We start from the raw sequence: 877,500 nt of genomic DNA on the forward strand, positions 1-877,500 counted from the left end.
TAGGGGCGGGGGGTGTTGTGGGGTTTGTGGATGGCCTGGGGAGCTTCATCCCCCCAGTAGCTGGGTATGTCCCAGGGTGGTACGTTTGGGAGGCGGCAGTCCCCTCTGTGGGGTCGTCCTCTGGGGGCTACCGTGTAGTGAGGATAGAGGAAACTGAAGTGGGTCTCTCTTTCCTTGGGTCTCCCCTCGTTGGGTCTCCCTTCGTTGGGTCTCCCTCGTCTACGCCACGACGTGATGTGGCAGATGGCCCTGCCCCCTTTCTGTGCTGTGACTAGCGGCCACCAGCCGCATCCTGTTTTCGTTCCTCACAGGCGGCTCCGCAGCCCTCCCCGGGGATATCGCGGCTGCAGTCCCAGCCACGCGGTTCTGAATGTTATTAGCGGGGGATTCGCGGTTCCTGGGTCTATTACGGGATGCATTTCTGTTGTGTACAGTGACTTTTATAGAGCACAGAGTCCCATGAATTATTTTGCGGGGTATATTACTGTTTACACCTGGTATTTCTTAAGGACTTCATTGATTCTTTGTCATTTGCTTTACATGATTTATTTAACTTTGAAGACAGAATAGACTTTTATTTTGAAAACAGTTAATGGAAGATTAGGTTATATTCAACTCTGCAAATAATTCAACTCTCTCCTAAATAAGCTCACATTCAGTCAACTTTAACGTTTAATAAGCTGCATGGAGTCCATGTATGCGCATAAATAGTGGTTCACATGGTTTCAACCGGCTTTTGTAAGGTCTTACAGCTGGCTGTTGTATTCAAAGCTAATATACTATGGGCAAGAACAAATGAGAACTGGGATATACCGGAGTGACTATTCTTACATTGAGGGGACTTACTAAGAAGCAGATCTGGAAGTGTAAAATGTACTGCATCACTCAGAATATGCTTAGAGAAGGTCTTACTCTGAGCAGTCCGGTGATGAGATGATAGGGGCAGTTTTTCATAGTTGAGGTATAAGAAACCGTTGATGGATCAGCAACGCTTCGGGGACTTCCACATCAAGTGGAATGTCAAAAAGAGTGCCTCATGTTATTGTGCTGGTTTCCGGGTTTAGAACCTGGGAAGGATAAGGGGAGAAGATCCCCCCGCCTGCTGAAACAGAGCCTGAACAATGTAGCCTACATTCAAAGGCTGGTAGAATCCTAGCGCTGGAAGCCAGCTTCTCTACCAGAAAATATGGGAAAATATGGGTGCCAGAAAGGTTTCTATTGGAAGGACTATGAAGCTTTGCAGGATGGAGGGGAAGGGTGGATGCACTGAAATAGAGCTGAAATTGAGTATGACAATGGACCCAAAGCTTGCAGCAAAATTGTACTAGAATTGCTGAAATATAAAGTGAGCATCCTGCAAAGGCTAGACTTAAATCCAGCTGTGAATGACAGGTTGTACCTGATGATTGCTGTGTGCAGGTGGTCCTCTATACATCTTAATTTAACAGAACAGAACCGTTTACCTGGTAATGATGTGTAATATTGCCACATCCAGATGTGTAAGGATTTACCACAGCAGACTCACTGGCTATAATTACTGCCAGAGGTGTTTCTGCCAAGTACTGACTCGGGGGGGGGGGGGGGGGGGGGGGACTCTTACATAATGAAGACGTTTTTTTCTTGGTGAAAATTATTCTGTTTCCAAGGTCGTTGAGTAGGTAGGTGTAGTTCAGAAAGATACATCACTCAGAGGTACCAAAACAGCAGGGTGCATCACAGCAAACCATAAAAAAGGCAATGAATACGATATGTTGTGCTAGGAAAGTACATGTATATGATACATAGTACTGTTTTCCCAACCCAGCCCTCGGGGACCCATGGTCCGTCTGTTTTTGCTCTCACCGAGCTCAATTCTGAGATACCAGTTCACCTAACCATATTATATATTTACCCGAAAGAATCCCGCTAATTCCAACGTAGAAGTTTCCTGGGGCAGGGAGCCAAAAAAGGTGGACAAAAGTGGATAATAGTGGGCATTGGGTCACCTGGCCATTACACCCACAGGAACTTTCATGACATCTCATTCTAAATACATAGGCATCAATATAGAGTTGGTCCCCCCTTTGCAGCTATAACAGCTGCCATTTTTCTGGGAAGGCTTTCCCACAAGACTTTAGAGTGGAGTCTGTAGGACTTTTGCCCATTCATCCAGAAGAGCATTTGTGAGGTCAGGCACTGGTGTTGGACTTGGCAACCTGGCTCACAGTCTCCGTTATAGATCATCCCAAAGGTGCTCGATGGGATTGAGGTGAGGGTTCTGCGTGGGCCAGTCAAGTTCTTACACACCAAACTCACCCAACCATCACTTTGTGGACCCTGCTTTGTGCACTGGGGCGCAGTCTTGCTGGTACAGAAATGGGCCTTCCATCCACAAACTGTTCCCACAAAGTTGGAAGGATTGAATTGCCCAAAATGTGTTGGTATACCATATCTGTATTGATGCCTATGGATTTAGAATATTGTTACAAGTATTGTTACATTTAGAATATGTTACAAAAGGTCCTGTCTGTGTAATACTTGCATCCATATAATGTATATGCAATATAGGGTAAAATGTTTGGCGCTCTCTCTCTCTCTCTCTCTCTCTCTCTCTATATATATATATATATATATATATAACACAATACTACACAGTATCAGACATGAGTTGCATTTTCCTTCTAGATCGTGTTGGACGTGCACTCTAATTTAAATAAGATATATATAGAGAGAAAAATTTGAAATATAATGTGGGTAAGGTAATAGCGAGGGACACTATTTAGACATCATGGCAGAGTGATACATGCTGTCGGAAAAAGTTAGAGTAACAGCCTTCTGTGGGGGGACTTGATGGTACTCTGGAAGCATTGCTGAACCCGAATGATACGGTGCAGCACCCCAAAGAGCCAGGACCTGACCTGGGACTGATATGGACTCTGCCTGAAGCAGATTCCTCCTGTTTCTTCTGTTCTCTATCTTTTCTGCTAGTTGTACTGAGCCCGTAGCTCCAGCCCCCTCCCCATCTACTCAATAACCCCCCCCCCCCCAGACACACACACAGACACACACACACATACACACATCTCTCCAACACGGGAGCCATTTTTCATCCAGCGTATCTTCCGTGGACACAATTATCTTCCCTGGCGGCTTCCCCCGAGACGCTTCCCCAGGAGAGTCTTGCCGGCGTCTGTCCGGACCACCCGGAATCTCATAAACAAAACAGCGGAGCGTATCTGCGGAGATTCCTCATCTAATTGACTGCCCCATCTTCCGGAGGCAACGTGCCGGAATCCCGGGTGGAATTCCCGCCACACACTGACATCTTGGTGGCCGCGACGTACTTTGAACGTGTGCTGACTTTGCTTTTCCGTCACAGACGTGTAGAATATGTTCGCATATCTCATTTGCACCAGGGAGAAATGGTGACTTTTAAATGCAGTGTGCATGTGGTTTATCATGCCTACGGGGGCCTCAAAACCTAAAGTATAAAAAAAAACACAGGTGGTGATGAGTGGGGTTTGAGGAGCCCCTTAGGAAGCCTAAGTGCGATGTTGAAATGTATAAATTGCTTTCAATTTTGGATTTAGCAGGATGCACAACAATATTCGGCTTCGACACAAAGGAAAAATATCCTGGCAGAAGCAGATGAAAGGTACCTTTTAAGTATTGTTTTGAACGGATGCCGCTTATAGCAGAAAGCTTTATTCCTGAATTTGGGAGCAAGTACCCTCAGGAACCCACTCAGGAACCCAGAATAGATTAGCCGGTTTTTGGTGCCACACATGATTAGAAAGGCATTCTCTCTGTCTCTGGGCAGAGCTTACGGTCGATCAGCCCTTAGTGTGATCATTAACATGACAGGTGTGTTAATGCATTGGTCGGGGCAGGGTGGGGGCGGCCACGTGTTTGGGAAGGCTGGCCAACGGCAACCCCCTCCCCGGATTTGGCGGGACAACCCCAGCATGCAGGCTCGGTGACATCTCTCTGTCTGGACACGCTCGGTAATCGACCATTTACCGTCTAACGGTACGTCGCGGTAGAGACATGTTGATAGAGGCGTGTTGAGCCAGTCGTGATTTAAGGTGATGACAGGATGGTGATGCTGCGCTGGTTGTATGTAAGTCTCGGTGTGTACGGATATATGCGTACGGGGTAATCCACGCTCCACGCCCTGCATCTCGCTGGAGGACCTCATACTTGTTGGTCTAACCCACTGTGCATGCGTGTGAGTATTCTGGTTCTACCTCTGCTCCACGCGTGTGTACATCCATCACTCTGACAGGGTACCCGCGCGCGCAGCCTGCCGAGAGTGCATGCGCGTTTGAGGGACGGCAAGTAGGCAGGCCAGCAGGAAGTAAGGAGAGGCCGGGGTCTTTTCGGGACGAGTCGTCTCCCTCAGACAGGCCTCTCGTGAGCCCGTAGGAACCTCCACGTGTCGTTGCCTCCTTGGAGATTCGCAGTGCCCTCCGGTACCATGACAACGGGTTCTTTGTCCCAATTCATAGGCATATTTATGGCTCCCTGCCATCCAGGCAGCCTGTGTAATCATGCCAGTAAGTGTTTTGCGTGTATGCGTCCTATGAGGTGATTTGCTTTGCCGTCATGCAGCTGACGCTACTGCCCCCAGCTCCCTTTCTACCCACGCTAATCCTCTGGGTCCTAAGTTCTGCTTTTGGGTACCATGGCAGCCCCCGCAAATAGCATTGGGGTCTCATACCTCTGTGATGGGTCTGCACTGGCGGCCGGTCCAGAGTCTTCCCTACCTTATAGCTGCGCATCCTGGGATGGGGTCAGGATGACCATTCCTCAGATCCTAACGGGACGTTTTAAGTGAAAATGGGATATAATAATCGTAAATTTGAACAATTTCTGTGTTTCAGTAATGCTCAACCTCCATTGCTGTAGCATCTCTGAACGTTAGGAACTGCATGAAATTTAATTGTATCGAAATTGAGATCTTGAGAGATAGTTACTCTCTGCAATCGGTTTCTGTATTTGTCTATGGATACATTTATTATTATTATGCAGTAAGAGTGCAATATGGAGTCATTCGTGGCAGATATGAGTGACATATGCGTGGATCTGTCCCCTTGAGTGACTGTAGGGAGATTTTGGGCCCCATGAAAGCATATCATATTGGGTCTCCAACTGTGTTCCAAATTTTTTTAGGGTCCTTGTCACTCAAGTGCCCTTAGAGTTGTCCTAGCTCCCCCACAGAGCCCCAGAGCAAATGGCTATGGCGATTGAGCTGTGAGAATTTACAACATACTCCATCTTTGTCAGTCTCCATTCGTATAGAGTGGTGTTTTCCTACTCTATCCCCAGGGGGGCCTCAAACTACACACATTTTTACTCTCTCCTAGCTCCCAACACACATGTATTCAGTGTGATTGGCTGGGAACTGGATGAGGGCAAAAATGTGGACTGTCTGGCTGGGAGCTGGGAAGGAGCAAAAATGTGGACTGTCTGGGGGTCCCTGAGGACCGGGTTGGGAAACACTGTTGTAGAGAAATAGAGCCGTAGCAGTTACTTGTTGAGGAGATGACTATGCATAAGTGAAGCTATGCTGAGCTTCCAATGAATGCCCAGGTACAAGTATGGGTACAAGTGTAAGCAGTGTTAGAGCAGGAGCTACATACGAACCTCTAGCGTACCCACCCCCCGAGTCACCTGGGAGATGCATCTTGCTGGCTCGTCCCATTAGTGGGTGGGTGCCACGGAGTTAGTGCAAAGCTCTGGCCAACAGGAAACGTGTGTCGGTTTCAACCGGCGCGTACGAGTGGCTGCCGTCAGGCTGGTGAGCCGATCCGCATGACACGGGGGTTGAAGTATGAAAGGGAGGTTTTATCGGGCTTTTTGGGCAGAACAGATGGTGAGAGCAGCACAAAGCGCTGTAAGGGAGCTAATGTGGGCTTAACAGTGAAAACAGGACCAGGACCACAAAGGTGGAGAACTGGGGCCAGGTGGAAGGTTCTGCTTTTCAGCAAAGGAGTTCTGTGAGGAACAACTGCAACTTCGTGGATGACAGGTTAGGTCACCTGACTTTCTCTCTCCCAAAGAGCCCCCCCCCCCCCCGTCTTACGCAGGAAGATGTTCTGTCGAGAACTTTTCCGCCGTCAGCACTCGAATCCTCCGCCAGACAGGCCACGTGCAGTCGCAAATCTTCCTCTCGCATTGTCGCCTGACAGCGCCAGCAATTTGGTCTGATTGCGAGCAATGAATCAAATGTCCCCCCCCCTCCCTCGCTGCCCGGCCCCCTGCCCAAGCACGCGTTTCTCTCACTGTTTACGGCGCACTGGAGCAGCCTGAAACCTCACTGCCATGGGGATTGGCGGTTTGCAGTGGACTGCGGAGGAACCAGATCCAGTTTATGCTTGTAGTGTCTCCCGATTGTTCTTTCACTCTCTGTCCTAAGCTGCTGTTTGACGCAGACTCACTCTCAGTCCTGTCATATTTTAACATGTAAACAGCCCTCATTTGCCATGAAATACACCAAGTGCTGTAAGAACAAACACTTGAACTTGGCTGCTTTCCTTCACTCCGAGTGAAAACACTGTTTCTGTTCTAGCTAATTGGTACATATTCCCTGGAACTTTCCAGAAAGAGAGCATTAATTCATTTGGCAGCATTTTGTCTACCTTCTGAGTTAGATTTTCGGTTATATAAATTTTTCTGTGTCAGCGGCTCATTTGGACGTTGGAAGGTGTCGTACTCCTTCTAAGGCAGGGGCTTAAGAGAGCCGCGTAACACAAAGTGGTGACCAGCCAAGCGTGTGGTCACTGAAACCGTTAGGGATAATGACACCGGAAGCTCAGCCAATGGCTGCTCAGCCAGTCGATATACATGAATAGATTTCCTTATTCTTCAAGTCTTCGGTGGCCTTGAAATGCAGCTTTTCAATTAGCGCCTGAGTGATAATGGGGGCTAACAGAAGCGCACGGGGGTGAGACTGCCGCGAGGCGACTTGTGAGCTGCACTCGGCTGGCATCTTCCGCACTCGCCGCCTTCCTTTGCCCAGGCTCCGTCCGCTGGCCTCTTCGTGATCCTCTCTGTTTACTTAAATTGCCGTTCATTTTCCCATTTTCTGGCATCGGCTAGAAAGAAAAGAAATGGCCTGGTAGCATGGCATTCTCCAGGGTCAGACTTTCATCACCACAAATAGTTGTCCTGACCACATGACCCCCCCCCCCCCCCATATTGCCATACCGCCTATAGATTGCCCAAATCAACTAAAAACACAGCTGTTTCAGCTCAATAAATAACAGCCAGATAAATAAAATCCCACCCAAGTTTGGGGTCTCCTTACCGACTTATTGCATCACATGACCCCACACATGACCCCCCCCCCCCCCATCATATTGCCTAAGTCCTTACTGACTCAGGTTGCACTTATAGATGTAGGTCTTGTCATCGTCATTTTGGGTGTGATAATTGCAATTGCACTGTTACCCCCAAAGACACACTCTACTTACCAACAAGGGCATGTATTATTGATGGCTGTTCGAATGGGACTTGGATAGTCCTTCTGACAAAGCAGGGCACGCTCGGCGCCTCGGCGTCCATCTGTCACGACAGACGAGGGCCCGGATGCCGTCTCCCTCAAAAGACAACCGCTCCCTGTTTTCTGTGTGTCGCTGCAGCTCTCAGCACAGGAGATAAACAACAGGGACGAGCTCCCACACAGGCAGGTATTACGTATGGCTTCGCGGTCATTGTGACATCATAAGCCCGTCCATTGGACATTGTTAGCTGGCTTTGTGCGTTGTGAGTCTGCCAAATGGGAAATACAATGTCCAACATGTCCTGGCTTGGCTTCCTTGTCCTCTGACAACCCCCCAGGTCACCAAACCAGTCCTCCATTCCCTTAGTCACCCGGTACACATATTGCGACAGTCCAGGACTTAAATGCACTTTAGGCAACAATGTTCTCATTAAACTCTATATATTCTTTGAACCCATTAAAGAATGTGCTCCGTCAGGTCGCCGACGACAGGCGATCTTCCAGAAAGTGCTGATCAAAAATTTAAATGCCAAACCGCTTCTATAATAAGATGATGGCATCTAGGTAGAAGGTTCTGGAAGTAAGCACCTTCTTAATAATCTGAGGTGGTGCCAGGTTGTCGTCACACGGTCAAGTCTCACATTTTTTGGCCCTTGGTTGGCTTCGCCCCCTTGCCAGCCCCCATCCCTGCCCAACCCCGTCCACAAGCTTAATTAAGAAAACCTTACCTTTTTTTGACAACTCAATGTCTTCACCAAATTGTGCAGATTTTTTTTTTATCCCTCCCTCACTGTGTTTTTACTTCTGCTAGGGTGACACATGTGGAGTGTGTGACGATAGGTTAGTTAACAGGCAGTGAAGATTTAGAACACTATGACGTCGTTGAGGTGATTTAGGTAACCCGGCCTACCAAGGATGCGTGCTCCTGTAGAGACCTGTTCTGGGAAGATTTATTTAAACTGGGGGGATAGGTTGGTGCACAGAAGTGTTAATTATTAGCTTGGAATGCCCTGCTAGCCGAGGTGGAGATTTCAGGTCCAGAAAGTACAAATCCAGACCAGGATTTTGTTTCAACCAACCAGTTGAGTCCTCTGTGACTTGTGACTCTTTATGCTCAACTGGTTGGTTGAAACAAAATCCTGGTCTGGATTTGTACTTTCTGGACCTGAAACCTCCACCTCTGCCTGCTAGTAAGTGTTGGTGTCTGTGGAGGTTTGTGGAGGTGTGTTTGCCCCAGGATTCCTCATTATGGGCAGAATATTTGCGTACCCCCCACTGCCACTTAACTTTGGGGTAGAATCACTCCCCAGCCATTGGAGGGCATTTTAAAGGATTCATTTTCCAGGAAGTTGCTCCAGTCAAATATGATTGATTCACCTCCGTTTTGTGGAAACAGCATAGCCGCAGAGCTAAGCTTTGCTGGTAGGAATTAATTATAACTAATGCCGGTGCTGTTCTTATTGATGTTTATCGTTTCTGCTTTTCTTTTACAGATCGTGTGACGGAAGTGAAGACCAACATTTATGTCACCAGTTTTGGGCCGGTGTCAGATACCGACATGGTAGGTTCTGGCTTGAAATGGCTACTGACATGTATAAAGTACTTGAACAATGTATGAAGAGAAAATATCATGTTATGAAACTTAACATCCTTCTTTCTCATGTAGTTTCCAGCCAGTAGGTTGTGGGATCACATCTAAGCCTTGTGGCGAAAGTTTGGGTTCATCCATAATACAATGATCCTTTTTATTCATGATGTTGTGACATTTTCTTGTTCCAAAATATGACGATCATGGTAATATTAACTCATGACTGTAAAGCATGCCCAAAGAAATACACACAAGGTTTATGAATGGGAGTGGAACCACAATCCTGACTCTCGGACATTGTGGCTGTTGGCCATGTGACCCGTCGGATCTTTCCTGTGGAGTGATCCATCTCTGTGTTGGTAGCAATCACGCAATAGACATGCTATGTCACTTCCTGAATCTTCTACAGGTTGCTAGACTTTGCTCAGTTTTTTAATGTGGCAGCTGAAAACTGATGACATTTACCAAGAATAGAGTGGAATATCAATCTTGTCGAATATCTTTCTCAGAAGACAATCCAGAGACCCAGATTTCTTCAATTTTTTTCCCTCAGCATGTGAGGCAACGTATAATTCTCCTGACTTGTGTAATATTAAGAATGTATTGCTTCTCTTTATGTTGGCAGAGTTCTCTAGAAGGGCACAGCTGTTTGGCACACAAAACACAATGATCCAGATTGTGGTTTTTCGATTTTTTTTTTTAGACATTCGTTCGGCACCCATGCTGCTAACGAGTACGCAGGCAGGCTCTGCCCATGAAACAGCATGCACCCACATCTCAGTTGAGTAATTCTCGCAATTCTCGTGTGAGTCTTTGTTTGCATTGCACGTGTCAGTGCTCTCCGTGTGGTCGACCGTCTCGCTGAAGATCAGGACTGCTGTGTGCACGGTCAGCTTCAGGATGAAGATAAGATCCAGAAGACAGAATTCCAGGACAGCTTGGATTTTTTTAAAAATACCGTTACATAATGCACTTAATGTCAGTTAAAAAAAAAAAATCAGAAAATGTTCCTCCTGTCTTAGAGTATGAAATTATGTATAAGTTGGCAAAATCAATTGATGTTGTTAATAGATATAAAGGATTTTCTATACTCTACAGACATAATTTTGCTTTTTTAATTATTTTCCTCCTGGAAATATGATCTTTTTTTTTAACCATTATTTATTTTTAGTGGCCTTTACAGGGAACGAGTTGGAGAAAGTTCTGGAAATTGGTATTTTCAGATGGCATCGTTCGAGTGCATGTGGGCGGGAGTTTTTCCCTCTTGTTGTGGGAGAACTTATTCTCTACCGCGGTCTTTATTTATGGAAGCTTTTAGGGCAGAAAAAAAAGAAGTCTGCTAACCTTTTGGGGGAGGGGGGGTAGCTTTCCTCCCAGCTTTGGGGTTAATAGCTGGCTTGCAGAGTGTCTGGGCAAAGTGAGAGACAGACTGAGGTCTTCGGGGAGTGTTTTCGCAGGGCGAGCAACCTTCGGAGTAGTTTCTGTCACATTCTTCCTGAGAGGGTGTTATGCGGAGTACGTTTGTGAAACTAGTGTAGGTAGTAGTATTAGTGGCAGTGATAACAATTATAGTGTGAAGCACCTTTTCCACATGCTACGGGGGGCAGATAAAATGTGATAAATGCCTAATATGAAGGACGTAATGAGTGCTGTCATACATGTTCTGTATTGCCTCATCCTTTGAGAAAGCTTCCAGTTTTCAGAGGCAGGAACATAATATGTGCTCTTCCGCTTCCCATAATGGTTCAGTGGTTTAGGTCTGATGATCAGGGAGTTGATGGCAGGTGTTTGATTACCGGTGTTCATGAAAATACTGTTGATTTTGTTTAGCGGTCCATATGGGGGCATTATCTTCTTGAAATATGGGCACATCATGAAGGAACGATGTTTACGCCACAGGGAGCTCCTGGCCCCGTGAAATATCCTCCTATTCCTAGGCCATTATATGGCCAAGCAGAGCTATCATTAGACCTAATGACTCCAACAAGATGGCGGCCTGTACCCAGGGGCATTCTGGGTTGATGGCATCCTTTTCATTTCTCTAAAGCAAACCCATCTGGATTTAGAAGAAATCAAGTAGAAATATGAATCATCAGACCATATTGCTTTTTCAATTGCCTAGGGGTCCAGACCATGAGTTCCTCAGACCAGGTTATGCATCTTTGTGCATCGGCCTTGGATATAAGCAATGTCCCAGATGGTAGCATTGCCATAAATTCCAGCTCCGTTAAGCTCGCAATGTACAGATTTTATTGAAACTGGCTCACAAAGATGCTGATTCAGTTCTGGGGTAATTTTTAAAACCATATTTGTGTGGTGTTCAGTAGCTTTTCATTTATGTGTCCATCTGTCTCCATCAGTGAGCTTTGACCTGAGAACACTATTCCTTACCACCTTTACGTAGATGCTAGACATACGGCGATTAGATTTATAGAACTGTATCTCTTGACACATAAAATTATTTTATAGCTTTAATGACCAATGCGCCTGCAGTTCCGGAACTGACACTTTGGAACTCTGTTACTTACCTCATATCGAATTATAACTCACATATCTATGTCATTGTCTTTTATAACTCAGGCTAACTGAGATCAGGGTAGCAAACTCACGCTTTTGGACTCTCAACTTTTATTCGATTATAAACCTAATATTTTCTACTTCAAAAGCGTTAGGGTAGTTTGCAAACCCTACAGACTATTTACAAGGTGATACGACTGTTACATACATGTAAATGCGTGTGCAGACTTGTCTCCAGTTGGAAATTTCACTCTAGCCAGCTGACCAAATTTGACAACCCTGTGATGTGCAACTTAACATGATGAAATTTTGTAGCTACTCGTACATTTGTTGCTGTGTGTTAGTCCTTTTTATATGGGTTTTCCATTATTTTGTCCATCTAAATGTGTTGATGTTTGTAATATAAATACAAAAATGTTGATTTATGAAATATTGAAATAGATTTTTTAGATTGCTGTTATTGTTAAGTGTTGATGTAATTTTGCCACCACTGTAAGTTTGCCTTCAGTGACATAATTCTGTAAAAGACATTGTATGATGGAATGACCCAGTCAGATGACCCCATTAGTGTGTTAGTCAGGTGATTTGCCTGTAATGAACATAAAAGGCATGAAATACCAATCACCAGTCCTGGTAATACGTTTATGATTATGGCGCTGTCAGTCCGCAGAAGCTTTAAAATTGATTTGTGCGTGTATAAATATGGCAGAAAATTAGCGATAACAGTTGGTGATTATCGTTTTCCCATACGGCATTTCCTCATTTGTCTTTCGGTAACGCTTCATGAAAGACACGGAGATTTGTGGGGGCAATTGTATATTCTTACACATCCCGTGTCGCTACAGAAGAATCAGTTTGTGTTTGTTAAAAAAAAATAAAAAAATGATAAAGATGTCATCAGGTATGGAAAGACCAGCGGCCTTTGCAGGCAGTCGTTGTGTTGGTGGGATATTACTTCAAAGGATGAGTTAATCGCCCGTGTATAAATTACAGATCCCCACTGAGAGCTTTCAGCAGGTACAGTTCATGTTCAGCTTACGTGTCTTCTGAACTACTACAGAATGCTGGTGCTTTGCTGTGGATTTGGTACTTGGTTATCCTCGTCTACGCAGCGTGCAGGTGGATTAAAGTGCAGGTGTTTTATTTGACAAAAAAAAAAACATCTCATTATTTCCATTAATCAATTACTCCTACAGTAAGTTAATTAATTAGTCAATGAAGGGTAATGCTACCAGCTGAAATAATTTATATGTGTGTCATAAAAGGCAGCTTCAGATGTTCTTATGCTTGACTTGGGTAGCTTTGGTCTTCTAAATTTTTGTGTAAATATTATCTTAAGACGTACGTTACAAGACATTGTTATGTTGCTTGAAGCTTCAAAGATCGCAGAATAATTGATTCGCCCTCATTTGAATGTGTTGTGTCTTTAATTTACCACAATCCTTTGCCATACATTTTTTGTTTATTATGATAAAATCCCTTTTAAGTAAGAACCAACACAAAACAACGCTGGGGGATTTGCTTAAGAGCAATGCAGCAATCTTATAATGCTTTTTGATAGCCTCTCTAAATGCACAGTATTATGAATTACTGAGGAGCAGTAATTAAAGTATTTTTTATTGCCCGGAAACATTATATGTTTAGCATTTTGTGGTATGAGCCTTAATTACATGGTCGCTGTTCAGTCTCTGTCCGGCATTTCAGTGGTCTTGGTTGTTGTGGGTATTTTCAGGAAGGAAGGTCACTTCACACGTGAAGGTAAGGTAACACTTGCTCAGGCTGCTTTTAGCGTTTAGTCCTAATGCCTGCCTTCCTGCCCAAGCAAACCTCCCAGCGTCTGACAGGCGTTCAGTCTATTCTTGGATTCAACCTGTTTAGACCACTTCTCTGTTTCGCCAACCTCTTTATGCTCTGCCTAACACACCTTTTGCTCTCAAATACTCAGAAAAGAGTGGGGGAGGGGGATGTTCAGACCAGAGTATTTCAGAAAATACAGATGTGGTACATGCATAATTTACTCAGTTTGTGTTTTTTTTTTACCTTTTGTGTTCTTTCTGAGAGAAAAAACGATAGTGTTGTGCGTTATTCCCGCAGCACCATCCGTAGTCGCGTCTTTGTTACGTTTTTCAAAGTAAAACATCTTCTGTCTGCCATCTGCGGCACAAAAATGTGACACTTTTTCTTTAGTATGACGGTCAGTTTTTTTCCGACTAATCATGTCGTAATTTTGGCCGTAATCATGTCGGGGGTAGGGGTGGCTGGTGGGGGCGGGGGGGATGCCATGGCTTCACACCTCCAGATTAGCAATTTTGATTGGAGCCGCTGGAACTTACAGAGTTTTGTGAGATTCCGGGTTTTCATGATTTTTATCCCAAAGTCTAAAATGACGTGAAATGGCGTCTCTCTATTGCTTATTATATTTACCACAGATTGGCATCCAGTGTCCGCTGCTGGAATACTTACTCACTCAGCCACAGGAGTACAAAACAATAAACAGTACAGAACTGTGCAAAAGTGATATGCTGTCTAATGCAGCGTTTCCCAACCTAGTCCTTAGGGAACCCCAGACAGTCCACATTTTTGCTCCCTCCCAGCTCCCAGCCAATCAGGAACAACGAATACCTGGTACAGGAGCTGAGAGGAAGCAGAAACGTGGACTGTCTGGGGTTCCCCGAGGACTGGGTTGGGAAACACTGGTCTTGTGATGTGATGTGATGTGATGTGATGTGACTGAGGAATGCAGAAGCAGATCTGTGTGGTGCACGTGTCAGGGATCTTACTGTTAGGGGAAATGCAGGTGATGGAGTTTGCTCCAGGACCACCATGATCCTGTACAGCAATGTTTCCCAATCCGGTCATCGGGGACCCCCAGACAATCTAAGCTTTTGTGGACTGTCTGGTAGGGAGCTGGGAGGGAGCAAAAATGTGGACCGACTGTGGGTCCCTGAGGAATCCTGTACATGATAGGATGTTCCAGAAAATTGATGGATGTAATCAGGGCCGGACTGCACTATAGGTGACACGGGTGATCGGCAAGGGTGCCATTTCATTAGTGGGCGCAAAAGTGGAAAAAAAAAAAACTGAAAACCTTTGGTTGCATTTCGTGACATGACAGTTGTTTGCATTAGTTTTGATATTTCAGTACCCCTCTTGTGAAACAGGTGCAAGCTAGCTAATTAGCAGGCAGATAGCACGTGCTAGGCAAATAGTTTTAATAAAGGGCAAAATGAACTGGCAAAAATTTGTTTTCTGCTGTGCTGGGTGGCGGGGGGGCACTCAGCAGAATGTCACCTAGGGCACCATAACACCCAAAGCAGCCCTGGGTGAAAATCCTCCTATCAGTTTTATTATTGGTTACGTTTGCTCACTTTCGTCATTTCGTCGTTTATTCGACATATATTTGAAAACTTAAAAAACTGAGTCCTTCTAACATAGGAAACTCATTCTTCTCAATGCATCTAAACATGTTTTGATAAAAACAGGCAAATCTGAGCTGCCTGGAAGGGGTACAGATGCCCAGAGACATCAGCCACTTTTCTATTAATGAAACCGGAAGGATGTAAATTAGGCATGACTGTTAATGTTTAATGGGCCCAATGGGTCCCAAGATGTATGGGATTTTTCCCAGATGCTGGAGAATAGTACGGCATCGTAGCAGGAACCCGCAGGAGACGATCTGCACTTCCAAAATGCTCATGTCCCGTCTGATCTCCGTCGTGCCGTGAATAAAATCCAGTTGGAAGCCACACACAGTTCAGTTCAAAGCAGCTGTACACTGCAGCCAAATTCCAACTGCCTACATCACAGTCGGGAAGAGAAATATCGTGAACGACCCCTCAAGTCTGAGCCTGTGTGTATTTACCTGTGGGATGTACCTGACACTTCCAGTGAAGATTGCTCACCAGATTGGCCTGCTGGTGTGGCCTCGTGAATGAGGATATTTTTGTCTCCTTTTAGGCAACGAATGTCGGCTCAGACAGAACTTCAGATGGTCTGAGCTCTGTGGAAACTGATTATTCACAGACGCAGGAACATCCATCCATTTTTCTGTATTGCGTGGTTGTTTATCCAGCACGGGGTTGTGGGAAGGCTTGAGCCAGTCCTGGGAAGTGCATCAGATCAACTCCATTTCGGGTTCACACGCTCACAGACTATGGGAAATTTAAGGATCCCAGTTTAATCAGACATTTATTCATTTATGCCTGTTGGAAGATACAGTAGGAGAAATCTCAGGGAGAGTGTGTAAATTCTACACTCACAGAACCAGGAGCAGAAAACGAACCCACAACCCTGGAGGATCACACACTTCCCACAACAAGAACAGTGTTCGGTTACTGCAATTTAGTGACTAAAAGGCATTTGACAAAAAGGATTTAATGAGCAGTGTTCAAAGCTAGTGGTTGGCAGCTGAAGGCATGACTGAAGGAGCCTTTGACTTAACCTGGGGTGGCAGAGGGGCAGTGTTTTGAGGCTGAGAGCTTAGAACACAACATTTTGGTGGTGTTGCGGGGGGGGGGGGGGGGGTGGATACGCTTCTGAATGCAGGAGCTGTAGGAAGTCCATAAAGCATGACAGCAAATTGAAAAAAAAAAAAACATCCAAACATCTCCCAAGTTCGTGATGCAACGCTACTGCTGTTGAGGTCAAACAAGGGCCTGAAGGATAGGTAGTGATTCAGATCTCCTCTGACACATGCCAGGAGATGAAAACCTGTATGAAAAAAACGGCTCAAAACAACATCCACGTACATGGCTCCAGTACCTTCAGAAAAACCTACATGCTGCGCTTTGTGCATGTTGTATGCGTGCATGTTGTGTGTGCATGTTGTGCGTGCGTGTATATGTGTGTGTGTGTTTGCTGGTAGAGATAATTCCCATAATAAAGGAGCAGATGTGTTCAAATGCTTAATTTTAACACTTAAAAGCGTATCTATAAAATCTATAAAGCCTTACAAAAGAAACCCATGACACTCATTTAAGAAAAATCAGACATAAATTATGAATGTATCATATTTCTTATCACTAAGCTCAGCTGGCGCTAGTGCCTCTGAATGTCACGGTACAGACAAGCTTTATTCAGTTGAGATTTTTTTGTGTAAGACCAGACCAACTTTTGTGCAGTGCGCCTAACAGAATATTTTTACAGCAATTAAAAAAAAAACTTTTTTAGCTGTGTTCCTTACTTTGGTAAGTAAGACTGCGAAAGACCTCCTTTACTCACAGACCTCCTTTACTCGCAGACCTCCTTTACTCGCAGACCTCCTTTACACACAGACCTCCTATACTCACAGACTTCCTTTACTCACAGACCTCCTTTACTCACAGACCTTCTTTACTCGCAGACCTCCTTTACTCACAGACCTCCTATACTCACAGACTTCCTTTACTCACAGACCTCCTTTACTCACAGACTTCCTTTACTCACAGACCTCCTATACTCACAGACCTTCTTTACTCACAGACCTCCTTTACTCACAGACCTCCTTTACTCACAGGCCATATGCATTGACCAGAGTGGCAAAGTACCAGGTAGTTTATGTACATCATGACTGAAAAGGGACTTAACTCACAGCTCTCCGGCAAGAAGGAGGTGTGATTGATTTGAGCTTGAAGCACTTACTTCTGCATCCCCCCCACCCCCGGTTTGTGCTCATAGGAGTACACGATAGACGTGTTCTTCAGACAAAGCTGGAAGGATGAGCGGCTGAAGTTTAACGGGCCGATGAACATTTTGCGCCTGAACAACCTGATGGCCAGCAAGATCTGGACCCCAGATACTTTCTTCCACAATGGGAAGAAGTCAGTGGCCCATAACATGACCATGCCGAACAAGCTTCTGCGGATCCAGGAGGATGGGACCTTACTCTACACCATGAGGTACAGGCTACGCTGTACAACAGATGGCGTCAAGATTGTACTAAACGAACTCAGATATCTTTCTTTCAGGGAGGGTGGTCAGAAACGAATTAGCGTTTGTCATGTTGTGTGGCCGCTCGGATATTGACGGGTGCTGGGGAAAGACAAACTACGCCTCACGTGTCCCAGAAGCTCTGAATTCTTCATCTGGGATAATTACGCAAGTTCAATTGGCCACATGATCGATGACCAATCCTGGCGCAGCCGGACAAATTGCACCTTTATTTGTTTTTCTAACAAGGCTTACATGTCAGGAAGGATGTAATTTATCGTGTACCCTGGCTTTGACCTGCAAGCAGTCAATTCCGTGATGGGCTAATTATGGTTAAAAGTGTGGTCCCTAGAAAATGAAAGTAAGCAATGTACAGGGAATAACCTGCCAAATGTAGACGCTATGCAAAGTTCAGCAGCTGTGCTGGGTAAATCGTGCATTTACTTGTGAAAAGTTTCAGTGGAAGTTATCATAAATGCTGGAATCTGTGGCAGGGCTATATATACTTAATCATTTATCATTCATTAATATCAAACTATTCTTATTTACTTAAGATATTCCTCCCTGGGGTTATCCAGTCTGACAGCTCGCTCATTTTTAAGCAAGGCGTTTTCTGCCAGAAATGGTGTCTTTACTGTGTCCCGCTGGGGGAATATCATGAGTGTAATATTCTCCTCTGACCAGGCCCCCATAATCCGGCTAGGCAGCTGTTGTTACAGCCATAACACAATGTGCAAGGTCCGCTGGTTCTCTTTGTGCTTCCAGGCTCACGGTGCAGGCCGAGTGTCCCATGCATCTCGAAGACTTTCCCATGGACTCACACTCCTGTCCCCTGAAGTTCGGCAGCTGTAAGTAACAGCCGGACCGTGGAAACAAAGCTAGATAGACACTAGATAGACACACACACACACAAACACACACACAGATGATCCTTGGTTTACAATGGTTCAGTTTATCCACTTTTGATGGTACGACGGTGATGCGCGTTCAGTGGTAGTCAGACTTCATAGGAACGGAACCCCATCGTATGTCAAGGAGCATCTATATATACAAACATATCAAGCTGCTGCTGCAGGTGGATTCTCAGCATCCAAAGACATGCAGCTTTGCTTACTGCCATCTCTGCATTACTTACAGATGGGGACTGACATAAATGGCCTGCAAGGTTAAATGTCATTTCAGCATAAACACACATAATAACCATCACACGCCAAAGCCGTACTTGTGTGCCAGTTATGTCAATCCCTGTCTACAGAGTTGGATTGTATGTGTGACTGTGCACATGTGTGGGCCCTGTGATGGACTGGCATCCTGTCCAAGTTACACTCCACCCCTGTGCCTTGTGATCCTAGGATAGGCTCCATGCTTCCTGTGATTCTAATCAGGATAAGCGGTCAGAAGATGGATGGATGGATGGATGGATGGATTGATTTCTCATTTCTGAGAAAGGGAAGACAATGGTACCATATATGTAGTCATTTTTCATATCATACTGTCATGTTTTTACTCAAAATATTTTAAAAGCTTTTTAATACATTCTCTCAATTGTAAGCTTGGGATTGTGTAAGAAAAACAAACCATCAAACTCCCGTTTATCTGCTCTCTTATAATGTGTGCGAGGTTCTGGGATAAGAACCTGTTACCAGAAACAGATGCTTTTCTCTGATATTGGCTTAGCTCCTCTGTACAAAACATTTCTTAACATAACTGCCACACGGTTAATAATTGTTGATACCTTAAGAATATGAGGCTGGTGTCATTCCAGCTGAATAAATCTTATTTTCATCACAAGGATTTCCACTGCTCACCTACTATGAAAGTGACACATGCAATTTAATCCATCCATCCATTTTCCAAACTGCTTATCCTACTGGGTCACAGGGGGTTCAGAGCCTATCCCGGAAGCAATGGGCACGAGGCGGGGAACAACTCAGGATGGGGGGGGCCAGCCCATTGCAGGCCACACTCACACACTAGTCACTCATGCACACATGCACACCTATGGGCAATTTAGCAACTCCAATTAGCCTCAGCATGTTTTTGGACTGCGGGGGGAAACCGGAGTACCTGGAGGAAACCCCACGATGACATGGGGAGAACATGCAAACTCCGCACACATGTGACCCAGGCAGAGACTCGAACCCGGGTCCCAGAGGTGTGAGGCAACAGTGCTAACCACTGCACCACCATGCCGCCCCCGCAACTTAATTTATGCTGTAATCTATATATTAAAAAGTTCAATTAATGTTTATTAAAATCTTTCCTTATTATTCACCTCACAAAAGTTACATAACAAGCGGTATGAGTTCATGATTAAAATGTAAACTCTTCAATAGTGTAAATTATTTAGGTTTCATGGGTGTACGTACGATTTTATAATGATGACCTGTGATTTAAAACAGTTGCCTGAAAGCCTCGAGATTTTTTATGGCATTGTAATCATAAACAATAAAAGTACAACTCTTTTGCATATGTTCAAGAGATGAGGGAGGCTATTAAACTGTTGTGGAAATGCTTCTTTTTAATATATAAAATAATTAGGTCAGAATGGATATTTCTAATTATAAAATTTGCTTTAGGGTGTTTACAAGTTTCACATAAGCCAGAAAAAAAAATAATTTTGAGTCGTTCCATTTTCATTTTATCCATATTTTGGTTTAGCCTCAGGTAAATATAGCAGAAATGATTTTGAATTTTGTCGTGGGGGAATGTTCTCCATAATTTTTTCGTTGTACGTTCCCACCCCAGGTATAAGATGCATGTAAATTAATTGGATTATCTACAGTAAGTTCACTTATGTTTATAATGAAATGTTGCATGCTACATATGTTGTTATGAATGTGAAATAAATCCCATATGTTGCTTACATTTTGGTATGACATGAACAAGTCTTGAATCCTAAATCAGGGCGAGTGTATAAAAAAAAAAAATCCTGGAATGACAGGAAACTGCTCCGCATGTCAGTGCACATCAAAGCCACTGTGAAAGTCAGCCTTTTCCCCAACTTTGCTATGAAACGGTTTGTCTGCATGGGTCCCACATGCTGGTTCACAGATCAAAGCCGGTACGTCGGCAGCCAGCTCCCCATCCCTCTGTCCCTACCAAGTATTTATTTTACCCCATCTAGTTCCCCTATTTCCACAAACCTTGCCCTCACTCGCCAGGCCTCTTTGCCTTCAGAACATTGCCTCCCAGCACGTATAAGCCTTAGCTTGTAGGCACAGTGCTGACAGGTGACCATGTAGAGTGCGCTTGGGGTGACACTGTTAACAATAATCTCTTTCAAAGATCATGTGATAGTGTTTCTGTTTCAACTTAAGGTGACTAACTGTTAATACTGTTACTCCCAGACAGCTTATCCTACTGGGTCGCGGGGGGTCCAGAGCCTATCCCGGAAGCAATGGGCACAAGGCAGGGAACAACCCAGGATGGGGGGGCGTGTGGGTGGTGTGTGGCTCAGCCGGTTATGGTGCTGGTCTTGTAATCAGAAGGTCATGGGTTCAAATCCTTGGGCGGGTACAGCATTTTCACTGTTGAGTCCCTGACCAAGAACCTCGATTGCAGTGCCTGACACTGCTTCCTCAACTGTAAATGTAGCACTCTGGCTTTTCTTCAACCATAATAGCTGTATCCCAGCCTCTTAATCTTAACATTCCCAGAGCCCATTCAGCTGGGCAGGTGCAGTCACAGTCGCGTGAAAGCCACATTAGCGACGTAAGGGTAATTCATCTTAATTAGAAGCATTATGAGGCAGCAGGTTACCAATTCCCCGTGTCTCTGATGACGGGCAGGGCAGGGCCCCAGGGCAGGGCCTGGAGGGAGAGGGCAGTCCTGTCTGTCACCGCTGGCTAATTGAGCAGCCCGTCGGTTGGAAAACAGCGACTTAATAAATTAAACCAGTTGGGTTCCAGGGTCTAAGGAAAAGCTGTACTGATAGTTGTCGTTAACAGTAAGAAATGTACTTGTCATAGATATATTTTTGAATTTTGTAACTGTAAGCTATTTTAGGCACTTTACACAGTGCTTCATATTCTAATACAGCCTCTCCTCAGCCAGCGAACATTCGCAAAAATGACTGTAATGAAAAAAAAGGCTGTATTTATGGCCAGATTTTTCGTACACCTGAAAGCGATGCACGCCGGAGTGGAGTATGGCTTTCTCTGATTGAGATTACAGCAAATAGTGATCTTCGCAGCACAAAGCCAGTCACAGTCACAGCCAGGCTACTGTGATTTTCTCTTAGCGGTGATCATTTCACTTAACAACCTGGTCACTGGAATGGAACTCAGCTAAACGAGGAGTGGGTGTAGCCCACTGATATACTGGCTGATATTGGTAATTGTAGTGTGTACAAAGCCTAGGCTGGGGAACCAGTACACCATCAAAAAAATAGTACCAATTTGTACCTTTGCTTCTCAATGGGACTGTACCCTCAAGGGTCTGCCAATTATACCCTAGCTGTAGGTAACTGTACCTTTTAAGGTAGAGAAATGTACTCTAAGGAACATTTTTGTACCATTGGGGTACATTAATGTCGTTTGTAGCTTGTGGATGTTCCTCAGAGTCCATTTCTGTACCTTAAATTAGACTGAAAGGTACATTTATCTACAGCTAGGGTACAAATGACAGACCCTTGAGGGTGCAGCCATGGTGGCAAGCGAAGGTACAAATTGGTACCTTTTTTCCGACAGTGTAGATGATAAGGTAAAGTGACTGATATTCCTGTAAGTAGGCTGATACTGTTCGTCACGATTAAGCCTGAAGTCTGTGTTCAGCCTGAACATCGGCTCTGTGGCTACCTGGCAGAGTAGCTGTTTGGGACTTGAACTCAGAACCACAGGGTTGCTCTGCTTTTGTACCTCTGCTTGAGGTGCTTAAGGCCGAGGGTAAAACCTGAATGTATCACAGTATCTTGAAGATCTCCACTCGACTGTTTTCTGTACATGCGTGTCCAATTCAAGGATCAAGGAGCAAGCATATCCTTATCGTTCCCCAGAGGCAATTTGTTGTACAGCCAGTCAGATAGCAGTAACACCCCCACAAACATCAGACAAACGATAATAAATAGACAAAACAGAAAAACCCCTCTGCGTTAAAAATAAAAAAACCAATGAAGAGTAACTCCAATATAATAATTACACCGAGTCATTTAAACGACCAATGGCAGCCGAGACGAATAAGTGTTAAAATTTGCTTGTCCTGCGTTTAGGCAAACTATAGGATATAGTCCAGACCATAGCATTAAGTCGTTAAAGGGCCACACGGGTTCAGAGCCTATCCCAGGTTATAGGAGCCCAGCCCATCGCGGGGGGGGACAGCCCATCACAGGGGTCACACACACCATTTGCACACACCTGTTGGTAATTTGGTACTTCCAATTCATGTTATCTTGATTTTGCATTGCGGGGGGGGAAACTGGAGCAAGCTGATGGAAGCCCCTCGAGGACACAGGGAGAGCATTTAAACTCCACACACGCAGCCATGGGAGGAACTTCAAACCCAGGTCCTGGAGGTGTGAGTCAGTGCTAAGCACTCCATCAGCGGAGATCTCAAGGAATGTTATATAGCAGCGACTTTAACTGAAAAATCCAGAAGTTATGATGAATGATAAATGTATTTACTGGTGCTTTAAACGATATTATTGCCCGGTGTATGGAATAGGGAAGGTAGTGGAGGGCTCTGCTGATTAAGGGGTCATAATATGTCCTCTATAGCACTGGCATTGTGCCAGACATGTGCCTACCCAATATTTTGTAACAATGTAACTTATAATGCCATGTAATAAAAGTTTATGTAATGCAAATTTTATTTCTAATGCACATTTAAACAATCAAAGCTTTCCAAAGTGCTGTGCAAAAGTACCACAGACAAAACACAATTAAGACAACCTCATAAATAATTACAATACAATACAACCAAGGACTGAAATAATAAATTATTCATTCAGTCAACCAATAACGTGCCTACATTGACTGTGATTGACACGTTGTTAAATTTGCAGCCTGGGTGATCTGGCCAATGAATGAGCTTCCTCCATCAGATCATATCCCTTAATCCCATCCCTCATCCCTCATCAATCCAACTGTCTGCCCTAACTCTACACATCACCAATGGGCCGTCACGTCGCGTCATTCACGACACATCTCAGCGGCAGTAAATAAGGTTAGCTAGACATGTTTGAATGCATAATATTGGCATAAAGTTTTACGAATATCCGGATGCCCGTTTGACAAGGATGCAACTGATGTATCAATGATATTCAGGGGTGGAGCAAGAAAAACATCCTAGGATTTTTTCCATCCTTTGTTCTTCTGTCCTTTGTATTGGAACTGGACTTTGGCAGTGGACAGATGCAGAGAATGGTGGGAGAGAATGGTGGGTTCAACAGTGTTGCTCTGATTGTTCAGTGCCAAGTGTCAACACAGCCATGTCCTCCTCTAGTGGAATCTAAAGAAATCAATCAGCTGATCGATCAGTCAGAAAAATCAATCATAGGCTAAACCTCACCACACTCTCCACTGTAGCTTTTCCAGTGGAAATCAATGAACAATCCTCAATAGTTCATGCCGGTAAATTTAAACGAGGTGAAAGGAGTAATTTTTGTCAGAAAATGTAAAGGTCATTAGCATGATTTAAGACCACATGAGAATTTGTGATATAATTGTGAAATACAGCAACTACAAATTCGGCACAGCACACTCAGTTTCTCCTGGTTGTGAAGCATTTAAGCTTTTTTTAGTTTTTTAATTAAATATGATATAATTTTCAGCTGAAGTTTTATAAATCGTTATACCTTGTAAGTGAATTGTTTTCATAAAAATCTTGTATAAAAATTGTATGTAACTTCCATCCATCCATTTTCCAAACCGCTTATCCTACTGGGTTGCGGGGGGTCCGGAGCCTATCCCGGAAGCAATGGGTATGAGGCAGGGAACAACCCAGGATGGGGGCCCTGCCCATCGCAGGGCACACTCACACACCATCCACTCACACATGTACACCTACGGGCAATTTAGCAACTCCAATTAGCCTCAGCATGTTTTTGGACTGTGGGGGAAAACCGGAGTACCCGGAGGAATCCCCACGACAACATGGGAAGTACATGCAAACTCCGCACACATGTACCCCAGTCGGAGACTCGAACCCGGGTCCCAGAGGTGTGAGGCAACAGTGCTAACCACCACCATGCCATCCTGTATGAATCCTGGAATATAAAAAAATCTCTTATTGGAGCTGAACAATAATGATTATAGTTGTGATTCTCTCACGGGCGAACACCAGTGTTTTGTGACCTGATTTAATTGTGAGACTTGTGGTTCATCTATCGAAGTGTCATGTGACTACCTGAGGCTCCTATGTTACTGAGCTCATATCAAACACCCCTTAGCAAAGACAGATAATGTACGTGAAGACATCCAGCCCTGTACATGGGCTTTTCTCTATTAATGTGTTATCAAAGCATGTCTGCATTGATATGGATGGTAATTTGTTTCTGTCATGAATGCATTTTATAAATATTTCAGCAGTACCTGCAGCATGTACTGTAGTGCTCTAAGTACGCATTTTAAGACAATGCCATATTGACGCAAACAGAAAATGTCTTTTAGCTCAGGAAAGAACAACATCTTGTTACATCACATTTCACGTATGTAACTCAAATCCATTACTTATTCTTAGACCTCTCAATTTGGAGCGGAAGGTGCAGGTATATTGCCCTCATAAATCTTCTTTCTGTGTGGGCTGAATTCTCAACTCACTGGATATTGAGAAGCGTTCATTTATGTTTGAGCAATTGCGGCAGATTTGAAATTTCGCTTGTGTGGGTGTGGACGCTGCATCATTTTAAGGATAAATGTGCTTTTCGTTGAAATAAGGAACACAAATACATTTTAATCCGGTTTTCACCATATCAGATGAAATGCAAACCAGATTGAATAAAGATTTTATTCCCACCAGTTTTGCATTATGAAAGCAGCCTATGCTGTTTACTTTGGGCTTGTGGAGTAACAAAAATCTGAAAAAAATGAAGCAACACACTAAATATGCTTATAAAACTAACCATATTAAATTTAAATTAAAAAAAGCTAAATAACATTATTGCCTGATAATACTTTAATACTAACCATCCATCCAGTTTCCATACCTGCTTGTCCTATTCAGGGTCGCGGGGGTCTGGAATCTATCCCGAAAGCTAAGCAGGGAACAACCCAGGATGGAGTACCAACCCATCACAGGGCACACTCACACCTACAGGCACAAGGCAGGGAACAACCCAGGATGGAGTACCAACCCATCACAGGGCACACTCACACCTACAGGCACAAGGCAGGGAACAACCCAGGATGGAGTACCAACCCATCACAGGGCACACTCACACCTACAGGCACAAAGCAGGGAACAACCCAGGATGGAGTACGAACCCATCACAGGGCACACTCACACAACATTCACACGCATTAATTAATTAGCAGCTCCAATTCATTAGCATGTCATTGGACTGTCGGGGGAATCCAGTGAACCTGGAGGAAACCCCACACATGCAGAACATGCAAACTCCACTCATGTGAGCCACAGGTCTAGGTCAACAATTCATGCCTTGCTGTCTGATGAAAACCACATATCTCCAAAAGTCATTGTTTCAGGAGGGTGAATCGATGCATTTTCTCAGAAACTGCTTTACAAAATAAACATAGAACAGCATAGACATTCAAATGTTAATTATTACACACATAAATATTTGTGAAATAGATGACTTAATGAATCATTTTTTTCATTGGTCAATTAGTTTTCAAACACTATCACACAAAGGAGAATAGGTGTACTGCATCTATAGTTAAAAGCCACAAGAAACAGTGACAATATAGTAGTATTCAATATGTATTGTATACATCTATCTGAATGTATTCAATTTTGTTAATAATTAAAATAATGTTCTTTTCTCTCAAGAGACAAAAGTATTTTTATCTGTTTGTTTGGAAGAAGCAGTTTTCATCCTGCCACCTGGTGTGCTCTGCTCCGCAGATGCCTACACGATGACGGAGGTGACGTACTCGTGGACGCGTAATGCCTCGGAGTCAGTTGTGGTGGCAGAGGATGGTTCCCGGCTTAACCAGTACGATCTGCTTGGGCAGACAGTTGGGAAGGAGACCATAAAATCAAGCACTGGTAAGTTCCCAAGGTTCCGTGTGATTTTTGGCGTCTTTTCATTGTGTCCGACATTTTCCACGACAACCCGAAGACAACTGTATTCTGCCATGTGATGAATGACGATTTTTGGGTCAGTCCACTAGGTTTTCTTTTTTGCTTTTATGGTTGCATAAGGCACATAGACAAAAATCCTGGCACCTTCAGTAGGAAAAGAAATTTGAGAGATTTCCCCTCTTTATAAATATTAGCAATGAACAAACAAGAAATAGACAGACAGACAGACAGACAGACAGGCAGGCAGACAGACAGACAGACAGGCAGACAGACAGACAGGCAGGCAGACAGACAGGCAGACAGACAGACAGACAGACAGGCAGACAGGCAGACAGACAGGCAGGCAGACAGACAGACAGGCAGGCAGACAGACAGACAGGCAGGCAGGCAGACAGACAGATAGATCGATCGATTACGTTTGAAATGGTACTAGCAGGGGTCAGGATTGACTTTCCACTTTGGCGGGGTATGAGTACAGCAATCATATGAACTCAGGCACAGGCTTGGGAATGGGAAGGTTCCTGGAAGGGAGCAGGGATATGGAATCCCATGGGATCCCAATGGCTCAGAGGGACAATTTCCAGCAGGGTTGGCAAGAAATTGCCTTGAAACACAATCTTCTATCACCTGCATGTGTCTCCGTGTCTCAGGAATAGCAAGATGGGGTAGATGAAGAAAAGCATTCCAGTGTACCGGTACTTCTGTGAATGGTAAATATAGGATCGATTTTCATTAAATGTGTTCCATTCTAGTCTTAGGAAACCAGTGTTCATGTGGCTGTTGACGGTTTGTAGACAGTTCCACAGGGCACCATAACAGCTTCTTTTTTACTTCTTGTCATCTCTTTGGGATCTAGTTTTGAAAACAAATGGCCGCAGAACAAATTTACATGCGTGTGTGTGACGTGGCTCCTCCGTTAGCTTTAGCTGCCCGTAGCTGCTTTACATGCATGAGTCACAGAAAACGTGAGACCGGCCAGCATTCGGGGAAGCTGCTGGGTAAACAGGAAGTGCCCGAAAGGTGTGCGTTACGAAGCAGCACAAACCTGACCTGCCAACCCAGGCTATACTGGTAGGTAAAGGTTTGAAATTTAAGTAAATTAGTCATGAGCAATTCTCAAGCAGCAAGTTTGCATGTGTAATTTATTTATTTAAAACATTCCAACTTTCTGTGATTCAAAAGCAAACCGGGGCTAATTTTTCCTATTTATATAATACTTATGTATGAGTCATAACTGCTAGATGTTTACTGAGACATCCCACTATGAAAACACTGTCGTTAGCTTTGCAGAGCTGTTCTAAAATACAGAGTTCTGCTTTTGAGTACAACTGTAAAAAGCCGCAAGGCAGCTCAATTAAGGCAAAACAAATCAATAACAGAGACACTGTGTTGTGCGGCGTGATGGAGATCATCTCCAGAGTGCTTATCATTGAATTTGGTCCTCAGTAAAAAAATTAGCGTTCGGTCTGTGTTCCGATCTGTTAGTCACAGATCCACCGGGTGTGGTTACGTAAATGCACGCGGTTATCGAGGCAGAATCTCGATGAAGGCGTGCACAAGTCTCAGGGTCGGGAAACACAAAAACTGCAACGATCAGGAGAATGGATACTTTGCCAGAGGGACATAGATGTGGTTAAATCCTCTTATCAACCTTTAAGATCACCACCTTTCAGTCGCAGATGGATGACTTCAACCCATCCAGTGAATCACTTCAGTACTTTGAGTATCATATCGAAGGTAATACCTGAAATGACTCACCCTGACTTTATTTCATAATTTATTTAATTAAAAGGCTTCCCTGATATATATTTATGGATTTCATTTTTGTGCAGCCTAGATGATGTATGGCGCCTTCAGAATATATTCACTGATAATTTCTCATTTTGTTGTTTTGCAAGATCAACTGAAAATCCATATAAATGCAGTTACGTATATGCTGATGTATTGGTAACTTCCGTAAAGAATTGTCTGTTGTAATAAATTGGAAGTGGTATGAAAAAGCTCAGATGCCTCCAAGATCAGTCCCTCCTACCCAATGGAGAAAAGAGGAGATTGAATGAGAGTGAAGAGACCAGCAGCATCACCGATGGAAATGCGGAGCTCAATGTCTAAATCGGGAATCACGGCCTAGAGATCAACAATGTCTTCAGACAGTTCTGGCCTTTTTTGAAGCGACTTCTGAGAGCGGTTAACATTAATTCACACCTGGCGGCTGTCAGGATCCATGTGACGGACTGCAAGAGTTTCATGAAGAAGATGTTGGTGGCCTGATGAATCTGAAGTTGGACTTCTTGACTTAAAATAAAATCCGCTGTCCAGATGACACTATCCCCATCGCTGAGCATGATTCAATGAGGTTGTTTTTCACCGGGAAGCTAGGCATGGTGGCTGAAAACCAAACACTGGGAATTTCTGGAGGAGCATCTGTTTCAACAACAGATATTTGCGTATGGAGAAGATTGATGTTCCAGCATTACAATGGGCCCAAAACACATGGCAATCACTACAAAGAGTTGGCTGGAAAACAAGAAGGTTAGCATCCTGTAGGCCAAATCCTGGACCTAAATCCCACTGAAGATCTGAGGTACAGCCTGAAAGCTGCTGCCCACTGAGTCGGAGCAAATTTGCACGGAGGAGGCTGGCAAAAATTTACGAAATTGGGATGTGCAAAGCCCGTGCAGGCTTACTCAGAGGAGTAAGTACTGCCAGAGGCCTACCTGGCAAGAATTGGCTCTGGGGTGATTACCTTTCTAAATGAGACGTGAGCCTTTTCATTCTTTAAACTTGAATAAGAAGTTGTTTATTTTGCATCATGAATGTTGAATTTATTATTGGTGGAGTGGGGAAACACATTATTTCCATGCACTCAAATTAAGGTGTAACAGAACAGAATGCAGAAAGATCAAATGGGGAAAATACTTTTTGAAGGTACTTATATCACAAAGTGTATATGATTTTATGGTTTTTATTTCTGTTTTTGTTGGTGAAGGACCTGGAGGAACAATAGTGCTGGATTAAGGGACTATCTATCAAAGACCTTATTTGTTCCCCTCTACCCAGGGTGCATGGGGGGTGTGGCCACGTCAATGTGCACTACACCTGCAGTAGAATTAAAACTGCTGTAATGCACAGTGCTATTACGGCAACGTGGAATGTGGGGTGGGGGGACTTAATTCATGCCATAATACTGGAGGAAGTCCTGAATACATGTGTGTGTGGGTTATGTATATACAACACAATGCCATGTTATTTTGATGTTGTCGGGGATTTTCTTTGGTTCCCACAAGGAGAACACGAGTCACGCAGTCCTTTTTTTTTTAAGTCTGTGACTGAAAAAACTGAAAATGTTTTGTGTTTCTCTTGTAAAACAAAAGTCTTGGTTACTTATGGTTAAGGTTAGGGCTGGGATAAGGTTAAGGTTAAGGCTGGGATAAGGTTATGGTTAGGGCTGGGATAAGGTTAAGGTTAAGGCTGGGATAAGGTTAAGGTTAGGGCTAGGATAAGGTTATGGTTAGGGCTGGGATAAGGTTAGGGCTGGGATAAGGTTAAGGTTAAGGTTAGGGCTGGGATAAGGTTAAGGTTAGGGCTAGGATAAGGTTAAGGTTAGGGCTGGGATAAGGTTAAGGTTAAGGCTGGGATAAGGTTAAGGTTAGGGCTGGGATAAGGTTAAGGTTAGGGCTGGGATAAGGTTAAGGTTAGGGCTGGGATAAGGTTAAGGTTAGGGCTGGGATAAAGTTAGGGCTGGGATAAGGTTAAGGTTAAGGTTAGGGCTGGGATAAGGTTAAGGTTAGGGCTAGGATAAGGTTAAGGTTAGGGCTGGGATAAGGTTAAGGTTAAGGCTGGGATAAGGTTAAGGTTAGGGCTGGGATAAGGTTAAGGCTGGGATAAGGTTAAGGTTGTCATTGTTGGAAATGAAAGGATGGTCCCCATAAATATGAATGCAAATGTGTGTGTGTGTGTGTGTGTGTGTGTGTGTGTGTGTGTTTTAGCAAAGACCTGGTGCTTCAGCCATGCTGTACCCATATTCTCAGCCTCTTTCTTGTGTCAGTGTCGCTGCTGTGACACTAACTGTAAAAATGGCAGCATATTTGCAAAAGGTGGGATTGAACTTCAGGTCCTTTCTGGTAAGTGAGAGATGTTTCATTTCATTGTAAGAGTTTATCCAGCAGCAGCACTGACAAAGCTAAAATAACCACAAAATATTTAGCTTCCGGGGAAAATCGGACACGTGTAGGAAATGATGGATGGATTGGATAGATGGTGCATTTGCAAAATGCACTTTTCCCTCGTAAACTGCATTTAAAACCATCGTATCCTAAGTTAGCTGTGTGACTCATACCATTTTCATTAAGCACTGTTGAATCACACTGCTTTTTCAGAAGATTCCCGCGTCTTCTTCTGAATTTAATATGAATTCCAATTAGAACAATCCAGGATTCCCTATTGTCAGTGCTTCCTTTCCCAGCTCTCATGTGCCTGAGATGCTTCTTGTACACTTTAATTGGATACTGTCTGTATCCAAAAATGAGACATTTGAGCCAAAGACGACATCAAATGCAGCATGTCGCGTAATTTGACCAATTTGCACTGCAGGCCGTTGGGCGGTGGGGGCTCTCATGATATTATTGGGCTCCTGTGTGGGCCAATGTATATGGGGCGGGGGGGGGCGCATGCAGTCAGTAATGAGGGCGTCTTGCCTCGTCTTCATTAGTTATCATGTGAAATTTCTCAGGCCGGCCCCCCTACTCCTTTACTCTTGATCGAGAGGAAGAATATGGGACACGATGCCACCAAGGCCAGAGGTGGGGGGGGGGTTGTTGCAAACTTCCAAGTTCAGAGACCTCCAGGCAATTATGAATGTGGAGCAGCGGAGGAGCACGGGACTGCAAGGGCAGGAAGTGCATACATTCGTGACAAAATAAATGCCACTCATTACATAAGCAGTGCCACTCCGTGCTCAGTCACTCAATTCGGAATCGGGCTTCTTTTTACAGACACATCTTTTTGCATAGATATAGTTACACAACTGTTATAAAGAGGCATAAAAAATAATGCTTGTATTCGGAGGAGAAAACTGTTTTAGGCATGGAGTGGGCATGGGTTTTACCATGGAACTGATTTAGGCAGCAGAGAAAGGCATCCATCCATCCATCCATCCATCCATCCATCCATCCATCCATCTTCAAGTCATTTACTCAGTATAGGCCCTGGCGGAGGCCTGGAGTTTGTCCCAGACAGTTTGGGGCACAAGGTAGGGGCAGACCCAGGTTGAGATGCCAGTGTATCACAGGGTACATCCAGGCACCGTTTGGACTCTTCATCCAAGCACAGGTCTTTGGGCCACCGAAGGAACCCAGAGGGAACCTGCAAACCCCACACATAAAGAGCAGGGATTTAGTCTAAAATCTCAGCCCTATGGGGCAACGGGGCTACCCAGTCAACCACCATGAGCCGAAAAAGGATCAAAAATACAAGCAGATTTGGCTTTTCCTGTATATCTCACAAATTAACACAATAGGGTATTCTAACACTGGAAATGCCATATGATTGTCCCAGCATTAACTTATCATCTCTTAACAGCATTTAAATATGGCTGGTGCTAGATATACAGTATTTTTACATAAATAGATCATCTGTCACACACGAGGGACTGTGGTAGTGTTTTAACAATATGTGTGTTTTCAGTGTCATTTAAAGAGTGGTTGGTTGCTATTGAGTCATTTCAGGGTGTTTTATATTTGTCATTGTAAAAATACCATGTTGCATCATTGAGTATACAGGTGACACAGAAAGTTTACACATGAGCCTGAACCTTCCCATACTTACTTCTCTCACTGGAATCACTGCTTTCATACAGTTGGTGCCAGTGACGGGCCACCAGTGGCCTGTACCCCTCTGAGCTTCCCGTTCCCCAATTCCTTGGTTCCGAGCGTCTAATGTGTCCTTTTCACCGATGCAAACTGCCCATTATCGTCCCAGCACCGGCCGCATCTCTCTCGTGATCTCCGATGCGAGATGCGTGATTCTCCTCGTCAGCTAGGCATGACGGCAGCAATGTCCCTGAGGCAAAACTGTGAATGCAGGGACCTTTGAGGAAGGTAATAAAACCTGTAATTACGGGCGAAGGTGACACAGCAAAGCCAATTATTCTATGAAAAAAAGGCAGTCCTTAACATTCATGACTTGTTCCTGCAGAATATAAACCGTAATCCACTTCCTTTGCCTTGCCTCCACCAATTGGCACCATAGTTATATATCGTAGCTGTTTAGTGGATACGTATGTGGCTCCTACTACCCAAGTGAGCGTGGTTCTAGGTTACAGGGTCACTAAAGTACAGCCTAGAAGCCAAACTGTCCTGCAACCTGGAAGGAAAACCACTTCACAGAGACAAAATTCAGGCCAGAAAGCTTACTGGCCGGGTTTAGCAGGCAACATTTCTAAAAACCAGTGGCACCATTAGGAAGTTTGTTCCTAATAGATGAGGTCAAGTACCGTTTTTTGCTTATAAATTGTAGTTCATAATTATGTATCATTTTTTTCCAATTAGCTTTCTTTTTTTCTTGTCAGCGTGACTGGTGTTCTCAGCCCCCTGCTGAGAAATGGCCGCAGCCTCATCGGGTGGAGAATTGTAGCCCTGTAGGTTTTGTCTCTCCTCCCCCAGGCATGGAAATTCCATTACATGGAGATAAAAGCCGATTCTGTCCCTCCTAGATAGGGCTTTCGTGACGCCGTGAATATAGGTTATCCCTGAAAGGGAAATGCAAGGAGAGGACACGCCCTCCTGCGGGACAGGAAATTGCGACGCCTTTTTAGGATGAGCTGGCAAATCTTCAGGGATAAAACTCGCTACATAAAATAGAAGCTTCATCTGACAATTAGCAGGGCAGAAGAATTAAACAGAACTGCAGGAGGGAAACTGAGGATCCTGCTGTTCCTCCTCAGCTCTGCCAATTTTAACAACCATGTCATGTCAGTGTTATAGTCCATCCATCCATCCATCCATCCATCCGTCCATCTTCTGCCCAGTACAGACTGGAGGATGGCAAGCAGGCTGCACCATGGACGGGATGCCAGCCTGTCACAGGAATCATCAATAATTTCTTACTGGCATAGTTTTGGGTTTGAGTCTCCGCCATGTGTGTGGAGTTTGCATGTTCTCCCCGTGTCGTCGTGAGGTTTCCTCCGGGAACTCTTGCTCCCCCCACCTGCCCCCCGCAGTCCAAAAAACATGCTGAGGCTAACTGGAGTTTGCCTGTAGGTGTACACATGTGAGTGAATGGTGTGTTAGTGTGTGCTGTGATGGGTTGGTGCCCTATCCTAGGTTGTTCCCTTCCTTGCACCTGTAACCTATGGGATAGTCTGTAGACCACTCACGACCCTGAATAGGACTAGTGGTTTCAAAAAATGGATGGATGGATGAATGGATATATATATGTATATATATGTGTGTGTGTGTGTGTGTGTGTGTGTGTGTGTGTGTGTGCATGTGTGTGTGAATATGTACAGTACCAGTCAAAAGTTTGCACGCACCTACCCAAAGAAAGGTTTATTTATACAATTCCACATTTTAGAATGATTATAAAGACATAAAACAAATAAAATGACACATGTGGAATTGTGCACTGACCAAAAGAGTATCAAATTAAAAAAAAATTGTTGGGGGGGGCAGTTCTGTAGGTTGGGGCTCAGAAGGTTGCCGGTTCAAATCCCTGGGTCGGCAGAGTGATCCCACCATCGAACCCCTGACCAAGGCCCTTAACCCCAGTTGCTCCAGGGACTGGCTGGTCCACCTGTCTCCTCCATGCCGGTTCCATGAGGTGCCTCCTTAGATGCTTTTCCAGCTGTCCTGTAGGAGGTCCCACATATATGCTGAGCTCTCATTGGCTGCTTTTCCTTCACACTCTGGTTAAACACAATAAAATATATTCCCAAATGTTTACAGCTCCACAAAAAGTGCGTCGACCTTAAAGAACTGATAGAACTATTAGAATCGAGAGCTGTGAAGCAGCACATCACCATCTGACGATCAGTGAGCTGTTACTGCTTATGAATACCTGCACCACGTGAAGAATGGCCACCGTGTGCATTTATAAATAGCGTTTCTGTTACTACAAAAGCACTTACACTCTGTGGATAAGCCGTGCATTCGTCTGAGGACACACTGCTGACAACGCCAGTCCTCTGTACAGTAACCATGTGATTTTCTTATTCTGCCGAGGTATTGAAAAGGCAGCATAGCAAAGCGATCATTTACAGCTGTTTGGTGCTGGTGGTTTTGAGAACCACGTGATAACCGAAGAGCCATAATATACTCTGTTTGTTTAGTTTTATATATTTTTATTTTCACCCAGTGTTTTTCAGGTTTCTCTAAAGTGTGGTGACTGTCGATATTCTGATCTAGACAAATTCCGTGGTGTAATATATCTGGAAGTCATTTTAGCTTATAAATCAAATCTCAAAAGAGATTTATTTGTTTTTTTTTGTTTTTTTTTTTATGCAGTGCTGCTTCCACACCCTCCACCCCCATTTTCATGGTTCTTTGCTCACTAAATGCTTCTCCTCACCTTTGAACTGTAACCCCTCCTCAGAATCACTATGTGCTTCTGCTCACCTTTGACCTCTAACCTCTCCTCAGACTCACCCATTGCTTCTCCTCCCCTTTGACCTCTAACCTCTCTTCAGACTGGCTAAGTGCTTCTCCTCACCTTTGACCTCCAACCTCTCCTCAGACTCACTAAATCCTTCTCCTCTCCTTTGACCTCAGACTCACTGGCTGAATCCCAATATGCATACTTGACCGTACTTGCGCTCTCGTGCTCTCATGGACCCGTTTTACGTTTTCTTCCATAGCCGAAGACCAGTTCCAACACTAAGAAAACTAGATCAGAGGATGGTGAAAATCCCCTGATGTTGGTCTTGCTCCGCCCCAAATATCAAGGATGCATCGGGTGCATCCTTGCCAAACAAGAACAATCCCATGATTCATTGCCTGCTGTTGCGATGGCGGAGGAAGAAGGCATGAACCATAACTTTATTACCTTAATTGGAGATACTTTATTCGGAGTAACGTTTCTGTCATCAGACCAGAGACATACAGTTAGATGAGCTAGTGTCCCGAATGTCATGTCGAGATAGTATTTTCTCGCTGTTTTTCACTTTTTTGACTCATGAGACTGCTGAACTGGAATGGTTAACACCCACGTACAGTGTTTATACAAAGGTGAAATAAATATGAATATTTTAAGTGTAAACTTTCTTTGTGAAAAAAGCATAAATAATCATACGAGGAATAATTAGTCATTTAGACTGAACATTTCGATTATATATCATTCATTATATACTACGGTAAAAATGATGGCTGGAGTAATCAGCTGGGCGTACAGCATAGTGGAGCATCAAGTACACAAGTACACATCTGTCTAAATCTACAGTTGGAGCGTTCTCTGTCCTCGTGATCTTGCGAGATTGTTCTTGAAAGGCAAGTTCGCAAGACCGGTCTTGCCAAGACCACAAGGACGGTCTTTGCCTTCTTGCTATTGAGGTTCACCCACTAAATACTTCTCCTCACCTTTGACCTCTAACCTCTCCTCAGACTCGCTAAATGCTTCTCCTCACCTTTGACCTCTAACCTCTCCTCAGACTCGTTAAATGCTTCTCCTCACCTTTGACCTCTAACCTCTCCTGACTCACTAAATGCGTCTTCTCACCTTAATCCTACAGCCACTCCTCAGACTTACTAGAAGCATCTTCTCACCTTGGCTTCTGCCCTCTCCGCAGGCGAGTACACTGTCATGACGGCTCAGTTCCACCTGAAGCGGAAGATCGGCTACTTCGTCATACAGACCTATCTGCCCTGCATCATGACAGTCATCCTGTCCCAGGTGTCCTTCTGGCTGAACAGGGAATCTGTACCAGCCCGGACTGTTTTCGGTAAGTGGTGTGAAGGGTCCAGGGCAAAGCAGCCAGAGCAGGACGGCAGCAGATCTTGCAGAGCTCACTGTCCTCATAGGACCCCAGCAGAATACAGGGGCCTTGAAAGCATTAATGATCCCTACAGTCCATTACTGTTCACTCGTCCCTGTGTTACGAAGGTTTTGGAGCAGGTCACTTGCTGTCCCTTATTAAGGTTTATCATTAACAGCAAATAGAGGCATTACCTGTGTGTTCTAGGTGGAGCTTAGGGTAAAGACACTGCATCCTGTGTTTGCAGATGAGCTGGTACAATGTGTTGAAAACCTCAGTTGATGAGTTTTTTTTTTTTGTTGCAGTTGTACCCAGACTAGGAGCAATGCAGTGTTTAAGCAGATAGACACACAAAGGTTCAGGGTTCGAGTTCCAGGGTTCGAGTGCTGTAGTGTACTTGAGTAGGGCACTTAATCTAATTTGCTTCAGCAAATTACTCCACTGTGTAAATGCTTTTGGGTGAATTAGATGACAGAGGTAGATAAACAGGTAAATAGGTTGCTTCCTACCTCCAGGGTTGGGGGTTTGAATCTTGCTGCTGCTCTCTGGGACTGCATGTTCTCCCTGCGTTGTGCGGCTGTTTCCTCCATCAGACCACAGACATACAGTTAGATGAGCTAGTGTCCTGAAATTTACCGTAGTACATGCTATGTTCCCTATGATGGACTGGCATCCGATCCAGGGTGTATCCCAGCCTACTGCCCTGTGCTGCCCTGCCCCCCTGATGCTCATAAGGAGATGGAGGATGGATAAGTAATTGCTTCAGGTGAAAGCAATTACCATAGCAAGTACGTGTAAATGGACATGTTTTTGCTGAGATAAATAGAGGTGTTTCTCATGCATTACAGTTGACCTTTTGTGTTGTTTTTTGTTGAAAGCGAACAAACATTTTTTGAGGAAGCCAGTCAGCCAGTTCCTAGAGTAGTTGGTGGTTGAGGGTTTAGCTCAGGGGCCCAACGGTGGGAGCCTTTCTGAGAAGCTCACAGGATATGTTTATTCCACACTGAGCCGGCTCCAAGCTCCAAATTAGCTGTTTGTCTATATCATATATGTGTGTGTGTGTGTGTGTGTGTGTCGCACATGCAAATCAGTGGGCTGTCCTCCCAATCATAATTTCAATAATGTACATTTTTATGAGCCATATTTTGTTATTAAAATAGTGTGAATGTACCTTTAAAGCTTCTGCTCTTTACCAAATGAGGTCTGAGCTATGAAATTAAAATGGCGTATGTGTGGAGTGTTGCTGATAGATGCATTGTTCAAAGAAAACGTGTGAGAAATCAAGTGGAGGGGATCACACAAGGCTGGCTGAAAGATGGAGAGAGAGAGAGAGAGAAAAGGAAAGGCAGAGGGGAGAGTAATGGAAAGTGTAGAAGGAGATCTTTAAGGAGGGACTCCACGATCAATTATTAGCTCTTGACGCCAGAGACCTCATGGGGAGAAGGGTGATGTATGTCCTGACCAGGAGCTGAACCTTCTTGGCAGGACTCCAGACGTCCATGCCCATCCCACAACCGCTTTAAGCAGACACTCTGTCACTGGGACAATCTCCATCCGATTTGTACCATCTCATTCTAAATGATCGCAAACTCAAAACTCCAGTACCACTCGGTGTTCCGTTTTCTTGCCGGTTAAGGAAGACGTCTGAGCCGCCGACTCGGCTAGCAGTATCTCGCTGGTCGAAACTAATCTAAGCTTTCGGCTGGGTGCTTTGCTGCGCCCCCGCATCTGCTCGTGGTCAGCAGATTTCACCTGATGCTCGGGACTTTATTAAAAGTTGGGACGCAGCATGTGTACATCACCGACGTGCGGATCTCTCCAACGGGACAGCTGAGGCGGTGTTTACGAGGCCACATGCCCTCCGAGCCTGACCTCAGGCCCGCTGTCTCACCGTAGATATTCTCTTCAGCAGAAGTTACCACCGTTACACAAGTTTAAAACCCTGCAAATCTGATATGTTTGCTGGAGGGATTAACTAACAAACTGCTCAATAATAAACTTGTTTCAGTAGTCAGAAGCCTTCGTACAGAGTATTCGGTAACGCTGGGAAAGTTTCGAGCGCCTGATTGAATGGAGAATGTTTGTTGGTCTAAATACTTTTTTATCAAACTGGTTCTGTTTACTTGCGCTCGCCTTGCCGAAGGTACACAGCTCTCGTTTAAGGAATTTCAGCCAGTCTATTTGAAATGAAATTTCTTTCTTTATGCTGCTTCGTAATACTTCTCCTTGGACCGCTAGAAGTAAACTCTACTTTTTAAGGGCCATAGAATCTGTTGTGTATGTTTTACTCTCAGGACTGCTTATGAAACAAAAATGAAAGGATACATTATTTTCATTTACAAAATTCACGTGCAGGTACCTTGGAATGCTTCTCGCATTTGACGTAGACAATTATGGTCGATTATTTGAATAAAATGAAAATATGAGAATTGAGGAAATAGAAACAGTTTAGCCTTCGAAAACAGAAGATATCCATACTGTTTTACACATATAATCTGGGTGGTATTCAGACTGATGATATCTCTTTCCCATCCTGTTTACCGAAATCGTACTAAAAAAGGATCCTCTGCAGGAATTAAAGGGTTTGATTTAAAATGAGACAAGTGATGCTGTTCAACTTACTTATAATTAAGATTAACACAACTTCAAAAATGCTATTTTAGGAGTCCTGCCAGAATGGAACAGATTTCCAGGCCTTTGAAAACAAGACTTTAATTAAAAGCCATTTCTTGGCATATGTATATGTTGGTAAACCAAAGATTTGATTAAGACCATTCTATTCTAAATAGTTCAAAGGAAAAATAGGTGATTTGTCCCGCTTTGATCTTGTTGATATTACAGATTTATATCATTTTGCGACTATTTTTGCTTTTGAGTGTCTCTCAGCTGCTCCAGCTGTCAGAGTGGCTATATTTGCCACAGGCTCAGTGCAGGCACTGACACGGACGCTTCTAACATCATGTACCCAAGAGTCACGTCAGGAAGTTTATTTGCTTTTTACTGCACACTCATCCATCAGAGCATTTGTACCCTCCCCAGTGTGTGCTCACGTATTAGAGCATTTGTACCCTCCCCAGTGTGTGCTCACCCATTAGAGCATTTGTACCCTCCCCAGTGTGTGCTCACCCATTAGAGCATTTGTACCCTCCCCATTGTGTAATCAACCATTAGAGCATTTGTACTCTCCCCAGTGTGTGCTCATCCATTAGAGCATTTGTACCCTCCCCAGTGTGTGCTCACCCATTAGAGCATTTGTACCCTCCCCAGTGTGTGCTCACCCATTAGAGCATTTGTACCCTCCCCAGTGTGTGCTCAACCATTAGAGCATTTGTACCCTCCCCAGTGTGTGCTCAACCATTAGAGCATTTGTACCCTCCCCAGTGTGTGCTCAACCATTAGAGCATTTGTACCCTCCCCAGTGTGTGCTCATCCATTAAAGCATTTGTACCCTCCCCAGTGTGTGCTCATCCATTAGAGCATTTGTACCCTCCCCAGTGTGTGCTCAACCATTAGAGCATTTGTACCCTCTCCAGTGTGTGCTCAACCATTAGAGCATTTGTACCCTCCCCAGTGTGTGCTCACGGCAGGAATACTGCTGCAAGTATAGTCAAGGCATTCCAATGCAGTTAAGGCAGGTATATTTTTATAAAGTTGGACATACCTTAATTATAATTAGATTCTCTCCACCCCCCCTCGCGTCACACACACACACACACACACACACATATGTATGTGAAATATACTTATTTGGACACCATCCCGTACACTAGCATTATGCCCTATGCTGCTTTTGACAGGGTGCCTCCACCCTCACTATTAGCCCTCATATTCCTGATTATAATAAATAATTATGAGATGGATGGGTGGATGGAAGCTTTTATGTTATAAGTGTATCTTATATGTTTTTCTAATGCAATACTGTTACATTTTTTGTAATAATCCATCCATCCATCCTCTGGCCTGGTCAGGGTTGCAGGATTTTGTAATAATCCCATCTGATATTACCAGCTTTTTACTGCCATATCAATAATAATGATGATGATGATTAGCATAATAATACTTTGGACTGATGCCATTATGGAGAGCAGTATATTGAGGCCACTGTCCGAGCAAAATCAATCTGTATGTCAGCAACAGTTAATGTCGTAGCCGAATTGCCTCCCATATGGATCAATGGATCCACTCCAAACATCCTCCTTGTCCTTGCATAAGCAATTAGATACACTTACATTATACAGGATGTCAATAAATGTTTCTTCTCACCCGTCTTCATCTCAGAAGGACTAACGGAGGTTACACCTGATTCATGTGGTCCCAGACAATGCTGGTATTTGTATTAAAAATCCATAATAATGTAGTTCATAATGAACAGTGCAAATTGATCCACCTCATATCATTTCCGTGGCAGAGAAAAATCTCGTCAAAGGTTTAAATTGAATCGAAGCCCGTCCATTAAGTACAAATTACAGACGGGGCCCTTCAGCTGAAGCCCAGAGACACACTCGAAATGTTTTCGGCGAGGGATCCGTGGGCAGCAGTTTGTGTATCTGGTGCCATCTTACTGTTATCTTCCAGCGCTTTTCATCACGCTTTTATAAATGATGATCAGCCCATAACGTATATTCAGGTAGACAAACTATGAAAGAGATGAATCAAAAAGACATAAACGACATAAAAGTGCAGGAGTGTCAAGCGACCATTATCGTAGCTTATTGCACGCATTACTGTACTGTTTAATTGAGATATGTCCTTCTTGGGTTACAGAGTTCAGTTGTGAGATGGCCCATGGGAGGAGACTATGGTCTGTCTCGCTGAATCGTTAGAAAAAATCCCAGCACTGACCCTTTCCACCTGGGTCACTCTTTTCTCAAGTGGAGAACATGCCAGCCACTCTCCAGAAAGACACGTATGGTCCTCAGACGGGGAGGAGCGAGAGAGAGGTGGTCGGGTGAATCGTAGGTGAAAGCCAGGACGCTTAAATGCAGAAGTTAAAAGCAGAAACATGACTGAGACAGAGATAGAAGAATGTATTTAGTCGGGATAATTTAGCATCGTTCAAATGGAAATGTCTCTGAATGGAGTCGACATTTACGAAACGCGACACAGTCAACGACTCCTGGAAGCCGAGGTTGTGTTTTACCATATTACCCATGTTATTTATTTTTGTCTGAAGTTTCCCCCATACTTACCGTTAATAGACCACTGCTTCTGAATGAATGGAATCATTTGGGTTTGCATTTCATCTGGCAAACAAATCACATCCACAATGGGCAATCGATTCGCGCCTGCTGGCCCCTTCTCCATCCTCATCGAATGCGCCAAACGTTTTAACGGCCAGAATGCAGGCACATTGTGTGTAGGATTTTGGACACTTTTGCTATTTCTAGAGCTATTTGCTGCTATGAAACAATAACACTAGATAGGTAGATACACATATTTCTGTCATTATGTACCGTTTAAATTATTGGGTTTAATGTACTTTCACATTAAATGTAATCGTATTTTGGAAATAAACAAATGTTCAACAGGAAAAGAATATGGCAGTGTTTTAATAACACAAACATGACGGAGTTTATTAAATTTATTCTAAATAGCAAGTCATGAATGTTAATCATGTACGTCAGGACTTTTTAACGTCTCCTTCATTTTTGGGTTAGTTTTAAGCAGAGCCTAAATGACATTGTGGCTGGTCAATTTATTAAATATAATCAGTCCATTTTCCCCCTTGTTTTTCATTTTGACACACAGTCATGATCATTATAATTACTCTCATAATTTAGGGCATGCTTAATTGCCTGCCACAAATTAGTCATATATATTTTTTAGCAGATGGACAATAAAGTTTAAGTTTGGCTATTGCATATGCAAATAGAAAAGCCATAACGTTGATTACAGGACAGCAGGCAGAAACACAACATAAAAGGACACTTTTGGTGTATAACATATATATGTATATGCGTGTGTGTGTGTGTGTGTGTGTGTGTGTGTGTTTGTGTAAAAAAAAGAGAATCGGAGATCCTCTTGTATATATTATTTGCTTCATGTCTGTGATTGCATTGGCTCTGAAGGTCACAATGACAATAAACAATAAAACCTTTGAATCTTCAAATCTATAGAGACAGATATAAATGCAGGAAAGTATGTACAGGCTGTGGCCATCACAGTGCTGGGATGGGACTTCAGTGCACGTATGAACACTCTGAGTGTGCCATATGCGTATATTGAATGTACCCCAAGTATACTCTGCATGTGCCCTAAGCATACTCTGCATGTGCCCTAAGCATACTCTGCATGTACCCTAAGCATACTCTGCATGTGCCCTAAGCATACTCTTCATGTACCCTAAGTATACTCTGAATGTGCCCTAAGCATACTCTGCACATGCCCTAAGCATACTCTAAATGTGCCCTAAGCATACTCTGCATGTGCCCTAAGCATAGTATGATTGTGGCCAAAAAAATACTCTGACTATATCCTTAAACATACTCACTACGAGCCCTAAGCATTCGCTACAGGGTTCAATGAGCTCTTTTGTAACAGGCTTTCCGATTCTGACATGTGCCATGAATGAAAGCTGAGAATGATTATTTCCGAAGGTGCTCACAAATATATTCCTGCTGCCTAAGTGTCCACACTTCCCTTTGTGTGACTTTACAGCCGAGGCCTGCGTGTCAGCTCCTCCATAGGATCACACTGAAAGGTGCTTTCTTGTAGCACAAACACTGCAGGATCTCAGCCCCTGAGGTCAGCTGACAACACAAGCTGCTATTCCTCAAAAAGGATAGAGAGGCAGAGAAGTCTGGCACCTCAGTATTTTTGCTTGACTGTTTTATTTGTCCCCATGAACTGAACCAAGATAAGCAGTCAGGGAATGGATGATGGTCTCACTTCGGAACTGGGAAAACGTAGGTATGCGCTTTAGTGATTTATGTGTAAGGTGAGTTAATTGGGCTGACTGGTTAATGAAAATACATTTGCCAATAGGAGACCGCATGTTTGCTTAGCGACAGAGAATGATCGCTCTTGAAGATCACTCGCGATGCTGAGGTTTGTACTGCTTCAGTCAGAAAATCAGGCTGATCTTCTACAATGTTTTATTTTTTCGGGACAAGCTGACATTCTTTACCAGAATGTTTTATTGATTTGTATTTTTCACATTTTTGTCATGTCAGACTTATATCGATATCGCCCATTTGCACTGGCGTGTTTTAGCATGTGACCATCGTAGTGCTGCTAAGAATGATACGACGGTGGGAAATATGGATAGAGAATTATAATATCTAAAATAGCGGGACCGGAAATTCCACCGCATCCTTTGTGTGTGGAGCACTCCGTCCTCAATGGGGAGATTGTCGAATGTTTAACTGGCGCGGGATGGGTTGGTTCACTGAACCGTGAAGGAGATGAGGTTCTACTATCCAACAGTGCCAGCGGTGGATTCAGGAGTCAAGACCATCAGCTCACAGTGTCCCAAACCAGGCTGTGTAATCCTGAAACGAGGGTTCTAGGACTTGGGGGGGGGAGAAGGATTCCCGAAAACGTCATAGTGGAGGCCCTCATAGCTCCTCTGGTTGTGCAGTAAGACAGATGCTGCTCAAAGTCAGTCTGTAGCCTGGAGAAGAAACACGCTCTGCTTTTATTCCATGATGAAATGTGTCAGTATGAAGTATGACTTTCTGATGCTTAACTACTAACATTTTCATTTTGTTCACCATTAAACAGAGTTTTCACTTTGCTCGCTCCAGTGTTATTAAATATTAGCTCTAGCTAAACATGGCTGGATTGTTGCTAAATGAGATTTTGTTGCTTTATTTGCAATGACAATAAAGATTCTAATCTTTCTATGAAACGAGTCAAAATTTGTCCTGAGACAAGCACTGTGAGTAATTTGCAGAGAAGTGCTCCACCTCTGACAGGAAAATGAGTACCGTGATGTGTCTATATAGCTGATAACTCCATCTTGGTTCTTGTGTTTGGGCTAAGGTGACATTCTCTGCTCATGTGTCTGTCCACATTCGTAGGCGTGACCACCGTGCTGACCATGACCACTCTCAGCATCAGCGCCCGCAACTCTCTGCCCAAAGTGGCCTACGCCACCGCTATGGACTGGTTCATCGCTGTCTGCTATGCCTTCGTCTTCTCGGCTCTGATCGAGTTCGCCACCGTCAATTACTTCACCAAGCGTGGCTGGGCCTGGGATGGGAAGAGTGTCGTGAATGACAAGGTGAGGTCTGTCTTGCATGCCTGCCATGGCTGGAAGTCTCCTGCAGTTCCCCCTATGACCTCTGTGGGGCGCTTGTGTTTGCACTTTCTGTGTAAGTCAACTTTCCCCAGGTATTTGTGCCATCTAGATCCTGAGAGATCTACACCCTTTGCGATATTTTTGTTCATGTGCTTCACTAGCATGATTTGTAGGATCCCTGGTCATTGAGTCTGACATACTGTGTTGCAAAAAAAGCAGTCAGTATAATTAAGAAAGTAAAAAATCCAGACCAAGATTTTGTTTTAACCTACCAGTTGAGTATAAAGAGCCACAGTCACAGAGAACTCAACTGGTTGGTTGAATCAATATCTTGGTCTGGAGCTTTTCATTTCTGTACCTGAACTGCCTACGCAAAATTCTAATTCTGTATTTTAAAGAGTTTTGGTGAGTCTGTAGTCTATCTCAGAAGGCAAGGGCAGGAGGCAGGGGACACCCTGGATGGGATGCTGGTCCATCGCAGGGCACACTCTCACCGTGGGCGTTTTGGAGTCAGAGTTTGCGGAGCTGTACTTTTTGGACAGTGGGAGGAAAGCAGAGGTACCTAGAGAATTCATGCACAAATATGAAGGGAACCTGTTTATTCTAAATACCACGAGCTGAAGGCAGGATTCAGCCACAGCCCTAGAGATGTGAGATAGTGTAACAGTACTAACCAAACACAGACACCATGCTGGCCCCTTTGAATGTAAATCTTATAGTGACCCCTCTTGACAAAACAGACCTACAGAGTAAAGAAAGTAAGATGGGTTCTTTCCCCGGTAATGTCACAGGAAAACGAAATGTACCGTTCTATGCATACTAACCTAGGGCTGTTGTACTGGTTGAACCAATCTGTAGTAATTCAAAACACAGCCATTTCCGTAAAGTTCTTCAGTCTTGTGTACAGTAAAATGCAGAGGTAGATACACTGGCTGCACAAAGCTGTACACAAACCTTCTAAATAAGGTCCAACTTTTTCACCAGAACTGATACATACTGTGGCTCCCTCATGTGACTCAGTGCATTGACCTCATCCGGCAGAGCCGTGCCTTAACTGCCGTCACGTGGAGCTACGGGGAGGGATGAAAGGGGACAGATAAAAGAAGATGACAGGATGAGAGAAGAAGCACGCCTTGGGAATAAATCAGCGGGAGCTGTACGGCAGAGGTGCCGTTGTCTCTGGGGAGAGATAAGTTCAAAGTCATTCAAAAACAGACAAAGGAAAAATGCAGTATTACATGACAGTTTAATTTTTCAGCGTTTCAGCTCCGTAAGGTTTCTCCAGCTGCAGAACACCATTAAGTCATGTTCTGTGTTATCTTTTGAAAAGTGAGCATAGACTATATATATAGATTATAGACTACTAAAAGCTGTATATAGACTACTTTACATCTCTAGACTACCTAACAGATGTGTATAGGCTACTTTACATCTGTATGTAGACTAACAGATGTATAGACTACCTTGTATCTGTATACAGACTACCTAAGAGATGATATAAAGGGAGCGTTTCCTTTTTATGCAAACTCACATGCGGTATTTCGCTTCTTTATTGTAATCATGTGATTTTTTGTACTTTTAGGATCTAGTAACACACCTGTTTTACAAACTTTTATTACCATACCTTGTTTATTTAAGTGAATAACAGAAGAGAGAATATGCCAATTGCTAGCGTTTCCCAATCCAGAACTCAGGGACCCACAGGCTCCACCTTTTTCTCCCTCCCAGCTCCCAGTAAAGCAAAAAATGTGGACATACTGCGAGTCCCTGACGACTGGTTTGAGAAACACTGACCCAAGCAATTATGAGTAATTTGCAGAACAGTATCTCTATCGCATTTACCATGGCTAAAAACCTCCACACCTTCATGTCTTTCCTTCTCTACTCTATCTTCACCTTTTCCACCCTCTCTGTTCACAATGTACAGATAGGGAATTAACAGCCGGTCTCCCTGGGCAGTTGAGAACTCTCTAGTAGAGCCCTGAGCTGACAAATAGCCACTGCATATGAAAAGCGCTCCTACAGCACAAACAGCCTGTTCGACAGAACTAAATGCTGAACGTATACCATAAAACCAGTAATATTTCCCATGGTGTGAGAAGATTCCGTTGTTTTATGACTTTTGTTTTACGTTATATTTTTATTTACTGCTTATTCACTGTTTTAAATGGCAGGTAATTTAAAACTAAAAAAAAAATCGTCAGGTCATTGTTGACATATCAACAACGTGTCTCCTTAGTCTGAGAAGAATCATACCGAAATTTTTACGGCACATATCTTAGCCATGCATTTATATTTTATGCACATTCAATTTACGGATTTTAGAATTGGGCCGATGCGTTAATTTTTCATTTGCTGATTGACATTCCCATTTAATACATGTTTTGTCTTCTATTTAATGCTTGGTTTTCAATATATATATATATATATATATATATATATATATATATATATATATATATATATATATATATACATATATATATATATATATATATAGACACACACACACACTGTGTTGCACTGTGTGGTGATTTTATGTTCGCGATCGCATTTACAGAGAGAGAAACTGCAACCGGAGGGTCGATCAGCGACCCTTCAGTTAAAACAGCGGCAGCCGTAACACACCCTTCAAATGGCAATTTAGTTGTTTGTCCTTGTAGCAGTAAGCAATTAACGTGTATTAGTCATTGCACTGGGGGAGTGAATCACACATTTTCCCTCGTGCAGTTCCCCGCTCGCATATCGCCTTCCATCATATCTCTGTTTATTGCGGCTTATTTTCTGTCGCTTATCCTGGGACGGAATGCGAGGGAAACGCAGCGGTATCTGCTTTACCCGCGGATGAAAGTTCACTGGCAAGTTGCGACTTTAAAGTTAAAACAGCGTAACTCAAGATGCCCTTTGCGCACCAGATGTGCCTTATTTGTGACTAATCACGAAATTAATTGAATCGTCACCAAACCAGACATTTAAAAGGTATCTAACGTGTCTTGCTTTTGCAAGGACAGAGGTACGAAATAGTTATGTGAAGTTTAGTGATGAAATTGGAATTTCTGCATTGATAGTTTATCAATTTACCGACATTTGTCATTCATGTGGGACAGGAAATATATATTGTGGGTATTTTAACTATGCTTCCGGTAAATTTGAGTAAAGAATAGGCCCATTGTAGTGCTTCGTATGTGGCCAGTGAATAGGGATATTTTATTTTAATTATTTTTTAATGTATGTAATTTTCCTTGCATCAAAACAAAACCAAAATATGTTGCAGACTGCATTAACGATAGCTGTCAGGTTTAGTTTAGCTGGATGAAATATTTGTCAGCTCCCCATTATTGATACAAAATATATTTGCCGGATTAATAATTTATGCTTTAATCCAACTCCCACTTCATCGGTATATAATTAAACATTCTAGACTCGCGGTGCAGTGGTTAGCACTGTTGCCTCACGCCTCTGGGACCTGGGTTCGAGTCTCCGCCTGGGTCACATGTGTGTGGAGTTTGCATGTTCTCCCCATGTCGTCACGAGGTTTCCTCCGGGTACTCCGGTTTCCCCCCACAGTCCAAAAACATGCTGAGGCTGATCGGACTTGCTAAATTGCCCGTAGGTGTGCATGTGTGCGTGAATGGTGTGTGAGTGTGCCCTGCGATGGGCTGGCCCCCCATCCTGGGTTGTTCCCTGCCTCGTGCCCATTGCTTCCAGGATAGGCTCCGAACCCCCTGCGACCCAGTAGTATAAGCAGTTTGGAAAATGGATGGATGAATAGACTCTGACTGCTTTCTGTACCTGTTTATTTAACCCTTACCGTGGTAGGGCGCTTCATGAAAGTCAAAATGTTTTTTGTTTCAACACCAGGGGGTCTTGACTTGCATGTCGTGCTTCTATAAAGGAGCAGATGTTTTGCACCTTGAGTGGCACAAATGACTTGGTCCTCTAACCTCGCTCTTCCTGCGGTGTTTGGACCCTGCTTCTGGCTCTGTGTATGCAGGGCTCCCGAGAGCCTCCTCCCTCTCTCACCAGTGGCTTTACACAAACCAGGATCTCTAAATTGCTTATAGCGTGTTTTTGTGGGTGTGAGTGTATGCCCAGTGATTAACTGCCATCCCATCCACAGTGTCCCACATGCTGCGCTTCTTGACATAGATCCAGACTCTCTGTGACAAACAACTGGAATAAACATTTATGTTAGATTTATGGATGTTATTCTTCATAATATAATCTAAACTGAATTGTTAAATGCATGAATTAGAACAGTAGATTTGTCCTGTGATGCGTTTTTTTCTCCTTTGTGCCTGTGCCTCCGAAGATACTCAGGATCAGTACTTAAGTTAGATTTATTATACTGCAATAATGAAGCACTCCTATACTAGGAGTATAGTGCAGAACTGTAATAGTATACAGCCCTGTTTCCCAGTCCAGCCCTTGGGGGCCATAGTTGCTCTGTGTTTTTAATCCCTCCAAGCTCCCTGCCAGACAGTCCACATTTTTGCTTCCTCCCAGTCGTATCAGGATATATAAGGACTATAAGTAGTGGTGGAGGATGTGAATAACTTAGTTGAAGTTTGCCTTTATATCCTACAAAGAGCCTTTCTGTACAGCTCATGAAGTAGGAATTGGAATTGATGCAGACATTTTTATTTCTTTATTTTTAAATAAAGCCATTAGCTTTGAAATCTCAGCAAAAATATAAGTAGTAATGTCACAGCCATTGATGGTCTTATTTACAATGTTACACTGAGCTTGTAACCATTTTTAAGTCAATCAAAAATTTGTCGAACGTCCGTGCCGAACACATGCAGGCGGTCAGATGTCTGCTGCACAAGGACGTAGTACGAAACTTTCAACCGAGTGGCCATTTCACCCTGAACGCCACTGTATTCAGCATCCGCTCAGATGTGAGCTGACAGCTTTAAATGTTAGACGTTGTGTGAGTGTGTGCAAATGTTGTGTGTGTGCGCCCTGTGATGGGTTGGTGCCCCATCCTGGGTTGTTCCCTGCCTTGTGCCTGTAGGTGTGAGTGTGCCCTGTGATGGGTTGGTGCCCCATCCTGGGTTGTTCCCTGCCTTGTGCCTGTAGGTGTGAATGTGCCCTGCGATGTGTTGGTACCCCATCCTGGGCTGTTCCCTGCTTTATGCCTGTAGGTGTGAGTGTGCCCTGCGATGCGTTGGTGCCCCATCCTGGGTTGTTCCCTGCTTTGTGCCTGTAGGTGTGACTGTGCCCTGTGATAGGTTGGTACTCCATCCTGGGTTGTTCCCTGCTTTGTGCCTGTAGGTGTGAATGTGCCCAGTGATGAGTTGGTGCCCCATCCTGGGTTGTTCCCTGCTTTGTGCCTGTAGGTGTGACTGTGCCCTGTGATGGGTTGGTGCCCCATCCTGGGTTGTTCCCTGCTTTGTGCCTGTAGGTGTGAGTGTGCCCTGTGATGGGTTGGTGCCCCATCCTGGATTGTTCCCTGCCTTGTGCCTGTAGGTGTGAATATGCCCTGTTATGGGTTGGTACTCCATCCTGGGCTGTTCCCTGCTTTATGCCTGTAGGTGTGAGTGTGCCCTGCGATGCGTTGGTGCCCCATCCTGGGTTGTTCCCTGCTTTGTGCCTGTAGGTGTGAATGTGTCCTGTGATGGGTTGGTACTCCATCCTGGGTTGTTCCCTGCCTTGTGCCTGTAGGTGTGACTGTGCCCTGTGATAGGTTGGTACTCCATCCTGGGTTGTTCCCTGCTTTGTGCCTGTAGGTATGAGTGTGCCCTGTGATGGGTTGGTACCCCATCCTGGGTTGTTCCCTGCCTTGTGCCTGTAGGTGTGACTGTGCCCTGTGATGGGTTGGTACTCCATCCTGGGTTGTTCCCTGCCTTGTGCCTGTAGGTGTGACTGTGCCCTGTGATGGGTTGGTACTCCATCCTGGGTTGTTCCCTGCTTTGTGCCTGTAGGTGTGACTGTGCCCTGTGATGGGTTGGTACTCCATCCTGGGTTGTTCCCTGCTTTGTGCCTGTAGGTGTGACTGTGCCCCCTGATAGGTTTGTGTCCCATCCTGGGTTGTTCCCTGCCTTGTGCCTGTAGGTGTGACTGTGCCCTGTGATGGGTTTGTGCCCCATCCTGTGTTGTTCCCTGTCTTGTGCCTGTAGGTGTGAGTGAGAACCCACAGCATTCAGATTTTGCAATGTAGGTGTGAGTGTGCCCTGTATGACTCAAGTCTGTTTAGTAACTGAAACAGAGTTCAAGTCATAATCTCATTGAGCAAGAAATACCCGAACCTTAAGTATGTTTGTCCAACACTGGGCTTGTGAGCTCGGTAGCTGTAGGACCTTAGGACCAGGTCTTGCATAAGCAATGAGTGTAGCGTGCTGTTGTGATACCCAGAAGTAGATATTACAGGTCCAGAAAGCAAAAGTCTAGACCAAGATTTTGTTACAACAAACCTGTTGAATACTCTGTGACTATGACTCTTTATACTCAACTGGTTGGTGGAAACAAAAATTTGGTTTGGATTTTTTACTTTTTGGGCCTGAACTATCCACCTCAGTTTTGGGCAGAAAACTCCCAGCACTTGTTGTGGAGGAACTCAGCATGCCGCATCTGGCGAGTGCTGACAAACCTGAACAGATTGCATAAAAAAGGCTTGCATGCTAGTTGTTTACTCTTCAACATGTTTGACTTTAGCCTCCTTAACATTTTGCTTTAAGTAAATGAATAACAAAGTGAAAACATTTGTGAAAAACCTCAATTCAGGCTGTGGGGGATAAAGGGTGTCCTGTCCAATGTTTGCGGAAAGCCAGGAATTATTTTAGCTACGTAAAACACCATGCTCTCCTTACCCGTAACTGCTTGCAACTGATCTTCTTTTTGTTTCATTTGCATTTGGCCAATTAGCCATATGCTAAATGTGAAGACTTAAATCCCATGGTCTTAAGCACACCTGTCAATACATATTGAACTTGTTTTAACCCATAGTTTGCAAGTTAGCTTAAGAAGTTCAAAGGCTTCTTGTAGTTCTGGCATTCTTAACGCAGCGGTGGAAATCCTAGTCTTGAGCCACTCGTCGCACATTCCAATCGATCTGTTGCCCTTTCCATAATCTTGTTACCGATTGTTAAAACAAAGCTTGGGGAATATTTGTCAGTTGGAGGGGGAAGGACACTTGTGAGGAAAAAAAAAACAGTCCCTGATTGGTTTTCTTGGCAGAAAAAGGAGAAAGCTTCTATAATAAAGAAGAACAATGCGTATGCCGTGGCAGTGGCCAATTACGCACCCAACATCACCAAGGACTCGGTGCTTCCGACCATCTCCAAAGGCGCTACGGCCGACCCTAACAAGGCCAAGCCGGACGCCAAGCCCGCAGAGAACAAGAAGACGTTCAACAGCGTCAGCAAAATCGACCGCATGTCCAGAATAATCTTCCCTGTCCTCTTTGGCAGCTTCAATCTGGTTTACTGGGCCACTTACTTAAACAGAGAACCTGTAATAAAAGATATGGTCCCCTCGAAGTAGAAGGGGCTGGAATGTGGTCTAACATACATTGAATATAGGACTGAAGACAAGCCAAATACAACCAGTAACTGCTAAACTATGTACTTTGTTAAACTGGCGTAAAGCAGCCATTGAGTTGGATAATTTCTCTCGTTTTTCTATACCTTTTATCCGAAGCAGTGCTTTTCAAAAGACATAGTATATATATACGGCTGTAAATATGTATCTATTTATTTTCACATGTATCATTTTGGGTGATTTTTGTTTTTGAGTGGGTTTTGTTTTTATTTTAAATATGTTTATATTTTTGTCATGTGAATATTCCCTGCATCAGAAGCTATTTAAAAAATGTCAAGCTGTTGTTTAAATCTTTTTAAATTACAGTAGTTTTAAGTAGGTATTGGGAAAAAAAGATCACTGTACTGTAAACAGTTTACTTATTTATGTATTTATTTATTGTTTTTAAACAAAAGCCTTTGCAGGACACAATTTTATGTTATGCTAGGGAACTCGTAAAGGACCAAACACCTACAAGTGCTTCAATTTAAACTGTTTCATAGCGTTATCAAGAAAACCTATTTTGAGTGATACATTTGATCTTATTTACTTCTTGGTAAGAATCAGTTTGAAGGTATTGATTGTTGAAATTTATACATTTTTGTGCATTTGTTATATTTTAGCCATATAACGTTTTTTTCCCCCCAAGATTATGTTATATATTAGGCATGCAACGAGTTCTTTATTGTCCTATAGGAGTCCATTTGCCATTTTACATAAGATTTCTAAAATTAGCAATGATATGTGTATTAGGATAAATGGCAATGCTTTTACTTTCGCGGTTTACCCACTTAACATGTGTGCAATGTTTACATGACACACGTGTCGCATTTACATAGCCAGACTAACACTGCAGGGAAGGGTTTTCTGCTTATTTTCTGTTTACCAGGTGACTATTTTTCCAGTACTTGTAACGATTTAAGAGGAGAAAAGCCCTGTTGAATTTCGATGTACTATGCTGTGCATCTCTAATGAACATATTAGTTATGTTTTACATTTTAAGGACTGGCACAAAATCACAAGTTTTTTTTGTTTGTTGATTATTTATTTTATTGTTACCATTTATGTGTTTGTCTGCGTGTTTGTTTGTTTATTTTTGTTTGTTTATTTCAACATATTTTACAAGTTGTATGTTGACCTGAACATGGAAAAAACTATTTGTCATAAACATTTCTATTGTAAGTAAACATGTAGTTTAGTGGGAATCGTTACAGTAGTGTACAGTAATTTAATACATGGTTGGTGAAGAGAATTGATTGGTGCACAGTTTAATTTAATCTAAAAATGGTATTGAAATGAGCAAAGAGAACAACTGAATCGGAAAAGTTTGTTTCTATTCTTGCTTTAAAAATCAGTTATTTTCTTGTAACTATCTCTAGTGCTTTGCATGGTAATATCGCTGTTGGAATTTCTCTATTCCATATATACTGCTCCCAGTTCACACTACAGCCAAAATTCACAACATATATAAATGTATATATATGTTATTTTTTTGCTAATCGGGATTTTGAAGCTGAGGTCTGGAATGTTTTCGCCGGGATGCTATTCGAGAACGAGAAAGTTGACGTCTCCATACGCTCTACATATTCTCTTTCTTCCAGTACTCAAAAGGATTGTGCCGTGGTCAAGATTATGCATTGTATGCTTAAGCAATAAAAAAACACCGAGTTTGGATTGTATCCGTTGCCTGTTGGATTGTAAATGCAGTTAGTTCACTCTATGATACCTATGATCCCAGAAAACCTTCAAACACCTGCAAAATCACACGTAATATTACCTGCTTTGGTGCGCCATATTATTATTATTTATTATTATTGAACAACTTGTACAATTCTTAATAAATTCACTTGAGTCTAAATTTATTCAAGTTTTAAAATCAGTGCGAAATTTGTGCTTGAAAAAGGAAAAAAAAAAAAACCTAAACAAATTCTTACTAGTATTATTAATCTAGTTAATTATACTTAATTTAGTTGTAAAGTGTATAATGTTCGTTGGGGGAAGAGAGTGCAGGTTTTGCAGTAGTTCTGAGCTCAAATCTCACTTTTTGCTTTAAGAATACATACCGTTTTCAAATACCGCAGCAAAAGAGAGTAATGGACGGTCACCTCCTCTGTAAAACACATTACTTTTATGTTTTCATATATTATTATTATTATTGAAATACCTAAACAGATGTTTACTGTAAGGCGTGAGGGTCTCTGAATTTATTCCACCTGGTGTCTTATCAAAGCCTGGTCAGGTTATGTTTTATAAGCCTTGTTATATCCTCTGACTCCTTTTCCTTTGAAATCTTCAGGCTCAATAGCTTAATAAAGGTTTATGTGCTGAACCGGCTCACATACTGTGTTTCATTCTGAGTCACGCACCCCGCGCGTCTCCCTCTGTTTGCTTTGGCCAGATTTTGCCCACAAGGCGGCTAATCCTCAGAGGGGTTTACAGCACGGCTATGCGTCAGAGTCGCACGAAGGTATCTGCCACTGGAGCTGCCGCCTTGTTCCCAGCAGGTCTCCAGCTGTGTATTCGTAAATGTCTCACGGTCCCCAGGCAATGTGCAGGGCTTTACGCAGCATCGGAAGATATTCTGCAAGTATCTGTCCGTCTATCCGTCTGTCCATCCATCCGTCTGTCCGTCCATTTCCATCCCACGCTTATTCTGCAAGTATATAGAATGCGACGTTTCAGAATTTCTGTCGTAGTCAATGCATGTTTTTAAAATGCTTCCTAAATTTTATTTTTTTTTATCAGTTGACTTGCCTGAACTTCATGCAGCTAGTGGCAATGAAATTAAGTGAAATGAAACGTCGCTTTATTAGCGATTTGTACGAGTACGAGTGTGAAAACACTGGAATGATATATATTTTTTTTTTGTTTATTCAAATGAAAAACAGCCCTACGCCTCAGGTGACACTTTGCTATCAAAATTACAGCCAAGGAGCGCGTGCAGTGACTCTGCTTTGACAGATTACTTAGGTAGAAGGCGGCGGAGCCTGGATGCCTTACGTCTTACTGATGAATTGCTCTGCATCTGAAGCTACACTGGCTGCTTTGTCTCACGCACCTCTTGTGCAATTCGGACTTGAATTTTGGAGTGATCTTAGCTCACGCCTCTTCATTAACTCTCTGCACAGCACATTGAGCTTCTGCCTCACGGCTTTTTGGCGGTAATAAACACAAATTCCCGATATGTTTGTGGCCATAAATGTATTTATTTAAAACTTCCCTGTGCAATTTCGTACCCCATCAGAGTAAGATGTAACTCGAAGTAATGCATGTCGGGTGGCTTGCTGACAATGTGGGCATTGTTATCCTGCCTCTTTGTGGTGGGGGGTTTAAATCCCAGTCCTGTGTGGGTGAGCAAAGACATGCAAGGTCTTTCTAAATTTCCCATTGTGTGTGTCTGTGCATCTGTGTGCCTGTGACAGACTGGCATCCCATCCAGAATGTTCTCCATGCCTTGTCCATTAGGTTGCCTAATATACTCTCCAGCCCCCCCCCCCCACCACCACCACCCCACAAGCCTGTACTGCATAAGCAGATGGATGATGGGTAATCCAATTTTTCTAAAATTGAACAGACAATGAAACAGCATGGTGGACACAGAGATGGCAGTCAGTCCTGCGGTTTGTCCTCTATGAGATGTTTTACAGACATTTTTCTCATGTTAAATGCCTATCTAGCATTTTAGCATATTAGCATCCTGTCTTAAACCTTAGTCTGTAACTAGCTCATTTCCAGGTGAATTGGATTATCACAGTGCCGACGGAAAAGTCAGGCAGCTGTAGGTTTCCCTGTAATTTGAAGATACAAGGAATTTAATCTCATGTTTCCAGTATTGTTTCCAGGCCTTCAAGGAACCCAGTTGAATGTTTATATTAATACCACCTCCCCCCCCCCCCGCCCGAAACGCCCCCTGCTATATATGTGCATATATAACAGTTGTATGACAATGTGAAGTCTGAGTTTGCCGGGCTGATGCATTTTTAATTACTGTACGCTCCAAATTTAGCAGCTGGGGGGGGGGGGGGGGGGGGCATAATCAGGGAGGTCTTTACAGCAGGAACAAGTGATGTTTTCCAGTCACGGATCAGCAGATGCTGTGGTGACAGGAGACGGAGACTCCTTAGCCTTGCAAATGAAATTCCAGAGGTATCCATCCCATGTCATTGTCACCATGAGCAGCGGAGTCCATGGCCCTCAGACATCCACCCACACAAACATCCCCAGCATCTTATTTTTCATGCACGATCCCAGGTGCGGTTACTCTGAGGGACTCCTCCGAGATTCACCACCTGCCCACCTTGGCCTCGCTCTGAGAGAGCAGTAGCTCTCCTAGTCACCGAAACAGAGCCTTCGATATCCTGCCTGAACCACGTGGTGAACCTGATGTCATCATCCTGCTCGACTCTCAAGGTCTCACTCCTGTGACCCAGAACCTGACAAATCCAAATTCCTTCAGATTCTGTTACCAGCAGATTAAAACTCTTACTGTACACAGCGCAAGCTACAGAACAGTAGTACTGACGTTCCAAAAAGCTCCTCTGAAAATCTCCTTTACTATGAGCTTGAGTTCAGACCTGAGCAAATACATACATAAACACAAACATTATATCACGCTTTTGGCTATAAGTTACAGTGAGTTCAGTATGTGACTCTCATAAGGCTTGCCAAATTTTACCACTCAATGCGAAACGTGTGGCTACGAGAACCATACAACACAGATGTTTCAGATCTCATCCAAAGGGCAACCAAAACTGAAATTAATACTGCAGAGAGTGACTCTCAACCTCTAACACAACTGAGAAACTTTGCCAAAGTAATCGTGAGAAAATACACTGGATCCAACCAGTTTTAATACTACAATTCTATATCCCTGCATTAATAATTCCGCTGTTGAACCCATGAGCAATTGCCCCAGATTGCCCGATGGTGACCGTATGACTGTATGTGTCTGGTCCTCATGGAAAGGCCTCTTGGCAACAAGAAAAGTTCTGCATGGAGATGAATAAAGTATCTCTATGTTGTTCCATTTTCAGGATGTCTCACTAATGTAACTTATATGTTTTGTTTCATCTAAAGCTATCAATTAAATTTACATTTGAGGAATCTGGTCCCTGTATCCCCTTTGTATGGGGCTTAGAGCAGACTTTTCCATTGCAGTTATTTTTCTTTGGAAATGGTTATTCTGGTTAACAGTCCAGGTAAGGCTGTGGAAGCATAGGTATGGAGATTTCTGTCTTTTGGTTATAGTTTTTGTCATCGCAGACTGACCGTCTGTATCTGGTGCATTCTGGACATCAAGCTATCTCAGGTACCAGGCGTAGACCTTGTTTGCGTTTACAGTATGACTGTCTGTCCCCCCCACTGTTCCCTCCTCCTTTGCGGCGTCCTGATTCGCTGCACTCACAATTCAAAACGATCTTTTCCCCCTGCCTCCTGTCCTCCGGGAACAGTCCATATTTTCAACTGGGTTCGTGGGCTGGGTTTTTCTGTGTCATAGCTGGAGAAGCCTGGGTCCCCACATGAGATAATCAATTTCACATCGGCAGTAATCAGCTCCGGGACCCGCGGCCCCATGCTGAGGCTCGGAGAGATTCCCTCCACCTTCATCACAGCTTCATCACACGTCAGAGCGTGGAGAGAAATATCTACGGCTGTCAACTTACGCGAAATGCATGCAGACCAGAGAGGGACAGACGGAATGGCAAGGAGTGGAGAGAATACTGATCTGGTCTATCCACTGAATTCCTCCCCCACAAAAAAAGGCATCGTGCAGCCTTGCAGGGGAAGGAGTAGGATTATCTCCACGCAAGAAACGGCTCCCACACAGGGATGCGCGGGGGGACTGCACGGCTGGAAGAAGAGAGAAAAACCCATTCGATTTGCATTTCTTCAGAGCCTTGTGTGGCACCTTCTGAATCCAGGCCAGGAATCCTCTGCTTGAAAGTCCTTGGGAGAAGATCAAGTCTCAGAGTTTGGTTGAATATTGAAGGCCCACCTTGACATCGCAAGGGGTTGACATGGACCTACTTGACACATATTTTGGAACATACCTGTCTGATGTGTCCCTGGACTGTCAAACCACACTAGACACTCTGCAGTCGTGTGAGTGGCTGCTGCAGAATTAGACGTCTAGTTTGACGGTCTAGGGAAGATCAAAGAAAATAGCGAGAAAAACAACAAAGAAGACAAGTATTCTGAATCTTGCGAGAATATATGTCCTGCAGAGAGGTGGAGGGGGGGGGGTACATGTTGCTTACTCTGTCTATTTCGTGTGTGTTGAAGGTCATTGCCCAGCAGGTGTTGTCATACCCCGGAGAATGGTGTTAATCTGAAATACTACAGTAAAAAAGCGAAACATTTATCGGCATGCTTTTGAGAACATTGTCAGGTAAGGAGCTAATAAAGATGACAACGTTTCTAAAGCAAGATGGTTCTGGAAGCACTCACTAATGGGCGATTATGCCTCGGAGGGGGTGGGTGCTGTTACTGGGGCTGGAGCATATTCTGGGATGGATTTAGGATTTATAGCCCATGAAAATGCTCACAACACCTGACACCACAAGAATGCACGAAAAAGTATATGTTGGGGGGGGGGGGTACTATTAATTCACCCCCTGACAATCTCAGTGTGATGGTCTTCACCCTTCGCTCTTCCTCAAAACCCTTCAAAGTGCAGGACATCTTAAAGCTCTGATTTGCTCTCCATTGTCATAATTTTATCCAACTGAATTGAGCCATTTTTTTTTTATTCATACATATTTGATTGAATCAGAGTATATTCTAGAATAACAAAATTACACTTTAAAGAAAAAAATCATTTTTTTAAACAATCGTCTTTGCATTTATTTCATCTAGATATTATCTTTACTGTCCTGAATAATTTGCATCACAGCTGATTGCCGCTAAGGAATGAGGAGTTCTGAAATCACATCATCAAACCATCTATGGTCTTACTTTCCATTAAGCGAACATTTATGCCCTTATGAAATCATTTTTTTCCCACACCATCATTGCAACGGGTTACATTAGAGGCCCATGGGCAAAGAGCAAAATATCCTCCCTATTTACAAATGAATATTATCACCCTATGAAAACTCTCTTACGGTAACATTTTGAAGTTGACAAATCCATGTGCTCTCATTAGGACAGGACATGTCAGAGTTCCTTTGTGTTCCACAATGACATTTAAATAATATCTACATAAAAATGGCACTTTGGGCTTTGTTGGTCAGTCTTTCAAGCTCAGCTGAAAGTAAATAACGTGCTACCTCCCGTTGGCCCCAAATACTGCCGACGGTGACTCAGAAGACGGTGAAAGGTAACATACGTGGTGAAGCACGGAGACGACAGCCGCTCTGTACTTTGGCTGTGAATGCGACTGATGTCGCACTGAGTCGCTGCTGTACAGAAGCTACCTTTTGTCACAAGGAACATAGATGCTAATATGTTTGTGCTGGTGGGATTTTGTGTGCTGATTAATCGGGGTGATTCACCACGTGTGTGTGTGCGTGTGTGTGTGTGTGTGTGCGTGCTTCCGTGCGTGTGTGTGCATGCGTGCGTGTGTGGGTAATATATGGATTGCATTGTGGGGAGCAAATGCCCCCATAATATGATTAAAAACCTGTTATTTTGACATTGAGAGGAGCATTTCCTGCATTCCCACAAGGGAAAATTCAAATTTTTAAAAATCTGTGACTGCAATCGAAAAACAAAAAAAATGTCTTGTATTTTGTTTGATTACTTATGGTTAAGGTTAGGACTGGTTGGGGGTTAACGGTGTCATTGCTGGGATTAGAGTTTTGCCCATAGAAATGAATGGATGGTCCCCACAAAGATATGAGTACGTGTGTGTGTGTGTGTGTGTGTGTGTGTGTGTGTGTGTCATAGGAGGATTTTCACTAGGGTAAAATCACTCAAGGGTAAAATCAGAGCGGCCACATTGATTGTATTCAGGCTGCATGTGCATTTATGTTTATTGATTTTATGCAGCTTCTATATACAGTATCTGTATATCACATCCACAAAAGTTATTTCATAGAAGCAACAATAGATATTTATGTTGTACATAGTCATTCCCATATAAACATAAATATATTTATTATAAATTTTATATGGAGGCGGCATGGTGGTGCAGTGGTTAGCACTGTTGCCTCGCATCTCTGGGACATGGGTTCGAGTCTCCGTCTGGGTCACATGTGTGCGGAGTTTGCATGTTCTCCCCATGTCGTCGTGGGGTTTCCTCCGGGTACTCCGGTTTCCCCCCACAGTCCAAAAACATGCTGAGGCTAATTGGAGTTACTAAATTGCCCATAGGTGTGCATGGAAGAGTGAATGGTGTGTGAGTGTGCCCTGTGATGGGCTGGCCCCCCCATCCTGGGTTGTTCCCTGCCTCGTGCCCATTGCTTCCGGGATAGGCTCCGGACCCCCCGCGACCCAGTAGGATAAGCAGTTTGGAAGATGGATGGATATTTTATATGTTGTATAAATATAAAATATTTATATTATAATAATATAATAAATAAATAAATAATGTTGTTATATATTTTTTTCCCAGCTGCCTCTTTTTATATATATATTGGTGTGTTTTGTTCTTCTTGGCCTCAATGATCAGATACTTTTGCTATCAGACCAGAACATTCGTACGGCCAGCGGCATAAAGGACAGGCTCTCAGCCTTTTCTCTGTTCCCTTTTCCCTTCCTGCTGATACAGCAGTTCAGCTTGTGTACTGGGTATTCCCTAAAATAGGGGGGATCCCAGGCAAAGCCGCGGTCTGTTCTGCGTGCGCGGCTCCGTGTTCTCACACTCTCACAGCCTCACCTCAGCGATGTCCTCACTCAGCTCATTAATGGAGGCAGGATGAGATCTGCACCCCCCCCCCTGCCCCCCGCACACACACACACACACACGCTTTTGAAGGCAGCTGTAGTTGATGTGACTGCATCAGAATAATGTTGCTGTGAAGGAATGAATCTCCTGCTTCTGGGAAGGAGAGGGGTTTGCTGGGAGGACTGGTGTGAGTCAGCTGCGGTCAGAAAGGTCGCACAAAGCAATTATGTGCCACTGCATGTTCTGAAGGGGTCCTGCCCTCCCCGGGCTAAACACTTGTCCTTATTTGTTCTTATTTTTAGTGCCATTTCCCTCGTTTTCCTCCTATCCCGTATTTTTAGTAATAGACGTGGGGAAAATTACTTCTTCCTTCAACTCGGCATTCAACAGCATTGCTTGGATCCTTTCATTTATGTCCTTTTAGATGTAATCATGCTGTTCCCCTTTTCTTAATCTGTAATACTATTTCTGAAACCAAGGCTGGTGGGGGTGGTGTGTGTGTTAGTCTCTGCCTGTGATCAGATGGTCACTGGTTCGAACCCCAGCCCTATGTAGAATAGTCACATCTCTATTAGGCCTCTGAACAAGCCTCTAACCCACCCCCCCCCAAAAATGGTATGAACCCTGTACTCTGACTCCAAGCTTCACCTGTATATGTGTGTGTGTGTGTGTGTCTCTCAAAAAAGACCAAGATGGTATCTGCAAAAAGAAGCATTCCAAGGTATTGGTGAAAATGGCAAATAAAAATCATCATCATTAACATTTTTTTCTGTTTTCATCACCAGTCAAATCTGTGCTTTGGGGGACTTACAGATTATCTGTTTTCATGCGTAACCTGAGCCGCGTCAGTTAATCAGGTAAAAATGGACGGTAGAAACATACACCCTGATTCTTCAAAAACGTGTTTTGCAGTGAGAAAAGCTTCTTGAAGATGAGCGAGGATTATTTTTATATAAATAATTTTGGAATAACTCAAAATTTATACAAATAGCGAATTGGTGTTGTGATTGCCTAACATTACACAATAAAACATAATGAAATCTCATGTTATTCAGTAACATTGTCCCATACAACCAACTCAGTTATTCTAACATAAGAAATGTACGATTTGTATGTGGAAATGCGGACAGGTGAATGACCTGAATTAATGACCTCTGTCAAATTTTCAAATTGGTCGAAGCTTTACTAAGGATTTTATTTTATTTTTTGTTATTATTCAGGGGCAAATCTAGGATTTTTTTTTTAAGCATAATTCATACAGAGGGACCAACTATATCATTAGCCAATGATATGTTCTGCATCGGTGAGTGACAGGGGAGGTACACTCCAGAGGCCAATCAGCTTTTAGCTGGGGTCCTCGACTCTGTGGCCCCACCCCCATATACGCCCCCGGGTGGATTGAACCTTCGAGAGAACTGAAAGCAAAAAATAAACTGTGCAAGACACACAAAGGAGGTTTGAGAAGAAAGCCTTTAAAAAGCTGCCCCAAGCTTACATCCGTAAAAAAAAATCCCGACCCTACTCTACCAAACTGAGGACATTAGGCACATGCGCCATTCGACCACCTCCCTGCTCCCTCAACTTTGAAAACCGTTGAAGGCATCAGTGCCAATTCGACAGGACAAAAGAAAAGGTCTTCTATATGTTCAGTCATCTTTCTAATAGCTATCTCTGAAACAGCACAAAGCTATTGATATGGCGACTGAACAAATCAGCACGATTCCCAGCCACAGGTCCCAGTGATTGCGAGCGTGCCTAATCCGGGCACCGGAGAGTCCCCCGGCTTCCCAGGGATTAGCGGGGATACATGAATCCTGCTTCAGGGAAGAAGACAGTGGGAGACGAGGGAAAATCAATAGAGAAGCCACGAGATTTCGTCAGTCACTCATGCACGAAGAGGGTGTTGATACTGTTGCCTAGTAACCGGCGGCGCACCAGTGCCGTTTTGTTAAAAGTCACCGGTGACGGGCTCCGGGCAGCCGGGCTGCAAGTGAAACAGCACTACGCACACCCTGCTGCGCCTGTCATTATTTTATCAAAATGCAGAATTCGCCGACAGACAGGAGCGTTTCCAGGAGGATGCCAGTGTGCGATGGGCTTTGAGCCCTGAAACCTTGCTTGACATTTCCAGAATTTTCCATTTCCACCTTTCTCCTGGATTCATCTACAATATTCTGTGTGAGAGACTGTCACGCCATACCTGCAAATATAAAACTGCCTTCTTGATACGCATCAATACAGCCCCGTTAATTACATAGACTTAAACTCTAGGTGTGGAATTTGAAACCTGCATCCCTGCTGGCCAGGATTCGTTATCCGTGTTCACCTGAACAGGGGCAGGTTTGCCGTTAACAAGCACGCTGGTCTGCCAAAGGGCAAGGAAGGGAAGGGGCATGGAATTGGCAGGGAAGGGGAAGGGCTGGGAAGTGGTGGGGTAGTGGAAGGGAAGGGGCAGGGAAGGGGCAGGGAAGTGGCAGGGAAGGGGCAGGGAAGTGGCAGGGAAGGGGCAGGGAAGTGGCAGGGAAGGGGCAGGGAAGTGGCAGGGAAGGGGCATGGAATTGGCAGGGAAGGGGCATGGAATTGGCAGGGAAGGGGCAGGGCTGGGAAGTGGTGGGGTAGTGGAAGGGAAGGGGCAGGGAAGTGGCAGGGAAGGGGCAGGGAAGTGGCAGGGAAGGGGCAGGGAAGTGGCAGGGAAGGGGCAGGGAAGGGGCAGGGAAGTGGCAGGGAAGGGGCATGGCTCTTGATTCATCATCCCCAGAAAAAGGCACCGGAGGACAAGGTTTACGTTTCCGTGGTATTAAGCACCGGGGGAAGACCAGATGGTGCTCGCTCAGTCAATTTAAAGTGCATCAATAAGGACATTAAAATTAGGGATTACCAACAAACGCCACGTGGCGTTTTGTCACAGTCTAGCGCCGTATCCATACAAAAGGCCAGCTGCCGTGATAAGGGAGTGTACGTTTATCAAGCTGAAAGACTAATTGGAAAAAGGCATACGTCTGGACGCCTTTATGTAGGACGCCTGCCTCGGAGGACCGCTGGCAGACTATACCAGTTTGGAATGCAAATGGAGATCACCATGGTAACACCTCATTGGTAGTACTCACTTTATTTCTTCTAGAAATCATTTCTGAATACAGAGTGGCCAGCATTATTGTTCTGCTTATCTGTTATGATTAGTGGCGGGGAAAACACGCTTCAGTGGCGTACACCCTCCTCTTCATTCGACCCCCCCAGCTAATAATTGTACCTGCCTGCAGGTGCACAAAAGGATGTTGCAGAGATGTTTATTTCGATGATTATTTGTGCATCACCTACTATATATTTTTTTTATGACAATATAGCAAAAGCGACTCCCCGGGTTCTAAGTTCAAATCCAGCCTCTGGATTTGCATGCACCCCCCCACCCCTGTCCCTGAGGATTCCTCTGCATACTCTGGATTCCTTGCACAATCCGACGGCGATCGGGTAGGCACATCAATCCCTGAATTGTCCTCGGTGTGTGCTTGAGTGTGTGACCTGCAATAGACTGTTTCCCATCTAGGCTGTCCCCTGCCTTCCCCCCCCAGCTTCCCGGTCCCTGAGACAGGCCCCAGGGTCATTGCAGTCCTGTACTACATCAGTTGTAATGAAGACGGACCGATAGATAACATAAATAACAGACAAAAGTCATCCATACCCTAAAAGTGACTCTTTTCCACTGGCCATAATCTAAAACCACTCAGACTAGTGCTGTCTTTTGGGATTGTTACGTGATAGTTTTTAGCCCTGGGGTAACCCGCTGCCTTAAAGCTCTTCAATCACATTGCACAGGGACGCTGGGGCCCGGCTTTTATTAACCGATAGAGGAAGCCTTTTCTTAGGTGGATCTGAAATGTATTTGAAATTCTTGTTTGATCACGGCAAAATCTGCACCCCCTTTAATCAAAATGGCGACATCAAACAAACACTTTCAGGTCAGCTGGTCAGCCAGCCAACCCCAATCCCCTATGATACTTACCTCCAGCCCAGACTCCGGAAAGCAATGTTAATCATTTTTAAATAAATTTGTGGAGCATGTGCAGTTTAACAAGGTAGCATGGCCAAGGTCACAGAAGGGAATTTGATGCAGGGGAAGGGGCACACAACATAGTCATTTCAACTTAAAGGTCTATATTTTTGAGAGGATGAATGAAGCCTAATTAAATACTAGGGGAACATGCCCCCCCACCCCTATTGATTCCTATGCTCCTGAGCCTGGCCCAGCTTTGAGTTTATGTCTATAATATGGCCCGTCTGATCATTGCAATTTCCTGATGGAAAAAAGTACATGTCTGAATGTGTAGTGAAATTCCCACTGAGGAGGGAACTGATCCACAAAAACAGAAATGCGATTATAAGACGCGGGGGGGGGGGGGGGGGGGTGTGTCCTGGGGCAGGGAAGGTGAGCAGCCCCTTTATTCACCTGTAGCTAATCACTGATGCCATAAAAAAGCCTCTATTTTGTGTCTTAGACCCTGAGGCCAAACGTCTGGACCCTTTTCTCCCTCCCCAGACCAGACGTTTGGTTTGTTAGTCCTTGTATCTTGTGTGTTTTTTCTCTTTGCACACTAACCTGAACTCAGAAAGTCTTACACTCATGTTTCCACTTCCAGATCTTAAACGGTATTTTCTTTCATGGGGGCTTTATGATTATGGCATAGGTGACCCTGTTGTCTGGTACTTGGTGTAGGGTTTGAATCCCACTCCAATCTGGGTGCCAGGTACGCTGGGGTTAAGACATGCAGTTTGTTGATGGTTTGTTATTGTGTGTGCCCTGTGTGGGACAGACATATTGCCCAGTGCTTCCAGTGTCTTAGGCCCCATTCTGACAAGCAGTGCATTGGGTTAATAATGTAAAGGTTATGGGTTTGAATCCCTCAGTCTACACTGCCTAGCCAACAAAAAAACACTGAATTTATGTCAGCAAATGCTTAAGAGATAATGACTGGATTGTTATTACAGCCCAGCAATGTTATGCAGAAATGAAGTCAGCTGAATTACTGAATCTACTACACCTCCATCCATCATCAGTGGATTTTTTCCTTCCCTGTTGGCATGGGCATATTCCAGGACACAAATGCCAAGATTCATTGGATTCGAATGAGTCCAAAGAGTGGTTCAGGGATCACGAGGAATCATTTTCACACATGACTTGGTCACCGCAGAGTTGTGACCTTAACCTCATTGAAGGTCTTTGGGATGTGCTCAAGGAGGCTTTATGGGGTGGTTCAGCTCACTAGTCAATACTGGATGTCGGTGAGAAATGAATGCAAATCTGGATGAAAATAAAGGGGGAGATGTTGCATAAGCCTGTGGAAGCGATGTCATGACAAATGTGCACCGTAATCAAAGCTAAAGGCGGCCCAACGAAAAATTCAAACGGCAACTTTCTTTTTGGCCAGACCGTGTATGACCCTTCTCTCTACTGTTAATCATTTTGGAAAAAAGCTTCAAATAAACACGTCTGTAGTTTGAAGAAGCCGAGTTTCTGCTGGGATAGTTAGCCGTCGATTGAAATGGTGTTTTATATAACCAGTCTAGCTGATTTATTCTTAGATGGGATGGAGCAAATTACAAATGACTGGCTATGTGTTTTACTCCTGGGGGATGCATCTGAACGAAAACTGGAGGGTACATTTCCCATCTATAATTAGAGACAGGTGAAGACCCCCCCCCCCCCCCCAACCACCTCAATTCTTGGATAGCTTCTATTTGTCCTTAGATAACTGCAGATACCTCAGAACACATTGTGCTTCCAGTTTGTCTTCAGAATGCCCTGTATTTGTGTGGAATCCGTACATTGTATGAAAACCAAAATGTCTTAATAGCTGTTTATTTTAATAAGAACACCTGTGCAGTGGATTTGTGATGACAGTCGGTTTAATCTGGTAACACAATTCAAGATGGCCCTCATTACATGCCAGTCATCTTGCGGCTTAGTCATGCTAAACCTCATTGCTTTGTGGTGCCAAACCTTTGTTTTAGGTGAGTGGGCATTATCAGGTGGGGGTGTGGTGGCTTAACTCCAGCTCCTTGTTTCCTTGTAATACAAACAAACAACATGCTGTAAAACGACATATTAGGAAAGGCCTGACTCAGTTCTGTAGCGAGTAATACTACAGGAAGACTCGACTCAGTTCAATAAAGTGATTTATACCACAGGAGGACTTGTTTCACCTATAAAGTGAGTCATGCCACCGGAAGACTCGACTTAGTGCAATAAAGTGATTTATACCACAGGAGAACTTGTTTCACCTATAAAGTGAATCATGCCACCGGAAGACTTGACTCAGTGCCATAAAGTGACTCATATCACAGGACGACTTGCCTCACCTAATTGAGTCATGCCACAGAAAGACTTGACTCTGCTGTAAAGTGACTGATATCACAGGAGGACTTGTCCCACCTATAAAGTGAGTCATGCCACAGGCAGACTTGACTCAGTGCTGTAAAGTGACTTATTTCACAGTAGGACTTGCCTTAGCTCAAAAGTGAGTCATTCCACAGGAAGACTTCACTCAGTGCAGTAACCCTTGTCTCCCTTTGTAAGTTTTCAACTGAAAGGCTGTCAGGCATGACTAAAATTTCACTTATCTTGTTATTTAGCTGTGAGTCAGAAGCTTTTCTGGATATTTCTCTAAAGACTTAAGCAAAGTTGTTGAAAAGAATATTAGATCCACAGCTGTTTTGCGCTTCGGAACCTCTGCCAGCCACGTCCATGAAATTCTGACATTCTGAGCTGCATATATTGCCACCCCCCCCTCCCCCCCCCGCCGACCCCCCCGAAGGGCATCAGTTAGCCTGAATGAAAACGAATTACAAAGACCCACCTTTGTCTCACGAGTTCCACGAGAGCAGTGTCGCACTAATAAATTTTAAAAATTAATTCATTAACTGCCCCTGGGGTATGATGGTGAATGAAGACGTGAGTAATTTGCAGGATTCGTGGGCGTTTTCTGCCTGTTTATGTTTGCGCTTCTGCAAGCCAAAAGGTCCACTGGAGAATGAACATCTAGTCCCTTCTGTCAGAGCCGGCGTGTGGAAATGCAAGTATGGCTGACATTTCGTACCATGTGGACAGAGTAAATGCTATTGGGTTTCTACTCACTATAAAGCCTTCCCGAGTGAGATCATTTGATTGTCAGCACTCTGTTCTGTGCTAAATGGTTTTAAATAATTGATGACTCAGCTGCTCAGACCAGAACAGGCCCCAGATCAGGGCTGACATGCAGTGAAGTACAATAGTGCCCTTTTCACATTCCCTGAAATGGGTAAGTAATTGATATGTTCTCATGACATTTCTATATTTTTTTCCTAAGGGGGATATAGTACAATTTAAATATATACATAACCTATGCTATTAATTAGCTTATCTATCTGTTCTCTGTGAATGCTTACACAGAGCAGGGTTAAGGTGAACCTGACGGCTACTGCAGGACAAACAGAACAGCCCTGGATGGGATGACTGTCCATAACAGGACATATACTTAATGGGTTAATTTTAAAGATATTAGTTCACATCAAGGTTACTCCTTTGGATTTGGTTATTGTAGTGTACCAATCTCAGGAAGTATAATTATATTTAATGTTGTTGGTACGATTGTTGCTTTTCTTTAGGGCCGCCCCTAGGAGGCAGAGCAATTGATGATTGGGGGACTGTGTGACCCTTAACCTGGGGGATTGGTGCTGTTTAATGGGGTGTTTGGTGTGCATTTCCTCTCTTGCGTTATTGTTTATTTGGACTTAGATGTGTGTGGATTTGTAAGGCGTGACTATGGCCAACAACGGTCATTATTAAAGCATTTAAAGAAGACATTCATCATATTTAGTAGCGAAATGCGGCAACATTTATTTGTAATGAGAGAGTCTGGGGTATTGTCTGCACCTAATAGCTACGATTCCCGTTTCATTTTAAATGCAGTTTCTCTCCAAAATGGAAAATCTCTTCCAGTGAAATCGCACCACACAGTGATTAACAGCACTGCACTGGTCCACACTGGACCTTTCAGTATGGCCAGCTTGTTTCCTCGCTGTCATGATGGTGTGTAAACAGATGGTAACAATTTTCAAAGTCTTTCGATAATAATAAAGACAGAGTCTGGTTCATCTGCAGCTGCTGAAAACCAGCCATAGCCTCGTATTCCGGGAAGTAAATTTGTTCATCCTTCACTGCAGAGCAAAGAAAACAAATTGCCTTTTAGGTTTTGTCTACTGCTGTACTTTTATGGGGCAAGAGGGATCTTTTGCAAAACAAAATCAATGCAGATTAATATAAAAACTGTTGTAATCTTTATTTTTCTCTCTCTTTTTCGCAGCCTCTCTGTCTCTTTGTTTTTCTCCCCGCCCCCCCACCCCCCCGCGCCCCCCCCCCCCCCCCCCCCCCCATAGTGATGAGACATGGGCGTCTGTGATGAGGTGTGGGCAGGACAAATTTAAGTTATTACCCATCTTAAAGGAAAAGCTCCTCGAGGGACGTGCAAGAACACAAAAGCCGCATTGTCAGGTATTAATAAAGAACTCCCTGATGCCTCTACTTCACCTTTCCTCAGTCTAATGAAATAAATGACACGCTTCGGCTGGAGAGGGTCGCTGAGCGTTGAGGGTCCCAGCTGTACCTGATTACGCCAACGGATTTTCGGTATTTACGTAAACATTTCCTAGAACAGAGAATTAAATATAAATCAAAAAAACACAACCTCCGTGCAGTGGCTGGGGGTGTCCGTACCTTTTGCCTGAAGGATTGAAAATGGCCCTAATCAAGCAAACATTACTGAAGGGGACCTCACCCCCAATCGCCCCCCCCTTTGAAGACCTAGACAATGCATGCAGTTTTACAAACATCGCCTCCATCCCTTTGACTGTCAGGTCTGTAACAGCTCAGAGAGTCATGGGACATTTTAGCGCAGGACTTGCAAATTGCAAAGAGAATGAATCAGGGGCATAAAATCCCTGAAGCAACGAGCGGCGCATTTGCCACAGAAGATCACGCTCACTTTGGGAAGTCATGCGTTATTCATGCATGCGCCCCCCCTGACGCATTTCCCCGAGCTCGGCGCCGTGTCTGTCTGTTACGTCTAGACGTGACAGGTGGGACGACGCCGCATGTCTAGTTTGACGTTCCCTTGCTTTCATATCCGTGGTTGAGTAGTTTGTCTTCATGACAATTCAGCCATCAGCAGGTGTCTGATTGACCAGCACGTCCATGTTTAAATATGGGCTATGTGTCTCATTTGACTATTCTGGAATGAACAATTCAACATATTCAACAATTCGAGACGTTCAAACATTGTACCGCTGGCAGGGTGGGTTAGATCGATTTTTTTCAAACCAGTCCTTGAAGATTCGCAGACTGCCCACGTGTTTGCCCTCTCCCAGTACCGAGGACTGTTCTGAGAAACACTGGTTTAGATGGTTAATCTGTAATGGTATAGTCTGTGCCAGTTTATGCTCTGTAGATTTAAATCAGACATTAAAAACGTTTTGTTGGGAGGACAGATGAATAATCCATAATTGAGCTGCAACAGAATGGTTGAATTTAGAGAGCAGCACGATGTGAACATCATCATGACCACCTTGTATATCTTCGTAGGTACTGATATATTCCCCTTGGAGAAGACAGCACAGGATGTATCACGTGACTGAAATAATGGAAAATTCGCAGTCGTATGTCTCCCAGAGGGTATTAATGTGGCTTTCATGGAGTGGGGGGGGCAGCCCATCGCAGGGCACACTCACAGAACATTCACGCACACATTCACACCTACGGGCAATTTAGCAACTCCAATCAGCCTCAGAATGTTTTTGGACTGTGGGGGGGAACCGGAGTACCCGGAGGAAACCCCACGACGACATGGGGAGAACATGAAAACCCTACACACGTAACCCAGGTGGAGACTCGAACCCGGGTCCCAGAGGTGTGAGGCAACAGTGCTAACCACTGCACCAACATGCCTCCCCCCAGTGTATCATACGCAAATTAATTACAAACTATAGGAACTATCTAGTATTTTTTTTTTCAGAACAATAAATTGATTTATATGGAGGGAAACGTTTTGTTAGCGCTCGCTTCTGATTCGGAGTAATTATCTCTCCTACTTGTTTCCTCTATACTGTGATCTGTGCTGCTGTTTGAGAATTAAGGGACTCGTCTTACGGGATCAGGGCAGCTTTAATTACACTTAGCACCGTATACATGCCCGGCTTGTCCCATACAAGCACATTTTAATCCTTAGTTAGCATCACACATGTTACACTGGGGCTGTGGTCCTGATGCTGTAGGAAAGAGCTTAGTGGCTACAGAAGTTGCCTCTTTACAACAACAAGTTTAATATACAGCTCTGGAGAAAGGAGACCACAGCACATATCCATCCATTTTCCAAACCGCTAATCCTACTGAGTCGCGGGGGGTCTGGAGTCTATCCCGGAAGCAATGGGCACGATGGTAGGGAACAACCCAGGATGGGGGGGGCCAGCCCGTCGCAGGGCACACTCACACACCATTCACTCACACATGCACTCCTACGGGCAATTTAGCAACTCCAATTAGCCTCAGTATGTTTTTGGACTGTGGGGGGAAACCGGAGTACCCGGAGGAAACCCCACGATGACATGGGGAGAACATGAAAACTCAACACACATGTAACCCAGACAGAGACACGAACCCGGGTCCCAGAGGTGTGAGGCAACAGTGCTAACCACTGCATCACCATGCCACCCCCACAGCACATATATTATATTATATTATATTATATTATATTATATTACAACCTGGTCCTTCTCTGTTTCTCATTAATGAAGGGCTTCTTCCTTGCTTTATAGAATTTTAGTCCTGCTTCTAGGAGGATACGAACTGTCCTAGCAGTGCATTTCACACCTGCACTTAATGTTTCCCACTCCTTTTGAAGGTCATTTGATTTCATCCTACGATTCATGAGAAACTGTCGGCCAAATTGACGGTCATCTCTGGCGTTAGAAAGTCGCTTCCGCCCTCTTCCTGGCTGGTTTCTGGTCTTTCGTAGTGTCTTCTGTCTCACCTTGGTCTTGTGTACTGCTGTCTTAGAAACTTTGAGCCTGGAAGCAGCCTGCCTCGCAGTGTGGCCTTCTGCCAGCAGGAGAAGGATTAAACCAGGATTCAAAAATGCAGATTTAAAAAAAAAAATATATATATGGAGTTTTTTCTAGAACTGCATATTGCGGCTTTATACCAACCCAAGGATGCTTTACAGAGAAATGATAAACAAAGGAAAGAAAATTGTTACAAATAATGATATATATCTAGCCCGGCTCGTCCGCTCCTCGTGTGTGCCACGCCCCCTGCTTACCCACGTGTACTTCCCTGATCGTCTCCTGCTGTGTCTGATTACTTTGATTAGTCTTGTCCTGTTTTAAGTCCTGGTCTTACCTGTGGTCCTTGTCCGTCATTGATGTCAGTCAGTGTCCGATGTTCCCTGTTCCCCGAAACCCTTTGATTAAACTCCCGTTTTGCCCCGTATTTGCCTGTCCGCTTGTTCCTGTTCGCTCGCCTGCCCGACGATCGCCCGCTTCCAGCGTGATCGTGACAGATATATATATATCTGCGATGGGCTGGCCCCCCATCCTGGGTAGTTCCCTGCCTCGTGCCCATTGATTCCGGGATAGGCTCCGGACCCCCCGCGACCCAGTAGGATGGATCGATATATACCCTAATAACATGTTCGATTAAATGCCGCATTCATTGCTATTCGAAATGCTATTTCGAAAATATTAAGAATAATGCATTTATCTTCAGAATCATGATTTAAAAATTCCATCTTTTTGAGCTTGTCCTAGTCAGGGTCATGTGGTGTTTGAAGCCTGTCATAGGCGGTATAGGGTACAAGGCAAGGGTACACGCTGGACGGATTGCCATTTGGTACAAACTATTTCTTTTTTTTCTTTTACATATTATAAAAAAGTTGTCCAAAGTTGGAACATGTTTCCAAAGTGAGAAAACAAGAAGCAAATATTTCTAGGCGAAAATTGCTGGATTCACTTTACAAGAATAACTTCTTAACATCACTCTGTGATGGAATCAGTCACAAAGTGCAGGGCTGGAGCCAGAGTAAAATGGATATATATTCTTTTGAATAGCCTCATGTTATATTTGCCTGAATGGACTGATTAAGAGAGATTTGCATATAAATAGCCAGATTGCTGTGGTGCATAATCTTATTTGCACAACTGCCAGTGAAGTTAAATTCCTTTAATTTCAGAAAGCATGTTTAGCATTACAAATAAATTATACACACAGTTCTAGGAAATTGCTGCTCTAAAGATTCACTACTTGTAGCATATTTACAAGTGTTCGTGGGGATTTTTACACAAACTGATAACTTTTTTTTTAACACTAATTATTATGTGCTATAAGTAAAATGCTATTTGGGAAACAGCATTCTGGGATTTAAAATTCTTTCCATCTCATCTGCAAATTATAGTTTAATGGAACAATGTGTCTGTCATTGCTTTGCTCAAAATTCCTTATATCATTATGGTATATCTGGAATAACTGTGAGGGTATGACAGAATGGTGTATTACCAATAGCACATGTATGATATGTACGATATCTATTTTTTAAATAAATATCTGTCTATCTGTGATCTCTCGATCACAATATCTATTATGCTTATCATCATAACTACCCACCTATTTATTCATCATATATGTTTATTTATTCATTTGTGTATAGAGATTGTTGCATGTGGTACTGTGTAGTGTCGATTTTTGCCGCGTTGCATGCAATCTCACAAACAGTTTCCTTCAGGGTAATAAAGGTTTTCCGATTCTGACGCTTCCCTAAGTTTTCAAAACATCCGATTCATTGCTGATGAGACGGTGACAGGCTGATCGGAAGGTGGCACAAAATTTTTGATCTGACCTTAAGTAGGATTTGTCGACTTTGGTCGGCTGGCTCAGATTTTCAATGCGAGACAAGTCTGCACACACAGGCACATGCATTTACATGTATGTAACAATTCAATACCATGTACCTGTAAATAGACTGTAGGATTTGAAAACTACTCCAGCGCTTTTGATGTAGCTAATTTTAGGTTTATTATGGAATAATATAGATTTGCCGTAAGATTCTTGCGTGAGTGTGACTGTCACACCAGGTGCATGAGAGTTGGAAACTCTGCTTATGACCTTGTTTCATATAATATTTAACTGAATGACAATATAAAAGTGTACCGTCAACAAATACTGATGTTTTTGAGTGATTTTGACTACTAGACTAAAAAGTGACCTTCCATCAAACGAAGCATGTACCAGAATGGAAGTTCAAGAATATAACAAATGTATCCTAAGGAAAACTAGGGAATTATACCTTTCGTGAAATGTAAAGTTTACTTCAGCTATGTGAACGGGCTTATTTAAAAAGTAAGCTGGTTGTTAAACTGGAGCCATTTTTGGAATAAACATAACCTTAAATGGCCCTGAATCTGAAAGCATCTTGGAAGATTCATGAAGTTGTTGGTGAAAACAATATTGCAGACCTTATCTGACATTAAGGTCTAATATAAACTGGAACAAAGAGGAAAAGGTGTAAGCAGGTGCCAACACGGGTGATTAGCCTGAAAGCTGAGCTTCATTTCAGGCCATCTGGTCCTCAGTTTACAGTGCACCAATAGAATCTGGGCATCTGATCCTGAGTTTATAGTGCACCAATGGAATCTGGGCATCTGATCCTGAGTTTACAGTGCACCAATGGAATCTGGGCATCTGATCCTTAGTTTACAGTGCACCAATGGAATCTGGGCAGCTGATCCTGAGTTTACAGTGCACCAATGGAATCTGGACATCTGATCCTGAGTTTACAGTGCACCAATTGAATCTGGGCATCTGATCCTGAGTTTACAGTGCACCAATGGAATCTGGGCATCTGATCCTGAGTTTACAGTGCACCAATTGAATCTGGGCATCTAATCCTGAGTTTACAGTGCACCAATTGAATCTGGGCATCTGATCCTGAGTTTACAGTGCACCAATGGAATCTGGGCATCTGATCCTGAGTTTACAGTGCACCAATGGAATCTGGGCATCTGATCCTGAGTTTACAGTGCACCGATTGAATCTGGGCATCTGATCCTGAGTTTACAGTGCACCAATGGAATCTGGGCATCTGATCTTGAGTTTACAGTGCACCAATAGAATCTGGGCATCTGGCCGCCAAAATTTAGCAGAGAATATGCCCATGTGTTAGCATGATGCAGTACCCTGTCCTGGATCTCCTCACCACATCTGCTGCAATCTAGTCATGATCAGCCATGACTAACACACTACACACCGATAAATACTGTTTTCTGACAATATTTCGCAACCACCATGTTCGGAAGAGTTAGAAGGTAATTCGCACTGTTCACCACAATATATATTTTTTTTCTGCATGTGTAGGTGACACAGCTTTCATTCTTTGTCTCATGACTGAAGATAACCATTCAGGAAGGTGCCTGGTTAAAGAGCACACAAGCCATGTCAGGAATGGACCTCTGACAGCTCAATTTTAAATAAGGAGATACAGCGCCAGACTGCATGTGGTCGTGAGAGAATACAACAAAATCCAAGGATGATCGGAAGGGGACCCCCGCCTCAGGCTATAGGCATAGTGGCAGGTTATTGCCAAGTTTAATTAAAGCACTGTTCTTCGGTGTCAAGGAGAAATAAAAAGAAATATAAATATAGTACGTGGCAAAAAAAGATGTGGCTTGTCCATCTCATTCTGAAAGTAAGGATATAATAGCATATGATCTTCTGTGAAGGTACATTAGATGTTGGAACATAGATGGTGACATCTGCTGCCAGTCAGGTTGGGTATTTATGTCAGATAAATGGGTCCCTTTAGTTAAGTTTGCTTGGCTGCCCACTTCACATCTGAACTTGCTCCCAGACATTTAGACCTTGACGATTACTTCACTTGCAGTTCAGCAGGAGAGCTCTAGCAGGACAGAAAGGTGGCAAATTGGTTGGTGGGAAGACGGTCAGTCCAATGATCCTGATGCTGCCAAGTGGAAAGTCACTCACCTCTCCTGTACTTCAACCCATGCTGCTGTGAATTCTTGCTGCAGGAGATGTGCAATTGTGCTGAATTAAACAGGTGTGCCAACAATAGGTCTGGTTTAATGAAGCAATTACTGTAGCTATTTAAATTAAATCACCCTAAAATGTGTCCACATACTTTTGGCCATATAGAATAAATTATGAGTGAAAGTATTGAAGGAAACTGATGGCAAATTGGTTCTCAACAAACCACCAAATTCTGTTATGCAGAATTCATTAATAATACTACTGATTCTCATTTCAATAAACAATAAAAATTACACAAGTTAATACAGTGTTTTAATTGTAATGTCAATGTTTTAATTCCAGTAATAGTGATACGTTCTTTTTGCTAAAAATGGCTGATTCTAGGCAGGTATATATTGAGGACGAAAAGCGATCATTATTAGCATTTGTTTTTTTTCTTACGGCAGGAATATTATAAAAATAAAGAGAAATTGCCAAAGGAGAAAGTGTCTCACATAATAGGTAAATTGATGTATTATGATGCTGGGTCATCAAAATCATCACAATGCTATTTACAACGTTCATAGGCTGAAGATGGTACTTCTACAACTGCATTTTGGACAGCGAGTGAGTTTTTATTTTTATTCTGCCTTTCTTGAAAGTTGTTTGCATGGTAAGTGGTGTCTCTTTTTCAGGCTTATTCATCTGATTTCCCCTGTATGGCAAAGATTAATGATCCCACCACTGGATTTGCCCGAGAAGCCAAGCCATCTTTCACAAGTATGACAGGATTTCAAGTGGAGCGAGGAGGGTCAAGAGAGTATCAGGCAAAGACCGGAAATAGGCAGACAAATGGAGTATCAGAAAAGGGTGAGAAAGGAAAACAGAATCAGGCAAGGAGCAGAAAGATGCAGGAAAATGGAGTGTCGGACAAAGGCCAGAAAGAGGCGGGAAACTCAGGTGAGGTGAAAAAGAGGCAGGAAAACAAAGAATTAGATGAGGCTCACAAAGAGGCAGTCAGACCAAAGGTGAGAAAGAGGCGAGAAAACAGAGAATGAGACAAAGGTGAGAAAGAGGCGGGAAAACAGAGAATCAGTCAAAGGTGAGAAAGAGGCGGGAAAACAGAGAATCAGTCAAAGGTGAGAAAGAGGCAGGAAAACAGAGAATCAGACAAAGGTGAGAAAGAGGCGGGAAAACAGAGAATCAGTCAAAGGTGAGAAAGAGGCAGGAAAACAGAGAATCAGACAAAGGTGAGAAAGAGGCGGGAAAACAGAGAATCAGTCAAAGGTGAGAAAGAGGCGGGAAAACAGAGAATCAGTCAAAGGTGAGAAAGAGGCGGGAAAACTGAGAATCAGTCAAAGGTGAGAAAGAGGCGGGAAAACAGAGAATCAGACAAAGGTGAGAAAGAGGCGGGAAAACAGAATCAGTCAAAGGTGAGAAAGAGGCAGGAAAACAGAGAATCAGTCAAAGGTGAGAAATAGGCGGGAAAACAGAGAATCAGTCAAAGGTGAGAAAGAGGCGGGAAACAGGTGTCAGACAAGGGCCAGAAGAGGTGGATAAACAAAGTATTAGACAATGGTCCAAAAGTGGTGGGAAAACAGAGTATCAGACAAAGTAATTAGTTTTCCGATAATCTGCTTTTCATGGCACTCTGGAAAATTCAAGCAATAACACAAGATAATTCGCCTTTTAATTATTTTTAAAATTAACAGTCACTAACACTGGTGTACTGGGTGTACTCTATTCAAAGACAATGCATTAATAATTTAAAGCTTCAGTGCTAACAGCAGATATTGCCATTAGGCACTTACCAGTGTAATTATCTGTCAGCATACGTCGGAAATGCTAATTTTGACATCAATATTCCAGATTACATAGACGTTTGTGTAAGCATACTTGACCAATAAATGAAATCCGAACAATAATAATAATAATAATAATAATAATAATAATAATAATAATAATAATGTACAAGCTTCCTTCAGGTAGCATGAGGTCTGGTGTTTTTTAATTTACCTTAACATGTGCCAATGACATGATGCTTTGGTAGATTGATGTTCAGAAAACATTGTGTTGGAAGCAGGATGGAAGTATTAGCGATCATTCTGCTTCACACTCTCAGTCTTTGGCTGACTTACATATAATTTTGCTTTTCATCAATATATAAAAAAAAACAAAAAGTGTTTTTTTTTATGGTAGACAGTTGCTTGATGTGTCTGCATCACCACAAAGAAACTGATTAATATTGCATGAGCGCGGTTTTTAAATATGCACCAGTCAGATGGGCACTGAATATTTCAACTTCCACTTTCCAGCTCATTTGTTGAGTTCTGTGTTTTTATTAATGGTACGTCACAGTGCGTTAAGCACGAGAGACTCACCTCGATAGATTATTTCCATGCAAATTGGACAAGCCATAGACAATAAATGGGCAGATTTTTAGACCCTGCTTTGTTTGTAAAGGGAAAATGCATTTGATCCAAAAAAAATACACATTGCTTAAATTTCTATTAATATTATAATTCTGATATTGCAGGCATATTTATAAAGCAGCATTTGCAGTAGCCTTGAGATTAACAGCCGCCTGCAGCCTTCCATCATCCTGGAATGGCCCTGGCACAAACAGCCCTTTGAAGTCCTCATGACAATTTTGCAAAAAAGACTGCAGTTGGTTGACCTCAGTTCAACATATTTTCGTAGAGCACCCGTGTAAATGTAGTGGACCATTTGCTCTTGTGATGGCTAAGACATTAGAATGATACTGTACAATTTAGGATGACATTTGTGTTTCTTGACACTTTTCGGTCCGACGTGACCCCACTGCACTCAGGTGTAACACATGCAATACAAGTGCTATTTCTTTGTCAGTCCTATATCCCAGTACCCAGGGTTTGCAATGAAATATTTAATAAATATTATAATAAATACAGAATAAAGATTTCCCTTCCAGATACTGTGTTGCTGTGAACCATGTTGCATTGTAATATATCTTTTGAATAGACAATTTAATTGATGATGGAGTTTATCACTCCTTCTAATTGAATCTTTTGTGATAAGATAACCTAAAATGAACTCACTGCCATAACAAGCTGAGTTTGCGAAGCATGCTATTAGAAAATTCTTTTTAGTGAAAGGACTTGATAACCAATTATGAATAATCGCTTCATCTACACAGAACACGAGTGTCTTATTAATATCACATTGTGTTGTGGAGAATATCCAGGTATTATAATGAGCTTGTAATGTGAAATTACGTCTGTTTTTTTCATCAATATATAATATATGTCATTGGTAAAAACACGTCAAAAAGTCATTGGTAATCAAATTTAAAATGCATACACAGTAACCATAAGGGTGACAATTAAATAAGGTGTTTGAGATACATTTGCAATTTACTTGCAGCAAACCATTATGCTAAGATATGGATGTAAACTGGATATGGAGGGTATTATTAGGTTACACAAGGCTTACACAAGATGGACTTTAAAGTTTGTAACTGAAATGTTTCTGCTACTGGGACTTTTTTTAGACAGATACATTGTGAGATAACTGGAGGTTCCAGTGATGCTTTAAGTCTGGGGTCCATTTTGAACATTGCATTTTGCACTGTGATGAATCCAGTGGACCAGAAGCTTTTTCCAGCTTTCATAATTGCTTCATTAAAGTAATTATTTGGCTAGTAAGCAGCTTCGCTTGGTGTTTTGGGCTGCATATGCTAATTATAATTTGCTCTCTGAAAGCTGCAGGACTTTTGTTCTCCAGGAACAAACTTGAGTACCCCTGATACTTGATTATTTTTTGTGATGCATTTCTTTGCATTGTTGCATAATCAATTCTTGGAGTTTGTCAGAATTTGTGGGTTTTGGTTTGTCCACCCACCTCTTGGGGATTGACCACAAGTTCTCAATGGGATTACGGTCTGGGGAGTTTCTTGGCCAACGACCCAAAATGTTGATGTTTTGTTCCCCTTATGGCACGGTGCACCATCATCGTGGAAAAGGCATTGTTCGTCAACAAACTGTCCTTGGATGGTTGAGTAGAAGTTGCTCTCGAAGTTTTGGTACCATTCATTATCCATGGTTGTGATCTTATACAAAATTATGAGTGAGCCCACTGCCTTGGCTGAGAAGCCTTTTGCAGAATATCAGTCTGTCCCTGGTGTTTTTCTTGGAAAGAAGTTGCTTCTTTGCTGCCCTTCTTGACACCAGACGATCCTCCAAAATTCTCCAGCCTTGTCCCTGTCAACACTCTCACCCGTGTTAACGAGCGAATCGCTGAAATGATGTCAGCAGGTCCTTTTGTGGCGGGAATGAAATGCAGTGGAAATGGGCTTTTTGAGATTCAAAGTTCATTTTCACGGCAAAGAGGGACTTCATCAGATCATCAGGATGTTTCTGAGGCAGCATGACCCTCTACAGACTTGTAACTCGATGTATTGTGTGCAAAGCAAGATTGCTGCGCGTTAGCAAAATGAACAGCTGCCAGCGATGCTTCAGCTCTCTGCACACGTTTGAGCTGGAGAGCAAACTGGGGATCTTTAATGTCGCTCAGGCTGCCTGCCCATTCCATTCCAAGGGAGATAATAAAATCACCTTGTTCTGTTCTCCATGCCCCTGGTTCTGTCCGTCACCGAGACGAACTAGGGGCTGTATTTCCCACCTGCACAAAAGCACGACGCAAAGTGGTTTTGCTAATTTCGTACCAGCGCATTGCTCATTTTCATGGCATGTACACACGTCGTCAAATGAGCAAATGATTTTGCGCCCGCTATCTGCCTGTAGGAGTGGTGATTTTAAATGGGGCGTGGCCAGGCACCTTGTTGGCGCGTTGCTATTTCAAGGCAGTGCAACTTCAAACCACGTCTAAAGTCAGTGGTGCATTATCAAACGGTATTTTACCGGCGTGTTTCAGAAACGTACGGGAGCACAATGCTCAATATCGAAACAGATAGGCGCTGGAAGTGCACTAATGGTATTTTGTTATTTTATTTCATTTACATATTTTTTCATAGACTACATTTGGTCCTTTTATGTATTCATACTGTGTAATGAAACAGCAAAAGAAAAACGATATATATTAAGTAAAAAACAAACTGTATCATTAAAAAACCTTTCCAGTCTATTATCAGAATTAAGCACATTATGTAATTGAAAGGACCTTCGGATTGCAGAAAATGCGTTTCAGATACATAGATACATCAGGTGGATCATTACAATGCAGCCCTCAGAAGGTCACAGCATTCCCTGTGGCATGTTGTATTCTGTGTGACATTGCCATGTGTGTCTGTTAGACATAAACGAGGACACATTAGAGGACTTTAGAAGGCGATACTGAATTGTATGTGCCGATGCCAACAAAGGAATGTATACCGGCCTCAGCGCGGACAAGGAGGGATCAGCTGGCAAAAGAGCTGAATCGTCTGTAGCCTGTTAAGGAATCAAAATTGTTATAGCGGAAAAATAGCAGTCCTACTTCCTTTTATTTGAACATTTTAAAACACTTTAAAAACTGCAGACCCAAAATTAAAACAAAAAAACACACCCACACGCATAATTAATCCCCGTTCCTAGCCGCTGCTCTCGTTCAGCAACGAGCTTCCATTTTCCCCGTCTTCTGATGTCATTATACCGCTTTTGGCAATGTACAGACGATCTAATGATGCTGGAAACGGAGGACACACTCGCTGTTACCTCATCTCATGTCTGCTTCACCCCAAAAGACTTAAGGTGAATCAGTGATGTTCCTCTAGATGATGCGCTCACACCTTTTCGCCTCGCGCAAGTGCACGTTCGTTTCCTCGGCCGAAAAAGCAATCTTGTTTGCCGGGCAAATGCGCCATTGTAATAGTCATCTGCCGCAGATCATGCGCCGCTGGCTTTTAAAGGTGAGGTGATGCGCCATTCTGATTGGTCCACTGCAGGTTTTGCCCAAAACACACCACTGAATAATTAACAGAAGTAGGACAACCCTTTTTATTCCTTGTGCTGGCACAAAGTCTGGTTTTTCTGCCGTCAACATAGCGAAATGGATTTGGACACGCCTATATCTATTAATTCATCTTTGCGCTTTACGCTTTGTGTTAGATCGTCAAAATAGAGCTCCAGGTTGCTCCCACCTCTAGTACATATAGGTTACATAGGGTATTTAATACCTTAGTCCATTACCATACACACAAACACATAACCACAGATATTCATTGAAATATTCGAGTGGGGAGCCGAAGGAGGAACTCAGTTTTTATACAGTCAAGGATTCCTAAAATCATTCCATAGAAGCTACTTCAAAAGCATATGAGAACTTACAACATAATGGGGAAATTCATGTAATCCTTGCAACAGGAGGGTTTAACAGAGCACGAGACTGCAAGCTGAAGGCCGCAGCTCACCTCATCCTGATCAAAGCTTGAGCCAAATTCGAAGGTTTATTATGTGGTGGATGAGGGCTCAGCATTGTGACCTTAATTCCAAGTCATATTTCTGTCTGGGAGAGAACATCACCCAAGGCTCTATGGTGAACAGCAATAATAGAAAACAGCTTTATTCCTAGAGGATTCCTCTCCCTGTGACTGGAGGTGCTGTTTCATGACAAAAGATATTTTGTTTCCTGTCAAGAGTCAAACCCCTTGAGAATTATCACTTCTAAGGTCTGGGTTAAATGTAACTGGTGGCCTTTGGTCCAAATTTGGGCATCTGTGAGGCGTGATGAGAGAAGACCACTAAACTACGCAAAGAAGAACTCTAAATAGCTACTCCACGGCACCTATCATCCTCAGTCTCTAATTAAGTCAATAAACCAGCTAGCAAACTGCAGACACGTTCTGTCAGATTTTTTTTCTGTCTGATTTTCTTCTGTGACCATAGTAACAGCTACTCCCTACAACAATGATGGTCACACAAAGCATCACATATATAGTGTAAACTGCTTATAGTGATCACAGTTATACAGTAGTGATCAACCGCTGATATGGATTGAAAACTTTGGACAGAACAGGCCAACCATTTTCTGGAACCACTTATACTAGTCAGGGCTGTGGGGGGGTCCACAGCCTACCCTGGAGGCTATGGGCGCAACCCAGGATGGGGTGGATGGGTGTCCCAACCCATCACAAGACACACTATTCACTCACCCACACACAGCTATGGGCAATCTGGCAACCCCAATTAGCCTCAGAGTGTTTTTGGACTGTGTGGGGAAACCAGAGTACAAGACAGGGAGAACATGCAAACTCCACACACATGGAACCCTGACAGAGACTCGAACCCTGGTTCCCAAGATGTGAGGCAACAGTGCTAACCACTGCACCACCCACTGCAAGACCATTCATGTACAAATACTGTTTCAAAAATTTGCTTTAGTAATCAAGTGGTCTGCTTACAGTGTTCATTTTAGGTCTTTTTATGCATGGCAACATATGGAAAAAAATTAAAACTATGGTAATTCTTTTTTTTTTTATTGCCTATTTTGCCTTGCGGTAACCTGTCTGCTTTCTGAGACTAATGCTGCGTACACAGAAAACATGATGGGAAAAAGAAAGTAATTTTCTCACAATGATAAATATAGACTAATCAAAGCTTATGATAAATTGCCAAAAAAACGAGCCACTGAGATGCAACAGCGGAACCACAGCAATACATATTTTATATACAATATTGTATTATTTTATAGAGTATTTGAATTACACGCAGTTCAGGAATTTAATATGTAAAGCACTGTAATCTGAAAAGCATTTCAAACAGCTGTACTGTATTTTGAAAGTCAATAAAATTCAGAAAACAGCAATGTTGTCTGTTTTATTACTGCACCTCATATTTGTGTAATAAATTCACAAATGTCAATTAGATGGTAATGTGCCGGAGACAAGACAAGAAAAAGAACAAAATCGGTTATAATTATCATCCGCTGACAGTGATCAATATCAGCTGCTTCCACTGCATTTCAATTTGCAGAAATTTCAATTTCATGCTATATTTCATGTAGCACATGTCAGTTTCCCAGGTTCCCAGTTGTCCATGGACAGTATGTATCTAGCTGACCAACGGGATGTGGGAGATCAACGGTCCTCAAAGGAAAACAACCCGGCCAATGAGGACGAAGGTGAGGAAACACGGAGGAATATGTCCAGCCCGGCATGAAGACAACGTCAACGCAGGATCCCAAAGCCTGACACACTCGAAAGGACTCTCACAAGTACAGCATGTGGATAAACATTCCCACTAGAAAGCTTGCGTTATGGAAGCCGACAAAGCCAGAGCTCCCATTAAAGTCGAACCACTGGTTTACAGCTCCCAGCTGAGTGAAGCTCATTTCCAGAGTGCTCCCCACCCAGCACAGTGAGTGTTCACACAATTATTTATCAGACAAATTTGGTTCACGGTAGAATAAAACCAGGCCTGCTCATGTTAAAGACGTTATCATTACTGCCCGAAAAGCACAACCAGAAAAAGTGAGCAGCGGGCAGTGCTTCTACAGTAGCTCACACATTTCAGGTTCCCATAAATGGTAGCCCTTGTAGGTACAGCGCCAAACAGAAAATCTACTTATGGTGGGAATAGATGTTTTTTTCTTCACCTTCCAGGTTCACCGTCTTCCAGATTCCACGCTTACACAAGATGTTTTTAATGCTTTTTTTGGAAAAAGAAAATTGATAAAAGGCAGTCGCAGCAATTAAAATACATAGAATTCTCTTGGGATCGTTGCTAATAACATAGCAACAGTCTGATGGATTATATAGCAAGACTCCTCCAGAAAACGCTGGGCTATTAATAGACCGTCCACATTATACATGTGTTTGTAGGAAAGTGGTCGCTCTACCCTCTGGATAAAAGGACCGAACTTTACTTCAGCAGTTCAGATCGACATCAGAGTGAAGATAAATCTGGCTTTTGCTGTTTCCTTGGCAACCTGAAACAAAATCCATCATATTAACGTTGGGGGAAGGGAAAAAAAATGATAAATGTATTTTTTAATCTCTTCAAACATTCAATTAACCAAATGTAAATGAATAATGGATGTTTACTGCTTATAATAAAATGACTATGTGCATATGAATTATTGTATGAAACACAATATGACATTTTCTTATGAGTATAAAGCCTTGAATTACTAAGACTAGGGACATAGATATCATATTTTAATTCTTTCTGCTCCAAGCTGCAAACAACATGGTATATGTGGCTGATATGCAAATATCTGACTTTGTAGGATAACCCTTCAAATGACGGGTGAGAACCTCTTATTAACGCCTGACATATTAGGAATAGGACAAGAGAACCACTCCAGACTGTAAGATCCAAGGCACGTGAGAAACTTTCAAATTAAATAAATTGCATTGGCTATAAACTTCAGGCAGCTGACAAACAAGGAATTAATTTCAGATAAGGGGGATGAAAGAGCTGGCCTATGTTAAGTGAAAAAGATACATGGGGAGAATGTAGAGAGAGAGAGAGAGAGAGAGAAAGAGAGGGAGGGAGAGAGAGAGAGGGAGGGACAATGGGAGTGTCACTCAGCAGCACCAGAATGAAATCCTGAGTCTCAAAGCTGGAAATCAAAACACAGGTAGCAACAGTCTCATTTAATTAAATATTAATGAGATGAATGTTGAAACTCGCATAATGTAGCTGAAAGCACAGCCTACCACGCTATTCCCACTGGGAATGTTAATTGTCTGCTTCTGGGTGTGTAGCAGAAGGCTAACGTACGAATGCAGAACACCTCTCAGCAATTTGGGTCAGCTGTGGTGACTGCATCCCTTCATTTGTGGCTTCACAGTCTATCTGGAGATTAATAAACAACTCCAAATCAACAAAAATGTGAATTATGAAGAATATACTGAACATTGAAAAAGGTCACACTCTCCTTATATCCTTGCTGTAGTTACAGTATGAACACATTATGAGAAAACACTGTTATTGTAGTATACACCACATGGACAAAAATATTGGGACAGACCTCTTAATCAGATATTAATTCTGGTTGTTTCATTCAGACCCATTACCAGAGGTGTATAAAATCAAGCACCTAGCCATGCATTCAGGGTCACAAACATTTGTGAAAGAATGTGTCGTTCTGAAGAGCTCAGTGAATTTAAGCGTGGTACTGTCATGGGATGCCACCTTTGCAATAAGTCAGTTTCTTCCCTGCTAGATATTCCACAGTCAAGTGTATGTGATATTATTGCAAAGTGGAAGCATTTAGGAAAGACAGAAACTCAGGCATGAAGCGGCAGACCGTGTAAAGTAAGAGAGAGAGGTTGCAGGGTGTCACGAGAAGAATGGCAGCTGTTAAAGCTAAAAAGGGGAGACCAGCTCTATACTGATGCCTATGGGTTTAGAATGGGATGCCATAAAAGTTCCTGTAGATGAAATTAACAGGGGTCCGAATACTTTTGTCCATTTAGTGAATATGGAAACTGTGGCTTTTTAAATTGCACAGATAATTAACAAAAAAAAAACTATACCAATCAAATAAATTTAGCTACATGATGATATGATTTATACTGTAGGATGCCGCTGTGTATTTTCCTTCACGCGTAGAATATATTATTATTTGTTTTTGTTAAGCGTCTCAAAAAAATGATAAAAATTCATGTAACATAGCAACAGGGGTGGTTAAAATTCAGTAGGTTGACTTGAATCAGCTAGACAGATGTAAACATCTTTCAGCACATTAAAAATGTACTTTAGACATTTTCTAAAATGTCTCTGCATTAGACATGCACTGTTCATATCATGCATCTCATATATTTTAATGTCATATTTTTTTCTCTATGTCGTAGTTCCTACCTCTCTGCCCAGACAAACCCATACAGCAAACCAGTGGCTGTAATGGGATTTTAGGAGAGGTTGCTTGTGCCCTCCATCACCTACCTACTGGGGGGGGGCACACAATGTCATGCAATAAGGTCGTGTAAATCCACACTGATAGATTTTTCAGCATCACGTCTAACATATTCACAAAAATGTCATCTTAACACATTACGGCAACATTTATGCCATATTAGATACCTTAGAAATTGGTTTTACTGCATGAGCAGTCAAGCACACTGGAGAAAACCTACAGTGCAGTTTTGATTTTCTGACATGGAAAAATGACACGAGCCAAAGTTACCTTGCGAACATTTCATCATGGAGGAAGTTGAAACAGGTGTGAAAGTGATACAAAAGTGCTTTTGGGTACCATTACCATCACAAACTGGAATGCAATGCAAAACATTGTAAAAAAACATTCAACGTTTAGAAAACGCATATACAGGAAAATAAAAACACTAGATTTGTTTTTCGGTAGTATGATAATTACGTAACGATTAATCATAATATGATAATGATATAAAATATGTAATTATATATGCATGTACATATGTATGTACATAGTAATAATTTAAGCATAAATATAAATTAAAACTATATGAATTTAAACTAACTCCGGTTTCCCCCCACAGTCCAAAAACATGCTGAGGCTAACTGGAGTTGCTAAATTGCCCGTAGGTGTGCATGTGTGAGTGAATGGTGTGTGAGTGTGCCCTGCGATGGGCTGGCCCCCCATCCTGGGTTGTTCCCTGCCTCGTGCCCATTGCTTCCGGGATAGGCTCCGGACCCCCCGCGACCCAGTGGGATAAGCGGTTTGGAAAATGGATGGATGGATGGGTTCTTGTATAGTACAATTATTAAGTAGCAGCCAAGTCAACTCAATACTGTATGTGCAAGAGTGCAATACATACCCTATGTCCTGTGTTAGCTTTCTGTTCCTATCTCTTATGTTAGACGGGTCACTGTAAAATACCCTCCAAACAATAATTTGTCATCCAGTTTGTTTCTTACCTCTTGGTTTCTTTGTTAAGCTTCCTTTTCCATGAAAAGATTGGTTTTTAATATTTTTGGTGTGGCTTTGTGGACCTTCCGTTTGACAGCATACCTCTCGCTCTCAAAAAAAAATAATAATGGTAAAATAAGAATTATACATAAATAAACTAAATTTGTCTTATCTTGCCTCACATGTATGGGCATGTCTTGCCTTCCCTAGTGGATTTATTATTATTATTTTTAAAACTTTGTTTAAATAGATTTCCATGATGCAGTACGCAAATTTATGTGGTGCTTTTATGAATTTTAAACTTACAAATGGGTTCCGACCCCAACACCATAGGAAGGATACAGTACAGAGAATCTTCAGTATGTGTGCATAGTATGCAAGAGTGCTGAATGTAATTGTGTAGGGAAAATGTATCAGTGTTTCACTGGCTATACTGGTCAGTAGTTCACTGCAGGTGACAGGTAATTGATCATCCATTCAGAGACTGGTTTGGTTAATGAGAGACGCAAGAAGCTATTGGCGCGTCGTGTGGTCTTATGGTCTATGTCCGTATGATTCTAGTCACCATGTTGCTATTTCATTTTTTTCCCATTTCACTTGCGGTATGCAGCGACAGTAATAGTAGTTTTATTAAAGAAACTGTACCACGTTTGAACGATGACAGTTGATTCATTCTCCTCGTTAAGATACACTGGGATACTGTGCTTTTCCCATGCAAAAAGAACTGAACAGATTTCCCTGCGGATGACACAGATTAAGAATATAATCTCCAACACTATCAGTAAATGAAATTGTGAGTGCGTGTGTTAATATGCTCTATTCGTTCCGAAGATGTTACCTAATGCCTTTTATAGCGACGGAAGTTGGTTATAGCAAACCTAAGCTACAGCTCAGCATTTCTCTGGAGAGCTTGGTGTCCAGGTTGTCATTGGCCCCTTATCAGGCAGTGGTGCTGGATAAATGACCTTCTCTCTCACAAAATGAGTGTGGTTTGGGGGACAAAGCCACGGATGACAGGTTCTGCTAGACCTCTCTTGATATGGTGATCCATGTGATTGGTGATAGCTTTGGATCTCCTTATTCACCGATCCATACCTTCTCCAACTGATTTTTGTGGTCAAGATCATGGGCATCTTATGCAGATTAGGACACATCTGGATGCCTGTCCATTGCAGGACACATACATACACACCCTGATGCCTGTCCATCGCAGGACACGCAGGAAGCGGACGCTCAATTTGTGAGTCTACAGGTTATTGTTCAGGATATCTGCATCACATGATTTGACGCGGGGATCCCGCCAGACCCGGGGGAACAGAATTTGGCTCCATGTCAGACAGAAACTGGGAATTCCCCAAGGATGGAGAACTAGGACGTGGCTGGTAGCTGCCAATCATAGAGCAGGAAGGGGGGCGGGCCCATCTCCCTCAGCACGTCGTGGGCAGACAAGGGTGAGCGAACAGAAAGGGCCATTCTGTTCCCTCCCCTCTCCCTAATAGGCAGCCCCCAGAGCACAGCCCCCACCCAGAGGGGACTGCTGCCTCCCAAATGTGGACAAAGCTCATAGATGAAGCTGCACTCTGACCCCCAAAAACCCAACATCTCCCTCCCCCTCAACCATTGCTGTTGTGCCAGTCAGCTAAGGTGCCAAATATTTCATAAAAATGTAACATATAAATTAATTATTCAGTCAGCCAATAGCGTGCCTATATTGACTGTGATTGACGTGTCGTTATACTTGCAGTCAGGGTGATCTGGCCAATGAGCAACCTTCCTTCGTCAGATCCCATCCCTTAATCCCCTCCCCCATCCCTCGTCATTCCCGTCGTCCACCGTAAATTTACAGACCACCAACCTTAGTGGCAGTAAACAAGCTCGGCTTAACATGTTCGAACGTATAATAGATACAAATAGTCTTACGAACATTGATATCGTATGTGTCCTATTTATGTGTATTTTTCTGTCTCGTGTCTGGTTTTGAAATCTCAAAATCTCACTCCTAAATAAACAACACCCTCTACAGATTGTTACCCACAGATCCATCTCCTGTGCCTCCTTTACCCATCTTAGCAAAGACAGAATGAGGCAGATATCAGGATACAAAAGAGGAGCCATCAGTTTAAAACACCGCATGAAATCCTTCGGGGGAAAAATGCCTTTGGGGCACAACGGATGCCATTTTGCATTATATGATGGCTAACAGGAGACTCCATTGGAGCAAAGCTATGACAGGTTAATTTCTGCTATACCTGCACATGCGTCCTGGAGAAAAGAGGGTGAAAGTAATTAATCTAGTTTGTCAATCTCAATATGTATGTACCTAACATCAAACAATAACGTTTCTGAAATAACAGGTAGCGAACATGCAGGGGATATTATAGGCAATATATTGCATATTACTAACATGATTAAACGTGACTTCTAATGCATTTGGGATTAAACTCAAATGGGCAGTTAAATAAATTAGGAAAAGCCAGACAAAGGTGCTTCACAGAAACCCGTGAGACCTGTAGTAACTGTAACAATTCTGCAATAGGTGCAGAACACTACTAAACACTAGCATGAAGTCGTACAACAAATTAGATCAGGTTTTGAATAGAATATCATATACAGTATATGTGTGTGTGTGTGTGTGTGTGGGTGTGTGTGTATAACTTTTTCCAGGGAAAAATATGCATAAGAAAATATCATAGGAATGACCCTCATTATGATTTCATAATAGTGTTTTTCTCATAAATTCAATTGGCAACTGTTTCAAGGTGGCCTTTGCGTTTCAAGTGAAAAAAAAAAACTGCCCAGAATTATAACTGAAAGGACGGTATCACCTGATCCATGCCTCAGCAATAGTCAGACAAAGGTGTCATAGTTAAGTGAAGCCGATTATGAAACGGTTACACTGAGTTAGTCTTTGATTTGATCTTCCATTGACATCCCCTTTACAGCCTTTGCTCTGCTATTAAGCACAATCAATGTGTAATACAGACATAATAATAGGGGGCACAGCAGTTTGAGAACAACGAGGCAGGAAAAAGCAGAATGCACTTTCTGTTGTTTTATCTGACTGCCTATTGTAACTATTGTAAGTGTTATTTCTGGAGATTATGCAGGAAATATTTCCAGGATGGAAAAACCCAGCTAGCGATTTAAATGATGATTTTGAAAACAGCACAGTTTCCTTGGTGCACGTTTGGTATCTGGCTACATCATTGGGTTCCGTCTTGTTGTGTAGCTCTGACATTTCCGTTTTGACACGTGGTTTCTTCCCCAGGGGTTATCGACAGATAGTCTTACGATCTCACCCGATGACACCGAACAGGCCTACAAGTTGCTGCAGCGTTGAGCGAAACTCTGGACGTCATGCACTGAGGTCCACAAGAACATGACGTAACCTTTCATTGTCAACCTCAAGGGTCATGAGGCAAATTTCTGCTTTGTCCATAATAAAAACACTTTTGAGTTGCTTCGTAACACATTCAGCTATACACACGGATAAAACTATGGGTCTGTATGGCAATGTCTGTTCTGCATGTCTGTTCTCTATGGAAAAATAATTCGACATTGTTGTCCTTTTGAAATACATGAGCAAATGAGCAAAAATTAAACGTCTTTAAACTTTACGGAGAAGGAAAACAAATAAAATAGTTCCCCCATCTGAGTTTTCAAATATTCTATATGGTACACATCTTACCCTGTTTTGGCGGCTTCTAACCATGCAAATTTGATTTGAGATCCCATTTATAACTGAAACACCCTTCAGGTTTTCAATGAGAATTGTTCAACAATATCTTGATAAAAGCAAGTAGCTGACCCAGCGTTTTATGATGGCATAACTGAGATTATCAACTTCTATGCCTGTGAGTGGGTCTCCCTCACCCTACACTATGTCTCCTAACACAAACTCCCCATCACCCTGTCCTTCATAAGTAATATTTAAAGATGGATAATTAACCAATCAAATTATAGAGGAGGTGGGTCCAAATAACTACAAGAGGCGGGACCAACTAATGAGATGTCTTGGTCCTACCTCCTCTACTTGCTTTGACCAACCTCCTCTACAATCTGATTGGTTATCTCTCAGACCCAATCATTTTTCCTTCTTCCTTCAGAAAATTTTTGTGCAAGTAAAACTCCCACAGGCTGGATGGATCCGGGCATGACTCCATACTAAATAACTGAACTCTTGATATGGCAGAACATTTATTACTTTATTACTTCAGACTCACCAGAACTACTGACCCTTGTCAATACTACATATTATTGGAAAGTTTACAGGGTAAAAGAGGAACTTAAATTTTAAAAGTTAGACTATTCCATACAGAAAACACTCATTCAGTGAGAATAATTGAGTGAAACTGGATTTTGATATCAGAGGGCTGAGAATACGATTATTGAGACAATGCCCCCAAACAGTGCTAGAATACTATTGTACAGACCAGCAAACAAACCAAGGCCAATTCAACCAAAGATGCATTTCAGTGTTCCCCGGCAAAGCAGTCTGACTCAATTGTCCATAGAATTCACCGCGAAGGACCTACCCCCCCCCTCCCGTTGCTTTCTATCAAGCCGGCCTTTTTAGTTCATCCTTTTTGATTTCATCACTCTGTCATCATCCTTTTCGCCGACCGGCTTGCATAGTTACCCTCGAGATACAACCCCCCCCCACCCCCGCCCACCACCCCACGTCACCGATAATGCTGCCACGTGTTCTCACGATTTCACCGAATGATTTCATCATTTATTGCCCCATGGACTCCGCCGTCAACCCAAACTTGACTACTCTTCAGCAGAGTAGCTAAGTGAGCTGGAATTACCTCGATCAGTTTTCATTCAGAGATTGGCTGTTTTCATGCGCTAAGGTAAGGATAGGCCCCAACACTGCCTCTACAGCGCACATCAAAGCACGATGCATTGTAAGAGCTGTAGAGTAGGATAGGGACTGATGACACCATACCGACATCAGAGGGCCCCCTGGGCAGGATTGATGTGCTCTTTAATTACAAGGTGTGCAACTGTTGGGTCAGGTGGGGGGGGTCAGCTTCGGGATGAGTCTGAGGCAGGGTGGAGGCAAAACCTTCTGCTCCCTTCCAAAGTCCAATATGGCCAAGTCTTGTGAAATTACTCATCAGTCAGAGTCTGTCTCCTGAGTCTCTACAGTATTTACCCAAAATGAGGTCAGCATATCAGCGTGGCCTCCTTGTCTACCTGGGGGGCAGCTTGGTGAGACCGACAAACTTCCAGCCTTCCCTAATGGGGGGTTCTCACATGTTTACTGGGCTTTGTTGACTGGGTGTGAGCAGCCTCTGTCCTTGGCGATGGTGCTGCACCATTCCAAAGCGACCGGAAGGGGCCCTACGATGTTGAAAACACATTTTCTTCAGTCCCCACAAGGGGAAATTCAATTTTTAAAAAATCGGTGACACATATTTTGCTTGGTTGCTTATCGACAAGTTTAGGGCTGGGTAGGGTTATGGTCATTATTGTTGGGATTAGGCTTTTGCCCATAGAAATGAATGGATGGTCCCCACAAAGATATGAGTACAGTCCTGTGTGTGTCTGTGTGTGTGTGTCTGTGTGTGTGAGAGCATTAGAGGAGTTATATATTCAGGAAGCCTTCCTGCACACCGCTGTAGTACTGAGCTGTTAAATTCGCACCTGTGCTCTCCACGTTAGCTTTATGCCAATAGCATGTCGTTTTCTGAGATCCTCCAACCACCACATCTGGCACCAAAAATCACGCCATGCTCAAAACTGCCCGGACCACGACTAAGAGCCGTTGTAATGCTTAGGTGACAGAACTAGCCGACCTTGTCGCTGCACCTCAGCTGCGGCTGCGTGCCTCTCTGCTAAGAGCAGCGGGACTGTTTGCTATAACAAGCACTTTACCTAATGAACAGGCCATTGACTGTGTCTCGTCACTTATCTGTGACACACGGTGGCCGAACACCATGACCTCACCCTTTCAGAGCTGTGGAAATACATGCTTCCTTTAGAAGGAGATTGTACATTTTGCTCATCTGCATCAGCTTCCTCTGTTCCTCTGAAATTCCTTCCTACAGCATAACTTGGATGGTGGATCTGGCATCATAGAAGAAATCCACGCGGCCGGCTCCCAAAGGAACCGTTCCAGGCACGTCCCACTGGGTGGAGACCCAGAGGCCAAACCAGGATATGCTATTGGGCAGATATCTCCCAGCTTGTTTGGAAACTTCCAGTAATCCACCTGAATGACTAGACTTCATGGTCTTGGTAAAGGAGGTCTAGTCTGATCTGCTTGGCCTGCTGCTATCATGAACCTCACCAAAAAAGGTGAGTGCTAGGTCAGACCATTAAAGATATCTGGCTCTACATTTACTAGATCTTCGCATCAAACCCAGTACTACACCCCCAGTATGAATGCCATGTGTCCCACTCATCGCCAGATGGAAAATGGTTGCACTGGTTTTCTCCTTGTATTACTCAATCTGTTTTCCCAATAGTACCCTTGTAGAAAGAGAGGCAGATAGAGACCTCAGCTGCTATGCACCAACAGCGGAGGTGTTACAGATGCCAGGTATTTAATGCAAGTGGGTTTCTCGTAGTGGAAGCTGGAATGGTTTGGAGGTACTCATGAGGACCTTAAAAGGGAGATCTGACAATGTAAATGAGGCTTGATTCTTGATTTTTGCCACCTTCATCTTACATGCAAAGGCGGCAAAAAATGTTCCGGCAAGTTCAAAGATGAAGGGGATTCTCACAGGGGTTGTAAATTGTCCTTCGTTTGCTCGATTTAATTGAACCAGTCCCCCCCACCCCCAGGAGAACTGATCAGTTTGTTTTATTTGGGCTTGCAAGGTGTCGTGATTCATTATGGTGCCTATTATTGTGCCATGCCCCTGAATAGCTTCCGGATGATTTGTGATGGCAGACATGAACAGTATACAAAAAACTATACATGAAATTGCACTGCCTTGCGCCGATTTCTCCGCCAAATCCGGCTGCCCCGTTTCAACACCAGAACAATATGCAATGCTAACGCTAATCCCGAAAACGACCTTCATCTTCTTTGGCCTCATTACCACTGCCATTTTTTCGGGCTGTCTATCGTCTTGAATTTTCAAATGTACTTAAACCAAAAATACTTCTCACACACCTGCAAATCAATGATGACGATGATGATGATGATGATACACACTATTAATAATGATGATAATAACAATAATAATAATAATGAACGAACAGAAGGCAGACAGATAACTGAAACATTATTGTTATGAGCGAGAAAAAGCAGCATTTTTTTCCTCTTTCCTAATGACAAGTGAATTCAAAAGAAAAGGCAGAAATAGCCTCTGCAAACAGTTTCCTTGGAAACAGTCAGAGTGAGAGGATTTTCTGCTTTGAACACTTAAGCCTCCCCGAAAAGGCAGAGCAGAGGATGCTAAAGATCTGAGATTCTTCTGTGACTCTGCACGGCACAGAAGCTTGACGGTGCATCTCCACGGAGGAAATGCTGGCCCAACGTAGTATTTTAACATGCTGTTGGACCACATTTACAAATCAAAACATTATTTAAAGACATTATTAGAAACAGTAAGATCAAGATCTAGTATCTCCAGTCTTAACCGGAATTCACAAACAACCATTTAAGTGAACTGATGTTTGCAAACTGGCCATAATTGTGACCCGTCGCCACGAAATGCATCTGAAGTTGCACTGATAGAACTTCACCCAAAAGACTCATTTCGTGGTGATGGGTCACAGTTGTGTGTGTGTGCCCTACAATGGACTGATATTGTATCCATGGTGCTTTGCATTAGAAATTTTCGAGGATGGGCTCAACACATATACTGACCATAATTTTATATTATGTTTTACAGTGGACAAAGATGATGGATGCACTGATACTAGCAACATTTTGGTCACTGACAAATCATTAGTCAATATTGATTGTTTTGTTGTTTTTCGAGGACAAGTTGTCAACTAGGGGGCGGCATGGAGGTGCAGTGGTTAGCATGGTAAAGCAGTGGTTAGCATAGTGGTGCAGTGGTTCGCACTGTGCCTCACACCTCTGGGACCCGGGTTCGAGTCTCCGTCTGGGTCACATGTGTGTAGAGTTTGCATGTTCTCCCCATGTCGTTGTGGGGTTTCCTCCAGGTACTCCGGTTTCCCCCCACAGTCTAAAAACATACTGAGGCTAATTGTACTTGCTAAATTGCCCATAGATGTGCATGTGTGAGTGAATGGTGTGTGAGTGTGCCCTGTGATGGGCTGGCCCCCCATCCTGGGTTGTTCCCTGCCTCGTTCCCATTGCTTCCGGGATAGGCTCCGGACCCCCCGCGACCCAGTAGGATAAGCAGTTTGGAAAATGGATGGATGAAAGTTGTCAACTAAGCCTCTATGTGTGTGGGCAGTGTGAGCTAAGAGTGGGCAAGGACTTGATTTTTGCCTGCAACAAACTAGCTATGTACCTGAAATTTTCCCATCTCGAGGGTGGAGTTTGGAATTAAATTTATATTCATGAAATTCTTTACCAAGGTCAAATATGAGTGGACATAAATGAAACATTCATGGAGAAATTTGCACTGAAATGGGAGTTATGTCCTTCAATGTAACACTCTCATCAGTATATCACCAATAATATTCACACTTATTTAATAAACATTTGTTTATGTGTGACAGATTTTTTTTTGTTGCAATTTATAAATAGCTATTTTTTTGTCTTCTCGCTTTTTTATTTGCTTATCTAAATTAACATATCCCAGTATTTCATTCACTTCAGAGTCAAGAGTGCACACTGGTTATAAAAAGTACTGAAAACTGAGTCACACACCCGTCATCTATTTGCTCAGAGTCATAAGGGGACCTGGGGCCTGTCCTGGGCGTAACATAACACAAGGCAGGGGTAACACCCGGGGCAGGAGAGCAGTCCATTACAGAACATATAAAAAAAAAAATCATAGACTAGGGGCACGGATTAACCAAGCAGCATGTCTTTGGGGGGGGCAGCAAGCCCACCCAATAAAAACCATGAAATCTCATCGCACGTCGAGCAGAGGAAGATGCAGTTTCCTGCCCAACACAAATCACATGCTCAAAAATTTAGGCTATACATCCATCCATCCATTTACTGCTTCCATTACCATTACCTGCTTTTTCTGTTCAGGGCCGTGGGAAATTTAGGTAATAAATTTGATACGTTTTTATTAGTACTGCTAGTAAAAGTTGTTCCGTGCCATTCATACAGACCCTGCTGCAGCTGCTCTAGTCAGATGCTATTAATGTTAAGGGCACCATTGCTGGCATGAGGCTGAAACCTGGACACACAACAGCCAGTCCCATTTAGTGATGATAGCAGTTTCATTTAAAATGTGAAACGTATTTGATAAATTGCCAGTAAAAGAATGACATCAATTTGAAATTTGAAGACCCCCCCCCAAACCCCCCCGATCCATGACTCGGTCTCTGCTTGAAAGCCTCTAGATGTTCAGCTGAATGAAAGCAAAACGGACGTATTCTTCAAGAAGGCGGTCTTATCAATGAGATGTAATTGGGCTGTATATTCACAGGCTGTGCAGCAACACTGCTAATATTCATTTAACATACTGTGCCAGTGACAGTCACTGCCCCTGTTGTAAGTAACCCCTATTCTTTCCCATGGCGGATAACCCTGCTCTTATCAGGCTGAATTCTTTCTACTCATATTATGTCATAGCGTCTAATGAGCAGCCCGCCCTCTGTTGCAAATTCCATCATTTACAAGATACTTTTTGGGCTCGACTGAGAATGTCTCACAGTGCCTTGACGCTGTATAATTGAAACTGCTTTAGCGATTTATTCAGCCGTAAGTCCTAACGAAATAAAGCGTAATTAGGCATTTCCTCCTTCCCGTTCGGAAACAAATCCGTTGTCAATATGATGGGGATTTGCGTGTTTAAGGCGGCTTGCTAAATTTCCATTGGATTTCGTTTTCATTTTCCTAAGCCTGGTACCGCGCAAATGTCAATGTAGGACAAGAGTAGCAAAAACAGAGGACGAGAATGTAGTGGCAAACATTTTGCTAAGGCTTGCGCTTCTATTGACTAAACAGAACCTCGGCATTCTAATGTCCGTTTGTCAGCCCAAAGCAATTCTCCAGTGCAAAACTGTACGAGATGAAATTCCAAAATGCTTCCCAAAGCCATGTTTTATTTCTGACCGTAAAGTGTATTGAGTTTTCCTTTTAAATGTGAGTATTAGAAGGATTAGCTGTAACCGGTCCGCTGACACGATCTTTATCAAGGCAGAAAATGAGTTGCTTTCCTACCCAAGCGTATAAGCTGCACTGGAAATCTATTGCTGTGCTCCAGGGTCAGCGTTCATAGCCGCGGCCTGGGTGAAACGCCCAGGCACAGTAATATTCCACTTTTAAGCCGTAGATTAGGGATCTCTTCAACGCTCCTTCAAAACCACTCTGCGTTCAAAGTTAATGGTATGCAATTCATCCCATTTGTATGTAGCAATAATGCTGTGCCTTGTAATGGCTGGGAGGTATTTATTTAGAAAATAAATAATTACCACCAGATCTGTCTGTTTGACAAAGTTATGACATCACTCTTCCTCTTGGCAAACATCAAATCGGCTGCATACACCAGGACATAATTATCATGTTTTTTTTTTTTTTCTTTACAAAATGTAATTACAAGGTCAGGCTTACTTGTTATTATTCAACATTTGCATGTTTTAGAAAATTGCTTAAAATTTATGCCATGTACTCCATCGGACGCCTTTGACTGGCCTCCTGATGACAGATTTTCAATTAAACTGATCCTTTCAGCCTCTCCAGATATTTGGCTCATTATAAATGACTGTAAGTGTCAGGAGCCAGGGTCTGACATCAATCCTTCATGGTCGGGTGTCAACTTAAGCACCAAAAAAGTGGGAATTACGTGGCTGACCACATGGAAATGAAGCTGTTGGACAAAGCGATTGGCCTGAACTCAGCTGTGGAATGGGACGGCTGACCTTTCATGTGCTTGTAAGTTGCCCATCAGTGAGGGGCTGTACGTCCAGTGGAGACTGAGACTGTATAGTACCATACCCCTAACCCTAACCCTAACCCCTAACCCTAACCCTGCTGTACACTGAACTCTGGCCACCCCATTTGGAGACACAGGTGCCCATCTAGGGCACCATCTTCTGGTGAAACCTGCCAAGGACACACATGGGCTTTGCATCGCTGTGTACACTGTCTGAATACGAATCTGTTGAGAGGTTGGTGGATCAGTACAGCATGCCTCGTAATCAGAGGGGTTTTCTGGGAACAGACTGACTATTTTCCAGCTAAAGACACCTCAGCATGCCGTGTCGAACCATCTGGATTTTCTAATATACTCTGGAGGCGAAAAAAAAGTATATATTCATAGCATGGAAATGTATGCGTTTAAATAATAATACTCATCCAGGAATTGGAGAGTTTTCCACACCCCCCACCCCGCATGTGTTTCAAGGATGAGGCAGAGATGAAAGTGTTATTTCATGAAATTTGCAAAGCCTGTGAGTTTTATGTCACCTGGCAGAATGGGAAGGACTGCAATTGTGCTTCCATAGGGGCACCCCTCCATTTCAGTCTGGAAGCGAACGGCGCTGCTCTTTCAGCGTGAAGCCGGTGAGCTCAGATCACCTCGGCCGAGTCACACGAGATTAACCTTCTTTAAAATTCAAAAGCGCCGTCGCACGGCGGCGATGGCGTCACAGTCGGCTCCCGTTCGGGCGGTTTGAAGGGCCGCAGGATTCTAAATGTCATGCCATTAACGTGAGAAAATATCCAGCGTGCCTACGTGTTAATTTAGTCCCAGGTGCGATGTCGGTGAGTGCAAGGGGGCAGGGGGGGGGGGGGGGAGTAAAAACATGGAACATAGTCTAAGCACGCATATCATAGGGACAGGAATTTGGGGGGGGGGGGGGGGGGAATTGGCAGAGACCTCCCCATTTGATATAATATAGATATTTGCCAAAATTGTATATATCACGGTTTTTTACAATAAAAACACAATAGTGTCACAATAGTTTTTTCTGTAGTGCAGTTCAGGTTTATATTTAAAGTAAAGACTATGCTTGTAAAGGTATACATATTCGTCATGTGCCTGTCGGTTACATCATTAATATAAATTATTTTTGATTCCTTATGGGGAAATGTTCTTTTTGCCTACTCCATCTAGCTCTCCATGGTACACAGACATAAATGTAGGTGAGAGTAAACTTGGTATGGAAGGGCAGTCACCTGTAGCGGCTCCCATGGAGCTGGGGGTTAAGGGCCTCGCTCGAGGGCCCTCAGACGTGAGCATTCTGCTGAACCGGCAAGCCCCCGATCACGGGCACAGAGGATTAACCTGCCACATGCTACTATCAAATGAATGAATACATTTCTTGACACGAGCAACACTTAAACTTACAAATAGCAGTTCGACCCCGAAAGCATTATGATAATTGCGGCTGTGAGTTTGGTTATAGCTAATGCTGATTACAGGCAGTCATAACTGGTGGTTTGGTTTCCCGATAAAGTACACCGACTGTGGAAAGGGTGTACTTGATAAGACCAAGACTGGCTATCGGTTCTGTTATACCGAACTCGGATATGTTGCTGGAAACACATCCAATGTTTGCTAAATTCCGGATCTAATTTGAAACAATGCTGGAGATGTTTCTGCACATACTTTCTCACTCATGGTAGCACTGCGCCAAACTTGCGCATCTCAGTCCCTTAACAACATGTGTGCGACTGGGCAAAGAAATTAGCAGCAATAAATGTAACCAAGATAATTAGAGTAACCTACATTTAAATTAATATTTAAAAATCCAATTCTTAAGTCAATTTAGGATTCGCCAGCCTGAAGAATCTCAGTTTGTAACTGAATCGATCCCCCCCCCCCCCCCCCCCCCCCACCACCCTTAGCAGGAATGCCTCAGAGAACCAAGACAGAGAGGAATGACTCCCCCCACATCACTGGAATTCCGGATCTTACTGTGTCCATTTTAAACTGGCCTGTCAAGGGCTTGTACAGCACAGACAAAGTCATAAAAAGGTGAGAATTAAAAAAGAATAACCGCGGGTATTATTTTGAAAGTGTCGTCACCGTTTTATTGTTGTCGTCGTCTTTGATGTCATTTGATGTTGCCATGGTTTTCAGCGTTATTAGTTTTATTATATTTCCAGACTCAAGAGATGTTGGAAGAAGTGTTTCTTGTTGCTAGGTAACCCTGGCCAAAGCTCAGTATTGAAAGAGCGGTCGTGACGTTTTTTTTTTTTCCGAGATTCTGGGTCGCATCCATCATGAGGGGGGACCTGCGTTTGTCTCCATATGAAGAGAGACAGAAAACATACAGGCAGAGCGAAGAGATAAGCAGCGGTATTACGCAAAATTTCGGAAAAGGGGAAAATCATTTCTAATATGTCATGCAAAGCTAATTTGTTAAATGTGCATTTCGCTGCGGCAGCGTGTGCAGCGTATACGTCTTTTCATTTTCCTGCTGTTGTCTTCCTGTGTTTGAACTCCTGCGTTTGAGGTCTGACGCAGAATAAATTTTCCCGCGTTTGAACTCGATGGCCGCCATGCGCCAGGCCCCCATCTGATTTACATCTAAAAGACCTTTGCGTGTGTCGAGGTGACTGTCAGCATCAGCACGTAGCATTGATTTCCTGTTGGATATATGTGCATAGTTTTAGCAATATTAATACTTTTTTTTTTTTTTGTCTATTGAGTTTAGGGAGAATGTCTCAAGGCATAAATAATTACATACATATAAGAATTTCTCAGAAAAGACTGGAATGTCATGGTGATGTTGGGGGGGGGGGGGCAGTAGGTTCGACCCCCTGTAGAAATGTAGAATGCCCCCCCCACCATTAAATTTCCCAAACAAGGGTGGAGGTCCCTGACAATACAGTTTGATGTTATGGAATGTATACAAAATACTAGAGAAACTGCTAAACACTTTTAGGAAACATATTTTTAGGGGAGCTGAGACAGAAAACTGGGGATCTGAAGTCCCAATAAATAGGGTCTGGAACCGCCTATGGGGTGGGGGTAACAGCTACGTCACCATCATGGGTCCAGGTGGGTCTCGCCCGAGTTCCTAAGCATCTCGCCGAACACAGCTTCCCAAGCCAGACTTCATCCACATGGCAAGACCGCTGTTCACAGCAGGAAACATTATGACTAGAGGATTAGCGAGGGGTGACTTGTGCCAGTCTTACTGTGCATCCGGTCCAGGCAGCTACCTGGCAAACTACACCGTCTGTCTGCCAAAGTTCTGTCACGCGAACCTGGAAAAGCATGCGAACCTGTAATTAGGAGGAGCTCTGTTAGGAATGCCGTTCTGCTCTACAACCTATAGTACAACTATGGTGATATATTTACACGTAGTGTTTTGTTTGTTTGTTTGCTTTTATTTTGCATTCTGGTGAAGTCTTAGAAAATTGGTATTCTGTCCATAGCTTTGTGCCCTGTTTTATCTGGAATATTCTCCAGACTCGGCACAATCCAGCACTGATAAGTGGTCATGGATGGATTGACTGATTCTGCTGGAGGAAGAAGCCTTTCGTAGGGTTTCGTTTTGCCTGTGATGACTGAGCGTGAAACGGAAGGCTGACAGAAAGTCACCTGCCTTTCCCTGTTCCCCAAACTCTCTGCAGACCCATCCCCTACTCGTCATTTCAGTTGCAGAACACGCTACCTCTGCTACAGCTAGAGATCAATGCGATTGAATAGCGAGGTTACTGGCTTTTCTGCCATCCCTCTAGAATACAATCCAAACCAACACAGTCAACAGTGCTAACCCAGAAAATTGAATAGAATCACTGGTCATGTGGTTCGAGCGGAGCACTTAGGCTGCTGTGGACGTTTATTGTCCCCGTGCCCTTGCTCATGACCTTTGGACGACCTTTGGCATGCCTAGCCTCTACAAGCACTGGGGTTTCTCTCAGTCCATGTGGCACAGCTCGCCTACTAACTGACGAGAGAAAACTCAAGGCATGTATCTCCTGCTGCATGGAGGATTCCCAGTGGGAGACAGGAGTCCAGGTTTCCCTCTTAGAAAGAAGCTGTGTCACGTCAGGCGTGGATGGTGATTGGTGCCAGCGCACTAGAAAAAGGAGGGGGGGGGGGGTTAAGTTTGATATTTACATTTTATAATATAAAGCACCTTCTTAAATATACATTAACTTTTTATACTGTGACATTTGGAGGTACTACTACAGTTAAGACCTTTCAACTGACTATGAATAAATGGCATCAATTAAATACATATTTAATCTATATCACCCTGTCCTGAACTAAGGACACCTGTTAAATACAATACCTAAAGGAATTTTATAAGGAATGGAAAGCTTAAATAAATTTCCATACAGTTTCCATCCATAACCATTTATTTTGTACAGTCCTCAGGGACTCCTAGACGGTCCACATTTCTGCTCCTTTCCAGCTCCCTGCCGGACAGTCCACATTTTTGCAAAAGGGGTGGGGGGGTCCCTAAGGACTGGTTTGAGAAACACTGCAGTACAGGACCTTGAGTTTATAGAGTGTAGGGCATACTGGGTGGGATACCAGTCTATCACAGGCCGCACAGTCTTGTACCAAAGCCAAAGTATACTGTAAAATACTACATATACAAGCCATATTAAAGTGTTCTTTGGAATATACAGACTCAACAATGCAGATTAATAATGTTTGCTGTTTATGGTCAAAAGTCTATCGACTTTCTCCTTCAATGTGATGACTATTGCCTACGTACCTTTTATCCTTATAGACTGTAATGCTACAATGTAAGATCCCTATGGGTATTTGCACTGGACCATAGTGCCAATCATGTGTTAGCATTCCTCAGTACTTAATTAAACACCTTCAGCCACCCCCCTCCCCCCCCCCCCACCCCCCCGTCTGTAATTACTCACTGCCAGTTTTGGTATTCCGGCAAAGCTTGATTCTGGCATGGAAGCCAGTAAGGAAATACGCTATGATGGCTGAACGGTATTTGCAAAAAATTAAAAAAAAGTGACAATGTAAACATCTTTTCCTCTGAAGATGTAATCGGTGGTCTTTGGCTTCTTTGAGGCCCTCTGGTCTCGTCTGATCAAAGTAAATCATGACACCCACCAGACTGCCCCCGCAGGGACAAACACACGCAGAAGCACACGTCCTCTGTCGTCGCTCATTTTACGCGCTTCGGTCTCTCTGACCAGAGGCGGCCCGTGGTGGGATGGACGGTTGCGGAAATAACCGCACGTAGATCGTGGTAGAGATTGATCTGAGAGGATGTGTCAGGAAGGGATGGGGTTTGCAAGGTGACATACATACTGAGGGTTTCAGCTCTAAAATACCGATGGAAACTGCTTCTAATCCTGGAAAGGGCAGTAACGAACACAGCGCCACTGAGGTTATTTACATCAATAGATCTGAACCTTACATGTTTTAATTAAAGGGTTTTTTTTAATTATATATGCATAATAAAAGTAACCCGTAATTATATAAGAGGTATATCATTTAGAATGTTAAAGAATGAGTACATGTATGTTTGTCATGGTTTATCGGCTGAGTCTGCAATATCAGCTATCAGCTTCCTAAGTCTCTTTTCACTTTACACAGAAACAAACAAACAAACACACAATTGTGATATGTGTCTGTTATCAAGACAATGTAATATTCCTATATAGACACGGAAATGTAATATTCCTATTCCAATATTTATATAAATAATAACAAATAATTTAGGCAATATTTTTTCGAAAAGAATTTGAAATTAGTTTTCAAATGCTTTTTTGGTGGATTCTTGTTTAAAAAGTAAGAGTGAGCATCGCCCTGAGAGTCCTGTTGACAGTGCGCCTGCTTGTACATTATTTTCTGCATAGTAAGATCCACTTTTGCCACTTACAGATACAGAATGTTTACAGCAGCTTCTATTCTACCGCAGTGGTTATTGATAGGGGAGACTGGAGGGAAACACCGCAGCCTTTATCTTAGTGGCTTAGTGAGGCCTTGCAGCAGTCAGATCCACCAAATACCTGAGGCTGGGCCATCTAGTACCATAAGGCACAGTTTGATTAAGAGAAACCCTTTGACAAGAGATATGGCAGGGAAGGAACCACACAGTCAATAAAGTGCCGTTATACTTGGGCTGCACCTAATCCATACTGTCTGCCGGGTAGTAAGGTCTGTTAGAGGTCATTGAGTCCATTTGTCAGGTTACTTATGACAGGCCAACTATAGGCTTTACTAATCACTGCAAAAAAGATAAATGGAACTTGTGAAGCTCCACAGAAGGTTGACAGCTAACCTGCCCCCCCAACGGCCAGGTCCTCCTTAATGTGAAATTAGAGTGGTGGCACTCAGTCATGCCTCTTCTCGAGTGCTTTTTTCTCACCTGCTGTTTCTGGAGTAAATCTGTCCAGGACAGAAGCGGAAATGAGGTACGGGATGGAGGAGCGGATGTAAGGGCTGACCGTGATCATCCCTGGGAAACACAGTGATCATCCCTGGGAAATACAGTGATCATCCCTGGGAAATACAGTGATCATCCCTGGGAAACACAGTGATCATCCCTGGGAAACACAGTGATCATCCCTGGGAAATACATGGCTAATTTGTTTGCAACCGATCTGTTTCCAAACAAGGGCTAAAATGTAAGTCTCCAAACATTCCAGTGACTGAAAAGTTGTGGGCAGGGGAGGGGGGGGGGTTGTTTACATCTTAGGATCTCCTGCAGAATGAGTCGGGTACAGGGGCAGCAGTTGGTGCACCTAAAAATAGTGAAAGTAACACAGTTTAGAGATGTATCTGAGTGCTGGGTCACTCGGCGCCTTGGAAGGCCAAGGAGCACACGGGACTGGACAGATGGCACACGCGAGACCCGACAACTGGGTCATCTCAAGGACAAACGGCTACATTAAACACTTTCCTGGAGCAAAAGGAAGATCAGCAGCTGCCTCGACTGTGCGGATCTTTCAGCCGTTCCGTGTTCAGCGAGCAACCGTCACATAATGACACGGATTTTGTACATTTCTTACGGGGAACACCAAGGACACAAGGTCGTTGAGGAAACTAGGGATGACGCTGCCAGGACAGATAGGTCATTCAACTCGAGGGCAGGCAAATCTACATGGATCTCCTCTTAGATTTGCCCGGATTTGTGCATAAGTATCGAGCTGTTTTCCAAAATCCAGTGTCTCTTACAAGATTAGGGGAAATTGCGAAAACCTTCTTTAAAATGCATTTGTTTCCTTCTTCTGACATTGTTGAGCAGTTACGCATCCATCTATCCAGTCAGCAATAAGCTCTGATCCATTAGAGGGTTGTGGTGAATGCGAAACGTCACCCAGAAGGCAATGATATAAAATACTCTCATGTAAAATACTACAGTCTCCGACAAACGCCATTGGTAGCTTCCGTTTGCATTGTGTCAGTACTTGCATGGTGTCTTTTGTATTGTTTCGATTTTGAATGGCCGTCTTAGTATCTTCTTCCTACAGTAAGTTTGAAAAGCGCTGTGCAGCTCCTACCCCAATGCTACTAACATTTGTACCTTTACTGGAAGATGAGCCGATCTGAAGTTACGACTAGTTTACTCTTTGACAGGTACAGTATATGTGCCATTTGCCTCACTTTGGATGTGATTTTGGGGAAAAGGGTTTGCTGAATAAATGTAAATGTATTTAAATTAGGGGCTGCTCAATGCTAAAGTTCTTCCTAGGGGCCCCGTGGTTGCGTGGATGGGCTTTGGCTTCGCTGGAACCTTGCAGTGGATAATTGGGTGAGAGATGGATGGATGCACAGTCGTACCCACCAAGTGTACGGAATAGATGGAGCAGCTCGGCCTGACACTCAGCTTTGACAATGAATATACCAGCAGCATCATATGCATCCCAGCGCTCACCTGCCTATCAGTCATTTGTAATGGTGCATTTAAATGGAAATGTCGAGCGAGCAGCCGGTCATGCGCATAAATCATTTACAGCCCACTGATGAAATTATAACACAAACACAGGCCCTCCCTAATTCCCTTTTATTGGATTAGGTTTTATTGCTGGGGATTTGGAAGGCCGCGGTCAGCACCTGGGGGTGCCATTCAGCAGTATTGTAATAAGTGCTTGTTTGCGATGTTGGGGGGGGGGGGGGGTGGGATTGGGCGGTGGCAGCGCGTCGCAGGGCTGCTTTAGCTACGACAGAGTACAGCTGGGCAGGGCAGGAGTTACGACAAAGTGAAGCAGATAGCATGCAGGCTGCCGCTGCGTAAGAATGTGCAGCGATTGCGATACTTGACAGGGATGAGGTCTTTACGGCAAATGTCCGCCGAGGGTTTTTTATTGCCTATATTTCAACAGAAAAAAACCTCCTTTTCCATACATTCTGCTTTATACAGGGCTGTAGCTAGAAATTCTGGGCCTCTTGACAAAACGTCCTCTCGGGCCCCTCTACCCAGTTTTACATGTAATTTTACATATTCAATGGCCCCTGTAAAGTTTTGGGCCTCCTGAATCTGCCAGGGTATCCATGCCTCTACTGTGGCCCCTATAAAGTGCTGGGTCCCCTGAATCTGTTAGGGTATCCATGCCTCTACTGTGGCCCCTGTAAAGTGCTGGGGCCTCTGAATCTGTCAGGGTATCCATGCCTCTACTGTGGCCCCTATAAAATGCTGGGGCCCCTGAATCTGTCAGGGTATCCATGCCCCTACTGTGGCCCCTGTAAAATGCTGGGGCCCCTGAATCTGTCAGGTTATCCATGTCCTTATTGTGGCCCCTGTAAAGTGCTGGGTCCCCTGAATCAGTCAGGTTATCTATGTCCATATTGTGGTCACTGTAAAGTGCTGGGTCCTCTGAATCTGTCAGGGTATCCATGCCCCTACTGTGGCCCCTGTAAAATGCTGGGGCCCCTGAATCTGTCAGGTTATCCATGTCCTTATTGTGGCCCCTGTAAAGTGCTGGGTCCCCTGAATCAGTCAGGTTATCTATGTCCATATTGTGGTCCCTGTAAAGTGCTGGGTCCTCTGAATCTGTTAGGTTATCTATGTCCATATTGTGGCCCCTGTAAAGTGCTGGGTCCCCTGAATCTGTCAGGTTATCTATGTCCATATTGTGGCCCCTGTAAAGTGCTGGTCCCCTGAATCTGTCAGGGTATCCATGCCCCTACTGTGGCCCCTGTAAAGTGCTGGTCCCCCTGAATCTGCCAGGGTATCCATGCTCCTACTGTGGCCCCTGTAAAGTGCTGGTCCCCCTGAATCTGCCAGGGTATCCATGCTCCTACTGTGGCCCCTGTAAATTGCTGGGCCCCCTGAATCTGCCAGGGTATCCATGCCCCTACTGTGGCCCCTGTAAAGTGCTGGGCCCCCTGAATCTGCCAGGGTATCCATGCCCTACTGTGGCCCTGGTATTATAACATCTATTAAGCATATATAACATATAAATTAGATATATTTAGCTGCTGATACCTCCTGTGACTAACATTGTTCAAATTCCATGGCCGTTTCACTTAGAAATCTATAAACATCAAGATAAAAGAATGAACATGTGAAGATCCTGTATTTGTATGGTCTCTCTGTGTAGTCAGGAAATCTGTCAGAAAAATTTAGAGCTAACAAAATGGTTTTTTTTTCCCCAAAGACTATTCCAGGATAGTAAGGATAATCAATGGCCTCTAGGGGCTGCAAATTCAACCAGAGACGCAAAATCAATCCTTTTTTGTTTGTTTCTTTTTTAGGAAAATAAATCAATATTCATTTCTCATATTCAGAGTCAGTATCCATTAGCCTGCATTGTGCTACCTGACGGAAATGTAATTCCCAGCGGTATGATGAGAAGTTGGACCCGTACATAGGAACAGGTGACACCAGGAAATAGTGATGAGAAAATGTTTTTCTTTTGGCTATAATTTCATATTTTGGGGATCAGGCTGGGAGGGCATCAGGCCTTGCTGAGAGGTCAGGGTCTGATGGGGTTGAACAGGGTAAATGATTGCAGGGGAGGAGATAAAAGCTTCCGGAACTGGTATAGATGGGTATGCGTACTCTGTGTGGAGGACAAAACATATCCACTTATACCTATTGTTGAGAAGCGGAAACCAGAGGAACGACACAATACAGACGACCTCAGTCACCCAGGCATATTGGAAAGACAAGAATGAACCAATATCCAATATACCATATATAAAAAAGCACACAAAAGCCTTAAAAACTTGTTGACAAAAACTCTGACCTAATTGTAATTTGCTTTTCAAATATGCTGCCTGGATCTCCTTTGTTTCAATCATTGAGGACATTTTTTTTTTTTACTTTTGGATTTTGACTTTTCCACAGTCTCCAGCAAATCACTATACTGTAGATTATCAGAATAGTCAACATGATTAGGTGACTGTATCATTTTTGCCTGTTTCGATATGTCACATGGTGCTACACATCAAGGAAATGTTCAAGGAAAGGTTTACAGATAAACTGCGCTGGAAAAAAAAAAAAATCTCTGATATTTAATGGTTTTAGAGGTTCTGGCCCCGGCTAAGCTAAGCAGGATGGCAGATCCATTATTCTTTTGTTTTTCATTTACTAAGAATCTCAGCATGTCATTAGGCATGGCAAGAGGCAGAGTGGATAAGATCACTGCTGACAGAAAGATACAGGAGGACAGTCAGTATCAGAACTAGGACCTCAGATTAGAAGGATTCTGAACATCATTGATCCTTACAGAACTTTCGAATCTCAAGTCTCGTCGAATTCAATCTGAGGATATGCTAGTGATGGTACAGGAACCATTGATCTCGCAAAAACCAATTATGTGAGAAAATGCATATCTCACTTCTCAGCAAGGTGCAGAGTAAGGAGGGAAGACAGCATTTCCACTTCAGAAACGCGTCCTCACATAGTCAAACATCGAGATCGTGCTGCTGGAGGATGGATGTATGATTTATGAAAAAGTAATAATGCCAGAAATGTAAAACGTAGTGTCAGTTAAAGCAATATTTATATAATATATATGTTTTAGAAATGCAATATCTGAATGGTAATTCTAGGAAATTACAGAGTATATATAATTCTCTTCACGCTACATATAATATTTGGGTTGGGTATGTTAATTTCTCAGGTTTGGCTGATATTTGTTTAAAACGCCTCTGATCTCCCGCATCATTCAGCTCTGCGTCACAGTTTAAATGATGAGATGCGATGCTCCTGCCTGCTAAGCCAATCAAATTAATCGTTATACGGAACATTAGGTGTAATCACCGGAGTGCCTCATTTATATGAGTAACTGCTACCCCCAGAAATGCCGAACTTCAAACAGCGGGATGACACGTAGGGTAGTTTTAGCACAGTGTTAGATGCCCCTCCCATCACCATGGAAACAAAGGTAGAAGCAATAGATGTTTACAAAAGTTTGTGGCATAAGGGAAGGCCCATTATTACAAACTTAGCACATGAAAGCCGCTTGATTTACACACGGAGAAGCTTTTCATTGTTACTATAAGGTTGTGACTGTACATATTGCGTTCCTCCTGTCGGCTGTCAGGCTTCCTAGTTGCAGGTTCATTGTTGTGATGACTGAGTGCAGCGCCCTGTTGCTGCTTTTCCTCCGCACAAGACCCAGCGAACTGGGCGTTCACATGGTTTGCCCAAAATAAGAATTTCATTTGGTCATTTGTGCTTCAAGCGTAAGTTTGCAGTTGATGTGATTAAGAATCCACTTCTTTTCGGTGGCACAAAAGTTTACAGGCATCAATTCTCTACCAGATCTACTTCTTCACCATCCAGCTTTCACATTCAGAAAGAGGCAGTAGTTTTTAATGCAGGTACACAGTTATGCCCATGAAATTTTATCCTCTGAACCAACTGACGGCAAGGAACGGAAGAAGCCCGGAGTAACAAATTGTGTTTTTTTTTGTTTTTAATGGGAGCATCTCTTATCAGGGAATGTTTTCATTTAAGCAGCTAATATTTTCTTGACATTTCTTTGCACCTGCTCGAATCACTAATGTAGTGAGTCGTCATCTCGTCACGTTCTCCTGCATACTCAAGATATAGAGTTCACCAGTGAAATGAAGGTAGCACACCAAATGAGGCGGCATGGAATCTCGTCTCTGTCAAATGTCAGTGGTTTTGCCTTTCCACCAGCACTTGCAACGTTGCAAGATGTAGAAGTTAAGAGAGAATAAGTTTATCATCTCTTGCCATTTACCAAAAGACCTCAGTCCTCACGCATGGGGGGGGGGAAAGTTTATTGGCTGTAAGTTCTCAAACCTGATAGCGAAGATAAATAGCTACGGTTGATTCTGAAACTGGAATGATGGTGTAAATAAGTTATTGGGTATAGAAGGGCAGCATTGTATTTGTCTGCCATTCGATATCACCTCATTCATCAGTCATTCATTAACGATCCATACACAGCCCACCATAGGAGTCGCCGAGTTCTCATTCAGGGTATTTTGGCTCAGTTATCTCCGACTTTAAGTGTTCTGTCTGACTTTAAGTGTTTAAGGTAAAAAATGGCGACTGAGCCCAGCGAACCGTATGACATTTCATAAACGAGCTTTGATAAAAGTGTTTGTTTATTGTGACGGAGGGTTTGAAGAACCCAAGTGTGATGAAAGACATGTAGGAGCCATTAAACATACTGTCATCAGTAACATTTTGTCTCCAGGAATCTGTTAATCAAGCGAGTATGTCACGGAAAAGAGTTTGCCAACTCTCACAAAGCGATAATACGTAAAGTATTTTAGTAAATAGCTATTTTCACGTTATTTTGGTTCAAAGGCTAGGGAGCTTTTTAACTCTATATCTATCTAATGACTGTTGTTAATAGCGCTATTTAAATAAAATTTAATTGAATTGAATATTTTCAATAGGTGTCTTTTTTGATGATGCCATCTGTAGCACTGGTAAATCTGAATTTTTATTTCTACAGAGAAATAATAGAACATTTTATGGCCCAGTTAATCATGTGTAGGTGTGAATGACCTTGCGAATAAGAGACGTTTGAGGACTGGAAGGAAATAAAGGGGATATGAATGAGCAAGAAGTGAAACTTGCTTTTCAGATTTTAAGGATCTGCCTCGTTCGGCTGCAGAAGGTTGCCAAAGCAAATTTACCCCTGTAATGCTGCCGGTCTCACAAAAATGTGGAGTGCCTACCCAAAACATGGAAAAGACACTCGCAACATGCTATTCCATTAGTTAGAGAGAAATTCCCTTCCTCTACTGAAAAAATAAAAATGGCTACCCTTGTGTATAAAAAGGAGGGAAAAAAACACACTTATTCCGCACCAGTGAGAGCTACTCCAATCGTCTCAAAATTTCAGCTTCATTTTCTCCTCCAGATTGTCTGTCTTTAATGCCTGAGATGCTCAGCAGAGTGTTTCCCAAACATATTTCTCCACGGACCAATACCTGTACACCTTTGAATAAACGCCAGAGTGAGTTAAACCTTGCCAAGTTATTTATGTGAAAGACAACAAGTCTTATAGTGCATCATCCCTGTTGTTGGCACATGTGCCGGTTTGTGTGTGTGTGTGTGTCTGTTTCAGCTATGATGAAATCTTCTCCCCTTTTGGCTCATCAAAACCAACTCTTTGAAGGTCTCCTGTGCAGCGATTAGCCCACAGTCTTATGGAACAAAGCAATGGATTGTGGGATTTCACAACCCTCTTGCTGAATAAATTTAACTGCTGACAGCTGTATGCCCAATCACAGGAAGCTTTTACGTGGTCCTCGGCAACATATCATCTGTCCTCATATTTTTCAGGTTCGTGTTCCCCATTTCTCACTAATATCCCCTTGCAGCCTTCCTGTTGGACGACCAGTTTAATTATACAATGTGTCTTGAAGCGTTCCTGTATGGCTTCCGCCTTTACACTGGGTGGAGATTATGACTCAGTTGGTTATAGGGAGAAGATCAGAAGATCAAACGGCAACATAGCAAAAGCAATTGCAGAAGAGCGCCAAACCTAACAGACAGGTTTGAGATGAACCTATTACTGATTACGTGAATGGGGACGATTGCTCTTCCAGCTCACCACAACGACAGCTTGCTAAAGAGCAGATGGTTCTCTCACATGGCTTCTGTCAGCCATCAATTATTTCCGCTAGAGGAAGAGCTACCACAGACACTGCAAGCTCACAAAGGAGCAAGAGGATTTCAAGCAACCTTAAAAATTTCCAAGTGAAACAACTTACTTACAGGACGCCGTTTTTCAATATGTCACAAATATGAGAGATTTCACCTCTTCATAAACCCAAGGGAGAAGAAATAGTAGCCGGCATATCAGCCACAAGCCAGCTGTGGTTATTACCGAGATGCTAAAGGTATGCATTGTGAAATGCTCTTGTGTCTTTTATTATACCGAAAGCACCAGAGAAATACTACGAAGAAAAAACCCATAACCCTGTGAGCCACATCTATGAGGCATGAATTATGACACAGCCGCTGCGTTTTGAAGAGCAGTTACCCTTTACGACGTCCCATAAGATGCTAGACATTATATAAACACCGCGGCCTGTTTTATATGCCCATCATGAGGGTGATGTGACTGGAAAAAAAAACGCAACTGATTCTCCACTGGAAATGCTTTTAAACAGCTGGAGAAGAGGAGACTTCATCCCCACCAGCAAAAGCTGTAAAAAAGACATAAAAAATGGCCGTGCATTGACAGGAATGATAAGGATGAAGTCTTTGCAGCTGCTATCATTGTTTCGACATACTGCATTGGGAACATGAGTCATTTCTTGTCTCGATTATTAAATTATTTTCCATCTCCACAGCTGGATATGCATCTGAAAAGTGTACATCAAGGACTTCATTAATTTGGACAACTTTAGCAACAATTATAATCTTTTACAGTTCACTTAAGCTCGAATATCTGCAATATATGCACGTTTAAGGCCTATTTTAGAATTTTACTTCTGAAATTTGTTTTAGGAATGCACAGTCGTACCCATCAGGTGCACGGAATACGTAACGCTGCTTGGCGTAACACTTAGCTTCGATAATAAAATCTGCACCATTTAAATGCCATGGCTCACTAGGCCACCAGTCACTTGGGAATAGATAGGATTTTGTTTCGGGTGATAGTCAATTCTAAACTGCTTACTTGAAACTGTATTGAAACATAAAACACAATGTAAAAAATGTTGACTTTTGTGTTGAATAGGATCAATAGCTCATGTATCGGTGTTAATTTGCGTTGACTTTTATTTATATCTTATAGAAATATTTGTATAAATGTATAGCTCTTTTTTCTGGGAAGCTATTCAGTTCAGACTGTAGCAGTTCATTGATGTTCATCACGACAAAGCTGCAAAAAAAAGGAAAGAAAAGAGAAACGAAGAAACTCTTGCTGCAGGTTTCGGCCGGCTGCCACGTCCAATTTTGAGTTCTCTCCCGCACAATGCCCGCCGCGCTCCCTTTGGTCTCCCGCGGAAAAAGAAAATGAAAGAGCGAGCTTCGGGGGTAAAGGAGGGCTGCGGCTGCGTACAAGCCACCGTGTCGGAATGATGAAAGCTCCGGCGGCCGAGCGGAGCCGCGTATCGGCATCGATTGCTCCCCAGGACCCGCGAGGCTGTTTAGGCATCAAAGCCCTCGCGTAGCACCTCGCTGTAATCTCAGCAAGAAAATAAAAAAATAAAATTAAATAGAAACAGCAAAGCTCCAGCATCTCCGAGAAGTGTTAGGGACTTCGGAAAAGTAGGAGATGCATTTAAATCGCTCCGGATTTAAAGATGAGGTTCTATCTCATATCATTAAAATCGGATAAATCAAAACATTCCTATATCACTTTGCAATGGAATTTTATAATGAATTAAAAAAAATGTTTACATTTTAGAATTCTACAATATAATAATAAGAATAATAATGTAGTTACTCTCGTCTCATCCAAGGTATACCCGAGCCTAGTGTTCTACTAACTTTTTTGTTTTTAATATAATGTGTTTACCCATTTGGAAAAGTTTTTTTTCCATATTTTTCTTTCCCACCTTTAGTGCAGTGTTCCTGTGTTCTTTACCACCTTTAGTGCAGTGTTCCTGTGTTCTTTACCACCTTTAGTGCAGTGTTCCTGTGTTCTTTACCACCTTTAGTGCAGTGTATCAGATCTGTGACTGAACACCTGCCCATCCAACGTGCCAGGATTTCTACCCCCCGGCCACTGAGACCAACAGTCCCAACACTGCTGGAAACTGAGAACCAGGGAGACCCGGGCCGCTTACTGGATGTCAAGCTCTAAGATGAGCTGCAACAGAAGGCAGAGGAGAAGACTGGAGACCCCGAACTGGAACCTAATGGGGCAAGAACACAAAAACAAAGACAAACCCCCCCCCCCCCCAGAGACAGGATGCCAGCAGCACAGAAAACCAGCTGCGGAATGATGGCCACATGTAGACCTAACACAGAGACTGGCCAATCAAGGACCATGAACCCTAAACTACCCCAAGCCACAAGGCAGTACCTGCTGGCTACTGACAGGCACAGAGAAAACAGATATAAACAGACCACCCCATAAATCCAAAGCAAGCCAAACCAAATGTCTGAGCCCACAGTTCCACGAGCAAATCCTGATTACTGAGCATGCCCAAACTCCAGATTGATTGATTAGAGGCAGGTGTGACCGACTCTGTGTGTGTGTGTGTGTCCTGTGGTGGCATCCCACACAGGGTGTACCCCTGCCTTGTGCCCTAGCTGCCTGGGATAGCCTCCTGGCGACTCCATCCATTATAGGTATTTGCAAGATGGATGGATGAACAAATGTTTTCAAATTTGGAAAGGATTTGAAACACTGCAGGGAGAAGGAAATGTGTCCTTATTTGGAATGACTGATGCTACCGATTTGGTTTAATAATTTTTGTACCATCAAGCAACTGAAACAAAAAATACTCCTGCAGATAATCCTTAAAATTATGGAAATCTATTATCTGTGGGTTAATTTAAATAAATATTTAAAATGAAGCAGAATTTAATTGCGAGCTGAACCAATAATTCAACACTAAAACTGTTACCCTGTGTTTTATGTTACCACCATTTTGTCTACTTATTCTACTGAATTAACTCAAATGTTACGCTGATTGCAAGTATAAATTATGTTTCTGTTTTTTAAAATGCATGTAAATACGACAGCATTTCACATTCAAGGCCCACATTATACCATAATGACTTTGAAATGTTAGTATTTAACAAAGAAATAAGCATAAGGGATTTTTTTTCAGCTAGGCAATAATCTCATCTAATTATCCCTTAACTTACACGACTGTGCAAAAAAATAAATAAATAAGTAAAAGATCTTGGTTGCAAGAACATAAACACAAAAGAATTGATGGTACAAGCTTGACTGATTTGCTGTTATTGTCCTGTACAGAGTTGGGTAATTCAGGTCCAGAGAGTAAAAGATCAGACCGGGAGTTTGTTTCAACCAACCAGTTGAGCATAAAGAGTCACAGTCACAGAGTACGCAAACTGGTTGGTTGAAACAAAATCCCGGTCTGGTCTTTTACTCTCTGGACCTGAATTATCCTGATCTCTCACAGTTTACTCATTCGAGTCCCGCAAGCCTAGGAGCAGTTGCTTCTCAAAGGCGGAGTGAACAGAAAATCTGAAAGTGTGAATTCGTGTCCCTACAGAACTGTAAGCTCACACTGAGGACCAGACGGCCTGCACATATTCTACCACGGTAGTCATTTTCAGGTGGTAGATAACTTTAATTCGTACTTCACTTAAATATTTTTACATGACCTTAGTTTTATATATGCATTTTTTATGTATGTTTTGAAGGTATGCCCCCTTCTGAAGGCTGTATACAATATTTTCTAGATTAAGTGTCACGCAGTAATTAACAAAGACACAAATCAAGGTTGTAATATTGATTTCGGTACCCATGAATATATGAGGGTGGTGCGGCGGTTGGTGCTGCTGCCTCACAGCAAGCGGGTCCTGGGGTCGGTCCCGGGTCCTTTCTATGTGGAGTTCACACTTTCTCCCCGTGTTCATGTGGGTTTTCACCAGAAGTTTCCAGCTTCCTCCCACAGTCCAAAAGCAGGCAGGATGGGTTGATTGATGAGTCTGAATTGGCCCTGTGGTGTGTTGGTGACTGCCCAAGGTTGGTTCCCGCCTGCCTCCATTATTCCCGGAATGAGCTCTGTGACCCCAGTTGGGGTAGAGTGGTTTTGGAAAATGGACGGATGTACATATACAGCCTGTTTTACGTACATTTTTTACTTTTTTAAAAGACATATTGAGCACAATTTGTGAACTGTTATTCCTCACTGGACTATTATTGTAGCTAATTGAGTTAGCTGCATTTTTTTTTCACTCTCGTCCACACTTTAATTTTCTCTGACAAACTCGTGACATCATCTTCCATCCTCTTAATGTGCTATGTCCATGGAAACTGATGCACATGTCAGTGAGTGTGAGAAGCGGCCAGACCGATCTGGTGATGGTGCCTATGACAAGACTGGCAGTTGCCATGACAACGGTGCCAGTGGGCTGTGCAGAGAGTGCATGACCCTATTTCTGGAAGAGCTCTAATCACGCCTAGGCAGTCTGGGTCCAGCTGTCAGAAGGCAGAAACCAATCATTTTGATCATTTTTAATAGTCATTTAGAGAAAGAGGGTAGGGAAATTTACCCACAATCCCTCTGGATTACTCCACTAACACCACTAACATTCTGAGATGGGAGAATAAAAACAAGGTGGACAAACTTGCAAGACCTCAGACCACATCATCCTCAGACACATAACGACACAATTGCGACACTTTGCACTGAAAAATCACAAAAAGCTGATAGACAAACATTAGTCCTACAGTATATGTGTAAAAAATATTTGGCTTCCTTTAGTGAATGGTGAGTATAGGATATACACTGTGATTTCCAACCTTTCCATTGAAGACTAGCGGAGCAGATGTTTCTTCAATGGTTGAACGAGCAACTGTTTTTGCTTTTCGAAATGCCTGTTATAACACGGAGTCTGGTCTTCAGGCCACCCCACTGGGCTTCTCCAAACGGACCTCCAGATGATCCGTGAACCTACACCGGATGAAACTCAGGCGAAGCTCTGACCCACCTGCCTGCACAGGAAGTCCGCTGACCCGGAGCCTGTACGTCGAGCTGATTAAAAGCCGATCACTTGTAAATAAACAGAGGCAGAACCGGTCACATGGCCAGTAGGTCAGCTATAAGGGCAGAAGTTTGGCTCGATTTACCAGGAGAGAAACAGACAAACAAAACAAGAAAGGTCTCCAGCTATAACAAATAAAGAAAAATAGAATAAAAATAAAATAAATAAAAGAATAAAAGCATTGTTCAGTCCATTAGAGTATTGTCCCGGTTCTACCCTTTAGTCCAGTCAGAAAATTCTACAGATTACTTCATGGTCCAGTTGGCAGACAGAAATGAAATAGTGACATTAATCACTTGCTAGTCTAGTGAAGGGAAAGTTCCTGACAAGACTCTACATCCAACACCAAAAATCGAAAGTATCCAGTGGCTGCTGTAAATCCTTTCTCAGAGCTAAAGCATTTAGAAGGAGTATGGAGTATGGAGTATGGAGTATACAATACTCAGCCTAACAGAAAGAGCTGTCAATGAAATTTTAATACTTACAGTCATTCTTAATACTACCATTAATGATTTAATTAACTCATAAAATGATGCTCGCTATAATAGTTTAATAGTGAATCTGCATTCCCATTGTCACCATTTGCATTGAGCTGTGGGTAATGCCTAAAAGATCAAGGATGCGAGGACAAGTGGGTTGCCAGCTTTGGCATGCATAACGGGGGGATTCGGTTGGGGACCTCGACAATGAGTGCCTTCTCCTTTGGAATGAGAGGAGCCAGCTGATATGTTTTGAGCATATCATACGGATGCCACCTGGTCAGTTCCAAAAGATGTTTTGGGCGCGTCCCAAAATTTGAGCCTAGGCACTGGAGCAGAACCAGATCGTGCTGGAGGGGCTGCACCTCGCAGCTGGCTTGGAAGTGTCTGGAGATCTGTCAGGGTCAGCGCCCTGTCCTTGTGTCTGTTCCTCGTGTGGTCAGCGGCCATCGCTGGCTATCCCCCTTGTCACCTCATTCGCTTTTGCCGTAGTGCAGGGGTGTCAAATTCCAGTCCTGGGGTGCCGGAGCCCTACACATTTTTGGGTTTCCCCTCATTTACCACATCTGATTCAACTCATTGCACGTCCTTGTGCTAATTACCACACAGCCCTTGAGCTGAATTATTTGCGGTGGAACAGGGAAATAACTAAAGCTACACAGGACTCCAGCCCCCAGGACTGGAGTTTGACACCCTAACCCCAGTGTGTTATTCATGTTCCTCAGACTGTATTATTAATTCAGTCTTTTTCCCTGTTTGCTTTCTGACCCCTCCTGGTCCTTTTATTTTCTGCTTTTCCCAGTCTGTTCCGTTTTATGTTAATAAACCCCTTTTTGTCACGGAGCTGCCAGTGAATCGCCACCTTCTTTATGCCTCCACTATGCCCCGAGTCCGTAACACCGATCCGTCTAAAGATGGATCACTGAAGTAGAAACCTTTAAATTCAGTTTACTCTAGTGCATTGTAGCATTTGGTCTCAGTTTCTTAATACAGCAGTAGTCTGACACTGGCTGCTGTGGAGAGAGACTTAGGCGTATTACTCCCATTGTAGTACTGATTACACAGTGGCAATTCGTACCATTGTAAAGTTTTCTATCATAAAATGGGAAAGATGTGGAAGTTTTTATACAGAAAGTATGCACACTAAATCATCACTCTGATTTAGTGTTATGTACACCTTTGATAGATAATCAATTTTGTCCATGCTGATGAAAAGGCTTGAATGTCTTTTAGACTTGCTCTAACAATTCTCCCTTTTGCTAACGTACTTTTCAAAAATGAAATCTGAATTAAAAAATGTGCAAATGGGAATGTTTTTTAGGGCATGCCTCGTTTTAGTATAATACTTAATGTTTCTGTGTGAAATTGAGAATTAATGAATGCATCAGTGTTTAAACATTAATTAGCCTCCCTTTCTGTCAACATTCTGCCAGTGGGAATACAAAAGTGTTTAGTAAAGGTCTGTGAACACAAAAATAACTAGTCATGAGCTTTGGAGGAGATTGGTCTTGGCTCCAAAGTTTTGGATGCCTTCGTGGTTTCGCAATCTCACTCTCAGCACCGAACTCTCTTTATAGCTCCTCCGGAGAATTTAATTACACACCGCAGACCTTGATTAAACCACTGACGCTCGCATTTAATGTCTCCATCAATTTTCTGAATAGCAAAGCCGACAAACTAAAATGATGACGTGCAGCCAAATCATTGTTATTATTATTATTATTTCTTGAACCGCAGCTATAATGGAAGACAACAGCCCCCGCACCTACGAAAAACTATCAAAGTTATATCGATCTCAGGCATGCATACTTCCTGTTTTTCAATATCTGCCTGTGCTCCTCCCTGTATGGGCAGACATATTTCATACATTCTTGCACAGAAGACGAACCATCAGATGAGACGTTCTCCAAGCAACAAAACCAGTGCGCCCTAAAAATAGCGAATCGTATGATGAAACCGCACTCAGTATCATGAATTCTTAACGCTGTGCTTGTTTCATGTCCTAATGGTGTCTATTCTTAAGTTGCTCATCTGATAAGAGGGACCCTTCATTCTTTTATCATCCCGCTTACTATAATTAGAATAATCCTCCCACACTGATGCTGGGACCACACGTCCGATTTCTGATTTAATAATTATGAAGTCGCAATCTCTCTGCGTGACCCAAGATACGAAGTTGGAATCTGAGACTTACATTTTTTCATGACTTACATTAATGGGTCACAAACCCAATTATACAATATATCTGACTGGCACTTAGTAATAGTAGAGCTTTTAGGGGAGGGGGCAAAATACCGAGCATAAGCTGTAAGAGCTGAAATGCAGTCAGTTGCTCATAAACAATGCCGCAATGTAAATTCCCTTCCTGTCTCCTCAGATACAAAGTAGGCCTACTTTTCAGTACGTCTCAATCACAAATTAGCACCTTCCTGCAGATCCAGGCATCATGTGATTCCGACAGACCGCACCGTGGCCTGAAACAGTCAGACCCTAAGATCCACTCACACCCCTGCAGGAATATGACAGCAAGTGACGCCAAGTGACCAACTACCTTACGACAATAAGTCAGAAGGGTGCTGGAATTTGGCTTCCTCTCAGCTCTCAGTTGAAGAAGTAGCATGAAATATGATCAGGCGATCTATAAAATTCCCCAGAAAATGGTATGGGTGACAGCAGCAGGCCTTATAAATAATTCTACATATGTATTTTAGCACAAATCTTAGACCCCGGCTGCCCCCCATCCCAAATGCTAATATTAAATATTTAATAACATACTGGGAGGTATACTTTTAGGCTAAATGCAATTGCAGAGGTGTTACTTTGCTGTTACCACAGTACAAGCTGACTTTAAGTACATAATCTATGTGAATGTAATTTCTCAAAACATCTGATAAATATAGCAAATGCTTTTAGAATTCACACCATCTTATGCATACATCGAGACTCCCATTTATATCCACCTCAATATGCTCGGAGCAAAAACAAAATACAAATTAAACAAGTGACTCACCAGTAGACCTTTTTGCCTACAATCAGCTGATGGAAAAGAGAAGAGCAATTATTGCTGGAATAAAATGTACTGCTTGTGCCTCAGTTTAGAGGGAAATAAATTCAAAGTTCACAATGCATCACCATACACATACTTGACTGCTGTAAACAAAGTCTGAAGTGTTGAATCCAAAGCCTGAAATAAGAGTTTATAAGAACACCAAGAAAATAATGTTGACTTAAATATTGAAATAAAAGCGTAACCTTTTAAGGGTCACTTCGAGGCTCCTTGGTATGGCTCATGCTGCCAAAAATATTATTCTTTTAATCTGCACTTTGCCATTTCGATTCTTGTACTTCCAGGGTTAAGTATGTTCCAATAAAATGAAAATGAAAGATGGCACATTTTCCTTTGAAATATTATTCACTTTCCACTCATGGGAAATATGAATAATGAAGGAAAATGGGCGAATTGTGAAAATGAGCTGGATCAATCAGTACCATTAATCAGCACCATTAATAACTTCTGCACAACAAATGTGAGGAAGCATCGTTAAAATGTAAGGATTCATCGGCGTTTGATTTCTATGTTTGGTGCCCGTTTGTCTGTCTGCCTTTCCACACTTCCTGCACATCCTTAAAATCCGCCCTTCTGTCCATTTTCTGTATGTTCTGTGGTTCTATTATAACCGCTCGTTCTATGCAGGATTCAAGGGAAAGGAGAGCAGAACATATCCTGGAGTCTATGGGCACGATGGAGGATGGGGTGGCAAATCATTGCAGGGCACGCTGCTTTCACTCACACATACGCACGATTTGGGAACGCCAATTAACCTAAGCATACTTTTGGACTAGTGGGGGGGTGTGGATTGGGTGTGGCAGACACTCCAGCCCTGGTCCCAGAGATGTGAGTAAACAGTACTAACCACTGCATTACCAGGTTGCCCCTCCTTTAAAATGTGTCATAAAATATTACTCATAAATTTAACTACCTGAGGCCACAGTGCCTATTTTGTAAATCCATGGCATAATTGATCTAAGAATAGATAATATATTATAACTATACAATAAGTAGTCTTCAGGGGCCACAAATAACATACTAAGTAACACTTCATAATACAGTTGCTCAGTAACTTAATAGTAACTCAGTTACTACTCAAGTACAAATCATAAACAAGTATAGATACATTAAATAAGAGTTAGTTCATGATCAATTACGAGTAATATGTTATATTCGTGCCTCCTCAAGTGAAGTGTTGCCAAATATGTTATATTCATGCCTCCTCAAGTGAAATGTTGACATAAATTTTTTCAACCTGCTGCATCCTCTCTTTGCTGTATTTACATTGCTTTGATTAACATCATATCCTTTATCAATCAACAAACTTATAAGGCAGAAACAATAACTATCCATCCATCCATTTTCCCAACCGCTTATCCTACTGGGTCGCGGGGGAAACATCCATCCATCCATCCATTTTACAAACCGCTTATCCTACTGGGTTGCGGGGGAAACAATAACTATTAAATTGAAATCCCACAAGAAAATTATTATGTTTCCTGTGATTTTTTCAGACTGTAATCTATGGTCCTAGACCCAATTCACTTTCTGTTCCCTCACAAACTCAGTCCACTTCAGAATCCTTCATAAAAATAACTGGGCCTTTCATTGAAGCAACACAGATTGTATATTCTGCTTCCAGAACTCTTAGGATTTATTTCTGCATAGATTTATGTGATTTTGTTTTTAACCAAGTCCATACAAGTACTACTCCATTTCGCTTGAGAGAACGTAAATCTTGTTAATGGTCAGGCTCCTTGAAATTGGAGACTGAAAGCAGAATGGCTCCGGAAAAACTGTCTTTTACAACATTCGAGTTCTTTATGCTCCACTTGAAAGGCTGACCTCACTTCTCCTTTTAGTTTGAGCATGAATACTAAGTCGTACGTTATAGTTCACAAAACAGGTAAAAACACGATAAAAACACAAACACAGATCATGTAATTCCTGAAATATACATATAAAACATGCGAGTCTCGTCACCTAATAGGTGGCTTGGGTATTTTCAATGTAAACAACTGCTTTCAGTATTCAGAGCTTGCATAAATTAAAGTCACAAGTCATTGATGTGACCCTCCCATCCATGTCTGTAATCAAAATCCAAAGCAGAGTTACTTTTTAAGCCCTGAGTGTTAAAAAGTCTAAAGATGCATTATGTACCACTCTGATCAAGCCTCACATAAAAGCCACTGACATTACAATGACACAAATGTGTGAAAAGACTTTTATACCAACCCATCACAGGGCACATTCACACCTACAGGCCCAAGGCAGGGAACAACCAAGTATGGAGTACCAACCGATCACAGGGCACACTCTCACCTACAGGCACAAGGCGGGGAACAACCCAGGATGGAGTACCAACCCATCACAGGGCACATTCATACCTACAGGCACAAGGCAGGGAACAACCCAGGATGGGGCGCCAACCCATCACAGGGCACATTCACACCTACAGGCACATGCCAGGGAACAACCCAGGATGCAGTACCAACCCATCACAGGGCACACTCACACCTACAGGCACAAAGCAGAGAACAACCCAGGATGAGGCGCCATCCCATCACAGGGCACACTCACACCTACAGGCACAAAGCAGGGAACAACCCAGGATGGGGCGCCAACCCATCACAGGGCACACTCACACCTACAGGCACAAAGCAGGGAACAACCCAGGATGGGGCGCCAACCCATCACAGGGCACACTCACACCTACAGGCACAAAGCAGGGAACAACCCAGGATGGGGCGCCAACCCATCACAGGGCACATTCACACCTACAGGCACAAAGCAGGGAACAACCCAGGATGGAGTACCAACCCATCACAGGGCACACACACCTACAGGCACAAAGCAGGGAACAACCCAGGATGGAGTACCAATCCATCACAGGGCACACACACCTACAGGCACAAAGCAGGGAACAACCCAGGATGGGGCACCAATCCATCACAGGGCACACACACCTACAGGCACAAGGCAGGGAACAACCCAGGATGGAGTACCAAATCGATCACAGGGCACATTCACACCTACAGGCACAAAGCAGGAAACAACCCAGGATGGGGCACCAACCCATCACAGGGCACACACACCTATGGGCAATTTGGTAACTCCAATTCAGCTTAGAGCATTTTAGGACTGTGGGGGGAAACCAAAGTATGAGGAAACCCCACGATGACATGGAGAGAACATGCTAACGCCACACAGATGGAGTCATGGCAAAGACTCAATCCCTGGTGTGAAGCAACAATGCTCACCACTGCGGTGCCGCAACAGCCCTCGTACATCTCATATCTAATGATAATTATTACATCATGCATTCGAAGTGACGTTCAGTGAAATTCATAAAGATTCAGTTTCGACATAAAAATGTTCATGTTGATATGTTTGTGTTTTGCTGTTTTGAGGAAAATATATCAGCTTAGAATCAGCGTAATGAAATGACTTCTCCAGAGAAAAGACAGTGTTGAAATGAAAGAAACATGGTATAGTATACAAGGCAGAAAGCATAGCCAGAACATTCCTTATATCAAGCGAGAGGCGAGAGGTTTTAATGAATTTAGCTGTCAGTTTTGCCTGGAACATTGCAGCAAGCAAGGTAAATATATATTAAAGTCCGACCCCCATCTTTCCAAATCTGTCTCTGCAAATGAATTACTGAGCCCTGGGTTCCAAAGGCGTTGAAAACATTTCTTGTCCTGCCTCTGCCTGACTTTCTGGGCACCTCAGCCACACGTCAGCATTGCTGCAGATCTTTTCCATTAAGATTTCATTTGGCTATCAGTCAAAAACATCATAATTAATTCCCACTGGACCCTGCTCAGGTGTAACCACTTATATACCTAAGGATATATACACAGTTTTGTCATGAACTTTTAATTACAAGTCCAGTTTAGAGGTATTAAACGGCTTTTCTTTCCTGTCACTGGAAAAGTGATAATTTCTTTAATTTGTGAATCGTTTTTTTCTACTGCAATTTTAATCATGTCTACATTTTGTTTCTTCTTTTGGTAAAACACAGAAAATAATGTCGGACTGAGGGTGTTTGGACGAGCCCATACCCAGTAGCTATGCTAGCATTCATCATGTAGTTTCAAACTAGGCAACACAAAGACAAAACAACAGTTATTCAGTTTTAATTTGTCAATAGGTTGTCCATAATTGTTATTATGAAGGATTGTTGTTCAGATTATACTTTGTATATTATTTTATCAATGAACATCTTTAAACAAAAAAAATTATGATCAAGTATATAAGTATGTAAAAGTCGTAGCCAAATAAGTACCAGCAACTGCAGGTGTTTTATTGTTCACACTACAATGCTGCACACACAGCATCTTTTTCGGCATTTTACTATGCATGTTCCTTGCTCTAAACTAAGCAGCCGAAGCCATAAATACCTGCACCAAGTCGCCATTGGTCTATCGCCGGCACCCTAACCAGTGGGTGGCCAACCGATCGGGTTGAATACGGACAGCTGCAGGTAAATGGTTGACAGGGCAGACAGAGAGAAATGGAAAGTGCAGGGCAGCAATGGCTTTGCTGCAATCAGAAACTGCCGGAGGATCAACCACGGTAAAGGATTTTACGTGCTGTTTGGTCGGACTCCCTCTCAGCTGCAGTTTTCGCATCTCCTATTTTGCAGCCCTTGCACTTTGCACAACCTGTACGGGATGCCAGTCAAGACCAGCTTATGCAAATGACAGGTAGTACAATTACTTACATATTCTACTATTAGCTTGTGATGCCCTATGAAATTTAAATAGTTTGGAGTTCGTTTAGACGCCAGCGCTACCGCAGCCGCCTGAGCCTCACCTGTTCTGCATTTTAATTTAAGAGCAGCTTCTGTTTAGCGCGCAGGTCAACGGTGTGGGAAGAAGCCATCTTTCTTCCATCTGTGGGAATTCCAGAGTTCCCAGAATGAAGACAAGGGAGACCGGGAGTGAAATCTGGCCACTCGAATCAGACATAGAATAAATTACAATGCATGGTGGAGGACCATGTTGCTCACAAGCCCAGATTGCTTTCACTTCCAGGAGACAAGTGGGGAAAACGTTCCGATAACATTTTATTTAAAGCACCCATGTACATTATAGTGCATTATTGATACCTTCATAATGCATTATAATGCATAAATAAAATATTATAAACATGACTATATTTATAAAAAGGCATAACCCATGTTTATTTTGCATTATGAATGCTCTATGAAGCTCTCATCCATAATAAACTACAGATACCTTCATAATGCATTATAATGGTATAAGCATTAAGCATGATTTGCACTGCATTATAAAGGTATTCATAGTGTATAATAGAGCTTCATAAGGCAGTCATAATACATAACAGGGCTATAATGTCCTATACCTTTTTTTATAAATATTTTTAGCGATGTTCATAATGCTTTATGAATGCATTATAATGCATTAACAAAATAGTCAACTTGGTATCAGAAGTAATTGGAAATGGTTTTGCTCATGATTTGCAGGTTTCAGACAGTGCGAGTCCAATTGTGATATTAACCTGAAACCCATCGATCTATCCATCTATCTGTTTTCTGTCATTTCTCAACTGCATCTCAGTGATTTTTGTATATCTGGAGGAACAACAGATGTATTAGTCCTTGGTGTTGTTGTTCTGGTGTTTATGTACAAAAAACATGCATCCTTCCTTACTTCCAGTTGTTCTGGTTGGTTTGCATTATGTACGGCAGTCTTCAGAGGCCTTAGGGCAGTCTTACCCAGTTGTTGTGGTTAGTCTGCATTATGTACAGCAATCTTCAGAGGCCTTAGGTCAGTCTTCCCCAGTTCTTGTGGTTGGTCTGCATTACGTACGGCAGTCTTCAGAGGCCTTAGGGCTGTCTTCCCCAGTTGTTGTAGCTGATCTGCATTACGTACGGCAATCTTCAGAGGCCTTAGGGCAGTCTTCCCCAGTTGTTGTGATTGGTCTGCATTACGTACAGCAGTCTTCAGAGGTCTTAGGACAGTCTTCCCCAGTTGTTGTGATTGGTCTGCATTATGTACAGCAGTCTTCAGAGGTCTTAGGGCAGTCTTCTCCAGTTGTTGTGGTTGATCTGCATTGCGTACGGTAGTCTTCAGAGGCCTTAGGGCAGTCTTCCCCATTTGTTGTGGTTGGTCTGCTTTGCATACGGCAATCTTCAGAGGCCTTAGGGCAGTTTTCCCCAGTTATTTTTCCCCAAAGGCGAAACTCTACCTAACACAAAACCAGGATTTCTCGTACTGTAATGTTTGTATAAGTCTTCAAATGTGTAGAGTGTGATGTTAGTTGTGGTGGGGGTCTGGTGATGATAAACGTTTCAGATATATTGCCTACATACTTCCCACCACCTACTTTTCAGACCAGACATACTGGTTTCTTTGCTTTGCTTTATGATTTTTCACATATTGCAAAATCTTCTGCTTGTTGCCTTTCCAGAAGAATGGGTTCTTTTTTAGCGGTAACACGCCTTACACAACCATGTCATAGAAGACTCTCTCACAGCCTGGACCTTGGTGCCAAATAACTCCGCTGAGTGAGAATGTGACCCTCAAACAGGTGACCTTTAAGTGCAGTTTCAGGTCTCCATTGCATTTTCTGCCTCCGACTTGCCCAGTTTCTTCAAATTTCTTTGACAGCTTGAAAGACACAATTTTGAAAATCCATTGTAGTGGGTTGTTTGTCTCTGCCTATATCCTTGTTATAGTAATTTGTTTTTAGATTTAATGTCTGTCAAAGTGTGTTAGCTTAACCATTTCAAAACCTCTCCTCAAGTCACCCCGTTATTTGATGTTAGGATCCACTCTACTCGTATATTTGTTGAATGTGATTAGTACACCTTTTTTGGCTATTAAGTACTCATTAAATGAAATTAGTTGAATTATAGGAAAAAATACTGAACAAATACTGAACAAGTAGAGCATCCCTGAGCAGACATTTGACAGACATTCTAAGTCGTCAATAAGATTTGAGTCACGTTTTTGGAGAACAGAAGAAATTATTTTAATTGTATTACTCTTTATACAATAACTGAGAGTGGCCTGGTATTGTTTAAAAGACATTTGGCTTGTCTGATGTCAGTTTTTAGACCTTGCTTGTTGACCTCTCTGTCTTTACAACTGGGTGACAGTTCTAAGTCAAAATTACTAATCTCTTCAATTAGCTGCTTGCCTTTTCAGACACCATAATATTACAAAACACACTGAGTAATAACTATGTAAGACTCAGGAGCCAGGGACTCCTTAGGTTCATGTTCTCAGGAAATTATCAGTTTGCTTCTCTGATGTCCAGCTGTACATCTAGATCTGCTCCATTGAGCTGAGGTTTTGAAAGTGATCCCTCTCATTTTTTCAGGATATGAAACATCAAATCCTGCTTCATCAATATTTAAAACCAGGTTAAGATGATTTAGCTCAATATTATATACTTTCAGTGAAATTTTTAATGTATCGAGGAACATGTGTGAAGGCATCTGCAGGAAAACGTTCCCAATTTGTGTCCGCAAGGCTCATTAAAGGTCAGTTAAGAGACATTGATCGAACTCGATTATGGTGACTGCTTGTAGTGGAGCAAGTAATGGATTAAATACTGAAAAGAGGAAGGGTCCCTCTGACTTATACACTGTAGCTGAATCGTGTCACAGTTATGTGGTAGGAAGGGGCTCAGTGTGGAGCCAGATTAACAGGACAGCGGCCGTGACATAGCTTAGCTCGTGCTTTGAAAGGACAGAACAAAGTATCGAAAGTTGTCCGGAGGGATAAACGCCGATATTCCTGCTGTTTTTGTCAACACAGGGCCCCAGAATCACGGAAAGGCTCGTCACACCCATGTTGACAGGCACATCTATTGTATTTATTTATTTATGTCCTTCTTTTAACCAGCAATTTAATCATCCTCTGAGCGCCTTGAGTCTATGTTCTGCGTCACTTATGGCCCCCAATAGAAGGAGTGACATGTTGGATACAACCAGGGCAAGTACTTGTAAAAATTGTAGGGGTTAGCTTGGATTAGCATGGTCAAAAGAGATTAAAACATACTCTCATATTTGATAAATGTAGAATTATATACTGTGCACACATGATATAAAGTGACATGTAGTCATCCCATAATATGCCACCTGTGGTGCCGTTAACCTAATCATCCTGCAGCTGGGGGACTTTTCTGGTTATATGTATCTCAAATGCACCCCATGTAAAAGCCCCATAAGATGTTCTGGTTTGGTTCATGGGCTTGTTATACACACACACACACACACACACACACACACACACACACACATAGGTCTGTAATTGTATCATTGTGGGGACTCTCCATTCAGTCCTATGGGGAAAACTCTAATCCCAACATGACGACTTTAACCCCGACTGGCGCTAAGCTTAAACATAAATAACCAAACAAATTACAAGACTTTTAGCATTTATAGTTTGACTGCATTCACAGATCTTTATGGGGGCCTGAAAAATGGTCCCCACAAGGTCAAAATAACCCATTTTAATTACATTTTGGCAGACATTTGGTCACACGCACACACAGACACACATATATATATATATATATAAAATGTCGGGTACAGTCAAGAAGGCGAATGGAGCTGTGGATCTGAATAAACGGGGTTTATTGTAGGGTAACACACTCCAAGGCACAGCAACATTAATGACAGGACTGGAGGAAACGTACTCGAACACGGACTGAAATACACAGTGGAAATAACAAGAAACAGTTGGTAACAATCGGGATTGCACGCGAGGTTAATGAGGGGGCGTGACACACGAGGTTCATAAGGGGGCGTGGCACGCGAGGTTAATGAGGGGGAGTGGCACGCGAGGTTAATGAGGGGGCGTGACACACGAGGTTCATAAGGGGGCGTGGCACGCGAGGTTAATGAGGGGGCGTGGCACGCGAGGTTAATGTGGGGGTGTGGCACACGAGGTTCATAAGGGGGCGTGGAACGTGAGGTTAATGAGGGGGCGTGGCACACGAGGTTAATGACGGGGCGTGGATCGCGAGGTTAATGAGGGGCGTGGCACACGAGGTTCATGAGGGGGCGTGGAACGCAAGGTTAATGAGGGGGCGTGGCACACAAGGTTAATGTGGGGGCATGGCACACGAGGTTCATAAGGGGGCGTGGCACGTGAGGTTAATGAGGGGGCATGGCACACGAGGTTAATGAGGGGGAGTGGCACACGAGGGGATTGGACGAGCAGGTCATGACATATATACATATAAACATACATACTCATATATATAGAAGCCCAGCCTCAGTTGGACAGTCATATGTTCACAGGCTCCTCAGCAAGACCCCTGGCTCCCTGCCCACACACCCTTTACTGTACCCCCCCCCCCCCCCTTCCCAGTTTGCTCACACCTGCATTCAGGAAGAGCGACATGGGGCAAAGCAAAAAGAGAATCTTCCCCAGAGGGATTAATAAGGTATCGCAATTCTATATATGAATAACAACTTTAAAATGATGAAATGGCTCCTAACTCTGGAATAAAGTACTGGGGAAAGGCAGGCAGATGCAGACAGGTAATAAATAATAAAATTGTAATAAAATACCAAACTGTAATTAAAATACAATTCATTATGGCGTGCATTGTGTATATATTAGCTACTGTATATGGAGCTGCTAAATCTCTCTCTTTCTCTCTCTCTCTGCCCATCTTTGCCCCCAGTTAGCGCTCACTCAGGTTTGCACATAGTCACGACACTGTGATCGTGCATTTCGGCTGTGAGGTTTGCCTTCACTTTTGCAGCCAAGGCAAGATTGGGGGAAATGGCAAGATTCATTCACTCAGCTGCAAGAGGAGAGGATGTCATTACAAGAAAAACGAAGTGAGATGTCTTGTGGAGAATTTGATGAAGGTTCACTGACTCCTGTTTTCCTAAAAGTAAGTGATAAATTAGCATTTAGTGTGCCGTTAGTACATCCCTGTCACGGCAGACGTATAAATCATTCGGAAACACATGATTCATTGGCACTCAGAAACAATAACAATGCCAGGAAGAATTATGATATTATAACAATAATATATATTATATTCCATTACTTGATTATGTAATACTATTACCCTACGGTGGACTGGCATCCCATCCAGGGTGCACTCAGCCTTCTACCATGTGCTGCCTGGGATATACTCCAAGCCCCCGGTGACCCTGACCAGGATAAACAGTTAGATACCAATATAAAATATTATAAACACGTCAAGTGTCACACTGACGAGGACACCAATCAATCACAGGGCATCAAATTCACATTTAACAACATTTGAAAGACTAATCAATAGTTAATTAAAATGTATCACTGTTATTATTTAATAAATATAATTTATGAACAGGACAATATTTTATGCAAGGGAATATCTCTATTTATGTTTTTATGTAAGAATTGTGAATAATTGCTGAATTGAACTTGTTGCTTAAGGTTTAAGCTGTCAGGTTCTCACCTGCTGCTTGTCATCTTCAATAAATTAGATTAAACGACGTGTAGGAATATTCACCGACTCAAGTTTTCAGCACTGCTGATATTAATTACAGAAATGTTCCCGGCATATAACAGAGCATTAATCACCTCTGTTAATCACCTCCGTTCATGCCGTGACGTCCTGTATGCTTTGCTTCGGACACATACCACTAAGTTATCTCACACTCCTGTTTGTGTTTTCTGATTCATGAAGCTATCACACACCCACAGGTGACACAGGGAGGTTCGTCACATATTTAGGCAACTGAACTTCACGCTCATAACCTTTATGGATAATTTGACAAAATATCTGGGGGGGGGGGGGGGGGGGGGTGACAAGCTAATATAAAGAAGGTTCCAATGGGCTGTAATTGAATCCGCATGCTGATATACTTCAGCCACAAAGCAGTGCTACTCCTAGGATGAAAACTGGCAGCACGCTCTTCACAGGGCTGCTGAACTGTAGCTATTTTCACGCTTCATTAAAGTTATAATGGGCGAGTGGGTGTTTGTTTCGTGATTCCCTTCGAAAGGTAGAACATGTACTTCATTAAGCTACACCCACGCCAAAGATATTTTCTAATCATTTCCTGAGTGGGTTCATTCGCAGGCTCTCAACGAGAATATATATTTCTATGGGTTTCTAGCCTTTTTTTGGGTTTATTAAATTGTGGCTTGTGCCTCAGATGAGAAGGCATCGAATTCCGGCTGACCCCCCCCCCCCCCCCCCCCCCCCCCCCCGCCCTCCCCCTTCAGAGCCACTTAAGACAACTCCAGCCTGACACCCAAGCATGTCTGTTATGCATAATTCGGTTCTCCGTGGACAAAGCTCTGCATTTCATACTGCGAGACAGAAGAGATTCTACTGGGGGGGGGGGGGGGGGTTCTTTTTTCCACAGTCTTGCCTTCAACCTCCTGGATTTTGGACACTTTTAAGGTAACAGGGGAAATGCTTTTCCACTCCAAAGACGCCCACAGCAGGATGAGAAACACAGTAGTAAAAACAATTATATTGTTTTGGACATACTTATAAAGTGGGTGCTGTGTTTACCTCCAGAATAGTGTGCAAAGGCCTCGTCTTATCATCCAGGCAAGGTAAATCAATTCAGCACCATTCCATGGCCCCGGATGATATAACATCACCGTTATTCAGAAGAAACGGAGAAGATAAAGATACCTCGAAGACTCTGTTTGCATATAATACAAGTATATGTATTTAACTACTTCTTATTTTGTATTCATTAACCATTTCATTGTGTCATCTTGTGTCGTTTCAGTCTCCCGGGGTCTCCTGAGGTGTGATGACTACTCCCCGTTAACATCGACTATGAATGTGCTACATTGTAAAATACCAAAGCAGAGGTCTCACGAGAAGCTCTACGGACAGCTTGTGTCACTGCGGTATTGCTTTGTGCATTTGGAAGTTGCCAATGAAAATAAATAAATACATTTTTTACCGACGTTCCTGAACTTTAACGTTATAGTAGCAGGAACACCAGCTATATATTTCCGTTCATTTCCCCTTGTGTCAGTTTAGAAAGTATAATCTGTTTGCTTCTCCTATCTCCTGTAGTCCAGGACCAGTATGTCCTGCAAACAGAAGAAATTTGAAAATTATGATAAAAATATTCTACTATATGAACAGACATTTTTAGGTAGTTTCATACCAATATAATACTGGAATGCAAAGACTTTTATTACAAGAAAAAAAATTGGATGATATAACGTTTTGTTTGTTTTTTTTGTTTGTCTTTGCACTATTACCCTATAGTATGTTCAAGCTACGCCGACTCTAATACTGAGATGATTCTGAAGGGCCTGGTGATCTGTAGGGGAAGATGGTGGCGTAGGAGGTAGTGCTATCGTTCAGCAACTGGAGGGCTGCAGGTTCGAGCCCTGGTTCCTCCTGACCCTGTCAAAGTGTCCTTGAGCAAGACACTGAACCCCAAATTGCTCCCGGTGAGCAGGTTGGCACCTTGCATGGCAGCCTCCGCCACCAGTGTGTGGATGGGTGAATGTGAGGCATGAAATGTAAAGCGCTTTGAGCACTCGTTGGAGTAGAAAATCACTATATAAATGCAGTCTATTTACCATCAGGTGTGTTACATTAGGGCAGCACCTACGCTCTGCAAGGGGGGAGAGCTGCAGGGGTAGGATTGGGCAGCCCTGCACTATACTATGCATATAACAATAATTTTTACCAGATTCTGCCACATATATTCCATATTACCTTTTATCAAGCAAAATAACTTTATTATTATGGTATTTACATAGTCATATCAGGTGTGCCAGACTCAATTTTCCATGAACCTCATTGCTATGTATAAGAATAGCGTGGATGACACCTAAATGTTCAGTGGGAGTTCTACGGAACAGCCAAGTGCTGACTGTGATCAGCGCACCAGGAAACAAAATATGATGATGCCAGGGTTATTGTTTAGAACAGTGTTCAATTTAATTAGTTTCACGTTAAAACTGAATCTATTTTGCCACTGGCCACTTGCTGGTGTATCAAAAGCAGGTCACAGCCTTAATTTTATCTTTACGTGGGGAAAGTACTTTCCTTGAGAGTGCTACAGCAAGATACTTGTAGTGGTAATCTTCAGGAATCTTCGCTCACATCCTACGTGTATGTGAAATTTTTCATTAATATGCTTAAATGGATTATTGTTGATCATTTGGATAATTTTGCATGCTTGAACAAAGGAATTAACTGACCAAGGAATTCATGGAGTTGAAAACAAACACTTCACAATACTCAGCTGGAGTTCCACAATCTTCAGTTGGAGTTACGGGTAAATCGCAAGTAAAATCAAAGTCACCTTTACTGAAAATTGCACAGATTTCCCCCCCCCCCGCCTTATGTACGTAAATGGAGTAGACTCTCTTAATGGTGCTTTCATTTTTTACAGCTCGTTCAGTCAGAGTCACGCGGCTATTTGCATTTTATTGATCTGTAGCCCTACCGCAGGCCTCGAAGCGCTTCTGCGGCCTTGCCTGCTTTACGCAGTAATGAGGGGCCGCCCTCGGTGCTGACAAGCATGCCGCAGTGCAATTTTCCTCTCCATTAAGGCTACTCTCCTTCCGTTTACGGACTTGGCACAAGTGTATTGCACAAATAAAGAGACTCGGAGCACATATAGGGCTGGAAGCGCAGGGAACCCAAACGCCGCAGTCACGTACCCCAGACCCGGTGTGGTCGCTTCTGCGGCTCCGGACATCAGACATTGATACTACATATTGTGATTGTAACAAACACAGACTATTACCAAATTGTCAGACACGGGGATACGTGTAATTGATGTTATAGCTTGGGTTTGGCCTATGGTTAGAGGTAGGGCTAGGGTTTGGGTTGACGTCAGGGTTGGAGATAGGTTTTGTTAGGATTAGAGCTACTGTTAGGGTTGTTATTAGTATTAGTGCTAGAGTTAGGCTTAGATTTAGGGTTAAGATTAGGCTTTGCCTTAGGCTTGGACTGGCTATTTTGATTTTGGAGAGAAAACAGTGAAAAAACAAATATGGGATTTTTCAGGAGGTTGGGTTTAGGGATGTTATAGTTTACAGCTAGGGATTAGGTTTAGGGGTAAAGAGTTATGTTTCGAACCAGATGTAAGGGTTGGGGTTAGGTTTAGGGCTAGGAGTTTAGGATTAGATATAGGGCTTAGACAAGGGTTGGGCTTAGATGAAGGACTCAATTCTTACTGTTGTTATCCACACTTTGTGATGGAAGGCCGTAGGGGTTATTTAATGGAAGAGGGTAGACAAAAAGTACTAAAATGGATGGGAGTGCATAAATGCTGATGTGCTAAAATGGGAGGGCATAAATGCTAATGTCTGCGATGGGCTGGCCCCCCATCCTGGGTTGTCCCCTGCCTCGTGCCCATTGCTTCCAGGATAGGCTCTGGACCCCCCGCGATCCTGTAGGATAAGCGGTGTGGAAAATGGATGGATGGATGGATAAATGCTAATATGTTATAAAAATAAGTTACTTGCAGTTCTGTTTTTAATTCATAATTACGAGTTGAGGACTCAAAAATTAGATCAGAAGGTAATAGACCAAGAATGATTGGTAAGTTGGTGAAAGAAAAATTAAAAGGTAATTCAAATAGAAAAATGCATGAAATAATAAACAAACAAAGTAAGATGGAGGGATTCTTCTTCTTATCATTCAAGACATTTGGGAACCAGGTACCCAGTTTCTCAATCCAGTTGCATTGCCCAGTACATGAAACAGTTTTGGGCCTTTTCCTAGGTCTAACTGCAACAGACATAGTTTTGGTTCCTCAGCTCATCATCTGAGAAAAGGCAGTTAAAAACAAGTGAGTTGTAATTTAATTAGACATTTGAATTTGAATGATAACTAGTTTTGTGTAGTGGGTGGGGGGGGCAGGTCTTTTAGTAGTTTATGACCCTTATAGGGATCTGCAAATTAAACTGTGGTATCTAAAGAATCACAAGTATATTTTTCAGTGCTGCACTTAACGTTAATGACTGCGTGATTGTATTTCCTGTGTCTGAGAGAAGAGGGAATTTCCATGGGGCCGAACTGCAGGTACCTGTAGTATATGAATGGAAGATGGGGGATTTTTCCAAACAGACTGTTTGGAACAAGTCAGCTCTATATATATATATATATATATATATATATATATATATATATATATATATATATATATATATATACTGAGCCAATTATCTGAGCCAATTATCATAGCAATAACTCTTCTCTTTGTCCATGAATAGGCTTGTGAATCAAATTGAAAGCCATTTGTCATTTATAGTTAGGGTCAGGGTTGATTTAAGGACTTAAGGGTTATCCCTCACCCTAGCTGTTACACTAACAGCAAGCCTAACCATAACTGTAAGCTCAGGCTTACCTCTAAGCCTTAGCTTTAGTATAATCATGTATCTTAGACCAACCCTAAGTCCAAGTCATAATCTTAACTGCAACCCTAATCCTCATCCAGGCTTCAGCCCTAAAGAAAACTCTAACCCTTAAGCCTAACTCCAACCCTAATAGCAACCCAACCCCAAACCCTAGCTCAAACCTTATTAGCAATCGTAACCCTGATGCCATCCCAAGCGTTTCCGTAAAGTCAAACCTTCTACCTAAGATCCAAAACTAACATCATCTCCCTCCCTAATGCCAACCCTTAGCCTAGCTATAACTACCTATATATTATGCACTGTAAATGGAAAAATAAAATAATCTGTTTATTATGAATTTATTGAATCACACGTCTGCGATGGGCTGGCCCCCCATCCTTGGTTGTTCCCTGCCTCGTGCCCATTGATTCCGGGATAGGCTCCGGACCCCCCGCGACCCAATAGGATAAGCGGTTTGGAAAATGGATGGATGGATGGATGAATCACACGTTTAGATTTGGGGGCTTTAATCCGAGCTTCAATCTTGATATATTAAACATGCATTTTCTGTCAGTGTCATAGCAAGTTTCTACCCCAGCTGTGTCCAGAGTAAATTTTTTCCAAAGGATAATAACAACAAAGGCTGTATACAGGAGTTCATCCATCCATCCATTTTCCAAACCGTTTATCCTACTGGGTCGCGGGGGGTCCAGAGCCTATCCCGGAAGCAATGGGCACGAGGCGGGGAACAACCCAGGATGAGGGGCCAGCCCATCGCAGGGCACACTCACACACCATTCACTCTCACACGCACACCTATGGGCAATTTTTATACAGGAGTTCAGTCTGTCATTATTTATGCTTGTTTGTGTGCTACACTCAGTGCCCTCCCATTCCTACACATAGTGCCCCGTTCGCCACTTGTAATCACCACATCAGTTACAAATGGTATCTTTCACTGTCATCCTCTAATAATAAAACTTTTTGTTGAGAAATGGATGTATGGTGGCAGTTTTGATGCAAATAATATGTTAATATGCACTTATCATACTGAAAGTAAAATTGCCTTATCTGCATATGGATGAATCTGTCTGAAAAATAATGAAATTCAAGTGATCCCTCATTTAAACAAAATTCAGTACAATTTAAGTTTTAACTACAGAAAACTTGATGATTTATACATCTGACGCAACTAGAGTGATAACCAATAATGTATCCCATAATACATATATGCAGACTCTGCGAGATGGACATATTTCTCATTAAATCAGTCAGTCATTTATTTTCCAGCTAACACAACTCATACTTATTAAACATGGGTACAATCTTTAATAGCAAGTGAAGGATAGCATAGAAATAGCACTTTATGTAGAAGTGCTGAAGTCGTAGCATGGAAACTGTAGACGCATCTCAATCAAAGTTGACTTACTCTGCTCACCCACTGACTTACTGCGCATAGGCTGAATTTCACGCATCCAAACATATCCTTCTAATCACCTTTTCATAATATTTCCAGTGCAAAAAAAAAATACATTGAGAGATGGCCAAAGTTCCAATCTCACAAACAGGTGTGAAATGAGAAAAATTTGAAAACTCAGTCACCAATTTTAACTCAATCATCTATCAACAGCACAAGTTATTGTAAACACCTCCAGACTCAACCCAGATACTTAATATATATTCTGTATTTGAACTTTATCCAACATACAGCTGGCTGTCCTTTGCCCGTTCCAGGTCTTTGGCCGAGGTGGAAAGTCCAGGTCCAGAAAGTACAAATCCAGTCCAAGGTTTTGTTCAAACCAACCAGTTGGTTGACTATTTATACTTACCTCTTTGGTTGAAACAAAACCTTGGCCTGGATTTGTACTTTCTGGACCTGGACTTTCCACCAGTGGCTATTGTTGGCTTCTATATAATTTGCCCATCTACAGTATCGTACCTAGATGATGTTTGGCTTAGGAAAGTCTCTGAAATGTGTCTTAGTTTCTTGGTGTATTGCATACAGGTCCTCAGAGGCAAGTATGGACCAATATGCGAACTTGGTAAGAAAAACTACACTTTCTTTTCTGAGAAAGCTTATAATCAGATTTTAACACAAAGCAGTCATACCAAAAAAATAACAGCGTACTGTAAAAAAAGTGAAGAAAATTGTTTCTGGATATTTGGGGGGGGGGGGGGGGGGGGCACAAACAAAAAATAAACATTAAGAAACGTGTTCGGTTGAATTTAAGCAACATGCAGTACTACATTCATTTCATCATATAAATACTGTTAAAGGAAGTTTTTAGGCTGATCCAATACCCATCGCTTTGCAGAGGGCGACATCATGTGGACTGGACAGGTATTGCAAGATGATATACATGCACAGTTCCAAGTTTAGCGTAGTTGTGTAGCTCAGTGGGTCAGACGTATGTGCTCGTGATTTCAAGGTCGTTGATCTGAATCCTGTCACCCGTAAAGTGATGGTTGCTGTTCGGGCTCTGAGCAAAACACTGAACCCCAACTGAAACAGGGATGCTGGCAGACCCTGTGCTGTGACCCCCCAAGCTATGGAGACGAAGATAGGGCAGCTAACAGGGGAATTCCAGTCTACCTGTACTCGTACATGTGCACATGGTAAATGAAGGATTTATCATTAAAAAACCGAAACAAATCCACTGCTACTTCAGATTTTTTTTTAACTCAGTCTGTTCAGATACTACAAGTCTCTGCCTACAATCTATGTATTCTATTAATATTAATATAAATATTTAACGTGGTTGGATCAAGGCTTGAACACTATAGCATCAGAAAGCAAAACCCAGGGTTACTGACTTTTTCCTATCGTGTAAACTTATATGCCTATGAACATCAATATTAATCTAATTAGTGCAATGAGAAGTCCTGCATTTCCTTTAACCACAACATTGTGTAATGTTGCAGTGGGGGGTTGGTCTGGGTTTGGTCTTTACAGGGTATTTTTAAACAAATAATTAAACAATAAATACAAAAACAATGATTTCCAATTGGACCTTTGATAGAAGTACACGTTCAACTTATATGTCATGTTAAAATATTCTTAAAAATGAAAAAGCAAATTTTATCCATACGACTACTTATACTACTACGCGTTCCTTTGCTATAAACTACTTGTCCCAGAGTGCAATGCTACAAAGAACAGCCAGTTGAAAAAAGAATGATAAATGTATATGTCGTTTTCGTATTTTTAGTATTACTTGACTTAGTATTTAGAATTTAAGAATAAGTCGGTACCGAAATATAGAGCACAAATTTAATATAATAAATTACAGCGTAACCTTTGACCCCAAGATGGCTGCGCCCACGGCAGTGTCATGCAGTCCTAGTCGGACTTTGCTGAAGGCTAAGCAGAAAGATCCAGAATTGGAGAGTACCATTTAACCATGAATATCATACAACAGAAACCCAGTATGTCATCATAAGAATATGCGTAAGGACTGGAAAAGGTCCAGGGTATCTACTCTCAAGATTACTGACTAGTAGATCGCGGCTGACGGACTGCTGTAGTTTTACCTATCGAACTCCAAGATGCGTCTGCCATTAAAAACATATCAAGGGCTTGGGTTCCCTTTAGTCGAACGTCTTTTGGATGTAAGGACATGCAAAATACGAAGGAAGCAGTTATACAGCACGACCTTCACTTTAATTAGGCATCGCTGGATGAGAAACATACCTTCAATATGTGCTTTCACCTCCAAACAGTTCAGCACACAATCAGAAAAGGTAAATAATAGAGGCTCTTTAATATATGGTTACGGCTGGTGATAACAAGCCCTGTAATAGTGTCATTTTTGATGGGTATCGAATTTAAAGGGTACTTCTTTAAGTGTACATATAGATGTACGCTTATCGTATGTGTTTTCCTTTTCAGGATAAAATTGATATGTCCAAATTTCCTGTCGAGAACATTAGAAATTTCAGCATCATCGCCCACGTTGACCATGGTAAAAGCACTTTGGCTGACAGATTGTTGGAGTTAACAGGTATGTTGTGCTGGTTGCACTAATTAATGAAATGAATGTAAGGACCAAACGTTTCAGATGAATGTCAGCAGTTATTTAATAAATGAGGGGGGGGGGAATACAATACGCCTGGCTTAGAACACTGATGTTCCTGTTATCGCAGGAGCCATTGCTAAGACAGACCGCAACAGGCAAGTCTTGGACAAGCTGCAGGTGGAGAGAGAGAGGGGGGATCACTGTGAAGGCCCAAACAGCCTCTCTGTTCTATACTCACCAAGGCCAGACATATTTACTGAACCTCATTGACACGCCTGTGAGTTCTGCCCATTCTGTCATTTGTCAGGCATTACAATATTATATGTGTTATGTAACATATTGTATATATGTGTGCGGAAAACAATAGCCATTTGTCACAGTTGTTTAGTGTTCATACCTTCATAATTTGTTCTCTCATATCCCCTAGTTTTTTTGTTAGTTTAAAGACAATGTTGAGATTGATTTTGGGTGTATTTCGCTCGTGCAGGGTCATGTTGACTTCAGCTATGAAGTTTCCAGATCAATCTCTGCATGCCAGGGGGTGCTGCTGATCGTCGACGCGAATCAGGTAAGAGGTTTTTCCTTCGAGGTCAAATGGGCAAATCTGTCTCCACATTTTTTTAATTATAGAACATATTTGAACAGTGTAGATTCCCTTTTAAATAATTATTTTGGGACACTATTGAAAATTGTTCTTATACAGCTACATCAGACGTGATGTTGACTGCTGATTGGTTGACTGCTGTTAAACTAATGATGCGCATGTGATTGTTGTGTCCAATCAATTTGAAGGGGATTCAAGCACAGACAGTCGCCAATTTCTATTTGGCTTTTGAAGCCCATCTGACTATCATACCCATTGTAAATAAGGTACGTGTCAGCTTGCTGTATGTACACTTACTGTATGTGAAAATTAGTTATCCTACTTTTCAGAAAAGAAGTAGTTTGCACGTTGTAATCATTTTCATTTCTTTGTTTGCTATGTTCTTATGGCCAAAAGTTCTGTAGGTTTATGTTTAATTTTTCTCTCTGCATAATATTTTAGATTGATTTGAAAAATGCTGACCCAGAAAGAGTGGAAACACAGATTGAAAAAGTGTTTGAAATTCCAAAAGACGACTGCATACGGGTATGAAGCTTCAGGCCGACCAGAGCAAATACCGTCTGGTTTCATGGTACTTAATAAACTCAATGACTCCCCCCTCTTCTCAGATTTCAGCCAAATTAGGCACAAATGTTGAGCGAGTGCTGGAAGAAATCGTCAATAGGATTCCTCCGTAAGCCTTTATTCTCATTCTTCATCAGACCCTTGAATTCCCCATATAAACTGATTACATATAACTTAGCATATAGTGATATGTTGCTATGGTTTGTATGGTTTACACACAAAGTAACAGTGTTTGTCCAGTGCCGATGTTTGTCAGTATATGTGACTATATTTAAAATCTTCCATTCCCCCCCCCCCATCTCAGTCCCAAGGCTAAGACAGATGACCCCTTCAAAGCGCTGGTCTTTGATTCCACCTTCGACCACTATAGAGGAGTGGTGGCCAATATCGCCTTGTTTGGGGGGCAGGTGCGTAAAGGGGACAGGATCATGTCAGCACACCTGGGCAAGGTGTATGAGGTCAACGAGCTGGGAATTCTGAGGCCGGATGAGAACCCTACAGACAGACTGTAAGTCTGCCATGAGCTCTGGGCCACTTTGGGTGTCATCGGCATTGCTTACCATAACAATGTTTTATTGACTAAGTACTTAAATCGCATAAAAATGGATCTAAATCTTCCCTCATAATCGTAATAATACCAAAGTTATCTGTACTGAGCTTTGGTTTTATTTTTTTTATAATGTACAAACAGCCTTGTTATGTTAGCCCAGATCTGTGGCTTCACGTAAGCAGACTTGCTGCCCTGCAGGTTCGCTGGGCAGGTGGGTTACATGATTGCAGGGATGAAGGAGGTGAAGGAGGCTCAGATTGGGGACACCCTGTTTCTCCAGAAGCATCCCGTCAAGCCCCTGCCGGGATTTAATCCCGCAAAAGCCATGGTGTTCGCTGGTATGCATCATATAGCTGCACTTGACGCTGTAAGAGATGTTGCAGATGTACGAGTCAGTTAAGGTAAGATGCCTGCTTCTCACTCCGCTTCTCCCTGGCCAGGCATGTATCCGACAGACCAGTCGGAGTATAACTCCCTGCGCAGTGCGGTGGAGAGACTGACACTGAACGACTCCAGTGTGGCAGTACAGAGGGATAGTAGCCACGCGCTGGGAGCCGGCTGGAGGTAGGGATGCTGGAGGGAAACCCGCGGGCATGTAAAACGTATAAATAAGGGAACAGGTAATATGGCAGAAGCCCCCCCATAAAGGTTACAGCAGTTCCTTTTGTTTTCTTCTGTTCATCTGCTCAGTAAACATATATAAAAATTGCTCACAGCACATTATGCTTGATTGATTAACTGCTTAAAACACAGCGTAGTAACATCCTGTAGGTACAGATGCTGGTTTGATGATGTTAACATAGCCTGTTTGCTATATTATAAGGTCCCTTACATAAATCACTTGAAGCTAAGCAGATCATTTTTAACTAGCTGATATTTTAGTAGCTTCACATCTTTTTATACACAGCACTTAGAGCAGATAAATCAAGTCTGTATGATTCGGATTCGATCGTGAGTGTTAGCAATGTTTGTAATAGTGTAATTAGTACTGGTACTAAAGAAGTGTAATACCGAACAGCTTTAATAATTCGGTACCTTTTCAGTACCAGTATCCCATGTAACACTAGTCTACAGCAGAGGTGTTTGCTGGAAAGTTGAGCTAATCCAGGAACAACTGGACACAACACACTAAATAAGACATCTTCTTATATTTGTGGCACGGAAAAATAAAAATTGCCGTGTTGCATACTAGATCGATCTTTGTGTGTCATCGTTCCGAAAACTACTGCAAATAAGTCGCACGATGGCGACATTAGTCATGAATTGCATTCTGCTGTGCGATAGCACTTTCCTTCCTATGTCGAATTCAACACAAACTGTCATCCACGGGGATGACGAAAATGTGCTCGGGCCAGGATCGTTAGGCACGATATGAGCACAGACCAGAGGGGGAGTCAGTAGGGGGCGCGGTACAAGGCAACTGGGCCAAGTATACGTACAGTGTTGAAGTCATGCATTGGGTGCATTTTTCGTTTTATTATTGCCATCTACAGACTGGGGTTTTTGGGGCTGCTGCACATGGAGGTGTTCAACCAGCGTCTGGAGCAGGAGTACAACGCCTCGGTCATCGTGACGACGCCCACCGTCCCGTACAAAGCCATCCTCTCATCGGCCAAGCTCATCAAGGCAGGGGCCCATCCTCAGGGGGGCGCTGCGGCGCATTATCTCCACTCAAGCTCCTGTAAACAATCATTCTGATCTTCTTTCCTGACCTAATACAGGAATATGGGGAGAAGGAGATCACCATCATAAACCCAGCCCAGTTTCCTGACCGCTCCGTGGTGTCGGAGTATCTGGAACCCATGGTCTTAGGGACCATCATCACTCCCCATGAGTACATTGGCAAAATCATGACCCTAAGCCAGGTGTGTCTACACAGGGGTCTCCTTGGGATTTTGGGCTGGACTGGGTTGAATGGAATAACCATGGTTTAAGTTTACTAACCTCGTATCCCTGATGAGCAAGGGTGTGCGGCCACCACAGGGCACACAGGTACTCAATCACATACTCACTGGGCGATACTGAGATGCCAGTTTATCGCACTTCCATGTCTGAGGTTTCCTGGAAGCCAGACTATTAATGTGCAGAGGGGAAAATGCAAATTTCACGCATTGCACTGCCCTGAAAGTATAATGCAAATGGGGCTTTTCAGGATACGCACGCACCATGCATTATTTTGCTGGCCGATTAAGCACATTTATTCTGTATTAAACCCAAAAAAAAAAAAAACACCCAGTTAAATTCACGCCAGTAAATAGTTTTGTCTCGTGCATCCTTGCAGAATCACAGGGCCGTCCAGAGGAACATGTTGTACATTGATGACAAGCGTGTGATGATGAAGTACCTCTTTCCCCTGAACGAAGTCATCGTGGACTTTTACGATCACCTGAAGTCGCTGTCTTCTGGATACGCCAGGCAAGATGCCACTTCTGTTTTCGACATTTAGTAACTCTGTTACCTCGCGTATTAGCGTGATCACCGATCTCAAAACTTTCCCTGAAATCAAAAACCTTTTAATGACGGCGCAGACTTACGTCCAGCTCTCGAATGCTGTACGAGAACTTTGGTCGTGGAAACGGCAGTGCGGCACCTCGGCGCCAGGCGTCTCATCTCACGTCTCGTTCTCACAGTCGCGCAGCATTCATCATATTACCTCTCACATATTTAAAAATAAATGTATAAATGCAATAAATATGTTAAATATGGTGCAAAGGTGACATTAAAACTATATCTAAAGCGGGTCTGCAGCTCTACCCGTACACTATGCTTGAAATATAGGTAAAGGGCGGCTATTCATTAATTGACTAGTCGTAGGAATGGACCTTGGTCGTCAAGTGAGCAGTGTCTGTGTTGAATCGTATTGGTGATTGATAACGAGGAAAACGGGTTTAATTACAATGGCATGTATGATTGTTTGCTTATGATGATTTCTCTTCGTAGCTTTGACTATGAAGAAGCGGGCTACCAGCCGGCAGACCTCATAAAGATGGACATCTTACTGAATGGGAAACCGGTCGAGGAGCTGATCACGGTTGTCCACAAGTAAGGCTTCCATGATCGCTTTCAAGTCAGAAGAATCGATTATCAGAAAACAGTCATTTGAGATACAAATGTCAGACTGCCGTTTGTAGCCTTCAGACAGATGCCAGTTCAGTAAAAAAAAATGTAGTAAAGTGGGATAAAATATTTGCTACTGTAAACAAACTATGATTCTGGTGACCAAGACAGAATTAAGACCAGAATTCTGATAGATCTTTTTAAAACAATGAACCGCAAACTAACCTCAGACTGTAAACTTATTTTTTGTTTCTAGAGATAAGGCACACACCGCTGGCAAAGCCTTGTGTGAAAGGCTGAAAGACTGCATACCCAGGCAGCTGTTTGAGATTGCTGTACAGGCAGCCATTGGGAGCAAGATCATCGCAAGGGAAACGTGAGTATTTATATATACACAATGCATATTGATGTGTAGAAACACTAGTGTTTTACTGTTGTCAGAATGGGTGATGCATGGGTTAAATAACTATGATTTATTTGTAGCAAATGAATGCAATTACAGGTTTATTCACCTACCAGCATGAGTTGCCAGTCGCATTAGTAAGAGCTTGAGTATTCATACCGTGAGTGAATCTGCTGAAGAATTACATTGAGTCTTGTATGTTTTTTTTCCTTCCATATTATAATCAAAACTAATCTTTGTGCCCTACAACAGCATCAAAGCCTATCGGAAGAACGTTCTTGCGAAATGTGTAAGTATGCTTCCTTCTTAATGATTTAGCTCTTCTGGAGAGCTGGACACCGTCCTCTGTCCCAGGCAGTCAGTGGTGATATGTTCTCTCTAGTATGGGGGTGACATTACTCGGAAAATGAAGCTGTTGAAGAAACAGGCAGAAGGAAAAAAGAAGATGAGAATGATTGGGAACGTGGAAGTCCCCAGAGATGCCTTCATCAATGTCCTGAGGAGAAAGGACAAGTAATGCAGTGGCTTCTAGCACGAAGTGAGTCCATAAAGAAATTCTCTAATTTTTAACACAGTGGAGACGAGATGGTCTGGTGATACTTGAAGCTGAAAATCAACATGTAAATAAACAGTATTGGTAAAATACAGAATTCTTTTTATTGTAAGGAAAGCGGTCAGGTGCAGACTGTGAATGACATTTCCACTGACATTCTGTCATGCAGCCCAATTGGCAAAAAGTGAACACAAGAAAGGCCATGAAAAAGGGGCGGAGGAGAGAGGGTTAGGAAAACGCAAACGGTCCCCTGTGTGCTCAGAGAAAATTATACAAGTACACATGACCAATGTCAGTAACAATACCTCCCAATTTCACTTACTGTAGTCCCCATCACGAACACAGAGGAAAGGCAAGAGTATTACCTCCCAGAAATAGAATTAGCAAAGTCAAACGCTGTTGTCTGCAGTATACCAAAGCAGGAGTGACCAGACTGCACCAGCTGAGGAGCGTACAGAGTAAATGACCTCACCACGATAGTGCAGTGCAAGAAGGTTTAAGGTTAATATGCCAGGATACGGACTGACCCCTCAGCACGTCCTGTTATAGAGAAAAGTAAAGGAGTGTGGAGGCCCAGTTCTGACAATCTTAACCAGTAACAGGTGTGTAGTATATGAGCTCTACCCCTGGCTAAGTATGTTGTTGAGGTCTAGATGAAGAGTTGGACCTACAAAGAGACTGAAGATGAGAACATACCAACTTGCTAAATGTCTTTTTTTAAACTAAATGTAGAAAGATGTGCACGTCTGAGCCTGAAACAGATCTCAGCATTTTCACAGTGACTGAAGGAGTCCCTTCTACAGTACAGAAGCGTTTTAGTTGACAAAGTGACTGATATGCATAGGTCACTGCGTCGCCAGACGGCTATGGAGCGTTTCCTGTTGGCCGGCCTTAGGTGCACGTCTTCAGTCTTTGTGGTCCCTGATGCTGTGGAGTGGATCCACCAACTTGTTGTGCACGTGCATCAGCCCTTAAGGAAGAACAACAAATCAATTTAGGTGGAAATTCTCAAAAAAAAAAAAAAAAAAAAAAAAGTTGACTACACTCTAATCTACACTCAATTTTTAGCTTAATATTGACCATCAGAACCTTGAAAGGGGAGCGAGACTTTGAACCTGCAAAGAAACTCTATAGATTGTCAAAAAAAAAAAAAAAAAAAGCTTCAATTGGAAATAGAACAAAGAACACAGACATTATTTCATGAGTTCTCTATTTTTTCCCCCATCTTCACACCTTGAAAATACTTGACGGTCTTGACTCTGAGTTCAAGGGTTGCATCCTCATCGCATACAAAGATGGTCCTGGGGTGCTGCTGGAAGGCCGAGACGGTCCACATGTGATTCACTCCCTCCTCTATGGCCTTATACAGGGCAAACGCTTTGTGGGCTCCTGTGATTAGGATCATAACCTTGAGGGGAAAAATAAAGTACACTTTACAAACAGAACTATTTGCAAAGAGAACATCCTTATCTAGACCAGCTGCTTCTTCTGCAGGCAACTGCATCTTAAAGCATGTATAGAGAAGCACAGTAGGGGTATGGATACCCTGGCAGATTCTGGGGGCCCAGTACTTTACAGGGGCACTTGAATACATAAAATATTATAAATCGGGGAGCCAAACGTGACACTAATGAACCTGCAGGTCCAACATTTCTACCTATGCTCCTGTATGTGGAAACGAAAGGCAACGTTACCATCCCTCCTGGGAAGTGAGCCCAAAACCTAGAGTTTACAAGTTCCATGCCTTTATATTACACCTGTTGCTCGAAACGTTTATCAAAACAAGTAAAGTAGTTTTACCTCTCTAGCATCCATCACTGTTCCAACCCCTACAGTCAGAGTCATAGTGGGGACTTTGGATAGATCATTCCCAAAGAAACGGGCATTAGCAAGTATGGTGTCCTGAGCTAGAGTCTTCACTCTGGTCCTGGAAACAAGGCTGGAACCAGGCTCATTAAAGGCAATGTGCCCATCAGGTCCAATACCTGCAAAGCACATGTCACACTAAGAGGCAGCACAAAGCTAAGCAGGGAGTGCATTTTGTTTTTTTAACTGCACAATTAATGCTGAAATCCATAGAACATGACAAATAAGACACATACTTTCATCCCATGACTCTGAAGTCAACATTCAGCCTGGAATACGCCCAGCTGCAACCTGGTTTATTAATGATTTGAAACCTAAAACTCGCCTCCAACGAACAGCTCTATCCCTCCGGCATCTGCGATCTTCTGCTCAAACAACTCGCATTCCTTCTGCAGGTCTGCGGCACTGCCATCCAGGATGTGGGCATTCGCAGGATCAATGTCTATATACTTGAAGAAGTTGTTCCACATATAGGAGTGGTAGCTCTCTGGGTGGTCTCTGGGTAGCCCTGAGAGTGCAAAGGGAAGACTTCTCTTTGACATATTGCACAATGAGGTATTACTTTAGAAACGCTAAAGAAAAGTCTAAAACCAGAATGTTCTTTAAACGTTCTACTTCAAAAACATAATATCTGCAGGAGTCAGAAGGAAGGCCGAGTCTCATAAATCTGACAGTGAGCTTAATAGCAGATCCATCTACATCCTCTTTCCACACCCTATGAGACTTATCCTGAAAATTTGCTGACACACCAGTCCCCCCCTTCCTGTACCACAGCAGCTGTGGTCAGCACATTAAAACTTACCAACATACTCATCCATGTTGAAAGTTTTAACATACTTGAAAGAGATGTCTCCATTTTTGTGGTATTCTATTAACTTTTTGTAACAGCCAAGCGGGGTGCTTCCTGCAAAAAAGGTACGATTTTTTAAATCGTTAAATCTAGATTAAAAAAAGTTAGGAGATCAGTTATTTGGTAAACTACATTAAGCAAATGTCCACTCCTTTACCTGTGGGTAAACCTAGTGTAAAGTACCTATCGGCACTAGGCTTGAATTGGACAATGCGATTCCTAATGTACTTGGCAGCCCATTCACTGGCCAGGTCGTAGTTGTCAAGGATTACCAGCCTCATTTTTCTTTTTCCTTACAGCCAGTTACTGGTGGAACGGAGTGAGAAAGCTGGAGATACAGCACATTCACATACACCGGTTACAATACAAGATTACAAGATTCAAAGGTTTGAAAACGTACACCAATTAGCTAGTCTTTAAGCGAGATATACAAATTATCGAAGTTAGCAAGTTTCTAGCGAAATTCCTAGGTCTCCGTGGTAAGGACAAAAGATAAGGCTATTAAAATATCTGCAAATGCAATCACATTAACAAGCAGCCGCGCGCCAACACTTACACGAGCCGCTCTCTTCCGGCTTTCCTGCCAAGAAGCGGTAAGGACAACATTCGCTCACATGATAAACTTCCAGTCACGTGTCACAGGGCGATGCGCTCATTGGCTTGTCCACAAACCATCTGCACGCAATTTAAATGGTACTATGTGCGTAATCATTACACCAATTGTAATAAAACCCAAAGCTGTGTAGCAAACTGAAAATTTGTAGCGTTGTTAATACTTAAAACCCACCGTGATACTATTAAGCGAGCTAGAGTTTTTAAGATATCTGTGGATGTAGGAATTTTGTAAAGAAACATGAATTGTTTTATCTTATTAACTATAACCAGGCATCTATAATGCAAACAATGCAGTCCGTCATCCCGGAGGTTGCCTACTTTAGTCAGCTGACTGGAGTGAGATTCCAGACAAGTCTGCACACGTATACACACGCATTTACATGTATGTCACAGTTTTATCACCTTGTAAATAGTCCGTAGGGTTTGCAAAATACCCCAACGCTTTTGATGTAGCTAATTTTAGTTTTATAATGGAATAATATAGATTTGCCGTAAGATTTCTTGAGTGAGACTCTGAAAGAGTGAGTTTCACGCCAGATGCGTGAGAGTTGGCAGCCCTGCAATCCTGATATTGGGAAGCACCTACGTTTCGCAGAGCACGTTTCCTTCACCGTATTAGGCGTTACTGTACCTTATGGAAACCCATGAATTAGTCATTGTTAATAGTTAATGCATCAAAATACATTATATGTGTTTTTAAGAGAACGCGATCATTCTGTGCATTGCAGGAAAACTACGCTGAACATTAATTGACAGTAAATACATCCGTCCATTTTCACCCAGCTCCTCCTGGTAGATGGTCGCAGTCTAAGTGAATAATACCTGTTCATACTTAAATGAAAAAAAATCGATAAAACATGCCCACGTGTTGTGTTATAATACTGCAAAGCAAAGGCTACTGTATTCTCTGCTTCTGAAGTGGGCGCAGTAGTTAATTAGGAAAGTGAATGAACGCGCTGCTTGGGAATTAAGAAGGAACTTAAAGGTGCTTCCAGGTATTGACTGCTGAGAGATGAACTTGGTGCTGCAAACTCATTTGCATTGAGCTTTATTGAATGTGGATCATTTTTGGACGGATGGATGGATGGATGTCGCTCGCTTAGGGCGGCCGGTGATGAAAATAGAAGGTTAGCTGGGAATTGATTTCTGCGAGGAGGAGAGGATTAATAGTCTCCTGTAGGACGCCAGTATCTGTGGTTAGTGTTGCTTTATTTCTCCATCCCCCGTCGTCACACTGCGGGCTCACCCCCACCTCTCTTGATTTGTGCCTCTCGTTAAAGCAGACCCAGATTGCTCAATTTTAAACTATTATGTCGTAAATATCTATTATAAAAATTGGCAGGGTTGGGCAGATTAGTTAGATAGTTAGGTTTGAGTGGATGATTATGCTAATTCTCTAGCTGTTCAATTCCTTACTTGTGCTTAGAGTTTTAGGTACAAATTCTTTATAGGCCTATATTCTTTTCCAACAAAATTAGTAGACGATAAAAGGAAAGCCTACAAGAATGGATGATGGAACATGCTAGAAAAAAAATCCTGAAAACTATATAATTGCAGTGGTGTGTAGCTGGGCGCACAGTGAGGCGCAAATATCATGAATGTTCACAGCATTCAAATCTGGGGGGTTTCTCTTACTAACTAAACGTTGTTTGTATTGGTTGTGTTTTATAGATCCACAGAGAGACCAATGTAAACATAACTACAGAACAAGTGTTTTAAGAATATTAACCGTAAGACGCTCGCATAAAAATGTCAGACTTGTTATTTAATAAGGATTTACTGGTTTTATTTTTATCGAGCCAATGAATTCTGTATACAGTATAGCCTAATAATGTGTTTCATACTTTACGGTGGTATCATTGTGAAAACAAATTACCACCGTTTTCGTGTCTGACAATTCAAAGTGCATCTACATTTGTTTATTTTACAACTTTCAATTAAAACAGCATTAGAGAAAAACACCTTGCAGTAATAGTTTCTCTGAGACCTCTATCACGGTGCCACAGACATCCTGTGAATTTCCGGTCCCTTAATACCTTGATGAATTATTCAGCTCCCTCAAGACATACATGCAAGCAATCTCGGTCTCTTGTGCATGAACTTCTGTTGTTTTGTTTCAACTGAGTAAAAAAAGGCCCCCGTCAGCTATCACGTAGCAATATCCATTAAACCTTATTTGACACGTTGATAAAAGTTGTCTCTACAAAATAACAGTGTCAGACATTGTTATTCATATAATATTCTCCCAGACCTCAATGCATCACAAAGATGCTCCATCTAATTGTTAGAAATTAAGTATCCTCATGTATGAAACAGTTAAGAAAGACCTGAAACTTTCTTGATATTTTGAGGTGATTAATCATGCAGCATCCTAAAAACTGTTTTTTTTAACAACTAGGCCCAGTACGATGAATTTGTTTTAGTCTTTTAAATTTGACAAGCCGCATATTTTAGTAAACTGAACTGAAAGGCATGTATACATTCACGGAAAGGATGAAGTAAGTCAGGAGATGGACAAACTATGTCCTAATCCTGGATAAGATAAGTGTTTTCAGTCAAGACTGGTTGGACTTCAGCCGCTCCCCCCAGTGCAGTGTATTGACAGCAGTTTAATTCACGGAAGCAATGTCCCATGGCTCGACAAGGTAAATCATCCTTCAAGCACCCAGCGCAGCAAAGTAGGTCTCGCACCTCCCTGAATAATGTCCTGTGTTAGAGTGATGCCTCCTGTTTTGTACCTTCATTGGAATCGTCGGATGGATGGGTTATGCAGGATACCACAGCAAGCTGTCGCACTCTGCAAATAGAAATAAAAAATCGCTACGGCAGCGCATGGAGGCCAACTCTCCGGCCATCTGCATCGCATACGCGCCGAAATTAATTACATTTTTTTTTCTTTGCAGCAGTTCCTCTGTGGTCACTTGCATGAGTTCCTTCAGAAACTTCAGCTCAGTGCTTCAGAGGGTTATACAGCACAAAATGTAGCTTTGAAAATTAGCCTAACTATATAAACACCTCTTTTGCCAAAAAGTACAGTTATCACCTTTGATTGCCGCACCATCTTTTGCATGCCCCATCCCACCCCCGCTCCCTATTTGTTTAATATCTATGTATGCATTACATTGTGGAGAGCAAATGTCCCCACAAAGTGGTAAAAACCTGTCATTTTGACATTGTGGGGACAAGGGGAGATTCGGTTTTAAAAAATCTGTGATTGTGATGAAAAAACGAAAAATGGACAATTTCGTGGATTTTATTTGGTTACTCATGGGTAACCAAAAGAGTTTAGGGCTGGGTAGAGGTTAAGGGTGTCATTGTTGGGATTAGGGTTTTTCCCATAGAAATGTATGGACGTCCCCATTTAGATAGGTACACCGACTTGTGTGTGTGTGTGTGTGAGGGATTACATTGCTACACAGAGTAAACACACGTCAACAACAACAAAACATAAACATGAGGAAAAAAAGGCACATCAGCGTGACGTGAAATTACCATACGCTGGAAACGGCCGGTGACGATCTTTAAGCACACTGGGGTGGAAGGGGGGGGGCAGCTTGGAAGTTTGTGCCTTTAGCTATAATCCTCCAACTGTCATCTGTTTATGCACAAATGAATTACCTTAGTGGGAACTGTGAAGGAATTGGAGTGCAGAATGATATAAGTAAAGTAAATGCATTTTACAGACATCAAAGTTTTAAGTGAGTGTCGCAGCATTGCATTACATTACTTGTTAGAGTTATTTATAATAGTGCGGTTCAGATTAGCACCAGCAGGTGGTGCTGTGGACCTCATCTAATTTTAGCAAAGTCGTGGATATTATTCAATACTACAGTATGTGCAGTGAAGTATAATATTATGTGCTTGTAAAGTACACTATTTAATTATATGGTTTCACCTATTCATCTGTCCCTGTTAAGCACTTGATGTTCTGCTGTTCTCATAAACATTTATATAGAAGGTTGGGATTTACGTCTCCTATTCATGTTTTATAAGGCTGATGGAATTAAACCAGTAATAGCTGTTATGCTTGATCCATTTCGCGATCTTTCATTTAAAATAATAATAATGATTTTTTTTTAATTATTCAGGTTTTATTTATTATTCATCATAATTCAGGATAAGAATCTTACTGTATGATTCCACCAGGAATTGGGTCCATCAAACTCTCTCCTTATCCTACAGGCTAAGTGCTGAGGTCTGATTTCTGAGCTGAATCCTATTGTAGTTCTGTGGTTGTGTTCAGTGGTCCCCAATATTTATTTATGCAGTCATTGATTTGTGCCCACAGACCATTGTTCTTGACCTTGTACGTTTATTCTGTCCTAAATGAAAAGAATTTATCCTTGTGTAGCTGAATTATTTAAAAGCTGACTGCTGCACACACACACTTGAGAAACAAAAGCCCCTTTTAACTGCTCTCTGTGGTCTGTGGGTTTAATACAGCTGGAGTATGTCAGTTATAAAGGTGAGTACTGTTCCTTTAAAAGGCGGTGCCACACAGAGCATTATGTCACCATGGCTTCCCCAGACCCTGGACTAATGATGCTTAGAGTTGCTCAGCTTGGGTTTTTTTTCAGCCTCTCTCCACTCCTCTGCTCACTCACTGCTAGTGTGACTTCTCTCCCTCACTCTTTCTGTGTGTCTTTCCTCTCATTCTCTCTGTTCTCCCTCTCTCTCCCTATCGCTCTCTCTCCCCTCTCATATCTCCTCCAGCAGGGATGTAGCACTCTTTCCCCAACTTGAGCCCGTCCCCCACGCACCACGCATGCTGCGTCTCGGGGGCACTTTTTACATTTAGTTTGTGATTTCAGCAAAAAAAAAAACAGAAAAAAAGGTAAAGAAACTTCTTCTTTTTGGACTTTTTGGTTGTCTTTCCTCCTGGGGGGAGGGGTGGGGGCGGGGGAGGTCATGGCTTTGAGGGAGAGTGTCCTGCCCATCAGCGAAGTGTCGGGCTCCTTCCCGGAGGTGGTGGAGCTCAACGTGGGGGGTCAGGTGTACGTCACCAAGCATTCGACGCTGGTCAGCGTCCCCGACACCACGCTGCACGCCATGTTCTCCCGCCGGCCGCTCCGCGACCTGCCACGCGACAGTCGCGGCCGCTTCTTCATCGACCGCGACGGCTTCCTCTTCCGCTACGTGCTGGACTTCCTGCGCGACCGGCAGCTCGTCCTCCCTGAGCACTTCCCCGAGAAGGAGCGGCTCCAGCGGGAGGCCGAGCACTTCCAGCTGGCCGAGCTGCTCCGGCTCCTGGCCCCACGGGTGCCCAAGCAGGGCTCGGTGAACGACGAGGGCTGCCTGAGCGACCTGGAGGAGAGTTCTCAGAGCAGCGAGCCGGCCCGCTCAGCCTCCGGCGCCGACCGGTGCTCAGGCTTCCTCACCGTCGGATACCGCGGCTCCTACGCCGCCATCCGCGACGGCCAGACCGACGCCAGGTTCCGGCGTGTTCCGCGGATCGCCATCTGCGGCCGCATCGCCCTGGCCAAGGAGGTGTTCGGCAACACGTTGAACGAGAGCCGGGACCCCGACCGACCACCAGAGAAATACACGTCTCGCTTCTACCTGAAGTTCACCTACCTGGAGCAGGCCTTCGACCGGCTCTCGGAGGCCGGCTTCCACATGGTGGCCTGCAACTCCACCGGGACGGCCAGCTTCGTCAACCAGCGGCGGGACGACAAGATCTGGAGCAGCTACACTGAGTACATCTTCTTCAGTAAGTGCTGAATTATTGACAGTGGTATTAACAGTCATATTATCAATTTTCCAGGAAATGAACGACAGCATTCGGGGCTCTTCATAACCAAACGATTTAATTCTTGTGAAAGTTCTGGTGGGAATGAGAGTCTGGATAAATTTGGGGGGGGCAAAAGATGGTGCGGATGATCAGAGGTGACGTCTCAGCTTTTTGTCCATAGAGGTGTCTAACCCAGGGTCATCCGCCAAAACTATGCTCCACCCCCACTGACCAGATGCCACATATCCAAACAGTCTCCTGTCTGCATCTGCTGCACCAACAGGTGGGGGGACTGTGGAAAAGTGGGGTTGTGGGGGGGGGGGGGGGTGTTGACCTGACCGTACGCCTCTCAGACTCGGAGACCTCGTTTCTCTGGACACGCTGCCGTCTCACTTGCCCGTCGTGTTGAACTGGCTGGTTAAATGACCAGCCGACGCTGTGTGAGGTGAGACAGGTGCAGTTCAGCATCAGAAATACACTTCTGCTCTTCTTTGATGTTCAGGTTAGTCTCTTCGCCATAATGGGAAGCAGGTCCTGGGAAATTAAAGCCTAGTGACCCTGTAGGCATTTGCGGGCTCACAGAGACAAGCTCCGCTCCTCCTCCCTTCACAGCAGCCCTCTTTCAATTTATCTTCACAGAAACAGCTTATTTTCTGAAGGCTCGGGAAAAAGCAGGGGGAATTATCGACATTTGGGCACGAAGGAACTGTTCATAGGAAATAGGCACATATGCAAAATGGCGCTCGTGGAGATGTTTGCGTCTGGGCGTTGGTTTCATGCTGTGTGCATGTAATGTAGAGCAGAATAAAACAATGGTATGACAGTCATGAAGAATTTGCTCTCGGTGAGTAATGTGCCCTCAGTTTGTTGCAGCTGATGTACAGAACAGTACAAAAGGCTTTAGCAGTCAAAGAAAATGTTTAAAGCTATTTATCAGGGTGGAAAGTGTATATTTCCTCAGAATTTGCTCACAATTTAACCTTAGAACTGGTGCACATTAACAGTAACACGATAGAAACTAGTAAGAGTATATTCTGTTCTCCTAGAAGCTGCTGATATCTAGTTGGATGGCTAGATGGACACAGCTTCAGTTCCCTAACCTCTCCTCAGGGGCACCCCAGCCATTCCATGCATTTAGTAAATTCCGCCACCAGCTCATTTAATTAATTAATCAGTTTAAAAAACCAATGAGATATTGATTAGCCATACGAGGTGTGCTAGCGTTTGAGTCAAAAAACATGGCTGTACTGGATGGTTCCTGCAAATTCTGGGTGACTTTGTAAAGGTTCCTAAACGGCTAAGCCCGCACACTTTGACATGGTTTTACACCAACATGAAAATCATTTCAACATTATTTTCTTTGACCGCATTTGACTTTTGCACAACACTGTAGTTTTCATCCTGATGAAGACGAGGATTCTGGGAAATTACCGTAATATGGAACAAATGACAGAAAGCTTTATTTGCCTTTCATATAATTCTAACTACTTTGAAATGTGTCCGTTTTTGCATATCCCCTCTTGCTGTCCTTTGAGACATACACACAAAAATTTAGGTTAGAGCAAAGCTTGGGATCTGAACACAGGGTCAGCCATCCACCCAGTGCCCCGGAAGAGGTTTTGGGGGTTAAGGACCTTCGTTAAGGGCCCAGCAGAGATGTTGGTACTCTACTGAACGTGGCATTAGTGTTTGAGAGAACCTTCAAGGTTGTGTTTAGATGGTCTCTCTTCATCAGTTCTGGAACTCTGGCACTTAGAGCCATCAAACTGCCGGGAATGAATGTTCTAGGAGTGTGTCCCCCGTTCACGCGATGTGGGACACCCGTCACGTGGTGTCCCAGCGGCCTCGGGTGTCCGCGGGTCCTGCCTGCTGATTTGAAAGCTCTGACCCGGGTGAGAAAAGCGAGGAATGGGGGGGGGGGTTGCTTTGTTGCCTGTTGTTTTATTCCATGGGATGCTGTTTCGTGAGACCAATGCTTGTTACCCCTGGATATGCCTCAGGAGAACTGGACTTGTTTTATATGCAGGGTTGGGGAAGATAATTATTTTCAGTATCACAGAATGAATTCCCTGACTCCTGCTTGAGGAATTAGTTGATTTAATTGTGTCACACAGGCATTCTCTTTATATCTCTCATTTTGATTGAAATCATTTTGTATGACTGTGTATGCATGTGGAATATGCATCTCCATGTGTACACGACTTTTCATGTAAAATGACTATTGCAAAATAATCATTATAAAAAAATTTCAGTCCGTTTCCTGTCCACTTCATGTCCACTTCCTGTCCACTTCATGTCCACTTCCTGTCCACTTCCTGTCCACACTTTTCCCATCAACCCTTTCGACAGTGATATTAAAAGAAACTGAAAAGTTTTCTTGTTTTCTTGTTGTGTTGTCAGCAAACCAGTACAGATGTCTGTCCTCCCTGCTCCCTGATGTAATTAACTCTCTTCACAAAGATGGTGCCTTTTCTCGCTTGCTGGCTATGTGCTGTCCGTGACCCAGCGTGCCAGGATATTTCAGAAGCTGGCATGAAATAATCAACAGCACCCTTTGGTGAAGCGAATGATTAAGCACATTTCAAGTGGCCAGTCAGCAAGCCAACGGGACGCACTGCCATATGTGTGGAGACCTGTCTTGAATAGCCAGGGATTTGCTTTCTAGGTGTTCCAGACCATTAGATATTCAATCTTCCCTCCAGCTAGAAGACTAGGAGTAGGCCTAGCAGACTTGTATTTCTCTCCCATTTTTTCCTGTCCACCGTTCGTCACAAACTAAGCCGTGCCCTTCCCTCGTTCCTCGGGCGTTGACGGAACCCCCCACGACCTCATTTCGGAGCGTCCCGCGGCAGGCCGACCGCCGGTCTGTCTCATGTTCACTTGGCGCTTGCACGGCCCAGAGAATGAGAGACGCCAGAGGAGGGAAGAACCTCGACTCGCATCGATTTCGCCTCTGATTATGTCTGGGGAAAAAAGCTCCAGCTACGGTTGACTTTGGCGGTCAATAAAAGCAGTTGATGTTGAAAAAGAAATAGACCCCCACGGATTCCAGGTTCAGCATCGATCTGAAGAAGGTGTCAATCTGGAGTTGATCTTCCATAATGATGCCTGAGCAAGTCATGGTGGTGAGCTCCAACTTGACCTAGTCCATCATTGTGATGGCATTTGCATCAGTAAATGTGTCTTTGGTGTAACTTTCATGGTAGGATTACAGGGTAAAGCATTGTGCCGAAGACGGCGGGTCACATCCACCTGCGTTTAATGCAGCTTAGCATCCAGTCACCTGGATAAGGCTGCAGCTGCGGTAACCCAACAGCAGATGTGAAGGACACACATCGAGGAGATCTGTTCTTCATGGGGGAAATGGCGCGTGACTCCTGCTGTTTCATTTGGGCGACATCTGCCAGAGCTGCATGTTCAAGCAAACAGGAAAATAACCACCCGGTCTGCTTGACCCAGACTGACACACCTGTCCGCGTACGGTACTGTCACTTACGGGAAAGTACCCAAAAGAGATAAGGACAAGGGCAATTCACCCTTACTAAACCGTTTGCCTCACCTCCCTCCAAAGCGAAAGAATAGATATCTAGGAACTGATGCTGCAAAACCATGCAAATCATGAATATTCATCTCGACTGCCCTCATGTTGTCAAGGTGCAGCGTTTTAGACATAGCTGCCAAATATCAGAGCGCGTGGGTGGAGATGCTGGCTTATAATTGATCAGGTTATTACATACTACTGCTGTGACATCCCACTCTTCCTCTAAAGCCCACTGGCTTATGTTATTGTTCCATACCCATGAATAATTCATGAGTCAGCCTGCAACTGGTTATTATAAGAACATGCACTGTTTCCCGACCCAGCCTGAGCCTTTATCTGTGGCAACACACAAATACAACAACTCTAGTAAAGCAATTCGTTCCATTTTGTAGCTCTTTCAAAGTGACTTTGGCAGCTGTGACGTTAGATAACACCCAGCTTCCCTGTATTGAAGAATAAAATATGTTCATATTTAAGGATGAACATGTACATTTGTGGATTTTTTTCAGTTGTGGTGTTAGTGTGCTTTGTGTCTGTCTTTTTTTAATATTTCTGCAGAATTTTCTGAAATAGTTTTAGGAGAGTAAAGCAAGGGTCCAAAAATGCTTTCTGTGTGTTTCCATATTTTGCTTTCCTATGGATATTAATTGGTTTCCAGTACTTGAGTGCAGTGAGGAAACAGTAGAATTAAACTCCGTGGCTAACACTGAAATTCTCATCAGTATGTTCCAGGGAGACCCAGGTGTCTTCTGGCAGAAGGGGCTTGTACTTTTCTGGGATAGGAGACTCGGTACCGTAACTGAATGAGATGCTTGCTGGTGTAGGGCTGCTGAATTCATAAGAAGAGTAAGGTGAGAAGGTCTGAGTTGAGGGTGGGGGGCATTTAAGTTCATTTCTTTGTGCTCTTTTCACTTTTTCTGAAGTTATAAAACCACTTCTGCTTCTGTCTAGGAATAAGCTGGCAGATGCCTACATTGTGGACGTATCAGGCTGCGCTATTTTAATTACTGGCTGGCTTCCACGTAGGATTTACCGCAGCCGTTATGTCAGATGTCTGTTTCATCATAACAGTGATATACCACTGGGGCTACCGTTCAGCCAGTATAAATTCCCGTCCGACGAAGGTCACTGCTACAGGGACAGCGCCAGACAGGGCAATCTGAAAACCATTCTTCCTGAGACACGAGTCTCTGCTCATCCTGACTCCGCCTCCCATGGGGTGTAATCATACATTTTTCATTCAATCCTCCTGCCTGTTAACAACGTAAGGCCTCAGAGGAAACCAAATGAAATTCTGCAAGAATATCACTACTCAACATTGGACATGAAGTGAAATATATAGAGACACTGCACATGACAGTCCTGGCTTCAGGGTTGGGAATTAATTTTCCAAATTTAGTATTTTCGATTCCTTAACCTCTGCACATCTGTATGGGGAGGGAGTTTCCTTCTGTATTTTCTGCCGATTTTATTCATCTCAACTTTGAATCACAGCAAAACTGACAGCATTGATTCAACACTGTTGGTGTTCCAGTCCTGTGGAATCAGGGTCAGTGTTAAAATAATTTCAGTCAGTGCAGTGTGTGGCACATCAGATGAGGCGTCTTTGCTTGCGAACTGAAAGTTGCCATTTCAGATCCCATTATTGGAACATTGGCCATACCTCCGTTGAGTCCTAGTGCAAGGTCCCAAATTTCTCTCCCCCATTTCATTAACTTAACTCTGCTAGTTTTGCTTGCTGGTTACTTCGACCAACAGCTACAGTGGAGAGTGAGTTCTGCACAATAACATACAGCTCATAAAGCTATAGTATCTCTCCAGTGTCCTGGAGGGAATCGAAATCGGCATGCATGACCCATGAAGTGAAAAGGGAAAACACCGGCAGGAGGCAAGCGAACAAGCTACAGTTTAAGCATCCAGTGACTTGACAGGTCGCAGTGAATAAATAAACACTGCCAGTAGTCCAAGATAGGAAGAAAGATGCTTCATGATGGATAGCAGCATTAGTCAAAAACGGATATGCCAGTGCCCTAAGCTAGGCTAACGTGTTAGCACTGTTATACCAGGATGACAAGGACAGCAGCGACCTGACGATCATTCTGCCTCAAAATAGCCAGTGAGAGACACTTGAACCATAACTGCTATCAAGACGGACCACAGCTTTCAAGTCTGAGTCTGATGGCTGCACTGTTTAAAAAATCAGTAAATCCTCTATGCTGTTTTGACACAAAGGCAATAGGGGCGGAACTACAGGGGCATCGGTCCCAGCTGAAAGCTGATTGGCCCCACAAAGTGCCCCCTTCCCTATCATTTATTGATTCGAAATATATCATTGGCTAATGATAAGGTTGACTCCTCTCTATGAATTATGGCCCTTTGGTTCGCCCCAAAAGCTGATTTTTCTCAGAGAAACTGGGATGGTGGTTCAGGGGGCTGTACTTCAGCCAAGAACATCCAGGGTTCAAGGATGTATGCGTGGAATTTGCATGACTACCCAAGTATCCTCTTACCACTAAACAGCATCCACTTAGGAGAAGTGGTATCTTTAAACTGCCCATCACGTCTGACTGTGTGCCCTGCAGTGGACTGGCTTCCCACGCAGTGTGACCCCTGTCTGCCCTGAGCTCCCTGGAGAGGCTGCAAGCTCAGCATGACCCTGTACTGAAGTGCTATGGAAGATGCACGGATCAGAAAAAGGAGAAAGCCTTTGGAGAATGCCAGTCTGTGAGAATACCTTCACACACAGACGGTGCACGGATGACAGACGTGTGTTTAGAGGGATGTGGAATTACAGGCAGATGCGGCTGTACTTTCAGCGGCTACTGTGAAATCAGACTGTATTCACGCAATGCTATAATGTATATAATGTGTACATAATGAGAGTTTGGTAAGCTGCTAAAAAATATATTGTAATACGGAACATTGAATGAGGGCTTTGATTAATGCCGAGAGATTAGCATTTGGATTAGTAGGTGTTTATAAGCAGAAACAGGGCAGTGGTGTGTCTGACATGATAGAGGGAGACGGGCGATTTCGGAACACTAATGTTTTTTGTTGTCAATATAACAATATTGTCAGAAATTGTTGTGTATTGTTAACATTATGTACCAGTAATACCGGTAGTCTGTGGAGAAATTACATACAAATGAGTGCCTTTTCCTGCACTATTTTAAAGGAGCAATTTGCATTCTTTAAGGATTGATCAAAGGCGAGAGTTGGGCGATGCACAGTTTACTTTCCTCTGCTGCTGTTTAATTGATGGACAATCTATTGTGTCATGTCTAGAAATGCTTATTTTATGGTTTAGAAGGACAGGATCCTGCTAATGGTGACAAGGCAAGCTTTGTAGTCATTAGTCTGATCAAACATTACAGGAAGCAGGAGATTTAGAATGCAGCGCATTTGGGAACTAATTAAATCAGCTATTAGTCATGGAAAATTACTCACTTCTCTGCTAAAAAACTTGAGTGAAACATTTACACACTGTGATATTCGACTCATGAGTTATTTTACCATTGTTAGATTTATAAATGTTTTTTTTTATGTAGATTCTAGAAAAGACATGTGTTTGACATAAATCTGTTTTGAGAATCAGCCATTCATTTCTAAGAGACAACTCTATCCGTTAGAAGTGCAAAAAAAAACAGAATAGAAACAATTTTTATAAATGTTTATTTGCAGAAAGACGGTAAAATATTTGTGTGGGGTGAGAAGGCAAGATTATGGCGTTTAAGAGTGAAGTATTATGAATAATTTCATTTGCTGTCTCTATGGTTACATCTGTTCCTATGTTGTACCTTCCCAAAAATACCACAATGATAAAAAAAAATTATTAATCCCACAAATAATTCAGAATGTGTGATATGGATCCCAATGCAACCGAGTCACACGTACCTCTCTCTGCACGTTGCACAGTGATTAGATATGCCCTTGTTGACAATCGGTATAGCCTGCATATATTGAAAAGATCAGTTACTTTTATGATCTCTGAAAATTAAGGTCAAGGGACGCTACAATGCTAAGCCCAAGGATTATCAATTACACCAGTATGTCTCCCAGTAAACAGCTATTGCCCTGGAAATCTAATTTCAGAAACAGCGTCCAGGTCCGCTTAGGATCCACCTCCTTCGAAGCTGCCATCTTGATGGATCTCTCTAGGGTGAGGTTGACTACCTCAGCAGTTATTGTAATTTTTGCTATGCTGCGGCAATAGTTAGCATTTGCATGCCAGGCGTCACATTCTCCTTATCCCGGCTATTGAATGATTATGTCCAGGCTGTCGACTTTAAATTAAATGGGCTTCACTGGTGTTTCATCTCTTTAGCATGTAGGGATTCTGCACCAGGAAAACCATCTCGTTTGGCTTACATTTATATCCTTAGAAATGTGTTACGATGACATCTTCAGTGGTCACCCCTTTGCTTGTCTCTATTCGTGCCTGTCTTGTATTTATTCATACATCATAATGCCACAGTTTGTCAAAAAGATAAACAAAGGAACAAGCATTTGGGCAAAGCTGATGAACCTGAATGAGTAAGAACGATGTCACCATGTCTTTCATCGACATTATTTGGGACTTTATTATCAAACATATTAGTCTATTTAAAATTACAGGGAGCTGTTAGCCATTTAAAAATGCCACTGTTCTTAAGTCTCATTCCTAAAAGAAGCAAGTGGTATTTCTTGCTGTGTAAACTGACAGAATCATTCTCAGTTGATCCTGGAACAAAATACATTAATCCATCCATCGATCCATCCATCAATCCTCCAGCTTCTTATTCAGGACAGGATCATCCTGAAGACTATCTCAGGAAGCACGAAACACAAGGCGGGGGTCACACTGAACTGGCTGCCAGTCCATGGCAGGGCGCACACACACGCACGCACACACACGCACACACACCGATACACTCGATCCCTAAAACGTCATGTCCTTAAAAATATTTACTTTTTTATTGTTACATGCATATCCTCTTGAGATTCGGGGAAATGTTTCTTTTAATATTGATTAAAATATCGATTTTACCAGAAGAAGATGTTGTGAAGCTCACTCCCCCCACACATGTGATGTCATCTTAAAGCCCCCACTGTCCTCTTTAAGGGACAACAGGACTGAACTGAGTCGCATGTGTAGTGTGAGAGATACGAGCAGAGGACAAAAATCTCAGGAGAATCGAGTAATAACTTCAGCATCCAGATCCACTCATTTCCAACACTGCCTTCATCAAGAATGTGATAACACCATACCAAGGAAAGATTAACCCCTTTGATCATCTGAGTTTAAAAAAGGCCTCAGCGGCCATACTTTGTGGGTCTGCTGCTCTTGGGAGACTTTCATAGCACCAAACCTCTTCTCCGTTTATAGTGAGCCAAATTATCTTGACATTTCCGTCGACCGAAATGATAAGCTGTAAATTAAATAACACCCATGCACTCATTACATAACACTGTCTCACTGGCAGGCTTTGCTTATGCACTACTTGAGTTAATAAATTCTAAATTCTTTAATTAATACCACTTAACCGCTAATCTGTGAAAAATTTAATGTGGAAAAAAATGGTTCAGTTACCCCCCCCCCCCCCCACAGAGAGACCTATGAGGAGCACATTAAATTGCATGAAATAGACTCAGCACAGGCAGAATGCACAAACGTCGATCAATAAAATGAATCAGCGCCACAATGGGAGCAGACAGGCCCATCTGACTGATGGACAGATCCTGGATGCCCAGTGCACATAAGAGTTCATTTAGGCAGTTTCAGGCAATTATCTTGGTGGGAACATCACAGCAGAACCACGGGACTTGGCAGCAAGGAGCAGGTTTTCTGGCAGAATTCCCGCTTTTGGGGGGATTTTGAAGGATGGAGTGAGGTTGGGCCAACATGCCACACATGTAGACGTGAAATCAGGGGACCGGGTTTTGTAGGAATTAGAAAATGCAACTGGCCCGTATGTTCGCACCGAAAGGGCACTCGATTAAGCAGGAGGACAATTCAGACATTAATATGTACACTGTATTGAGAATGGAACAATTTAATATGGAAAAAAATGGCTAACTAACCCCAACCATGACAATCTTCTAACGGATGAATATAAAACAAATTTGTAATTTAATTATATCGTCAAAATGGCCCATAATGGCCCAAATTTGAATATTTTAGCCCTTAGTGTGACCACATCGTTCCAGGTCATGTGATCGCTTCCTGCTGTAAAGTATGCAGGTAGGAACAGGGGACACTGACCTCGTGCTCGGATATTTCCTCGCATGGCCTTGCTGAGCGAATGGAAATGTGTGAACTGACATCTGTGCAGCCCAATCAGCCGGGCCAAGGATGGAGATCTGCACAGGCAGGAAATGCGGCATCCATGCGGGAGTGCACTTTATGTCTGTCCCCTTTACTGCATTTTATGACTATGTTGCCCCCCAGATATAAGTGCCATCTGCCTCCTCTCACACCGGATGCATGCCAACGTCTCATTTAGCCGTGCTGCTGTGTGGAGACGCGCATGTGAGATCTGGATCCCACTGCGGATGCACAGATCATATCTGGTGAAGATTAAAACAGCCAACTGTCTCCTGCTAAGTTTGGCCCTCCTCCCCTGTCCCCCTTTCTCAGGCAGGGTGCCTCCGGGAAGCACACAGAAAGGTGCTAAGATGCTAACCTTTTGCGCTGGTATGTTAAAACAAACGCCATGTTTAAGGTCCTACAGTCGGGGCGACTCTAGGTTTTTTTTAGGGCTGAGCCATAAGAGATGCTATAATTCATATAAAGTGGCCAAACTTATTATTAGCCAATGACATGTCTTGAATTAATGAGTAACAGGAGAGGTGGCACTCTGGGAGCCAATCAGCTTTCATCTGGGGCCAGTGCACCTGAGGCTCCGCCCTTGTATCCCCCTGCTTCACAGTGCCAGTATTATGTTAATGGTGGGTATGCATTTAGATGTGAATGCAAACATTTATACTGTGAAGGAGTCAACTAGGTATAAGCGCGGATAGGCTGATCTTCCAATGGAGGCCCAGGTACTAGTGTGCAGCTCCTGCTCCAGTACTGCTTACACGTCTCCCAAAGCAAGAACATAGTAAGACTATTAAAGGGCCAGAAGTATGATATAAGAGCATTCAAGGAACATAAAGATGTTAATCCATGGAACTGATGGGTCTTGAGGTGTTTCTTGAAGGTGGAGAGGGAGCCTGATGATTGGATGTGGTTTGGCAGCTCATTCCTCCATCAGGGAAGCAGACGAGGGCCTCGGAAATGAGTCCCAGCCATTTATGCATTTTATTCTCATTACCCCCAGAGCCTTTCGGCTATTGTTGAATCCTGCAGATTAAACATGGCAGGTTGATGGGAGATTATCAGTCGTGTTTCTTTGGTCAGCGCAGAGCCAGTTTCGTGATGATACCGCATTACGCCCAGCAGTAGCAACAAGAACTGAGAAATGAGTGACTAATTATTTGCAACCGACTTTGCCAAGTGAGATTTTGATACGTGCTAGCTTCTCGCATGACTCATATATTAACGTACTGCTGCAAAGTTTTATTTAAAGTTTTCCATTTGAGGATGTGAAGAGCAACGAGGGAATACAAATGACAGTAAGTCCTCCCTGGACAGTTCAAGATGCAACTCGTATAATCAGGGAAGGACAAGTTTACGCAAACACATGATGTATGCAAATAACTTGAATTCACAGTCTAGGCAACACTTCATTGTCACACAGTCACACAAATAAATATAGTCTGATTTATAAATACCATAAAATGCCCTAAAAACGTGATTCCATGGACCAGGAGTAGGGTACCTTTTGGAACCCGTGATTTTCGAGCAGGGAGGTAATACTTTGGTGTTTTAGTTGTATATAAAAGTCCTCATCTGATCAATATCTTTAAATACATCTTGAAATCCTACTAAGTTTCTTCTTCTTGTAAGAAATGAATAAACGTTTTAGTCTTTCTTTGTACTGGTTCTACTTCATCATTCTGCCTTTCATACAAGACATCCTTGACCCCCCCCACAGTCAACATCTTCAGCCATTCCGTTATTGAAACATCTAATGATACCTCACTCCTCTCTGTGAGGACCACAGTCGCCTTTCTGTTCACTCACTCAAGGGAATATAATTTGTTGTCTTTTTGAAGTTGTTTACCTGACACCTGATGTTATAATTTCTGGTTCTTTGTTGTTGTTGTTTTATTTTTTGTCATCCTTTGAGACTATTTGTTGCAGCGTGACTACAGAGAAAGGAGTTTTCACTGCATGTTTTGACTATGCGCTGTGCTGGAGCTATACTCGTGTGCGGTTTGAGTATCAATTTAAGTGGTGCTTTGTTGTGGAATATAACTCTTGTGGGAGGAGGTTTGTAAACATTTACTCAAACAAACATGACTGGCTACACACGCAGAGTAAATATTTGCTTTGAGTCTTATGCCCGATACAAATGTATGAAAAATTATTCCATTAATTTAACAAAAAGAGTTTTATACACACTGTAATACAATGTAGCAGTAGCGGTGTACGTAGATTAAAGTTGGTCTTTTCAGTTCAAACAAACTATAAATTATTCTAGCTACATAAAAAGGCATGATTGTTCTGCGTGTGTAATACCAAATAACATCAAATATCATCTTCCCATGTTATGACTAGCTATATAATGCATGGAAAGTTATGCCTGGAATTTTACGCTAAGCTACAGTATGCAAAAGCTGCCGTAGCCGTATTAACACACAAACATCTTGCACTTGCAAACAGTAGGTCATCAATCCCATGGAAGTGCTTGAATGTAAGAATTCCTTCCTAATTCACGAAGAACTATGTGAACCAATAACTCAATCCCTGCTCTCTGGCTTCCTTTAAATATGCTTAAGGAAATAATGCCCAGGATGAGCAACCGGAAAATGAATAGATGGATGGAACAAAAACTTTAGGTGACCTGCACTATCCATCTCTATTTGCACATAGCAAACACAATGCTGCAAGTCAGATGGTTAAAAAAAATGGTACATTTTCACTAGCCCATGATATACAATGTAATTTTCAATCAGAAAGGAACCAAAGGCCATCACATCTTACAATAATCACAGTTATTTTCAGTATGTCATTTATTAATTGAAAAGTACAATGAGTTCATTCACTCATCATAAATCACTTTATACTGTTCATTGAATTAATGTTGTCAGAAGTGTGGCAGAGATGAATACGCAATGTGATGTGATTTTTTGTTGCAATCCGACGTGCATTTTTTTTTAGTGTTCTGTTTTTTTCCATTTGCCCTCAGTCTGAATTACTCTCCTCAGTCATGTGGTTGAACTTAATTCCTAGCCCTGAACATAATGGATACTTTGGAAGACAGTGTCCTTTTGCGCAGTTGTTTAGAGTCAATGGGAAGTAAGCAGTAATGCACACCAGCACTGCATCTCACATCCTTCAGTTCCCTCACACACTGCAGCAGGTGATTAATGACAGCGACGGGGAAGCGTGTAAGATCTGCACATGAGGTTATCCCCCTGCGTGATGAATCAAGCAAAAAAAAACTGCCTGCTTGTCTCTCTGATGGTTAGCGTAAGCCTATTTCTATGCTTGGCAGAATCCTTCGTCAAAAACATCGTACAAAGGCGGTTCGGGGGGGGGGGGGGGGGGGTTGGCTGGGTGCCAGTGACCCTGCGACACGCAGTTGAAAAGAAAAGGTAACAAAAGATAAAAAACATCTTGTGGAAGCAAACGAAAGTCTACACAACCAATCAGAGTGAGTTACATATTTATTAAAACTGTACAAGGTAATTGAAAAGCATTGCATAAATAACTGTTTTCAAAAATATATTCTTTGCTTCTTAATGCTTGCTATTTAGTGTAAGTACTGCCTGGAGGACATTAAGGTCAAACAGATCACACATTAAGGTCTAACAGAATAACTGCCCCCCCCCCTCCCCTCCAGTTGAAATCTTCTAGAACCAGAGCAGAGTTTTTGTCCATTTCCACAGAAGCAGAATTATCAAAAGAATACAGACCTAAAGTATCTTTGTGTGGATAAAAGCCCCTCTATCTTCAGGCTGGACAGATCCCCAGGGCGGAAAGATCGATGGATTGTGCCAGTCGATTTTATTGGCACGCTCAGGAAGAGAGAGAGGAGCCAACCGTGCAGCACGCGAAACAGCCACTATTTAAAGAAGCTACATGAACCAGACCACTGCCTCCCGACATCCCCTCTCTGACATCCCCTCTCTGACACACGGAAGTGAACTCACTTTACATTCTTTTGTCGTTAGACACAGGTGAGCCGTGAGCCCGAAGCTGGCTATCTTTGCCAGTCCGTACCGGTTAGGATGACGAACATGCACGTGGTATTGGACGGGGACACGGGAAGGACAGTTTCGGGGTTTCACAAAGAGGGGGAGTGTCCCTGGGCATCATTACCTTCTCACGCCCCTCTTGTGCATTCTGGGTTTTGGACAGGACAGAAGTAAAGTTAATACTCACTGTCATTGTTCTTCACAATCGAAGCGCCTTGCCAGTAAAATACTAGGTCATACAAACGACGAGTTTAATTAATGCCATATTAGATTGACTGGAGGCAAAAACTGTTTAAACCATTGTTATGGAAGGTTATTAAAATGGAGAGAGAGATGGAATACCGCTTTTGTCAAATTGACAGGTCGGGTCAAAGGTCACGTTCAAAAGTTCAGTGGGCGGAGCTTATGTTGTAGTGGGTTGAGCTTGGTTGTGTAACTGACGCAATAGCATATGGATTTAATTATTTATTTAAATATTTTTTTTTGTCTTCTTCCCCGGGGGGTTGGTTGTGTAACTGCTGCAATGGTATTTGTATTTAATTATTTATTTATTATTTTAAATGATTGTGGCTTAGGGGGCCTGGGTTGGTTGTGTTAGTGCTGCAATGGTATTTGGATTTAATTATTTATTATTTTAAATGCTTATTTTAAATGTTTATTATTTTAAAATGATATTGAGGAGAGTGCTTATGAGTGTGTATTATTTTAAAAATGATATTGATGAGAGTGCTTATGAGCGTGTGTTATTTGAATAAGTTATTATTATTATTATTATTTTGTGGTGCGCGGGCGGGAGTGAGCGTGGCTGGGTTACCTGATGGAGCGCGAGCGTACGGTGTGCGGTAGCGTGGTAAGGTCCCCGGGCTTCGGAGAATCAGCAAAGGACTTATTCACATACTGGTGCGGTAGCGCGGAAAGGTCCGCACGGCTTTGGATAATCCTCGGAGAGAGCGATGCGGGAGAGCTGAGAGGCGTGCTGCTGCGCGAGTCTGAGAGAAACTGTGAGAGACTGTGGGATAAAATGGTAAAGTTGGAGCAAAGAATGAGAGGAGGAGGTGCAGGGTCTATCGTCCAATAAAAACGCTCGGCGCTAGTTTTGACCGTGTGTTTTTTCCTCACGCGAGCGTTTGTATCACATCGGCGTATGGCGCCAATTTGTAAAGGTCATAAGTCGAGACATACATCGAGTCTGTCAATTTGTCCGGCAGTAAATTCTGCAGGGCCGTGCCACCTGCCCATCGAGGCGCCCCCCCTACCCGGCCACGCGGGCCATACATCGAGTCTGACACTTTTGCCCTCCAGTAAATTCTGTTTAAAGTTTTGTTTTCACATACGTCCCAAATTACAGATAATTTTCTTACACAGGCACGAGTAGCATCATCAAGGCCGTACCACCTGGTCATACATCAAGTCTGACAATTTCCCCGCCAGTAAATTCTGTTTATAGTTTTGTTTGTCATACATGACCGTGCAGATATGGGGTGACAGAGACAATTAAATTGTATTGCGGCGAGCGGGGGGGCCTATTCCTCCTAGGGCAGAGGCACAAGTATCTTCGAGGTCTTACCCTTCCTGCCAGCCAAAGAGGTTCATCCAGGCCTTACCCGGTGAGTATATTATTTCTTTTATTCGCGTGATAAAAATGCTAATTAATTAAATTAAATTAAATTAAATTAAAAATAACATTCTAATAATAGGTATTCTCTGTTTTTTCTATGTACAAGAGAGAGAGACTGCGCTGACCGGTCAAGAGAAAATCTACAAGAGACCTGAATCAGCAGTGTTATAAAGCACATAGCCAACGCTAATTAATAAAGAATTTAAGCATAATAGCCCAGACGTACCATGGCCTATAGCTGGTAGAAACGGAGCTATCCTACGACCTACAAGATAAAAGCATATGGCACCAAATTGGAATCAGTAGTCTTTAAAAGAATAAATGGACTAGCAACTGTCTCTGGGGGAGCAGCCCCGGTTAGGTACTATTAAGCAGCATTTAGTGACATGCATCAAAACACATTTTTTAAAACTTTGACAGAATAAAGTCTTAGTTATTTTAATAAATACGTTTTTCAGTAAATGTTTATTCACGCGCATGCGGACAAACACACACCCCGGAGGTCAAACTAAAAAAAAGTTGATACAAACTACAGTTGTATCGGACACGCACACAAAAACACAAAAGAGTTTGCTCAATCAAAAAACACCAAACATATATAGTTCACGTTTTTTATTAAAATGTATAAGGATTGTTTTGATTTAAATTAATATGAGTGGAATATAAGTCATTTACGCAACAGGATTTGAGGAAGAACCTAAATAGCAGCTAGAAATGACCGACCAGGCAGGCAGAAGTCTGCTTTTCTTATCTCACAAGTCATGGAAGGGTGGGAGGGGGGGCCACATAAGTGTGGGGTAGGAACTGTGGAATCAGGCAGGGGTGTAAGAATTTAGGATATAGTCTTGTTATTTTAAAGAAGGTGTACATGATTATTTAATTATATTTAAAGAAGGTGTACATGATTATTTAATTATATTTAATAGGAACCAGTAAGCTGCATTTAGCACCATGCTGCAAATACACATTAAAAACTTTAAAGAATAAGGTCTTAGTTATTTTAATAAAGACATCCTACAAGGTGCCCACGGCCCCAGCTTATATAATCTACAAGCTTGATCTGAGATGCTTGCTGGAGTACAATGCTAAGTTGACAACGGTAACGGAGCTGCAGACTGTTTGATAGTTAATGAAACATAGTTCAAATTCAACAGTGTCAGCAGTCATCCACTATGCAGGGAGACTACAGATTCACTATAACGACCCCATTTATCTGCTAGAATTATTTAAAAATTGTTTTTGACAGAATAAAGCCTTAGTTATTTTAATAAATATGTTTTTTCAGTAAATGTATATTCATGCTCATGTGCACAACACACACACACACACACACACACACACACACACACACACACACGCACACCGGTGGTCAGGGGCTATAGAGTTTAACTTTAGGTCTGTGAAAGTATAGGACCGCCATGTGTATACAGACCCCAAAACATACTAACTTAGTCGTTCATGAGTCTTATTGTAAAAAACCACACAAAATAGACTTGTAAATTTTAAAGAAAACACATTAACAGCTTTTGTTAATGTTTAAATGTATAAAAACTTTAGATGTGTTTGTTAAACAGTCAAACAAAAATGTGTTATTTTAAAGTAGTATAAAATATAACCTTAACTTTGGACGCAAGATGAACAACCTACACAGACACAAACACAGACAGACACACACACACACAGCAAAACCCCAAGCATGCGCACAAGCGCACAACCAAAGGTTGGGAAGTGTGCTTTCCTTATCTCACAAGTCATGGAAGGGTGGGAGGGGGGCCATATAAGTGAGGGGTAGGAACTGTGGAATCAGGCAAGGGTGTAAGAATTTAGGATATAGTCTTGTTATTTTAAAGAAGGTGTACATGATTATTTAATTACATTTAATAGCAACCAGTAAGCTGCATTTACACATTAAATGCAAATACACTTTAAAACTTTAAAGAATGGTAATATAACTTGACCATAGTTTTTAGTTACACAAATATTTTAAGACGTAACATGAACGTTTTTCAAAGTAAGATGTACAAATGTTTTAAAATGTGACATGAAAGTTTTTCAAAGTAAGATGTACAAGTATTTTAAAATGTAACATGAAAGTTTTTCAAAGTAAGATGTACAAATGTTTTAAAATGTAACATTAAAGTTTTTCAAAGTAAGATGTACAACTGTTTTAAGACGTAACATAAAAGTTTTTCAAAGTAAGATGTACAGATGTTTTAAGATGTAAGATGTTTGGGTGTTTTACAAAAACATTTTGTTATATGTTTGCAGCCCAAACGTATTTTTAAAATGTACAAAGTTTTATGCATTCATTTTGTGAATTAGTTTTGAAATCTAATATGAACATGGCTTTTATTTTACAAAAGCAAAGTTGTAAAAAGTTTGTAGGGATTTTATCAAAGGAGATTTTGTTAATGTAATATGAAGTTTTTTTTTATTTTCAAAGTTGCACAAGTGTTTTAAAATGTATCATGTATACGTGTGTTTTATTTTTCAAGCTTGTGTACATTTATCAAATGAGTTTTTAAAATGTACCATGACCGGGTGTTTTATTATTCAAAATAAAAGTTGTGCATATGTTTTGTTATATGTATGTAGCACGGTTGTGTTTTTAAAATGTACTAATTTTGTGGGGTGGTGGGAATAAACCGTATTTAAAGGGGTACCTCTCATGGAATCTACCAATCTTTAACAGCTGATGAACCCTGAGCCACACGGGGACTGGGAGTTTTAACCGTGAGACTCGACACCTAGGCATTAGATCCTTATGTCAGCAATGCTCCCCATGCATGTACCCAGTGTAGGGTCAGGTCCAGAGAAAGCTGTAACTACGAGTGCAGCTGATTAATAGCATTTAATTTATAACAGTAGGAGCTAGTAAACTACATTTAGCAGTCGCATTAAAACACGTTAAAGACTTTAAAGAATAAAGGCTTAGTTATTTTTTAATAAAGATGGCTTTTCAGTAAATGTTGACTTCCCTACAAGGTGACCCCCAAGGCCTATGCTTATAGCATCCGGGTGCCTGATTTGAGATGCTTACTGAGGATGCCATGTTAACACCGGTAACTGAGCTGCACCATCTGTCACACTTAATGAAACTTAGTCCTAATTCAACAGAACCAGTCGTCATCCACTTTGCAGTGAGATTTCTGAGCGAAAAGTGAGCGAAGTTTCATTTTCTTACTTTACCACCTATCGGTTAGTAAGGGAAATGGAGGCGGTAATATGTCGGACACGTCAATGGCACTGAGCGCGAGGGAGTGTGCGGTGTGGCGCGAGCTGCTAGCTGATGTAACGCTGCGAACAGTGGGGCTCTTACGTTTTTAAGATGCGGCTAACTATCCCCGAGACACTTGAGCCAGGTTCGTGTATATTTGCTCTTAATGCTGCGGTCAACGCCAGGAGGGAGCTGGCTAGCAATAACATCTTTAGCTGGTCTTAAAGCTTGCTGTATTTTTCATTCAGTAAATACACGGTTTAGAAGAAAACCTAATCGACATTTAAATAAATAAAAAATAAACGTACAAAACTATTGAAATCCACAAGAAGCATGTGCATATTTTTCTGGTTTGCATGTTATGTATGGTTGTCTAAGCACCGTCGGCCTAGTGTTTGATAGGTGATGGAGAAGCATACGGTCGTAAACTGCATGCGCTTATGCCAACAGGTGTTTAACATACAAACATAGACGCTTTTCTCTAACGTAAAACATTTAAAGGCTCATTCTGTTTTGTCGACATTCTTTAATTTTATTCAAGTAGCCTCTAATCACCTTACACTTGTTCTATTTTACTGTAGAGTATTTTAAAACAATGTCACTGAAATGTCACCACATGTCAAAGCTAACAAGGTAACATGATTGTATCAGCGGAACAAAAAGCCGTCGCCTGGATATGTATAGACAGATCATGTATTGCTCAGCAAATCGACAGCATTTTGAAATCTATTTGTATCTAGACAAATATATTGGGAATGAAGCGTCGCGTTTTAAGAGGCAGACATTGAGGCCGAATTTAAGTTGGTCACAAATGTATTTTTCTTCTGCAGCTAGAAGCGTCGTCTGAGCCTGATTTTAACTGGCATGTCGGTGTGGGATTCTTATAGTAGAAGTTATGTGAATTGCGGTACTCTGAAATTAAGTGATATGTGTATTAGAATCGTGAAGTGTCATCTTCCTTTTGTTTTAGCTTCCCCCTAGGCATTTTTATGAACTGTATTGCAATATCAGACAGTGTGTCATGAATTTCTGAAGGCATGTTATATATGACCGTTCCTTGGATACGTCTCTTGTACAGTAGTTGCAGTTTGTCTGGACAAGACTGTTTGCCTAATGTGACATGGTGAACAAGTCCTGTGATTAAAGCATGTCTGCTGCTTAAAACATTGTGTTGTATGATGAAGGTTTCTTGCCGGTACATGTTGAATTACATTAGAATATTCAAGTATTATTTTTTAAATCATTTAATGAAATAGGTATTTATCTCATTATTGATGATGCCTGTGGTCCACCTGTATGACAAGTAACCTGTCCCGGACAGAGGTTTCTTCAAGGCCTGTTGTAGGAACCCCATGGTGTAGCATTATGAGAAAGTATACAGGGAGTAGTACAAATGAGCAGTCGCCCTGCCCCTCTTTTACTCATTTTGGATGCTTAAATTACTAAATTGTGTCTTTAATGCTATTCTGTATGATTCTATGGTCTGAGTGAGTCTCCAGTACTACATGAATGGTAAACTTAAAAACTCTACTTCTCTTAGCTTAATAATATTTTCTTTCTTGAGTTGAATTAGTTTGTGTCTAATTTTCATTTTATTGATTTTCTGCACACTTGGATTATTTATTTGCCCCCCTTGTCTTAAAGGCTAGAGGGGGTCTGTGCTTGTGACCGGGCAATTATTTTCGGTGTTTGTCACTAAACTTGCAATATAAAATTTGAAGACAGGTCTGTGACCTGTGCTTGCAACAAAAAACGTCTAAGTGGTAGTAGGCAAAGCACAGCACTGCCTATACTTTCTGAAAAGGCTAATCTTTTATGGCACAGACAGGAAAAGGTGATGATCCACTAGCAGCTCCAAGACGAAAATGGGGTTTATTAAAGAAAAACAGAGCACCCTGGGGTAAAATACTAAACAAAAAAGCCGTGAGGGGTCCGAAACTAGCTGGGAGAAATAAGATTGAACTAAAGAAATCATTAAGTAACACAACTAAGGAACTAGGCTAAACAGAGAGCAGGACTAAAAAACCAACCAGTCATTTCACAGTGTGTGTGTGTGTGTGTATGTGTGTGTGTGTGTGTGTGTGTGTGTGTGTGTGTGTGTGTGTGTGTGGCACATGCATTCGTTTGTCCGTCCGTCTGTGGAGGATTCTTATTACCGCTCTTATCAGTGGCTCTGCCATTCGTTACAAGCCTGTTTGCCGGTAAGACGGCTAACTAGCCTTTTCCAGCAACATGAGCCAAGTCAAGAAAATGTTTATGCTCAGCCCCCAGCAACTGCGTACGCTGACCCAGAGGGCGACCCCGCATACCATCGGGGAATCGGCCCTGGGTGAACTCAAACACCAGATGCAGGGTTTAATAAATCAGCCGGCTATGCATCTGGATGAAAAAGTGAAGAGATACAACCAATTGCTACAGAGGTATCTGAATCTAGCCCGAAAAGAGGAAAATCAGGGGCGAGAAATTGTCCCCAGTCGCGCCGCCGCCGTCAGGCTGTCTCCCCTCCTCCTCCTCGTCTGTTTTTTCTTTCCGCTCTGTAAGGACAATTTCTCGCCCCTGATTTTCCTCTTTTCGGGCTAGATTCAGATACCTCTGTAGCAATTGGTTGTATCTCTTCACTTTTTCATCCAGATGCATAGCCGGCTGATTTATTAAACCCTGCATCTGGTGTTTGAGTTCACCCAGGGCCGATTCCCCGATGGTATGCGGGGTCGCCCTCTGGGTCAGCGTACGCAGTTGCTGGGGGCTGAGCATAAACATTTTCTTGACTTGGCTCATGTTGCTGGAAAAGGCTAGTTAGCCGTCTTACCGGCAAACAGGCTTGTAACGAATGGCAGAGCCACTGATAAGAGCGGTAATAAGAATCCTCCACAGACGGACGGACAAACGAATGCATGTGCCACACACACACACACACACACACACACACACACACACACACACACACATACACACACACACACACACTGTGAAATGACTGGTTGGTTTTTTAGTCCTGCTCTCTGTTTAGCCTAGTTCCTTAGTTGTGTTACTTAATGATTTCTTTAGTTCAATCTTATTTCTCCCAGCTAGTTTCGGACCCCTCACGGCTTTTTTGTTTAGTATTTTACCCCAGGGTGCTCTGTTTTTCTTTAATAAACCCCATTTTCGTCTTGGAGCTGCTAGTGGATCATCACCTTTTCCTGTCTGTGCCATAAAAGATTAGCCTTTTCAGAAAGTATAGGCAGTGCTGTGCTTTGCCTACTACCACTTAGACGTTTTTTGTTGCAAGCACAGGTCACAGACCTGTCTTCAAATTTTATATTGCAAGTTTAGTGACAAACACCGAAAATAATTGCCCGGTCACAAGCACAGACCCCCTCTAGCCTTTAAGACAAGGGGGGCAAATAAATAATCCAAGTGTGCAGAAAATCAATAAAATGAAAATTAGACACAAACTAATTCAACTCAAGAAAGAAAATATTATTAAGCTAAGAGAAGTAGAGTTTTTAAGTTTACCATTCATGTAGTACTGGAGACTCACTCAGACCATAGAATCATACAGAATAGCATTAAAGACACAATTTAGTAATTTAAGCATCCAAAATGAGTAAAAGAGGGGCAGGGCGACTGCTCATTTGTACTACTCCCTGTATACTTTCTCATAATGCTACACCATGGGGTTCCTACAACAGGCCTTGAAGAAACCTCTGTCCGGGACAGGTTACTTGTCATACAGGTGGACCACAGGCATCATCAATAATGAGATAAATACCTATTTCATTAAATGATTTAAAAAATAATACTTGAATATTCTAATGTAATTCAACATGTACCGGCAAGAAACCTTCATCATACAACACAATGTTTTAAGCAGCAGACATGCTTTAATCACAGGACTTGTTCACCATGTCACATTAGGCAAACAGTCTTGTCCAGACAAACTGCAACTACTGTACAAGAGACGTATCCAAGGAACGGTCATATATAACATGCCTTCAGAAATTCATGACACACTGTCTGATATTGCAATACAGTTCATAAAAATGCCTAGGGGGAAGCTAAAACAAAAGGAAGATGACACTTCACGATTCTAATACACATATCACTTAATTTCAGAGTACCGCAATTCACATAACTTCTACTATAAGAATCCCACACCGACATGCCAGTTAAAATCAGGCTCAGACGACGCTTCTAGCTGCAGAAGAAAAATACATTTGTGACCAACTTAAATTCGGCCTCAATGTCTGCCTCTTAAAACGCGACGCTTCATTCCCAATATATTTGTCTAGATACAAATAGATTTCAAAATGCTGTCGATTTGCTGAGCAATACATGATCTGTCTATACATATCCAGGCGACGGCTTTTTGTTCCGCTGATACAATCATGTTACCTTGTTAGCTTTGACATGTGGTGACATTTCAGTGACATTGTTTTAAAATACTCTACAGTAAAATAGAACAAGTGTAAGGTGATTAGAGGCTACTTGAATAAAATTAAAGAATGTCGACAAAACAGAATGAGCCTTTAAATGTTTTACGTTAGAGAAAAGCGTCTATGTTTGTATGTTAAACACCTGTTGGCATAAGCGCATGCAGTTTACGACCGTATGCTTCTCCATCACCTATCAAACACTAGGCCGACGGTGCTTAGACAACCATACATAACATGCAAACCAGAAAAATATGCACATGCTTCTTGTGGATTTCAATAGTTTTGTACGTTTATTTTTTATTTATTTAAATGTCGATTAGGTTTTCTTCTAAACCGTGTATTTACTGAATGAAAAATACAGCAAGCTTTAAGACCAGCTAAAGATGTTATTGCTAGCCAGCTCCCTCCTGGCGTTGACCGCAGCATTAAGAGCAAATATACACGAACCTGGCTAAAGTGTCTCGGGGATAGTTAGCCGCATCTTAAAAACGTAAGAGCCCCACTGTTCGCAGCGTTACATCAGCTAGCAGCTCGCGCCACACCGCACACTCCCTCGCGCTCAGTGCCATTGACGTGTCCGACATATTACCGCCTCCATTTCCCTTACTAACCGATAGGTGGTAAAGTAAGAAAATGAAACTTCGCTCACTTTTCGCTCAGAAATCTCACTGCAAAGTGGATGACGACTGGTTCTGTTGAATTAGGACTAAGTTTCATTAAGTGTGACAGATGGTGCAGCTCAGTTACCGGTGTTAACATGGCATCCTCAGTAAGCATCTCAAATCAGGCACCCGGATGCTATAAGCATAGGCCTTGGGGGTCACCTTGTAGGGAAGTCAACATTTACTGAAAAGCCATCTTTATTAAAAAATAACTAAGCCTTTATTCTTTAAAGTCTTTAACGTGTTTTAATGCGACTGCTAAATGTAGTTTACTAGCTCCTACTGTTATAAATTAAATGCTATTAATCAGCTGCACTCGTAGTTACAGCTTTCTCTGGACCTGACCCTACACTGGGTACATGCATGGGGAGCATTGCTGACATAAGGATCTAATGCCTAGGTGTCGAGTCTCACGGTTAAAACTCCCAGTCCCCGTGTGGCTCAGGGTTCATCAGCTGTTAAAGATTGGTAGATTCCATGAGAGGTACCCCTTTAAATACGGTTTATTCCCACCACCCCACAAAATTAGTACATTTTAAAAACACAACCGTGCTACATACATATAACAAAACATATGCACAACTTTTATTTTGAATAATAAAACACCCGGTCATGGTACATTTTAAAAACTCATTTGATAAATGTACACAAGCTTGAAAAATAAAACACACGTATACATGATACATTTTAAAACACTTGTGCAACTTTGAAAATAAAAAAAAACTTCATATTACATTAACAAAATCTCCTTTGATAAAATCCCTACAAACTTTTTACAACTTTGCTTTTGTAAAATAAAAGCCATGTTCATATTAGATTTCAAAACTAATTCACAAAATGAATGCATAAAACTTTGTACATTTTAAAAATACGTTTGGGCTGCAAACATATAACAAAATGTTTTTGTAAAACACCCAAACATCTTACATCTTAAAACATCTGTACATCTTACTTTGAAAAACTTTTATGTTACGTCTTAAAACAGTTGTACATCTTACTTTGAAAAACTTTAATGTTACATTTTAAAACATTTGTACATCTTACTTTGAAAAACTTTCATGTTACATTTTAAAATACTTGTACATCTTACTTTGAAAAACTTTCATGTCACATTTTAAAACATTTGTACATCTTACTTTGAAAAACGTTCATGTTACGTCTTAAAATATTTGTGTAACTAAAAACTATGGTCAAGTTATATTACCATTCTTTAAAGTTTTAAAGTGTATTTGCATTTAATGTGTAAATGCAGCTTACTGGTTGCTATTAAATGTAATTAAATAATCATGTACACCTTCTTTAAAATAACAAGACTATATCCTAAATTCTTACACCCTTGCCTGATTCCACAGTTCCTACCCCTCACTTATATGGCCCCCCTCCCACCCTTCCATGACTTGTGAGATAAGGAAAGCACACTTCCCAACCTTTGGTTGTGCGCTTGTGCGCATGCTTGGGGTTTTGCTGTGTGTGTGTGTGTCTGTCTGTGTTTGTGTCTGTGTAGGTTGTTCATCTTGCGTCCAAAGTTAAGGTTATATTTTATACTACTTTAAAATAACACATTTTTGTTTGACTGTTTAACAAACACATCTAAAGTTTTTATACATTTAAACATTAACAAAAGCTGTTAATGTGTTTTCTTTAAAATTTACAAGTCTATTTTGTGTGGTTTTTTACAATAAGACTCATGAACGACTAAGTTAGTATGTTTTGGGGTCTGTATACACATGGCGGTCCTATACTTTCACAGACCTAAAGTTAAACTCTATAGCCCCTGACCACCGGTGTGCGTGTGTGTGTGTGTGTGTGTGTGTGTGTGTGTGTGTGTGTGTTTGTGCACATGAGCATGAATATACATTTACTGAAAAAACATATTTATTAAAATAACTAAGGCTTTATTCTGTCAAAAACAATTTTTAAATAATTCTAGCAGATAAATGGGGTCGTTATAGTGAATCTGTAGTCTCCCTGCATAGTGGATGACTGCTGACACTGTTGAATTTGAACTATGTTTCATTAACTATCAAACAGTCTGCAGCTCCGTTACCGTTGTCAACTTAGCATTGTACTCCAGCAAGCATCTCAGATCAAGCTTGTAGATTATATAAGCTGGGGCCGTGGGCACCTTGTAGGATGTCTTTATTAAAATAACTAAGACCTTATTCTTTAAAGTTTTTAATGTGTATTTGCAGCATGGTGCTAAATGCAGCTTACTGGTTCCTATTAAATATAATTAAATAATCATGTACACCTTCTTTAAATATAATTAAATAATCATGTACACCTTCTTTAAAATAACAAGACTATATCCTAAATTCTTACACCCCTGCCTGATTCCACAGTTCCTACCCCACACTTATGTGGCCCCCCCTCCCACCCTTCCATGACTTGTGAGATAAGAAAAGCAGACTTCTGCCTGCCTGGTCGGTCATTTCTAGCTGCTATTTAGGTTCTTCCTCAAATCCTGTTGCGTAAATGACTTATATTCCACTCATATTAATTTAAATCAAAACAATCCTTATACATTTTAATAAAAAACGTGAACTATATATGTTTGGTGTTTTTTGATTGAGCAAACTCTTTTGTGTTTTTGTGTGCGTGTCCGATACAACTGTAGTTTGTATCAACTTTTTTTTAGTTTGACCTCCGGGGTGTGTGTTTGTCCGCATGCGCGTGAATAAACATTTACTGAAAAACGTATTTATTAAAATAACTAAGACTTTATTCTGTCAAAGTTTTAAAAAATGTGTTTTGATGCATGTCACTAAATGCTGCTTAATAGTACCTAACCGGGGCTGCTCCCCCAGAGACAGTTGCTAGTCCATTTATTCTTTTAAAGACTACTGATTCCAATTTGGTGCCATATGCTTTTATCTTGTAGGTCGTAGGATAGCTCCGTTTCTACCAGCTATAGGCCATGGTACGTCTGGGCTATTATGCTTAAATTCTTTATTAATTAGCGTTGGCTATGTGCTTTATAACACTGCTGATTCAGGTCTCTTGTAGATTTTCTCTTGACCGGTCAGCGCAGTCTCTCTCTCTTGTACATAGAAAAAACAGAGAATACCTATTATTAGAATGTTATTTTTAATTTAATTTAATTTAATTTAATTAATTAGCATTTTTATCACGCGAATAAAAGAAATAATATACTCACCGGGTAAGGCCTGGATGAACCTCTTTGGCTGGCAGGAAGGGTAAGACCTCGAAGATACTTGTGCCTCTGCCCTAGGAGGAATAGGCCCCCCCGCTCGCCGCAATACAATTTAATTGTCTCTGTCACCCCATATCTGCACGGTCATGTATGACAAACAAAACTATAAACAGAATTTACTGGCGGGGAAATTGTCAGACTTGATGTATGACCAGGTGGTACGGCCTTGATGATGCTACTCGTGCCTGTGTAAGAAAATTATCTGTAATTTGGGACGTATGTGAAAACAAAACTTTAAACAGAATTTACTGGAGGGCAAAAGTGTCAGACTCGATGTATGGCCCGCGTGGCCGGGTAGGGGGGGCGCCTCGATGGGCAGGTGGCACGGCCCTGCAGAATTTACTGCCGGACAAATTGACAGACTCGATGTATGTCTCGACTTATGACCTTTACAAATTGGCGCCATACGCCGATGTGATACAAACGCTCGCGTGAGGAAAAAACACACGGTCAAAACTAGCGCCGAGCGTTTTTATTGGACGATAGACCCTGCACCTCCTCCTCTCATTCTTTGCTCCAACTTTACCATTTTATCCCACAGTCTCTCACAGTTTCTCTCAGACTCGCGCAGCAGCACGCCTCTCAGCTCTCCCGCATCGCTCTCTCCGAGGATTATCCAAAGCCGTGCGGACCTTTCCGCGCTACCGCACCAGTATGTGAATAAGTCCTTTGCTGATTCTCCGAAGCCCGGGGACCTTACCACGCTACCGCACACCGTACGCTCGCGCTCCATCAGGTAACCCAGCCACGCTCACTCCCGCCCGCGCACCACAAAATAATAATAATAATAATAACTTATTCAAATAACACACGCTCATAAGCACTCTCATCAATATCATTTTTAAAATAATACACACTCATAAGCACTCTCCTCAATATCATTTTAAAATAATAAACATTTAAAATAAGCATTTAAAATAATAAATAATTAAATCCAAATACCATTGCAGCACTAACACAACCAACCCAGGCCCCCTAAGCCACAATCATTTAAAATAATAAATAAATAATTAAATACAAATACCATTGCAGCAGTTACACAACCAACCCCCCGGGGAAGAAGACAAAAAAAAATATTTAAATAAATAATTAAATCCATATGCTATTGCGTCAGTTACACAACCAAGCTCAACCCACTACAACATAAGCTCCGCCCACTGAACTTTTGAACGTGACCTTTGACCCGACCTGTCATTTTGACAAAAGCGGTATTCCATCTCTCTCTAAATGGTCATGTGAAAATGCATTTGGTAACATGCTTAGGACCCATGCAAGAGTGTGTGATCAAAGGGCAGAGGCATAGTATGTACTATACAAAAGGACATAGCACACAGAAATGTAGTGCAAACAGGACACATAGGAAACAGAAATAAGCAGAGTATATAGGGACACAGTAACACAGAACAAAGAATGTACACATTATGCAGACACAAAGGTAAAATTGTACAGTACACAGACATACAACAAAGAATATACATATCACATAGAGACATAGAGCAAACACATTGTACAAAGAGATATAGAATGCAAGGAGTACAGACAGTACACAGCAATAAAGAATGCACACATTACACAGATACAAAGGGAAAAGAGAACACACAGTACACACAGTACACAGAGACACAAGAAAGACTATACTTAATATATATGGTTTTAGACTGAATGCAGTTTATTCCCCCTGAAGCCTTACAATGGTGTTTACTGGATGATTTCATATATCGACCCAAGTGATTTTGTGCATTTACTGTTCTTCTTGAGCGCATGGGCGCTGCTTTGAGGACGATGCCGGTCGCCGTGAGATTAGCGCGTGCTGAGAATCACAGCCTGCGCACACGCCCCCCTCCCAGAGAGCCCCCCCCCATGTCTCTCTGAAAGAGCTCCAGCCACGGACCAGTTTGAAGAAACGCTTTTCATGATTGTCATCGCTCCACTCCAAAAGGGAAGGGCGGAGTGAACCTTCCAACAGAAAGCCGTTAAAATAACTCTGGACAATCTGCAAATAATCACACTGTATTTCCGAATTGTATTTTATTGCTGCCACATTTATAATTATAAATCACGATAGTTTATTTATTTATTTGTTTGTTTGTTATAAATTGCAGATTCATTACCCATTTCTCTCTATTCGGCTGGCATTGTAGCACAGAAAATTAGGGATAATTTGTTAAAATTACATACAACTTGTTGCTGGATAGGGGTTATGGAATAAATTTAAGGTTATTGGATTACTGGTCTGTTATGTATATTGTGAAACACATACACCGATCTACGCTGTGAGTGTGATCGAATGCACGTCTTTGGTGCTGCAGGGTGGGGGCTGGCACAAATAGCGAAATTCACAGTTAAGTATTAAGTAATCTCTGCTCCAGATCTACACTTACATTCTTATCCTACCCGGCTCAGTGGTCACCACTGGGGCGTGTTGCACTTTTCCCCATGAGATTATTGTCACGCCCCACTCGTCCGATCCTCGTATGTGCCACGCCCCCGATTATCCACGTGTGCTTCCCTGATCTTGCCCAGGTGTGCCCGATTATTTTCGCCCAGTCCTATCTATTTCAGTCCATGTCTTGCCTTAGTATTTGTCCATCATTGATGTTAGTCAATGTCCGATGTTCCCTAGCTGTTTCCTGGTCTCCGGTTCCTTATTAAATCCCCGTTTGCCCCGACTTTTGCTTACTTGCCTGCTTCCTGACCGCTTGCCTGCCCGTGCGCTTACCCGCTTTACCAGCGCAACCTGACAATTATCCATAATCTACCTATTTTATCTATTTATCACACGTTCCTTGTCATTCAGTCTCATTGCTCATTTCCACAATCTTTCCCCATCTAAATAGGTGTTTAACTGTATTTATTATAATTTATTATGTTCATGTCTTAATATGTTATATGTTTATGTCTGACATGTTTATCTTTTATTTATAAAGCTAAAAAAACAACACATGTATTCTGCCATAAGACAGAGAAGTATATTAGTTCACCTTCTAAAAATCTTTTATGATCCAAAGCTTGATATAATCAAGAGAGTGATTGAAAGACACATGAATAGACCCCAGACGATTCAAGCCGGAATTGAAATGCATCCTACAATCTCCATGGGATGCATATTAATTGCTGCACTTTATCGAAACCAAAAGACAATTTGATATTTATCAAAGTGCTTATAATTAATTTCTGAATGGGAAATAAATAAATAAATAGAGAGGGGGAATTAAATTCCAAATACCACCATGCAGGGATGTCAGTCTGATTTTGGTAAATGCTAATGAAGGCTAGTCTTTCAGAAATTCAAAAAAAAAAAACAAAACAAAATTAAAAGCATTAAGACAAAGAGCCGGTGATGGGGAAAACAGGACAGAGGGAGACAGGAGGAACAGATGATGATGATCCTAGTCTAGGGAGGTGATGTCACATGCATGCGCTCCTCTTCAGAGGTTTAAACTTCATAGGTACCTTCTGAGATCACGTTAAATACATTCAGACTCTGCAGAATATTTAATATGTTACCAGAAAGCATATATAGATCTGAGTATTGTATCTGAGACGGTAATAATAAATCCATCCATCCATCCATTTTCCAAACCGCTTATCCTACTGGGTCGCAGGGGGTCCGGAGCCTATCCCGAAAGCAATGGGCACGAGGGAGACTGTAATAATAAATCTTCCTATTTTACTAGGGTATCTATAACGTGCTACATTTCAAAAGTAACTTTGTAGAATAAATTAAAAATAAAATAAAATTAAATTTTAAGCCTGCCTTTCAGGGAGAAAGATCAACACACATCATATGATGGATGCTGGACAAGGATGCACATCCATCCACATCCATCCACACGTCCTTCCACATCCACCCACCTTCCAACCTTGTCCTGGTCAGAATGGGCCCAAGGCTGTGGCAGGATGCCAGCTCATTACAGGGCTCATGCAGAGTGGGACATTCGGTCACGCAATTTGGGCAATTTAGAGAGGCCAGTAAGCCTGACTGCATGTCTTTGGATGGCAGGGGGAGGGGGTAGCACCCAGAGGAAACCCACTAAGACAGGCAGGACATGCAGACTCCACGCACTCAGAGCGGGGGTGGGAATCAAGCCCCCCCACTCTAAAGTTGTGAAGAAACAATGCCACCCGCTGAGTCACCGTGCCACCACTGAACGAAGATATATCTATGCATTTTCAGATGCCATAATGCCTTATTCCACACTAATCAGTCTGTCTGTCTCGTGTCATTGGTTTTCTCCTTCAATGTATGTGATAAGTAAAAAATAAAATAAGACCGGAACAGTTACTGCTGAAGAAGAAACGTACGCGAGTGTACATCCTCCTCGAGTTGTGGACAGCATGAGAAATGGCAAAATGAGCCTGTCAGTTACACAGTGCATTAAGTGACATATTGAGCTGTGGCAAAATAGAATTGAAGTTGCTCGCATTTAATCGCACAATGCATGAATTAACAGCTCCGGCATTGACATGCGTGAGGACATTCAGTGCGTGCAATTCAAAAGCTGAGGGGGGGGGGGGGGGGGGGGCTGTCAGTTTTTACAGAAAAAAAGGAACTCCAGCTGGAGGAAGTGAAGTGTAAAGAGAGATTTTTATAATCTCTGAGAAGAAAGTACAACTATTGTAATAGTTGATGGCTTAAAAGAGTTCGCTGCAGCCTTATAACAAGCTGCTTTGCCTTTACCTATTCAGCTAGCAATGAAATGAGCAAGAACCTGAGACTGCTCGGGTTGAAGTCAATTCTCGGAGTCTTGTGGGGTGCTAGTAGACGGCCCTATCATATCCATCACGTGGTAACCTCACCCGCCAATGGCTGCAATGCCTCGCATGACTCATCAGAACTGTTAGAAATATGCTACAGTCGTCACACTGCTTTCATTTACAGTATTTTTGCGAGACTTATTAAAACCAAATCAACTGAAGTGTACGTAACAAATCTTCTAACGGAAGTTTCTGGAAACATTCACAATAGATTACTCCTCTCCTTTACAGGCGGACTGCAGTTTTACGTAGACGCGATCGCTCTCGGTCTTCCACAACGGAATTCACACATTTAGCGAACGCCAGTATTCCGTATAAATGTGTTATCTATTAAACTAAGTGTGAGAAAATCTTAACACGTCATGACGGTTAATGGAGACTGACAATTGCACTTGAAAAATGCTTAATTCTCCAAAAACTTCTTCATGCACAGCGGTAGCTAAAATTAGTGTTGATTGCTTTATATATTGCAAGGCCCTGGTGTAGTTCAGTCTGTGGGTAAGCATAGGTTCACAACTGAACATCCACACACCCATAAATCCATCCTATAACCACTTAGGCAGTAAAGGGTCAAATGGAGAACCTGGGGTTCGGGACACATGGCAGGGGAACATGCCGTGCCAGGCTTTAAGGGGGCACACACCCACATGTACTCAGCCTATTAGGAAAAACAGGGTACATGCAAATTCCATACTTCCAGAGCATGGTGGAACATGGTGTGGTACAGCAGCTGCATGCGTGTATCCTACCCAGAGCATACCTCTACCTTCTGCCCTGTACCGCCTGGGATAGGCTGCAGCCCCCCTCCCCCCATAACTGGGACAGACATTTAGAAGAGAGATGGATGGCATGTGGGTATCTGGAAAACTCTGGACAGCCAATCCTGGCATATAACACGCTGTAGTTTCGGCGAGCTGCCTCTCGCTAGCAGAGGAAATTTGCATGTTTCCCAGCACGCTCGCCCTGTTTGTGTAAGTAGCCCTTCTTCACATCACGTATGGTTCCCTGTTCCATGTGTCCCATGTTCTCTGCTGCTAATATCATGTACAGTGGTGGGCTGTGTGTGTAGTATAGAGCTGGTTAGTGGGTGTCTGTCCTTCTGATCTGCTCTTTGCCAGTCCCTTTAAGTGCTGTCAATTGAAATGTCTCATGTGTGGAGCTGCTGCCTCACGTCTTGCCTGCTTCTCCAGAGTCTGAGTCCACTGGATGTCACCATACTGTATATAATCACTATCGTGGAAAACAGAAACACATGCCAGGGATGTAGGCTCTGCTTTCCGCCTTTGCTGCAGGACCACGCCGTAATGCCATGTGACCTCTTTACAGCCATTAAGAGGCTGGCGCCCTGGCTGAGCATGTGGGCATGTTTTATCCCAGCTGTGAGGTCAGTGTTACTGTGATGTTAATGAATCTGACCCCAGGGTCTCGCTTTACTCCACAAGCCTCCCCGGCCTTCAGATGCTCCGTGGCCAGTGGTGTCAGTTGATCAAAGCAGCTCAGGTTCCCAGAAGCGCTACAATTAAGAAGGTCCGAGTTTAATTACGAAGAGCAGTGTTCTTTCAAGATTTTTCACCAAGAGCTACATCAGTGCCGGTGAAGAGCTATCAGCACGCAGCCAGTGACCCAGTAGACATCATTGCTGTATTGTAAGGCGTCTTACGGCTGAGGAATTAAGTGCTGACCAAAGCATTGGGCCTAGGTGTCACAGTCTGGGCTGTGAACGTTATATTCTGTAGTAATTTAGGGCAGTGGGTTCCTGATGTGTGTTTTTAAGTGAATAGTGCTTGTTTACCAGTAACTGAAGTCTTCCACTAGAAGGAGATATGGGTTTCCATCCTGGTTAACACGAAGTGGGAAGCACTATCATCTTTAAGGTAATAAAATAGTAGGAACGTTATCCACCTATATATCATGGGAACCAGTAATCTTTCAAAGTTGCTTTTGATAATCATGATAAAGAGTGCTGTGTTTGTTTTATTATTTATAAGATAGTATTATTTAATGTTTATTTTTAGGAATAGGCAATAGTATAGCCCAAGGGCAGAGCTGGTGTTATATAAGGAGGGAGTTGGGTAGGTTTGTATCTTTGTGTTCCGTTGGCCTTTGGATGTTTAGAACTTTGTAGCGCCGGCACCAGCAGGACTGCAGTTGTGCTTCGTTTTTCTTTTGTTATTTTTGATGCCTTTGCAGTAACACTTTACTAGAGGGCCAGAAATGCATAGTAGCAATTCAGTTAAGAACAAATACCATCGCTATTTAAGAGAAAGGATGCGTCATGATTGATTAATGGTAAACAAACGTGAGATCAGCATTTCACTGTTAGTCGCTACTCCTCCAGTAATTCCTTCAGTAGTTCACAAAGATTTGCAGATATAGTAACAAATATCGTAACTGCTGGGGATAAAAGATGTGTCACAATTCATGGATGATGACTAAACATGAGATCAGTATTTTAGATGTTATTCATTATTTGTTCCTTAAAATAGTTCACAAATGTTTACATAATTAACAGATATAGTAAGAAATATAGTGTTTGCTTGATAAAAGATGATGATTCATTAATGATGAATGAACATGAGATCAATGTGTAACTAAGACGTAGTTTGTGCTTAATTGACACATACGTAATAGCATAATACCACTTTAATTGTGTCCCCTCAAGCACCAAGTTTTACCATTTTTGTTAGAAGCTAAGTTATAGAACATATTATTTTTCACCTATTCCTTTGTATTTTGTTTGTATTTTATTTGATATTGGCGCAGTGGGAAAAAATCAATCATTCTGAGCAGGACCTCACGTCAAACTTCCTGCATCTCCACCTGAAACGCTGGGTCCATCCTTAACACAAAGCATCACAGCCGTATTTTATTTTAATCCATGTAAGGCTGCCGCTTTCCACAGGTGTCAGTCAGATGGGACTGAAAGGCTACAGAATTAGCTAAGACATGGTTCAATGATTGTTCTTCTTAGCTCGTGGATGAGGTGAGTGTTTTGGGGGGCGGGGGGGGGGGGGGGGGTCAGGTGGGAGTCACATGACGTCCACAACATCTGGTGGTCCTTCATCCAGGCTGGGTTACATCATCCAGGGAAGTTCCTCCTCTTCCATCACTGTGCTGGAGGTACTGTAGGTCGGGCTGAGGAGAGCAGTCATTCATGAAGCGCAGCTGACTGATAATATTTCTCGTTAAAAATAATGATCATTTATGAAGGCAGCTGTATCCAGATTGCTAATCTGGTCTTAAAGATGCAGGAGTTTTTGTTTTTTGGAGTCAAGCTCAAGGCTTCAGGTTTGGCCTAGAAGGCAGTGAACAGCTTGGGAGCTCATTATCTTCAGGACATCATCAGCCCCCGCGAAGACACCAGACTGCTCCCCTCCACAACAGCTGGCCAGTTAATAGTCCCCGTCACCCAGCACTGCCCTTCCAAAGCTGCTTTGGAAGGAACCTCTATTACTACCATCACTGCAAAAGTAGGTTGAGACGGGACCAGTGACTGGATCTGTGGGCAAAGCCTCTGTGCCTGTGATCGGAAGGTTGTTGGTTCAAACCCTGGCCTTGACGGTTCGGTCCCATGTCCACAGGCCTTTAAGCGAGGCTGTTAACCTCTGGCTATAAAGACTGTGATTGGGCAGGCAAAGAGAAGAATCCCAATGACCCTGTACTTGTACAATAAAGGGTTTGTCATTATAACACCAGTCCACTGGGACTGGTGAATCATTTCTCCTGATGAAAATACATACAGAATGCTCACCTCTTCTGCCTCTGGTCTGTTTTTGCACCAGAATTGGCTGCTTTGAGTATGACTGGTGATCTTTTTTTGATCTTTTATCCAAAGGGAGGTTCCTCTGAGAAAGCAGGGTTAGACAGTCCGCAGCGTCCTAATCTGCTGAGCTGCAGACCGTCCCCATGCTGACCCGCGTTTATGTTCTGCTCTGTGCCCCTGCTCGTACAATTAAAAGCAGTGTAATGTACTGTAAACTGCAGACATCTGCCTTTCTGTTACACTTAGTGGGGCTGAACTTATTAAAGTGGGATGGAGTAAAGCAGAAGCCTGACTAGTCAAAATGCAACTGGCCTGGCTAATATGCAGGCATGAAGGATAAACCTCCAAACGACACAGAATAAAGAGGCTGAAGATGTGCTAACAAAGACGTACCGATACTGACACTCAGATTTTTCTGCAGTAACTTCTGTGTCACAGTCAAAATCTTGCATTTCCTACAGAGAAATATCCAGCGGTTTAACTCAAACTCAATCCATAGCTGTCCGATGAAGATTGTTCGCTGGGAATCGTATGTTCTGGACCCTAAGTCCCACAAAGCCGCTTGGCACGTTGCATTGTGTTTGGTGTAAGATATGCAAACTAAACATTTGAGCCACTGACTGGCATCATACACAGACGTCAAAGCTTAGTAGGTTTTGTGTACCACGCTTTTTCGAATCCACTTTTATTTTCGGCGTATGGTTCATTCGCCCCATTGTGTCTGGTGGATGCTTTGGTGGAGAGGACTTTTTAAGTGTAAATTTGATTCTTTACCGTTTGATGTCTTCACGGTCCGAAAAAGCATGTCGCATAATCTAACGTGTGTTTCTTACGAAGGCAGCTATTGGCTCTGAGCTGAACGGCGCGTGAAGACCTTGTTTCATCTTAATTACAGCCCTTGCTCCTTTCAACGGCTCGGTGTTTTTGGCCAACATGAAACACGTCATAGTTTTCACTGGACGTGAGCATTCATTTCAAATTCAGTCGTATTCTTATTTTGGCGGCCTTGGCTTTTGTTTTGCAAGATATCCCCGAGTCATGAATCTCATTGGGTCTGGCAACCCCGTACGCCTTCCGTACATGTGGAAAATGTGCAACATTGAAATAGCATTTGTGTGTGTTTGTGTGTGTGTGTGTGTGTGTGAGAGAGAGAGAGAGAGAGAGAGAGGGGGGGGTTATAACCCATTTTTGTTGACTACATTTGTGCTTTTGTTCACCTTGAGTTCTAGCAGTCACCAGTCAGGCTTTGCCGCTTTCTGCAAGCTACCGCTACAGTTTTACGAGTGTTTCCGGCATCCACGGACAGCCATTCTGTTAATCAGCAGCCTCATAATCCTCCCATTTCACTATAAGATGTTTTAAATCAATGTTTAAAGCTCTCCCTTGAGCAACCAGGCTGTCAGCGGTGACACTTCTATTCAAGATTATATCAAAGTTATTACTCATTATCAAACCACGAGCAATGCCGTCATTTAGACTTTCCATAAAAGGGCAGAAAAGACACAAATATGGTTCCTGAATGGGTGTATATGGGGCCCTTTGGATTAAATCTGTGTTTTATGGCATGAAGCTGTCTGACTGCATTTCTCCCTGAAGTGTCCAGGTGAAATATTCACTGTAAGCAGCATACAGTAATGACCTCATAATGGAGGTTTCACTGGGAGTGAATCACGCAGTGTCGGCTTAATTATTTACTTTTGTTGCAGTGTTATTTTCCATCCCCAAAGAATCTGATTTGCACCATCACATTGCTGTAGTCTGTTCCTCTTTCTTACCTTTACTGGAACATTGCTTACCTTTGAGCAAAATATTTCAAAATTTACACAAAATGCATTTTTTTTCTATCGATTGACTTCATACGATGTTTCCTTTATATGATGTTCTAGTGAATATGACACTTGGGGTCTTTTTTTTGAATTTCAAATGTCCCTGTCATCCAATATGAGGACACACATATTTACTCAAACTATTTTTAACCGACAGCTGGAGTATTTCGCTTGCTGAAATCTCATCATTATTCCAGCAAGTCTACCTGGGATTAATTCTGATCCATAATGACTATCTGATAAGGTCTTATTTTGTCAGCATTTAATTTCAGATGGGAACAGGGGCCCAAAGTAATTTTAAATGTGAAAATTACTAAAGAGCTGGGTTTCAAACCCCGTGGAATGACAAGAGGTGTTAGAAGATTATTTATCCACGTGACAGTTTTGTAGCCACTGCTCAGTCAAAATATTGCCTTAAATTAATGCTATCTATTTAATTGCATCATTTAATTTGTTTGCTTGTTCTGCTGATGTCCATTTACAGCGTGTGGCTCTGTGGGCTAATCCTGTGTGCCTGTAATCAGAAGGTCGCAGGTTCAAACCCCGCCTCAGACTGTGGGTCCTTGCGCGAGGCCCTTAACTCCCAGCTCCCTGGGCGCCGCTACGGGTGGCAGCCCTTCGCAGACAACTTCCTCTATGAAAAAAGAGCAAGTTGTGGGAGGCGCAAAGACAATTTCCCTACGGGGACAATAAAAGTATCGATTATTATTATTCTGCTGGGTGAGTCATTGACATTGATTGGTAAAGTTAAAGTTTCATGGTTTCAATTTTAAGAATACATTTTATCTGAACAGTCTACATGGAAACAGTTGAGATTTCATTTTTGCCACCTTGTCTTCTTGTGCCCCCTGCCCCCAAACAGGGCCCCCCACCAGGACATCGTACCCCAAGCAGGAGTCAGAGGAGCACAAGGACGGGAAGCTCCCAGCCAAGGGCAGCGAGAGCGGCGCCTCCTTGAACGAACTGTCCACCTCCAGCTCCGAGACACACTCAGAGATCACCTCCCCCCAGGAGGACCCGGTGGACGGCGGTATGCTGGCCCCTGGCCACGGCCTCCAGCCGGCCTCCCGCCAGCCGAGCACTCTCACCCTGGGCCGGCCCTCCAAGAAAGGCTCCGTGCAGTGGATGCAGCTCCCCGACAAGCGGCGAAACAGCGAGCTCTTCCAGTCGCTGGTGGGAAGCGGCAGCCCGCGAGAAGGAGGCCTCAACCGGCGGAAGCTCACCGAGAAGCTGAGTACCGAGGAGGAGATGAAGCAATGCATCCAGGACTTCCACAATATCAAAATCCCATGTGAGTTCCCCGAGCGCAAGCGCCAGTGGCAGTCGGAACTTCTCCAAAAGTACGGCCTGTAGACCCTAACCCTCTGTCGTCGCTGTGGGCGTTGTGATGGATTTTATCCAGTGAACAGCGGGGTATTCCATGAAGGAGGATTTCTTGCTTAGCCGGATAACTTCTTGGATTTAAGGTAGTCTGGGCTAAATGGACTTTATTTTCGTTCCCTTACAATTAGCTCAGACTACCTTAAATCCGGCAAGTTATCCAGCTAAGCAAGAAATCCTGCTTTGTGAAACAGCCCCCGTTTAAATTAGGACACCCTACTACTCTGGTCCCCTTTATCAGCTGTCACAGTATTAAAAATGAATTGATGCTTTATTGGCATAAGTAACCTGGATTTTTTTTTTGTTTCCACATACTTGTTTTCACAGTTGAGAGTAAAGCTTGGAGCCAAATCACAGGGTTATCCATTTAGACAATGTCCCTGGAGTATTTCAGGGGCTAGGGGCCTTGCTCAAGGGTCCAACAGACGGGTGACTATTTTACCGCCAACAGGATTTGAACCAGCAACCTTCTGATCACAGGCATAGAGGCTTAGCCTGTGGAGATACACAACCCCCTGGTTTGAGAGCTGCTTCTGTCTGAAGCTTCATGACAGTCAGATGTTTGCATTCAAGACCTGACTAAACATTTTACCACTAAGTTGCAGACCTGATACAAAAACTAAGTATCAGTAACTGACTGCAATTTTCGAAGGGCATGTTTCAAACAATGGTATACTGGATGTAAAATCTTTTGCATGAACATTGTCAGAAGACTAGTGATAAACCACAATAATGTGTTATGGTAGCAGAATGAACAGAAAGAACAAGCGTAAAAAATGTGTTAGGTTTGGGACAGGAAATGTAGCAGGTAAATTGCGTAAATAATCCAAGTAAAATGTATTTCTGGATGCCCAAGGGCAGTGTTTCCCGATCCTGTCCCCAGGGACACACACACTTTGTCCACATTTTTTCTCCCTCTCAGCAGTAGGAGCAATTTATTTATTATTTAAAGGAACAATTTAATTTATTTATTAATTGCAGCAAAAATGTGGACTGTCTTGCAGGGAGCTGGGAGGTAGCAAAAATGTGGACTGTTTGACAGGGGACTGGGAGGGAGCAAAAATGTGGACTGGCTGTGGGTCCCCGAGGACCGGATTGGGAAATAGTTCCCTGGAGTGCAAAGAAAATGCTTTGATTGTTCAAATATGTATTGAAGTGGTGAACAATCATTTTACTCATACGTCCAAATTGTCATGTTCTGTTTTATTCTGTTCTACTGTTCCAATTGTTTTTTGACAGACTTGTTTTTTTGTGATGTAATCAGTGTGTTATGGACCATGTAATACAATAGTGTCCTATCCTGAAGTGTTTTGCAATTGTGTTGCCTGTTAAAAACGCCAGTTTATATTAAACCATGACAACTAGTAAGAAGCCATTCTGGTGTGACTGATGATTGAGCAATGGGATTTGTCTTATAACTGGTAATAATCTCTGGAAAAGAGTCTTAAAGCAAATTTAGTCCACTGAATGTTTAAAAATCATTTTAAAAAATTGCTGTGGTACAATATAGTTTATTGAGCCTTGAGAAAAAACTTAAGCTTGTAAAAAGGAAAAAGATATATATATATAATTTTCTTGTGGATTTCTTTTTATCAAATAAAATTATCATCAGTTGTAGTTTTCTTATTGATTTTTAAACATTTTAATTAACCATAAAGATGAAATCTCTCCCTGTTGACATAATAGGCGAAATTCACAACCTAAGGCAGAGATGATGGACCAATGTCTTATATACTTACTGTATAAGCTAACTCTGAGTTCAGAAGTATCTCACAACAAAGGCAAAATCCTCGTGCTAGGAGTGAAATGGCTTTGTGCAGAGAGTTTGAGGATGAAAAGGTCCCAAGCAAAGCCAGTGAGAGAGACTGCAAATGTTTGTATCATGTCCTTAAACATAGGCTTCAGTCTGGGAAAGTGGAGAGTCCATTAAAACTGAACGGGCCAGACAGACAGCTCCACAATTCTGTTCTACAATAAGCCATTTTCAAGTATTTTCAGTCAGACGCTTGAGTAGAATTACTAGCAACAGTAGAGAGGACCAAGGACGTTGAAAATGCACTTGAGTAGAAGCATTTTGAACTAGGTGGAACCCAAACATTTTAAAAGAAATACCGGTTTTCTCTTGCTGTCACGGCAATAATTTCCTACAAGGGATGAAGTATTTTTGTTGTTTATTCTAGTAAAGTTTGTCGGTGAACGTGCACACTTTGGCTACGAGTTATATTATTCGTTTGGCAGCAGAGGTGAGTGCAATCATCGTCATAATTGCATTTCGTAATCAGTTTGCCTGAATGTAATCACATTTATGGCTAAAGGCATTTACTTTATTAACTAGAAGGCATTTACTTTATTATTTGCATGGAAACCGAGAATCTAACTGGGAATCTAAAAACATGGATCCCCATTGTCTGTCAGTGTTTTCAGTACTAGTGCAAATAGAACCTCCATGCCAGGCGACAGGAGATGCAATGAGCTCCTGAAAATTAAGAAACATCTCATATTTGTATTGTGTTAAGCTGTCAGTTGACAGTGTATTTTAATTCCCTGAAATAAATATGATTCATCCACGAAACAGTCATTCTTCTGTATCACTCCCTCTAATAACGTTTAATGTATCACAACACATCCATGTAATGTGCCTTGGGACGACTCTGTTGTGAAAGGCGCTATTTAAAAATGAGTTGAATTCTGCTGGTTCACAGGTGGGTTCTTATTTTAGCGAAGAAGTAAAATCTCCACTAAGATTAGCTAGCTTGCACGCAGCAGTACGACACTAACCCTCTCTGTGTTTCCCCATAGCAACCATGCTGAAAGCATGTGAGAGGAATAAAGAAAGAACCTGTCAGGATTTAACTTCTATACCTGTATGTGACTTCATTTCAGCTATCGCTATACTGTACAGCTAGCAGAGACATTCAGTTGCACATAATATTTATAACTTATTTAAGGTCTCAAGAACAAAATTCATATATAAACTATACATCGTACGCATACCTGTGCCAATAATGTTAGCGAGGAAATGTACGCTAATCAGGGCTAACGCGGCGGGCCTGATATATGCGCACGACACCTGCTGGCCCTGATGGAAACAGCGCGACTCCGTTGCAGCCCCACAAAGCGGCAGACAGCTTGATCCTTCTCCCCGTGACAGTTCCGGCCTGCGGTGCTGCATGTGAAACTGTCACACTTCAGGCGATCAAACTGTCTCAGGACCTGCTAGATAAAGAGTGTGAATCAATAGGGAAACAACGGAAGAACTGGAAACTAGTTTTATATTTATAAGGTAGCTGTATAATTTATAGGTTTTTATAGATGTTGTATATAAACATCAAGAGTATAATATATAAACAAAATATTTATATATATATATATATATATACACACACACACACACAAACATACAAACACACACACAGCTCTGGAAAAATTTAAGAGACCCCTGCACAATTTTTGGGCTTTATGGGTCTTCAGTCCTGCAAGTAGGAGCTCAGATACGAACAGTCCTGCACTTCATGCCACTAAATGTTTCCCTGAGGTCATCCTCTGATTTATGAGGCACTGCCAGAGAAACTGATGGCCGTCCCTGGCATTAAAAAGCCGTTTCCGCCCTTTACCTGCCTGGTTTATGGTCTTTCCCAATGTGTCCTGCTTCGCCTTATTCTTGTGCACTGCTGGCTTAAAAATTCTGAACCTGGAAGCAACCTGCTGCTCAGCGTAGGCACCTGCCAGCAGAACCAGGACTAAATCAGAACTAAAAAAATGCTGATTTTGCACAAACATACACACACACACATAGATAGATGGATGATAGTTGAGGATCAGAGGTGGAGGAGGAGGTGTCTGACCACCCAGCACCAGTCTGACAAGAAGCCCAGGATCCAGCTGCACAGAGAGCTCTCCAGGATGAGATCTCCGCAGGAAGCTCTGCACCGCGTCCTCTCCTGTTCCCCCTGTACGCCCACCAGTGTGTGGCCACAGACAGCTCCGACATCACTGCGAAGTTTGCGCTCTGACATCACTGCGAAGTTTGCGCTCCGACATCACTGCGAAGTTTGCGCTCCGACATCACTGCGAAGTTTGCGCTCCGACATCACTGCGAAGTTTGCGCTCTGACATCACTGCGAAGTTTGCGCTCCGACATCACTGCGAAGTTTGCGCTCTGACATCACTGCGAAGTTTGCGGATGACAAAATGGCGGCGACATCGGCGGCAAGACCACAAACAAAGAGGAGGTCAGAGCGCTGACACATTGGTACCAAGAAAATTGCCTCACCCTCAGTATCACCAATGCCAAGGAGCTGGTAGTGCTCTTCAGGCAGCGGGTTAGGGTTAGGGTACACACCCCCATCATCCCCCCCCCCCCCCCCAGAGGTTTGTAATTATATCTTTGTGGGGACTCTCCATTCATTTCTATGGGAAAAACTTTAATCCCAAAAATCCCCACTACATCAAAAAACACATTTTTATTACATTGTGGGACACGCACACACACACACACACACACATATATTCAACGAATAAATACAATGAAAGCTATTGAAATCAACATTGATGCCCAGAGTGACCTATGAGACCTGCCCACAAGGAAATAAAATATTTTAAAAATTATCTTTGGTATCTAAACGATTCTGTTTCTGTTTTCAATTTTTTTACGCTGAATGTCTGTATAGTCTATATTTTGAAGAACAGCAGCCTATACAATAAAAACTAAGATGAAATTGAATGAGAAAAATGATATGTCTACAATGAACGTGAAATTACAGACAGGCACTTCTTTGGCCAACTTTGCTGGGCCTTCCACTACAAGGCGTGCGATAAGGGGGCGTGTCAGTGGGATGCCAAAAGTGTAAAATACGGCAGGAAGAGCAAGAGGTGTACTGCGGTCTCTCATGAAGGACTGCAGCATCAGCCCGATTGTTACTGTTCCTAATGCAAAGCCATCATTTGAGAGAGTAGACGATGGTGTACAGTATGCACCATAGTAAAGTTAACCTCATATTTGATATTCAGGACACACTACCCGTTCTACTTGAGCACATCACTGCCAAGGACAACCAAACTATTCTGGATGACCATATTCACTCGATGGTTCAGGCACTGTACCTTGAAGGTGGTGCCGTGTATCAGGGTGATAATGCACCAATAAAAACTGCAAGACTGGCGATAGAGTGGTTCCAGGAACATGAAAGTGAAATCAATCATCTCCCATGGCCTGCCCAGTCATCAGATCTGAACAAGCCACTTTGGGGTGTTTCGGAGGAGCGAGTCAGGGCACGTTTTCCTATTGTTTATTTATCTTCCTAATAGTCATTGTATTCCCCCACAACATTTAACCCCTTGATGTAACTAGCCGCCATTACCCTGTGGCAAGCATGACCTTGTAGGACCTTGTATATGCTCATCACAATAATGACCTTTTTATCAATATCCAGAGCCCTAGTCATTATTTTCAACTTCCTATTCTTGAGAATAAAACTGAGGGATTAATTTTGTTGCGGCAGATTCTATAAGCATATTTCTACATTTTAATAAGGCATTAATCACTTACATTGTCTCTAGAAACAAGTAATTATATGCCAGAGTTTATCAGCTAACGCAGGAAACCAAAGTGATGGTCTTGCACTTTCCACCTGACACATCTTCTTATCCTTATACTACATCCGTTTATCTAGTCCAGGGTTCTGACTCTCCTGCAGTCTTTCAAGATTCAACAGCCTATGGTGATTTAATTCGGCAGATGCCTTTGTCTCAAGCGATGTTCAAGTGGGGGGGCAAATAGCACGTTACAAATATACGTGCTGTCGAGTGTTGATTAGGCGTAAATGCAGTTAGGTTGGGATTCCAGTGAATGAATAGTTACGACTGTAAGCAGTATTGGAACAAGAGCTACACATCTTCCCAACAAGAGCCACATTTCTTACAAAAATACTCAAGACAATGCAAAACAACACAAAATGTGAATAGCTTCCAAGGATGACAAGGCAGGGGACCACCTGGATGGGAGGGCAGCCCCACGCAGGGCAGCCCCACGCAGGGCGCACTCTCATACACCCAATCCTCTGTACGTCACACCGAGTGTAAAAGGAATCTTGCAGTAACACAGGGTGAAGTTCCCTAATCACACCCCCAATCCTCATGGTGTGAGGCCACAATAAACTCCAGGCTGGCCTTCTACCTGAGACATTATTCACGTATGTGTTACATAAATCGAGACATAAACTAATCTCAGTTCCATCTAATTCTGTTTTATGTTGGTGATGCATTAACATAAAATAAAACTACTGAACTACAGGCAATCCCCAGGTTACAAATGAGATTCGTTCCCGAAATCTGTCTTTAAGTCATATTTGTAGGTAAGTCATTAAAATAATAATTATTATTATTATTATTTGTGTACATCGAACTGAAGAATTGCGGAAGCCGCACAATATTTTCATGAGCTTCACATTCATCATTACAAATCACTGTATTTAACTCAATTTTTTTTATATAATAGGCTTTATGTTCAGAAGTACAACTTAAGTTAGACATTTTTAACCTGGGCATTGCCTTTGGTTGAGTTTTTGTCAGCTGACGATAAAGTAACAATAATTTTAATTGCAGGATTATCTTGGATCACTGCAGCGCCACAATTATAAGCAAAAGGCAGTGATGTAAAAAGGGGAAATGTCAGTAAAGATCAGTATAATTACTACATTTATTAGAGGGAAATAAGCAAAACGGTTCCCAGTCCTTAATTGCTTATCCAGATGGAAAATGTGGTTTTATAGGATAATGAAATTCTCCAAAGCTTTTTGTTTGTTGTTTAAATTCCAAAGGAAGGAACAAAAACAATGTGGTGTAAAGAATATGTAACCCTCTATAATCCTCCCTGTGATGGAACATGGTATCCATGCTAGGTTTTGGAACAATGTTTATCAAAATAAAGTGAATCTGACCTCACAGTTAAAACTAATAATTTTCATGCATTATGCATTTTACACATTATTGTGTCAGAGAGGCAGGATATGCGTGCTAACCTATAATTAAAATGTATAAGGCTTATATAATTCATTACTTAACAACATTAGTGGGTCTCTAGCAGTGCTTAACACTTAGAAATATCTATTTCTTGCATGACTATCGTAACATCTGGTCAATGTGAAATTAATTTCACTTTCAGTTTTCGCCATAAGTTGAGATGGTATCATTAGTAAGGCTGCTAGTTCCCATACGTCTACACAATAAAAACTCTTCTTTCTTGTTTCAAGCACTGTCTGAGTTGTGAATGTTGGTTAATAAAAACCCGGCACCGGCCTGACAGTTCCCTTGCTTGCCGGTGTCGGACGACGGCGAGACGCCAAGGCTGCGACGGCACTGCTGATGAAGGTGCTGCCAGCGTCCATGACCTGCGTCCATAAATCACGGTGGACGAGTCCATTTCTGGAGAGCCGTGGGACGTCAGAGCTGCCACCCGCTCCTTTCCGCATCGCCTCCCCGAGCGAAAAGAGGAATTTCCCGCACCAACCCGGACCAGACTTTTCTTCTCTGGAAAATCTATAGAAGGCATTGCATCATTTAAATGCTTGAGTTGACCGGCAGATGTTGAACGCAGCCAGATAACGGACGTGCACCCTTTGCTTTCACACAAAAATTATATACTTTCGGAAATTTCCCCAAAAGTATCGGGACAAATGCAGAGGATGGCATTTACTCTGCATTTTGCAGTGTTAGACCCAGCTGGAATGTTTGTTCATTTTGGATTTCAGATACATCGCCTGCATCCTGGAATATCCTCAGCGTAATTAGAGTTGCAGAAATGTGCTCATTATCACATTCATTATCCTGCAGGACAGAGCAGTGATTACGCCGCTATTCAACAAGAAAGCAGGAATGATTTATGGACCGCTTGATGATCAGCCCTATTGGACAGGAAACCTGCGCAAAATCTGTTAATTTATTTGCTAGCACACACACTGTGTGACGCTTTTAACAGCTCTATGTATCCGCCTTACACACTATCAATTTAAAAACGGCATAATTAACAATTATCATTAATAACTAACATGTCGTCCTTTTACATTAATTTTGGTAAATATCTTTAATGGTACATAAAGGTTGGAAAGCATCACATACAAGCATTATAAAATGTACTTTAATGCAAATTCCAGTTTTTATATTCTTCTATCCTTTCATGGCTGATTTACCTGTGTGTTTTATAATTTTTTAAATCATAGCTATATAGTCCTCCTGATCCCCTAATTGTGCTCCCCATACCTGCCATATACAGGTTGCTTCAGCTTTTAGATGCTTGCTAATTATAATTTTTTTAAGGGACAGCAGGACATACCAGGTGAAAAGCATATATACTGTACTTAACCCCAGACTTAACAATGGCAATTATTCTTTGTATCAAGTCACAGAGGAAAGGAAAATCAGAAAAGATATCTCAAAACTGTTTCATTTATTTCTCCTAGGGAACTACTGGTGCTTTTCCAGTAGCATACAGGAACCAGGAACCCAGTCAAATCTGAGCTGAACCACGAACCGAGCTTAACCCCAGTCATATCTGAGCAGTCAATCCACCATCTGATTGGTCAAAATGCGCGGGGATATACGTCAATATGCATGGATTATATAAAGGACAGCCAAGTTGAATGTATTCGTAATGCAATACAAATATATTTCAGCAGAGGAATGCTCCGAGGGAAATTAAAATGTCATCACCATTAAAAAAAAAAGTCTAAATTTATGTGAATCTGCTAATAATTTTCTTGACTTTCTCACCAAAAGAGCAACATACTGAGATTCATAAATGAAACCAAAGGTCAGATTCATAACTGTAGGACTGATCAACAAGTAACACAATGTGATGGATCAGCTGAAAAAGTTTGGGGGCAACCTGGAATAAATCAAACCTCCCTGTGGACAACAACTGGGCGGGTCCACATTAGCAACTGTGCTAAGACTTTTCCAATGATTAAAATCTGGCATATATATATATATATATATATATATAATGGAGATGAGTATTACAGTTCTTTTTCAAACTGGTAGAGGTACACTGTGTCATAATACTCAACATATCCTCTTTTTACAGGTATTGGTATAAGTGCATATGAAATCTGTCCTTGGGTATGATTCATTACATCATAAATTGGAAACTCTGTCAATTCATCTAAGCAAAGCCAAGTAATAGTTGCGATTATCATAATCATTACGTACATCCATCTTGTAATGACGTATTGCTTTCATTTCCCAACCGGAAGATGAATCATTTCTTATGTGCAAGTACCGTTTAGTCACAAAATGAAATGGATCTGGTGGGATGAGGCATCGATGGTATATCCTTGTAGAGATGCAACTATAAATTGAAAGGGTGATTAAATTCCACCAAACTTAAGCAAGTTCAATGCTGTGGAGGAGCCCCCAGAGGAAGCCCCTCGTCCAGGGAAGCACCAGAGGTCTGTGTCAGAGCACGTCCATCCTACCAATAACCTGCCCATTTTACAGATAAGTTTGCCTTTTAGCCTTGGAGAGATCTCCACTGACAACACACTACTGTTTGAAACATTGTATTGCTTTGTAATTCATGTCAATGTAGGTATTGACCCAGCTGACCCTGAAGCGCATAATATCCATAACCACAAGCCATCTTCACGTCATAGAAGATTGAATTTAAGCTGCGAGCCTTCGTAAGTGCCACAGCTTGAGACTTGGGCCGGCTGCTCAAGCACTCATATCACTTGGAGCGTCTTGCCATCATCCATGGAAAAAGTGCACAGGATCTTAATTTCTTCATAAAACCTCCCCCGGAGTGAGCCCTGTTCTGGCGCGTCCTCGGCCTTCATTGTGCCCCAGATAAAGCTCACCATGTTTGTGCTGATTTGAGCTCTGCGTGGCGGATTTACCATTAGCAGATATTTGCAAATATCAAATAGCTGGAAGCAAACCAGACATCTATACCGGGCTTAAGAAGAAGACATGGGTCACTTTTGAGCTGAAATGTAGGTGCTGCATTTGAGGAACTTCTGCTGAAAAGACAAGCGTGAAATGAATTAAAGATAGAATACTTTACACATCTCATGATGAAACATAGTCAGTCAGAAGCACAGGATCGAGGACTGAAGGGTGAGTATGGAGATTGTATTAGCATCTTTGGGATGTGAAGGGCGGGTAAAAGGAGCACAGTACAAACCAGATATTATGCTCTTCAGCCATGAGATCTGGGCCATTGTTCCCCAATCGTTCCCTGTGTAACACATATAACATACTTGCTTTGTACTCTTAGTTACAAGTGAGTAGAGGGTTTTTTTCTGCCCCAAATCACACCTATTTTCTAAACTCAGGATTTTTATAAGAATGTGTCCCAGTAAAACTGAGTCAACCAGCCTGTAACTTTCACCAAGGGGCCAAGTAACAAGTCACTCTTCTGCCAAGCTAACTAAGCCCTATGCTAATTTAGTCCCCTCGGCCGAAAACGGGAGAGGGAAGATAAACGAATGAATCCATGAGGAGGCCGTGCGCTGAGGCTTAGGAATCACAGACCAGGCTGCTTCAGTCTCAAAGTGTGACCGTGCTTGAAGAGTCTGAGGGACTCTCAATGGGGATCTCAAGCATGCATTCGGCCTTAAATTATGTAATCTACTTTTCCGAAACTAGATTAAAGAATTTCTTGGTGGTTATTGGAATACATAGACGCTGGAATGGCAATTTAGAAAACATTTGTTTTTTTATATATATATATATATTTGATTTTAAGATGTTAGTTGTCATTTTTATCATTAATAATTTTACGCTTTTGCTTGGGCAACATGAGTAATATCTCTCTATAAAATTCCCATATAAAATCATTTTTCGTTATAATTGTCACTGTTGGCAAAGAGCAGGTTTGAGATCTTTCTGACTGCATCTTGTTTTCAGATTTACGCATCTAAGACCTTCTGTCTGATTTACACATCTAAGGGTCTTACACATCGTCTGTCGGAGACATGCACCATCAGTCTTGCGCCCCAATTTCAGCTCGAAAGAATTAAGTTAAACAGATGCGACTCATCCGATCGCTACATTGTCTGTGGTTCATTAGCTGTATAATCTCATTTAGAAGGAGCTCTGGCAGAGCTGTTAATGGGTATTGATCAGTTGTTTTAGCAGTGAAACAATGGAATTTCTCTTTAATGAATGCGCAGTGGCATTTTGCGGATGGAGATCTAAGTGGAATATCTAGGAGATCACGGGCATCACTTCCGGAGAATGACGTGGAGTTTTATATTTTTGGTTTTATATTTTTGCAATGTTCAGCAGCAGTCTGTGCTGTTCGGTGGAAGCCTTCACTGCTCGGACCCTGGTGTGTCATCGCTTCTTCTTCTTGCTTCTTCTGGCAACCAGGACGATGCCGTGGCTGCATCCTGGCTCCATGCCGCAGAGCAATGCGATGCTCAGCGGTGAAACAAAGAGCACGGCCCATGATAGCTAAGGAGGCATGAAAGCTGAAGTGTGATTGAATGCAGACATTGATTCCACATGTCATTTCCTCTCAGTGAGAAAAAAAAGACATAGGCAAGGTTCGTAGCCTCTATTGAAGCTGTCCTGTGTGGTCTCTCTGGATATGCAGGCTGGGGAACGGCATATGCAGCAGATAAGGCTTGGCTCACAACTGACTGGCTAAAAGAATGACAACGTATTCTAAGGCTGTCAGAGTGCTTAAATATCTAGGTCCCTTTCCAAGGAAATGAAATCATTTCATCCCAATGTTGAAATGGGAAACTTTCGCTTTTCAGAATAACTATACAGTACTACAGCCAAAATGTGTTTTTAGTCTGGTTCTGCTGTAACTTATCAAAACTGGTCCAAATTACATGCTCACAAGCCCAATGTAGTGTCCAATAACTCTTTGGGGATCCCCTAAAAACCCTGAAAAACTAGCATGCTGTTAAAGTTTATTTCTGATTGGGGATTTTTAAAGCCATTGGGGGAAATGTGGGCAAGGTCGTACTTCTCATATCTATCTTATGATGTAAGGTTCTGAATAGCCCAGGTACAATGCAGCCATTGGTGTAACCTGTTATGCTATCAGTAATGATATTGTAACAACAGTTTATTTTGGTGTTGCCTATTCTGCTAAGGCAATAATCAAGTGATTGAGTGATTGAGTTTTCTGTTGGGGATTTTTGTCTTGCGCAGGTTTTGGGGAAGACCAGCCAGCTGCTGCTTGATGCGTCGCCCAAAGCTTAAGCTGGTCAAATCCTGCTGCACGTATTTCCAGCCAACAAGATTTCTGTAAATTAGACACAGCGGATCCAACAGCATGGGAAGAGGAAGATATATAAGCCTTCCTGTATGTTTGTCATCGATTTCTTTGATTTGAGTCCGTCCGTCATTTATTTTTTTCTTACTCTTATTAACATGTCTTTTGTGGTCTTTATTAATGTTTGTCCTTGCTTTTAGTGGATCTACGGATCTGATTGTGTCCTGGACTCCATCCATCCATCCATTTTCCAAACCGCTTATCCTAATGGGTTGCGGGGGGTCCGGAGCCTATCCCGGAAGCAATGGGCACGAGGCAGGGAACAACCCAGGATGGGGTGCCAGCCCATCGCAGGGCACACTCACACACCATTCACTCTCACATCCACACCTACGGGCAATTTAGCAACTCCGATTAGCCTCAGCATGTTTTTGGGCTGTGGGGGGAAACCGGAGAACCCGGAGGAAACCCCACGACGACATGGGGAGAACATGCAAACTCCACACACATGTGACCCAGGTGGAGAATCAAACCTGGGTCCCAGAGGTGTGATGCGTATCCTGGATTCATTACAGTAAATATTTGTGATTAAATTACGAAACACATGTGAGAAAACTACATGGAAAAAAGTAAATGTCAGAGCAACAACCTACAGGAAATTCTGTTTCATGTGTGAATAAAGAGTCAATGCAAAATCCAGTGGACGACTATAACAAAGTTTGACATCTGAACACGGCTCCTCTCTCTTAGGAATTGTGCATTTCCATGGTGCAAATTCAAAGCATCATTTGTCAGGATTCTTGATTGGCTTTAGTCGTAGCAGCGCACAGCCCATTCACAAGCCTACATATATAACCAAAATGTTTCTGAGAGCAGACTGATTACCAGCACCATGCACTATAAGCTATTTTAATTATGCTAAACACACGGGTGTATCAAGTAAGTCTTTCTTAGGCAGGAAATATCAGTTGTTGTACTGCTTGATGCAAAATTAGATATGTTCTTGACCAAGTTGGCATATTCAAAATCATGTGATTGCCAGGTGAACCATAAATATAAAAGCAATTTATCAGTCAATCTTTATCAGTCTTTCTAACTGAATTTTCCTATAATGACTGTTACCTAAAAGCAGCTTTAGTAGTTTACTATATCCAAACTGCACCAGAAGTTGTACATCCAAAATCGGGCTCTACAGCCACCAAAGACGCTGTTTTAAAGCCAAGGAGTAACCAAACCGGACACAGAATTCCATGGTCTCCCGAGACAGAGGACGCCGGAGAGGAGACTGTCGTGTCGAAGAAAACAGTGAATGCAAGAAAAATCATGAGGAAAATTGGATAATTGCCCAATTTCAGGCTAAAACTCCCAGTAGTGCTTATTGCCCCCCCCCCCCCCCCCACTCTCTGCCACATTCCTCACCAACCACCACCGGCATGCAGCACAGACCGAGCCCCCCACCCTCATCATGCTGGTAGGAGGCTCATTGACCTGCATTGACAACAAGCCTCAGTTCAGGCAGAGAGAAGGTTCTAGAATGTTGCATTTTTTTCTTGCTACTTAGTATGTTTTTCGGTATATGAATTTGACTGTGATGTATAGCGGCCAAATTGTAACAGTATGATAATCGCCCATGGGAGAAGAACGGATAGAGATTTACCTCTGTCTAATCTAATGGGCTACATCTGTCACCTTGTACCACCTCATTCGGAGCTGTGCCATTCATTACTGCTACTTTGAGGAGCGAGATTAATACTCAGTTCTGAAATGTCAATCAAAGGTGCAGGGGGAGAACGTTAATTTAAAGTTCATTTCTGTACTCGAACCCGAACAGGTACATTGCACTGATATTCCTGCAGATGTTGGAAACTTTCTGTCAGCATGACTGACTGTGGGGGAAAGTGGTTTCCAGTGATTTCCAGTGGTTTCCAGTGTGTTCGCAGACACAGCAATGGTAAATAAATACATATATTTGTAATGTAGATCGTAGGTCTATGCAGCACTTTTCTTTTAAAACCAATGCATATAGAAGATAATCAAATTTAAATACCATCTATCATGCATGAAAGGGTTAATGATATTTCTGATCATAAAAGTGGACCAGCTATGTAACTCAGAGCTCTGGAATTTACTGTGATTGGGTGCCCCCTCGTGGTAAAACAAATTGTCGGTTGGGCTATAGAAGAGGGCTGCACAGGAATGGGGAAGGCAGTAATACCATGGACATCCGTCATAATGCCGATATAACACGTCGCGGAATATAACAAATCCTACAAACTGACATTACCCTTGTGGGGACTGAAAAAAACGGTCCCCACAAGGTCAAAATATGAGGTTTTTATCACATTGTGGGGACATTTGGAAATATATGCATGACCCCAAACACTTTGGTAACTCCAATTAACCTCAGCATGTTTTTTGCGTGTTTGGGAAGTTGGGGTCCCTGGAGGAAACCCCCCAACAACATGGAAAGAAGATGCAAACCACACACACACCGGGGACCATGGCAGAGACTTGAACCCTGGACCCAAAGGTGTGAGGCACCACCGCATCACCAAGCTGTCCCATTTGCTTATTACCCCTTATTAATTATAATGGTACGTTCCATTTGCCCTCGGAACTCGGATTCCGAGTTTTGAAGCCGGAAGTGATGTCGTGTGCTCCCGTTTCTTGGAGAGCCGAGAAATATCTCGGGAATATCACAGCAGATCCCGAGTTCAGAATTCAAGATGGCTGCGCCCTTTATCAACAGAAAGGAAAGTTGTAGTTTTATACTGTTTAAGCACCACTTCTCATTCATGTTGCACACACTATACCGTCCAACTTCTCTGTGGACGTGTTGTTATGGAGTTTTATACATAAAGCACATCCCGTAATGTGTTATCAACTGATATTGCTAACAATGGTTAACAATTAATCGGGCTAGAACTGGATTTCATGATTAGTCAGATTATTTGTCGGATTTAAGGTAGTTCAGACTAATTGTAAATGAATGAAGATAAAGGCCATTTAAATTGAGGTACCTTAAAATTGACAAGTTATCCAGCTAAGCAAAAAATCTTGCTTTCTCATATGGGTCCATGGTATTGCTACTTCTGTGGCAAATGGAACGCATCCGACTCGGTTTTCCCGAGTTAATAGCAGATGTGACGTAATCTTGGAATCAGAAAATCAGATCCCAAGGCAAATGGAACGCACAGTCCTTATGTTCTGCTTTATCATTGTATTTCACCCTAATACCACCAGGTGGCAGCATCAAGTGAGTAATTTAATAATAATGATATTGAAAGAGAAATGTGGACATTCATTTTACTCTGTATTGTTGATTTGTTGGTGACTCTGACAATGGTTCTGGTGCATCGCGGAATGGGATGTGGACGATTTAAATGTTCGCAGGTATGGATGAGGATGGGCACAGAAATCATGCCCGTGCAGCTCTCCAGCCTACAGGTCTGGGATCAGTGCTTACCTTCCCTGTACTGTACTCTGTGTGTCTGCAGTGTACAGAGAAAGAAGAGATGGAGAGGCTTAAACCAGAGGACCACAAGCGGGTTGCTTCAACATACTAGGTGTGGAGTAGTTAGTTAGATTAGTTGACTCATACTGTATGCCAAAATGACATTTAATTACAAAAAAAAACATAGTACCAAATGAAATTCATAAATGAATCTTTGAGAAATATAAGATATGCCTCTATTTGTATAATTATTCAGGCAGATCAGAGGTTCTTTACAGTGTAAGTATTTGGTTCCCAAGAAATCACTGCACATACAGTGCTTACAGTGACACCTGGAGGAAGACTGCTGAAATGCAGCTGAGCTTTTTATTATCTTATGATCCCTAAAAGTTCTAGAAAGTTCCAGGATATGAACGAAGGCCCATATTCCTTGATGTTTTATTTTGTTAAAAATGGTGATACCCATATAATTAACATCAAATATAAAAAACTACGTATTCACTGTGTTATATTGCAGCTTGAGACTTTGACACTGAGGTTTGACACTGAAAGGGTGATGCATTATCACATAGTGTGCTAAAATACATAAAATGACTCACAGAAAGTCCTGTCTGCCCCCCACCAGTCGGAGTTTGGAGTGGGGAGGTTCTGCCCAGTTCTCCTCATGCCCCCGCTTCACCCAAAAACATGCGGAGGTTAAATGGAGTCATTAAAACATCCGTATGTGTGTGTGTGCCCTTGAATGAAGGGGATTTACCTGAAAGCTGATTCTGAATAGATCAAAACTAAATGTATATGTCTGTGAAAATTACAGCCTTGACAGAGAACCATGTTACACAGGAAATGGGCAAGACAGCAACACTTTATTAGACTACAGCGTTTTCCATAACAGTAATATTAATACAACTTGTACTACAGTGATGCCTTGGAACACAAACTTAATTTATTCCAGAAGGCTGGTCGAGTTGCGATTTGGTTGAGGTCCAAGTTAAATTTCCCCATAAGAAATAATGGAAATGAATTTAATCTGTTCCAGACCTCCATATGATTGCCTATTTAAACTAATTTAATGATAAAAAAGCATTAACTATTAATATAAAACTAATACCCACGAAAAAGCAGACATACAAAAGCAATAAACATGAAATAAATGACAATCCCACACTCTGAAGAGAGAGCAGACACACGTGCACCACCTTCAAGTCTCGCTATAATTTCCTTTTAAGTTCTACACTTCTACACTCTCACTACTTTCCTCTTTGGTTCGCTGCTATTACTGCTCACTTTCCTAGGGGCCATGGTTACTGTATCACTAAATGTACTGTAAATAAAGCTAAAAAATCACACTGAACACAGCAGCACAGCTTTTGTACGTCAAACTCGGCTGAGAGGTACAGCGAGATTAACAGCGATTCATAGGAATCAGCATCCCAGTAGGCCGGTCTGCCTTTATTTAGTCCATCAGAGACGCGTCTCGATCCGTACTAGTTTTAGCGGGTCTGTTTCTTTTTGTCGTGTTACGAGTTTTCGGTCGACTTGCAGCTAGGTTTTTCTTGACCGACCCATTCAAGGTTCAGATTGCTAGAGATGAACACGTCTCGAGTCATACAAATTTTAGCAGGAAAGCATGAGTTCCAAGATTTTGGTTGAGGTACAAAGAATTTGACCAACACATTTGATGTCTGAGTTGGTTAAGAGGCGTTTTAGTTCCAAGGTTCTACTGTATATTTCACTGTAAAAACAGATATTACACACAAGCATTGTAGGAGCACATATAATATCAAGCAGTTTAATGCTGTAATATATTTCTCTACATATTAAAGATCAGTTACAATGAGACCAATAATTAGGATGCTTGTCCTTGGCATAAAAACTAATATAAAACAGAATCTAAGTTGTCTAAATCATTTCCTTTCCACTAATAGCTATATTCAGATATTTAATGATAATTAAGATATAAAAATATGTATCTTTTTTTTTTAAATCAGAACCAAATTTCAAGAATTGACATTAAATCAAACAAAGGTAATACATGCTCTGCTAATGTGCACAGGCTGTGTATTTTCAATCAACCTTCATTTATATAGCACTGATTTAACCACAGGGTTTACAAAGTGTTTTGCAAACATTTTAAAACATGAAAAATAAAGAAAATTACAATATGAAAAAAAAAGAAAGAAATGATGATAAAATACAAACAGAACCGTGGGACCGGAACCCCTACAAGACCGGGATTTAAAAGATTTAAATAAAAAATATCACTTAAATGAAAGCCATAAGGATTGTTTAAAGATTGAATGTTTATACTTTTTACCCCATGATAAATGATAATAATAAATTATTTATTTGCCATTTACACATGTACAGGTACACAATCTCTATAACTAAAATGCTACACATTTCCTTGTGAGATTTCCCTTGCATATGCATAATTGCAATAGTTTTAGTCTCTTATGTTTAATTCCTCCAGCACTGATTCCTCTGTGATTTTTCTCCAGCTGTTAGGAATCGCACCTCTGCCTTTAAATTTGTATCCACGTGTATCTTCCCACTCCTTCTGAAACCTACAGATGAACCATTTCCAGTAACCCTGTGTGCTCCCATCTGCGGTGATGCTCCACTTATCATAAGGGTCACCAGCATCTCTGTAGGACTTATAGGGGATCCACTTTCCACTGGCATGATGCCTGAATGAACAATCACTGCTTACATTGGTTGAGCAAAAATCAATTGAAAATTCATCTGTGTTATAATAACTAAAGTGACCCATAGCACTGGACCGGTGAAAATGAACACTGTGGTCACCACTGTGGTTAACTAAAGTATTTGTGCAGATGGCTTTGCAGAAAGGGCACTGAGCCCAACATCCTTCAAGCTGTTTAAAAAGAATCTCTGTTATTTTCTGCTTTAAGAGGCGTAAATGCTGGGAAGAGGCATCAACACTTTCCATATGTTCACTTTTAACCACTTCTTCAAGATACTTGGCCATCATCTCTTTCAGAAACTTTGTGTCACTAATGTCTTCATCCTGAATGCTTGTCAGACTCTTCCTGTTCATGACCATGTGGCCCCCAAGTTTTTTACAGAAATGATCGAGCCACATGGATGCATTGCCGTTCTTCAGGTTCACTTCCTCAGATGCCTCTGTGCTGGTGCGTAAAATGTGTAATTTCATTTCTTGTAGGTTTTCATGAAGCATCTCCTGCAGTTTTTTGTAGTTTTTGCAAAATATTTCCACATGTTCACCAATAAACCTTTTAAAATATGACTTTGGGTCATCAATGTATTCTTTGTAGAACTCAAATTTCTTCTGAATTGTAAGATGTCTCAGTATATGATTTTCAAGGTTGCATCTGTTGCCACTGAATGCTGGGTTGTTGCATTTCATAGTATTAATGATTTGCAACTTAATTTGATTGTAAACTGCCTCTTCAACTGCAGGCAGAATGTTTTTGAATAAAAATTCAGCAAAAATTCTCACTGAGTTGGCTCCTTTGCAGTATTGTGTGAACATTTCAGAGTACTGTTTCTTTTTACTTTGCAGGTAGGTTACCGGGTCATTAGCTTTCTTGAATGACTCGTGCATTTTTTGAAACCTCTGGACAGAACTGAGGCAAATAGAAACTGACAAGTCAACTCTGTATTCATATGTGAATTTCACATTTTCATTGCGTTCACATTCCTGAATATGCCTTTCAACCTCATCTAGTATTTCAAATATGAAATTGCGATTGAAATCTGTCTTTTCCAATTCTTTGTTTTTAATGTATTCATTAACCATGTGATTCACGTTCCGGTGTAGTTTTTCAGGAAACCCCTGGAAAATCCCCATTCCATGCAGTTCTCTAATACTTTCCCATTTTGCTGCCATGAAAGATTGGCTAATATGTTTTTTCTTTGTAAATTCAAACATTCCATTTTCAGATATCGTTTTAATCTTGTTCATGATGTCTGCCTGCTTTTGAAAGTGAGAGTACAGAATCTTCTCCACTATAACTTTTATGTTGACTGGTTTATCAGGCAGCTGATCTTTTGCTATTTCAGCTACCCACTTAACCCAGAGTGACCTGAATTCTTCTTCCACTTGTTTATCAGTGAGCCTCTTGTCCTTCAAACTTGCCATGGTTTTGCTTTTCTGCATCAATTTTGCCTCAAAATAATATTTTTTCTGATCTACTTCTGACATACTTCTCTTATTTTTAATTAATATTTTGCATTGTTTTAGGGTTTCTTCAATGAGCTCATTCTTCAGTTTCTCTAGTTTTTCAACATTCCATTCAATAAGGATTTCAGCACGTTTGTCATCTTTGAAATGTGCCTCAATATCACTTTTTAATGCAGTATAAACATTATCAAAGTCAGAGATCAGATCTGTGGTATTGACATACAAAATTTTGTTGCTTCCAATTTGGTTTATCAACTTGGTCGGTGTTTCCAAAGAATATTTCCTTAACTTCCATGACCACTGAGCATACTTCTCTTCCAGGCTAAGACATTCACTCTTTTGTTTTATCTGTTCAGGTATTGTTGTGGTTCCTGACAATGTTGAAATTGAGACTGTCAGACTTTCTTTGCTTTGACCAGATTCACCACAATTGCATGTAATTCTAATATAATATGCTGTATCTGGCTGTAACCCAGTCATTTTATAGACCTCACCTTTACTAGTCTTTTTTTCCCAGTCTGTCTCATTTTCATTTGTTTCAGTTCTGTATTCAACAATATAATTTTCAATGCTGACCCCATTTCCAACCATATCAGGTTTTGTCCAAGTAACTTCAATCTCCTCTAAGTCTACATCTATTTTTTCTGCCTTCCCAGGAGGACTTGTGGGCAAAGTTTTAATGCTCTCAGCTTCACTGGCTAGACTGACACCTGCTGGACACACTGCCTTGTATCTGAACCTGTAGCCTGTGTGGGGAAGCAGTCCAGACACAGTACATTCCAGGTTAGATTTGGAAACCTCAAAAAATTGCCAGTCATCTGACTCATTAGCACAGTATTCAACCAGGTAGTGTGTGATTTCACTGGATCCATACTGGGGATGATTCAGCTTTATTGTCACACTGTCATGAGTGACGTCAGATGCATTTGGTCTTTCTGGTTTTGACGGAGGCTCAAATTGGTCACTTTGTTTCATCCCATCTGTGTAAAGGTAAATACTTGCCCCTTTGTACTTATCGTTAGGTATGGATGCTGATATAAAGTGTGTTTTCTTGTTCTCCTTGTTCGCCTTTGCGAAATCCATGAAGAGGAATACTTGTTTGTTAATTTTTTCTGACACTGCATCTGAGAGGTAAAACTCACTCGGCTCGACATCCTTCCCATCTTCTTCTGTTGGTTCTCTTAGCTTCGCAGTTGAAAGAGCCTTTAAGTGACTCTGTAAGCAGGACAGATACGGCTCCTCCTCACCCAGTGATGTTAATGCAAAACACACTACATGCTTATCTCTATTTTTCAAGATTTCACTTTGAAGCTCACTCTTTGATGCCAGAATTTTTGTGTCTTCCATCATATCAGTGTATGTCTGGAGCAGGTTGATTTCTTGCTCTTTGCAGTCCAGCCATTCCTTAAGTTTATTGCTATTGAAAGGAGACTCTTCCTTCTTTGTTAGGATGTTTGCAAGCACACATTCCTCTGTTCCACCTCCACGAATTGATGGTAAAATGCTTGACAACGATCTCTGAAACACTGATTTGTACTCCAAGCACATGTCCTTGAAGGATTTTACCTTTCGTCCAATCTCTGGAAAGTATGAAATAACCTTTCTCTTCATAATATCATTGCATTGCATTTCTATTTCACTGAAGTCCTCTATCACACTCTGTGTTTCATTTATTAATCTGACACTGATTTGACGCACTAATCTGGCAGCAGAAGAATCTAAGATTTCCAGGGGGAGTAACCACACCCTGACTGGCACAGCGTTTTCCCCCTTTTCACCCAGCAGACCTGGAAGTGTTGTGTATATTTTTACAGCATCCTGGAAGGAAACAGGGGTCTGTTTGAGAGCAAAATCCCCATAGAATTTACAAGACAACTTTTCCTCAGTAGCTCTGTCAGTGTCTGTCAGCTCTAAGGAAGCCTCCCCTTCTATTGACAATTTTGGTATTTTCTTTATCATCACATGCAGGTTCCCCTTAATGTTTTGCTGGTTCTCGGTTTCTGAAACTTCTCGATCAAAAACAAAAAATGCCTGAGCACCGTACAGCACTGCTGTTACCACGTGTGTCGCTATTCCCTGCTCAAACAGATATGAGTGTTTAACATTTCCTCGTCCAAGGTGACTCATAGACAACTGCATGAACTTTGTAGTTGTTTTATACTTCAAGGTGACACGTGCCTGTTTTTTTGAAGCCTTTGTGTCCTTAAGATAGTTGGCAGATCCATCAATCTCCACCAGTCCCCCTAAGAAACTTGCTTTTAGTGAAGCACCAACATTTAGAGCCCATGCCTTATCCTCTACAGAATCAGAAGCAATGACATCAAATTCTGTCTTGGGCTGCATTATTTCATTTGTGTCTTGATGAAGGCCTTCCCGATCCCACAAGGTAATTCCTGCATAGGACAATAGTCATGTAAGTGGTTTAAATAAAATGGAGCACGGAATAGATTATTCATTAAATTAAGCTAAACTCATACTTTTTTCCACAGTTACTTTCTGTATTATCTTATGAAGCAAATAAAGCACATAAACAAGGATTATTTGTTTCTCTGGGGGGGATTCCAAGAAAGTAGCTAAAGAAAGCCAGACTCAAACTAGCGTCATCTCTAAACTTAGCCTCATGTCGTTCCACTAACGCAGTTCAGCTTTAACTAATCAAGGCTCACACAAGACAGACTTGCATAGTCTCACTTAGTGCACACACCCGAGATATTTAAGAAGCCCAGATGAATGGATGAGTGATATTTCGATCAAATGAATCGCAAAGCATGTAAAACGAGAGCTGTGTTTTTTTCCGCCGCAGAACAAATGCTGCTGATGGAGCTGTATTAAGATTCCAAAGATATATCGCTAAAAAGGCAATATTGTGGCCATAAATACAGGCAGGGAGTTGGCTTGGCAAAGAATTGCAGACAGACTAAATGCATAAGTTATGTAAATGATACAAATGCCCAGTACAGTGGCATGGTGGTACAGTGGTTTATGCTGTCGCCTTACACTGCAACAGTTCCTGGTTCAATCCCCATAGCCAATGGGGAACCTTCAGGGTTGAGTTCATGTGTCATTCTTATTGTATGATGTTATTTTGTGTTATTTGATCTCCATAAAATACTTTCAATCGCATCCGTGTAAAATTTTCTGCAAAAATAACCATATAATGTCCTTGCTTTTTACTAATAAACTTTCAAAGATGATTGTGACTAAACAAATTATAAAAAATCTTTCTCTTCATATTATTGTAACAGATTATTTTTCAATTTCAGTCATTGCATTTCACATTTGACTTTTGTAACATGGGTACACTTTTATTTTATTTCTTTTGGAATTAATTAGGATGCTGAGACATGATTTTTATAGTCATGTCATGTAATAAATATAATAAAGCCAATAAAAATTTGAAAGCACTTTCAAATACAGTACGCCTGTTAGTTAATTAATGAATTAATAAAACTAATTTCTTGCGGAGGGGGCGGCATGGTGGTGCAGTGGTTAGCACTGTTGCCTCACACCTCTGGGACCCGGGTTCGAGTCTCTGCCTGGGTCACATGTGTGTGGAGTTTGCATGGTCTCCCCATGTCGTCGTGGGGTTTCCTCCGGGTACTCCGGTTTTCCCCCACAGTCCAAAAACATGCTGAGGCTAATTGGAGTTACTAAATTGCCCGTAGGTGTGCATGTGTGAGTGCATGGTGTGTGAGTGTGCCCTGCAATGGGCTGGCCCCCCATCCTGGGTTGTTCCCTGCCTCGTGCCCATTGCTTCCGGGATAGGCTCCGGACCCCCTGCGACCCAATAGGATAAGCGGTTTGGAAGATGGATGGATGGAATTTCTTGTGGACAATCTTTATTTTGTTAGTGTACTGCTTTGACTTCCCCACTTAATAAAAATATAGGTATATTTCGTCATTCAGCCAAAATATATTGAGATAATTTTTTTGTCCATGCCGTCCAGCCCTAATATTTGGTATTACATAACTCACCTCTACTCCTGCTTATACGCACATGAATGTAAAGCTTACTTGATGGGAAAACAATACATGCTTTGCCTGCAGTTTTTACATTATTAGAATTAACATTTTATCAATGATAATAACTACAAACTCAGCAAAAAATGGCAGAACTTCTCATATAGTATGTTTTATAGAATGACTTAATGGAATGTCTACATTACCTTACATTGATAAACACTCTCTGCACTTGAGTTTCCAGTGCCAAAGGTGCTCACTGGAGGATGGATCCTGACCTCGTTGAGCTTATCAGTCAGTGCTGATTGTTTACATTTTCATTTCATGTGATCAGCCTCTTATCTGATCCATGCGTTGTTCTAATGCTGACTGTGAGTATTCATATTGCAGTGGTTAAAAATACTCTGATTTCATTCCAGAGTATTGGCTCAATGGCACAATGCAAAATCGTCAGTGAACATCAGTGAATTATTTCACCTAACTCATCCAAGATACAGTAATGCATTCACTGATGTTTGTGACAGGTGCAGGTGACAAATTTCTAAACAATTTTGCATTGTGCCATCTTTCTTTTAGAACATGTTTGATTTAGTTTACCGCAAAGTGTTAATTAATACATTAACTAACATGCAGGAACTAACATGAATTAAGGCGGTGCTATTCATGCCTTAATTCATATGACTCATGTCGTAGTTACGTTAGTTCTTCATTAGTTCTTGATTAATACATGTCTTAGCTCATCATTAGTTCATAGTCAAGAAATTACTAATTCACATATTAGTACATGCTAATTCATGTACTGTTATTATAAAGTGTTACCGAATATTCTATCTTGATTTTGAACATTCATATCCTCATCAGCTTCAATATTGTGAGCGTCGACATATAGCCTAAACACTTGCGCAACTAAAAGTTATAGTGTATTATATTCACACAAATTCCATCAAGTTATGAGCCTGTTGTTGGCATAATTTATCACTATACCCTTCTCTATAACTGTTAGTAAAACAATTTGGTCGTCACAATCAGGAAAACTCAAAACCACATATCATATTTTACCGTGTCCTACATATTAATTTTTGAATATTGTGATTTAAATATTGATATTTAAAAAAAAAAAAAACCTAGAAACAAAAGTTCTGTTGGCATTTTCTAGTGTTGCGTCCTACGATAAAAAAGTTTGTTTTTCTATGATTTCTTTATTAAAATTAAATTCCAGTTTGCAATCTTTGAATTATTTTGTCTTTTTCCATGTTGGGAATCTATTTAAAGGCAATTCTAGGAGAATGTTATGCAAATATCCAACGCTGAAGTAATGAAATACTGACATTGCTGGATATGGAAAAATTACCATCATATTTGCAGTTCATGTCTGTTCTCTGGGATGTGAAATAATGCTCTGTGTACTGTTAGTACAATGCTGTGATTGTTGAGCTACAGGAGATAAGCTACCCTCAAAGGCCGGGTGTCATGTACACTTAGTGGATCCTCTTCACAATATGGATTAAACTCTTTAAAACATGTGGTCTCTCATTGAAAACTCTACCCTAGAGTTGAAGCTGTATGCAATCTGGTAAAGAACCGGAAACAGCTGTTTGATTTAGCGACTTACCTGGAATGAGACAATCATCACGACAATCATACAGCATCCCCAGCTGGAAGGGTCTTCCGAGAGCTGCCACCTCCAGGGGCTTCCGTGAGTCAGCTTCCATGGTCTAAACTCTAAAAATGTAGGTGTATATGCTATGATTAATACATAATTCTGTTATTAGCGAGCCTACTCATAAATTACATAAAATACCAAATTATATCGTTTAAAATGAATAATTCTGAAGCTTTGGAGGTATGCAAGCAACATTTAGGAAAATAAAAAGTCATTTTTAAATTGTATTAATAACAGCTAGAACCCAGGTCCCAGAGATGTGCACAACAGTGCTAACCACTGCACCACCGGGCCCCATCATCATCATCATCATCATCATCATTATCATCATCATCCATCCATTTTCTGGGTCTGCCCCAGGGCCTCCTCCCATTTGGACATGCCCAAAACATCTCCTCAGGAAGTCGTCCTAGAGGCATCCTAGAAATCTGCCCGAACCAGCTCAACTGGCTCCTTTCGACCTTTCGATGCGGAGGAGCAGCGGCTCTACTTAGAGCCCATCCCGAATGTCTGAGCTCTTCACACTATCTAAGGCTGAGCCCAGTATGATAGAAAATTCACGATTATGCAAATATATATACATATCTAATCAGTAATTAATAATAGAACTTATAATGGTGCTGTTGATTTACCTATAATACTGTAATTAAAACAATATAACCTCACTTGAATCAGTCTGATATATCAAGCACAATGTACTAATGCAAGCTTGCTTACTGTAAGTAAAGGGATTTTTATTTTCTATGAAGGAACTAACGTTTGCCACAATCAAGCCTGCTCAGCAAGGGCCCGGGTCAGCATGACCTGGAAGTCAGATAAAATTAGTTGGGTAATTGGATAAATTTAACTCACCAATTGGATAAATTTAACCGCAAAGGAAAATTCCGTGCAGGTTGCCCTGTTCTGAGATGATAAGCCTCAATAAGCAGAAGTGCCTGGTGTCTACAAACACCTGATCCTTTTCTTTGCACTGTCTGATGACGGCATTTTTGGCTATAAGAGATGTATGCACTTGTTGTTCGAGGAACAGAACACGAGACGCATGATTGCTGAGTGTCTGCTCCCTTTGAGCTCATCGGATAATAAAGTTTGTCAAACACTTAAACATCGGACTTCGAGAAATTTCTTCCAAACCAGACATCCTGCAGAGAAAACTCATTTCTGGCACTAGTATCCGTGAGCTCATTCATTCGGTCATTACCGAGAGCACAACAGAGCAGAAATTTTTGCCAGTCCCACCCCAAAATATCGAAGTACCAAAGAAGTACCCCAGCTGGTTTGACACTTTCAGTACTGGAACTTTTGGTACTGGTACTCGACCGGAAGTCAATGGAAAAGCGAAAGTACAGAAGGTACCATACTGAAAGTACCGTACTTTGTGCGGTGGAAAAGGGCCCCAAGTTATCGCTGCAAGCACCTACCCAATAGGTTGTGGTCGAACGAAAAGCAGGGACTAAAAAGGGTTCTTCGGAGGAACTAGTCAGACCGAGTTCCTGTGGTGGGAACACGACAAAGTTTCTGGTTCCAAAAAAAGTTTTTTTAAGTGGGAAAGCACTCAATAATTGCAGATTAGTTACAAAAAAAAACAGTCATTTGATTGGGTGAGCCAAAGGCAAAATTATCATGTTATTGCCAGTTATTACATTAAGGGTAGTTATTACATTATTGGCTGCTACAGCGGCTACTCCACAAAGCAAGTTAATACAGTTATACAGCTAACTAAAAGTTTATTCAAAGTATGTTGTCAGGAAACATGATTCCTGGCCACATATCAATATCCATGGTCCACTGGTCCCTTGGGAAGTTCTATTGATCCCTGTCAAGTCCAGCTGCTTTTAATTTAAGCAGATAATCATTTGGTTCCCCAACGAAAATAACCCATGTTGCAGTGTGTTTTGCCACTAAGTAAGAGGGCAAGAGGATCTGGCTGCAGAACACTGAGCGACGACCACCACTAGGGGGATCTCCACTGTGGGGCTGGAAGTCAGTACATCTCCACATCTGTCTGGTTGCCAAGCAGAATATAAACGCTATTTCCTGTAGGTACAGTATAAGTCCCCACCCTGCAACCACAAACCTAGTTTGAGGCAGTTGATTTCATCATAACTCCATTCTCAGTATAAGTATGATTTCATAACAATGTTTGATTTAAACAACATCACTATAAAATGTGAAATGTTGTGTTCTTCGAGCATTACTTTGCATGTCTATGGCATTGCAATAAGCTTGACGACCAACAACCATTGATGCGGTTTCCTTTATCATTATTAAAATTTTTGTAAACCGAAAAAACAAAATAATGAAAATAACTGAACAGGTTGTCTAGAAATATTTAACTTGTTTTTCGAGTCTCGATTTCACAGTAAAAGCTGATTGAGGCCTTTTTTCGATAGGTTGTAAACCCTATGAGAGCAAACATAAATCAATTTCAGCTTAATAATAACACTGAAAACAGATTAATTAAATTGTTTTAACGGTCTCACCATTTTTATAACCTTTTCCATTACAGTGCGTGTCGACTAGCGTTTGCATTTTGAACTGGAACCATCGGACTGTAATATACACACAGTGTCCTGCAGCAAATAATAATGCAAATATAAAATCCCAACACTTGATAATAAAAAGCAATACACCCTCTAAAGTTCTACTACATCCACTGTCAGGCGTCTCTCGATCAGTGTATATTATTTACTCTGGACATGAATGCGAACTGACCGGATGTAGGTCTGCCATATTCTTTGCATTTATTTTTAAACTTGAAAACTGCTCACAAAGAACCAAGAATGCAACTGCATCCGGAATCCTGGAGGTGTGAAAGGACAGTGCAGACATCGTGCGTTTCTGTTTTATAGAAATTAAGCATTATATACATAATGTATAAAGCGAGCCTACTCCAGTTCATATATTGTATAAGTACAAGCCGACTTCGGAATTTTTAAAGTGTAACTCATATAACGTAGGCATATCGTCACTCACAATTTCCACTGGATATTATACCCTTATTTTTTATCTTAAAAGTAAATTAAAGTTTAATACACTGAAATTAAAATCTATATTAGTCAGAATACATTTACAGTTTAAGTTAAACAAAATGATAAACGGTTGACTAACCTGCATTAACCGGACTTGGACTCCAACTGAAATGGTATCAGAACAGTACGTGCTTCATGTAACGAAATACTTTCGCTTTTATAGTTTCGTTTTGACAGTGCAGGAAATAGAAGTGTACGGGTACGGTTCGTATAGCTGCCAGTATGCGCCTGGTATTCTCTGCTAAATGACAGTCTATAGGAGGCATGCAGAGCTTGAAATAAAAAAAAACCTTAAACAGCTGTCGCGGGGGTGCAGGGGTTTACACTGCTGCCTCATACCTCTGGGACCCGGGTTCAAGTCTCTGCCATGATTCTGTTCATGGAGCTCGCAGGTTCTCTTTGAGTCGTTCTGGTAAATTTTGTCCGGATACTGTGGTTTTTCCTGCACAACTTGAAAATTACCAAATTAGCCACAGGTGAGCATGTATGAGTACAGGGTGTGTGAGTACAGGGTGTGTGAGTTTGTGACTGCGTGGTGTGTGAGTACGGGGTGTGTGAGTGTGTGAGTACAGGGTGTGTGAGTGTGTGACTGCGTGGTGTGTGAATACAGGGTGTGTGAGTGAATTGTGTGTGAGTACAGGGTGTGTGAGTGTGAATACAGGGTGTGTGAGTGTGTGAGTGAATTGTGTGTGAGTACAGGGTGTGTGAGTGTGTGAATACAGGGTGTATGAGTGTGTGAATACAGGGTGTGTGAGTGAATTGTGTGTGAGTGTGTGAGTACAGGGTGTGTGAGTACAGGGTGTGTGAGTGAATTGTGTGTGAGTGTGTGAGTACAGGGTATGTGAGTGTGTGAGTACAGGGTGTGTAAGTGTGTGAGTACAGGGTGTGTGAGTGTGTGAGTACAGGTATGTGAGTGTGTGAGTACAGGGTGTGTGAGTGTATGAATACAGGGTGTGTAAGTGTGTGAGTACAGGGTGTTTGAATGTGCCCTGTGATGGGTTGGTACCCCATCCTGGGTTGTTCACCACCTTGTACCCATAGGCTCCAGACCCCAGCAACCCTGAAGAGAACATCTTACAGAAAATGGATGGAAAAACCTTCAACCTATGCTTGTGTTTATGTCAAAGAATTAATTAGGAGGCATGTATAATTTGAATTTCTTTAAACGAGGAAAAACCTTCAACTTGAGCTTGTGTTTATGTTATACAGTCAAACTAAAAATTCTTTAAGGAACTAAAAAATTACATGATGAGGCTGGAAAAATGTGGCCTCTTACATCCCCTGAAAATATAATCAACAACAAATATGTAGCACTGTCAGAACAATAGTTATAAAGTGATATTCTGTTAACCTCCCTCAGTGTTGCATAAAGATACATTCTAATTTACAGTGAGAGAAAGAATAAGACCATTAGATAATTTTTTTTCAAAAGTTACGGTTAAATTGCTTTTAATGCAGTTATGAACTCCCAAGGAAACTGCAGTTTATCCTGGCAAATGTCCCTGGAATGTGCATTTTAACCAGAAGTACAGATGGGAATATAAAAAGGTGAAAGAAATGAGAACATCTGAAGAGCTTAAAGCAAAGTATGAGAAAGCATCTGGTGCCAAACTGACAGCTCAGGAAATAATTAAGACAAGAGGAAGAAGTTTAGTATCTTCAAGATGAAATACTGGAAATGATACTAAGGTATTCACATCGGTATTTGATATGAATAGGAAAGAATTGGGTATGAAGATGCAAATTCTACACGCAGAGAGCCAATGGCAGAAGCCACTGTGCTTCCTTGGTTATATGAACTATTTTTTATTGTAAGGAAAAGTGCTGAGGATGCTGCAGGAAAAGAAAATGAAACATTCAGGCAAATAAATTAAGTGCAATTATATTGTTTTCCACTGGAGGGCCTCAGCCAACCATTATCTCCAAAGGTCCTCTGCATGGCCTGTGAGTCACAGCTAACCCTGTGGAGACCCCTACTCTCTACCAGAAAAGAAATTAATACATTTTTTTCCACTGAACACAATTCCTTTTATTTTAAAACAGTAGGCCAAGAAATCTTGAAGTGATAGATCTGAGAGGCACGTTTCAACCCAAATGTTGTGAGACCCCGTCCCATTTCTCAACTTGGTTTTTAAATCTAACAAATCTATCAAATGCATTTCACTTTCTGAGGTTGTCCAGTCCTTAACAGATTGAATCATTTTCTTTGCATTTGCAACAGCAGCCAGAATATTTTCACCCCACATTTGCTCCACACTTTTATTTGGAACATCACTGAATATCTTCCTTAAACAAGTTGCTAGCATGTATGCATCTTGGAAGACATTACTGTGAGCTGCCATTATTATCTCCCATACTGGAACAAAGGTGGTTCCCCTGTCAATTACACTCCAGGTTTTGTTGCTGGTGACAAGATGTGACTTCCACTGAAAGTGGTCATCAGTATGAGCTGGACCACCAGTCTTTTGTATTGATAAGCATACTTGACTCATGAGGGCTTCATTGTAATTTCTTTGAAGAGCACCTTTCAGCTGTGTAGATGTTGTTGTTACTCCAGCTGAGAAGTTCAGTGAAGGACCACTATATGCTGCACCAACATACACATTTAGGGCATCTGATGTTAAGCTCTTCACCTCTGAAAGCTCACTAGTTTTAAAACCTTCAGCAGATGCTCTCCAGCAGAATACTCCCCCAAAATGTATAGGGCCCTGATTCACATGTGAGCCATGATCAAATAATTCATGAATCATGATTCAATGAATCATGATCAGATGATTCATTTGATCAATGATCAAATGATCAAGCACTTCTTGATCATTTGAATTTAAAAGGATTGTTTCAATTGATTTTAGTTCCTGAATGGCTCCATCGAGCAATTTCAGTTTCTCTTTGTGTAAGAAGCTGGAAGCCAAAGGCACATATTTGTACTTTATGCAATATACATGAGACTGTTCAGATGACTGTACATTTGACTTTTCTTCTTCATGAGACTTCTTCCCATTTGTTGTATTTTCAAGCCCGAAGCCCCAAAATCCAGCATTCAAGGCAGTAGTTAAACTGAAGCCCAGTCTTTCCATGGCCTTTTGAAAAACTGACTCTGACTTGTGGGATGAAAATTCTTTCTGGTCAAACATTACACTCTGCTCAGGCCCACAAAGTGAGAAAGATTCAGGGATCTCAATGAGCTGCTGTCTCTTTTCTAGCAGGTCTTCCAAATTACCAGTTTTGTAAACACCTTGGAGACACAAACCTCCAGATGCACTTTTCAGAACATCCTCAACTGAAATGTTCTCTAGTGGGAATGAGGAGCTTTCCAAAGCATTAAGCTTACTATAAATATTCTCTATCAGATCTTTCAAAGTTTGACCATGAGCCCAGTTTTCCTTTGGGACATCCAATGCTACTCGGATCCGATCCTCAGCGTCTTTCACCACAGGATCATTTTGATCTTTGCCTTCCTTTAACAAGTTCTTAAGCTCATCTAGAACTTTCCTCAGATTCTTCTGTGTCTCCTCAAATGATTCATTTCTCTTCTGTTTTCTTCCACTTGGATTTTCTAGAGATGACTCCATTTTCCTTTATTTCTTGCTTTACAAATCAACAGTACATGTTCTATACCTTAATTTACCTTCACAGAGAGCTTCCATGTGAAAAAAACAATCCAAGGTCTCACTTCAGTGTATAAATTTTGGTGCCATTTCTTCCCTTTTTAGCCTAGAAAATAAAATAAAAAATAATTTCAATCCACAAAGATTCTGCTGTATTTTTGCTATGAAATATAATGAGATCTGGTGGATCACAAACCACCCTGACTGACACACCACCAATACAGGGGAGAGAATAAAGGTTAAATATATATTTAAATATTGTCTCTCTAAATAATGTTAATTTAAATATTTTTTTATTTTAAAATGGTTTCGATTAGAATATACAAGCAAGTGCTTCCTGCAGAAGACAGGAAGCAGGTACAAGATAAGTTTGGTGACAATATTTTCCCTTGCTTGCACGCTTGCATGGCCTCAAACACTGATACCACATGGTGAGCAGTTTAAATTGTTGTGTTTTCCCTGAAGAAAAGCTAATATAGGATAATGATGCACATCAAGGACAGCAATAAAACCGCAGAATCCAAGTAAACAGGCCATCCTTGGGCGTCGCCGCCATTAAATCTGAGGGGGACGTGTCCCCTCACACTTCATAATTATTCGTTTGGACCCCCCCACATTTAACATAAAATTTTAGGTCATCGTACCTTCAGATTAGGAGAGAGAGGAAGAGGACACACTGTCACGACCGGTCGCGGAGGTAAGCGGCGATCGTGCGGTAGGGCGTGGAAGGAGCAGGCAGGCAAGCGGGATAACAGGAAAACGGGGGTTTAATGAGGTAACGGGGAGCAGGAGACATGTAACGCCACTAACATCAATGACAGACAAGGCAAACTGGGGAGACCAGGACTTAAATACACCAGACTGAATGACAGCAAACGGAAACAGCTGGGTACAATTCGGGAAACACACGTGGGTAAGCAGGGGGCGTGGCACACAGGAGGAGCGGACGAGCCGGGCGTGACACACACTGTGACAGATAAAAATTCCTGCAAGAAACAGGAGAGAATTAGATCCTGGTAAATTCCATGCTGCTTGAAAACAGACCATATCATTGCATCACATTACAGTTTGCGCTTCAAAGCCCAATACTGCTTCATGATTATCTTGCATAGTTGCCAGATCTAGTCTATAATGACAAACATATATCAATGCATATAGATGATTTAATGTTGTCTAAAGAGTTTTTAATGTTGCCTATAGAATTTTTCGTAATTAGACGAAGATGATGATGAACTAGTAGTTCTAAAGAATTCAAGGATTCGGATAGAAAAATTAAAATACATCATAAACTCCATCATCACAAAAGCTCATAATCATTTTAAAAATTCAACATAAAACATTATAAAACATTTAAAATACCTTGCTTCTTTTTATTACACAAAGAAAAATGAAGATAGGCCTATACAGAGTCATGCAGGGAGAGAGAGCCGCATCAACTTTGTCATCACAAATCACTACTATATTAAACATTTGACAGTTTGCTGACATTGATATCAGGGCTCAGTATAAATGAAGTTACTTGGTGCTGTCACGATCCGGGGTGTAGCTGACGGGCGATCGTGCGGGTAAGGAGAAGGCAGGCAAGCGGGATACGGGAAAACGGGGGTTTATTCGTGGGAATCGGGGCAAGGGACATCAGACATCAGGAAACATCAATGACAGACAAAGCAAACTGGGGAGACCAGGACTTAAATACACAAGACTGAATGACAGCAAACGGAAACAGCTGGGTACAATTCGGGAAACACACGTGGGTAAGCAGGGGGCGTGGCACACAGGAGGAGCGGACGAGCCGGGCGTGACAGAAACCCCCCCAAAGGCGCGCTGCACCGGGCGCGCCCAGGAGGAGGCGAAGGACGGGACGAGACCAGGGAACCAAAACCTGAAAAACAAGAACCAAAACCATCAACGAGGGACAGGGAACAAGACAGACAGGCAAAACTGACACAAAGGCAGAAGCCAAGACAGGACACTACACAGGACAGGAAAAGCGGACAAACAGACCAGAAAAGGGGACACAGAGGGAACAGGCGGGACAAAAGGACCGGGAGTGAACGGAGGGAACCCAGAGGGAGAAGGAGGCACAGGAGGAGTGAAGGGACGAGGGACAAAGAAAGGGGAAGCAGAGATAGAAGGGACCGAGGCAGGGAAGAAGGGAGAGAAGGAGGGGGAGCGAAGGGGAGCCCGAGGGAGCCCCAGCGGGCGACGGGAGGCAGCCGGAGGGGCCGCAGGCGGCCGGGAGGCCGGAGCCGGAGGGGACCTCGGAGGGGCCGAGGAGACAGGGCGAGGGACCCGCGGAGGGGCCAGGGAGGGAGCAGGAGGGAGCACCAGGGAAGGGGACGAGGGAGCTGGAAGGGGCCAGGGCGAAGGCAAGGCGAGCGGGGGAGCCGCTGCAGGCGGCGACGTCCTCCGACGGGCCGAAGGTAGGGGCCCCGCAGGCGACCGAGGAGCCGCCGTCGGGGAGCCCCCAGGCGACCGACCAGGACCCGGAGAGGGGAGCGAGGCGGGGCGACGAGGCATCGGAGGGGGACCCGCAGGCGACAGCCGACCCGGAGGGCCAGGACCCGCAGGCGCCAACCGAGCCCCAGCGCAGGCGAGGCAGGGCGAGCCAGGGGGCAGGGCGGGCGGGACCCCAGCCCTGCGTCTGTGTCCCCTCCCCTTACGGGACACAGACAGGCCGAACTTAGGTCGGGGTCGACGTCGCCGGGGTGAGGGACAAGGGGTCACAAGTTCTGTCCCCGAGGGGTCCCATTCCAGCTCCTCTACCTCCAGAGAGGGAGGAGCTGCGGTGGAGTCTTCGGGGACCTCCTCGGGAACCGGGGCCAAGGGACTTGGAGCGGGGTCGGGACTTGGAGCGCGGTCGGGACTTGGAGCGCGGTCGGGACTTGGAGCGCGGTCGGGAGCTGCAGGTGGCTGCAGTGGGGGCGCCGGCCCGGGAGCTGCAGGTGGCTGCAGTGGGGGCGCCGGCCCGGGAGCTGCAGGTGGCTGCAGTGGGGGCGCCTGGACAGGAACATGGTCAGGCTGTGGGGGCGCCGGCCCGGGAGCTGCAGGTTGCTGCAGTGGGGGCGCCTGGACAGGAACAGGAGCGCGGTCAGGAACAGGAGCGCGGTCAGGAACAGGAGCGGGCTGCAGTGGGGGCGCCTGCCCGGGAGCTGCAGGTTGCTGCAGTGGGGGCGCCTGCCCGGGAGCTGCAGCAGGCGGCTGCAGAGGGGGCGCCGGCCCGGGAGCTGCAGGTTGCTGCAGTGGGGGCGCCGGCCCGGGAGCTGCAGCAGGCGGCTGCAGAGGGGGCGCCTGCCCGGGAGCTGCAGGTTGCTGCAGTGGGGGCGCCGGCCCGGGAGCTGCAGCAGGCAGCGAAGGCGGTTGCGCAGGCGGCGGCGGCAGTGAAGGCGGCTGCGCAGGCGGCGGCGGCAGCGAAGGCGGCTGCGCAGGCGGCGGCGGCCGCACGGGAGCGGGGTCCGCCGGCAGCGGCGGCCGCACGGGAGCGGGGTCCGCCGGCAGCAATGGAGGGAGGTCCTCCGTACTGGCGATCGCCGGTCTCCTCCTTCTCCCCCGCTGGCGCCTGGCGGTGGCGGGAGGCGGCGCGATGTCCGTGAAAACGGACGGTGGAAGAAAGGCTTCCGGCTCCGGGTACGGGTAGAGGAAGGGCTCCTCGTCCTCGTCCTCACTGGAGAACCAGTACTTCCACACGGGATCGGGGTCGCGTGTGGTCAGCCTCCGGGCTGGAGGTAGGGCGGGTACTTCCCTCTCGTCCTCAATCGGGAGCCAAAGCCTGGAGAGCGAGCAGGCGCCGAGACGGATCGTCCCCTGCGGGACTCTCCGTCTCCTCCGCTTCTTTTTGTGGTCTGTCATTCTGTCACGATCCGGGGTGTAGCTGACGGGCGATCGTGCGGGTAAGGAGAAGGCAGGCAAGCGGGATACGGGAAAACGGGGGTTTATTCGTGGGAATCGTCCAGGACCTCAGTTTTGAAGATGGGAGAATTTTCTTCTTTCAAGACTTTAGCGCCAAGACGGCTGCAGCCAGGAAGGCGATGAACGCGCCGATCCGGAGAGCGAAGGAGTTGGGTCTTTCTCCTTTCCTGATTTTCCCTGCGCGCCTGAAGCTGTCTTTTGGAAGCCAGCAGGTCATGTCCGCTACTCCGGAGGACGCGAACACCGCCATGGATCATTTTCAGTCTCTTGGGACTCTTCCCGTATAATTATTTCGCTCCCCTTTGGGTTTGCCGTTTTCTTTTTTATATATTATTATTATTCATTTATTTTTATTTTTACATTTATTTAAATTTTTCTGCGATCGCTGTGGGTCCTGTGTATTGTATTGTACTGTTATGGGATGCTTTTGTTTTTGTTTACTTTGCACTTTGCGCCTGCTTCTATTAGTTTATTAATTGGATGTCTGCTTTAGTGCTATTGCCTGACTACTCCCATTTGCCGTTTTTCCTGTTCTGTACACGGGGCAGCAGCAGTGGTACGGGGTCTGTTTGATCTGTGTCTCTGTTACTCAGAATGGGCTGGGGGACGTGTGCGCGGAGTTAGTGTGTTTTGCGGCTTAGCTTCAGGCGCCACGTGCGCGCAGTTTCTGACTTCGGTCGGAGGGGGCGGGAGGGTGGTTGTTCTGGACCTGGCCGCAGTCCCGATTAGTTTTTTAATGTCTTCTATGTTACTGCTGCGTTGCCTGTCCGGAGCATGGGTCTGGGGGATTTTTGTCTCTGTTTGGGGTGGTGGGAAGGGGTTTTTCCCTGAGACTTACTTCCTGAAGTCACTGTTCATCGACCGGCACATTCAGCTTCTGGTTCATGTCTGGCATATTGAGATTTTGTTAACTTGTTTACATCTTACTATCTGTTTTGTTTTGATCATGGCCAATATAAATATAGCTTCCTGGAATGTTAGGGCTCTGAATACTCCCAAAAAACGGTCCAGTGTGACTGATTTTTTGAAGAGGCAGCACGTCGACCTTGCCTTTTTAATTGAGACCCACCTTCTCCAGCGAGATGCACTGCGGGCGGCCTCCAGGTTCTACAGGGTTATCTCCACTTCATCAGCTTCCTCACGTAGATGTGGAGTAGCCATATTAGTCAAGCGGTCCCTTCAGATTCATATTCTTAACTCTGGGGGGGATGCTGACGGCAGGTACTGTTACGCCCTCTCTGACCTGGGGGTAGGAAGGTCTGCTTTGTTGCCGCATACGCGCCCACTCCCCCACGCGCCTCATTCTTTCGGGATCTTTCTGACCACCTTCTTAAATTTCAGGAATTTGACCTTGTTATTGGAACTGATGCTAACGCTGTCCACAACCCTGTCCTTGATAAATCTCCCTCTCTCGTGGGTAGCCGGGTGCCTCCCTCCACACGTTCCCTGTGTAAATTCGTGGAGGACTTGAATTTGGTCGATTCATTCCGCCTAATTAACCCCTCCGCCAGAGAATTTTCCTTCTTCTCACCTCACTTCAAATCCCAGTCTCGCATAGACTACATCTTTGTTTCTCGCTCTCTTACCTCTGCTGTTTGTAATGCTTCTCTGATTTCTTCCTCTTTGTCTGACCACAAGTGTGCTCTCCTCCACTTAGCTGTACCTACTCTCTCTCCTCGGGCCCCAAGATGGAGGCTCAACACTTCTTTGCTTCAAAACTCTAAATATATAGCCTATCTGACTCCTAGACTTGAAGAATTTATTTCAATTAATACAGGCTCAACTGATGACCCAGTCTACTGCTGGATGGCAATAAAGGGCTTTCTCCGCGATGCCACGGTTGCTTTTGCCAGTGGCCTGGCTCGCGAACGTCACCGGAAGATCTGTGATCTCGAAAGGCGGCTAGCTCACTTAGAGAGTGCTTGTCCTGTAGTGGTTGATCCGGATCATGAGACCCTCATTTTAAACACCAGGGCGGAGCTAAATGTCCTTCTGTCACACCGCGCTGAGTTTATGGTTCATCGCACTAGGTCACGATATTATGTCTCGGGTGCTAGGCCCAGTAAGTTGTTGGCTCTCAGGCTCCGGCAATGTGACTCTTTCTCCTCAATTTCTTCTGTTAGAACCAAGGACGGAGCTCTCACCACTGACCCACAGGAAATTAACAGTAGCTTTTTTCAATTTTACTCTATTCTCCCCTCCCACTGTCTTTCCACCCTCTGACCCTGATTCGTTTCTTGACTCTGTACCACTTCCTTGTCTCTCAGGCCCAGAAGCCTCTATGCTCGAGGCTCCCCTTTCAATGACAGAACTTAAAGAGGCTCTGGACTCCATGAGTCTTGGGAAGTCTCCAGGGCCCGATGGCCTCCCTCCGGAACTCCTTTCTGCCTTCTGGAAGCAGCTCTCTATTCCGCTCTTCCACATGCTGAATTCTGCCATTTCTGCCTCCCATCTCCATCCTTCTCTTAATCAGTCCTTGATGACTTTGTTGCTCAAACAAGGTAAGGACCCTACAGATTGCTCCAGCTATCGCCCGTTGTCCCTTATGAATTCAGACATCAAACTGCTTGCCAAGGTGCTTGCCCGTCGACTGCAGGCGGTGATTTCCAAATTGATTCACCCAGACCAAACTGGTTTTATTAAATCCCGTCATGCGGCCGACAACATCCGTCGCCTCCTCCATGTACTTCACACTGCTCCTTCCTTTCCCTTCCCTGCCGCCCTTCTCTCTTTAGACGCAGAGAAGGATTTCGATAGGATGAATTGGTCATTTTTGTGGAGGGTCCTGCATAGAATGTGTTTTGGCTCTTATTTTACCAACCTAGTCCAGACCCTTTACTCCTCCCCCTCTTCTGTCCTTTTGACTAATGCCAACATTTCTCCTCCTTTTCGGCTTCTTCAGGGGGCCAGGCAGGGCTGTCCCCTCTCCCCCCTACTCTTTAACCTGTCGTTGGAGCCTCTGGCTGCCGCTCTCTGTCACTCAGATGTTATTTCCCCCATCCTAGTGAAAGGTGTCCCTCGGACAGTTTCTTTATATGCTGATGATCTACTTCTTTACCTCGGCAATGCTCCTGTGGATCTCCCTCATGTCCTTAACCTGTTTCAGTCATACGAATCCCTGTCTGGCTATAGGATTAAATGGGCAAAATCCTCTCTCCTTCCATTGAATCCTGCCTGCCGCTCCTCTTCACTTCCTCCTTCTATTCCTCAGGCAGGGTCTTTCAGATACCTGGGGTTGGACATTTACCCATCAGTTGCACAGCTGCTGGCTTCCGCCGCACTCTCGAGGGCATTAAAGCCTCGATCTCCTCGTGGTCTTCTCTTCCCCTCTCATTTCGGGCTAGGCTGGCTGTTATTAAGATGAACGTGCTCCCTAGAATTAATTTTATGAGTTCCATGCTTCCCCTCTCCCCTCCACCTGGGTACTGGGCCTCAGTTAAGTCTACTATTTCTACTTTTCTTTGGGATGGCAAGAGACCCTCCGTCAGACACTCTACCCTAATCCGTGACCGGTTGGATGGGGGCGTCTCTCTCCCGGACTTCGAAATTTACCACCTTGCTTTTACTCTAAGGCCGGTTTGGAGCTGGATCAGTCCTCCCCAGCATCCCCCTGCCTGGCTTCCTATCGAAGCAGAATATGTTCTCCCCCATCGTCTAGCCTCGCTTCCTTTCCTCCCTGTTAAATTCAAATCCATCTCTGCCTCCGTCGGTCCGATTATCTGTCAGGCCCTTCGCACATGGAGAAGGGCTGAGAAATTGTTGGGCCCCTTCCCAAAATGGCACCCCAGTGTTCCGTTGCTCCATAATCCTGTCCTGAACATTGGAGGCCGCCTCATCTCTTCCTCGCCGTGGTCTCAGTCAGGTATCTCCACCCTGGGTGACATTTTTGATAGCTCGGGTCTCAAATTGTTCCAGTCTCTTAAGGTCACATTTAATCTTCCCTCTTCTTCATATTTTTTCTACCTCCAGCTGAGGTCCATGCTTAGGGCCTGTAATATCTCCTTTTCCTCACCTCTTCCGTTTCACCCGCTGTGCAGATTTGCTCTGTCCCTTTCTCCTGTTTCTAAGCCCGTGTCCAGTCTCTTTTCCCTCCTCCGCAAATCCTCCTATAAACCTCTCCCCATAATTTCTGTCTGGCAGGGGGAGCTCTCTCCCACCCCCGTCTTATCTTGGAGTGTTATTTTTCATAATATTAAAAATTGTTCTAAAAATCCCAATCACCAGCAAACACAATTTAAGTTTGTTCACAGATTATACCCCACACCCAGGAAACGCCATCTCATGGGCTTAGAGCCTGACCCCTTATGTCATCTTTGTCCCCTCCAGGTCCCTGGTACCTTTCTCCATATGTTCTGGGACTGTCCTCCAGTGGCTGCTCTTTGGGATTACGTGGCCAGATCTCTCTCTTCAGTTCTTTCCTCTCCCATCCCCCTGTCTCCCATGGTCCTTCTTCTCCTGGACTTCTCTTCTCTCTCTCTCTCTCGCTTCCAGCAGAGGCTTCTGATGTCTGCCTCCTTAGCGGCCAAGTTGTTATTAGCCTCTCGTTGGAAGTCACCTGATCGTACCATTCCTTCTGTCTGGAAGTCCACCTTTCTTGATCTGCTTCTGCTGGAACTCTCTGCAGCCCGGATTAACAACTCGTCTGGTTCTACAATCCAGAGCTGGGTCCATGACGTGCAGCTGGTCAAGGATTGGTTGCAGGTCATGTCCTGAGGCCGTATTCCTTGTTTTTTGTTTTGATTTTTACTTTCCTAATTCTGACATTTTTCAGTGGTATAAGTGTGTTATTTCTTTTATCCTCAGTTTTTAGCTGTGCTCTCCATGGCTGAGTGTGCCGGTGACCTTTGTTGGTTTTCTGTTTCTTTAAATTGAACTTCTGTCTCAGGGTGTATTGGGGGTGGAGGTGGAGTATGTTCTGTTTTGTTCCATTTTGTTCTTTGTTATAAAAAATCTCTAATAAAAATTTGGTCACAAAAAAAAACAGTAACCATCCATCCATCCTTCCATTTTCTGAACCCACTTTTCCAATTCAGGGTCATGGGGGTGTCTATCCCATAAGCTACAGGCCCAAGGCAGCAAGCAACCCAGGATGGGGCACCAACCCATCACAGCGCACATTCAGATGTTGGGCCAATTTGGTAATTCCAGTTTTAAAGTTAGTAAGTTTTGGACTTTGTGGGGTGGGGGTACATTGTGCCAGGAGGAAACCCCACTGCGACACTGGGACAGCATGTGAACTCCACACACACGGAGCCATGGGGGAGACTAACGCTGCTCCCAGAGGTGTGAGGCAGCACTGCTGACCACTGCACCCTCCCTAGCATTAATGCTGCATAGTTCATCTCATTTCATGCACCAGAAAGGCTGCCAGGTGTAACTGCGTGAAGATACACAGAGTGTGTATGTTGATACCATTGTGTCGTGAGCCTGTTACTACGGTAAACAAAGTAAAGTCAGGTGTATTTGTACAGCAGCGCAGACGGATGCACTGATATGTATGGGCCATGGACAGGGTGAAAACATATTGCACAGTGACCCATACAGTTAATATCATTTTAGCTGTTAAACCTAACTGAGACATTACCGAAATGTGACATTTTGTATGTGTTACATTTGCAGAAACATACACATATTGTAAGCTCAGTCCAGTTAGTTTTGTAAATAAATTATATGTTATGTTAATTATGAGTAAAGTGAGTAAATATTTCTATATCTACTTAAAAAAAAATTTTAATCATCTTGATATTTCACTCCACTTGTTAAAATAAAAAAAAAATCTTTATACACTTCAAAATGTGGCAATATTAAAAAAATATATACTGTGGAGGAAATTGGAGAACCCAGTGGAAACCCCCTGACCACACAGGTAGAACATGCAAAGTCCGCAGACATAGAGCCTGGTAACCATTAAAAAATGTAACAAATTACAGTGTGAAGACTGAGGAGCAACGATAGATATAACAATTCATTATGCTAGTCTGCCCTCTAGTGGAAATTGTTAATAATGTTCTCCCCGATCACCTGCAGTTTCCTTTTGACAGTCAGGATCCGTCCTGGGCTTGTCTGTCATTTGCCTGTTTATCCAGCTAGTTGCCACCTTAGGAAGAGAACAAGGGAGCAGGAATGCAGGGTGTGACATGGATGCAATAATTTCCTGAAGCAGCTGGTATTCGCTGTTAACTGACAGTCATGAGGAGGCACATGCAACTTGAAATTTAAAAAAAGTAAAAAAACCTTCAACTTCAGCTACTTTTCATGTTTTACAGTTAAAGTAAAAATTGCTAAAGGAAATAAGTCACATGGTGACGCTGGAAAAATAAGACCTCTTACAGTAAATTATCTCAAAATATAATGAACAACAGACATCTAGCTTTGTCGAAACAAAAGTAGCCAGCCTTGACTCTTAGAATAAAACAAATCCTCTCTCCTTTAGCCATTGACTGAATGGAAAAGTGGTAAAAACCTGTGGTGTGCAAAAACTATTGGTAGTGTAAATGCACGTGTCTTACTGTCAGGGAGAGAAAGAACTAGAGTGTAAAGTCGTACTGTGGCATCGGTGAGCTCCTTCTCGCATGCCACTGTGTTTTAGTTGCCCTTGTTCCTGTCACAACGTGCCTTGTTAGAACGTGTATTTATGTTGAGCACAATCGAGTGAAGTGAGATAACAGGATAGCACTTAAACAAAGGAATACTTTTAGTTTCATTCTGACAGGTCAACTTGTTGACTTGTTTCGACAGTACAAGATGGATTGTATTGATAATATCTTCCGACACGCCACATTTTTCCATCCTCACCATGTGATTTCTTTTCCATTAGCGATGTTTACCTTAACTGTATAGCATAAACACCAGCTCAAGTTGAATGTTCTCCAGGTTCCAGGTTTGAAGTTTTGCCTGCCTCCTATGGACTGTCAGTTAACAGAGAATAACAGTATCTGGATCAGACAATAATTACAGCATAAGCAGCAATGAAAACGGTTAAACTAAACAATAAACGCAAAAACTGTTTCATGAACATATATCCAGTGAGACTGGTGTTGATAAATAGCATGCAAATAGCCAGCAGTTTACTTTAAGGTGCCCCCAAACCTTATAATCAGCACCTGTTGCAAAACTGCCAGAAGGAAACTCTCTGAACCTTGTGGTTCTCTGTCTGTTGTGTTGTGATGTTCATTGTTTAGTAAACAAACATCTCTATTGGATGCACATCGCGGTCCTGTTTTCACAGACCTAAGGTTAAACTCTAAAGCCCTGACGCCTGGGAAGTCTGTTTGTGCACATGAGCGTGAAGAAACAGTTACTGAAAAAAGCGTGTTTATTAAAATAACTGAGGTTTTATTCTGTTAAAGTTTTTAAAAATATGTTTTTAATGCTTGCTGCTAAATGATGCTTACTAGTTCCTACAGCTAATAAATGTAATTAAATAAATAGGTCCATCTTATTTAAAATAAACTAACAAAATACAACTAAATTGTCTTATGTTAAATATTTTACCCATCCCTGGGATTTCTGCAATCGTTTGTTCTGTTCAGGCTTGCAGCGGGTGTCTGGGCTTGTCCCGGAGACTGCTGGCATGGCAGGGAACAACCTCCTGACACAATAATGATGTGAGAATATGTTACCTAGAGTACCATACTTGCACTGTCTTGTCAGTTTGCGTTGTGCCCATGTAGGGTTTACTTGTGTTAAGTTGCTAGGAGGAGGTGTCGCAGCTATAGTCCGGGGTTCCGTACCATGTGGGATAATATGCTTAAGTTCTTTATTAATTCTCATTGGCTAAATGCTTTATAGCATATCTTTTACTTATTTCAAAATAACACATTAACAAAAAGAGATAAATGTATATTGTAAATTCTTGCCTCTTGCCTGATTCCACAGTACCTACCCCCACTTATGTGTAATCCCCACCCTTCCATGGCTTGTGCGATAACAAAACACCCTTCTGTCTATCTAACTGCACATTTCTAACAGCTTATTACTTATTTTCTAATAACACATTAACAAATAAAGTACATTAATGAATACATGTAATGTATTTTTATTCTTTTAAAGTATTGAATCGGGCTAACGTGACCCGATTCTTAGTTTTCTCATGATTCATATGTGATTGTGTTTCTATTTCTGCTTTGGGTCATGTGTTTATGTCTTTGTCCGTGGTTAATCCCCACTGGTACCAGGTTTTATAGTTATGTTTGTTTCATTTGAGACTGCATTCGCATTTCAAGGCTCATTATACATTTTCTGATTTTTTTCTCAGACTGGATATGCTTTTCTTGACGGTTCACAGTCATAATTACAAGTGACTTGTATCTAACTTGAATGTGAACACATCTGTCCTCTGAAATGCCACATATGCACACACTGTTGTGCACATGTTTTTGCACAAGCATTCAGAGTCACCAACAAGAAAAAATGCTCAGCACATGTGTATAGGCAAAAAAACCACAAGAATTCCCATCAGATCATTGTCATTCAAACCTGTCTTTTGCCAGTGTGAACCCCTGTTTTGCACACTTTTGCAAAGTGATTAGCTTTACCGCACTTTTTACAGATTTCCCCAAACGCTGGGCAGTTGTTTTTGTTACTCTCATGTGTTTTCCCACAAAACTTGCAAGTTATTCACTTGCCTCTTGCTTTTGATGCCTGCTTAACTGTGTCTATCACTCCTGCATTGCCCTCAATTGTTCTGCTGTTCTCCTTTGACAGTTCTGTGGCTCTGCATATTTGCATGCACCTCTCTAAAGTCAATTTGTCTTCTCTGAGTAATCTTTGTCGCAGACTTGCATTACTGGTTCCACACATAATTCGGCTATGTATGAGGGAACATTTAATCTCCCCGAAATTGCATGTGCTTGCTAACACCCTGAGTTTTGTGACATAGTTGTCTATATTTTCCCCATCCGCCTGATTTCTTGAAAAAAATCTGTATCTCTCTACAGTCTTGTTTTTAGGGTTCCAGTGTTCATCGAATTTCTGTATGTTTCTCTAGTTTCTGCATAAAGCTCACGTTTAGCTAAGCGGGACTTGCATCACTCGTCAGCGCTTGAAACAATTATCTGCCCTCTCCAATAAGATAATGAAATAGCTTAACCTTGATGGCTTCCCCTGCCTCCGACATTGCAAGGTCGATGTACAGTGAACTGAACAGAACTGAACTGTTCAGTGTACTGAACTCCTCCTTCCACGTTTTCCACAACTTCACCAGGTCTTTATTCTCGAGGCATAATGTCGGCGGTGGTTTCAGTCCCTCCATTTTTTTCTTTCGTGTTAGCTTCTCCGCGTCCAGAACTCTCGTAACAAACTGGGGTGTCTTTCAGCACTTTTCCGTCACCTACGCTACCACCATGTTTCTCACTTGAGTTTTATTAAAGGTGTGGACTCACTGTTCTAGTTTGTGTCTTTTTATTCCACACAATAATTACAGTCATATGGGCATCAGTGCGCTCTGCTTCTCTCTACAATCTCTGTGTGGCACACGTTATTCTGTCTGTGCGGGAACATTAACTTAATACATAACAATCCTATTTCTGTTCTATTTAATTTCTATATAGGTATAGTTCTCAATAGTATTTTATCAAACTAAAGCATATTTTATATGTGGATACTTCATGAGAACAAAGTTTCTCAATATGTTAACTTATAATTACATTTAAAATGCACATTTTAGCACCCTACTTTAATACCCCTTCAATGTTAATCTTGTGAGGATCGGATGTTTCATTCTTTCTCTCCTTTTTCTGACAATTGTTATGTAAGGCGGGGGGTGTTTTGCTGTCCATAGTTACACAGTACTCACCTGACTTGTATCTAACTTGCTAGGCAGAACAGAAAAGCTGTTTACTCCATAACTAAACCACATAATTGATTTGTCTGGTGTATTTCACTTTAACTCACTATAAAAATGTGATCTGCTTTCAGAGGCATCACATTATTTGAGCATATTTGCTTCAAGAAACAGAATATTTTTTCACTTTCTTTATGAGTTTTCATTTTTTACATAACACATTTTCCATAATCTGCTCTGATTTGTATCCCTTAGATTGAGCGACTGTCAGTAGTTCTGTCATTCGTTCTTCTCGGCTTATTGAAATGTTCTGACAGACAGTGCTTCATCAAAGCCACCCAGGTCACCCAGTACTCTTTTCACTCAGTTCTCACTTACCACCTCCTCCAGTACTCTGAAAGCTACTTACAACACAGAAAACAACATATTCACTTAAAATATGATGGTCTGGGGTTTATATTAATCAGTGTTACGCCGTTGGTCTTGCCTCTCATTCCGGCCCTTGTCTGATTCATTCCAGCTGCCTATTGTTTGCTCCCTCATTTAGTCCTTGTTAAAAGTGCTTCCCAGTCCTGTACGCCCCAATTCTGACATTACCGTTGCCGCCCTTGTTAGCCCGTGTTCTTCCCAGTTTGTGGTCTCCCGCGGTCCCGTTACTTTCCGGTTTGTTTTCTTTTGTAATAAAACTTTTGTTTGCCTCCAATTCCTGTATGCAACAGCTTATTTTTCACTTGCAAAATATTGACCTATTTCGCAAGTTACAAAACATTGACATTACAATCATTATGATAAATATAGCTACAATCTGAAATAATGGGGCCAAGCAGAATTTTTGAAAAATTCAAAAATGGCAGAAAATCCAGTATGGTGGACTAATAGCAATGGGTACATTCAAATTGAGAAGGATTCTGGGAGGGAAAAAAAGATCACAACCCTATAGCAAATGGTTCAAAAATATAATAAAAAATGCACCTTGAAATTTGGCCTGTTGGTGCCGCTATAGAAATGGATGGATTGACCCCATATTTGGTTTCTGGATACTTTGGGCTGTCCTCTATCAAAACTTTATTACCAAATAAGATCAAAATTGATAACAGTCTTTACCTGTGTGAATCACTTACTTGAGTGATAAGTACCAAAAAAATAACATTTTAGTTAATAGATTAGATTATTTTTATGTTAAAGTGATACAGAACAGAGAGCAGAGTAAAGATCCTACTGTCTTTGTGTGTGCTCTCCTTATGCAAGTTACTGGATAAATTTAAATGAAACACGACTGAAACTGTTTTATCAATGCTCCCAGTCTGGTAATCTCTGATGTTATACACTATATTGTAAATGTATTAACACTTTTTTAGCACTCTCCTAATTGGAGACATTAAAGGGCCTATTGTGACAGTATAAGTATGAAATTTCAAGTCAACATGTCAATAACAGCGTGGTGGGCTTCAAATCACAACCAGGACCTTGTCACGCTTATTGAGTCATAAAAAAACAGGACTAGAGATAATGGAAAAAATCTGGCGCAAACCAGTTTCTTAGTGAATAGAAAATGCAAAACTGAATAACAGAGTTTAAAGTTATTTTTGGCAGGGGAATGGGTAAACGCCTAATGTCAAAATGAAACTCGGAAAGTGAAACTGAAAGTTCAATATTCTGGTATTTATACAGCCCCCTCTTCAGCGTATTCTTCAGTTCTATTCTCATATGTGTTCAGTAGTTTAAAGGGATACTGTCGAGCAAACTCATATTGCGATCCATACATCCACCATTCTTCTAACTTCAGCAAAGCCTGAAGACCAATAGAGGCAAAGGAGGACACAAGGCAGGACTGCACTCTGGATCAGATGCATTGCAGAATCCAACAACTAATTCAGATTTTACAATCATCTGAGGTACCGTGAAAACTATGAAGTAATGCCTTTTTTTTTAAATATGGAAATGTATGAACTTCACAGATTTAAAAATTGTTTGTCTTATAGCCAAGCAGGATGGGATATCTGACTATGTTACTAAATTTAAATGAACTTATGGGGAAACTATCACCGACTTAGAGAATTTAGTTACTTTCAATTAATACATTCTTTCAATCAGGGTTATTATAGTTTGATTTTTGAATTTTATTTTTATGTTATTGTCAATTTATATTTGAAATCCAGTTTAGTTTAAGTTCGTTTTCAGTGTTGTGTTATGTTTTGTATTTTAAGGATATAATTCACTGCTGGAGATTGGCCAAAAGTTGTAGTTTTATGTGTCTAACCTTTAGAGAGTCCAACAGGAATACACAATGCACATTACGTACTAAAAACATTATAATGGGCAAAACATGTTTCACTCAGCTATAGCATTAACTGGCATAATGCTTAAATATCACTATAAAATCCATCACAGCAATACTATTGTATTAAAATTTTACTCCAATTAAAAATAAAGAAAAAGCATTGCAAAGTACATATCAGCTCCTGCACACGACTACAAACCAGCACACATTTAAGTCTTTCTACTTGTTTACCTCACAATATCCACACAGTAAAAAGTGTAAAAAATGTGTTACAATTAAGTATTTTTCCGGAAGTTCCTTAGCCTGGTATGTTTCCACACCAGACCTTTTGCTATAAACAGTCCTATATAATGGTAATGGAAAGTATTTACATTTAAGTTAATTTTGACATCCTTTAATACATGATTCTTGCTATATAATGATAATAACCCTGCTTTCAACAGAGTAACAAGAGAGTACACAGGAGGCAATCTTACCATTTAAGTTTTATATATAACATTTATATTTACATTTACATTTAACATTTATATTTAACATTTATATTTACATTTAAGTTTTATATTTAACATTTATATTTACATTTAAGTTTTATATTTAACATTTACATTTCATATTCATATATAGACAAACCATTTATATTTACATATGATGAACAATTTTGAACATAATCTACACAGCAAAAAAACCTGATGATCCACAACACCATTGACTTCTAGCTAAAAGTCAGAAAATTGCACTCAATGTTGAAAAAGTGGCAAGTACAAAAATGTTTGCTACCTTTACAAACGGCGCCCCCTAGTATTAAGTCACGTGCATCTACATGGCGAAATGCAGTTTTGCAGTTTTCAAAAAGGTGAACACATACCAAAACTAAACTTTCTACAAAATGAAATATCATACATTAAGAAGCAAATGGCACAGTCGAGAATACACGTGAGTCCATCCGTCTGTCCATTTCGGTAACTGCTAATTCTATTTAGGACTGTGTGGCATCCAAAGTCATGGAGGCAGGGAACAACCTAGGATAGAGTGCCAACCCATCACAAAACACACTTACAGATACACTTTGGCAATTGGACATCTCCAACTAACCTCAGCATATTCTTGGACTGTGGAGTGGAAACTGGAGTAAGAATTATATAGCGCAATAATATATAGAAATATTTAAGTGTTATACCATTAGGGAGGATTCAAATGACATCTGCATTGTCAACACGTCTTGTAGGTGAATCAGTCAGGCAAAATGACTGGTAGGTTAAAAAAATATTATTTCAATTAATCTGAGTAAAAATAGATTAAAAGAAAGTAGTGTGTCCTCACAATCCTTAGTTGCAATGCATGTACCTTAGCTCCTGTGTGCCAGCTTCTCCGTTGTCTTCTGGTTTTCTTTAATTTCTTTCCATCCTTTTTCCCGTACTGTATTTCTCTCTAATGATGTTTTATGCATCATTATATATATATATATATATATATATATATATATATATATATATATATATATATATATATATATATATATATATATATATATATACATAATTACTATATTATACATAATATATATACTTTTTTTTCCATTCATCACTACAATTACTACTACTGTTGCTGTAATTTCTAAACTGGTAGAGACTCAATTGATCCCGAAAAAAATACTGTTGATTTACATTAGTAAAGTAAGAATACACAATTATAGTATAGGTATAAAATAAAGATACATAAAAAACATATTACAAATTATCTAAAGATATCCTTTATATAGGATATTTATCATATGTATAAAATTGGTCTAAACTTTGTTTATCATTGTTTTCTGAGTTTGCAACTTCTTTCAAGATTGCAGTTTTATTGCATTTCTTGTGATTAGGGTTAGCCGAGCAGGTGGGCTGCGGGGAAGAACGACGCAGGTAGGCAGGATTGCAGGATACGAGGGTTTATTAGGGCAGACGGCGACGAACATCAATGACAGATCTGGGAATGACTGACTCTGACGTGGACTAAATACATAAGACAAGCCAAAATAAGGCCACTTAAAAAAAATTGGTTCTCGTCCTTTTTTTTGGAGGGGGTGGGTCGGGCGGGCGGGATTATTATTATTTTTATTTTTTTTACAAATTTTGATTGACTGTTTGGACTTTCAAATATGTAAGAAAATACATATTTGAAAATACATACCGAAGAGAGCAGACCTACTTAGTACGCCTCCTCAGTTCTTCGTTTGTTGCGTTTCAAATATATTAAATGTAAGAAAATACAAGAATGTAAATTCCTTGATCTATGTGTATCTCATAAATGCCTTCCCAAATATGGATTTGGATACTTTATGCTGATGTTTCATTCGTGAATATAAAAATGATACTATTTGAAACCAATATTTTGTTTGTCATTCCCATTCTAAATGAACAACCACGATTTTAAAATATATATCTAGAAAGAAAGTGTATCAAAACATGTTAAAACACGAGGAATTTACAAAATACAGGAACGTGAATGGTTGAACAAGGAAATGCAACTCTACAAACAAGTACTTAAGAACATGTACCACATCACGTCCCCAGATTTAAATCTTTGCACCCGCCCATCTCAGGTAGAGACAAATTTAGGTTCATGAAACCATTCCAAGACTAGGATTACACAATGTGGATCAATCGTCGATGTGGAATGCGCGGGAAATTCAAATTTCGTCATTCTTGGGCATTTTCCATGCGATTTTTACGAAATAAAAAATAAAATAAAAATTCGGGTCGGAGGCATTTCGGCGGGTCGGGCGGGGACGAGAACCAAATTTTTTTTTAAGTGGCCTAACAGGAAAAAGCTGGGCACAATCGGGGCAGCACATGTGGATGATCAGGGGGCGTGGCACACGAGGACTGGACACGCAGGTCATGACAGCATTTCAGATTCATGCTATTTGCATAACTAGTCCACAAAGAAAGCAAGTACCCAAAGTACCAGATTACTGAAAAAGTACTGTGGTTTGCATGCGTAAAACTGGATCAGCTAAAAAATGAAACCTGGAGTTACATATAAAATAAATTTAAAAAAAGGAAATCTGACATTTGCTCTGTAATTTTAGTTTGTTTTAGTGTGTCTGTAAACATACAACACAGTCTCACTGTCACGATCACGTGCGGGGAGAGCGGCGATCGTATGGGCAGGAGTGCAATGAACAGGCAAACAGGCGAAGATCAGGACAAAACTGGGGGTTTATTACGGGATCAGAACTAGGGACCATCCGACAGGAACAAACCACACCGTAACCACAATGACGGACAAGGAAGACAAGCAAGACTAGGACTTAAATAGGACAAGACTGATTAAAGTAATCAGACACAGCTTGAGACGATCAGGGAGGCACAAGTGGGTAATCAGGGGGCGTGGCACACACGAGGAGCGGACGAGCCGGGCATCTCACTCACTTAGTTATTTTTTTTTAAAAATTTATTTCATTTAATAAAAATGTTTTTTTAATATATTTAGGTCTCATTATTTTGGTAGTTTTCGTGGACAATAATAACAGAGAAAGCGATGTCATTTTGTGATGCAAAGCGTGTCACCAGTAACATGTTTGGTCATATTATATTGAAAAAACATTGAGTACTTGGCATATCGATAGTGAAGAAAATTATATCATGATAATTTTATCATAGAGCCCTAGATCAAACTTGGATGAAATCGTTTTCTTTGTTGCAGAGTACATAAATTGGGATATGGGAAAACTGTGTTAAGAACTCCGTCCAACATAGACTTGGTACATAAATCAGGGCTATTCAATTTAAATTTAAAGAGATCCAGACAGAGAAAATTTCCTGAAGCAAAGGTTTGGAAGATAATGATGTCTAACTATCTAGCGTGACATATATTAAGTAGCCTTTTAGTTATATGAACATTGCATATAATCAATACCTGACTATCAAATTAAATAAATTCAGTACAATTCAAAAACTTTTTGACAATAGTTATTGTCACGTGCCAAAGACCTTTGGCCAGCTGGATTGAGTGAGATTTTCAATTCGAGAAGTCTGCACACATACGTGATAGTTGAATACCTTGTAAATAGTCTTTTTTTGTGTTTAACAGTGAAAATAAACTTTTGACGTTAAAACCTGAAACCGTATCATGTTATAACATGAAAATATGACATTATGAGAAAACCTATCCCAATAATATTAAAAGTGAAATTGATCAAGGGCGGTGTTATGCCAAAAAAGGCATCCCCTTTGATTTTGCATTTCTGCAGCTCCCATCATAAAGTACATGAGAAAAATATCCCCTCACCGACTTTATCATATTTGCACTGACCCCAGCATGAAGCACGTTTTCTTGATACGATTATTTGGGGACAAGTGTCATCTACGTGGTGCAACACTATTTACAAAATATATGTATGCACACAGGGGCGGCATGGTGGTGCAGTGGTTAGCACTGTTGCCTCACACCTCTGGGACCCGGGTTCGAGTCTCCGCCTGGGTCACATGTGTGTGGAGTTTGCATGTTCTCTCCATGTCGTCGTGGGGTTTCCTCCGGGTACTCCGGTTTCCCCCCACAGTCCAAAAACATGCTGAGGCTAATTGGAGTCACTAAATTGCCCATAGGTGTGCATGTGTGAGTGAATGGTGTGTGAGTGTGCCCTGCGATGGGCTGGCCCCCCATCCTGGGTTGTTCCCTGCCTCGTGCCCATTGCTTCCGGGTTAGGCTCCGGACCCCCCGCGACCCAGTAGGATAAGCGGTTTGGAAAATGGATGGATGGATGGATGTATGCACACGTATGTGTATATATATATATATATATATATATATATAAAAGGGGCGGCATGGTGGTGCAGTAGTTAGCACTGTTGCCTCACACCTCATGGACCTGGGTTTGAGTCTCCGCCTGGGTTACATGTGTGCGGATTACTATTGTCATGGGGTTTCCTCTGGGTACTCTGGTTTCCCCCATGCAGTTCAAAAACATGGACAATTGGAGTTACCAAATTGTGTGCATTTTGCGATTTGGAAAATGGATGGATGGATGCATATATATGGGGGGGGGGGGGGGCAGCCCATCGCAGGACACACTCACGCACCATTCACTCACACATGCACACCTACAGGCAATTTAGCAACTCCAATTAGCCTCAGCATGTTTTTGGACTGTGGGGGGAAACCTGTAATTACACTGTAATATACAATGTAACAAGCGCTTTATTGCCAAGTTCATGTCTGCTGTTTTCAGATCTGCGACTTATTTTATTAGTTTTATGTTCTATATCTGTACTTTAACAAAATACAACGTCGAGATAGGTTTTCTCGTTATAACGTAATATTTTCATATTATAACGTTATTTGGTTTCATGTTAAAATGAGATGTTTTCACGTTACCACGTGATAGTGAGAATATTTTCTTTTATTATGTTGTGGCGGTAAGACACTTCCATACCATAACATATCAAGTTTACCTAGTTTTTAAAATTAGTTTGACAACAGACTTACATTGTATTATTGTCTGAAATATCGTTTTGTCTTCGTTATAACTAATTGGGTGAGGAATAAATGTACAATAACAAATAAATTTACAATTTAAAATAGAAAATAATGGAAGAAATTTACAAGTCTTATTATTGGTAAGGATTGCTTCCAGGGAAGCACAGATGCCGTGAAGTCAGGTAAACGTTATTCGTGGAAATCACCAAAACACATGACAGAGTTCAAACATTGTATTTCACTTTAACATCTTGTTTTTTGTTAAAGGATTCTCATGTTTGGGAGAATAAACAAATATAGGCGTAGTAGACTACCGCCATGCTCTCATTTTCAAAATAAAAAGGTTCCTGTGGATTTCAATTAACTTCACAATTTTAATGAAATAGTCCATGTTCCATGTTTTGCTTTTACCAAAATCTTCGAGAGCATAAACCCATTTTCTTGTTTGATTAATTAACTATACTTCTTGCATGGCTGTGCCTTCTTATTTGGCTTCAGTTTGGTGGGCGTGTCCATAATGATGAGGGGAGAATATGCATAACTCAAAAGCATGTGACTTTAAGTGCTTTTTTAAGTGCTGGGTGGAGGAATCAACCTCAAAGTGAATAGAGCAAATATTAAGTCAGTGCCAGTTAAAGCACTGATTTTAACTGAGCCAGTCATGTATAACAAACCAGCAAACCTTGTGTATACTTCTGTTATTCTGGGAATATTAAAATTAAACTCACCCCACATACTGTACATGCAATTGTCTGAAAGCTGAAATCCCTGAAAGCCAGTTAAATTGGGGGAGCACCTGGGGGTGGTAATCAGATTTTACAATGAGAGGGACTGGGAGTATCCATCCATTTTCTGAAACTGTTTGTCCTGTTACAGGGTTCTGGGCGGTCTGGAGCCTATCCTGGATGCTACAATCACAAGGTAGGGAACAATCCAGGATGGGGCACCAACTCGCCACAGGGCACAGTCAAACCCGATTCAGAACAACATTTCTAATGACACTAAAATGTGACCATTGTGCCTACCATTATGAAAAAGTGCAAAGGAAATATTGTAATGTTGTGGCTTCCTCTTCTTTAGGTAGCACTGCTTGTATATTCTAAATTTATTGACACAATCAGGGTAAAATACTAAAATACATCATGGTGGTTTATAAGTCAAAAAGGTTTGTAATCCACTGCTCTCTGTGTCTCTTCACAGAAAAAAATGACAGTAGCATTTTTGTAGACTAAAATTCTTTTATTTATGTTTTCTTCTTTTTTTGTTTCTAGTCAATAAGTCAAAAAGGAAGATTTGAACCGAAATCTAGGCACCTTGAAGTGACGCTTTGAAATGGATCGCATTACTGTTTTTAAAATATGGCACCCACTGTCTATGAAGTTATATTAAGATACAGCACTTAAATAATTTTGACAACTCACTTGTGAAGGAAGGAATATTTGCTGAATTTAGTAACATGGAGTCATCTCAAGAAAGCCAAAATGAAAAAAGAAGCCAGAACACAAAGGAATCATTTGAGGAGACCAAGAGGAAACTGGGAAAAGCTGTAGATGAACTTAAGAATATGAAAAAGGAAGGCAAAGATCAAAATGATCCTATACTCAAAGAAACTGAGGATCAGGTCAGTTTTTTATTGGGTGTCGCAAAGGGAGCTTGGGCCAATAAAGGTCAAACTTTGAAAGATCTGATGGAGAATATTTATAGTAATCTTAATACTTTGGAAAGCTCTTCATTCCCACCAGAGAACATTTCAGCTGAGGATGTTCTGAAAAGCGCATCTGGAGGTTTGTGTCTCCAAGGTGTTTACAAAACTGGGAATTTGGAAGACCTGCTAGAAAAGAGACAGCAGCTCATTGAGATCCCTGAATCTTTCTCACTCTGTGGGCCTGAGCAGAGTGAAGTGTATGAACAGGGAGAGTTTTCTTCACAGAAATCCCAGTCAGATTTTCAAAAGACCATGGAAAGACTGGGCTTCAGTTTTACTAGCTTCAGTTCTGAAAATACAACAAAGGTAAAGAGTTCTATGGAAGAGGAAATGTCCAATGAACAGACATCTCAGCAGTCTCACATAAGTTGCATGGCATACAACTACATGCCTGTGGCTTCCAGCTTCTTTGAGAAAGAGAAATTGAAACTGTTTGATGGAGCCATTCAGGAACTAAAATCAATTGAAACAATCCTTTTAAATTCAAATGATCAAGAAGTGCTCACACGCAGAGTTGTAAATTTTTTTAAAAGCTTTGGCTCACATGTGAATCAGGGCCCTATACATTTTGGGGGAGTATTCTGGTGGAGAGCATCTGCTGAAGGCTTTGAAACTAGTGAACTTCCAGAGGTAAAAAGCTTAACATCAGATGCCCTAAATGTATATATTGGTGCTCTATGTAGCGGTCTTTCACTGAACTTCTCAGCTGGAGATACAACAACATCTACACAGCTGAAAGGTGCTCTTCAAAGAAATTACAATGAAGCCATCATGAGTCAAGTATGCTTATCAATACAAAAGACTGGTGGTCCAGCTCATATTGATGACCACTTTCAGTGGAAATCACATTTTGTCACCAGCAGAAAAACCTGGAGTGTAATTGACAGGGGAACCACCTTTGTTCCAGTTTGGGAGATAATAATGGAAGCTCACAGTGATGTCTTCCAAGATGCATGCAGATTAGCAATTTGTTTAAAGAAGATATTCTGTGATGTTACCAATCAAACTGTGGACCAGACGTGGTGGGAAATCATTCAGCCTGCTAATGAAAGCGTTAAGAGTTGGACAAACTCCCAAAGTGAAATTCATCTGATGGACTTGTTAGATTACAGAAACAACTTAAGAAATAAAACGGGATCCGATGACACTTGGGTTAAAACATGCCTCTCACATCCAACACTTCAAGATTTTTTGTTGGCGATTGTTACAAAAAACAAAGATGTACAGGCTGTAAACCTTAGAATTTTTATGCGTGCCCTTCTAGAACCTCACAATATAGTGGAAAACTTTTCAAGAAAAAGTGAAATAATCGAGTGGTCATTTCAGTCCGAGGAAACTATAAGCCCATACAAGCCAGTGTCAGAAATTCATGAACTCATTATGATCCTTAAACAAACTAAGGAAGAACTAGAAGGACAATGTGCCATCAGTTCTAACGAACAACGTGCATCCAAGCTGAAAGCCACATGTACTATTACCCACTCACTGAACACTTTTTGTAAGACCAAACCGGACGGGCATCAGAGTGAAGCTGAACTCTTGTTTTTGTCCATTATTAAAGCCTCGGGATACAGCTGTGAGAATAAGGCATTTAATCATGTTCTGGATGGGAAAGAAATCAACTTCTTGCAAAATATGATAGAAATTTACTCAGATTTAATCAATTTATTGAAAAAACTTGGCCTCAGTAATCTATTTTCCAAGAAGATTAAACTGAATGATATTCTTGTTATAGACTGTTTGTCTCTGTGCTCAAATGAACCAGATACAGTGGAATACCTGCAGAGGCAATATCTGTATAAGGTCATGATTTTAGATTACAATGTCAGATATCTCTCTTTTAAACCAATAGCAACTGGATCACTTCCAGAAGATGATGGCAAAATCGTTGTTGATGATTTTGATGATTTGCTCAATACAGAAGAAGAACCACCAAGACAAGCAGAAGTGGCAGACAGGTACTCACACATCCATCCCATGGATATCCACATGGCGATCTTCCACTGTGCCAATGACTTTCTAAGACAGTACATTTACACAAAACTCTCTGCCTGCCAGTTTGCACTACCTTTCTTAGTTCCCAAACCATGTACAGAAGACCTGGAGTTCCCTCTTTGGCCACTACGGCACATCAAAAAATCATGGAAAAGTATGACAAGCACAGACAACCCTGGAAAATACCAAACCAGACAAATGTTTAACACACCAGTGCCAGTTGTCTCTTTCTTAAGGTTGGGAGGCTCTTTGACCTCCAAATCTCAAATTCTGAATTCTGTCATTAGCAAACAGAAACACAATGTGTTTTTCAATCGGCATTGTAAAGGCAGTGCTCCAAGCAGCGTGCTTATGAATGGGGTTGTTGAGATCGCCTGGTACTGTCCAGGAGGAAAAAAAGACATATTTGATGACTGTGTTGCGTTTCTAAACCTTCATGGTGATGCAAAAGACCATCAACAGCAACTTCAATTTCTGCAGGCAGTAAGTACAGTGAATGTGGTTCTACTGTCCGAACAGCCACAGCCTGAAGAAACAAAAACAATTTGTCAAAATCTCTCTAAGTTTTCTACCCCATTGATCTGCCTATTTTCTGGAAGTGAAAGGGTTCCGGCTTCAAAAAATCCACTCGTAGTGAAACTAGCTGCCAAGAACAGGAATGAAGCAGAGTTAACAGAGGAACTCAGAACCAATATCAAGCAATGCATTGGAAAATATAACAAGAAACAGAGCATTGAAGACTGTTCTAATGAAGCAAGAAAACTAAAGTTCAAAGTAGACGAAGACAAGCAGTCATTCAAAGATGGACTTGCACTGGCGCAGACTTTAGTTTGTCTGTTGAAGGAAAAACGCATTTCAGATATCAAAAAGGAGTTTTTGCCTCTCCATGGTGAACTGTGGCATAAGTGGTGCTTGAAAAATAAGCAGCAGTATCGCCTGAGCTGCACGCCTAATGAAACCCTTGAACAACAAAAAAGTATGATTTTAAGTGACATGGAAGCCACACGTAAACAACAGAGGGAAATAGCTTCATCACACAATGATTTCATGAGATCATTCTTGGACTGTTTAACATCAAGTGATCATTCAGAAGATACAAAATTCTACATGCTGCAATGGCTCAGAGATTTACTCGATGAGTTATCTTCTGACCACCTTGCAAGACTTGAAGAGAATTACTACTCAACTTGGTCCAAAATGAGAAACATCCCCAAAACTAAGGAGAAAGCAGAAGAACTTGATATACTCAGTAAACAGCTTAATTCCATATCTGAAAAGATGGCTGCGAGTACAATTGGATTACAGCACATTATAAGAGAGGTCGGTCAGATGTATGAATGTTCTGTTAAACAGTCTGTTGGTGCTCTCCCTGCACTTGGAGCTGAAATGCTAATTTCAGGATACCCCCTAGAGTTGATGGATGGGGATGAATCACATGTACCACTTATTTGGGTACAAGCTGTCCTGCAGAGTCTCATTGATAAGCTTGGGGACAAAAAGGTGTATGTGCTGTCTATCTTGGGACTTCAAAGCTCAGGTAAATCAACCTTGCTGAATACTATGTTTGGCCTTCAGTTCACTGTAAGTGCAGGGAGGTGTACGCGCGGTGCTTTTATGCAGATGATAAAGGTGGACGAGAAAATCAGAGATGAGCTTGGCTTTGATTTTTTACTGGTTGTTGACACCGAAGGTCTTCGCTCTCCAGAGCTCAGCACTAAAACATCACTGAATCATGATAATGAACTTGCCACGTTCATCATTGGAATTGGTGACATGACTGTCATCAACATCATGGGAGTAAATCCATCAGAGATGCATGAGATCCTACAGATTTGTGTGCAGGCTTTCTTAAGGATGAAACGGGTTGAAATCAAACCAAGCTGCATATTTGTGCACCAGAATGTAGCAGAAGCATCAGCTGGTGATAAAAACATGGAGGGGAGGAGGCGCCTTCAGGAGAAGTTGGATGAAATGGCTCAGACTGCAGCTAAAGGGGAGGGCATTGACGATGTTTACAGCTTCAGTGATGTAATACAGTTTGATTTGGAATCTCAAGTGTTTTACTTTAAAAGTCTCCTGGAGGGGGATCCACCTATGGCCCCCCCAAATCCATCCTACAGCCAAAATGTTCAGGACCTGAAAACTAAGCTGCTTTCCGTGGCAACATGGCGGAATAGTTATCGATTTCCATCGCTCTCAGAATTCAGCGTGAGAGTTCATGACCTCTGGAATGCACTTTTGCAGGAAAATTTTGTTTTCAGCTTCAGAAATACATTGGAAATTAAGGTGTACAGCAGCCTGGAAGAGAAGTATGCTCAGTGGTCATGGAAGTTAAGGAAATGTTCTTTGGAAACACAGACCAAGTTGGAAAACCAAATTGGAAGCAACAACATTTCGGATGTCAATACCACAGATCTGATTTCTGCCTTTCATGATGTTTATACTGGATTAAAAAGGGAGATTGAGGCACATTTCAAAGACGACAAACATGCTGAAATCCTTATTAAATGGAAAGGGAATGTTGAAAACAGACTTGACACCCTGAAGAAGGAGCTCATTGAAAAAACCCTAAAACAATGCAAAATGTTAATTGAAAATAAGAGAAGTATGACAGAACTGGAGCAGAAAAAATCACATTATGAAAAAAATCTAATGCAAAAAAGCAAAACCATGGCAACTTCTCTGAAGGACAAGAGGCTCACTGATAAACAAGTGGAAGAAGAATTCAGTTCACTCTGGGTTAAGTGGGTAGCTGAAATAGCTAATGATCAGCTGCCTGATGAGCCAGTGTACATAAGAGCTATAGTGGAGGCGATTCTATTGTCTCACTTCCAAAAACAGGCAGACATCATGAACAAAATTAAAAAGATATCTGAAAAAAAAAAGTTAAAATTTAAAAAGAAAAAACATATCAGCCAAGAGAGGACATATCAAAGTCTCATAGGAATAGAATGGGCTAAAGAAAAATGTGGATTCGGAATTCCCCAAGAATCTGCTGAAAAACTGCAAAGCAATGTGACTCACACGGTTGAGGCATACATTAGCAGAAAAGAATGTGAACAATCAGATTTCAGTGAAAATTTTATCTATGAAATACTAGGTGATGTTGAAAAGAATATTCATGACTATGAGCAGAGAGAAAATGTGAAATTTACAAATGAATACAGAGTTGACTTGTCAGTTTTTATTTGCCTCAGTTCTGTCCAGAGGTTTCAAAAAATGCACGAGTCATTCAAGAAAGCTAATGACCCGGTAACCTACCTGCAAAGTAAAAGAGAACAGTACTTACAGATGTTCCTAAACTATTGCAAAGGAGCCAACTCAGTGAGAATTTTTGCTGAATTTTTATTCAAAAACATTCTGCCTGCAGTTGAAGAGGCAATTTACAATAAAACTAAGGTGCAAATTGCTGATAATATGAAATGCAACAACCCAGCAATGAGTGGCAACAGATGCAACCTTGAAAATCATATACTGAGACATCTTGCAATTCAGGAGGATTTTAATTTATATGAAGAATACCTTGACTACCCAGATAATTATTTTAGATTATTTATTTCAGAACATGTGGAAAGATTTTGCAAAGACCACAAAAAACTGCAAAAAATGCTTCATGGCAATCTAGAAGATATAAAAATCCTGATTTTACGTATCAGTGCAGAGGCATCTGAGGAAGTGAACCTGAAGAACGGAAATGCATCCATGTGGCTTGATCATTTGTGTGCAAAACTTGGGGGCCACATGGTCATAAACAGGGAGAGTCTGACAAGCATTCAGGATGAAGACATTAGTGACACAAAGTTTCTGAAAGATATGATGGCCAAGTGTCTTGAAGAAGTGGTTAAAAGTGAAAATATGGAAAACGTTCATCCGTCCTCCAGACATTTGTGGCGCTTAGAGAAGAAAGTGCATGATATTTTGTGTAAACAGCTTGAAGGATGTTGGGCTCAGTGCCCTTTCTGTAAGGCCACCTGCACAAACACAATCAGCAACCATTCTTGTAACCACAGTGTTCGATTTCACCGGTTCGGTGCTCTTGGTAACCTCTATTACCATAACACAACAGAATGTATGATTGAATTCTGCTCAACCACAGTAAACAGTAAAGATAAATTTCTTTGTTCAACTAATAAAAAGTGGATCCCCTTTAAGTCCTACAGAGATGCCGGTGACCCTTATAATAAGTGGAGCATCACCGCAGATGGGAGCACACAGGGTTACTGGAAATGGTTTATTTGCAGGTTTCAGAAGGAGTGGGAGGAGAAATGTGGATACAAATTTAAAGGCAGAGGTGCAATTCCTGACAGCTGGAGAGAAATCACAAAGCAATCAGTGCTGGAGGAATTAAACATAAGAGGCTAAAACTCCTGCAATGATGCATATGCAAGGGAAATATGACAAGGAAATGTGTAGCATTTTAATTATAGATATTGTACATGTGTACATGTGCAAATGGCAAATAAATGATTATCATTATCATGGGGTAAAAAAGTATAAACATTCAATCTTTAAACAATCCTTATGACTTTCATTTAAATGATTTTTTTATTTAAATCTTTTAAATTCCGGTCTTGTAGGGGTTACGGTCCCACGGTTCTGTTTGTATTTTATCATAATTTCTTTCTTTTTTTCTTATTCTAATTTTCTTTATTTCTCTTGTTTTAAAATGTTTGTAAAGCACTTTGTAAACCCTGTGGTTAAATCAGTGCTATATAAATGAAGGTTGATTGAAAATACACAGCCTGTGCACATTAGCAGAGCATGTATTACCTTTCTTTGATTTAGTGTTAATTCTTGATTTTAAAAAGGTAAATATCTTTAGATCTAATTACCATTTAATACCTGAATGTAGCTATTAGTGGAAAGAAAATTGTTTAGACGACTTAGATTCTGTTTTATGTTAGTTATTTTGCCAAGGACAAGCATCCTAATTATTGGTCTCATTGTAACTGATCTTTAATATGTAGAGAAATATATTACAGCATTAAACTGCTTGATATTATATGTGCTCCTACAATGCTTGTGTGTAATATCTGTTTTTATAGTGAAATATACAGTAGAACCTTAGAACTCGAACGCCTCTTAACTCAACTCGGACATCAAATATGTCGGTCAAATTTTTTTCAACTTGTACCTCAAATGAAATCTTGGGACTTGACCGTTCCTGCTAAAATTTCCATGAGTCAAGACGTGTCCAACTAAACCTATTTGAACCTTGAATGAGTCTGTCAAGAAACACTTAGCTGCAGGTTGACCAAAAACTCGGAACGCGACAAAAAAGAAACAGGTCCGCTAAATCATGTACTGTACGGATCGAGATGCGTTTCTGATGGGCTACAAAAAAGGCAGCAGGGCCTACTGGGATGCTGGTTCCTGTGAATCGCTCTCAGTCTCGCCGTACCTCTCAAGTTTGACGTGCGAAAGCTGTGCTTAGTGTGATTTTTTTGTGCTTTATTTACAGTAGATTTAGTGATGCAGTAATCATGGCCCCTAAGAAAGTGAGCAGCAATAGCAGCGAACCAAAGAGGAAAGTAGTGAGAGTGTAGAAGTGTAGAACTTAAAAAGGAAATTATAGCGAGACTTGAAGGTGGTGCATGTGTGTCTGCTCTCTCTTCAGAGTGTGGGATTGTCATTTATTTCATGTTTATTGCTTTTGTATGTGTGCTTTTTCATGTGGGTATTAGTTTTATATGAATTGTTAATGTTTTTTTATTATTAGGTAGGTAGATACGTTTAAATAGGCAATCATATGTAGATATATGGATTAAACAGATTAAATTAATTTTTTTATTTCTTATGGGGAAATTTAACTTGGACTTCAACCAAATCGCAACTCGACCAGCCTTCTGGAATAAATTAAGTTCGTGTTCCAAGGTATCACTGTAGTTGCAAGTTTTATTAATATTGCTGTAACCACTAGTACCCCCAACCCCCACCCCCCCTTCCCAGGTTAATTTTCATTTGACTGTTCATTCTCTCTCATTTATACCTCCCAATACAGTGATCCTCCGCCTATCGCGGAAGTCGCGTTCCAGACCCATCCGCGATAAAGACCATACATATTTTTTATATAGCCTAAGCCTTAAAATACCCTCCCACCTTCACCTGGATATTCATTTGGGGACCACATGCTTGCATCTTTAAAGATTTACTTTTCACATTTTTTCCCTTCTATTTTTGCACAGCCAAGTAGGGTGACTCAGAGATACATTTCACCGCAGGTTGTACTGTATGTGATGAATAAACCTCTTGAATCTTGATAAAGAATGCCTGACTAATTATACAGATAAAGTCTAAATATAAAGTACAGGCATCTCCTATATTTCACAAAGATTAATATATGATTTGGTCAAATCCCAACACTGCCAAAGTGATATCACCTTTGGGCCCTGAACTCCTTCTGCCTCCAACTGCCTCGAGGAGGAGCTCTTTAGTTTATTTTTTCATTTTGTTTCTTCTTCTTCTTCTTCTTCTTATTATTATTATTATAGGTTGGTTGTTTTGTTTGGGGTTGAGGTTTATAAAGGGGGACCTTTGAAGGTCACCCTTTTAGGTTTTGTCCTCTCCTATGTGAACTGACTTCCTCTCCCCGCTGCATAAGTGTGCTGTACATAAGGGTGCTGTATGCTGTGCCACGGTGTAACTAGTTGTAGTGGATATTGGGGGGGGGGGGGGGGTGTGAGTGCTGTGGGGTTTTTTTGAGTAGTGTTGGGGAATGAGAAATAACACTGGTAGTGGTGGTGTGATTTACCTGTTGGTGGGAGGGAGGTGGTTGTTGCCTGGGAGTCTGGACTATCTGTAACCGAGCCCCAAATAAATCTGTGCCAAGCTCCCCCTGTCTGTGTTTGCCCCGTTGTGTCGTTGCCCCAGGAGATCCTAAGGGTGTGTTCGTAGCATTGTGCTGCGTGAAAGGGTTAAGGGGAGTAACTAAAGACTCAGTACAAAAATAGTTATTGGGCAGTGGGGGTCCTACACCCTGGGCCACCGCAAGACCACTTCTGAGGCAGGTATGGATGTTTCTGGAAGGCGCCACCTCGGCACTACAAGGCTGCTTTAGCACCACAGACTGGGACATGATCAAGCAGGCAGCCACTTACAACCAACAAGCCAATCTCCAGGTACACACACAGAGACAGTCACCGCCTACATCAGCAAATACATTGATGATATGACACCCTGGGTCTGGCTGTTGTCCCCAGATGTCACCACTGTCATACCCGTACCAAAGCAGAGATCTCCATCATGCTTCAGTGACTACCGCCCTATCGCACTGACCTCCATTATCATGAAAGGCTAACCCTGCAGCACATTAAATCCATCCTTCCTCCTGCCCTGGATCCTTTTCAATTTGCGTATCGGGCCAGCAGATCAACACCTCGCTCTGTAATTGGCTGCTGGACTTCCTTACTGAGAGATCACAAGTGGTTCAGGTCAGCTAAAATAATCTGGTGCTATCACACTGAGCATGGGGGCAGCCCAAGGATGTTTGCTCAGTCCCATATTCTTCACCTTGCTGATCCATGACTGCACAGCAAACTACAGGACCAACCGCTTCAAGTTTGTGCAGGACACCACAGTGGTGCATCTCATCAACAGCAACGATGAGCGTAACTACGGGAATGAGGTGAACCAACAGGTCTACAATCTCCTCTTAAACGTGAACAAAACAAAGGAGATCGTCATTGACTTCAGGAGATCGCACACCCAGCACCCCCTGCTGACCATAAATGGCAGTACAGTTATGCAAATATTATGGTATTTGTTGTTTTAAAATAAAAGGAATTGTGTTCAGTGGAAAAAGAGTTGCTGTTTTTTTATCCAGACATTTCAGAATAACACATTTTGTTCTGTAATCGCAATACTATGAAACCGTGATGTTTTTGCTTAAGGTTATCATACTGTCAGAATCTCATAAGCGGCCCATGCCTGGTCCGATGGCCCATTAAGGACCATCTACCATGTGGAAGGTTGAAGCTCATGGCTGAGGAGCCTCTTTCAGCTGCAGACCATTCTCTGAGCTTCAGAATCTTTCCAGGTTCTTTGATTGCTTTGGTACATTTCATGAAACATGTTTAACATTTCCAAGATTATAAGAGAATTTCTCAAAACAGTTCATGCACATAGCACAACACTACGGTTTAGCTGCAAGAGACTGTAACTTTCCCAAAACAATTAACTCATGTCTTAAAAGCAAATAATTCCATCAATGAATTAGTCAGTATCACCAAAATGAAAAGTACAATCAGCATCGTTTTAACCACGAGAGCGGAAATGCTCAACAATACTGACTGATAGTCAAGTTCCCACTTTCTCACTGTCACTGACTGATAATTTTTCACTGGCAAACTGGAACCTATTCATTTCAAAGACACCAGTGTCAATTATGCAAAGCTCCATATTACAGTAAGTACAGTGGACTGTTGAAAGAAAGCACTCGCATGTATTTTTCAGATCTCAAGGAACCGCACAATAGCAAACAAATAAGTCAGACAGCACCGTGTGACATCAAAACAGTAAAACGGTAATACAGGAACAACAAAATTGCGTAGTGTCGTAACCAACAATGCCATGTCACTGCAATTTCTGGAACATACTTTAAAATCATTTTGAACGTTTTGTTAACTGTTTCGCATGTGGCGACTAACACGATGATCACATACATATAAAATTATTACAATGGGAAACTGCATCATTTATTTTGTCATTTGAGAAATGCTCCAAAGCAATCAAGAAATATTGTAACAGTGTAACTTGAACAATTCTGGGATTAGAAATTTAATGAAGAAATGTAGCAATTAATGTCTTTTTTAATCAATGGATGGAAAACGCAAACTGTGTATTGTGCAAAGGGCAGGGAATCACACTACTTGGTGAAAATATATATGTTCGTACACATTTATTTTCATGCTTTAAAGAGACTTCTGGGAAGATTGAAAAAATTCGGCTGCTCTCATTGTATATTTAAAATTTTTCAGAATTTTACATGAAAACTAAATACCTACAAATGTATTAATTTCTTTTCTGGTAGAGAGTAGGGGTCTCCACAGGGTTAGCTGTGACTCACAGGCCATGCAGAGGACCTCTGGAGATACTGGTTGGCTGAGGCCCTTCAGTGGACAATGATATAAATGCATTTAATTGAGTTGCCTGAATGTTTTATTTTCTTTTCCTGCAGCATCCTCAGCACTTTTCCTTACAAAAAATAGTTCATATAACCAAGGAAGCACAGTGGCTTCTGCCATTGGCTCTCTGCGTGTAGAATTTGCATCTTCATAGCCAATTCTTTCCTATTCATATCAAATACCGATGTGAATACCTTAGTATCGTTTCCAGTATTTCATCTTGAAGATACTAAACTTCATCCTCTTGTCTTAATTATTTCCTGAGCTGTCAGTTTGGCACCAGATGCTTCCTCATACTTCGCTTTAAGCTCTTCAGATGTTCTCATTTCTTTCACCTTTTTATATTCCCATCTGTACTTCTGGTTAAAATGCACATTCCAGTGACATTGGTTACAGTGGCCGTTACACCTCGGGTGTGCATTATTTTCTAATAATTCAACGGTCCGGAGTCAATTATTCCGCTTATACTACGGTTGCCACACCTCAAGACATCGATCAGATGATATACTTCAAGGGATTCGTCCGGTTTTTCTACTTAAATCGCTATTGTGAGTAGGATTATTTCTTCCGCATCTCATCCAACGACTCTTTTGCTAGTTCCGAAACGTCATTTTAAAGCTGGCAATGGAGGCTTGAGCCGTTGATAGCAGACTAATGCAGTTAATAATGAAGTTATTAGAAAGAGAGCGATAGAGACAGAGACACAGAGAAAGAGAAACAGAGAGAGAGAGGGAGCTTGTATGAATTAGGCTACCTCTGTGTGTCCCTCAACAGTGTTCTGAAGCACCGTCTCTAAACTGTAAGTCTGCTTTAAGATGCAGCGCTGTTATTACCTCGCTAGTGAGAAATGTCATGTGTAGCCTTTAAGTTGGTACACTAGGCTAACTAATACTGCTGCAGCCCAGTTGTTGAAAGTTTCATATTCACCGTAAATATTAAAATTTACTTTCGGAAAATCGTCTGTCATGTTGTTGTTTTTGTTAGTCCTGTGTGCTGTATAGGTACTGTATGCTAATTTCCGTTATTACAGTTAACTATGCGAAGTGATATGGAACTGTAATGCGGTCAAGAGAGCTACCTGGAACTACGTTCGCCGTGCGGTTATCTGAAAATAATTGCACACCTCAGAACGTTCGTCAGCCAATCAGATTCAATCATTCAACGGTCCCGTAGTATAAAGTCCGATGGTTCCGGTTCAAAATGCAAACGCAAGTCGCCGCGCGCTGTAATGGCAAAGGTTATAAAAATGTATGAGACCGCTAAAACAATTTAATTCGTTTTCGGTGTTATTATTAAGCTGAAATTGATGTATGTTTGCTCTCATAGGGTTTACAACCTATCGAAAAAAGGCCTCAATTAGCTTTTACTGTGAAAAGGAGACTCGAAAAATAAGTTAAATATTCCTAGACGACCTGTTCAGTTATTTTAATTATTTCGTTTTTTCGGTTTACAAAAATGTTATTAATGATAGAGGAAACCCCAGTACTGCAACATGGCTTATTTTCTTTGGGGAACCAAATGATTATCTTCTTAAATTAAAAGCAGCTGGACTTGACAGGGGTCCATAGAACTTCCCAAAGGACCAGTGGACCATGGACTTTGATATGTGGCCAGGAATCAGGAACCTGACAAGACACTTTGAAGAAACTTTTATAGTTATCTGTATAATTGTATAAACTTGCTTTGTGGAGTAGCCCCTGTAGCAGCCAATAATGTAATAACTACCCGTAATATAATAACTGCTAATAATGTAATAATTTTTCCTTTGGTTCACCCAATTAAATGACTCTTTTTTTTGTAACAAATCTGCAATTATTGAGTGCTTTCCCACTTAAAAAAACTTTTTTTGGAAGCAGAAACTTTGTCGTGTTCCCACCACAGGAACTCAGTCTGACTAGTTCCTTGGAAGAACCCCTTTTAGTCCCTACTTTTCGTTCGACCACAAACTATTGGGTAGGTGCTTGCGGCGATAACTTGGGGCGCTTTTCCACGCCACAAAGTACGGTACTTTTGGTACAGTACTTTACGCTTTTCCATTGACTTCCGGTTGAGTACCAGTACTGAAAGTTCCAGTACTAAAAGTACCAAACCAGCTGGGGTACTTCTTTGGTACTTCGATACTTTGGGGTGGGAATGGCAAACGTATTTGCTGTCGACTGGTTATGCAAATAGCCTGCCGCTAAAACACAAAATACTACCGGCATCTTTTGAAGCACACAGCGAACAGCGAGAAACTAAATAAAAAGCGGTAGAAACAAAAATTAAAAAAGTAAAATGGAAGGATGGACAAACACAGGCTTTAATCGCCTTATGGTCAGATGAACAGATCCAGCTGGATTTGGATGGCACGACTCGAAATAAAAAAGTATTTGCCGTAATAGCAAGCCGCTTGGAAGAAATTTGGCACACGCGAAACACCGAACAATGCCGCTTGAAAATAAAAAAACTTAAGCAGGACTACAGGAAAGTGAAGGATCATATTAACATGTTTAAATGCAGCGAAAGAAATACCGCACCGCGCTTTGTGATGATGTCAGTCATGGCCGGTCACTGATGATCTCATTTGGCGCCGGTAGAAGTTTTTACGCCAGTGAAAAACCGACACAAAAGAAATATCGCACTTTATGGAAGTACCGAAAGTATAGTACCTGGTGCGGTGGAAAAACACCCTTGCTGATTGGTTGACCACAAGTACCAGCTCTCATTTAGAAGTTACGTGGAAGTTCCAGCATGGCTGGATCTAGAACTGGGCAGGGGTGGGCAATGCCCCCCCCTAAATTTCTGCTCTGTTGTGCTCCCGTAATGACCGAATGAATGAGCTCACGGATACTAGTGGCAGAAATGAGTTTTCTCTGCAGGATGTCTGGGCTCAGCCTTAGATAGCGTGAGAAGCTCAGACATTCGGGAGGGTCTCTAAAGAGAGCCGCTGCTCCTCCGCGTCGAAAGGAGCCAGTTAAGCTGGTTCAGGCAGATATCTAGGATGCCTCCTGCACGGCTCCCTGGGGAGTTGTTTTGGGCATGTTCAAATGGGAGGAGGCCCTGGGGCAGACCCAGGACACACTGGAGAGATTATACCTCCTGGCTGGCCTGGGAACGTCTGGGTATTCCCCCTGGAGGAGGTGGCTGGGGAGAGGGAGGCCTGGGCATCTCTGTTTAGATTGGTGCCCCTGAAACTCGACAACAGATAAGCGGTAGAAAATGGATGGATGATGATGATGATGATGGGGGCGGCACTGTGGTGTAGTGGTTAGTACTGTTGTGCACATCTCTGAGACCTGGGTTCAAGCAGTTATCAATACAATTTAAAAAAGACTTTTTATTTTCCTAAATGTTGCTCATATGTCTCCAAAGCTCGATTCAGCGTAATTAATTTTAAACGATATAATTTAGTATTTTATGTAATTTATGACATTAACAGAATTATGAATTAATCATAGCATATACACCTACATTTTTAGATTTTAGACTCAAATCATGGAAACTGACTCACAGACGCCCCTGGAGGTGGCAGCTCTCGGAAGACCCTTCCAGCTGGGGATGCTGTATGATTGCCGTAATGATTGTCTCATTCCAGGTAAGTCGCTAAATCAAACAGCTGTTTCTCGTTCTTTACCAGATTGCATAGAGCTGCAACTCTAGGGTAGAGTTTTCAACGAGAGACCACATGTTTTAAAGAGTTTAATCCATGCTGTTAAGAGGATCCACTAAGTGTACATGATACCCTACCTCTGAGGGTAGCTTAGCTCCTGCAGCTCAACAATCGCAGCATTGTACTAACAATACACAGAGCATAATTTCACACCCCAGAGAACAGACATGAACTGCAAATATGATGGTAATTTTTTTCATATTAAGTACTAATAATTATCCATCCATCCATCCATTTTCAAAACTGCTTATCCTACTGGGTCGCGGGGGGTCCGGAGCCTATCGCAGAAGCTATGGGCACGAGGCAGGGCACAACCCAGGATGGGGGGCCAGCCCATCGCAGGGCACACTCACACCCGGGTCCCAGAGGTGTGAGGCAACAGTGCTAACCACTGCACCACCATGCCACCCCCAGTACTGATAATTATCACAATACAATTCATGTCATAATTTCATTACTTCAATGTTCGATTTTTGCTTAAAGTTCTCTTAGAATTGCCTTTAAACAGATTCCCAATATGGAATAACATAAAAAAAATTAAAAGACTGCAAATTTAATTTTAATAAATAAATCATAGAAAAAAAAACTTTTTTATCGTAGGACGTAACACTAGAAAACACCGACAGAACAGTTTATTTTTCTTTTTTTTTTCAAGTATCAATATGTATCACAATTTTCTAAAATTAATTTATAGGACACAGTAAAGTATGACATGTGGTTTTGAGTTTTCCTGATTCTGACGACTAAATTGTTTTACTAACAGTTATAGAGAAGGGTATAGTGATAAATTATGTCAACAGGCTCATAACTTAATGGAATTTGTGCAAAAATAATGCACTATAACTGTTAATTGTGCAAGAAAACAAGTGTTTAGGGTATATGTCGATGCTCACAATTTCATGAAAATATGAAAATTAAAAGATGCAATATTTTATTGATATATCACCTGTCCCAAATTGCAAACCTCTAATAATTATAAATTGTTTTGGATAAAAGTGTCGCACAAACAATTTCATGTATATATACCCTCACAGCAACTTAGAAGATGTAGCAAGTTGGTCATAATTTCATACATGAAATTACAGTTTATGTATATGTAGAGGCATATCTGTATATAATGTTTCGATGTATGTATGTATGTATGGATGTAGGTGAATAGAACGAGTGTATATATGTACATGCCAATACCCAGCACTACCTCAGTAGTTAATTGTAGATATAGTAGTTATAGAGTTGATATTTATTACTACTTGCACTTTCCACAACCCACTACCCATATCTCACACGGTGTATGGGTGCACATAGGCATTATTTACTTATATTGGACTAGTGCTCTTTCTTTTCATATTATTTTTTATTTATATTCTTATTCTTGTATTTTTATATTCTTTTACTCTTGTAAAATCCTTTCTTACTAGCTGTCTGGAGCTGCTTTAACACGCAAATTTCCCCACTGTGGGATCAATAAAGTACTATCCTATCCTATCCTATGAACAAGACAAATTAAATTATCCTTATTTTAAAGACAGTAAGGAATATTACTAGTGATCTGTGTTTATTAAAATAATTTATGGCAAATGCATGTATTGGCACCATCGGCTTCCTGACTGGGGTGGCATGGTGGTGCAGTGGTTAGCATTATTACCTTCCGCCTCATGGATCTGGGATTAAGTCTCTGCCTGGACTCCATGTGTGGGGAGTTTGCATTTTCTCCCAGTATCATTGTGGTGTTTCGTTTGGGAACTCTGGTTTCCCCCCATGCACTAAAACATTCTAATATAATTTGAGTTACCATGGTGTGTGAGTGTGCCCTGCAATGGGTTGTTGTCCCCTGCCTTGTGCCTATTGGCTCTGGACCCCTGGTGATCCTGAATAGGGTAAGCGGCTTCTAAAAATGAATCATGACTTTGCTAAATAGCCTAGCTGCCAAATGTGGGAAAATGAGGTCAGAACACATGGATCCACAATTTAGAGACTGTAGCAGGCAGTTATCTGAGACCAAGCAGGATTAAGGGAAATTCTGACTTATTTCGACAAGTCTGGCTAATTTAAGTGGGAGTTCCATTCCATCAACGTGTCTTAAATGAATCCTTGCTGAGCTACTATGGTAACTTAGGTGAGTGAACAAGTCTGCTCCGGACCAGGTTAACTATCTCGCTTAGTTGAGCGTTGTCTCAAAGAACTTCCGATGTGTGGAAACAGATTCTCAAAAGATCGTTCCGTTGGACGAAATTCTGCGCTCTCACTACTCACGTCATATAATAAATATAATAAAGCCTATAAAATCACGTCTCAACATTCCAATTAATTCCAAAATAAGTTAAATAAAAGCGTCACAATATTACAAAGGTCAAACATGAGATGCAATGACTGCAACTGAAAAAAAAAATCGGTCAAAATAATATGAACTGGAAGATATTTTTATATTTTGTTTAGTCACTGTGTACTTTGAAAGTTTATTGGTAAAATAGGAAAGACAAGATACGGTTATTTGTGCAGAACATTTCACACAGATGCGACTGAAAGTATTTTATGGAGAGCAAATAATACAGAATAACATCATACAGTAGGAATGACATGTGAACTTAACCCAGAAGGAGCCCCATTGGCTATGGGGATCCAACCAGGAACTTTTGTGGTGTAATGCGGCAGCATAAACCACCGTACCACCATGCCACTATACTAAGCACTTGTAACATTTACGTAACTTACGCAATTAGTCTGTCTGCAATTTATTGCCAAGCCAACTCCCTGCCAGTATTTATGGCCACAGTATTGCTTTTTAGCGATTACACCTTTGGAATCTTAATACAGCTCCATCAGCAGCATCGGTTCTGCATGGAAAGAAACGCCGCTCTCGTTTTACATGCTTTCCGATTCATTTGATCGATCTATCATTCATCCATTCATCTGGGCTTCTTAAATATCTCGGGTGTGTGCACTAAGTGAGACTATGCAAGTCTGTCTTGTGTGAGCCTTGATTAGTTAAAGCTGAACTGCGTTAGTAAAACGACATGAGGCTAGAGATGACACTAGTTTGAGTCTGGCTTTCTTTAGCTACTTTCTTGGAATCCCCCCCAGAGAAACAAATAATCCTTGTTTATGTGCTTTATTTGCTTCATAAGATAATACAGAAAGTAACTGTGGAAAAAAGTATGAGTTTAGCTTAATTTAATGAAAAATCTATTCTTGGCTCCCACGTTACATTATATAAACCACTTCCATGATTATTTTCCCATGCAGGAATTACAATGTGGGATCTTGAAGACCTTAAAAGAGACTCAGATGAAAGAATTCAGCACAACACAGAATTTGATGTCATTGCATCTGATTCTGTAGAGGATAAGGCATGTGCTCTGGATGTTGATGCTTCACTAAAAGCGAGTTTCGTAGGGGTACTAGTTGAAGTAGGTGGATCTGCCAAGTATTTTAAGGACAAAAAGGCTTCAAAAAAACAGGCACGTGTCACGTTGAAGTATAAAACAACTACAAAGTTCATGCAGCTGTCTATGAGTCACCTTGGACGAGGAAATGTTAAACACCCATATGTGTTTGAGAAGGGAATAGCGACACACGTGGTAACAGCAGTGCTGTACGGTGCTCAGGCATTTTTTGTTTTTGATCGAGAAGTTTCAGAAACCGAGGACCAGCAAAACATTAAGGGGAACCTGCATGTGATGATAAAGAAAATGCCAATATTGTCAATAGAAGGGGAGGCTTCCTTAGAGCTGACAAACACTGACAGAGCTACAGAGAAAAAGTTGTCTTGTAAATTCTATGGGGATTTTGCTCTCAAACAGACCCCTGTTTCCTTCCAGGATGCTGTAAAAACATACAGAACACTTCCAGGTCTGCTCGGTGAAAAGGGGAAAAACGCTGTGCCAGTCAGGGTGTGGTTACTCCCCCTGGAAATCTTAGATTCTTCTGCTGCCAGATTAGTGTGTCAGATCAGTGTCAGATTAATAAATGAAACACAGACCGTGATAGAGGACTTCAGTGAAATAGAAATGCAATGTAATGATATTATGACACGAAAGGTTGTTTCACACTTTCCTGAAATTGGACGAAAGGTAAAATCCTTCAAGGACATGTGCTTGGAGTACAAATCAGTGTTTCAGAGATCTTTGTCAAGCATTTTACCATCAATTCGTGGAGGTGGAACAGAGGAATGTGTGCTTGCAAACATCCTAACAAAGAAGGAACAGTCTCCTTTCAATAGCAATAAACTTAAGGAATGGCTGGACTGCAAAGAGCAAGAAATCAACCTGCTCAAAACATACACTGATATGATGGAAGACACAAAATTTCTGGCATCAAAGAGTGAGCTTCAAAGTGAAATTTTAAAAAATAGAGATAAGCATGTAGTGTGTTTTGCATTTACATCACTGGGTGAGGAGGAGCCGTATCTGTCCTGCTTACGGTGTCACTTAAAGGCTCTTTCAACTGCGAAGCTAAGAGAACCAACAGAGGAAGATGGGAAGGATGTAGAGACAAGTGAGTTTTACCTCTCAGATGCAGTTTTGGAGAAAATGGACGAACAAGCAATCCTCTTCATGGATTTCGCAAAGGCAAACAAGAACAAGAAAACACACTTTATATCAGCATCCATACCTAACGATAAACACAAAGGGGCAAGTATTTACCTTTACACAGATGGGATGAAACAAAGTGACCATTTTGAGCCTCCGTCAAAACCAGGAAGACCAAATCCATCTGACGTCACTCATGACAGTGTGACAATGAAGCTGAATCATCCCCAGTATGGATCCAGTGAAATCACACACTACCTGGTTGAATACTGTGCTAATGAGTCAGATGATTGGCAATTTTTTGAGGTTTCCAAATCTAACCTGGAATGTACTGTGTCTGGACTGCTTCGCCACACAGGCTACAGGGTCAGATACAAGGCAGTGTGTCCAGCAGCTGTCAGTCTAACCAGTGAAGCTGAGAGCATTAACACTTTGCCCACAAGTCCTCCTGGGAAGCCAAAACAAACATATGTAGGCTCAGAAGACATTATAGTTTCTTGGACAAAACCTGATTCAATTGGCCATGGTGTCAACATTAAAAACTATGCTGTTGAATACAGAGCTGAAACAAATGAAAATAAGAAAGACTGGAAAAAAAGACTAGTAAAGGTGAGGTCTATAAAATGACTGGGTTACAGCCAGATACAGCATATTATATTAGAATTACATGCAACTGTGGCGAATCTGGTCAAAGCAAAGAAACTCTGACAGTCTCAATTTCAACATTGTCAGAAACCACAATAGTAGCTGAACAGATAAAACAAAGGAGTGAATGTCTTAGCCAAGGGGTCCCCTCTGTGTACAAGGTTCCGCTGCAGGAGATACCCACAAACTTAGATGGATGCAAGAGATATGCTTTCGGCAAAAAGAACATCAGGGACCATCGAACCATTATGGTCATTGGGGCAACTGGAGCAGGAAAATCAACCCTAATAAACGGAATGATCAACTATATTTTGGGTGTTAAGTGGGAAGACGATTTCCGATTCAAATTAATTGATGAGGGGACTTCAAATACAGAGAGTCAATCATCCGTTGTCACTGCCTATGAAATTAATTATAACGATGGATATACAACAAGCTACTCCATCACTATCATCGACACCCCCGGTTTTGGTGACACAAGGGGAATAGAGAGAGACAGAGCAATCACTGAACAGATCCGGACATTTTTCACCTCTGACAGAGGAATCAGCGCTATAGATGCCGTCTGCTTCATAACTCAGGCCTCACTGGCACGACTAACACACGCACAGAAATATGTGTTTGACTCCATCCTTTCCATTTTTGGTAAAGACATAGCAGATAATATCCAGATGCTTGTGACATTTGCAGATGGACAGAAGCCCCCAGTCCTAGAGGCCATAAACATGTCTGGTGTTCCTTGCCCTAAAACAGAAAACGGGATTCCTGTTCACTTCAAATTCAACAATTCAGCACTGTTTGCAGACAATTATACTTCTGTCAATATGAAAAACAGCACTGAAAATGAAGATAGTGGTAATGGAAATTTTGATAAGATGTTCTGGAGTATGAGTATGAAGAGCATGAAGAACTTTTTTGATTCATTAATATGTATGAAAACCAAGAGCTTGAGGCTAACTACAGAAGTCCTCAAAGAATGCAAAGAGCTGGAAACTGCAGTCACTGGTCTGCAACCACAGATCCGAGCTGGTTTAGCAAAACTGGATGAAATCAGAAGGACCCAGCAAGTAATTCAAGAACATGAAGCAGAAATCAATACAAATAAAGACTTTGAATTTAAAGTAGAGATAACAAAGCCAGTTGAGGTTAGTATAAAAGGATCTGGACAGTATATAACCAACTGTCAGCAGTGTTTTGTCACCTGCCACTATCCTTGTACTATTTCAGATGATAAGGATAAGGCACGTTGTGATGCCATGGATCCACAAGGAAACTGCAAAGTGTGTGCTGGCAAATGTCGCTGGAATGTGCATTTTAACCAGAAGTACAGATGGGAATATGAAAAGGTGAAAGAGAAGAGAACATCTGAAGAGCGTAAAACAAAGTATGAGAAAGCATCTGGTGCCAAACTGACAGCTGAAGAAATAATTAAAAAACAAGAGGAGGAAAGTCAGTGTCTTCAAGATCAAGTACTGGATCTGATTGAAACATCGCAAAGGTCTTTAGCTCGACTAAATGAAATCGCATTAAAGCCCAACCCACTTTCCACACCAGAATACATTGATCTGCTGACTGAGAGTGAAAAGGCAGAAGCCAAACCTGGATTCCTGCAGCGAATTCAGTCACTTGAAGCTATGAAGGAGCAAGCAGTGATTATATCAAAGGTCAGCAAGAAAGAAGAACTTTTACCACCCGAAGCAAGGATGTATAAGGCAAAAAGAGAAAGACAAGAAGGACTAAATAAAGTTGGTAGGGTAATGAAATCCTTCACATCCTTCTTCACAAAGCCTTAAACATTGCAATCATGAGTGATATTTGAGCAAAAATAGAATTTCAAAAGACAAGGAAATTTCCGTTGTCAGCCACATAAAAACTTATGGCTGCCACATCTTTCATTTATTCCTCGATACTGTACTGCTGCTTATATTATAAAGTTATGATGTGGTTGCATATTGTGAAAAGGCAGAAGCCAAACCTGGATTCTTGCAGCGAATTCAGTCACTTGAAGCTATGAAGGAGCAAGCAGTGATTATATCAAAGGTCAGCAAGAAAGAAGAACTTTTACCACCGGAGGCAAGCAAATATAAGGAAACGCAAGAAGGGCAAAAACAAAAAAAATGGAAATTAAACTTATTTACAAAACAGGGCGATAATGAAGAAAATTTTTAAAGAACAAATCTTCTACCAAGGCAGAGAACAATAATTTCATTAATCAGAAGAATGTGAACATTTTTTCCCTTGATTTCATTGTTAAATTTCATAAAGAAGAAAGTATTTGGGTGGGTTTTTTGTTGTTGTGTTAATGAATTTTTATCCATGTGTGTCTTCAGTTTGTGCTTCCCTGAAATAAAACCTCTGCAAGGTAGCCACAAGAAGTTCACCGTTTTACTTCAGAAACCAAAGAGTTTTGTTGTGTATAACACCAACGTTCAATAAAAGAGAGGAATCCTGCTTAAAAAATCATCTCTCTTGATTGATCTTGTTTAACTTACTATAGAATGTGATTGAATTTATGTTTCATAGATGTATTAATCTTAATCTATATCAGCTTGCAACTGGACACTTAATAATTTGATGTAATGAAATATTTGAAATACAATAAAGGTGAAATAAAGGTAAAAAATCTTTTTAGAAAGACATTTAGTATTTCACAGTATAGTCTTTTTTATTTGATAGTATTTTTATTACACTACTCTTTTACTTTGTAGCACTTTGAGATTGCTAAAATATAAAGTGTATAGGGGAGACACCCTGAGTGGGATACCAGTATCGCAGGGCTCACTATCACCAATCCATCTTCCATAATCAGTTATCCAATGCAGTGTGCAGGGGAGACACCCTGAGTGGGATACCAGTATCGCAGGGCTCACTATCACCAATCCATCTTCCATAATCAGTTATCCAATGCAGTGTGCAGGGGAGACACCCTGAGTGGGATACCAGTATCGCAGGGCTCACTATCACCAATCCATCTTCCATAATCAGTTATGCAGTGCAGTGTACAGGGGAGACACCCTGAGTGGGATACCAGTATCATATGGCTCACTATCACCAATCCATCTTCTATAATCAGTTATCCAGCGCAGTGTACAGGGGAGACACCCTGAGTGGGATACCAGTATCACAGGGCTCACTATCACCAATCCATCTTCCATAATCAGTTATCCAGTGCAGTGTGCAGGGGAGACACCCTGAGTGGGATACCAGTATCACAGGCTCACTGACATTCACTCATCCAGCATGCATTGTTCACTTAAGGAGTTATTTATTACGAGAGGAACATCACAACACAAACAAGGGGAAAACATCTAAATTCTGCACAGACTATGAGCAAAGGGCACAAGCCACTGTGCTTCCCCTTTTACATGAACTAGATTATATAGTAATAATGTGCCAACATTATGCAGCATAACAAGAAGAACAAAGCAACCAATACTGAAATACATTATGTGCATTTAATGCATTTAATGTCCACCAGAGGGCCATGGTCAGCCAGTTTCTTCACGTTCGCTCTGGCTTGGCCTGTTTCCAACATCTAGTATCATAAAAACATTTGATGTTCTCCAGAAAAGTAACATATATGTTGATATTTAGCTTAAAAAATTTATGTGAAGTTCAGAAAATGGTGCAATTCCAGTAACTGAATGTGAATAAATGTGCACAAAAAACGGTGAATAGTGAGATCTGTGGTCAGACCTGTCTATTTTATACTTGGTTTTATAAAAATATGTGAATGCAATCAAAAAAAAATGCCAAATGTCTTGTATTTTGTTTGGCTATTTAGGGTTCAGGGTGTGGGGATGTGCCTAGTCGCTAATTCAAAACCCATTTTCAGCAGAATAGTCACATCTCCCTCGTGCCTTTGAGTAAGGTCCTTGTCCCCCTATAAGGCTCCAGGGGTGTCAAATAAATGCCCAAGCTTCACTCTCAAATGTATACATGGGGTGTGTGTCTCAAAGCATGCAAGATAGGATACATGTATGTGAAAGCAGGCATTCCAATATGCAGCCATTCCTCGCAATCCACAGGGGATTAGATCCAAGACACACCCTGGATGGCAAAATAAGTGCCTTATATAAAATGGCCTAGTATTTCCATAAAACCTACACACATCCTCCTGCAAATCATCTCTAGATAACTTATAATACCAAATACAATGTAAATGCTACTTTCATTGATCCCAGTGGGAAAATTGTCCTAAAGTCTCCCTCAACTTGCTCGTTGTAGAGTAAGCTGTCGGCAAAGGGCAGTCTCCGGTTGGGGCATCCAGGGAGCTGGGGGGTTAAGGGCCTTGGGGCGCCCAGGGAGCTGGGGGGTTAAGGGTCTTGGGGCGCCCAGGGAGCTGGGGGGTTAAGGGCCTTGGGGCGCCCAGGGAGCTGGGGGGTTAAGGGCCTTGGGGCTCCCAGGGAGCTGGGGGCTTAAGGGCCTTGGGGCGCCCAGGGAGCTGGGGGGTTAAGGGTCTTGCCCGGGGAGAAGCCCTTATTGATCTTGTTTTCTCTAATAACCAGGATAGGATCGGAAAATTAGAGGTTTTACAACCACTGAACAGTAGTGATCATAGCATGGTTAAATTTTAGGTTAATTTTAGTGTCCGAAGAGCAAAGTCCAAAACAAAAGTATACAATGTTAGGAAGGCTAACTTCAATGGTATGAGACTGAAACTAGATGGAGCTGTAAACTGGATGGAGTTAAATAGCAAAATGGTTGAAGAGGCATGGGACTTAATTAAAAGCATATTGTTGCAAGTGCAAGAGAACTTCATACCTGTTTCCAGCAAAATTAAATCTACTGTAGGATACTACAACCAAGGTGGTTTACTAAGGAAATTAAGAAAAAGTCAGGAGGAAAAGGGCTCTTTTCCACAAATGGAAATTAACTAATGATTTAAAAACTAAGCAGGAGTATCTAAGTCTACAGGTTGAGTTAAAAAATAACATTAGACTCTCCAAGATGAATGCAGAAGGGAAGATTTCATTCGAGGCTAAGGATGACAATAAAAGTTTCTTCCAATATTTCAACTCCAAAAGAGCTCTAAAACCTGAAATTACTAATTTGCAGGATAGCAAGGGCATTATAATTGAAAATGAAATTGATAGAGTTAATGAGTTTAATGATTATTTTACACAGGTGTTCATAGTAGACAGCATGAGTAACTTACCACCATTTAGTACGAATACAGCGTCGTCTATGACCAATATATGTATAACTGAGGCTGATGTGGTACTAAGCCTAGCTAAGCTCAACATAAATAAATCGTAGGGCCCTAATGGCATCTTAGCTATAGTTTTAAAAGACATGAGCGATATTCTTAGCCAACCTTTAACTTTAATATTCCAGAAATCGCCATCTGCTGGTGTGGTACCTTCTGATTGGAAACAGATATATAACACCCATATTCAAAAATGGGGATAGAAGTAATAAAGCAAACTATAGGCCAATCAGTTTAACTAGCATTACTGGAAAGATAATGGAAGCTATAATCCGAGTGAAAATGGTAGATTACCTGGATGCAAATAACATTCTGAGAGATATCCAACATGGATATAGGAGAGGTAGATCCTGTTTAACCAATTTATTTGAGGAAGCTACAAGAGAAATTGATCACAAAAAGGCCTACGATGTGATCTGCTTGGATTTCCAGAAGGCCTTTGATGCTGTCCCCCACAAACAACTCTTGCTTAAGTTCAAAGCTGCAGGGATTTTAGGAACTGTAGCAGCTTGGATCGAAAACTGGTTAACAGACAGGAAGCAGTGAGTAGTTATTAGAGGCATAATGTCACAGTGGGCTTGCGTTCATAGTGGGGTACCCCAGGGTTCAATATTAGGACCATTATTGTTCCTAATTTACATTAATGATATTGATACCAATACATACAGTAAACTGGTTAAATTCGCAGATGACACCAAGGTGGGTGGTGTAGCAGATACTGATATAGCAGAACAGAGGCTACAATGCGATCTGTATTTACTTAGCCACTGGGCTGATACTTGGCAGATGAAATTTAACATAGATAAATGTAAGGTTATCCATGCATGCACGGAGCAGAAATGTAAAGTACAGATATTTTATGGGTTACATTAAAATGAAGGTAGCTGATTATGAGAAAGACCTTGGTGTGTATATAATTGTCGTTTTTATGGGTTAATTGTATTTTTTATTTTCATATTATATTTTATTTCAGTTTATGGAAATGTTTATGATTATAGATAAATGTTAACGCAGTTATCGCGACAGGACCAGGTTCCTGTGCTAACCCAGTTCTGAATCCATGCACAACCTCTATGATCCCTCATGTTTGTTACCAGTCCAAGGTAGCGCTGAGATACAGAAAAAGGCCCTTAACCCCCAGCTCCAGGGGGCGCCACACCTTGGATGACCATGTGCTGTGACCCCTAATCTATGGAGAGCAAGATGGGGTAGGCAGAGAGAAGAATTGTAATGTACCTGTAACTGTGCCTGATACAAATAAAAGATTATTATTGTTATTATAATTATTATTATATCTCCATAAGAGCAGATCGTGAAAACATTTTAATCGTGCACGATGTAATATCGTGAAAGCACACATCGCTGATTATTAGTCCTTGTTGTTAGTGTGTTTCTGGATTCTTTGCCTGTGTCCAGTCCTGTAGGTTTATCCTGAACTCCTTGTATCTCCAGTGTTCTTAGTATTTGCTGCTGCTCGAGTCCTTGGTGTTTAATAATGACCTCACCTGTTTTTGTAGCCACTAGTCCCTAGAGTTTGATTAATTGCTAATGACCTGCTAATCCTGTTCAGTATCCATGCCCGTCCTCTGCGTTCCCTCATGTGTGTTTTCAGTACCTGTTAGTTTTTATTATCTGCCTGCCATTGCTTAGTGCCCTTGTGGTGTCTCTAGTTTTCAGTGTTTGGCACTTTGTGTTTAATGATTTCTCACGATCTGAAAGCCACATTGTGGACCCCCACCACTCCCCCATTGTAATGGCAGTTATGTGGTTGCATCGCTCCTAGTTACACAGGAAACAGCATTTTCCTTTCAGCCTTACAATACAGATAGTTGCACAGACATAAGTCAGAATTGCACACTGCAACAATGCACTACAAGAACCTCAGATTTTCACACAATAACAATGTTCAGAAAAGGAAAATTGAGGGATGTCACAAAACATTTAGGAAGTTGGTTGGCCGGAGTGAAATCTTCCAAGGAACCATGAACAGGTTTCTTATTGACACCAGCTATACTGTCAACAAAAAAATGTAACAATGTTCAATCCACAGAGTATCCATGCAGGTTATTCAGAATAGCGACCCTTTACACGTAAATATGACCTTAATGAATATTTTGCACTTAAATATGGACCTGACCATGAGTAACTGTAAATTGGCCAAAAGGGTAAATTTTAGGCCCCTGGTAGATTGGTACCAGGACAACAACCTCTCCCTTAATGTCAGTAAGTAGCTGGTCACCGATTCCAGGAAGTAGAAGGAAGACATTATCATTTACAGAGAAGCTGTGAAGAGGGGTAGTAGCTTTGAATTACTGGGAGTCAACAACACAGACAGCATCTAGAAGGGACACCAATGTCTTTACGTTCTCAGTTGACTTTGGTCAGCTCAGGACTGCAGAGCCCAGCAGAAGGTGGTGTGAACTGCTCCGGCCATCAGCAGGAACTTCTCCTCCTTCAAGATGTTTTTACCACACACTGTAGCACAAAGGTAGGCAGCATCGATAAAGACTCCATTCACCATACAGCCACATTTATCCCTCCTCCCTTCTGGCGAACAGCAGAGAAGCATCAGCACCCAAACCACTAGGCACAGAAACAGCTTCTGCCTGTCAGACAAAAGGTGATGCAACAGATGCTGATTATATGAAGCACTAAATAAACCGCAGCTCATTTGCACACTGTAGTTGTTATCAACTATTCCCACTGGATGGCTCTTGGGCTTAATACTTTTTGTTGGGGTTGGAATGTTGCTGGTTCCCCTTGCTAGTCCTCAATTGTATGTCGCTTTGGACCAAAGTGTCTGATAAATAAATAAAAAATGTTTATTTTTATTGTGTAGAGCTAGTATCTGCATTATTAGTTCATGCTGTACATGACTAATGTTAAATGCACTTTCATCTGCCTGCCATTTGTTGTTATTCTTTGTTAACTGTAGGAGGTACATGAAACTGAAAGCTTGAAGCGGTTCTTATGTTGTACAAATAAGGTAAAAATGCCTAACGAAGAATATGTAGTGAGGTTAAAAGAAGTCAGTTACGTGTTCTGAAAATATATCTCATCAGTCACCTATCACTGCCAAATAAACGAGTAAAAGTGTTCCTTAACTTAAAGCACTTTTCTATTATTTTACTTCATTTGGATTTTCTCAGCTTACAAAAATGTTATTTTAATGTCCGACAAAAATCCCATATGCCATTCTTGGTCATCAAGGTTATTGCAATGTAATACAGAGCAAATGCAATGCTCAAAAAATGCAATGCCTCTGAAATTCAATGTTTTTCAGTCACATTTAAAAAGTGATATTGTTTTTATCCAGATAGACAAGCGGTTGTACTTAGCCAACAGAAAAAGAAGCTCCGTTAAAATAACCCAGCTCAACCCAGTTGTCATGATCGGTCCCTGTCTTGTCCGGTTCTGTCTGTTGTTTCCCCGCTTGGCCAGTGGGTGTTGCTGGTCATCCCGTTATGTCCCCTGTGTTCCTTTCGGCCTCCCCCAGTCATAGTCATCACTGTTTCCCTTATTCCCTGGCCCCTCTGCGTGGCTAAACTGGCTAAGCGTGCAGCTGCAAGCCAGGCATCCGTACCATCGTCAGTCCCAGGCCTTATCCTCTGTGGATACTGTGTATTTTGTAACCCCTCTATTAATTATTGTTCCTATGCATCTGTGCTCTGTTATTAGTCAGGGTGGGTAATATGGTAAAAAATATCATATCGGTTTTTTCAGGCAGGATCAGGATCTACAATCTTACCACAATTCTTCTTCATGTTGGTTTTCAACACTACTATGCAAGCTATTGAATCGGCACATGAGGTTGAATTCTTTTTAGGGAGCAACTCCTCCATGTCTTCCATGTCATTGTTTTGCCAAATAAGGAAGGTGTCACATGCTGAACACTGCATGTATGGATGAGGGTGCAAGAGGAAGAGAGGAAAAAACTTTAAAGCACTACCTACTGTTTGTTATTACGGGTTTAGTGTCGTGTCAAAATGAAGTTGGCTGGCAAAACCACTTCGGATGCTTGTATGAGCCATAGAACTGCAACTGATAGAATGTCTACTGTAGCATGATGCTAACAATGATATTAATAACTAACAGGGGTGGTGAGTTGCTCAGTGGGCGAAGTCTTGTACCTGTGATCAGAAGAACGCCGGTTTGAGCCTCGACCTTGGCAGAACAGCCACATGCCCGTGGGCCATTGACCAAGGCCCTTAACCCCCAGCTCCAGGGGCACCGTACATTGGCTGACCCTATGCTGTGTCCTCTAATCTATGGAGAGCAAGATGGGGCAGGCAGAGTTCTGATGTAGCTGTACTTGTGCAAATAGCAAATAAAGTATTATTTCTCCGTAAAAGGAAGATTGTGGAGACATGTCATTCATTCATGATCTAATATCGTCAAAGCAGACATCCCTAATTATTAGTCCTTGCTGTTAGTGTGTTTCTGGATTCTCTGCCTGTGTCCAGTCCTGTAGGTTTATCCTGAACTCCTTGTATCTCCAGTGTTCTTAGTATTTGCTGCTGCTCGAGTCCTTGGTGTTTAATAATGACCTCACTTGTTTCTTGTAGCTGCTAGTCCCTAGAGTTTGATTAATTGCTAATGACCCACACTAGTCTGTGGTCTAGACCTTGTTACTTGTGTATTTAAGTGCCTGCCTTTTCTCATTCCGTAGTCAGCCATTGTATTTGTTTCCTGTAAGGTGGTCCCTCTGCTAATCCTGTTCAGTATCCATGCCCGTCCTCTTCATTCCCTCATGTGTCTTACCAGTACCTGTTAGTTTTTGTTGTCTGCCTGCCATTGTTTAGTCCCCTCGTGGTGTCTATTGTTTTGAGTGTTTGGCACCTTGTGTTTAATGAAGTTCTCACGATCTGAAAGCCAGATTGTGGACCCCCCCCCCCCCCCATCATAATGCCAGTTATGTGGTTGCATTGTTGCTAGTTACACAGGAAACAGCATTTTCCTTTCAGCCTTACAATACAGATAGTTGCACAGACATAAATCAGAATTGCACACTGCAACAATGCACTACAAGAACTTCAGATTTTCACACAATAACAATGTTCAGAAAAGGAAAATTGAGGGATGTTGCAAAACATTTAGGAAGTTGGTTGGCCGGAGTGAAATCTTCCAAGGAACCATGAACAGTTTTCTCTGCATTGCCAAACAAAAAATGAAACAAAGAATGTTCAGTCCACAGAGAATCCATGCAGGTTATTCAGAATAGTGACCCTTTACACGTAAATATGACCTTAATGAATATTTTGCACTTAAATATGGACCTGACCATGAGTAACTGTAAATTGGCCAAAAGGGTGAATTTTAGGCCCCTGGTAGATTGGTACCAGGACAACAACCTCTCCCTTAATGTCAGTAAGTAGCTGGTCACCGATTCCAGGAAGTAGAAGGAAGACAGATTCCATGCTGCTTATTCAGAGAAGTGACCTTTTACCAAACCGGTCATGCTGGATGATGCTGGATGATGTTGCAGGCAGCATACGATTTGCCATGACGTCTCCAGACCGTTTCAAATCTGACACATGTGCTCAGTGTGAACCTGCTCACATCTGTGAAGAGAACAGGGTGCCAATGGTGAACCTGCCATTTATGGTGTTCTTTGGCAAATGCCAATCGAGCTGCATGGTGCTGGGCTGTGAGCACAGGGCCCACTAGAGAACGTCGGGCCCCCATGCCACCCCCATGGAGTCTGTATCTGATAGTTTGGTCAGAAATATGCACACGAGTGACCCACTGGAGGTCATTTTCTACGCCTCTAGCAGTGCTCCTCTTGTTCCTCGTCACACAAAGAAGCAGATACCGGTCCTGCTGCTGGGTTGTTGCCCTTCTATGGCCCTGTCCAGCTCTTCTCGTGTAAAGACCTGTCTCCTGGTATCTCCTCCTCACTCATGAGCCTGTGCTGGGAAACACAGTATCTTGCAACAACGCGTATGGATGTGCGATCCTGAAGGATCTGAACTACCTGTGCAACCTGAGTGGGCTGCAGGTACCACCTCATGCTACCAGTAGTGACAAGGGCAAATTGCAAACTAGAGAGAAGTTAGTCAGAAAGGATAAGAGGTGCAAAATGGTCTGTAGTCGCCACCTGCAAAACTATTCCTTTTGGGGGTTGTCTTGCTGTTGACCTTCCTGTTCACCTGTTGTTGCTTTCATTTGCACCAAAGCAGGTGAAACTTTCATAATCACTAATTGCTTCCTAATTGGATAGATCGATACAACTGCAAACTTTCCAGAAGTTTGTCTCCCCCAGTCATAGTCCTCACTGTTTCCCTTACTCCCTAGATTTTTGTTTACCCTCATTCAGAGCAAGACAGACAGACAGTGGACCTGAAAACTTCTGCACATCAGCTAATGTCCTTATCAAATCAGTTTACTGTGCTGACTTATGTAGTACACATGTAGTCTGCACGTTCTTGTTTAACAACATGTAGTTGGAAAAATTTGTAAAATAATTAATATTTATATTTTTATGTCTTTAATATGTACCCTACACATGGGAACTATAGTGAAAGGTCAGTTATGTAATTTTACTGCTCTGATGTCAGTATGACTATCAACAGATCTTTTGACTGTCTCTTCTTACTGAGAACTACTTACCACATGCGTGACAAATAGGTGCCACTACTTTCTAGATCAGGGGTGTCAAACTCAAGGTCTGAGGGCCACATCCGGCCCCGGTACAGTTGCATTTGTTCTGCATGATAATATCTTATGTCTATCAGAATTGGCCCACCAGTTACACAACACGCACATCAATGGCACTACAAATTCCGGATTACACAACAAACATTTGGCTAGACACCAGGTTTACTTAAGCCCACAATTTGGTAAGCAAATTAGTAGTGCACCTAAAATATTAGTAGTCTGTATAAATTCAGCATATCCTTATGTTTAATAAACAATAGGAATTTAAACTGTAAAAAGTACCACAATACCACCAACGTCCTTTTTACCTTGTTTACCCATGGTATCTTCGCTTTCAAACGATATTATGGCTGTTGAGCTGTCCCTTTCTTCACTGCCACTTTCCATGATATACAACCCCAAATCAGAAAAAGTTGAGACAGGGTGGAAAATGTGGGGAACTGTACAAAGTGGTAAATGCTGTACTGTCCCAACTTTTTTTGGAATGTGTTGCAAGCCTGAATGGCAAGGATGGATGTTTATTTACATGTTGACCAAGAAAAATATGAATTATCTTGTGTTTATACTGTCTGCAATGAAATAAAAGTTAAGGGACATTTGTGAATTACTGCTTTATTTTTTTATTCACATTTTCCACCCTGTCCCAACTTTTTCTGATTTGGGGTTGTACAAAAACAGTAGTATATGGCATGGTACGCTAACCAAATTTAATACACATCAAAATACGTTAAATTTATACAGATTACTAACTTATGTGCATCACAGCATGCATGTCATTACCATAACCCCAAACACTGATGAACTTGTATTCTAGAAATGATGCCAAGAATCTGGCTCTGGCTCATGTGCATCAGAGCACAGTGTGCATAAATGTGTGGTTTTTTTGTAATGTATTACCATGGGCACTGAAATGAAGATCATTACTTTTCACAGCTGCGACGCACATGCTATGCATCCAGTGTGTCCCAGGTATTAGAGATGTATAAGAATTATAAGAGCTGCAAAACTTGCAAAGACTGAAAAAGCAAAGGTTCCCCGGACTGGACTTTATTTAACAGAAGCAGTGCACAAAACAAGGAACAGAAAGGGATCTAAGGCAGGTCAGGGCTGTCTTGGGTTCAGAGGTGAGACTGGCACATGACAGGTGGAGCAGGAACGTGGCTGAATCTCCGGAGACGTGGAGTCGCAGCTGCAATTCAGGCAGGTGGGGAAGGCAGGCAAGAACCAGGTGACAAGGCAGGGAGAGGAGATCGGGATCAGGACCAGGATCAGGTGCCGGGCTAGGAAAAGAGAGAAAACACAGAGATGCTTGGTATGCAACACAACAGGTCCCACCCTGATTTAAATCTAACCTGTTAGCAGACAACAGATTCCACCGTGTCATTATTTATTTTTTAAAAAAAAAGAGCCAAAGTGGAATCATGTACCAACGTCGGTCAAGACATTTCAAATCTGAACATTTTACAGATTCTAGAGACACGCCCCTGTTATAAAGCAGACATCACGTGAATGCAGAGGCAGGCGTCTCCTCAAGACAGACACAAGCATCACATGTATTGACGCGAGTGTGTGTGGCAAGAGCATAGCTGTAGACCACGCAGAGCACCATACAACGCAGCCATTGTTCCCGGGCTTCCCGCCGTCTCACGCCTCGCGGCCGCGGCGCCTCGTCTACAGGGTCGGAGTGACACCTGTTTCTCACGCGTGCGGTAAGCGGTCCTCAGCAAAATAGATCTTTTGATAGTCATACTGACATCACAACAGTAACATTACATATGTGACACCTTTCATTATATTTTAAATGTCTAGGCTACATATCACAGTCATGGAAATGAAATGGAAAAAAAGAATATTAGTTATTTTAACCATCTTGGCAGTTGCATGTTATTAACGGTGAAAGTGTATGCTACATGTGTACTTTATTGTCACAACAGAAACCCAGTATCGGCTACAATTATATTATGTCGAGAAGTTAACAGAACATTAGGTGACGCGCAGTAGTTTTCAGATGCTCTCTCTCTCTCTCTCGGCCTGAACGAGGGTAAATAACAATCACAAAAATACGGGAATTGCAGTTATTTATTTATTTATCTTACAATTAAGCACATACTTCTTAACCTTTGTCTGCCTAAATTAAAGTTATTAGTGACGCAATGATAAACAAAACATGCATTTCTGCAGAAGAGCATTTCTGTTCTGCCTAGCAAGATAGATAAGGCAGAAGAGTACATTGCAACTGTGTACCTTTTTTTTGGTCTTGTAAACAATTTTGAAAAAAGTAAAGAGAAGCACAGTCATCCTATCCCTGATAATTTGTTATGCTACTGGTATTAATGTAAAAATACATCAAAATGTAATTGCACCATTAAATATTTTTTGAAAAAAAAACGTATCCTCACATAAATCGTACTTTGGTTTGAAATAGTATTACATGATTTAAAATGGATGGACTCGAGGGCAGGAGAAATAAAGGGGGTTTTATTGGTGCTAAAAACAGGAGCAAAGGAAATAAACAGAACCACAAGGGGTCAAAACAAAAAAGCTAAGATGGGGATAGCACAGGCAAGAAGACTGACTTCAGTGACCGGACTAGGGAACGCAGGACTGGGAAACACATATATACGGGACTAACGAGGGGCTGACACAATGCAGTTGAGGGTTCGCACAGTATTGTTGGGGATAACGAGAAATATACACCAGAGAAGAATCAGTAGGGTCCAGAGGATCCAGCAGCGACCCCTGTTGGTCATACAGGGGGGTGCAATGGACTGGTTGTGACACATGCATAAATTTATCTACAGTTGATTATTGTAATTGTCTCCTGACTGGTCTTCCCCAAAAGACCATCAAACAGGATTTGAGTGATGGATAGATAGTTGATGAGACATCAACTCATTCAGAGAGCCCATTATTCCAGTTCTCAGATCCGTACACTGGCTCCCTGTCTCCTATAGAATCTATTTCAGTCAAAGTCCTTCTTATGGTCTACAAATCACTGAATGGTTTAGTCCCAAATTATATTGCTGATATGTCTGAATAACATAAGCCTGGTAGGTCCCTTAGACCAGTAGGGACTGGTCAGCTAGTGGTGCCCAGAGCAAAACAAAGAAGAGCAAAATGTCATTTAGTCATTACATTGCCAGACATTGGGGTCTCCTTCTAATGAACATAAAAAATGCTCCAAATGTGACTCTTTTTATCTCCTTGCTAAAAACAGTTTTATTCTCCACAGCTTTCACATTATTGATATAACTGACACTTTTTCACTTTTAATATCTTTTCTTAAATGCTTTACGTTTTTTTATTTTCAATTTTCAGATTTATTTGTGTAGATTTACTCATGTCTACTTTTACTTTATGCATTTTATTTCTTATTTCATTTACCGTAAAGCACTTTGAACGACCTTTGTGTATGAAAATGTGCTATACAAATAATCTTGACTATTGAGCCTGACTTACATATACAGTATATTGCAGAGACTAGAGGTGACATTATAAAAAAAGACCTATAAACCTATGATAGCTGTTGTGAATATACTTTGATCAGATACAGCATAAAAACACCTAGCTGATATTGTGTAGCTAGGTAGATAATCAATGTTATTCACTTCACATATCAGTGGTTTTAATGCTATGGCTGAATGGTGTTTATTGGAGTATATATCTGCTTAGATAAAATGACAGGAATGAAGTTTGATACCTCTCATGTGAAAGTTTGCTTTGTTGGGTTGCAGCCAGTGGCTTCTTTATATCGTGTTAGTAGCCTAGATAAAATTGTCCTCACTCAACAAAGGCAGGTGAGTAATAGATAAAACTAATATCTATGATGTTCTGTTAAGTAAAATACAACAAATATACATTCAGTTATTTGTACATTTATATGGTTATGGCAACAAAATAGTTTACACGTTTAATATAAGTATTATACCATTAATATTACAATATTTATTTATAGGGACATGTCAAAAAAGGCAGTTTCATGGCACAGATTCAGTGACAAAATAATAATGTTTCTGGATTCTGACACACAGACCATTCGAAACTCTCACAACCGTAGGGCTGACAGCTGCTAACTCAGTACGTTTACATGCACCGCTAAGTCGAGCTACGGTTATAGCTCAACAACACCATTTAATCGGACTACTCTCCTTGTCCCAGTGTACATGCACGGGAGAGGAATCGATTTATTGACCGAAGTAAGTTCGACTCCACTACAGTAGGTGGCGATATGGCTCCTTTCAGCTTGTTAGTATTGAGCTTTTTCTGGTTGACTCATTACGCTACGGATGTAAAATAAAATAAAATAAAATAAATAATAATAATAAAGGTAATAATGATGGATGCGTGGACAAATGAGTAACACAAGCTTTAATTACGAGCTGGTCGGAAGAACAGATACAAGATCAGGATAGCATAATAAGAAATAAAGTATTTTGTATAAATTAAAGATGAAAATGATTACGGTTACCTCGGAGAACTCATGCAAAAGAAGAGGAGGTAAACTTTAAACTGATTTTTATTCTTGAAAATTAATAATCATTAAAATTGCGAAACTTGCTAGGTTTTTTTCCCTATGAGAGTAAAAATGTTTTAGCGAGACTTAAACTTCCATTGCTTTAATATTTGTACCAAATTGAAGGTAAGAAAAAAACCTGATCTTAAATCTAGCTAACTAGCAATGTAAGAATTGGGTGTGCATAACATGCGATGTTGGTATTAATATCAGATATCGTCCAACCCTATAATATACTACAATTATTTTTCGAATTCAGTATAAAATACCCCACTTCGTGTTGTAATTCGTGTCATTCAGCATCGGTACCAGTTTTTATGCCATTGGAAAACAACGCCTTGAAGTACTGAACTTTTAGTACCTTCTTGAAGTACCAAAAGTGCGGTATCTGGTGCGGTGGAAAAGCGGCCTTCGGTTGCGTGGTGAATTGGACAGCTTTACAGTGCTGTGCATTTCGTATGTGCTGTAGTCCTCTGCTATGCTCCTTGCTTCTTCTGTGTACTGGCGTCTTCTGTTAATTCCGGGTCAAAGCCCGAGGGGAAGACTGTGGGGCATGCGTAGAGCGCCTAGGCCAATATGAGTGCAATTGAACATGTACATGCAGGAGCAAATGGACTCCTAATCACAATATCAGGGTGTCTAAGTCCAATTGAGAAAAATTCATTTAGTACTACCATGTTTACATGTACTTTTAAAGTCTGGTTTTAGTCGGTCTAACACAATAATTAGATTTTCTTTGCGTGCCTGTAAACTTGCTGAGTGAGGGGCTTGGTGGGCTAAGTCTCTGTTCCCGTGATGAGAAGATTGCCGGTTCATGACAAAAGATAAAGAGTAGTAAATATACTAATTTGATGTGCCAGATGTGCCAAGTAAATATACTAATTTAATACAACAGACTAAGTTAATTTTACAGTCCCCCTTGGGGTAGTGCTGCTTGGAGTTTGATGTCCTTCTGTCTGTTTTCTGTTTAATAAAATATATGAAATTGTTTTTTAAAAGTACAATAATACAATGTGTGAATAGTAATATTTACAAGTAAATTGTTATTTCTAAACACATTATAATGGTCTCAAAGAATTCAATTAATGCAGTTTTTTAGTCACTTTTTGTGAGCGAGATCAAATGTTCTCAAAGCTCAATGGAGAAGTAATAATTTAAAAGATATAATTAAAATTTTTATGTAATTAATATACTTAAAACAGTTGTTAAATAATCATATATATATATATATAAACCTATATTTTTAGAATTTAGAAGTGAAATTATGGGAACCACTTCGAGTAAGACCCTGGAGGTGGCAGCTCTCGGAAGACCCTTCCAGCTGGGGATGCTGTATGATTGTCGTGATGATCGTGTCATTCCAGGTAAGTCGCTAAATCAAACAGCTGTTTCTGGTTCATTGTCAGATTGTGTAAAGAAAGAATCATGCAGCTCAGGTTTTCTCTGACATAGTTGAAGGCAGAGGGTAAATATGCTTACTTTTTAAAAGAAGAGATTCAAGCAGGGTAACTGTAAATTGTATATATTTATACAGTCAACCCTTCTGCATCATAAATTTCCCCATCTCGATTTCGATATATCACAGGGTTAGCTTAAGAAATTAAACTGGAATTTTTTTGATAGTTTTTAGAATCGGGAAAGATGCAATTGACACACAAAAAGAATTATTGAGAAAAATTTCACCTAAAGAACATTATTGCCCTACACAGGAATTACATTGTTGGATCATGAAGATCTTCAAAAAGACTCAGATGAAAGAATTCAGCACAACACGGAATTTGATGTCATTGCATCTGATTCTGTAGAGGATAAGGCATGGGCTCTGGATGTTGATGCTTCACTAAAAGCGAGTTTCTTAGGGGGACTGGTTGAGGTACAGGGATCTGCCAACTATCTAAAGGACACAAAAGCTTCAAAAAAACACACACGTGTCACCCTGAAGTATAAAACAACAACAAAGTTCATGCAGTTGTCTATGAAACACCTTGGACGAGGAAATATTAAAAACTCATATGTGTTTGACTGGGGAATAGCAACACACATGGTAACAGCAGTGCTGTACGGCGCTCAAGCATTTTTTGTTTTTGATCGAGAAGTGTCAGAAACCGAGGACCAGCAAAAGATTGAAGGGAACCTTAAAATGATGATAAGGAAAATAGGACACTTGTCACTTGAGGGAGAGAGTTCCTTAAAGTTGACAGACACTGACAAAGCAACTATTCAAAAGTTGTCTTGTAAATTCTATGGGGACTTTGCCCTTAAACAGAATCCTGTTTCCTTCCAAGATGCTGTAGACGCATACAAAACTCTTCCAGGTCTGCTGGGTGAAAAGGGGGAAAACGCTGTGCCAGTCAGGGTGTGGTTACTCCCCCTGGAAATCTTAGATTCTTCTGCTGCCAGAAGAGTGCGACCTATCAGTCTGAGATTTGTAAATCAAACACAGAGTGTGATAGATGACTTCAATGACATAGAAATGCAGTGCAATGATATTATGAAGAGAAAAGTTATTAGACATTTTCCTGAGATTGGCAACAAGGTGAAATCCTTCAAGGATATGTGCCTGGAGTACAAATCAGTTTTTCAGATTTCTTTGGGGAATAATTTACCATTAATTCGTGGAGGTATAAAAGAGGAAAGTGTGCTTGCAAATACCCTATCAAAGAAAGAACAGTCTCCTTTCAATAGAAATAAACTTAGTGAATGGCTAAACTGCAAAGAGGTAGAAATCAGCATACTACAAACATATATTGATATGATGGAAGACACAAAAATTGTGGCATCAAAGAGTGAGCTAGAAAGTGAAATCTTCAAAAACAGAGATAAGCATGTAGTGTGTTTTGCATTTACATCACTGCATGAAGAGGAGGAACCGTATCTGTCCTGCTTGTCCAGCCACCTAAAGCCTCTTTCAACTTCAATGCTAACAGAAACAACAGTGTCAGAAAAAATGAAGGAACAATCAATCCTCTTCACGGATTTTGCAAAAGCAAACAAGGAGAACAAGGAAACACACTTTATATCAGCATCCATACCTAACGATAAACACAAAGGGGCAAGTATTTACCTTTACACAGCAGGAGTCCAAACAAATGATCACTTTGAACCTCCTTCGAGACCTGTAAAACCAACAGCAACTGACATCACTCACGATAGTGTGACAATTAAGTTGAATCATCCCCAGTATGGATCCAGGGAAATCACAGACTACCTGATTGAGTTCTGTGATCATGAATCAGATAGCTGGCAATTTGTTAAAGTGCCCAAATCTAACCTGGAATGTACTGTGTCTGGACTGCTTCCCCACACAGACTACAAGTTCAGATACAAGGCAGTGTGTCCAGCAGGTGTCAGTCTAACCAGTGAAACTGACGCCATTAAAACTTTGCCCACAAGTCCTCCTGGGAAGCCAGAACAAACAGATGTAGACTTAGAGGAGATTGTAGTTTCTTGGACAAAACCTAATTCAATTGGCCATGGTGTCAACATTGAACACTATGTTGTTGAATACAGAACTGAAACAAATGAAAATAAGGCAGACTGGGAAAAAAAGACTAGTAAAGGTGAAGACTTTAAAATTACTGGGTTACAGCCAGATACAACATATTATATTAGAGTTACATGCAATTGTGGTGAATCTGGTCAAAGCAAAGAAAGTCTGACAGTCTCAATTTCAACATTGTCAGGAACCACAACACTAGCTGAAAAGATAAAACAAAAGAGTGAATGTCTTAGCCAAGGGGTCCCCTCTGTGTATAAGGTTCCCCTGCAGGACATATGCACAAATTTAGATGGATGCAAAAGATATGATTTTGGCAAAAAGAACATCAGGGAGCATCGAACCATTATGGTCATTGGGGCAACTGGAGCAGGAAAATCAACCATAATAAATGGAATGATCAACTACATTTTGGGTGTTAAGTGGGAAGACGATTTCCGATTCAAATTAATTGATGAGGGTGTTTCGAAATCACAAGCAGAGAGCCAAACCTCCCTTATCACTGCCTATGAAATTAATTATCAAGATGGATATACAACAAGCTACTCCATCACTATCATCGACACCCCCGGTTTTGGTGACACAAGGGGAATAGAGAGAGACAGAGCAATCACTGAACAGATCCGGAGATTTTTCACCTCCGACAGAGGAATCAGTGATATAGATGCCGTCTGCTTCGTAACTCAGGCCTCACTGGCACGACTAACACACGCACAGAAATATGTGTTTGACTCCATCCTTTCCATTTTTGGTAAAGACATAGCAGATAATATCCAGATGCTTGTGACATTTGCAGATGGACAGAAGCCCCCAGTTCTAGAGGCCATAAACATGTCTGGTGTTCCTTGCCCTAAAACAGAAAACGGGATTCCTGTTCACTTCAAATTCAACAATTCAGCACTGTTTGCAGACAATTCTACTTCTGTCAATATGAAAAACAGCACTGAAAATGATGATAGTGGTAATGGAAATTTTGATAAGATGTTCTGGAGTATGGGTATGAAGAGCATGAAGAACTTTTTTTATTCATTAATATGTATGAAAACCAAGAGCTTGAGGCTAACTAGGGAAGTCCTCAAAGAACGCAAAGAGCTGGAAACTGCAGTCACAGGTCTGCAACCACAGATCCGAGCTGGTTTGGCCAAACTGGATGAAATCAAAAGGACCCAACAAATAATTCAGGAGCATGAAGCAGAAATCAATACAAATAAAAACTTTGAATTTGAAGTCGAGGTGACAAAGCCAGTTGAGGTTAGTATAAAAGGATCTGGACAGTATATAACCAACTGTCAGCAGTGTTTTGTCACCTGCCACTATCCTTGTACTATTTCAGATGATAAGGATAAGGCACGTTGTTGTGCCATGAACTCCAAAGGAAACTGCAAAGTGTGTGCTGGCAAATGTTCCTGGAATGTGCATTTTAACCAGAAGTACAAATGGGATTATAAAAAGGTGAAAGAGAAGAGAACATCTGAAGAGCTTAAAGCAAATTATGAGAAAGCATCTGGTGCCAAACTGACAGCTCAGGAAATAATTAAAAAACAAGAGGAGGAAATTCAATGTCTTCAAGGTATTGTACTGAATCTAATTGAAACATCACAAAAGTCTTTAGCACGACTAAATGAAATCGCGTTAAAGCCCAACCCACTTTCCACACCAGAATACATTGATCTGCTGATTGAGAGTGAAAAGGCAGAAGCTAAACCTGGATTCCTGCAGCGAATTCAGTCACTTGAAGCTATGAAGGAGCAAGCAGTGATTATATCAAAGGTCAGCAAGAAAGAAGAACTTTTACCACCGGAGGCAAGCAAATATAAGGAAACGCAAGAAGGGCAAAAACAAAAAAAATGGAAATTAAACTTATTTACATAACAGGGCAACAATGAAGGAAATTTTTAAAGAACAAATCTTTTACCAAAGCAGAAAACAATAATTTCATTAATCACAAGAATGTGAAAAAATAATTTAGCTTGATTTCATGTTTACATTTAATAAAGAAGAAAGAATTTGGGTGGGTTTTCTGTTGTTCTGTTAATGATTTTTTTATTCATGTGTGTTTCCCTAAAACAAAACCTAAGTCTGCAAGTTCAGCCAGAAGTTAATCTTTTTACTTCAGAAGGATTTTGTTGTACATAACTGTATATAACAGCAACGTTCAATAAACAAGAGGAATCCTGCTTAAAAAAATAATTTCTCTTGATTGTTCTTGTTTAATTTACAATAGAATGTCATTGAATTTATGTTTGATAGATGTATTAACTTTATATCAGCTTGCAACTGGACACTTAATATTTTGATGTAATTAAATATTTGCAGTACAATAAAGGTGAAAAGTGAATGAATGGTGCTGTATTCAAAAATGACTGATTCTTAAAATGGATTGAAAAGTTAAAATTAATGTTAATAAACATCAAAACTGTCACCAATCCATCTTCCATAATCAGTCATCCAGTGCAGTGTACAGTGTACAGTGTACAAGACAAAATGAAAATGAAATCCACAGAAACATGAGAACATAAAAACACCACACAGACAGACAGACACACACACACACACAACCAAAGGCATGTGCCGCCCTGGTTATATACAGTAAACCAGATTATATAGTATATCTGCCCAAATGATGTACAAAAAGCAGTCAAGCAACAAATCTATTATATACATTAATGTCCACCAGAGGGCCTCAGTCAGCCAGTTTCTCCAGACGAATTCAATTTGGTGACATTGTTGACACAACACAGCAAAATGTGTCCTCTACATTTAACCCATATGTGACATCGTAATATAACAGGGGGCAGCTAATTCTGCACCCGGTGAGCAGTGCTTGGGGGTGGTACCTTGCTGGTCTGGGAGTCAAACAAGCAATCTTTCAATTACAAGTGCGCTTCCCTAACCATTAAGCCAGCACTGCCCACACTCCGGTACACTCTGGTGTGAGCTGTTTGCAAAGGCCGCATCACAGAGACCTTTACTCTACTCCAAATAAAGAACAAACTAGTATGCGGATTTTTATCTAAAAAAAAAGTTCATTCAGATTTCAGAAAGGGATGCAATTCATGCTGAGGCTATTTTAAATAGCTTCCGGTAAAGCATGTAAATAAATGGGCACATACATATATTTTTAATAGGCAGTGTGGCTGCCTGACCTTCCCACAATAAAAACTTTCAGTTTCCGCCCATTGATTAAAAAGGACACTAACTGCTGCATATCATCCTTAAATTGCTACACCCAGAATTGTTCAGATTACACTGAGTTAGAAGAGGGGACCCAGCCATCAAACACACACATGGAATGGGACTGACTGCATGATTCAGCACAAAAAGGACCGAAAGCTGTGTGCTGCGTAAAGAAGGTATTTTACTTAAAAGGTGATTCTTCACAGCATATCGGAGGTCATGTATTAACACCAGGCTGCTGATTTCAATACTGAGCCACAAATGATGGCTAATCGGCTCTCTGCATAATTTTGACTGAATTTAAATGTGTATGAAGGATTCCAAAATCGCTGCACTGTATCTCCCAGTGTTTGAATCTGCAGTGTTATTAATTACCATCATCCTTGTCCCATTACTCCTAATTCCTAGTGGTTCCTTTTGTTTTGTTTAAAATGACATCCCTTGTTTTGTTTGAGCCACAAATATCCCTTCATCGGTTCACCGTGCCGGTTCATAACAGACAGTCCAAAAACACGTGGTGAAGTGATCTGGTGTTTAATTACTCACCGTGTGCATGACCTGTAATGGACTGACGTCCCACCCAGAGTATCTCCTGCAGTGCCATGGACCAAACCTTCCTGTTAACCTGTACTGTTTGCAAGATGTATGAATGGTCATGTTTGTCTTTCATTCTCCTATAAGTTTTGCTTTTCCATTTGCACATTAATGTCGTTGCCTCACTAATAAAATTATCAGTTACAGTGCAGCGATTTTTGAATCTTTCATACACATTTAAATTAAGTCAGAAATATGCAGAGAGCCGATTAGCCATCATTTGTGGCTCAGCATTGAAATCAGCAGCCTGGTGTTAATACATGACCTCCGATATGCTGTGAAGAGTCACGTTTTGAGTAAAATACCTTGTTTATGCAACACACAGCTTTCGGTCCTTTTTGTGCTGAATCATGCAATGAGATCACAAGTCCCATTCCATGTGTGTTTGATGGCTGGGTCCCCTCTTATAACTCAGTGTGACTTGAACAATTCTTTGTGGTGCAATTTAAGGTGTAATGTAGCAATTAATGTCCTTTTAAGTCAATGGGCGGAAATTCCATTTTTTTTATTGTGGAAAGGTTAGGGAACCAAACTACCCAATTGGAATATATGTACCTGCAAATTTATTTACATGCAATACATGCACTTACAGGAAGATATATAAATAAGGCATAAATTGCAGCATTTTTTGAAATCTGAATGAACTTTTTAGATAAATTTCCACATAATTATTTGCTCTTTTTATAGAGCCTCTGTGATGCAGCTGTTACAAACAGCTCATGCAAGAATGCATCTGAGGAAACCAGCTTACTGTGGCCCTCTGGTGGACATTAATGTAAATGCACGTAATAGATTTGTTGCTTGACTGCTTTTTTAAATACTACATCATTTGGGCAGATATACTATATAATCCAGGTCATATAACCAGGGCAGCACATTGGCTTGTGCCTTTGGCGGGGTGTGTGGCCTTTGTATTTCTCTCTATGTTTCTGTGGATTTCATTTTCCTCTTGTAATAAAGAACTCTTAACTGTCTTAAGATCTCCTTAACTATGTGTGATTGTGTGTAGGAGTGAATGTCAGTGAGACACTCAGTGTGTTTCATCCATAAACTGTGCTGGACAAGTGATCATGGACCATGGATGCATAGTAATGATAAAGAAAAACAAACTTAATGTTATGATTATTACACTATTTGTTTGAAAAGTTGCTGACATTAAAAATGTATTGTCATTTTAAAATTCATTTAACTTGACAGTATATTTTTGTACATTTATTCACTTTTATTGTATTGCAAATATTTCATTACATCAAATGATTCAAATTCCAAATTCGATTACATTCTACAGTAAGTTGAACAGTATCAACCAAGATGTGGATTTTTTAAAAAAGGGAACATTTAGCCACAAAAACAGAAACACCATTTTTTCCTTTTCATTATAAATCTACATACAAATTAATTTGACAAAGTAACACTTTATATTTATAGAAAGATATTAATAGACAGATTTTTCTTATCTGCTTTCATAGAAAAACTGTTATCTTTGCTACAATAGCTTCATTTATGATTGCAAATTTTGAAACTTTTTGTTTTCAAATTTCCAAGACAATACTTCTATGAATGCCACGTCTATTAAAATGATGTGAGGGGGGATATAGGGCTTTCAAAGGAACAAACAGCAATAAAACATAGTAAATGCAAATTATTATCAGAAGTGGTGGTAATTAATCCCAATAATCAATCACATGCTTCAGCAGCTGCAAGGCTATTTACACTCGGACGTGCCATCATGACCTACCTTCACTCTCAGACTGGGGAGCCCTTTTCAGTCCTGGCAGGAGACCAACACGGGAGTCCCGAGAAAGTGCCGGGAGATGCGCGCTCTATCCCATGGCTGAGCTCCGGTCAGTACTGAGTTTTCCCCCTTCCTGTATACTAAATTGGGATCGGTATGCATACGGACAGGGGGCGAGCTGGCCAGGCTCAGCCCTCCCCTCAGGCAATATGTTCTCAATTTTTCAATTCTGTCCAGGTAATGCAGCTTGCGGTTTCAATCAGAAGTGATAAGACAAGTTCCCATAATCAATGTGTTCCCCTCTTCCCGAGGGTGGGGTAAGCGTCCCACCCACCGACCACTAGGTACGGTTTCAATCAGAAATAATAAGACAAGTGTCCTTGAGCAATGCTTTCCCTTCTTCCTGAAGATGGGATAAGTGTACCACACACCGATCAGTGGGATGCAAAACTTATTGGCCAACACTTTCTCTCATCTTCAGGGAAACCCCTCAGAAAAACATGGTACGCATCTTTGTACATGGTAAACATATCATAAAACAAATTAACCAGGCAAGCGTCGTTGAACAGGGTAAGAATATTTTGGACAAGATAAAGATGTTCCTTTCATGAGAAACAAGTTATATAAGTGATCAGTACAAAACATGTGTATGCAGTTTCGACCTTGGCACAATATTATGGGTGAATCATGGACGACGTATCTGAATCTCAGGATGATCAGTCCATACACGATCAGAATCAATCAATACCTCAATCACCTCATAAGTCTGACAGTAACAGGAGGACAATGATTAATTCTAGGCAACGTAATCGTCCGCAAGTTCGTCCTAATACACCATGTCTATAAGAATCTATTAACACTTTAATAACACAATATGATGCATTCATAAAGCATTATAAACATGGCTATTAGTATTATTAAAAAGGCAAAGGACATTATAGCCATGTTTATTGTGCATTATGAATGCTCTATCAAGAAATCATCTATAATGCACTATAGACACATTCTTAATGCAATACATTAAGAAGGAAAATAAAAAATAATACTCTCAACCCCACAAAAAGCATAATAACTCAGCTCCAAGGTTATAGGTTCAGGACTGTCTGGGGTTTCCTGAGAATTTTTCATTTAATTATGAGTGATCAGAACATCAGATATTTTACTATTATTACGACAGAAACAATTTTAGCGCAAAAACATGCTGCCATGATATCAATTTTAAATGTAAGCAACTGTACACAATGTCACGGGAGATACGATGCGATCGCGGGCAGAGCGGCGATCGAACGGGCAGGAAGCAGGCGGACAGGCAGAAGTCGGGGTAAACCAGGGATTTAATGACAAGACCGGGGATCTCACGCAAACAAACATCAATGACAGACAACGGGTTAGTACAAATCAGGAACTTAAATACATGAAACAAGGCAGCAGGAAACAAGACACGACTGGGCACGATCAGGAAATCACACGTGGGTAATTAGGGGGCGTGGCACACACGAGGAGCGGACGGAGCGGGCGTCACACACAATCAATGAATCAATGAAAGATGTGGCAGTCATATTTCTACATGTTGGACAACCTTCAATGTCTTATGTTTTTGAAAAAAAAAATTATTCAAATTGTATTCATGATTGATTTCATTCATTCATGAAACTCTCAGTACTTTCAATTTCTGAAAGGGGACGTGAAAAAATCATATACCCTAGTCGTCATTTTTTTTTTTTTTTGCCTTTCATATTGTGCTTTATGTTTTCTTTCCTCATCTGGTAAAAGTTCTTCGTTATTGATGACCTTTTATATGATCACTGCTTGTTCTTTCATAGCTTCAAGTGACTGAATTCGCTGCAGGAATCCAGGTTTGGCTTCTGCCTTTTCACTCTCAATCAGCAGATCTATGTATTCTGGTGTGGAAAGTGGGTTGGGCTTTAAAGCGATTTCATTTAGTCGAGCTAAAGACCTTCGTAATCTTTCAATTAGATTCAGTACTATATCTTGAAGATGTTGACTATCTTCTTCTTGTTTGTTTATTATGTCTTGGGCTGTCAGTTTGGCACCCAATGCTTTCTCATACTTTGCTTTAAGCTCTTCAGATGTTCTCTTCTCTTTCACCTTTTTATATTCCCATCTGTACTTCTGGTTAAAATGCACATTCCAGCGACATTTGCCAGCACACACTGTGCAATTTCCTTCGGAGTTCATGGCAGTACAACGTGCCTTATCCTTATCATTTGAATAAGCACAAGGGAAGTGGCAGGTGAGAAAACACTGCTGACAGTTGGTTATATACTGTCCAGATCCTTCTATACTAATCTGAATTGGCTTCGTCACCTCGACTTCAAATTTAAAGTTTTTATTTGTATTGATTTCTGCTTCATGTTCCTGAATTATTTGTTGGGTCCTTTTGATTTCATCCAGTTTTGCTAAACCAGCTCGGATCTGTGGTTGCAGACCAGTGACTGCAGTTTCCAGCTCTTTGCGTTCATTGAGGACTTCTGTAGTTAGCCTCAAGCTCTTTGTTTCCATACTTGTTAAGGCAGCAAAAAACTTCTTCATGCTCTTCACACCCATTCTCCAGAACATCTTGTCAAAGTTGTCATCATCATCTTCCTCATTTTCATCATCACTATGTTTCATATTGACAGAATTAGAATTGTCTGCAAACAGTGCTGAATTGTTGAATTTGAAGTGAACAGGAATCCCGTTTTTTGTTTTAGGACATGGAACGCCAGACATGTTTATGGCCTCTAGGACTGGGGGCTTCTGTCCATCTGCAAATGTCACAAGCATCTGGATATTGTCTGCTATGTCTTTACCAAAAATGGAAAGGATGGCGTCAAACACATATTTCTGTGCGTGTGTTAGTCGTGCCAGTGAGGCCTGAGTTATGAAGCAGACGGCATCTATAGCGCTGATGCCGCTGTCGGAGGTGAAAAATGTCCGGATCTGTTCAGTGTTTGCACTGTCTCTCTCTATTCCCCTTGTGTCACCAAAACCGGGGGTGTCGATGATAGTGATGGAGGTGTGTATCTTATATCCCTCTTGGTAATTAATTTCATAGGCAGTGACAAAGGATGTTTGACTCTCTGCTTGTGATTTTGAAGTCCCCTCATCAACTAATTTGAATCGGAAATCATCTTCCCACTTAACACCCAAAATATAGTTGATCATTCCGTTTATTAGGGTTGATTTTCCTGCTCCTGTTGCCCCAATGACCATAATGGTTCGATGTTCACTGATGTTCTTTTTGCCGAAAGCATATCTCTTGCATCCAACTAAGTTTGTGGGTATCTCCTGCAGGGGAACCTTGTACACAGAGGGGAACCCTTGGCTAAGACATTTACTCCTTTGTTTTATCTTTTCAGCTACTGTTGTGGTTCCTGACAATGTTGAAATTGAGACAGTCAGACTTTCTTTGCTTTGACCAGATTCACCACAGTTGCATGTAATTCTAATATAATATGCTGTATCTGGCTGTAACCCAGTCATTTTATAGACCTCACCTTTACTAGTCTTTTTTTTCCAGTCTGTATTATTTTCATTTGTTTTAGTTCTGTATTCAACAGCATAGTTTTCAATGTTGACACCATGGCCAATTGATTTGGGTTTTGTCCAAGAAACTACAATCTCCTCTAAGTCTACATATGTTTGTTTTGGCTTCCCAGGAGGACTTGTGGGCAAAGTTTTAATGCTCTCAGCTTCACTGGCTAGACTGACACCTGCTGGACCCACTGCCTTGTATCTGACCCTGTAGCCTGTGTGGGGAAGCAGTCCAGACACAGTACATTCCAGGTTAGATTTGGGTACTTTAATAATTTGCCAGACATCTGACTTATTAGCACAGTATTCAACCAGGTAGTGTGTGATTTCACTGGATCCATACTGGGGATGATTCAGCTTTATTGTCACACTGTCATGAGTGACGTCAGATGAATTTGGTCTTTCTGGTTTTGACGGAGGCTCAAAATGGTCACTTTTTTTAATCCCATCTTTGTAAAGGTAAATACTTGCCCCTTTGTACTTATCGTTAGGTATGGATGCAGCTATAAAGTGTGTTTTCTTGTTCTCCTTGTTTGCCTTTGCAAAATCCATGAAGAGGATTGCTTGTTCTTTCATTTTTTCTGACACTGCATCTGAGAGGTAAAACTCACACGGCTTCACATCCTTCCCATCTTCTTCTGTTGGTTCTGTTAGCTTTGTAGTTGAAAGAGCCTTTAAGTGACTTTGCAAGCAGGACAGATACGGCTCCTCCTCACCCAGTGATGTTAATGCAAAACACACTACATGCTTATCTCTATTTTTTAAGATTTCACTTTCTAGCTCACTTTTTAATGCCAGAATTTTTGTGTCTTCCATCATATCAGTGTATGTTTGGAGCAGGTTGATTTCTTGCTCTTTGCAGTCCAGCCATTCCTTAAGTTTATTGCTATTTAAAGGAGACTGTTCCTTCTTTGTTAAGATGTTTGCAAGCACACATTCCTCTGTTCCACCTCCACGAATTGATGGTAAAATTCTTGACAGAGAACTCTGAAACTGTGATTTATATTCCAAGCACATATCCTTGAAGAATTTCACCTTTTCGTCAATCTTAGGAAAGTATTTAATAAGCTTTCTGGTTTTAATATCATTGCATTACATTTTTATTTCATTGAAGTCCTCTATCACACTCTGTGTTTGATTTACTAAACTGACACTGATCTGACGCACTATTCTGGCAGCAGAGGAATCTAAGATTTCCAGGGGGAGTAACCACACCCTGACTGGCACAGCGTTTTCCCCCTTTTCACCCAGCAGACCTGGAAGTGTTGTGTATATTTTTACAGCATCCTGGAAGGAAACAGGGTTCTGTTTCAGAGCAAAATCCCCATAGAATTTACAAGACAACTTTTCCTCAGTAGTTTTGTCAGTGTCTGTCAGCTTTAAGGAACCTTTCCCATCAACTGACAATTTTGGTATTTTCTTTATCATCACATGCAGGTTCCCCTCAATGTTTTGCTGGTCCTCAGTTTCTGAAACTTCTCGATCAAAAACAAAAAATGCCTGAGCACCGTACAGCACTGCTGTTACCACGTGTGTCGCTATTCCCTTCTCAAACACATATGGGTGTTTTACATTTCCTCGTCCAAGGTGACTCATAGACAGCTGCATGAACTTTGTAGTTGTTTTATACTTCAAGGTCACACGTGCCTGTTTTTTTTAAGCCTTTGTGTCCTTAAGATACTTGGCAGATCCACCTACTTCAACCAGTCCCCCTAAGAAACTCACTTTTAGCGAAGCATCAACATCCAGAGCACATGCCTTATCCTCTACAGAATCAGATGCAATGACACCAAATTCTGTGTTGTGCTGATTTCTTTCATCTCTGTTTTTTTGAAGGTCTTCATGATCCCACAAGGTAATTCCTGTGTAGGGCAATAATCATGTTAGTGGTTCAAATAAAAATGTATTTCTAAAAATGGAACCAGGAATGGATTTTTCAATAAATTAAGCTAAACTCTCCTAGTTTTTTTTCAACGGCTGTTTTCCTGATTGTTTTATGAAATAATGCCCAGAAATGTTTTTTCACAAATATCTATGTAGGACTGTACTTCTTTGAATGGCTAATTTCTGTTATATCAATGGCAAACTGTGCAGAAACAACCTTGCATTCATTGTTGGAATTTGATTAATTAGTGTTAGTAACTTTGCAGTTTTCCTGTAAGTTTAGTTTTGATGCACTATGTTATTTCATATTAGCTAAATACCTGTGTTTTTATATTGCATAACCCATTTCTCCAGCTTTTAGAAGTTATAGTTCTTCTGTTTATATGAATGATAAGCTTATTTAATAGAAAACAATACATGCTTTGCTTGCAGCTTTTACATTATTACAATCGACAATAGAATCTTCCTGCCTTCAGCAGCTGAGCTATTTACCAAAGTCACAAATCCCACGTTGCCCATCACTGTGGAATATTTATACTGAACAAAAATATAAACGCAACACTCTTGTTTCTGCTCCCATTTTTCATGAGATGGACTTAAAGACCTACAATTCATTCCAGATACACAATATTACCATTTCTCTCAAACATTTCTCACAAATCAGTCTAAATGTGTGATAGTGAGCACTTCTGCTTTGCTGAGATAATCCATCCCACCTCACAGGTGTGCCACATCAAGATGCTGATCTGACATCATGGGTAGTGCACAGGTGTACCTTATACTGCCCACAATAAAAGGCCACCCTGGAATGTGCAGTTTTTTGCTTTATTGGGGGTCTGGGGACTCAGAACCGGTCAGTATCTGGTGTGACCACCATTTACCTCATGCAATGCAACACATCTTCTTCGCATAGAGTTTATCAGATTGTCAATTGTGGCCTGTGGAATGTTGGTCCACTCCTCTTCAATGGCTGTGCGAAGTTGTTGGATATTAGTGGGAACTGGTACACGCTGTCGTATACGCCGGTCAAGCACATCCCAAACATGCTCAACGGGTGACATGTCCGGTGAGTATGCTGGCCATGCAAGAACTGGGACATTTTCAGCTTCCAAGAACTGTGTACAGATCCTTGCAACATGGGGCCGTGCATTATCTGTCTGAGTGGCTGGTCTCAGACGATCTTGGAGGTGAACCTGCTGGATGTGGAGGTCCTGGGCTGGTGTGGTTACACGTGGTCTGCGGTTGTGAGGCCGGTTGGATGTACTGCCATATTCTCTGAAACGCCTTTGGAGACGGCTTATGGTTGAGAAATGAACATTCAATGCACGAGCAACAGATCTGGTTGACATTCCTGCTGTCAGCATGCCAATTGCACGCTCCCTCAATGCTTGTGGCATCTGTGGCATTTTGCTGTGAGACAAAACTGCACATTCCAGGGTGGCCTTTTATTGTGGGCAGTATAAGGTACACCTGTGCACTACCCATGATGTCAGATCAGCATCTTGATGTGGCACACCTGTGAGGTGGGATGGATTATCTCAGCAAAGCAGAAGTGCTCACTATCACACATTTAGACTGATTTGTGAGAAATGTTTGAGAGAAATGGTAATATTGTGTATCTGGAATGAATTGTAGATCTTTAAGTCCATCTCATGAAAAATGGGAGCAAAAACAAAAGTGTTGCGTTTATATTTTTGTTCAGTGTATATACAATTTAGAGTTGTGTTTGACATAAGCAGTTTTAGTAAACACAGTTCACAAGAGATGCTGCTTAATCCCTGTCAGAGATATTATGTGGTACAATGGGCGGAGTTTAAATGGGGTTCCGTTTACGACGTCATAAGCAGGAGGGAGGCGTATCCCTTATTCTGATTGGTCGAGGGGTTATGTTCATATATGATATCATACATGCTTATGCTACGTGATAAGGGGGGCCGCATGGTTTGGGGTTGCCGTTAAACTTTAATAGAATAAAAATACATGTAATGTATTTATTAATGTGTTATTTATAATTACATTTTAAGGAATAATAAAATATATAGCAGGGGTGGCATGGTGGTGCAGTGGTTAGCACTGTTGCCTCACACCTCTGGGACCCAGGTTCGAGTCTCCGCCTGGGTCACATGTGTGTGGAGTTTGCATGTTCTCCCATGTCGTCGTGGGGTTTCCTCCGGGTTCTCCGGCTTCCCCCCACAGTCGAAAGACAAATTGGAGTTACTAAATTACCTGTAGGAGTGCATGTGTGAGTGACTGGTGTGTGAGTGTGCCCTGCGATGGGCTGTCCCCCCCCCCATCCTGGGTTGTTCCCTGCCTCGGACCCCCCGCGACCCAGTAGGATAAGCGGGTTGGGATATGTATGTATGTTGTAGCATTGCCTCAGTACTTAGGACCATCCATCAGCAAGGTTTGTTCTTGTACCTGTTTATGTATCTGTGACAGTAGAAAAGACTGCTGATTACCAGTCAATCAGAAGTTAAAAGACAGCTGGGACTTGTTGACAGCTTGGGTGTGTTGGGCAGGGAAGTGGTTTGAGAACCTTATAGAATAAGGTATAACCCTTATTTCATGTACTGTATAACCCTTATTGCTTATGCTGTGTAACCCTTATTACATGTACTGTGATGGACTGGTATCCCAGTCAGGCAAGATGGATGGAAAATATTGATAAGTAAAATCATAGTTTGAAATCCATTTTAAGAGACAGTAATTTCTTGTACTCAGCACCATTCATTCATCATTCACTTTTATTGTATTGAAAACATTTAAGTATATTGAATGATTGTCACGCTGATATAGATCAGGGTAAATACATCTCCAATCCAATTTAAATTCAATACTACATTCTACATTAAGTTCAGCTATCAAGAGAAACAAATTAAAAAGCAAAAACACACCCATTACATACAAATTCTTCTGACAAGTTAACATTTTAGATTTGAAACTCATTGTTTTCAAATTCTCAAGATATCACAAACCAAAACATTCCCACCCCCACCCTTACAACCCAATTTTAAGGTTTTTGATTCATGACTGTCAGTGATTGTTTAAAAGGAAATCCAAGCCTGCCTCCCTCATTAAGAATGGGATGATTTTTGGTTCAGGTGCCCGTATAAATATATGAATTTTCCATTCAGTTGTTCACCAAAACAGCAGGGCTTTTACTATTAGTATAACTGAAACTATTTTAGCACAAAAGACAATATGCCACCACATCATAACTTTATAACGTAAGCAGCAGTACAGAATCGAGGAATCAATGAAAGATGTCGCAGCCATAATTTTATGTGGTTGACAACAGTAATTTTCTTGTCTTTTGAAATTCTATTTTTACTCAAATATCACTCATGATTGCAATGTTTGAAAGTCATACTTTTTCACTTTGTGAAGAAGGATGTGAGGGATTTGACTGCCTTACTAAATGTATTTTGTCCTTCTTGTCTTTCTCTTTTTGCCTTATACATCCTTGCCTCGGGTGGTAAAAGTTCTTCTTTCTTGCTGACCTTTTGTATGATCACTGCTTGTTCTTTCATAGCTTCAAGTGACTGAATTCGCTTCAGGAATCCAGGTGTAGCTTCTGCCTTTTCACTCTCAATCAGCAGATCAATGTATTCTGGTGTGGAAAGTGGGTTGGGCTTTAAAGCGATTTCCTGCAGTCGAGCTAAACACTTTTGTGATGTTTCCATTAGTTCCAGTACTGTATCTTGAAGATACTGAATTTCTTCCTCTTGTGTTTTAATTATCTCTTCAGCTGACATTTTCTTACCAAATGCTTGCTCATACTTCGCTTTAAGCTCTTCAGATGTTCTCTTCTCTTTCACATTCTCATAGTCCCATCTGTACTTCTGGTTAAAATGCACATTCCAGGGACATTTGCCAGCACACACTTTGCAGTTTCCTTGGGAGTTCATGGCAGCACAACCAGCCTTATCCTTATCATCTGGAATACCACAAGGATAGTGGCAGGTGAAATAACATCGCTGACAGTTGGTTATATACTGTCCAGACCCTGCTATACTAACCTGAACTGGCTTTATTATCTCTACTTCAAATTCAAAGTTTTTATTTGTATTGATTTCTGCTTCATGTTCCTGAATTATTTGTTGTGTCCTTTTGATTGTATCCAGTTTGGCCAAACCAGCTCGGACCTGTGGTTGCAGACCTGTGACTGCAGTTTCCAGCTCTTTGCGTTCTTTGAGGACTTGCCTAGTTAGCCTCAAGCTCTTTGTTTCCATACTTGTTAAGGCAACAAAGAACTTCTTCATGCTCTTCATACCCATACTCCAGAACATCTTGTCAAAGTCGTCATCACCATCTTCCTCATTTTCATCATCACTATTTTTCATTTTGACAGAAGCAGCATTGTCTGCAAACAGTGCTGAATTGTTGAATTTGAAGTGAACAGGAATCCCATTTTTTGTTTTAGGGCATGGAACACCAGACTCTTTGATGGCCTCTAGAACTGGGGGCTTCTGTCCATCTGCAAATGTCACAAGCATCTGGATATTATCTGCTATGTCTTTACCAAAAATGGAAAGGATGGAGTCAAACACATATTTCTGTGCGTGTGTTAGTCGTGCCAGTGAGGCCTGAGTTATGAAGCAGACGGCATCTATATCACTGATTCCTCTGTCGGAGGTGAAAAATGTCCGGATCTGTTCAGTGATTGCTCTGTCTCTGTCTATTCCCCTTGTGTCACCAAAGCCGGGGGTGTCGATGATAGTGATGGAGGTGTGTATCTTATATCCCTCTTGATAATTAATTTCATAGGCAGTGATAAGGGATGTTTGGCTCTCTGTTTGTGATTTTGAAGTCCCCTCATCAATTAATTTGAATCGGAAGTCATCTTCCCACTTAACACCCAAAATATAGTTGATCATTCCGTTTATTAGGGTTGATTTTCCTGCTCCAGTTGCCCCAATGACCATAATGGTTCGATGTTCTCTGATGTTCTTTTTGCCAAGAGCAAATCTCTTGCATCCATCTAAGTTTGTGGGTATCTCCTGCAGGGGAACCTTGTACACAGAGGAGACCCCTTGGCTAAGACATTCACTCTTTCGTTTTATCTTTTCAGCTAGTGTTGTGGTTCCTGACGATGTTGAAATTGAGACTGTCAGACTTCCTTTGCTTTGGCCAGATTCACCACAATTGCATGTAATTCTAACATCATATATTGTATTTGCCTGTAGGTCAGTAATATTACAGACTTCGTCTTTACTAGTCTTTTTCATCCAGTCTACCTCATTTTCATTTTTTTCACATGATGCAATTCTGTATTCAACAACATAGTTTTCAATGCTGATCCCATGTCCAACCATATTAGGTTTTTTCCAAGCAACTACAATCTCCCCTGAGTCTACATCTATTTTTTCTGGCTTCCCAGGAGGACTTGTGGGCAAAGTTTTAATGCTCTCAGCTTCACTGGTTAGACTGACACCTGCTGGACACACTGCCTTGTATCTGACCCTGTAGCCTGTGTGGGGAAGCAGTCCAGACACAGTACATTCCAGGTTAGATTTGGGTACTTTAATAATTTGCCAGACATCTGACTCATTAGCACAATATTCAACCAGGTAGTGTGTGATTTCACTGGATCCATACTGGGGATGATTCAGCTTTATTGTCACACTGTCATGAGTGACGTCAGATGGATTTGGTCTTTCTGGTTTTGATGGAGGATCAAAATGGTCACTTCGTTTCATCCCATCTTTGTAAAGGTAAATACTTGCCCCTTTGTACTTATCGTTAGGTATGGATGCTGATATAAAGTGTGTTTTCTTGTTCTCCTTGTTTGCCTTTGCAAAATTTATGAAGAGGAATACTTGTTCTTTCATTTTTTCTGACACGGCATCTGACAAGTAAAATTCACTCGGCTCGACATCCTTCCCATCTTCTTCTGTTGGTTCTTTTAGCTTTGTAGTTGAAAGAGCCTTTAAGTGACTTTGCAAGCAGGACAGATATGGCTCCTTCTCACCCAGTGATGTTAATGCAAAACACACTACATGCTTATCTCTGTTTTTCAAGATTTCACTTTGAAGCTCACTCTTTGATGCCAGAATTTTTGTGTCTTCCATCATATCAGTGTATGTTTGGAGCAGGTTGATTTCTTGCTCTTTGCAGTCCAGCCATTCCTTAAGTTTACTGCTATTGAAAGGAGACTGTTCCTTCTTTGTTAGGATGTTTGCAAGCACACATTCCTCTGTTCCACCTCCACGAATTGATGGTAAAATGCTTGACAAAGATCTCTGAAACACTGATTTGTACTCCAAGCACATGTCCTTGAAGGATTTTACCTTTCGTCCAATCTCAGGAAAGTATGAAATAACCTTTCTCTTTATAATATCATTGCATTGCATTTCTATTTCACTGAAGTCCTCTATCAAGCTCTGTGTTTCATTTATTAATCTGACACTGATTTGACGCACTAATCTGGCAGCAGAAGAATCTAAGATTTCCAGGGGGAGTAACCACACCCTGACTGGCACAGCGTTTTCCCCCTTTTCACCCAGCAGACCTGGAAGTGTTGTGTATATTTTTACAGCATCCTGGAAGGAAACAGGGTTCTGTTCCAGGGCAAAGTCCCCATAGAATTTACAAGACAACTTTTCCTCAGTAGCTCTGTCAGTGTCAGTCAGCTTTAAGGAAGCCTCCCCTTCTATTGACAATATTGGTATTTTCTTTATCATCACTTGCAGGTTCCCCTTAATGTTTTGCTGGTTCTCGGTTTCTGAAACTTCTCGATCAAAAACGAAAAATGCCTGAGCACCGTACAGCACTGCTGTTACCACGTGTGTTGCTATTCCCTTCTCAAACACATATGGGTGTTTAACATTTCCTCGTCCAAGGTGACTCATAGACAGCTGCATAAACTTTGTAGTTGTTTTATACTTCAGGGTGACACGTGCCTGTTTTTTTGAAACCTTTGTGTCCTTAAGATATTTAGCAGATCCATCAACCTCTATCAGTCCGCCTAAGAAACTCGCTTTTAATGAAGCATCTACATCCAGAGCACATGCCTTATCCTCTACAGAATCAGATGCAATGACATCGAATTCCGTGTTGTGCTGCATTATTTCATCTGTGTCTTTTTTAAGGTCTTCATGATCCCACAAGGTAATTCCTGTGTAAGACAATAATCATGTTAGTGGTTCAAATAAAAATGTATTTCTAAAAATGGAACCAGGAATGGATTTTTCAATAAATTAAGTGTAAGGAAAAGTAGTAAAGATGCCCCAAGGTTCTTGGTTGATCATTTGAATACAGACAATAATAGGAATTTATGATCATGGGGGAAGCCAGGGAGAGAATGGGGGTTCCAGTCGGCACCACTAGGGTGATAAGGATAAGATAAGGTGATAAGAATTTAATTACAATGATCATAAAAGTCTCCACCCTGTCCTGTCCCGTCCCTGTCTCAGGATCCACACACTCCAGGGGGTCACTCTTTATATGTAAATTCACTCACAACACCTACACACAACACCTTGGTGGGGAGGGCTTTTTGGGGTATAAAGGGGGGTGAAGAACTGTCTTCAATTCGTATCTGAGCTGCCTTTCAGTACCCGGTGTGTCTCTCTACACTGTATTACATTGTATTATTTTTACTGTTCAATAAATTATCATTTTGCTGAAACCTCGGAGACTCTGCAAGTGGATTCCCTAAATTAAGCTAAACTCTAATAGTTTTTTCAACGGGTGTTTTCCTGATTGTTTTATGAAATAATACCCAGAAATGTTTTTTCACAAATAACTATGTAGGACTGTACTTCTTTAATGGCTAATTTCTGTTATATCAATGGCAAACTGTGCAGAAACAACCTTGCATTCATTGTTGGAATTCAATTAATGTTAATTTCTTTGCACTTTTCCTGTAAGTTTAGTTGTGGTGCACTATGTTATTTCATATTAGCTAAATACCTGTGTTTTTTATATTGCATAACCCATTTCTCCAGCTTTTAGAAGTTATAGTTCTTCTCCTTATATGAATGATAAGCTTATTTAATAGAAAACAATACATGCTTTGCTTGCAGCTTTTACATTATTACAATCGACAGAGGTTATTTTATCAATGACAATGACTTCAAATTCAGCCAAAAATGCCACAAGACTCTTCTCATATAGAATCTTCCTGCCTTCAGCAGCTGAGCTATTTACCAAAGTCACAAATCCCATGATGCCCATCACTGTGGAATATTTATATACAATTTAGAGTTGTACTTGTCATAAGCAGTTTTAGTAAACACAGTTCACAAGAGATGCTACTTAATCCCTGTCAGAGATATTATGTGGTACAATGGGCGGAGCTTAAATGGGGTTTCGTTTACGACGTCATAAGCGGGACGGAGGCGTAGCCCTTATTCTGATTGGTCAAGGGGTTATGTTCATATATGATATCATATATGCTTATGCTGCGTGATAAGGGTTAGGGTTAGTAATTATATATGTAATTACATTATAAATGTAATTATTTATAATTACATTTTAAGGAATAATAAAATATATAGCAGGGGCAGCATGGTGGTGCAGTGGTTGGCACTGTTGCCTCACACCTCTGGGACCCGGGTTCGAGTCTCCGCCTGGGTTACATGTGTGTGGAGTTTGTACATTCTCCCCATGTCGTCGTGGGGTTTCCTCCGGGTACTCCGGTTTCCCCCCCACAGTCCAAAGACATGCTGAGGCTAATTGGACTTGCTAAATTGCTCGTAGGTGTGCATGTGTGAGTGACTGGTGTGTGAGCGTGCCCTGTGATGGGCTGGCCCCCCATCCTGGGTTGTTCCCCGCCTTGTACCCATTGCTTCCGGGATAGGCTCCGGACCCCCGTGACCCAGTAGGATAAGCGGTTTGGAAAATGGATGGATGGGTAGATGGAAAACATATAGCAGGATGAATGTAAGCTAGCTCATTCACGGCCAGCAGGGGTTCTGTCCACAGTAGACACAAGCGCCCCGGCATATTTTAAAAGAAGAAAGCACTTAAACTTATTACTGTCACAAGACGAGCTGAACGGGAGGATCGCACCGGCAGCACGAGCAAACAGGAACAGGCAGGCAGGCAAAAGTTAGGGCAAACGAAGGTTTAATCGGGATACGAAGCACAAACATCCACTAACATCAATGACAGACAATGGACTCAGGTAAGACACGGACTGAAATACACAGGACTGATCAAAGTAACTAGACACAGCTGGATACAATCGGGGAAGAACACGTGGGTAATCAGGGGGGCGTGGCACACACGAGGAGCGGACGAGCAGGTCATGACAATCACATTTAGCCAAAATGTTTAAAGAAGAAGAAGAAAAACTTTTCTTTCTTTTAAAAATAACACTAAAGCCAAAGGCAGGCGGAATTTAAACAAGTACAAATATGCCCTAACGAAACACTGTCATAAGTTTAAACAAGCACAAGTCCCGAGCAAAACCAATTAACATACAGCACGTCATGTTACAAGAAACATAGCACTTAAATATTTTAATAAGTTTTTAAAAATGGTGCAAAAGCCATTATCAGTTTAACAGTTTATTTCAATATAAACAGAAAAAGTATTTCACCCAACTTGAAGATCCAGCAATAGCCGCTGAAGGTTCCCACAACGTCGCGCAAACAGCAGGGTCAAGGCAGCCATTATCCCGCAACGGAGCAAACCCGACATGCATCCTCCCAGTTTGAAAAATGCGGGCGACATGACGCATGCACACTCACGCAGACATCCCATTTTAAAATGGCGGCACCGACGGTGCGCCTGTTATTTCAAATAAGCCCTTTAACCATAATGTTTTTTTAAGTAATGAAGCACTTTTCTGCCAATGTGAATAATAAAGTAAAGCACCCTAAGCATTTCCACAACAAGAATCAAAGAATAACGCGGGTAATCCTTGTTAAAATCAGCGCAAGCACTCTTCACTTTCTCTCTCGCTCTCCTGTAATACATGCGCGTAGAAACACAATATTTTCTTTAACAATAGAACTACTGACCTATTTATTTTCTGGTGAAAATACCTATAACTACTAGGCCTGCGCAGATTTGCACAGGCCATCGCATCCATTGTCCTCCTGCTTTTGTTGTGCAAACACACTTATCACCTGTGAACCCTGGCACATTTGCATTTCCTCACTCAGAGTAGCACAAATCCAAGGCAGCCCAAACCTCTGTGTGTGACATGGAAACCTTCACAAAATCCTGCCATATCCATATAAAATATCACACACACTGACTGACCTGCAAATATGAGACACACATTCACAAAATATATGGAAACACAAGTCTGTTTTATTTATAAAAAAGAGTAAAAAATAGAATTAAAAGTTGTTAACAGAGGGGGCGGCATGGTGGTGCAGTGGTTAGCACGGGGCGGTTTGTACTTATCTAAATTCCGCCTGCTCTTGGCTTTTCTTTCTTTTAAAAATAACACAAAAGTTTCTCTTCTTCTTCTTTAAACATTTTGGCTAAATGTAATAAGTTTAAGTGCTTTCTTCTTTTAAAATATGCCGGGGCGCTTGTGTCTACTGTGGACAGAACCCCCGCTGGCCGTGTATGAGCTAGCTTACATTCATCCTGCTATATGTTTTATTATTCCTTAAAACGTAGTTAAAAATAACACATTAATAAATACAAGTAATGTATTTTTATTCTGTTAAAGTGTAACGGCAATTGAAACCATGTGTAGTATAAGCATGTATGATACCATATATGGACATAATCCCTCGATCAATCAAAATAAGGGATACGCCCCCCTCCCGCTCATGACATCGTAAACGGAACCCCATTTAAGCTCTGCTCATTACACCACATAGTATATCTCCTGTCTAAGGATATCCATCCATCCATTATCCAAACCGCTTATCCTATTGGGTCGCGGGGGGTCCGGAGCCTATCCCGGAAGCAATGGGCACGAGGCAGGGAACAACCCAGGATGGGGTGCCAGCCCATCGCAGGGCACACTCACACACCAGTCACTCACACATGCACACCTATGGGCAATTTAGCGGCTCCAATTAGCCTCAGCATGTTTTTGGACTGTGGGGGGAAACCGGAGTACCCGGAGGAAACCCCACAACGACATGGGGAGAACATGCAAACTCCACACACATGTGACCCAGGCGGAGACTCGAACCCGGGTCCCAGAGGTGTGAGGCAACAGTGCTAACCACTGCACCACCATGCCGCCCCTCTGTCTAAGGATATTCCTTTATTCATTTATGAAATTATTACCAACTTGCTACATCTTAAGTTGTAGTGAGGGTACATTTACAGGAACTTTTATGTGATACTTCTATCCAAAGCAATTTACATTATAGGTTTGGGTGATATATCGATAAAATATTGTATTGTGATTATGAAGATTCATATCGTCATCAAGTTGAATATTGCATCGTCATATAGCCTAAACACTTGTCTTCTTGCAGAATAACAGCTATAGTATACTGTTTTACATAAATTATATCACAGTATGAGTCTGTTGTTAATGTGGTTTATCATTACACTCTTCATATGCTCCATAACTATTAGAAATTGGTAATTCAGTCATCACAAGCAGAAAAACTTTACTGTGTCCTACATATTATCTTTAGAATATTGTGATGCATATTTATATTGGGAAACTCTCTGAAAAACTAGTAATATAATTTTTAGGGCATATTGCCCACTCTAGTCAAACCTGTTCCCTGGAATGAACAGTGAGGCAGTCAGAGAAAAAGCTTAAAAAGTAAAATATACTGTCGACTTTTGTTATTGGTTAAATTTATTTATTTTTAATTAAATTTCACCTTGCATTCTATTGAATTTTTTTTGTGTTGTGAATCAGTTTGAAGGCAATTAAGGGATTTCTGAGCAAAAATAGAAGACTGAAGTAAAGAAACAATGACTTGAATTATATTGTCATGATTATCAGTATCGCTTTATGACAATCTTTTTCACATGACACTTGCAATTTCTGGCATTTGAACATGTGTGCACTCTGCACACTGTTAGTGCAATGCTGTACTTGTTGAGCTACATGAGCTAAGCTACCCTCAGAGGTAGGGTGTCATGTACACTTGGTGGATCCTCTTAACAGCATGGATTAAACTTTTTAAAACATGTGGTCCCTCATTGAAAACTCTACCCTAGATGCAATACCCTGTATGCAATCTGGTAAAGAACGAGAAACAGCTGTTTGATTTAGCGACTTACCTGGAATGAGACGATCATCACGACAATCGTACAGCATCCCCAGCTGGAAGGGTCTTCCGAGAGCTGCCACCTCCAGGGGCTTACTCGATCCGGTGTCCATGACTTGAGTTCTAAACTCTAAAAAGATAGGTGTATATGCTTTTATTAATTCATAATTCTGTTAATGTCATAAATTATATAAAATACTGTTCATAAATTATATTATTTCATATTAACAATTCTAAATTGAGCTTTGATGGTACATCTGTTGGGAAAATAAAAAGTAATTTTAAAATTGTATTAATAGTGGGGGTGTAGTTATGGATGGCCTAGGCCCACCCACTTTTTGTGTAGGTCCACCCAATCAAATTGCTGCTTTTTTGTAGTAAATCTCTATTAGGCACGTTCTCACTCCAGGAACCTTTTTCAGGACCCAGGACCGTTTTCAGGAACTTTGTCGTGTTCCCACTGAAAGAACTCGGTTTGATAATAGTTCCTCAGAGATAGTTCCGGGGCCTTTTTTTATTCCCTACTCCAGAGCAGGTACCCTTTGTTTGACCATGAACTGCTGGGAAGGGGCTTACCAGTGATAATCTTACTGACTGGTTGACCACAAGCACCACCACTAACCTGGAAGTTGTGCGGAATTGTTGGGAATAGAGATAAAAGTAGTGGAGCAATGACTGAGCTGATGGAATCATTTTTACACCTCAGTTTTATTTAATGCATTAATAAGTATGTTTCTGTTTGTATCTCCATATTGCATACTGCCCCTTGAAGATGGGATCCTGTATCCCTAAGTCGATGTCATGCATCCTGAAGTTTGGAAGACCTCCCCCCACCAAACCTTGTTCTTATTTTGTTTTGCCCCACTCATGCCCCCACTGCCATATTCTGCCTTTGTTTTCCCTGGTCTACGCCCTCTGCTGTCTCTGTCTGTTTTTCTCCCTGTCCTGGTTGTCCCTTCACCTGTCCACCCTGCCTTTGTTGTGTTGGTCATTTCCCCTGTTGTCATTGGTCCTGTGTCCTTAGTTATGTCATCTGTTCAGTGTTGTGCCCCAGTTTTGTTCCCGTCAGAGGTTTGCCCTGTTTAGCCTCTCTGGCCTGATCTGCTGTGTATGGTGTCAATCGTCTAATCGTTCCTCCCAGTCCTGCCCAGTCATATCCAGTACACCCTAGTGGTATTTTATACTGGCTTTAGGTCGCGTTCTGTCTTGTCTGGTCAGTTCTGTCCAGTCGCCCCTTCTAGTCTGGTGTCCAATCTGCTTCCCACCCTGTTTGCTTCCTTGGGTTCTGCCCCCCCCCCCCCCCCCCCCCAGGAGGGCATGCTTCGGGGGGGGGGGGGGGGGGGGGGACTGTCACATCCCGCTTCTTTGCCCATTCCTGTTTCCTCTCTAACATGGCTCTAATAAGCCATGCCTGATCCCCGTTAAGTCGAACCTGATTTATTAATAAGTGGTTAGGTTTCCAACAGAGCAAAGTACTTAAAATCTTCATCGAATTTATTGAACTGGTCAACCAATGAGCAATTTATTCCTGCATACACCTCCCCAGTAATTCACGGTCCAATGAAAAGTAAGGACGAAGAAGGGTTTGGCCGACCTTCAAGGAACTACAGTAAGAAAACGTTCCTGTGCTGGGGACAGGACAAAGTTCCTGGTTCGAAAAAGGTTAGTGAGGTGGGAAAGCAATGAATAATAGTAGATTTGCTACAAAAAAGCAGCTATTTCACTGGATAGGCCAATAGAAGAATTATTGCATTATTGCCAGTTATTACATTATTGGCTGCTACAGGCACTGTTGCCAACTCCTCAGCAAGGAAAGTCGCTATTGACTATCCCAGAGGTCGCTAAGTTGGCAACACTGGCTATAGGGGCTACCCCCCTCCAAAGCAAGATTAAGCAGTTATTCTGATAACTTTAAAAGTTTTTTCAAAGTATGTTGTCAGGAAACCCGAATCCTGGCCGCATATCAACATCCATGATCCATTGGACCTTTTGGGAAGTTACATGGATCCCTGTTCAGCTGCTTTTCATTTAAGCAGGTAATCATTTGATTTACAAGCACCCCTGACTAAAATAAGCCACGTTACAGTATGTTTTCCCACTCAGTAAGTCTGAGGGCAAGAGGATCTGGCTGCAGAACAATGAGCGACGATCGCCACTGTGGGACGGAAAATCACGTGTCGTCCGGTTTGCTAAGTAGAACATCAATGATATTTCCTGTATAAGTCCCCGACCTGCATTGCAACCACAAAACTAGTTTAAGCCGGTTTATTTCAACTTAAATCTATTTTCAGTATAAGTACGACCTCATAAGTTTCTATATAATCAACATCATTATAAAAATGTGACTGAAAAACACTGGATATCTGAGGTGTTGCATTGTGCGAGTATTGCTTTGGTCTGTCTACAGCAGGACAGGTTAAATAAAGGAATATTTAACTGAGTCTCATTTTCACAGTACTATCTGATTGAGGTCGGGCACATTTTTCAATAGGCTGTAAACCTTATGAGAGCAAAGGTACATCAACTTATGAAAGCCCTGTCCCTTTTTTAATAGTAATTAAACCGATAACAAATCAATTTAGAAAATAATTTAACGTTCTCGTCATTTTTAAAACCCTTGCCATTATAGCCTTGCGTCGATTTGTCTTTGCATTTTGAATCGGACTGTAATATACACACAGTATCCTGCAGCAAATAATAATGTACGTGTGAAAACACAACACTTGAAATGGAAAAGTAATACAGCCGTTAACGTCCTGCTACATATCCACCTTCAGGTGTCTCTCGATCGCTGTACATAATTTCCTTTGGACCTTGCACATAAACGCGATCTCATGCGATCTAAACTCGAAAAATGATCCTATACAGAACCAAGAATGCATCGGCACCTGGAATCCTGAAGGTATGAAGCAGAAGGGCAGCAACGGAGACATCATGCTTTTCTGTTTTATAGAATTACACACATAATGCATATAGCGAGCCTGCTCTAGCTGATACTGCATAAGTACAAACCGACTTCGGAATTTTTAAGCTGTAAATCATATAACATAAGCCTATTTTTCTACTGCCGTTTTATTTGTTATTAACTATTTCCACTGGATATTGTACCCTTATTTTATATCTTAAAGGTAAATACATGTTTAATATGTTGATATTAACAGCTACGTAAGTCAGCATACATCCATCCATCCATTTTCCAAACCGCTTATCATACTGGGTCGCGGGGGGTCAGGAGCCTATTCCGGAAGCAATGGGCACAAGGCAGGGAACAACCCAGGATGGGGGGCCAGCCCATCACAGAGCACACTCACACACCATTTATGCCTTTTTACATTCGAACATTAAGTTTATCATTCACAACCTCCTGTAATTCATCACAAATGTGACAGTAACTTTTTCATTAAAACGCTACAGTAATGCTTTTCTTCTCGACAATGCTCGTCTGTGCAAATACAGTCACTTTCAGTCGCAGGAAGAGACTGATTTAGTTGAAAGATATTTTTGACACTTAGTTGAATCCATTCTGCTGAAAATTTTCTTGTATTCTGTCGTTGTATAATATAATACGGCACTTAACTTCATACTCAGCACCGTCATGCTTGGAAATGATCTGACATCGAACCACAGACCAAAAGTAATCAAAAGTCACCAAAATTTCCCCACTCACTCTTAACCCCGTGTGTTCATTACAGCTAACAAGCCGTATTGCAAGTCGTCCTGCCATAAGGAAAAGATTCTGGGGGGGGGGGGGGGGGGCATTTTATAGCAGGCCACCCTGCCACAGAATAAATAAGTATGACATTTGTAATAAATAAAATTATGTGGAGCAATTATTAAATTAACACGCAACAAACAAACAAAAAAACTTCAACATAGTTACACACTCCAAACAATTTTTTTATCAATGACAATAAAAGGGCTACAGGAGTTGAAGGTGGTCATGTGGCCCCCTTCCTCATTCGCTCCAGAGAGATGCAGTTTCCTGTGGTGTCCTGGCATTAAAGGTTCGTATAGTATTTAAGCTATGTTTTAAACTGCAAATTCATTTTAAGAATGTTGAATGACAACTCTCTCCGCCTGGGTCACACGTGTGCGGAGTTTGCATGTTCTCCCCATGTCGTCGTGGGGTTTCCTCCGGGTACTCCGGTCTCCCCCCGCAGTCCAAAAACATGCTGAGGCTAATTGGAGTTGCTAAATTGCCCATAGGTGTGCAAGTGTGCCCTGCGATGGGCTGGCCCCCCATCCTGGGTTGTTCCCTGCCTCGTGCCCATTGATTCCGGGATGGGCTCCGGACCCCCCGCGACCCAATAGGATAAGCGGTTTGGAAAATGGATGGATGGATGGATTTTATCACTATGTTAAATGGACAAATATATTATCAACCATAGTTAGACAATGTGCAACAGGCTGAAACTGCCAAGGTTATTACTGGAGGAAGGGATTCGCCTGAGTTCACCAGCAGTTCACGGCTGAGCATTTTTTAAAAAACCAAGTGGAGATGGTCGTGCCACCATTATGTTCAGCCGAGAGACCAAACGGTAAAAGAAATGATGGGCAAACTTATCACCTAGAGGTGTGGATTAAGGGAAAAAACAATGATTGTGAATGGTTGAAGGAATGATGATGCTTAAGTGATGAGATATTGTTAAATGATAATATAAAAATATATAATATTTTATTATATATATATATATTATATAAAAACTGGTGTAAAACAGTACTGGACACACTTTATGTGTCCAGCCTTGGTTGTAACTTCATTGTTGCAATAAAGACTGAATTCTGGATACTACACAAGCGGCCCTCTGACTTCTGATTTGGCGGGGAAGGAGAAAAAACCACGACAAGACTCGAACTGTAAGGCAACAGTGCTAACCACTGCACCACCATGCTGCCCCCACCTTACTTCCTTATCGAATATGCCACGCAAAGTCCTTACGCGATTCTGAACCTTTTCACATAGTTTTGAATGACTTTATTCTTGAAACATTGCAGGTTTTTTCTCATAACTTTATTCTCGAATTATGACTTTATTCTGTCAAATTACAACTTTAATCTTAAAAGTTTATTCTCGAGGTTTTATATTTTAATTTTTTTAGTCAAAGATTCCACACCTTAAAAATAGCTTTAATTTTATTAACTTAGGTTTTATTTCTTACGTAAAACAAAGTTACTGTTACTCCAAACCAAAATGTAATTGTTGAATTTTCTGATATTTAACATAAAATTGTTAAGGCTTATAATTAAGGAACTTTTACTTAATAATACCGCAGTTTAATTTACTTACAAAATGCTTTTGCAAAAACGATAAAAAGATATTTTAGTCAATTCTACGCAGGATTTTTCAGTGGACGTTCCCTTCATGAGGGTCAGCATTCATGTGGCATAAATTGCAGTAACGGAAATAACAGAAATTACATTTTCTGTTTTCTTTTAGTATAAACTCTGTCTATATTCTTTTAAAAGGTTTTCCCACTAAAATTACTTTTGCAACCATCTTCTATAATGTTGTTTGATGGACCACAGACACTCGTAATGTACTTATAAAATATAAACCGAAAAACATGTTTGCACACAATGCCATTTTACAGTTAAATTAACTTTTACATAAAGTTCAGTAAATGTTTCACTAGAGAGCACGATATTAAGTTTTGTAACAAACACTTAGACTTACCTCTGTTTTTCCTAATGAATTTCACAGTAACCGTCTGCAGTCCTTTGCGACTTTACTTCCTTAGTTCACATTTCTGTTGGAAAATGTTTGAATCTCAAGTAACTACATAACTTTAAGTATATAATCGGAAATAGTATGTTTTTCTTACTTATATTACTTTTAAGAATTTTGAAATCCCTACGATTCCTAACATTCATTATATTTAACCAAAATCTTAAACAGCATTCTTTAGCGTTTTGCCTGTAACTCAGATTACCATAATCCTGTGATATTCTGTTCGGCAGCCCGTCCAGGAGGGCACCCCAGCTGTGTGCCCTAGGATAACGGCTGGATGGATGGACTGCGATGTGACTTTCCTCTTGAAATTAAACTACAGACCACATATGAAGGTACGGCTGAACTGAGGAATGAGCCAAAGAGTGAGCCGTATAAATACTGGAACGTTGTACTTTCAGTTTCACTTTCCTAGTTTCATATTGACAGTAGGTATTCAGCCATATTTCAGCCGGGGCACCACCTTCATGACTGATGTGCAAATTGGAAACAACTGCTGTGTTTCCCAAACCTGCTAGGTGTAAGTTTTTCCTCATGTATAGTTATACCCCGTTTAGCTCTTTTTCTATCTACCTGCCTTTGTTAGATCCCTGATGTTGCCTTTTGTTTTTTGGTTTGAGTTCTGTTTAAAATAATATTTCCTGTGTTTTGTGAGCTGCTAGTTGGATCGTCCCTCCATCATGCTCTGCTATAAAACGAGTGGTGCCAGGACGACCTCTTAATGAGGCAAAGAGGAACACGAAGTGCCCATTAATATCTGCAGATAAAATACAGACAATGCTCTCATTTACAGAAAGTTAGCAGCTGTATGTCAATATAAGTCACCAACACAGACAGCCTGGGATGTTGGAGGAGAATGGATACCCTTGCAGATTTGGGGGTCTACTACTTGACAGGGGTCCTAGAATATGTAAAATTATAGACCTATATGAAATTGTGTTGAGGGGCAAGGTCCCATTTTGTCAGGGGGGCCAGAATGTCTAGGTACACCCCTGCAGACAGCATGACATGAACGCAGCAGGCGTGCAGTGGTCCATCATGGTGAAATTATTGTTTGATGCAAGTAATTGCTGGTGTTCTCTGTTCATTGACGATCTTTAGGAGGCATGGACAACTTGAAATAAAAAAAACTTGAAAAACCTTCAACTTGAGCTAGTTTTAGTGTTGTACAGTTGAAGTAAAAAACCCCCAAGGAAAAAAAAGTCACATGGACAATATGACTTCAGTGATGGAACTGGAACTTTTGGAGCCGTGAGCGATAAGCCCATGAGAAGGAAGTGTCAATGAAATAAAATGGCCGCCGGTTGACAAATTGTGGCAGGGGGGGCCTACAGAGTGACTATAACATCTCGTTTAACCGCTGGCCCTGAGTGTGAGAAGCACATAGCCAGCAGCCCCATCCTGGCAGAAAGCACATTACCGCTATTTATTATGTCTGCTTCTGTTTAGAAATTGAATCATGCAGGTAGGCAGGGGCTGAGCTAACAATAGCATCCGGAGGTATATAGAGAGCGGTTATTAGCAGTACAGGCAGTTCTTTAGGCAAGTAATATGGTCTGCACACAACAGACATTGCCTCTATGTCTGGGGTTCTTTAGCCTGACTAACAAGCTTGACCGGCAGCCCCGTTTTTGTTTACGTTCCTTCCGCCGCCGGCATCGCTTGGCAGAACCGATAACGATCCACGGAGTGCCCAATGATCTCACTATCTCCGGGGGAATGTTGTTGAACCGCTGATAATGACTGGAAACAGGAATCTGGCTGTTATATCCTCCTGAGACCCAGGGAAAAAAAGTATTTTGATTTTGATTTTTTTCATATAAATCCAGTGTTGGGGTGGTAAGAAACAAACTGCAAACATTATTTTTTTGTACCTAACTTTAAATTTTACAACATGTGCACTTCAGTGCATTACAGGATTTCATTACTGTGAAAGATCAAGAAAATTCAATAGCTTATTATGAAAATTCAACACTCCACTGAAATCTTTGCGAGCAGGATATCAAAACATAGTGAACATATTTCCATTAAAAACAACACAGAAACACATTCATTTATGATATCTGAGGAAGCACTGTGATTTTTTTGGAGACACAGAGGAACATTTGACACTTCACACATCTCACATACATTTTGCTGTTGCACCCAGGCATTCTGCACCTGAAAGGACGTGGAATGTCAACCATTTCAGGCAGGTGAACTGCACCATATTTCCTTATTGCCTCATTTGGGTGGGGCTTCCTTTTCTTAATTTGCGGAGAAAACTCTTCATCACTTGAATCACTCAGGTCTTGTTGACATGTTTGTCCCTGAGTTATCAGTTCCTCGACCAAAAGGAGTTTGAACTCCAGGTACTGAGAGGTGATCTTTGCAGCTTGTTGCAAGGCCTGGTTATCTTGTCGGTACTGAAGCCACGAGTTGGTGATGGCCAAATCAATGAAGTGAAGTATGGTGCGAACAGTCCACTTCTTGGTCCGGCTGGACATTCTGTAGAAACTGAGCATTCGATCGCACATGTCCACCCCTCCCATATTGATGTTATATTCCGCAACCACTGCAGGTCTTGGGACTTGGATTCGCCTCTTTTCTTTCTTTGACCATCTGGAACAGGTATTCAGGGGCTCAATTCCATGGGCAGTCGATGCCATGACAACAGGCTTGTTGTCCATCCACTTGGTGACTGCTGTTTCATCCGGTCTCCGTACAATCATTTCTGATGACCCTCTTGGTTTTCTCCTCAGGATGTTGTCAACAGTGAAGCAGCACTCTTTTGGAATGCAATTCTTTTGAAACGTTCCTGTAGCAGAGAGGCCCCTTTTTTGAAGAGCATCCAGAACACTGATGGTGGTAAAATACCGGTCAAAGTAGACTAGTGATCCTCTAGGACGTGTCTCAGTCAAACACAGGACTGCATTTCTACCTATTCCCATCTGTTGGACTTGCGTGAAGGTGTTCTTTCCCATGTAGGTTTCAAAATCCAGTACTAAGCCACCTGGATTTGCAAGAACGAACACCTTTAATCCTGTTGGATTCGGCTTCCCAGGTACAAACTGACGAACCGGACAACGGCTGGTGAATGGAACAATCTGTTCGTCAATACAGACCTTTGTTGGTCTAGGTAGGTTGAGGCAACCTTGGAGGACTCTCTTCATAACAGGTCTGACTTTCCACAGGGGATCCTTTTTCTTTTCATCTTCTGGCACATCCAGATAATTCACCACTTTCAATGAAGACCTGATCTTGAAGAAACGATCACGTGTCATAGAATCAGCTATAATTGGGACTCTTGTTTTTGCAGTCCAATACATTTTGATTCTTGGATATCCAAGGCATGCCATGTACAGAGAGATTCCTAAAAAGGTGTTGATCTCTTCTGCCGTTGTCTTTAAACTACACCCTGAATCCTGTACCATACGCTGGTTGTGAAGAATGACAGGTCCTGAATTAGTTTTTCATCAATGTACTGTTGGAAGTCCTGCTGTGGGCTCCAACCGGTACGAGTCATTGGGGTACCGTCATCTTCAGTTCTGTGTTGTTCCAACACAGGCATTAATCTAAGACATAGAAAATGAATTTAGTAAAATGCAATTTCCCTTTGGGGATTAATAAAGTATGTATGTATCTCTCTCTCTCTCTCTCTCTCTCTCTCTATCTATCTATGTATCTATATATCTATCAATCTATTTATTTATTTACTGGAACACATTTCTTTATGCCATCCTTCCTATTTTGCTCATAGTCAAAGATCTTGCATCTGCGCAAGAACTTTTGGAGCCGTGAGCGATAAGCCCATGAGAAGGAAGTGTCAATGAAATAAAATGGCCGCCGGTTGACAAATTGTGGCAGGGGGGGCCTACAGAGTGACTATAACATCTCGCTTAACCGCTGGCCCTGAGTGTGAGAAGCACATAGCCAGCAGCCCCATCCTGGCAGAAAGCACATTACCGCTATTTATTATGTCTGCTTCTGTTTAGAAATTGAATCATGCAGGTAGGCAAGGGCTGAGCTAACAATAGCATCCGGAGGTATATAGAGAGCGGTTATTAGCAGTACAGGCAGTTCTCTAGGCAAGTAATATGGTCTGCACACAACAGACATTGCCTCTATGTCCGGGGTTCTTTAGCCTGACTAACAAGCTTGACCGGCAGCCCCGTTTTTGTTTACGTTCCTTCCGCCGCCGGCATCGCTTGGCAGAACCGATAACGATCCACGGAGTGCCCAATGATCTCACTATCTCCGGGGGAATGTTGTTGAACCGCTGATAATGACTGGAAACAGGAATCTGGCTGTTATATCCTCCTGAGACCCAGGGAAAAAAAGTATTTTGATTTTGATTTTTTTCATATAAATCCAGTGTTGGGGTGGTAAGAAACAAACTGCAAACATTATTTTTTTGTACCTAACTTTAAATTTTACAACATGTGCACTTCAGTGCATTACAGGATTTCATTACTGTGAAAGATCAAGAAAATTCAATAGCTTATTATGAAAATTCAACACTCCACTGAAATCTTTGCGAGCAGGATATCAAAACATAGTGAACATATTTCCATTAAAAACAACACAGAAACACATTCATTTATGATATCTGAGGAAGCACTGTGATTTTTTTGGAGACACAGAGGAACATTTGACACTTCACACATCTCACATACATTTTGCTGTTGCACCCAGGCATTCTGCACCTGAAAGGACGTGGAATGTCAACCATTTCAGGCAGGTGAACTGCACCATATTTCCTTATTGCCTCATTTGGGTGGGGCTTCCTTTTCTTAATTTGCGGAGAAAACTCTTCATCACTTGAATCACTCAGGTCTTGTTGACATGTTTGTCCCTGAGTTATCAGTTCCTCGACCAAAAGGAGTTTGAACTCCAGGTACTGAGAGGTGATCTTTGCAGCTTGTTGCAAGGCCTGGTTATCTTGTCGGTACTGAAGCCACGAGTTGGTGATGGCCAAATCAATGAAGTGAAGTATGGTGCGAACAGTCCACTTCTTGGTCCGGCTGGACATTCTGTAGAAACTGAGCATTCGATCGCACATGTCCACCCCTCCCATATTGATGTTATATTCCGCAACCACTGCAGGTCTTGGGACTTGGATTCGCCTCTTTTCTTTCTTTGACCATCTGGAACAGGTATTCTGGGGCTCAATTCCATGGACAGTCGATGCCATGACAACAGGCTTGTTGTCCATCCACTTGGTGACTGCTGTTTCATCCGGTCTCCGTACAATCATTTCTGATGACCCTCTTGGTTTTCTCCTCAGGATGTTGTCAACAGTGAAGCAGCACTTTTTTGTAATGCAATTTTTTTGAAACGTTCCTGTAGCAGAGAGGCCCCTTTTTTGAAGAGCATCCAGAACACTGATGGTGGTAAAATACCGGTCAAAGTAGACCAGTGATCCTCTGGGACGTGTCTCAGTCAAACACAGGACTGCATTTCTACCTATTCTCATCTTTTGGACTTGCGTGAAGGTGTTCTTTCCCATGAAGGTTTCAAAATCCAGTACTAAGCCACCTGGATTTGCAAGAACAAACACCGTCAATCCTGTTGGATTCGGCTTCCCAGGTACAAACTGACTAACCGGACAACGGCCGGTGAACGGTACAAATCTGTTCATCAATACAGACCTTTGTTGGTCTAGGTAGGTTGAGGCAACCTTGTAGGACTCTCTTCATAACAGGTCTGACTTTCCACAGGGGATCCTTTTTCTTTTCATCTTCTGGCACAATCAGATCATCCACCACTTTCAATGAAGACCTGATCTTGAAGAAACGATCACGTGTCATAGAATCAGCTATAATTGTGACTCTTATTTTTGCAATCCAATACATTTTGATTCTTGGATATCCAAGGCATGCCATGTACAGAGAGATTCCTAAGAAGGTGTTGATCTCTTCTGCCGTTGTCTTTAAACTACACCCTGAATCCTGTACCATACGCTGGTTGGTGAAGAAGGACAGGTCCTGAATTAGTTTTTCATCAATGTACTGTTGGAAGTACTGCTGTGGGCTCCAACCAGTACTAGTCATTGGGGTACCGTCATCTTCAGTTCTGTGTTGTTCCAACACAGGCATGAATCTAAGACATAGAAAATGAATTTAGTAAAATGCAATTTCCCCTTTGGGGATTAATAAAGTATGTATGTATCTCTCTCTCTCTCTCTCTCTCTCTATCTATCTATCTATCTATCTATTTATTTACTGGAACACATTTCTTTATACCATCCTTCCTTTTTTGCTCATAATCAAAGATCTTGCACTGGCACAAGAACTTTTGGAGCCGTGAGCAATAAGCCCATGAGAAGGAAGTGTCAATGAAATAAAATGGCCGCCGGTTGACAAATTGTTGCGGGGGGGCCTACAGAGTGACTATAACATCTCGCTTAACCGCTGGCCCTGAGTGTGAGAAGCACATAGCCAGCAGCCCCATCCTGGCAGAAAGCACATTACCGCTATTTATTATGTCTGCTTCTGTTTAGAAATTGAATCATGCAGGTAGGCAAGGGCTGAGCTAACAATAGCATCCGGAGGTATATAGAGAGCGGTTATTAGCAGTACAGGCAGTTCTCTAGGCAAGTAATATGGTCTGCACACAACAGACATTGCCTCTATGTCCGGGGCTCTTTAGCCTGACTAACAAGCTTGACCGGCAGCCCCGTTTTTGTTTACGTTCCTTCCGCCGCCGGCATCGCTTGGCAGAACCGATAACGATCCACGGAGTGCCCAATGATCTCACTATCTCCGGGGGAATGTTGTTGAACCGCTGATAATGACTGGAAACAGGAATCTGGCTGTTATATCCTCCTGAGACCCAGGGAAAAAAAGTATTTTGATTTTGATTTTTTTCATATAAATCCAGTGTTGGGGTGGTAAGAAACAAACTGCAAACATTATTTTTTTGTACCTAACTTTAAATTTTACAACATGTGCACTTCAGTGCATTACAGGATTTCATTACTGTGAAAGATCAAGAAAATTCAATAGCTTATTATGAAAATTCAACACTCCACTGAAATCTTTGCGAGCAGGATATCAAAACATAGTGAACATATTTCCATTAAAAACAACACAGAAACACATTCATTTATGATATCTGAGGAAGCACTGTGATTTTTTTGGAGACACAGAGGAACATTTGACACTTCACACATCTCACATACATTTTGCTGTTGCACCCAGGCATTCTGCACCTGAAAGGACGTGGAATGTCAACCATTTCAGGCAGGTGAACTGCACCATATTTCCTTATTGCCTCATTTGGGTGGGGCTTCCTTTTCTTGATTTGTGGAGAAAACTCTTCATCACTTGAATCACTCAGGTCTTGTTGACATGTTTGTCCCTGAGTTATCAGTTCCTCGACCAAAAGGAGTTTGAACTCCAGGTACTGAGAGGTGATCTTTGCAGCTTGTTGCAAGGCCTGGTTATCTTGTCGGTACTGAAGCCACGAGTTGGTGATGGCCAAATCAATGAAGTGAAGTATGGTGCGAACAGTCCACTTCTTGGTCCGGCTGGACATTCTGTAGAAACTGAGCATTCGATCGCACATGTCCACCCCTCCCATATTGATGTTATATTCCGCAACCACTGCAGGTCTTGGGACTTGGATTCGCCTCTTTTCTTTCTTTGACCATCTGGAACAGGTATTCAGGGGCTCAATTCCATGGGCAGTCGATGCCATGACAACAGGCTTGTTGTCCATCCACTTGGTGACTGCTGTTTCATCCGGTCTCCGTACAATCATTTCTGATGACCCTCTTGGTTTTCTCCTCAGGATGTTGTCAACAGTGAAGCAGCACTCTTTTGGAATGCAATTCTTTTGAAACGTTCCTGTAGCAGAGAGGCCCCTTTTTTGAAGAGCATCCAGAACACTGATGGTGGTAAAATACCGGTCAAAGTAGACCAGTGATCCTCTGGGACGTGTCTCAGTCAAACACAGGACTGCATTTCTACCTATTCCCATCTGTTGGACTTGCGTGAAGGTGTTCTTTCCCATGTAGGTTTCAAAATCCAGTACTAAGCCACCTGGATTTGCAAGAACGAAGACCTTTAATCCTGTTTGATTCGGCTTCCCAGGTACAAACTGACGAACCGGACAACGGCTGGTGAACGGAACAATCTGTTCGTCAATACAGACCTTTGTTGGTCTAGGTAGGTTGAGGCAACCTTGGAGGACTCTCTTCATAACAGGTCTGACTTTCCACAGGGGATCCTTTTTCTTTTCATCTTCTGGCACATCCAGATAATTCACCACTTTCAATGAAGACCTGATCTTGAAGAAACGATCACGTGTCATAGAATCAGCTATAATTGGGACTCTTGTTTTTGCAGTCCAATACATTTTGATTCTTGGATATCCAAGGCATGCCATGTACAGAGAGATTCCTAAAAAGGTGTTGATCTCTTCTGCCGTTGTCTTTAAACTACACCCTGAATCCTGTACCATACGCTGGTTGTGAAGAATGACAGGTCCTGAATTAGTTTTTCATCAATGTACTGTTGGAAGTCCTGCTGTGGGCTCCAACCGGTACGAGTCATTGGGGTACCGTCATCTTCAGTTCTGTGTTGTTCCAACACAGGCATGACTCTAAGACATAGAAAATGAATTTAGTAAAATGCAATTTCCCTTTGGGGATTAATAAAGTATGTATGTATCTCTCTCTCTCTCTCTCTCTCTCTCTCTATCTATCTATCTATATATCTATCAATCTATTTATTTATTTACTGGAACACATTTCTTTATGCCATCCTTCCTATTTCGCTCATAGTCAAAGATCTTGCATCTGCGCAAGAACTTTTGGAGCCGTGAGCGATAAGCCCATGAGAAGGAAGTGTCAATGAAATAAAATGGCCGCCGGTTGACAAATTGTGGCAGGGGGGGCCTACAGAGTGACTATAACATCTCGCTTAACCGCTGGCCCTGAGTGTGAGAAGCACATAGCCAGCAGCCCCATCCTGGCAGAAAGCACATTACCGCTATTTATTATGTCTGCTTCTGTTTAGAAATTGAATCATGCAGGTAGGCAAGGGCTGAGCTAACAATAGCATCCGGAGGTATATAGAGAGCGGTTATTAGCAGTACAGGCAGTTCTCTAGGCAAGTAATATGGTCTGCACACAACAGACATTGCCTCTATGTCCGGGGAACAGACTGTGGTGATGATCTTAGTGTTTGTGCACCAGTTGTTATGTGTGTAAATGCACAAACCTCCACCTATACTTTTTCCGGCTGCAGCCTTCCTGTCGCTGCGGTGCATTGTGCGGTCTGCTAGCTGCATTGAGGCATCGGGAATTTCCTCTCATAGCCACGTCTCCGTGATGACCAAGGCACAACAATTGCTGATGAGTGGATGTCCGGCAAGTAGGAGGTTCAGTTCATCGATTTTATTGACGATCGAATGTGCGTTGCTCAGGAAAATGCTGGGAAGCGGTGGTTTAAAAGGTGGTTCTTTAGCCTGACTAACAAGCCTGAACGGCAGCCCCGCTTTTGTTTACGTTCCTTCCGCCGCCGGCATCGCTTGGCAGAACCGATAACGATCCACGGAGCGCCCAATGATCTCACTATCTCCGGGGGAATGTTGTTGAACCGCTGATAATGACTGGTAACAGGAATCAGGCTGTTATATCCTCCTGAGACCCAGGGAAAAAAAGTATTTTGATTTTGATTTTTTTCATATAAATCCAGTGTTGGGGTGGTAAGAAACAAACTGCAAACATTATTTTTTGTACCTAACTTTAAATTTTACAACATGTGCACTTCAGTGCATAACAGGATTTCATTGCTGTGAAAGATCAAGAAAATTCAATAGCTTATTATGAAAATTCAACACTCCACTGAAATCTTTGCGAGCAGGATATCAAAACATATTGAACATATTTCCATAAAAACAACACAGAAACACATTCATTTATGATATCTGAGGAAGCACTGTGATTTTTTGGAGACACAGAGGAACATTTGACACTTCACACATCTCACATACATTTTGCTGTTGCACCCAGGCATTCTGCACCTGAAAGGACGTGGAATGTCAACCATTTCAGGCAGGTGAACTGCACCATATTTCCTTATTGCCTCATTTGGGTGGGGCTTCCTTTTCTTGATTTGCGGAGAAAACTCTTCATCACTTGAATCACTCAGGTCTTGTTGACATGTTTGTCCCTGAGTTATCAGTTCCTCGACCAAAAGGAGTTTGAACTCCAGGTACTGAGAGGTGATCTTTGCAGCTTGTTGCAAGGCCTGGTTATCTTGTCGGTACTGAAGCCACGAGTTGGTGATGGCCAAATCAATGAAGTGAAGTATGGTGCGAACAGTCCACTTCTTGGTCCGGCTGGACATTCTGTAGAAACTGAGCATTCGATCGCACATGTCCACCCCTCCCATATTGATGTTATATTCCGCAACCACTGCAGGTCTTGGGACTTGGATTCGCCTCTTTTCTTTCTTTGACCATCTGGAACAGGTATTCAGGGGCTCAATTCCATGGGCAGTCGATGCCATGACAACAGGCTTGTTGTCCATCCACTTGGTGACTGCTGTTTCATCCGGTCTCCGTACAATCATTTCTGATGACCCTCTTGGTTTTCTGCTCAGGATTTTGTCAACAGTGAAGCAGCACTCTTTTGGAATGCAATTCTTTTGAAACGTTCCTGTAGCAGAGAGGCCCCTTTTTTGAAGAGCATCCAGAACACTGATGGTGGTAAAATACCGGTCAAAGTAGACCAGTGATCCTCTGGGACGTGTCTCAGTCAAACACAGGACTGCATTTCTACCTATTCCCATCTGTTGGACTTGCGTGAAGGTGTTCTTTCCCATGTAGGTTTCAAAATCCAGTACTAAGCCACCTGGATTTGCAAGAACGAAGACCTTTAATCCTGTTTGATTCGGCTTCCCAGGTACAAACTGACGAACCGGACAACGGCTGGTGAACGGAACAATCTGTTCGTCAATACAGACCTTTGTTGGTCTAGGTAGGTTGAGGCAACCTTGGAGGACTCTCTTCATAACAGGTCTGACTTTCCACAGGGGATCCTTTTTCTTTTCATCTTCTGGCACATCCAGATAATTCACCACTTTCAATGAAGACCTGATCTTGAAGAAACGATCACGTGTCATAGAATCAGCTATAATTGGGACTCTTGTTTTTGCAGTCCAATACATTTTGATTCTTGGATATCCAAGGCATGCCATGTACAGAGAGATTCCTAAAAAGGTGTTGATCTCTTCTGCCGTTGTCTTTAAACTACACCCTGAATCCTGTACCATACGCTGGTTGTGAAGAATGACAGGTCCTGAATTAGTTTTTCATCAATGTACTGTTGGAAGTCCTGCTGTGGGCTCCAACCGGTACGAGTCATTGGGGTACCGTCATCTTCAGTTCTGTGTTGTTCCAACACAGGCATTAATCTAAGACATAGAAAATGAATTTAGTAAAATGCAATTTCCCTTTGGGGATTAATAAAGTATGTATGTATCTCTCTCTCTCTCTCTCTCTCTCTCTCTCTCTATCTATCTATCTATATATCTATCAATCTATTTATTTATTTACTGGAACACATTTCTTTATGCCATCCTTCCTATTTCGCTCATAGTCAAAGATCTTGCATCTGCGCAAGAACTTTTGGAGCCGTGAGCGATAAGCCCATGAGAAGGAAGTGTCAATGAAATAAAATGGCCGCCGGTTGACAAATTGTGGCAGGGGGGGCCTACAGAGTGACTATAACATCTCGCTTAACCGCTGGCCCTGAGTGTGAGAAGCACATAGCCAGCAGCCCCATCCTGGCAGAAAGCACATTACCGCTATTTATTATGTCTGCTTCTGTTTAGAAATTGAATCATGCAGGTAGGCAAGGGCTGAGCTAACAATAGCATCCGGAGGTATATAGAGAGCGGTTATTAGCAGTACAGGCAGTTCTCTAGGCAAGTAATATGGTCTGCACACAACAGACATTGCCTCTATGTCCGGGGCTCTTTAGCCTGACTAACAAGCTTGACCGGCAGCCCCGTTTTTGTTTACGTTCCTTCCGCCGCCGGCATCGCTTGGCAGAACCGATAACGATCCACGGAGTGCCCAATGATCTCACTATCTCCGGGGGAATGTTGTTGAACCGCTGATAATGACTGGAAACAGGAATCTGGCTGTTATATCCTCCTGAGACCCAGGGAAAAAAAGTATTTTGATTTTGATTTTTTTCATATAAATCCAGTGTTGGGGTGGTAAGAAACAAACTGCAAACATTATTTTTTTGTACCTAACTTTAAATTTTACAACATGTGCACTTCAGTGCATTACAGGATTTCATTACTGTGAAAGATCAAGAAAATTCAATAGCTTATTATGAAAATTCAACACTCCACTGAAATCTTTGCGAGCAGGATATCAAAACATAGTGAACATATTTCCATTAAAAACAACACAGAAACACATTCATTTATGATATCTGAGTAAGCACTGTGATTTTTTTGGAGACACAGAGGAACATTTGACACTTCACACATCTCACATACATTTTGCTGTTGCACCCAGGCATTCTGCACCTGAAAGGACGTGGAATGTCAACCATTTCAGGCAGGTGAACTGCACCATATTTCCTTATTGCCTCATTTGGGTGGGGCTTCCTTTTCTTAATTTGCGGAGAAAACTCTTCATCACTTGAATCACTCAGGTCTTGTTGACATGTTTGTCCCTGAGTTATCAGTTCCTCGACCAAAAGGAGTTTGAACTCCAGGTACTGAGAGGTGATCTTTGCAGCTTGTTGCAAGGCCTGGTTATCTTGTCGGTACTGAAGCCACGAGTTGGTGATGGCCAAATCAATGAAGTGAAGTATGGTGCGAACAGTCCACTTCTTGGTCCGGCTGGACATTCTGTAGAAACTGAGCATTCGATCGCACATGTCCACCCCTCCCATATTGATGTTATATTCCGCAACCACTGCAGGTCTTGGGACTTGGATTCGCCTCTTTTCTTTCTTTGACCATCTGGAACAGGTATTCTGGGGCTCAATTCCATGGACAGTCGATGCCATGACAACAGGCTTGTTGTCCATCCACTTGGTGACTGCTGTTTCATCCGGTCTCCGTACAATCATTTCTGATGACCCTCTTGGTTTTCTCCTCAGGATGTTGTCAACAGTGAAGCAGCACTTTTTTGTAATGCAATTTTTTTGAAACGTTCCTGTAGCAGAGAGGCCCCTTTTTTGAAGAGCATCCAGAACACTGATGGTGGTAAAATACCGGTCAAAGTAGACCAGTGATCCTCTGGGACGTGTCTCAGTCAAACACAGGACTGCATTTCTACCTATTCCCATCTTTTGGACTTGCGTGAAGGTGTTCTTTCCCATGAAGGTTTCAAAATCCAGTACTAAGCCACCTGGATTTGCAAGAACAAACACCGTCAATCCTGTTGGATTCGGCTTCCCAGGTACAAACTGACTAACCGGACAACGGCCGGTGAACGGTACAAATCTGTTCATCAATACAGACCTTTGTTGGTCTAGGTAGGTTGAGGCAACCTTGTAGGACTCTCTTCATAACAGGTCTGACTTTCCACAGGGGATCCTTTTTCTTTTCATCTTCTGGCACAATCAGATCATCCACCACTTTCAATGAAGACCTGATCTTGAAGAAACGATCACGTGTCATAGAATCAGCTATAATTGTGACTCTTATTTTTGCAATCCAATACATTTTGATTCTTGGATATCCAAGGCATGCCATGTACAGAGAGATTCCTAAGAAGGTGTTAATCTCTTCTGCCGTTGTCTTTAAACTACACCCTGAATCCTGTACCATACGCTGGTTGGTGAAGAAGGACAGGTCCTGAATTAGTTTTTCATCAATGTACTGTTGGAAGTACTGCTGTGGGCTCCAACCAGTACTAGTCATTGGGGTACCGTCATCTTCAGTTCTGTGTTGTTCCAACACAGGCATGAATCTAAGACATAGAAAATGAATTTAGTAAAATGCAATTTCCCCTTTGGGGATTAATAAAGTATGTATGTATCTCTCTCTCTCTCTCTCTCTCTCTCTCTATCTATCTATCTATCTATCTATTTATTTACTGGAACACATTTCTTTATACCATCCTTCCTTTTTTGCTCATAATCAAAGATCTTGCACTGGCACAAGAACTTTTGGAGCCGTGAGCAATAAGCCCATGAGAAGGAAGTGTCAATGAAATAAAATGGCCGCCGGTTGACAAATTGTTGCGGGGGGGCCTACAGAGTGACTATAACATCTCGCTTAACCGCTGGCCCTGAGTGTGAGAAGCACATAGCCAGCAGCCCCATCCTGGCAGAAAGCACATTACCGCTATTTATTATGTCTGCTTCTGTTTAGAAATTGAATCATGCAGGTAGGCAAGGGCTGAGCTAACAATAGCATCCGGAGGTATATAGAGAGCGGTTATTAGCAGTACAGGCAGTTCTCTAGGCAAGTAATATGGTCTGCACACAACAGACATTGCCTCTATGTCCGGGGCTCTTTAGCCTGACTAACAAGCTTGACCGGCAGCCCCGTTTTTGTTTACGTTCCTTCCGCCGCCGGCATCGCTTGGCAGAACCGATAACGATCCACGGAGTGCCCAATGATCTCACTATCTCCGGGGGAATGTTGTTGAACCGCTGATAATGACTGGAAACAGGAATCTGGCTGTTATATCCTCCTGAGACCCAGGGAAAAAAAGTATTTTGATTTTGATTTTTTTCATATAAATCCAGTGTTGGGGTGGTAAGAAACAAACTGCAAACATTATTTTTTTGTACCTAACTTTAAATTTTACAACATGTGCACTTCAGTGCATTACAGGATTTCATTACTGTGAAAGATCAAGAAAATTCAATAGCTTATTATGAAAATTCAACACTCCACTGAAATCTTTGCGAGCAGGATATCAAAACATAGTGAACATATTTCCATTAAAAACAACACAGAAACACATTCATTTATGATATCTGAGGAAGCACTGTGATTTTTTTGGAGACACAGAGGAACATTTGACACTTCACACATCTCACATACATTTTGCTGTTGCACCCAGGCATTCTGCACCTGAAAGGACGTGGAATGTCAACCATTTCAGGCAGGTGAACTGCACCATATTTCCTTATTGCCTCATTTGGGTGGGGCTTCCTTTTCTTGATTTGTGGAGAAAACTCTTCATCACTTGAATCACTCAGGTCTTGTTGACATGTTTGTCCCTGAGTTATCAGTTCCTCGACCAAAAGGAGTTTGAACTCCAGGTACTGAGAGGTGATCTTTGCAGCTTGTTGCAAGGCCTGGTTATCTTGTCGGTACTGAAGCCACGAGTTGGTGATGGCCAAATCAATGAAGTGAAGTATGGTGCGAACAGTCCACTTCTTGGTCCGGCTGGACATTCTGTAGAAACTGAGCATTCGATCGCACATGTCCACCCCTCCCATATTGATGTTATATTCCGCAACCACTGCAGGTCTTGGGACTTGGATTCGCCTCTTTTCTTTCTTTGACCATCTGGAACAGGTATTCAGTGGCTCAATTCCATGGGCAGTCGATGCCATGACAACAGGCTTGTTGTCCATCCACTTGGTGACTGCTGTTTCATCCGGTCTCCGTACAATCATTTCTGATGACCCTCTTGGTTTTCTCCTCAGGATGTTGTCAACAGTGAAGCAGCACTCTTTTGGAATGCAATTCTTTTGAAACGTTCCTGTAGCAGAGAGGCCCCTTTTTTGAAGAGCATCCAGAACACTGATGGTGGTAAAATACCGGTCAAAGTAGACCAGTGATCCTCTGGGACGTGTCTCAGTCAAACACAGGACTGCATTTCTACCTATTCCCATCTGTTGGACTTGCGTGAAGGTGTTCTTTCCCATGTAGGTTTCAAAATCCAGTACTAAGCCACCTGGATTTGCAAGAACGAAGACCTTTAATCCTGTTTGATTCGGCTTCCCAGGTACAAACTGACGAACCGGACAACGGCTGGTGAACGGAACAATCTGTTCGTCAATACAGACCTTTGTTGGTCTAGGTAGGTTGAGGCAACCTTGGAGGACTCTCTTCATAACAGGTCTGACTTTCCACAGGGGATCCTTTTTCTTTTCATCTTCTGGCACATCCAGATAATTCACCACTTTCAATGAAGACCTGATCTTGAAGAAACGATCACGTGTCATAGAATCAGCTATAATTGGGACTCTTGTTTTTGCAGTCCAATACATTTTGATTCTTGGATATCCAAGGCATGCCATGTACAGAGAGATTCCTAAAAAGGTGTTGATCTCTTCTGCCGTTGTCTTTAAACTACACCCTGAATCCTGTACCATACGCTGGTTGTGAAGAATGACAGGTCCTGAATTAGTTTTTCATCAATGTACTGTTGGAAGTCCTGCTGTGGGCTCCAACCGGTACGAGTCATTGGGGTACCGTCATCTTCAGTTCTGTGTTGTTCCAACACAGGCATGACTCTAAGACATAGAAAATGAATTTAGTAAAATGCAATTTCCCTTTGGGGATTAATAAAGTATGTATGTATCTCTCTCTCTCTCTCTCTCTCTCTCTCTCTATCTATCTATCTATATATCTATCAATCTATTTATTTATTTACTGGAACACATTTCTTTATGCCATCCTTCCTATTTCGCTCATAGTCAAAGATCTTGCATCTGCGCAAGAACTTTTGGAGCCGTGAGCGATAAGCCCATGAGAAGGAAGTGTCAATGAAATAAAATGGCCGCCGGTTGACAAATTGTGGCAGGGGGGGCCTACAGAGTGACTATAACATCTCGCTTAACCGCTGGCCCTGAGTGTGAGAAGCACATAGCCAGCAGCCCCATCCTGGCAGAAAGCACATTACCGCTATTTATTATGTCTGCTTCTGTTTAGAAATTGAATCATGCAGGTAGGCAAGGGCTGAGCTAACAATAGCATCCGGAGGTATATAGAGAGCGGTTATTAGCAGTACAGGCAGTTCTCTAGGCAAGTAATATGGTCTGCACACAACAGACATTGCCTCTATGTCCGGGGCTCTTTAGCCTGACTAACAAGCTTGACCGGCAGCCCCGTTTTTGTTTACGTTCCTTCCGCCGCCGGCATCGCTTGGCAGAACCGATAACGATCCACGGAGTGCCCAATGATCTCACTATCTCCGGGGGAATGTTGTTGAACCGCTGATAATGACTGGAAACAGGAATCTGGCTGTTATATCCTCCTGAGACCCAGGGAAAAAAAGTATTTTGATTTTGATTTTTTTCATATAAATCCAGTGTTGGGGTGGTAAGAAACAAACTGCAAACATTATTTTTTTGTACCTAACTTTAAATTTTACAACATGTGCACTTCAGTGCATTACAGGATTTCATTACTGTGAAAGATCAAGAAAATTCAATAGCTTATTATGAAAATTCAACACTCCACTGAAATCTTTGCGAGCAGGATATCAAAACATATTGAACATATTTCCACAAAAACAACACAGAAACACATTCATTTATGATATCTGAGGAAGCACTGTGATTTTTTGGAGACACAGAGGAACATTTGACACTTCACACATCTCACATACATTTTGCTGTTGCACCCAGGCATTCTGCACCTGAAAGGACGTGGAATGTCAACCATTTCAGGCAGGTGAACTGCACCATATTTCCTTATTGCCTCATTTGGGTGGGGCTTCCTTTTCTTAATTTGCGGAGAAAACTCTTCATCACTTGAATCACTCAGGTCTTGTTGACATGTTTGTCCCTGAGTTATCAGTTCCTCGACCAAAAGGAGTTTGAACTCCAGGTACTGAGAGGTGATCTTTGCAGCTTGTTGCAAGGCCTGGTTATCTTGTCGGTACTGAAGCCAGGAGTTGGTGATGGCCAAATCAATGAAGTGAAGTATGGTGCGAACAGTCCACTTCTTGGTCCGGCTGGACATTCTGTAGAAACTGAGCATTCGATCGCACATGTCCACCCCTCCCATATTGATGTTATATTCCGCAACCACTGCAGGTCTTGGGACTTGGATTCGCCTCTTTTCTTTCTTTGACCATCTGGAACAGGTATTCAGGGGCTCAATTCCATGGGCAGTCGATGCCATGACAACAGGCTTGTTGTCCATCCACTTGGTGACTGCTGTTTCATCCGGTCTCCGTACAATCATTTCTGATGACCCTCTTGGTTTTCTCCTCAGGATGTTGTCAACAGTGAAGCAGCACTCTTTTGGAATGCAATTCTTTTGAAACGTTCCTGTAGCAGAGAGGCCCCTTTTTTGAAGAGCATCCAGAACACTGATGGTGGTAAAATACCGGTCAAAGTAGACCAGTGATCCTCTGGGACGTGTCTCAGTCAAACACAGGACTGCATTTCTACCTATTCCCATCTGTTGGACTTGCGTGAAGGTGTTCTTTCCCATGTAGGTTTCAAAATCCAGTACTAAGCCACCTGGATTTGCAAGAACGAAGACCTTTAATCCTGTTTGATTCGGCTTCCCAGGTACAAACTGACGAACCGGACAACGGCTGGTGAACGGAACAATCTGTTCGTCAATACAGACCTTTGTTGGTCTAGGTAGGTTGAGGCAACCTTGGAGGACTCTCTTCATAACAGGTCTGACTTTCCACAGGGGATCCTTTTTCTTTTCATCTTCTGGCACATCCAGATAATTCACCACTTTCAATGAAGACCTGATCTTGAAGAAACGATCACGTGTCATAGAATCAGCTATAATTGGGACTCTTGTTTTTGCAGTCCAATACATTTTGATTCTTGGATATCCAAGGCATGCCATGTACAGAGAGATTCCTAAAAAGGTGTTGATCTCTTCTGCCGTTGTCTTTAAACTACACCCTGAATCCTGTACCATACGCTGGTTGTGAAGAATGACAGGTCCTGAATTAGTTTTTCATCAATGTACTGTTGGAAGTCCTGCTGTGGGCTCCAACCGGTACGAGTCATTGGGGTACCGTCATCTTCAGTTCTGTGTTGTTCCAACACAGGCATGAATCTAAGACATAGAAAATGAATTTAGTAAAATGCAATTTCCCTTTGGGGATTAATAAAGTATGTATGTATCTCTCTCTCTCTCTCTCTCTCTCTCTCTCTCTCTCTCTCTATCTATCTATCTATATATCTATCAATCTATTTATTTATTTACTGGAACACATTTCTTTATGCCATCCTTCCTATTTCGCTCATAGTCAAAGATCTTGCATCTGCGCAAGAACTTTTGGAGCCGTGAGCGATAAGCCCATGAGAAGGAAGTGTCAATGAAATAAAATGGCCGCCGGTTGACAAATTGTGGCAGGGGGGGCCTACAGAGTGACTATAACATCTCGCTTAACCGCTGGCCCTGAGTGTGAGAAGCACATAGCCAGCAGCCCCATCCTGGCAGAAAGCACATTACCGCTATTTATTATGTCTGCTTCTGTTTAGAAATTGAATCATGCAGGTAGGCAAGGGCTGAGCTAACAATAGCATCCGGAGGTATATAGAGAGCGGTTATTAGCAGTACAGGCAGTTCTCTAGGCAAGTAATATGGTCTGCACACAACAGACATTGCCTCTATGTCCGGGGAACAGACTGTGGTGATGATCTTAGTGTTTGTGCACCAGTTGTTATGTGTGTAAATGCACAAACCTCCACCTATACTTTTTCCGGCTGCAGCCTTCCTGTCGCTGCGGTGCATTGTGCGGTCTGCTAGCTGCATTGAGGCATCGGGAATTTCCTCTCATAGCCACGTCTCCGTGATGACCAAGGCACAACAATTGCTGATGAGTGGATGTCCGGCAAGTAGGAGGTTCAGTTCATCGATTTTATTGACGATCGAATGTGCGTTGCTCAGGAAAATGCTGGGAAGCGGTGGTTTAAAAGGTGGTTCTTTAGCCTGACTAACAAGCCTGAACGGCAGCCCCGCTTTTGTTTACGTTCCTTCCGCCGCCGGCATCGCTTGGCAGAACCGATAACGATCCACGGAGCGCCCAATGATCTCACTATCTCCGGGGGAATGTTGTTGAACCGCTGATAATGACTGGTAACAGGAATCAGGCTGTTATATCCTCCTGAGACCCAGGGAAAAAAAGTATTTTGATTTTGATTTTTTTCATATAAATCCAGTGTTGGGGTGGTAAGAAACAAACTGCAAACATTATTTTTTGTACCTAACTTTAAATTTTACAACATGTGCACTTCAGTGCATAACAGGATTTCATTGCTGTGAAAGATCAAGAAAATTCAATAGCTTATTATGAAAATTCAACACTCCACTGAAATCTTTGCGAGCAGGATATCAAAACATATTGAACATATTTCCATAAAAACAACACAGAAACACATTCATTTATGATATCTGAGGAAGCACTGTGATTTTTTGGAGACACAGAGGAACATTTGACACTTCACACATCTCACATACATTTTGCTGTTGCACCCAGGCATTCTGCACCTGAAAGGACGTGGAATGTCAACCATTTCAGGCAGGTGAACTGCACCATATTTCCTTATTGCCTCATTTGGGTGGGGCTTCCTTTTCTTGATTTGCGGAGAAAACTCTTCATCACTTGAATCACTCAGGTCTTGTTGACATGTTTGTCCCTGAGTTATCAGTTCCTCGACCAAAAGGAGTTTGAACTCCAGGTACTGAGAGGTGATCTTTGCAGCTTGTTGCAAGGCCTGGTTATCTTGTCGGTACTGAAGCCACGAGTTGGTGATGGCCAAATCAATGAAGTGAAGTATGGTGCGAACAGTCCACTTCTTGGTCCGGCTGGACATTCTGTAGAAACTGAGCATTCGATCGCACATGTCCACCCCTCCCATATTGATGTTATATTCCGCAACCACTGCAGGTCTTGGGACTTGGATTCGCCTCTTTTCTTTCTTTGACCATCTGGAACAGGTATTCAGGGGCTCAATTCCATGGGCAGTCGATGCCATGACAACAGGCTTGTTGTCCATCCACTTGGTGACTGCTGTTTCATCCGGTCTCCGTACAATCATTTCTGATGACCCTCTTGGTTTTCTGCTCAGGATTTTGTCAACAGTGAAGCAGCACTCTTTTGGAATGCAATTCTTTTGAAACGTTCCTGTAGCAGAGAGGCCCCTTTTTTGAAGAGCATCCAGAACACTGATGGTGGTAAAATACCGGTCAAAGTAGACCAGTGATCCTCTGGGACGTGTCTCAGTCAAACACAGGACTGCATTTCTACCTATTCCCATCTGTTGGACTTGCGTGAAGGTGTTCTTTCCCATGTAGGTTTCAAAATCCAGTACTAAGCCACCTGGATTTGCAAGAACGAAGACCTTTAATCCTGTTTGATTCGGCTTCCCAGGTACAAACTGACGAACCGGACAACGGCTGGTGAACGGAACAATCTGTTCGTCAATACAGACCTTTGTTGGTCTAGGTAGGTTGAGGCAACCTTGGAGGACTCTCTTCATAACAGGTCTGACTTTCCACAGGGGATCCTTTTTCTTTTCATCTTCTGGCACATCCAGATAATTCACCACTTTCAATGAAGACCTGATCTTGAAGAAACGATCACGTGTCATAGAATCAGCTATAATTGGGACTCTTGTTTTTGCAGTCCAATACATTTTGATTCTTGGATATCCAAGGCATGCCATGTACAGAGAGATTCCTAAAAAGGTGTTGATCTCTTCTGCCGTTGTCTTTAAACTACACCCTGAATCCTGTACCATACGCTGGTTGTGAAGAATGACAGGTCCTGAATTAGTTTTTCATCAATGTACTGTTGGAAGTCCTGCTGTGGGCTCCAACCGGTACGAGTCATTGGGGGTACCGTCATCTTCAGTTCTGTGTTGTTCCAACACAGGCATGACTCTAAGACATAGAAAATGAATTTAGTAAAATGCAATTTCCCTTTGGGGATTAATAAAGTATGTATGTATCTCTCTCTCTCTCTCTCTCTCTCTCTCTATCTATCTATCTATATATCTATCAATCTATTTATTTATTTACTGGAACACATTTCTTTATGCCATCCTTCCTATTTCGCTCATAGTCAAAGATCTTGCATCTGCGCAAGAACTTTTGGAGCCGTGAGCGATAAGCCCATGAGAAGGAAGTGTCAATGAAATAAAATGGCCGCCGGTTGACAAATTGTGGCAGGGGGGGCCTACAGAGTGACTATAACATCTCGCTTAACCGCTGGCCCTGAGTGTGAGAAGCACATAGCCAGCAGCCCCATCCTGGCAGAAAGCACATTACCGCTATTTATTATGTCTGCTTCTGTTTAGAAATTGAATCATGCAGGTAGGCAAGGGCTGAGCTAACAATAGCATCCGGAGGTATATAGAGAGCGGTTATTAGCAGTACAGGCAGTTCTCTAGGCAAGTAATATGGTCTGCACACAACAGACATTGCCTCTATGTCCGGGGAACAGACTGTGGTGATGATCTTAGTGTTTGTGCACCAGTTGTTATGTGTGTAAATGCACAAACCTCCACCTATACTTTTTCCGGCTGCAGCCTTCCTGTCGCTGCGGTGCATTGTGCGGTCTGCTAGCTGCATTGAGGCATCGGGAATTTCCTCTCATAGCCACGTCTCCGTGATGACCAAGGCACAACAATTGCTGATGAGTGGATGTCCGGCAAGTAGGAGGTTCAGTTCATCGATTTTATTGACGATCGAATGTGCGTTGCTCAGGAAAATGCTGGGAAGCGGTGGTTTAAAAGGTGGTTCTTTAGCCTGACTAACAAGCCTGAACGGCAGCCCCGCTTTTGTTTACGTTCCTTCCGCCGCCGGCATCGCTTGGCAGAACCGATAACGATCCACGGAGCGCCCAATGATCTCACTATCTCCGGGGGAATGTTGTTGAACCGCTGATAATGACTGGTAACAGGAATCAGGCTGTTATATCCTCCTGAGACCCAGGGAAAAAAAGTATTTTGATTTTGATTTTTTTCATATAAATCCAGTGTTGGGGTGGTAAGAAACAAACTGCAAACATTATTTTTTGTACCTAACTTTAAATTTTACAACATGTGCACTTCAGTGCATAACAGGATTTCATTGCTGTGAAAGATCAAGAAAATTCAATAGCTTATTATGAAAATTCAACACTCCACTGAAATCTTTGCGAGCAGGATATCAAAACATATTGAACATATTTCCATAAAAACAACACAGAAACACATTCATTTATGATATCTGAGGAAGCACTGTGATTTTTTGGAGACACAGAGGAACATTTGACACTTCACACATCTCACATACATATTGCTGTTGCACCCAGGCATTCTGCACCTGAAAGGACGTGGAATGTCAACCATTTCAGGCAGGTGAACTGCACCATATTTCCTTATTGCCTCATTTGGGTGGGGCTTCCTTTTCTTGATTTGCGGAGAAAACTCTTCATCACTTGAATCACTCAGGTCTTGTTGACATGTTTGTCCCTGAGTTATCAGTTCCTCGACCAAAAGGAGTTTGAACTCCAGGTACTGAGAGGTGATCTTTGCAGCTTGTTGCAAGGCCTGGTTATCTTGTCGGTACTGAAGCCACGAGTTGGTGATGGCCAAATCAATGAAGTGAAGTATGGTGCGAACAGTCCACTTCTTGGTCCGGCTGGACATTCTGTAGAAACTGAGCATTCGATCGCACATGTCCACCCCTCCCATATTGATGTTATATTCCGCAACCACTGCAGGTCTTGGGACTTGGATTCGCCTCTTTTCTTTCTTTGACCATCTGGAACAGGTATTCAGGGGCTCAATTCCATGGGCAGTCGATGCCATGACAACAGGCTTGTTGTCCATCCACTTGGTGACTGCTGTTTCATCCGGTCTCCGTACAATCATTTCTGATGACCCTCTTGGTTTTCTGCTCAGGATTTTGTCAACAGTGAAGTGGCACTCTTTTGGGATGCGATTCTTTTGAATTGTTCCTGTAGCAGAGAGGCCCCTTTTTTGAAGAGCATCCAGAACACTGATGGTGGTAAAATACCGGTCAAAGTAGACCAGTGACCCTCTGGGACGTGTCTCAGTCAAACACAGGACTGCATTTCTACCTATTCCCATCTGTTGGACTTGCGTGAAGGTGTTCTTTCCCATGTAGGTTTCAAAATCCAGTACTAAGCCACCTGGATTTGCAAGAACAAACACCATCAATCCTGTTGGATTCGGTTTCCCAGGTACAAACTGACTAACCGGACAACGGCCAGTGAACGGAACAATCTGTTCATCAATACAGACCTTTGTTGGCCTTATTACAGATTAATTAAACATTTTCTGTAAGTTTGGCTTCTTATCAATGAAAGATACTTAAGGCTGCTGACAGTGGCTGATTTTGTTGCATTAAAATCATAATCTAACCTGTTGACTTAATAATGGAAACATTGAATTACGTATTCTGATATGTAATTGGGTAAAGGATTTAATTACAGGTGTGTATGTCTGAGTGACTGGTGTGTGAGTGTGAATGGTGTGTGACTGGTGTGTGAGTGTGACTGGTGTCTAACTTCTGGTGTCTAAATTCCAACTAAACAGACACTCATTTTTTTCGCATTTGTGTCTTTCGGCTGAGTCTGGTCTTTGCAGAGCTCCCCATGGGAGACTTTAATGATTTCGGGTATGAAAAAGAAATAAAATTTCCATCTGTATAGATAGGTAAAATATGTACATGTCTTTCAATTGTCCAACCAACGTGTATACAGACACTTCTCTACTTACGAGCTTTCAATTTACGAACTTTCAGACATACGAATGAAGAGGACTGCAAGTTCAAAGGCTCCCGTTCCCTGTCCACAACATCAATATTTGTTTTCTGCTCGCCAATTCCGCCCAGTACGACTTCTGGCTGCTACCCCAGCGCAGTGTGCGTACTCCCAACATCCTAGTTCTTTGTACTTGCGTATACCCTTAAAATGATGCTGAATAACGACTTACGAACATTTATTTATTAGCTATGAATGGCCGTTCGGAAGGTAACTTGTTCGTAAGTAGAGGAGCGTCTGTATTACCTACATAGAATAGGGTATGTTACGTAGGATATGCGATAAGAGATACTTTCCTCTGATTAATGGTATAGAGTTCACTGTAGAATTGAATGATAGACGTGTAGGTGTGTATAGCGGAGAAATATCCTCCCAAGGAAACGAACCCTGCAAATTCCTTTATTTTCTGCTTTAGGGTTTTGCAGTTGATTTACTTTTGTGTGTTTCTGCGTGTCACAGGCGCGACGTCGTCCAGGGTGATAACGGGGCTCAATAAGACAGTGCTGTCCCGTCTGCCGCCCTCTCTGCTGCTCATCAAGGTGGAGAGCGTGATGATGGGAGCCGCCTTTCTCGCCATGATTATTGTGAGGCTCCCAGTCGCTCTCCACCGCCTCCCTCTCTCAGCCTGAACTTAGGGCTCTTATTCAGCTCCCAAGAAGGGCGCCTCCATACTGTGATTTATTGAAATGGGAAATTGTGCGGTTTTGGAGCCCCCTGTTGGCCACAACCTGTCACTGCATTAAGAGGCCAGGGGGCCCCAAGGTGACTTTTTGAGGGGGGGCCAAAAACAAGAAACCCTGTACTTGGTTGAGTGTTTCATGGGATGAATGTTAAAATGAATATTTACTGTACCGGTATCTATATCTCACAAAGCCTTGAAAATCCATATGCCTGCCTTGATATCAAAATGAGTGAATAATAATCTATATTATTTATACTTAAGCAATGATATTGATAATATCTTATATAATAGGTATATTCATGCTGTTACCTATTACTTGTAATATTATCATTATTATTATCAATATTACCATTTTATTTGTTGGGACACCAGGCTGAACAGAAAACAAAAATCGATCTTGTTGCATCTCTCACCTCCCATCGTTTACCCACAGTTCCTTGCTCTCTGTGGTGCGGCGTACCGGCCAACGGAGGAGATCGACCTTCGTAGCATCGGATGGGGTAACATCTTCCAGCTGCCCTTCAAGCACCTGCGGGATTATCGCATACGTCTGCTCTGCCCCTTTTTCATCTACAGCGGCTTTGAGATCCTGTTCGCCGTGACGGGGCTCATGCTGGTGAGCAGGGGGTCCCACACCTTACACCCCTCACACTGCACACCAGTGTTTCTCTAACTGGTCTTCGGGGCCCCCCGGCCATATTTTAACGTGGATTATTTGGCAGGCAGTTGGGAGGGAACAAAAATGTGCGCGGTCTGGGGGCCTCGAGGACTGGGTTCATAAAACATCACTGTACACTAACATCTCTGGATTTAAACATCTGTGGTTCTTTATGTGTCATTCTATGCAGATTCACTGGTAATGTTTTCAGTGATGCCCAGTATGACTCATAGATTATAGTCTCTGTTCAGCTCTGTGTGACACTGTAGCAAGCGGTCCAGTGTGTATGTAGGATTTTGTGGTAAAGTTTAGGTCAGCTGTTCAAACCCAGGTGTGAGGACTTTACTGGGTGAGGTTGTCCACTCCAGTGTAGTCCTTCGTTAAACTGGCAGTATGATTAATCATGCCGTTAAAGAAATTTTTAAACATGTTAAAGCAAAAAAAAGGACCTATGCATGTTTTGATTACCCACATATCAATGTTCAAAGTTTCTTCTCCAATAGAGGTTCATTGATTGTAGATTGTAGTAAAATTTAAATCTAAATCATCTAGAATACTAGTAATAACTACAGATCAGGAGTAAAGGTATTGAAATTATTTAAGCTTGCAGATGCATTTAGCCAAAGTGACGTGCACTGATTTTTGATCAAGCAGTAAGTCCATGGAGGAATCAGGAATTGAACTGGTCACCTTCTGATCACAGCATGCTAATCCACTGAGCCTCACACCACCAAACATGTACCTGATACATGATCTTCTGTCTCTCTCTCTCTGTCTAGTCTTACGGCGTCTGCTCTGTTGGCTTGGAGAATCTGTGGGCCCTGGTCATCGCGTACGGCTTGTCGGCGTCCATCTTCTCGGCACTGCCTCCGATGCTGATGTGGCTGGATCACTGGGTTCCGCTCCGCACGGGGGCCGCATCAGAAGGGACAGTGTTTGGTTAGTATTAATAACTAATATACTGGGCTGGATATATGGGTCTGGGGTGTACGTGTGTCATGGTGTCTGAGCACTCATTGTAGGGGTCGTCACTGTGGGCGTCGTCACAAAACATACAGTAGCTACTATGAATTGTCATATGCTCGATTTATCAATGCATTGGGTGCATTATCACAAGTAGAAGGGTTTTTCTCGATGTTTTGATTTATGTGTATGTAACTAGCGTGACTTTAGGGTACGGAATGCACCGGAAATCCATCCACCTGTACGCTTTGTCAGCAAAACGTCTGACGTGCGTTCAGAGGCTGTAACCTATTTCCTATGTATCCCTCACTTCCCACACTCCCAGCCTCGTCCTGAGAAATGTGACCACCTGACCCCCAGTTACTCCACCAATGACTGCCCCCACTGCAGCCCCCCTGGCCATGCCCTTCAGGGCCCCGGCGATGACCCCCACTACGGCCCCCACTCCGACTCCCAGGGCCACCACTGCAAGTCCACCATAGCGGCCAAGGCTGCAGGTCGAGGGGCGAAATCCCCTCCCCGTGTCCCCGGCTCGGCACTCCCCAGCCCTGGGGCCTCCTGGCCGCTTCTGCACTGGGGTGAGCAGATCACCGGCTCCCCCTAGTGGCTTCTCTGCTGGGCCTTCTCTCCAGATCACTGTGGGCAACACAGCAACGAGAACCACAGGCTTAGCACAGATGCTAACGTCACAAACATTTAAATTTTTTATTTAATGTAAGCTGTTGCTAGTCCTTACAGTTTGTTTAAAAAAACACTATAAGTAAAATGTGTGTGTTTAGTCTTGTCTCTTTAGTGCTGTTTACAAGAATCCTTAATGCTATACAGCTTCATCATTATTGCCAGTGGCTGTTATTGCAGCTTCATCATTATTGCCAGTGGCTGTTATTGCAGCTTCATCATTATTGCCAGTGGCTGTTATTGCAGCTTCATCATTATTGCCAGTGGCTGTTATTGCAGCTTCATCATTATTGCCAGTGGCTGTTATTGCAGTGCGATGGCACCAGGGGCAGCCAAAGCTCTGGGTGATTAGCACGGTAACAGGACTCACCGTGGGGGGGCTCCTTTCTGGCCTCTCTCTCTCTCGTCAGCCCCCTCTCCTCTCCTCCTTTTCCCATCTCCTCTCTCAGCTCCCTTTCTCTTCTCCTCCATGTCTCTTCAAAGTCACGTTTCAACTCCTCTTCCTTCTCCTTCACCTTCTGCTCGCACCTCCACCTCATCTCCTCCATCTCCCTCTCCATCTCCCCCAGCCTCTCCCTCAGCCTGCCCTCACCTGCGGGCCTCCCTGGGTCCCTCTCTGCTCCGGGAGAAGGGTCAATCCTGAAGTGCCAGCCGTCATTGGCCACCGTCATCTCGTCAATCCTGTCCAGCAGCTCTGTGACCTGGTCCTCCCGCCATGGCTTCCTGTCAGACAGGAAGTGACATCGGCCCCCGCACCGCTCCAGCAGCCCCTGAAGGTGGGCCCCCCTCCCCTTCACCTGCTCCTCCAGGGCCTCCCTGCCAATCTTGCCCCCCTTAGTAAAGAGCACTAGGGCGTGGCTCCAAATCCTCTCCCCGAAGAGCCTCAGACAGCCCTCAGCGGCCCGTTTCTGCGTCTCTGTGAACAGGCTCCACGTGGCTGGGATGACCAGCAGGATGGCATGCGGTCCGGAGGGACACATCGTCATGCTGCGCACCAGCTCTCCATGGAGGCTCTCAGGGACGTCCAGTGTGGAGCCGTCCCACCCGGGCGTGTCCACCACGCTGACCTGCCTCCCATCCTTCTCGGCTCTCTTCCGCACGCACACCTGCGTCTCTCTCCCACACTCAAACTCCTCTCGGCCCAGGATGACATTGCCAGCTGAGCTCTTACCGGCCCCTCTCTCCCCAAGTAGGACAATTCGCAGCTGGGGCAGCCGGTAAAACTTGGGAGGCTTCCTCCCTGGTGGGTTCAAAAGATCGGCATCAGTAAATTCAATTCTTCTTCAGATTTTCTCCAGTAGCACAATAAACCTTGTATTGAAACTGAACCCATTGAAACAAACTTCATCGTTTACAGATCAACAGCGCCCTCTGCTGGAAAAAAGGATAATCAACTCACTGACAAGAAAAGGTGATCGACTTCCTGGGTCTTTTCCCGGCGGCCGTTTGCGACTGAACATATTTACTTTCTTTTGAGAAGGTACTGCTGCCCTCCGCTCCCGTTTTACTTCATCTTGTTTTTCTCCGTAGCCCACTGCCTGGAGTGGCAGATAGGTAAAACTAAGGCTTCTTCCCCGAGAGCAAACCGATGTGATTGATGAGAGATTTAGCCCGGTGTTTTGTGGCGGAGTCGAATAAGGAGGGCGGAACGCAGTACTGAGGAGTGCAAAGTCCAGCTCGGCCCTAAGAGTGAATCAGCACGCGCACTTAATTTCATGAAAATTATGTTTTATCTGTGAGGCATAATGTATAAAACCAGCACTGAAAAGGCAACAATTATGCACTAATGTACTTAATAATTCACAGAATAAATACAGAAACTGTAACTCCTGAGGAAAAAAATATCTGTCTGGAGGGAGTATCAGTTTTGCCCAAATTATCTGTCGTTTCCTCAGAAGCTAAAGGATAGCAGACTTCAACTTTTCCTTGTGTCCAAACTGTCTCCTTTCATAGGAAGGTGGAAGGACAGATGGTGTCCAAATTCTACTCCATCCTAAATAATGAGGTCCACCTTCTCAACAGTGGGCTGCAGAGCTGAGGAGCAGGTTCAGACGGTCCTTAGTGCTTCTGATGTCCATGCATGTCCAGCTGAGAGGACACTAAACCAGCTCTTTCACCCTTTGCCATGTTGTTGCACCTTAAGTAATTTACACACCTCTCACGCTTGCAAGGCATGTAAACCTTCCTCAGATCTACCACCTGTGATGTCATTTATTTATTACTGTTCATGGGAGACACACACACACACCTGTAATGATGCTGGACAACAAAAATCCATTCTGGGGTATCAATAAAACTCTGTTTTTATCGTAAAACTTGCACGTGGTAGGAATAGCAACTTAAAAGAAAATAAATGAGATTCAAACAATTTTACAGTTTTCTGCAACAGGAGAATGTCTCATCCAGGAGCAACGTGTGGCATGAGTTTAGATTTAGTCCCATTACATTTAAACACAAATCTTATTCTTCCAACAAAAAAAAAATTAAAACAAATAGATATACTGAACAAAAATATAAACGCAACACTCTTGTTTCTGCTCCCATTTTTCATGAGATGGACTTAAAGACCTACAATTCATTCCAGATACACAATATTACCATTTCTCTCAAACATTTCTCACAAATCAGTCTAAATGTGTGATAGTGAGCACTTCTGCTTTGCTGAGATAATCCATCCCACCTCACAGGTGTGCCACATCAAGATGCTGATCTGACATCATGGGTAGTGCACAGGTGTACCTTATACTGCCCACAATAAAAGGCCACCCTGGAATGTGCAGTTTTTTGCTTTATTGGGGGTCTGGGGACTCAGAACCGGTCAGTATCTGGTGTGACCACCATTTGCCTCATGCAATGCAACACATCTTCTTCGCATAGAGTTTATCAGATTGTCAATTGTGGCCTGTGGAATGTTGGTCCACTCCTCTTCAATGGCTGTGCGAAGTTGTTGGATATTAGTGGGAACTGGTACACGCTGTCGTATACGCCGGTCAAGCACATCCCAAACATGCTCAACGGGTGACATGTCCGGTGAGTATGCTGGCCATGCAAGAACTGGGACATTTTCAGCTTCCAAGAACTGTGTACAGATCCTTGCAACATGGGGCCGTGCATTATCTGTCTGAGTGGCTGGTCTCAGACGATCTTGGAGGTGAACCTGCTGGATGTGGAGGTCCTGGGCTGGTGTGGTTACACGTGGTCTGCGGTTGTGAGGCCGGTTGGATGTACTGCCATATTCTCTGAAACGCCTTTGGAGATGGCTTATGGTTGAGAAATGAACATTCAATGCACGAGCAACAGATCTGGTTGACATTCCTGCTGTCAGCATGCCAATTGCACGCTCCCTCAATGCTTGTGGCATCTGTGGCATTTTGCTGTGAGACAAAACTGCACATTCCAGGGTGGCCTTTTATTGTGGGCAGTATAAGGTACACCTGTGCACTACCCATGATGTCAGATCAGCATCTTGATGTGGCACACCTGTGAGGTGGGATGGATTATCTCAGCAAAGCAGAAGTGCTCACTATCACACATTTAGACTGATTTGTGAGAAATGTTTGAGAGAAATGGTAATATTGTGTATCTGGAATGAATTGTAGATCTTTAAGTCCATCTCATGAAAAATGGGAGCAAAAACAAAAGTGTTGCGTTTATATTTTTGTTCAGTGTAGAAACCTGGGAATCACCTGCAAACTGGTTTGTCAGAGAGATAATTTACAGTGGTTTACGCTTGTGCTTCGGTGGAGGACCTCGTGTTCCCTTTGGATGCGCCAGGCAGAACTGACGCACATGGTTTAGCGCTAGAGCACGGCGCTGCATCAGTCTGTCATGGTGAAGAGAGAGCTGAGCCAAAAGGCGAAGCTCTCAATTTACCAGTCGATCTACGTTCCTACCCTCACCTATGGTCACGAGCTATGGGTAGTGACCGAGTGACTTATTTATTATCGTCACTTTATATTCCGGGATCTGGCAGTGTGGGGTATTAATATTTTGGGATCGGCAATAAATACACTCCATGCACCCATTTCTCGCTGGTAAGGACTGGAAACGCATCGACTTCAGTCCGCCACCGCCACCTATCAAACGGGAATATAAATCGAGAACGCGCGTACTCCCACATACTGCCCATGATGTTTCCTATTTAAACTAAAATATTTAAAGGGTACAGCTAATTGCATTTATTGGATATTTCAAACGAAATATGTAACCACAACGAGACGTAAACATATCTACTAATCGGTGCCTTTAATCCTGGCAGTAAACTAGATCTGGTGCTGTCAGAAACGATAACACTGTATTCCCCGGACAGTCAAGTTATTTGGTCGGCTTATTTATAGAGAATTCGTTCCATTTGCTCCACCAAGTACACACTACCACGCTTAGCGCATGTTTCCTATGGTGCCCCGTCCCTCCAATAAGCCGACTACAGCGCGCTTAATGTCCACTATCCACACTTCGGCAAATACCGCAAGAAACGGTCTTCCGCTAAGCATGTGGACCACAATGCACCGCACCAGTGACGACTAATGTTTACATCTGACACGAGGAAGTCTGTCAGCGTATCAGAACACAGCACACCTGTCACGACAGTGGATTTTAGACGCGCATGCGTTGTCGATCAGTCAACCGCATTGTCTTTTTTTTAATGCTTTATTATGAACTTCCCAATTCTGCGGGAAGTGTATGGTGTGCATGAAATTCAATGTGGGAAAGGGCATCCCAACCGGCCCTGCAGTGACCCCGAGTCCCCAAAGCCCATTCGATCACCTGCAGATGGATTTCATTGAGCTAACTCCTTGCAAGGGATATAAGTATTGCTTGGTGATTGTAGATTTGTTTTCCAGATGGGTGGAGGCATTTCCTTGCCGTCGCCCTGATGCTCTGAGTGTGGCTAAATGTCTGCTAAAGGAGGTGATTCTGCGATAGGGCATTCCATCTAAAATCACCACAGACAACAGTCCTGCGTTCATCGCAGAGATCCTGGCTAAATTGTCCCATTGGATGCAAATTGATTTGAAGCATTATTGTGCCTATCACCCCTCGAGTGGGGGGATAGTGGAGAGAGCAAATCAGACACTTAAACTGAAATTGGCGAAAATTTCAGAGACGACGGGCCTGCCCTGGGTGGATGCCCTGCCCCTGGCTTTGTTATTCATGCGAGCAAGGACGCACTGCCAAACAGGGTTGGCTCCTTTCGAAGTGACGGGAAGGCCGATGCGTGTTTTGTCTCCCTCGCGATATGTCACACTGGAGACCGTGGATGGGGATTTGCTGACTTATCTTACAGGTTTGCGGCAGGCGATAGGTGCAGCCTGGGACCAGGTTCGTGCCAATTGGAGGAATCCAGAGGGAGAGCTGCCACGAGCTGTGACACCGCTCGAGCCAGGGAGCTGGGTGTTGGTTCGCGACCTGAGGAGGAAAAGATGGAACACGCCGAGATGAAGGGGACCCCACCAGGTCTTGATGGTGACCCCTCACGCAGTGAAAGTGGAGGGAATCGACGCCTGGATCCATCAAGTCCACTGCAGACGCGTGTCCGACCCTGGTGGTTCTTTCGAGACTGGCCCCTGAAAGGGCCACAACTGTGTTGCCTTGCCCTGATAGCCATTTTTATTGTCACAGTTACATTTGGGATTGATGCCATATTGTGGTGGAGAACTGCTTATTCCGGTTGTGTCACCCGCTGTACTCCAACAGAGCCCAACCCACGACAAGTTTTGAACCGAGGGAAAAGGGAGGTGATGAATACCAATGCCGATGCTAATGCTGTGGAGCTTTTGGCCTGAGCTGTGACTGCTGAGCTGAATGTTTCAGACTGCTGGGTTTGCCATTATATGCCCCACACTTTTGCGGCATGGCCCTTCTACGGGATTCCGTACACCTATCATGACATGGCGGTCTTGAACCACACCTGCTCCGGCCCTGTGTCTGTTGTGGCTGGGCTGCTGACTCGCGAACTAGGGTCATCGTCCTCAACTCCACCACCACCTATATGTCGCGTTTCTGGTATTGTTGTTAAGTCGCGGGCAGTGGAGGCGGCCTTTGTGGCCACGCATGACCGGTTACAACAGGAGTATGCTGAGAACAATCCAATCCTCTATCTGACTCAGGCAGACCAGTCTAATCACTGGGGCTTCACTACAGTCCATTTGCTGGTAGGCATGAATAAAACAGGAGAGGGCTGGGTTTGCTCAGCCCAGGTGATTATCACATGGGCTGTTGGTAAGGCATGGGAGGCTGAGGACCACGAGCGCTACGGTGCACGGGTGCAAGAACTGACTGTGACTGCTCTGCAATGCCGACGAAGCCCTGATAACTGTTCTTATTCTGCAGTGTCCTGTCCATCGGACTCGACCGTGATGGTGAAGGGAGTGGCCCTGCCTGAGGATGGCTTGGCTGTCATCCCGGTAAATGGGACTGTGTGTTTCCATTTGTCCAATTCAACCCAGACTCGAACCCCTTCCTCCCCACCTCTTCACTGTAAGGCTTATGTTAACTTCTCTGTCCTTGGTGATGTCCTGCTAGTGGCACCGCCACGTTCTGCGTTTATTTGTGGTCGCAAAGATTTTCTTAAGGGTTACACTGTTTTGTCTCTTTCGAAAACGAAGGCTGATTGGTATTGTTATCTAGCTTATCTTGTTCCTCCTATTCGTGTAGTGCCCAAGGCGCAGATGTCGTTAGCCGTGCGTGCATATACACGCAGCAGACGGTCTCTTAGTCGGACTGAGCAATGGTTTGGGGTGTTTATTCCATCGCTTGGGGTGGCAGACCTTCAGACAGAGGTGGCTGCCCTGCAGACTGCAGTTGAAAAGGTGGCCAATCAAACGCTTGACACCGTGAAGGCCGTCTCGGGTGAATTGTCAGCGGTTAGGCAGGTAGCTCTGCAAAACCGCATGGCATTGGATCTCCTGTTGGCTGAGAAAGGTGGAGTTTGTGCTATTGTGGGAAGAGAATGTTGCACGTACATCCCTGATTCCACTCAGGCTGTGCAGGATCTAGAGGATGTGGTGCACAAGCAGATGTCTGAGGTACACAAAGAGCATGGCCTGTTTGAGTACAGCTGGGACTACTGGTTCTCCTCACTGATCCCGGGTTTATCAGGGGTGTTCAGACCCTTAGTTTTTAGTGTAGTGTTACTGCTAGTAGTGTTGCTGCTAATCTTTTTGCTGTTTAGGTGTTGTTCTAGTATTCTGTCTTCCCAGGCAAATTCTGTTATGTTCCTACGGGCTCCCCCTCTTCCCTATGCGGATGATCCTCTTCTTCCCGCCTGGTTCTACGACCCTCAGCCCCGGGTTGTCGTCCATGCGACCGGCAACGCCGACACCGCTGGTGACTCCTGTTCCATCCAGCCGACACCGGCCCGCTTTGACCCGCTGCGCAATGGTCCGGCGTTTTACTACACTGCGGACTCTGATTGTTTGTGAACTATGCGGATCTCGCATGTTCAAAAGGGGGAAATGTGGAATTAAAATTGGACATCGGTAGGCCCGGGAGGTTGGCATATTGGGTCTGTGTGTGTTTTTAGGCCTTAGGCAAGAAGAGATTGTTTTGAATACTGTGTGACCTCGCTTCGAGATAGCTGCCTGATGTAAGTTCCGCAGACCCTGAGGAAAGCTCGGGCCTTGGAGAGGCAGACAGCGGAACAAAGGGGGGGGGAGAAACCACTTGCAGGGAGAGATTCGAAGCTGCCCCAACTGGTGCACAGCGAGTTATAGCTTTATAGAATAGTTGTGGCAAACAATATGTAGCAAGCTATACGGTAGTGCAAATGTATAAGTAATTATGTTAATCATACTAATCATATGTTAACCATGTATTGGCAGTGATTCAATGACAATACGTCAATACGTTAATCATTAATCAAAGGACAACTGAGTATTTACAGTGATTCAATTTCATGTAATCAATATCTATATTCATATCTCCAGTAGGAGCCTAGCAGTCGAGACATGTTCTGGTAAACTGAGCAGAATGGGTGGACTTTACCTTGCCACCAAGGTGAACCAATAGAATTCGAGAATTGTGTTTGTTATACGTTTGAGCTTGGTTCATTGGTGTGTTGTAACCAATCAGGATTTAGACACCCTTACTGTGAAGTGGGAGTTATGGTTTATCAACTGGTTGCTCGGAGAGCCTCCAGGCCTCTCCTGGAGCCGACACCTTATCGTGGTGGAGGGGTTTGCGTGTTCCCGTGATCAGGAGCTATGTTGTCTGGGGCTTTATGCCCCTGGTAGGGTCACCCAAGGCAAACAGGTCCTGGGTGAGGAACCAGACGAAGTGCGGCTCAAAAGACACCTATGAAGAAGAAAATTTTGGACCCACAATTTCCCTTGCCCGGACACGGGTCACCGGGGCCCCCCCCTGGAGCCAGGCCTGGGGGTGGGGCTCGATGGCGAGCGCCTGGTGGCCAGGCCTACACCCATGGCACGTGGGTCCCCCTTCCAATGGGCTCACCACCCATGGGAGGGGCCATAGGGGTCGGGTGCGAGGTGATCTGGGCGGCGGCCAAAGGGGGGGACCTTGGCGGTCCGATCCTCGGCTGCAGAAGCTAGCTCTAGGGACATGGAATGTCACCTCTCTAATGGGGCAGGAGCCTGAGCTGGTGCACGAGGTTGTGAAGTTCCGGCTAGATATAGTCGGACTCACCTCGACACACGGCTTGGGCTCTGGAACCAGTCTCCTTGAGGGGGGTTGGACCCTTTTCCACTCTGGAGTTGCCCGCGGGGAGAGGCGCCGAGCGGGCGTGGGCATACTTATTGCCCCCAGGCTGGGTGCCTGTACATTGGGGTTTACCGCAGTAGACGAGAGGGTAGCCTCCCTTCGCCGTCGGGTGGGGGGACGGGTTCTGACTGTTGTTTGCGCTTATGCGCCAAACAGCAGTTCGGAATACCCACCCTTTTTGGAGTCCTTGGAAGGGGTGTTGGAGAGCGCTCCTCCTGGGGACTCTCTTGTTCTGCTGGGGGACTTCAATGCTCACGTGGGCAGCGACAGTGAGACCTGGAGGGGCGTGATTGGGAGGATCTGAACCCGAGCGGTGTTTTGTTATTGGACTTCTGTGCTCGTCACGGACTGTCCATAATGAACACCATGTTCAAGCATAAGGGTGTCCATATGTGCACTTGGCACCAGGACACCCTAGGCCGCAGTTCGATGATCGACTTTGTAGTCGTGTCGTCGGACTTGCGGCCGCATGTTTTGGACACTCGGGTGAAGAGAGGGGCGGAGCTGTCAACCGATCACTACCTGGTGGTGGGTTGGCTCCGCTGGTGGGGGAGGAAGCCGGCCAGGCCTGGCAGGCCCAAACGTATAGTGAGGGTCTGCTGGGAACGTCTGGCAGAATCCCCTGTCAGGGAGAGTTTCAACTCCTACCTCCGGCAGAACTTCTCCCATATCCCGGGGGAGGCGGGGGACATTGAGTCCGAATGGGCCATGTTCCGTGCCTCCATTGTGGAGGCGGCTGACCGGAGCTGCGGCCGCAAGGTGGTCGGTGCCTGTCGCGGCGGTAATCCCCGAACCCGCTGGTGGACACCGGTGGTAAGGGATGCCGTCAAGCTGAAGAAGGAGTCTTATCGGGCCTTTCTGGCCTGTGGGACTCCAGACGCAGCTGACGGCTACCGGCAGGCCAAGCGGAATGCGGCTTTGGCGGTCGCTGAGGCAAAAACTCGGGTGTGGGAGGAGTTTGGTGAGGCCATGGAGAACGACTTCCGGACGGCTTCGAGGAGATTCTGGTCCACCATCCGGCAGCTCCGGGCGGGAAAGCGGTGCAGCATCAACACTATTTATGGTGGGGATGGTGCGCTGCTGACCTCAGCTCGGGACGTTTTGGGTCGGTGGAGGGAGTACTTCGAAGACCTCCTCAATCCCACCAACACGCCTTCCGATATGGAAGCAGAGTGTGGGGACTTGGGGGTGGACTCGCCTATCTCGGGGGTGGAGGTCGCTGAGGTGGTCAAAAAGCTCCTCGGTGGCCGGGCCCCGGGGGTGGACGAGATTCGCCCAGAGTTCCTCAAGGCTCTGGATGCTGTGGGGCTGTCCTGGTTGACACGCATCTGCAGCATCGCGTGGACATCGGGGGCAGTACCTCTGGACTGGCAGACCGGGGTGGTGGTCCCCCTCTTTAAGAAGGGGGACCGGAGGGTGTGCTCCAACTACAGGGGGATCACACTCCTCAGCCTCCCTGGTAAGGTCTATTCGGGGGTCCTGCAAAGGAGGGTCCGCCGGATTGTCGAACCTCGGATTCAGGAGGAGCAGTGTGGTTTTCGCCCTGGCCGTGGAACAGTAGACCAGCTCTATACTCTCAGCAGGGTTCTGGAGGGTTCATGGGAGTTTGCCCGACCAGTCTACATGTGTTTTGTGGACTTGGAAAAGGCATTCGACCGTGTCCCTCGTGGGGTCCTGTGGGGAGTGCTCCGGGAGTATGGGGTACCGGGCTCCCTTTTAAGGGTGGTTCGGTCCCTGTATGACCGGTGCCAGAGTTTGGTCCGCATGGGCGGCAATAAGTCGGACTCGTTTCCGGTGAGGGTTGGACTCCGTCAGGGCTGCCCTTTGTCACCGATTCTGTTCATAGTTTTTATGGACCGAATTTCTAGGCGCAGCCAGGGCGTTGAGGGTGTCCGGTTCGGTGACCTCAGGATTAGGTCTCTGCTTTTTGCGGATGATGTGGTTCTGTTGGCCTCATCGAGCCGTGACCTTCAGCTCTCACTGGAGCAGTTCGCAGCCGAGTGCGAAGCGGCTGGGATGAGAATCAGCACCTCCAAATCCGAGACCATGGTTCTCAGCCGGAAAAGGGTAGAGTGCTCTCTCCGGGTTGGGGATGGGGTCCTCCCCCAAGTGGAGGAGTTTAAGTATCTCGGGATCTTGTTCACGAGTGGGGGAACGATGGAGCGGGAGATCGACAGGCGGATCGGTGCGGCGTCAGCAGTCATGCGGGCGCTGCATCGGTCTGTCATGGTGAAGAGAGAGCTGAGCCAAAAGGCGAAGCTCTCGATTTACCAGTCGATCTACGTTCCTACCCTCACCTATGGTCATGAGCTTTGGGTAGTGACCGAAAGAACGAGATCGCGGGTACAAGCGGCCGAAATGAGTTTCCTCCGCAGGGTGGCTGGGCTCTCCCTTAGAGATAGGGTGAGGAGCTCAGTCATTCGGGAGGGACTCAGAGTAGAGCCGCTGCTCCTCCGCATCGAGAGGAGCCAGATGAGGTGGCTCGGGCATCTGATCAGGATGCCTCCGGGACGCCTCCCTGGGGAGGTATTCCGGGCATGTCCCACTGGGAGGAGGCCCCGGGGAAGACCCAGGACACGCTGGAGAGACTATGTCTCTCGGCTGGCCTGGGAACGCCTCGGGGTCCCCCCAGAGGAGCTAGACGAAGTGGCCGGGGAGAGGGAAGTCTGGGTCTCCCTGCTGAGGCTGCTGCCCCCGCGACCCGACTCCGGATTAAGCGGGAGATGATGGATGGATGGATGGATTTCTGTACTCGAACCCGAACAGGTACATTGCGCTGATATTCCTGCAGATGTTGGAAACTTTCTGTCAGCATGACTGACTGTGGGGGAAAGTGGTTTCCAGTGGTTTCCAGTGATTTCCAGTGGTTTCCAGTGTGTTCGCAGACACAGCCATGGTAAATAAATACATATATTTGTAATGTAGATCGTAGGTCTATGCAGCACTTTTCTTTTAAAACCAATGCATATAGAAGATAATCAAATTTAAATATCATCTATCATGCATGAAAGGGTTAATGATATTTCTGATCATAAAAGTGGACCAGCTATGTAACTCAGAACTCTGGAATTTACTGTGATTGGGTGCCCCCTCGTGGTAAAACAAATTGTCGGTTGGGCTATAGAAGAGGGCTGCACAGGAACGGGGAAGGCAGTAATACCATGGACATCTGTGATAATGCCTATATAACACATCGCGGAATATAACAAATCCTACAAACTGACATTACCCTTGTGGGGACTGAAAAAAACGGTCCCCACAATGTAAAAAAAAATTAGGTTTTTATCACATTGTGGGGACATTTGGAAATATATGCATGACCCCAAACACTTTGGTAACTCCAATTAACCTCAGCATGTTTTTTGTGTGTTTGGGAAGTTGGGGTGCCTGGAGGAAACCCCCCAACAACATGCAAAGAAGATGCAAACCACACACACACCGGGGACCATGGCAGAGACTTGAACCCTGGACCCAAAGGTGTGAGGCACCACCGCATCACCAAGCTGTCCCATTTGCATTTTACCCCTTATTAATTATAATGGTACGTTCCATTTGCCCTCGGAACTCGGATTTCGAGTCAGATTCTGAGTTTTGAAGCCAGAAGTAATGACACGTACGCTCCCGTTTCTCGGAGAGCTGAGAAATTTCTTGGAACAGCACAGAGGATCCCGAGTTCAGAATCCAAGATGCCTGCGCCCTTTATCAACAGAGGTTGTAAAGTTGTAGTTTTATACTGTTTAAGCACCACTTCTCATTCATGTCACACACACTATACCGTCCAACTTATCTGTGGGCGTGTTGCTATGGAGTTTTATACATAAAGCACTTTGCGTAATGTGTTATCAACTGATATTGCTAACAATGGTTAACAATTAATCGGGCTAGAACTGGATTTCATGATTAGTCGGATTATTTGTCAGATTTAAGGTAGTTCGGACTAATTGTAAGTGAATGAAGATAAAAACCATTTAAATTGAGGTACTTTAAATTTGACAAGTTATCCGGCTAAGCAAAAAATCTTGCTTTCTCATATGGGTCCATGGTATTACTACTTCTGTGACAAATGGAACACATCCGACTCGGTTTTCCCGAGTTTTTAGCGGATGTGACGTAATGTCAGAATCCAACAATCGGATGCCATTTGTCGGAGGAAAATGGAACGCACGATAAGTCCTTATGTTCGGCTTTATTATTGTATTTCACCCTAACACCACCAGGTGGCAGCATCAAGTGAGTAATTTAATAATAATGATATTGAAAGACAAATGTGGACATTCATTTTACTCTGTATTGTTGATTTGTTGGTGACTCTGACAATGGTCCTGGTGCATCCCGGAATGGGATGGGGACGGTTTAAATGTTCGCAGGTATGGATGGGGATGGGCACAGAAATCATCCCCCTGCAGCTCTCCAGCCTACAGGTCTGGGATCAGTGCTGATGCAGTGCTTACCTTCCCTGTACTATACTCTGTGATCTGCAGTGTACAGAGAAAGAAGAGATGGAGAGGCTTAAACCAGAGGACCACAAGCGGGTTCCTTCAACGTACTAGGTGTGGAGTAGTTAGTTAGATTAGTTGACTCATATGTCAGTGAAAAATGAAATTACAAAAAAAACAAGGTACCAAATGAAATTCATAAATTAATCTTTGAGAAATATAAGAGATGCCTCTATCTGTATAATTATTCAGGTAAGTCACATGATCAGCGTATGATTTTACAGTCACATGATTTTACAGGGTATTTGGTTCCCAAGAAATCACTGCACATACAGTGACACCTGGAGGAAGACTGCTGAAATGCAGCTGAGCTTTTTATCATCTTATGATCCCTAAAAGTTCTAGAAAGTTGCAGGATATGAACGAAGGCCCATATTCCTTGATGTTTTATTTTGTTAAAAATGGTAATACCCATATAATTAACATCAAATCTAAAAAAAACTATGTATTCACTGTGTTGTATTGCAGCTTCTGACTTTGATACTGAGGTTTGACACTGAAAGGGTGATGCATTATCACTTAGTGTGCTAAAATACATAAAATGACTCACAGAAAGTCCTGTCTGCCCCCCCCAGTCGGAGTTTGGAGTGGGGAGGTTCTGCCCAGTTCTCCTCATGCCCCCACTTCACCCAAAAACATGCGGAGGTTAAATGGAGTCATTAAATTATCCGTATGTGTGTGTGTGCCGTTGAATGAAGGGGATTTACCTGAAAGCTGATTCAGATCAAAACTAAATGTAATATCTGTGAAAATTACAGCCTTGACAGAGAACCATGTTACACAGGAAATGGGCAAGACAGTAACACTTTATTAGACTACAGCGTTTTCCATAACATTAATATTAATACAACTTGCAACTACAGTGATACCTTGGAACACAAATTTAATTTATTCCAGAAGGCTGGTAGAGTTGCGATTTGGTTGAAGTTAAATTTCCCCATAAGAAATAATGGAAATGAATTTAATCTGTTCCAGACCTCCTTATGATTGCCTATTTAAACTAATCTAACTAATGATAAAAAAAGCATTAACTATTAATATAAAACTAATACCCACGAAAAAGCACACATACAAAAGCAATAAACATGAAATACATGACAATCCCACACTCTGAAGAGAGAGCAGACACACGTGCACCACCTTCAAGTCTCGCTCTAATTTCCTTTTTAAGTTCTACACTTCTACACTCTCACTACTTTCCTCTTTTGTTCGCTGCTATTACTGCTCACTTTCCTAGGGGCCATGGTTACTGTATCACTAAATGTACTGTAGATAAAGCTAAAAAATCACACTGAACACAGCAGCACAGCTTTTGTACGTCAAACTCGGTCGAGAGGTACGGCGAGATTAACAGCGATTCATAGGAATCAGCATCCCAGTAGGCCGGTCTGCCTTTACTTAGTCCATCAGAGACGCGTCTCGATCCGTACTAGTTAGTGGGTCTGTTTGTGGGACCGTACCCTACAACACTGGGATTTAAAAGATTTAAATTTTAAAAAATCTTTTAAATGAAAGTCATAAGGACTGTTTAAAGATTGAATGTTTATACTTTTTACCCCATGATAAATGATAATGATAAATTATTTATTTGCCATTTGCACATGTACATGTAAACAATATCTATAACTAAAATGCTACACATTTCCTTGTCAGATTTCCCTTGCATATGCATCATTGCAGTAGTTTTAGTCTCTTATGTTTAATTCCTCCAGCACTGATTCCTCTGTGATTTCTCTCCAGCTGTTAGGAATCGCACCTCTACCTTTAAATTTGTATCCACATCTATCCTCCCAATCCTTCTGAAACCTGCAAATAAACCATTTCCAGTAACCCTGTGTGCTCCCATCTGCGGTGATGCTCCACTTATCATAAGGGTCACCACCATCTCTGTAGGACTTATAGGGGATCAACTTTCCACTGGCATGATGCCTGAATGAACGATTACTGCATACTTTGGTTGTGCAGAAATCCAATGAAAATTCATCTGTTTCATGGTAATTGTGGTCACCTAGAGCATCGAACCGGTGAAACTGAACCCTGTGGTCACCACTGTGGTTAACAATAGTATTTGTGCAGATGGCCTTGCAGAAAGGGCACTGAGCCCAACATCCTTCAAGCTGATTAAAAAGAATCTCTGTTATTTTCTGCTTTAAGAGGCATAAATGCTGGGAAGAGGCATCAACACTTTTCATATTTTCATTCTTAACCACCTCTTCAAGACACTTGGCCATCATCTCTTTCAGAAACTTTGTGTCACTAATGTCTTCATCCTGAATGCTTGTCAGACTCTCCCTGTTTATGACCATGTGGCCCCCAAGTTTTTTACAGAAATGATCGAGCCACATGGATGCATTGCCTTTCTTCAGGTTCACTTCCTCAGATGCCTCTGCGCTGGTGTGTAAAATGTGCAATTTCATTACTTTTAGATTTTCATGAAACATCCCCTTGAGGTTTTTGTAGTCTTCACAAAATGTTTCTACATGTTCACCAATAAACCTTCTAAAATACAACTTTGGGTTGTGAATGTATTCGTTGTAGAACTCAAATTTCTTCTGAATTGCAAGATGTCTCAGTATATGATTTTCAAGGTTGCATCTGTTTCCACTCATTGCTGTGTTGTTGCATTTCATATTATCAGCGATTTGCACCTTAGTTTTATTGTATATTGCCTCTTCAACTGCAGGCAGGATGTTTTTGAATAAAAATTCAGCAAAAATTCTCACTGAGTTGGCTCCTTTGCAATAGTTTTTGAACATTTCAGAGTACTGTTCCTTTTTACTTTCCAGGTAGCTTACCGTGTTGTTGGCTTTCTTGAATGACTCGTGCATTTTTTTAAACCCCTGGACAGAACCAAGGCAAATAAAAACTGACAAGTCAACTCTGTATTCATATGTGAATTTCACATGTTCTACATTTTCATATTCAAGAACATTCTTCTCAATGTCATCTAATATTTCATATATGAAATTTTCATTGAAATCTGTCTTTTCCAATTCTTTTTTTGTAATGTATTCATCAACCATGTGATTCACATTTTGGTGGAGATTTTCAGCAAACTGTTGGAGATTCCCCTTTCCAAATCTATCTTTAACCCATTCCAAACCTGCTTCCATGTAAGATTGGCTGATATGTTTTTTTTTGTTAATTTAAACATTCCATTTTCAGATATCGTTTGAATCTTGTTCATGATGTCTGCCTGCTTTTGGAAGTGAGAGTACAGAATCTTCTCCACTATAGCTCTTATGTGCACTGGCTCATCAGGCATCTGATCTTTTGCTATTTCAGCTACCCACTCAACCCAGAGTGAACTGAATTCTTCTTCCACTTGTTTATCAGTGAGCCTCTTGTCCTTCAGAGAAGTTGCCATGGTTTTGCTTTTTTGCATTAGATTTTTTTCATAATGTGATTTTTTCTGCTCCAGTTCTGTCATACTTCTCTTATTTTCAGTTAACATTTTGCATTGTTTTAGAGTTTCTTCAATGAGCTCATTCTTCAGGCTCTCAAGTCGGTTTGTAACATTCTCTTTCCATTTAATAAGGATTTCAGCATGTTTTTCTTCTTTGAAATGTGCCTCAGTCTCCCTTTTCAATGGAGTATAAACTTCATCAAAGTCAGAGATCAGATCTGTGGTATTGACATCCACAATTTGGTTTCTTCGAATTTGGTTTTTCAACCTGGTCTGTGTTTCCAAAAAACATTTTCTTAACTTCCATGACCACTGAGCATACTTCTCTTCCAAGCTGCTGTACACCATAATTTCCAATGTATTTCTGAAGCTGAAAACAAAATTTTCCTGCAAAACTGCATTCCAGAGGTCTTTAACTCTCACGCTGAATTCTGACAATGATGGAAATCGAAAACCTGTCCGCCACTTTGCCACTGAAAGCAGCTTATTTTTCAGGTCCTGAACATTTTGGCTGTAGGATGGATTTGGGGGAGCCATAGGTGGATCCCCCTCCAGAAGATTTTTAAAGTAAAACACTTGAGATTCCAAATCAAACTGTATTACATCACTGAAGCTGTAAACATCGTCAATGCCCTCTTCCTTTGCTGCAGTCTGAGCCATTTCATCCAGCTTCTCCTGAAGGCGCCTCCTCCCCTCCATGTTTTTATCACCAGCTGATGCTTCTGCTACATTCTGGTGCACAAATATGCAGCTTGGTTTGATTTCAACCCGTTTCATCCTTAAGAAAGCCTGCACACAAATCTGTAGGATCTCATGCATCTCCGATGGATTTTCTCCATGATGTTGATGACAGTCATGTCACCAATTCCAATGATGAACGTGGCAAGTTCATTATCATGATTCAGTGATGTGTTTGTGCTGAGCTCTGGAGAGCGAAGACCTTCAGTGTCAACAACCAGTAAAAAATCAAAGCCAAGCTCATCTCTGATTTTCTCGTCCACCTTAATCATCTGCATAAAAGCACCGCGCGTACACCTCCCTGCACTTACAGTGAACTGAAGGCCAAACATAGTATTCAGCAAGGTTGATTTACCTGAGCTTTGGAGTCCCAAGATAGACAGCACATACACCTTTTTGTCCCCAAGCTTATCAATGAGACTCTGCAGGACAGCTTGTACCCAAATAAGGGGTACATGTGATTCATCCCCATCCATCAGCTCTAGGGGGTATCCTGAAATTAGCATTTCAGCTCCAAGTGCAGGGAGAGCACCAACAGATTGTTTAACAGAACATTCATGCATTTGACCGACCTCTCTCATAATGTGCTGTAATCCAATTGTACTCGCAGCCATATTTTCAGATATGGAATTAAGCTGTTTACTGAGCTTATCAAGTTCTTCTGCTTTCTCCTTAGTCTTGGGGTCATTTTTCATTTGGGACCAAGTTGAGTGGTAATTCTCAAGTCTTGCAAGGTGGTCAGACGATAACTCATCAAGTAAAACTCTGAGCCATTGCAGCACGTAGAATTTTGTATCTTCTGAATGATCATTTGATGTTAAACAGACCAAGAATGATCTCATGAAATCATTGTGTGACGAAGTTATTTCCCTCTGTTTTTGACGTGTGGCTTCCATGTTACTTAGAATCATACTTTTTTGTTGCTCAATGGTTGCTTTTGTCTTGCAGCTCAGGCGATACTGCTGCTTATTTTTCAAGCACCACTTATGCCACAGTTCACCATGGAGAGGCAAAAACTCTTTTGATATCTGAAATGTCTTTTTTCTTCAACAGACAAACTAAAGTCTGCGCCAGTGCATGTCCATCTTTGAATGACTGCTTGTCTTCGTCAACTTTGAACTTTAGTTTTCTTGCTTCATTAGAACAGTCTTCAATGCTCTGTTTCTTGTTATATTTTCCAATGCATTGCTTGATATTGGTTCTGAGTTCCTCTGTTAACTCTGCTTCATTCCTGTTCTTGGCAGCTAGTTTCACTATGAGTGGATTTTTTGAACCCTGAACCCTTTCACTTCCAGAAAATAGGCAAATCAATGGGGTGGAAAACTTAGAGAGATTTTGACAAATTGTTTTTGTTTCTTCAGGCTGTGGCTGTTCAGACAGTAGAACCACATTCACTGTACTTACTGCCTGCAGAAATTGAAGTTGCTGTTGATGGTCTTTTGCGTCACCATGAAGGTTTAGAAACGCAACACAGTCATCAAATATGTCATCTTTCTTTCCTACTGGACAGTACCAGGCGATCTCGACAACCCCATTCATAAGCATGCTGTTTGGAGCACTGCCTTTACAATGCCGATTGAAAAACACATTGTGTCTCTGTTTGCTAATGACAGAATTCAGAATTTGAGATTTGGAGATCAAAGAGCTCCCCAACCTTAAGAAAGAGACAACTGGCACTGGTGTGCTAAACATTTGTCTGGTTTGGTATTTTCCAGGGTTGTCTGCACTTGTCATACTTTTCCATGATTTTTTGATGTGCCGTAGAGGCCAAAGAGGGAACTCCAGGTCTTCTGTACATGGTTTGGGAACTAAGAAAGGTAGTGCAAACTGGTAGGGAGAGAGTTTTGTGTAAATGTACTGTCTTAGAAAGTCATTGGCACAGTGGAAGATCGCCATGCGGATATCCATGGGATGGACGTGTGCATGCCTGTCTGCCACTTCTGCTTGTCTAGGCGGTTCTTCTTCTGTATTGAGCAAATCATCAAAATCATCAACATTGATTTTGACATCATCTTCTGGAAGTGATCCAGTTGCTATTGGTTTAAAAGAGAGATATCTGACATTGTAATCTAAAATCATGAGCTTATACAGATATTGACTCTTCAGATCTTCCAATGTATCTGGTTCATTTAGGCACAGAGACAAACTGTCAATAACAAGAATATCATTCAGTTTAATCTTCTTTGGAAAAAGGTCACTGAGGCCAAGTTTTTTGAGTAAATTGGTACCGTTGTTCATTATTATTTGGTTAGCTGGTAAATTCTTATAATCGGTTGTGTCCTCAGATAAAGACACTTGGTTTGCTGGTAAACTACCCAGCAGTGATGCTGTATCCTCTCCAGTTGTATTTTCTTCTTTTAAGTTTGATTCCCTTATAAATGAATTCAACTTTTCTTCAAGAAGTACCCAGTTACCATGATATTTTTCAACCAGTAATTCAATTGCATTTGAAATGTTGTCCTTCAGGTGAGATTTAATTAACTCTAACCGTGCTTCTTTTTTCTCAGAGGAAATATATTCTTCATCTTTGGATAAAGTCAGCACTTTCAGAAACACGTAGGCTTGAGCTTTTGATGCGCTTTGCTCTTTCAGAGAACAATATTCCTTGTAAGAACTTTCTATCTCATTTTGCAAGAAGCTGATTTCATTCGAATCCAGAAGATGATTAAATGTCTTGCTCTCACAGCAGTATCCCAAAGCATCAATACTGGACAGAACCAAGAGTTCAGCTTCATGTTGTTGTTGGTCACTTAGGGTTTGACACATGGAGTTTAGTGAGTTGGTAACAGTGCATGTAGCTTTTACTCTGGATGAATGGTGTTCACTGGAACTTCTGCAATGACCTTCTAATTTGTCTTTGTTTTGTTTGAGGATCTTAATTAATTTGGGAATATCTGACACTGGAATATGTGTGTTTACATTTTCAGCTACAGTTGAAATAGAGACTGTCAGACTTTCTTTGCTTTGACCAGATTCACCACAGTTGCATGTAATTCTAATATAATATGCTGTATCTGGCTGTAACCCAGTAATTTTATAGACCTCACCTTTACTAGTCTTTTTTTCCCAGTCTGCCTTATTTTCATTTGTTTCAGTTCTGTATTCAACAGTATAGTCTTCAATGTTGACACCATGGCCAATTGAATCAGGTTTTGTCCAAGCAACTACAATCTCCCCTGAGTCTACATCTATTTCTTCTGCCTTCCCAGGAGGACTTGTGGGTAAAGTGTTAATGCTCTCAGCTTCACTGGTTAGACTGACACCTGCTGGACACACTGCCTTGTATCTGACCCTGTAGCCTGTGTGGGGAAGCAGTCCAGACACAGTACATTCCAGGTTAGATTTGGGTACTTTAACAAATAGCCAACCATCTGACTCATTAGCACAGCATTCAACCAGATAGTGTGTGATTTCACTGGATCCATACTGGGGATGATTCAGCTTTATTGTCACACTGTCATGAGTGACATCAGATGGATTTGGTCTTTCTGGTTTTGACAGAGGCTCAAAGTGGTCACTTTGTTTCATCCCATCTTTGTAAAGGTAAATACTTGCCCCTTTGTACTTATCGTTAGGTATGGATGCTGATATAAAGTGTGTTTCCTTGTTCTCCTTGTTTGCTTTTGCAAAATCTATGAAGAGGATTGCTTGTTCTTTCATTTTTTCTGACACTGCATCTGAGAAGTAAAACTCACATGGCTTCACATCCTTCCCTTCTGTTGGTTCTCTTAGCTTCGCAGTTGAAAGAGCCTTTAAGTGACTCTGTAAGCAGGACAGATACGGCTCCTTCTCACCCAGTGATGTAAATGCAAAACACACTACATGCTTATCTCTGTTTTTAAAGATTTCACTTTGAAGCTCACTCTTTGATGCCAGAATTTTTGTGTCTTCCATCATATCAGTGTACAATTGAAGCAGGTTGATTTCTTCCTCTTTACAGTCCAGCCATTCCTTAAGTTTATTGCTATTGAAAGGAGACTTTTCCTTCTTTGTTAGGATGTTTGCAAGCACACATTCCTCTGTTCCACCTCCACGAATTGATGGTATAATGCTTGACAAAGATCTCTGAAACACTGATTTGTACTCCAAGCACATGTCCTTGAAGGATTTTACTTTTCGTCCAATCTCAGGAAAGTGTGAAATAATCTTTCTCTTCATATCATTGCATTGCATTTCTATTTCACTGAAGTCCTCTATCACACTCTGTGTTTCATTTATTAATCTGACACTGATTTGACGCACTAATCTGGCAGCAGAAGAATCTAAGATTTCCAGGGGGAGTAACCACACCCTGACTGGCACAGCGTTTTCCCCCTTTTCACCCAGCACACCTGGAAGTGTTGTGTATATTTTTACAGCATCCTGGAAGGAAACAGGGGTCTGTTTGAGAGCAAAGTCCCCATAGAATTTACAAGACAACTTTTCCTCAGTAACTCTGTCAGTGTCTGTCAGCTCTAAGGAAGCCTCCCCTTCGATTGACATTATTGGTATTTTCTTTATCATCACATGCAGGTTCCCCTTAATGATTTGCTGGTCCTCGGTTTCTGAAACTTCTCGATCAAAAACAAAAAATGCCTGAGCGCCGTACAACACTGCTGTTACCACGTGTGTCGCTATTCCCTGATCAAACACATATGGGTGTTTAACATTTCCTCGTCCAAGGTGACTCATAGACAACTCAATGAACTTTGTAGTTGTTTTATACTTCAGGGTGACACGTGCCTGTTTTTTTGAAGCCTTTGTGTCCTTTAGATACTTGGCAGATCCATCAATCTCAACCAGTCCCCCTAAGAAACTTGCTTTTAGTGAAGCATCAACATCCAGAGCACATGCCTTATCCTCTACAGAATCAGATGCAATGACATCAAATTCTGTCTTGGGCTGCATTATTTCATTTGTGTCTTGATGAAGGCCTTCCCGATCCCACAAGGTAATTCCTGCATAGGACAATAGTCATGTAAGTGGTTTAAATAAAATGGAGCACGGAATAGATTATTCATTAAATTAAGCTATACTCATACTTTTTTCCACAATTACTTTCTGAATTATCTTATGAAGCAATTAAAGCACATAAACAAGGATTATTTGTTTCTCTGGGGGGTATTCCAAGAAAGTAGCTAAAGAAAGCCAGACTCAAACTAGCGTCATCTCTAAACTTAGCCTCACGTCGTTCCACTAACGCAGTTCAGCTTTAACTAATCAAGGCTCACACAAGACAGACTTGCATAGTCTCACTTAGTGCGCACACCCGAGATATTTAAGAAGCCCAGATGAATGGATGAGTGATATATCGATCAAATGAATCGCAAAGCATGTAAAATGAGAGCGGTGTTTTTTTCCGCCGCAGAACAAACGCTGCTGATGGAGCTGTATTAAGATTCCAAAGATGTAATCGCTAAAAAGGCAATATTGTGGCCATAAATACAGGCAGGGAGTTGGCTTGGCAAAGAATTGCAGACAGACTAAATGCATAAGCTATGTAAATGATACAAATGCCCAATACAGTGGCATGGTGGTACAGTGGTTTATGCTGTCGCCTTACACTGCAACAGTTCCTGGTTCAATCCCCATAGCCAATGAGGAACCTTCTGGGTTGAGTTCATGTGTCATTCTTACTGTATGATGTTATAATGTATTATTTGATCTCCGTAAAATACTTTCAATCGCATCCGTGTAAAATGTTCTGCAAAAATAACCATATAATGTCCTTGCTTTTTACTAATAAGCTTTTAAAGATGATTGTGACTAAACAAATTTAAAAAAATCTTTCTCTTCATATTATTGTAACAGATTATTTTTCAATTTCAGTCATTGCATTTCACATTTGACTTTTGTAACATGGGTACACTTTTATTTTATTTCTTTTGGAATTAATTAGGATGCTGAGACATGATTTTTATAGTCATGTCATGTAATAAATATAATAAAGCCAATAAAAATTTGGCACAAGGCAGGGAACAATACACAAGGGGGCAACAACCCATAACAGGGCACACTCACACAGCATTCACTCACACAGCATTCACTCACACAGCATTCACTCACACCTCATTCACTCACACAGCATTCACTCACACCTCATTCACTCACACCTCATTCACTCACACAGCATTCACTCACACACCATTCACTCACACAGCATTCACTCACAAACCATTCACTCACACCTCATTCACTCACACAGCATTCACTCACACGGCATTCACTCACACACCATTCACTCACACCTCATTCACTCACACAGCATTCACTCACACACCATTCACTCACACAGCATTCACTCACAAACCATTCACTCACACACCATTCACTCACACACCATTCACTCACACCTCATTCACTCACACAGCATTCACTCACACACCATTCACTCACACAGCATTCACTCACAAACCATTCACTCACACCTCATTCACTCACACACCATTCACTCACACCTCATTCACTCACACGGCATTCACTCACACAGCATTCACTCACACGGCATTCACTCACACGGCATTCACTCACACACCATTCACTCACACGGCATTCACTCACACACCATTCACTCACACACCATTCACTCACATACCATTCACTCACACGGCATTCACTCACACACCATTCACTCACACACCATTCACTCACATACCATTCACTCACACAGCATTCACTCATAAATCATTCACTCACACGGCATTCACTCACACACCATTCACTCACACAGCATTCACTCACACACCATTCACACCTATGGGCAATGTGTTAACTCCAATTAGCCTCAGCGCGTTTTAAACCGGGGGAGAGAAACCAGAGAAAACCCCACAATGATATGGGGAGAACATGCAAACTCCACACACATGGAACCCAGTTAGAGACTTGAGCCCAGGTCCAAAAGGTGAAAGATAACAGTGCTAACCACTGCTAACAATGCTAACCACTGCTAACAATGCTAACCACTGCTAACAATGCTAACCACTGCACCACCAAGCCGCCCCAAACAAAAAATCCCATGGTGCCAATCCATGCATTTGCCATAAATAGTGATATTGCTTGATCCCTCTGTGTAAAGTAAGGATAATGTGTTTGTTTTTTTTTCATGTATGAAATTTTGACAAACTTGCTACATCTTCTAAGTTGTGAGGGTATATTTACATGAACTCATTTATGCGACACTTTTATCCAAAGCAATTTATACTTGAGGTTTAAAATTTGGGACAGGTGATATATCAATAGAATATTCCATCTTGATTTTGAACATTCATATCCTCATCAACTTGAATATTGTGAGCATCGACATATAGCCTAAACACTTGCACAACTAAAAGTTAGAGTGTATTATATTCACACAAATTCCATCAAGGTATGACCCTGTTGTTGGCATAATTTATCATTATACCCTTCTCTATAACTGTTAGCAAAACAATTTGGTCGTCACAATCAGGAAAACTCAAAACCACATATCATATTTTACCGTGTCCTACATATGAATTTTTGAATATTGTGATTTAAATATTGATATTTAAAAAAAAACCTAGAAACAAAAGTTCTGTTGGCGTTTTCTAGTGTTGCGTCCTACGATAAAAAAGTTTGTTTTTCTATGATTTCTTTATTAAAGTTAAATTCCAGTTTGCAATCTTTGAATTATTTTGTCTTTTTACATGTTGGGAATCTGTTTAAAGGCAATTCTAGGAGAATGTTAAGCAAATATCCAACGCTGAAGTAATGAAATACTGACATTGCTGGATATGAATCATATTTGCAGTTCATGTCTGTTCTCTGGGATGTGAAATTATATTCTGTGTATTGTTAGTACAATGCTGTGATTGATGAGGTACAGGAGATAAGCTACCCTCAGAGGCAGGGTGTCATGTACACTTAGTGGATCCTCTTCACAATATGGGATAAACTCTTTAAAACATGTGGTCTCTCATTGAAAACTCTACCCTAGAGTTGCAGCTCTATGCAATCTGGTAAAGAACGAGAAACAGCTGTTTGATTTAGCGACTTACCTGGAATGAGACAATCATTACGGCAATCATACAGCATCCCCAGCTGGAAGGGTCTTCCGAGAGCTGCCACCTCCAGGGGCCTCCGTGAGTTAGTTTCCATAGTCTAAACTCTAAAAATGTAGGTGTATATGCTATGATTAATACATAATTCTGTTATTAGCGAGCCTACTCATAAATTATATAAAATACTAAATTATATCGTTTAAAATGAATAATTCTGAAGCTTTGGAGGTATGCAAGCAACATTTAGGAAAATAAAAAGTCATTTTTAAATTGTATTAATAACAGCTAGAACCCAGGTCCCAGAGATGTGCACAACAGTGCTAACCACTGCACCACTGGGCCCCATGATCATCATCATCATCATCATCATCATCCATCCATTTTCTGGGTCTGCCCCAGGGCCTCCTCCCATTTGAACATGCCCAAAACATCTCCTCAGGAAGCCGTCCAGGAGGCATCCTAGATATCTGCCTGAACCAGCTCAACTGGCTCCTTTCGACGCGGAGGAGCAGCGGCTCTACTTAGAGTCCCTCCCGAATGTCTGAGCTCTTCACGCTATCTAAGGCTGAGCCCAGTATGATAGAAAATTCACGATTATGCAAATATATATACATATCTAATCAGTAATTAATAATAGAACTTATAATGGTGCTGTTGATTTACCTATAATACTGTAATTAAAACAATATAACCTCACTTGAATCAGTCTGATATATCAAGCACAATGTACTAATGCAAGCTTGCTTACTGTAAGTAAAGGGATTTTTATTTTCTATGAAGGAACTAACGTTTGCCACAATAAAGCCTGCTCAGCAAGGGCCCGGGTCAGCATGACCTGGAAGTGAGATAAAAGTAGTTGGGTAATTGGATAAATTTAACTCTGCTCAGTATGAAACCGCAAAGGAAAATTCCGTGCAGGTTGCCCTGTTCTGAGATGATAAGCCTCAATAAGCAGAAGTGCCTGGTGTCTACAGACACCTGATCCTTTTCTTTGCACTGTCTGATGACGGCATTTTTGGCTATAAGAGATGTATGCACTTGTTGTTCGAGGAACAGAACACGAGACGCATGATTGCTGAGTGTCTGCTCCCTTTGAGCTCATCGGATAATAAAGTTTGTCAAACACTTAAACATCAGACTTCGAGAAATTTCTTCCAAACCAGACATCCTGCAGAGAAAACTCATTTCTGGCACTAGTATCCGTGAGCTCATTCATTCGGTCATTACCGAGAGCACAACAGAGCAGAAATTTTTGCCAGTCCCACCCCAAAATATCGAAGTACCAAAGAAGTACCCCAGCTGGTTTGACACTTTCAGTACTGGAACTTTTGGTACTGGTACTCGACCGGAAGTCAATGGAAAAGCGAAAGTACAGAAGGTACCATACTGAAAGTACCGTACTTTGTGCGGTGGAAAAGGGCCCCAAGTTATCGCTGCAAGCACCTACCCAATAGGTTGTGGTCGAACGAAAAGCAGGGACTAAAAAGGGTTCTTCGGAGGAACTAGTCAGACCGAGTTCCTGTGGTGGGAACACGACAAAGTTTCTGGTTCCAAAAAAAGTTTTTTTAAGTGGGAAAGCACTCAATAATTGCAGATTAGTTACAAAAAAAAACAGTCATTTGATTGGGTGAGCCAAAGGCAAAATTATCATGTTATTGCCAGTTATTACATTAAGGGTAGTTATTACATTATTGGCTGCTACAGCGGCTACTCCACAAAGCAAGTTAATACAGTTATACAGCTAACTAAAAGTTTATTCAAAGTATGTTGTCAGGAAACATGATTCCTGGCCACATATCAATATCCATGGTCCACTGGTCCCTTGGGAAGTTCTATTGATCCCTGTCAAGTCCAGCTGCTTTTAATTTAAGCAGATAATCATTTGGTTCCCCAACGAAAATAACCCATGTTGCAGTGTGTTTTGCCACTAAGTAAGAGGGCAAGAGGATCTGGCTGCAGAACACTGAGCGACGACCACCACTAGGGGGATCTCCACTGTGGGGCTGGAAGTCAGTACATCTCCACATCTGTCTGGTTGCCAAGCAGAATATAAACGCTATTTCCTGTAGGTACAGTATAAGTCCCCACCCTGCAACCACAAACCTAGTTTGAGGCAGTTGATTTCATCATAACTCCATTCTCAGTATAAGTATGATTTCATAACAATGTTTGATTTAAACAACATCACTATAAAATGTGAAATGTTGTGTTCTTCGAGCATTACTTTGCATGTCTATGGCATTGCAATAAGCTTGACGACCAACAACCATTGATGCGGTTTCCTTTATCATTATTAAAATTTTTGTAAACCGAAAAAACAAAATAATGAAAATAACTGAACAGGTTGTCTAGAAATATTTAACTTGTTTTTCGAGTCTCGATTTCACAGTAAAAGCTGATTGAGGCCTTTTTTCGATAGGTTGTAAACCCTATGAGAGCAAACATAAATCAATTTCAGCTTAATAATAACACTGAAAACAGATTAATTAAATTGTTTTAACGGTCTCACCATTTTTATAACCTTTTCCATTACAGTGCGTGTCGACTAGCGTTTGCATTTTGAACCGGAACCATCGGACTGTAATATACACACAGTGTCCTGCAGCAAATAATAATGCAAATATAAAATCCCAACACTTGATAATAAAAAGCAATACACCCTCTAAAGTTCTACTACATCCACTGTCAGGCGTCTCTCGATCAGTGTATATTATTTACTCTGGACATGAATGCGAACTGACCGGATGTAGGTCTGCCATATTCTTTGCATTTATTTTTAAACTTGAAAACTGCTCACAAAGAACCAAGAATGCAACTGCATCCGGAATCCTGGAGGTGTGAAAGGACAGTGCAGACATCGTGCGTTTCTGTTTTATAGAAATTAAGCATTATATACATAATGTATAAAGCGAGCCTACTCCAGTTCATATATTGTATAAGTACAAGCCGACTTCGGAATTTTTAAAGTGTAACTCATATAACGTAGGCATATCGTCACTCACAATTTCCACTGGATATTATACCCTTATTTTTTATCTTAAAAGTAAATTAAAGTTTAATACACTGAAATTAAAATCTATATTAGTCAGAATACATTTACAGTTTAAGTTAAACAAAATGATAAACGGTTGACTAACCTGCATTAACCGGACTTGGACTCCAACTGAAATGGTATCAGAACAGTACGTGCTTCATGTAACGAAATACTTTCGCTTTTATAGTTTCGTTTTGACAGTGCAGGAAATAGAAGTGTACGGGTACGGTTCGTATAGCTGCCAGTATGCGCCTGGTATTCTCTGCTAACTGACAGTCTATAGGAGGCATGCAGAGCTTGAAATAAAAAAAAACCTTAAACAGCTGTCGCGGGGGTGCAGGGGTTTACACTGCTGCCTCATACCTCTGGGACCCGGGTTCAAGTCTCTGCCATGGTTCTGTGCATGGAGCTCGCAGGTTCTCTTTGAGTCGTTCTGGTAAATTTTGTCCGGATACTGTGGTTTTTCCTGCACAACTTGAAAATTACCAAATTAGCCACAGGTGAGCATGTATGAGTACAGGGTGTGTGAGTACAGGGTGTGTGAGTTTGTGACTGCGTGGTGTGTGAGTACGGGGTGTGTGAGTGTGTGAGTACAGGGTGTGTGAGTGTGTGACTGCGTGGTGTGTGAATACAGGGTGTGTGAGTGAATTGTGTGTGAGTACAGGGTGTGTGAGTGTGAATACAGGGTGTGTGAGTGTGTGAGTGAATTGTGTGTGAGTACAGGGTGTGTGAGTGTGTGAATACAGGGTGTATGAGTGTGTGAATACAGGGTGTGTGAGTGAATTGTGTGTGAGTGTGTGAGTACAGGGTGTGTGAGTGAATTGTGTGTGAGTGTGTGAGTACAGGGTATGTGAGTGTGTGAGTACAGGGTGTGTAAGTGTGTGAGTACAGGGTGTGTGAGTACAGGGTGTGTGAGTGTGTGAGTACAGGTATGTGAGTGTGTGAGTACAGGGTGTGTGAGTGTATGAATACAGGGTGTGTAAGTGTGTGAGTACAGGGTGTTTGAATGTGCCCTGTGATGGGTTGGTACCCCATCCTGGGTTGTTCACCACCTTGTACCCATAGGCTCCAGACCCCAGCAACCCTGAAGAGAACATCTTACAGAAAATGGATGGAAAAACCTTCAACCTATGCTTGTGTTTATGTCAAAGAATTAATTAGGAGGCATGTATAATTTGAATTTCTTTAAACGAGGAAAAACCTTCAACTTGAGCTTGTGTTTATGTTATACAGTCAAACTAAAAATTCTTTAAGGAACTAAAAAATTACATGATGAGGCTGGAAAAATGTGGCCTCTTACATCCCCTGAAAATATAATCAACAACAAATATGTAGCACTGTCAGAACAATAGTTATAAAGTGATATTCTGTTAACCTCCCTCAGTGTTGCATAAAGATACATTCTAATTTACAGTGAGAGAAAGAATAAGACCATTAGATAATTTTTTTTTCAAAAGTTACGGTTAAATTGCTTTTAATGCAGTTATGAACTCCCAAGGAAACTGCAGTTTATCCTGGCAAATGTCCCTGGAATGTGCATTTTAACCAGAAGTACAGATGGGAATATAAAAAGGTGAAAGAAATGAGAACATCTGAAGAGCTTAAAGCAAAGTATGAGAAAGCATCTGGTGCCAAACTGACAGCTCAGGAAATAATTAAGACAAGAGGAAGAAGTTTAGTATCTTCAAGATGAAATACTGGAAATGATACTAAGGTATTCACATCGGTATTTGATATGAATAGGAAAGAATTGGGTATGAAGATGCAAATTCTACACGCAGAGAGCCAATGGCAGAAGCCACTGTGCTTCCTTGGTTATATGAACTATTTTTTATTGTAAGGAAAAGTGCTGAGGATGCTGCAGGAAAAGAAAATGAAACATTCAGGCAAATAAATTAAGTGCAATTATATTGTTTTCCACTGGAGGGCCTCAGCCAACCATTATCTCCAAAGGTCCTCTGCATGGCCTGTGAGTCACAGCTAACCCTGTGGAGACCCCTACTCTCTACCAGAAAAGAAATTAATACATTTTTTTCCACTGAACACAATTCCTTTTATTTTAAAACAGTAGGCCAAGAAATCTTGAAGTGATAGATCTGAGAGGCACGTTTCAACCCAAATGTTGTGAGACCCCGTCCCATTTCTCAACTTGGTTTTTAAATCTAACAAATCTATCAAATGCATTTCACTTTCTGAGGTTGTCCAGTCCTTAACAGATTGAATCATTTTCTTTGCATTTGCAACAGCAGCCAGAATATTTTCACCCCACATTTGCTCCACACTTTTATTTGGAACATCACTGAATATCTTCCTTAAACAAGTTGCTAGCATGTATGCATCTTGGAAGACATTACTGTGAGCTGCCATTATTATCTCCCATACTGGAACAAAGGTGGTTCCCCTGTCAATTACACTCCAGGTTTTGTTGCTGGTGACAAGATGTGACTTCCACTGAAAGTGGTCATCAGTATGAGCTGGACCACCAGTCTTTTGTATTGATAAGCATACTTGACTCATGAGGGCTTCATTGTAATTTCTTTGAAGAGCACCTTTCAGCTGTGTAGATGTTGTTGTTACTCCAGCTGAGAAGTTCAGTGAAGGACCACTATATGCTGCACCAACATACACATTTAGGGCATCTGATGTTAAGCTCTTCACCTCTGAAAGCTCACTAGTTTTAAAACCTTCAGCAGATGCTCTCCAGCAGAATACTCCCCCAAAATGTATAGGGCCCTGATTCACATGTGAGCCATGATCAAATAATTCATGAATCATGATTCAATGAATCATGATCAGATGATTCATTTGATCAATGATCAAATGATCAAGCACTTCTTGATCATTTGAATTTAAAAGGATTGTTTCAATTGATTTTAGTTCCTGAATGGCTCCATCGAGCAATTTCAGTTTCTCTTTGTGTAAGAAGCTGGAAGCCAAAGGCACATATTTGTACTTTATGCAATATACATGAGACTGTTCAGATGACTGTACATTTGACTTTTCTTCTTCATGAGACTTCTTCCCATTTGTTGTATTTTCAAGCCCGAAGCCCCAAAATCCAACATTCAAGGCAGTAGTTAAACTGAAGCCCAGTCTTTCCATGGCCTTTTGAAAAACTGACTCTGACTTGTGGGATGAAAATTCTTTCTGGTCAAACATTACACTCTGCTCAGGCCCACAAAGTGAGAAAGATTCAGGGATCTCAATGAGCTGCTGTCTCTTTTCTAGCAGGTCTTCCAAATTACCAGTTTTGTAAACACCTTGGAGACACAAACCTCCAGATGCACTTTTCAGAACATCCTCAACTGAAATGTTCTCTAGTGGGAATGAGGAGCTTTCCAAAGCATTAAGCTTACTATAAATATTCTCTATCAGATCTTTCAAAGTTTGACCATGAGCCCAGTTTTCCTTTGGGACATCCAATGCTACTCGGATCCGATCCTCAGCGTCTTTCACCACAGGATCATTTTGATCTTTGCCTTCCTTTAACAAGTTCTTAAGCTCATCTAGAACTTTCCTCAGATTCTTCTGTGTCTCCTCAAATGATTCATTTCTCTTCTGTTTTCTTCCACTTGGATTTTCTAGAGATGACTCCATTTTCCTTTATTTCTTGCTTTACAAATCAACAGTACATGTTCTATACCTTAATTTACCTTCACAGAGAGCTTCCATGTGAAAAAAACAATCCAAGGTCTCACTTCAGTGTATAAATTTTGGTGCCATTTCTTCCCTTTTTAGCCTAGAAAATAAAATAAAAAATAATTTCAATCCACAAAGATTCTGCTGTATTTTTGCTATGAAATATAATGAGATCTGGTGGATCACAAACCACCCTGACTGACACACCACCAATACAGGGGAGAGAATAAAGGTTAAATATATATTTAAATATTGTCTCTCTAAATAATGTTAATTTAAATATTTTTTTATTTTAAAATGGTTTCGATTAGAATATACAAGCAAGTGCTTCCTGCAGAAGACAGGAAGCAGGTACAAGATAAGTTTGGTGACAATATTTTCCCTTGCTTGCACGCTTGCATGGCCTCAAACACTGATACCACATGGTGAGCAGTTTAAATTGTTGTGTTTTCCCTGAAGAAAAGCTAATATAGGATAATGATGCACATCAAGGACAGCAATAAAACCGCAGAATCCAAGTAAACAGGCCATCCTTGGGCGTCGCCGCCATTAAATCTGAGGGGGACGTGTCCCCTCACACTTCATAATTATTCGTTTGGACCCCCCCACATTTAACATAAAATTTTAGGTCATCGTACCTTCAGATTAGGAGAGAGAGGAAGAGGACACACTGTCACGACCGGTCGCGGAGGTAAGCGGCGATCGTGCGGTAGGGCGTGGAAGGAGCAGGCAGGCAAGCGGGATAACAGGAAAACGGGGGTTTAATGAGGTAACGGGGAGCAGGAGACATGTAACGCCACTAACATCAATGACAGACAAGGCAAACTGGGGAGACCAGGACTTAAATACACCAGACTGAATGACAGCAAACGGAAACAGCTGGGTACAATTCGGGAAACACACGTGGGTAAGCAGGGGGCGTGGCACACAGGAGGAGCGGACGAGCCGGGCGTGACAGAACCCCCCCCCAAAGGCGCGCTACACCGGGCGCGCCCAGGAGGAGGCGAAGGACGGGACGAGACCAGGGAACCAAAACCTGAAAAACAAGAACAGAATCAACGCACGACGGGGAACAGGACCGAAGCACAAAACAAGGCAAGAGACAGAACATAGGACAGGAGCTGACAAAGGGCCGGGAAAGCGGAGAGACAGATTAGAAAGGGAGAAACGGAGGGAACAGGCGGAACAAAAGGAGCGGGAGTGACGGGAGGGAACGACGGGAAACCAGGAACAGAGCGGGGCGGAACAAAAGGACCAGGAACAGAGGACAGCGGGACAAAGGCAGGAGAAGGAACAAAGACAGGCGGGACAGAGACAGGAAAGAAGGGAGAGAAGGCGGGGGAACAAAGGGGAGCCCGTGGGAGCCCCAGCGGGCGACGGGAGGCAGCCGGAGGGGCCGCAGGCGGCCGGAGCCGGAGGGGACCACGGAGGGGCAGAGGAGCCAGGGCGAGGGACCCGCGGAGGGGCCAGGGAGGGAGCAGGAGGGAGCACCGGGGAAGGGGACGAGGGAGCAGGAGGGGCCCACGGCGAAGGCCCGGAGGAGGGGGGAGCCGCAGCAGGCGGCGATGTCCGGGGGAGGGCCGGAGGTAGGGGCCCCGCAGGCGACCGAGGAGCCGCCGTCGGGGAACCCCCAGGCGACCGACCAGGACCCGGAGAGGGGAGCGAGACAGGGCGACGAGGCACCGGAGAGGGACCCGCAGGCGACAGCCGACCCGGAGGGCCAGGACCCGCAGGCGCCAACCGAGCCCCAGCGCAGGCGAGGCAGGGCGAGCCAGGGGGCAGGGCGGGCGGGACCCCAGCCCTGCGTCTGTGTCCCCTCCCTTTACGTGACACAGACATGACCCCAGGTCGGGGTCGAGTTCGCCGGGGCGAGGGAGAAACTGTCACAGGGGGAGAAGGGACAGGAGCGCGGTCAGGAGCTGCAGGTGGCTGCAGTGGGGGCGCCGGCCCGGGAGCTGCAGGTGGCTGCAGTGGGGGCGCCGGCCCGGGAGCTGCAGGTGGCTGCAGTGGGGGCGCCGGCCCGGGAGCTGCAGGTTGCTGCAGTGGGGGCGCCTGCCCGGGAGCTGCAGGTTGCTGCAGTGGGGGCGCCTGCACGGGAGCGGGGTCCGCCGGCAATGGCGGCTGCACGGGAGCGGGGTCCGCCGGCAATGGCGGCTGCACGGGAGCGGGGTCCGCCGGCAATGGCGGCTGCGCGGGAGCGCAAGCCGCAGGTGGAGGAAGCTGCGCAGATCTAACGGACAGCGGCGATGGCTGCTCCGGCTGCGCAGGTTGCAGAGGCTGGCGCTGCGCTGTTAGCGCAGGCAGAACTGGCACGTCCTGGGAGGGGGAGACGGGCGCGGTCCTCTTCGGGACCCGGGGTATCGAGTCCCTTACGGCCCTAATACCTCCCCAATTAGCCAGGTGTTCGGGCCGGTGATTATACCGGTACAGGGGCGGTAGTTCATCCGGAGCGAACGGCTCCAGCTCGGGAAACGAGAAAGGAAAGTCCTCCTCGTCGCTGCTGGAAGCCCCGACTCTCACCAGGAAGTGGACTCCCCTATGGAGCGGGTCAGGGACGGAGCCCTGGACGAGCCCCTCTCTCTCGTCCTCAGCGAGAGACCAGGAGTCGGCGAGGGAGCATGTGCCCAGTCGGATGGGCTCAGGCAGGGGCTTCCCTCTCCTCTGCTTCCTCCTTTTCTTCTGGTCTGTCATTCTGTCACGACCGGTCGCGGAGGTAAGCGGCGATCGTGCGGTAGGGCGTGGAAGGAGCAGGCAGGCAAGCGGGATAACAGGAAAACGGGGGTTTAATGAGGTAACGGGGAGCAGGAGACATGTAACGCCACTAACATCAATGACAGACAAGGCAAACTGGGGAGACCAGGACTTAAATACACCAGACTGAATGACAGCAAACGGAAACAGCTGGGTACAATTCGGGAAACACACGTGGGTAAGCAGGGGGCGTGGCACACAGGAGGAGCGGACGAGCCGGGCGTGACACACACTGTGACAGATAAAAATTCCTGCAAGAAACAGGAGAGAATTAGATCCTGGTAAATTCCATGCTGCTTGAAAACAGACCATATCATTGCATCACATTACAGTTTGCGCTTCAAAGCCCAATACTGCTTCATGATTATCTTGCATAGTTGCCAGATCTAGTCTATAATGACAAACATATATCAATGCATATAGATGATTTAATGTTGTCTAAAGAGTTTTTAATGTTGCCTATAGAATTTTTCGTAATTAGACGAAGATGATGATGAACTAGTAGTTCTAAAGAATTCAAGGATTCGGATAGAAAAATTAAAATACATCATAAACTCCATCATCACAAAAGCTCATAATCATTTTAAAAATTCAACATAAAACATTATAAAACATTTAAAATACCTTGCTTCTTTTTATTACACAAAGAAAAATGAAGATAGGCCTATACAGAGTCATGCAGGGAGAGAGAGCCGCATCAACTTTGTCATCACAAATCACTACTATATTAAACATTTGACAGTTTGCTGACATTGATATCAGGGCTCAGTATAAATGAAGTTACTTGGTGCTGTCACGATCCGGGGTGTAGCTGACAGGCGATCGTGCGGGTAAGGAGAAGGCAGGCAAGCGGGATACGGGAAAACGGGGGTTTATTCGTGGGAATCGGGGCAAGGGACATCAGACATCAGGAAACATCAATGACAGACAAAGCAAACTGGGGAGACCAGGACTTAAATACACAAGACTGAATGACAGCAAACGGAAACAGCTGGGTACAATTCGGGAAACACACGTGGGTAAGCAGGGGGCGTGGCACACAGGAGGAGCGGACGAGCCGGGCGTGACAGAACCCCCCCCCAAAGGCGCGCTGCACCGGGCGCGCCCAGGAGGAGGCGAAGGACGGGACGAGACCAGGGAACCAAAACCTGAAAAACAAGAACCAAAACCATCAACGAGGGACAGGGAACAAGACAGACAGGCAAAACTGACACAAAGGCAGAAGCCAAGACAGGACACTACACAGGACAGGAAAAGCGGACAAACAGACCAGAAAAGGGGACACAGAGGGAACAGGCAGGACAAAAGGACCGGGAGTGAACGGAGGGAACCCAGAGGGAGAAGGAGGCACAGGAGGAGTGAAGGGACGAGGGACAAAGAAAGGGGAAGCAGAGATAGAAGGGACCGAGGCAGGGAAGAAGGGAGAGAAGGAGGGGGAGCGAAGGGGAGCCCGAGGGAGCCCCAGCGGGCGACGGGAGGCAGCCGGAGGGGCCGCAGGCGGCTGGGAGGCCGGAGCCGGAGGGGACCTCGGAGGGGCCGAGGAGACAGGGCGAGGGACCCGCGGAGGGGCCAGGGAGGGAGCAGGAGGGAGCACCAGGGAAGGGGACGAGGGAGCTGGAAGGGGCCAGGGCGAAGGCAAGGCGAGCGGGGGAGCCGCTGCAGGCGGCGACGTCCTCCGACGGGCCGAAGGTAGGGGCCCCGCAGGCGACCGAGGAGCCGCCGTCGGGGAGCCCCCAGGCGACCGACCAGGACCCGGAGAGGGGAGCGAGGCGGGGCGACGAGGCATCGGAGGGGGACCCGCAGGCGACAGCCGACCCGGAGGGCCAGGACCCGCAGGCGCCAACCGAGCCCCAGCGCAGGCGAGGCAGGGCGAGCCAGGGGGCAGGGCGGGCGGGACCCCAGCCCTGCGTCTGTGTCCCCTCCCCTTACGGGACACAGACAGGCCGAACTTAGGTCGGGGTCGACGTCGCCGGGGTGAGGGACAAGGGGTCACAAGTTCTGTCCCCGAGGGGTCCCATTCCAGCTCCTCCACCTCCAGAGAGGGAGGAGCTGCGGTGGAGTCTTCGGGGACCTCCTCGGGAACCGGGGCCAAGGGACTTGGAGCGGGGTCGGGACTTGGAGCGCGGTCGGGACTTGGAGCGCGGTCGGGACTTGGAGCGCGGTCGGGAACTGCAGGTGGCTGCAGTGGGGGCGCCGGCCCGGGAGCTGCAGGTGGCTGCAGTGGGGGCGCCGGCCCGGGAGCTGCAGGTGGCTGCAGTGGGGGCGCCGGCCCGGAAGCTGCAGGTGGCTGCAGAGGGGGCGCCTGGACAGGAACATGGTCAGGCTGTGGGGGCGCCGGCCCGGGAGCTGCAGGTTGCTGCAGTGGGGGCGCCTGGACAGGAACAGGAGCGCGGTCAGGAACAGGAGCGCGGTCAGGAACAGGAGCGGGCTGCAGTGGGGGCGCCTGCCCGGGAGCTGCAGGTTGCTGCAGTGGGAGCGCCTGCCCGGGAGCTGCAGCAGGCGGCTGCAGAGGGGGCGCCGGCCCGGGAGCTGCAGGTTGCTGCAGTGGGGGCGCCGGCCCGGGAGCTGCAGCAGGCGGCTGCAGAGGGGGCGCCTGCCCGGGAGCTGCAGGTTGCTGCAGTGGGGGCGCCGGCCCGGGAGCTGCAGCAGGCGGCTGCAGAGGGGGCGCCGGCCCGGGAGCTGCAGCAGGCAGCGAAGGCGGTTGCGCAGGCGGCGGCAGCGAAGGCGGCTGCGCAGGCGGCGGCGGCAGCGAAGGCGGCTGCGCAGGCGGCGGCGGCCGCACGGGAGCGGGGTCCGCCGGCAGCGGCGGCCGCACGGGAGCGGGGTCCGCCGGCAGCAATGGAGGGAGGTCCTCCGTACTGGCGATCGCCGGTCTCCTCCTTCTCCCCCGCTGGCGCCTGGCGGTGGCGGGAGGCGGCGCGATGTCCGTGAAAACGGACGGTGGAAGAAAGGCTTCCGGCTCCGGGTACGGGTAGAGGAAGGGCTCCTCGTCCTCGTCCTCACTGGAGAACCAGTACTTCCACACGGGATCGGGGTCGCGTGTGGTCAGCCTCCGGGCTGGAGGTAGGGCGGGTACTTCCCTCTCGTCCTCAATCGGGAGCCAAAGCCTGGAGAGCGAGCAGGCGCCGAGACGGATCGTCCCCTGCGGGACTCTCCGTCTCCTCCGCTTCTTTTTGTGGTCTGTCATTCTGTCACGATCCGGGGTGTAGCTGACGGGCGATCGTGCGGGTAAGGAGAAGGCAGGCAAGCGGGATACGGGAAAACGGGGGTTTATTCGTGGGAATCGTCCAGGACCTCAGTTTTGAAGATGGGAGAATTTTCTTCTTTCAAGACTTTAGCGCCAAGACGGCTGCAGCCAGGAAGGCGATGAACGCGCCGATCCGGAGAGCGAAGGAGTTGGGTCTTTCTCCTTTCCTGATTTTCCCTGCGCGCCTGAAGCTGTCTTTTGGAAGCCAGCAGGTCATGTCCGCTACTCCGGAGGACGCGAACACCGCCATGGATCATTTTCAGTCTCTTGGGACTCTTCCCGTATAATTATTTCGCTCCCCTTTGGGTTTGCCGTTTTCTTTTTTATATATTATTATTATTCATTTATTTTTATTTTTACATTTATTTAAATTTTTCTGCGATCGCTGTGGGTCCTGTGTATTGTATTGTACTGTTATGGGATGCTTTTGTTTTTGTTTACTTTGCACTTTGCGCCTGCTTCTATTAGTTTATTAATTGGATGTCTGCTTTAGTGCTATTGCCTGACTACTCCCATTTGCCGTTTTTCCTGTTCTGTACACGGGGCAGCAGCAGTGGTACGGGGTCTGTTTGATCTGTGTCTCTGTTACTCAGAATGGGCTGGGGGACGTGTGCGCGGAGTTAGTGTGTTTTGCGGCTTAGCTTCAGGCGCCACGTGCGCGCAGTTTCTGACTTCGGTCGGAGGGGGCGGGAGAGTGGTTGTTCTGGACCTGGCCGCAGTCCCGATTAGTTTTTTAATGTCTTCTATGTTACTGCTGCGTTGCCTGTCCGGAGCATGGGTCTGGGGGATTTTTGTCTCTGTTTGGGGTGGTGGGAAGGGGTTTTTCCCTGAGACTTACTTCCTGAAGTCACTGTTCATCGACCGGCACATTCAGCTTCTGGTTCATGTCTGGCATATTGAGATTTTGTTAACTTGTTTACATCTTACTGTCTGTTTTGTTTTGATCATGGCCAATATAAATATAGCTTCCTGGAATGTTAGGGCTCTGAATACCCCCAAAAAACGGTCCAGTGTGACTGATTTTTTGAAGAGGCAGCACGTCGACCTTGCTTTTTTAATTGAGACCCACCTTCTCCAGCGAGATGCACTGCGGGCGGCCTCCAGGTTCTACAGGGTTATCTCCACTTCATCAGCTTCCTCACGTAGATGTGGAGTAGCCATATTAGTCAAGCGGTCCCTTCAGATTCATATTCTTAACTCTGGGGGGGATGCTGACGGCAGGTACTGTTACGCCCTCTCTGACCTGGGAGGTAGGAAGGTCTGCTTTGTTGCCGCATACGCTCCCACTCCCCCACGCGCCTCATTCTTTCAGGATCTTTCTGACCACCTTCTTAAATTTCAGGAATTTGACCTTGTTATTGGAACTGATGCTAACGCTGTCCACAACCCTGTCCTTGATAAATCTCCCTCTCTCGTGGGTAGCCGGGTGCCTCCCTCCACACGTTCCCTGTGTAAATTCGTGGAGGACTTGAATTTGGTCGATTCATTCCGCCTAATTAACCCCTCCGCCAGAGAATTTTCCTTCTTCTCACCTCACTTCAAATCCCAGTCTCGCATAGACTACATCTTTGTTTCTCGCTCTCTTACCTCTGCTGTTTGTAATGCTTCTCTGATTTCTTCCTCTTTGTCTGACCACAAGTGTGCTCTCCTCCACTTAGCTGTACCTACTCTCTCTCCTCCGGCCCCAAGATGGAGGCTCAACACTTCTTTGCTTCAAAACTCTAAATATATAGCCTATCTGACTCCTAGACTTGAAGAATTTATTTCAATTAATACAGGCTCAACTGATGACCCAGTCTACTGCTGGATGGCAATAAAGGGCTTTCTCCGCGATGCCACGGTTGCTTTTGCCAGTGGCCTGGCTCGCGAACGTCACCGGAAGATCTGTGATCTCGAAAGGCGGCTAGCTCACTTAGAGAGTGCTCGTCCTGTAGTGGTTGATCCGGATCATGAGACCCTCATTTTAAACACCAGGGCGGAGCTAAATGTCCTTCTGTCACACCGCGCTGAGTTTATGGTTCATCGCACTAGGTCACGATATTATGTCTCGGGTGCTAGGCCCAGTAAGTTGTTGGCTCTCAGGCTCCGGCAATGTGACTCTTTCTCCTCAATTTCTTCTGTTAGAACCAAGGACGGAGCTCTCACCACTGACCCACAGGAAATTAACAGTAGCTTTTTTCAATTTTACTCTATTCTCCCCTCCCACTGTCTTTCCACCCTCTGACCCTGATTCGTTTCTTGACTCTGTACCACTTCCTTGTCTCTCAGGCCCAGAAGCCTCTATGCTCGAGGCTCCCCTTTCAATGACAGAACTTAAAGAGGCTCTGGACTCCATGAGTCTTGGGAAGTCTCCAGGGCCCGATGGCCTCCCTCCGGAACTCCTTTCTGCCTTCTGGAAGCAGCTCTCTATTCCGCTCTTCCACATGCTGAATTCTGCCATTTCTGCCTCCCATCTCCATCCTTCTCTTAATCAGTCCTTGATGACTTTGTTGCTCAAACAAGGTAAGGACCCTACAGATTGCTCCAGCTATCGCCCGTTGTCCCTTATGAATTCAGACATCAAACTGCTTGCCAAGGTGCTTGCCCGTCGACTGCAGGCGGTGATTTCCAAATTGATTCACCCAGACCAAACTGGTTTTATTAAATCCCGTCACGCGGCCGACAACATCCGTCGCCTCCTCCATGTACTTCACACTGCTCCTTCCTTTCCCTTCCCTGCTGCCCTTCTCTCTTTAGACGCAGAGAAGGCTTTCGATAGGATGAATTGGTCATTTTTGTGGAGGGTCCTGCATAGAATGTGTTTTGGCTCTTATTTTACCAACCTAGTCCAGACCCTTTACTCCTCCCCCTCTTCTGTCCTTTTGACTAATGCCAACATTTCTCCTCCTTTTCGGCTTCTTCAGGGGGCCAGGCAGGGCTGTCCCCTCTCCCCCCTACTCTTTAACCTGTCGTTGGAGCCTCTGGCTGCCGCTCTCTGTCACTCAGATGTTATTTCCCCCATCCTAGTGAAAGGTGTCCCTCGGACAGTTTCTTTATATGCTGATGATCTACTTCTTTACCTCGGCAATGCTCCTGTGGATCTCCCTCATGTCCTTAACCTGTTTCAGTCATACGAATCCCTGTCTGGCTATAGGATTAAATGGGCAAAATCCTCTCTCCTTCCGTTGAATCCTGCCTGCCGCTCCTCTTCACTTCCTCCTTCTATTCCTCAGGCAGGGTCTTTCAGATACCTGGGGTTGGACATTTACCCATCAGTTGCACAGCTGCTGGTTTCCGCCGCACTCTCGAGGGATTTAAAGCCTCAATCTCCTCGTGGTCTTCTCTTCCCCTCTCATTTCGGGCTAGGCTGGCTGTTATTAAGATGAACGTGCTCCCTAGAATTAATTTTATGAGTTCCATGCTTCCCCTCTCCCCTCCACCTGGGTACTGGGCCTCAGTTAAGTCTACTATTTCTACTTTTCTTTGGGATGGCAAGAGACCCTCCGTCAGACACTCTACCCTAATCCGTGACCGGTTGGATGGGGGCGTCTCTCTACCGGACTTCGAAATTTACCACCTTGCTTTTACTCTAAGGCCAGTTTGGAGCTGGATCAGTCCTCCCCAGCATCCCCCTGCCTGGCTTCCTATCAAAGCAGAATACGTTCTCCCCCATCGTCTAGCCTCGCTTCCTTTCCTCCCTGTTAAATTCAAATCCATCTCTGCCTCCGTCGGTCCGATTATCTGTCAGGCCCTTCGCACATGGAGAAGGGCTGAGAAATTGTTGGGCCCCTTCCCAAAATGGCACCCCAGTGTTCCGTTGCTCCATAATCCTGTCCTGAACATTGGAGGCCGCCTCATCTCTTCCTCGCCGTGGTCTCAGTCAGGTATCTCCACCCTGGGTGACATTTTTGATAGCTCGGGTCTCAAATTCTTCCAGTCTCTTAAGGTCACATTTAATCTTCCCTCTTCTTCATATTTTTTCTACCTCCAGCTGAGGTCCATGCTTAGGGCCTGTAATATCTCCTTTTCCTCACCTCTTCCGTTTCACCCGCTGTGCAGATTTGCTCTGTCCCTTTCTCCTGTTTCTAAGCCCGTGTCCAGTCTCTTTTCCCTCCTCCGCAAATCCTCCTATAAACCTCTCCCCATAATTTCTGTCTGGCAGGGGGAGCTCTCTCCCACCCCCGTCTTATCTTGGAGTGTTATTTTTCATAATATTAAAAACTTTCTAAAAATCCCAATCACCAGCAAACACAATTTAAGTTTGTTCACAGATTATACCCCACTCCCAGGAAACGCCATCTCATGGGCTTAGAGCCTGACCCCTTATGTCTTCTTTGTCCCCTCCAGGTCCCTGGTACCTTTCTCCATATGTTCTGGGACTGTCCTCCAGTGGCTGCTCTTTGGGATTACGTGGCCAGATCTCTCTCTTCAGTTCTTTCCTCTCCCATCCCCCTGTCTCCCATGGTCCTTCTTCTCCTGGACTTCTCTTCTCTCTCTCTCTCTCGCTTCCAGCAGAGGCTTCTGATGTCTGCCTCCTTAGCGGCCAAGTTGTTATTAGCCTCTCGTTGGAAGTCACCTGATCGTACCATTCCTTCTGTCTGGAAGTCCACCTTTCTTGATCTGCTTCTGCTGGAACTTTCTGCAGCCCGGATTAACAACTCGTCTGGTTCTACAATCCAGAGCTGGGTCCATGACGTGCAGCTGGTCAAGGATTGGTTGCAGGTCATGTCCTGAGGCCGTATTCCTTGTTTTTTGTTTTGATTTTTACTTTCCTAATTCTGACATTTTTCAGTGGTATAAGTGTGTTATTTCTTTTATCCTCAGTTTTTAGCTGTGCTCTCCATGGCTGAGTGTGCCGGTGACCTTTGTTGGTTTTCTGTTTCTTTAAATTGAACTTCTGTCTCAGGGTGTATTGGGGGTGGGGGTGGAGTATGTTCTGTTTTGTTCCATTTTGTTCTTTGTTATAAAAAATCTCTAATAAAAATTTGGTCACAAAAAAAAACAGTAACCATCCATCCATCCTTCCATTTTCTGAACCCACTTTTCCAATTCAGGGTCATGGGGGTGTCTATCCCATAAGCTACAGGCCCAAGGCAGCAAGCAACCCAGGATGGGGCACCAACCCATCACAGCGCACATTCAGATGTTGGGCCAATTTGGTAATTCCAGTTTTAAAGTTAGTAAGTTTTGGACTTTGTGGGGTGGGGGTACATTGTGCCAGGAGGAAACCCCACTGCGACACTGGGACAGCATGTGAACTCCACACACACGGAGCCATGGGGGAGACTAACGCTGCTCCCAGAGGTGTGAGGCAGCACTGCTGACCACTGCACCCTCCCTAGCATTAATGCTGCATAGTTCATCTCATTTCATGCACCAGAAAGGCTGCCAGGTGTAACTGCGTGAAGATACACAGAGTGTGTATGTTGATACCATTGTGTCGTGAGCCTGTTACTACGGTAAACAAAGTAAAGTCAGGTGTATTTGTACAGCAGCGCAGACGGATGCACTGATATGTATGGGCCATGGACAGGGTGAAAACATATTGCACAGTGACCCATACAGTTAATATCATTTTAGCTGTTAAACCTAACTGAGACATTACCGAAATGTGACATTTTGTATGTGTTACATTTGCAGAAACATACACATATTGTAAGCTCAGTCCAGTTAGTTTTGTAAATAAATTATATGTTATGTTAATTATGAGTAAAGTGAGTAAATATTTCTATATCTACTTAAAAAATTTTTTTAATCATCTTGATATTTCACTCCACTTGTTAAAATAAAAAAAAAATCTTTATACACTTCAAAATGTGGCAATATTAAAAAAATATATACTGTGGAGGAAATTGGAGAACCCAGTGGAAACCCCCTGACCACACAGGTAGAACATGCAAAGTCCGCAGACATAGAGCCTGGTAACCATTAAAAAATGTAACAAATTACAGTGTGAAGACTGAGGAGCAACGATAGATATAACAATTCATTATGCTAGTCTGCCCTCTAGTGGAAATTGTTAATAATGTTCTCCCCGATCACCTGCAGTTTCCTTTTGACAGTCAGGATCCGTCCTGGGCTTGTCTGTCATTTGCCTGTTTATCCAGCTAGTTGCCACCTTAGGAAGAGAACAAGGGAGCAGGAATGCAGGGTGTGACATGGATGCAATAATTTCCTGAAGCAGCTGGTATTCGCTGTTAACTGACAGTCATGAGGAGGCACATGCAACTTGAAATTTAAAAAAAGTAAAAAAACCTTCAACTTCAGCTACTTTTCATGTTTTACAGTTAAAGTAAAAATTGCTAAAGGAAATAAGTCACATGGTGACGCTGGAAAAATAAGACCTCTTACAGTAAATTATCTCAAAATATAATGAACAACAGACATCTAGCTTTGTCGAAACAAAAGTAGCCAGCCTTGACTCTTAGAATAAAACAAATCCTCTCTCCTTTAGCCATTGACTGAATGGAAAAGTGGTAAAAACCTGTGGTGTGCAAAAACTATTGGTAGTGTAAATGCACGTGTCTTACTGTCAGGGAGAGAAAGAACTAGAGTGTAAAGTCGTACTGTGGCATCGGTGAGCTCCTTCTCGCATGCCACTGTGTTTTAGTTGCCCTTGTTCCTGTCACAACGTGCCTTGTTAGAACGTGTATTTATGTTGAGCACAATCGAGTGAAGTGAGATAACAGGATAGCACTTAAACAAAGGAATACTTTTAGTTTCATTCTGACAGGTCAACTTGTTGACTTGTTTCGACAGTACAAGATGGATTGTATTGATAATATCTTCCGACACGCCACATTTTTCCATCCTCACCATGTGATTTCTTTTCCATTAGCGATGTTTACCTTAACTGTATAGCATAAACACCAGCTCAAGTTGAATGTTCTCCAGGTTCCAGGTTTGAAGTTTTGCCTGCCTCCTATGGACTGTCAGTTAACAGAGAATAACAGTATCTGGATCAGACAATAATTACAGCATAAGCAGCAATGAAGACGGTTAAACTAAACAATAAACGCAAAAACTGTTTCATGAACATATATCCAGTGAGACTGGTGTTGATAAATAGCATGCAAATAGCCAGCAGTTTACTTTAAGGTGCCCCCAAACCTTATAATCAGCACCTGTTGCAAAACTGCCAGAAGTAAACTCTCTGAACCTTGTGGTTCTCTGTCTGTTGTGTTGTGATGTTCATTGTTTAGTAAACAAACATCTCTATTGGATGCACATCGCGGTCCTGTTTTCACAGACCTAAGGTTAAACTCTAAAGCCCTGACGCCTGGGAAGTCTGTTTGTGCACATGAGCGTGAAGAAACAGTTACTGAAAAAAGCGTGTTTATTAAAATAACTGAGGTTTTATTCTGTTAAAGTTTTTAAAAATATGTTTTTAATGCTTGCTGCTAAATGATGCTTACTAGTTCCTACAGCTAATAAATGTAATTAAATAAATAGGTCCATCTTATTTAAAATAAACTAACAAAATACAACTAAATTGTCTTATGTTAAATATTTTACCCATCCCTGGGATTTCTGCAATCGTTTGTTCTGTTCAGGCTTGCAGCGGGTGTCTGGGCTTGTCCCGGAGACTGCTGGCATGGCAGGGAACAACCTCCTGACACAATAATGATGTGAGAATATGTTACCTAGAGTACCATACTTGCACTGTCTTGTCAGTTTGCGTTGTGCCCATGTAGGGTTTACTTGTGTTAAGTTGCTAGGAGGAGGTGTCGCAGCTATAGTCCGGGGTTCCGTACCATGTGGGATAATATGCTTAAGTTCTTTATTAATTCTCATTGGCTAAATGCTTTATAGCATATCTTTTACTTATTTCAAAATAACACATTAACAAAAAGAGATAAATGTATATTGTAAATTCTTGCCTCTTGCCTGATTCCACAGTACCTACCCCCACTTATGTGTAATCCCCACCCTTCCATGGCTTGTGCGATAACAAAACACCCTTCTGTCTATCTAACTGCACATTTCTAACAGCTTATTACTTATTTTCTAATAACACATTAACAAATAAAGTACATTAATGAATACATGTAATGTATTTTTATTCTTTTAAAGTATTGAATCGGGCTAACGTGACCCGATTCTTAGTTTTCTCATGATTCATATGTGATTGTGTTTCTATTTCTGCTTTGGGTCATGTGTTTATGTCTTTGTCCGTGGTTAATCCCCACTGGTACCAGGTTTTATAGTTATGTTTGTTTCATTTGAGACTGCATTCGCATTTCAAGGCTCATTATACATTTTCTGATTTTTTTCTCAGACTGGATATGCTTTTCTTGACGGTTCACAGTCATAATTACAAGTGACTTGTATCTAACTTGAATGTGAACACATCTGTCCTCTGAAATGCCACATATGCACACACTGTTGTGCACATGTTTTTGCACAAGCATTCAGAGTCACCAACAAGAAAAAATGCTCAGCACATGTGTATAGGCAAAAAAACCACAAGAATTCCCATCAGATCATTGTCATTCAAACCTGTCTTTTGCCAGTGTGAACCCCTGTTTTGCACACTTTTGCAAAGTGATTAGCTTTACCGCACTTTTTACAGATTTTCCCAAACGCTGGGCAGTTGTTTTTGTTACTCTCATGTGTTTTCCCACAAAACTTGCAAGTTATTCACTTGCCTCTTGCTTTTGATGCCTGCTTAACTGTGTCTATCACTCCTGCATTGCCCTCAATTGTTCTGCTGTTCTCCTTTGACAGTTCTGTGGCTCTGCATATTTGCATGCACCTCTCTAAAGTCAATTTGTCTTCTCTGAGTAATCTTTGTCGCAGACTTGCATTACTGGTTCCACACATAATTCGGCTATGTATGAGGGAACATTTAATCTCCCCGAAATTGCATGTGCTTGCTAACACCCTGAGTTTTGTGACATAGTTGTCTATATTTTCCCCATCCGCCTGATTTCTTCGTCTGATTCATTCCAGCTGCCTATTGTTTGCTCCCTCATTTAGTCCTTGTTAAAAGTGCTTCCCAGTCCTGTGCGCCCCAATTCTGACATTACCGTTGCCGCCCTTGTTAGCCCGTGTTCTTCCCAGTTTGTGGTCTCCCGCGGTCCCGTTACTTTCCGGTTTGTTTTCTTTTGTAATAAAACTTTTGTTTGCCTCCAATTCCTGCATGCAACAGCTTATTTTTCACTTGCAAAATATTGACCTATTTCGCAAGTTACAAAACATTGACATTACAATCATTATGATAAATATAGCTACAATCTGAAATAATGGGGCCAAGCAGAATTTTTGAAAAATTCAAAAATGGCAGAAAATCCAGTATGGTGGACTAATAGCAATGGGTACATTCAAATTGAGAAGGATTCTGGGAGGGAAAAAAAGATCACAACCCTATAGCAAATGGTTCAAAAATATAATAAAAAATGCACCTTGAAATTTGGCCTGTTGGTGCCGCTATAGAAATGGATGGATTGACCCCATATTTGGTTTCTGGATACTTTGGGCTGTCCTCTATCAAAACTTTATTACCAAATAAGATCAAAATTGATAACAGTCTTTACCTGTGTGAATCACTTACTTGAGTGATAAGTACCAAAAAAATAACATTTTAGTTAATAGATTAGATTATTTTTATGTTAAAGTGATACAGAACAGAGAGCAGAGTAAAGATCCTACTGTCTTTGTGTGTGCTCTCCTTATGCAAGTTACTGGATAAATTTAAATGAAACACGACTGAAACTGTTTTATCAATGCTCCCAGTCTGGTAATCTCTGATGTTATACACTATATTGTAAATGTATTAACACTTTTTTAGCACTCTCCTAATTGGAGACATTAAAGGGCCTATTGTGACAGTATAAGTATGAAATTTCAAGTCAACATGTCAATAACAGCGTGGTGGGCTTCAAATCACAACCAGGACCTTGTCACGCTTATTGAGTCATAAAAAAACAGGACTAGAGATAATGGAAAAAATCTGGCGCAAACCAGTTTCTTAGTGAATAGAAAATGCAAAACTGAATAACAGAGTTTAAAGTTATTTTTGGCAGGGGAATGGGTAAACGCCTAATGTCAAAATGAAACTCGGAAAGTGAAACTGAAAGTTCAATATTCTGGTATTTATACAGCCCCCTCTTCAGCGTATTCTTCAGTTCTATTCTCATATGTGTTCAGTAGTTTAAAGGGATACTGTCGAGCAAACTCATATTGCGATCCATACATCCACCATTCTTCTAACTTCAGCAAAGCCTGAAGACCAATAGAGGCAAAGGAGGACACAAGGCAGGACTGCACTCTGGATCAGATGCATTGCAGAATCCAACAACTAATTCAGATTTTACAATCATCTGAGGTACCGTGAAAACTATGAAGTAATGCCTTTTTTTTTAAATATGGAAATGTATGAACTTCACAGATTTAAAAATTGTTTGTCTTATAGCCAAGCAGGATGGGATATCTGACTATGTTACTAAATTTAAATGAACTTATGGGGAAACTATCACCGACTTAGAGAATTTAGTTACTTTCAATTAATACATTCTTTCAATCAGGGTTATTATAGTTTGATTTTTGAATTTTATTTTTATGTTATTGTCAATTTATATTTGAAATCCAGTTTAGTTTAAGTTCGTTTTCAGTGTTGTGTTATGTTTTGTATTTTAAGGATATAATTCACTGCTGGAGATTGGCCAAAAGTTGTAGTTTTATGTGTCTAACCTTTAGAGAGTCCAACAGGAATACACAATGCACATTACGTACTAAAAACATTATAATGGGCAAAACATGTTTCACTCAGCTATAGCATTAACTGGCATAATGCTTAAATATCACTATAAAATCCATCACAGCAATACTATTGTATTAAAATTTTACTCCAATTAAAAATAAAGAAAAAGCATTGCAAAGTACATATCAGCTCCTGCACACGACTACAAACCAGCACACATTTAAGTCTTTCTACTTGTTTACCTCACAATATCCACACAGTAAAAAGTGTAAAAAATGTGTTACAATTAAGTATTTTTCCGGAAGTTCCTTAGCCTGGTATGTTTCCACACCAGACCTTTTGCTATAAACAGTCCTATATAATGGTAATGGAAAGTATTTACATTTAAGTTAATTTTGACATCCTTTAATACATGATTCTTGCTATATAATGATAATAACCCTGCTTTCAACAGAGTAACAAGAGAGTACACAGGAGGCAATCTTACCATTTAAGTTTTATATATAACATTTATATTTACATTTACATTTAACATTTATATTTAACATTTATATTTACATTTAAGTTTCATATTTAACATTTATATTTACATTTAAGTTTTATATTTAACATTTACATTTCATATTCATATATAGACAAACCATTTATATTTACATATGATGAACAATTTTGAACATAATCTACACAGCAAAAAAACCTGATGATCCACAACACCATTGACTTCTAGCTAAAAGTCAGAAAATTGCACTCAATGTTGAAAAAGTGGCAAGTACAAAAATGTTTGCTACCTTTACAAACGGCGCCCCCTAGTATTAAGTCACGTGCATCTACATGGCGAAATGCAGTTTTGCAGTTTTCAAAAAGGTGAACACATACCAAAACTAAACTTTCTACAAAATGAAATATCATACATTAAGAAGCAAATGGCACAGTCGAGAATACACGTGAGTCCATCCGTCTGTCCATTTCGGTAACTGCTAATTCTATTTAGGACTGTGTGGCATCCAAAGTCATGGAGGCAGGGAACAACCTAGGATAGAGTGCCAACCCATCACAAAACACACTTACAGATACACTTTGGCAATTGGACATCTCCAACTAACCTCAGCATATTCTTGGACTGTGGAGTGGAAACTGGAGTAAGAATTATATAGCGCAATAATATATAGAAATATTTAAGTGTTATACCATTAGGGAGGATTCAAATGACATCTGCATTGTCAACACGTCTTGTAGGTGAATCAATCAGGCAAAATGACTGGTAGGTTAAAAAAATATTATTTCAATTAATCTGAGTAAAAATAGATTAAAAGAAAGTAGTGTGTCCTCACAATCCTTAGTTGCAATGCATGTACCTTAGCTCCTGTGTGCCAGCTTCTCCGTTGTCTTCTGGTTTTCTTTAATTTCTTTCCATCCTTTTTCCCGTACTGTATTTCTCTCTAATGATGTTTTATGCATCATTATATATATATATATATATATATATATATATATATATATATATATATATATATATATATATATATAATTACTATATTATACATAATATATATACTTTTTTTTCCATTCATCACTACAATTACTACTACTGTTGCTGTAATTTCTAAACTGGTAGAGACTCAATTGATCCCGAAAAAAATACTGTTGATTTACATTAGTAAAGTAAGAATACACAATTATAGTATAGGTATAAAATAAAGATACATAAAAAACATATTACAAATTATCTAAAGATATCCTTTATATAGGATATTTATCATATGTATAAAATTGGTCTAAACTTTGTTTATCATTGTTTTCTGAGTTTGCAACTTCTTTCAAGATTGCAGTTTTATTGCATTTCTTGTGATTAGGGTTAGCCGAGCAGGTGGGCTGCGGGGAAGAACGACGCAGGTAGGCAGGATTGCAGGATACGAGGGTTTATTAGGGCAGACGGCGACGAACATCAATGACAGATCTGGGAATGACTGACTCTGACGTGGACTAAATACATAAGACAAGCCAAAATAAGGCCACTTAAAAAAAATTGGTTCTCGTCCTTTTTTTTGGAGGGGGTGGGTCGGGCGGGCGGGATTATTATTATTTTTATTTTTTTTACAAATTTTGATTGACTGTTTGGACTTTCAAATATGTAAGAAAATACATATTTGAAAATACATACCGAAGAGAGCAGACCTACTTAGTACGCCTCCTCAGTTCTTCGTTTGTTGCGTTTCAAATATATTAAATGTAAGAAAATACAAGAATGTAAATTCCTTGATCTATGTGTATCTCATAAATGCCTTCCCAAATATGGATTTGGATACTTTATGCTGATGTTTCATTCGTGAATATAAAAATGATACTATTTGAAACCAATATTTTGTTTGTCATTCCCATTCTAAATGAACAACCACGATTTTAAAATATATATCTAGAAAGAAAGTGTATCAAAACATGTTAAAACACGAGGAATTTACAAAATACAGGAACGTGAATGGTTGAACAAGGAAATGCAACTCTACAAACAAGTACTTAAGAACATGTACCACATCACGTCCCCAGATTTAAATCTTTGCACCCGCCCATCTCAGGTAGAGACAAATTTAGGTTCATGAAACCATTCCAAGACTAGGATTACACAATGTGGATCAATCGTCGATGTGGAATGCGCGGGAAATTCAAATTTCGTCATTCTTGGGCATTTTCCATGCGATTTTTACGAAATAAAAAATAAAATAAAAATTCGGGTCGGAGGCATTTCGGCGGGTCGGGCGGGGACGAGAACCAAATTTTTTTTAAGTGGCCTAACAGGAAAAAGCTGGGCACAATCGGGGCAGCACATGTGGATGATCAGGGGGCGTGGCACACGAGGACTGGACACGCAGGTCATGACAGCATTTCAGATTCATGCTATTTGCATAACTAGTCCACAAAGAAAGCAAGTACCCAAAGTACCAGATTACTGAAAAAGTACTGTGGTTTGCATGCGTAAAACTGGATCAGCTAAAAAATGAAACCTGGAGTTACATATAAAATAAATTTAAAAAAAGGAAATCTGACATTTGCTCTGTAATTTTAGTTTGTTTTAGTGTGTCTGTAAACATACAACACAGTCTCACTGTCACGATCACGTGCGGGGAGAGCGGCGATCGTATGGGCAGGAGTGCAATGAACAGGCAAACAGGCGAAGATCAGGACAAAACTGGGGGTTTATTACGGGATCAGGACTAGGGACCATCCGACAGGAACAAACCACACCGTAACCACAATGACGGACAAGGAAGACAAGCAAGACTAGGACTTAAATAGGACAAGACTGATTAAAGTAATCAGACACAGCTTGAGACGATCAGGGAGGCACAAGTGGGTAATCAGGGGGCGTGGCACACACGAGGAGCGGACGAGCCGGGCATCTCACTCACTTAGTTATTTTTTTTTTAAAATTTATTTCATTTAATAAAAATGTTTTTTTAATATATTTAGGTCTCATTATTTTGGTAGTTTTCGTGGACAATAATAACAGAGAAAGCGATGTCATTTTGTGATGCAAAGCGTGTCACCAGTAACATGTTTGGTCATATTATATTGAAAAAACATTGAGTACTTGGCATATCGATAGTGAAGAAAATTATATCATGATAATTTTATCATAGAGCCCTAGATCAAACTTGGATGAAATCGTTTTCTTTGTTGCAGAGTACATAAATTGGGATATGGGAAAACTGTGTTAAGAACTCCGTCCAACATAGACTTGGTACATAAATCAGGGCTATTCAATTTAAATTTAAAGAGATCCAGACAGAGAAAATTTCCTGAAGCAAAGGTTTGGAAGATAATGATGTCTAACTATCTAGCGTGACATATATTAAGTAGCCTTTTAGTTATATGAACATTGCATATAATCAATACCTGACTATCAAATTAAATAAATTCAGTACAATTCAAAAACTTTTTGACAATAGTTATTGTCACGTGCCAAAGACCTTTGGCCAGCTGGCTTGAGTGAGATTTTCAATTCGAGAAGTCTGCACACATACGTGATAGTTGAATACCTTGTAAATAGTCTTTTTTTGTGTTTAACAGTGAAAATAAACTTTTGACGTTAAAACCTGAAACCGTATCATGTTATAACATGAAAATATGACATTATGAGAAAACCTATCCCAATAATATTAAAAGTGAAATTGATCAAGGGCGGTGTTATGCCAAAAAAGGCATCCCCTTTGATTTTGCATTTCTGCAGCTCCCATCATAAAGTACATGAGAAAAATATCCCCTCACCGACTTCATCATATTTGCACTGACCCCAGCATGAAGCACGTTTTCTTGATACGATTATTTGGGGACAAGTGTCATCTACGTGGTGCAACACTATTTACAAAATATATGTATGCACACAGGGGCGGCATGGTGGTGCAGTGGTTAGCACTGTTGCCTCACACCTCTGGGACCCGGGTTCGAGTCTCCGCCTGGGTCACATGTGTGTGGAGTTTGCATGTTCTCTCCATGTCGTCGTGGGGTACCCTCCGGGTACTCCGGTTTCCCCCCACAGTCCAAAAACATGCTGAGGCTAATTGGAGTCACTAAATTGCCCATAGGTGTGCATGTGTGAGTGAATGGTGTGTGAGTGTGCCCTGCGATGGGCTGGCCCCCCATCCTGGGTTGTTCCCTGCCTCGTGCCCATTGCTTCCGGGTTAGGCTCCGGACCCCCCGCGACCCAGTAGGATAAGCGGTTTGGAAAATGGATGGATGGATGGATGTATGCACACGTATGTGTATATATATATATATATATATATATATATATATATATATATATATATATATATATATATATATAAAAGGGGCGGCATGGTGGTGCAGTAGTTAGCACTGTTGCCTCACACCTCATGGACCTGGGTTTGAGTCTCCGCCTGGGTTACATGTGTGCGGATTACTATTGTCACTATTGTCATGGGGTTTCCTCTGGGTACTCTGGTTTCCCCCATGCAGTTCAAAAACATGGACAATTGGAGTTACCAAATTGTGTGCATTTTGCGATTTGGAAAATGGATGGATGGATGCATATATATGGGGGGGGGGGCAGCCCATCGCAGGACACACTCACACACCATTCACTCACACATGCACACCTACAGGCAATTTAGCAACTCCAATTAGCCTCAGCATGTTTTTGGACTGTGGGGGGAAACCTGTAATTACACTGTAATATACAATGTAACAAGCGCTTTATTGCCAAGTTCATGTCTGCTGTTTTCAGATCTGCGACTTATTTTATTAGTTTTATGTTCTATATCTGTACTTTAACAAAATACAACGTCGAGATAGGTTTTCTCGTTATAACGTAATATTTTCATATTATAACGTTATTTGGTTTCATGTTAAAATGAGATGTTTTCACGTTACCACGTGATAGTGAGAATATTTTCTTTTATTATGTTGTGGCGGTAAGACACTTCCATACCATAACATATCAAGTTTACCTAGTTTTTAAAATTAGTTTGACAACAGACTTACATTGTATTATTGTCTGAAATATCGTTTTGTCTTCGTTATAACTAATTGGGTGAGGAATAAATGTACAATAACAAATAAATTTACAATTTAAAATAGAAAATAATGGAAGAAATTTACAAGTCTTATTATCGGTAAGGATTGCTTCCAGGGAAGCACAGATGCCGTGAAGTCAGGTAAACGTTATTCGTGGAAATCACCAAAACACATGACAGAGTTCAAACATTGTATTTCACTTTAACATCTTGTTTTTTGTTAAAGGATTCTCATGTTTGGGAGAATAAACAAATATAGGCGTAGTAGACTACCGCCATGCTCTCATTTTCAAAATAAAAAGGTTCCTGTGGATTTCAATTAACTTCACAATTTTAATGAAATAGTCCATGTTCCATGTTTTGCTTTTACCAAAATCTTCGAGAGCATAAACCCATTTTCTTGTTTGATTAATTAACTATACTTCTTGCATGGCTGTGCCTTCTTATTTGGCTTCAGTTTGGTGGGCGTGTCCATAATGATGAGGGGAGAATATGCATAACTCAAAAGCATGTGACTTTAAGTGCTTTTTTAAGTGCTGGGTGGAGGAATCAACCTCAAAGTGAATAGAGCAAATATTAAGTCAGTGCCAGTTAAAGCACTGATTTTAACTGAGCCAGTCATGTATAACAAACCAGCAAACCTTGTGTATACTTCTGTTATTCTGGGAATATTAAAATTAAACTCACCCCACATACTGTACATGCAATTGTCTGAAAGCTGAAATCCCTGAAAGCCAGTTAAATTGGGGGAGCACCTGGGGGTGGTAATCAGATTTTACAATGAGAGGGACTGGGAGTATCCATCCATTTTCTGAAACTGTTTGTCCTGTTACAGGGTTCTGGGCGGTCTGGAGCCTATCCTGGATGCTACAATCACAAGGTAGGGAACAATCCAGGATGGGGCACCAACTCGCCACAGGGCACAGTCAAACCCGATTCAGAACAACATTTCTAATGACACTAAAATGTGACCATTGTGCCTACCATTATGAAAAAGTGCAAAGGAAATATTGTAATGTTGTGGCTTCCTCTTCTTTAGGTAGCACTGCTTGTATATTCTAAATTTATTGACACAATCAGGGTAAAATACTAAAATACATCATGGTGGTTTATAAGTCAAAAAGGTTTGTAATCCACTGCTCTCTGTGTCTCTTCACAGAAAAAAATGACAGTAGCATTTTTGTAGACTAAAATTCTTTTATTTATGTTTTCTTCTTTTTTTGTTTCTAGTCAATAAGTCAAAAAGGAAGATTTGAACCGAAATCTAGGCACCTTGAAGTGACGCTTTGAAATGGATCGCATTACTGTTTTTAAAATATGGCACCCACTGTCTATGAAGTTATATTAAGATACAGCACTTAAATAATTTTGACAACTCACTTGTGAAGGAAGGAATATTTGCTGAATTTAGTAACATGGAGTCATCTCAAGAAAGCCAAAATGAAAAAAGAAGCCAGAACACAAAGGAATCATTTGAGGAGACCAAGAGGAAACTGGGAAAAGCTGTAGATGAACTTAAGAATATGAAAAAGGAAGGCAAAGATCAAAATGATCCTATACTCAAAGAAACTGAGGATCAGGTCAGTTTTTTATTGGGTGTCGCAAAGGGAGCTTGGGCCAATAAAGGTCAAACTTTGAAAGATCTGATGGAGAATATTTATAGTAATCTTAATACTTTGGAAAGCTCTTCATTCCCACCAGAGAACATTTCAGCTGAGGATGTTCTGAAAAGCGCATCTGGAGGTTTGTGTCTCCAAGGTGTTTACAAAACTGGGAATTTGGAAGACCTGCTAGAAAAGAGACAGCAGCTCATTGAGATCCCTGAATCTTTCTCACTCTGTGGGCCTGAGCAGAGTGAAGTGTATGAACAGGGAGAGTTTTCTTCACAGAAATCCCAGTCAGATTTTCAAAAGACCATGGAAAGACTGGGCTTCAGTTTTACTAGCTTCAGTTCTGAAAATACAACAAAGGTAAAGAGTTCTATGGAAGAGGAAATGTCCAATGAACAGACATCTCAGCAGTCTCACATAAGTTGCATGGCATACAACTACATGCCTGTGGCTTCCAGCTTCTTTGAGAAAGAGAAATTGAAACTGTTTGATGGAGCCATTCAGGAACTAAAATCAATTGAAACAATCCTTTTAAATTCAAATGATCAAGAAGTGCTCACACGCAGAGTTGTAAATTTTTTTAAAAGCTTTGGCTCACATGTGAATCAGGGCCCTATACATTTTGGGGGAGTATTCTGGTGGAGAGCATCTGCTGAAGGCTTTGAAACTAGTGAACTTCCAGAGGTAAAAAGCTTAACATCAGATGCCCTAAATGTATATATTGGTGCTCTATGTAGCGGTCTTTCACTGAACTTCTCAGCTGGAGATACAACAACATCTACACAGCTGAAAGGTGCTCTTCAAAGAAATTACAATGAAGCCATCATGAGTCAAGTATGCTTATCAATACAAAAGACTGGTGGTCCAGCTCATATTGATGACCACTTTCAGTGGAAATCACATTTTGTCACCAGCAGAAAAACCTGGAGTGTAATTGACAGGGGAACCACCTTTGTTCCAGTTTGGGAGATAATAATGGAAGCTCACAGTGATGTCTTCCAAGATGCATGCAGATTAGCAATTTGTTTAAAGAAGATATTCTGTGATGTTACCAATCAAACTGTGGACCAGACGTGGTGGGAAATCATTCAGCCTGCTAATGAAAGCGTTAAGAGTTGGACAAACTCCCAAAGTGAAATTCATCTGATGGACTTGTTAGATTACAGAAACAACTTAAGAAATAAAACGGGATCCGATGACACTTGGGTTAAAACATGCCTCTCACATCCAACACTTCAAGATTTTTTGTTGGCGATTGTTACAAAAAACAAAGATGTACAGGCTGTAAACCTTAGAATTTTTATGCGTGCCCTTCTAGAACCTCACAATATAGTGGAAAACTTTTCAAGAAAAAGTGAAATAATCGAGTGGTCATTTCAGTCCGAGGAAACTATAAGCCCATACAAGCCAGTGTCAGAAATTCATGAACTCATTATGATCCTTAAACAAACTAAGGAAGAACTAGAAGGACAATGTGCCATCAGTTCTAACGAACAACGTGCATCCAAGCTGAAAGCCACATGTACTATTACCCACTCACTGAACACTTTTTGTAAGACCAAACCGGACGGGCATCAGAGTGAAGCTGAACTCTTGTTTTTGTCCATTATTAAAGCCTCGGGATACAGCTGTGAGAATAAGGCATTTAATCATGTTCTGGATGGGAAAGAAATCAACTTCTTGCAAAATATGATAGAAATTTACTCAGATTTAATCAATTTATTGAAAAAACTTGGCCTCAGTAATCTATTTTCCAAGAAGATTAAACTGAATGATATTCTTGTTATAGACTGTTTGTCTCTGTGCTCAAATGAACCAGATACAGTGGAATACCTGCAGAGGCAATATCTGTATAAGGTCATGATTTTAGATTACAATGTCAGATATCTCTCTTTTAAACCAATAGCAACTGGATCACTTCCAGAAGATGATGGCAAAATCGTTGTTGATGATTTTGATGATTTGCTCAATACAGAAGAAGAACCACCAAGACAAGCAGAAGTGGCAGACAGGTACTCACACATCCATCCCATGGATATCCACATGGCGATCTTCCACTGTGCCAATGACTTTCTAAGACAGTACATTTACACAAAACTCTCTGCCTGCCAGTTTGCACTACCTTTCTTAGTTCCCAAACCATGTACAGAAGACCTGGAGTTCCCTCTTTGGCCACTACGGCACATCAAAAAATCATGGAAAAGTATGACAAGCACAGACAACCCTGGAAAATACCAAACCAGACAAATGTTTAACACACCAGTGCCAGTTGTCTCTTTCTTAAGGTTGGGAGGCTCTTTGACCTCCAAATCTCAAATTCTGAATTCTGTCATTAGCAAACAGAAACACAATGTGTTTTTCAATCGGCATTGTAAAGGCAGTGCTCCAAGCAGCGTGCTTATGAATGGGGTTGTTGAGATCGCCTGGTACTGTCCAGGAGGAAAAAAAGACATATTTGATGACTGTGTTGCGTTTCTAAACCTTCATGGTGATGCAAAAGACCATCAACAGCAACTTCAATTTCTGCAGGCAGTAAGTACAGTGAATGTGGTTCTACTGTCCGAACAGCCACAGCCTGAAGAAACAAAAACAATTTGTCAAAATCTCTCTAAGTTTTCTACCCCATTGATCTGCCTATTTTCTGGAAGTGAAAGGGTTCCGGCTTCAAAAAATCCACTCGTAGTGAAACTAGCTGCCAAGAACAGGAATGAAGCAGAGTTAACAGAGGAACTCAGAACCAATATCAAGCAATGCATTGGAAAATATAACAAGAAACAGAGCATTGAAGACTGTTCTAATGAAGCAAGAAAACTAAAGTTCAAAGTAGACGAAGACAAGCAGTCATTCAAAGATGGACTTGCACTGGCGCAGACTTTAGTTTGTCTGTTGAAGGAAAAACGCATTTCAGATATCAAAAAGGAGTTTTTGCCTCTCCATGGTGAACTGTGGCATAAGTGGTGCTTGAAAAATAAGCAGCAGTATCGCCTGAGCTGCACGCCTAATGAAACCCTTGAACAACAAAAAAGTATGATTTTAAGTGACATGGAAGCCACACGTAAACAACAGAGGGAAATAGCTTCATCACACAATGATTTCATGAGATCATTCTTGGACTGTTTAACATCAAGTGATCATTCAGAAGATACAAAATTCTACATGCTGCAATGGCTCAGAGATTTACTCGATGAGTTATCTTCTGACCACCTTGCAAGACTTGAAGAGAATTACTACTCAACTTGGTCCAAAATGAGAAACATCCCCAAAACTAAGGAGAAAGCAGAAGAACTTGATATACTCAGTAAACAGCTTAATTCCATATCTGAAAAGATGGCTGCGAGTACAATTGGATTACAGCACATTATAAGAGAGGTCGGTCAGATGTATGAATGTTCTGTTAAACAGTCTGTTGGTGCTCTCCCTGCACTTGGAGCTGAAATGCTAATTTCAGGATACCCCCTAGAGTTGATGGATGGGGATGAATCACATGTACCACTTATTTGGGTACAAGCTGTCCTGCAGAGTCTCATTGATAAGCTTGGGGACAAAAAGGTGTATGTGCTGTCTATCTTGGGACTTCAAAGCTCAGGTAAATCAACCTTGCTGAATACTATGTTTGGCCTTCAGTTCACTGTAAGTGCAGGGAGGTGTACGCGCGGTGCTTTTATGCAGATGATAAAGGTGGACGAGAAAATCAGAGATGAGCTTGGCTTTGATTTTTTACTGGTTGTTGACACCGAAGGTCTTCGCTCTCCAGAGCTCAGCACTAAAACATCACTGAATCATGATAATGAACTTGCCACGTTCATCATTGGAATTGGTGACATGACTGTCATCAACATCATGGGAGTAAATCCATCAGAGATGCATGAGATCCTACAGATTTGTGTGCAGGCTTTCTTAAGGATGAAACGGGTTGAAATCAAACCAAGCTGCATATTTGTGCACCAGAATGTAGCAGAAGCATCAGCTGGTGATAAAAACATGGAGGGGAGGAGGCGCCTTCAGGAGAAGTTGGATGAAATGGCTCAGACTGCAGCTAAAGGGGAGGGCATTGACGATGTTTACAGCTTCAGTGATGTAATACAGTTTGATTTGGAATCTCAAGTGTTTTACTTTAAAAGTCTCCTGGAGGGGGATCCACCTATGGCCCCCCCAAATCCATCCTACAGCCAAAATGTTCAGGACCTGAAAACTAAGCTGCTTTCCGTGGCAACATGGCGGAATAGTTATCGATTTCCATCGCTCTCAGAATTCAGCGTGAGAGTTCATGACCTCTGGAATGCACTTTTGCAGGAAAATTTTGTTTTCAGCTTCAGAAATACATTGGAAATTAAGGTGTACAGCAGCCTGGAAGAGAAGTATGCTCAGTGGTCATGGAAGTTAAGGAAATGTTCTTTGGAAACACAGACCAAGTTGGAAAACCAAATTGGAAGCAACAACATTTCGGATGTCAATACCACAGATCTGATTTCTGCCTTTCATGATGTTTATACTGGATTAAAAAGGGAGATTGAGGCACATTTCAAAGACGACAAACATGCTGAAATCCTTATTAAATGGAAAGGGAATGTTGAAAACAGACTTGACACCCTGAAGAAGGAGCTCATTGAAAAAACCCTAAAACAATGCAAAATGTTAATTGAAAATAAGAGAAGTATGACAGAACTGGAGCAGAAAAAATCACATTATGAAAAAAATCTAATGCAAAAAAGCAAAACCATGGCAACTTCTCTGAAGGACAAGAGGCTCACTGATAAACAAGTGGAAGAAGAATTCAGTTCACTCTGGGTTAAGTGGGTAGCTGAAATAGCTAATGATCAGCTGCCTGATGAGCCAGTGTACATAAGAGCTATAGTGGAGGCGATTCTATTGTCTCACTTCCAAAAACAGGCAGACATCATGAACAAAATTAAAAAGATATCTGAAAAAAAAAAGTTAAAATTTAAAAAGAAAAAACATATCAGCCAAGAGAGGACATATCAAAGTCTCATAGGAATAGAATGGGCTAAAGAAAAATGTGGATTCGGAATTCCCCAAGAATCTGCTGAAAAACTGCAAAGCAATGTGACTCACACGGTTGAGGCATACATTAGCAGAAAAGAATGTGAACAATCAGATTTCAGTGAAAATTTCATCTATGAAATACTAGGTGATGTTGAAAAGAATATTCATGACTATGAGCAGAGAGAAAATGTGAAATTTACAAATGAATACAGAGTTGACTTGTCAGTTTTTATTTGCCTCAGTTCTGTCCAGAGGTTTCAAAAAATGCACGAGTCATTCAAGAAAGCTAATGACCCGGTAACCTACCTGCAAAGTAAAAGAGAACAGTACTTACAGATGTTCCTAAACTATTGCAAAGGAGCCAACTCAGTGAGAATTTTTGCTGAATTTTTATTCAAAAACATTCTGCCTGCAGTTGAAGAGGCAATTTACAATAAAACTAAGGTGCAAATTGCTGATAATATGAAATGCAACAACCCAGCAATGAGTGGCAACAGATGCAACCTTGAAAATCATATACTGAGACATCTTGCAATTCAGGAGGATTTTAATTTATATGAAGAATACCTTGACTACCCAGATAATTATTTTAGATTATTTATTTCAGAACATGTGGAAAGATTTTGCAAAGACCACAAAAAACTGCAAAAAATGCTTCATGGCAATCTAGAAGATATAAAAATCCTGATTTTACGTATCAGTGCAGAGGCATCTGAGGAAGTGAACCTGAAGAACGGAAATGCATCCATGTGGCTTGATCATTTGTGTGCAAAACTTGGGGGCCACATGGTCATAAACAGGGAGAGTCTGACAAGCATTCAGGATGAAGACATTAGTGACACAAAGTTTCTGAAAGATATGATGGCCAAGTGTCTTGAAGAAGTGGTTAAAAGTGAAAATATGGAAAACGTTCATCCGTCCTCCAGACATTTGTGGCGCTTAGAGAAGAAAGTGCATGATATTTTGTGTAAACAGCTTGAAGGATGTTGGGCTCAGTGCCCTTTCTGTAAGGCCACCTGCACAAACACAATCAGCAACCATTCTTGTAACCACAGTGTTCGATTTCACCGGTTCGGTGCTCTTGGTAACCTCTATTACCATAACACAACAGAATGTATGATTGAATTCTGCTCAACCACAGTAAACAGTAAAGATAAATTTCTTTGTTCAACTAATAAAAAGTGGATCCCCTTTAAGTCCTACAGAGATGCCGGTGACCCTTATAATAAGTGGAGCATCACCGCAGATGGGAGCACACAGGGTTACTGGAAATGGTTTATTTGCAGGTTTCAGAAGGAGTGGGAGGAGAAATGTGGATACAAATTTAAAGGCAGAGGTGCAATTCCTGACAGCTGGAGAGAAATCACAAAGCAATCAGTGCTGGAGGAATTAAACATAAGAGGCTAAAACTCCTGCAATGATGCATATGCAAGGGAAATATGACAAGGAAATGTGTAGCATTTTAATTATAGATATTGTACATGTGTACATGTGCAAATGGCAAATAAATGATTATCATTATCATGGGGTAAAAAAGTATAAACATTCAATCTTTAAACAATCCTTATGACTTTCATTTAAATGATTTTTTTATTTAAATCTTTTAAATTCCGGTCTTGTAGGGGTTACGGTCCCACGGTTCTGTTTGTATTTTATCATAATTTCTTTCTTTTTTTCTTATTCTAATTTTCTTTATTTCTCTTGTTTTAAAATGTTTGTAAAGCACTTTGTAAACCCTGTGGTTAAATCAGTGCTATATAAATGAAGGTTGATTGAAAATACACAGCCTGTGCACATTAGCAGAGCATGTATTACCTTTCTTTGATTTAGTGTTAATTCTTGATTTTAAAAAGGTAAATGTCTTTAGATCTAATTACCATTTAATACCTGAATGTAGCTATTAGTGGAAAGAAAATTGTTTAGACGACTTAGATTCTGTTTTATGTTAGTTATTTTGCCAAGGACAAGCATCCTAATTATTGGTCTCATTGTAACTGATCTTTAATATGTAGAGAAATATATTACAGCATTAAACTGCTTGATATTATATGTGCTCCTACAATGCTTGTGTGTAATATCTGTTTTTATAGTGAAATATACAGTAGAACCTTAGAACTCGAACGCCTCTTAACTCAACTCGGACATCAAATATGTCGGTCAAATTTTTTTCAACTTGTACCTCAAATGAAATCTTGGGACTTGACCGTTCCTGCTAAAATTTCCATGAGTCAAGACGTGTCCAACTAAACCTATTTGAACCTTGAATGAGTCTGTCAAGAAACAGGTTGACCAAAAACTCGGAACGCGACAAAAAAGAAACAGGTCCGCTAAATCATGTACTGTACGGATCGAGATGCGTTTCTGATGGGCTACAAAAAAGGCAGCAGGGCCTACTGGGATGCTGGTTCCTGTGAATCGCTCTCAGTCTCGCCGTACCTCTCAAGTTTGACGTGCGAAAGCTGTGCTTAGTGTGATTTTTTTGTGCTTTATTTACAGTAGATTTAGTGATGCAGTAATCATGGCCCCTAAGAAAGTGAGCAGCAATAGCAGCGAACCAAAGAGGAAAGTAGTGAGAGTGTAGAAGTGTAGAACTTAAAAAGGAAATTATAGCGAGACTTGAAGGTGGTGCATGTGTGTCTGCTCTCTCTTCAGAGTGTGGGATTGTCATTTATTTCATGTTTATTGCTTTTGTATGTGTGCTTTTTCATGTGGGTATTAGTTTTATATGAATTGTTAATGTTTTTTTATTATTAGGTAGGTAGATACGTTTAAATAGGCAATCATATGTAGATATATGGATTAAACAGATTAAATTAATTTTTTTATTTCTTATGGGGAAATTTAACTTGGACTTCAACCAAATCGCAACTCGACCAGCCTTCTGGAATAAATTAAGTTCGTGTTCCAAGGTATCACTGTAGTTGCAAGTTTTATTAATATTGCTGTAACCACTAGTACCCCCAACCCCCACCCCCCCTTCCCAGGTTAATTTTCATTTGACTGTTCATTCTCTCTCATTTATACCTCCCAATACAGTGATCCTCCGCCTATCGCGGAAGTCGCGTTCCAGACCCATCCGCGATAAAGACCATACATATTTTTTATATAGCCTAAGCCTTAAAATACCCTCCCACCTTCACCTGGATATTCATTTGGGGACCACATGCTTGCATCTTTAAAGATTTACTTTTCACATTTTTTCCCTTCTATTTTTGCACAGCCAAGTAGGGTGACTCAGAGATACATTTCACCGCAGGTTGTACTGTATGTGATGAATAAACCTCTTGAATCTTGATAAAGAATGCCTGACTAATTATACAGATAAAGTCTAAATATAAAGTACAGGCATCTCCTATATTTCACAAAGATTAATATATGATTTGGTCAAATCCCAACACTGCCAAAGTGATATCACCTTTGGGCCCTGAACTCCTTCTGCCTCCAACTGCCTCGAGGAGGAGCTCTTTAGTTTATTTTTTCATTTTGTTTCTTCTTCTTCTTCTTCTTCTTATTATTATTATTATAGGTTGGTTGTTTTGTTTGGGGTTGAGGTTTATAAAGGGGGACCTTTGAAGGTCACCCTTTTAGGTTTTGTCCTCTCCTATGTGAACTGACTTCCTCTCCCCGCTGCATAAGTGTGCTGTACATAAGGGTGCTGTATGCTGTGCCACGGTGTAACTAGTTGTAGTGGATATTGGGGGGGGGGGGGGGGGGTGTGAGTGCTGTGGGGTTTTTTTGAGTAGTGTTGGGGAATGAGAAATAACACTGGTAGTGGTGGTGTGATTTACCTGTTGGTGGGAGGGAGGTGGTTGTTGCCTGGGAGTCTGGACTATCTGTAACCGAGCCCCAAATAAATCTGTGCCAAGCTCCCCCTGTCTGTGTTTGCCCCGTTGTGTCGTTGCCCCAGGAGATCCTAAGGGTGTGTTCGTAGCATTGTGCTGCGTGAAAGGGTTAAGGGGAGTAACTAAAGACTCAGTACAAAAATAGTTATTGGGCAGTGGGGGTCCTACACCCTGGGCCACCGCAAGACCACTTCTGAGGCAGGTATGGATGTTTCTGGAAGGCGCCACCTCGGCACTACAAGGCTGCTTTAGCACCACAGACTGGGACATGATCAAGCAGGCAGCCACTTACAACCAACAAGCCAATCTCCAGGTACACACAGAGACAGTCACCGCCTACATCAGCAAATACATTGATGATATGACACCCTGGGTCTGGCTGTTGTCCCCAGATGTCACCACTGTCATACCCGTACCAAAGCAGAGATCTCCATCATGCTTCAGTGACTACCGCCCTATCGCACTGACCTCCATTATCATGAAAGGCTAACCCTGCAGCACATTAAATCCATCCTTCCTCCTGCCCTGGATCCTTTTCAATTTGCGTATCGGGCCAGCAGATCAACACCTCGCTCTGTAATTGGCTGCTGGACTTCCTTACTGAGAGATCACAAGTGGTTCAGGTCAGCTAAAATAATCTGGTGCTATCACACTGAGCATGGGGGCAGCCCAAGGATGTTTGCTCAGTCCCATATTCTTCACCTTGCTGATCCATGACTGCACAGCAAACTACAGGACCAACCGCTTCAAGTTTGTGCAGGACACCACAGTGGTGCATCTCATCAACAGCAACGATGAGCGTAACTACGGGAATGAGGTGAACCAACAGGTCTACAATCTCCTCTTAAACGTGAACAAAACAAAGGAGATCGTCATTGACTTCAGGAGATCGCACACCCAGCACCCCCTGCTGACCATAAATGGCAGTACAGTTATGCAAATATTATGGTATTTGTTGTTTTAAAATAAAAGGAATTGTGTTCAGTGGAAAAAGAGTTGCTGTTTTTTTATCCAGACATTTCAGAATAACACATTTTGTTCTGTAATCGCAATACTATGAAACCGTGATGTTTTTGCTTAAGGTTATCATACTGTCAGAATCTCATAAGCGGCCCATGCCTGGTCCGATGGCCCATTAAGGACCATCTACCATGTGGAAGGTTGAAGCTCATGGCTGAGGAGCCTCTTTCAGCTGCAGACCATTCTCTGAGCTTCAGAATCTTTCCAGGTTCTTTGATTGCTTTGGTACATTTCATGAAACATGTTTAACATTTCCAAGATTATAAGAGAATTTCTCAAAACAGTTCATGCACATAGCACAACACTACGGTTTAGCTGCAAGAGACTGTAACTTTCCCAAAACAATTAACTCATGTCTTAAAAGCAAATAATTCCATCAATGAATTAGTCAGTATCACCAAAATGAAAAGTACAATCAGCATCGTTTTAACCACGAGAGCGGAAATGCTCAACAATACTGACTGATAGTCAAGTTCCCACTTTCTCACTGTCACTGACTGATAATTTTTCACTGGCAAACTGGAACCTATTCATTTCAAAGACACCAGTGTCAATTATGCAAAGCTCCATATTACAGTAAGTACAGTGGACTGTTGAAAGAAAGCACTCGCATGTATTTTTCAGATCTCAAGGAACCGCACAATAGCAAACAAATAAGTCAGACAGCACCGTGTGACATCAAAACAGTAAAACGGTAATACAGGAACAACAAAATTGCGTAGTGTCGTAACCAACAATGCCATGTCACTGCAATTTCTGGAACATACTTTAAAATCATTTTGAACGTTTTGTTAACTGTTTCGCATGTGGCGACTAACACGATGATCACATACATATAAAATTATTACAATGGGAAACTGCATCATTTATTTTGTCATTTGAGAAATGCTCCAAAGCAATCAAGAAATATTGTAACAGTGTAACTTGAACAATTCTGGGATTAGAAATTTAATGAAGAAATGTAGCAATTAATGTCTTTTTTAATCAATGGATGGAAAACGCAAACTGTGTATTGTGCAAAGGGCAGGGAATCACACTACTTGGTGAAAATATATATGTTCGTACACATTTATTTTCATGCTTTAAAGAGACTTCTGGGAAGATTGAAAAAATTCGGCTGCTCTCATTGTATATTTAAAATTTTTCAGAATTTTACATGAAAACTAAATACCTACAAATGTATTAATTTCTTTTCTGGTAGAGAGTAGGGGTCTCCACAGGGTTAGCTGTGACTCACAGGCCATGCAGAGGACCTCTGGAGATACTGGTTGGCTGAGGCCCTTCAGTGGACAATGATATAAATGCATTTAATTGAGTTGCCTGAATGTTTTATTTTCTTTTCCTGCAGCATCCTCAGCACTTTTCCTTACAAAAAATAGTTCATATAACCAAGGAAGCACAGTGGCTTCTGCCATTGGCTCTCTGCGTGTAGAATTTGCATCTTCATAGCCAATTCTTTCCTATTCATATCAAATACCGATGTGAATACCTTAGTATCGTTTCCAGTATTTCATCTTGAAGATACTAAACTTCATCCTCTTGTCTTAATTATTTCCTGAGCTGTCAGTTTGGCACCAGATGCTTCCTCATACTTCGCTTTAAGCTCTTCAGATGTTCTCATTTCTTTCACCTTTTTATATTCCCATCTGTACTTCTGGTTAAAATGCACATTCCAGTGACATTGGTTACAGTGGCCGTTACACCTCGGGTGTGCATTATTTTCTAATAATTCAACGGTCCGGAGTCAATTATTCCGCTTATACTACGGTTGCCACACCTCAAGACATCGATCAGATGATATACTTCAAGGGATTCGTCCGGTTTTTCTACTTAAATCGCTATTGTGAGTAGGATTATTTCTTCCGCATCTCATCCAACGACTCTTTTGCTAGTTCCGAAACGTCATTTTAAAGCTGGCAATGGAGGCTTGAGCCGTTGATAGCAGACTAATGCAGTTAATAATGAAGTTATTAGAAAGAGAGCGATAGAGACAGAGACACAGAGAAAGAGAAACAGAGAGAGAGAGAGGGAGCTTGTATGAATTAGGCTACCTCTGTGTGTCCCTCAACAGTGTTCTGAAGCACCGTCTCTAAACTGTAAGTCTGCTTTAAGATGCAGCGCTGTTATTACCTCGCTAGTGAGAAATGTCATGTGTAGCCTTTAAGTTGGTACACTAGGCTAACTAATACTGCTGCAGCCCAGTTGTTGAAAGTTTCATATTCACCGTACATATTAAAATTTACTTTCGGAAAATCGTCTGTCATGTTGTTGTTTTTGTTAGTCCTGTGTGCTGTATAGGTACTGTATGCTAATTTCCGTTATTACAGTTAACTATGCGAAGTGATATGGAACTGTAATGCGGTCAAGAGAGCTACCTGGAACTACGTTCGCCGTGCGTTTATCTGAAAATAATTGCACACCTCAGAACGTTCGTCAGCCAATCAGATTCAATCATTCAACGGTCCCGTAGTATAAAGTCCGATGGTTCCGGTTCAAAATGCAAACGCAAGTCGCCGCGCGCTGTAATGGCAAAGGTTATAAAAATGTATGAGACCGCTAAAACAATTTAATTCGTTTTCGGTGTTATTATTAAGCTGAAATTGATGTATGTTTGCTCTCATAGGGTTTACAACCTATCGAAAAAAGGCCTCAATTAGCTTTTACTGTGAAAAGGAGACTCGAAAAATAAGTTAAATATTCCTAGACGACCTGTTCAGTTATTTTAATTATTTCGTTTTTTCGGTTTACAAAAATGTTATTAATGATAGAGGAAACCCCAGTACTGCAACATGGCTTATTTTCTTTGGGGAACCAAATGATTATCTTCTTAAATTAAAAGCAGCTGGACTTGACAGGGGTCCATAGAACTTCCCAAAGGACCAGTGGACCATGGACTTTGATATGTGGCCAGGAATCAGGAACCTGACAAGACACTTTGAAGAAACTTTTATAGTTATCTGTATAATTGTATAAACTTGCTTTGTGGAGTAGCCCCTGTAGCAGCCAATAATGTAATAACTACCCGTAATATAATAACTGCTAATAATGTAATAATTTTTCCTTTGGTTCACCCAATTAAATGACTCTTTTTTTTGTAACAAATCTGCAATTATTGAGTGCTTTCCCACTTAAAAAAACTTTTTTTGGAAGCAGAAACTTTGTCGTGTTCCCACCACAGGAACTCAGTCTGACTAGTTCCTTGGAAGAACCCCTTTTAGTCCCTACTTTTCGTTCGACCACAAACTATTGGGTAGGTGCTTGCGGCGATAACTTGGGGCGCTTTTCCACGCCACAAAGTACGGTACTTTTGGTACAGTACTTTACGCTTTTCCATTGACTTCCGGTTGAGTACCAGTACTGAAAGTTCCAGTACTAAAAGTACCAAACCAGCTGGGGTACTTCTTTGGTACTTCGATACTTTGGGGTGGGAATGGCAAACGTATTTGCTGTCGACTGGTTATGCAAATAGCCTGCCGCTAAAACACAAAATACTACCGGCATCTTTTGAAGCACACAGCGAACAGCGAGAAACTAAATAAAAAGCGGTAGAAACAAAAATTAAAAAAGTAAAATGGAAGGATGGACAAACACAGGCTTTAATCGCCTTATGGTCAGATGAACAGATCCAGCTGGATTTGGATGGCACGACTCGAAATAAAAAAGTATTTGCCGTAATAGCAAGCCGCTTGGAAGAAATTTGGCACACGCGAAACACCGAACAATGCCGCTTGAAAATAAAAAAACTTAAGCAGGACTACAGGAAAGTGAAGGATCATATTAACATGTTTAAATGCAGCGAAAGAAATACCGCACCGCGCTTTGTGATGATGTCAGTCATGGCCGGTCACTGATGATCTCATTTGGCGCCGGTAGAAGTTTTTACGCCAGTGAAAAACCGACACAAAAGAAATATCGCACTTTATGGAAGTACCGAAAGTATAGTACCTGGTGCGGTGGAAAAACACCCTTGCTGATTGGTTGACCACAAGTACCAGCTCTCATTTAGAAGTTACGTGGAAGTTCCAGCATGGCTGGATCTAGAACTGGGCAGGGGTGGGCAATGCCCCCCCCTAAATTTCTGCTCTGTTGTGCTCCCGTAATGACCGAATGAATGAGCTCACGGATACTAGTGGCAGAAATGAGTTTTCTCTGCAGGATGTCTGGGCTCAGCCTTAGATAGCGTGAGAAGCTCAGACATTCGGGAGGGTCTCTAAAGAGAGTCGCTGCTCCTCCGCGTCGAAAGGAGCCAGTTAAGCTGGTTCAGGCAGATATCTAGGATGCCTCCTGCACGGCTCCCTGGGGAGTTGTTTTGGGCATGTTCAAATGGGAGGAGGCCCTGGGGCAGACCCAGGACACACTGGAGAGATTATACCTCCTGGCTGGCCTGGGAACGTCTGGGTATTCCCCCTGGAGGAGGTGGCTGGGGAGAGGGAGGCCTGGGCATCTCTGTTTAGATTGGTGCCCCTGAAACTCGACAACAGATAAGCGGTAGAAAATGGATGGATGATGATGATGATGATGGGGGCGGCACTGTGGTGTAGTGGTTAGTACTGTTGTGCACATCTCTGAGACCTGGGTTCAAGCAGTTATCAATACAATTTAAAAAAGACTTTTTATTTTCCTAAATGTTGCTCATATGTCTCCAAAGCTCGATTCAGCGTAATTAATTTTAAACGATATAATTTAGTATTTTATGTAATTTATGACATTAACAGAATTATGAATTAATCATAGCATATACACCTACATTTTTAGATTTTAGACTCAAATCATGGAAACTGACTCACAGACGCCCCTGGAGGTGGCAGCTCTCGGAAGACCCTTCCAGCTGGGGATGCTGTATGATTGCCGTAATGATTGTCTCATTCCAGGTAAGTCGCTAAATCAAACAGCTGTTTCTCGTTCTTTACCAGATTGCATAGAGCTGCAACTCTAGGGTAGAGTTTTCAACGAGAGACCACATGTTTTAAAGAGTTTAATCCATGCTGTTAAGAGGATCCACTAAGTGTACATGATACCCTACCTCTGAGGGTAGCTTAGCTCCTGCAGCTCAACAATCGCAGCATTGTACTAACAATACACAGAGCATAATTTCACACCCCAGAGAACAGACATGAACTGCAAATATGATGGTAATTTTTTTCATATTAAGTACTAATAATTATCCATCCATCCATCCATTTTCAAAACTGCTTATCCTACTGGGTCGCGGGGGGTCCGGAGCCTATCGCAGAAGCTATGGGCACGAGGCAGGGCACAACCCAGGATGGGGGGCCAGCCCATCGCAGGGCACACTCACACCCGGGTCCCAGAGGTGTGAGGCAACAGTGCTAACCACTGCACCACCATGCCACCCCCAGTACTGATAATTATCACAATACAATTCATGTCATAATTTCATTACTTCAATGTTCGATTTTTGCTTAAAGTTCTCTTAGAATTGCCTTTAAACAGATTCCCAATATGGAATAACATAAAAAAAATTAAAAGACTGCAAATTTAATTTTAATAAATAAATCATAGAAAAAAAAACTTTTTTATCGTAGGACGTAACACTAGAAAACACCGACAGAACTGTTTATTTTTCTTTTTTTTTTCAAGTATCAATATGTATCACAATTTTCTAAAATTAATTTATAGGACACAGTAAAGTATGACATGTGGTTTTGAGTTTTCCTGATTCTGACGACTAAATTGTTTTACTAACAGTTATAGAGAAGGGTATAGTGATAAATTATGTCAACAGGCTCATAACTTAATGGAATTTGTGCAAAAATAATGCACTATAACTGTTAATTGTGCAAGAAAACAAGTGTTTAGGGTATATGTCGATGCTCACAATTTCATTAAAATATGAAAATTAAAAGATGCAATATTTTATTGATATATCACCTGTCCCAAATTGCAAACCTCTAATAATTATAAATTGTTTTGGATAAAAGTGTCGCACAAACAATTTCATGTATATATACCCTCACAGCAACTTAGAAGATGTAGCAAGTTGGTCATAATTTCATACATGAAATTACAGTTTATGTATATGTAGAGGCATATCTGTATATAATGTTTCGATGTATGTATGTATGTATGGATGTAGGTGAATAGAACGAGTGTATATATGTACATGCCAATACCCAGCACTACCTCAGTAGTTAATTGTAGATATAGTAGTTATAGAGTTGATATTTATTACTACTTGCACTTTCCACAACCCACTACCCATATCTCACACGGTGTATGGGTGCACATAGGCATTATTTACTTATATTGGACTAGTGCTCTTTCTTTTCATATTATTTTTTATTTATATTCTTATTCTTGTATTTTTATATTCTTTTACTCTTGTAAAATCCTTTCTTACTAGCTGTCTGGAGCTGCTTTAACACGCAAATTTCCCCACTGTGGGATCAATAAAGTACTATCCTATCCTATCCTATGAACAAGACAAATTAAATTATCCTTATTTTAAAGACAGTAAGGAATATTACTAGTGATCTGTGTTTATTAAAATAATTTATGGCAAATGCATGTATTGGCACCATCGGCTTCCTGACTGGGGTGGCATGATGGTGCAGTGGTTAGCATTATTACCTTCCGCCTCATGGATCTGGGATTAAGTCTCTGCCTGGACTCCATGTGTGGGGAGTTTGCATTTTCTCCCAGTATCATTGTGGTGTTTCGTTTGGGAACTCTGGTTTCCCCCCATGCACTAAAACATTCTAATATAATTTGAGTTACCATGGTGTGTGAGTGTGCCCTGCAATGGGTTGTTGTCCCCTGCCTTGTGCCTATTGGCTCTGGACCCCTGGTGATCCTGAATAGGGTAAGCGGCTTCTAAAAATGAATCATGACTTTGCTAAATAGCCTAGCTGCCAAATGTGGGAAAATGAGGTCAGAACACATGGATCCACAATTTAGAGACTGTAGCAGGCAGTTATCTGAGACCAAGCAGGATTAAGGGAAATTCTGACTTATTTCGACAAGTCTGGCTAATTTAAGTGGGAGTTCCATTCCATCAACGTGTCTTAAATGAATCCTTGCTGAGCTACTATGGTAACTTAGGTGAGTGAACAAGTCTGCTCCGGACCAGGTTAACTATCTCGCTTAGTTGAGCGTTGTCTCAAAGAACTTCCGATGTGTGGAAACAGATTCTCAAAAGATCGTTCCGTTGGACGAAATTCTGCGCTCTCACTACTCACGTCATATAATAAATATAATAAAGCCTATAAAATCACGTCTCAACATTCCAATTAATTCCAAAATAAGTTAAATAAAAGCGTCACAATATTACAAAGGTCAAACATGAGATGCAATGACTGCAACTGAAAAAAAAAATCGGTCAAAATAATATGAACTGGAAGATATTTTTATATTTTGTTTAGTCACTGTGTACTTTGAAAGTTTATTGGTAAAATAGGAAAGACAAGATACGGTTATTTGTGCAGAACATTTCACACAGATGCGACTGAAAGTATTTTATGGAGAGCAAATAATACAGAATAACATCATACAGTAGGAATGACATGTGAACTTAACCCAGAAGGAGCCCCATTGGCTATGGGGATCCAACCAGGAACTTTTGTGGTGTAATGCGGCAGCATAAACCACCGTACCACCATGCCACTATACTAAGCACTTGTAACATTTACGTAACTTACGCAATTAGTCTGTCTGCAATTTATTGCCAAGCCAACTCCCTGCCAGTATTTATGGCCACAGTATTGCTTTTTAGCGATTACACCTTTGGAATCTTAATACAGCTCCATCAGCAGCATCGGTTCTGCATGGAAAGAAACGCCGCTCTCGTTTTACATGCTTTCCGATTCATTTGATCGATCTATCATTCATCCATTCATCTGGGCTTCTTAAATATCTCGGGTGTGTGCACTAAGTGAGACTATGCAAGTCTGTCTTGTGTGAGCCTTGATTAGTTAAAGCTGAACTGCGTTAGTAAAACGACATGAGGCTAGAGATGACACTAGTTTGAGTCTGGCTTTCTTTAGCTACTTTCTTGGAATCCCCCCCAGAGAAACAAATAATCCTTGTTTATGTGCTTTATTTGCTTCATAAGATAATACAGAAAGTAACTGTGGAAAAAAGTATGAGTTTAGCTTAATTTAATGAAAAATCTATTCTTGGCTCCCACGTTACATTATATAAACCACTTCCATGATTATTTTCCCATGCAGGAATTACAATGTGGGATCTTGAAGACCTTAAAAGAGACTCAGATGAAAGAATTCAGCACAACACAGAATTTGATGTCATTGCATCTGATTCTGTAGAGGATAAGGCATGTGCTCTGGATGTTGATGCTTCACTAAAAGCGAGTTTCGTAGGGGGACTGGTTGAGGTTGATGGATCTGCCAAGTATTTTAAGGACAAAAAGGCTTGAAAAAAACAGGCACGTGTCACGTTGAAGTATAAAACAACTACAAAGTTCATGCAGCTGTCTATGAGTCACCTTGGACGAGGAAATGTTAAACACCCATATGTGTTTGAGAAGGGAATAGCGACACACGTGGTAACAGCAGTGCTGTACGGTGCTCAGGCATTTTTTGTTTTTGATCGAGAAGTTTCAGAAACCGAGGACCAGCAAAACATTAAGGGGAACCTGCATGTGATGATAAAGAAAATGCCAATATTGTCAATAGAAGGGGAGGCTTCCTTAGAGCTGACAAACACTGACAGAGCTACAGAGAAAAAGTTGTCTTGTAAATTCTATGGGGATTTTGCTCTCAAACAGACCCCTGTTTCCTTCCAGGATGCTGTAAAAACATACAGAACACTTCCAGGTCTGCTCGGTGAAAAGGGGAAAAACGCTGTGCCAGTCAGGGTGTGGTTACTCCCCCTGGAAATCTTAGATTCTTCTGCTGCCAGATTAGTGTGTCAGATCAGTGTCAGATTAATAAATGAAACACAGACCGTGATAGAGGACTTCAGTGAAATAGAAATGCAATGTAATGATATTATGACACGAAAGGTTGTTTCACACTTTCCTGAAATTGGACGAAAGGTAAAATCCTTCAAGGACATGTGCTTGGAGTACAAATCAGTGTTTCAGAGATCTTTGTCAAGCATTTTACCATCAATTCGTGGAGGTGGAACAGAGGAATGTGTGCTTGCAAACATCCTAACAAAGAAGGAACAGTCTCCTTTCAATAGCAATAAACTTAAGGAATGGCTGGACTGCAAAGAGCAAGAAATCAACCTGCTCAAAACATACACTGATATGATGGAAGACACAAAATTTCTGGCATCAAAGAGTGAGCTTCAAAGTGAAATTTTAAAAAATAGAGATAAGCATGTAGTGTGTTTTGCATTTACATCACTGGGTGAGGAGGAGCCGTATCTGTCCTGCTTACGGTGTCACTTAAAGGCTCTTTCAACTGCGAAGCTAAGAGAACCAACAGAGGAAGATGGGAAGGATGTAGAGACAAGTGAGTTTTACCTCTCAGATGCAGTTTTGGAGAAAATGGACGAACAAGCAATCCTCTTCATGGATTTCGCAAAGGCAAACAAGAACAAGAAAACACACTTTATATCAGCATCCATACCTAACGATAAACACAAAGGGGCAAGTATTTACCTTTACACAGATGGGATGAAACAAAGTGACCATTTTGAGCCTCCGTCAAAACCAGGAAGACCAAATCCATCTGACGTCACTCATGACAGTGTGACAATGAAGCTGAATCATCCCCAGTATGGATCCAGTGAAATCACACACTACCTGGTTGAATACTGTGCTAATGAGTCAGATGATTGGCAATTTTTTGAGGTTTCCAAATCTAACCTGGAATGTACTGTGTCTGGACTGCTTCGCCACACAGGCTACAGGGTCAGATACAAGGCAGTGTGTCCAGCAGCTGTCAGTCTAACCAGTGAAGCTGAGAGCATTAACACTTTGCCCACAAGTCCTCCTGGGAAGCCAAAACAAACATATGTAGGCTCAGAAGACATTATAGTTTCTTGGACAAAACCTGATTCAATTGGCCATGGTGTCAACATTAAAAACTATGCTGTTGAATACAGAGCTGAAACAAATGAAAATAAGAAAGACTGGAAAAAAAGACTAGTAAAGGTGAGGTCTATAAAATGACTGGGTTACAGCCAGATACAGCATATTATATTAGAATTACATGCAACTGTGGCGAATCTGGTCAAAGCAAAGAAACTCTGACAGTCTCAATTTCAACATTGTCAGAAACCACAATAGTAGCTGAACAGATAAAACAAAGGAGTGAATGTCTTAGCCAAGGGGTCCCCTCTGTGTACAAGGTTCCGCTGCAGGAGATACCCACAAACTTAGATGGATGCAAGAGATATGCTTTCGGCAAAAAGAACATCAGGGACCATCGAACCATTATGGTCATTGGGGCAACTGGAGCAGGAAAATCAACCCTAATAAACGGAATGATCAACTATATTTTGGGTGTTAAGTGGGAAGACGATTTCCGATTCAAATTAATTGATGAGGGGACTTCAAATACAGAGAGTCAATCATCCGTTGTCACTGCCTATGAAATTAATTATAACGATGGATATACAACAAGCTACTCCATCACTATCATCGACACCCCCGGTTTTGGTGACACAAGGGGAATAGAGAGAGACAGAGCAATCACTGAACAGATCCGGACATTTTTCACCTCCGACAGAGGAATCAGCGCTATAGATGCCGTCTGCTTCATAACTCAGGCCTCACTGGCACGACTAACACACGCACAGAAATATGTGTTTGACTCCATCCTTTCCATTTTTGGTAAAGACATAGCAGATAATATCCAGATGCTTGTGACATTTGCAGATGGACAGAAGCCCCCAGTCCTAGAGGCCATAAACATGTCTGGTGTTCCTTGCCCTAAAACAGAAAACGGGATTCCTGTTCACTTCAAATTCAACAATTCAGCACTGTTTGCAGACAATTATACTTCTGTCAATATGAAAAACAGCACTGAAAATGAAGATAGTGGTAATGGAAATTTTGATAAGATGTTCTGGAGTATGAGTATGAAGAGCATGAAGAACTTTTTTGATTCATTAATATGTATGAAAACCAAGAGCTTGAGGCTAACTACAGAAGTCCTCAAAGAATGCAAAGAGCTGGAAACTGCAGTCACTGGTCTGCAACCACAGATCCGAGCTGGTTTAGCAAAACTGGATGAAATCAGAAGGACCCAGCAAGTAATTCAAGAACATGAAGCAGAAATCAATACAAATAAAGACTTTGAATTTAAAGTAGAGATAACAAAGCCAGTTGAGGTTAGTATAAAAGGATCTGGACAGTATATAACCAACTGTCAGCAGTGTTTTGTCACCTGCCACTATCCTTGTACTATTTCAGATGATAAGGATAAGGCACGTTGTGATGCCATGGATCCACAAGGAAACTGCAAAGTGTGTGCTGGCAAATGTCGCTGGAATGTGCATTTTAACCAGAAGTACAGATGGGAATATGAAAAGGTGAAAGAGAAGAGAACATCTGAAGAGCGTAAAACAAAGTATGAGAAAGCATCTGGTGCCAAACTGACAGCTGAAGAAATAATTAAAAAACAAGAGGAGGAAAGTCAGTGTCTTCAAGATCAAGTACTGGATCTGATTGAAACATCGCAAAGGTCTTTAGCTCGACTAAATGAAATCGCATTAAAGCCCAACCCACTTTCCACACCAGAATACATTGATCTGCTGACTGAGAGTGAAAAGGCAGAAGCCAAACCTGGATTCCTGCAGCGAATTCAGTCACTTGAAGCTATGAAGGAGCAAGCAGTGATTATATCAAAGGTCAGCAAGAAAGAAGAACTTTTACCACCCGAAGCAAGGATGTATAAGGCAAAAAGAGAAAGACAAGAAGGACTAAATAAAGTTGGTAGGGTAATGAAATCCTTCACATCCTTCTTCACAAAGCCTTAAACATTGCAATCATGAGTGATATTTGAGCAAAAATAGAATTTCAAAAGACAAGGAAATTTCCGTTGTCAGCCACATAAAAACTTATGGCTGCCACATCTTTCATTTATTCCTCGATACTGTACTGCTGCTTATATTATAAAGTTATGATGTGGTTGCATATTGTGAAAAGGCAGAAGCCAAACCTGGATTCTTGCAGCGAATTCAGTCACTTGAAGCTATGAAGGAGCAAGCAGTGATTATATCAAAGGTCAGCAAGAAAGAAGAACTTTTACCACCGGAGGCAAGCAAATATAAGGAAACGCAAGAAGGGCAAAAACAAAAAAAATGGAAATTAAACTTATTTACAAAACAGGGCGATAATGAAGAAAATTTTTAAAGAACAAATCTTCTACCAAGGCAGAGAACAATAATTTCATTAATCAGAAGAATGTGAACATTTTTTCCCTTGATTTCATTGTTAAATTTCATAAAGAAGAAAGTATTTGGGTGGGTTTTTTGTTGTTGTGTTAATGAATTTTTATCCATGTGTGTCTTCAGTTTGTGCTTCCCTGAAATAAAACCTCTGCAAGGTAGCCACAAGAAGTTCACCGTTTTACTTCAGAAACCAAAGAGTTTTGTTGTGTATAACACCAACGTTCAATAAAAGAGAGGAATCCTGCTTAAAAAATCATCTCTCTTGATTGATCTTGTTTAACTTACTATAGAATGTGATTGAATTTATGTTTCATAGATGTATTAATCTTAATCTATATCAGCTTGCAACTGGACACTTAATAATTTGATGTAATGAAATATTTGAAATACAATAAAGGTGAAATAAAGGTAAAAAATCTTTTTAGAAAGACATTTAGTATTTTACAGTATAGTCTTTTTTATTTGATAGTATTTTTATTACACTACTCTTTTACTTTGTAGCACTTTGAGATTGCTAAAATATAAAGTGTATAGGGGAGACACCCTGAGTGGGATACCAGTATCGCAGGGCTCACTATCACCAATCCATCTTCCATAATCAGTTATCCAATGCAGTGTGCAGGGGAGACACCCTGAGTGGGATACCAGTATCGCAGGGCTCACTATCACCAATCCATCTTCCATAATCAGTTATCCAATGCAGTGTGCAGGGGAGACACCCTGAGTGGGATACCAGTATCGCAGGGCTCACTATCACCAATCCATCTTCCATAATCAGTTATGCAGTGCAGTGTACAGGGGAGACACCCTGAGTGGGATACCAGTATCATATGGCTCACTATCACCAATCCATCTTCTATAATCAGTTATCCAGCGCAGTGTACAGGGGAGACACCCTGAGTGGGATACCAGTATCACAGGGCTCACTATCACCAATCCATCTTCCATAATCAGTTATCCAGTGCAGTGTGCAGGGGAGACACCCTGAGTGGGATACCAGTATCACAGGCTCACTGACATTCACTCATCCAGCATGCATTGTTCACTTAAGGAGTTATTTATTACGAGAGGAACATCACAACACAAACAAGGGGAAAACATCTAAATTCTGCACAGACTATGAGCAAAGGGCACAAGCCACTGTGCTTCCCCTTTTACATGAACTAGATTATATAGTAATAATGTGCCAACATTATGCAGCATAACAAGAAGAACAAAGCAACCAATACTGAAATACATTATGTGCATTTAATGCATTTAATGTCCACCAGAGGGCCATGGTCAGCCAGTTTCTTCACGTTCGCTCTGGCTTGGCCTGTTTCCAACATCTAGTATCATAAAAACATTTGATGTTCTCCAGAAAAGTAACATATATGTTGATATTTAGCTTAAAAAATTTATGTGAAGTTCAGAAAATGGTGCAATTCCAGTAACTGAATGTGAATAAATGTGCACAAAAAACGGTGAATAGTGAGATCTGTGGTCAGACCTGTCTATTTTATACTTGGTTTTATAAAAATATGTGAATGCAATCAAAAAAAAATGCCAAATGTCTTGTATTTTGTTTGGCTATTTAGGGTTCAGGGTGTGGGGATGTGCCTAGTCGCTAATTCAAAACCCATTTTCAGCAGAATAGTCACATCTCCCTCGTGCCTTTGAGTAAGGTCCTTGTCCCCCTATAAGGCTCCAGGGGTGTCAAATAAATGCCCAAGCTTCACTCTCAAATGTATACATGGGGTGTGTGTCTCAAAGCATGCAAGATAGGATACATGTATGTGAAAGCAGGCATTCCAATATGCAGCCATTCCTCGCAATCCACAGGGGATTAGATCCAAGACACACCCTGGATGGCAAAATAAGTGCCTTATATAAAATGGCCTAGTATTTCCATAAAACCTACACACATCCTCCTGCAAATCATCTCTAGATAACTTATAATACCAAATACAATGTAAATGCTACTTTCATTGATCCCAGTGGGAAAATTGTCCTAAAGTCTCCCTCAACTTGCTCGTTGTAGAGTAAGCTGTCGGCAAAGGGCAGTCTCCGGTTGGGGCATCCAGGGAGCTGGGGGGTTAAGGGCCTTGGGGCTCCCAGGGAGCTGGGGGCTTAAGGGCCTTGGGGCGCCCAGGGAGCTGGGGGGTTAAGGGTCTTGCCCGGGGAGAAGCCCTTATTGATCTTGTTTTCTCTAATAACCAGGATAGGATCGGAAAATTAGAGGTTTTACAACCACTGAACAGTAGTGATCATAGCATGGTTAAATTTTAGGTTAATTTTAGTGTCCGAAGAGCAAAGTCCAAAACAAAAGTATACAATGTTAGGAAGGCTAACTTCAATGGTATGAGACTGAAACTAGATGGAGCTGTAAACTGGATGGAGTTAAATAGCAAAATGGTTGAAGAGGCATGGGACTTAATTAAAAGCATATTGTTGCAAGTGCAAGAGAACTTCATACCTGTTTCCAGCAAAATTAAATCTACTGTAGGATACTACAACCAAGGTGGTTTACTAAGGAAATTAAGAAAAAGTCAGGAGGAAAAGGGCTCTTTTCCACAAATGGAAATTAACTAATGATTTAAAAACTAAGCAGGAGTATCTAAGTCTACAGGTTGAGTTAAAAAATAACATTAGACTCTCCAAGATGAATGCAGAAGGGAAGATTTCATTCGAGGCTAAGGATGACAATAAAAGTTTCTTCCAATATTTCAACTCCAAAAGAGCTCTAAAACCTGAAATTACTAATTTGCAGGATAGCAAGGGCATTATAATTGAAAATGAAATTGATAGAGTTAATGAGTTTAATGATTATTTTACACAGGTGTTCATAGTAGACAGCATGAGTAACTTACCACCATTTAGTACGAATACAGCGTCGTCTATGACCAATATATGTATAACTGAGGCTGATGTGGTACTAAGCCTAGCTAAGCTCAACATAAATAAATCGTAGGGCCCTAATGGCATCTTAGCTATAGTTTTAAAAGACATGAGCGATATTCTTAGCCAACCTTTAACTTTAATATTCCAGAAATCGCCATCTGCTGGTGTGGTACCTTCTGATTGGAAACAGATATATAACACCCATATTCAAAAATGGGGATAGAAGTAATAAAGCAAACTATAGGCCAATCAGTTTAACTAGCATTACTGGAAAGATAATGGAAGCTATAATCCGAGTGAAAATGGTAGATTACCTGGATGCAAATAACATTCTGAGAGATATCCAACATGGATATAGGAGAGGTAGATCCTGTTTAACCAATTTATTTGAGGAAGCTACAAGAGAAATTGATCACAAAAAGGCCTACGATGTGATCTGCTTGGATTTCCAGAAGGCCTTTGATGCTGTCCCCCACAAACAACTCTTGCTTAAGTTCAAAGCTGCAGGGATTTTAGGAACTGTAGCAGCTTGGATCGAAAACTGGTTAACAGACAGGAAGCAGTGAGTAGTTATTAGAGGCATAATGTCACAGTGGGCTTGCGTTCATAGTGGGGTACCCCAGGGTTCAATATTAGGACCATTATTGTTCCTAATTTACATTAATGATATTGATACCAATACATACAGTAAACTGGTTAAATTCGCAGATGACACCAAGGTGGGTGGTGTAGCAGATACTGATATAGCAGAACAGAGGCTACAATGCGATCTGTATTTACTTAGCCACTGGGCTGATACTTGGCAGATGAAATTTAACATAGATAAATGTAAGGTTATCCATGCATGCACGGAGCAGAAATGTAAAGTACAGATATTTTATGGGTTACATTAAAATGAAGGTAGCTGATTATGAGAAAGACCTTGGTGTGTATATAATTGTCGTTTTTATGGGTTAATTGTATTTTTTATTTTCATATTATATTTTATTTCAGTTTATGGAAATGTTTATGATTATAGATAAATGTTAACGCAGTTATCGCGACAGGACCAGGTTCCTGTGCTAACCCAGTTCTGAATCCATGCACAACCTCTATGATCCCTCATGTTTGTTACCAGTCCAAGGTAGCGCTGAGATACAGAAAAAGGCCCTTAACCCCCAGCTCCAGGGGGCGCCACACCTTGGATGACCATGTGCTGTGACCCCTAATCTATGGAGAGCAAGATGGGGTAGGCAAAGAGAAGAATTGTAATGTACCTGTAACTGTGCCTGATACAAATAAAAGATTATTATTGTTATTATAATTATTATTATATCTCCATAAGAGCAGATCGTGAAAACATTTTAATCGTGCACGATGTAATATCGTGAAAGCACACATCGCTGATTATTAGTCCTTGTTGTTAGTGTGTTTCTGGATTCTTTGCCTGTGTCCAGTCCTGTAGGTTTATCCTGAACTCCTTGTATCTCCAGTGTTCTTAGTATTTGCTGCTGCTCGAGTCCTTGGTGTTTAATAATGACCTCACCTGTTTTTGTAGCCACTAGTCCCTAGAGTTTGATTAATTGCTAATGACCTGCTAATCCTGTTCAGTATCCATGCCCGTCCTCTGCGTTCCCTCATGTGTGTTTCCTGTACCTGTTAGTTTTTGTTGTCTGCCTGCCATTGCTTAGTGCCCTTGTGGTGTCTCTAGTTTTCAGTGTTTGGCACTTTGTGTTTAATGATTTCTCACGATCTGAAAGCCACATTGTGGACCCCCACCACTCCCCCATTGTAATGGCAGTTATGTGGTTGCATCGCTCCTAGTTACACAGGAAACAGCATTTTCCTTTCAGCCTTACAATACAGATAGTTGCACAGACATAAGTCAGAATTGCACACTGCAACAATGCACTACAAGAACCTCAGATTTTCACACAATAACAATGTTCAGAAAAGGAAAATTGAGGGATGTCACAAAACATTTAGGAAGTTGGTTGGCCGGAGTGAAATCTTCCAAGGAACCATGAACAGGTTTCTTATTGACACCAGCTATACTGTCAACAAAAAAATGTAACAATGTTCAATCCACAGAGTATCCATGCAGGTTATTCAGAATAGCGACCCTTTACACGTAAATATGACCTTAATGAATATTTTGCACTTAAATATGGACCTGACCATGAGTAACTGTAAATTGGCCAAAAGGGTAAATTTTAGGCCCCTGGTAGATTGGTACCAGGACAACAACCTCTCCCTTAATGTCAGTAAGTAGCTGGTCACCGATTCCAGGAAGTAGAAGGAAGACATTATCATTTACAGAGAAGCTGTGAAGAGGGGTAGTAGCTTTGAATTACTGGGAGTCAACAACACAGACAGCATCTAGAAGGGACACCAATGTCTTTACGTTCTCAGTTGACTTTGGTCAGCTCAGGACTGCAGAGCCCAGCAGAAGGTGGTGTGAACTGCTCCGGCCATCAGCAGGAACTTCTCCTCCTTCAAGATGTTTTTACCACACACTGTAGCACAAAGGTAGGCAGCATCGATAAAGACTCCATTCACCATACAGCCACATTTATCCCTCCTCCCTTCTGGCGAACAGCAGAGAAGCATCAGCACCCAAACCACTAGGCACAGAAACAGCTTCTGCCTGTCAGACAAAAGGTGATGCAACAGATGCTGATTATATGAAGCACTAAATAAACCGCAGCTCATTTGCACACTGTAGTTGTTATCAACTATTCCCACTGGATGGCTCTTGGGCTTAATACTTTTTGTTGGGGTTGGAATGTTGCTGGTTCCCCTTGCTAGTCCTCAATTGTATGTCGCTTTGGACCAAAGTGTCTGATAAATAAATAAAAAATGTTTATTTTTATTGTGTAGAGCTAGTATCTGCATTATTAGTTCATGCTGTACATGACTAATGTTAAATGCACTTTCATCTGCCTGCCATTTGTTGTTATTCTTTGTTAACTGTAGGAGGTACATGAAACTGAAAGCTTGAAGCGGTTCTTATGTTGTACAAATAAGGTAAAAATGCCTAACGAAGAATATGTAGTGAGGTTAAAAGAAGTCAGTTACGTGTTCTGAAAATATATCTCATCAGTCACCTATCACTGCCAAATAAACGAGTAAAAGTGTTCCTTAACTTAAAGCACTTTTCTATTATTTTACTTCATTTGGATTTTCTCAGCTTACAAAAATGTTATTTTAATGTCCGACAAAAATCCCATATGCCATTCTTGGTCATCAAGGTTATTGCAATGTAATACAGAGCAAATGCAATGCTCAAAAAATGCAATGCCTCTGAAATTCAATGTTTTTCAGTCACATTTAAAAAGTGATATTGTTTTTATCCAGATAGACAAGCGGTTGTACTTAGCCAACAGAAAAAGAAGCTCCGTTAAAATAACCCAGCTCAACCCAGTTGTCATGATCGGTCCCTGTCTTGTCCGGTTCTGTCTGTTGTTTCCCCGCTTGGCCAGTGGGTGTTGCTGGTCATCCCGTTATGTCCCCTGTGTTCCTTTCGGCCTCCCCCAGTCATAGTCATCACTGTTTCCCTTATTCCCTGGCCCCTCTGCGTGGCTAAACTGGCTAAGCGTGCAGCTGCAAGCCAGGCATCCGTACCATCGTCAGTCCCAGGCCTTATCCTCTGTGGATACTGTGTATTTTGTAACCCCTCTATTAATTATTGTTCCTATGCATCTGTGCTCTGTTATTAGTCAGGGTGGGTAATATGGTAAAAAATATCATATCGGTTTTTTCAGGCAGGATCAGGATCTACAATCTTACCACAATTCTTCTTCATGTTGGTTTTCAACACTACTATGCAAGCTATTGAATCGGCACATGAGGTTGAATTCTTTTTAGGGAGCAACTCCTCCATGTCTTCCATGTCATTGTTTTGCCAAATAAGGAAGGTGTCACATGCTGAACACTGCATGTATGGATGAGGGTGCAAGAGGAAGAGAGGAAAAAACTTTAAAGCACTACCTACTGTTTGTTATTACGGGTTTAGTGTCGTGTCAAAATGAAGTTGGCTGGCAAAACCACTTCGGATGCTTGTATGAGCCATAGAACTGCAACTGATAGAATGTCTACTGTAGCATGATGCTAACAATGATATTAATAACTAACAGGGGTGGTGAGTTGCTCAGTGGGCGAAGTCTTGTACCTGTGATCAGAAGAACGCCGGTTTGAGCCTCGACCTTGGCAGAACAGCCACATGCCCGTGGGCCATTGACCAAGGCCCTTAACCCCCAGCTCCAGGGGCACCGTACATTGGCTGACCCTATGCTGTGTCCTCTAATCTATGGAGAGCAAGATGGGGCAGGCAGAGTTCTGATGTAGCTGTACTTGTGCAAATAGCAAATAAAGTATTATTTCTCCGTAAAAGGAAGATTGTGGAGACATGTCATTCATTCATGATCTAATATCGTCAAAGCAGACATCCCTAATTATTAGTCCTTGCTGTTAGTGTGTTTCTGGATTCTCTGCCTGTGTCCAGTCCTGTAGGTTTATCCTGAACTCCTTGTATCTCCAGTGTTCTTAGTATTTGCTGCTGCTCGAGTCCTTGGTGTTTAATAATGACCTCACTTGTTTCTTGTAGCTGCTAGTCCCTAGAGTTTGATTAATTGCTAATGACCCACACTAGTCTGTGGTCTAGACCTTGTTACTTGTGTATTTAAGTGCCTGCCTTTTCTCATTCCGTAGTCAGCCATTGTATTTGTTTCCTATAAGGTGGTCCCTCTGCTAATCCTGTTCAGTATCCATGCCCGTCCTCTTCATTCCCTCATGTGTCTTACCAGTACCTGTTAGTTTTTGTTGTCTGCCTGCCATTGTTTAGTCCCCTCGTGGTGTCTATTGTTTTGAGTGTTTGGCACCTTGTGTTTAATGAAGTTCTCACGATCTGAAAGCCAGATTGTGGACCCCCCCCCCCCCCCATCATAATGCCAGTTATGTGGTTGCATTGTTGCTAGTTACACAGGAAACAGCATTTTCCTTTCAGCCTTACAATACAGATAGTTGCACAGACATAAATCAGAATTGCACACTGCAACAATGCACTACAAGAACTTCAGATTTTCACACAATAACAATGTTCAGAAAAGGAAAATTGAGGGATGTTGCAAAACATTTAGGAAGTTGGTTGGCCGGAGTGAAATCTTCCAAGGAACCATGAACAGTTTTCTCTGCATTGCCAAACAAAAAATGAAACAAAGAATGTTCAGTCCACAGAGAATCCATGCAGGTTATTCAGAATAGTGACCCTTTACACGTAAATATGACCTTAATGAATATTTTGCACTTAAATATGGACCTGACCATGAGTAACTGTAAATTGGCCAAAAGGGTGAATTTTAGGCCCCTGGTAGATTGGTACCAGGACAACAACCTCTCCCTTAATGTCAGTAAGTAGCTGGTCACCGATTCCAGGAAGTAGAAGGAAGACAGATTCCATGCTGCTTATTCAGAGAAGTGACCTTTTACCAAACCGGTCATGCTGGATGATGCTGGATGATGTTGCAGGCAGCATACGATTTGCCATGACGTCTCCAGACCGTTTCAAATCTGACACATGTGCTCAGTGTGAACCTGCTCACATCTGTGAAGAGAACAGGGTGCCAATGGTGAACCTGCCATTTATGGTGTTCTTTGGCAAATGCCAATCGAGCTGCATGGTGCTGGGCTGTGAGCACAGGGCCCACTAGAGAACGTCGGGCCCCCATGCCACCCCCATGGAGTCTGTATCTGATAGTTTGGTCAGAAATATGCACACGAGTGACCCACTGGAGGTCATTTTCTACGCCTCTAGCAGTGCTCCTCTTGTTCCTCGTCACACAAAGAAGCAGATACCGGTCCTGCTGCTGGGTTGTTGCCCTTCTATGGCCCTGTCCAGCTCTTCTCGTGTAAAGACCTGTCTCCTGGTATCTCCTCCTCACTCATGAGCCTGTGCTGGGAAACACAGTATCTTGCAACAACGCGTATGGATGTGCGATCCTGAAGGATCTGAACTACCTGTGCAACCTGAGTGGGCTGCAGGTACCACCTCATGCTACCAGTAGTGACAAGGGCAAATTGCAAACTAGAGAGAAGTTAGTCAGAAAGGATAAGAGGTGCAAAATGGTCTGTAGTCGCCACCTGCAAAACTATTCCTTTTGGGGGTTGTCTTGCTGTTGACCTTCCTGTTCACCTGTTGTTGCTTTCATTTGCACCAAAGCAGGTGAAACTTTCATAATCACTAATTGCTTCCTAATTGGATAGATCGATACAACTGCAAACTTTCCAGAAGTTTGTCTCCCCCAGTCATAGTCCTCACTGTTTCCCTTACTCCCTAGATTTTTGTTTACCCTCATTCAGAGCAAGACAGACAGACAGTGGACCTGAAAACTTCTGCACATCAGCTAATGTCCTTATCAAATCAGTTTACTGTGCTGACTTATGTAGTACACATGTAGTCTGCACGTTCTTGTTTAACAACATGTAGTTGGAAAAATTTGTAAAATAATTAATATTTATATTTTTATGTCTTTAATATGTACCCTACACATGGGAACTATAGTGAAAGGTCAGTTATGTAATTTTACTGCTCTGATGTCAGTATGACTATCAACAGATCTTTTGACTGTCTCTTCTTACTGAGAACTACTTACCACATGCGTGACAAATAGGTGCCACTACTTTCTAGATCAGGGGTGTCAAACTCAAGGTCTGAGGGCCACATCCGGCCCCGGTACAGTTGCATTTGTTCTGCATGATAATATCTTATGTCTATCAGAATTGGCCCACCAGTTACACAACACGCACATCAATGGCACTACAAATTCCGGATTACACAACAAACATTTGGCTAGACACCAGGTTTACTTAAGCCCACAATTTGGTAAGCAAATTAGTAGTGCACCTAAAATATTAGTAGTCTGTATAAATTCAGCATATCCTTATGTTTAATAAACAATAGGAATTTAAACTGTAAAAAGTACCACAATACCACCAACGTCCTTTTTACCTTGTTTACCCATGGTATCTTCGCTTTCAAACGATATTATGGCTGTTGAGCTGTCCCTTTCTTCACTGCCACTTTCCATGATATACAACCCCAAATCAGAAAAAGTTGAGACAGGGTGGAAAATGTGGGGAACTGTACAAAGTGGTAAATGCTGTACTGTCCCAACTTTTTTTGGAATGTGTTGCAAGCCTGAATGGCAAGGATGGATGTTTATTTACATGTTGACCAAGAAAAATATGAATTATCTTGTGTTTATACTGTCTGCAATGAAATAAAAGTTAAGGGACATTTGTGAATTACTGCTTTATTTTTTTATTCACATTTTCCACCCTGTCCCAACTTTTTCTGATTTGGGGTTGTACAAAAACAGTAGTATATGGCATGGTACGCTAACCAAATTTAATACACATCAAAATACGTTAAATTTATACAGATTACTAACTTATGTGCATCACAGCATGCATGTCATTACCATAACCCCAAACACTGATGAACTTGTATTCTAGAAATGATGCCAAGAATCTGGCTCTGGCTCATGTGCATCAGAGCACAGTGTGCATAAATGTGTGGTTTTTTTGTAATGTATTACCATGGGCACTGAAATGAAGATCATTACTTTTCACAGCTGCGACGCACATGCTATGCATCCAGTGTGTCCCAGGTATTAGAGATGTATAAGAATTATAAGAGCTGCAAAACTTGCAAAGACTGAAAAAGCAAAGGTTCCCCGGACTGGACTTTATTTAACAGAAGCAGTGCACAAAACAAGGAACAGAAAGGGATCTAAGGCAGGTCAGGGCTGTCTTGGGTTCAGAGGTGAGACTGGCACATGACAGGTGGAGCAGGAACGTGGCTGAATCTCCGGAGACGTGGAGTCGCAGCTGCAATTCAGGCAGGTGGGGAAGGCAGGCAAGAACCAGGTGACAAGGCAGGGAGAGGAGATCGGGATCAGGACCAGGATCAGGTGCCGGGCTAGGAAAAGAGAGAAAACACAGAGATGCTTGGTATGCAACACAACAGGTCCCACCCTGATTTAAATCTAACCTGTTAGCAGACAACAGATTCCACCGTGTCATTATTTATTTTTTAAAAAAAAAGAGCCAAAGTGGAATCATGTACCAACGTCGGTCAAGACATTTCAAATCTGAACATTTTACAGATTCTAGAGACACGCCCCTGTTATAAAGCAGACATCACGTGAATGCAGAGGCAGGCGTCTCCTCAAGACAGACACAAGCATCACATGTATTGACGCGAGTGTGTGTGGCAAGAGCATAGCTGTAGACCACGCAGAGCACCATACAACGCAGCCATTGTTCCCGGGCTTCCCGCCGTCTCACGCCTCGCGGCCGCGGCGCCTCGTCTACAGGGTCGGAGTGACACCTGTTTCTCACGCGTGCGGTAAGCGGTCCTCAGCAAAATAGATCTTTTGATAGTCATACTGACATCACAACAGTAACATTACATATGTGACACCTTTCATTATATTTTAAATGTCTAGGCTACATATCACAGTCATGGAAATGAAATGGAAAAAAAGAATATTAGTTATTTTAACCATCTTGGCAGTTGCATGTTATTAACGGTGAAAGTGTATGCTACATGTGTACTTTATTGTCACAACAGAAACCCAGTATCGGCTACAATTATATTATGTCGAGAAGTTAACAGAACATTAGGTGACGCGCAGTAGTTTTCAGATGCTCTCTCTCTCTCTCTCGGCCTGAACGAGGGTAAATAACAATCACAAAAATACGGGAATTGCAGTTATTTATTTATTTATCTTACAATTAAGCACATACTTCTTAACCTTTGTCTGCCTAAATTAAAGTTATTAGTGACGCAATGATAAACAAAACATGCATTTCTGCAGAAGAGCATTTCTGTTCTGCCTAGCAAGATAGATAAGGCAGAAGAGTACATTGCAACTGTGTAACTTTTTTTTGGTCTTGTAAACAATTTTGAAAAAAGTAAAGAGAAGCACAGTCATCCTATCCCTGATAATTTGTTATGCTACTGGTATTAATGTAAAAATACATCAAAATGTAATTGCACCATTAAATATTTTTTGAAAAAAAAACGTATCCTCACATAAATCGTACTTTGGTTTGAAATAGTATTACATGATTTAAAATGGATGGACTCGAGGGCAGGAGAAATAAAGGGGGTTTTATTGGTGCTAAAAACAGGAGCAAAGGAAATAAACAGAACCACAAGGGGTCAAAACAAAAAAGCTAAGATGGGGATAGCACAGGCAAGAAGACTGACTTCAGTGACCGGACTAGGGAACGCAGGACTGGGAAACACATATATACGGGACTAACGAGGGGCTGACACAATGCAGTTGAGGGTTCGCACAGTATTGTTGGGGATAACGAGAAATATACACCAGAGAAGAATCAGTAGGGTCCAGAGGATCCAGCAGCGACCCCTGTTGGTCATACAGGGGGGTGCAATGGACTGGTTGTGACACATGCATAAATTTATCTACAGTTGATTATTGTAATTGTCTCCTGACTGGTCTTCCCCAAAAGACCATCAAACAGGATTTGAGTGATGGATAGATAGTTGATGAGACATCAACTCATTCAGAGAGCCCATTATTCCAGTTCTCAGATCCGTACACTGGCTCCCTGTCTCCTATAGAATCTATTTCAGTCAAAGTCCTTCTTATGGTCTACAAATCACTGAATGGTTTAGTCCCAAATTATATTGCTGATATGTCTGAATAACATAAGCCTGGTAGGTCCCTTAGACCAGTAGGGACTGGTCAGCTAGTGGTGCCCAGAGCAAAACAAAGAAGAGCAAAATGTCATTTAGTCATTACATTGCCAGACATTGGGGTCTCCTTCTAATGAACATAAAAAATGCTCCAAATGTGACTCTTTTTATCTCCTTGCTAAAAACAGTTTTATTCTCCACAGCTTTCACATTATTGATATAACTGACACTTTTTCACTTTTAATATCTTTTCTTAAATGCTTTACGTTTTTTTATTTTCAATTTTCAGATTTATTTGTGTAGATTTACTCATGTCTACTTTTACTTTATGCATTTTATTTCTTATTTCATTTACCGTAAAGCACTTTGAACGACCTTTGTGTATGAAAATGTGCTATACAAATAATCTTGACTATTGAGCCTGACTTACATATACAGTATATTGCAGAGACTAGAGGTGACATTATAAAAAAAGACCTATAAACCTATGATAGCTGTTGTGAATATACTTTGATCAGATACAGCATAAAAACACCTAGCTGATATTGTGTAGCTAGGTAGATAATCAATGTTATTCACTTCACATATCAGTGGTTTTAATGCTATGGCTGAATGGTGTTTATTGGAGTATATATCTGCTTAGATAAAATGACAGGAATGAAGTTTGATACCTCTCATGTGAAAGTTTGCTTTGTTGGGTTGCAGCCAGTGGCTTCTTTATATCGTGTTAGTAGCCTAGATAAAATTGTCCTCACTCAACAAAGGCAGGTGAGTAATAGATAAAACTAATATCTATGATGTTCTGTTAAGTAAAATACAACAAATATACATTCAGTTATTTGTACATTTATATGGTTATGGCAACAAAATAGTTTACACGTTTAATATAAGTATTATACCATTAATATTACAATATTTATTTATAGGGACATGTCAAAAAAGGCAGTTTCATGGCACAGATTCAGTGACAAAATAATAATGTTTCTGGATTCTGACACACAGACCATTCGAAACTCTCACAACCGTAGGGCTGACAGCTGCTAACTCAGTACGTTTACATGCACAGCTAAGTCGAGCTACGGTTATAGCTCAACAACACCATTTAATCGGACTACTCTCCTTGTCCCAGTGTACATGCACGGGAGAGGAATCGATTTATTGACCGAAGTAAGTTCGACTCCACTACAGTAGGTGGCGATATGGCTCCTTTCAGCTTGTTAGTATTGAGCTTTTTCTGGTTGACTCATTACGCTACGGATGTAAAATAAAATAAAATAAAATAAATAATAATAATAAAGGTAATAATGATGGATGCGTGGACAAATGAGTAACACAAGCTTTAATTACGAGCTGGTCGGAAGAACAGATACAAGATCAGGATAGCATAATAAGAAATAAAGTATTTTGTATAAATTAAAGATGAAAATGATTACGGTTACCTCGGAGAACTCATGCAAAAGAAGAGGAGGTAAACTTTAAACTGATTTTTATTCTTGAAAATTAATAATCATTAAAATTGCGAAACTTGCTAGGTTTTTTTCCCTATGAGAGTAAAAATGTTTTAGCGAGACTTAAACTTCCATTGCTTTAATATTTGTACCAAATTGAAGGTAAGAAAAAAACCTGATCTTAAATCTAGCTAACTAGCAATGTAAGAATTGGGTGTGCATAACATGCGATGTTGGTATTAATATCAGATATCGTCCAACCCTATAATATACTACAATTATTTTTCGAATTCAGTATAAAATACCCCACTTCGTGTTGTAATTCGTGTCATTCAGCATCGGTACCAGTTTTTATGCCATTGGAAAACAACGCCTTGAAGTACTGAACTTTTAGTACCTTCTTGAAGTACCAAAAGTGCGGTATCTGGTGCGGTGGAAAAGCGGCCTTCGGTTGCGTGGTGAATTGGACAGCTTTACAGTGCTGTGCATTTCGTATGTGCTGTAGTCCTCTGCTATGCTCCTTGCTTCTTCTGTGTACTGGCGTCTTCTGTTAATTCCGGGTCAAAGCCCGAGGGGAAGACTGTGGGGCATGCGTAGAGCGCCTAGGCCAATATGAGTGCAATTGAACATGTACATGCAGGAGCAAATGGACTCCTAATCACAATATCAGGGTGTCTAAGTCCAATTGAGAAAAATTCATTTAGTACTACCATGTTTACATGTACTTTTAAAGTCTGGTTTTAGTCGGTCTAACACAATAATTAGATTTTCTTTGCGTGCCTGTAAACTTGCTGAGTGAGGGGCTTGGTGGGCTAAGTCTCTGTTCCCGTGATGAGAAGATTGCCGGTTCATGACAAAAGATAAAGAGTAGTAAATATACTAATTTGATGTGCCAGATGTGCCAAGTAAATATACTAATTTAATACAACAGACTAAGTTAATTTTACAGTCCCCCTTGGGTTAGTGCTGCTTGGAGTTTGATGTCCTTCTGTCTGTTTTCTGTTTAATAAAATATATGAAATTGTTTTTTAAAAGTACAATAATACAATGTGTGAATAGTAATATTTACAAGTAAATTGTTATTTCTAAACACATTATAATGGTCTCAAAGAATTCAATTAATGCAGTTTTTTAGTCACTTTTTGTGAGCGAGATCAAATGTTCTCAAAGCTCAATGGAGAAGTAATAATTTAAAAGATATAATTAAAATGTTTATGTAATTAATATACTTAAAACAGTTGTTAAATAATCATATATATATATATAAACCTATATTTTTAGAATTTAGAAGTGAAATTATGGGAACCACTTCGAGTAAGACCCTGGAGGTGGCAGCTCTCGGAAGACCCTTCCAGCTGGGGATGCTGTATGATTGTCGTGATGATCGTCTCATTCCAGGTAAGTCGCTAAATCAAACAGCTGTTTCTGGTTCATTGTCAGATTGTGTAAAGAAAGAATCATGCAGCTCAGGTTTTCTCTGACATAGTTGAAGGCAGAGGGTAAATATGCTTACTTTTTAAAAGAAGAGATTCAAGCAGGGTAACTGTAAATTGTATATATTTATACAGTCAACCCTTCTGCATCATAAATTTCCCCATCTCGATTTCGATATATCACAGGGTTAGCTTAAGAAATTAAACTGGAATTTTTTTGATAGTTTTTAGAATCGGGAAAGATGCAATTGACACACAAAAAGAATTATTAAGAAAAATTTCACCTAAAGAACATTATTGCCCTACACAGGAATTACATTGTTGGATCATGAAGATCTTCAAAAAGACTCAGATGAAAGAATTCAGCACAACACGGAATTTGATGTCATTGCATCTGATTCTGTAGAGGATAAGGCATGGGCTCTGGATGTTGATGCTTCACTAAAAGCGAGTTTTTTAGGGGGACTGGTTGAGGTACAGGGATCTGCCAACTATCTAAAGGACACAAAAGCTTCAAAAAAACACACACGTGTCACCCTGAAGTATAAAACAACAACAAAGTTCATGCAGTTGTCTATGAAACACCTTGGACGAGGAAATATTAAAAACTCATATGTGTTTGACTGGGGAATAGCAACACACATGGTAACAGCAGTGCTGTACGGCGCTCAAGCATTTTTTGTTTTTGATCGAGAAGTGTCAGAAACCGAGGACCAGCAAAAGATTGAAGGGAACCTTAAAATGATGATAAGGAAAATAGGACACTTGTCACTTGAGGGAGAGAGTTCCTTAAAGTTGACAGACACTGACAAAGCAACTATTCAAAAGTTGTCTTGTAAATTCTATGGGGACTTTGCCCTAAAACAGAATCCTGTTTCCTTCCAAGATGCTGTAGACGCATACAAAACTCTTCCAGGTCTGCTGGGTGAAAAGGGGGAAAACGCTGTGCCAGTCAGGGTGTGGTTACTCCCCCTGGAAATCTTAGATTCTTCTGCTGCCAGAAGAGTGCGACCTATCAGTCTGAGATTTGTAAATCAAACACAGAGTGTGATAGATGACTTCAATGACATAGAAATGCAGTGCAATGATATTATGAAGAGAAAAGTTATTAGATATTTTCCTGAGATTGGCAACAAGGTGAAATCCTTCAAGGACATGTGCTTGGAGTACAAATCAGTGTTTCAGATTTCTTTGGGGAATAATTTACCATTAATTCGTGGAGGTATAAAAGAGGAAAGTGTGCTTGCAAATACCCTATCAAAGAAAGAACAGTCTCCTTTCAATAGAAATAAACTTAGTGAATGGCTAAACTGCAAAGAGGTAGAAATCAGCATACTACAAACATATATTGATATGATGGAAGACACAAAAATTGTGGCATCAAAGAGTGAGCTAGAAAGTGAAATCTTCAAAAACAGAGATAAGCATGTAGTGTGTTTTGCATTTACATCACTGCATGAAGAGGAGGAACCATATCTGTCCTGCTTGTCCAGCCACCTAAAGCCTCTTTCAACTTCAATGCTAACAGAAACAACAGTGTCAGAAAAAATGAAGGAACAAGCAATCCTCTTCACGGATTTTGCAAAAGCAAACAAGGAGAACAAGAAAACACACTTTATAGCAGCATCCATACCTAACGACAAGTACAAAGGGGCAAGTATTTACCTTTACACAGCAGGAGTCCAAAAAAATGATCACTTTGAACCTCCTTCGAGACCCGTAAAACCAACAGCAACTGACATCACTCACGATAGTGTGACAATTAAGTTGAATCATCCCCAGTATGGATCCAGGGAAATCACACACTACCTGATTGAGTTCTGTGATCATGAATCAGATAGCTGGCAATTTGTTAAAGTGCCCAAATCTAACCTAGAATGTACTGTGTCTGGACTGCTTCCCCACACAGACTACAAGTTCAGATACAAGGCAGTGTGTCCAGCAGGTGTCAGTCTAACCAGTGAAGCTGACGCCATTAAAACTTTGCCCACAAGTCCTCCTGGGAAGCCAGAACAAACAGATGTAGACTTAGAGGAGATTGAAGTTTCTTGGACAAAACCCAATTCAATTGGCCATGGTGTCAACATTGAACACTATGTTGTTGAATACAGAACTGAAACAAATGAAAATAAGACAGACTGGGAAAAAAAGACTAGTAAAGGTAAGGTCTATAAAATGACTGGGTTACAGCCAGATACAGCATATTATATTAGAGTTACATGCAATTGTGGTGAATCTGGTCAAAGCAAAGAAAGTCTGACAGTCTCAATTTCAACATTGTCAGGAACCACAACACTAGCTGAAAAGATAAAACAAAAGAGTGAATGTCTTAGCCAAGGGGTCCCCTCTGTGTACAAGGTCCCCCTGCAGGAAATACCCACAAACTTAGATGGATGCAAAAGATATGATTTTGGCAAAAAGAACATCAGGGAGCATCGAACCATTATGGTCATTGGGGCAACTGGAGCAGGAAAATCAACCATAATAAATGGAATGATCAACTACATTTTGGGTGTTAAGTGGGAAGACGATTTCCGATTCAAATTAATTGATGAGGGTGTTTCGAAATCACAAGCAGAGAGCCAAACCTCCCTTATCACTGCCTATGAAATTAATTATCAAGATGGATATACAACAAGCTACTCCATCACTATCATCGACACCCCCGGTTTTGGTGACACAAGGGGAATAGAGAGAGACAGAGCAATCACTGAACAGATCCGGAGATTTTTCACCTCCGACAGAGGAATCAGTGATATAGATGCCGTCTGCTTCGTAACTCAGGCCTCACTGGCACGACTAACACACGCACAGAAATATGTGTTTGACTCCATCCTTTCCATTTTTGGTAAAGACATAGCAGATAATATCCAGATGCTTGTGACATTTGCAGATGGACAGAAGCCCCCAGTCCTAGAGGCCATAAACATGTCTGGTGTTCCATGCCCTAAAACAGAAAAAGGGATTCCTGTTCACTTCAAATTCAACAATTCAGCACTGTTTGCAGACAATTCTACTTCTGTCAATATGAAAAACAGCACTGAAAATGATGATAGTGGTAATGGAAATTTTGATAAGATGTTCTGGAGTATGGGTATGAAGAGCATGAAGAACTTTTTTTATTCATTAATATGTATGAAAACCAAGAGCTTGAGGCTAACTAGGGAAGTCCTCAAAGAACGCAAAGAGCTGGAAACTGCAGTCACTGGTCTGCAACCACAGATCCGAGCTGGTTTGGCCAAATTGGATGAAATCAAAAGGACCCAACAAATAATTCAGGAGCATGAAGCAGAAATCAATACAAATAAAAACTTTGAATTTGAAGTCGAGGTGACAAAGCCAGTTGAGGTTAGTATAAAAGGATCTGGACAGTATATAACCAACTGTCAGCAGTGTTTTGTCACCTGCCACTATCCTTGTACTATTTCAGATGATAAAGATAAGGCACGTTGTTGTGCCATGAACTCCAAAGGAAACTGCAAAGTGTGTGCTGGCAAATGTTCCTGGAATGTGCATTTTAACCAGAAGTACAAATGGGATTATAAAAAGGTGAAAGAGAAGAGAACATCTGAAGAGCTTAAAGCAAATTATGAGAAAGCATCTGGTGCCAAACTGACAGCTCAGGAAATAATTAAAAAACAAGAGGAGGAAATTCAATGTCTTCAAGGTATTGTACTGAATCTAATTGAAACATCACAAAAGTCTTTAGCACGACTAAATGAAATCGCGTTAAAGCCCAACCCACTTTCCACACCAGAATACATTGATCTGCTGATTGAGAGTGAAAAGGCAGAAGCTAAACCTGGATTCCTGCAGCGAATTCAGTCACTTGAAGCTATGAAGGAGCAAGCAGTGATTATATCAAAGGTCAGCAAGAAAGAAGAACTTTTACCACCGGAGGCAAGCAAATATAAGGAAACGCAAGAAGGGCAAAAACAAAAAAAATGGAAATTAAACTTATTTACATAATAGGGCAATAATGAAGGAATTTTTTAAAGAACAAATCTTTTACCAAGGCAGAGAACAATAATTTCATTAATCACAAGAATGTGAAAAAATAATTTAGCTTGATTTCATGTTTACATTTAATAAAGAAGAAAGAATTTGGGTGGGTTTTCTGTTGTTCTGTTAATGATTTTTTTATTCATGTGTGTTAGTGCTTCCCTAAAACAAAACCTAAGTCTGCAAGTTCAGCCAGAAGTTAATCTTTTTACTTCAGAAGGATTTTGTTGTACATAACTGTATATAACAGCAACGTTCAATAAACAAGAGGAATCCTGCTTAAAAAAATAATTTCTATTGATTGTTCTTGTTTAATTTACAATAGAATGTCATTGAATTTATGTTTGATAGATGTATTAACTTTATATCAGCTTGCAACTGGACACTTAATATTTTGATGTAATTAAATATTTGCAGTACAATAAAGGTGAAAAGTGAATGAATGGTGCTGTATTCAAAAATGACTGATTCTTAAAATGGATTGAAAAGTTAAAATGAATGTTAATAAACATCAAAACTGTCACCAATCCATCTTCCATAATCAGTCATCCAGTGCAGTGTACAGTGTACAGTGTACAAGACAAAATGAAAATGAAATCCACAGAAACATGAGAACATAAAAACACCACACAGACAGACACACACACACACAACCAAAGGCATGTGCCGCCCTGGTTATATACAGTAAACCAGATTATATAGTATATCTGCCCAAATGATGTACAAAAAGCAGTCAAGCAACAAATCTATTATATACATTAATGTCCACCAGAGGGCCTCAGTCAGCCAGTTTCTCCAGACGAATTCAATTTGGTGATCAGTGGACATTGTTGACACAACACAGCAAAATGTGTCCTCTACATTTAACCCATATGTGACATCGTAATTTAACAGGGGGCAGCTAATTCTGCACCCGGTGAGCAGTGCTTGGGGGCGGTACCTTGCTGGTCTGGGAGTCAAACAAGCAATCTTTCAATTACAAGTGCGCTTCCCTAACCATTAAGCCAGCACTGCCCACACTCTGGTACACTCTGGTGTGAGCTGTTTGCAAAGGCTGCATCACAGAGACCTTTACTCTACTCCAAATAAAGAACAAACTAGTATGCGGATTTTTATCTAAAAAAAAAGTTCATTCAGATTTCAGAAAGGGGTGCAATTCATGCTGAGGCTTTTTTTTATATCTTCCTGTAAAGCATGTAAATAAATGGGCACATACATATATTTTCAATAGGCAGTGTGGCTGCCTGACCTTCCCACAATAAAAACTTTCAGTTTCCGCCCATTGATTAAAAAGGACACTAACTGCTACATATCATCCTTAATTTGCTACACCCAGAATTGTTCAGATTACACTGAGTTAGAAGAGGGGACCCAGCCATCAAACACACACATGGAATGGGACTGACTGCATGATTCAGCACAAAAAGGACCGAAAGCTGTGTGCTGCGTAAAGAAGGTATTTTACTTAAAAGGTGATTCTTCACAGCATATCAGAGGTCATGTATTAACACCAAGCTGCTGATTTCAATACTGAGCCACAAATGATGGCTAATCGGCTCTCTGCATAATTTTGACTTAATTTAAATGTGTATGAAGGATTCAAAAATCGCTGCACTGTATCTCCCAGTGTTTGAATCTGCAGTGTTATTAATTACCATCATCCTTGTCCCATTACTCCTAATTCCTACTGGTTCCTTTTGTTTTGTTTAAAATGACGTCCCTTGTTTTGTTTGAGCCACAAATATCCCTTGATCGGTTCACCGTGCCGGTTCATAACAGACAGTCCAAAAACACGCGGTGAAGTGATCTGGTGTTTAATTACTCACCGTGTGCATGACCTGCAATGGACTGACGTCCCACCCAGAGTATCTCCTGCAGTGCCATGGACCAAACCTTCCTGTTAACCTGTAACCTGCAAGATGTATGAATGGTCATGTTTGTCTTTCAGTCTCAGTCAAGTTTTACTTTTCCATTTGCACATTAATGTTGTTGCCTCACTAATAAAATGATCAGTTACAGTGCAGCGATTTTTGAATCTTTCATACACATTTAAATTAAGTCAGAAATATGCAGAGAGCCGATTAGCCATCATTTGTGGCTCAGCATTGAAATCAGCAGCCTGGTGTTAATACATGACCTCCGATATGCTGTGAAGAGTCACGTTTTGAGTAAAATACCTTGTTTATGCAGCACACAGCTTTCGGTCCTTTTTGTGCTGAATCATGCAATGAGATCACAAGTCCCATTCCATGTGTGTTTGATGGCTGGGTCCCCTCTTATAACTCAGTGTGACTTGAACAATTGTTTGTGGTGCAATTTAAGGTGTAATGTAGCAATTAATGTCCTTTTAAGTCAATGGGCGGAAACTCAATTTTTTTTATTGTGGAAAGGTTAGGGAACCAAACTACCCAATTGGAATATATGTGTCACGGGTCGTGGTGCGCGAGCGCGGCGGAGAGCGGCGATTGTGCGGAAGGAGGAAGCAGGCAGGCAGGATACGGGACGAACGGGGTTTATTCGTGAATACGGGGATCTCACGCAAACAAACTTCAATGAACATCAATGACGGACACAGGACTCGGGTAAGACACGGACTGAAATACACAGGACTGATTGAAAATAATCAGACACAGCTGGGTACAATCCGGGAAACACACGTGGGTAGGCAGGGGGCGTGGCACACAGGAGGAGCCGACAAATTTATTTACATGCAATACATGCACTTACAGGAAGATATATAAATAAGGCATAAATTGCAGCATTTTTTGAAATCTGAATGAACTTTTTAGATAAATTTCCACATACTTATTTGCTCTTTTTATAGAGCCTCTGTGATGCAGCTGTTACAAACAGCTCATGCAAGAATGCATCTGAGGAAACCAGCTTACTGTGGCTTGACTGCTTTTTAAATCATTTGGGCAGATATACTATATAATCCAGGTCATATGACCAGGGCAGCACATTGGCTTATGCCTTTGGCGGGGTGTGTGGCCTTTGTATTTCTCTCTATGTTTCTGTGGATTTCATTTTCCTCTTGTAATAAAGAACTCTTAACTGTCTTAAGATCTCCTTAACTATGTGTGATTGTGTGTAGGACTGAATGTCAGTGAGACACTCAGGGTGTTTCATCCATAAACTGTGCTGGATAAGTGATCATGGACCATGGATGCATAGTAATGATAAAGAAAAACAAACTTAATGTTATGATTATTACACTATTTGTTTGAAAAGTTGCTGACATTAAAAATGTATTGTCATTTTAAAATTCATTTAACTTGACAGTATATTTTTGTACATTTATTCACTTTTATTGTATTGCAAATATTTCATTACATCAAATGATTCAAATTCCAAATTCGATTACATTCTACAGTAAGTTGAACAGTATCAACCAAGATGTGGATTTTTAAAAAAAGGGAACATTTAGCCACAAAAACAGAAACACCCTTTTTTTCCTTTTCATTATAAATCTACATACAAATTAATTTGACAAAGTAACACTTTATATTTATAGAAAGATATTAATAGACAGATTTTTCTTATCTGATTTCATAGAAAAACTGTTATCTTTGCTACAATAGCTTCATTTATGATTGCAAATTTTGAAACTTTTTGTTTTCAAATTTCCAAGACAATACTTCTATGAATGCCACGTCTATTAAAATGATGTGAGGGGGGATATAGGGCTTTCAAAGGAACAAACAGCAATAAAACATAGTAAATGCAAATTATTATCAGAAGTGGTGATAATTAATCCCAATAATCAATCACATGCTTCAGCAGCTGCAAGGCTATTTACACTCGGACGTGCCATCATGACCTACCCTCACTCTCAGACTGGGGAGCCCTTTTCAGTCCTGGCAGGAGACCAACACGGGAGTCCCGAGAAAGTGCCGGGAGATGCGCGCTCTATCCCATGGCTGAGCTCCGGTCAGTACTGAGTTTTCCCCCTTCCTGTATACTAAATTGGGATCGGTATGCGTACGGACAGGGGGCGAACTGGCCAGGCTCAGCCCTTCCCTCAGGCAATATGTTCTCAATTTTTCAATTCTGTCCGGGTAATGCAGCTTGCGGTTTCAATCAGAAGTGATAAGACAAGTTCCCATAATCAATGTGTTCCCCTCTTCCCGAGGGTGGGGTAAGCGTCCCACCCACCGACCACTAGGTACGGTTTCAATCAGAAATAATAAGACAAGTGTCCTTGAGCAATGCTTTCCCTTCTTCCTGAAGATGGGATAAGTGTACCACACACCGATCAGTGGGATGCAAAACTGGCCAACACTTTCTCTCGTCTTCAGGGAAACCCCTCAGAAAAACATGGTACGCATCTTTGTACATGGTAAACATATCATAAAACAAATTAACCAGGCAAGCGTCGTTGAACAGGGTAAGAATATTTTGGACAAGATAAAGATGTTCCTTTCATGAGAAATAAGTTATATAAGTGATCAGTACAAAACATGTGTATGCAGTTTCGACCTTGGCACAATATTATGGGTGAATCATGGACGACGTATCTGAATCTCAGGATGATCAGTCCATACACGATCAGAATCAATCAATACCTCAATCACCTCATAAGTCTGACAGTAACAGGAGGACAATGATTAATTCTAGGCAACGTAATCGTTCGCAAGTTCGTCCTAATACACCATGTCTATAAGAATCTATTAACACTTTAATAACACATTATGATGCATTCATAAAGCATTATAAACATGGCTATTAGTATTATTAAAAAGGCAAAGGACATTATAGCCATGTTTATTGTGCATTATGAATGCTCTATCAAGAAATCATCTATAATGCACTATAGATACATTCTTAATGCAATACATTAAGAAGGAAAATAAAAAATAATACTCTCAACCCCAGAAAAAGCTTAATAACTCCGCTCCAAGGTTATAGATTCAGGACTGTCTGGGGTTTCCTAATAATTTTTCATTTAATTATGAGTGATCAGAACATCAGATATTTTACTATTATTATGACAGAAACAATTTTAGCGCAAAAACATGCTGCCATGATATCAATTTTAAATGTAAGCAACTGTACACAATCAGTGAATCAATGAAAGATGTGGCAGTCATATTTTTACATGAAGGACAACCTTCAATGTCTTCTGTTTTTGAAAAAAAAATTGTATTCATGATTGATTTCATTCATTCATGAAACTCTCAGTACTTTCAATTTCTGAAACTTCTGAAAAAATCAAATACCCTAGTCCAAATAGTTTTATTTGTTTGCCTTTTATGTTGTGCTTTATATTTTCTTTCTTCATCTGGTAAAAGTATTTCGTTATTGTTGACCTTTTGTAAGATCACTGCTTGTTCTCTCATAGCTTCAAGTGACTGAATTCGCTGCAGGAATTCAGGTTTAGCTTCTGCCTTTTCACTCTTAATCAGCAGATCAATGTACTCTGGTGTGGAAAGTGGGTTGGGCTTTAAAGCGATTTCATTTAGTCGAGCTAAAGACTTTTGTGATGTTTCAATTAGATTCAGTACTTTATCTTGAAGACGTTGAATTTCCTTCTCTTGTTTTTTGATTATTTCCTGAGCTGTCGGTTTGGCACCAGATGTTTTCTTATACTTTGCTTTAATCTCTTCAGATGTTCTCTTCTCCTTCACCTTTTTATATTCCCATCTGTACTTCTGGTTAAAATGAACATTCCAGTGACATTTGCCAGCACACACTCTGCAGTTTCCTTGTGGGTCCATGGCAGCGCAACGTGCCTTATCCTTATCATCTGAAATAGTACAAGGATAGTGGCAGCTGACAAAACACTGCTGACAGTTGGTTATATACTGTCCAGATCCTTCTATACTAACCTGAACTGGCTTTGTCACCTCGACTTCAAATTCAAAGTTTTTATTTGTATTGATTTCTGCTTCATGTTCCTGAATTATTTGCTGTGTCCTTTTGATTTCATCCAGTTTTGCTAAACCAGCTCGGATCTGTGGTTGCAGACCAGTGACTGCAGTTTCCAGCTCTTTGCATTCTTTGAGGACTTCTGTAGTTAGCCTCAAGCTCTTTGTTTCCATACTTGTTAAGGTAACAAAAAACTTCTTCATGCTCTTCACACCCATTCTCCAGAACATCTTGTCAAAGTTGTCATCATCATCTACCTCATTTTCATCACTATTTTTCATATTGACAGAAGTAGAATTGTCTGCAAACAGTGCTGAATTGTTGAATTTGAAGTGAACAGGAACCCCGTTTTCTGTTCTCGGACATGGAACATTAGACTCTTTGATGGCCTCTAGAACTGGGGGCTTCTGTCCATCTGCAAATGTCACAAGCATCTGGATATTATCTGCTATGTCTTTACCAAAAATGGAAAGGATGGAGTCAAACACATATTTCTGTGCGTGTGTTAGTCGTGCCAGTGAGGCCTGAGTTACGAAGCAGACGGCATCTATAGCGCTGATTCCTCTGTCGGAGGTGAAAAATGTCCGGATCTGTTCAGTGATTGCTCTGTCTCTCTCTATTCCTCTTGTGTCACCAAAACCGGGGGTGTCGATGATAGTGATGGAATAGTTTATTGTATATCCATCTTGATAATTAATTTCATAGGCTGTGACAAAGGATGTTTGGCTCTCTGCTTGTGATTTTGAAACATCATCATCAATTAATTTGAATCGGAAATCGTCTTCCCACTTAACACCCAGAATATAGTTGATCATTCCGTTTATTAGGCTTGATTTTCCTGCTCCAGTTGCCCCAATGACCATAATGGTTCGATGTTCCCTGATGTTCTCTTTGCCAAAAGCATATCTCTTGCATCCATCTATGTTTGTGGGTATTTTCTGCAGGGGAACCTTGTACACAGAGGGGACCCCTTGGCTAAGACATTCACTCTTTTGTTTTATCTTTGCAGCTAGTTTTGTGGTTTCTGACAATGTTGAAATAGAGACTGTTAGACTTTCTTTGCTTTGACCAGATTCACCACAATTGCATGTAACTCTAATATAATATGCTGTATCTGGCTGTAACCCAGTCATTTTATAGACCTCACCTTTACTAGTCTTTTTTTCCCAGTCTGTATTATTTTCATTTGTTTCAGTTCTGTATTCAACAGCATAGTTTTCAATGTTGACACCATGGCCAATTGAATTGGGTTTTGTCCAAGAAACTTCAATCTCCTCTAAGTCTACATATGTTTGTTTTGGCTTCCCAGGAGGACTTGTGGGCAAAGTTTTAATGCTCTCAGCTTCACTGGCTAGACTGACACCTGCTGGACACACTGCCTTGTATCTGACCCTGTAGCCTGTGTGGGGAAGCAGTCCAGACACAGTACATTCCAGGTTAGATTTGGGTACTTTAATAATTTGCCAGACATCTGACTCATTAGCACAGTATTCAACCAGGTAGTGTGTGATTTCACTGGATCCATACTGGGGATGATTCAGCTTTATTGTCACACTGTCATGAGTGACGTCTGATGGATTTGGTCTTTCTGGTTTTGACGGAGGCTCAAAATGGTCACTTTGTTTCCCATCTTTGTAAAGGTAAATACTTGCCCCTTTGTACTTATCGTTAGGTATGGATGCTGATATAAAGTGTGTTTCCTTGTTCTCCTTGTTTGCCTTTGCAAAATCCATGAAGAGGAATACTTGTTTGTTCATTTTTTCTGACACTGCATCTGAGAAGTAAAACTCACTCGGCTCAACATCCTTCCCATCTTCTTCTGTTGGTTCTGTTAGCTTTGCAGTTGAAAGAGCCTTTAAGTGACTCCGTAAGCGGGACAGATACGGCTCCTTCTCACCCAGTGATGTTAATGCAAAACACACTACATGCTTATCTCTATTTTTCACGATTTCACTTTGAAGCTCACTCTTTGATGCCAGAATTTTTGTGTCTTCCATCATATCAGTGTATGTTTGGAGCAGGTTGATTTCTTGCTCTTTGCAGTCCAGCCATTCCTTAAGTTTATTGCTATTGAAAGGAGACTGTTCCTTCTTTGTTAGGATTTTTGCAAGCACACATTTCTTTGTTCTACCTTCACGAATTGATGGTAAAATTCTTGACAGAGAACTCTGAAACTGTGATTTATACTCCAAGCACATGTCCTTGAAGGATTTTACCTTTTTGCCAATTTCAGGAAAGTGTGAAACAACCTTTCGTGTCATAATATCATTGCATTGCATTTCTATTTCACTGAAGTCCTCTATCACGCTCTGTGTTTCATTTATTAATCTTTCACTGATCTGACGCACTAATCTGGCAGCAGAAGAATCTAAGATTTCCAGGGGGAGTAACCACACCTTGACTGGCACAGCGTTTTCCCTCTTTTTACCCAGCAGTTGTGGAAGTTTTTTGTATGTGTCTACTGCATCCTGGAAGGAAACAGGGTTCTGTTCCAGGGCAAAGTCCCCATAGAATTTACAAGACAACTTTTCCTCAGTAGCTCTGTCAGTGTCTGTCAGCTTTAAGGAAGCCTCCCCTTCTATTGACAATTTTGGTATTTTCTTAATTATCACTTGCAGACTCCCCTCAATGTTTTTCTGGTCCTCGGTTTCTGAAACTTCTCGATCAAAAACAAAAAATGCCTGAGCACCGTACAGCACTGCTGTTACCACGTGTGTCGCTATTCCCTGATCAAACACATGTGGGTGTTTAACATTTCCTCGTCCAAGGTGACTCATAGACAACTCAATGAACTTTGTAGTGGTTTTATACTTCAGGGTGACACGTGCCTGTTTTTTTGAATCCTTTGTGTCCTTAAGATAGTTGGCAGATCCATCAACCTCAATCAGTCCTCCTATGAAACTTGCTTTTAGCGAAGCATTAACATCCAGAGCCCATGCCTTATCCTTTACAGAATCAGATATAATGACATCAAACTCTGTGTTGTGCTGAATTCTTTCATCTGTGTTTTTTTGAAGGTCTTCATGATCCCACAAGGTAATTCCTGTGTAAGGCAATAATCATGTTAGTCGTTTAAATAAAAATGTATTTCTAAAAATGGAACCAGGAATGGATTTTTCAATAAATTAAGCTAAACTCTAATAGTTTTTTCAACGGGTGTTTTCCTGATTGTTTTATGAAATAATACCCAGAAATGTTTTTTCACAAATAACTATGTAGGAATGTACTTCTTTAATGGCTAATTTCTGTTATATCAATGGCAAACTGTGCATAAACAACCTTGCATTCATTGTTGGAATTTGAATAATTAGTGTTAATAACTTTGCACTTTTCCTGTAAGTATGCCTTACACATTATCTATCCATCCATCCATTTTCCAAACCGCTTATCCTATTGGGTCGCGGGGGGTCCGGAGCCTATCCCGGAAACAATGGGCACGAGGCAGGGACAACCCAGGATGGGGGGCCAGCCCATCGCAGGGCACACTCACACACCATGCTCTCACACATGCACACCTACGGGCAATTTAGCAACTCCAATTAGCCTCAGCATGTTTTTGGACTGTGGGGGGAAACCGGAGTACCCGGAGGAAACCCCACGACGACATGGGGAGAACATGCAAACTCCACACACATGTGACCCAGGCGGAGACTCGAACCCGGGTCCCAGAGGTGTGAGGCAACAGTGCTAACCACTGCACCACCATGCCGCCCCGACTATGTTATTTCATATTAGCTAAATACTCGGGACCTGTGTTTTTTATATTGCATAACCCATTTCTCCAGCTTTTGGAAGTTATAGTTCTTCTGCTTATATGAATGATAAGCTTATTTAATAGAAAACAATACATACTTTGCTTGCAGCTTTTACACTATTACAATCGACGGTTATTTTATCAATAACAATGACTTCAAATTCAGCAAAAAATGCCAGAAGACTCTTCTCATATAGAATCTTCCTGCCTTCAGCAGCTGAGCTATTTACCAAAGTCACAAATCCCATGTTGCCCATCACTGTGGAATATTTATATACAATTTAGAGTTGTGTTTGACATAAGCAGTTTTAGTAAACACAGTTCACAAGAGATGCTGCTTAATCCCTGTCAGAGATATTATGTGGTACAATGGGCGGAGCTTAAATGGGGTTCCGTTTACGATCTCATAAGCAGGAGGGAGGCGTATCTCTTATTCTGATTGGTCGAGGGGTTATGTTCATATATGATATCATACATGCTTATGCTACGTGATAAGGGGGGCCACATGGTTTGGGGTTGCCGTTAAACTTTAATAGAATAAAAATACATGTAATGTATTTATTAATGTGTTATTTATAATTACATTTTAAGGAATAATAAAATTTATAGCAGGGGCGGCATGGTGGTGCAGTGGTTCGCACTGTTGCCTCACACCTCTGGGACGCAGGTTCGAGTCTCCGCCTGGGTTACGTGTGTGTGGAGTTTGCATGCTCTCCCCATGTCATCGTGGGGTTTCCTCCGGGTACACCGGTTTCCCCCCACAGTCCAAAGACATGCTGAGGATAATTACCCGTAGGAGTGCATGTGTGAGTGAATGGTGTCTGAGTGTGCCCTGCAATGGGCTGGCCCCCCATCCTGGGTTGTTCCATGCCTCGTTCCCATTGCTTCCGGGATAGGCTCCGGACCCCCCGTGACCCAGTAGGATAAGTGGTTTGAAAAATGGATGGGTGGATGGATGTTTCACGAGGCAGGGAACAACCCAGGATGGAGGGGCCAGCCCATCGCAGGGCACACTCACACACCATTCACTCTCACATGCACACCTACGGGCAATTTAGTAACTCCAATTAGCCTCAGCATATTTTTGGACTGTGGGGGGAAACCGGAGTACCCAGAGGAAACCCCACTACAACATGGGGAGAACATGCAAACTCCACACACATGTGACCCAGGCGGAGACTCGAACGCGGGTCCCAGAGGTGTGAGGCAACAGTGCTAACCACTGCACCACCATGCCGCCCCAAGTAAAGAAACAATGACTTGAATTATATTGTCATAATTATCAGTATTGCTTTATGACAATCTTTTTCACATGACACTTGCAATTTCTGGAATTTGAACATGTGGGCACTCTGCACACTGTTAGTACGATGCTGTACTTATTGAGCTACATGAGCTAAGCTACCCTCAAAGGTAGGGTATCATGTACGCTTAGTGGATCCTCTTCACAGTATGGGATAAACTCTTAAAAACAAGTGCTCTCTCATTGAAAACTACCCAATAGCTGCAGTTCTACACAATCTGGTAATGAACCAGAAACCAGCTGTTTGATTTAGCGACTTACCTGGAATGAGACAATCATTACGGCAATCATACAGCATCCCCAGATGGAAGGGTCTTCCGAGAGCTGCCACCTCCAGGGTCTTACTCGATCTGTTTCCCATAATTTCAGTTCTAAACACAAAAAAATGTAGGTGTGTAAGTTATGAATTAATCGTAACAATGTTAATTTCACAAATTACAAAAAATACTGTTAATAAATTATATTATTTAATATTAATTCTAAATTGAGCTTTGAAGGTACATCTATTGGGAAAATAAAAAGTTATTTTTAAATCGTATTAATAGCAGGGGTGTAGCTATGGGTAGCCTAGGCCCACCCACTTTTTGTGTAGGTCCACCCAATCAAATAGCTGCTTTTTTGTAGTAAATATCTATTAGGCACTTTCTCACTCCAGGAACCTTTTTCAGGACCCAGGACTGTTTTCAGGAACTTTGTCGTGTTCCCACTGAAAGAACTCGGTTTGATAATAGTTCCTCAGAGATAGTTCCGGGCCTTTTTTTTAGTCCCTACTCCAGAGCAGGTACCATTTGTTTGACCATGAACTACTGGGAAGGGGCTTACCACTGATAATCTTACTGACTGGTTGACCACAAGCACCACCACTAACTTGGAAGTTGTGCGGAATTGTTGGGAATAGAGATAAAAGTAGTGGAGCAATGACTGAGCTGATGGAATAATTTTTACACCTCAGTTTTATTTAATGCATTAATAAGTATGTTTCTGTTTGTATCTCCATATTGCATACTGCCCCTTGAAGATGGGATCCTGTATCCCTAAGTCGATGTCACGCATCCCGAAGTTCGTAAGACCTCCCCCCGCCAAACCTTGTTCTTATTTTGTCTTGCCCCACTCATGCCCCCACTGCCATATTCTGCCTTTGTTTTCCCTGGTCTACGCCCTCTGTTGTATCTGTCTGTTTTTCCCCCTGTCCTGGTTGTCCCTTCACCTGTCCACCTGCCTTTGTTGTGTTGGTCATTTCCCCTGTTGTCATTGGTCCTGCCCTGACCTCTGTGTCCTTAGTTATGTCATCTGTTCTGTGTTGTGCCCCAGTTTTGTTCCCGTCAGAGGTTTGCCCTGTTTAGCCTCTCTGGCCTGATCTGCTGTGTATGGTGTCAATCGTCTAATCGTTCCTCCCAGTCCTGCCCAGTCATATCCAGTACACCCTAGTGGTATTTTATGCTGGCTTTAGGTCGCGTTCTGTCTTGTCTGGTCAGTTCTGTCCAGTCGCCCCTTCTAGTCTGGTGTCCAATCTGCTTCCCACCCTGTTTGCTTCCTTGGGTTCTGCCCCCCACCCCCCCCCCCCCCAGGAGGGCATGCTTCGGGGGGGGGGGGGGACTGTCACATCCCGCTTCTTTGCCCATTCCTGTTTCCTCTCTAACATGGCTCTAATAAGCCATGCCTGATCCCCGTTAATTTGAACCTGATTTATTAATAAGTGGTTAGGTTTCCAACAGAGCAAAGTACTTAAAATCTTCATCGAATTTATTGAACTGGTCAACCAATCAGCAATTTATTCCTGCATACACCTCCCCAGTAATTCACGGTCCAATGAAAAGTAAGGACGAAGAAGGGTTTGGCCGACCTTCAAGGAACTACAGTAAAAAAAAGCTCCTGTGCTGGGGACAGGACAAAGTTCCTGGTTCGAAAAAGGTTAGTGAGGTGGGAAAGCGATGAATAATAGTAGATTTGCTACAAAAAAGCAGCTATTTCACTGGATAGGCCAATAGAAGAATTATTGCATTATTGCCAGTTATTACATTATTGGCTGCTACAGGCACTGTTGCCAACTCCTCAGCAAGGAAAGTCGCTATTGACTATCCCAGAGGTCGCTAAGTTGGCAACACTGGCTATAGGGGCTACCCCCCTCCAAAGCAAGATTAAGCAGTTATTCTGATAACTTTAAAAGTTTTTTCAAAGTATGTTGTCAGGAAACCCGAATCCTGGCCGCATATCAACATCCATGATCCATTGGACCTTTTGGGAAGTTACATGGATCCCTGTTCAGCTGCTTTTCATTTAAGCAGGTAATCATTTGATTTACAAGCACCCCTGACTAAAATAAGCCACGTTACAGTATGTTTTCCCACTCAGTAAGTCTGAGGGCAAGAGGATCTGGCTGCAGAACAATGAGCGACGATCGCCACTGTGGGACGGAAAATCACGTGTCGTCCGGTTTGCTAAGTAGAACATCAATGATATTTCCTGTATAAGTCCCCGACCTGCATTGCAACCACAAAACTAGTTTAAGCCGGTTTATTTCAACTTAAATCTATTTTCAGTATAAGTACGACCTCATAAGTTTCTATATAATCAACATCATTATAAAAATGTGACTGAAAAACACTGGATATCTGAGGTGTTGCATTGTGCGAGTATTGCTTTGGTCTGTCTACAGCAGGACAGGTTAAATAAAGGAATATTTAACTGAGTCTCATTTTCACAGTACTATCTGATTGAGGTCGGGCACATTTTTCAATAGGCTGTAAACCTTATGAGAGCAAAGGTACATCAACTTATGAAAGCCCTGTCCCTTTTTTAATAGTAATTAAACCGATAACAAATCAATTTAGAAAATAATTTAACGTTCTCGTCATTTTTAAAACCCTTGCCATTATAGCCTTGCGTCGATTTGTCTTTGCATTTTGAATCGGACTGTAATATACACACAGTATCCTGCAGCAAATAATAATGTACGTGTGAAAACACAACACTTGATATGGAAAAGTAATACAGCCGTTAACGTCCTGCTACATATCCACCTTCAGGTGTCTCTCGATCGCTGTACATAATTTCCTTTGGACCTTGCACATAAACGCGATCTCATGCGATCTAAACTCGAAAAATGATCCTATACAGAACCAAGAATGCATCGGCACCTGGAATCCTGAAGGTATGAAGCAGAAGGGCAGCAACGGAGACATCATGCTTTTCTGTTTTATAGAATTACACACATAATGCATATAGCGAGCCTGCTCTAGCTGATACTGCATAAGTACAAACCGACTTCGGAATTTTTAAGCTGTAAATCATATAACATAAGCCTATTTTTCTACTGCCGTTTTATTTGTTATTAACTATTTCCACTGGATATTGTACCCTTATTTTATATCTTAAAGGTAAATACATGTTTAATATGTTGATATTAACAGCTACGTAAGTCAGCATACATCCATCCATCCATTTTCCAAACCACTTATCATACTGGGTCGCGGGGGGTCAGGAGCCTATTCCGGAAGCAATGGGCACAAGGCAGGGAACAACCCAGGATGGGGGGCCAGCCCATCACAGGACACACTCACACACCATTTATGCCTTTTTACATTCGAACATTAAGTTTATCATTCACAACCTCCTGTAATTCATCACAAATGTGACAGTAACTTTTTCATTAAAACGCTACAGTAATGCTTTTCTTCTCGACAATGCTCGTCTGTGCAAATACAGTCACTTTCAGTCGCAGGAAGAGACTGATTTAGTTGAAAGATATTTTTGACACTTAGTTGAATCCATTCTGCTGAAAATTTTCTTGTATTCTGTCGTTGTATAATATAATACGGCACTTAACTTCATACTCAGCACCATCATGCTTGGAAATGATCTGACATCGAACCACAGACCAAAAGTAATCAAAAGTCACCAAAATTTCCCCACTCACTCTAAACCCCGTGTGTTCATTACAGCTAACAAGCCATATTGCAAGTCGTCCTGCCATAAGGAAAAGATTCTGGGGGGGCGGGGAGGGGGGGGGGCATTTTATAGCAGGCCACCCTGCCACAGAATAAATAAGTATGACATTTGTAATAAATAAAATTATGTGGAGCAATTATTAAATTAACACGCAACAAACAAACAAAAAAACTTCAACATAGTTACACACTCCAAACAATTTTTTTATCAATGACAATAAAAGGGCTACAGGAGTTGAAGGTGGTCATGTGGCCCCCTTCCTCATTCGCTCCAGAGAGATGCAGTTTCCTGTGGTGTCCTGGCATTAAAGGTTCGTATAGTATTTAAGCTATGTTTTAAACTGCAAATTCATTTTAAGAATGTTGAATGACAACTCTCTCCGCCTGGGTCACACGTGTGCGGAGTTTGCATGTTCTCCCCATGTCGTCGTGGGGTTTCCTCCGGGTACTCCGGTCTCCCCCCGCAGTCCAAAAACATGCTGAGGCTAATTGGAGTTACTAAATTACCCATAGGTGTGCATGTGTGAGTGAATGGTGTGTGAGTGTGCCCTGTGATGGGCTGGCCCCCCATCCTGGGTTGTTCCTGCCTCGTACCCATTGCTTCCGGGATAGGCTCCGGACCCCCCGCGACCCAGTAGGATAAGCCGTTTGGAAACCCCACGACGACATGGGGAGAACATGCAAACTCCACACACATGTAACCCAGGTGGAGACTATGGAATATTATTTAGCACTATATAACGTAGAATACAAGTATTATGATATTATTAAAAAGTATGCCAAATATCCATGATGTAATCATTACAATGTAAACATTATAATGTAATCAACACAATATAATCAACTGAGTATGTATTTGCACCTTTTGTTAGTCTGAAGTTTCTGTTAGCTACTTTATATTAGTCCTGAATCTATGAATATTCACTTTTATTAGCGTATATTTTATCACTATGTTAAATGGACAAATATATTATCAACCATAGTTAGACAATGTGCAACAGGCTGAAACTGCCAAGGTTATTACTGAAGGAAGGGATTCGCCTGAGTTCACCAGCAGTTCACGGCTGAGCATTTTTTAAAAAACCAAGCGGAGATGGTCGTGCCACCATTATGTTCAGCCGAGAGACCAAACGGTAAAAGAAATGATGGGCAAACTTATCACCTAGAGGTGTGGATTAAGGGAAAAAACAATGATTGTGAATGGTTGAAGGAATGATGATGCTTAAGTGATGAGATATTGTTAAATGATAATATAAAAATATATAATATTTTATTATATATATATATATTATATAAAAACTGGTGTAAAACAGTACTGGACACACTTTATGTGTCCAGCCTTGGTTGTAACTTCATTGTTGCAATAAAGACTGAATTCTGGATACTACACAAGCGGCCCTCTGACTTCTGATTTGGCGGGGAAGGAGAAAAAACCACGACAAGACTCGAACTGTAAGGCAACAGTGCTAACCACTGCACCACCATGCTGCCCCCACCTTACTTCCTTATCGAATATGCCACGCAAAGTCCTTACGCGATTCTGAACCTTTTCACATAGTTTTGAATGACTTTATTCTTGAAACATTGCAGGTTTTTTCTCATAACTTTATTCTCGAATTATGACTTTATTCTGTCAAATTACAACTTTAATCTTAAAAGTTTATTCTCGAGGTTTTATATTTTAATTTTTTTAGTCAAAGATTCCACACCTTAAAAATAGCTTTAATTTTATTAACTTAGGTTTTATTTCTTACGTAAAACAAAGTTACTGTTACTCCAAACCAAAATGTAATTGTTGAATTTTCTGATATTTAACATAAAATTGTTAAGGCTTATAATTAAGGAACTTTTACTTAATAATACCGCAGTTTAATTTACTTACAAAATGCTTTTGCAAAAACGATAAAAAGATATTTTAGTCAATTCTACGCAGGATTTTTCAGTGGACGTTCCCTTCATGAGGGTCAGCATTCATGTGGCATAAATTGCAGTAACGGAAATAACAGAAATTACATTTTCTGTTTTCTTTTAGTATAAACTCTGTCTATATTCTTTTAAAAGGTTTTCCCACTAAAATTACTTTTGCAACCATCTTCTATAATGTTGTTTGATGGACCACAGACACTCGTAATGTACTTATAAAATATAAACCGAAAAACATGTTTGCACACAATGCCATTTTACAGTTAAATTAACTTTTACATAAAGTTCAGTAAATGTTTCACTAGAGAGCACGATATTAAGTTTTGTAACAAACACTTAGACTTACCTCTGTTTTTCCTAATGAATTTCACATTCACTGTCTGCTGTCCTTTGCGACTTTACTTCCTTAGTTCACATTTCTGTTGGAAAATGTTTGAATCTCAAGTAACTACATAACTTTAAGTATATAATCGGAAATAGTATGTTTTTCTTACTTATATTACTTTTAAGAATTTTGAAATCCCTACGATTCCTAACATTCATTATATTTAACCAAAATCTTAAACAGCTTTCTTTAGCGTTTTGCCTGTAACTCAGATTACCATAATCCTGTGATATTCTGTTCGGCAGCCCGTCCAGGAGGGCACCCCAGCTGTGTGCCCTAGGATAACGGCTGGATGGATGGACTGCGATGTGACTTTCCTCTTGAAATTAAACTACAGACCACATATGAAGGTACGGCTGAACTGAGGAATGAGCCAAAGAGTGAGCCGTATAAATACTGGAACGTTGTACTTTCAGTTTCACTTTCCTAGTTTCATATTGACAGTAGGTATTCAGCCATATTTCAGCCGGGGCACCACCTTCATGACTGATGTGCAAATTGGAAACAACTGCTGTGTTTCCCAAACCTGCTAGGTGTAAGTTTTTCCTCATGTATAGTTATACCCCGTTTAGCTCTTTTTCTATCTACCTGCCTTTGTTAGATCCCTGATGTTGCCTTTTGTTTTTTGGTTTGAGTTCTGTTTAAAATAATATTTCCTGTGTTTTGTGAGCTGCTAGTTGGATCGTCCCTCCATCATGCTCTGCTATAAAACGAGTGGTGCCAGGACGACCTCTTAATGAGGCAAAGAGGAACACGAAGTGCCCATTAATATCTGCAGATAAAATACAGACAATGCTCTCATTTACAGAAAGTTAGCAGCTGTATGTCAATATAAGTCACCAACACAGACAGCCTGGGATGTTGGAGGAGAATGGATACCCTTGCAGATTTGGGGGTCTACTACTTGACAGGGGTCCTAGAATATGTAAAATTATAGACCTATATGAAATTGTGTTGAGGGGCAAGGTCCCATTTTGTCAGGGGGGCCAGAATGTCTAGGTACACCCCTGCAGACAGCATGACATGAACGCAGCAGGCGTGCAGTGGTCCATCATGGTGAAATTATTGTTTGATGCAAGTAATTGCTGGTGTTCTCTGTTCATTGACGATCTTTAGGAGGCATGGACAACTTGAAATAAAAAAAACTTGAAAAACCTTCAACTTGAGCTAGTTTTAGTGTTGTACAGTTGAAGTAAAAAACCCCCAAGGAAAAAAAAGTCACATGGACAATATGACTTCAGTGATGGAACTTTTGGAGCCGTGAGCGATAAGCCCATGAGAAGGAAGTGTCAATGAAATAAAATGGCCGCCGGTTGACAAATTGTGGCAGGGGGGGCCTACAGAGTGACTATAACATCTCGTTTAACCGCTGGCCCTGAGTGTGAGAAGCACATAGCCAGCAGCCCCATCCTGGCAGAAAGCACATTACCGCTATTTATTATGTCTGCTTCTGTTTAGAAATTGAATCATGCAGGTAGGCAGGGGCTGAGCTAACAATAGCATCCGGAGGTATATAGAGAGCGGTTATTAGCAGTACAGGCAGTTCTCTAGGCAAGTAATATGGTCTGCACACAACAGACATTGCCTCTATGTCCGGGGTTCTTTAGCCTGACTAACAAGCCTGACCGGCAGCCCCGTTTTTGTTTACGTTCCTTCCGCCGCCGGCATCGCTTGGCAGAACCGATAACGATCCACGGAGTGCCCAATGATCTCACTATCTCCGGGGGAATGTTGTTGAACCGCTGATAATGACTGGAAACAGGAATCTGGCTGTTATATCCTCCTGAGACCCAGGGAAAAAAAGTATTTTGATTTTGATTTTTTTCATATAAATCCAGTGTTGGGGTGGTAAGAAACAAACTGCAAACATTATTTTTTTGTACCTAACTTTAAATTTTACAACATGTGCACTTCAGTGCATAACAGGATTTCATTGCTGTGAAAGATCAAGAAAATTCAATAGCTTATTATGAAAATTCAACACTCCACTGAAATCTTTGCGAGCAGGATATCAAAACATATTGAACATATTTCCATAAAAACAACACAGAAACACATTCATTTATGATATCTGAGGAAGCACTGTGATTTTTTGGAGACACAGAGGAACATTTGACACTTCACACATCTCACATACATTTTGCTGTTGCACCCAGGCATTCTGCACCTGAAAGGACGTGGAATGTCAACCATTTCAGGCAGGTGAACTGCACCATATTTTCTTATTGCCTCATCTGGGTGGGGCTTCCTTTTCTTAATTTGCGGAGAAAACTCTTCATCACTTGAATCACTCAGGTCTTGTTGACATGTTTGTCCCTGAGTTATCAGTTCCTCGACCAAAAGGAGTTTGAACTCCAGGTACTGAGAGGTGATCTTTGCAGCTTGTTGCAAGGCCTGGTTATCTTGTCGGTACTGAAGCCACGAGTTGGTGATGGCCAAATCAATGAAGTGAAGTATGGTGCGAACAGTCCACTTCTTGGTCCGGCTGGACATTCTGTAGAAACTGAGCATTCGATCGCACATGTCCACCCCTCCCATATTGATGTTATATTCTGCAACCACTGCAGGTCTTGGGACTTGGATTCGCCTCTTTTCTTTCTTTGACCATCTGGAACAGGTATTCTGGGGCTCAATTCCATGGGCAGTCGATGCCATGACAACAGGCTTGTTGTCCATCCACTTGGTGACTGCTGTTTCATCCGGTCTCCGTACAATCATTTCTGATGACCCTCTTGGTTTTCTCCTCAGGATGTTGTCAACAGTGAAGCAGCACTCTTTTGGAATGCAATTCTTTTGAAACGTTCCTGTAGCAGAGAGGCCCCTTTTTTGAAGAGCATCCAGAACACTGATGGTGGTAAAATACCGGTCAAAGTAGACCAGTGATCCTCTGGGACGTGTCTCAGTCAAACACAGGACTGCATTTCTACCTATTCCCATCTGTTGCACTTGCGTGAAGGTGTTCTTTCCCATGTAGGTTTCAAAATCCAGTACTAAGCCACCTGGATTTGCAAGAACGAACACCTTTAATCCTGTTGGATTCGGCTTCCCAGGTACAAACTGACGAACCGGACAACGGCTGGTGAACGGAACAATCTGTTCGTCAATACAGACCTTTGTTGGTCTAGGTAGGTTGAGGCAACCTTGTAGGACTCTCTTCATAACAGGTCTGACTTTCCACAGGGGATCCTTTTTCTTTTCATCTTCTGGCACATCCAGATAATTCACCACTTTCAATGAAGACCTGATCTTGAAGAAACGATCACGTGTCATAGAATCAGCTATAATTGGGACTCTTGTTTTTGTAGTCCAATACATTTTGATTCTTGGATATCCAAGGCATGCCATGTACAGAGAGATTCCTAAAAAGGTGTTGATCTCTTCTGCCGTTGTCTTTAAACTACACCCTGAATCCTGTACCATACGCTGGTTGTGAAGAATGACAGGTCCTGAATTAGTTTTTCATCAATGTACTGTTGGAAGTCCTGCTGTGGGCTCCAACCGGTACGAGTCATTGGGGTACCGTCATCTTCAGTTCTGTGTTGTTCCAACACAGGCATGAATCTAAGACATAGAAAATGAATTTAGTAAAATGCAATTTCCCTTTGGGGATTAATAAAGTATGTATGTATCTCTCTCTCTCTCTCTCTCTCTCTCTCTATCTATCTATCTATATATCTATCAATCTATTTATTTATTTACCGGAACACATTTCTTTATGCCATCCTTCCTATTTCGCTTATAGTCAAAGATCTTGCATCTGCGCAAGAACTTTTGGAGCCGTGAGCGATAAGCCCATGAGAAGGAAGTGTCAATGAAATAAAATGGCCGCCGGTTGACAAATTGTGGCAGGGGGGGCCTACAGAGTGACTATAACATCTCGCTTAACCGCTGGCCCTGAGTGTGAGAAGCACATAGCCAGCAGCCCCATCCTGGCAGAAAGCACATTACCGCTATTTATTATGTCTGCTTCTGTTTAGAAATTGAATCATGCAGGTAGGCAAGGGCTGAGCTAACAATAGCATCCGGAGGTATATAGAGAGCGGTTATTAGCAGTACAGGCAGTTCTCTAGGCAAGTAATATGGTCTGCACACAACAGACATTGCCTCTATGTCCGGGGAACAGACTGTGGTGATGATCTTAGTGTTTGTGCACCAGTTGTTATGTGTGTAAATGCACAAACCTCCACCTATACTTTTTCCGGCTGCAGCCTTCCTGTCGCTGCGGTGCATTGTGCGGTCTGCTAGCTGCATTGAGGCGTCGGGAATTTCCTCTCATAGCCACGTCTCCGTGATGACCAAGGCACAACAATTGCTGATGAGTGGATGTCCGGCAAGTAGGAGGTTCAGTTCATCGATTTTATTGACGATCGAATGTGCGTTGCTCAGGAAAATGCTGGGAAGCGGTGGTTTAAAAGGTGGTTCTTTAGCCTGACTAACAAGCCTGAACGGCAGCCCCGCTTTTGTTTACGTTCCTTCCGCCGCCGGCATCGCTTGGCAGAACCGATAACGATCCACGGAGCGCCCAATGATCTCACTATCTCCGGGGGAATGTTGTTGAACCGCTGATAATGACTGGTAACAGGAATCAGGCTGTTATATCCTCCTGAGACCCAGGGAAAAAAAGTATTTTGATTTTGATTTTTTTCATATAAATCCAGTGTTGGGGTGGTAAGAAACAAACTGCAAACATTATTTTTTTGTACCTAACTTTAAATTTTACAACATGTGCACTTCAGTGCATAACAGGATTTCATTGCTGTGAAAGATCAAGAAAATTCAATAGCTTATTATGAAAATTCAACACTCCACTGAAATCTTTGCGAGCAGGATATCAAAACATATTGAACATATTTCCATAAAAACAACACAGAAACACATTCATTTATGATATCTGAGGAAGCACTGTGATTTTTTGGAGACACAGAGGAACATTTGACACTTCACACATCTCACATACTTTTTGCTGTTGCACCCAGGCATTCTGCACCTGAAAGGACGTGGAATGTCAACCATTTCAGGCAGGTGAACTGCACCATATTTCCTTATTGCCTCATCTGGGTGGGGCTTCCTTTTCTTAATTTGCGGAGAAAACTCTTCATCACTTGAATCACTCAGGTCTTGTTGACATGTTTGTCCCTGAGTTATCAGTTCCTCGACCAAAAGGAGTTTGAACTCCAGGTACTGAGAGGTGATCTTTGCAGCTTGTTGCAAGGCCTGGTTATCTTGTCGGTACTGAAGCCACGAGTTGGTGATGGCCAAATCAATGAAGTGAAGTATGGTGCGAACAGTCCACTTCTTGGTCCGGCTGGACATTCTGTAGAAACTGAGCATTCGATCGCACATGTCCACCCCTCCCATATTGATGTTATATTCCGCAACCACTGCAGGTCTTGGGACTTGGATTCGCCTCTTTTCTTTCTTTGACCATCTGGAACAGGTATTCTGGGGCTCAATTCCATGGGCAGTCGATGCCATGACAACAGGCTTGTTGTCCATCCACTTGGTGACTGCTGTTTCATCCGGTCTCCGTACAATCATTTCTGATGACCCTCTTGGTTTTCTCCTCAGGATGTTGTCAACAGTGAAGTGGCACTCTTTTGTAATACAATTCTTTTGAAACGTTCCTGTAGCAGAGTGGCCCCTTTTTTGAAGAGCATCCAGAACACTGATGGTGGTAAAATACCGGTCAAAGTAGACCAGTGATCCTCTGGGACGTGTCTCAGTCAAACACAGGACTGCATTTCTACCTATTCCCATCTTTTGGACTTGCGTGAAGGTGTTCTTTCCCATGAAGGTTTCAAAATCCAGTACTAAGCCACCTGGATTTGCAAGAACAAACACCGTCAATCCTGTTGGATTCGGCTTCCCAGGTACAAACTGACTAACCGGACAACGGCCGGTGAACGGTACAAATCTGTTCATCAATACAGACCTTTGTTGGTCTAGGTAGGTTGAGGCAACCTTGGAGGACTCTCTTCATAACAGGTCTGACTTTCCACAGGGGATCCTTTTTCTTTTCATCTTCTGGCACATCCAGATAATTCACCACTTTCAATGAAGACCTGATCTTGAAGAAACGATCACGTGTCATAGAATCAGCTATAATTGGGACTCTTGTTTTTGTAGTCCAATACATTTTGATTCTTGGATATCCAAGGCATGCCATGTACAGAGAGATTCCTAAAAAGGTGTTGATCTCTTCTGCCGTTGTCTTTAAACTACACCCTGAATCCTGTACCATACGCTGGTTGTGAAGAATGACAGGTCCTGAATTAGTTTTTCATCAATGTACTGTTGGAAGTCCTGCTGTGGGCTCCAACCGGTACGAGTCATTGGGGTACCGTCATCTTCAGTTCTGTGTTGTTCCAACACAGGCATGAATCTAAGACATAGAAAATGAATTTAGTAAAATGCAATTTCCCTTTGGGGATTAATAAAGTATGTATGTATCTCTCTCTCTCTCTCTCTCTCTCTCTCTCTCTCTATCTATCTATCTATTTACTGGAACACATTTCTTTATGCCATCCTTCCTTTTTTGCTCATAATCAAAGATCTTGCATTGGCGCAAGAACTTTTGGAGCCGTGAACGATAAGCCCATGAGAAGGAAGTGTCAATGAAATAAAATGGCCGCCGGTTGAGAAATTGTGGCAGGGGGGGCCTACAGAGTGACTATAACATCTCGCTTAACCGCTGGCCCTGAGTGTGAGAAGCACATAGCCAGCAGCCCCATCCTGGCAGAAAGCACATTACCGCTATTTATTATGTCTGCTTCTGTTTAGAAATTGAATCATGCAGGTAGGCAAGGGCTGAGCTAACAATAGCATCCGGAGGTATATAGAGAGCGGTTATTAGCAGTACAGGCAGTTCTCTAGGCAAGTAATATGGTCTGCACACATCAGACATTGCCTCTATGTCCGGGGAACAGACTGTGGTGATGATCTTAGTGTTTGTGCACCAGTTGTTATGTGTGTAAATGCACAAACCTCCACCTATACTTTTTCCGGCTGCAGCCTTCCTGTCGCTGCGGTGCATTGTGCGGTCTGCTAGCTGCATTGAGGCGTCGGGAATTTCCTCTCATAGCCACGTCTCCGTGATGACCAAGGCACAACAATTGCTGATGAGTGGATGTCCGGCAAGTAGGAGGTTCAGTTCATCAATTTTATTGACGATCGAATGTGCGTTGCTCAGGAAAATGCTGGGAAGCGGTGGTTTAAAAGGTGGTTCTTTAGCCTGACTAACAAGCCTGAACGGCAGCCCCGCTTTTGTTTACGTTCCTTCCGCCGCCGGCATCGCTTGGCAGAACCGATAACGATCCACGGAGCGCCCAATGATCTCACTATCTCCGGGGGAATGTTGTTGAACCGCTGATAATGACTGGTAACAGGAATCAGGCTGTTATATCCTCCTGAGACCCAGGGAAAAAAAGTATTTTGATTTTGATTTTTTTCATATAAATCCAGTGTTGGGGTGGTAAGAAACAAACTGCAAACATTATTTTTTTGTACCTAACTTTAAATTTTACAACATGTGCACTTCAGTGCATAACAGGATTTCATTGCTGTGAAAGATCAAGAAAATTCAATAGCTTATTATGAAAATTCAACACTCCACTGAAATCTTTGCGAGCAGGATATCAAAACATATTGAACATATTTCCATAAAAACAACACAGAAACACATTCATTTATGATATCTGAGGAAGCACTGTGATTTTTTGGAGACACAGAGGAACATTTGACACTTCACACATCTCACATACATTTTGCTGTTGCACCCAGGCATTCTGCACCTGAAAGGACGTGGAATGTCAACCATTTCAGGCAGGTGAACTGCACCATATTTTCTTATTGCCTCATTTGGGTGGGGCTTCCTTTTCTTGATTTGTGGAGAAAACTCTTCATCACTTGAATCACTCAGGTCTTGTTGACATGTTTGTCCCTGAGTTATCAGTTCCTCGACCAAAAGGAGTTTGAACTCCAGGTACTGAGAGGTGATCTTTGCAGCTTGTTGCAAGGCCTGGTTATCTTGTCGGTACTGAAGCCAGGAGTTGGTGATGGCCAAATCAATGAAGTGAAGTATGGTGCGAACAGTCCACTTCTTGGTCCGGCTGGACATTCTGTAGAAACTGAGCATTCGATCGCACATGTCCACCCCTCCCATATTGATGTTATATTCCGCAACCACTGCAGGTCTTGGGACTTGGATTCGCCTCTTTTCTTTCTTTGACCATCTGGAACAGGTATTCAGGGGCTCAATTCCATGGGCAGTCGATGCCATGACAACAGGCTTGTTGTCCATCCACTTGGTGACTGCTGTTTCATCCGGTCTCCGTACAATCATTTCTGATGACCCTCTTGGTTTTCTCCTCAGGATGTTGTCAACAGTGAAGCAGCACTCTTTTGGAATGCAATTCTTTTGAAACGTTCCTGTAGCAGAGAGGCCCCTTTTTTGAAGAGCATCCAGAACACTGATGGTGGTAAAATACCGGTCAAAGTAGACCAGTGATCCTCTGGGACGTGTCTCAGTCAAACACAGGACTGCATTTCTACCTATTCCCATCTGTTGGACTTGCGTGAAGGTGTTCTTTCCCATGTAGGTTTCAAAATCCAGTACTAAGCCACCTGGATTTGCAAGAACGAAGACCTTTAATCCTGTTTGATTCGGCTTCCCAGGTACAAACTGACGAACCGGACAACGGCTGGTGAACGGAACAATCTGTTCGTCAATACAGACCTTTGTTGGTCTAGGTAGGTTGAGGCAACCTTGGAGGACTCTCTTCATAACAGGTCTGACTTTCCACAGGGGATCCTTTTTCTTTTCATCTTCTGGCACATCCAGATAATTCACCACTTTCAATGAAGACCTGATCTTGAAGAAACGATCACGTGTCATAGAATCAGCTATAATTGGGACTCTTGTTTTTGCAGTCCAATACATTTTGATTCTTGGATATCCAAGGCATGCCATGTACAGAGAGATTCCTAAAAAGGTGTTGATCTCTTCTGCCGTTGTCTTTAAACTACACCCTGAATCCTGTACCATACGCTGGTTGTGAAGAATGACAGGTCCTGAATTAGTTTTTCATCAATGTACTGTTGGAAGTCCTGCTGTGGGCTCCAACCGGTACGAGTCATTGGGGTACCGTCATCTTCAGTTCTGTGTTGTTCCAACACAGGCATGAATCTAAGACATAGAAAATGAATTTAGTAAAATGCAATTTCCCTTTGGGGATTAATAAAGTATGTATGTATCTCTCTCTCTCTCTCTCTCTCTCTCTCTCTATCTATCTATCTATTTACTGGAACACATTTCTTTATGCCATCCTTCCTATTTCGCTCATAGTCAAAGATCTTGCATCTGCGCAAGAACTTTTGGAGCCGTGAGCGATAAGCCCATGAGAAGGAAGTGTCAATGAAATAAAATGGCCGCCGGTTGACAAATTGTGGCAGGGGGGGCCTACAGAGTGACTATAACATCTCGCTTAACCGCTGGCCCTGAGTGTGAGAAGCACATAGCCAGCAGCCCCATCCTGGCAGAAAGCACATTACCGCTATTTATTATGTCTGCTTCTGTTTAGAAATTGAATCATGCAGGTAGGCAAGGGCTGAGCTAACAATAGCATCCGGAGGTATATAGAGAGCGGTTATTAGCAGTACAGGCAGTTCTCTAGGCAAGTAATATGGTCTGCACACAACAGACATTGCCTCTATGTCCGGGGCTCTTTAGCCTGACTAACAAGCTTGACCGGCAGCCCCGTTTTTGTTTACGTTCCTTCCGCCGCCGGCATCGCTTGGCAGAACCGATAACGATCCACGGAGCGCCCAATGATCTCACTATCTCCGGGGGAATGTTGTTGAACCGCTGATAATGACTGGAAACAGGAATCTGGCTGTTATATCCTCCTGAGACCCAGGGAAAAAAAGTATTTTGATTTTGATTTTTTTCATATAAATCCAGTGTTGGGGTGGTAAGAAACAAACTGCAAACATTATTTTTTTGTACCTAACTTTAAATTTTACAACATGTGCACTTCAGTGCATTACAGGATTTCATTACTGTGAAAGATCAAGAAAATTCAATAGCTTATTATGAAAATTCAACACTCCACTGAAATCTTTGCGAGCAGGATATCAAAACATATTGAACATATTTCCACAAAAACAACACAGAAACACATTCATTTATGATATCTGAGGAAGCACTGTGATTTTTTGGAGACACAGAGGAACATTTGACACTTCACACATCTCACATACATTTTGCTGTTGCACCCAGGCATTCTGCACCTGAAAGGACGTGGAATGTCAACCATTTCAGGCAGGTGAACTGCACCATATTTCCTTATTGCCTCATTTGGGTGGGGCTTCCTTTTCTTAATTTGCGGAGAAAACTCTTCATCACTTGAATCACTCAGGTCTTGTTGACATGTTTGTCCCTGAGTTATCAGTTCCTCGACCAAAAGGAGTTTGAACTCCAGGTACTGAGAGGTGATCTTTGCAGCTTGTTGCAAGGCCTGGTTATCTTGTCGGTACTGAAGCCAGGAGTTGGTGATGGCCAAATCAATGAAGTGAAGTATGGTGCGAACAGTCCACTTCTTGGTCCGGCTGGACATTCTGTAGAAACTGAGCATTCGATCGCACATGTCCACCCCTCCCATATTGATGTTATATTCCGCAACCACTGCAGGTCTTGGGACTTGGATTCGCCTCTTTTCTTTCTTTGACCATCTGGAACAGGTATTCAGGGGCTCAATTCCATGGGCAGTCGATGCCATGACAACAGGCTTGTTGTCCATCCACTTGGTGACTGCTGTTTCATCCGGTCTCCGTACAATCATTTCTGATGACCCTCTTGGTTTTCTCCTCAGGATGTTGTCAACAGTGAAGCAGCACTCTTTTGGAATGCAATTCTTTTGAAACGTTCCTGTAGCAGAGAGGCCCCTTTTTTGAAGAGCATCCAGAACACTGATGGTGGTAAAATACCGGTCAAAGTAGACCAGTGATCCTCTGGGACGTGTCTCAGTCAAACACAGGACTGCATTTCTACCTATTCCCATCTGTTGGACTTGCGTGAAGGTGTTCTTTCCCATGTAGGTTTCAAAATCCAGTACTAAGCCACCTGGATTTGCAAGAACGAAGACCTTTAATCCTGTTTGATTCGGCTTCCCAGGTACAAACTGACGAACCGGACAACGGCTGGTGAACGGAACAATCTGTTCGTCAATACAGACCTTTGTTGGTCTAGGTAGGTTGAGGCAACCTTGGAGGACTCTCTTCATAACAGGTCTGACTTTCCACAGGGGATCCTTTTTCTTTTCATCTTCTGGCACATCCAGATAATTCACCACTTTCAATGAAGACCTGATCTTGAAGAAACGATCACGTGTCATAGAATCAGCTATAATTGGGACTCTTGTTTTTGCAGTCCAATACATTTTGATTCTTGGATATCCAAGGCATGCCATGTACAGAGAGATTCCTAAAAAGGTGTTGATCTCTTCTGCCGTTGTCTTTAAACTACACCCTGAATCCTGTACCATACGCTGGTTGTGAAGAATGACAGGTCCTGAATTAGTTTTTCATCAATGTACTGTTGGAAGTCCTGCTGTGGGCTCCAACCGGTACGAGTCATTGGGGTACCGTCATCTTCAGTTCTGTGTTGTTCCAACACAGGCATGAATCTAAGACATAGAAAATGAATTTAGTAAAATGCAATTTCCCTTTGGGGATTAATAAAGTATGTATGTATCTCTCTCTCTCTCTCTCTCTCTCTCTCTATCTATCTATCTATCTATATATCTATCAATCTATTTATTTATTTACTGGAACACATTTCTTTATGCCATCCTTCCTATTTCGCTCATAGTCAAAGATCTTGCATCTGCGCAAGAACTTTTGGAGCCGTGAGCGATAAGCCCATGAGAAGGAAGTGTCAATGAAATAAAATGGCCGCCGGTTGACAAATTGTGGCAGGGGGGGCCTACAGAGTGACTATAACATCTTGCTTAACCGCTGGCCCTGAGTGTGAGAAGCACATAGCCAGCAGCCCCATCCTGGCAGAAAGCACATTACCGCTATTTATTATGTCTGCTTCTGTTTAGAAATTGAATCATGCAGGTAGGCAAGGGCTGAGCTAACAATAGCATCCGGAGGTATATAGAGAGCGGTTATTAGCAGTACAGGCAGTTCTCTAGGCAAGTAATATGGTCTGCACACAACAGACATTGCCTCTATGTCCGGGGCTCTTTAGCCTGACTAACAAGCTTGACCGGCAGCCCCGTTTTTGTTTACGTTCCTTCCGCCGCCGGCATCGCTTGGCAGAACCGATAACGATCCACGGAGCGCCCAATGATCTCACTATCTCCGGGGGAATGTTGTTGAACCGCTGATAATGACTGGAAACAGGAATCTGGCTGTTATATCCTCCTGAGACCCAGGGAAAAAAAGTATTTTGATTTTGATTTTTTTCATATAAATCCAGTGTTGGGGTGGTAAGAAACAAACTGCAAACATTATTTTTTTGTACCTAACTTTAAATTTTACAACATGTGCACTTCAGTGCATTACAGGATTTCATTACTGTGAAAGATCAAGAAAATTCAATAGCTTATTATGAAAATTCAACACTCCACTGAAATCTTTGCGAGCAGGATATCAAAACATATTGAACATATTTCCACAAAAACAACACAGAAACACATTCATTTATGATATCTGAGGAAGCACTGTGATTTTTTGGAGACACAGAGGAACATTTGACACTTCACACATCTCACATACATTTTGCTGTTGCACCCAGGCATTCTGCACCTGAAAGGACGTGGAATGTCAACCATTTCAGGCAGGTGAACTGCACCATATTTCCTTATTGCCTCATTTGGGTGGGGCTTCCTTTTCTTAATTTGCGGAGAAAACTCTTCATCACTTGAATCACTCAGGTCTTGTTGACATGTTTGTCCCTGAGTTATCAGTTCCTCGACCAAAAGGAGTTTGAACTCCAGGTACTGAGAGGTGATCTTTGCAGCTTGTTGCAAGGCCTGGTTATCTTGTCGGTACTGAAGCCAGGAGTTGGTGATGGCCAAATCAATGAAGTGAAGTATGGTGCGAACAGTCCACTTCTTGGTCCGGCTGGACATTCTGTAGAAACTGAGCATTCGATCGCACATGTCCACCCCTCCCATATTGATGTTATATTCCGCAACCACTGCAGGTCTTGGGACTTGGATTCGCCTCTTTTCTTTCTTTGACCATCTGGAACAGGTATTCAGGGGCTCAATTCCATGGGCAGTCGATGCCATGACAACAGGCTTGTTGTCCATCCACTTGGTGACTGCTGTTTCATCCGGTCTCCGTACAATCATTTCTGATGACCCTCTTGGTTTTCTCCTCAGGATGTTGTCAACAGTGAAGCAGCACTCTTTTGGAATGCAATTCTTTTGAAACGTTCCTGTAGCAGAGAGGCCCCTTTTTTGAAGAGCATCCAGAACACTGATGGTGGTAAAATACCGGTCAAAGTAGACCAGTGATCCTCTGGGACGTGTCTCAGTCAAACACAGGACTGCATTTCTACCTATTCCCATCTGTTGGACTTGCGTGAAGGTGTTCTTTCCCATGTAGGTTTCAAAATCCAGTACTAAGCCACCTGGATTTGCAAGAACGAAGACCTTTAATCCTGTTTGATTCGGCTTCCCAGGTACAAACTGACGAACCGGACAACGGCTGGTGAACGGAACAATCTGTTCGTCAATACAGACCTTTGTTGGTCTAGGTAGGTTGAGGCAACCTTGGAGGACTCTCTTCATAACAGGTCTGACTTTCCACAGGGGATCCTTTTTCTTTTCATCTTCTGGCACATCCAGATAATTCACCACTTTCAATGAAGACCTGATCTTGAAGAAACGATCACGTGTCATAGAATCAGCTATAATTGGGACTCTTGTTTTTGCAGTCCAATACATTTTGATTCTTGGATATCCAAGGCATGCCATGTACAGAGAGATTCCTAAAAAGGTGTTGATCTCTTCTGCCGTTGTCTTTAAACTACACCCTGAATCCTGTACCATACGCTGGTTGTGAAGAATGACAGGTCCTGAATTAGTTTTTCATCAATGTACTGTTGGAAGTCCTGCTGTGGGCTCCAACCGGTACGAGTCATTGGGGTACCGTCATCTTCAGTTCTGTGTTGTTCCAACACAGGCATGAATCTAAGACATAGAAAATGAATTTAGTAAAATGCAATTTCCCTTTGGGGATTAATAAAGTATGTATGTATCTCTCTCTCTCTCTCTCTCTCTCTCTCTCTCTATCTATCTATCTATCTATATATCTATCAATCTATTTATTTATTTACTGGAACACATTTCTTTATGCCATCCTTCCTATTTCGCTCATAGTCAAAGATCTTGCATCTGCGCAAGAACTTTTGGAGCCGTGAGCGATAAGCCCATGAGAAGGAAGTGTCAATGAAATAAAATGGCCGCCGGTTGACAAATTGTGGCAGGGGGGGCCTACAGAGTGACTATAACATCTCGCTTAACCGCTGGCCCTGAGTGTGAGAAGCACATGGCCAGCAGCCCCATCCTGGCAGAAAGCACATTACCGCTATTTATTATGTCTGCTTCTGTTTAGAAATTGAATCATGCAGGTAGGCAAGGGCTGAGCTAACAATAGCATCCGGAGGTATATAGAGAGCGGTTATTAGCAGTACAGGCAGTTCTCTAGGCAAGTAATATGGTCTGCACACAACAGACATTGCCTCTATGTCCGGGGAACAGACTGTGGTGATGATCTTAGTGTTTGTGCACCAGTTGTTATGTGTGTAAATGCACAAACCTCCACCTATACTTTTTCCGGCTGCAGCCTTCCTGTCGCTGCGGTGCATTGTGCGGTCTGCTAGCTGCATTGAGGCGTCGGGAATTTCCTCTCATAGCCACGTCTCCGTGATGACCAAGGCACAACAATTGCTGATGAGTGGATGTCCGGCAAGTAGGAGGTTCAGTTCATCGATTTTATTGACGATCGAATGTGCGTTGCTCAGGAAAATGCTGGGAAGCGGTGGTTTAAAAGGTGGTTCTTTAGCCTGACTAACAAGCCTGAACGGCAGCCCCGCTTTTGTTTACGTTCCTTCCGCCGCCGGCATCGCTTGGCAGAACCGATAACGATCCACGGAGCGCCCAATGATCTCACTATCTCCGGGGGAATGTTGTTGAACCGCTGATAATGACTGGTAACAGGAATCAGGCTGTTATATCCTCCTGAGACCCAGGGAAAAAAAGTATTTTGATTTTGATTTTTTTCATATAAATCCAGTGTTGGGGTGGTAAGAAACAAACTGCAAACATTATTTTTTGTACCTAACTTTAAATTTTACAACATGTGCACTTCAGTGCATAACAGGATTTCATTGCTGTGAAAGATCAAGAAAATTCAATAGCTTATTATGAAAATTCAACACTCCACTGAAATCTTTGCGAGCAGGATATCAAAACATATTGAACATATTTCCATAAAAACAACACAGAAACACATTCATTTATGATATCTGAGGAAGCACTGTGATTTTTTGGAGACACAGAGGAACATTTGACACTTCACACATCTCACATACATTTTGCTGTTGCACCCAGGCATTCTGCACCTGAAAGGACGTGGAATGTCAACCATTTCAGGCAGGTGAACTGCACCATATTTCCTTATTGCCTCATTTGGGTGGGGCTTCCTTTTCTTAATTTGCGGAGAAAACTCTTCATCACTTGAATCACTCAGGTCTTGTTGACATGTTTGTCCCTGAGTTATCAGTTCCTCGACCAAAAGGAGTTTGAACTCCAGGTACTGAGAGGTGATCTTTGCAGCTTGTTGCAAGGCCTGGTTATCTTGTCGGTACTGAAGCCACGAGTTGGTGATGGCCAAATCAATGAAGTGAAGTATGGTGCGAACAGTCCACTTCTTGGTCCGGCTGGACATTCTGTAGAAACTGAGCATTCGATCGCACATGTCCACCCCTCCCATATTGATGTTATATTCCGCAACCACTGCAGGTCTTGGGACTTGGATTCGCCTCTTTTCTTTCTTTGACCATCTGGAACAGGTATTCAGGGGCTCAATTCCATGGGCAGTCGATGCCATGACAACAGGCTTGTTGTCCATCCACTTGGTGACTGCTGTTTCATCCGGTCTCCGTACAATCATTTCTGATGACCCTCTTGGTTTTCTGCTCAGGATTTTGTCAACAGTGAAGTGGCACTCTTTTGGGATGCGATTCTTTTGAATTGTTCCTGTAGCAGAGAGGCCCCTTTTTTGAAGAGCATCCAGAACACTGATGGTGGTAAAATACCGGTCAAAGTAGACCAGTGACCCTCTGGGACGTGTCTCAGTCAAACACAGGACTGCATTTCTACCTATTCCCATCTGTTGGACTTGCGTGAAGGTGTTCTTTCCCATGTAGGTTTCAAAATCCAGTACTAAGCCACCTGGATTTGCAAGAACAAACACCGTCAATCCTGTTGGATTCGGTTTCCCAGGTACAAACTGACTAACCGGACAACGGCCAGTGAACGGAACAATCTGTTCATCAATACAGACCTTTGTTGGCCTTATTACAGATTAATTAAACATTTTCTGTAAGTTTGGCTTCTTATCAATGAAAGATACTTAAGGCTGCTGACAGTGGCTGATTTTGTTGCATTAAAATCATAATCTAACCTGTTGACTTAATAATGGAAACATTGAATTACGTATTCTGATATGTAATTGGGTAAAGGATTTAATTACAGGTGTGTATGTCTGAGTGACTGGTGTGTGAGTGTGAATGGTGTGTGACTGGTGTGTGAGTGTGACTGGTGTCTAACTTCTGGTGTCTAAATTCCAACTAAACAGACACTCATTTTTTTCGCATTTGTGTCTTTCGGCTGAGTCTGGTCTTTGCAGAGCTCCCCATGGGAGACTTTAATGATTTCGGGTATGAAAAAGAAATAAAATTTCCATCTGTATAGATAGGTAAAATATGTACATGTCTTTCAATTGTCCAACCAACGTGTATACAGACACTTCTCTACTTACGAGCTTTCAATTTACGAACTTTCAGACATACGAATGAAGAGGACTGCAAGTTCAAAGGCTCCCGTTCCCTGTCCACAACATCAATATTTGTTTTCTGCTCGCCAATTCCGCCCAGTACGACTTCTGGCTGCTACCCCAGCGCAGTGTGCGTACTCCCAACATCCTAGTTCTTTGTACTTGCGTATACCCTTAAAATGATGCTGAATAACGACTTACGAACATTTATTTATTAGCTATGAATGGCCGTTCGGAAGGTAACTTGTTCGTAAGTAGAGGAGCGTCTGTATTACCTACATAGAATAGGGTATGTTACGTAGGATATGCGATAAGAGATACTTTCCTCTGATTAATGGTATAGAGTTCACTGTAGAATTGAACGATAGACGTGTAGGTGTGTATAGCGGAGAAATATCCTCCCAAGGAAACGAACCCTGCAAATTCCTTTATTTTCTGCTTTAGGGTTTTGCAGTTGATTTACTTTTGTGTGTTTCTGCGTGTCACAGGCGCGACGTCGTCCGGGGTGATAACGGGGCTCAATAAGACAGTGCTGTCCCGTCTGCCGCCCTCTCTGCTGCTCATCAAGGTGGAGAGCGTGATGATGGGAGCCGCCTTTCTCGCCATGATTATTGTGAGGCTCCCAGTCGCTCTCCACCGCCTCCCTCTCTCAGCCTGAACTTAGGGCTCTTATTCAGCTCCCAAGAAGGGCGCCTCCATACTGTGATTTATTGAAATGGGAAATTGTGCGGTTTTGGAGCCCCCTGTTGGCCACAACCTGTCACTGCATTAAGAGGCCAGGGGGCCCCAAGGTGACTTTTTGAGGGGGGGCCAAAAACAAGAAACCCTGTACTTGGTTGAGTGTTTCATGGGATGAATGTTAAAATGAATATTTACTGTACCGGTATCTATATCTCACAAAGCCTTGAAAATCCATATGCCTGCCTTGATATCAAAATGAGTGAATAATAATCTATATTATTTATACTTAAGCAATGATATTGATAATATCTTATATAATAGGTATATTCATGCTGTTACCTATTACTTGTAATATTATCATTATTATTATCAATATTACCATTTTATTTGTTGGGACACCAGGCTGAACAGAAAACAAAAATCGATCTTGTTGCATCTCTCACCTCCCATCGTTTACCCACAGTTCCTTGCTCTCTGTGGTGCGGCGTACCGGCCAACGGAGGAGATCGACCTTCGTAGCATCGGATGGGGTAACATCTTCCAGCTGCCCTTCAAGCACCTGCGGGATTATCGCATACGTCTGCTCTGCCCCTTTTTCATCTACAGCGGCTTTGAGATCCTGTTCGCCGTGACGGGGCTCATGCTGGTGAGCAGGGGGTCCCACACCTTACACCCCTCACACTGCACACCAGTGTTTCTCTAACTGGTCTTCGGGGCCCCCCGGCCATATTTTAACGTGGATTATTTGGCAGGCAGTTGGGAGGGAACAAAAATGTGCGCGGTCTGGGGGCCTCGAGGACTGGGTTCATAAAACATCACTGTACACTAACATCTCTGGATTTAAACATCTGTGGTTCTTTATGTGTCATTCTATGCAGATTCACTGGTAATGTTTTCAGTGATGCCCAGTATGACTCATAGATTATAGTCTCTGTTCAGCTCTGTGTGACACTGTAGCAAGCGGTCCAGTGTGTATGTAGGATTTTGTGGTAAAGTTTAGGTCAGCTGTTCAAACCCAGGTGTGAGGACTTTACTGGGTGAGGTTGTCCACTCCAGTGTAGTCCTTCGTTAAACTGGCAGTATGATTAATCATGCCGTTAAAGAAATTTTTAAACATGTTAAAGCAAAAAAAAGGACCTATGCATGTTTTGATTACCCACATATCAATGTTCAAAGTTTCTTCTCCAATAGAGGTTCATTGATTGTAGATTGTAGTAAAATTTAAATCTAAATCATCTAGAATACTAGTAATAACTACAGATCAGGAGTAAAGGTATTGAAATTATTTAAGCTTGCAGATGCATTTAGCCAAAGTGACGTGCACTGATTTTTGATCAAGCAGTAAGTCCATGGAGGAATCAGGAATTGAACTGGTCACCTTCTGATCACAGCATGCTAACCCAATGAGCCTCACACCACCAAACATGTACCTGATAGATGATCTTCTGTCTCTCTCTCTCTGTCTAGTCTTACGGCGTCTGCTCTGTTGGCTTGGAGAATCTGTGGGCCCTGGTGATCGCGTACGGCTTGTCGGCGTCCATCTTCTCGGCACTGCCTCCGATGCTGATGTGGCTGGATCACTGGGTTCCGCTCCGCACGGGGGCCGCATCAGAAGGGACAGTGTTTGGTTAGTATTAATAACTAATATACTGGGCTGGATATATGGGTCTGGGGTGTACGTGTGTCATGGTGTCTGAGCACTCATTGTAGGGGTCGTCACTGTGGGCGTCGTCACAAAACATACAGTAGCTACTATGAATTGTCATATGCTCGATTTATCAATGCATTGGGTGCATTATCACAAGTAGAAGGGTTTTTCTCGATGTTTTGATTTATGTGTATGTAACTAGCGTGACTTTAGGGTACGGAATGCACCGGAAATCCATCCACCTGTACGCTTTGTCAGCAAAACGTCTGACGTGCGTTCAGAGGCTGTAACCTATTTCCTATGTATCCCTCACTTCCCACACTCCCAGCCTCGTCCTGAGAAATGTGACCACCTGACCCCCAGTTACTCCACCAATGACTGCCCCCACTGTAGCCCCCCTGGCCATGCCCTTCAGGGCCCCGGCGATGACCCCCACTACGGCCCCCACTCCGACTCCCAGGGCCACCACTGCAAGTCCACCATAGCGGCCAAGGCTGCAGGTCGAGGGCCGAAATCCCCTCCCCGTGTCCCCGGCTCGGCACTCCCCAGCCCTGGGGCCTCCTGGCTGCTTCTGCACTGGGGTGAGCAGATCACCGGCTCCCCCTAGTGGCCTCTCTGCTGGGCCTTCTCTCCAGATCACTGTGGGCAACACAGCAACGAGAACCACAGGCTTAGCACAGATGCTAACGTCACAAACATTTACATTTTTTATTTAATGTAAGCTGTTGCTAGTCCTTACAGTTTGTTTAAAAAAACACTATAAGTAAAATGTGTGTGTTTAGTCTTGTCTCTTTAGTGCTGTTTACAAGAATCCTTAATGCTATACAGCTTCATCATTATTGCCAGTGGCTGTTATTGCAGCTTCATCATTATTGCCAGTGGCTGTTATTGCAGCTTCATCATTATTGCCAGTGGCTGTTATTGCAGCTTCATCATTATTGCCAGTGGCTGTTATTGCAGTGCGATGGCACCAGTGGCAGCCAAAGCTCTGGGTGATTAGCACTGTAACAGGACTCACCGTGGGGGGGCTCCTTTCTGGCCTCTCTCTCTCTCGTCAGCCCCCTCTCCTCTCCTCCTTTTCCCATCTCCTCTCTCAGCTCCCTTTCTCTTCTCCTCCATGTCTCTTCAAAGTCACGTTTCAACTCCTCTTCCTTCTCCTTCACCTTCTGCTCGCACCTCCACCTCATCTCCTCCATCTCCCTCTCCATCTCCCCCAGCCTCTCCCTCAGCCTGCCCTCACCTGCGGGCCTCCCTGGGTCCCTCTCTGCTCCGGGAGAAGGGTCAATCCTGAAGTGCCAGCCGTCATTGGCCACCGTCATCTCGTCAATCCTGTCCAGCAGCTCTGTGACCTGGTCCTCCCGCCATGGCTTCCTGTCAGACAGGAAGTGACATCGGCCCCCGCACCGCTCCAGCAGCCCCTGAAGGTGGGCCCCCCTCCCCTTCACCTGCTCCTCCAGGGCCTCCCTGCCAATCTTGCCCCCCTTAGTAAAGAGCACTAGAGCGTGGCTCCAAATCCTCTCCCCGAAGAGCCTCAGACAGCCCTCAGCGGCCCGTTTCTGCGTCTCTGTGAACAGGCTCCACGTGGCTGGGATGACCAGCAGGATGGCATGCGGTCCGGAGGGACACATCGTCATGCTGCGCACCAGCTCTCCATGGAGGCTCTCAGGGACGTCCAGTGTGGAGCCGTCCCACCCGGGCGTGTCCACCACGCTGACCTGCCTCCCGTCCTTCTCGGCTCTCTTCCGCACGCACACCTGCGTCTCTCTCCCGCACTCAAACTCCTCTCGGCCCAGGATGACATTGCCCGCCGAGCTCTTACCGGCCCCCCTCTCCCCAAGTAGGACAATTCGCAGCTGGGGCAGCCGGTAAAACTTGGGAGGCTTCCTCCCTGGTGGGTTCAAAAGATCGGCATCAGTAAATTCAATTCTTCTTCAGATTTTCTCCAGTAGCACAATAAACCTTGTATTGAAACTGAACCCATTGAAACAAACTTCATCGTTTACAGATCAACAGCACCCTCTGCTGGAATAAAGGATAATCAACTCACTGACAAGAAAAGGTGATCGACTTCCTGGGTCTTTTCCCGGCGGCCGTTTGCGACTGAACATATTTACTTTCTTTTGAGAATGTACTGCTGCCCTCCGCTCCCGTTTTACTTCATCTTGTTTTTCTCCGTAGCCCACTGCCTGGAGTGGCAGATAGGTAAAACTAAGGCTTCTTCCCCGAGAGCAAACCGATGTGATTGATGAGAGATTTAGCCCGGTGTTTTGTGGCGGAGTCGAATAAGGTGGGCGGAACGCAGTACTGAGGAGTGCAAAGTCCAGCTCGGCCCTAAGAGTGAATCAGCACGCGCACTTAATTTCATGAAAATTATGTTTTATCTGTGAGGCATAATGTATAAAACCAGCACTGAAAAGGCAACAATTTACGCACTAATGTACTTAATAATTCACAGAATAAATACAGAAACTGTAACTCCTGAGGAAAAAAATATCTGTCTGGAGGGAGTATCAGTTTTGCCCAAATTATCTGTCGTTTCCTCAGAAGCTAAAGGATAGCAGACTTCAACTTTTCCTTGTGTCCAAACTGTCTCCTTTCATAGGAAGGTGGAAGGACAGATGGTGTCCAAATTCTACTCCATCCTAAATAATGAGGTCCACCTTCTCAACAGTGGGCTGCAGAGCTGAGGAGCAGGTTCAGACGGTCCTTAGTGCTTCTGATGTCCATGCATGTCCAGCTGAGAGGACACTAAACCAGCTCTTTCACCCTTTGCCATGTTGTTGCACCTTAAGTAATTTACACACCTCTCACGCTTGGAAGGCATGTAAACCTTCCTCAGATCTACCACCTGTGATGTCATTTATTTATTACTGTTCATGGGAGACACACACACACACACCTGTAATGATGCTGGACAACAAAAATCCATTCTGGGGTATCAATAAAACTCTGTTTTTATCGTAAAACTTGCACGCGGTAGGAATAGCAACTTAAAAGAAAATAAATGAGATTCAAACAATTTTACAGTTTTCTGCAACAGGAGAATGTCTCATCCAGGAGCAACGTGTGGCATGAGTTTAGATTTAGTCCCATTACATTTAAACACAAATCTTATTCTTCCAACAAAAAAAAATTAAAACAAATAGATAGAAACCTGGGAATCACCTGCAAACTGGTTTGTCAGAGAGATAATTTACAGTGGTTTACGCTTGTGCTTCGGTGGAGGACCTCGTGTTCCCTTTGGATGCGCCAGGCAGAACTGACGCACATGGTTTAGCGCTAGAGCACGGCGCTGCATCAGTCTGTCATGGTGAAGAGAGAGCTGAGCCAAAAGGCGAAGCTCTCAATTTACCAGTCGATCTACGTTCCTACCCTCACCTATGGTCACGAGCTATGGGTAGTGACCGAGTGACTTATTTATTATCGTCACTTTATATTCCGGGATCTGGCAGTGTGGGGTATTAATATTTTGGGATCGGCAATAAATACACTCCATGCACCCATTTCTCGCTGGTAAGGACTGGAAACGCATCGACTTCAGTCCGCCACCGCCACCTATCAAACGGGAATATAAATCGAGAACGCGCGTACTCCCACATACTGCCCATGATGTTTCCTATTTAAACTAAAATATTTAAAGGGTACAGCTAATTGCATTTATTGGATATTTCAAACGAAATATGTAACCACAACGAGACGTAAACATATCTACTAATCGGCGCCTTAAATCCTAGCAGTAAACTAGATCTGGTGCTGTCAGAAACGATAACACTGTATTCCCCGGACAGTCCTGTTATTTGGTCGGCTTATTTATAGAGAATTCGTTCCATTTGCTCCACCAAGTACACACTACCACGCTTAGCGCATGTTTCCTATGGTGCCCCATCCCTCCAATAAGCCGACTGCAGCGCGCTTAATGTCCCACTATACATACTTCGACAAATACCGCAAGGAACGGTCTTCGGCTAAGCATGTGGACCACAATGCACCGCACCAGTGACGACTAATATTTACATCGGACACGAGGAAGTCTGAGGCGTATCAGAACGCAGCACGCCTGTCACGACAGTGGATTTTAGACGCGCATGCGTTGTCGATCAGTCAACCGCATTGTCTTTTTTTTAATGCTTTATTATGAACTTCCCAATTCTGCGGGAAGTGTATGGTGTGCATGAAATTCAATGTGGGAAAGGGCATCCCAACCGGCCCTGCAGTGACCCCGAGTCCCCAAAGCCCATTCGATCACCTGCAGATGGATTTCATTGAGCTAACGCCGTGCAGGGGATATAAGTATTGCTTGGTGATTGTAGATCTGTTTTCCAGATGGGTGGAGGCATTTCCTTGCCGTCGCCCTGATGCTCTGAGCGTGGCTAAATGTCTGCTAAAGGAGGTGATTCTGCGATGGGGCATTCCATCTAAAATCACCACAGACAACAGTCCTGCGTTCATCGCAGAGATCCTGGCTAAATTGTCCCATTGGATGCAAATTGATTTGAAGCATTATTGTGCCTATCACCCCTCGAGTGGGGGGATAGTGGAGAGAGCAAATCAGACACTTAAACTGAAATTGGCGAAAATTTCAGAGACGACGGGCCTGCCCTGGGTGGATGCCCTGCCCCTGGCTTTGTTATTCATGCGAGCCAGGACACACCGCCAGACAAGGTTGGCTCCTTTCAAAGTGACGGGAAGGCCGATGCGTGTTTTGTCTCCCTCGCGATATGTCACACTGGAGACCGTGGATGGGGATTTGCTGACTTATCTTACAGGTTTGCGGCAGGCGATAGGTGCAGCCTGGGACCAGGTTCGTGCCAATTGGAGGAATCCAGAGGGAGAGCTGCCACGAGCTGTGACACCGCTCGAGCCAGGGAGCTGGGTGTTGGTTCGCGACCTGAGGAGGAAAAGATGGAACACGCCGAGATGAAGGGGACCCCACCAGGTCTTGATGGTGACCCCTCACGCAGTGAAAGTGGAGGGAATCGACGCCTGGATCCATCAAGTCCACTGCAGACGCGTGTCCGACCCTGGTGGTTCTTTCGAGACTGGCCCCTGAAAGGGCCACAACTGTGTTGCCTTGCCCTGATAGCCATTTTTATTGTCACAGTTACATTTGGGATTGATGCCATATTGTGGTGGAGAACTGCTTATTCCGGTTGTGTCACCCACTGTACTCCAACAGAGCCCAACCCACGACAAGTTTTGAACCGAGGGAAAAGGGAGGTGATGAATACCAATGCCGATGCTAATGCTGTGGAGCTTTTGGCCCGAGCTGTGACTGCTGAGCTGAATGTTTCAGACTGCTGGGTTTGCCATTATATGCCCCACACTTCTGCGGCATGGCCCTTCTACGGGATTCCGTACACCTATCATGACATGGCGGTCTTGAACCACACCTGCTCCGGCCCTGTGTCTGTTGTGGCTGGGCTGCTGACTCGCGAACTAGGGTCATCGTCCTCAACTCCACCACCACCTATATGTCGCGTTTCTGGTATTGTTGTTAAGTCGCGGGCAGTGGAGGCGGCCTTTGTGGCCACGCATGACCGGTTACAACAGGAGTATGCTGAGAACAATCCAATCCTCTATCTGACTCAGGCAGACCAGTCTAATCACTGGGGCTTCACTACAGTCCATTTGCTGGTAGGCATGAATAAAACAGGAGAGGGCTGGGTTTGCTCAGCCCAGGTGATTATCACATGGGCTGTTGGTAAGGCATGGGAGGCTGGGGACCCCGAGCGCTACGGTGCACGGGTGCAAGAACTGACTGTGACTGCTCTGCAATGCCGACGAAGCCCTGATAACTGTTCTTATTCTGCAGTGTCCTGTCCATCGGACTCGACCGTGATGGTGAAGGGAGTGACCCTGCCTGGGGATGGCTTGGCTGTCATCCTGGTGAATGGGACTGTGTGTTTCCATCTGTCTAATTCAACCCAGACTCGAACCCCTTCCTCCCCACCTCTTCACTGTAAGGCTTATGTTAACTTCTATGTCCTTGGTGATGTCCTGCTTGTGGCACCGCCACGTTCTGCGTTTATTTGTGGTCGCAAAGATTTTCTTAAGGGTTACACTGTTTTGTCTCTTTCGAAAACGAAGGCTGATTGGTATTGTTATCTAGCTTATCTTGTTCCTCCTATTCGTGTAGTGCCCAAGGCGCAGATGTCGTTAGCCGTGCGTGCATATACACGCAGCAGACGGTCTCTTAGTCGGACTGAGCAATGGTTTGGGGTGTTTATTCCATCGCTTGGGGTGGCAGACCTTCAGACAGAGGTGGCTGCCCTGCAGACTGCAGTTGAAAAGGTGGCCAATCAAACGCTTGACACCGTGAAGGCCGTCTCGGGTGAATTGTCAGCGGTTAGGCAGGTAGCTCTGCAAAACCGCATGGCATTGGATCTCCTGTTGGCTGAGAAAGGTGGAGTTTGTGCTATTGTGGGAAGAGAATGTTGCACGTACATCCCTGATTCCACTCAGGCTGTGCAGGATCTAGAGGACGTGGTGCACAAGCAGATGTCTGAGGTACACAAAGAGCATGGCCTGTTTGAGTACAGCTGGGACTACTGGTTCTCCTCACTGATCCTGGGTTTATCAGGGGTGTTCAGACCCTTAGTTTTTAGTGTAGTGTTACTGCTAGTAGTGTTGCTGCTAATCTTTTTGCTGTTTAGGTGTTGTTCTAGTATTCTGTCTTCCCAGGCAAATTCTGTTATGTTCCTACGGGCTCCCCCTCTTCCCTATGCGGATGATCCTCTTCTTCCCGCCTGGTTCTACGACCCTTAGCCCCAGATTGTCGTCCATGCGACCGGCAACGCCGACACCGCTGGTGACTCCTGTTCCATCCAGCCGCCACCGGCCCGCTTTGACCCGCTGCGCAATGGTCCGGCGTTTTACTACACTGCGGACTCTGATTGTTTGTGAACTATGCGGATCTCGCATGTTCAAAAGGGGGGAATGTGGAATTAAAATTGGACATCGGTAGGCCCGGGAGGTTGGCATACTGGGTCTGTGTGTGTTTTTAGGCCTTAGGCAAGAAGAGATTGTTTTGAATACTGTGTGACCTCGCTTCGAGATAGCTGCCTGAAGTAAGTTCCGCAGACCCTGAGGAAAGCTCGGGCCTTGGAGAGGCAGACAGCGGAACAAAGGGGGGGGGGAGAAACCACTTGCAGGGAGAGATTCGAAGCTGCCCCAACTGGTGCACAGCGAGTTATAGCTTTATAGAATAGTTGTGGCAAACAATATGTAGCAAGCTATACGGTAGTGCAAATGTATAAGTAATTATGTTAATCATACTAATCATATGTTAACCATGTATTGGCAGTGATTCAATGACAATACGTCAATACGTTAATCATTAATCAAAGGACAACTGAGTATTTACAGTGATTCAATTTCATGTAATCAATATCTATATTCATATCTCCAGTAGGAGCCTAGCAGTCGAGACATGTTCTGGTAAACTGAGCAGAATGGGTGGACTTTACTTTGCCACCAAGGTGAACCAATAGAATTCGAGAATTGTGTTTGTTATACGTTTGAGCTTGGTTCATTGGTGTGTTGTGACCAATCAGGATTTAGACACCCTTACTGTGAAGTGGGAGTTATGGTTTATCAACTGGTTGCTCGGAGAGCCTCCAGGCCTCTCCTGGAGCCGACACCTTATCGTGGTGGAGGGGTTTGCATGTTCCCGTGATCTCAGGAGCTATGTTGTCTGGGGCTTTATGCCCCTGGTAGGGTCACCCAAGGCAAACAGGTCCTGGGTGAGGAACCAGACGAAGTGTGGCTCAAAAGACACCTATGAAGAAGAAAATTTTGGACCCACAATTTCCCTTGCCCGGACACGGGTCACCGGGGCCCCCCCCTGGAGCCAGGCCTGGGGGTGGGGCTCGATGGCGAGCGCCTGGTGGCCAGGCCTACACCCATGGCACGTGGGTCCCCCTTCCAATGGGCTCACCACCCATGGGAGGGGCCATAGGGGTCGGGTGCGAGGTGATCTGGGCGGTGGCCAAAGGCGGGGACCTTGGCGGTCCGATCCTCGGCTGCAGAAGCTAGCTCTAGGGACATGGAATGTCACCTCTCTGATGGGGAAGGAGCCTGAGCTGGTGCGCGAGGTTGTGAAGTTCCGGCTAGATATAGTCGGACTCACCTCGACACACGGCTTGGGCTCTGGAACCAGTCTCCTTGAGGGGAGTTGGACCCTTTTCCACTCTGGAGTTGCTCACGGGGAGAGGCGCCGAGCGGGCGTGGGCATACTTATTGCCCCCAGGCTAGGTGCCTGTACATTGGGGTTCACCGCAGTGAACGAGAGGGTAGCCTCCCTTCGCCTTCGGGTGGGGGGACGGGTCCTGACTGTTTTTTGCGCTTATGCGCCAAACGGCAGTTCAGAATATCCACCCTTTTTGGAGTCCTTGGAAGGGGTGTTGGAGAGCGTTCCTCCTGGGGACTCTCTTGTTCTGCTGGGGGACTTCAATGCTCACGTGGGCAATGACAGTGAGACCTGGAGGGGCGTGATTGGGAGGAACGGCCCCCCCGATCTGAACCCGAGCGGTGTTTTGTTATTGGACTTCTGTGCTCGTCACGGATTGTCCATAATGAACACCATGTTCAAGCATAAGGGTGTCCATATGTGCACTTGGCACCGGGACACCCTAGGCCGCAGTTCGATGATCGACTTTGTAGTCGTGTCGTCGGACTTGCGGCCGCATGTTTTGGACACTCGGGTAAAGAGAGGGGTGGAGCTGTCAACCAATCACTACCTGGTGGTGGGTTGGCTCTGCTGGTGGGGGAGGAAGCCAGCCAGGCCTGGCAGGCCCAAGCACATAGTGAGGGTCTGCTGGGAATGTCTGGCGGAATCCCCTGTCAGGGAAAGTTTCAACTCCTACCTCCGGCAGAACTTCTCCCATATCCCGGGGGAGGCGGGGGACATTGAGTCCGAATGGGCCATGTTCCGTGCCTCCATTGTGGAGGCGGCTGACCGGAGCTGCGGCCGTAAGGTAGTCGGTGCCTGTCGCGGCGGCAATCCCCGAACCCGCTGGTGGACACCGGTGGTAAGGGATGCCGTCAAGCTGAAGAAGGAGTCCTATCGGGCCTTTTTGGCCTGTGGGACTCCAGACGCAGCTGACGGCTACCGGCAGGCCAAGCGGGATGCGGCTTTGGCGGTCGCTGAGGCAAGAACTCGGGTGTGGGAGGAGTTTGGAGAACGGCCATGGAGAATGACTTCCGGACGGCTTCGAGGAGATTCTGGTCCACCATCCGGCGGCTTAGGGTGGGAAAGCGGTACAGCATCAACACTATTTATGGTGGGAATGGTGCACTGCTGACCTCAGCTCGGGACGTTTTGGGTCGGTGGAGGGAATACTTCGAAGACCTCCTCAATTCCACCGACACGTCTTCCGATATGGAAGCAGTGTGTGGGGACTTGGGGGTGGACTCGCCTATCTTGGGGGTGGAGGTCGCTGAGGTGGTCAAAAAGCTCCTCAGTGGCCGGGCAAGACTACCACCTTAAAGGGAGAGAGTACACCTTTTCCAAAACCAAAACAAAGTCTGTCCCCTCCCAGCGGCAACACACAAAACTATCCATCCATCCATCCATCATCTCCCGCTTAATCCGGAGTCGGGTCGCGGGGGCAGCAGCCTCAGCAGGGAGACCCAGACTTCCCTCTCCCCGGCCACTTCGTCCAGCTCCTCTGGGGGGACCCCGAGGCGTTCCCAGGCCAGCCGAGAGACATAGTCTCTCTAGCGTGTCCTGGGTCTTCCCCGGGGTCTCCTCCCAGTGGGACATGCCCGGAATACCTCCCCAGGGAGGCGTCCCGGAGGCATCCTGATCAGATGCCCGAGCCACCTCATCTGGCTCCTCTCGATGCGGAGGAGCAGCGGCTCTACTCTGAGTCCCTCCCGAATGACTGAGCTCCTCACCCTATCTCTAAGGGAGAGCCCAGCCACCCTGCGGAGGAAACTCATTTCGGCCGCTTGTACCCGCGATCTCGTTCTTTCGGTCACTACCCAAAGCTCATGACCATAGGTGAGGGTAGGAACGTAGATCGACTGGTAAATCGAGAGCTTCGCCTTTTGGCTCAGCTCTCTCTTCACCATGACAGACCGATGCAGCGCCCGCATGACTGCTGACGCCGCACCGATCCGCCTGTCGATCTCCCGCTCCATCGTTCCCCCACTCGTGAACAAGATCCCGAGATACTTAAACTCCTCCACTTGGGGGAGGACCCCATCCCCAACCCGGAGAGAGCACTCTACCCTTTTCCAGCTGAGAACCATGGTCTCGGATTTGGAGGTGCTGATTCTCATCCCAGCCGCTTCGCACTCGGCTGCGAACTGCTCCAGTGAGAGCTGAAGGTCACGGCTTGATGAGGCCAACAGAACCACATCATCCGCAAAAAGCAGAGACCTAATCCTGAGGTCACCAAACCGGACGCCCTCAACGCCCTGGCTGCGCCTAGAAATTCCGTCCATAAAAACTATGAACAGAATCGGTGACAAAGGGCAGCCCTGACGGAGTCCAACCCTCACCGGAAACGAGTCCGACTTATTGCTGCCCATGCAGACCAAACTCTGGCACCGGTCATACAGGGACCGAACCACCCTTAAAAGGGAGCCCGGTACCCCATACTCCCGGAGCACTCCCCACAGGACCCCACGAGGGACACGGTCGAATGCCTTTTCCAAGTCCACAAAACACATGTAGACTGGTCGGGCAAACTCCCATGAACCCTCCAGAACCCTGCTGAGAGTATAGAGCTGGTCCACTGTTCCACGGCCAGGGCGAAAACCACACTGCTCCTCCTGAATCCGAGGTTCGACAATCCGGCGGACCCTCCTTTCCAGGACCCCCGAATAGACCTTACCAGGGAGGCTGAGGAGTGTGATCCCCCTGTAGTTGGAGCACACCCTCCGGTCCCCCTTCTTAAAGAGGGGGACCACCACCCCGGTCTGCCAATCCAGAGGCACTGCCCCCGATGTCCACGCGATGCTGCAGATGCGTGTCAGCCAGGACAGCCCCGCAGCATCCAGAGCCTTGAGGAACTTGAGGCCCGGCCACCGAGGAGCTTTTTGACCACCTCCGCGACCTCCACCCCCGAGATAGGCGAGTCCACCCCCAAGTCCCCACACTCTGCTTCCATATTGGAAGGCGTGTCGGTGGGATTGAGGAGGTCTTCGAAGTACTCCCTCCACCGACCCAAAACGTCCCGAGCTGAGGTCAGCAGCGCACCATCCCCACCATAAATAGTGTTGATGCTGCACCGCTTTCCCGCCCGGAGCCGCCGGTTGGTGGACCAGAATTTCCTCGAAGCCGTCCGGAAGTCGTTCTCCATGGCCTCACCAAACTCCTCCCACACCCGAGTTTTTGCCTCAGCGACCGCCAAAGCCGCATTCCGCTTGGCCTGCCGGTAGCCGTCAGCTGCGTCTGGAGTCCCACAGGCCAGAAAGGCCCGATAAGACTCCTTCTTCAGCTTGACAGCATCCCTTACCACCGGTGTCCACCAGCGGGTTCGGGGATTACCGCCGCGACAGGCACCGACCACCTTACGGCCGCAGCTCCGGTCAGCCGCCTCCACAATGGAGGCACGGAACATGGCCCATTCGGACTCAATGTCCCCCGCCTCCCCCGGGATATGGGAGAAGTTCTGCCGGAGGTAGGAGTTGAAACTCTCCCTGACCGGGGATTCCGCCAGACGTTCCCAGCAGACCCTCACTATACGCTTGGGCCTGCCAGGCCTGGCCGGCTTCCTCCCCCACCAGCGGAGCCAACCCACCACCAGGTAGTGATCGGTTGACAGCTCCGCCCCTCTCTTCACCCGAATGTCCAAAACATGCGGCCGCAAGTCCGACGACACGACTACAAAGTCGATCATCGAACTGCGGCCTAGGGTGTCCTGGTGCCAAGTGCACATATGGACACCCTTATGCTTGAACATGGTGTTCATTATGGACAGTTCGTGACGAGCACAGAAGTCCAATAACAAAACCCCGCTCGGGTTCAGATCGGGGGGGCCGTTCCTCCCAATCACGCCCCTCCAGGTCTCACTGTCGCTGCCCACGTCAGCATTGAAGTCCCCCAGGAGAACAAGGGAGTCCCCAGGAGGAGCGCTCTCCAACACCCCCTCCAAGGACTCCAAAAAGGGTGGATATTCTGAACTGCCGTTTGGCGCATAAGCGCAAAAAACAGTCAGGACCCGTCCCCCCACCCGAAGGCGAAGGGAGGCTACCCTCTCGTTCACTGCGGTGAACCCCAATGTACAGGCACCCAGCCTGGGGGCAATAAGTATGCCCACGCCCGCTCGGCGCCTCTCCCCGCGGGCAACTCCAGAGTGGAAAAGGGTCCAACCCCCCTCAAGGAGACTGGTTCCAGAGCCCAAGCCGTGCGTCGAGGTGAGTCCGACTATATCTAGCCGGAACTTCACAACCTCGCGCACCAGCTCAGGCTCTTTCCCCATCAGAGAGGTGACATTCCATGTCCCTAGAGCTAGCTTCTGCAGCCGAGGATCGGACCGCCAAAGTCCCCGCCTTTGGCCGCCGCCCAGATCACCTCACACCGGACCCCTATGGCCCCTCCCATGGGTGGTGAGCCCATTGGAGGGGGGACCCACGTGCCTTGTTCGGGCTGCGCCCGACCAGGCCCCATGGGTGTAGGCCTGGCCGCCAGGCGCTCGCCATCGAGCCCCACCCCCAGGCCTGGCTCCAGGGGGGGGCCCCGGTGACCCGCGTCCGGGCAAGGGAAAACGTGGTTCCAAAATTTTTCTCATCATAAGGGGTTTTTGAGCCGTACTTCGTCTGGTTCCTCACCCAGGACCTGTTTGCCTTGGGTGACCCTACCAGGGGCATAAAGACCCAGACAACATAGCTCCTGGGATCATTGTAACACGCAAACCCCTCCACCACGATAAGGTGTCGGCTCCAGGAGGGGACACAAAACTATATATATATATAATGAAGATGAGTATTACAGTTCTTTGTCAAACTGGTAGAGGTACACTGTGTCATAATACTCAACATATCCTCTTTTTACAGGGATTGGTATAAGTGCATATGAAATCTGTCCTTGGGTATGATGCATTACATCAAAAATTGGAAACTCCAATTGGCAAAGCCAAGTAATAGTTGTGATTATCATAATCATTACGTACATCCATCTTGTAATGACGTATTGCTTTCATTTCCCAACCGGAAGATGAATCATTTCTTATGTGCAAGTACCGTTTAGTCACAAAATGAAATGGATCTGGTGGGATGAGGCATCGATGGTATATCCTTGTAGAGATGCAACTATAAATTGAAAGGGTGATTAAATTCCACCAAACTTAAGCAAGTTCAATGCTGCGGAGGAGCCCCCAGAGGAAGCCCCTCGTCCAGGGAAGCACCAGAGGCCTGTATCAGAGCACGTCCATCCTACCAATAACCTGCCCATTTTACAGATAAGTTTGCCTTTTAGCCTTGGAGAGATCTCCACTGACAACACACTACTGTTTGAAACATTGTATTGCTTTGTAATTCATGTCAATGTAGGTATTGACCCAGCTGACCCTGAAGCGCATAATATCCATAACCACAAGCCATCTTCGTGTCATAGAAGATTGAATTTACGCTGCGAGCCTTCGTAAGTGCCACAGCTTGAGACTTGGGCCGGCTGCTCAAGCACTCATATCACTTGGAGCGTCTTGCCATCATCCATGGAAAAAGTGCACAGGATCTTAATTTCTTCATAAAACCTCCCCCGGAGTGAGCCCTGTTCTGGCGCGTCCTCGGCCTTCATTGTGCCCCAGATAAAGCTCACCATGTTTGTGCTGATTTGAGCTCTGCGTGGCGGATTTACCATTAGCAGATATTTGCAAATATCAAATAGCTGGAAGCAAACCAGACATCTATACCGGGCTTAAGAAGAAGACATGGGTCACTTTTGAGCTGAAATGTAGGTGCTGCATTTGAGGAACTTCTGCTGAAAAGACAAGCGTGAAATGAATTAAAGATAGAATACGTTACACATCTCATGATGAAACATAGTCAGTCAGAAGCACAGGATCGAGGACTGAAGGGTGAGTACGGAGATTGTATTAGCATCTTTGGGATGTGAAGGGCGGGTAAAAGGAGCACAGTACAAGCCAGATATTATGCTCTTCAGCCATGAGATCTGGGCCATTGTTCCCCAATCGTTCCCTGTGTAACACATATAACATACTTGCTTTGTACTCTTAGTTACAAGTGAGTAGAGGGTTTTTTTCTGCCCCAAATCACACCTATTTTCTAAACTCAGGATTTTTATAAGAATGTGTCCCAGTAAAACTGAGTCAACCAGCCTGTAACTTTCACCAAGGGGCCAAGTAACAAGTCACTCTTCTGCCAAGCTAACTGAGTCCTATGCTAATTTAGTCCCCTCGGCCGAAAACGGAAGAGGGAAGATAAACGAATGAATCCATGAGGAGGCCGTGCGCTGAGGCTTAGGAATCACAGACCAGGCTGCTCCAGTCTCAAAGTGTGACCGTGCTTGGAGAGTCTGAGGGAGTCTCAACGGGGATCTCAAGCATGCATTCGGCCTTAAATTATGTAATCTACTTTTCCGAAACTAGATTAAAGAATTTCTTGGTGGTTATTGGAATACATAGACGCTGGAATGGCAATTTAGAAAACATTTGTTTATATATATATATACTGCGATGGGCTGGCCCCCCATCCTGGGTTGTTCCCTGCCTCGTGCCCATTGCTTCCGGGATAGGCTCCAGACCCCCCGCGACCCAATAGGATAAGCGGTTTGGAAAATGGATGGATGGATGGATATATATATATATATATATATATATATATATATATATATATATATTTGATTTTAAGATGTTAGTTGTCATTTTTATCATTAATGATTTTACGCTTTTGCTTGGGCAACATGAGTAATATCTCTCTATAAAATTCCCATATACAATCATTTTTCGTTATAATTGTCACTGTTGGCAAAGAGCAGGTTTGAGATCTTTCTGACTGCATCTTGTTTTCAGATTTACGCATCTAAGACCTTCTGTCAGATTTGCACATCCAAGACCTTCTGTCTGATTTACACATCTAAGGGTCTTACACATCGTCTGTCGGAGACATGCACCATCAGTCTTGCGCCCCAATTTCAGCTCGAAAGAATTAAGTTAAACAGATGCGACTCATCCGATCGCTACATTGTCTGTGGTTCATTAGCTGTATAATCTCATTTAGAAGGGGCTCTGGCAGAGCTGTTAATGGGTATTGATCAGTTGTTTTAGCAGTGAAACAATGGAATTTCTCTTTAATGAATGCGCAGTGGCATTTTGCGGATGGAGATCTAAGTGGAATATCTAGGAGATCACGGGCATCACTTCCGGAGAATGACGTGGAGTTTTATATTTTTGGTTTTATATTTTTGCAATGTTCAGCAGCAGTCTGTGCTGTTCGGTGGAAGCCTTCACTGCTCGGACCCTGGTGTGTCATCGCTTCTTCTTCTTGCTTCTTCTGGCAACCAGGACGATGCCGTGGCTGCATCCTGGCTCCATGCCGCAGAGCAATGCGATGCTCAGCGGTGAAACAAAGAGCACGGCCCATGATAGCTAAGGAGGCATGAAAGCTGAAGTGTGATTGAATGCAGACATTGATTCCACATGTCATTTCCTCTCAGTGAGAAAAAAAAGACATAGGCAAGGTTCGTAGCCTCTATTGAAGCTGTCCTGTGTGGTCTCTCTGGATATGCAGGCTGGGGAAAGGCATATGCAGCAGATAAGGCTTGGCTCACAACTGACTGGCTAAAAGAATGACAACGTATTCTAAGGCTGTCAGAATGCTTAAATATCTAGGTCCCTTTCCAAGGAAATGAAATCATTTCTTCCCAATGTTGAAATGGGAAACTTTCGCTTTTCAGAATAACTATACAGTACTACAGCCAAAATGTGTTTTTAGTCTGGTTCTGCTGTAACTTATCAAAACTGGTCCAAATTACATGCTCACAAGCCCAATGTAGTGTCCAATAACTCTTTGGGGATCCCCTAAAAACCCTGAAAAACTAGCATGCTGTTAAAGTTTATTTCTGATTGGGGATTTTTAAAGCCATTGGGGGAAATGTGGGCAAGGTCGTACTTCTCATATCTATCTTATGATGTAAGGTTCTGAATAGCCCAGGTACAATGCAGCCATTGGTGTAACCTGTTATGCTATCAGTAATGATATTGTAACAACAGTTTATTTTGGTGTTGCCTATTCTGCTAAGGCAATAATCAAGTGATTGAGTGATTGAGTTTTCTGTTGGGGATTTTTGTCTTGCGCAGGTTTTGGGGAAGACCAGCCAGCTGCTGCTTGATGCGTCGCCCAAAGCTTAAGCTGGTCAAATCCTGCTGCACGTATTTCCAGCCAACAAGATTTCTGTAAATTAGACACAGCGGATCCAACAGCATGGGAAGAGGAAGATATATAAGCCTTCCTGTATGTTTGTCATCGATTTCTTTGATTTGAGTCCGTCCGTCATTTATTTTTTTCTTACTCTTATTAACATGTCTTTTGTGGTCTTTATTAATGTTTGTCCTTGCTTTTAGTGGATCTACGGATCTGATTGTGTCCTGGACTCCATCCATCCATCCATTTTCCAAACCGCTTATCCTAATGGGTCGCGGGGGGTCCGGAGCCTATCCCGGAAGCAATGGGCACGAGGCAGGGAACAACCCAGGATGGGGGGCCAGCCCATCGCAGGGCACACTCACACACCATTCACTCTCACATCCACACCTACGGGCAATTTAGCAACTCCGATTAGCCTCAGCATGTTTTTGGGCTGTGGGGGGAAACCGGAGAACCCGGAGGAAACCCCACGACGACATGGGGAGAACATGCAAACTCCACACACATGTGACCCAGGTGGAGAATCAAACCCGGGTCCCAGAGGTGTGATGCGTATCCTGGATTCATTACAGTAAATATTTGTGATTAAATTACGAAACACATGTGAGAAAACTACATGGAAAAAAGTAAATGTCAGAGCAACAACCTACAGGAAATTCTGTTTCATGTGTGAATAAAGAGTCAATGCAAAATCCAGTGGACGACTATAACAAAGTTTGACATCTGAACACGGCTCCTCTCTCTTAGGAATTGTGCATTTCCATGGTGCAAATTCAAAGCATCATTTGTCAGGATTCTTGATTGGCTTTAGTCGTAGCAGCGCACAGCCCATTCACAAGCCTACATATATAACCAAAATGTTTCTGAGAGCAGACTGATTACCAGCACCATGCACTATAAGCTATTTTAATTATGCTAAACACACGGGTGTATCAAGTAAGTATTTCTTAGGCAGGAAATATCAGTTGTTGTACTGCTTGATGCAAAATTAGATATGTTCTTGACCAAGTTGGCATATTCAAAATCAGGTGATTGCCAGGTGAACCATAAATATAAAAGCAATTTATCAGTCAATCTTTATCAGTCTTTCTAACTGAATTTTCCTATAATGACTGTTACCTAAAAGCAGCTTTAGTAGTTTACTATATCCAAACTGCACCAGAAGTTGTACATCCAAAATCGGGCTCTACAGCCACCAAAGACGCTGTTTTCAAGCCAAGGAGTAACCAAACCGGACGCAGAATTCCATGGTCTCCCGAGACAGAGGACGCCGGAGAGGAGACTGTCGTGTCGAAGAAAACAGCGAATGCAAGAAAAAAATCATGAGGAAAATTGGATAATTGCCCAATTTCAGGCTAAAACTCCCAGTAGTGCTTATTGCCCCCCCCCCCCCCACTCTCTGCCACATTCCTCACCAACCACCCCCGTTTATTCCGGCATGCAGCACAGACCGAGCCCCCCACCCTCATCATGCTGGTAGGAGGCTCATTGACCTGCATTGACAACAAGCCTCAGTTCATGCAGAGAGAAGGTTCTAGAATGTTAAAAATTTTTCTTGCTACGTTTTTCGGTATATGAATTTGACTGTGATGTATAGCGGCCGAACTGTAACAGTATGATAATCGCCCATGGGAGAAGAACGGATAGAGATTTACCTCTGTCTAATCTAACGGGCTGCATCTGTCACCTTGTACCACCTCATTCGGAGCTGTGCCATTCATTACTGCTACTTTGAGGAGCGAGATTAATACTCAGTTCTGAAATGTCAATCAAAGGTGCAGGGGAAGAACGTTCATTTAAAGTTCATTTCTGTACTCGAACCCGAACAGGTACATTGCGCTGATATTCCTGCAGATGTTGGAAACTTTCTGTCAGCATGACTGACTGTGGGGGAAAGTGGTTTCCAGTGGTTTCCAGTGATTTCCAGTGGTTTCCAGTGTGTTCGCAGACACAGCCATGGTAAATAAATACATATATTTGTAATGTAGATCGTAGGTCTATGCAGCACTTTTCTTTTAAAACCAATGCATATAGAAGATAATCAAATTTAAATACCATCTATCATGCATGAAAGGGTTAATGATATTTCTGATCATAAAAGTGCACCAGCTATGTAACTCAGAGCTCTGGAATTTACTGTGATTGGGTGCCCCCTCGTGGTAAAACAAATTGTCGGTTGGGCTATAGAAGAGGGCTGCACAGGAACGGGGAAGGCAGTAATACCATGGACATCCGTCATAATGCCGCTATAACACGTCGCGGAATATAACAAATCCTACAAACTGACATTACCCTTGTGGGGACTGAAAAAAACGGTCCCCACAAGGTCAAAATATGAGGTTTTTATCACATTGTGGGGACATTTGGAAATATATGCATGACCCCAAACACTTTGGTAACTCCAATTAACCTCAGGATGCTTTTTGTGTGTTTGGGAAGTTGGGGTCCCTGGAGGAAACCCCCCAACAACATGGAAAGAAGATGCAAACCACACACACACCGGGGACCATGGCAGAGACTTGAACCCTGGACCCAAAGGTGTGAGGCACCACCGCATCACCAAGCTGTCCTATTTGCATATTACCCCTTATTAATTATAATGGTACGTTCCATTTGCCCTCGGAAATCGGATTTCGAGTCGGATTCCGAGTTTTGAAGCCGGAAGTGATGTCGTGTACTCCCGTTTCTTGGAGAGCCGAGAAATATCTCGGAACATCACAGCAGATCCCGAGTTCAGAATCCAAGATGTTTGCGCCCTTTATCAACAGAAGGGAAAGTTGTAGTTTTATACTGTTTAAGCTCTACCTCTCATTTGTGGCTCATTAAATCGGATGCACACACTATACCATCCAACTTATCCATGGACGTGTTGCTACGGAGTTTTATACATAAAGCACTTCGCGTAATGTGTTCTCAACTGATATTGCTAACACTGGCTAACAACCAGGCTAGAATTGGATTTGATGATAGTCGGATTATTTGTCGAATTTAAGGTAGTTCGGACTAATTGTAAGTGAATGAAGATAAAGGCCATTTAAATTTAGGTACTTTAAACTTGACAAGTTATCCAGCTAAGCAAAAAATCTTGTTTTCTCATATGGGTCCATGGTATTGCTACTTCTGTGGCAAATGGAACGCATTCGACTCGGTTTTCCCAAGTTTTTAGCGGATGTGACGTAATCTCAGAATCCGACAATCGGATGCCAAGGCAAATGGAACACACAGTCCTTATGTTCTGCTTTATTATTGTATTTCACCCTAACAACACCAGGTGGCAGCATCAAGTGAGTAATTTAACAATAATGATATTGAAAGAGAAATGTGGACATTAATTTTACTCTGTATTGTTGATTTGTTGGTGACTCTGACAATGGTCCTGGTGCATCCCGGAATGGGATGGGGACAGTTTAAATGTTCGCAGGTATGGATGGGGATGGGCACAGAAATCATGCCCGTGCAGCTCTCCAGCCTACAGGTCTGGGATCAGTGCTGATGCAGTGCTTACCTTCCCTGTACTATACTCTGTGATCTGCAGTGTACAGAGAAAAAAGAGATGGAGAGGCTTAAACCAGAGGACCACAAGCGGGTTGCTTCAACGTACTAGGTGTGGAGTAGTTAGATTAGTTGACTCGTACTGTATGTCAGTGAAAAATGAAATTACAAAAAAAAACATAGTACCAAATGAAATTCATAAATTAATCTTTGAGAAATATAAGAGATGCCTCTATCTGTATAATTATTCAGGCAAGTCACATGATCAGCACATGATGATGTTAAAAATGGTAATACCCATATAATTAACATTAATTATGAAAAAAACGATGTATTTACTGTGTTATATTGCAGCTTGAGACTTTGACACTGAGGTTTGACACTGAAAGGGTGATGCATTATCACATAGTGTGCTAAAATACATAAAATGACTCACAGAAAGTCCTGTCTGCCCCCCACCAGTCGGAGTTTGGAGTGGGGAGGTTCTGCCCAGTTCTCCTCATCCCCCCGCTTCACCCAAAAACATGCGGAGGTTAAATGGAGTCATTAAATTATCCGTATGTATGTGTGTGTGCCCTTGAATGAAGGGGATTTACCTGAAAGCTGATTCTGAATAGATCAAAACTAAATGTATATGTCTGTGAAAATTACAGCCTTGACAGAGGACCATATTGCACAGGGATGACTTCTGTTCTACTGTACATTTCACTGTAAAAAACACTGTAAAACAGATATTACACACAAGCACTGTAGGAGCACATATAATATCAAGCAATTTAATGCTGTAATATATTTCTTTACATATTAAAGATCAGCTACAATGAGACCATTAGGATGCTTGTCCTTGGCATAAAAACTAATATAAAACAGAATCTAAGTTGTCTAAATCATTTCCTTTGCACTAATAGCTATATTCAGATATTTAATGATAATTAAGATATAAAAATATTAATCTTCTTTTTTTTTTAATCAGAACCTAATTTCAAGAATTAACACTAGATCAAAGAAAGGTAATACATGCTCTGCTAATGTGCACAGGCTGTGTATTTTCAATCAACCTTCATTTATATAGCACTGATTTAACCACAGGGTTTAACCACATGAAAAATAAAGAAAATCAGAATAAGGAAAAAAATAAAGAAACGATGATAAAATACAAACAGAACCGTGGGACCGGAACCCCTACAAGACCGGGATTTAAAAGATTTAAATAAAAAATATCACTTAAATGAAAGCCATAAGGATTGTTTAAAGATTGAATGTTTATACTTTTTTACCCCAAGATAAATGATGATGATAAATTATTTATTTGCCATTTGCATAGGTACACAAAGAATATAACTAAAATGCTACACATTTCCTTGTCAGATTTCCCTTTCTTATGCATCATTGCAGTAGTTTTATTCTCTTATGTTTAATTCCTCCAGCACTGATTCCTCTGTGATTTCTCTCCAGCTGTCAGGAATCGCACCTCTGCCTTTAAATTTTAATCCACATCTGTCCTCCCACTCCTTCTGAAACCTGCAAATAAACCATCTCCAGTAACCCTGTGTGCTCCCATCTGCGGTGATGCTCCAATTATCATAAGGGTCACCAGCATCTCTGTAGGACTTATAGGGGATCCACTTTCCACTGGAATGACTCAAGAATGAACGATCACTGCATACCTTGGTTGAGCAAAAATCAATTGATAATTCATCTGTTTCATGATAATGCCAGGAACCTAGAGCACCGGACCGGTGAAACTGAACCCTGTGGTCACCACTATGGTTAACTATAGTATTTGTGCAGATGGCCTTGCAGAAAGGGCACTGAGCCCAACATCCTTCAAGCTGATTAAAAAGAATCTCTGTTATTTCCTGCTTTAAGAGGCGTAAATGCTGGGAAGATGCATCAACACTTTCCATATTTTCACTTTTAACCACCTCTTCAAGATACTTGGCCATCATCTCTTTCAGAAACTTTGTGTCACTAATGTCTTCATCTTGAATGCTTGTCAGACTCTCCCTCTTTATGACCATGTGGTCCCCAAGTTTTGCACAGAAATGATTGAGCCACATGGATGCATTGCCCTTCTTCAGGTTCACTTCCTCAGATACCTCTGTGCTGGTGTGTAAAATGTGTAATTTTATTTTTTCTAGATTTCCATGAAACATCTCCTTTAGTTTTTTGTAGTCTTCGCAAAATGTTTCTACATGGTCACCAATAAACCTTTTAAAATACAACTTTGGGTTGTGAATGTATTCTTTGTAGAACTCAAAATTCTTCTGAATTGCAAGATGTCTCAGTATATGATTTTCAAGGTTGCATCTGTTGCCACTCATTGCTGTGTTGTTGCATTTCATATTATCAGCGATTTTCACCTTAGTTTTATTGTATATTGCCTCTTCAACTGCAGGCAGAATGTTTTTGAATAAAAATTCAGCAAATATTGTCACTGAGTTGGCTCCTTTGCAATAGTTTTTGAACATTTCAGAGTACTGTTCTCTTTTACTTTGCAGGTAGGTTACCGGGTCATTAGCTTTCTTGAATGATTCGTGCATTTGTTGAAACCTCTTGACAGAACTGAGGCAAATAGAAACTGACAAGTCAACTCTGTATTCATATGTGACTTTCACATGTTCATTGCGCTCACATTCCTGAATATGTCTTTCAACATTTTTTAGTATTTCAAATATGAAATTTTCATTGAAATCTGTCATTTCCAATTCTTTGTTCCTAATGTATTCATCAACCATGTGATTCACGTTTTGGGGGAGATTTTCAGCAAACTGTTGGAGATTCCCCTTTCCAAATTTTTCTTTAACCCATTCTACACCTGCTTCCATCAAAGACTGGTTGATATGTTTTTTCTTTGTAAATTTAAACATTCCATTTTCAGATATCGTTTGAATCTTGTTCATGATGTCTGCCTGTTTTTGGAAGTGAGAGTACAGAATCTTCTCCACTATAGCTCTTATGTGCACTGGCTTATCAGGCAGCTGATCTTTTGCTATTTCAGCTATCCACTGAACCCAGAGTGACCTGAATTCTTCCTCCACTTGTTTATCAGTGAGCCTCTTGTCCTTCAGAGAAGTTGCCATGGTTTTGCTTTTTTGCATTAGATTTTTTTCATAATGTGATTTTTTCTGCTCCAGTTCTGACATACTTCTCTTATTTTCAGTTAACATTTTGCATTGTTTTAGAGTTTCTTCAATGAGTTCATTCTTCAGGCTCTCAAGTCGGTTTTTAACATTCTCTTTCCATTTAATAAGGATTTCAGCATGTTTTTCTTCTTTGAAATGTGCCTCAGTCTCCCTTTTCAATGCAGTATAAACTTCATCAAAGTCAGAGATCAGATCTGTGGTATTGACATCCACAATTTGGTTGCTTCCAATTTGGTTTTTCAACTTGGTCTGTGTTTCCAAAGAACATTTTCTTAACTTCCATGACCACTGAGCATACTTCTCTTCTAAGCTGCTGTACACCATAATTTCTAATGTATTTCTGAAGCTGAAAACAAAATTTTCCTGCAAAAGTGCATTCCAGAGGTCTTTAACTCTTACGATGAATTCTGACAATGACGGAAATCGAAAACCTGTCCGCCACTTTGCCACTGAAAGCAGCTTAGTTTTCAGGTCCTGAACATTTTGGCTGTAGGATGGATTTGGGGGAGCCATAGGTGGATCCCCCTCCAGAAGATTTTTAAAGTAAAACACTTGAGATTCCAAATCAAACTGTATTACATCACTGAAGCTGTAAACATCGTCAATGCCCTCCCCTTTTGCTGCAGTCTGAGCCATGTCATCCAGCTTCTCCTGAAGGCGCCTCCTCCCCTCCATGTTTTTATCACCAGCTGATGCTTCTGCTACATTCTGGTGCACAAATATGCAGCTTGGTTTGATTTCAACCCGTTTCATCCTTAAGAAAGCCTGCACACAAATCTGTAGGATCTCATGCATCTCTGATGGATTTTCTCCCATGATGTTGATGACAGTCATGTCACCAATTCCAATGATGAACGTGGCAAGTTCATTATCATGATTCAGTGATGTGTTTGTGCTGAGCTCAGGAGAGCGAAGACCTTCGGTGTCAACAACCAGTAAAAAATCAAAGCCCAATTCCTCTCTGATATTCTCATCCACCTTTATCATCTGCATAAAAGCACCGCGCGTACACCTCCCTGCACTTACAGTGAACTGAAGGCCAAACATAGTATTCAGCAAGGTTGATTTACCTGAGCTTTGAAGTCCCAAGATAGACAGCACATACACCTTTTTGTCCCCAAGCTTATCAATGAGACTCTGCAGGACAGCTTGTACCCAAATAAGGGGTACATGTGATTCATCCCCATCCATCAGCTCTAGTGGGTATCCTGAAATTAGCATTTCAGCTCCTATTGCAGGGAGAGCACCAACAGACTGTTTAACAGAACATTCATGCATCTGACCGACCTCTCTCATAATGTGCTGTAATCCAATTGTACTCGCAGCCATCTTTTCAGATATGGAATTAATCTGTTTTCTGAACTTATCAAGTTCTTCTGCTTTCTCCTTAGTTTTGGGGACGTTTCTCATTTGGGACCAGGTTGAGTGGTAATTCTCCTCAAGTCTTGCAAGGTGGTCAGACGATAACTCATCAAGCAAAACTCTGAGCCATTGCAGCATGTAGAATTTTGTATCTTCTGAATGATCATTTGATGTTAAACAGACCAAGAATGATCTCATGAAATCATTGTGTGACAAAGTTATTTCCCTCTGTTTATTACGTGTGGCTTCCATGTCACTTAGAATCAGACTTTTTTGTTGTTCAATGGTTTCATTGGTCTTGCAGCTCAGGCGATACTGCTGCTTATTTTTCAAGCACCACTTATGCCACAGTTCACCATGGAGAGGCAAAAACTCCTTTTTGATATCTGAAATGTGTTTTTCCGTCAACAAACAGACTAAAGTCTGTGCCAGTGCATGTCCATCTTTGAATGACTGCTTGTCTTCGTCAACTTTGAACTTTAGTTTTCTTGCTTCATTAGAACAGTTTTCAATGCTCTGTTTCTTGTTATATTTTCTAATGCATTGCTTGATATTGGTTATGAGTTCCTCTGTTAACTTTGCTTCATTCCTGTTCTTGGCAGCTAGTTTCACTATGAGTGGATTTTTTGAAGCCTGAACCCTTTCACTTCCAGAAAATAGGCAGATCAATGGGGTAGAAAACTTTGAGAGATTTTGACAAATTGTTTTTGTTTCTTCAGTCTGTGGCTGTTCGGACAGTAGAAGCACATTCACTGTACTTACTGCCTGCAGAAATTGAAGTTGCTGTTGATGGTCTTTTGCGTCACCATGAAGGTTTAGAAACGCAATACAGTCATCAAATATGTCATCTTTCTTTCCTCCTGGACAGTACCAGGCGATCTCGACAACCCCATTCATAAGCATGCTGCTTGAAGCACTGCCTTTACAATGCCGATTGAAAAACACACTGTGTCTCTGTTTGCTAATGACAGAATTCAGAATTTGAGATTTGGAGGTCAAAGAGCTCCCCAACCTTAAGAAAGAGACAACTGGCACCGGTGTGCTAAACATTTGTCTGGCTTGGTATTTTCCAGGGTTGTCTGCGCTTGAGTTTGTCATACTTTTCCATGATTTTTTGATGTGCCGTAAAGGCCAAAGAGGGAACTCCAGGTCTTGTGTACATGGTTTGGGAACTAAGAAAGGTAGTGCAAACTGGCAGGCAGAGAGTTTTGTGTACATGTACTGTCTCAGAAACTCGTTGGCACAGTGGAAGATCGCCATGTGGATATCCATGGGATGGACGTGTGACTCTGTGTCTGCCAGATCTGCTTCTCTGGTTGGTTCTCCTTCTGTATTGAACAAATCATCAAAATCATCCAAGGCTGTGCCATCATCTTCGAGAGGTAGATCAGTTTCTACTGGTTTAAAAGAGAGATATCTGACATTGTAATCTAAAATCATGAGCTTATAAAGATATTGACTCTTTAGATCTTCCACTGTATCTGGTTCATTTAGGCACAGAGACAAACTGTCAATAACAAGAATATCATTCAGTTTAATCTTTTTTGGAAAAAGGTCACTGAGGCCAAGTTTTTTGAGTAAATTGGTAGAGTTGTTCATTTCTATTTGGTTAGCTGGTAAATTCTTAAAATCGGTTGTGTCCTCAGATAAAGACACTTGGTTTGCTGGTAAACTACCCAGCAGTGATGCTGTATCCTCTCCAGTTGTATTTTCTTCTTTCAAGTTTGATTCTCTTATAAATGAATTCAACTTTTCTTCAAGGAGATTCCAGTTACCATGATATTTTTCAACCAGTAATTCAATTGCATTTGAAATGGTGTCTTTCAGGTGAGATTTAATTAACTTCAACCGTGCTTCTATTTTCTCAGAGGAAATATATTCTTCATCTTTGGATAAAGTCATCACTTTCAGAAACACGTAGGCTTGAGCTTTTGATGCGCTTTGCTCTTTCAGAGAGCAAAATTCCTTGTAAGATCTTTCTATCTCATTTTGCAAGAAGCTGATTTCATTCCAATCCAGAAGATGATTAAATGTCTTGTTCTCACAGCAGTATCCCAAAGCATCAATACTGGACAGAACCAAGAGTTCAGCTTCATATTCTCGTTGGACACTTAGGGTTTGACACAAAGAGTTCAGTGAGTTGCTAACAGTGCATGTGGCTTTTACTCTGGATGAACGGTGTTCACTGGAACTGAAGGTGCAATGACCTTCTAATTCGTCTTTGTTTTGTTTGAGGATCTTTATTAGTTCGGGAATATCTGACACTGCAATATGTGTGCTTACATTTTCCTCAGGTTGATATGCCCACTTCATTACTTCACTTTTGTCTGAGAAGTTTTTCACTGCATCGTGAGGTTCTAGAAGATCACGCATCAAAAATCTAAGATATCCAGCTTGTTCATTTTTGTTTGCTGTAACAATGGCTAACAAGAAATCTTGAAGTGTTGGATCTGAGAGGCACGTTTCAACCCAAATGTTGTCAGACCCCGTCCCATTTCTCAACTTGGTTTTTAAATCTAACAATTCTGTCAAATGCATTTCACTTTCTGAGGTTGTCCAGTCCTTAACAGATTGAATCATTTTCCTTGCATTTGCAACAGCAGCCAGAACATTTTCACCCCACATTTGTTCCATACTTTGATTTGTAACATCACTGAATATCTTCCTTAAACAAGTTGCTAACCTGTATGCATCTTGGAAGACATCACTGTGAGCTGCCATTATTATCTCCCATACTGGAACAAAGGTGGTTCCCCTGTCAATTACACTCCAGGTTTTGTTGTTGGTGACAAGATGTGACTTCCACTGAAAGTGGTCATCAATATGAGCTGGACCACCAGTCTTTTGTATTGATAAGCATACTTGACTCATGAGGGCTTCATTGTAATTTCTTTGAAGAGCAGCTTTCAGCTGTGTAGATGTTGTTGTTACTCCAGCTGAGAAGTTCAGTGAAGGACCATTATATGCTGCACCAACATACACATTTAGGGCATCTGATGTTAAGCTCTTCACCTCTGAAAGCTCACTAGTTTTAAAGCCTTCAGCAGATGCTCTCCACCAGAATACTCCCCCAAAATGTATAGGGCCCTGATTCACATGTGAGCCAAATCTTTTAAAAAAATTTACAATTCTGCGTGTGAGCACTTCTTGATCATTTGAATTTAAAAGGATTGTTTCAATTGATTTTAGTTCCTGAATGGCTCCATCAAGCAATTTCAGTTTCTCTTTGTTTAAGAAGCTGGAAGCCAAAGGCACATAGTTGTACTTTATGCAATATACATGAGACTGTTCAGATGACTGTACATTTGACTTTTCTTCTTCATGAGACTTCTTCACATTTGTTGTATTTTCAAGCCCGAAGCCCCAAAATCCAACATTCAAAGCAGTAGTTAAACTGAAGCCCAGTCTTTCCATGGCCTTTTGAAAAACTGACTCTGACTTGTGGGATGAAAATTCTTTCTGTTCAAACATTACACTCTGCTCAGGCCCACAAAGTGAGAAAGATTCAGGGATCTCAATGAGCTGCTGTCTCTTTTCTAGCAGGTCGTCCAAATTCCCAGTTTTGTAAACACCTTGGAGACACAAACCTCCAGATGCACTTTTCAGAACATCCTCAACTGAAATGTTCTCTAGTGGGAATGATGAGCTTTCCAAAGCATTAAGCTTACTATAAATATTCTCTATGAGATCTTTCAAAGTTTGACCATGAGCCCAATTTTCCTTTGGGACATCCAATGCTACTCGGATCCGATCCTCAGCGCTTTTCACCACAGGATCATTTTGATCTTTGCCTTCCTTTAACAGGTTCTTAAGCTCATCTAGAGCTTTCCTCAGATTCTTCTGTGTCTCCTCAAATGATTCATTTCTCTTCTGTTTTGTTCCACTTTTATTTTCTAGAGATGATTCCATTTTCCTTTATTTCTTGCATTACAAATCAACAGTAAATGTTACTTGAGTTCTATACCTTAATTTACCTTCACAGAGAGCTTCCATGTGAAAAAAACAATCCAAGGTCTCACTTCAAGGTGTATAACTTTTGGTGCCAGTTCTTCCTTTTTTAGCCTAGAAAATAAAAGAAAAAAATAATTTAAATCCACAAAGATTCTGCCGTATTTTTGCTATGAAAAATAATGAGGAATGGTGGATCACAAACCACCCTGACTGACACACCACCAATACAGGGAAGAGAATGAAGGTTAAATATATATTTAAATATTGTCTAAATAATGTTAATTTAAATCTTTCTATATTTTTAAATGGTTTTGAATATATATAAGTAGTGCTTCCTGCAGAAGATAGGAAGCAGGTACAAGAAAAGTTTGGTGACAATATTTTCGGTGCATTTTTTTCCTAATAACCACATAATAGCTACATGTTTCAGAACTATTATAAATAGCATCTGGTACCGTTAATGCCCCTCCCCTAAATGCCCCTCCCCAAAATATGACTGTCACCCACATGTGCGGAAATCAGATTCTTTTAATCTCAGCTTCACCACCAGCACCTTTATTGCTAATGTTGTAATTTTTTTTCCTCTCATTTTTCTTTCAGCTAAAAAGCAGCTCAAGTGGCCTCAGACACTGATACCCCATAGTGAGCACTTTAAATTGTTGCTTTTTCTCAGAACAAAAGCTAATATAGGATAATGATGCACGGACACCAATGAAAAAGACAGAATCCAAGTAAACCAGGCCACCGTACCTTCAAATTTGGAGAGTGAGGAAGAGGACATACTGTGACAGATAAGAATTCCTGCAAGAAAAAGAAAAGAATTAGATCCTGGTAAATTCTATCCTGCTTGAAAACAGACCATATCATTGCATCACATTACAGTTTGCGCTTCAAAGCCCAATACTGCTTCATGATTATCTTGCATAGTTGCCAGATCTAGTATATAATGCATGCAGATGATTTAATGTTGCCTAAAGAGTTTTTAATGTTCCCTAGACATTTTTTCCTATCTAGATGAAGATGATGATGAACCACCAGCCGCAAAGAATTCAAGGATTTCAACCACACCAAGATGTAAGTTACCGAATTTCCTCAAATAAAAACCAAGATTCAGATAATGGCCGGCAGGTATGGTCGACGTGAACAGATACAGGCCAGGGGCGTGGTCGACGTGAACAGATAAAGGCCAGGCCCCAGATACAGGCCGGAGACGTGGTCGATGTGAACAGATAAAGGCCAGGCCCTAGATACAGGCCGGCAGGTATGGTCGACGTGAACAGATACAGGCCAGGGGCGTGGTCGACGTGAACAGATAAAGGCCAGGCCCCAGATACAGGCCGGAGACGTGGTCGATGTGAACAGATAAAGGCCAGGCCCTAGATACAGGCTGGGGGCGTGGTCGACGTGAACAGATAAAGGCCAGGCCCCAGATACAGGCCGGAGACGTGGTCGACGTGAACAGATAAAGGCCAGGCCCCAGATACAGGCCGGAGACATGGTCGACGTGAACAGATAAAGTCCAGGCTCCAGATACAGGCCGGAGACGTGGTCGATGTGAACAGATAAAGGCCAGGCCCCATATACAGGCCGGAGACGTGGTCGATGTGAACAGATAAAGGCCAGGCCCCATATACAGGCCGGAGACGTGGTCGACGTGAACAGATAAAGGCCAGGCCCCAGATACAGGCCGGAGACATGGTCGATGTGAACAGATAAAGGCCAGGCCCCAGATACAGGTCGGAGACGTGGTCGATGTGAACAGATAAAGGCCAGGCCCCATATACAGGCCGGAGACGTGGTCGATGTGAACAGACACAGGCCTGGCCCCAGATACAGGCCAGGGGCGTGGTCGACATGAACAGATACAGGCCCGGCCCCAGATACAGGCCGGGGGCGTGGTCGACATGAACAGATACAGGCCCGGCCCCAGATACAGGCCGGGGGCGTGGTCGACGTGAACAGATAAAGGCCAGGCCCCAGATACAGGCCGGAGACGTGGTCGATGTGAACAGATAAAGGCCAGGCCCAAGATACAGGCCGGAGACGTGGTCGATGTGAACAGATAAAGGCCAGGCCCCAGATACAGGTCGGAGACGTGGTCGATGTGAACAGATAAAGGCCAGGCCCCAGATACAGGCCGGAGACGTGGTCGATGTGAACAGATAAAGGCCAGGCCCCAGATACAGGCCAGGGGCGTGGTCGACATGAACAGATACAGGCCCGGCCCCAGATACAGGCCGGGGGCGTGGACGACATGAACAGATACAGGCCCGGCCCCAGATACAGGCCGGGGGCGTGGTCGACGTGAACAGATAAAGGCCAGGCCCCAGATACAGGCCGGAGACGTGGTCGACGTGAACAGTTAACACTACGATCCCTGAAGTCAACGAAATTTTTCGGACGCACCTCGGGTGGAGCCCCCCCCTCACTCCCCACACAAGCTTCCCGCCCCCTCATCAGCGCCAATCAACACCTATTGTTTTGCAAATGAAAGCGGAGTTTCACGGTTTCAGCTTCGGGTCTGCACAGAAATGTTTTCTAACAGTGTGGTCTGAGGAATCGTAAAATACATGCGTTAATATATCCTAATTTGAAACACAGTTGAATCCCATTTCTCTTGATTCGGTAATTTCAGTTTCAAAAAAGTATTTGATGGAATAAATACATGCATTTGCTTACTGCCTGTAGCAATCGGTAATCTGATTTTCAGTTTTAAAGTTCGATCAGGGCTAAATGACAAATTAATTAATGTATGTCATTAAAATTACCCTGGCATGATATTTGCATTATAAATGTACCGACAGACAAAGCATTTTTATAGGTAATGAAGAAAAACCTGCAACTTGCAATGTGCAAAAACCGTAATCACCGTATGAAGTCCAAGCACACAAAAGACTGCTGATTACTATGTCCATTTGTTATGAGAGAGCACAATGCGCTTTGAATGTAAACACTGACGTTGCTACTTGCGAAAAAGATCGCGCAGTTATGAGCGCACAAAAGACTGTAAATTACTGCGGACGTGTGTGCATTTGTGCGTAGGATTATGAGATGCCACGGTGAACTTCACACGGAAACAATTCACATGGGAAACATTGCGCAGTTATCAGCGCACAGAAGACTGTAAATTACTCCCGACGTGTGTGCATTTGTGTGTGGGATTATGAGATGCCACAGTGCACACAAACACTTCGTGATGTACGTATGAAACAAAAGTGCTAATTATTCATAAACAGATTGTGGTCCAGATATATAATTACGGCATAATAAAAAAAAGACTTTCGCGTGCGTGTGTATGTTTCCGTATCACATTCAATCGGTTATTTTTGATATAATAAATACATACAGTTGATGTCTGCAACAATCTGTGTAACCTTATTCAGTTGTAAAAGTTAGAGCTAAAAGATAAATTGATTTACATATATCGGTAAAAGAACCCTGGCATAACATTAGCGCGATATATGCATTATAAATGAATCACTAAGTAAGAACTCAGGACACTGCAGCTGCGCTTTGCATGAAGGCTAAAGATGGCTCTGTTTGGGAAAAAGAAACTTCGGCGTCGACTTATGCAAGAAAAAGAGATTGAAAAAGAAATGAAGACACAGCTTAGACAAGCTTCTGTTCCTCAGCTTGCCACTGGAAAGAGGACTCAGTGTCAGGTGCTCCGTCACTGTAATAGGAACCACAGTACAGAGAGATGTGTGCAGTGTGACAGGTACACCTGTCGCAAGTGTAGGAAGGAGGGTCATTGGGTGTGTGATGACTGTTAGTGGATAGAAAAGGTTTTGTATCTTTAGTGTATGAGCTTATTTTGTATAATAAATGTGTATCTTCCACTTGAATGACACGGACTCTCTCTCTCTATCATACACACACATGCTCTTTATCTTTATACCATCTGATACTTGAAATTTACACATTCTTTGTCAATATTCCTGCAGCTTGTACTCATGAATCAATGATGCAACTTTTTCCCATGTGGCACATGAAGTGTTTACATCAGAAATGCACATGCGTGCACATGTATAACATGTTATTTCATCATACATTTACACATATAGTTGTAGACACAGAACATACATCAAAATATATGTATTTGCTATATCAAAATATATTTGTGTAATTGACACCACGGTTACCGTAGTAGATTTGGGGGTTCCACTGTATTTCAAATTATTATGTATCAAAGCATGTGAATCCTTACAATACATCACTATATAAACTCTTTAGTGCAGACCTGAGTTGAAGAAGTGACTTCAGGCTGGGGGATGACTTCAGCTGAGTGACTGTGATTCATTTGCAAAACAAAAGGTGTTAATGGTGCTGGAGAGGGGGCGGGCAGCTTGTGAGGGGAGTAAGAGGGGGGGCTCCTTGTGAGGAGAGCCTCATTTTTCCAGGAATTCTAGTGTTAAAGGCCAGGCCCCAGGTACAGGCCGGAGACGTGGTCGATGTGAACAGATAAAGACCAGGCCCCAGATACAGGCCGGGGGCGTGGTCGACGTGAACAGATAAAGGCCAGGCCCCAGATACAGGCCGGAGACGTGGTCGACGTGAACAGATAAAGGCCAGGCCCCAGATACAGGCCGGAGACGTGGTCGACGTGAACAGATAAAGGCCAGGCCCCAGATACAGGCCGGAGACGTGGTCGATGTGAACAGATAAATGCCAGGCCCCAGATACAGGCCGGAGACATGGTCGACGTGAACAGATAAAGGCCAGGCCCCAGATACAGGCCGGAGACGTGGTCGATGTGAACAGATAAAGACCAGGCCCCAGATACAGGCCGGGGGCGTGGTCGACGTGAACAGATAAAGGCCAGGCCCCAGATACAGGCCGGAGACGTGGTCGACGTGAACAGATAAAGGCCAGGCCCCAGATACAGGACGGAGACGTGGTCGATGTGAACAGATAAAGGCCAGGCCCCAGATACAGGCCGGAGACGTGGTCGACGTGAACAGATAAAGGCCAGGCCCCAGATACAGGCCGGAGACGTGGTCGATGTGAACAGATAAAGGCCAGGCCCCAGATACAGGCCGGAGACGTGGTCGACGTGAACAGATAAAGGCCAGGCCCCAGATACAGGCCGGGGGCGTGGTCGACGTGAACAGATAAAGGCCAGGCCCCATATACAGGCCGGAGACGTGGTCGATGTGAACAGACACAGGCCTGGCCCCAGATACAGGCCAGGGGCGTGGTCGACATGAACAGATACAGGCCCGGCCCCAGATACAGGCCGGGGGCGTGGTCGACATGAACAGATACAGGCCCGGCCCCAGATACAGGCCGGGGGCGTGGTCGACGTGAACAGAAGGGAATCCAATTCAGACTGCTTTACCCGGCATGTCTGCGAGTAACTTATGGGGGAGAGACACTGATGTCTGAGACACCAGCGGAGGCTGAAGCATTCTACTTCAGAGATCAATACATAATGCAAAGTCGGGTAAAGTAATACTGCTTAAAATTGTATGTAGACTGCTTTAAGATTGTTCAGGTTAACCTGGATAAAACTTCAGTGTTTTTTTTTTGTAACTGCATGAAACAAGCAACAGAGACATAGCACAACGAGTCATAGTTTACATTTTTTCTTCAGATCAGCAGCTTATAAAAACTTGTAATCCGAAACAGTTAAAAAAAATTCTTGACTATATTTAGTTCATCTCTGTCTTCTGTAATATTACATGATGGACCATCTCTCCCAGACGACAAAGTAACATGTCTGCAAAGTTCTGTAAATACAGTAAAACCTTGGATTGCAAGTAACTTGGTGTGCGAGTGTTTTGCAAGACGTGCAAAATATTTAATATAAATTTTAACTTGATAAATGGGACGGAGTGGTGGCTTTGAGGCCAGGGATCTGTGCTAGCAACCGGAAGGTTGCTGGTTCATATCCTGTGAATGCCCAGAGTGATTTTACTCCATTTGGCCCTTGAGCAAGGCCCTTAACCTGCAACTGCTTCATCCTGGGTATGACATTAATCTACTTGTGCCTTCCATTTGCCTTGGGATCCGATTTTCTGATTCCAAGACTACGTCAGATGCGTTCCATTTGCCACAGATAGTAGCAATATCATGGACCCGTATGAAAAAGCAAGATTTTTGCTTAGCCAGACAACTTGTCAAATTTAAGGTACCTCAGTTTAAATGCTCTTTATCTTCATTCACTTATAATTAGTCTGAACTACCTTAAATCCGACAAATAATCCGAATAATCATGAAATCCAATTTTAGCCTGGTTAATTGTTAGCCATTGTTAGCAATACCATAATTGATAAACTGTTGATAAAGGGCGCAGCCATCTTGGATTCTAAACTCGGAATTCTCTGTTCTGCTCCAAGAAATTTCTTGGATCTCCGAGAAACGGGAGCGTGCATGTCGTCACTTCTGGCTTCAAAACTCGGAATCCGACTCCAAATCCGTGTTCCGAGGGCAAATGGAACGCACCATACATCCAGCCCTATACAGAGGTCCTCCAATTTACAGGGAAAAACTTGGGGGTTGGTGGCAGGATTGGCACTCCAGCCACCAGAAAAAACATCACACTGGTTCATTCAGACTAGTGAGGTGCTGAGGTATCACCCACCACACGGCTGCACTCAGGTTCTCATCCCTGAGGTGGTTTGTCGTGTGGTGGATGCGGCAACACACTGTACTCAGTGCATGCTCCTTACATAAATGAGCAAGGTCTTGCAATACGAGTAGTACGTATGCGATGTGACACTAGTAAAGGTCAACATGTCCACTAGTTGCACTAGTGAGGGCGTTTTGACCTCACTAGTGTCACTAGTGTAACTAGTAAGGGGCAATCGTTCACTTGTTGAAGACGATCTGAATATTATTGATTGGTTATTGATTGATCTGTGCATATTGCGTGCATTCTTTTCTCATAAAAGAAACGGTACACGTGAACCTCTTCACTTACCTTCCCACTATTTTCTACGTAAATAAATCCCCAAATATTTACAGCTCTGGAAAAAATTATCCATTGTTCTGGTCTTACGTTTTACATGTATGTATGTATTTCAGCAACATGAACGTTTCTGATTTATTCCATACACTTCTGACAATATTTCCCCCACAGACACTGGAATGTCATACATAGAGATGCTGATTTACGAAATGATTTAAGTGTTTTTTTTTATTTTCTCCAGATCTGTATGTAGGTTGCTTTCAGGCATGTTTATGAGTCCCATATAAGCATGTGTTAAACAATGTGAATGTAAATATTAAATAATGTGAAGCCCACCCCAATGGTTACACTTGAACTGTGGTGGGTTGTTATCAGTGTAACACAAGATGTTTCATAAGTTCACAATAACATTTTAAGAGTTATCATAATGATGACTGGCTCCAGTTATGTCCATTTATTCATTATTGCACTTATTTCTGATTGAAATCTGATTTCATGTCCAGATTCTACAAAAATCTACAGCTATGGTTAAATATAGGCACATGAAGCAGTTTTGTTTTAGACCTCCATGCTCAACAGAAACTGACCGCACATCTTTGTGTTTCACCGTTAAAAAGAAAAAAATAAAGCTAGTGAATCTGCACAAACATAAAAATTATTTAATACCTTTTAGGTTCATTTTTATGCTTTATTCTGCATGGATTGTAAGCTTAGAGCAAGCAGCTAATGACAGTAACAGCTCACCAGGCTTTATAGGGTTACATTTCGGCTGGGTGGAGCTTGTGCTGGAGAACCAATAGGAAGATTCAATGTTTGCCTCAGAATGAGGCAAAAGCTGCTGTCATTGGATAGGATCGTTGTTAAAGTCGCACAAAAAAATGATTCCAGTGAGCCAACAGATAGAAGTGATTCCATTAGTTATAGTGAGTCGTCCTACAAAATTACCCACCTCCTCTCCTCTCTCTCTCATCTCTCTCACACCAGCGACAATTTTTTTCAAAGGAAGAGTACAGGTTCATTTGATTCATGTATTTGTATTAATCATTTTTATATGAATATTTCTGGGTTGTGGAACGAATCATTCGAGTTTCCATTATTTCTTATGGGAACATTCGCTTTGATATATGAGTGCTTTTGATTACAAGCACATTTCCGTAATGTTTTCTAACATTTTTATTATTATTATTATTATTATTATTATTATTATTATTATTATTATTATTATTATTATTAACAACAAAAAATGTCAATTGTAATTGCTATTGAAGTTTCTATGCCTTCTCAAAATATTCTGCCTATTGAATGCGAGATGAACTCTATAGGAAATATTCAATGTTGAATAATTACAACTAGAACATTAAGTGTCTACATTCTATCCAATTTTGATGCCCACTTTACATCAGCAAGGTCTGGTTCATAATCTGTATATATGAATGTGTAGGTACAGTGCCGTACATGTTTCGGCATTAGGCAACATATTCTATTTTTATGACATTCAAGATCATTGGCATTCAAACTGTAATTTAACCTACTAATTCTGATGCAAACTTGGTACCAAAATATACGACAAGTTTAGCAACTGATATTTACATTACTATAATACTTATTATATATATAATTATTATTATTATTATTATTATTATTAATTGATACTTTATTATTGATACTTGAAAAGGGAGTCCTAACATAAAGCAGCCCTCTGTATGACCTCTAACTGTAGGTCACTCCATAAAACTCAGTGATTCAGGGGAACCTACATAATTTTAAATTGGATGTCCATTTTCAAGCAAAATTCAAAGGGGTGCAATTCCCAGCAGGTACCCTGCCGTGAATGGCACCCCCTCCCTGCACCTTTGCCTCAGATGATCATGTCATAATTTTTTTTTTTTTTGATAATACATACAATGGACCTAAAATCGTTATCTGAGCAAGCTTCACAGATTCAGTTTCAGTGCAGCTAGATTTGGAAAGGGTGCATAAGGACGCAACCCCTCCACCCCTGTCAGTTCCTGTAAGTTGATATTTTCCTAAAGTGCTTTTCATAAATCTACTCAATATAACAACAGCAATAAAAAGTTGTAAATTTGTAAGGTACTAACAACAGTTACTAAGCAACTTTCTTAAATAAGAAACAAGTAAGCTGCCGTAAAAAGCAACCAGCGCCCCCCCCCCCCCCCCCCCCCCCAAGCACGCTGCACGTGATATGGCATTTATGAAATTCATTAATTATTATCTATTTCGTTAAATGTCTTGGTTGCTAACAGCATTTCATGATAGAATCAAAGGAATGAATGGAAATGAATTTCCGGGCAGGTTAGCTGTCATGATGACAAACATAATTTTTGTTTAGGTATTTCAGATCACTGTACCAGAACATTCTCTTCATTGTGGAGAAAAATAAATTACCAAATATGTATAACAAATCATATCGTGTAATTTTCTTTGGTTATTAAAACCAATTGCTTCCTTGTTCATAAACTAGTAAACTAATGGCGAGACAAATAAATAGCGTATGTTCTCGTTCGGGGCTCATCGTCTACATGTCACAGTTTATCGGTTTTATACGAGTTAAATACAGCCTTCGTTAAGTGAAACAGTGATCAAGGTCTTCTAAAGGTGCAAACGCAAAATAATATTTCTGTTGCACATATTTAACGTGGATTTATTCCACCATTGCCCTTCTCGCAAAAGGGTAATTCAAAAACGATCTCACCGAACTTGCTGGAAGCTGCCCCTCGACTGTCGTCGTCGCCATCATCTCTCTCTGACTGACTGACCTGACAGTAATCCAAAACTTTCCCGAATTTTCTGTAGCAGGGGCGAAATTTCCAGCGCCCCAAAACATTCGGCGAAATCTTTATTAACTCCGCCTAGCAACCATACACGATATGGCCCAGAGTCGCCACTGAAACTACATCTTTTCCCCCTTTGAATCGAAGTAAAGAGGAGTGCAATTCTGCACAACACCGGAACAAATTATGCTCGCAAACCAAGGGATCACTGTACTTCAATAAAAAACATTTTTTCACAAAACTTACCTCTTTTTTCCTAATGTTGAATATCACAGTGACCGTCTACATTCTTTTGCGACCGCTCCTTTTGTTGTCACATTTCTGTTGGAAAATATTTTAATTCAAAATAACAAATAAATATAACTTTAAATCGGAAATAATTAATTTTTGTCCCAAATAATATTCTTTTTAAATCTATACAAGTCATATCATTTATTATGTTTAAGCAAAATGTTAGCGTTCATTAGTGTTTAGCCGGTTAATTACCGTAATTATGTGTTATTCGGCGTTAGACAGCCCGTCCGGGATGCAGCCCAGCCGTGTGCCCTCGGACGCCTTGTGGGATGGATAGACTGAAATGCGATCTCCTGCAATTAAAGCACCACACTGCAGTGCAGGGTAGGGCTGAACTGATGAAGGGGAGAAAGAGGGGGCTGTATAAATACCGGAACCCTGTACTTTCGGTTTCATTTTCCTAGTTATATTTGGTGTTATCTGAGAGGGGGGCGTCACTTTTATGAGTGAAATTCTTATAATTTCCTCTACCGTGGGTGTATACTCTGCAAAGGATCGGTAGCTCACCCAGGATCTCCTGTAAGGTCGTTCTTCTGTATTTTTTCCTTACATCTGAGACCAGTGACTACCAAAAATGACTGCTTCAAGCTTCTTTCCATTTCATAAGGCACACAAGCAAATTCCTACACTAACGGCTCGTTTTTTTTTTCTTCACCAGAATTAAAACAATCTGTATTTTGTGATGGGGGCACGCCTCTGTACATAACATTATATACAGTACATGAGAACAGCAAATAATCGCAACAATCAAGTAGGCTGCCAGTGGCTTTGCATCCTCAGGTGAGTATTGCATTGTAATTGGTGAGCTCAGCCCTGCAGTGGGTGGTGAGACCCGCTCTGCCCATCAGTCCTGCCCTCAGGACATTTTTATATATTTTTTTTATCATTTTTTATTTTTATCATTTAATCAGAACATCTTACATAAAAAGGATTAAAAAATCTTCAACTTAAACTTGTGTTTATGTTATTCAGTTAAACTAAAAATTCCTAAAGGATCAAATAGTCACATGGTGATCTGGAAAAATGTGGCCTCTTATAACCCCCTTAAATATAATGAACAGCAGAGATTAGCACTGTCAGAATGAAAGTTATACACGACTCACTGTCAGAATGAAACTAAAAGTAAAAGTATTCCTTTGCTTACAGAGATATTCTGTTATCTTACTTCCCTCGGTGTTGCTCAGCATTTCTAATTTACAGTGAGAGAAAGAACAGGACTATTAGATACATTTTTTTCAAAAGTTAAGGTTAAATTACTTTTAATGCAGGTGGGTCAAATAACGTTTTAAATGTGAATATGCAAATTACTATGTGCCAATACTTTAATTGGTGTAATGTGTCAATTACTATGCTTTGGTTTAGTCTTCAGTTACACAAGAATTACAGCAATTCAGTGATTAGTAAGGGGTGACGCAGAGGTGCAGTGGTCAGCACTGTTACCTCCCACCCCTGGGACCAGGGTTCCCTGTGTCAGCCATGGCTACCTGAGTGTGGAGTTTGCATGATCTCCCTGTGTCATCATGGGGTCTCTTCCAGGTACTCTGGTTTCTCCCCACATTCTGAAAATATCCTGAGGTTAGTTGGATTTACCAAATGTCCCATATGTGTGCATGTTTTGTAAGTGTGTGAGTGAATGGTGTGTGAGTGTGTGAGTACAGGGAGTGTGAATGTGTGAGTACAGGGTGTGTGAGTGTGTGAGTACAGGGTGTGTGACTGTGTGACTGCGTGGTGTGTGAGTGTGTGAGTACAGGGTGTGTGAATGTGTGAGTACAGGGTGTGTGAGTGTGTGACTGCGTGGTGTGTGAGTGTGTGAGTACAGGGTGTGTGACTGTGTGACTGCGTGGTGTGTGAGTGTGTGAGTACAGGGTGTGTGAATGTGTGAGTACAGGGTGTGTGAGTGTGTGACTGCGTGGTGTGTGAGTGTGTGAGTACAGGGTATGTGAGTGTGTGACTTTGTGGTGTGTGAGTGTGTGAGTGTGTGACTGCGTGGTGTGTGAGTGTGTGACTGCGTGGTGTGTGAGTGTGTGAGTACAGGGTGTTTGAATGTGCCCTGCGATGGGTTGGTGCCCCATCCTGGGTTGTTCACTACCTTGTACCCATAGGCTCCAGACCCCTGCAATCCTGAAGAGAACATCTTACAGAAAATGGATGGGAAAATCTTAAACTCCAGCTTGTGTTTATGTTATTCAGTTAAACTAAAAATTCCTAAAGGATCAAATAGTCACATGATGATCTGGAAAAATGTGTCCTCTTATAACCCCCTTAAATATAATGAACAGCAGAGATTAGCACTGTCAGAATGAAAGTTATAGACGACTCACTGTCAGAATGAAACTAAAAGTAAAAGTATTCCTTTGTTTACAGAGATATTGTGTTATCTTGCTTCCCTCAGTGTTGCTCAGCATAAAGACACATTCTAATTTACAGTGAGAGAAAGAACAGGACTATTAGATACATTTTTTCAAAAGTTAAGGTTAAATTACTTTTAATGCAGGTGGGTCAAATAACGTTTTAAATGTGAATATGCAAATTACTATGTGCCAATACTTTAATTGGTGTAATGTGTCAATTATTACGCTTTGGTTTAGTCTTCAGTTACACAAGAATTACAGTAATTCAGTGATTAGTAAGGGGTGACACAGAGGTGCAGTGGTCAGCACTGTTACCTCCCACCCCTGGGACCAAGGTTCCCTGTGTCAGCCATGGCTACCTGAGTGTGGAGTTTGCATGATCTCCCTGTGTCATCATGGGGTCTCTTCCAGGTACTCTGGTTTCTCCCCACATTCTGAAAATATCTTGAGGTTAGTTGGATTTACCAAACGTCCCATATGTGTGCATGTTTTGTAAGTGTGTGAGTGAATGGTGTGTGAGTGTGTGAGTACAGGGTGTGTGAGTGTGTGACTGCGTGGTGTGTGAGTACAGGGTGTGTGAGTGTGTGACTGCGTGGTGTGTGAGTGTGTGAATACAGGCTGTGTGAATGTGCCTTCTGATGGGTTGGTGCCCCATCCTGGGTTGTTCACTACCTTGTACCCATAGGCTCCAGACCCCTGCAATCCTGAAGAGAACATCTTACAGAAAATGGATGGGAAAATCTTAAACTCCAGCTTGTGTTTATGTTATTCAGTTAAACTAAAAATTCCTAAAGGATCAAATAGTCACATGGTGATCTGGAAAAATGTGGCCTCTTATAACCCCCTTAAATATAATGAACAGCAGAGATTAGCACTGTCAGAATGAAAGTTATAGACGACTCACTGTCAGAATGAAACTAAAAGTAAAAGTATTCCTTTGGTTACAGAGATAGCTTTATTTAATTTTTATATTTAATGAAGAAGAAAGAATTTTTGTTGTTCTGTTAATGATTTTTTTATTCATGTGTGTTAGTGCTTCCCTAAAACAAAACCTAAGTCTGCAAGTTCAGCCAGAAGTTAATCTTTTTACTTCAGAAGGATTTTGTTGTACATAACTGTATATAACAGCAACGTTCAATAAACAAGAGGAATCCTGATTAAATATAGAAAGATATTAATAGACAGATTTTTCTTATCTGCTTTCATAGAAAAACTGTTATCTTTGCTACAATAGCTTCATTTATGATTGCAAATTTTGAAACTTTTTGTTTTCAAATTTCCAAGACAATACTTCTATGAATGCCACGTCTATTAAAATGATGTGAGGGGGGATATAGGGCTTTCAAAGGAACAAACAGCAATAAAACATAGTAAATGCAAATTATTATCAGAAGTGGTGGTAATTAATCCCAATAATCAATCACATGCTTCAGCAGCTGCAAGGCTATTTACACTCGGACGTGCCATCATGACCTACCCTCACTCTCAGACTGGGGAGCCCTTTTCAGTCCTGGCAGGAGACCAACACGGGAGTCCCGAGAAAGTGCCGGGAGATGCGCGCTCTATCCCATGGCTGAGCTCCGGTCAGTACTGAGTTTTCCCCCTTCCTGTATACTAAATTGGGATCGGTATGCGCACGGACAGGGGGCGAGCTGGCCAGGCTCAGCCCTCCCCTCAGGCAATATGTTCTCAATTTTTCAATTCTGTCCGGGTAATGCAGCTTGCGGTTTCAATCAGAAGTGATAAGACAAGTTCCCATAATCAACGTGTTCCCCTCTTCCCGAGGGTGGGGTAAGCGTCCCACCCACCGACCACTAGGTACGGTTTCAATCAGAAATAATAAGACAAGTGTCCTTGAGCAATGCTTTCCCTTCTTCCTGAAGATGGGATAAGTGTACCACACACCGATCAGTGGGATGCAAAACTTATTGGCCAACACTTTCTCTCGTCTTCAGGAAAACCCCTCAGAAAAACATGGTACGCATCTTTGTACATGGTAAACATATCATAAAACAAATTAACCAGGCAAGCGTCGTTGAACAGGGTAAGAATATTTTGGACAAGATAAAGATGTTCCTTTCATGAGAAACAAGTTATATAAGTGATCAGTACAAAACATGTGTATGCAGTTTCGACCTTGGCACAATATTATGGGTGAATCATGGACGACGTATCTGAATCTCAGGATGATCAGTCCATACACGATCAGAATCAATCAATACCTCAATCACCTCATAAGTCTGACAGTAACAGGAGGACAATGATTAATTCTAGGCAACGTAATCGTCCGCAAGTTCGTCCTAATACACCATGTCTATAAGAATCTATTAACACTTTAATAACACAATATGATGCATTCATAAAGCATTATAAACATGGCTATTAGTATTATTAAAAAGGCAAAGGACATTATAGCCATGTTTATTGTGCATTATGAATGCTCTATCAAGAAATCATCTATAATGCACTATAGACACATTCTTAATGCTATACTTTAAGAAGGAAAATAAAAAATAATACTCTCAACCCCACAAAAAGCATAATAACTCAGCTCCAAGGTTATAGGTTCAGGACTGTCTGGGGTTTCCTGAGAATTTTTCATTTAATTATGAGTGATCAGAACATCAGATATTTTACTATTATTACGACAGAAACAATTTTAGCGCAAAAACATGCTGCCATGATATCAATTTTAAATGTAAGCAACTGTACACAATCAATGAATCAATGAAAGATGTGGCAGTCATATTTTTACATGAAGGACAACCTTCAATGTCTTATGTTTTTGAAAAAAAAAAATTCAAATTGTATTCATGAATGATTTCATTCATTCATGAAACTCTCAGTACTTTCAATTTCTGAAAGGGTACATGAAAAAATCAAATACCGAAGTCCAAATTGTTTTATTTTCTTGCCTTTCAAGTTTTGCTTTATATTTTCTTTCCTCATCTGGTAAAAGTTCTTCATTATTGCTGACCTTTTGTATGATCACTGCTTGCTCCTTCATAGCTTCAAGTGACTGAATTCGCTGCAGGAATCCAGGTTTAGCTTCTGCCTTTTCACTCTTAATCAGCAGATCAATGTATTCTGGTGCGGAAAGTGGGTTGGGCTTTAAAGCGATTTCCTTTAGTCGAGCTAAAGACCTTCGTAATGTTTCAATTAGATTCAGTACTTCATCTTGAAGACGTTGAATATCTTCTTCTTGTCTGTTTATTATGTCTCGGGCTGTCAGTTTGGCACCCAATGCTTTCTCATAATTTGCTTTAAGCTCTTCAGATGTTCTCATTTCTTTCACCTTTTTATATTTCCATCTGTACTTCTGGTTAAAATGCACATTCCAGTGACATTTGCCAGCACACACTCTGCAGTTTCCTTTGGAGTTCATGGCAGCACAACCAGCCTTATCCTTATCATCTGAAATAGTACAAGGATAGTGGCAGGTGACAAAACACTGCTGACAGTTGGTTATATACTGTCCAGATCCTTTTATACTAACCTGAACTGGCTTCGTCACCTCAACTTCAAATTCAAAGTTTTTATTTGTATTGATTTCTGCTTCATGCTCCTGAATAATTTGTTGGGTCCTTTTGATTTCATCCAGTTTGGCCAAACCAGCTCGGATCTGTGGTTGCAGACCTGTGATTGCAGTTTCCAGCTCTTTGCGTTCTTTGAGGGCTTCCTTAGTTAGCCTCAAGCTCTTGGTTTCCATACTTGTTAAAGTAACAAAAAACTTATTCATGCTCTTCACACCCATTCTCCAGAACATCTTGTCAAAATTTTCAGTGCTGTTTTTCATATTGACAGAAGTAGAATTGTCTGCAAACAGTGCTGAATTGTTGAATTTGAAGTGAACAGGAATCCCTTTTTCTGTTTTAGGGCAAGGAACACCAGACATGTTTATGGCCTCTAGAACTGAGGGCTTCTGTTCATCTGCAAATGTCACAAGCATCTGGATATTATCTGCTATGTTTTTACCAAAAATGGAAAGGATGGAGTCAAACACATATTTCTGTGCAGGTGTTAGTCGTGCCAGTGAGGCCTGAGTTACGAAGCAGACGGCATCTATAGTACTGATGCCGATGTCGGAGGTAAAAAATGTCCGGATCTGTTCAGTGATTTCTCTGTCTCTCTCTATTCCTCTTGTGTCACCAAAACCGGGGGTGTCGATGATAGTGATGGAGTTGTGTATGGTATATATCTCTTGATAGTTAATTTCATAGGCAGTGATAAGGGAGGTTTGGCTCTCTGCTTGTGATTTTGAAGTCCCCTCATCAATTAATTTGAATCGGAAATCATCTTCCCACTTAACACCCAGAATATAGTTGATCATTCCGTTTATTATGGTTGATTTTCCTGCTCCATTTGCCCCAATGACCATAATGGTTCGATGTTCCCTGATGTTCTTTTTGCCGAAAGCATATCTCTTGCATCCATCTAAGTTTGTGGGTATTTCCTGCAGGGGAACCTTGTACACAGAGGGGACCCCTTGGCTAAGACATTCACTCTTTCGTTTTATCTGTTCAGCTACTATTGTGGTTTCTGACGATGTTGAAATTGAGACAGTCAGACTTTCTTTGCTTTGACCAGATTCACCACAATTGCATGTAATTCTAATATAATATGCTGTATCTGGCTGTAACCCAGTCATTTTATAGACTTCTCCTTTACTAGTCTTTTTTTCCCAGTCTGCCTTATTTTCATTTGTTTCAGTTCTGTATTCAACAACATAGTCTTCAATGTTGACACCACGGCCAATTGAATCGGGTTTTGTCCAAGAAACTTCAATCTCCTCTAAGTCTACATCTATTTCTTCTGCCTTCCCAGGAGGACTTGTGGGCAAAGTTTTAATGCTCTCAGCTTCACTGGCTAGACTGACACCTGCTGGACACACTGCCTTGTATCTGACCCTGTAGTCTGTGTGGGGAAGCAGTCCAGACACAGTACATTCCAGGTTAGATTTGGAAACCTCAAAAAATTGCCAGTCATCTGACTCATTAGCACAGTATTCAACCAGGTAGTGTGTGATTTCCCTGGATCCATACTGGGGATGATTCAGCTTTATTGTCACACTGTCATGAGTGACGTCAGATAGATTTGGTCTTCCTGGTTTTGACGGAGGCTCAAAATGGTCACTTTGTTTCATCCCATCTGTGTAAAGGTAAATACTTGCCCCTTTGTACTTATCGTTAGGTATGGATGCTGATATAAAGTGTGTTTTCTTGTTCTCCTTATTTGCTTTTGCAAAATCTATGAAGAGGAATACTTGTTCTTTCATTTTTTCTGACACTGCATCTGAGAGGTAAAACTCACTCGGCTCGACATCCTTCCCATCTTCTTCTGTTGGTTCTGTTAGCTTTGCAGTTGAAAGAGCCTTTAAATGACTCTGTAAGCAGGACAAATACGGCTCCTCTTCACCCAGTGATGTAAATGCAAAACACACTACATGCTTATCTCTATTTTTCAAGAGTTCACGTTCTAGCTCATTCTTTGATGCCAGATTTTTTGTGTCTTCCATCACATCAGTGTATGTTTGGAGCAGGTTGATTTCTTGCTCTTTGCAGTCCAGCCATTCCTTAAGTTTATTGCTATTGAAAGGAGACTGTTCCTTCTTTGTTAGGATGTTTGCCAGCACACATTTCTTTGTTCCACCTCCACGAATTGATGGTAAAATGCTTGACAAAGATCTCTGAAACACTGATTTGTACTCCAAGCACATGTCCTTGAAGGATTTTACTTTTTTGCCAATTTCAGGAAAGTGTGAAACAACCTTACGTGTCATAATATCATTACATTGCATTTCTATTTCATTGAAGTCCTCTATCACTCTCTGTGCTTGATTTACTAAACTGACACTGATCTGACGCACTAATCTGGCAGCAGAAGAATCTAAGATTTCCAGGGGGAGTAACCACACCCTGACTGGCACAGCATTTTCCCCCTTTTCACCCAGCAGACCTGGAAGTGTTGTGTATATTTTTACAGCATCCTGGTAGGAAACAGGGGTCTGTTTCAGGGCAAAGTCCCCATAGAATTTACAAGACAACTTTTCCGCAGTAGCTCTGTCAGTGTCTGTCAGCTCTAAGGAAGCCTCCCCTTCGACTGACAATTTTGGTATTTTCTTTATCGTCACTTGCAGGTTCCCCTTAATGTTTTGCTGGTCCTCAGTTTCTGAAACTTCTTGATCAAAAATGAAAAATGCCTGAGCGCCATACAGCACTGCTGTTACCACGTGTGTCGCTATTCCCTGATCAAACACATATGGGTGTTTAACATTTCCTCGTCTAAGGTGACTCATAGACAGCTGCATGAACTTTGTAGTTGTTTTATACTTCAACGTGACACGTGCCTGTTTTTTTGAATCCTTTGTGTCATTAAGATACTTGGCAGATCCACCTACTTCAACCAGTCCCCCTAAGAAACTCACTTTTAGTGAAGCATCAACATCCAGAGCCCATGCCTTATCCTCTACAGAATCAGATGCAATGATATCAAATTCTGTGTTGTGCTGATTTCTTTCATCTGTGTTTTTTTGAAGGTCTTCATGATCCCACAAGGTAATTCCTGTGTAGGACAATAATCATGTTAGTGGTTCAAATAAAAATGTATTTCTAAAAATGGAAGCAGGAATGGATTTTTCAATAAATAAAGCTAAACTCTACCAGCTTTTTTCAACGGCTGTTTTCCTGATTGTTTTATGAAATAATGCCCAGAAATGTTTTTTTCACAAATATCTATGTAGGACTGTACTTCTTTAATTGCTAATTTCTGTTATATCAATGGCAAACTGTGCAGAAACAACCTTGCATTCATTGTTGGAATTTGATTAATTAGTGTTAATAACTTTGCACTTTTCCTGCAAGTTTAATTGTGGTGCAGTATGTTATTTCATATTAGCTAAATACTCGGGACCTGTGTTTTTTATATTGCATAACCCATTTCTCCAGCTTTTAGAAGTTATAGTTCTTCTGCTTATATGAATGATAAGCTTATTTAATAGAAATACATGCTTTGCTTGCAGCTTTTACATTATTACAATTGTGACCCAGGCAGAGACTGGAACGCGGGTCCCAAAGGTGTGAGGCAACAGTGCTAATCACCGCACCACCATGCCGCCCCAAGTAAAGAAACAATGACTTGAATTATATCTTCACAATTATAAGTATTGCTTTATGACAATCTTTTTCACATGACACTTGCAATTTCTGGAATTTGAACATGTGGGCACTCTGCACACTGTTAGTGCAATGCTGTAATTGTTGAGCTACAGGAGATAAGCTACCCTCAGAGGCAGGGTATCATGTACACTTAGTGGATCCTCTTCACAATATGGGATAAACTCTTAAAAACAAGTGGTCTCTCGTTGAAAACTCTACCCTAGAGTTGCAGCTGTATGCAATCTGGTAAAGAACCAGAAACCAGTTGTTTGATTTAGCGACTTACCTGGAATGAGACAATCATTACGGCAATCATACAGCATCCCCAGCTGGAAGGGTCTTCCGAGAGCTGCCACCTCCAGGGGCTTACTCGATCTCTTTCCCATGATTTCAGTTCTAAACACAAAAAAATGTAGGTGTGTAAGTTATGAATTAATCGTAACAATGTTAATTTCACAAATTACAAAAAAATACTGTTAATAAATGATGTTTTTTAATATTAATTCTAAATTGAGCTTTGAAGGTACATCTATTGGGAAAATAAAAAGTTATTTTAAAATCGTATTAATAGCAGGGGTGTAACTAAGGGTAGCCTAGGTCCACCCACTTTTTGTGTAGGTCCACCCAATCAAATTGCTGCTTTTTTGTAGTCAATATCTATTAAGCACGTTCTCACTCCAGGAACCTTTTTCAGGACCCAGGACCGTTTTCAGGAACTTGTGTCGTGTTCCCACTGAAAGAACTCGGTTTGATAATAGTTCCTCAGAGATAGTTCCGGGCCTTTTTTTTAGTCCCTACTCCAGAGCAGGTACCATTTGTTTGACCATGAACTACTGGGAAGGGGCTTACCAGTGATAATCTTACTGACTGGTTGACCACAAGCACCACCACTAACTTGGAAGTTGTGCGGAATTGTTGGGAATAGAGATAAAAGTAGTGGAGCAATGACTGAGCTGATGGAATAATTTTTACACCTCAGTTTTATTTAATGCATTAATAAGTATGTTTCTGTTTGTATCTCCATATTGCATACTGCCCCTTGAAGATGGGATCCCGTATCCCTAAGTCGATGTCATGCATCCCGAAGTTTGGAAGACCTCCCCCCGCCAAACCTTGTTCTTATTTTGTTTTGCCCCACTCATGCCCCCACTGCCGTATTCTGCCTTTGTTTTCCCTGGTCTACGCCCTCTGCTGTCTCTGTCTGTTTTTCCCCCTGTCCTGGTTGTCCCTTCACCTGTCCACCTTGTCTTTGTTGTGTTGGTCATTTCCCCTGTTGTCATTGGTCCTGCCCTGACCTCTGTGTCCTTAGTTATGTCATCTGTTCTGTGTTGTGCCCCAGTTTTGTTCCCGTCAGAGGTTTGCCCTGTTTAGCCTCTCTGGCCTGATCTGCTGTGTATGGTGTCAATCGTCTAATCGTTCCTCCCAGTCCTGCCCAGTCATATCCAGTACACCCTAGTGGTATTTTATGCTGGCTTTAGGTCGCGTTCTGTCTTGTCTGGTCAGTTCTGTCCAGTCGCCCCTTCTAGTCTGGTGTCCAATCTGCTTCCCACCCTGTTTGCTTCCTTGGGTTCTGCCCCCCCCCCCCCCCCCCCCCAGGAGGGCATGCTTCAGGGGGGGGGGGGGGGACTGTCACATCCCGCTTCTTTGCCCATTCCTGTTTCCTCTCTAACAGGGCTCTAATAAGCCATGCCTGATCCCCGTTAAGTCGAACCTGATTTATTAATAAGTGGTTAGGTTTCCAACAGAGCAAAGTACTTAAAATCTTCATCGAATTTATTGAACTGGTCAACCAATCAGCAATTTATTCCTGCATACACCTCCCCAGTAATTCACGGTCCAATGAAAAGTAAGGACGAAGAAGGGTTTGGCCGACCTTCAAGGAACTACAGTAAGAAAACGTTCCTGTGCTGCGGACAGGACAAAGTTCCTGGTTCAAAAAAGGGTAGTGAGGTGGGAAAGCAATTAATAATAGTAGATTTGCTACAAAAAAGCAGCTATTTCACTGGATAGGCTAATAGAAGAATTATTACATTCCAGTTATTACATTATTGGCTGCTACAGGCACTGTTGCGAACTCCTCAGCAAGGAAAGTCGCTATTGACTGTCCCAGAGGTCGCTAAGTTGGCAACACTGGCTATAGGGGCTACCCCCCCCAAAGCAAGATTATGCAGTTATTCTGATAACTTTAAAAGTTTTTTCAAAGTATGTTGTCAGGAAACCCGAATCCTGGCCGCATATCAACATCCATGATCCATTGGACCTTTTGGGAAGTTACATGGATCCCTGTTCAGCTGCTTTTCATTTAAGCAGGTAATCATTTGATTTACAAGCACCCCTGACTAAAATAAGCCACGTTACAGCATGTTTTCCCACTCAGTAAGTCTGAGGGCAAGAGGATCTAGCTGCAGAACAATGAGCGATGATCGCCACTGTGGGACGGAAAATCACGTGTCGTCCGGTTTACTAAGTAGAACATCAATGATATTTCCTGTATAAGTCCCCGACCTGCATTGCAACCATAAAACTAGTTTAAGCCGGTTTATTTCAACTTAAATCTATTTTCAGTATAAGTACGACCTCATAAGTTTCTATATAATCAACATCATTATAAAAATGTGACTGAAAAACACTGGATATCTGAGGTGTTGCATTGTGCGAGTATTGCTTTGGTCTGTCTACAGCAGGACAGGTTAAATAAAGGAATATTTAACTGAGTCTCATTTTCACAGTACTATCTGATTGAGGTCGGGCACATTTTTCAATAGGCTGTAAACCTTATGAGAGCAAAGGTACATCAACTTATGAAAGCCCTGTCCCCTTTTTAATAGTGATTAAACCGATAACAAATCAATTTAGAAAATAATTTAACGTTCTCGTCATTTTTAAAACCCTTGCCATTATAGCCTTGCGTCGATTTGTCTTCGCATTTTGAATCGGACTGTAATATACACACAGTATCCTGCAGCAAATAATAATGTATGTGTAAAAACACAACACTTGATATGGAAAAGTAATATAGCCGTTAACGTCCTGCTACATATCCACCTTCAGGTATCTCTTGATCGCTGTACATTATTTCCTTTGGACCTTGCACATAAACGCGATCTCATGCGATCTAAACTCGAAAAATGATCCTATACAGAACCAAGAATGCATCGGCACCTGGAATCCTGAAGGTATGAAGCAGAAGGGCAGCAACGGAGACATCATGCTTTTCTGTTTTATAGAATTACACACATAATGCATATAGCGAGCCTGCTCTAGCTGATACTGTATAAGTACAAACCGACTTCGGAATTTTTAAGCTGTAACTCATATAACATAGGCCTATTTCTCTACTGCCGTTTTATTTGTTATTAACTATTTCCACTGGATATTGTACCCTTATTTTATATCTTAAAGGTAAATACATGTTTAATATGTTGATATTAACAGCTACGTAAGTCAGCATACATCCATCCATCCATTTTCCAAACCGCTTATCATACTGGGTCGCGGGGGGTCAGGAGCCTATTCCGGAAGCAATGGGCACAAGGCAGGGAACAACCCAGGATGGGGGGCCAGCCCATCACAGGGCACACTCACATACCATTCACTCACACACCATTCATGCCTTTTTACATTCGAACATTAAGTTTATCATTCACAACCTCCTGTAATTCGTCACAAATGTAACAGTAACTTTTTCATTAAAATGCTACAATAATGCTCGTCTGTGCAAATACAGTCACTTTCAGTCGCAGGAAGAGACTGATTTAGTTGAAAGATATTTTTGACACTTAGTTGAATCCATTCTGCTGAAAACTTTCTTGTATTCTGTCGTTGTATAATATAATACGGCATTTAACTTCATACTCAGCACCGTCATGCTTGGAAATGATCTGACATCGAACCACAGACCAAAAGTAATCAAAAGTCACCAAAATTTCCCCACTCACTCTAAACCCCGTGTGTTCATTACAGCTAACAAGCTGTATTGCAAGTCGTCCTGCCATAAGGAAAAGACTCTGGGGGGGGGGGGGGGGCATTTAATAGCAGGCCACCCTGCCACAGAATAAATAAGTATGACATTTGTAATAAATAAAATTATGTGGAGCAATTATTAAATTAACACGCAACAAACAAACAAAAGAACTTCAACATAGTTACACACTCCAAACAATTTTTTAATCAATGACAATAAAAGGGCTACAGGAGTTGAAGGTGGTCATGTGGCCCCCTTCCTCATTCGCTCCAGAGAGATGCAGTTTCCTGTGGTGTCCTGGCATTAAAGGTTCGTATAGTATTTAAGCTATGTTTTAAACTGCAAATTCATTTTAAGAATGTTGAATGACAACTCTCTCCGCCTGGGTCACACGTGTGCGGAGTTTGCATGTTCTCCCCATGTCGTCGTGGGGTTTCCTCCTGGTACTCCGGTTTCCCCCCACAGTCAAAAAACATGCTGAGGCTAATTGGAGTTGCTAAATTGCCCGTAGGTGTGGATGGGTGAGTGAATGGTGTGTGAGTCTGCCCTGCGATGGGCTGCCCCCCCATCCTGGGTTGTTTCCTGCCTCGTGCCCATTGCTTCCAGGATAGGCTCCGGACCCCCCGCGACCCAGTAGGATAAGCGGTTTGGAAAATGGATGGATGGATGGATGAATGACAACTCAGTTGTAAACATAAATCTTTCATTTTTTTAAAGTTATTTGGTGCTTCTAAATGATACCAGTCCAACTTTTCTTCAGTTTGCAGAAAGATTTCTTAATGGTGACAATTTAACTTTTGACGCCTCAGAGAAAGAAATAAATAACATGAGGCTGGATATAGCCAGCACCCTCCTCCAGGAATTTGGTGTCTATTGAGAGATGGTCATAGATAATCCCTTTCTGTTTAAATCAGACATGAATTAAAAAGAACTAACGTAATAAAATGTCGCACTTTAAGATCAGATATAGAAATAATATTTAAGAAACATTTGTTAGTATACAATGTTTATAAAATACTTCTAGGTTAATATTTAACCTCTTTGTTTTTGCAGACAATGTCAGAGGTGTGTGTTTCTATTGTGGTAGTGAGGATGGAGACACACTGTCACGATCGGGGTGCAGCGAGCGCGGCGATCGTGCGTGTAAGGAGCAATGAGCAGGCAGACAGGCGAATACGGGGCAAAACGGGAGTTTACTGGGGAAACAGGGACCAGGACACAGCTCACGCTTACAAACATTAGAAAACATCAATGACGGACAACGCTAACAGGTAAGACCAGGACTTAAAACCAGACAAGACTAATCAAAGTAATCAGATACAGCGGGGTACAATCAGGGAAATACACGTGGGAAGGCAGGGGGCGTGGCACACACGAGGAGCGGACGAGCCGGGCATGACAGAGCCCCCCCCCAAAGGCGCGCTTCACCGGGCGCGCCCAGGAGGAGGCGACGAACGGGACGAGGGGACCAAGACCTGAAAAAACAAAACCCAAAACCAAGAACAAGAGACCGGGAATTAAACAGAGAGACAGAACAGGCACAAAGACAGGACCAGGGACAAAACCTGACAGAGGACGGGGAACACGGACCGACAGAGAAAGAGAGGGGACACAGAAGGAACCGGCGGGACACAAGGGCCAGGAGTGAACAGAGGGCACAGAGGAGGACGGGTAGCAAAGACAGGAGGAATACGAGGAGCAGAGACGGGCGGAACGAAGGGACGAGCAGAAAACGAAGGGACAGAGACAGGCGGGACAAAGGCAGGGGCATAGGGAGACAAGGAGGGGGAACCAAGGGGAGCCCGAGGGAGACCCAGCGGGCGACGGGCGGCAGCCGGAGGGGCCGCAGGCGGCCGGGAGGCCGGAGCCGGAGGGGACCTCGGAGGGGCCGAGGAGGCAGGGCGAGGGACCCGCGGAGGGGCCAGGGAGGGAGCAGGAGGGAGCACCGGGGAAGGGGACGAGGGAGCTGGAGGGGCCCACGGCGAAGGCCCGGAGGAGGGGGGAGCTGCAGCAGGCGACGACGTCCGGGGGAGGGCCGGAGGTAGGGGCCCCGCAGGCGACCGAGGAGCCGCCGTCGGGGAGTCCGCAGGCGACCGACTAGGCTCTGGAGAGGGGAGCGAGGCGGGGCGACGAGGCACTGGAGAGGGACCCGCAGGCGACAGCCGACCCGGAGGGCCAGGACCCGCAGGCGCCAGCCGAGCCAGAGCGCAGGCGAGGGAGGGCGAGCCAGGGGGCAGGGCGGGCGGGACCCCAGCCCTGCGTCTGTGTCCCCTTCCCCTGCGGGACACAGACAGGCCGACCCTAGTTCGGGGTCGAAGTCGCCGGGGCGAGGGACAAGGGGTTACAAGTTCTGTCCCCGAGGGGTCCCATTCCAGCTCCTCCACCTCCGAAGAGGGAGGAGCCAAGATGGAGTTGTCCGGGACCACCTCGGGGACTAGGACAGGGACTGGAGCTGCTGCAGTCGGAGGGGGCGCCTCTGGAGCTGCTGCAGTCGGAGGGGGCGCCTCTGGAGCTGCTGCAGTCGGAGGGGGCGCCTCGACAGGAACACGGTCAGGCTGCCGTGGCGCCGGGACAGGAACACGGTCAGGCTGCCGTGGCGCCGGGACAGGAACACGGTCAGGCTGCCGTGGCGCCGGGACAGGAACACGGTCAGGCTGCCGTGGCGCCGGGACAGGAACACGGTCAGGCTGCCGGGGCGCCGGGACAGGAACACGGTCAGGCTGCCGGGGCGCCGGGACAGGAACACGGTCAGGCTGCCGGGGCGCCGGGACAGGAGCACGGTCAGGCTGCCGGGGCATCAGCCCGGAAACTGCAGGACGCTGCAGTGGGGACCTCGGCCCAGGTGTTGCAAGCCGCTGTCGTGGGGGCGCCCGCCCGGGAACTGCAGGACGCTGCAGAGGGGGCACCGGCACGGGCGTTGCAAGTCGCCGTCGTGGGGGCGCCCGCCCGGGAACTGCAGGACGCTGCAGTGGGGGCGCCGGCCCAGGCGCTACAAGCCACCGTCGCGGGGGCGCTCGCCCTGGAACTGCAGGACACTGCAGTGGGGGCGCCGGCCCAGGCGCTGCAAGCCGCCGTTGTGGGGGCGCTCGCCCTGGAACTGCAAGACACTGCAGTGGGGGCGCCGGCCCAGGCGCTGCAAGCCGCCGTCGTGGGGGCGCTCGCCCTGGAACTACAGGTGACTGCAGTGGGGGCGCCTCGGAAGCGGCTGTAGCAGGCGGGGACAGGAGCGTCTCGGAAGCGGCTGGGGCGAGATCAGGAACTGGGGCTGCAGGCAGTTGCTGTGGGGGCGCTCGCCCGGGAACTGCAGGGGACTGCAGCGGGGGCACCTCAGGAGCTGCTGCAGCAGGGCGGTCAGGGACAGGAGCGCGGTCAGGGACAGGAGCGCGGTCAGGGACAGGAGCGCGGTCAGGGACAGGAGCGCGGTCAGGAACTGGAGCGCGGTCAGGAACTGGAGCGCGGTCAGGGACAGGAGCGCGGTCAGGAACTGGAGCGCGGTCAGGGACAGGAGCGCGGTCAGGGACAGGAGCGCGGTCAGGGACTGGAGCTGCAGGCAATTGCTGTGGGGGCGCTCGCCCGGGAACTGCAGGGGACTGCAGCGGGGGCACCTCAGGAGCGGCTGCAGCAGGGCGGTCAGGGACAGGAGCTGGCTGCAGTGGGGGCGCCTGCCCGGGAGCTGCAGCAGGCGGCTGCAGTGGGGGCGCCTGCCCGGGAGCTGCAGCAGGCGGCTGCAGTGGAGGCGCCTGCCCGGGAGCTGCAGCAGGCGGCTGCAGTGGGGGCGCCTGCCCGGGAGCTGCAGTAGGCGGCTGCAGAGGGGGCGCCTCTGCAGGAACAGGAGCACAGTCAGGAACAGGAGCTGGCTGCAGTGGGGGCGCCTGCCCGGGAGCTGCAGCAGGCGGCTGCAGAGGGGGCGCCTGCCCGGGAGCTGCAGCAGGCGGCTGCAGAGGGGGCGCCTGCCCGGGAGCTGCAGCAGGCGGCTGCAGAGGGGGCGCCTCTGCAGGAACAGGAGCACGGTCAGGAACAGGAGCTGGCTGCAGTGGGGGCGCCGGCCCGGGAGCTGCAGCAGGCGGCTGCAGAGGGGGCGCCTGCCCTGGAGCTGCAGGTGGCTGCAGTGGGGGCGCCTGCCCTGGAGCTGCAGCAGGTGGCTGCAGTGGGGGCGCCTGCCCGGGAGCTGCAGCAGGCGGCTGCAGAGGGGGTGCCTCTGCAGGAACTGGAGCGCGGTCAGGAACTGGAACACGGTCAGGAACAGGAGCTGGCTGCAGTGGGGGCGCCTGCCCGGGAGCTGCAGCAGGCAGCGAAGGCGGCTGCGCAGGCGGCGGCTGCGCAGGCGGCGGCAGCGGCGAAGGCGGCTGCGCAGGCGGCGGCAGCGGCGAAGGCGGCTGCGCAGGCGGCGGCAGCGGCGAAAGCGGCAATGGCGGCTGCACGGGAGCGGGGTCCGCGGGCGGCAGGAGCGGAGGGAGCTCCTCGGGTCCGGCCGTTGCAGCGAGCAGCGGAGGGAGGTCCTCTGCACCGGCGATCTCCGGTCTCCTTCTCCCTCGCTGGCGCCTAGCGGTGGCGGGAGGCGGCGCGACGTCCGTAAAAACGGACGGCGGAAGAAAGGCCTCCGGCTCCGGGTAAGGGTAGAGGAAGGGCTCCTCGTCCTCGTCCTCACTGGAGAACCAGTATTTCCACACGGGATCGGGGTCGCGTGTGGTCAGCCTCCGGGCTGGAGGTAGGGCGGGTACTTCCCCTTCGTCCCCTGTCGGGAGCCAAAGCCTGGAGAGCGAGCAGGCGCCGAGACGGATCGTCTCCTGCGGGACTCTCCTCCTCCCTGTCCGCTTCTTTTTGAGGTCCGTCATTCTGTCACGATCGGGGTGCAGCGAGCGCGGCGATCGTGCGTGTAAGGAGCAATGAGCAGGCAGACAGGCGAATACGGGGCAAAACGGGAGTTTACTGGGGAAACAGGGACCAGGACACAGCTCACGCTTACAAACATTAGAAAACATCAATGACGGACAACGCTAACAGGTAAGACCAGGACTTAAAACCAGACAAGACTAATCAAAGTAATCAGATACAGCGGGGTACAATCAGGGAAATACACGTGGGAAGGCAGGGGGCGTGGCACACACGAGGAGCGGACGAGCCGGGCATGACACACACTATGGGTAATTTTAAATTGTAAATTCGAGGGACGCTTGTTGCATGTCATCTCACCCCTCTATGTCTCTCTTCCTACCATTTCCTGTCACTCTCCACTTTCCTTTGTGTAATAATGCAATTAAAACACACATAATTATGTATGCTTGTGAGTGTGTGTGTGTGTGTGTGTGTGAGACAGAGAGAGATAGAGAGAAAGTGAATGAATATAAAAACTGTTTTGATAAATTAGATTACACTCTGCAATGCAGTCTTGGTGTTAACATTAGTCTAGGTGTAAACATCAATTCTGCTCTAGTAAGAGTAGGCATAGATTTAAAAACCTAAAGAATTTATTTATTTGTTTGTTTGTTTGGTTATGTTGCAGGTTTGCTGTGACAGTTGTGAACGGTCGTCTCACATAAGCTGTGTTCAGCATCCTTCAGTGGAGAAGGACTATTTGTGCCCAGCATGCATATGAATAATAGCCAGCCACTAGGCAGTAGGGGGCAATGCATGCACCCCCATGGCGAGTCTCGTGCCTCCCCACTCATGAAGATCATGTAAAAAAATTACGTAATTCAATAGTTATTGCACATAATGTTATGTTAATTTGATGTAATTAAATTTGATGTAATTTCATTTGATTAAATTTTTTGTTAATTTGTGTTAATTTAATAATTGCTCCACATAATTTTATTTATTACGAATGTCGTATTTATTTGTTTTTTGTCGTCACTGTTAATTTTAATCTTATTGATTAAAAACAGAGATATTGAGAAAGTTTATGAAATTCTAGTTTTTTTCTAAATGTTTCATGATGGGGGCCCAGCCCATCGCAGGGCAGACTCACACACCATTCACTCACACATGCACTCCTACGGGCAATTTAGCAAGTCCAATCAGCCTCAGCACGTGTTTGGACTGTAGGGGTAAACCGGAGTACCGGGAGGAAACCCCACGACGACATGGGGAGAACATGCAAACTCCACACACATGTGACCCAGGTGGAGACTATGGAATATTATTTAGCACTATATAACGTAGAATACAAGTATTATGATATTATTAAAAAGTATGCCAAATATCCATGATGTAATCATTACATCGTAAACATTATACTGTAATGTAATCAACACAATGTAATCAACTGAGTATGTATTTGCACCTTTTGTTAGTCTGAAGTTTCTGTTAGCTACTTTATGTTAGTCCTGAATCTATGAATATTCACTTTTATTAGCGTATACCTTATCACTATTTTAATCGTCAAATATATTATCAACCTTCTAGTTAGACAATGTGCAACAGGCTGAAACTGCCAAGGTTATTACTGAAGGAAGGGATTCGCCTGAGTTCACCAGCAGTTCACGGCTGAGCATTTTTTAAAAAACCAAGTGGAGATGGTCGTGCCACCATTATGTTCAGCCGAGAGACCAAACGGTAAAAGAAATGATGGACAAACGTATCACCTAGGGGTGTGGATTAAGGGAAAAAACAATGATTGTGAATGGCTGAAGGAATGATGATGCTTAAGTGACGAGATATTGTTAAATGATAAGAACTTATATAAAAATTGATGTAAAACTGAACTGGACACACTTTACGTGTCCAGCCTTGGTTGTAACTTCATTGTTGCAATAAAGACTGAATTCTGGATACTACACAAGCGGCCCTCTGACTTCTGATTTGGCGGGGAAGGAGAAAAAACCACGACAAGACTCGAACTGTAAGGCAACAGTGCTAACCACTGCACCACCATGCTGCCCCCACCTTACTTCCTTATCGAATATGCCACGCAAAGTCCTTACGCGATTCTGAACCTTTTCGCATAGTTTTGAATGACTTTATTCTTGAAACACTGCAGGTTTTTTCTCGTAACTTTATGACTTTATTCTTGAATTATTATGACTTTATTCTGTCAAATTACAACTTTAATCTCAAAAGTTTATTCTGGAGGTTTTATATTTTTATTTTTATTAATAGTCATAGATTCCACACCTTAAAAATAGCTTTAATTTTATTAACTTAGGTTTTATTTCTTAGGTAAAACAAAGTTACTGTTACTCCAAACCAAAATGTAATTGTTGAATTTTCTGATATTTTACATGAAATTGTTAAGGCTAATAATTAAGTAACTTTTACTTAATAATACCGCAGTTTAATTTACTTACAAAATGCTTTTGCAAAAACTTGCAAAGATATTTTAGTCAATTCTACGCACAATTTTTCAGTGGATGTTCCCTTCATGAGGGTCAGCATTCATGCGGCATAAATTGCAGTAACAGAAATAACGTAAATTAAATTAACGTAAATAATAGAAATAACAGAAATTACATTTTCTGTTTTCTTTTAGTATAAACTCTGTCTACATTCTTTAAAAAGGTTTGCCCACTAAAATTACTTTCGCAACCATCTTCTATAATGTTGTTTGATGGACCACAGACACTCGTAATGTACTTATAAAATAGAAACCGAAAAACATGTTTGCACACGAGGCCATTTTACAGTTAAATTAACTTTTACATAAAGTTCAGTAAATGTTTCACTAGAGAGCATGATATTAAGTTTTGTAACAAACACTTAGACTTACCTCTATTTTTCAGAATGAATTTCACATTCACTGTCTGCTGTCCTTTGCGACTTTATTTCCTTAGTTCAGATTTCTGTTGGAAAATGTTTGAATCTCAAGTAACTACGTAACTTTAAGTATAAAATAGGAAATAGTATGTTTTTTTACTTATATTACTTGCAAGGATTTTGAAATCCCTACGATTCATAACATTCATTATATTTAATCAAAGTCTTAAACAGCATTCTTTAGCGTTTTGCCTGTAACTCAGATTACCATAATCCTGTGATATTCTCTGTTCGGCAGCCCGTCCGGGAGGGCACCCCAGCTGTGTGCCCTAGGATAACGGCTGGATGGATAGACTGCGATGTGACTTTCCTCTTGAAATTAAACTACAGACCACATATGAAGGTACGGCTGAACTGAGGAGTGAGCCAAAGAGTGAGCCGTATAAATATTGGAATGTTGTACTTCCAGTTTTACTTTCCTAGTTTCATTTTGACAGTAGGTATCCAGCCATATTTGAGCGGACGAGCCGGGCATGACAGAACCCCCCCCCCCCCAAAGGCGCGCTTCCCCGGGCGCGCCCGGGAGGAGGCGAAGGACGGGACGAGACCGGGGAACCAAAACCTGAAAAACAAGAACCAAAACCATCAACAAGGGACAGGGAACAAGACAGACAGGCAAAACTGACACAGAGGCAGAAGCCAGGACAGGACACGACACAGGACAGGAAAGGCAGACAGACAGACCAGAAACGGGGACACAGAGGGAACAGGCAGGACAAAAGGACCGGGAGTGAACGGAGGGAACACAGGAGGACGAGGAATAGAGACGGGAGGAACAAAGCGAGGGGGAGCAGAGACAGGCGGGACAAAGACGGAAGGAGGAGAGGGGAAGGCAGGGACAAAGGCAGGAGCGAAGGGAGACAAGGAGGGGGAATAGAGGGGAGCCCGAGGGAGACCCAGCGGGCGACGGGAGGCAGCCGGAGGGGCCGCAGGCGGCCGGGAGGCCGGAGCTGGAGGGGACCGATAAGGGGCCGAGGAGACAGGGCGAGGGACCCGCGGAGGGGCCAGGGAGGGAGCAGGAGGGAGCACCGGGGAAGGGGACGAAGGAGCCGGAGGAGCCCATGGCGAGGGCAAGGCGAGGGGGGGAGCCGCCGCAGGAGCGGGTGGAGCCGCAAGCGAAGGAGGAGCCGCCGTCGGGGAGCCCGCCGGCGACCGACCAGGCACTGGAGGTGGGAGCGATCGTCGGGGCGACCGCCGGTGTCTTTCTCCTCTTCTTCCGCCACTTGGTCACGGAAGCCGCGGGAGGCTGATCTGCGTCTGTCAGGACAGACGGTGGTGGAACATCTTCCGCGGCGTCCGGTGCGTCCAACCCTAACCTCCGCGCTGTCAGTCGTTGCATCAGCAGGTATAGGTTGGATCGCACCTCTCCCAGGTGATGTCCGCCCTCAAGTGGGGACACCGTCAGCAGGAGGTCGCAGCTGCGAGTGGCCCACTCCAGTGCGACGGACATCGGGCTGGGTGAGCCAGTAGTGCACTTCCTGCAGCAGACCGAGACGTTCGCTCTCGGTCTGCTGCTTTGCCTCTTCGTTGTGGTCTGTCATACTGTCACGCTGGCTCTCCGGGGTGAAAGCGGGCGAGCAGACGAGCGGGCAGGAAACAAGCGAGGTAGCCAGAACTCAGGGAAAAACGGGGATTTATTGAAAAGGCTACGGACGGGAAACATCAGACAATAACTAACATCAATGACAGACAATGGACTCAGGTAAGACACGGACTGAAATACACAGGACTGAGCAAATTAACTAGACACAGCTGGGTACAATTGGGAGAAAACACGTGGGTAATCAGGGGGCGTGGCACACAGGAGGAGCATATATTAACATATATTATATTATCATATATATATTAGCTGCCTGTGTTGTTCTGTGTTCAGAGACTGGTTGGTTTCCAGCGTATCTTTAGAAGAAGATAACCCTAACATCTTAGTCCTTCGAGCCTGTTTCCCACGACTCGCCGTCTGAGGAGGAGGGACTCAACACACCGAAGTCTGTCGACAGCCAGGCTGCCTAGGCCACCTGTGGAAAGTCCCGGAGCGTGAATTCGTGACTGGGCCGGTGCGATAGCGTCGTTTCTCCCCTCTGAGGACGTCAGTCAACGGGATTCCGAAAAACCCCTCTGAACCCACAACGAACATAAGTAAAAGGTAGAGAGTTGCGAATCGTAGGGCGTCTGGGACACCAAGACGTGAGGGACGTCAGTTGCGCAGTATTGGAATCCTTTAGCGAAGTCGGCTATGTCCCGCGGAGAGGCTGGTACCTCAGTCAGTAGACCGGACTTCTGGAAGTTGGCTGTGTCTTACTGGGAGGCTAATACTTCGTATCTCCATGTGGTTACCGGACTTCCCTTGAAGGTTTTGCAAAGTAAAACGTCGGCTGAGTCCACTGGAAGCCTAGTGCCTCACTGTGTAGACCAGACTTCCTGAAGTTGGCTGTGTCCAACTGGGGGACTAATACCTCGACGCGTGGACCGAACTTCAAGTGAATGGTTTAAAAAGACAAGCAGACCGACTGTATAACCGCTTAAGCAGGGCAACTATATAACCGCACAAAAAAGACATCAGAGTACGCCTCTACGGTATAATCGTGTAAGAGATCTCAGAGTATGTGTCTATTGCCGTGTAAAGGGACCGGAGCTCCGGGAATACTAAACGGGAAACCGTGTTAGGTGTTCAGTGTGTTTGTCTGTGACTGGAGTGTGTGAGACTGGAGTGTGTCTGCCACTGGTGGAAGCAGCAGCACAGGAGGTAAACCTAACGGTGCCAACTGATCCTATGGACTGTTGAAGTACACAAGCAGTGGATTCTATGTTATAACCTTGTCTGTCTGAGGCCTCACTAACATTGACAAAGAGTATGGGGAACAAAACAAGTAAGACTGCCCTAAAGGGAGATCCTAAGTATAAGGAGTTTCATGTTCCCGGCAGCACACAATATTTGCAGAAATGGGAACATAAGTATAATTTCAGGGGAAGTCAGTCTGAAACTGAATGTAAGATTCTGGTAGAGAAAATAACTATAAGTGTTGCAGGCAAAAAGGGAAAGTCAAAAATAAAAAAAAAGAAGCTGAGTTAGACCAAGCAGAAAAACGGAAGCAAAGCTCTAAGCGTGATGGAGCCGCACTGCAAGCGGTGGCCATCAAGCCGATGAGGAAACTATGCTTTCTACACAGGCTGTACAGGAAGCTAGACGTGCAGAGAGAGAAAGAGATTGACGCCTTTATTTGGGGGACAGGGCATTCAACCTAATAGGTACTAGGGCACAGGTGAAAAGAACTGGGGGTGAGACATCACAGATAGAAATATATCCCTCCCTAGTACAAGTAAAAAAGGAATATGGGATAATTGAGGATGACAAGAAAAACAGCAACTTGGGGACCCATGTCTTCCCCCTCATTGAAGTTGCTAACCCACATTTCGGTGTAGCAGGAGATCAGGACAGACCCTGGACTGAGACTGAGTGTGCCGAAGCTTGCAAAAGTTTGGACGACCGAGTCACTGACCCGGAAGGATTTGTTGCCCGCTATAGACCGTTATGTGACTCCTACCACTTAAACGGGGTAGAGACAGAGGAAAAATTTTGACGGTGTTTGACATACAATTGGAACAGAGTGAGAGGACAATATACTGGCAGGGATGTACTAGATGACACACCCCTTGCCCACGACACACCAGTCCTAGCGGGACAAGTGAATGGTGTGTATGAAAGGATTAGACAGGTGTTTAGTGTCACCCCAGACTATACTAAAATAAGCCAGTGTAAGCAGTAGGAAGGAGAGGACCTATTTGAGTATAGAGGAAGATTAGAGGAAATGTTTAAAAAACACAGTGGGTTGGTAGAAGATGCAGAAGCTCGTAGCCCCTACCAACAACAGTTGAAAAATGCACTTCTAAATGGAATGCACCAGCCACTCTCTGACTATTAGAAAGCAGAATGTAAATTGTATAACAGATGGAGCAGATCAGATAATGAATTGGGCTAGGCACGCTCAAAGTGTTATTCAGAATAAAAAGAAAACGGTCAACCAACAAGCGGTGACATTTTTCATAGGCCAGGAAGCGGGTGCAGAAGTAACCGCAGGAGGGGGCAGGGACTCAATGCCAGAGGAGGAAGAGTAGGCCGTGGAGGCAGAACATGGAGAAGAGATGATGAGTGTTACATCTGTGAAAAAAAGGGCCATTTTGCTAAACAATGCCCAGACCGATTCCAAAAATCAGAGGCATACAGTTGACCTCCCTCCCATAACCCCCGAGGGAAACAATGACTAGAGATAACACATACCCTAGACCCTGAGGAACCCGACATGTCAGGAGTAAACATGGTAGACCTCACAGATATCCTAGCTTCTATAGCCACCGATGAAAATGCACCGACAAGTGCAAGGGAAGGGAATAGACTTTCTGTGTGACTCCGGAGCTGACACTACGGTCCTCCGAGAAAAATACCAGGCATACAACTATCAAAAGAAGTAATTTATGTAAAGTCAGCCAATGGCCAGATGAATTTGAACCGAGTGTAGAAATTGATATGGTTCCGAGACCCACAGACAGGGACTGTAGCGCAAGGCACAGCCATTCTGTGTCCCACATGCCCAGTAAACTTATTAGGGAGAGACATGATGATAAAACTTGGCATCTCTATTGTGCCTATCTCTAGAGGCATGGTTGTGATTGGTAAAGGGGAGGAAATACAGACATTAGTAGTGCAAGGAGTGCATCCTCCACATTACTACTGGACTCTAGATTTACCGGAGGAAGGTCCAGACCAAACAAGCTGCCAGCTCATGCAGTTAGCAAAGTCCCAGGTTCCCCACATAGCAGACTTGCAAGCTGCAGATAACATGCATGTGACCCTCCGATTTAAGCAGACAGAACGCCCAGATGAGAAGTACACAGCTGTGGTCATGAAACTGGAGCCACCGAGAATTGTGATACGCAGCATATTTGCAGACAAAAAGGGAACTGTCGGGTGCAGCGTGTCGCTATCGAAACAAGCCGAGAAGCTATTTATGGGTCGCTTTCCGCACATCTCCCTAGCGAAACCACCACACTGCAGGTTGCAGGATGTGGTCTATTTAGTAGACAGCGGCGAGAAATGTGAGCAATGGGAGCCAGCAGAAGACAGGTGGGAGGTGTATAGTAGCAGAAAGGGCTCCATCTACCGAAAGAAACTAGAGTGGGTTACTCGCACGACACCACAAGCGCATCTACAGTCTGACCAAATAGCAGAATCTGAATGATATCTTGTAGATCTAGATATACATCCCGAGTTGAAAACAATCCCACCACATCTCTGGTCACAGGGAAAAACTGATGTGGGACTAATGTCAACCGCTGATTTAGTCCGCATAAGACCTGAAACCAATTACAGACCACGGGTAAAACAGTACCCTTTAAATCCAGATGCAGAAGAAGGCATCACCCCAGTGATAGAAGACATGCTTACAGCCGGTATCCTAGTCGAAGCGTCTGATGCGGAGTGTAGCACTCCGATATTTCCAGTAAAGAAAGCTGATTCAGTCACATGGAGAATGGTCCAAGATCTCCGTGAAGTTAACAAGGCAGTGGAAAGTATAGCTCCCTGTGTGCCAGACTCTCATACCCTTTTAAATCAACTGAAACCAGGAAAGACACACTTTACAGTAATAGATCTTAGTACTGCATTCTTTTCAATTCCCGTTTGGATTCACCCACAGAGGGAAGAAGTATACATATACTAGGCTTTTCTCACAAGCAATCATTAAATGTCTAGAAGGGTTCAGGACACCGCTCCACTCACAAATTTTAAATTATGTGGACGACATCTTAGTAGCATCTGAGAGTGCTCAGGCCTGCCGAGAAACCTCACTGTCTTTGCTTAGGTATTTAGCTAGTACAGGAAATAAAGTTTCCTTATCCAAACTCCAATGGGTGGGGATGGTTTTGTTGCATGCGGGGGGGGCAGGGTGGGGATGGTTTTGTTGCATGTCAGGAGCAGGGTGGGGATTGTTTTGGTGCCTGTGGGGGCAGGGTGTGGATGGTTTTGGTGCTTGTGGGGGGCAGGGTGGACAAACAGGACTCGGAGGGGCTCGGCGGGCCTCTGCCTGATGCCAACGATGGCGGCGGTCCCGGACGGTGTTGTCCAACCGGACGGCCAGTCGAACGAACTCCTCGAAGGATAGCGCCTCTCCCCGAGACGCGAGTTCACAGCAAAGTACGGCGCTGGCTCCCTTGTTCGCCAGCCGCTCGGGCCGGAAGAAATTCCGCTGGAACGGTGGTGGCAGCTCCGCGGCGCCCAGCTCCGGTTCCCACAGCAGCAGGGGTTCCTCCTCCTCCTCGCTCCCAGAAGGGAGCCATAACCTGGCGAGAGAGCACGCTCCCAGGCGGATTGACGCCTCTGGTCTCCTCCTTGTCCTCTTCTTCCTCCCTTTATTTTGGTCTGTCATTCGGTCACGGCTGGCGATAGCGGGTGAGGCGCGCGGACAGGGCGACGGGCAGAGAGGCAGGCGATCAGGCAATAACAGGGCAAACGGGGATTTATTGGGCGGACGAGAACTAGGAAACATCACAGACAGCAGGTAACGTCAGGTAACATCAATGACAGACACGGAAACAGGGGAGACCAGGACTTAAATACATTAAAGCTGGGCAACATAATCGGACGGGGCAGGAAACAATCGGGGAAGCACACGTGGGTAGTCAGGGGGCGTGGCACACATGAGGAGCGGACAGGTCAGGCATCACAGTCGGTCTGCAGGACTTTTCCCCCAAGCGATACACAGAGTCCATCACTTCAACTTTTCCTGATAACGTGGGGTAACTGATCGATATATATGAATCAATTTATTGCATATGTTCTCACTATCTTCCTCTTGGAGCCCCTGTAGCCTAAGGTTCCAGCGCCGCCTGTATCTTGACAGCTCCACAACTTTATTCTCCATATCCCGCATTTTCTCCTCCACCTTATTGACTCGACTTTCAGTATGTGCTATTTTATTTTTAAAACCAGTATCTCTGTTGAAATAAAACTGATGGATTTCGTAAGCTCATCTATGGATCGCCCGATAGCTATGCCGTGTTCTTCAATAATCACTTATAACGTGTCTATAATCATATTTTCAGCGGCGTCCTTCTCCATCTATCCTTTATTTTTCTCTGGCACTTTCGTAGGAGTTATTGCCAACGTGGGGTTATTTTTGTGCTTAGGTGTGGTTGGGCAGTGTGCCTTTACTACGAATATGTATGCTTATATATAATTATGTTACTAAATCGTATGTTCTAGGGAGGGAACACAGAACTAACAGCTGATCACGGTGCCATCGTGGCCCACCTCCCTTGCCACATGTATCACTTTTAAAGGTGAATGTGTACTTGCGTATCAGTTATGTCCATCCCTGCATATATACTCCTTGAATCAATTAGTACTGTCAATATGAATATAATACTTCAAAAATAGAAGTTATTAAATGAAATATTCTTGTTATACTTTACTTTGTTCAGTTTTTCTTAATGTACACAAATGTTCTGTTGTCTCTGGAACAGCCGACTCTTTATTGGTTATATGTTGTACCAACGACAACCAAGGCCCTGCATATACGCCCTCAGGAATTTGTTCCCCTTTTATATGCTCTCCATGTGTCTTTTTCAGGATGGTTTTCCTCTTTATCTTACAATAACCATCTGAAACTGGTTCTGTGGTCTCAGAGAGTTTCCTCTATCAACACCAATTCTAAGTCTTCTCAGCAGTTCGTCTAACAATTTTCTTGCAGCCTTAGAGATGCAACCCACGGTTCTATCACAAGATAAGAACTTCTAAGCAAAGCTGAAGTAGATGCTGAAGCAAACAGTGCCGGGTGCTTTGTACAAGAAAACACGTTTTTGTTTTTCATTAATTGGTCCAGCTTGGATCCAGTGGGTACTAATTTTTTTTTCTGTCCAGAAATCTGTTCACCTAAAATATGATATGAAATAAATATTAATGGTAAATTATTATTTTGAAACACATTTTATTGGAATATTTTGGCTTAAAGATTTTTTTGTGCAATTTAAAAAATTGCTTTTGTTTTCCCAAAAGACGCTCACATGCTCTCAAAGCCCAATTCAGAATAATTGTAAAAGATATCATTTAATATTTCATGTAATTAGGAAAACGCAGTGAATCATGAATTAATCATAACAAATACACCTACATTTTAGGGTGTAGGACTGAAATCATGGAAGCTGCCTCAAGTAAGACCCTGGAGGTGGCAGCTCTCGGAAGACCCTTCCAGCTGGGGATGCTGTATGATTGCCGTGATGATTGTCTCATTCCAGGTCGCTAAATCAAACAGCTGTTTCCGGTTCAGTATCATTGTGTAAAGAAAGGATGGTGCAGTTCTTGAGTTGAGCTTTCTGAGACAGAGAGACCACATGTATCAAATGAAAGAGTTTAATCGATCCTGTATGTACATGTGGCCCTCAGACCAATGCAAAGAATCTTCTGATAAGCAAAGGGGGGGAGGGGGTGTGTGGTTCAACAGATTAGGACACTGTGTCTGTGATGAGAAGGTCACCAGTTCACACCCCATGCTCAGCAGAATGATTTCACCATTTAGCCCTTGAGCAAGACCAATAACCCCCAATTCCTCTAGGGAATGTCTGAGCCCAGTTTCTAAAAAATGTGCCTTAGATGAAAGCATCTGCTAAGTGAATAATATGTAGCACATCGGTCACAAGGGGGAAAACAACTTAAATCATGAATACCCTTACAAGAAGGTCATCGAGCAGCGTTACTGCTAATCATACTGGACAGTATAACAGAGTATCATTTTTAAAGACTACTTTAGGTTAATTATACATAAATATGACATATTGATTGGCAACATGGGATCTGTGACTGCGGTAAATAGTCCAGCCACTGAAGGCAGGAAACAGGTCAGGATCCTGGCTCCTGCCAACACATGGACCCACTGTCTGGAGACTGTAGCAGGCAGCTGTCTGAGCCCAGCTGGTCATCTGTTACCCACAGGGCCAAGGAATGAAATCAGAGTATTTTTAACCACTGCAATATGAATACTCACAGTCAGCATTAGAACAACGCATGGATCAGATAAGAGGCTGATCACATGAAATTCTAGAGTCACAACACTGACTTATTAGCTCAACAATAGTTCTGTGGTCAGGATCCATCCTCTGCTGAGTACCTTTAGCACTGGAAACCATAAAAAGTTGGGTTTTGACTTAAGTACGGGGGGGGGGGGGTATTTCAGTTCAAGGTAATGTAGGTGTACTATTAAATTATTCCCATGAATCATTGTATATGAAAATATGTATATTTACTCTAACATTTTGCACTGAATTTTAGGAGACGTAATTATCGTTACTGACACCATTGTGTCAGTCTGAACCCTGTAAATATATTGGGTACATTTATTGGAAATATTCTCTTAAAACAAACTGTATAATGGTAGATTACAGTATTGCAATCTAAACATCATCTAAAAGCTGGCTAACACTACCAGTAATTGTCTTCTAAAATTGTATTCTTAAACGTTAACTCTTCTTCAATACCATGTAAATCATACATATGATCAGTTTAACTTGTGCTGCAAGAGATTAGAAACCTGCCCCCTGATACTCTGATCATACACGTGAGCTTCAAGAGGCTTCATTCAAGCTAGAGTGCAAATGGGGCTCAATCGAACTAGACATTTTCAAATCTGACCTGAAAGAGATCCTCTCTAAGTACAGACAGGCACTATAGTGACTGCTAGGTCTGTGTATCTCCCTAGAATAATAGAAGAAAAAAAAAACAATCCTAAATAGATAGAACCTGATGTCTAAGTTAACAAAGAATTCTTCAATGTTAAACTCACAAATGCCAGAAGCTCTTAGGAGGGATGACTTTGTTACTTTTTTTCATGGTAAAATAATTAAGATTAGACAGACCACCGGGACCATCGTGATGCTCTATCTGGAAAGCTACAGAGAAGTAGCTGCTGCTCTACAAAGTTTTGTTTTAGTTTAAAGTGCTCAATCACACAGTCAGAAAATCACGTTCCATATCGGTGCAAAATGGGACAGAGGATTATATTTTTCAATAGAGGGCAGTCACACGACGTGATGCCCCCATAGAAATTTGATTATCTTTGTTCAATTTAGGACATTAAAAGTAATTATGCATCAATTTTTGCTGAAAATATTGTGCATTTTTTTTTCATTTCCTAGAGAGACTATGTTTAATCTTTTCAATTAAAAAATGACCAAAATATGTTATTTATCGAAGGGTGGCCAAACATTTGCATACGACTGTACATTCAGAGAAACAAAAATGTCTCCGTGCTTTATTTAACAAAACAGGAAGGAGAATAATTCTTAGAAAGGTTTGACGGTTTAGATTAAATTAATGACAAATTTTTTGCAGTGTACTTTTATGAAAAATTATTTTTTATATAAACCAATAACAAGATTTTTGTCCAATGCAGGAATTACCTTGTGGGATCATGATGACCTTCAAAAAAATACAGATGAAAGAATTCAGCATAACACAGAATCTGATGTCATTGCATCTGATTGTATTGAGGACAAAGCAGGGGCTCTGAATGTTGATGCTTCGCTAAAAGCGAGTTTCTTAGGAGGACTGATTGAGGTTGATGGATCTGCCAAGTATCTAAAGGACACAAAGGCTTCAAAAAAACAGGCACGTGTCACCCTGAAGTATAAAACAACTACAAAGTTCATTGAGTTGTCTATGAGTCACCTTGGACGAGGAAATGTTAAACACCCATATGTGTTTGAGAAGGGAATAGCGACACACGTGGTAACAGCAGTGCTGTACGGCACTCAGGCATTTTTTGTTTTTGATCGAGAAGTTTCAGAAACCGAGGACCAGCAAAATATTAAGGGGAACCTGCAAGTGATGATAAAGAAAATACCAAAATTGTCAATCGAAGGGGAGGCTTCCTTAGAGCTGACAGACACTGACAGAGTTACTGAGGAAATGTTGTCTTGTAAATTCTATGGGGACTTTGCCCTGGAACAGAACCCTGTTTCCTACCAGGATGCTGTAAAAATATACACAACACTTCCAGGTCTGCTGGGAGAAAAGGGGGAAAACGCTGTGCCAGTCAGGGTGTGGTTACTCCCCCTGGAAATCTTAGATTCTTCTGCTGCCAGATTAGTGCGTCAAATCAGTGTCAGATTAGTAAATGAAACACAGAGCTTGATAGAGGACTTCAGTGAAATAGAAATGCAATTCAATGATATTATGACACGAAAGGTTGTTTCACACTTTTCTGAAATTGGCAAAAAGGTAAAATCCTTCAAGGACATGTGCTTGAAGTACGAATCAGAGTTTCAGAGATCGTTGTCAAGCATTTTACCATCAATTCGTGGAGGTGGAACAGAGGAATGTGTGCTTGCAAACATCCTAACAAAGAAGGAACAGTCTCCTTTCAACAGCAACAAACTTAAGGAATGGCTGGACTGCAAAGAGCAAGAAATCAACCTGCTCCAAACATACACTGATGTGATGGAAGACACAAAAATTCTGGCATCAAAGAGTGAGTTTCAAAGTGAAATCTTGAAAAATAGAGATAAGCAAGTAGTGTGTTTTGCATTTACATCATTGGGTGAGAAGGAGCCGTATCTGTCCTGCTTACAGAGTCATTTAAAGGCTCTTTCAACTGCAAAGCTAACAGAACCAACAGAAGAAGATGGGAAGGATGTCGAGCCGAGTGAGTTTTACCTCTCAGATGCAGTGTCAGAAAAAATGAAAGAACAAGTATTTCTCTTCATGGATTTCGCAAAGGCAAACAAGGAGAACAAGAAAACACACTTTATAGCAGCATCCATACCTAACGATAAATACAAAGGGGCAAGTATTTACCTTTACACAGATGGGATGAAACAAAGAGACCATTTTGAGCCTCCGTCAAAACCAGAAAGACCAAATCCATCTGACGTCACTCATGACAGTGTGACAATAAAGCTGAATCATCCCCAGTATGGATCCAGTGAAATCACACACTACCTGGTTGAATGCTGTGCTAATGAGTCAGATGTCTGGCAAATTATTAAAGTACCCAAATCTAACCTGGAATGTACTGTGTCTGGACTGCTTCCCCACACAGGCTACAGGGTCAGATACAAGGCAGTGTGTCCAGCAGGTGTCAGTCTAGCCAGTGAAGCTGAGAGCATTAACACTTTGCCCACAAGTCCTCCTGGGAAGCCAGAACAAATAGATGTAGACTCAGGGGAGATTGTAGTTGCTTGGAAAAAACCTAATATGGTTGGACATGGGATCAGCATTGAAAACTATGTTGTTGAATACAGAAATGCATCATCTGAAAAAAATGAAAATGAGGTAGACTGGATGAAAAAGACTAGTAAAGATGAAGTCGGTAATATTACTGACCTACAGGCAAATACAGCATATGATGTTAGAATTACCTGCAATTGTGGTGAATCTGGTCAAAGCAAAGAAAGTCTGACTGTCTCAATTTCAACATCGTCAGAAACCAGAATAGTAGCTGAACAGATAAAACGAAAGAGTAAATGTCTTAGCCAAGGGGTCCCCTCTGTGTACAAGGTTCCCCTGCAGGAAATACCCACAAACTTAGATGGATGCAAGAGATATGCTTTTGGCAAAAAGAACATCAGGGAACATCGAACCATTATGGTCATTGGGGCAACTGGAGCAGGAAAATCAAGCCTAATAAACGGAATGATCAACTATATTTTTGGTGTTGAGTGGGAAGACAATTTCCGATTCAAATTAGTTGATGAGGGGACTTCAAAATCACAAGCAGAGAGCCAAACCTCCCTTATCACTGCCTATGAAATTAATTATCAAGAGGGATATAACATACACAACTCCATCACTATCATCGACACCCCCGGTTTTGGTGACACAAGGGGAATAGAGAGAGACAGAGCAATCACTGAACAGATCCGGACATTTTTCACCTCCGACAGAGGAATCAGCGCTATAGATGCCGTCTGCTTCGTAACTCAGGCCTCACTGGCACGACTAACACACGCACAGAAATATGTGTTTGACTCCATCCTTTCCATTTTTGCTAAAGACATAGCAGATAATATCCAGATGCTTGTGACATTTGCAGATGGACAGAAGCCCCCAGTTCTAGAGGCCATCAAAGAGTCTGGTGTTCCTTGCCCTAAAACAGAAAAAGGGATTCCTGTTCACTTCAAATTCAACAATTCAGCACTGTTTGCAGACAATTATACTTCTGTCAAAATGAAAAATAGTGATGATGAAAATGAGGAAGATGATGATGACAACTTTGACAAAATGTTCTGGAGAATGGGTGTGAAGAGCATGAAGAAGTTTTTTGTTTCTATAACTAGTGTGAAAACCAAGAGCTTGAGGCTAATTAGGGAAGTCCTCAAAGAACGTAAAGAGCTGGAAACTGCAATCACAGGTCTGCAACCACAGATCCGAGCTGGTTTGGCCAAACTGGATGAAATCAAAAGGACCCAACAAATTATTCTGGAGCACGAAGCAGAAATCAATACAAATAAAGACATTGAATTTGAAGTCGAGGTGACAAAGTCAGTTCAGGGTAGTATAGCAGGGTCTGGACAGTATATAACCAACTGTCAGCAGTGTTTTGTCACCTGCCACTATCCTTGTGCTTATTCAGATGATAAGGATAAGGCACGTTGTGGTGCCATGAACTCCCAAGGAAACTGCACAGTGTGTGCTGGCAAATGTCGCTGGAATGTTCATTTTAACCAGAAGTACAGATGGGAATATGAAAAGGTGAAAGAAATGAGAACATCTGAAGAGCTTAAAGCAAATTATGAGAAAGCATCTGGTGCCAAACTGACAGCTGAAGAAATAATTAAAAGACAAGAGGAGGAAATTCAGTGTCTTCAAGATATAGTACTGCAACTAATGGAAACATTGCGAAGGTGTTTAGCTCGACTGCAGGAAATCGCGTTAAAGCCCAACCCACTTTCCACACCAGAATACATTGATCTGCTGATTAAGAGTGAAAAGGCAGAAGGCAAACCTGGATTCCTGCAGCGAATTCAGTCACTTGAAGCTATGAAAGAACAAGCAGTGATCATACAAAAGGTCAGCAAGAAAGAAGAACTTTTACCACCCGAGGCAAGGATGTATAAGGCAAAAAGAGAAAGACAAGAAGGACAAAATACATTTGGTAAGGCAATCAAATCCCTCACATCCTTCTTCACAAAGTGAAAAAGTATGACTTTCAAACATTGCAATCATGAGTGATATTTGAGTGAAAATAGAATTTCAAAAGACAAGAAAATTATTGTTGTCCACCATGTACAATGTTCTGTACTGCTGCTTTTGTTATAAAGTTATGATGTTATGATGTGGTAGCCCTGCTGTTTTGGTGCATAATAGAATGAAACATTCATTTATTAATATGGGCACCTGAACCAAAAATCATCCCATCCCAGTTATGGTGTGGGGGTGGAGCTGTTTGAGTTTATTTTTTGTTTGTGACATCTTGAAAATGTGAAAACAATGAGTTTTAAACATTGCAGTACTAAATGAAACTTGCAAAAAAAATAAAACTTTTTCTATCAAAGCAGAGAATAGCAATTACAGTAATTACTAATCACTATGTGAAATCTAAATTGTTACTTTGTCAGAAGAATTTGCTTGGGTAGGCTGATTGGTGAGTCTAAATTGGTCCTGTGTGCCTCTGGCCCCCCCACAACCCCTGTTGGGATTAAGCGGCAGTGGTGGATGGATGTAATCAAGGTTACATAGTTCATCATGCAGTATTAAAAAAGAAAACATGATTAAGCAACAATTCAGTTACATGCATCTACATTTATGTCCACCAGAGGGCATTCACATTAATGTCCACAGTCAACAGGTTTCTCCAGATGAACTCTGGCAAGAGTTGTTTCTGATTATTAACACCACAAACACTTTTACTCTGCTCCAGAAAAGGAACTGCTAAGTATGTAGATATTTATTTTAAAAAGAAAGGTCAGAAAATTGTGCCTTTTACAGTGAAGCCAGCCTAATTGTTGAAATCTTCCTGTAAGTGCATGTAAAACAAGTAAATAAATTTGCATGTACATATATGTTCATTGGGTAGCGTGGCTCCCTGACCTTCCCACAATAAAGAGTTTGTGTAACCAACCATTGATTAAAAAGGCTTTAAATTACTACATTTCATAATCAGATTACTAGACCCAGAACTGTTCAAGTTACTGTATGTGGAGATAGAAGAAAGTGCCTCAAACACACGTATGGATGAGACTTCTGTGATCTTCGGGTCTCATTGCAAGATTTAGCACAGCAAGGACGGAATGCTGTGTGCTACATAAAGAAGGGATTTTACTTAAACAGTTACTATTCACAGAATATAGGAGGCTACATATTAACACCAGATACAAAGGTCTGACATACTGCTTTTTAATGGTGAGCCGTAAATGATGGCTAATCGGCATTGACCGAGGCTGTAACACTGGAACAGTTAGACAGGTTACATTTGACGATATTGAAAGAATCATTCCATAATCTTAAGTATGCCTGATCATTACACATTTGTCATCTTTAAATGTCTAAGCAAGGTGATATAATCTAAGTATGGCCATAGTCTGATTAATTTCTACGGTATACTCACTTTGGACTGAAAGATCTTTGGGCTGAAGATGCCCATGTAGGATCATCCTGTACCCAGAGTTGGATGGAGCCTCTGGATCTCCTCCACTGCATGGTCCAGGTCTGACATCTTACAGTGAAATAACGTAAGGAATCACATGAGGGTATGTTAAGTTTTTAAAACAAGTTTTATCATTGCAAGATTCACCACAAGAAGTGCTTTACTTGACCCAGGAACATGAGCATGTAAGCAGGTATATTTGTGAGTTTGGTTTTATGTATATATACACACACTCTCCAATGGAACAAAAGGGGAGATTTCAGCTATTAATAACTTATAAAATTAAATAAACTATATGCACAGTCACCCATGTGGCAGCTGCTTGCATGCTAACTGCCCGTCTGCCTAACAGGCGTCTTAAAGACACATGCTAACAGACCCCAGTACGTGTCAATGTCATCGAATTACGCAGTTATTATAAATAATGTACACACCCCTGATAAAATGCCAGGATTTTGTGAGGTAAAAAATGATACCACAATAAATCATTTCAAAACTTTTCCCACCATTAATGTGACCTATAACAGCGTTTGTTGGGACGTAGGAGGGTGCATTAGATGAGGATGAGGTAGCGATCCAGTCAGAGCACAGGGAATCACGGCAGGGGAGGTTCTCTTTGACTCAATTTCCCCATTCGATGCCGCAGTTAGTAGTACAACAACGAAAAGGAATGTACAGGCCGATCCATCATACTTCTCAGTAAGCTGTAGCTGCAACAACCTTCAGTCCTTAGGGGGTATGGTGTAGTGTGTGTGTGTGTGTGTGTGTGTGTGTGCTTTTGGAATAAACACAGCAGAGGATGGACAATGACTTAACATTACTTAAACATGAACTTAATTACGACAGTTACACCATCTAACCGCAAGATGGCGCCTAAGGATTACAACTGAGTCTGCATGCAATACACTGAGGGCGTTAAGCAAACATGCGAATAACCGCGGTAATAAAGCTATAATCTCCGCGTACAGGATGGCAACGTGGATTACCCGCAAGAACCTGTAAGATTCACAAAATCCTGCATTTATCCCTCAAAGGTAAATATTTATGTCCATGAACTTGTCCTTGTGTCCTTAGTCACAAACAAGATGGTCAAAATGCTTAGCTGTGTTGTAAATATAAGCAATGTAAACTATAGCTAAGATTTTGTATGTCATCAAATTATGTATGGCATGTATCAATTTCAACAGTACAAAGCTTCATATACTGTAACACACGAACATATATATAATATTTACATGTATACTGTACAGTATACATACATGTGTGTACTACATTATATGTATAGCATGTAACTATATGAAGTATATCTACTGTACACTATAAAACACAAGTGGAATACTATAATTTGAAGCAGTACAGAAAGTATACAGTATTATGGTACAGTGCACATTGATGGACTACATACCCATTTTCTCTTCAAGACGTTTGAATGATTGAGGAAATGGTTGTTCTCCCAACTTGACTGCACCATTCGACCAGCCTCGGCCATTGTAAGGCCATGACATGATCCACAATTGTGGTCCTTATTCATCAGGAACGTGCCTCTGATCTTGGCCTCTTCTACCCCTTCCTCTGTTTTGCCTCCCTGCCCTTCCACCATGCAGCCTGAATCTTCTTCTCCCTGGCTGTTGACTCTGTTTGTTAACTTGTCGTTCTTCCATTGTCAGATTGTAGCACCGTGTTGCTCTGGGAATATGTGCCGCCAACTGTAGGTTCATGAGATTCACCTCTGAGCTATTTTACAAAACTGGTTGATCATTGGTCATTCTAACTCTTCAAACATTCCCTTCTATTGATGAAAGTGAAGATTGAACTGACAGAAAGTCATCAGTTCAGGACACATTTATAAAAAAAATGTAAGTGAAATAGAGATGAATAGACAATATGCTTGACAGATTATGACAACATGTTCAACCATTTTGCATGCAATGACATACAATGAGCTAATGCCTGGATGTTTTGGGGGTACTCAATAGAGAACCAGTATAATACATTTTGACCAACATGATGTAAATGGCTGATAATGCAGGAATCAGCAGATGATTGTACATAATCATTTGCATGACTCTGCCAAAGCACTTGCAGTTTGGCCAAAACAATGAGACTTCGCATTTATGATGTGCACAAGTGACTCGATGATGTGGAGGTTGTATTAGTAGTTATCAGAATTTCATTTCTGATGTGATAAATGCACCAAAGTGACTAAGAAATACTATTATATGATCATTAAAAGTAAGGCCCACATTCCTTGGTTTTATGTTGTTAAAAATGGTAATTGCCAGACAATTAACGTTAGAAATGTTTTCACATTTTTAGAAATGTTATTATATGCACTGTGTTATACTGAAGCTTGCGACTTTGACACTGAAAGGGTGATGCATTATTATCTGTCAAGCATAATCTTCATACACCTCTATTACACGCAGATTTTTTATAGGTTGAATCTTGAGTTTCAGTAGAAGATAATGTTTGGAGAGTTAGAATGACCAGTGATTAATCAGTTTTCTCTCCTGCGCTATATATATATAAAATGAGTAGCCACGCCCACCCCCACAGCCCAAAAACATGCTGAGGTTAGTTGGAACCACCAAATTGTCCATAGGTGTGCATGTGTGAATGACTGCTGTGTGTGTTATAAAGACCGTCTGTTCCTTTAAATCTGGGGGAACTGAGGCGTCGCTTCCCGCCCAGCAGAGCGTGTGCGTCCCGCGTCACGAGAAGGAGAGAGACGTTTGGAAACCGCGCGGGAGTTTTTTTTTTTTTTTTTTTTGCAAGGCTTGCTGTAGTTATGTAGCCAGTTTAAGCCCGTGATAAAGTTAAGTTTACTTTGAGTTTGTAACCTGGCATTTATTACCGTGTGTACGTCAATGAAAACCATAAGTTCCTCTTTGCTTTGTGAATAATGCTAAGCTTACATGTTAGTTTGTACGGTGGAGACGCTAATTGTAAAACCGCATATACTATTCAATAATTAATTTATATTCCTTGGTTTAATGCCTTTATGTTGGAGCTATGTAAATACGGATTAAGGTTTGTTTACGGCATTGAAGCGGTGTGCGTAATGTTTATTTGACTTTCCTTGTTTATTAGCACACGCATACTACCGTTTATGTGCCCTATGCAAGGTGCAGGCTTAGCCTTGTTAACTATGTATTTAGTAAGCAGTGCATAATATTGCTGGCTAGTTAAATTAGCGATCCTGGGTACCTATTATTTAGGTTTATAATTCAGAGACGAAATAGATTACTTTGCAGTGTAATCTGTAACCTGTAATTATAATGTTAAGCCTATATTGCATTGTGTTATTTTATTTATGTTTCCAGACCACACACTACTTTCCACGTAATAAGTTATAACAGCTGCAATATACTCACAAATAAAGGAGACTTCACTGAAAGAAGTTCGAGTCATCCGGATTCTGTTTGCGGTTATACCAGAGTTCTAACCGGACTCCTCCCAGGGTTTGAATATACCTACTCAGCGCACAAACGCTCCATTACAGTGTGAGTGGCTGCAGTGCTGTGCGTGAGTGTGCCATTGAATCAAGTGGTTTACCCTGAAAGCTGGCTGTACAGTACTGAATGTATATTCATGAAAATTATTCATGAAATATTCATGAAAATTACTCCCTTTGAAAATTATGGCCTTGACAGAGAACCATATTACACAGGGTATGGGCAAGACACTAATAGAGATACTTTTATTAGACTACAGGTTTTTCCATAACAGCAATATTAATACAACTTGCATCTATATTAAATTTCACTGCAAATGCAGATGGATCATACAGACATAATAGGAGCTACACAGGATGTAAAGCAGTGAGCAGTAATATATGTGATTAACTATTAAAGATCAATGTAATTAAGGATTAAATACAATGAGAGCAGTAATTAGGATGTTTGCCCTTGGCACAAAAATTAAAAGAAAATAGAAGCTAATTTATCAAAAAATGTAGATAACTAAAACTATAATAACTACATTCAGATTTTTAATGATAATTAGATTTAAAGATACGTATCTTTAAAAAAGACAGGCACACAACCTAAATTCAAAATTAACATTAAATCAAAGTAAGGTTTGCTCTTGTCCATAGACTTTTGTTTAAGTTTCTTTACCACATGCTGTCTATAACTAAAATGCTACACATTTCCTTGTCAGATTTCCCTTGCATATGCATCATTGCAGTAGTTTTAGTCTCTTATGTTTAATTCCTTCAGCACTGATTCCTCTGTGATTTCTCTCCAGCTGTCAGGAATCGCGCCTCTGCCTTTAAATTTGTATCCACATCTATCCTCCCAATCCTTCTGAAACCTGCAAATAAACCATTTCCAGTAACCCTGTGTGCTCCCATCTGCGGTGATGCTCCACTTATCATAAGGGTCACCAGCATCTCTGTAGGACTTATAGGGGATCCTTTTTAAATCTGGATGGATTATGAATGAACCATTACTGCTTACATCGGTTGTGCAAAAAGTGTTTGTAAATTCATCTGTTTCACGATAATGCCAGTGACCCATCGCACAGGACCGGTGAAACTGAACCCTGTGGTCACCACTGTGGTTAACTATAGTATTTGTGCAGATGGCTTTGCAGAAAGGGCACTGAGCCCAACATCCTTCAAGCTGTTTAAAAAGAATCTCTGTTATTTTCTGCTTTAAGAGGCATAAATGCTGGGAAGATGCATCAACACTTTTCATATTTTCACTTTTAACCACCTCTTCAAGATACTTGGCCATCATCTCTTTCAGAAACTTTGTGTCACTAATGTCTTCATCTTGAATGCTTGTCAGACTCTCCCTCTTTATGACCATGTGGTCCCCAAGTTTTGCACAGAAATGATTGAGCCACATGGATGCATTGCCCTTCTTCAGGTTCACTTCCTCAGATACCTCTGTGCTGGTGTGTAAAATGTGTAATTTTATTTTTTCTAGATTTCCATGAAACATCTCCTTTAGTTTTTTGTAGTCTTCGCAAAATGTTTCCACATGTTCATCAATAAACCTTTTAAAATACCATTTTGGGTTGTGAATGTATTCGTTGTAGAAATCAAAATTCTTCTGAATTGCAAGATTTCTCAGTATATGATTTTCAAGGTTGCATCTGTTGCCACTGAATGCCGGGTTGTTGAATGTCATAAAATCAATGATTTGCAACTTGATTTCATTGTAAATTGCCTCTTCAACTGCAGGCAGAATGTTTTTGAATAAAAATTCAGCAAAAATTGTCACTGAGTTGGCTTCTTTGCAATAGTTTAGGAACATTTCAGAGTACTGTTCCCTTTTACTTTGCAGGTAGGTTATCGGATTGTTGGCTTTCTTGAATGACTCGTGCATTTTTTTAAACCTCTTGACAGAACCGAGGCAAACAAAAACTGACAAGTCAACCCTGTATTCATATGTGAATTTCACATGTTCATTGCGCTCGCATTCCTGAATATGTCTTTCAATCTCATCTAGTATTTCAAATATGAAATTTTGATTGAAATCTGTCTTTTCCAATTCTTTTTTCCTAATGTATTCATCAACCATGTGGTTCACGCTTCGGTGTAGTTTTCCAGCAAGCTCCTGGAGATACCCCATTCCAATTTTTTCTTTAAAACTTTCCCATTTTGCTGCCAAGTACGATTGGTTGATATGTTTTTTCTTTGTAAATTCAAATGTTCCATTTTCAGATATCGTTTTAATCTTGTTCATGATGTCTGCCTGCTTTTGGAAGTGAGAGTACAGAATCGCCTGTACTATAGCTTTTATGTTGACTGGCTCATCAGGCAGCTGATCTTTTGCTATTTCAGCTACCCACTCAACCCAGAGTGAACTGAATTCTTTTTCCACTTCATTGTCAGTGAGCCTCTTGTCCTTTAGAGAAGTTGCCATGGTTTTGCTTTTTTGCATTAGATTTTTTTCATAATGTGATTTTTTCTGCTCCAGGTCTGTAATACTTCTCTTATTTTCAATTAACATTTTGCATTGTTTTAGGGTTTTTTCAATGAGCTCATTCTTCAGGCTCTCAAGCCGGTTTTCAACATTCCCTTTCCATTTAATAAGGACTTCAGCATGTTTGTCGTCTTTGAAATGTGCCTCAATCGCCTCTTTCAATCCAGTATAAACATCATCAAAGGCAGAAATCAGATCTGTGGTATTGACATCTGAAATGTTGTTGCTCCCAATTTGATTTTCCAACTTGGTCTGTGTTTCCAATGAATATTTCCTTAACTTCCATGACCACTGAGCATACTTCTCTTCCAAGCTGCTGTATAGCATAATTTCTAATGTATTTCTGAAGCTGAAAACAAAATTTTCCTGCAAAAGTGCATTCCAGAGGTCTTTAACTCTCACGCTGAATTCTGACAATGATGGAAATCGAAAACCTGTCTGCCACTTTGCCACTGAAAGCAGCTTAGATTTCAGGTCCTGAACATTTTGGCTGTAGGATGGATTTGGGGGAGCCATAGGTGGATCCCCCTCCAGAAGATTTTTAAAGTAAAACACTTGAGATTCCAAATCAAACTGTATTACATCACTGAAGCTGTAAACTTCACCAGTGCCCTCCTCCTTTGCTGCAGTCTGAGCCATTTCATCCAGCTTCTCCTGAAGGCGCCTCCTCCCCTCCATGTTTTTATCACCAGCTGATGCTTCTGCTACATTCTGGTGCACAAATATGCAGCTTGGTTTGATTTCAACTCGTTTCATCCTTAAGAAAGCCTGCACACAAATCTGTAGGATCTCATGCATCTCCGATGGATTTTCTCCCATGAAGTTGATGACAGTCATGTCACCAATTCCAATGATGAACGTGGCAAGTTCATTATCATGATTCAGTGATGTTTTAGTGCTGAGCTCTGGAGAGCGAAGACCTTCGGTGTCAACAACCAGTAAAAAATCAAAGCCCAATTCCTCTCTGATTTTCTCGTCCACCTTTATCATCTGCATAAAAGCACCACGCGTACACCTCCCTGCACTTACAGTGAACTGAAGGCCAAACATAGTATTCAGCAAGGTTGATTTACCTGAGCTTTGAAGTCCCAAGATAGACAGCACATACACCTTTTTGTCCCCAAGCTTATCAATGAGACTCTGCAGGACAGCTTGTACCCAAATAAGGGGTACATGTGATTCATCCCCATCCATCAGCTCTAGTGGGTATCCTGAAATTAGCATTTCAGCTCCAAGTGCAGGGAGAGCACCAACAGACTGTATAACAGAACATTCATGCATCTGACCGACCTCTCTCATAATGTGCTGTAATCCAATTGTACTCGCAGCCATCTTTTCAGATATGGAATTAAGCTGTTTACTGAGCATTTCAAGTTCTTCTGCTTTCTCCTTAGTCTTGGGGACATTTTTCATTTGGGACCAAGTTGAGTGGTAATTCTCCTCAAGTCCTGCAAGGTGGTCAGACGATAACTCATCAAGTAAAACTCTGAGCCATTGCAGCATGTAGAATTTTGTATCTTCTGAATGATCATTTGATGTTAAACAGTGCAAGAATGATGTCATGAAATCATTGTGTGACGAAGCTATTTCCCATTGTTTTTTACGTGTGGCTTCCATGTCACTTAGAATGATACTTTTTTGTTGCTCAATGGTTGCATTTGTCTTGCAGCTCAGGCGATACTGCTGCTTATTTTTCAAGCACCACTTATGCCACAGTTCACCATGGAGAGGCAAAAATTCCTTTTTTATATCTGAAATGCATTTTTTCTTCAACAGACAAACTAAAGTCTGCGCCAGTTCATGTCCATCTTTGAATGACTGCTTGTCTTCGTCAACTTTGAACTTTAGTTTTCTTGCTTCATTAAAACAGTCTTCAATGCTCTGTTTCTTGTTATATTTTCCAATGCATTGCTTGATATTGGTTATGAGTTCCTCTGTTAACTCTGCTTCATTCCTGTTCTTGGCAGCTAGTCTCACTTTGAGGGGATTTTTTGAACCCTGAACTCTTTCACTTCCAGAAAATAGGCAGATCAATGGGATTGGAGACGTAGAGAGATTTTGACAAAGTGTTTTTGTTTCTTCATCCTGTGGCTGTTCGGACAGTAGAAGCACATTCACTGTACTTACTGCCTGCAGAAATTGAAGTTGCTGTTGATGGTCTTTTGCGTCACCATGAAGGTTTAGAAACGCAACACAGTCATCAAATATGTCATCTTTCTTTCCTCCTGGACAGTACCAGGCGATCTCGACAACCCCATTCATAAGCACGCTGCTTGGAGCGCTGCCTTTACAATGCCGATTGAAAAACACATTGTGTTTCTGTTTGCTAATGACAGAATTCAGAATTTGAGATTTGGAGATCAAAGAGCTCCCCAACCTTAAGAAAGAGACAACTGGCACTGGTGTGCTAAATATTTGTCTGGCTTGGTATTTTCCAGGGTTGTCTGCGCTCGAGTTTGTCATACTTTTCCATGATTTTTTGATGTGCCGTAGAGGCCAAAGAGGGAACTCCAGGTCTTTTGTACATGGTTTGGGAACTAAGAAAGGTAGTGCAAACTGGCAGGCAGAGAGCTTTGTGTACATGTACTGTCTCATAAAGTCATTGGCACAGTGGAAGATCGCCATGTGGATATCCATGGGATGGATGTGCGACTCTGTGTCTGCCAGATCTGCTTCTCTGGTTGGTTCCTCATTTGTATTAAAAAAATCAAAATCATCAAACATTGTACCATTATCTTCTAAAAGTGAACCAGTTGCTACTGGTTTAAAAGAGAGATATCTGACATTGTAATCTAAAATCATGAGCTTATAGAGATATTGACTCTTTAGATCTTCCACTGTATCTGGTTCATTTAGGCACAGAGACAAACTGTCAATAACAAGAATATCATTTAGTTTAATTTTTTTAGGAAAGCGATCACTGAGGCCAAGTCTTTTAAATAAATTGATAGAGTTGTCGATTGCCATTTCACTAGGTGGTATATCTGTAAAATTGGTTGTTTCCTCAGATAAAGACACTTGGTTTCCTGGTAAACTACCCAGCAGTGATGCTGTATCCTCTTTCTTTATATTTTCTTCTTTCAAGTTCGATTCCTTTATAAAAGAATTCAACTCTTCTTCAAGGAGTTCCCAGTTACCATGACATTTTTCAACCAGTAATTTAATTGCATTTAAAATGTTGTCCTTCAGGTGAGATTTAATTAATTCTAACCGTGCTTCTTTTTTCTCAGAGGAAATATATTCTTGATCTTTGGATGAAGTCAGCACTTTCAGAAACACGTAGGCTTGAGCTTTTGATGCGCTTTGCTCTTTCAGAGAGCAATATTCTGTGTAAGATCTTTCTATCTCATTTTGCAAGAAGCTGATTTCATTCCAATCCAGAAGATGATTAAATGTCTTGCTCTCACAGCAGTATCCCAAAGCATCAATCCTGGACAGAACCAAGAGTTCAGCTTCATGTTGTTGTTGGTCACTTAGGGTTTGACACAAGGAGTTCAGTGAGTTGGTAACAGTGCATGTGGCTTTTACTGTAGATGAACGGTGTTCACTGGAACTTCTGCATTGACCTTCTAATTCGTCTTTGTTTTGTTTGAGGATCTTTATTAGTTCAGGAATATCTGACACTGGGATATGTGCGCTTACATTTTCAGCTACAGTTGAAATTGAGACTGTCAGACTTTCTTTGCTTTGACCAAATTCGCCACAGTTGCATGTAATTCTAATATAATATGCTGTATCTGGCTGTAACCCAGTAATTTTAAAGACTTCACCTTTACTAGTCTTTTTTTCCCAGTCTGTCTTATTTTCATTTTCTTCATTTCTGTATTCAACAATATAATTTTCAATGCTGACCCCATTTCCAACTATATCAGGTTTTGTCCAAGTAACTGTAATCTCCTCGAAGTCTACATCTACTTCTTCTGCCTTCCCAGGAGGACTTGTAGGCAAAGGTTTAATGCTCTCAGCTTCACTGGCTAGACTGATACCTGCTGGACACACTGCCTTGTATCTGACCCTGTAGCCTGTGTGGGGAAGCAGTCCAGACACAGTACATTCCAGGTTAGATTTAGAAACCTCAAAAAATAGCCAACCATCTGACTCATTAGCACAGTATTCAACCAGGTAGTGTGTGATTTCACTGGATCCATACTGGGGATGATTCAGCTTTATTGTCACACTGTCATGAGTGACGTCAGATGGATTTGGTCTTTCTGGTTTTGACGGAGGCTCAAAATGGTCACTTTGTTTCATCCCATCTGTGTAAAGGTAAATACTTGCCCCTTTGTACTTATCGTTAGGTATGGATGCTGATATAAAGTGTGTTTTCTTGTTCTCCTTGTTTGCCTTTACAAAATCCATGAAGAGGAATACTTGTTCTTTCATTTTTTCTGACACTGCATCTGAGAGGTAAAACTCACTCGGCTCGACATCCTTCCCATCTTCTTCTGTTGGGTCTGTTAGCTTTGCAGTTGAAAGAGCCTTTAAGTGACTCCGTAAGCAGGGCAGATACGGCTCCTCTTCACCCAATGATGTAAATGCAAAACACACTACATGCTTATCTCTGTTTTTCAAGATTTCACTTTCTAGCTCACTCTTTGATGCCAGAATTTTTGTGTCTTCCATCATATCAGTGTATGTTTGGAGCAGGTTGATTTCTTGCTCTTTGCAGTCCAGCCATTCCTTAAGTTTATTGCTATTGAAAGGAGACTGTTCCTTCTTTGTTAGGATGTTTGCAAGCACACATTCCTCTGTTCCACCTCCACGAATTGATGGTAAAATGCTTGACAAAGATCTCTGAAACACTGATTTGTACTCCAAGCACATGTCCTTGAAGGATTTTACCTTTCGTCCAGTCTCAGGAAAGTATGAAATAACCTTTCTCTTCATAATATCATTACATTGCATTTCTATTTCACTGAAGTCCTCTATCACGCTCTGTGTTTCATTTATTAATCTGACACTGATCTGATGCACTAATCTGGCAGCAGAAGAATCTAAGATTTCCAGGGGGAGTAACCACACCCTGACTGGCACAGCGTTTTCCCCCTTTTCACCCAGCAGACCTGGAAGTGTTGTGTATATTTTTACAGCATCCTGGAAGGAAACAGGGGTCTGTTTCAGGGCAAAGTCCCCATAGAATTTACAAGACAACTTTTCCTCAGTAGCTCTGTCAGTGTCTGTCAGCTCTAAGGAAGCCTGCCCTTCGATTGACAATATTGGTATTTTCTTTATCATCACTTGCAGGTTCCCCTCAATGTTTTGCTGGTCCTCGGTTTCTGAAACTTCTCGATCAAAAACAAAAAATGCCTGAGCACCGTACAGCACTGCTGTTACCACGTGTGTCGCTATTCCCTGATCAAACACATATGGGTGTTTAACATTTCCTCGTCCAAGGTGACTCATAGACAACTCAATGAACTTTGTAGTGGTTTTATACTTCAACGTGACACGTGCCTGTTTTTTTGAAGCCTTTGTGTCCTTTAGATAGTTGGCAGATCCATCAATCTCAACCAGTCCCCCTAAGAAACTTGCTTTTAGTGAAGCATCAACATTTAGAGCCCATGCCTTATCCTCTACAGAATCAGATGCAATGACATCAGATTTTGTGTTGTGCTGAATTCTTTCATCTGTGTTTTTTTGAAGGTCTTCATGATCCCACAAAGTAATTCCTGTGTAGGGCAATAATCATGTTAGTGGTTCAAATAAAAATGTATTTCTAAAAATGGAATCAGGAATGGATTTTTCAATAAATTAAGCTAAACTCTCCTAGTTTTTTTTTCAACGGCTGTTTCTCCAGCTTTTAGAAGTTATAGTTCTTCTCCTTATATGAATAAGCTTATTTAATAGAAAACAATACATGCTTTGCTTGCAGCTTTTACATTATTACAGTCGACAGAGGTTATTTTATCAATGACAATGACTTCAAATTCAGCAAAAAATGCCAGAAAACTCTTCTCATATAGAATCTTCCTGCCTTCAGCAGCTGGGCGGGCTATTTACCAAAGTCACAAATCTAATGTTGCCCATCCCTGTGGAATATTTATATACAATTTAGAGTTCTATTTGACATAAGTAGTTTTAGTAAACACAGTTCACAAGAGATGCTGCTTAATCCCTGTCAGAGATATTATGTGGTACAATGGGCGGAGCTTAAATGGGGTTCCGTTTATGACGTCATAAGCGGGAGGTGTCACGCCCAGCTCGTCCGATCCTCGTGTGTGCCACGCCCCCTGATTATCCACGTGTGCTTTCCCGATCTTGCCCAGCTGTGTCCTATTATTTTCGCCCAGTCTTGTCTATTTCAGTCCATGTCTTGCCCTGGTTTCTTGTCGGTCATTGACGTTGTGTTCCTGTGACCATGTTCCCTTGTTGTTTCCCCAATAAATCCCCAGTTTTCCCCATCTTTTGCCTGCCTGCGTCATCCTTCCCTACCTCCAGCCTGCCTACCTGCCCTTCTTCACCCACGGATCACAACAGGAGGGAGGCGTATCCCTTATTCTGATTGGTCGAGGGGTTATGTTCATATATGATATCATACATGCTTATGCTACGTGATAAGGGGGGCCACATGGTTTGGGTTGCCGTTAAAGTTTAACAGAATAAAAATACATGTAATGTATTTATTAATGTGTTATTTTTAATTACGTTTTAAGGAATAATAAAACATATAACAGGATGACTGTAAGCTAGCGCATACACGGCCAGCGGGGGTTCTGTCCGCAGTAGACACAAGCGCCCTCGGCATATTTTAAAAGAAAAAAGCACTTAAACTTATTACATTCAGCTAAAAACTTTAGTGTTATTTTTAAAAGAAAAGCCAAGAGAAAGAGGAATTTAGACAAGTACAAATAGGCCCAAATGACACACTGTCAGAAGAGCAAATGCTGAGTTTAAACAAGCACAAGTCCCGAGCGAAACCAATTAACATACAGCACGCCGTATTACAAGAAACAAAGCACTTAAATATTTTAACACAAGTTTTTACAAATGGTGCAAAAGCCATTGTCAGTTTGACAGTTTATTTCAGTGTAAATACGAAACGCGAAGATCCAGCAATAGCCGTTCAGGGTTCCCACAACGTCGCAGAAACAGCGGGGTCAAGGCAGCCATTATCCCGCCCCACGGTCCCAGCTTATATAATCTACAAGCTTGATTTGAGATGCTTGTGGGAGTGGCATGTTGTTGACAATGGTAAGTGAGCTGCAGCCTGCTTGATAGTAAATGAAACATAGTCCACATTCAACAGTGTCAACAGTCATTGACTATGCAGCGAGACTACAGATTGACTATAACGACCCGTTTATCCGCTGGCGTTATTTATTTTTTATTTTTTCATTTGACAGAATAAAGCCTAAGTTATTTTAATAAATTTGTTTTTTCAGTAAATGTATACTCATGCTCATGTGCACAAACACACACACACACACACCAGTGGTCAGGGCTTTAGAGTTTAACGTGAGGTCTGTGAAAGCAAACATAATTACTTCTGTCAGGACCGCGATGTGTATCCAAGCCCCCAAAAAACTTATTGCGAAAAAACAGACAGAAATAGACTTGTAAATTTTAAAGAAAAGACATTAACGGCTTTTGTTAATGTTTAAAGGTATACAAACTTTAGATGTATTTGTTAAATGGCCAGAAAAAAAATGGCTCAACACTATTGATAGTATATATGAGAATGGGGTCTTTGCAACAGTCGCAATCCTATCAGTTAAGTATAACCTGCCGAAGAAACATCTGTTTCATTTGTTTCAAAACAGACACTTTGTGCAAAAGCTGTTTCCTCATTTCCATAACGGACACCAGAATTGAATGGTCCTTAAAAACCTTTCATAAGACTTGGAGGCCCTGTCCTGAGGTTTATCAAAGACCAGGTTCTTACACTAGAGGAAGACTGATGCTGTTTAAGTACTAGATGGGAGGACCCCTGCAATGAAATTCGTAACATTTCTAGATGTATAGAGCGTAAGACATCTTGTATACACCCATCATATGTTGGAGGGCCTGGTGTGACTCCATTTTAAAAGGATGAGATGACTAGCCTGTAAGGGGGCATGGTATTGGATGGTGGAAAACCGAACAGGGGGGTTTTAACAACGGCAGAAAGACGAAATCCAACACGATAACAGACTACAACCACATGAGGGTATGTGATATGTACTATACAGGCCTATATGGGGTAGAATAAAAGCAGATATACTCATGTCTCTCTCTGCTTTTACAGTGTGGTGTGGATGTGTTGGACCAAATGCTGCGCATGTATTCAGTACGAGCAGCAGCTGTAGCAGCCAGCCAGTAGCTGTATGTCACAACATGCTGGACCTGGCGGCAGTGAAGTGTACAAGGCGTGCACATGGTGGAAAGGCAAAAGAAGATTGTATCTGACTCTTCTAGCCAAGGAACTCTGTTGCCGATTCATACAGCAAAGGGCAATAGAGACAGAAAGGAAGGCTACTGCTGTGACAGGACCTGTACAGACAACTCAGTGCCAGGTGCAAGAGAACTGAAACAGAAATCGCAGCTGGTTTGCCTGCGTAAAATGTCACAAACCCACCAGCGCCAAATGCAGGGATGATGGTCACTGGGTCTGCAAATGCTGCAAACGCAGACTTTGAAACAGACAGACAGACAGACTGTAACCACTAGACCCGGACTAGTGCTGAGTTGATAAAATCGATTCTCTGATTCTTAATCGATTCCCATGATAATTCCTAAAGATCAATTTGTATGTCCAACGGTCGATTTTACCCTTTAACATTTTCTGCCCTTTTTATACAGCTAAAATAGGGAAAAAAAGTTTGAGGCTTAGGTGTTAAAGGGTTAATATCTTTACACGTAGCGCGCATCGTGAATTCAATAACGCGACAGTAGGGGATGTTAAAGTTCACCGGGGAAAACTGTATTAACAACATGGCGTCGGACACTAGCGGTGCTTTGAAAATGCCCGTTACTTTAAAAGCTGCAGTCCGGCAGCATTTCGGGTTTAGAACAGACAAACGGACAGATGAGCTTGACAAAAGCAAAGCGCTTTGCAAGGCATGTCATAATGGAGGTGGAGTATTCATCATATCATCACTACAAAAAGAAGCTGCCTTACCCCAGGGCATGTCAATCAGATACTTTTCCTGCAGAAGAATCTTTCCACTCCCAAGTGATGATAGTAGACAGAGGACAGCTTACACAATCTGTCTTTAGTCAAGTTTAATTTCCAGTTTTTTTACTGTTTGCACTTTAATAGGCCTTTCTATTTTCTATTTATTTTCTATTTACAGTTCAAGTTTAAAATGTCCAGTTTACATGTTTGGACTTTAAACTTTGTTTTTCATATTGTAACTGAAATAAAATAGCATTTGTCTTCAACAGCAACAGCTTTTGGGTGAATTCTTAATGTCATATTTTTAATAATGCCCAAGGTTAGTGTCCCAATAGCAGCCCATTGATGACGGTATAGACACCTTTGGTGTCCTCTGTTGGTTGTCTTGGATCTGTTCGGTATTTTGTGAAAGCAATTGTATCAACATTCTGGGAGGGGGATTGGTCCTTACAGCCATCTTTAACTATCAATACTTCATTCATTTGTCATTGAATGTCAATATAATACTAGTATTAATATGTTGCACAACTACACAGATAATAGCTAAAAAAAAAAAACAGTTTTAAAAATACTGACCCAAATCGATATTGGATCGGAACAGATTGGATCGAATTGTGATAATCGATTCTAAATCTTGAGAATTGGAATTGAATCGATTCTTGAAATTTGAATCAATACCCAGCACTACCGTGGACCATGACTTCACTCAGCTTATGACATTTGTGCACAAACATGCATTGGAGACTGAAGTGCTAGCATGTTTTCATCCTATTCATTTCACTCTATTAGCAACTCTATCCATCAATCCATTTTCTAAACTGCTTGTCCTTCTGGGTCGTGGGGAGTCCTGAGCCTATCCTGGAAGCAATGGGCACACATGCACTCCCTTTAAAACCCCACGACGACATGGGGAGAACATGCAAACTCCACACATATGTAACCCAGGCGGAGACTCGAACCCATGCTAGCCACTCCACCATCATGCCGCCCCCTCTATTAACAACTTTGAATTCTATTTTTACTCTTTTTTTATAAATAAAACAGACTTGTGTTTCCATAAATTTTGTGAATGTGTGTCTTTCATATTTGCAGGTCAGTCAGTGTGTGGGATATTTTGTATAGATATGGCAGACTTTTGTGAAGGTTTCCATGTCACACACACAGAGGTTTGGGCTGCCTTGGATATGATCTAGCAACTGAGTGAGTAAATGCAAATGTGCCAGGGTTCACATGTGATAAGTGTGTTTGCACAACAAAAGCAGGAGGACAATGGAGGTGATGGCCTATGCAAATCTGCGCAAGCCTAGTAGTTCTAGGTATTTTTCACCAGAAAATAAAAAGGTCTGAAGTTCTAATGTTAAAGAAAATACTGTCTCTACGCGCATGCGTTACAGGAGAGTGAGAGCGAGAGAGAGAGCATGCGCTGATTTTAACAAGGATTACCCGCGTTATTCTTTGATTGTTGTTGTCGAAATGCTTAGGGTGCTTTACTTTATTATTCACATTGGCAGAAAAGTGCTTCATTACTTAAAAAACATTATGGTTAAAGAGCTTATTTGAAATAAGAGGCGCTCCGTTGGTGCCGCCATTTTAAAATGGGATGTCTGCGTGAGTGTGCATGCGCCAAATGCATACTGCCTAGGACGTCATGGATGCATGTCGGGTTCGCTCCGTTGCGGGATAATGGCTGCCTTGACCCCGCTGTTTGTGCGTTGTGGGAACCCTGAACGGCTATTGCTGGATCTTCACGTTTGGTGAAATACCTTTTCTATTTACATTGAAATAAACTGTTAAACTGTAAAAACTTGTTAAAATATTTAAGTGCTTTATTTCTTGTAACACAACGTACTGTATGTTAATTGGTTTTGCTCGGGACTTGTGCTTGTTTAAACTCAGCATTTGCTCTTCTGACAGTGTGTCATTTGGGCCTGTTTGTACTTGTCTAAATTCCGCCTGCTCTTGGCTTTTCTTTCTTTTAAAAATAACACTAAAATTTTTCATCTTCTTCTTTAAAAATTTTGGCTGAATGTAATAAGTTTAAGTGCTTTCTTCTTTTAAAATATGCCGGGGCGCTTGTGTCTACTGTGGACAGAACCCCCGCTGGCCGTGTATGCGCTAGCTTACATTCATCCTGGTATATGTTTTATTATTCCTTAAAACGTAATTAAAAATAACAAATTAATAAATACATGTAATGTATTTTAATTCTGTTAAAGTTTAACGGCAACCCAAACCATGTGGCCCCCCTTATCATATAGCATAAGCATGTATGACACCATATATGGACATAATCCCTCAATCAAACAGAATAAGGGATACGTCCCCTCCCGCTTATGACATCGTAAACGGAACCCCATTTAAGCTCCGCCCATTATACCACATAATATATCTCCTGTCTAAGGATATTTTTTTTGTTCATTCATGAAATTATAACCAACTTGCTACATCTTAAGTACATTTACAGGAACTTTTATGTGATACTTCTATCCAAAGCAATTTACATTAGGGGTTTGTAATTAGAGCTGGGCGATATATCGATAAAATATTGTATTGTGATTATGAACATTCATACCGTCATCAACTTGAATATCGTATCGTCATATAACCTAAACACTTTTTTTGTTTGTTTTACATAAATTATATCACGGTATGAATCTGTTGTTAATGTGGTTTATCATTACACTCTTCATATGCTCCATAACTATTAGAAATTGGTAATTTATTCATCACAAGCGGAAAAACTTGTCCTACATATTATCTTTAGAATATTGTGATGCATATTTATATTGGGAAACTCTCTGAAAAACTAGTAATATAATTTTTAGGGCATATTGCCAAACCTGTTCCCTGAAATGAACAGTGAGGCAGTCAGAGAAAGAGCTTAAAAAGTGAAATATACTGTCGGCTTTAGTTATTGGTTACATTTATTTATTTTTAATTAAATTTCACCTTGCATTCTATTGAATTTTCACATGACACTTGCATTTCCATTTTTGGAATTTGAACATGTGAGCACTCTGCACACTGTTAGTACAATGCTGTACTTGTTGAGCTACATGAGCTAAGCTACCCTCAAAGGTAGGGTGTCATGTACACTTAGTGGATCCTCTTCACAGTATGGGATAAACTCTTAAAAATAAGTGCTCTCTCATTGAAAACTACCCAATAGCTGCAGTTCTACACAATCTGGTAATGAACCAGAAACAGCTGTTTGATTTAGCGACTTACCTGGAATGAGACAATCATTACGGCAATCATACAGCATCCCCAGCTGGAAGGGTCTTCCGAGAGCTGCCACCTCCGGGGGCGTCTGTGAGTCAGTTTCCATGATTTGAGTCTAAAATCTAAAAATGTAGGCGTATATGCTATGATTAATTCATAATTCTGTTAATGTCATAAATTACAAAAAATACTGATTGACATCTGTTGGGAAAATAAAAAGTTATTTTAAAATTGTATTAATAGTGGGGGTGTAGCAATGGGAGGCCTAGGCCCACCCACTTTTTGTGTAGGTCCACCCAATCAAATTGCAGCTTTTTTGTAGTAAATATCTATTAGGCACTTTCTCACTCCAGGAACCTTTTTCAGGACCCAGGACCGTTTTCAGGAACTTTGTCGTGTTCCCACTGAAAGAACTCTGTTTGATAATAGTTCCTCAGAGATAGTTTCGGGCCTTTTTTTAGTCCCTACTCCAGAGCAGGTACTCTTTGTTTGACCATGAACTACTGGGAAGGGGCTTACCAGTGATAATCTTACTGACAGGTTGACCACAAGCACCACCACTAACTTGGAAGTTGTGCGGAATTGTTGGGAATAGAGATAAAAGTAGTGGAGCAATGACTGAGCTGATGGAATCATTTTTACACCTCAGTTTTATTTAATGCATTAATAAGTATGTTTCTGTTTGTATCTCCATATTGCATACTGCCCCTTGGAGATGGGATCCCGTATCCCTAAGTCGATGTCATGCATCCCGAAGTTTGGAAGACCTCCCCCCACCAAACCTTGTTCTTATTTTGTCTTGCCCCACTCATGCCCCCACTGCCATATTCTGCCTTTGTTTTCCCTGGTCTACGCCCTCTGCTGTCTCTGTCTGTTTTTCTCCCTGTCCTGGTTGTCCCTTCACCTGTCCACCTGCCTTTGTTGTGTTGGTCATTTCCCCGGTTGTCATTGGTCCTGCCCTGACCTCTGTGTCCTTAGTTATGTCATCTGTTCTGTGTTGTGCCCCAGTTTTGTTCCCGTCAGAGGTTTGCCCTGTTTAGCCTCTCTGGCCTGATCTGCTGTGTATGGTGTCAATCGTCTAATCGTTTCTCCCAGTCCTGCCCAGTCATATCCAGTACACCCTAGTGGTATTTTATGCTGGCTTTAGGTCGCGTTCTGTCTTGTCTGGTCAGTTCTGTCCAGTCGCCCCTTCTAGTCTGGTGTCCAATCTGTATCCCTCCCTGCTTGCTTCCTTGGGTTCTGCCCCCCCCCCCCCCCCAGGAGGGCATGCTTCGGGGGGGGTACTATCACATCCCGCTTCTTTGCCCATTCCTGTTTCCTCTCTAACAGGGCTCTAATAAGCCATGCCTGATCCCCGTTAAGTTGAACCTGATTTATTAATAAGTGGTTAGGTTTCCAACAGAGCAAAGTACTTGAAATCGTCATCGAATTTATTGAACTGGTCAACCAATCAGCAATTTATTCCTGCATACACCTCCCCAGTAATTCACGGTCCAATGAAAAGTAAGGACGAAGAAGGGTTTGGCCAACCTTCAAGGAACTACAGTAAGAAAACGTTCCTGTGCTGGGGACAGGACAAAGTTCCTGGTTCGAAAAAGGGTAGTGAGGTGGGAAAGCAATTAATAATAGTAGATTTGCTACAAAAAAGCAGCTATTTCACTAGATAGGCCAATAGAAGAATTATTGCATTATTGCCAGTTATTACATTATTGGCTGCTACAGGCACTGTTGCCAACTCCTCAGCAAGGAAAGTCGCTATTGACTGTCCCAGAGGTCGCTAAGTTGGCAACATTGGCTATAGGGGCTACCCCCCCCCCCCCAAAGCAAGATTATGCAGTTATTCTGATAAGTTTTTTCAAAGTATGTTGTCAGGAAACCCGAATCCTGGCCGCATATCAACATCCATGATCCACTGGACATTTTGGGAAGTTACATGGATCCCTGTTCAGCTGCTTTTCATTTAAGCAGGTAATCATTTGATTTACAATTACCCCTGACTAAAATAAGCCACGTTACAGCGTGTTTTCCCACTCAGTAAGTCTGAGGGCAAGAGGATCTGGCTGCAGAACAATGAGCGACGACCACCACTGTGGGACGGAAAATCACGTGTCGTCCGGTTTGCTAAGTAGAACATCAATGATATTTCCTATATAAGTCCCCGACCTGCATTGCAACCACAGAACTAGTTTAAGCCGGTTTATTTCAACTTAAATCTATTTTCAGTATAAGTACGACCTCATAAGTTTCTATATAATCAACATCATTATAAAAATGTGACTGAAAAACACTGGATATCTGAGGTGTTGCATTGTGCGAGTATTACTTTGGTCTGTCTACAGCAGGACAGGTTAAATAAAGGAATATTTAACTGAGTCTCATTTTCACAATACTATCTGATTGAGGTCGGGCACGTTTTTCAATAGGCTGTAAACCTTATGAGAGCAAAGGTACATCAACTTATGAAAGCCCTGTCCCTTGTTTAATAGTAATTAAACCGATAACAAATCAGTTTAGAAAATAATTTAACGTTCTCGTCATTTTTAAAACCCTTGCCATTATAGCCTTGCGTCGATTTGTCTTCGCATTTTGAATCGGACTGTAATATACACACAGTATCCTGCAGCAAATAATAATCCATCCATCCATCCATCCATTTTCCAAACCGCTTATCCTACTGGGTCGCGGGAGGTCCGGAGCCTATCCCGGAAGCAATGGGCACGAGGCTGGGAACAACCCAGGATGGGGGGCCAGCCCATCGCAGGGCACACTCACACACCATTCATGCCTTTTTACCACATTCGAACATTAAGTTTATCATTCACAACCTCCTGTAATTCCTCACAAATGTAACAGTAACTTTTTCATTAAAATGCTACAATAATGCTCGTCTGTGCAAATACAGTCACTTTCAGTCGCAGGAAGAGACTGATTTAGTTGAAAGATATTTTTGACACTTAGTTAAATCCATTCTGCTGAAAACTTTCTTGTATTCTGTCGTTGTATAATATAATACGGCATTTAACTTCATACTCAGCACCGTCATGCTTGGAAATGATCTGACATCAAACCACAGACCAAAAGTAATCAAAAGTTACCAAAATTTCCCCACTCACTCTAAACCCTGTGTGTTCATTACAGCTAACAAGCTGTATTGCAAGTCTTCCTGCCATAAGGAAAAGACTCTGGGGGGGGGGGGGGGCATTTTATAGCAGGCTACCCTGCCACAGAATAAATAAGTATAACATTTGTAATAAATAAAATTATGTGGAGCAATTATTAAATTAACACGCAACAAACAAACAAAAGAACTTCAACATAGTTACACACTCCAAACAATTTTTTTATCAATGACAATAAAAGGGCTACAGGAGTTGAAGGTGGTCATGTGGCCCCCTTCCTCATTCGCTCCAGAGAGATGCAGTTTCCTGTGGTGTCCTGGCATTAAAGGTTCGTACAGTATTTAAGCTATGTTTTAAACTGCAAATTCATTTTAAGAATGTTGAATGACAACTCTCTCCGCCTGGGTCACACGTGTGCGGAGTTTGCATGTTCTCCCCATGTCGTCGTGGGGTTTCCTCCTGGTACTCCGGTTTCCCCCCACAGTCCAAAAACATGCTGAGGCTAATTGGAGTTGCTAAATTGCCCGTAGGTGTGGATGGGTGAGTGAATGGTGTGTGAGTCTGCCCTGCGATGGGCTGCCCCCCCATCCTGGGTTGTTTCCTGCCTCGTGCCCATTGCTTCCGGGATATGCTCCGGACCCCCCGCGACCCAGTAGGATAAGCGGTTTGGAAAATGGATGGATGGATGGATGAATGACAACTCAGTTGTAAACATAAATCTTTCATTTTTTAAAAGTTATTTGGTGCTTCTAAATGATACCAGTCCAACTTTTCTTCAGTTTGCAGAAAGATTTCTTAATGGTGACAATTTAACTTTTGACGCCTCAGAGAAAGAAATAAATAACATGAGGCTGGATATAGCCAGCACCCTCCTCCAGGAATCTGGTGTCTATTGAGAGATGGTCATAGATAATCCCTTTCTGTTTGAATTAAAAAGAACTAACGTAATAAAATGTCGCACTTTAAGATCAGATATAGAAATAATATTTAAGAAACATTTGTTAGTATACAATGTTTATAAAATACTCCTAGGTTAATATTTAACCTCTTTGTTTTTGCAGACAATGTCAGAGGTGTGTGTTTCTATTGTGGTAGTGAGGATGGAGACACACTATGGGTAATTTTAAATTGTAAATTCGAGGGACGCTTGTTGCATGTCATCTCACCCCTCTCTGTCTCTCTTCCTACCATTTCCTGTCACTCTCCACTTTTCTTTGTGTAATAATGCAATTAAAACACACATAATTATGTATGCTTGTGAGTGTGTGTGTGTGTGTGTGTGTGTGTGAGAGAGAGAGAGAGAGAGAGAGAGAGAGAGAGAGACAGAGAGAGATAGAGAGAAAGTGAATGAATATAAAAACTGTTTTGGTAAATTAGATTACACTCTGCAATGCAGTCTTGGTGTTAACATTAGTCTAGGTGTAAACATCAATTCTGCTCTAGTAAGAGTAGGCATAGATTTAAAAACTTAAAGAATTTATTTATTTGTTTGTTTGTTTGGTTATGTTGCAGGTTTGCTGTGACAGTTGTGAACGGTCGTCTCACGTAAGCTGTGTTCAGCATCCTTCAGTGGAGAAGGACTATTTGTGCCCAGCATGCATATGAATAATAGCCAGCCACTAGGCAGTAGGGGGCAATGCATGCACCCCCATGGCGAGTCTCGTGCCTCCCCACTCATGAAGATCATGTAAAAAAATTACGTAATTCAATAGTTATTGCACATAATGTTATGTTAATTTGATGTAATTTAATTTGATGTCATTTCATTTGATTACATTTTTTGTTAATTTGTGTTAATTTAATAATTGCTCCACATAATTTTATTTATTACGAATGTCGTATTTATTTGTTTTTTGTCGTCACTGTTAATTTTAATCTTATTGATTAAAAACAGAGATATTGAGAAAGTTTATGAAATTCTAGTTTTTTTCTAAATGTTTCATGATGGGGGCCCAGCCCATCGCAGGGCAGACTCACACACCATTCACTCACACATGCACTCCTACGGGCAATTTAGCAAGTCCAATCAGCCTCAGCACGTGTTTGGACTGTAGGGGTAAACCGGAGTACCGGGAGGAAACCCCACGACGACATGGGGAGAACATGCAAACTCCACACACATGTGACCCAGGTGGAGACTATGGAATATTATTTAGCACTATATAACGTAGAATACAAGTATTATGATATTATTAAAAAGTATGCCAAATATCCATGATGTAATCATTACATCGTAAACATTATACTGTAATGTAATCAACACAATGTAATCAACTGAGTATGTATTTGCACCTTTTGTTAGTCTGAAGTTTCTGTTAGCTACTTTATGTTAGTCCTGAATCTATGAATATTCACTTTTATTAGCGTATACCTTATCACTATTTTAATCGTCAAATATATTATCAACCTTCTAGTTAGACAATGTGCAACAGGTTGAAACTGCCAAGGTTATTATTGAAGGAAGGGATTCGCCTGAGTTCACCAGAAGTTCACGGCTGAGCATTTTTTTAAAAACCAAGTGGAGATGGTCGTGCCACCATTATGTTCAGCCGAGAGACCAGACGGTAAAAGAAATGATGGACAAACGTATCACCTAGGGGTGTGGATTAAGGGAAAAAACAATGATTGTGAATGGCTGAAGGAATGATGATGCTTAAGTGACGAGATATTGTTAAATGATAAGAACTTATATAAAAATTGATGTAAAACTGAACTGGACACACTTTACGTGTCCAGCCTTGGTTGTAACTTCATTGTTGCAATAAAGACTGAATTCTGGATACTACACAAGCGGCCCTCTGACTTCTGATTTGGCGGGGAAGGAGAAAAAACCACGACAATACTCGAACTGTAAGGCAACAGTGCTAACCACTGCACCACCATGCTGCCCCCACCTTGCTTCCTTATCGAATATGCCACGCAAAGTCCTTACGCGATTCTGAACCTTTTCACATAGTTTTGAATGACTTTATTCTTGAATTATTATGACTTTATTCTGTCAAATTACAACTTTAATCTTAAAAGTTTATTCTGGAGGTTTTATATTTTTATTTTTATTAATAGTCATAGATTCCACACCTTAAAAATAGCTTTAATTTTATTAACTTAGGTTTTATTTCTTAGGTAAAACAAAGTTACTGTTACTCCAAACCAAAATGTAATTGTTGAATTTTCTGATATTTTACATGAAATTGTTAAGGCTAATAATTAAGTAACTTTTACTTAATAATACCGCAGTTTAATTTACTTACAAAATGCTTTTGCAAAAACTTGCGAAGATATTTTAGTCAATTCTACGCACAATTTTTCAGTGGATGTTCCCTTCATGAGGGTCAGCATTCATGCGGCATAAATTGCAGTAACAGAAATAACGTAAATTAAATTAACGTAAATAATAGAAATAACAGAAATTACATTTTCTGTTTTCTTCTAGTATAAACTCTGTCTACATTCTTTAAAAAGGTTTGCCCACTAAAATTACTTTCGCAACCATCTTCTATAATGTTGTTTGATGGACCACAGACACTCGTAATGTACTTATAAAATAGAAACCGAAAAACATGTTTGCACACGAGGCCATTTTACAGTTAAATTAACTTTTACATAAAGTTCAGTAAATGTTTCACTAGAGAGCATGATATTAAGTTTTGTAACAAACACTTAGACTTACCTCTATTTTTCAGAATGAATTTCACATTCACTGTCTGCTGTCCTTTGCGACTTTATTTCCTTAGTTCAGATTTCTGTTGGAAAATGTTTGAATCTCAAGTAACTACGTAACTTTAAGTATAAAATAGGAAATAGTATGTTTTTTTACTTATATTACTTGTAAGGATTTTGAAATCCCTACGATTCATAACATTCATTATGTTTAATCAAAGTCTTAAACAGCATTCTTTAGCGTTTTGCCTGTAACTCAGATTACCATAATCCTGTGATATTCTCTGTTCGGCAGCCCGTCCGGGAGGGCACCCCAGCTGTGTGCCCTAGGATAACGGCTGGATGGATAGACTGCGATGTGACTTTCCTCTTGAAATTAAACTACAGACCACATATGAAGGTACGGCTGAACTGAGGAGTGAGCCAAAGAGTGAGCCGTATAAATATTGGAATGTTGTACTTCCAGTTTTACTTTCCTAGTTTCATTTTGACAGTAGGTATCCAGCCATATTTGAGCGGACGAGCCGGGCATGACAGAACCCCCCCCCCCCAAAGGCGCGCTTCCCCGGGCGCGCCCGGGAGGAGGCGAAGGACGGGACGAGACCGGGGAACCAAAACCTGAAAAACAAGAACCAAAACCATCAACAAGGGACAGGGAACAAGACAGACAGGCAAAACTGACACAGAGGCAGAAGCCAGGACAGGACACGACACAGGACAGGAAAGGCGGACAGACAGACCAGAAACGGGGACACAGAGGGAACAGGCAGGACAAAAGGACCGGGAGTGAACGGAGGGAACACAGGAGGACGAGGAATAGAGACGGGAGGAACAAAGCGAGGGGGAGCAGAGACAGGCGGGACAAAGACGGAAGGAGGAGAGGGGAAGGCAGGGACAAAGGCAGGAGCGAAGGGAGACAAGGAGGGGGAATAGAGGGGAGCCCGAGGGAGACCCAGCGGGCGACGGGAGGCAGCCGGAGGGGACCGATAAGGGGCCGAGGAGACAGGGCGAGGGACCCGCGGAGGGGCCAGGGAGGGAGCAGGAGGGAGCACCGGGGAAGGGGACGAAGGAGCCGGAGGAGCCCCTGGCGAGGGCAAGGCGAGGGGGGGAGCCGCCGCAGGAGCGGGTGGAGCCGCAAGCGAAGGAGGAGCCGCCGTCGGGGAGCCCGCCGGCGACCGACCAGGCACTGGAGGTGGGAGCGATCGTCGGGGCGACCGGCGGTGTCTTTCTCCTCTTCTTCCGCCACTTGGTCACGGAAGCCGCGGGAGGCTGATCTGCGTCTGTCAGGACAGACGGTGGTGGAACATCTTCCGCGGCGTCCGGTGCGTCCAACCCTAACCTCCGCGCTGTCAGTCGTTGCATCAGCAGGTATAGGTTGGATCGCACCTCTCCCAGGTGATGTCCGCCCTCAAGTGGGGACACCGTCAGCAGGAGGTCGCAGCTGCGAGTGGCCCACTCCAGTGCGACGGACATCGGGCTGGGTGAGCCAGTAGTGCACTTCCTGCAGCAGACCGAGACGTTCGCTCTCGGTCTGCTGCTTTGCCTCTTCGTTGTGGTCTGTCATTCTGTCACGCTGGCTCTCCGGGGTGAAAGCGGGCGAGCAGACGAGCGGGCAGGAAACAAGCGAGGTAGCCAGAACTCAGGGAAAAACGGGGATTTATTGAAAAGGCTACGGACGGGAAACATCAGACAATAACTAACATCAATGACAGACAATGGACTCAGGTAAGACACGGACTGAAATACACAGGACTGAGCAAATTAACTAGACACAGCTGGGTACAATTGGGAGAAAACACGTGGGTAATCAGGGGGCGTGGCACACAGGAGGAGCATATATTAACATATATTATATTATCATATATATATTAGCTGCCTGTGTTGTTCTGTGTTCAGAGACTGGTTGGTTTCCAGCGTATCTTTAGAAGAAGATAACCCTAACATCTTAGTCCTTCGAGCCTGTTTCCCACGACTCGCCGTCTGAGGAGGAGGGACTCAACACACCGAAGTCTGTCGACAGCCAGGCTGCCTAGGCCACCTGTGGAAAGTCCCGGAGCGTGAATTCGTGACTGGGCCGGTGCGATAGCGTCGTTTCTCCCCTCTGAGGACGTCAGTCAACGGGATTCCGAAAAACCCCTCTGAACCCACAACGAACATAAGTAAAAGGTAGAGAGTTGCGAATCGTAGGGCGTCTGGGACACCAAGACGTGAGGGACGTCAGTTGCGCAGTATTGGAATCCTTTAGCGAAGTCGGCTATGTCCCGCGGAGAGGCTGGTACCTCAGTCAGTAGACCGGACTTCTGGAAGTTGGCTGTGTCTTACTGGGAGGCTAATACTTCGTATCTCCATGTGGTTACCGGACTTCCCTTGAAGGTTTTGCAAAGTAAAACGTCGGCTGAGTCCACTGGAAGCCTAGTGCCTCACTGTGTAGACCAGACTTCCTGAAGTTGGCTGTGTCCAACTGGGGGACTAATACCTCGACGCGTGGACCGAACTTCAAGTGAATGGTTTAAAAAGACAAGCAGACCGACTGTATAACCGCTTAAGCAGGGCAACTATATAACCGCACAAAAAAGACATCAGAGTACGCCTCTACGGTATAATCGTGTAAGAGATCTCAGAGTATGTGTCTATTGCCGTGTAAAGGGACCGGAGCTCCGGGAATACTAAACGGGAAACCGTGTTAGGTGTTCAGTGTGTTTGTCTGTGACTGGAGTGTGTGAGACTGGAGTGTGTCTGCCACTGGTGGAAGCAGCAGCACAGGAGGTAAACCTAACGGTGCCAACTGATCCTATGGACTGTTGAAGTACACAAGCAGTGGATTCTATGTTATAACCTTGTCTGTCTGAGGCCTCACTAACATTGACAAAGAGTATGGGGAACAAAACAAGTAAGACTGCCCTAAAGGGAGATCCTAAGTATAAGGAGTTTCATGTTCCCGGCAGCACACAATATTTGCAGAAATGGGAACATAAGTATAATTTCAGGGGAAGTCAGTCTGAAACTGAATGTAAGATTCTGGTAGAGAAAATAACTATAAGTGTTGCAGGCAAAAAGGGAAAGTCAAAAATAAAAAAAAAGAAGCTGAGTTAGACCAAGCAGAAAAACGGAAGCAAAGCTCTAAGCGTGATGGAGCCGCACTGCAAGCGGTGGCCATCAAGCCGATGAGGAAACTATGCTTTCTACACAGGCTGTACAGGAAGCTAGACGTGCAGAGAGAGAAAGAGATTGACGCCTTTATTTGGGGGACAGGGCATTCAACCTAATAGGTACTAGGGCACAGGTGAAAAGAACTGGGGGTGAGACATCACAGATAGAAATATATCCCTCCCTAGTACAAGTAAAAAAGGAATATGGGATAATTGAGGATGACAAGAAAAACAGCAACTTGGGGACCCATGTCTTCCCCCTCATTGAAGTTGCTAACCCACATTTCGGTGTAGCAGGAGATCAGGACAGACCCTGGACTGAGACTGAGTGTGCCGAAGCTTGCAAAAGTTTGGACGACCGAGTCACTGACCCGGAAGGATTTGTTGCCCGCTATAGACCGTTATGTGACTCCTACCACTTAAACGGGGTAGAGACAGAGGAAAAATTTTGACGGTGTTTGACATACAATTGGAACAGAGTGAGAGGACAATATACTGGCAGGGATGTACTAGATGACACACCCCTTGCCCACGACACACCAGTCCTAGCGGGACAAGTGAATGGTGTGTATGAAAGGATTAGACAGGTGTTTAGTGTCACCCCAGACTATACTAAAATAAGCCAGTGTAAGCAGTAGGAAGGAGAGGACCTATTTGAGTATAGAGGAAGATTAGAGGAAATGTTTAAAAAACACAGTGGGTTGGTAGAAGATGCAGAAGCTCGTAGCCCCTACCAACAACAGTTGAAAAATGCACTTCTAAATGGAATGCACCAGCCACTCTCTGACTATTAGAAAGCAGAATGTAAATTGTATAACAGATGGAGCAGATCAGATAATGAATTGGGCTAGGCACGCTCAAAGTGTTATTCAGAATAAAAAGAAAACGGTCAACCAACAAGCGGTGACATTTTTCATAGGCCAGGAAGCGGGTGCAGAAGTAACCGCAGGAGGGGGCAGGGACTCAATGCCAGAGGAGGAAGAGTAGGCCGTGGAGGCAGAACATGGAGAAGAGATGATGAGTGTTACATCTGTGAAAAAAAGGGCCATTTTGCTAAACAATGCCCAGACCGATTCCAAAAATCAGAGGCATACAGTTGACCTCCCTCCCATAACCCCCGAGGGAAACAATGACTAGAGATAACACATACCCTAGACCCTGAGGAACCCGACATGTCAGGAGTAAACATGGTAGACCTCACAGATATCCTAGCTTCTATAGCCACCGATGAAAATGCACCGACAAGTGCAAGGGAAGGGAATAGACTTTCTGTGTGACTCCGGAGCTGACACTACGGTCCTCCGAGAAAAATACCAGGCATACAACTATCAAAAGAAGTAATTTATGTAAAGTCAGCCAATGGCCAGATGAATTTGAACCGAGTGTAGAAATTGATATGGTTCCGAGACCCACAGACAGGGACTGTAGCGCAAGGCACAGCCATTCTGTGTCCCACATGCCCAGTAAACTTATTAGGGAGAGACATGATGATAAAACTTGGCATCTCTATTGTGCCTATCTCTAGAGGCATGGTTGTGATTGGTAAAGGGGAGGAAATACAGACATTAGTAGTGCAAGGAGTGCATCCTCCACATTACTACTGGACTCTAGATTTACCGGAGGAAGGTCCAGACCAAACAAGCTGCCAGCTCATGCAGTTAGCAAAGTCCCAGGTTCCCCACATAGCAGACTTGCAAGCTGCAGATAACATGCATGTGACCCTCCGATTTAAGCAGACAGAACGCCCAGATGAGAAGTACACAGCTGTGGTCATGAAACTGGAGCCACCGAGAATTGTGATACGCAGCATATTTGCAGACAAAAAGGGAACTGTCGGGTGCAGCGTGTCGCTATCGAAACAAGCCGAGAAGCTATTTATGGGTCGCTTTCCGCACATCTCCCTAGCGAAACCACCACACTGCAGGTTGCAGGATGTGGTCTATTTAGTAGACAGCGGCGAGAAATGTGAGCAATGGGAGCCAGCAGAAGACAGGTGGGAGGTGTATAGTAGCAGAAAGGGCTCCATCTACCGAAAGAAACTAGAGTGGGTTACTCGCACGACACCACAAGCGCATCTACAGTCTGACCAAATAGCAGAATCTGAATGATATCTTGTAGATCTAGATATACATCCCGAGTTGAAAACAATCCCACCACATCTCTGGTCACAGGGAAAAACTGATGTGGGACTAATGTCAACCGCTGATTTAGTCCGCATAAGACCTGAAACCAATTACAGACCACGGGTAAAACAGTACCCTTTAAATCCAGATGCAGAAGAAGGCATCACCCCAGTGATAGAAGACATGCTTACAGCCGGTATCCTAGTCGAAGCGTCTGATGCGGAGTGTAGCACTCCGATATTTCCAGTAAAGAAAGCTGATTCAGTCACATGGAGAATGGTCCAAGATCTCCGTGAAGTTAACAAGGCAGTGGAAAGTATAGCTCCCTGTGTGCCAGACTCTCATACCCTTTTAAATCAACTGAAACCAGGAAAGACACACTTTACAGTAATAGATCTTAGTACTGCATTCTTTTCAATTCCCGTTTGGATTCACCCACAGAGGGAAGAAGTATACATATACTAGGCTTTTCTCACAAGCAATCATTAAATGTCTAGAAGGGTTCAGGACACCGCTCCACTCACAAATTTTAAATTATGTGGACGACATCTTAGTAGCATCTGAGAGTGCTCAGGCCTGCCGAGAAACCTCACTGTCTTTGCTTAGGTATTTAGCTAGTACAGGAAATAAAGTTTCCTTATCCAAACTCCAATGGGTGGGGATGGTTTTGTTGCATGCGGGGGGGGCAGGGTGGGGATGGTTTTGTTGCATGTCAGGAGCAGGGTGGGGATTGTTTTGGTGCCTGTGGGGGCAGGGTGTGGATGGTTTTGGTGCTTGTGGGGGGCAGGGTGGACAAACAGGACTCGGAGGGGCTCGGCGGGCCTCTGCCTGATGCCAACGATGGCGGCGGTCCCGGACGGTGTTGTCCAACCGGACGGCCAGTCGAACGAACTCCTCGAAGGATAGCGCCTCTCCCCGAGACGCGAGTTCACAGCAAAGTACGGCGCTGGCTCCCTTGTTCGCCAGCCGCTCGGGCCGGAAGAAATTCCGCTCGAACGGTGGTGGCAGCTCCGCGGCGCCCAGCTCCGGTTCCCACAGCAGCAGGGGTTCCTCCTCCTCCTCGCTCCCAGAAGGGAGCCATAACCTGGCGAGAGAGCACGCTCCCAGGCGGATTGACGCCTCTGGTCTACTCCTTGTCCTCTTCTTCCTCCCTTTATTTTGGTCTGTCATTCGGTCACGGCTGGCGATAGCGGGTGAGGCGCGCGGACAGGGCGACGGGCAGAGAGGCAGGCGATCAGGCAATAACAGGGCAAACGGGGATTTATTGGGCGGACGAGAACTAGGAAACATCACAGACAGCAGGTAACGTCAGGTAACATCAATGACAGACACGGAAACAGGGGAGACCAGGACTTAAATACATTAAAGCTGGGCAACATAATCGGACGGGGCTGGAAACAATCGGGGAAGCACACGTGGGTAGTCAGGGGGCGTGGCACACATGAGGAGCGGACGGGTCAGGCATCACAGTCGGTCTGCAGGACTTTTCCCCCAAGCGATACACAGAGTCCATCACTTCAACTTTTCCTGATAACGTGGGGTAACTGATCGATATATATGAATCAATTTATTGCATATGTTCTCACTATCTTCCTCTTGGAGCCCCTGTAGCCTAAGGTTCCAGCGCCGCCTGTATCTTGACAGCTCCACAACTTTATTCTCCATATCCCGCATTTTCTCCTCCACCTTATTGACTCGACTTTCAGTATGTGCTATTTTATTTTTAAAACCAGTATCTCTGTTGAAATAAAACTGATGGATTTCGTAAGCTCATCTATGGATCGCCCGATAGCTATGCCGTGTTCTTCAATAATCACTTATAACGTGTCTATAATCATATTTTCAGCGGCGTCCTTCTCCATCTATCCTTTATTTTTCTCTGGCACTTTCGTAGGAGTTATTGCCAACGTGGGGTTATTTTTGTGCTTAGGTGTGGTTGGGCAGTGTGCCTTTACTACGAATATGTATGCTTATATATAATTATGTTACTAAATCGTATGTTCTAGGGAGGGAACACAGAACTAACAGCTGATCACGGTGCCATCGTGGCCCACCTCCCTTGCCACATGTATCACTTTTAAAGGTGAATGTGTACTTGCGTATCAGTTATGTCCATCCCTGCATATATACTCCTTGAATCAATTAGTACTGTCAATATGAATATAATACTTCAAAAATAGAAGTTATTAAATGAAATATTCTTGTTATACTTTACTTTGTTCAGTTTTTCTTAATGTACACAAATGTTCTGTTGTCTCTGGAACAGCCGACTCTTTATTGGTTATATGTTGTACCAACGACAACCAAGGCCCTGCATATACGCCCTCAGGAATTTGTTCCCCTTTTATATGCTCTCCATGTGTCTTTTTCAGGATGGTTTTCCTCTTTATCTTACAATAACCATCTGAAACTGGTTCTGTGGTCTCAGAGAGTTTCCTCTATCAACACCAATTCTAAGTCTTCTCAGCAGTTCGTCTAACAATTTTCTTGCAGCCTTAGAGATGCAACCCACGGTTCTATCACAAGATAAGAACTTCTAAGCAAAGCTGAAGTAGATGCTGAAGCAAACAGTGCCGGGTGCTTTGTACAAGAAAACACGTTTTTGTTTTTCATTAATTGGTCCAGCTTGGATCCAGTGGGTACTAATTTTTTTTTCTGTCCAGAAATCTGTTCACCTAAAATATGATATGAAATAAATATTAATGGTAAATTATTATTTTGAAACACATTTTATTGGAATATTTTGGCTTAAAGATTTTTTTGTGCAATTTTAAAAATTGCTTTTGTTTTCCCAAAAGACGCTCACATGCTCTCAAAGCCCAATTCAGAATAATTGTAAAAGATATCATTTAATATTTCATGTAATTAGGAAAACGCAGTGAATCATGAATTAATCATAACAAATACACCTACATTTTAGGGTGTAGGACTGAAATCATGGAAGCTGCCTCAAGTAAGACCCTGGAGGTGGCAGCTCTCGGAAGACCCTTCCAGCTGGGGATGCTGTATGATTGCCGTGATGATTGTCTCATTCCAGGTCGCTAAATCAAACAGCTGTTTCCGGTTCAGTATCATTGTGTAAAGAAAGGATGGTGCAGTTCTTGAGTTGAGCTTTCTGAGACAGAGAGACCACATGTATCAAATGAAAGAGTTTAATCGATCCTGTATGTACATGTGGCCCTCAGACCAATGCAAAGAATCTTCTGATAAGCAAAGGGGGGGAGGGGGTGTGTGGTTCAACAGATTAGGACACTGTGTCTGTGATGAGAAGGTCACCAGTTCACACCCCATGCTCAGCAGAATGATTTCACCATTTAGCCCTTGAGCAAGACCAATAACCCCCAATTCCTCTAGGGAATGTCTGAGCCCAGTTTCTAAAAAATGTGCCTTAGATGAAAGCATCTGCTAAGTGAATAATATGTAGCACATCGGTCACAAGGGGGAAAACAACTTAAATCATGAATACCCTTACAAGAAGGTCATCGAGCAGCGTTACTGCTAATCATACTGGACAGTATAACAGAGTATCATTTTTAAAGACTACTTTAGGTTAATTATACATAAATATGACATATTGATTGGCAACATGGGATCTGTGACTGCGGTAAATAGTCCAGCCACTGAAGGCAGGAAACAGGTCAGGATCCTGGCTCCTGCCAACACATGGACCCACTGTCTGGAGACTGTAGCAGGCAGCTGTCTGAGCCCAGCTGGTCATCTGTTACCCACAGGGCCAAGGAATGAAATCAGAGTATTTTTAACCACTGCAATATGAATACTCACAGTCAGCATTAGAACAACGCATGGATCAGATAAGAGGCTGATCACATGAAATTCTAGAGTCACAACACTGACTTATTAGCTCAACAATAGTTCTGTGGTCAGGATCCATCCTCTGCTGAGTACCTTTAGCACTGGAAACCATAAAAAGTTGGGTTTTGACTTAAGTACGGGGGGGGGGGGGTATTTCAGTTCAAGGTAATGTAGGTGTACTATTAAATTATTCCCATGAATCATTGTATATGAAAATATGTATATTTACTCTAACATTTTGCACTGAATTTTAGGAGACGTAATTATCGTTACTGACACCATTGTGTCAGTCTGAACCCTGTAAATATATTGGGTACATTTATTGGAAATATTCTCTTAAAACAAACTGTATAATGGTAGATTACAGTATTGCAATCTAAACATCATCTAAAAGCTGGCTAACACTACCAGTAATTGTCTTCTAAAATTGTATTCTTAAACGTTAACTCTTCTTCAATACCATGTAAATCATACATATGATCAGTTTAACTTGTGCTGCAAGAGATTAGAAACCTGCCCCCTGATACTCTGATCATACACGTGAGCTTCAAGAGGCTTCATTCAAGCTAGAGTGCAAATGGGGCTCAATCGAACTAGACATTTTCAAATCTGACCTGAAAGAGATCCTCTCTAAGTACAGACAGGCACTATAGTGACTGCTAGGTCTGTGTATCTCCCTAGAATAATAGAAGAAAAAAAAAACAATCCTAAATAGATAGAACCTGATGTCTAAGTTAACAAAGAATTCTTCAATGTTAAACTCACAAATGCCAGAAGCTCTTAGGAGGGATGACTTTGTTACTTTTTTTCATGGTAAAATAATTAAGATTAGACAGACCACCGGGACCATCGTGATGCTCTATCTGGAAAGCTACAGAGAAGTAGCTGCTGCTCTACAAAGTTTTGTTTTAGTTTAAAGTGCTCAATCACACAGTCAGAAAATCACGTTCCATATCGGTGCAAAATGGGACAGAGGATTATATTTTTCAATAGAGGGCAGTCACACGACGTGATGCCCCCATAGAAATTTGATTATCTTTGTTCAATTTAGGACATTAAAAGTAATTATGCATCAATTTTTGCTGAAAATATTGTGCATTTTTTTTTCATTTCCTAGAGAGACTATGTTTAATCTTTTCAATTAAAAAATGACCAAAATATGTTATTTATCGAAGGGTGGCCAAACATTTGCATACGACTGTACATTCAGAGAAACAAAAATGTCTCCGTGCTTTATTTAACAAAACAGGAAGGAGAATAATTCTTAGAAAGGTTTGACGGTTTAGATTAAATTAATGACAAATTTTTTGCAGTGTACTTTTATGAAAAATTATTTTTTATATAAACCAATAACAAGATTTTTGTCCAATGCAGGAATTACCTTGTGGGATCATGATGACCTTCAAAAAAATACAGATGAAAGAATTCAGCATAACACAGAATCTGATGTCATTGCATCTGATTGTATTGAGGACAAAGCAGGGGCTCTGAATGTTGATGCTTCGCTAAAAGCGAGTTTCTTAGGAGGACTGATTGAGGTTGATGGATCTGCCAAGTATCTAAAGGACACAAAGGCTTCAAAAAAACAGGCACGTGTCACCCTGAAGTATAAAACAACTACAAAGTTCATTGAGTTGTCTATGAGTCACCTTGGACGAGGAAATGTTAAACACCCATATGTGTTTGAGAAGGGAATAGCGACACACGTGGTAACAGCAGTGCTGTACGGCACTCAGGCATTTTTTGTTTTTGATCGAGAAGTTTCAGAAACCGAGGACCAGCAAAATATTAAGGGGAACCTGCAAGTGATGATAAAGAAAATACCAAAATTGTCAATCGAAGGGGAGGCTTCCTTAGAGCTGACAGACACTGACAGAGTTACTGAGGAAATGTTGTCTTGTAAATTCTATGGGGACTTTGCCCTGGAACAGAACCCTGTTTCCTACCAGGATGCTGTAAAAATATACACAACACTTCCAGGTCTGCTGGGAGAAAAGGGGGAAAACGCTGTGCCAGTCAGGGTGTGGTTACTCCCCCTGGAAATCTTAGATTCTTCTGCTGCCAGATTAGTGCGTCAAATCAGTGTCAGATTAGTAAATGAAACACAGAGCTTGATAGAGGACTTCAGTGAAATAGAAATGCAATTCAATGATATTATGACACGAAAGGTTGTTTCACACTTTTCTGAAATTGGCAAAAAGGTAAAATCCTTCAAGGACATGTGCTTGAAGTACGAATCAGAGTTTCAGAGATCGTTGTCAAGCATTTTACCATCAATTCGTGGAGGTGGAACAGAGGAATGTGTGCTTGCAAACATCCTAACAAAGAAGGAACAGTCTCCTTTCAACAGCAACAAACTTAAGGAATGGCTGGACTGCAAAGAGCAAGAAATCAACCTGCTCCAAACATACACTGATGTGATGGAAGACACAAAAATTCTGGCATCAAAGAGTGAGTTTCAAAGTGAAATCTTGAAAAATAGAGATAAGCAAGTAGTGTGTTTTGCATTTACATCATTGGGTGAGAAGGAGCCGTATCTGTCCTGCTTACAGAGTCATTTAAAGGCTCTTTCAACTGCAAAGCTAACAGAACCAACAGAAGAAGATGGGAAGGATGTCGAGCCGAGTGAGTTTTACCTCTCAGATGCAGTGTCAGAAAAAATGAAAGAACAAGTATTTCTCTTCATGGATTTCGCAAAGGCAAACAAGGAGAACAAGAAAACACACTTTATAGCAGCATCCATACCTAACGATAAATACAAAGGGGCAAGTATTTACCTTTACACAGATGGGATGAAACAAAGAGACCATTTTGAGCCTCCGTCAAAACCAGAAAGACCAAATCCATCTGACGTCACTCATGACAGTGTGACAATAAAGCTGAATCATCCCCAGTATGGATCCAGTGAAATCACACACTACCTGGTTGAATGCTGTGCTAATGAGTCAGATGTCTGGCAAATTATTAAAGTACCCAAATCTAACCTGGAATGTACTGTGTCTGGACTGCTTCCCCACACAGGCTACAGGGTCAGATACAAGGCAGTGTGTCCAGCAGGTGTCAGTCTAGCCAGTGAAGCTGAGAGCATTAACACTTTGCCCACAAGTCCTCCTGGGAAGCCAGAACAAATAGATGTAGACTCAGGGGAGATTGTAGTTGCTTGGAAAAAACCTAATATGGTTGGACATGGGATCAGCATTGAAAACTATGTTGTTGAATACAGAAATGCATCATCTGAAAAAAATGAAAATGAGGTAGACTGGATGAAAAAGACTAGTAAAGATGAAGTCGGTAATATTACTGACCTACAGGCAAATACAGCATATGATGTTAGAATTACCTGCAATTGTGGTGAATCTGGTCAAAGCAAAGAAAGTCTGACTGTCTCAATTTCAACATCGTCAGAAACCAGAATAGTAGCTGAACAGATAAAACGAAAGAGTAAATGTCTTAGCCAAGGGGTCCCCTCTGTGTACAAGGTTCCCCTGCAGGAAATACCCACAAACTTAGATGGATGCAAGAGATATGCTTTTGGCAAAAAGAACATCAGGGAACATCGAACCATTATGGTCATTGGGGCAACTGGAGCAGGAAAATCAAGCCTAATAAACGGAATGATCAACTATATTTTTGGTGTTGAGTGGGAAGACAATTTCCGATTCAAATTAGTTGATGAGGGGACTTCAAAATCACAAGCAGAGAGCCAAACCTCCCTTATCACTGCCTATGAAATTAATTATCAAGAGGGATATAACATACACAACTCCATCACTATCATCGACACCCCCGGTTTTGGTGACACAAGGGGAATAGAGAGAGACAGAGCAATCACTGAACAGATCCGGACATTTTTCACCTCCGACAGAGGAATCAGCGCTATAGATGCCGTCTGCTTCGTAACTCAGGCCTCACTGGCACGACTAACACACGCACAGAAATATGTGTTTGACTCCATCCTTTCCATTTTTGCTAAAGACATAGCAGATAATATCCAGATGCTTGTGACATTTGCAGATGGACAGAAGCCCCCAGTTCTAGAGGCCATCAAAGAGTCTGGTGTTCCTTGCCCTAAAACAGAAAAAGGGATTCCTGTTCACTTCAAATTCAACAATTCAGCACTGTTTGCAGACAATTATACTTCTGTCAAAATGAAAAATAGTGATGATGAAAATGAGGAAGATGATGATGACAACTTTGACAAAATGTTCTGGAGAATGGGTGTGAAGAGCATGAAGAAGTTTTTTGTTTCTATAACTAGTGTGAAAACCAAGAGCTTGAGGCTAATTAGGGAAGTCCTCAAAGAACGTAAAGAGCTGGAAACTGCAATCACAGGTCTGCAACCACAGATCCGAGCTGGTTTGGCCAAACTGGATGAAATCAAAAGGACCCAACAAATTATTCTGGAGCACGAAGCAGAAATCAATACAAATAAAGACATTGAATTTGAAGTCGAGGTGACAAAGTCAGTTCAGGGTAGTATAGCAGGGTCTGGACAGTATATAACCAACTGTCAGCAGTGTTTTGTCACCTGCCACTATCCTTGTGCTTATTCAGATGATAAGGATAAGGCACGTTGTGGTGCCATGAACTCCCAAGGAAACTGCACAGTGTGTGCTGGCAAATGTCGCTGGAATGTTCATTTTAACCAGAAGTACAGATGGGAATATGAAAAGGTGAAAGAAATGAGAACATCTGAAGAGCTTAAAGCAAATTATGAGAAAGCATCTGGTGCCAAACTGACAGCTGAAGAAATAATTAAAAGACAAGAGGAGGAAATTCAGTGTCTTCAAGATATAGTACTGCAACTAATGGAAACATTGCGAAGGTGTTTAGCTCGACTGCAGGAAATCGCGTTAAAGCCCAACCCACTTTCCACACCAGAATACATTGATCTGCTGATTAAGAGTGAAAAGGCAGAAGGCAAACCTGGATTCCTGCAGCGAATTCAGTCACTTGAAGCTATGAAAGAACAAGCAGTGATCATACAAAAGGTCAGCAAGAAAGAAGAACTTTTACCACCCGAGGCAAGAATGTATAAGGCAAAAAGAGAAAGACAAGAAGGACAAAATACATTTGGTAAGGCAATCAAATCCCTCACATCCTTCTTCACAAAGTGAAAAAGTATGACTTTCAAACATTGCAATCATGAGTGATATTTGAGTGAAAATAGAATTTCAAAAGACAAGAAAATTATTGTTGTCCACCATGTACAATGTTCTGTACTGCTGCTTTTGTTATAAAGTTATGATGTTATGATGTGGTAGCCCTGCTGTTTTGGTGCATAATAGAATGAAACATTCATTTATTAATATGGGCACCTGAACCAAAAATCATCCCATCCCAGTTATGGTGTGGGGGTGGAGCTGTTTGAGTTTATTTTTTGTTTGTGACATCTTGAAAATGTGAAAACAATGAGTTTTAAACATTGCAGTACTAAATGAAACTTGCAAAAAAAATAAAACTTTTTCTATCAAAGCAGAGAATAGCAATTACAGTAATTACTAATCACTATGTGAAATCTAAATTGTTACTTTGTCAGAAGAATTTGCTTGGGTAGGCTGATTGGTGAGTCTAAATTGGTCCTGTGTGCCTCTGGCCCCCCCACAACCCCTGTTGGGATTAAGCGGCAGTGGTGGATGGATGTAATCAAGGTTACATAGTTCATCATGCAGTATTAAAAAAGAAAACATGATTAAGCAACAATTCAGTTACATGCATCTACATTTATGTCCACCAGAGGGCATTCACATTAATGTCCACAGTCAACAGGTTTCTCCAGATGAACTCTGGCAAGAGTTGTTTCTGATTATTAACACCACAAACACTTTTACTCTGCTCCAGAAAAGGAACTGCTAAGTATGTAGATATTTATTTTAAAAAGAAAGGTCAGAAAATTGTGCCTTTTACAGTGAAGCCAGCCTAATTGTTGAAATCTTCCTGTAAGTGCATGTAAAACAAGTAAATAAATTTGCATGTACATATATGTTCATTGGGTAGCGTGGCTCCCTGACCTTCCCACAATAAAGAGTTTGTGTAACCAACCATTGATTAAAAAGGCTTTAAATTACTACATTTCATAATCAGATTACTAGACCCAGAACTGTTCAAGTTACTGTATGTGGAGATAGAAGAAAGTGCCTCAAACACACGTATGGATGAGACTTCTGTGATCTTCGGGTCTCATTGCAAGATTTAGCACAGCAAGGACGGAATGCTGTGTGCTACATAAAGAAGGGATTTTACTTAAACAGTTACTATTCACAGAATATAGGAGGCTACATATTAACACCAGATACAAAGGTCTGACATACTGCTTTTTAATGGTGAGCCGTAAATGATGGCTAATCGGCATTGACCGAGGCTGTAACACTGGAACAGTTAGACAGGTTACATTTGACGATATTGAAAGAATCATTCCATAATCTTAAGTATGCCTGATCATTACACATTTGTCATCTTTAAATGTCTAAGCAAGGTGATATAATCTAAGTATGGCCATAGTCTGATTAATTTCTACGGTATACTCACTTTGGACTGAAAGATCTTTGGGCTGAAGATGCCCATGTAGGATCATCCTGTACCCAGAGTTGGATGGAGCCTCTGGATCTCCTCCACTGCATGGTCCAGGTCTGCAACTGTGGTTCTGAAGTCTGACATCTTACAGTGAAATAACGTAAGGAATCACATGAGGGTATGTTAAGTTTTTAAAACAAGGTTTATCATTGCAAGATTCACCACAAGAAGTGCTTTACTTGACCCAGGAACATGAGCATGTAAGCAGGTATATTTGTGAGTTTGGTTTTATGTATATATACACACACTCTCCAATGGAACAAAAGGGGAGATTTCAGCTATTAATAACTTATAAAATTAAATAAACTATATGCACAGTCACCCATGTGGCAGCTGCTTGCATGCTAACTGCCCGTCTGCCTAACAGGCGTCTTAAAGACACATGCTAACAGACCCCAGTACGTGTCAATGTCATCGAATTACGCAGTTAATATAAATAATGTACACACCCCTGATAAAATACCAAGATTTTGAGAGGTAAAAAATGATACCACAATAAATCATTTCAAAACTTTTCCCACCATTAATGTGACCTATAACAGCGTTTGTTGGGACGTAGGAGGGTGCATTAGATGAGGATGAGGTAGCGATCCAGTCAGAGCACAGGGAATCACGGCAGGGGAGGTTCTCTTTGACTCAATTTCCCCATTCGATGCCGCAGTTAGTAGTACAACAACGAAAAGGAATGTACAGGCCGATCCATCATACTTCTCAGTAAGCTGTAGCTGCAACAACCTTCAGTCCTTAGGGGGTATGGTGTAGTGTGTGTGTGTGTGTGTGTGTGTGCTTTTGGAATAAACACAGCAGAGGATGGACAATGACTTAACATTACTTAAACATGAACTTAATTACGACAGTTACACCATCTAACCGCAAGATGGCGCCTAAGGATTACAACTGAGTCTGCATGCAATACACTGAGGGCGTTAAGCAAACATGCGAATAACCGCGGTAATAAAGCTATAATCTCCGCGTACAGGATGGCAACGTGGATTACCCGCAAGAACCTGTAAGATTCACAAAATCCTGCATTTATCCCTCAAAGGTAAATATTTATGTCCATGAACTTGTCCTTGTGTCCTTAGTCACAAACAAGATGGTCAAAATGCTTAGCTGTGTTGTAAATATAAGCAATGTAAACTATAGCTAAGATTTTGTATGTCATCAAATTATGTATGGCATGTATCAATTTCAACAGTACAAAGCTTCATATACTGTAACACACGAACATATATATAATATTTACATGTATACTGTACAGTATACATACATGTGTGTACTACATTATATGTATAGCATGTAACTATATGAAGTATATCTACTGTACACTATAAAACACAAGTGGAATACTATAATTTGAAGCAGTACAGAAAGTATACAGTATTATGGTACAGTGCACATTGATGGACTACATACCCATTTTCTCTTCAAGACGTTTGAATGATTGAGGAAATGGTTGTTCTCCCAACTTGACTGCACCATTCGACCAGCCTCGGCCATTGTAAGGCCATGACATGATCCACAATTGTGGTCCTTATTCATCAGGAACGTGCCTCTGATCTTGGCCTCTTCTACCCCTTCCTCTGTTTTGCCTCCCTGCCCTTCCACCATGCAGCCTGAATCTTCTTCTCCCTGGCTGTTGACTCTGTTTGTTAACTTGTCGTTCTTCCATTGTCAGATTGTAGCACCGTGTTGCTCTGGGAATATGTGCCGCCAACTGTAGGTTCATGAGATTCACCTCTGAGCTATTTTACAAAACTGGTTGATCATTGGTCATTCTAACTCTTCAAACATTCCCTTCTATTGATGAAAGTGAAGATTGAACTGACAGAAAGTCATCAGTTCAGGACACATTTATAAAAAAAATGTAAGTGAAATAGAGATGAATAGACAATATGCTTGACAGATTATGACAACATGTTCAACCATTTTGCATGCAATGACATACAATGAGCTAATGCCTGGATGTTTTGGGGGTACTCAATAGAGAACCAGTATAATACATTTTGACCAACATGATGTAAATGGCTGATAATGCAGGAATCAGCAGATGATTGTACATAATCATTTGCATGACTCTGCCAAAGCACTTGCAGTTTGGCCAAAACAATGAGACTTCGCATTTATGATGTGCACAAGTGACTCGATGATGTGGAGGTTGTATTAGTAGTTATCAGAATTTCATTTCTGATGTGATAAATGCACCAAAGTGACTAAGAAATACTATTATATGATCATTAAAAGTAAGGCCCACATTCCTTGGTTTTATGTTGTTAAAAATGGTAATTGCCAGACAATTAACGTTAGAAATGTTTTCACATTTTTAGAAATGTTATTATATGCACTGTGTTATACTGAAGCTTGCGACTTTGACACTGAAAGGGTGATGCATTATTATCTGTCAAGCATAATCTTCATACACCTCTATTACACGCAGATTTTTTATAGGTTGAATCTTGAGTTTCAGTAGAAGATAATGTTTGGAGAGTTAGAATGACCAGTGATTAATCAGTTTTCTCTCCTGCGCTATATATATATAAAATGAGTAGCCACGCCCACCCCCACAGCCCAAAAACATGCTGAGGTTAGTTGGAACCACCAAATTGTCCATAGGTGTGCATGTGTGAATGACTGCTGTGTGTGTTATAAAGGCCGTCTGTTCCTTTAAATCTGGGGGAACTGAGGCGTCGCTTCCCGCCCAGCAGAGCGTGTGCGTCCCGCGTCACGAGAAGGAGAGAGACGTTTGGAAACCGCGCGGGAGTTTTTTTTTTTTTTTTTTGCAAGGCTTGCTGTAGTTATGTAGCCAGTTTAAGCCCGTGATAAAGTTAAGTTTACTTTGAGTTTGTAACCTGGCATTTATTACCGTGTGTACGTCAATGAAAACCATAAGTTCCTCTTTGCTTTGTGAATAATGCTAAGCTTACATGTTAGTTTGTACGGTGGAGACGCTAATTGTAAAACCGCATATACTATTCAATAATTAATTTATATTCCTTGGTTTAATGCCTTTATGTTGGAGCTATGTAAATACGGATTAAGGTTTGTTTACGGCATTGAAGCGGTGTGCGTAATGTTTATTTGACTTTCCTTGTTTATTAGCACACGCATACTACCGTTTATGTGCCCTATGCAAGGTGCAGGCTTAGCCTTGTTAACTATGTATTTAGTAAGCAGTGCATAATATTGCTGGCTAGTTAAATTAGCGATCCTGGGTACCTATTATTTAGGTTTATAATTCAGAGACGAAATAGATTACTTTGCAGTGTAATCTGTAACCTGTAATTATAATGTTAAGCCTATATTGCATTGTGTTATTTTATTTATGTTTCCAGACCACACACTACTTTCCACGTAATAAGTTATAACAGCTGCAATATACTCACAAATAAAGGAGACTTCACTGAAAGAAGTTCGAGTCATCCGGATTCTGTTTGCGGTTATACCAGAGTTCTAACCGGACTCCTCCCAGGGTTTGAATATACCTACTCAGCGCACAAACGCTCCATTACAGTGTGAGTGGCTGCAGTGCTGTGCGTGAGTGTGCCATTGAATCAAGTGGTTTACCCTGAAAGCTGGCTGTACAGTACTGAATGTATATTCATGAAAATTATTCATGAAATATTCATGAAAATTACTCCCTTTGAAAATTATGGCCTTGACAGAGAACCATATTACACAGGGTATGGGCAAGACACTAATAGAGATACTTTTATTAGACTACAGGTTTTTCCATAACAGCAATATTAATACAACTTGCATCTATATTAAATTTCACTGCAAATGCAGATGGATCATACAGACATAATAGGAGCTACACAGGATGTAAAGCAGTGAGCAGTAATATATGTGATTAACTATTAAAGATCAATGTAATTAAGGATTAAATACAATGAGAGCAGTAATTAGGATGTTTGCCCTTGGCACAAAAATTAAAAGAAAATAGAAGCTAATTTATCAAAAAATGTAGATAACTAAAACTATAATAACTACATTCAGATTTTTAATGATAATTAGATTTAAAGATACGTATCTTTAAAAAAGACAGGCACACAACCTAAATTCAAAATTAACATTAAATCAAAGTAAGGTTTGCTCTTGTCCATAGACTTTTGTTTAAGTTTCTTTACCACATGCTGTCTATAACTAAAATGCTACACATTTCCTTGTCAGATTTCCCTTGCATATGCATCATTGCAGTAGTTTTAGTCTCTTATGTTTAATTCCTTCAGCACTGATTCCTCTGTGATTTCTCTCCAGCTGTCAGGAATCGCGCCTCTGCCTTTAAATTTGTATCCACATCTATCCTCCCAATCCTTCTGAAACCTGCAAATAAACCATTTCCAGTAACCCTGTGTGCTCCCATCTGCGGTGATGCTCCACTTATCATAAGGGTCACCAGCATCTCTGTAGGACTTATAGGGGATCCTTTTTAAATCTGGATGGATTATGAATGAACCATTACTGCTTACATCGGTTGTGCAAAAAGTGTTTGTAAATTCATCTGTTTCACGATAATGCCAGTGACCCATCGCACAGGACCGGTGAAACTGAACCCTGTGGTCACCACTGTGGTTAACTATAGTATTTGTGCAGATGGCTTTGCAGAAAGGGCACTGAGCCCAACATCCTTCAAGCTGTTTAAAAAGAATCTCTGTTATTTTCTGCTTTAAGAGGCATAAATGCTGGGAAGATGCATCAACACTTTTCATATTTTCACTTTTAACCACCTCTTCAAGATACTTGGCCATCATCTCTTTCAGAAACTTTGTGTCACTAATGTCTTCATCTTGAATGCTTGTCAGACTCTCCCTCTTTATGACCATGTGGTCCCCAAGTTTTGCACAGAAATGATTGAGCCACATGGATGCATTGCCCTTCTTCAGGTTCACTTCCTCAGATACCTCTGTGCTGGTGTGTAAAATGTGTAATTTTATTTTTTCTAGATTTCCATGAAACATCTCCTTTAGTTTTTTGTAGTCTTCGCAAAATGTTTCCACATGTTCATCAATAAACCTTTTAAAATACCATTTTGGGTTGTGAATGTATTCGTTGTAGAAATCAAAATTCTTCTGAATTGCAAGATTTCTCAGTATATGATTTTCAAGGTTGCATCTGTTGCCACTGAATGCCGGGTTGTTGAATGTCATAAAATCAATGATTTGCAACTTGATTTCATTGTAAATTGCCTCTTCAACTGCAGGCAGAATGTTTTTGAATAAAAATTCAGCAAAAATTGTCACTGAGTTGGCTTCTTTGCAATAGTTTAGGAACATTTCAGAGTACTGTTCCCTTTTACTTTGCAGGTAGGTTATCGGATTGTTGGCTTTCTTGAATGACTCGTGCATTTTTTTAAACCTCTTGACAGAACCGAGGCAAACAAAAACTGACAAGTCAACCCTGTATTCATATGTGAATTTCACATGTTCATTGCGCTCGCATTCCTGAATATGTCTTTCAATCTCATCTAGTATTTCAAATATGAAATTTTGATTGAAATCTGTCTTTTCCAATTCTTTTTTCCTAATGTATTCATCAACCATGTGGTTCACGCTTCGGTGTAGTTTTCCAGCAAGCTCCTGGAGATACCCCATTCCAATTTTTTCTTTAAAACTTTCCCATTTTGCTGCCAAGTACGATTGGTTGATATGTTTTTTCTTTGTAAATTCAAATGTTCCATTTTCAGATATCGTTTTAATCTTGTTCATGATGTCTGCCTGCTTTTGGAAGTGAGAGTACAGAATCGCCTGTACTATAGCTTTTATGTTGACTGGCTCATCAGGCAGCTGATCTTTTGCTATTTCAGCTACCCACTCAACCCAGAGTGAACTGAATTCTTTTTCCACTTCATTGTCAGTGAGCCTCTTGTCCTTTAGAGAAGTTGCCATGGTTTTGCTTTTTTGCATTAGATTTTTTTCATAATGTGATTTTTTCTGCTCCAGGTCTGTAATACTTCTCTTATTTTCAATTAACATTTTGCATTGTTTTAGGGTTTTTTCAATGAGCTCATTCTTCAGGCTCTCAAGCCGGTTTTCAACATTCCCTTTCCATTTAATAAGGACTTCAGCATGTTTGTCGTCTTTGAAATGTGCCTCAATCGCCTCTTTCAATCCAGTATAAACATCATCAAAGGCAGAAATCAGATCTGTGGTATTGACATCTGAAATGTTGTTGCTCCCAATTTGATTTTCCAACTTGGTCTGTGTTTCCAATGAATATTTCCTTAACTTCCATGACCACTGAGCATACTTCTCTTCCAAGCTGCTGTATAGCATAATTTCTAATGTATTTCTGAAGCTGAAAACAAAATTTTCCTGCAAAAGTGCATTCCAGAGGTCTTTAACTCTCACGCTGAATTCTGACAATGATGGAAATCGAAAACCTGTCTGCCACTTTGCCACTGAAAGCAGCTTAGATTTCAGGTCCTGAACATTTTGGCTGTAGGATGGATTTGGGGGAGCCATAGGTGGATCCCCCTCCAGAAGATTTTTAAAGTAAAACACTTGAGATTCCAAATCAAACTGTATTACATCACTGAAGCTGTAAACTTCACCAGTGCCCTCCTCCTTTGCTGCAGTCTGAGCCATTTCATCCAGCTTCTCCTGAAGGCGCCTCCTCCCCTCCATGTTTTTATCACCAGCTGATGCTTCTGCTACATTCTGGTGCACAAATATGCAGCTTGGTTTGATTTCAACTCGTTTCATCCTTAAGAAAGCCTGCACACAAATCTGTAGGATCTCATGCATCTCCGATGGATTTTCTCCCATGAAGTTGATGACAGTCATGTCACCAATTCCAATGATGAACGTGGCAAGTTCATTATCATGATTCAGTGATGTTTTAGTGCTGAGCTCTGGAGAGCGAAGACCTTCGGTGTCAACAACCAGTAAAAAATCAAAGCCCAATTCCTCTCTGATTTTCTCGTCCACCTTTATCATCTGCATAAAAGCACCACGCGTACACCTCCCTGCACTTACAGTGAACTGAAGGCCAAACATAGTATTCAGCAAGGTTGATTTACCTGAGCTTTGGAGTCCCAAGATAGACAGCACATACACCTTTTTGTCGCCAAGCTTGTCAATGAGACTCTGCAGGACAGCTTGTACCCAAATAAGTGGTACATGTGATTCATCCCCATCCATCAGCTCTAGTGGGTATCCTGAAATTAGCATTTCAGCTCCAAGTGCAGGGAGAGCACCAACAGACTGTATAACAGAACATTCATGCATCTGACCGACCTCTCTCATAATGTGCTGTAATCCAATTGTACTCGCAGCCATCTTTTCAGATATGGAATTAAGCTGTTTACTGAGCATTTCAAGTTCTTCTGCTTTCTCCTTAGTCTTGGGGACATTTTTCATTTGGGACCAAGTTGAGTGGTAATTCTCCTCAAGTCCTGCAAGGTGGTCAGACGATAACTCATCAAGTAAAACTCTGAGCCATTGCAGCATGTAGAATTTTGTATCTTCTGAATGATCATTTGATGTTAAACAGTCCAAGAATGATGTCATGAAATCATTGTGTGACGAAGCTATTTCCCATTGTTTTTTACGTGTGGCTTCCATGTCACTTAGAATGATACTTTTTTGTTGCTCAATGGTTGCATTTGTCTTGCAGCTCAGGCGATACTGCTGCTTATTTTTCAAGCACCACTTATGCCACAGTTCACCATGGAGAGGCAAAAATTCCTTTTTTATATCTGAAATGCATTTTTTCTTCAACAGACAAACTAAAGTCTGCGCCAGTTCATGTCCATCTTTGAATGACTGCTTGTCTTCGTCAACTTTGAACTTTAGTTTTCTTGCTTCATTAAAACAGTCTTCAATGCTCTGTTTCTTGTTATATTTTCCAATGCATTGCTTGATATTGGTTATGAGTTCCTCTGTTAACTCTGCTTCATTCCTGTTCTTGGCAGCTAGTCTCACTTTGAGGGGATTTTTTGAACCCTGAACTCTTTCACTTCCAGAAAATAGGCAGATCAATGGGATTGGAGACGTAGAGAGATTTTGACAAAGTGTTTTTGTTTCTTCATCCTGTGGCTGTTCGGACAGTAGAAGCACATTCACTGTACTTACTGCCTGCAGAAATTGAAGTTGCTGTTGATGGTCTTTTGCGTCACCATGAAGGTTTAGAAACGCAACACAGTCATCAAATATGTCATCTTTCTTTCCTCCTGGACAGTACCAGGCGATCTCGACAACCCCATTCATAAGCACGCTGCTTGGAGCGCTGCCTTTACAATGCCGATTGAAAAACACATTGTGTTTCTGTTTGCTAATGACAGAATTCAGAATTTGAGATTTGGAGATCAAAGAGCTCCCCAACCTTAAGAAAGAGACAACTGGCACTGGTGTGCTAAATATTTGTCTGGCTTGGTATTTTCCAGGGTTGTCTGCGCTCGAGTTTGTCATACTTTTCCATGATTTTTTGATGTGCCGTAGAGGCCAAAGAGGGAACTCCAGGTCTTTTGTACATGGTTTGGGAACTAAGAAAGGTAGTGCAAACTGGCAGGCAGAGAGCTTTGTGTACATGTACTGTCTCATAAAGTCATTGGCACAGTGGAAGATCGCCATGTGGATATCCATGGGATGGATGTGCGACTCTGTGTCTGCCAGATCTGCTTCTCTGGTTGGTTCCTCATTTGTATTAAAAAAATCAAAATCATCAAACATTGTACCATTATCTTCTAAAAGTGAACCAGTTGCTACTGGTTTAAAAGAGAGATATCTGACATTGTAATCTAAAATCATGAGCTTATAGAGATATTGACTCTTTAGATCTTCCACTGTATCTGGTTCATTTAGGCACAGAGACAAACTGTCAATAACAAGAATATCATTTAGTTTAATTTTTTTAGGAAAGCGATCACTGAGGCCAAGTCTTTTAAATAAATTGATAGAGTTGTCGATTGCCATTTCACTAGGTGGTATATCTGTAAAATTGGTTGTTTCCTCAGATAAAGACACTTGGTTTCCTGGTAAACTACCCAGCAGTGATGCTGTATCCTCTTTCTTTATATTTTCTTCTTTCAAGTTCGATTCCTTTATAAAAGAATTCAACTCTTCTTCAAGGAGTTCCCAGTTACCATGACATTTTTCAACCAGTAATTTAATTGCATTTAAAATGTTGTCCTTCAGGTGAGATTTAATTAATTCTAACCGTGCTTCTTTTTTCTCAGAGGAAATATATTCTTGATCTTTGGATGAAGTCAGCACTTTCAGAAACACGTAGGCTTGAGCTTTTGATGCGCTTTGCTCTTTCAGAGAGCAATATTCTGTGTAAGATCTTTCTATCTCATTTTGCAAGAAGCTGATTTCATTCCAATCCAGAAGATGATTAAATGTCTTGCTCTCACAGCAGTATCCCAAAGCATCAATCCTGGACAGAACCAAGAGTTCAGCTTCATGTTGTTGTTGGTCACTTAGGGTTTGACACAAGGAGTTCAGTGAGTTGGTAACAGTGCATGTGGCTTTTACTGTAGATGAACGGTGTTCACTGGAACTTCTGCATTGACCTTCTAATTCGTCTTTGTTTTGTTTGAGGATCTTTATTAGTTCAGGAATATCTGACACTGGGATATGTGCGCTTACATTTTCAGCTACAGTTGAAATTGAGACTGTCAGACTTTCTTTGCTTTGACCAAATTCGCCACAGTTGCATGTAATTCTAATATAATATGCTGTATCTGGCTGTAACCCAGTAATTTTAAAGACTTCACCTTTACTAGTCTTTTTTTTCCAGTCTGCCTTATTTCCATTTGTTTCAGTTCTGTATTCAACAATATAATTTTCAATGCTGACCCCATTTCCAACTATATCAGGTTTTGTCCAATTAACTGTAATCTCCTCTAAGTCTACATGTGTTTCTTCTGGCTTCCCAGGAGGACTTGTGGGCAAAGTTTTAATGCTCTCAGCTTCACTGGTTAGACTGACACCTGCTGGACACACTGCCTTGTATCTGACCCTGTAGCCTGTGTGGGGAAGCAGTCCAGACACAGTACATTCCAGGTTAGATTTGGAAACCTCAAAAAATTGCCAGTCATCTGACTCATTAGCACAGTATTCAACCAGGTAGTGTGTGATTTCACTGGATCCATACTGGGGATGATTCAGCTTTATTTTCACACTGTCATGAGTGACGTCAGATGGATTTGGTCTTTCTGGCTTTGATGGAGGATCAAAATGGTCACTTTTTTCAATCCCATCTGTGTAAAGGTAAATACTTGCCCCTTTGTACTTATCGTTAGGTATGGATGCTGATATAAAGTGTGTTTTCTTGTTCTCCTTGTTTGCCTTTACAAAATCCATGAAGAGGATTGCTTGTTCTTTCATTTTTTCTAACATGGCATCTGAGTGATTAAACTCACACAGCTGAACATCCTTCCTATCTTCTTCTGTTGGGTCTGTTAGCTTTGCAGTTGAAAGAGCCTTTAAGTGACTCCGTAAGCAGAGCAGATACGGCTCCTCTTCACCCAGTGATGTAAATGCAAAACACACTACATGCTTATCTCTGTTTTTCAAGATTTCACTTTCTAGCTCACTCTTTGATGCCAGGATTTTTGTGTCTTCCATCATATCAGTGTATGTTTGGAGCAGGTTGATTTCTTGCTCTTTGCAGTCCAGCCATTCCTTAAGTTTATTGCTATTGAAAGGAGACTGTTCCTTATTTTTTAGGATGTTTGCAAGCACACATTCCTCTGTTCCACCTCCACGAATTGATGGTAAAATTCTTGACAGAGAACTCTGAAACACTGATTTATACTCCAAGCACATGTCCTTGAAGAATTTCACCTTTTTGTCAATCTTAGGAAAGTATTTAATGACCTTTCTGGTTTTAATATCATTGCATTGCATTTCTATTTCATTGAAGTCCTCTATCACACTCTGTGTTTGATTTACTAAACTGACACTGATCTGACACACTAATCTGGCAGCAGAAGAATCTAAGATTTCCAGGGGGAGTAACCACACCCTGACTGGCACAGCGTTTTCCCCCTTTTCACCCAGCAGACCTGGAAGTGTTCTGTATATTTTTACAGCATCCTGGTAGGAAACAGGGTTCTGTTCCAGGGCAAAGTCCCCATAGAATTTACAAGACAACTTTTCCTCAGTAGTTTTGTCAGTGTCTGTCAGCTTTAAGGAACCTTTCCCATCGATTGACAATTTTGGTAACCCCTTTATCATCACTTGCAGGTTCCCCTTAATGTTTTGCTGGTCCTCGGTTTCTGAAACTTCTCGATCAAAAACAAAAAATGCCTGAGCACCGTACAGCACTGCTGTTACCACGTGTGTCGCTATTCCCTTCTCAAACACATATGGATGTTTAACATTTCCTCGTCCAAGGTGTTTCATAGACAACTCAATGAACTTTGTAGTTGTTTTATACTTCAGGGTAACACGTGCCTGTTTTTTTGAAGCCTTTGTGTCATTAAGATACTTGGCAGATCCACCTACTTCAACCAGTCCCCCTACGAAACTCACTTTTAGTGAAGCATCAACATCCAGAGCCCATGCCTTATCCTCTGCAGAATCAGATGCAATGACATCAAATTCTGTATTGTGCTGAATTCTTTCATTTGTGTTTTTTTGAAGATCTTCATGATCCCACAAGGTAATTCCTGTGTAAGACAATAATCATGTTAGTGGTTCAAAAGAAATGTATTTCTTCTGTTATATCAATGGCAAACTGTGCAGAAACAACCTTGCATTCATTGTTGGAATTTGATTAATTAGTGTTAGTAACTTTGAACTTTTCCTGTAAGTTTAGTTGTGGTGCAGTATGTTATTTCATATTAGCTAAATACTCAGGATCTGTTTTTTTATATTGCATAACCCATTTCTCCAGCTTTTAGAAGTTATAGTTCTTCTGTTTATATGAATGATAAGCTTATTTAATAGATAACAATACATGCTTTGCTTGCAGCTTTTACATTATTACAATCGACAGAGGTTATTTTATCAATGACAATGACTTCAAATTCAGCCAAAAATGCCAGAAGACTCTTCTCATATAGAATCTTCCTGCCTTCAGCAGCTGAGCTATTTACCAAAGTCACAAATCCCATGTTGCCCATCCCTGTGGAATATTTATATACAATTTAGAGTTGTACTTGACATAAGCAGTTCACAAGAGATGCTGTTTAATCCCTGTCAGAGATATTATGTGGTACAATGGGCGGAGCTTAAATAGGGTTCCATTTACAACGTCATAAGCGGGAGGGAGGCGTATCCCTTATTCTGATTGGTTAAGGGGTTATGTTCCTGATATCATACATGCTTATGCTGCGTGATAAGGGGGGGGCACATGGTTTGGGTTGCCATTAAACTTTAATAGAATAAAAATACATCTAATGTATTTATTAATGTGTTATTTATAATTACATTTTAAGGAATAATAAAACATACAGCAGGGGCAGCATGGTGGTGAAGTGGTTAGCACTGTTGCCTCAAACCTCTGGGATGCAGGTTCGAGTCTCCGCCTGGGTTACATGTTTGTGGAGTTTGCATGTTCTCCCTATGTCGTCGTGGGGTTTCCTCCGGGTACTCCGGTTTCCCCCCACAGTCCAAAGACAAACTGAGACTAATTACCCATAGTAGTGCATGTGTGAGTGAATGGTGTGTGAGTGTGCCCTGCGATGGGCTGGACCCCCATCATGGGTTGTTCCGTGCCTCGTGCCCATTGCTTCCGGGATAGGCTCCGGACCCCCGCGACCCAGTAGGATAAGCGGTTTGGAAAATGGATAGATGGATGAATGGAAAACATATACCAAGATGAATGTAAGCTAGCGCATACACTCCCAGCGGGGGTTCTGTCCGCAGTAGACACAAGCGCCCCGGCATATTTTAAAAGAAAAAAACACTTAAACTTATTACATTTAGCCAAAATGTTTAAAGAAGAAGAAGAAAAACTTTAGTGTTATTTTTTTCAAAAGAAATAAAAGCCAAAGGCAGGCAGAATTTAAACAAGTACAAATATGCCCGAACAAAACACTGTCATAAGAGCAAATGCTCATAACAAACAGCACATCGTTTTACAAGAAACTAAGCACTTAAATATTTTAACACAAGTTTTTTAAAACGGTGCAAAACCATTATCAGTTTAACAGTTTATTTCAATGTAAATAGAAAAAGTATTTCACCAAACGCGAAGATCCAGCAATAGCCGTTCAGGGTTCCCACAACGTCACACAAACAGCGGGGTCAAGGCAGCCATTATCCCGCAACGGAGCAAACTCGGAGCGAAATATATCTCCTGTCTAAGGATATTTTTTTTGTTCATTTATGAAATTATGACCAACTTGCTACATCTTAAGTTGCAGTGAGGGTACATTTACAGGACCTTTTAAGTGATACTTCTATCCAAAGCAATTTACATTATAGGTTTGGGTGATATATCGATAAAATATTGTATTGTGATTATGAACATTCATATCGTCATCAACTTGAATATCGTACCGTCTTATAGCCTAAACACTTGTTTTCTTGCTGAATAACAGCTATAGTGCACTTTTTTACATAAATTATATCACGGTATGAGTCTGTTGTTAATGTGGTTTATCATTACACTCTTCACATGCTCCATAACTATTAGAAATTGGTAATTCAGTCATCACAAGCAGAAAAACTTTACTGTGTCCTACATATTAACTTTAGAATATTGTGATGCATATTTATATTGTGAAACTCTCTGAAAAACTAGTAATATAATTTAGGGCATATTGCCCACTCTAGTCAAACCTGTTCCCTGGAATGAACAGTGAGGCAGTCAGAGAAAAAGCTTAAAAAGTAAAATATACTGTCGGCTTTTGTAATTGGTTAAATTTATTTACTTTTAATTAAATTTCACCTTGCATTCTATTGAATTTTTCACCTTTTTATGTTGTGAATCAGTTTAAAGGCAATTAAGGGATTTCTAAGCAAAAATGGAACATTGAAGTAAAGAAACAATGACTTGAATTATATTGTCATAATTATCAGTATCACTTTATGACAATCTTTTTCACATGACACTTGCAATTTCTGGAATTTGAACATGTGAGCACTCTGCACACTGTTAGTACAATGCTGTACTTGTTGAGCTACAGGAGATAAGCTACCCTCAAAGGTAGGGTGTCATGTACACTTAGTGGATCCTCTTCACAGTATGGGATAAACTCTTAAAAACATGTGCTCTCTCATTGAAAACTACCCAATAGGTGCAGTTCTACACAATCTGGTAAAGAACCAGAAACAGCTGTTTGATTTAGCGACTTACCTGGAATGAGACGATCATTACGGCAATCATACAGCATCCCCAGCTGGAAGGGTCTTCCGAGAGCTGCCACCTCCAGGGGCGTCTGTGAGTCAGTTTCCATGATTTTAGTTCTAAACACAAAAAATGTGGGTGTGTATGAATTAATCGTAACAATGTTAATTTCACAAATTACAAAAAAATACTGTTAATAAATTATATTATTTAATATTAATTCTAAATTGAGCTTTGAAGGTACATCTATTGGGAAAATAAAAAGTTATTTTAAAATTTTGTTAAAAGTGGGGGTGTAGCTATGGGTAGCTTAGGCCCACCCACTTTTTGTGTAGGTCTACCCAATCAAATATCTGCTTTTTTGTAGTAAATATCTATTAGGCACTTTCTCACTCCAGGAACCTTTTTCAGGACCCAGGACCGTTTTCAGGAACTTTGTCGTGTTCCCACTGAAAGAACTCGGTTTGATAATAGTTCCTCAGAGATAGTTTTGGGGGCTTTTTTAGTCCCTACTCCAGAGCAAGTACTCTTTGTTTGACCATGAATTACTGGGAAGGGGCTTACCAGTGATAATCTTACTGACTGACCACAAGCACCACCACTAACTTGGAAGTTGTGCGGAATTGTTGGGAATAGAGATAAAAGTAGTGGAGCAATGACTGAGCTGATGGAATCATTTTACACCTCAGTTTTATTTAATGCATTAATAAGTATGTTTCTGTTTACATCCCCATATTGCATACTGCCCCTTGGAGATGGGATCCTGTATCCCTAAGTCGATGTCATACATCCCGAAGTTTGGAAGACCTCCCCCCACCAAACCTTGTTCTTATTTTGTCTTGCCCCACTCATGCCCCCACTGCCATATTCTGCCTTTGTTTTCCCTGGTCTACGCCCTCTGCTGTCTCTGTCTGTTTTTCTCCCTGTCCTGGTTGTCCCTTCACCTGTCCAGCTGTCTTTGTTGTGTTGGTCATTTCCCCTGTTGTCATTGGTCCTGCCCTGACCTCTGTGTCCTTAGTTATGTCATCTGTTCTGTGTTGTGCCCCAGTTTTGTTCCCGTCAGAGGTTTGCCCTGTTTAGCCTCTCTGGCCTGATCTGCTGTGTATGGTGTCAATCGTCTAATCGTTCCTCCCAGTCCTGCCCAGTCATATCCAGTACACCCTAGTGGAATTTTATGCTGGCTTTAGGTCGCGTTCTGTCTTGTCTGGTCAGTTCTGTCCAGTCGCCCCTTCTAGTCTGGTGTCCAATCTGCTTCCCACCCTGTTTGCTTCCTTGGGTTCTGCCCGCCCCAGGAGGGCATGCTTCGGGGGGGGGGGGGGGGGGGGGGGACTGTCACATCCCGCTTCTTTGCCCATTCCTGTTTCCTCTCTAACAGGGCTCTAATAAGCCATGCCTGATCCCCGTTAAGTCGAACCTGATTTATTAATAAGTGGTTAGGTTTCCAACAGAGCAAAGTACTTAAAATCTTCATCGAATTTATTGAACTGGTCAACCAATCAGCAATTTATTCCTGCATACACCTCCCCAGTAATTCACGGTCCAATGAAAAGTAAGGACTAAGAAGGGTTTGGCCGACCTTCAAGGAACTACAGTAAGAAAACGTTCCTGTGCTGCGGACAGGACAAAGTTCCTGGTTCAAAAAAGGGTAGTGAGGTGGGAAAGCAATTAATAATAGTAGATTTGCTACAAAAAAGCAGCTATTTCACTGGATAGGCTAATAGAAGAATTATTACATTCCAGTTATTACATTATTGGCTGCTACAGGCACTGTTGCGAACTCCTCAGCAAGGAAAGTCGCTATTGACTGTCCCAGAGGTCGCTAAGTTGGCAACACTGGCTATAGGGGCTACCCCCCCCAAAGCAAGATTATGCAGTTATTCTGATAACTTTAAAAGTTTTTTCAAAGTATGTTGTCAGGAAACCCGAATCCTGGCCGCATATCAACATCCATGATCCATTGGACCTTTTGGGAAGTTACATGGATCCCTGTTCAGCTGCTTTTCATTTAAGCAGGTAATCATTTGATTTACAAGCACCCCTGACTAAAATAAGCCACGTTACAGCATGTTTTCCCACTCAGTAAGTCTGAGGGCAAGAGGATCTAGCTGCAGAACAATGAGCGATGATCGCCACTGTGGGACGGAAAATCACGTGTCGTCCGGTTTACTAAGTAGAACATCAATGATATTTCCTGTATAAGTCCCCGACCTGCATTGCAACCATAAAACTAGTTTAAGCCGGTTTATTTCAACTTAAATCTATTTTCAGTATAAGTACGACCTCATAAGTTTCTATATAATCAACATCATTATAAAAATGTGACTGAAAAACACTGGATATCTGAGGTGTTGCATTGTGCGAGTATTGCTTTGGTCTGTCTACAGCAGGACAGGTTAAATAAAGGAATATTTAACTGAGTCTCATTTTCACAGTACTATCTGATTGAGGTCGGGCACATTTTTCAATAGGCTGTAAACCTTATGAGAGCAAAGGTACATCAACTTATGAAAGCCCTGTCCCCTTTTTAATAGTGATTAAACCGATAACAAATCAATTTAGAAAATAATTTAACGTTCTCGTCATTTTTAAAACCCTTGCCATTATAGCCTTGCGTCGATTTGTCTTCGCATTTTGAATCGGACTGTAATATACACACAGTATCCTGCAGCAAATAATAATGTATGTGTAAAAACACAACACTTGATATGGAAAAGTAATATAGCCGTTAACGTCCTGCTACATATCCACCTTCAGGTATCTCTTGATCGCTGTACATTATTTCCTTTGGACCTTGCACATAAACGCGATCTCATGCGATCTAAACTCGAAAAATGATCCTATACAGAACCAAGAATGCATCGGCACCTGGAATCCTGAAGGTATGAAGCAGAAGGGCAGCAACGGAGACATCATGCTTTTCTGTTTTATAGAATTACACACATAATGCATATAGCGAGCCTGCTCTAGCTGATACTGTATAAGTACAAACCGACTTCGGAATTTTTAAGCTGTAACTCATATAACATAGGCCTATTTCTCTACTGCCGTTTTATTTGTTATTAACTATTTCCACTGGATATTGTACCCTTATTTTATATCTTAAAGGTAAATACATGTTTAATATGTTGATATTAACAGCTACGTAAGTCAGCATACATCCATCCATCCATTTTCCAAACCGCTTATCATACTGGGTCGCGGGGGGTCAGGAGCCTATTCCGGAAGCAATGGGCACAAGGCAGGGAACAACCCAGGATGGGGGGCCAGCCCATCACAGGGCACACTCACATACCATTCACTCACACACCATTCATGCCTTTTTACATTCGAACATTAAGTTTATCATTCACAACCTCCTGTAATTCGTCACAAATGTAACAGTAACTTTTTCATTAAAATGCTACAATAATGCTCGTCTGTGCAAATACAGTCACTTTCAGTCGCAGGAAGAGACTGATTTAGTTGAAAGATATTTTTGACACTTAGTTGAATCCATTCTGCTGAAAACTTTCTTGTATTCTGTCGTTGTATAATATAATACGGCATTTAACTTCATACTCAGCACCGTCATGCTTGGAAATGATCTGACATCGAACCACAGACCAAAAGTAATCAAAAGTCACCAAAATTTCCCCACTCACTCTAAACCCCGTGTGTTCATTACAGCTAACAAGCTGTATTGCAAGTCGTCCTGCCATAAGGAAAAGACTCTGGGGGGGGGGGGGGGGCATTTAATAGCAGGCCACCCTGCCACAGAATAAATAAGTATGACATTTGTAATAAATAAAATTATGTGGAGCAATTATTAAATTAACACGCAACAAACAAACAAAAGAACTTCAACATAGTTACACACTCCAAACAATTTTTTAATCAATGACAATAAAAGGGCTACAGGAGTTGAAGGTGGTCATGTGGCCCCCTTCCTCATTCGCTCCAGAGAGATGCAGTTTCCTGTGGTGTCCTGGCATTAAAGGTTCGTATAGTATTTAAGCTATGTTTTAAACTGCAAATTCATTTTAAGAATGTTGAATGACAACTCTCTCCGCCTGGGTCACACGTGTGCGGAGTTTGCATGTTCTCCCCATGTCGTCGTGGGGTTTCCTCCTGGTACTCCGGTTTCCCCCCACAGTCAAAAAACATGCTGAGGCTAATTGGAGTTGCTAAATTGCCCGTAGGTGTGGATGGGTGAGTGAATGGTGTGTGAGTCTGCCCTGCGATGGGCTGCCCCCCCATCCTGGGTTGTTTCCTGCCTCGTGCCCATTGCTTCCAGGATAGGCTCCGGACCCCCCGCGACCCAGTAGGATAAGCGGTTTGGAAAATGGATGGATGGATGGATGAATGACAACTCAGTTGTAAACATAAATCTTTCATTTTTTTAAAGTTATTTGGTGCTTCTAAATGATACCAGTCCAACTTTTCTTCAGTTTGCAGAAAGATTTCTTAATGGTGACAATTTAACTTTTGACGCCTCAGAGAAAGAAATAAATAACATGAGGCTGGATATAGCCAGCACCCTCCTCCAGGAATTTGGTGTCTATTGAGAGATGGTCATAGATAATCCCTTTCTGTTTAAATCAGACATGAATTAAAAAGAACTAACGTAATAAAATGTCGCACTTTAAGATCAGATATAGAAATAATATTTAAGAAACATTTGTTAGTATACAATGTTTATAAAATACTTCTAGGTTAATATTTAACCTCTTTGTTTTTGCAGACAATGTCAGAGGTGTGTGTTTCTATTGTGGTAGTGAGGATGGAGACACACTATGGGTAATTTTAAATTGTAAATTCGAGGGACGCTTGTTGCATGTCATCTCACCCCTCTATGTCTCTCTTCCTACCATTTCCTGTCACTCTCCACTTTCCTTTGTGTAATAATGCAATTAAAACACACATAATTATGTATGCTTGTGAGTGTGTGTGTGTGTGTGTGTGTGTGAGACAGAGAGAGATAGAGAGAAAGTGAATGAATATAAAAACTGTTTTGATAAATTAGATTACACTCTGCAATGCAGTCTTGGTGTTAACATTAGTCTAGGTGTAAACATCAATTCTGCTCTAGTAAGAGTAGGCATAGATTTAAAAACCTAAAGAATTTATTTATTTGTTTGTTTGTTTGGTTATGTTGCAGGTTTGCTGTGACAGTTGTGAACGGTCGTCTCACATAAGCTGTGTTCAGCATCCTTCAGTGGAGAAGGACTATTTGTGCCCAGCATGCATATGAATAATAGCCAGCCACTAGGCAGTAGGGGGCAATGCATGCACCCCCATGGCGAGTCTCGTGCCTCCCCACTCATGAAGATCATGTAAAAAAATTACGTAATTCAATAGTTATTGCACATAATGTTATGTTAATTTGATGTAATTAAATTTGATGTAATTTCATTTGATTAAATTTTTTGTTAATTTGTGTTAATTTAATAATTGCTCCACATAATTTTATTTATTACGAATGTCGTATTTATTTGTTTTTTGTCGTCACTGTTAATTTTAATCTTATTGATTAAAAACAGAGATATTGAGAAAGTTTATGAAATTCTAGTTTTTTTCTAAATGTTTCATGATGGGGGCCCAGCCCATCGCAGGGCACACTCACACACCATTCACTCACACATGCACTCCTACGGGCAATTTAGCAAGTCCAATCAGCCTCAGCATGTGTTTGGACTGTAGGGGTAAAACGGAGTACCGGGAGGAAACCCCACGACGACATGGGAAGAACATGCAAACTCCACACACACGTAACCCAGGTGGAGACTATGGAATATTATTTAGCACTATATAACGTAGAATACAAGTATTATGATATTATTAAAAAGTATGCCAAATATCCATGATGTAATCATTACATCGTAAACATTATACTGTAATGTAATCAACACAATGTAATCAACTGAGTATGTATTTGCACCTTTTGTTAGTCTGAAGTTTCTGTTAGCTACTTTATGTTAGTCCTGAATCTATGAATATTCACTTTTATTAGCGTATACCTTATCACTATTTTAATCGTCAAATATATTATCAACCTTCTAGTTAGACAATGTGCAACAGGTTGAAACTGCCAAGGTTATTACTGAAGGAAGGGATTCGCCTGAGTTCACCAGAAGTTCACGGCTGAGCATTTTTTAAAAAACCAAGTGGAGATGGTCGTGCCACCATTATGTTCAGCCGAGAGACCAGACGGTAAAAGAAATGATGGACAAACGTATCACCTAGGGGTGTGGATTAAGGGAAAAAACAATGATTGTGAATGGCTGAAGGAATGATGATGCTTAAGTGACGAGATATTGTTAAATGATAAGAACTTATATAAAAATTGATGTAAAACTGAACTGGACACACTTTACATGTCCAGCCTTGGTTGTAACTTCATTGTTGCAATAAAGACTGAATTCTGGATACTACACAAGCGGCCCTCTGACTTCTGATTTGGCGGGGAAGGAGAAAAAACCACGACAAGACTCGAACTGTAAGGCAACAGTGCTAACCACTGCACCACCATGCTGCCCCCACCTTACTTCCTTATCGAATATGCCACGCAAAGTCCTTACGCGATTCTGAACCTTTTCGCATAGTTTTGAATGACTTTATTCTTGAAACACTGCAGGTTTTTTCTCGTAACATTATGACTTTATTCTTGAATTATTATGACTTTATTCTGTCAAATTACAACTTTAATCTTAAAAGTTTATTCTGGAGGTTTTATATTTTTATTTTTATTAATAGTCATAGATTCCACACCTTAAAAATAGCTTTAATTTTATTAACTTAGGTTTTATTTCTTAGGTAAAACAAAGTTACTGTTACTCCAAACAAAAATGTAATTGTTGAATTTTCTGATATTTTACATGAAATTGTTAAGGCTAATAATTAAGTAACTTTTACTTAATAATACCGCAGTTTAATTTACTTACAAAATGCTTTTGCAAAAACTTGCAAAGATATTTTAGTCAATTCTACGCACAATTTTTCAGTGGATCTTCCCTTCATGAGGGTCAGCATTCATGCGGCATAAATTGCAGTAACAGAAATAACGTAAATTAAATTAACGTAAATAATAGAAATAACAGAAATTACATTTTCTGTTTTCTTTTAGTATAAACTCTGTCTACATTCTTTAAAAAGGTTTGCCCACTAAAATTACTTTCGCAACCATCTTCTATAATGTTGTTTGATGGACCACAGACACTCGTAATGTACTTATAAAATAGAAACCGAAAAACATGTTTGCACACGAGGCCATTTTACAGTTAAATTAACTTTTACATAAAGTTCAGTAAATGTTTCACTAGAGAGCATGATATTAAGTTTTGTAACAAACACTTAGACTTACCTCTATTTTTCAGAATGAATTTCACATTCACTGTCTGCTGTCCTTTGCGACTTTATTTCCTTAGTTCAGATTTCTGTTGGAAAATGTTTGAATCTCAAGTAACTACGTAACTTTAAGTATAAAATAGGAAATAGTATGTTTTTTTACTTATATTACTTGCAAGGATTTTGAAATCCCTACGATTCATAACATTCATTATATTTAATCAAAGTCTTAAACAGCATTCTTTAGCGTTTTGCCTGTAACTCAGATTACCATAATCCTGTGATATTCTCTGTTCGGCAGCCCGTCCGCCGGGGCACCCCAGCTGTGTGCCCTAGGATAACGGCTGGATGGATAGACTGCGATGTGACTTTCCTCTTGAAATTAAACTACAGACCACATATGAAGGTACGGCTGAACTGAGGAGTGAGCCAAAGAGTGAGCCGTATAAATATTGGAATGTTGAACTTCCAGTTTTACTTTCCTAGTTTCATTTTGACAGTAGGTATCCAGCCATATTTGAGCGGACGAGCCGGGCATGACAGAACCCCCCCCCCAAAGGCGCGTTTCCCCGGGCGCGCCCGGGAGGAGGCGAAGGACGGGACGAGACCGGGGAACCAAAACCTGAAAAACAAGAACCAAAACCATCAACGAGGGACAGGGAACAAGACAGACAGGCAAAACTGACACAGAGGCAGAAGCCAGGACAAGACATGACACAGGACAGGAAAGGCGGACAGACAGACAAGAAACGGGGACACAGAGGGAACAGGCAGGACAAAAGGACCGGGAGTGAACGGAGGGAACACAGGAGGACGAGGAGTAGAGACGGGAGGAACAAAGCGAGGGGGAGCAGAGACAGGCGGGACAAAGACGGAAGGAGGAGAGGGGAAGGCAGGGACAAAGGCAGGAGCGAAGGGAGACAAGGAGGGGGAATAGAGGGGAGCCCGAGGGAGACCTAGCGGGCGACGGGAGGCAGCCGGAGGGGACCGATAAGGGGCCGAGGAGACAGGGCGAGGGACCCGCGGAGGGGCCAGGGAGGGAGCAGGAGGGAGCACCGGGGAAGGGGACGAAGGAGCCAGAGGAGCCCCTGGCGAGGGCAAGGCGAGGGGGGGAGCCGCCGCAGGCGGCGACGTCATCCGCCGCGCAGGAGCGGGTGGAGCCGCCGTCGGGGAGCCCGCCGGCGACCGACCAGGCACTGGAGGTGGGAGCGAGGCAGGTTGGGGCGTGCCTCTGGGGCTGCAGCAGGTGGAGGGAGCGCCTCTGGGGCTGCAGCAGGCGGAGGGAGCGCCTGCTCCGGATGCGCAGGCGGAGGGAGCGGCTGCTCCGGATGCGCAGGCGGAGGGAGCACCTGCTCCGGATGCGCAGGCAGCAGCGGCGGCAGCGTAGGCCGTGGAGTCGACTGCGCAGGCAGCGAAGGAAGCGACTGCACAGGCTTTGGAGTCGCGGGCAGAGGTGGCTGCGCGGGCTGCGCATGTGGCAGCGGAAGTTGTTCGCCCGCGGGAGCCCCCTTCCATCGGCGGCCTTCTCCGGGCGCGTCAAGAGGGAGAAGCAGCTGCGCGGGACAAGTAAGCGATGGGTCGGGAAGGGAAGGAGGCAACGGAGGTGGCTGTTCGGGAGCTGGGGCCGCCGGAGGCGGGACTGGTAGGTCCAGCGTGGGCAGGATGAGCGTGGTCCCTTTAATTCTCCGGGACACACGTGGTATTGCATCCCGCAGCGCGCTGGCCCCCTTGTTAGCCACCCGCTCAGGCCGGAAAAAATACCTTTCGAGGGGCGGCGGCAAGTCCGCGCCGGCCGGCCGCTCTCCCCGAATGGGATCAGCTGCCTGACCGAGCAGCTTGGCTGCGGTGGTGACGTCAGGCTCGGTTAAGGAGTCCTCTCCAACTGGAGAGGAAGCGGAGACGAGAGCGCAAGCTCCCAGAGCGATCGTCGGGGCGACCGCCGGTGTCTTTCTCCTCTTCTTCCGCCGCTTAGTCACGGAAGCCGCGGGAGGCTGATCTGCGTCTGTCAGGACAGACGGTGGTGGAACATCTTCCGCGGCGTCCGGTGCGTCCAACCCTAACCTCCGCGCTGTCAGTCGTTGCATCAGCAGGTATAGGTTGGATCGCACCTCTCCCAGGTGATGTCCGCCCTCAAGTGGGGACACCGTCAGCAGGAGGTCGCAGCTGTGAGTGGCCCACTCCAGCGCGACGGAGTCCTCCCGGACATCGGGCTGGGTGAGCCAGTAGTGCACTTCCTGCAGCAGACCGAGACGTTCGCTCTCGGTCTGCTGCTTTGCCTCTTCGTTGTGGTCTGTCATTCTGTCACGCTGGCTCTCCGGGGCGAAAGTGGGCGAGCAGACGAGCGGGCAGGAAACAAGAGAGTTAGCCAGAACTCAGGGAAAAACGGGGATTTATTGAAAAGGCTACGGACGGGAAGCATCAGACGATAACTAACATCAATGACAGACAATGGACTCAGGTAAGACACGGACTGAAATACACAGGACTGAGCAAATTAACTAGACACAGCTGGGTACAATCGGGAGAAAACACGTGGGTAATCAGGGGGCGTGGCACACAGGAGGAGCATATATTAACATATATTATATTATCATATATATATTAGCTGTCTGTGTTGTTCTGTGTTCAGAGACTGGTTGGTTTCCAGCGTATCTTTAGAAGAAGATAACCCTAACATCTTGGTCCTTCGAGCCTGTTTCCCACGACTCGCCGTCTGAGGAGGAGGAACTCAACACACCGAAGTCTGTCGATAGCCAGGCTGCCTAGGCCACCTGTGGAAAGTCCCGGAGCGTGAATTCGTGACTGGGCCGGTGCGATAGCGTCGTTTCTCCCCTCTCAGGACGTCAGTCAACGGGATTCCGAAAAACCCCTCTGAACCCACAACGAACATGAGTAAAAGGTAGAGAGTTGCGAATCGTAGGGCGTCCGGGACACCAAGACGTGAGGGACGTCAGTTGCGTAGTATTGGAATCCTTTAGCGAAGTCGGCTATGTCCCGCGGAGAGGCTGGTACCTCAGTCAGTAGACCGGACTTCTGGAAGTTGGCTGTGTCTTACTGGGAGGCTAATACTTCGTATCTCCATGTGGTTACCGGACTTCCCTTGAAGGTTTTGCAAAGTAAAACGTCGGCTGAGTCCACTGGAAGCCTAGTGCCTCACTGTGTAGACCAGACTTCCCGAAGTTGGCTGTGTCCAACTGGGGGACTAATACCTCGACGCGTGGACCGAACTTCAAGTGAATGGTTTAAAAAGACAAGCAGACCGACTGTATAACCGCTTAAGCAGGGCAACTATATAACCGCACAAAAAAGACATCAGAGTACGCCTCTACGGTATAATCGTGTAAGAGATCTCAGAGTACGTGTCTATTGCCATGTAAAGGGACCGGAGCTCCGGGAATACTAAACGGGAAACCGTGTTAGGTGTTCAGTGTGTTTGTCTGTGACTGGAGTGTGTCTGCCACTGGTGGAAGCAGCAGCACAGGAGGTAAACCTAACGGTGCCAACTGATCCTATGGACTGTTGAAGTACACAAGCAGTGGATTCTATGTTATAACCTTGTCTGTCTGAGGCCTCACTAACATTGACAAAGAGTATGGGGAACAAAACAAGTAAGACTGCCCTAAAGGGAGATCCTAAGTATAAGGAGTTTCATGTTCCCGGCAGCACACAATATTTGCAGAAATGGGAACATAAGTATAATTTCAGGGGAAGTCAGTCTGAAACTGAATGTAAGATTCTGGTAGAGAAAATAACTATAAGTGTTGCAGGCAAAAAGGGAAAGTCAAAAATAAAAAAAAAGAAGCTGAGTTAGACCAAGCAGAAAAACGGAAGCAAAGCTCTAAGCGTGATGGAGCCGCACTGCAGGCGGTGGCCATCAAGCCGATGAGGAAACTATGCTTTCTACACGGGCTGTACAGGAAGCTAGACGTGCAGAGAGAGAAAGAGATTGATGCCTTTATTTGGGGGACAGGGCATTCAACCTAATAGGTACTAGGGCACAGGTGAAAAGAACTGGGGGTGAGACATCACAGATAGAAATATATCCCTCCCTAGTACAAGTAAAAAAGGAATATGGGATAATTGAGGATGACAAGAAAAACAGCAACTTGGGGACCCATGTCTTCCCCCTCATTGAAGTTGCTAACCCACATTTCGGTGTAGCAGGAGATCAGGACAGACCCTGGACTGAGACTGAGTGTGCCGAAGCTTGCAAAAGTTTGGGCGACCGAGTCACTGACCCGGAAGGATTTGTTACCCGCCATAGACCGTTATGTGACTCCTACCACTTAAACGGGGTAGAGACAGAGGAAACATTTTGACGGTGTTTGACATTCAATTGGAACAGAGTGAGAGGACAATATACTGGCAGGGATGTACTAGATGACACACCCCTTGCCCACGACACACCAGTCCTAGCGGGACAAGTGAATGGTGTGTATGAAAGGATTAGACAGGTGTTTAGTGTCACCCCAGACTATACTAAAATAAGCCAGTGTAAGCAGTAGGAAGGAGAGGACCTATTTGAGTATAGAGGAAGATTAGAGGAAATGTTTAAAAAACACAGTGGGTTGGTAGAAGATGCAGAAGCTCGTAGCCCCTACCAACAACAGTTGAAAAATGCACTTCTAAATGGAATGCACCAGCCACTCTCTGACTTTATTAGAAAGCAGAATGTAAATTGTATAACAGATGGAGCAGATCAGATAATGAATTAGGCTAGACACGCTCAAAGTGTTATTCAGAATAAAAAGAAAACGGTCAACCAACAAGCGGTGACATTTTTCATAGGCCAGGAAGCGGGTGCAGAAGTAACCGCAGGAGGGGGCAGGGACTCAATGCCAGAGGAGGAAGAGTAGGCCGTGGAGGCAGAACATGAAGAAGAGATGATGAGTGTTACATCTGTGGAAAAAAGGGCCATTTTGCTAAACAATGCCCAGACCGATTCCAAAAATCAGAGGCATACAGTCGACCTCCCTCCCATAACCCCCGAGAGAAACAATGACTAGAGATAACACATACCCTAGACCCTGAGGAACCCGACATGTCAGGAGTAAACATGGTAGACCTCACAGATATCCTAGCTTCTATAGCCACCGATGAAAATGCACCGACAAGTGCAAGGGAAGGGAATAGACTTTCTGTGTGACTCCGGAGCCGACACTACGGTCCTCCGAGAAAAATACCAGGCATACAACTATCAAAAGAAGTAATTTATGTAAAGTCAGCCAATGGCCAGATGAATTTGAACCGAGTGTAGAAATTGATATGGTTCCGAGACCCACAGACAGGGACTGTAGCGCAAGGCACAGCCATTCTGTGTCCCACATGCCTAGTAAACTTATTAGGGAGAGACATGATGATAAAACTTGGCATCTCTATTGTGCCTACCTCTAGAGGCATGGTTGTGATTGGTAAAGGGGAGGAAATACAGACATTAGTAGTGCAAGGAGTGCATCCTCCACATTACTACTGGACTCTAGATTTACCGGAGGAAGGTCCAGACCAAACAAGCTGCCAGCTCATGCAGTTAGCGAAGTCCCAGGTTCCCCACATAGCAGACTTGCAAGCTGCAGATAACATGCATGTGACCCTCCGATTTAAGCAGACAGAACGCCCAGATGAGAAGTACACAGCTGAGGTCATGAAACTGGAGCCACCGAGAATTGTGATACGCAGCATATTTGCAGACAAAAAGGGAACTGTCGGGTGCAGCGTGTCGCTATCGAAACAAGCCGAGAAGCTATTTATGGGTCGCTTTCCGCACATCTCCCTAGCGAAACCACCACACTGCAGGTTGCAGGATGTGGTCTATTTAGTAGACAGCGGCGAGAAATGTGAGCAATGGGAGCCAGCAGAAGACAGAAAACTCCGTGAAGTTAACAAGGCAGTGGAAAGTATAGCTCCCTGTGTGACAGACTCTCATACCCTTTTAAATCAACTGAAACCCGGAAAGACACACTTTACAGTAATAGATCTTAGTACTGCATTCTTTTCAATTCCCGTTGAGAAAGAATCTCAGGGTTGGTTTGGATTCACCCACAGAGGGAAGAAGTATACATATACTAGGCTTTTCTCACAAGCAATCATTAAATGTCTAGAAGGGTTCAGGACACCGCTCCACTCACAAATTTTAAATTATGTGGACGACATCTTAGTAGCATCTGAGAGTGCCCAGGCCTGCCGAGAAACCTCACTGTCTTTGCTTAGGTATTTAGCTACTACAGGAAATAAAGTTTCCTTATCCAAACTCCAATGGGTGTGGATGGTTTTGGTGCTTGTGGGGGGCAGGGTGGACAAACAGGACTCGGAGGGGCTCGGCGGGCCTCTGCCTGATGCCGACGATGGCGGCGGTCCCGGACGGTGTTGTCCAACCGGACGGCCAGTCGAACGAACTCCTCGAAGGATAGCGCCTCTCCCCGAGACGCGAGTTCACAGCAAAGTACGGCGCTGGCTCCCTTGTTCGCCAGCCGCTCGGGCCGGAAGAAATTCCGCTCGAGCGGTGGTGGCAGCTCCGCGGCGCCCAGCTCCGGTTCCCACAGCAACAGGGGTTCCTCCTCCTCCTCGCTCCCAGAAGGGAGCCATAACCTGGTGAGAGAGCACGCTCCCAGGCGGATTGACGCCTCTGGTCTACTCCTTGTCCTCTTCTTCCTCCCTTTGTTTTGGTCTGTCATTCGGTCACGGCTGGCGATAGCGGGTGAGGCGCGCGGACAGGGCGACGGGCAGAGAGGCAGGCGATCAGGCAATAACAGGGCAAACGGGGATTTATTGGGCGGATGGGAACTAGGAAACATCACAGACAGCAGGTAACGTCAGGTAACATCAATGACAGACACGGAAACAGGGGAGACCAGGACTTAAATACATTAAAGCTGGGCAACATAATCGGACGGGGCTGGAAACAATCGGGGAAGCACACGTGGGTAGTCAGGGGGCGTGGCACACATGAGGAGCGGACGGGTCAGGCATCACAGTCGGTCTGCAGGACTTTTCCCCCAAGCGATACACAGAGTCCATCACTTCAACTTTTCCTGATAACGTGGGGTAACTGATCGATATATATGAATCAATTTATTGCATATGTTCTCACTATCTTCCTCTTGGAGCCCCTGTAGCCTAAGGTTCCAGCGCCGCCTGTATCTTGACAGCTCCACAACTTTATTCTCCATATCCCGCATTTTCTCCTCCACCTTATTGACTCGACTTTCAGTATGTGTTGTTTTATTTTTAAAACCAGTATCTCTGTTGAAATAAAACTGATGGATTTCGTAAGCTCATCTATGGATCGCCCAATAGCTATGCCGTGTTCTTCAATAATCACTTATAACGTGTCTATAATCATATTTTCAGCGGCGTCCTTCTCCATCTATCCTTTATTTTTCTCTGGCACTTTCGTAGGAGTTATTGCCAACGTGGGGTTATTTTTGTGCTTAGGTGTGGTTGGGCAGTGTGCCTTTACTACGAATATGTATGCTTATATATAATTATGTTACTAAATCGTATGTTCTAGGGAGGGAACACAGAACTAACAGCTGATCACGGCGCCCTCAGGAATTTGTTCCCCTTTTATATGCTCTCCATGTGTTTTTTTCAGGGTGGTTTTCCTCTTTATCTTACAATAACCATCTGAAACTGTTTCTGTGGTCTCAGAGAGTTTCCTCTATCAACACCAATTCTAAGTCTTCTCAGCAGTTCGTCTAACAATTTTCTTGCAGCCTTAGAGATGCAACCCACGGTTCTATCACAAGATAAGAACTTCTAAGCAAAGCTGAAGTAGATGCTGAAGCAAACAGTGCCGGGTGCTTTGTACAAGAAAACATGTTTTTGTTTTTCATGAATTGGTCCAGCTTGGATCCAGTGGGTACTAATTTTTGTTTTCTGTCCAGAAATCTGTTCACCTAAAATATGATATGAAATAAATATTAATGGTAAATTATTATTTTGAAACACATTTTATTGGAATATTTTGGCTTAAAGAATTTTTTGTGCAATTTAAAAAATTGCTTTTGTTTTCCCAAAAGACGCTCACATGCTCTCAAAGCCCAATTCAGAATAATTGTAAAAGATATCATTTAATATTTCATGTAATTAGGAAAACGCAGTGAATCATGAATTAATCATAACAAATACACCTACATTTTAGGGTGTAGAACTGAAATCATGGAAGCTGCTTCAAGTAAGACCCTGGAGGTGGCAGCTCTCGGAAGACCCTTCCAGCTGGGGATGCTGTATGATTGCCGTGATGATTGTCTCATTCCAGGACGCTAAATCAAACAGCTGTTTCCGGTTCAGTATCATTGTGTAAAGAAAGGATAGTGCAGTTCTTGAGTTGAGCTTTCTGAGACAGAGAGACCACATGTATCAAATGAAAGAGTTTAATCAATCCTGTATGTACATGTGGCCCTCAGACCAATGCAAAGAATCTTCTGATAAGCAAAGGGGGGGAGGGGGTGTGTGGTTCAACAGATTAGGACACTGTGTCTGTGATGAGAAGGTCACCAGTTCACACCCCATGCCCAGCAGAATGATTTCACCAGTAAGCCCTTGAGCAAGACCAATAACCCCCGATTCCTCTAGGGAATGTCTGAGCCCAGTTTCTCAAAAATGTGCCTTAGATGAAAGCATCTGCTAAGTGAATAATATGTAGCACATCGGTCACAAGGGGGAAAACAACTTAAATCATGAATACCCTTACAAGAAGGTCATCGAGCAGCGTTACTGCTAATCATACTGGACATTATAACAGAGTATCATTTTTAAAGACTACTTTAGGTTAATTATAATTGTATCACAGGGCTCACTATCACCAATCCATCTTCCATAATCAGTTATCCAGTGCAGTATACAGGGGAGACACCCTAAGTGGGATACCAGTATCAAAGGGCTCACTATCACTTATCCGTCTTCTATAATCAGTTATCCAGCGCACTGTACAGGAGAGACACCCTTAGTGGGATACCAGTATCAAAGGCCTCACTATCATTTATCCATCTTTCATAATACATTATCCAGTGCACTGTAAAGGAGAGACATCCTGAGTGGGATACCAGTATCAAAGGGCTCACTATCACTTATCCATCTTCCATAATCAGTTATGCAGTGCAGTGTACAGGAGAGACACCCTTAGTGGGATACCAGTATCAAAGGGCTGACTATCACCAATCCATCTTCCATAATCAGTTATCCAGTGCAGTGTACAGGGGAGACACCCTGAGTGGGATACCAGTATCAAAGGCCTCACTATAACTTATCCATCTTTCATAATACATTATCCAGTGCAGTGTAAAGGAGAGACATCCTGAGTGGGATACCAGTATCAAAGGGCTCACTATCACTTATCCATCTTCCATAATCAGTTATGCAGTGCAGTGTACAGGGGAGACACCCTGAGTGGGATACCAGCATCACAGGGCTCACTATCACCAATCCATCTTCCATAGTCAGTTATACAGTGCAGTGTACAGGGGAGACACCCTGAATGGGATACCAGTATCACAGGGCTCACTATCACCAATCCATCTTCCATAATCAGTTATCCACAAAATGCACAATCGCATTTTATTGTTTAGTTTAACTGTCTTCATTGCTGCTTATGCTGCAGTTATTGTCTGATGCTCATACTGTTATTCTTTGTTAACTGACAGTCCATAGGAGGCAGGCAAAACTTCAAACCTGGGACCTGGAGAACATTCAACTTGAGCTGGTGTTTATGCTATACAGTTAAGGTAAACATCGCTAATGGAAAAGAAATCACATGGTGAGGATGGAAAAATGTGGCATGTCGGAAAATATTAAACAGGTCTACAAATTTATTTTTTTTTCAGTTGCCAAGGTTTTTTGAATCGATTTAAGGTATTTTGAGGGTGATGGATTCAAAAATCACATTACTTTTGCTGAATTGGTTCTAGTTTTTGAGGTAATGGACATCTATGAAAATAATGCATTCTCCCAATGCGACTTGTGTGCGATAACAAATGCAATAGCTTTTGCTCTGTCTTTTGACTCTTTAACAGTGTCTCAGGTAATGAAATGAATGATGAAGCGTTGAAGGAGAGTCTGAAAATAAAATTAGAGTTAAGTTCACATGTGCGTGTTTGCATGTTCATTCATTGTTGTTGTTACTGTGGTGGTGAATATTTATCCAGATCAAATCTGCCAAGTCCTTCCAAAGGAAGGGCATCATGGGAACACCTGTCTGGTATTTAGCCAGAAATGGTTGAAATGCTTGTGATTGGACCATGAAAAAATGTAGTTTGGCCAGAAGAAGGGGATCCATTCGGGCTTCACAAATGCAGTCGAAAGAAGATGTCCCTGGGTTTTTCGCCTATTTTGACTTCATGAAGTCCACATATTTAACAAAAGAGGGCCAGACTTCCGATGCTCGTTCGACAGCTGGCAAATCTTCCAGCCACCGATGGCCACAGAAGGGTACAGGGAATTTTGAGGATGATGTTGCAGCTGTGCAGTCTTCACTTCTGGCTGGTGCAGAGTGGAGAAGACAATGTAGTGCTTTGAGCACTTTCCCCACCATCCACACTTCAAAACCAGTCTTGAATGAGTTGTGAAGGGTATGTAGGCCACAATGTCCTACAATTACTAACTGTGTCCTAGCAAATTGCTCACCACAGTGTGAATGTCATCATTGGACGTATAGGAGTGATGTCGGCTAACTGTTTGCAAAGCCCATAGCACTTCTACTTTCAGTGTGTCGGTTGAGGAGAATGTACTGAAGGTATTGAAAGTTGTTTGATCCGGAGACACTATGAAAGCGGGTGTAGGCCTGTCTGTGGAGGTTGTATCTGCAGGACTGGCAAACCAACTGAATAGGGACAGTTGTTGTCCGACTTTTGACAAAACGCTTGTGCTTCTCTCCCCTGATATGTGTCGATGGCTTTAGAGCCCATTGTTGCCAGTTTGATGACTTTTTTACAAAGGTCGCATCGCGCTTCATAGACATTAGTCGTCTTTTTCAACCAGCCACAGTATTTTTTTGAAGCATTGACATTAATAACAATGAATAACTAATTGATATTGTATTATTTAATTAAATCATACATAACTTTTTCCCGTCACTGTTAGATATTTTACATTTCTTTTTTGTATGATGTTAGACTGAGTTTACTTACTATTGGGGAAAGCGCCCGGCGTTTCCACCCCAACTCCACATTTACGAGACACACACTTTACAGTTTTACTTGCAAGGGTACCCACACTCTCTGCAATGCAAACTACAGCAGAATGTGTTACAAAGGGTGGTTCCCCTTGGCTTCTTTATTTATAATCAGTGGGGGGCGCAAGAGAGGGAAGTGAGATTCTTATCTAAGTAGGCAGCTGTTACCCACCTACTTAGGATACAATGGCTAAAAGTATGTGGCTAGAACATAAGAAATAACGTATATATGTATTTACATTCATTGCTGATCATACAGGATACATAACAAGATGATTAACAACTGTTTCTTCAACCTAACACTTACTAGTTGTAACTAAAATATTCTTACAATTCTGAATGCTTTTAAAATGTGTTACTTTAATTAATTAATTAACAATTAAATATCTCAGAAACTAGAGCCAATCGAGCAAAATCGATATTCTTCATCAGCACCATGAACTTAATATGAAACCATTCAGACATTGTTGCCACCAAAATCACCGTATACCAGTGTTATCAACAGAAAGCATCTTGTGCTGTCAAAACAAAAGTTAACAAGCTGACCTGTCAGAATGAAACTAAAAGTATTACTTTGTTTAAGTGCTATCCTTATATCTCACTTCACTTAATTGTGCTCAGTATAAATACACAGTCTAACAGGGCATGTTACATGCGTGACAGGAACAAGGGCAACTAAAACACAGTGGCATGCGAGAAGAAGCTCACCGATGCCACAGTACGACTTTACACTCTAGTTCTTTCATTGTCAGACACATGCATCTTCACTACCAGTCAATAGTTTTTGTACACCACAGGTTTTTATCACTTTTCCATTTATTTCATAAAATGCAGATTTTTTTATTCTTGATAAGCATTGTAAAGTCGCGTGAACAACTATAAATGAAAATTTAAGTCAAATAAATCAGGTTTTGGTGACACTTTACTTAAGGCCATGTTATTTGTAATTTATAAAGACATTCAATGTCCATTGTATAAAGAATGCCCCAAATTTGCTCTGCTATTAAAACTGCCAGGGTGTGGTATTTTGAACCAAAGATGTATTTTTACGCTAGTAAAGGTACTCAAATTGTGATTATACTGGAAATGTGTTAGCAAAGAATACTGAGTATATTTTTAGTAAATGTTAATTGAGTAACTTGAAAATGTAGAAAATCTCAGTATGTGCAAAAACGTTTGACAGGTAGTGTATGTTGAGCACAGTCGAGTTAAATGAAGGAATCCTTTTCACCCCCTAATGGTGTTTTTACTCCAGCACTCTGTATTCCGTGTAAAACAGACTTGGGTTCAATTTCCCCCTTGATGACTACATCTGTCAGCTCCTAAAAACAACTCATAAAAACTCGGAAGTTTTCAAAATGTTCATTCAATGGCTGAAGGAGAGAGGATTTGTTTTATTCTAAGGGTCAAGGCTGGCTACTTTTGTTTCGACAGAGCTAGATGTCTGTTGTTCATTATATTTTCATAGAATGTAAGAGGCCACATTTTTCCAGCCTCACCAAGTGACTTTTTTCCTTTAGCGATTTTGACTTTAACTGTAAAACATGAAAAGTAGCTGAAGTTGAAGGTTTTTTGACTTTTTTTAAATTTCAAGTTGCGTGTGCCTCCTCATGACTGTCAGTTAACAGCGAATACCAGCTGCTTCAGGAAATTATTGCATCCATGTCACACCCTGCATTCCTGCTTTGAGACACATGATCAGGGCTGGCCCACCATCCAGGGTTGTTCCCTGCCTTGTGCCCATTGCTTCCGGGATAGGCTCCGGCCCCCCCGTGACCCAGTAGGATAAGCGGTTTGGAAAATGGATGGATGGATGGATGGATGGATGGATGGATGGATGGATGTTTCACAAATACCCAGCGAGAACATTCATGATAAACAGTGTGCAAATAACCAGCAGTTTATTCTAAGGTGCCCTTACATATTACGAGGTATATGGAGTCTTTAACGATGGTGTCTGCCTTTCTGAGACAGCATGTGGTATTAATATGCAGAAGGGAGGGCAGACGTGTCCTGCTGGTGACCTGAGCAGTTCCCACCACCCTCTGCAGGGCTCTGCAGTCCTGAGCTGACCACAGCTGGCTGAGACAGTAAGGACACTGGCAGCCTTCTTGATTGCTGCATATGTCTGCTGTGTTCATGTAACGCTGTCTGTGTTGGTGACTCCCAGTATCTTACAGCTGCAAAGCCTCTTCACAGCTTCTCTGTAAATGACAGCAGTGCATGCTGTGTACAGCCGTGGCCAAAAATTTTCAGAATGACACAAATATTAATTTTCACAAAGTCTGCTGCCTCAGTTCTTATGATGCCTATATGCATTTACTCCAGAATGTTAGAAAGAGTGATCAGATGAATTGCAATTAATTGCAACGACCGTCTTGTAAAATATCGCAGTTGTAAAATAAGCAGAATGAAGTATTGCCTGTACGCTTTTTTTAGATTTTGCACTCCTTACGAACACACACACACCGGGAAGAACTCCCTGTACCTGCACTCTTTCTTTCTATATTCCCTTGTGCCTCGAGCGCCCCCTCTTGGATCCAAAATAAAACACTGTCAACTTACAACAATAAGAAACAAACATTACATGACTTTGCCATGAAAATGATCTTAATCCCAAAAAACCCATTTCCACTGCATTTCAGCCCTGCCACAAAAGGACCTGCTGACAATCTTGATGAGGACAAGGCTGGATATCACTCTGTCATGGTGATTGAGTTAGAATCATTTGATGTAATTAAATAGTTACAATAGATAAAATGAATGAATGGTGCTGTATACAAAAATTACTGACACTTAAAATGAATTAAAAAATAAAAATTAGTGTTGATTTCACAAGTAGCACTTTCATAGCAAATAATATAATAATCCTAACATTGTATTTTTCCTTATCATTATCACCAATCCATCTTCCATAATCAGTTATCCAGTGCAGTGTAGGTGCAGGGGGAGACACTCTGAGTGGGATACCAGTATCACAGGGCTCACTATCATCAGTCCATCTTCCATAATCAGTTATGCAGTACAGTGTACAGGGGAGACACCCTGAGTGGGATACCAGTATCGCAGGGCTCACTATCACCAATCCATCTTCCATAATCAGTTATCCAGTGCAGTGTGCAGGGGAGACACCCTGAGTGGGATACCAGTATCGCAGGGCTCACTATCACCAATCCATCTTCCATAATCAGTTATCCAGTGCAGTGTACAGGGGAGACACCCTGAGTGGGATACCAGTATCATATGGCTCACTATCACCAATCCATCTTCTATAATCAGTTATCCAGCGCAGTGTACAGGGGAGACACCCTGAGTGGGATACCAGTATCACAGGCTCACTGACATTCACTCATCCAGCATGCATTGTTCACTTAAGGAGTTATTTATTACGAGAGGAACATCACAACACAAACAAGGGGAAAACATCTAAATTCTGCACACACTATGAGCAAAGGGCACAAGCCACTGTGCTCCCCCTTTTACATGAACTAGATTATATAGTAATAATGTGCCAACATTATGCAGCATAACAAGAAGAACAAAGCAACCAATTCTGAAATACATTATGTGCATTTAATGCATTTAATGTCCACCAGAGGGCCATGGTCAGCCAGTTTCTTCACGTTCGCTCTGGCTTGGCCTGTTTCCAACATCTAGTATCATAAAGACATTTGATGTTCTCCAGAAAAGTAACATATATGTTGATATTTAGCTTAAAAAATTTATGTGAAGTTCAGAAAATGGTGCAATTCCAGTAACTGAATGTGAATAAAAGTGCACAAAAAAACGGTGAATAGTGAGGTCTGTGGTTAGACCAGTCTATTTTATACTTGGTTTTATAAAAATATGTGAATGCAATCAAATAAAAATGCCAAATGTCTTGTATTTTGTTTGGCTATTTAGGGTTAGGGTTCAGGGTGTGGGGATGTGCCTAGTCGCTAATTCAAAACCCATTTTCAGCAGAATAGTCACATCTCCCTCGTGCCCTTGAGTAAGGTCCTTGTCCCCCTATAAGGCTCCAGGGGTGTCAAATAAATGCCCAAGCTTCACTCTCAAATGTATACATGGGGTGTGTGTCTCAAAGCATGCAAGATTGGATACATGTATGTGAAAGCAGGCATTCCAATATGCAGCCATTCCTCGCAATCCACAGGGGATTAGATCTAAGACACACCCTGGATGGCAAAATAAGTGCCTTATATAAAATGGCCTAGTATTTCCATAAAACCTACACACATCCTCCTGCAAATCATCTCTAGATAACTTATAATACCAAATACAATGTAAATGCTACTTTCATTGATCCCAGTGGTCCCAAAGTCTCCCTCAACTTGCTCGTTGTAGAGTAAGCTGTCGGCGAAGGGCAGCCAGTTGGGGCGTCCAGGGAGCTGGGGGATTAAGGGTCTTGGGGCGCCCAGGGAGCTGGGGGATTAAGGGTCTTGCCTGGGGAGAAGCCCTTATTGATCTTGTTTTCTCTAATAACCAGGATAAGATCGGAAAATTAGAGGTTTTACAACCACTGAACAGTAGTGATCATAGCATGGTTAAATTTTAGGTTAATTTTAGTGTCCGAAGAGCAAAGTCCAAAACAAAAGTATACAATGTTAGGAAGGCTAACTTCAATGGTATGAGACTGAAACTAGATGGAGCTGTAAACTGGATGGAGTTAAATAGCAAAACGGTTGAAGACGCATGGGATTTAATTAAAAGCATATTGTTGCAAGTGCAAGAGGACTTCATACCTGTTTCCAGCAAAATTAAATCTACTGTAAGATACTACAACCACGGTGGTTTACTAAGGAAATTAAGAAAAAGTCAGGAGGAAAAGGGCTCTTTTCCACAAATGGAAATTAACTAATGATTTAAAAACTAAGCAGGAGTATCTAAGTCTTCAGGTTGAGTTAAAAAATAACAGACTCTCCAAGATGAATGTAGAAAGGAAGATTTCATTCGAGGATAAGGATGACAATAAAAGTTTCTTCCAATATTTCAACTCCAAAAGAGCTCTAAAACCTGAAATTACTAATTTGCAGGATAACAATGGCATTATAATTGAAAATGAAATTGATAAAGTTAATGAGTTTAATGATTATTTTACACAGGTGTTCATAGTAGACAGCATGAGTAACCACCATTTAGTACGAATACAGCGTCGTCTATGACCAATATATGTATAACTGAGGCTGATGTGGTACTAAGCCTAGCTAAGCTCAAAATAAATGAATCGTAAGGCCCTGATGGCATCTTAGCTATAGTTTTAAAAGACATGAGGGATATTTTTAGCCAACCTTTAACTTTAATATTCCAGAAATCGTCATCTGCTGGTGTGGTACCTTCTGATTGGAAACGTGCTAATATAACACCCATATTCAAAAATGGGGATAGAAGTAATAAAGCAAACTATAGGCCAATCAGTTTAACTAGCATTACTGGAAAAATAATGGAAGCTATAATCCGAGTGAAAATGGTAGATTACCTGGATGCAAATAACATTCTGAGAGATATCCAACATGGATATAGGAGAGGTAGATCCTCCATCCATCCATCCATTTTCCAAACCGCTTATCCTACTGGGTCGCAGGTGGTCCGGAGCCTATCCCGGAAACAATGGGCACGAGGCTGGGAACAACCCAGGATGGGGGGCCAGCCCATCGCAGGGCACACTCACATACCATTCACTCTCACATGCATTCCTACGGGCAATTTAGTAAGTCCAATCCTCTGCGTTCCCTCATGTGTGTTTCCAGTACCTGTTTTTATTATCTGCCTGCCATTGCTTAGTGCCCTTGTGGTGTCTCTAGTTTTCAGTGTTTGGCACTTTGTGTTTAATGATTTCTCACGATCTGAAAGCCACATTGTGGACCCCCACCCCTCCCCCATTGTAATGCCAGTTATGTGGTTGCATCGCTCCTAGTCACACAGGAAACAGCATTTTTCTTTCAGCCTTACAATACAGATAGTTGCACAGACATAAATCAGAATTGCACACTGCAACAATGCACTACAAGCACCTCAGATTTTCACACAATAACAATGTTCAGAAAAGGAAAATTGAGGGATGTTGCAAAACATTTAGGAAGTTGGTTGGCCGGAGTGAAATCTTCCAAGGAACCATGAACAGGTTTCTTATTGACACCAGCTATACTGGCAACAAAAAAATGTAACAATGTTCAATCCACAGAGTATCCATGCATGTTATTCAGAATAGCGACCCTTTACACGTAAATATGACCTTAATGAATATTTTGCACTTAAATATGGACCTGACCATGAGTAACTCTAAATTGGCCAAAAGGGTGAATTTTAGGCCCCTGGTAGATTGGTACCAGGACAACAACCTCTCCCTTAATGTCAGTAAGTAGCTAGTCACCGATTCCAGGAAGTAGAAGGAAGACATTATCATTTACAGAGAAGCTGTGAAGAGGGGTAGCAGCTTTGAGTTACTGGGAGTCAACAACACAGACAGCATCAAGAAGGGACACCAATGTCTTTACGTTCTCAGTTGACTTTGGTCAACTCAGGACTGCAGAGCCCAGCAGAAGGTGGTGTGAACTGTTCCGGCCATCAGCAGGAACTTCTCCTCCTTCAAGATGTTTTTACCACACACTGTAGCACAAAGATAGGCAGCATCGATAAAGACTCCATTCACCATACAGCCACATTTATCCCTCCTCCCTTCTGGCAAACAGCAGAGAAGCATCAGCACCCAAACCACTAGGCACAGAAACAGCTTCTGCTTGTCAGACAAAAGGCGATGCAACAGATGCTGATTATATGAAGCACTAAATAAACTGCAGCTCGTTTGCACACTGTAGTTGTTATCAACTATTCCCACTGGATGGCTCTAAGGCTTAATACTTTTCGTCGGGGTTGGAAAGTATCTGCCTGCCATTTGTTGTTATTCTTTGTTAACTGTCTATAGGGGGTATGTGAAATTGAAAGATTCAGAAAAGGAAAATTGTGGAGACGTGTCATTCACTTATGATCTAATATCGTCAAAGCAGACATCCCTAATTATTAGTCCTTGCTCTTAGTGTGTTTCTGGATTCTCTTCCTGTGTCCAGTCCTGTAGGTTTATCCTGAACTCCTTGTATCTCCAGTGTTATTACAGTAGTATCTCCTGCTGCTGGAGTCCTTGGTGTTTAATAATGACCTCACCTGTTTTTGTAGCCGCTAGTCCCTAGAGTTTGATTAATTGCTAATGACCTGCTAATCCAGTTCAGTATCCATGCCCGTCCTCTGCGTTCCCTTATGTGTGTTTCCAGTACCTGTTAGTTTTTGTTGTCTGCCTGCCATTGCTTAGTGCCCTTGTGGTGTCTCTAGTTTTCAGTGTTTGGCACTTTGTGTTTAATGATTTCTCACGATCTGAAAGCCACATTGTGGACCCCCCCCCTCCCCCATTGTAATGCCAGTTATGTGGTTGCATCGCTCCTAGTTACACAGGAAACAGCATTTTTCTCTCAGCCTTACAATACAGATAGCTGCACAGACATAAATCAGAATTGCACACTGCAACAATGCACTACAAGAACCTCAGATTTTCACACAATAACAATGTTCAGAAAAGGAAAATTGAGGGATGTCGCAAAACATTTAGGAAGTTGGTTGGCCGGAGTGAAATCTTCCAAGGAACCATGAACAGGTTTCTCTGTGTTGCCAAACTGTCAACATAAAATGTAAGAATATTCAGTCCATCGAGATTCCATGCTGCTTATTTAGAGAAGTGACCTTTTACCAAACCGGTCATGCTGGGTGATGCTGGATGATGTTGCAGGCAGCATAACATCATGTCTAACACATGTGCTCAGTATGAACCTGCTCTTATCTGTGAAGAGATGAAACTAAAAGTATTCCTTTGCATGAGCGCTATCCTTATATCTCACTTCATTTAATTGTGCTCAGTATAAATACACAGTCTAACAGGGCACGTTACATACATGACAGGAACAAGGAAAACTAAAACACAGTGGCATGCGAGAAGGAGCTCACCGAGTACGACTTTACACTCTTGTTCTTTCTCTCATTGACAGTAAGACACGTGCATTTGCACTACAAATAGTTTTTGCAAGCCACATGTTTTTACCACTTTTTCATTCAGTCAACGGCTAAAGGAGAGAGGATTTCTTTTATTCTAACATAATCAGTTATGCAGTGCAGTGTACAGGGGAGAGACCCTGAGTGGGATACCAGTATCACAGGGCTAATTATCACCAATCCATCTTCCATAATCAGTCATCCAGTACAGTGTACAGGGGAGACACCCTGACTGGGATACCAGTATCACAGGGCTCACTATCACCAATCCATCATCCATAATCAATCATCCAGTGCAGTGTACAGAGGAGACACCCTGACTGGGATACCAGTATCACAGGGCTCACTATCATCGGTCCATCTTCCATAATCAGTTATGCAGTGCAGTGTACAGGGGAGACACCCTGAGTGGGATACCAGTATCCCAGGGCTCACTGACATTCACTCGTCACACACAGTTAAGGAGATGTTTGTTTATTACAAACAAAAACAAAACTAGAGACAAGCAGGGGAAACAGGAGCAAAAGTATGAACAAAAACACAAAGCTGAGGGGAAACAGAATTAAAGGCACCAATAAAACCTGAAAGACCCAAAGAGGTGAGGCTGGCTTTGAACCCATCACAGAGCGGTTAATAAGTGAGCCTGCTCAGCCGCACGGTGGTCCAGGTAACCCCAGGACACATTAGGAGCGATAACCAAGTGGCACAAGGGTGGCTAAAGCTGGATAAACAGGCAAATGACAGACAAGCCCGGGATGGATCCTGACTGTCAAAAGGACACTGCAGCTGATCGGGGAGAACATTATTAACAATTTCCCACAAGAAGGCAGACTAACATACTGAATTGTTATATCTATCATTCCTCCTCAGTCTTCAGACTGTCATGTAGAAATATTTGACTCACTTTATTCATATGTAACATCACATGCAGTTTATGTACAAAACTAACTGGACTGAGCTTACAATATGTATATGTTTCTGCAAATATAACACATACAAAATGTCACATTTCAGTAATGTCTCAGGTTTAACAGCTGAAATGATATTAACTGTATGGGTCACTGTGCAATATGTTTTCACCCTGTCCATGGCCCATCTGCGCTGCTGTACAGATATACCTAGTTTTACTCTGTTTACCATAGTCCCAGGCACACGACACAATGGTATCAACTTACACACTCTGTGTATCTTCACGCAGTTACACCTGGCAGCCTTTCTGGTGCATGAAATGAGATGACCTATGCAGCATTAATGCTAGGGAGGGTGCAGTGGTCAGCACTGCTGCCTCACACCTCTGGGAGCAGCGTTAGTCTCCCCCATGGCTCCGTGTGTGTGGAGTTCACATGCTGTCCCAGTGTCGCAGTGGAGTTTCCTCCTGGAAAAATGCACCCCCACCCCTCAAATTCAGGAAATGGGGGCGGCATGGTGGTGCAGTGGTTAGCACTGTTGGCTCACACCTCTGGGTCCCTGGTTCGAGTCTCCGCCTAGGTCACATGTGTGCGGAGTTTGCATGTTCTCCCCATGTCGTCGTGGGGTTTCCTCCGGGTACTCCGGTTTCCTCCCACAGTCCAAAAACATGCTGAGGCTAATTGGACTTGCTAAATTGCCCATAGGTGTGCATGTGTGAGTGAATGGTGTGTGAGTGTGCCCTGTGATGGGCTGGCCCCCCATCCTGGGTTGTTCCCTGCCTCGTGCCCGTTGCTTCTGGGATAGGCTCCGGACCCCCCCGCGACCCAGTAGGATAAGCGGTTTGGAAAATGGATGGATGGAAGGATGGATGGATGGATGGTTGCGTTACTGTTAAACCATCACACAATTTGCCCATTTGCAATCTGCTGCAAGCTTCAGCAAAGCAGCCAAATACCTATTAAGCTAAATTACTTTTCTTATTGAGAACCTCCAGTGCAAAAACGTGAAAAGCGTGACTCTCATACCCAGCAGAATGTCTGCATTAGTGCCAAAGCTTCTCTCTCTGTCTCCATGAGACTCTGATCCTCCTGCCATGAGAAGGTGTCAGATGTTTCTCCTCTGCTGGTGACACCTGGGTCATCAGTCACAGTGCGGAGACTCAGAAAAAGGCTCCAGTCAAATAATGTGACACAAGGCACATAGTGACACTGTCTCTAGCAATAAGCAGAGTCACTGGTGTCGGTCTGTGAATTTAAAGAGTCATTTTGTCAGTCTTTAAATATTTGCTTGATAGAGTAGTGGGAGGCTGAATCAGTGACTAGAGCATGAACTGGTCCTTTAATCGAGCCTAAGACAGGAGTCTATGCACACCTCTGCAGACAAGCAGCTATGGAGAACACTCACCTATAACCAGCATACATACACATAATAGAGGCACCTAATTCATCCATGTGGGTAAACTGGGGAGTTTTCACACCTCTCATCCTGAGAGACATGCATGTATATACAGGGAAAGACAAAATTTGGGGGTCAGAACACAGAGCCAGCCAGCATCCATAGAGCAGGGATTACTCTGCAAAGTACAGGATTTGAACCCACAGCCTTCTGGACACAGACACAGAGATTGAACCTGCTGAGCTACACACCGTTCTATGTGTTGATTGTCATATACATCTTCTTACCGAGGTTGAAGCCCAGGGGCAGCTGCTACAAAGGGGCCTCAAACAATCTCATGTTGCCACCTGTTCCGTATTTTACAGTATCTTGTATTGAAAAATAAAATGCTGGGTCCTGTTTGGAACCAATATGGGATGTGGTTCTTCCCGAATTTTCATGCCCAACTGCCTTCTGGTCCAGGGCATCAACTACCCTGTGCCCTCCAATGGATTGGCATCAAGCTGAGGGTGTCACCTACCCCGTGCCCTGTGATGGACTGGCATCTGGTTGAGGGCATCACCTACCCTTTGCCCTGCCATGGACTGGCATATGTGAGATATGTATCTCATTATAACGCGAAACAGGGCAAATGTTATTTTCTTATGCTTGCAGCCATACAAACCCATACACATCCGTTTCCAGCACCGTCAAAACGAAAGTATAAAAATGAAAGTATTTCGTTACATGAAGCACGTACTGTTCTGATACCATTTCAGTTGGAGTCCAAGTCCTGTTAATGCAGGTTAGTCAACAGTTTATTGATCATTTTGTTTAACTTAAACTGTAAATGTATTCGAATTGATATACTTTTTATTAGCAGTGTATTAAACTTAAATTTATCTTTAACATGAGAGATAAGGGTATAATATCCAGTGGAAATTGTGAGTGACAATAGGCCTACGTTATATGAGTTACACCTTAAAAATTCCTAAGTGGGTTTGTACTTCTGTAATATATGAACTGGAGTAGGCTCGCTATATACATTATGTATATAATGCTTAATTTCTATAAAACAGAAAAGCGCGATGTCTGCACTGTTCTTTCACACCTCCAGGATTCCGGATGCAGTTGCACTCCTGGTTCTTTGTGAGCAGTTTTAAGTTTAAAAATAAATGCAAAGAATATGACAGTCTTACATCCGGTCAGTTCGCATTTATGTCCAGAGTAAATAATATACACTGATGGAGAGATGCCTGACAGTGGATGTAGTAGAACGTTAGAGGGTGTACTGCTTTTATTGTCAAGTGTTGGGATTTTATATTTGCATTATTATTTGCTGCAGAGTACTGCGTGCATATTACAGTCCGGTGATCCCGGTTCGATGTGCGCTGTAATGGCGAGTTACAAAAATGGTGAGACTGCTAAATTAATCTAGGAATTTGTTTGTGTTCAGTTTTATTATTAAACAAGGGACAGGGCTTTCATAAACTGATGTATGTTTGCTCTCACAGGATTTACAGCCTGTCGGAAAACATGCCAGGCGTCAGTCAGCCAGTACCGTCAACATGAGACTCGAAAAATAAGTTAAATATTCCTTTACTTGACGACCCGTTCAGTTATTTTAATTATTTCGTTATTTCAGTTTACAAAAATGTTTGATTTTAATAATAAAGGAAAACCCATCAATAATTGCTGGTCGTCAAGCAATGCCATGGACATCCAAAGCAATGTTCCTGAGCAAATACCTCAGATTTACAATGATTTCAGTCATATTGTTATAGTATATATAGTTATATTGAAAATTGTTATGAAAACATATTTATACTGAGAATGGAGTTATGATGAAATAAACCGCCTCAAGCTGGATCTGTGGTTGCAGGGTGGGGACGTATAGCTACAGGAAATAGCGTTTAATTTCTGCTTAACAACCAGACAGGTGTGGAGATGTACTGACTTCCGGCCCCACAGTGGAGATCCCCCTAGTGGTGGTCGTCGCTCAATGTTCTGCAGCCAGATCCTCCTGCCCTCAGAAGTACTGCAACATGGCTTGTTTTCTTTGGGGAACCGAATGATTATCTTCTTAAATTAAAAGCAGCTGGACTTGACAGGGATCCACAGAACTTCTCAAAGGACCAATGGACCATGGACTTTGATAGGTGGCCAGGAATCAGGAACTTGACAACACACTTTGAAGAAACTTTTATAGTTACCTGTATAACTGTATAAACTTGCTTTTTGGAGTAGCCCCTGTAGCAGCCAATAATGTAATAACTACCCTTAATATAATAACTGGCAATAATGTGATCATTTTTCCTTTGGCCCACCCAATGAAATAGATGATTTTTCTGTAGCAAATCTGCTATTATTTAGTGTTTTCCCACCTAAAGAACTTTTTTTCAGAACCAGGAACTTCACCACAAGAACTTGGTCTGACTTTAGTTCCTCGGAAGAACCCTTTTTAATACCTACTTTTCATACGACCACAAACTATTAGGTGCTTGCAGCGATGACTTACTGATTGGTTGACCACAAATACCAGCTCTCACTTAGAAGTTACGTAGAAGCTCCGGCACGGCTGGATATAGAAGTGAGCATGGGTGGGCAATGCCCCCCTAAATTTCTGCTCTGCCCACCCAGTTGGTGAACTTTATCCTGTGCCATCTGAATCGGCCAATCACATTTATTTCATTTGTCCTATCAGACTGTCATGCCCCGATCATCCACTCCTTCCGTATGCCACGCCCCCTCGTTAACTCCATGTGGATTCCCCAGATATATCAGCTGTTTCTGATTGTTGTCATTAGTCCAATGTATTTACATTAGGTCTGCATTAGGTATGTTTTCCCCAGTCTGGTCATTGAAGTCTTCTGTCAGTTTTGTGGTTACCTTGCATATTTCTATAATAAATTCCTCGTTCCCCGCTTCCTCGCCTCCCTGACTTTTTATTTTCCTAAATGTTGCTCATATGCCTCCAAAATTCAATTCAGAATAATTCATTTTAAACTATATAATTTGGTATTTTATGTAATTTGTGACATTAACACAACTCTGAATTAATCATAGCATATACGCCTACATTTTTAGATTTTAGACTCAAATCATGGAAACTGACTCACAGACGCCCCTGGAGGTGGCAGCTCTCGGAAGACCCTTCCAGCTGGGGATGTTGTATGATTGCCGTAAAGATTGTCTCATTCCAGGTAAGTCGCTAAATCAAACAGCTGGTTTCTGGTTCTTTACCAGATTGCATAGAGCTGCAACTCTAGGGTAGAGTTTTCAACGAGAGACCACATGTTTTAAAGAGTTTATCCCATACTGTGAAGAGGATCCACTAAGTGTATGTGACACCCTACCTTTGAGAGTAGCTTAGCTCCTGTAGCTCAACAATTACAGCATTGTACTAATAATATACAGAGTATAATTTCACAGAGAACAGACATGAACTGTAAATATGATTTGTTTTCATATCAAGCAATACTGATAATTATCACAATGCAATTCACTTCAGTATTTCATTACTTCAATGTTCTATTTTTGCTTAGCGTTCTCTTAGAATTGCCTTTAAACAGATTCCCAACATGGAAAAACCAAATACAGAGTTATTTATAATTACCTAACATCAAATACTGAATAAGTTGCACCATAATTAATCCTACAGTACCACTGCATTTACAAAAATTATCAACAATAATTAAACACATTTCAACAATGCATACGAACTTGTTTTTTGTCCAGTTTATCATATCATTATTTGTGAAGAAAAAGATTATTTATCCTGAAGAAAAAATAATCCATGTTTATGGGCTTTATTTACTTCATCAAATTATACAGAAAGTAATTGTGGTACGAGTTTAGCTTAATTTAATGAAAAATCTATTCCTGGCTCCATTATTGAAATACATTTTATTTAAACCACTTATATGATAATTTTCCCATGCAGGAATTACAATGTGGGATCTTGAAGACCTTAGAAAAGACTCAGATGAAAGAATTCAGCACAACACAGAATTTGATGTCATTGCATCTGATTCTGTAGAGGATAAGGCATGTGCTCTGGATGTTGATGCTTCACTAAAAGCGAGTTTCGTAGGGGGACTGGTTGAAGTAGGTGGATCTGCCAAGTATCTTAAGGACACAAAGGCTTCAAAAAAACAGGCACGTGTCACGTTGAAGTATAAAACAACTACAACGTTCATGCAGCTGTCTATGAGTCACCTTGGACGAGGAAATGTTAAACACCCATATGTGTTTGAGAAGGGAATAGCGACACACGTGGTAACAGCAGTGCTGTACGGTGCTCAGGCATTTTTCGTTTTTGATCGAGAAGTTTCAGAAACCGAGGACCAGCAAAACATTGAGGGGAATCTGCAAGTGATGATTAAGAAAATACCAAAATTGTCAGTCGAAGGGGAGGCTTCCTTAGAGCTGACAGACACTGACAAAACTGCTGATGAAAAGTTGTCTTGTAAATTCTATGGGGATTTCGCTCTCAAACAGACCCCTGTTTCCTTCCAGGATGCTGTAAAAATATACAGAACACTTCCAGGTCTGCTGGGTGAAAAGGGGGAAAACGCTGTGCCAGTCAGGGTGTGGTTACTCCCCCTGGAAATCTTAGATTCTTCTGCTGCCAGATTAGTGCGTCAAATCAGTGTCAGATTAATAAATGAAACACAGAGCTTGATAGAGGACTTCAGTGAAATAGAAATGCAATGCAATGATATTATGAAGAGAAAGGTTATTTCATACTTTCCTGAGATTGGACGAAAGGTAAAATCCTTCAAGGACATGTGCTTGGAGTACAAATCAGTTTTTCAGAGATCTTTGTCAAGCATTTTACCATCAATTCGTGGAGGTGGAACAGAGGAATGTGTGCTTGCAAACATCCTAACAAAGAAGGAACAGTCTCCTTTCAATAGCAATAAACTTAAGGAATGGCTGGACTGCAAAGAGCAAGAAATCAACCTGCTCCAAACATACACTGATATGATGGAAGACACAAAAATTCTGGCATCAAAGAGTGAGCTTCAAAGTGAAATCTTGAAAAATAGAGATAAGAATGTACTGTGTTTTGCATTAACATCACTGGGTGAAGAGGAGCCGTATCTGTCCTGCTTACGGTGTCACTTAAAGGCTCTTTCAACTGCAAAGCTAAGAGAACCAACAGAAGAAGATGGGAAGGATGTTGAGACAAGTGAGTTTTACTTCTCAGATGCAGTGTTGGAGAAAATGAACGAACAAGCAATCCTCTTCATGGATTTCGCAAAGGCAAACAAGGAGAACAAGAAAACACACTTTATATTAGCATCCATACCTAACGATAAGTACAAAGGGGCAAGTATTTACCTTTACACAGATGGGATGAAACAAAGTGACCATTTTGAGCCTCCGTCAAAACCAGGAAGACCAAATGCATCTGACGTCACTCATGACAGTGTGACAATAAAGATGAATCATCCCCAGTATGGATCCAGTGAAATCACACACTACCTGGTTGAATACTGTGCTAATGAGTCAGATGTCTGGCAATTTTTTGAGGTTTCCAAATCTAACCTGGAATGTACTGTGTCTGGACTGCTTCCCCACACAGGCTACAGGGTCAGATACAAGGCAGTGTGTCCAGCAGGTGTCAGTCTAGCCAGTGAAGCTGAGAGCATTAAAACTTTGCCCACAAGTCCTCCTGGGAAGCCAAAACAGACATATGTAGGCTCAGATGACATTGTAGTTTCTTGGACAAAACCTGATTCAATTGGCTGTGGTGTCAGGATTGAAGACTATGCTGTTGAATACAGAACTGAAACAAATGAAAATAAGGCAGACTGGGAAAAAAAGACTAGTAAAGGTGAGGTCTATAAAATGACTGGGTTACAGCCAGATACAGCATATTATATTAGAATTACATGCAATTGTGGTGAATCTGGTCAAAGCAAAGAAAGTCTGACAGTCTCAATTTCAACATCGTCAGGAACCACAACACTAGCTGAACAGATAAAACAAAGGAGTGAATGTCTTTGCCAAGGGGTCCCCTCTGTGTACAAGGTTCCGCTGCAGGAGATACCCACAAACTTAGATGGATGCAAGAGATATGCTTTCGGCAAAAAGAACATCAGTGAACATCGAACCATTATGGTCGTTGGGGCAACTGGAGCAGGAAAATCAACCCTAATAAACGGAATGATCAACTATATTCTGGGTGTTAAGTGGGAAGATGATTTCCGATTCAAATTAATTGATGAGGGGACTTCAAAATCACAAGGAAAGAGTCAAACATCCCTTATCGCTGCCTATGAAATTAACTATCAAGAGATATATAACATACACAACTCCATCACTATCATCGACACCCCCGGTTTTGGTGACACAAGGGGAACAGAGAGAGACAGAGCAATCACTGAACAGATCCGGACATTTTTCACCTCCGACAGCGGCATCAGCGCTATAGATGCCGTCTGCTTCGTAACTCAGGCCTCACTGGCACGACTAACACCTGCACAGAAATATGTGTTTGACTCCATCCTTTCCATTTTTGGTAAAGACATAGCAGATAATATCCAGATGCTTGTGACATTTGCAGATGGACAGAAGCCCCCAGTCCTAGAGGCCATAAACATGTCTGGTGTTCCATGCCCTAAAACAAAAAACGGGATTCCTGTTCACTTCAAATTCAACAATTCAGCACTGTTTGCAGACAATTCTAATTCTGTCAATAGTGATGATGAAAATGAGGAAGACGGTGATGACAACTTTGACAAGATGTTCTGGAGAATGGGTGTGAAGAGCATGAAGAAGTTTTTTGTTTCTTTAACATGTATGAAAACTGTGAAAACCAAGAGCTTGAGGCTAACTACAGAAGTCCTCAAAGAGCGCAAAAAGCTGGAAACTGCAGTCACTGGTCTGCAACCACAGATCCGAGCTGGTTTAGCAAAACTGGATGAAATCAAAAGGACACAACAAATAATTCAGGAACATGAAGCAGAAATCAATACAAATAAAAACTTTGAATTTGAAGTCGAGGTGACAAAGCCAGTTCAGGTTAGCATAAAAGGATCTGGACAGTATATAACCAACTGTCAGCAGTGTTTTGTCACCTGCCACTATCCTTGTACTATTTCAGATGATAAGGATAAGGCACGTTGCGCTGCCATGAACTCCAAAGGAAACTGCACAGTGTGTGCTGGCAAATGTCGCTGGTATGTGCATTTTAACCAGAAGTACAGATGGGAATATAAAAAGGTGAAAGAGAGGAGAACATCTGAAGAGCTTAAAGCGAAGTATGAGCAAGCATTTGGTAAGAAAATATCAGCTGAAGAGATAATTAAAACACAAGAGGAAGAAATTCAGTATCTTCAAGATATAGTACTGCAACTAATGGAAACATCGCAAAGGTGTTTAGCTCGACTGCAGGAAATCGCGTTAAAGCCCAACCCACTTTCCACACCAGAATACATAGATCTGCTGATTAAGAGTGAAAAGGCAGAAGCTAAACCTGGATTCCTGCAGCGAATTCAGTCACTTGAAGCTATGAAAGAACAAGCAGTGATCATACAAAAGGTCATCAATAACGAAGAACTTTCACCATTCGAGGCAAGGATGTATAAGGCAAAAACAGTAAGACAAGAACAAAAGGCATTGTTTGGTAAGACAATCAAAGGCTTCATCTCCTTCTTCACAAAGTGAAAACGTATGACTTTCAAACATTGCAATCATGAATGATATTTCAGTGAAAATAGAATTTCAAAAGACGAGAAAATTTCCGTTGTCAGCCACATAAAATTATGGCTGCCACATCTTTCATTGATTCCTCGATTCTGTACTGCTGCTTACATTATAAAGTTATGATGTGGTGGCAGGTTGTCTTTTCTGCTAAAATTGTTTCAGTTATACTAATAGTAAAAGCCCTGCTGTTTTGGTGAACAACTGAAGGAAAATTAATTTATTTATATGGGCACCTGAACCAAAAACCATCTCATTCTTAATGAGGGAGGCAGGCTTGGATTTCCTTTTAAACAATCACTGACAGTCATGAATCAGAAACCTTAAAATTGAGTTGTAAGGGTGGGGGTGTTTGAGTTTATGTTTTATTTGTGATATCTTGGGAATGTGAAAACCAGTTTCAAATCTAAAATGTTCCTTTGTCAGAAGAATTTGTATGTAATGGGTGAGTTTTTGTTTTTTAATTTGTTTCTCTTAATAGCTGAACTTACTGTAGAACGTTGTATTGGATTTAAATTTGATAGGAGATGTATTTACCTTAGTCTATATCAGTGTGAGAGTCATCCGATATACTATGCTTTCAGTACAATAAAAATTAATGCTGAATGAATGGTGCTGCATACAAGAAACTACTGTCTCTTAAAATGAATTTTAAACTATGATGATTTTACTTATGAATATTTTTCAACACAAACACGGGGGGGAACATACAAATTTCACATGTGCATGGAGCCAGGGGCAGAAGCCATTGTGCTGTCTTGGTTATGTGAACAGGATTATACAGCACATGTAATAAGAGTTATACAGTGCATGTAATAAAGGTTATACAGTGCATGTAATAAAGGTTATACAGTGCATGTAATAAGGGTTAACCCTCTAGCCAGACGACGTGCAACAAGCAGATGCTGCTAAGGTTTGCAACAGAAGGAAGGGATTCGCCTTCCTTCGAGTTCACCAAAAGTTCACGGCTGGCTATTTGAAAAAGCCAAGTGGAGATGGTCGTGCTACAATTATGTTCAGCCAAGGAACCAAACAGTAAAGGAGATGATTGACAAACTAATCATCTAGGGGTGTGGATCAAGGGAGAAAACAACGATGGGGAATGGTTGAGGGAATGATGATGCTTAAGAGACGAGATCTTAAATCTTCCTATAAGTGCATGTAAAACAAGTAAATATATCTGCACGTACCTATATGTTCATTGGGTATCGTGGCTCCCTGACCTTCCCACAATAAAGAGTTTGCGTTACCAACCATTCATTAAAAAGGCTTTAAATTACTACATTTCATAATCAGATTACTAGACCCAGAAATGTTCAAGTTATGTGGAGATAGAAGAAAGTGCCTCAAACACACGTATGGATGAGACTTCTGTGATCTTCGGAGATTGCAAGATTCAGCACAGCAAGGACGGAATGCTGTGTGCTGCATAAAGAAGGGATTTTACTTAAACAGCTACTTAAACAGTTACTCTTCACAGTATATAGGAGGCTACATATTAACACCAGATACAAAGGTCTGACATACTGCTTTTTAATGGTGAGATTTATTATAAACTCTTATTCCTGGCAAAATGCTCAGTACCTGCAGAACCGAGGGGCAGTAATACTATATGCAGATTTCATGTTGTTACAGCCTAATTTAAGCGACTGTAGACGTATGAAAATGTGTCACTTCTCTCCCTTTTCTACACGATCCTTAGTGTATTATTATACTCATTTTATTTAATTTGATTCAGTTTCTATAGTTCACATTATATAAACAAAAATGCACAATTTGGCATTATTACGTTGTATATGATTTTTTTTAGTTATATAAGGCAATTCGCGGCATCAATAAGTAATTGGAAAAAATACACGTACACGTAGATATGTGACCCTCCAAACTGTACACTTGGGACAAAAATTAGTAATTAGGATTATGGTATCAAATGAAAGAAAACAAAAAATCCTCAAAAAATATCTAAAAATACGGCCATGCGACTTCTGTATGGTTTTGTGCTGGAGGGTGACATTTGTCATCCTTAAATATCTATGCATTGTGATATAATGCAAGCATGGCCTTAGTCTGATTAATTTCTACGGTATACTCACTTTGGACTGAAAGATCTTTGGGCTGAAGATGCCCATGTAGGATCATCCTGTACCCAGAGTTGGATGGAGCCTCTGGATCTCCTCCACTGCATGGTCCAGGTCTGCAACTGTGGTTCTGAAGTCTGACATCTTACAGTGAAATAATATACCCTCATGTGATTCCTTGCGTTAAGTTTTTAAAATTACGTGAAATTAAAATAATTTAAAATAAGGTTTATCATTGCAAGATTCTGCACAAGAAGTGCTTTACTTGACCCAGGAACTTTCTGTTACGATCCTCAGTCTAGGGTTGAAGACCGACAGAAAGGTAAAGGGAAAGGAGAGGGGAAAACGAGACAACCAGGGGATGGGAAAATGGAACACGGGACACAAAGGGATCTTTTTTTGTATTTTTTAAATATTTATTCACAAAGACTTTCACAAACAATAGGGCAACAGACTTCGGGAGTGACACGGCCAAAACAATAAACAAAACAGTGCTAACAAACAAATCCAAAATAAGCTAATTCTAAACAAAATGAAAACAGGAAAACTAAATCTGACTCCCTTACCAAAACAACTGTGAACCACACGAACGCATAAACAAAACAGCAGTCACTCCCTACGCACCTAACAGACACGAACATACAGGAGACACAAAAACCGAAACACAGTATCCAAAGGGGCGAGACACAGAGTAGTCAGGAGGAAAGTGAGAGATCAAACCAGAAGGCAATCAAACCAACGGCAAAGGTACAGAAAGAGCAAAGCGAAAGTCAAAAACCAGGAAACCAAAAATCTGTCACACACAAGCAATCAAAACGCAATCAAACCAACAACAAGCCAACAATGAGCAGAGCTCAAACTGGATGTGTTCAGCAAGCTTTATCCTTGACCAGAACGCAGGGCCAGGATCAGGTCAGAGGTCAGAGGACGGAAGGGGCGTGGCCGGAAGCTGGGAGGCGGGCTGAAGCAGCAATTAGCGAGTGGAGCTTGGGGCAGAAGACTGAGGTGTCCTGTAGACATATAAAAACTCTTACGGCACATAACAATATGTAAGCAAGTATATTTGTGAGTGTGGTTTTATGTATATACACACACACTCTCCAATGGAACAAAAGAGGAGATTTCAGCAACTAATAACTAAGAGATTAACTTATTAAATTAACTAAACTATATGCACAGTCACCCAAGTGGCAGCTGCTTGCATCCTAACTGCCTGTTAGTGATGTGTCGGTCGCGAATGAAACGGCTCTCGGAGCCGGCTGCTGCCTGTGAGCCGGAGTCAGAGCCGCTTTTTATATTTCTCTATTTTTTTTGAAGACGCACGGATTGGTCAACCACACGATGCGTGTCTGCTCTGAGCAGGAGGGGGAGGGGCGGTGCTACAGGGTGCGTTCGACTTGGGCTTTAAGTCTTAAGTCGTCTTGCTCTCGTGAGGTTTTTGTTCCATGTGACATGGTCACGGGTGGTGACGTTTTGCAGCGCCGCTGAAGTCGGACAAAAAAAAATGTAACCGTGATGCATTGCGTTGGGACCAGAATGCATTGCTTTAAGCCAGCGCTGCAAACGGCTGCGTGAAGTCGAACGCACCCATAGACAAATACAGCAATCGCGGGCACAGACAGAGAAACAGGAGGGAAGGAGACGCGCACGACAAAATGAGTGACTGCAGGAAACGGAGTGAAATTTGGATACATTTCAATTACATTGATAATACAAAGGCAGAGTGTAGCGCGTGCAAGGTTAAAATCTCATATCGAACAGGCTCTACAAATAACCTGCACTGGCACATGAGAACTGTACATCCATCAGTGCAGTGGGAAGAAAAAACAATGAAAGTCACAGTTTGTCTACTGCAACTGTTGAAAGTGCCAGTTTGTCAGTGTCTACACAGTCATCCAGTACAGCACCACAACTACCGAGACCTACAACCTAGAGCTTTATTAAACAGTTTGTGCAAAAAGCTATGACTTCAGTAAAACAGAAAACAATTGATGAGGAATTGACTAAAATGATTGCACGTGATTTCCAGCCATAGTAATTCATTTCACTAATAATTTTACATTATTTTTGGTAATAAATTCATTTAAGCACCAAATAAAATCTGAAGAGCCACTTGGGAGCCGAAAGAGCCGGCTCTTTTAAGTGAGCCGAGCCATAAGAGCCGGCTCTCTTAAAAGAGCCGGAATTCCCATCACTACTGCCTGTCTGCCTAACAGGCGTCTTAAAGACACATGCTAACAGACCCCAGTACGTGTCAATGACATCGAATTACGCAGTTAATATAAATAATGTACACACCCCTGATAAAATACCAGGTTTTTGAGAGGTAAAAAATGATACCACAATAAATAATTTCAAAACTTTTCCTACCATTAATGTGACCTATAACAGGGTTTGTTGGGACGTAGGAGGGTGCATTAGATCAGGATGAGGTAGCAATCCGGTCAGAGCACATGGAATCACGGCAGGGGAGGTTCTCTTTGACTCAATTTCCCTATAGACAATATGCTTCATATTACATATAGTACATCATAATTTGCATGACTCTGCCAAATCACTTGCAGTTTGGCCAAAACAATGATACTTTGCATTTATGATGTGCACAAGTGACTCGAAGATGTGGAGGTTGTACTAGTAGCCAGATAATTGACGTTAGAAATGTTTTCAAATTTTTAGAAATGTTATTATATGCACTGTGTTATACTGAAGCTTGCGACTTTGACACTGAAAGTGTGATGCATTATTATCTGTTAAGCATATTCTTCATACACCTCTATTACACGTAGATGTTTTATATGTTGAGTCTTGAGTTTCAGTAGAAGGGAATGTTCGGAGAGTTAGAATGACCAGTGATTAACCAGTTTTCTCTCCTGCGCTAATATACATAAAATTAGTTACAGAAAGCCACACCCCACCCCAAAAACATGCTGAGGTTAATTAGAGCCACCAAATTGCCCATAGGTCTGCATGTGTCAGTGAATGCTGTGCATGAGTGACTGCAGTGTGCGTTAAAAAGGCCGTCTGTTCCTTTAAATCTGGGGGAACTGAGGCGTCGCTTCCCGCCCAGCAGAGAGTGTGCGTCCCGTGTCACGAGAAGGAGAGGGACGTATGGAAACCGCGCGGGAATTTTTTTTTTGCAAGGCCTGTTATAGTTATGTAGCAATTTTAAGCTCGTGATAAAGTTAAGCTTACTTTCAGTTTGTAATCTGGCATTTATTACCGTGTGTTCGTGCATGAAAAACACAAGTTGGTCTTTCCTTTGTGAATAATGCTAAGTTTACATGTGTTTGTACGGTAGAGACGCTAATTGTAAAACCGCATATAGTATTCAATAATTAATTTATATTCCTTGGTTTAATGTCTTTATGTTGGAGCTATGTATATACGGATTACGGCTTGTTTACAGCATTGGAGCGGTGTGCGTAATGTTTATTTGTTTGACTTTCCTTGTTTATTAGCACATGCATGTTACCGTTTATGTGCCCTATGCAAGGGGCAGGCTTAGCCATGTTAACTGTACAGTATGTACTTAGTAAGCAGTGCATAATATTGCTGGGTAGTTAAAATAGCGATACTGGGTACCTATCATTTAGGTTTATAATTCAGAGACGAGCTAGATTACTTTGCAGCGTAATCTGTAACCTGTACTTATAATGTTAAGCCTATATTGCATTGTATTTTATTTTTGTTTACAGACCACGCACTACTTTCCACGTAATAAGTTATAACAACTGCAGTATACTCCCAAATAAAGGAGACTTCACTGAAAGAAGTTCGAGTCATGCAGATTCTGTTTGCGGTTATACCAGAGTTCTAACCGGACTCCTCACAGCGATTTGAATATACCTACTCAGCGCACAAACGCTCCATTACAGTGTGAGTGGCTGCAGTGCTGTGCGTTAGTGTGCCACTGAATCAAGTGGTTTACCCTGAAAGCTGGCTGTACAGTACTGAATGTATGGAAATATTCATGAACATTACTCCCTTTGAAAATCATGGCCTTGACAGAGAACCATATTACACACGGTATGGACAAGAGACTAATAGAGATACTTTTATTAGACTACAGGTTTTTCCATAACAGCAATATTAATAGAACTTGCAATTATATAAAATTTCACTGCAAAGGCAGATGGATCATACAGACATAATAGGAGCTACACATGATGTCAAGCAGTGAGCAGTAATATATGTGATTAACTGTAAAAGTTCAATGTAATTAAGGATCAAATACAATGAGAGCAGTAATTAGGATGTTTGCCCTTGGCACAAAAATTAAACGAAAATAGAAGCTAATTTGTCTAAAACATTTTTAATTCATTTTGCTAACTATAATAACTGCATTCAGATATTTAATGATAATTAGATTGAAAGATACGTATCTTTAAAAAAAAAAAAAAAAACAGACACACAACCTAAATTCAAAAATGAACATTAAATCAAAGTAAGGTTTGCTCTTGTCCATAGACTTTTGTTTAAGTTTCTTTACTCCATGCTGTCTATAATTAAAATACTACACGTTTCCTTGTAAGATTTCCCTTGCATATGCATCATTGCAGTAGTTTTAGTCTATTATGTTTAATTCCTCCAGCACTGATTCCTCTGTGATTTCTATCCAGCTGTCAGGAATCGCACCTCTGCCTTTAAATTTTAATCCACATCTCTCCTCCCAATCCTTCTGAAACCTGCAAATAAACCATTTCCAGTAACCCTGTGTGCTCCCATCTGCGGTGATGCTCCACTTATCATAAGGGTCACCAGCATCTCTGTAGGACTTATAGGGGATCCACTTTCCACTGGAATGACTCAAGAATGAACGATCACTGCATACCTTGGTTGAGCAAAAATCAATTGATAATTCATCTGTTTCATGATAATGCCAGGAACCTAGAGCACCGGACCGGTGAAACTGAACCCTGTGGTCACCACTATGGTTAACTATAGTATTTGTGCAGATGGCCTTGCAGAAAGGGCACTGAGCCCAACATCCTTCAAGCTGATTAAAAAGAATCTCTGTTATTTCCTGCTTTAAGAGGCGTAAATGCTGGGAAGATGCATCAACACTTTCCATATTTTCACTCTTAACCACCTCTTCAAGACACTTGGCCATCATCTCTTTCAGAAACTTTGTGTCACTAATGTCTTCATCCTGAATGCTTCTCAGACTCTCCCTGTTTATGACCATGTGGCCCCCAAGTTTTTTACAGAAATGATCGAGCCACATGGATGCATTGCCGCTCTTCAGGTTCACTTCATCAGATGCCTCTGTGCTGGTGCGTAAAATGTGCAATTTCATTTCTTTTAGGTTTTCATGAAGCATGTCCTGTAGTTTTTTGTAGTCTTCACAAAATGTTTCCACATGTTCACCAATAAACCTTTTAAAATACAACTTTGGGTTGTGAATGTATTCGTTGTAGAACTCAAAATTCTTTTGAATTGCAAGATGTCTCAGTATATGATTTTCAAGGTTGCATCTGTTGCCACTCATTGCTGGGTTGTTGCATTTCATATTATCAGCGATTTGCACCTTGGTTTTATTGTATGTTGCCTCTTCAACTGCAGGCAGAATGTTTTTGAGTAAAAATTCAGCAAATATTGTCACTGAGTTGGCTCCTTTGCAATAGTTTTTGAACATTTCAGAGTACTGTTCCCTTTTACTTTGCAGGTAGGTTACCGGGTTGTTAGCTTTCTTGAATGACTCGTGCATTTTTTGAAACCTCTGGACAGAACCGAGGCAAACTAAAACTGACAAGTCAAATCTGTATTCATATGTGAATTTCACATGTTCATTGCGCTCACATTCCTGAATATGTCTTTCAATCTCCTCTAGTATTTCAAATATGAAATTTTGATTGAAATCTGTCTTTTCCAATTCTTTTTTCATAATGTACTCATCAACCATGTGTTTCACATTTTGGTGTAGTTTTTCAGCAAACTCCTGGAGAATCCCCTTTCCAAATTTTTCTTTAACCCATTCCAATCTTGCTCCCATGAAAGATTGGCTGATATGTTTTTGCTTTGTAAATTCAAACATTCCATTTGCAGATATCGTTTTAATCTTGTTCATGAGGTCTGCCTGCTTTTGAAAGTGAGAGTACAGAATTGCCTCCATTATAGCTTTTATGTGCACTGGCTCATCAGGCAGCTGATCTTTTGCTATTTCAGCTACCCACTTAACCCAGAGTGAACTGAATTCTTCTTCCACTTGTTTATCAGTGAGCCTCTTGTCCTTCAGAGAAGTTGCCATTTTTTTGCTTTCTTTCATTAGATTTTTTTCATAATGTGATTTTTTCCGATCTAGTTCTGACATACTTCTCTTATTTTCAGTTAACATTTTGCATTGTTTTAGAGTTTCTTCAATGAGTTCATTCTTCAGGCTCTCAAGTCGGTTTTTAACATTCTCTTTCCATTTAATAAGGATTTCAGCATGTTTTTCTTCTTTGAAATGTGCCTCAGTCTCCCTTTTCAATGCAGTATAAACTTCATCAAAGTCAGAGATCAGATCTGTGGTATTGACATCCACAATTTGGTTGCTTCCAATTTGGTTTTTCAACTTGGTCTGTGTTTCCAAAGAACATTTCCTTAACTTCCATGACCACTGAGCATACTTCTCTTCCAAGCTGCTGTACACCATAATTTCCAATGTATTTCTGAAGCTGAAAACGAAATTTTCCTGCAAAAGTGCATTCCAGAGGTCTTTAACTCTTACGCTGAATTGTGACAATGATGGAAATCGAAAACCTGTCCGCCACTTTGCCACTGAAAGCACCTTAGTTTTCAGGTCCTGAACATTTTGGCTGTAGGATGGATTTGGGGGAGCCATAGGTGGATCCCCCTCCAGAAGATTTTTAAAGTAAAACACTTGAGATTCCAAATCAAACTGTATTACATCACTGAAGCTGTAAACATCATCAATGCCCTCCCCTTTAGCTGCAGTCTGAGCCATTTCATCCAGCTTCTCCTGAAGGCGCCTCCTCCCCTCCATGTTTTTATCACCAGCTGATGCTTCTGCTACATTCTGGTGCACAAATATGCAGCTTGGTTTGATTTCAACCCGTTTCATCCTTAAGAAAGCCTGCACACAAATCTGTAGGATCTCATGCATCTCCGATGGATTTTCTCCCATGATGTTGATGACAGTCATGTCACCAATTCCAATGATGAACGTGGCAAGTTCATTATCATGACTCAGTGATGTTTTAGTGCTGAGCTCTGGAGAGCGAAGACCTTCGGTGTCAACAACCAGTAAAAAATCAAAGCCCAATTCCTCTCTGATATTCTCGTCCACCTTTAGCATCTGCATAAAAGCACCACGCGTACACCTCCCTGCACTTACAGTGAACTGAAGGCCAAACATAGTATTCAGCAAGGTTGATTTACCTGAGCTTTGGAGTCCCAAGATAGACAGCACATACACCTTTTTGTCCCCAAGCTTATCAATGAGACTCTGTAGGACAGCTTGTACCCAAATAAGGGGTACATGTGATTCATCCCCATCCATCAGCTCTAGTGGGTATCCTGAAATTAGCATTTCAGCTCCAAGTGCAGGGAGAGCACCAGCAGACTGTTTAACAGAACATTCATGCATCTGACCGACCTCTCTTATAATGTGTTGTAATCCAATTGTACTCGCAGCCATATTTTCAGATATGGAATTAAGCTGTTTACTGAGCTTATCAAGTTCTTCTGCTTTCTCCTTAGTCTTGGGGACATTTTTCATTTGGGACCAAGTTGAGTGGTAATTCTCCTCAAGTCTTGCAAGGTGGTCAGAAGATAACTCATCAAGTAAAACTCTGAGCCATTGCAGCATGTAGAATTTTGTATCTTCTGAATGATCACTTGATGTTAAACAGTCCAAGAATGATCTCATGAAATCATTGAGTGACAAAGTTATTTTCCTCTGTTTTCGACGTGTGGCTTTCATGTCACTTAGAATTATACTTTTTTGTTGTTCAATGGTTTCATTTGTCTTGCAGCTCAGGCGAAACTGCTGCTTATTTTTCAAGCACCACTTGTGCCACAGTTCACCATGGAGAGGCAAAAACTCCTTTTTGATATCTGAAATGCGTTTTTCCTTCAACAAACAAACTAAAGTCTGCGCCAGTGCATGTCCATCTTTGAATGACTGCTTGTCTTCGTCAACTTTGAACTTTAGTTTTCTTGCTTCTTTACAACAGTTTTCAATGCTCTGTTTCTTGTTATATTTTCCAATGCATTGCTTGATATTGGTTATGAGTTCCTCTGTTAACTCCGCTTCATTCCTGTTCTTGGCAGCTAGTCTCACTTTGAGGGGATTTTTTGAACCCTGAACCCTTTCACTTCCAGAAAATAGGCAGATCAATGGGATTGGAGACGTAGAGAGATTTTGACAAAGTGTTTTTGTTTCTTCACGCTGTGGCTGTTCGGACAGTAGAAGCACATTCACTGTACTTACTGCCTGCAGAAATTGAAGTTGCTGTTGATGGTCTTTTGCGTCACCATGAAGGTTTAGAAACGCAACACAGTCATCAAATATGTCATCTTTCTTTCCTCCTGGACAGTACCAGGCGATCTCAACAACCCCATTCATAAGCATGCTGCTTGGGGTACTGCCTTTGCAATGCCGATTGAAAAACACATTGTGTCTCTGTTTGCTAATGACAGAATTCAGAATTTGAGATTTGGAGGTCAAAGAACTCCCCAAGCTTAAGAAAGAGACAACTGGCACTGGTGTGCTAAACATTTGTCTGGTTTGGTATTTTCCAGGGTTGTCTGCGCTTGAGTTTGTCATACTTTTCCATGATTTTTTGATGTGCCGTAGAGGCCAAAGAGGGAATTCCAGGTCTTTTGTACATGGGTTGGGAACTAAGAAAGGTAGTGCAAACTGGCAGGCAGAGAGTTTTGTGTAAATGTACTGTCTTAGAAAGTCATTGGCACAGTGGAAGATCGCCATGTGGATATCCATGGGATGGATGTGCGACTCTGTGTCTGCCGGATCTGCTTCTCTAATTGGTTCCTCATTTGTATTAAAAAAATCAAAATCATCAAAGGTTGTACCATCATATTCTACAAGTGAACTAGTTGATACTGGTTTAAAAGAGAGATATCTGACATTGTAATCTAAAATCATGACCTTATACAGATATTGACTCTTCAGATCTTCCACTGTATCTGGCTCATTTAGGCACAGAGACAAACTGTCAATAACAAGAATGTCATTCAGTTTAATCTTTTTTGGAAAAAGGTCACTGAGGCCAAGTTTTTTGAGTAAGTTGGTAGAGTTGTTCATTTCTGTTTGGTTAGCTGGTAAATTCTTAACATTGGTTGTGTCCTCAGATAAAGACACTTGGTTTGCTGGTAAACGACCCAGCAGTGATGCTGTATCCTCTTTATTTATATTTTCTTCTTTCAAGTTTGATTCCCTTATAAAGGAATTTAATTCTTCTTCAAGGAGTTCCCAGTTACTATGACATTTTTCATCTATTGATTTAATGGTATTTGAAATGTTGTCCTTCAGGTGAGATTTAATTAACTCTAACCGTGCTTCTTTTTTCTCAGAGGAAATATATTCTTCATCTTTGGATAAAGTCAGCACTTTCAGAAACACGTAGGCTTGAGCTTTTGATGCGCTTTGCTCTTTCAGAGAACAATATTCCTTGTAAGATCTTTCTATCTCATTTTGCAAGAAGCTGATTTCATTCCAATCCAGAAGATGATTAAATGTCTTGCTCTCACAGCAGAATCCCAAAGCATCAATACTGGACAGAACCAAGAGTTCAGCTTCATGTTGTTGTTGGTCACTTAGGGCTTGACACAAGGAGTTCAGTGAGTTGGTAACAGTGCATGTGGCTTTTATTCTGGATGAACGGTGTTCACTGGAACTGAAGGTGCACTGACCTTCTAATTCGTCTTTGTTTTGTTTGAGGATCTTTATTAGTTCTGGAATATCTGACACTGGAATATGTATGCTTACATTTTCAGCTACAGTTGATATAGAGACTGTCAGGCTTTCTTTGCTTTGACCAGAATCACCACAGTTGCATGTAATTCTAATATAATATACTGTATCTGGCTGTAATCCAGTCATTTTTAAGACTTCACCTTTACTAGTCTTTTTTTCCCAGTCTGTCTTATTTTCAGTTTCTTCATTTCTGTATTCAACAATATAATTTTCAATGCTGACCCCATTTCCAACCATATCAGGTTTTGTCCAAGTAACTGTAATCTCCTCGAAGTCTACATCTATTTCTTCTGCCTTCCCAGGAGGACTTGTGGGCAAAGTTTTAATGCTCTCAGCTTCACTGGCTAGACTGACACCTGCTGGACACACTGCCTTGTATCTGAATCTGTAGCCTGTGTGGGGAAGCAGTCTAGACACAGTACATTCCAGGTTAGATTTGGGTACTTTAATAATTTGCCAGACATCTGACTCATTAGCACAGTATTCAACCAGGTAGTGTGTGATTTCACTGGATCCATACTGGGGATGATTCAGCTTAATTGTCACACTGTCATGAGTGACGTCAGATGGATTTGGTCTTCCTGGTTTTGACGGAGGCTCAAAATGGTCACTTTGTTTCATCCCATCTTTGTAAAGGTAAATACTTGCCCCTTTGTACTTATCGTTAGGTATGGATGCTGATATAAAGTGTGTTTTCTTGTTCTCCTTGTTTGCCTTTGCGAAATCCATGAAGAGAAATACTTGTTCTTTCATTTTTTCTGACACTGCATCTGAGAGGTAAAACTCACTCGGCTCGACATCCTTCCCATCTTCTTCTGTTGGTTCTGTTAGCTTTGCAGTTGAAAGAGCCTTTAAGTGACTTTGCAAGCAGGACAGATACGGCTCCTTCTCACCCAGTGATGTAAATGCAAAACACACTACATGCTTATCTCTATTTTTGAAGATTTCACTTTGAAGCTCACTCTTTGATGCCAGAATTTTTGTGTCTTCCATCACATCAGTGTATGTTTGGAGCAGGTTGATTTCTTGCTCTTTGCAGTCCAGCCATTCCTTAAGTTTATTGCTATTGAAAGGAGACTGTTCCTTCTTTGTTAGGATGTTTTCAAGCACACATTCATCTTTTCCACCTCCACGAATTGATGGTAAAATTCTTGACAGAGAACTCTGAAACACTGATTTATACTCCAAGCACATGTCCTTGAAGGATTTTACCTTTCTTCCAATCTCAGGAAAGTATGAAAGAACCTTTCTCTTCATAATATCATTGCATTGCATTTCTATTTCACTGAAGTCCTCTATCACGTTCTGTGTTTCATTTATTAATCTGACACTGATTTGACGCACTAATCTGGCAGCAGAAGAATCTAAGATTTCCAGGGGGAGTAACCACACCCTGACTGGCACAGCGTTTTCCCCCTTTTCACCCAGCAGACCTGGAAGTGTTGTGTATATTTTTACAGCATCCTGGAAGGAAACAGGGGTCTGTTTGAGAGCGAAATCCCCATAGAATTTACAAGACAACTTTTCCTCAGTAGCTTTTTCAGTGTCTGTCAGCTCTAAGGAAGCCTCCCCTTCGATTGACAATTTTGGTATTTTGTCTATCATCACTTGCAGATTCCCCTCAATGTTTTCCTGGTTCTCGGTTTCTGAAACTTCTCGATCAAAAACAAAAAATGCCTGAGCGCCGTACAGCACTGCTGTTACCACATGTGTCCCTGCTCCCCAGTCAAACACATATGGGTGTTTAACATTTCCTCGTCCAAGGTGACTCATAGACAGCTGCATGAACTTCGTAGTTGTTTTATACTTCAAGGTGACTCGTGCCTGTTTTTTTGAAGCCTTTGTGTCCTTAAGATATTTAGCAGATCCATCAACCTCAACCAGTCCCCCTACGAAACTCACTTTTAGTGAAGCATCAACATCCAGAGCACATGCCTTATCCTCTACAGAATCAGATGCAATGACATCAAACTCTGTGTTGTGCTGAATTCTTTCATCTGTGTTTTTTTGAAGGTCTTCATGATCCCACAAGGTAATTCCTGTGTAGGACAATAATCATGTTAGTGGTTCAAATAAAAATGTATTTCTAAAAATGGAACCAGGAATGGATTTTTCAATAAATAAAGCTAAACTCAACTAGCTTTTTTCAACGGCTGTTTTCCAGATTGTTTTATGAAATAATGCCCAGAAATGTTTTTTTTTACAAATATCTATGTAGGAATGTACTTCTTTAATGGCTAATTTCTGTTATATCAATGGCAAACTGTGCAGAAACAACCTTGCATTCATTGTTGGAATTTGATTAATTAGTGTTAATAACTTTGCACTTCTCCTGTAAGTTTAGTTGTGGTGCAGTATGTTATTTCATATTAGCTAAATACTCGGGACCTGTGTTTTTTATATTGCATAACCCATTTCTCCAGCTTTTAGAAGTTATAGTTCTTCTGTTTATATGAATGGTAAGCTTATTTAATAGGAAACAATACATGCTTTGCTTGCAGCTTTTACATTATTACAATCGACAGAGGTTATTTTATCAATGACAATGACTTCAAATTCAGCCAAAAATGCCAGAAGACTCTTCTCATATAGAATCTTCCTGCCTTCAGCAGCTGAGCTATTTACCAAAGTCACAAATCCCATGTTGCCCATCCCTGTGGAATATTTATATACAATTTAGAGTTGTACTTGACATAAGCAGTTTTAGTAAACACAGTTCACAAGAGATGCTGCTTAATCCCTGTCAGAGATATTATGTGGTACAATGGGCGGAGCTTAAATGGGGTTCCGTTTACGATGTCATAAGCAGGAGGGAGGCGTATCCCTTATTCTGATTGGCCGAGGGGTTATGTTCATATATGATATCATACATGCTTATGCTACGTGATAAGGGGGGCCACATGGTTTGGGGTTGCCGTTAAACTTTAATAGAATAAAAATACATGTAATGTATTTATTAATGTGTTATTTATAATTACATTTTAAGGAATAATAAAATTTATAGCAGGGGCGGCATGGTGGTGCAGTGGTTCGCACTGTTGCCTCACACCTCTGGGACGCAGGTTCGAGTCTCCGCCTGGGTTACGTGTGTGTGGAGTTTGCATGCTCTCCCCATGTCATCGTGGGGTTTCCTCCGGGTTCTCCGGCTTCCCCCCACAGTCCAAAGACATGCTGAGGATAATTACCCGTAGGAGTGCATGTGTGAGTGAATGGTGTCTGAGTGTGCCCTGCAATGGGCTGGCCCCCCATCCTGGGTTGTTCCCTGCCTCGTGCCCATTGCTACCGGGATAGGCTCCGGACCCCCCGCGACCCAGAAGGATAAGCAGTTTGGAAAATGGATGGATGGATGGATGGATGGATGGATGGATGGATGGAAAACATATACCAGGATGAATGTAAGCTAGCGCATACACTGCCAGTGGGGGTTCTGTCCGCAGTAGACACAAGCGCCCCCGGCATATTTTAAAAGAAAAAAACACTTAAACTTATTACATTTAGCCAAAATGTTTAAAGAAGAAGAAGAAAAACTTTAGTGTTTTTTTTCAAAAGAAATAAAAGCCAAAGGCAGGCAGAATTTAAACAAGTACAAATATGCCCGAACGAAACACTGTCAGAAGAGCAAATGCTCAGTTTAAACAAGCACAAACGAAACCAATTAACAAGCAGCACATCGTTTTACAAGAAACTAAGCACTTAAATATTTTAACACAAGTTTTTAAAAACGGTGCAAAACCATTATCAGTTTAACAGTTTATTTCAATGTAAATAGAAAAAGTATTTCACCAAACGCGAAGATCCAGCAATAGCCGTTCAGGGTTCCCACAACGTTGTCCCGCAACGGAGCAAACTCGGAGCAAAATATATCTCCTGTCTAAGGATATTTTTTTTGTTTATTTATAAAATTATGACCAACTTGCTACATCTTAAGTTGTAGTGAGGGTACATTTACAGGAACTTTTATGTGATACTTCTATCCAAAGCAATTTACATTATAGGTTTGAGTGATATATCGATAAAATATTGTATTGTGATTATGAACATTCATATCGTCATCAACTTGAATATCGTACCGTCTTATAGCCTAAACACTTGTTTTCTTGCAGAATAACAGCTATAGTGCATTTTTTTACATAAATTATATCACGGTATGAGTCTGTTGTTAATGTGGTTTATCATTACACTCTTCACATGCTCCATAACTATTAGAAATTGGTAATTCAGTCATCACAAGCAGAAAAACTTTACTGTGTCCTACATATTAACTTTAGAATATTGTGATGCATATTTATATTGGGAAACTCTCTGAAAAACTATCCATCCATCCATCCATCTTCCAAACTGCTTATCCTACTGGGTCGCGGGGTCTGATAAATGAGTAATATAATTTAGGGCATATTACCCACTCTAGTCAAACCTGTTACCTGGAATGAACAGTGAGGCAGTCAGAGAAAAAGCTTAAAAAGTAAAATATACTGTCGGCTTTTGTTATTGGTTAAATTTATTTATTTTTAATTAAATTTCACCTTGCATTCTATTGAATTTTTCGCCTTTTTATGTTGTGAATCAGTTTAAAGGCAATTAAGGGATTTCTGAGCAAAAATAGAACATTGAAGTAAAGAAACAATGACTTGAATTATATTGTCATAATTATCAGTATCGCTTTATGACAATCTTTTTCACATGACACTTGCAATTTCTGGAATTTGAACATGTGAGCACTCTGCACACTGTTAGTACAATGCTGTACTTGTTGAGCTACAGGAGATAAGCTACCCTCAAAGGTAGGGTGTCATATACACTTAGTGGATCCTCTTCACAGTATGGGATAAACTCTTTAAAACATGTGGTCTCTCATTGAAAACTACCCAATAGTTGCGGCTCTACACAATCTGACAATGAACCAGAAACAGCTGTTTGATTTAGCGACTTACCTGGAATGAGACAATCATCACGACAATCATACAGCATCCCCAGCTGGAAGGGTCTTCCGAGAGCTGCCACCTCCAGGGGCTTACTCGTTTTGTTTCCCATGATTTCAGTTCTAAACACAAAAAATGTAGGTGTGTAAGTTATGAATTAATCGTAACAATGTTAATTTCACAAATTACAAAAAAATACTGTTAATAAATTAAATTAATTAATATTAATTCTAAATTGAGCTTTGAAGGTACATCTATTCGGAAAATAAAAAGTTATTTTCAAATTTTATTAATAGTGGGGATCTAGCTATGGGTGGCCTAGGCCCACCCACTTCTTGTGTAGGTCCACCCAATCAAATTGCTGCTTTTTTGTAGTAAATATCTATTAGGCACTCTCTCACTCCAGGAACCTTTTTCAGGACCCAGGACTGTTTTCAGGAACTTTGTCGTGTTCCCACTGAAAGAACTCGGTTTGATAATAGTTCCGGGCCTTTTTTTTAGTCCCTACTCCAGAGCAGGTACCATTTGTTTGACCATGAACTATTGGGAAGGGGCTTACCACTGATAATCTTACTGACTGGTTGACCACAAGCACCACCACTAACTTGGAAGTTGTGCGGAATTGTTGGGAATAAGTAAAAGTAGTGGAGCAATGACTGAGCCGAAGGAATCATTTTTACACCTCAGTTTTATTTAATGCATTAATAAATATGTTTCTGTTTACATCTCCATATTGCATACTGCCCCCTGCACAACTTTTCAAAGTATGTTGTCAGGAAACCCGATTCCTGGCCACATATCAACATCCATGATCCACTGGACCATTTGGGAAGTTACATGGATCCCTGTTCAGCTGCTTTTCATTTAAGCAGGTAATCATTTGATTTACAAGCACCCCTGACTAAAATAAGCCACGTTGCAGCATGTTTTCCCACTCAGTAAGTCTGAGGGCAAGAGGATCTGGCTGCAGAACAATGAGCGACGATCGCCACTGTGGGACGGGAAATCACGTGTCGTCCGGTTTGCTAAGTAGAACATCAATGTTATTTCCTGTATAAGTCCCAGACCTGCATTGTGAGGGGGGGCCAGGCTTTGTGCTAAACTGTGTCACACTGAGAAATGGGAACAAAGTGGAACACAGGCAGGAAGAAAAGGGGGGCTTCAGCCCTCCTCATAATTTAAGTAAAATTAGAAAAGCAGAAGGTGCATTATCAGAGTTATGGTGACATTATGCTTATGCTTGACCTGCGGGGCCTAACAAGGGAGGGGTTGCTGATGCTGCAACTTTGCAACATAACAGGATAAGATAAAAGATAAAGGGGGTGGGTACTAACGCACAGCACTGTCAACACAAGAGTTGTATGTCACGAGAGTGGAAAGATACCAACAAGAACAGCATTCGCCCTGAACGGGTTATAAAAGCCAGACACAGACAACAGAGAGCAGAGCTTCCTTCGGTATGTACTGTTTGTGCATCTGAGTGTGGCTCCCGGATCGTGATCTGTGCTTGGAATAAAGAGAGCTGACTTACAGCCATCCTTCGCCTCTTTGTGTGCATCTTTTCCTCATCAACGGACTCGGTGGAGTCTAACTCCAACAATTGCAACCACAGAACTATAGTTTAAGCCTGTTTATTTCAACTTAAATCTATTTTCAGCATAAGTACGACCTCATAAGTTTCTAGATAATCAACATCATTATAAAAATGTGACTGAAAAACACTGGATATCTGAGGTGTTGCATTGTGTGAGTATTGCTTTGGTCTGTCTACGGCAGGACAGGTTAAATAAAGGAATATTTAACTGTCTCATTTTCACAGTACTATCTGATTGAGGTCGGGCACATTTTTCAATAGGCTGTAAACCTTATGAGAGCAAATGTACATCAGTTTATGAAAGCCCTGTCCCTTGTTTAATAATAATTAAACCGATAACAAATCAATTTAGAAAATATTTTAACGTTCTCGTCATTTTTAAAACCCTTCCCATTACAGCCTTCCACCGACTTGTGTTCGCATTTTGAATCGGACTGTAATATACACACAGTATCCTGCAGCAAATAATAATGTACGTGTAAAAACACAACACTTGATATGGAAAAGTAATATAGCCGTTAACGTCCTGCTAGATATCCACCTTCAGGTGTCTCTCGATCGCTGTACATTATTTCCTTTGGACCTTGCACATAAACGCGATCTCATGCGATCTAAACTTGAAAAATGATCCTATACAGAACCAAGAATGCATCGGCACCTGGAATCCTGAAGGTATGAAGCAGAAGGGCAGCAACGGAGACATCATGCTTTTCTGTTTTATAGAATTACACACATAATGCATATAGCGAGCCTGCTCTAGCTGATACTGCATAAGTACAAACCGACTTCGGAATTTTTAAGCTGTAAATCATATAACATAAGCCTATTTTTCTACTGCCGTTTTATTTGCCACTAACCATTTCCACCAGATATTGTAATCTTATTTTATAAAATAAAGGTAAATAAATGTTTAATACGTTGATATTAAAAGCTACATCAGTCAGAATACATTTACAGTTTAACTTAAAATGAAAACTGTTCACTAACCTGCATTGATAGAACTTGGGTCCCAACTGAAATGAAATAACAGAGCAGTACTTTAAGTAACGAAATACTTTCAGTTGTATAGTTTCATTTTGACAGTGCAGGAAACCACTATAAAAAAATAAAAACTGCTGGGGAAAACAGACGATGAAACTGATTGGGGGCGGTGTTCTGTCGAGTTGAGCTACTTTTATGGAATATTATTTAGCACTATATAACGTAAAATATAAGTATTATGATTTTATTAAAAAGTGTTCCAAATATCCATGATGTAATCATTACAATGTAAACATTATAATGTAATCAACACAATGTAATCAACTGAGTATGTATTTGCACCTTTTGTTAGTCTGAGTTTCTGTTAGCTACTTTAAGTTAGTCCTGAATCTATGAATATTCACTTTTATTAGCGTATATTTTATCACTATGTTAAAGGACAAATATATTATCAACCATAGTTAGACAATGCACAACAGGCTGAAACTGCCAAGGTTATTAATGAAGGAAGGGATTCGCCTGAGTTCACCAGAAGTTCACGGCTGAGCATTTTTAAAAAACCAAGTGGAGATGGTCGCGCCACCGTTATGTTCGGCCGAGGGACCAAACGGTAAAAGAAATGATGGACAAATATCACCTACGGGTGTGGAGTAAAGGAAAAAAACAATGATTGTGAATGGTTGAAGGAACGATTATGCTTAAGTGACGAGATATTCTTAAATGATAAGAACTTGTATGAAAACTGGTGTAAAACAGTACTGGACACACTTTACGTGTCCGGCGTTGGTTGTAACTTCATTGTTGCAATAAAGACTGAATCTGGATGCTACACAAGCGGCCCTCAGACTACTGCTTTGGCGGGGAAGGAGAAAAAAACACGACACTTTGTCGAGTTAGGCTACCGTAGTGCTAATCGATAGCCTTAACCCCCAAAAAACCCTAAAACCCTTACCCTAACCCAGTGGTTCTCAAACTCGGTCCTCGGGCCCCACTGCCCTGCTTTTTTTCCAGCTATCCCTGCCCCACACGCAAGTCCCAACCGTCTTTCAGATTCCGATTGACTGAACAATAGGGCAGAGTTAGACGGGGGCATTCGGTGGCAGGGTGGAGTCTTTTCCTTATTGCTGGACGACTTGCAATACGACTTGTTAGCTGTAATGTACACACTGGGTTTAGAGTAAGTGGTGAAATTTTGGTGACTTTTGATTACTTTTGGTCTGTGGATCGATGTCAGATAATTTCTAGGCGTATGTTGCTGAGTATGAAGTTAAACGCCGTATTATATTATACGACGACAGAATAGAAGAAATTTTTCAGCAGAATGGATTAAACAAAGTGTCAAAAATATCTTTCAACTGAATCAGTCCCTTCTTGCGACTGAAAGTGACTGTATTTGCACAGACGAGCATTGTCGAGAAGAAAAGCATTACTGTAGCGTTTTAATGAAAAAGTTACTGTCACATTTGTGACGAATTACAGGAGGTTGTGAATGATAACTTAATGGTCGAATGTAAAAATCATAATAAACAACTACTTTTGATTTTTTTTTCAGTCGGTTTAGAGCAAGAAAATTAATTTACAGCGAGCGTTCGCTTCTGCTGCGCTGGAGAAGCGACTTTGCCTTTAAATGGATCGGCCGGTTTCTCATACAGCGTCTGATCTATCGTTATGTTTCGGGGGGCCGTGGTCCTGTAGGCAGCAGCGCAGTTTCCAGCTCCTCCTGGGCTCTTTATCTTTATCCACGCATTCAGACGCAATGTACACTGTAGCGGACGGGCTGGGGTCGGCGTCACATTGCTACATGTGTCCGGGGGCGGGGGGGCAGGTACTCTGGGGAAGAACTGAGCGGCACCGGCGTGGCGGCGGAGAGGAACCGTCAGAGTAAAGAGCTCGGATCGCTGTGAGAGGGAAAAATGCCTCCTGTCCCGAAAACCTTGTCGGATCTCCGCTCCCAAGTGGAAGGTAGGCAGAAGCGGATGCGGCGCCTCGGTGGTTCATTGTAAAGTCAGAATAATGGTCCCTGTGTAACCGTAGTTGCTGTGCACATTATATTTTTTTGGATTATTTTAATTACGTATATGCCACTGATTCATGTTGTATATTATTATTATGCTTTGCAGTAATTTTATTACGGTTAATATATATTTATTTTACATTACAATGTTATGTTGAATGATCAGATTTAATTATTATTATTTTATTTATTATCTGTTACAGTACTCTATTATTTCAGTTATATTTACGTGTGTTACATTAAGGTTCAGTATGTTCCTTTAGTTAATTGTATTATTAGTTCCTATCTGCCCTGGTACACAGGGGGACAGTTTAGAGAGAAGCGCGGGAAGGAAGGTTGGAGTGCGGCTGGAAAAAGTTGTAAGGTACTGTGTTGATTATTAAAACGATTGTAAAAGGAGCTATAGCCCGCTTGTTACTTACAGCCCGAGAGAGAGACTGGCACACGCTACCCAGTTATCAAGAAACCAGGGTTACACCGGCATGGCACCGGGCTTGAGGACATTTGCTGCTCAGTGAATCCGCATTCCTATACGGATATATATTTCATGATGTTGATAAGTCCAGCTGGCTGTCTTTTAAGTACGTAAGCTTGTGATCAAATATGACATATTTTTTTGAATATGAGGGGGGGGGGGGAGTTGTGTTATTTGGGTCCTCTTTTATGTTACAGTTACATATACATAATAGAGGCACTTTATTCATCCATGTGGGTAAACTGGGTAGTTTTCACACCTCTCATCCTGAGAGACATGCATATATACACAGGAAAGGGCAAATTTGGGGGTCGGCCAGCCAGCATCCATAGAGCAGGGATTACTTTGTAAACCATGGGATTTGAACTCACAGCCTTCTGGACACAGACACAGAGCTTGAACCTGCTGAGCTACACCCCACTCTATATGTTGATTGTCATGTATATCTTCTTACTGAGGCTGAAGCCCAGCGGCAGCTGCTACAAAGGGGCCTCAAACAACCTCATTTAATAAAATTTAAAACCCAGAGTTGCCACCTGTCCCGTATCTTACAGGATCTTCTTGTAATAAAAAATAAAATACTGGGTGCTATTTTGAACCAACATGGGTTACTGTCTTACCTGCATTTTCATGCCCAACTGCCATCGGGTCGAGGACGTCAACTACCCCGTGCCCTACCATGGACTGGCATCTGGTGGAGGGCGTGACCTACCCCGTACCCCGAGATGGACAGACATCTTTGTTTGTATGTGGCATTGATATGATTTATGTCCATAACATATTAGTTCCTGAAAAAATCTACAAACAACAATCAGTTTCTGTTATATGTTTTTTCCATTCCATAATTCCTACTCAACAATATTAATGAATTGTCCCAGAGGATCTGTCAAACCACTCATACCGAACCCAATATTTTATTTCGTCTTAATCAATATCACTGACATCCCGGGAATCTACAGAGGCACCACAGAGGAAGAAGGGTGACACAGTCAAGGAAGTGCTCCGTACACGTCATACAAACGTCGCGCTTTTCAAAATGAAGCAATAAAATGCCCTCGCTTGTTTGTTTTATGCTTATCTGTATAGAGACCAATCGCTTCAGTGGAGTCCGTCCATCGCCGAGCACAGAGAAGCGCTTCAGCTTATCACTGTCCCCCTAAGTGCTTGAAATGGTACATGCGGGACTGCTGTCAGTTTCAGTTCCCGTTAAAGAACCGGCCGGTTTCTCATACAGCGACTGATACATCGGTGCGATTCGGGGGGGCGTGGTCCTGTAGGCAACTCCCTGGATGTTTATGTTTAACCACTTATTCAGACGCAGTGTACACTGTAGCGGACGGCCTGGTGTCGGCGTCATATTGCTACATGTGTCCGGGGGGGGGGGGGGGGGGACGACGACGACAGGTACTTCGGGGAAGAGCTGAGCGGCACCGGCGTGGCGGAGGAGAGGAACCGTCAGAGTAAAGCGCAGGCACGTACTCCGCCGCGGGCGCGGGCACCCGCACTCTGCCGCGGGCGCTCTCATATACACACCGCATACTTCACACACTCACATATCGCTTCCGCCGTTTCCTACCTCCTTCACACCCTCAAGTTTTCCCATTGTTTGTTGTAGTTTAATGTTGTTTTATGCATGAAATTTTATGCATGACATCGTATTTTGTTAAAATACAGATATACAATAGACAAACAATGAAAAATACGCCGCGGTTCTGAAATCTGTGGATGGCCATTTATGGAGTGTGTGACTGAACCCTGTGTCTGCCTGGGGGGTCAGCAGCCGGGATCCCGAGGAGTTTCGCCGTCTGGTGGGGTTGCAGCGCGCTGCATCAGCTCATGTCCCAGCTGACATCATTTTCTCGATCTTTAAAATGTCTGGGTCTCTTTACTACGGAAGTAATAGACATGCATAAACTTTTTTTTTTCTTTACGTTATCTCTAGATCACGACTTATTTTGCTGGTGATCTCGACATAACCAATGTCGTTTTCTCGAGATCACGACTTATTTTTTTCTCGTGATCTCGGCATAACCCATGTCATTTCCCCATGATCTAGAGGTTTAGTTTTATCCTAATGGACGAGTGCATCACATTTTATTTAGATCATGGACTGTCGATCCTAATCAGAATCAGAATCATAATCATATAATCAGAAGACTTTATTAATCCGGAGGAAATTGCTCACATTGGGACTGCACAATCACATATAAACACGAAGACAAGAACAATACAATATAAGTATAAAATATGAATGAAGTGTAAAACAAATTACAGCACTGTTAAATATTCTAATAAATAAATTATTTATTTAAAAAATAAAATAAGATAGAAAATCTCTGTACAGGAATCTAAAGTACCTTTGTCCAAAAGTTACAGGAAAAGTAAAAGTGTATATTGCACAGTAAAGTAAAAGTGTATTGCACCAATATCATAAGTGGTTATATTGCACTTGTTTGTAAATCCAAGTTATACTTCAAACTGTGGGAAATATCGAGGTATATTGCACCGAATCATGGATACGAGAAAATAACACTGTCTGTCGGTGCTAGAAAATTCTCATATTAGTGTTCGTCATTTGAGAAGGAGGATTTGAAGAATTTGCTGTTATACCGTCGGAGATTTATTCTGAGCCTGAACGAGCAGTCAGTTTCATCACCAACCAACTGGAGAGTCCGGGACGTCTCCATGGTTACCGGGTGACGTTTAAAAGATGTCGGCTGAAAAAAAAATAAGAAAAAAATAAGTCGTGATTTCGAGATAACGAAAAGAAAAAAAAGTTTATATATATCCTTTCAAAACTTCCGTACTTTACAAAGTGTGGTTAAAATACTGTTACCCCACAGAGCCCAGATGACACTTTATAAAAACGTGTTTTATGAGGTAAGTACAAATGTGCAAAGGGGGTGTGGGATACATCAGAAAATATTTAGGGGGGGAATGAAGAGGTACAATTAAAAGATTAGTTACCAGAAGTTTTAAATGAAAGTAAATGTTACGTTTTAGGACTGGGGGGAACGTTTCCCCAGCATTAAGTAAAACTTTAAATCAAAGCGTTTTAAGGATATATTATCCTTGATCGTTATAACGCGGAACAGTTTTCACCTCATACTGGCAGCTACACGAACCGCACCCGTACACTTCCGTTTCTAGCACTGTCAAAACGAAACTATATTTCGTTACATAAAGGACGAACTGTTCTGTTCTGATACCATTTCAGTTGGAGTCCAAGTTCTGTTAATGCAGGTTAGTCAACCGTTTATCATTTTGTTTAACTTAAACTGTGAATGTATTCTGACTGGTATAGTTTTTTAATATCAGCCTATTAAACTTTACAGCCTATCGAAAAAAAGTGCCAGGCCTCAATCATTTTTTACTGTGAAAACGAGACTCGAAAATTTAGTTAAATATTCCATTACGACCTGATCAGTAACTTTAATTATTTCGTTTTTTCAGTTTACAAAAATGTTATTAATAATAAAGGAACTTTATAAATGATCAATAATTGTTAGTCGTCAAGTTTATCGAGTGTTTTCCCATCTAAAGAACCTTTTTTCGGAACCAGGATCTTTGTGGTGTCCCCATCACAGGAACTCGGTCTGATTGTAGTTCCTCAGAAGTACTCTTTTTGGTCCCTACTTTTCGTTTGACCACAAACTATCGGTTAGGCGCTTGCAGCGATAACTTGCTGATTGGTTGACCACAAGCACCAGCTCTCACAGTAGAAGTTACGTGGAAGTGGGCAGGGGCGGGCAGTGTCCCCCCAAAATTTCTGTTTTGCGCCATCTGAATCTGCCAATCACATGTACTTCATTCGCCCCATCAGATATTCTTCTGCAGAGCCTGTGGAAGTGGAGGAGGAATGTTACCTTAAAGCTCCTTCTTGTTAAAATGTATATTTCGTTACTCCAGGGCGCGGCCCCCATCTCCCCAATCTGAGTGGGGTCATTATTGTCGATCACCATAGGTGTTTCTGTGAACAGCAGTCTGGCCTCTCACCTAGGACCAATTTGCCATGGGAGACTATACAAGGGGCAATACCCTACAACATAGCTCCTAAGATCACAATTTCACATGAACCTCTCCCCCACAAAAAGGTCCTGATTCATGGAGAGGAAAGGGTGGGTTGCCTTTTCTTGGTGGAGGATGGGTTAATGTTTCAGGTGGAGGAGTTTAAGTGGCTCAGTTCACGAGTGAAGGAAATAGGGAGCAGGAGATCGACAAACGGATGCACTGGGACAGACCCAGGACACACTGGAGAGATTATATTTCCCGGCTGGCCTGGGAATGACTTGATGTTCCCCAGGGGAGCTGGAAGAGGTGGCTGGTGAGAGGGAGGTCTGGGCACCTAGCTTAGACTGCTGCCCCTGCAACCTGACAGCAGATAAGAGTGGTGCAGTGGTTAACACTGTTGCGCACACCTCTGAGACCTGGGTTCAAGCTGTTATTAATGCAATTTTGAAAATGACTTTTTCTAAATGTTGCTCGTATGCCTCCAAAGTTCAGTTCAGAATTATTCATTTTAAATGATATAATTTTGTATTTTATGTAATTTGTTAAATTAACACAAATATGAATTAATCATAGCATATACACCTACTGTTATGCCCGGCTCGTCCGATCCTCGTGTGTGCCACGCCCCCTGATTATCCATGTGTGCTTCCCCAATCATGCCCAGCTGTGCCCTGTTATTTTGCCCTGACTTTGTCTATATCAGTCCACGTCTTGCCCTGTCCGAGGTTACTAGTGTGATGTTATCTGATGTTAGTACTGTTGTGATGTCCTGGTCCTCCCGTAGCCGTCTCGCCCCTAATAAATCCCCAGTTTTCCCCACCCTTTGCCTGCCTGCTTCATCCTTCCCTGCCTCCTTCCTGCCAGCCTGCCCGTCCTCACCCGCGAAACATGACACCTACATTTTTAGTGTTTAGACCATGGAAGCTGACTCGCGGAAGCCCCTGGAGGTGGCAGCTCTCGGAAGACCCTTCCAGCTGGGGATGCTGTATGATTGCCGTAATGATTGTCTCATTCCAGGTAAGTCGCTAAATCAAACAGCTGTTTCTGGTTCTTTACCAGATTGCATACAGCTGCAACTCTAGGGTAGAGTTTTCAACGAGAGACCACATGTTTTATAGAGTTTATCCCATACTGTGAAGAGGATCCACTAAGTGTACATGACACCCTACCTTTGAGGGTAGCTTATCTCCTGTAGCTCAACAATTACAGCATTGTACTAACAATACACAGAGTATAATTTCACATTCCAGAGAACACACATGAACTGCAAATATGATGGTCATTTTTTTCATATCAATCAATACTGATAATTATCACAATACAGTATAATTCATGTCAGTATTTCACTATTTCAATGTTCTATTTTTGCTTAAAGTTCCCATAGAATTGCCTTTAAACAGGAAACATGGAAAAAGACAAAAAAAAGTTAAAAGACTGCAAACTGGAATTTAATTTTAATAAATAAATCATAGACAAACAAACTTTTTTATCGTAGGAACGCCAACAGAACTTTTTTTTCTAGGTTTTTTTGAGTATCAATATGTATCACAATTTTCTAACATTAATTTGTAGGAGACGGTAAAATATGACGTGGTTTTGAGTTTTCCTGATTGTGACGACCAAATTGTTTTACTAACAGTTATAGAGAAGGGTATAATGATAAATTATGCCAACAACAGGGTCATACCTTGATGGAATTTGTGCGAAAATAATACACTATAACTGTTAGTTGTGCAAGTGTTTAGGCTATATGTCGATGCTCACAATATTCAAGTTGATGAGGATATGAATGCTCAAAATCAAAATAGAATATTTCATTTATATACCGCCTGTCCCAAATGGCAAACCTCTAAAAACTATAAATTGCTTGATCCCTGTCTTTAAAGTAATGTCACTTGTGAGCTGTGTTTAAAACAATTTATGACAAATTTAAGTATTGGCACCATGGGGTTTATGATTGGGGTGGCATGGTGGTGCAGTGGTTAGCACTGTTGCCTTCTGCCTCTTGGACCTGGACTCAAGTCTCTGCCTGTGCTCCATGTGGGTGGAGTTTGCATGCTCTCAGTATGTCGTCAAGAGGTTTCCTCTAGGTTCCCCCCCACAGTCCAAAAACATGGATAATTGGAGTTAGCAAATTGGCCATAGGTGTGCATGGTGTGTGAACGTGCCCTGCGATTGGTCGGCACCCCATCCTGGGTTGTTCTGTGCCTTGTGCCTGTAGTCTCCAGGATAGGCTCTGGACCCCTGGTGATCCTGAATAGGGTTTATGACTTTGGTAAATAGCCAAGCAGCTGAAGGCAGGAAACTGAGGTGAGGACACTGGCTCTTGCCAACTCATGATTCCACGGTCCAGAGACTGTAGCAGGCAGCTGTCTGAGCCCTGATGGTCATCTGTTAGTTGCATTTAGAATAGTGTCTAATTAATGTACTTTGAGCAGTTGTTTAAAGTTGCCCCTGTAGCTAGGATGTTGGATATCTCTGGGTCCACAGTTCTCAAGGCTGATGCTCCAATCAGCTGTGTACCACTCAGTCTCACTGAGATTACATGGCTGGTGAATCAGCTGGGGGTAGGCAAGGCCACAGAGATCTGTGGTATCCAGGGTGAACTTCTCCAGGCTGGTGGTATAGCTGGCATTACAGGCAGTCTTTGCTTCCATTTGGGAGTCAGGTGTCATCCCAACTGACTGGAAAATGGGACTTGTAGTCCCTGTCTGAAAAGGAAAGGGTGATCGCCTGGATTGTGGCAACTACAGGGGAATAACACTGCTTTCAGTGCCGGGTAAGGTCTTTGCCAGGGTCATCCTTAACAGGATCCGTGATCACTTGCTCACCTGTCAGCGACCGGAGCAGTCTGGTTTTACACTTAAGAAGTCTACCACGACTGTATCCTGGCACTGAGGGTTCTCATCGAGCACAAGCATGAATATCGGCAGAGGTTCTTTGCAGCCTTTGTTGATTTTCGTAACGCGTTTGACTCAGTTGATCAAGTTGCCCTGTCAGACATCCTGAGACTTTGGGGGTTTATACTAATTTCATAAACTACTTATGCAGCGGGGTTGACCCCGTTACAGCATGCATGCACACGAGGGGGCGCGATTGACCCCATCACAGCATGCGTGCAAACCTGTGGGGTTGCGGTTAACCCTGTCACAGCATGTGTGCATGCTTGGGAGGGACGCAGTTGACCCTGTCACAGCATACATGCATGCTAGTGGGGACAGTGAGGGAAAAAAAATTTTTAAATGGAACTTTATTTAAAAACTTTAAAGCTTCATTTAACTCAATATAAAAGATACCTCCTCAATCCATATCTCGCTCTCTTTATATCTCAGTATGTTTTAAGATCTTGATACACCGCCCAGCCCCACCAAATACAGATTTGCTTAGAATTACCTAATATAAATACTGAATATGTTGCACCACAAGTAAACCTACAGTAGAACTGCATTTACAAATGTTATCAACACTAAATATACACATTCCAACAATGAATACAAGCTTGTTTCTGTCCAGTTTATCTTCATTATTTAAGCCACTTACATGATAATTTTCCCATGCAGGAATTACAATGTGGGATCTTGAAGACCTTAAAAAGGACTCCGATGAAAGAATTCAGCTGAACACGGAATTTGATGTCGTTGCATCTGATTCTGTAGAGGATAAGGCATGTGCTCTGGATGTTGATGCTTCACTAAAAGCGAGTTTCGTAGGGGGACTGGTTGAAGTAGGTGGATCTGCCAAGTATCTTAAGGACACAAAGGCTTCAAAAAAACAGGCACGTGTCACCCTGAAGTATAAAACAACTACAAATTTCATGCAGCTGTCTATGAGTCACCTTGGACGAGGAAATGTTAAACACCCATATGTGTTTGAGAAGGGAATAGCGACACACGTGGTAACAGCAGTGCTGTACGGTGCTCAGGCATTTTTCGTATTTGATCGAGAAGTTTCAGAAACTGAGAACCAGCAAAACATTGAGGGGAACCTGCATGTGATGATAAAGAAAATACCAAAATTGTCAGTCGAAGGGGAGGCTTCCTTAAAGCTGACAGACACTGACAGAGCTACTGAGGAAAAGTTGTCTTGTAAATTCTATGGGGATTTCGCTCTCAAACAGACCCCTGTTTCCTTCCAGGATGCTGTAAAAATATACACAACACTTCCAGGTCTGCTGGGTGAAAAGGGGGAAAACGCTGTGCCAGTCAGGGTGTGGTTACTCCCCCTGGAAATCTTAGATTCTTCTGCTGCCAGATTAGTGCGTCAAATCAGTGTCAGATTAATAAATGAAACACAGAGCTTGATAGAGGACTTCAGTGAAATAGAAATGCAATGCAATGATATTATGAAGAGAAAGGTTCTTTCATACTTTCCTGAGATTGGAAGAAAGGTAAAATCCTTCAAGGACATGTGCTTGGAGTACAAATCAGTGTTTCAGAGATCTTTGTCAAGCATTTTACCATCAATTCGTGGAGGTGGAACAGAGGAATGTGTGCTTGCAAACATCCTAACAAAGAAGGAACAGTCTCCTTTCAATAGCAATAAACTTAAGGAATGGCTGGACTGCAAAGAGCAAGAAATCAACCTGCTCCAAACATACACTGATATGATGGAAGACACAAAAATTCTGGCATCAAAGAGTGAGCTTCAAAGTGAAATCTTGAAAAATAGAGATAAGCATGTAGTGTGTTTTGCATTAACATCACTGGGTGAGAAGGAGCCATATCTGCCCTGCTTACGGAGTCATTTAAAGGCTCTTTCAACTGCTAAGCTAACAGAACCAACAGAAGAAGATGGGAAGGATGTCGAGCCGAGTGAGTTTTACCTCTCAGATGCAGTGTCAGAAAAAATGAAAGAACAAGTATTTCTCTTCATGGATTTCGCAAAAGCAAATAAGGAGAACAAGGAAACACACTTTATATCAGCATCCATACCTAACGATAAGTACAAAGGGGCAAGTATTTACCTTTACACAGATGGGATGAAACAAAGTGACCATTTTGAGCCTCCATCAAAACCAGGAAGACCAAATCCATCTGACATCACTCATGACAGTGTGACAATAAAGCTGAATCATCCCCAGTATGGATCCAGTGAAATCACACACTACCTGGTTGAATACTGTGCTAATGAGTCAGATGACTGGCAATTTTTTGAGGTTTCCAAATCTAACCTGGAATGTACTGTGTCTGGACTGCTTCCCCACACAGGCTACAGGTTCAGATACAAGGCAGTGTGTCCAGCAGGTGTCAGTCTAACCAGTGAAGCTGAGAGCATTAAAACTTTGCCCACAAGTCCTCCTGGGAAGCCAAAACAAACATATGTAGGCTCAGAAGACATTGTAGTTTCTTGGACAAAACCTGATTCAATTGGCCATGGTGTCAACATTGAAGACTATGCTGTTGAATACAGAACTGAAACAAATGAAAATAATACAGACTGGAAAAAAAAGACTAGTAAAGGTGAGGTCTATAAAATGACTGGGTTACAGCCAGGTACAGCATATGATATTAGAATTACATGCAACTGTGGTGAATCTGGTCAAAGCAAAGAAAGTCTGACAGTCTCAATTTCAACATCGTCAGAAACCACAATAGTAGCTGAACAGATAAAACAAAGGAGTGAATGTCTTAGCCAAGGGGTCCCCTCTGTGTACAAGGTTCCCCTGCAGGAGATACCCACAAACTTACATGGATGCAAGAGGTTTGCTTTTGGGAAAGAAAACATCAGGGACCATCGAACCATTATGGTCATTGGGGCAAATGGAGCAGGAAAATCAACCCTAATAAACGGAATGATCAACTATATTCTGGGTGTTAAGTGGGAAGACGATTTCCGATTCAAATTAATTGATGAGGGGACTTCAAAAGCAGAGAGTCAATCATCCGTTGTCACTGCCTATGAAATTAATTATAGCGATGGATATACAATAAGCTACTCCATCACTATCATCGACACCCCAGGATTTGATGACGCAGGAGGAATAGAGAGAGACAGAGAAATCACTGAACAGATCCGGACATTTGTCCACTCTGACAGCGGAATCAGTGATATAGATGCCGTCTGCTTCATAACTCAGGCCTCACTGAAACAATTCAGATATGCACAGAAATATGTGTTTGACTCCATCCTTTCCACTTTTGGTAAAGACATAGGAGACAATATCCAGATGCTTGTGACATTTGCAGATGGACAGAAGCCCCCAGTCCTAGAGGCCATAAACATGTCTGGTGTTCCTTGCCCTAAAACAGAAAAAGGGATTCCTGTTCACTTCAAATTCAACAATTCAGCACTGTTTGCAGACAATGCTGCTTCTGTCAAAATGAAAAACAGTGATGATGAGAATGAGGAAGACGGTGATGACAACTTTGACAAGATGTTCTGGAGGATGGATGTGAAGAGCATGAAGAAGTTTTTTGTTGCCTTAACTTGTATGAAAACCAAGAACTTGAGGCTAACTAGGGAAGCCTTAGAACGCGAAAGGTCAGAAAATGACGTCAGAGCTCTACTAACACAGGTCCAGGCTGTTGCAGAAGAACTGGACAAAAAGATGAAGATGTTTCCGAAGTTGTATTAAGACGCATTTACAGGTGGTCACGTAATTGGCCACGTTGCCCACGTAGCATGGAATTAAAGAAAATTTTTGAATGTCCTCCGGTTACTTTAATGATCTGGGAAGTTGTGATTTCTCAACACCATTATTCACGGCTCGGTGGAGTACCTCCAACCCCACCTAGCAGACATACATATGTGGTGATTGAGGTATGGATACATTCCAATCCTGTGTGGACTAATCATCCCGAGATTCAAATACATCGTCCATGATTCACCAATAATATTACTGTGCCAAGGTTGAACTGCACAAACATATTTTTCACTGGTCACTTATACAACTTGTTTGTCACAGAAAGACACCTCGTCTCTCTCAGGGGAAAGCGTTACCCAAAATGCTTTGTAACCACAAGCGCAAGCAGCCTCCCCCGGACAACAATTGGAGAACGAAGAGCGCATCGCCTGAGGGGAGGGGTGAGCCTGGGCAGCTCGCCCCCTGCCCGCACGTGTACCGCTCCCAATTTAGTATAAAGGAAGTGAGAAAAGGCAGTACTGACCGGAGCTCAGCTGTGGGATAGAGCGTGCATCGCATTTGCACCTATTATTATTAGCTATGATATATCATGCTGTTTGATATCACGTGTAATGTATGGTTATTTTCCATTGCTTTTGATACAATATCTTGGTACTGATTTTAATGGAAGGTTATTTTGTACTACTTTTAATAAAGTGTATCTGCAGGGACCTAAGTGTGCCTGTTTGTTCCTTCGAAAGCCCTACAATTCCCCTCTCGTACTGAAACAGAAGTATAACAAATAAAGACTTTGAATTTGAAGTAGAGTTGATGAAGCTGATTCAGAAAAGTATCGAAGGATCTGGCCAGTGTATCACCAACTGTCAGCAGTGTTAAATCACCTGCCACTACCCTTCTTTTACTCCAGATGATAAGGATAAGACAGGTTGTTAGGGTTAGGAACTCCCAAGGAATCTGCAGAGTCTGTGCTGGCAAATGCCTGGAATTAACGGCCGGATGTAAAAGTGGACAGAGGTGGGCGACACTCATCCAGATTTTTGCTCTGCCCTCTCTTTGCCATCTGAATCTGCCAATCATGTTTACAAAAAATATGAAAATGTCCTTGTACCCCAACTCTTTCTCTGGTCACAAGCCGCTACTGCAGTGTAGTATAATCCATTGTGTGAAATGTTGCCCACCCAGAATTTTTAGTTGCCACCCCCCCACCCCAACCTGAGCAGTCTAGATCGGGATCTGCTGGAATGTGCATTTTAACCAGAAGTACAAATGGGAGTATGAGAATGTGAAAGAGAGGAGAACATATGGAGAGCTTAAGCAAAGTATGAGAAAACATCTGGTGCCAAACTGACAGCTCAGGAAATAAATAAAAGACAACAGGAAGATATTCAGCATCTTCAAGATGAAGTACTGGCACTAATGGAAGCATCACAAAGGTGTGTAGCTCAACTAAATTAAATTTCTTTGAAGTCCAACCCACTTTCCACACCAGAATATATTGATTTGCTACAGCGAATTCAATCACTTGGAGCTGTAAAAAAACAAGCCTTGATTATAACAGAGGTCTGCAAAAATGAAGATATTTTACCACCTGAGGCAATGAAATATAAGGCAACACAAGAAGGGCAAAATATAAAAAAATGGAAATTCCTCCTCTTCAAAATATGGCAATAATTAATAAAATTGTTACAGAATGAATATAGTTTTTTTCCTATCAAAGCAAAGAACGGCAATCTTATTAATCACAAGAAATTCATCCTATGAGAGCAGAGAATAACAATTACAGTAATTATTAATAGCTTTCTAAAAATCAAAAGTGTAACTTTCTCAAATTCATTTGTATGTAAATATACAGTGGATTGCAAAAGTGTTCACCCCCTGTTGAAAGTCACGACAGTGGTCTAGAGTATAAATAAATAAATAATCTTTTTTTTTTTAAGAAGAGGGACGGCCTCAGATAATCTGTCCCTCTTGTTTGCGCACCTCTGTTGAAAATTGCGCGTACTTCATCATCCACTCTGTCAAATGATGACTGTCCATTAGGGCCTGCAGCAGTGCTGTTGCCGCATGCATTTGCAACAGTTTCTAGAAAACCTTCATTGTTTAATAGACACTGCACTAGAGCTCGTGCTCTTCCTGCCAAGTTTAGACTTCCGGCGTCCCAGTGACACTCCCCCTCATCGCGCGCCTTGTAGTGGGAAGACCCAACGAAGTTGACCAAAGCAGCGACTATCTGTCTTTGTTGGATAATCACTGCAAAAATGAAGACAGAGGAATGTTCTGCTGATGAGAGAAACAATGTCATTGAGATGCACAAGGCATGAAAAATACTGAGAGTGTGAAGCACTGTTGGATCTGTCATCTGAAAGTGGAAGGTTCATCACAGCACCCAGACCCTTAGTAGAACATCAGAAGTAAGCATCAGAGCAACACGTCAACCGGTGAGAGAGGCTACTAAACATCCAACTGCCATTCTCAGAAGTCTGCAGTGTTATGCATCTATCAGTGCATCAATTCATAATCTGTTATCCAGTGCAGTCTACAGGGGAGACACCCTGACTGGGATACCAGTATCCCAGGGCTCACTATCTTCAATCCATCTTCCATGATCAGTTATGCAGTGCAGTGTACAGGGGAGACACCCTGAGTGGGATACCAGTATCCCAGGGCTCACTATCTTCAATCCATCTTCCATGATCAGTTATCCAGTGCAGTGTACAGGGGAGACACCCTGAGTGGGATTCCAGTATCCCAGGGCTCACTATCACCAATCCATCTTCCATAATCAGTTATCCAGTGCAGTGTACAGGGGAGACACCCTGAGTGGGATACCAGTATCACAGGGCTCACTATCTTCAATCCATCTTCCATGATCAGTTATCCAGTGCAGTGTACAGGGGAGACACCCTGGGTGGGATACCAGTATCCCAGGGTTCACTATCACCAATCCATCTTCCATAATCAGTTATCCAGTGCAGTGTGCAGGGGAGACACCCTGAGTGGGATACCAGTATCACAGGGCTCACTATCACCAATCCATCTTTCATAATCAGTTATCCAGTGGAGTGTTACAGGGAGACACCCTGAGTGGGATACCAGTATCACAGGGCTCACTATCACCAATAGATCTTCCATAATCAGTTATGCAGTGGAGTGTTACAGGGAGACACCCTTAGATGGACACCAGTATCACAGGACTCACTGACATTAACTCATACACACAATCACACACAGTTAAGGAGATGTTCCTTTAATACAAACAAAAATTAAAATGAAATCCACAGAAACATGAGGAGAACATGAAAACACCACACAGACAGAGAGACAGACAGACACACAGACACACAACCAAAGGCATAAGACACTGTGCCGCCCTGGTTATATACAGTAAACCGGATTATATAGCATATCTGCTCAAATGATGTACAAAAAGCAGTCAAGCAACAAATCTATTATATACATTAATGTCCACCAGAGTTCCTCAGTCAGCCGGATTCTCCAGAGGCCCTATGGCATGTGCTGTTTGCAACAGCTGCGTCACAGAGATTTTTACTCTGCTCCAAAAAAAGAAGAAATAAGTGTGTGGATATTTATCTAAGAGAAAAGTTCATTCAAATTTCAGTTCATGCTGAGACTGGCCTTATTTTTTATATCTCCCTGTAAGCATGTAAATAAATGGGCACATACATATATTTTCAATAGGCAGTGTGGCTGCCTGACCATCCCACAATAAAAACTTTGAGTTTCAGCCCATTGATTAAAAAGGACACTAACTGCTACATTTCATCCTTAAATTGCTACACCCAGAATTGTTCAGATTACACTGAGTTAGAAGAGGGGACCCAGCCATCAAACACACACAAGGAATGGGACTGACTTCATTGCATGATTCAGCACAAAAAGGGCTGCGTAAAGAAGGTATTTTACTTAAAAAGTGATTCATCACAGCATATCGGAGGTCATGTATTAACACCAGGCTGCTGATTTCAATACTGAGCCACAAATGATGGCTAATCGGCACTATTTCTGACTTAATTTAAATCAAAAGGAAACACTAGGAACTAAGAGTAACATGACAAGGGTGAGGGTAATTAATAACACTGCAGATTCAAACACTGGGAGATGCTGGGAACACTGGCAAAACCAAGCATAATAAAACATGACAAGCAGTGTAAAAAGGAGCAAATGTATCAATAAAAACACAAAGCTGAGCGGAAACAGGAGCAAAGGGGCCAAAAAACACCCAAAGAGGTGAGGCTGGCCTTGAACCCATCACAGAGGCGTTAATAAGTGAGCCTGCTCAGCCGCACGGTGGTCCGGGTAACCCCAGGACACATTAGGAGTGAAAACCAAGTGGCACAAGGGTGGCAACTAGCTGGATAAACAGGCAAATGACAGACAAGCCCGGGACGGATCCTGACTGCCAAAAGGAAACTGCAGGTGATCGGGGAGAACATTATTAACAATTTCCACTAGAGGGCAGACTAGCATAATGAATTGTTATATCTATCGTTGCTCCTCAGTCTTCACACTGTAATTTGTTATATTTTTTAATGGTTTCCAGGCTCTATGTGTGCGGACTTTGCATGTTCTACCTGTGTGGTCAGGGGGTTTCCTCTGGATTCTCCAATTTCCTCCGCAGTACATTTTTTTTTAATATTGCCACATTTTGTATGAAGTGTATAAAGATTTTTTTTATTGTGTGAAATATCAAGATGATTTTTTTGTGAATTTTTAAGTAGCTGTAGAAATATCTGACTCCCTTTACTCATAATTAACACAACATGCAATTTATTTACAAAACTAACTGGACTGAGCTTACAATATGTGTATGTTTCTGCAAATGTAACACATACAAAATGTCACATTTTGGTAATGTCTCAGTTAGGTTTAACAGCTAAAATGATATTAACTGTATGGGTCACTGTGCAATATGTTTTCACCCTGTCCATGGCCCATACATATCAGTGCATCCATCTGCGCTGCTGTACAAATACACCTGACTTTACTTTGTTTACCGTAGTAACAGGCTCATGACACAATGGTATCAACATACACACTGTGTGTATCTTCACGCAGTTACACCTGGCAGCCTTTCTGGTGCATGAAATGAGATGAACTATGCAGCATTAATGCTAGGGAGGGTGCAGTGGTCAGCAGTGCTGCCTCACACCTCTGGGAGCAGCGTTAGTCTCCCCCATGGCTCCGTGTGTGTGGAGTTCACATGCTGTCCCAGTGTCGCAGTGGGGTTTCCTCCTGGCACAATGTACCCCCACCCCACAAAGTCCAAAACTTACTAACTTTAAAACTGGAATTATCAAATTGCCCCAACATCTGAATGTGCGCTGTGATGGGTTGGTGCCCCATCTTGGGTTGCTTGCTGCCTTGGGCCTGTAGCTTATGGGATAGACACCCCCATGACCCTGAATTGGAAAAGTGGGTTCAGAAAATGGAAGGATGGATGGATGGATGGATGGATGGTTACTGTTAAACCATCACACAATTTGCCCATTTGCAATCTGCTGCAAGCTTCGTCAAAGCAGCAAAATATTAAATATAAATATTAAGCTAAATTAATTAATTAAGCTTTTCTTTTTGAGAACCTCCAGTGCAAAAACATGAAAAGTGTGACTCTCGTACCCAGCAGAATGTCTGCATTAGTGCCAAAGCTTCTCTCTCCGTCTCCATGAGACTCTGATCCTCCTGCCATGAGAAGGTGTCAGATGTTTCTCCTCTGCTGGTGACACCTGGGTCATCAGTCACAGTGCGGAGGCTCAGAAAAAGGCTCCAGTCAAATAATGTGACCCAAGGCACATAGTGACACTGTCTCTAGCAATAAGCAGAGTCACTGGTGTCGGTCTGTGAATTTAAAGAGTCATTTTGTCAGTCTTTAAATATTTGCTTGATAGAGTAGTGGGAGGCTGAATCAGTGACTAGAGCATGAACTGGTCCTTTAATCGAGCCTAAGACAGGAGTCTATGCACACCTCTGCAGACAAGCAGCTATGGAGAACACTCACCTATAACCAGCATACATACACATAATAGAGGCACCTAATTCATCCATGTGGGTAAACTGGGGAGTTTTCACACCTCTCATCCTGAGAGACATGCATGTATATACAGGGAAAGAGAAAATTTGGGGGTCAGAACACAGAGCCAGCCAGCATCCATAGAGCAGGGATTACTCTGCAAAGTACGGGATTTGAACCCACAGCCTTCTGGACACAGACACAGAGCTTGAACCTGCTGAGCTACACACCACTCTATGTGTTGATTGTCATGTATATCTTCTTACCAGGGGTCCCATTTTGAACCAATATGAGTTACAGTCTTACCTGCATTTTCATGCCCAGCTGCCATCAGGTCAAGGGCGTAGCCTACCCCGTGCCCCATGATGGACTGGCATCTGGTCGAGGGCGTCACGTACCCCCTGCCCCGCGATGGACTGGCATCTGATGGAGGGCATCATCTACCCCGTGCCCTGCCACGGACTGGCATCTGTGTTTGTATGGGGCATTGATATGTTTTATCTCCATAACATTTCTCATAGTATCTTTTAGTCTCCTGCAGTATAAAATGCTATTATAGATTGTTCCTGAAATAATCTACAAATAACAATCAGGTTCTGTTATATGTTTTTTCCATTCCATAATTACTACTGAACAATATTAATGAATTGTCCCAGAGGATCTGTCAAACCACTCATACCGAACCCAATATTTTATTTCGTCTTAACCAATATCACTGACATCCCGGGAATCTACAGAGGCACCACAGAGGAAGAAGGGTGACACAGTCAAGGAAGTGCTCCGTACACGTCATACAAACGTCGCGCTTTTCAAAATGAAGCAATAAAATACCCTCGCTTGTTTGTTTTATGCTTATCTGTATAGAGACCAATCGCTTCAGTGGAGTCCGTCCATCGCCGAGCACAGAGAAGCGCTTCAGCTTATCAGTGTCCCCCTAAGTGCTTGAAATGGTACATGCGGGATCGTAAAGTACTGCTGTCACTTTCAGTTCCCGTTAAAGAACCGGCCGGTTTCTCATACAGCGTCGGATCCATCGGTGTGTTTCGGGGGGCCGTGGTCCTGTAGGCAGCAGCGCTGTCTCCAGCTCCTCCTGGGCTGTTTGTCTTTATCCACGCATTCAGACGCAGTGTACACTGTAGCGGACGGGCTGGGGTCGGCGTCACATTGCTACATGTGTCCGGGGGCGGGGGGGCAGGTACTCTGGGGAAGAGCTGAGCGGCACCGGCGTGGCGGAGGCGAGGAACCGTAAGAGTAAAGCGCCGGCTTTGCTCGGATCGCTGTGAGAGGGAAAAATGCCTCCTGTCCCGAAAACCTTGTCGGATCTCCGCTCCCGAGTGGAAGGTAGGCAGAAACGGACGCGGCGCCTCGGTTGTTCATTGTAAAGTCAGAATGATGGTCCCTGCATGGCACCGGGCTTGAGGACATCTGCTGCTCAGTGAATCCGCATTCCTATACGGATATATATTTCATGATGTTGGTCAGTCCAGCTGGTCGTCTTTTAAGTACGTAAGCTTGTGATCATATATGACAATTTTTGAAAATGGGGGGGGGGGGGGGGGGGGGGGGGGAGAGAGAGAGTTGTGTTATCTGGCTCCTCTTCTACGTTACAGTTGTATTTTATATACATAGGGTGCGGATAAATGATGTGCATGCAGCTCTGACCTTTCTGTTTGCCAGTGAATCAGAGTTAATCGATTATTATTATTATTATTATTATTATTGTTATTATTATTATTATTATTATTATTATTATTATTATTATTATTATTATTATTATTATTATAGCACTACTAACAGGACTCCTGTAGTGACGACGTTAAGAAGTGTCGTGTATTATTAAATGCGTTATGATTTTCACAGTGGATGGAAAGGGGACCTGTTACTTTTTAGTTTGGTTTTGGGAGCTTTATGAAACGGAATCGTGCGACATTTGGTTGCCTATCACGGGATTTAATCGACGAGACCGAAACTACTTCGGATATCCTCTTGATACTGTTTGCCCCGCTGATCTCTTGCTGAAAAAAATCGCTGGGAAGATGCAGCACAACAGACATCCTTCGCATTTTATCTCTGTTGATGTTTTCGTTTTGATGGATTAAGAGAGTAAATAATGATCGCAGATTTAGGTTCGTATGGTTACTTACCCCGGATGCAATGATCGTAAACGCCTCCTTCCCACAGTCTTAGCTTCATAGATGTGCTGATTAAGAAGCAGCAGGACTTGGTTTTGTGAGAGAGAGTCTTTGTTTCAGCTGTCAGCTGTATGTGATTCTCTGCATGGTCTGCAGAACTGCGCAATGAAGTACATTTGCTTTCTGTGTAGCTGAATCAATACTTAATACTTGTTTTTCTCTTTGACAAATAGGAACTGTGCTTTTCTCCTGTTTGCTGTTTCAATACGATATAGCCCGATATACCAGAGTGATAATCAAGAGCTTAAGAGAGTATGTTCTTCTCAAAGAAAATACTCATGAGGAATCGGCAGGGATGCAGTACTACTTTTTTGTCAAACGATGCTTAGGTAAAATGCAAAGGGCAGAGGGGTTCAGATTCGCTTTTAGACCAACAGTTTGAATTTTAGTTATGTTTCAGGTGCTTGTGCCAGGTATTTTAGATTGTTATACTCTTGACTTGCATGCGATTGGTTCTTTCCATCACATCTGGTGCTGTACATCAAGCGCCAATCCAGTCGAACACTGTATCATTTCAAACCTCAAGTCCTACCCTTAAAATATGTTGCGTAAAGCGGTTCATGCTTGCAAGACTCCTTTCAGTGTTACGGCCGTTAGTGTTACATCTTCCTTTTCAAAGCCGCGGTGAGCCTTGCGTTGGAGATAAAGTGGAATCGTCCGCGTCGCGCCGTCGCCCGTCCCAGACAGGATCCTCTTTTTCTGTAGCGGCACTTTTCCGAACATAGGGACCAGCATGGCACATAGAAAAGGAAAAGACCAAATACAGACGCTTCCAGTCTCTGTCTGCAGACGGACATTGAGTGGACACTCTTACCTTCCTGAGCTTTGAACCCCCGCTGTTGAGAATCGGTACAGGGCTGCACTACAATTCTCTTAATATGTTTCCTTGTTAAACTTAGTGTAATAATACTTTTACCAGTTTGTTGTTGAGTCTAGGCAGATTGGAGCAAGGATTTAGCAAAATATGAGTCCACATAAAGTGTGTAGATAGACAGGACAGGTGCAGAGAGAGAGAGAGAGAGAAAACCATTAAGAACATTGACACATGATAAAAAAAGTAAACAGCAATGGAATTTAAAATGTGACATTTCTGCGGTCAAAATTCGCTGGAAGCTACGCCTAATTAACATCAGGAAAGCTTTCGTTTTTGTTAAATGCCTCCTGAAGTTATAGATGTCCCTGCCTTTTATAGCACTGAAAGCACTTTGTAAGGAATTAGGGGTAAAATTAAAATATTGAGTGTGTCGCCCTCACACAGAACCTCCAGCTGAGTGTGGCTGGTTACCTCGTAAAGATGGTGTAAGCCAGAGGTCTCGTTTCTCCAGCATTACAGACGTGGTCCTCCCACCTACCAGGGTGAGATCTCCTCTTTCTGAACTGTGCTGCACCTCTCCACTCTGTCCTGCAGCTCAAGATCTTCCAGGGAGGCCCTTAAGTTTGCTGAATCACTTGGTGTATTTTGTGTGGTACGGCTGGGTAACTGTGTCATATGATATGTCAGGTGTCCAGGGTTTGTGAGCAGAATGCAGGTGTGGCGAGGTGTTTATGTAGCGTGTGAGTGTTATAAAAGTATCGGGGAAGACAGGAGTGGGACAGAGGGCACAGCCGCTTTGGCCGTGCAGACTGACAGTCTTCTTCCCTGTTGCCAGAACTTTGCATGATTGAGTCTATGACCTTCTGCTCTAGAGATCAAGGCCTTGGTAACTGTTGCCGTCTATCGACATCGTGGAGGTCGCTGTCTCGATTTGCAGTGTCGGAAAGGTAGCACACAAGAAGGGGAGTCTATTCTTGCACCGAGTGGAAAACATGCAAAACAAACAAAGAAAAAAGCACAAGTAAGAATTCCGCATCTCATAATTTCCCGTGGATGAGTATGTCTTTTGATGGGTGCATCCAGTGTCGTTTCATTTTCAAAGAATAACAACTGGATTTGAAGAACTAGTCACTCACAACACGAGCGAGTTACTATCCCCTAGGGAATGTTCTCTTATCGAAGTTAATCTCATCTTATATTACACACATTATAAATAAGAACTGTAATTATATGAAAAAATACACAAAACACCACGGAACAGGGTCATTATTATGAATTTTCAACCCAGCTGGGAAGTATGTAAAATGATGACATGTGCATTCCTTAGCCGGATACATGTGGCGACTGCTTCCGAAATAGCTGTCTCTCTCCTGGATGCTAAACCCTCAGACTTTGACCCCCGAGATACAATGAGCTTGCAGTGGGGAAAACTGGGCTGTATATAGCCAGCAGACCTCACACACGGCTTCCACACAGCAACGACAGGAACTTGCTGTGGAAATAGCTGGGAGCAGAGGGCAGCTAGAACTGGGAATGTTGGGGTGGTGGTGGAACGTTTTGGTAACACAAGTCACTGGAGAACACTGGGCACGGTTGTTTCATTTGTCAACCTGTGCAGCTCTAGACTGTCCTGGGTTTTTATTTTGTGTAAACAGAGGATATTTTCAGCTTTTCTTTTAGTGTTTCTCTGTTCTGAATTGTTAATTGAAATGAATCGCAAACATAATTAAGCCTAAGTGTACGTCTTATAATTTAATCCTGTCATTAGCCCTCTCGATGGCGTCGAATCTCAGTATACTCCTAGTTGACCGATGTGATTGGCTGGTATCAGGGTTGATTGTGTCTCTGTTGATATTTTTTACTTGCTGCCCTCTAATTAGCAATATTTAGCCATGTGCTTCAAGAAACCATGAACCCTTGCTGAAGAAACCCTCCATTTTACCTGTACTATCGCTACAGTATCTGTCTAAGTTATGCGGGGGGTCCGTCATCCTCTCCTGGGGGATGGGGGGAGGGGGGTGATATGTCTTGGTGGAACTCAAGAGACCCTGCAGGGCTGCAGACGCAATGTAGTATAGACTCACAGACTGAAGGTGATGCATTATGGGAATTTCTGGAGTCCCCCTTTTTCAGGCCGTGACAAGGAAAGGGGTCCCTCTGACCTATATCGTCTCCTTTGGATAAAGACTTGCTAAGTTACTAGTTTTTAAACAGACTGTAAGAAATGTCCTTTGAAAGAAGTGGAGGTGTTTCTTGGTTATTTATATTGGCTGCCAGCTCACTTCTCTTCTAATTTCTGCCAGGTTTATGTGTCTGTGTGGTGGTTAATTTTAGCAGGTTTTTATATGTTGTGTGACACGTGCTCTTCTGGCATGGATGAGTGACATCTCTCTGCTTCTTTTTCTGCCTGCTGAAGGGGGGCAGGTCAGCCCTGCTGGCTTTGGACCTCCAGGTTGATCGATGCTATTGATTTTCTTAAAAAGTCACACGGTTTCATTATCGTTCATTTGATACTACTCCGCCATTGCACTCTTTAGCCCACTGCTTTTGTTTCCCTTCCCCTAATATGTGATCGCATTTTTCTGCATAAAATTACAGCTGACAGGCCTGTCCAAGGCAGACACCGTAAGCCATTTTTTACAGCCCTGATGTTGTTAGGAAGGGAAATAATTTATTGAAACTGTGGCCACTGACTTAGGCTGGAGTGATGTACTAGCTGGCCAATGAAATCAACTGATGTTAATCGAACCCAAATTTACTTAATTTATTTAAGCAGAAAAACCCGCAGATAAAACACAGATAAACATTCTTGATGAGAAAATGAGCACTCTCTCTGGAGAAAAATCAGAATAGCTGTACTTCCTGTATTATAATGAACACGTTTAGCTTTCTGTTATGAGTGAGTCCTACGGTTCAGTGTGGGGTTGAGTAGTAGCAGGATGTGGTTTTGTTTATGTATTAGGGAACAATGTAAAATGGGAGTGCATGTGATGCATTATGGGAATTTCTGGAATCCCCCTTTTTCAGGCCGTGACTGGAAATGCAGTCCATCAGGGCTATGATAACAATCAAATGAATTTCCTTGTGCTGTCAGTTTTCTTTGCGGTAGCGAATAAAACGGCACAGAACGTGATATTTTAATTCTTCTGAAATGTTCAGCTTTCAGTGTTTAATACAGTGCTTAGTTGTGTACACATTCTTCCAGTGCACATTAACACAGTACATCCAGTGGTGATCACCCTGGTTGGGTCACTACTGCGGTTGCTTGGAGACTCTGATTTGGAATGTTTTTGGTTGGGGACACACACATCTAATACAGATCAGTCTGTATTAGATGGTGCAGCCTGTCCTGCGTCAGCGTGGGCTGGCCATCTCCCAGCGGGGAGCCCCAGGGACATACGGCCCTGCTGGACGACACGTGCCATTTTTCCAACATCAGGCCCGTGTCCAAATGTAATTTTGGCTCCGCATGGGCTTCCCCCCCCCCCCTCGCTCACACAGACGAGGACAATGCGTCTCTCTCTCTGTCTCTCTCGCTCACTCTCTCTCACTTTGCTCGTTTTGTAGTCATGACCCTGTTCCTGTGCAGGGCACATGGTTCTGCTTTTACAGAACAGAGAAGTCGGACAGAACAGCCAAGCACATGTGACTCTGTCATGTGACCAGAAAACGCAGACAGATGACTGGGGGGGGGGGGGGGGGGGGGCAAAGCTGACAGGAAAAACTACAGTAACTTGTGGTGGAAGTTGTTTGCTGGGAGACAGCTGGTCTCTGGTGAAGCTCCGTCATCCTTCCTGATCTGCTCTGCTGCCAGTGATGATGCTCGTTCTAATGTGAGCACACAGGCCCACACGAAGGGAGGAAGTAAAGCGGACTGAAATTTAACTTTAGTGTTCTTTTTCTTTCTTTCTTTCTTTCTTTCTTTCTTTCTTTCTTTCTTTCTTTCTTTCTTTCTTTCTTTCTTTCTCTTCATTGTTCCTTATTTTTCTTTCTTTTTTTCTTGCTCTTTGTTTTTCTCTCTCCTCCTCTCTCTATCTCACTATGACAATACATTCTTCTGACGACTGTCCTGTACTCGGAGGGTTTCTTTCGCTCCGCCTCACGGGGGCCGCGTGACGCTGCCCCTGAACCGCCCAAAGGGAAGCTGGGCGCTGCTGTGTTGGGTGCAGAAGCCACACAGCGTGTAGAAACCGGAGGTCAGGGTCGGGGGGGGGGGTGGGTGGGGGTACCACAGCTTCCTTAGCAGCGGTAGGTAAACTGAAGTTTTATGCTGGTTCTGCATGCCTGTGAGTCGCCAGTCTAGGTTACTTTTCTCGGTGGTTTCTGTCGCCTTCTTTCCATCAGTCATTTAATGGAACTGGTCTAGGTGGATTTTTAAAAAGTAATTATTCATAATTAATATAATGATGGCCTCTGTTTATGTACTATTTCTCTGAAGTCAGCCTTTTACCCATGCTGGGCATCTGCTTGTCCTTTGTAATGTTCTGGGCTGTTTCTGTGTGGCTTCCAAGCAAATAATTGACCTTCGGTCTGTGTGTGTTAGCAGTCTTCTGAATGGAGCTTAAATGACAGGAACCGAGCCTGATACTCCAGCATCCGGACCTCGGCTTTTACATTCAACCTGGATGTTCCTGCTGCACTTGACCCCAGTTCCAAAAAATATATAAAAAGTCTGCCCTGTTCCCTCAGTTAATTTTTAATTTGACCGATGCGGAACCGTGCAGGTTGGTTCCGGGGGGAGACACCTGTACCAAGCTGTTTTCGGAGACGGATCGGACTGTTTCTCCCTTGCTGTCTCCTGTCTGGCACCTCGGCACCTGTGCCAGTAGGAGGTGGTCCCGGCTTTCTTCTGTTTGGACCCCCTGTGGATTTGGGCAGTTCTGCCTGCTGGCACAGGCGACGGGCCGCATGCTGGTGTGCGGGTCAGCAAGGCAGCATGCCGTGATCGGAAGGTCGCCACTTCAAGCCCTGTGTTCGGCAAAGTGATTTCTCCGTTGTGCTCTTGAGCAAAGGCTGGACTCAGGAGCTGGCTGACCCTGCGTGGGATGAACAGCACCAGCCACATGAATAGAGTCAAATATTTCTGCTCCGTCTCTGAGACTCTGAGGTTAATCCGCGTCTCTTTAAATCCCCGAAATGAGACACTATTGCTTGTTTTCTTGGTTCAGACCACTATTCTAGGAGTAGTAAAGTAGTACGGCCTGTCAGTCCATGCAGAGAAGCCCGTCAACCATCTATGGCAGCAGTGCCCCCCCCCCCCCCCCCCCAGCCAGGGACAAGGGATCTAGATATCTCCGCCCCCTGCCTCGCTCCTCTAGCTTCTCATTTTTATGATGACCGTGGGATAGCCCACGGCTATTTTTAGCTCTTTCTCCCCGTGTCGGCAGGCAGCCGTACACAAAAGGCGGGGGGGGGGCATGGGGGGGCATGGGGGAGTGGCTGAGAAACGGGGCTCAGCGCCGCCACTCCGCTCGTTCTTTTGTTTTATCCCCTACATTTCGCTCGCTGCTCACATGAGCTTTTAGGGAGGGAGGGGCGGCGTGGGGGGGGGGGGGGTGGTTTGATCCTGTAGGGCACATGCATAGTAGGACACTCCTGGGTGCGATTTTCATGGTACGATACTCCACTTTATCTTGTAATAAATTTTTTAATGGGTCATTCGCCCGGCGTACTTCCTGTTTTGAAATCAGGTGTCTCTTCATTCCTTATTCGTACCATTTTGCCCCACATCTAGCCGTTAGGCAGCTTACGGTTACGGAGTCCTTACTCTCTTCCAACCTGGAATGATAATGGCACTGTTTTTCAGTCTGTCCATCTTCCTTAAGCGCTTAGCCAATACAAGTGTTGTGTCGAGCCTGGAGACTATCCAGGGAATCACAGGGCACGAGGCAGGGGATACCCCGAATGGGATGCTGGACCATCGCAGGGCAGGAGGCAGGGGATACCCCGAATGGGATGCTGGACCATTGCAGGGCACGAGGCAGGGGATACCCCGAATGGGATGCTGGACCATCGCAGGGCAGGAGGCAGGGGATACCCCGAATGGGATGCTGGACCATCGCAGGGCACGAGGCAGGGGATACCCCGAATGGGATGCTGGACCATCGCAGGGCACGAGGCAGGGGATACCCCGAATGGGATGCTGGACCATCGCAGGGCACGAGGCAGGGGATACCCCGAATGGGATGCTGGACCATCGCAGGGCACGAGGCAGGGGATACCACGAATGGGATGCTGGACCATCGCAGGGCACGCGCTCGCTCGCTCCACCCAGCCGACATTGCGAGCTACGCTGATGCTTTTCAGCAGAGATGGGAATGAGTGCTGTAGCTAGTGTGTAATTATTTATACATGAATGATGGAAACAAGCAGAGATCACATTTGTCATGTATGCATTTCACCTCCTCATCTGGGACTGTGTGCTTCTGTGGTCTGGAAGGGGACGAGGCTTGTAGGCAGGGGATTTGTAAATCTAAAGGAAAACACTTAGCTCTTCGAGGCGTGCTATAGCTAAATGTACCCTGGTACTCCCCTAAGGCAGGATCTGTACTGTGTGAGAGCCGCCGTTTTTGTAAACTCATCTTAGCTTTTACAGCTGCTTTCAGTCATGCTAAATTGTTGTCGTGGGCGGTGCTTGTGCCGGTGACCTGTCTGCTTTATTTTATGAATTCTGAAAACATGCCTCATATTTGCGCGACTCTGGCCGCCACGCAGAGGGCATTAAGTACGGCTGAGCGGTTTTGGCTGGCCGACACAACGATATAACTCAATGAGACTGATGGAGGCGGCCAATTATTGTCGGGGACAATTATATCACACTTATTTTACTGGTGTGCTTATCTGGATCATATCTACTGGAGGATATTTATGGAAAAAGGTTCAGGTTGAAGACTTTGCTCTGTCTTTTATTACCCTCACTGAACAGTCGCCTCAGTATATCAGTAGCTATATTCACATTAGGTGACAAGATGAAGTCATTCCTGCCTGAACCATTTCCAGTATCTCCAGTTCTGGTTTTGTGGTTGTTTTTTTTTTCCCTCGCTGAACTTTTCTTATTTGCTGATTAAGTGATTTTCCATAATTAGAGGCAAACTAAGAGCCAGCTGCTTCCTGGCAGTAATAGCAACAGAGAAGACAACAATAACTAGTAGATTTTGTTACCCTACCAAACCACGAGCCAAAGACCGAGAGTTTGGAGTTCCTGTTGCCAGTAGCTTCCAGAATGTTCTCATCACAAGTGTTCTAGCTCATTATGTAGGTCGCAAAGATCAGTCAATATTGCATGACACTGTCGTCCACCCTGCTGATCCTGCTGCCAGGCCCTGCTCCTGTACCGTACACTACAGTGTGTCAGATATTATTGGCTGCTGCTGCGAGTTTGAGGAATATAATACTAATAATACAAATAATGAATGCAGGTTCTCTGTTGATTAAGTTTAACATATCTTTTCAAATATCTTGTATTTGTTGAGTGGGCAATACAGTTTTTGGCCCTAGTGGCTCTTCTCTGCTGTGAAACATATTGTGATGCAGCACAAACTGATGCCAATTTGACGGACACCATATTCCGCTAACCGTCATCTTAATAGCCTTCAACTGTCAAAAGGCATGGAAATAGCATTAACATGGTCATTACCATGACGGAGCTTGTTTTGGGACAATAGACACGTATTATACCGCTTTTCAGCATCCTTTGTTTCACTGAGGGTGGGGAGAGAATGGGAAGGTGAAACCCCATAATGCTCTCTGTTGGCACTGTGTAGATGACAGCTGGAGAGCGTGGGATTGGGGATAGAGGCACGTGTGAGCCCTCTGTTAAAAGCCGAACAGGATTAGTGCGGTGTGCAGAGGATTAAGCGGGCTTTGGTGTGAACATTGGTATGGTGCCATTTCTGTTTCATATCCAGGGAAAAGGTTCTGCTTCATGGACCCCGATAGGCTGTGATTAAACATCTGTTTATTTCTGTTTCTCCACATCATTTCTCATTCTCTAGTCTTGCCTTTTTAATGGTCTCCTTTAAAGGGATGCTATTATACTCATTTTCACTGTTCATAATTTTACTTTTGGGGCCACTTAGAGTCGATTTGCATGCTTCAAAGCTCAAAAAACACATTATATTTCTCGTACTGTACATCCCTGTTCATTCTGTCTGTAATTCTGTCTATAATGCTCTGTTAGAGCTTTAAGCCCCGCCCCCAATGAGTCCAGTGTGCTCTGATTGGTCAGCATGCGCTACACGGCAGATCCTCGCAGGTAGGTTGCCAATAAGGATTGTGTTACGAGGTGACCACACCATGTCACGGAAGTAAGAACTTAAATTCCAACAAGGCGCTTTGGGCAGATTGGAGAAGATTGGTTTCCGTATTGAAAGTTACTCCCTTTTGCATGGACTTTTGGGCCTTAAGACTTTGCGGACCATTGACATGCACATGAAGTTATATAAGGCACTAAAGGAAAGGAGAAAGCTGGAAAGCATCATAGGGGCCCTTTAAGCCTAGTATGGCCTTATCTTACTAATTTAAAATGGGAGGAGGAGCGGTAAACATTCTGAGGGGTGAGATGAGCAGGAGTGTGAAACCACTCCGGTTTGTACTGTACTCCCTTCTCCTAGGCTCTGGCTGGGCTTTGAGGTGAATCTGTCGCCCTTATGCTCCCCCAGCTAGATTTTGGGAAGACGGCTTCGTTCCAGTACCTCCCCTACTCTGCTCCGTGACGGCTGGCACCCGTGAATGTTATTCAGGTTTTTTGGGGACGGGCTCCTCTGTCTGCAGGGCAAACGACATGTCGACGTTGTTATGTCGTCAGTAATTATAGCCCCTTCTCAGATCTTTCCCACAGTTAGTAGTAATGTTTATGTACAGTACATCACGTCTCAGCTTGTGAAATAATCATGCCACTTTTCGCTTTTAGAATCTTATGAATAATAACCAAATGCTCAAATACCTTAATCAAATGTGTGTTAGATTACTAATCTTGTTAGGTTACTCTCACTGTTTCTTAGTTTTTCATTTGTCATCCAGCTAGTAACTTCTATCCGTTCATACAGTCGGCTTCTAACAACTTATCCTGGTTAGGAGATGGGGGCTGGATCCTATCCCAGTCAGCTCAGGGCACAAGGCTAGGATGCGCACTGGATGGGATGGTTAGTAGGCCTAACTTCAATCTGTTAACTAGTTTGTGGAAGTTTAAGGGTTTGCGAGCTCCAGTCTCGTCAGCCCTCTTGATCTGGATCCTCCCAGAGAGCTCCATCTCCATGGGGCTGTGTGATCTGCATTGAGATGATGTGGAGGTTGGGATCAGGATGGCCGCTGTTGACTTTCCACGTACGAGTGGCTCTGAGATACCCCCCAGGCACGACACACTCTCCTTCTTCCCTGCTGGAGCAGAGGTCATCTGGGCAGGCAAAAACATGGAGCCACGGCAGCTGCAGGCCGTCTCTGGGCCTCGTGGAGCCTTGCGTCTCCGTGGGGGTGATCTCCTCCCTGACCTCTCTCCCTGCATTTCCTTCTCTGTCTCGTGTGAGGGATTACCTCTGCTTGGCTTTTTGCCCCTTGATAGCCTGAGCTAATTTTACCATAAAGAAAAAAAATTATAGCATGGACCTACTCGTGATCTGATATTTAAGGTTGTATATAATTAGTGCAGCTTCCCAGAGCCGTTTATCCAGTGTGTGACCGCAGAGAGCATGGAGCTCATCGTGGGCATGAGTGCATCTTGGACAAGATGCCTTTCCAACATGGGACACACTCGCTCACATTTAGGGACCCCCATCCATCAAACTCGCATGTATGGACAGTGGGACAAACCTTGAGTAGTGGAAGGACTTTGTGTATGTCTTGGTCCATGTATTTTGTGGTGATTTGGTACGTGTCTTTTGCGGTGATTTGGTCAGTGTGTTTTGTGGTGATTTGGTCTGTGTGTTTTGCGGTGATTTGGTCAGTGTGTTTTGCGGTGATTTGGTCCGTGTGTTTTGTGGTGATTTGGTTCATGTGTTTTGCGGTGATTTGGTCAGTGTGTTTTGCGGTGATTTGATCCGTGTGTTTTGTGGTGATTTGGTCCGTGTGTTTTGTGGTGATTTGGTCCGTGTGTTTTGCGGTGATTTGATCCGTGTGTTTTGTGGTGATTTGGTCTGTGTTTTGTGGTGATTTGGTCAGTGTGTTTTGTGGTGATTTGGTCCATGTGTTTTGTGGTGATTTGGTCCGTGTGTTTTGTGGTGATTTGGTCAGTGTGTTTTGTGGTGATTTGCTCCGTGTGTTTTGTGGTGATTTGCTCCATGTGTTTTGTGGTGATTTGCTCCGTGTGTTTTGTGGTGATTTGGTCCGTGTGTTTTGTGGTGATTTGCTCCGTGTGTTTTGTGGTGATTTGCTCCATGTGTTTTCTGGTGATTTGGTCCGTGTGTTTTCTGGTGATTTCTTGGTGTTTCATCCGAAATTCAAATGTCGTCCTGTGCCTGCTATACCACAACCATTTCTCCTGCCCTTCTTCTTTCCAGGGTATGTAAAGGCCAAGGACACCTCTCGGAAGGCCAATTCTTCTGAACAGGATGATTCCCGGTGGATATTCATCAACCAGCCCCAGTCCACAAGGTTCTGCAGCAATCGTATCAGGTAATGTCAAAGTAGCTTAAAAAATTTATAGAACCATCAGGCATATACTGGATTAGTAGATGCTGCACATTTACCATTTGTAAGATAATGTGGTTAATTTTCAGTTTATTTTAGAACGGCGCAGAGGTGAAGAAGTCAAATGAGGCCTGATCTGGGAAAATTTAATTTAACAAGAGCAACTTGAGCAATTTTTGACTCATACGCCATTCCTGTTTTCCTCTTTAATGTTCATTTTAGATGGATCTCATTTATACTGTGATTGATATTTTCTGAGGAAGTAATGTCATTTTCCCACCCTCTATAGCTCATACATTAGCCAGGAGAGTAAACTGTTCATTTTATTCCCAATCAGAAGATGAGCTCTGTGCTTCATATTATTCTCCTCTCGTGATTAGTAGACTCGGTAGAATATGGAGCAGATATACCAACGAAAACGGTGAAAGTGTGGGGGAACTAGCTGGTCAGAGTGAATTGTTCGTAATGCTTTGGCATGCTAATGGTACCATAGCTGTTGTTCAGATCAGGTAGCTAATTGCCTCTCTTTGAAGTGGTTGGTAGTGTCCTCTTTAAGAAAACCAGCTCTACGATGGAGTCATTAAGGAGATTAAGATCGCTCAGGTATTTGCACGTCGGCCGTGGTCTGAGAACAGCTTAAGTGACACTCCCTGTAGCTGGCAGCATAACTGGAGTGATAAGACGGGATTGGCTGTATCAACAGTAACACTTGGCCTTGGTCCCAAGGCCTTTCGGTTCGCGTCGGGCGAAGTTTGCTGCTGGCTGGACACACCCACTACGTCTGTCGTCATCTCAGGATGTCTCCTCCGGTATTTTAGATCTAAACGCCACTTAATGGTCATATTCATCTTACAATTCTATGCCTTGAGCTAACTTTCCCGCTGGATGTAAAGTGGTTCAGTGTTGAGAACCTTCTCCAGGGTACAACAGAAAACACTTTCTGGGATTTTTTTCAACTGGTGGACCTTTGCTCAGATCCCTTTTCCTGGCCGCTGGGCAGCCCTGCCCATCTCCGCATATTGCCTAGCACATGCTAATATTATTAGCCAGTTTGCTGAATAGATGATTTTGTAAGATAGGAGCCATACACAGACAGGGACACACGCACACACAGGCACCTTGGGTTGACGCACTGCAGAGCTGCACACAACACTGACCCCCAGTTCTGACCGGCTTTTGTTGAGAGACGTTCAGAAAAACATGGTCAGTTCCTTGGTGATGACTGAGATATCAAAGGCCCCAGTGCGACACAGTGCCCCCCTCCCCCCTGAAATAAACACTGGCGATGTTGGAGAGAACAAAATTACTGCAGTGATCTGACTTGTGAGAGGGAGTGGGTGGGGGTGGGGGGATACTGCAGACATGCTCTCCTAGTGAATCCAGCAGCCCCTCCGCAGTGTCGCGCACTGCACTGCGCTGCGCTGCACTGCACAACCGAACCATTAAACAACAGCCAGCAACTCCCAGCAGGCTTCAGGCTGACAGAAACCTTTCCTGGGTTGAATCTTCTGTTACGTTTTTCAGTCGGAATTGGTTTGGAGGGTAGATGAAAGCAGAAGATGAGAAGACGCTGGACTCAGGTGCGAGTAATGACCGCGAAAAAGAGAAGATGACAGTTACCGGAGAGGATTTCGTTTCTTCCAGAAACGCAGTCAACGAAAGGCAAATCGTCATCATGCCAGTTTAAGTTGCGTGCAATATTTCATTAGTTCTGCTCTATTTAGGCAGTAGACTTTGCTACATGCACATTAAATCTGCTTTTTTGACCTTTTCGTAAAGAACAATGCATGTCCTTTTCTTCTCGGGGCTACAGAACAAAAGTCTTTATTTCGGATCAGTTTCCTTGAAGTGGTTTCACTTGCATTTTAGGCGTGTCATTTCCCTCTCTTGGTTTGGGTTTGATATATTATACCATGATTGTTGCATCTGAAACATCTTTTTTAAACACATGATGCCCCCCCCACCCCGTACTGAACAGCCTGGTGTTATTCCGGAGAATTCCTTAGAGTCATAAATTGATTTCATTACACACAAGTCTTCCGACTCGCACCTCATAAATTTCTCCTGAATCCTTTTAACGATGTAGCCGCAACGCTGACCAGATTACCGGCGTCGGCCTTGTCCCGCGAATAGGAGGTGTCACCTCTGTCCACTACACCCTGGGGGTGCGATGATAAAGGCTGCCCACTCGAATTGCGTGAAATGAGGTAATGCTTAAGAAATGGCCAGAGGAACCTTGGAGAACCCAGCGGAACAGTGGAGCTGGAACCCGTGCAGAAGAGGGAACCTAGCATACTTTTTGGGATATTTAAGACGGCGTTCTAGAAATGATTTAGATTCTGGTCAGCAGTGGATAGCACAGTGCTGTTGATGAATTCTAGATGGCTGTGAGAAGTACCGGGGTAACAGAGGTCAGCAGCATCATGTGACACGAGGAACAGGCAGGGAAGGTTAGGTTTGTTGTGGGTTGGGGTCTTTCTGTTCCCAGAGCGATGTCGGGTTAGGGATTGACCCCAGAAATAAGGAGGCCATCTCGGGCAAGGCAGAAAGGACAAAAATCAAACTCCGACGCCTCCGATGAAGTGTTCGGACAGGCGTTTCCTTGGGGTTCAGTAGGGCTCGTGAGCCGGATGGTAACACTGATGTGTGTCGTCTCACCACCCCGGGGTAAATGTCTCCTCTCAGCTAAACAGATTTATGACTTGCGGCCTCATTTATTGTGTGGGTTCAAACACAACTGAATTTCTTTTCACATATTCAGAGAGCAGCCCCCATATCTACCTCTTCTCCTCATTTGTTTATCACTTACTGTCAAACCCCTTACATTTAAATTTGTCTCACTTTCCTTCCCCAAGCCTTCAGCCTATTTTCCCCCTCCATAGACGCTGTGACCCCGCCCCTGCCTGTGGCCTCCTGCCATATTTATTGCTGTGAAGACAGGGGTGTGTGCTGTTACAAGCCTTGCCCCCCCTATTTGATTCTGGATCGAAAGATCATTCCTCTCCCTGATGGGGCAGGAGCCTAAAGTAAACAAGCCAGATCTTAATCTCGTCATATATCTCCCGAGGAAGGGCTCTGCTGCCAAGCTCTAATGGGCCAGTGAATCACAGCAAGGGGCAGTCAGTAACATCGGCCCCCAGGGGCCCGGAGCCCAGGGTGCCCCTCCGTCCTCTCCTATTACACTTCACTCCATTGAAATGCCATTTGTCCATTTCACAGAGAGGTGGGGGTGGGGTGTGGTTCTGTTTAGCGCTGTAGTCAGCAGTCCACTCTGCTGTATGCGTGCCGGGTGAAATGGACCCGGTTCTACGTGACTCGCGTATCTGTTTCTGGGACTGTGTGGCTGCTTCTGTGTGAGAGTAAGTGGCTGCGTTCGAAACTGATCACTCACTCACTACTCCCTATATAGAAAAATCGATGTGGTTCGCTATATGGGGAATTATTCTGTAAAACAAGACAATGGTTTCAGATGCTACATTCCAACATGCTCTACGTTGGTACCCTTGTAACCATTGACAGCTGACATTTGAGATAAAGTGAATATGGATGTGTAAACCTATCGTTTATTAATTTTTTTTGTTATTATTATCTAGATTGAATTGACAACAAGTCTTTGAAGAGATCTCTAGTATCATTGTTACTTAAAATCAAAAAAATCGTATTACATTTGTATATGAAGTAGCCATCTTGTTTGTAATATGAACGTTCAGGTCAGAAGCTTCTCATTGAATCATGATCTGTGTCGTGCATCGTAATGAACAATATGTATACCGTACAATGTGCAGTGCATCGTGGGTATTTTTTCGTGCATCAGCGGCCTTGGCGGTAAATTAACAAAATCCATATTGACTCCTGCTATGTTCCTTTGAAAGTTCCTGGTCAAATCAGTATATCTTAGTGTAGTGTTAAGTAGTTTGCACTTCTGAAAGGTGCGTTGACCAGGACAGACTTCCCTGGTTCTCTTTAAAACTTGCTGTTGGTTATTTATTGGTTCCAGGCAGTTTTTTTATGGCTCTGCATGTGGACTTTGAGACAGAGATGCTTGGAAGGTGACGGTTATCGAAGTTATTGAGGAAGAGCGGAATGATAGACGGAGAGATGCGTCGTGCAGCTACGGATTTGAGAAACTGTCAATATGAAGATGATGTTCCGCTGAGGCACACTGAGCATTTCTTTGTCTCTCTGCCACCCCCACCCCCCCCCCCCCACCTCCCACCTCCCTTACGTCCTCCAGCACTGCGAAGTACAACGTCCTCACATTCCTGCCCCGGTTCCTCTTCTCCCAGTTCAGGAGAGCAGCCAACTCCTTCTTCCTTTTCATCGCGCTCCTGCAGGTAGGTTAGTCATTCGGAGAAGTTCTGATCCGCACCTGTGCCGGGCTTCTGCATGCCACCGTCACCGCCGTGGGGAGTGGCTGCTATGCAGAGCGGAGGCGATATGCCTGTTTGGGTATTTCAGGAGAGGGGGGCTTATTCTCTCGATAGGATATCTAAACAAGGACAGCTTATGGCTGACAAGATTGAACTATAAGTGGAGACAGAACGCATGACATTTAGCCCCGGACTGTAGCAGGGATGTACCGGAATTGACTGACACAGACATAAGACCAACACATACTAGCATCAAAAGATCGTCTGCTGAAGACACCAAATAAGGCAACGACCCTCTTAGTTCATCTATAAACCTGTTACCACTGTGCTTCAATGATGCCATATTTGCAGCTGGGTGGAAGTCAGCTATTTTTGTGGCGATACCCACCCCCACTGAAAATTCCAATGAATCTCCATCCCGCCCAATATCCCCGTTCCAATACTTGCTGGCCAGCTATACATCTTGGAGAAGTACCACGACCCCTGATCTACAGTATAACAAATGGGAATCTGTGCTGGCCAAGGACAGTCATGCGTAAATGATATAGACCAGCAGTACCCAATTATTTTCTCCTGAGATACAAACTCCATCAGCCCCATGGACTCCACAGGACTTGGGGTGACCTACGGTTTCCCTTACGTAAATTAGTCCACTGGGTGTATCGGCCTGGATGTGGACCAGAGTCTGCATTCGTGTCCCCCTGACATAGACCACCTCTATGGGCTTGGGATTCATTCCAGGTGAACCCGACCCATATCAACTAATTTGATATGCGCAGGTCCTGTTTGATACTTAGAGGTTGTAATCCATGTTGCCTATCTTTTGATATCATCTGTCGATAAGTAATGTAACAATTAGTCCATTGATGTGACTGTTTCATTCATGAGTGGCACAACTATAGATAACACGTGCTCTGCTGTGCCCTAGCAAATTCCGGATGTTTCACCAACTGGGAGATGGACAACCTTAGTTCCTCTTCTCTTCATCCTTATAGTGGCAGCTGTAAAGGAGGTCATTGAGGATCTGGTAAGAAATCACCACTTATTTTATGTCAGTTCTTACTTACGCTTGTATCCAGTAACTTCCTGTTCTTTCATATTGATTGAGAACATATCCTGGCCACTTCGGGTGAGACTGTCTGCCTGTCTGTCTGTCCGTGTCTGGTGATTGGTTTGTGGCAGCACACAAAAAGCGTCACAGCAAAGTAAACTTTGATTATGCAAGGGGCTCTCTACCGGTTACGTTGTGTTTGGGGTCATAACATCAGTCAAGGATTTTAAGATAAGATAAGATAAGATAAGATAAGATAAGAAAAAATGTTATTTATCCCAAGGGAAATTCTTTTGTCCTTTACATGCTCAGTGCAACAATAGGAATAAAGGTAAGGTAAAGAGTATAATGGGAACAGAAGTAAGAGTCATAGAAATAATAGTGCAAATAACTATGAGTAATACTTTGTATTATAACTATATAAATACTCATAAATACTCATACTCTGTACAAAGTAAAAAAAAAAACTATAACTAAGCTATACAAATAAATAATATTATAAATAATAAAATAACAGATTATTAGTTTTATAGGTATTATACGTATTTTATAGGTATTAGCAAAGAAGGATCTGTTCCAGTTCAGGATTAATCGCGTTATTACCACTCAGAGAGGCTGTCCAGTAACGTTTGATCTATTTCTCTCTGCTAGTTGCATCTTTAAAGCCTCTTCAGAATACATTTAAATCTGGGTGGTGACATTTTTTCCAATTTCTTTGTGTCAGGAGGCGATATTTACATTCTGCTTAATGGTAAAGTGTACTCCGCAGACTTGACAGATTAAATATTTCTCTCTTCCTCTCCTAGTGCTGCATATGTATCATGTCTGAGAATGGGGGGCTGGCTGGTTTAGCTACAATATCTTGTCCTCCATCACCTCTGCGGGTTGGTTGAGCACCTGAGCTTGTTGGTGTCTGAGAGGCTGCAGCTGTTTCCCCCAGGAGGGACCCGGGCTGTAGAGGCCACTTGAAGGATAGGATTTGTGACCAAAAAGCTTAAGGTTTAAATACCAGGAGGGATGTGTGCCTGTATGGAGAAGGTATCCCCCAGTGTGTAAAAGCTGTTAAGGAAGTCTGAAGTAGCACATTTGCAGGGGGAATATACATATGTAATTAATAATATGGTTCGTCCTGCTCTTCTCTGGTGCAATCTTGATGATAAAAATGGTCGCCTAGACTAAGGATTCCGCGGATCAGTTACGTCATACAGAAATGTAACGGTTCGGGGCGATCGATCAGCGATTTCATAAGTTTAATCGTTTCAATGTTTTTTTTTTCGGGTACGAACGCGAGGGGTCTTAAGGAACTGAAATATATATCATTTTTGGAAACCCAGTCGTAGACGAAACAGTTATAGGATTGAACACTGGGGTTTGTTTTATAGGCCTACGCTTCTTTTGTACGTGAGTGTTTTAACTTGAATTTATACGAATGTATCGGTTTCCACGTGTACAAGTTGTTTGTGATTTTACGTCCTGGAAGCTCAGTAATTTCTGTGGTTGACTTGAATGGTACAACGGGTACGAAATCCACGTTAATGTGGACGGTGACGTCACTCTCTGTTGCGCGCAGCTGAGCGAGGCTCGCGTGCAGTTGCCTGAGCGCTACAAAAATTAGATAATTGGTTGTAAAAAAAAAACGTTCAAGTGATTGACTATAAAGTAAGTGAATCGGGTCTGAGTAAGTGAATTCTTCCTTTACTTATCAAATGAGTGTTTAATTAGATTTTTTTTTTATTCCACAAGAAGCTGGGCGTTAAATCATATTAATCCACGAACGTTTATTTAAGTGTTTATGACATGTAACCATTCACGTCAGTGATAGAAACGTAATTAAAACAATTATACCAATATCTCTCTACTTTAGGTACTGTCGATTCAATTGAAATGAAGTAGCTTCATACAACGTTAGTGGTGTAGCCTGATTCTCTTTAAGTGGAGGTGTTATACTCATTTACTTACTTATTTACATAGTTATAAGTCCCTGCCTGGCTTCACGTAAATGAAGGAGAGAAGGGAGCTCCATTCTTTTCTAGACCGCAGCTAACGGCATACAGAGTTTGCTTTAAAACCGCCAGAACCAGTTCGCCTGTCTTCCCTCTATCCGCTAAACAAATATACATGATGCAGTAATTCATTTCCGGTATGTTGCATTTGTAAATCTTGTCAACAAAGAGATTTCACTCAGTTTGTTTATTTATTTTTTAACGGAGTCCCAGTCCCACTCAGGTACTGTATTTGAATAACTTCTGGTGGCCTTTCTTAGAACTTACGGCATTTTAACTCAGTTCTTTGTTGAGTAGATAGTAGAGTAGATAGCAGATGTATAAGCAGCACTTTGGCACTGGTTGTCTTCTCACCCCGTTATGTCTCTCTGTCAGCCTTTGGTACTGTAAGGCTCGTGGAGGTGGGCTCCATCACTGGCCAGCAGATTCCGAAGATTAATCTCTACGGTGGCTGTGTGATTGTTTTGTCATTGACTGTGGGAAGTAACAGTGCAGAGCAGTTTTCCTGTCCTTCCTGTGCATTTTACCAACATGGCTGACCAGCATAAGCATTTCAGTTCAAGGGTCCATCATCCATCACTAATTTTGATATTACTCTGTTGGGTTAATTTTTAAGTTTTGATTTATTTACTGGCACAGTGACTCTGGGTAGCAGTACTGGTCTCATACCTCTGGAATCCTGGGGTCAGGTCCTGCTGTAGCTCTGTGAGTTTTCCTAAATCACGCTTAGATTATGACTGGACTCTGTGGTGGACTGGCTTCCCGCCCAGACTTTACTGGGGCTCATGCTTTGCACATTGTGAGAGGATTCATTCTTGCCGTATGCCTGCACCGGACGAGCGGCTGCTGTTGCTCTTGAGCTCGGACTTCACAGGCGCTGTCCGTTTTGAGTGCTGAAACCAGCAAGGAAAAGGACTGTCGGTCTGGATTTCCACCGTGCTGCTCTCTTCGCTGTTAGCCGGATACCCTCCTGGTTCTACATTGTAGCGGCTCTTGGCTCATTTCCTGTTACTCTGTGTCGAATTACACCCTGTGAAGCTTCCAGTCAGGGCAATGAAAAAGTGGGGGTCAGCCTCCTGTATGTTTGGTGTGCTGTTAACTCTGAGCTCTCTAAACTGTTCAGTCTGGGACTATGAGCGTGTTCATAACGATTGCATTGTGTAAATATGTGACCCGTCGCCACGGAATGCGTCTTAAGTCGCACATGTAGAACTTCACCCATAAGACTCATTTCGTGGTGATGGGTCACATATGGCAGATTGCATGTTCCCAGTATGGTATTTTTTATCACCATGAAGTGGCATGTTGTTGTAAAATGTTGATTTATTGTAGAATAAATGTTTAAAGTGTGGAGTATATAGTCATTTATTGGCATATTTTATTGGTCTGTTTTTTTCTTCTTCCATTTCCTAAATCTCAGCACTATTTATCTTGGCAGTGCATTACCTGGATTCTGTTTTATTTCCTGGAGTTTGGTTACATATTTGCATAACCCTCTAAGTGGGAGAGTGTCTGGCATGTATCCCGTGCACACCTCACGGATTCTGTTGTTCCTTGGATGCAGGAATACTAACCGTTGGCTTGCCAGGAGGAGGTTGACACTGGTTACACCTGCTTTTATATAATTATCTATTCACGGTCGTGACACAGACAGGGCAGGGATAATGTGAAATCCCGTGTTCCACAGCCAGTTCCCAGGCTTTCATTTTTTTTTCTTCCAGCATCCTACGAGAATGTGACTTAAATGTCGGGTTCCAAAAGATCACCAGAGATCTAGTCGGTTGAGATGTTATAGGGCCGGTTTTCTTCTTTTTGTCACTTAGTCTGAATGAAAGCCTGATCCTTTTTCGCAGAAATGCAGTTTTCACAGACACCTTTATGATGGGAATCCAGGAAGAGATGCCCCATTAACTGCTCCTATGGGCTGCATATTGGAGATCCTGTAGTTCACACATGAGTAATTCAATGCATTGGAGTACCATGCACAAGCTACTGATGTATCTAATTCCCCGGATCCCTATCTTCTTGTGAGAGGTAGAGAAGACCGGTGGACCTCATTATCTGGCTCAGAACCCAACCCCCTCCCCGTGAACTCGGCAAAACAGAAGGCGCAGATGCACGCTCTGCCCCAGGAGGACGGGGCCTGTGCCCTCCACCTTGTGCTCTCTGAGGTGTAAATCATGTTTTTCTTCGGGTGCAGATTGATGGCTTATCATTTCAGAAGTTTAATTCGAAGTTGCGGTTGTTTGACGGTGCCCAGAGAGAAATCTGTAGGCATGTTGGATTTTTTCTTAATGCAGTTTAAGAATGATCAATGAAAGGATGAACAAGGCCAAGACGGAAACGTGTCAGGAGGCATGTCATCATTCTGCCTGTTACCATTTTCACACTTAGGATGGGTTTAAATATGAGATGGCCGACCTGTTCCACCATTTTGCTGTCTGGGTGCATTGATATAATCCTGACCTCTGTTTTCTGCATTTCAGAAGCGTCATAGCGCAGACAATGTAGTGAATAAGAAGAAAACCCAAGGTAAGGGATTTTCCAAATGGTGTGCATTTATTTAAAACAATTATGATGATTCTGGTGTTTAACTTTAATATTATAATTTTTATGCCCAGCATAAGAGCTCCCAGCCTAAAGTTTTCTACATAGTCTGTAGTATAACCTGAAAAGTACAGTGAGTAGGATTTGCCCTTCAGGAAGTCACATGTGGGTCACTAGTGCACTGTAACTCTAGTCCTGTTGTGGTGGGTTCATCCAGCATGGTAAAATAGGTTATGAAGTAACTAGGTTTCCACTGGTGACAGATGTTGCGTATGAAGCACTTAAATACAGCGTTAAATTCTGGTGGTCTTTGAGAAGATGCCAAAACAATGCTGCCTGCCTAAATTAGACTGGGCCACACTTCATAAATAACCCTACCAATGGAAGTATCCGCAGTTCCCTGTGGTGTTCCTCATTAACAGAACTTCCTGTTAATATGTGTACAGTGATCTGAATATTCCTTTAGGGGTCTCTTAGGAAGCATAATTTCCTGCATGGCTAAAAATAGATCCATATCTGCTTTCCCATGCCATTCCTTTGAGACATGATTGATTAACTTGTAATAAATAAACTAAAAGGACCGTGCTGATATTTTTATTTGTTGAATTTATTAAAGAACACTGGTATTGTGATTTGAGTGTAGAGCAGGACCAGCATGGATGGTGGGCCTAAAGTAGATCAGAGTACATATCCTGTGTATCTCCAACATTTATGTTGTGACAGACGTGTTTGTTTACACTGAAATAACTCTTTCTGACTTCATTAGTGCTGAGAAACGGCACCTGGGAGATAGTCCACTGGGAGAAGGTGAGTTTGTGGGTTTCGCCCATAGCTGGCAGCGATGGAGTGGTGTTGCCTTGTCGTGATCATGTCACCTATAGGTGTCACTATAACCTGTTGTCAAAGTAGCTTTGCATTGCATTAAACTTTGGTTTTCGAACCCCGTTCACGCACAAACGCACAAAGCAGAGCTGGTCCCCGGTCCACCACACTCTCACTGGGAGCTCCAGTGCCGAGCTATAATTAAATTCACCACTTGCACATTCCTGGGAAGACTCTCGACAAAGCAGCCGACCGGGACTGTGTCGGCCTTTTATCTGGGCTTTTTTGAGCACACAGTTAATTACCTTCTGTAGGGTGTCGACCCACTAATTAGAAGGTACAAAAGGAAGGGCTGACTGTTAGCTGTGGAGCTCACGTCTACGTGGCCGGTTAATCTGAGAGTAGTTTGGTAACATCGCATCCAGCTCTTGCCTCTTGTGTCCTGCCTGTCAGCCCAAGGGAGTCCTCAGGAGGTACTAATAGGCCTGAGGCTTGACTGTCTGTTCACCACAGGTCACAGGGATGGCAGTTTATGCAGCAATCGTTGAATGTTGCCAGCTGATATCATAATTATTTTTTTTCTCATTTTGATTACTGCTTGCATTGTATGTAATGGTCCATAGTAACTAGTGTATTTCTTGCAGGTAGTGGTGGGAGATATAGTTAGAATAAATGGCAAAGAGTTCGTACCTGCGGACACAATCCTACTGTCGTCCAGGTAGAGGAGCTGACATGTAGGGAGTCTGTTTCGGGGGTCCTTTCGCACTCTGGCATGTTATGAAAAAGCGATGGTTATGGAAAGGCAAAAAACTCAAGCACCTTTACGTTACAGGATTTTTGATTTGCAGTATCCCACAAAAAAAAAATCCATATACCCTAATGAAATTACAATTTTTTTGCCTTTCAGAATTGTCGCTTTTATCAGAGCAAAATCTTTCAAAGCTGCATTACTGATAACGTGTGTGCGCTGATTCTTCCCTTCCTTTTTCAGAATCCACCCTCAAATCAGGTCCTCTTATTAAGTCGGCTTTCCAAAGCGTATCTCTAACCTTGCCTGAGGGAATGAAAGCAGCACATTTTAGATTTTCTCGTAGTAGAATCTTTTTTCTTCCATAACACTAACCTCTCAGACTCCCAGGCCTTATGTAGACCAGTGTGACGGCTTGGATGAGCGGCATCCCTTCTCAGACGGGGGCCTGACTAGACTCTTCCTGCTAACAAGTTAGATGGCTTCTGAAAATAAAGCTGCTAAAAATAAAATGAATGTTCTCTGTTTTCCAGAGGAGAATTCGGTCTTTTTCATGTTTGTTTACATGCTGCGTGTCTTCATTCCTTCAGCTTCTTGTGCTGCTTAACCTCCTCTCCTCTTCTTCTTCTTCTTGGCCACGGTCCCCTTCCTCTCTCTCCTGGTGTGTTTACTAAAATAAGGTGGTGGTCGGGGAGGTAGTCCGAGCCGCCAATGGCGATCACCTGCCTGCCGACCTCATCATCCTGTCGTCCAGGTCAGGAGCTCAGACTTCTGGCAAACCTGTGGGTACAAACACAGTTCAGGTTGGGGCTGACATGATGGAGAAGTGATCATTTACTCATGGTTATTTAAGCTAGTCACATGACCTCCGTTGCACAGTGTGCCTCACCTGATGCAGAGACTCCTTAAAGCACACTCTTTAGCACGGATTACTGTATCACGGTGTACTCATTTGCATAAGTCAATTAATTTACTAGCGCCCTGTACTGCCATCTTGTCCACACTCCAAAGCCCCACTGTATGTCACTGTTACCCTCTTTAACTCCTTTATCTTTCTGCAATGTTATCCGCTGCCTCAAGTTCTTTTTGTTAAAGGACAATTAAATGTTTAGCCCTCTAATCAAAAGTTGATCCATCTGCCATAATTGTTACTGAAAGACAGAAATCAGTTCATCTATCACGATGATGGCAAAACTTGTGTTTTTCGACATTCACTTGTCCTTATCAGGCTAGCTATTCAATAAAACATTGATTTAAAATGACAGAGTGAGTAATTTTAGTTTTTAATAGCACATTTGCCTAAAATGTTAAATTTCCCATAACTGTGATCCAAGAGTTACCAATTTCATACTAACACAAAATAATCAGTGCAGATTGAGTACTGCCATCATGTCAGAAGATATTTGACGGATTGGCCAGTGGCTGAATTCCTGTCTGTCCGTGACAATATGCCTATGATGCTTCTTCATGAGCTTCCCACATCTGACCTACCATGTCGCATTTGATGACTTCTTTTCTCGACCAGTGAGCCGCACGCCATGAGCTATATCGAGACATCCAACCTAGATGGAGAGACCAACCTTAAAATCCGACAGGTGAGTTTTTGAAATCCATTCTTCCGTCTCTGACATTTATCATCTGTCTTTTTATTGCCTCTCTCTTAGTCTCTATTTATATATCTGTGATGTGTGTGTGTGTGTGTCTGTAATATATCAATGCAACTGTGGTATTGCTAGTAGGTCTGACATTGTTTATTACGAGAATCTATGAAACTGTTGACACACCAGTGCAGTGTCGCCCCTCTCACTGGAATATATCAATGTATACCACGGCTTTGGTAAATAATATTTTCTTATTGGTCCAGAGATGTTGCATGGTTGTTGATTTTTTTTCTTGTAACCGTGCAGGTAGTTCCGGCGTCCTAACAAAAGTTTTATATTAATGTATTTTAATGTTTTATTAAATATGTTAAGATAAAAACCGGAGTGACTTTTTACTCACAAATTTATCAGCATAAATTTCCCTGATCTTCAAAACATAAGCACCAGTCTGTTGATGGTTTCTATGTTAACTTAATGGACTTTTCACTGGCTGTGTCCAGTGACTAGCCTGACCAGGTGTCCTATCCTTATAAGAGAGCACATTGAAACATCATTAAATGGTAATTGAAATGATTTCCTTCTGGAAAATTAACTGAGACTAGTTTTTTTTTCTGTTTTTTGTTCATTTGCTGTGATATAAATGGGATAAACCACTTTGAGGTGTGAAGTTCTACAAAAATAATTCACTTTGCGGATTATACCAAGTTGTCGCTGATTTGCTTTCATAGAATCGCACACCTCATCGTGGTTTTTCTCTTGTATACGTATGTAAGTGATAATCTAACTAATAATTAACATCTGTTAATTGGTCATGTGTCCTAGAGTCTGATTTTCTGAGAGTTCCTTCCAAGGTTAATCAGCCCTCTGCAACCGGAGGAGGGCGGTGATGTATAACCCGTTCCAGGCTTACACGCTATCCCCCCCCCTCCCCCCCCCCCCCCCACCCCTGGTGCTCACACAGGGCCTGCAGCTCACTGCAGAATTTAAGGACACAGAGAGCCTGGCCAGGTTGACCGGCCGTATGGAGTGCGAGAGCCCCAACCGGCACCTCTATGAATTCGTGGGGAACATCCGTCTGGAAGGTCACAGGTATGCAGGCCTGTTTGGTTTACTTTTTTCGACAAGTCACAGCTGGTACACTGCAGCTCTCAGAGTCAGAGGTCGTCAGAACTGTTTACTCCCTCTTCCTACTGCTCCAGGGTTTCAAAACAGCTTCTTAAAAATAGTGTATCAAGCAGACCTTGAGATTATCTTATTCATGTGCTTCATTCATGTTAGTACTAAACACCAGCCTTATTGTAGTCATGGTTTTTTAGCAGATGTGCTGTCCATGGTGTTCTCCGTCTTGCGTACCGAGTTTCCTGTGATGAACACCAGGGGACAGTTGCACAAAACACATTGAGTTAAGATTTCCTTAAAGTCCGACTTAAGGTTTCCTTAAAATATAGTCAGTTGTACAAAACACCCTTAACTCTTTTCCTTAAGGTTTCCTTAAAATGTTCACTTAAGTATTTAAGTTTTCCCCCATATCTTGGTTTTATACTTAAGGAATCCCTTAACGTTCCCTTAACGGTTGCACGAAAGACCTTAACAACGAAAGTAAGGAAAAAAACTAAAGGTTCCGCCAACTGTATCTAAACTACAACATGGCTGAGTTTATGGTGAAAAATTAAGAAATGAACAAATCCTGAGAAGTGTCCTGTGACTGGGAGTAACCAATGAATATGATTAATGATGATCAATTGATTTTACCTGACCGACAGTCAATTTATGATTTTATTTATATGGCCCCCGATATGTTTATAATTCATTATTGAATCTGGCTAGCAGATTGACCGTTCAGTTTCACAGAATAAAAATGGTATAGCATCCCACTAATAAGTGCTGGCGAGTTTCACCCTGGGCACTAGCCATATTAGACAGAAGCACATCAGTTATGAAACACATTTTCCAATTCAGAAATATGGAGACACATGCAAAAATGCATTTATTGTAAATGAGATACAACGATAATTCTGTCTGCTCACTTTTCCTTCCGCTACTCTTTTCATAGTACTTCCATATATTCATCAAAGCAATTAAACTGGAGGTGATAATAGGTATCATGAACAGGCGTGAGTGCACACAAGCAAATAGTCTCTATGCAAACTGCACAAATTTACTGCCGTAAAATGTCTTTCAATGCTGTAAATTCGTTAAGGTTTTTCCTTAACTAAGGAAACCTTTTAAGGGATTTTGTGCAACACCTCTAAATAAATCCCTCAGCTAAGCAGAAATGAAACCTTAAGTGTCACACTTAAGGGGAAAACTTAAGGTGTTTTGTGCAACCGGTCACATGCTTGCAGTGGAGAAGCAGTTATGGATGGAAAGAAAGAAATTTAACAACGTAGCAAATATAAATTCATTGTTGCTGCGGCCTTGTCATACATCTAAAACAGATAGCATTTGCCAGTATTGCTAGGAAAACGGGTATCGAACGAGCTTAAGCTTAACGGCATGTTGCTGCAGCAGAAGGGATAGGACGCTCCATCAGGAATTCCCCCAGGTTGGCTTTCTGAAGGGTAATAAATGAAAACTGTGCCTTTTCAGACCCAGGTGCAGCTTCTGCTGCCTTATCATGTGCACTGTCAGCCAAACACCAAATCGGATACCCTAACGATCGCACTGTGGATTCTCCTTATGGACTTGGATTGCATCCATGAATCAAGGAAGTCCTCAAACCCTTCGCACTGGTGACTGCAGTGCTGTGCTCCGTCCTCGTTTTATCATTTCTCTAGTTCTGTATTATTTCTGTTTAGTGTCATTAGTTTGCATGCTCTCCGCATCTGGCATGGGTTTCCCCTGGGTGTTCCTGTTTCCTCCTGCATACAGTTTGGCTTACTGACAGATTGCCCATAGTGTATGACTGTGTGTCCGTGTACGTGCCCTGTGAATGACTGGCATCCCATCCAGGGTGTACCTCAGCCCCGTGCCCTAAGCTCCCTGGGATAGGCTACAAGCCCCCTGCAACCCTGATCAAAATAAGCGGATGGAAGATGGATGGTAGTCTATAATTATCACAGGTCTGTTTCGTTTCTGTTACTTTAGAACATATTGTGGCTTAGAGGTGAGCCAGGGGACCACTATATTCAGCAGCAGAGTGGAGTCAGTACATCTGCTTGAATAATACCGGTACTGCAGTAATGGCCTATGATAAGGTCAGAAGGATCTGCTTGTTTGGATATGTCCTGAAGGGAATGCTGTAGGGAGGCTTGCTAGAGAAGGACTTTGGAGTTTTGATTTCAGCAGAAAGATGAGTAAATGAGGTGCTGGCAAGGAAGCATCTGTCCCTCCGATGTAGATCTGCGCCTCAGAAGAGAGATGCCGGCCTCACCCGCACTGCTTCGGGCTCGTTTCATGGGACGCCTGAGCGTTCGGTTCCCTGCCTCGTCTCTCATTTGTAGGCCGTGTGTATATCAGTCTCCCAGCTTCTGCCCGGACGTTCTGCTCACTTTGACAACTTGCTGGCCGAAAGCCAAATTCAAAACTTTGACTCACCCAGCAATGCATCCTTATATCTAAATTATTTTTTCCCCAACTGATGTTCAGCACTGATATAGCTTAAATAGTGAGTAGCCTCCTGTAAGCAATAAACTATAATGTTCCCCCAGGGCTGCAGTGTTGAAAGGCATTGCATTGATTGAGGAGAGTGTAGTAATAACTATATCTTTCTGTGTTGGCGTGAGCGTTTCCCCAGCTGCACTGTTCTGAACGATCACTTACCCGTGCCCCTTTTTTGCTTCAGTCCGGTGCCTTTGGGTCCAGACCAGATTCTGCTGAGAGGTGCCCAGCTGAGGAACACGCAGTGGGTTCATGGCATTGTGGTCTACACCGGGCATGACACCAAACTCATGCAGGTATAAGCCTGGCTTCACGCCGGTCGGAGGGATTCTACCTCTGACTGAAACTGAAGTTAAAACCTCATCCACAAAGTGGTGTGTGTCAGAGATTTACCCGCCTTTCAGTATCAAATGGAGCCTCTTCTTATACAGTCTTTCGAAACATTTTGATTTGGATGACAGTTGTCATGAGTTACAGCTCTTTTGTCCATGCTGTAGCCAGGTTCCAGTTACTCTCTAACTGTCATTGGCTCCTCCTCCCACCTTCCAGAATTCCACCCGGCCTCCCTTAAAGTTGTCGAATGTGGAGCGCATCACCAACTTCCAGATCCTGGCCCTTTTCGGCTGTCTGCTGGCTATCTCCCTGGTATGCTCTGTCGGCCAAACCATCTGGAAGAGCCAGTATGGCGATGGCGCCTGGTACATGGATCTGAACTGTAAGTGACCGGGCCACACGCGCTTCATTAAAAAGCCCAAATGTCCCCAGTACACCCACCCCTTGTTTTGCATAATGTCTCCCTACCTTTGGTTTGTTCAGTTCCTCAATGTTCATTTTTGCTGCTGCTCATGTTGTCCTTATGTTGCATTATTATGACGTATTACCATTCCGGTAAACACGCGTAGGAAATGCTGCCGGCTTCGGTCAAACGGCACATTTCCCGCGGGAGATAAACGCGCACAACATCGAATGAAACCGTTGAACGTTTCGGCATCACCGTGATCTCGTTTCATTCTAATGTTTGGTCTTTGTTTTCTTTGTTTTGTGTGGTTTTTGTCCCCCATCTAACAGCTCCAGGTAATGGTGGTTTTTAAAGCTTTGCCCTCCCCCCTCAACCCCGAATGCTGTTTGATTCCCTTTGCCCCCTTCTTAACCCCCCCTACCCTTCTGTTGCTTAATCAAACCTCCTTATTTTGCTGCCCCACTTTGAAAAAGCTGGCACTGTTGACCACATACATTGGCAGCTATAAAATATCACCTCAAGGCATCATATTTTGCAAAACCATTTTTTCGCATCAGTTAATTTCTTCTCTTTTTTTTGTTCTCTGTCCCTGGATTTTTTTCCCCCCCAAACGTACAAGTGATGTAGCCCCAGGGACCAGTGTTGACATCTTTCCAATGTCTCCTCTGCCTTGCGTCCTTGACTGTCATTTTTTTTCTGGTGCTGTAGATTGTGGAAGAGGCTCTGGATTGTGCTTCAAATCTATATCCATTGAGCAAATCCCAGTTAATCCTGGAACACAATTTCTCTCTAAGAAACTGAAGAGAAATACTTATTTATGTACAGCAGTGTTTCCCAAACTGGTCCTCGGGGACCCACAGACGATCACATTTTTGCTCCTTCCCAGCCCCCTGTCAGACAGTCCACATTTTTGCTTCCTGGGTGGGAGCAAAATTATTGGCAGTCTGCAGTTCCCTGAGGACCAGGTTGGGAAACACAAATGAAAAGAATAAAACCTTTAAAAAATGGCAGCTGAAAACAATGGCTTTCAGTGTTGCTCTGATTTTTCCCTACTTAATAAAAGGAAGACTGTGCCAGTTAGGATACTCTCTGCACTGATTGCAAAAGAAATTTTGTCGAATGTTTACACACGCGCTGTTCCCTTTCAAACAGGTCGGTCTTGATTGTCTGCGTTGAATCAGTCGCCACTTGTTTTGTGACCAGTGGAACTCCCCATTAAAAATAATAAACTCTAAATAAAATAAATAATAAATAATAAAATAATAAACTGTGCACCACAGGGTCTCAAATTAGTTCTTGGTTTGTTTAACAGGAATCCCCCAACACACAGTGAAAAATAAATACCCCAAACACTGGGGAGGCGATGCATTGCACAGTGGGGTACAATATGGTCACAAAGCAGGTTTTCCGTCTCCATGTTGATCAGACACTTTTAACAGAGGGGCCATTCAGTCCATTGCGTGTTGCTGTCTTGTAAAAGCAGTGGTATTGTGTACGTTTGCCATGTTCCTTCCCCTAGCAACCATGAGCCGCTTTTATCGTTTATGGTAAAGTACAAAGACAGCTGGCAGTGTGAAATGCAGTGCCAGGGTGATCCCTGCCATCTGTAATGGATTACAATCGTCCAGCTAATAATATAACTACGTTACGTACTTCTACCTGTGAGTCAAACTGACTTGCATTTTAGTTCATTGTCAGCAATGACAGCCTTGTATGGCACGTATGTATGGCAGATTCATGCAAGTTCACCCTAATCCTTCGGTCAAGCTGGCAGAAATGGTGATTCTCTATGTCCGACGGAGAGCTACCTGTCACTGCTCTGTCGGCTAAATATCGAGCAGCTTAGAATGTTGTTGCATTTGTTTTTTTTCTGCTGACTGATGGAGAAGGAATTGCTGACCCCGCTTTGCACCAGTATAACTCGTAGTGCAGCATTTTTACTTTGGTGTTGTCCTCCAGGCAGCTGAAGGTGACTGCTAATATTAAGGGCACCGTGACAGGCTTTGAGAACACCGTACAGTCACCCGCACACTTTGTTGGTGTTGGATTCCCCACCTGGTCTGATGACCTGTCCATGTTTACAGGGCAAGAGATCTTACATCTGACAGTATTTTCAGAAACTGCGATGGACTGAATCTCCCACCTTTGTCTTGCAAACGTGAATCATTTTTCCACTCATGAATCAGCCTCCTCTGTCTGTCTGTCTGCTGTAAGTTTCATTTGTTGTGGGAAGAACTCTGGAGTCAGAGTTCCTCTCCCGGCCAATGTAACGAGCTCTGGTGTTGATGTATAACACTCTAGTGGTTCTGAGTAGCCTTAATAGGTAAATGGAATTACTTATTTTAGTTAGTGGTGTGACAGTGTTCAAATGGGCGGTGTTTGTTGAATCAATATTCCAACATCGGTTGTTGTCGTTTTATAAGAAATTGGATGCTAGTCTTACAAACAATCGTTGCAGTACTTAAGGAGTATTGGATGTTGTATTAGTAAGGAATCATGTCAGAAAGCTTTATAAATACCAGTTCACAAGCAAGCATTCTGTGGGCTACTGATACCTGTAATGAACATTGTTTTAGAGATTCCTGTTAGGCTATGTGCATGCCGATGGTCTCTTTTGTGCCCCCCCCCCCCACAGATGGAGCTGCTGCTAACTTTGGCCTCAATTTTTTGACCTTCATTATCCTCTTCAATAACCTGATTCCTATTAGCCTTTTGGTCACCCTGGAGGTCATTAAGTTTGTCCAGGCCTTTTTCATCAGCTGGGTGAGTGCTGAACAATGAGGACAATTCACTACCCACAAAAATGCTGCTTCCGCTAGATGTTGTGAGTGTTGCTTGTTTCCATCGGTTTGACTTTATTGTCAGGACATGGACATGCACTATGAAGCCACCAACACGTCCGCCATGGCTCGTACCTCCAACCTGAACGAGGAGCTGGGACAGGTGAACTGATGTTCTTTTCAAATGCCTTATGTGCTGCACTAGTCTTTGTGTAAGACCTAGTGTAATAACACTTTGCATTATCAGCATTTTCATAATGCCTTTATAATGCATTCATAGAACATTCAGTGCACCTTCATAATGCATGCATTGAACATTCATAAGCAGCATGTAAGTGCACTTTAACAGCTTTAATATACATTGATGACAAACTGTCATGGCCCGCTCGTCCTACCCGGACTCATTCTGTCACAGCTAGCACAGGGAAGCATGCGAAGGAAGCCGTGGATAGGGACAAAGGACTTTATTACAGGCTAACACACTCAATAATAACATGTAACATTAGTGACCGGACTGGGGGAACAAACTGAAACGCGGACTAAATACATTGAACTAATGACAACAACAGGAAACAGCTGGTGAACATGGGGATCCACACGGGGTAGATGAGGGGGCGTGGCATGCGGGGCAGGGGGGTAGGACGAGTGGGGCATGACACAAACATTGTACAATTGTAATGTTTGTTATTAATGCATATTAAAGCTGTTAAGGTGTTTTAGGATGTTAAGGGTCACTTACAAGCTGCTTATGAATGTTCTATGAATGCATTATGAAGGTGCAGTTAATATAAAGCACTCTCCCTGGTGTTTTGTCAGAGCATATGGAGAAACTTGATAATGTTCTTTTTAGACTGCATATCACTTCAGGGGACATTTATCAGAGGCGCACCTTTCATTTCCACCCCCCACGTAATTTGTCGTGCTGAAAGTTGTAAAGTGCACATGTGCTTTGTGCTGCATTCTGCTGTTCAAAACCAAGCTAACGTCTCCGTCAAACGCCATTAAGGGGCCTGATATGACTCGGCAGCAAGTCAAGACAGGAACCCCTCAGGGTACCAACAGACATAGTACTGTGCTGGCTTTTCCTGGCTGTCATTAATCCCCTTGGACATGCTCTGAAATGGGTTGAATGCAGAAAAAAAAGCTATACTGACATTGTAGTGTTAGCATTATTTGAATTTTGTTTCTCACCTAGAATTTCTCATCTGTCAGCTTTTAATGACACATTTATGCGTCGCTCATAACAGATGATACATGTACAGCGTGGTTTCTTGTTGCTACAGAACCAGCTGTTTGTAGATCTCAGGCTGGGTGTCATTTTTAATGTGCCTGCCTTCCCTCTTCTAGGTGAAGTACATCTTCTCAGACAAAACCGGGACCCTAACCTGCAACGTGATGCAGTTCCTGAAGTGCACTATCGCAGGAGTGACCTATGGGTGGGTATGGACTGAGTAGCCAGAGTGCATCTGCGGCCCCTTTCCTCCTTCCCCAGCTACCTAATAGCGTCTGCATAGCTGCTTTCTGGAAAGTTTTGCTGTAGATACCAGGAAGTTGAGATTCATGCAGAATGACGTCCATCTGTGGAATTTTTTTTTTAATGCATCCTGGCTTGGGTTTTACATTAGATCTATTCGGTAAATGCGTGTTTTGTAACTAGCAGCGACTTCTAGTAAATGGGTTTGATCACGTGTTCTAGGGTTTTGAATCCACCCTCCAGCAATGAGGGCGAGACCGTTTTCACCTTCCTTCATCCCAGCGTTTATCTCTGCTTGGATTGATAGCTGGGTTCCTCCAGTTTAACGTGAAAAACAGGACCCACGCCCCAAAGAGGTGTCCCCTCATTAGTCCTAGACTGGTGTAGCAGGCCTGATGTCTGACAGAGCGGAGGAATGTGCTTGTAAGCGTGCTGCTGGTTTCTCCTGTACAGGCTGTACTCCAAAAAAACTGTTTTTTGCTGGTTTTCAGGCCAGTTCAATTCAATTAAATTCTGCCTTATTGTCATTATGGTATACAGAGCTTCATTTATGATGAGAAGTGCCTTTTGACTGCTAGAGCTGGTGCAGCAAGTTTAAAATATAATAACAGACTACAATACTACAATAGCAGAATGACAAATAATAAGATAATAGAATAACAAATACAATAAAGAGTGCATAAAACAGGCATTACTGTCTCCCGGTATGAAAGTGCAAGTGTGCAATATCTTAACAGTATAAAATGCTCTGTACCTGAGATCGGAAGGTTGCTGGTTCAAGCCCAGCCTCCGCAGAATAGTTACGTCTGTGGGCCCTTGAGCAGGGCCCTTAACCCCCAGCTCCATGGGGGCTGCTGCAGGTGGCTGCCCTTCACTGCCCCAGCTTGCTGTCGCCTACATGTGTGTCTGTGTGTCACGGAGGCGAGAAGCGAATTTCCCCATGAGAGGTCAATGAAGTGTCATTATTATTATTATTATTGGTAGAATGGAAAGGCATAAACATTGAGTTCCTTAAACAGTTGTAATAGGTAATAAATGACCTATTACAGATATGTGGATGAGTGCGGTACAGTATTTAAAGTACAGTGCAGCATCTGGAGGTGGTATTCAAGAGAAGGGAGATCGCTGGGGGGTCCAAGGTTGGGTTTCGCAGTTCACGTGTCTGATGGTCATGCTTTGGGTCCAATGCACATGCATGCAGTAAGGATATGCTTGTTAAAGCCACGCTCTGCATGTCTGCGCAAGCTGCGCAGGTGCCCTTCAGGTCTCAGATCCCTCTCACTCACTGCTTAGTTTACTACAGATGGAGTGTATGAGGGAACTCTTTCACTCAGTCGGGCTGGGAGCCAGCAGAACTTCGGAGATTTGTCCTTGTTTTTTCACGGAGGAGCTGAAACCCGTGTACTGGCACACTGAGAACTGAGCTCCCCCTAACGAACGATATGAACTCCTCAGAGTATACGCGCTCCCGTACGAGTTATTGATCTGTCCGTTCAAAGGCCTTCTCGGAATCCCGGGAGTGTGCAGAACCCATTTTTTGTGTGTGTACGGAGACAGTGCGAATTGGGACGTTCTCTGAAGATAAATGTCCTCCCCCCTCGCTGCCTTCATGAATATGGATGCCTTGCGTATTCTGTCTGGCGGTTTCGGAGACCAGAATCGGGCCCTGATGGAATTGGGCCAAGGGGTTTTGGCAAGTGTACCAATGTCACTGCCCCCTTCAGAAAATGAAGAAGAAACAGGATGGACTGCTATTTATAGACTAGAAGTGCAGAAATACCAGCCAGATGAGCATCTTCCGCAAAGCACTGCATGCAGAGTATATTATTTTCTCTTCATCTAATGAGGTAATCAAGTATTGTGACTTTGTCTGTATGTGGATGGGGAGGGGTAGGCTGCAGGCTGGGGGTAGGTGGGCTTAAAAAAGGCTTCATTAAATTTCACTTCCGTTAACGAGATGATGCTGACAGTGCCTTTCCTATTGTCGGCATAGTTTTTTTTTGTAGGCTTTGTGGCAGTTCAACAGGTAGCACTGTTGCCTCACGTCTCCAAAGTCATCTGTTCATATCCTGTGTTCATATCTGGTTTCCTCCTGCTGTCCAAAGACATGTACTTAGTGCCTAACTACCGTCTTTAAATGACTTGTTGTGTGTGTTGCTGTCTCTGCTATGATGCGTTATCGCCTTCGAGGGAGGCATCGCTAAGGCTGCAGGCCTGTTTCATCTTGACTATATTTGACTTGATCGTTTAATTGCTCAGAGTGCCATTTGTGGTCGGCGCTCCCTGCGCTGAATAAGGAGGGCAGTGAGAGATGTCCCGATACCTTGCCACATCAGGGATACCCTTTCATTTCATTATAAAGGGAAATATTTTGATGTATCTGCCATAGGTGGCATTGTGGGGCAGTGTGAGTGTGAAGTTCTTCCAGTTCATTCCGTCTGATTATTAACTCCAATTAGTACTAGTCCTTCCCAGCATTAAAAACAAACATAATTAGGGAGAATTAATAGTGGGTTCAATCCAGTTCCAGCTGTATGTAATTATTTGCCTCAGACAAGTGGGCCCCCCCCCGCAGAGAAAGACACCATGATGACAGATTCTGGGTGACAGTCTTGTCTTAGAGTGCAGGGACGGGCAGCCCCGCTGTACTCCGAGCGAGATAAGCGCCTTCGGTCTGCCAGGGCAGGCAGATAAAAGCTGGCACCATGACTAATCCAAGCTGAGAGACAAAACAAACGTTTTTTTTTTCTTTCTAATCTCTCCACATGCACCTCACCCTCCCTCGCACCCACATGTATTTAAGTATGCTGTCAGCGGATTAATTTGTCTTCCCGCCTAAATGCTTAAACTGCAGTTTTTTTTTTCTGTAAGTGTAATCCACTTTAAGTGCCCTTGTTGGCTTCCCTTTTCTCCCCCACTGTGCTCTGCATGCTGGTCATCGTTCGCTCTTAGAGCTTTCTGGGTTTTGGCAGAGTGAAGATTCTCCTGTTTTCTGTCAACAGGTGCAGGTTCTGTGCTTTTTTTTTTAGCCTAATCTGTCCCTTTGATCTTTGTTTTTTTGTACATCCCTTAATTAATGAAGTACGTCCAGGAAACACTGAAAGCGTGGAATTTTCGCAATCAAAGTTGCTGTCGCGCTGTCATGTCACACGGAAAGAGCTTGACCATAGTCTCTCGCTTTTTACATAGGCACCTGTTTTGTCTGATGTTTCAGGGACGGGCCTGTTTTTTGAAGCCGTCCAGTGTTTCCCAAATTGATCCTCAGGGACCCACAGATGGTCCCTGTTCTTGCTCCCTCCCAGCACCCTGCCAGACAATCCACATTTTTGTTCCTTCCAGCTATCAGGCAGACAGTCCACATTTTTGCTCCCTTCCAGCTCCCAGCCAGACAGTCCACATTTTTGCTCCCTCCTACCTCCCTGCCAGACAGTCCATATTTTTGCTCCGTCCCAGCTCCCAGTAGCAAAACATGGGCAGCCAGTGGGTCCCCGAAGCCCAGGTTGTGAAACCCTGAAGTGTTGTGAAGGGGTGTTGTGGAGTAATGAATCTGAAACTCCAATATGCTGCTTTATCCTTGACTTGGCTGCATTTCCATTCATATCCCTTAAGCATAAGTGTGTGTGTATATATTTTGCTTTGCATTACACTCTCTCTCCTTTTTATATTCTGCTCTTCAACACAAAGTCATGTTCATGGAGCTGAGGATTATAGTTATTCAGAGGATGACTGGTGAGATTTCAGGGGTTTTCTGGCCTTCTATCTGGATTTACTTTTGCTGCTTTGCATTATGGGAAATGTGGTGCAAAGTATACCTGCTCTGCAGTGTTGTCTCGGTGTTTGTCACACAGGATCATATGGTTTCCTGTAGTGTAGTGTTTTCTTATGTGTTTCTAATGCTTTTGTTTACATCAGCAATTGCAGTATTAACATGCATTACTGTATAAGTATGGACTGAAAATATTTTGAAATATTGCCTTGTGGGTCTGCATGTATGTTGATATCAGCATTTCCTAGATCACAGATGGTGTTTTCTGAAGCACGGCATAAATGCTCTGCATGAATTGAATTCTTTAAATCACTACGACTTGGAAAAACTATAAAAAAAATTCAAGCTATAGACAAGTAAGCACCAGCATGTAAGCACCTGCCCTTATAGTTTGGGCAGAAGGGTTGCAATGTATGGGAAATAAAGTTAGAAAATATACTGGAAGTTTCTCTTCGGCATTTCTGAATGACGAATGATATGAGGATGAAGAGGCTGTGCTGCAGTTAGAGTAGAAACACCTTGCAGAGATATGAATGCTGTTACAGAAACCCAAGGCAAACATTACTGTCCATATGTCTAGAATAACTTTTTTTTTTTTTAGATTCTGGATAGATGCATTTGTAGAATACTCCAGGAATGTTGTGGCATTCTGTGGGGAAACTGCTGGGTTCCTGTGTGCTTTGAGCGGTTATGCTAATATGCTCAAGAAGACTGAATTCTGTAATGTCAAGTGGAGTGACCGAGATTATGTGCCATAACAGGCTTTGATCTGTGTGGCACCGCAACTAGTGTCTGTCCGCATTTTATGTTGGATCTGGGGCCTTACATAGCACAGCCTGGCAGTCTGCGGAGGGTGGATTTTAATTAGCGTTCAGTTGACCCCTGAAGTACCAGGTGGCTTCCTATCCAAGTAATTGCTACAGTGAATCTTTTCAGAGCAGAGGTTCAGTAAAACAGCTCCTCTCGGCCTCTGTCAGTAACGCCTCTGCCCGCTGAGCTGCCAGTCCTAGTGTGGTAATTACCACCCGGAGTGTGCTGTGACCTCACCAACAGTAATCCCTGCCCAGCTTACCTCCCAGAATTCTCTAGCTCGGGACCTGGTTTTAGGTGCAAGTCACATCACCAACTGTGGCCTAACGTTTAGGGGGATTGAGAAACGCGCAGGAGCAAGGTGGAAACGCAGACATGGGCCTTTTCACGCAATAGGCATGTGCACCTTAAATAAGCATTTGGCAGTTTGAATAATGCACTTCGTCAACTTCTCCTGTCTCCTGAATATCACTGAAAATCCACATGACATAGGAGTAGTTTGGATGTCTGGAAGGCCAGTACTAGATCACACATGGTCTGAGTTTGACGAATTTTAAAATCCTGAGGAAAAGTTCAGTCGTTATATGTATCAGTGGGAGAACGAGTAAGCCTTTTTAAGACAAGCTATTGTTATGGCAGAAGAAAACAGTTCAGTTCAGCTTCAAGTTCTCAGCCTCTCCACATGCATAACTAATTGCATATCACTTGATCTCAGAGTGAGTTCCAGGCACATTATCAAGGGATGGCTGTGTGAAACCGTTGGAGCTTCTAAATTTGCGGTCTGAGTCCTTACGGGGGCTGTGGGGAAACTGCTGGGTTCCTGTGTGCTTTGAGCAGTTATGCTAATATGTCTTTGTCAGTTGTTGGTATGATCGTGCATCTTCTCTGCAGACTCCGCATCTTCTCATGCAGCTTTGCTTTGCACCCTTGATGGTGAACAGACCTTCCAGTGTGGGGGATTCTTGAGCCTGTTTATATGGAGGTTTCCAGTTTTCTAGAAACAGAGTGGTTTGTTTTCTGTAACCCCCACCGTCCCCCCGTCCCTCGCCCCCCCACCTGTCATTCTTTTAAAGAGCACGAGGCCCCTGAGATAAGTAGGCCACAATGCATGTCACGAGGAAGAAAACCAACTCTTACTATATGTAAATGTTGGTATCCGTCAATATTCTGCAGTGTAGACTTCAAGAAGCAGCATTTCTCAGTTGGTTGTGTCCAGATCATCATACCAGGGAATCGGATTGTTTACGGGAGACAGCCGGTGTGCTATAATATTTCTGTCTTTCAGCATTTGTGTTTTTAGACTGTCCCGTCTTTCCATTTATTTAGACCATGACATGGAAAGGATTCTGAAATCCTGTTGCTAACGCGGTCTCCCATAGCAACACATTTACCTGCCGATGAAAAACGACGACCTTGATGTGGAACAAGCCAGTCTCTTGTGGTCATGATCCAGCTTCTTATTTATTTTTTGCTAATGAGCCTTGAAATATGGGTTTAGAGCTTTGAGTTCCCATGTGGCAGTGTTACGTTTCTTCACCTCCGTGTGTGACGTTTCTTCACCTCCACGCATGTTCAGCAGGCACAGTGCCAGCTCTGCTGAGGAGATGGGATTCAGTGACCCCAGCCTGCTGGAAAACCTCCAGAGCGATCATGTGAGTACCACTATGCAAGTCTGGGCTGCTTGTATCGAGTCCGCACCCCAAATACATTTTGGTTTGCTTGCCAGGACTTGTCCGCATAAAGCTTTATCATAGTCATTAATGTGTAATTGTGTGTATGAAAGTCCGGCATTCCGTACTGCATGCAATTGTCATTGTTACTGCCACCTTTCATGTCCACCTTCCCAATCATCTGAGGCGTACCCAATTTGCCCCTCTACTTTCTCACACGCTGCTGTATTGGATTCTGCTTCCTCTGTTTCCACCATCTTCTAAGCAGCCAGTGAGCACCTGAACATGGCTATAAGGTCACAGTCACTGACTGTTTTATGTCGAGCATTTACTAAACAACTTTTACATGCATTTGAGAACACATGCAGACCCTATTGGGACAGCTATTCATGCATTCCTATACTCAGATCTTACTTTGGGTGCATACCCATGTTCTGAATGAACTCCGGAATGCATGGTCTTCAGCCTTTTTTTAAGATTTTACTTTCCGGGTTTTGAGTCTCTGGGTTATAGATTCTCTTGGATATAGAGTCTCTGGTTTATAGACTGTCTGGGTTATAGATTCTCTTGGATATAGAGTCTCTGGGTTATAGAATCTCTGGGTTATAGAGTTTCTGGTTTGTAGAGTCTCTGGGTTATCCTTTTCCTGATAAGCAGCACCCCTATATCCAAGGTTTGTCTTGGTGGTACCCTAAATTTGGGAGAACAAAATATTTACCGTCTCGGTCTGTATGATTATTTCCTGTCTGCTCCTAATATAGTGGAGGGAAATGATGTCAATATTGAATTACACCAGAAGGATCAGCCCAGTCAGAACTGTGTGGGCTGGTCCTCCCCTGGGCACCACTTGGCACCATGTCCCTTGTCAGCATACTCTATGACAGCGACGTATTGCTAACCACGAGATCTGCTCACAGCAGCCTTGTCAAGATGTTAAGTCGTGTCGATCACTTTGGCCGCTTCCAGCAGGCATCATGTATGCTGTCCACTGTTGTTAGCATTCCAGGCGACATCTCTGCCGGGGATCCTGGGTATTTTTATGTTTCTCTGTTTTGCGTCACACCATAAATTCTTCAACATTAACATCTGCCCTGGCCGCCCCTGTTGCGAATATATTCTGTCACCATCCACTTCTGTAAACTGCTGTGACCTAAATCAAAGGAACAAACTGCTCTCAGTGCAGAAAGGCTTCTTTAAATTGACCACATCTTTTGGATGGCACACAGCGAAATTCTGCATTAAAACTGAATTCGCTGTTCAGAGTCGCACATGATGTGCTCACAGAAAGTCTTGGGACACTTAATTCTGTAACAATGTTGCAGGTTTATTGGGTTCATAACAAAAAATCCATTGACAAGCAATGTTTAACATATCTGCATACATCTTCCACCCAGGCCTTTTTTTCAGTTGAGCGTCATAATTTGTTTTGACTGACTCATTCAGGTCTGTTCATGCCATTTTTGCTTTTAATTGTAATTCCAGTCACTGGCTTCCGAAGGGATACTAAACACAAATGTTTAGTCTTATATGTTATTGCAAAATTGTTACTAATCAAAAAAATATCAAATGAAACTGTCTGTCAATGAACTCATAGCAGCTCTTTAAGACCAATTTGGGTGGCAGTTTATTAATACTTCAATGTTTTCTTAAAACTGCTGGTTGTCTGTAATGTTATATATATATATAAGGTATATGGAGTAAATTAATGAAGTAATGATTTGTGTTATAAAACAATACATTTGCGATATTTTTACTGAATTAAGTGTTCCAAACCTTTACGTGAGACCTGTATGTAGAGCATTACATACTTGCTTTATACGGTCCTCGATGTATTTGCTCGAATCTTTGTACTTTTCCAGTTGTGCTATAGATCTGTCTTGATCTCTCTGCAGCCCACTGCCCCTGTCATCTGGGAGTTCATGACCATGATGGCTGTGTGCCACACCGCTGTCCCTGAGCGAACCGACGACGGCATCGTCTACCAGGCTGCCTCTCCAGGTGTGTTGGTACAACGCTCGTACACCGTATAGGCCTCTTCAGCTCACAGATCTTCATCTTGGCTGCGGTCCCTGTATGTGAGCTGTAATGATGGTTAGCACTCCAGTGCTAACTGAACTGCCTTTTGGTTCTTGATTGACTGATATAGCTTTTAAGACGTTGACCATTTACAATTTACTCTAACCTTCATCCTGTTTTTCTTACATTTGTTTTTGTACTAGACTGCTTGAGTATATTAGTCAACAAGTTTGCGATTAAGATCTTCTTGAAACATAAAATCATATTTTCCTCAAGAGAAACTGTTCAACGTATGAACAGCTGTAAAGGGTGGTGCTCTTCCCTTGGGTTCAAAGACTCGGGTCAAAGAATTTTGCACTTCCTGTGGAGTGTAATTGTGCTAAAAGGAGAACACGCCCATTAGCCGTGCTTATTTCTCATATCCCTGAGGTGCTCTGGGCATTTCATTAAAACTCTCAAAGCTGATTAATTATGAAAAATGAAGTCACTGGCCTAGCTAGTTGAATGGGGTAATTTCATCCATTAAAAATTAAGGAGAAGAATGTTTTATAATCCGTCTGATTGTCTTTATTTTTTCCGTTTTTATCCTGATTTAATTTGCTTTTACACAGCTATGTTCTATTTCATTACGTGGCTGCAGTGCTTTCATGTTTGCATGTGTCATTTATTCCAGGTTCCCAAAATGTAGTAACACAGTGTCTGGTAGTCCAGAGGTGTGTCATTGCCTATAATCTGATAATTACTTGTTGAGGTCGGCAATGCTGCTTTGTGGAACCAAAAGTTGGAGAACTGGTTTTTATTGAGATACACCAATTGTATCAGCTAACTGTCTGTGTTGGTTGATACAGCAACAATCGGCCATCGGGCAATGGTTAAAAATGAGCCGATATTTCCCCCCAATAACTCCCTTTAAAATGGTGACCCATATTGCTTTGCATACCCACGTACTAAACAGAAAACAAAAATGTCTGCTGGAATTATTTTAATGTTGTTTGAAATGCATTTTGCAAACATCACTCTGCTGAAATTTCATGAGGGGAATCTGCTAACAAACATTTAAATACAACAGATTTGGAGAGACAGTGAACAGTATGAAGAGTTTCTGAAAAATAGATCCGTTCCAATAAAGAAGGCTGCCGTAGAACTGCAGTTCGTCAGTATTGCGAGCCTTTGATAGCAAAAGAAAATTTAGTGCCGGCAAAGAAAAATCAAGATATTACTAGGAAAATCACAGAGTTTATCACATTTGATTATTAGCCCTTCTCTGTTATAAATGTTAGAAATATATAAGATAAATTGTTATGATATACAGTGCTCTGGGATTGTTGTATGCCAGGGCAACCTGTAGGAACTTCTTGTCGTTGGCAGCTAATGTCATTAGCTTTCTGTGTGGCCATCCTGATTTGTATGTCAATACTCCCAGAAATTGACAGAAAACGTGCCATCTTTGGTGGGGGGGTGCTTTCAGTGTTACTGGGAAGGAGTGAGCATCTTGCCCCATTGAAGGTGCTAATGTCACAAACCACTTAACAACTCGTCTTGTGCAAGTTCAAGTGATGCAAGAAGCGGAACATGTAGAAAGAAGTTATGACCAAAGTGATAATGTTCTGCTTAGGTCTTAGATAATCTGCTTGTACTCGGAAGCAGCTTTGTGCTGTTCTTGGAAGCGGCTTGTGTTGTCTTCTGTGTGAGTCGTCTTCGGATCTGGGCTGATTGCTACATTTATCTGTTTTGACTGGTTCTGCTCAGTGCAACTCACAGAAATGCCGAAGACTACTGTTTGCATAACGGAACAAACTTCCTCATCGCGTTTCCCTCCCTCTCTCACACGAGCATGCAGACACACAGCTATCTTTGGTAAATGGCAAGGCCCACTGCACCCCCACGCACGCGAGAGCTGAGTTATGCATGTGAAATACCAGACAGTTGATCTGGGTTAGATGGCCAAGGCTGCAGACAGCAGGCGGCTCACCTCTGTCTCACAAACACTCATAAATGGACCAAACACAGTTTGCCCTGTGCTTCTGTGGGCTGTGATTTTTTACGGATCGTTCAAGTGAACAAGATCAAGCCTATTCACAGACAAAAATCAGTTTGTGAAACATAAGCCAAGTATAACATGTAATGACATGTAAAATGCACTAGCAAATTATATGGTCTATGTAAGTCACACAGTTTAATAAATGTAAAGCACTCTGAATGCCATTTTATGAAATATTTTATGAATAATATTCTAAACATAGGGACCACCAGAAATATCAATCATGGAGGAATAAAACATTTAAGGGAAGAAGTTTATGAATCAGTGAGTGATTTGATTGAATGTTTTAGCTGAAAGAACTGTACAGAAGATTTACTGGAAGGTGTTTCTGATGTCCATCTCTGCTATAGTCATCGCTGAGGAAATAGTTTCTCTCGCTTCTCACAGACGAGGGGGCGCTGGTGAGGGCAGCGAGGAATCTGGGTTTCGTCTTCTCCGGGAGGACGCCGGACTCGGTCATCATCACGTCAGTGAGTGCACCCACTCTCGGAAAGATGAAGCCGCTTCAGTAAGCGGCTTCACTTCCGCTTCCTCAAACTAACGGCCCTTTTTCCGTGAATACATCCAGGAAGTTGCGATATTAACGCCTCTACATTGTTTCATTGTAATACTCGTTTAACTTTATATTTATTTATACATATTTATTTGTTTGCATGCTGTCGTTTTCTGTAACAGCATCAGTTAAATGCTGTTTAATGGAATTATGTGCTTATATGCATGTTTAATTTGTGGTGCTGGGACTCATTGCACCGAAAACTACACCTATATTTCTGACTAAGTGTTTTTTAAATCACCGGCCAAAACACATGCTCCATTCTGTGAAAACAGCCCAAAGGAAAGGTGCCGCATACTCCACCTGAGCAGTTAATACTTTAATTTAGTTATTTATGTATATAAATCCATCTGCCAAGAGGGAGAGGCAGTTGGCCTGTACATCTGTTACAAGTACTGAACTCAATGTTACTTTGTAACAAGTGAGGCTTTTTTTATGAAATTGTGCCACCTTCTGGCACGTACTGGAAACGGCAGTTTCTTTCACCGTCACTGGTATTTAACGTGTTGATCACTTTTATGTTATGCTTTCGCTATTTCAGTTATCCTGTGTGTTTTAGAGAAATAGCAGTATTTCAGGTAGAGCTGGTCTGCTAAGCAGATAAACACAAAAGCTTGATACCAGGAGACAGATGAAGTTGAGGCTGCAAATGTATGTTTTGTCTCCTTGTTCGTTTGTCTTTGTCACAGCTCGGTAAAGAAGAGAAATATGTGCTGCTGAACGTGCTGGAGTTCACAAGGTACACGGTCCAGAAAGTTCTCTCTCTCTCTCTCTCTTCCATCAAGGACAGTATGTATGAATCTATCTGGGGAATGAATATACTTGTCAGAAGTTATTTTGGTCTTTTCTTAATTAAGATGAACGGTAGACAATGCAAAAAGATTTTTAAATAGTTTGAGTACATGAGCAGTTACCGGTCTTTCTCATCAAGCCCCGGTTTCTTGACCTCTGACCTCTAGCTTTTAGCTCGGCTCCGTAAACGGAATCTACATGTTGATGCGCGTCTGCGCCCACGGTCGTCGGGTAGCCTTCGTGCTGAGATGATATTCCATGCTCTGTACGCTGTGAGTTTGAGGGTTTCTCTTATGTTCAGTCACCCCACTGATACACCCAACCCCCCCACCCCCAGCTCTAGGAAGAGAATGTCAGTCATCGCGCGGACTCCGTCCGGAAGGATCCGGCTGTACTGCAAAGGAGCGGTGAGTATGACCTGGATGTGGCCGTCATGGTCATCAAAAGCACGTCTCCTTCCGGGTCTCTCTTTTCTGGGCTCCGATTACGCCTGACCCCCTACTCATTGTGATCCCTCATGAGTTTGTGCCTTTCTCTCTTCGCCTGTCATCACCGTGATTTACTCCCATGATTTAATGGCCTACAGCTGGCCAGTCGGCCTCCAGTTGGCTCCTGTGCTTATCTGTCTGCAGTTCCCCTCCGAAGCCGCTCTCCGGCATGCGGGGGAGACAGAGTGCCGTGCTCTCCTCCGACATATGCCCCTGTCAGCAGATAGTCAGAAGAACTAACATTCAAAGTCCCCCCCCCCCCACCACCCCTCCTGGGGAACAGCCACGAAGCAGATGTGCTGTTTCTCCTCTCCCAGTCTTCAGATGACATGCGTCAAAGTCTCCTAGACCCTAACCAAAAGCAAATAGTCTTATTACATATTATCGTTATCCGCATTAATTATTTGAGATTCATTTGAAGCTGTCTGTTTAAAAGTTATACGTTTCCATGCAGTCAAACTTAAAGAGTAGATCTGATTGGTTCTATCCGCCTCCCCCAGGACACGGTCATCTATGACAGGCTGGCTGACAGCTCTCATTACAAGGACATCACACTCAAGCACCTGGAGCAGTTTGCTACAGAGGGTAAGTGATGAGCGTGGTGCCTCCCCTGAAGTAGCCACTCTGGGAGCGGCCATCTGCCCCTGGGGTCGAGATGCGGCTGCCCTGTGTTCTTAGGGTGGAACGACTCCATCTCCGGAGCAGTGAAGGATCTGTGTGTGTGTGCTGCATGTTATTTTAAGTTCAGCACTTCCTGCTGTCAATGAACTTGTCCGGGTGTCGGTAAACATTATGCCTGTTTTTCATTGTCTAAAAGTTCCACATTGTAAACTCATAACCTTCACAGGGACAAGTTCACACCAAATTAATACACGCAGATCCTTTCAGGTATGTATGATGGCAAAAACCTGACAGATAGGGATGTCACGATCCACTCTTTTCGTAACCCAGATCCGATCTAATCCAATCCATCAATATTTATATCTGCTGACTCCAATCCGAATCAGATTTTTAAATTAATATTTAAATATATGTACACATACTGTAGATGTCTGTTCGTTCTTCATCTGAGTAATTTTGCGATTTCACAGCATTCTTCCTTATGGTGTATCTGTAATTGCCTAAATATATTTTTTTTGTATTAAATGACACTCTGACGCCGGCTCCTCTAAAAGGATGGCATTGCAGTAATTGCAGGTGGCCATTGGGCTACTTTGAGTTTCCAATTTATAGAATTTCCACACGACTGACATCTCAATAGTTCCAAGCCGTGTGCCTCAGGCTCGCTGCTGCGTGTGAAGGACCTACACAACCTGCGCAGCCGACGCAATGTAGATAAACACGGAAAATTTAACGTAACTGGCTTTGGATTGGGCTTTGGTAGCCAATACCAATTAAACTTTACATGGCTTGGCCCCAGTTGCGATCTTTGTCAATCAAAGTTCCTGAAAAAGCACTGTAGCCATTACAGTGTCTAAAGGCACTCCGTGGGTTTACAGTTAGCTGGATTTAAAAGTTTAAAGTAAATAATCCTTCAGGAGATGAGACCTTGGCAGGCACCATGCGTCGTCATTCTCCCCTGTTCAGGCTGCCAGCTAGATCATAGCCGGACTCCTCTCGGTCTCTCCACAGGTCTTCGCACTCTGTGCTTCGCCACGGCCGACATCTCGGAAGCCGCCTACAGAGAGTGGCTGCAGACACACCACCGGGCCGCCACCGCACTCCAGGACCGGGCCGTGAAGCTGGAGGAGAGCTACGATCTCATCGAGAAGGTCAGGAGCGCAGCGTGGTGGGCGGATGCTAGTGGGACTCGCTCAGCAGAACGGGTCAACAAGCACAAGCAAACAGCCATCAGCAAATGGGTCGGTGGGAAAACAAACAAGTGTCGATGACAAACATCTGTCTGCAAACGAGTCATTTGACAGCAAATGAGGCTGCCGATGGCAATCTGTCAACAAATGAGTCACTTACCGCCTATTGACACAAAATATTGTATGTATCCGCATGACCAAGGTCAGATTTTCTGGCTTTTAGATAACATTTCTACCCTCCTCTAACACAAAGTCTGCTCAGTCCGTCAGATTCGGATCGTTAATTGTTAAAACCTTTTCCCAGAGTCCCTGCTCCTCTGGCAGTGGAGAGCTGTAAGTGGGTCTTAATGGGAAATGCAGGTGCAGGCCTCAGGCTTCGGCAAATAACAGATGCAGGATCTTGTAGCTTCCAGTAACATTATGTACTTAACTGATTTAATAACCCGCTCTATAAATGGATAATCTATTATACTGGGTCAGCCTGATTGTTAGGTATTGTAGTGTTTAAGGACACGGAATGCTACAATACCTAAATAAATGCAAAGAAACCCATCGGTTAAAGCCTTACTGGATTGGCGCAGCATGTGCAAAGCGAGCCCCTGTACATACCTCAGGAAACCCCTAAGCGGTCTGTTTATTCTACCCTGAAGCCCATTTCACCAGGCGACCAAGCTAAGAGTGCAGATTCACCTAATTCTCTGCACTTAGCATCAGAGGTCCTGAGGTTCAAGGGCTCGGATCTGGTCCAGCGGCGTTTTCCAGCTTCTGTGTGATTAATGTAGGCTACAGGTGGCAAACAAGCTCTGAGTTTGCCCAGCGCCGAGGTTGCAACGCGGGTAGAATCACTGCCCTGTTAAATACGGTACTTTTGAAGCACAAGTCAAACAGAGGTGACAGTACTCATAAATCACTCCCAGTCAGAGCATGGCAGCATGGTAGTGCGCGCAAGTAAATGGATTTAATGACCCACATAAAACCCTCCTTTATTGCGAATGGCTGCAGCTCTTTGCTGTAGCCACTAAGTGGCAGCAAGTTTCCTGAAATGGGTTTTGCAACAAAAGAAAAATGAGAAATGACTTGTGGTTTACCTGTGATCCTGACAGAACCTGGCAGTTTGGTGTATAATGATTTTTGCGCTGTAATTTAATTTTTGTTTTTAAACGCTTAAAAGAAAAAAAAATATGTAAGATTCGTTCCTCTTGTTGCTCCAAATGGCTGAAAGATATGTTTCAAAGAGTATTTTCAGAGATTCTTCGGTTATATCTGACACTAGCTCTTTGACTTTTGTGCAGTTGTTTATAGTTGACAGAGCAGTGGATACATGGTTGAAAAATTCCACTGGCCTGACTTTCCCTCGAAAGTGCCTTTCTGCTGGGTGCGGTCAGCATTCCTGTTTTCCAATTACAGATGTGACTCTGTCACCAGCTCCTGGAAAACACCTGCTTTAGCACAACTGTGTGCCCATGCATGCGTTCTACGAACCAACTGTAACCATAAACTTTCCTTTTTCCTAGTTTTATATATATATATATATATATATATATATATATATATATATATATATATATATATATATATATATATATATATATATATATAAACAACTTTCCTTCCCATCACATTGTTCTTGCGAGGTGGCAGGTTCTAAACGTCCTGCTTACGTCTGTGCAGAACCTGCAGCTGCTGGGTGCCACCGCCATTGAGGACAGGCTCCAGGACGAAGTCCCCGAGACCATCGAGACTCTGGTGAAGGCCGATATCAAGATCTGGGTCCTGACAGGAGACAAGCAGGAGACCGCCATCAACATCGGTAAGACAAAGCCACATCCCGTGTTCAAGCAGTGCGTCACCCTCTCTGAAACCCTGCAGGCCATTGGGCCGGAACCAGGTGCATCGAATGCGGCAATTCAGGTTTCCACGATCAAATTACAACCTAGTTATCAACTTAGTTAAACCCACATGGATGCCAACACCTGCCCCGCCTCCCCCCACATGCAGCGCACTCTGCATAAGTCGGACATGCGTGCGCGTGTGTGCAGCTTGCAGGTGGAACCATATGTCTATGCAAAAACACATGCGCGCAAAAGTCGCATTTGTTAATATCCAGGCTTCAGCGGCGCCATTATCCTAACCAAGAGACAGAGACAGATATGAATAGTGTGAAAACACACACACACACACACACACACAAACGCACACGTCTGCGTAGATATGGGGGAAGGTGGCTGTTATTACGAGCCCTGACACGAAACATGTGTAGAGCGCAAGCCGAAATCGTCCACCAAGAAGGGGAGAGCTATTAGCCCTCAGATGTGGGAGTATTAGCTAAACGGCTAAAACGTGTCGGGCCGCACCAGAATCCCATTACGGATGGGCAGGAAAGAGCTGTATTAAAAGGTCCCGGTTGGCGGCCACCTACCGCTGGGCTTGAATCGCTCCTTTGTGAGCGCGTTCCAGCCGCGCCACGCTCGCTAGCCTGCGCCGGCAAGGGAAAGTATTTTTACAGGCCTGCAGACCGACTGGGCTGCTCTGTGAAAAGAGTGAATATTTACTTTGTTTCCCGCCGTTTCCCCGGTGAAGCATACCCTCTTGGGGGCTCCGGCGCACATCCCCCCCCCCACTCCTGGTGATGGATATGCATGCCTATGCCCCTACAGTTCTTCTGGCACCTCTACATCCGGCGTGAGCAAGCAGGTCGTTACGGCAACCCTGCGGCAGGAGCTCGCTTAGATCACTGACCGCGGCCTTTGGGTCAGGGGACCCGTCTACTCCGTCGGCAAGTCGCACAGCTTGGAACGATCAGGGTCCGGGATCCCAGTTGGCGCCACATCTGTTACACGGGGAACTCGGCCCACAGAAAGTTCAGGCCATTTTATAACACGGAACGACTCGTAAAGCTCGTCAGCTGCGGCTCCCCCATCCCACCCGGCCTTCCGGGCCTCATCCGCTAACCGGTGTCGGGACTCGGGGAAAGACGCGGGACTCAGGCATGTCAGCGCCGTGAGGCTGCTAAGCATCTGTAGCCTCAGCCATCAAGAGAGCCGGTCTGATGACAGCCCGTCTTCTGGAAAACGAGGAGACGGTGCCACGCGGTAAACCTCGCAGAACTGTATTCAAGACTACAAGGCTGCCGCGTCCCAGTGGGGCTCCTATGGAGGTACCACGAAGTAATTACATACCAGTGCATCCCAGCGTACTTTGCTGGGTTAGTTCTGTCATCTCTAAAATGATGCTTTTTAAAGATCTGCAGGGCTAAACTGACAGAGTACTGTCCGTTTAACACGTTGGTGTCTCTGAAATCCCAAGGCAGCGGCATTGAGACGAAAACAAACATAATCATTCCGTAAAACCGGAAACTGCCCCATTTCCCCTCGTTATGTTTGTGGTTTGGGCAGTTTCGTCATGTTTTATATGGGTAAATATTTTATGTGCTGAAAATTAGTGCCAACTGGGGAGATAGAAACAGAGGGAGCGTCTGTTTGTCAGATCTATGGGCCTGGTCACATGACTCCAAAAAGTACGGCCTAGGATTTCATGGTGAAAGTCATAACCCCACTGTCCGTTTACCTGCCTGCAATTTAGGGGCATCGCTGATGCTCAAAGCACAGTAGGAACCTGGGGGAGAAGAGACCTTTTGAAAAAGACCTGTTAATGGAGGCTGTGCCCTGAGCTTCCTGAGCTTATGGGACGTGGATGGATAGATACGAAGGATTCCTCATTTTCCTTATTATATACAACAGATGTTCTTCTTAGAAAAAAATACCAATTAAACGTAACACATCCTTGCAGTGTCAAGACAGCCCAGTGAATATGAGTCAAGCATTTTCGAGGGCCTACTCTAATAATACAAATAATAAGGGAAGGGGGCTCTGGGAGATTCAGGTGGAGCCGTGTGCCAAGGCCTAACTGATAGGCCCGGAGCGCGGAAGGGGCGCCGTGCGGCCGTTGGGTTGCCTGGCCTCCCTCTCCGCTCTTCCGCTCCAGCTGGAAGGCATTTGCAGTTCGCTCAGCTGTGGGATTCCTCCTCTCAGCACCTTTATGTAGAGCTCACGGTCACCCTGGGATCGCCTGATAGGGAGATTTAGTTGGGAAATAAAAAAAAAAACTCCAACGTCTCAGCGTCTGGCTACGAGCTCATTTCAGATGCTTCTTCTCTCTGGCTGTGGGGTGTTTTTTTATTTATTTTTTTGGGTAAGTCGGAAGGAATGAGCTCCCGGCAGACTTTATGTATGTCAGCAGGACCCTATGAATGTCCGTTTATCAACAGAACGTTTGTCAATACGAATCAGATACGGATGCTACCACGGCGCACCACCGCTTGACCTTAACGCACCATGGAAGAGTCTCAGATGTCAGACGGCCCCTTTTCCTTTCCCCATATGCTTTATTTTATCTCGGAGCGTTTTTGATTTATGCCTTGTTAGGAAATGGAGTGCAAGTTCAAAAATAAAAAAAAAGAGTAAGAAGAAACGAAACTGTGAGGCCTGTCTTGTTACATAATGCAGTGAAAGACACGAGTGTGCTTGTCAACTCAGGGGAGAGGCTGTACAGTGACGTAGACGTGAAATGAGATGTAGCGTGCCCTCATTGTTGAACTCTGCCTCCTCCCTGCAGGACACTCATGCAAGCTGTTGAGGAAGAACATGGGACTGCTGCTTGTCAACGAGGACACTTTGGACGTGAGTAGACCCTGGAACCACGCAGAGACCCCCAGCTCGGGTCAGCACCCAGCCTGCAGCCGCTCAGTCTAAACCTCTGCTTGTGCCGCCTTAATTTCCGTTTTGGGGCATCCCATAATATGCCAGTCCGGGCTGATTGTTGGTGAAAGGGCCTGGGTTGTGAGCACTCGAGTGATGGCACGGCTCCTGGGAGTCTGACGTGGGACCAGATGGAGGGTTTTAAACACACATCATTTATCTGTGACTGATTCCGTCTGCGTTTGGAGACAGTGCGGGCCACCAATCCCAGTGCGGGCCACCAATCCCAGTGCGGGCAACCCATCCCAGTGCGGGCCACCAATCCCACTGCGGGCCACCCATCCCAGTGCGGGCCACCAATCCCAGTGCGGGCCACCAATCCCAGTGCGGGCCACCCATCCCAGTGCGGGCCACCAATCCCAGTGCGGGCCACCCATCCCAGTGCGGGCCACCAATCCCAGTGCGGGCCACCCATCCCAGTGCGGGCCACCAATCCCAGTGCGGGCCACCAATCCCAGTGCGGGCCACCCATCCCTGTGCGGGCCACCAATCCCAGTGCAGGCCACCCATCCCAGTGCGGGCCACCAATCCCAGTGCGGGCCACCCATCCCAGTACGGACCACCAATCCCAGTGCGGGCCACCCATCCCAGTGATTCTTAGTGACAGACTGACTCACATTCATGACCATTCGTGGAGATGGTTTCTCTACGCTTGTCTTCTCCACTCGTTTCATTTCTCTTCAGTAGCTCAGCTGATGCTTTTATATAAACCATCGTGTCGTTCTGACCTGTTCACATGGCTGGGTGTCTTAATGGAAAACTTCAGATTAAGCTCTTTTATTTAAAACATAATTGTGCTGTTCCTCCTCCTCGGACTTCGGCTGCTGTTGTATTTCTTACCTCTAAGCTCCATGTGCTGACTGGCCAGAGCAGCCTGCCTGTTATGGGAGCTTTCAGAAAATCGGACATGATTATCCAAGCCCCACCCATTCCCAGTTCCCCCTTTTGTCTTTTATCCTTTTACTCTCGCCTGCTTCCCTTTTTACTCATCTCACTGGTTCTTGCGAGTTTGTCCATCATCCTTTGTTACCTTCCCCCTGCTTCTCAGTCTGTGTCCTGGCTCCGTAACTGGGGATGCCTGTTTGCCTCGCACCTGTTCCAACTCTGTCTCTCTCTCCCTGTAACTGCAATCGCTGCTGTCCCACAAACCATTAGCACAGCATCGCATGGGCTGAGAGGACGGTGGGTCGCCCAGACCCGAGTATTTGTCGGGGTCATCGGCATCCACAGGAGCAGAACCAAGAGACTGGGGGGGGTGCCTCTGTAGTGCTGTGTCCCTGAAATGGTTGGGGTCAACGGCCCCCTGCTGGGTGAGCATGTGGAAAAACCCAAGGCACACCAGGGAGCGAGCTCCTCACGGTGCCGATGAGCTGGTCATACTCATTTCTGATGTGTTATTCTTATTAGAATCGCACAATGATGTCCCCCATGCCTCACAGAAATGCCCTCACCCATGACTCGGAGCCGTCACGCTTTTTACAGGTAGCTGGGGAACAAACGCTCGTACATTTGACATTGGGCATAGTCTGGAGATCGGTTAAGGAGTCAGCAGCATGGCCCCGTGTACCTCCAAAAACATGCCTAAGGCCCAGTGTAATCTAGCGCCATCGTCTCTAGGCAATTCTGAGCTATGGGAAGGACATTAGCGTGCCGCACTGACGTCCGGCACCCCGCTGCTTTGGCCCATCGTCTCACGGCCGTGCTGAGCGGCAGCCTGTTAGATTTATTATTTTCTGTGTGAACTCATGGACATTTTCACTGAAGTTACTTCAATTGCCCAGAAACTGCACTCCCTCGGAGACCCGTCGCAATATAAGTCGTCGCTTTTGTTGCGATTTGTAGTTCCATTATTCTAAGTTATTGCGTTACGGTATTTGCGGTGCCCATGTGGAGGGATAGTGTTGGCACGGGGGGGCGGAGGGACGGTGGGGGGCCAAGGAATGAGGGAGCACCTCATTGTTTTCTTAGATTTCTCAGCCCAGTGGGAATCGTTTGCAGCCTGGCCTGATGCGGTGTGACAGACAGCGCTTCCCAAGATAAACACCGAGCTCCCGGAATTAACCCCGGCAGTAATGAGAGAAAGGGGGTGTGTCGGGGGGTGGGGGGGGTTTGGGGGGCTTTGCTGACTCTTTACTACGGGTACAGCAAAAAACAGGCAGGGTGATGTTCCCATGTAACAAAAACAGTCTCCAAATTTAAAGGCATCAGTCTGTTTATTTGTGTTTTGCTGGGATCATTAATTGCATGTGCTGACAGTCTTGGAAATCTCTACAGATAAAGAATGTGGACACACACGTCTGCATGTGTGCGTCCCTGACAGAGAGAGGGAAGTACAAAAAAATCAGCCTAGTCGAATATATACAAAACATAACCCACTTTAATCTTTTGTAATCTGTAAATGCAAAAGCTGGCTTTGTTTATGAAACTGTTGTATATATATATATATATATATATATATATATATATATATATATATATATATATATATATATATATATATATAAAGAAAAATTTAACTGTAAACGTAGAACAATTTATGTCCTGGCATCCCATCGTGAGGAACTGCTGGAAGCTGGTTTTGTAGTTCACAGCGTGGAAAAGGGAAAATGGAACCCTGAACTACAAGAGAAAAGCGTTACATGATTTTTGTGTGGATATCTGTGTTCACCTGTGTTCACCTGTGTTCACCTGTGTTCCTGTGTCCCAGGATAAGCGTGCACTGTGTGCACATTTAGCTATTGGCTCATGGTTTTTACTGCCCATCTTTTCCATGCCACCGCTTTTATGAAATGCACTAATGGTACAAGAAGACAGAGTCCGCGATGAGGCTGGAGCCACATGCCCGTCAATTAATGGATGGCCTCATCTCCCTCGGTGGTCACGGACAACCTTAGACATAACAAAGAGGAGATGCTGAACTGGAGCTAATATGCTGCGGGGGGAGGGACAGAGGCTGTAAGGCCAGTGGCTGCAGGGCTTCGTCCTGCTGGCCGCGACAGCTGAAATCCTGATTACCTCTGAGGTCAAAGGTCACGGGTTTGTATCGCAGCGTGTGCACTGTTTGCTTAACCCGACTCGCAAAGTTCAGGTTCCTGAGGCCCCCTCCCGTTGCGACTGTGGCTCCGGGGGACAGAGTGTCCCGTAGGGGACTCCCGCCGTCCTTGTCTATCTTTCAACAGAGCTCCTCTGCCCAGAACTCCCCGTTTGCTGGTTTCCCAGCCACCATACTGCCCCCAGTCCCCTGCTGTCATCCCCAACGGTGCCTCCCTCTGGCCCCGCCCTCCTCTTCTGCGTAACCCGACGCCCAGTGCTTTTGTCGTTTCCTTTAATCCGGGTTTCGGCTCTTTATCTCCAGGAGAGAGTACTAAGGGACACGGGGGCACCCTGCTCCCCCTGACCTCCGGGGCTCGGAGGGGATGGCCCTTCGCCTCCGGTGTCCGAGAGGAGTGTCTACTTTAAAGAAAAGCCCATGATGCTTTGCACAACTTCGTATCCCTGGACCCGTCCTAAGCACACAATCCATTTAGGCTTTCCTGCTAACTCAGGCTTTTACCTGGAAAAAAATATATTAGCATCATTTACTACGCTTCGGTCTAACTGGTTACCAGACGATACCTGGAACATCCCTTTCCTTGCCTTTTTTTCTTGGGAGTTTAATTTGTTTGCCCTCATCCCATCTTCCCGAGCCCCCTGACCGGCCGCTTAGCTTGTGATGTGAGGTCCAACTGGTCCATCCAGCCCACTATAAAGAGCGCCAACCCCACTGGAGTCGCGCTAGAGCCACTCTGGCCTCTGGCCGATGGGCAGTGGCTCCCTGAGCAGGCAGCAGGTAAACCTTCACCCCCATGCCAAGCAAAACTCCCTGGCTGGCCTATAGGAGGCACGGCGCCAACCCCCACCCCCGGCGCCAGATGGAGACAATCCTGCCCAAGTTAGCCATCTGTCCCAACCTGCATGTCATTTCCATCCCCAGCTACCAATCAATCCCTCTCTGAGTGTTCATTTTATCGCTTCTCCTTTCTCCTGACATATCATTTGTTCCCACTGTTTATGTGACTATTCTTTCTGTCCACAATACTTCATCCCTCCGTTTTCTTTCCTGAGTCCTTTACGATGAGTTTGCTTCCCCAGGGGTGAACCAGGCGGGTCTCCTCCCCAGTCCATCTAAGAAACCTGCTTATCACCAGTACGTCTGCTCTGCATTCTAGTATCAGTAAGCCACTGTGTTCGGGATTATGGACCTGAAGCTTTGCTGTATTTAGGGCTTATGCGTGCTCAGGTTTTGTCTTCCAGCCTACTCTGGGACAGGGTTCTCAGGAGCATGGGGGTTCCAGTGCACATTCCCTGGAGAACAGGTTAAGTTCTGCACTTGGACAGATTTACCTATAGGGGGTAGTATTAGGACCCTGGGCATTTTGACCCTGATAATCCTTTGATCCGCTGTGAGGGTGAATGCAAGGGACCAACTACAGATCAAATACTGTATTTTGCTAGTTTTATGTGTGTAGGATCTATTACCGGCAACTGATGCCAAACGTTAATCACACATGTTTCTAATCATGCACCTGGCAGGCTTTGGCCCTTTTATTTTCATGACTACATCTGTACAGTGTGCCCCTTGCTGGCCCTGTAAAATTTACTTGCTTTAATGGAGTTGCAAGAAATGTTTTAACGGCTGAAAGACCTATTAATTTTCCTCCAGGAATGCTATCATGGGGACGGGAAATTTTCATTCTTTTTTTTCTTTCAAAAAATAGTGGTGTGCTGTGTGAAGAAGCGCACGCATTCCTGGTGCACGCCCCGTGCGACAGTTTATCCGCTGAGGTCTAGTGAAGAGTGAATAGTTTGTGTGTAATCAGATATTACCGTAATTTACATACCCACCCACTCTGACCCCCACCCCCAAAGCGTTTTGGTGCATGTGGCTTTGCAACAGATCAAAACATCAACATGGACAAATGAAATGGTTCAACAGGTTTGAAAATCACTGTGGCGGAAGGAAGCCTGCTTTACAAAATTGTCCTTCACGGTACATACTGTAAGATCTCGTTTCACCCAACCCTGGACATCCGTCCACCCATCTTCCATCCCTTTTGATCCGGTACATTATTACTTGGATTCTGAGTGTGAGGCCCCGAGGCCTGGATGAGATGCCTGGTCATGCTAACTTTACCCGTGCATGGGAGTCTTTCGAGCCAGAAGCTAAAAGGTCTGCGGCCAGTCAGCAGGTCCACGTGGTCAGAGGTCCTCGCTGTGTGCACGTGTCTCAAAGGAGCCCAAGCAGCCCGACCGACGTGTGTACATGTCCAGCTGTGGCATCCACTGGTTGTTCCTGCCAAATACACAAACCTCCTGATTCGCTCAGAAAGCTTTCCGATTTATCCAGCCCAGTTCAAGCTCCTGGTCCCATCTCTCCATGCTCAATGATTTTTGAGGAGAAGGCGGCTCCGTTTGTGTGGCGGCCATAGCGAGGAGCATTGTGACCAGGGTCAACTCCGTATGACCAATATCCTTGGAGCCACCTGGCCTCATTGTGGCCCTGTTTATGCAGGCATTGCATTTACAGTGACTCTGAATGAGAGAAGATGGCCGATGCAGCAGAGTCCTGTAATAAATGTCAGTTTGTGTCCCGCCATCAACTGCAGAAAGCTGAAGGTGCAGAGGAACGGTGTGGGAGAGACTGTGCGACAGAGATGTTCATATCTGAAGAGGAATTTTATCTAAAACATTCCAGAGACAGCTGTTTCTCAGGGCCAAAGCAAAAACTAGTCTTTTTATTTAATTTACGGTTAAACATTTGCTCTCAACAGTGGCATAAATATTCGTGAACATCCATTATAACCAAGTAATTATTTGCACATTGAACTGCCAAAGTTTAGATCGCTCTCTTGGCGAGCTCCTTAGTGATTTGGAACTCACATCAGGGTCTAATGTGTTTTTTTCCTGGTTGTGAGACATTTGGGCCGGTAACCGTTGTGCGGAACATTTTCTCTGAAGTGTCTTTAGTCTGTTCTCGCTCTCCGCCGACAGACGCAAACGGTTGGACTTGTTAAGCAAAAATTACAGAGAGCCTCGGCCCAGAATCAGTGCAGCCTGTTATCCGCTTCCCGCCTGCTCCAGCCCGGAAAACAGTATTTTCATGCATCTCTGCACACGGCGCACACTGGTTTGCGAAGTGAACAGAATTTCCTCTCAGCATGTTAGCGCCGATTAAAGTCTTCCAGGTTAAATCGAGTCGTGGAGATGTTCCAAGTTTCCAGTTGAATAAATTTAGTTGGCTCTCCTTAGTCTAGAGGGAAAAAATGTCCCAGAAGCAAGGGCAACTGTAGTTTAATTCTAATAAATGCAGCAAAGTGTTTTCAGCAGGAGAAATTGATGATAACTCAAGGATTAGTGTCCTTGATGCTGGTGATCAGTGCTGAATTAAGGTCTTTTATCTTCCATAAACCATCACAGTAAATTTAAGTGTCAGAATTTGTAATGGTTTGTAGGATGTTTAGTGGGAATACATCTTAACTTTCTTTCAATTTATATTTCAGGCTATTTACGCTGCTTGCTGTAATGAGTTTTAGGCAAGCTAGGTCAGGAGATAAGGTCTTAATGCAATTCATTAAAATTTGATATTTTGCTTTGAGAGTCACCTTAAATTTTATTTCTATTAAGCATCTTGTTAAGAGGTGCTTTAAATATTGCAGGTTATTTTAACAGAAGAGAGAAGGTGATCCCCACTGGATTACATTTGGGGGTTTGTGTGTGTAATAGAAAAGTACTATGAGTAATGGATAAATGGCGTGTCATTAACAATGTCTGTTGAAAACTCAGGCCACACGGGACACACTGAGTCATCACTGCGGCATGCTGGGAGACGCTCTGCACAAGGAAAACGACTTTGCGCTCATTATCGACGGCAAGACCCTGAAGTATGCGCTGAGCTTTGGAGTCCGCCACTACTTCCTGGACCTGGCATTGTCCTGCAGGGCCGTCATCTGCTGCAGGTACGACAAGGATGACCAGGAGCGTCCCACTCAACCATGAGAGCCCTTCACCTCACCACAGGTCCAAGGCCAGATAGGTCACATCTCATGCTTGGGGTTGGATAGTAAACGGTATGTTTCATGCTAACTAGTACATACCACCAGAGGAAGATGTGTCTGCTTTTGGCCGGATCATCTTCTACTTCCATCGGGCGGTTCATTGGTTCATTGGCCACACTGCAGAAATGGCCTTTTGATTTTAAGATAAACCGTTTCTGTTTTGAGACATGATGACCTAAACTAGCAAAATTATATGCCAGTGCAGTTAGAAAAAATAGGAAAGATTTTCATTTTTTTGCAGTGCAATGATCCACTTTCACCCCAGATTAAGTTCTCGGTACCCGGCTGTGTTATATATTGATAAAAATATTTGTATGTTATGTTTTTTATTTATTTAGCAGATGCTTTTTTTCCAGAGCAACGTACAATATCCCATTTTTTGTTTTCTTTGGGAGTCATCAGAGTGCAGCCAATCCCTGGAGAAAGTGGGTAGTTAGGAGCCTCGCTCGGGGGCCCAATGATGATGTCACTCTCTGTGCAATGACATTCATACCGACAACCATGCAATGACAGGCACAGAGACCAGACTCACTGAGCCTCACCCCACTCCCGATATGCTAATATTCTAATGATAGCAAAAAAATGTTTGTTATCCAGAAATGCTGTCATTTACATTTACAGATTCAGCAAGTAACAGTAGAGAAGTTTGTATGATGCACCTGTTTTTTGGAGATGTATGCAGAATTGGCCGCTTTAATTACCAGGGACTTCTAAAATAAAAGATTGCTTTTGTCAGTGCGATGAAAAATGTTGAAAAGAAATGATTAGAAAGCTTTGTGAAAGTTCAGACAGAGCAACAGACAAGATGGGCCCATTAGATCTATTCAAATCAATCACGATATTTGTTAATTTGCCAGGAAAATTGCTTGGCCAGATGGCTATGATGCAGTTAACCATATAAGACGTCTGCCAGCTCTCGTCCTTGCAAATACATCGACGTGTCCCGGGATCGTAAAAAACGGAGGCCCTTCATCTCATGCCACAGTTGCCATACATGAAGGCCTGGTGACCCGTACCCCACGGCTGTGCCTAACGACCAAAATGAATCAGAAATCCTCAGGAATTAATTGCTGTTTTCCAAGGCAGATTAGAGCAGATTGTGCATCTGCTTCCATGCAGCCTAAATACTCAAAAGAAAGGGTGAATTTTCAGAAAGCTGAGTTCGCAAACATTGATTTATATACAGAACTTTCTCGGATTCGCCCTGTTAGCAATGCACTTTGAAAAGGCAAACTGCGTCCCAGGAAGCAGGAGAGCAACATGGTCACACAGCAAATTCTACAGCTGAACAAACATCAGAAGAGACTGGGTGGGGGTTAAGCTCGCTACCTTCTTAAATTTACAATTTAATAGCCAACCAGCCTTCAGTAAGTAATATTATTCACCAGTACATTGCCCACCGGCTGGGTTTCAAAGGAATGGCCCGCAGGAAGATTCAGTGACTCTGAGGAGAGTAGCTGGCTTAGCGTTGACCTAAACATCACTAGGGGACAGCCTCCCTGCTGCTCCCTGTGTACCCATGCTAGATATTTATGTAAGCTGGGGGCGTCGTTCGATGGACAGATTGTGGGCTTCAGTGAGTGAAAGTATCTCCTGATGCGGATTCTGTCGGCTTTATTCCCGCAGCAGCCCTAGGCCACGTTTCTGAGCCGAGCGTCTTGTCATCCTCATGTTACCAGTAGAGCCTCCAGACATTAACATGGCTGAGTGCAGGGTGAGGTTCTGCTCTGAACTGCCGAGCGCGTTTGTTTCACCTAAGTGTGATGATTGAAATGCATAAAAGGCAGAAATAAATTGCGTATTATGTGTCAGTATCGCAGAAAGTATTAACTGAAATATAAGATAGGCAGTTAAATGGCGCGATGTTCATTAGACAGTATTCACAAATAAAAATGTTTTCTTAAGCTTTAAATGAAATTAAATAAGCTGATTGTTGGTTATCCAGTGTAGCACCCCCTGCTGGACCCTCACTAGAGTGCACGCATCCAGCATATCTTCACCGTACACAGGACTCTTTCAACTGACCCTGCGTAGAAAGGCCTCATCAGCCAGACCAGGCAGGATCATTAACAGCTGTCATTTGTTCCTTAGTCTGTAGAGAGACACTGCAGTGTCAGCAGTGCTTTGATTTCAGTTAGCAAGCTGCCAGAGGTGAGCTAAGGCCTGGTGTAGCTTCTGATCTAAGCCGCTTCCCTCCTGCATCTCGCTGCAGGGTGTCCCCGCTGCAGAAGTCCGAGGTGGTGGAGATGGTGAAGAAGCAGGTTCACGTGATCACGCTGGCCATCGGTGACGGCGCCAATGATGTGGGCATGATCCAGACCGCCCACGTGGGCGTGGGAATCTCCGGCAACGAAGGCCTGCAGGCCGCCAACTCCTCCGACTACTCGATCGCTCAGGTGAGCATAGAATGTGGCCCCACCCAGAGCAGGCGTGCAGGGTGGGGGAGGTGAGCCCACCTCATGTGGCAGCATAGCTCTGGGTTTTTAAGTCTCGTAACTTATAGGCAGGTTTGGATGTAAGTGTGAGCAAGTTCTGTTAGGTTATTTTCTTTCTTTTTCTACTCACAAAGAGCACACATCATATGCAACACTGTGCCAAAATCCAAAGTGGACCACCAAGGCTCCATACCGTGAGAAGGGTAGAAAATGTTTCTTTTTGAATCGGGGTTTCCAGTATGTGTTTCACAAGCCTCCCCAAAGACAAAGCGGTGTAGCCTGAGGAGAAATGGTGGTTTTGCGAGGGCAGGAATGGGGGTGTGTGGGGTGTGGGGGGGGGTGGTCACTCTTCACTACAGCGCAGGGTGTGGAGGCTCAGATTACTGTAACAAAAAACCCACTGGTGTCTTTAGCAGCAATGTGGCCCACAGGAATCCCTGAATGTGAACATGGGCTTTGATTAGAGACATGCTCCTTTGACTGAAGGCAGGACCAAAGACACTTTGACCTTACCGCGCCTATTGACTGCTGAAATACCCGAATGATCTGGTTGCATCTCCAATATACATCCAATTACGTGGCACACATGTATTGTGTGTGTGTCTAATGAGCCTGGTTTGGAGAGCATTGTTATTATGGCTCAAGACTGGTTATCTTCAAGTGACACGGATGGCCCTGAAGCCCTTTGATGTACCTGCAGTCAGTTGCACTTTTCTCCTGTACAAACACTTGGCTCTCCCTTAAAAGCCGGCGGCATACTCTTTAACCCTAGGCCTTAAAATATGGCTCACAGGGGACACATGACCCGTGAGTAACAGCCACAAGGATCTTCTTTGCAGTTCTAGAGGAGCTCATGGTGCATCTGAACTGGCTTGGATTTACCTACTGACCCCTGTGGCCCTGAACCAGTTGGTGTCTGTCAGTATAAGCCATGCTGAGCCTCTTGGGGAGGAACTCCACAGTTCTGCTTGACCGCCGGTGTGGATGCGTCTTTGCCGTGCGGTCAAACGTTTGATCCCCTTTGAGCCGTGGGGTCACGTCCCTGCGATGCTCTCCAGAAGCTAGGGAGTTCCCCACGCCTACTCCAGAGGGACCTCTCAAGCTGTATCCCGAGAGGTCCTGACCCAGGCACCCAGGTCCTCCTGGCCCCCTCTGTGATCCCAAGTCGCCCCTGTGGATTTATATCAGGGGCGTGCGGTCTTCCTGGGGAAGCCTCTCTGCCGCCTCCGTGGGAGACTGTTGGACAGCCAGAATCCGGGGGAAGACAAATGTGGAGATCTTTCTAAGCAGACATGAAAACTCCCATCCTGAGTTGCCTCAGCAGCTGCCTGACCCAGCTGCTCACCTGTAACTGCATCTTAGCAGCAACTATTCATGTCTCAAAGCCCTGTAAGTCAACTTGGATCAACGTGTCAACGAAGTGGACTCTACCGCGTCCCCTGGCTGCCATAACCGCTGTTCCTGTTTGCTCTGCAAAGTGTCAGCTGAGCAAAATTTTTCCCTTGGAACTTCTATCTGTTGATTGTTATTCCGATGGATGCATTTGCCAAATGAATAATGCTTAACTTATGCAACCTAGATGCATTCGTCGAAAGCATCACGATGTGAAAACATCACCAATGTTTTCCGCCCTATATGAACCAAATCTTCGCAAATCCTCATAATTACAGCTAATCTCTGCCCTGTCGAGAGCATTAACAAAACAGTCTGGTAGCACAAAGGTACCTCTAGCCCCTCATTTGTGGTGGGACGTATGTTGGAAAGAGATTTAAATATTTATGTTCTGAAACATTCTGCCTTCTTTCACTGCAGTTTAAGTACCTAAAGAACCTGTTACTTGTCCACGGTGCCTGGAACTACAACCGAGTGGCGAAGTGCATCCTCTACTGCTTCTACAAGAACATCGTCCTGTACATCATCGAGGTTGGTCCGGCTTCCATTTCAGAGCCTTTCAGATAGAAACCAGGCCCCCGGTTCTGATGGCAGGTTTAGAACCAGGCCAGAAGTGCCAGAAGGCCTGTCACGGGGTCGGGGAATATTCTGATCTGCAGTTGAAGCCGGTGGTTGATGGTAAAGGTGGCGTGCCCTGTTGACGATTGAGTTCATCGTTATTTACTATTCGCTCCTTGTCAAAAGCAGCGTTCAGTAATTTAGTGTCTCTGCGTCTGTCGCAAGGGAAAACCATGTCCTTCAGGAAATGGCAGCTTCCTCTGTAATCCTGTGATAATTAGCAATATCCTACTGTAAATTAACCGCTGCTGGATGACATTTTCCTGCGACTGGCGGGCTTATTCCAGGGATTGATGTTATGTTTGGCCCACTCGTTCTTGCCTCCCCTGACGTCGCCGAATCCAGCGCACGCAGATCTTTCTCATAACGTTCCCATAGTCACGCCCTGGGCTCTCAGCCGTGACTGTCCCGATGGCCAATGGTGTGAGACTGCAAATAAGCAGCACGCCAATGGCTATTTACGCAGTGAAAATCGAATTTGTCAGAGAAACTCTTTATTGATGTTGGATTAATGATGTGCAAATACAAAATTTCAGATAGGAATATATTTATTTGTATATGCATGTGTATAATGTAGTGTGTGTGTGTGTGTGTGTGTGGCAGGGGGTTGCTCACATTCAGTACTGTGCATACATAATGTCTTTTTGATGGTGCATATATCTGGATATAAATGAATACGGCATTGATGAATCACAATGCTCAAGTCATCGTGCTAAACACTGCTGTAAGCCAGTGAACTCCTGACCCCTGGCATTCCTTCAGTTTAATGCATCAGTGTTATCACCGTGTCCTGGAGCAATGTGGACAGGCAGGCGGTCAGCGGGGCCCACCGCCTCTGGAGTGAGACATCATGGCATTCTACCAGGGAATTCTCCCAGGGGAGGCAATGCTTTAATAGGGGTGGGGGGCGCCGTCATGTCATGAGAATGTCACTTGAAACTGAGCGAAGACAGGTCACAGGACGAGGTGACAGATCGCGGAGCGGCTTTCCCCTTCTTCAACACTTGACCTCTGATTACCCTTCTTTGTTTTTAGTTCTTCTGTAAATGAGCCAAAAGGCCTCATGTTTCCTCGAGGCGAAGCCCACATCCATATGGAGGCGTTCTGCCATTTCTCTTCTTTTCAAGTTGACTTACTTTATAGACTAGTAGTGCCCAATCTATCACTGGGTAAAAGCTGGGTTAGTTAAGGCTGCATGTTTGGTCAGACAGGTGACTACTTCAACCTGTCAGGTGTACAAAGTAATTTACTGTCTAAACATCTGTTCCGGCATTATAATGGTTTTATGACACGTCTGAGGGTCCTGCAATACAGCAAAAGCATGATAAAGTTGTCTGAATGTGTCAGGAATCCGGCCTTAAAGTGAGTATATGGGTCAGTTAAACATGAAGCTGAGTGATCTTGTGTTGCATGAGGTTTGCAAGAGAATCCCATTGCACCCTGCTGAAGAAAGTTATAGTGCGCGGGTCAGTCAGCACACGCCCAGTTAAGTCAGGGTTATGAGAGCCCAGTTAGGTAGCGTAGCATTGTGGCTTAGGATAAGGCCCCCGGCGGCCATAGCTGCCCAAGAACTGTGCCTGCCCCAAAACCAGCAGTCACTTCCCATTAAAGCGTTAAGGTGAATAGCGCTGCCAATTTCCACATAACGGAACCGAACATGAGGTCACTGTCCCCGTTGCCAGGGTCCCCGCGGTGTCCTCCGGAGCCCCGTTCGCCAAACGATGTGAACATTCGCCCTGCACTTCATCTTCCTGTCACGCAGGTCTTGTTACTGTCTCTGCGTATCTTATTACTGGCTTGTTACTATCCTCTGGGGTGCATTCAGATTTTTTTTTTTTTTATTTTCTTCGGGCCTGTGCGAGGTTGGTCGGTTCTGTCCCTCCGGATTCGGCAGGTCCCAAATCTGCGTGAGGCTTTCCTTTCACCGGCACGCAGGCTCACAAAGACACTTCGCCTCTTTGTCCCATTTGATCTTTTGTTACGGTCCCAAAATCCCTCATCCCCCCCCCCCCCCCGAGCAGCGAGTGCCCTGGGGGTAACAGATGGATTTTTAGCCTGTTCTTACTGGATTGCTCTGTATCAAGCAGCCTGCATTGTACCGGTCTGACAACGAAGACACTTGCAAGCCTGGCAAGGGCTAAAACTTACATTTGTGCGGCTAATAGGTTTACTAGTGTATACGAGTTTTTATTTTCCACCCCCCTCCCCCCCCCCCCCACAGAGCTCGGATCTGCTTCTCCCGGACGGATGAACAGCCCAGCCGCCTTGTCCGTAGCGATATGCCCCCCTCCCATTTTTGTGCCTCTTCTTTTCTGTGGTCGAGGGCCCCTCTGCGCATCCCCGAGTCCTTAACGATGGGCCGTGATGGTGTGTAGCGGGGGGGGGGGGGGGGGGGGGGGGGGGGGGCAGTTCTGGACTGGCCCAGCTGCCTGGCGAGGCCATGGTCCTGCAGCAGGGAGTCGGCTGCGTGCACCAAGCCAGCCAGGCGACCTCGCTGTAAACCTCTGAAGGTCAGGCAGCCAGGATTTGTTTAAAATAATGTAGCAAACATGAACACAGAAGTGTAAGTGCATTAAGAGTAGACTGACGCACAGCTGCCATATATAAGGACATCAGTACAGTCGCCTGGGGTCTGTTCCTTAAATTTAGGAGACACATAGCATGCGTAAGGTAGTAAATACTTTTATTTTATAGTTTTAGCCAAAATCTGTGTGTGTGTGTGTGTATATATACAGTTTTAATTTGAGGCATATGTTTTACTCGTGGAATAACACTGGGCACCATTTTTTAGTGTCATTTTGATGTTCTGTAAATTTTAACCAACAAAAGTAGGTTTTTTTACCTCCTCAGCTAGAGCGCAGCCCATCCCGCATGCGGCTGGGTGTCGGTGCCCCGTAACGCGATGCAGCAGGGGGGGGGGCGCCGACCAGACCCCGCCTGACTGACAGCTCGTCAAGCTTCCTCCGACTCGTCCCGCTGACAGACAAGTGGCGTTTATGGGCCAATTACAAGAGGCCCTTTCAGCTCCGGCTTAGAGCAGCAGAGAAAGGCTTTGGGGGGGGGGGGTGGGGGCGTGTCACGGGGGAGGGGCCCCAAGGGGGCACAAACAGTGCCGTGTTGTGAATGCGTCGCGGTGGAGCCCCAGCTACCAAAACACGCACACATTTCCTCCCTGCTCTCTTTCCTTTTAGCCACTGTTTTCCTTTTCCAATTGAGGAATTAGGGTCTTATTTGCATTTTTAGGACAGACCTAAGGAACAAAGGCCAGGATGTGGCAGGGACCAATGTCACACCCCATGCATCATAACGCCCCCCCCCCACACACACACACACACACAGACACACACAGACACACACACACCCCTCAGCCCGTGGGACAGGGCAGAAATCATTGATTTTTAATAAGCTGATGAATATGCAGGGTCCTTCCTTTGGCTGAAGCCCATGCGTACCCCCTTTTTTTCCCTATGATTATACCCCCCCCCCCCTTGCCTGTTTTGGAGGGGAGGACGCAGGAGAAAAGAGCCACATTTAATTTTCATCTAGCTCGTCACCCCGGGGTTTTCAGATTGTGCAGCAGGCGAGGAGGGCTGCCACACCCCTCTGGCGTGGGAGGCTTAAAGGGGCCTCAGGGTGGGGATGTTGTGGGGGGAATGCAAAGAAAAAAAACAAAAGAGCTGGATTCTCCTTCCCTAACTAGCAGACAAGTGTAACGGTCAGGGAGAGCAGCTCTGAGGTCTTTCAGCACCTCCTGGCGGCGTGTGTGTGCTGTCAGCCCGTTGGAGTGTTTACACCGGCTTCCCTTTGCCCACATCTTCAGTCGGTTCTCGGCTGTCCCGTGCCGTCCATCACTCACCAGGAGCTCAGGCCTCCGTAGCGGACGGGATTGCGTCTGGCTCCACCCACAGCATCGCCCGTGCGCCTCAGGACGGCTATCTCTGGATAATGCGCAGAAATAGTTTTCCGGTGTTTTCCAGGAATGGAGAACATGGTTTGCTGTCAGATTTGAAGACAAGCATGGTGGGAGAGTGAGCTGGTGTTTGGGGACAAGCAAGGTAGCCCCCTCTTTTCATGGTCGGGGGACGTCGGGGTGGATTGGGGGGAGGGGCATTGGGGGCAAAGGGGCGGGTTTTTGTTGTGGGAACATAGTCACGCATTTGCTGGGGACTGCTTTCCTGAGGGTGGAGGGGCATCCCTGTCAAATGAAGAATTTGTAGCAATTCACGCCTTTATAATGAGGTTTAACTTAATTGAGAAAGGGTTCAGTCGAGCAGAACCCTGTCAACCCTTCTCTTGATAGCCCCAGTTACGTCACAGCTCCCAGCAACGAGAGCTAAATATGTATTCATATGGTATCTAACGCAGGTAGCACATTAACTGCCTGTAATGTGGTATGAAAAATAAAATGATGCTTTATTTGTCATTTGCAAGTACAAATACATTGGAATGCTTATTTGCACATATCCCACCATGCTCTCCTCTGAGATATATATACATGGGTAAGACTGAAGGTTGGGGTCCAACCCAGGATCAGACCATTTATCCGGCACCCCTGTAACAGCCCAACTTTGGGTGGCAGGGGGTTAAGGGCCGTCCTCAGTGGTCCAACGGTGATGTAATTATCCTTCTGAGGCTCGAACCGGCAACCTTCCAACCGCAGGCAGAGAGGTTTAACCTGCTGAGCCACACACTGGCACCCAAAGGAAGACTTAGGCGTTACATCAGTTAGCGGGACGACAGTCCAGGCCAGACCTGACGGCAAAGAGCGAATCGGGGAGACTCGGGAGGGGGGGGCACCTGGAGGCCCCAGGCATTGTGCAGGGGACCCCGAAATAGGCTTTCTCAGGGCGGGGGTTGAAACAGGTCATCGCAAACACAGCGCGATCCCCCAGGCGGGGAGTGGGTCGGAGACTGATGATGTGCTGAGCCCAGAACTCATCTTCAGGGGTCCGCAGACGCTCAGCGCCAGTTAGCCTTGTTTTCCCTGGGCACCCCTGGGACTGCAGGAGTCCTGGCAACTTTCCTGTTTTTTTATTCACTGAAATGGAAAATATGCAGGTTTTGGGGGAGGGGGGCGATTGTGTGTGTGCGTGTGTGTGCGTGTGGTCCAGGTATACATTACATTGCGAGGACATTTGGTCCCCACAATGTCATAAAACGTGTTATATTGATGTGGGGAACGTTTTTTTTGGGGCCCACAAGGGGAAATTCAATTTAATTCCCTTTTCTGCATTGAGTGAGTTGTGATTATTTGAAAAATGTAACAGTATAATTTAAAATGGATAAATAGGTGCAAGAATTTCTGCTGTTTGCTAAAACGTGATGGAAGTGTTGGAGGCAAAAAGAATGTAACTCTTGCTCCCAAGTCCGTGCAACCCGAGGCCCTCTTACGTCCTACTCCAGCCGTTCCATGCTTGCTATATTAACTCTGTTAATGAGGAATTTGTGAGGTATCGATTAGCCAAATAGGATGTGCTTCTCAGGTGACTTGAGTGTTAGTTTTAAAATGGCTAAGCTGGTGCACTTTGACAGACATAGTATTGTTATTTTGCACTGACATAAACATAATTTAAACATATTTTTTTTGGGATGCAAAGTACTGTAGGTGTGTTTCATAAGCTCTATGGCAAATATCAGGTAAGCTGGTTAGCAAAGGCGGCTCAAATCTCTTCTCTCTCTGAACAGTTTAACAAGGTCGTCATCTTCCCCGGATACTTCCCCGGTACCCATATCAAAGCCTGAATTGTTTAAAAATATATGGCTTTGAGCTTGTGGATATGTGTGTGTGTGTGTGTGTGTGTGTGTGTGTGTGGAGGGGAGAGTTCTAGGCCTGTACAGCACTTGCATTAATCATCATGGACTAAAGAGCGTTAAAGGTACATCTGCAGAGTCTCATCAGGCTACACGTCCCGCTCTTCTCTCAGGAGATAACCATCGGCTTACTCTCTCTGCTCCTGTGATAAGAAGCATGTGTCCCACAGGGGCGGAAGGGTGTGGGATGGGGGGCTGACAGGGAGGTAGGGGTAATCTCTGTGCCGCTTGTGATATCGCAGGCCACGGTTCAAACTTCTGTCCCTAAAGGGTTGAAAAAAAACACTCACCAGGTCCCTTATGCAGGGAAGCGTCGGTCACACCTTGATGACATCACCAACACACTCATTCAGTGTCCTCTGCTGTGTCTCAGTCAGTCTGTCTGTCTGCAGATCTGGTTCGCCTTCGTGAATGGTTTCTCGGGACAGATCCTCTTCGAACGCTGGTGTATCGGCCTCTACAACGTGGTGAGTACTTACCCCCCCCCCCCCCTCTCTCTCTCTCTCTCCCCCTCATTCTACCTACTTTGTAATCTCAAGGCGAGGAACCGATTTCCTGCAGCACTCCAAAGGCTTTTCTTTCACAACTGTTCTGCGTCACTCTCATCCTGAGAAACAACACTGCGTTTATTTACAATCTGCGAGCACTGGCCCAGCCCCCCAATCCCTTGCTGAAAAGTACTCACCCTATGTACAAAAACAACAGTCCAGCCCCAACTGAGGGGGAGACCAGGGGCCAACCATTAATTAATCAGCAGCCGTGATGATCCTCATAGGTCAAAAGCTCTCTGTATCCCTGTTTGAATTGGCAAGCTGCGGAGATGAAGGAGATGACGTGTAAATCTCCAGTGGACATCTTGTCACAAACGTGGCTGCCAGTTACCTTGTGGCGGTAACCCAGTTTGATTTAGGAAGGGGCTGATTTATCATGGGAGGGAATAGGAGTAGGCCGTGTGTGCGAGTGAGCTGGATGGACGCGGGGCGTGACGGCGAAAGCTGGCCGCCCTAGGCCAGGTGGGGAGCCGCCTCTCAGCTGACCCGACGCACCTCTGCTCAACAGTAACCCTCCTCCAGCGTGAGGCATCTGGAGTTCGGGGGGGATGCACAATTTACACAAGACCCAGGACATTCTGTACAGCCTCCAATATGTCGCTGCACAGGAATTTTTTATTTTTAAACCCCACCCACCCCATATTGTATCAGGTCGATACTGCAGTAAGTGGTGGTGGTGTTCATGAGGGTCTCTGAGGTGTGAGAGGACACACAGAGCAGTACTGTTTTCATACTTCATGTGATGCGTTAGGGTGCCCAGCGGGAAGGGGCCTGGGGGAGTCAGAGGCTCCGCTCGCAGCGGTGTGTGTGTCTGTGTCTGTGTGTGTGTCTCTGTGTGTGTCTCTGTGTGGATGATGTTTGTATTACGTCGTGGAGACCAAATGTTTCCCACAATGTAATAAGAACCTGTTGTCTTGACGCTGTGAGGACAAATTTTTAGGTCCCCACAAAGATCTATAAATGAAATCAAAAAAGCAAAAATGGCAAAAAAAACTCTTGTATGGTTAAAGTTAGGGCTGGGTGGGGGTTAAGGTAGTCATGTTGAGATTAGAGTTTTCCCCATAGAAATGAACGGAGAGTCCCCACAAAGATGTAAGTACAAGCCTGTGTGTGTCTGTGCGTGCGTGTGTGTGCGTGCGTGCGTGCGTGTGTGTGTGTGCGCACACTCTGGTGTGTCCCAGCCCGCCCTGCTGTTCTTCCCTGCAGGCAGATTTGTCTTACCGATGTAATCCAGATGATTACATCAAGGTCAATGCTGCTGTTCTCTTCCATAGAACCGTGTCGCAGCTGGAGTGATGCTAGGAACAACTTTGTTGGCTACGGTTTAGCAATGAAATGTCCATTTTATTATTAATATCAATGCATATTGTTGTTATTATTGTTATTATTTTGTGTTGTTTCATGACACTATAAATCAGGAATTATATTTATTGTATTTTCAGGCTAATATGGACCCAAATGAGGTTCCTAGAATTTTAACCTTAAGTGTGTCTTATTCTGTGATTTTTTTTTTGTTCACCTTTTTATGTGATGTGTTTGCTCAGTGGTGTCCTTCCATGGTGTCTGTATGGGACTCGCTGCACGTCACCCCCGCAAAATGAGGCGTCTTTCACGGACCACGTGGCCCTTTCTTGATTTGCTGACAGATCTTCACGGCCCTGCCCCCCCTGACCCTGGGCATATTCGAGCGCTCTTGCCGGAAGGAGAACATGCTGAAGTACCCACAGCTCTACAAGACGTCCCAGAATGCAATGGGCTTCAACACCAAGGTAACAGTCATGCCCCTCCCCCCTCATAATGGCCCTGGAAAATGCAGCCCCTGGTTAAGAGGCTCCTATATTCATGGGCATCTGCTGAAGTGCCTGTTATTTTCACACAGATTTCATCCAGCCTGTCCGACTGAATGTATTTTCAGGGCTAAAAGCGCTGAATTAACCACAGGGGGTTAGTCCCCATGAAACAAGTTACTAATGTAACCCTCAACCATGGTGTTGCTCTTGGAGTGATACGGAACGTTGTGTCAGCGGCTTATAAACATGACCTATTATTAAGGTGATCTACCGTCTCAATCCTTCTCTTCCTTCACCCTCTTTTATTTCTTTTTCCTTGCTTCTCCCTCTCGCCTACAGTTTATGTGGCAATAAACCCCTCACACATGATTAGAGCTTGTCTTTTTTTTTCAGTTACCAGCAAAAGTCCAGAAACTGAGTAAGGAAAACAACTTCGGCTGATTTAATCCCTGTTAAACAGGGGACCCTGTTTCATGTTTTCACACGAGACGTGAAATACGGCCTTTGAAAAGCCGTGCGTCCCAAAATCGAGACGTCAAACTGAAATTTCAGTTTTGCTCTTTATTCTTTCCCTTCTGCTGTTCCTTTCCTTGGCTCGTTGCTTTTTGTGAGTTCTGCAGGTTTTTCCTCTCCGGAGAGGTTCAGTAGTTCCAGGTTTTCTCGCTCCGGCCTCCCAGAGACTCTGACCCGTGCCTCCAAAGCCCGGGGTCGTCAGGCTACCGCTCTGCCAGCGCCTCTCGCTTCAGGCCTGAATGCTGGATCTCGGTTTGGGTTTTGCTGCAGGACCAATTAGCTGCTTTCACACCAAAGTTCCTAAACGTTCTCAGCCTGGAACTTTTGTAGCTCCTGCCCACTTGTGTGTCGCTTTCATACTACATAACAGGGACTTTTATGCTAAGTAAGCATGGGAGACACTAAATGTTTGTAGGTTAAACTTCACATATAATTTCACATAAAACTACATTGCCGCATCAAAAGAATGGAGGATAAATAAGTCATTTTGTTAGTTATTTGTTAGTTACTGGGGGGGATCGATCTTGATTACAACGAGACACATCCTTTTATTCATATTTTGCTTATATGACCCGCGAGACGTTCATGATTCTTATTAAATTTGGCCAGCAGACCGATCTTTCATTTTCCACAGAATAAAAACAATGTAGCGTTTCCAGGTTTCACCGCCACCACCAGCAATATTAAACAAAAGTATATCGGTTAGCGATCAGATCATTCAATGCAGAAATACGAAGACCAAAGCAGAAAATATATTCATTGATGCATTAAATGTAATCGGGATACAAAAATAATTCCATCTGCTCCTTTTTGCTCCTCTACATCTCTTTTCCTGCACTTTCCCGCAACTTCCATGTTAGCGGCGGTGTTTGTGGCCAAAAAGACAGCAAGCTGACCGTCTCCCCAGTACTTTGTGTTCAAAAGAAAAGTACTGAGTCTGGAGCAGGTACTAAATAAAGGTTCTAGAACTGCCTCCGTGGAACTAAAATTGTACCGAGTTCCTGCAGTATGAACACGACAAAAGTCCCTGGTTCTTGAAAAAGGTTCTGGTTCCAGAAAAAAAGTTCTGGCAGTGTGAAAGCGACTATTGCCATAGCAGGTCTCTTTCTCTTCGTAAATGCAGTGTCTGGGCCCAGTTCCCTTCCTGCAGCCATCACCGCAGATTGCTGGCTACCAGTCATGCTTAATAAATTCACTTTCCCGTTCAGCCGATCCAGTAACCATAAGGAAATGGATTTTAGGCTTCCGAGGTGGTCAGGAGGCCCAAAAAGACCTGTCCAGAACTGTGTGGCAGGCTGACTGATGAAGAGGGTGTCCAATCGCATGTTCTGAAGTTTGTTTACTCGAAGCTTGCCACTTCAGTTTCATGCAGGGATGGGGAACTCCTCACCAATCCTACGATTCTTCGTGGCTACTGATGTGTTGGCTTCATAGACTCTGCTGGATCTTTGGGACGTTTACGCCTGTCTGTCTAAACAAGATTTCATTTCTCTGGTATTATATTACTGCACAGGAAATTAGTGTAGGATCCTAAAAAAAGGCTTTGCACTCATAACGAATCTGCCAAGTAAAATTGAGTTTGTTTTTTCACGATGATGAAAATATGTTCTGAAAGGGGTGAGAAGGAATAGTTCAAATCAGCATACTTTCATCTGGACCTTGTTTTGTGGCAATAATGTAATAATTGAAAATGTGACTGTTTTTTCATACCCCCTCTGGTCTCATTGGGGGGGTTGGAGTCTAGTGGATTTTTGCATGGAGGTGTAGAATATTCCAGGAGAAGGTGTGGAATATTTGACAAACTGCCAGCATCTCACTTATAATTAATATGATTGTTATTTCTGATGGTGGTGGTATTTGTCAGGCTGACTTATGGGGTTGTTTTTGTCGTCGTCCCCCCCCCCACTCAGAGCTAGGAAAGGAGGAGGGGGCCTGGAAATATTTGGCCGAGTGTAAAGTACATGCTTTCATGCTTTTTTAAGCAATTAGCGGGACACAAAGGCCTTGGCTTGAGCCAGGCCATGGCTGTGCATTCACTGTGGGATCCCGAGCAGCCTGTCGGCAGACAGCAGGCTTGCTGTGACAAATGGTTATGAACGTTTACTGATTTCATTAGTATTCATTGGGGGGCAGTGGGGGGGGGGGGGGGGGGGGGGTTAATGGGAGGGGGCTCTTCTGGCAGCATGGAATGTGACTGCGTAGAGGAACGGCGTTCCTGTCTCAGATCGTCTGGGCACACGGGATTACAGCCACCAGTGTGGGGATTGTTTTGCCTCATGCTGTGTGCGGCGGGGGTGTCTGTGTGTTTCTGGGGATGGGGGGGTCCTGCGTCAGTGTGCAGAGGGCTAATTAGGTTAAACGGTGTAATTTATCCAATCGACGTAATAAATCACACATGGGCTGCGGAGAAATGCTCGGGGGGTGTCAGCTCCCAGCTAGTAGGCTGGCCGGGGGTGTGTGTTTGGAGGTGCGGGGGACTGGGGGAGGGGGGGGTTCGGGGGTGGCGGACCTTTTGGACAGGGACCTGGACTTTGTTTTTGTGACACAAGGGCAGGGGTCAAGAGGTCAGGGCAAAAAACCCCAGGACCCCTAGGAGGGGTAGTTTGGAGTAAGATAATATTGAGAGCCCCCACCTTTCCCCTATTAATGCCTCTCACTGAAAACCCACCTGTAGTTCATCTCAGATAATGTAGTCAATGGTAAGTATACACGGTCATCGTGGTCAGCTGACCATCACTTTGAATGGTGATTGGCTGTGCCTCACATTACCCATAATGCAGGAAGGAAGTTACTGGCTGGGTTTTGCCTGAGTAAGCGTTTTGACAGTTTGTTTTGGGCTTGTCATCCTTTTCATGAATGTTGTTGTAATGTTGAACGATTGTGGTCTGTGGTGCTTTTTAAGGGCATAGTAATTCAATTTTAATAAAAAAAAGCAGACTGAAACATTTGGAAGAAGCCTGCATTTCTGATTCAGCAGCCTTATGTCACTTTTGATCAATTTTAAACTTTTAAAAATAACAGGAGTGGAAACGCGCGGCACGTGAAGACGGGCGGTGGGCACTCGTGCTTCCCGGCCGCGTCTGGCGGCTCCACTCAGTGTTGGTTTCTTTGGAGGATCCTGTGCATAATATGCTTTTCGGAAGACCTGACTGCAGGGGTGCAGTATCGCATGAAAGCGCGCATCCAAGGTCCACAAGCCCTCGCACGCGTTCCTGCCTACATGCCGGGGCGTAGACGTGGCCTCCACGCATCCCACGCTGATTTTCCGCTTTTTAAAGAAATGGTCCTATTCGGAAGACCGGCACACGTGTGTGCGCGTGCGTGTAACTCCTGTGTATAGCTGTATTTGTGAGGAATTCCCATTGGCTGCCATTTACTGTAATTATCTCAAATCACCTGAAAGATTAAAATTGCTTATGAAAAACGCATTTACAGGAGTTCCAAATGACATAAGCTAAGATGCTCTGCACACACACACACACACACACTGCACAGTCAGAGCCCCACGTCTGTGTTCACGCCCCCCCATCCCAGAGACACGGTGGATACAAAATGTCCGTCAGCGGGGGACCATTCAGCCTTCGGAGGCTGACAAAATCAGCACTTAGCGGAGCGCTGAGCGGGGATAAAGGCGCGGGGTCGGAGGTTGCGGGGCTGGCTTGGTCACCAGCAGCTTTCTCATGCCTCTCTCCCCCACTCTCGGTGGCAGGTCTTCTGGGGCCATTGTCTGAACGGCCTGTTCCACTCCATCATCCTCTTCTGGTTTCCCCTGCAGGCCTTCCAGCACGGTAAGCGCCCCCTCCCATCCTCTGCCTGCGGCATTTTTTGTTTTTTGGTTTTCTTTTCATCGAGGAAAGCTAGCAAAATACTTACCTCGTCTTAATTGTCGCCCCCCCCCCCCCCTCTCTGCACCCGCTGTGGGCCCCAGTGTGTCTCTCTGTGCTCCATCTGCTCTCACAATGTGGTGGTGTGGGGGGGGGGGGCACAATGAATTAGCAACAGCAAGAAATGGAAGTGCTCAGAATCCAACCTCCCACCCCCCCCCCCCTCGTTCATCGGGATAATGGAGGCGGAGGGGCAGGGGGCTGTGTATTGCAGATGTAACAGGGGGGTTTGCCGAAAGACCACACAGAATCCGGCTCGGTCCCCAGGCGAAGCAGGAAGCGCTGTCCTCTGATTGACAGGCTGACAGGAAGGCCCTCCTCACGCAAGCCCTCAGCCTGGGAAAGCAATAATGGCGTGAAATACATTTTTCTAGAATAATTTCCTCCAGTTACCAGGCAGTCTCAAGACCCGCACTAACAGGCGCGCCCACGCATCGGCCGGCTGACCCGTCGCCCGCAAATTAATAGGCCCCTTTGTTCGGCGGGCGGGACACGGCTGAGCGGTTTTTTGCTTGCGTTCCGCGTTTTTAATTAGGTGCATTTTGTGCTCAGTGGCATCAGTGGAGCCGAATTAGCGGGAACTGGCCTAGCTGGCCACGTTGAGCGTAGCTGTACATCCCCGTGGCCTGTCCCTGTGCTCTGCACGGTGCACATCCCCAATGTTTACTCTGCACATCCCCCACCCGTGATTTCCTCTCGCCAAACGGAATGCTTTTAGACACGAGTCCAACAGGAGGAAAGAAAACCCAGATATTTGACTAAAAGCATGTTGATCCTTTTCACAGATACGGCCTTTGGAAACGGACGGACGGCAGATTACCTCCTCCTGGGGAACATGGTTTATACAGTAAGTCCCTGGGCGCAGTGTTAAGGTCCACTCTGGAGGAAATGCTTGCATAGGGATGCGAGGAGGGGGGGGGGGGGCTCAGCTCCGCAGGTGGTCTGCCTGATTTCATTGAGGATGTCAAGATTTTTTTTTTTTTTTAAAAAAAGGGAAAACCTTGACCAGGCAAATGGAGGAAATTGACAGCAATTACACATTTTTAAGATTGTAATTTAATTTCTGCCCTGAGTCAGAAGTGTTTTTACAGTCAGTTTCTGGGTGTGATTATCATACAGACCACAAAGACCTTTTTTGGCTTTTAGGCTGTGTATCGGCTATGGGGTCACACCACTGATTGTTCTCTGTAACCGTGTTTGATTCCCAGTATGTGGTCATCACCGTGTGCCTGAAAGCCGGCCTGGAGACGTCATCCTGGACTATGGTGGGTCTGGGATGTTCTACCGACCCTGCCGTCCTCTGCATTTCTTCATCCCTCTACACCGTTCTAGCTTTTCACCTGTCCCATCCACGTCCCCTGTTGCCATGGTTGCCCTGTGTTGCCGCGGTCGTGAATTCCGCTGTTGATGTTACTTTCTGCCTGGCTCTGCTCTGTCCCACAGTTCAGCCACATCGCCATCTGGGGCAGCATCGGCCTGTGGGTGGTGTTCTTTGGAGTGTACGCCTCGCTCTGGCCTGCTATCCCTCTGGCTCCAGACATGTCGGGTGAGGTATGAGAGCCTACCCCCCCTCCCCCCGCCACCCCCCGGATTAGTTAAACCATGTCTTTAGCTTAACGGGGGGGGGGAGGGGGGCAACCTGACTAAAGCTGGCTCTTCTAGTGGTCTTCCATCTTAGGCCTGGGGAACAGATTATGATTTTAAATGCACCTGAGCTCCTAATAGTGTAATTAAAGCATTAAGTGTGTTACTGTCGAGAGCTCAGCCGTGCATGAAGGCCAGGCTGTGTGGTATCTGCCCATGGAATGGCAGAAATAACTGGAAGTAAACATCTATCCATCTGTCCATCTTCAGACCACTTAGAAATAAACACTGAGCAGTGTTTTCCAAAACATGGTCCCTGACTAAAATGGTACTCAGTGCATCACACGAAGGGGGGGGCGCCATCTGACAGAGGCGGTCACCTCCTAGTGTGCCCCCTCCCAGTGGGAGCTGGTATAGAATGGAGAGGGTGGCTCTCTGAGGTCTTCTGGGGCCCTGTGCCCTTTCCTGCAGGGGACTTGTTTATTAGGAGGGGAGGGCCGCCAAGGACAGCTGGGGGGGTGAGGGGGGGGGAGGTAGCAGTCATGTAAGCCCTCCTGATTGGCTGATTGTATGACTGATACCAGAACCCAGACCTGGGGCCTTTATGCCTCACAGAATTAATCTAATTACACCAAAAAAAATACACATTTTTACAGTCCCCACAAGGGGAAACTCAATTTTATTTAAATCTGTCTATAGTCTATAACAAATGTTAGATGTCTTATATTTTTGTCTGGTTACTTCTGGTTAAGGTTAGGTAGGGGTTAAGGTTGTCATAGTTAGGATTACATTTTTGTGCACAGAAATGAATGGAGAGTCCCCACAAGGATATAGATACCTAATCTGTGTGCGTGTGTGTGACTGAGCCGGATGTGGGTAACCCGGTGTTCATGTCAATGTTAAATCAGGTGCCCTTCTCTCTGTTCACTTAACGTATAATGCATTTGGTTGGCGACAAGCGACGTGCTGGAGCTCCATAATCACATACGACTCGTAAAAGTAAGGAACCTTCGCTCTTCCATCATCGCGCCATTTTATCCAAGAAGCACTTAACCCTGAACAGGAGGAGTTCTATGTGGACCATACCACCCCCACTCCCCACGTCCCCCCTCCCACTCCAAAGAGACCCAATGATGTCCTGAAGGTACCGGGATCTCCACAGAGAAAAAGACACGTTGCTGATTCTCGTTAAACCGCACAAAACTTTGTGCTATCTCTACTTGACCGAAAGGTACTTTATTACCATGAAGAGCATTTCAGTTAAGCTGCCTTATACAATGTTACATAGTGATATGTCTCTTAATTGCATGGTCAAGGTTGCGGGGGGGGGTCCTGGAGCCCATCCCAAGCAGTAAAGGGCACAAGGCTGGGGTACACGCTGGATGGGATCGCTGTTCTGTCACAGGGATGTAACTATATGAGTAAATCAATGAAACAAACATTTATCACAGTGATGCAGAATGAAAACTCATGTTTTCCTTTAGGATTTATCATCTTTCTGTCTCTCCAGTTTCTGAAAGCACATAAACCTTTATGATGATTTACTTTTGGGAAACACGGGCCCTGGGTCAGGAACACGGCATGGCTGTCATAATGCACATGGCTGCTGTACGCGGTAAAGCTCCTTCTGCTAGATGAATACCAATGTGAGCCTCTCACCATTTTTACCAATATAAACAGCCATACGTCTCAAAGCTTAAGCATGTGTGATTATCAGGGTAATATATCACTTTAATAAGAGAATTTAAAAATGAAGAAAGTAGTGGTAACACTTTATTTAAAACATAGTTTTTGGTAACTTATAAACTCACTCATAAGAAATGCATGGCTATAAACATGGCTATAAATATTTCTCGAAAGGCATAGGACATTATAGCCATGTTTATTATGCATTATGAATGCCTAATGAAGCTCTCATCTATAATGCACTATAGATACCTTTATATGCATGATAATGGTCGGTATAAGTATTAAGGATGCTTTGTACTGCATTATGAAGGTGCATTATAGATGAGAGCTTCATAAGGAAGTCATAATGCATAATAAACATTGGCTATAATGTCCTATATTTTTTTATAAATATTTACAGCCATGTTTATAGCCATGCATGAGTTTAAAATACTTTATGAATGCATTATAATGCATTATGCATGTGTTCATAAATTATTAAAAACATGGCCTTAAGTAAAGTGTCACCAACTCAGTTAATTTGACGGCAGTGGAATAGTTTTATATATGGAAATAATTAATGCAGAAAATGAAGTGGGTGTGCATAGGAGAGCGAGAGTTCAGTACAAATGACCATGTTTTGATAATGACCATGGGGGTGGGAACAAATTGCTCTGAGGAAGTATTGTTTAGGCCAAACAACTACTGCTTTTGATGGCCGTCGATCTCTTTTATTCCCACAAGCTCCTCCCTCCTATAACCTTTGACCCGTGGAGCTCGGTAGTTGACTGGCTCTGTCCTTGACTGACAGCTCTCGATAATGCCCTAGTATATACTGCAGTCTTTCACACCACGATTTTAATGTGGGAGGCCTTCGGAAATTGATTCAAAATGCATGCTGGCATATATATTTATATAAATGTAAACTTCTAATGAGTATTTTTTGATTTTAGAAAAGACGGGTTTCCGCGCATATATTCCGTATGAGTTTGGTCTGCTCAGTGGAAGGTGGAGCTTCGTGCCAGAGCTGCTGAGAGGCAGGGCGTTTTGGTTGGGGGTGGGTGGTTGATGAATTGTGAATTCTGCTCATTGCAGTCACACTGGTGACATCTGGGAGGTTGGGGGGGGGGTTCTGCTGCCCATGACGAGCACTGAGACCAGCCGCACACCTCACGGGTCCCGCGGGGGGGCAACCTTTTCTAAGGCCTTTGTAACCAAATTTGTTTGATAGCGCCAAACTCTGAGTCTGAGCTTGTGGGGGTGGCGGTGGTGGTGGGGGGGTCATTCTTGGCAGAGGCCATGGATCTTCTCATACGAACCAGCCTATAAATACCCCTCCCCAGTTGCCCCAGCTCATCTACCACCCCCATAAACACTCACACCCTGAGCCCAAAACAGGCTCCCCATGTTCCGTTCCATTGTGTGGCCTCATTGCTCTGGCTGGGAGGGGGCACCCAGCACGGGCAGGCCCCTGAGGATTTAATTTCTCCTCTTTATTTTTCTTCTGTGATTCAAAATTAAAAAAAAAAATAGCCCACAAAGAAGCCTTGTGGCTGACGGCTTCACGTCTGGGAAGTTTGGATTAGATATGCTAAATAAAAAAAGCCACCGCAATCTGACAGGCTTTCAGATATGACTTGGGGGGGGGGGCGGTTGGTGCCTCCCCCCTCCCTTGCCGTTTGTTTCCAAAGCCAAAGGCCCAGGCTGGGCCTGAATAGCAAGATCCAATTGTCCTCTGTTCATATTTACCATCACAATGGTGGGAATTAACATTCCAACACCTACACTATCACTTCTGGATTTTTTCTGCTCCCAGGCCTTATCTCCCAAACTCTTGTGTGGGCCCTGTGATTACTGTAGATCACTGTATCTCCCTATCAATCAGGCAGCTTTAAACAACTGCAGTCAGGGGCGGCTCAAGCTCGCCGCTCTTGTCTTTCACGTGTGAAAAAGTTTACCAGCCCGGCCTAAATTTATTTAACAGCTTGCTTGGATGCGTGTTACGTCCCCGTAAGCGGACTTGTTCCTGTAACCCCTGTAACCCCTACGGAGCTGCTTCTGGAGGGGGGGGGGGGGTGATGCTCCAGTTTAGCATTTACTGCTTTTATTCCCTTCGTTTTTATTTTTTTACCTGGTCTTCCCACTAAAGCTGGGATCGGGGATCGAGGGCGCGGTGTCCTGAAGTGAGAAAGGACAGGTAGGGCCAGATCTGGCTGCATGGGTAGGAGGTAGCGGGAAGGTAGTGCCTGTTACCCTGGGTGACTGTGAGTGGCACTCTGCAGGTATGACAGTATGGGGGGGGGCATGCTTCTCATTTGAATGAGGGTGTTTAATGGCTACGTTATGGTGCAGCATACTGGCTGTGATCCAGAGGACCAAGGAGGGTAAATCTGTATGCCCTGTCCCTCAGAGGCCACCAGAGGGGCTTTTGGACACGAATAAGGGAAGTGAAAGCAGAGCTGTGGGACAGGAAATACAGAGACAGGTCCCTGAAATGCACCTCGAATCCTGAGGACAACACAGCCTTTTAGGCTGGCCTGCGTGGACCGGCTTCTCCAGGGGCTGCCGCCGGTAAAGGAGGGGGAAATCCTGACTGTGAAGGCCACAGTTACACCCCCCCTCCCAGCAGTAGCCCTACCCCCTGTACCATAGCAGTGTTTATTAGTGTAATTTGTCGTACGGACATGACAAGCTCTTTCCGCTGTGTGTGTCCCATTAAAGGATAAATAGAAGATGATGGTCTTATCTGATCTGCGTTGGATCATTAAAACAAATCATTCCTCCTCTTAAATTCTTTTTTTTTAATTTATAACCAGGGACAGTTAGGTTTTATTTTCCTTATTTGTCTTTGCAAGGATCAGATTGAACTGAAATACATTTTAAACAGGTTAAATTCTTTCCTTGTTTAAATGACTTATTTTTTTTCTTCAGTAATTCTTAACTTGTTGGATAAAAGATCTTCAATATATAAAAAGTTTATTGATGTAATTTGACCAAAACTTAATTTTACCATGTATTCATCTTAAAAATGTATTTTTTTCTTCTTCTTCATTATTATTGTTTATATGTTTAGCCTGTGAATTCCAGCTGTGTGTCTTACAGATGTTCTTGTCACATGATCTAATGCTGTCATAATGAAGGGCTTGTGAACACCTGACACCCATTGATACCTGTGACACTGATTCTTTTGCGTGTGACCCCCCCCCCCCCCCTCCAGATATTTCTGTTTCACATTAGAAGCAGGATTTTGTCAGCGCTGGGGTGCAGGCGTTTGCTAGATGTGGGGGTGTTCCGTAATTTGCAGGACGCGGGATATGTTTTTGCTCTTTGACATTCCAGTGACAGACGGCTTCAGGGCCCCAGCAGTGCCAAAGAAAACAGGCTGGTGAGCCTGCTGCCGGTGACGTCCCACATCAGAGGGGGCCTTTCTGCCGTTTAGCGGCTTTGTTTAAACAGCCCGGCTTATCCGTGGCGTGATGAATTGTGTATTTTTTAAAAAGGAAACTGCAAGGGAAGGAATGCCTTAGGGAAATAGCGGTGCTGCATCCCCTCGGCTGGCTCCGGCATGCGGTGGCATGCGACTGGGAGTGATGGGGACAGTGTTCGGGCTGTTCTCGGTGCCTCTGGTTCCATTGGCAGCATGTTAGCCTGATGCCTCAGTGGTTGTGGGTTCGAATCCTTTATCCACCCTGTGTGTTTGGAATTTGCATGCGTTATGTGGGTTTCCTGCAGTTTCTCCGGTTTCTTCCCATGGACTAATTGGCCTCTCTAAATGGCCGGAGATGTTTGCGTGTGTGCCCTGCGATGGACTGGCTTCTCGTCCAGGGAGACCTCTGCCTTATGTCCTGTGCTGCTTGGAATTGCGCACCCTGGGACCCTGACCAGGATAAATGGATGGATTTAACTGGATGTATTGGTACCACATTTTAAGAGGACACCCCACGCCGAGGAAGGGTTACTGTATCATTTATTTTTTTTGGTTCTTTTTTTCTGTCTGCCACTGACCCTCTTCTCAGACACCATCTGCTTTTAGTTCTCACCACTGCATCCACAGTGAGGGTTGGTTATCCTTACTGGTGCCAAGAGTCCGACCCGCACCTTTCGGATCTCCGGGGAGCAGCTGGAGGTCAGGGGTGACAGGGGCCGGCCAGTGTTTGAAGATGGTTAGGGGTGGGGGTCAGTGGTTTCTGTGGGGAGGGCTGCAGGAGCACGCCGTGTGGCGAGACAACCCTCACGTTCATGTCCCCCCTACACCCCCCCCCACCCCAGCTACGCACGACCTATACATCTTGTGCTAAATCAGAATCAGCTGCCTTGCACGCCCCCGCCTTTGTTGACCTCTGGCTCTATCTGGCAGTGCCCCCATCCCAGCCGAGCACCGGACAGAACGAGCAAAAGCACCAAAGCGGAATGAACGCTGTTACTTTATCATTATCAGTGCCTTAATGGAAGGACCCAGGCTAAGTCACCCCCCCCCCCCCCCAAAAGAAACGGATGCGGCGGAGGCGTAACGAATAGGGATGGCTCTTTGAGCAGCGCCGCGGTTACCTTGATGGCTTTCATCGCCTTACTGCATCCGTTCCCATTTGTTTGCAAGATGAATGACGAGATGACACCTGAAAAGGCGTCCTGCGTCTCCTCTGATATCACTTTACTGTCTGCCAGTCAGATTCTCCGTTTCAGCTGAGTTATCTTGGTGGCGGGGGGGGTCTGTTCTGCTCTGTTGCAGGCGGACATGATGTTCAATTCCGGAGTCTTCTGGATGGGCTTGTTCTTCATCCCCGTCACATCGTTGGTCTTTGATGTGACCTACAAAGTGTGAGTCCCTCCCCCCCCCCCCGTAGCACCAAAGCTTCAACATCTGTAGGCTGTGATTTTGCCAGGGGCTGATGTGGGTGATGTCATTCTCGCCCATCCAATCACTGACCCGCTCGGCCTTCACCAGTTGTTCCTTGCTTATGGTCGCTAAGCAACACTAGACACTGTTATATTTTGTAATTCTCTAGAAGGAACCTACCCCTTATGGTATCTTTGATTTGAATAGTTCTTCTGTTTAGTTCCTCGAATGCACTGTATAGCTCTTCTATCAGCACTAGCTTGTATTTGTTACTGATCATTCATTCGGAGCTCAGTCTAGTATTACAACCCAGTGTCCAAAAAATCCGGGATGCCACGTGAAATGTAAGTAAAAACAGAATGCAATGATTTACAAATCACTTAAACCCATATTTAATTGAGAATAAAACAAAGGCAACGTATCAAATGTTGAAACTGAGAATTCACCGAAAATGGTTTTTGTCAATGGTGTTGCTGGCATCAAATTCAAATTGAGCATTTATTTGTCAAAAAAACAATAAAATTTGATATGTTGTCCTTCTATTCTATTTTCAATTAAATATGGGTTTATATGATTTGCGGATCATTGCATTCTGTTATTTACATTTTACACAGCGTCCCAACTTTTTTGGGAATGCGGTTGCAGGCGGCTCCTTGACAGCAATGTGCTTGTGTTGTACAGGATGAAGCGAGTCTACTTCAAGACCTTGGTGGATGAAGTTCAAGAGTTGGAGGCCCTCTCCCAGGACCCTGGAGCAGCAGTTCATGGGAAAAGGTGCATTTTCTGCTGCCTGTGCCAGTTAACATCGGACCTAACAGTTCATCAGGGGAGCTGCATGTTTTTATTTCTTGGTGTGAACAGAATAGGAATTGAGAAACCACTTCTGCCAGAATACCTGCATCTCCCCCTCAATGCTGTACATTTTTTGTTGAGTTTATTGGTTGATACCGGTTCTCCAGAACAGTTCAGTAGTCACTGTAATGAGTTTGTGTTTGTCCAAAAGGATTTTGTAAATCCAGTTTAACCGAGCTGTGCGAATATGAGTGTGTGTCTCTGCCTGCTGGTTTAATGCGTGTATTCAGCGTGCTTCCTCATGCAAAGCACTGAGCCCACATTCCAGAACACTGACATTTCCAACCCTCCTGTATCAGCCTGCATTCGGCCTGAGGGTGGGGTCATTTTTTCCCACCTCTGTCAGCGTAATTGATGTCATTTGTTTTGTGCGCGTGTTTTTCACAGCCCATTTGTGACCGTTCACTCAGTGGGGGGGGTGTCTAGCCAAGGGCGAAGACTGAGTTGGAGGGGCGTGGTTTGGCTAGAGACTAAACGAGTCTGTTCGAGCCTTTTATAGGTCGAGGAATTTGACAGACCTTCACTGATGTGTTGACTCTCGAAGGCGATAGATCGCTGCATTCATGTCGGTTTAGAACATATCCTGCCAAGAGGACTCACTGTGTTAAACATGTACAGTGAAGTATATCATGACAGGTTTGTCAGTCTCTTCATGGTAGATGCATGAATTGTACTGGGTACGGTGACGATAAGCCAGGGTTGCCCCAGTACACTGAGTGGTCAGTTGCTTCCCTAACTTAAACAGGGGGAATGAGGCTGAGTTTTCCCCTGAAGTGCTAGTCTCTAGTATGAGTACGCTTTGGTCCGTGGGCTGGTGTCGGGGCTGTCAATATGTCGGTATGAATTGATGGCAACCCAACATTGTAGACCAGAGCTCTCTAGCCTTCAGCTATAAGTATCATATGTGTGATTGATGGGCAAAGTATGGCCTAAAGCGGGATGCAGAACTGATGTGCGTATAGATAAACCAAAAGCTCTGTGTATATTTTCCATATAGACCCTCCAGAAGCCTCAGTCTCTGTGGTCCTACGATGTAATAGGCCTTTTCTGTTTACCTCCTTAGGCCCACATTTGGTTGTAAGCTATTACTTCTTCAGCCTTTGAAATCAGAGTCATCCATACATGGGGGGGCTGTAACTCCAGACCTCTCCAAGCTAATTAAGACAATCAGGTTTCTCACCTTAGAAATTATCCAACCCAGTGGCCATGATTATTTTATTATTGCTTTTTAATCAGCCAGATATTCAGCTTAACCCCAGGTGACAAGCGTTGGCGTGCCTTTAGACTTTAACATACCTGTATTGTATTAATGAAACGTGATCTGTCGGTGGTGTCCTGGAACATGCAGAGCTCCAATTAAACTTCAGCGATTTAGAATGTTGTGAGGCGTGTTCTACCCTAGTGGTTAGCTGTGGGTGTTTGTCTTTATTACTTCTCATGGTTATGGATATAAAAAATATCTATGTACACATTTAACATTTTGGGCCTTTTAGACACAGATAAGAATATTCAATGTAACACAGCTGATTGAGCTGGTTGTCAGAGTAACTGGTCACAGGACTCTTTTTTGGTTATATGGAGGTTTCACCCATCCCTCTAACTGCTTTGCATCACATAAATCATGACAGAAGCAAAACATACTGTGTTTTTGCAATAAACTTGAAATATTAACCCAGTGTTTTCGGGGAGGCGATCGAGTCAGATGACATGATGCATCACCAGCATGCGCTTGAAACAATGTCACAGTGAGTGCCTCCTGTGGACACCAGCAGCTCACCACCACAAATGTCCCCCCCCCCCAGATTAATTGAGGGGGCATTCTCTGGACTTGTGGAGTGTGTTTTTCCAGGCCGTAGGGGTAGCGTGGGATAACAGTCATCCAGTTTAATTACGGATAACACTGCTTGCTGCTCCATGGCTCATTGAAACCAGGTACCTCAAACGCACGTCCTTGAAAGATGGATCCAATCATGCCGAAACCGTAGTTGTTCACACGAGTTTATTGAGGAAGGATCAGAGCAGAGGTTGGGCCATGGGGTAGTGTGTGTGCATGCCAGAGGGGGGGGGGTGTTCTGGCAGGTCTCCAAGCACAGCTGGCCAGGCTGTCCTGCAGTGGTTAAGCCCGATCTTACTGCATGTCTCCGTGTAGCTGGAATGTGGGCCAGCACCCCCGCAGTGTGAGGTAGCGAGGCTCGATCGAACTACTTAACACGCAATGCGTGTGTGTGTGTGTGTGTGCGTGTGTGTCCGTGTGTGTCCTGCAGTTTGACCGAGAGAGCCGGACTCCTGAAGAACGTATTCAAGAAGAACACAGCCGCGTACCGCGCTCAGTCCATGCAGCACACCCTGCTCCGTAAGTAACTGCTTCGCTTGCACATATCACACGCCAACTGCACAGACTCACAGCCACCTTTCCGGCGCCCTCACACTGCCGGCGCTCGCCTGCATCTGCCTTTATCCCTATAGGAGACATGCCTGTCAGAGGCGATTTGCAAAGCATGTACGTGCAGGCAGTAGAACAGGCCGGAGGTTTCGGAGGTACTGTGATGTCACGTGCGTGTAATTATTGGAGACCCCTGGCTGGTGCAGACGTGTGCGGAAAATCAAACTCACACGTGTGTAGCCCGTCATGCATGTCGACACAAACCCAAAGAATGATGGGACTCTGCTGTCATCGCGTAAAAGCAAAGGCTCACCTGTCTTTAAATGCAGTGCACTCGTGCCCTCAGTCATGTGAGTGATCGCTTAACTGCATTTATCTGAACCCAGATAAAGGAATAACTTTGGGTCAGTTGTTCCCGACGCGGTAGTGAATAACCGTGCATGAATGTGCCTCAGACACACCTAGCAAGGCCATTTCTGGGGTTTGGGGCTCGCCGGACCAGCAGACTCATGGGCAGAAACACAGAGTAAGACGATATGAGCATGGCTAGAAAATAAGAGCGTAAAGAGGTAAAAGACACTAAAATGCAATGGAAAGGTCTGACACACAGGGAGGCGGCGGCGATGTTCCTCCTGCTCACTTACTGCACGATGCTCATAGTTGCAGTAATCAGCCAGTTTTCGAGTGTGAATGACTTTTTCCACCCCAAATTTTCCAACTTCTCATTTTAAGAAGCATTTTACGCCGAAGTAAATGTCAGTTTGTGTTGTTTGTCCACCCCTTGTGCAGTAGCTAGGTTATCTTGAAGGGTGTGGTAACATTCACTGTCGAAAATGTGCAATATATCTCCAACATATAATCAGAGAAAAAGGAAGAACTTTAAAGCACTGTTTGATGTAACTGCCATACTGCAGTGCAAATACGGCCGGACAGCTTGGGGGCTTAAGACCTTGAGAAGGGTGTGAAATGGGCTTTAGTTTAATACCTCCAGTTTAAAGAAGGGGAGATGGGCGCACGCACACACAGAGCCAGGGTGTAACGCGACTGCTGCTCAGATGCACGACGGCTGGCCTGCGCGTGCTGCCGGGAAACACTCTGTCTGTGCCTCGTCAGTGTTACGTTACTGCTGCATGGCATTGCCTGCACACTCACGTGTGGAAACTTACATCAGCACCACAGCAACCCCCCTCCTCCCCAAAGAGAAATATCCCTCATCAGCCTGCACTGTACCATTCTCGGACTGAAGTATTTCGTTATCATTTTGTGCCCTTTTGCTTGGCTGTTTTGCTTGTGTTTCTCTGATCAGGGAGGGAGGGGGTCACCATGAACGTTACCCCTTGTGTGTCTTAATATCCCTGCCCTTTGACATACCTTTATTCCCCAAAAATGCCGTGAATGAATATTCACCCCTCCCACACCAATACCTTCTGTTGTGCGGTAAGAGATGTCACATATTTTAATATCATTCCCACAATGCTTTGCTCTCACCGGCTTTCTACATGCACCTGCAGCCCTGCAGGAATTGACAGAGTCACAACAGGTGTGAAGGTGAGTCAGGTGAAGGGAAACCTTCTGTAGTCACAGTGGTGGAGGGGAAGCTGTTTCTTAATGCAAATGCAAAGTGTCATGAGCTTCAGGAAAGAAAAGTGTCCATTTTACAGTCAGTGACTCTCAGTTATTTTCTTTTAGCTCAGCAGATTCTCCAAGCCCAGCATTGAGGGATTTGGCTTTTATGGATTTTGGTGGGAATTTACAGCCCGAAGCTAAAAACATGAATCCTACCTTGCTAGTATTTTGATGGTTTTTGGTGAATTACAGCTCAGCTTTTAGTCCAGTTTTGACGCTGAGGAACTTTGACAGACCACCCAGGCTGCCGCTTTGGGACTAGATATGAAACGAGTCCAAGACTGTGTAAAAAGTCATGGACGTATTAACACTGTTCCCTGTATCGCCTGGCTTATTAGTACGTGTTGTGATTTAATTTCTGTCCAAAGGAATCTGAACTACCATTTTTAGCTAACATTTCAATTTGTTTTATTAATATGAATTTCTTTATTGAGACTGGTTTAACTAGTAATTTTATTATTAGCTAAATACTATTCTTATTTATTAATAATTAATTAACCTTGTTTTGTTATTGAATTAAATGTCATGCATCTCACCTGTCTGCAGATGGCTATGCCTTCTCGCAGGACGAGAACGGGGCAGTCTCTCAGTCGGAGGTCGTCCGGGCGTACGACACCACCAAACGGAGGACGGACGAGTAGTGAAGCTCCGCCCCCTCAGGGGCCGATCCTCCACAGGACCCCGCCCACTCTCCCGGCACATCGGAGCATGCTGAAGAGTCACACCGGTGACAGATGTGAAGCTGCAGGAGTTTTTTTTTTATTGGGGGCATAAAAACACTGAACAGAGATTTTAGTTTGTATTATTTCTTCTTCGGCGAGTTCGCTGCGCTGACACTGTGAGGGGAAGAAGGACTTCGGAGCTTCGTCTGAGTATTCAGGGCTCTTGAGGTCTGACAACCCCGCCTTGCCACAGAACTGCATGCAGATCACTGCGTCTGCAGGGGCGACTGATCCCAGGGAACGGAGGGAAAAGCCTCCTCTCATAGCATAAAATTCAGACACCGGAAGACAGAGCACAACAGAGGCTCCTCAGTGGATGTTGCCTGGAAGTGAATGGGACGGGAAGAGGATCCTATTAGCGATGACATAGTGCCGATTGCCACTACAACACAACCAGCCGTGCGAGAATGTAGCTTGCCAAAGAGACACAAATGTGATTTTACTCCTTCCTGTGATTCCTGAATGCAGTTGCAGCTGAAACATTAATGTATTCGGTTTTATGTACCGAGGATTAGCGAGTCATTTTCACACTGGAGCATTTTATGGGTATTTTACAGGTGAAGGCTTTCTGCTCGGTTTAGGTTGGCGTCTGTGTTGTCTGTTTCCCTCCTCCCTGATTTTTTTTGTCTTCCACAATTCCCACACACTGCACACATCACCCCTCCGTAGCTCCTCTTCCTGGCCGAATCCATTTAAGGTGTGGCAGCTGGTAGGCCTGGCCGAGAGAGCCGTCCATCAAACGCAGCGCTCACCCCATTGGCCAGTTTCGGACTAAGGCGGGCTTTGGGTCTGGGGGTGGGCCTGTGAACTGTGCTGTCAGTCCATCAATGCATCATTCACACTTTGAGGGGTCAGAGTCTAGTGGAAAGGTGGGGGGGGTGTCAATGCATTTGTAGATTTTCTTTTCAGATTTTTATATCCTGGAACATTTATTACATGAGAAGTAAGTGCCATTAGCTCGGGGGAAAATGATTCTTAGCCAGTCAGTTGTGGTGCTCACACTGGGACAGTAACCGCGTTCGTATTTTTATATCCAACCTGTAAAATGTAATAAATCTTCTGTTACTAGACACCCCCCAGGCACCTCATTTTTAAATTAAAAAAAAGTAAACGTGCTGCTTATTTTTCATTTATAAACAGCATTGCCATGTTTTTGTGAGATTCGTTGTGCGTGTGTCTATGTGAGACGTTCTCTCTGGCAGTGAGGTTCATGTGTGCAGGCACTGCACCCCTCAGCGCCTGCCTGCAGGGTGACACGCGGCTGTGTGGTGTGCTAAGTGTGCTACCCCGAGCTCTGCTCCATTTTCCTACCCGCCACTGCAGGTAGCCTGGCCCGGATTTGTCTGCCGCTGATTCCTTACCTTCACCGCTCCGGGAGCCTTCTGGGTGTCACGGAAAATGAGCTTCCAACTCCGAAATCTCAGCAGAGGGGGGGTCTGGCTCTCCCGTAAACCGTCACTGCATTTTAACTACTGATTTTAACAGCTGCCTTCTCAGTGTCCAAGCAACCAGCATCCAGGATAACAAACTGTTGTCTGTTTATAATAAAGCTCACTGGTTTTGCTCATATTATTTTGTTCCTATTACTTCTTCTTTTCTTGTTAAACTTCCACCTGTTACCAGTACCCAACGATGGACACCATCGCACTCATACGAGGGCTGTGTGTGAGAGTATATAGGTGTAAGGTGTACGGGGCACGCCTGTTTGTCAGCTGTTTACACCCTTCTCTGCATGCAGTGACTGCAGCTTTTAAACTGTCTGTTGCTTTCTTTACTCCTTTTTGCCAGCAAATGAACTACAAATGTGGGGGAGGGCGACACGTTTGCAGGCTTCCGTACTATTCCTTGAAGGCACAGCACTCCTGATGGGGCAAAGCTGAAACATCTGCTGCCTCCCCTTCCGAACATATGAGTCTGTTTGATATTTAGGGCAAGAGTGGTTACAGGAGTGCAGGCTGGAGTGTGGCGGAGCCCTTCTGAGTCATGCTGAAAGACTGCGCGCAGGACTTGTCACACGCTGTCCAGTCTTGAGGCTCATTTATTCAAGCCTCCGAATGGAAACACTAAGTGAACTAAAGGTATTTCTTGAGGTTTATATATGTTGCTGGAAATGCCGTCCCCTGTAAACCAGTGGCCACACTCCTGTATGCTCCTACTTAGTGGAACTGTGAACTTAACTAAACTTCACAACACTCACAAAATAAGGTTTTGTGTTCTTAAATGTGTAAACATCCTACAAAAACATTCCCATTGCTTTAGAGTACTTGTAGTTTCACCTTTATAGGTAATTAGGCCAATTAAGATAAGTCGTTTTGAGAAATATGCAAATAAACTGTTAGCCCTTTTTACCTTGTGTATGAAAAATGTCAACAAAATGCCAAAAATGATCATTGTATGATTATTCCTTGTATGTATGTTTGCATGTAAGCAGGGCAGATCGATTCTAGCTGTCATCTGTACCAAGAACTAAAATTTTATCCAGATGGGACGTAACACTGCATTTTCCCACAAAAACATTTGCCTAGCCTCAAACGATGAAACGTTTATTATTCGATACACTCGGTTTAGTCAGCGTGCGGTATTCCTAAATGACCCAGCGTCCACGTTACATCCAATCAGAGGAATGTCTTCGGATTATTTAAATAGCCCAAGAGCATGAATGTTTATCTGGGTCGGGCCAAACCGGGCCAGGACCTCCTGAACTTCTGCTTAACCTCATGGCCGCCTTCTGGACGACTCAGCTTAATAGGAGGGAATAGGAGGCAGGAACAAGACAAAGAATAAGCAGGGATGCCCAGGATAAGCTGGATCACGTGTCAGACACCAGGCTGCACACACACAGATGAGGGGGGGTTTACAGTTATTGCTTAGATACTATTTATTAAACAACTCTTATTTGCCAGGCCTCCCAGACTATAGTGTGCTGTTCCCCCCCTCCAACCCCATGTAAAACCTATAATTTATTGTTATTGTAGATAAATCCGCATCATGAACATTCACAGCCATACTGACCAAACACAAACCTTCCATTTTATCAGCATCCAGAAGCAGGATCCGTGCTTTGGGCCTTTTCCGCTGCATGTTTGTCCACCTGTAGCCACGCCTGCTGCTAACGAAGGCACTTTGAGGTGTGACTCTAACTGAGACACTCTTCTAACCCCCCCACGCCCCCCCCCCCCCCCCACTTAATTCCCATCCCCTTATCAGAGCTCTTCCTTAATGGTGTCCTGAGCCCCAGAATTGCAGGTCTGTGGCCCAGACTGTGGTGACAGGTCAGAGTGAAACATGGGCGGTTTGATCGCTTATCGATGTATTTCCAGCAGGTCTCGCAGAGTGACTGATGGCGGCCTCTGCCCCAGCCGGCTGGCCCAGCAAAGCACTCTTACTTCATCCACTTTCCATGGACTGTGTTAAGACTAGTATACCATTTGAATTAAGTCCTCCTCATTTCCCCCTTTTCTATGAAAGCTCCAGATTGTTTTCAATTTATTTTTTGACACTGAAAATCCACGTCAGTTAACTCTGAGGCTCAAACAGGTGCCTAGAGTGTAAATAAACCCACAATTCTTATGCAGAAGCAAAGTCCTTCTTCCGTGTTTTTCTCCTACCCTGGAAAAACATGGAATGTTGGTTGAATGTTGGGAAGAAAAAAACGATACTGAAGAAGGAGGAGCCCACAGCACACAGCAGGATATGCATCCCTGGTGTCGCTAGTCAGTGTCCCCCTTGCCAACACCCCGTCTGCTCTAGAACCAGGCATCCAGTAGAACATCTCCCTGCAGGGTGACCAGCAGCCTGTCAGAGTAACATCCGTGTCCCCAGTCAGAGTTGGTGGACCCCAGCTTCTGCGTTTCTCATCTCAGTTTGTCGACCAGCCGGCAGAGGATCCCGGGCTGGGCGCTGAGGCCTGACCTTCCGCAAGAGCGCCACCTTCAGGAGAGGCACCGCCTCCATCTGTCAGCTCTGCCCGAAATCGGCAAACCCTTTGCCGGCGGGAAACGGCTCCGGCTGCAGGGGGAAGGAAAAGAACTGCTGTGGAAGAAGGAAGCCGCCGTTTTGGGAGGGGTGCAGGGGCTGGTGTAGCTGCAGTGGGGCGTGGCCATGAGAGAGGCCTCCCTGGACGCAGGGTGGGGATGTGTAGGGCGGCGGAGGGGGTGCCGGTAGGGGCGGATGGGTTTGACCCGGGGACAGGGCTGGGGTGGGCACCAAGCAGCCTTGCTGCGTCTGCGGCTGGCCAAGTGCGGCGCCGTCGGACCGGCCCAGGGAGAAGCGGCGCGTGGAGCCGCCCCCGGCCGCCGAGCCCGAGCTGGTGGTGGCCGTGCTGGACTGGCGGGACGGCGTGCGCAGGCTGGCGGATCCTGATGCCGCCGCCGTCAGGATCATGGGGATGGTCTCCCCCTGGCAGCTGCGCAGCGAGAAGCGGATGGGCGGCTGGGCGGGTTGCTTGGGCCGCAGACACGTGCAGCAGTACACAGCCACCAGTGAGCCCACCACCACAAAGGCCACGAAGATGGAGCCCACCATCAGGAAGGGCACGTAGATGGGCTCTGTGGAGAACACGGGAATCAATACTGATTACGCGATTCTCATCAGGTGAACTTACAACCCTCTGAACCCGACCCACACATAATATATGGCAAATAATAGCCCACGTGGGAAGGACACACTATAAACGTTATTATTTTAAAGTAGGACTCCGTTACGCTATGACGTAACGCCCTTTCCATATTGTAACGCTTTCCTTTTAAATATTTACTCTCACTAGCATCGCTTTTACAACCAACTTCACCTTATTTTAATGCGAATGTAAACGTTTGTCGTTCTGCTAGATTTGAATTTTCCAGTTTGACTTACTGAAATCGAAGAAAAAGTCCTTATTTCTTTTTTGAAACCGCGACAGCACCACTCGAGCAGTTTAAACATTTCAATTGTTCTTAAACTTTGAAACATGTCCCGTGTCGTGCATTATAATATACGGATACTCTACGATGTTTGTGAGTTAAGTAATGCCTTAAGATTAACCCGTTACATATCAACAGCAGATTAAAATATATATCGGGAACACGACGTGCATGAGTTAAGTAAAGCGGCGCGTCTAATTTCTACGGGAATTGAAATCGTTTTCCTGTGGAGTCTCCCTGAGAAGGACATGCATAATGCTTTAATTTAGTGCTTAATTCCGGTGAGAGTCCTGCAAGGACAAAAGCCGGATCGCCGAACGCCCTCGTCCACATCCAAGTGTTTAAATCACATCATACCGGGGCTGTTACCTTAGGCTTTCATGGCTTTTAAGTTGTCAGATTACTTTTTGGCATCTTCGGAGTCTGATCTGTCACGGTTACCTATATGCATTTTTTATCGTCGATATACATTTCCATAATGAAGGTAACGTGCGCAACGAGAGTCAAGACATAAGAATAATTTAACCAGCTAACTAAGGCGTCTTTAATACATTTGCTAGATTTCCCAGGAAAAAAATCATTGTCTTCGTATTATCATATGAGGAAATCGAAGCTTTCTCACGTCCCACATAATTATAACGCGTCATTCTGCAATATTTCGCTCTAGGTAATTTGTTTGCCGTAACCTTTTAAGTGTCATTGGTATTGTCTCATTGTATACCATATACAATTAATTCAACTTTACATTTGTTTTCTGAACCATATTGCCAAATACGAAAAAGTATAGGCTACATGATTAGTAGATGTTTGTATATTATTTCAATCAGAAAAATAATTTGTATTAATAAATAGTTAATTCATTAAAAAATTACAAACCTGTAGAGTAAGCAACTATACAAAATATAGCATATTGCGTGTTAAACACATAACCAGTGACGCAATTTAGTCAGTTTAAAAGATACGTGGCAGTAATTGCACTTTAGCATGTTTTAAATTTAACTACGAAGTCTACAGATTTTTGCAACAGAGAAATAGCATTTATCCGCTGGTCTTTCGGCTTTCTTCTTGTGGGCTTTTCCCACTTGTTTACTTGAGATATAAAACGATGATTTTATTACCAATCCAGATTAGAAATATTATTTAAAAATCAGGATTTGGTATGCACCCGTATGTCGCATTTAGGTTGATATAGGTTTATTTTTGGGGTGTATATAGTGTCAGTTTAGGTGTGAGATGACTCCACATACATCGTCCGTCTAGACCACTTTCACGTCCTTTATTTTGTGCCAAAACGTCCAGCGTATATCCAGCTTAACCGCTTGAAAAATGACTGTTTTCTCTTGTTAAAACTCCATACATAAAAAGCCTCTGGCAACTTCACCACAAAAATAAAATCAGTCATAATTCCATTCATGTGTTTATGCGCAGCCTGTTTTATATCAAAGCATTTTACGAGGGATCAATCTAAATTTTGATTTATATAGCGCACTATCTCGCACTGAGCTTTTTTTTGCCGTAGCCCTATAACTGGTACACTGGTTGAAATTATATTCAACAAAAATATGCCGCCTTTTGTTGTCTATCTAAACAAGGTGTTCTATTATTTTGTCACAGGGAAACCAATAAATCTTGTCACAACAACGGGAGGAGACGTCTGGAAAATGACAGTCATGATACCTGCCTTCTTATGGACGCATTTTCAAGTAACCCGAAGCAGTTATTGAAAACATTTCAAATCGTATAATTACAGCAGTTTCTTACTTTTGACAAGCGAGTAGAGTCATCGTACTGGGACGTGTCCCCAGAGATGTCAGCGCAAAAAATATTTTTCTTCGTAAAGACTTTAGTGCATCTCCGGCAGACCATGCTGACGCATAATACGGACTTTGGCAGAGTATTGAGTCAACGACCAGTAGTTAAGATGATAAGAATTTAGTTAGAATATATGAGAAGTTTGCAAAGACGGTTCTATGTTCTGTGCAATTATACATGTAGCCTCTTTAATGCATTTCCCATATTCTACAGTGTCAGTAATAACATGCGATAAAACCCGGCTACAAGTTGCCCATAAACCTGAGATTATTCTAGCAGATATTTCGCTACATATTGTGCGTAAACCAAACCAAACGTCAAGCACAAACGTGTTTTTGGGAGGACTTACGTGCGGCGAACTCGGTGTTTTCTGCTTCTCTGTCGTTGGTGCAGCTTCCCTGGTCCAGCCTGGCGTCCACGGCCGCGCAGCAGTATCTCAGGGAGCAGGATCCACAGCAAACAGTCGCATCCATGGTATCGAAGTCCTCTGGACACTGGAAGCCGTCGTGGTAGTTCCCAGAGGCGTCCAGCCAGCCGTGGCAGTATTCCCCCTGGGCATCCGATATCCGCAGGTTGCACGTTAAGTAGCCCAGCAAGAGGCAGCAGAGCAGGCGCGTCATCCCGGGAGATGCGTTCGGCTTCTCCGCAAAGCAGTTATATGCAACCGTTGTCCTTTTACTTTCGGAGATTCTTGAAATTTTATTTTACTTGAAATATTATTTTAGATATTAATCTCTTGTGCGAAGGTGGCGGTGGCTCTTTGGATTTTGTACACTGAATATTAAGAACAAATAGCCCCTGTGTTATGTAGATGTTGTGGGGAATAGTCCGGGACACGCTTGATATATTCTTTTGAGTTTAATCATATGTCGTCCCATCTCCGCGTTTCGGGGATTTTCCATTGACTGTAAGAAATTTGGATGGAAAAGCCACGATCCCGTCGTTCAATAACATTTCCCATTTATGCAAGGAGAAACAATTTTGAGTTAGATTATCTTCTATCTTGCGCAAAGATTTTGACAGATCGGGTCAAAATTACTTCCACTTGCTCATGCTGACTGGAATTAAGGTTTGGGTGCGCGATGAGAGCGGGAAACGGTACAGTCCTTTTCTTATTTCTCACCTGTCTTATTCTGAAACTGGAAAGTCACAGTGCCTCGTTTATCCAGCGTATAACTGCGGGATCCCCCCTGCGCCCGGTGCGGAGCCACGGTCCCGTTGTGCTTCTCCGGCTCCTCCTGCCTTATTATGAACCCCGGGCGACGCGCACGCTGCACACTTGCGCGTTCACGGCGATGCAAAGCAGCGCTGTCACGTCGGAGGGGAGAGTGAGTGTCTAACTAATTAACCCTGATGAGACGGGAAACCACGGCCATGATAGTTTGCTTGGTATTGCGAGTCATTAGTTCTTATATAGTTTAGCTCTTCAGACCATGTCAAGTCTAAGTCTCTTGAATTCTTTAAGCTATGTTGGTCGTTAACGTATGCATTGATATGACCATTTCGATGTATTTTCTCAGTAAAGCTTTTTTAATACCAAGCAGACCTATAATTTACAATAAAAATGACATTCATGGACATTGCGTTAAAATATTAAACTTAGAGTAAAAATGTTAGGCGATTAAATGTGAAAAATATTTAAATATACATTTATATTGTTCGCGTTATATCATTGTGACAGCACTAATTAGCACGTTAGTTTATTTTATATTTAGTTAGTAATTAGTTTGAATCATTATGTTATATGAGGATCTTTATCGTGATTAATGTCGTTTAAACGCTTCACTCGACATTTGGGAGGCATAATAAATGTCTAATAGTACTTCTATTAAATAGACTTGTGAATTTTACAAAATTTGTTAAAGATACTGTATAAGAGGACGTGAAAACGAATGTAACTTTTTTTCTTCCATTTTCTTTGTTTTTTTGGTGTGGTTTACATTGCATATATTGCAAGAATATCCCCGATAAGATTATATAGCTTCCAATACGAACGGAGTTGTCTGCACAGATCAGCGTGGACTGGAAACCATGCCTAAATAATTGCATTATAACACAAATTGTTTGGTGACTTTCTAAATTATTTAAGGTTGACTGGAGCTGAGACGCGTCTCTGACCATTCAGTTAGTGATCTCTTCAGTGCACATGGCAATCGTTTCTGTAATATGTCGAGAGGGTTTTACATTTTGTATTATAATTATGATGATTTACTGCCCTCTTGTGGCGAACCCAAAGTATTATATATTATATGATGCATGTTCCTCCCGTACCAGAATGTAGCATTGCAATGAACTCATTCGTCGAACAGAAAACATTCGCCTTCATATTAAATGTTCCAAGGATGTGGAGTTTAAATCAGTGCTTTGTTTGTTGATTTATTTAATTTCTATTTTAAAGGTCGGGTGTCTGCTTATGCCATTTGGGAAATTATATGTACATGGAATCTCCAGGTTCACGAATGTTTGCTGAAAACTTTAGTTTATTTTGCCGTGAACTTACACAGCTGTAAATACACAGTTGTCACTCACCTTTCTTCTAAGCAGCTCTCCTTCTCCGCAATATTTTAACTGCATCCAAGCAATTTACTTCAAAAACATTGACAGAATGATCCAGAAATTTAACAGACACCCAACTGTAGAGTGACTTACAATTTTAAATGTGCAATGAATATTTCCAGAGAGTCTGAACAACTTTAAAACAGTTCTCATTTTATTTTCTGGATATTTGTTCTATTTTAGCTTTATAAAACCCAACATTTCTTGCATAGTCATGAAGACCGAAAAGATTGTGTTTAATATAGCGACAGAGAATCCTGATTGAATCATTTACCCTATTTACCGTAAATTATTTACTGTTTTTAAGCAGCTCAGGACGCTATTTGAACGTCAAAATAATAAGATGAGTATATGCGTAAACATCACCAGTTTGCAATCTATTTCTTTAGAAAATCTATCTATCTATCTATCTATCTATCTATCTATCTATCTATCTATCTATCTATCTATCTATCTATCTATCTATCTATCTATCTATCTAGTAAGCATTCAGTCAAATTCATTCAAAACAAATTAAACGGGCCCTGATCTATAATGCATGTTTTACCTATTATGTTTAAATTTGAACGAGGGATACACCGAAATACTGATAATGTCGGCCAGTGTCCCTCATGTGTTGTTGGGTAGTAACTCATGAATTATGAGGTGTAGTCTGATTGTATCTTCGGTGTAACTTCTGGTGGCGCTGTTCACGCTCGTGAAACAAATTCTTATATACTATGCTTAATATTTTGCTATATATACAGAACGTTTATTACATTGCAACGCTCACTATAAAGAGTAATTCCATAATATGTGACTATTATATATTATGTTACTCAGCTTTCAGCTTTGGCATTACTTATATTTTAAAGTCCTGATTTATTTTTTGAACGACAAATTGTTGTTTTTCTGTATTACAGGCCCATCCATAGCTCCTGATTAGTGCGCAAGCTGAAACATAAAACACGTGCAATCCGCTACTAATTATCTCTACCCCTTTACGTTTTAATTTATGTTGACGTCTAAATATGACTATAACGATGTAGTAAAATCGCGGGATAAATAAAATTGAAATGTAGAATGTAGAAAATGCTTTTGAAGTTGAACAAAGTACGAAATCGTTTCCATGTTGACATCGGAAATCTGTCAACACTTTCTTTTGATTGTTGTTCTATAATTAAAGTAAAAACATCAAACACATTTTGAACCTTTAAACCTCAATTCCACATGCAGCATAAATTATTTCAGACGTGTTCCAAGTTTCCTTTCTTTACCATTGACAGCGCACTAATAAGTGCCTGAGACACACGGATGACAGACAGCACGCGCCGTCCGACGCGCCCCCCCCCCCCCCCGCCTCTAAACGCCCTTGCTGGTAAACCCGGCGCCTCCATATAGGCATTGGCCCCTAGGCGTGTCAGTTAAGCCAGCCTCCCCGCTCAGTCTCTCCAGTGAGAGTGAGTGAGAAGTGCCGTGCATTGAGTGAGGCGGTGAAAGATCCGGGAGGGGGGGGTGGGTGGGTTGTGGTAGGGGGGGGAGCTGGGGCCAGAAGCTCACCGATCCAAGCACACGCAAGGGAAAACGAGAAGAGACAAGCGGTGAAAGTGGTCCAAGCAGCTGAAACTCACGGCGATGGAGGAGGACATGCATCTGGCGGACGAGGGACTCTACGTCCCTAAAATATGCAGGCAGCGGAGTCCCTACAGCGCCCTCAAAACCTTCCCCAGCAAGCGGTCGGCGGGGAAGACGCGCTATGAGCGACCCACCATGGTAGACATCCCGTTACTGGGAGGCGGCGACGGCGGAGGAGGAGGAGGAGAGCATCCTAACCAGAATCAGCACCATCAGCATCAGCAGCAGCACATTCAGCCCCATCAGCCGTCCCTGATCAGCAGCAGCGATCATCGCCACCCGCCGCAGTGTTCCCCCGGGCCCGGCTTCCGCGTCGCCACCTCCACTTCGGCGACGTCGGCAGCCACAGCATCCCTCGGCGGCCCGCGGAGTGTCGGTGGCGCGGCGGGGCACCAAAGCTCCAGGCACCCAGCCGCCAGCTCCGCTCTCTGTCGCGGCTCCCCGGACTGTAGCCAGGGGCTCAGCGCAGGTGCGTCCGTAGTTTATTCTATTATATATAACGAAAGGTGAAACCTACACCAAAAATATTATATATTAATATTTTGTATATATTTACCGCACGCTGTTTCAGAATATTTACCATGCCCTTAAGCAGAATCTTTAAATATTATTAGTTTATAATTTATAAAAGTGGCATGACATTCAAGCAGGATGTTTACAGAAGGAGAGATATCACCTATAAGCCAGGAGTCCGGCGAAGTTTGACGTCCTAGTTTCTCCGATTTGTGTCACTGTCTCGCGACGAACACGCGATTTTAAAATAGTGTTATTTATATGAAGGGAGCTGATTGTCAGACACCGGAATTAATGAACTTTTCCAGCACCATTTTGCCCATTGACCGGCCACGTGAATAGAATTAAAAAGATACACGCACATGTGTAATATTTGATAGTTTTATTTGGTTTGCTCCTTCTTAAATTATTGGAAATGTGATTATTTTGTCCTGATGATGAAAAGTGAGTGCAGAAGACCCCCAGCAAGCAAAGGTACGGCAATGATTCCGTCTAGATAATAAGGTAAATATTTGAACAGGGGGCGCGATCAACTGCGGAGAGACAAGGGGGAGACCGCGGGGCTGCGGCTGTCCGTCACCGGCGGCTTTACGGGGGTGTTTCTGTCAGGCAGACATAAGCACAGTGGCCGTCACATATGTCAGCTGTCACTGTCTGTAGACAGGATAATGGGTCCGTTTCCAGGACACTCTGCCGTTTTATTGAACTTATTGGTGTCCAGCTGTATTTAAATAAGACCAATGCATGCATTCGGGTTTTTGTTTTTGTCCGCGTGTGTCTGCACATTGAGGCTTCTGTAGGCACGAGTATGAACATACCCACAATGCCTCAATATGGGGGGGGGGGATGCTGTGTGCAAGGCTGGTGGTGACAGCCTGGTGGTGTTTCTCAGCAGACGGTGGAGTTACCTGCATGGGGGGGGGGGCACATTTGGGGGATAAATAACCATGGAAATACTTTACAGAGGCTCTTGAAAACAAACAAGTATGGAATTATATAATGGGTGGGGGGCCAAGGTTGACTTTCTGGTGTATTTTTTTTTGGGGGGGGGGGGGTCATAATTGAGAGTCCATGGATACATGGACTCTCCCCCCCCCACATGACCTTTGTGCTTCTGTACCTGTCCCTGACATCTCCCCAGTCTCAGGCCCACGCCCCCCCCCGCCCCCCCCCCGTCGATCCCGCGCCCTTCGGCGGATCCTAAACCCTCGCGCTGCATTTTGCTGACGGGCCTTGGCGACGGCTGCCGAGTGAGTCTGGAGAAATGGCACCTCTGTTAGCCCCGCCCCTCCCCTCCCCCACCCTTCTCTTCCCATCTTCCCCTCTCGAAAAAATCAGCTTTAAACAGATTAAACACATATTTCAAAAGCATCAGCACCACACACGGCACATATAATAGAATTCTGTCAAACAAAAAAATAATTTTCCTCTTGCTACAGCTCAATCTGGTGATTACCTGCAATGTAATGCATCCATCTTCCCCCTTTCTCTCTCTCTCTCTCTCTCTCTCTCTTTTTCTCACTCCCTCGCTCATTCGGCCTCTCTCATCTCCCCTTTCATTTCCTGTGATTGATATGATACCACAATAGCATTATGCATGAAAAAGGGGGGAGAAAATGCCCGTCGGTATCATTATTTGTTTCTGTCTCTCGGTCTCTCTCAGCCTTGCCATCAACGTCACGCCTGCCTGCGTGCGCATACATCTGACTGATTATATCTGACGGCTCTGGGCGTCTGCGCGCGCACGGGGCTGCGTGGCTGCGGCTGCACGTGTGCACCCGGTTCTCGCACTGTGTGCATGCTCAGCTTTACAATGAGCGGGGAATTAGACTTAGTGGGGAAAAGGCAAGGAAGTTTCAAGTTCTCTGGGCGATTCCAACACTCACAGGAACCGTGATCCTCACAAAACACCCAGGGCCCCCTTATCTCCCTGCTGGCAGGTGGGCTTGTCGCTCCATCCCAGGACCTTCAGCTGTCCTTAAACGAGCATGCAGGTCTGTAGATAGGAGGCTTTCATCTCCTCCAATGGATTATGGGCCCAAGACCTACAGTAAGAGCTACATTTTCATTCTTTATGAGGGTGGGAACAAGAGAAGGAGAGACAATCTCAGACGCCTCATCTTTCGGGTTTGGAAATACAGGACCAGCTGCTGATCAGGAAGTTTTATTGACCTTTTCTTCCTGTCAAGGTCCAGCACATCCAGACGACATCGCGGACCTTCTGGCTCAAGCTGACGTTTCTTACAATCACCCCCCTCGGGCGGGATGCTGCATCCTGGGTTTTTAACGACCTGTGGAAATGTGGCAAACTTCTCTCACTGCTGTGAAAATGTAGGAGAAGGTCACGCTTTTACCAAGAGCTGGCTTGCAGCCAGAACGTAGTTGTAGTGCTTCTTTAAGTGTTTCTGTCTTGTGATGTGAAACGTCGGGTTTCCTTGATGGGAAGATTTGTGGAGCGGAGGAGAATTGTGCGTCCGATCCAGATGTAGTGTCTGCCAGTTGGTGATCGCTGCTGTAGATTATGGGTGCTGCGGTTGCTCAGTGGATAGTATTGTTCTATAATGAGCCTTGTGATGACACGTCAGCCCATCCAGGGTGTTCTATGTCTGGCACTCCCTGGTAGAGGCTTTTGTGCAACCCTGTTTTGGATAATATAGGAAGGGAAGCTGTTCTGAAGTTCATCAAGCGCCATGCTGAGGCATGCAGGAAAGTGCAGGAGAGGTCCGAGGTCTGGGAAAGATCCGAGCTTAAATCTACACGCTTAAACCTCCAACAATCACGCTGGGCTGAGGTGACGCCTTGTGGGTCATGTGACACAGTGTAAACTAAGCAGAAATAACTCTGTCCTCACATTTTGTATGAACTCATCTATGTTAAAAATGTATGGTAAAATATTGGCAAGTATTATTCCATACATGTTACTACATTGCTGAGAATTTATATGATTCCGTTTTAAGTTACAGCGATGTTTTTAATTTATAAAGATACAATACACAGCACGTCTTATTCCTAAAATGTACAAAGAATATGTCAGTACATACAATATACTGGGTATTATTTTACAGCAGTATTTAATATTTGTTAAAGAGTATGTAGTATGGCGCTAGGTGAGTATATACGGTTCGGCCGCTTTGTAGCGCCTTGTAATAAACCGTCGGTCTAATTCGGGGACTTTCGGTTTCGGATGCGGACCGGAGTCCGCCGGTTGGTGACTTGCGTTCGAATCACTAATGTGGCCGCGTCTCATCAGCAGGCACATCAGCGGGCTTGTGCTTTTCTCCGCTTTGGGACGATGTAACGATTAAGATGCGGCGTTAGAAAATGGCACGGCAAAAAAAACATCTATTCGCAAATGCCATATCAGATCAAAAGTCTTTCCGCGGGGGGTACGTCGGGTTTAACGAGGGTGGTGTATTGCAGTTTACCGACTTGGTTTGGGTTAGCAAAAATGCATGCAAAATGAATGCACGACATGTCTAAATTCAAAACATTTAAATGTGATATTTGCATATCAGATTTTATGTCAAGAATGACTGAAAACAGCATCTGTCCTAAAATGACTCATCTTAGGTTATCTGGGTATTAAAATGTATCAGAACGTCTGTGTCAAGCCTCTCTAATCAGATTTATATATCTGATAGCAAAGCCTGAATTGGGGCGAAAATGAAAGTGAACTTTCTGGGACTTGAAAATATATTTATACACTATATGGCCAAAAGTATTGGGACACCTGCCTTTACACACACATGAACTTTAATGACATTCTATTCTTAATATATTAGCTTTAATATGGAGTCGGCCCACCCTTTGTAGCTATAACAGCTTGAACTCTTCTGGGGAGGCTGTCCACAAGGTTTAGGAGTGTGTTTATGGGAATTTTTGACCGTTCTTCCAGGAGAGCATTTGTGAGGTCAGGCACTGATGTTGGATGAGAAGGTCTGGCTCTCAGGTTCCGCTCTAATTCATCCCAAACTCTACACTTGGCACACCACAGTCAGGCAAGTACCGTTCTCCTGGCATCTGCCAAACCCAGACTCATCCATCGGATTGCCAGACAGGGAAGCGTGAGTCGTCACTCCAGTGAACACGTCTCCACTGCTCTAGAGTCCAGTGGCAGTGTGCTTTACACCACTGCATCCGACGGTTTGCATTGCACTTGGTGATGTAAGGCTTGGATGCAGCTGCTCGGCCATGGAAACCCATTCCATGAAGTTCTCTGCGCACTGTTCATGAGCTAATCTGAAGGCCGCATGAAGTTTGGAGGTCTGTAGCTAGTGACTCTGCAGACAGTTGGCAGCTTCTGCACACTGTGTGCCTCAGGATGCGTTGTCCCCACTCTGTGATTTACGTGGCCTATCACTTCATGGCTGAGTTACTGTTGTTCCCAATTACTTCCACTTTGTTATAATACCACTAACAGTTAAATGTGGAATATTTAGTAGCGAGGAAATTCCATAAACGAACTTACTGCACAGGTGGCATCCTATCACGGTACCACACTTGAATTCACTGAGCTCCTGAGAGCGACCCATTCTTTCACAAATGTTTGTAGAAGCAGTCTGCATGCCTAGGGGCCTGATTTTATACACCTGTGGCTATGGAAGTGATTGGGACACCTGAATTCAATTATTTGGAGGGTCGTCCCAATACTTTTGGCATTATAGTGTATGTATAGTTTTGGTTGTGGCAGTGGACTGGTGACAGGCGTCGTATTTCGTTCAGCTCCGCTGTGACGGGACCATAACACTCCACAGACCAATAGAAAGGCAGCAATAAAATGAAACATCTGGCTTCACAGCATTGGAGAGCTGAGGACTAAAGAAGATAGAAATGTGACAGATAAATCAGAGCAGGAAGGCAAAGACTCTGATGCTGAAAATCACGTGTGAGCAGTTATGTTAGGGCACCTGCTTCTGGGGACTGACCGTTTGCGTGTGCAGGTTTGCGGGAGCGAGTGGCTCTTGAGCCTCGTGGTCATACAGCCACAGGTTCTTGTCACGCCTTCGCACGTTAGACGCGTTCTTCGTTGCGCGCAGGTCGCGAAATCACGGGCGTCGTCACGCCCTGTTGTCATTGGTTCACCCGTACCGTGTGTGTGTGTGCGTGTGTGTGTGCGTGTGTGTGTGTGTGCATGAGTACCAGGAGCTCCAGTCCCGGGGTGACAGACAATGAGAATGGCAACCTGTTTAATTTAACACCCCAGAATGCGGTGCGGGGGGGGGGGGGGGGGTGGGAGGTGGCCGGGGGTGTGAAGCTCACTCTATGTAATAAAGCAAATTGCGTTTAAAAGCTTTTCCGAAGAGTTGTGATTAAAATAAATGGCGCTCATAAATTCCTGTCTCCAGCACATGTTGTCCTTAATGAAATTTTATGAGCCTGTTTCTGCATGGCATCGGAGAGGGAATATCGAGAGATATGTCTTGCCAGGAGAGCGGGATACGGTGTACGTATTAATCAGCCGACACATCTGTGCCTGGCGGTCGGATGCACCTCGGAGCCACACTCCAACCATCCTGTCACGTGGGGGCCACCATCACCACCAGAGGCCATAATTATTTGTGTGTGTGTGTTTTTCCCTCTTCGCATGAAGATTAGAGATTAATCTTCGTTAAGCAAGAAACATTTCAGATGATATGAGCTGGCCTGGAGGCAGTAGAGAAAATGGCGAAGGCATCCTCCATCTTCGCTGTGGTTGTTTTAGAGCCTGAGAATTGTTGTTCATCGCATCAGTTGACATCAATGATTTAGGCCCTGTCACCCTGTAGACAGGCTTTCTGGAATGTTCAGATAGGCCATGGCGTCTGTCGCCCTTATCGCGTCGCAATTTAGATCAAAAAAGATTCTGGTGGAAATGTGTCGGTTGAATAATCAGCGAAGGCGATGGAGGGGAGATACCAGTTGGAGCCCGGGGGGGCGGGGGGTTGTAGCGGGGAGGGGGGAGACAGCAAGGGAGGTGATAAACTGCAGCTCAGAACATTGATATATCCGCTGCATGCTATTCCCAACACGCTGTGAGCAGAGGGGCACTAGTGAAATGGGCCTCTGCTGAGGTTTCGCTCGCCACGATTGTGTGTATCATACGGCTTAGGGCTCTGACAGACTTATGAGGACACGGCTGGTTGCTTGTCCGAAGCTGGTAGCATTAGCACAGCAATTAGCGCCCGGGATTCATTAAATGCCGTATTAAATGCATCATACGTGCTACATGGGTTTCTGAGACTGTTACACGAAGAGTGGAAGTGCTTCTTTCACCAAATACCTGTTGTGTACGATTTCACACATGAAATTTGCCCTCTGGTGGATGAACCATGTGCTACCGACGGTAAGAGCATTTTTATCGCATATTCCAAGATGGCTGCCTTCGTCGTTTGCTATTTTTGTAACAGTAACAGGAAGAAAAACTACAGTACTGCCATGTACATTATTTAATAATCGTATTACTCAATTATGGTTGAAATGTTCTCCTTCGACATATTTGAAGTGGAATTTAAGATGTTTTCATGACTATGGTTGTCCGATGCCCATTGAAGTACCAGTGTGATTTGCTTGTATGAATTTGAGTGCATCTCTAGATGGTGGAAATGTACAAATGAACTTGAATATGATTTTGGATGGAAGCACAAGTGACATGCGGCAGTTAGAGAAGGACGATGAAGGTGGTAGTGATGAGGAAGGGAGTCCTACTACAGTACCTACTACAGCAGGTTCAGACAGCAGTGATGAAGATATGACAGGAGAAAGTGTTTAGGAAACAGAAACGTGAAAAGTAAACAACAACAAAAGTAAAAAAGGAAACCGTACAGATGGAGAGACGTACTACTTGAATCTCCAAAAGATTGGAGTTTAATGGATGTGTTGAGTAAGAGTCAGTAGACAGGTGAGACCCAGAAGTCAATTGTGAATGAAATGCTACAGGAAATTGCATGCACAGAAACTGGGAAATTCAGTAAACGCGAAACCTAGAGAAACTGAAGAGGTTCTAGGTATGTACATGCATAGGGGGGTGGTACAGATGTCCAGTGTATGAGCCTGTTGGGAGACGGAGACAAGGTCAGGTAGCCCCGGTTTGGGACGCGTTATCTCCACAATGCTTCCTAAAATTGTTGACAACGATTCACTGTCAAGACAACCTCAGTGTGTTTGATCAGAATGAGAAAGACAAATTGTGGAAATTTAGCCCATGGTTACAAAAACTAAAAATAGTGTTTGGGTCTACAACAACGCATAGTAACAATGTTGCAACATGTCTGCAAAAAGTTGTAAAATGTAAAACAATCTAAAGTGCATGATGCAAATGTTTTCAAAATGCAACAGAAATGTATCTTTGATTTTTTTAAAAAATGATCCTATATTGATCATATAATATAAACCAGAGATGCCGGGTGTATCAAATATTATACAAACAAAATCATATATAGAAACTTTATTTATGCAACTTTCTTTCATTGTGTCAAAAAAGATGCAATAACCATTCCAGTTTTGCAAATTCCAAATTTTCTGACATTTCGAATACCAGCCTTTAAAGGGTTAAGAAGGTGCTGATTGGCTGCCGCCCAGTCAGCCAAAGAACGACTGTAAGCAGACATGCGATATGATGTTTGTCAGGCAGAGCTACAGCCTCACTGAGCTGGTTACCTGCAGCTGCAGGCATAGGAACCTGCGGGGAGGGTAGGAACCTTGTATTCCCCAATATATCATTTAGATTCATTCATTCCCCCCAATAAATATAGTGTTGTATTTAAGATATCAAGTTGTGTCCCCAGAGTCAAATTCTCTCCTGTGCCGTTCTGCTGCTGGCTACCATTTCATCCCCAGTCTATCTACTTATAGATTAGGGCTACAAGTTCGGTGAGACAAAGAGAGATAGACAGAGAGAGAGACAAAGAGAGACAGAGACAAAGAGAGAGACTGGCTGCTTGTGAGTCTTGTTCTGCCTTTTTTCCGGTAAAGCCGGCCATTGCGAATTTCGTGCTGAGCTCTCCTGTCCATGTGCTGAGCTCTCCTGTCTTCGTGCTGAGCTCTCCTGTCTTCGTGCTGAGCTCTTCTGTCTTCGTGCTGAGCTCTCCTGTCTTCGTGCTGAGCTCTCCTGTCTTTGTGCTGAGCTCTCCTGTCTTCATGCTGAGCTCTCCTGTCATGCAGTGGCAGTCTGCTGTTTTCAGAGTCTCCCACACAGAGCAGAGATGTTGTTCTATGTTCCTATGTTTTCCTCCAGTGTCAGTCATGTTGGGAAACACGCGTGACAGTTCCCGAAATTAACCTGTCAGCACACGGCGTTTGCAGGTACGGCTACAGGAATGAATGTTCGCTTGTCATGTGGGACATACTAGGGGTGTGCAGTGGTCCATCCATCTCTGGGTGAGGCTGACAGAAATGCCCCCTGCACTGCACTTCGGCTTGCAGATACTAAACAAAAGCACAACACTCAGTGAAGTTACGAAGCACAAAATCAGACCCCCAAAAACCCAGTCTAGAGGATGTGTCAGTGAGTCGGGATGCAAGTGTTACGCTATTTACCAGAATATTGCATAAATATGACTGACCTTAAATAGCAGGATACAGACTAAAACGATCCTGTTTTGAAAAGCGGGCATTTTGGAGGTGAGATTTAACTCCTTGAGGTTACAAATTCAGGTACTTAATCAGGAGCATCAGGAGAGATTTATGAAAAGGGGGACTAAGCCTTTACTGGGTGGGGGTCTGATTTTAATGAAAATGAATGAGAACACTATTTGAATGAATTAGTGTACATTTATTTGCTGGGGGTTAAATGCCCCCTAAAACAGCCCTAGCGACACTGATATGTCCTTGACCATCCTGACAGCAAATCGATGTCTTCTCCTTGACGCTGCAGTTACCCAGCATGCACCACAACTACACCATGTAAGCAGTCTGCAGGTATTCAGCAGCAGCTGTCCCCTCTCTGCCAGTGTGGCTCTCCTGAGGCCAAAGCTTAAACCATCACCCATCATCCCCCCTCCAGGAAGGACCAAACCTTTATTAACAGGAAGCCTCTGAAGTACTGTCACTGCTCAGTCCCTCTGTGGCTTCATAACCTGTCGAAAAGATGACTGGTTGACTGTCCTGTCCTGCCTCTTGTGTGGATTTTACCCTGTGCATACCCTCCAGAAGGTCGCCAAATGAACCAAGACAAAGAATTACACGCTACATTATCACATTACTTTCTCACTGGACTCAATCACCCACGAACCCCAGCGGTAACCATAGGAACACAGGTAGCCCAAAATACTACGCCATATGCCTTGTAATACACAATACTTATTCTGTATGGCAAACAGATGAGAGGAACGAGAGAGAAGTGTCATTTAAGTACACCTATTAGCCACGGTAATTCAGTCAACATTTTCGCAATTCTCGATGATAAGATTTTTTTTTTCTGTTTCCTTTGCCCGTTTTTTGGGTGGTGGGGGGGGGGGAAGGAGGTTCGCTGACAGACCCTCACATAGTGTAGTAGGAAGGAGAGGGTGGGGGTTTGATCGGCCATCAGGAAGTGCAAACACGCGCTGGATTCATTCATCATCCTGGCCTGGCCCCCACTGTCCAGTGAGATCGATCCTCTGTTCTAATTACTGCTGAAAACCCCCCCTACAGAATAGAAGTCCATACCACTGGATTCTGTTCTGGTTCAGGCCTGTGAGCCTGTAAGACAGGGGTCTAAAACTCCAGTCCTAGGGGGGCCGGAGCCCTGTGTAACTTACCTCTTTCCCTGCTCCTTCACGAATGATTCAGCTCAAGAATTGTGTGGTAATTAACACAAGGAGATGCAAGGAGTTAAATCAGGTGTGTTAAATGAGGGGAAACCCAAAAATGCGCAGGGTTCTGGCCCCCCAGGACTGGAGATTGAGATGACTGCTGTAAAATCACCTCTTTGTGTACACCCTTCAAAGTGGATCGCACGGTGCCCTTTGCTCATACGCGACTGGAGTCTGACTTGGAGGGTTCTCCTGCAAGGTTCTCCTGCAGGGTTCTCCTGCAGGGTTCTCCTGGATGTGATTTCAGCATCTGGATGCAGTAGGTGGGACCATCAGCTGCACAGGAGTCTCGCATCAGAGTCCGACAGTTCTTTAATCAGTTTCTGATCTTTCGTCCCTTGTCTTCTCCTTCTGAAAGAGGATTTTAGCGTTGGTGTTCTGCATGTTTTGGACGTGTGTAGCTCCTGCTCCAGTCCTGCTTACACTTGTATCTGGCCATTTACTGGAAGCTCAGTCTAGCTGCGTTTATATCTGTGCAGCATGAATGTTTGCAATGAGCCGAATGCCGCGCTTATACATAGCTTTGGACAAAAGCGTCTGGTAAATATGTAAATGAAAATTCTTTGTTGGATATGTTGCCAAATCATATTCAAGTCAGTTAGCCTGATCGCTTCTTCGCTTAATGACGCAGTGCTACTGCCTCTTACTACTCTTTTAACAATATTAAACAGATTAAAGTCCCTCTTCATTAATCCACTTAATTGGCCCATTAATTGAAGTGTTTCTCTGTTTTTTTTTTTATCCCAGTCCTTGCCATCATTGTTCAAAGGGACTGTGAAAGACCTGAGGCGTATCAGTGAAAACAGACAGAAATGCGTGATTTGTGTGTAAAAATATGCAGCTAAAGCATTAGGAATCTTATCTGAGTCTGCCACAATATATCTATGTCGGTGTTTATTTTACTCCCGGCTTGGAAAGTAAATCAAGGAAGCTTTATTTACTGCCATCTTGTCTTCAGATTAGTATTGGGAATTAATGGCATAGTACATGCAGTGAAATAAGGACTGGGGTATGCAGGATGAAGACGCTTGCCTACAGAGAAACTGGTAGAATTGCCTTCAGATGAATTCGGCATCATATGGGACAAATAGCTAATGTCTTTGGTTCTATAATATTACTGTCCGCTGTCTGTTTCATGTGATTTGGTGTTAGATGGCAGTTACATCCTCGAATTAGCTTGTTTATTGACACATCTTTGATTACTAGTACTGCATAATTGAAAACTCCTCTGTAAAATACATTTGTGGTGTCCTGATAAGCCGGACAATGTTACTGTCAGAAATCCTGCCCTCGGAACTTAGTTAACCTCTCAGTTTCCTACCTGGTCGGTGAGCAGCGGCACAACCGCAGCGGGAAATATAAGCAACATCGACACTAGTTCACTTCCTCTCTGTTGGCTCTTCCGTTGTCACTACAATGTATTTCCATGACACATCTCATGTCTTGAGTCCTCGAGCTTCATTTCATTAAATTTTGCCTTGAAGAGTCACCCCTCCCCACATCCTCACCCCCCCCCCCCCCCCCCCCCGAGCCAGAGTCTCTGATTGGCCACCTCTGCCAGCGTTAAACTCTCCAGTCAGTGGAGAAGTACCCTAACCCAACAATAGTAATAGTTATGAAGTCTCTGCATCCAGTGCTCAGCCTAAGCGGTCTTTGTTTTACTGGTTCATTTGACCTTGGAAAGGATGCATCACTGCGATGGGTTGGCAGCCCATCCTGGGTTGTTCGCTGCCCTGTGCCCGTAGCCTCCGGGATGGGCGCCAGACCCCCCGCAATCCTGAGTAGGATAAGTGGAAACATCAGGGCCCCGCCCTGGGGTAATCGTCAAATCAACCTGAGCCTCCATGTGAGCCTTGGGCCCCCAGATGAGTTAATCTGCCCCTAGCGGAAGGTGCTCTCGTGCATTGAGATGTTCCTCTAGGTCCTGAAGTGGTCTGCTGGGTGTCTTCATGTGATGCCGCCCCACCCTCCCCTTCCTCCGCAGAGAACCGGCTCATCCTGGACGCCTTTGCACAGCAGTGCAGTCGCGTCCTCAGCCTCCTGAATGGTGGCGGGCAGCTGCTGGACCCCCGGCCGTACGCCTCGACGTCATTCATGTCCCAAATCAAGCAGGAGGAAGCCGGATATGTTGAGAGAGAGCAGCCAGAGGGGCCCAGCCACTCCGATAAGATGGGGCCTGCAGAGGTGGAGACGTCAGAGGCGGGGCTGGAGGCTGAGCCTCCTCACAGCCATCGGAGGCAGCAGCAGACCTCGGCCATCCTGCACGCCTTCACCGAGTCGCTCTATGGCTACCTGACGGCCAGCTCCCGGCCCAAACCCGGCTACTGCCACCCCGCTGACCCGGACATCCTCCCTTCCTCTCCATCCCACACCCTGGGCGGATGGACCTCGCCCACAACCTCGGAGTCTCACGGACACCCGTCCTCTACATTCCCTGAGGAAGAGGAGGAGGAGGAAGCCTGCTGCCCACGCTGCCTGGAGCTGGAGCAGGAGGTGCTGTGCCTGCAGCAGGAGAACGAGGAGATGCGCAGCAAGCTGGACAGCATGCCAGGTGCTGCCCTCTCACGGTTAATGAGCTTTACTGCACGGCTCATTTTGCAGCGGGATCAAGACAGTCAGCGGCAGCTTTGTAGCATGCGGTCGATCCCTTACATTGGGGGAGGGTTAAAATCAGAAATATTGGAAATTTCTAAAAGGTCTGCTCCACCAGAGTTTAATCGCCATGACAATTTATTTCACCATCTCTCAGTCATTCATAAATCTGCTTGCTTATTGCTTGGCAGAACTGAGAGGATGATAATGGCCCCAGTATCGAAGAGAACAGCTTGGATTTGGCTAATGGGCCAGATCCAACACATTTATTTATTTCCCATAGCCCCCCCCCCCCCCCACTGGAGAATGAATCACTGCTTTCTGATGTGGAGACGGAGCAATTACGAAACATGGCACCCTGCGCGCTCAGACGTGGCCAGCAAGGCCCCCATGCACTCATGGTTTATGACTGGCATGAAACCAGAGCTCCCAGAATTCCCTGCTTTTGGCCGATGCATATTGGCTATCACAGTATGACATTATAGCTCAGGGCCCTGAAGAAAAAATTTGGCTTGTCGGTTCCTGAAGTCGTCCGTGTTCCTTCCCCTCACTACCCCCGTTTTCTGTCGGACAGTACCGTGCCAGAACGTTCTGGATTTCTTCAAGGCAGTCCTGCAGCACCACAATCAGTTCGTGCAGCCACCGCTGGAAGAGCAGCTGACAGAGGTAAGGAGGCCGCAGACTCGATTCCAAACCCCCTCAACACCCCCCCACGCTCCACAATGGTAACCGCATTACCTGTATAAACAGCCCCATAAATGCAGGACTGCGCAAATTCCTCCTGTTTGATTTACTGTTTGACCATTTTATCATTTAGCTACGTCTTTAATTTTATTTATTTTTACTGGCCGTTGCCGTTTTTAATTGCACTGCGCTCTGGGTCGGCAACGTATTTCATTCTCTCCCCTCCACTCATCCGTAATGAGGATGCCAATAAATTTGACCTTGGCTCAGTGGGTGAAGGTCACTGCCTGTGTCTTCAGTCAGATCCCAGCATCGACAAAACCGCATTATTTACGAAAATCATTGGAAATGTAAATTATGTCATCTTCTTTGTACTAGATAGCATCCATCTGTAGCATGTGTTAACACACAGGGAAAACATGAGGACAGGGGAAGCATTAGCTATTAAGTATCACTTAAAACACAGTTACCAGGGCTGGAAACCATTCAGTGGTAGACGGGGGTGCGGGTGGAATTTCCTAGACTGTGAGACCCCTGCCTCTCTTCCTGTGCTATTCCTCCCTTGTCCATCCTCTGATCTCTGATCAGCATTGACCAGACTGAACGTGTCATGAAACTCCGCCCACTGCTTATTTTCTGATCTTGGGTCAGTGGTTGACGCGATGGCCTATTTGATGGTGACCTTCACATCATCTTAGTCTGCAGTGTTTTCCTTTCTCTTGTGTTTAGCACAGACACCTTGGTCAGGCTGGCATCTCTGATCCCGAAATACCCTGGCAGGACATATTATGTTTGATCGTCACTTTGGGAAGCGTGTTATAACAGTCAAAACATGCACGAAAGGTTTGAGGTCTGGATGAAGGGTGCATGATCCGGAACCTGGATTCGGCAGCGGGTCGAAAGCTAATTGGAAACATTGCAAATTGAAAATGAAGCAGATTGAATCGGCTGACAGGAAGGACCAGCCTGCAGCCCCTAAGATGTACCACAGATAAACCACAAGCAGCAAAACGCGGCGTTCATCAAAGTGCGGACACATCATGCCAAGCGTGGACAATTACACAAGGGCTTATCTCACGTCAAACTAAACTCTGATTTAACTAAGAACGGCGTGTGATTTATAAAATGTCTGGGAACTGAGGAGTGCAGTTGCTGGAGAACTGTGAAGTATTGTCCCATTATTGTTACTATTATTATTATTATTATTATTATTATTATTATTCCTTTATAGTAAAGAATGTCTGGTACAAGTATTTTGGGATCGTTCACAAGCAGATTTAAAACAGTAAATAATGGAACTGTCTTTGATCTTACGTTCTTCTTGGGTGTTTTAGTGGTGAGTGTAACACTCTTCTAGTGTAGCTTATAGACTTTACCGGTGCCACATTCCAAAGATTCATCATCGGATGACCATATCTTTTGAAGACCTTCCAACAAGACGAAGACCATAGCGACTAAAGGTCCGGACAAGGCTCCCCGATTAAATCGGCTCCCAGAATGCTTTGCATTGGCACAAGAACAGGATAAGCACTATATTTCAAACAGCAGGAAGCAGTTTAACTAGTTGAGCCCATGTGGCTAACGTGCTTCATGTAGGGTCAACCATCTAGTCCTCATTTTCCACCCAAATTCATGGTGATATTTAAAGATCGAGATGAATTTCTCACTGACCCACACCGCATAACAAAAATGCTTGCTGGCATAAAATGAAAAATGTGATTCGTCGTGCAGGAACCGTAATGTTGTTTTCGGAGGACCCTGGTGTAAGGAGCTCAGTCTTTTCGCTGGTTGCCCCAGATGCCATGCTGTAGCATCCTTCCCCTCAGCTTGCATATTTTCAGTAAAATAGCCAGATTTCTTACTAGTTATATAAGCCACTTTGGGTAAGTGAAAAGCATATTTTGTAAAATGATGAATGCAGTTGTAATGGATGTGGACAGGCCAGCCAACGACAGACGACAGACAGGAGACTTTTCAATAAACTGGCAGAATAGCCCCCCCACTCCTTACAGCACAGACAGCCCTGGCAGACCCCCCCCCCAATGGCCAGCCTCCGATCGGGTTAGATTAAAACCTGGGGCACAGAGACGCGTAAAAGTGAAGTCTGCAGAGACACAGTCAAAAAAAACCATTTGGCTGAGGGTTACGTAAACATGTCATCGAGGGCCATCTGCTTACTGCACATCTGGTTTCACATGCAGCGTACTTTGCATCTAGTCTGGCATCATCATTTTTCTCATTACGATTCCCAACGAAAGAAAAAAATCAATTACAAATGCTTAGCACCTCTGGTACCCAATATGCACGACTCACATTGGGGCAATTACTGCAAAAGGGGTTTCATGCCCCCACTGTCAGGGTCCATCTCACGAAGAGCTCATCATTACCAGCCGTGTTGCGTGTGTCTTCCCGCCAGACCAGCTGTATTCATTTATTAGTCCCTGAGGTCCAAACTCTATCAGAGACACAAAGCCAAGGTCCAATGCCTTCGATAGAATTTTCCGGTGAAGCCCCCCCTTAGTAGATTTCGCTGATGGGGGAGGGGGATGGATTCGTTAGTGTGTTCCAGATGAAACTGTATTTTGGTCCATATGTGAACCAGGGTCTGCCAATTGAGTATCCCTGTCAGGCTGTTCCTCCCCCCCAGGGCAGTAAGCAGCTCCTGGGAAACTACCCGGTCTTCATCACCAACAAGCAGTGGGACGAGGCCGTCAACTCCTCCAAGAAGGACGGACGGCGGCTGCTGCGCTACCTGATCCGCTTCGTCTTCACCACCGACGAGCTGAAGTACTCGTGCGGCCTGGGCAAGCGCAAGCGCTCGGTGCAGACGGGTGAGGCCGGGCCTGAGAGGCGGCCGCTCAACCCCGTCAAGGTCACGTGTCTCCGAGGTAAGGCGTGACACTCCCAGCCATTAATCCCACCTCAGAGCATGTTTGTCGTCATTATTTATAAAGCACATGCTGAAATAAGCAGTGGTAAATATGCCTGGCTCAGTGGGTAAGGTCGCTGTGCCTGGGATTGAAAGGGTGCTGGCCCCTGAGCAAGGACCCTAACCCCCAACTGCTCCAGGAACAACTTCTTGTTCTCACAAAATGCAAGTCCTTCTGCCTAAAAGCATCTGCTGAATTAAAAAAAAACATATATAAATATTGCAGACTCGTTTGTCCAAGTATTAACTTCTGATTCATACAAGTTTTAGGTCAAGTTCCTTGTAAGCTTTGACTTGGGGTGGAGCTGCTATGGATAAAGCTCATTGCTCACTGATTACTCATTACTAAATCACTATCTTTATGGCATTGTGCACTCACACATGGGTGCTGAGATACTGAGGAAACTAGCACTTTGCCGATTACAGATAATGTTTGAGAAGGTCAATGTAGTTTCTCTAGCTTCTCCTCTCTCTTCTGATTTATCACTCGATTATTCTCTCTGCTTCCTCCCCTGTTTTTCACAAACGCCGAAACTCCTCGGTTTGCACGGAAACTTCCTCGGACCATTGTGTTAATGCTGTTGATGATTTTAAACCGAATTTGAAGTAGCTAAGCAGGCTCCTCTCCCTGCAGAGTTCATCCGCATGCACTGCGCCTCCAATCCCGACTGGTGGATGCCGTCTGAGGAGCAGATCAACAAGGTGTTCAGCGACGCGGTGGGCCACGCACGGCAGGGCCGGGCTGTGGGCACCTTCCTGGGTGGGGGCAGCGGTGGTGGGTCACTCGGCCCCGAGGTATTCGACGGTCACCTGTCCCAGGATGAGGTCTTCTTCAAAGGGTCCCAGGACGGCTCAGGGGACTGAGTGGGACGTCAGGGGCGGGTGGGACGCCTTCATAACCTGGCCAGTCTGGCCACTCTGGGAAACCAGTTAACATTCCAGAGAGCAAACAGGCTCTCCCAAACAGGTACATGAGCTGAGTGTCTTTGTTTCTGAGTTTTTTCATTCCCAGAATTCATACTAAGATGAGGATATCCCTGGCTGGTTTGAGTTGATGGTTTATATGCTGGTGCTATGTTTGACTACAGCAAGACAATAGTGCTGGTATGTTTTTTATCCAAGGGATGGAGGTTTTCTGTGTAACTGAAGCTATCTTTCTATCTTAGTAAGAAAGGTGTTACGATTGAGTTGACATGGATGGGTTACTGATTGTCACGATCATGATATGGAGTGTGTGAGGATAAACACTGAGATTCATAGTGACCACTATCGTGGTCCAGCTTGAGAAAAGTTGACGTGATTCTCAGCCAGACAGGGCTTCATAACAGCCCCCATGTCCACAGTAAATGTAGGAAAGCGTTTCGGAGGGTGCTGATGTCATTCTTCTCAGACTGAATGGTCTTCAAAGGCTCCACTTTCGTCTATCCATGACTCCGCCTACATTGCCCATAGTGCCTCATAACAGGTTCGTCATGCCAACTCCCAAGATTCCGAACTGAAATTCCTGGGGAAACATTTCCAAATCCTGTCTTTTGTGTCTCCACTGTCTCCAGTGCACTGTGGAGCCCAGATCCAGGTTTGTTACGGACATCAATTTCCCAGGCATCCAGCTTCTCAGATTCCATGTTTCCTGTGGTCTTGAACGGTCTCTCGCCTTAAGTTCGGAACCACACCTCAGTTGGCTCCCCAGCATCAGGTATATTTCACTGCCATCCAACATGCGGTCTACGATTTTATCTATTTCGTAATAATTAAACAGGGATGTTTCGAAGCAGCCGCACTGGCTGGGGCCTCCATAGAACATGCAGATGTTGTACCCTCACTTAGAGGTGTTCTTGTTCCTAAATGTTACAGATGTTTAGGGACTCATGTCCATATAGGAACACTGTTGCCAGTGTTTGTCCACTTGAACTGGGTCTCCTGCAGGAAACCATCTGCTAGCAGCAATTGCCGCTGTCCTCCATCAACACTTCTCTGGCTTTACTTCCTGAGCCCATGCTTCCTGTCTCAGCGTTGCCACGGCACTTGTCTGTAAGTGGCTCTGGGCCAAGGACAATGTTCCAAGGCCCACCGGGACCTTTTCTGGAGTCTTGTTCAGTGTTTGAGGACAGGGTCCTGCTTCATGTGAAATGCTGAGTTACAGCTGCTCCGACCTCATGTAGTCTTCTCATAGGCCAAATTCCGAGCGGAACCTTGTCCTCGGGCCAGAACTCCAAGCTGAATCTTGTTTTGGGTCAGAACTCCCAGCAGATCCTTGTCCTGGCCCAGAACTCCCAGCAGATCCTTGTTTTGGGCCAGAACTCTGACACCTTATCTCAGCCCAAAACCCCCATTGGCCATTGTCTTGGTACCATTGCCTGGCAATCTTAACACACTGTATTTTATTCCTGCTTACAGTACGAGTCCATGTAATGTGATCGTTTATTATATGACGAGAGAGTGTTTGTTTCACATCAACATCACGACTGAAGACTTCCTTTCCTTCCAATGGTCATACTCTGAATGTTACTGACGGAACCTCTGGGGGTTTCAATTTGCAGGAAAAGCTCTTTCAGGTGGTCTAGCCAGAAGCAGAATCTACCTTACGAGGTTTCCGTTTCAATGAGGGTAATATTACAGACATCACATGGGGGAAAAGCTCTGGGAGAAAAAAACAAACGGATGTGTCATCCGTCAGACACGCACACGGATCAGTGCGGCATTGTTCGCCGGTGCTCGTGTTCGGCATGAGTTAGTACGTACATTTGCATAGAAGCTCAGCTACACGCTGGTGACCTTAGCTCGTTACAGAAAATGGCATAGAATCAATTCCAGCTGTTAAAACGATCCTAATCGCCCTGCCATCTGCTAGTTTTTAGGAGAGATGCGCGTGATGTCTCGGTTTTTTTTTTTTATTTCGGAAAGAGTCCGGATAAGTAACTGCAGTCGATATGAAGATGTGTTTCCTGTCCACAGTTGCCCCGGAGATGCTGTTAGTAGGGGCTGCATGAGTTGAGGCTCCTCTTGTGTCTTCCAGCGAAGGTGCCACTCACAGCTAATCCCTCAAACTGTGATTTGCCAGCACTTTCTTTTAGGTAAGAGTGAATGTAGACACAGATCAGTGTGACCATTTGTTTTTTTTTTTTTTGGGGGGGGGGGGGGGCACTGTCCATTCCGAGGATGGGAGTGAGGCAATTCAGCCCAAGCACGAAGGCTTGAGGCTGTCGCTCAAATACTGATTTTTTTGATTAACACTCATTGCATGACAACCTTGCTGTAGGGCGAGCACTGATCTGAGGTCAGACTGTTGCCGGTTATCCACTCATCTGTAGCGGGCCCTTTTTCAAACTCTACAAAGATGCACTGAAGATCACCTATTACTCTCGCGCCATTATTCTGCGTTTTAAAGTGATTATATACAGAGAACGCATCATTTGGGTCAATCCTTCCGGTTTTTGTTATGACCTGCATCCCGCCCCCAAACACTGTGGTACCTAAATAAAAATATCGGCCTTTTTTTCGGTGTAGCCCTTCGCTTTTTAATCGTGTTACAGGCCATCATCTGGCCAACAGCTGTCACCAAGCTCAGATTTGACGACTCCACGATGCTTCATTGTGTCGAAATGCATTTCCTATCTCGCCGATTGTATAAACACTGTGAGTCCGTTTGTAATTATCGTTTTCAATCACTGTGCATCCCCCCCCCCCCAAAACTGTTTTCCATGGAGTTGATCGCAACTCATTGTATGAATGGCAACATAGAATGACTGACTTAGACTCTTAAAGAAATAAAGTAAAATGTTTTGACTTGTGCTGGAGCCGCCATTGCCGTTATTCCAACAGTCAAAAAGGCACGAATAAGCAATTTTCTTGATGAGGAGAATGTACCGTAACAATGCCTACACAGCTCTGCTGCTTACGCTTCACAGTTTACAGAGAAACAGACGTGCTCGGGTATTTGTGACCTATTTTTAAATTTAGGTTTCCTTTCCCACTTATGCCAAACAGAAGAGCAGGCCAACTGCTTAAGGCCAAGAATGCATACAAGCTCGTAAGGTTTAGATCTCAGTCATCATAGAGATTCGCTGAACTCACCCCAATAATCAGGGCCGCCAACTTTGGTCAGCTGGCTGGGGTTTTCAATTTTTAATTCAAGACAAGTCTGCACACACATGTACACACATTTACATGTATGCAACACTTATATTACCATGTAAATGGTCTGTAAACGACCCCAGGGCTTTTGATGTTGCTGATTTTAGGTTTATAATGGAATACTATAGATTTCCCGTAAGATTTCTTATGAGCGTGAGAATCTGAAAGCCTGAGTGTCACACCAGATGTGCAAGAGTTGGCAACCCTGTCAATAATGTTAATATGCAACTTGGACAGCAGAGTCTGTGTCTATTAGCAGAATATACCCATATCTGTCCATGAATTTAGTGGTCATGAATTCACCACCTTTCAGTTCAAACGTCATTTATTCAGCCATGGATATTTCACCAGATTCTATACCCATTTCTGTACTAGTTGTTATGACACTCCATGATATTGCCATCAACTGGGCAAACAATGCCCAAATGCATGCTGGGGGAACAGAATTACATTCACTCCTAGCCACTTTTGTCTACGAATATCTATTGCACAAACATTTCCCTTCCATTTTTTTTGGCGTTTCAATGCAAGTACCATAAAGCATTTATAAGTCCAAATGATATGATGGATTAAACACCTGGATTGAATGCAAACTTATCTGTTAAATTACTCATTTTAGAGGCTTGAAGGATAGGGGAACCATTTATTTATTTACATTTATTCCATAAATTAAATAGGCATTTACTTTAACAGCCGATTCCACAAACACCTGATTAATCTCAACATACAAAATTTTCAGGTACTCATCACACCTCTTGGAGAACTGCTGAGAGCCCAAAGCAGACGGCACTGCGATCTCATGGAACCTCGCACAGCCCAGTTTCACGGTGATGTCATGTATGGCACAGGGTTCAATAAAATCCACACCAGGAATACAGCCGCTTGTCCTCGGGTGTATTTATGTGGCTCCTGCATCACAATCTTAGGTTCTCCAGACACTATTCAATAGACACTCCAGAAAGGACATCTTACCAAGCATCCAACCACCACCATCATCATCATCCTCCTATGCCCCACTTCATCATTATACATTCATTATGTAACCAGAACACCGTTCAAAGTCAAAAGCTTTGGAGATTCAACCTCGCAAAAGCATCACTAATTGTTTTATTGGTTGGTCAACAACATGGTAGAACATTCTTGGGTTACAGCAACACCACGAAGGAGGCCAGCGGCCAATAACAATAACCAGGCTGGGGTGTCAAACTCCTCGCCTGAAAGACCACGCGTCTGTGGGTTTTTATATCTAGCGCTCTGGTACTTAATTAGCTCCTGAAATTTCTCATTTGCCTTCAGTGAACTTGGGTTATTTCAGTCCACTTGAACTGTTTTGTTTTGGAGAAAATGAATCACGCAAGTAAACAGCTGGATACTCATTGGACCAATGATGCCAAGGGAACAAAAAGCGACAAATGCAGGCCAGCAAGGGAACGAACGGAAAAGCCCGGGTCCGAGAAAGTCAACCAATGACAAGCAAACAGAAAAGCCCTGGTCCGAGAAAGTCAACCAATGACAAGCAGGTGGCAAACAGCAATATTTTAACAATATTATTACATGAACTGCAAGTGATGTGTAGGTCTACAAACTAGACGAAACAGATGTTACGGGGCACTGAACTTTATGACAGCTCAGATATAGCAAAATACACAGCAAACATTGTGTTAAAGATAAACTATTTTCAGAATTAGGTGCTTCATTTTAATGCTACAAACTAATTAATCATTTATTAAAAGGCGTGTAATTACGCAAGATATGCTGGCTAGGACACGTTTTATTAACATATTGGGGGGGGGGTATTTTAATGAAATACCTGAATCATAGACTTCATAATCCTGACGGCGGCTCTGTATATTTTGCATGGATTTCGCCCACATGACTGACTGCATGAGAAAGGTACAACTGCTCCCCCTACGGGCCGTAGCTGGAGCCTGACTCATAGCTGCCAACGCATGAGGTACCGCTACAGGTCAGCTGGCTTCGGTCTGCTTGAGCCCACGCTACCAAGGGACATATTTTCCTGCTTGTGGTTCAATTAAGGTCCATTGCCTGCAGGGGGCCCCCTGACCCTGCTTATTTGGTGCCTGCCTAATAGACCATGCAGCCCCAGTCATTGATACATCTGGAGGTGGCAGATGGGAGACTAGAAGGACGAAGGAGCCAGGAGTGACCGAAACCCGTGTCCAATGAGGGTTTCTGCTCAGCTCCTGTACCATCATGGCTGGGCTGCAGAAGCAGGTTCCCAGTGCATAGGGATGGGGGCCGGGGGCCCATGGCTGGGGGGCTTCTGCACAGTAAGACTTATGAGCTGGCTCAGAGGCCTGGGGTTACGGGGTGCCAGGGGTTTGACTCCGCCCAGTAGACACACATTCTCCCGCGTTTCCTGCATCTTGAGTGTTCTGGCATCCATCCGAGGAGGGGCAGCCAATCACAGTATCTCCAGGTCCACGTGCCGCACCTCGGGGTTGCGATGCTAAAAGTGACGCGGGAGGGTTAAAGGTCATACAACTGAAACAAAACAAAAAACCCACCTTGGTCTACAGATTTGCAGATTTCCTTACATAAGAGCTGTTAGACCTATACCATGCCGACAGCACTTACAATCGTTACAACTATTCTGGGAGCGTTTGCAAATTCAAGAAGGACTGGGAGAACTCAGGACGCGTCTGTGAACGTGGTTCTAGGTCAACGCTTAGCTGGGCAGGTCGCTCTGGTGGAAAAGAGACCAAGTACCTTCAGCTCCTTCTCCAGACGGTCCACCTCGGCCCCCAGCGTGTCGATTATATTCTCGCCGTGCTTCAGCATGAAGTTCTCCAGATCTTCGGGGGTCTTCACCTGCTGGATGTCCTACAAGAAAACAGGAGGAGGCTGAGACCCGATCAAGTGCACCAGAACATCAATGACCAAGAAGACACAAAACAACAGCTTTACTCTCCATAATGCTGCTATCCAGCAGCATCTAGTTACTTTCCAGGATCATCCGGTAAACTGTTCTACGTAACATAAAACAGCTGTTTCATGCCAAATATTTTAATTACTTCTTGGGAATCAAATACAAATACAAATACAGATTGTGTCTCCCATCCCCTGCAGAAACGTACACTTAAGATCTGGTCAATGTCCTGCTTCTCCAGGTAGGAGCGTGTCACCACTCTCCCGTCAAAGTCCACCTCGGCCTTGAACCGCACCTTGCTCAGGCCCATATCTGTGGCCTTCACATCATGAATGGCCCTGCAGAGGGTCACAGAGAGGCGGGACCACACATTAAACGCAAACCTCCTGTACCCACAGGCCTCTACCCACATGTCCAGCAAGGGCAATACAAAGAGAGCGAATTAAACAGTCCCAGGGCAGAACGGAAAAGAATAATCGATAAGCAGCGTGATCCCACCTTCAAAGGATCTGCGGGCTCTGCAGATGCGTGTGCGTGTGTGTAGTACCAAGCATCTATGTCAGAACCCAAAGTCAGAGGCATGCAGATCGCCGAACCAGCAGCTGACCTGACAGCAGGGTCGTTCTCCAAGAACTCCGTGAGCTTCTGCACATGCTCGGCCTGGATGGAGCGGCCCAGCAGGGCCTCGGTGTTGGTGTAGATGAGGAAGGCCGACACGGTACCCAGCAGTGTGCCCACGCCCAGGGAGCCCAGGCTGTCGTACAGCGGGTTACCTGGAGCAGTGAGCCACGCGATGTTAAGTAAACTAAATCACTATCACACAGATTCACAATATCTTTTAAAGAGGTTTCTTATACAGGTTCATTTGTGAACCATGCAAGTATGGAGAATGTATGCATGGAGTTGTATGCACTAAACTACAGAAGGTAATATGCAAATTGATTGCAACACAAGTCTAAATATACAGAGAACCCTCTACTGAGCATGCCCAGAGCCCGCCACCATGTCACACGGTGACCACTACTGAGCATGCTCAGAGCCCGCCACCGTATCACATGGGGAACACTACTGAGCGTGCCCAGAGCCCAACACTGTGTCACATGTTACATGGTTTGTGAGGGCAGCACAGTGCCACTTGCAGGTGTAAATGGCTGGGTGACCAGAATGTAGGTAGTAAGGGGATGCAGGCGATCTGGCTCACCTGTGAGGGAGGTGAGGCCCATGCAGCTGGCTGCCAGAACCACCCCCAGGACAGCTGCAGCATCCTCCAGTAGCACCACGTTGGTGCTGGGATCTCGGCTCTGCATCACTGCGGGACACGGAGGGCAGTCAGCCTCATGCAGTCAGCCTCATGCTCTCTCACTCTCACTCATTTACATCCCAATAGATTTACACTGATAGTTTTGAACCAATTCTAAAATTAGAATATTTTAAATAAATATATACAAGTAAAAACATTTTGCAGAAAAAAAATGACATAGGATTGTCACATTTTCTCAGCACGTCAGTGGAGAAAAGCCCAGTAGGGCCAGAGACACCCTGCCCAGGTCATGGGGCCTTTAATTAACCCTCTGGAGTCTAGGGGTACGGAACACACTCTTACTGACTGGGGCATAGTCACACATTTCATTCAATATCATAAACTTAATTCAAATGCAAATTAATTATTTGCTTTGGCATTACACTTATCTTAATTTTAATCTACTTTGTAAATATGTCAGATTTATGTTTAGTTTGTAATTTGACATCAAAGTATAGACATTGCAAAATGCATTATGGAACACCTGTAGAAACATTATAAAAGTACATAGTAAGCAAGGGTGGAAGTTTGTTTTGATCCCAGATATCTGATCACCAAAGTCTTGGCTGCATGAAGATGACTGAATGGTGTAGTTGCAACATTCAGTTGGATAAATAAATAAGAAAAACGTAACTCATGTCACTATTTCTGGTCTCTTTCCATTGAATATTTAGGAGCTCTTGTGTGTGCATGACCCATTCACACCTGGCCACACCCCCCACCCCCCCTTTATGGCGCTGATGGGGATGTATCTGGATCACGTTTCACTGCTGCGTTGTTCATCTAATTACCATGCGAATGCGATTTGAATACGCGGAAATGTGACTATTTATAATGCGAATAGCGACTCAGGTGAGGGCAGTACTACACGCCCCCGATGCAGGTAAAACAAAGAAAGGTGACATGGTTTACTTTTTTGCCTATTTAGCCTAATTTTGAAAACTTTAAAACTTCCGACAATGGACATATTGATAAAAGACAGACAGACTACGGATTTAGTCGGCGTTTCTTCATGTTTGTACAGTAAGATTTCAGCGAGTTATGGACTGAAACACACAAGAATGATGCCGACGATGCCCTCGTCCCAAGGGTTGACGTGCAAAGGCTTAATTCGCCCAGGGAGCTTAACCAGCGGGTAGCGGGTGCCGACGTGTGAACGTACCGTAGTGATAGAAGGAGATGCCCCGGAGTTGCGCACTTCTCTTGATTTCGTTGATGGCCACGACTAGTGTTGCTGCAACGAGAGCGGACCGGCAGAGGGTAAGAATACATAACCCACACGCGCACACAGAGAATGAGAAATAATATTACACAACACTAAGGGAACTAACTGGTCAACAAACCCTGTATGACAGTAAAGGCAGAGAAAGGTGTACTGACCTCCTTCCGAAACCAGTGAGCCGGCCAAAATGCAGTAAGCCTTAAGAACAGGCAAAGAAGACAATAATAGCGATAAATACATTTATAAAAACTTTAAAAAAATGAATAATGGGTATTCACATGCCAAAATGACTGCATGATCAATTTCCTACTGAAAATCTAATCGAAGCTGAACAGCGGCAAGGTAAAGTGTGTTTAAAACTGCCACGAAGAGTTTAAAAAAGGCACAGAGAAGCGTGCGGACAGGATGTCTCTTGGCCGGAGACTCACCCAAAGCAGCGACTCCATAGGCTGCGGATTCAGGAGTCCCATGATGCCATGGTACCACGAAAGCCCCGCCCCCATCATGAAGATGCCCACGCCGCTGATGAGGGAGGCGATGTAGCGCATGTTGGAGAAGCCATACCTGTTGGGGGGAGGGGAGAAGCCGCACATCACATCACGCCTGGATTGTCGACGTGCGTAGGGGGGGGGGGGGGGGCGGAGCAAATAGGACACAATGCCTTTGCTTACGGGTGGACGGCGTCCGGATTCCGCACAGACTGGCTGATTCCCAAAGCGAGCAGACCCTGCGACAGAAGAGAGGAGAGAGAGTCAGATCTATGCATCATGTAAAGTGACCCCTAAATCAAACTTAACTGCAGCCTCATCTTTTGGGTGCTGACAACTGAAAACTACTGGAGAAAACTGACTCTCTACGTCCATCATTACGACCTAATTAGCAGAAGATGGTGATGGAGCTCTTTGGCTGTATTGGTACAGGTGCAAAAAGCCCACCACTGTGTCACATGGGCAACACTCCACTCCGTCACTGTGTCACATGATGAATACCCTACTGAGCGTGTCCAGAGCCCTACACCGTGTCACAGGGGAACACTCTACTGAGCGTGCCCAGAGCTCACCACTGTCACATGGTGAACACTACTGAGCGTGCCCGGAGCTAACCATTGTCATATGGTGAACGCTCTACGGAGCATGTGCAGAGCCCGCCACAATGTCACACGGTGAACGCTCTACGTGCCCAAAGCCTGCAACCATGTTACTTGGCATAAAAGGCATCTCACCTGGTTGCAAGTATCAGCCAGCGAGTGGATGGCCTCAGAAAACATGCTGGCCGAGCCGGTGTAAACCCAAGCCAGGAGCTTGAAGAAGAAGTTCAGCCCATTGCTAAAAACAAGTAGGGGGGGAAAAAGTAAACTGTAAAGTTTTAAACCTCCCAATCGGGTGAAACATATGGTTGATAATGGCAATCAGTAAAGTGGCATAATTCCTGGGGAGTCATGTGACATCTCCCCCCAAAGCATCCCTGAACAATGCACGGATAGACGGAGCGCTCCTGTTACTGGCCATGTGACCACAGATGCCAGTTAACCAAATTACTCTAATCCAATATCCCTTACGGATCACCGCGGGACACAGGTAACGGACACGGCCAGCCACCACTCGGAGTGGAAGCGGCTTTGCGGCGATCCGCTTCACACGCCCGTCAAGTTCCGGCTGCATGTCAAGAGAAACCGATGGACTTGATGAGGGTGCCGGGTGAATATCCTGGCTGATGGCTCACATGCATATCGCCACGGTCACCACCTTCCCCGGTCCTTGCAGGAACGTCGCTCTCTTACCCGATCGAGGCTGTGCGAGACACAGAAAGGGGGGAGTGTCGGGAACCACAGGAAAACCAGATCAAGCACTTTAGCTACATTCAGCTTGATTCGATCTTTACGTATCGCCTTTCATAAGAGCCGCTGCAACGTGCTTCACATGGGCATGTTGCAATACATTACAACACGCTCACTACATCTAGATACGTCTCGCTAAAGTTGCACTTAAGCCATCCAACACTCGGGAGCCGTTTACCGTGGTATTTGGCACATTCACAAATACTCAGGTGGGAGGGGACATTTCCAAAGAGTTTAAGATAACGCAGGCTGCTTACGCCACACGACAGTTACAATAGGCATTCTTTCAGGCGAGAGATACTGGGGTAACCAACAGCAAGTACCACTGCGGAGTGCAGTGCAGTTCATGAAATACAGTTTCTGTGCGGAAAACAAGGTCATGTGCCCTGAGGTCAGTCAGGGTCAAGCACACTTAAGCAATGATGAACTAAAGACATCCAGTAAAAGTGAGAGCGGGGACAAGGGGGGGGGTCGTGGACATCTTAGGATGGGGGTGGGTACATAAATCGGTCCTCCTGCTTTTTTGTTTCATTGGCGCTGAACACCTGCCATGTGACTTCCATCACTGACGGCGCACTACTGACCCACCCAAGCACCCCTGGGCTCAATTAATAAACCGGGGCGTGACCTCATTTAGACCGATGGTGAACCCCCCTGAACGTGACCAGGTACGTACTCACCTTAGTGTTTCCCCAAAAATCTTTGTACTCTTTCAGTAACTGCTGATTCCTAAATGCACCTGCAAGTAAAGCAGATGCAACATCCAGTAAATTGTTTTTATGCTGACTGCATAAAAGTCCATGGCAAAGAAAAGGACGTCCCTGACACTTCGATTAAAAGATCAGAGTTCCGGCCCAACACAAATCTCCTGAAAAGGCCGGAACTCTTTGATGCTTCTTTAAACGCACGTCGTCGGTTCACCGTGTAGTAGACAGGCAAGTACAGAAATAGCCAATCTGACACTCAAGCCCTATAAAACAGGATCACGAACAAGATCACAAAAGCAGGAAGTCACAAAAACACACAGAATCGTTCTCATGACTGCGAAGACAAGCTGCCCTGCAGCTCCTTCATAAAGCCCGACTGTGTCAGGTTAATACAGGCTTGATGACATTTGAACCAGACACTTGTATGCTGGTACCAGCTAGGCGGGGGGGGGGGGGGGGACATACTCTCTTTGTACTCCTCCTCCACACGCTTCCGGAGATTCCTCTCCCTGGCAAGAGCCTCCAAGCTCCCCCAAACGTCCAGAGCCCTGCAGGCCAGAGGAGCAACTCAATGGGCGCAAGCAGGAAATGCGGCAAGTCATCAACGAGATTACCACAGTCACAGAAAGGGCACGAGACACAGATTATGAGGTCAGGCACCACCCACGCTCGGCCAATCACATGTCCAGGCATCCGTAATAGAAGCTGCTTTGTCAAACCTGTGGAGAAGGGTTTACGATGCAGTTCTTTGGTTGGAATGCCAATATTATTTCATGCAAACCTAACCAAACTTCACTCGCTGTCTATCGTTAATGCCTCGCCGCCAGAATCATGCATCCGCAGCATATGCACTGACCTACAACACACAGGCTGCGTTTCAGAATCACACGCTGTCAGATTTATTTATTTTTTTCTTATGTAGGGGTACGAACTTGGCCTCCACGTCAGAGCGCAGGAACACGGTAAAGGCCTCAGTATCGTCGTGGGGACTGCGGCGACGGATCTTCCGCAGCTGACTGAGGTCGCTGGGGACGCAGAATGAGGAAGGTGGTCAGCGGCTCGGCTGTTTTGAAATTGGAAGACAGGTATCAGCACTGAGTGGAGAGAAACCTTCAGCATCACATGGAAGCTAAAAGCTAATCTCAGACACGGAGGCAACTGGGGAAAAAATACAGACGCTTCACAGGACAGGCTTGAACTCAAAGTAAACTGAAAGAATTATGCAAAACTGTAACAAAAGCTCTTTTCAAAGGATGTGATACCTGGGCTTGAGGCAGAATTCATTCATGGCCCTGACAGCGGTGATGAAGTTATTCTGCGTGTACTTAGGACCGTACTCCCTCTTCTTCAGCACGGCTCGCACTGCGGACACGAGTGGGAGGCGGCTCAGGGGAAATTTTAAAAGCTCAAAATAAAGAAAACAGCCCTGGGCTGTTGACAATTTAAAGAACAAAATTTTCCATCATCCTGAGACTGTGGGATGCTATTCTTAGATGGAAAAAGATTCATTCTAACAGGAAAAAAACAACAGGTGCGGATAAAACCAGACACAGAGTTCATCAGCGTTCAAGAGACACAGAGACACAGAGTTCAAGAGTAAGAAAATCTTTTCAAATTAAGCCAGATAGTGCTGAGTCATTCCAAACACTAATCACACTGTCAGTATTCATATGAATACTAAATTAATCTAGTAAAACACTAGCATCTTCCTTGGTAGGAAGGGCATTTAAAAAGGTACACATACGCAATGTGGAATTTCTTGGTACGCTGAAGTCTCTCAAACATGATTACTACGGGATTGCTGTTCCAAAAGGTCCTTGGATGGTCACAGCACATTATGAAGACAACATGAGGGAAAGTCTACTCCCAGCGTTACCTTTGACTTGAATCGTATCCACTTTGCTTTGCACTTTATTCATCGGACCTTGAGCGACAAAGAGAAACCACTGGAATTAATAAAGGTCTGTGACAGTGGTGAAGATTCCACGGATGAATGACAATTAGAAAAAAAAGGGGGACCTTTACACACTTACCGGAAGCACCCTCGGCTAAAGAGAGAGCATTTTGGGGCAAGAACACAAGAGTAGAATATTATTCGATAATCAATGCTGAATTAGAGTACAGCTCTTGTATTTGAAATGTTCATTAAAGGGGACATACACTGTAAATAGACTTCATCAGGTGCACGTAGCACTTAGCTAGTACTGGGTAGGACTTTGTTGTACAAGCAGAGGAATAATTACCAGACGGTTTAGGTGAACTTTGCTCCATGTCTGCCTTCCCCCCTGAACTAGCGCCGTCCAGCCCCGAGACGCCATCTTTCCCACTGCCAGAAGTAGAATAGAACTGTACGCTTTCTGACATCAGAGCCACCAGCCGATTGTCAGGGAGGCGGAAGACGTGAGCATGCCCCAGTCCGGCTCTCTGCCACCCTGCAGTGGCCAATAGCTACGATTACTCACTGTACCCTTAACGGAGACACATTAGCATAGCATGTTAATAAGCATGTTATAAGAGGCACAATGTCACAGTGGGCTTGCGTTCATAGTGGGGTACCGCAGGGTTCGATTTTAGGACCACTATTGTTCCTAATTTACATAAATGATATGGATACCAATATATACAGTAAACTGGTGAAATTTGCAGATGACACCAAGGTGGGTGGTGTAGCAGATACTGAATTAGTGGCTCAGCAGCTACAGCGGGATCTTGATTTAATTAGTGACTGGGCCGATACCTGGCAGATGAAATTTAACGTCGATAAATGTAAGGTACTCCATCTAGGGAGCAGAAATATAAAGTACAGGTATTTCATGGGTGTCACTGAAATAAAGGTAGCTGATCATGAGAAAGACCTTGGTGTGTATGTTGATGCTTCCATGTCCCATTCTCGCCAGTGTGGGGAAGCAATAAAAAAGGCCAATAGGATGTTGGGGTATATCTCCAGGTGTGTGGAGTTTAAGTCAAGGGAGGTAATGCTAAGATTATACAATTCCTTGGTGAGACCTCACCTAGAATATTGTGTGCAGGTTTGGTCACCATATCTTAAAAAGGACATTGTGGCCTTAGAAAAGGTGCAGCGTAGGGCCACAAAAATGATTCCTGGTCTTAGAGGAATGTCATACGAGGAACGGTTACTTGAGCTAAATCTGTTCAGTCTCAAGCAAAGGAGATTGAGGGGGGACATGATCCAGGTATATAAGATTCTAACAGGTTTGGATGCTGTTTAACCAAATAGTTACTTCAGCATTAGTTTAAATACACGAACTCGTGGCCATAGGTGGAAATTAGCGGGAGAACATTTCAAGCTGGATTTAAGGAAGCACTTCTTTACGCAGTGTGTAGTCAGAGTATGGAATAGCCTTCCTGATAATGTAGTGCAAGCTGAATCCTTGGGTTCCTTTAAATCAGAGCTAGATAAGATTTTAACGACTCTGAGCTATTAGTTTAGTTCTCCCCAAGCGAGCTTGATGGGCCGAATGGCCTCCTCTCGTTTGTATAGTTCTTATGTTCTTATGTTCTTATGTCACTGCTACTACCGCAAAGCCAGAGGGCAGTTCCGATAAACATTCGAGCATTAAAACGCTACGCAGATAAGATCTGGCATGACATTACAACCCGAGAGCATGGAGATGAGACAAAGGTTCATCTGCAGCCTCTCAGAGGATGGAGTGATGGATGCAGAACTTGGGTCCCTCACCTTGGCATGGCAGCCACACCCTGGGGCACGTTTGTGACAGCGGCGCCCTCGGGTGCAAATAGACCCGGCAGAACACTCGCCAAGGCCTGCGGGCCAGGCCGGAGATCATCCTGGCAGGGCTAGGAAGACCCGTTCTGGAACCTGATTCAGGAACACAAAACGAAGGATGTCTATCATTGGCGAATACTTTTTCAAACTATTATTGCTGCAACTATTTAACAAATGCAATCCAATGTCCAGGGCTTATAGTTTCACTCCACTACACCTGCCACTCTAACGCCATTCCCGCAATGAATTAAGCTACCAGTAAGTTCAAAGTCTGACATCACTGTGGCCAGTCCTGCGTGGGTCCCTACCCAAGGTTTAAGTTAATTTGCTTCATGAGATATTTGGTATCAGTAACCGCGAATCAATGAAATCATATACATTTCGTCTCTGTAGACTTAATACAATTAATTATATTTAGCCATATTTTGTTAAAGACCAAAGTCTTTATGTCATAACAGGTTTTTAAGCCGTTTTTTATTGTTTTGTATAAATTTTATAGAATTTCTTTATACATTAAACTGTCCTGAAAATGAATTACTTACTAAAAGGAAAGTATGCATTCGGCTACTATTTTCACAGAAAATACATCTGAGAAAAGCGACTTTGAAAAGCCCTGCCTTCAGTATGCGGCCTGAATTTATTACATTAACTATGTTATGACTTATGAATTACTTTTATTGCGATAAACTACGAGGCAGAGACCAGCCGTCGTTAGTTTCAGGCTGTCACCGGGGTCCGGGCGCAGGTGAGCCGGCGTTACCAAATTACCAGCCAGGAATCAGCTAATAACACAGCTGCTACGGCAACATTAGACCGCAAAGAGACCGTTTGAGGGGTTTGAAACCATTACACCGCAAAATGATGATGATGAGGATGATGATCATCCTCATCATTATCAACAACATCATCGCAGTGACGCTCCTGGCTGGGGAGCTAAACAGCGTACATCGCGGCCATCAAAGCTCACCAAACGAATAAATGACCAATACATCCTCGATGGCCCTAAATTACTACAGAAATAACTAAAATCTCCAATTTCGCCAAACGCTTAAGACCCAACGGGATAAGGTGCCCGCGATCGTCTGTCATGTGGCCGAAAGCCGCCATACAGCCGCGCCGCGGGCAGCTTCCGTAAGGCGACCGCCGGTACCGTCAAGGCGCTCACTTACCGCGTCTGAAGCCGGGCACCTGGTTAAATTACTTAAACAGAAATAAGTTACCAGCTAATCAGCAGCAGCCATCGACATCAGGAGAAAAGGCCACCGCAGTGCAGCCGCCTAACCACCCTACCTTCGGATAACGTAACATCCCATGTAGTTACCGTCAGCTCGAGCGACAGTTCATTGACAAGTGACGCTACAACGTACAAACGTTGCAAAGCGAAGACACACATTTTTATCAGCTACCTGTCTATGTTCAGCACCGCTTTCATATCTCGGTGGCTCCCATACGTGCACACACACCCACACCGGCTATCGTTTCGGAATAAAAACACCGGAGCCGGAGCGAGACGTGATGTCGCGAGATGATGACGATTAACTCGCGCTTGCTTTCCTGAAACATCTTGGCAGCGCGAGTCCAAGGCCGTACTTCGTAAATTAGGGCACTACACTAATTCTGTGTGCCAATATGAGCGTTTTTTGATCTAAAATTTTGTTAATGCATATGAGATACTACAATGAAATACATAATATAAAGAAGTAAAAGGTAAACCCTTGTAATTTAAAATAGAGTGGCCCGTACGGGGATCGAACCCGCGACCTTGGCGTTATTAGCACCACGCTCTAACCAACTGAGCTAACCGGCCAGACGATTTTTGCTGTTTAGTTTTAGTCATGATATGTGAATAAATTATTTATTGGAAATTGCTATTATATTCTGATTTGTCTAGGAACTATTATTTCAATGATCCTCTTTGAGCATTAATCAATGCAACACAAAAGTTCATATGCATCATAGAAAATGTTTATTAAATAAAAAAATAATAATTTGTTTATTTTAAGCCTGACACCATCAGCAATCATCTTTAAATCTGGATTTGTCCGGTTGCAAAAGTACTATCATGCACAGTTTGCATGTCTTGTAACCGCTTTACCACGAAGATAGTGGAACATCCATTGCACTGACTGTTTGAGTCTGTATAGGAACTGCCTCACAGCATAAATGAAAGTTCCATTGCTGGAACTAAGTGGGTCAGTTTTCACATTAGGCAGTTAGGCTAGGTCTTTTGCAGTTCTGACAAAAGGCATATAACGTGATAAACTCTATTCAGTTATTTAGACTTTGGGGCCAAATGGGTAACAGGCCTGGATGACTGAAGAGAACTGCTACTGTACTAACAAGAGAGACATTTTCAATCCAAAAACAGCTGTGTTAAAACTAAACCAAAAAAGGAAATAAGTTATGCTGTCTCCGCATCCCATAGTGCACCACTCCCTTCCCATAATGCTCTTCTGCTGTTCCCCAGAGGTGATGCTCACAGTCTGTTTAAGGTTCTGGCATTCGGTGCTGGGCCCATCAACACTACTGATGGCCGAAACGACACTTCAGCGACACTGTTTGCGATATTTTTTGAGCCCGCTACATCTCGCTATTGGTTTGCTTTGGGACATGCCTTGCGCCCTTTTTAAAACAGAAAGTACCATCTAACTGATGGTCACTGTCTCCTGCCTCTCCTTTGCCTCAGGGTCCATGGTGACCATGACCACCCCCAGGCCCGTGGTATGAAAAGGTCAACATGGACAGCCATGCACAGGCTCTTTATGCATGATCTGCTGCTCTGCCCATGTCATGTAACTGCAGTTGGAATAAAAAACATCAAAGGTGGCAGTTCTCCAACGCTGAGAATGACGTACTGCAAGAAAAAAAAAACTGCTTTGTAATTCTTACTCTAGCCACTAGGGGGAAGCAGCTTTTCAGTTTGTGCTTTTAATGGAGAAGAGCGTAAGAACAGAGACTGCGAGAGTGCAATTTGATATGTGTAACAGTAATGGGGATACTTTGTCTACACAATGTGTAATTACATGATGACTGAAGAACAAATGGTTTTATGTTCAGTCTTCTCACTCTAGTATAAGATGGGCTGCAACTCCTTTGAGAGCGACATAGAGAGGAGCTGCACTGCATTCACCAGCTAAGGCCGACCGGCAGTATCTTCCGTCTGGCCAACTAAAAGAACACTCCATGCAGATCGGTCATCCTGTCCCCCATTCTGTGTCTTGCTGCAGCAGAAAAAACTCTGACATGCTTTTCTCGATAGTGGTTTATTTGTATGGCTGTTGTAATTTTATGTATATGGGCAATGTCAATATGCAGAGTGAGGGTTTGTTGTCATAATTATGTCCTCTGAGGTCTTACAATGTTGGGTCTGTACACGTAGTTCAAATATATTCTTTTAGTCAGGCAGAATTAGGCATGTAGCTCCTGTCTTTGTGTAGGCCCTCTGTTTCTGAGTGCAATAGGTTGCTGGTTTGAGTGCTATGCTCAACAGAATAGTTCTATGTTCAGTGGGCCCATGAAATGTTTCTGGGGTACTAGGCTCTGACCCCAACCTTTGTTCTCCACTGTGTGTGTCTCAATAAAGAATTCCAATGTATTTGCAAATAAAATTAAGTTTTGTAAATATTTTTGGCATCTGCACTCCCGGGATTTAGAGTAGGGCTGGAACTGCACTAAATAATTAAAAAGTTCTATATTCCCTCTTAATTGTCATTCTAAAAATGAAACACTTTTCAAATCATTAGTTCCATGCAGAATTCTTTTGCCGTATCATGCAAATAAACTTACTGTTACATCCTTCCAAAGCTCTACACTAGAGATTTACACTTACTGTGATGTAGATGGCGCTTATTAAAGAGTCAAAGTTCATCAACACATTTCAAATAAGATAAAGGGGGAGTCGAGAGTGCTTCTGTGGTTTTGCGCATCGAAACTTTTCAGACAGCAAGTGGATGACACTCTTGAGATATAAGCAAAAGTAAATTTCCATAAGGCCCAAGTGAATGCAAGGACAATTTTAAGGGAGAGGGTAATCTTTGCCCTGCATGGCTGCAATAAAGCCCCCAGTGAAACACTACGCCTGCCAGAACCCTAAGGAAAGAGGACTTCCCAAACACTATCTACAAAAACACAACGGCACTTTATAAACTACTCCGCATTTCTGTTTGGTGTTATGTGCTGTTGAGTAGGTGCATATCCATTGCTATTATAACAGAGTCAATGTTATATACCAGTTTCCCATGCTATACTTTTAAACTTGTCATCACTGGAATTCCTATTTACCTTCTCTGTTTCCATGTGGGAGAGAAATCTAATTTAGGGGATTTCCAAAGGGACATGTGGTAGAAGATTATGTTATGACCCAGCACCGTAAACAAATCGACCATTGCCAGTCTGTAGAGGGACGGCTAGATCATAGCTGGAGGGCTTCCTGGAATGGTAAACGCTCTCAGCCCCCAAACGGTGACTCACTCAAGAAAATACTCATGGCTGGTGATGGCCAGTACAAAGTACAAAGCAGAGAGCAGAAGGACACGGGCTATGGAACGTAGATGTCAATGTCCACATTGCTTGTAGCTCACGTTTGATGTTATCTGCAGCATCACCTCTGCTGATGACTTATTCTGCAGAAGTGCGATGGAAAGAAAAACCTAATTTCTTATTCTGCTTTGGCGATCCAATATTGTGGATGATTAGTTTTATACATTCAATGCGCATTTTTAAGCTGTAATTTTAAATGCAACCAAGGGAGTAGTTAGAGATGAATGGATGAGGGAGCTGAGTCTTAAATGGGCAGGGTGGGAAACATATACATAGTATAAAAAGCTATTTATGACTTATGCCAATAAATACAGATTTATTTGGAAAGGGGGCTAAAACATTTGGGGGGGGGGGGGTAAAGGCCTCCTAAAATAAGTCCGACGACGCCCCTGAATGCAACACAATTTGAATTCGAAATGTAAGCCAATGTCGATGAAGTAATCGAAGACCTTACCATTAATCTCGCTTTCACGAGGCATGCTTAGGCGCCCCCAAGTGGCGATTGGGATGGCTGGTTTTTCTGTATTTCTTCCCGATATCCTCCATGGCTTGTCATCCCTAAATAAATTGGATTTTTTGCCTATCGAGATAAGCTATTTAATTTCTTAAGTTTCTCACGCGTGACGTTTGCATGACAGGTGAGCACCTTATCCGATGTCCCATCTCTCGCCGTTCCAAGTCCCGAAACCAGAGCCCTTGTCACGCGCCGCGCCTTCCTGAGTGATGCAAGCTGCCTAGGTGCGGTTCTTACGCGCGCACTATTACTTTCTTGTCTTCAATAACAAAAACGGTCAAAACGTATTTCGTAAATGCATTTCGCAAAAATATGAATGAACTGCGCGCGTAGAGATATGAATGTAGTGCATTGAATATTTTTATGGTTACACGTGAGGACATTCATCAATCACCCCATTCAGAACTCTTTATCTGTACCTTCCAGAGCTTGTCTTTGCTAATAAACAGTGTCAGGGTGCGTTTTAATTAGCTATATTGCACACCTTGCATTATTTATTCTATTTTTCTACTATTTTATTTCTACTTAGCTGTTTTTGTTCATTTATGCTTTCAGTCATCTCTTTAATCGGGAAAGAAATTATTATTGTTATTAATTATTATCATTGTGATTTCTGTAAGGTCTGCTAATCAATTAAACTTTGACTAAAAAGCTTATCTATTTATTTACTGGCATATTAAAGGCACATGTTGGAATTCAAACTCATGAGCTGATCTAAGAACATAAAAGAGTAGATTGTGAACCATTTTATACTGGAAATATTAAAAGCTAAAACGATCAAACCATAAATATATTAGCTTCGCAAACAAGGGTGGAACCTGCCCATCTGTGGGCAGGGAAGGTGTAACATTATTACTGGAACTGCCCACTTGACCCGAAGGCACCGGTCCCGAAGCCTCGATTATTACTCATTCTTAATAATACTAACTTGTTTCAAATATACAGAAGACAATTGTATTACTTTCCACCTTTAACTACAGAGCTAATGAAAAGCCCCAGAACTGCAGTTGTGTCCGATTCTATGATTATCAGTGTAACATGTGCAAAACCAATTCGCAAAAAAAGTGCCACTTGAAGAATTCACAATGGACCATTCTACATGTGACACTTCAGACTTGAAACAGGAATAACTTGTCAGGTTCTTCAGAGATACCTAGTGCATCCATAGCAACCAAACAACCCAGTAACCCGAACAGTTTTACGCAGATTCCTCCAAGTCTGTGACTCCACATAACAACTGTCAAGGCCCTGAGTTCACCAGGCCCCTGTGCACTCGTCAGTCCCCTGTGCACCCGCCAAGCCCCTGTGCACTCGCCAATCCCCTGTGCACTCGTCAGGTCCCTGTGCACTTGTCAAGTCTCTGTGCACTTGCCAATCCCCTGTGCACTTGTCAGGTCCCTGTGCACTCGCCCGGCTCCTGTGCACTCGCCAGGCCCCTGTGCACTTGTCAAGTCCCTGTGCACTCGCCAGTCCCCTGTGCTCTCGCCAATCCCCTGTGCACTCGTCAAGTCCCTGTGCACTTGCCAATCCCCTGTGCAGTCGTCAGGTCCCTGTGCACTCGGCCGGCTCCTGTGCACTCGCCAGGCCCCTGTGCACTTGTCAAGTCCCTGTGCACTCGCCAGTCCCCTGTGCTCTCGCCAATCCCCTGTGCACTCGTCAGGTCCCTGTGCACTCACCCGGCTCCTGTGCACTCGCCAGGCCACTGTGCACTCGCCAGTCCTCTGTGCTCTCGCCAATCCCCTGTGCACTCATCAGGTCCCTGTGCACTTGTCAAGTCCCTGTGCACTCACCAGCCCCCTGTGCACTCGCCAGGCCCCCAGATCCCCCCATCGATCATCAGAAAAACCAAACTGAGTCTGCAGCTCGGGTGGATGGGAACTCTCTGACCGTATGGGAGGGATTATGAGAAAATGCCAAACGTGTCATTTGCACCCTCGAAAATATCACTAACTAGGGTTATCACATTAACTATCACATGCTTTAGACCAGAAGCCACTAAAATTGAGCGCTGGGAACTTTCACATGATATGTAAAAACTAGAACTTGGTTATGGTGACTGACATGATGTTTCATAAATCCCTGTGACAATGAATGCTATAGGCAATGGCTACAGGTATTTATGAGCACTGACAGAAGGCTGAAATAAAATGAATGGAATGTCATTTAAACCAGTATTGCAAGAAGTTTCTTTGTAGAAAAACCTGGCAAGCTATTGGGGAAGCAACAGATTTTAAATATTCTGGTTGATGTTGATAAGTGACGATTTTGTTGTTTGTATGTGGATGTCATGTATCTAGTGGTCTTTTTTGTGTTTGGTTCCCTGTCAGGGATTCCCTTGTGAAGAGAACCCCCGAACGCAATGGCCCCTGGAGAGAGAGGGCAGGGGAAGCCCCATTACCAAAGATGACTGAGAGCTGAAGATGGCTCATAGGAGCAGAACGACAAAAATGATTGGTTCAGAGATAAACCAATCAGATTGAAGAGGAGGTAAGCACAAGCAACTAGAGGAGGCAGGACCAACAAATAATATGTCTTGGTCCCACCCTCTCTACTTACTTTGACCCACCTCCTCTTCAATCTGATTGGTTATCTCTCTGAACCAATCATTTTTCTTTTTGCCCTAACATTTTTGTGTAAGTAACTCTCACAAGTCTGAAGAAGCCTGGAGGTACAGGGACCAAAGTGTGTCAGCTGGTTCAGTATTTGTGCTGAAGGCTCTGTGTAATGGGTTACATGTAAACCATTTTGGGTGAAGTCATTTTCCAGACAAGTAAATAACATAATTACACGTATTGCTGCATCAAGGGGTCTTTCTGCTTCAAAAAAAGACAGCTGGTTTAACTGAGTAATTGCACACAAACATCTGAGATCCTTTAAGTGCCGTTGGCCTTCAGGACTAGAATGACAGAGATCGGGCCATTGCCTGTCTTGAACATGAATTTGCTGGGGAGGCCGTGTTTGTTCACGTCATATTCCTGTAGTACTAGTTACCGATGGTCTTTATATGGGTGTAACTGGTTTGCTTTGTGTTGATATTACTGAAATACTTGCGTTGATTATTTGGGAATACCTACTATGCAAATCTATGTCCATATTCATGCACAGCATACGTCCATTCTGGGGCGATGTGTGGCTCATTCGGTCAGGATGCTCTGAAGGTCTCTGGCTAAAATCCCAGACCTGCAGAGTGATTTCAGTGTTGGGTCCTTGAGCGAGGTCCTTAACCCCCAGTTGTCTGACTCTGCTGTCTCAGAACTGTACATCGTCAGGATAAGAACATCTACTAAATGAATAAAATGTTAATTCCTATTTCTTCACACCTAAATTCCCACATCTTGTGGTTTCTGAATGGCTTGTGTGTCCTGCCCTCTGAATGCTTGACAATGTGCCGCCCGTAAAGCCTGTGTTCTAATACAAAGAAGGGCTAAGCAACACATTTCTTTATGTACGACACTCGTATTTCTGACCATATAGCACGATTGCATCAAACAAAATTTCCACCAACCAGGATGTGTGGCAGTAACAGTTTCTGTTCCATTCTAATTTGTGATACCAATCGCTGTTGTTTTGCTGTTCTGTGAGGAGACACTCCCGGTGAGGACCATCTCTCCTCTCCTCACTTCACCCACCATCTCAAGTAGGCCCGGGTGGGCTGGAGCTACACTGAGGAGCTGTTCTTCAGCCTAGATGGCTGCCTCTGTTCTACCATGTATCTTCCTGGCTGACTGTACCGAGCTGGCCGTCCGCCTGTCGGAACAGGCCAGCCGTCCCGGACCTCCTCCATCTACACCCACACTGGTGTGAAGCGGCCCACCCAGACGATGCGTGCTGGCCCTAGACTGCCTCACCCGGCTTTGTGAAAGCGGAGTTACTGGGAAAGGTGGAGGCAAAGGAAATGAAGGAGACTGAAAGACTTAAAGGACTTTCTGGATCAATGCAGTCCAGGAAAGCAGGGCTCTGAACCTAATACTCATTCCCGTTTTCCCATAATGCTCCAGTAGAATTCCAAACTGGAGACCAATCGCAGGCATGCACCTTATTAATCTCAGTACAGTAGTATGGAGAGCACTGTTCCATGTCTTTCCACACGCAAGAGGAGAAAGAGTTCCGGTATCCGTGACCTAAATGACCAGCACTGAATATCTGGCCAGGAAACTCACCCACTTAACAGCAGACGGCAGATTCTTCTGGAGCCTGGTTAGGACCTTTTTCCTTCTGCATGGCGACATTTCGTCTGTATTGATTTCTTGTACATAGTAACATTTCTAGTCTGCTTGACTCTCAGCCAATTGATGTATAATAGTTTCCTTTCAGTGTTAATAATAGAATATTGGAAATATAATTGAATGAACTGCAGCTAAGACAGGGACCTTAACAGGGTTGAGCGCGTTGAGTGCATTTTCGATATCAAACACATTGCATTTGTTTTAGCTTAATTTGGCTTTTCCTGCCATGGATAGATCTGGTCTCAGATACTTTCATTCTGTTTACTAGAATTAAATGTTTTCTACACTTGATGGGAAAGTTTGACTTCCAATAGACTTCCACTGCTTTGATTTTTAAAAGGAATCACTTTTCACAGGTGTCCTGGTTTGTAGGGTTATAGGTTTAGCTAGTATTTTCTGCTTAAACACCAACAAAACCATTATTCCACAACCATTTAAAAGCACTAAAGTTCGCAATAATCACTTCAGATAAGAATTACTAACACTAAATAAGTGTTTCTCGTTTGATCCTAGGGGACCCCCTGACACTTTGTGTTTTTCCTCTCTCCCAGCTCCCCACTGGGAAAAAATGTAGACTGGGAGCTCAGATGGAGCAAAAATGTGGAGTGTCTGGGGCTCCCTGAAGAGCGTGTTGAAAAGCACTGTGGGGGGGGGGGTCAGTCATTGATGTTTGACACCTGTCCATCATTTTCTAACCACTTATCCTGAGCAGGGTGACTGCCAGCCTGCAGTTTATCCCAGGCTGCCTCTGTGGATGTGGATGCCGGTATTAATATGCTGTGCTCCCAGAATGCCTTGTGGTTCCTTGAACTTGCTGGTGGTGACCTTCCCTGTACACCGTGCAACAGGAAACTGGAAGCAGGCATTGGGATTTTCCCTGGGTGAAGATCTGTAAGTGCATCTGACGTTGGGAGAACACATGAAAATAGACAGAGGTGAAATTACACCGCGCAAAATAGATTTAATCTGAACAGAAACATTGCGGGAGAGGAGTCCAGTTGAATACTGTTACCTTTCCCTGTGGCCCTAGGCTAGCCTAAGACCTTTGCTATATAAATATACTATAATTCAACTTAAGAATCCACAATGCAAAAATGGTGAAAAATAGTGAACATCATAACCAGCACTGATGTGTCGTTTTTCAATTGAACGGGGTTGTTAAGGATTTGGATAAGGGAAAGGGGTTGTAAATGCCCTTTCAATCAATTACAGGATTACTCCCTTCAGGAATGTGTGTGTGTGTGTGTGTGTGTGTGTGTGTGTGTGTGTGTGAGGGGGGTGTCTTTGTAATGGTTGGCTGCCACTGGCTTATTGATTCGGGTAATCAGCCCCTGATAAGCGGCTCGCTGCGAACAGCATAGCCTGCCGTTTGATCTTCCGTAGGTTTATTTTACTGTAGAACTCTGGTCACTCAGTTTTATTAGCTCTTTAAATCGGATAGCTGCAGTGTTCAGATGCAGAGTTCATTTTAATTAGAAAAGCTTGTCAATTGGTTTGTAAATTTATGAACCGTTTAAAAACAGAGCATCGTCATTCACTGTCATTACCTCTACGGCGTGGTATTGATACCGCCACTAGATGGAGCCAGACAGCAATGGGGGATTTAACTGGAATTCTTGGGTAAATTGTTACATTAGTTACTGAAGCTGATTTATAAGTTTACAAAAATTTATCTCGAGAAAGCATAAACGATGGTAGCACTGTGCTTTTGTATTAATATCCAAATCAAACGACAGAACAAAATGTTTTATGTTTAAAACCTCTAGTGTCCTAAACGAACTAATATTCCGGGACTTTCTCGCTCCACCATTTAAAAAAGTAACATAAAAATACTTGAGCATGAAGGACAGACAACGTAAAGTTTATTTATGCAGGAAAGTGAAGTTAAATGTTATATTTCACGCCCTGTGACATTAAAACATCTAGAAATTCCAAGCAAGACGGTGGAATGAACTGGCTGGAAAATGAACTGGTGGACAAGCTGTCTAACATATATCACATTTTACACTCCAGTCCCATGAATCTTATAAATGACCTTTTCTGATTGTGAATTGTGATATGACCTGTTATCTTACTCCGGATGTTTGATTTGTTAAGGGCTGGACACTTTTCATTCTAAAATGGCACAGACAGGGTTAAATACAAGCTCGATCCGATTACAGTACAAACTTTTTAAAGCAAGTTACAACGGGAAGTGACCTTTATAAGACAGATGAATAGAGATGTCCGGAACTAAAAGTTCTAGCAAGTTTATAGAGTTCTTTTGAGATATCGTGTTGAAAGGTGGTTTTAATGACGTGGTTTTTGGTTATACTGACGTCATTAATACCCCACCCCAGGCAGCAGTAGGACTGTACGGGATGCTGGGCTATTTTTAGACTCTCAACCCAAGCAGATTCCTTTCGCAGTAAAACGCCGTGGCCTTTGACCCCACAGTCCGCATTGAACGTCGTGAATGTGATTCTACTTTGGTCATGCGATTTATTTCGGGGTTTGAATAAATATTAAAAGTGACAGTTTGTGTCTGAGCTATATAGGAAAATAACGAGTAAATGTTACAATAATCGACGCATTAGTAACGTTAAGAAAGAAAACCATATGTTAGCATTTTTATTTACTTTTTGTTTTGAAATGGCTGTTTGTGCCACTTAAACTAAGCATGGACTTTATGTTATGTTGAAAAAATGCACAAGTCTGGTGTGGTAAAGCCATGTAAGGACGCAAGGAAAATCATAAATCCGCAGACGACAGCAATCGGGAAATGCTTTCCATTAAACTCCCAGCCACAGCGTATCGAATTGCGCAGTTTTCCCAAATGCGGCCAGCGGTGCTGCGAAGTCCACCTTTTACTGGCTCAACCTCCCAATACCACCGGACTTCCCTTTTATCACCTTGAATAACAAAAAGAGACTCTGTTGTTAAGGGGGAAAATGTCTCTGCTTTTTCAAATGTCTTGGGTTACAAGTGGGTGTTTGAAAGCGCCTTCACTATCAATGTATTGGGCGTGTGTTTGAACTGGAATCCCTGTATATGATTTTCTTACGCAGGTCCGGGAAGGGAGGAGGACGGGGAGGATGGATGGAAGGGGAAAGTGGTACAGTGACTGGCAGGTAGCGAAGCGGAAAAGCAGCAATGCACATAGCTTTGATCAATCCAGAATCGTACTTTTAGTCTTGAGACGTGGACTGGTTGGAGAAACGGTGATCAAGGCGAGACCGACCTAAAGGCGGGTTGGGGGCGGAAGCTGCTGTGCGTCTGGCTCACGAAAAGGCTTCAACAGCATCTGCAGTGGAGCAGAGCAACTAGACCCCACTCCCAAATAAACAAATAATTACGATGATAAAAATATAAACGACTGGAAGGTAATTCCGATGTTCAGGAGATAATATGTGCTTTTCGTATAGTTGATGTTTTCCAAGGAGAAAAGCAGGGGAATCATCTTTTTGTTTAGTTTTGCTTTGTTTTTTAACTCCATGCCCGCCGGCGAACAGCAGCCAGACGAGCCGGGAGTAATGTGACTGTCATCGCTCCTGCACGACATTCCGCTCTTCATTTTTTACCGTAACCAGCCTGGACCTAAACTATTTCAATGTATTTATTTCTTGTTATCTTTCTAATCCACCCTTCCTTTTACTTTTGAAGAGGATCCGGCGTTTCATGACTTTGCCCCAGTTGAGAAGACCATCCCCAGCACGCCGAAACCCCCCGCGATCTCCTCCCCTCGATCGTTGACTGCGCTCCGACAGCGGCTGCCAGCGGCGGCAGTCCTTCGACTTAACCCCGACGGAACCGCTCTCATTAACCGGCCGCATCGAGAGGCGATCCGGTTTCTCGTGTTGCGGACCCTAAAGGCGCAGGACTCCGGACGGGTACTCACTGCCAACGAAGGGCTCCGGCGTTCGCGGCTTGCCGGCGCGCCGAACCTCGGCTCGCTCGCGGTCATGAGCCGCAGAGGACTGTTAGCTTAGCCTAGCCTAGCCTAGACAGCCACTAGGAAACACGGTCTTAGAATAGCCTAGCCTAGCCGTCAGGAAACGCAAGGCATCGGCGAAGATAACCGGTGTGCGGCGCTGAGCGCACACTGACACTTATTTACATCACATTGAACTCATACATGAACAGAGACAACAATTCGTATCTAGACGAATAAGTTTCGGCGGCGACTAGGCGTTGTGTGTGTATACATTGTTTTTTTCCGGCGCGGCATGGCGGAGAACAGCCGGCAGAAACACGGGGACGGCGGCGGCGGCAGCCCAGGCTCCAGCCCGCTGCCGGGGCGCAGGAAGGCGCAGCAGTCCCCGGGAGCCCGAGCGCGGTGCCGGCTGGCCGGACCGGGACACAGCTTCAGGAGGGTGACCCTGACCAAGCCCACCTTCTGCCACCACTGCAGCGACTTCATATGGGGGCTGGTCGGCTTCCTGTGCGAAGGTGACTTTTCTTTGTTAAATGTTGATAAACAGTTAACTGTTACAGTTACTAGTAAACTGTATGCAGTATGTATACATTATACCAAACAGTGGGTTTAAACAGATACGGAAGGTTCCGAAAAAGATTTGTCTCGGATATCTCTTGTTTTCCCCTTTATCTATTTTTAAAAATAAATCGATATTTCTTTAAGTAAGTGTGGTATAGCCTATATAGATCAGTTTTTCCTATTCCCACATTTTGTGACTTGAATAAATATGGATCTGCTTGCGGGGATTTGCAGATGTGTCGGGCCCCTTTCTTGCCGCGATGGTTGTGAGATAAGCTGCTGTAATATTCATGATTTGCAGTTTCCTCATAACTGCGACTCTCACGTTGACTAAACGCAAGACAGGGTGTTGCAGCATGATGGGAGTTATCGACGAAAAGTGCTTTGCACTTGCGTCACGAGTGTGCCTAGGAGTTTAGTGTGGGTTGTCCTCCGGTTCTTTTCTAAGCGGGTAATTGCCACGGCTTTCTTTTCATTAGGAGTTAATCTTAGTAGGAAACCTGGCTGAAATTTGCCAGCCTCACCCAAGTGGCATGCTAAGCCTACCAATAGGGTTGAACCAGTGAAGAAATCAGCCTTTCAGGAAGCCTGGAATGTGTAAGACTGTCATGTAGTGAGACCAGTCTCCGGTGGGTCAATCCTGGAAGCATGGACCTCCAGAGATATTCTTACCCCCCTCACATGCCTTCATCCACAGCCCCATCTTCCCAGGTGTGACCCTGTGTATTCAGACAGGGCAGAATCATAGTATGTGCAATGATCACAGCTGTGAGGCATCAGAGAAGGTCCACACCCTCTCTTCTTACTCATTGACAAAAGGAGTCCGTTTGTTTTGATTGACAGAGGAGAAGGAGCTTCGTACAGTTTGGATTTCCGGCTCCATAAGGGGTTTGGTTGTGTTAGCATTAACAAAGATGGTGTCATATCTAGTACATTCTAGTACATTCTAGTAGCTGACATGTTTGCAGGTGTTACAGAGCGCTGGGCTGTAGACAGTCTGATGCACTGGATGGAGTCCCGTGTGGCAGTTAAGGGACTGGGAGATGTGGGATGGCACAGTGGTTTTTGCAGTGTCAGACGGGTAGCACTGTTCTGCTTCACGCTCCATCTCTGGACACATCAGCACCATGTTACAGACTGTCAGCCCACTCACGGTCACGCCTGCCTTATCCTTCCTCACCCGCAGTAAGCATGCACACAAGGGCAGCACGCAGCGTTATTTAGACACCGGCTTACCTTTTATCCATTCTTTGGACTCTTGGGGAGATCAGTTTCTACCCCATTTAGCATAATTATATCATGAAGAAGCATATGGTTCGCAGTCAGGAACTGTGCGGTCTGTCACAACATATAATGGTGTGGCTTGAAATATCTTTGGCTTAAAAAATCATGGCCATATCTGTTGTTAAAGAAAGTATCTAATGGTGAGTACTTAGAGGCCTGTGCTGATGTTAGTCGTCTGACTGATGGGATGTTTTAACAAAAGGCTCCAGTCTATAGAAGTCGAACATTGATGTAATCAAGTTTTCAGTCTGCTGGGTCATTATGGCTGTGACAAACACCAGCTCCGGCTAAATGACCTCGGCTTCAGCCATCCCCGAATGATGAGCTGCTGGCATCTGTTCCCTGCGTATTTCACCGTGCCCTGCTTTCATCCCGCTGTGGGGCGGGAGACGATCTGCAGCCTCGATGTAGTGGGGGGGGGGGGGGGGCACCTCCAAGGGATCTGGAGCCGTGCATCCCTGACAGCCGCCTGACAGTGGGAGGCGTTAATCTCATTTAGCTCGTCACGAGGCCGGGAGAGTCTCAGTGTCTCTGTCCGATGCTTTCTTGGCTAGGCTGGGGGGGGGGGGTTGAGGACCGCTTTTGCAGTGTCAGTGTTACCCAGACCCGTTGCTGACCCGCTATGGTAATCCAAAACTGCGGCTCTCTTCCTCGCGCCATGGGCCCCGGGGGACCACACAAAGGCTACCTCTTCCTCTTTATGGCCAGCTGGATAATATCGTGGCCTCCATCTGGGCCACATTGCTGAGGTTATCATTTGTCAGCAAACGACGGTGCTGGCTTCAGTGATGGCCTTGTGGGTGAGACATCTGAAATGTTCTACACCCTGATTCCTCTGCCACTTAGATTAAAGTTCGAGCCGCTCTTGGCCGACTGCGGAGGCTGGATGTAGATGTATAGGTGTGTCCAATGAGAGGCTTGAGGTCAGTTCTGTCAGGTGAGGTGGGTGGCCTCACTGGAGGGACCTCACTGGCATGTTCGTGCACCTGTGCGGCTTGGAGCTGGGTTGTGTTGCTCCGCATCCGCACCTTCACACATGGTGGTACGTTAATTCTGGAAATCTAAAGCCCTCAGACGAAATGCAGAAGTGGCCCCTTAAAGTCTTAATGGCGGAGTTGAGCGTGGCAAGTTTCGGCCCGGGAGCCGAGCGAGGCTAAGGAAATGGATGGCGTTGGAGCGCGGCACAGAGTGGCTCGCCGTGGCTTCTGAGCTTCGCCGCGGACTGCCGAGGAGGCGGAGCCCCAGCGAGGGATGCCCGGTCACCATGACGGTGTTGCTAGGCAGACGCCGATGGAGCTGCTGTTGTGTAACGCTCTGCAGCTGAGTCGTGATTGACTCCTGCGGTTGTCATGGCAACGGTTCGTTCGCCGAATGGAGGGGATGCCAAAGCCGGGGGTGGGGGTGGGGGGTTCTTTGAGTATTGTGAACAGGGTCTGTCTCTTGGTTACACAGCACAGGCTGGGGCTCCGCTGTAACTTTGCGAGGCATCTTGAACCATAGCGTATAAGCAGTGTGTGGTCTGCATGCTTTATGGGCTTATGGAGGCCTAAGACCTGGGTAATAAACACATTTTCACTGCCTGACACAAAGTGGGCGTGGCCAGTTTGCACAAAATTGGTGCCTGCCCTGCTTTGGGCTCGGTGACGCTTCTGCGACCCTGTGACTTTCCCCCCATTTGCTCATCAGTGGTGGCTCAGCATTAATTACCCAGAAGGCCGTTTGTCGTGCTGAGCGACAAGTCCGATTAAGGGCCCCTGCCGTCGAGAGAGATCAGTCTCCGTCCTTTACAGAGAGAAACTCCGTGTCCTGCCTTGAATCAGATTCAACCTTTGTTTTTAATCAAAGGAAACGCCAATCTAAGGAAGCGGCAACCCCAGGAAGGGCCTTTGATAACTAGGAAGATGGTTGATCTTTTGAGGAACCCCTACGGCTCCCCATCAGCAGTAGAGAGTGTGACTGAAACTCCTAATGCTGCATTTATTACCATGTTATCGCGTTTCCTCATCGGCACGTCTGATGGGTACGAAAACCGTAACTCGGCTTCTGTGGGACGTCCGCTTGGTGTTCCACGCTTGGGAGGTTTCCTTCATGTGCAGCGTTGGCTCATTCAGTATATCACCATCCCCTGCCGCCCCCAACCTTCTCCGCACAGTCCTGTTAGCTGTGAGCTTTTCTGAGAAGGTGATGGAAGGTGTAATTAAATCTGTGAGAAAAAGACTGCTTTCTGGGGCATGGCAAGGACCCCCCTCTGGGCTTTGGGGTCCCTCCAGTGAGCCACATAACCAGACCCACAGGGATCAAGGGCTGGAATAACAGGAATAACTCGGCCCCCCTTGCAGGAATAATTGCTCCCCCCCTGACTTTCTCACATGCTTCCTCTGAAATCCAGCCGCCCCTGCTCTTCATATAGGCTTTGGGGGGGGCTGCCGCTCAGTTGGGTACAGGTTTGCCAGGTTGAAGCCTTGATTTTTTGGACTGATAGCATGTTAACGAACAGACGTTCACTGTCGCCGGAATGTGTATATAGGCCAAACCTACCATCCGTGTTTCCCAGATTGTGGGGGCGGTGTGTGTGGCTCAGCGGGTTAGGGCACTGTGCCTGTAACCGGAAGGTTGCCAGTTCAAATCCCAGACTTGGCAGAAGCAGTCTTTCAATGTCCCTGTTTTAACCCCATGCCTTTTTTTGTTACAGCTATGATAGTGATATGTGTCAAGCTTGAAGTACCTTAGTTTGCCCCTCTCTCCCCTCCCACAGTGTGCAACTTCATGTCCCATGAGAAGTGCCTAAAGCTGGTGAAGGCTGCATGTTCCTGCATGGCGCCCTCTCTGGTGCGGGTGAGTACTGCATTCGCCATTGGGTCCGTGAGCCCCACCCTGTTTGCTGACAATTCTAAAAAACATTTGTCTTACGGTGTTTCAGTCTTGCCTGGTGACCTTACTCTGACCCCCTGGAAGCTTCTTCTAGTTGAGCTGTGCACTGTCAGAAGAACAGGTACTCATTTGTACCTTTGCTTGTCACTGGGGCTGCACCCTCAAGAGTCTGCCATTTGTACCCTAGCTATAGGTAAATGTACCTTTCAGTCTAATTTTAGGTACAGAAATGGACTCTGAGGAACATTGCCAAGGTACAAACAACATTAATGTGCCCCCAGTGGTACAAAAATATTCCTCAGAGTCCATTTCTATACCTTAAAAGGTACATTTACCTACAGCTAGGGTACAGATGGTAAATAAGTTAACGCCTGGGACTGCCAGGATCCCCGTTTCATGAAAGCAGGGTGTGTGGAGCCAGCCTGTCGAGCTTCAGCTGGTCCATCCAAACTGCATTCATGCTTCGGCCTGCAAACCTGCTGTCAAGCAGGTGCTCTTGACGACCAGCTGCGTTTGATTGGACAGACAGAGAGGGGGAGGCCTGTGGCCCCGATTAACAGGCCGTGACGTGAAGGTCGAGGTGGCTGCAAGCCTAAAGTGTCCCATTTTGGGCTTCTGTCCAAGAGCTATAAATCAGAATGCTGACGCCTTACATCCAAAGTCAACTTTCTTCCTCGAAGAAGCAATAAAATTTAGTAATGCGACTGGAAAAGCACTAACATGGGAACTCCAAAAATACTTCTGAGCAGAAAGCAGTCTGGCAGAAAATTCTGCACGCAAAGGGCGTCGCAATGTCACCTGGATCCTTGTATTTCTAAGAATGACCTTCTGCTCTGTTGTTATTTTTATCCTCCCCGCTTGTTCAAATATGAAAATTCAAGCGTGGGCTAGAGACGCTGGTGAAACTCGGCAGAGATGACTGCCAAGGAGGAAGTCGGACGCACGTGTTAATGTCAGCGAAACAACGTGGAGAGTGCTCTTATCGGTCGAGTAGGATGTGTGATCTGAGTCAGCCTGGTAGTATTTTGAAAGTAAAGCCTTTTTTTCTAGTGATATCAGTATGTGAGATAAGCACATCAAACAGTATTAGAGTGTCAAGGTAATTTATGAATGATGTACAGGTCCTATGTATTGCTTCCTCCCACTCAAGGTGGCGTGATATTACTGGGTGTATTACAGCAACATGACACACCTTATGATGCGTAGTGAATGCCACAGCGCTAACGTTTAAGATGCGGACTCTCCAATAGTATCTGGTTGCTACACCAAAGGTGCTTTTCCACCACACCATGTACTGTTATTTTGGTACTTCAGCAAAGAACCAAAAGTGCTATTTCAAAGTGTTGGTTTCCCACTGGCCTAAGAACTGGTTCTGGGTTCATTATGCGGGGTGGCGTGTTTTGTACTGAATTTGAAAAATGGCTGTAGTTTATTATAGGGCTGGATGATGTCCGATATTAATACCAACGTCGCGTGCTATTCACATGCAGTTCTTACATCGATAGTCAGCTTCATTAAAATTAAGGGTCTTTCTGACTTTCAGTTCTGTATGGATATTAAAGTCCAGGGAGTTATAGTTTCACAAAAATATTTTTACTCTGTCATCGGAAAAAAAAAACTTAGCAAGCTTTGCAATTTCAAGTATTCCTTTTATAGATGATCTAATTTATGTTTAAATTCAGTGTAAAGTTTACATCTGCTGTTTTTTGCATGAGCGCTGCAAGTTCTCAGACAGTCGTAATCATTTTCATCCTTACTGTTTTAATCACTTGTAGACGGGTTTATGAGAAATTTATGAAGTTCTTTTTTTGCTTTATGAATACCCCAATATTTATTAAAACGAAATGAGTGTGCTATATTTACAACAAAATGACATTGCTAGGATCCAGGTGTATTTAAACACATCCTAGTACATTAAACAGAGTACTTTTAAAATTTCTTCTATTGCCATCTGTAAGAAGGTGATGTTGTCAGGCATGTGCACACACCTGTCTGTTAATGAAGGGTGGCCAAGTTGGGGGTACAGACCCCAGGTGTCCTCGCTGAGGGCCTTTTCCATCTTCACCTGCCTCTGTGATGGTCGCTGGCAGAGCTCAGACCCAGTGGAGCTGATGCGGTCACTGTAATTCACTCACACAGTGAATTCATACTGAGGGATCACACTCACGCTCGCCCGCCCTCACAGTGGTATCTGACAGTTTGCTGAGTTGCGATCATGCTCCCCCCCCCCATAAAACATTTTTAAAGATAAACTTGACAATTCGAGTTGTATGCTAACTGCAGTTTAGCCAAATAGCTGCTTAGAAGTACCAGTGCATGCAGTCTTCGCAGAAGGATCACGAGCTTGTCCGCTCTGCTTCATGCTGGAAAGGCGCATGTGGGTTTGCAGAATGGAGCCATCTCAGCCTGGAGGCTTCTGGGTAATTGAGGGAGTGAGAAGCTGTGACGGGAGCTGACCTTTATTTACCAGCTGACACATTCCCCGAAGCCCACGCAGTAGGCGTGTCTTCCCGTGGTCCCGCTAGTCACGCACACCCACCCAGGAGAGACCATCCAGCACTGTCTGGTGTACGATCATTCTCGGCCCTCTCTCGTAAGACCGTAATGTGATGGGGATCTCGGCGCTATCCTTCCCTCACTGTGGCTGATATGATTGTATTTGATGGCAGCGGTGCTGCAAGCATCTATATCTCTTGAAATGGAAATGATCCTTTATTTGTCAATTGTACAAGTAACCCTATAGGTACATGTACATGGGAATGCATCTTCTTGCATATCCCACATGCTCTTCTTAGAGACATACGCACAAACACATATATACAGTAGAGAGTGAAAGTTCAGGCCTTTTATTCAGTTCCTTTGGAGCATTTTTGGGGGATAAGGGCCTTGCTCAATGGAAATGTGTTTTAGTCCATTGGGCATGTCGATTATTCTGCTGAGGCTGGGCCTTGAACCAGCGACCTTCTGGCACAGAGGCCTAAACCCTGAGCCACACACCACCTCCTCACCACTAAGTGGAACAGTATTGAAAATCACGAAGCTCAGATATACTAGGGGCGTCCTCCTGGAGATTCCTGACACGACGCCCAGGGGTGGTGGGCCGGTGACCAGACGCCCGCCGTTCAGCCTGCCAGAATTTATTGACGACGTGTGGAATAGCGGCCGGAGAGACCGGTAGCTGCCCTCCTGATTGCTCCCATCCTGTACTCTAAAAGCCTTGTCTTGTGCGGTCTCTCATGCTTTCTTTCTCTGCTTTTCATTTTCTGGGACAGCCCACCCTGGGACTGCGATAAATGGAGATGTAATTCCAGTAACACTCAGCACGGGCATCCTTGGGGGGCTGTAAGAGTGTAAGCTCTGTCAGGACTGGAGTGCGGGGGTGGCCGTGGGGCTTGTGTGTGGGGGATGGGGGTTCGGCATCGTGTAGCTAATTCGGATATATTGGTGGTCGGGTCCTCCCAGCAAACAGGCCGTTATTAGACATCCAGACCTTTTATTCTGCCACTGCCAACGACGCTGCTTCAACGAAATATTGTCTGGCGAAATCTTAATTCTAGCTCCTGTTGTTGCGGTATTGATTGGCGCATCTTTTACGTGGACTTAATGGATGTGGCTGCCTGCTATCGACTCTTCGGCTTGCTGGCCTGCCGTGGAGCAGGAAGGTATCATTGGGGTTCATTTATATCGGTCTGTCCCAGAAGAAGAGCAATGTGCAGCTTTGGGGAAGTTGTCCTTCCTGTCCACTGTTCTCATTCTTCAGGCAATTTTGTCTTAAGTAGAAAGGAAAACGGGACAGTACTTCCCTTATTCTGCATGCTGCCAGGACAGCCCCGCATCCACAAACGGCCTTGTTTCCCCTTGCTCTTGCTGTATAGCGTTGGGGCTTTTTCAGTTCTCCCTCAGTTTATTGACTGTGGCTATCCAATGAGAGCTGATCTACATGAATTATTTAAAAACTGTTCCACAGAACCGTGCCCACGAATGTGTCTTTTAGTTTTTAGCGAGGGGCTACAACGCCGGGGAACTAGTCCCGTAATGGAGAGGAGGGAGCAAATGGCAGAAGCCACTTACCTCGAGGACCAGTGAGGACGATCGCGGAAGGAAATGAGGGCTTTTCCTGTGGGAATCCTTCGCCCGGCTGTAGGAAGTCTCCTGGGTCAGTGGGAGCTGCAGAGGAAGTGTCTCCTTTCTGGACAGGAAGTGGGTCGCGTAGCGAGGGGCAGGCCTGGGCTGTCGCTCAAGGTCGAGCGGCCACTGAGCAAGGCGAGAGGGAAGCCTTCCACAGATATGGTGACACTGGAAATGGAAAATGAAAGGCCTTGTTTTTCAAAACACTACATTAGGTATTTTCACCGTTGACTGATCTTGCAAGCTGTGTGGCTGGACTTTTTTGTGCATCTCTTCTGGAAAATTTTGCATAGTTCAGTCTTGGATGGGGTTTTGTATTTAAATATTTAACTTACTTAAAGCTTATGCGAATTGAAGGACACCAACTAAACACATTAGTGCTTCTGCCTGTGCTTGTAAATGGCTATAGTTCTTTAAAGTTTGAAATTTTTGTCTCGTGCTGATCTCATTTTAGACTGGCGGCATCAAGGGGGGGGGGGGCTGATTACCTTGGAAATATGTAAATCGAGGCATGATATGAATGCTACTGCACGTTCCAGGAATACCAGCCCTCTCCACCAGGTCTCGCTCCTCCTCAAATGGTCGGCGTGCTCCGTTCCCCTCAGACCTGTGATTGGTCCCTTATTCCCGCCCTCATTGCTTCTGTCACCAGAACTCCCATCAGTTCTTCCTTAACCAACCCCTATCACCAAAAAAAAAATGCAATTTGAGAGCCTTGGTGTCTCGATGCTTGCTTGACACTGGCTGTCCGTTGGTTTCCCTTGTTTTGCATCCATTGTAGTTCCTGGAAGGTTCTGCTTTTGGTCTCATGCCTCTTTGCTTTTAAGCTATGGCGACGATGTAGTTACCTCACTGACCCATAGTCAGTTTTCTAGGGTTTTTAAGGTAGGGGGCATAAGAGGGGCCATAATTCATACTGAGGGATCAACCTTATCATCAGCCAATGATATGTCTTGAATTGGTGAGTGATGGGGATTGGGGGGGGAGGGGGGGGCACTGCAGGGACCAATCAGCTTTAAGCTGTTATGTTTACTGTTATGGTTCAACCCCGGTATTACACAGCAACTTTACTGTGGTGAAAATAACAGTAGAATTATCTCGGCTCCTGCTGTTGCTGCACGTTCGTTTACGCCACAGAAAATGTTTTTTTATTTTATTTTAAGTATCATTCTCGACTGTTCGAATCGTCGGAGCCTTTCATGCTGTGGAGGCAGATGTTGCGAAAAAATGGGTGGGGAGGAGCCGGCATGGATTGGGAGGTGGCGTCTGAGTGAGGGGGGCGCCCGGCCTCTCTGCAGTGCGGGGCTCCCGGCGGCCTCATGCGACTCCACGTCACCCGGCCCTTCGGAGGAACCCTAAGCGAGTCCCGATGTGCCTTTGAACATCTTGCACAACAACAGGATGTGACTCGGCGTTCGTTTATGTCAGCCTGCCCGCGAGGTTGTAGTGAAGGTGAATCACACGTTATTTTTAAAGTCGTAGTTCTCCCTCCCTGTACTCCAGTGAAGTGTCATCGGATCTGTGCAGGTGGCGTCGTCTCACCCTGAAATGTCCTGCAGTTCCATCTTTTGACTTGATGATTTTCTCAGGTCCTGCCTAGTGACCTTGTGTAGGATCCCTGCATGCTACACCGGGTAGGTGTGACAGTGATGCTCCTTTTCCCTGATCCCCGCTCGAGCTGCACCGCTGGGCAGTCGAAAGGCTGTCACAGCTTTATGCCCCCGTGACGGATGACCCCTCGGGTTGGGGGGTCCCGCCACGGGGAGGCTTTTCGTCACAGGTGTTTGAGACTAATGAACGGCCAGGTCTGGATAGTGGACACGCAGGTAAACCAGAGGATGTTGATTTGAGATGGAGAGATTCTTATTTAAAGGCATATTGTTACTGAAACTGTGTAGCTTCCGTTGTGTCAGACATAGGCCCAAACTGTCGAGACCCTCCGCGACCCAGTAGGATAAGCGGTTTGGAAAATGGATGGATGGATGTCGAGACCCTGATCGACACGGACAGATTTTGTACATGGACAGATTTTGCAGTAGGCGGTGATGGCAAACATGGGTTCTCCAGAATTCAGTTATGAGAGAGCGTTGTGCAGAAGGTGATGTTTGGCCAGTTGGCATTCCTCTCTCAGCCCGCGCACGGCCAGTTTCTCAAGGTGGGGGGGGGGGGGTTTGGCCCAGGCTGTCAGACCCTGCTGGGTTCGGGAAAATCTGCATTTAACTGTGGTTGTTGAGAGGTTAGTACAGCTGGACGCTGGGCTGCTGGAACCTCTATTGTTTATGGGGACTGCTGGAAGTGAAAGGCAGGACAATTATGTGTGTGTGTGTGTGTGTGTGTGTATGCCTGTCTGTGTGTGTGTATGCCTGTCTGTGTGTGTGTGTGTGTGTCTGTGTGTATGCCTGTGTGTGTGTGTGTGTCTATATGTCTGTGTGTATGCCTGTGTGTGTGTGTCTATATGCCTGTGTGTGTGTGTCTATATGTCTGTGTGTATGCCTGTGTGTGTGTTTGTCTGCCTGTGTGTGTGTGTGTGTGTGTATCTGTTTGTCTGCCTGTGTGTGTGTGTGTGTGTGTGTGTCTATATGTCTGTGTGTCTGCCTGTGTGTGTGTGTGTGTGTCTATATGTCTGTGTGTCTGCCTGTGTGTGTGTGTGTGTGTGTGTGTGTGTGTGTGTCTATATGTCTGTGTGTGTGTGTGTGTGTGCGTACTGGGAGGGGTTCCGCTGGCCTATCTTAAGACTGTCCCCATGGGTCTCTGCCTGCCCCTCGCTCCCCCAGACGCTCCCCGGAGAGGAAGGAAGCCATTGACATCTTATTCCAGCTTCCCCAGTTCAGCCCCCCTGGAGGCCGGACCCGGTGCCAGGGCTCGGAAGTGTCACATCCCGAGTCAGAAACGGGCTGCGGGACAGAATCTGGGTGTGTCAAGCACTGGGTTATTCTTGCGGCGCTGGGCAGTGCGGAGGCGAAAGCTGGTGACACTGGTGACACTGGTGACACTGGTAACACTGGTGCAGAGCGCTGTCAAGACTTAACTGCCTGTTTTAGGCCTCCGTCACACTCATTATTAACAACACCAGGACATAAAGCTAAAAATAAGCCAAACTACCGACTTTGTAAGGATTCAGTCTGTCTTTATATGTGATGTGTGGATTTAAATGGGTCATTTCTACTTAATTACTGCTTGCATGTTAACACTAGCGCTTGTGGTTGGGTCTGTCATTTCCACAGCCCGGCTTCATGCCCCCAGCCTTGCCGTTCTGCGGCTGGAATCTTGCAACCGCTTGATGTTTCTTAAACCAGGGGCTTCAGTCTGTTCCCATGAACCAGAGCAGGGCCGTCGAGGAGAGTGGCCAGGCCTGGAGGGGCAGGCCGCGTGCAGCCAGGGAGCCTGATGATGCAATTCAGCTCTGTGTCGCTCTCTGCAGTTTTGTGTCGCATACTTCTGAATTTACTGGGGAGCTGAATTTGTGTTCGGAAGCTAAATATAGCCCCTGCACATCGCACTCTGCGGTTCGCTTTGGTTATTGGTGCCTGGTTTCCTTATTCAGAACGGCTCCGGTCTCACTTTTTCTCTCAGAGTTTTACACGTGTACATTTCATGACTTTGTGTGCTACTTTATCCACTTAGTATTCATGACCTCATACTTCTCCCTATGAGCCTCAGTGGAGTGAATGCTGTCATTCATATTCTAATCCATCTTGTGCCCCGTGCTGTGAGCTGTTTTGTTTTTTTCTTTTGAGAATTTTTGTTAAGCTTAATTTCCTCGGTCCCTGACTGCAGAGGTTGGCTGTGGGTTGGGGGTGGGGATGCTCAGAGTGTGAGTGGAGGTCTTGTGTGTGTGAACCCACCACCCACGGTGCGCTGTTACCCAGAATGCCTGCTGCAGCCTTCTCTCAGTTTTAATACCTCTCCCCCCCTTTCAAAAGCATGCCTTGCTGGCCAGGAAATCACAAGCAGCTAGACCCCCGCCCACACCTCCTTGTTCTTATTATTCACTGCTGGTTGCTAAGCAATAAGGATAACCGGAAAGAGGAGGATGCCCCCCCCAATCGGCTCTCGTGGCCTGTTTGTTTGTTTGTTTGTTTGTTTGTTTGTTCTTTGTTTTCTCTTCATTTCTCAGGCTAGAGAGAGCGGTACTTTGTTCTCTCTTTTTATTTTTTCGTCCCTCTTTCCACGGTTCTCCCTGGAGGACGGCGCCTTGCGCTGGTTCCCGCGGCACGGCCAGCGTCCGCGAGTTGTATAAACGCCATGGAACGCTGTCCGGCTTTCCGGGCCGGGTGTGATCCCCGTCGCTCCCTCGTGTGTGAATTGCGTCACGCTGCCTGCAGACGTTAGTAAGGACTCAGGTATTTAATTGTGGATTTTAATGAGTGTGGCGGGTTTAACACGTGCACTGCGTCTCCTCCCTGCCCAGCCTGGGGCCTGGAACCCGCTGCACCAGGCATCTTCGGGTGATGCCGGTTGGTGAGGTAGAGGGCACTCTGCGAGTTAGGCTTCTATGCCCGGGATCGGAAGGTCACCACTTTTAAATCCCATGCTTGGCAGGATACTCACATGACCCCCTGTAAAGGGCTCCAAGGGCCCTGAAAGAAAGGCTGACCCTGTGCTGAGACCTCAAGCATCTCATACCTGCCATTATTTGTGCGTATGTCTCCAAAGGAGAGCAAAATGGAACAGCGAAATCCTAAAGAATTTCAAAGTACCTATGTTCGTTTCATTTCATTTCACTAGTTTCTAAGAGACTATTTCCAGTGTGAGCTGAGCTATAATATGTCACGTCTAGCCTGTAACTAATTTAACTGCACTTTACCAGGAGTTCCGCATCATATCGCTAACCGCTACGTTAGCCGTGCAACTTGACGGATCATGTGTTCCTGTGGGTGGTGGGATCCTCCACTCTTTTGGCCAACCGGGACGCATGGAGGTCGCCACCTGCTCGAACCCGTAACTGCTTCCCTGTAAAATCATACCCCTTAAACCTTTGCCAAACCCACAGCCAGGCTCTGCATCCTGCTCCCATTCACACTCGGTGTCCCGCTTTCCGCCAATACTATACCACCACCTGTCTCTTCTCCTTGGCACTGCCTCGCTCCCTCTTGAAACGTTGCCATTGGCTTCCTTTCCCCTAAGCCTCCATCCCCCAGTCTAACCAGGCTGCTCGGCCCCCTCTGTGGGCTGTCTGAGAGGCTAGCCCAGCCTGGCGCTCATTACCTGCATTTAGTGGTCTTACAGATACTACAGTGACACTGACGTCACGGGGTATCGTAATGGCCGTAATTTCCCATAATGCAGAGTATTTAGCTGGTTAGCGTCATTGATATACAGCTACCAGTAAATGCTAGCTTGTCGGTTAAAAATATATGGTAGACTGTGCCTTGGAGGGGTTTGTGGGGAAAATTCCCACCCCCAAGAGGATCTAAAGAAAGAGTAGACTCTGTGTGTGTGTATGTGGGCTGTCATGTGACCTGGGAGTGGCAGTGTGCTCCTGCAGACGCTCCCTCAGCATGGGGAAGCTTGCAGATGTGCCCCTGCATTTGGCACTGCTCCAGTGATCCATCTCCTCAGTGTCGTCCCCAGTTTCGGGCCTCCCATATACCTGCGTGTTGGCCCCTTGTCGGGGGTGGTAGGAGAATCGGCGGTCAGGTTTTACTTTGCGCTTCAGAAGGCGGCTGTCCGCCGTCGAGTCCCGGTACTCATGCCTGCGTCCTTCATGACTGTCCACACAGGTCCCGGTCGCACACTGCTTCGGTCCGTCGGGACACAAGAAGAGGTTCTGCTGCGTGTGCCGCAAGTCCCTGGAGGGCAGCCCCGGCCTGCGATGCGAGGGTGAGCCTCCGACCTTTTGGCTGCGGTTTCGGGAAGCCCTTCCTTTCAGGGCCTGTTTCAGGATGGGAGCTGCACAGCACACAGATCACAAATACTCCTCGATTTACCACGGCTCGACTTGCAATATTTCCACCTTACGATGGTGCGACAGCGATGTATATTCAGTAGTCATCTTTCAATTCTGATCTTTTCCCGGGCTATATATGCTGTACGATACTTTCTATTGTTCCTGGGAGATGGCAGCATCCGCCCGGCCAGGCTTCCTGTCTGTGTAACGACCATAAGGATAAACATCTCGTACGGTATTTAACGACGTATCGTACGATGTTTTTCTTTCTGTTTAACCAAATCACTTGTTCATTTATTTACTTTTCAATCACTTTTAGTTACAGTAATTATTTATCTACTAATTCAGTGACAGCACTTTTTCATTTACCTATCGCGTCATATTCATAATTGACTTAACGATATTTTCTACTTACGATGGGTTCTTCGGAACGTGACCGCATCGTAAGTCGCGGAGCGTCTGTGTATACAATAGATGGTAATATAACCGCCGCTAACTGCACTCAAGGACCCAGAATGCAGCCTTGTGCTGTTGTCTGGGACACACCAGTGGGCTGGACAGGACATCAGGGCCCTGGAGCCTGCATCACCCAGCCATCTGCAAAGACACCGCTAGCCTGTTAAAATGCAAGGGTGGGGTTGCTATGGTAGCACTGGATGACTGTTTCAATGGCTGGCGAACAAGCAGCGATAATAGATGCTGTGTGGCTCCCTGATGCTGGTTTTAATATATTCTGCTAAGAAGTACGGTGGCACTTTGCATTTGAACAGAATCGTTTAATTATGTTGCATTAATTATAACTAGTCTGAATTAGTTTGCTCATTTTACTAGTATCCTTGATTCTTTAATCAACTGTAGCATCAGTTGTTTTCTTGTATAAGATTAAGGCGAAAGCATTTTTACTTCAGGGTTTATGGAACACCAACTATGCACTTTATCTTATACAATGAGCGACTGCAATATTTTGTCCTGAGAACTACATGGACCCTTTACATCAAGGTCGAAATCCTGCAGATATGGAAAATATGCGTGTGGAGCATCTGGCGTGTGATCTTCGGTAATGATTAACTTCTCGTATTTCTCTTTATATTAACGAGCGTGCTCTCAGAGTGTCCTTGGCCCCCTTCTCAAGGCCGCGAGGTCCACCTTTACAGTGAATGCTGCAGCACAGCGCCCCCATGTGGCATGTTTCTCTTCTTGCAGTGTGTGAGCTGCACGTCCATGCTGACTGCGCCCCGTTCAGCTGCAGCGACTGCCGCCTCTGTCACCAGGATGGGAGCCTGGACTACGTGAGTGGCCATTTTTCCACTCGATACCTGATCCCGTTTCAGTAAGCACGGGCAGTGCGTGACTCTGCGGTTCAGGACCATGTGCCCGTCATCAGAAGGTCGTCGATTCAAATCCTGTGGCTGGCAGAGTGACGTCACTGTTGGGCCCTTGATCAAGATCCTTAACCCCATTCTCTCCATAAAGTGGCTGATCCTGTTCTCTGATATGGCTCCTATGTGTCGATTTGGCCCAAAGCCTCAGCTAAATAAATAAACGTAAGTGTAAATGTCCTTCCTCGTTAATATGAGTCACTGGACAACAACTGCGATTGTTAAGAAATGCGAACCAGATATGGAACTGCTACTTATTGGCCCTGAGGTGTTTTTAATCGCTTGGTGGTTTCGACGTGTGAATGAATCCTTCTACTTACGGAGCCGATTACGCAGGTTTCTGCAGGTTTCTGCAGCTATCAAACGGCTTTTTGATTTGCACACTGTGCTTGTTGTTCCGGCTAGTCTGTCAGGTCTGGGAATTCCCAAGACTTAATGCCCTTTTTCCTGATTCCCCCCGCAGGACATATACCAGCATCACTGGCGGGAGGGGAACCTATCGTCGGGGGCACGCTGCGAGGTGTGTCGTCGGACCTGCGGCTCATCAGACGTCCTGGTGGGCGTGCGCTGCGAGTGGTGCGGGATCACGGTATGACGGTGACCTTGGGGTCAGCCTTTTACTGAGGGGGGCATCGATGAGGCTTCTTCAGTTTGGTCTGTCTCGCTTCCTGCCCTCAGAATGCTTTTCCACAAACCGCGTCTCTGCAATCCCATTCCTCTCCACGGACAAGGATCGTAAAGATTCCTTCGAGCTGAGCAGCCATTGGCTGGGATCAGCGGATGATTCGCTTCAGCGTGGCACTGTACCCGCTGTCGAACGGGCCCGGATCTTTCCTCTTTTGTTGTCAAAGAAAGTGACTGAATAAACAAACGATGGAGGCCGAGCAGGAGGAGGTTATTGAGTTCAGCATTTTACCGGCATGTTCTCTGAGCGTAGACAAGAAGCCATTATGTAGCGGAAACAAGGAGCCTTTGAGTATTCTGCTGAAGCTGAGCGGTATCAGTGTCCCTGTCTGTAGGATAGCAACCTCCACTTCATCTCCACGGTTCCCCAAACGCCAGGCTGCTCATCTCTTCCCACCTCTGTCCTGCCCCCCCCCCCCCCCCCCCCCCACTGCTTTGCGTGGTCAGCAACCATTTAAGGGAGACCAAGGTCTCTCCCGTGTGAGAGTCGCCTTTGGTTTTTCTCATGCTCAAGTTTAGCGGCCTAGAAAGGAAGAACTTTCTATCTGGAGCAGCTGAAGGCCTCGAGTTGAAATTAGGAAATGTGTACCTTTTAATTTTAGGTCTCCGCCACTTTGATGGAAACGGCCGGTTCCTTTTGTTTGCGCTTGTGGTCTTCGTTGGTGTACCGGGAAGTGAAAGCAACTCTCGTGTGAATGTGTGCTTAGCGAGGGGGCAGGGAAGGTGTCATTCTTGTTCACCTGAAGGGCCTTCAAAGCCACTTGTGAAAGGTTATCTTTGTCCCCCCCCCAGGCACACGCTTCCTGCTACGTGGTCCTGCCCCCCGACTGCAGCCTGGGTCGTCTGCACAATATGATTCTGCACCCCAGCTGCGTGCGCATCTGCTCACGCAACTTCAGCAAGCTGCACTGCTTCCGGATCTCCGAAAGCCCTCAGGCCGAGCTGGGTAATGCCAAGAGACCGGCTGCCCGTCAACCCCGCCGCCCCCCCCCCCCCCCCTCGCTGTCTCCGTGCGTCACGTTGGGTGCTGCAGTGCGGTGATGTAATGAGAAAGAGCCACTTTCCTTCTGTCTGAGACTCACTGTAACCCTTTCGGGGTCTCTGTGTTAATGAAGCCTGAACCGGGTTACTATTTCTGCACAGGCATGTGAAGCTTTGGGAGGATGTTTGGTTTGGGCTGAACCTGCCTGTGATGCGATACTCACCGGTGTCGGTCCATAACCGGCTCCTGAACCTTTGGGTCCCGAAACTGCCATCATGCTCCTGTTAGTTGTACTAAAATTAATCCCAACTTGTGTGAAGGTGGACGCTGTCTTTTGTATGGCCAGGAGGACTGGATTCCTGGGTGAATGCTCTAAATCTAATCCAGATCAGGTTTATTGGCTACGTATCTTCACACACATTGGGAATTCGTCTCCGGCTGTCCATGGCTGTCCTACATACGGCCGATACGCAGTTAAGACGAGACGATGGTTATGTACGGTGGCATTGTTATATGCAATACGCAGGTGTGGTTGATAAATGTATTAAAAGTGCAGGAATGCGTGTCAGGGCAAGGAATGCTGGCATACATAGAATATGTATAAAACAATACAATAAGTACAGTGAGTTATATACCACAATGAGATGTTACTTGTTATGGGAGAACATCCTTCTTTGCTTGGCACCCTAAAGCTTCCTGAACAGATTAGGACTATAACGGTTGTTTTGTCTTGTTCCTGAGGATCCGTCTGAGGGGTAAATGATCTCATCTTTAACTTCTTACTTGCAGATTGCACTGACGATGTCGATACCCCAAGTGTGGTAGCGGCCAGTAAGGAGAACCAGTCATCGTCATCGCCGGATTCAGGTAGCGATCTCAGTGACAGGCCGCCGCGTGTGATCGTGAGCTCACTCCATGCGTGTTGGAAAGGCTAGGCGGCAATCAAGCTTTTTAGTCGATTAGTCAAGTGTCCCCTGGCCGTGTTTCTTGAAAGCCGTCTCCCTTCCCATCATCCTCAGGGAAACAGTCGCTGAAGGTGTTCGACGGCGACGATGCCCTCAAACGCAACCAGTATCGCCTGGTCAGCATCCCCCGCATCACCAAAAACGAGGAGGTGGTGGTGAGTGAGGCTGACTCCGCCCACGTAGCACGCAGAGAGCCCTGTCAGGGATGCCCATGGATCTCTGGGGATGTTCACAGGAACGGGAGACCTGTTTTCTTTTTTTCCACGTTCACGTGCCCCCTCCTCACCTGCAGGAGGCAGCTCTGCGCGCATTCTACATTCCGGAGGAGCCGCAGGACTACGAGCTGCAGGTGTATGGCCAGCAGGCCCTGGTCAGCGATGACATCATCAACCGCAACGGCACTCCCGACAACAAGTCCGTCTTCAAGGACTGCGTCCCAGAGGTGTGGGTCTTGAGGGCCAAGCCCAAAGAGACGGACGTGCTGAAAATCTACGCGGGTTGGCTAAAGTGAGTACCACCACCAAGGACCATCCGTCAAACTCACCTGCTTTGTGGGTCTTGTTCTGCTGAAAACCGAAGCCAAAATCATACCTAAGTAGAACAACAGCACCTCCGCTAAAGTCTAGTTTCACTTCCTACTTTCAACAGATAATACTTTCGATCTTGTGCTGTTATTTTGCGATTTAGTATCGTCCTTGGTGAAAAATAGCAGATTGACAGGTAGCATAATGCATTCTGATTGCCACACAATGCACTGGGTAAGCACAACGATACACTATCTGATGTTGTCCCATATAAGGTAACATATTAGCTGGTGAACCAGAAGCTATTGAAATAATTTAAAGCTGTGAGATTGCTATGATAATCTATGGACAGGGCCTTGGCTTCCTCAAGGAGACTTTCCTTGGCATCCATTGGAGCTCTGCTTCAGTGTCACAGTGTATTTTGCTACTGGTGCAAAATCATTTCACCGTATTTCAACATTAGTGTCAATCTTTCACCAGGGTGGGTGTGGCCTACATCTCAATCACCTTATCCAAGAGCAGCACTGTAGACGCCGTCATCCGAGAGGTCCTGACCCAACTGGGCAAGCAGGTAACAACCCATGTCCTTGGGAAGTTTGGGCTTGGTCTGTCTATTCATGCATTGCTGCCCTTCTAGACACTCTTTGTGTTTGGAAGCAGAGAGCAGCCTGAGGTGATGTCATGTTTTGTTCCATTATGCGGCACCGAGTTTGCATGCGATGGAGACAATGTGAAAACCTGTCATGAAAACAAAAAAATAAGGAAGATCTGCACAGTGAGACCGAACGACATGAGGACTGTGTGAAGTGGGAGTTGTGGGTGGTGCTCAATCGATTCCATGTCCCACAGAATGAAAACCCCGCTGGATTCAACTTGGTGGAGGTATTCATGGGAAGTAAACAAGGTAAAAGCTCTAGCCCTTTCCTCTGGCCTCGTACGAGTGAGCTGGCAGCCGTTTTAGTGCCCAGGAGAGAGGGTCCTACCAGAGTGATCTCTGAGATCTCCTCTTCATGTAAGGAACATGTTGTGTCATGACACACCCCAATCTGACAGGTGTGCGGCAGAAGGTATACAGCCCAATACCACCATGTCAGGATGGTGTGTGGAGTGCATAAGAGATGAGGTTTCAGGGTTGTTCCTCGGCCACAGAGTTGAGATGTTCATAAACCGATCTGCTTGTCACATTACGGTTCGGGTGTCATCTTCTCCCAAGCTCGAGGTTCTTCTGAGTGTATGGTCTGTCCCCCTTCTAGTGCAACGGCAAGTTCTGACTGGCCAGGAACTTCTACTTGATAAAGTTCAACAGATCAGGAAGGTATGTGGAAACACAGTGATTTGCTATGTTACAGCCCCTCTCCGTTGGTTGATGTCTTAATCCTATCCTCAATTGCTCATTACAGACGTCCCTGAGGCAGATGAACCAGACACGTTTCTACATCGTGGAGCACCGGAACTCTGTAGTGCAGGTGAACCTGCTGCTTGGGGGTTTTCCTACACAGCTCATCCGGGAGGACTACGCAGACCTGTTACGGGAGCACCTGGCCACCAAAAGTGAGTGTAAAGGCTGTATAGATGCAACATCTAATAGATGTTATTGGCCTCGAAGGTGCTGTGACACAAAGACCTCAGCTGCTTTTGAGGTCTGTCTGTCTGCTGTATAAATTTGTGAGTGTCACACCGGTCTGCAGTCTGGGGATTTTGAGACCGTACACTAGCGTAAGCTTGTGGACAAACGTTTGCTTGTCTGCGCTACCAAAATTTAAGCGGACTATTGAGAAACCTACAGTGAAACCTAGATTAAAGTAGTTTTTGGTGAAGTGGCTCTTTTGAAACCGGCAGGACTGCTTGTCAGTGTGAGGGACAGACCTCATTAAAGGTATCTGTTGGGAATCTTGCAAGATAAAGACTATCTGATCCAACCGATCATTTGAGCTGTGTTACTACTTGTAGCTTAAATCTGTTAATACTGTCGGCGGAGTGAAAGTGCTGAAGTTGTCTGGTGAAGTAATTGTTCTATTCAAGGATGGAGCTGAACTGATCCAGCGCTACTTCTGTCTTCCATCCACAGGTCACTTGGTTACTGTCACCCATGTTTATTCTGAACAAGGTGGGTCCTTGAATATATTTTTAAAAGAAATTGTAGTTTCTCTACACGCGCCCACATTAGTAAAATAAAACTTCATTAATTCCAAGGGAAATTAATATGCCCAAGTCATAACTGCAGATCTTAAAAGCATCTATCCATCCATCCATTTTCTTTACCCACTTGTCCAGTGCAGGCACAGGCAGGAATACAATACAATACAAAATAAATAAAGTACAGAATATAAGAATACCACAAATATGAGACAAGCATACAAACAAATAAAGGATAAAAGGGTATGTATGTAACTAAAGTCAGAGTGTACATGTGCAATAGATGTGAACAGGCTACCGCACAAAGGTATTCATTTTCATTGATTCGTGGAGATGGATTGCCCTGCAACGTGCGGCATGCCTGCAGTAGGCGTGATCCCTGACCTTTTCACCTTGAACATGAGACGTAAGAACACAGAAGATTTGATGCACTGTGATGTCACTGGCACATGGCTCTCTTTCACAGTCCGCCACGATTGTTCTCCATTGTTGCGGCTGGTTTTGGGCCGTGCCGCTCTGTAGAATAACATCGTCGCTTCATTTGAGAGCGTCTACGGTGCTGCAGAATCCACATCCTCTGTCCTCTAAAAGGGGCTCTTGTTAGATGCACAATGCGGCACTGTGATGGACGGGGCTCCCTGCATCCATAGCTTGAGCGTCGAGTGGCTTTTTAATGAACACTTCCCATATTCCGTTGACATTCACTCAGCACTGGAGGGGCTTCTCCAATGTTAACAGCTGGGAAGCAATTGGTTGATCCGTATTAATGAGTTATTCAGAAGGACCTTTGTACTAGCCAGAGACATTATGCATGCTGCAGGTCATTAATAAATGTTTTCTGGATACCCTTAGCTCATTGGTCAGCGGTGGTCACATGGGTGACTCTCTATGACTGTGTTTCCAATGTGTTCCAGGGGTCGTGGTCCTGCAGATCACCTGTTTCTCTGAAGCGGAGAGGATCTACATGTTGGCCAAAGACACCACAATCAACGGCAAGCAGCTCTACTCCCTGGTGATTCCCGAGATTATGGTAGGCATGCCGTCTTTGTTGCTTGATGCGACTATTGTTAATCGTGTGATGTTTTCAAATTGCGCTTAATGATATTTCAACCTATGCATATTTCTGATTCATTGCGAGTCTGGTCTAAGGTTTTTAAAAGTGCAGGGGCGCCCCCTACTGTAAACTACAAGCTTTGCACAGTACAATAATGTTACAGTGCGTTCCATCTGCCCTCGGAACTCAGATTCCGAGTCGGATTCCGAGTTTTGAAGCCGGAAGTGATGTCGTGCGCTCCCGTTTCTCGGAGAGCCGAGAAATATCTCGGAACAGCACAGAGGATCCTGAGTTCAGAATCCAAGATGGCTGCGCCCTTTATCAACAGAAGGGAAAGTTGTAGTTTTATATTGTTCAAGCACCACTTCTCATTTGTGGCTCATTGAATCAGTCTTATCTGTGGACGTGTTGTTACGGAGTTTTACACGTAAAGCACCGTGCGTGATATTGCTAACAATGGCTAACAATTAACCGGTGCTAGAACTGGATTTCATGATTAGTCTGATTATTTGTTGGATTTAAGGTAGTTCAGACTAATTGTGAGTGAACGAAGATAAAGGCTGTTTAAACCGAGGTACCTTAAATCCGACAAGTTGTCTGGCTAAGCAAAAAGTCTTGTTTTTTCATATGGGTCCATGGTATTGCTACTATCTGTGGCAAAAGGAAGACATCCGACTCGGTTTAGCGGATGTGACTTAATCTCGGAATCCAAAAATCGGATCCCAAGGCAAATGGAACGCATGATTAAGCTTATTTGAGACTGACAATATATCATAAAGAAGAGTTTAAAATATAATGTTTTTCAGCATGAGAAGTTACCACAAGGGTGCTGTCCTCTCCTGGTTTTCGTCAACCCCAAGAGCGGAGGATTGAAAGGACGCGAGATACTGTATAATTTCCGGAAACTTCTTAACCCACACCAGGTGTTTGAGCTAACTAGTGCTGGACCTCTTCCTGGGTAAGACCCATAAAACTCTGTCATGCTTCATCAAAACAATAAAAACCCCCAATTAGAAGTCTAGTTTAAGATTATTTTTATGGTGAAATAGAGCAGTCCTTCGTAACCACAGACATGATTATGAGTTCCACTAAAGAGATATCCAGATTATTGGTGGCCTGGGAGACCTGATGAATTATGAGACGTTTAAGCGTTACAGAGATGGAAGGAGTCAGGATTTGATGAAACAGAGTAATCCCACTTGGGGGAAAATGCACGATTTATGCAAATGATTTTGGTGCTGTATTATGAATCAGCATCTTCTCATATCTGGCTGTCGAACTTTGAGTTCCTGGTCAGTTCTACTTAGTTTTGAACCTTGTGGAGAATTTTGCAGGTTCTAGTGAAAGGTACCAACCTCCCCCCCTACACACCTTGTTTCCCAGGCTGCACACCTTTCGGGAGCTTACCCACTTCCGAATCTTGGTATGTGGAGGTGATGGGACAATGGGCTGGGTGCTGGGGGTGCTGGAGGAGGTGCGCCACAGACTGGCCTGTCCGGAGCCCGCCATCGGCATCATCCCACTGGGCACAGGTGAGCCTCGTGCGCCGGAGATGTTTCTAGGACTGTTTTCGCCATGCCTCCCCAGTCTCGGTGCCAGTGTTGTAGCAGAAGTGGGAAGCGTGCACCAGTCCTCCTTGTCCCTTGACCTTATATTCAACTTCACTTTTACGAGCAGATTAAAGGGCACTTCCTTACTTCAGAGAATCATCTGCATTCCGAGAAACGGCGACTTTAAAAGTGAAAAGGAAATCAATCATAGGTCAAACCGATCTGTCCTCTTAGTTGTGGTGATGCTCAAATAGATCATCACCCCCCCCCCCCCCCCTTTGCAGGAAATGACCTGTCTCGGGTACTCCGCTGGGGTGCTGGCTATAGTGGGGAGGACCCTTATGGTGTCCTGGTGGCCGTGGACGAGGCGGAGGAGGTCCAGATGGACCGCTGGACCATCCTGTTGGACGCGCAGGAGATGTCAGATGAAGATAGGGGGACCGGCATTTTGGAGCCCCCTAAGGTAGCCCCCCCCCCCCCCCGGGAAGAACGCAGCCGGCCAGAATGAGAGGGCTTGTACATGCGTGTGCCATTTTACAGCCAGCTGCCACACAAATCAACTTGTGGAGACTGAGCCATCAAGCCAATCTACATCATTTGTGGCCCCTTTGTTACAGATTGTGCAGATGAACAACTACTGTGGCCTGGGCATTGACGCCGAGCTGAGCCTGGACTTTCATCAGGCCCGTGAGGAGGAGCCTGGCAAGTTTAACAGCAGGTACTGGCCTTCTCAAGCGGCATCACCACCTAGAGGCAGCCAGGCTAATCGCACCCAAGTCCTGAGTCGAAAGAGTAGGAGTTGTACTGTAAAGCAGAAATGCAAAATGCTGAAGTAAAATGTGTCTAATGTGTGACTGTAGCAGGGATTGAGTCTTGTTATGATGTCACATCCTGTCTTGTGCATTGTACACTTCCTGTTCAGCTTATATATGGATGTTATGGTCTAGAAGAAAAAGCCACACACATCGTTGCAAATTGAGATTAAGATATTATTTGTGAAAATGTTTATTTTTTATTATTTTTACAATAACAGAAGGGTTATGTGTGATTATGGCGTTGGCGAAGTGTGTGTGGACAATATTTGTCATGGGTGGCCGCACAAATAGTTAGACGGACATATTTTATTTACCCCTAGCAGGGCATTCTAGACATGTTTCAGGTTTTATTTGTCATGTACACAATCATACACTGTACTTCCGTGTAGTTAAATGCTTTTTCCACCTGCTTCTGTGCATGCGTGAAAGGATACACGTATGCAAAGAACAAGATAGTACAGACTTAATAGAATAATAAAAATCAAATGATTGCACAATAGGCAATAATAATAAACAGCAAGGATATCAGTTGTAAAAAAGATGCGTATTAACAGTGTGAGATTGTAGTTTTCTCAATCCGGTCCTCAGGGATCCCCAGATGGTCCATGTTTTGCTCCCTTCCAGCTGGACTGGGTCGAAAAACACTGGTATGAAGTGCGTAGAGTGGCTTCTTAGCTATGGGAGTCTGTGATCGGTGTACAAACTTCTTCTCAGTCTATAGCTAGAGCCATACAGCATGTCTGCATTCACGCATTTGGCCGTTCATGCTTCGCCCGCAGGTTACACAACAAGGGCGTCTACGTGAAGGTGGGCCTGCAGAAGCTCAGCCACACCCGTAACTTCCGCAGGGACATCAAGCTGCAGGTGGACAAACAGGACGTGGAGCTGCCCAACATAGAAGGCCTCATCTTCCTGAACATCCCCAGGTAGGGAGCTCTGGTCTTCCCCAGTGTCGCCCCAATCGCCCGGTCCTTATGCTCCTCATGAATAGACGATGCCAGAAGTTATATTCACGGCAGTGTATATGCATTCTCAGCAATGTTTTCAAAAATTTTAACAACTTCTCTTTAACAACGTCTGGTTTTTAAAGGCATTTCTAATGCAGTTTTACGCCCCGGGTGAAGTACACACTGTCCAAATAAGGGAGTGACTCTCGGCGATGTGAGACGGAGTTTGACATCGGGTGGGGGGAGCGAATTTGCTCCGGTGGTGGCGGTGGCAGGGGGCTGGGGGAGTGCAATGGGCACACATACAAGTCACATCGTGAAAAAGAGGTGATGTGAGAGAGATTTTTTTAATAATTAAGATTCCATTTTTTTAAATAAGACTAGCACTGTTTAGCTTGCAGTTTCATGGGGGGGGTCACTGATACTGTGGGGGACATATCCCCTCTTTCCCCCAATTGCTGACATCCCCGGTGACTCCAGCCCACTGGTTCTCAAACTTTTTATACCACATACCACCTCAGATAATATTAGGCTCTCCATGTACCACCATTATGACTGACGTCACTGACGGAGATACCTCCCCACACCACTAATAAGTTTGAAAACTGCTGTAGCTCACGCGTGTCTCTGTGTCTCCCCCCCCCACCCCGTCCAGCTGGGGCTCCGGTGCAGACCTGTGGGGCTCCGACAGTGACTCCCGTTTCGAAAAACCCCGCTACGACGACGGCATGCTGGAGGTGGTGGGCGTGAACGGTGTGGTGCACATGGTGAGTGCTGATGCCGCTTGTCTCCAACGTGACCAATAGGGGGTGAAATTTCTCTGCTGAAGCTGTGCGATGATGATGATGATGATGATGATGATGATGTTGATGACGACTCAGTCTTCTTGTGTGCAATTCTCTTCCAGGGTCAGGTGCAAAGTGGGCTTCGCTCCGGCATCCGCATTGCCCAGGGCACCTACATCCGAATCACGGTGACCAAGCCCATCCCCGTGCAGGTAGACGGGGAGCCCTGGATCCAGGCTCCAGGACACATCATCATCTCAGCAGCCGGGCCCAAGGTCAGTGGTGATGATGTGGAGAGGGTACGACGAACCAGATTGATATCCACGGGTGGGAAGAAACAAAAAGCTCGTAGATTATATTTCACATGTAATTTCATGTGAAACTACACCGCCATCCAAAAACAATGGAGGAGAACAAGTCATTTTGTTATGCGATTGACCTCCCCAATAACTAAGTGGAATATACAGGATAAAATTATATAGATCGATCTTTCGTTTCCCACAGGATAAAAAAAATGACGTTACATTATTCTGCAAATAAGAACTATAAGATTCACTGGTGGTACCAGCGATATTAGACAGAAGTATGTTGGTTACCAGTTGGAGAAATATGGAAAAATATGGAGATGCAACCAATAAAGATATTCATTAATGCTTTTAATACAAATATGATACAAAAATAATTCCATCTCCTCAATTTTTACTCTACTATCTCTTTATTACTATCTCTTTTCCTTACATTTCAAAGTAAATTCTAAGTTAGCGCTGGTGCTTGTGATCAACCAATCAGCAAAGTTTATTGCTATAAGCCCCACCTATCAATCCAGAGTAGCGACTAAAAAAGGTTCAAGAACTATGAGGGAACCACAGTTGATCCGAGTTCGTGCTGTAGGAACGTGGCAGAAGTGCCTGGTTGCTAAAGACGGTTCATACACTGGGAAAAGGCCTTATGTCAGTGTGTATCTGGAATAGTCATGCTGAAGGCTGTGGAGTGCCCTCTTGTGGTAACATAACCCCATTGCCCAATTTCAGGTACGCCTGCTCAAGAAGACCAAGAACAAGCAGAAGAAACAGTCGGGCAGTTTGAAGGAGAACCCGACATCCAGTGAAAGGGAACACTGACCTCCCCCCCCCCTCCCCCCAACACCAGGGGTTCCACATTTAGACTTGAAGCTCATTGGTCGTGAATATCACAGCTGGACATACAGATGCAAGGTGGCGATCGCTCCGGCCTTCCCAAGTACAGGGGATTCCTGGAACATACGGGAGTGTCAGGGTCCAGTGACTGCTTGGATGCAGTTTCGTCAGAACTTTCATGTACTCAGACTCGTTCACAATTCTTGGACCATGCTGACCACATGCGGTTGGGGTCTTGGGTATGACTCAAACATAAATTGGCAGGACCGGCTCCAGTACCACAAACGTGATGTACCGAACACCTTGACAAAGTTTACCATTAAGCTGAAGTAAGTTATTGGATGGGAATGCGGACCACTGCCTGTTGCCACAAGGTCGTCACGTCCATGAGAATCAAGCTGAATTCTTTTCTTGGGCTTACCTATGTGGCTTGCTTTGACTGATTTTGAGGATCGGCTCTGGTGATATGAACGGGTCATAACGAGTCTCAGACAGGTGATGGGTCACTTCCCCCGGTGTCAGATAGTAGAAACCAGTGGTGTGCAATGACAATGAGCAATCACTCTGTTATCGAGACCAGACAAATCCTTTCCAGAGATACTCCGTTTGTGTATTTTGGCGTGTTATAGACAAATGTCTGGTGCTTTTTGTACACTGACAGGCATGCCCACCGAAAGGAATGCCTGTCTGATTTCAGAGCTGTAGTTCACCAGATGAGCACATAAAGATTGTATTAGTACCTTTTTTAGTCTTCAGACTTTCACTGTGATGTTTCACTGTCTGTTACATACAGTGTTTCAAGTGGCTTCGATTTGAAGTGGTCCTGAGTTTGCCGTATCAATTAATTAACAGGCTTCCTTCTCTTTCCATGGAGGTAACTGTATTTTAAATAGTACTGTGTGTCCTTTCGGAATATTTAATTCGGTGTTAACTTATGCGTGTAACGGCTGTGTGTATCGTGTTCTCATCAGTATCTGCATCTCTCTCCAACGACGGATAGCTGTCCGGTGGATGTTCGGATGCTCCTGAGGTTATCAGTTAGAGTTTGGAAGAGGCACAGACCAAAAGATGCAGAGATGTACTGCTTTTGTGGGGGGGCGGGAAGTATTCGCATCCATCTTTACAGACAAACGTGGGGGGAAAAAACTAGACGTATTCCCTAAAAAAACGGGCAAACCCATGAGTCTGAGACCTGATTTTTCCTAAATCATTTTGCCGTGTTTAACGCGAGTGCAACTCCACAAGCAGGTGGCCTTAGGAGCTTAACGCAGAAAGTTAGAGGACCAATGCTCAAACATTCCTAGATGTGACTCGTGCTATATTTGCATGTGTAGACCAAAGTGCGGTGCGTAAGTACTTCAGTACTCTGTCGTCGACTGTTTGTGAGACGCTTCCTACTTAGGAAGAGCGACCTCGTAAAACGGTAGCGTTACAAAAAAACGTTGCTTCTACGTGACGGAAATATCATGAGAGCGATGTGCTGGCTGGTCAGTGATCGAAGCGATCATGAATGTACCGATCTGCTGCCCTAGGTCATCTACCTCCTTAAGCTGATCACTCCTGAATAGTGTCTCTGTCATAGTATTTGTCCAGTTAATTTGGTTTCATCTGCAAATGTCTCATAATTTGTTATACATAAAGTCATACATGCATTCACACCTGTATGTATGTTCATAGTTATATAAAGAAAAGGGTGAAGGACATGTTTGCCCTGGTAGGATTCCTGAAGTGCCAACGGACTGACCAAGGTTAAAGGTCAAATGTTGGTGGTTTTAAGTGTTGATTGGCTAATGAGACCAAGCGACCTTTTCGCCCCAAAAAGGCCCATCCCATTCTGCTTCCACTCAGCCCGAGTGCGGCCTTCCCTCAGTGATGCCTCCGCTCGGCACCGCCCGCCTGCCCCCATCTTCTTCCAGATCTGGAACATGACCATTGCAGAAAGGCGGTCAGTGGGGGGCGTGGCCTGACCTCACAGGACACGGTCGTAGGTTCGGTGACCGAAGTAAATCCGCGTGCCTCTTGCTCGTGACTTTCCTTGCTACTCTTCTGTATCTTCGTTTTCATTGTAGGCAGTATTTCTGTATTCTTTGGAGTTCAATTTAGTGTCCAAATGTCTGTATATTTTTGAAGAGTTTTTTTTTTTTAACCGTAAAGAAAATTGCACTGACTGTAATGTTTTACAATAACATGAATGTCGAAATAACTATATAAATTAGATTAACGTACATGTTAAAAGGTTATATATATATATATATATATATATTTATATATGTTAAAATTATTAGCACAGTTTGTACTGTCTCATTGTGCTTGTGTACTTGGGCCAGAAGGTTATTGTTTGTCAGACTGCAGTTTGGAGAACAAATGATGTTAGGTGGTTCCACTTAGCATGTCGTCTGCAGGCTGGTATTTGCATTGCATGACTGCGCTCGCAATAACAAATACAATGACCAACAAACATAATCTAGGATAAATAAAGTGTTTGAAAATGAAAGCCCAGGTTTTCATACGCCTCGTGACAAAAATCGAAACACAAACGATTTTGCCAAAAAGTGGCAGAGAACAGGAGAGTGTCTGTATGCAAACAGAGGATCAAGAACAGAGTTTGTTTTGTTTTTAGTCAAAGTTTTGAATGTTTTGAGTCAAAGGGGTAGAAAGAACATCAGCTGTTATAGGCCGGCTGTTTATTATTTTCGGGATTTTCTTCTGACCAAATAATATATTTTTTAAACTTTCAGTTGTTGCTAGACGACATTTAATACAGCAAGTACTCTGCATCAGAAGTGTCCCCTGAGCCTTGGTCCTGATAGCTTTCAGGCCCCTGACCTCCTCAGTGTGATACACCCCATTCCCAGGGCCCAGAGGGGTGACCGTTCATGGCCATGTCAATCGTTCTTGGAGGAAAATCAGGATGGATATTCCCCGAGTCCTGAAGTAAACTGCAGATGCCTGGCCCCATCCTCGCCCCACATAGAACCAGACCACTCAGCCTAGTACCGAATTCATACAGAAACCAACAGGCTTGCAGCGACCTGTGTATGCAAAAATTACTTGATAATTACCAGCCATTTAATGGTATTGAATTATGCAGTACAATTGACTAAATGTGGTTACACTACACAATTCAATGATTTAATCAAAACTGTCAATCTGAGATGCGGTTCTGGGTGCCAGTTTATCAGACTTCCCTAGCCAATGGTAGCAGACCGTGATAACGATGCCAACACCATGTGTTACACAGGAAAGCATCTAATAAACTTATTAAAGGAAGCTATTCTTATTGTCGTTTAGATGCCCTTGGCTGCACTGCTAGCATAGGCGTGCGCTCTTCCCGCCCATGGTGAACCGTGCTTACGCACCCGGTGAGGTCCGTGGCAAGGGGAAGGGTGGGGGGCGCCTGAAATGGAGGCCTAGCCCAACTTGATGGCCCCGGCAAACAAAGTGATAAGCAAGATGATGGAAAAGCCTGTCAACAGGCCGGCGTTCTGGATCAGGAAGAAGATGATCTCTGTCCTCGTGGTCCTCTTCTGCTCTGACAGGATGGCGTTCATCTCTGGGAACTGGAAACATTGAAGGAGAGGAGTTGGTCGTAAATGGAAGGATACCACGCACCTTGTTTCTCTATCCATATTCTGGGGATTGCAAACGGAACAGGATTAAGACTACTGACATCTAACAGGGCTTCTGATGTCTTTGAGCTTTACTGGAGGAGGTTGCTCGCTATTTATCTGTGACTAACACTTGTTCCGGAGGTGCTGTGCAGCGAAGTATGAAGCTGGATAGAATGGAGAAACCGGTGACCCACTAGGTTCATTCAATGGGGCCCTCACTTCAAGACCTTGATTGGTCTTGAAATAAAACCTCGAGTCCTCTGTCTGACACCGAGACAAGACCGAGTCAAAGTTGATTCTGAGACTAAACCAAGACCGCAAAGAAGTTGTCTCGAGACCAAGACCGGTCTCAAGTACTATAACGATAGCGAAGATGCCAGTTAATTGTAGGGTACGCATCCCAGTACATACTGGACTGTAGGGAGAAACTCCTCAAACCCATCCAACAAGGGGAAACCATGTGAAATCCACATCCTCACAGCACTGGCAGGATTTCAACGAAAACCCTGGACCCCTAAAGCAGCAAGTTTGTTTCGTCTTTAAGAAATCATTGTTGAAATCCTCAGGGCAGGCAGCAATGAAACCTCATTGACTAATGCTCCCAGACAGGTAAGAGAGTCAGGAAATTCATTATGATGTAACTAGAAAAAGAGTTAACTGGGTCTGGTCATGGCACCCAGTTAACCCAGTTAGGTGGTTCTGATGTTCAGAGGGTCAGAGTTTTGCTCTTGCTTGCCGGCTTGGAAATAGTGATACATCAATGCAATCATAACAGCTCCGAGAATAACGTGCTTCATTGCTTTCCTGAGTCCTGATTAGCTACGGGACTCTTGTGACACTATAATAAAACTGTTACAGCTATGGGAAAAACTAATGACTGGTATCTTGTGAAAGGAAGAGATAACCTTATCAAAGATGACATGCTTGCATCCTGTTTTTCTTTTTTTTATTATTGATGAATCTTATTTATCAGAGTTGTTGAAGTGGAAGCAATCTTGTGAACATGCTTAGGTTCACAAATACTTTAGACCTCGTTGGACTAATCCAACATATGAGCGAACTCTTGATTACACAGAAGGGCACGTGTCGGTTATAGTTTTATTAAAGGTGTCGTTCATGTGGCGGAAACAGTTTATCGTACATTTCTCCTTAATCTGGCAATCTGGACTGCACCGGAATGGCAGCATTTTATGATGGCAACTTGAGCCCGATTGCAGTTTATGCGTGTGCTTTGGCCATTTGCCACCAAAAATTTGTTCCATCCATAGTAGCTATTCAGGGAACTTAACTGTGGCTCATATTTCGCCTTCAATTTTACCAGAAGCTTCATGTAAGCTGGATAAACTGCAATGAAGGTGTGAAGTTCAAAATCTTGTTGGTTGATTACATGAATCTGTTTGATTACTTCCTGTTATATTTTATGTTGTTAGTTCCTGGCTGGAGAAGTTCAGCCGATATTAACAAGGTACCCTAGGATATGTCATAGCATTATGCTGCTGGGTCTGTTGACCACGCAGTGACATGGGTTGACGCGTGAATGTCGGTCCTAAACTCCACAATTGCTCACTCACCATGTCAGCCAGCGCGATGTAGAGGAACATGCCTCCAGCGAAGGCGAAGATGATGTTCGGGGAGAAGTTGCTGCCCACCAGGATGCCCAGCGCCAGACCGATGTAGCAGGACATAGCCGACAGCAGGTTGAAGAAGACCGCTTGAGGGATGGTCATCCCCGCACTCAGCAGTATCACAAAGTCGCCTGCAGGTGGAGACATATCTCTATAGAGTCTGATACTGACACAGAGAGAGGGTCTGATTTTTCAGTTTAAATCAAGGGCCCCCCTATCTTGGGGTAGTGAACCTTGGCTTTGATTTGCTGTTGATATCTGTCCTTGGGAAAAATAGATGGGGAGCCCTGGTTCTGATAATAACCAAACATAGCTTGTCCATTTGTGGATGTGCGTGAGCTAAAACATGTAGCCTGTGACCTATGAAATGTTCCAGGACAATCAGAGTTTTCTACTTGCAGAAAAGAAATTAGGCCCAAATCCAGACGCTACCCAGACGTCAATTGGTAAAGTCACTGGTGTGGTCTGCAGGAGCAAACGGTACAAGGTGGGGTTCTGAGTTCCTGTCTCGCTCCGCCCTGCCCCCCCTCCCTCACCCAGCTCATGGGGGAACTCCTCGCAGACGATGGCGATGGAGGTGCTGAAGCCGGTGAGCACAGACACCGTGAAAGAGGCACCGATGGCCAGGCCGTCGATGAAGTTGTGGAGCGCGTCGCTCAGCGAGATCATCCATGCCACTGTCTTGACTTTGGAGAGGTCTCTCCACTGCCGCCTGCAGAAAGTCCTTACCGACCTGCGTTCCTCCTGGGGGGTAAAACGGCCAGGTTGTTGGGTTTTTTCTTTGTTCTGGAATATAACATCTTCCAATACAAGTCTCAAGCACAAAAATATTTGCGCTCTCAAGCCCTTCTGAAGGCCACAGGTTCTGAGTGCAAGTTAACTACCTTGCTCTTACTGTTCAGTCCAACTCACCCCAAACCAACTCTATAAGGTTTAGGTCGGGGGATTGTGCAGGAACTGAAATGGTTAACAAGCTAGACTGTAAGCTCAAATCCCACTGGGGGTTCTGTTGTTGTACCCTTGCAAAGGGTATTTTCCCAGAATTCACTAAAATATGCAGCTGTAAGAATGATTAAGGCGTAACGACTCTAGTTTGTAACAGTAGTGTTATTTAAGGCGACTGACTCACTGGGATCTTGCAGCTGCCACCTTAAGGGTATCATGATGGTTATCAGAAGAAAAAGTCACTATTGCACAACTGACTGAACTTCAGCTTTGTTCAAACGTAGCTGACATCCCCTGGTCCCTGGTGAAATACTGTAACACTCATCTGTTACCCCCCCACCCCCTTAATAACTGTACAACGACAAACACAGCTGGGGCACACGCTGCAGGATGCCCCGCCAGGGAACCCTGACCCTACGCCTGTGAAATACGCAAGCACACCGGTCTAAACAACAGAAGGAGAGAGAAGAAGAGAGAAGGAGAGAGAAAGAGAACACCTGGATCTGGCCACCACAGCAGTATCATTCCTAAGAGCCACATTTTGTGCTGTATTGTAGTACATCCAGTTCCAATATCTTAGCAGATACACAGAAAAACTAATAACTATTAAAGTTCCGCATATTTGTCTAGATGATTTGTCTGTGAAGTACTCTGGCACAGGACAGGCATGCTTATGAATGCGCAAACGAGTAATCTGATCCACAGTGTGGTTATTTAGTGCAGACAAATATGCGCGACACATTAGCTAGATTAGTCTTCTCAGTTGATCCATGCACTTACTTCATGTAAAATATGAATGTCTTTCTGGGAACTGACCGAGATGGAACTCTGACCCTCATGTTCATTAAATATGTGATGATTATCATATCTGAATTGTGGCTTATCGACTATCGGTGAGTGCCGATACCAACGCGAGTTTCGAAGTATGCGCTAAATGAAAATGTAATCAAACAAAATATACTACACTCCTGTTCAAAACAAACAAATGGGCCACAGTTTGATGTTGTGCAATTTGGGTTTGGCGCGTTTTCTTGCCCAGAAGAATAAAACCAAACTTGGTAAATATGGTTTGAATAAGCATATGCAGATAAGCAGAATAATGCAAGTTCCTCTTAGCTTCCACTGCTGACCTCTGACTTGCTGAAAAGCTCATCGCATCATCATATGACCAAAGATCAGTGAGCCCCCCCCCCCCCCCCCCCCCCCCACGATCACCCACAGCTGAGTAACCAGACAGCCGCTAGCAAAAGAACATAAACATCACTGGAACAGAAAATCAATAAAGTTTGGGACTTCACAACGATACTGGAAACTGGATTCCGGTAATAAGACGCTTACAAGTGTTCTGGGAATAGGAACTGCAGTGTGTATGTACTGGAATTATCAGTCATTGTATTTCAAATAATTCAGAAATTATCCATCTAATAATATTAACAGATAGATAGGGCCTGTGCCTTCGCTGATAGAGCGGCGCAAACACTTCTGCGCTTCACACCGCAGGAAGACCGACTCCAGGCCCTTTCCAGAGTCTGCCCTGCCAGCCGTCCGTCCGGAGTCTCCAGCCTTACTCCGCAAACACGCAGTGCAGCTGTTATCTCATCTGGCTAAACATGAACTAAACGGGACGCCTTCGGAAACCCGTGATCCCATCAGGAACGAAGTACTACTGGGCATACTGGAAATGTCACCTCTCCACCATAGAACTGGCCCGTACCCGCCTCCGGCCAGTGAGAGCAGGCTGCACTGTACGAACCAAAAATCCCACGTACTCTATAGCTACATAAACAAAACCTACAGTTGGACTCCGGCTATTATGCACAGCAGCAGTCAAAAGTCTGGATACACCTATTGAAAATCATTTGTTTTACGTCAAGATATTGTCCCTAAGCAAATCTTGAGGTTATGTAGTAAGTGTTAGGTTGGATATTGGCAAACTTTTTGAAATTTTACTTTCTCTCTCACTTTACAAATACGATCCTAATTATTAACGTTATAACAGAAGTAATATCGAAAGGACAGTAACTGAGCTTAATTTAGCCACAGAGGCGTAATGATATTGAGCAGAGTTCCTCAGCTATTTTTGTTAAAGGGCCAAATTCCATGAGCGACACATAGCCAAATGTCCACTGTGTTTGATGGGGGGGGGGGGGGATCAATGTCTTTTGAATGAATATTAAAATAATGAGCTAATGCAAAAATCTCAGTATTAAATTGTTCATTCTTATTTTTCACGGCATCAAAAAGTAACTTTTTTAAAACCTAATTACATGTTTTTAATGAAAATGAAAAAAAATATTGGTTTACAAAATATAAATCAAATTCTTTCGTACCCTAAGTTATAATATATGAAGGAAATAATATATATGTTTTAATTTTTCTGTTAATTTTTAAAGCTATTTCTGGATTTCTAATAAAGTTCTGTATGAATATATCAATAACTGTGTTAGGTTTACTATCAAGCTAAAACACATTAGTTGTGTTAGGCTAATAAACTTTAATAATAAAACTGTTTCAGTCTAGCAACACTGAACCAACTGAACGTATCACTGGTTTAGCTATCTGCATTGCCCCTGTCCTTTCTGATAGAAAGAGCGAAGTTCAACAGTGAAATATTAATATATTTTGTGAATTATCATATTTTCTGAAAAAGGCGTGTGGTTACATTCATCAAGAAGGGTGGGGGGTAACTGCCCCTCCAGTCCCCTGTGCACACAAGTGGTCCTGACCTTGAACTTCTCCATCGCCACCCCCATCTCGTGAACAACTAAAGAGGTGGAGTTCTGTGACAGATGACCTAACCCCCACGATCCTCGGAGCTAAACTCTACAGAGCTGGGTTGGGGTGAATTGGATAGAATAGTGCAAGCAAGGTAGCCAACGCGTGCCCAGAACTTGTGGAAACTCCTTGAGGGCCATTGGAGAAGCATCCCAGGTGGCTACATCTGGAAGCTGGCTGAGTGAATGCAGTGCTCTCACTGAAGCAAGAGAGCTATTTCGGAGAGCATAAAATTGGGCAAAATATACTGATGGCTGCAAAATTTGATATGTATCACTTCACTGCCTCAAAGCCTTTTCATATAAGGTGAATAAGCTAAAATAGAGACAAATGCATTAAAAGTAGGTGTGTACAGACTTTGGACTGGTGTAGTTATTTCCCTGTAAACCAAACAAATCAGGGTATGAACCAATGGGTTATACTGTAATTCTCTTGGGAAGTACCAACTCTAAATGTATTACTTAGACTTTGGTGTAAAGGAAGGCCTGACCTGATATCACGCAGAATGAGGATGAGGGACTCAGCTTGTCAGTGACCCCCACCAGGTAGAGGCTAGACAGCATTAACGTACAATTCCGAAGCTCTCTCTCACGTGCTCTGTACGTTTCCATGGGTACCGGCTCGTCGAGAGGCCTGGGGGGTGACGACGGGCCTTGTCGCTGCAGAAGCTGGTGATGGTGATGACCTCCCCATTGGGGCTCAGGTCTCCGTTGTGGTGTGGGTTGGTGGGGAAGGATTCCGGGGGGGGCAGGTGACTGTGCCCATGCTGCGGAAAGAGGGGACGGACAACACAAACAAACCTCTTCAGGGGCAATCAGTTACGGGAAGGGGTCCTGCAGCATGGCGGGCAGCATCCTTTCAAATTTACTGCAAAGTTTTGTAACTGCTAGTCGAACTGAACATGAAAGAACATGAAAAAACAGGTAGCGGGCTGGTTATAACCCCTATGGAAGGATATTCATTCTCTTAATGTGATTTTTGGCCGGACGCCCTGACATTCACACTACTGCTCTGCGTCGCCTTTAAGGAAGTCGACGGAAACTTAAAATCCTACCTGGTGCTCGGTCTTTAAAGACATCTTCAGTATCTTTTCCATGAAGAAGAGAAGATAAAATCCCCCAAATATTCCAACGGCTTTCAGAGTGTAGTTGTCCACCTTGGGTCAAATCCTAAGGCCTGCATTTAGTAAAGGGTAGAAATGAATTGCAGAAATTTCTTACAAAAAAAATGGAAACAGGAAAACCACGCGATTAAAACTTCTGCTGGCAGAAGTCCGCAGTGTGAGGCAGGCTGCTTCCAGGCTCAAAGTTTCTAAGACAGCAGTTCTTAAGAACAAGGTGAAGCAGGAGACACTGGCAGTGACCAAAAACCAGCCAGGTAGAGGGCAGGAGCAACTTTCCAGTGCCGGAGATGACCGTCAACTTATCCGGCAGTGCCTCATAAATCGTGGGACGACCTCAACTGACCTTCAAAAACAATGGGAAACAGCGCTAGGACAATTTCTAACGGGCTTCTAGAAACAGGACTGAAGACCCATAAAGCCAGGAAGATGGGAAGCAGGGAAGAGCCGGGCTGGAGTTTGCAAAGAAAATGTAGATTTTACACAGGCGCATACCCATAAATGAGTGAAACACTCAAAACTTTGCTGTGGTCTCTTAATTTGTGTGTGTGTGTGTATATATATACACAAAATAATAAACAGTATTAAACTGTCTATAAATCCCATAAATAATAAAACTACACATCTCTAGTCCTCATCTTCCGCTGTTGTCCCGGTGAGCGCCATAAAACCCGATCGACAGCAGCGACTGGCACGCCTAAGCCCAGCTCGTGCGCCGCTATCTGTCAAGGTCAGGGTGGCCCAGACAGCGAGGTGCCGCCCGGGTCACTCACCTCGGGGATGAGCTGCAGCACAGCGTTGGAGAAGAGCGTGCCGATGGCCAGGCCCACGAAGTAGGTGAGCACCTTGGGGAAGTAGGGCTTCTTGGTGAAGGGGATGAGCGCCAGGCCCAGCAGCGAGAACAGGTTGATGATGGTGACTGCCAGGGCACCGTAGCCCCACACTACGCATGGAGTGGGGAGAGAGGAACCTCCATTAACCCACAGCGAGCGTCACAATAGTGATGCCCCACGCTGTGCTACCAGGACAGATTAGCTGTCAGGCACATACAAGGGTAACGGCTGCAAGATCAGAGGCACCCAAGTGCATGACGTCGTCTACGGGGTCCGCACAAGGACCGGGGTAAGTGCTGGAACTGCAGCATTCTCCATCCTACAGGACGGTCGCTTGCATGAAGGATTGGCCGCACCGTCCAGGTTTAATACCGCAGGTACGGCATTTTAACGGTATTTTCAAAAACAACACAATTCCTGTATTTTGAAATCCTGCTTACTGACCTGCAGGTCGCCCACAGTAAAACTTACTGGATCACCCAGCCCCTGCCTCGCCTCCCCACTTTAAGATTACAGAGTGCCTCAGTACACCCAAAAAAGCCACAATGCATCATGTTACTGTAATACCACTCGAGTGCAATTCTATGGCTGTCTTTTTCGAGAAATCAGTAGAAGCTTGACATTTACATCAAAAAACACTCCTGCAGAAATGTCAGTTTTCATCAAAGCGTTTCATATTTGAAGGCAGTGTTTCTCAACGTGCCTGTACCAGGTATTTGCCGTTCTTGATTGGCCGGGAGTTGGTTAGGGAGCAAAAATGTGCACTCTCTGGGAGGGAGCAAAAATGTGCACTGTCTGGGAGGGAGCAAAAATGTGCACTGTCTGGGAGGGAGCAAAAATGTGCACTGTCTTGGGGTCCCTGAGGACTGGGTTGAGAATCACTGTTCAAAGGAACATCTTTAATATAAAAAACAAGCATAGACCATTTTATGCAAAATTATTCCATTATCCATAGGCTCAGGCCTCCCCTCTGTGGCCTTTGTTCATCGCAGAGGCAGCAACAGCAATGGGAGAAGTAGACCCTAGACAGGATGGTAACGTAGAGCACATACGCCAGTTCAGCTAACTGAGTAACTTTGGACTTTGGAGGAAGCTGGTTTACCCAGAGGAAACCAGTGAGACACATGGCAGTCATGCAAACTCCACACACGCATCCCAGGAAGTGTCAGACAGGAGAGCTACCCACTGAGCAGCCATGGGACCCTATGCACTGCCCCCCCCCCCATAAACCCACACAGACCCATTAACCCTGTCATTATGACTCCTGGGCCCTTGAGAAGGTGGGGTGACAGAAATCACCTGAAGAACGAAGTCTAATGCACGGACTGCAAGTACAAAAGGCACGTTTGATGCGTTCATTGATTAATCTCAGGGTAATAAATGCACTGAACAGATATAATGCAGTAATAGAGCTCTAATCAGGGAGAGATATGCATGCCATCGGATGTTCTTGCGTCGAGCTAGAAGCCACCAGACTTCGGAAGCTGGATGTGTCTGAGCTCATGAGCAGCGGTGTTGTGCTACGCGACTTTAAGTGGATTATCGACTGTCTTGTTTGGTACCCAAAGGCAGAACCTGGCGTGTAACTGGTGCTGCTAATAGCCACACATGAAACCAGCAACATGACATCCCCCAAAGCTAAAGAAATTAATTAAAATAAATGTGATTATTTTAATTTAATCTAACCTCTGGATATGTTTTGCAGTGAGGGTGCCTTCCATACCTTAACATTAATTATTTTTAAATTTACTCGTTGTACAGTTCCCATCAGGGTTCATTTCTGAATTTTTTTTTTTAATTATGATGCATGACCGTATATACATTAAAAACACCATATCACTCGGTTCATTCTTCAAGGGAACCAGTAGTGACTCCTCTCACGAGGTTTGTTCTCGGGAAGAGCCGCGTGTCTTCCAGGACTCACCGCGGTAATCGGCGGCCCTGTGACTCGCGGCGGGGGCGCGGGCGCAGGAGGGCATCACCGCCTGGCCGAGGATGGCGGGACATAGGCGGTCCAGATGGTCGGCACTCAGCTGCGCGTTAACGGGTAGTCCGTGCTCTGCCAACATCTCCGCCGCTGTCGTGCACTGGGGGGGGGGGGGGATGGAGGGGGTCTTGATCCCAGTCTCAGACGTGCAAATATCTACTCCCCAAATTAACACTAGAAAGATCTTTATTCTATTTTTTTCTGCTTAACAATCTCTTCATAGCTATTAAAATATTACATGGCATCGGAAGTTAGAAAAAAAACTCACCGATTGTGAGATTATATTACATCAGAATGTTACTGAATGACTATGTCGTTCAGAGTTTTGCATTATCAAATTGTATCAGTATGTTTCAGTTACCCGTGGACTTCTTCTGCATGGTTGCACGAGGTTCACTGTGCGTTCTGCTTGCGTGTACACTAAATTAGTGATTAATCATTAACAATAATGACTTCATAATTTATATCAAAGCTTTAAAATGTATAATAACTCATGTCCGGCTCGCATGTGTGGAGATGACGTGATTAACTACCGTATTTTAGCACATTTTGTTCGCACAGAGTAAACATGCATGCTCTTGATCGACCGCGTGGTTTCTATTGCAGTGTGATATTAAAAGTATAGTCCACAACCACGTCATGTTGCGGGGACTTTTCTATAAATTATGTGGCGCACCGCTGTAGGTCCAAAATCAACTCCCCGGAAGCCTGAAATGTCCTAGATGACTTGGCAAAGACACCTACTATTTTATGAATAACTTCTATTTTTTGTAAATCGCAAGATCCCTTCAGGTTAGATGAACTCGTCATGAAAACGTGGCACGCAGGACATTTCATATTTTGACTAAGATTCTTTCCAATTCTGTTTTTCCCCCGAATTAGCTCTGAAATGACTAAGGGGACATTGTTTGCATGAAACCAACAAAAAACAAAACCTAAATGAGCGATATTTTTGGCTTATGAAATATACAATGTCCAGTTATTTGAACTGGTTTATGTCAGGTTAAATTTCAGGCATATGGATCTCGGTGTCTAGTTTTTTTTTATGCATATACTGGTTTCACCAAATCATCATTCGATGGTCTAATTGTTGAATATGATGACGAATGCAAAGTCGAAATTTCGGTGACCGTACCTTTGCATATAGGGACAAACCATCCAAAACGCCAGACGGTCCTCCGTCACCAATGATCCGTAGCATGTTGTCCAGATGGCGGTGGAAACCGTGCCGTTTTCCCCATAGTAGCGAACGATGTCCTCCAGCACCGCAGATCCCCTCACTGAAGCGTCGGCTGTCGAAACGTGCAGGGCTGCAATTATAACCATCGAGCACGCGAATGCGAAGTGGATGAAGATGCTCATATTGAACGCATAGGTTCTTTGTCTGTCCCTTATGCAACTTCGTATTTCATGTGATCTTTTTGTGAGAATTTATTCATTAAACGAACATGTGCGATCAGAGTATCGGTTGCAGTCAGACGGAAGCGGCGCCCGAGGTGACAAACTTGCGGCGCCCGGCCAGCGAAACTCCGGATCGATACAGGTGCGCTGCTCGATCGTGAGACTGTGCGGGTCCCCACCTCCGATCTCAGGTCCATACTTCAGACACTAGCCTATTTATCCTACTCACCGATTAACTCACAAAGTAATCCTATTGCACGTGCATCCCGGCGGTTGTTTCACTTAAGTCTCCGAGCAAAAGCAAACACGGCAGGACCAATACCTCCACTTGTGGTTCGAAGGTTACCTAACCCGTTCAGTACCCCCACTCCAATGCTTTTTCTTATCGAGGTCTCTAGATTTTTATCGGCCCTTTAAGGAAAAGGTAAAATATTATTAGTGAGCGTCTTCTCGTCACAGAAAAGCCTGCTGGAACTGGAAAGCTGGTTTAGACCAGAAATGAGCGGTTACTGTATTTATTTTAACTTTACCTCAGTTTAAACATACGTTTTTATGTGCTCGCCCGTGTTTATGTGGATGGATACTAATGACGTTTTAAACGAATGATCTCACCTGATACTTCATTATACTGTGATACAAAGCAGTAAGTATTCTCACATGACAGGGGTTGAATGACCATAGAATTTACTGAATTACGGGATTAAAGCGATTTATATATAATCTGGGAGGCAGGAACCGGGGGAACGGGGGATACATGTACCCCCAATATTTAATTTGTCTTAATTCGTCCCCCTCTAAAAAATGTACATTTACATTTCAATTAAGTTATGTTCGCCCAAAGTCAAAGTCTCTCATACGCCATTGTATACAATAGATAAAATAATGTACTGGAGCTCATATGGACTATATATATATATATATATATATATATATATATATATATATATATTAAGTAGTTGTCGTGTTACAGTCGCTCTTAACTGAACAACCAAACACGTTTTTTTTTCGTTCCCTTCTGCAGGCCTACCTTTAAATGGATTGCGTTTAAGTCATAAACGAAGGCGTAATTCAAATTCTTCTGCTTTAATTATCAAATAATTGCATTCACGAGGAATGACATTAAATCTGAAAATTGTATATTAAACATGATACGTATTGCTTTACTGATTCGGTTAAGCGCTTTATATATTTATGCTTTGCGTTTGAAATAGGCTGTCTCCTAAATGCATGGGTGGCCAGTGGAAAGTTGTAGACCGGGGAGGGGGGCAGTAAAAGTTGTCAAACGTATGTCCATGCAGTGGGGGTGGGGGTGTGGGGGGGAGTGGGACTGAAAAGACAACCACCTGGTTTACCCATTAACCCACTTCAACAGATAAAAACACTTTATAAGTACTGCTCATATATCTCAAGTAAATTTGGGTAAATAACGCTACATCACACCCACATGTCTGATATCTCCCACCGCCTAATAAATGCGAACAACGGTGTATTTGCTCAAATCCTGTCACGTTTTGTTGTAGTGTCAACCCACTGCTGTCTATAAACCAGGCTTTTGTTTTCTGAGATAAAACACCAGCAGGCATTTTACTGCTTATATTCCATTTTAAATGTAAAAACATTAAGGTGTAAATCCCACTAAAATCCCAGACACCCATCTAGCGGTGCAAAGTATTTATTTTCATATAACCGCCAGGATATTTCGATTAACTTACATTTATATGATTTAAAAATGTACATATCCCATACTTTCATCGGTATAAAATTTAGCATTCTGCCTAGGATGCAGGCCATACCCCAATTCCAGGCACCCTGGCGACACTGAAACGATTGGAAGATGGATGGATTGGTGCCAGGAAAAAGGAAAAAAAAACAGCAAGAAAATACAACGATAATAAAAAACACCGGACAGGTAAGTCAGAA

The 877,500-nt window shown here is 43.2% G+C and overlaps 22 protein-coding genes, 2 long non-coding RNA genes, 1 other non-coding gene and 1 pseudogene across 45 annotated transcripts; 14 read left to right on the forward strand and 12 right to left on the reverse strand.

Annotated features, from left to right (window-relative positions):
- Nucleotides 1–8,976: 8,976 nt before the first annotated feature.
- On the forward strand, nt 8,977–54,712 carry LOC125705191 (gamma-aminobutyric acid receptor subunit alpha-2; the record flags this gene model as incomplete). Its single annotated transcript, XM_048971632.1, has 7 exons — nt 8,977–9,044; nt 17,244–17,464; nt 18,261–18,343; nt 26,517–26,660; nt 36,475–36,627; nt 44,682–44,884; nt 52,082–54,712. Coding segments are annotated over 7 exons (1,178 nt in total), but the record flags the coding sequence as incomplete, so codon positions are not given.
- Nucleotides 54,713–140,341: 85,629 nt separating this feature from the next.
- Nucleotides 140,342–146,762, forward strand: guf1 (GTP binding elongation factor GUF1). The gene is given in 18 exon segments (XM_048970043.1): nt 140,342–140,771; nt 140,920–141,031; nt 141,174–141,238; nt 141,240–141,323; nt 141,534–141,614; nt 141,839–141,916; nt 142,092–142,175; nt 142,259–142,323; nt 142,519–142,722; nt 142,963–143,102; nt 143,205–143,328; nt 144,258–144,390; nt 144,486–144,629; nt 145,046–145,179; nt 145,705–145,806; nt 146,078–146,197; nt 146,477–146,513; nt 146,607–146,762. Coding segments are annotated over 18 exon segments (2,037 nt in total). The 5' UTR covers nt 140,342–140,576; the 3' UTR covers nt 146,742–146,762.
- A 100-nt stretch (nt 146,763–146,862) lies between these two features.
- On the reverse strand, nt 146,863–150,153 carry gnpda2 (glucosamine-6-phosphate deaminase 2). Of its 2 annotated transcripts, XM_048970048.1 has the most exons (7): nt 150,050–150,153; nt 149,651–149,821; nt 149,446–149,547; nt 148,969–149,151; nt 148,578–148,762; nt 148,011–148,185; nt 146,863–147,747 (listed from the first exon to the last, which is right to left on the reverse strand). In XM_048970048.1, the coding sequence occupies exons 2-7, from the start codon at nt 149,772–149,774 to the stop codon at nt 147,683–147,685; spliced, it is 834 nt and encodes a 277-aa protein (XP_048826005.1). In that variant the 5' UTR covers nt 149,775–149,821; nt 150,050–150,153; the 3' UTR covers nt 146,863–147,682. The 2 variants fall into 2 exon arrangements, with proteins under 2 accessions (XP_048826005.1, XP_048826004.1); XM_048970047.1 differs by lacking the exon at nt 150,050–150,153 and having other exon boundaries at nt 149,651–150,008.
- A 1,888-nt stretch (nt 150,154–152,041) lies between these two features.
- LOC125704464 (stonustoxin subunit alpha-like) lies at nt 152,042–454,874 on the reverse strand. 7 transcript variants are annotated; one of them, XM_048970032.1, is made up of 4 exons: nt 374,559–374,695; nt 371,419–371,528; nt 300,219–300,493; nt 212,587–216,486 (listed from the first exon to the last, which is right to left on the reverse strand). In XM_048970032.1, the coding sequence occupies exons 3-4, from the start codon at nt 300,237–300,239 to the stop codon at nt 212,647–212,649; spliced, it is 3,861 nt and encodes a 1,286-aa protein (XP_048825989.1). In that variant the 5' UTR covers nt 300,240–300,493; nt 371,419–371,528; nt 374,559–374,695; the 3' UTR covers nt 212,587–212,646. The 7 variants fall into 7 exon arrangements, with proteins under 7 accessions (XP_048825993.1, XP_048825989.1, XP_048825990.1 ...); XM_048970036.1 differs by lacking the exons at nt 212,587–216,486; nt 300,219–300,493; nt 371,419–371,528; nt 374,559–374,695 and adding exons at nt 152,042–152,105; nt 306,897–307,632; nt 312,684–313,168; XM_048970033.1 differs by lacking the exons at nt 371,419–371,528; nt 374,559–374,695 and adding an exon at nt 454,763–454,874.
- Nucleotides 155,017–195,298, forward strand: LOC125704471 (BTB/POZ domain-containing protein KCTD8-like). Of its 2 annotated transcripts, XM_048970046.1 has the most exons (3): nt 155,017–155,818; nt 194,006–194,434; nt 194,851–195,298. In XM_048970046.1, the coding sequence occupies exons 1-3, from the start codon at nt 155,017–155,019 to the stop codon at nt 194,892–194,894; spliced, it is 1,275 nt and encodes a 424-aa protein (XP_048826003.1). In that variant the 3' UTR covers nt 194,895–195,298. The 2 variants fall into 2 exon arrangements, with proteins under 2 accessions (XP_048826003.1, XP_048826002.1); XM_048970045.1 differs by lacking the exon at nt 194,851–195,298 and having other exon boundaries at nt 194,006–194,623.
- Nucleotides 343,274–345,366, forward strand: LOC125705192 (protein unc-93 homolog B1-like). The gene is made up of 4 exons (XM_048971634.1): nt 343,274–343,292; nt 343,542–343,666; nt 344,198–344,380; nt 345,202–345,366. The coding sequence occupies exons 1-4, from the start codon at nt 343,274–343,276 to the stop codon at nt 345,364–345,366; spliced, it is 492 nt and encodes a 163-aa protein (XP_048827591.1).
- On the reverse strand, nt 345,540–348,190 carry LOC125705193 (GTPase IMAP family member 7-like). The gene is made up of 3 exons (XM_048971635.1): nt 348,181–348,190; nt 346,434–347,303; nt 345,540–346,021 (listed from the first exon to the last, which is right to left on the reverse strand). The coding sequence occupies exons 1-3, from the start codon at nt 348,188–348,190 to the stop codon at nt 345,681–345,683; spliced, it is 1,221 nt and encodes a 406-aa protein (XP_048827592.1). The 3' UTR covers nt 345,540–345,680.
- Nucleotides 351,279–353,487, forward strand: LOC125705194 (syncytin-1-like). Its single transcript, XM_048971636.1, has 2 exons — nt 351,279–352,218; nt 352,397–353,487. Exon 2 carries the CDS (start codon nt 352,423–352,425, stop codon nt 353,485–353,487), a length of 1,065 nt encoding a protein of 354 aa, XP_048827593.1. The 5' UTR covers nt 351,279–352,218; nt 352,397–352,422.
- LOC125705196 (interferon-induced very large GTPase 1-like) lies at nt 401,720–408,398 on the forward strand. Its single transcript, XM_048971637.1, has one exon. It carries the CDS (start codon nt 401,720–401,722, stop codon nt 408,323–408,325), a length of 6,606 nt encoding a protein of 2,201 aa, XP_048827594.1. The 3' UTR covers nt 408,326–408,398.
- LOC125705197 (stonustoxin subunit alpha-like) lies at nt 416,465–424,250 on the forward strand (annotated as a pseudogene).
- LOC125704468 (uncharacterized) lies at nt 438,113–443,839 on the forward strand. Its single transcript, XM_048970040.1, has 3 exons — nt 438,113–438,161; nt 439,423–439,539; nt 439,885–443,839. Exons 1-3 carry the CDS (start codon nt 438,113–438,115, stop codon nt 443,541–443,543), a joined length of 3,825 nt encoding a protein of 1,274 aa, XP_048825997.1. The 3' UTR covers nt 443,544–443,839.
- On the reverse strand, nt 449,836–666,332 carry LOC125705198 (stonustoxin subunit alpha-like). The gene is made up of 6 exons (XM_048971638.1): nt 666,259–666,332; nt 663,690–663,799; nt 659,971–660,797; nt 565,349–566,068; nt 450,836–450,943; nt 449,836–449,859 (listed from the first exon to the last, which is right to left on the reverse strand). Exons 2-6 carry the CDS (start codon nt 663,787–663,789, stop codon nt 449,836–449,838), a joined length of 1,779 nt encoding a protein of 592 aa, XP_048827595.1. The 5' UTR covers nt 663,790–663,799; nt 666,259–666,332.
- On the reverse strand, nt 500,668–540,422 carry LOC125704463 (interferon-induced very large GTPase 1-like). Of its 3 annotated transcripts, XM_048970028.1 has the most exons (9): nt 539,870–540,422; nt 539,615–539,687; nt 528,232–528,341; nt 519,585–527,352; nt 518,633–518,775; nt 518,393–518,467; nt 509,195–509,245; nt 508,468–508,555; nt 500,748–501,506 (listed from the first exon to the last, which is right to left on the reverse strand). In XM_048970028.1, the coding sequence occupies exons 3-4, from the start codon at nt 528,329–528,331 to the stop codon at nt 523,643–523,645; spliced, it is 3,810 nt and encodes a 1,269-aa protein (XP_048825985.1). In that variant the 5' UTR covers nt 528,332–528,341; nt 539,615–539,687; nt 539,870–540,422; the 3' UTR covers nt 500,748–501,506; nt 508,468–508,555; nt 509,195–509,245; nt 518,393–518,467; nt 518,633–518,775; nt 519,585–523,642. The 3 variants fall into 3 exon arrangements, with proteins under 3 accessions (XP_048825983.1, XP_048825984.1, XP_048825985.1); XM_048970026.1 differs by lacking the exons at nt 528,232–528,341; nt 539,615–539,687; nt 539,870–540,422 and having other exon boundaries at nt 500,668–508,555; nt 519,585–519,602; XM_048970027.1 differs by lacking the exons at nt 518,393–518,467; nt 518,633–518,775; nt 519,585–527,352; ... (1 more) ...; nt 539,615–539,687; nt 539,870–540,422 and adding an exon at nt 518,068–518,366 and having other exon boundaries at nt 500,668–508,555.
- LOC125704467 (uncharacterized) lies at nt 591,165–648,338 on the forward strand. Of its 2 annotated transcripts, XM_048970038.1 has the most exons (3): nt 639,756–639,832; nt 642,115–642,230; nt 642,971–648,311. In XM_048970038.1, the coding sequence occupies exons 2-3, from the start codon at nt 642,131–642,133 to the stop codon at nt 646,702–646,704; spliced, it is 3,834 nt and encodes a 1,277-aa protein (XP_048825995.1). In that variant the 5' UTR covers nt 639,756–639,832; nt 642,115–642,130; the 3' UTR covers nt 646,705–648,311. The 2 variants fall into 2 exon arrangements, with proteins under 2 accessions (XP_048825996.1, XP_048825995.1); XM_048970039.1 differs by lacking the exons at nt 639,756–639,832; nt 642,115–642,230 and adding an exon at nt 591,165–591,386 and having other exon boundaries at nt 643,577–648,338.
- Nucleotides 599,661–610,335, reverse strand: LOC125704462 (interferon-induced very large GTPase 1-like). The gene is made up of 2 exons (XM_048970025.1): nt 610,230–610,335; nt 599,661–607,593 (listed from the first exon to the last, which is right to left on the reverse strand). Exons 1-2 carry the CDS (start codon nt 610,327–610,329, stop codon nt 600,182–600,184), a joined length of 7,512 nt encoding a protein of 2,503 aa, XP_048825982.1. The 5' UTR covers nt 610,330–610,335; the 3' UTR covers nt 599,661–600,181.
- On the forward strand, nt 611,537–615,787 carry LOC125704473 (uncharacterized). Its single transcript, XR_007381144.1, has 3 exons — nt 611,537–612,233; nt 614,941–614,996; nt 615,358–615,787. It is a non-coding gene; the product is annotated as an uncharacterized LOC125704473 (long non-coding RNA).
- On the reverse strand, nt 652,860–657,539 carry LOC125704466 (interferon-induced very large GTPase 1-like). The gene has a single exon (XM_048970037.1). It carries the CDS (start codon nt 657,391–657,393, stop codon nt 653,383–653,385), a length of 4,011 nt encoding a protein of 1,336 aa, XP_048825994.1. The 5' UTR covers nt 657,394–657,539; the 3' UTR covers nt 652,860–653,382.
- A 5,098-nt stretch (nt 666,333–671,430) lies between the features above and the next one.
- Nucleotides 671,431–680,050, forward strand: LOC125704469 (uncharacterized). 2 transcript variants are annotated; one of them, XM_048970042.1, is made up of 3 exons: nt 671,431–671,621; nt 673,660–673,769; nt 676,313–680,050. In XM_048970042.1, the coding sequence occupies exons 2-3, from the start codon at nt 673,670–673,672 to the stop codon at nt 679,324–679,326; spliced, it is 3,114 nt and encodes a 1,037-aa protein (XP_048825999.1). In that variant the 5' UTR covers nt 671,431–671,621; nt 673,660–673,669; the 3' UTR covers nt 679,327–680,050. The 2 variants fall into 2 exon arrangements, with proteins under 2 accessions (XP_048825999.1, XP_048825998.1); XM_048970041.1 differs by lacking the exon at nt 671,431–671,621 and adding an exon at nt 671,635–671,984.
- A 5,986-nt stretch (nt 680,051–686,036) lies between these two features.
- Nucleotides 686,037–687,351, reverse strand: LOC125704400 (uncharacterized). The gene is made up of 2 exons (XR_007381108.1): nt 687,247–687,351; nt 686,037–686,812 (listed from the first exon to the last, which is right to left on the reverse strand). It is a non-coding gene; the product is annotated as an uncharacterized LOC125704400 (long non-coding RNA).
- LOC125704399 (probable phospholipid-transporting ATPase IA) lies at nt 686,205–778,760 on the forward strand. 6 transcript variants are annotated; one of them, XM_048969873.1, is made up of 37 exons: nt 695,181–698,199; nt 698,863–698,977; nt 703,227–703,326; nt 704,291–704,389; nt 708,903–708,948; nt 709,730–709,770; nt 710,430–710,503; nt 712,059–712,128; nt 713,096–713,223; nt 715,919–716,030; nt 716,284–716,449; nt 719,109–719,236; nt 719,339–719,416; nt 720,601–720,689; nt 726,880–726,955; nt 728,866–728,971; nt 731,418–731,500; nt 732,273–732,322; nt 732,713–732,782; nt 733,364–733,448; nt 734,496–734,635; nt 736,346–736,484; nt 739,289–739,353; nt 746,254–746,426; nt 748,738–748,921; nt 750,773–750,883; nt 757,174–757,248; nt 758,979–759,101; nt 763,345–763,423; nt 764,305–764,366; nt 764,728–764,784; nt 764,963–765,070; nt 771,501–771,589; nt 772,290–772,382; nt 774,725–774,813; nt 776,355–776,391; nt 777,016–778,760. In XM_048969873.1, the coding sequence occupies exons 1-36, from the start codon at nt 698,094–698,096 to the stop codon at nt 776,387–776,389; spliced, it is 3,444 nt and encodes a 1,147-aa protein (XP_048825830.1). In that variant the 5' UTR covers nt 695,181–698,093; the 3' UTR covers nt 776,390–776,391; nt 777,016–778,760. The 6 variants fall into 6 exon arrangements, with proteins under 6 accessions (XP_048825828.1, XP_048825831.1, XP_048825832.1 ...); XM_048969871.1 differs by lacking the exons at nt 695,181–698,199; nt 776,355–776,391 and adding an exon at nt 686,205–686,704; XM_048969874.1 differs by lacking the exons at nt 695,181–698,199; nt 776,355–776,391 and adding an exon at nt 686,736–686,865.
- Nucleotides 778,761–780,664: 1,904 nt separating this feature from the next.
- shisa3 (shisa family member 3) lies at nt 780,665–785,291 on the reverse strand. The gene is made up of 2 exons (XM_048971726.1): nt 784,254–785,291; nt 780,665–781,738 (listed from the first exon to the last, which is right to left on the reverse strand). Exons 1-2 carry the CDS (start codon nt 784,522–784,524, stop codon nt 781,149–781,151), a joined length of 861 nt encoding a protein of 286 aa, XP_048827683.1. The 5' UTR covers nt 784,525–785,291; the 3' UTR covers nt 780,665–781,148.
- Nucleotides 785,292–788,015: 2,724 nt separating this feature from the next.
- On the forward strand, nt 788,016–806,756 carry LOC125704769 (BEN domain-containing protein 4). The gene is made up of 5 exons (XM_048970776.1): nt 788,016–788,543; nt 800,342–800,908; nt 801,524–801,615; nt 804,281–804,521; nt 805,197–806,756. Exons 1-5 carry the CDS (start codon nt 788,075–788,077, stop codon nt 805,424–805,426), a joined length of 1,599 nt encoding a protein of 532 aa, XP_048826733.1. The 5' UTR covers nt 788,016–788,074; the 3' UTR covers nt 805,427–806,756.
- Nucleotides 806,757–809,325: 2,569 nt separating this feature from the next.
- Nucleotides 809,326–821,936, reverse strand: slc30a9 (solute carrier family 30 member 9). 4 transcript variants are annotated; one of them, XM_048970774.1, is made up of 20 exons: nt 821,807–821,936; nt 820,353–820,493; nt 818,896–819,084; nt 818,686–818,700; nt 818,529–818,576; nt 817,915–818,014; nt 817,585–817,677; nt 817,118–817,200; nt 816,626–816,684; nt 815,831–815,898; nt 815,331–815,433; nt 814,780–814,835; nt 814,537–814,672; nt 814,267–814,306; nt 814,049–814,120; nt 812,788–812,895; nt 812,194–812,359; nt 811,795–811,924; nt 811,427–811,540; nt 809,326–811,166 (listed from the first exon to the last, which is right to left on the reverse strand). In XM_048970774.1, exons 2-20 carry the CDS (start codon nt 820,459–820,461, stop codon nt 811,122–811,124), a joined length of 1,734 nt encoding a protein of 577 aa, XP_048826731.1. In that variant the 5' UTR covers nt 820,462–820,493; nt 821,807–821,936; the 3' UTR covers nt 809,326–811,121. The 4 variants fall into 4 exon arrangements, with proteins under 4 accessions (XP_048826731.1, XP_048826728.1, XP_048826732.1 ...); XM_048970771.1 differs by having other exon boundaries at nt 821,691–821,817; XM_048970775.1 differs by lacking the exon at nt 821,807–821,936 and adding an exon at nt 821,570–821,706.
- Nucleotides 821,937–822,133: 197 nt separating this feature from the next.
- Nucleotides 822,134–822,207, reverse strand: trnai-aau (transfer RNA isoleucine (anticodon AAU)). The gene has a single exon. It is a non-coding gene; the product is annotated as a tRNA-Ile (tRNA).
- A 9,913-nt stretch (nt 822,208–832,120) lies between these two features.
- Nucleotides 832,121–863,777, forward strand: LOC125704753 (diacylglycerol kinase theta). The gene is made up of 23 exons (XM_048970758.1): nt 832,121–834,107; nt 838,193–838,272; nt 848,160–848,259; nt 849,530–849,615; nt 850,169–850,294; nt 851,182–851,335; nt 852,161–852,238; nt 852,391–852,491; nt 852,629–852,843; nt 853,341–853,431; nt 853,710–853,764; nt 854,114–854,175; nt 854,261–854,411; nt 854,929–854,967; nt 855,911–856,026; nt 856,857–857,008; nt 857,434–857,582; nt 857,885–858,063; nt 858,218–858,318; nt 859,195–859,341; nt 860,018–860,129; nt 860,270–860,422; nt 861,179–863,777. The coding sequence occupies exons 1-23, from the start codon at nt 833,885–833,887 to the stop codon at nt 861,266–861,268; spliced, it is 2,760 nt and encodes a 919-aa protein (XP_048826715.1). The 5' UTR covers nt 832,121–833,884; the 3' UTR covers nt 861,269–863,777.
- Nucleotides 863,778–863,846: 69 nt separating this feature from the next.
- Nucleotides 863,847–876,120, reverse strand: LOC125704754 (metal cation symporter ZIP8-like). Its single transcript, XM_048970759.1, is given in 10 exon segments — nt 863,847–864,843; nt 866,466–866,650; nt 867,056–867,298; nt 870,888–871,005; nt 871,294–871,397; nt 871,400–871,415; nt 872,133–872,302; nt 874,117–874,279; nt 875,315–875,397; nt 875,400–876,120. Coding segments are annotated over 10 exon segments (1,374 nt in total). The 5' UTR covers nt 875,542–876,120; the 3' UTR covers nt 863,847–864,693.
- Between the last annotated feature and the right edge of the window lie 1,380 nt (nt 876,121–877,500).

This window comes from Brienomyrus brachyistius, chromosome 12 (genome assembly GCF_023856365.1).
Source record: "Brienomyrus brachyistius isolate T26 chromosome 12, BBRACH_0.4, whole genome shotgun sequence".
Taxonomy (NCBI): Eukaryota; Metazoa; Chordata; class Actinopteri; order Osteoglossiformes; family Mormyridae; genus Brienomyrus; species Brienomyrus brachyistius.

Excerpts from the sequence above, each read along its gene's own strand:
- LOC125704471 (XM_048970045.1), top strand. The coding sequence starts at position 155,017 with ATGGCTTTGAGGGAGAGTGTCCTGCCCATCAGCGAAGTGTCGGGCTCC. Across the intron at positions 155,819-194,005 it reads CACTGAGTACATCTTCTTCA|GGCCCCCCACCAGGACATCG; the intron begins GTAAGTGCTGAA and ends GCCCCCAAACAG.
- LOC125704769 (XM_048970776.1), top strand. The coding sequence starts at position 788,075 with ATGGAGGAGGACATGCATCTGGCGGACGAGGGACTCTACGTCCCTAAA. Across the intron at positions 788,544-800,341 it reads TAGCCAGGGGCTCAGCGCAG|AGAACCGGCTCATCCTGGAC; the intron begins GTGCGTCCGTAG and ends CTTCCTCCGCAG. Across the intron at positions 800,909-801,523 it reads CAAGCTGGACAGCATGCCAG|TACCGTGCCAGAACGTTCTG; the intron begins GTGCTGCCCTCT and ends TCTGTCGGACAG.
- LOC125704753 (XM_048970758.1), top strand. The coding sequence starts at position 833,885 with ATGGCGGAGAACAGCCGGCAGAAACACGGGGACGGCGGCGGCGGCAGC. Across the intron at positions 851,336-852,160 it reads AAGCCCTCAGGCCGAGCTGG|ATTGCACTGACGATGTCGAT; the intron begins GTAATGCCAAGA and ends TCTTACTTGCAG. Across the intron at positions 854,968-855,910 it reads CCATGTTTATTCTGAACAAG|GGGTCGTGGTCCTGCAGATC; the intron begins GTGGGTCCTTGA and ends AATGTGTTCCAG.
- LOC125704466 (XM_048970037.1), bottom strand. The coding sequence starts at position 657,393 with ATGCTTATGAATGGGGTTGTTGAGATCGCCTGGTACTGTCCAGGAGGA.
- LOC125705194 (XM_048971636.1), top strand. The coding sequence starts at position 352,423 with ATGGTGAAGGGAGTGGCCCTGCCTGAGGATGGCTTGGCTGTCATCCCG.
- LOC125704462 (XM_048970025.1), bottom strand. The coding sequence starts at position 610,329 with ATGGAAACTGACTCACAGACGCCCCTGGAGGTGGCAGCTCTCGGAAGA. Across the intron at positions 607,594-610,229 it reads TAATGATCGTCTCATTCCAG|GAATTACCTTGTGGGATCAT; the intron begins GTAAGTCGCTAA and ends TGTCTTACACAG.
- LOC125705198 (XM_048971638.1), bottom strand. The coding sequence starts at position 663,789 with ATGGGAAACAAAACGAGTAAGCCCCTGGAGGTGGCAGCTCTCGGAAGA. Across the intron at positions 660,798-663,689 it reads TGATGATTGTCTCATTCCAG|GAATTACCTTGTGGGATCAT; the intron begins GTAAGTCGCTAA and ends TGTCCTACACAG. Across the intron at positions 566,069-659,970 it reads TTCCTGAGATTGGAAGAAAG|GTAAAATCCTTCAAGGACAT; the intron begins GTAAAATCCTTC and ends ACTGGACGAAAG.
- gnpda2 (XM_048970048.1), bottom strand. The coding sequence starts at position 149,774 with ATGAGGCTGGTAATCCTTGACAACTACGACCTGGCCAGTGAATGGGCT. Across the intron at positions 148,763-148,968 it reads GATAGAGCTGTTCGTTGGAG|GTATTGGACCTGATGGGCAC; the intron begins GCGAGTTTTAGG and ends TGTGCTTTGCAG. Across the intron at positions 147,748-148,010 it reads GACCGTCAAGTATTTTCAAG|GGCTGATGCACGTGCACAAC; the intron begins GTGTGAAGATGG and ends TTCTTCCTTAAG.
- LOC125704468 (XM_048970040.1), top strand. The coding sequence starts at position 438,113 with ATGAAAATGATTACGGTTACCTCGGAGAACTCATGCAAAAGAAGAGGA. Across the intron at positions 438,162-439,422 it reads CTCATGCAAAAGAAGAGGAG|AATTTAGAAGTGAAATTATG; the intron begins GTAAACTTTAAA and ends CTATATTTTTAG. Across the intron at positions 439,540-439,884 it reads TGATGATCGTCTCATTCCAG|GAATTACATTGTTGGATCAT; the intron begins GTAAGTCGCTAA and ends TGCCCTACACAG.
- LOC125704463 (XM_048970026.1), bottom strand. The coding sequence starts at position 508,402 with ATGGAATCATCTCTAGAAAATAAAAGTGGAACAAAACAGAAGAGAAAT.
- LOC125704464 (XM_048970031.1), bottom strand. The coding sequence starts at position 312,783 with ATGGACACCGGATCGAGTAAGCCCCTGGAGGTGGCAGCTCTCGGAAGA. Across the intron at positions 216,762-312,683 it reads TGATGATCGTCTCATTCCAG|GAATTACCTTGTGGGATCGG; the intron begins GTAAGTCGCTAA and ends TGTCCTATGCAG.
- LOC125705196 (XM_048971637.1), top strand. The coding sequence starts at position 401,720 with ATGGAGTCATCTCAAGAAAGCCAAAATGAAAAAAGAAGCCAGAACACA.
- LOC125705192 (XM_048971634.1), top strand. Across the intron at positions 343,667-344,197 it reads CCTTTCTCGCCATGATTATT|TTCCTTGCTCTCTGTGGTGC; the intron begins GTGAGGCTCCCA and ends GTTTACCCACAG. Across the intron at positions 344,381-345,201 it reads CCGTGACGGGGCTCATGCTG|TCTTACGGCGTCTGCTCTGT; the intron begins GTGAGCAGGGGG and ends CTCTCTGTCTAG.
- LOC125704399 (XM_048969869.1), top strand. The coding sequence starts at position 698,094 with ATGCCTTTCCAACATGGGACACACTCGCTCACATTTAGGGACCCCCAT. Across the intron at positions 716,031-716,283 it reads ATGACACCAAACTCATGCAG|AATTCCACCCGGCCTCCCTT; the intron begins GTATAAGCCTGG and ends CCCACCTTCCAG. Across the intron at positions 765,071-771,500 it reads CTCCAGACATGTCGGGTGAG|GCGGACATGATGTTCAATTC; the intron begins GTATGAGAGCCT and ends GCTCTGTTGCAG.
- shisa3 (XM_048971726.1), bottom strand. The coding sequence starts at position 784,524 with ATGACGCGCCTGCTCTGCTGCCTCTTGCTGGGCTACTTAACGTGCAAC. Across the intron at positions 781,739-784,253 it reads AAACACCGAGTTCGCCGCAC|AGCCCATCTACGTGCCCTTC; the intron begins GTAAGTCCTCCC and ends TGTTCTCCACAG.
- LOC125705193 (XM_048971635.1), bottom strand. Across the intron at positions 346,022-346,433 it reads CAGAAAGGAGCCCCCCCACG|TGATCTGGAGAGAAGGCCCA; the intron begins GTGAGTCCTGTT and ends TGTTGCCCACAG.
- LOC125704467 (XM_048970038.1), top strand. The coding sequence starts at position 642,131 with ATGGAAACTGACTCACAGACGCCCCTGGAGGTGGCAGCTCTCGGAAGA. Across the intron at positions 642,231-642,970 it reads TAAAGATTGTCTCATTCCAG|GAATTACAATGTGGGATCTT; the intron begins GTAAGTCGCTAA and ends TTTCCCATGCAG.
- LOC125704469 (XM_048970042.1), top strand. The coding sequence starts at position 673,670 with ATGGAAGCTGACTCGCGGAAGCCCCTGGAGGTGGCAGCTCTCGGAAGA. Across the intron at positions 673,770-676,312 it reads TAATGATTGTCTCATTCCAG|GAATTACAATGTGGGATCTT; the intron begins GTAAGTCGCTAA and ends TTTCCCATGCAG.
- slc30a9 (XM_048970771.1), bottom strand. The coding sequence starts at position 821,793 with ATGTGTGTCTTCGCTTTGCAACGTTTGTACGTTGTAGCGTCACTTGTC. Across the intron at positions 814,836-815,330 it reads TGGCTGATACTTGCAACCAG|GGTCTGCTCGCTTTGGGAAT; the intron begins GTGAGATGCCTT and ends CTTCTGTCGCAG. Across the intron at positions 811,541-811,794 it reads ACATTGACCAGATCTTAAGT|GACATCCAGCAGGTGAAGAC; the intron begins GTACGTTTCTGC and ends GTTTTCTTGTAG.